Source organism: Homo sapiens, chromosome 18 (assembly GCF_000001405.40).
Source record: "Homo sapiens chromosome 18, GRCh38.p14 Primary Assembly".
Taxonomy (NCBI): Eukaryota; Metazoa; Chordata; class Mammalia; order Primates; family Hominidae; genus Homo; species Homo sapiens.
Window position 1 is genome coordinate 78881676 of NC_000018.10, and position 905907 is coordinate 79787582.

The 905907-nt window shown below is 48.5% G+C and overlaps 7 protein-coding genes and 13 long non-coding RNA genes across 86 annotated transcripts, besides 80 other annotated features; 10 read left to right on the forward strand and 10 right to left on the reverse strand.

Moving 5' to 3' along the window:
• Positions 1 to 26936: 26936 nt before the first annotated feature.
• LOC105372224 (uncharacterized) lies at positions 26937 to 45698 on the reverse strand. Its single transcript, XR_935678.3, has 4 exons — positions 45409 to 45698; positions 43118 to 43553; positions 41612 to 41782; positions 26937 to 27075 (listed from the first exon to the last, which is right to left on the reverse strand). It is a non-coding gene; the product is annotated as an uncharacterized LOC105372224 (long non-coding RNA).
• Positions 28140 to 29339: an enhancer, noted in NCBI's record as "BRD4-independent group 4 enhancer chr18:76669815-76671014 (GRCh37/hg19 assembly coordinates)". NCBI's record gives its function as "activates an origin of replication core promoter dependent on BRD2, P300/CBP, MED14 and CDK7 cofactors, and independent of BRD4, by STARR-seq in HCT116 cells {active_cell/tissue: HCT116}" and the evidence as "EXISTENCE:reporter gene assay evidence [ECO:0000049][PMID:35650434]".
• Positions 44714 to 45913: an enhancer, noted in NCBI's record as "MED14-independent group 3 enhancer chr18:76686389-76687588 (GRCh37/hg19 assembly coordinates)". NCBI's record gives its function as "activates an origin of replication core promoter dependent on BRD2, BRD4, P300/CBP and CDK7 cofactors, and independent of MED14, by STARR-seq in HCT116 cells {active_cell/tissue: HCT116}" and the evidence as "EXISTENCE:reporter gene assay evidence [ECO:0000049][PMID:35650434]".
• Positions 52530 to 53498: an enhancer, noted in NCBI's record as "H3K4me1 hESC enhancer chr18:76694205-76695173 (GRCh37/hg19 assembly coordinates)". NCBI's record gives its function as "activates a minimal SCP1, AML or CMV promoter by ChIP-STARR-seq in primed H9 embryonic stem cells {active_cell/tissue: H9 hESC(primed)}" and the evidence as "EXISTENCE:reporter gene assay evidence [ECO:0000049][PMID:30033119]".
• Positions 53499 to 54466: an enhancer, noted in NCBI's record as "H3K4me1 hESC enhancer chr18:76695174-76696141 (GRCh37/hg19 assembly coordinates)". NCBI's record gives its function as "activates a minimal SCP1, AML or CMV promoter by ChIP-STARR-seq in primed H9 embryonic stem cells {active_cell/tissue: H9 hESC(primed)}" and the evidence as "EXISTENCE:reporter gene assay evidence [ECO:0000049][PMID:30033119]".
• Positions 65396 to 65910: an enhancer, noted in NCBI's record as "H3K4me1 hESC enhancer chr18:76707071-76707585 (GRCh37/hg19 assembly coordinates)". NCBI's record gives its function as "activates a minimal SCP1, AML or CMV promoter by ChIP-STARR-seq in naive H9 embryonic stem cells {active_cell/tissue: H9 hESC(naive)}" and the evidence as "EXISTENCE:reporter gene assay evidence [ECO:0000049][PMID:30033119]".
• Positions 90542 to 91139: an enhancer, noted in NCBI's record as "H3K4me1 hESC enhancer chr18:76732217-76732814 (GRCh37/hg19 assembly coordinates)". NCBI's record gives its function as "activates a minimal SCP1, AML or CMV promoter by ChIP-STARR-seq in naive H9 embryonic stem cells {active_cell/tissue: H9 hESC(naive)}" and the evidence as "EXISTENCE:reporter gene assay evidence [ECO:0000049][PMID:30033119]".
• Positions 91140 to 91736: an enhancer, noted in NCBI's record as "H3K27ac-H3K4me1 hESC enhancer chr18:76732815-76733411 (GRCh37/hg19 assembly coordinates)". NCBI's record gives its function as "activates a minimal SCP1, AML or CMV promoter by ChIP-STARR-seq in naive H9 embryonic stem cells {active_cell/tissue: H9 hESC(naive)}" and the evidence as "EXISTENCE:reporter gene assay evidence [ECO:0000049][PMID:30033119]".
• On the reverse strand, positions 94880 to 98016 carry LINC01896 (long intergenic non-protein coding RNA 1896). 4 transcript variants are annotated; one of them, NR_187297.1, is made up of 5 exons: positions 97365 to 98016; positions 96788 to 97063; positions 96133 to 96257; positions 95880 to 96015; positions 94880 to 95754 (listed from the first exon to the last, which is right to left on the reverse strand). It is a non-coding gene; the product is annotated as a long intergenic non-protein coding RNA 1896 (long non-coding RNA). The 4 variants fall into 4 exon arrangements; NR_187285.1 differs by having other exon boundaries at positions 95880 to 96257; positions 97745 to 98016; NR_187288.1 differs by lacking the exon at positions 96133 to 96257.
• Positions 94992 to 95705: an enhancer, noted in NCBI's record as "H3K27ac-H3K4me1 hESC enhancer chr18:76736667-76737380 (GRCh37/hg19 assembly coordinates)". NCBI's record gives its function as "activates a minimal SCP1, AML or CMV promoter by ChIP-STARR-seq in naive H9 embryonic stem cells {active_cell/tissue: H9 hESC(naive)}" and the evidence as "EXISTENCE:reporter gene assay evidence [ECO:0000049][PMID:30033119]".
• SALL3 (spalt like transcription factor 3) lies at positions 98143 to 117294 on the forward strand. Its single transcript, NM_171999.4, has 3 exons — positions 98143 to 98681; positions 110399 to 113787; positions 115216 to 117294. Exons 1-3 carry the CDS (start codon positions 98600 to 98602, stop codon positions 115645 to 115647), a joined length of 3903 nt encoding a protein of 1300 aa, NP_741996.2. The 5' UTR covers positions 98143 to 98599; the 3' UTR covers positions 115648 to 117294.
• Positions 99560 to 100389: an enhancer, noted in NCBI's record as "OCT4-NANOG-H3K27ac hESC enhancer chr18:76741235-76742064 (GRCh37/hg19 assembly coordinates)". NCBI's record gives its function as "activates a minimal SCP1, AML or CMV promoter by ChIP-STARR-seq in primed H9 embryonic stem cells {active_cell/tissue: H9 hESC(primed)}" and the evidence as "EXISTENCE:reporter gene assay evidence [ECO:0000049][PMID:30033119]".
• Positions 101735 to 102493: an enhancer, noted in NCBI's record as "OCT4-NANOG hESC enhancer chr18:76743410-76744168 (GRCh37/hg19 assembly coordinates)". NCBI's record gives its function as "activates a minimal SCP1, AML or CMV promoter by ChIP-STARR-seq in naive H9 embryonic stem cells {active_cell/tissue: H9 hESC(naive)}" and the evidence as "EXISTENCE:reporter gene assay evidence [ECO:0000049][PMID:30033119]".
• Positions 103188 to 103702: an enhancer, noted in NCBI's record as "NANOG hESC enhancer chr18:76744863-76745377 (GRCh37/hg19 assembly coordinates)". NCBI's record gives its function as "activates a minimal SCP1, AML or CMV promoter by ChIP-STARR-seq in naive and primed H9 embryonic stem cells {active_cell/tissue: H9 hESC(naive and primed)}" and the evidence as "EXISTENCE:reporter gene assay evidence [ECO:0000049][PMID:30033119]".
• Positions 112129 to 113110: an enhancer, noted in NCBI's record as "H3K27ac-H3K4me1 hESC enhancer chr18:76753804-76754785 (GRCh37/hg19 assembly coordinates)". NCBI's record gives its function as "activates a minimal SCP1, AML or CMV promoter by ChIP-STARR-seq in primed H9 embryonic stem cells {active_cell/tissue: H9 hESC(primed)}" and the evidence as "EXISTENCE:reporter gene assay evidence [ECO:0000049][PMID:30033119]".
• LOC105372225 (uncharacterized) lies at positions 119722 to 182365 on the reverse strand. 2 transcript variants are annotated; one of them, XR_001753514.2, is made up of 3 exons: positions 182295 to 182365; positions 142213 to 142367; positions 119722 to 120101 (listed from the first exon to the last, which is right to left on the reverse strand). It is a non-coding gene; the product is annotated as an uncharacterized LOC105372225 (long non-coding RNA). The 2 variants fall into 2 exon arrangements; XR_001753513.2 differs by lacking the exon at positions 182295 to 182365 and adding an exon at positions 165689 to 165871.
• Positions 125234 to 126433: an enhancer, noted in NCBI's record as "BRD4-independent group 4 enhancer chr18:76766909-76768108 (GRCh37/hg19 assembly coordinates)". NCBI's record gives its function as "activates an origin of replication core promoter dependent on BRD2, P300/CBP, MED14 and CDK7 cofactors, and independent of BRD4, by STARR-seq in HCT116 cells {active_cell/tissue: HCT116}" and the evidence as "EXISTENCE:reporter gene assay evidence [ECO:0000049][PMID:35650434]".
• Positions 175244 to 175417: a silencer, noted in NCBI's record as "fragment chr18:76816919-76817092 (GRCh37/hg19 assembly coordinates)". NCBI's record gives its function as "represses an EF-1alpha promoter that drives an FKBP-Casp9 reporter gene in an ReSE screen in HepG2 liver carcinoma cells {active_cell/tissue: HepG2}" and the evidence as "EXISTENCE:reporter gene assay evidence [ECO:0000049][PMID:32094911]".
• Positions 177796 to 178295: an enhancer, noted in NCBI's record as "H3K4me1 hESC enhancer chr18:76819471-76819970 (GRCh37/hg19 assembly coordinates)". NCBI's record gives its function as "activates a minimal SCP1, AML or CMV promoter by ChIP-STARR-seq in naive H9 embryonic stem cells {active_cell/tissue: H9 hESC(naive)}" and the evidence as "EXISTENCE:reporter gene assay evidence [ECO:0000049][PMID:30033119]".
• Positions 182366 to 187718: 5353 nt separating the features above from the next.
• Positions 187719 to 496608, forward strand: ATP9B (ATPase phospholipid transporting 9B (putative)). Of its 37 annotated transcripts, none has more exons than NR_148360.2 (32): positions 187719 to 187854; positions 214801 to 214974; positions 228680 to 228830; positions 231566 to 231679; positions 244592 to 244700; positions 262127 to 262185; positions 272829 to 272880; positions 295138 to 295232; positions 311508 to 311588; positions 325262 to 325337; positions 332287 to 332363; positions 371706 to 371866; positions 394430 to 394614; positions 395379 to 395521; positions 421929 to 422041; positions 425311 to 425559; positions 447466 to 447627; positions 448337 to 448429; positions 454953 to 455036; positions 455604 to 455774; positions 460593 to 460691; positions 462590 to 462679; positions 463753 to 463897; positions 464100 to 464164; positions 466095 to 466250; positions 466457 to 466521; positions 477679 to 477787; positions 491150 to 491207; positions 492223 to 492426; positions 493719 to 493751; positions 494039 to 494320; positions 495572 to 496608. NR_148360.2 is itself a non-coding variant. In XM_017025726.2 (32 exons), the coding sequence occupies exons 2-31, from the start codon at positions 196361 to 196363 to the stop codon at positions 494300 to 494302; spliced, it is 3510 nt and encodes a 1169-aa protein (XP_016881215.1). In that variant the 5' UTR covers positions 187719 to 187854; positions 196307 to 196360; the 3' UTR covers positions 494303 to 494320; positions 495572 to 496608. The 37 variants fall into 37 exon arrangements, 36 of the variants coding, with proteins under 36 accessions (XP_016881215.1, XP_011524265.1, XP_016881217.1 ...); XM_017025726.2 differs by lacking the exon at positions 394430 to 394614 and adding an exon at positions 196307 to 196482 and having other exon boundaries at positions 455526 to 455774; positions 494181 to 494320; XM_011525963.3 differs by lacking the exons at positions 394430 to 394614; positions 494039 to 494320 and adding an exon at positions 196307 to 196482 and having other exon boundaries at positions 455526 to 455774.
• Positions 262192 to 266172, forward strand: LOC124904331 (uncharacterized). Its single transcript, XM_047437988.1, has one exon. The coding sequence runs from the start codon at positions 263350 to 263352 to the stop codon at positions 265072 to 265074; it is 1725 nt and encodes a 574-aa protein (XP_047293944.1). The 5' UTR covers positions 262192 to 263349; the 3' UTR covers positions 265075 to 266172.
• Positions 263447 to 263955: an enhancer, noted in NCBI's record as "H3K27ac-H3K4me1 hESC enhancer chr18:76905122-76905630 (GRCh37/hg19 assembly coordinates)". NCBI's record gives its function as "activates a minimal SCP1, AML or CMV promoter by ChIP-STARR-seq in primed H9 embryonic stem cells {active_cell/tissue: H9 hESC(primed)}" and the evidence as "EXISTENCE:reporter gene assay evidence [ECO:0000049][PMID:30033119]".
• Positions 263956 to 264462: an enhancer, noted in NCBI's record as "H3K27ac-H3K4me1 hESC enhancer chr18:76905631-76906137 (GRCh37/hg19 assembly coordinates)". NCBI's record gives its function as "activates a minimal SCP1, AML or CMV promoter by ChIP-STARR-seq in primed H9 embryonic stem cells {active_cell/tissue: H9 hESC(primed)}" and the evidence as "EXISTENCE:reporter gene assay evidence [ECO:0000049][PMID:30033119]".
• Positions 275078 to 275347: an enhancer, noted in NCBI's record as "active region_13536". NCBI's record gives its function as "activates an Ori minimal core promoter by ATAC-STARR-seq in GM12878 lymphoblastoid cells {active_cell/tissue: GM12878}" and the evidence as "EXISTENCE:reporter gene assay evidence [ECO:0000049][PMID:35858748]".
• Positions 300220 to 300788: an enhancer, noted in NCBI's record as "OCT4-NANOG hESC enhancer chr18:76941895-76942463 (GRCh37/hg19 assembly coordinates)". NCBI's record gives its function as "activates a minimal SCP1, AML or CMV promoter by ChIP-STARR-seq in naive H9 embryonic stem cells {active_cell/tissue: H9 hESC(naive)}" and the evidence as "EXISTENCE:reporter gene assay evidence [ECO:0000049][PMID:30033119]".
• Positions 305042 to 305101: a silencer, noted in NCBI's record as "silent region_9568". NCBI's record gives its function as "represses an Ori minimal core promoter by ATAC-STARR-seq in GM12878 lymphoblastoid cells {active_cell/tissue: GM12878}" and the evidence as "EXISTENCE:reporter gene assay evidence [ECO:0000049][PMID:35858748]".
• Positions 353971 to 354171: a silencer, noted in NCBI's record as "peak3193 fragment used in MPRA reporter construct". NCBI's record gives its function as "represses an SCP1 promoter by STARR-seq MPRAs in K562 erythroleukemia cells {active_cell/tissue: K562}" and the evidence as "EXISTENCE:reporter gene assay evidence [ECO:0000049][PMID:32103011]".
• Positions 363645 to 364844: an enhancer, noted in NCBI's record as "MED14-independent group 3 enhancer chr18:77005320-77006519 (GRCh37/hg19 assembly coordinates)". NCBI's record gives its function as "activates an origin of replication core promoter dependent on BRD2, BRD4, P300/CBP and CDK7 cofactors, and independent of MED14, by STARR-seq in HCT116 cells {active_cell/tissue: HCT116}" and the evidence as "EXISTENCE:reporter gene assay evidence [ECO:0000049][PMID:35650434]".
• Positions 364906 to 365115: a silencer, noted in NCBI's record as "silent region_9569". NCBI's record gives its function as "represses an Ori minimal core promoter by ATAC-STARR-seq in GM12878 lymphoblastoid cells {active_cell/tissue: GM12878}" and the evidence as "EXISTENCE:reporter gene assay evidence [ECO:0000049][PMID:35858748]".
• Positions 368334 to 369120: an enhancer, noted in NCBI's record as "VISTA enhancer hs775". NCBI's record gives its function as "enhancer in: forebrain[3/4]" and the evidence as "EXISTENCE:transgenic organism evidence [ECO:0001131][PMID:17130149]".
• Positions 391251 to 417270, reverse strand: LOC105372226 (uncharacterized). 2 transcript variants are annotated; one of them, XR_935686.3, is made up of 3 exons: positions 417181 to 417270; positions 409560 to 409666; positions 391251 to 391334 (listed from the first exon to the last, which is right to left on the reverse strand). It is a non-coding gene; the product is annotated as an uncharacterized LOC105372226 (long non-coding RNA). The 2 variants fall into 2 exon arrangements; XR_935687.3 differs by lacking the exon at positions 391251 to 391334 and adding an exon at positions 400531 to 400672.
• Positions 394661 to 394730: an enhancer, noted in NCBI's record as "active region_13537". NCBI's record gives its function as "activates an Ori minimal core promoter by ATAC-STARR-seq in GM12878 lymphoblastoid cells {active_cell/tissue: GM12878}" and the evidence as "EXISTENCE:reporter gene assay evidence [ECO:0000049][PMID:35858748]".
• Positions 427267 to 427767: an enhancer, noted in NCBI's record as "H3K27ac hESC enhancer chr18:77068942-77069442 (GRCh37/hg19 assembly coordinates)". NCBI's record gives its function as "activates a minimal SCP1, AML or CMV promoter by ChIP-STARR-seq in naive H9 embryonic stem cells {active_cell/tissue: H9 hESC(naive)}" and the evidence as "EXISTENCE:reporter gene assay evidence [ECO:0000049][PMID:30033119]".
• Positions 454125 to 454325: a silencer, noted in NCBI's record as "peak3194 fragment used in MPRA reporter construct". NCBI's record gives its function as "represses an SCP1 promoter by STARR-seq MPRAs in K562 erythroleukemia cells {active_cell/tissue: K562}" and the evidence as "EXISTENCE:reporter gene assay evidence [ECO:0000049][PMID:32103011]".
• LOC124904332 (uncharacterized) lies at positions 458588 to 462366 on the reverse strand. Its single transcript, XR_007066424.1, has 2 exons — positions 462000 to 462366; positions 458588 to 458786 (listed from the first exon to the last, which is right to left on the reverse strand). It is a non-coding gene; the product is annotated as an uncharacterized LOC124904332 (long non-coding RNA).
• Positions 464171 to 466088, forward strand: LOC107985149 (histidine-rich protein PFHRP-II-like). The gene has a single exon (XM_017026111.1). The coding sequence runs from the start codon at positions 464277 to 464279 to the stop codon at positions 464937 to 464939; it is 663 nt and encodes a 220-aa protein (XP_016881600.1). The 5' UTR covers positions 464171 to 464276; the 3' UTR covers positions 464940 to 466088.
• Positions 479738 to 480937: an enhancer, noted in NCBI's record as "P300/CBP strongly-dependent group 1 enhancer chr18:77121413-77122612 (GRCh37/hg19 assembly coordinates)". NCBI's record gives its function as "activates an origin of replication core promoter dependent on BRD2, BRD4, P300/CBP, MED14 and CDK7 cofactors, with strong dependence on P300/CBP, by STARR-seq in HCT116 cells {active_cell/tissue: HCT116}" and the evidence as "EXISTENCE:reporter gene assay evidence [ECO:0000049][PMID:35650434]".
• Positions 497178 to 497728: an enhancer, noted in NCBI's record as "H3K4me1 hESC enhancer chr18:77138853-77139403 (GRCh37/hg19 assembly coordinates)". NCBI's record gives its function as "activates a minimal SCP1, AML or CMV promoter by ChIP-STARR-seq in naive H9 embryonic stem cells {active_cell/tissue: H9 hESC(naive)}" and the evidence as "EXISTENCE:reporter gene assay evidence [ECO:0000049][PMID:30033119]".
• Positions 499198 to 499699: an enhancer, noted in NCBI's record as "H3K4me1 hESC enhancer chr18:77140873-77141374 (GRCh37/hg19 assembly coordinates)". NCBI's record gives its function as "activates a minimal SCP1, AML or CMV promoter by ChIP-STARR-seq in naive and primed H9 embryonic stem cells {active_cell/tissue: H9 hESC(naive and primed)}" and the evidence as "EXISTENCE:reporter gene assay evidence [ECO:0000049][PMID:30033119]".
• Positions 511131 to 511656: an enhancer, noted in NCBI's record as "H3K27ac-H3K4me1 hESC enhancer chr18:77152806-77153331 (GRCh37/hg19 assembly coordinates)". NCBI's record gives its function as "activates a minimal SCP1, AML or CMV promoter by ChIP-STARR-seq in naive H9 embryonic stem cells {active_cell/tissue: H9 hESC(naive)}" and the evidence as "EXISTENCE:reporter gene assay evidence [ECO:0000049][PMID:30033119]".
• Positions 511657 to 512181: an enhancer, noted in NCBI's record as "H3K27ac-H3K4me1 hESC enhancer chr18:77153332-77153856 (GRCh37/hg19 assembly coordinates)". NCBI's record gives its function as "activates a minimal SCP1, AML or CMV promoter by ChIP-STARR-seq in naive H9 embryonic stem cells {active_cell/tissue: H9 hESC(naive)}" and the evidence as "EXISTENCE:reporter gene assay evidence [ECO:0000049][PMID:30033119]".
• Positions 512376 to 512665: a silencer, noted in NCBI's record as "silent region_9570". NCBI's record gives its function as "represses an Ori minimal core promoter by ATAC-STARR-seq in GM12878 lymphoblastoid cells {active_cell/tissue: GM12878}" and the evidence as "EXISTENCE:reporter gene assay evidence [ECO:0000049][PMID:35858748]".
• Positions 512886 to 513005: an enhancer, noted in NCBI's record as "active region_13538". NCBI's record gives its function as "activates an Ori minimal core promoter by ATAC-STARR-seq in GM12878 lymphoblastoid cells {active_cell/tissue: GM12878}" and the evidence as "EXISTENCE:reporter gene assay evidence [ECO:0000049][PMID:35858748]".
• Positions 514091 to 514490: a silencer, noted in NCBI's record as "silent region_9571". NCBI's record gives its function as "represses an Ori minimal core promoter by ATAC-STARR-seq in GM12878 lymphoblastoid cells {active_cell/tissue: GM12878}" and the evidence as "EXISTENCE:reporter gene assay evidence [ECO:0000049][PMID:35858748]".
• NFATC1 (nuclear factor of activated T cells 1) lies at positions 514255 to 647648 on the forward strand. Of its 12 annotated transcripts, none has more exons than NM_001278669.2 (10): positions 514255 to 514676; positions 528728 to 529826; positions 551904 to 552063; positions 567107 to 567309; positions 569279 to 569451; positions 570001 to 570141; positions 579636 to 579691; positions 585775 to 585907; positions 604573 to 605262; positions 645853 to 647648. In NM_001278669.2, exons 1-10 carry the CDS (start codon positions 514550 to 514552, stop codon positions 645900 to 645902), a joined length of 2832 nt encoding a protein of 943 aa, NP_001265598.1. In that variant the 5' UTR covers positions 514255 to 514549; the 3' UTR covers positions 645903 to 647648. The 12 variants fall into 12 exon arrangements, with proteins under 12 accessions (NP_001265598.1, NP_006153.2, NP_001265599.1 ...); NM_006162.5 differs by having other exon boundaries at positions 604573 to 604955; NM_172387.3 differs by lacking the exon at positions 514255 to 514676 and adding an exon at positions 518624 to 518804.
• Positions 514647 to 515194: an enhancer, noted in NCBI's record as "H3K27ac-H3K4me1 hESC enhancer chr18:77156322-77156869 (GRCh37/hg19 assembly coordinates)". NCBI's record gives its function as "activates a minimal SCP1, AML or CMV promoter by ChIP-STARR-seq in naive H9 embryonic stem cells {active_cell/tissue: H9 hESC(naive)}" and the evidence as "EXISTENCE:reporter gene assay evidence [ECO:0000049][PMID:30033119]".
• Positions 514851 to 514950: a silencer, noted in NCBI's record as "silent region_9572". NCBI's record gives its function as "represses an Ori minimal core promoter by ATAC-STARR-seq in GM12878 lymphoblastoid cells {active_cell/tissue: GM12878}" and the evidence as "EXISTENCE:reporter gene assay evidence [ECO:0000049][PMID:35858748]".
• Positions 517993 to 518192: a silencer, noted in NCBI's record as "silent region_9573". NCBI's record gives its function as "represses an Ori minimal core promoter by ATAC-STARR-seq in GM12878 lymphoblastoid cells {active_cell/tissue: GM12878}" and the evidence as "EXISTENCE:reporter gene assay evidence [ECO:0000049][PMID:35858748]".
• Positions 518613 to 518852: a silencer, noted in NCBI's record as "silent region_9574". NCBI's record gives its function as "represses an Ori minimal core promoter by ATAC-STARR-seq in GM12878 lymphoblastoid cells {active_cell/tissue: GM12878}" and the evidence as "EXISTENCE:reporter gene assay evidence [ECO:0000049][PMID:35858748]".
• Positions 523162 to 523221: an enhancer, noted in NCBI's record as "active region_13539". NCBI's record gives its function as "activates an Ori minimal core promoter by ATAC-STARR-seq in GM12878 lymphoblastoid cells {active_cell/tissue: GM12878}" and the evidence as "EXISTENCE:reporter gene assay evidence [ECO:0000049][PMID:35858748]".
• Positions 523343 to 523938: an enhancer, noted in NCBI's record as "H3K4me1 hESC enhancer chr18:77165018-77165613 (GRCh37/hg19 assembly coordinates)". NCBI's record gives its function as "activates a minimal SCP1, AML or CMV promoter by ChIP-STARR-seq in naive H9 embryonic stem cells {active_cell/tissue: H9 hESC(naive)}" and the evidence as "EXISTENCE:reporter gene assay evidence [ECO:0000049][PMID:30033119]".
• Positions 525129 to 525722: an enhancer, noted in NCBI's record as "H3K27ac hESC enhancer chr18:77166804-77167397 (GRCh37/hg19 assembly coordinates)". NCBI's record gives its function as "activates a minimal SCP1, AML or CMV promoter by ChIP-STARR-seq in primed H9 embryonic stem cells {active_cell/tissue: H9 hESC(primed)}" and the evidence as "EXISTENCE:reporter gene assay evidence [ECO:0000049][PMID:30033119]".
• Positions 525745 to 525906: a silencer, noted in NCBI's record as "fragment chr18:77167420-77167581 (GRCh37/hg19 assembly coordinates)". NCBI's record gives its function as "represses an EF-1alpha promoter that drives an FKBP-Casp9 reporter gene in an ReSE screen in phorbol 12-myristate 13-acetate-treated (for megakaryocytic differentiation) K562 erythroleukemia cells {active_cell/tissue: K562(+PMA)}" and the evidence as "EXISTENCE:reporter gene assay evidence [ECO:0000049][PMID:32094911]".
• Positions 529490 to 530005: an enhancer, noted in NCBI's record as "H3K27ac-H3K4me1 hESC enhancer chr18:77171165-77171680 (GRCh37/hg19 assembly coordinates)". NCBI's record gives its function as "activates a minimal SCP1, AML or CMV promoter by ChIP-STARR-seq in naive H9 embryonic stem cells {active_cell/tissue: H9 hESC(naive)}" and the evidence as "EXISTENCE:reporter gene assay evidence [ECO:0000049][PMID:30033119]".
• LOC124904333 (octapeptide-repeat protein T2) lies at positions 537574 to 541228 on the forward strand. Its single transcript, XM_047437989.1, has one exon. It carries the CDS (start codon positions 538466 to 538468, stop codon positions 539369 to 539371), a length of 906 nt encoding a protein of 301 aa, XP_047293945.1. The 5' UTR covers positions 537574 to 538465; the 3' UTR covers positions 539372 to 541228.
• LOC124904334 (uncharacterized) lies at positions 552073 to 564807 on the forward strand. The gene is made up of 2 exons (XR_007066426.1): positions 552073 to 563323; positions 563604 to 564807. It is a non-coding gene; the product is annotated as an uncharacterized LOC124904334 (long non-coding RNA).
• Positions 561750 to 562596: an enhancer, noted in NCBI's record as "H3K4me1 hESC enhancer chr18:77203425-77204271 (GRCh37/hg19 assembly coordinates)". NCBI's record gives its function as "activates a minimal SCP1, AML or CMV promoter by ChIP-STARR-seq in primed H9 embryonic stem cells {active_cell/tissue: H9 hESC(primed)}" and the evidence as "EXISTENCE:reporter gene assay evidence [ECO:0000049][PMID:30033119]".
• Positions 575852 to 584188, reverse strand: LOC101927897 (uncharacterized). Its single transcript, XR_001753515.2, has 3 exons — positions 584031 to 584188; positions 581494 to 581701; positions 575852 to 581340 (listed from the first exon to the last, which is right to left on the reverse strand). It is a non-coding gene; the product is annotated as an uncharacterized LOC101927897 (long non-coding RNA).
• Positions 578722 to 579081: an enhancer, noted in NCBI's record as "active region_13540". NCBI's record gives its function as "activates an Ori minimal core promoter by ATAC-STARR-seq in GM12878 lymphoblastoid cells {active_cell/tissue: GM12878}" and the evidence as "EXISTENCE:reporter gene assay evidence [ECO:0000049][PMID:35858748]".
• Positions 583760 to 583929: a silencer, noted in NCBI's record as "silent region_9575". NCBI's record gives its function as "represses an Ori minimal core promoter by ATAC-STARR-seq in GM12878 lymphoblastoid cells {active_cell/tissue: GM12878}" and the evidence as "EXISTENCE:reporter gene assay evidence [ECO:0000049][PMID:35858748]".
• Positions 584080 to 584129: an enhancer, noted in NCBI's record as "active region_13541". NCBI's record gives its function as "activates an Ori minimal core promoter by ATAC-STARR-seq in GM12878 lymphoblastoid cells {active_cell/tissue: GM12878}" and the evidence as "EXISTENCE:reporter gene assay evidence [ECO:0000049][PMID:35858748]".
• Positions 587644 to 599671, reverse strand: LOC107985162 (uncharacterized). 2 transcript variants are annotated; one of them, XR_007066425.1, is made up of 3 exons: positions 591417 to 591500; positions 588785 to 589721; positions 587644 to 588531 (listed from the first exon to the last, which is right to left on the reverse strand). It is a non-coding gene; the product is annotated as an uncharacterized LOC107985162 (long non-coding RNA). The 2 variants fall into 2 exon arrangements; XR_001753518.2 differs by having other exon boundaries at positions 587644 to 589721; positions 591417 to 599671.
• Positions 588352 to 588855: an enhancer, noted in NCBI's record as "H3K4me1 hESC enhancer chr18:77230027-77230530 (GRCh37/hg19 assembly coordinates)". NCBI's record gives its function as "activates a minimal SCP1, AML or CMV promoter by ChIP-STARR-seq in primed H9 embryonic stem cells {active_cell/tissue: H9 hESC(primed)}" and the evidence as "EXISTENCE:reporter gene assay evidence [ECO:0000049][PMID:30033119]".
• Positions 611959 to 612128: an enhancer, noted in NCBI's record as "experimental_50638 CRE fragment used in MPRA reporter constructs". NCBI's record gives its function as "activates a minimal promoter by MPRAs in K562 erythroleukemia cells, with activity observed for the non-introgressed 18:77253719 variant allele {active_cell/tissue: K562}" and the evidence as "EXISTENCE:reporter gene assay evidence [ECO:0000049][PMID:34662402]".
• Positions 624474 to 624753: an enhancer, noted in NCBI's record as "active region_13542". NCBI's record gives its function as "activates an Ori minimal core promoter by ATAC-STARR-seq in GM12878 lymphoblastoid cells {active_cell/tissue: GM12878}" and the evidence as "EXISTENCE:reporter gene assay evidence [ECO:0000049][PMID:35858748]".
• Positions 627562 to 627651: an enhancer, noted in NCBI's record as "active region_13543". NCBI's record gives its function as "activates an Ori minimal core promoter by ATAC-STARR-seq in GM12878 lymphoblastoid cells {active_cell/tissue: GM12878}" and the evidence as "EXISTENCE:reporter gene assay evidence [ECO:0000049][PMID:35858748]".
• Positions 627722 to 627771: an enhancer, noted in NCBI's record as "active region_13544". NCBI's record gives its function as "activates an Ori minimal core promoter by ATAC-STARR-seq in GM12878 lymphoblastoid cells {active_cell/tissue: GM12878}" and the evidence as "EXISTENCE:reporter gene assay evidence [ECO:0000049][PMID:35858748]".
• Positions 637646 to 641841, reverse strand: LOC102723506 (uncharacterized). Its single transcript, XR_935689.3, has 3 exons — positions 641413 to 641841; positions 640968 to 641186; positions 637646 to 638750 (listed from the first exon to the last, which is right to left on the reverse strand). It is a non-coding gene; the product is annotated as an uncharacterized LOC102723506 (long non-coding RNA).
• Positions 643039 to 643108: a silencer, noted in NCBI's record as "silent region_9576". NCBI's record gives its function as "represses an Ori minimal core promoter by ATAC-STARR-seq in GM12878 lymphoblastoid cells {active_cell/tissue: GM12878}" and the evidence as "EXISTENCE:reporter gene assay evidence [ECO:0000049][PMID:35858748]".
• Positions 688541 to 689740: an enhancer, noted in NCBI's record as "CDK7 strongly-dependent group 2 enhancer chr18:77330216-77331415 (GRCh37/hg19 assembly coordinates)". NCBI's record gives its function as "activates an origin of replication core promoter dependent on BRD2, BRD4, P300/CBP, MED14 and CDK7 cofactors, with strong dependence on CDK7, by STARR-seq in HCT116 cells {active_cell/tissue: HCT116}" and the evidence as "EXISTENCE:reporter gene assay evidence [ECO:0000049][PMID:35650434]".
• Positions 688599 to 689155: an enhancer, noted in NCBI's record as "H3K4me1 hESC enhancer chr18:77330274-77330830 (GRCh37/hg19 assembly coordinates)". NCBI's record gives its function as "activates a minimal SCP1, AML or CMV promoter by ChIP-STARR-seq in naive H9 embryonic stem cells {active_cell/tissue: H9 hESC(naive)}" and the evidence as "EXISTENCE:reporter gene assay evidence [ECO:0000049][PMID:30033119]".
• Positions 689156 to 689711: an enhancer, noted in NCBI's record as "H3K4me1 hESC enhancer chr18:77330831-77331386 (GRCh37/hg19 assembly coordinates)". NCBI's record gives its function as "activates a minimal SCP1, AML or CMV promoter by ChIP-STARR-seq in naive H9 embryonic stem cells {active_cell/tissue: H9 hESC(naive)}" and the evidence as "EXISTENCE:reporter gene assay evidence [ECO:0000049][PMID:30033119]".
• Positions 694354 to 694853: an enhancer, noted in NCBI's record as "H3K4me1 hESC enhancer chr18:77336029-77336528 (GRCh37/hg19 assembly coordinates)". NCBI's record gives its function as "activates a minimal SCP1, AML or CMV promoter by ChIP-STARR-seq in naive H9 embryonic stem cells {active_cell/tissue: H9 hESC(naive)}" and the evidence as "EXISTENCE:reporter gene assay evidence [ECO:0000049][PMID:30033119]".
• Positions 697607 to 707343, forward strand: LOC284240 (uncharacterized). The gene is made up of 4 exons (NR_148949.1): positions 697607 to 697745; positions 699818 to 700035; positions 703396 to 703615; positions 704965 to 707343. It is a non-coding gene; the product is annotated as an uncharacterized LOC284240 (long non-coding RNA).
• Positions 698113 to 704590, reverse strand: LOC124904335 (uncharacterized). Of its 2 annotated transcripts, none has more exons than XR_007066428.1 (4): positions 704479 to 704590; positions 703515 to 703673; positions 702489 to 702687; positions 698113 to 701898 (listed from the first exon to the last, which is right to left on the reverse strand). It is a non-coding gene; the product is annotated as an uncharacterized LOC124904335 (long non-coding RNA). The 2 variants fall into 2 exon arrangements; XR_007066427.1 differs by having other exon boundaries at positions 702489 to 702744.
• Positions 708742 to 709581: an enhancer, noted in NCBI's record as "H3K4me1 hESC enhancer chr18:77350417-77351256 (GRCh37/hg19 assembly coordinates)". NCBI's record gives its function as "activates a minimal SCP1, AML or CMV promoter by ChIP-STARR-seq in naive H9 embryonic stem cells {active_cell/tissue: H9 hESC(naive)}" and the evidence as "EXISTENCE:reporter gene assay evidence [ECO:0000049][PMID:30033119]".
• Positions 711151 to 711235: a transcriptional cis regulatory region, noted in NCBI's record as "silencer 8 or peak_12841 region targeted for CRISPR/Cas9 genome editing". NCBI's record gives its function as "negatively regulates NFATC1 gene expression in K562 erythroleukemia cells {active_cell/tissue: K562}" and the evidence as "EXISTENCE:mutant phenotype evidence [ECO:0000015][PMID:32103011]".
• Positions 716578 to 717471: an enhancer, noted in NCBI's record as "H3K4me1 hESC enhancer chr18:77358253-77359146 (GRCh37/hg19 assembly coordinates)". NCBI's record gives its function as "activates a minimal SCP1, AML or CMV promoter by ChIP-STARR-seq in naive and primed H9 embryonic stem cells {active_cell/tissue: H9 hESC(naive and primed)}" and the evidence as "EXISTENCE:reporter gene assay evidence [ECO:0000049][PMID:30033119]".
• Positions 729050 to 734286, forward strand: LOC105372228 (uncharacterized). Its single transcript, NR_188039.1, has 3 exons — positions 729050 to 729161; positions 730496 to 730896; positions 731515 to 734286. It is a non-coding gene; the product is annotated as an uncharacterized LOC105372228 (long non-coding RNA).
• Positions 729354 to 729947: an enhancer, noted in NCBI's record as "H3K4me1 hESC enhancer chr18:77371029-77371622 (GRCh37/hg19 assembly coordinates)". NCBI's record gives its function as "activates a minimal SCP1, AML or CMV promoter by ChIP-STARR-seq in naive H9 embryonic stem cells {active_cell/tissue: H9 hESC(naive)}" and the evidence as "EXISTENCE:reporter gene assay evidence [ECO:0000049][PMID:30033119]".
• Positions 729948 to 730540: an enhancer, noted in NCBI's record as "H3K4me1 hESC enhancer chr18:77371623-77372215 (GRCh37/hg19 assembly coordinates)". NCBI's record gives its function as "activates a minimal SCP1, AML or CMV promoter by ChIP-STARR-seq in naive and primed H9 embryonic stem cells {active_cell/tissue: H9 hESC(naive and primed)}" and the evidence as "EXISTENCE:reporter gene assay evidence [ECO:0000049][PMID:30033119]".
• Positions 736839 to 737520: an enhancer, noted in NCBI's record as "OCT4-H3K27ac hESC enhancer chr18:77378514-77379195 (GRCh37/hg19 assembly coordinates)". NCBI's record gives its function as "activates a minimal SCP1, AML or CMV promoter by ChIP-STARR-seq in naive H9 embryonic stem cells {active_cell/tissue: H9 hESC(naive)}" and the evidence as "EXISTENCE:reporter gene assay evidence [ECO:0000049][PMID:30033119]".
• Positions 737521 to 738201: an enhancer, noted in NCBI's record as "OCT4-H3K27ac hESC enhancer chr18:77379196-77379876 (GRCh37/hg19 assembly coordinates)". NCBI's record gives its function as "activates a minimal SCP1, AML or CMV promoter by ChIP-STARR-seq in naive H9 embryonic stem cells {active_cell/tissue: H9 hESC(naive)}" and the evidence as "EXISTENCE:reporter gene assay evidence [ECO:0000049][PMID:30033119]".
• Positions 744566 to 745065: an enhancer, noted in NCBI's record as "H3K4me1 hESC enhancer chr18:77386241-77386740 (GRCh37/hg19 assembly coordinates)". NCBI's record gives its function as "activates a minimal SCP1, AML or CMV promoter by ChIP-STARR-seq in primed H9 embryonic stem cells {active_cell/tissue: H9 hESC(primed)}" and the evidence as "EXISTENCE:reporter gene assay evidence [ECO:0000049][PMID:30033119]".
• Positions 745214 to 745715: an enhancer, noted in NCBI's record as "H3K4me1 hESC enhancer chr18:77386889-77387390 (GRCh37/hg19 assembly coordinates)". NCBI's record gives its function as "activates a minimal SCP1, AML or CMV promoter by ChIP-STARR-seq in naive H9 embryonic stem cells {active_cell/tissue: H9 hESC(naive)}" and the evidence as "EXISTENCE:reporter gene assay evidence [ECO:0000049][PMID:30033119]".
• Positions 749054 to 749555: an enhancer, noted in NCBI's record as "H3K4me1 hESC enhancer chr18:77390729-77391230 (GRCh37/hg19 assembly coordinates)". NCBI's record gives its function as "activates a minimal SCP1, AML or CMV promoter by ChIP-STARR-seq in primed H9 embryonic stem cells {active_cell/tissue: H9 hESC(primed)}" and the evidence as "EXISTENCE:reporter gene assay evidence [ECO:0000049][PMID:30033119]".
• Positions 757253 to 798070, reverse strand: CTDP1-DT (CTDP1 divergent transcript). Its single transcript, NR_136643.1, has 5 exons — positions 797719 to 798070; positions 778964 to 779129; positions 760196 to 760464; positions 759493 to 759624; positions 757253 to 757444 (listed from the first exon to the last, which is right to left on the reverse strand). It is a non-coding gene; the product is annotated as a CTDP1 divergent transcript (long non-coding RNA).
• Positions 763291 to 763805: an enhancer, noted in NCBI's record as "H3K27ac-H3K4me1 hESC enhancer chr18:77404966-77405480 (GRCh37/hg19 assembly coordinates)". NCBI's record gives its function as "activates a minimal SCP1, AML or CMV promoter by ChIP-STARR-seq in primed H9 embryonic stem cells {active_cell/tissue: H9 hESC(primed)}" and the evidence as "EXISTENCE:reporter gene assay evidence [ECO:0000049][PMID:30033119]".
• Positions 775308 to 775843: an enhancer, noted in NCBI's record as "H3K4me1 hESC enhancer chr18:77416983-77417518 (GRCh37/hg19 assembly coordinates)". NCBI's record gives its function as "activates a minimal SCP1, AML or CMV promoter by ChIP-STARR-seq in naive H9 embryonic stem cells {active_cell/tissue: H9 hESC(naive)}" and the evidence as "EXISTENCE:reporter gene assay evidence [ECO:0000049][PMID:30033119]".
• Positions 775844 to 776379: an enhancer, noted in NCBI's record as "H3K4me1 hESC enhancer chr18:77417519-77418054 (GRCh37/hg19 assembly coordinates)". NCBI's record gives its function as "activates a minimal SCP1, AML or CMV promoter by ChIP-STARR-seq in naive H9 embryonic stem cells {active_cell/tissue: H9 hESC(naive)}" and the evidence as "EXISTENCE:reporter gene assay evidence [ECO:0000049][PMID:30033119]".
• Positions 795093 to 874950, forward strand: CTDP1 (CTD phosphatase subunit 1). Of its 13 annotated transcripts, XM_047437923.1 has the most exons (14): positions 798722 to 799842; positions 800063 to 800140; positions 813550 to 813633; positions 814302 to 814395; positions 816185 to 816313; positions 823092 to 823242; positions 828671 to 828761; positions 831297 to 831463; positions 832816 to 833853; positions 835860 to 836001; positions 836135 to 836341; positions 847232 to 847394; positions 854680 to 854846; positions 871977 to 874950. In XM_047437923.1, the coding sequence occupies exons 2-14, from the start codon at positions 800130 to 800132 to the stop codon at positions 872113 to 872115; spliced, it is 2583 nt and encodes an 860-aa protein (XP_047293879.1). In that variant the 5' UTR covers positions 798722 to 799842; positions 800063 to 800129; the 3' UTR covers positions 872116 to 874950. The 13 variants fall into 13 exon arrangements, with proteins under 13 accessions (XP_047293880.1, XP_047293878.1, XP_047293882.1 ...); XM_047437924.1 differs by lacking the exons at positions 798722 to 799842; positions 800063 to 800140 and adding an exon at positions 795093 to 797555; XM_047437922.1 differs by lacking the exons at positions 798722 to 799842; positions 800063 to 800140 and adding an exon at positions 797723 to 797980.
• Positions 797253 to 797760: an enhancer, noted in NCBI's record as "H3K27ac hESC enhancer chr18:77438928-77439435 (GRCh37/hg19 assembly coordinates)". NCBI's record gives its function as "activates a minimal SCP1, AML or CMV promoter by ChIP-STARR-seq in naive H9 embryonic stem cells {active_cell/tissue: H9 hESC(naive)}" and the evidence as "EXISTENCE:reporter gene assay evidence [ECO:0000049][PMID:30033119]".
• Positions 797761 to 798269: an enhancer, noted in NCBI's record as "H3K27ac hESC enhancer chr18:77439436-77439944 (GRCh37/hg19 assembly coordinates)". NCBI's record gives its function as "activates a minimal SCP1, AML or CMV promoter by ChIP-STARR-seq in naive H9 embryonic stem cells {active_cell/tissue: H9 hESC(naive)}" and the evidence as "EXISTENCE:reporter gene assay evidence [ECO:0000049][PMID:30033119]".
• Positions 799885 to 800393: an enhancer, noted in NCBI's record as "H3K4me1 hESC enhancer chr18:77441560-77442068 (GRCh37/hg19 assembly coordinates)". NCBI's record gives its function as "activates a minimal SCP1, AML or CMV promoter by ChIP-STARR-seq in primed H9 embryonic stem cells {active_cell/tissue: H9 hESC(primed)}" and the evidence as "EXISTENCE:reporter gene assay evidence [ECO:0000049][PMID:30033119]".
• Positions 800394 to 800900: an enhancer, noted in NCBI's record as "H3K4me1 hESC enhancer chr18:77442069-77442575 (GRCh37/hg19 assembly coordinates)". NCBI's record gives its function as "activates a minimal SCP1, AML or CMV promoter by ChIP-STARR-seq in naive H9 embryonic stem cells {active_cell/tissue: H9 hESC(naive)}" and the evidence as "EXISTENCE:reporter gene assay evidence [ECO:0000049][PMID:30033119]".
• Positions 816128 to 816629: an enhancer, noted in NCBI's record as "H3K4me1 hESC enhancer chr18:77457803-77458304 (GRCh37/hg19 assembly coordinates)". NCBI's record gives its function as "activates a minimal SCP1, AML or CMV promoter by ChIP-STARR-seq in primed H9 embryonic stem cells {active_cell/tissue: H9 hESC(primed)}" and the evidence as "EXISTENCE:reporter gene assay evidence [ECO:0000049][PMID:30033119]".
• Positions 816630 to 817129: an enhancer, noted in NCBI's record as "H3K4me1 hESC enhancer chr18:77458305-77458804 (GRCh37/hg19 assembly coordinates)". NCBI's record gives its function as "activates a minimal SCP1, AML or CMV promoter by ChIP-STARR-seq in primed H9 embryonic stem cells {active_cell/tissue: H9 hESC(primed)}" and the evidence as "EXISTENCE:reporter gene assay evidence [ECO:0000049][PMID:30033119]".
• Positions 829512 to 829704: a silencer, noted in NCBI's record as "fragment chr18:77471187-77471379 (GRCh37/hg19 assembly coordinates)". NCBI's record gives its function as "represses an EF-1alpha promoter that drives an FKBP-Casp9 reporter gene in an ReSE screen in K562 erythroleukemia cells {active_cell/tissue: K562}" and the evidence as "EXISTENCE:reporter gene assay evidence [ECO:0000049][PMID:32094911]".
• Positions 865735 to 865904: an enhancer, noted in NCBI's record as "experimental_50709 CRE fragment used in MPRA reporter constructs". NCBI's record gives its function as "activates a minimal promoter by MPRAs in K562 erythroleukemia cells, with activity observed for both the introgressed and non-introgressed 18:77507495 or rs56378884 variant alleles {active_cell/tissue: K562}" and the evidence as "EXISTENCE:reporter gene assay evidence [ECO:0000049][PMID:34662402]".
• Position 865820: a transcriptional cis regulatory region, noted in NCBI's record as "Neanderthal adaptively introgressed variant 18:77507495 (GRCh37/hg19 assembly coordinates) or rs56378884 in the experimental_50709 CRE". NCBI's record gives its function as "modulates activity of the experimental_50709 enhancer by MPRAs in K562 erythroleukemia cells {active_cell/tissue: K562}" and the evidence as "EXISTENCE:reporter gene assay evidence [ECO:0000049][PMID:34662402]".
• Positions 874951 to 905907: the final 30957 nt, after the last annotated feature.

The following is a 905907-nucleotide window of genomic DNA, read 5'->3' on the forward strand; positions in this document are numbered from 1 at the left end:
ATTAAGTCCTTGTGTATTTCTTTTTCTGATAATAGAGTTTCAGATAATTCTTACCAATCCTCTTGCTAGCAGCTAAAATATCAGTCAAAAGTGGAGTTTGTGTAAAGGCTAACTAGAAAGTGCAAGGCAGTGGAGAATTGTATCCCCAAGATCTAGCAGGAGAAGAAAATACAGAAAAGGAAGCACAGGATTTGAACTACTGCCCCACCCCTACCAAGGGCATCTCGTCCTTCAAAGAGGCAGCTAGGAGAGTGAGAAGATGTGCAAGACTTCTTCTTCTTTTAAGATAAAATGTGCAAGATAAAATAAGTTTATCTTGGTTCAGTGAATTTAAAAAAAAAAAAGTGGAGTCCAGTTTTGGAAGAGGAGACTGGTAATTCCCCTACACTTTTTGGGACCCTGACAGGCTTAACCCTAGAACTGAAGGTGAGTTTCATAGACTTTAGATCCATGAAACTGGATTGAGGTGACCCAGGGCTACCAATGCCTTAGCTTCCCCCGAGAAGAAAATACAGCCTCTACAGAGAGATAACATCATCACATCCCTCAAAATATTTCTACAGTTTTTTTATATGCAGTTCCCATCACTCAATAATAACCAGACACATCAGAAAACTAGATAATATGACCAAAAGTAACAGAAAGAATGCACAGTATAACCACACCACATGGAGCCTGGGTACAGAATGAGACACATTTAAAATTACACTGTCAATATGTTTAAGGCAATTATTTTTAAATTATTAAGAATTTTAACAGAGAAATATGCAACAAATCACCCTAATACTTAGGGGGTTAAAACAGCAACAATTTTATTTAGTTCATCGTTCTCTTTAGCTCAGCAGTTTAGGCTGGCCTCAGATGGGCCATCCGTCTGGTCTGGCCCAGGTCCTGCTGTCTCTGGTGGGCCTCCCTTCATGCTGGGAGCGTCTCCCAGGAGCAGCAGCACAGCTGCAGAGCTGAAATGACCCGACGTTCCTCCTTGCAGTCTATCATCCTTCATCAGGCTGGCTGGAGTTTGTTCACACAGTAGCTAAAGGGTCCCTGTCCAAGGACAGAAGATGCAAAACTTCTCAGGTGCAGAGGCTCAGAATTCACCCAACGCTTCCACCAGGCTCTACTGGTCAAAGCCAGTCACTTGGCCGCCCAGCTTCCAATGACAGGGAAATCGTGATTTCTGCATGGGGATGGGGGCAGCCTAAGCTGCTAATCCAGGAGAGTGGGTGCTCCAGATGCCTGGAGTGGCAAAGAATCTCCGACCATTTTCACAATCTACAACAGCTAGAAACCAGGGAGGAAGAGGAAAAGGAGAACAACCATCAAATTAAAAATTGTAGAACTAGGGCCAGGCATGGTGGCTCACGCCTGTAATACCAGCAGTTTGGGAGGCCGAGGTGGGCAGATCACTTGGGGTCAGAAGTTTGAGACCAGCCTGGCCAACATGGTGAAACCCCATCTCTACTAAAAATACAAAAAATTAGCTGGGTATGGTGGCGGGTGCATGTAATCCCAGTTACTTGGGAGGCTGAGGCAGGAGAATGGCTTGAACCTGGGAAGTGGAAGTTGCAGTGAGCCAAGATTGTGCCACTGCACTCCAGCCTGGGCAACAGAGCAAGACTCCATCTCAAAAAAAAAAAAAAATTGTAGGACTAAAAACTAGAATAAAGGAAATTTAGGTGTTTCTTTTTTCCAAGATGGCAGATTAGAAGCTTTCAGTCTCAGCCACTTGGAAATAGCAAGATGATAGTGCATAAAAATGAACTCTGAACTTTAATTCAAAAAGGAAATCAGGGATCCACCCCAATCCATGAAGGACACCCTAGATCCCAGGGAGGAGAATGCCTGCAAACTGCCCTGTGACAGTCCCTGGTTGATAAAAGTGAGTGGAACCCCCATATGTGAAGGAGGCAGAGAGCCTCCCTCTGTGACTTCCCTTTCCCCTGGGATCTGAGCAACCCAGGCCAAGGGATAGCCTTTGCTTTGCTCAAGCCCAACAGCTAACTTGGAGAGAGGCTGGGAGACACTGTGAGGGACAGACACCGGGAAAAGCTGCAGACATTGTCCCAGACTTGGGACCGAGAGCAAGACACCATTTTTAATCTGGGCACATATAAAATAGGCCATTGATTGGTGACCCGGCAGCGTGGCCATGCAGGCATCTTAGTCTTGGGCCAGAGATTGGAGCACCTGCTCTGCAGCACAGTAGGGGCCTCCATGGCCAGAACTGTGGAAAGCATCTCGGCACTAGGGCTAAATGGTACCTCCCCACCAACCCCACTGCAGGCTTGGGGCAGGAGGAGAACTACTACAGCTGCAGTTTCTCCTGGACAGTGAGACTTTCAGCCATGGCCAGCTTAGTGACCTGAAACAGATTTGTGTGTGTCACTGCTGGGTGCCCCAGCCAGCTCCCCTGAGATCGTGGTACAGCAGGGCCTTCTCTGCTCTACCTCCATGCATAAATCCAGGCATTTGGAGCACCTGCTTGCCTGGATCTGCAGCCTAAGGCACCACACCCTTCCTGAGCATACATCATGGTGCAGTGAGCCTCTCTCCACTCCACATCAGGCAGATCTCCAGGCATTCAGAGCATCTGCTCACCTGGATCAGGGGGCTGGCCTGTCCCCTCTTCTGCTGTGAAGTGATCCTGGTGTGGGGAGACCCTCTCCACTCCACACCCAGGCAAATCTCCAGGCATCTGGAGCACCCACTCTCCTGGATTAGTAGCTTAGGCTGCCCCCAACACCATGCAGAGAACTTGGGGCCAAAGAGATTTCCTAGCTCCAAGCCTAGGCAAACCTCTGGGTGCTTGGTAGCTGCCCACTGGGTTCTTCCTCAGCATTGCTGCCTGTGCCCACCATCAGGGGTCCTGTAGGTGGGCCAGTCCAGTCTAGCCCTGCTCTTCATGGCTCCCACCCCCAATTCCTAAGGCCAAACAGGGAGTTCAGCATTCCACTGTATATTCCATGAATCAGCCCATTGCCTGAGGCAACAGAGAGCTTCTACCAGTAAACAAGGACAAGTATATACCCAGCCACATTGGCTGCAGTTGGCTCTTACCCATAAGCACCATCTATGGGCTTGTAGGATGAACTGCACGGCCCAATATAAAACCTGCCAAAAGAAGTGCATAAGGCTATAGAAAGATCCTACCCAGCATTCTCTACACTCACACCCCCTAGGGAGTGGGAGAAGGAAAGGGCAAGAAAAAATAGTATAAAATAATAATAACATTATTGGGAAAGAAATAAAAAGAAAAAATCCTACCTGCACAAAAATACTTATAAAAATTAGAAGTGCCAATATCTCCAGATGAGAAAGAAACAGCATGAAAATTCAGGCACCATGAAAAATCTGAATGTAATGACACCATCAAAGGATTGCACTAGCTCTTCAGCAATGGTCCCTAACCAAAATGGAAATTTAGAAATGACAGACAAAGAATTCAAAGCATAGATTGCAAGGAAGCTCAACAAGATCCAAGGCAAGGTTAAAAATCAATACAAAGAAACCTCTACAGCAATCCAGAAAATAAAGAAAGAGATAAACATCTTAAAAAGAAATCAGTCAGAGCCCCTGGAATTGAAAAACTCACTTAAGAGATTTCAAAATACAACTGAAAGCTTTAGCAATGGACTGGACCAAGCAGAAGAAAGAAGTTCAGAATTTGAAGACCAGTCTTTTAAACTAACTCGGTCTGACAAAAATAAATTTAAAAAGAATTTTTAAAAATGAGCTAAGTCTTTGAGAACTGTGGGATTATGTAAAGCAAGCAAACCTATGAATTATTGGCATTCCTGAGAGAGAAGAAGAAAAAGCAAACAGCCTGGAAAAAATATTTGAGGGAATAATTCAAGAAAATTCCCCTAATCTTACTAGTGAGGTAGACATCCAGATATAAGAAAACCAAAGAGCACCTGCAAGATACTACACAAAATGAATGTCACCAAGACATATAATTGCCGGACTGTCCAAGGTCAGCACTAAAAAAAAAGAAAAGAAAAAATCTTAAAGACAGCTAGAGAAAAGAGGCAGATCATGTACAAAGATAACCCCATCAGGCTAACAGCAGACTTACTAGCAGAAACTTTACATGCCAAGGGAGATTGGGGGCCTATTTCCAGCATGCTTATAGAAAAGAAATTCCAACCAAGAATTTTGTATCCTGCCCAACTAAGCTTCATAAGTAAAGAAGAAACAAAATATTTCCCAGATAATTAAATACAAAAGCAATTTATTACCACTAGACCAGTCTTATATTAATAAGAGATTCTTAAGGGAGTTTCAAACATGGAAACAAAAGAATGATACCAGCTACCATAAAAACACACTTACATACATAGTCTACAGACCCTATGAAGACACAATAGAAACTACAAAGCAACCAGCTGACAACTTCACAACAGAATCAAAACCTCACATATCAATATTAATCTTGAATGTAAATGATCTAAACAAGCCAATGAAAAGCCATAGAGTGGCAAGTTGAATTAAAAAAAAAATCCATTCATCTGCTGTCTTCAAGAGACCTATCTCATATGTAATGACACCAATAGGCTCAAAGTAGAGGGTGGGAGAAAGATCTACCATACAAATAGACAACAAAAAAGATAAGGGGTTACTATTCTTATATCAGGTAAAACAGACTTAAAACAAACAATAGTAATAAAGGACAAAGAAGGGCATTACATAATGATAAAGGGTTCAATTCAACAAGCAAATGTAACTTCTCTAAATATATAAGCTCCTAACATGGGAGCACCAAGTTTCATAACAACTACTTTTAGACCTATGAAAAGTCTTAGACAACTACAATAATAATGGGGAACTTCAACACTCCATTAACAGAATCAGACAGATTGTTGAGGCAGAAAACTAACAAAGTTCTGGACTTGACCAATTGGACCTAAAAAACATCACAGAATATTCTACCCATCAACCACAGAATAAACATTCTTCCCATCTGCACACAGAACATACTTCAAGATTGACCACATGCTCAGCCATAAAGCAAGTCACAATAAATTTTCTTAGAGTGGAAATCATACCAACCATACTCTCAGACCACAGTAGAATAAAAATAGAAATCAATACTAAGAAAATCTCTCAAAACCACGCAATCAGAAAGAAAGCAAACAACTTGCTCCTGGATGGCTTTTGAGTAAATGATGAAATCAAGGCAGAAATCAAAAAAATTCTCTGAAGTAAATGAAAACAGAGACATAACATCAACATCTCTGGGATACAGCAAAAGCAGTGTTAAGAGGAAAGTTTATAGCACTAAATGCCTACCTTAAAAGATAGAAAGATGTCAAATTAATGTTCTAACATCACACCCAGAGGAAATAGAAAAACAAGACCAAGTTAACTCCAAAGTTAGCAGAAGAGAAGAAATAACTAAAATCAGAGAGAAACTGATAAGGCCCAAAAATTCACATAAAGAATCAACAAAAACAAAAGTTGGTTATCTGAAGTATAAATAAGATCAATAGACCACTAGCTGGATTAACAAAGAAAAAAAGAGAGAAGATCCAAATAAGCACAATCAGAAATGACACATGTGACATTACAACCAGTCCCACAGAAATACAAAAATCCTCAAACACTATTATGAACACCTCTGCAAACACAAACTAGAAAATATAGAGGAAATGAATAAATTTCTGGAAACACACAATCTCCCAAGATTGAATCAGGAAGAAAATGAAACATAAAACAGACCAATATCAAGTTCCACAATTGAATCAGTAATAAAAAGCCTACCAACCAAAAAAAGCCCCCAGACCAGATGATTCACAGCTGAATTCAACCAGATGTACAAAGAAGAGCATGTACCAATTCCATTGAAACTATTCCAAAAAATCAAGGAAAAAGGATTCCTCCTCAACTCATTCTATGGAGCCAGCATCACCCTAATACCAAAACCTTGTAAAGACACGACAAAAAAGGAAACTACAGGCCAATATCCCTGATGAACATAGACACAAAAATCCTTAACAAAATACTAGCAAAGCAAATTCAACAATAAATCAAAAATTTAATTCACCATGATCAAGCAGTTGTATTTTAAAATTCCTTAAGTGAGTTTTTCAATTCCAGGAGCTCTGATTGATTTCTTTTTAAGATGTTTATCTCTTCCTTCATTTCCTGGATTGCTACAGAGGTTTATTTGTATTCATTCCTGAGATGCAAGGTTGGTTGAACATATGCAAATCAGTAAAAGTGATTGACCACATAAATAGATTAAAAACAAAAACCATATGATCATATCAATAGATGCAGAAAAGTCTTTTGATAAAATCCAACATCTCTTCATGATAAAAAAAAAAAAAAGAAAACTCAAGAAACTAGGCATTGAAGGCATATACCCCCAAATAAGAGCCATCTATGACAAACCCACAGCCAACATCATACTGCACAGGCAAAAACTGGAAGCATTTTCCTTGAGAACTGGAACAAGGAAAGGATGCCCACACCCATCACTCCTATTCATCATAGTACTGTTAGTGCTAGCCAGAGCAATCAGGCAAGACAAAGAAATAAAAGTCATCCAAATAGGAAAAGAAGTCAAACTATCTCTGTTCACAGATGATCTGATTCTATACATTGAAAATTCTAAAGACTCTACCAAGAGGCTCCTGGAATGGATAAATGACTTCAGCAAAGTTTCAGGATACAAAATCTATGTACAAAAATCAGTAGCATGTCTATACAGCAAAAATATTCAGTCCAAAACCAAATGAAGAATGCAATCCCGCTTGCAGTCACCACAAAAAAAATAAAATAAAATACTCAAGAATACATCTAACCAAGGAGGTGAAAGAACTCTACAAGAAGAACTACAAAACCATGCTTAAAGTAATCATCAGTGACACAAACAAATGGAAAAATATGCCATGCTCATGGATTGTAAGAATCAATATAATTAAAATGGCCATACTGCCCGAAGCAATCTACAGATTCAACATTATTCCTATGAAACTACAAATGTCATTTTTTACAGAATTGGAAAAAAAACTATTCTAAAATTCATATGAAACCAAAAAGGAGCCTGAACAGCCAAAGCAAACCTAAGCAAAAAGACCAAAATACCAAAGCTGGAGGCATCACATTACCTGACTTCAAAGTATACTATAAGGCTACAGTAACTAAAACAGCATGGTACTGGTACAAAAACAGACACAGAGACTAATGGAACAGAATAGAGAACCTAATAAAACCAAAACACACATGCATTTGCACGTTCATCACAGCACTATTCACAATAGCGAAGACATGGTATCAACCTAGATGCCCATCAACCATGGATTGGATTTTTTAAATGTGGTACATATACACCATGGAATACTATGCAGCCATAAAAAGAATGAAATATCATCCTTTGCAGCAACATGGATGCAGCTGGAGGCCATTATCCTAAGTGAATTAAAACAGAAAAAGAAAACCAAATACCTCATGTTCTCACTTATAAGTGGGAGCTAAACATTGGATACTCATGGACATAAAGATAACAACAATAGACACTGGGGACTACTTGAGGGGAAGGAGGGAGGGAGACAGGGAGAAAAGGTTTAAAAACTAACTGTTGGGTATTGTTCTCAGTACTTGGGTGATAGGATCATTCCTACCCCACACTTCAGCATCACACAATATACCCAGATAACAAACTTGCACGTGTACCTTCTGAATCTAAAATAAAAGTTGAAAAAGGAAAAAAAGAAAAATGTAAAACTCATGGATGAATTTAAGACACAGTTGAGGAGAGAATTAGTGAACTGGAAGATTCAGTCAGAAGAAAATAACAAGAATGAAGCATAGAGAGATAAAGAACAGAAAATAAAGAAAAATGCTTTAAAAATATAGGAAATGGAGTCAGGAGCTCTATCACATGTATATTTGGAGTCTGAGAAACAGATAAAAGTGAAGATGGCCCAGAGACTTTATTTAAGGAGATATATTTTAAAAGGGCTCAAAATGTTGAAAGACATTAAGCCACAGATTTAAGAAATCCTATAAATACCATTTAGAAAATAGCAAGAGAAACCACATATGGGCACATTATAGTAAAATTTCCCCAAAAATAATAAAGATAAAATCTTCAAAGTAGGTTCTTGAAAACATACATTACATTCAAAGGAAAAAACATTAGACTGACAGCTGGCTCCTCAAAAGACAACATAAAAGCCAGAAAACAATGAAATGATGCTTTTGACTCTTGCTGGCAGAAAATAATAGCTGACCTAAAAATCTGTATTTCATAAATACCTTCTAAGAATGATAGTATAAAAAAATTTTCTGATAATCAAAAACTGATAGAACAAAGAAGTAAATCACACAATTGTAATAGATTTAACTTCTTCTTCCTCAATAACTGAAAAGATAAATGGCTTTTTTTAGTTGGGGGAGTGTTTTAAAACATTAGAACAAGAAAGCTAACAAATTTGTCTTGTATCACAACTATAGAATACACTTTGTTTTTAGATACTCATGGAAAATTTACGAAAACTTAGCATATGCTGGGCCATAAAGCAACTCTCAGCAAATTGGAAAGGATTGAAATCATTCAGAGTTTTTCTCTGACCTGAGTGCAACTAAACTAGAAATCAACAATAAGAAGTTAAGTAGCAAACCCCCATATGCCTAGAAATCGAGGTATATACTTCTAAACAGAACATTAGTCAAAGAAAAAATTTTAATTAAAATTATATATACTTTGAACTGAATGATAATGTAATTGTTTTCTATGGCTGCATAACAGATTATTACAAAATTAGTGTCTTACGACAGCACCCATTTATCATCTCACATTTTCCATAGCTCAGGAGCCTGGGCAAGGCCCAACCGGGCCCTTTGCTCAGGGTCTTACAAGACTAGGAGCAAGGTGTTGGCCTCATCTGAGTTCCAGTCCTCCTCCAAGCTCCCCGGAAATTGGCAGAATTCATTTGCCCTTAGCTCCTTGAGGCCACCCACCACTTTCCACCACAAGGCCCTCTCCACAGCACAGTAGTTTGCTTCTTCAAGGCCAGTAGGAGAGCATCTCTCCTGCTTTGAATCACTCTGGTCTCTTAGCCTCTTTATAGAGGCTCTCCTGATTAGCTCAGGCCCAATGAGATAATCTCCTTTTTGATTATCTGAAAGTCAATTAAGAACAAGTGCAGAATTCCTTCGCTTTATCCTATAACATAACTGATTTCAGTCAAAGATCCATCAAGTTCATAAGTCCTACTCATCCTCCAGGGGAAAGAAATACAGGTGTGTAAGCCAGGTGTGAAAATCATGGCTCTCCTGCAGAAGTCTGCCTCCCACTTTCAGCAAAATGGAAAATGTCAAAACAAGTGAGATTCGGCCAAAGGCAAAAGAAAGTGTATAGGCTTAGATATACGTATCAGAAAAGGAGAAATACTGAAACATTAATGAACTATACATCCATCTAATTTTTTTAAAAAAGAACAACAAATTAACCCCAAATAAAGTGAACATACTCTAGAAGGGAATCAACACAGACAAGAATGCATTCCTTGAAAAAACTTTGACATTAATCTCAAAGAAAAAAGAGCTCAGAAATCTATAAATAAAAGATAGATGGGTCCCTAGAAACATTTTTACACTCAGGTCAACACAGGTCCAGGTGCTGCTGTTGTCTGCAGGCTCACCTTGTTGCCATAGCAACAGCTACATCTGCCTGCTGCCTCTCCTGCTTCATCCTCTGGGCCCACGGCCAGGTAGTTGTGAACCTGAGACACAGGGTCCCCACTACTCCCACAGGTTACCTGCATGTCACAGTCAGAGGCTCGCAGGTGGTAAGAGCCCAACTTGGATTCAAGTTCACCCTCATGCCTTCCAGATGTACATGCAGGTTCCTGTTTCTCTTCGTCCCCATGTCACATCTGTCTGTCCTGCCTGACTGCCTGCCTGGCCAACTTCAGGCTCTGAAATGGACACAGAAGCAACAGCCTGATGGACACCGTTTCACCAGCTCCACAACTGCCCCAGGCCAAGTCCCTATCAAATACCTCCATATGCTATTTCTCTCCTAGTGGTTCTAACTCTCTGCTGAACCCCAACATCTGCACTCATAAGACATGAAAACTGGGAGGGAACCAAATGTCCATCGGGTGGAAGAAGGGGTGAGTCCCTTATGCTCTGTCATGAAAAACTATTTAGCATTGAAAGTAAACGGACTACAGCAAATCAGAATCACACGGGCGAATCTTTGAATCACAATGTTGACTAAAAGAAGCCAGGCAAAAAAGAATGCATACTATATAAGCCACCTGTCTAGAAACACAAAAGTGAGGCAAAAAAGAATGCATGCTATATAAGCCACCTGTCTAGAAACACAAAAGTGAAATAGGCTGCCAGAAGTCAGGACCATGCTGTTCTCTGAGGAGAAGAAAGAAGATTTCAACCGAGCTGTGACAAGATTTCCCGAGATCCCCTCTCTGTAGTCACTAAGGGATCTCCACATTCGGACAATATGCTGAACTGTGACAAGATTTCCCACCATCCCCTCTCCGTAGTCGCTTAAGGTTGTCCATGTTTGGACAATTTGCTGAGCTGTGCTTTTATGTCGTGCTCGCTTTTCTCAAGCTTGTTATTCCTCAACAACAACAACAACAAGAAGGCCAAATACCGGGGAAAACCCTGCTAGATGGAAAGCCCCAGGGGATGGGAGCTCCACCCACCCCGCAGGTTCCGTGCAGCTGGCCTGGCGCACATGTGCAGTCATCCTGGGTGGAGGAAAGGAGTCGCCGTCAGCAGGGAGGGCATGCCTCCTGCGTGCCTAATCCGGCATGATTTGTAGCCTCCTCTCACACACTTCATCACGTTCTACAATCTTGTTTCTCAATTTTCTTTGCTATCTGATACACCCATGAATCTGTCAAAATATTCATCTTACTCTGTTCTTTATGCCATCAAAATAACAGCTTCAGTGGCATCAAATATACAAGCTGTGAGAGAAGACCAATATTTCTTATATCTAGAATGCCCTGGCCCATTAAATTTTCTGGTTGATTCCAGTGCACGACCTGACTTACCAATTCTCAGAGAATTAGAAAACCCATTCTGAAATTGACCTCAAATTTCTTGATCCCAAAACTCACTAGTTGACCCCAAAAGCTCACCCCCAAGGCGAAGGCCATTTGAGGCTCACCTGTGCTATCAGCCCACCTGACGCCGTAATCCCGGGCAGGGAGTGAAGGAGGAATCCATCTGACTCCATTTGTGACTTAATTCCACAGGTGGCTTTTGATAAAACCTCTGGCTTTCACCCAACTTCTCAGGGGCAATTTTGACCTGGGAATCTGGCCCTTCTCAAAAGTCATCATGACTTTATGGAAATGAGAAAGTGACAAGAAAGAAAAACAATGAGGACAGGAAGACCCCCGACCTGCTGGCAAAGACAGCTGGTAATCAAACCATTTCAGTAAGCCTCATTAACACAAAATAGTTAAGCCAAAGTCATACTGATCCATATTCACTTTATCTTAAAATTTCTTTAAAAAAATAGGATAAGAATCCAATTACAACATTATTCATAATAGTCAAAATGTGAAAACAACAGGAATGCCCATCAACTCATGAATGGATAAATAAAATGTGGTCCATCCATACAATGGAGCTAAGAAAAGGACAGAAGTACTGAGAAATACTACAAGACAGATGAATCTTGAAAGCAGTATGCTAAATGAAGAAGGCAGTCACAAAAGCCTACGCACCACATGACTCTATCTACGGGAAACACCCAGCAGCCAGTCACCGAAGGCTACACACCGCACAACTCCGTCTACGTGAAACGCCCAGCGCAGGCGTGCCGGCACATGGGGTGATGAGCGTGCTCTAAAGGTGATCGCGGTGACAGACTGCATAAATCTAGGATTCTGCCAATACCCTGAATTGTATACTTTCAGTGGGTGGGCCGTACGGTGTGCTAATTTCGTCTCAATAAAGCTGTTATAAAAAACAAGGAAGGCGCCCTGCTCCTTTTCATTCCAGCCTTGACGGTGTGCATGTTATCAATTTGATCTGGAATTAAAGTGGCCTGTCTGGAATGTTTGACAAGTAAACTTTCCTCATGCACGATACATCTGACCTAAAACAATAGCAGCAGGCAGCTGCGGAGGGCAGTTTACTCCATCACCTGAGGGCGAGAGCCCTGCACATTAACAGCAGGACGGTTCACTGAAGCAGGTAATGGATTGGTCGGTGGAAACAAGAAATCTTTGTGGGAATGGGTGTGATTATTCATATAGTCTGCTTGCTAATTGTGGCTCTGTGAACAGTATTTTCAGTGCCTTTGAGAGCCCTGAACGTCAGGGGTTCCACCAATGGCCTAGCAAACACAGAGGCGCGCTGACGGCTCAGCTCTGGGGCCATCTGACACGTGGCTGAACTTGCACAACTGTCTAATCCTGTGTTTCCACACCACTTGTGACAGTGAGCGTTGCTTGACAGGGGTTTATGCAAGGACAACGTGTGTGCGCCTACGCCGTGTGCACGTGTGTGTGCCTGTGCATATCTTGGCCAGTATGTCAGCACACACTCCACGCACTCCAGGTTGGCTCATGTCAGTGTGTTCTTTAAGCTCGAAAGAACCTAAAGGGGAAGACAATGCCTGATGAATTCCCTGCATATGGGGCCAAATAAACATAGTCTAGAGGGCTGAACGGTTTGTGGGTTCCTTTTTTACAATCCCATCCTCGAATGGCAAAAGTGCGTGTTCATCTTGCAGGATTTTCTTTATAGGATTGCCTTCTTGGAGAAGCCCCTCATGGGAGGTCCTGGCAGCAGCCCTTCCCTGTCTCATCAGGATGGGTTGACTGTCCTGGCTGGTGTTTCCTGAAGGGCTGGGCAGGGATCTCTGTACTCAAGAGACAGAGACCATGGGAAGCGCTTGCTGACCTGATGCCAGGCCAAGTATACCTGGGGAAGCCAGGAGAAGACCTGTTTTCCCGGGGTCTGAAACGGCTGCTGAAGGCAGGGAAGGGGCTGTCCTCCCAGGTAGCCCCGAGAGTCTCTTCTGCTTTTCTGCCACCACCCCGAGGGTCCACGTACCCTTGGACGGATGACCCCAGATTATCCCAACCCAGATGTTCTGTCTCCTCTTCCACAGGATTCCCAGGGCTCTGACCCGACCCTAGCTGAGCACCAAACTGAGAACTTTGAAAATAAACTGCACCTTTGAAAGCAAAAGGGACACGCGGCAGCAAGAGGCAAAACAAAGCTGATGCTGGAGGTGGCATCCTTGATTTCCAATTAAGAAAAAGCGGTCCTCCGATACTTTGCACTTATTAAAGGTATTCCTGCTTTACAAACAGCTTCCCAGTTTAGTGGGTTGTAAATGTTTTTAAAAATTAGGAGGTAAGACTGTCCTTGCAGTCAGAGGTCTGCTACTAAGCTGCAAACCAGCGAGATCAACCATGCCAAGCATTTTAAGAACTCACTTGATTTTATTTACATTTGGCCCTTGTAGAAGGAAAAAAATTAGTAAAGGGAGATTTTTAACTTAATCAAATCTGGGGGGAAAATAATAGATAATAGATTCAGTGTCACCTTGAAGACGTCAGCCTGCTACTATAATGTAAGTCAAACCTGCCTCGGCGGTGGCTTACTGAGCCTGGCGTCACGTGGGCAACCTCCCCTCCAGGCACACAGGTGCCTGCAGGTGTCCAGGTCCTGTGCCAGCCAGGATGCAATTTCTGGCTTCGCAGCTTTGCCCACGTGCACACAGCCTCCAAGGCTTTGGGGGTGCTGCCAGGCTGGAAGTGTGGCGTGTCCAGGAGTGCACCCAAGCCACACCACTAGGGCAGGGACGTCTGATCCATCAGACGCAAACCTAGATTCCAGCTCAGCCACGTGTTGCAGGTGTGATCTTGACTGTTCCTGAAATCCACGAGCCAGCACTTCTTTATCTGCAGTTAGGAATCATGATGCCAACTTTGCAGAGATGTCGAGAAGAACAAAAGGATAGCTTCATAAAGAGTCTGCCATGTAGGAAACACACAGAAATCGCTGCTATTGGTTTGCTTGGGAAGAACAGCTTCTGAGCCCAGCTTGAACAGCCGCTGCTTCTCCACACCAAGTTTACTGCAATGGTGAGTCAAGAAGCGAATGCTTTCCCCGGACCTCCACGAAGATGCCGGAAACTTTTCTGCTCAACTTTGCAAGGGGCCATCTAAGTGCCACTTAGAGACGGAAGCTCTGACCCAACCCCACAGGGATGTTTTTTCCTTTCATTCCTTTGCTCTGAACACTTGGCCGTATGCTGTGTGCAGCAGAGACAGGACTCAGGGAAGAGACAGGTGCCTGCCACCACTGTTGGTCTTCGTCTTCCGGCGTCTGAAAGTGGCGATCATGGGTATATCGGCCAGCACTTTGAAAAACAGGTCTCTCCAACAAAAGCAACTGAGACATAAAACATCTGTCCAGAAACCTGGGGGCATTGCTGGTGTCATGAGGTGGGGTCACCAGGCGTCTGGAGCCTTCGACCTCAGCCGCAGCAGCAGCAGCAAAAGAAGCCCCACAAAATCGTCGCCGTCCGAATCTGCGACCAGCAGCCCCTTCCTCCGATCCTGACTCATTGATCAGCTTACTGGCTCCGTGAGCCGCCACAACGCCCTAATGCAGAATGATGCCCTCCAGAGGGGCAGGGTGTTCACGAAGTCTTTGCTGACTGGTCATCCCGGGAGGGCCTGGGTCTAGACTGGCAGCAGGCGTTAACCCTTCTCAGGCATAGACTCAGTAGGTCCCTTTCCCCTGACCCCCGGATGACCTCGTGTTTTCATCTGAAGGCATGAGTGCTTGCGGAACGCGTCATCACTGGGGTCATTGTCCATCCACCCAGGCCACATACATTGGTTATCAAGCCATCACAGCTCTGGTTCTGAAGATCCCCTATCACAGTCAGCCGATTTCAAGATGTTAAATGTTTCAACACAATTTTTCCCTCATTCCTCTGTACTCTAACATATTAGCAAGCATAGAAATAAAGTTACTACAAACAGCTGGTCTAAATTATTCTTCAAGTTTATCTTTGTAAACACCCTCTCTGGGTTGCAGAATATGCATATTTTCTATGCTCCACATTTGGCTCCATAGACATTGTTATGAGTACTGTATGGTATGGTTAAAAATGTTTCTCTTTCATTTCGGAGTCTTTAATTTTATGTTTGAGCTCTGCATAAAAATAGCTTGTAATTGCTTTTTGACAGTAATAAGCCTAAGATTGTGACTCAAAAATTTGAGATATTATGTTCTTTTGTAATTGTATTCAATGAACACATAGTTCAATATGGAACTTTAAAAAAAAATCCCCAGCTTGTGCAGTTCCTTCATTGTACTGACACCACGAAAGTGACAGTGAGAGTCGGTGAACCAGGAGGCCTGATGAGGACTCACACTTACTTGTTAAGAAAGCTCGTTTTTATTGAGAGAAAAGCCATCTTTACACAAGCTGCAGTGTCTATGGAAGAGCTGAAAACTCAGAGCCTTCAACCCTTGTCTCCTCACCCTCAGCTTGCGTTGCACCTCATGGCATCCTGTGGAGCTGAGCAACAGTGAGATTCAAATTCTCTTATCTCATCTCAGGGACAATTCCACCAGAGAGTTCAACAATCAAATGGTGTGTAATACAAATAAAATAAGGCCAGACATTGAAAGCCAAAAGCATTGTACACCTCCCAAGCGTGAATTGAGATGAATACTGTTCTAAGAAATTACACAGAGATGGTGTGAGGTGTTAAAAATTGGCTAACATGTTTCTCAGGGAAACTGAAATCAGATAGGATATTCTAGAAACATAAGAGAACAAACTCCATCAATGTTGTCTCATCAACATCAATCCACATAGACTTTTTATTTGTTCTTTTCTTGTCAAACTTAAATTTCTTCCATAAATATAGCTTCACTTTACATTTCAGCTAACAGCGTTAAGTGGGAAGGGTCCACAGGTCCAGCAAGCTGCCACAATTTAGAACCTGCCACTCTGTTTTCATTAAATTCACTGCCATTTCTCTCAGCAGCAAGAAATAATGTAGAACAGTTTTTAGATATATCAATTAATATCAGAAAGATAGGAGAAAAGGATGGTTTTAACAGCTAAAGTCCAGGAGAATAAAATGTAGCTAAATCATGTTTTTCCTCTCAGGCCAGTGCCTCTGTTGTGATGGGCCTGAGCATTCAACAGAGACATTCAAAGCCACGGAATGTGATTTCCACTTTAAACTTTCCCCCGATGACCAACCGCCATGCACTTTCCTCCAAATATCAATAGAGCAACCAAAGCTGAGGCCCAGCAGTCTTCCTTCTAAGCTTCCAAGGCAACAGAATACATTTTTGTTCATGTACAAAATAGAAAATAGGGAGAAACACAACTCGTTTTTAATGAATTACATAAGTTTAAACACTTTGAGTCTATCAAACAAGGTCATGCTGGCAAAGAACAAAGCACACAGCTCGCACAAGGGAGGTACTCAGGATGAGATGGTGATGGCGATGAGATGACCACCATCGAAACACTGCAAAGCCCCTCCACAGCGAAGACAATAATGATGACCATCATGGGGGTGGTGCAGGCCCTGGAGACTGTGAAGACCATCATGATGATGATGATGACCATCGTGGGGGTGGTGAGAACCCTGGAGACTGTGAAGCCCTGGCATGGTGATGATGATGACCATGACCATCGTGGGGGTGGTGGTGACCCTGGAGACTGTGAAGCCCGTCATGATGAAGACAATGACGATGACCATCGTGGGGGTGGTGGGGACCCTGGAGACTGTGAAGCCCCAGCATCATGATGATGATGATGACCATCGTGGGGGTGGTACAGGCCCTGGATACTGTGGAGCCCATCATTATGATGACAATGACCATCGTGGGTGTGATGGGGACCCTGGAGACTGTGAAGCCCCAGCATCGTGATGATGATGATGACCATCGTGGGGGTGGTGGAGGCCCTGGATACTGTGGAGCCCGTCACGATGATGACGATGACCATCGTGGGGGTGGTGTAGGCCCTGGATACTGTGAAGCCCGTCATGATGAAGATGATGACGATGACCATCATGGGAGTGGTGGGGACCCTGGAGACTGTGAAGCCCCAGCATCGTGATGATGATAATGACCATCGTGGGGGTGGTGGAGGTCCTGGATACTGTGGAGCCCATCATGGTGATGATGATGATGACGATGACCATCGTGGGAGTGGTGCAGGCCCTGGATACTGTGGAGCTCGTCATGATGATGATGATGACCATCGTGGGGGTGGTGCAGGCCCTGGATACTGTGAAGCCCATCATGATGAAGATGATGACGATGACCATCATGGGGGTGGGGGGGACCCTGGAGACTGTGAAGCCCGTCATGATGAAGATAACGATGACCATCATAGGGGTGGTAGGGTGGTACCTAAGGTCCTGAATATTGCAAATCCCCTAATGCCCATGGTCTCCTTGAGGCAGATAACCTAGACTTTAGATAGCTCGGTATTTCTTACATCACTTGTGCCAGCCACAAAGGAATTTGAGACCCCACTCACTCTTCTGGATCCTTCTTGATAGAAACTTACCCTGGAATAAGGTAAATAGTTTTACCCATTGTATTAGGTAATGCTAGTTGCTGTTAAAAAATAAATCCAACATCTCAGTGACTGAATCTTCTCACAGCTTTTCTCTTGCTTAGGTAGCTGTCCATAGCAGATATCTCCTCTCTGTGTTGGCCCCCATCTCCCTGAGCCTGGAGTCCTCTGCATTGGCCAGAGGAGAACTCACACTGCAGGAAGCCCTGTGCTTCCCTGAGATGCCCCACGATGCACTGTGGGGACAAGGTGGCGGCTCCACCTGGGTGGGGGGAGCTGGGCTGCAAACTCCTGCCCACCCCCCTCCCCCTGCGGGCTCCAGGAAAGGGCCATGTATCTCCAGTGGACAAGCCACCATCTCAGAGATGCTCTCCATTTCTGTCATATATTCTATTATTATTTTCTATTCTCAAAGACAGCCTGATAGCAGATGTCCTCAGGATTCCACAGGATGAACTGTCCCTGTAGTTCTGAAGTGTTGAGTCTGAGTCTCCTGATGGGAGACTTGTTACAGGAGCTGTGCCACACTGTTGGGATCACGTCAGTGTTTCATGCCAGAAGGTTCCACACAGACCATTATTTACCGGAGTCAGAACAGTCTCGGTGAGACGGCTCCTCAGCTGCTTAACCATGCCAGCGCCACCCAGACAGTCTCAATTCTCATGGAGGTTCCAGTCTCCATCTGTGGGCCTCGGCCCCAACAGCTGACTGTCTGCAGCATTAACACTAGAGGGGCTGGGGTCTTCGATGCAGCCCTTTTGAATGACTCCACCCTTCTTTCTCTAGGGATTATTTTTTTCTGTGTCTCTTAGATCTACGAAGCCAAAGGCCTCTCAGCTCTGGAATTAGATGGAAGAGCAATCCTGGTTAATGAGGATCCTCCAGGAATGGTGTCTGGGGCCTGCCTGTCCCCTGTACACACGCAATGCCAGGCATGAAGTCACCAACTCCCTGCAGAGAGACATGCACACAGGACACAGGGCTGTGGCCCTTCCCATGGGTGCGACCTTCCCGCCCTCCTGGCTGGCCCATGTTCATAAACACAATTTTCTCTAAACTATCATACCATATACCATCACCTCTTTAGGTATTCAGATTTTGCCTAGGATTTTCTTTATTAACAAGAAAATGTTTACTACAATGAACAATTCTGACTCGTAACAACAGTATCCCCTGAGCACTTTAGTCTGTCACGGCATGCGCCCCTCAGGGCCACATCAGTGCCACGCTGTCTGGGCGGCAGCTGTTCCAGAACCTGCTCTGGGTAATGATGTTCGGCAGACACACAGATCCATGAGTGCTGAGGCTAATTATGTAATAAGGGAATCACTCTTAAAATTTTATAAACGTTAATATAGACATTTAACTTCAATTTCTTTGAAAGTTAGGTAGGAAATGAGAATTCTACTAGTGCTAGTACCAAATGCTCACTTTTATACAGAGGTTTTAAAATGTAGGGCCTTGCAAATCTAATGCTGTATTCATGCTGCAAATTACTCTCCTTGGCATTGAAATATCACTGCAATTAAACCTGCAGTAAAGTATTACAAAAAGCCCTTGACTGTTTTCAAACAAAATCGTGCAGCTCTTCAGAACGCTGTGCGTTGAAGGGCGAGCCATCTACTGTGTAATTCATTTTTATTATCTGCTCAACATTCCTCCAAAACAGTTTGTTCTTTCCTTTCCACAGCGTGGATACTTAGCTTTCCAGAGCTGGTGTCCATCGTGAAGAACGCGGCTGCCCTCACCAGCTCCTACTCGTGGGGTGGGGAAGGGGTAGTTTCCCCTGCCAGCATCCACGCCCCTGCCAGCATCCACGCCCCTGCCAGCATCCACGCCCCTGCCAGCATCCACGCACCTGCCAGCATCCACGCACCTGCCAGCATCCATGCACCTGCCAGCATCCACGCACCAGCCAGGCGCACTCCTCTGCTTCCCAGTTCCCTGATTCCTGGAATTAGAACTATTTCACCTATCGGCAAGAGAGACAGTGGGTCAGCCAGCGCCTACTGAGCGTTCTGTGCCGGGGATAACATGATGAGCAAGGCAGACAGGCCCTCTGGCCTCAGAAAACTTCTATTCTAGCGGGGAAAAAAAAGACATTAAACAAAGCACTGGAGCAAGCAAGCACCAGGAGTGCCGGGACAGAGAGGAGAGTGAGGCATGAAGGAGAGAACGGGCCAATCGGTCAGCCAGCAGGGCCCACGACCAGCCCCTGTTCTCCAGGAAACCAGCCCATCTCCCAAGGAGGATGAGGCACTCCATGAGGCCGGCCTTCCTGCTGGCCAATTCTGACTATGGGCCCTTCTGCCAGAAGCACTGGGTTCTGCCTGCTTTGTTCCTATTTAAGGACTGTCACCAAGAAGCCCACACCAGCAGGTGGGAGGCTGCCTGGGGTCTGTCCTTTCTCTGGTTTCTACACTGAGCTGACACCCAACATGGACCCTGTGTGTGTCCACAGTGGCTCTCCAGCCTGCCCCTCCTCCCCAGTCTGACAATCCACACTCAGATGGTGCCGGAGGTCTGAAGCTGTTCTCCCTCCCATCACATTCTTGCCCCTCCATTTATTTTCCAATTCTATGGAAATTCTAAAATACGACTCTCATTTCATTCCCTCACACTTGAAACTTTCCAGAGGCTCCAAGAGAAATGCAAATGCTCCGCAGGAGGCAGAGCTTGACTTCAGCCCTGCAGGGACACCCGTCACCTCCAGACACCACACGCCAAACCCCTGCAGGGGCACCCGTCACCTCCACTTACCACACGCTCCACCTCAGCCCTGCAGAGACACCTGTCACCTCCAGACACCACATGCTCCACCTCAGCCCTGCAGGGACCCTCGTCACCTCCACACACCACATGTTCCACCTCAGCCCTGCAGAAGCACTCATCACCTCCAGAAACCACACGCCAAACCCCTGCAGGGGCACTTGTCACCTCCAGACACCACACACTCCACTCAGCCCTGCAGGGACCCCTGTCACCTCCAGACACCACACACTCCACTCAGCCCTGCAGGGACCCCTGTCACCTCCACACACCACACGCTCCACCTCAGCCCTGCAGAGACACCTGTCACCTCCAGAAACCACACGCCAAACCCCTGCAGGGGCACCTGTCACCTCCAGAAACCACACATTCCACCTCAGCCCTGCAGGGACCCCCATCACCGCCAGAAACCACACGCTCCCCTTCAGCCCTGCAGGGCACCCGTCACCTCCAGACTCCGCATGCCGAATGCTGCAGCCACACAGAGCCACTCTTGCCCCCGAGTGGGACTCTCTCTTCTCTGCAGACCTGGGACACGCTTTTCGTCTGCTGAGAAAGCTCCTTCCTGCTGGTTTTCCTCACTGCTGCTTGGTCATAAACGTCAAGTCTCAGCTTGGGCCTTTTCTGACCTCTGTGTCAGGGCAGTGCCCACCGAGTTACCTCAGAGCATCTGTGCTTGCTCCAGTCACTGCGCGAATCCCACTGTTATTAAAATGGGGGACGGCGGGGTTAGATTGATCGGAGAGCAGGCTCTGACCTCCCACCGCCTGGGTTCGTGCTCCACACACCACAAGTAGCCGGCAGCCTCAGACAAGAAACTCAGCCCTGGGACGCCCAAGTATCTCTGTCCTGAGCCAAGCTGGGCTACAACCACCCCTGAGAGGAATGGCCCCTGACACATCAACACAGCCCTGGCATTGTGGGGACAGTCAAGTCCAACATGCAATTCTGAGTCTCCCTCCGCGAGGAAGGGAGGGGTCAGACTGTTGCCTTCCGACTGCTTCCCAAGGCCACTCCGGCCAGGAGCACCGCCACACAGCGCTCTGCAGTCCACCTCCCACAATCAGACTGCACCATTTCACACAGAACTCTTCATCCTCTGAGAACCAGTTGCCTACAGAGCCCCAAGATCTGAGCCCCAGCCTCTCACCTGCAAAGACATGTCTGCTTCAGACGTGGCAATGTTCTGCAGAGGCACAAAACCTGGGGGCCTCAAGGTGGGGTCAACCGAGTTGTGGGGGGTTCCTTGGGTGGGCACTTGCTTCCAGGGAGTGGTCTAGGGCCAGGGACTTTGTGGGGGCCTGTGTGTTTTCTTCCTTTTTTCTTCTTTCTCTGTTTTGTTTTTGAAAGAGAGCAGTAAAAAGGAGAAACAGCTCCAAAATCACAGTACTTAGCTACCCGAGGGCAACTGCAGTTAACCTGTCCATCTGATCCTGGGTCTCCAGAGCAGCCGTGAGATTTAAACTGGGGGTCCAAATAACAACTGGGGATGAAGAAGCGGAATTTCGCATTCAGGGGCACTTCCAAAAACATAATCTTCCATGCACGGAGCTATGTAAGAATGAAAGGACGGAGCTGACCTGCTGAGGGTGTTTAAAAGTTTCTGCTGTGGTTGCTGCATGTTGGGTGTGTGGTTGCATGTGCGTGCCTTTTCTTCTGAGCAGTTGGAGGCAGGACGACAAGAATCACCTCTTTTAACATCACAACACTGGCCTCCCCGTCAGCTTCCGACCCACACGAACCAGGCTCAAGACCCAGGAGTGTTGGATTAGGGGGTGTTGTTGCACTAGGGTGCCAGGCTGAAGCCCAGGGCCCAGACGATGCTGAGAGCTTGAGGACACTTCACTTGTTCACGTGCTTGCAAATATATAATGCAATGAACACAGATACGACGCCGCCTGCAATTTTCAACAGCGAATTCAAACCCCAACCAGAAGCAACGTGAGTTGAGAGGAGAAGCATGTGAGCAACCTTCCAAGGGTCTTCACAGCGGCCTCAGTGCTGTCCAGTGACAGTCCACGTTGTGATCCAGCCCGAGGGGTGGGGGACCTTGGCCTCAGCAGGGAGGGAGGATGCACCAGAGTGCCTTCAGCTCTAGCGGCGCTCACCAGCTTTCTCACTTACCACAGGCATCAAAATTAAGAGGATCTTTTCAAATGCTCAAGAGTCCGTACAAATTACACCCCGGGAAAGACAACGGAGATGAGAAACGTTCCTCAGTATGACAGGCACCCCCAAGCTCATCACCGAGCCTACTCCTCCACCTGTCCCCGGCGGGAAGCAGCTGGCCAGGGTCCCGGGGTGGGATGGGGGTGGAAAGGCCAGGAGAGAGGGACTGGTAGAGCCGTGAGGTGCAGAACAAAACCCGAGAAACCAGCCAGGAGTCAGAAGAGCCTTGTGTGCACCACAAAACCCGAGTAGGGACAATTGAAAGTGCCACAGGGCCACAAGGTGAGGAAGCTCCAGGAGTGAGGACTGGGGGGCCAGGAGGCCCAACCCTCCAAGGCATCACCAGCTTCCGCTGCCACGAGGAAGGGAAGGGGTGTCTCCTTTGCTCCAATCTCCTTTTCAACGATATCTGGAGATTCTCATCCCATTTGAGAACAAATCTGGGGAAGAAAAACTAAAAATAAAGAGAGATTTATATTTATGTCAGTTTGGCTAAAAAAAAAAAAAAAACAAGAGAGAAACATGAATAGATCAGTGGGTAATAACTAGGCAAGTTATATCACAATATGAGTGAATCTCCCCAGCAGAAACCAAATAACCAAATAAGTAGGCTTGCATGCCATCACCACACATCGATAACATGCACGAGCCAAAATCAGACACCACAGTTGACAACAAATACCAGGAACCTTTCTTTGAGCAAAAGCTGTTAGTCTGTTTAATCATCTTCCAGGAGAAAAGAGAGAAGCCCCAACATCTAGACGAATTTTGAAACTAGGCTAAGTAAAACACTAAAAATATACTCTGGAAGAATGCGGTACTTAACCCTGGGGGCTGGACCCAATTACCCACCCTCCTTCTCCATCTGTAATGGCTCTCGCTTTGTGCCATCATTTCATGATGCTAACCTCTCTACCTCCTGCAGCTCAAGGACACCCCATGCTTATGTACCAAGTATCACAAATTGTGCTTAATGACACAAAATAGGAGAACCAGGAGGGTACTCTATTTAAAGGAGGGTTCTTTTTCCATCTATGCATTTTGTTAGCACCTGATGTGTCCTTTCAGGGTAATTCTATCTGGGGTGAAAATAAAATGTTTGATGAGTAGATCTGCAGTTGGTCTACAATTAGACATTCAGGTCACATGGAATCCAAAAAACAGTAATACAAATTCTAATCTGTTTTCAAAGCTTTAACATTTGTGGGGCCAGGTACCGTGGCTTACACCTGTAATCCGAGTCCTTTGGGAGGCCGGGGCAGGCAAATGACTTGAGCTCAGGAGTTTAAGACCAGCCTGGGTAACATGGTGAAACCCCATCTCTACAAAAAATACCAAACATTAGCCAGGTGTGGTGGTGGATGCCGTAGTCCCAGCTACTTGCTGGGCTGAGGCCGGAGGATTGCTTGAGCCCAGCAGATCGAGGCTGCAGCAATCCAAGACCTCACCACTACGCTCCAGCGTGGGTGGCAAAGTCAGACCCCGTCTCAAACAAACAAATAAAAAATTTAACATTTCCCTTAATTTCTGCCATATTATTGAATCTTTTCTGCAGACTGTGGAGCTTTTATGATATTTGATGGGTTTAAAAGACCCTCTCTATGCTAATATAACTAACATAAGTAATAGAAAGACATGTTGGTAACATGCACAAATGTTCCACTACCTTAACACCACTTAGTTACATATTATAAGACAACGATTTTATTAATGCTTTCTGATACAATGTAACTCACAAGATGAAAATAGATCTAAAATATAGGTAATATATTTGGTTTAGTGGTTTTTGAAAAAATCATTCTTAAACCATTTTCTAAGAATTTGGGTCTCTTACATTTGAGTGGAAGTCACTTTTCTTAAAATTCAGTGACAATCTACAGCCATTGTGGGAAAGAGGCGTTCTGCAGCCCTGCAGCAGGCCTGTGTTCCAGGAGCCCCTACTTAAGAAATGTCTGGCTTCTGCCACCCCACCCTAGGCCTGAGCTTCCCGCTGGCTGCCGGACGCCGTCCTGCCAGCATTCTGCCTGACCTCAGCGGGGTCACCCCCGAACCTCACCCCATCGATGGCTCAGGCTGCCCCTCCAGGCCGCCGCCCGGCCTCATCACCCTCCCGCTCCCCACCAGGGTCCCACCCTCTCACTCCACTTTCCTCTTCAGTAGAGCACCGGGACTCCCTGTGCACCACCAGCCAAGCTAGACCCGGACATTTCACCCGGAGGATCAGGCAGGGTAACACCCCACTCATTTCATCCACCTGCTTAGAACTCGCCATGTCTCTTCATGGTCTTAGGCTGCAGAAGCCCTTTCCGAGCACGACGCAAGGGCCAGAAACAGAGCACACGAAACTTACAATTTTCTGCATCACAGCGAAAATCAAACAAACAAAAACAAAAAACAAAGTTAAAAGATAATTCTTTGGAGAAAATATTTATACGAATTACCAAAGAAAGGCTATTGTCTTTGTATATTTCATACATTAATATCCTTAGATTAGATTGTAAAGCCATAAGAGAAATATGAACAGAAAACCAGGCCACTGAATTTGTTTGGGGACATATTAAAAATTTGCATGTACTGAAACAAAAAGGTCTTTAGTTGAAAAAAAAAAAATTAAGAAACAAAATAGCATCACATGACAGGAACTTTTTTTGGTCTTTGAAAGTAGGAGTGTCATATGCAAAAGGGAAGAAAAGCAAACAAAATACGTCAAGTTATGTTAAATACGTCATGTTAGCAGTTGGCCGGGCAAGGGGGCTCACACCTGTAATCCCAGCACTTTGGGAGGCTGACACAGGAGGATTGTTTGAGTTCAGGTGTTTGAGATGAGCCGGGGCAACATAGTGACACCATGTCTCTACAGTTTTTTTTTTTTTTTTTGAATTAGCTGAGTGTGGTGGTACGTGCCTGTGGTCCCAGCTACAGGGGAGGCTGAGGCAGGAGGATGGCTTGAGCCCAGGAGTTCGAGCTTACAATGAGCTATGATTGTGTCACTGCACTCTAGCCTGGGTGACAGAGCAAGACCCTGTCTAAAAAGGAAAAAAAAAAAGTTGGGTAACAGTTACCTCCAATTGTAGAATTTTTTTTTATTATCGTCATGTTTTTTCTTTATGCATATCTGTGTGTTTTTAAAGTTTTGCAAGTAAAAAATTCTAAAATCTGTTGGCTCACATTCAAGACCCTCCAAGCCCCAGAAGAAGCTCTGTCTCTCCAGGTGCCACCTGCACTTCTCCCGCAGGAATCCCTTGCTGAAAGCTCCACACTGAACAGAGCTTTTCTCTCGGAAACTCCTGCCCACCTGTTCCACATACTGTAGACACATCCAAGAATTCTAAAAGAATAGAAGGAGGAATAGTGAGGAAGAGTTGGGTCAAAGTACCTTCCAGAAGATATCAGAAAGAGGTGAAAAAAAAAAAAAAATGCTGGGCGCGGTGGCTCACGCCTGTAATACCAGCACTTTGGGAAGCCAAGGCAGGTGGATCACTCGAGGTCAGGAGTTCGAGACCAGGCTGGTCAACATGGTGAAACCCCGTCTCTACTAAAAATACAAAAAATTAGCCAGGTGTGGTGGCACGCACCTGTAATCTCAGCTCCCCGTCTCTACTAAAAATACAAAAAATTAGCCGGGTGTGGTGGCATGCACCTGTAATCTCAGCTACTGGGGAGGCTGAGGCAGGAGAATTGCTTGAACCTGGGAGTCAGAGGTTGCAGTGAGCCAAGATCATGCCACTGCATTCCAGCCTGGGAGACAAAATGAGACCCTGTCTCAAAAAAAAAAGCGGGGGGAGGCTGGGTGCGGTGGCTCACGCCTGTAATCCCAGCACTTTGGGAGGCTGAGACGGGGGATCACCTGAGGTCAGGAGTTCAAGACCAGCCTGGCCAGCATGGCGAAGCCCCATCTCTACCAAAACTACAAAAATTAGCTGGGCATGGCGGTGCACACACCTGTATTCCCAGCTACTCAGGAGGCTGAGGCAGAAGAATCTCTTGAACCCAGAGGTGGAGGTTGCAGTGAGCTGAGATATACCACTGCACTCCAGCCTGGGTGACAGAGCGAGGCTGTCTCAAATAGAAAAGTGTGAAGAATGAGGGAATTTGACAGGCATGGTGGTGCACACCTGTGGTCCCAGCTACTCAGCAGGCTGAGGCGGGAGGCTCACTTGAGCCTGCCTGGTTGAGGCTACAGTGAGCCATGTTCATGCCACTGCACTCCAGCCTGGGTGACAGAGTGAGACCCTGTCTCAAAAAAAAAAAAGAATGAAGATAAAAAATATGGATGGGGAAAAAGGAGGCATCACTAAGAATCCAAACAGCAAACAGAAAGAAAAAGGGGTTGCATAAGATCCCGGAATATCCCGGGATGAAAACAGAAGCTTTCAAGTTAAAAGGAGTGTGAGTGCGACCTGGAGAGGGAAGGAGCCGCATGTATAAGCGTATTTTCACTGAAGGGAAGAACACGGGGCCCGCGAAAGCTGGACGGCCGGAGACCCGCGTTTCCACGTTTCCACGTTTTCGTTCCTGTGCTGTCCCCAGCAGACCAGGCACCATTTCACATCACGATCCCGCTGAGATCAAGGAGACCAGATGTCAGAAAATGCTTTAGAAGTATAGGTGAGAGATAAATGCAAAATAAAGTGTTTACTAAATCAGAGTCATTTTGGAAAAAAATGTTTACGGCTGGTATACTCAACCTGCACTTTAACATCTGTCTAAAGTATCTGTATCGAACACGGGGAGAAAATCCTACTTTACCATTACCTTTGAAATTAAAGTTTCCAGAGCCTTATGATGAAATTTATGTCAAATTAATTTCTGGGACTCAATGAAGCTTAAAATGAATTCATAATGAGGTACACTTAAGAGGTGTGCAGAGGGCCTTGGAGGGACTGATCAAAGAGGTCCCCTTCCTGCCATTAACTCTAATTTCGTGATGATGACACATTTTATCCGAGCACAACACATACTCTCAGAGATGATATGCTTTCACAATTACTGTATATGCAGGATGTGTGACCAAATGGAAGTTGACTATTGCTACATTATTATTAGCATTATTATTATTAGTTAATTGAGTATCAGCAATGTGCACAATCTTCTATGAGATATAATGAAAAGATGGCTCCTGTGTTGGAGATTTATGTCTTAATTTAGACATACTTATAATTCCAACATAACACATACAGCCTGAGAAAATGATTTTCTTAAAAGTGCAAGATTTCCTAAAACTGTATGGTTCCTAATGACAGCTCCCTGCTTCCGACTGAATGTCAGCAAAGAGCAGTATTTAAGAGGCTGCACCTTCAGACAAAAGATTTTCTATTCTTCATATTTAAATATTAAAACTCTTAAAAACATATCTTAAATGAATTTAGGAAATTCTTCAGCAAAAAGAAATGTAGAGTGCTGTAAAGATCCTAAAAAAGTGTGCCATTTCTTATTCACTTTTCATGCAGTGGACACCTTGATTTCATGATTACATTTGGGCTGAAAAGCTAAAAATAGAATATATTGTTTGATTCTTCCAAATCACAGATTCTTAACGAGAGAAATAAGATTTATATTCTTAGGTAGTCTGCCTTCCTGAACAACACACATCCAACAAGAAACAGGCGGATAATATTAACGGCACTTGTGATCTAAGCAAAGTCTCATCATTTTTTTTCACCTCCATTTTGAGAAAATGCCAAACAAAGCCAATTTTACACACCTGAGAACAGAGAAGGGAGGAATCATGGGACCTTCACACTCCGAACAACAAGCGGTCCCATCCTGAACGGGGCGAGGCAATGCCCTTGGGCTGTAAGGTGGGGTGCCGACGAGAAATAAGCTCTACAAAGCAAGGTTTTGTTGCCTAGCTACCTTAGATTGGACCAAAAGCACACACTGAACAAGAAACATACAACGTTCTCCCTGTGAGGAATGAGACACTTTCTCCTCCAGCATCAACGCACTGTCACTGGGCAATTGATATGTTATTAGTCGAGTGGACAATGTGATGTTATTTATATCAATGTTAGAAGTATGGATCCAACATTATTCAATAGTATAAATAATAAAGACAATTCAATAATTATCTGGTCATACTGGTAATTCACAAGACAGCTGTAAATCTTGAAAGAAGCTGTACGTCATTTTCGTTGACTGCCAGGAAGTGCATGGTCACGCCTGCCACAGGTCTTCAGAGCGCCTGTGGGCCTGCATGGGTCCCTCAGTGAGTAAGTCTTTTCCATCTCATCTTTCCCGCCTCTGCTTCCCATTGTACTGATATTTCCATTTATTCTTTCAATGTCTTGTGCTCTGACCTACAACCTCGAATGTGTCATTGGAACATGTCATAATATAAGCCTGTATACAATGAGCCAAGTAAAACTTTTTCTTGAGTCAGAGTCTTACTCCGTCACCCAGGCTAGAGTGCAGTGACACAATCTCGGCTCACTGCAGCCTTAACCTCCTGAGTCAAGCAATCCTCCCACCTCAACCTCCTGAGTAGCTGGGATTACAGGCCCATGCCACCAGGGCCAGGTAATTTTTGTATTTTTTGTAGAGATGGGATTTCTCCAAATGGCCCAGGTTCCTGAACTCCCGAGCTCAAGTGATCGCCCTCCTCAGCTTCCCAAAGTGCTGGGACTACAGGCGTGAGCCGCAGCGCCCGGCCCTAAATCAGTTTGGATGCTCACTGTGACATCTTTACCGCGGGCATGTGCCGCATTGCTACATTGTTTATTAACTGCAGGAGCCAGATCTTTGTTTCCATCCCTCAAAATACACAAAATCTCAATTAATAAGCTTTCAGTTAGATATCTATAAAACAGTGTCAACTCACTGCATTCGCTGCTCAATTAATGCACTGTCATCGCTTGTCAGAGCAGCTCGTCCATGGGTTGGACACCCTCATGTCCGAGAATTCCGGAACATGCACACACATCGCCAAGAGGCTGAGCCAAGTATCATTTTAAAGTCTTCCTAGATTTTGAAAAATGATGGTTCCTTTTACATGTTTGCAAATTAGAACATCATTATTTCTAGGAACCAAAGCATGACGCTGGGAAACAAGCCATAGCTCAATGAAATACACACCACAAAATCAGCAAATCTGGGCATAAAATATTTACAGGCCACCAGCTGAAATGGAGAGCACTGCCTGACCTCCACCCCAGGCCGAAGCCCCAGGCCCTCCAGCTCCTATCCGAGGGCCTCCAGTTCCTGCCCCAGGCCCTCCACCTCCAGCCCCAGGCCTCCAACTCCCACCCCAGGCCTCCAGATCCCACCCCAGGCCTCCAGCTCCAGCCCCAGGCCCTCCAGCTCCTATCCCAGGGCCTCCAGATCCCACCCCAGGCCTCCAGTTCCCACCCCAGGTCCTCCAGCTCCAGCCCCAGGCCCTCCAGCTCCTATCCCAGGGCCTCCAGATCCCGCCCTAGGCCTCCAGTTCCCACCCCAGGTCCTCCAGCTCCAGCCCCAGGCCTCCAGCTCCTGCCCCAGGCCTCTAGCTCCAGCCCCAGGCCCTCCAGCTCCCATCCCAGGGCCTCCAGATCACACCCCAGGCCTCTAGCTCCTGCCCCAGGCCCTCCAGCTCCAGCCCCAGGCCTCCAGCTCCTATCCCAGGCCTTCAACTCCTACCCCCGGCCTCCAGCTCCCACCCCAGGCCCTTCAACTCCCATCCCAAGGCCTCCAGATCCCACTCCAAGCCTCCAGCTCCTGCCCCAGGCCCTCCAGCTCTGGCCCCAGACCTCCAACTCTCATGCCAGGCCCTCCTTCTGTCACCTCAGGCCACAGCCCCAGGCCATCCAGCTCCTGCCCTAGGCCTCCTTCTCCCACCTCAGGGTCTCCAGCTCCCACCCAAGCCTCCTGCTCCCACCTCAGGGCCTCCTGCTGTCAGCCCAGAATCTCCAGCTCCCCCCAGGGCCTTTAGCTCCCACCCCAGGCCTCCAGCCCCTGCCCCAGGCCCTCTTGGTGCCCAGCTGGTCCTTGGAACTGGTGTGAAGAGCAGCCTCATTTGTAACCACTATTTGACTAGGGAAACAAAGACTGATATTTGCTCAAAAACACCTTTACAACAAAAGTCAGTAAAAATATGTTTTCAAAACAATCCTGCAATCATAATAGACAGCCACACTGCCGAAAAAATGTCTTCCAACACATCCACGTCTTCAGGGTTTGGGGTTTTTCAACCAGTGATGGACACAGCTATAGCTGCCCTCTGTCCAAAGTCATTTCCACCTGCGGCACGTGAAGGGTGAGAGTGCAGGGAGAGGCTCTCCTGTTCCAAGGCCCTGCACCCACTCCCACGGCTGCCTCTGCCCTCCCAAGAACCAGGCCCACCGCCCTCCCAGCAGAGCAGTGACCAGAGCGGCTCAGAGCAGGACACAGCTTGGAGGGAAGCCTGGCCACGCACAGAGCCCGTGGGACTCCATGAGGGTTCCTGTGGTTTCTGAAATTCTTTCACTGAAGATTCCAAAATCACTGCTCAGGGAACCATGCATGAAAATTCAAAAATCTCCACAGACTTGGCTCCTGAGCCACCAGATTTACCAGTAACATCTCAGCACAAAACAGACAGGGAGTTGATAATGTGGAAGAAGGAAAAGAATATGGGATTTATCCTGGCCAAGGGCACAGTGCATGTGGGGACCAGGCCAGGCCTCGAGGCAGCCCCACTGCTCCACACCCTTCTCATCCGACTCTCCAAATCCCCTGCCAAGCACTTGCCTCCAGTCTGGGGCCCAAGAAACGCATGTCTGTGCACACGTAGCTGGGCCAGGAGCTTCCCTTCTGCACCATCCGCGATGCCTGCCTCACCTGCCTGGCAGCCACAGCTGTTCTCAGGCCTTCCAGGGCCTGCATGTGTGCAAACTCCACCTTTCCCCAGACGAGGAGTCTGGAACTGAGTCTAAACAGAGTTCCGTCATGGGCCGGTGCACGGCTGCAGAGCGTGCACGCAGTCCTCCCCACCGGGACCGGGGGTCAAGGAGGCTCTGACCCGGCCCAGGGCACCCAGGAAACATGCCACTGGGCTGCTCCCGCTTCTGCTGGCACCGTGGGCTGTGAGCCGGGCCGTGTGCCCAGCGTGCATTCTGGGGTCAGGTGTCTCTGCTCCAGGGCTCCGCTCAGCCCGAGGCTCTTCCTCAGTGCTCCTCCCCACAGTCTCTCCTCCGCCCTTGACCTTCACTGTGGCAGGGCAGCCCCCACTCCCACCCCTGCTCACAGGGACCCCCATCAGGAAAGCTTTCAGTGCCTAATTTCATTTTGGCATCTTCTTCCCAGATGACCCAAAAACCACAGATGGGGAAAAAATTCATCTTCGTTTTCACCAACCTCAAACTGAGATTTCGAATGTCTTCGACTACGAAAGCGGGCAGTGCACCGCAGTGGTGTTGCAGGACCTGCGCCCTCAGCAGGGGGAAGTCACAGGTCTCTCCCTCCCACCTGAGATGTTTGTGCCACGGCTTCCAGTTCAGTGGCCGCAAGACTCACGGCTGGGTGTTGTCATATAATGCATCCATTAACAGCACGTGTGAAATACTAATTGTATTTCAATCTGATTCCTTGGTAGTTCTGTGTATTTTATTTTGTGCATTTCTAAATTCTTCTGGGAGGGGTGGATAGGCCTCGCCAGACTCCCAAAGACTTCCCCACCCGTGAAGGTCAGGAACCTGACATCCCGCCAGCCACGTTCACATCCCAGCTCCACAAAGAGCCGGCCCGAGGGTAAAACTGTTTAAAACAGCCTCCACCGGAGAATAATGGCAACAAGTCAGAAAGGTTTATTCTCTTTATTCTTCTGGAGCTAGGCCCCAAGGACCACGGCAAACGCCAGCCCTGTGCTGCCTGCCCCAGGCTCATTCTTCTCCAGCTGGGAGGGGTGCAGGCCCCCCTCCTGCTGGTCCCTGGACATCCCCACCAGGTGTGGCTTGCAGGAGCCAGCCGCCGCGGAGCCCAGGCCTCCACTCCGTGTAAGCCGGCCAGCTAGTCAAAGGACATCATTTTTCAATTCACAGAAAGCTGCCATTTTCCTGCTTCAGGTTTCCGCGAACTCCACGGCAGGAGGAAAGCCGAGCTCCCTTAAGAGCATCCGCCTTGGAAGCACCATCGCTGCCCATTTTCCACCTGGCTTCCCTGTCCCGGGGCTGCACGCTGCTCCTGCATCCTCCCTCGCATTTGACCAGCGATGCTCACAGGCGTCCAGTCCTCCTGCCAGGGCCACCCCGCGCTGGCACGGGCCCCTGGTGGAAGGCACAGACTCCAAAAGCCATTCCAAGCCAAACCCCAGCGTGGTCCAGGCTCCTGCAGATGCGGCACGCACACAGCTGCGCGTGCCTCCTCCCCGCGCGAGTCGCCCAGCCGCCTGTTGTGCCTTTGCCTGAGGTCGGTGCAGTCTGCGCCCTCCCCGCGGCTTCCTGTCTGTGCCAAGCTCCCCGCTGCGCCTCCGCGGGTCTCTCTGCGGGTCAGTGCAGCAGCTCCAGGTAACCACCTGCATCCGTTTTGTGTTCGGTTTGCTCCTGATAGCCACGTCTTGGAATTGTTTCCTGAGTGTTTATCACCACACGGCGCGAGCAGGCAACTGCAAACCCAGGCGACCTCGCAGCTTCGCATCAGCGTTTCCCCTCATTCATCGAAGATTTCTAAACTGATATGTGCAGAATATTAGTGATCTCTGCAGACTAGCTGCCGAAACCCAACACATTCTGCTTAAGAGTGCAAGCACAGAACCACAACGTGTAAAATCGGTTTGTTCCAAGGCTCTGTGTTGAAACGAGTCGTTATTCATTACACACCCATTCTGACTGTATGAAAACAAGAGGCAGGACTTGGCAGGGAGAGGCTGGCTTCAGATGAGCTATGTGAGAGCAGCGTCCTCACAGCACAGCGTAGACCTTGGAGTTCCGACGCATGTCAGAGCTAAAGGTGCACCTTGAAGACAAAACTGCTGTGGCCTTGAGGGAAGACATGAAGAGGAAGATGCAGTGACCTTCAGGCCCTCTCCAGGTCACAGAATAATCTCCCTTGGCTTTGCCACAGGCTCAGAGCCGTGCACCCTGGGACTGCAGAATCTCTGAGCTTGAATGTACAGCTCAGGTGTGGCACCCAGACCGTCCAGCCATGCGGTCTTCAAGGCCACCCCACCTGTCTCAGCCTCCGGGTGGCTGCAGGGATCAGCTGTTGTGAGGCAGTGCGGTTGGGCTCCATGGTGCCAGCCTCCTGGGCGGCTGCTCTTGGCCCGTGTGCCTTGTGGCCAGCAGGGCTCAGTGAGACATCCTCAGCGAGCCTGCAACCATCCGCTCTGGAGGAATTCCAGGGCAAATGCAAATCCTCCATATCCCTGAGTCTCTGTTTCCTCGTTTGCCAAGTGGGATGATATTCCTGGCCTTACAGGGATGCCAGATTCTTCAGGGAGACGGTGCATGGAAGCATTAGACGGGCACCAAGCCCTCGGCACGCGGAGCCATGGGGCCGCAGGGGCTGGCCGAGCCCTTTTCTTTCCCAGTGTGTGTACGGTGCTCTTCTCTACCTCCTCTGTATCACAGAAATGCAAATCCTGGCTCCTCACTCTCACCCACACGACAAGGGGGGGCACGCACACAAGGCTCAGCATTCACCCTGCCCTGGTCCAGCCATGGCTGCAGCACAACCCGGTATGCTGAACCAGCGTGGCCCCTCACACCCTAACTCCACTTGGCAGGTAGCACCACTGCGGCCCCACAACTTTCCTGAGCCTCAGAGGCAGCCAGGGTGAGGGCCACCTGAACCACAGGGTGGGCCTCCAAGGCAACTTCACTAATCATGACCACCTGGTCTATGGAGCATCTATGAGCCAAACACGCTATTAAAATTATACATCTTATCAAACTCAGCAGAACAGGAATTACTATCTTCATTTTATAGATAAGAGAACAAAGGCTTGAAGAGCCGCAGTGGCTGGCCCCAAATCATAAAAGTGCTAGGTCAGTGGGAAAGTCAACATTTGAACCCAGGTCCACTTGAACTCAAAACTCTTGGCCTTTTCCTTCTGCCATTTGCTGTGCAAGCTCAGTCTGTAGGAAATGAATCTGAGTAGGCTGATTGAGGGCAGGCTGGCCAGTCGGCAGAGCACAGGGGTGAAAGCGTGGGGTCGTTCTAGACAGATGGTGGATAAATGATAGATGATAGATCAATAGATACATGACAGATAGATGACTGATGGATGGAATGGACAGATGACTGATGGATGGAATGGACAGATGACTGATGGATGGAATGGACAGATGACTGATGGATGGAATGGACAGATGACTGATGGATGGAATGGACAGATGACTGATGGATGGAATGGATAGATGACTGATGGATGGAATGGATAGATGACTGATGGATGGAATGGATAGATGACTGATGGATGGAATGGACAGATGACTGATGGATGGAATGGACAGATGACTGATGGATGGAATGGACAGATGACTGATGGATGGAATGGACAGATGACAGATGGATGGAATGGATAGATGACAGATGGATGGAATGGATAGATGACTGATGGATGGAATGGACAGATGACTGATGGATGGAATGGATAGATGACTGATGGATGGAATGGACAGATGACTGATGGATGGAATGGACAGATGACTGATGGATGGAATGGACAGATGACTGATGGATGGAATGGATAGATGACAGATGGATGGAATGGATAGATGACTGATGGATGGAATGGATAGATGACTGATGGATGGAATGGATAGATGACTGATGGATGGAATGGATAGATGACTGATGGATGGAATGGATAGATGACAGATGGATGGAATGGATAGATGACTGATGGATGGAATGGACAGATGACTGATGGATGGAATGGATAGATGACTGATGGATGGAATGGATAGATGACTGATGGATGGAATGGACAGATGACTGATGGATGGAATGGACAGATGACTGATGGATGGAATGGACAGATGACAGATGGATGGAATGGATAGATGACTGATGGATGGAATGGACAGATGACTGATGGATGGAATGGATAGATGACTGATGGATGGAATGGATAGATGACTGATGGATGGAATGGATAGATGACTGATGGATGGAATGGATAGATGACTGATGGATGGAATGGATAGATGACAAATGGATGGAATGGACAGATGACTGATGGATGGAATGGACAGATGACTGATGGATGGAATGGACAGATGACAAATGGATGGAATGGATAGATGACTGATGGATGGAATGGATAGATGACTGATGGATGGAATGGATAGATGACTGATGGATGGAATGGATAGATGACAAATGGATGGATAGATGATAGATGGATAAATGATAGATACATAGATAGATAGATAGATAGATAATAGGTAGATAGATGGTAGATAGTTTATAGATAATGGAGTGATAGGTAGATGATAGCTAGACAGGTAGATGATAGATAGATAGATTGATAGATGATACATGGATAAATGATGATAGATAGATAGATGATAGATAAATAGATGGATGGGCTGGGCGCGGTGGCTCACGCCTGTAATCCCAGCACTTTGGGAGGCCGAGGCGGGCGGATCATGAGGTCAGGAGATCGAGACCATCCCGGCTAACACGGTGAAACCCTGTCTCTACTAAAAATACAAAAAATTAGCCAGGCGTAGTGGCGGGCGCCTGTAGTCCCAGCTACTTGGGAGGCTGAGGCAGGAGAATGGCGTGAACCCGGGAGGTGGAGCTTGCAGTGAGCCGAGATCCCGCCACTGCACTCCAGACTGGGCGACAGAGCGAGACTCCGTCTCAAAAAAAAAAAAAAAAAAATAGATGGATGATAGGTAGATAGATGGTAGATAAATAGTTTAGATAATGGATTGATAGGTAGATGATAGCTAGACAGGTAGATAGATGATAGATTGATAGATCAATAGATGATAGATGGATAAATGATGATAGATAGATAGATGGATGATAGGTAGATAGATGGTAGATAAATAGTTTATAGATAATGGATTGATAGGTAGATGATAGCTAGACAGGTAGATAGATCATAGATAGATTGATAGATCGATAGATGATAGATGGATACTTGATAGTTAATAAATAGTCAATAGATGATAAATCGAAGGATAGATGATAGATAGACACCATTTTCACTTTTATTAATCTTAGTTTGTTTTCATCTTAAACATTCACGTGTACATCACTCCCCAGCCTCCTGGTACATGGCCCAAGCCTTCTCTGTAAAGTGGGTGATCGTAATGCCACAATTTGCACGAACCACAGTCAAAATGCGTTTCTTATGATTCTCATTTTTGGTTTCTCTTAAAGTGGACAAAGATTTTAAAAACACTTTCAAAGCAATAAAAAAGCAGAGTCCATTTATACTTGCATCATTTTTCAAACCTTTCCCTGCTGCCTTGCCAAACCTGATGGAACAGTAATTATTTTTAGCAACTTTTTTTTTAGTGTTTTCTAAACTTTCATCTAAGTTTTCATAGAAGTAAAAATTTCCCTTATTCCCTTACTCATATTTCATCAGTGTGGATGCTATTTAATTAAATTATGGAGTTACAGAACCATGCAAGATTGGAAGCAACCCCCGAGTCCTGTGAGTGCAGAAGGGCAAGACAGGGCAGGGGGCTGGCAGCTGCCAGTGGCAGGGAGCCACGGCAGGCTGAGGGTGAGTGTGGACCCCAATCAGCTGCCAAAGGAGGGTCTTGGATGGGTGGGCTCCGTGTAGCCTATGGCTTCCCAGCCGTCCCCCAGCACCTCCACGTTGACACATACCTCTTTACATTCCTTGGCTCACAGCCCCCAACCTACTGTGAGTTAAAACCAGCAGGGTGACTGGTGGTCAGAGGTCTGGGGGCACACATGATGGAAGTGTACAGGGCGTCAGGCTCCGGAGAAGAGGCCAGTCCCCTGCAGCCGGCACACACCCAGGGGAAGCTGCACAGTCATCTCGAAAACACCCCCTCATCTTCATCATCTCCACTTCAGGGAATAAGAAACCCTCATCAGCAATGTACAATACAGCATTTCTTCTTATCTTTTTTTTTTTTTTTTTTTTTTTTTGAGACAGCATCTTACTGTATCTCCCAGGCTGGAGTGTAGCAGCACCATCTCGGCTCACTGCAGCCTGGACCTCACAGGGCTCAGGTGATCCTCCCACGTCAACCTCCAGAGTAGCTGGGACCACCGGCATGCACCACCACACCTGGCTAATTTGGGGGCTTGGTGTTTTTTGTTTTTTGTTTTTTGTTTTTGTTTTTGGTAGAGAAGGTTTTCCGCCATGATGCCGGGCTGATCTCAAACTCCTGGGCTCGAGCAATCCCTCTTAACATTCCTTTAAAGATTCTTTTTAATTTTAAGATTCGCCCTTGAGGAAGCAGGATTCAATTCAATGGAAAATGTAACCTCAGTGGAGTATCTATCATGATCCCCAACAGTTTGGGCTCTATGAACTAGTGTCACAATGTTTCTTAGTTTGTCCTAGACACAGGCAGAAGGTATATCGATACTATGTGAAGTACAGGAAAATTAAGTGATTTTTCCAAGATTGAGTCAAGGAGCGTCAAGGTCTGTTCACTTCAAATCAAGCTCCTCATTCACTGTGACTCCATGTGAATGAAAATAAAGACGGGAATAAGATCCAAATCCAATCTCAAAATATGGCCTCTTGTACATCTTCTGGGATGAGGCAGTCATCCCCTTCTAGACCTCTTAATCAATGACACTGTCATTACAAACTTTAAAACTACTTCCAAATCCCAAAGAAACCATTGTTTGTTGACCTGATTAGGATTAACTTCATGCAACCAGCAATTGTACAAAGTAGCGGCATCATCTGAACCCCGCCAAGGAAGAGGCATTTTCTCTCTAACACAATAGCTTGATGCTTGCATTGTAGGTGATGAGAGCAAAACTAAGCTAGAACTGAGCCACGCATCCCTCTTTTATCTTCCCATGCATGACAGAGCGATGACTCTTCCACTGTGCTCCAACCAGTCACCTAAACAAAACTCTTTAAACCTCAAAAGTGCTCACCAGGAGGAAGTAAAATCCCTTCACCCCAGGATGGTAGAGGAGTTGAAGGGAACTAGGAAGGTGTGTTACATTCCTGCACCCATCCCCCTCCAACCCCCCCAGGTAGCCTCCCTCCCAGTGAGACGATTCCAGGTGCATTCACCTGGCCAGCTGTCTATCAAGTCTTTTCCAAACTAAGGTTCGTTTTGTTCTATTAGACTATAACCTCAATCCAGAGAAGAGAGAGCTTCCACCTGTGTTTTCTAAAACCATGTACATGTGCCATATGGTCTAAACTATGTCTGCTCGATAAAAAAACTGTTGCTGATTTGAGGGGTGACTGACGCCCATAACAAAAATGCATTTCCAAAAGCATGCATCATCGAGTTATCGTCTGGCCTTACACAAATAGGAGGTCCCCAGGAAACCAGACCAAATGTAGACAAAGGAATTCTTCAGTCAATTTAGTTTAATTATGAGAGTTGAAACCTACTATGGATTCTGCCCGGTTAATAAATGATCCTGGTTAATGAATGATGCTGGTTAAATTGTAGCTCTTTCACCGACCACTTTCTTTATTGCAAACTTCTCAAAAAATTGGCTAAGTGAACTTAATAGAGAACACGTGTATGAACTCAATTCATAAAAAGGGTCACTCACACACACGGGCAAACACACACGTGTGCACACACACTCATGCACACACCCACACATGTGCACACTCACACGTGCACACACACAGACATGCACATTCACACATACACACACAAGCACGAGCATGCACACATAGACCCACGCACTCATACACATGTGCACACACACACAAACATGCACACATTCACACATACACAAGCACAAGCATGCACAGACACACGCACTCATACACACGTGCACAAAGCACGAGCATGCACACATAGACACACGCACACATATACACGTGCACACACATACAAATGGGGAAGCAGAGGGTCATCAGTTAGGGTGGGTGGGTTCAAAAAGTTTTTTTCTGCAGAAAAATGTAAATTTAACCACTCACTCATTCATGGATTTTAACGGTTCTCAGCACATCAGACACTCCGCAGAGATTCTAATGACTCCCAGCTCTGCATCCTCAGCCTTGACCTCGCCCCACTCATCTCTTGCCTGAGGAACAGCCCTCGATGCCTTCAGGCTCCACATCCCAAGAATTCCACGTCGTGTCCACTCCCCATCATGCCACAGCCCCCCAGCAGCCACAGAGGTCTCTCTGTCCCCGAGGCCGTCCCGTCCATCGCCCCTCCCTGTCTGATGGAGGATTCCCTGCTCCCTGCGTCCTCAGCACAGAAACATGTATGAGCTCTGCCATCATAAAACAACTGGAAACCATAAAGTGGGGGAGGCTGAGCCAGAATCTTTCTGCCCCCTCGTGTCCCTTAACCACAAGCCTCCAACCCTAGAGCCCTCCCAGTCCTATTCCTCTACCCACAGTTCTCAGGACTCTGTCTCCAGGGAAGTCTCACCATCCTCATCTTCCCAACCTCCCAGAGTAGACGCTGAGGGTCTCACCATCTCTCCACTCACCCTCAAGCCAGAAATCCCTTGAATTTAAGCCTCAGCCCAGTTGAATCCTTGCTGTCTCCCTCAGTGACATCATTCATTCCAGCAGCCTCAGTACCACCCGATGGCTGACTGCATTCACATCCATCTTTGCAGCAGCCTCCAACACCGCACCTTCATGCCCCCCAGGCACAGGAATCGTAAGGCATCCCTAACAGACATCATAGTTGCCTGTAAATCTCTTGGAAGGAGTTGCCCAAGCTAAATATTTGAAGACATTTTGATAATTCCCTGTCCCTGATGCCCTTCCCCAAATCATCTGACGATAGTGCCCTGCCAGTTCTGACTCCGCTCTCATTTTACCTCTCCCTCCATCACCCGCAGCTCCTGCCACCTCCCATCATGTTATCGGGAATCCTCTGACTCAATGCCATGCACCATGTCAATCTAACCTGTCCATAGACACAAAAAGTCAGGCACAAGTCTGATCAGACCACTCCTTCATACTCTCCACTGCCCTTGGGTTGAGCTCCAAGCCCTTCCACGTGGTGCAGGTCTGGCATTGTGACCTCCCAGGCTCATCTGGGACACCCCCTGCCTTGAACTTAGCATCTCATCCAAAGCAAACACGGCGGCCACCTGTGGGCTGTGGGCACCCCCTTTCACTCCCAGCCTCCCCACTCAGCCCGTGCCTTTTGTGGTCTTCAGGGCTCATCCAGGAGAGTACCTCTTCCAGGAAACACCATCCAGTCTCCCTTTCCATCCTGGTGGAGCTGAGAACTCCACCCACACCCACACCTGTCACTGTCTTGCCAGTGACACAAAACTGCTGTTACAGACATTTGCACCTACCTGTCTCTAGACTTTGAACTCTTTAGGGATAAAAACCATGTTTTCTTTGTCATTCTTGCCCACGGCTGCATGCCTGATGCATAGTAGTTGTTGATGAATGTTTCCGGAATAAACAGATGAGGAAAGAATGAATGAATGAATGGGCTCGTAGAGTTCCAGGATGTGGAAAGGTGGCTACCTGCAGCCACTTTTTTTGACTGGCGAAACATCTTCACAAGACTCCATATTCTGTGGGTTTCTCATGCAGGGTCAGGTCACTTTAGCAAAGGGGTTTCTGCATGGCAGGGTCACCCGTCAGCAGAGGGAAGGTGCTTGACAGATGGCAAGTAGTGAAGGACCCCACAGACGAAGCTCCCGAACAAAGCAAGTTCGGGAGTGAGACAAACCGGGGCCCTTCAGTGCAAGGGCAGCAGGGGAAAGCCCGCAACTCTCAAAGGGTTTGTGCCACGGATGGCCTTGGGGTGATCAGTGCCCAGGTCCTCAGCTTCCACTCTGCTCCTGCCTCACGCCAGTTGGCTTGAGAACGTGCCTGTGACGGTGAACCCCCCGCCTACCCTCCCCTCCGAGTCTCGCACACACTGGCGCTGGGTGACAGCCGACTTCAGGAAGCAGCGGGAGAATGGCAACAGTGCCATCAGATCCACAAACCTGTGAGCCACGGGGGCTCATGACAGCGAGCTTTTACAAGACAAATGCATCCAACAAGGTGGAGGGAGCACCTACCTGAGTCCTGGGCTGATCCATCATCAGAAATCCTTTTGGTGATAGACCATCGTGTGATCATTGGCGTGTAACTCATGGCGTGTAACTCAGAAGGAGATCAAAGCATTGAGTGCTGTTTGTACAATGAAGTTCCTTCCATTTCTATTCACTTATATTTCTCAGTATTTGCATCTATAAACACAGAAAACAGGAGTAGGTTTGCAGATAAAACACTATCCCATTCTAGCAATGAGGAATATTTATCCACAAATATATAACTAAGTAGGAGGGAAAAGCTGTATCCATCCCATTAATAAACATTCTTCTGATCATGTTTAATAATTATTAAGATTATTAATAATTATTGATCAAATTTTTTAATCTCTTTATTTTTGATTAACTATGCACTAATGATAATTATATTAATACCAGAAAAAAATTAGAGCCTTAAGGACATAAAACTTTTACGATTATTTTAATTTTAGCTACATGCATATTTTTCTGGCAGAGAAGTGTAAGATAATGGACAACAAACTTCAAACATAATATCTACATAGCACTGGGGTACGTTTCTATTGGGGAGAGAAACAGAAATACATGTTTAAAAGGAAAAAACAATATTAACCTTCCAGCTGTCGAGAGGCGCCTGAGTATGTATTTTTCAGTGGACAATAGCTAGCATGTATCAAATTACTATAGTATTTAGATTCCATATGATAGATTTTAAAGGTATTGTAGAAGTTTAACTTTAAAAGATCAATATGTATCTCAATATAATGGGAATTATATCTTTGCAAGTATTTAAACACAGTGGAAAAAACTTAGATGTCGCAGGGCATGTCAGGGCTTCTGGGCTGGGGCAGAGTGGAGGCCAAAGGCAGCAAGAAAGGGGTCAGAGAGGCCTTGGGCACGAGCCTTGGATGCCACGGTGAAGGTTAAGCACCTGCCCCTGCAGGATGGCGGCCTAATGTGGGCAGGGGCAAGGGTGAGAGGGAAGCATGAGTAGTCAACGACCCAGGGCAGGACGCAGATGAAACCATCACTTACTGTCCTCCCTGTGGCCGCCCTTCAGAATCCTCACACGGATGAACTCTTGCAACCTTCACCGTGGTGCTATAAGATAGGAACGACTATCTGTGAACCACCTCTGACAGCTGGCCGGTCGAGGCACTAGCCCAGAGCCGCACAGCTGGTAAGAGTCGGTGCCGTGGCAGTCACAGCTGCCACGCTCAGGTGTGCAGCGCTCCGCCCCCTGCCCCTGGGCAGCCTTAGTCCAGTGCCACAGGTGTCTGTTGTCCAAACATCGTGCCTACCTGGGGACAGGACCTGTAAAACATATCTGGACAAAGCATGAGAGCCAAACCAAACATCTGCAAGCCAGCATTTTGGCCTCACCCTCCGTCAGAGCTCAGGGCCCAAAAGGGTCACTTAGGTGAAAAGGGTTGGGTGGGTGACGAGGTGGAGCGAGGGATCAGGGGTCCATCCGGACCCTAATTCAGCATCCGAGTGGATGGAAGTTCAACTCACCGAGCCGGGGTATTAGGATAAAGACTAAGCTTCTAGAACAAAGAGGCCCCCAAGCGGAGAAGCTCCCAGAGGCTAGCGGTTCACGCCATCCGCAAGCAACAGGCGAGACTGCAGGTGGGCCGGGCCCGCTCTCCACCTTGTGGTTTTGGTCCCAGGTCCTGTCCTCGTCTTCGTGGTTGAAGCTGTTGCAGATGCCTCCTTTCCACCCTGGGGAGGGGGTGAAAATCCGGGGCCCTGGACGCCGTTTGCTCCAAGGAGGGAGAATTTTCACGTGGCCTTTTCATGCCCCTCACTGGTGGAAACTGATCCCCACAGCTGCACCTGAGCCACAGCGCGGGGCTTTGCTCCTGGCTCGATGCTCATGTTCTGAGGAAGGACAGGAACCCACAGGGACACGGGCGTCGGCCCAGGAAATCCGGGAGGAGGAGCAGGTTTCCTGGAATTGGAAGCAGCCGGTGAGGAAGATGCTGGAGACGCCCTGAGACGGCGGCTGAGACACCGAGCTGAGGCCGAGGGCACCGGCTCGGACCGCCTGGGCCATCCCCACAGGGTTAGCAAAGACGCAAGAGGGCGTGAAGCCACGCGGTCGCACACCTGGTACCGCGCACAGTGAGAAAGGAGGGCAAGTGCGCTGAGACCCAGGAGGGAGGGCAGCCCTCCCCTGCGCTGCTGAGGCTCGTTTCTTTCAATGTGTCCCTGGCTCTGTGCTGTATCGTGCGTTTCAGTGTGCATGAAATATCTTGTGCAATCATTTACGTGAAATTAGAGCTAGTAGGAAAATGTATCGTCAGGCGTGGAAGAGCGCACTGCACCTTCTTTTTACTTGCGCGCACCTGAGGATTGTCTAAAATCCAGGCCTCACGGGACTCCCAGAGCCCGTGCTCGTCACAGCTGCTGGCTACAGAAACACAGCCTGCAAAGTCGGCCTCACCGCCAGCCAGACGAGCCCAGCCAGTTTCCACGAGCAGGGGAGGGCACACCCGGAGGCCACCGTGGAAAGCAGCCTGGCTGCCCTCGGGAAGCCACACGCGGAGCCGCCGCGGCCCAGCACTCCCACCCCTCGATGTGTGCCCAGGTCGAAGGAAGGCTTGCCACCCGAAGGCCTGCACGGGAAAGCTCACAGCAGCGTTCTCCAAACAGCCAAAACGCGGAAGCAACCCCGATGTGCGTGGGCTGGTGAATGCAGGCCCAGCGCGGAGTGCGCACAGCCCGGAACGGCATTCAGCCAAGAAAAGACCCACAGCCGGGAACAGCATATTCAGCCAAGAAAAGAAAGGGCGGCCTGGGGCGCTCTGCACCGCGGGTGAGCCGTGAGAACACGGCGCTCCGGGAGAGAAGCCAGCACGAGACGCTGCCTCGGGCGCGACTCCATTTACTTGAAGTCCAGAGCCCGTAAATCCGCGAGACAGACATGGAGGAGCGGCTTACCAGGTCTGGAAGCAGGGAGGGGAGTGAGGGACTGCTGAGGGGTGCGGGTTTCATGTGGGGCCATGAGAAGGTTCTAGAATTAGATGGTGGCGATGGTTGCTCCACGCTGCCATGGGGGCAGCTGAGGGAAAGGAGGTGGGATCGGGGCTCGGCCAGCTCTCGCCCTCTCTCGTGTTTTTCCACGGTCCTTCAGGAATGGGAGCACGGGCAGGGGAGGGCAGGACTCTGGCCCTCAAAGGTGGGAGCAGGGTGCAGACACCCAATTCCGAGGGTCTGCAGACATGAAAGGGCAGCGGGCAGCTTTCATCTGGGCCATCTCCAAAAGCAAAAATGAGATCTCATTAACACAATGAAAGCAACACCCTGAGAGCATCTAGCTTCACTAAAACCGGAAATTGCCAGGCACGGTGGCTCACACCTATAATCCCAGCCCTTTGGTAGCCTGAGGGGAGCGGATCACTTGAGGTCAGAAGTTCAAACCTGCCTGGCCAACATGATGAAACCCCTTCTCTACTAAAAATACAAAACTTTGTCAGGTGTGATGGCTCACGCCTATAGTCCCAGCTACTCAGGAGGCTGAGACAAGAAAATCATTTGAACCTGCGAGGCAGAGGTTACAGTGAGCCAAGAAATGTGCCACTGCACTCCAGCCCGGGCAAAAGAGCGAGACTCCATCACAAAAAAAAAAAAAAAAAAAAAGAGAGAGAGAAAGAAGAAAAAAGAGAAAGAAAGATTTCTAGCTGTCAAACACACAAAAGGTGTTTCTGCCACAAGAATTTGTTAAAAGCTTCACATTCTCCTCTTCATACCCCTGTAGGAGCAAAACTATCCAAAAACACAGAAGTGACATCATGATATGCCACCTTATTTCTTGCGCCTGTCTGCAGAGGCCTGGGGTGACTCAAATCCGCCGCTGCTGTGTGATCTGGGACACTTCAGGATGTGGGCACCGTGGGGAACCAGCTTGGTGCCCATCTTGGAGGTGTCATTCTGAGAACCTGGAAGCAGCTCTTGCCCAAGTCACACTCAAGAGCCACGGCTTTGTTAGGCATTGCCACATTTTCCAGTGAGTTCCATGCTCAGGTATGAAGCCGGGTGAGCAGGGGCTCTGAGGCCACTGGTTTCCAAGACAGGCGGAGATTGCACAGCAAATGCTCAGAGCCTGTCGGCCCCTGGGGGGGGACGTTGGCCCTGGAAACCAATGATACGCCACACTGGGCCAGGAACTTGTCCACATCACAGCTCTTGCTACTGTGTGTTTCCGCTGGAGCTCTCCGTGGCTTCCTGCTGTGTTGATCATGCCTCTTAATAAAGGCAGGGGGTTGGAAATGACGCCAGAGCTGGGCAAATTTAGTCCAGCAGAAGGTGCTCAGTTTTGCTACTGGTTAAGTCGTAGAAAGGAAGAGGGCAAAACTCAGATAAATCATCTCTGAAGATGCTCCTGAGAAAATCCATGCTTTGTTTAGATTGTTCCTGCTTTGTACAGCCCGGGATAAGCCTGTCATGATTACCAGAAAGCAGAGATGTGGGCCACGGAAGCATGGGTGAATGCCGATGATGAATACAGCTGGAGAGAGTGGGACGTGGTCTGTCCACCCCTCATTAGGTGAGCAAGCGCAGAAAACGCATTTTCATCCCCCAGGCTTCTGTATACTCTCGTGTGGAATAAAAACTCTATTGCTCCGGTCTGCATGTTGCTGACGCCCCAGAATCCCGATGTGACAGCCTCGTACCTGAAGTGACAGTGTTCAGGGTGGGGGCTTTGAGGAGTGATTAAATCATGAGGGCTGCACCAACGTGAATGGGATTTGTGCCCTTATAAAACAGGCTGGAGCATGTTCCTGTGCCCCCTTTGGCCACGTGAGGACACCTTGAAAGGCCACTCACGAGGAACAGTCCAGGCACTGAATCCACTGGCGCCTCCAGAACTGTGAGCAGTAACATTCCATTGTTTATAAATTACTCAGTCTCCAGTACTTGGTTCCTGCAGCTAGAACAGGCTAAGGCCTCTGTCCGTGTTCCAGGGAAGCCTCCACAGGGCAGTCACTGCTGAGGATACTCCGAGCAAAAGGTTCCGTGATCCAGCACGGTGATGCGCGCCCACTGTGCGACTTCCAGAGATCACCGTGGCATTCGTAAACCAGGAACCTCGTGGATCTTTAGCCGTATTAAACGTTTCCTAAACCTACATGTGTATTGGCCATCCATAAATCTTTGGAGGAACGTCTATGTAAATCCTTTGCCCATGTGTAAAGTTGGGTTATTTGGTTTTTATTACTGAGTTGTGAGAGTCCTTTTGTAATATTTTTCTTACTGAGTTGTGAGAGTCCTTTACATATTCTGAATTTAGGTGCCTATGATTTGCAAATACTCTTTCCATTCTTTGAGTTGTCTTTTCACTCTCTTGATGGTATTGTTTCAGCACAAAATCTCTCATTTTGATGAAGTCTAATTTATCTATTTTTTCCTTTTGTTGCTTGTGTTTTCCATGTGCTAAGAAACCATTGACTAACTCAAGGTCATAACTCGTATTTGCTCCTGTGTTTTCTTCTAAGAGTTTCAGAGTTTTGGTCTCACACGTAGGTCTGTGATCCATTGTAAGTTAATGTGTGTGTATGTGTGAGGTAGGAGTCTGAGATCATTCTCTTCATGTGGATATTCAGTTGTCCCAGCAGAATTTGTAGAAATGGTCAATTGAGTTTTCTTGGCATTCTTGTCAAAAATCAATTGACCATGTATACAAGGGTTTACCGGGGGCTCTAAATTTTATCCCATTGGTCCAAGTCTTCCTTACACCAGAGCCATGCTGCCATGACGACTGTACTTCCTAGAACATTTTGAAATCAGGAAGAGCGACCCTTCAATTTTGTTCTTCTTTTTCAAGCTGATTTTGGCTCTTCTAAGTCTCTTTCTTTTCCATGTGAATTTGAGCATTGACGTGTGAATATCTCTAAAGAAGCACAGGGATTTTGATTTCCTGGAATTCTTGGTCTTCTTTAACTCGACACCAGTTATCGGCAGGCAGGTGCTGAGAATGCGCAGAGCAGTGGGGTAGAAAGACCATGATAGAGAGGAGGGGAGTGGAGTGGAGACGTTGGGGTGGGGGGGGACCAAGGTCAGTTACATGATGGTCACCGTCACTTTAGCAAATAGTGGCAATGGGGGATTTTGTTGTTTCTAAAACTCCTTTGTTTATCCTATAACCCCTTCATCCTTTAAACTAGACCTCAGCCCCCATACCTCAGAAAAAGGAGGCCGCAGGATAAATGGAAAAAGAATCAAAAATGACTCAGCAGCCAGGTGTCATGGCTCACGCCTGTAATCCCAGCGCTTAGCGGGGCCAAGGCAGGCGGATCACTTGAGGCCCAGAGTTGGAGACCAGTCTGGGCAACGTGGCAAAACCACTTCTCTACAAAAGGCATTAAAATTAGCCAGGCGTGGTGGTGTGCACCTGTGGTCCCATCTACTCAGGAGGCTGAGGCGGGAGGGTGGCTTGAGCCCGGGAAGCGGAACGTGTAATGATCCAAGATCGTGCCCCTGCATTCCACCCTGGGCGACAGAGCGAGACTCTGTCAAAAAAAAAAAAAAAAAAAAAGACTCAGGAATAAAAAGGAGCAAGCAGTGACATGTGTGACCACGAAGGTGACTCCCTAAAGCATGTAGCACAAAAGCCAAACACAAAGAAGGCCGCACACGTGATTCCACACATACATGATATGTACGTACAGGTGATGCCGGCTGACAACAACAGGAGGGAGACATGGGGAAGGAAGGTTACATGTCAACCTGACAGACACAATGAAAGAATACAAACGATACACAGATTTCTGCTTTATTTTGTATAGCCGTGAGCTAAAGCCTTAACATAATAACCTAACTCATTGTTATTAATTCCATTTCTGTTTCTTAAAAATGTTCACAAGGAGAATCACTGTTCATAGAATCCCTGTTCAAAAGAGCAGAACCATGCTGCTTAGATGATGCCAGAAACCGTCTCCTGTGGTCACGGATGTCCAGGGAAGCAGAAGCTGGGAAGAAAAATCTCTCATTCCAATAGAATAGAATAGTCAACTGGGAATTCCAATAGAACAGAACAGTCAACTGAGATCTCTAAAAGAAAGGTGTGTGAGACACACAGACTGCGAATCTTAGCAAGGAGTGTGCCACAGAGGAGTCAGGGCTCCTAAAAATAATACCAGCCTAAATAATGTCTTCACATGACACAGATAGGTATAGAGACAGAGGCAGAGAGAGACGTGGAGGTGATATAGATACGGGTATGGATTATTGATTTGGATATAGACTGGATATAGGCACACAGACATGAATGTGTCTAACGGAACTGTTCAGCCTTGTGTTTGCTAAATCTTTGTATGCTACAAAATATTTTCCTTCCTTTTGATCTGATTCATACATGAATATCAAACTAGTACGCCCCCATGTCACAAAACTCTCAAAGAATGATCTAATGCGATTAAAAGGAGCAAGGAGGGAGCCGCTGGGACGTCGCACCTGCCGCCCCGTGAGTTATTGGCCTCTTAAATGTCTACAGCCCACCCCGTCATCGAGCCCCTGTATTTACCCTTAAGGCACTTCACAGCTGCTGAATGGCTGTCTATGGCAGTTTGGTGGAAACAATAATAATACATTATAAATCAATGAAAATGAAGTTTTGCTGTGATAATCGGATATAGATTTGCCAACATTTGTATGAAATTCAATTCTGTTTGATTGCATCAGCATATGCTGTGTGGCACTGCTAGCACTATTGATTTGAAGGTTCTTATCCATATGTCTAAATTATTTCTATTACATCTTTGCATTACTGTTTAGAAATAACCTGGGTAAACCGAAGCCATTTATTCCATTTTCAGTGGTATTTTCTTCTGATTCTAGTTAAATGCTCAGGTCTGTATTTTGAATGGAAAGAAATGCCTTTTTTTTCAGTCCTCCTTTCTTTAACAACAGCTAATGCTAAGCTATAATGGTAATGTGCCTATTTCCATGTTTAACATTCATTGTTGTCATTATTGTTATTATTTTCATTGTTATCTTTTTCTGAGAGCATCTGACTGTTATGATGGGTCAGATTTTCAAATAGCACTTTAAATGATTCCAGACGCTACAGCTACACATTAATCTTCTTTTAAAAAAAATACGGTTGTGCGTCTTACTGAGGACAATTAATCAGTGAAAATACTGAATTTCCGACACAGAGTCGAAAAGAAAAGGAAACCAAAGGGGCAACCTCTTGTATCTGTCTAGTGCTTTATAGTTTCGAAAACTCTTTGGCTACCTTTAGCTCATCTGACATAACATCCTTTAGGATAGATGGACCAGGCTTGGTTACCCCCATTTTGAAGTGGGGAGGAAGGCCCATTAGTGTGAGGATTTGGGCTACAGCTCAGGTCTACAGATTTCTGCCCAGGAAAATCCCCACCTCGGCTCGCAGACCCAGTTTTCCTTCACTCCGAATCTTCAGTTAATATTACCTTATGGGGCGGGAACGAGAAGTTAATATATTCACTTAATGAGGCTTTTCTGCTTTAAAATGAAATTGATTTCTAAATAAGCGCACCCAGAAGTTAGCCTACCATATGGCTTTAAAATATTTCAGAGTCTTCGGTTTTTTTAAGGTTGCATGATGATTCCTCGCCCAATAGTGACATTTTCCCTCAAACTGCACCTGCCGTCTTTTATAATGGAACTTATGTATTGTAAATAAAGCAACTATTTCAACTTCAACAATAGCCCTTTACAATGAGAATAAATCACAGTGCTGTAATCAGCACACCCAAGCCCACCACAACTCCAAAAGTAGAAGAAACATTCTCTCCCTTTAGAGATTATTTCAGCAATCCCTGCACATACTTTAAATTTGTATTTACACATGAGACAAAATCACTACTGTGAATCACAAATCACCTTAGAAGATGACTTTGTATCTCCGCTGAGTAGATTCTACCTGCAAATGGGAATAGGTAGCACACAGTCATTTTTAACAACACACAATACAAAAAGTTAATTTGCTTTTACTTTCTACTGCATTAGTGCTTTCCTTTTCGCACCATGACCCTTTATTTTTAAGTAAGTACTCTTAGGTGGGGGAAAAAGCAACCACAGATACAGCTGCTAAGTCGACACGTGCCTCTGCGCCTCCACAGGGCAGTGTGAGTCCCGGAGCCCAAGCGAGACAAATGCAGCCAGGGCAGAACAATGGCCGGACCCCAGCATCTGAGCAGCTCGGCAGAAATGGCCCAGGACAGATGGCTGTCTCCTCCAGTCTTACACACCTCCAGGGACAGGGAGCCTCGGAGCTCCTAGCAACGTGCTATGAGGTTAAATAAACCGTTTCACCTGGGCTTCCTGGAGCTCTAGAACTTAGTAGAAAGTGTTCAGGAGGCCCTGAGATATCGACGCACATAACACGCCTCTGAGTCCACCCCTCCCTTGCCTGTCATGACTGTGATTGCCAATAGAATTGGGGTTGGGGGTGACGGGCCTTAATTTCATTTGATGACAAGGCATTAATTTCTTTGCAAAATAAATAGCTTTGGCAAGCCACATTTTTAAAAGTCGTGCGTTAACTTTATTTAACTGAAATTTAACCCCAATCAAATCGGGCCGCAGTGCACACACAGGCACCTTCTGTGAGTGATCACCAGGGATTACTTGAGCAACAACAGGTCCCTTTAATTGATTTTAACAAATGGAGCTTTCAGATTAAAGATATGCTGCTTAAAAAGCAAGAGCTCCAAATTCCACATCAGATTTTTAGTCTCAGGTGTTCGTTTATAACATGATTAACAGCTATCTTTATTTCATAGTCCAATGTTGACCCTGAAGATTTTAATGTAAGTCCCATTTAAAGTCTAATTTATACCACTTCGGATTCAGCTTCATACTTTACCAAAACCCTTGTTAAAGAGAACTTTACGTCGTGGTTTTACAAATCATTTTCACACTGAACTCCACTCACACGATACAGAGTTACCAGCCAGCTGTTCCAATAGACTATCACCAACATGTTAGAGATGACACTAGTGTGGCCAATGCAAGCGTGTGTGAACGAGCCGGCTCTGTGCACGGCACATTTCATATCACTGCTTTCCTCTTTTTACAAAATTAAAGACGAAGTACAGAAACAGAACTTTCATATCATAAAAGCCAGAACTCATGGAGCTGGAAAATAAACACATCCCAAATATTGGGCTCCCGAATTGCCCTTCATTTTTTTGTACACGTAGCTATCCAGACAAGGTCCCCTGTTGACAACCTGTACATTTCCTGCTCCGAAATGAAACGGAGGGCTTGTGTCACATACATCTGTGAGCAGAATCTCCCAGGAACGGCATTCGAGATGAAACACGCATGGGTCTTCTGAAGAAAGACCTAATAGCTACGGGAAACTGGCTTTTTATAGGGATTTGAATACCTTGCAATTAAAATTGCTTAAAGTAAGAGAGTTGTGTGTGCGTGATTTTAAAAATGTCATCTCTCACCTATTCTGGAAGTTTCTGGTTTTGCTGTGCGGCCCACTGCTCTTGAACATCCCGGGACCTTTGTCACTCTCCTGTGACAACCAAAATGTGGCTGAGCTGAGCCATTACCGCATCACTGTTTCTTTTTCCAAAATCCCTCCAGGCCCAGGGTCCCATCGCGTGCAGTCCCTGCTGTGCTACACACTCACCTTGGATCGACGTCTTTGAAGCCTCCGGGGGCTGCATGTGTAGCGGAACAGGCGATGCTGAAGTCTTCCTCAGTGACTTCTCTGAAAAGCGAGCGTTCCACGTTGCCCGGCACCCACGACTCTGAGACTGTTTTCTTAAGGATCATCTAAGTGCAATCTAGTGATGGCGCCCACGCCTCGACGTGCTCACCCACCCGCATGTTTACTCCTGGACGTCCAGGGGAGGAGCTGAGAGTGGAACGTCCATCGCCCGTGGGGCCATCCGGGGATCTCGGCTTTGGAACGTGCTCATCCACCTGCATGTTTACTCCTGAAAGTCCAGGGAAGCTGAGAGTGGAGCATCCATCGCCCATGGGGCCACCCAGGGGTCTTGGCTTTGGAACGTGCTTCTGGAAGCCAGTGGCGGTGTCCCCACGCAGAGCCACTGACCGGACGTGAGCCTCAGGGTGCTATCTGTCTGGGGCCTGGCAGCATGGTGTGGCCACAGGACCCACGGTGACAGGAGGCGATGGCAGGGAGCGAGCGCACCATCTCCTTAAGCAAATCAAGTCAGCAGGGCTGTGGAGAGCAGGGTGGCGAGAATCCGAGCGCCGAACTCCTGGGATTCTGTTTCTCACTCTGCTTGTCTCCATTTCCACCACAACGTAAGAGAAACCATATTATTAAAATGACCCACATTAGCCTCTATGTTTTGTCAAATTTCATCACACTCCCTCAGAAGGCTGGAAGTGGAAAGGGGCGTTGGAATCGCAGCAGCGTCAGGCGTGTGGGCTGAGACAGGTTCAGCCTCACAGGCCCTGACCAGGGTGAGGACAGCAGGTGCCACTGAGGCAGCCACATCTGGGACGGCACCAAATGCCGCCTCCTCAGGCACTCTGCCACCGCTGTTGTGTTGTGCTGTGTTGTGGCTTCCTGGGGGTGAGGAGGTGGAGGTTCTTTTGTTCGTTTAAGGAAGAAAATGATAAAGTGAAGCTTTGGTTCTCCTCCCTGTAGACTTTGCAGCCAGACTCTTCGATGAAAAACTGTCCTGGCAGTTTGCAGCGACTTTAACGGAACATGCTGATGGGGCTACCTACACCTTGGACACTTTTCCCTCAGCCCGGCCTGTTTTCCTGTTTCTCACATGCGCTTTCTCACTTTCCAGCAGCCTCTTTCTCCTTTTTCAATCTCTCCTGTCTGGCCTTCCATTGTTATTCAGCCTGCTCATTGCTGCGGGCAGCCCGGACGTACTGGCCATCATCTGAAACCACAAACGACAGCGCGCAATAAGCTGGAGAAAGCAGCAATCTAGGAAAGTTCTTCATTCACTCTTGTTCCTAACTCTCTGTCTTCTTATCCTACACAGAAAATAAAAAAATCAATACCGCCTCACAAGGCTTGATAAAAGTGCCGGCTGAGTACAGCAGGCATGCTGGATATAGTAAATTAAAGTGATCAAAACTTTCCAGTCGACTCTGCCTATAGCCCACATAAACTAACAGCCCTGTCTGTCGGATGCCCATCAGCTGGAAGCTTTATTTTATCGGTGCCTCTGATTATCTGGGGAACGAATACATAGGCCTGCTTGGGTCCAGGAGTCCCTGTGTCCGTGTGTGAACATGGGTGGCCCTGGGAGAAATTCCACGGCGAGCCGAGAACAGAGCCAGCAGTCTCCCAGGGGTGCATGTGGGTAGACGGGTGGGTGCCAACATGAGGACTTGCAGGCTTTGGCTCAGACATGGGGAGGGAGAAGCACCGGGCGGGAGACTGGGGGCTGGCCAGACTGTGCCCAGCCCTGCCCTGTGAGCCAGTGACCTTGGGTGAGTGACTTGGCCTCAGGAAGCTGAGTGGTTTTGTCTGCACAACAGCTGCAGTGATGGTGACAACAAAGGGACAGTATCACAAACCTCAGGTGGAGGTGTGAGAATCGTGAAGCAATGTCTACAAAACCCCTTCAGTGTGGTGAGTGCTCGCACAATGTGTGAGCAGGTGCGCACACACATACACACACACACACGCACCATAAGAAACTGAAATCTGGTATGCTTTTCATCTCCGTAAGAGACAATTTTCCATCTAGGTAAACAAATCAGCATTCAGCGTGCATATTCCTAACAGACCAAATTATGAATAAATGTCATTTCAATAGCAGCTTTTTCTATACCATTTACCAACATAGAAATAAACATTTCATTTAGCTTTAGAGTGCAATTCGAATTAACTTGACTAAAATCCACTGGGCTGCCTTCAGTGAGAGATGGAATATCTCTGCCATCTACAATGACAGCCGAGAAATCACTGGCATCACTACCATTAGCCCAATTCTCCCATCAAAACCCGTGACCCTAGCTAAGTAACTGACATTTGTCCAATGCTGGAAATGAACTAATAGTTTCCATCGACCATCAGAGAAATGAAAAAGGAACCAGAGCAAATCAGCACGCCCTGGCCAGGGCAGAGAAATCAGGGATGGCCGCCAGGCAGCGCGGGAGCACAGGTGCAGCTAACGGCCAAATTCCACCCGTGAGCACACACGCACGCTTCCAGGTCCACACCATGGGCCCAGACTGCCTCGGAGATCAAAGAATAAACTCAGGTATCTACGTTAGCTGCCTGGCCTTAGTGGGGCTCACACTCCGCCAAGAGTTTCCAGCTGCAAGGATGACCAGGCCCAGCCTGGGACCTGAGTGTCTGTGGAGGCAGAAGCAGGGCTGCTTTGCTGGCACAGGCCGAGAGCCGGGGAGGTGGGCAGGGAGGGGGCACAGCCCAGGAAGGCTGAGGGCCAGGGAGGTGGGCGGGGCGGGGGCACAGCCCAGGAAGGCTGAGGGCCAGGGAGGTGGGCAGGGCAGGGGCACAGCCCAGGAAGGCTGAGGGCCAGGGATGTGGGTAGGGCAGGAGCACCGACCAGGAAGACGTCGGGCCAGGGATGTGGGCAGGGCGGTAGCACAGTCCAGGAAGGCCGCACGGAAGAGGAGACAGGTAGGGCGGGGCCAGAGCTCAGGAAGGCCACGAACCGGGAGACGGGCAGGGCAGGGCTGGAGCCCAGGCTCATACCTGGCTCGGCCTCTCTCAGTGCAGACCATCTCCAAACCTCGGTTTTCTCATGCATAAAATTGGGTTATGAAAGCTACATTTCAGTATGATTGAGAAGATTAAAGGGAATATATGCAGAACATATAATGTGATACCTGGGTTCAATAAATGGTAGCAAGTCTTACTGCAAAATCTGAAATGACCCACTAAAACCTGACCTAACCTTTTCCCCCACAGACAGGTGCTGACGAAAGACAGGAGATGAGCTGGGAAGGTGGACAGTCACATGCAAAAGAAAAGAGGCAGAGAGGATGAATATTCCAAACTCCCTTCTCTCAAGGGATGTGCATTTGCCCCAATTCAAACCAACCTGTGGAGAGATGGGGCTGGTGGTTGCCCAGGGACCAGACCACTCGGCTTGATCTCAGCTGTGAAGGGATGGGGCTGGTGGTTGCCCAGGGACCAGACCACTTGGCTTGATCTCAGCTGTGAAGAGATGGGGCTGGTGGTTGCCCAGGGGCCAGACCACTGAGCTTGATCTCAGGTCTGTCACCATGGGTAATAGCTGACCTTTAACAAACAAACATCTTACAAAAATTTCCAAACATGCATAAAGATGGATGGATCAATACAGCGAAGCCGGAGCGCCCGTCACCACCCGGCTTCTGCTGCTGTCGACACACGGGCGATTCAGCTCATGCTCCCCAATTCTCCACCCGCTCTGTGTTTTTTGCTTGTTCGGTTGGTTGATTGGTTGGTTGGGGTTTTTTGGGTTTTTTTTTTTTTTTGAGATGGAGTCTTGCTCTGTTGCCAGGCTGGAGTGTAATGGCGCAATCTCGGCTCACTGCAACCTCCACCTCCCGGGTTCAAGCGATTCTCCTTCCTCAGCCTCCCAAGTAGCTGGGAATACAGGCATGCACCACCATGCCCAGCTAATTTTTGTATTTTTAGTAGAGATGGGGTTTCACCACATTGGCCAGGATGGTCTGGATCTCTTGACCTTGTGATCCGCCCACCTCGGCCTCCCAAAGTGCTGGGGTTACAGGCATGAGCCACTGTGCCTGGCCCGCTTTGTGTTGTTTTAAAGCAAATCCCGGGCATATTATCTCATTGGCAAACACCTCTGCTTGTTTAACCTAATCCTATCATCATCACTTTTTTTTTCTTTTTTTTGAGACAAAGTCTCGCTCTTGTCCCCCAGTCTGGAGTACAGTGGCACGATCTTGGCTCACTGCATCCTCCGCCTCCCGGGTTCAAGCGATTCTCCTGCCTCAGCCTCCCAAGTATCTGGGATTACAGGTGCGTAGCAACACACCCAGATAATTTTTTGTATTTTAAGTAGAGACGGGGTTTCACCATGCTGGCCAGGCTGGTCTCGAACTCCTGACCTCAGGTAATTTGCCCATCTCGGCCTCCCAAAGTGCTGGGATTACAGGTGTGAGCCACCGCGCCTGGCCTATCACATCTTAAATACCTAACAAGTGTCTTCATATTATCAAATGCCCCAATTATCTCATAAATATCTATGATTGTTGGCTTCTCTGAATCATAGCTGCCTTTTTCAAAGGGCAAAATCTGGGATACAAGAAGGTGTTCAGTCCAATTTTCAGGCAAAAGAGGCAGTGGCTTTGCATTGTCATCTGAGTTTTGCTACAAGCTCTAATCTGTCACCAAAATATCTGTCCCTCCAGTACTCAATAATGATGACATTTCTCTCCATTGGAGTCTCATCGGAGTTGGACAGTAATTGTCAGGAGGCCCCTGTTCCTTTGTCGTGGTTTTCCTTAAGGCTGACTCGTGTGGGTATCAATACTATTAATAGAATTCTCCATCCACAATATGAGGAGTTTCCAGTCCTAGAAAGGTTTCCTTTAGGTTCAAATCTTTTATCTCAAAATCTTAGGCTACAGTAGAAAAATTAACATCCAGAGATACCCTCCTGGCAACATGCAACCCTCAAACCAGCCCATCCTCTGTTGTCTGGGCGAAGACAAACCAAATGAGAAACACATTCTGCCCTCAGCCCCTGTCTGAAAAGCTTGGCTGGTGCAGCTCTGTCTTATTAAACGTCTTTCCCAGCTGTGATCTCCTTTCTTGACTCTTTTTAGAAAGGAAAAACAAATTCTCCCTAGACACACTGAAGGCTTAAGTCAAACTTCCCTCATTTCTTCTTGACCACTTTTTTATTCCCACCACATTTTATCTTCTCCCAGTCTGGCCGTTTGATATATGTGCATATCACAAGCTTGTCTATATCAATGTACGTTATGTCTGTATGAGTCATGGCCCATTGGAGGCAAATGCTAGGTCTGGAAACCAAAGTGTCTGCTGGAGTTTCATTTTCATGGCCATACAAACCCCAAGGCGTGGCCAAGGCTGAATCACATAGAACTGACAAAAAGCATCAATACACAGAGATTCTCAGCCTCCCACACTGGCCCCACCGCAGACGGCCTGGGCCCCACCTGCCCAGGGCCTCTCCAGCTGGAAGCCAGGCTGAGGTGCTTCCCTCAGTAAGATTCTTATCACCAGTTTATTAAAAGTTTATTCATAGTTAATACTCCAGACAGTTCTAATCTTATTGTCCAACATATAATTCTAGGAAGCATTTCATATTTTCAAAAAGGATGGGACTTAAAATGTACCCATTTAAAATGTAAATGAGCATAAAATATGTGCTCGTGATATTGAGTGAAACAGGCCAAGGTTATGCAACTTCTAGAAGGTGGCTCCCCCGGGCCTGCAGGGACAACAGGCCTGCTGGACAGTGGAGAAGGAAAGAAAAAAAGGGGGGAAAGTGTTTTCCCACCCTGCCCCCCCGACTCGTGAGCCTCCTAGCTGTCCCCTAGGGAAAGTGTGCTCACCAGCTCTCCTGCATTCACACCGAGTCCCCAAAAACTCTCCAGCAGAAGGACCTGCTCCCGCACCCCTTCCCTCCACCAGCAAGACATAGCAGGGAGCGGGGAGCCGCAGGCTGAGGGGACGAGGGACACAGGGTCTCAGGCGCCCAGCACCAAGAGCTAGCACCGTATGCCCCTGAGGCTGAGCGTTGGAGCCAGGCAGGACGAGGGCCGTCCCACCACAAACCCCCCCACCCCCGAGATGAGCCTGGGCTGGCAGCCGAGGAAGATCAACAGCTGCCCTCCAGTGCAGAACACCTGGCTTCAAAACCACGCTCATCATCTGCAGAATGAGATGAGACGCTCTCTGTCTCTCCTAGAGCAAAACAAAGACAGCAACAAAGAAAGGAAGGAAAGCAAATCACCTCCATGTAGATTTGTGTGTCCACTGCTCTTCCCCTCCCACACTGTTTTTACTCACGAACTTGGTTTTGCCTCAGAGAAGGGCTGTGACTTCAATAACTCCCGTCACCAAGGAGTTGCTCAGTGCTGGACATCTAGGGTCATCCCTGGAACCTAAGACTCAGGTCTCCCAGAGCCCACGCATCCCCCAGCTAACAAGCATGGTCACCAGACTCCTGCAGCAAACTGGCATGCGGGGCAGGGCCACCACCTCCACGAAGACACTGGTACCACGGCCTGCATATGTCAGGCCTCAGCAAACACCGTGGAATTATTTTGGTAGCGACATCATACACCCCTCACAGCTCAGGCCTTTGGAACCTTAAGTTAAAGTGGCTGCTTTTTTAATCAATCTCATGATATGGTTGCTGATTTTATTTCACAAATAAATATCTTTCCATTGCCTTACCTTTGAAAGATAAAATCTTATTCTATTCTAATTACATGACTATTATTTTAATGTGATTATTACAAAAAACCCAAAAAGCTCTAAAGCAAATAAAAGGTCATTCCTCCCCTCTGTGACTTCGCAGATGCCTCCAGGCCTTACTTTCAAATCGCCCTCTTCTCTGAGGTGCTTAAAAAAAAGAAAAACTGGTTTGAGACATAAGGGACTTCAGTCTACATCTATTTAAAGGTCTGACTGCAGATAATATTTCTTAAGTTCAACCCTCTAGGATGAGAACATGCATTTACCTCCAAGCTTTCACCTCGCTTGTTTTATGGGGCTTGATTAAATATAACATGTGACCCTGATATGGTTTGGTTCTGCGTCCTCACCACAATCCCATGCTCAGCTGTCACCCCCAGTGCTGGAGGTGGGGCCTGCTGGGAGGTGACGGGGCCATGGGGCGGTTTCTTGTGGTTTAATACCATCCCCTTGGCACTGTCGTCACGGTTGTGAGTTTCCGTGAGATCTGGCTGTTTGAAAGCGTGCGCCAACTCTCTCTCCTCCCCAACTCTCTCTCCTCCCCAACTCTCTCTCCTCCCCAACTCTCCCTCCTCCCCAACTCTCTCTCCTCCCCAACTCTCCCTCCTCCCCAACTCTCCCTCCTCCCCAACTCTCTCTCCTCCCCAACTCTCTCTCCTCCCCAACTCTCTCTCTCCTCCTGCTCCCCCTTCGCCTTCCCCCATGATTGAACATTTCCAGAGGCCTCCCCAGAAGCCAAGCAGAGGCCGGCAGCATGCTTCCTGCACAGCCTGTGGGACTGTGAGCCCATTAATCCTCTTTTCTTTATAAATTACCCAGTCTCAGAGATATATATATATATTTTGAGACGGAGTCTCGCTCTGTCGCCCAGGCTGGAGCGCAGTGGTGCCATCTCGGCTCACTGCAAGCTCCGCCTCCCGGGTTCACGCCATTCTCCTGCCTCAGCCTCCCGAGTAGCTGGGACGACAGGCGCCCGCCACCACACCAGGCTAATTTTTTTGTAGAGATGGGATTTCACCGTGTTAGCCAGGATGGTCTCGATCTCCTGACCTCGTGACCCACCCGCCTCGGCCTCCCAAAGTGCTGGGATTACAGGCGTGAGCCACCACGCCCGGCCCAGATGTTTCTTTATAGCAGTGTGAGAACAGACTAATACGGGTGCTTTAGAAACTCTGGTCTAATCTGTAGGGCTGAAGGAGGCCAGCTCCTAAAGATCTTGGGGTTGGGGGAAGCATTTTAGGGCAACCACTTGACATTAACAAGAGACCAGGTTTGGGCTCAATTAGCCTGAAAGATGATGCTACATCCCGTGAAAAAAGGGGAAATGGAGGAAAACAAAAATCAAGGAACTCGGTGTTTGCCAAATGCAGGCGTAGGCTTGGTAAATATAGCTTTTTCTGAATTAGGATTGAAACCAGCAGAGTTCCACTGAAGGGCTAAGGGATAGCAGAGAATCCACTCTAACCACAGCCTGCAAACCTGAGCTCGGGGATAGCAGGAGTCGACCCCAACCACAGCCTGCAAACCTGAGCTCGGGGATAGCGGAGAATCCACCCCAACCACAGCCTGCAAACCTGAGTTCGGGGATAGCAGAGAATCCACCCCAACCACAGCCTGCAAACCTGAGCTTGGGGATAGCGGAGAATCAGCCCCAACCACAGCCTGCAAACCTGAGCTCGGGGATAGCGGAGAATCCGCTCTAACCACAGCCTGCAAACCTGAGCTCGGGGATAGCAGGAATCGACCCCAACCACAGCCTGCAAACCTGAGTTCGGGGATAGCGGAGAATCTACCCCAACCACAGCCTGCAAACCTGAGTTCGGGGATAGCGGAGAATCCACCCCAACCACAGCCTGCAAACCTGAGCTCGGGGATAGCAGGAATCGACCCTAACCACAGCCTGCAAACCTGAGCTCGGGGATAGCAGGAATCGACCCTAACCACAGCCTGCAAACCTGAGCTCGGGGATAGCGGAGAATCCACTCTAACCACAGCCTGCAAACCTGAGCTCGGGGATAGCGGAGAATCCGCCCCAACCACAGCCTGCAAACCTGAGCTCGGGGATAGCAGGAATCGACTCTAACCACAGCCTGCAAACCTGAGCTCGGGGATAGCAGAGAATCGACCCTAATCACAGCCTGCAAACCTGAGTTCTCCCTTTCTGCTTCAAATGAAACGTGAGGACATGTCCCAAAAACACGTATGAATTTTTTTTTAATTTTCCAGGCACTGTCGCTGTTTCTTTCACAGAATTGAGATTTCCCCCAGTGTCACTGAGGATTCTTCTGAACATGATGACCTCGGCAACTGTATTTTACAGTCTGTGTTCTACAGACTGTATTTTACACAGTGCCTCACACGAAGCACTCCTCCACGGCGGAGTAATTAGTTGTCGCATGGTGAGGGTTGTTTCTGTTGTTGCTTTACTGCAGGGAGTCTCTTCATACACAAATGTCTGTGCTTATCTGATTATTTCCACAGGAGAAAGTCCTGGAGGCGGAATGGTTAGGGGAGAAGGTAAACCTTTGATCCTGCAGTTCTGCAGTACCTATAAACCCAGGCATTTCCCGGCTCCTCCATGGTGCTCCTCTGGCTACATTCCCCAGCTTGGAACATTCCACTTGGAACTTTGGTGAAGAAGCCTGGTGGATCGACGCCACCTTCCCTGAACCCACATTCCACCAGGGACCCCCATTACCCAATAATCCTACTGTCCTTTGACTCTCAGAAACCAATTTGTTGTCACTTTTCATGACCATTGGCCACAACCAAGGGCCTCTCAGGGTTCCCAATGATGGGAAACGACCTGGAAATGTAGGCACGTCGTGCCATGTCTCCAGGGTTCTGCAGGAGTTCCTAAGTGCTTTTTCTTGCTTCTGTTTGTTTAACTCTTTGCCTCAACATTAGCACAGGCTCTGGAGAAACTTTCCTTCTCTTCCACTGAGAACAAATCACTTCAACCTTCTGAGGTTTCTGTTTTTGCCAAAATCCTCAATTCACATCCTCCTAGATAAGAACCCTGCTTGGAAAATCCTCCTGGCATCGACTCAATGGCCTTGAAACGCCTTTTCCTTCTTCTGTTTGCCATGACAGCCAGGGGACACGGACAGCGTGGGCCACCAGAAAGCAGCCCTCTTTCCCAAGTGGGCACCCACTGAGTTTTGCACCAAGTCACACGCGATGTGAAGATACGGAAGGAGGAATCCAGCACGCCTTCAAGAAGACATCAGGGAAAGAAGCTTGGAGAGCTCGCTCTCCTCTCTAGACCCATCCAACCTGGCCTACGTGGGTGAATTTCCCCTTGACCTTGGGTTTGCTGCATCGGGAGGTCATCCTAAAGAACAGTAGACTTAGCGATTCTGCCAGAGGCTGCAGCTCACTCTCTATGTGAGCGGGAAAGAGGACACTAAAAGGTAAAATCAACAGAGAAAGGAGAAGACCCAGCAAGGGAACTAATTTAAAAGAAAACCATAAGAAGCACCAGATATTCCCAAAAGGACTTAGCATCATTGTCTTACACCCTCTTCCCAAGAAGCTTCAAAAACGGGCGTTCCGTCTTCACTGCTTGTCTTTGATTGTGTCACCTGACCCGAAAGAGCAAAGAAACATTTTCTACTTGATAAAACACCTGGTAAATATCAAAGGTTGGGGACACCAAAAGAAGAGTCATTTCCCTGGGGATTGGTTTTGTAAACTCCTGGTTCACATAAGGTCGTGGGAACTAAGATATGAGGTGATGGGCAGTAAGGGAGAGGGGCCGGCTGAGCAGCAAGGAAGACAGTGTGCGAACCTCATCGAGGGAACGCACGGTCCTCCTCGAGATTTGGAAAGGGAAATCTCAGCCCACCTATTTGCAGTTTCAATTTGAATAGCCCATGTATTCATATGTCAAAGGAAATGCAAGAAATTAAGAGCATCCCTGAAGAGATGTGGATCTCCCAACAGGAACATTATTTTTAGCCAGGTGCAGTGTTTCACACCTGTAACTTCAGCACTTTGGGAGGCCAAGGTGGGCGGATCACTTGAGGCCAGGAGTTCTAGACCAGCCTGGCTAACATGCTGAAACCCCATCTCTACTAAAAAAATAAAATAAAATAAAATTATTTTTAAATACTTTCTCATCAAGGGAAAACTTTCTTCCAAAACTATATCTAATAAGACGGGAGGAAGGGATGGAGGGAATCGGGGTTATGCATTTAGAATTCTCTGGTTCTGACCCAGTGACACAGGCCTCAGGCTACATCTCCACCAGCTCCTAAATTCCGTATCCATCTGTGTGAAACAGACTCTCTTGCCTGACAGGCTGCAGCGGCCGTGCCGACTCTCCAGCATCTCGAGCCATTTTCTAGGCAAACAGGCCTGTGACGTTCTTTTTTTTTTTTTTTTTTGGTTCAATCTCTTTCACCCTCTTGTCTGATATTTTCAAGGGTTTTTAATCACAACTCCAGTGGATTGATCAATGACAGATATGAGCAACAACTTTTGCATGCTAACAGTGCCGGAATTTTTATCTAAGATAATATTTCTCTCTTAAAAAGCCTCTGCACAGCTATGTATTAATTAAAATCTAAATACTAAATATTGATTGATGCGTTATCAGGCCACAGCAGTTGGGCCCTGCCACATTGATTTTTTGCTGTGATTTATTATCATATTTAAGAAAAATCATTTTGTGTGATTATACGAGGAAATGGACTCTAGCGAGGGTGTCATTCTTTTGTATCACTTTTGTTGTATGGAGGACGGACCAATCCCTCAATTGTGGCCGGGACTGCTGATACCCTTCAGCATCCGTCTCTGTGGCCTCCGCCGGCTAATGCTTTAAGCCTGCTTGGTCTTGTCATTAGGAATAATGGGCTTTAGGGTTGCCTCCTTAATCACAGCTGAGATTAACAGACGGATGAACTTAGGTTCTTAAAATTATCTAGTTATTACAAGTATTTCTGTTATCACATAATAACATTGCTGCAGAGGATTTTTTTCCTTTAATGACTCAAATTGAACCAAAACCCCAGAACAATGTCCAGGCTGGCCTAACATGGAGCCAGGAGTCAATCCATCTTTCATCTTAGTGCAGAAGTCATCACCGTCAAAGCAAGAATCTAGCTGTGAGGAAAAACAGAGAAACGCGTGTCTACATAAAACAGGCCAGCGCTCTATGCTAAGGACTATGCCTGAGTTGATGTGAGTCATTTATATGTGAACAACGTGCACCGTGAAGAGAAAGAAGATTTCTGATTACTTCAGATGCCGTCATTTACATCATTCCCTGAAGTAATAATGAGGGGAGAGACGCAAATCTGACTGTGTGAAAATATTTGCACTTATAAATGCTAGATCAGAGGACTAACAAATAGAATCACTCCTAAGCCGTTTTGCATTATTGAGTCTAAACATTCCTTATATTTTATTTTCTTCTCATTTCTTTTGTATGTTCATTGTGAGAGCATAAATTTACTACTTTTGTATTATGTGGAATATGCCAAAATCATTCATTGGTTTTCCCACTTACCATGTCTTTCTTACATGGCAATAAAAATAAAGAAAACAACTATATTGTCTTCAACTTTATATTTGGAGGGTTTTTTGTTTGTGTTTTGTTCTTTGTGAGGTCAATGATTCTTGAAGAAATGATGTGGAATTTCAGCAAGGAAGTCTCCCATGATCTTCAGTGAAGCTTGTCTCCCCCGTAGCCCTCTCTGGTGGTATGTAGGGAATTCGTGTTTGTAAGTGAACTGGCTTGTGCCTTATCACTGGCTACTGTTGCTTTTATCACAAAAGCCAGCATTTTTGCTCATTTGGTCAAGGAATTCAAAGATCAGGCCAGTTCGAGTTTTCTAAAGGGATCATCACCATAAACACTGAGGAACTTAAGAAAAATTGGATGAGCTTTAAGAGCACATTTTAAAGAAAAGAAATTAGACCACTCCATTATCATTAGATTAAAACAAATTTAAAATAGCTGTACTTTTTCTCTAATTTCCTAAAAGTTTAGCCATCTACTTTAAAAAGTAGAATCAAAGATGACCTTGGGAAGAGACTAAATTGGGAAAAATACATAAATACGTGAATCTTGTACCTGCAGCTTGATCCTTGTCATTACTGATCAGTTTTCGGAGCGGATTTACAGAAAAAGAGGGAGAAGAGGGGAAAGGAAGGGAGGAGGAGGAGAGAGGAGGAAGGAGGAGAAGGGGAGAGGAGGAGGGAGGTGGGGGAGGGAGGAGGAGAGAAGAGGAAAAGGGAGGAGGAGGAGGATGGTGAAAGATGAGGGAGGAGGGGGAGGGAGGAAGAGGGAAAGGGAGAGAGGAGGAAAAGGGAGGAAGAGGAGGGAGGAGGAGGAGGGAAGAGGGGGAGGGAGGAAGGAGGAGGGACGAGGGGAGGGAGGGCGAGGGAGGGAGGAGGAAAAGGGAGGAGGATGGAGGAAGAGGAAGGAGGAGGAGGGAGAAGGAGGAGAGAGGAAGAGGATGGAGGGAGGAGGAGGGAGGAGGAGGGGGAGGAAGGAGGAGGGAAGAAGAGGACAGAGGAAGGAGGAAGAGGGAAGAAGAGGATGGAGGAGGGAGGAGTAAGGAGGAGGGAGGAAGAGAATGGAGGAGGGAGGAGGAGAAGAGAGGAAGAGGATGGAGGAGGGAGGAAGAGAAGAGAGGAGGAGGAGGAGCTGCCATTTCTCACAGTCAGACAGTCCTGTGTGCCAGGGACATGGTAGCATGTGTTACCCCACAGCAGCAGTGGCCACCACAGCTCCTCCTGTGTGCGAGTGTGGAGGACACAGAAGTGAACAAGTGCCACCCCTGCCCTGAGGTTGCTGGGGCCTGGTGAGAAGCGACCACCTACCCCCCACCTGCGGACGCCGGGGGGCTGAGACACACACCTGCTGCTGGGACACAGGTAGCCACAGAGGCAGGGGCGCTTCTATAAAGAATGAACGCCTGAGCTGACAGTGGAGGGACAGGCGCGAAGGAGACGGTGGGCAGAGAAGGGAGCTGGCCAGGCAGGGCAGCCAGCAGCACGGTGCGGCCGCAATCACGCCGAGAGGGTTTCGTCAGTCAGAGGATTGTGCATTTTATGGATGTCCAAAAAATGAATTCTGAATCAGGGCTCCTATATCAGAATGAGAGCCTGAAGCTAAACTTGTGGAAATTATTTTATAGGAAAAACACTAAACTCAGTGCCACCTATAAAAACCCTGTCTCCTTCCCTTGCAGTATGAGGTTGAATTATGAAACAGAAAATAATAATAAATGGTTCCTCCACCACTCCTGTAATCTCCACGCACGCCGATGATGAAAAGACGACCGCGTGAAAGGGCAGATGGATGGGACCATTTCCTCTGTAACGGCTTTCAGTCTTTCTATTGTGCTTTTGCATCTCACTGAACAGCAACAGCAAAACCAGGCTAACCTCGCTGCTGCATAACTCCCAGCCCAGTGCAGCATCTTAAACATGCAGTGCTCTCGCCAGTCCTCACACTGAAAACACGTCCTGCTTTGCCTTATTCCTTACATTTAGGAAAATCCCGTTGTAGAACTTTCTAAAATTATGTCTGGTGGAAAACAGGCTCTGGTTTTGCCCTAAATTTTCTCACTTGGTATGGGATGGGGATGAGAACTGAGAATTCTGGATCTATTTCTTCTGCCGGAGATCAGTATTGTGATGATAAAACGCCGGTGCAGGTTGGAAGTCACACCTGAGGAGGAGCTGGGGTCTGCCGGCCTCGCTGGAAGAGAAGACAAAGGCCAGGGCTCAGGGCTCAGAAGAGCCGGGCTGAGAGAGAGGCAGCCACCATCCCGCACCAGCCTGGGTCTCCGAGCAATTGTCTGACATCCCAGAAGGAACCCTGACCTGGTCTTCGTTCTGCCCTGTGGGGCGTGTCTTGCTGCTGAGTGTCCTTGCAGCAGGCACCTGTAGTTTCTTATGGGAGGTACACCCTGAGCCCTAGCTGACCGTGGAGAAAGCAACGCAGGTGTGGGCCGGGGAAGTTAGCACAGAAATTCCATGTGATAGATCAGAACCATGACCCTTGCCATAGACGTCACTGTAATCGTTGAGCTCTTTAGGTCAACTTTGGCACAGCAGCACATCATGATTTATTCATCACGTTTATAAAATTAATACAATCACACTAAACCAGTACATTTAACCTCTCCCTGTTCTAAGATAGCTATGGAAAGAATTAGCTACATAAACATGTGTTTCCCTCCATGCACGCCCTGCCAGGGCCCCGCAGCATCCTGTTACACGTCCCACTGTCACGTGGACACGCGGCTCACTGCAGGATGAGACAGCGCTACACGGAACGGGAAACAGCAGGATTGACTTTAGTAACTCATGAAGAAGCAACAGCATCCTCACTGGGTGCCAGACCCCAACCAGGCACGGATTTCCCCTTCCTGTCTCCAGGTGAATCGGAAAAATGCTCTTGCTGCCCTGTTTTTCTCATGACGGGGTCTCTTTGCATCCTCCTTGCTGGCATTTCCCTCTCAGCGAGTGACTCTCACTGCTCAGCTCATAATCCAGTCTTTTGCTTTGTAGCTGAACACATTTGGGCAGCTCGATGGCTTTGTCCCATTCCCAGTTGAAATGGACTGAATGTCGTTGCCCCCCAAATTCCCATGTTGACATCATCACCCCCAAGGCGGTGATCTTAGCAGGTGGGGCCTTGGGGAGGTGACGAGGTCCCGAGATGGGAGCCCGTGTGGACGGGATTGATGCCCTTAGAAAAGAGGCCCCAGAGGAGCCCTCAGCCCCATCCTTCCACGCGAGGACACAACCCGGAAGAGTCCTCCCCGGAGCGGCACTGTGCCGGCCCCCGGTCTCGGACCTCCAGCCCCAGAGTGCTGGAGAATAAAGGCCCGTTGCTCATGAGCCACTCTGCCTATGCATTTTGTTACAACAGCCTCACCGGAGTCCAACACCAACATCCAGGTGAAACTGACGGAGAGACACAGACCCAGTCCTGAGCCTAAAGCAGCCCTGGCACCTTCAACTCTCATGGCACGATGGCTGTCAGGTGACCACCAGGTGCTCCGACATCCCCAGAACCCGGCAGGGCCAAGGACTGTCCTGGATGACCCCAAAGCCTGGGGCCCGGGGTGTGACTCCTGCAGCACCAGCCACAGGCGATCACACAATGGCACTCTCATAGTGGACATTATAGACACACCACAGCGCGTGGTTCTGAATGCAAACAATCTACACTACACGCCACACAATGGCACTCTCATAGTGGACATTATAGACACCACAGTGCGTGGTTCTGAATGCAAACAATCTACACTACACGCCACACAATGGCACTCTCATAGTGGACATTATAGACACACCACAGCACGTGGTTCTGAATGCAAACAACCTACACTACACGCCACACAATGGCACTCTCATAGTGGACATTATAGACACCACAGCACGTGGTTCTGAATGCAAACAATCTACACTACACGCCACACAATGGCACTCTCATAGTGGACATTATAGACACACCACAGTGCGTGGTTCTGAATGCAAACAACCTACACTACACGCGGTCCATGTGGTGTCTGTCGTCTTCTTCAGGACACAAGTGCTCTTCTTTGGCAAAAATCATTGAGCTTCTAAACTGCAGCCCAGTTCCACCCATCACATCGCACTGTCATATGTACAAACTGAGGTACTCTGTTCACCAGTGTAATTATGTGTGCAATATTCTTCCTTTTGGGGGGGTTGTACACTGAATGTGTCCCCCAAGAAAGATGTGCTCAAGTCCTAAACCTTAGCCTCTGAATGTGGCCTTATTTGGAAACAAGACCTTGGCAGATGTAATCAAATTAAGATGAGGCCGTGAAAGTGGCCTGCTCCCATGGGACTCGGTGTCTTTATAAGAAGAGGACACAGACGCCCAGGGAAGGCGGCCATATGGGGATAGAAGCAAGGCCTGGGGTGACACGTCTGCAGCTGAGGGGCACCAAGATTGCCGGCCTCTGCCAGAAGCTGGAGAGGGCCCTGGAGCAGACTCCCCTGAGCCTTCAGGAGAGCACGGCCCTGCTCACACCCTGGTTTTGACTTCTGGCCCTAAGAACTGGTTTTAAGCCACCCAAGTGTGTACGCTTTCTACACAGCAGGTGCTGGTAAAAGACTTCGGACAACCGGTGTGAGGCATCACCTGGGGAATGCAGGCCTCCCTCGTTCCCACAAGGGCCTCTGCCCACTCTGAAAGCTCAGCTCCAAAGCTGTGGTTTTCCAAGGCCATCACCCTCATCATTATCAACAACACACAGAGGATGTGGCACGCTGTGTGGCCGAGAGCGGATCGGCAAATCTCGCCAAAACGTGTCTTCGCCCATTAAGTAACAGAGCTGCTCCAGGGGTCCCTGAAGTGCCCTGCACTGTTCACAGCACCTTAAAGGCTGCTAAGTCAATGGTCAATTTTGAACTCGGTCTGAGAGTCCAAATTATTTCCCAGCTTTCACCAACAAGTCACGATTCTAGAGAATACCACGCACAATGAAGACTAATCAGTTAATGTTTGAATGAATTCGGCCTGAGCAAACGCAGGGTCTGCAGCCCCCTAGCTGAAGAGAGCCATTGGATAATATGACTCCGTTGCTCAATCTTTTATTGCTTGTCTTAGATAGACATCAAATCTGGGAAAGTCTATTAGAATCGCACTCTAAAAAGTCAAATATTTCTCACATTTGCTGTATTTTAAACATCAGCTGCAAAATAGAGATAAAACTGCACAATTATCTTGACTTTCCAAAGACATGTATGGGCAAGCTCCTAATCCCAACAAAAGGTCCTGGTGCCTCCAGGGTGGCCGAGGCCGACAGAGACAGGGATTCTGGTGAGAACAGCCTCCGCAAGTGGCTTTCGTCCCTTCTCTTGGTTCCTCTTGGGCAAGGAAGCTGGGTGATTTATCTGACCCCTTCTGTCCAACTGTATCTCCGGTGCCCACACCCAGTGGGCTCCAGCCATATCTCCAAAGCCACCCTGATGCTGAAAACTCTCCTCAACTTCCCTGTTCATTATCCTCAGCTCCATGCAGACTTCATATACCACCTGCATGGGTCTGTTTTCACACTGCTATGAAGAAATACCCAAGACTGTGTAATTTATGAGGTTTAACCAACTCGCAGTTCCACATGGCTGGGGAGGCCTCAATTATGGTGGAAGGGGACGCAAACACGTCCTTCTTCACATGCCGGCAGCAAGGAGAAGTGCAGAGTGAATGGGGGGATGCCCCTTATAAAACCATCAGATCTCATGAGAACTCACTCACTATCACGAGAACACCATAAGGATAACCACCCCCATGATTCAGTGACCTCCCACCGGGCCCCTCCCATGGCACGTGGGGATTATGGGAGCTACAACTCAAGACGAGATTTGGGTGGGGACACAGCCAAACCATGTCACTACCTGAAATCAAAATAAAGATCATCCATTTTTATGGATGGTTTCAGTGTGCCCAGATTCCATGATCAATTTTTCCGCTGTATGTAAGTAGCATGATGTCACCGACACCCTGTGGATGTGGCCGCTATGAGCAAACTGCCTGGACACCCTCAGATATCCAGGCACAGTGGCTCACGCCTGTCATCCCAATACTTTGGGAAGCTGAGGCAGGAGAGTTGTTGAGTCCAGCAGTCTGGGCAACATAAGGAGACCCTGTCTCTACAAAAGAATTTCAAAAATTAGCTGGACGTGGTGGTGCATGACTGTAGTCCCAGCTTCTCAGGTGGCTGAGGTGGGAGGATCATTTGAGCCCAGGAGGTTGAGGCTGCGGTGAGCTGAGTTCACACCACTGCATTCCAGCCTGGGCTACAGAGTGAGATCTTGTCTCAAAAATAAAAATTAAAAAAACTCTAAGATCAGTGTGGACAGACGAATGCAACACTAGCTTTCTCACGTGCCAAAGGCTCCGTGTGCAAACCTTGCCATCGCCTGCCACCAGGGAGGCCTGTGTTTTAGCACTCAGCTGCTAAAGAACATCTGAATGTTTGTAACATCCACTGCATTTGCCCATAGGGACAATCACGTAACAGGTTCCAGCCACACCAGGCGGCCCACTCTGTCATCTGTGGCCGGATGTAGAATTCTCCGGGGTGTCCAACAATTAGAAGTCGCTGAAAGGCAGCCTGAGCGTCCATGGACCTGGTCTTCATTTCCAGAACCCTCGTGCCTGCCTCCGTTTGCCTCCAAATGCAGTCGGTTCTCAACCTGAAAGAAGGAAGCTCTGCTTCCCCAGGTCCACTGTGATGCTGCCCAGACCAGAAGCCAGTGGAGACACCTCTGCTTGCCGGTACTCAGCCCCGCACGGCAGGGCCTCCCGAGGCCTGTCACTAAAAAGCTAGGGGCCGGGGAGTACTGGGGCACTGCTCCATCTTGTTGGGGGCCAGCAGAGAACAGGCAGCAGCATCTGGCCCTGGATCTGTCGGGGGTTCACGCCCACTGAGAGGAGCCTGGTCCACAGGAGGGAGGCCAGGAGCAGAGCACCCAGCACTCGGACAGCGCTGCCCAAGCATCCTTGAAGGCCAGTGTTCTAGAAGAACAAGGCTGCCTCATGAATAATGAAAAGCTGATAAAAGCAGAAGATAACAAGATAACGGCTAGCATGAGAAAAAGTTATCACCTGGCTGGGTGCGGTGGCTCACGCCTGTAATCCCAGCACTTTGGGAAGCTGAGATGGATGGATCATCTGAGGTCAGGAGTTCAAGACCAGCCTAGCCAACATGGTGAAACCCCATCTCTACTAAAAATACAAAAATTAGCCTGGCTTGGTGGCGGGCACCTGTAATCCCAGCTACTTGGGAGGCTGAGGCAGGAGAATCGCTTGAACCCAGAAGGTGGAGGTTGCGGTGAGCCGAGATCACACCACTGCACTCCAGCCTGGGCGACAGAGAGAGACTCTCTCAAAAAAAAAAAAAAAATCACCTGTAGTACGTTCAAATAACTCAACTCATAAAAACCAAACAGGATCCGCGTGAGCCCAGCAGAGAAGCAACTCGACAACCACACTTGCTGCTGCCTGGTTACTGCCAGTGGCTGTGCCCTTCGGGAGAAGCAGATCCGGTCCTCGCCTTCCTCTCTGTCTGCCGTGCCTGTCACAGTCCTGCCCGAGGCTCTTTCTCACTGTACCAAGCTGCAGTTTCCAAATAAATGATTACACCACCGTTGGCTCGCAGTGGCGGAGTGGCAGGGTGGATAAGCAGTGCGTGGGGCTTCACGATCACTCTAAGTCTTCATCAGACACGGTTCCAGTGGCTGCACTCCTTTATCTTAAGCATGTCATTCCTAATTTCCCACCGCGGATCCTTCCACAGCATTTCATATTGTTCTCACTTGCAGGACACAGGCCCACACAGCACAGAGGACCTTGGCTGAATAAGAAAGGTGCCCCAGAGTTCTTGCAGCCAGGTAGTAATCGCTAACACATAAATCTTGACTTTTTGCATTAAAATTAAAAACTCTTTTTTTTTTTTTTTTTTTTTTTTTCAGACAGAGTCTAACTCTGTCGCCCAGGCTAGAATGCAGTGGTGCGATCTCGGCTCACTGCAACCTCTGCCTCCCAGGTTCAAGTGATTCTCCTGCCTCAGCCTCCCGAGTAGCTGGGATTACAGGTGCCCGCCACCACACCCAGCTAACTTTTGTATTTTTAGTAGAGACGGGGTTTCTCCATGTTGGTCAGGCTGATCTCAAACTCCTGACCTCAAGTGATCTGCCCACCTCGGCCTCCCAAAGTGCTGGGATTACAGGCATGAGCCACCGTGCCTGGCCAAAATAAAAAACTCTTTACTATTGTGAAATAAGATGAGACCAAACAGTTGATGTCGAAACTGTAGTAATAATTAAAAGTCACAACTAGTTATTCTATCCATATTCCAGAGTTTATATCCAGGGAGATAATACTACATACGTAAGCTTTTTAAGCTTGCAAGGAAAAGAAAAAGTTTGAAATTAAAATGTGTTTTTATTTATTTATTTTTAAGACAGAGTCTTCCTGTGCCGCCCAGGCTGGACTGCAGTGGTGCAGTCATAGCTCACTGCAGCCTCCAACTCCTGGGCTTAAGCGATCCTCCCACCTCAGCCTCCCAAATGCCTGGGACGACAGGTGTGTGTCATCACACCCACCACTTTTATTTTTATTGTTTTTTGTAGAAGCAGAGTCTTACTACATTGTCCAAGCTGGTCTCAGACTCCTGGCCGCAAGCAATCCTCCCACCTCAGCCTTCCAAACTGCTGGGGTTATAGGCATGAGCCACCACACCCGGCTGAATAGATGTTTTTAAAAAACATAATTGCTTGCTGCTTCCGGGGATTTTTTTACCAAATGGGCATTTTCTCCCAAAATTTCTGCTAGCTCCACCAGGCAGGGGAGCAGCCTGTGGTTTCTGTCTCTCGGGGTTCCCAGCAGCCACACCGCACACATGATGGGGACTGTCCTTGCAGCGCGACACACACAGCCTGTCCCACAGCGTACACCTATATCCCTCCACAGGCCACTTCTGCAGGCCAGGAGAGCCTCGTTGTGCCCACCACACATTACCAGGGGCAGCCAGGCGTGCCGGGAGGCACTGACGGAAAGCAAGGCACTCCCGTGCATAAACCATATCCTGCTCTCAGCATTTCAACACACCATCTCCCCCAGAGAAGTACACCACAGGGAAGAGAAAAAAGAAAACTTAGCCCGAGACCCGTTAGTTCTCAGGGAATTTATGACGTGAAACCCTCACGCCTCCCTTCCTGCCCAGGCGGCCTGTATTTCCGTGCGGCCTGTCCTCCTGGAATCATTCGGAGACCATGCCTTCGCCCAGAGCCACCTCACTGAGGTCTAGACGTTCCCTGGACGGCAAGCTCGCGGGACACGCTCATGGAAAAGGCAGGAGTGGTGAGTGCTGGATGGTTCTATAATGAGAATTCAACGTGCATTTCGATTTTAGGCAAATCCAGAAAGTGAGCTCCCGGAAGAGTCCCCTAAGGCCGGTCTAGATGAGGCTGGGCCACTCGAGGGCTGAGGCTGTTCCCTCGCTCGCTCGAAAACACAGCAACGCATCACAGAGCCTTTAACGTTTAATGCTGAAATTACACCTAAAGACAGTTGATTAATGACAACATCCTAAAAATACTAAGTAGAGCCTTAGATGAGAGAAGAGAGTAAGAGAAAAGTAGCAGAAAAGCTCTGTCAAAGATACAAGTCCAGCAGCAAAGGCAGAGGCCAGAAAACCCGCTGGCTGATTTTCAACACAAATGCATTTGAGATGTGGTGAATTTCAACACATCTCAACGTGATAGTATGTTAATTCTCTTTGAAATTGATGCATTGTGACAAAATAATAGCAACTAAATTATCTCTCTGCCTTGATATGACCAACATATGTGTTTTACGTGGAGTAAGAGTAGCTAACATGTCTGTGTTTATAGTCTTTGTAAAACCCAATGCCACGTGACTAGGAGGAAAAGAATTCTAACTAATTCCAATACGAATTTAATAACAGTTCTCAGCAAGGAGCTGGAATTTGGAATCGTGTTCAGATGGCCCTGGCAGCACGTAGGTGCACTGGGCACAGCTAACAGGTAACGATGAGAACGAGATTTACCTGGAAGGGCCCAGCACAGGCCCAGTAATTAGTGAGCTCTCCAGTTATTTTTAAATTACCCAAATATGCCATTTTTTTGGATAGCCTTGTTTTTTTTGTTTTTGTTTTTGTTTTTGTTTTTGAGATGGAGTCTCACTCTGTCGCCCAGGCTGGAGAACAGTGACGCAATCTGGGCTCACTGCAAGCTCCGCCTCCCAGGTTCACACCATTCTCCTGCCTCAGCCTCCCGAGTAGCTGGGACTACAGGTGCCCGCCACCATGCCAGGCTAATTTTTTGTATTTTTAGTACAGACGGGGTTTCATCGTGTTAGCCAGGACAGTCTGGATCTCCTGACCTCGTGATCCGCCGGCCTCAGCCTCCCAAAGTGCTGGGATTACAGGCGTGAGCTGCCGCACCTGGCCAGCCTTGTTCTTAATTAAACACAAAAATGCAAAGAGCATCCAAAAAGCATGTTTTTATATTACATAATTTACATAATATGTATGTTATAAATTCTATATTTAAGTTTTTCAGCTAACTGATTTACAAACATGAAACCACAGTATAAGCAAAATCAATCAATTAATAAAGTACAAAATTCAAGCAAAATAAATTTGCCGTTTTTACTTTTCAGATAAATATGAGATGTGTGCCTCGATCATAAAAACAGCTGTATCATATTTCAATTTTCCTTTACACATGTAGGCATGATCTAACTTTTTGAAAATATATTACATAGCATTGCTCTGGAAAGTGAGGATTGGGATAAGGGTCTGTTGGGGTATAAGTCAATTTACAATTCTTCATTCCTCTGCCTCATCTACCAACTTCTCATATGTAAAAATCTAATTACTTGCTGATATGGTTTGGCTCTGTGTTCCCCACTCAAAACTCATCTCCAATTGTAATCCCCATAATCCCCACGTTAGGGGAGGGGCCACGTGGGAGGTGATTGGATCATGGGGAGGTTTAGGGAGGGGCCACATGGGAGACGATTGGATCATGGGGAGGCTTAGGGAGGGCCACATGGGACGTGATTGGATCACGGGGAGGTTTAGGGAGGGGCCACATGGGAGGTGATTGGATCATGAGGAGGTTTAGGGAGGGGACACGTGGGAGGCGATTGGATCACGGGGCGGCTTAGGGAGGGGCCACATGGGAAGTGATTTGATCAGGGGGAGGTTTAGGGAGGGGACACGTGGGAGGCGGTTGGATCACCGGGAGGCTTGGGGGGGCCACATGGGAGGTGATTGGATCACGGGGAGGTTTAGGGAGGGGCCACGTGGGAGGTGATTGGATCATGGGGAGGTTTAGGGAGGGGACACGTGGGAGGCGATTGGATCACAGGGAAGTTTAGGGAGGGGCCACGTGGGAGGTGATTGGATCACGGGGAGGTTTCCTCCATGCTGTTCTCCTGATAATGAGTGAGTTCTCTGGAGATCTGATGGTTTTATCAGGCAGTTTTTCCTGCTCTTGCTCGTGCCCTCTCACCTACCACCATGTAAGACGTGCCTCTTCCCCTTTCACCATGACTGTAAGTTTCCTGAGGCCTTCCTAGCCATTCGGACTGTGAGTCAATTAAACTTCTTTCCTTTCTAAATTACCTAGTCTCAAGTATTTATTTATAGCAGTGTGAAAATGGACTAATACACTTGCCTTTCAAAGGTGCAAAGATTAAAGAAATCAAAATCAAGAAGTGAATTACAAGGGCCTAAACCCTGCAGAAAATATTAGTCAATGAAATTTGCTTTTCATAAAAACATGCCAAATTGGCCCTTTTTAAAAAGTATCAGTGCCATTAAAAAGCAGCCAGACCAACTAAAAAGAGATGCTGGTAAGTTAGAGCTACGTGTTTGTCAAAAAGACCATGTGCCAATTTTAGTTTATTGTCATTTCATTTTCACCCATTCTTGCCTTTTGTTTTTAGTTTTTCGAGTCTTCTCCTGCCCCACCCATACCCAAATGAGTATTTATATTTGTTTGTTTGGTGTATTTCTGCAAGCATGAATGACCAGCTGCTTTGGACGTGTGATTCTGAATTCACCCCACCCCACTGCCTTAGTTCCGTGAGTGTGGCCTTCGCTGAAGTTTACTGTTTCCTGCATGCCACTTAATCACTAATGACCATGGGGACTTATTTCAAATGCTGAGGGAGTTAGCCCCCACAGCTTAAAGTGCTTTTGTCTGTAATATTAAATGAAAATGTTGTACATTGAACTAAGAACACAATAGCTCAGAAAAAGTTTAAACAACCTGGATCTTACTTTTCAACCAGGAAAATGAATTTCAGGTTGAAATATAGATGGGAAAACATATAGCTTACTCTGACAATAAAATGACATGGTTTCACACTATCGAGTCTTAATTTTTATTCATCGTAACTCCACTTAATTTGGAACTAAAAACACTGCTAGAAAATAGTATTTGTATATCACATGATAGGAAAGGGAAAAGTTGACTCAATAAAGGTCTATCAATAGGTGTACACTGCTTATTAACTAGTCAAAATTTTTTTCAGACATCAGTGGTCTACAGAGATAGCCTATAAAACATCCTAATTGCATACATTTTATTTCTTGCAAGCATATAGAGAGCACATTCCTCCTTTGATATTATTCAATGAGTCATGCTGGAGCTGTAGAAGAATTTCAACTGATGTTTTACAGAAATGATACAAACTGCAACGTTTTAACAGTGTTCACATATGATAGAAATTATTAAATTGATAATATCTAATTTTCCATAACACCTCGCGTTTTCTCCTCCAGGCCAACAAACTGCAGAAACAATGGTCAGTAAAACAACTAAGAGAGGTCCTGAACTTCTTCCCTCAGACAATGACAGAGGTTTATGCAGCCACATCCCACAGACGTTGTGGGTTCAGCTCCACCACAATAAAGTGAACATCACAATAAAGTACGTCCCACTAGTTTTTTGGTTTCCAGTGCATATAAAAGTGATGTTCATGGTACATTGAGTCCATTAAGTGTGCAACAGCATTGTGTCTAAAAAAAAGTGCATACATTAATTTTAAAACAAATACTTTATTGCTAAAAAAAAAAACAAAATTCTAAGGATCCTCTGAGCCGTCAGTGGATTATTAAAACAAATACTTTATTGCTAAAAAAAAAAAAAAAAATGCTAAGGATCCTCTGAGCCATCAGTGGATCGTCATCTTCTCCCTGGTGGGTCTTGCCTCGATGTTCACAGCTGCTGACTGATGGGCGTGGCTGTTATTGAAGGTTGGGGTGGTCTTGATGATTTCTTAAAATAAGACAACAGTGAAGTTTGCCCCATCAATCAATGGGGCCCTTCCTTTTGTGAAAGGTTTCTCTGTAGCATGCAACGCTGTTCGATAGCATTTTACCCACAGTAGAACTTCCTTTAAAATTGGAGTCCGTCTCTCAGATCCTGCCACGGCTTTATCAACTAAGTTGACGTAACATTCTGAATCCTTTGTTGCCATTTCCACGACGTTCGCAGCATCTTCTCCAGGAGCGGATTCCATTTCAAGAAACTACTTTCTTTGCTCATCCGTAAGAAGCAACTCCTCATCTGTATGAGTTTCATCCTGAAGTTGCCGCAGTTCAGTCATCTTCAGGCTCCACTCCTAATTCTCTCGCTATTTCCACCACACCTGCAGCTCCTTCCTCCGCTGAGGTCTTGAACCCATGGGCATTGGAATCAACATCCTCCAAACTCCTGTTCATGTTGATATTTTGACCTCCTCCCATGAATCCCGGATGTTCTTAATGGCATCAAGAATGGGGAAGCCTTTCCAGAGGTTTTCAATTTACTTTTCCTTATATCCATCAGAGGAATCACTGTCCAGAGCAACTCTAGCCTTCCAAAGAATATTTCTTAAATAAGACTTGAAAGTCTTATTACTCCTTGTAATTTAGACTGCTGACTGCAGGCTGTGTTAGCAGGCATGGAAACAGCATTCATCTCTTTGTGTGTCTCTGTCAGAGCTCTTGGGTGACCAGGTGCATTGTCAATGAGCAGGAATATTTTGAAAAGAATCTTTTTTTCTGAGCAATAGCAGTAGGTCTTAAGTGCGGGCTTAAAATATTCAGTAAACCATGTTGTAAACAGACGTGCTGTCATCCAGACTTTGTTGTTGCATTTCTAGAGCACAGGCAGAGGAGATTTAGCATCATTCTTAAGGGCCCTAGGATTTTCAAAATAGCAAATGAGCACTGGCTTCAACTTAAAGTCACCAGCTGCATTATCCCTGAACAAGAGAGTCAGCCCGTCCTTTGAAGCTTTGAAGCCAGACATTGACTGCTTACTAGCTAGGAAAGTCCTAGATGGCATCTTCTTCCAATAGAAAGCTCTTGGTCTACATTGAAAATCTGTTGTTTAGTGTGGCCACCTTCGTCGATGGTCTCAGTCAGATCTCCTGGGGAACTTGCTGCAGCTTCTCCATCAGCATTTGCTGCTTCACCTTGCACTTTTTATGTTACGGAGATGGCTTCTTCCCCTAAACCTCATGAACCAACCTCTGCTGGTTTCTAGCTTTTCTTCTGCAGCTTCCTCACCTCTCTCGGCCTTCACAGAATTGAAGAGAGTTAGGGCCTTGCTCTGGATTAGGCTTTGTTTGAAGGGAATATTGTGACTGGTTTGATCTTCTGTCCAGACTGCTCAGACTTTCTCCTTCTCAGCAGTAGGACTGTGTGCTTTCTTGTGGTTCACTGGAGTCTCAATTTCAGTTTCCTTCACGAACTTGTCCTTGGCATCCACAACTCGACTAACTGTTCGGTGCAAGAGGCCTCGCTCTTGGCCTATGCCAGCTTTTCATATGCCTTCCTCACTAAGCTTAATCATTGCTAGCTTTTGGGCTAAAGTGAAAGACCTGCAATTCTTCCTTTCCCTCGAATACTTGGAGGCCATTGTAGGGTTACGAATTGGCCTAATTTCAATGTTCTTATGTCTCCGAAAATAGAGAGGCCCAAGGAGAGGGAGAGGGATGGAGGAAGGGCTGGCTGGTGGAGCAGTCAGAACACATCCAGCATTTATCCAGCAAGTTTGCTGTCTCATGCGGGCACAGTTTGTGGTGCCCCACAAACTATTTACTATTTACAATAGTAAATAACATCACAGATCCCTGATCACAGATCACCATATATCATAAGTAATGAAAATGTTTGGAATATTGGGAGAATTACCAAAATGTGACACAGAGACACAGAGTGAGCACATGCTGTTGGAAAAATGACACCCATAGATTTGTTTGATTCAAGGTTGCCCCAAACCTTGATGCTACTCAATGTTACAAGGATTTTTTAAAATTTCAGTTTAATATAATTTGGGTGAATTATATGGAAGAAAATTGATAGTTTAAATTGATATTCTTCTACATGCAACATTGAGTAACCTGATTCTAGTATTTAGACAGCGGGTACTTTTATATCAAATAATATTAGGAATGTACTTTCTCTTTTCCTCCCAAATGTTTGATTATTCATAAGTTAAAGGCAATCCGGGTACACTTGAGTTCCTTTAATAGTTGTTCCTGAAGTGTGTGGGATGAATGTTTGTAAATTAAATCAGGTTTTTCCATTGAGCAGCTTTATTACAACTTCGGAAATATTTATCTTATTTGATTCTTGATCTTCAAGATTCCCACACACCTTCACATTTCCCCACACACATTCACACACTCACACACACTCATGCTCACACACACACGCTCACACACTCTCACTCATATGTACTCACACACGCCCACACTCACACATCGACACACACTTATATACACTCACACGTGTATGCTCACACACTCTCATATACACTCACACACATGCCCACACTGACACATTCACACACACATGTTCACACACGTACTCACACACGCATGCTCACATACATACTCTCACTCATATACACACACATGCTCACACACACTCACACGTACACACACATGCTAACACATGCTCACATACACGCATATGCTGTCACACATACTCACACATACACTCAAACGCTCACACTCATACACTCACGTGCATATGCTCACACATGCTCACACACACGCTCACACATACATGCTCACACACAATCTCATACACACATGCTCACACACATGCTCATACACATATACACGTGGTCACATACAATCATGCTCACATGCTCACTCACACATGCCCACACACCCATACACACACATGCTCACACTCACACATTCAGATATATTTACACACACACAAATACACACAGGCTCATATTCACAATCATACACCCACACACGTGCTCACACCCACATAGTCAAACATGCTCACACATATACTCTCACACTCATCTCACACACATACTCATACACTCACACATGCTCACACTCACACTAACAAACTCACATATACTCACATGCATTCATACTCAAATACACTCATATACACATTCACATTCACACACATGCACTGACACTGACACACACATATTCACATACATATACTCACAGTCACACAAACATGCTCACACACCTGCTCACACTCATACTAATACACACATGCTCACACACATGCTCACACTCATTCACTTATATATTCACACACACAATCATACACACACATGCTCAGACACATTCATATGCTCACACACGTTCACATACATGCTCACACATTCACACGCATGCTCACACATGCTCACGCACCCACTCTCGCATACACGCATGCTCACACACTCATATTCACAGATACACATGTGCACTCTCATACACTCACACAATGCTCACACACATACACGTTCACATCACACACACATATACTCACACACATATATACTCATACTCAAACACACACATGCTCACACTCATATTTTTCACATATCCCCGCTCACATACATGCTCACACACATTCACTTATATATTCACACTCACAAATACACACATTGACACACAATTATACACCCACACGCATGCTCACACACATATACTCAAACACATGCTCACACACATTTACATACACACATGCTCACACATATACATGCTTTCACTCACACTCATGCATGCTCATACACACTCATACACTCACATCCTGACACACACATATACTCACAAATGCTCACACTCATACACTCACATGCTAACACTCACAGTAACATACACTCACACATTAACACGTACTCACACTCAGACTCATATACTCACACAGATATACAGACTCACAATGCTCACACACACACTCACATACACACATATGCTCACACAGACATACTCACACTCATATACTCACACATTCACATATATGCTCACATTCACACACATACTCACACATATGCTCACACACATGCTCACACTCACAGTCACGTATCCTCTCACATGCTCACACACATTCACTTATACTCATACACACATGCTCACACTCACACACTCACACTCTGTTGTGTTAATTAGGCTTCTTAGTCTGCTTTCTGCTGCTATAACAGACCAGACAGATTGGGTAATTTATACGGAAAAGAAGCTCCTTTGGCTCATGGTTCTGGAGGCTGGGAAGTCCAAGAGGCCGCGTGGCACCTGGTGAGGATCATCCCATGGTGGGCAGCATTGCATGGTGAGAGCACACGACCCAGAGAGAAAACGGGGGCCAAACTTATCCTGTATCCAGAGCCCACGCCCACAGTCACTAGACCTCTCCCTATAATGGCGTTAATCCATTCACGACGGAGGAGTCCTCACTGCCTAATCACCTCTGAAAGGGTCCACCTTTTAATACTGTTACAATTAAGTTTTCAACACATGAACTTGGGGACACGTTGAAACCACAGTATTAGGCAATGATTTGTCATCTGTCACTATAGTTCAATCATTTCATCAAGCAGTTTCCTTTTGAAATATAATCACTCCCTTAATAATCGCTTCTATGAGTCTTATATTTAGTTCTTGGAACAACAAAATGCTGAGTTGAATCACCATTATACTGCAACATTAAAATGAGTTTCAGAGAAAACACAAAGTTCTATTTAGACTTTAATGACAAAGAGATAATGTCCTTTAACAAAGGTTTTGCTGTTATTATTCTTGCCATGATAGTTTTAAGTCTGTTCCTTGAAACTAATTTTTCAAATGAGTGCACATTTTCTAAAAGCATTATAATTTTTAATAACTTGAAAAGTCTGTGACCATCATAACAAAAATCGATTTTAAGAATTCACGGTTTGGGCTTAGGTGCATGTGTGTTCATTCCAGATCACCACAGACTGGAAGTGCCTGTTAGCTTTCCTCTCATTGCTGTTTTTCATTTACAAAAATGTTTAAGTCATCTACAAAAACAGAGCATTTGGTACTTTTGCCTTCAAAAACACACATATATTCTGGGACTGGTGAAAACATTAATGTTTGATCAAATATGTAATTAAAGAGGTAACTGTAAAAACGGTTATATAATTCTAGAACTAAGAAATACATTCTTACACAGAGAGGCTTGATCAAATTCTTATAAAGGGGAAAGCTCATTGAAGTCAAGTTGATGGTAGGGTAAAAAGTTTAAAAGTTTTTTTTAATTTAAAAAAAAGGTGGGGGAGCTTAGTTTAAATGAAGGCTCCACCACCCCTTTCACTGGAGGACGGTCACTTCCCAGGACCCATAGTCCACACCAGCCACAGGAGTGGCTCCTGGGGAGCAAAAAAAAGGGAAAGGCCTGCCCTGTCCAGAGCCCGCAAGTCAGCGCCCACATCCTGACATGGCCGACCTGCAGGCTGCACCAGCGCCGCCTTCTCCGGAGCCGTCGGTGGGACCCAGGCTGCCCCTCCACCCGGCCTGCACCAGCACTGCCTTCTCTGGGAGCCGTCGGTGGCACCCAGGCTGCCCCTCCACCCGGCCTGCACCAGCGCCGCCTTCTCCGGAGCCGTCGGTGGCACCCAGGCTGCCCCTCCACCCGGCCTGCACCAGCGCCGCCTTCTCCGGAGCCGTCGGTGGGATCCAGGCTGCCCCTCCACCCAGCCTGCACCAGCGCCGCCTTCTCCGGAGCCGTCGGTGGGATCCAGGCTGCCCCTCCACCCGGCCTGCACCAGCACTGCCTTCTCCGGAGCCGTCGGTGGGACCCAGGCTGCCCCCCCACCCGGCCTGCACCAGCGCCGCCTTCTCTGGGAGCCATCGGTGGCACCCAGGCGGCCCCTCCACCTGGCTCCAGGCTCAGCTCCTCCACTCCCAGATTCCGAGGCCAGGTCCCGTCCCTCTGCTCCCGCCCACCCCCTGCCTGGGACCAACCCGCTCCCTCTCCTCTCGCACTCCCACGACCTCTCAGATCCAGCTGTCCCTAGCCGAGTCTCCGCCGCTCACTGGCCCAACCCCGACTGAGGCCCTCCAGTGTCCCCTCCACGTGACCTCCCGTGTTCCGTTCTCCCACGTGGCGCAGATCAAAAGCTCCGGGCCAGCCTTCATCCCCCTGCCCTCCCACCATGCTGCAGACACACCCCCGCACTGTCTGCTTCTCAAACCGTCTGAAAGCCACACAGCTGAAGGGTTTCTCTCCACTCGAAGGAGTCACAACTCTTCAACCACAGCTTCTCTTCATTAAAAAATAAAATGTTTGTCTCCCTCAACAAACACTCACATGCACAATCCATCATCAATTCCTGTTTGCTCTACCTTCTACCTAGTTCTGGATTGTAGAGTGGGTTAACTTAAAATGTACGTCTCCTGACATCTATGTAGTTCTGGATTGCAGAGTGGGTTAATTTAAAATGTATGTTTCCTAACATACTCAGTGAGCGAACTCCATGCCTTCCACTTCCTTCTCTCTTCCTCTCTTAGTCTCTAGGAGGGCAGCATGTGGGGCCTAAGGGTCACGCCCCTCTGGGCAGGGACGCCGCCATAGAAGAAGACACACACATCTGACACCCACCCCACTGCCCCAGCCCAAGCCCAGGCCAGGCACCCCTGGAGGCCTCGCCCTGGTGACTGCCCTCCCACCCACCCCCTGTTTCTTTACAAGTTTCCCCTCTCTTGACCTGGTGCTAGCCTGGTTCCTTCCAGGTCGGCCCAGCGCCACGGAGGCTCCTCGAGACTGTCTTGCCCACCCCAGGAAGCTGGGTAGCATGGGTTGCCCTGCCGATTTCTCTTCCACCCTCCTCTCTAAGACCTCTCTCTCCCTCCCCCTGACTCGAAGCCCCCACCCATTGCTGACCAGGGAATTCTCCACCTGACGCCCCTGGTGTGGCCTGAGTCTATCTCTTCCAAAAGCACAGCTCAGCCATCTGCTCACACCAGAGCCACAGCCTGGGGCAGGTGATTCCCCCTCCCCCACCAAGGGGTGCCCTGGCATCCAGTGCGCAAAAGCCAGTGGTGCCGTGAACACCCTCATGTACAGGGCACACAGAACACCCTGTGCTGTGAACACCCTCATGTACAGGGCAACCCCACCATGAAGAATGACCTGCCCCGAACGCAGGGTGCTGGTGGCAAGAAGCCTGCCCCAGGGCTCTCTGGAGGTCAGCACGGCAATGGCTGCCCTAACACAGGAGTCTGGCTGCAGGTGAGGGGGTTTCCCATTGAGAAGCCCAAGGAGCTCTTCCCATTACAACAGAAACTGTCCCTACCCGGAGTTCCCCGCAGCTCAACCAATCACACTCACATGCTAAAAACAGAAGCTGCCTGAAAACTTTTTTCTGGTGAAGTATCCTTGGAAAAGGCTGAATTACACTGACCAGAGGTTTCTTCACTGTAGGAAGTGCCAGGGCCTTTAATACACTTTCATGTCAAGAATCCCAGAGGGTTGTACAGCAGGCAAGACTTCTCAAATTTCTGTGACCATAAAACACTTCTTTCAAGGGACTTGAGGAGCCCACACTTGGAGGAACACCTCCTCTGCCCAAGCGTTAGGGTTTCCATGGTGAGTTGACCACCATGACCTGCTCTTCAAAGCAGTTAGATTATATTTTAAGCTTCATCATGCAAATAATTTATCATCTTCAGCAATTTCCTCAAAAAACATTATTACAAAAATAAAAAATAAACTGAGCAGACCTACGTCCTACATTATGGGTTATGATGAAAGCTTACGAATCTCCAAAAACTCAGAAACCACACATGCACCTATAAACATAGGAATATATTTTGGGGGTCACTGATCCCAGGTCGCAAACTCTTTCATGAACAGGAACCAAGAGGCTGCGGATGGACCCAGTAACCATCAGACAGCTGATGGCAAGACAGAACCGGGATCCGCCCCGGGTCTCCTTTCCATCACCGGTTTGAATGGTTTTTATAGAATGCTGTCATATGGAGATGGCACCAAGGGTATATCTAAGTCACATGATCTAGGCAGGTCAACCTGAAAATCACCCAAACGGGTTCCTCAAAATCTTCCAGCTAAAAACCACTGGTTGGCAAAGAAATAATTGTTGTTTGAGATATCCCAACTATTCTGATTTGATCATTATCCATCGTATGCACAGATCTAAAAGCCTCATACCCCAGAAATATGCATAATTATTACATCTCCACTTCCAAGCGATGCTGGGCTGACCCACAGTCATGGGGCAGGAACATCCATGGTCATCGTCATCACCCCTGGGATTTGGAGAGTTTTCTTTTACAGCACATTATCAAAGAAATAGCTGATCAATAAAACATATTTCAAAAGGCAAAAAAAATAAAACAGTCCGTGGTTGAGATAGAAAGTAGATGTATGGCTTCTGCGATGGGGGTGAGGGAGTACTGAGTCACTGCTGTGGGCAGTTGTGTTTTTTTTTTGTTGGGGGGAAGATGAAACAATTTGAAACCAGATAGGAGTGGTGTTTGCTACTGTGAATGCACAAATGCTATGAAATTGTTCCCCTTACCATGGTTAACTTTATGCGTTGTGAATTTCACCTCAACTGAAAACAGAAAAGCAAAAAATGGGTTGCTTCCATTTCCACAGTCGTTCATCTCTACCACCGGCCAGCTTTTCCTGGGAGGACACATCTATTAACAGCAGGTCTCTTGGGAATGTTTTCAGAGTATTCTTCTACCAAATAATATTATGTTACTAAAGCATATTCACCTTCTGCTATTTTTAATGGTACTTTAAAATGTATTTATGTCATAAAATGTTTCTTCTTAAGTCATTCCTATTTTTAGAAAACATGGTCATGGTATACGAGTCTACCTTACTTCTTGAAACCTGCAGGTGTATTTAATAAGCTACAACCTGAAATTGCAGAAGACACCCATAATCATATGACTAGATAGGAACATTGTGTTCAGACTTTTCAAAGAACCTTATTAACAGACAGAGGAAAGATATAAAATACATAATTCAAGGAATGGAAGAACCTTATTAACAAACAGAGGAAAGATATAAAATACATGACTCAAGGAATAGAAGAACCTTATTAACAAACAGAGGAAAGATATAAAATACTCAAGGAATGGAAGAGATGACAGCACATTCACTCCACCCCATGGCAACTTAGAGAAATGGGCTGGGCTGGGCTGGCGCCCCGAGACGGGGTACCAACACCCTGAATCTTGTTTTCAACCCTGTCTCTCTTGGCTGCTGAACCCACCAGCACCAGATCTCTCTGGAAACAAGTCAGGGTGCCCTCCCACACCCTCCTGAGCCTGCTTCCCAGTCTTCTCGTTATCCACGGCCCTCCTCTACCTGGCGTCTAGGACTCCTCGTCCAGCATCTCCAGGAAGTCCTGTTTGATGTTGCTGCACTCTCTCTACCCTTCTAATCACAGGAGTCTGTAGTTTCTAGAACGCCTAATCTTGCTCCTGTCCTGATCCTTTTAATAAACTCTCTTCATGATCCTGCGGGGTGGTCTGGTTTTGCTACCTGCAGCTAAGTAACCTGTTTTCCCAAGCCTGCATCTGAGCTTAGGCCTCTCTCCTGCTGTGAGAACCCTCTTTGGCGGCACCCTGCCCCAGAAAATAGGAACACTTTAAAAATCTGTATATGCGCGTAGTGATGTTTTAAATACACACACATCTCTTCATAAAAGAGAAAATAGAAAAGCAGCATGTATGACATGAAATCCCAGGTGGTTCTATACAGACTCAAGGTAAACGGCATGCAAAGATGACGCAGGCCCATCAATCCTCTCCTTATCCCCTCTCTATAGACAGACGCAAAACGTTCACTGATTTTTGATCATCGCTGTGGCAAAGCCATTGTTATAACAGCATACCACACCCTTGTGATACTGGAGTACAAGTTGACCATCAAAGGCTGCTATTTCTCCCCGCTGTCTAAGGAAAAGTACTCTGCATTCATTTCACTGACAGAAAAGCAAGCGGCCACCATGAGTGCTCCCTCTTGTCTTCCTCTGGACGAAGGGGCTGCAGGGAGGTGTTGGGGAGAGGGCGCTGAGGACGCTGAAGCCGCAGGCGCATCACGGTCTCAGCACCGGGCCACGTTCCACAGTGCAGAGGCCATTCTCTACAATGGCCCACTTAACAGTTTCAGAACACAAATGTGCCTGACGGCATGAGGTGGCCACGTTCACATTCATGCGAATTCCCTGTGGCACATTGAGATCTTTGCACACTTCGGAGTGAAGTGTTGATCACATCTGGGAGAACGAACCAACCCAATGGCCAGCCTGTGGCCCGGGCGGCAGAACTGCTCAGCCGTGACGGTGCCACTGGTTGAAGCATTTCCTGAGAACGGCCCCCTCTCCCCACACTTGTCCACGACTCCATGGAACTGACTGCTGTGCCCTGGGCTGCACCAGCCCACAGCATACATCAGTGTCCTGGAGGGCTGGCCACACCCAAACTCCACGCAAATCATTTCTGCACCACTCCTCTCTTCAAACGCTTCATCTTCTCTGATTTAGCACAAACAACTAGAAGGTTCTGAGGACCAGGCGGGGATTCCTGTTTAAGGGGAAGCACCCTCCTCAAAAACAGTCCCTGGAAGGCTGGAGACAGCAGAGTGAGCTCGGCATTTGGAGAGGCCTGAGTGTGGCCTGTGGGAGCCCAGACACGCCACCTAACCCGGTTGCGCCCTGGCTTCCAGCACAGAGACGTCTTCCCAACAGCCAAGTGGCCTCGGACAAGCTATTCCAACTCTTGTGGCTTCAGTTTCCTCATCCTTACTAAGGGGACAATAATAAGTACCCAGGGGCTGGGTGCAGTGACTCACATCCATAATCCCAGCACTCTGGGAGACCAAGGCAGAAGGAGCACTCGAGGCCAGGAGTTCGAGACCAGCCTGACCAACACAGTGAGACCCATCTCTAAAAGAAAACTGAGTAAGTACCTTGCTGGGTATTGTATGGATTGTAAAGCCCTTAGCACAGGTAAATAATCTGACTTAGGAAGACATGTGCCAATACCATATGACACGGAGGAAATGAGGGGCAGCTCCAATGTCCTGTCCTCTAGCGTCTGGAGCAGGAGGGAGTACTGGCAGATGGGCCGGGCGGAAGGACCATGGTGCTTGCATGCAATGGATGGGCAGTGTATTCTTTTTTCCTTTTTGGGTTTAGGGAATACGTGCGCAGGTTTGTTTTGTGGGTAAACTCGTGTCACCGGGGTTTGTTATACAGATTATTTAGTCACGCAGGTACTAAGCTGAGTACTCAATAGTTACCTTTCCTGCTCCTCTCCTTCCCCACCTCCTCCAACCTCTTTGATTCCATGTGACCTCATCATTTACCTCCCACTTACAAGTGAGAACATGTGGCATTTGGCTTTCTGTTCCCGTGTTAGTTTGCTAAGGATGATGACCTCTAGCTCCATCCATGTTCCTGCAAAGGACATGATCTCTTTCTTTTTATGGCTGCATAGTATTCCATGGTGTACTGTACCACATGATACATATGTACATATGTACCACACGTGTGTGTGCACACATGTGATCTCAAATCACTCCCATCCCAACCTGGCACCCTCCAAGCCACCCATCCCCAGTGGCTCTGACGTCTGCTTAGAAGACATGGGCCGGCGCCTCCTAACCTGGGTCCATAAAGGCTGGTTGTGACACGTATTTGAGAGGCACAGACAATGACACCTGCCAGAGCTATGCGGCAGGCGATGGGCTGCGACGGGGATCTTCAGAGTCCACAGAGGAGGTCCTGCTGGAGAGCAGGAGGTGGCCGTGGTGGCCTGAATATGTGAGCAAGTATGACCCTTTCTGAAATTTGCCACAAGAAATAGACGGTTCCCATTAGCAAGTCTGTTTACCAAGCACTCAGAATCGTCGTGTTTTGGGAAATACCGAGATGCTTTTGTAACGGAGAAGGTCACTAAGACTGCCTGTGCTAGAGGCACTGACTTCCTGCCAGGCCTGGGAAGGACGTGTCTCGGGCTTCTCCGTGGAGGTATTTTTCTCCTATCACGTGTGTCTTATTGTCTGGGTGTGTCACATTCAAGTCTCAGCTCTTCCTTAAGGCCTTCAGCACCTCTGAGACAGAATTTTGAGTGGGCTGACCTGGAACCCCACACTACTCCGGCAGCTCCACTGAGGTCCCCTCTTCCCCAAGGCTCCCATTGTCTGCAACACCCAGAGCAAGCCCACTGCCCAGTCCCCAAGCATCGAGGGTCCTGGCCTTCTCCCACTCTCCTTCCACATCCAAGCCGGTCTGGGAGCCTTCGTTCCACCTCTGCCCTCTGTGGTCTCAGAGCCTCACGGGACCCCTCTGTCCTATTTTCCATCACAGGGTTCCACATGGCCACGTGACCCTCATGGATACTTTTACTGCCTTCCGCGTTTCTCACACTGCCTGGGGCTCCCTTTTCCAGCCTCTCATTTTCCTCCCCAGCCTCTGAGGACACCTTTATTTAAGGGAGGCCTAATGCCACCACTGTCCAGTCCCTGCTGCCTGCCCAGATCAACAAGCAGGCATGTCACGGCAGATTGTCCCTTCCTAGAGGAATGACTGTAATAAAACACAACTGCAGCCTTTCAGCGACTCACTGAAAGGCCCCAAACACCACTCCCAAGGTCCAGGCATGTGGGCAAGCCGGGCTGAGTAAGGCAGTACTGGCATCTCACTGCACACCGCACTGCACGCAGCAAGCCAATTTTACAACACATGGCAGAACTGGCTACTTAAGAGACAGCTGCAGTGAACACTCCTGAACGTGAAGAATCCTTGGTCGAGCAAAGAAAGATCCCTTCAACTTTCCTAGCTTGTGAATTTTGACTTACTAGGTTTTCTTAAAGCAGGGTGCACCTGCACAGCATCCAATCATTTCCAGACTTCAGGCAAATCCACCTTCCAACCAGGAGTTGAAACTTTTATAATTAATTCCTTGTTTTGACTTTGCGATTCCAAGAAAGTCAGTTTCTTTGGGGCCCATGCGTCTCCATCAGCGAAGGCCCCTGCCTGTGGCCCCTGTGACACCGTCCTTTCCTGGAGGCGCTGTGCCTTTCATTCCTCCATTTCTGATTTCAAGCAGAAAAGTGCTGATGAGTCAGACATCCACACTCCAAGGCACAGAATACGTGTTATCAAGCAAAACTCAGCAGAGGCGGGCCTGGGGGACAAAGGAGACACAGGAACCCCCGCAGATCCGTCACATCGTCGGGCGGCACAGGCTCTGCAGTGCTGGCCCTGGTTCTGCCAAGGTCACGAGGAGGCCTCACACCTGGCCCCCGGTTTGCCCAGGCCAGGCATCTCTGGGCGCCAGCACGTGGCCCCTGGACACACCTGCTGAGTATTTAGCTAAGTTTGAGAATGGCCCAGTTTGAGAATGAGATGATCACTCTACTCTCTTTCATGCTGGAGACAGCACTGATTCTAATCTATCTGAATCTTATACTTCTTCTCCTGTCCCTGACCTGCCAGGACAGCCCGAATGGGATCTGTGGGCCAACAGCTCAGTGCAATCGGTCACAGAGAAGACGCCCATCCCGGAACGCGAGCGGGAGCCACCCCCGCCCCCACACTCGGCCCTCTTTGTCCCCTGCTCAGCGGTCAAGGACCTTGTGGTGAGCGCCTCCCCACAAACGCAGCCTCCTGCGGAATTCAGCCCTGCACTTTTGCAGAGCTTGGAGCCAAGACAAATGACATTTGTGATCATGAGAAAGCCAAGAACGATGGAAACGGTAGCATCGAAGTTGTGCCGCTTTCTGAAACTTCTTTGAACTCGTTGTGCAGGGCCGGGGAGCTCTACGGCCAGGAAAAGTGCGCAGGGGGCGTCCCCGCGTCGGGCGCGCACACGGCCAGAGCACGGGGCTCCCCACGCGGGTTTGTCTCGGACGCAGAGGGGCCGCGAGCGGAGACATGGACGCGGCATTTCTCACGCCAGGAGCTCCCCGCGCGCGCTCCCCTTCCACAGTCCCCGCCCCGCAGGCCGAGAGAGGACCGCGGGGACCTGCGAGGGGCTGGGCCGTCCAGGAGGCCTCGGGTCTGCGCCCCGCTCAGCCCCCGCGGGACGCCTTTGGCGAGAGACGCGGTTCTGAAATCAGCTGTGGGGTTTCGCCCAGGCCCGTCCTCTGGCTGCGGCCATCCAAGTGGCCCCCGCGTGGTGAGGCGGGGCCAGACCCGGTGACCTCCGAGGGGTTAGAGACCTGGGCGGGGGCGGGGGCCAGTCCTCCTCCCGAGAGGGCGCCGCGGGGACACAGCCCACCGCCGGGAGCCAGCGGGACACGGGCCTCGGGCCTGACGCCGCCCACCCGAGGGTGCCCGAGCCCCGCTGGGACCCGCTCAGAGCCCTGGCACCGCCCTGGGACGGGACCGACGGGAGCGGGGGGAGCGAGGACCCGTCCTGCCGTCGGAGTGGAGCCCGGAGCCAGGGGGTCCCCCGTCCGCCCCCAACCCTCGCGGCCTCGCTAATGAGGAAACTTGGGGGGCGGGGTCCCCGTGCTGCCGTCCCCGCGCCTGTGGCCACATTCTTTCCACAGTCACCTCCCCGCCCCCATTTGGCGCGCGACGTCTGAGGTCGCGGATATGCGGTGGGAACAGCCCGCGCCGGGGCGTGTGGAATGAGGGTGCCCGGGCGCCCCTCCCTGCACGTGGGGTCCCGCAGGCAGCCGCGCCTTAAGGCCAGAGTCGAAGCCTGTGGGTGCGGACACAGGGAACGTTCGAGGAGACAGAAACTGGGGTCCTCCCTGCGTTCCACCCGCCGCACCCTTAAGCCTCGCTCTCCCCAAAACGCGCCCGAAACTCGGCCTCGACGGGGCCTCGGGGCCCGGCGACCCTCGCAGCCTCCCCTGGGCAAATCCGGAGCGCCCCTGGGACCCTTCGCACGCGCACGCGCACGCGCGCACTCGCACGGACGGGCGCGCGGGAAAAGGCTCGTCCCCGCGCTCAAGCAGCCCGGACTGGCGCGGGGGGGGCGGGGCGGATGAAGGGAAGCGAGGGGGCAGGAAATGCCGTTAATTGAGGGAAACGCGCATGCATTGCACGGGCGGCCTTTGATGTGCGCCTCCGGGCCAGCCCGGCCCCTCCACGCCGGCGAGCCCACCCGGCGTGCGCCCCTCTCCGCCGGCGCTCCCGGGAGCGCAGGGCCAGCTTGAGCGCCGAGGACGCGTGGCACTTCCAACGAGCAGGAGGCTGTGGGCTCACTCTGTCTCTAACGGGAGACAGTGCGTGGAGCCCTTTTTGTTTCTCCCCCAACCCCTGGGCCTCCCGGGGTGGGTCCGGAGACCGAGCGCTGCGGGGGATGACCACGCTGACCGCGGCTCCTCATGGGGAGAGGCCGCCTTGTCTTGACCTAATGTATGTACACATATAAATACAGTGCTCGTCCAAATGACATTCCACTCACTCTCCCTCCCCCTCTTTTTCTTTTCATCATCAGCAAATAAAGATTAGCCGGGAAGATTATAGAAAGCGTTTTCAGGCTGGCGCTGATCTTTATTCCAGGGGCTTTGTGATGATATTGATGATGATGATGGTCAAGTGGACAGTTTGATTTTTGTGTTTGGAGCTAGTTATAAAGAATCAATATTATATCAAGGGGTAACTTTCGTGATAAAGGACTTTAACCACTCTGGCTATTCATCATAAGTCTGTAGCAAGCAGATAGGTCAAAAGAAATTATATTGCACTAAAGAGTGAGTCTTCTTATCTCTCCCATACCAGGGGAATAAGGGACCAGCCGATCGATACAGTAGCTGCTGTATACTTCTTGCAATTATCAATAGCTGATTTCGCCTTTTGAGGCCTGCATCTATTAATGCAAGCTAATAATAATCGTTTCGGCCTCCCTATAGGCAAGGAGTCAAAGTTTTAACTTGCTAGCATTATTTATGTAATCATACATGCTGAAATGTCCCTCCTGGTCTACATGCAGCCCCGAGCCACAGTTCAGCCATCAGGAGAGAAGTACTTCACCATCGTTTGCATCCCTCAGTGCGAAGACGACTGTGAGCTGATGTTTCTGTGTATGCCATAAAAAGCCACGGAATGTTTGCCTCTGATGGCTACGGTGAAGCTACACAGCGTCCTGGAATAAACACACAGGAAGGCTGCGGAGCACGTAACCAAAATGGACTGATACACTCCACACCCGGCTCACATCTGTTAAAAATATTTAGGCATATTTATCTCCAATAGCTTTGAAAGCAAAGGAAGTCACAGCAGTTGTATCCAGTGTGGACAGGGCAGTTAGCTATGTGCTGGTTTATTTACTTAGAGCATTTTATTTTTACGGGGAAAGTTATCTTCAAGTAGGCAAACAGAGGATTGGAAAAAGCGTTTTCAAAAAACCATAAATATAATTTTTGGCTACATGTTTCCTACACCCCCACCCAATGTAATAGAAAAGCAACATCTTTATAATTGGCACTTGACATGCTGTTTGCGTTGGGCTGTGGCACACCAAGCACAGATTTCCTGTTGATGGAAACATTTATCATCCTGATTGCCCCAGAGTGGCAGGTGGTGTTATCAATTACCTCTTCTTACCAATAATAATATTAGTATGGTAATATCTTTGCTCAAGTGAGAACCAATTAGCAGTCACTTGTCACAGCATTAGAGGCACCAAATCATGCTGAATTTAACTCTAAGAACCTAAAACAAAAGTTGGGGGTAGGGGAGGAAACGGAGAGAGGTGGCCAGAGAATAGAAGAAAGGAACTTTGGGTGGGGGGAGGAATGAAAGAAGACAGAAAATGAAATGAAAGCCCTAATATTTGAAGGTGTTTTTTTTTTTTTGCATTAAGTGGTTGGGGAAAATAAACACTTGTAAACAAAGCATCAAATGCACCTTAGGTAAAACTAGCTTCTGTGAATCTGGGGCCAGGTAGCTTCAATAAACTGTGACTGTGATGGTAAATTAGAACCAACTACTCCACTTCCAATCAATCTTGCAGATAGGCTTTGTTTTATCTGAATGATACCGATTGAACCAAACACCTAATTATATGTTTCACTAATGTAAAATATACAGCATTAATTTGTAAATAATATTAGACAAAATAATAATGTGTCACCTCAAGATGAAAACAACATTGCAAGAGGAAAGACAATTAACAAATTAGATTTAATTACAGGGAAGAAAAGCAACTTTTGTTTTTGCGAGTGTTTAGGTATGACAATATTAATAGACAGTGGTCATGTGGTGACGAGTATGTGTGTGCCCCTCCGAGTCTGCACTACACAGGCACATGGCCCAGCGTCGCTTTAATCTGGGCACGACTAGAGCGCATGTCCTGTCTCATCTGCGAAAATATTCCATAGACACGTTGTCACTTCGCAATAAATCTATGGTTGCAACTCAGGCTTAAAATGCAAATGCTTTTATTAAAAGTTGTCGCACTGAATAAGAGCAATTAAAGAAAAGTTTCTGATCTGAGTATAGAGAAGGAAGAAAGGCGGGAACAAGCCAGTCAAGAAGTCGCACGCCTTTTGTTTTCTACCTTTGCTTTCTTAAAAAATTGATCTTGTTCACTTGTCAATTTTTAAAAGGGTGCACCGCAGAAATTACTCGTGCGCACCATTTCCGCTGTGGGGGCATTCGTACAAGTTTCCGCTGCACACACAGCCTCCCGGGCCCTCTCCTCCAAGGCTCTGCCGGATCTTCCAACGAAATCCCAGAGCAGCCTGCGCTGGGGAGCCCGCAAGTCTCTCCAGATCTCTGCACCCCGCACCGCCCGGAATCTGGGACGGCGCCCACGCAGGGCTGGGCCAAGGGCAGAGCTCGCACCCTGCCTTCACGCCCGGTTCACTTGCGTCCACGAAAGCAGCGTGCCGGCCTCCTCCATCTTCCCACTCGCGCAACGCACGGCGACCCGCGCGACACTTCTGCAATCTGAAGGCTTGCTTCTTACAAATAAAGGGCCAGAGTCTCACACTTGCCTTCGTTGGAGGGACTTAGAAGATCCTCCCCACGTCCACACCTTGTAGGAAATGCAAAACAGATCGATGAAATTAAACAGTTGCATTTGGAAGCCCCAGAAAGACCTAAAGACATCGTGCCGGTTTGTTGGAGAGAGGGTTGCGGGACAGGGGGAGCGGGCCTTACGCAACAGAAAAGGTGGGCACAGCGCGCTCAAAATGACCCAGTGAGGAGTTGGTGCCGCCGGGCCAGAGGCTGCGAGTCCAGCTGGCTCTGGACTTGCTCCGCAGGCGTCAGACGCCGTGGGAACCTGTGTCTGCTTCTTCTCTCCAAAGTGTATCGGTTAAAAAAAAATAAAAGTAGTAGTAGTAGTAGTGGTAAGGAAAAAAATAAAAATAAAAAGGAGACACAATTAACCAGGTCATAAAAGCTAGGGCACCTTCGACCAGGGCTCTGGCCCTCCAGCGATCGTTTTGCGTTGTTTCTCTTCTCAAAAGTAGTCTCAGACCCCTGCCTTTCCGCTGCAGCTCTGCGACTTCCCCAAACTCCTTAATCCTGTAAATTCTGCAAGAAACTCCCATCCTGCAAGCTGCTTTTCCCCCTCCCCCCTGCGTTCCTTTTTTCTCTCCCCACCCGCGCCGCCTCTCTATGCCCCTCTCTTCTCAGAAAAATTCCTGCCCCCCGCGCGCCCCAAAGCCCGGGCTGCAAACTTTTCCCCGCCGGGCGCCTCTGCGCCAGATGCCGGAGCGTCTCCACAAAGCCTGAGCATCTGCACAAGTTCGCAGCCTAACTGCGGGATAAAGACGTTTCCCCCGTAGCTTAACTAGAAAAGCGCCATCGATGGGTGTGTTAAACGGGATAACTAGAGATTTCAAACACCTTTTATTTGCCTGTCTTGAAAAAAAAATCTAAATGAATACGCCCGCTACCAAAAGGCAAAATAAAACCAACCTTAAGGGTTTTTGTTGTTTTTTTTTTTTTTCAAAAGTGGCGATAGGGACTGTTTGGACCTGACTCCAACCTGCGCCCTCCCTTCCTCTATGACCCTCCTGCGCTTTTCCTGGAACCCAAAGCTCTGACTTCGTCAAACTTACACAATTAAAGGCAGGCGGAAGAACGCGGGCTGGGAAGCAAGCGGGAAGATTCTAGAATGGAAGGGAGCCCGCCGAGCGCCGCGAGCCGCGCCAGGCCGGGTCCGATGGAGCAGGCGGGGATTCCTCCCCCAGGCGGACCCCCGCCACCAGCCCTGCCGGGAGCTCGCGGCCTGCGGAGCGCCCGGGCTGGCCGCTCACCGCCCGCTTCCCCCAGCGAACGACTCGGGGAAGCTCCAGGAGGCCATCTGTGCTGACGGTTCACACCAGACAGGACCACTTGCAAGGACAAAAATAAGAAATTTAGGAAACGAAAAAAGACGTACTGGGGCGAGGGGCGCGGGCGCGGCGACGACGGGGCCGGGGGCACATCCTGGCGGCCGCTCGGGGAGAGAGGACACGCGCGGGAAGGAGCGCGGCGGGTGCACGGCCGCGGGTGGGAGTACGCGCCTGTGCGCGCGGGGCGAGGGCGAGGGCGCGTGCGTGTGACCGCGGGGAGGGGGCGGGCGCGTGTGCGGGGAGCGCGCCGCGCCAGGGGCCGAGTGTGTGGGGCCGATCCAGAAGTGCGCAGCCCCCTCACCTGGCCCCCGTGTCATCCCCGAAATCCCGGGAAAGGGTGGGCCGCGCGCGGGAGTTTGGTGGAGTTGGAACTTTCGGTCGCGCTCGCTGCCCACTCCGCTGGCGCCCGGTGGCCCGTGGTGAAGGGGGACTAGGGTGGGGAACACCGGGGCCCTGCGGTCCCCTCCCTTTCCTGTATTTAAGAAGCCGCCGGCGGCGCAGAGGCCCAGGCGGGCTGGCGCGGGGGCGAGGCGGCCCGGTGGCAGCAGCGGGCGGGGCGGGCGCTCCGGAGTCGGTGGGGCCCGCGGGTTGGGGGGCGGGGAGAGGGGGGAGTGGAAGGGAGGGGGAACGCAGGGGAGGGAGAGGAGGGGAGGAGCCGCGCGGCCCGCGCCGCTTCCGAACCGGAAAGTTGGTCTTGCCGAAGTCCTGCCACCCCGGCGTGCGCACTCCGCTCCGCTCCGGCCGCGAGCCTCCGAGCCCGGCCGGCCGCCGGGGGAAGCCCGCGGAGGGGACGCGGGGCCGGGCGAGAAGGTCCGGAGAGCGGGGGGCACCTGAGCCCGGGCGGGCCCGCCGCGCTGAGCGGCGCTGAGAGCCGCGGCGGAGCAGCGAAGGCGGCCGGCCGACCCCGCGCGCCCGGAACAGGAGGCGCGGCGCCCGAGCGGCCCGGGCGAGACAAAGGCGCCGGGTCGGAGCCCTGCCCGCGGCCGCTCGCTCCGGGAGGGGCCGCCCGGCGGCGGCGGCGGGGGGGGCGCGGGCGGCGGCGCAGACACTCTATAAAGGGGCGAGCCCGGCGCGCCGGCGGAGACGGCGCCGCGCGGACGCCGCCAAAGTTTGCTGCCTGCGCCCTGCGGAGGGACGGCCACCGCGGCCCGCGCCGCACCCGGGCCCCGCCACAGCCGCACCCGGGGCGGCCGAGGAGCGCGGCGCCGGAGCCCGCGATGTGAGGCGGCGCCGGGCAGCGCGCGCCCCGGTCCCGAGGCGCCGCGGCCCCCTCCTCGTCGGCGCGGCCGCTAATTGCGAGCGCGGCCTCATTTGCATAGGCCGCCGGAGTCCGCTGGAGCCCGGCCAATCGGCGCGGCCCTCCGCTAATGGCCATGCATTATTCACCAGCCTAATTGCTCAGCCCCATGCGCGGCCCGCGCAGCCGCCGCCGCCCCGCGCCCCGCGCCGCGCGCCCGCCAGGCCGCCCCGCGCCGTCCCCGCCGGCCGCCCCGCTGATGCCGCTGCCCCGCGCGGGGCCCGAGCGCCGCTAGCAGCATGTCTCGGCGCAAGCAGGCCAAGCCCCAGCACCTCAAGTCGGACGAGGAGCTGCTGCCGCCTGACGGGGCTCCCGAGCACGGTGAGGGCCGGGGCTGCGGGGTGGCCGGGGGGTCTGGGGCTGCCCGTCCGGGCTGGGGAAGCGCGTGCGGCGGGAGCGGATGCGCGCGTCCGGGAGCGGGAGAAAGTTCCCTGCTTCCTGCGGGCAAGCGTCCGCCCCGCGCCAGGCCGGCCGCGGGGCCCCGGGTACTTCGCCGGAGCGCGCGCGGCCGCCGAGAGAGTTGTGGGCGAAGTAAACTTGGCTCCTCTCCTCGGAGTCGGGGAGCTGCCCGCGAAGGGCGCCGAGGCCGCGGCCGGCTCGAGGACGGCTCGGAGGCCGGGGCGGGAGGGAGTCCACGGTGCCTCCGCCGCCGCGCCGCCCCCCAGGGTCTCTGCGCCAGGACGCTGAGGCCGGCGGCGGCGGGGAAGGCGACCGCAGCCCACCTACCGCTGGACGCGGGTTGGGGACCCCGCCGCCCGGCCAGCTTTGTTCGGGGGCCCGCGGCCCCTCCCGGGCCCCCGCACCGCCTCGGGTGACCCGCGGTGTCCCAGCGCGTTGACGCAGCCTGTGATCCCTCGCGAGGCGAGGAGAAGGTCGGGGGCTTGGCTCTGCCTAATGGCCGCCCGGGGAATTAAGCTGGGGGTGAGCGCAGCGGCGGCGGCCTGGGCCTGGCCCCTGCTCGCGGCGTGTTTCCGGGGCGTTCGTTGCAGCGTCTGCGCGGGCCTTTTCTCTCCCGTCTTTTTGGATCCGCCGAGGCCGGGCGCTGGAGACCTCGGCTTTGCAGTCATTTCGCTGGTAGGAGCGTCCTCTTCGAAACATCCAAGAGCAAAGGGCAGGCGCCGCGAAAGTTAAGAGACTGGCAAAGGGCTGGACTTCCCAGAGTGGCGCCTTAGCCCCGCAAAGTTTGGGGCGCCCCCACCCCCTTCGTCGAGTCAAAACCTCGGCCGGCGGCGCCCGGGCTTCGGCGCGCCCCGCGGGGCCCCCAGGGCGCCAGGAAAGAGGGCCGAGGAGGGGCGACCCCACGACCCCGAGCCCGCAGCACAGCTCGCAGTAAAATAATTTGCTCCTTAAAAAAACAGGCAGGCCAACTTTTATGATTGACCTGTTATAAGTTGTTGGAGGCAGATGGTGATCTTTTTACTCTGAGAATGAGACTGTCTGCGAAAAGGAAACGGGGCGGAAGAGTTTCCCACACAGTGGAGTAAAGTTTGACAAAGCGGGTAGACACCCATGTCGGATGAGAACGAGAGAGCATGCTTATGACGCGGCTGGAGAATTAATGAATTAAATAAAATTAGTGAGCTCGCTGGGGTCTTTTTGTTGCGGTGGAGGTAAGGGAGTCTTATCTGTGTAGCCAAGTCAGCCAAGATGAGAACAGGCGATATGCTAAAAAGAAACGCTTGCATATGGTGGGTAGATTAAGGACAAAGAATCTTTTTGTCATGGAAATGGATTTTTTTTTGTTTTGTTTACTTCATCACATAGAATTTCTCACACTTGGTTTGTTTTGTATCGCCCTCAATGACTACATGATCAAATGAATGGATTTATTTCTGCCGAATGAGAAAGACAGTCTTTCCTTCAAAAGAACTACATTGCGTCCCAGTGAGGAATTTTAAAGCTTTATTATTGTGGCTCCTGAATGGCTTAAAATCGGCTTTCACAGCCGCCCCAAAATGCAACAATGTAAATACTTCTCAGCTTTGTAGGGTCGGTATCAAAATGTGCGATGTCTCCTTTTATTAAAGCATATTTTAATTAATAGAGTAAACCCCCTGGTATTTAACAATTAACAAGCTGAGGCACTGCTATTCATTTTTAATTTCACTTCAGAAATGTGAGCATGCTGAACTTAATAGTGTAAACGTGTGGAGGGCTATATCGCCTATATTTGAAAGCCTAAGATGGGATAAATTATTCACAAGTTCTACTTTGAATCCCTCTTGTTGCTGCTCGAATTTATTTAGAGATGCAAAATATTCAGGTTTTTTACCCGTGGTAGAATTGAAGTTCTTGTCAAGCCTGTGTTTTTCACAGCATCCAGAATTGTAATCCAGACGTTGCCACAGTTCCTGGTCATGTTTTGCAAGAGGCCCAAAATACCCTGTGTGGGGCCGAGTCTTGGTCGAGCAGCTCACATGCTTGTTTGAGAGAGTTTAGGCAAACTATTTTTTTTAAGTTCTTTCTCATTTAATTATATTCGAAGCAGCTTGTTCAAGGAGCATAACAGACACTCTGTTCCGTGTTAAGTCAAGGAATGCCCCATTTGTGTATTACTCGGTCGCACTCAGCATCGTTCCTAAGATAACTAAGTAAAAATTATAAAAAGGTAAATGGGTGTGGAAACCAAATTACTCCAACCTGAGTCAGATCTCCTCAAAATTTTAATTTTGTTAAATGCAATGGAAATAAACAGACCGTGCCGGAAGTTGCAAGTGAGCTCAGTTAGTTTAGTGTTTTAGAAACGAGGTAAATAATTCCTTTGTATCACTCGGGGAGTGACATATTAATTAAAGCAGCAGGTCCATCTACATGCAGTAAAATGGAAAGCTACTGATAATGTCCTGCAGAACAAATATTCTATGCAAAAATGTTTAGTATAATGGGGGACAGAGATGCACTCACATTAATTTACAGCACAAAGCCTGTATCTCTTAAAAAAGAATTATGATTTATTTTTGAAGCAATGAAAAGATTCTATACAAAAATAACTGGTGCTACCCAAACCTTACCACTACAGGAATGAAACATGACGTGTCTAGAATGAGAAAAAGTAAGGATAATTTATGTAAAGTTCTAAAGTCATGCTTTTGTTAAAAAAAAAAATTAAGTCATTGAGACATTCCTAACAGAAATTGCTTTTTAAAATTACTTACTTGCAAATGATCTCATTCCTATTTTAGAAGAAAGGCGCTGCAGCTTTAGGATCCAGTGAACTTTGCGCCACTAGTAATCCTGTGAGCCAGCTGAATATTTTTGTTCTAAGAAAAATTAATTAAAACTTCCAATGACAGTTATATGCCCACTAAGAACTTTAAAAGATACAATACTGCTATTCTTTATTGTATAAAATATAATTTAAGAAAGATGTATTTTGTTGTTGTTAGAAAATATGTATTTAAGAAGGAACAAAAGGGTATTATAATTTAAAACCATTTACCATCCTGTATTTTGTTTGTTAGCACTAATTGCTTCAAAGTGTGTTTTTTTTTCTGCCAACTTAGAAGTATATGGCTGTCTTAAAAATCCTTTTAAATGTGTTGAGCATGTGATTTAAGAATTTACCAGTGGTTTTCACAGACTGTGTTTGAATTAAGGGAAAGAAGCTCGGCCACCAGTGCTTGGCGCAGGATCTTTTTCTTTTATCTGTATATGCATGGTTTGCCCTCAGTGCTCCCCCAGCACACTACACACATTTACAATTCAGCATACCAAAAGGAACAATGCAGGAGCTACTTTCTAACATTCACAGGCAGATTGCTTTCTCTGAAACATGAAAGGTAAAAAGTAAGTAACCGGGTTGGGTGAGGGGAGAGGAAAAGAAGACTTTGCCAACATTTCTTTTAAAAACAACATTAAAAAACTTAACCTATTTAAAAGTGCACGTTTCTGTGATCAACAAAAAAGCATACCAATTAATTCCCAGCTTGCAGAGAGAGAGAGCTGATTATGTAACAGTTCTCGAATTTTATGTGCAGTACGTTTTCAACTTCCATGGCATATGCATTATCCAATATTTTTAGATCTGTTGTTCAAAGCCAGAAAAAGGTATGGAGTAACAGCAGGAATTACTTAGCAAGCTGATTCTTTTTTGTATACAAGATGATGGTAAAAGTGGGTCAAATTTCATTTCCAACTGCAATCTCTAAGAAGCTGTACCATTCATTTCCAGGTAGCCCTAAGAATATTTTCTTTTGGGGGGAATTCAGCAAAAGCACAACCAGGGTTTCTATTCTGTGTGCTGACCATTAGTTGGAATTTAGCATTCTTAAAAGTATTGGCACCAGCTTTTATTTAAGTACAATAAAAATCTTTTTCACTTCTAATGAGGATATGCACCATCTTTCAGTGCTGCAAGATAGTTTCAAGAAGCATAACTTTTAAATATAACAGGAAGGATTTTTTGTTTTTATTAGTTTTATTTTCCTACATGATTTGTTCAGTAGTTGCCAGAATAAGACCAACATGTTTTAGTCTTGGAAGGACAGGTTTGTAATTACAGCATACCTTAATTATTACACATTTCATACACAATGAAACAAACTGTATGTAAAAATTGAGCAATTTAATGTTCCAAGTAAACTTTTATTTAAAAAAAAAAACCTGTCTAGGGTTATTTCTCATGTAATTTCGACACATTTATGATTTAAAATGCAGCTAACTGATTTCTAAGCAAACCAGGCCAGTCACATGCCAGAAAGTATAAAATATTAATTGTAATAAAATAATGGAATGGTTTCTATGTTAGAGATGAAGATTGATTTGTTTCTTAATTAAAGGGAGGCGTTCTCCAGACTGAGACGGTGTCCACCAAGGGGATCCGATAATGCCAGTGTGGTGTCTAAATATTTTCCTCTGTGGGCCTGTCTTTTTCAATCACCTTCAGATTAGTTCTGCTTACTATCTAAAATCCCTACCCCCTTCGCATTCTCTGCGAGCATTAGCAGCCAGCTCGGCGCAGAAAGCCTTTTTGTCTGATGTCTGAAAAGGTGGGGTTGCAGAGTGCTGGCCAGCTTCCGACCGTCTCTCCCTGAAGGTGGGTAGTTAGAAGTGCTTTGACAAGCCTTGCTGATTTAACCTTTGCCTGCTTTGCCCTGCCAGGGGTGGCCACTAGATGTCAAGCTCATAATACAATTAGTGCATCTGTGCTGTTGACCTTGGCAACAGGGCTCACCACTGTTCTGTTAAGTGTTAACACTGAATCTGAGTGTTAACTAGAGATCCCGCGAGCTTGCGCCGTGCTGCACGGCTTCTCAGACGCCATCTAGTTCAGCACAAGTGTTTATAGTTCTTAAAGAAGAAGAGAAAACGGCTTTCTTTTGTGTCGTTATTGCATCTTGAACTGTTTAATTAACCCTGCAGGTGCCGCGGCACTTTGTCGTGATTCGTCGGCGTTACTGGTCTTTTCGAGAGTGACCTTCACCGCACTGTTTGGTAATTCTGTTGTAGGATCTGTATACGTGCAGAGTCACTGGCTTCAACGACCCAGGGCAGTGGCTTTTCCAGGATGATTTTTTGCATATGTGCAAACTTTGCCTGTAGAAATGAAAGTGCCATGAAGTGCTGACAAATGATGGAAATGATTCCATCGCCTGATCCCGAGTGTGAGCGGGCTGATGGTCACAGCTGATGGTAGCCTTGCTTCTGGACGCAGCGTGGCTCATGTGCCCCTCTAGAGCTATTTACATGTAGGCATTTATATGTCTAAGTGGTTTTGCGTATTTATTTCTATGCATAGTGGATTTGAAAAATGGACAGTGTTTGGGTGCTTTCAAGTAGGCATGTCATGAAATAGCACGTTTAATTTCATGTGTCGGATCAGTGAGACCACAGCCTTTGAATGTAAACCATCTGCATCTTCACCAAAAGTGATTTAGCAAAACCTTGTTTTCACCCCCTCATCAAATTTCGATTGAAATTGTTTGCATCAGCTGACATATTTCAGGTCTGCGTATTTTTCATTAGGCATAGATAGTGATACACACGCGTTCCTTATAAGTGTGATGACAGCATAACATCTAAATGAAAGAACTATTGTGCAACCTTGAAGTGTAACAAACGTCTTATTATTTGAAGCAGCGTCGAGGGCAGATAGTTAAAGCAAATGCGAGTGCTGTCCAGCTCCCATCTGCATGTACCCATAAAGGCAACCGTGTCTCCTCCCGGGTGCTTCACTGCACAGGTTAAAAACTGCAAATGTTTTAAGCAGAAGACAGTTGGTGACTGTGCCACAGGTGGTCGTGACTTAACAAATTTGAGGTGTGGGCCATGGCGTCGACGCGCGGGAGTGTGTGGTCAGAGCCGCGTTGAGCATGGCAAGAGTGCCCTCCACTGTTCAGCGCTGTGCGTACACACTCTGAGGTCTCGGGAAAAGGACAGAAAATTTTTCTATTGCGTCTGGAATTTCTTCTACATTGTTAAACACAGTAGGGGTCTCTATTTGTCTCCTCCTGTTTCACAGCTTGGGCTCAGTATGTGATAATTCATCTTTCTTTATGGGATTCAAAGCTATCATAAGGAGTTAAAAAGAATTAATTTGCAAGAAAATAAGTGTCTCCTAACAATTTAGGAAAACTGGAAAAAAATGCTTTCTGGATTTTTAAGAGATGGAAAGGCAAAGGAAAAAGTCCGTCTTCCTTTCCTGAAGATCCACGTGGCATTTTAAAGTTACTCATTGAAGTGGATAAGTTAACAACCCTTTCCCTGCACTAAACAAATTCTGCTTCTCTTGTTCATTGTAATGAGTAAAAAACATGCAGCAAAAGTGTATTGAAGGTGAGCTTTTGAGATTGATAAAGGAAATTACAGAACACCTATATTAATACTACTTTGTAATTGGTTAGCTTACTTAAAAACCACTGTACTTGAAATGCCAAGAACTGTAGCTTGAAATTTTTGAAGAAAGCATCGTCTTAAATATTATATAGGTATACACAGCATATCTTAAGTTATATATTTCATACACAAAATTTATGTAAAAATTGAGCATTTTAATATTATTCTAAGTAAACTTATTTTTAAAAAAAAAACCTGTTTTAGGTTTTTTCTCATGTAATTTCTCATGTAAAACCAAATCAGAGGATTAGTTTGCTTGGAAATCACATAGCTGTATTTTACACACACATATTACAATGATGTTTTTCACTTGTGGCTTTAAAAAGATCATCCAGGCTAAAAATTCTGCCTGTCATTCTGATAGAAGATAGATAGATTCTATAACAGACCAGGGATTAAAGCTGAGCGAAGACCAAAAACAGACAGTCTGAGGGGTTCCTTTCACACCAAGAGTCACTCCTAAGAATAGGAACATTTTTGTTAAACATTCTGTGTATATTTTATTAGTTAGAAGGGGAAAATACATATTTTTTTTAACTATCGTCTTTGAAGCTATGCTTTTGTTAGAGGTTTTCTCTGAAAGGCCTGTGGGACCTTCCTCCCCTCTTCTGTACAACTGAGAAACACAGACAGGAAGGAATGTGCACATGGTAATAGAGGCCCTGAAAATCTAGGTGTAAACAGCAGATATTGGGATCACTGTAAATTAAATGGAAAAAAAAACTATATTTTTATCCTGTGTAGTGCAGATGGCCAACATGGCACCATGGGTGTGATACTTAATTTGAGATCAGCTAAGGCGGGTTGTGGCAGAGCAGGTCCTGAGGCCACCTTCACGTTCACATAGAAGCAAATGGGTTGGTACTTCCTAAAAGTAGCCCTGGCCAGATACTCTCATTCACCAAGAAGGGAAGAGTGTTCGCTAAGTTCTGTTAGTTGGTGAACTGGTTGGCATTTTTCTTAACTTGTTCTAATAAAATCCCATTCCTGCCCATCCCCTGCCTGTTTACAGTTTCACGTCTCTTAGCTGTTGAATAGTGTGCAAAAAATAAGTTCCTTTGACATTAATGATAATGTTTGCAATGCTTGCTTTTTAATTCGCCCCTTAAACAAAGAGAGGAAGAAAATGAAAATTGCATTGGAAATAAATTTCTCAAACTTGTCACTGTTGTACTGTTGTTACAGTGCCTCGCTGACATGGTTTTGCCTTGACATAAAAAGTTTAGGCCATATTAATTAATGTAATAACTTCTATTTTTGGAACATGCATACAGGCCAGTTCAAAATACAAGTTTAATTTAAAAAGGTGGTTAAATACATTTGAATCTGACATAATACTGGCTTTAAATGATGGCAGGATTAAAGGGCTTTAGAAGTTTATATGATAAAATTGTGGACTAAATGCAGATTTTTCCCATATGGGTTTGCTTGTTATAGACAGCACTTAAACGTAAGTAAATAATGTCAGATTGGCACATAAACACTGTAATATATGCATTTAATCATCATCATGAGAAGGGCCATGGAAGCAGTTTATAAGAACTTATTCTTCAGAATGCATCAGAAGCCAGCACTCCTCAGTCTGCAAGCCAGCAAAATGTCTTTCTAGTTCTCAGGAAACTCTGTCCTTAGTAAAATATGTTCACTTTGGTTATTTCCTACAACCAGTTCAGTCAAGTGCTTACTATTGTTTAATAACATTCTTGAAGTATGCAGACAGAATTTCAATTCCATATGTGATTGTTTCAATTCCACACGTGAGTGTTTTTACCTGTATTTCTTTTATTCGGGGCTATGTTGTGAAATTCGTTCTTATCTACAACTTTTATGGAATGCTAATCACATTCAAATGTTGATAGTGAGACACAGTCACAGCTGGGGCACGCGAGAACAATTGAGGTGATCACATTGATATTTTATACACACCTCAATAGAAAATATAGATGATGATCCTGATTTGCCTGAAATAATCTGAGTTGTATTGAAATTTTTTTCCTTCATTAATAATAACCTTTAAGGTCTGTTTTAGTCAAAAGCCAAATTTATTACGGAGCTTTGCTTATAAAATCCAGCATAGTCTGTTTCCTTGGGCTCATTAACAAAATGAACTGTTAACAGGTCCAAATGGTCACAATGACATTTTTTAACACAATTTCCTTTTTCAATTTTGAAGGAATAAATGGAAGCTTATTTTACTTTGAAAAGAATATCTTCATTGTATTGGTAATTATCACTTATAATTGCTTTAAACAAAATGACTTACTATGTGGCAGAAAGTGCTTAAACATTCTACGCACGGTTTCCACAATCGAGAAACAGTTGCAATTTAGCAAACTTACCAATGGGAAAAGTGAAATCACATGTGGAAACACTTCCCAACATCCATGAATTAGGAAGTGAACCCTAAAAATATTTAACATATTTAAAAAAAACTAATGGGAATGTAAAAATGCAAATTGTTAAGGTAAATAGAGATTTGTTTGGGTCAGGACCTTTGCAAAAAGCACAAGATCTTTGTGAAAAACAAAAGTGATATTTATCACACACTATGGTTTGTGACAAAATCTGGGAAATGTTCATTTTTAAAGATAAAATGTATCTGTGGTTATGTAAGTTAATTCTTTCAACACTAAACTCACTTGAAATGATCCAAGGATCAACCTAATTTTAAAGCATTTTTCTCAATGAACTGTCCCTAATACACATTCCCTATAAAGAAAAAGTATTCTTTTAATAAGATACACACTTTGTAAAACTGTAACTATATATACTACCTGAATGTTTTTGTGTAGCATATAAGTTATACATTTTATCTCCTGTAAGGAGTTAAGTGTAAAAAATGTTTCAAGGAATTAACAAGCATTTAATTTCTTGGGATGTTCCTTTTTAAAATATTTTGTATCATTGTTTCAAAATATTGGAAAACCCCTTAAAACACTCTGTTCCTTGTTTAGTTACAGTAGTTATTTCTGTGCCATATAGATGTGTATGGATGGTTTAATGCAGATGAACTTTTTAAGTGGCTACTTAGATTTTTGTTTTTAAACATTCAGGGCTGCTGAAGAACATTCCACTCTTAAAAAGAAATTTAAAAGTAGAAATTCTTTGCATTTTGTGATTATTTTTAAGATACATGACTAGATTTTGAGATAGGCCTTTTTATCAGTCATTAAGAAATTACCTGAAGATTTGAGGCTCTTTTTGTTCTTTGCCCTATTCCATAACCTTTGCGGGTTTAAAATTAGATTTTGCATACATTGAGCAAAGTTGAGTACTTGGAGTATTTATTTTGCTAATGTGCCTATCTGCAGTATAAATCAGCTGTGTCTTTGCTTCCAGCTATAGTCAACCTCATTACAGATACCTATTACATTCCTTCCTCCATACAGTAATGAGACCTCTTGCTGCAGTCTGGTCTTCGGCGCTGAATTTAGTTTAAAAGTCTAGCAGGCTTTATGGGCTGCAAGCTCTAACTTCTTTCCCCTTCAGATGGTTTAGCCAGTTAAGAAAATGCTAATTGAACACTGCTAATAATTTTTTAAAGGCATGTATAAATTACCTGAGAATAATGGCCTCATGGTGAGTCACAAACTAGCCTCAAAAAATATTTTTCTTTTCAAGTAGAGGAAAAGTATGTTTTTACAGGACATTTTTTTAAAAATCAGAATTCTCTATTGAACTCAGTGCTAAATTATTCTTTTTCCAGAACCCTAAACATCAACAACAAATGTGGAGCTTTTTAGCAAATGCTGCATTTGTTGATGTTCTAACAGTAAATTATTTCCGGGGACACAGACTTGAAGATGTTTTGTTCTCACACTCAACTGTGCGCGTTTAACAAAGAGCTGATGTGCAGCTGTCATTGTGTCTGTTGGAACTGATTTGTTGCCATCACTCCATCTGTAAGTTGACAAAAAGCAGTTACGAGTCAGTAATATCCAGGCGAGCACAGAGAACCTGAGTAATTATTGGGAATTACTTTTCACCCCAACCACCCAAAAAATGGAAGGTAGCAACGTTGCTGTATGTTGGTTTCTCATTCCTGTATAGCTATTTATTTGATCAGGTGTGAATTAGAGTTCTTCATTAAACATAGTTGTTACTCGGCACAAGAGGGTAAGGGGAGACGGAGGAAGTGGCTGCCTACAACAGTAATTAAACATGTGTAACCAATTAGAGGGTTTTCCACTATGGCACAAGCATATAATTTGCTAAGTCTTCTATGAGAATAGATGAAAATAGGTACAAAAAGTGTGTCTGACTACAACATTCTCATGTTAAACATGTCAACATAAATGAACTTTAAATATATAATTTCTAGTTTGTTAACAAACCACTGAATTCTATTGGCTAATAACAGTAACATGTAATTTTAGTTCATTTTGCCAAGAAATATTGCATCTGACAGAGCCAATTAATTGTATTACACATGATGCATTTTAGGCCTAGACTGTATTGATTTGGCAAAGTCTAAAATGTAGAAGTGTACCCTATCTGGAAGAAAGTACAAGGGTGGGGGGGGGGGAACTGCTCTGTCGCTCTGAGTTGGCGGAGATTGTTTTTCTGAGCTGATGTAAGAAACGCTTATGTTTCCTTTGTTACATTCACAAATGAGAGCATTTAGCCAAAATTGCCTACATAAAGTAAATGCCCATTGGCTCAGAGGTTCTGTAAGTAACCTTACCTTAAATCTGGAATGTCTCCGCGCTGCGTAAAGATGAGAAATCCGCGTGGTGGGGACCACACCGGCCACAGCGCGGCCCCCTGTCAGGTGTTGATGTGAGTTTGAAAGGTTACAGATTAGTTTAGCAATGTTAAGTGAACTGGCAAAGGCATCTCTAATTTTGCTGGAAATGAGGAAGCCGGATGGTAAAGGGGAATCCTAATGAGCCCATCGAAAGCCGGCTTTGTACTCAACAGACAGGGTAGCCGCAGATTGTATGAAAATATTGGAAATCAATGGCTTCTATGGAATTTCATTAAGAAGCAGGATCCACAATTGATAGGGCCTCATAATTTGATGGATTGGGCTAAGAAAATGATTAGCTAGCTAGAAAGAGTCATAGAATACGCACGCTGGGACGTCAGAAATGTCGAAGTGGGGTAATTTGTACAAAATAAAAAATATTGATTTTACTCGTGCAAAATTTTGAGACGGAGGGCGGGCGCCGAGCCCCGGCTGACTCACTCTCTTGGTCTTGCAGCCGCCCCGGGGGAAGGTGCGGAGGACGCAGACAGCGGGCCCGAGAGCCGCAGCGGGGGCGAGGAGACCAGCGTGTGCGAGAAATGCTGCGCCGAGTTCTTCAAGTGGGCGGACTTCCTGGAGCACCAGCGGAGCTGCACCAAGCTCCCGCCCGTGCTGATCGTGCACGAGGACGCGCCCGCGCCGCCCCCCGAGGACTTCCCCGAGCCTTCGCCCGCCAGCTCCCCCAGCGAGCGCGCCGAAAGCGAGGCGGCCGAGGAGGCGGGTGCGGAGGGCGCGGAGGGCGAGGCCAGGCCGGTGGAGAAGGAGGCCGAGCCCATGGACGCGGAACCCGCGGGGGACACGCGCGCGCCCCGGCCCCCGCCTGCGGCCCCTGCACCCCCAACGCCCGCCTACGGCGCGCCCAGCACCAACGTGACCCTGGAGGCGCTGCTGAGCACCAAGGTGGCGGTGGCGCAGTTCTCGCAGGGCGCGCGCGCGGCAGGCGGCTCGGGAGCAGGTGGAGGCGTGGCAGCTGCAGCCGTGCCCCTGATCCTGGAACAGCTCATGGCCCTGCAGCAGCAGCAGATCCACCAGCTGCAGCTCATCGAGCAGATCCGCAGCCAGGTGGCCCTCATGCAGCGCCCGCCGCCGCGGCCCTCACTCAGCCCCGCGGCCGCCCCGAGCGCACCGGGCCCGGCCCCCAGCCAGCTGCCCGGGCTGGCCGCGCTCCCGCTGTCGGCCGGGGCCCCTGCCGCCGCCATCGCGGGCTCGGGCCCCGCCGCCCCGGCCGCCTTCGAGGGCGCGCAGCCGCTGTCCCGGCCCGAGTCTGGCGCCAGCACCCCCGGCGGCCCTGCGGAGCCCAGCGCGCCCGCCGCCCCCAGCGCCGCCCCTGCCCCCGCTGCCCCCGCCCCGGCGCCAGCGCCGCAGAGCGCAGCCTCGTCGCAGCCGCAGAGCGCATCCACGCCGCCTGCCCTGGCCCCGGGGTCCCTGCTGGGTGCGGCGCCCGGCCTGCCAAGTCCGCTTCTACCTCAGACTTCCGCCAGCGGCGTCATCTTCCCCAACCCGCTGGTCAGCATCGCGGCCACGGCCAACGCTCTGGACCCGCTGTCCGCGCTCATGAAGCACCGCAAGGGCAAGCCGCCCAATGTGTCGGTGTTCGAGCCCAAAGCCAGCGCCGAGGACCCGTTCTTCAAGCACAAATGCCGCTTCTGCGCCAAGGTCTTCGGCAGCGACAGCGCGCTCCAGATCCACCTGCGCTCGCACACAGGCGAGCGGCCCTTCAAGTGCAACATCTGCGGGAACCGCTTCTCCACCAAAGGCAACCTGAAGGTGCACTTCCAGAGGCACAAGGAGAAGTACCCCCACATCCAGATGAACCCTTACCCGGTCCCCGAGTACCTGGACAACGTGCCCACCTGCTCGGGCATCCCCTACGGCATGTCGCTGCCCCCCGAGAAGCCCGTGACCACCTGGCTGGACAGCAAGCCCGTGCTGCCCACCGTGCCCACGTCCGTGGGGCTGCAACTGCCGCCCACTGTCCCTGGCGCGCACGGCTACGCCGACTCTCCCAGCGCCACCCCAGCCAGCCGCTCCCCGCAGAGGCCCTCGCCCGCCTCCAGCGAGTGCGCCTCCTTGTCCCCAGGCCTCAACCACGTGGAGTCCGGCGTGTCGGCCACCGCCGAGTCCCCACAGTCGCTCCTCGGCGGGCCGCCCCTCACTAAAGCCGAGCCCGTCAGCCTGCCCTGCACCAACGCCAGGGCCGGGGACGCTCCCGTGGGCGCGCAGGCTAGCGCTGCACCCACATCGGTGGACGGCGCACCCACGAGCCTCGGCAGCCCCGGGCTGCCCGCCGTCTCCGAGCAGTTCAAGGCCCAGTTTCCGTTCGGGGGGCTGCTAGACTCGATGCAAACGTCGGAAACCTCGAAGCTGCAGCAGCTGGTGGAGAACATCGACAAGAAGATGACGGACCCGAACCAGTGCGTCATCTGCCACCGGGTGCTGAGCTGCCAGAGCGCGCTGAAGATGCACTACCGGACGCACACGGGGGAGCGGCCGTTCAAGTGCAAGATCTGCGGCCGCGCCTTCACCACCAAGGGCAACCTCAAGACGCACTTCGGCGTGCACCGTGCAAAGCCGCCCCTGCGCGTGCAGCACTCCTGCCCCATCTGCCAGAAGAAGTTCACCAACGCCGTGGTCCTGCAGCAGCACATCCGCATGCACATGGGCGGCCAGATCCCCAACACGCCGCTGCCGGAGGGCTTCCAGGATGCCATGGACTCCGAGCTGGCCTACGACGACAAGAACGCGGAGACCCTGAGCAGCTACGATGACGACATGGACGAGAACTCCATGGAGGACGACGCTGAGCTGAAGGACGCGGCCACCGACCCGGCCAAGCCACTCCTGTCCTACGCGGGGTCCTGCCCGCCCTCCCCGCCCTCGGTCATCTCCAGCATTGCCGCCCTGGAGAACCAGATGAAGATGATCGACTCGGTCATGAGCTGCCAGCAGCTGACCGGCCTCAAGTCCGTGGAGAACGGGTCCGGGGAGAGTGACCGCCTGAGCAACGACTCCTCGTCGGCCGTGGGCGACCTGGAGAGCCGCAGCGCGGGCAGCCCCGCCCTGTCCGAGTCCTCGTCCTCGCAGGCCCTGTCGCCGGCCCCCAGCAATGGTGAGAGCTTCCGCTCCAAGTCCCCGGGCCTGGGCGCCCCGGAGGAGCCCCAGGAAATCCCGCTCAAGACCGAGAGGCCGGACAGCCCAGCCGCCGCCCCGGGCAGCGGAGGCGCCCCTGGCCGCGCGGGCATCAAGGAGGAGGCGCCCTTCAGCCTGCTGTTCCTGAGCAGGGAGCGGGGTAAGTGTCCCAGCACTGTGTGTGGTGTCTGTGGCAAGCCTTTTGCTTGCAAGAGCGCGTTGGAAATCCACTACCGCAGCCATACTAAGGAGCGGCCATTCGTCTGCGCGCTCTGCAGGCGAGGGTGCTCCACTATGGGTAATTTAAAACAGCACTTACTGACACACAGATTGAAAGAGCTGCCTTCTCAGTTATTTGACCCCAACTTTGCTCTAGGTCCCAGCCAAAGCACTCCTAGCCTGATCTCCAGCGCCGCACCCACCATGATCAAAATGGAAGTGAACGGTCACGGCAAGGCCATGGCGCTGGGCGAGGGTCCCCCGCTGCCCGCGGGCGTCCAGGTCCCCGCCGGGCCTCAGACAGTGATGGGCCCGGGCCTGGCGCCCATGCTGGCCCCCCCACCGCGCCGGACGCCCAAGCAGCACAACTGCCAGTCGTGCGGGAAGACCTTCTCCTCGGCCAGCGCCCTGCAGATCCATGAGCGCACGCACACCGGCGAGAAGCCGTTCGGCTGCACCATCTGCGGCCGGGCCTTCACCACTAAGGGCAACCTCAAGGTAAGAGCATGGCAGGCTCCAGCCCCGGCTGCGGTGCGGCCGAGCCACGGTGGCTTTCTCCATCACCTGCCGCAGACACAGCGGCCGAGGTCCTGCTCCTATCCTGGCCAGGGGGGTGAGATGCCACGCCTGTGGGTGTGTGTGCGTGATGTGTGCGTGTTATAGGGTGTGATATGTGTGTGTCGGGTGTGCGTGTGGGTGAGTAGCGTGTACCTATGTGTGTGCAGGTGTGTATGGGTCGTGTGTGTGTGCATGTGTAGGTGCCCTATGTGTGGGTGTATGTAATGTATCCATATATTTATAACGTGCGTGTGCAAATGTGCATGTCGTGTGTGGTGTCTGGCATGCCTGTGTGTCCCTGTGCACACACACTGAGACTACATCCTGTTAATCCGCTGTGGGGGGAACAGGAGCCTGGGCCTCTCCCGGGGAACACGTGCAGCTGGGCCTCTGATGCCTTCAGCCAGGTTAGGCATTCCTTAGGGGTGAGAATGCTCACTTTGCAACTTGGTAGGCAGGTCCAGGGCCTGAAGCCCTCTTGAATCTGATAGAAAATAAACTTGGTTTTAAAACTCACATGTAATACAAGCAGTACCAAGGCGAGGCCACTCAGCAGGCCCTGTCGTTCTGTCCGTGTGGCTGCCAAAAGGGCCCATGGGAGGGGCGCTGGGTGAGAAGCTCCTGGCGTGGGGCAGAGGAGCCAGCGCTGTGCAGTGTTCCTGTATGAGATCGCAGCAGCAGCGGTAGAGCGGGTGTGTGACGAGTACTGGGTGGCTCAGGCCTGTGCCTTGTGCTGTGTTGACTGATGGCTGCTTTCTGTCGTCTGTGAAGTGCACGTTTGCAAAGCCAGCCTGTCTGGGTTCCGGCAGCCTCTTCAGACAGCCCAAAGATCGATGCCTGTGGTTTCTACCTGGCGTGCGTGGGCTGGATAAGAACTGCCCGCAGGGCCTGCTGGCAGGTGGCCCTGGGATGTTCTAGAATTAATGTTTCTTTGTTTGAGAGAAAGCAAGAGGAGAGGGGCACAGTCAGAGAGTCCCAGCAGCAGAAGATGCAAAGTGGGGGACAGTAGAGGTCAGAAGGGAGCCAGGGCTTGGGCAAGTGAAGGAGCAAGACCCGGACCCTTCGAGCTCCAGAACATTCTCTGCGTGGCCATGTGGGTTTTACACCTTAGGAGAAAATTACTCGAAAGTTTGTCAACTGAAAGACCGCACTCATTAATTTATATTTGTTGGTTTTGCTTATTGTATTCAATAAAACAAGATGTTTGCATGTAGAAATATAAAGTGCCCAGAAAAGTCCACCTGTGTTTTGTTGTCCGTAAGTCGCGCTTGGGAGCGGGGTGGACCTCTGTCTGCTGCGCTGGAAGCGGAGCAGCTCTGCCTCCGTGTCTAGGCACTTACTCGTGGGCTGTCTCCGTGTCTCGCGCAGGTGCACATGGGGACACACATGTGGAATAACGCCCCCGCGAGACGCGGCCGCCGCCTGTCTGTGGAGAACCCCATGGCTCTCCTAGGGGGTGATGCCCTGAAGTTCTCTGAAATGTTCCAGAAGGACCTGGCAGCTCGGGCAATGAACGTCGACCCCAGTTTTTGGAACCAGTATGCTGCAGCCATCACTAACGGGCTCGCCATGAAGAACAACGAGATCTCCGTCATCCAGAACGGCGGCATCCCCCAGCTCCCCGTGAGTCTTGGGGGCAGCGCCCTCCCCCCTCTGGGCAGCATGGCCAGTGGGATGGACAAAGCACGCACTGGCAGTAGCCCACCCATCGTCAGCTTGGACAAAGCGAGCTCAGAAACAGCAGCCAGCCGCCCATTCACGCGGTTTATCGAGGATAACAAGGAGATTGGTATCAACTAGCCAGTGACTCGCTCATCTGCCCTGCCCAGGCCCACGTTTTGAAGTTGGAGCATCAGGCCTCCGACCTTTCTTGCCTCGGTTCTCATTACACTTTCACCCATAGCAGAAAACACTTTGTGCGGCTGCCGAGAGGTGGTCTTGTAAGCGCTGCATGGCGCTCCCTTCAACAGCAAGCCTGACTGTTCTCGAGAACTCTGCAATCTTTTAAATAAGCTTCCTTCAAAAAAAAAAGTGCTTGGAAAACCGCCTTAGGAACAGAAAGAGCTCAGACCATGTCCACTTCCTTTCTCCTGAAACCTAATAATCTCTCCGAGGGAGAAAGGGGTTCTCTGCGGTATTCCAGTGAAACTCATTTGATGGTTTCTTTTGAATTAGTTAGACACTTGAACGGTGTTTTTTAGAACTCTTCATGTTAAAGACGTGGTTTAGTACTCCCAATGCTGTGTATCATGACACTATCTTCGTCTGTAGTATTTATGATGTTAAGATAATGCGGGTAACAGACAATATAATAGCCCCGACCTTAAACGAAGCTTTTGTACTGCAGAATACATCTGGCTGTGTGATTTTTTTTTTTAAGCAAGATTTGTTTTACTATAAATAAGTGGATTATTTCAATGCAGGCAAAATTGTGAAGTTCTGTTGGGAAAGATAGCATGCTTTTCGTGTGCAAGTACCTGTCAGTAATAAGCCTTTTTTTTTTTTTTTTTTAATTTAAATGTTTGTAGCTGCTATGTGGACAGTTGTTTTCTAGTGTGGTCTGTAGCCCAATAACTGGGGAACGAGTTACAGACAAACATCACCGTAAATGACTCACAACATTATAAACAGTTGTGAGAAAATATTTCACATTATCAAAGCTGTACAATAAAAAGGTAATGTTTGTATAATGTGGTTGCAAACTCTTAATTTATACTATTGCACTTTTAGTATTTTGTATTAGGGAGGTTTGTCTATAATTTGAAAATTTAAAAAAATGTAAAGTATTTTATAAATAGTACTTCAGTTTAAGGAAAATGGGAAAACTGTTACAGTTCCTTGTTTTGTCTTATGGTCAAACAATATTAGAAATCTCTGCCACTTGAAAAGCCACCAAGACTTGTCAGCTTTTCAGTAAAGTAGGGCCTGCCGTTTCTTAAATTAAAATGATTTATTTAACTTTTCCACAAAGCCCACTTTAAAACTGTGACCGCCCCCTAACGAAACCTTGGTGAATTCATCCTAGGACTATGACGTCAGTACAAGCCAGGAAGGAACTAGGATAACCTTCTGCAGGTCTGATTTTCATGTAAGCGGGTCTGTCTCTCTCTCTCACCCACAGACAAGATTGTGGCTGCCTGGTGGCACTGGTCACATGTACAGTAAACCCAAGAGAAATGGCAAGTATCAGGCAGTACAATCAGTCATGACTTTGAAATTTTCCGAGTTCCTGATTTATTTATTATCTTCTCAGATGAAAGCAAAGCACAGTGTCCTCTGATTTTTCAGAACACAGCCTGACGCTGATGGCTGAGCTGCATCCAGCCAGGAGGGCCCCGGAGGCTGGGGCGGCCGAGGCAGCACAAACACGGCGTCGTGAACTACCTCATTTTCGTGCGTTGCAAGTGTGCTGGCGTCTGACACTATGAACTTCCAACAACAAAATTGTTCAAGAGATGCTCTGGTAGCTGGGTAACTGCAAGGAGTTGCATGCCCCTGAAGAAAGAATCAGACAGTGAAGTCTTCTCGGTCGAGACAGAAAAATAGAACAATCTTCTCCTAACAACCACAGCAGCATCAACAATCATTGTAAGAGGATGGGCTGTTTGTGCCAGCGTGTCACTAAACAAAAAGTATCAAAGACTCATTAGCTGTTTATTTCTATTGGAAATCAACACTGAACTCTACAGCTCTGTTTTCCACGGTGATGAGATGTAACTTCGCCCCACCATGCCACCTCTTCTCACGGGATGAGGGCTCGGGGTGTCTCAAGCATTAGGCAGAGAAAACTGAGGTGGCTTAAGGTCACTGTGTTTCAGCAGTTGAATGTTTTCATTATTTATCTGTGTCCTTTTTGGTGTGTGTGTGTGTGTGGTTTTTTTGTTTGTTTGTTTTTGGTTAGTATTTGGTACCATATAGTGTTCTCTCTTCTCCCAAAAGGATGTGTATATAACTAAAGAGAAATGTAAAGTGTTGTAAATAAGATGGCTCATGAAGGTACAGTGAGACTGACCCTCCTGTGTGCAGGGCTAGGCCATCCCTCTGCATGGTGAAGAGAGACACTATTTTTATACTGTAATGCCATGCGGGGCTGGGACCTCTCTGAGCAGCTGGGGATTGTTACCTAGACCCAATATTTTTTATTATTAAATCTTGTGGCTTGACACATCTGCTGACTGAAATGGATGTCTTAGTCTAGGTTACTATTTTTGTCATATGGAATTGAATAAAATGCAGGATGTAATGTTATTTCTGAGTTGCATTCCTTGATTTTTCTAATGGAGAAAGTGGAATTTGAGGAGGTCATTTGTGGTGGGTGTGTATCCGTGGTATTTCCACCAGGAACGTCAACACAGCTTGGCAGCTTAGATTTAAGCAGTGTCTCAGTGCATCTTGATTGGTCTTGAAATTTTTGTTTTTTGCTTTTTTCCAAAATAAAAATTCAGCCTCCTAGTTGTGGATTCTTTTTACATCTGTGATGGAAGAAGATGTGGTAGAAAATTCCTACATATCAGAGACTCCGCAGTGCCCAAAAGTGACCACTCGGAATTGCCTTCCCGTTGTCAGCATGAAGTGAAAATACCGGCTTTTCAGGTCGCTTGAACAAATAGATGTGCATCAAATCACATGACAGGACAGGAGTGGGTGGGACGGTGCTTACAGTGTGGCAGCAGCAGCAGCTTTGTGAGCTCATGGTGGCAGCTCCACACAGCTTAATTCCAGATGGAGAACGTCCTTAATTTAAAATAAGCTTTACTTCACTGATAACGGTTGATAAGAATGATTTTATAGCTCCTGGATTTCAAGATATGTAATCAATTTCTTCTTTTTCTTTTTTTTTTTTTTTTTAATTTTTAAAATGAATAACTACTGATAACCTAGAAGCTACAGTAATTTTTACCTGGGACGTGCCAGGTGGATTTTAAGGAATGATAAAGGTACTAACCACTAAACTAACCAATCCAGGCCAACCTTCCAGCAGATATTATAAGCCTTAGAAATCAAACCATGTAGATTTCAATGCTAGAATAGAAATTATAAAATGTAAACTGACTAGTAAATTCAATTTTTTTAAAGTAAGGAATTAGCAAAAAATGTACAGCCATCTAAAGTAATTAATATAAACTAACATGCAGGAGAGAAGGGATTTACTACTTGTATTTCAAAAATACTTCCAGAGGTAAGATCAGAGGTGTTTGGCTTGGCAAGCCTGGGTGTTTGCTGCTTTCTCATGCCAACTGTGGTGATGTAGACTGTGTATCAAAGAATCATAAATGCCAACAATCCCTAAAAATTATTTAAATACATTTCTAGGTTCATTACAGGAAACATTAACATTTAAGCTAATTAATAAGTACTACTAAAGGGCTAAAAAGCAATTGTCTTCCAGCTCTCGCTGTTTAATTTTGGCCCCATGGAAGCTCGGAGGCATGGAGCCCCTACCTGCTTTTCTGCGTTTGGCAGGCGTTGCCCAGTCCCCATCTTGTGTTTTACGAAGCCACAGTGAACATCAGGGCCATTTCTTTATTGCTAGGCTGCATGTATGTTTCCAGCCCAACCAGCTTCAAATCCCTGTATTCACTGTGGCTGTTTGTCTAACGCCGCAGACGTCCAGACCTCTCATCTTTCTGGTGCACGCGTGAAGCTGGAGACCGTGCTGCACATGTGTCATTCTCGCCCAGCCTGTCACCCGCCAGCTCACCGCCAACCTGAGGGCCCCGTGTTCAGGCCTTTGTGTTACAACCTTGTGCTCATTTGCTAATTACTGAGACAGGGAGCCAGTACTTGTTTATTCCTTTGAAAAGTTTCTTAGGACACAGTGCTTCATTGAAAAAAAGAGGGCATGAAGCGTTTATACCGGCAGGTGCTTCATTGAAAAAAAGAGGGCATGAAGCATTTATACCGGCAGACCTGTTTGCTGCTTTTTAGCTGTGTTAAAACTTGGTCTACAAAATATTCTATATAACATGAGGAAGGAAATGACATTCCCCTTTTTCATTTAAGAAGGAAATATTGGGCATTAATTCTCAGTATTCTTTATGAAGTGAAAACTTTAAAATGAAATCACAATAGAGGCTTTTTTTTGTTTTTTGTCTTTCTCCTTTCAGCATTTCTGTACCAAGCGAGGCTTGGGGCGTGACCTCGTCCTCCCTGCATCGTCCTGGCTGGTACAATCCACGCTGGGACCCGGGGAGAGGGCCCTACTTGGAGAGGGTTCTCATTCCTCCTGTGCCATGTAAAATCTGCTTTCCCATCTGTAGGAAGAGGGTAGAATTTGATGACATTCAAATCCTTTTCAGTTGTAAAATTCCATGTTTTTTTTTTTAAAGAACTACCACTAATGTACATCTTTCTCTTTACCCAAAAATAATCATGAAAAAAATTGATGGTATTTATATAGAGAGAGAAAATATGAGTTATTACCTAAAAATATTCTCCCATAGATATGAAAAATCAATTACAAATAAATTTGCTAAAGAAACTACATGGAATCATTTTTGGATCATGAAAAATGTGTTTGTATCTTTTATAAGAAAAAGCCATTGAACTTATTGATGTTAAAAATGCAACTATACTTGGTAAAATAAAATCAAGCTGTGAACTGATGCTTACTGCATATTCTGTTAGATAAGAGGTGTTAGAAACATATTTGATTTTTCCATGAGTCCTGCACACAAGTACACGCACAGCCCCTTATTACAGCACTATATATTCAAAAGAGTATGCAATTGAAAACAATGTGGTTTTTTTTCTTGTTGTTCCTTAGTAGAATATCAGAGAGCCTAAACTATGAACATTGGTGTTACTGTCCTGATTTCTACCACCGTCTGCATCTTTGGCCTGTTTTCATTGGAAGTATCATAGATTGTCATTTGGACAGACCATTCCTAGCGAATACTGGCCTTTCGCGGAGCTTGGAAAACCCTGTGGGAAAATCAGAAAGCTGGTAAGATAAGAGGAAGAAGAGATGTCACGGTGTCAGATTATGTTTGTATTCTGTTCTGTCCAAAGTTCTTTACATCAGTAAATGAAAAACAAAACAAATGATGCATAGGCCACGCCCTGCAGTGAAAGATGCAAGAACTTGTTCATATTGGTATGAATCGTTCACTGTATATGATTCAAACATGTGGAAATAAATGTTTGATTACAGTCGTTCCAAATGTGATTATTTGTGAACATGGGAAATGGGTAACCCTTCCCCCATACTTTCTAAGTTGGTATGATGCACCTATTTTAAATTACAGAATGATCTATAAACTAGAATTTTTACAGAAAAGTGTAAATTATTTCCTTCATTCCTCGTGGTTATTTTAGGTATGACTAATTCCATTTTGTGTTCCTTCTAGCTTAATTAAAGAACATCTGAATTTTAATGCCAATACCTTTTTACAAATAGGGATAAAATATCTAAATGACAAAATCATTTTTATAACTGACAAGGTCTTTTAATGTTTCTGTTATTTGATTTTTTTTCTCTTTGCCGTATCAAGGACGGTTTAAGAACAGCTCCCGTTGTGACCTCAATTTACCCAGAAGAAACATGCCTGCCCCCCGTCACGCCGCTGCTGCAGCAGAACAAGCAGGCCTGGAAAAACATTTTCCATGTCAAATGGTGACAGTCTCATGAATACACAATTAGAAAGTGTAGAAAGACTTCCCCACACATTGAGATCATTTAAGGAAGATTTTGCACATAAGCCTCTCACCCTTGTTTGTTTTTCTTTGTGATTTTTAGTAACAGAGCATCACACTCCACCATGAAATACAGCTGACAGGTCTGTGGAACTGCACAGCTTCAGCCTACTTAAAATGTTAGGTTTGGAACCATCAAGAAAAATTTTGCAACCCAGACCCTTTATATTTGGGATTCTTAAAAATCCTACTGGTAATTCAAGAGCTGGGTACTGTTAAAGCATATTCTTCTAAAGATAAACAATGCAGTTATTATTGGCCATTATAGACACATGCTGAGTAGTAAGTTGAATAATCAGCCTATAATTTCACCCAAGAAACTACTAGATCTTTATTTATTATTGAGAAATAGAGTGCATAAACCTCAGATGTTAATTCGGGACTGTAGGTAATTTGGGCAAATGAACTTTTATTAATAAATATTTGTAAGTAATTAGTTTTTCCCAAGCAAAACTCTAAACATATTCTCATCTCAGAACATGTTATAGGATCTGAAAATAAAATCTAACCTGTTGTTGAAGTTAATGAATCCCCCACCTCATTCATTCGGCACGAATTCCTTGCCTAAAGACCCTGTGTATGTATTCACGTGTGCGTTGCCGTCTCTCACTGAGAAGTTATCTCATGGCTTGGTTACTCTGTTCTTTCAATTTATGTTTTAACCTTGACACTGCCACCTCCATCACCGTCTGCTGAAGAGTAGCTGTAGACCAAGTTTTAAATTACAACAATAATGTGGTTATTTTCAAGGATGGTCCCTGAGACCAAGCTCTGAACCCAATAACCTTTTCCTTCCACTGGCCTGAATTAGTCTTAGTTTTAGAAACACTCAGTTGTCTCTGAAAAACTGAAAATCATGGCTAGACTTAGTATTTAGCTGAAGGCAAACTGAAGATTTTCTCAAAAGCCCTGAAAAGGGGACCTGACAGAGGAGTTCGTGTCCTCACGTCCTCCCTGGGCTCGGGTGTCAACTTGGCACAAACCAACCATTGTCAGTGGGCTCAGACCTTGTCCTGGTGGGTGCACAGCAAATTCACGAGTGCACGTGGTGCCCTCCATACGTAGGCATCGGTACACCAGCTGAAAAGTGTGTGTGTGAGACAGACCACACGTGTTTGCTGCCTGCCTTAGGGATCGATGCCTATTGCTCCAGGATCGATCTGATCGCAACCACAAATACTAAAGGATTGGCCAAGTCAAAGCTCAATTTGCCCACAGTGTGTGGCTGATGGAATCTAACTCGATTGGCTCTGGGAGTGTTAAATGAATAATTATAAGCCACATAAAAGTAATAAATGCATGGAAATAATATTTGTAACCACAGGGGCAAAAAGCATCACCACACCCAGATAGCTCATCTTTGAAGGAACCAGAAGGAGAACATGGGCATCAGAAGGTCTTGCAGAAAGGGGGTATTTCCTGCCTTTTGATAAAAGTTCACTTCAAAAAAGCTTCTTAACTCCCAATCTTTATCTTGCAAAATTGTTCAGAACTACTTTTAATTATTTTAACCTTCATTATAATATTTAATCGAAATTTCTACTTTATTATAAGCTGTGTGGACAAGAAAGAGTGACTATTTGAAGTAACAATCAACTGTCTAAGAGGAGGTGCACTTAGCTCAGCAAATGTCCAATTGTCCAGAATAACAAGTTAAACTTTTTAAGTAGAAAATAATGCTGAGCTTAATTATTTTATTAATGCATACTCCCTGACATCAGAAAATCCTAGCTTTTCTAAACTTCACAGACACAGATGAAACATTTGACATATGTTTGCAAGGCTGGCTTAATTATTATTATATTAGAAAATATTCAATACAAAAATTAGCCGAGCCTGTAATCCCAGCTACTCAGGAGGCTGAGGCAGGAGAATTGCTTGAACTCGGGAGCAGAGGTTGCCGTGAGCTGCGATCACACCACTGCACTCCAGCCTGGGTCACAGGGTGAGACTCCATCTCAGAAAAAAAAAAAAAAAGAAAAAAAATTCTCTATTTCACAAGCATTTAAATAATTGTGTGTTTGATATTACTCGTGTTTCCCATGCTTTTGTAATTAGAGAGATGGAGCTTTTCTCTTGATGTGTTGGAATTCCATCCGCAGAAGGCTACGTGTTGCAGAGACACTTCTGGAATACTCAATTCACTGATGCGAATATAACCCGTTACTTGGTCCTTCAGGATGAGGCACCAGCCACAGGATTCCTTACCCAGTGGGGCAACTTCCTCCATGGCTTTTTCTTTTTTTTTTAGACGGAGTTTCGCTCTTGTTGCCCTGGCTGGAGTGCAATGGCACAATCTCAGCTCACTGCAACCTCCGCCCCCCAAGTTCAAGCGATTCTCCTGCCTCAGCCTCCCAAGTAGCTGGGACTACAGGGATGAGCCACCACACCCTGCTAATTTTTTGGGGTTTTTTTTTTGTTTTGTTTTTTGTTTTTAAGTAGAGACAGGGTTTAAGATGTGGCAGAATAAGTCCTCTGGCAACACGAACGCCAGGCTTCCTGAAGCCACAGGTGAGGGGAAGGAGCCTGCCGGGTGGGCAGCCGTTTCTCGGGCTGTGCTGTGGCCTGCGCCGGGCCTGGCTTCGAGGCCGAGTTCCGATCCAGTGGCGAGCTAGCAGGGGTCGGTCCGCTTTTGACAGTCCCTTCTTAGGTAAGTCCCCGAGTCTCGCAGCGGCCTTGCTTCTTCACGAGCGCTCACGCATGTGTCTCCGCACGAAGCCACGGAGGCCGGCGGAGCAGAGGGAAGTCAGCAGACGCTCCTGAGTCCCCTCCCCAGGCTTTCTGGGGACCGGGACTCTGGGGCAGAGCTCCGAGCCCTGGGCCAGCCCCGAAAGCAGATGCCCCTGCAGCCCACGTGCAGCCCTCAGTGACCCCGACCCCAAGGCTCTCGTGGGGGTGGAGGGCGCGTGGGCTCCGGAGGCGTCGAGCACCGGCCAGGGCGGAGGGCAGCTCCTCCCCTCCCAGGTGCGCAGCCGTCGCGCCGCAGGGAAGCCTGTGACCTCGGCTGTCGGTGCCAGGATGGTTCCTGCAGGCGTGTCCGGGGTGAGCCCTCACTCTGGCTGCAGAGCCCGTTCGATCCAGGCCCTGCGCCGCGACATGGAATGAACCGCGGGGGACCGAGGCGCCGCCCTGGGAGGGAAGACCCGGCCCTGGGAGCGGGGCCCATCCTCGGGGCCCAGGGCGAGCACTGCGCAGGGACGGCCTCTGCCACCCCCAGGCATGTCCCCTGGCCGGCACGATGGCTCCTCGCCAACTGTAAAGGCAACGCTGCCTCCAGACCGCCAGAATTTCGGCCACAGTCAGCACCCGATGAGCCCCGCGGGGCAGCGTGCGGCCGTGGCTTCTCACCGTGCTGCGGGGCTGCGGGTCCCGGGTGGGCCCATTGCCCGGTCACACTCGGATCTTGGAATAAAATGTGGGCGTCCATGTGAGGCCGAAGCAGTGGCTGTGACGCCCCACGCGGGGTGCGATCTCTGCGGGAGCCGGCCGCACGCTGACCCGGGCCCGCCCTTCTGTGCTGACCCGGAGCCGCCGGCCTCCCTGGGATGTCATTTTAGCACGTGAGGCTCAACCTCTTTTCCGTTCGGTCCCACACGGCACCAGGTTGCGACTCACGGTTGTATTTTAAATAACGTCTCTCTCCTGTTCCAGTTCCACAGGCTCAGGAGGCTGTCCCCGCACGCAGGTCTGGGCACCCAGGCCACTGCTGAGCCCTTCCTTTTGGGGGGACACAGAATCACAGCAAAACTCTCCCGTGGCGCGGTCACCCCAACAGCTCCACGTGGGGGTCAAGTCTGAAGGGTCAGCCTCCTAAGCCCTAGGCTAGTCAGCTGTGATGACCCAATGGGACTGCGGAGTTGGGTCCAGAATTAACCTAACAGTTAAAGGTACACCTCACAGCTTAGAGGGAAGGGTTCCCGCAGGAAACTTGGCCCACCTCTCTGCAGGCCCATCGGATCAGAATGTCCAAGGGCAGCCCACGTGTTGATCAGTGTGAGGCCAGGATTTAAAACCGCTGGTCTGCACTGGACTTAGTGCTGTGACATCGGCACAGGGCCCTGGCCATGCGTCAGATGCAGATTCCAGTTCTCCAGGTCTGGGTGGGGCTGGGACTCTGTAAGTCTGACAAGATCCCAGGCGGCTGGTACAGCTGCTTCTGGTCTTGGGACCACTTTAAGGAAGCTTTGAACAGTGCTTAAAGAGGGAGCTGGCCCTGTGCTGTGATGAAGTAGAAGTATGTCTCCAGTGCTGCCCAAGGCACCCAGTGTCCTTATGTCCTTTTATCCGAGGCCCTTGTTCTATCAGTAAAGTTTGCATTTGACTACAAAGAATGGAAACCCCATATCATAGCTTCAGTCGGAGTTTGTTTTTCTCACATAACTCGAAGTCCAGAGCGAGGGGGTTGCTGGGGATGACTCAGCACCTCACGGACACCCCCACAGGCATTAGTGTGTGGGTTGTTCTCACGCTGCTCCCCACGTGACCACAGGATGGCTGCTGCAGACCCAGCCATTGCATTCACGCTCCCTCAGAAAGAGAAAAGAACGAGGGCACCAGGCCTGGAAGCCAATCCTATCTCTTGATCAGAAGAGTGAAAGCTTTTCTGGAAAAACCCCATTCAGCTGACTTCTGCTTAGGTTTCTTGGACCTACACTGTGTCCTGGGGCGACTCCCAGCTGAGAAGTGAGCCAGAAAGGCTCACTATCAAAAGAAAAAGAGCAAAAGAAAAAGAGGAGAGGTAGAAGAGATTAAAACTTCTGGCAGATTGGCTTCCCAGAAGCCGAACTTCTGTAAAGTTTGAAGAATATTTCTGCATTTATAACACTCATATCAGTTCATCAACAAATATTTACTGGACACTTGTTACGTGCAAGGCTTTGCGGCTGGCTCCACTAAGGTGAGAACCTATATATGTTCCCACAGATTACACACAAGGCGTTGAATTGAACGCCCGATTCTATTCAATGGAGGAGAAGAGTCGTCGGCCATGCAGTGGCTCATCCTGGGGCCCTCTGGCTTCCTGCCCTGAGCCTCTGTGCCGCCAGCCTCACGCATGCCTGGCCAACAGGACCTGTTCAGCCCTCTCCATGCTGCCCGAGGCTGCTTCCTGCCAACCCCGTGAACTAAGTGGGTTAGTGGGCATCATGCTAATCCTAGACGGCCTGGGCTCTGATCAGAGAGTCCTCTGTTTAGTTTCTAGCTTTTACTCGCACAGCTTTTACCCACAGGCCGTTGCCTGTGCTCTCTGAATCTCAAAAGCGGGGTTTGTGAAGTGGAACCCAGGGGTCCGCCTTGCCGGGCTTCTGAAACGGTCACCAGCCTGACGCCATCCATTCCTGAGGGCTCCCTCTGCCCAGAATGCCTCCCCCGGCTCTTTCAGGCACCCATCCCTCCTAAAGGGAACCATCGGCCATGTGTAAGCGGAGCAACGAGGAGACCAGATCCGCAGTCCAGAGATACTGCTCCAGCAACCCGGTCAATGTGTGGGAGGGAAGCGGGCGGTGGGCTCTGCACCGTCCATGGCTGGCTCCGGGCGACTTCCAGCAGAGCCAGCTAAGTGAGGCAGCCTGAGGCATGGGGCCAGGGCACAGCACCCCACAGACTCCAGACCCCGACCCCAAAGTTAGGGCTGAGGCTCAGCCTCGCCAGGGGGCCAGGGGATGCTGCAGCCTTTGGGGGAGTTAAATTTGATAATGGGGGTAGAGTGAAGCCATCACACTCTGAGCTCTGATGCAGATAGCCACAGGCAGGCCCAGGACTGGAGCCAGGACCAGCAGGACAAAGCCACTCCAGTGGCCTGTCTGCAGGGTGAAGGGGCCACTGGGCCACCTTTCGCTCCAGAAAGCGATATGCGAGGTGGTTGCAAACGGTCCCGCTTCTGGATGATGCTCCCGCCACTCCCTGGCCTGTGTCTGCACACTGTCCATGTATTCCATCTTCCTCATCAGAGGAGCCCGCGTGGCCCACTGCGGGATACTCACCTTGCCAACCGCTGTGGGCCAGGGTCGTGTTAACACCCGAGAGATGCTTCGGACGCAGGCCTGCGTGTTAGTTGAATTATCCTACGCGTGATTATGTGAATTGTGTATCACAAGGGAAATATATGTACGTTCTCACCTTCGTGGAGGCAGCCGCAAAGCCTTGCCCGTAACAAGGGTCCAATGAATAGTTGTTGATAAGCTGATATTTGTGTTATAAATGCAGAAATATTCTCTGAATTTCACAGAAATCTGGCTGAAGAGGGAAGCCAGTCCACCAGGGAACTTTAATCTCTTCCACCTCTCCTCTTTCTCTTCTTTTAATAGTAATTATTGACAGGGAATGCTGAATGGTTTTCTGCGGTCACATTCCCGTGTTCAGTTTAATGATATGGGGAACTGCAGATGGAGGTGAGGATAACTTGAAAAGAAAGGGTATTATTGGTAAATGCGCTGGAAGCCTTGCAAATTTGAGAGGATAAATTGAAATTTTACAGGACTAATGAGTTTTTGAAAACTGTTAGCCAGGCTTGTCCAAACCTTTCTCTCCCTATTTAAGATTTTCTAAATTAGAAACTCAGAAATTTCAGTAGCTGTTTTGGTCCTGGAATGAATAAACAGCCCAAGTAGATGGTGTGTTTCCATTTGTTAAACGTACACTGTATCTTGCTTCCATTGTAATCATAGAGCATTATTCTTACTGCAATTAATAGTCTGTTCAGAGCACCTGCTTTGTGGAGCCAAGATCTAGATACTTTGCAACCATCGCTGGAATTCAGCTGTCAACAGGGACTGAATTCTAGGCATTTACATTTAATTTTCATATGCACTATGGTATCCTGGAACATTTCCATATGAACCTAAAATTAAAATTTGAAGCAAATGCAATATATTTCTGAAATCATTCTTGGTTCTAGGAGTTTATAACCCAGTGGTTATTAGAATCTTGAGTCTGATTCTTGGGCTTAAGCCTTAGTGTCAAATTTGAATTTGGATTCATCATTGAATTGTCACGGACCTACAGCCACATTTAAAAATCTTTGAATCCAAAGGGTTGCTTGTAACGGTGAACCTTTATACACTTTGAGCTGTGAAAGTGACCTTTATTTTTATTACTATCATCAACCATTTCATCGGATGCCACTGTCAACTGGCTTAAATATTATTTGCCTCAGTGTATGTAAGCCCTAGGGAATTGTTATCCCCATTCATCAGCTGAGATTGTATTTTACTTAGCATTTATATCCTTCCATTATGTAACATTATGTAGCTGAATGTAAGGAATATGCTAACTATCCTTAAATATAATTTTCCTCCTAAGCAGATCATATGAGATTATTCTGCCTCTTGCAAAAACTCCTCTGTTAAATATTTTATCTCATTGCCTAGAAATATTCTTAAATATGATACAGATAAATCAAAAAAATTAAGTTGCTCACAGTTTTATTGGCAATAATGTGAGAAATAATTATAAATTCTAAGTTGTGGGGTTTTTGCTGTTGTGGTTTATTTATTTGTTTCCCATATCAAAATTTACAGCGATATTTTATTAACATGTTAGAAATCTTTCAGACTACCAATAAAACTTTAATCCATATCATCGTTTCCTATTGACTTTAAAGCTAGAGTAATTTATCCTGAAATTTTTATCTATCATCTTCAGAATAAGCGGTTTGTATAGATGTCGCTGTCTCTCTTTTCAACTGAAACTGCACCCTCGTTCTGTTACATTTGTGATGAAAGAGAGTTAAGGGTTTCTAGCTAAGTGGCAGTTTTCAAAATGTGGGTCACAGCTCATTTGTGGGTCATGAGATCAGCTTAGCGGCTCTAAACCAGTCTTGTGGGGTTTTTTTTTTTTTGTTTTTTTCTTTTTTAATGAAAGAAAATCGAGTAGGAAGTGTCAGGCTTTGCGGCAAATTGAAAGCGTGAGTCCCGGTTGATGTTCCTGCATGGGTGTGGCTGGGCTGTCCATGTGAAGTGGGTCATGACCAAACCGTTTGAAAAACATCGCTGTATGGATGCATCTTTTCCTTTGCGTCTTTCTTTTCTTTTCTCTCTTCTGCTTTGAGCCATCACCTTGCTTAGGAAGGATTCACGGCTCGGGGTATGAAGCTGACGTCAGATTGCCAGGATTCAGATTTGAGCTCTGTCATTTCCCTCATCTGGGAAATGGGCATAAGGACACTGCCAGCTTCACAGACTCCTTGTGCGGGTGACACTCGTGGAAGGGAGCCGCGTGCCGGGTGACAGCGGCATAGTCAACAGCAGATCACACGTTCCCCGCTGGGCCCATCAGATCACAGTGGAGCTGGAAACTCCCCATTGCCTGGTGATGCTGGGACCGCCGCATGTAGCACAAAGGGTGACTCACATGTGTGTGGAGATGCTGGTGTACACAAGCAGACTGCACTGCCGGTCTGTGAAAGTCCAGCACACACAGCTGTGTCCAGTACATGATGCTCCATAGTCATAATAAAAAGCATTGTTCTGCTTTATGTACTTACTATACTTTTTATTGTTATTTTAGAGTGTTCCTTCTACTTACGTATGTCTATATAAAAAGGTAACCGGAAAACGGCTTCAGGCAGGTCCACCAGGAAGTGTCCAGCATAAGGCATTGTTGTCACAGGAGAGGACAGCTCCGTGCGTGTTATGGCCCCAGGAGACCTCCCAGTGGGATGAGATGTGGAGGCAGAGGCCATGATACTGATGATCCTGACCCTGTATAGGCCAAGGCTAATGTGTGTGTTTGTGTCTTAGTTTTTAACAAAAAATTTGAAAACTTTAAAAAAAATTAACTAGAAAAAAGCCGATAGAATAAGGATATAAAGAAAGGAAATATTTTTGTACAGCTGTACAATGTGTTTATCTTTTAAGCTGTTATTACAAGCTCCAAAAAGTGTTTTTAAATTAAAAAGTTTATAAAGTAAAAATGTTACAGTAAGCTAAAGTTTATCTAATGAGCTGAGCGTAGCCTAAGTGTGCAGTGTTTATAAAGTCTACAGCCACGTCCACACCCTCACTCACAACTCACCCAAGGCAGCCCCCAGTCCTGCAGGCCGTGTTCATGGTCCGTGCCCTATGCAGTGTATCATTTTTTATCCTATCTACGGTTTTTACTGCACCTTTTCCACATTTAGGTATGTTTAGGTGCATAATACTTACCATTGTGTTACAATTGCCTGCAGTACTCAGTTCAGGCAGTGCATGTCTGCAGCCCTGGGCCATGGGCCATGCTTGCAGCCTTGGTGTGTATAGGCTGCACTGCCCAGGTTTGGGTAAGGACACTCTGTGTTGACCCCACAAGGACAAATCGCCTAATGACCGATTTGTCAGAACACACCCTCATTATTAAGTGATGCCTGACTCTTTATGAAGTGCTCAGAGCAGTGGTTGTTATATAGTATTACATAAATGTTAGTGATAACTTTATGCAACTCTTGAATCATCTATTGCACCAATATTTGCTAAGTTTCTTTTTTCATTGTTTCTCAATTTTTTTTACCATTTGCTCCATCCCTTAATTATGTGTCCTTCTTTCAACATTTTATGTTTTGGGTTTGGTTTCTAGACAAACATTTATATCCCTTCATATTAAAATTGTTTATATGGAAATAAAAATATTTGCAGTTCCAGATATAAAGGTTTATAAGGTATTATATAGTAAGTAACTCTCAATTGAATTTAAATCTATTGGAATAACTTAAGGAGGTTTTCAATTATGAAGAATTCCCTGAATGCATGTATCACTAGTACAATATGGTGAAGGGTTTTAATCACACTGGTTTTGAATACAACAGTGAAGGGTTTTACTCACACTGGTTTTGAATACAGTGGTGAAAGGTTTTAATCCCACTGGTTTTGAATCATGAATGTACTTGGGGAAGGGTCATAAATGACTTGGTAAGAAAATGATGAAATGCAACAATTTTTAAGGTGAGACACATGTAAGAATGAACATTGGGATCTTTTCTTGAGGTTTCTGGAGGGTTATTTATAATTCATACAGGAAAGGGCAGGTATAGCTATTCCAAAGAAATAGAAAAACAAGGTGTAACCATCCAACCAGAGATGGTACAAAATTCCAAAAATAAATCACTGATTTTAAGAAAAGCGAAAATAAAGGGGAGGATTGTTACTCTCGGTAGTTCTGTCCTGCAAAAATGTTTAAGCTTTAAGAAGACAAACACAATCAAAACCATAATTTTGCACCCTTAACCAAGCAGAAAGCTGGAGGATTGCATTGAACACTCACAGGTGAGTGTCCTATCCCCATAAATGACTCTGGCTTCTGATACGGGGTCTTTTTAGCCATGGAGAAGGGAAGGTATCACAATCTGGACGCCAAAGAATTAAAAACAGAATAATGTTGGAGGAGATATAAAATTGAGGAATCACCATCACTATACACAGCACAGCTCCCAAGTAAACAATTGTCTGGGCAAATATGTACTTTTGATACTTCTGAAAACCCAGGAGAAGCACTTTCTGTAAATTGTGAAAGAATGTGTGTGCTGTTTGCCTATACACACAGCATTTCCCACCCAAAGCTTTCTTTCCCTTTGTGCTGTAAATCCAGCTCAGTGCTGAAGAAGTCACTTCCACAGCCGAGATAAAATATTTATCTTCAGCAAAAAGGGCATAAACAATTGTTGAGGAAAATATACAATAAGTTCTTAAATGTCTGCATAATTGAAGCACTTAGGTGTGTTTTGGGTAATAGAAATAATAGCAGAACCAAAACTCTTTTTATAAAGGTAACATTTTTCTTAAATGCCGAAAGCAAACTCTTGAAGTCCCATCAGCCTAGCGACAGTGAGAACCTTCCCGGGCTCCGGGACCCATGGCAGGAATGTGAAACTGTGCCAGGGCGAAGGACTTTCAACAGAAAGAAACACGCTGCTGAGGCAGCTGAACAGAGACTTTTAACACAGGAAATGGTAACTCCATTTGCTCCAGATGCAGCGGGACAGACATCTGCCAGGCCCTGAGTTATGCCAGAGCATCTCCCGTGGAATGGACCAGGGTATGCCTGCCACCTGCCCGACGGGTATTTGGTTCAAAGGCCACATTAGAAATGAACACCTAATTAATTGGATTTGGAAAAACCTGAGAAATCAAACACACTGCATGACCGGGTGTGTGATCAGCCCCCTCCTTACTACTTAAATCAAACACACTGCATGACCGGGTGTGTGATCAGCCCCCTCCTTACTACTTAAATCAAACACACTGCATGACCGGGTGTGGGATCAGCCCCCTCCTTACTACTTAAATCAAACACACTCCATGACCGGGTGTGGGATCAGCCCCCTCCTTACTACTTAAATCAAACACACTGCATGACCGGGTGTGTGATCAGCCCCCTCCTTACTACTTAAATCAAACACACTGCATGACCGGGTGTGTGATCAGCCCCCTCCTTACTACTTAAATCAAAGACACCTCATGACCGGGTGTGTGATCAGCCCCCTCCTTACTACTTAAATCAAACACACTGCATGACCGGGTGTGGGATCAGTTCCCCCCTTACTACTTAAATCAAACACACTGCATGACCGGGTGTGGGATCAGTTCCCCCCTTACTACTTAAATCAAACACACTGCATGACCGGGTGTGGGATCAGCCCCCTCCTTACTACTTAAATCAAACACACTGCATGACCAGGTGTGTGATCAGTCCCCTCCTTACTACTTAAATCAAACACACTCCATGACCGGGTGTGGGATCAGCCCCCTCCTTACTACTTAAATCAAACACACTGCATGACCGGGTGTGGGATCAGCCCCCTCCTTACTACTTAAATCAAACACACTGCATGACCGGGAGTGTGATCAGCCCCCTCCTTACTACTTAAATCAAACACACTGCATGACCGGGTGTGGGATCAGTCCCCTCCTTACTACTTAAATCAAACACACTGCATGACCGGGTGTGGGATCAGTCCCCTCCTTACTACTTAAATCAAACACACTGCATGACCGGGTGTGTGATCAGTCCCCTCCTTACTACTTAAATCAAACACACTCCATGACCGGGTGTGTGATCAGCCCCCTCCTTACTACTTAAATCAAACACACCTCATGACCGGGTGTGTGATCAGCCCCCTCCTTACTACTTAAATCAAACACACTCCATGACCGGGTGTGTGATCAGCCCCCTCCTTACTACTTAAATCAAACACACTCCATGACCGGGTGTGTGATCAGTCCCCCCCTCCTTACTACTTAAATCAAACACACTGCATGACCGGGTGTGGGATCAGTCCCCTCCTTACTACTTAAATCAAACACACTGCATGACCGGGTGTGGGATCAGTCCCCTCCTTACTACTTAAATCAAACACACTGCATGACCGGGTGTGGGATCAGTCCCCTCCTTACTACTTAAATCAAACACACTGCATGACCGGGTGTGTGATCAGTCCCCCCCTCCTTACTACTTAAATCAAACACACTGCATGACCGGGTGTGGGATCACCCCCCTCCTTACTACTTAAATCAAACACACTGCATGACCGGGTGTGGGATCAGCCCCCTCCTTACTACTTAAATCAAACACACTCCATGACCGGGTGTGTGATCAGCCCCCTCCTTACTACTTAAATCAAACACACCTCATGACCGGGTGTGTGATCAGCCCCCTCCTTACTACTTAAATCAAACACACTGCATGACCGGGTGTGGGATCAGTCCCCTCCTTACTACTTAAATCAAACACACTCCATGACCGGGTGTGGGATCAGCCCCCTCCTTACTACTTAAATCAAACACACTCCATGACCGGGTGTGTGATCAGCCCCCTCCTTACTACTTAAATCAAACACACTGCATGACCGGGTGTGGGATCAGCCCCCTCCTTACTACTTAAATCAAACACACTCCATGACCGGGTGTGTGATCAGCCCCCTCCTTACTACTTAAATCAAACACACTCCATGACCGGGTGTGTGATCAGTCCCCCCCTCCTTACTACTTAAATCAAACACACTGCATGACCGGGTGTGGGATCAGTCCCCTCCTTACTACTTAAATCAAACACACTCCATGACCGGGTGTGTGATCAGCCCCCTCCTTACTACTTAAATCAAACACACCTCATGACCGGGTGTGTGATCAGCCCCCTCCTTACTACTTAAATCAAACACACTGCATGACCGGGTGTGGGATCAGTCCCCTCCTTACTACTTAAATCAAACACACTCCATGACCGGGTGTGGGATCAGTCCCCCTCCTTACTACTTAAATCAAACACACTCCATGACCGGGTGTGTGATCAGCCCCCTCCTTACTACTTAAATCAAACACACTGCATGACCGGGTGTGGGATCAGCCCCCTCCTTACTACTTAAATCAAACACACTCCATGACCGGGTGTGTGATCAGCCCCCTCCTTACTACTTAAATCAAACACACTCCATGACCGGGTGTGTGATCAGTCCCCCCCTCCTTACTACTTAAATCAAACACACTGCATGACCGGGTGTGTGATCAGTCCCCTCCTTACTACTTAAATCAAACACACTGCATGACCAGGTGTGTGATCAGTCCCCTCCTTACTACTTAAATCAAACACACTGCATGACCGGGTGTGGGATCAGCCCCCTCCTTACTACTTAAATCAAACACACTGCATGACCGGGAGTGTGATCAGCCCCCTCCTTACTACTTAAATCAAACACACTGCATGACCAGGTGTGTGATCAGCCCCCTCCTTACTACTTAAATCAAACACACTGCATGACCGGGTGTGTGATCAGCCCCCTCCTTACTACTTAAATCAAACACACTCCATGACCGGGTGTGTGATCAGTCCCCTCCTTACTACTTAAATCAAACACACCTCATGACCGGGTGTGTGATCAGTCCCCTCCTTACTACTTAAATCCAACACACCTCATGACCGGGTGTGGGATCAGTCCCCTCCTTACTACTTAAATCCAACACACCTCATGACCGGGTGTGGGATCAGTCCCCTCCTTACTACTTAAATCAAACACACCTCATGACCGGGTGTGTGATCAGTCCCCTCCTTACAACTTAAATCAAACACACCACATGACCGGGTGTGGGATCAGTACCTCCCCTCTCCGCTCCGCCTTACTACTTTTCAGAGTATTTGGAGTTATCAGGTCTTTGATCACTCAAGAAATAAAAGAAGCCTCATAATCTCTTGGTTATTAAAAATGTGTGCTTTCAGCTAAGTGCAGTGGCTCACACCTTTAATTCCAGCACTTTGGGAGGCGGAGGTAGGTGGATCACCTGAAGGCGGGAGTTCAAGACCAGCCTGGCCAGCATGGTGAAACCCTGTCTCTACTAAAAATACAAAAATTAGCCAGGCTTGGTGGTGTGCGCCTGTAGTCCCAGCTAGTTGGGAGGCTAAGACAGGAGAATTGCTTGAACCCAGGAGGCAGAGATTGCAGTGAGCCGAGATTGCACCACTGCACTCCAGCCTGGGTGACAGAGCGAGACGCCATCTCAAAAAAAAAAAAAAAAAAAATGAGTGCTTTCAAAGTGGTTGCTGATGCCACTCTCAATGCCAGCATTGCTATGAAGGGAATCTTTTAAGAGGTTTTAATACCAAATCTCCCAGCTTAGGTCTGGATTTGAGTATAAACAGTAACTTAGACAATTTAGTATTTGACATTCCTTTAATTCTAGGGAAAAATCAACAGAATGGCATTTCCCAAAGCAATCTTTGACTAACTTTGAGTTTTAATATTGGCCTAATGAATGTTGAGTGTGTTTTGATCGATGGTTACCATCCCCAGGCACAAAGCCCTGGTGTCAAATGCATTACCCTACTTGCTCCCCACGTAAGTCACAGTGATGCCTATTTTCCAATGTGGTGCCAAAGCAGAAACTGCAGTGAGGGGCAAGACACTGGCCTGGGAATCAACTTATTTTGGAAAACACTGAATGAAAGGTAAGGTTAAGCTGCTTTTCTTTGCTGAAGGAGATCTTAGAGCCTTAAATACACTCATGGACTTATAGCCAAGAAGTTTTAGCTCTCCAAGAGTGGAATGCAGAGTGCACAGTTCCCAAAAATAGTCGACCCCAGAGCTCGTCTTAGGAAACCCTGAACTTTGTGATGACTACAACACTTTGGTGTGGTTGGGTGCCAACACCCAACCATTCCCCACGATTCCCCGGGTGACACTCAGACACTTGAAGCAGGTGAACCTCCCACCACTTCATCAGCTAAGGTGCTGCCTTCCCGGTCTCTCGTTTGTGGGCACCCCCGTGTCCCCCCAGAGTGGCATGTGTAAGTGTCCTGGGGCCGCCATGACAAATGACCACAAGTTGGGGGCTTTCAACACAGAAATTCATCCTCTCACAGTTCTGGGACGAGAAGTCCAAGATCAAGGTGTTTGCAGCCACGCTCCCTCTGGAGCCATGAGGGGGGTCCTTCCTTCCGTCAACCAGCGGCTGGTGGCTCCAAGCACTCCCTGGCATTGGTAGTCGCCTCCGTCCAACCCCCGCCTCCATCTTCACATGGCCATCTCCCCCGATGTGTCTCTGTGTATCCCTTCTTGTCTTATGAGGACACCAGTCACTGGGTTTAGGGTCCACCCTCCCCCACTATGATTTCATCTTAATGAATCACATCTGCAAAGACCCTCTTTCCACATAGGGCCACATTCACAGACTCAGACGGCTCATCCTGGAACTCATCTTTTGGTGGGACACAGCTGAGCCCACAACAGGCCCCTTCTTATATTAGGGCTCCCATTGGTCAGGGCCCTGGCAGGAAGCAGTGGGAGCACAGAAGCCTTTCACAGGAGCGTTCAGTGGCGGACTGCTCACAGAGGGACAGCAGGGCTATGGGAGCCAGTGGCGGCCGAGCCTCCCAGGGACCCAGCAAGAGCGGGGCTTGAGGGTCCTGCCGTCTGGATGGAGCAGTGGGTGGAGCAGAGGACAGAGGCTGACACACACAGTTGCCACCAGACCACACCGCAAGAAGAGATCGAGGGGACGCCACTGAAGCCCCTCCTCCTCCCCCACAGACCTCCTGCCCCCTGTCTCTGGGTCCACTTGGCCCTCAGAGGCCAGTGCGCCTCAGCAGTCAGCTTCCCGGGCATAGCACACGCAGAGGCAGACAATGCACCTGCAGGGACGAGGAGAACAACCAGCACGTCTCGCGCTCCTCAAGCCCAGGCTCTCTCCCTGGGAGTGCTCAAATTCAGGCTCTAAAGCAGAGCTTGCAGAATGGTGGGACGGGCCGACCTCAGCACGCTAGCCCGGATGAGTCCTGCCCACTATGCTCTGCTGTTCTTTTTAATTGGCTGGGTTATGAAATTGTGCCCCATTTACCCCCAAACCCAGATTTCCCACTTCTGCAAAGCAGACTAGATCTGGACCTGTTGGGCCTGCATTCCTGCACCGTCACCCTTGCTTGGAGCTGAGTCTCAGCTGTCCTCTGCACAAGTGCAGGGGTCCCATTTGCCAGTTCTCACCACTTCTGGTGCACCCTGAGTTCATGTGCTGTGGTCTGAATGTCCGTGTCCCTCCAAAATGCATACGCTGGAAGCCAGTCCCTAAGGTGATGGTGCTAGGATGTGGGGCTCCTGGAAGGGACTAGATCACAGGGCGGAACCCTCATAAAAATGTGATTAGGGGCCTTATAAAAGGGCCCGAGGGAGCTCATTCATCCCTTTCACCTCGTGAGACCACTGCCAGAAGGTGCTGGCCATGAGGGATGGTCCCTCACTGGACACCAGATCTTGCCACACTTTGATCTTGGACTTCCAGCCTCCAGAACTGTGAGCAATAGGTTCTGCTGCTTATAAATCACAGTCTCAGGTGTTTTTTTTACAGCACCCTGCACAGATGAAGGCGGTGTGTGCCGACTGTCTCATCGTTTCGCTTGGCCTGTTGCTTTTCCTTTAAGTCAAGTATCCTCACGCCTGGCTGCTTATGATACACTGTCCTTTAAGTCAGGTATCCTCAAGCCTGGCTGCTTACAATGCACTGCTCTGCGGATGTCTGTCTGTGAGTGCTGCTTTTGGGCACAGTGTTGATGTTTTTAGTACGTCAGTAGCTTTGGCTATTTCTGTTCTTATTTCCTGCACAAATAAAAGCAAGTAGGAGTCTCATGTTTTACAGCAATGCCTGCTATGTGGGCTCTGCACCTCTAGCTAAGGGGAGTCTGTAGACACCTGGGTGTTGTCAGGGTGACCTCCAGTCTGCAGCCACCTCTAAGAGTCCCCTCCACTGCAGGTGCCATTCCAGTCTATAATTACTCCCAATCTCTCAGCACCAACCTCTCTCCTAGCAGGAGCTGGGCTTTATTTTTTTTATTTATTTATTTTTATTGAGACGGAGTCTCGCTCTGTCACCCAGGCTGGAGTGCAGTGGCGTGATCTCGGCTCACTGCAACCTCCACCTCCCGGGTTCAAGTGATTCTCCTGCCTCAGCCTCCAAGTGGCTGGGATTACAGGCGCCCGCCACCAAACCTGGCTAATCTGTGTATTTTTAGTAGAGACAGGATTTCACCATGTTGGCCAGGCTGGTCTCGAACTCCTGACCTCAGGTTATCCACCCGACTCGGCCTCCCAAAGTGCTGGGATTACAGGCATGAGCCACTGTGCCTGGCCCCGGAGCTGAGCTTTAAAAACAAACAAAATATTCATATCAGGCTTGAGTTTCATTGTTTAATTTTCATGCTTATTTGTAGTCACCAAAGTATAGACATTTGTCAAACCAAAATGGGTTGTGAAGAGCTGAGCTTCCAAGCTGGAAGCCATGAGCTCACCTCCACATTGGAGCTTCCACCTGAGCACATGCTGCTGCAATTGGAAAGTGGGAATGAGAGCCTAATCCACAAGCGGGCGGCAATCTGGTGACTGTGCACACTCCACTGAGGGGCCAGGCCTTCCGGGCTTAGAAACAGCAGAGACAGCTGACCCCGATTAGAGGGACTGCTGTTATACGCATTCACAGGCACAACCAGGCTCAACACAGCTGCCCCAGGTGGAACACGCCAGGCCAGTCCGGGCTGCTGCCCAGGCTTCTTGGTGTTGTCGCCTGAGGCAAGACCCTTCTGTTCTGGAGTCACACAGCAATTGTCCCCTCCACAGCCCATAATGTCTCTCAATACCTGTCTACTCCAACTGAATCCTGCATGTTTCTTCTTCTTTTATTTGCACTTATATTTCCTCCAAATCCTTTGAGAAACAGACCCTGCCTGCTTGTAATATTACAACATGAAGAGGTTGGGGATTCAGCTCTCTGTTGTACGTAAGTGGCTACAAAAATCCCTCTGTGGCCTTCAGAAAGTTACCTGGTCTTTCTGAATCTGTTTTCCTATCTGGCCAAGGAGGAATAATAACTGTTACTCTACTCGTGCATGCTATTATAAACAACTTCAGAATATCTGAAGATTAGATTGTTATTATTTATACCCAGAACATGTTAGGCACTGCCAAGAACTGGGAAGGAGCTGGGATTTTACCCGTTACAAGCTAAGAGTTGGCCTGCACACGTTCAGGGATGCTGGCAGAAGATACGAGACTCCTGGGTCAGAGAGAAAGGACAGTCTATTACTCACACCACCAGCAGGAGCCAGCACCCCAGCACCTTGCAGCAGTTCCCACGGGGTGTGCGATGAGGACCAGGCAGGGCCTGCAAACTGCTGCAGGGCATGGGAGGAGCCTGGGCTTAGGGCCCCCGAGCCTTTTATAACAGGCACTGAGCTTGCCTGCCCTGTGCCCCAAAGGAAAACATCATTCCTGTCTTCCACGGCTGTGAGCAAGCCTGCCCATGGCTCCTGGGGAGACACTGTCTTCACCTTCCGAGGCTGCTTGCTACATAAACACCCTTGAAAAGATCATCCAGAACAAAGGGAACTCAGTGCCGGCTCAATGTGAGAAATCCTTTCAGAATTGTCTCCCAGAGGGAACTCAACCTGACTCCAAAAATGCCTTCATCTCATAGACAGACTCCACTCGTTTAACAAAATGGGTACAAGCATCTCTAATACAGCGAGATATTAAGTTAAAAAGCAAACTCTGACTTTCATTAGCTAGAAAGATATAGGGCCTTGTATCTAAAAATCTGAATCAATACACAGATTTATGACTCTTCTCCAGCGCATAACCCAAGTGTGATCGTCATGTCCATTTTCTCCTTTCCATTTTCTGTCATGAAACGTAACATGGAAAACCAAAGAAAGGAAAAACGGTGCAGTCACCTCGATGTTGTGGCTAGATTGGCTAAAACTGATATAATAACGGCATTAAAGTATCTCTCGCAAGCGTCATTGCCTAAGTCGCCTTCTCTGAGTGACATTGATGGGAAATTCCTTTCAAATGGATGACTTTTTATGTTGAATTAATTTGGTTTGCAAGAAAAAGACATGGAATCCAACAGCCGGCTGGATCAGGGGCGCGTCTTCAACAGTATCTCTCTCCGGAAAGTGTTGCTCTCCTTTCTATTGTGAAGAAAAATTTCTGCTGGAGGACGGGTGCCCTGTGAGCCGTGGCCACGGCTATGAGCCCACGGACCCACGAGAAAGCCAGTGTGGCTGGGCAGCAGGTCCTGCTCCCCCCGGCCCGTGGCCAGGCAGGTGCGCAGGGGCCGAGTCCTGCCCGTGGCTCCACCCAGCTCCAGCTCCGGGACCCGCGCGGGGAGTCAGGGCAGCGGGTCCTGGGCCGTGGCGCCTCCGTCTGCAGGGACTTCTTGTAATCACCAAGCAGCGCGGTTGTATTCTTCACAGTCCCCCACATTGGCGTGGCTGGAGCCTCCCATTCGAAGCTCAGATCTGGGCACTCACCGAGTATACTAACGTCTCACTAAAAGCTACCAGGGTTATTGATACAAATCAAATTATCCCGAACAATTCTGGTATGTTCCCAGAAAAGTATGGCTAAAAATAACTCAGCCGCCTATCTCTCCCTTGGTAGTAGGTTGCTGGTTTTCCGAATTTTCACTATGAAAAATAAAATACTTGAGGCCTCAAGAGCTGTTTTTAATTAAATTGCCAAGTTTCCCATTGAGGGTTATCTGCAAATTATGCTGCTTTCTTTTTTATGTGAAATGAGCATTGTTCCACGGGCAGCGTTGTGAAACCCAGCCCTGCAGAGGAGCCAGCAGCCTGGCAGGATGTGGACGCTGGAATCCCTGTCACCGTGATTCCACGCAGTATGAACACAGCCGAGTGGAGGGCGGGGCTGCTGGCCTTGGGTGGCTGACCTGGAGACTGGATGCTGTAACTCTGTCACCCTCGGTCAGAGGTAGAAGCACAGAGCCTTTGCTGATGCAGGTGACAATCTATTATCTTCGAGAAACTTGAACTGCTTTGAAGACCGGAAGTGGTTCTATAATTTATTGGATGGTAAGCCCGACCAGAACTAGTGGGGGTATTTATAGTATGTATGTGTGTGTCCTATATATATCCTGTATATGTACACACACAGACACACATATGTATACACACACATACATCTAACATCCTATATATACACATACATATGTATAAATACACATATACACACATAGGTACATACACACAATGTATATACATGCATAGACACACCTATACATGCACATAAACATACACATATATACATGTATACATACACTCGAACATTGGGATATAATTGATAAACCCATCAAAAGTTGAAAATATCGTAAGCTGGGAATGATTTTAATACACCTCACCTACCGAACATTCTGCCTTAGCCTCGCCTACCTTCGACTTGCTCAGAACTCTGACCTAGGCCACAGCTGGGCAAAATCACTCGGCAGCAAAATCACCTGGCAGCATGGTCAGTGCTCGCAGAGAGCAGTGGATCCTGGTGGCACGTGGCTGACTGGGGACTTCAGCTTTCTGCTGCAGAGAGGAGCCTGGGAAAAGACCAAAATCCAAAAGTCAAGGTATTGCTTCTACTGAATATGTATCACTTTCACACCATGGTAAAGGAGAAAAATTGTAAGTTAAGGCCAGGCACCATGGCTGATGCCTGTAATCCCAGAACTTTGGCCAAGAAAGGAGGATCACTTGAGCCCAGGAGTTCGAGACCAGCCTGGGCAATATAGCAAGACCCTGTCTCTACAAAAAAATACAGAAATTAGCTGGGTGTGGCGGCTCACACCTGTAGCCCCAGCTGCATGGAGGCTAAAGTGGGACAATAGATTGAACAGGGAGGTCGTGACTGCAGTGAACCCTGATTGTGCCACTCTGCACTCCAGCTTGGGTGACAGGGCAAGACCCTGTCTCAAAAACAAAACTGTAAGTCGACCCATTGTAAGTTGGGGGCCATCTGTACACACGTGCGTACATATACACACATACATATACATATACACATACATGTATATAAACATATGCATATATGCATATACACACGTGTGTATATACCTACTTACATCAACCTAATGAAGGTGAGTATTTGCTAATGGTGAATATTCGTGTTTCCCTTCAGAAGTATATGACTGACTGTGACTGTGGGACGCTCCCAAGAGCCTCTGAACGTGTTACGTGGGACATGGAATGCACACTGCATTGCCTTTCTCATATTCAAAGTACGCTAGATTTTGGCAAGGTGCGGTGGCTCACGCCTGTAATCTCAGCACTTTGGGAGGCTGAGGCGGGTGGATCACGAGGTCAGGAGATCGAGACCATCCTGGCTAACACGGTGAAACCCCGTCTCTACCAAAAACACAAAAAATTAGCCAGGCGTGGTGGCAGGCACCTGTAGTGCCAGCTACTCAGGAGGCTGAGGCAGGAGAATGGCATGAACCCGGGAGGTGGAGCTTGCAGTGAGCCGAGATTGCACCACTGCACTCCAGCCTGGGCGACAGAGCAAGACTCCGTCTCCAAAAAAAAAAAGGGTATACTGGATTTCAAAGTGAAAGAATTCAGATTGGGCATGGTGGCTCACGCCTGTAATCCCAGTACTTTGGGAAGCCAAGGTGGGAGGAGTCTAAGAGTTCAAGATCAGCCTGGGCAGCAGGGCGAAATCTCGCCTCTGCAAATAAAATGAAATAAAAATTAGGCGGGCATGGTGGTGCACGCCTGTGGTCCCATTTACTCAGGAGGTTGTGGTGAGAGGATTGCCCGAGCCCAGGAGGTTGAGGCTGCATTGAACTGTGACTGTGCCACTGCACTCCAGCCTAGGCGACAGAGTGAGACTCTGCCTCAAAAGAAAAACAAAAACGAAAAAACCAAAAAGGTGAAAGATTTCAATAAATGGTGGATTATTCCATGTTCACAAATTGTAAGGATTTGGTCTATAGATGGATTCAGTGCAATACGATGGAAATCCAGATTGCTATTTTATAAGTTGACGAGCAGGTTCTAAAATTTATATGGAAATGCAAAGATTCAAGAACAGCCAAGGCAATCCTGAAGACCAAGTTTGATGCTCACATCACTCAACGCCAAGACGTGACCCTAGTGCCATCGTGCAGGACAGTGTGATTTCAGCGAGACAAAGGACATGTGGGGCAGAATGAAGAGTCGGGAAACACACATACCCACATATGAATACTTGATTTATGACCAATTAACCTTGCAGAGCAGCAAGGGAAGGGTGGTGGTTTTGATCCACGGTGCTGGTCATTGGGATAACCACAGGACAAAACTGGAAACTTGGCCCTTGTGCCACCCCATACCAAAAAAAAAAATTCAACCCCAGGTGAATTGTAGGCCTAAATGTGAAAAGTAAATAATAAAGCTTCTAGAAAATCACATAGGACAAAGTATCTTTATGGGCTCAGTGAAGATTCTTCAAAACAGATTATAAAAAATATTAAAAACAAAAAATTGATCAAAATTAAGATCTTCTGTTAATTAAAAGACACAGTAGAGTGAAAAGACAAGCAGCAGGATGAGCAATGACACGACAAGCACACACCAAAGCACACACCACTGACTTCTGCTTTCAGGAAGGTGAGTGAACACACATTTTCTTCTCCCTCTCACTAAATACAGCTGAAATCCCTGGATATCACATGTAAAACAAACCCAAGAAGACTCTGGAAGGTGGGGAGACAAAAGCAGACAGGTTGGGAGCTCAGGACCTGAGGAATGGGGCAGAGCCTCCCCTAGGTTCTCTCAGACGTGGGGATGAGAAGCTGGTAGCAGAAAAGCCCAGGCACAGACAAAAAAAGGATTAACAAAAGCCTGTATTCTCCAGCCTAAGGGCCAGGAAAGGGGCTACCCAGCATGAGAGAAAATTTTCAGACCATCTACCAGCTACTTCAACGAAATTCTGTCCCTACCCCTAACCACACCTGCAGCCTCCCTCACAAGACTGCAACGAGGATCCCAGTATCCCACCAGTGTGGTTTCAAACAAGGACCTTCCTTCCTGCCAGCTAAAGATGAGGACCCCACCCTGCCGTGGCAGCAGAGAGCATGTGGGGAGCCTGACGTCCACCCCCACTGGCAGCAACAGAGGCCCCCTCCTACTCCATACTAGGAGAGTCTGGACTTTCTCCAGCCCCTAGTGGTGATATGGACAAATACCACCATCACCCCCTACCCATTTCACTCTCCCGCCGCCACCATGGTGCCAGCAGTGATCATGCTGGGAGCCAGGACTGCCACAGCTGTTCAGCATAACAATGACACCCCCCATGCCCCAATCTCAGGCATCAACAGAGGCTGTGTGGGGAACTGGACTCCTGCCCCCACCCGGCAGGAACAAGGGGGCACCTCCACTCCTGTTGCTGGAGTGCTGTCAGAAAAAATCAGTTACAAGAGAAGGTTTAAATAAGATCCAGAGTCTCCTAACATGATGTGAAAGGGTCCAGGTTTCAATCTAAAGTCACTTGTGGCCAGCTGCGGTGGCTCATGCCTGTAATTCCAGCACTTTGAGAGGCCAAAGAGGGTGGGTCACCTGAGGTCAGGACTTTAAGACCAGCCTGGCCAACATGATGAAACCCTGTCTCTACTAAAAAAAAAGAAAAAAAAAAGTACAAAAAATGGCTAGGCATGGTGGCATGTGCCTGTCGTTCCAGCTACTTGGGAAGCCGAGGCAGGAGAATCACTTGAACCTGGGAGGTGGAGGCTACAGTGAGCTGAGATTGGGCCACTGTACTCCAGCCTGGCCAACAGAGTAAGACTCCATCTCAAAAAATAAAAAAATAAAAATAAAGTCACTTGTCACAGCAAGAACCAGGAAAATCTCAAACTATGAGAAAAGGACAATCAACAGAGGCCAAGCTGAGAGGGCAGAGATGTTAAAATCCTGACAATGATTTTATAGCATCCATGATAAAATGCTTCAACAGGCAATTGCAAATATGCTTGAAACAAATGAAAAAAACAAAAAACAAAAAACAGAAAATCTTTTTTTTTTTTTTTTGAGATGGAGTCTTGCTCTGTCGCCAAAGCTGGAGTGCAATGACACAATCTCAGCTCACTGCAACCTCCACTTCCCGGGTTCAAGCAATTCTCCTGCCTCAGCCTCCTGAGTAGCTTGGATTACAGGTGCCCACCACCGTGCCCGGCTAATTTTTGTATTTTTTAAAGATGGGGTTTCACCGTCTTGGTCAGGCTGGTCTCAAACTCCTGACCTCAGGTGATCCACCCACCTCAGCCTCCCAAAGTGCTAGGATTACAGGCGTGAGCCACTGTGCCTGGCAAAAAACAAAAAATCTTGACAAAGAAATAGAAGATATAAAGAAGAATCAAACAAATTTTAGAACTGAAAAATATAAAAGCCAAATAAAAAGCTCAGTCAATGGTCTCAACAGCAAAATGGAGGGTGAAGAAAAAAGAATTAGTAAAATGGAAGATAGAATAAGAGAAATTACCCAACCTGAACAATAAAGACAAAATAGACTGAAAAAAAAGAACCTGAGACACCTGTGAGATGATAAGAAAAGATCTAACACTCCCATCAAGAGAGTACCAGAAGGAAAAGCAAGAGTGGGACTAAAAAAATACTGAAAGAAATAATGGCTGAAAATTTTCTAATTTGATGAGACGACCTACAGATTCAAGAAGCTGGAAAAACCTCAAACAGGGTAAGCCCAAATCCACACTAAGCTATGTCATAATTAAACTTTTGGAAACTAAAGACAAAAAGCTTTGAAAGCAGCCAGAGAAAAACAGAACTTCACTTATAGGAGAAAACAATTTAAATGATAGCAGATTTCTCATCAAAAAACACGGAGGCCTGAAGAAAGCAGCAAAATATTTTTCAGGTGCTGAAAGAAAAGAACCATCAACTCAGAATTCTATTCCCAGCATGAAACCATGACCAAAATCAGGACGATGAATAGATTCATAGCCACAAAAGTTGTTTAACAACCTTTGTAATCATGCCATCCTCCTCCCTCCTCACCCAGTTCTCAATTGCTTATCTTCTCTCTGTTGCTAAATATTCATTTGCATTTACTTGAATTTTATATAAAGGAAATACAGTATTTTTTTAAGGAATCCTGTGCCCAGAAAAAAAATGTTCTTCAGGAACCAAGGGGAAATCAACTTTGTCAGATGAAGATGAACTAAGAAAGTTTGTTGCAAGTAGGCTTACTCTAAAAGAATGGCTAAATGAATTTTTATAAATAGAAATGGAATGACATAAGAAATAACCTTGAATCATCGGGAAGAAAGAACATGGTAAGCCAAAATATGAGTAAATATAATAGGCTTTCATTCTCCTCTTAAGCAAATTATATTCGACTGTTGAAGTAAGTATAACATTGTCTGATGTGGCTGTAAATAGGTAGAGAAGAAATATTTAAGAAAATTACATTATAAATGGTGGATGTTAAAGAGAAGTACTGGCCGGGCATGGCGGCTCACTTGTGTAATCCCAGCACTTTGGGAGGCCCAGGTGGGTGGATCACTTGAGGTCAGGAGTTCAAGACCAGCCTGGCTAACATGGTGAAACCCCATCTCTACTAAAAATACAAAAATTAGCTGGGTGTGGGTGGGTGCCTGTAATCCCAGCTACTTGGGAGGCTGAGGCAGGAGAATCCCCTGAACCTGGGAGGCAGAGGTTGCAGTGAGCCAAGATTGTGCCACTGCACTCCAGCCTGGGTGACAGAGTGAGACTCCATCTCAAAAATAAATAAATAAATAAATAAAAATAAAATAAAGGGATGGCCGGGCACAGTGGCTCATGCTTGTAATCCCAGCACTTTGGGAGGCCAAGGTGAGCAGATCACAAGGTCAGGAGTTCAAGACCAGGCTGGCCAAGATGGTGAAACCCCATCTCTACTAAATACAAAAATTAGCTGGGTGTGGTGGTGGGCACCTGTAATCCCAGCTACTTGGGAGGCTGAAGCATAGAATTGCTTGAACCCAGGAGGTGGAGGTTGCAGTGAGCTGAGATCATGCCACTGCACTCCAGCCTGGGCAACAGAGCAGGACTCCGTCTCAAAAATATAAAAAATAAAAATAAGAAAATAAAGGAATGTACTACTGGGAGATAAGATTGCTATACTCCAACTGAACTGGTAAAATGAGAACACCAATAGACTGTGATCACTAGACATATATAATGTAATACCTAGAGCTGTCACCAAACAAGCTATACAAAGAGATACACTCAAAACATTACAGATAAATCCAAATGGAATTCTACAAAATCCCCATGCCTAAGCACCCACCAATCTGCTCTTTGTTTCTTTGGATTTGCCTATTCTGGAAATATTATACAAATAAATCCATACAATACAAGGCCTTTCACGACTGGCTTCTTTTACTCAGCATAAGTTTTGTCTGCATTGTAGCAGGTACCAGTGCCTCATTCCTTTTCATGGTGAGTAACATTCCACTATGTGGATATACCACATTTTGTAACCCATTCATCAGGATGAACATTTGGGTTGTTTTCACCTTTTGATTATTATTACTAATGCTTCTATACATATTCATGTACAAGTTTTCGTGTGGACATATTTCTTTTCTCATGGGTATATCCCAAGGGGTGGAATAGGTATGTTAAATGATGTCTACATTTCACCCTTTAAGGAACTGCCAGACTGCTTTCCAAAGCAAAGGCACCATTTTGCATTCCCACCAGCAGTATATGTGAGTTCCAATTTCTCTCCATCTTTGCCAACACTTGTTATTGTCTGTCTTTCTCACTGTAGTCATCCTGATGAGTGTAAACTGTTGCCTCATTATGACTTTGATTGGCATTTTCCTAATGGCCAATGTTGAGCATCCTCTCATGTGCATGTTGACCATTTCCACATCTTCTTTGGACAAATGTCTATTCAAGTCTTTTGCCCGTTTGTTATTTGGGTCATTTATCTTCTTATTAGTGAGTTGTAGGGTTCTTTATATTTTCTAGATGCAAATCCCTTGTTAGACATATGGTTTTCAAATATTTCTTTTTCCATTCTGTGGGTTGTGTTTTTGCTTTCTCAATAGCGACCTTTAAAACACGAAAGTTGTAAATTTTGCCATAATTCAATTTTTCCATAGAAATCGTAGAGCTTGAATTTCTTTCATGTTCATTCCTTCCAATCCTATAATTCAACCACATAAATTAGTAAAGGCCCACAGGATAACAGACCTGAGAGAAACAAAACTGGGACTTGGAATTCAGAAAAGTGAGCTGTGATGTGAAAATAATGCCTGGCAGGGCTGGTTGGAATGATCTCTGGGCGACTGACACTTGTCTCTGGGGGCTGAGGCAGTGGCGTTGACGAGTGTGTAGAGGGAGGCAGGAGAGCCGCAGCTGAGTCCGCAGGTGCTCTCTGCTGACAGTGCTGTCCTGGAATGTGCACGGTGAGCACGTGCAGGCATGTAGGCTGTGGTCTGCCACTTGCTGGGTCTGACGGATCTTCAGCAAATGCTTCTCACTCAAGCAATGGTGCCCCCTCACTTCACGCCTCAGCCTACATAAAATTATGAAATGAGATGGGTGAGAATGTGATGATCTCTTCAACTTTTAAATCCCATGGCTGTGTCTGGGACCTTCTGAAGGAAACACAAGTCATCTTCTGTTTAGTTGTCCCAACAGCCACATCCTCATATTCCTAGGTGGCTGAGAGCCAGTGTGAAAAGAATGTGTGCCTAGTTGCCCACATTTCGCATTCCTGAACAATTATTTGTTGACATCATAGGAAGAGCCCAATTTTCATACTTTAATCAACATAATCAAGATTGACAAAAGCAGGTTTCACGATTACTTTTTTTTTTTTTTTGAAATGGAGTCTCACTCTGTTGCCCAGGCTGGAGTGCAGTGGCACGATCTTGGCTCACTGCAACCTCCGCCTCCTGGATTCAAGCGATTCTCCTGCCTTCCGCCTCCTGAGTAGCTGGGATAACAGGCATGCACCACCAGACCCAGCTAATTTTTGTATTTTTAGTAGAGATGGGGTTTCACTATGTTGGTCAGGCTGGTCTCTAACTCCTGACCTCGTGATCCGCCTGCCTCGGCCTCCCAAAGTGCTGGGATTACACAAGTGAGCCACTGTGCCCGGCCAGTACATCTCTTTAACATCCACCATTTATAATGTAATGAGTCTTTATTAACCAGGCACACGTAACCAAGTATTTGGTTAGTGCACAAATAATTTTTGCCAACATAATAAAATATGATGCACGGATGGAGGACAAATCCTGCGATTCCCACATGGTCTGAAATTTCCACTTTGGCCACAGGGCTGACAAAGGTCAACATTTCTGTTTCAAGGCAAAGACTGTTGTCTCATGCCCCAGCTCCAGCCCTGGGCCAGAGGGTTGGGTAGACAACTGTATTAGTCCGTGCTCTCACTGCTATGAAGAACCACCTGAAACTGGGTAATTTATGAAGAAAAGAGGTTTAACTGGCTCATGGTTCCTCAGACTGTACAGGAATCATGGCTGGGGAGGCCTCAGGAAACTTACAGTCATGGCGGAAGGCAAAGAAGAAGCCGGCATGTCTTCACATGGCCGGAGAAGGAGGAAGAGAGTGAAGCGGGAGGTGCCACACACTTTTCAACAACCAGATCTCACGAGAACTCACTCACCATCACAGGAACAGCAAGGGGGAAAGCCACCTCCATGATCCCATCACCTCCTCCCAGGCCCCTCCTCCAACATTGGGGATGACAATTCAACATGAGATTTGGGCGGGGACACACATCCAAACCATATCAACAATGCTGAGCCCCGCCTCCTACCTGGTGAGACCCCGACCCCTGGCAGAGGACCATGCCTTCCTCCCTGCATGTTCTCAGAAAAGAACCCATCATCGTCTTCATTTTAGGGGTTTTTTACAAATTATATGTGTTTCGCCACAAGGGTTTCTGAACTTCACATTTTTATTTTTTACTAGGAAATTAAAAAGAAAAATTTCCCCTTGAAGAACTCCCACTTTTAAAAGTTTTTTCCTTTCAAATTTTGATACTATTCATGTTCATTGTAGAACACATGGCAAATATAAATAAAAATAAAAAGGAGTAAAATCATCCCAAGTCCCACTACTGTTAAATATTTTGGCTAACATTTGTGTGCATTTCTTTCCAGTCTTTCTTGATATATACATTACCTACATATAAACAGATCCCCACGTGACATAATTAGGGCAATATCATGCTGGGCCTAGAGTTTTGTTTCTTGCTTTAGGGGTCTAGTTCTAAAAACATGCACTGCTGTCGGGCCTGTGCTGATTGCTTCTGCGGTGCGTTCTGTGGTGTGGGTATAGATCGAGGTGCTCCCCATGGTTGCCATGATCACACCAGGAAGGTTGTTGTGTTTATATGGGGCTCTGTAATGATGTGATCCTACTACAAGAAGCTAAAATGTGCTTATCCAGCTCCCACTGGGCTGGCCAAAAGGTAAAAATAAAAAAGTGCAGTGATTGCACGGGTTTCTCTGTTTTCGTTTTTTAATTTCTGAAGGCTTTCCATTCCACAAGCACTTATAGGGCTTACCTTATATAATACTTCATACAATACTCGCACTGTTCTAAGAACTTCAGAAATCATGAGTCATTTATTCCTTCTAACAACCTATAAAATTGGGACTATTATTATCCCCATCTTACAGATGAAGAAAGCAAGTGATAAAGAAGTGAAATACTTTGGCTAGGGTCACCAAAGGAGAAAGTGGTGGAGATGAAATTCAAACTCAGGCATCCTGGTTCTAGATTCAGTCCTCATGGCTGCCATGTCTCATAGCCTTCCACAACTCTCACCCTCCACCCAGGCATCCTGGTTCTAGATTCAGTCCTCATGGCTGCCATGTCTCATAGCCTTCCATGACTCTCACCCTCCACCCAGGCATCCTGGTTCTAGATTCAGTCCTCATGGCTGCCATGTCTCAGAGCCTTCCATGACTCTCACCCTCCACCCAGGCATCCTGGTTCTAGATTCAGTCCTCATGGCTGCCATATCTCAGAGCCTTCCACAACTCTCACCCTCCACCCAGGCATCCTGGTTCTAGATTCAGTCCTCAAGGCTGCCATGTCTCATAGCCTTCCATGACTCTCACCCTCCACCCAGGCATCCTGGTTCTAGATTCAGTCCTCATGGCTGCCATGTCTCAGAGCCTTCCATGACTCTCACCCTCCACCCAGGCATCCTGGTTCTAGATTCAGTCCTCATGGCTGCCATGTCTCATAGCCTTCCATGACTCTCACCCTCCACCCAGGCATCCTGGTTCTAGATTCAGTCCTCATGGCTGCCATGTCTCAGAGCCTTCCATGACTCTCACCCTCCACCCAGGCATCCTGGTTCTAGATTCAGTCCTCATGGCTGCCATGTCTCAGAGCCTTCCACAACTCTCACCCTCCACCCAGGCATCCTGGTTCTAGATTCAGTCCTCATGGCTGCCATGTCTCATAGCCTTCCACGACTCTCACCCTCCACCCAGGCATCCTGGTTCTAGATTCAGTCCTCATGGCTGCCATGTCTCATAGCCTTCCATGACTCTCACCCTCCACCCAGGCATCCTGGTTCTAGATTCAGTCCTCATGGCTGCCATGTCTCATAGCCTTCCATGACTCTCACCCTCCACCCAGGCATCCTGGTTCTAGATTCAGTCCTCATGGCTGCCATGTCTCATAGCCTTCCACGACTCTCACCCTCCACCCAGGCATCCTGGTTCTAGATTCAGTCCTCAAGGCTGCCATGTCTCAGAGCCTTCCACGACTCTCACCCTCCACCCAGGCATCCTGGTTCTAGATTCAGTCCTCATGGCTGCCATATCTCAGAGCCTTCCACAACTCTCACCCTCCACCCAGGCATCCTGGTTCTAGATTCAGTCCTCATGGCTGCCATGTCTCAGAGCCTTCCACGACTCTCACCCTCCACCCAGGCATCCTGGTTCTAGATTCAGTCCTCATGGCTGCCATATCTCAGAGCCTTCCACAACTCTCACCCTCCACCCAGGCATCCTGGTTCTAGATTCAGTCCTCATGGCTGCCATGTCTCATAGCCTTCCACAACTCTCACCCTCCACCCAGGCATCCTGGTTCTAGATTCAGTCCTCATGGCTGCCATGTCTCATAGCCTTCCATGACTCTCACCCTCCACCCAGGCATCCTGGTTCTAGATTCAGTCCTCATGGCTGCCATGTCTCATAGCCTTCCACAACTCTCACCCTCCACCCAGGCATCCTGGTTCTAGATTCAGTCCTCATGGCTGCCATATCTCAGAGCCTTCCACAACTCTCACCCTCCACCCAGGCATCCTGGTTCTAGATTCAGTCCTCATGGCTGCCATGTCTCATAGCCTTCCATGACTCTCACCCTCCACCCAGGCATCCTGGTTCTAGATTCAGTCCTCATGGCTGCCATGTCTCATAGCCTTCCATGACTCTCACCCTCCACCCAGGCATCCTGGTTCTAGATTCAGTCCTCATGGCTGCCATGTCTCAGAGCCTTCCACGACTCTCACCCTCCACCCAGGCATCCTGGTTCTAGATTCAGTCCTCAAGGCTGCCATGTCTCATAGCCTTCCATGACTCTCACCCTCCACCCAGGCATCCTGGTTCTAGATTCAGTCCTCATGGCTGCCATATCTCAGAGCCTTCCATGACTCTCACCCTCCACCCAGGCATCCTGGTTCTAGATTCAGTCCTCAAGGCTGCCATGTCTCATAGCCTTCCATGACTCTCACCCTCCACCCAGGCATCCTGGTTCTAGATTCAGTCCTCATGGCTGCCATGTCTCATAGCCTTCCATGACTCTCACCCTCCACCCAGGCATCCTGGTTCTAGATTCAGTCCTCATGGCTGCCATGTCTCATAGCCTTCCATGACTCTCACCCTCCACCCAGGCATCCTGGTTCTAGATTCAGTCCTCATGGCTGCCATGTCTCATAGCCTTCCATGACTCTCACCCTCCACCCAGGCATCCTGGTTCTAGATTCAGTCCTCAAGGCTGCCATGTCTCATAGCCTTCCATGACTCTCACCCTCCACCCAGGCATCCTGGTTCTAGATTCAGTCCTCATGGCTGCCATGTCTCAGAGCCTTCCATGACTCTCACCCTCCACCTAGGCATCCTGGTTCTAGATTCAGTCCTCATGGCTGCCATGTCTCAGAGCCTTCCACGACTCTCACCCTCCACCCAGGCATCCTGGTTCTAGATTCAGTCCTCATGGCTGCCATGTCTCATAGCCTTCCACAACTCTCACCCTCCACCCAGGCATCCTGGTTCTAGATTCAGTCCTCATGGCTGCCATGTCTCATAGCCTTCCATGACTCTCACCCTCCACCCAGGCATCCTGGTTCTAGATTCAGTCCTCAAGGCTGCCATGTCTCATAGCCTTCCATGACTCTCACCCTCCACCCAGGCATCCTGGTTCTAGATTCAGTCCTCATGGCTGCCATATCTCAGAGCCTTCCATGACTCTCACCCTCCACCCAGGCATCCTGGTTCTAGATTCAGTCCTCATGGCTGCCATGTCTCATAGCCTTCCATGACTCTCACCCTCCACCCAGGCATCCTGGTTCTAGATTCAGTCCTCATGGTTGCCATATCTCAGAGCCTTTCACAGCTCTCACCCTCCACCCAGGCATCCTGGTTCTAGATTCAGTCCTCATGGCTGCCATGTCTCATAGCCTTCCACAACTCTCACCCTCCACCCAGGCATCCTGGTTCTAGATTCAGTCCTCAAGGCTGCCATGTCTCATAGCCTTCCACAACTCTCACCCTCCACCCAGGCATCCTGGTTCTAGATTCAGTCCTCATGGCTGCCATGTCTCATAGCCTTCCATGACTCTCACCCTCCACCCAGGCATCCTGGTTCTAGATTCAGTCCTCATGGCTGCCATGTCTCATAGCCTTCCACGACTCTCACCCTCCACCCAGGCATCCTGGTTCTAGATTCAGTCCTCATGGCTGCCATGTCTCATAGCCTTCCACGACTCTCACCCTCCACCCAGGCATCCTGGTTCTAGATTCAGTCCTCATGGCTGCCATGTCTCATAGCCTTCCATGACTCTCACCCTCCACCCAGGCATCCTGGTTCTAGATTCAGTCCTCATGGCTGCCATATCTCAGAGCCTTCCACGACTCTCACCCTCCACCCAGGCATCCTGGTTCTAGATTCAGTCCTCATGGTTGCCATATCTCAGAGCCTTCCACAACTCTCACCCTCCACCCAGGCATCCTGGTTCTAGATTCAGTCCTCATGGCTGCCATATCTCAGAGCCTTCCACAACTCTCACCCTCCACCCAGGCATCCTGGTTCTAGATTCAGTCCTCATGGCTGCCATGTCTCATAGCCTTCCATGACTCTCACCCTCCACCCAGGCATCCTGGTTCTAGATTCAGTCCTCAAGGCTGCCATATCTCAGAGCCTTCCACGACTCTCACCCTCCACCCAGGCATCCTGGTTCTAGATTCAGTCCTCATGGCTGCCATATCTCAGAGCCTTCCACAACTCTCACCCTCCACCCAGGCATCCTGGTTCTAGATTCAGTCCTCATGGTTGCCATATCTCAGAGCCTTTCACAGCTCTCACTCTCCACCCAGGCATCCTGGTTCTAGAAGCAGTCTTCCCCTCTGCAATGTCTCAGAGCCTTCCAGGGGACTGCGACCCTCCACCCAGGCATCCTGGTTCTAGAAGCAGTCCTCCCCTCTGCAATGTCTCAGAGCCTTCCAGGGGACTGTCACCCTCCACCCAGGCATCATGGCTCCAGAAGCATTCCTTATGGCCACCATATCTCAGAGCCTTCCAGGGGACTGTCAGTTTCCACCCAGGCATCCTGGCTCCAGAAGCAGTCCTCCCCTCCGCCATATCTCAGAGCCTTCCAGGGGACTGTCAGTTTCCACCCAGGCATCCTGGCTCCAGAAGCAGTCCTCCCCTCCACCATATCTCAGAGCCTTCCAAGGGACTGCCACCCTCCACCCAGGCATTGTGGTTCCAGAAGCATTCCTCATGGCCACCATATCTCAGAGCCTTCCAGGGGACTGTCAGTTTCCACCCAGGCATCCTGGCTCCAGAGGCAGTCCTCCCCTCCACCATGTCTCAGGCCTTCCAGGGGATGTCACCCTCCACCCAGGCATCGTGGCTCCAGAAGCATTCCTCATAGCCCCCATATCTCAGAGCCTTCCAGGAGACTGTCAGTTTCCACCCAGGCATCCTGGCTCCAGAAGCAGTCTTCCACTCCGCCATGTCTCAGAGCCTTCCAGGGGATGTCACTCTCTATGTTCTTTCCAGTGGTGAGTGAGAGGGCTTGCTCCCTGCGATGGGTTTCTTTGAGTGGCCTTGTCATGTTCCCACCATGAGGACAAAATACTGAAGTTATTTATTTAATATGGATATTTAATATGGATTCAAGTAAATGGCATCTATATCCACAGGTGTTTGTGTAAGTGCTAGCAAACATAAGTTTAAATGTTCATGCATTATATTTTAATTTTATGGAAAATCATTTTGAAATAGTGTGGCTTCTTGTCATGAATCTGGCTGCCCCCATGTCTGGAGTTTTATTTTGTTTGTCTGATGTTTTGACATCATCCTTTCTTTTCTCTAGGGAGGGAAAGAGTTGTCAACATATGATTTTATGTTTTTGTATTACATTGAAAAATAACTTTGGTGCCTATTATCCAGCTGTTTGCTGAGAACAGGTGAGCACCGTACTTGAGGCTGGCTGGGCGCAGCTCACTGGGCAGGGAGCCCAGGCTGTGAGCTGCAGCCTCCATTCTGGTCTATGCTGCCTCTGTTTAATGGAGCAGTTACTTATACGTCTCAGTGGACAGAATCAAAGGGTGATCTGAATTTATTCCAGGCAATTTCTCCTTTTCTTTTTCTTAACTCATGAGTGTGAATATTCTTTAATGAGGATTTTTTTATTTTGAGATATTTTTGGTGTTAGGAGGACACTCTCCTTCCCTCCTTCCTGGGAGTGCTGAGCATTTGTGAACAGCTCCCTCTATGGAATGAAACATCCACAAAGTGCATCTGCAGCTTTTCACAACGAAAGGAGAAGGAAGAGGCTGGTGCACGCTCTGATAATAGTGGATAGTACTATATGCAAAGGTTCTTGTAGAAAGTACTGTATGCTAAGGTTCTCGTGGATGGTACTCTATGCTGAGGTTCTCGTGGATGGTACTCTATGCTGAGGTTCTCATGGATGGTACTCTATGCTAAGGTTCTCAGATGGTACTTTATGCTAAGGTTCTCATGGATGGTATGGTATGCTAAGGTTCTCGTGGATGGTACTCTATGCTAAGGTTCTCGTGGATGGTACTCTATGCTAAGGTTCTCGTGGATGGTACTCTATGCTAAGGTTCTCGTGGATGGTACTCTATGCTGAGGTTCTCGAGGATGGTACTCTATGCTGAGGTTCTCGTGGATGGTACTCTATGCTGAGGTTCTCGTGGATGGTACTCTATGCTGAGGTTCTCGTGGATGGTACTCTATGCTAAGGTTCTGATGGTACCACATGCTAAGGTTCTTGTGGATGGTACTCTATGCTAAGGTTCTCAGATGGTACTTTATGCTAAGGTTCTCATGGATGGTATGGTATGCTAAGGTTCTCGTGGATGGTACTCTATGCTAAGGTTCTCATGGATGGTACTCTATGCTAAGGCTCTGATGGTACTATATGCTAAGGTTCTCGTGGATGGTACTCTATGCTAAGGTTCTTAGATGGTACTTTATGCTAAGGTTCTCATGGATAGTACTGTATGCTAAGGTTCTCATGGATGGTACTCTATGCTAAGGTTCTCGTGGATGGTACTTTCTCATGGATGGTACTATACTGCTAAGGTTCTCGTGGCTGGTACTGCATGCTAAGGTTCTCGTGGATGGTACTTTCTCGTGGATAGTACTATACTGCTAAGGTTCTCGTGGATGGTACTCTATGCTAAGGTTCTCGTGGATGGTACTTTCTCGTGGATAGTACTATACTGCTAAGGTTCTCGTGGATGGTACTCTATGCTAAGGTTCTCACGGCTGGTACTTTCTCATGGATAGTACTATACTGCTAAGGTTCTCGTGGCTGGTACTGCATGCTAAGGTTCTTGTGGATGGTACTCTATGCTAAGGTTCTCGTGGATGGTACTTTCTCATGGATAGTACTATACTGCTAAGGTTCTCGTGGCTGCTACCCTATGCTAAGGTTCTCGTGGGTGGTACTGCATGCTAAGGTTCTTGTGGATGGTACTCTATGCTAAGGTTCTTGTGGATGGTACTTTCTCATGGATAGTACTATACTGCTAAGGTTCTCGTGGATGGTACTCTATGCTAAGGTTCTCGTGGATGGTACTTTCTTGTGGATGGTACTATACTGCTAAGGTTATCGTGGATAGTACTTTCTCGTGGATAGTACTATACTGCTAAGGTTCTCGTGGATGGTACCCTATGCTAAGGTTCTCGTGGATGGTACTTTCTGGTGGATAGTACTATACTGCTAAGGTTCTCGTGGGTGGTACTTTTTCATGGATAGTACTATACTGCTAAGTTTCTCATGGCTGGCACTGCATGCTAAGGTTCTCGTGGAACATCAGTATAGTCTGGGGACTGTGACATCATTCTGATGCCCTATCTTGCACTCTGTTGTCTCCTGTGAGGCAGACCTGATACATGACACGATGCTCAGCAACATAAATGTCTGAACTGAAGAGACGATGGAGAGGAGACGCCTTAGAGGAGACATGGCCATAAGTTGAGGCAATGGGTTGTGATCATCTCCAGCAGCTATTATCATTTACTAATGAGTCGGCACTCTGCTAAATGCTTTATTTGCATTCTGTTATTTAATTCTCACATAAATCTTTTGAAGTTAGTACTATTATCATCCCCACTCTTTGGATAAGGAAACCGATACTCCAAATTTAAAACCTGCTCAAGATCACATGGCTGCTAAGTGGAATGAAAGGGAGTAAAACCCAGAGGTCTCACTGCAGGGCATTAACTCTTAAACACTGAGCTGTGTTAGCTTCCCAAATTTCATAATGGTATCACTACTCCTTAAAATACATCTGAACATAAATTTGTCATGATCTTTGATGGGTATTAAGTTTCTGCAGTCAAAAATTTGCAGTAGAGTGAGAGTTATAATAAAAAATAAATGTGGTAAAAATAATACTAGGCTGGTGCAGTGGCTCACGCCTGTAATACTAGCACTTTGGGAGGCCAAGGCAGGCAAATCACTTGAGGTCAGGAGTTCGAGACCAGCCTGGTCAACATGGTGGAACCCTGTCTGTACTAAAAACACAAAAATTAGCTGGGCGTGGCAGCGCACACCTGTAATCCCAGCTACTTAGGAGGCTGAGGCATGAGAATCACTTGAACCTGGGAGGCAGAGGTTGCAGTGAGCCGAGATCGCACCACTGCACTCCAGCCTGGCGATAGAGCAAGACTGCATCTCAAAACAAAACAAAACAAAACAAAACAAAAAGGCAAACAAACAAAAAAAATGACGTATAATCCCTAGGGGGAATTCAAGTGAACAAGGGAGTCTGCGATGCAGAGCGGGAGCAACCTGTGCTGCTCACAGCACCCCCAAGCCACACTGCAATGAGGAGGAAGAGAGAGAAAAGCTTAACCATTCAACCCTGCAAGTACTTACTAAGCACCTCTTACAGCAGGTGCGGTGGTCACTGGAGAACACTAAGGAAAATTAGACACAGTTCCTTTCTGCAAAGAATGAATACAACAACTGCACAAATAACAAAATACAAATGTGACTGCCTTGCGTGAGAAGTTCTGCCACGTGCTGGGAGTTCAGAGGAGGAAGAGATGTCTAATGCAGAGGGTCCCCGAATGTGACCATGAGGCAGTGACATGCAAGGGGACTCGAGCCTGGATTTCAGCAGTGACCATGGAGGCAGTGACATCCAAGGGGACTCAAGCCTGGATTTCAGCGGTGACCATGGAGGCAGTGACATCCAAGGGGACTTGAGTCAGGATTTCAGAGGTGATCATGGAGGCAGTGACATCCAAGGGGACTCGAGCCAGGAGTTCAGCGGTGACCATGGAGGCAGTGACATCCAGGGGGACTTGAGTCAGGATTTCAGAGGTGATCATGGAGGCAGTGACATCCAAGGGGACTCGAGCCAGGAGTTCAGCGGTGACCATGGAGGCAGTGACATCCAAGGGGACTCGAGCCAGGATTTCAGTGGTGACTGGGAAAGGGGGGGCCCCAGAAACAAAGGCCTGGAGGTGACAAATCCCAGAGCAGCCAGGCCTGGCTTGGCTGGAAGGTCAGGGATGTAGAAGCACACCAAGGGCAGAGGCCTCAAAAGCTGAGGTGCGTCCTCCCCATGCTGATGAGCAGCCCCCACAGCCTAGCCCGGCCGTCAGCAATCTATGCTCTCTCTCTCTCTCTCTTTCTTTTTATTCTGGACGTTTCATATAAATGGAATCACACAATATGCAGTCTATAGAAGGATGAAGAGGGACTTTACCCAGAAACGTGGGAGTTCCCAGGAGGCTCCTGAAGGCAGTGAGACCCAAGGGGCGGGGTCAGTTGGACAGAGGGGCAGCAGCTGTCGTGCAGGGGCCTGGCCTATGGTGGCCACGCTCCCTGGGACAGTGGGAGGTGTCGCAGGAGGCCCCGTGGGCTGGTGGTTGAAGGAAGGTGTCAGCCACGCACCCAGAGCACAGCGGGGCATCAGGAGGATCTGAAACAGCGAATGATCTCCTTGCACCTTCTGTTTAGACGGCCACCCCAATCTGTAGACAATATCGAAGGGCCACAAAGGTGGACAAGGAAGGGAACGGGCCCTGAGGCTCCTTTTGTTGCCCGTGACTCCCAGACATAAGCAAATCTCAGCACCGAGGCTGCCGGCTCATCCTGCCTACTGCACAGCTTGGCCCAACCCTTTTCCTCTTTCCAGTTGCTTCAGCTCCACTTCCACTCAGAGCTTAAATATAATAGAAGAACGGGTTCTTAAGGTACAGTCCAGACTATTTACAACTAGCTAGCTAAAGATGGAAAATGAGACGATGTAATGATGTGTGGTTTGACACATAATAACAGAATGCTAGGCTGTAACCTTGCTTTTTTCTGATTTACATTTATATTGCAGAAGCTGACAACATCTGGAATAAGTAAACATTACATTTTCTGTCATGAAATATCTAAAAGCCACATACTAAAACTTTTAGTTTTTTAAAAAATGAAAGGCAGTAGAAACATCTTTGCATTCTGACATAAAGGAAACTTTGAATGCATCTGGACATTGTTTTACACAATTAATATGAAAATTTAATTTTGCCCTATGTAAACTTGCTCAGCTGTAAACAAACAAGCCATCATGGAGACTAGATCAAATAATAAGCTCGTTGACTCCACGCTAGAGTAAACAAGGACATCAGAGTAAGTCATAGCCCTACAGATGTTAGACAAAAGGAAGGATTTTTACGTCTTTATTGATGTAAATTACATACTGTAGGAGTCACCCATCTAAAGTCCACAACTTAATAGGTTAATATCTTCACAGAGTTATGTAGCCATCACCATGACTTCATTTTAGAGCATTTCCTTCACCCCAGAAAGAAACACCACACCGGCCAGGTGCGGTGGCTGACGCCTTAATCCCAGCACTGTGGGAGGCCGAGGCAGGTAGATCACGAAGTCAGGAGATAGAGACCATCCTGGCTAACATGGTGAAACCCCGTCTCTACTAAAAATACAAAAAATTAGCCAGGCGTGGCTGCGGGCACCTGTAGTCCCAGCTACTCAGGAGGCTGAGGCAGGAGAATGGTGTGAACCTGGGAGGCGGAGCTTGCAGTGAGCCAAGATCGCACCACTGCACCCCAGCCTGGGCAACAGAGCAAGACTCCGACTCAAAAAAAAAAAAAAAAAAGAAACACCATTCCCATTAGCAGTCACGCAGTCACACCCCAACCCCACTCCATCCCCCATCCCAACCCCCACCCCAACCCCCACCCCAACCCTCACCCCATCCCCCATCCCAACCCTCACCGCATCCTCCACCCCAACCCCCACCCCAACCCCCACCCCAACCCCAACCCCAACCCCAACCCCATCCCCCACTCCTAGCAACCACTCATCTCCTTTCTGTCTCTATCGAATTCACTGATTCTGGACATTTCACCTAAATGGAATCATACAAGATGTGGCCTAAGAAAGATTATCTTTCATTGTCATATTAATAGCTATAAACCCATAATAAGAAATGTCTTACACTACAGCTTAAATTGCTATTCCTAATGAGAAACATGGGGAAGAAGTCCCGTTAGGCGTTGTCACAATGTCTAAACAAGGGTCTCTGAGAAGCTTCTAGCTCTGCTGAGTCTAGCATGGGAGTTCCTGCAGGCTGCTTAACGGAGACCTCATCTACTTTGTCTAAACAAACCAGGAACGGTGTGGGTCCTGGTCACCTCCCAGGTGCCCTCAGCGTGTTAGGGTCTCCTTCAGCCTCTGATGACTCAACAGTCTGGTGTCACTGGACATGTCCTAAGTATGTACTTTCTAGTGGTTTGCAGTCAATATCATGTAAAGTGTGGTACACACACTAACACACACACAATCATAATGTAACAGTTTCCACCTGCAGTGACCTGTGTCTATTAAAGGGCTGCCTGACACGGACTCACAGCATTGGTCTCTTTTCAAAGTCATTCTGTCACTTATATTACATAGATTTTAAAGTCTGATAAATGTTACCAATCTTAGAAAAAAAAATTCAGGAAAATAGCTTCTGTTCTGACTAGCTTAAAATTTTTATTTGCTATTAATTTTAATTAGTGTAGGAAGTTAAAATACAAAAGAGAGAGCTAAGAAAATGACTCAAATTGATTGAATATGTTGTCTTCAGACAACTGGTATACCCTTTGGGAGGCCGAGGCAGGCGGATCACAAGGTCAGGAGATCGAGACCATCCTGGCTAACACAGTGAAACCCCGTCTCTACTAAAAATACAAAAAATTAGCCAGGCATGGTGGTGGGTGCCTGTAGTCCCAGCTACTTGGGAGGCTGAGGCAGAAGAATGGCATGAACCCGGGAGGTGGAGCTTGCAGTGAGCCAAGATCACACCACTGCACTCCAGCCTGGGCGACAAAGCGAGACTCCGTCTAAAAAAAAAAAAAAAAATAGAAAGGTGCCAAAAACAAAAAAAAATTATTTCGATTAATTATAAAGAGCCAAAAGAGCAACAAACAAGAAAAGGAAGGTTAAAATGTTGTCTTTACTGAAAATTCATTTTTCGTTATTGACAATTCATCAGTAATATTTATACACATGCATATCCGATACAAATGTGTAAGATAAAATTTTTGAGTAAACATTTTAAAGAGAAGACTAAGTTTATTTTCTATTAGGAAATTTCATATCTTTTAAGAGGAATGAAAACGCCTATGTTTATTTTTAAAAGTACACGTACGTACAGAAAAGGAGAGGAGAGAGAGCAGGGCTTGCAACAGTGCTGACAGTGGCCATCTCTGGGCAAAAGAAATGTGGACAGTTTTCATTTCAATTTTTTTACTTCCTCGAAGTTTAAAAAGCTCTATAATGAACATATATTACTCTTGGGCAAGAAGGGATTTTTTTTTTCCAGAAAAACACTAACAAGTGCTTTCTTTGTCTTTCCTCAAATTTTGTGCGTTTTTCTCATTGACAATGGATGGTTGGTTTTCAGAGATGACTTTGTCATGCTAGTAACAAGTTTTCTGGAGCTTTTTGAGATTAAGTTCACAACATTGCTGTAAGTCATGTTTGGAATCACTTTCTGCCCTTCCAGTTGTTGTAGAAAGCAAATCGCCACCCATGGCCCTTCTCTGCCTCCGGCTCCCCGACCACAGGTTGCAGAGAAGGATGGGGTGCATCTGTGCCCAGGTGTGTGCGATGCCTCACCACATGGAAGGACAGCCAGCTGGAGGCACAGGACATGCCTGAACTGTGCTGCAAACTAGAAGACACAAAATATCTGGGTTTTTATTCCAGAAAACTGTCACGGACACCTGTAATCAAGACCGGTATTTCTCTGTCCATTGTAGAAAGAGATCCAATCCTCTTAGTCCCAACTTAAACTAAGATTTTCACAATATCAAATTTTCATGGAAACTGCCTTCAGCATAATAAGTACAAGTAATTTATCTGATAAAAGAATGTCAACAGCAAGTACAGTATAATTTGTGTGGTGACAAATTGTACCCATCCTTTCCAGGAAGAAAGACACACTGCTGTGTGTGGAATGAATTGGGGCAAGGTCAAGTAGAAGCACTTGTGTTTAATATGCAGCTCCCAGAAACATCACTCTATCCTTTCAGAAGATAGATGCAAATTATAGCTAATAAAGTTATTATAAATAATTGCTGCTTCTCCTCTCCTGCATATTCAGTGAGTTTGGAATGGGAGGAGAGGCAGTTATGAATGAGACACCTATAAATTATGAATTAGGAGACATCTGATGTGGCACTTGTCATTGTCCCTAAATTCAGAGATGTATTTTCATAGATTAGCAATATCAGATATGACATCTGAGGTCAAATTGACTGAGAGATTTAGCCAGCCAGGGTGAGAAGTACAAGGTTGAGAATGTCTCTAAGATGCTCACACAGCACCCGCAGATATCTTCGGGAATGACAAGGAGAGGAAAAGGAGCAGGTGTTAATTTTTCACATAATAAGGGCTGGAACAAATAGCAGACATGAGTACTACGAAGGGGAAAATTAGTCACCCTGTAGTATTACGGGCACAAATATCTCACAATGAGGTGGGAGGATCCGAGGTCCTGACAATGTCTGTGGAGACCCTAACCTGTGTCAGGTCCTGAGCCAGGTGGGGAAGGCAGGAATTCGATTCCAGCAGCTTCTGCTGATAATCAAGGCACAATGCCAACAGGAAGCAAGCGACAGAGGCTTGCCCGGTGCTGTGGGGGGAAGGAGGGGTCCACCCGGCGTCAGAGACATGAGTACCAGGCAGCCCTCTTCCAGGAATAGTGTCCAGCCTGCGACTTGAAACCAACAGCCAGGGTCAGCAGGAGACCCAGGGCAGACAGAGTCTGAGTGGAGGCTGCACGGAACCGGGGCAGGTGACAAGCAGGTTTCCAGAGAGCAACCAGAGTCAGTCTCAGCTGCAGGGAGGGCAGCCTCGAGGGGAGGACCCGCGAAGGAGCAGAAACTGCGGGGGCAGCAGGGTTCAGCCCACTGGAGCGACAGCATGAGAAGGGGCGAAGGGGGCCGGGTCCAGCACGTGCCTTGCCCTGTGAGCTGGAGGGAGTAGGGCAGCATGGCCTCCGCTGAGTCAGGCACGGTGAGGGCACAGACCCAGGGAGGGGCCAGACGGGACTCACAATTAGGCCCACAGCCAGCAAGCCACGGACAGGACTCACATCCAGGTGTCTACAGTAGTCAAACTGTTGGAGGCTGAAAGTAGAGTGGTGATCACCAGCTGTGGGAGGGGGACTGGGAGTGTTGCCCGACAGGTAGAGGATTTCAGATTTGCAAGATCACAGAGAGAGATCTGCTGAACAACAATGTGAGCAGAGTCGACACCACTGCAGTGCACACTTAGCAAGAGCTGAGAAGGTACATTGCATGCCGTGTGTTTCTGACCACACACACACTAAGCGAGATTCAGGCCCAAGTCGACCTCCAAGTCCTTGCTCTTTCGCAGCAGCCGCTAGCCCTGTGATTGAGACCCAGCTCCTGCCTGCCGGGCCTCACGGGCCTCTGCCGTCAATCAAGTGATAAGATTTCTCAGAACCGCAGAAGCCCTAATCTGACCTGTTACTCTTCGACACCGTTTAATATAATGTTTTAGACGTGTTTGCCACTTTTTATATAAACGCTTATGAAAATCACGTAGAGACTGTTAACTAAGTAGACGCTCAGGTACACTCACCATTTTCAGCAAGATAAAAATGGCCAAGCGCGGGTCCCGCAGCTGCTAAGCCTGTTCTGTGTCCCGACCTCCTGAGAGAGTCCCCAGGCTTTGCCTTCCCGGCTTCCCGGGGTTGACCCCAAATTCATGTGTTCCTGGCGCTGGCCCCGTCTGTTAACTCCAGCTACGGGAGAGGCGCTCTGTGGCACTCCTGGAGCAAAAACATCCGGAAGTGGCCCAAATCCTGCGGAAGGTTTTCCGGGAGAATGGGAGGTGCTCGTGTCACAGGGCACCCGAACTCCCAAGGAGAAGATGAGGACTGGAGGAGGCCCTGGAGGCGACGTGCGCGCCCCGCGGTGGGGCCGTCTCTGTGCGGTGAGGCTCCCGCCTGTATCTCGCAGCGGGAGGTCATCGGGCAAGTGCGTTGCTGCGCTGCTGGAGAGAACGCTGGAAGAGGCGGGAATCGTGCCACGCCGGGGGGCGCCATCTTTGTAAGAGGTCAGGACCAAAGTGGGTCAGAACTCCGTTCCTACAGTGTACGTCGCATCTCCCTCTGGTAGGACCTGCTGTCTTAGTTTTCGTTTGTGGTTTGGTTTTGTTTTTCGGCCTAGAAGTTGGTGAGTGATGCTGTGTGATTCCAGCAGGAAGTCCCGGGTGCTGTCACCACGGTGGGCACCCAGCGGCCCCGGGCAGGGCTGACTGCATGAGTCACTGCCACCGCTGCTGTTTGTGGCACCCTGCCATGTGACCGTGATCTTCTGTGTCACATGACACAGGTTTTTTGTCTTTTCTCAAATTTTATGCCTTCTCATTGACAGTGGATGGTTGGTTTTCAGAGATGAATTTGTCAGGTAAGAAATTTTCTGAGGCTTTTTGAGATTAAGTTCATAACATTGCTGAAAGTAATGTTTGAAATCACTGTTTGCCCTTCCAGTTGACATAGAAAGCAAATCACCACCCGTGGCCCTTCTCTGCTGCCAGTTCCCCCACCATAGGCTGCAGAGAAGGCCAGGGGTGCATCTGTGCCCAGGTGTGTACAATCAAGCATACACTTCAAGGTGTTCCTTGAAACAGTCAAGAGAAGTCCTTTATGCCTCCCCGGGTTTTCTCGACTGTTTCAAGGTACACCTCAGAGTGGGGTGTACCGCCCAGGTTGGCCAAGATGCAATGGCCAGCCTTGACAGTCTCGGCCGTGGGCTTTTGAACTGAGCCGCATTAAATCCCAGCCGGTGCTGGAAGACACTCAGGCATCCCCACAGACTTTCATCAGACCTCCCAGGGCAGCCCCCAGCCCTTCCACATCCATTGGTCAGCTGTGGTCTGCGGGTCCTCCGGAGGGCAGGCAGTAGTCACAGCTGCAGTTGTGCCCCTTGGGACATCACGCTGGCCTTGGGCAGAGCCTCTGGGAGAAAGGGCCCCCAGGGCGCAGTCCTCAGTTGTGTTGCCTTGCTGCATTTCCTCAGAGCCCAGGGCGAGGCCACTCCAGACGCAGCTCTGCTCAGCACAGCTCCCGAGTCTCTGACGTTGGCCCTGGAAACGAGGACACGTCAGCCACGAGGACCTGGCTCTGTCTGTCCAGCTCCAGGTAGTTTAATTGCCGGAGCAAAAGCCCTCACTTGAGATTTTGGCCGATGGTCCCTCTGCCCTCTTCAGAGCTTAGGCGTGGGTTGGATGAGGGTGGGCTGTGGGCATGTCACAGATCCACTGGGCCAGGCTCTGAGCAGCCGCCCTCCGGGAACCAAGCCCCCCTTTCTGGGCTAAGCCCATGGTGATGATTTCCTTAGCTTCTTGTCCTAGGAGCCCCTCAGGTCTATGTTTTTGTAACAGCTTTTTTGAAATGCAACTCAAATGGCATAGCATTCACTCATTTAATGTGTACAATTCAGCAGGGTTTTTATGATTATTAATTTTTTGAGACAGAGTCTCTCTGTTGCCAAGGTTGGAGTGTAGTGGCATGATCAGAGCTCACTGCAGCCCCAACCTTCCAGGCTCAAGTGATCCTCCTGCCTCAGCCTCCCAAGTAGCCAGGACTACAGGCATGCATCAACACACCCAGCTAATTTACTTTCTTTTTTTTTGTAGAGACAGGGTCTTGCTATGTTGTCCAGGCTGGCCTCAAACTCCTGGCTTCAAGTGAGCCTCCAGCCTCAGCCTCCAAAAGTGCTGGGATTCCAGGCATGAGCTACCACGCTCGGCCACAATTCCACAGTATAGCACATTTTAGTATTTTCATCACTGCACCCAACTTTAGAACATTGCACCACTCCAAAAGGAAACTCATGCCCTTTAGCTGTCACCCTCACACCTCACACACACCTGTGTGTGTCCCTGGCCCCACACAGCCATTGATCTGCCTCTTTCTCTGTCTGTGGACTTTGCTATTCTGGCTCACATAAGACCTGGCCTTCTATGACTGTCTTTCTTCACTGAGCGTGTTCTCAAGGCTCATCCACAATGCAGCCTGTGTCAGCACATCAAGTTACCATGCAGTATTTCATTTTATCACAATTAGTTTATTCTTTCATGAGTAAATAGGCATCTGGGTTATTTCCACCTTTTAGCTATCATGAATAGTGTGGCTATGAACATTCGTACACAAGCTTTTGGCAAATTTTCATTTCTTGGAAGTTACATGGAATGCATGGAGCTGCTGGGTGAGATGGCTGCTTCCTGCTTCATCTCTTGAGAAATTGCTGCCTGGTTTTCCACAGCGGCTGCACCATTTCCCTCCGTTCTCTTGTAAAGCAGCTTCTTGTGGTCTCTTTTACCAGCACTGTAGAAATGTCCAGGCGTATTGAAGTCCCACTAAAGCTGAAACTGGAGATGTTGCTTTAATTATACTCACACAAGCTAGGCACAGTGGCTGGCACTATGCCAGCTACTCAGGAGGCTCAGGCAGAAGGATTGCTTGAGCCCGAGAGGTAGAGGCCGCAGTGAGCCATGATTGTACCACTGCACTCCAGCCTGGGCAACAGAGCAAGACCCTGTCTCAAAAAATAATAAATAAATAAATAAATAAATAAAGCAGAACACCTAAGCAAGAGAATCAGAGTCTGCCTTTAAAAAAATTTATACTAGCTGACTGGGCGCGGTGGCTCACACCTGTAATCCCAGCACTTTGGGAGGCCGAGGTGGGCGGATCACGAGGTCAGGAGTTCGAGACCAGTATGCCCAACATAGTTAAACCCTGTCTCTACTAAAAATACAAAAATTAGCCGAGTGTGGTGGTGTGTGCCTATAATCCCAGCTACTCAGGAGGCTGAGGCAGGAGACTCGCATGAACCTGGGAGGCGGAGGTTGCAGTGAGCCAAGATCGTGCCACTGCACTCCAGCTGGGTGACAGAACGAGACTCCGTCTCAAAAAACAAACCAAACCAAACCAAACAAAACCAAACAAAACAAATTTATACTAGGGTCCAGGCGTGGTGGCTCACGCCTGTAAGCCCAGCACTTTGGGAGGCCGAGGCGGGCGGATCACAAGGTCAGGAGTTCGAGACCAGTCTGGCCAACCTAGTGAAACCCCGTCTCTACTAAAAATACAAAAATTAGCCAGGCGTGGTGGTGCATGCCTGTAATCCCAGCTACTCAGGAGGCTGAGGCAGAAGAATCACTTGAACCCAGGAGGTGGAGGTTGCAGTGAGCCGAGACTGTGCCACTGCACTCCAGCCTGGGCAACAGAGTGAGACTCTTATCTCAAAAAAAAAAAAATTATACTAACACTTACATGGTATTTTTATAATGTTTTTTCTATAATTCCTTTCTGTCTAGTCATTTATTTTCTTCACAAAATATCTGTGTGCTTGGATACCGTTATCTGTATATGAAATAATGAAACAGAAGGTTTTAGAGTTTTGACCAAGTCACATAACAAATATCTAAACCGAAGAGTTGCACCAGGTTTCCAACCCAAATTTCAGTGTGCAATTTAAAGTAATAACAGAGGCTGGGTGTGGTGGCTCACACCTGTAATCCCAGAGCTTTGGGAGGCCAAGGTGGGCAGATCACTTGAGGTCTGGAGTTCGAGACCAGCCTGGCCAATATGGCAAAACCCCATATCTACCACAAATACAAAACATAAAAATAAAAAATTTGCCAGGTGTGTTGGCATGCACCTGTAATCCCAGTTAGTCAGAAGGCTGAGGTAGGAGAATTGCTTGAACTGGGAAGTGGAGGTTGCAGTGAGCCAAGATCACACCACTGCACTCTAGCCTGACCAACAGAGCAAGACTCCATCTCAAAAATAAATAAATAAATAAATAGCATAAAGTAATGACAGAGTAGGGGAAAGGGAGATTAAAAAGAAGCATATGAATGTATTTATTACCACTGAACTGCACACTTAAAAATAGTAAAGATGGTAAATTTTACATGTATATTTTACCTCAATTTTTTTAAGTATAAAAAGTTTTAAATTAAAAAAAAAATTGTGGCTGGGCTTCGTGGCCCACACCTGTAATCCCAGCACTTTGGGAGGCCGAGGAGGATGGATCGCCTGAGCTCACGAGTCTGAGACCAGCCTGGGCAACATGGTGAATCCCCCATCTCTACAAAAAATACAAAAATGAGCCAGGTGTGGTGGTGCTTGCCTGTAGTACCAGCTACTTAGGAGGTTGAGGTGGGAGAATGATTTGAGCTCAGGAGGCAGAGGTTGCAGTGAGCCAAGATCACACCACTGCGCTCCAGCCTGGGTGATAGAGCCGGACCTTGTCTCAAACAACAACAACGACAGCAACAACAAACTTAAAAAAAGGACATAAAATGAAAGTGCATTCATGGATGAATCTAAAATGAAATCTGCATTCAAAGAGACTGAAAAATAATAATAAAGTAATGGCAGGGGTGGCAGTGGTTGGGTGGCATATTGAGGATGGAGCTTTGTGCTTTGGAGCTGCGGAGGGCCAGGGGCCACACGGGGCATGCAGCGCCGGCAGTGACAGCAGGTGGGTGCGTGCTGCGGAGAGCACCACAGCACTCAGGCAGGATCCTGGGGGTGCAGCAAGGACTGTGGATGCACCTCAGTGTTTCTTACAGTGTCGTACTCTGCACATAATAGAAATTCAAAAATATTCTTTGATGGACTTGTTCCAAACATCCAGGAAACGACTCCCCTGCTGCTTTTGGCTGAGGCTGCCAGGGCACACGCACAGGTTGTCTTGCAGAAGGGCAGGGTGTCTAGTTGAAGACGGGGTGTCGGATGAGTGCATTAGGCTCCATCCACCCATAGCCCAACTTCAATGAGAATAAAGGGATTGTTTGAGGGGCATAAACCTACCAAGGAGAAGAGAATGGGAGAAGACAAACAGCAACAGAAGTTTGGAAGATGAAGTGCAGGTAGATAAGCAGAGATGACCCACAGGACGGAGGAGGCTGAATTCTAAGTCAGCCCTGCAAAAGCCAAGGGACAACCCCAGTGACACCACAGGACACCCCCAAAGGCTTAGAATCGGAGGCACTGGCACCATTAAAAGTGAGGATGAAGGTGACACCCAAAAACAGAAGAATCCCTTGAAAATCTGTTTTTTTTTTTAAGAAAATCAGACCAGCAGACCCCTCTCCAGCAACCGGACATTAGACTCTAGGGACGCCCCTTGCGTGTAGGTAGGTGCATGGCCTGCACTGCGTGCACGTTCACATGCTGGGTTCTTCCCCCAAAGGGAACCTAAAGGGCAGAGTTGGAGAACCCGTCCCTATCCTGCTTTCATCGGGGGATGCAGACGTTGGAGTTTTCCTAAGAAAACAACTCAGCTCAATCATTCATCCCACGTCGAAGATCAGAGTCCACAGGCCCCCGTCACCCCCTCGGCCTTCAACCAGCTTTTGGGAGTCCTACTCTAAAATGTGAGCAGACAGCAAAGACAGGCAGATGCAGGGAGGAGCCCTCTGCCACGCAGAGAGAGGCCACGGTGAACAAACTGCTCAAACAGCTCTGAGGACATGGAGGCTCCTCGGAAGGTAACAACTGAAAACCATCACTAGTATCTGGAGACATGAGAGAGAAAAGTGCATCAATGAGCTGAAAGCAGATTGCTCTGAGAACCATCAGAGAACCAAAATGCTTTCGGAAATAAGACCATGTTAGGAAAACCTCGAAAGACTCTGCAGTGCAGGAGGAAGTGAATGGGAGGACAGAGGAAATGCTGGCGATCAAGAGCTTACAAATACCAAGCTTGGTGGAAGGCGCATTACAGCATTCTCTTGACTTTTGCACATGTTTAAATAAATCGTTTATTTCCCATAATATAAAAGTTCTAAACAATATGATAGCAAAACTGAAAACCTCAATAAAAGTGCCAAACTATAAAAGTAAGTAAGAAAAATAGATAATCCAAGAGGTAATAAGAATTCCAGAAAAATGGAATACAAAGGCAGATATATCAATCAGAATGTGATTGGAGAAACAGAACTGCTACTAGTGAAATAGAATAAGGAGTTTATTTTAGGTTTTGGACCTCACATGACTGTGAGAGCTGGGGGAGCTGTGTGAAGCCCTGAATGGCAGTCAGGCCAGAAGTTACCATGGCTCAGCCACCCAGGGAGGGTTAGGTGAACAGGTACAGACAAGAGCAAACATGGCTGAAACCCACGAGGGGACCCTATGAAGACAGCCCGACTCTCAGCACAAACCGGAACCCAAGTCTATCTCTCACCGCCTCCAAGTCAATGCTGTGGGAACTCCTTCTCCACAGACCCACAATGCACTTGGATCAGGATTCCAAGAAGGTGCAGGAGAGGACCTGGTGGCAGCCAGGGGGCTGTGAGGCTGTGAGCTGCCCAGCCAAGGTCAACGATTGCAAGCTGCCAGGGCACCCAGCACTGACCTTCTGGACACAAAAATAAGGTTCTTGTTTCCCTTCTGCCTTCTCAATCCTTCTCAAAATGTCTGTGGCCAATTCCAACCCAGACCACATAGGGAAGGGAACTCAGGGAAGTTTCTCCCCTACTGAATCAAGCTGGTTAGGTACAAGGTCAGCACAGCCGCTCCTGTTGGCCATGCACTCCACACCCCTTGAACCACACTTAACTTTCAGGGAAAGGTAGTAACAAAATCACGCTTTCATCCAGTATGGCTTGTAGTAATCACCTGTACAACCAATGATGGACCAACTTGTTCCCCAAAGGGGTTGTAACGTCCCCTTTACATCTTTCGAGATGTTTGTTCTCTTTCTGACTGAGTCAGCCCTCTGATACCCTAAAACTTAAACACTGAGACAGCAGGATAACTACCACTGACACATCTTATATCATGGAAGAGGAGAGGAAGAAAACGTTATGTCCGTAACTATTCCTGCCTTTGTTTCAGTGACCGTTGGAGCTGGCATTCATGACCGCATTCTCTTGCCATCCATCGCTAACCCTCTGCTCTCAGCAAGTACCCTGCAGTTTATGTTCCTTGCCTGGTGGGGTGACCCAAACCTTTATTCCGGAAGGGTCTGAGCCATTCGCATTCCTGCCTGTATTCTAGAATATTCTTCCCTGCCCTCATTGTTTAGAAGCAACCTAATTTCCCCTGGATAGTTGGGGCTAAGCATTCCAGCCAGTACAGTGACCCCCTTCTTTGCTGGTTCAAGCTCCCCTGACAGGAAGTGCTCAGAGTGCTAATGGGGTTGACTCCACTGCCAGCCCAGTGAACCAGTCCTGTGGGGGTATGTCCTGAGATGGGAGCATCCCGCCAGGGAGCTAAGACCTCAGATCAGCAGATCCTAAAGTTTCAGGGACAGGAAGAACATGTGTCAGTAGCAGAGCTCAGGGAGAAATCATGGGAGAAGTCATTCTAATTCCAGCCCATGAACCCTGGTTGTGGAAAAATAGAACCACACACTGGCCACCGAGCGGAGCATTTGCACCCTGCCTCCTGGGGAGTAAGATTCCCACCCAGCAAGGCGCTTGTGTCTTCAAAAGGCCATTTCACCCTTTCATCAAGCCAGCTCCTTCACAGTGCGGGGGGACCTGGCAATCCCAGCATATTCAGGTCCCCAGGCTTCTATAGAAAGTCACCACAGACTAGGTGGCCTAAACAACATGAATTTATTCCCCCACTGTTCTGGGGGCCAGGAGTCTTCAGTCAAGTTGTTAGCAGGGCCATGCTCCTTTCCCAGGCTCTAGGGAGGACCCTTCCTGCCTCCTCCAGTGCCGTGTGGCTCCAGGTGCTCCTTGGCTTGTGCCTGGCCATGACAATCTCTGCCTCTGTTGCCACGTGGCTGTCTCCTCTGTGTTGCTCTTATAAGGACACTTGTCATTGCATTTAGGGCCCACATGGTAATGCAGGATCGTCACATTCTGAGATCCTTAACTGCATGTGTACAGTTCTGTTTTCCACATAAGGTCACATTCAAGGTTCCAGGGGTTAGGACATGAACATATGTTTCAGATGCCATCATTCAACTCACTTCACTCAGCAAATTCCATGGGTATAATCCAGGGAGACTGTATAAAATCAGTCTCTTGGATAGAAGCAATGCTGTAGAGAACACCATTCTCTGTGTCCAGGGGTGGTGACTTGGACTGAAATATCAAAGCTGGGGAAGGCAAATCATGTCCAGAGTGCTGTGGTCTGAATGTCCCTGAAATTCACGTGTTGAGACATAATCATCATTGTGATCATAGGAAGAGGTGAGCTTTTAGGAGGTGAATAAGTCATGGCGATGGAGCCCTCGTGGGTGGGATGAGGGCCTTATAGAAGGGCTCAGGGATGAGTTTTCTCTGCTGACTCTCCCACCACGTGAGGGCACAGCACTCATCCTCTTTGCCTTTTTGGCCCCTCCTGACAGACAAGGCTGCAAAAAGGCCCTCACCAGGCACCAGATGCCAGTGGCTTGGTCTTGGACTTCCCAGCCATCAGAGTTGGAAATACATTTCTGTTCCTCATTAGTTACCCAGTGTGTGGCATTTTGTTATAGCAGCACAAACAAAAGAAGACACCCACCGGATTAGATTCTGGGTTTGGTTTCCAGAACTCTCAGCCTTGTGGCTACAGGGGTGAGGGTTTCTTTATTATTAATCTTTATCTTTAGAGACAGGACCTCACTCTGCCACCCACGCTGGAGTGCAGTGGCATAATCACAGCTCACTGCAGCCTCCAACTCCTGGGCTCAAAGGATCCCTCTGCCTCAGGAGGACCTGTAGCTGGGACTACAGGCGAGTGCCACCATACCTGGCTAATTATTTTTTGTAGAAATGAGGTCTCACTCTGTTGCTCACTCTGGTCTGAAACTCCTGGCCTTGAGCAACCCTTCTGCTGTGGCCACCCAAAGTGCTGGGGTCACAGGCGTGAGCCGTCACTCCTGGCTATGTGGGTTTCTTTTAAGGACTCACAGACACTTTCTGGTCACTTACAAGGACCTTAAGCTGGAAATTTGGAATTCTGAGACCACCATTTTCTCTTCCCAATTTTTCCAGTGCTCACAGAAGCAAGCAAGCAACCCTAGTGTATCAATTATTTTTGCAAACAAAATCTGTGGCCATAACTGCTTGTTCACCCACACCCTTGCCTCCTACAGGCACTTGACTAGAGGCATTTACAAATTTGCTTTGAAGAAACAGTTTGGCTGTCACATGCCATGCGCAACCAGTGTTCCATTCACCGTTGTCAACAAAGTCGTTAGTACTTGAAAATCGAACCAGAGAAGACCAGTTCTCAAGAACATGGCACTCATCCAGGAGCCTGTCCCAAGGCTCTGCTCCTCCATGCCCCTTTCAGGACCAGTCTCAGGTGAGGCTGGAGAGGCGGAGCTGCTCTATGGGTGCAGAGCAGGGGTGGGTTATGGGAGTAGACCTTGCACAACTGTGGGGGCTGGGGGCCACTGTGGTCCTGAATGCGGTGGTCAGGAGATGGCTGGCTGTGGACTCGGCAGGACAAGCTGGTCAGGAGACGGCTGGCTGTGGACTCAGCAGGACAAATTGAGATCTGGTGCCCACAGGGCAAAGGAGAGCCTGTGCCTTGTCAGGCCACCTCCAACCTCAAGCCTGTGTATGGCTGGCAGGAAGGGCTGGGCCCTTCGGAGCTGCACACTCTGGTCCAGGACATGGGCATTGGAAGGTCTGGCAGGGGCTGGGGAAGCTGTGGTCCAGGTCATGCCCACCCCACACCCACACTGTGGAGCCTTCTTAGCTCCAAAGTGCTCAGTGCCCCCATATTGGTCCTTTTTTTTTTCTTTGGTGCTGGTGGTGTGGGTGGTATGTATTTAATTAGATAATACATGACCTTTCAAAGGAATCAATGCAGCCTGTATGTAAGCAAGGAAATAAACAAACCCACCATCCTATTTACAAACTAGAAAATTAGCTGGGTACAATGGTGCATGCCTATCATCCTGGCTACTCCTTTGAGCCCGGGAGTTCAAGACCAGCCTGGGTGGTGTAGAAAGACCCTGTCTCCATTTAAAAAAAAAAAAACCTAGACAATTACTAGTGCTCTCTGGTGTGTCCCCCCAACCCGCAGAGATGACTACTATCTTTACTTTTGTGCTAGTTGTTTTCTTCCTTTTTCTTTTTCTAAAAATTGTGGTAAAATAGACATAACATGAAATTCACTGGTTTAGCCATTTGTAAGTGGACAGTTCCATGGCATTAAGCATACAATGTTGTGCAGCCATCACCACCATCATCTCCAGAACCCTTCCATCTGCCCAAACTGAAGCTCTGTCCTCATTCAGCACTGACTCCCCAACCCCCACCCCCACCCCCTGGCCCCAACCATTTCACTTTCTGTTTCTAGGAATTGGACTCCTCTACGGACCACCTACAATAGAATACTGCAATATTTGCCCTTCTGTGTCTAGCTTATTGCACAGCATAATGTTTCCAAAATGTATTGATTTCAGGGTGTAAAGACTATGGCCCCAGTTTCACTTCGGCTTTTGAGAGTTCATGCAAAATGTCTTTGTGGCCTGTGCTGACCCAGAGCCATAAGGGGAAGGATTTGCCAAGCAGCTGAAGCTTAGCTATGTTAATACATACAAATCCATCACCAAAGGAAGGAAACTATTAGAGCAATAACTTTAAAAAATGTCCCAGGACTGAAGGACACTAGTGTCTTATCAGAAGGGGCCCACCAAATGCCAAGTAAAATGGATAAAATTATACCCTCAAGAAAAATTGGCCGGATGCGGTGGCTCATGCTTGTAATCCCAGCACTTTGGGAGTCTGAGGCAGGAGATTCTTTTAGCTCAGGAGTCGGAGACCAGCCTGACCAACATGATCAAACTCCGTCTCTACTAAAAATACAGAAAATTAGCCAGGCGAGGCATGGTGGCACATACCTGTAATCCCAGCTACTTGGGAGGCTGAGGCAGGAGAATTGTTTGAAACCGGGAGGCAGAAGTTGCAGTGAGCCAAGATCGGACTCCGTCTCCAAAAAAAAAAAAAAAAAAAAAAAAGCCCAGTGGCACACACTTGTCATCCCAACTATTTGGGGTGGGGGGAAGATTGCTAATCATGCCACTGCACCCTGGCTTGGGTGAGAGAGTGAGACCCTGTCTCAAAATAAATAAATAATGAAAATTACAAACAGAAAAATAATGATGAAATTTCAGGACAAAGGCAAGTCCATAAAAGCTTCCAGAGAAAGAGCAATTTTCATACAAGGCTAAGGATTTCATGTAAGGGACTTCATTCCATATAAAGACTCAACTGCAAAGCTAGGCTCTAGAAAAACATGGAGCAGGGTCTTCAAAATCCTGAAGACAAGTATTTCCAACCTGGAATTTCATACCAGTTAAGGTGAAGGTGTAGAGACGCTTTCAGAGGTGTGAGGTCTAGAAACCTTTTCCTGTCATGAGCCCTTCTCAGGAAACTGCTAGGGGAGAAAACAAGGGAGTAGACTGCCAAGAGGGAAAAGGTTTCAGGACCAGGAAGAAGGTCAGCAGGAGAGCAGCCACTGCATCTCCATATGGCGGTTGGGCCGGGGTCCCCAGGACCACCTCAGGCTTGATGGTTCACGAGAAGGACTCCCAGGACTCAGCACATGATCTAACTCCCGCCCACCCACTAGAGCGACCGAGTGTCCGGCACAGCCGGTCAAGGGAAAAGGTGTGTGAGGTGAGGTCAGAAGAAGGCAGGCACCGTCTCCAGCACCCTCTCCCACTGGACCCACTGGACTCACTGGACCTGCGAATTCTCTCAGCAAAGAGCGGCAACACGTGTGAAGTGTTGTCCACCAGGGCAGCTCCTTAGACCCCCCAGGGCTTCTGCTGGGGGTCTCACACAGGCACCCTCTTCTTGGCGTGCACCAAGATTCCAGAATTCGAGAAGGAATGCAGGTGTTCAGGAAAAACGCCTCGGGCATGGAGAGGCACTGTCAGGTTGCTGGGAGCCCTCCTGAAATCCGAGTCCCCAGAGGCCAGCCCAGGGTCAGCCTGGTAAGCAGACCCTATAGAGGATGGCAGTCAGGCCTGCTTGTTAACTCTTTTCTGCATCATCCTTTGAAGGGAGAAGTCAAAAAGAGCAGCTGATCAAGAGTTAGCCCAACAGACCTCAGGTGCCGAGGGGAGCAGCTGCAGCCGTCCCTGCGTCCAGATGAGAGAGAGCCAGGGGTAAATTGCCGGGTAGGCAGACTATTTGGCCTCTTTTACTTCAATAGTGAGAGGCAGCCATCTCCTCCTCCAAATCACAGCAATGGAAGAACCCAGCAACACCAAAGATGGCTCCTCTGCTGTAGGCTGGAGCTGGGCCCGTTAACTATCAAGGTTTTCCTTTTGCTTTCATCTGGAAGATCTGGAAGGCACATATGTTTTTTTTTTTCCTTTCCAATTTTTATTTTAGGTTCGGGGGTACATGGGCAGGTTTGTTATGTGGGTAAATTGTGTGTTGCAGGGGCTTGGTGTACGGACTATTTCATCACCCAGGTAAGCAGCACGGTATGGGATCCTCATCTTCATCCCACCCCCACCCTCAGGTAGGCCCCAGGGTCTACTGTCTCCTCCGTGTGTCCATGTGTACTCAGTGTTTGCCTTCCAGTTATAAGTGAGAACACGCGGTGTTTCGTTTTCTCTTCTCGCATTAGTTCACTTAGAATAATGACCTCCAGCTTCACCCACGTGTCTACAAAAGACATGGCTTCATTCTTTATTATGGCTGTGTAGTATTCCATGGTGTATATGGACCACATTTTCCTTATCCAATTTACCACTGATGGGCATTTAGGTTCCTTTCATGTGTTTGCTATTGCCACATATGCTTTAATATTGACTCTCTCTTTACATATTTATGTAATGTATGTATAAAATATAGTAAAATCTCATTTTATATAACTCTCTTAATGGAAATGCAATTTTTACAAAATAAATTCTTATTTCCATTTTTCCAAAATAAACTATTTTACATATCTCAACATAAAATTATCATATGGTAGTACTTGTTATTACACCTTCTCTTTGGAATTTTCAAGATAATTTTTGCATTACTATTAAAAACATCCTGCATGATATCTTCTGGGCTTCCACTAAGAATTTGGAAGTAATTATCTTCATCTACCTGAAGTGGTAGAGACATAAATGAAACTTTAACAACAGAATATACTTCCTTTAGGAGCTGTATGAAGAGATTTTCCGTTTCTGTCATTGTTGAGACTGTGGTTGTGCCAAGAAAGAAATTCTTAAGCATTAAGTTTAAGGAGGTGAGACCTTGTCAGCCACACAGTGGGCAATACAGAAGAGCCTCATCCATCCCAACCCCAACCAACCATAGCCAGACCCCAAAGAGTGAGATTTTAGTCCAGTTTATTTATTCTTTACCAACCTTTGAAACTTCCATGACAAGCTATTAATTACGTTTTTTTCTCTTGTGACAGTAATTTAAACATCTGTGGTTCATTACAAAGCAGTAATTGAGGGAATGTTTAAAGGAAACTATGAGCCACTAAATACATTCATCTAAATGCATTTCACCTGATGCCAAACAACAGCAAGCCCCTCTCAAGTTCCCAGGCTTTGTGGGGTATGACCAAAGCTCCTCGTGCAGTCTACGTGCCATGTGTGCATGCACACACACGTATTTGCCCCTGACTTAAGTTTTTCTTTCTGGAAATCAGAAGCTAGGATATATTACGAGACAAAAATATTTTGGTTTTTAATTATTAACTTGCTATAATTAATATGAAAGCATTGTGTGGTAAATTGAATAAAAATCTCAGTATTGTGGCTGCATTTTCCTCCTTTTATTACTGATCAAGGCATCATCAACCTTGAAGGGGCACTTAATCGTCCTCTTCTGAAGACACATCTATGCAGTGGGTGAAATATGATGTTGGACATCCTGTGTTTTGGTCTATGCTGGAATGTTCTGAATTCAGATATATGGTAGACAGGAGTAGGAGTAAAGTTGATTTTTGTTCACTAACTCCACATCTTCCATCCCCTGACTACTGCGAGAGAGAATGCATTTCTCTCCAGGGAGAATCCCATGAGAGCAAAGTGAGGAAAGCATCGGTAGGAAATAACGAACGCTGAAATCAGCCTTTTACAAATGTATTTAAAGACAGCTCTTACAAGGTTCCTCTTTCATGGTAGTGTTTGATTTTTAAGTGTGCATTACAAGAGCAGTCTCTCAACTTTTTTGCACATTGACCCCTAAAATAATTTTGGGAAAGTATGTATCCCTTCACACATTATATGTGGACAACTAAACATTTTCGTTATAGGTATAGTTATCAATCATGTATTTTTGGCATATCATAAAGTATTGACATTTAAAAATAAAACATCGTCTTTTCAAACATGTTAAATGACATTGAAATTCCACAATAATGTGATACTTGCTCTTATCCATAAAGAATACTTAAAAAGCTCCTCTTTAACATGTGAAAACTTATGTCTTTTTGCTAAAATATAATTTTCTTTTCTTTTTTTATTTTTTGAGACAGGATCTCCCTCTGTCACCCAGGCTGGGGTACAGAGGTGTGATCTTGCCTCAGTGTAACCTCAACCTCCTGGGCCCAGGTGATCCTCCCACCTCAGCCTCCTGAGTAGCTGGGACCACAGGCCTGTGCCACCAAGCCCAGCTAATTTTTTGTATGTTTGCAGAGACAGGGTTTCACTATGCTGCCCAGGCTGGTCTCAGATTCCTGAGCCCAAGCAACCTGCCTGTCTCGGTCTCCCAAAGTGCTGGGATTACAGGCATGAACCACTGTGCTTGGCCTAAAGTATAATTTTCAAAGAGGTAAAATTACAATGCTCATGCAAGATTTTATTCAACTTATTAATCAATGAAGGAAGATATAATGAGTAAGATGTAGAACTGGTTCAAAGAGTATTTTAGGACCTAGAGATATTGAGACAATTTTCTAAAGGAATATTAAGATAAGATTGTTTGGTTAGAAACAAAACTGGTTGATCTCCTAAAGGACAATAAGCTATATCCTTTGAAGTATATTTTCCTATTTGTTTTAAAATGTAGGTTTTATTATTGTTTAGATATAGTGAGGCCAACAGATCAGGAGATGACGGCCACAGAAAACACAGTTTGTTAGAGCTCCCACAGGAAGGGGCCACACCATGCCACGCCACACAGGGTTGGGGCACAGAGGGAAAGAGGCAAGACAAGAGCCTTTGTAGTGGCTTCCAAGGGAAGGCCGGGCAAGGCGGGGAGAACAGGCTGGGCAGGTTTGGCCTTGGCTGATGTGATCAGCAGGCCCTGGCATGAAGGACTGTCCTCCCTGTCTCTGGCCTCACTCTATGGTAAGCAGGGCAAGGGCACAGTGGCCTGGAATGCAAGAGCTTATCCAACCAATCGAGGTGGCTGGCGGGATTGGCGGCTTGCATGTGAAACGTGTGCTTGCAGGTGAGTCATCTGCTATCTCTAAGAATGGATGAGCCGTAGGCAGGACGGGCTCTCCCCTTTTAGCCAGAGCATCAAGAATATAGAAAATAAAATGTAGTTAATACGCATCAAAGCAGAAACTATTTGTACCTCTATTGGCAAACATCTTCAAGTTAACATGCAATTTTGCCAACTCAAAGACTTTCATCAACTAGTAAGCAGTGAGTTGAACAAAGTACGTTCCCCTCATCTTTGGGTGGGACTGTCCCTTTGTATGACATTAAATGACATTCATTTCTCCTTTTTGCCTTACTTTCGCATTCTAGCCATCAGTATCATCTTCCCAAAACTCAGGTGGCAACTTGAGGTTAGAGGTTAAGGGTATGGCCTTTGGCACCTGGGTTGAAGCCTGACTCTGCAGCTGTGAGCACTGTGACCTCGGGCAGATTGCCTAACTCCTCTGTGCTCCAGGCTCCTCATCTGGGGAAAGGTGAAGGATACTCACAGAGCTTACCTCACAGGGAGGCTACTATAATCAATGGTTGCATGGCGTATATTTTTCTATGCTTTTACTTTCAACTTTTCTGGGTCTTTCTATTTAATGTGAGATCTCTGAGACGTCAAGCATATAGTTGTTTTTTTTTTTCTTTTCTCTTTTTGTTTTTGTTTCAATTAGAGACGGAGTTTTGCCATGTTGCCCAGGCTGGTCTCAAACTCCCAGCCTCTAGCCATCTGCCCGCCTCAGCCTCCCCAAGTGTTGGGATTACAGGTGTAAGCCACCGCACCCAGTTGGGTTTTATTTTTAATGCAATCTGACAATCTGACTTTTTATTGAGGTATTTAGTCTGTTTACATTTAATATACATAAACTGACCTTCGGGTTTGTCTCTACCATCTTCTTTGCTTCCTGCTTATTCCATCTGTTCTTTTTTCTTTAAACTTCTTTCACAGCTTCCTTGAAGTAATAAAGTATTTTTATTATTCCTCTTCCTCCCTCCATTAACTTGTCAGTTAAACATTCTGTTGTTATTCTTTTCATGATTGCGCTAGGGTGGCATTGACCAATGGAGCCTTCTGCCGTGAGACAGCCATTCTGTGCCTGTCTTTCCCTCTTACACCACCCACTCTTTCCTGTAGAATAGGGATGTGCAAACGTTCTCTCTAAAGGACCAGATGGTAAATATTTTAGGCTTTACAGGTTATATGGTCTCGGTAGCATCTTCTTAACTCTACCATCATAGCTTGAGAGCAGCCATAGGTAATAAGTCAACAGATTAGCGTGATTGTGTTTCAAAAGCACTTAATTTACAAAGCGGGTGGCAGGTGGCTTTTGCCCGCCAGCTGGCCTGCATCTACTCCATAGCCTCATGCTCTTTGAGGTAGCCTTGCTCCCAGGGCTCCAACTCAGGATGGATTCTATTCAGGGTCAACAATTTTCCTCATCTAATCTCTTTGGTCTAGGGGTGAAACCAGTTTTCCACTATTGCTTCTCCCAGTTAATTCATCAAAAATATTTGGCTTTCTTATTTCCATCCCTACCTCTGCAAACAGCTCCTGAAACTCTCTTCAGTTGAACGCTTTAAGTATGTCATCTTTTTCCTATCAAGATACCCACTGGGGGAGGGGTGTGGTGGCTCACGCCTGTAATCCCAAAACTATGGGAGGCCGAGGCAGGTGGATCACTTGAGGTCAGGAGTTCGAGACCAGCCTGGCCGTCATGGCGAAATCCTGTCTCTACTAAAAATACAAAAATTAGCCGGGCATGGTGGCGGGCACCTGTAATCCCAGCTACTTATGAGGCTGAGGCAGGAGAATCGCTTGAACCCAGGAGGCAGAGGTTGCAGTGAGCCAAGATTGCGCCACTGCACTCCAGCCTGAATGACAGAGTGAGACTCTGTCTCAAAAAAAAAAAAAAAAAAAGACACCCACTGGTGTAACTTCATACTTATGGACTTATGGCAAGTATTTCATTGTGTCCTAAGTAAAAACAAGCTGTTTCCCTATATGTCTCCCTCTCCTACTAAACTTCCTAGAGGGCAGACACTATGCCTTAGTTATACTGATATTCTCCATAAACCCTATTGTTAACTTTTGCATGTAATTGAAACTGAATAAGCAATTCAGAAATGGAGCCAGGAGAGGTTAGAATTAGGAAAAAAGAAATAAATATTATTTACCTAAGTGGGTAGGTGATGAAAGAGGAGTTTTCAAGAGAGACGGAGTAGGTAAAGGAAGAGAGCTAGTTGATTTAGTCTGAACCTTAAGGGAGGAAAAAATTTACAAGGAGATGGTGTGAAAACTGCCTGTTGTTGAATGTTATGGTTTGGCTGTGTTCCCACCCAAATCTCATCTTGAATTGTAGCTCCCATAATTCCCATGTGTTGTGGGAGGGACCCAGTGGGAGATAACTGAATCATGGGGGCTGTTTCCCCCATACTGTCCTTATGGTAGCGAATAAGTCTCATGAAATCTCATGGTTTTATAAGGAGAAACCCCTTTTGCTTGGTTCTCATTCTCTCTCTTGCCTTCTGCCATGATTGTGAGATCTCCCCAGCCATGTGGAACCGTGAGTCCATTAAATTGAGTGAGGGTGAGGAGATGGTGTTATCAGTGTGAGTTATTAACTGTGAGGGTGAGGAGAGGATATGAACAGTGTCAGTGATTAGTGAGGGTGAGGAGATGCTGTTATCACTGTTAGTTGTTGAGTGACGGTGAGGAGACGGTGTTGTCACTGTCAATTACTGAGTGTTAGGAGATGGTGTTTTCACTGTCAGTAGTTGAGTGAGGGTGAGGAGATGGTGTTGTCACTGTCAGTAGCTGACTGAGGGTGAGGAGATGCTGTTGTCATAGTCAGGTGGTGAGTGAGAGTGAGGAGATGGTCTCACTGTCAGGTGTTGAGTGAGGGTGTAGATGATGATGTCACTGTCAGTTGTTGAGTGAGGCTGAGGAGATAGTGTTGTCACTGTCAGTTCTTGAGTGAGGGTGAGGGGATGCTGTTGTCACTGTCAGGTGTTGAGTGAGGGTGAGGAGATGCTGTTGTCACTGTCAGGTGTTGACTAAGGGTGAGGAGATGGTGTCACTGTCAGTTGTTGAGTGAGGGTGAGGAGATGGTGTTGTCACTGTCAGTAGTTGAGTGAGGGTGAGGAGATGGTGTTGTCACTGTCAGTAGTTGAGTGAGGGTGAGGAGATGCTGTTGTCACAGTCAGGTGTTGAGTGAGGGTGAGGAGATGGTATCACTGTCAGGTGTTGAGTGAGGGTGTAGATGATGTTGTCACTGTCAGTTGAGTGAGGCTGAGGAGATGGTGTTGTCACTGTCAGTTCTTGAGTGAGGGTGAGGAGATGCTGTTGTCACTGTCAGGTGTTGAGTGAGGGTGAGGAGATGCTGTTGTTACTGTCAGGTGTTGAGTGAGGGTGAGGAGATGGTGTCACTGTCAGTTGTTGAATGAGGGTGAGGAGATGGTGTTGTCACTGTCAGTAGCTGAGTGAGGGTCAGGAGATGGTGTTGTCACTGTCAGTAGTTGAGTGAGGCTGAGGAGATGGTGATGTCACTGTCAGTTCTTGAGTGAGGGTGAGGAGATGGTGGTGTCACTGTCAGGTGTTGAGTGAGGGTGAGGAGATGGTGTTGTCACTGTCAGTAGTTGAGTGAGGGTGAGGAGATGGTGTTGCCACTGTCAGTTCTTGAGAGAGGGTGAGGAGATATTGTTGTCACTGTCAGGTGTTGAGTGAGGGTATAGATGATGTTGTCACTGTCAGCTGTTGAGTGAGGCTGAGGAGATGGTGTTGTCACTGTCAGTTCTTGAATGAGGCTGAGGAGATGCTGTTGTCACTGTCAGGTGTTGAGTGAGGGTGAGGAGATGCTGTTGTCACTGTCAGGTGTTGAGTGAGGGTGAGGAGATGTTGTCACTGTCAGTTCTTGAATGAGGCTGAGATGCTGTTGTCACTTTCAGGTGTTGAGTGAGGGTAAGGAGATGCTGTTGTCACTGTCAGGTGTTGAGTGAGGGTGAGGAGATGGTGTCACTGTCAGTTGTTGAGTGAGGGTAAGGAGACAGGAGACGGTGTTGTCACTGTCAGTAGTTGAGTGAGGGTCAGGAGATGGTGTTGTCACTGTCAGTTGTTGAGTGAGGGTACACTGTCAGTTGTTGACTGAGGCTGAGGAGATGCTGTTGTCACTCTCAGGTGTTGAGTGAGGGTGAGGAGATGGTGTTGTCACTATCAGTAGTTGACTGACAGTGAGGAGATGCTGTTGTCACTGTTGGAAGTTGAGTGAGGGTGAGGAGAAGGTGTTATCACTGTCAGGTGTTGAGTGAGAGAGAGGAGATGGTCTGTCACTGTCAGATGTTGAGTGAGGGTCAGGAGATGATGGTGTTACTGTCAGTAGTTGAGTGAGGGTCAGGAGATGGTGTTGTTGCTGTCAGTTATTGAGTGAGGGTGAGAAGACGGTGTTGTCCCTGTCAGTAGTTGAGGGTCAGGAGAAGGTGTTGTCATTGTCAGTTGTTGAGTGAGGGTGAAGAAATGTTGTTGTCACTTTCAGTTGCTGAGTGAGGGTCAGAAGATGTTGTCACTGTCAGGTGTTGACTGAGGGTCAGATGGTGTTGTCACTGTCAGTAGTTGAGTGAGGGTGAGAAGATGCTGTTGTCACTGTCAGTAGTTGAGTGAGGGTGAGGAGACGGCGTTATCACTGTCAGGTACTGAGTGAGGGTGAGGAGATGGTGTTACAGTGCCAGTGCTGTGAGAATGAGATGGTGTTATCAATATCAGTTGTTGAATGTGGGTGAGAGATGGTGTGAACAGTGTCAGCGGCTGAGAGTGAGGTAGAGAAATAATGGGTGAGGCCATTGTCAATTAGGAGGCCATTGGCGTCTTTTGAAAGTAGTTAGTGTCTGTGGAGTGGCATGTATTCAGGTTACATGAAAAGCAGCTGAGAAGCAAACTGGCAATCAGAGTGGCAGCAACAAATTAAGAATATTCATATTCATAAAGACCATTTTTTATAATGAAAAAGTAATACATGCAGATGGGGGAAGATCACCTGAACCTTGAGAGGTGGAAGATGTAGTGAGCCGTGATCAAAACATTACACTCCAGCCTGGGTAACAGAGACCCCATCTCCAAAAAACAGAAAAGAAAAGCATTTATAAGTTCATGTTGAACAGTGTTTCAAACACATAGACAAAATTTATATGTCATGAAAATGGAATATCAGAAAAACATTGTTTAAAAAAACACAAAGTGAGTAAACCATTAATACGTGAGGTGAGCGGTGCATCAGCTTGCCGGCTTCCAGCTGCAGCGGGTGATGGAGGTGGAAGGGAGCTGTCCTCGGGACAGGAAATGAAACAAACCCAACCAAAGCCGTGTATTCGTTTATTCAATATCGTTTTGCTTTCTTGTGTAGACTGAGGGTGTAAACCTCGTTTCTGACAGTCGCCTATAGGACTTTTCAGCAGGCTGTGGGCCTAGAGGTGGGGGATGTGGAATCAAGCTAAAGACCCAGAACCAGAGAAAGAAGGAAGCAGCAGTGAGGAAGCAGGACAAGAACATCTCGGAAATTCAGCCCGGCGCGGTGGGCGCGCCTGCAGTCGCGGCGCTTTGGGGGCCCGGGCCACGTAGCACGACCCTGCCTGTGAACGCACAGACACCAGCGGTTCCAAGGGCGCGGGCAGGAAGCGGGCACCGAAGGCAGGCTGGAGAAGCGCGGGGCGGAAGCAAGAAGCCGCGCGGCGAGGAGGGCGCGTGGGGCCCCACACAGCCATGGGGCGCGCGTACTACTGGCAGCGCAGGCTCTGGACCGCTAAGGAGGCCGCGCGCGCCCACGCGTGTCCCCGGCAGAGCTTCCAGGAGACGGCTGCGAGGCCCTTCCACCCGCGGACCAGAGCGCGCCGGGTCGAACCACGACCCACGTGCAGGCCCTCGCGCGCTACCGGAAGGCCAGCCTGTGGCGCACGCGCGCCCCGCCCCGCCGATCGGTGACGTCATCGGGCCCGTCACGAGGCGGGGGCGGGGCCTCGGAACGCGACGCCCCCCGTCCCAGCTTTAGCCACTCGTGACGTCATTGCCCGGACTCCACTGCCTCCTGCGCCGCGCTTTTGCCACCCTGGGCACGTCATCGTGCGCCGACGCCAAACGAGGGCGGGGCCTAGGGACGCCACACCTTCCGCGCCGCCGCTCGTTACGTCATCGGACCTCGCCGCTTGGCGGAGGCGGGGAAGGCCCGCAGGCGGCGCCTCAGCCGGGGTTGGCGCTGAGGGGAGAGGGCGGGGAAAAGGTGGCGAATTGAGGGGAAAGTGGGAGGGGCGGGAAAGGGGCGGTCGGAACATGGCGGACCAGATCCCGCTTTACCCGGTGCGTAGCGCAGCGGCGGCCGCAGCCAACCGCAAACGCGCGGCCTACTACAGCGCCGCGGGGCCCAGGCCGGGAGCCGACCGGCACAGCAGGTAACCGAGGCGGCACTGGCCCCGTTCCCCGCCGACGCTCCCCGGGGCCCCCAGCCCACCGCAGGAACCCGGAGCCGGGCGGGTCTGGGGTCGCTACCGGCGCGCCCCATCTGTTCGCTGGGAGCCGGGAGTCCTTGGCGTTCTGAGCGCGCCGCAGCTGTGGCGTCCGCCGGTGGTGAGGGCCGCGGGCAGCTGCCGGGGCGAGCGGCTGCATCCCCGGGACGCCTGGGCCGAGCGTAGGAGCCAGAACGGGAGCAGAGAACCGCGGTCCAGTGTTGAGGGGTGGCTGCTCTCCTAAAGTAAACGGGGATCAAAAGTGCTAACTTCTCGGATACTTCAGAGTCTCCGAAACTTGTTCTTGTAGCCCTGTGAATTGTGAAGGTGACGGATGTAACTTTTAATTGCTTTGTTAAAAACACACTTCTTATTGAAATGACTTCTCTTCGACATTTCGATATCTTTGCTAGGCACACTTTTTGTTTAAACATATATATACAAAGTGCTTTTTGTCGACAAGTAATTTTGCTTTTACGAAAGGGAAATGGGGTATTGAGAACGGTTAACTTGTTTAGTGGGGTCACAGGTTAGCAGTAGAATTAGTGTACAGACCTTTCATACTCGAGATTGCATTTAGCTCATATTTAACATTTCTCATTCAAAGAAAAGAAAATTTTAAAAAGTGTTGCTTCTTATAGTTTTTGAAGTTTTATTCCAGAGGAATTGTCGAAAACATAATTTCACTCAATATGTAGTTGCTTCAGAATTTGAGTTTTTGAATAATTTTTGTTTTCGGCCATTTGAGAGACTAACATATAGCTCAAAGTACATACTGGAATGTTATAACGCTGATTTGAGTGTTTACCCACTAGCGATTTACTCTCGGGTAACTTATTTAAACTCAAGCCATGGTTTCCTCATCTGTAAAATGCTGGATAATATTTTTTCTTACGGGATTATTGGAGATTACAGTAGAACATGTGTAAGGTGCCCTTTTTTCAGTGCTTGGTTGGAAGTGGGTTCTGGTGTTACCTATAACAGTAATTGTGTTAGTAAATCTGTTTAATTTTAGGAGTTCTTTAGTTGGAAATGTGCCACCTGTTTCAAAATAGGTTTCCATCACAGATTGAATCCATTTTTGCCTCATGTACTTTGAAGCACTGTCATGTGGTGCACGCACATTCAAGATTTTTTGTCATCTCGGTGGATTGTTCCTTTCATTGTTAATGTTCCTCTGTCTCTGGTAATTTTCTTTGCTCTAAAATCTTTATTAGATATTGATGTCGCCATTTATGCTTTTTTTTGGATTAATGTTTGCATGGTATTAGCTTTCAACTTACCTATGTTGAATTTGAAGTGAGTTTCTTGTTGGATCTTATATTTTTTATCAACTATGCCATTCTCTTTTGATTGGCATATTTACACCATTTACATTTACGATAATTACTGATATGTTAGAATATAAGTGTGCCATTTATTATCTGTGTTCTGTTTCTTCTGATTCTCATTCTGATTCCTGTTTCTTTTTTTTTTTTTTTTTGCCACTTTTTGGGTTACTTGGACACTTTTTTGGTATCCCTATAGTGTGTTTGAGATTAGGTGTTGGTATAGTTTTTACAGTGCTTGCTCTGGGTATTACAATATACAAATGTGACTTATCACCATGGTGTATTGCTGTATTTCACCACTTCCAGTCAAGTGTGGAAACCCTTCTTTCACTTAGGTCCTCACTTTAAGTATCATGTCCTGGGTATCAGATGGTGTTACAGTTTTTGTGTCAGTCATCAAATATGGTTTATAAAACTCATGATGATAAAGATAGTGTATTGCATATACCACATACGCATATTTCCCCTTTTTCTATTGTTCTTCCTTTTTTTTTTTTTTGAGACAGGGTCTCACTCTGTTCTCCTGGCTGGAGTTAGTGATGCGATCGTAGCTCATTACAGCTTTGATCTGTTGGGCCCAGGCAATCCACCCATGTAGCTGGGACTATAGGCACATACCACCATGCCTGGCTAATTAAAAAAAATTTTTTTTGAAGAGACAGCATCTTGCTATATTGCCCAACTGGTCTCAAGTGATCCTCCTGTGTCATCCTCCCAGAGTGTTAGGATTAAGGCGTGAGCCATGGCTGCTAGCCTGCCATTCTTTTCTTAGCACTTGAAAAATCTTGTGCTGCTTCCTTCTTGTGTCCATGGTTTCTGATTAGGATGCTGCTGTCACTCAGATTGATGTTCCCCTGTAGATAATGTGTCATTTCTCTCTGGCTGCTTTCAAGTTTTTACTTTGTCTTTAGTTTTCAGAAGTTTAATTATGATGTGTCTTATCATGGATTTCTTTGGATTTCATGTTTGGTTTTGTTTTTTTTTTTTTTTTTGGTTTTCGAATAAATTTAGGGAGTTTTTAGCCATTATTTCTTCAACTACTCTTTGTTGTTGTTGAAATAATGGAGAGTTGCTCCCACTCTCTTCTCTCCATTTGGATTTCCAGTGTTAAGAAAGTTGGATCTTATGTTGGTGTTTCATAATTTCCTTAGGCTCTTTCCCTGTTTCTTTTCTCTGTGTTGTTCAGATTGTGTAAATTCTATTAATCTCTTCTCAAGTTCCCTAATTCTTTTTTTTTTTAATTTTTTTCAGTATTTATTGATCATTCTTGGGTGTTTCTCGGAGAGGGGGATTTGGCAGGGTCATAGGACAATAGTGGAGAGAAGGTCAGCAGATAAACATGTGAACAAAGGTCTCTGGTTTTCCTAGGCAGAGGACCCTGCGGCCTTCCGCAGTGTTTGTGTCCCTGGGTACTTGAGATTAGGGAGTGGTGATGACTCTTAACGAGCATGCTGCCTTCAAGCATCTGTTTAACAAAGCACATCTTGCACCGCCCTTAATCCATTTAACCTGGAGTTGACACAGCACATGTTTCAGAGAGCACGGGGTTGGGGGTAAGGTTATAGATTAACGGCATCCCAAGGCAGAAGAATTTTTCTTAGTACAGAACAAAATGGAGTCTCCTATGTCTACTTCTTTCTACACAGACACAGTAACAATCTGATCTCTCTTTCTTTTCCCGACATTTCCCCCTTTTCTGTTCGACAAAACCGCCATCGTCATCATGGCCCGTTCTCAGTGAGCTGTTGGGTACCCCTCTGAGACAAGGCGGCTGCCGGGTGGGGGCGCCCCCCCACCTCCCAGACCAGGCGGCTGCTGGGCGGGGGCGCCCCCCACCTCCCAGACGGGGCGGCTGGGCGGAGATGCTTCTCACCTCCCAGATGGGGTGGCTGCCGGGCAGAGGGGCTCCTCACCTCTCAGATGGGGCGGCCGGGCAGAGGCGCTCCTCAGTTCCCAGACAGGGTGGCGGCTGGGTAGAGATGCTCCTCACCTCCCAGACAGGGCGGCCGGGCAGAGGCGCTCGTCACATCCCAGACGATGGGCGGCCGGGCAGAGACGCTCCTCACTTCCTAGACGGGATGACGGCCAGGAAGAGGCGCTCCTCACTTCCCAGACTGGGCGGCGGGGCAGAGGAGCTCCTCCCATCCCAGATGATGGGCCGCCAGGCGGAGACGCTCCTCACTTCCTAGATGGGGTGGCGGCCGGGAAGAGGCGCTTCTCACTTCCCAGACTGGGAGGCCGGGCAGACGGGCTCCTCACATCCCAGACAATGGGTGGCCAGGCAGAGACGCTCCTCACTTCCTAGATGGGGTGGCAGCTGGGCAGAGGCTGCAATCTCAGCACTTTGGGAGGCCAAGGCAGGCGGCTGGGAAGTGGAGGTTGTAGCGAGCCGAGATCACCCCACTGCACTCCAGCCTGGGCAACATTGAGCACTGAGTGAGCGAGACTCCGTCTGCAATCCCAGCACCCCGGGAGGCCGAGGCGGGCAGACCACTCGAAGTCAGGAGCCGGAGACCAGCCTGGCCAACACGGAGAAACCCCGTCTCCACCAAAAAATACAAAAACCAGTCAGGCGTGGCGGCGCGCGCCTGCAATCCCAGGCACTCGGCAGGCTGAGGCAGGAGAATCAGGCAGGGAGGTTGCAGTGAGCCAAGATTGCGGCAGTACAGTCCAGCCTCGGCAACAGAGGGAGACCGTGGAAAGCGGGAGACGGAGACGAGGGAGGGGGGAGACCGTGGAAAGCGGGAGACGGAGACGACGGAGAGGGAGAAGGGAGAGGGTAATTCCCTAATTCTTTACTCTGTTATCTCCACTCTATTCTCAATCTCATCCAGTGAGGTTTTATTTCTGTTATTGTATTTCTCAGTTTTATAATTTATGTTTGTTTCAAGATAATATTTGATTGTGGAAGCATTTTTATGTCTGCTGCTTTAAAATGCTTGTCATATAATTAATGCCAGTATCTGAGTTAGCTCAGTGTCGGTGTCATGTGATTGCCTTTTCTAATTCAGATTGCGAATGTTCTGGCTCTTGGTTTGACAGATGGTTTTCGATTGTCTCTTGGGTATTTTGTATATTAGGAGAATTTGGGTTCTATTTATATCTTTTATTTTAGCGTGCAGCCACCCTGTTTAGATTCAGCACATAGGTCCTGGGCTACATTTGTGGGCTGTGGTTCTAAATGACATTTTAATTCTCAGAGCCTTTGTGCTGTGATCTTTGGTCTGCTTGGTTTATGTGGTATCACTGGGGCTCTTCCTGGTCTCTGTTGGTGCTGCGTGAGAGGGAAAGGTGGATTTTCCTAGGCCTGGCGTCTCTTACTAAAAGATGGAAGTGTCAGACCCATGGGGATGAAGAGGCTTCTTTGGCTGGGCCCTGGCTGTGGCTGTATCCCATCCATATGGACCCAGTGGCTGCCCTGGTGTGTCTGGGTTGGAGAAGAGGAGTCTTAGCACCACCATGGTAAAAGGGTTCCTGTGGCAGAATCCCTATTGCTGGTGCCACCTCGATGCTCTGATGTCTTGGAGCAAGGTCTTAGGTTATGGATAAAAAGGTTTTCTGGACTGGGCCCCTTATGTGGTGGGGTTGCACCTGTCGGTGCTGCCTGGCTCTCCCTAATGAGAGAGACCAGTCTCGGGCATGAGGGGCACAGAGCCTTACTGGGCCAGCAGCTTGTAGTGGCAAGTTCCCCTTACTGCTACTGCCCAGATGCCCCGGTATCCCCTGATGGGAGAGGGGAGCCTCAGGCCCCAGTATCCCTTGGTGGGAGAGGGGAGTCTCAGGAAGTCACTGCTGCCTTCTTACCTTCTTCCAGAACTCTCCTTTGATTGGCTCTTGCTTAATTACTAGGATTTATAGTTGGACTTAACTGGGGAGGAGCAGAGAAATGGGTCTGTGGCATTTTGTCTGGACCAGAAGTTGTGCTTCTACATTATTTTCTGAAGTTGGGTTTTATTTTATCGTGGTAACATACACATAGTTTATAAAGTTAAGTGGTGCTTTTACAAGGCTTGCAGTAAGATATTGTGACTCAACCTGTATGTTGGTAACTATTCTCTGGCTTTTGAAAATAACATTTATTTTGCTGTTAAATGTTGATTATTACCTTTTAGTTAATGGTGCTGTTGAGTTCATCTTCCCTTGTGACTTTGTTTATTCTTTTTAGAGTTTTTTTTTTTTTGAGACGGAGTCTCACTCTGTCCCCCAGGCTGGAGTGCATTGGTGCAGTCTTGGCTCACTGCAAGCTCTGCCTCCCAGGTTCACGCCATTCTCCTGCCTCAGCCTCTCAAGTAGCTGGGACTACAGGCGCTCACTACAGCCTCGACCTTCTGGGCTCAAGCCATCCTCCTGCTTTAGCCTCCAGAGTAGCTGGGATAGTAGGCACATGCCAACATGCCCAACTAATTTTTTAATTTTTTTTTGTAGAGATGGGGTTGCACTGGACTTGAACTCCTGGGCTCAGTGATCGCCTTCTGTCGGCCTTCCAAAGTGCTGGGATTACAAGCATGAGCCAGTGCACCCTGCCTCTTTTTAGAGTTTTATCAATTGTTGTTTCACATATTTTGCAGGTCTGTTGTTTGGTGCATACACATTTGAGATTCCTGTGTGTTCTAGATGCATTGACACTTTTATCATTATGTAGTTCACCCATGTGTCTCTGGTAATTTTTCTGCTCTGAAATCTTCATCTGACACTAATATAGCTACCTCTGCTTTCCTTCAATTAATGTTTGCATGGTATATAATTTTCCATCCTTTCTCTCTCAAGTCACTTATATTTGAAGTGATTTTCTGGTAGTTGTCATACGGTTGGTTCTTTTTTTTTACCCACCGCCATTGTCTGTCTTTGGATTGATATATTTAGAAGGTTTATGTTCAGCGTAATGTTTATGCCATTTTATTTTTTGCTTTCTGTTTTTGTTTCTCGGTTTTCTTTTTCCTGCCTTACGGATTATGCTTCAACATTTTTTAGAATTCCAGTTTGATTTATCTATAGCGTTCTTCAGTGTATTTCTTTGTGTAGATATTACTTAGTGCTAGCTCTAGGAATTACATTACATATACATAACTCATTGCAGTGTACTGTTGTTGGTATTTTAACGGTTGTTGGGTAAAGTGTAAGAGCTTTACCTCTTTAAATCCCTTTATTCTCCCATTGGTAATATAATACTCATGTAAAAGTGTATGTAGATTTTACATATGTAAAAGTATATAAATATTTCCCTTATATACAATTAGAACCCTATATCAGACAGTGTTAACAATTTTTGCTTTCTCTCAATCTAGAATATTCAAGAGGCAAAGGAAAGCCTATTATATTCATCTACCCTTTCTGCCCTTTCTGTTTTCTTATTTCCTGATAGTCCACAATTTCTTATTTTTGTTCTGTTTCAGTAATTCTCTAACTATTCTTTTAGGGTAAGTCTACTGGAAACAAATTCTCTTTGTTTTCCTTCATCTGAAGATGCCTGTATTTCTCCTTCATTCCTGAAGGATAATTTCACCAGATACGGAATTCGGAGTTGACAGTTCTTTTCTTTCAGAACTTGAAAAGTGTTATGCCACTTCTTTCTGGTCTCCGTGCTTTCTGATGAGAAATCTGATATCATTTGAGTTGTTTTTCCTTTTGAGATAGGTGTCACTTTTCTCTTACTACTTTCAAGCATTTTTTTTAAGTCTTTAGTTTTTAGTCGTTTGACTGTTCTGGGTCTTGGTATGGATTTCTTCAGGATTACCCTGTTTAGGGTTTGCTTAGTATCCTAATTCTATAAGTTTGTGTCTTTTGTCAAATCTGAGAAGTTTGCAGCCATTCTTTGAGTGCTTTTTGAGCTCTACTCTCCGTCCCTTCTTTTACCCTGGTGACACCTTGTGAAATCTTTTCTTGTACCATAGGGTCCTGAGTTTCTGCTCATTTTTTCTAAGTCCATTTCCTGTTCATATTGGGCAGTTTCTGTTATTTTCTCTTAAAGTTCACTGATTTTTTCTTCCTCGTTTTTTTAGTTTTACTGTTGAGCCCATCCATTAAGATTTTTAGTTTCAAAATTTCCAGTTGATTCTTCCTCATACTAGCAGTGTCTCTTCTGAGACTTTATATTTTTTCATTTGTTTCAAGTCTGTTCATAATTGTCCATTGAGACATTTTTATGATGTGTGTTTAAAAATCCTCATTAGATAATTTCAGTATCTGTGTTGTTTTGATGTTGACATCTATTGATTCTCTTTTCTCATTTGAGTTGAAATTTTTCTGGTTTTGGGGATAATGAGTGATTTTCCAGTATAGCCTAGACATTTTGGGTATTATGTTATGAGATTTGGGACCTTATTTAAATCTTCTGCTTATCGGGCCTGGTGGTGGTGGGAGTGGAATGTGGGGGTTACTGCCAGAAGGGGCTGAAGAGCCAGATTCCCTTCACAGCCCCCTTTGACATCTGGGAAGGGAAGGTACCATGTGACTGCTGGCTCCCCAGTGGTCTCTGCTAACAATACCTTGGCTGGGAAGGGGAGGAGTGCCTGGTTACTGCATGCCTGTGGCCTCCACTGACATTGCATGGGTGGTGTTACCTTTTAGAAGGTGGTTAGATTTTCCACTTTTCACTAGGCCTCCTCTGACATTATAGAGATGGGCAGGAATGCTTTATTACTGCTATTTGGGGATGTTAAATACAATGTACCAGAGGCCATTATTTCAGACTAAGCTCCTGCACCAGGCAAAGCAGACCAGAACAAACCAGAATGGAGTCACTTGTGCTAGGTGCCACAATCAAACTAAATTAAAAACAGACCAGTTTCCTCAAAAACAAGAGGTTCACAGCAACCAATCATAAGGGGGCCAAACTGAGCCAGCATAAGAGAGTCCTCTCTACTTTACCCTGTAAGGAAAGTAACTTTGAAATGCCCAATCTGTATTTTGTTCCTCGTATCTGCTTTCTGCAGCCCTCTCTGGCTGTAAAGTTTACCTCTGCTGCTCAGCATATCTGAGTATCTTTCTATTTCATAGATGAAATACTGCCTGATTTGCTAATAAAAGCCGGTTCGATCTTTAAACTAAATTTTTTGAAACTTTAACAGGAACGAGCATCCGGCACCCTTGTGCATGTACCCTACAATGACTGCCAGGCTTGGATGGATGTCCCCACTCCTGACTTGGTCTGCCCTGACACCACCTGGGCAATGGGGAGAGTGTCTTCCTACGGCTGGGGCGTGTGGGAGTCCAGGCTTCACGCACTCTTTGCTGTTCAATGTAGGTGAGGCTATTTGCTTTTTCTGTCGTCTTTGGATGGGATATAGCAATTACTATCAAAAATTTTTCGTTCCACTAGGCTGCCCTTTTCCTGGTCCTTTGGCTGGAGAGACCAGACTTTTCTTGGGGACTTTTTTGGTCTGTGTCTATTACTTTTCTGGTTGCTAACTCTCTAGTACACAACATGGGCATGAGACCAAAAGGAAATACTGGAAACTCACTGTTGTCTTGTTCTCTGGGTCCAAGGACCTTACTGGTCTGCCCTCTTCTCTCCACATTTTGATGTATAATGTCCAGGGTTTTTATCTGTTTAGTGGGAAGAACAGGGAGTAGCACATCTACTCCATCTTGGTCTAGAACTGGAAGGAAGGAGCAGTTTACATTTTTTCTTTTTTCTTCTTTTTATTTACTCTTTTTTATTTTAAAATTGCTTCATTTACTCATTTTTAACAGCTTTTTTGATATAGTTTACATACATACAAGTTACCCCACTTAAAGTGTATAGTTCAGTTTTTTTTTTTTTTATGCTTTAAGTTCTGGGATACTTGTGCAGAATGTGCAGGTTTGTTGCATAGGTATACACATGCTGTGGTGGTTTGCTGCACCTATCAACCCATCATCTACATTAGGTATTTCTCCTAATGTTATCCTTCACCTAGCCCCCCACACCCCGACAGGCCCCGGTGTGTGTTGTTCCCCTCCCTGTGTCCATGTGTTCTCATTGTTCAACTCCCATTTATGAGTGAGAACATGCAGTGTTTGGTTTTCTGTTCTTGTGTTAGTTTGCTGAGAATGACGGTTTCCAGCTTCGTCCATGTCCACGCAAAGGACATGAACTCATCCTTTTTTATGGCTGCATAGTATTCCATGGTGTATTTGTGCCACATTTTCTTTATCCAGTCTGTCATTGATGGGCATTTGGGTTGGTTCCAAGTCTTTGCTATTGTGAGTAGTGCTGCAGTAAACATACATGTGCATGTGTCTTTATAGTAGAATGATTTATAATCCTTTGGGTATATACCCAGTAATGGGATTGCTGGGTCAGAGGGTATTTCTGGTTCTAGATCCTTGAGGAATTGCTACACTGTCTTCCACAATGGTTGAACTAACTTACACTCCCACCAACAGTATAAAAGTGTTCCTGTTTCTCCATGTCCTCTCCAGCATCTGTTGTTTCCTGACTTTTTAGTGATTACCATTCTAACTGGCGTGAGATGGTATCTCATTGTGGTTTTGATTTGCATTTCTCTGATGAGCTTTTCTTCATATGTTTGTCGGCCGCATAAATGTCTTCATTTGAAAAGTGTCTGTTCATATCCTTTGCTTGCTTTTTGATGGGATTCGTTTGTTTTTTTCTTGTAAATTTAAGTTCCTCGTAGATTCTGCATATTAGCCCTTTGTCAGATGGATAGATTGCAAAAATTTTCTCCCATTCTATAGGTTGCCTGTTCACTCTGATGGTAGTTTCTTTTGCTGAGCAGAAGCTCTTTAGTTTAATTAGATCCCATTTGTCAATTTTGGCTTTTGTTGTCATGGCTTTTGGTGTTTTAATCATGAAGTCTTTGCCCATGCCTGTGTCCTGAATGGTATTGCCTAGGTTTTCTTCTAGGGTTTTTATAGTTTTAGGTCTTACGTTTACGTCTTTAAGCCACCTTGAGTTAATTTTCGTATAAGTTGTAAGGAAGGGGTCCAGTTTCAGTTTTCTGCATATGGCTAGCCAGTTTTCCCAACACCATTTATTAAATAGGGAATCCTTTCCCCATTGCTTGTTTTTGTCAGGTTTGTTAAAGATCAGATGGTTTTCGATGTGTGGCGTTATTTCTGAGGCCTCTTTTCTGTTACATTGGTCTATAACTCTGTTTTGGTACCAGTACTATACTGTTACTGTAGCCTTGTAGTATAGTTTGAAGTCAGATAGCATGACGCCTCCAGGTTTGTTCTTTTTGCTTAGGATTGTCTTGGCTATGTGGGCTCTTTTTTGGTTCCATATGAAATTTAAAGTAGTTTTTTTCTAATTCTTTGAAGAAAGTCAGTGGTAGCTTGATGGGCATAGCATTGAATCTGTAAATTACTTTGGGCAGTATGGTCATTTTCACAATATTGATTCTTCCTATCCATGAGCATGGAATGTTTTTCCATTTGTTTGTGTCCTCTCTTATTTCCTTGAGCAGTGGTTTGTAGTTCTCCTTGAAGAAGTCCTTCACATCCCTTATAAGTTGTATTCCTAGTTATTTTATTCTCTTTGTAGCAGTTGTGAATGGAAATTCACTCATGATTTGGCTCTTTGTCTATTGGTGTATAGGAATGCCTGTGATTTTTGCACATTGATTTTGTATCCTGAGACTTTGCTAAGTTGCTTATCAGCTTAAGGAGATTTTGGGTTTTGTAAGTATACAATCATGTCATCCACAAACAGAGACAATTTGACTTCCTCTTTCCCTATTTGAATACCCTTTATTTCTTTCTTTTGCCTGATTGCCCTGTCCAGGACTTCCAATACTATGTTGAATAGGAGTGGTGAGAGAGGGCATCCTTGTCTTGTGCTGGTTTTCAAAGGGAATGCTTCCAGCTTTTGCCCACTCAGTATGATATTGGCTGTGGGTTTGTCATAAATAGCTCTTATTATTTTGAGATACATTCCATCAATACCTACTTTATTGAGAGTTTTCAGCATGAAGGGGTTTTGAATTTTATCAAAGGCCTTTTCTGCATCTATTGAGATAATCGTGGTTTTTGTCATTGGTTCTGTTTATGTGATGGATTACGTTTATTGATTTGCATATGTTGAACTAGCCTTGCATCCCAGGGATGAAGCTGACTTGATCATGGTGGATAAGCTTTTTGATGTGCTGCTGGATTCGGTTTGCCAGTATTTTATTGAGGATTTTCACATTGATGTTCATCAGGGATATTGGCCTGAAATTTTCTTTTTTTGTTGTGTCTCTGCCAGGTTTTGTTATCAGGATGATGCTGGCCTCATAAAATGAGTTAGGGAGGAGTCCCTCTTTTTCTGTTGTTTGGAATAGTTTCAGAAGGAATGATACCAGCTCCTCTTTGTACTTCTGGTAGAATTTGGCTGTGAATCCATCTGGTCGTGGGCTTTTTTTGGTTGGTAGGCTATTAATTACCGTCTCAGTTTCAGAACTTGTTATTGGTCTATTCAGGGATTCAACTTCTTCCTGGTTTAGTCTTGGGAGGGTATATGTGTCCAGGAATTTCTTCTAGGTTTTCTAGTTTATTTGCATAGAGGTGTTTATAGTATTCTCTGATGGTAGTTTGTATTTCTGTGGGATCAGTGGTGATATCACCTTTATCATTTTTTATTGTGTCTATTTGATTCTTCTCTCTTTACTTCTTTATTAGTCTGGCTAGTGGTCTATCTATTCAGCTAATCTTTTCAAAAAACCAGCTCCTGGGTATTCATTATATCCAGCCAAACTAAACTGAAGGAGATAGAGACACGAAAAACCCTTCAAACCCTTTTCTTCGAAGGGTTTTTCGTGTCTCTATCTCCTTCAGTTTAGTTTGGCTGGATATACAATTCTGGGTTGAAAATTCTTTAAGAATGTTGAATATTGGACCTCACTCTCTTCTGGCTTGTAGGGTTTCTGCAGAGAGATCTGCTGTTAGTCTGATGGGCTTCTCTTTGTGGGTAACCCGACCTTTCTCTCTGGCTGCCCTAAACATTTTTTCCTTCATTTCAACCTTAGTGAATCTGACGATTATGTGTCTTGGGGTTGCTGTTCTCAAGGAGTATCTTTGTGGTGTTCTCTGTATTTCCTAAATTTGAATGTTGGCCTGTCTTGCTAGGTTGGGGAAGTTCTCCCGGATAATATCCTGCAGAGTGTTTTCCAACTTGGTTCCATTCTCCCCGTCACATTCATTCACACAATGAAACATAGGTTTGGTCTTTTCACATAGTCCCATGTTTCTTGGAGGCTTTGTTCATTCCTTTTCATTCATTTTTCTCTAATCTTGTCTTCACGCTTTATTTCATTAAATTGATCTTCAATCTCTGATATAATTTCTTCCACTTGATTTGGCTATTGATACTTGTGTATGCTTCATGAAGTTCTTGTGCTGTGTTTTTCGGCTCCATCAGGTAATTTATGTTCTTCTCTAAACTGGTTATTCTAGTTAACAATTCCTCTAACCTTTTTTCAAGGTTCTTAGCTTCCTTGCATTGGGTTAGAACATGCTTCTTTAGCTCGGAGGAGTTTGTTATTACCCACCTTCTGAAGTCTACTTTTGTCAATTTGTCAAACTCCTTCTCTGTCCAGTTTTGTTCTCTTGCAGGTGAGGAGTTGTGATCCTTTGGAGGAGAAGAGGCGTTCTGGTTTTAGGAATTATCAGCCTTTTTGTGCTGGTTTTTCCTTATCTTCGTGGATTTATCTGCCTTTGGTCTTTGATGCTGGTGACCTTCAGATGGAGTTTTTGTGTGGATGTCCTTTTTGTTGATGTTGATGCAGTTCCTTTGTTTGTTAGTTTTACTTCTAACAGTCAGGCACGTCTGTTGCAGGTCTGCTGGAGTTTGCTGGAGATCCACTCCAGATCCTGTTTACCTGGGTTTCACCAGCGGAGGTTGCAGAACAGCAAAGATTGCTGCCTGTTTCTTCCTCTGGAAGCTTCGTCCCAAAGGGGCACCTGCCAGATGCCAGCCGGAGCTCTCCGGTATGAGGTGTCTGTTGACCCCTGCTAGGAGGTGTCTCCAGTCAGGATACATGGCGGTCAGGGATCCACTTGAGGAGGCAGTCTGTCCCTTAGCAGAGCTCAAGCGCTGTGCTGGGAGATACACAGCTCTCTTCAGAGGTGGCAGGCAGGAACATTTAAGTCTGCTGAGGCTGTGCCCACAACCTACCCTTCCCCCAGGTGCTCTGTCACAGGAAGATGGGAGTTTTATCTATAAGCCCCTGACTGGGGCAGCTGCCTTTCTTTCAGAGATGCCCTTCCCAGAGAGGAGGAATCTAGAGAGGCAGTCTGGCTACAGTGGCTTTGCCAAGGTGTGGTGGGCTCTGCCTAGGTCAGACTTCCCAGCGGCTTTGTTTACACTGTGAGGGGAAAACCACCTACTCAAGCCACAGTAATGGCAGACGCCCCTTGCCCCACCAAGCTTGGGCATCCCAGGTTGACTTCAGACTGCTGTGCTGGCAGCGAGCATTTCAAGCCAGTGAATCTTAGCTTGCTGGGCTCCGTGGGGGTGGGATTCGCTGAGGTAGATCACTTGGCTCCCTGGCTTCAGCCCCCTTTCCAGAAGAGTGAACGGTTCTGTCTTGTTGGCATTCCAGGCGCCACTGGGGTATGAAAAAAGACTCCTGCAGCTAGCTCGGTGTCTGCCCAAACGGCCACCTAGCTTTGTGCTTGAAATGCAGGGCCCTGGTGGTGTAGGCATCGAAAGGAATCTCCTGGTCTGCGGATTGCGAAGACCATGGGAAGTGCGTAGTATCTGGGCCAAAATGCTCTGTTCCTCACAGCACAGTCCCTCAGTGCTTCCCTTGGCTAGGGGTGGGGAAGTTTGCCTGACCCCTTGTGCTTCCCGGGTGAGGCGACACCCCACTTTGCTTCAGCTTGCCCTCCTTGGGCTGCACCCACTGTCTAACCAGTCCCAGTGAGATGAGCTGGGTACCTCAGTTAGAAATGCAGAAATAACTCGCCTTTTGCCTTGATCTCATTGGGAGCTGCAGACCAGAGCTGTTCCTATTGACCATCTTCTTCTTTTTTTTTTTTTTTTGAGAGGGAGTCTTTCTCTGTTGCTAGGCTGGAGTGCAGTGGCGCCATCTTGGCTCACTGCAGCCTCTCCTGGCTTCAAGCGACTCCCCTACCTTAGCCTCCCAAGTAGCTGGCACTACAGGCACGTGCCACCATGCCCGGCTAATTTTTTTTGTTTTAGTAGAGACAGGGTTTCACCATGTTGGCCAGGATGGTCTTGATCTCCGGACTTCATGATCCACCCGCCTCGGCCTCCCAAATTGCTGGGATTACAGGCGTGAGCCACTGCGCCTGGCTCAGTTTTTTTTTTTGGAATATTCATAGATAAATGTAACTCACCAAAGTCAGTGTTTGAACATGTTCATCATGTCCAAAAGAAAGTTTGTACCCCGTTGGGTACCCCGGGTATGAGTACCCCTATCATTTTCCTACCAACCCTATCCCATCATTTTCCATTCCACCTATCCCCCAACCACCATATCTATAGAGTTTTTTCACTGTGGTAAAATATAGGTAACTTAAAATTTACCATTTTAACTATTTATAACAAGTCACTAATTTCAGAATGGCACACATTTCCCAAAATAGAAATATTAGAACATGACAATTTTGCTATAAACTTAATTCACTTCCCAATTTAAACTTTGGGAAGTGTGTGCTATATAATAGAGTAAAAGTAAAAAAAAAAAAAATGTAAGCGTATTGTCTTAATTTACGAGAAACAGAATTTTACATTATGCAGCCTAGATATCCACATTGGCGGTTGAAAACTAAATAGTTATTAGAAAAACAGCTTTCATATGAGCTTTACATCGCTTTGTGAGCATTGAAAGCTTCCTTCCTTGACCATTTGAAAATGACATTTTGCTCTTATGTATAAATAATTGTACTTATTGTATTTTAAAAGTTCTCAGGTTTTCCTTGAAGTGGAATTATTTTTATTTCATTATAATCATACTACTTTAGGACACAGTGTATTTAAAAGATAACGTTGGTTAGTTGTTAAAACTTGTATAAAAATTTTCATGACTGGGCTTATATTTTATAAAAATTTCCAAGGGAAGAATTAGATGTGATTTGAGTATGATGTTAGTCCATTCTTGCATTACTATAAAGAAATATAATACTTGAGGCTGGGTAATTTACAAAAAAAAAAAAAAGGTTTAATTGGCTCGTGCTTCTGTAAGCTTTTAAGGAAGCATGGTGCTGGCATCTGCTTCTGGTGAGGCCTCAGGAAGTACACAATCATGGTGGAAGGTATTGGAGAGCCAGCATGTCACATGACGAAAGGGAGCAAGAGAGAGAATGGGAGGTCCCAGACTTTTATAAACAACCAGATCTCACGTGAACTGAGTGAGAACACACTTATCAATCACCATGGGGACTCATGAGAGGACCACCCCCTACCCCATGATTCAGTATCTCCCACTAGGCCCCACCTCTGACATTGGGGATCACATTTCAACATGAAATTTGCAGGGGACACACATCCAAACCATAGCATATGGTTAAGGAAGATTAAGAAATTCAATAGCACATTGCCTTTATTATCATCGAGGATGAAGATGTTACGGTTTTCATATGTCATTAAGTAAACAAAATGACGTGTGCCACACATAGTAGCTCATAGTTCACTGGGAACGCAGTTACTTGTTCAGTCTGTTTTCTACAAAGTCATGTGAGATACTGATTTTTCCTTCGCATTGTTGATATCTGGGTGAAAATAAGGTATTTGTTAAATTGGTATTTCCCTTTTTTGTGTTTTAAGTGATAGTGGTGTCATTCAACTTATCTTTGCAGTTGAATGAAGAATGAATGACATTGAGCATTATTGTTTTGTTTATCCATGTCCATTATTAGTTTTTCTTTGCTTTTGCCAGCAGTGTGACTATTGGCCCTGCCCAGAGCCATTTGCAATCTTACAATAGTTAAGTGTTAGCACTGAAAGATACTAATGTTAAGAACAGATGTCTACTGTCTGATTATTGGGAAAATATTAGTGTTTCTTAGTAGAAGCAACACAGTTTTTTTTAATACTAGATTTCTCATTCTGAGTCTATACACAATTTTCTATGAATCATAAAACTTTGATAATTATGATAGTCTAATATTTTACTAGTTGTAAAAATGAAACTTATTTTGCTGTGATGTTTCACAATTGAAAAGCCTTTTTTTTTTTTAAGGCGTAGTACTAATTCTTAAGACAGTGTTTATCTAATTGTCCAGTCCCAGGATTCATTGGAATCAGAGACATTTTCTTAGGGGGTCTATAAGAATTTCCTTTAAAAGGCATCCGTAGGCTGCGTGCAGTGGCTCACGCCTGTAATCCCAGCACTTTGGGAGTCCAAGGTGGGCGGATCACCTGAGGTCAGGAGTTTGAGACCAGCCTGGCCAAGGTGGTGAAACCCTGTACTAAAAGTGTAAAAATTAGCTGGACGTGGTGGCGGGTGCCTGTAATCCCAGCTACTCAGGAAGCTGAGTCAGAAGAATCGCTTGAACTTGGGAGGCAGAGGTTGCAGTGAGCTGAGATTGCACCACTGCACTCCAGCCTGGGAGACAGAGCAAGGCTCTATCTCAAAAAAAAAAAAAAAAAAAAGATAAAATCTCAAGTTTAAAAAATTATTTACACTTGCCAGAATAGAAATGTTTTACTTATTTTTTTTTTTACACCTAATAGTATTAGCATGAAGACAGAGTTGATAGTAGGGAACATCACAATTTTAGGTAACTGAAGTATGTATCCTGAGCTAATTGGCTATATAGCTTCAAATTTTTGGGTTTGCATTTATATAACATTGGATATTGTACCATTAACTCTAATTCAGAAGTTTTTCTCAATTTATGTATAGCAGTGTTATTTCTTATTTCAAGAAATTGGTGTTCAGTTTTCTTGTAGAACATTTTAGAAATCATTAGCTCCAAGGTTATTGTATATATGATTCCCATGGGGGAAATGACATCTCAGCTCAAGGGACTATTTCCATGTTCCTTTTCCTGGGTTTTGCTACTAAAGTCAAGGCATATTTTTCAGGCAGCCATCCCTTTAAATTTTATTTATTCATTTGTCTGCTGGGTTATTTATTTATTTTAACATCTTGCCCTTTGTCTTAGTTCATTTTGTGCTGCTGTAACAGGATATCTGAGACTAGATAATTTATAAAGAACAGAAATTTATTTCTCACACTTCTTGAGGCTGGGAAGTCCAAGATCAAGGTATTGACGTCTGGTGAGGCCTTCTTGGTGTGTCCTCACATGGGAGAAGATGGGAGGGCAAGAGAGGATGAATGTGGTTTCCTCACATGGCAGAAGAGCAGGAGAGAGCAAACCCATTGCAATATGCTCTCTTTATGATGGCATTAATGCATCATGAGGGCGGAACTATTGTGAGCTAAATGCTTCCCATTAGGCACTATCTTCTAAGACTGTTGCATTGAGGATTAAGCTTCCAACACATGAATTTGGAGGGGACAAAAACATTTCAACCGTAGCACCATTTGTCTCCTTTGCTGCTATTGGAGGGAGAGTCCCAATTTCTCATTAGTTTATGCAGCTTGCTGCTTAGTAATGACTTATCAATGACAGTTGAAACTTGTAGTTGTATTTGATGAAGGAAATATGCACATTTCTTTATAGCACTTAGTTTTTTGCTTTGTTTTTCTACTTTATTAACATGCAGGCAAAGTGGGAGTGTTTATTTTTAAAGAAGCTTTGAGCATTAGACATGTTTTAAATCTATTTCTTCGTTTAATATCAGTTGTCTTCTAAGAAGTGTTTCTCATCAAAATGGAAACAATAAGGCTTAGATATTTAAGATAAAATGTAAGTTTTAAGCTAGTTATTGTAATGATTTACTTAGTAACTTTTACTTAGTAACTTATGTGTAACTTATGTGCCTTCCAGTACTTGAGAGTTCCTAATTTTTTTTGAAACCTTTGGCTGCAGTTCAGATAGCTGTCCTTGTTTCTTAGCATGGCAGTGCTCTTGGGTTTGGTATCATCCATTCTGTCATCTTTGTTCATAATTGTTTTTACTCATTTTAAAAATATGTTTCCAGAATTATAGTTAATTGCTGGAAACGTTGATTTTTCTTGAGTGACAAACCAATTAAGTGTGTATGACACCAGGCAACAAAGACACTTAAGATTCTGCGCTTTTCCTGTCTCTGAAAAAAATCCATTATTCATCATCTTATTGTTTTTAAATACTGAGGTAAAATTTTCAGTACAATAGGAAAATTGCCTTGGAAATGGAATAAATTGCTTGCCAGTTCAAAGGCTCCATTTCTGGAGTTGAGGTTACAAAACATGATGTTGCTTATATTCCTTATCTTTCAGAACTCGTTGTGCTGCGTTTCCCGCATTAAACTTGATAGGATTGTGACTTTTACTAAAATAAGACATAACTGTTGAATAACTTAATGAAAAAGATCAAAAGTCTCATTTAGGGTATTATATTACAATATATTTATGTGGTGGTTTGAATTTATTCACATTTTGTATAAATACTCATTTTCTAGTTGACTGTTTTAAAAGAAGTGATCTCATACAGAGAAGAAAAAAATGACATTTTAAGGGAAAATATTATTAATGTTTTAGTCTGTTACTTCATAGATCATGTAATTTTTTGCCTAAATTATAATGAAACTTGTATGTTGTGAGGTTGTTCTGTGATGCTGTCGATAGTGGTTGGAGTTGTGTATAAAAGATTATCTGGAGACACTAAAGCAAGTAACATTTTGATTGGTAGAGTAGGGTGTTTAAAAGAGGGGTGAAAAGAAGTGACTGCCATTTCTCCTAACACATTTACTTTCAACAAAGGTCTTCTTTGTGATTATTTTTAGTGACAATATTCTATTCCATGGTATATTTCACCAATTATTTATTCATGGATACTATGCTTTTTGCCATGTTTCCTTTGGTCTTTTTCAACATCACAGCACAGTGATGGTTATCTTTGTAGAGAAATCTTGAACACATTTTAAATTTCCGTGGGATAATGAGAAACCATGGTTAAAGTTTATTTACGTTACAGAAATAAAAAGCTTTCAATGCATCGTCACAAATTGTTCTCCACTCTTACCAGCGATTAAGAGTGCCTGTTTATCCAAGACCGTTGGCCATATTGAATGTTAAGAATTCTTTTTTACATTTGATAAGCAAGACATGGTCTCTTCTTGTTTGAATTTGCATATTTTAAAAGTCCTTTGTGATGGCATAAGAATGATGCAGTGGACTTTGGCGATGCAGGGGGAAAGGTTGGGAAGGGAGTGAGGGATAAAAGACTACAAATTGGGTTCATTGTATACTGCTCGGGAGATGGGTGCAGCACAGTCTCACAAATTACCACTAAAGAACTTATGTAACTAAATACCACCTGTTCCCCAAAAACCTATGGAAATGAAAAATTATTAAAAAAAAGTCCTTTGTGAAAACAAAAATTATTCCAGGTTTAAAACCTTCCAATAGCCTTCCATTACACTTAAAATTAAACCCCTTCCTGTTGCTTGGCCTGCACTGTGTCCCTTGTTCCTGCCCATCTCTTCAGCTGCTTCTGGTGTCCTGCTCCCCTTGGCCCACTGTGCACGTGCCCAGCTGGCTTTGTGTTGTGGCTCTCTTCAAGGTCTCTGTGCTAGTTGGCCAGTCTTTTTAGGCCTTCAGAGATTGGTTGCTTTTCCTCCAGATGTCACTACTTGGGGCCTAGCATCTTGGGTGATCTAAGGAAGACCTCTCCCTCACTTCCAGTCTTATGAAAAAAAATTATTGTTAATTATTCGTTATTATAGATACATAATGTTTATAGACATTTATGCGATACATATGATGTTTTGATACATGCATACAATGTGTAATGATGGAATCGGGTAATTGGGATATCCGTCACCTCCAGCATTTATCATTTCTTTGTGTTAGGAACTTTGCAATTTTATTCTTTTAGTTATTTGAAATACACAATAAGTTACTCTTAATTATAGTTGCCTTGTTGTGCTACTGAACACTGGATCTTATTCTTTGTATCTAACTGTATTTTTATACCCATTACCCATCCATTCTTTGTCCCCCACTCTCCACTACCCTTCCCAGCCTCTGATAAGCATCATTCTACTCTCTGTCTCCATAAGTCCAACTCTTTTTTAAGCTCCCACATGTGAGTGAGAACATGTGATATTTATCTTTCTGTACTTGGCTTATTTTACTTAAAATAATGTCCTTTTGTTCCATTGATGTTGATGTAAATGACTGGATCTTATTCTTTTTTACTGTTGAATGGTACTCCATTGTGTATATGTACCACATTTTCTTTATCCATTCATCTGTTGATGGACACTTAGATTGCTTCCAAATTTTAACTGTTGTAAACAGTGCTGCAACAAACATAGGAATGCAGGTATCTCTTTGATAACATCGATTTCCTTTATTTTTGGTATATACCAAGCAGTGGGATTGTTGGATCATATAGTAGCTCAATTTTTAGTTTTTTAGGAACTTTCAAACTGTTCTCCACAGTGATTGTACTAATTTACATTCCCACCAACAGTGTACAAGGGTTCCCTTTTGTCTACATCCTTGCCAGCATTTGTTACTGGTTGTCCTTTGGGTATAAGCCATTTTAACTTGGGTGAGATGATCTCTGTTTGTAGTTGTGATTTGCATTTCTCTGATGATCAGCGATGTCGAACACCTTTTCATATGCGTGTTTGTGATTTGTATGTCTTCTTTTGAGAAATGTCTATTCGGATCTTTTGCCCATTTTTTATTAGATTATTAGAATTTTCCATATAGAGTTGTTTGAGCTCCTTATAAATTCTGATTATTAATCCCTTGTCAAAGGGGTAGTTGGCAAATAGGCAAATATTTTCCCCCATTCTGTGGGTTGTCTCTTCACTTTGTTGATTGTATCATTTGTTCTGCAGAAACTTTTTAACTTGATGCTATCTCGTTTGTCCATGTTTGCTTTAGTTGCCTGTGCTTGAGGGGTATTGCCGAAGAAGTCTTTGTCCAGACCATTGTCCTGGAGATTTCCCCCAATATTTTCTTGTAATAGTTTCATAGTTTGAGGTCTTAGATTTAAGCTTTTAATGTGTTTTAATTTGATTTTTGTAGACAGTGAGAGATAGGAGTCTATTTTCATTCTTCTGCATATGGATATCCAGTTTTCCCAGCACCATTTATTGAAAAGACTGTCTTTTCCCCAGTATATGTTCTTGGCACCTTTGTCAAAAACAAGTTCACCATAGATGTGTGGATTTGTTTCTGGGTTCTCTATTCTGGTCCATTGGTCTATGTGTCTGTTTTTATGCCAGTAACTTGCTGTTTTGGTTACTATAGCTCTGCAGTATAATTTGAAGTTAGGTAATGTGATTCCTCCAGTTTTGTTCTTTTTGCTTAGGATAGCTGTAACTATTCTGGGTCTTTTGTAGTTTCATATAAATTTTCAGATTGTTTTTTCTATTTCTGTGAAGAATGTCATTGGTATTTCGATAGGGATTGCATTGAATCTGTAGATTGCTTTGGGTAGTATGGACATTTTAACAATATTGATTTTTCCAATCCATGTACATGGAATATTTTTTCATTTTTTGGTATCCTTCAATTGCCTTCATCAGTGTTTTATAGTTTTCATCATAGAGATCTTTCACTTCTTCGGTGAAGTTAATTCCTAGGTATTTAATTTTATGTGTGGCTATTGTAAATGGGATTACTTTTAAAATTTCTTTTTCACAGTGTTTACTGTTGGCATATAGAAATGCTACTTATTTTTGTATGTTGATTTTGTATCCTGCAACTACTGAATTGATCAGTTCTAATAGTTTTCTTGTGAAATCTTTAGGTTTTTGCAAATATACGTTCGTATCATCAGCAAACAAAGATAATTTGATTATTTCCTTTCCAATTTGGATTCCCCCTATATGTTTCTCTTGTCCGATAGCTCTAGCTAGGACTTCCAGTACTATGTCGAGTAACAGTGGTGACAGTGGGCTGAGAGTTTTGAAGTCTTCAGTTGCTATTGTGGATTTGTCTATTTTTCTTTCCACTTGTATTGGTTTTGCTGTATGTGTTTTGAAGCTCTGGTGGTAGGTGCATACATATTTAGGACTTTTAGATCTTAGTGGTGATTTGATCCTTTTATTATTGCGTTATGTCCCTCTATGCTAGGCAGTTCTTTTTTTGATGTCTTTGTTTTATATTAATATAGCTACTTGGCTTTCTTTTGACTAGTGTTTGCATTATATATAGTCATGTGTTGTTGAAGGATGGGGTGTGATGTTCTGAGAAATGTTAAATACCATTAATACTTAAAATACTTCCTCTAGATACTGAGTTTTGCACTCCAGAAATGTGTTTGGCAATTTCATTGTTGTGCAGCCATCCTAGAGTGTACTCAAACAGACCAAGATGATAGTGACTACTGCACATCTAGCCTATATGGTATAGCCTATTGCTCCTAGGCTACAAACTTGTGCAGCATGTTACTGTACTGAATGCAGCAGGCAGATGTGACACAATTGTGTATCTGTGTATCTAAGCATACTGAACATAGTAAAATACAGTATAAAACATAAAAAATCATACAGGACACAAATTTACAGTGTGTAAATTAATCTTTAGCTTACTGGAACTTTTTTACTTTGTAATTTTTTTAATTTTTAAAAACTTATTGACTTTTTTGTAATAACGCTTAGTTTAAAACATGAAGATATTGTTGCACAAAAATATTTTCTTTTTTTATATTCTAATTCTATATGCTTTTTTCTTTTTTAAAAAAATTTATTTTTACTTAAACTTTTTTTTTTTTTTTTTTTGGTTAAAAACGGAAACAAAAACACACATATTAGTCTAGGCCTATACAGGGTCAGGATCATCAATATCACTATCTTCCACCTCCGCATTATGTCACTGGGAAGGCAGTAACACACGGAGCTGTCATCTCCTGTGTTAACAGTGTCTTCTGCTGGGATACCTCCTGAAGGACCTGTCTGAGGCTGTTTTACAGTTAGCTTTTTAAAAAATAAATAGAAAATGTCTGATCTAAAATAATAATGATACAGTATAGTAAATACATAAACCAATAGCATAGTCATTAGTTATGATTGTCAGGTATTAGGTACTGTACATAAGTGTATATGCTCGACTTTTATATGAATGACTGGTAGCACAATAGATTTGATTTACACCAGCATCACCACAAAGATGTGAGTAATGCATTATACTGTGAACGTTATTATGGCTGTGATGTCACTAGGTGTTAGGAATTTTTCAGCTTCCTTATTATGGGACCACTGTTTTATATGCAATCCATTGTTGACTGGTATGTCATTATGCAGCGATTAACTGTTTATTTTTCCATTTTTTTTACTTTTAATCTTTTAAAGTAAGGTTGACAGAGTCTCTTAGTTTTCTTTCATCTGAGAACATCTTTGTTTTGCCTTCATTCCTGAAGGACATTGTTGCTGGATGTAGACTTCTGCTTTCACAGTTCTTTTCTTTTAGCACTTCAAACATCAAGTTCCACTGTGCTTTGGCCTCCGTTTTTCTCCATGAGAAATCTACAGGCATTTGAATCGATGTTCCTCTATATGTAATGAGTTGTGTTTCTCTGGCTGCTTTCAAGATTTTTTCCTTCATCTTTGCTTCTAGTAGTTTGATTATGATGTATCTTTATGTAGGTATCTTTGACTTCATCCTGTTTTAAGTTTGCTTTTTTAATTAGTAAATTACTTTCAGCAAATTTGGGAAGCTTTTGTCCATTTTTTTCTTCACATATTTTTCTGCCTCAATCTTTTCTGGTATTCTAATAATGACATGCATGTTAGACCTTTTCATATATAAATATAGAGAAATAGTGTGTATGCATGGGTGCGTGTGCACACACCCCCTCCCCCATCTGCTTAGAATTTCTGTCTACCCTAGGATGCTTGTAGAGTATTTTTAAAAAAAGAAAAAAAGAACTTCTGTTTTTCTATTCACTTCAAGACTGTTCAACTTTATCTCATGGAGCGTGGATATAATGGCTGTTTTAAAATTCCAATATGTTTTTCATACTGCAATTAGCATTTGTTGGTTGTTCTTTCTCTTGACTATTGGCCATATTTCCCTGTTACTTTGTATGTTGAGTTAAGTTTGGCTTGTATCCTGGACATTTTGAATATTGTGTTGTGGGATTCTGGGTCTCATAATCCTTTGAAGAATGTTTTAACAGTGCATTGACCTGGGTAGGTTTAGACCCCCAGTTCTGTTTCACCACCAGTGGGTGGTGGTTGCAATGTCAGTTCAGTTGCAAAGCCTTGGCTGTGCCATCTGCTCCCCGCCAGTGCTTGTCAGGGCCTGTTGTGTAGGACCTGAGTAATTCCCAGAGCCTGTCCTGTGCTTATTTGGGTTTGGGCACATTTTTGCAGCTCGGGGGTGAGCCTGGGACTTCTGTTGATTCATATACAGAATTAGGGCATCCCTCGTCCAGCTTTCTCCACTGTCTGGTTTATCCCATGTCTCCAATTTCCAGGGTTGTTTTTTCTCAGCTTTATGCTTTCTGAAAGTCAGGGTTTTCTCTCAGAGTTTTAGCTGTTCGTGTTGTTGTGAAGGTCCACCTGACTGGGACAGTTCTCAGGGAAAAGTTGTGTGAAAAGAGAGAACTACCAGGGACGTCCACATCCTGTTTGGACTCCAGGAGCCCATCTTCCTGTTTCCCTTGCTCTCATAGAAGGTGACTACAGTGTAGCCCTAATAGGGCTAGGAGAAACAAAAAGGAAAAAAGAAAAAAACGTTCTGCTTTGCAAGAGCCCCCTTTGCTGGGGCTGTGGCTAGAAAGGGTGGGTTTCTTCTGGAGTTTGCATTCTGCATATTGTGGGCAATGCAGATAGAGTCTTCACTTTGACAAGAACTCTGCATTGGATTTCAAGAGCCTGTTTTAGATACCTGGAGCTAAGCTGCCCTTGTCTTGAAACTGTGTGTGTCAGCCCCATCAACTGGAGGTCTGAAAGGAGGAAGAATTACTAGGAATGAAAATATGACAGGTTGTGATCAGAAATATGATTCCATCGTACACGACATGTACACTCGGCCACTGCATACGCGTACCTTCATATCACCCATGCCTTTTGGCCTCTGGGTACTTAAAACGTGCTGTTTCTCTTTGAGTTTTCTAGGCAGTGAGGACTGAATGACTGGGTTCCTGAGACTCCCTGTATTCTCTTGAAAAAAGAAAAGTCTTCCACAATACTGACCTATCTCTAAATTGCACTTTAGCAGAATGTGCTATAATTGCCTGCTTATGTGTTTGATTCCTATTTTTTGTTTCTGAAGAGCTCTTAATTTCCACTTATTGCTCCTTTCCTTCCCCTCACCAACAAGCCTTTCAAGAGGTGCATCCTTCTTCCCATGTGGACTTCTGCCCCCAACATTGATGCCTTACTAACCAAGCTTGCTGCCTTGGCTCTATGCACCCTCCTGTAGGTCCCCCAGTAACCAGTGCTGTGATCACAGACCTATTGCCCTTAGACTCTTTCTGGGTATAATTTTCATCCATGGTCTGCCGTTGCTAGGGCCCCCAGTCCTGTTTTCCCCCTAAGCTGCCTGGCTGTGATCCAGACTGGACTCTGGACCTGGCTTTGTTGGTTTGGAATACTTACTTTTCTCCTTATGTGTCAATTAAGGATGGTACTATCTCTGTCCCTTATTTATGTTTTAATAGTGGGTTTTGGTTAGTTTTAGCTGTCTTCTATATGGAATTTAGAGAATGTTAAAAAAGATTTCAATATAAATGACTGCCTTTATCCCAGAGGAACCCACGAGTCTGCTTTCTCAGTTTTTACATTGAGACAATGCCTCCACAAATACTTGATGCAAAATTCAGTAAGACAGCACTTGTTGAATCACCATTATAGTTTCTGACAAATTGTTCTCAAAAAGGTAAGTTTTTATTTTTTAAAGATAAATTACATTTGTGATTGAGGAAGGATAAAAGGAACAGTTTTGATGATAGGCTGCCTGTTTCTTGAAATCAAGAGGATTGTTGAGCTTTAAAAGGTCTGCTGGTTGTTGAGATTTTTTCATTGAATAGCGCATTTTAGTGAAGAGAATAACAGAATAAATGGGACATAGCATCATTCCCCAAAGATATAAACTGTCAGCAAACCAAGGGATGATGTTGATACCTTTCAGATACAGACAGCTACATACTGTCGAAAGTCACTTCTAGAATGTTGGTTGATGACTTAAAGTTGTGTAACATAGAGTGTTTAGATGTTGCTTGGAGTGAACATTCTTTGCTATAGTCATGTTTCAGAAGATTGGTTTTTTCTGACTGGATTAAGTGCAGTGAGGAGCTGTTGAGCAGCATTGGTTGTGCTGTCAGGCTGCCCATCCGCACCACAGATGCCTCCAGGATTATGCTCACAGCACGGTTAACAGAGACTTCTTCAGCTAGCACAGGTCTCGTTGGGCAGCTTTTTTACCTTAGCTAACTTATTCCTTTGCAAAAGAAAGCAGCCTCTGCAGTCTTATTTATAATGCTTTCCCTCAGCTGAAGACAGCCTAATTTGAGGAAATATTGTCCCTAAATGAAACACACTGTAAAGAAGACTGCTTGGCCTATCTCAGCACTCCATTTTTACCCTAACTAGGTACCAGCTGGAGGATGAGTCTGCGCATTTGGATGAAATGCCACTAATGATGTCTGAAGAAGGCTTTGAGAATGAGGAAAGTGATTACCACACCTTACCACGAGCCAGGATAATGCAAAGGAAAAGAGGACTGGAGTGGTTTGTCTGTGATGGCTGGAAGTTCCTCTGTACCAGGTTTGTTATCCATTGCTACCTAATTTCCTTATATGCTAAGGTTACTTATAAGGTTAGCTTCTAATATACTTATTAGCTATATTAATATAAAAACTCAAGGAGATATTCCTTAAATGATATCATGGAGATTATCAGTACATTAATCAAAGCCAAACAATGCTAATATGAAAGGAAAGGAAAGCCAAATTATTATCTTACGAGAAGTTTTAATGGTTAAAAGCTGGAGGCCGGGTGTGGTGGCTCATGCCTGTAATCCTAGCACTTCGGGAGGCTAAGGCGGGCAGATCACTTTGAGCTCAGGAGTTTGAGACCAGCCTGGACAACATGGTGAAACCCCATTTCTACTAAAAATACAAAAATTAGCTGGGCGAGATTGTGAGCTCCTGTAATCCCAGCTACTAGGGAGGCTGAGGCAGGAGAATCACTTGAACCTGGGAGGTGGAGGTTACAGTGAGCCGAGATCGAGCCACTGCACTCCATCCTGGGCAATGGAGTAAGACTCTGTCTCAAAAAAAAAAAAAAAAGCTAGAGAAAATTAGTGACTTTATAGCTAATGCATGATAGAATTAATAATGGTTGCTCTATCAACATTTATAAATGGTTTTTCTTTTTCTTCCCAAAAGATAGATATGGGCCTATACTCCTCTGGTATATCTTTTACTCAGATTCACCTATATTTTTCCCCACATTTTGCTACATTTATTTTATTATTATTTTTATATCATTATTTTTCTGAGTCATTTCAGACTAGGTTGATTACTTCATTCCTCTTCTTAATTCTTCAGTGTGTATTTTCTAAGAAATAGGTATTTTCTTTTTTTTTAATTTTTTTAATTTTTTATTTTTTTATTTTTTATTTGTTCTTTCCCTCCCCCCTCCCCCCTCCCCACCACAGTCCCCAGAGTGTGATATTCCCCTTCCTGTGTCCATGTGATCTCATTGTTCAATTCCCACCTATGAGTGAGAATATGCGGTATTTGGTTTTTTTGTTCTTGCGATAGTTTACTGAGAATGATGGTTTCGAATTTCATCCATGTCCCTACAAAGGACATGAACTCATCATTTTTTATGGCTGCATAGTATTCCATGGTGTATATGTGCCACGTTTTCTTAATCCAGTCTATCATTGTTGGACATTTGGGTTGGTTCCAAGTCTTTGCTATTGTGAATAGTGCCGCAATAAACATACGTGTGCATGTGTCTTTATAGCAGCATGATTTATAGTCATTTGGGTATATACCCAGTAATGGGATGGCTGGGTCAAATGGTATTTCTAGTTCTAGATCCCTGAGGAATCGCCACACTGACTTCCACAATGGTTGAACTAGTTTACAGTCCCACCAACAAGGCTACAGTAACCAAAACAGCATGGTACTTGTACCAAAACAGAGATATAGATCAATGGAACAGAACAGAGCCCTCAGAAATAACGCCACATACCTACAACTATCTGATCTTTGACAAACCTGAGAAAAACAAGCAATGGGGAAAGGATTCCCTATTTAATAAATGGTGCTGGGAAAACTGGCTAGCCATATGTAGAAAGCTGAAACTGGATCCCTTCCTTATACAAAAATCAATTCAAGATGGATTAAAGATTTAAACGTTAGACCTAAAACCATAAAAACCCTAGAAGAAAACCTAGGCATTACCATTCAGGACATAGGCGTGGGCAAGGACTTCATGTCCAAAACACCAAAAGCAATGGCAACAAAAGCCAAAATTGACAAATGGGATCTAATTAAACTAAAGAGCTTCTGCACAGCAAAAGAAACTACCATCAGAGTGAACAGGCAACCTACAACATTGGAGAAAATTTTCGCAACCTACTCATCTGACAAAGGGCTAATATCCAGAATCTACAATGAACTCAAACAAATTTACAAGAAGAAAACAAACAACCCCATCAAAAAGTGGGCGAAGGACATGAACAGACACTTCTCAAAAGAAGACATTTATGCAGCCAAAAAACACATGAAGAAATAGGTATTTTCTTATATAACCTTAGTACAGTTATCAAATTCAGGAAATTTAACATTGATACAATGCTTTGTATCTACTTTAAGTTTATATTTCAATGTTGTCTATCATCCCAGTAATGTCCTTTGTAGCCTTATTTTCTCTAGTACTGGATATGGTCACATGTCACATTTAGGTGGCATGCTTTTTTAGTGTCTTTTAATCTGGAGTAGTAGTTCAGTGTTTATCTTTCATTCCATTGACATTTTTGAAGAATGAACATCAGTTATTATACAGAATGTTTCACATTCTGTTTTGTTTGTGTTTCCTCGAAGTTAAACTCAGCTTAAGCACCCTCTGTGGAATACTGTGTAAGTGATGCTATGGCCTTCTCAGGGTGTTTGATTCCTGTTTGATTGATTTCTGGTCTTCCCTTTATTTTCTCTCTTATTTTGTTTGACTTTAACTCGCTTTTCTTTTTCTAGCTTCATAAGATGAATGCTCAGGTCTCCAATATTCTTCCTTTTTCCTTTCTAAAAATAGGTGCATTTAAGTTTTGACAGGTATTATCATTAAGTTCAAAATCTATTTCTTTTTTCTTTTCTTTTCTTTTTTCTTTCTTTTCTTTTCTTGAGACGGAGTCTTGCTTTGTTGCCAGGCTGGAGTGCAGTGGTGTGATGTCAGCTCACCTCAACCTCCGCCTTCTGGGTTCAAGCGATTCTCCTTCCTCAGCCTCCTGAGTAGCTGGGACTACAGATGTGCACCAGCATCCCCGGCTAATTTTTGTATTTTTAGTAGAGATGGGGTTTTGCCAAGTTGGCAAGCTGGTCTCAAACTCCTGACCTCAAGTGATCTGCCTGCCTTGGCTTCCCTTAGTGTTGGAATTACAGGCGTGAGCCACCGTCCCTGGGCCCAAATATTTTCTAATTTCCATTGTCATTTCTAATCTAAATCCATGTTTGATTTATAACTATGTTGCTTGATTTCCAAAGTTAGAGATTTTTCCTAGTTAACTTTTTATAATTATTATCATTTTAAATAGAGACCAGGTCTTGCTATGTTGCCCAGGCTGGTCTTGAACTCCTGAGCTTAAGTGATCCACCTCAGCCTCCCAAAGTGCTGGGATTACAGGCATGAGTCACCATGCCCAACCTGTTTTTTGCAGTTATTTTTTTGTAATTGATTTGTATCTGAATTTCATGAGGCCATTGAATATACTTATAATTTTAAAAAATGGGCCAGGTGCAGTGGCTCACGCCTGTAATCCCAGCACTTTGGGAGGCTGAGGCAGGTGGATCACGAGGTCAAGAGATTGAGACCATCCTGGCCAACACAGTGAAACCCTGTCTCTACTAAAAGTACAAAAATTAGCTGGGCATGGTGGTGTGCACCTGTAGCCCCAGCTATGCGGGAGGCTGAGGCACAGGAGAATCACTTGAACCCAGGAGGCGGCGGTTGCAGTGAGCCGAGATCATGCCACTGCACTCCAGCCTGGCAACAGAGTGAGACTCTGTCTCAAAAAATAAAATAAAAATTTCAGTGTTTGTAATGTGTTGAGACTCGCTTTATGGTTCATCATATAGACAACTTGTAGCAAATTTTCTTTGTGTATTTGAAAATAATTTGTATTTTTCAGTTGTTAAGTGCACTGCTCTGTATGTCAGTGAAGTCATAGTTGTTGGTTGTCTAGTTCAAATCTGTGTTGCTGTTCATGGTTTGCTTGTTTGTCAGTTACTGAGAGACTTCATGAGTTTCTAAACATCATTGTGGATGTGTCTTTCTTTTGGTTAATTTTGGAGTGTGTTATTAGATGATGGACATTTAGGATTATTAACCTTTTCAGTTGACCTTTTATTGTCTTTAATTGTTCCTCTTTTATCTTTAAATATACTTTGTGAAGACTTGTCTAATTTCAATAAAACTATACCAGCTTTTTTGATTAATGTTTGCATGGTATATATTGTCATTCTTTTACTTTTTAAAAAAATTTTTAAAAATTTTGAATTTGGAAATAATTAGCTACAGGAATTGCAAAAATAGTATAGAGGGGTCCTGTATTAGTTCATTTTCACACTGCTAATAAAGACATACCCGAGACTGGGCAATTTACAAAAGAAAGAGGTTCAGTTAGACTCACAGTAGTTCCACATGGCTGGGGAGGCCTCACAATTATGGCAGAAGGCAAGGAGGAACAAGTCACATCTTATGTGGGTGGCAGCAGGCAAAGAGAGCTTGTGCAGAAAAACTCCTGTTTTTAAAATCATCAGATCTCGTGAGACTCATTCACTATCAGGAGAACAGCCCAGGAAAGTCCCACCCCCATAACTCAATCACCTCCCACAACAGGTGGGAATTGTGGGAGTTAAATGCAAGATGAGATTTGGGTGGGGACACAGCCAAACCATATCAGGTTTCTTGTATTTTTGACCCAGTTTACCCCAGTTGTTACATCTTATGTAACTATAATATGAAACCAGGACACTTACCTTGGCACAGTGTGTGTGTGCAGTTCTCGGTGATTTCATCAGGTGTTGATTTTGTAATCACCACTGCAGCCAAGATGCAGAACCATTCCAACCCCACAGGGAGCTTCCTGTGCCACAGCCACTCCTGTCCCTCTGAGCCCTGGCCTTGGAAACCACTCATCAGTTCTGCATCTCGTTTTAATATCAAGAATGTTACATAACTGAAATTACTCAATATGTGATACTTAAAAATTGTTCTATTTTTTTTCCATATTGTAGTGATATCTGTATTATGTGATTTGTTTTTTGAGGTTGGCCTATTTCATTCAACATAATGCTGTGAGAGCCATCCAAGCTGTTGTGTAGGTTGTGTCAAGTTTTTGGATATTAGAAATAAGGCTGCCATGAACAATTGTGTACATTTGTGTGTGTGGATGTGTGTGGACAGAAGTTTTCATTTCTCTGGAATAAATGTCCAGAAACTTCATTGCTGGGTTGTATGGTAAGTGTATATTTAGCTTTTTAAGAAACTGCCAAAATATTTCCCAGAGTTGCTGTACCATTTTACATTTGCACTAGCAGTGTTTGAGAGATCCAGTTTATTGTCACTGTTGTTGATTGTAGCTGTTCTAGTAGATATGGAGTGATGGTTCATTGTGTTTTTCATTCCCATTTTCTTAATGCTAGGGAGGTTGGACATCTTTTTGCCATTTGTGTACTCTCATAAGTAAATGTTTTTCCATCTTTAATTTCTACTTGTGTTGTTTATTATTTTTTTCTTGTTGAATTTGGAGAGTTCTTTACATATTCTAACTATGGGTCCTCTGTCAGACATGTAGTTGGACATATTTTCTTTCTTTCCTTTTTATTTTATTTTTTTTCTTTTTTTTGAGACGGAGTCTCGCTCTGTCACCCAGGCTGGAGTGCAGTGGCTCGATCTTGGCTCACTGCAACTTCCGCCTCCTGGGTCCAAGCCATTCTCCTGCCTCAGCCTTTCGAGTAGCTGGGACTACAGGTGCCCACCATCATGCCCGGCTAAGTTTTTTTTGTGTATTTTGGTAGAGACAAAGTTTCACCATGTTGCCAGTCTGTATCTTGTCTTTCCATCCGTTGAGATTCAGAGAGACTTCACTGGATCCAGTGTTTTTAATTTTGGTGAGGTCTGAATTATTGCTTTTGTTACTTTTGTGAATTGTGCTTTTGGTGTCGCATCTAAGAATTTCACAGAACTCTTTGTTGAAGATGTTCTTGCATGCATTTTATAGCTTTACATTTGAATATTTAAAAAAATTTTTTTGGTGAGGTGAGAGGTTTAGGTTGAAGTTCATTTTTTAGCCAGTGCGTATCCAAATATTCTAATACCACTTGATTGTACATGAGCGGAGCTGTCTGTGGCCTTGGTTCTGTTCTCTTCTCCATCTCATCAGTGTGTCAGTTCCTGCCAGTACCACACAGTGTGCTGTACTGTGGCTTTATAGAAAATCTTAACATGGGTAGGCTAATTCTTCTTACTTTTTTCAGAAATCTTTAAGTTATTCTAGTTCCTTTGCCTTCACTTAGAAATTTTAGAATAATCTTGTTCATATCTACAAAATCCTTACTAGGATTTTGATAGGACTTGTGTTGAACCTATATATTTTATTAGTTTGGGGGGGATTGACATGTTTCCTATGTTGAGTCTTCTAGATCATGAACATGGTACCTTTTGCTCCGTTTTATTTGAAGATAATTTGATCTCTTTCACTAGCGTTTTGTAGTTTTCAGCATGCAAACATTAGATTTACTCCTAAGTGTTTAACTTTTTGGAGTGATCGTAAATGGTTTGGTATTTTAAATTTTGGATTCCACATTTTCTTTGCTAGTGTGTAGAAATACAGTTGATTTTGTATGTTAGATCCTTTATCCTATAACCTTGCTGAACTCACTGGTGCTAAGAGTGGTTTTGTAGATTCCTTGTAATCTATAAAGACAGTCATGCCATCTGCAGATAGCAGTGGTATTACTTCTTCCGTTATGGTCTGTGTGCCTTGCCTTGTGGAGCTGGCTGGAACGTACAGCATTGTGCAGTAGCGAGAAGGGTCACCGTCACCTTGTTCTTTCCCAGGTGGGAGCTGACAGTATTGCAGCATTAAGCAGATATGGACTGTGGGTTTTTTAAAGATATTACTTAACTAAACCAAATAACTATTTGTAGTTTTTTTTTTTTTTTTTTAAGAAATCTATCTTGTATTAAGAAACAAAACAAAGCATTGGCAGGAGAAGTGGTCTAATACATAGTTTTGTCAGACCCAGAAACAGGCTCTGGAGATGTAAGTTGCAGAGTCCTTATCATTGTGGTGATCGTGGAAGCCACACAGAAGGATGATGTTCTTGAAAAGGTTGGGAGACATGTGGTATACCTCTGTGAAGAATAAGGAGGTGACACCTTTGGAAAGAGGATGTATTGGAAAGGAAGAATAGTATCCATCCTCTTTGGCATGAGGAAAACTAGGGGAGGAAGAATGAAATAGTGGTGGTGACTGTGACTTCTATTCTCAATTGGGAACATCAGGTCAATTAAGTAAGGATATGATTAGGATTCAGACGAGGGCTGAAAAAAATGGGAAAATTTGGTCACGCTTTGGTAGAGATCATCAATAATCAGCAAAGGAAAATCAATAATAATTTGTATTGAACTTGGCATAAATTTATGGTGATGAGTCCATCAGGGAAGAGCCTGGGTGATGACAGAGCTGGCTGAGGAAGTGTGGTGTGGGGAGTTGTGGTGAGGTAGGCCCCCACGACGTTGTGAATTGATGAGTTTGTAGGGGCAGAGAGTTGACTGCTACCAATTTGCTTAGGCTAAGTGCTTTTCTTCTGTGGTCCATATGGTCCCTTCTTAAAGAAGATGGGTGTTCTCACCACTATTTACAGCCAAGAACCGGAAGAGTCCCTTTTGTGACAGCTAAGAGCCAGCCCAGAAATTGAACCAGGTCCTGACCTGGTGACCTAAAGCCCTTCCTTTTTGCACCCTGGACTGGGAACTTTGCTAGGATAAGGACGCGTGGCCCGAAGAAGACCCTGATTTGCTGTCTTTGAAGTGGAATAGCTCTGTGGCAAATGCCTGGTCTCCCCATCCTAGAGGTACATCACCATGGAGATCATTGGGTTGAGAAGGTTGAGGATCTGTGTCCAGGCCGTTAGGTGATTTTTTGTGTGTGTGGAAAATCACTGGGTATTGGGGGAGACTGCAGGATGTTCATAGAGGAAGTGGGAACTGGGCACTGATGGGTGCAGTGCTGGGGACATGGGCAATGCAGTGTTCATGGTGGGGACTCTTCACAGACCCTGTGTGTTGTGGAAGTGATACTTATTTGGCCATATAGTAACAGTAGCATACCAGCACTGTACTAGTCAGGTAGTTAACAAGAATTGCGGACTTTAGAATGTTCTCAGTCTCATCATAGTGTTAAATAGATTATTGAACTAATTTTTCTGGTTTTTCACATGATTTTGTTTTTACCAAGTGAAATGTAACAGCCAAATTTTAGGTTTTACTTATAATATACTCCTTTTCTTAAGGAAAATATTAAGAATATACTTGAAAATATAGATGGTAGCAGCAAAAACACCCGTGTTTGCGGGAGTTAAAACAGCTTAGTAAAATATCCTAGATTTGTCTAGGAAGTCTTTATCTTTTTTTTTTTCTTTTTGAGACAGGCACTCTCTTGCCCAGGCTGGAGTGCAGTGGTGCCATTATGGCCCACAGCAGCCTTGACCTCCAGGGCTCAAGCAATTCTTTCACCACAGCCTCCCAAGTAGCTGGGACTACAGTCATGTGCCACCACACCCGGCTAATTTTTTTATTTTTATAGAGGCAGGGTCTTTCTATGTTGTCTAGGCTGAAAGTCTTTATTTTAATAAATTGTGATCATGTGGAAAAAGCTAGCTGAGCCATCTTGGCAGGCTGTAATCAGTCTATATTGGCACTAAGGAATGTCCTACTGCCATATGGGATGAGAAGCGACCTGAGGTATTGTCATGCTGTTCTTATTCAGGAGATACCTGCTACACTGAGAAATCATTATGGAAATTAAACCCTGCACGTTAGAGAACCAAACTATACATTTAGCAAGTAGATTGGTCTTCTTTGTTTCTTATAAATTTTCAGTTGTGAATGTTTGCTACTTTTTAATTTCCCAAATACCAGGCATTATAAAATTCACTGTTACTAACATTATTTGGTGGCTCAAAGAATAGATTTATACAGTTAGTTTAACTGCAGGAGGAAAATGTTTGGAATCTTGCAATACAGGTAGATTGTAACTATTATTAATGAGTTGTAAATATTTAAGTGTATTTCTATTTGTAGATCCTGTAAGTAGTAAGGATCATTTTAAAATTATTATTAAAAGACTGAGCGAGTAGGCTTTAATTTCTTCATGGCTTGAGACCTGCTTTCTCATTTTTATTTGACAAAAATCCCAACTTGGACACTTTGAAAAAATTGTTCTGGTATCTGTCTTTTAAAACTTTGAATCTTTTTCATGTGAGTGAATACACCTTTCTGTAAGCGGTTGTGAGTCATATTGATAGTTCTCTGATCTGGGTTAATGTCTTTCTCACGAGATTTACATTTCACTTGTTATCAAAAATCACTTTGTCCTTAGGAAAGTGGAGCCAGTGAATGGCATTTCCATAAGAGGGGAGGGGAGGTATCAAATGCTGGGATTATTCCTAGTTCTAATGTCCTCAACTAATCGGCAGACGTTGAGGGCACAGAAGCATGGGCGAATGTGCTCATCTTTTAAGAAGACATCAGCATTGTGTTGCTTTTAAATTGGTGACCATAGGTATCTATTGGATGTAATAATTGTCTAATTTTTGGGGGGTGGAGAGAAAGGAGGCTAAATCTGTGGGAATTATTTAACTATGACTAGTTAACATTTTAGAAGATAGGCTCTTGATGTGTTAATATGCTTTGTTTAATGTTATGATTTGATTATAGAGGCATTTTGTGAAAAGCTACTAATCCTAAAACATTTTAAGAAAAAGTATAACTTGTACACTGCTGGATATAGTTTCAGCTGGACTTGATGATGTAAGGCAATTTAAATATAAGGGGGAAAGTGTTCCTGAATAATCAATAATTTAGAAACTATTTCGCGTACATAGAAATGCTATTGAGTAAAGCTCCTAGTTACTGTCTCCCAAGGACTTCTGTTTGCTTCTCCCTCGTTGTGCAATATTTGCCAGTATGCTTTCCTCACATTTTTGTCCTCAAAAATTCCCCATATTTCATTTTCCTTTTTAGCTCTACTACTCAGTGAGGCTTAAACATACTGTTTTCGTTACAGTGTTTATGTATCCTTGGGGCTCATGCCTTTTACTGCTAGCATGGAAGTCGCCTGACTCCCCTGTATAGTGGTTTCTGGCTGCATGATCCAGGGGCAGTTCTGGTGCACCTGCAGGCCTTTCACACCTCATGCCTGTTGCGAGTGTATTCATTCAGTTTTGTATAGTAGCACATGATATGATAGTGGCGTCTTAACCACTACTTTATTCTGTCTGTACACAATAAAATTATTAGTAGCACAGTGATACAAATAACATAATTTATATCATCAAAGTCTAGGCATCTTAGATTTACTGGTACAGGGTTATAGAGGAAAAAACTGAGTAAAATGTTGAATATTTATGTTTTTAGCAGTGGGCATTGAATTTAGAGTTTCTCGAGTGAGAGTGATGTCAGTGAGGCATTAGTTCATGTAGTTGCTGACAGTGATGGTGACGTTAAGGTTTCTGTTGTGCTGCTGTTTACAGTGCTCATGTTATGCAGACAGTGGTCTTGCGTTTATAGTGTCGTTTGTCTGGAAGAACATGTTAATATCAGATAATGCTATAAAGCTTATATTTTCTAAATTTTATATGTATCTTTTCAAATACTTAGATCTTAATATTTGATTTTTCATTTTGAATTTGTCTGACTTTTGTATACTAGAACATCAGAGTAGATAATTATGTGTCTTAGAGCAAAAATTCATATCTGAGTCCGTTCCTGAAGAATTTTGCTCTATTTGAAATGCTGAAGAGAAATGTGCTCATATGAAGCCTGTCTTGCACCTGTGGCCCAGCTTGCAATGTGCTCTGTTGATGCCACTGCTGTCCAGTAGAACTCACTGTAGTAATGGAATATTCTCCATCTGGGATGTCCATTATGGTAGCCACTAGCCAGGGTGCCCACTGAGCTCTTGAGATGTGGCTGATGTGACTGAGGAACTGGATGGTAAGTTTTATTTAATTTTAATTAATTGAAATGAAAGTTGCCACATGGGGCCGATGGATGCTCATTTGGACGGTCCAGGCCTGGGTACTCTTTGTGCCCAAGCTACTGTTGGGAGGAGGGTGACCTTTTGAGTGGGATGTTGGGAGGCAGGAGAGTGAAGACCGAGGCCTCGGGGGCTTCCTCCGTGGGCGGCATTGTGCTGAGCCTTCGTAGTGTGTAGACTCCACTCTTGTCAGTGCTTTGCAGATGAGTGAACAGAGACTCAGACCAAGGAGCTTCCATAGGGTCACTTGCTGGTGATTGTCTCCAAAACATGACTTTAAAATCCATGTTTTTCCATTGTGTTTTGTTGCCTGCTCACAAGTGATTCATTTTTTTCCCATCATCTCTTGAATGGCTGTGGTGCCATGCCTGGGCTGAGGAAAGGCGGTGCATGAACTTGAGCAAGAGCTGGCCTCTGCCTGTTGTCAGCTCAGTGAATGGACATGATACTGATGTGGCGGGAGGTTGAGATCCAGGCTCTCGTTTCAACTCTGCCATTGCCTAGTGGTTTAGTCTTAGAGAAGTCACTTGCCTGTGGGACCTCCAGTTTTCTTGTCTATGTGATGTGGGAGTTCGGCATCAGTATAGTGTAGTTGCAGTTGTCTGAGATGGTAATTCTTAGGTAACATAACTAGGATTTTCCTGGCACTAGGAGTGTGTGCTGTCACCAGATAAAAGAGTGATGATTTATAGCTGCTGTTGGTGGGAGGAGTTGGGGAAGGAGTGCCCATGAGCCCCTGCCATGGGGGAAGGCGACTCAGAGTAGAAGAGAGCACAGAGCAGTCGCAGTCTGCATGGCACCACAGCAGGGATGCTGGAGGGAAGGAGGCATGTGAGAGTGTTCGAGATGGACAGTACAAGCAAGAGGTAAGGTGAGAGAAATAGTCATTGAAAGCTTACTCTATTTTATTTGAAGCCTTATTTAATTTTTCTTTCATTCAAGCATAAACAGATAAAATATTATCAGCATTTTATTGAAATCTACTTGACCATTTCCTTTCCTACCCTACCAAAAATATTAATGGTGAACATACTTGTTTTGACAATCTTAAATCACTTTAATACCACCCTGATTTATAACTGTTGTGGACTTGAAAGTATGCTTTCAGTTTGGAGGTGTTTGGGTTTATTGTTTCAAAAGTGCTGATGGCAGTGCTAAGATGTTCCACTCTTGCAAAGCTCAGTCTTTGTGTGCTGCGGTAGAAGTTCTAGAATAAGGGTGGGGGGAGCTGGCTTGCTTGGCTATCCCCGTGGCAGAGCATCAGCCCCGTGAGCGAGCACTGCTTAAGGGAGCAGTGCTTGGCAGTCCTTCACGTGCTGGAACAGTCCCTGTTAGGGATGGGCAGCCTCCACAGAACCAACCTCTGACCTTTCAGTGTGAGGATCTTCCCAGCACAGCTGAGAATTAAGTGGATATTCATAGGGATAGTACCAACTTCAGTTGAGACACACACACATGCCCTCATAAGGAATGCTACTATGGGAGATTTATGAAGTTTACTTCATATATTCAAATTCATAAATTCAAATACTGAAACCTGCAAGTTTTCAGTATTTGTAAAGTGATTTCTAAAGCAGGAGAGCATTACGATTATATAGTAAGGGTGTGGCACTCCAGCATGGGAGACAGCAATTCTGAGATGGAGCTCTGATGTGTCAGCCTCATTTTGTAATCAGCCTTATGCTGTCATTTTCATGCAAAACTTTTTGTTAACTTTTAAGCTTCCTTTGTCACAAACATGAAGAATATTTGACTTATACGGCAGGCTTTCTATTCTAGCCTTGAATACAATTAGAAGGTGAGATTTAACAACTTCCTTTAGTAAGCCATTCTGAGTCTTTCTCTACATTTTGAAAATTTAAATTAAACCAAAATTTTAATACTGAAGTTTAAATTCATGATTATTTTGTGCTTAAAAGAGATGAATTTGATACCTTTTCATCATTTTCTGAGGTATTTTTAGAAACTCTATACTGTCTACCCCAAAATAATGGTTTGGATGACCAAGAAGGGGAAGAGTTGTGCTCCTGAAACCCAGACACTATTGGAACAGGGTAAATGTAAAATTAAAATATTTACTGCATAGATGAAGAGAGCTATGTGGAAATACAGTCAAGCTTTTATTATCATTAGAATATCACAGGAAACATTTGTATCCTCTTTAAATATTGGATTGAGCTGTCTTTTTTTTTTTTTTTTTTTAAGATGGAGACTCACTCTTTCGCCCAGGCTGAAGTGCAGTGGCATTGTCTTGGCTCACTGCAATCTCTGCCTCCCGGGTTCAAGCTATTCTCCTGCCTCAGCCTCCTGAGTAGCTGGGATTACAGGTGCCTGCCACCATGGCTGGCTAATTTTTGTATTTTTAGTAGAGACGGGGTTTTACCACATTGGCCAGGCTGGTCTTGAACTCCTAACCTCAGGTGATCCGCCTGCCTCGGCCTCCCAAAGTGCTGGGATTACCGATGTGAGCCACCACGCCTGGCCTGAGCTGTAAGTCTTAATATTGCATTAGTTAATACTACTGGAAAAGTCATTTTTTAAGAGTGGAAAAAGTGATTATTACTTCAGAGAATGAGCCACATCCTGGATTAATTGAAATCCAAGGACCTTTATCATTGAAAAGTGTATTGGGAATTACCAGTAGGTAACCTATAGCTATAGCTATACCTTTTCTCGACATATAGAGCATTGACTGCTTCAGAATATTAATGGTTTTATTTTGCCAATAAGAGTGTCTAAACAGAAAGATAATTCCCCTGGGGTACATTTATATAAGACTTTGTATTTTATGTCAAATTTAAATTTGTGTAACCAACCTATTATAAGAAAAACCCCACAAATTAGCATTAGGTGTGCTATTAGTGTGTGGTGAATACAGAAACAATCAATATTGACTCTAAATATGTACAATTAGTTTGAACTTTTTTAAAAAGCAAAAAAAAATACACAATACGTATCTTTTGTTTCATACAGTTGCTGTGGTTGGCTGATAAATATTTGTCGAAGAAAGAAAGAGCTGAAAGCTCGCACAGTATGGCTTGGATGTCCTGAAAAGTGTGAAGAAAAACATCCCAGGAATTCTATAAAAAATCAAAAATACAATGTGTTTACCTTTATACCTGGGGTAAGACTATTGCATTCTTGGAGATGGGTTGTGTGTCAGAGATTGCTGGCTTCCTTTGCTATAGGATGGAGCCTGTTGAGACTCTGACTTAGGTATTGAGTTGTGTCACATCCAAATCAGTGTCCTTTTGCTTTTGAACCATCTGTGTTCCCAATAATCGCTAAATAATTCATATGTATTTTTAATGGCTACATCATAGAGTTCAGCTCAAGAAAATGTACAATTTGATTATTGCCTTCAGTTCTTGATAAACATCATATTTATATTATTTTAGAAATATAGACATAATGAAGTAAAAGTAAATAAAATTAACAGAAAACAAGTTATACGTTTTGTTTGTCTGGGAACTAGTTTGGAGAAAACAGTAAATGTAATGTTTAAACCCTGCCAAGAGATTTCGCAAAGAAAATGAAACAATTTTTTATACTGAAATGATACAGTAACAAAGTATCTGTAATATGCATATTTATATATAGATGTCTTTGCTACTTCACATTATAAATCTCAGACCTTCTTATATTGTTATATCGTTAGTTATCTTTAATTGGGTATTATTGCTAAATTTAAATACTGTAGTTTAAATATTTTATTACTTTTGTTGCTAGTGATATTACTGGCTTAAATTATAAAACAGTTCATATACAATTAGAATAGTTGAATAATTTTTGTGTTTTGTATGTCATTCCTTATTTTAATAGATTTATTTATCTTTCTAAAGGAAAAGGAAGCTGGTATTGATTATATTTCTATATCAAAGTTTTTGGCATGTTTTATGTCTTTTATTTGCAAGAAAAGCTCTTGATTACATGGAATGTGGGTTGCTTTATCTTGTATATTTAATTTAAATAATCATGCTGACATTGTATTTGGCATTGATTTTACTCCCACCCCCACCTCATCCCCATCCACCTAGTGATTGGCAAATACTTGATATCTAATGCACTTCTTTATTAAAACCCACAAAACTAATGGCTTCATAATTAAAAGACAGACCTTTTGTCAGGATAATAAAATGTAAACTGTCTTACAGGCAGATAAATATTCGCATCTTTATTGAATGAAGCCACTGTTTTCTGCTTAGGTTTAAATTATTAAATACTCACAGATCTCAGAGATTGGCTAAGCAGTGTACGTTTTCCTAAAGGTCAGCAGGTTCAGTCAGTAGACTGTAGAGTATTGATTGCAGTCGTTTAAAGCCAGCAGTGCAGCTTAACTTTGATCAGTGTAAGTCCACACAGCCTGCCCAGATTGGCCGCATGCTGAAAATACCTGTGGATGTGACTGTATGATGATTACCATGTGTATGAGTTTTTTATCTTAGATCGTCTCTGAAATTAGTCTTTTCATCTAAAATGTAGTATTTTAGAAACATTTGGTAATTACCCAGTAGGAGTTCTATGTCATTTTTACCACGAATGGCAATTTCTAAGTTGCTAATAGATATAATTTATGCTGAGATTTTAAAGAAATCACTAAGGAAAAAGCACTTTATTTCCTGCTGAGATTAATTTATGAAATAATTCAAAACATTCTTAGACAGCAGGTTGAACGTGATTATGAACATAAATATATTGTCAGTGTAACTGATTTTGAGTCCCACACATTGCCGTATGATGATGCAGATAACCTCATTTTCTGAAAACAAGTTGCAGACTCTCTAGTTGAGCAATAAGCACTTAACCCATTGCCCTGCTTGGTGAAATTTTCATACCTTCTAAGTGGCATGGAAATGGCATCCAAAGAGATTGTGATTTGTAAGTTGCAGGTTTGCAAGTTTGATTTAATTGTAGTGTGCTGTTTGAATTATTCTCATCTGTAAACGTAAGTTTTGTTCCATTTTGATTTTCAATGTAAATCTAATAATTAGAGGCGTTTGTAAATTGAGATCTATTAATATGTTAGATCTTGGGTTTTCTTCTCTAAAGATAACTATTTAAAGTGAAAACCAAAACCAAAACCTTTCAGTATTGACATTCCTAAAATTTTATTGAATGATGAAATTTCTTTTATATTTGAAAATATTATTAAGAATTAACTACCCAAAGACCATAAGAGTAGCTGGGTAGCTGTCTTCTTGAAAACTGGTCTGCAATTACAACTTCTTATATTTTATCATTTTTAATGTTTTGAGGGAAGTAAATACCCACAAGAGATTAAGGCAGTCTATCTCGTGAAGTTACACCTGTTCACGTTTGGCTTGTTCATTCAGTCTTTGTAAAGCTACCTGGATGTCCGTGTTAAAAAAAAAAAGTGGCTATTTATTTGTTTTTTACCATTTCATAAATATAAGGTTAATATGACTTTTCCATTGTAAGATTTTCTGAGTCATTATCAAGATACACCTGTATATTTACTGGCTTGCTAACATTGGGAAGGTTTTGCTATCTAACTTTTTTTCATGTTCATGTAAAGACTTACTAAATGAGTATGGAAAACTGGAAAATTTCATATAAGAAAAATAAAAAAACTTTTAGATGACATTTTTAACAATTGAACGTCCTAATTGTCTTATTTTCAGTTTATTTAAAATATATTTTGGGAGTAACCTTACCTTTCTTTGTGATACAGCTATTAGAAAGCCAATGTGAAAATTAATACATTTACTTTGAATCACAACATATTCTCACTGTTTGATGGAAATGTGGTTATATGTTGTGCAGATTTTAATTGTTTAATTTAGGTATTAAAATTTTTTCCTTGAAGGAATTTTGTTAATTTTCTCTTTTCCTTTTTAGGTTTTGTATGAACAATTCAAGTTTTTCTTGAATCTCTATTTTCTAGTAATATCCTGCTCACAGTTTGTACCAGCATTGAAAATAGGCTATCTCTACACCTACTGGGCTCCTCTGGTAAGAAAAGACTTTAAAAATTAAGTTAAATTATGAAATATTTAGAATATAGTTTTAAGAGTTGAGATGGTTAAAAGTTAAATTGACCAGATTTTTAAAACATGGTGTTGTAGTGTTCACTGAACTTCTGTTAAAAGATTTTGCTGAGTGATTTCAGTCCCTCTGAGAACCATGGGAAGTATGGTGGCAGCACCTGCCTGTAGAGCTGCCAAAGTTACAAAGTGCCTGAGCTGGCAGCAGAGGGGTTTTCCTTGGTCATTCTGCACCTGTGTTAAGGTTGCAGGTCATCAGCAGCTCCCTCCTGTTTGATGCAGCTGTTGGGAATGGGGGCTGGGGCTGTGGGTCTGTTCTGTTACTCTCTTCACACCCTGACCATGGTGAGCATTCTGAAGTATCCAAGTGCAGTACGTATGATTTCTGGTTGATATCTCAGTGTATAAAGTTTTTCAAAAGGCCAGTGATGCAATGATGCTTATCAATGAATGTTTCCATTTCAAATATATGCTGTCTTGATAGTCTTAAGCTGTTGGCTGAGAGTTTTCATTAATTTTTAGCTTGTAGAGACAAGATGTACATCGTCTTTCCTCCTTTCATAGAAAAATGTACTTACTACTTCCTTTATTTTTATTTTTTATTTTTGGAGATAGAGTCTCACCCTGTCACTGGAGTGTAGTGGCACAATCTCGGCCCACTGCAACCTCCGCCTCCCGGGTGCAAGCAGTTCTCCTACCTCAGCCTCCTGAGTAGCTAGGATTACAGGCACACCTGGCTAATTTTGTGGTTTTAGTAGAGACGGCGTTTCACCATGTTGGCTAGGCTGGTCTCGAACTCCTCACCTCAAATGATCCACCTGCCTCAGCCTCCCAAAGTGCTGGGATTACAGGCGTGAGCCACTGCGCCTGGCCACTACTTCCTTTTTTTTGATTTGCTCCCTTTTGGGCAGATGACCCGAGGAATCTAGGTAGGAAACACAGAGAGTGAAAGGGTTCCTTCAGTGAAAGAAGAGTGCAGTCCTCGGGGTTCCACATGAGTTGTGGCCTTCCACATGGCGAGCCGAGCAGTCTGCTCCCGAGGGGTCTGTCCTGGCCTGGGTAGGCTCCGTCTCCCTAACCAGAGAACTCCAGATGAAGCAGGAGAACTGGAAGGTGGACTAAATTCTTGTTTCCTGGAGAGGCACAGTCAGGCTTTCCTGTTTACCTGTTAGTAAAGCCATGCTGAGGGAAATTTTTTGATTTCTCTTTCACATAGACTTCATAGTAGGGTGGATTTGAGGAATGAGTAACTTTATATGTAATATAAACACGAAATTACTAGATAAATGAATACATTTTTAACTTATTAAATTAGTAAGATTGAAAGAGACATTGGAGCTGAGCATGGGTAAAACTGTAACACTGTGGCGCTCATCCCATTAATATAGATGCCGTGAGCTCCCCCATTAGTGTGCATAGTGTGCATGCATGCCTGTGTTGCCTTTTTGGAGGGTCATTGGTAATATATATCAAAGACCTGAAAACCAGATTCAGCATTTTTACTTGAGGAATTTATCCTAAAGAAATAATGATTGACTTCCTCTTTTCCTAATTGAATACCCTTTATTTCCTTCTCCTGCCTGATTGCAAATTGTCCCTGTTTGCAGATGACATGATTGTTTATCTAGAAAACCCCATCGTCTCAGCCCAAAATCTCCTTAAGCTGATAAGCAACTTCAGCAAAGTCTCAGGATACAAAATCAATGTACAAAAATCACAAGCATTCTTATACACCAACAACAGACAAACAGAGAGCCAAATCATGAATGAACTCCCATTCACAATTGCTTCAAAGAGAATAAAATACCTAGGAATCCAACTTACAAGGGATGTGAAGGACCTCTTCAAGGAGAACTACAAACCACTGCTCAAGGAAATAAAAGAGGACACAAACAAATGGAAGAACATTCCATGCTCATGGGTAGGAAGAATCAATATCGTGAAAATGGCCATACTGCCCAAGGTAATTTACAGATTCAATGCCATCCCCATCAAGCTACCAATGACTTTCTTCACAGAATTGGAAAAAACTACTTTACAGTTCATATGGAACCAAAAAAGAGTCTGCATCGCCAAATCAATCCTAAGCCAAAAGAACAAAGCTGGAGGCATCACACTACCTGACTTCAAACTATACTACAAGGCTACAGTAACCAAAACAGCATGGTACTGGTACCAAAACAGAGATATAGATCAATGGAACAGAAGAGAGCCCTCAGAAATAATGCCGCATATCTACAACTATCTGATCTTTGACAAACCTGAGAAAAACAAGCAATGGGGAAAGGATTCCCTATTTAATAAATGGTGCTGGGAAAACTGGCTAGCCATATGTAGAAAGCTGAAACTGGATCCCTTCCTTACACCTTATACAAAAATCAATTCAAGATGGATTAAAGATTTAAACGTTAGACCTAAAACCATAAAAACCCTAGAAGAAAACCTAGGCAATACCATTCAGGACATAGGCATGGGCAAGGACTTCATGTCCAAAACACCAAAAGCAATGGCAACAAAAGCCAAAATTGACAAATGGGATCTAATTAAACTCAAGAGCTTCTGCACAGCAAAAGAAACTACCATCAGAGTGAACAGGCAACCTACAACATGGGAGAAAATTTTCGCAACCTACTCATCTGACAAAGGGCTAATATCCAGAATCTACAATGAACTCAAACAAATTTACAAGAAAAAAACAAACAACCCCATCAAAAAGTGGGCGAAGGACATGAACAGACACTTCTCAAAAGAAGACATTTATGCAGCCAAAAAACACATGAAGAAATGCTCATCATCACTGGCCATCAGAGAAATGCAAATCAAAACCACTATGAGATATCATCTCACACCAGTTAGAATGGCAATCATTAAAAAGTCAGGAAACAACAGGTGCTGGAGAGGATGTGGAGAAATAGGAACACTTTTCCACTGTTGGTGGGACTGTAAACTAGTTCAACCATTGTGGAAGTCAGTGTGGCGATTCCTCAGGGATCTAGAACTAGAAATACCATTTGACCCAGCCATCCCATTACTGGGTATATACCCAAAGGACTATAAATCATGCTGCTATAAAGACACATGCACACGTATGTTTATTGCGGCACTATTCACAATAGCAAAGACTTGGAACCAACCCAAATGTCCAACAATGATAGACTGGATTAAGAAAATGTGGCACATATACACCATGGAATACTATGCAGCCATAAAAAATGATGAGTTCATGTCCTTTGTAGGGACATGGATGAAATTGGAAACCATCATTCTCAGTAAACTATCGCAAGAACAAAAAACCAAACACCGCATATTCTCACTCATAGGTGGGAATTGAACAATGAGATCACATGGACACAGGAAGGGGAATATCACACTCTGGGGACTGTGGTGGGGTCGGGGGAGGGGGGAGGGATAGCATTGGGAGATATACCTAATGCTAGATGACACGTTAGTGGGTGCAGCGCACCAGCATGGCACATGTATACATATGTAACTAACCTGCACAATGTGCACATGTACCCTAAAACTTAGAGTATAATAAAAAAAAAAAAAAAATTAAAAAAAAAAAAAAAAGAAATAATGATTGATCACAAAGTCTAAAGAATGTCCATTATAAATATTTTAAAAAGTCGAATGTCTAACAATAGATTATTCAAACTGCCATATCCTGTGTACTTGTTGGAATACTGTGTAGCTTTAAAAATGGTGTTTAGGAAAAGTGTTTAATAACATAAAAGTTATGTATGTATTAGAATAAATTTTAAAAGGTGGCTCAAAATATGTATAGAAGGAAATCCACAGTTCTTTTGATCAATCAATATTGAGCTCCTTCATGTCCAGCCATAGTCTAGGTAATGTTGATACAACAGTGAACAAGACAAACCAAATCCTGTTCTAATAGAACTAAAATTCTGGGAGAAAAGGCAGTATATAAACTCCTAATGCCACGTAGCCATCCATCAGGCTATGAAGAAGAAAATATAAAGCAGGAAAAATGAGTAGAGGATGAAAGGGTTATTCTATATGGGATGGTCAAGGAAGGCCTCTCCTGTGAGGTGACATTGGAATGACATCTTACTGGTAAAACAGTCAGATATGAAACAGGGAAGAGTGTTGCAGGCAGAGGAGTAATTGCAGAAGGTCTTGGACTGTTTTAGCATGCTCCAGGGTGGGAGGAGGTCATCCAGGAGGGTGTGGGTGGGAAGAAGTAGTTGGAAAGGAGGTCAGAGGGCCTGGCGTCAACTCTTCCAGGGCTCTCAGATTTCATCCTGGGTGAAAAAGGAAGCCGTATGTTTGTGTATATATTGCATGTATTCACACACAGAAGAAACACTGAAGTGTATACAACAGAATTTTGAAAGTTGTTGTTGAAGCTAGGTAACCGTGGAAGAGAGTATAGATAACTGTTTCTCCTTTCTTTTCTCCACCTTCCACCACATTAGCAGTAACCTATTCTGAATGTGAGATTATAATTCCTATGTATCTCTTAATAGTTTTACTGTGTTTATATTTATCATTAAAACAATATGCAATATTATTTTGTATGCTTTAACATTTTTTATAAAGGTTATCTTAATCTGTGTGGCCTATTGCAACATACTTTTTTGGCTTAACATTTGTTTATAAAATTGATCCATATCAACACATATATCTACTTCATTTTTCACTTCACTAAAGTGTTTCATTGTATAAATATACCACAACTGATTCATCCCTTCCTTTGGGAAAGGAGACTTTGGGGTCGTTTCTCATTTTTTACCATTATAAATATTGTTAAACAATATGATTGTTCATAAGCATTGTTATAATGAACAATGTGATTGTTAACGATTGCTTATGCATTTGTGCAAAACATTCTACAGGCTGTGTACTTCCTAGAAGTCTCATTTAAAAACTGCTGTTGATTTTTTTCATTTTCTAATAAAAGCAGTATAGCATTATAGAAACTTTAGAACACAGAGAAAAATACTTGCTCATTTTAAAACACAATCATATTGAACGTTTTTGTTTTTTTTTTTTTTTTTTTTTTTTTTTTGAGACAGAGTCTTGGTCTGTCGCCCAGGCTGGAGTGCAGTGGCGCGATCTCGGCTCACTGCAAGCTCCGCCTCCCGGGTTCATGCCATTCTCCTGCCTCAGCCTTCCAAGTAGCTGGGACTACAGATACCTGCCACCATGCCCTGCTAATTTTTTGTATTTTTAGTAGAGATGGGGTTTTACCATGTTGGCCAGGATGGTCTCGATCTCCTGACCTCGTGATCCGTCCGCCTCAGCCTCCCAAAGTGCTGGGATTACAGGTGTGAGCCACCGTGCCCGGCCAATTATATTTATGATTTTAATGTATTTATTTCTAGCCCCTTTTTTTCTATTCATAGCTTTCACAGTTGTATTTACTGCTTAAGTATCGTTTCCCGGCTGGGTGCTCGTACCAGTAATCTCAGCACTTTGGGAGGCCAAGGCGGCAGGATATCTTGAGTTCAGGAGTTCAAGACCAACCTGGGTAAGATGGTGAAATTCCATCTCTACCAAAAAATAGAAAGATTAATTGTGTGTGGTGGTACATATCTTTAGTCCCAGCTACTCAGGAAGCTGAGGTTGGAGGATTGCTTGAGCCTGGGACACAGAAATTGTTGTGAGCCATGATTGCGCCACTGCACTGAAGCCTGGGTAACAGAGCGAGACCGTGTCTTAAAAAAAAAAAAAAAAAAATTGCCTTGTGGGTTAAAACTGTTTTAACTTAAACAATGATGGTCTGAGAACACAAATTCTTCTTAATAAAGTAAAGCAAATGTATTTATATATATTTTGCTTCAGCCTTTTGTACTTACTCTGATTTAACTAGGTTTCAACCAAAGAAAATGTCCTTTTGATGGTTCTTTCTGAAGAACTTTATTTGATTTGTTCACAAAATTGATGATCTTGGCCATACTTGAGTGAAGTGTGCACACAAGCACACACACGTCTGTTTACCAAGACGAGAAAACGTTTCTCTGTTTTTTCTTTTCATATGATTGTTCATTTCCAGTTCCAGCTGCAATTTTTAGTCCTTTAGCTTGAATTTTCATCCTCTGTTATTTTGAAGTACTTTATCATTTTTTGACATGTATTAGCTTTAATTATTTTTAGATAATTACCTCAATAAGCAACTACTTCAATATTCATATAAAAGATACTGTTATTCCACTATATTTGCGTTTTAAGATTTTAGAGAAGTGAAAAGCCACTTTTTCCATTTGAATAATGCTTGACGTTGCCTTCTGATGCACCTAGATGAGTTCTCTTGTGTCCTGAGTATCATATTGTTCGATCTGAGAATTGATTTACTTTTTAAATGATTTTCTTTCGTTCCTTGGTTTGGCAGCAGCCACAATTGATGCTACCTTTCAGATAACAAATGATGAATAGTATGCTTTCTCTGTTTATATGCATCTTAACCTTTGATTGAGCAAACCTCTTAAAAAGTTGATGTACACCTTAGGCTTACCTTCAAATCTGAGAAGCAAGCTTAGGAGAGCATATTGATTCTTTTAAAAAGCTTTTAAAAACGCTGAAAATCAAGACAATTTGAATAATTAGACAAAGTTAAGGAATAATTAAACATACACTAAATCTAAAGAAATCTCTTTAAAGGAAACTATTTAAAATAATGCAAATTTGAAAATATGTATAGGTGTCTCTTTTTTAACTGAAGAAAATGTTCTTCAACAAGAATTCCTCATAAGCCCTTGAGTTCTTGCATTTTCTATACCAGTTTATATTAACCCCATTATATCCAGTGCCAGCAACACCATCATCTTTATACATACATTGACTTCTTTTTGCCATCTTTTGTTCTCTAAGGTTCTATAATGTTCTCAAGAAAAAGATATCAGTTAACATTTCCAGATTTCTTCTAGCCAAAATCCTGCCTCTGAGGCATAAAACCATTTTACAGTTGTCGGTTGTAAAATCCTATTTCTGTTGTTCGCTAATTTTAAATAAAACAAGTTACTTCAAACTTACTCCCTCTGTTCTCTAATTAAAATTGAGATGTTTTTGAAAACAATGATAGCTTAATTAATAATATTTCTTTTTCAGTTGCTTTTGGTAATATTATTTATTAGCTTTAGGTCTGAACTAATTTCTGTTATACTTCCCATATAATAGAAGTGTAAATTGAAAATAAGTTGATTTCATTACATTTTTGTGTCTGGATGAAGATTACTTTTCATACTCAGCTTTCAGAACAATTCTTTAAAGCAAAGCTTGTGTAATCAGAGTAACAAAACAGAATGTCATGCTTCTATCAAAATGAACGAGATGGAATAGATCTGTCTATGCAGAAGATCTTTAGATAAAGAAAGCTCTGGCTCTAACAGTTTTTAACACTGTATCTTCTATATAAAATGTCTTCTGCTACTTTGTTAATAAATAATTGGTAACCGGATAGGCTATGTAGGTGAGAAATCAATCTATGAGGACTTTGATTTTTCAGTCTTATTTAAAAATCTTCCCTTCATCCACTCTTTTCTCGTGTGCGTGTCTCTGCATTAGAGGTGTGGGCAAAGTAAGAAAAGGAAAAACGAATGAAATTGCTTGGAATCATCCAGAGACAACCATTGTTAGTGATCTGTGTGGCCTTGGTAAGGTTACTTACTCACTTTGTGTCTCAATTCCCTTATCTGTAAATTAGAGGTAAAGATACATACTTTGTAGGATTTTTGTGATATTTAAAAGGGGTAACTCATTTAGGATACTTGGAAAAGTGTGTGGCACATGATAAGCCCTCAAAGGCACATCAATAATGTACCCATCTAACTTTTTCTCCTTTTACAAAAATGTATATTGTTTTGGACTAGCTCCGCATTGTTCTTGGGTTATCTGGAGAAATAGGAGAAAGGCTGTGGACAAGCCACGTGAGAAGAAGTCCATGTTGTCCAGTCTGTGTAACACACTTGTGCCCAAATACTGCTGTTTCCAGGATGACAGTAGTTTAAATGGCCCTTCTTGCTTCCAGTTTTGATTTTTCTAGGGAGCAGTGTTATAGCATAAATCTCTGACCTTGTTGGTACCGAGGTAATGGGAAGATCCAAGTGCTCCTACAGTAAGACTTGCTTACTCCAGTCCTCCATAAACCACCAATCTGTAATGATCCATTTAAGAACTCAGATCTAAACTCTTACGGGTAGAGGCTCATTTGTTGTAGACTCCAGTGGTAGAAGGAAATAGTGGCCTCAACTTCCCTTTCCTTTAGTGTCTTTTATGTTCCTAGGCTGGCCATTGGGCATTTCCTTGGATAGATACGCAGGGGATGGACGTGATGGTGGTGACATCTTTTGGGTGTTGAGAATCGTACACATGTGTTACTTATTCAGAGAAACAGATTTGGAAGTGTGTTGTAAAACAGCTTGGACAGTCTAATAGTCCTTGCCTGTGACCAGGATCTTGTTTCCTCTTAAGAGTGTTTAACTCCTGTTTTCAGGACTTAGGACCTAACCCTCTTTATTCTGTCTTCTCTAATACTACTTCATTTGAAGTGGGAGCTTAATTTCACTGACTTCCTTGAGTTCTTAGGAACTAGCACATTTTTGTGGCTTATGATTACTCAATGAATTTGGTTAACTTTTGCTGTCTTTAAGCCATAAGTTTAAAGGGGTGAAAATTAGAGTCACCTGGAGAGTTTAACATATGTGTCTGAGGTCTCTTCCCTGGAAATTAGAGGTAAAAGTACACATTTCAGGTAGGGTCTGAGCAAATTTATGTTACAAAAAATCTTTTCAGGTGATTATGATATGCTTACCTGATTAAAAAACACTCCTTTAAAATATTGTCTATACTATATAAATAAAATGTGCTTGGTAATCACTTTCATTCTCTTATCTCAGTGAGTCACAAACAGAACTTTTTTTAAGAAGTTACCTCTGCATCATGAACATGAGTCTGTAGCAGTAAGTCTTCTCTTACGTGGGAATAGCTGCAGACAAGTATATTTCTTGGATTCAAAGATGCATATTTTTCATGTTACTAAAATTAAGCTGTGGCTTATAAAATGTGTATATTTACAATGCTATTGTCTTCCCACCCAAGACTACTACTAAAATAATACTGACGTATCTTAAAACCAGTGACATCTTTGAATCAAGGAAATATAGCATTTCATCATATGACTGTGCTATGAATTTCTTACTTGTGGACATTCAGGTTATTTCTAATTTTTCATATTCATGCTGTGATCCTATAATTTTTCCTTTAAGATAAGTTTCTAGAAGTGAAACTGCTTGTTTAAATATGTGCAAATTTTAAGGCTTTTGACAGCACCAACTTTCTTAGAACTTTTTTGGGGATATCTGCTGCTTTGGCTTTTCATATTCATTTTCTTTGTTTTTCTGTTGCTAACTCTAGTTCAATAAAATGATGAATTTATATTCAAGTTCTTCTTTGTCTCTAACAGGCTTTTTGATAACCACTTTTATTTCATTGCTGCTTTGTCATAACTTGTTACCAGCTTTGAAGAAACTGGCCATCATTCCCTATTGTATATTCTTCACTCTATTATGGAGACGTTTATCATAATATAAAAATTTCTTCTGTTCTTAAAATTTTGTACTTCACACAGCTGACATCACTCTTAATCATAAAAGACTGAATGTGTTCCCCTTAAACTTAGGAACAAGGGTGTTTGCTCCCACCAGTTCTGTTCAACATTGTATAGGGCAGTTAGTTAAGAAAATGAAGTAAAAGGCATCTAGATGGAAAGAAAGAGGACTGTCTATCTCTAGTCACAGATGGCATGATCTTGTTTATAGGAAAACCTAGGGAATCTACACACAAAAACATTGTAACTAAACAAAATGAATTAGCAGGGTTGCAGGATACAAGATGAACATACAAAAGTCACTTGTATTTCTAGCAGTGACCATCCCAAAATGGAATTAGGATAACAATTCCATTTATAATCTCATCAAAAAGAAAATTATAGGAATAAGCTTAAAGCATGAAATTACATAATGAAAGCTATAAAAGAATTTTGAAAAAAAAGAAAGGTCTAAATAAGTGGAAAGTCATGTTCATGAGTTGAAAGACTTAATATTGTTAAGATGGCAGCACTCTCCAAACTGACACACAAATTTAATCCAACTCCTAACAGTATCCTAGCTGGCTTTTTTTTTTTCTTTATGTTTTTAAATGTTTTTGCAGAAATTGACAGATTGATCCTAAAATCCATATGAAAATGCAAAGGGCTCAGAGTGGCTAATACGTCATAGAAAAAAGTAGATCAAAGTTGGAGAACTCACACTTTCCCATTCCCAAACTTATTACAAACTGCATGATCAAGACAGTATGGTACTGACATAAAGATAGGTGCATAGATCAGTGTAATTGAGAGTCCAGAAATAAACCTTTAAATTTATAACACATTGATTTTCAACTCGGGCACCAAAATAGTAACTTTTATAACTCAACAACTAAACCTAGGAAAAAGGTAGGTAAAGGATCTGAGTAGACATTTACCCAAAGAAGATATACAAATGGCCAATAAGCATGTGAAAAGTTGCTCAACGTCATTAGTCAGTAGAGGAATGCCAGTTAAAACCAGAGATACTACTTCACACCCAGTAGGATGGCTGCAATACAAAGGGCAGACAGTAACAAGTGTTGGTGAGGATGTGGAGACATTGGAACCCTCATTAGTTGCTGGCAGGAATGTAAAGTGGTGCAGCCACTTTGAGGAGCAGTTTGGCAGTTCCTCAAAATACTACACACACAATTACCATGTCACCCAGAATAGGCAAACTCATAGAGACAGAAAGTGGATGAGTCATTGCCAGGGCCTAGGAGTGGGAGGGAATGGGTATGGTGCTTCATTTTGGGATGATGGAAATCTTCTAAAATTAGATGATGGTGACGGTTGTACAACTCTGTGAAGGTACTAAAAAACGAATTGTATACATTTATAGTGTTAATTTTATGGCATGTGAATTATATATCAACAAAGCTATTATCTAAAAAAAGAATACAGTGTGTGCTAAAGGACCTAAGTGAGGTCTTACTCTGCTCATCAGCTGGTGTCTTCAGTGGAAACCATGGCAAATACATGGCACATGCCGTGCCATGCCTGCCTTCTTTGCAGATGGGGCACATCACAAATTGTTCATGGCTTCTTTTTCCTTGAGTCCAAGAGTGGCTTTAGGATACTTCTCAAAACAGTGCTTCCAACAACCCCTGGGAATACACTGGCAAAGATCAGAAAGACATCATGGTGTTTCAGGAGACTACTCATAGTTCCCTGGTGTTGAAGGATACAGCAATATTGAGTGGGGGACAAGGCTAGAGATCTGTCTATTCGTAAGGTTAGGGGTTTGGGGAGAGCACTGTATTTCATTGGGAGAGCTGGGGAGAGCCTGCGTCCGGCTGGGGTGCCACACCGAGTACAGTCAGGCTGGAGAGATGTGTGGAAGGAAGCACAGTTAGCAGTTGGAGGAAGGAGCCATAGTATTGCTTATAGATGATGGCAGTGGGATGGGTAGAGAATTAGGCCATCAGTGGGCTGAGGCCAGCTTTGGGGTGACTGGATAAAGAGGGGTGCATGGCTTCAGAAAGACAGCCAGGAGAATGTGGTGTCCAGGAAGCCAAGGGATGGGGAATTGGAAAGAGGGCCTGGTGAACAATTGGAATGCACAGAGGAATGGGAAGTTTCGTGAGATGGTCTGCCTTACTTGAGAATAGTTTTAGTCAAGTGGTGGAAGGAAATTGTGGCAAGTGGAGAAGTATACTGGATATGAAAAGGTTTCCGATGGTGCAGAGTGCAGACTAAGGGAGGAGAAGACTTGATGTGCTCAGGGAGAGATGGTTGTAGGGCCGAGGGAGGCTCATGATTAGGGGGAGAGCACACAGTATGGCTGAAGAGAGATGGCAGAGGGGCTGAAAAGGAGTGAGAGACACAGGCTGTCAGGTTGATTTTGAATGGGAAAGAGACTAGAAGAATCCATGTTTAAGTCATGACTGTTGAAGGGGTTTTCAAATAGGACACTTGAGAAAAATACCATTTCAGTAAATACAAGAAACATTCTTCAGCAGCACACTTAATTTGGCCTATTGGTTATACAGAAAACAAAAAACTGAAATAAAAAAGATTATTGTGCTTTCAGTGGACATACATCCAGTGTTCTGTTATTTACAGTTTTGACTGAAGCAAGGTCATCATTAATAATAGAGATTGACTTGAAGAATATTCCTGTAACATGTCAGAAAATATATATGCAGCCTTTAAAAATGATGGGCATTAGCTTCATATTAGTGGTATAATGGGCTTCACAATAAATTATGAGAATATAAAAATTTTTTTCTAGCTAGCATCATATTAATACAGGCAGATTTTTACTTAAAAAGTGAGATGAAAGCACTATAATTGTTCATTCTACTGCAGTTATATAATAATGCACTATGTAAGAAAATCGATGTGTGATTATCTGGGAATTGTTTTGTGTTCCTAAATACTTTTATTCTGTAAGAAAAATTTAAGTGCAGAAATTAAGTGTAAGATTTTTATGTCAGTCATTGTAAATTTTGTATTTGAATGCCCAAGTATTCTAAATATAATTTGTGGATTTATTGAAGATTGTTAATTTCTTTTTCTTTGGGTTACTAGGTATTTTCTGACACTTAGCTTGAAGTATCTATTAGGAGGTGAATTAAAAATTTGGGGAGTATACTAAGAGTTGCATACCTTTTACAATGAATCCTTTTGTAATATTTCATTGTTACTTTTTGACTTTTTTGGTTTTCATTTATTTTATGTTTTAGAGAGTAATATAAATTGAAGGAAAAAAGTTAAACCAAGTAACAAATAATTTTGTCTTTTTTGTTAAAGTTTAGTTTTCTAAAAATACCTTATTTTGTTTTATAGGGATTTGTCTTGGCTGTTACTATGACACGGGAAGCAATTGATGAATTTCGGCGTTTTCAGCGTGACAAGGAAGTGAATTCACAACTATATAGCAAGCTTACAGTAAGAGGTCAGCAAGATGCTTTAATCCTGCTTAGCGTTTGCTTACTGTAATTATCATTTTAGAGTTAACATAACAAATGTATGAAAACATTTTAATTCTATTATTGAAAATAGTATTATGTGATTGTATATGATATCTAATTAATTTCCTTATAATGTATAATGCAATTTTAGGGTAGATATTTGTTCATTCTCTAGCTGTTTGGATGTATGTTGTGTACACATATATACAAATGCACACACAACCACACAAGCATGTACATGTATTACTAATAATCATGTAATGTGTTCTATTGGTATATACGTATTTTCTGAGAGGCATAATGTCACTTCATCTAAAATCTATCTTGGTATTTTAAACACACTCATAAAGGTCAAATGTCTATACCATGGCATTAACCTATTCTTAAGTACAGAGGCCTTTGAACAACAGAAATAAATATCGTGATCCAAGATGATAACTGATGCAAGCACACTTCTCCTTAACCTTCATTCAGGGCCTTAACTCTTGCTTAACTTACATCCTTCAAGCGCTTGTTTATTTGATTTTTCAGTCCATAGTACAAAAGGAAGCAATGTATTAAGAAGAGAGTGGGGGAAACGATGACAAGTAGGCATAAGATAGTAAAAAAGTGACTGAAAACCTTGGGAATGAGGGAGACACTGAAAAACTGAATGGGTATTCATAGTAACCCCAAAGTCTGTTTAAAAAGTTTGCAGTGGATTTTTATCTTTTGTATGTATATAAGAGGACATTTACAATGAATTATTTAACTTGAAATAGTACCTTCAAAAATGACTTATTTTTAACACCTTATTGGGCTCTATTTCACATAACATAAAATTTATCCATGTAAAGTATACAATTCAGTGTTTTTGGTGTATTCATAAAGTTGTGCAGCCATCACCAACACTGTCATTTAAGTTTAGCATACTTTTGACATTCTCAGAAGGAGCCCTGAATACATGAGAAGGCAGTGGTCGTTCTTGCTGTTTCCCTCCCCACCCTACCCCAGCTCCAGGCAGCCGCCGTTCTCCTTTCTGTCTCTGTGGTTTTGCCCACTCTGCACATTTCATATCAATGGAATTATGCAATGTGTGGTCCTTGGTCACCAGCTGCTTTCACTGGACATGTTTTCAAGGTTCATCTGGTAGTAGCATTCATCAGTACTTCATTTCCTTTTGCTGCTCAGTAATGTTCCAGTGTATGATAGAGCACATTTTGTGTATCCATTCATTAGTGGGTGGACATTTGGGGTTGTTTCTACTTTGTGACCGTTGTGAATAATGCAGCTATGGACATTTGTGTACAAGCTTTTGTGTGAATATTGTTTTCATTTATCTTGGATACATACCTAGGAGTGAGATTGCTGGATTATTTGGTAACTCTATGATTAGCATTTTAAAGAATTGCCAACCTGCTTTCCTAATTGGCCACACCATTTTACATCCCCACCAGCAATGGATGAGGGTTCCAGTTTTCCCACATCCTCACCTGTACATAACTCTCTGCCTGTTTGATTGCAGCCACTGCTTTTTGATTATAGTGGGTGTGAAGTAGTATCTCATTGTGGTTTTGGTTTGTATTTTCCTAATGATTAATGATGTTGAGCATCTTTTCATTTGCTTATTAGCTGTTTGTATATCTTTTCTGGATAAATGTCTGCTCAGATCCTTTGCCGACTTTTTTTTTTTTTTTTTTTTTTTTTGAGACGGAGTCTTGTTCTGTCGCCCAGGCTGGAGTGCAGTGGCGCAACCTCTGCTCACTGCTACCTCCTCCTCCCGGGTTCGGGCGATTCTCCTGCCTCAACCTCCCGAGAAACTGGGATTACAGGTGCCTGCACTGCGCCCGGGTGATTTTTTGTATTTTTAGTCGATACGGGGTTTCACTATGTTGGCCAGGCTGGTCTTGAACTCCTGACCTCGTGATCCACCCGCCTTGGCTTCCCAAAGTGCTGGGATTACAGGCGTGAGCCACGCCCATCCCTTTTGCCAACTTTTTAACTGGGTTGTTTGATTCATTTTGTGTATGGGGTAAGGTGTGGGTCCATATTCTTTTGTATGAATATCAGGTTGTCCTAGTATGACTTGTTGAAAACAATGTTTTTTCTCCATGGAGTTGAAAAATTATTAAAAATCTTTGATGCTCGAATGGTGGTGTGGTGGAGGAAGGATGAAGAAGGTAAGCCTTAGTATTGGAGAAAAAAACCCCCAAATGGCCCGGTAAATTGTGTATAACTTTGCATTGTCTTTGTAAGAATATAATATAGATCTATCTGATTTTTAAAATTGTTGTAATGGAGGGGCTAGGCAGAGATGTTTTTCTGGTGTATTAATTGTATTATTCAGAAATAACTAGAGTGGTGATGGCAGTGAAATGGCAGAGTTGGCGGCTCCATATGCCTGCCCTTCCACAGAAACATTGAAAATCAAGCAGAAACTGTTAGAACTAACTACTTCAGACCTCTAGAAAAGTCAAAGGTTTACAGCACCCAGGAAATTGCTGCATCCAGAGAAAGTCAACCTAGAAACAGTTGGAAAGCTTTTTCCCCACAATTGTCCTGATCTCAGCACCTTCTCCCAACACTGTAACAGGGCACTAATCTTGAAGATAATGGCCCATGTTCCCAGTTTGCAGCTTATTCCAAATAATTGTTTCTGCCTCTAACCAGTCGGGGGACTGCTTGGAGGGTTGACCCTAGGTGCTTGTCTTTTTTCACCTAACTTGAACTCAGGGCAGAAAAGTAGAAATGTAGCGCCATTTCTCAAACATATGCAAGGCTAATGAATAGCCTGTAGTAGCAGAGGGCAAAAGATGACAGTCAAGCCAGATAGTAGAGTGTCAAATGCCAGGCAGAAGAAGCTAGGGAGGGAGTTTCTTTGGGAAATTTGAGCATTCAAAAATTCCCCTGTGTATGCTGGGGAATTTTGGAAGCGACATGCAAGCCAAGAACTGGAGGAATGCTCAGATCCAAAGTCTTTCCCTCTGGCCAGTCTCTAGGCTCAGTGCAAGAAGGAAGGGAAGGATGCAGCACAGTTGTTAATGGCCTGGCTAAATCTTCAGTGAGGCTGCCGCACAGAGCCAGGCTCCAAAGCCCAGGACAGGTTTTGTTTGGGTTTGTTTCCTCCTCCCCCCTGCCCCTCCTTTTTCTCTCTTCATTTTGAAGGAAATCTTTGTCAGAACACTGGCTGAATATAAGAATGGAAGAGAGACTTTAGAGACCATCCATGATAAAGAATACACACTTTACAAAAATAGTGTAGAAAAATCAGTAGACAAACACAGCTACAGCATGTAACAATAAAATCAACCAAGAAGAGGGAGAAATAGCTAATTTCCAGAATTACCAGATTATAATGTATGTCCAGTTTTCTTTTTTTCTTTTTTTTTTTGAGACAGAGTTTTGCTCTGTTGCCCAGGCTGGAGTGCAATGGTGCGATCTCAGCTCACTGCAACCTCCGTCCCCCGGCTTCAAGTGATTCTTTTGCCTCAGCCTCCTGAGTAGCTGGAATTACAGGCATGCGCCACCATGCCCGGCTATTTTTTGTATTTTGTAGAGATGGGGTTTCGCCATGTTGGCCAGGCTGGTCTCAAACTCCTGACCTCAGGTGATCCACTTGCCTTGGCCTCCCAAAGTGCTGGGATTACAGGTGTGAGCCACTGCACCCGGCGTATGTCCAGTTTTCTACAAAAAACATTACAAAGCATGCAACAAAACAAAATGTGGCCCACTCCCAGAAGAAGGTAATAGTAACTGCCCCTGAGGAAAGCCAGACATCAGACTTAGGAGACAAAAAGTTTAAATCAGCTGTCTTAAATGTGCCAGGGCGCTCAAGGAAACCATGGGGATGTTGCTTAAAAGATATCAGAATGATGTAGAAGCAAGTAGAGAATTATCTAAAGGAAGCAAACAAATTCTGGCACTGAAAAGTATAGTAAGTGAAAAGAACACTCACTGGAGGGATTCAGTAGCAGAATTGAGCACACCAAAGAAACAGTGAACTTAAGCCTAGGTCAGTTGTATTTATCCAGTTTGAGGAGCAGAAAGAATGGGAAAAAAAAAACAAAACCGCTCTTAAGAGACCTGTGGGACAGCATCAAGCGTACCAAATACACATGATGGAGATGCAAGAAGTCGAGGAGAGAGAGAGAGGACAGAGAAAATATGTGAAGGAATAATGGCCAAAAACTTTCTAAATTTGATAAAAGACATTAATCTGTACATTCAGGAAGTACAGCAAAGCACATGAAGGATAATACGAGAAAAATCCATAATGAGATACATAACCAAGCAGCTGACACCCACAGACCAAGAGGACACCCTGAAAGCAGAGAGAGAGAGAGAAGTAACTGGTCACACACAAGGAACCCTCCGTAGGATTTATCAGAAGCCATGGAGGTCTGAAGGCAGTGGGGTGACATTTTTAAAATGGTGAGAGAGAGAGAAAAAAAACCTGTCAGTTAAGAATTCTATATCTGGTAAAACTGTCATTCAGAAATGAAGAAGTTTTCTGGGCCTGGTGGCCCATGCCTGTAATCTCAGCACTTTGGGAGGCCGAGGCAGGTGGATAACTTGAGGTTAGGCATTCAAGATGAGCCTGGCCAATGTGGTGAAACCCTGTCTCTACTAAAAATACAAAAATGAGCTGGGCATGGTGGCATGCACCTGTAATCCCAGTTAGTCAGGAGGCTGAGGCAGGAGAATCGCTTGAACCTGGGAGGCAGAGGTTGCAATGAGCTGAGATCGTGCCACTGCACTCCAGCCTGGGCGAAAGAGCAAGACTCCGTCTCAAAAAAAAAAAGTTGTTAAGACATTCACAGATAAACAAAAGCTAATACGCTTTCGTGCATCTAAGGGCATTATCAAAAATGTAAAAAGAAAGAATGAGAGAAAATTGTATATCTGATAAGGATCCAGTATCCAGGATACATAAAGAACTCTTACAATTTCAACATTAGAAAGATAACCCAATTAGAAAATAGGCAAAGGACCTGGACAGGCAATTCTAATTCTCCGAAGAAAATATACAGATGGCCAACATACATGTGAAACGACAGTCAGTCAACAGCCTTAGACCAGAGGGAAGTGCAAATCTCTATGAGACATCACCATACACCACTAGGTTGGCTGTAATTTTAAAATATAGAATATCGAGTGCTGGAGAGGATCTGGAGAAATTAGAATCTTTGCACATTGCTTGTGGGAACAAAGTGGTTCAGCAGCTGTGGAAAACACACTGTCAGTTTCTCAAATAGTTAAAAAGAATTTAAAGCAGGGACCCAGTGTTTATTTAGTGTTTATTCACTATTCACAATAGCCAAAGGGTGATAATAGCCCAGATGTTCACTAAAAGATGAGTGGATAAACGAATGGATAGCAAATTTCTATGATGGAATTTTATTCAGGCATAGAAATCATGAAGGGTTGCTACATGCTACAACCTGGATGAACCTCAAAACATTATGCTATGTGGAAGAAGCCAGATGAAAAAGGTCCCATATTGTGTGACTTCATCTATAGGAGATATCCACAATTGGTAAATTAGTAGAGATAAACTGCAGACTGGAGGTGGCCATAGATGAGCGGAAGAAGGGAGCACGAAGCATCTGCCTAACAGGCATTGGGTTTCCTTTTTTGGTGATGAAAGTGTTTTGGGACTTGATAGAGTTGGTCGCACTGCATTGTGAATACAGTCAATGCCACTGAATGGTTCACTTTAAAATGGCTTTTTATGTTACGTACGTTTCACCCAAAAATGGCATAAAATGTTGAGGAAGACCTTCTGCTGTTACGTCTTTTGTACTTCTGTGATACTTGAACTTCAGGTACTTTAAAAATAATTTTCAGTATGTTTATTTCAAATGTACATGAAAATTTACCATTTAAGAAAAATTAGCCATCATTGCTGGTCATCTAAGAAGTAGAAGTTTCACATGTCAATAATGATAATGATAGCTACTTTTTTACTTCCTTGTGTGTGTCAGATAACATTCAGAGTACGAGTTCTCATATCCAGCATCGTCCAAGCGGGAGTTGATGTGCTCTCCGAGTTCTAGATGAGAAAGCTGCGGTTTGTGAATAGTTTGCCCTGAGCCACAGTAGTTTTAGGTAGAGCTGGTGCTTGAACCTAGATCATTCTGACTCTAATCCAGTGTTCTTTCAGCTGTGGCACACTGCTTCATGGCTGGTGGTTCTGATACAGATGTTTGATGAGTAAAATCCGTAGTATTAAAAAATGCATCAGTTTAGGCTTATTATTGAGCACAGTTTAAAATTTACTTTTTTATTAAGAATATTTTCTGTTGACCTCCTCCTCAGTTTCCAGTATTTCACAGTTACCTCTTTGAATGGCATTGATGGCAGCCTCCTTGTGTGCCTTTCTGTAGTTTGCTGGACCATATTTACAACATTTGGACTGTGTCATTTTGGAGTTCTCAAGCACATTCTTATAGAAGTAAACTGGAAGAATGTTCTCTGTTACTTTTTTCTTTTGAAAAGGAAAGCCACTTATAAATACGCTTTGTTTGGAAGCAGAAAATATTTTAACCAGTATATTATCACAATCACACTGAAATTATTTTGAGTTATCTTGTGTTTTATTTTCTGATAACTTTTTTGGGTGTAGGAATTTTCTATGTATGTTGCTGTTACTTTACTTTCTTCTTGTTTATGACTGCTTGTTTTTGTTTTGTTTTGTTTTTAGTAGAGGCAGGGTTTCACCATGTTGGCCAGGTTGGTCTCAAACTCCTGGCCTCAAATAATGCACCCGCCTCAGCCTCTCAGAGTGCTGGGATTACAGGTGTGAGCCACCATGCCCAGCCTTTCTTGAAGTGTACTTAAATCATTTTTGTTTCCGTGGTCTGACACCTGAGCAGCATTTGAAAAGGATCCATCCCAGTATTTCATTCAGGAACATTCAGTATACATCCTGGTATTAGATTGGTGCAAAAATAGTTGCACCAAGTAATTTTGTCATTGGAAGTAATGGCAAAAACCACAGTTACTTTTGCACCAACCTGTATTTCTGCTATGTAATGATATTTCATGAACACCTTCCATTTTTTATTATTAGTTCTCTGTGGCTGGACCAAGGTAGATATACTCAGATGTGGCCATATAGACTCAGGAGTGGTTATAAACACACACACACACACACACACACACACTCACTCTCAAGTGGGTAGATACACTCAGGTGTGGCCATATAGATCCAGGAGTGGTTATAAACATACATACACACACACTCAAGTAGATACATAAACTCATTACCACTGTTTCTTCTCAGGTCACCCTTAGAGGATCTGTGTGAATTCATTTCTTCATGATATATCAACTACAAGTCTTTCCATCCTTCCTTTTCACTTGAGATGTGTGTGCTACCTCTAGGTCTCACCAGTGCTTCTAACCAGGGAGATACTTCTTAGTCACTAAAGCGGACTGAGGTCTGCCCCCCGCAGCCTTTGAACAGCCCTTAGCTGGGCCTGGCTGATGGGACTTTACTGGCGGCCCTGCAGCTCCTGGCCTGGCTCCAGCTCTGACTCCAGCTGTCTCTTCTGTCCGAAGTGGGAAATGGACTCCTCACTGCTGATACTGCTCCATCTTTCCTTTGCGGTAGCACTCTCCTTTCAAAGTAAAAAGTATTTTCCAAAAGTGCATCTGATGCCATTTTATGGCTTAGAACCCTTGAGTCGCATGTGACTCTCCAGCTCCCTGTGGCCTGGCTCTGGCCACCTGCTCCAGCTCCTTCTGTGATTTCCGAAGTGTGGTTGTACTGGTTTTTCCTTTAGTTCTTTGGATAGGCCTCTCCTTTTCCCTCTTAGAGACTGGCTTTTAAAGTAATAGCCACTCTGTCTGGTGGTTCTTGTTCTGTCCTGTACTGTTTGGCCACTTCCTACTCAAAACTTCAGGTTTTATTAAAAGATTATCTTAGAGAGTTCTGCCTCGATTTCTTCCAGTGTTATTCCCCACCCCAGCCCACACATACATCCCATGGCACCTGTACCTCCCTGTGGGGAGTGGCGTTACTCTGAGGACTACTTTAATTCCTGGACTCTCAGTTTCGTGAGCTTGGGGTCCTGGTTTCCCCCAGAGTAAGTAGAGTCATTGGCATGGCATGTGGTGAGCACTCAGTGAACTGCGGGAGTCAAGAAAGAAAGAAGTTCCAGATCCAGATGAAAGTGCTGAGCCTGGTCTAAGGCCAGGGGGCTGCCCTGTGAGATGGCACCAGTTTGCGTTTCCATTGTGCCAACAAATGTCCTTCCTTGCCCACTCATTCCAGTTAAAAAAGTTTCATTGTTCATTTGTGATCTTTTATAAATTACTTAATACCTTTTGTTTCTTTATCTATTTTTACCTTATTACAATTTTTCTACTAAAAGGAATTTGCCTTTGTCACATGTAGCAAATGTTTTTACCTTGACTTATTTTTAAAAAATCATTTTTCTTGGATGTAATGTATAATTTTTATATAATTTAAATATCCTGATCTTTTGTGATTTTTACTTTAATCTTGGAAAGTCTACTCATTCCCCATATAAGTGAGCATTGTGTTTTCATACAGTGTTTCTGGATTTTCATTTTTTGTAGTTAAGGTTTACTGCATTTGTAATTTTACACTTAAGATGTATACTATGTGGAGAAGGGATCTTTCTTTTCTTTTTTCCCCCACAAATGCTCAGCAGTTGTTTTGAAACCATGTTTAAAGTTAGCAGAGTTCTTCCCCAGACCTTTGAGACTTAACCAGGTTTGTTGTCCAAGGACTCAGAACATGAGCTGGCTCCACTGAACCTGTGCCTCTCAGCCTGAGTACAGTATGGGCCTTATGTGCACCAGAGCTAATCTCAAGATGAATTTTATGTTTTATATTACTTAACATGAAAAGCCCCAGACTCCAAGTCATCCTTCAGATTCTGCATTTTAATTACCATGGGATACTGTGTATCTTTATTCTTACCCTTGGTCTTGTTTCACTGTGCTTCCAGAATTCATGTTCTGTTTTTCCCTTCATAACCTGAAGCTTTTCTATCTATGGATTCTTCTCTGAATGTGCCTTCTTGCTCTCATTAAACTGTGGCTCTTTTCTGAGGGCCCACATCCTAAACAGACTCTTTGGTAGCTCTAGTTTTGGCTCCTGTAGCCTTAGTGCCACTCCACCTGCAGTTAGGCCCCTCTTTCCGGCTCATTCTCTTTAGTGCCTGGACTTCAGTTCGTTTTCAACCTCCAGTTTATTGACTTTGCATCCTTTCTACCATTCCTAGCCCCTTCGATCTTCTATTTGAAGAAGTCCAGTTGGTCAGTTTTATTTATGATTGTGCTTTTGTTGTTCTAAGAACTCTTTTCCTAACCCAGGTTTTACAAATGTTTCTTTCTGCTCTGTTTCTCCTGTTTTCTTCTAGAAGTTTTTTTAGTTTTAGGAATTATACTTACGAATATCCATTTTGAGTCTATTTTTGTCTACTGTGCAGAGTATGGGTGTTTTTTTGCATATGGCCATTCAGTCGTTGTCAGTACTGTTTTTTGAAAAAGTGATCCTTTCTCTACTGCATTGCCTTTAAACTCTTCATGTAAGTTTATCTCTGGACCCTCTTTCTGCTCCATTGATCTGTTTGTCTGTCTGTAAACATCATGCTCTTTTGGTTACTGTTGCTTTATAATTTTTGAAATCAAGCCTTCCACCTTTGTTCTTCATTTTCAGAGCTGTTTTTGTTAAGGAAATACAAAGGGCCTACATCTAACAACTAATACTAGTGTATTAATACAACTAATTATTAATACAACTAATTAATACAACTAATACTAGTGTATTATTTGGCTTACCAATTTCTACAAAAAAGCCTTCTGCAGTTTTGAATGGGATTTCATTGAATCTGTAAATCCATTTGGCAGAGAACTGACATTTTAATAATATTTAATCTTTTGACCCATGTGTGAGATACATCTTCCCCTTTAAAATTTTTTTCTCAGCAGTGTTTTGTTGTTTTTTGAGGGTTAGTTGTCTTTTATCTCAGCTTTCAATATTTTGTTACTGGTTTTGAGCGATTTGATTATGATGTGCCTAGGTGTAATTTTCTTTATTTTTTTATGCTAGGGATTCATTTAACTTTTTGAATCTGTGGGATATAAGTTGCATTAAATATGGAAAGTGTTTAGCCTTTATTTCTTCAAATATTTTTTCTTCCCTCTCCAGTGTCAAGGTTTCCAGTTATACCTGTATTAGACTGTTTGAGGTAGTGACACATTCATTGATGTTTTTAAATTTTTCTTTTAAATTCTTTTTTCTGTTTTATTTTGCACAGTTCTATTGCTGTGTCTTCAGATTTACTGTTCTTTCCTTCCACAAGGTCTATTCTATTGTGTGTTAGTCTGTTCTCACGCTGCTAATAAAGACATACCCAAGACCGAGTAATTTATAAGGAAAGAGGTTTAATTGACTCACAGTTCAGCATGGCTGGGGAAGGCCTCAGGAAACTTACAACCATGGAGGAAGGAGAAGCAAACACGTCCTTCTTCACATGGTGGCAGCAAGGAGAAGTGCAAAAAGGGGAAAAGCCACTTACAAAACCATTAGAACGCACTCACTATCACAAGGGTAACAGCATGAGGGTAACCGCCCCATGATTCATTTACCTCCCACCGGGTCCCTCCCACAACATGTGGGGAGTATAGGAACTACAATTCAAGATGAGAGTTGGGTGGAGACACAGCCAAACCATATCATACTTTAATTTCATTTGTTGTATTTTTTATCTCAAGCATTGTTTTTGTGTCTGGAAGTTTGATTTGGGTCTTTTTTGTATCCTTCATGTCTCTCACTTTCTGGTCTGGGAATACAGTTTTCATAGCTGTTTTCATGTCCGTGTCTGCTAATTATAACATTTGTGTCAGTTGTGGGTCAGTTTTGATTGAATGGTTTTTCTCCTCGTATGGGTCATATCTTCTTGCTTCTTTGCATGCCTATTAATTTTTTATTGGATGTCAGACATTGTGAATTTTATCTTTTTGGGTGGTGGATATTTTTATATTCCTGCAAATATTGTTGAGTATTGTTTGGGATGCTGTTCAGCTACTTGGATAGGCCTTGCTTTGTTGCATCATTGGACAGATCTGGGGCATGCTCCATGGGGTTGGTTATTCCCCAGCGTGAGGCCAGACGTGCTCTGTGGGTCATGGGCTTCTCCAGTCTGGCTCGAAGGGCACTTTGTAAACATGGGCATTCTCTGTTCCTTTTGGATATCCCCCGTCACTGCCTTCCTTTCTGGACACTCAGTTTTTCTCAGCATGCAGGCATGTTCTCCTTCAGGAACTCTGCCCTGGCCCTTCCTTCAGCCTCTGCATGCTCTTAGATGCCTGTTCGTGGCCTCCGCACTGTTTCCTGACTCCTGGCTCCAATGCCTCCTTTTCTAGGCGTCCTCTCCTAACCCTGCAACAGTCACAGATGCCCACCTTTGCTCTCCACCAGCATCCTGGGCCGTGTGCTCTGCCCTCATTTTTCCATAGCACCTGCTACATTCCAGCATGCCATACACCCTTTAAAGGTGTGCCATTGTCACTAATGTAGCACAGGTGCCTGCAGTAGGAACTGGAATGTAGTAGGTGTTGAGGAAATGGGTTAAGTACTGTCTTCAGATTTTGTGGAGGTTTGCTGTACTTCTTTCTTGAAGTATGTTCTCAGTGCTTTAATACATTTTAGGAATTCATCCATTTGAATTCGCTTCTGTGGAGTGTTTTACAGCCTAGAGTAGTAATGCCATCTACATCATAAGATAAATTGTAACTTTTTGTTCAACTAGAATTTTTACCAGTATTTATGTTTATTAGGTAAGAAATTTTAGAATTAGCTAGAAGATAGCAGTAATTTTGTTCAACTCAGTTTATTGGAATTATTTTTAGGAACGTTTATATGAAATATGTGGATGTTGTGGCCTGCAAAGAAACTAATATGCTCAAGTGACACAGTTTTACATGAGAAAGCTCCAGCCTGGACCTCAGTGTTTTTGACTTACATTTCACACACCTTTGCAAGCAGAATGGAGAGGAATCCTAGTTTGTTCACTCAGCCACTTCATCACGAAATGTTTATTGTGTACCTGCTTAGGGCTTTGGCACATCCCATTTACTTACTTAAACGATATGCCTCAAACTCTACAGAGATACATGGATGTGAGTAATTTGGCAATGAGTCTACCTGCTTTTGCAGTTGAAGATCTTAGAGATCTAAGTTTTGTTTACTTTGATCAGCATATTCATTTAGTTTACTTGTGAGGTGGTAAACTATCATCTCAACTAAATTTGTTTATAGAAAAGTAAGTTATACTTTATTTCACTTTAATGGATGGATATTAAGATGTAATGATTAATTACTAGAAGTATTAGAACCTTCTGTTCATTATTGTTGTTCTTACATTAAAAAAAAAAAAAAAACCAGTATTGGCCGGGTGTGGTGGCTCCTGCCGTATTCATAGACTGATGTGGGTGGATTGCTTGAGCTCAGGAGTTTGAGACCAGTCTGGGAACACGGTGAAATCTCATCTCTACAAAAAATACAAAAATTAGCCGAGTGTGGTGGTGCGTACTTGTAGTCCCATCTACTCCAGAGGCTGAGGTGGGGGGATCACCCGAGCCAGGGAGATCGAGGCCACAGTGAGCCATGATTGTGCCACTATACTCCAGACTGGGTGACAGAAAATAATTTAAAAAGTTACTTAATTATCTATCACTCATACCTTGTGTGTGTGTGTTTGGATATAAATACATTTTTATCCTTAGTTGCTAGTATTTGTGTTTAGTAGGTCTTACTTTGCTATGTGCCTTAATCCGTTATGACATTGACTCATTTTAACTACTTAGGACATTTTACTTAGGTTGTAAGTTCCTTTGATTTTAAAATGGGTTAATTTTTTATAGTAAATCCACAAACCAGTAATGTGGTCATTTATTATCATTATCAAGTCTGTTCAGTACATAATCGAGTGTGCTAGACTTTGACACAGCTGCAGTGCTGTGGATGTTTTGCAGCAGGATGTTTTATACCACAAACACGTGACTCCCTCCTTGTGCTGCGGTGGCACGTCAGCTACTACATCACTGGGACAGTAAGAATTTTTCAGCTCCATTATCATCTTGTTTTCCCCAAAGTGGCTGTATTTTATTTTGTTTTCATTTTTATCTTTTAAATTTTTGTGAGTACATAGTAGGTATATATATTTGTGGGCTACATGAGATATTTTGATGCAGGCATTCAATGGGTAATAATCACATCAGGGTAAATGGGGTATCCATCCCCTCAAGCAGGTATCCTTTGTGTTACAAACAGTCCACTTACACTCTTTTAGTTGTTTTAAAATGTACAAGTATTTTTGACTGTAGTCACTTTGTTGCTCTAGCAAATATTGTCTTATTCATTCTTTCTATTTTTCATACCTATTAACCATCCTCGCTTCCCCCCACAACTCCCACTAACCTTCCCAGCCTCTGGTAATCACCCTTCTACTCTCTGTCTCCATGAGTTTAATTTACTATGGGTAAATTTTGGATATGCATTTGGAAAGAAGAAACTACATGTCATAAAAGTATATTTCAGTTACCCTTTAAACCTATCGTAGGATCTGAAATTTAGTGGATACTCAGATATTTAAATATTGATAGCATTTTAAGCACATTATTTACAGGTATATATAAAATATTACTGGTGTTAATGTGGGTTATTAAAAGCTTCACAGAGGTTAGACTTGCTGTGTCATTAAGTCTGGGAAGGGAGGGATTTCAATCCAAGGGAGCAAGTGCTGGGAGCTTCTGCGAGTAAGTGGAGGGACGAGGTTCCCGGTGAGGTAGAGCAGGGGCCGACAGAGATGGAGGAGCCAGCTGGTAAAGCCTGGCAGCTAACTTAGGGTCCATTTTGAGGAACTTATATTTTTTGATACAAATATGATTATCTTCTAAATAATTATCATCGAATGGAATTTTTTGGGGGGGAATTTCTTTAGTTTTTTTCAACTCATTCATTTGGAATTAGGGAAATTATAGTATTATATTTTCTTTACACGGGCAGAAATTAATGACTGGTAGTGGGGTTGGTGGGCAGGTTATATGTTTAAGAAGCATTGGTATAAGAACAGGTGGTTATGGCCAGGCACGGTGGCTCATGCCTGTAATCCCAGCACTTTGGGAGGCCAAGGCAGGTGGATCATCTGAGGTCAGGAGTTCAAGACAAGCCTGGCCCACATGGCAAAACCCTGTCTCTACTAAAAATACAAAAAAAAAAATTAGCCGGGCATGGTGGCGGGTGCTTGTAATCCAGCTACTTGGGAGGCTGAGGCAGGAGAATCACTTGAACCCTGGAGGCGGAGGTTGCAGTGAGTCGAAATCGCACCACTGCACTCCAGCCTGGGCAACAAGAGTGAAACTCCATCTCAAACAGCAGCAAAAAAAAGAGTAGGTAGTTATTTGGTATACATTTGGATCTTTCTCAGAGGAGCCCATATAATTTGTTGTTCATGGGAACAAGTGAGATGAATGCTTTTCCTCTATGAGGAAAAACCCACTTGTGCTATTATGTTTCTGAAAAATAATGGAAGGGAACATTTATTGCTAGAAAGATTTAGTGGAAATATTTAATTGAAATAGTTTAGAGAGTGGAAAGTACTGTTGTTACCTTACTTGGCGATACCGTTTGGCTGTGTCCCCACCCAAATCTCATCTTGAATTGTAGTTCCCATAATCCCCATGTGTCATGGGAGGGACCCAGTGGGAAGTAATTGAATCATGGGAGTGGTTACCCCCATGCTGTTGTGATAGTGGGTGAGTTCTCACGAGATCTGATGGTTTTATAAGGGGCTTTTCTCCCTTTGCTCGGCACTTCTCATTGCTGCCACCATGTGAAGAAGGACGTGTTTGCTTTCCCTTCACCATTATTGATTGTAAGTTTTCCAAGGCCTCCCCAGTTATGCTGACCTGTGAGGCAATGAAACCTCTTTCCTTTATAAATTACCCAGTTTTGGGTCTGTCTGTATTAGTAGGGTGAGAACAGACTAATATACTTGGTCACTATTAACTAGTTCATTAAAAAACAAAAAGCTGATAATACACGACTTACTGAGTGTGCACTTGATAGTATATTGAATAGGATAGTTTTAAGAAAAAAATATGTCATTAGATTTAAATACTAGCATTTACATTGAAATGTCTTTGCTACTGTATTAGAGCTTCCTTCTCTATCAAGTGCAACTCTGAGATTATTAAATTCTGAGTGTCCATTTCCTAAACACTTTGTGTCGTCGATTGCTCTGTAAGATTATTGAGGCCAGGTGACAGTTGTGTGTTTTATATGTGCCCAGTGACTCTTAAAATTGGGAGATTTTTCTGTTTTTACCAGCCTCTCTCAAATCTGATATTAGTATATTACTAGGATCAGTTGTCAGCTCCGTCAACAAAGTGTTAGCCAGAAATCAAATATTTAATGTAAGTGTAGGCTGTTAGAATGTGGCAGAAAAAGTAATTCATGCTGGACCTTCACTGGTGGACAGGTGTGTGAAAGCGGGTAACTTTCCTCCCCTGTGTTCTCTGTCCAGTGCCTTAAATGTTCTTTGGCAAAGAGGACAGCAAATAAGTTATTTAAGAAGCTAGGACTTGATAACAATATGATCATTTCTTCAAAATTTAGATATGTGTACTTTGAGCAGATATATAAGGCAGGTGGTCATACTATTTTGTTACTGTACTCTGTTTAGCTTTCTAATACTTTGTTCATTGTGTAATAGCATTTTGAGAACTTTTTATGCTGTATTTGATCATAAACTTTTTTCGTTAAACATGTAATTGAAGGTAATTTCCATAGAAATTAATCGTGATCACTATATAATGCCTGAGAATTAAAGGCTATTAAATATGTTAACTCTCTTACCGTGCTACAGAATAATAAATCTCTCAGAAATGTTAGATCTTAATTACAGAGTCAGAAAGGATATGTTTTCTATTCAAAATGTTTTAAAGTTATTTACTGTATTATGTGTTATGACTGTAGTGTTTCTTTTTCTCTCCTTTTAAGATGTGTTGATTACAGAGAATGTGAAAAAAATAGAAGGAAAGAAGGGTGAATTGGATAGCTAGGAGAGAGGGTGAAATTAGATGATGAAGTAGGAACTTTAGGTCAGTGGGGCATCTCTACTGCCGGATGCTTTGCTGTGAAAAGCATAGCAGTGGGGGAGGAGGCCTGAAGCTCCTAATGCTCATAGGAATTAAAGTGGACATTTTATTACAATTAATGATTTTAAAGCTCAGTTAAGATTTGTTTCACACGTAATTCTAAAGACCATTGCTATTTTATAATATAAATAAAAATAGCTTCAGCCCTTATTGGCTTGTATAATTGAGGCATGTAGAAAAAACTACAACATAATGCATATAAAAGTTTTGATATATCCAAATCTTTAGGAACAGTGTGATACTACTGAAATACAGCTGCTTTAAGAGGTATTTGGGAAATACGATCTTTTAATAAGTTGGATATGGGTCTAAAAGTCAGTGTAACGAGTGTGATGTTAGTTTTTGATAGCTGTCAACATAAACTGAATGTAAAAGGAAGGAACATTTTCCCTTGTTAGGACAGTAATTACAAAAATGTAAAAATTAACACACAAGGCCATTGCTAGTCTTAAAAGAGAGTGAGACAGGGAGAGAGTGAGGAAGTGAGGGAAAGAGGTTGGGAGAGGCCCAGGAAGAGAAAGAGGGGCAGAGACAGACAGAAAGGGAGGAAGGGAGGGAATGAATTTGCCTGTTTTGTTACGTGTGTCTCAAATTATGGGTGCAACATTCATCTACTCTACATCATATTATACATGATATTTAAGTATATATGAAACTTTGTCAACGACTATTCTACATTAGATGTTTCGTAGATAAGAATTTATTCACATAGAGAAATCACTTTTAGTAATAAAGTTTTAGATATAACTTTTTCACTCTTCTCCTGTGTTGGTAAAGCTATTGATAGAGGGTGATTTTACATATAATTTGCTTTATTTCTTTTTTGGTCAGTTATGTGCTAATTAATGCCATTTATGATATTAACTTAAGGATTTTTACATCTCTGTGTTAAGTTTTAATGCTGAGATCATTTAGTAATATTTCTGATCATTGTTGACTTGGAACTGAAACAATTACAAAACATGGGAATAATCTTCTGAGTGTAGTCCCCTTTTAAATTACTACGAAGAAATTCTCCCTCTGTTTTTATTGGGAGATAAAAAATTATTTGTGTTTGGCAGTTTACTAAGAGAAGTTAATTATTAGTGACTGTCTGAAAGTACAAGTATAGGGAAATTTCTAAAGTTTTTTTTTCTGTAGCTTATTTCTAAAGTAATTATTTTTTAATTGAAAGTTGAACTTGGGTGTGCTGTTGTTTCCTTGAGTTGACTGTACTTCTTCTTTTTTTAAGGTAAAGTGCAAGTTAAGAGTTCAGACATACAAGTTGGAGACCTCATCATAGTGGAAAAGGTTGATGATTTTTTAATATATTTTAGACCTATGTATGCTAGTTATTAATGTTTAGCCTGATTATAAGTAACTTCTGAATTTGAAAGAAATTGAGACATGTATTTTGAATCATAATATCCTTGTGTAAGATTTGTTGTATGTGAAGAAAAATCTAGATTTTTGTATATTGTTTTGCTAAAGTATATTTCAGTGTGTGCAGGCAAAGTCATATTTTTTCTGAAATAAGATGGTTAACTGCTTAATGTTGCATTATCAAGATTATTTTATATCATCACAGAATTGTATTCAAACCTGTTCATAATACTGTGCTTCAGTTTTCAGAACTTCCTCCTACAGGGATAATCATCCCTCAATATCCATGAGAGGGTAGTTCCAGGACCCCACCAAGGATACCAAAATCCACAGATGCTGAAATTTCTTATATAAAATTGAATAGTCTATGCATCAATAAATCCTCTGTATGCTTTAAATTAGTGGTCCCCAACCTTTTCAGCACCAGGAACCAGTTTTATGGAAGACAATTTTTCCATGGACCAAGGTTCAGTGGGCTTGGTTTTGGGATGAAACTGTTCCACCTCAGATCATCAGGCATTAGATTCTCATGAGGAGTGTGCAACCTAGGTCCCTTGCGTGTGCAGTTCACAATAGGGCTCTTGCTCCTGTGAGAATCTAATGCTGCTGCTGATCTGACAGGAGGCGGAGCTCAGGAGGTCATGCTCGCTTGCCCTCCCCTCCCCTCCTGCTGTGCAGCGCCATTCTTGAAAGGCCCGGGGTTAGGGACCTCTGCTTTAAATCATCTCTAGTTGATTTATAGTACTTAATACAATGCAAATGCTATCTAAATAGTTATACTGTCTTTTTTTATTTTTGTTTTATTCTTATTTTTATTTTTTTTCTGAATATTTTCTCTCAATGCTTGGTTGAATCCCCATCTATGGAACCCGTGGATACAGAGGGCCAGCTGTAGTTATATTACACATAATTATTGGATATAATTCATACAGTTAAAAAATTTAAGAGGGAAAAGTGAATAGAAGTAAAAGCATTACAAAAGAAGAAGTTTAGATCAGTGTACGAAGAAGCTATAAGAAAAACATCAAAGGTCCAACGTGGAGATTGTCAGGGCTGCTGGCGGTGTGGAGAGTGACTGAAGGTGCAAGCTGCATGTCGGGGGAGCTGGCGGTGTGCAGAGTGACTGAAGGTGCAAGCTGCATGTCGGAGCTGGCGGTGTGGAGAGTGACTGAAGGTGCAAGCTGCATGTCGGGGGAGCCGGCGGTGTGCAGAGTGACTGAAGGTGCAGGCTGCATGTCGGAGCTGGCGGTGTGCAGAGTGACTGAAGGTGCAAGCTGCATGTCGGGGGAGCTGGCAGTGTGGAGAGTGACTGAAGGTGCAAGCTGCATGTCGGGGGAGCTGGCGGTGTGCAGAGTGACTGAAGGTCCAGGCTGCATGTCGGGGTTGCTGGCGGTGTGCAGAGTGACTGAAGGTGCAGGCTGCATGTCGGGGGAGCTGGCGGTGTGCAGAGTGACTGAAGGTGCAAGCTGCATGTCGGGGGAGCTGGCGGTGTGCAGAGTGACTGAAGGTGCAGGCTGCATGTCGGGGCTGCTGGCGGTGTGCAGAGTGACTGAAGGTGCAGGCTGCATGTCGGGGGAGCTGGCGGTGTGCAGAGTGACTGAAGGTGCAAGCTGCATGTCAGGGGAGCTGCCGGTGTGGAGAGTGACTGAAGGTGCAGGCTGCATGTCGGGGGAGCTGGCGGTGTGCAGAGTGACTGAAGGTGCAGGCTGCATGTCGGGGGAGCTGGCGGTGTGCAGAGTGACTGAAGGTGCAGGCTGCATGTCGGGGGAGCTGGCGGTGTGCAGAGTGACTGAAGGTGCAGGCTGCATGTCGGGGGAGCTGACGGTGTGCAGAGTGACTGAAGGTGCAGGCTGCATGTCGGGGGAGCTGGCGGTGTGGAGAGTGACTGAAGGTGCAGGCTGCATGTCGGGGGAGCTGGCGGTGTGCAGAGTGACTGAAGGTGCAGGCTGCATGTCGGGGGAGCTGGCGGTGTGGAGAGTGACTGAAGGTGCAGGCTGCATGTCGGGGGAGCTGGCGGTGTGCAGAGTGACTGAAGGTGCAAGCTGCATGTCAGGGGAGCTGCCGGTGTGGAGAGTGACTGAAGGTGCAAGCTGCATGTCGGGGGAGCTGGCGGTGTGCAGAGTGACTGAAGGTGCGGGCTGCATGTCGGGGGAGCTGGCAGTGTGCAGAGTGACTGAAGGTGCGGGCTGCATGTCGGGGGAGCTGGCGGTGTGCAGAGTGACTGAAGGTGCGGGCTGCATGTCGGGGGAGCTGGCGGTGTGCAGAGTGACTGAAGGTGCGGGCTGCATGTCGGGGGAGCTGGCGGTGTGCAGAGTGACTGAAGGTGCGGGCTGCATGTCGGGGGAGCTGGCGGTGTGCACAGTGACTGAAGGTGCAAGCTGCATGTCGGGGGAGCTGGCGGTGTGCAGAGTGACTGAAGGTGCACGCTGCATGTCGGGGGAGCCGGCGGTGTGGAGAGTGACTGAAGGTGCAGGCTGCATGTCGGGGGAGCTGGCGGTGTGGAGAGTGACCGAAGGTGCAGGCTGCATGTCGGGGGAGCTGGCGGTGTGGAGAGTGACTGAAGGTGCAGGCTGCATGTCGGGGGAGCTGGCGGTGTGCACAGTGACTGAAGGTGCAAGCTGCATGTCGGGGGAGCTGGCGGTGTGCAGAGTGACTGAAGGTCCATGCTGCGTGTCGGGGGAGCTGGCGGTGTGCAGAGTGACTGAAGGTCCATGCTGCATATCGGGGGAGTGCATTCGGAGTGTTCTCATCTGTCTCATCCCTGACCACGTGAGTACGCAGGACACCTGTGTCTGTGTTAAGGGAGTTCGTTCCTAAGTGCTCTCATCTGCCTACTTCCATGACTGTGTGAGTAAAAAGGGCTCAGGTCACACACAAGAAGGAAGAAATTGGAAACCCAGGAACACATATCAGAGGAAACCAACTGAAAACAAATAATAAAATGCAGACGTACGTTCTAATGGTCTAAATACGAGACAGAATGGATAAAAAACAAAAAAACCAAGACGCATTTCTATGTTGTGTGCACGAAAGTCTCTTCAAATACAGTGACATAGATAGGATGAAAGTAAAAGGATAGAAAAATAGATACAATGTAAAATTAAACAAAAGTAGTAGGAGCTATGTTAATGTCCAAGAAAGTGTACTTCAGAGTGAAGAAAATTAACACAGACAAAAAGAGATGTTATACAACAATAATAGGATTAATCCATCAGGAAGATACAATGATCATAAATTGTTACTCACCAAACAACAGTTCCATAAAATTCGTGAATCAACAAGTGTCAGAGCTGAAAAAAGTAGGCAAGTCCAGTTACAAGTGGTTACTTCAGCACCACCCTTCAGGCATTGGATAAAAGTAGGGGATAGACGCTCCGCAGTGATGTGGAAGATTTGCATAGGCAGCAGGAGTTGCCTAGCATGCATAGACCACCGTACCTGTCAGTAGGAGAGAACACATTTATTTCAAGTGTCTATAGAACATTCACCAAGATAAGCCATTTTCTGTACCATAAACCTCAACAAATTGAAAAGAATTGAAATCACACAGAGTGTGTTCTCTCACTGTAATAGAATTGTTAAAAATCAGTAACCAAGGCAGCAGGAAAACTCTAAAACGTGGAAAGTGAACAGCACACTTTGAATTAATTTATAGGATAGGTAGTCTCAAGGAAACAATACATACAGCTGAATAAAAGTGAAAATTCTGCATTCTGGAATAAGTGGGATGCGTGTAAGGGCACTGCTGGGAGGAATTCTGTAGCATGAAACTCCTGTGGGGAAACAAGCAGAGGTCTTGGGTCAGTAATCTAAACCCCTACTGCAAGAAATTAGGAGAAGACAGCAAAGTTAAACCAAGGCAAGCAGAAGGAAGGGAATAATAAAGATACAAGTAGAAGTCAGTAAAATGGAAAATAGGAAGACAAGATAGAAAATCAATCAATACAAAAGCTGGTTCTTCTAAATAAGTTAATAAAATTGATAGACCTTTAGCAAGGAAGACTGATCAAAATAAAAAGTGATGTCACAAATCACCAGTATTAGTAATGAAATAGGGGCTTTCACTATAGATCCTGCAGCCATTAAAAAGACAGTTATGAAATACTACAAACACCTTGATGCTCATAAATAGAAGAAATGGACAAATTCTTCTGAAACCATAAAGTATAAGAACTCAGTCAAAATGAAATAGACAATATCAGTAGTCCTGTAGCCAATAAAGAAGCTGAATTAGTAATTTAAAGCTCTAGGAAGGAAATACCTAGGTCCAGGAGAATTCCTTAAAACCATTACAGAAGACTTAGCATCAACTTTGCACAGTTATTTTCAGAAAATAATTGAGAATGGTACACTACCCAACTCATTTTATGAGGTCAAGAATATCTTTATCTCAGTACCAGAAAAAAGTACAATAAAAGAAAACTGCAGCCCAGTTGGTATCAGCAGTATATAAAGAAGAGTAATACATCACAACCCAGTACAGGTTATTCCAGGTGTGTAAATGTGGTTCAGCATTCTAAAATCAAGCAGTGTAATCTACGCTATCAACAGAATAAAGAAAAATCACACAATCAGTTGTTGCAGGAAGACCATTTGACTTAACCCAACACTCATTCATGATAAAAACTCTGAGCAGGTTGGATTAGAGGGACAGTAACAATATCTTGTTTAAAAAGAATCTATAAAATACTTAATGGTGTAAGACTGAATGCCTCCTCTCTGAGACTGGCGACAAGGATGTTTGCTGTTACTGTTACTCAATGGCACTTCTAGTCTGTAAGGCAAGAAAATAAAAGATGGATTAGAAAAGAAATAAAAATGTCTCAATTTGCAGATGACATAACTACGTATACATGTACATAAATACATATACATATATGTTGAAAACCCCAACGGATCTATAGAAAATCTCCTGGAACTAGTGAGTTCAACATCGTGTCAAGTTATAAGATTGATGCACAAATATGAACCTCATTTTTATATAATAATGAAAATGTGGGCACAGAAATTAAAAATGCAGTACTCTTACAGTCATTGCTATGAAAATGAAATCTATGCTGAAACTTACAATGTGTTGATAAAAGTAATCTAAGAAAACATAAGTAAATAGACCCATCTCTTTTCGATTGGAGCATTCTGCATTCCAGTTTTCCCAAAATTGTTTTGTACACTTAATACCATTCCTATCAAAGTCTCAGCAGGGTTTTTTTCTTCTTATTTTTAAAGACATAGATCATCTTACTCTAAAACTAATTCGGAAAGGCACAGGTGTAGAACAGCTAAACCAACTTTGACAAGGAAAATAAAGTGAGAGGAATCACCCTTGATGTGAAGGCATATTGCGTAGTTACATTAGTCAACATAGTGTGGAAGAAGGATAGAAACAAAGGTTAACAAAACATTATAGAGAAACCAGAATTAGACAAAGGTGTGAAAACAATTAAGTGGAGAAAAGGTAGCCTTCTCAAATGGCGCTGGGCATCCTGAGGTTTAAAAAAAAAGATCATGGACTTAATGTAAAATGTGAAACTGCAAAACTTTTAGAAAAAAAAAATATTTAGAATCTAGGAATAGGAAAATATTTCTTAGACTTGATACCAAAAGGACAATGTGTAAAAGGAAAAATTGATAAATTGCATATCATTAAAATTAAAAATGTGTGCCTTGTGAAAACCATGTGAATACAATGAAAAGCTACAGATGGAGAAAATATTTGTAAACCATATATTCAACAAAGATTTCTGTCTAGAATATATAAAAACTCCTAAAACTTAACAGTAAAAAAAAAAAAAATTTGAAATTAGAAAATGAGCAAAAGATTTCAAGAGACATTTTGACAAAGATTTACAGATAGAAAATAAACACATGGGCCAGGCACAGTGGCTCACACCTGTAATCCCAGCACTTTGGGAGGTCGAAGGGGACGGATCACAAGGTCAAGAGATCAAGACCATCTTCGCCAACATGGTGAATCCCTATCTCTACTGAAAATATAAAAATTAGTTGGGTGTGGTAGTGTGCACCTATAGTCCTAGCTACTTGGGAGGCTGAGGCAGGAGAATCGCTAGAACCCGGGAGGCAGAGGTTGCAGTGAGCCAAGATTGCGCCACTGCACTCCAGCCTGGTGACAGAGCAAGACTGTATCTCAAAAAATAAAAAAATAAAAATAAACACATGAGCAGGAATTCAACATCATTAGTCATCAGGAAATGCAAATTAAAACACAATGAAATATCAGTATGCATCTATCAGAACAGCTAAAATGAAAAAATGGTGACAATACCAAATATTGGAAACAATGTGAAGAAGCGGATCACTTGTATATTGCTTGTGGAAATACAAATAATACAGTTATCCTGGAAAATCGCTGGATAGTTTCTTAAAAAAAAAAACTGTAACTATCATACTACCCAACAGTTGCACTCCTGGACGTTTATCACAGAGAAATGTTAAATTATGTTGATTCAAAAAAACCTGTGCAGGAATGTCTGTATCTACATTATTCACAGTAGCTCAATTCCAGAAAGTCCATATATCCCAGGTGGGTGACTGGTCAGAGAAGTAGCTGTGCGTTCACACCGTGGCATGTGGTGTTAGGAGAACACAGGGCTCCTTGCTCTTGTGGTGCCCCTAGTTTTGAGGGGAAGCAAAAAGAAACAAAAAGTGTCCATAATTATTTGAAATTATCTAGTTTGTTTATGAGTACTCCATAGAAAATAAGACAGAATAAGGACATAAAGAGTCTGAATATGACATTTTTAAAAATACTTTTAAAGGCCGGGCATGATGATTCATACCTGTAATCCCAGCACTTTGGGAGGCCAAGGCGAGAGGATCACATAAAACTAGGAATTTGAGACGAGCCTGGACAACATAGACCAAAATTTAAAGAATTAGCCAGGCACAGTGGCATACATCTGCTGTCCTAGCTACTTGGGAGGCTTAGGGAGGAGGATTGCTTGGGCCCGGGAATTCAAGGCTGCAGTGAGCCATGATCATTGTTGAAACGTATTAAAGAGACCAAAGTAAATGTAAGACAGTTCATGCCCATGGTTAGAAGTATGTTATTCAAAAGGCAGTGTTCCCTAAATTGATCTGTAGATTCAGTGTTACCCCTCTCAAAATCCCAGTTGATGTCTTTGCAGAAATTGACAGGCTGATTCTGAAATTCATAGGGACATTGAAGTGACCCAGAATGGCCAAAACAATTTTGAAAAAGATGGACAAACTTTGAATACTCGCATTTCACTATTTCAAAACTTAATGCAGATTTACAGTAATCAGCATTTACAGGAACTAGCATTACATTGAGAATCCAGAAATAAACTCAGAAATTTATGGTTAATTGATTTTTGGCAAGAGTGCCTAGAAAATTTACCGAGGTGGGAGTGTGTTTGGGCAGGTGCTTTTTTGGCCCCATGTTCTTTATGAGATACATCCATGTTGTTGTGTGGTTGTTACCCACCCATTTGGGTGTTATATAGTGTGGTTTTTATCTGTTTTCCTGTCGATGGGTTTTTAGGTTACATCTAAGTTTTGCCCATCATGAAGGATACTTTTGTGTCATATTTGACTATATTTCTTGGTGCATACATCCACACATTGCTGTTGCAGGTGTGCCTAGGAGTGGAGCTGCTGTGTTTTGGGTTATGCAGTTCCGCTATGGTAGACCCTGCACGTGGTTTTGCAAAGTGGTGTACCAAATTCTACTCCAATCAGCGTGCCTTGGCATGTTTGCCAGCATGTGCATTTTCAGCCTTTTAAAATTAGCATTTCTGATATGTATGTAGAAGTGTTTTTTTTTTTTTTTATGAAGTTCTGGGATACATGTGCAGAACGTGCAAGTTTGTTACATAGGTATACACATGCCATGGTGGTTTGCTGCACCCATCAACCCGTCGTCTACATTAGGTATTTCTTCTGTTGCTATCCCTCCCCTAAACCCAGAGTGAGCAGGCAACCTACAGAATGGGAGAAAATTTTTGCAATCTGTCCATCTGACAGAGGGCCAATATCCAGAATCTACAAAGAACTTAAACAAATTTACAAGAAATAAAACAACCCCATCAAAAAGTGGGCAAAGGATATGAACAGACGCTTCTCAAAAGAAGACATTTATGCAGCCAACAAACATGAAAAAAAGCTCATCATCATTGGTCATTAGAGAAAAGCAAATTAAAACCACAATGAGACACCATCTCACGCCAGTTAGAATGGCAATCATTAAAAAGTCAGGAAACAACAGATGCTGGAGAGGATGTGGAGAAATAGGAACGCTTTTACACTGTTGGTGGGAGTGTAAATTAGTAGAAGTGGTTTTAATGCATATTTCTATGAAGTCTAATAAGATTCAATACTTTTTCATATGATTTTGTGTGTGTCTGTCTTTTATATGACAAGCCTGCTAAAATCTCTTGGCATTTCTCTTCTGAGTTATTCTTTCCTTTCTTATCAGTTTGTGGGCTTTTATGTACTCTGGTTTGGAGTCTTTTGTTAGTTATATATGCGTTGCAGATATCTTCTTTCCTGGCAGGCTGTGTTGAACAGAAATTCTTAAGTTTAATGAAATCTGCTATTAATCTTCATTTAAGGTTAGTTTTTTAAGACAATTTTTGTTGATGGTCTTTATTAAGCATCCTTACCTCTCAAAAAGTCATGAAAATATTCTTGTCATGTTTGATGAATGACGACAATTCAGTGGGGAAAGAACTTTTTTTTTCTCTTTTAGGCATTTTATTGTTTTGGCTTTCACATTTAGAGCTGTAATTCTAGATAGATTTTTGTGTTTACATTGAAGTCGAGGTCAGGTGTCGTCTCCCATCATCCCCTGACGGTACTGGGTTTTCTCAGCGCTATTGATTGAAAACACAATTATTTCCTCACTGATTGGCAGTTTCATCTTTCTCATAGTGTCCCTATATATGTGGACCTATTTTTGGACATCTAGCTTTGTATTGGTATAATCGTCTATCTTGGTGTAATCTCATCTTTTCTTAACTACTCTAGTTTAATCTAGTTTTATTAGGTTGTACAGTTAATCCTCACATTTAATTTCTCTCAACGATATTTTATAGTTTTTTATGTAGAGGTCTTGCACATCTTTTATTGGTTTCATGCTAATATTAGTTTTTTTCCCCTAGTGTTAGAAAGAAATAGCTCTATCCAATAACATAGCTTTCTTCAGCTTTAACATGTTACCTGTTGACTGACAATCCATTTACCATTTATTATCCATTTATTTACCATGGGTAGATAAGTCTTTACTTAGGTCTCAAAAATCATACATAATTCATGACATTATGTGACGTATTCTTAATACAATTATATATTTTTTCTTTAGACTGATATAGCTTTCCCAGTTGATAGAACTATTAGTGATAATAATTAAATGTATGAATAGTGACTTGTTAGAGTTTTTATATGCCATAAAATGTCTTTGAGTTTTTCTGTGTCATGAAAGAATATCTCCTCAAATCTGTGGGGTTTTGCTTGTTGGCTTGTTCAGTCATAGATTTATTCTTTCACATCTATTAAGTGTTTTGTGTATGATGTGCTCTGTTTTGTGGGCATTGCAGGACCACAGTCCTCCTCACTTTCCAGGGCCATTTAGTCTAATAGGGAGGACATAATTTTTTATAAGGCAATACCTGCTGTGTTACATGTACAGACTAACAGAGGCCACAGAAATGGCAATATTTAACGTTTTTTTCAGACATAAAGCTTTTTTTTTTTTTTTGAAACAGGGTCTCCCTCTGCTTGCCAGGCTGAAGTGCAGTGGCATGAACATGGCTCACTGCTGCCTTGACCCTCCTGGCTCAAGCCATCCTCAGCCCTCAGCCTCCCTAGTAGCTGAGACCACAGGCATGCCACCACACTGGCTGCTTTTTAAACTTTTTGTAGAGGTGGAGCTTTGCCATGTTGCCTCGTCTGGTCTCAAACTCCTGTCCTCAAGTGATCCTCCCGTGTTGGCCTTCCAAAGTACTGGGATTACAGGGGTGAGCCACCATGGCTGGCTGACATGCAGCTTTTTTTTTTTTTTTTTTTGAGATGGAGTCTCGCTCTGTCACCCAGGCTGGAGTGCAGTGGCACAATCTCCACTCACTACAAGCTCTGCCTCCCGGGTTCACGCCATTCTCCTGCCTCAGCCTGTAGCTGGGACTACAGGTGCCTGCCACCACGCCCAGCTAATTTTTTGCATTTTTTTTTTTTTAGTAGAGACAAGGTTTCACCATGTCAGCCAGAATGGTCTCGATCTCATGACCTCATGATCCGCCTGCCTCGGCCTCCCAAGGTGCTGGAATTACAGGCGTGAGCCACCGGACATGAAGCATTTTTGAAGTCACTACTACATACCATTATATGGCTCACTTATGGGGAAAAAAATCTTAGCATTTCAATTAAAATGTGAATTAAAATATCAATTTTTTATATACAAATTGTGTTAGTTATTTCAGCACAATTTTAATTATATTATCTTAGTTGTTTTCATAGGTATTTCTTATTTGGAATGGAATTGTGTTAATTTGTAAACCTGCATATAGATAATTAATCTTTTATAATGCTCTTTGCAGAATCAAAGAATTCCATCGGACATGGTGTTTCTTAGGACTTCAGAAAAAGCAGGTATTTTTACATTTAAAAAAACTTACCTAACTGTATATTATTGCAAAAACAAATTTACAAATATCTATACAAGGAAAAACTGTTTTCCTTACATTTTTAGTATGCTGCAGCAATGAGGAATATTCTGTAGAAATGCTATTTTACTTTGAATGTAAACACATGAAACCTCTGAAAAGAGAGTCCACATTTTCATATGAAGCTACTTTACAAAGTAAAAACACATGCTGCAGTTACATTGCTGATGATTTAGTATTTTCATAGTTTAATTTTCACTTTAAAAGGTAAAAGTAAAAAGCATCCTATAAAAATTTTCTTTGAATGACAGTATATTGAATTCATTAACATCTAAATTATATTTAATTGTCAATATTTAAAAGGGTGTTTGCTGTGAAATATATTTGTTTAAAAATAATCCTTTCAGGACCTAGGTATCCAATGAGTGTTTTCATTCAGATTCATACTGACATCTAATTAAATGATGATGTTACTTAAAATTTGATGGCTATTTTGCATTTGCAGTTTTATTCAGCGATTCAGCAAATACTTATTTACCACTTATTATTAATATGTACCAGGCACTAATTGTTGCTTAAGATACAAAAGGGAGCAACTTTCAAAGAGTTTATAGTCTTGGTGGAAGTGCATACATTGACAGCAATAATCCTAACTGTATAGGTACTGTACTCAGAAATGTTTGGGGCTATGTGGGAACAGATAATTTTGCCTATTGAGTTGATGCAGACTTTGCAGAAAAAATGCTGTTTATATGACCTGAGCTTTCAAAAATACTAAGATGGAAAAGAGGTAATTGGATAGAAGCCTAGTGTCGCCAAATAGAAAATCTGTTGGAAATTGGGAAACCTGAGTTTAAATCACTTTGGCCCATTTCTAGTTATGTGACCTTGCCAAGTGGGCACACGTTTTCATCATCTCTGAAACGAGAGAGGTATATCAAGTAATATGCAGAGTTTCTTTCTGCCCTACATTCCTGACGTTATTTATAAATGAACAGTAGTTTTTATAGGAAGCTAAGCATGTTATTATTTTTATTAAAAACTCATCATATATCTTATTTCTAATGTGAAAACTGTAGAAAGGACTGTTAGATTTCAGAGTTGTTGATTTAATTTTTCTGTATTTATAAACAACATACTTTTAGAAGGGACATTTTTGTCAAAGAAGAAACATGTTTTCTCTCTTTTTTTTTTTTTTTTTTTTTTTTTTTGAGATGGAGTCTCGCTCTGTCGCCCAGGCTGGAGTGCAGTGGTGCGATCTCCGCTCACTGCAAGCTCCGCCTCCTGGGTTCATGCCACTCCCCTGCCTCAGCCTCCCGGGTAGCTGGGACTACAGGCGCCCACCACCATGCCCGGCTAATTTTTTGTATTTTTAGTAGAGACGGGGTTTCACCATGTTAGCCAGGATGGTCTCGATCTCCTGACCTTGTGATCCACCCACCTCGGCCTCCCAAAGTGCTGGGATTACAGACGTGAGTCACTGCACCCGGCCAAATGTTTTCTCTTTCTACCAGTTGTAGTTACATGGTTACTTACATTGTGAGATGAATTCTGCCATTAACGGGAGATCAGCTCTACCCAATAATCAAGTGACTTCTGTATACTTGATACGTTTATTATGTGTTGTTTCATGTGAGCTTTTATTTTCCCAACTGTGGCAGGGACTGGCTGGCTACTTCCAGCCCATTTCTCTTTCCTCTTGGAAACACAGCTGGACTCCCTTTCCTGCCTAGTTAGCTGGTCCCATGTCACTGAACTCTGGCCAAAGAGGGAGAGCCAAAAGTCTGTATGCCACATCTAGCCCTGCGCCTAACCTCTCCTGCAGGCACCTGCTCATCTCTTCCGCCTTGCTGGTTAGATGGCCATGACTAGGGCAGTCTTGGAAACTGCTTGTTAAAGATGCCAAAGCTTCCGTCAGCCTGGTGTCCTGAATGAATGTATGGAACAGAGCCCCTCCCCTTCCATTATCAAATGGACTCTATATAAACTATTGTTAAGCAGTTCCGTTTGCAAGGTTAATCTTTTATGATAGCTGGTGTTTCCTTAACTGATTTCTCATCCTAATTGCTCTTCATTCTGGAAGCCTTCTTACTAATTCTCTTTGCAAGTGGCATTATTTGCTTTTGAAGTGTTACTGCTTATATTTTGAAGCCATCATTTGCCAATATTGGAGTATAATGTGATCTTTTTTCAAGTAATTCTGCTCTTCTTAACAATAATGTAATGAGACCATTTAGGTGCTTTTGCAGTCCAGTGGGTAGGCTGCCTTCATAGTTTGTCACATGTGAATGACTCATCTCATAGTGCATTGCTTCACAGCACAGACTGCTGCGTGGGAGAAGTCTGCAGGCCCTCCAGTCCCCGGAAAGGCTCATCTCCTCAACCACAGACAGAGGCCAGAATACATAACCTTTGATCATGGGCGTGTAGTCCTTCTGTGTGTTGCTGGGTTTGATTTGCGACTGTTTTGTTAAGGCTTTTTTTGCATCTGTTTTTAAAGGATGTATTGGACTGGGCGTGGTGGCTCACACCTGTAGTCCCAGCACTTTGGGAGGCTGAGGTGGGTGGATCACTTGAGGTCAGGAGTTTGAGACTAGCCTTGCCAACATGGCAAAACCCCGTCTCTACTAAAAAAAATACACACACACACACACACACACACACACACACACACACACTAGCCAGTCATGGTGGCACAGGCCTATAATTCTAGCTACTCAGGACACTGAGGCAGGAGAATCACTTGAACCTGGGAGGCATAGGTTGCAGTGAGCCGAGATTGTGCTAATGCACTCCAGGCTGGGTGACGAGAGTGAAACTCCATCTCAAAAAAAAAAAAAAAAAAAAAAAAAAAACATGTATTGACTTATAGTTTTGGTTTTGCTTTTTCTTGTGTTATTTTTGTTTTGGTGTCAGGGTAATACTGGCCTTAGTGGAATGAGTTAAGAAGTGTTCTTTCTTCTATGTTTTGGAAGAGTTTGTGAAGAATTATTATTAATTCTTTGTTAAGCGTTTGATAGAATTCGCCCATGAAACCCTGTGGGACTGGACTTTACTCTGATTTTTAAAAAATTACTAATTCAGTTTCTTTACTTGTTACAGGATTATTCAGATTATCTATTTCTTTCCAAGTCAGTTTTGGTAGTTTGTGTCTTTTTCATAATTTGTCCACTTTATCTAGGTTATCTAATCCACTTTATCTAGGTTATCTAATCTGCGGCCGTGCAGTTGTTTTTAGGATTTCCTTACAGTCCTTTTTATTTCTGTCAGGTTGGTAGTAATGTAACCTCCTTTGTTCCTGATTTTAGTAATTGAACTCTTCTCTCTTTTTTTCTTGGTCAGTCTAGCTTAAAGGTTTGTCAATCTTGTTGATCTTTTAAAATAACCAGCTTTTGGTTTTAATGATTTTTCTCACTTGTTTTTCTGTTCTTTATTTCATTTATTGGTTTCTGTTTTTATTGTTTTCTTCCTTCCACTTATTTTCTGTTCAGTTTAGTCTTCTTTTTGTAGTTTAAGGTGGAAAGTTAGATTATTTACTTGAGGGTCTTTTTTAGTACAGGTGTTCATAACTACAAATTTCCATCTAAGTACTGCTTTTGCTGTATTTCATGAGGTTTGGCCATACATCTCAAAATTATTTTCTAATTTCCCTTGTGATATCTTCTTTGATTCATTGCTTATTTATTTTTAGTTTTTATTTTTATTTTTATTTTATTTTTGTAGAGACAGGGTCTTGCTTTGTTACCCAGGCTGGAGTGCAGTGACATGATTATAGTTCACTATGATGATCACTGTAACTTTGAACCCCTGGGCTCAAGCAGTTCTCTTGCCTCAGCCTCCCAGGTAGCTAGCAATACAGGCATACACCACCACACCTGGGTAATTTTTAAATTTTGTTGTAGAGACAGGCTGTGTCTGTTGCTGTGTTGCCCAGGCTGGTCTTGACCACCTGGCCTCACGTGATCCTCCCACCTTAGCCTCCCAAAGCACTGGGATTACAGGTGTGAGCCACCTTATCTGGCCTGATTCATTGTTTATTAATGAATATGAATTTCCTCATATTTATACATTTTCTAAATTTCCTTCTGTTATTGATTTCTAATTTCATTCCATTGTAGTTGGAGAACATACTTTATATGATTTCTATCCTTTGAAGTTTATTCACATTTGTGAAAAATGTCCTAACATACTGGGTATCCTTGAGAATATTCTGTATGCACTTGAGGAAAATCTACATTCTGCTCCTGTTGAGTGGAATGTTCCATAGATTTTGTTCTAGGTCTGCAGCATTGTTCAAATCTTCTTTTTTTGTTCATCTTCTATCTAGTTGTCCTATCCATTATTGAATGTGGAGTACTGAAGTTTGTCACTATTTCTCTGTTTTTCCTTCTATTCTGTCAGATTTTGATTCATGTATTTGAAGTTCTGCTGTTAGATGTAATATATTTATGTTTGCTTGGCAGATTGGCCCTTTTATCATTATAAACTGTCTTCAGCCATGCACCTCTCTTTTGGTTACTGTTTGCACCTTTTTTCTGTTGTCATACTTTCTACCTATTTGTGTCTTTGAACACGAAGTGTGTGTCTTGTAGACAGCATGTAATTGCATCATGATTTTTCATTCATTCTGTCAATCTGCTTGTTTAAAAAATCAGCTTTAGTTAGGAAAATTCACATCCAGCAAAATGTATCCATTTAAAATCTTAGCAGGTATGTACACTTGCTAATTATTATTATTCTCCCCATCCAGATGAGCTCCCTTTGCCCTGTTACCCTGCCTGATCAGCTTTACAGCCCTACATCAGTCTCTCCAGTGTCTCTTCTCTCATACCTGGCTGTAGAGTTCCAACTCAGAAGGCCACACAAGCATCTGACTGCAGCTCTGTGAATCAGTAGAGTTCACTGTGTAACCCACAGTGTTCCCGTTGACTAGGCCCATTCCTGAAGGCAGCTTATTCCAGCTTTCTCAGTGTTTCTCCTGTCTGCCTTTACCACCTGTTCATTAACTCTTAGCCATCAACCCTCCCCTCAACCCCGCCACTTTCAGCTACAGCTCCATTGCCTTCTTCCTATAGGCGTTGAAACGTGTCTCTACCCAGTCACCAAAGACCACCCCCAACCCCCAGTGACCCAGCACACCTATCTAGCTACCATCCCGTCTCTGTCCTTTGCTTTGCAGCCAAACCTTTTGAATGAGATGTTTTTCGTCATGACCTCACCCTACATCCCCTTTCTCTGTGAAATTTAAATGGTGTTTCTCAGGATTCTGTCCTAAGCACACCTACATTTGTGATGTACATGTTCTTCCTGGGAAACTGTAACTTCATTCATGGCTTTATATCATCTGATTATACACCAGAGCCTGATGGGAGGTAGGTGGCACACTCAAAAGGTTCCATCGATCTCTGCCTGTTGATTGGAGCCTTTAATCCATTTCTATTTAATGTAATTACTGATAAGGCAGAATTTACATCTGCAATTTTGCTGTTTGTGTTCTGTGTGTCTTGTGATATTTTTGTGTCTTTGTTGCTCCATTACTGCCTTCTTTTGTTTTAAATATTTTCTAATGTGGTGTTTTAATTCCCCATCATTTCTATTATAATGTACTTAAAAAACTATTTTGTTAGTGATTGCCGCAGGGATTTTAACTAACACAGCTCACTCTTAGCTAGGTTTAGTGTTTTTGTTGAATAAATGCTCCTGGAATTCTTTCAAGTCCGGTTATTTTCCAGAGTTCTGAAACAGTTGCTTTTGGCAATTTTCACTAGTCTTCTCATTGCAGTTACACAGAAGTATATTTTCAGAGGTTTTTATACTGCCATCCCTGCTTACTTCACCTACTTATTTATGATTTATTTGTCCTGTTTTACAAATGTGTATCCAGTGTAATGAATAACAAAATGCTTTAATTTGGGAGATGCTATTGTATTAATTGCCCTTTTAACAGTTGTGATAGAAATATGTGGAAGATACTATTCCAAATATGAAAACAGTTTTGGGTAATTAATTAAGTGGAAAAGATTATATAGATTGTGTTAGAAGATAAATTATGAACAAAGTCAAGCACTTTAAAGCTGAAAGGTGTTTAGAAATGTCCACTTTTCAGAAGAGGAATCTGAGGGCTGGAGAATGTAAATACCTTGCTTAACATTATATGACTATTAGCAATTTTATGGGTTTGTTTGTGTTTGTTTGTTTGTTTGTTTGTTTTTTCTCTTTTTGGAGGAGGTCTCGCTTTGTCACCCAGGCTGGAGTGCAGTGGCGCGATCTCGGCTCACTGCAACCTCTGCCTCCTGGGTTCCAGCGATTCTCCTGCCTCAGCCTCCTGAGTAGCTGGGACTCCAGGCACGCCACCACTCCTGGCTGATTTTTGTATTTTTAGTAGAGATGGGGTTTTACCACGTTGGCCAGGCTGGTCTTGTACTTCTGACCTCAAGCGATCCACCTGCCTTGGCCTCCCAAAGTGCTGGGGTTATAGGTGTAAACCACTGAGCCCGGCCACTAATAGCAATTTTGGAAATTCTTCCTCAGCCTCTTAATGTTTCACTGCATCATTTTTAAGCCATAGTAAGACAGAAAAACGTAAATGGAATATTAGAACATGACTCAAATGAGATAATCTATTGTGTTAACCTTGGATAAATAACACTTTCAAATTGATGATGTTTTAAAACATTTCTCTCTAATTTTGTCTTACATTCCATGTTGTAGGGAGAATCACTCTTCATAGTGGAGTAATAATATTTTGAAGGTCGTGGATCCCTTTGAGAATCTTAAGAATTATCACCTCTTTCCTCAGAAAAATGTATACACTGCACAGGCATGCTGGATTTTTTATTGTTTGCATATCCCTGGAGGATTATTGATGGGTTCAAGTTAGGGCCCTGCTGTAGTTTGTTTTAATCTATGCTTCTATTTTCATCCTCAGTTTTATTTTTTCTGTCAAATTTAAATTGTTAAAATAATAGTTACTCAAATGCAGATATTAAGAAGTCAGGGCTGGGCACGGTGGCTCACGCTTGTAATCCCAGCACTTTGGGAGGCCGAGATGGGTGGATCACGAGGTCAGGAGATCGAGACCATCCTGGCTAACATGGTGAAACGCCATCTCTAGAAAAATACAAAAAATTTGCCGGCGTGGTGGCGGGCGCCTATAGTCCCAGGTACTTGGGAGGCTGAGGCAGGAGAATGGCGTGAACCCGGGAGGCGGAGCTTGCAGTGAGCCGAGTTCGCACCACTGCACTCCAGCCTGGGTGACAGAGCGAGACTCCGTCTCAAAAAAAAAGAAGTCAGATTGTTTTTTCATGCTATTTTTCTTCTTATAAAATAGACCAAATAGCTTTCAAGCTATATAAAATTTGTGTTATAATATTGCTTTCAATCAAGAATTCTTAGCTTTAGAAATTCTGTTTATGTGATTTTTAAGTAATTAAAGTTATCTTATTGCCTAGTTGTTTTCAGTAGACTACAAATGTACTGAATTTTTGTATCTACTAACAGTTTTAATACTATTTTATTGCTTTTTAGTTTCAGTTTGAAAAAATCTGATAATACACTGTTTATTATAATTACAATATTTTAAATCTTAGGTATGATGGAAGTCCTAAGTGTTAATATATGCAGCATATCCCAGCTTGAACACTGGCAGCTGGGTGCTTGTCAGTACAGCATGGTGGGTTGCTCATGGCATCGTATTGACTGTGTATTAACACAGAATATTCTGTTGGGCTGTGAGCTGATTGTTTAGAATGTAAATGAAGCTGCTGATGGATCTGGTGACTGATGGCTTAAATTCCAATTAATCAATTACTTCATCACTTTCTTAATTCAGATCAAATATCTCCAGAGTGCACACAATTCTTTTAGTGGTATTAAGAGAAATTAATGCTTTAGAACTAATTTTCATCAATCTCTTATAAATGTCAATATCTTTTTCACTTGTCTCCTAAGTGATGACATTATACTTTAAGTGTTTGGGACATATTATAGTACCTCAGCTGTCTGTCACTTGTTAGTGGGACGGGGTGGTGGTTAAATGACACTGTACTCATCCACATGGTCTCTGTAGTGCTATTCGTCTTGCTACCAGCTTGAAAATTTCATGCAGAGTCATTAAATCGTATGAATGATTTAAAAATTAAGTTTAATGGCAGACAATCTGGTATTATAAATGCAAAGTCAATGCCTATCTTTCTTTTGTTGGCCGTATACCCTAGCCGATCTCTTTCAGAGCTGTTGGATTTGTGAGCTGTTGTAGGAAGTCTACTAATATTACAGGGTAACTTATTATGCGATATGACAGACTCGTGCTCCGACGGTGTCCTGTCAGTTTCTTCAGCACACTTGATGCACCCTCCTATGTGACACATACACGAGTTGATCTTAATTGTCATTAAGCCTGTTGACTCTTGTCAGTTGTATAAAATAAAATCAAGTATTCATAAGCAGTCTGTAATAGGATATAAGCAGGCCAACTTAGTAATACATTTTTTGCTGAGCCTTAACTGGCGTCAGTTTTAGCGAGTGCTTTCTGTTAAAAAATTATTAGATGCAGTTCTTGTGAAATAAGTCAAGCTGGCCATCTTTCTGATTTGCTAGAGTTCATTCTTTCTCTCTTTAAATCACCTCAGTTATTGAAAGGTTAGTATTTTTAACTGTACTTAACTTGAGTAAAAGTAATAACGTTGTTTTTCTCTAAGTTTAAAAAATAGCATATGATTTAACATGAGGCATGGCTTTTTTCTTTAAACAAAGTCAGCTATTTTTTCAGTGTTTAATAAGTTTACAGAAATTTAGATATTTGTTTCACTTTTAGAAACACAGAATACAGGAAATTTATGAGACTCCAGAGATTCTCACTTGTTTTTTTCTTTATGTAATAGAAAATCTAGAGTAGAGTGAATGGCATTGACATCTCACAGATGTGTCAGATAGAGTCTAGAATTTAGTCCATTTTACGTTACTTTAATATTTTATATCAGAACATTCACCCATATATAAAGGGGGAAATTCAATCTAGAAAAAAACTGTAACTTTAAAATAATATGCACTGCAACCTTTCTTGTACTGCTTCTTAGTTGAAACCAGTGAGCTCGTGCAATATATTTTTTTATAATTCTTTTGACAAATAACCCCTAACGGTTTATTTAAATATATGTATGCGTGTGTGTATATATATATGCGTGTATAATATAATATATGTCTCTAAAATCTCTAAAATTAACCTCAATTGTTTAGTTATTTACCTTTAGGAATAGTTGTTTTAATATTTTTATATTTTATTTTCATATTTTATTTTATACACACACACACACACACACACACACACACACACACAGGGGGAGACAGAGACAGACAGACAGACAGAGACAGAAAAGGTCTCGCACTGTCCCAGGCTAGAGTGCTGTGGCTTAATCATAGCTCACTGCAGTCTCGAACTCCTGGGCTCAAGTGATCCTTCCACCTCAGTTTCCCGAGTAGCTGGGACTACAGGTGCTTGCTACCATGCCCCACTAATTTTTTATTTTTTAGTTTTTGTAGAGATGGGGTTTTCTCGTGTTGCCCAAGCTGGTCTTGCACTTCTGGGTCCAAGCCATTCTCACGTCTTGGTCTCCTAAAGAGTTGAGGTTACAGACGTGAGTCACTGTGCCCAGCCCTATATTTTTTAAAGTATATGTAATCAGATGACATTGTCTCAGATATACTTTAATTGATAACGCCAATAACTGGAGAATCTTTTCATGGCTCTTGATCTTTTTGTGCCTTAGACAGGTGGGTTCATGTCTCTGTATTTCCCAGATTCCATTTTAACAATGATAATTCCCATATTACAGGGTACTTAAAAGGATTAAAAATAAAATTGGTGACTGGGCATGGTGGCTCATGCCTGTAATCCCAGCACTTTGGGAGGCCGAGGCAGGCGGATCACGAGGTCAGGAGATCGGGACCATCCTGGCTAACATGGTGAAACCCCGTCTCTACTAAAAATACAAAAAAAAAATTAGCCAGACATGGTGGCGGGCGCCTGTAGTCCCAGCTACTCAGGAGGCTGCGGCAGGAGAATGGTGTGAACCCGGGAGGTGGAGTTTGCAGTGAGCTGAGATCGCGCCACTGCACTCCAGGCTGGGTGACAGAGCGAGACTCCATCTCAAAAAATAAAATAAAATAAAATTGGTGAGGTAGTTACATAGATAGGGCAGATTTAGGCACTGAGTTGCTAGAAGCTATAATTAGTTGAAAATGCATCAGCTAGGAGAGAAAAGCATTTAATATTTGTGTAGAGTAAGAGACCACAAGAATGCTCAGTAGCATGTGGAAATACTTTTAGGAGGTTCAGAGGGGGAAATGAGGGTATTATGGATGTGGATTTGCATGGACATTTTAGTTGTAGAATGTTCTGTGGAAAGGGTGGGCTGGACTAAGCCATGTGAAGATCTGTTCTTACATAATCTACTTTAATGATTTCTCCAAATTTGAGAAACAACTAGCTACCATGATACGAGTTCCCAGTATATGACACTCATGACAGGCTTTCACGTATTTTCCCTGAATTTTACAACATAACTCCAGGGTAAGTCTTATACAGATTAAAAAACTGAGGTCTAACAAGGTCAAGTTATTTGAAAGGGAGCATTGAGTAGTCAGTTACAGGGCTGGTGTTCAGCTTCTGACTGTCTGGCTCTGCCTACTCTGTTATGCCAGTTTGGGATGGAAGCCTCCAGAGCAGGCATTCTCACCTCTACCTAGCACTGTTGGTGCTTTGGGCCCAATATGTCTCTGCTGTGGTGGGCAGGTCTGTCTTCTGCACTGTTGGGTGTTGAGAATATTCTTGTCCTCATTCCACCAGAAGCCAGTAGCATTCTCCTAACTTCCTTTCCAGTTGTGAAAACCAACAGTGTCTCTAGAAGTTGCCAAATGTAAATTGTCCCTAGTTGAAAACCTATGGAGGGCTTTTCATCCATTGAAGAGAATCTCTAAAATTAACCTTACTTGTTCAGTTATTTACCTTTAGGAATACTTGTTTTAATATTTTTCGAGACCTTCTTTCTCAGTGAGAACAGACTGAGTCTGCAGAAATTGAGCCATGGCCTGTTATCTTCCTCTCTACCCCAGCTCCATGTGCAGGAAGCTCTACTCTAAGCCCATGCAGCCAAAAAGTCAGGGGCTCTGTCTTCCTGCACTTCCTAGGCTATGGCTGCAGCCCCACCCAGGAGGGGCTGGCCATGGTTCTTATTTTCCCCAGACTCATGTTGCCGAAGCCCAATTCCTGACAGGCTTGGCCTAGGGCACTAACATAAAGTAACTTAAAGTGGACTATATTCTAGACTCTACCTGGGCTCCTGAGCATTGTATCCCAGTGAGTTCCAGCCCCAGCAGCTTGTAAGGCAGAGGTGACAGTGCTGGAGGGGCTACACCACAACCCCATCCCCAGTGCCCACTTGATGACCTGAGTATCCCTCCTGGTAGAGCTGGCTGCTGTCCTGTCCCCAGCTCCAATGCCATACTCCAGAGGTTCTGCCCAGGGTGAGAGACAGGTCCTAAGTGCTGAGATGTCTGCAGCCTTCCCTACAGACTTTGTTTGAAAAATAGCCTGGCAGAGTTCATTTCTGAGGATGTCGTTGAGAACACTGGAGAGCTTGGTGGCCACCATTTCAGAGGGCAGAAACAGCAACCCAGTCAGAAGCTTCATGGAGAGTCCTAGATCCAGCCTATCCTGGAGCCAGGAGACTGTGAGCATGTGCTAGGCGCTCTCAGAAGCAGCTGCAATGGGACTCGGAGCAAATGTGAAAGGACTCCCTGGGAGATAACAGCCCTGCATGATGCCAGAGCCCACTGACCCAAGGGGCTTACCTACAACCTCTGAGCTGGCCAAATGATGCATGGTCCTCTGTCCCCAAGGTGAGTCCTACAATGCTGAGCTTACACATGACATCACAGGCCTCCCTGTCAGCCTGGAAGATGGTTTTTGCCCAAGATGATGGTCTCAGGAGTCAATGGAGAAGACCTCCAAGCCACCCATCCCTGACTGAACACGGGCAAAGTCGTGAAATCCCTGAATTGTGAGAGGTCTCTAAGCCACACACAGCCAGTGATGAAGCTTGGAAGTCCAACTAGCTAAGCCAGCCTGAGCACCACCTTTTGTCACAGGATCTTTGGGGTGTTGCTTTTCCAGCCACAAACCTCTATGGCCCGTGGAGCCTTTGTCCAAGTTTTGCTTAGGCCTGCTGGGCTCATTCTGCCTCCTTGGCCCAGCAGGCTTTGCTTAGCTTGTGCTGCCGGCCCGGATCCCACGCCTGCCGAGGGTGAGCCCAGAACAGAGTGGCAAGGTGTGTGTGAGCGAGCGTGGGATCTGGCCACTGCACACAGCCAGGCATGCTGGCTGTGGCAGGGCAGGCAGCTCCAGGTGCCGGCTCTGTGTGAGGCTGTGGCCAAATCAGGCGTTCCATAAGCGACTTCCACTGTGGGCACCAGGAAACGTGGCCCTAGGAGGCTTGGAGACGCTAGGAACCGCAGATCCCCAAAGAGGATGTCACAGCCCTGGCTCGGTGAGCTGTTAAGTCTGGGCTCTCTGAAGAGCCACAGATCTTCTCTCCTTCTCATTGCTTGCAATAAGGCGAATGGCAGGGCGTGTTTCTGCCCTGTTTGTGCTACAGCTCTTTCATTCCCACCATTGAGCTGGTCTCAAGTTCTTGTCCGGCATCCAGGAAGAACAAGGTATATGGACAACTAGAGGGTAAGCAAGGCAAAGAGGTGGTTTATTGAGCGACAGTACAGCTCTCAGGAGACGCTAAGTGGGTAGCTCCTCTCCACAGGCAGGTGGTCCCGATGATTGCAGCTCTCAGTGGAGAGGAGACCCGGAGTAGGTAGCTCCTATCAGCAGGCAGGTCGTTCTGTTGAGTGTGCAGCCCTCAGCGGACAGGGGACCTGGAGTGGGTAGCTTTTCTCCGCAGGCAGGTTGGCTTGTGGAGTGTGCAGCCCTCAGAGTAGAGGGGACCCGGAGTGGGTAGCTCCTTCCCACAGCTGGTAGTCCCAATTTCTGTGTGAGTCTGGCCGAAACTCGCTTTTTTTATGAACTTAGAAGGGAGGAAGCGCATGCTGATTGGTCCATGGGCAGCCATGGGCGGGCCTAGAAAAAGCACTATCCGATTGGCTGTATGGTCATCAATGAAGTCCTCACTTCCGGCAGTGGACCTCACTGGGAACTGGCAGCCCGGCCCCGAGGCTTCAGGTTGTTCCTGGCTTGAAGGTAGGGTTTCACAGGGGACCTGCCAATTTTTGCCCAGGAACTTGTGGGACTCCCACCATCAACATGCCATGTATGGTTCCCAGGCTGTTTGTCCCAAGGTTGCCTGCAGGCCTGCCCCGAGCCACCCTCCCGTGCTTGTTGGCGCCCAAAGTCTGGAGAGGGCCAAGCCGGCAGAGTGCCAGGCATGTCAGCACTGCCCTGAGCACATGCATACCTGCCAACTCGGAAGGGGATGGGGATCCTGCCAGCTCCATGGAGCATGCAGCCCTAGGCACACCTCCCTCATTGCAGTCTTCGCAGCCGCCACTCCAGAGGCGCCACTGCTGCCATCACATTGACCAGAAAGTGGTTTACGTGGAGCCAGGAGCAACCTCCGGAAAGCCAAGAAAAATAGAAGGAGACTTGGTGGTGGCATTTCAGCCTGGCGACTGCAGAGTCTGAGCAGGGGGTCCGTGGCTGCATCCTGCGGGGGGATAGATTTCCTAGAGTTCAGCCAGTGACTATAAAAATAAACAAATGAGTATAACAACAAACAACCCAAATAAGTTTTGTTTTTGATTTTGTTTTTTTTTTTTTTACATTTGTGTATTGTAGTTGCAACTGTTCAGGAAGTCAACTCTTGGTTGAAGTGCTGAGGTGGAGGGCTGAGCTATGTGTTCTTGTATAATGGGTTTGGAGTTAGATGGACCTAATCATGGCACTCTTCACTCACTTGGGAGACCTTGGGGTACTTTACCTCTGAGCCTAAAATAGGGACAGTTTTTCCTTCTGTCTCACAGGACATCAGATATTGCAGATAGGCCATGACTGGCACTTCATAAGTAGATGCTTAGTAAATGTCAGTAACCTTCCCCTTTTTGGGGGAGAAAGAAGTGACTTCCCAGTAGACATGTATAACTCCATACATTTTTTGAAGAAGGGGTAGCTGTGGGCAAGTCTGGAGTACAGTATGGAATAAATTCCATTACTCCTTCCTTAATTAGGAGTGCTATGTCTGTTTCTCCCCTGACAGTCTTTGGGAGGTATTTTCTCAATGAGCCAAGCACCCAGTGTGTGCTTGTATTAAATCTCTTCCATGCCTCATTCTTCTCCTTGCCACATTATCCCTGTCCTTCTCTCTTCTCCTCTCCAGCCCCCATTGTTCTCTCTGATCTTGGTCCTTTGGCCTTTGAGGTTCGTGACAGAAAAGAGCATCATGCTTGCAGAGGCAGCATATTTGTGGAGGCAGCGTCCTGCCTCGTTGAGGAGACTTTGAGAAGACCTGATACAGGCTGTTGTTGGTCATCTACTTCCTGTACAGTGGAGGCATTTTTCTATGACGGGTCCCTCAAGGGCTTCCACCCTGTCTCTGGAATGGGACTTTCCGTATCTTCCAAGTGGTGAACAGTGAGTTTTCTTGGTGATTTCTGAGGCTGGGCTATTTGTATGGTCAACCCCATACCATTAATAGGTCCTTCTAGAACCTCTTATTTTCTCTTTCACATTTGGTTGTCTGTCTTTACTTGTTATACTGTCACCTAACACTGTTAAGGTCAGTAGGAAACTTGGTAGCTAGAGTAATGCTTTCAGTATAGTAGGTGTTCAGTAAATATTGGTGAAATATGTGGGAGCTTGCTGTGTGTCACCTGTGTTGAGGAAGAGCCTGGCTGGACTGTGTGAAAGCCGTGAGTCTTCACACAGAGTTTCTGGACTCAGCGTTCCCACGGAGTGTTTTTGGACATTTCCTGTAAAATCTTCATAAAGTCTCCATTTGCTTTCTTCAAGATAAAAGTAAACCTTTTCTTAACATACCTTTTCTTAACCATTATTTAGTTATACATTTGTTAATTATGAATACTTAATAGTATTAGTTTAACCATTTTGAATTATTTTGACCATTATACCGTAGTATTTCAGCTGCTTTATGCATTAGGTGATCTTTATCAGACTTTATTAGATATATAAAAGTTTAGTCATTTCTGTGGGAAGAATGGTTCCTGAATGCTGAATGGCTTAGAAATGACCACAATCAGAAGTTTCAGGCTGTTTACTACATGGCTGTCACCTCTAAGCAGTGAGGAGCTTTGAAAGGCTGTTTACCTATTTTTTCATTTTAACAGTAAATTACAAAGTTATCTTACGACTTCCAGCAAAGTTACAAAATTACCTTACGACTCCCCAATACTTAAAGCCATACTGTCATTACTGTTACTGTGTAAGACCCTTGTCTTTAATGCTTCCGTTTTGCTGCGGTGATCACTTGCAAGCTGACTGAGCTCAGACTGTCTCTTGCTCTGGAGAGGGAAAGGCCAGGAGCTCTGTTCTGGCTGACCTTGGCTGCCAAGGTAGGGAGGAGCTGCAGCCGGCCGGTAACTTTCATTCACCGGCTCTGTCCGATGAGCACAAGCTCATGTCAGGCACTCCCCAGAGCCACACTGGGCCTGGGTGGCATCGATTCCTAGTGTGATTCTGAATGAAATTGATGAATGGGAGCACACAGTGATAAACAGGATGGGGAACTCTCCTAGAATGGCAGTGGGAGCCAAGAACAATTGAGATGAGTCTCCTCCTCTGTAGGTGTTGAAATAGTTACAGTGTGCTTCCTGTAGTGCAATATTTAGAGGTTAAGTCCAGTTACTTGCATTATTTATCTCTTTACTGCAAACACCAAATGTTTGAGTCACACTTTTAGGTTGGCCTTTTCATTATTTAATCTAAATGTGTTTTAAAAACAGATTTTTAATCTCTGGGTTTATAATATGATTTTTATGCCATTCTGTAGACTTTGTTTGGGAAAGCATCTTAATATATTTTTTAGGTTTCTGGAATCAAATTGTATATTGTGTTGGAATTGTTGTTTCTGAGTTTAAACATTTCCATCAGTTGCTGGAAAGGCTGGTGTGTGAAAGCCCCCTTCTGGTCCAGTGCAGTGTCAGAGGTCTCTCTCCTGCATGTCAGATTAGTTCGTCTGCTGAGCTACTTGATTATAAGCATTCGCCAGTATAATACTGAGTTCTGAAAACTAGACCCTACCTGATTGTGACGCCAAATTTATTCAGTTTATTAAGTTGTAGGCACTAAAACACATAGTACTTATTGCCTGAATCTTGCTTTCAAAACTTGGAGGAAAAACCATTTTCTTCCCTGGTTTCTTGTTTTTGCCTTGGCTGTGCTGTGCAGCTTTACATGGTATGCTTCAGAATCTTCGTAGATTTTCTTAAGTTGTACCTGAAAGATTCTTTGCTAATGAGCATATTTTGTTTAGTCTAATTGATGCCACCTTCCCCCTATAGTGTTAAGTAACTTTTTTACTTAAAAACAGAATTAAAATTCAAGATTTGAAAGTATATTTGAAATATTTGGAACTTGATAGAGCTTTTTTATTAAAAACCTATTTTTAAAAATCTAGATATTATTTAAATCTGATTGTTGCTTCAGTACCATTGTAGTATATTAGCACTGTTGAAATTTTGTTCATTTCCAAAATTTAAGACTGTTCATGTTTGAGAAAGGGTGTTATGAAGCAATTCACTCGTGAAATATGAATATTTTTATACTAGTATAGTTGAGTTATATAGATACATATTAATAGGAAAGATAGATTGCAGTTCTATTAGCAACCTAAATTGAGAGCTTTAATTTGCTATTTAAAACTTATTCCTAGAGTGAACAACACCTTTTTTAAAAATACATTTTATATTGACATAATTAATGACTCCTGGGAAGTTGCAAAGGTAGTACAGGGAGACCCCGTGTGTCCCTTCACCGAGATTCCTTCAGTGGTTGACAACTTACCTGTAGTAGAATATCAGACCAGGATGTTGACACTGGTACAGTGTGTGCGCGTAAGGCTGTGTTATTTCATCTTGAGTGTGGGTTCCTGTCACCACCAACGCAGTCAAGGTGCAGAACTGTTGCACCACCGTGAGGATCTCCCTCACACTAGCCCAGTGGGCTCAGCCATCCCTCTGCTTCCAGCAGCCCTCACCCTGGGTAACCTTGAATTTGTCTTCATTTCTATAAATTTGTCATTTCTGGAGTGTTATATAAATGAAATAAACCATTCATGACCTTCGGAGACTCGTTTTTTTTTGTTTGTTTGTTTGTTTGTTTAGATGGAGTCTTGCTCTGTCACCCAGGCTGGAGTGCTATGGCGCGATCTCAGCTCACTGCAATTTCCGCCTCCTGGGTTCAAGCAATTCTCCTGCCTCAGCCTCCTGAGTAGCTGGGATTACAGGCACACACCACCATACCCGGCTAATTTTTGTATTTTTGGTAGAGACGGGGTTTCACCATGCTGTTCAGGCTGGTCTCGAGCTCCTGACCTCATGATCCGCCCACCTCAAACTCCTGACCTTGCGATCTGCCTTGGCCTCCCAAGGTGCTGTGATTACAGGCCTAGCCACCGTGCCCCGCCCTTGCGATCCGCCTTGGCCTCCCAAGGTGCTGTGATTACAGGCGTAGCCACCGTGCCCCGCCCTTGCGATCCGCCTTGGCCTCCCAAGGTGCTGTGATTACAGGCGTAGCCACCGTGCCCCGCCCTTGCGATCCGCCTTGGCCTCCCAAGGTGCTGTGATTACAGGCGTAGCCACCGTGCCCCGCCCTTGCGATCCGCCTTGGCCTCCCAAGGTGCTGTGATTACAGGCGTAGCCACCGTGCCCCGCCCTTCCGATCCGCCTTGGCCTCCCAAGGTGCTGTGATTACAGGCGTGAGCCACCGTGCCCCGCCCTTGCGATCCGCCTTGGCCTCCCAAGGTGCTGTGATTACAGGCGTAGCCACCGTGCGCCGACCTTGCGATCCGCCTTGGCCTCCCAAGGTGCTGTGATTACAGGCGTAGCCACCGTGCCCGCCTAGAGACTTTTTCTGCTTAGCACAACACCCTGGAGATCCATCCAAGTTGTTGTATATGTCAATAGTTTGTTCATTTTTTACTGCTAACTAGGATTTCATGGATGGATGTACCACAGCATATTTTAAACCATTCATCATTGTTGGTTGAAGTTTTTTGTTGTTTACAGGTTTTTGTTATAAATAAAACTGCTTTGAACAATTATGTACAGCTTTTTTGTGGACATAAGTTTTTATTTCTCCAGATCGATGTCCAGGAGTGAGGTTGCTGATTTTTATGGTCATTCTATGCTTATTTTAAGACTGACAAACTCTTTTCCAGAGTTACAGTTTTGTTTTACATTCCCACCAGCAATGCCTGGGACATCTAGTTTTGCCACATTTGGCCGATGTTTGATGGAAGCGGTGCTTCCTCGTGGTTTGCGTGTGCCGTTCCGTTATGGCTGGCGACGTTGAGCACGTTCTTGCTGCATGTTTGCCATCCTCAGGACTCTAGTAAAGTGTCTTTTCATGTCTTTTGCCCATTTTCTAATTGGATTTATTTTAAACTATTGATATTGAGAGTTCTTTATATATTCTACATAGGAGTCCTTTGTCAGATATGTGGCTTACAAATATTTTGTACTAGTTTGTAGTTTGTCTTTTCATCTTCTGCAAGGATCTTTACATATTCAAAGTATTTAATTTTATCAAAGTCCAATTGATTTTTTTTTAATGGGTTGTTCCTTTGATGTCCTGTTTAGGAACTCATCTTCCAGCCCTGTGCCCTGAGGATTTCTTCTTGTGGTGGTTTTTTTTTTTTGTCCTAAAAGTTTTACATTGAGATCTGTGGTCTGTTGTGAGTTAATTACTGTATAAGATGTAAGGTTCAGGTCAAGGCTTTGGGTTGTTGGGCTATGTATGTCCAAATGCTCTAGCGTCATTTATAGTGAAGACTCCATTCTCCATAAATTGCTTTTGTAAATGCATCAAAAGTAGTTGCCATACTTGTATGTTGGGGGGACTCTCTCTGGGTTCTTTATTTTGTTCCATTGATCTGTGTTTCTGTTCCTTCTTCAGTATCAAACAATCTTGATTACTGCAGCCATCTGGTAAGTCTTAAAATCTGGTGGGCTGATTTCTCCCATTTTTTCTTCCTTTTTCCCCCACATTGTTTTAGCCATTCTAAACAACTTTTAGCTGTTTTAAACAACTTTACCTTTCTATACACATTTTAGAATAATCTTGCCTATATCTTTAAAGAAAGTCTTCATGGGACAATGATAGTCATGAAGTCTGCACCTGTTGGCATTTATGGGTGGCCGGGTTCTTCATTTGCTAGTCTGAGATAAAAAGGGCAAGATGAAAACAGGAAATCACCACTGTCCTTTCTTGATACCCGAGGAATTGAGCTGGACTGCACTTTTCCTCCTCTTGTAGAATCATCATCATTTTTAAAAATTTAATGTTCAGCATTTTTTGCTTTATTTAGGAAGAATAAGAAAGAGTACATCTGCTCTATCTTTCTGGAAGTAAACTTCCCTTAAAGGTTTTATTCATTTTCTGTTTTTTAAATTGGATCTTAAACTTTATTCTAGGAATTTTCACTGCATGAAGCTATAGTGTAATGGACTGCTGCGTCACCATCGTCCCCTGGAAGACTGCTCATTAAATGGCCAGTCTTGCTTCATCCGTATGTCTCATTTGGATGAAATCCTGTGTATAATTTGATTGCATTAACAAATTCAGCATTTACAGATTACAACCACAATTCCATTATCATACCATAAACTATTGAACAGGGATTTCTTAGATTAACGCTTGGTGAGTCTCCTGGTTTCTGATTGTCTCACACACTTCTTACAGTTGATCTGTTCCAGTCAGGATGCGAGGGCCCTTCTCTTGCGCTTGGTACAGGTGTCTCTCAAATCTGTTTTCTTCTAAAACAATTCCTTCTCTTTCTTTGTTTTTTATTTGTTGAAAAAACAGGGTTATTGGACATAGAGAATATCTGATATTCTAGATTGTGTGAGTGCATACACAAAACAACCATGTTATTAATTAATACATTCCTTTATATCCTGTATTTTTGTTAACTGGTAGGTGGATCTAAAGGGTTGATCATACTCATTTTTGGTTTTCTTTTAGCTTTTCATTTTTTTGGTTAAAGAATACTATAGCAATGCTCCTGTATAGTCCTGTTTCTAACTCCAGGCAGATGTCTACATGTCTCTCTTTTAGTGATGAATAAATACAGGTGCTATCAACTGATCTTCCCAGTGTAAAGTTCTTCATCAGGCCAGGCGTGGTGGCTCACACCTGTAATCCCAGCACTTTGGGAGGCTGAGGTGGGTGGATCATGAGGTCAAGAGATCGAGACCATCCTGGCCAACATGGTGAAACCCTGTCTCTACTAAAAATACAAAAAAATTAGCTGGGCATGGTGGCACGCATCTGTAGTCCCAGCTACTCGGAAGGCTGAGGCAGGAGAATTGCTTGAACCTGGGAGGTGGAGGTTGCAGTGAGCCGCGATTGTGCCACTGCACTCCAGCCTGGCGACAGAGCGAGACTGTCTCAAAAAAAAAAAAAAAAGAAAAAAAAAAACATCAAAACTTTTGAAACCTCAAAAGTCACCTGGATGAATTCTCTCTGTGATTAAACTGAATTATGTTTTATACGCTGCTTTTTATTTTTTAGGAGTTTTTTAAAAGTTTGGTGTAATTTGGCTTTTTAATTATATAAAATGTATCTGGTTTTAAAGTGAACAGTATAAGATATATTCAAAAGGCCTAGCATCTATTCCTGTTCCCTTCCTGCCTCTATAGGTATTATACACACATACATGCGTACACAGATATATGTGCACACACACAGAAGCATTTGCATGCATACAGATACACTCACACACAGAGGCACACACATAGAAACACAGATTTGCATGCCCTCACATCTGTCACACAGATATGCATGCATGCGTACATAGGTACACTTGTGTGCACACAGATATGTTCACACACCAATATGCACACACACAGAAACACACAGATCCTCAGGTACTTGTTCACAGTTATACATGCATATTATACACAGATACCCATGTACACAAACATACACACAAGCACACACAAATACATATGTACACATGCATGTGCACACACAGATACGCTTGTGCACACACAGCACACACAAGTTAGCCATGCACGCGCACACACATATACATGCACACACACAGATACACACATAGATACATATCCACACACAGATGAACATGCATGTATACAGTTATATATGCATAGAGATCTGTATGGACGTATACAAATTCTCTCTCCTCCCTCCCTTGTTCTTAACTATAATGTATTTTTCTATATATAATGTCCTGCACCTTACTTTCTTTATTTCACAATCTATATCCTAGAGATCTTTCCATGACAGTGTATTGAGGTCATCTTGTTTGCTTTACTTTCTTCTCTCTGTATTGCCGTATGTGCTCTGTTTTATTCAGCTCGTCCTCTGTTTGTTCCCCTTTGTTTCACAACAGTCTTCTGTTATTATAAATAATGCTGCAAGGAGCAGCCTTGTGTGTATGTCATTTTGTGCTTTTGCTATTCCATCATTAGAATAGATTCTGAGAAGTGGGATGATAGCACGGCCAAAGAGTAGTGGATTTTCATAATAGAATATCTTAGCATGTTTGAAACTGGATAGGCCTGAGAGCATATGGTAACATTTACCTGGGTCTTAGCATTGTAGCTGTGCTTTTATGATTGAACATTTTTTATGACGGTAAATCTGGTATTTTATTAGCAAAATAATACTATACACTGTTGGATATTTTTGTGTATTTGTTATTTTGTTATTATCAAAACATACATTGAAAGTAGAAATGATCAATGCAGTTTTTCTAAAATAGAAGGCTGATTAATGTTAAACCTTAATAGGCAAGAACAGCAAATAGGAAATAAGTGATTTAAAAAAATATAATGGCCTACATCTTTTCATGAAACCTGTTTTGTGAATCAAGGAACATTGTGTAAAATAAAAGTTTTTAAGGAGTTTTGTTCCTGGGAATATCTAGATTGTTATTTCTTTGTCCTACTGTGCCCTGGAATTATTCTTTGATGGCACCTGTAGCTCAGGAAAAACCTTCTGTAACAATTCAAGAGTGGTAAATTTTTATTCTCTACTTCCAAGGTTCGTGTTTTATTCGAACTGATCAACTAGATGGTGAAACTGACTGGAAGCTGAAGGTGGCAGTGAGCTGCACGCAACAGCTGCCGGCTCTGGGGGTGAGCAGCACCAAGACTACTCCATCCTTTTATCTTCAATGGTAGTTTCTAGGCTTCACGTATATTTCTGTTTATACCAGCTAATTTATTTAATGCATTGAGAATTTGTTTTATAATTTCTTTATTCCTCATGAAGGTTCATTGAAGAATTGTGCCAAAATAATTTCTGTGATGTCTTAGCACATAATCAGTTTTAGGTAATTGTGAATTTTCTTTGACACTTAGGTTTTCTTTCTCCTTCTGCTCACCTTCCTGCCCTTCCTCCCTGTCCTTGCCCCCTTCCCCCTCTTCCGCCTCCTCCTCCTCTTAATGTCCTTTTCCTTTTTCAATTTATTTTATTTTTTAAGTGATAGGTTGTCACTCTGTTGCCCAGACTGAAATACAGTAACATGATCATAGCTCACTGCAGCCTCAAACGCCTGGGCTCAAGTGATGCTCTCTCCACAGTCTCCTGAGTAGATGGGAGTACAGGTGCACACCACCACGCCCAGCCAGTTCTTAATTTTTTTTTTTTTGTAGAGATGGGGGTCTTGCTATGTTGCCCAGGCTGGTCTTGAACTCCTGGTCTCAAGCAGTCCTCTCTCCTTGGTCTTTCAAAGTGCTGGGATTACAGGTTTGAGCCACCATGCCCAGTGATAAATTTTTATTTCTTATTTGGCTGTGTGCTCCTCTCCTTTGCGACTTTGTATTGATATTTGCCAATTAAAAAGTACATACATGCTCGTGTGTGTAGAATCTTTCAAATCAGTAAAACCAGATATTCACAAATGAATATCTGTTTTTAATTTTCACTTAGGCACATAAAAGTGTTTTTCTTTCTTCTATTTTCTCTCTGTACCTCACATGGACTTCATTAGCCTTCAGGTCAGAAGCTCTATTTGAAAATTGTCCAAGCTGCTTCTCTGGGTCAGGCTTCTCAGTCAAAGCCAGGCAGTGAAGTGCTGCTCAGATGATTTGTTTTCATGGGTTTTTAATTTTCAGTGTTCTATGATTGTTTACTTAAATTATCTAGGATACTATGCATAATTTATATGTTTAGAGTTATTACAACTTAACATTTTTCCGTGGTCAGTGAATGAAGGAAGGTAGGTTCTACTGGACCAACAGATGAGCAGATTGGAGAGGTTGGGCAGTTGACAGCTGCCTTTTACCTGCTTGGTGGTGGGTAGAGTCAACCAGGCAGCTATTAAATAGTGAAGTTATATGTCAGGGAGCAGCACCTCCTCACCTGAGGATGGGGCTGGGGTGTGTGTGCATGTGGCAGTTCCTGGATCACACAGTGTGGCTTTCAAAGGAGCTGCCAAACTGTTTTCCAGAGTGGCTGTGCCATTCCCTGTCCTCACCAGCACCGGATGAGTGACCCGGTTTCTCTGTGTCCTTGCCGCCTTCAATGTTGTCACCAGTTTTTATTGTAGTCATTCTGACGGGTGTGCAGTGATATCTTATCGTGGCTTCAGTTTGCGTTTCTGTGATGGCCGGTTGTGTTGAACGTTGTTTTGTGTGCTTGTTTGCCATCTGCTTGTCCTCTTTGGTGATGTGTCCTGTTGACAGTCTCGGAGCAAAAGCATTCCGCCTTGATGTATAATGCTAGCTGCAGCTTGTTCAGGGAGTCTCTGTCAGGGTGAGGAAGTTCTTTCTAGTCTTAGTTTGCTGAGAGGTTTTATCATGAATGGGTGTTAGATTTTTCCAAAGCTTTTCTGTATCTGTAGGGATGATCATATGGATTTTCTCCTTTATCTATTAATATGATGGTATGTGGACTGATTTCATATGTGTTACACCAGCCTTGTATTACTGGCATAAACCTCACCTAGTAGTCATACTGCATGTCTTTTTATTATGTCACGGTATTTGATATGCTGATATTTTGTTAAGGATGTTTTGTGCTGATGTTCATGAAACATATGGATCTGTATTGCTTTTGTTTAATGTCTTTAGTTTGATATCTGGGGGTAGGCTGGCCTTATAATGAGTTGGGGAGTCTTTTTGCCTCCTGTAATTTTTAAAATAGTTGGCATAAAATTGGCGTTATTTATTTTTTAAATGTTGAACAAATTCACTTTTGGAACTATCTGATCCAAGAGATTACTTTTTGGGAAAACACTTGATTGTGAATTGAATTTCTTTGGTATAGAGTTAATCAGATTTTCTCTTCATTGGAAATTTGTGTTTTTCAGAGAATTGGTTCATTTCACGTAAGTTGACAACATTAATGGCATAAAGTTCATAATATTCCATTATTTTTTTAGCCATTTTAGGATTCCTTCTTTCACTCCCAATATTGGTAGTTTATATCCTGTCTCTTTTATCGATCATTTCAAAGAACTTGTTTTTGGTTTCATTGATTATCTTCATTGTTTGTTCATTTTCTGTGTTATTAATTTCTGCTCTTTATTTCCTTCATTCTACATAGTTTATAATTTTTTTTGTTTCTTCCTCCTTAAGGTGGAAGTTAGACCTTTGATTTTATAACTTATTATTTTCTATTTATAAACTTTCAGAGCTGTAAACCTGTTTCCAAGCATTGTTTACCTGTGTCACACAAATTTTGATTTATTTAGTTAAAAATAATTAATAATTTAGTTAAAAAATCATTTTCATTTAGTTAAAAATATTTTCTAATTCCTTCATGATTCTTCTTTTCATCCTTGATTATTTGGAAATACACTGTTATTTGCTAAACAGTTGGGGATTTTCCCAATGTCTGGTAATTTATTGTTATTTAATTCTCTTATGGTCATAGAACATATTCTGTTCTATTTCAGTCCTTTCATATGTATTGAAACTTGTGATATGGCCCAGCATATGAACTCTCTGGGTCAGTATTCCATGTAAGCTTTAAAATAATGTTTGTTCTGCTATTGCCTGGATGTTCTGTAAATGTTCATTAGGTCAAGCTAATGGAAAGTGTTGTTTAAAAAAGTTTTATAGTTGTTTTCTACCATTCGTTCTCTGAATTACTGAAGAAGACTTTTAAGATCCCATACCTTTTGTAGATGGAACTATTTCTCCTTTTGGCTCTGTTACCTGTTTCCTGATCTATATTGAAGCACTGTTACTGGGTTCATACACTTTCAGAATTACTATATTTTGTTGAATTTGCCCTTTCATTATTCCTGGTAATATTCTTTGTTGAGACATCTATTTTGTTCTTTACTATTATAGTAATTTCAGCTTTTTTTAAATTAGTATTTACATGGTTTATCTTCCATTAGTGTGTGTTTTATATATCTTTTTCTTTGAATTTAAAGTGTTTTTTAATGTAATAAAAGTAGGTACTGCTTTTTTTATTCTGAGAATTGCTGCATTTTTATTGTGTACATTTACAGTAATCGTTAATGTGGTTGAGCGGAAGTCAGTCATTTGACTCTGTAGGTTCTACTTATCCCATTTGTTTCTTTTCTTCATCTTTTGGTGTTGTGTTATATTTCCATTTGGCTAATTAGCTATGTACGTTAGTTCTGTTTTGTGTCATTATCATGTTTCCAATGGGTGTTTTTAACTTACCGCAATATTTCTCCATGTCACTTACAGTGTAAGAGTTGTGCACAGTAGATGCCCATGGCTTCCTTCCCATCCTTTGTATTCATGTCAGCTGTCGTACTTCTACATATTATCAGCTGCACCGTGCATTACTGTTTTTTTTTGTTCAAAGTTGTCAAGCATATTTTAAAGATAGTAAAAAATGAAAACAGTCTTTTCTGTTTACCCATGTGTTTGTTTACCTGTTCTGAGACTTCTCTTTCCTGTGTGTTGATCCAGGTTTCCATTTACTGCCAATTTCCTTTAGCCCTAAGAACTTCTTTCAACGTATCTTGTAGTGAAATCTGCTAGAGATTGTCAGTTTTTGTTTGTTTGAAAATTGTCTTTATTTTGCCTTTTTCTTTTCTCATTTTTTTTTTTGAGACAGAGTCTCGCTCTGTCACAGAGGCTTAAGTGCAGTAGTGCAATCTCGACTCACTGCAGTCTCCACCTCCTGGGTTTAAGCAATTCTCCTGTCTCAGCTCCTAGGTAGCTGGGATTACAGGCATGTGCCACCACCACGCCCGGCTAATTTTTGTTTTTTTGTTTTTTTTTTTTTTAAGTGGAGACGGGGTTTCACCATGTTGGCCAAGCTGGTCTTGAACTCCTGACCTCAGATGATCCGCCCACCTTGGCCTCCCAAAGTGGGGGATTAAGGGTGTGAGCCATCACGCTGGGCCTATTTTGCCTTCACTTTTGAAGGATGTCTTGAAGTTTTCATTTATCTTTGCCTTTCAGAGCTTTGATTTCATCTGATGGCATCCATAGTCCTGAAAAGATGCTTACAGGCATTCTTACCCTGACTCCACTTTATCCTCTGTGCCTTTTTCTGTGGGCGTTTGGAAAGTCTTTCCTGTTTTGACTGGCTTTCAGGAATTTAAGTGTGTTGATGCATTTTCATTTGTCTTGCTTGGGTTTGTTGGGCTTCTTGTATCTGGAGTTTCATGGTTTTTATCCAGTTTCAAGATTTTCAGCCTTTATTTTTCTTATCTTTCCTTCTGTCCAAACCCCTCTGAGACATGACCAACAGAATTAGTCTAACTACTAATATCAAGTAAATTAGTCTAACTACTCATATTAAAAAAGAGTAAGAACTTCAATGACATGGGAATATCAAGTGGTTAGATTCCCACATGCCATTGATGCTCTCTTACTCTTCTTTTTCTCAGCCTTTTTTTTCCTTCTGTAACTCAATTTTGATAGTATCTGTTGCTCTGTCATTAAATTCACTAACATTTATCTTTTTCAGTATCTAGTCTTCTGTTAAGCCCACCCAATGAATTTTGTTATTCTGAGTGTTGTAATCTCTGGATGTTTCATACGTTTCTCTCATTTTTGTTGTTTAAATACCTTTTCTATTCTTTCCTAATATGTATATGGCTTCATTGGACTATTTCAACGGTTTGTAATGCTTAATTCCATGTATGTTAAAACTCCTTTATCTCTGTCACTTTTGGGTATGTTTCTATTTAAATTTTTTGGCCCTCGTTATAGGCCCATACTTTCCTGCTTCTTTCCGTGTCTGGTAATTTTTTATTGTATGCTGAGTATATAAGTGTTACATTTAATGTCTGAGATTTTCATTTCTATCTTTAAAGCATCTCGATCTTTATTAAATTAGTTAAACAACTTGTGGGTCAACTTGATGTCTTCAAGGCTTGTCCTTAAACTTTGTTACAGGCCTAGAGGCTCCTTTATTGGAATGCTAATTAATCCTGTTGCTAGAGCATGATCCTGCTGGGATCCTGCTGATGTCTACTGAAATCCTTGCTGGTTCACAGGTGCCTCTGAACTCTGGCTAGTCAAAACTCAGCTCTCCAACTCTGTGGTCTCTGCAGGTGGTTGGGGCTGGAGCTCCGTGGTTCTCCTCCGGCCGGACATACTCTTACCCTGTATGCTGTGTGTACTCACTTTCAGTAACACTCAGGTGGAACACTTTGCATATTTCTGCAATTCTGTTTCTTCCTTGCCTCTTTTCAGTATTTTGCAAATGCTAGCTGTCAGTTTCCTTGAATTCTGGTCTCAGTCTCCTAAATTCAGAACAGCTGCCTCCCTCTGCCTGGCTTCTGCTGTCTAAAGTGGTAAATCTCTTTACCTGGGCTTATGTGGGGCACATGGCTTTGTTTCTCCTCTCCCTGGGGCACTGTATCTAGTGTCTGAAAATAGATACTTTATAAATATTGTCCATTTTCCAGTTGTTTTCATGGGAGGACAAGTCTCATATTAGTTACCACAACATGACTTGTAGAAGCCCTTGATTAATTTTTAATGAAAAATATTAAGTTCCTTGTGGATGAAACAAACTGCATGACATTTCAAATTATAATTAAACTAAAACAAACAGTTATTTGTTTATTGAGAATTTGCTTGTTGGTAGGGATCTACCTGCTGGGAGGCCTGTGACTGCCCTGCAGAGCCTGGATGCCGGCCCTTCTGCCACCTTTAGATGTTCCTGCCCTCTCTTCAGGGGCATTCCTTTAAAAAAGAAGTGGATGTCAATTTTGAGTCCTGATTCTAATAGTAATGTGTGCATTGAAAATAATACACAAATCACAAAATAGAAAAAAACCTGCCAGTCTGCATTGGCCATCAGAGCATTTTGGTATAAATCCTTTCTGACAGTACCTTCCCCTAGCCACATTCTTGCATGGTTGGATAATGCTGTATATTACTGTTTTTACTAGTAGAATATTTATTCAACAATATGCTATGGGTCATCCTTTCATGTTAGGAATTGTGTATCCTTGCAAGTGTTTTATTAGCTGCATAGTTTCTGACAAATTATAGCTTCCATAGCTGACCTGATATTGGTAAATTTAAAAGATATCATTTTGAAATTCTAGATTTAAAAAAAAGCATATTTCAAGAATTTTGATTATTTGGCCAAAATGCTTTTCAGAAGACTATGCAACTTATCTACTGTGTATTAATTAATCAATTAATCTTTCACTGTTTTCCAATCTGATAACTGTAACAATGGTATCCCATTTAAATTTACATTTGTTTAGTTTTTTAATGTGTGAGATTGAAGATAATTCTTACCTAAGAAAATGTATTTCTCATATTTTTATTTTCTAAGTCTGTTCATGTTATCTGCTAAAGTTTGTTAATAATTTTTTATTTTCCAATGTTTCTAAATACTTCGTTTATAGTTTCTGTTGCCCATATAAAAGTTCAGTGTATTTAGATAATGTGACCTACCAATATTTTTTTCAATGATTTCTGCTTTTTGGTTTTATGCTTTGACTATTTCTACTCATGATTATATTTTAAATAATTAGTTTTAAAATAATTCCTGCTTTCCATACAAAATCTGATTATCTACCATTTTTGGGGGGAGTATTTTTTTTTTAGTTTAAAGTTAAAAAAAAAAAAAGAAAAACAGTAAGTTGCACCAGTACCATTCACTGAAGAACTTTTTTGTTAGATTTTTATTTTTGCACAAATTTAATATTGTCCCCATATGTTTATACAATTCTAATTTCTCAACATCAGGGTATCAGCGTATCTGTTTCTCCATAACTTTACCCAGTACACATTGCAAATATATTCTCCAATCTGTTTCTTAACTTCTGGCCTTATAATATCTTCGCTATGTAAATATTTCAAATTTTATTTAGGTAAATATTTATATGTTTTCTTTTATTGTTTATATGTTTTTCTTTATGCATTTATAGGCTTTGTCTTGTACCAGGAGGCTGTTTGCCCACCAGTATTCATTTATCATTTTAACCACTTTTAAATGTTTGTCAGTAGGTGGAATCGAAAAGTGAGAGCCAAGTAATTTGCATTTACACTATTATAATTATTAAAATAGTTCCTATAGTTCCAGCTGATGCACAAAGACCTAGCAGAGGGAAGTTGAATCTTTCACTTAGTATGTGTGGCTAAAGAATTGTTTGAGAGTTAAGGTTAAGTAGGTTTTTTTGTTTGTTTGTTTGTTTTTTTAATTTCATGTTATGAGCTGAGCAGAATCGTGCGTCACTCCAGCCTGCATCTTCTGTGTCATCATTTCCCTCCTCAGCCCTTTCTCATCCTCGCTCTGCTTCCCAGGGTTTTCGACTTGCTTTTGGTTTTTTTTTATGTTGTGAAATAAGTCTGTTCTATTATCTTATTACTTGACATCTAGCTTATTGTTCTCATACTATTTATTAAGGTAAGTTTTATCATAGAGACATTCTTGCAGCCTATTGACTTTCTAATGTAATTGGAACTGATTGCTGGGTTAGTGCTACTGTTTCATGGTTACATATTTCCTCCTTGTGTCCTTCTTTTTCTTGTGTACATACTCAAGTAATCTCTGCAGAACTAAAGGGATAATATGAGTCCTTAAATGACTGGAGGGGATTTTGGTTGGCTGTAACACTTGGACAAAAGCCCCACCCTCTGCATCCTCCTCCTGAAGAACCTTCCAAGAATTCTAGGGTCCCTGGCAGTAAGCAGCTTGGGAGCAAGTCACACTAAATGATAATTTTCTAACAGATTTAATTTTGCTAAGTGTAGTAGAAAAGAAAGTACAGAATCAAAACACTATATTAGAAAAAATTTGTCTGAAAAAAAAAAACCCAAAAAATCCAGCCAAGCAAGGATGTCGGTACATGTTTCCATTAACATACAATTCTGTACAAGCGATCAGCAGGTGACAGAGGTTAGCAGTGCAGGGATAGGCGGGTTGCATGGGGGCACGGGGATACTTTTGTGAGTAATGAAAATGTTCAGTATCTTGAGGTGGTGGTGGTCACAGGCATACACATATATCAAAACAAAATGGTACACTTTAAACGTGCAGTTATTGCATGGAAATCACACCTTATGAAGTAGTTACAGATTTTCATACTGTTATCTATAACTTTGAGTAATGCTCTTTGCCATGATTATAGGAAGTGACATTTTATTATCTTCAATATTATAAGGATACTTTCTTTATTTTTATTAGTGACAGATATATACACATATAAATTCAAAAATATGTACAGAATTAAAATAAATAATTCGTACAATGCAACTTTAACATTTTCGTGGCCAGTACACTTTGATACAGAGTCTGATTAAGGATTTTAGTGACATAACTATATGGTAAATGAAAACATTTTAATTTTTGCTGTTACCACACCACCAAAAAGCAGTATATCCTAGGAAAAAAGGAAGTTCAACTGAATATCTGATTCATTAATCAATTTTATATTTTAGCTTCACATAACTTGGCATATTAGGTATAGATCTTTTTTCTATAGAGAAGAAAGCTCTGATTTCATTATGGATATGGGCAAGGCAATTGAGTTTTTCATGTAATAGCTTATGCCCGTAATCATCCCTCATTCTGACATTCGTGTCTCTCGTGGTGTAGATCTGAGGGTCTTCTGTGTTGTGAGCTGTTTGTTGTATCACAGTTGTGTCACATCAGACTGTGTCCATGGTGACAGCCAGGCTGAGTAAACTTAGAGACCTAAGAACTCATCTGGAAGAGCTGAGGACACAGCCAAGAATAACCTTTGTCCATTCTGTTATATTCTCAGAGAATTAAAATTTCAGAGTCATGTAATAATAACTGTGCTGCAGAGCCTGTAATGGCAGGTGCAGTTTCTTGTGGCTTCATAGCTGTCTGGAGGCACAGTTTTCAGGCGTTGTAGACATTTGGGAAATATGTTTCTGGCTTTTGTGATCAAACAAATTTATTAACAACCACAAGGCCACAGTAACTTTCAATAAATCATGACATGCTGATTTATTTCAAAAGATCCGTATAGCAGTAAACAATACCATTTACATTTAATTAGTTTTATTGAACGAAAGGCAATTTTATTTGTAATGAACCACATGTTATGATTAAGGATGTATTTTAATGACCTTTAAGTAATGCGAACAAGTGTTGGCCTTGACCTCACAGCAGAGGCTTTCCTCCGTTATTGAAAACTTCAGAATGATTTTTAAATTATCGTGAAAAGCTTCGAATGACATTCTCATTATTGTGCCATTTATTCAGTCATTTGATGTCTACTATACTAGATGAAATGCATTACTCTAAATGCTGATGTGTGTGTAGAAATGAGCTTGCCAGCCTGTTTTTTATTTTCATGTATCAAAAAGTAGTTTGAGGTATGAAAGTTTCATGTTTTGAAAATTACTGTGACAGTGTCATATTTAAATGATGAGTGATTCTCAGACTTGCCTTATCCCTGGAATCACTTGACTGCTTATTAAACATTCTAGTAGAAGTTTCATAATTCTCAAGTTACTAGAGAATATTTCTTTTCATGTAAACTAGCTTAATTTAAATAAATTTTTGCTATTAATAGTACATAGTCTAAGCTACTATAACAGTTGCACTGTGGTAAACTAGTATGTTCAACCTTCAGTCCACCCTTCCTGCAGCCTCTGTTCTTTAGAAATTTGGAAACTAGCCTGCACGTATTTTTCACAGTTTCTTGAAAGGTGTGTGAATTTGCTTTCACATTGAATGTACTTTCACAGAGCTTGTAAGGCAGGAGTGAGGAGGAGGTATCTTTTTGCCTGTGTGTTCTCTGCTGACAGGTGTCCTCATGGGTCTGAGTTCCTGCTCCCGCTCTCCAGCTTTAGGGCTTGGGTGGGAGTGCACTATGTGCATGGTGGTCTCCAAACCACGTGTCTCAGATGTGATCCTTGCCATAGTGCTTTCCTTGGATGGATATTTTGGTAACATTCTGAGAGTAGCTTTGGAGCTTCAGTCCTGAACTTCATCCTTTCACTGATTTGGGAAGCATCTTGTTCTGTGTATGAAATCACTTTCTGCTACACTGTCTAGGGTGGCTTCTGTTTCCTGTACTGAAATGTGACTGACGCACCTTAAATCAAAACAGATTTTCACCCTCACAGTAGCCCAGGTGGGTGGTCAAAGGGTGATAGGGCAACTTTGTCATCTCTGATACGTGGGTTCCAGTGACTGCCCCACCTCCACACTGTCCCACAGGGGAGGTTCGGAAGGAAAGGCCTGGTGAGTACTTGGACTCAAAGGGGCACATGTCCTTTCGCATGCTCTGCTGGCCAGAATCAGTTACCTGGTCCTAACCAGCTGCAAAGAATGCTGAGAAATGCATTCTTTAAGTGAGAACCACCTACACATCTACAGCTCCGAAGTTCTATTTTTCAAAGGAAATGGGAAGAAATATGGAAGGTGGTCTCTGCCGAGCCATTTCTTCATTTTGTTTCCCGTTGAGTGTCTGATTCCCCCTGTGCTGCTGCTGAATGGAGTGCACAAAACCATTCCAGCAGTTCTCAGAGGACTGTGCTGCCCTGAGAACAGGATGCTCCCTTTAGCATTGCTGTTATAATTCCCTGTTTCATTAGCATCAGTTGTTTCCCATGCATTCTTCAAGGAACTCAGAGCAATTTACAAATTTGTATGGTAATGACTCACATAGATTAAAATAGAAAAATGAATGAAATATCAACAGAAAAATAGTAAATATGTCTTCTAGAAATGAAATATGCCATATCAATTTTAGGTGATCGAATCTTCTCTGTTAAAGATTTTTTTTTTAAGTGATTGAGCATGACTTACAACTCTCCAGTCCCTTTAAGAAGAGATCTGGCAGGCAAGAGTCCTGTGTAGAAAACATGAGGACGCCCTTTAGCTGTGCTACCCCTTTTCTGAAAGGATTATTGGAATGCGTGTGTAGAATCAACAGGAAAGAGAAAGCCCGGTGCAAATGTAAAAGCCCAGCCCAGAGGAAGTAGGTGTTCCAGGAACAGAAAAGAATAAATTCAGATGTCTAATGTACTTGAAGAAATATGAGAGGATGTTACTAACAACCTAAATAAAACAAGCTATGAAAAAGGATCATGTGGAAAATAAGAGCTCTTAGAAATATATATGGTTGCTGAAATTTTAAAAAAGTAAATAAGAGTGGAAAATGAATTGTTCTACGTCCCTCAGAATACAGGCCAAGGTTGGGAAATACAAATTGATGGTTACCAGTTTTAGCTCGGCCCTCGGTGCTCCCTGTAATCCTTGTTAGAAGTTATAATCAACTGTGGTTCCTCTTACTGATGACAGTGCTTTCAGACTTTTCCACTCTCCTTTGATTTCTGATCCACCTGTCTTTTCCTTCACCGGTAAGACCAGTTTGTCTTACCTTACATGGAAAAAGCATTCTATCAAATGGAAATTCCTTCAATATCCCATTAATAAATAAAGAACATTACCTCTATTCTCCCATTTTGCTATAATTGCAATAAAGAATCCTTCTAAGAATAATTATTTTATAGTTTTCAACTGAGCTTATCAAATTGTGCTTTTTAGAGACCTTGGTAGATGAGTAGTTTCTTCTCTCTTTTTCTAATCTTTCTCTGTTGGTTTCTTTCTGTTATCTCTTAAGGCCTTCAAGTGTACCTCGGCTTCTCAAGTCTTCCTTTAGATCTTTCTTCAATTTTACTGTAATTGAATATTTTTAGAATACTATTTTATCTCTTGGCTTTTTAGCATTTTTTTTTTTTTTAGTTTGCAGTATTCTGTTAACTAAAATATGCCTTTAACTAGAGTTTTTTAACTAGTTACAGTATGCCTTTAACTAGAGTTTGCAATATGCCTTTAACTAAAAGTGTATTGTGAAAAGTAAAAATTGTACCATTTCACATAAAATACAAGAATTTTGTCCTTGAGGCCAGGCACGGTGGATCACGCCTGTAATCCCAGCACTTTGGGAGGCTGAGGCAGGTGGATCACAAGGTCAGGAGTTCAAGACCAGTCTGACCAATATGGTAAAACCCCATCTCTAATAAAAATATAAAAATCATCCGGGCGTGGTGGTGTGCACCTGTAATCCCAGCTATTCAGGAGACTGAGGCCAGAGAATCGCTTGAACCTGGGAGGCGGAGGTTGCAGTGAGCCGAGATCTTGCCGCTGCACTCCAGCCTGGGCGACAGAGCGAGACTCCATCAAAAAAAAAAGATAATTTTGTCCTTGAATAGACCTGTTTCCCCCACCCACCCTTTGTACTATACATTCCCCTTGAACAACACAGGGGTCAATTGTATCAATCCCCCACGCAGTCAAACATTTATGTGTAAACTTTTAACTCCCCCCAAATTTAACTGTTAATAGCCTACTGTTCACTGGAAACCTTGCCGATAACCTAAACAGTTGATTAACACATATTTTGGATGTCATATGTATTATATACTGTGTCCTTACAATAAGGTAAGCTAGAGAAAAATTATTAAGAAAATCATACGGAAGAGAAAATACACTTATATAGTACAGTACTGTATTTTTTGATAGCACAAGTTGACATCACCTGTTTACAAGGTGAACTGTCTGTCTGAAATGGTGGGCAGCCACAGCTGCAGACTTTAATCCACCACACATACTTAGCAGCTCAGTTTTTTCTTGTAGTGTGATGACTTTTGTCTACTTTTTGAGAACATTTCCAGCATCACTAGAAGCACTTCTTATTGGTCCCGTGGTATTATTCAAGGTTCACGCCATGGTATTACGCCAAACACGATGGAAAACATGTGAGCACCATGAGCGAGCACTCGGAACTGTGATGCACAGGGTCCTGGAGCGGAGACGGCTCACACAGAGGTCAGTGGTGCCGCACCGCATTTCCAGCAGACCCTTGCACGCACTCCCCGCAGCAGCAGCAGGAGGGGCTGCGACACGATTCCGGGAGCACAGTGTGTACTGCACTTAGTTCTGTGCAGTTAGGGTTTGATACTGCATCTTCAGGATCATTAGCAAGTCACTCGGCTGCAGATGGTGTCATGACCTGTGTGTTTAGGTTTTATTTTAACTTTTTGTAATAGATTTGTGTATATTTTATTGTAGTAAGTGATATAATAGACTATGTCTACATACATTTTATGTTCTCATGTTATACCTAACTTTAAACATTTAAAAAAAAATTCTAGGGTATGTGGTGTATCTTCAAGGTTTTTCAAATTATCAACAAATCTCCAAAAGTTTTCTAACAGATTTATTGAAGAAAATTCATGTATAAGTGGACCTGCACAGTTCCAACCCATGTTGCTCAGGAGCTCAATGTACTTTTTAATATGTAGTATATCTACACATATCATAAACTGTTCCAGCCCTTTTTATTTATACACACACACACACACACACACACACACACACACATATACATATATTTTTGGCACAGAGTTTTGCTCTGTCACCCAGGCTGGAGTGCAGTGGTGCGATCTCGGCTCACTGCAACCTCTGCCTCCCGGGTTCAACCAGTTTTCTCCTGCTTTAGGCTCGTGAATAGCTGGGACTACAGACGTGCAGCAGCTTGTGTGGTTAATTTTTGTATTTTTAGTAGAGACGGAGTTTCTCCATGAGGGCCAGGCTGCTCTCAAACTCCTGGCCTCATGTGATCCACCTGCCACGGCCTCCCAAAGTGCTGGGATTACAGGCATGAGCCACCGTGCCTGGCCCATTTTATTTATATTTTAAAGGAATTAAGATTAAAAACAGGATTTGGGGGTTTTTTTTAAATATTTACTTAGATATTTACTACTTTTGTTCCTTACCATTCCTTCTTGAAGATATGAGTTTCTGCCTGATATTGTTTCCCTCTGCTGATATTCCTCTGGTGGATGTCTGCTGGAATGGAGTTCTCATTTTATTTATTTGACAGTGTCTTTATTTCACCTGTATTCTTAAAGAATATTTTTGCTGGATATTGAATTCTGGCTTGACAAGTCTGCCTTCCACACCCTCCACCCCTCACTTTAAATATTTTGTTCCATTGTCTTCTGACTCCATTATTTATAATGAGAAATCAGTGGTATTTTGATAGTTCTTCTCTTGTGTATAATGTGTTATTTTTCTTTAGGTATTTTTGAGATTTTTTTTATTTTTGGTTTTTAGCAATTTGATTTTGATATTTTTAAATTTTATTTATGTGTTTAGGGGTTTTCTGGACATCCTGAATCTGTACATTTCTGGCTGACAGTAAATTTGGCATATTTTTAGTCATTATTTCTTCAAGTAGTTTTTGTTTTTTCATCCTCTCTCTGTCCACTCATTCTGAACCCCAGTTACATGCATGTTAGACTCCGCGATATTCCCTTCATGGTTCTATGACTGTATTCATGTTCAAAATAATTTTTTCCTGTGTCTTTTTGAATCATTATCTCTTGACCCGCATTTAGATTCACCATCATCTGTAATCTGTTAATCCCATCTAAAGAATTTATTGCAGACATTGCATTTTTTCAATTTTGGAATTTCCATGTGCTTCTCTGTTCTTAAATACACTTTCTCTTTCTTTGTTGTGATTTCCTACTTGCTTACTCGTTAGGAGCATGTTTTTCTTTAAGATGTGCTAAAGCTGCTTTGAAATTCTCATTTCTTAATGCTGAAGTTTGACCATCTCAGGGCCAGTCTTCACTGATCATGTTCTTTCTTGATTATGGACCTTGTGTTTTTGTTTCTTCATATGTTTAGAAATTTGGATCATCTCTTCATTTTTTTAAATGATTCATTGTAGAGAGGCAGGATTCAGGATTCTGTTAGGTTCTCCTGAAGAGTACTGGTTTTTTGTTTGGTTCTGTTTTAACTGGTAGCTAACTTGACTGAAGTCAAACTGCAGACTCTACCTTTCTGGCATTAGGGAGCTGCTGTGGTGTTCTCGGTTCCATTCGTTTAGTGGATATAGTTTAGGGCATGATAGGTTAGGTGTCAGAATGAGATCATACACAGATTCGGCCCCTTCTGAGGCACTCTCCTTTCTGAGCTTCCATTTCTTTCTCACTTTGCAGCTGCTGTGGTCACCCTAATCTCTCACCTCTGCTTCTTCATGTCTGGGAGTCTGGGAGGTTTCTGTTTGAGTTTTAGCAGCCATGACAGAACTTTATACACTCACACGTACAGAATGGAAATCAAAATTATAGAAATGGCAAACTCTGTGTGTTAAAGGGTCATGGGTTGGGGGGCGGGTCACAAGACCACCCGAAATTAGATGGTTTATTAGGAGGACTCCCAGGACTCAGCATATGATCCTCCCCCTGGCTGTGATTTATGACAGCAAAAGCATACAGCAGAGTCAGCAGCGAGAAGAGGCACTGGGGTGGCGTCCATTGGAGACCAGGCTCAGCCTTGCCTCTGGAGACTTTCTGATTTAACCTTTATGTGTAGCCAATGAATGAAGCAACCTAAACCCTATGTCTTTTCTGCTCTAAAATTAATGGTATGAAAGTAGCCATGATGTGTGTTTCGTGAAAGCTTTCCCATGTGATTGTATAAGTATGTGTCATGAGCATGTGATTCAGACACACAGGACAAGCATGTCTTCATGGCTGTAAGGAAGGCCACCCTTAGCTTATAGTGACCAGTGCCTGCTTGAATGAAAGCATGTAAACAGATCTAGGAATTTATTAAACTGTTTTATAAAACTTGTGAGGAATTGCGATGGTTCCTTATTTCCCCCTGAATACTTTGATACCCAGGTGACTTCAAGATACTCCTAAACAGGCTCCACCTCTACCATTGGAGCCCCCTGGACAGGCCCCGGGGCTGCCTGTTTTGAGTGTCTCCTGCATGATTTTGACTCACACCTGCTGTTCAAAAGCACACCCTGTCAAGCTTAAAAATGGTTTCTTTCTTTATCTGACATTCTAATTTATAGTGTTGGCACACAAAAATCTAAGAAAATCAATGATTGCTTTTGGTAAATAATATATGAACAATATTAATCAGCAAATGAGAAATTTCCAAGTAATTTTACTAAACTATAACATTCTAATCGATTCAAATGTTCTGTATTCCAGGACCTTTTTTCTATCAGTGCTTATGTTTATGCTCAGAAACCACAAATGGACATTCACAGTTTCGAAGGCACATTTACCAGGGTAAGTTAAACCTGTTGTTCAATACAAATAGAGTTATTGTGTAAGTTAAAAGTAGCAAACCTTTGAGACAGTAATTCAATCAAGAATAAATTCAAACAGAAGTTTCAAACTAGGAAGGGAAAACCTATATAATGTTTGAAGTTCTTAAGTGTACCCATATTAAATATGTCTTTGGGATACATTTAGTACAGTTTTTGGAATTTTTTTTAGCATATTTACTAATAAGATCTTTATCTCCTAAAATATTGTGAATCAGTTAAATGAAGTAATTTATTTTCATTCTGACTGAATAGTTGGTATACTATCTTATCCACATCATGTCTAGCTTTTTACTGTCTGAGTTGGGTGGGTATTTATATATATGTGAGTCTGTACATGCATGTTGTGTTTCTTTATACACATATGTATATTTCATGCCACACACTTTATATTATTACAGAGTTTTGTTAAAGCTGGAAGCACCTTGCCCCTGACTAACAGGGCTTGAGAGACTCAATAACTCTTTATTTTAACAGCTTATAACTGATATTATAAATGCTTTATAGTAAGGGATTTTAGTACATGACTATAGGTTATTTGTAATTGCTGCAGTTATTTTAAAAATACTTTTGTTGGTGAATTCACCTTTATTTCACTCTTGGTCACTTGCAGGGATTGGCAAGCAGTTGTCATCACTTGAAAAAGCATTTACAGAGCTTATATAATGTGACAGTTAGTGTGCAGACTATGGGAATGTGAAGCACGGGCACCTGTGAGGTCGTTAAAGTCCCTTGGGGCACTGGGCCTTTTGTAGCTGCCTATTTCCATAGGTGCTGCACACAAGCATGCATAAGATGTTCATGGAGGGACAGAGGAGGAAGCATGACCTGGTGATAAATATCATGGAGTGAATTCTGAAATAAACTCACATCTTTTTTTTTTAAACAAAAGTAGTTACTATGAAAACAACATGTTCTTATTAAAGACAACATATGAGAATAAATGTTACAAAAAGGTACCCTTGGTAAGATAAATGAAAAGGTATTTATGTAACCACTATTAAGAATTTGAAATATTATTTGCTTTCTTCCTTTCCTTTTCTTGCTGTTTCCTCTAATTTATATTGCTCATGACTTTGAAAAGTCGGAAATGTTCGCTAGACAATGTGTGGAAGTACAAGGAAGTCGGAGAGCAAGTGCAGGTTGGCTGAAAAACCTGGTTCAAACGGGAGCGTATGGCTCAGTCTGCAGGTGTGACAAGGGCTGGGGCGTATTGGACTAGAAAGGTATCAGTGGCTTGACCGGAGGAAGCCATTGAAGGATCTTTAGCTTAGAAGAGAAATGATAAATACAGATGTTTTAAAAAGATGCATTCATAAATTCTGATTCCCTTAAGATAATGGTGGCCACTTAACTTTGTTACATACCACACAGGCTTCCAAAATCATACAGGCTAACTATGAGAGTAGAGAGTTTAATCTGTAGCTCATGTTTAGCAGAAATGTGAGACAGAAAATACTGTGAACTTCAATTTACTGTAAGTGGGGAAAATATCCAAAATAACACAGTTAGCTCCAGAGCCAGGATGGTGCAGCAGAAGGAGATTGTCTTGGGATGCTGATATCATCCAGGTTTTGCACACAGAAGAAAATAATGCATCCTGTGAATGACTTGGGTAAGTAAAGCTTTGGGACATTGAAGGGACTTGTGGAGAAAGTACAGGTTGGAAGTGACGTTGGGGGAATGTATAGGGGCAAGGGGCACTGGTAAAGAGTTGGTGGCTCTAGGAGGCTTGGTTAGGAAGAAAAAGACAAAGTTGACCTTCCTGAAACATTATAATAACCATCAGAAGAGTCAGCCCACACCATCCCAAAAGGATGCTTTTCATTGAAGACATAGAACTTCATTGTGCCTGTAGAAGAAGGGACTCTTGGACTAAGAAACAAATTCCACCTCCCATCCTTGGAATAGGATTTCCTATTTGTACAGATTCAAGAAAAATAGCTCTTATTATTATGAATAGAAGAAACTCATCTTGCTGTCTCGCCCAGGCTAGAGTGCAGTGGTGTGATCATAGCTCATTGCAACCTCAAACTCCTAGGCTCACACAGTCCTCCTGCCTCAGCCTTCTAAAGGGTCGGGATCATAGACATGAGAGCCATCGTGCCTGGGCCAATGTAGTTATTAACAGAAGAAAACATAAGTGGGAAGCAAATTTTCAATTAATAAAAAATTTCTAAAAGCAAGGAAAGAAAAAACCTCAATGCAAAGTAATTCTATAACAGTGCAACAAGCCTGATTTAAATGTTACTAACCAAACAATGGTACTTAGGAAAGAACACCATAAATCAGACATTTAAAAACACAAGAATCAAAATGGAATAAATTTCTCAAGAATGTAAGAATAAAAGCTCAAGAATAAAACAGGATAACGTGAATGAGAAGGCTAACTGAACTCAGGAGAACACTGAACGTGAGCATCTGAGAAGGGAGGACCGAATCACAGCGTGCCTGTGGGGGATGCACAGTAAGAGATAGGGAGGTTGTAAAGAAGAGAGTCAAGGAAACGAGATAATCAAAGAGGTGAAAAGGACTAGAAGTTGATGGATGTGGAAGATTGGCAAGAAATACTCAACATGAGAGTCTTGAAACAAAATCATGAAATGGTTTGAAACATTGACAGCTCAAGTGTGTGTTATTAAATACAAGGATGTCTGAAGGTACACACTAAAAGGGCCCAGCATGCACGTGAGAAAACTCCAAGACGTGTAACTGCTGTCATATTTTACATATACAGGGAAAAATCCTTTGATCTCCCTGGGAAAATGACCAGCTCCCCACAGTTGGAAGGGGCCAGGTTGGTGTCAGTGTTCTCAGCATACGGAGCCATACAAGAGCAGCACAGCCTTTCCAGGAGGCTCAGGGGAAGAATGTGTGAGTGGAGTGTTTTGCTCCTTCAAAACTGTCCTGCAAGTGCCAATTCTGTGGAGAGCAGTCTCAAGCATACAGAGTTCAGGTGTGTTGTACACATGAGCCTTTTGTGAATAATCTTACAGAGGATTAGCTCTGCCTGGCTGATAGATGACCTGGGTGGAAGTTTTATGGTGAGCACTGAAGATCTAACAGACGTAAGAATAAAACAGTGGAGGGAGGATGGGTGGAAGATGGTACAGTGTATATGAATTTTATACGCTTCCTCTAATAATCAGCTGAAAAGCAGGAAGAGGAGGAGAAAATAGAAGGAGCTCATTGGTTGCTACGTGGGTGTTAAGGCAGTCAGAGACTATTGAAAGCTGACGAGCTCAATAGTAGCTGTCAAAGCAAGGAGAGTAGGATGAAGGCAGGCTACTGGGACAGTGGCAAAATGGTAGTGACCAGAAAATACACACCTCACCAAAAAATAAATTTGGTTTTAAAAATTAGACAACAGTTGATCAATTCATATGGCTAAAGATGCATAGTATGCAGGCTCTTTCACACAGAAAATTAATTGGATCAGAAAGCCTAAAGGAAAGATATATCAAGCAAATACAAATAAAAAGGAAACAGGAGTTGCAGTCTTGGTACTTAACAAGAATACCAGTATAGAATCGAGAAAGCATTTAGAATGAGGTGAAGAAAGATGCTATAAGATAATAAAGTCCGTCATAGGAAACTTTAACATCTACCTGCAGTTCCCAGTGGGTCAGGTGGACAGAAAGGTAGGAGAGGCATAGAAGAGAGAGCTCAGAACATGAGCAGTAAAATATATCATTTTAAATTTTTATTGAACTTTGTTCCCCAGTAATTTTTATTTGAGCATATATAGGGTGTCACCAAAAGTTGAACATACATTTGCTTGTAAAGAAATTTTTATTTCTATAACATAGAACTCATACAGACAATATTCTCTGATCACAATGCAATAAAATTGGTAAGCAGTAACAAAATCAGTGAATGAAACGACTTTCTGCCTGTAAATGTAAATATATTAATCAATTTTTGTATCATAGGAGAAATATAAACTGAAATTGGAGAATTTCTATAAAATATTGGTAATGGAGACACTGCATATCAGAATCTGAATCTGTTTGATATGTTTGGAAATAGGAAAATTTATAATCTTTATATATATATAGCAATAAAAATAAAAATGAAAATTAATGAATTAAATAAGTATATGACAAAGTGAACAAAAAGAGTGCAGAGGGAAGGAAGAACATATAAAGGTTAAGGTCATATAACTAAAAAATAGAACCTTAAAGCCATTCTGTTAGGGTGGGGATTTCAGAGGCCAGGTAATAAAAGGAGGTAAGTTTTTTAAAAAATACTGTGTGTTAAGTGATACAATATTGATTCAGAGTAAACTGTGATAAGTAAAGGTTGCATATAATAATTCTCAGAGCAACCACTAAAAAAAGAAAGAGGTCAGTAGAGGTGATGAAGTTAGATGCTAAAGTGGGATCAACTGGTTTCTTTCCCCTGAAAAAAGACAGGTGCAGGAAACCCAATACCAGGTGTGACAAGTAGAAAACAAAGAGCAGCAAAGAGCAAGATGGTTGACTCAGTAATTAAACGTCTCTGCAGTTAAAAGGCAGAGACTGTCAGACTGGAGAAAAACATAGTACCCCCGAATTCATAGAACTAATAGGCAACATAAAATCTACGAGAACGGATTTTTTCCTTCTAATCTATAGAATAAGGACATGTAGTTTATTAAGACTATAGAATATTAAAATAACATTAGGAAGGCACTTCAGCATATTGACAGATATTATTAAATGCAACAGCTACATAATACACATTTTTCAAAATCTCATGGAACAATCCCAACTATAGTTGAATATAAAACAAGTCTTAGTATATTTTTTTAAAATTGCAATTGTATATTCACTAATTACAATATGGAATTAGAAATAAATAAAAAATCTTTAAAATCCTCAGGTATTTGGAAATTAAACTCAAAAACCTAAGTTTAAAATTAGATGGTTTAAATCCCCAATTAAATGGACAGGAGTGTCAAGTTGTATAAAAAAGCAAGATTCAAATATATGGTGCCTATAAGAAAACACATTAAAAACACAGGTAAAAAGTAAAAAATAGATACCGTACCAACACTAATCAAAGCTGGAGTTACTTATAGTAATATCACACAAAGTACATTTCAGAACATAATGAGAAAAGGGTTTATTATGGAGACAAGTAAGCCCTAAACATTTATGCACTAATAACAGAGCTGCAAAATACGGTCATGAGTTGCTTAATAGTAGAGTTACATTCTGAGAAGTAAGTTAGACCATTTCGTCATTGTGCAAACATGATGGAGTGCACTTACACAAACCTAGATCGTGTAGCCTACTACACACCTAGGTTATATGGTGTAGCCTGTTGCTCCTGTACTTCAAACTTGTACAACATGTTACTGTGTTTAATAATGTGGGCAGTTGTCACACAATGATAAGTATCTGTGTATCTAACCATAGAAAAGGTACAGTAAAAAATGCTGTATAAAAGATTAAGAAATGATACACCTGTATAGAGTACTAACGACAAATGGAGTTTCCAGAACTAGAAGTTGGTCTGGGTGAGTCAGTGAGTGAGTGGTGAGTGAATGTGAAGGCCTGGACATGACTGCACACTACTGTAAACTTTTTAAACACTGTACATGTAAGCTACACTCAACCTATTTAAAAATGTTTTTCTTAAATAGTAAATTAATCTCAGCTTCCTATAACTTTAATTTTTTTTTTTGAGACAGTCTCACTCTGTTGCCCAGGATGGAGTGCAGTGGCGCAATCTCAGCTCACTGCAACCTCTGCCTCCCAGGTTCAAGTGGCTCTTCTGCCTCAGCCTCCTGAGTAGCTGGGATTAGAGTCACGCACTGCCACGCCGGGCTAATTTTTTGTATTTTTAGTAGAGATGGGGTTTCACCGTGTTGGTCAGGCTGGTCTCGAACTCCTGACCTCGTGATCCATCTGCCTTGGCCTCCCAAAGTGCTGGGATTACAGGCATGAGCCTGTAAACTCATTTTTACATACCTATAACTTTACACAAAGTAAATTACACAAAGTAATTTGTGCCCGGCCCTATAACTTTAATTTTTAAAAAATCTTTTTACTCTATTAATAACACTTAGCTTAAAACACAAACACATTGTACACCTGTACAAAAATATTTTCTTTATATACCTAGTCTGTAGTCTTTTTTAGTTTTTAAAAATTTTACTTTTTAAACTTTTTTTTGTTAAAAACAAAGACACAGCTGGGCGTGGTGGCTCACGCCTGTAATCCCAGCAATTTGGGAGGCCGAGGCTGGTGGATCACGAGGTCAAGAGATTGAGGAGACCATCCTGGCCCATATGGTGAAACCCCATCTCTACTAAAAATACAAAAATTAGCTGGGCGTGGTGGCACATGCCTGTAGTCCCAGCTATTCAGGAGGCTGAGGCAGGAGAATCACTTGAACCCAGGAGGGTAGAGGTTGCAGTGAGCTGAGATTGTGCCACTGCACTCCAGCCTGGTGACAGAACAAGACTACATCTGAAAAAAAAAAAAAAAAGAAAAATGCAGACACACACACACACACATTAGCCTAGGCCTACTCGGATCATCAGTATCACTGTCTCCTCCTACACATTTTGTCCTGCTGGAAGATCTCCACGTGTAATAACAGGCAGGGATTTGTCCCAGGATAACAATGTGTTTTTCTGGCAGAACCCTGGAAGGACCTGCCGGAGGCTGTTTTACAATTAAGTTTGTCTTTTTATAAGTAGAAGGAGTACACTCTCAAACAGTGATAAAAAGTATAGTAACACATAAACTAGTAACATAGTTGTTTGTTATTTAATATTATGTACTGTACATAATTGTATGCACTAGACTTTCATGACTGGCGGCCCAGTAGTTTTGTTTTCACCACCGTCACCACAAACACGTGAGTAATGTCTAATGCTATGACATTCTGATGGCTGCAGCATGACCATGTGGTAGGAATGCTTCATCTCTGTTATACTTTGATGGGGCTACTGTGGTTTGTGCCATCCACTGTCTACTGAAATGTTGTTATGTTGTACACGATTGTACCTGAAGCAGAAACTGTTAGAACTTCAAGGAGAAACTGACAAATCCATTATGATAGTTGGAGATTTTAATACCCACTTCTCAATAATTGAACAAATGAGTAGGGAGAAAATCAGTAAGGATATAGTAGAACACTATAGTGTTGAAGAACACTATTCATGAAGTTGACCCCATTGATAGATACAGGGACTTAAGGCAGCAGGATGGGTAGCTTACCCAGTGCACACAGAACATTTATTAAGGTATGCCAGAAAAAAGCTTAGGAAAAAAAAGGCAACTCATAAAATATGCTCTCTGACCAAGTGGGCTTCATTAAGAAATTATAATAAAGGTTTCTCGGAAATTGCCAAATATCAGATAATAAAGGATACATTTCTGAATATCTTGTGAGTAAATGTGTTTATGTCAGAGCAGAGGTGGAGGTGGGGACTGTCGGGGTCAGAGCAGAGGTGGAGGTGGGAACGTTGGGGTCAGAGCAGAAGTAGTGGTGGAATTGTTTTCATCAGAATAGACTTGGGTGGGGCCCTGGATTTCCAGGCCACAATGCTCAGTTGCCATTGAGGTTCTAGAGCCTGAGGCTCCCACACCCTTTTAGGAGCTGGTGCTGGCTGTTGCCCTGGCTGCTTTAGGACGGTCGGTTGGCCTCTCAGGTGCAAGTGCCAAGTGTTGAGCACAAACTGAATTTAGGAACGGGAATGGCTTCACCCCATGAGGCACAAGACGTGTGCTGATGGCCTGGTGATGGTGACCACTTGTGGGAGGCTGTGCCACTCAAAGAGAGAAACTTATTTGTGGTTTTCAAGCTAATTAAAGATACATTTACTTTGTGTAAATTACTTCAAGTTCATTCACACAGATAGCCTTTCATTGCCTTTGATGTTTTCTAACAGTTTTTTTCTCATTTTAGATATATCCATTCTGAAATCTGAATTATTTTGATGATAGTTCTTGATTTTTCTGTGTATTTTTCAAAAAGGAAGAGAATAAAGACATGATAAATAACTTGTTTATAATGAGAAAATGGAATTCAGTTAAATTCAAATTTATCAACTGGGCATTGTTAAGGAGTGGTATCCACTTATCTTCCTTTTTTATAGTGTAATATACATAAGACAAAATATCTTTTGTGTCAGCTTAAATACTTAAATAAGAATTAGAACAAATTGGCTGGGCATGGTGGCTCATGCTTGTAACCCTAGCACTTTGGGAGGCTGAGGTGGGAGTTGAGCCCAGGAGTTCGAGACCAGCCTGGGCAACATTGGGAGACCTAATTTACTTCTTTATTTTTTGAGATGGAGTCTTGCTGTGTTGCCCAGGCTGGAGTGCAGTGGCGTGATCTCGGCTCACTGTAGCCTGTGCCTCCTTGTTCAAGCAATTCTCCTGCCTCAGCCTCCCGAGCAGTTGGGACTACGGGTGTGCGCCACCAAGCCCAGCTAATTTTTGTATTTTTAGTAGAGACGGGGTTTCACCATATTGGTCTCGAACTCCTGACCTAGTGATCCACCCACCTCGGCCTCCCAAAGTGCTGGGATTACAGGCGTGAGTCACTGTGCCCAGCCCCTGATTTCTGATTTAAAAAAATTTTTTTTTTAATTAGCCTAGTGGGGTGGCTACAGCTGGAGCACGCCTGTAGCCTCAGCTATGTGGGAGGCGGATGTGGGAGGATTGCTGGAGCCTGCCAGGTTGAGGTGGAGCCTGCCCTGAGCTGTGATTGTACCACTGCACTGCAGCCTGGGTGACAGAGTGAGACCCTGTCCTAAAATATATATATATACGGAATTAGAGAAAATTAATTCAAGGTCCCTGTGGCAGTATACCCAGTATGCATGCTGATGCCTGTGCAGAATCTAATGGAGATGTGGCGCTGTGATGGTGTCTGCTTCCTCTTTCCTCAGATAATGTGAGAACAACCTAAATTACTGATTGTATAACCTTTTTCATTATGTGAATGATTGATATCGCTAATTTCACTTATTGTTCAAAATCTGTATGTATTGTCTTGGAAGTTTGGAGTTGTAAATTGTAGCCAGTTTTGAAGTATTAGCAGTATTTATAGTCCTTTAACATCACATTCCCAGTTAGTCATTTTGAGAATGTATTTTCTGCTGTAATTTCTTTTGCAAACCATAGCACACTTACATTGTTCATGTCTTCTTCAGCCAAAATACTCTCCTTCAAAAAAGCAAACCTCTGCTGTTTGTTAAGTAGGGTATGCTGTTGAGAGAACAGCATGAAATGGTAACATTTTGCATCCTCCCCCAAGCAGATTTTATCTGTTCACACTTATAGACCATTAAAGAGAAGGAAAGTGAAATAGAACATTTTAGAGATAATTTATTTTCAGTCTTCCCAGTCTTTATTCTGTGCTTCATGAGACTGGTAAAAAACTATCTTTTGGAATAATTTTCTCCATGTTAGAAAAATGTTTATAGTCAATCATCGCCATTCCAGAACTGAAAGAAAGATGCATAGATATTGTGTTTTCTTCAACATAAAATTGTGTTAGAGACAGAAACATTCATATGGAAAAATGGTCATAGAAAAGTAACAGGAAACCAGCTAAAATTTCTAAAATGAAATTATATAGAACCTTTTGTTTACATTTGAGAAACCCTTCTAAAATTTTTATGTTTTTTAATGCCCTTATTCTCTTGGACTTTGACATTAGGAGAAAATATAGTACTAAAAGATTGACATGCATCAATAATTAAACTTTCATATCAAGTGAATCATTAGGAAGAGTTTAAAGGGAATACAATTGTGTGAATTTCTACTTGGGTGGTGAAGTCACGATGGGCATCTTCAGGCAGGAGAACCGGGAGGAGCAGGTGCCTGATGCCTCATACAGGTGGAAGGCTTAGAGTAACAGCAGGCAGGAGGCCCTGGAGGAGCAGGTACCTGATGCATCATGGAGGCAGTAGGACGTGGAGGAGCAGGTACCTGATGAGCGATAGAGGCAGGAAGCTTAGAGTAACAGCAGGCAGGAGGCCCTGGAGGAGCAGGTACCCGATGCTTCTTAGAGGCAGGAGGGCGTAGAGGAGCAGGCACCCGATACTTCGTAGAGGTAGGAGGCTTAGAGTAACAGCAGGCAGGAGGCCCTGGAGGAGCAAGTACCTGATGCTTCATAAAAGGAGACTCAGAGTAACCACAGGCAGGTGACTCATTATAGCATCATGCTTGTGGGCACTGCAGGTGAAAGACATCTTGATTCCTGTGGATATTAGAAAAAGAATTTCATGAGTGTTCTTTTGTTTATTGGACAATGTTCATTGCCTATTCTGTGCTAGGTGCTAGGAAGGTAATACCCATAAAATATGGGATTAGAAACATGTCAATTGCTCTGATACAATAAAATTCTGAATTTATGGTAGATAAAAATTTTATTGCTTCAAGTTTTAAAATGATAAATAGGGAATTCAGTATTTGGCTTCTTAATGCCAACTGTATGCTCAATTGGCTGTGCCAACGCTGGAACCTCTAGACCCCCAGCAGGTAAAGGATATACCGTGTCAACCGTATCTGGGAAGTAGGAATGAGGATGTCTATCTTTTTTGTTTCTTCAACAGTGTTAGAGGATATATATCTTTTTTTTGTTTCTTCAATAGTGTTAAGCTGAGTTAGACTGTAACACCATTTGTTTGAATGAATCAGAAATTGCCCATTTCAGTGCAATCCTAAATTCAATTACAAAGTAGTCTAATCCATAGAGGCTACTTGCTTTTTCTTTAAAGTTGATATTTTGGTTGTTCTATCAAATCATAAAAGTCATAGGGATAACTCAGTTTTTCTGGATTGTTTATCTTAGCATTGAATAAATTGTATGCCTTTACTCTGAGCAGCTACTTTAGTTATAAACAAAGTAAACAAAAGGCAGTTTCCATCTGGTATTTTCTGTGGAAAAAACAAGAACAGTGTTGGAAAATTAAGTACTTGAATGTTCTTCTGTGTTTTAAAGCCCGTAATAGTGGTGTGTTAGCTACTGTGCAGGAGCTTAATTTCATTCCAGTGTATTTTGACATTGGTAAACATATTACCATTAGTATGAAACTATATAAAAAATAAAGCAGTTAAAGGTATAAACCACTTTTACAGCCCTCCTCCCTTCCTGATACAAATACTAGTATTACTCTTTTGACTCTTCCTTTTAAGTTCTTTTCCCTTGTAAACATGCAAATTTATATTGGGATAATATAATTCTCAGGTTTTCCACTTAAAAATATATATCCTTAGTATTTTGCATATGAATACAGGTTAATTATCAGATTTTTATAAGTTGTAACTGCTAAGTTCAGGAAAGCATGCAACATGTTGTACTTGATAAAGTGGAATTAATTGAAGGAAGTAATTCCTAAGGGACTGTAGAGTTAAAGGTATTTGTGTATCTGCAGAAATAGTAATTGGTCCATGCTGGAGTCAGCACATACTGTAGACAGATTGTTTCCATCCAGGCTGTGTCTGCAGGGCGCCTGCTCCTTAAGACCATTGACATCACTGAGAAGACCTCTTTGTGTCCTTTGTTGTGGCTGGCATTGCACTTGTGCCTACTGAGATCATATTGTAGATGACGTAACCAAGGTACTGTTTATTTAAATGCCAGTGTATATTTTTGAAATGATTTTTTTTTTCAAAGAAACAGCACTCCAGCTGTGTTGTAAACAATTCCCAGCATCATAGCCTTCATTCTCCCAAAGGCTCAGACGCTAAGGTCAGTCTTCAGGTCAGGCGGTCGCCTTCTTGTGAAGGGACGTGGTGGAAGGTTCATGATCCCCAGGGCCCTGAGAGTCTGACCCTGAGCTGCACCTGCATTGCAGGACACTTCCTAACTACTGGGCTTGCTATTTTGGGCATACAAGGCAACTGGAGGCCAAACGCCTTCCTCAAATTGAATGTAATTGAAAATACTTTAGTTACTAAATAATTGCCATATTAGGGGAAATATTTTGGAAACTGTTAGGATTGGTTTAGATTCTGTGCTTCACAAATAAACAAATCAAGTATATGAGAGAATCAGATATCTAGCAAATATCTTCCAAGTAATGAGCAAAACGGCCAAAATTACATCATCTGAAAGTGGTTTGATAAGTAACTAGAAGGAAAACACCAGTTACATAAACGTATTTTGTACATGCAGATTATTTTGGAAAATATGTTTTCAATTTCTTTCCTTTTCAAATTTGATTTCTTTTTTTTTTTCTTAAGGTATATCCTGATAGCAAATTATCATTTCATAACAAAATACAGTTTGTGGAGGGGGCATTATTTTACGGGAGACGCCCAACAGTCAGGACAGTGTGTGGCTTTTACCCTATCCAGATGTCGAGGTCACTGCCTCCCACACGGGACGTCTTCCCTGTGTTACTTCTAGATGCAGGGCTGTGGATGCATTCCTTTATTCTAGTAAGGCTTCCATTACCGAAATGTAGGCCATGACTTTACATTAAGATGAAAAATTCCCAGATTTTAAATTGTAATTTTCTTCTCTGAATATGAACATTGAAAGTGTAAATGTAAAACTAGACTGTACATATTGCTGTCGTGATACTGATGTGTGGCCATATTGGTTTGCTATCTGTTAAGGTAGTTAGCATCATATAACGTACTTGAATTTTGTTTAAGAATATTTCGTGTAATAACAGCATACTTTTTTTTTTTTTTCTTTGAGACAGAGTCTCGCTCTGTCGCCCAGGCTGGAGTGAAGTGGCGTGATCTTGGCTCACTGCAAGCTCTGCCTCCCGGGTTCACGCCATTCTCCTGCCTCAGCCTCCCAAGCAGCTGGGACTACAGGTGCCCGCCACCATGCCCAGCTAATTTTTTGTATTTTTAGTAAAGATGGGGTTTCACTGTGTTAGCCAGGATGGTCTCAATCTCCTGACCTCATGATCCACCCACCTCGGCCTCCCAAAGTGCTGGGATTACAGGCGTGAGCCACCGCGCCCGGCCAATAATAGCATACTTCTAAAGAGGAATTTAAGAGAAATACATTTTTAAAATATATGTTTATTTTTTAACAATATTCACAGAAGCATTTTCTCTGTCGTGAATACATGCACACTTAAAAAGCATTGCCCTTGTCCTTCACAAGAGATAGAGAGAGGAAATTATGCTATGCACGCAAAAGAAATGTTGAAGAGTTGACTTGTGGTTATTTCTGTGCTAATATTTTCTACTTTTCCAGGAGTGTTGTTAAATGATGTGTTAAAGATGTAGTTGAATACGCTAGGCATGCTGGATGCACCTGTAAACCTAGCTACTTGGGAGTCTGAGATGGGACGATTGCTTGAGCCCAGGAATTTGAGACCAGCCTGGGCAGCATAATAACACCTCATAAATAAATAAATAAATAAATAAATAAATAAATAAATATTAGAAGGTATAGTACTTTCATGAAAATTTAGAATTATTTCGTTTGTGTATTAATGTTAAGCATTGCAAGCAATTAATTGATTACAGGAGTTCTTTGAACTTGTACTTTCAATTTTTTATAGTCCCTTTTTTCTAACGTCTGTTTTGCAGTGCCTTTGCACTGCTGTTCACTTGGATTGAGCTTGTGGACCTGTTTCTAATACTGAGGTTATATAAGGTGTGAATAATGAACAATCATTTGACGGTTTTGTTTTCTTTTTGTCTCCCTGCACAGGAAGACAGTGACCCGCCCATTCATGAAAGTCTCAGCATAGAAAATACATTGTGGGCAAGCACCATTGTTGCATCAGGTAAGGAAAACATTCTCCTCTGAGTGTGATTGCTCCCGGATAGATGATGCTTTGTTTTGTCCAGGGACTCCAAACAAGGGTTTCTCACAGTGCCCTGAAATATTTAGGGACCTTGCTAAACGCAGACTCCAGCTCAGTGGGTCTGAGACAGTCCTGGGAGCTTGTGGTGAGGCTTGTGCTGCTCCTCAGACACTGCACGTGGTTCGCAAGGCCTGAGACAGGGAGAGGTGCTGCAGCCTTCGTGCAGGAGTACAGGGATATTCTGTTCGTCTTTGACCTGTTTCTTGACAAACTTGTCAGTGTTCCTTAATGAGAGGCACCACAGAAGAGCTTGGGAAGCCAGTGGTGATTTTAGCGCTTCTCAGTCATCCGACAAGGGTTGGCAGGAGGAGAGTGGCTGAAGTGACTGTGGAACGGAAAAGTATTAGAAGAGGCCAGGCGTGCTGTGAGAGGTAGACGATGTCAGATGATTACCATGTTATCAGGTATGAGTTGACATTGATGATGATGTTTGGAAGGAAGCTGATGAGAAATTAGGTGATGCTGAGGTTGATGCCAGGGAGGAAGTTTACCAGGAATGGGTTGGTATCGATGCTGGTGCCAGTAATGGGGCTTAGCAGCAGGGAGCTCTGGAAGAGAGTGCCCGAAAGGTGATGGCAGCCTGGAATGAGAGGCTAGATTGTTGGAGCTGTGTCTTCTCGGTGCTGCCCAGTGCTGGGTGCCCTTCTCTCCTGGATGCCACTCACTCCCCCATGCATGTGCATGGAGCACCTGTTCTCCACCAGGCACGGTGATTCAGTCTGGGGCAAGGCGGTTCCATATCCTGTCCTCAGGGAGCTTATGGCTTTGTGGACAGAGGTTAAGCAAGTGTTCTAGGTAATGTTGCTGTGCTAAGTATCACCAACACGTACAGAGAGTGCTGTGGACGGTTTGTAATTAAAGAAGCTTATAGGCCGGGCGCGGGGGCTCACGCCTGGAATCCCAGCACTGTGGGAGGCCGAGGCGGGCGGATCACAAGGTCAGGAGATGGAGACCATCCTGGCTAACACTGTGAAACCCCGTCTCTACTAAAAATACAAAAAATTAGCCGGGCGTGGTGGCGGGCGCCTGTAGTCCCAGCTACTCGGGGGGCTGAGGCAGGAGAATGGCGGGAACCCGGGAGCCGGAGCTTGCAGTGAACCGAGATCGCGCCACTGCACTCTAGCCTGGGCGACAGAGCGAGATGCCATCTCAAAAAAAGAAAAATGAAGTTTATATAGACCAGGTCTAGGAGCAGCTTTTCTGAAGAAGAAACATTTAACTTGGATTTAAAGAATATGCAGATGTGGCAGGATGAGGCAGGTGGCAGAAACAGTGTGAGGAGCATTCCTGCTAGCAGCCTAGTACTGAGAGACAGTACCTTGAAGAAAAGGATCCAAGGGCCAGTGTGCTAGGCCCATGGAGAAGGCAGGTGTCACACAACAGGGCAGCTTTGTGTGCTTGTGTTTAACTGTTGGCCTGCAGTATGCAAAACTAACTATACAACGAACTCCAGGAGGAGGACACATGTTAGCTTTTTGGATGATAGAATTTGAAAGAGGATTCATCTTATCCTAGTGTTTTGTGTCTTTAAAAAATGCTTGATGGGTATATGACAGTTTTAATAGGTGACAATTTTTGTGGGTGTTTCATGATGTTATTTATATATAAATTACATCTATATATAAATGTTACATACATATAAATGTTATGTGTGTGTGTGTATATATATATAAACATACGTATATAAATTTCTTAACATACAAAGAAAGAGAACAAGACAGTTTTCCATGAAGAGACTTCAGAGGTGAGCAGGACAGTTTCTGGGCTCTGTAGGCCTCGAGAGGGACCTCATGCCAGGAGGACTCTTCTGGGGTGGACAAGTGGGCCCTGAGCTCTGTAAGGGTCTTCACACCATGGGCAGGCACATTTAGCCAGGGAAACCTGCCCTCCAGCCTTCTTCATGCTGCTGCCTTGGCATTGCTGAGAGGCATGAGTGTTGCCAGCCTCTCCGCCAGGTGGTGAGTGTGGTCAGTGCTGGCCTGGCCTCACGCTGAATGGCTGCACTCGGGAGGTGTGTTCCCCCTGCCAGTTACCATAGAGCCAGGCTGCACAGGGACCAGAATGGAGTCCAGCTGTGCATTCCCTGAAAGCCAGTGTCCTTGAGTGCTCGGCCTTCAGTAGTTACACGAAAGCATTTATGATACAGGACTCAGAAGCTGACACATGGGGAGAAGACTTACATTTTCCATACATAGTTATTGCAGCCTGTTTCTTCCATCTCACTGATATTTGTTAATTAAGAATCATTCGTGAAGATAGTAATGCTTCCCTTTTTAAAAATAAATTTCATCTTTTTTTCCTGGTGCTGCATAAACATATATTAAATGTTGTTACTGATCCCTAGTACTGTTGATTTGTGACCCTTCTCCTGAGGGAGACTAAAGCTGCTTGAGCTAAAGGCTTTTGAGACATCCCATACGGTTCCCTGAACAAAGTTTTCTCTCCTGACCTCAGTTCTCTTGATGACCTTGGCAAGTGGGCCCGACTAGTTGGACACTAATGAGGCATCGTAACATGCCGGCCCCATCCTGTCCATTCTGTTCTCTTTGCCATCTAGCATTCAGTGTTGTGTCTTCCTAGTGGGCATGAAGACGGCTTTAAAACCATCCACTCGAGAAGCTTAATTAAGGTACCTTTAATGTTAGTTTGTATTCGAACATCTTTAAATGTAAGCTTTAATTTCAGCTCTTTTAGTACATACATATCTTTATTTAAAAGCCTTGTTAATGTGAACAGTTACACATTCTATATACCACACTGCTATATCCTAAGGAATGTTTGAAAGATTTTAAGATTTCCAGAGTAACCTAGGCACTCTTGTATTCTTTGTAATTGATTACAAGTTGAGAATTCCTTTTACTCTTATACTTTAAAAGTCGTATCTCAGTTGAATTCAAGTTGACTCTGGAGGGGAAGTGAACTCAGTGCTTCCTCCCCATCCCTAGAGTTCTGAATGCATGGGAACCGGGACTCAGGTTAGACACAGACAGGCAGATGCAGCAGACGAGAGGTGAGCCAAGGCAGGACACAGAGAGCCTGCTGTGCTGCCGGAGGTTTCACTTCCCATGTGGATCCAGAAAACTTGCTCTCTAAAATGCAGAACTGGGTCCTGGAGAACCATCGTGTTTATTATACTGATGAGCATACAAAGGAGTGTTCCTGATACTCAGCTGTCACAAAACTGGAAGGAAAGCTGGGCTCTCTAAGGCAAGGTTGACAAAAGTGTGACGGGGCTGTCAGAGGGCAATCCCTGGCCATGTGGACCCACGCCTGGGTGCGGGTCTCCTTGTCACTCAGTGGGCCAGCCGTGTGGTGTCTAGACCTGGGTGAGGGTCTTCTGTGTCTCTGTGTCTCAGCCATGTGGACTCTAGACCTGGGTGTGGGTCACCTGTGTCTCTGTGTCCTGGCTGTGTGGACTCTAGACCTTGGTTGGGGGTCTCCTTTGTAGTCTGTGCACCAGTTTTGGTCTAGGTTGTTTACATCCTGGGGCTCAGTTCACGGTCTTCATCAGTTTTCCTGCACTTGGTGCGTGGTTGGAGTTGTACGTGCAGTGCTCAGTGTCTGCCTTGCTATCATCGGGTCCAGCCCGGGAGCGCCTGCCCCAGGGAGCAGTGCACACTGGGGTTCTGTGGAAATTGGCTCCTGGAGGGCATCTGCGAGTTGGAGTGTGTTCCAGAGGCTGGTGTATGTGGCCCTGCCTGCTTTTGCTAACGGTATCTAGCAGGTTTTGGGTGTATAATTGAGAGTCAACAAATACATTGATTTGTTAATACCTCTGTCTCTCATTAGACACACATGAAATACATATTTACTTTTAGTAAGCATTTCACATCATTTTGATTTGATAACTTAAGGCCATTAATTGTTTTGTTAAAGTGGTCTAGGTTTTATATTTTGTGTTTTTAAATAATTTTCTATGAATCATCTTAATTAATTTGAATTTGTGAGGATTGGTTATCTGCAAATTAAACATATCAGTGGTTAGAAATAGCAACTAAAAGTATTGCAATAGGCCTATCATTTGAAATATTGAGTGGACTACTTGTTTGGAAGTGCTGGATTATGATTTCTGGTATAAACTAGAAATGTTTAAATAAAGGAGAGTATATTTTTCTACAAAATTTGACCTTGTTAGCATTCTTTGTCTTGCTTTGCAACATGGAAGTTGTTTGCTTAAAATACAACTGTAGTCAATTAGAAGGTGGTATAATTTTGCATGAAATTTTCTATATAGCCTGTAGCAAGGAAGGCACATAGTAACTAACAGAGTAATTATTATCCCACTCACATGAAATTGTGATTGAACAGAAGTTGGACATGATAGGGTTGGACTATAGAATGACTTGCAGACCATCCACATAGCAGCCTCTTTGAAGTAGGCTAAGTCTCGAGGGCCCTAGTCATGGGGTCTGTGGAGTGTAGGAGTAAATGTGGTCATATTTTATGCCTCCCTTTTTGGACCCAAAGCATCTGAATATTTAATATTAATTTTTACCTGTAGTCAATTTGAAGTGTGCAGTTATGGATCAGGCAAATGTAATCACTGGCTTTGAAGATTAAGTGCTCCTAAATCTTTTAAAATGTTGTCTTGGGATAAATGAAGTTAAATTTTTGATTTAATGATGAATACTGGACCACCATCATTTTTAGGGTCCTGTTAAGAACTGGTTTGTTGTTGTGGTTGTGGTTTTAATCTACCAACATGGTCCTGAACTCAGGTCTTTCTGATGTAGAAGTTTCTCCAGTTGGAGCGCGTTGTGAGGGAGGTGGATCTTGATTTTACACTGAAAATATGGGTTAAAGTTTTGGAATTCTTCTGTTTAAGTATTTCATTGAGTGAGAAATCTTTGTGACATTTATATTTGTCACATTCAGTCTCCTGTTATCTTATACGACACAAAATGAGTTTATCATACTTTGTTGCCCTCTCATGTCTCATTTCGCAATCCACAGTTAATCCCTTTCCTCTGTTTTGCCTTGTATACTCAGGTTTTACTCAGTCTTTTAGCCTATTGTACTTCATAAGTACATACCCTTTGTGAAAGAGAATGGAAAATGTCCCAAATATTTCTGCACTGATTCTAGTTACGTTAGATATTAAAAAGCATGACACTCAGAAAAATTCATTTAATCTAATTCTAGTAAGTGTTGATTTTTCATGAGAATCAAGTGAGAGAATACTTACGAGAGCCTTTAGCAAACTTTAACAGATTATACAAATATTGTACCAGGACCTCTGTTAAAAATGTATAACATATGCCTTGTTATGTATCACATTGAATTGAGGTACTGTGCATTGTAAGGCCACTCTAGAGTCCACTTTGCTCATCAGTCAACCTGCTTTCAGCTCAACGGTTTCTAGCTTGATTAATTCTTGCAAAGCCTTTTCTGAGATTTGCTCATTCTGCTAATGTTAAAAAATAAGTTAATTTTGCAGTTTGCCTTCTTACATCATTGTGATAATTTAACATTAGTGGGATGTTTATATTTTGATTTAAACTAGATTGGCAAAACAGAAAATACTGATCAGATGATATTTAATATTTAGCTTCACTGATGTGAAGTAATTCTATGATCTCCTTTTGAAAGCTTTTTATAGTATTGTATTATATATTTAATATTTCTCTGCGTAGTAAGTATAGTCATCTAATCTCAGAAGTTTATGTGGATAATAGTAATAAAGACGGCATTTGTGCATCGGGGAGCTTATATTCTAAGTGTGAGCTGGCCTTGCCTTTCATGAACTTTTACAAACTGAAGCCTCACACTTCTCAGTGACACTCAATTAAAAGAGAAATATATATAATCTCCACACATATCCCTGCTGGGGAATACTTCACATCTTCCACCTTCCTAGATTTTCTAGAGAGGAAGGTGTAAGCCATGTGATATGTATAATATGTAACATATCAAGGTTCACGAAAAGCCGGGAGTTCATATCAATCATCTTTACTTCAAAGAGCCTGTCTTATGATGCTCTGCATTTTACATGTTAAGTTAATGTGACATCAGAGTTTTCATATAATTATTATAGTTAATTCTGTAATGGTTGGTAATTGCACATTATGTGTATATACTTTCTCACCTTAATTGTGTTTCTCACCTTCAAAATTTACAAAAAATTAAGGATGAAAATTAGGAATATAAATTATATATGGCTGTAGTTTCAGAAAGAGATTTCCATGGTTTTTAATACTGACATTCTAGAGATAAGTGCCCTTTAGCCTTTGAAATCTATCGGTCATACCAAGGATATTTTATTATTCTTTTCTCTTAAATTTAAAAATTATTATATCTTTTTGACGTGTAAAAGAGAGTAATAGCTTCTAAATGCAAAGTCAAATACCGTTTTTTATAATATTTCTATTATTTTAATTGTACACATTTTGAAATATTAGCAAAGGCTGTCACTGATATTTAGTAATACTTTGATCTTTACAGTGGAAATACACTAAAAGAAAGTGGTTCATCTGGTACCATCTTTATTTGAAGGTCAAAGGACAAGTTTGATTAGTTAAGGATATAGCCTCTTAATTGACCTTCAGTGATAGAACCACCATTTTAGTAGACAGTAGTGAAAGGCCATTGTCATTATCTCTATTGTCAGTGAAAAGAATATTAGTACGTTTCCTAATGTTATATGTGGGTACATTTGTATTGCTTAACAAATCATTTGACTTTTTCAAAGTCCATTTTTAAAGTTGAGATTAGATTTTCTTGAATTAGCCAAATTAAATACACTGTTGGATAAATTTATATAAAATCAAATAGTGTGATAATACTTTCCATCAAAACAATTAATTAGAAAGTGTTATCTTTTACTCATCTTTAAAGTATTTCTACAAGGACCACTTTCATGTTTTTGCAGGTACTGTAATAGGTGTTGTCATTTATACCGGAAAAGAGACTCGAAGTGTAATGAACACATCCAATCCAAAAAATAAGGTAGGCTAGATTGAGGAGCAACTGCTTTAATGAACTTATTTTTCCTTTCAGTAAGAAAGTCTGCATAGTTCTGAATAGCTCATTCTTTTGGCTTAACATATATCTTAAAGTAGACTTTCAAAAATGTTGGTGACTTACAATATGAATTCTCCGTATTTATATAACAACATTCTCATACTGGCGAATTTCCAAAAGTATCATTGCTTGGCTAATCAGTTTTATATGTGTCTTAAATTTTCATTGTCAGATATATAATTTGCCCGTAATTTGACAGTTAATTGTGGCTAATTTCTTATCTTCAGTCTACTTATTTTACAATTTGCACTCTTTTATGTTGATGGTTCATTTTAAAATAAAGCAATCTGTATTAATGTTTTTATACTATTTAATTTGATGTTACAGTATTAAGCCAGTTTTATTTATTTCCATGTCAGAAGAAGCATATTGAAGCCAAAGATTAGTTTTAAAGACCGCTTGATTATATCCTGAATTGATTATATTTCTAAAATTGTTATTTATGCATCCAACATGTGTGTAAAATCATAACAAAAAGTCTGAATCCTCAGTAGTTGCTATCATCATGATACCATATGTGAGATGAATTCACAGTATGTGCTAATGTACAGTTAATGAGAAGCTCTTCCTAAGTATTGATTTTACTCATTTTTATTTAAAATGTAATTTATGTGCATTTAGATGAAACAAAAAATCCTCACATGGATTTATGCCTCACTCTGTGGGTAATTAATAGTGAAGGTTATCTTTTGCTGTCTTTTTCTGGAAGTCTTATTAACGCAGTGGAAATCAAATAATTCTTTGAAAAGATAGGCCAAGCGTGGTGGCTCACGCCTCTAATTACAGCACTTTGGGAGGCTGAGGCAGGTGGGTCACTTGGGGCCAGAAGTTTGAGACCAGCCTGGCCAACATGGTGAAACCCTGTCTCTACCAGAAATACAAAAATTAGCTGGGCATGATGACGGGTGCCTGTAGTCCCCACTACTCAGGAGGCTGAGGCAGGAGGATAGCTCAAACCCGGGAGGTGGCGGTTGCAGTGAGCCAAGATCGCACCATTGCACTCCAGCCTGGGCAACAGGGTGAGATTCTGTCTCAAAAAAAAAAAAAAAAAAGATATATTTGAGCAAGATGTATTCCATTTTTTCAGGTAAATGTTATTTTAAAAATGGTTAACTCTTCAAAAATTAGTAACATATCACCAACCCTATAAAGTCCTAGGCCGTTTGCAGCAGTAAGTAGAGTGAGGCCTTCTGTGTCGATTGTTTGCTTGTTCACTGGGGCATGCCTTGAGAACGCCCTTAGCTGTGCACACGGAGAATCCAGTGTGCATCTCCTGTACCTGATAGAACCCCAGATATCTGTGTGTTACATGTTTGCTAAAGTCAAAGAAGAATGCTGCGTTACTATTGAGTATAAATCCTAATTGTGATAATGGGGAAAGTTATCTCTTTAGACTTACATTGCAGTTTGACTCTAATTTGCATTTCAAATATATGCAAGTCAGTAGTTCTACAATAGTGTTACAATTATTTAAAAATAAATTATTAAAGTAATCATATATAGAGTTAGAATCACATACGTATTTATATGTGTTTTCTGATAAGTGCTATGTTATTTTTTTCATGTGAGCAAAACTAGAACATCTTTTTTTTTTGAGACGGAGTCTCACTGTGTCACCCAGGCTGGAGTACAGTGGTGCCATCTTGGCTCACTGCAGCCTCCAGCTCCTGGGTTCAAGCGATTCTCCTGCCTCAGCCTTGCGAGTAGCTGGGATTACAGATGAGCACCACCCCACCTGGCTAATTTTCATATTTTTAGTAGAGATGGGGTTTCACCATGTTGGCCAGGCTGGTTTCAAACTCCTGACCTCAAGTGATCTGCTCGCCTCAGCCTCCCAAAGTGCTAGGATTACAGGCGTGAGCCACCGCACCCGACCACAAAACTAGAACATTCTAATGTATGTACAGTTCTAGGATTTTTTTCCTAAATGTTACTTTTGCATTTATGATGATATTTGAGGGTAAATTAATTTTAAATATGAATTTAAAATCTTTAAAGCTACACTGCCTTTTACTGTGATTCCTTTTTTAGCCCACCTTTTTCTTCAGTTCAACTTATTTTCTGTCATTTTTTCATTTCAGTCTCCACTTTATTATTTCTTCCCATCTATACACCTGTTACTTTTGGCTCGTCAAGCTCTTTACTCAGGGTCTTGGTTCTGCGTTGGAGCGGCCTCCTAGTTTTGCAAGCATGGTTTGGAATGTAGCCCTGAAGCCTCGCTGCTGGGTCTGTGTCCAGGCCTTGGTGCACACTCGTGTGTCCCTCAGCCTCTTCACCCTCTCCACCCTCCCCTCTCTGAAGTGGGCTTGCCAGGAACAAGGTCATGCTCATGCACACGTTGCTCTTAGGAAAGTACTTGCTACATGACAGATGCTCAGTAAATGTTAGCTGTAATTTTTATTTTTCTATAAAAGGAAAGGTTTTCAGTGTGGTAATTTTTCAGCCCTACCCTGATTGCTAGTCAAGAAATGGTCATTTTGTAACTAGTTTGTGCAAGGCAGGAGGTTCTGTACTGTCAGCTACCACGTGGCCTAGAAATTCTTCCAGTTTCCGCTGTGTGGGCATTCCTTCTCTCCCTCTTCTTTTCTTTTCCCTGTTCCTCTCTTCCTCTTCTCCTTTCTTAAAAAATAGTCTTCTAAATTTGCTTATTGTTGGCAGAATATATCTCATAATTGAAAGGGTGTCTTTGGAGTTTTACAGAATTGGATTTACTTCTTGCTGCTTACCATGTTAGCTTTTCAACCTGATGTAAAAGTGTTCTTTCAGTGGCTGGTATTTTCCTGGTGATTAATACATGCTGAGTCCTCCCCTCCCAATAGGGATTCACGATAGCGGTTCTAGCTCCAGCTTGGAGAACATTGACCACATGGTAGGCACTTGTCTAAAACTCTACGTGTATTATGTCTTGAATCCACACGATGGCTCCCGGGGAGAAGAGTGCGTTCCCGACTGTAGAGCCGGGGAGATCACAAGGCATGGAGCCGTGACACGTCTCAAGACAAAGCGCTGCTGATAGTGAAGCTCCTGAGGACGTTTTCCTTAGATTTGGTATTTATTTCTTTGTTTGTTTATTTATTTATTTATTTTTTGAGACAGAGTCTTGCTGTGTTGCCCAGGCTGGAGTGCGGTGGCGCAATCTCGGCTCACTGCAAACTCCGCCTCCCGAGTTCACGCCATTCTCCTGCCTCAGCCTCCCAAGTAGCTGGGACTACAGGCGTCCACCGCCACGCCTGGCTAATTTTTTGTATTTTTATTAGAGACAGGGTTTCACCTTGTTAGCCAGGATTGTCTCATTCTCCTGACCTCGTGATCCGCCCGCCTCTGCCTCCCAAAGTGCTGGGATTACAGGCGTGAGCCACTGCGCCCCGCCAGATTTGGTATTTAAACATCCAATTAAGACATAACATAACAGGGAAATGAAATATATACTTAAATATTTCTGAGTGTTAAATGCTAGTTTTACAAGAATAAAATTCAGGAGAAGGTTTTGAGCAAGCTACACTGGGCGAAAGGTAACATGTAATTTATCCAGGGGAAGCCTCGGTATTGATACATGTTGAATGGAAGAGAATTGTGACATTGGTCTCTGAACAGAGACGGAAAGGTGGAAATTATTGTTTATTGCTGGTAAGACTGTTTTCTGACGGTGACATCACAGTGTTCTTCTGTTGCTTAGTAAACCAACAAACTTTTGGGCTTCAAAGAAGGCTGGTGCAAACAAAACGGTAAACATGTACAGGGGAAATCTCATCTCATCCTTTACCTGAGCTTTGTTGGATTTCTTCAGGTAGCAAAAATGTTTCTAACACTCAATTCTGACAGCTCTCTGAGTAGAAGCCATATTGGGACATTGATACATTGGAGTTCGTCGTCAGCAGAGAAATTGAGCTGCAAATACATATTTTTGAATGAGTAGTGGTTATCGGTCAGGATAGGCTGAGTCATGCTCTGATAATAAAGTGCCTCATACTCCGCAGTGGCTTCCCCAGCGTTGTGTTTCTCATGTTCCAGGTCCGGCCAGGCTGGCAGCTCCTGCTGGTCATGTTTTCCTCATGTTCTGTATCTGGCACAGGCTGGCAGCTCCTGCTTCTTGTCATGTTTTCCTCGTGTTCCATGTCCGGCACAGGCTGGCAGCTCCTGCTTCTTGTCATATTTTCCTCGTGTTCCGTGTCTGACGCAGGCTGGCAGCTCCTGCTGGTCATGTTTTCCTTGTGTTCCAGGTCTGGCCAGGCTGGCAGCTCCTGCTTCTTGTCATGTTTTCCTGGTGTTCCATGCCTGGCACAGGCTGGCAGCTCCTGCTTCTTGTCATGTTTTCCTTGTGTTCCTTGTCTCACGCAGGCTGGCAGCTCCTGCTGGTCATATTTTCCTCGTGTTCCGTGTCCGGCACAGGCTGGCAGCTCCTGTTTCTTGTCGTATTTTCCTTGTGTTCCTTGTCTGATGCAGGCTGGCAGCTCCTGTTGGTCATGTTTTCCTCGTGTTCCGGGTCCGGCACTGACTGGCAGCTCCTGCTTCTTGTCATATTTTCTTCGTATTCTGGGTCCAGCGCAGGCTGACAGCTCCTGTTGGTCATGGTCACTCAGGGCCTGTCTTGGAAACACATTTCCATGACCACTGGGATAAGAAAATACTGATGTGGCCAATTACATACTGACTGATTCTTAAGGCTTTGCGAGCGAGTGATATGGGTCACATTTCATTGGCCAGAACAATTAAAAGGCCTTGGCCAAGTTCAAGGAGTCAGGGAGTTGCACTTCTAGCTCGTGTGCAGAAGGAGGGAGAATTGGAAATACTTCATGAGCAGCAACAGCCACGAACAAGATTTCCCAGGGCTTTTACACAGTGTACGAAAAAGAGGAACCTTGCAGAACCCGGAAGAATACCAATATTTAAGGGATAAGGAGAGGAAGAGAAACCAGGATAAGAATAATGAATGAGGAAAGCATTTTAGGGAGTGGCCAGTAGTCAACAGTGTGCTGGGGACAGAGAAGATCATTTGGAGTGAAAAGTAGAAAAGAGGTTGGTAATTTTAGCAACGAGGAAATCTTGGTAAAATTAAAACTGACAGTACGTTTATTAGGGTGGGACTCAGGTGCAATCACAGCTGGAGGACTCTTCCAAGGGTTTGGGGGAAGGAGAGAGTGCTGTGTTGAGGGAGCCGGGTCCAGGGTGAGGGAGAGGGAATTCTGAGCATATTTACCAGGCAGCCCAGAGCATGGCGGTGGCAGTGCTGATGAGAAGTGGACTGATTGTGCTGTAAGGGAAGAGATTTTATTGATTTTGGTTTTTTTTTTATGGTGAGAAAAATCCATATCACAAACCTATTAATGTTTTTAGTAAAAGAATAGGGGGTCTTACAAATAAAAATATTAATCATATGGAAGAATAAGTTTAGTGGGCATCCAGTAGTAACTTAAACAGGATAAGATTACTGAAAAGAAAATCATATAGAATTACATGGCCACCACAGGAACTATGGCATTACTTCTTTCATTTGTAGAAAATATTTCAAGTCTATCAGTATGTCACTCTTTCTGTCTCCCTCCCCTCTTCTCTTTCTTTCTCCTCCCTCTCCTTCCGTCCTTTTTTCTCTTTATATTTATTTCCTTTCTTCATTACAGTGTGTATAGCAGGACCCTGACAATTCACAAAATTGCTTTACGTTCCTGAGGTTAAAAAATGCTTCAGTAAAATCTGATATAAGAAAGAAGTTAATCACAACAACACTTTCGGTAGTGAAATTGATGCAACATGGTAAGACTTTGAGACAGTTCTTGAAGGGCTCAAGAAGACGAGAGCCTAACAATTTAGGCTCATACATTGTTGGCAATGTGAAGGATCCAGCTGTTGTTGGGAATCTTAAATTTAAAATGGTGCCAGTAACCAGGATATGGCTGTTCTGAGGCTGATGTTCAGGAGCCCCAACGCAGAAGCAGAGATAGGCTGCTGGGCTGGTGCAGAGGTTTGCATGTGGACATGTAAGCAGAGAAGGCAGGGACAGCCGGTCGTGATGGTGGATGGCAGTGAGAGGGCTCCTTATGGACAAGGAGTTTTGGAAGCAAAGTAGTTATTGGTGGTAAGACTTCGAGTACAGTGATGAAAATGAGTTGTTGAAGTTTGGAGGCTGTTACAGACACTGGATTATCTAAAATTATAAGCTTTTATATAATATTTTGGAGAGCATCCTTTCCTTCTTACAAATATTTTCTGCCAGGTGCAGTGGCTCACTCCTGTAATCCTAACATTTAGGGAGGCTGAGGCGGCCGGATTTCTTGAGCCCAGGAGTTCGAGACCAGCCTGGGCAACATGGCAAAACCTGTCCCTACCAAAAAATACAAAGATTCCCTGGGCGTGGTGGCATGTGCCTGTAGTACCAGCTACTCAGGAGGCTGAGGTGGGTGGATCGCCTGAGCCTAGGAGTTTGAGGCTACACTGAGCCATGATTGCACCACTGCACTCCAGCCTGGGCAGCAGAGTGAGACCCTGTCTCATTAAGAAAAAATAGATTAATTAAAAAAAATACAGCCACTATTGTAGATTGTATGTCAAGGCAAATTGAGCATCATTTCACATTTTCTAGGTTTATCCAGTAATTGATCTTCTAGGGAGACAAGTCTTATATTCGGTTGCTTGTAGATCTCTTATGTAAATTCAATTTAATAAATACCACATTTATAGAGTTATCTTCTTTATTCCATGATGCAGCAGTAAGAAAGAAGAGAGTGCCCTTTTCTTTTCAGCTGGAGCTGTAGGATGTCACGCCCTCTTGCTGGGCCCTGCTGCCTCTGACTTGCTCTCTTCAGCCTTTGGGCCTCTTGTGCTTTTGCCTCAGTATCTGCAGCGTCCTCTCCCGTTGCCCTCTACTGTAGGTGTGGCCTAGACTAGGAAGTTCCTGGGATATAATTGCCTTAAAAATCATCCACATAATCCCTGCTACATAGAATGGTTAAGCAATTGACATTTTCCAATGTGTTGCTGTTCCCTGACTCTAGCAGAGGGTGTAAAGCCCATAAGACTGTGTGGCCGAGACCAGGCCTTGAGTCCTTGGTACCTGTTGTTAACCATGTGCAAGTCCCAGTGCTCCCTGTTGGTCTTCAGCCCCTGATGGGCCCTCACCACCTCCACCACCGACTACCCCCGAGTCATCCCAGCCCCACCAGAGGCTTCATGTCCTCCTGCAGGACATGAAGGAGCATCCTCAGCTCCTGGAAGAGCGCCAGCCTCCTGCAGCCATCTGCTTCCACAGATTCAGCTGATAAGGAGGACTTGCCCCATCTCAGCTGCAGGTTCATTGAGGAACAGTGTGTGTTAGTACTTTCAAAACTATCAGGCTGGGCACAGTGGCTCGTGCCTGTAATCCCAGCACTTTGGAGCTCAAGGCAGGCAGATCACTTGAGCCCAGGAGTTCGAGGCCAGCCTGGGCAACATGGCAAAATGCCCTCTTTACAAAAAATACAAAAATTAGCCGGGCGTGGTGGCGTGTGCCTGTATTCCCAGCTACGCAAGAGGCTGACGTGGGAGGATCACCTGAGCCCAGGAGGCATAGCTTGCAGTGAGCTGAGATTATGCCACTGCACTGCAGCCTGGGTTACAGAGCCAGACCCTGTCTCAGAACAAACAAACAAAACTCCACCTATCCTCCCAGAGTTAAGTTGATGTATGTTAGGTATTTAACTAGTTTTATTAATTGCATTATAAAGGCTTTTTTTTTTTTTAAACTTCTAGTTCTCCTCAGCTAACATCCCCAAACTTCTTTGGCCAATTTTTTTTTTTTTTTTGCCTTTATTTTGGCCAATTTTGTTCTTTTTTAGCTGCTTTAAAAAAAAAAAAAGAAAGAAAAACTTATGAAAAATTTTAAACATACAGAAAACTAAGGAGAAAAGCATAACTCATATCCCTAGACCCTGAGTTCAACAGACATTTCCCACTTGCCTATCCTGTAGTTACAGGTACCATGCTGCATTATCCTAAATATGTACTTTTTCCAAAAAATAATTTATATTTATCTCTTAGTCTTTATCTTTTATTTTTTTAGACAGGCAGAGACCACCAGCCTGCCCAATATGGTGAAACCCCGTCTCTACTAAAAATGCAAAGAATTAGCCGGGCGTGGTGGCAGGCGCCTGTAAACCCAGTTACTCAGGAGGCTGAGGCAAGAGAGTTGCTCGAACCCAGGAAGTGGAGGTTGCAGTGAGCCGAGACCGCACCACTGCACTCCAGCCTGGGCAACAGAGTGAGACTCCATCTCAAAAAAAAAAAAGACACTTTGGCTGCTGCCTTAACTCTCTTTCTTGTTTCTGTGACGCCTGGTTGTCCCCACACTCTAGGTGAAGTGGTGTGTAGAGGGTGGCCCCACGTAGGCAACATCAGCAGCAGAGCTACCTGTATTGATCCCACCCCCTGGAATGGGACCTGAGGACGCAACTTCCTGGTTCTCCTCCCTGGACTTTCAAAAAATGCAGCATGTTTTATCCAGACATGAAGATAAGAATAAATCCTTCCATTTTGTTAGATAGAGGAAAATTCTGAGATTAAAAAGAATTCTTGAAGGTGAGGATTAGAATATTTTCCCGCCTCCTAGTGCTTATGACAGAGAGATTTAAAAGAAGATGGAGTCTACTCAAAGTTTGAAAATTTTAAGACTAAACAAAAGTTTTTATTACTAAGGAATTACTATTATATTAGTATTTGGTGAAAGTTCAAATTACAAGGACTACAGTTTGAGTAATGGACTCGTTTATAAAAGCCAGCCTCAGACATATTTAATGATATGAGACTTGATTACATTTAAGGGAGAAAAATTCTTGTGGAGGTTAAGGAAAAATCAATTGTGACAGGTTGCCATTTTCATGCCATTCATAATAATCAGTTACTCAGAGCAAGAACATCAAGGATGAAATGATAATACAAATTGCTTCAAGCAGTTATTGTAATCCCTTGGGTATATTGATTTGTGTATCTAATAAAAAGATGCTTTCAGATGTCTCATTGGCAGAGAGATAGGTGACATGAGCCATTATGAGAATTAGAGCTGGTGCTTGTTATCTGAATAGTTGTTGAGAAATTTTGAGATCATGGAACAAAATAGAGTCCAGCTGTGGTGTACTTTGCAACTTGAAATATCAAAGCAGTTTTGGAGACTAGCTTTCTTGTTTTAAAAAAGATAATTTATTAATATTTTAAAAGTTATATTGATTTATATTAAAATATTACAATAAAATAACTTATTTTTATCTTTTCTTGTAGTTGCATACAATCATAGAATGCCTTAATTTTTCTAACAGTTGCTTTCTTGTAATAAAATACCGTAGAGTTTAAATACTTATTTTAAAATGTGCCCATGTGCTTCACCAAAGAGCTACATATTGTAGAACATATTAGTAGTATTGCAGTAAATCAACAGAGATAGAAAGACTCTTGGGATGCTTTTTTTGGGATAACTGTTGTTAATATTCACAAATCATAGTGTTTCAGTTCCTCATCAGGAAAAGATTAACTAGAAAACAAACCCACCATGACATAATTCTGTAGCTTCTAGACTAGACCCAGGGTGGCTCTTTGGGGTACATTAGCACAGCCTTCACTTGCATACCCGGCACACTTTGATATGACAGCTGCTCACAATTAGAAGTTGTAGTTCTTCATCTGCAGTGTGAACATAAATAAACTTATAATTTCAGGAAAGTAGTAAAGAAACAAAATGCTAAGTGTTGAAAAAACAATCCTACTGATAGCATCTGGGGCATAATGCTCTATCAGAGTGTATAGCAAATATCTAAACTAGAAAACTTAGATTTTGTCCCTAAATTCCTTTTAAATATGAATTTAATTAGAAAACAGGTGCTCCAAATAAAAAATGCAAGCATTTTTATTATTGTAATTGATTTCTATCACAGAAAAGACTTAGTTAGCTTTACATAAAGTTCTGAATAAGAAGGGCTTACTAATTATTTGTTGCATATTAAATAAGAACTATATTTGACAGTATCTCATCATTTCTAAGCGGTATAGCTAAATTCTCTGTAATCAAAATTCCTAACAGAGAAGTGTAATTTATTCAAGAAGCAAGTATTTTCATAATTGTCTTTATTTTTTGAACTCCTTGATTCCTTACCCCTGTGCCATAAAAGCTGTTAGAAATGTATGGACCTTGTGATAATGATTGACTTATGACATTTCCTGCAAAACTAAGCATGTCTCCCTACCAGATCATGCCCCGTGATTTCTGACGAGGCGATCTGGAATGTCTCGTGAGACTGAGAATGGGAAAGTGCTGGAACCTCTGTGGGGTGGAAAGCAAGTGGGCATGTGGATGGTGGTTATGTAGTTGCTGAAGATGGAGAAGGGAGAGTCGGTATCACCTTCCCCAGGAGGATTTCTGTGGGCTGCCAGACTAGGGAGGGTCTGGGGTTCATGGACATGCCCTGTCTCATGCAAATGGATTCCCTTTGTGGCTACCATACATCAAAAACAGGTCACGTGTGTGCTGTGTGTTCAGAAGCCAACTTCACCAGGGACACCTTCAAGCCAGCAGCCAGCTAGCAGGGCAGGTCCCTTGGTTTTCTAATTGTCGCTGCCAATGTCTGTTGGAACAAGGCTCTCTGCTGAGCATGTGTGCCATCTCCTCTGCACCCTCCTGTTATCCTCCCTCCTTAGGCAGAGAGAAACCCTCAGTGTCTACTCAGGAAAGCACCAGCTGCTCCACCCTGGGCAGGCCGTGTAGGGTGCTTGTCCTTGGGGGGTTATGGCTGCAGCTAGGAAACACCAGTGGAGAAGGAAGCCCAGGCCAAGTGCAGCCTTCCCACTGGGAGAAAAGGGCGACCTGTCTCCAGCAGCTCCCAGGAACCACGACCACAGTAACACAAGCACTGCTTCTTGTCAGACAGGAAAGTCTGCCAGTAGGGACTGTGTTATCCTGGTCTACATTGTATCTTAAGCCTCTGACACAGTGTCTGAATGATTTTCCTTAAGGCATAGTTTGTGTTTTATTTCTCTCTACAGTTATCTTTATCTAGTGATAATTTAAAACCTTGACAAATCTGATTTTGACTTATTCATCTTTTCATACAGCTGATGGGATATTCTGGATGCTAATATTTTGTTTAATTTTATTTTATTGACATTAGAGTAGAAACTGTACCAAACGCTCTCTTTTACAATTGCATTAACTAAAACATGTATATAATAAGCTAAACATGAAATTAGATAGTTTTTCATTTCCTTTATGCAGTTAGTATTGTCAGCTGATAATTACCTGTTGCAAAACTTTAAAATATATCATCTAAGAGTTTTTACACTATAATGAGATATTAACTCCAAAAGATTAAGTAAACTGCAGTAATCAACATTCATGCAGCACTCCCTATCCCTCTAGGCTTCCTCTACCATGTCTTCATCATGGGGACGTCCTTTCGAAACCATGTTTTGGCCCCGCAGTTGTAGGACGGCCACTGTCTTCAGCGTCTGAGTGACTGCTGGGTCCCGCAGTCGCAGGGCGGCCACTGTCTTCAGCGTCTGAGTGACTGTTGGGTCCCGCAGTCGCAGGGCGGCCACTGTCTTCAGCGTCTGAGTGACTGTTGGGTCCCGCAGTTGCAGGGCGGCCACTGTCTTCAGCGTCTGAGTGACTCTTGGGTCCCGCAGTCGCAGGGCGGCCACTGTCTTCAGCGTCTGAGTGACTCTTGGGTCCCGCAGTCGCAGGGCGGCCACTGTCTTCAGCGTCTGAGTGACTGTTGGGTCCCGCAGTCGCAGGGCGGCCACTGTCTTCAGCGTCTGAGTGACTGTTGGGTCCCGCAGTTGCAGGGCGGCCACTGTCTTCAGCGTCTGAGTGACTCTTTGTTCCCAGGGCATCTTTCTATTCTTGGCTCCCCCATTGTCATCACTGCCTCCTCCTATGGCAGCATGAATTCTACAAGGGCTCTCAGGCCCTTCAGCTTCCCTCCTTTCTGGCAGCCTCATTCAGAGTCCATAGTGCAGAGTTCAAGCTCCTGTCATTTCTCACCCAGTTCACGACAGTGGCCGCTCTGCCGCCCTCTCTTCCTGCTCCCTCCATCATGTTTTGGGTGTCACAGCCTGAGTCATGTTTATGAAATGTAGGTTTGATATGGTTCGTTCTTTGGCTAAAACTTCAAAAGATTCCCATTGCTCTGTGGCGAGCCCCAGCATCTTCCTTGTGTTCCACGGGTGCTTTGCTCCTCATGCGTTTTTCTCAGACTGCTGTCTTCTGCACTCTTGGTGCTTGGCCACAAAGACTTGTCAGCCATCTGTGGCCACCACAGCGCATCCTGCCTTTCTGTCTCAACTCTTAGGAGAGATGTAACAAAATGTGCAGGTAGATGTCGCCTCTTCCACTGAAATGTTAGCTTCTTGGCTTTGAGGACTCTGTTTACCTTGGTATTCTGGTGCCCTGCACAGGGTCCCTGCTCAGTGAACACTGGTGAGCACATGAGTCAAGCCATGATAACCGTTTGCTTAGGTGCCTCATCTTCCACGAGACTTCCCACGCCCTGGAGGCAGGAGCTGTGCCTTCCCCCTTCCTTTGCCCCATGCTGCTCACCCGCAGTAGATGGGGGACAGCCTACACAAGAAGCCAGGAGGATCTGAAGAGGACTCAAATGAAAATAACACACAGTTTGTGTGGGGGAGGTGGACTTATCTTTAATAAAAATGGAAAGTTTGCAGTGCTCTACGGGATAAGTGCTCTGGTAGCGTAGAGACTGTAGCAGGCTATGAAAGGAGTGCACATTGACTGACACCCGCTGTGTGTTGGGCCCTATGTACTAGGCACTGACTGAACACCTGCTGTGTGTTGGGCCCTGTGTACTAGGCACTGACTGAACACCCACTGTGTGTTGGGCACCATATACTAGGCACTGACTGAACACCTGCTGTGTGTCGGGCACCATATACTAGGCACTTCTTGCATTGTCGTATTGTGACTTGTGGTTTTCTCTTTTTTTGGTGGGCTATAACCTGTTACTTTCCTTGATTGACCTTTACATTGTCTCCTCTCTGTCTTTAAGCTTTAAGCTGGCCTCTCTGTCGTACTATCATGAACCCATCATTTTTTTAGTATTTTTTGTTTTTACTTCCACAGACAGATGTTCCAGACTCATCTTGTACTTTCTTTGCTCCAGCCCTGGGCTTGGCTCTGGGTTCCTTTTAGCAAAAAATGCTGTTTAGAAGTCAGGTTCTGGGAGCTGGGCTTGCTCATGTGTATTGCCATACGCTGTTTCCAAATCCCTGCAGTGAACAGAGTCAGGCCGCGTGTGTGTGTGAATTGCATGGATGGGTGGATGGATGGGTGGGCGGGTGGGTGGATGAGTGGGTGAATCGGATGGATGGGTGGGTGGGTGAGTGAGTGGGTAGATGAGTAGGTAAGTATATAGGTGGATGGGTAGATGGATGGGTGGTGGATGGGTGGATGGATGATGAGTCCAGGGGTTTCTTCTAGTTTTTTGTTTCCACATTGTAACTCCTTCCCTGACAGTGAGAAACGGATTTATCATTACACTGAATATGTTTACTGATTTGAGCAACCCCTTACCTTACCAGCCTGTGGCCCTCTTTACATCCCTCAGCATCTCACCTCCCCCCGACTGTTCTCCTTCCTCACTGCATGTGGGCTCCAGCCCAGCACTTGTTTCTGTGCCTTCCCGGGAGGTTCTAACTGTTCTCCTTCCTCAGTGCACGTGGGCTCCAGCCCAGCACTTGGGTCTGTGCCTTTTCAGGAAGTTTTATCTGCTCTGCCCAGGCATGTGTGTGCACTGTGTTGAGAAAGCAGGACAGCAACACATTGAACTGCCCATTCTCTAGTTTTTAAAAATGGTTTCCTTTCATGAGGGTTGAAAATCTCATATTTGTTCACTTTGTATACATTAGCCAAAGCTCATAGTGTGATAAGACAAAAACATTAGGCATTTGATAAATGCTGATTAACTGAACACATGAATTCATCATTGAGTGAATCAATGCAGGACATATTAGAGCTACTTAAATCTTTAGCCCAAAAAATAGCCTTTTAGATGAGTATGGAATAGTATTTGGCTTTAATTGATTTAAGAGAAATTATCATCAGAATATCTCAAATTCTCCACTAGTGATAAATTTTGCTTGATGAGCAGAATTTTTGCACATCTGTTGTACCAGACTCCTCTGCCCGTAGAACAGACTGAATTCACTGTGAGAGAGCCTTTATCTTTCCATAGAAAATACTGGATAAATACAGGGGCTGACACAACATTCTTTACATGGACTTCCATCTCCTCAAATTCCGCTAGTACCAAACTCCTCTTACTGTGAAGCCAAGGGAAGAAACCACTGAAGGGTGCATTGCCTTCCTTTCTAAATCTGTTGTTCAGTAAACAAAATAATCCCTGTTTAAGGTGATCGCCTGTTGCATCTGTCATTGGTTGGGGATTAGAAATAAACACAGTCTTTAAAGAGATTATAATCAGAAGTGGGAAGTCATAGATACATTTGTCTTCTGTCTCTTTCCCTATATTTTGCACGTAGTAAATAATAAATAATGATTTACTCAAGATGTGACTTGCTGTTCTGGTATCAGAGATACTATTTTTGGTTTTTAAAAATTAATTTTTCTAAAGTAACCTCAAAGTTAATGAACAGATTTAAGAAGCTGGCTGGACATGGTTCGCCTGTAATCCCACCACTTTGGGAAGTCGTGGCAGGCAGATCACTTGAGGCAAGGAGTTTGAGACCAGCGTGGGCAACATGGCGAAACCCTGTCTCTACTAAAAATAAAAAAAATTAGGTGGGTGTGGTAGGGCACACCTGTGGTACAAACTACCTGGGAGACTCAGGTGGGAGGATCATTTGATCTTCAACCAGGAGGTTGAGGCTGCAGTGAGCTGAGATTGTGCCACTACACTCCAGCCTGGGCGACAGTATAAGACCCTGTCTCAATACAAGCAAACAAAAAAAGGTAGCAGCTCAGGCTACAGTTCACACTTATGACTTCTAAGTTATATAACCAGATTTGTGCTAATGTTACTGTTGGTGCTGATGTGAAATATAATGCTTTTTTAGTACAATACTGTTGATAACTCACACTAGCATGTTATGTAGAATTATGTAATTACTAAAACTGCACCCTGGGCACTCTCCCACCCCAACAAAAAGCAAATCAAATATAACGGTACCACATAAGGTTCATTAACCTGTGGAAATGAGCAGCTTGTGTATGATACAATTTAGGGAGGGATCTGTTTTGGTTGAATATTCAGTCATTCAGGCAACAGTTTTCTTAAGTTAAAGTCAATAATTTGTTTTGTTATTACAATTACAAAAATTGTTTCATAGCCTTAAGACAGAGACATGGTCTGAAACACACAGTATAGAGAGCAGAATTTTCATAATGGATCAATTTAATATGTTTTTAATTCCAAACAATATAAAGAAAAATGACTGCTTCTGAGGCTTAATTTCCATCTCACATGAGGCGTCTCCCCCGTCCTTTGGAGAGAGGCAGATGATGGTGTGTTTCCAGAGGCGCAGGCGCTCTGCTGTCTTCACAGACACGTCAGGTTACTGCTGCGTGTTTCTAGATGCAAGAAGAAAACCAGATTGCCAAGTTTCCTTGCATTCTTTAATCAGTCATCATTTCTCTTTCAAGTTACATTCTTAAACCTTAGCTTTCTGGATAAAAAATCATAACAATTTTAAAGATAATTTATGGATGCTAATAAGCTGAAACAAAATTAAATGGATTCTTGAACATTTTAAAGTATCTGTGTTACTTGTATTTGCATAATTTCATTTAATATACACTTTGAATCATTTTAAGGATGTTTGACATGCTAGGTTGTAACTACATGTCCTGTTTTTGTCTTAAAACTGAGTTTAGTGCATTAAAAAAAAAAGGAACTCAATATCTGAATCTACTTTTTATAAAATGAAATTTATAGATATGTCAGGGAAGATCTTTGTGTAAGTGCTAAGACTGAATAAAGTGTAGTTTAATTATTTTCCCCCTTAAAATGATACAAGTAGTTCAGAGAATATAAAAATATATAAATTTAGTATTAACACCGTAATATTAGTTTTCAATAATAAAATGGAAGTTTCCTTGGCTGGAAGTCCTAGCCACAGCAATCGGACAAGAGAAAGAAATAAAGCACATCCGGATTGGTAAAGAGGAAGTCACACTGTCACTGTTTGCTGATGACATGATCGTATGCCTAGAAAACACTAAAGACTCATCCAAAAAGCTCCTAGAACTAGTGAATGAATTCAGCAAAGTTTCAGGATACAAAATTAATGTACACAAATCAGTAGCCCTGCTGTATACCAAACAGTGACCAAGCTGAGAATCAAATCACAAACTCAACCCCTTTTATAAAAGCTGCAAATAAATAAATAAATAATACTTAGGAATGTACTTAACCAAGGAGGTGAAAGTCCTCTGCAAGGAAAACTACAAAATACTGCTGAAAGAAATCATAGATGACACAGACAAATGGAAACACATCCCATGCTCATGGATGGGTAGAATCAATATTATTAAAATGACCATGCTGCCAAAAGTAATCTACAAATTCAATACAATTCTCCTCAGAATACACCATTATTCTTCACAGAACTAGAAAAAAAAAATCCTAAAATTCATATGGAACCAAAAAAGAGCTCGCATAGCCAAAGCAAGACTAAGCAAAAAGGACAAATTGCACGGTACTGGTATAAAAACAGGCATATAGACCAATGGAACAGAATAGAGAACCCAGAAATAAAGCCAAATACTTATAGTCAACTGATATACAACAACGCAAACAAAAACATAAAGCGAGTAAAGGACACCCTATTCAACAAATGGTGGTGGGTTAATTGGCAAGCCACATGTAGAAGCCTCATCTCTCACTTTATACAAAAATCAACTCAAGATGGATCAAAGACTTAAGTCTAAGACCTGAAACCATACAAATTCTAGAAGATAACATTGGAAAATCTCTTCTAGACATTGGCTTAGGCAAAGACTTCGTGACCAAGAACCCAAAAGCAAATGCAACAAAGACAGATAGATAGACGCGACATAAACTAAAAAGCTTCTGCACAGCAAAAGAAATAATCAGCAGAGTAAATAGACAACCCACAGAGTGGAAGAAAATCTTCACAACCTATACATCTGACAAAGGACTAATATTCAGAATCTACAAGGAACACAAGTCATCAAGAAAAAAAAACAAACAGTCCCATGAAAAAGTGGGCTAAGGACATGAATGGACAATTCTGAAAAGAAGGTATACAAATGGCCAACAAATATATGAAAAAATGTGCAACATCACGAATTATCAGGGAAATGCAAATCAAAACCACAGTGCAATACCATCTTACTCCTGCAAGAATGGCCATAATCAAAAAATAGTAGATGCTGGTGTGGATGTGGTGATCAGGGAACACTTCTACACTGCTGGTGGGAATGTAAACTAGTACAACCACTATGGAAAACAGTGTGGAGATTCCTTAAAGAACTAAAAGTAGAACTACCATTTGATCCAGCAGTCCCACTACTGGGTATCTACCCAGAGGAAAAGTCATTGTGCAAAAAAGACACTTGCACACACGTTTATAGCAGCACAATTCACGATTGCAAAAATATAAAACCAGCTCAAATGCCCATCAATCAACGAGTAGATAAAGAAAATGTGTGTGTGTGTATATATATATATATATATATATATACACACACACACCATGGAATACTGCTCAGCCATAAGAAGGAGCAAAATAATGGCATTTAAAACAACTTGGATGGAATTGGAGACCATTATTCTAAGTGAAGTAACTCAAGAATAGAAAAGCAAACATCATCTGTTCTCATAAGTGGGAGCTAAGCTATGAATATGCAAAGGCATAAGAATAACACAATGGACTTTGGGGACTTGGGGGAAAGGGTGGGAGGTGGGCGAGGGATGAAAGACTACACACTGGATACAGTGTACACTACTCTGGTGATGACCTTCTGTAAAGAGGGTCATTGCTCAGGGGAAAAGACCTTACCAGGTCTGTCCCACCTGGGGGAAGGAATTCTTTCACTCCAACCCCCTCTAGTCTTCCTGTCTCACTAATGGCATGGGATATCATGGGGGGAGCTGAGAAACACTTGTGAAGGGTAGAGTGCAGGGGCACAGACCCATTAAAAAACTGAGATTTAATCATAAGATTGTAGCATGCTCCTCCTTCCCCACACCTTGTCTGCACACCATCAGGGCTCAGTGTGATAAACATGAGTTCTCTGTGAAAGAGCAGCAAGGTGTAGAATCTCTGAGGAAAGCCCAAAGTCAGGGGCATAGGCAAAACCAAGGACATGAGAGGAATTGGCAGCCCCTAACACCTACAGCTGCAGCAGACATTGAACACAGACCAGCTCCTGGCAAGATGAACATAAAGCCCCACACTAAAGGCTTGTTTACTTCAGCTCCTATTATCTCATACATCATATCCAGCTTTCAACAGACATTCCAAGATATGCTAAAAGGTGGGAAATAAGCAGTCTGAAGAAACAAAGCAAGCATCATAGCCAGACTCAGGTATGACGCAGATTTTTGGAATGACCAGATAGGGAATCTAAAAGAACTGTGATGCACATGTTAAGGGCTGGAATAGAAGAAGTAGACAACTCGCGAAAACGGAGAGATAACTGTAATCAGAGATGGAAACCCAAAGAATCAAAAGGCAATGCGAGAAACCAAAATGATGGTAACAGAAATGAAGAATGTCCTTGAAGGGCTTATTTGTAGACAGATGTGGCCAAGGAGCGAATCAGTGAGCCCAAAGACAGGCTAGTGAAAAGTTCCCAAACTAAGAAGCAAGAAGAGTCAAAATGGAAAAATAAAAAGAACAAAACATCCAGAACTGTGGGACAATTTCAGAAGATAAAAATATGTGGCCGGGCACGGTGGCTCACGCCTATAATCTCAGCACTTTGGGAGTTCAAGGTGGGCAGATTGCTTGAGCCCACGAGATCAAGACCAGCCTGGGCAGCGTGGTGAAACCCCATCTCTACTAAAAATACAAAAATTAGCCAGGTGAAGTGGCGCACACCTGTAATCCCAGCTACTCTGGAGGCTGAAGCAGGAGAATCACTTGAACCCGGAAGGCAGAGCTTTCAGTGAGCCGAGATCATGCCACTGCACTCCACCTGGGCAACAGAGGTGTTGTCTCAAGAAAAAAAAAAGATACAACTATGTATAATGGGGATACCTGGAGGAGAAGAAAGAATAGAGCAGAGTAATTTGAAGTAATAAGTCTGAGATCTTTCCAAGACACTAGACCACAAATCCATGAAGCTCAGAGGACACCAAGCTGGTTAAATGCCATAAAATGTACACCCTGGTGTATAATATTCAAACTACAAAAACACTGAAGGCAAAGAGAGAATCTTGAAAAGAGCCAGAGAAAATAAAAGCATTGGCCTGGGAAAGGCACACGCATGACACTTCCTGTCACAGTGAATTACCCAGACCCCACACATGAGGCCACCCTCACGAGAGGTGGGGCTTAGGTGTGTCGTTACAGATGTTGATGAACAGGAGGAATAGGGTACAAGGAAATACAGTTGACCAATGAGCAGCAGAGGGGTTAGAAGTGCTGACCCCTGTGCAGTCAACAATCCACGCATAAGTTTTGACTCTCCCCAAATTTAACTACTAATCACCTACTGTTGACTGGAAGCCTTACCAGTAACACAGACCGTCAATTCACCCACATTTTGTATGTAAAATATATACTGTATTCTTACAATAAAGTAAACTACAGAAAAGAATGCTATTAAGAAAATCATAAGAGGGAAAAGTTATATTCACGCTTCATTCAGTGGACGTGATCATCATAAAGGTCTTCATCCTCATCGTCTTCCAATTGAGTAGGCTGAGGAGGAGGAGGAAGGAGGATTGGTCTTGCTCCCTCCTTGGACTCTTGCAGTTCAAACCCTTGTTGTTCAAGGGTCAACTACAGGTAAGTGCTGGTGAAAACAAGAGTGGATACATCAATCTTGGAACAGGGTTACAGGAAGAGTGGGAGGGAGCGAGTAGGGAAGGTTCTGATTAGACTGGGGGAATATAGAGGGCAGTTTATTTAGACGAGGCTAGAGGCCTTCAGAATCCAGAAATAAATGGTAAACATGGGTTTTTTTAACTTTATGAAAGGAAAAACTTCTGGATTTAACACATTCAAATAATTTAGAAATTTAGAATGTGAAATTCCTCTCACCGTTGACCTTTTTCCCATTCCGAGTTCCATGAGCAGTGAGGTGTGTGTCAGCGTGTGCTCCTGCACACACATTTACACCCGTGCAGGTGCAGCCACACCTTTTCTTTGCATTCATCTGTCATGTTGAAGGTAGATCGCTGCCTTTGCTCCACGAGACTTCTTCCTGCGTGTTCTGCAGGGACATCCACGGCCAGCTCCGCCACTACAGGGCATGCTTGCTGCGGGCGTGCTGCTGTGGGCTTGCTTGCTGTGGGTGTGCTTGCTGTGGGCCTGCTTGCTGTGGGCCTGCTTGCTGTGGGTGTGCTGCTGTGGGCGTGCTTCGTGTGGGTGTGCTCCTGTGGGTGTGCTGCTGTGGGTGTGCTGCTGTAAGCATGCTTGCTGTGGGCTTGCTGCTGTGGCTGCGGTTTCGACCATGGGTTTGTGTGGCTTAGGGAGATAATCAACGGACGGTATTTGGTTTATTGTCACGTTCAGCTCTATGTATAAGATTTCCTTGGTTCAGCTTTTATAAAAATGTTTGTATTATAAGCTTATTGCATATTATTTATTTATTTTTTGAGATGGAGTCTCACTCTGTCACCCAGGCTGGAGTTCAGTGGCGCAGTCTAGGCTCACCGCAACCTCCGCCTCCTGGGTTCAAGCAATTCTCCTGTCTCAGCCTCCCGAGTAGCTGGGACTACAGGTGCCCATGACCATGCCTGGCTAATTTTTATATTTTTAATAGAGATGGGGTTTCACCATATTGGTCGGGCTGGTCTCGAACTCCTAACCTCAGATGATCTGCCCACCTCAGCTTCCCAAAGTGCTGGGTTGGATTACAGGTGTGAGCCACTGTGCCTGGCCTTATTGTATATAACTTCATCAGTCTCTCATTTTCTGAAGTTTCAGAAATGTTCTTTATTTTGTAGCTTATAAGACATTAAGTCCAGTTTTACTCCAATTTAATTCTCTTGTAAAATAACCTTCCTCCACATATCATATTACTAACACTTTCTATCGTAAGCCATAGAGCAATATAAACTAGACTCCCATTCAGCTGTGAAGCTTTTGGTCAGTATTTGAATTTTACATAATAACAATTATAATACTTGTTTTCTGTGACACTTTTTGGTTTTTGTTTTTTATATTATTGACGGTCAGTATTTGAATTTTGCGTAATAACAATTATAATACTTGTTTTCTGTGACACTTTTTGGTTTTTGTTTTTTATATTATTGACAACAGTGATGAACAAAAGTGCACACGTTTTAAAACTTGTACTGCTCAGTTAAACATCATAAAACGAGCACCCACTCATGGTGCGTCACACTTGTCAAGAAGTAGAATTCTCCCAGCTCCCGGGAGTGTCCCCTCCTCACCAAGGTGACCACCATCTTATCTAGTGAAGTAGAATTCTCCCAGCTCCCGGGAGTGTCCCTTCCTCACCAAGGTGACCACCGTCTTCTTATCTAGTGTGTAGTCATAGGCATATGTGAAGTTTCCCATCGTTGTGTGTCACAGCACATTTTTATATCGTCTTCTGTTATATGAGGAAGCCATAATTGTATGCAGCCACGGATTTCTACATCTTTGATCTCTGGGTTCTTTGGGCTTTTTGCTCTTAGGAATTCCTCTGCTCTGAATGGTGTATACAGATCTCTTGGTGCAGTCTGCATGCCTCCTGTAAGGTGTGTACCGAGCGAGTGGTATTCCTGGGTCGTATAGCGTGTCTGTATTCATTTCACATAATTCCGGTCTTCTAAAATTGTTGTACTGGTTTTTACTCTTCCCAGCCAAGCAAGAGAACTCAAGTTTCTCTATAATCTTGTCCACACTTGTAGTGTCTATCTTACGTTATTTTAATTTTAGCATTCTAGTGAGTATGTGGTGATATCTCATTGGGTTTTTAGTTTTCATTTTCTGGATGAATTATGAGGTTTGTTCCTGTGTTTATCGGCATGGGTGTCTGGACGTCTTGGTTTGGGAATTTCCTATGAAAGTCGTAGCTCATTTTCCCATTGGATTGTTAGTCTTTCTGGCTGTTGTATAGGAGCTCTTTGTATATCCGGGTTATTTTCTCCCACTCTGCTGGTTGCCTTCTCACTTTGTTCATAGTGTTTTGATGAGTAGCAACTCTCAGTTGTAACATTGTTTATCAACCTTTTTTTTTTATGGTTTAAGAACTATTTCTGCACTGTAGGTCATGAAGATACTCTCTCATATTGTCTTCTGAAGTTTTATTGTTTCCTTTCTGTTACATTTCTAAACATCTAGAATTGGTTTTTGTATATAAGAAGAAGTAGGGACCCAGTTTTCTGTTTTTCCCCTATGTGGATTTCCAGTTGACCCAGAAGTGATTGTCGAAAGGCTGCCCCTTCCCCACTGTGTGCACGGTCTGTGCAGGAGTCAGTGTCCACACCTGCCCCTTCCCCACTGTGTGCACGGTCCGTGCACGAGTCAGTGTCCACACCTGCCCCTTCCCCACTGTGTACACGGTCCGTGCACGAGTCAGTGTCCACACCTGCCCCTTCCCCACTGTGTACACGGTCCGTGCACGAGTCAGTGTCCACACCTGCCCCTTCCCCCTTCCCCACTGTGTACACAGTCCGTGCACGAGTCAGTGTCCACACCTGCCCCTTCCCCACTGTGTACACAGTCCGTGCATGAATCAGTGTCCACACCTGCCCCTTCCCCACTGTGTACACGGTCCGTGCACGAGTCAGTGTCCACACCTGCCCCTTCCCCCTTCCCCACTGTGTACACAGTCCGTGCACGAGTCAGTGTCCACACCTGCCCCTTCCCCACTGTGTACACGGTCCGTGCACGAGTCAGTGTCCACACCTGCCCCTTCCCCCTTCCCCACTGTGTACACAGTCCGTGCACGAGTCAGTGTCCACACCTGCCCCTTCCCCCTTCCCCACTGTGTACACGGTCCGTGCACGAGTCAGTGTCCACACCTGCCCCTTCCCCACTGTGTACACGGTCCGTGCACGAGTCAGTGTCCACTCCTGCTCCTTCCCCACTGTGTGCACGGTCCGTGCACGAGTCAGTGTCCACACCTGCCCCTTCCCCACTGTGTACACGGTCTGTGCATGAGTCAGTGTCCACGCACAGTGGGTGCACATCTGGGCCCTTTCCTGTGATTGGTCTGCTGATCCCTTTCTTTGCTAATAATTTTTAATTGCTGTAGGGAGTTAGGGATTGCATTTAAATGTCTATAGATCTTCAGAGATAATTAATTTTTATAATATTAAGTCTTTTAGTCAACGAATATTGTGTATTCCTTTATTTTTCAATAATGTCTTATGATTGTTCTCTGTAGAGGTTGGTATACCTTTTGTTGGATTTATTTCTAAGTATTTGACTTTTTTTTTTTTGGGGGGGGGTGGGGGAAGACAAGGTCTTACTGTGTCACCTGGGCTGGATTTCAGTGGCATGATCACTGCTCACTGCAGCCTCAACCTCCTGGGCCAAAGCCATCCTCACACCTCCGCTTCCTGAGTAACTGGGAGGGACTACAGGCACATGCCATCATGCCTGGCTAATTTTTTATTTTTTTGTAGAGACTGGGCCTCCTGTATTCCCTAGGCTGGTCTCAGAGTCCTGGCCTCAAGTGATCCTCCAGCCATGGCTTCTCAAAGTATTGGAATTACAGATGTGAGCCACTGTGCCTGGCTTTGACATTTTTTGATGCTATTTCAATTATTATCTTTTAGAAAATTTTATATTCTGTTTGCTGCTATTTAAAAATAAAAAAAAAATTTTGGTGATGTATTTTTATTTTTAAAAGTAGGAAAGCATTTTATTTCCAAATTGATTGCCTACAATAAAAATGTTGAGTTCATATACTCTGCATTTTAAGTACAGATCCTAATCAGATGTTGAGTACTGTCATGTTGAAATTTACCATGACTGGATAAGTGATCCTTTTTTTTTTTTTTTGAATGAGAACATTGGCAACTAATTCCACAATAATCTCGTGACTGCTGTTGTCCGAATGCTGCTGTCATCTCAAGGCTGTGGGGAGGTCAGTTCCGGGGCTTACGTGAGGTGGTGATTGTGGGCATCACGTCTCCGGTGCAGGCCAGGAACACATCAGGAGCATGTGCAGGGCCCCTGCCTGGGAGCAGCGTGGGCTGCTGCTGTTCCGGCCGGGCTGTAGCTGGACTCTGAGGACCAGGTTGCTTCTCCATTTCTGTGCCCCCTCCGTGTACTCCCTGGTCTTGGGAGGGTGATGGCTCTTAAGGTGGTCATCGCGATTCAGACCCTACTCCAGCCCCGTTCTGCGCTCTCCTCAATTCGCCATGGTGGGCCCTGCTGTCTCGGCAGCTGTGGACACAGCCTGTGGCGCCCCGGCCTGTCCTGGGCCCTGGATTTCACGCTTCCTGTCTCTACCCTAACTCGAGCTATGGACAGGCAGCGAGTATGATTTTCCTCCTCCTCCTGCTGTTGGGGTGGTGATCTGTGGTGATCATGGAGGAACCGCTAATAGATTTCCAAAGAGGGAAATATCTGCAGTGGCCACATGGGCAGTGACGCGGACGCAGTGAAGCGGATGCAGTGACGCAGACGCACTGCTTAGATTTCAGAGTAAGTGGGAGAATCAGAAAGAACCAAGTCAGGTCAAAGGAGAAATAGGTATATTTTTATCACGTCAGTAAGAACGAGAAGACGGTCACAACTGGCACTGAAATTAGCAGTTACTGTTTCTCTGCTTCATGCCTCAGGTAGGCAGGCTCAAGGAGAGCCTCCAGCCACTGAGCCCCAACCCCCAGTCATCAAAACAACGGGGTCAACTGGGAAGGAAGGATGGCGTCTCAGGCAGAGAACAGATGTGCCCAGATCCAAGGTGGGATGGTGTGAAAGAGCTGCAGAAAGCATGCAGGGAGGTGTCTGGGGCGAGACAGGGCCTGGCCCTGGTGGACTGTGGACTGTGGACCACCGCGTGTGCCCCTTCAGCCCTCTTATTTCCACCGCTCCACAATTCATGACAAGTGCTGCATCTTGAAACCAAAACAGAGAGGTTGGGAATTTACAACAAACCAAATTAAATGATGGTGTTTCTTGCAGACACTGTGAGCCCACCCATGGAGGTACACAAACCATCCTCATAAAACCAAGCCCCAGAGTGGGTTGTGGTATGAGCACCGCCAGCCAAGTCTGCTGTGGCAGGGACAGGGACGTAGGACGATGGTGTCACGGCACTTAAAATTGTCTTCAGAGGATGATTTCCTTCAACCTGGAGTCATTGTGCCGCCATTGTCTAGCATTGTGCCATGCTGCTTGTAAAAAGAAATGGAAGAAAAATCAGCTTCCCTGCATGCATCATTGTGCAAGAGGTAGCTGAGGACCAGGGCTTATTTCAGGCACTTGACTGCAGTTTCTTTTATCATGTAAATTTCTTTCATGTAAGTTACATGATAGTCCTTTAGGAGTAATGTGTTTTCTCACCTTGCTGTTTTCTCGAGAGCATTGTTTTGTGAGGGCGGTTGATCATCAGTTAATTATTACACGGAGGCGTTACTGAAGAGGCATCTGAATGTGGCTGGGAGAGCATGGTTCCTGAGGGCTAAGCGTTCCCAAAGGATGAGCGGAGAGGCTTGCTCTGCCTGCGTCCCCATCAGCGGTGACCAGCAGATCACCACGCCTCAGGGGCCCCACACCCGCGGTCTCTTCCTAGAGCTGCAGTCCCAAGCTTGCCTGCGCTCTCTGGAACCCTCCAGAGTGTTCTCAGCGCAGCCCACTTTGGTAGCACAGGAGGAGAGCCCTCCAGCTAGAAAGCTCCAGTAGAAGCTGGCGAAGTGAGGTGAGGGCATTGTCCTCAGTGACTTTGCTGGACTCAATATTCCCCTCTGTTAAGGGCCTACTGCCTTGGTAGGTCATTTGGATTACAACATTAAATTATTTCATGTAGTCTCTTCTCCTTTTCTCGAAGGGCAGTAATTGATACCAGTTGAGCAGGAAGTTTTATCACATCCAAATGAAAATGGTAGAAGAAAAAAATTTTAATATAGAAAATTCAGCCTGTTTTATTTCATGAGCTTTACCACATCCAAATAAAAATAGTAAAAGAGAAACATTTTGATAAAGAAAATTCAACCTGTTTTTATTTCATGAGCCTAATGGAAGTTTGAGTAGTTAATGGAAAGTTCTGGCCGGACACAGGCTCACGCCTGTAATGCCAGCACTTTGGGAGGCTGAGGCAGGCGGATCACCTGAGGGCAGGAGTTCGAGACCAGTCTGACCAACATGGACAAACCCCGTCTCTACTAAAAATACAAAATTAGCTGGGTGTGGTGGTGCATGCCTGTAATCCCAGCTACTCCAGAGGCTGAGGCAGGAGAATCGCTTGAACCTGGGAGGTGGAGGTTGCGGTGAAGCCGAGATCGTGCCATTTTACTGCAACCTGGGCAACAAGAGCGAAACTCCGCCTCAAAAAACAACAGAAAAAGAAGGTTCAACCAGAGACATCCAATTTTGAGAATAAAAATAATGTCACTTCTAAAGCATACTAGTGGGCCCTGGGAACCTTGGCATTTGGCAGTGTCGGGCCAAGGATGCAGAACTGAAGTTGGGGACGGGGAGCTGCTCGGTCTCCAAGCTGCCATGAGCTGTGTGTTCTTGACCAAACACCTAACCTCCTTAGAAGTGGAATAGACATAGTAAGACCTGGCAGAGTTAGGAAGGCTGAATAACAGACATTACACAGCAGCACTTGTTAATTGTAAAGGGCTATTGGGTTGTAAGCTGCTTGTGGTCATGAGGGTGGAAAAATGAATCACTTATAATTTGTTAATAAATTTAAACCAAAACTTAAGCTGTTTTATGTATTAGTTATTAGTGTGGAGTTAGTCTCATCAAGGTAAATCAGTTATGCATTGATTTTTTTGGTTGTCTCAAGCATTTTGACTGCGTTTTTTTCTCTGTGTAGAACATGGACAGATGGGTTTGTCCCGTGTGAGAATTCCGCAGCCTTTCCATTCTCTTGCTGCCCCTCCTCTGTTATGGCCTCGCTACCTAGGGTGATACTTAACATTTGAGCAGGAAGTCTTGACAAACGACTCTGAGATTTTCAAGCTTTTCTTAGATCCCCCGTAGTGTGAGGACCCACAGCTTCTCTATCGTCTGTCTTGAGAGATGTCGTTCTTTCTCTGTGGTTCTTCTGGCCTCCGTCGTCAGCCAGGGTGCTGATCAGGTTCCATACAGAGTCTCACTTAGAAAGTGGCTGTTTCTAGCTCTAACTACAAGCAGCATTCATCCAAAGTTAGAACCTGTTGACTGTATTTTGCCACAAGACAATTCACTAATTACTAGAATTTTAGCTCCTTGAGTTTAGGGCAACCTTTTCGTCATTATGCAGCATGCCTGTTTTTATCAGCTAATATGTGTAATTACATTTAGAATAAGTGCACTCTAAGTGCTTTAATGGTATTCTGATATTAGTGTTGTGACCTAGCAGTTGTCTTCTGCTGGCTGAATAATTAGTTTGTTTCTAAGAGCTTTAGAGTTTGATAGTCGCCAAACACAAGGGCTTCCTTGTGGAAGGTTGATGGCTCCCAGTGACCCTTCGCTGCCATCTGGCACAGATTCAAGGGCTGCTGTCATCTGCTGCTAATTGCTGTCACCTGCACTTTGGAGTCCCTCAGCACTGGGATGCTGCTGCCTTTAGAGCGGGCCCCTCCTTGGGCCCACCTGTGTGTGCAGGAGAGGGAGCACCGCCGTGGGCCTGTGGTCTCATGCAGGAGCATTTTCAGCCAGTTTTTATTTTAATGCCTGAGGTATGAAAAATGGTGACCATTTTGCGAGGGTTATTAATTCGCTAAATCCAAGCGTTTTGTCTGTTTTATGATTTGTTTTAATGGTTCTCATTCTTAGTAGCCTGTTTAGGCTGGCAAGATTGTTTCCACAACATTTTACGGAAGACTTCTTTAATCCTCTTTCGTAAACTGATAAGCCATAGTCAGGGCACTAGCCTATAGCACCATATTATATTAATGTATTTTACTTGTAATTTAGAGAACAAGAAGAATATCCTGATTTGAAGTCTAAACTGTCCCCCGTGGCACTGCACAGCTGATAACCGCAAACGAGAAAGATGTGTATATCAAATAGTTTACAAAATGAAGCCAGCTGTGTTTCCCTACATACTGTGGCTTCCTGACATGCATCATTAAACCTTATTAGCTACTTCCTTTTACAAAGATTCTTGTAGTCTTGAACATTGCATATTAACATTTTCTGCCCCTCCAACTGGAAATTATTTGCTTTATTGTAGAGTGTCAACTTGCTCTAGTTTCTGATGCGTTCTAATTGGTACTTTGGAGTATAATCATCGTGTGATACCACGCCATGCATTTCTTTATTTGGAAATTAATACAGACCTTTTCACTTTATCTGTCAATCTGAGCAACTTTTTACACAATTCTCAACTCTTGGGATTGCTTACAAGCCATTAAGTATGAAATGGCTCATAAAGTGTCTCTGAAGACATAAAGTAACACAAAAATTTTAGATGGTTTAAAATAATGTTGCATTTTGCCAAGATACCAGTAATAAACCTCTTAGACAGTTTTAATAATAAAAGGGTGATTATGCAAGATGAAAAGTTTATTTAACCATATTACCTTTATCATTTAAAATTCTCAGCAAATCTGCCAGTTCATTTTCCTTACAAAAGAATACAAATCCTAACAACCATGGATTTTTGAAAACGATGTAATTCAAAGTTAGCTATTAGACTGCTATAACTATCCTTCATTCTTCTTTCTCTTTCTTTGCTATTCTATGTCTGCAATTCTGCTATTCTGCCTTAAAAATTAAAACGTTTACCTATTATTAGCTTCTGGTTAATAGCTAGTTAAGCAGATGTGTGGGCGGAACAGAAAATGTACAGAACCTAGTGACTTTGTTCACGATGATAGTAATTCTGAGGTGTTTCAGACATTGGTCAGCATTTTATATATCCTCATGTTTTTAATATAATTATAAATAGGTGAATATGCATTTAATTGCAAGGGGAATGAAATAGAATACTGATTGTAGTTCTGATCAGCAAATATTTTAGTCATACGTCTTGTCAAGACAGCTAATGGCTCTTGATTTAAAAATAGTGTTGAGTAGTTTTACATAGTGGTAGGTGCCAGATATCTGGAGAATGGGATGGAGATCTTCCAGTGGCTTATAAATCCCCACATATTTACACAATAAGCCAAGAAACACAGAAGGAGAGTGTGACATGTTACTTGACAGTGACAGCCTTGTGTCCTTGACTAGGTCCTGTAACATCTCTTCTGTGCTGATTCTGATACACCTGTATGTAGGTTATCAAGGTGGTGGAAACATGCTGAAGTCAGCTGGACCACAGTTGAGCACTTAAGCATTAAGGAATTTTCCTGATCATTGTCATTTTGTGGTGGTTTCTAAGATACTGTTAGAAGAACAATTAGCAACTTCAAATGCTATGTTTAGTGTTTCAAGTAGCCTTAATGAAACCAGACTTTCTGGAATCTCACATAAAAATGTTTTTCACTGATACTGTTTAGTAAATTCCCTTGCACAAACCATTAAATATGTTATACTTGTTGGCATGCCAAAGCAAGAATTCGGATGCCAACATTTTGAAATTAATTACTGAAGAAATTTCTCACTTTACTGTAGAAACTAATCTGTATCATTACCTCTTAATAAAGATAATCTAAGTTGGAAATTAAAGTTTTAATTATAAAATTAGTGATCTTGTTTACTAATAATCATTTAACCATTCTCTTTTCTAAAATTTTATAAGAGAAATAAGCAGGTGGAAAGTAGTCTCCCCACTACCCCCCCTCCGCCCCCTCTATTCTCCGCAGTTTCTTTAAAAACACAGTTTTCATGGCCATGTTCCAGGCAGGCTCCATGGAAGGAGGGCTAGGCTGGTGCCTGTCTGCTGGGCCACCCCCCTGCCCTCCTGTGCACCTACATTTGCAAGGACTCACTTTGCTTGTGGAAAGGAATGGTCCCATCTATTTTTCTCTTCTGAATCACAGCCTTTTCCCACCATCTATGGCCCAACATTTCCAAGGTACTTACTGGAATAATTTCTTCAATATCTCACATTCTGAACACTAGAAACGCATCAACTAATTTTTTTTTTAAGCTCCTTGAAAAGAGTTCAAAGCTCTTTGAAGGAAAGACAGACCTTGTGCTTGGGAATTTCGGAATACTGTGACATTAGAAGCCCTGACCACATATTTAGTAACTTTCTTCATGAGTTTTTAATAGAATCTGATGACATTTTAGTACTACACAAGATTTTTTGTTCAGCAACATATTTTGTAAATTATACTGTAATGAATATTTAAAAGTATATTTTAAGAGTGTTTCTACCCTACCCTGAGATATTTAAAATAAAGACTTGCTACATTCAGGGTAAAATAAAAAGGCAGATACCTCCCAGAAGAAAGATTTGTAAGGAGCATAGTCTCTTCAGTGTGTACTATTAGAAACAGACTGAGAAAATGAAAGGAGATGCGTGCTCTGTATTTTAAATCATTTTAAAGAAAGCCATGGTCTTCCCTTTCTTACCATGTCTCTTAAAGTTTTATGACTCCTAGTAAGAGACTTTCTTTTACAATATCAGTACCACTTAGAGTTATTATTAGAATAGAATCTATTTTTTATATGCTTTGGGGCAAGAAGTATTTGAGTGTGTGCCTTGTAAAGAAGCATGAAGCAGTCAGAACTCCTGGGCTCCTAGGGACCCTGAGGTCCAGTGACCTCCCACCCCCCACTGTCAGGATCTGCTCTTCTTGGAGTTCCTGCAGAGCTTGCTGGCTTGTTTGTAAAATACAATGAGAGCTTTATAACCCCCCTAAAGTCCTGGGTATTGTGTGTTTAGATAGTAAGGGTTAGAGAATAGGTTCATGCTCTTTGTAAAATACTTGTTAAAATAAATATAAAATTACCCAAATAAACTGTGTATTAGACTGAAAACCAAATGCCACTTCTATGAATGATGTTGCATGTTGAGGTTTCTGGTGTTAGTGGGTAGCTTACGTTATTGAAGGAATTATTTTAAATTGGTGGCTGGTCTTGGCAAAACCATTTAAAATTGATGCCTTCCTACATTAAGACAAAAAAAACAGTAAATCTGTTCAGGATCTTGAAATCATTAAGGAAGCTGTTGTTACAATGTTATCAACTTAGTTTTTAGCTCTGAAACTTCGAAAAGCCTTAGGAGGGCACCACCCTACTGACTGAGGAGGGCACCGCCCTACTGACTGTGCGGAGGGCACCGCCCTAATGACTGTGCGGAGGGTACCACCCTACTGACTGGGGAGGGTACCGCCCTACTGACTGAGGAGGGTACCGCCCTAGTGACTGTGCGGAGGGCACCGCCCTACTGACTGTGCGGAGGGTACCGCCCTACTGACTGTGTGGAGGACACCGCCCTGCTGACTGAGGAGGGCACCGCCCTACTGACTGAGGAGGGCACCACCCTACTGACTGAGGAGGGTACCACCCTACTGACTGAGGAGGGCACCACCCTACTGACTGCGGAGGGCACCGCCCTACTGTCTGTGCGGAGGGCACCGCTCTACTGACTGAGGAGGGCACCGCCCTACTGACTGTGCGGAGGGCACCACCCTACTGACTGCGCGGAGGGCACCACCCTACTGACTGCGGAGGGCACCGCCCTACTGTCTGTGCGGAGGGCACCGCCCTACTGACTGAGGAGGGCACCGCCCTACTGACTGTGCGGAGGGCACCACCCTACTGACTGAGGAGGGCACCACCCTGACTGTGTGGAGGGCACCACCCTACTGACTGCGGAGGGCACCGCCCTACTGTCTGTGCGGAGGGCACCGCCCTACTGACTGAGGAGGGCACCGCCCTACTGACTGTGCGGAGGGCACCACCCTACTGACTGAGGAGGGCACCACCCTGACTGTGTGGAGGGCACCACCCTACTGACTGCGGAGGGCACCGCCCTACTGTCTGTGCGGAGGGCACCGCCCTACTGACTGAGGAGGGCACCGCCCTACTGACTGTGCGGAGGGCACCGCCCTACTGACTGAGGAGGGCACCGCCCTACTGACTGTGAGGAGGACACCGCCCTACTGACTGTGCACAGCATTTCCGAGGTCCTGTCTTGAAATTAGGGCATCTTACGAGATGCCAGATTTTTATTCAGGGCCCCCTTCCTACCCCCCATAATCCAGGATGTTCAAGTATGTAGATTCTGGCCAGCATTCTGCGTGACAAAACATAAATTTAGGGTAACGCTTTTTGTCAGAAATAAATAAATGAGTGAGTGTATGTGATGTGCTGGACTGGTTGGGTTAGAAATGGCTGGCGCTTTCCAGAGAGCGGGACTGCAGGGATCAGGACGCGCGCCGGCCTCGCGCTCCCCCTGCTGGCCGCGCCCCGCGCTCCCCGCGCTCCCTGGCTTCCCCTCCCAGCCGCCTATGGGAGGTGTGAGTACGACTCTGAGACAGATGACTCTGAGACAGACGTGAGCACCGCAGCGGTGATCGGCAGTGTAGTGACTCCTACACTTCAGCCTCCTCCTCCTCCTGATTTTCAGTTAAACAATGTGGTGATTGTAAAATAAGATTAGGAATGATGTACATTAGAAAATGGATAGGCTTATCTTAATATTCAGTGCTGGATTTTTAACGTAATTTCTATACGTAGAGCAAAAATTAAATTTCCAGATAGTTTCTGGATCATTTTGCATGTTATCACATGCATATTTTTGTTTTAAATATGGCTTTGATGTATCACAAGTTGAGAACATTTGAAAGAATTTATAATACTAAAAATAAAAGTTTTAACTTACTACTTACCTTCCAGCCACTGTGTTGCTTTGCATGTGCTGACCTTTCATATATTGATTTACTTTGCGAAGGTTCTAATATATCAGTAAAGGCTGCCACACACTAACAGATGGAATCCAGTTGTCCTGTATGAACGTAGACAGTCAGCATGAGTTTTGTAAGGGCGAGCATGAGATGTGTATATGTGTATACATGTGTTCAGAGATGATGCTACTTTCTGACATTATGGACAATTATAAAAAATTCTGGTGAGTGGATACGTGTCCTAGGAAATGCTAGAGCCAGTATTGACATTTCTCAAGCGATCTAGGAGTCCAGCAGTTTGAGAAGATAACCTCATTCTGCACTCATGAAGCCCCCTTCAAACTTAGCAGGTAATATGCTTGCAAATTTTAGTAATAATTTTATCCTTAAAAACATGTTTATATAGGTCGGCGGACAGAGTGACAATCAATATGCATAGTCTGTAACATCAAAAGTTGGGTAGCTCCAGTTTGTGTAAACTAGGTGTGAGGGTTTACTTTGAACTCCCTTGTCTCTTAATTACGTGTCATATGTTGGTTTCAAACGTGGTTTTGCTTCCCTGTTTAGTAGCTGATTCTTGCATTAATACTTTTCTTATTTATACAAAAAATATAGTACTTTTTTATGTTAATGTTCAAGGGAAAACATTTTATATAATAACTATATAGCAAGCAAGGGAAAAAGCTTAAATTCTGAGTATAGAATAGGCAAAATGTTAAATTTCTTGGTAGGCAAACATGTAGGTTATGAAATAATTCTTTCAGAATAGACTTTAAATTGTCTATTGTGTAAATACAGGTTTTGATTTTTAAGAACTAAGGTGATAAATTGTAACATTAAGAATTGTTGTGCTGATACTTATTTAGGGAATTCTTAAAGCACAGATTATTGAGCCAACAGACTATAATGGCCAAAAGAAACCCTTCTTATTTCGCAGATCACTGAGGCGATAAACGATAATGGCTCAGCCACATCTATAGTGTGCGGTCAGCCTGCATGTACTACACACACTTAAGGCTTAGTAGTTCATATCCAAAAAAGAATAATAAACTTCAGAAGGAAAAAGACTATGTAGCATCACTTTTTAAAAACTAATACTTTTAATTTAAACTTCGTAATGGAAAAGTTGTTGCTCTAAAATTTAGTACTTAGATTTAGTGCATGAGTTTCATTTATTTGAAATGCAGAAACACAAATGAAGGTCTGAAAATTACTTATTTTTTTCTTGTCTCTTAAGATTCTACTAGCAGTGGAAAATATAGGGCTTATTTGTTTCAAAGATACTTAAAAGAATATGCTTTTTATAGGAATTTCAGTTAGGTTAATGCATAGCCCTATATCAGTTTTGTAGTCAGGGTCCAAATTCGAAATGAAGAACTGATCCACAAATAGTTCAGCTGATGAAAGACAAGCAGTGTTAACAGTTGTGTTTTTCTGTACGTAGTCAGCCATGTACAAAGCTGTTCTTCTCTGCTAGTGCAGAGTAGCATGAATGAATTGGGTGTCAGAGTCGAGGCTTTTCAAATTGTCCTATATTCACAGGGAAACTACAGGACAAACTAAAATAATTTAGTTTTCTGCAAGAGTTTAAATTGGCTATTTGAAGTTTTGCATTTTACTATTCTAAACTACTTCTTTGTAAGGGGTAAGTACGCGTGAGTTTTAAAAGATGGGTGAGAGTGTTTGGATGCCGACATCCTGTTCACCCAGGGTGACATCATCAGCAGTAAGTGTTGCACAGGCACTTTGTTGAATCATGGATAGGGCCTGAGACTTTACAGCATTCGACGTCTGCTCCAATTTGCCGTGTACATTGATTGCTTAGGAACTTAGTAGTATGATGTGAGTTTTAATTTTGAGATGGTTTGAAGTGTTGCTGTGTCATGGAGATAAGGTCTGATTCTCACTCGTCCGAGCATTCATTTAAAAAAAAAAAAAAGCCTGATCTTTTCTTGATTAAGCAGGAGAATACCGTATTTACCCTTTATTGTTGGTATAAACCATTATTTTACTGAGAACCATTAGCTATTTAAAACTTGGTACATAAATTAAAGAGGAGCTAAATGGATTTGTGATCGTTGCCATTAGTAGCATTTTAGATTATACAGGCAATTATTGTGTTCATTATCCTAGAACAGCCCCTTTGCAGAATCATTGTGGTTGTCTTAGACATTATGCACAAATTTTCCCTTGGAGATTAAAATTTGCAGTAGCATATTTAATTTTGTTATTGCAGTTGTTTCAAATAAATATTATGACAAGTAGAAGAAAATTTGCTTTACTAATATAGGAGATGACAATGAATGTTGAAAATAACTTCTAAGTGTATTTACATTACCTTTTCTTAAATAGTCGTAATTACTTCAAGTGATTAATATATTTTATGGGTGAAAAGTTTACAGTCATGGCAAAAGTTATCTGGTCTGTCCAGGTATTTAAGACATTTTTTAAAGAAGGAAGAGATCCACATCAAAACTAAAGTTACCACCTTCTTTATAGAATCTGTAACTTTATAAGTTAACTGGTTTTTATTTTAAATAGTTTATAAGAGTTCAGATTGTATTTTAGATCAGTTGAAGAAAAGCATGTTTCAGAGAAATTGAATATTAAAAGATTATTAATTGAAGTGGGTTAAAAAAATGCAAGTGTTGAAATGTGTCTTTTCTTCTGTTTTGTTAGAATTGAAAAAATAAAATAAAATAAAAGCAACCTACAAGCTTTACACTATATGCTGTAGTTTGGTTACAAGTTATATTCCAGGAACAACAGTCATAGTTCAGAAAATGCCACCTGCAAGGCACAGCCCATCCTTGAAAAGTTATATTTTATTCCACTAAATGTTTTATTGCTCTTAAGTTTAAAGGGGTTGGGAGAAGACAACATATACTTGGCTTCAAAGTGATTACATTCACTAGTCAAGCATCTGACCACATCTGTCTTCATCAATGAGAAAGGTAATAATGCTTTGATGATCTGCATATCGGTGTGCAGTGGGCGGCTTTGAATGTTTCCATCCAATACGTGGCATTTTTTGAAAGGAAACTTTGTATTCATTTCTGAATGTTTTTGTCCTGGCTTTTACAGTTCCTCACTGCTATGTTGCAGGGGAAAGTGTGAGGTGGTGGTTATGCATTTTGCAAGACAGTGATTCTTTATTTTATTACAAAAAAAGACCAACTCTGGAAGGCCAGATTAAATCATTCCTTTCACTTTTTAATGGGATTTGGATGAATAGAGTAAAATATGCACTTTGCATTCATTGATAGCATCTTTAGGTTGAGGTAATTGAGTCTTTTTTCCCTGAGTGAATGAATAATGACTTCATCTGATCCTCAGTGAGGCCTGAAACTTAGACCGCCTTTGTCACAGCAAAAGGATCTGGGCTTTGAAACATGCTCTACTTCCCTGGCTTAATTTTTCTTCATTTTAATCCAAAAACCTATTTTTCTCAATAATTCAAGCATAAACTATGTAGTAGTTGAAGTAGCGGAAATTGCACGATATTTGTCCTGGTTGTGCTGCTTTTTAAATAGAGCTGATAAATCAGCCGCTGTGGTCTTCAGCTGCCCCATTCTCAAGGGAAGGCACAGCCCATACCCGCAGCAGCGTTGGGAACTTCAGAACTGGTTGAGTACCGCTCCCTTTCCGACCATTTGTGATCTGGGGGAGCGGCGCTGTTACTGGTACTGTGGCTGACCCAGAGAAGAGAAAGCCCCATGCTGGAGCTCCGAGATGCTGCTGTGGACGTTTTACTTGGCTAGAAGGGGATCTGCTGCTGTGAATTAGAGGGCAGTGTGCTTTCTTGGGAGAATATAGAGCTGGGAATGTGCAGTCTTTGAAGAGTTTCTGTTGAAAATGAGCTGCTGTCTGTGTTGCTGTATTGCAACATGGAGAAGAGTTTTTGTGGCAGGCCAAGTGTCTCATTAATTGTTACATTAGAATCAAGTCACTATTTCATATAAAACTGACACTTTGTGTTTGAAGTGTCCTCAGGAGTCTTACACAGTGAAGTGGCCAAGTGAGCCCTGTGGCAGTGTGCGCAGGACAGATCACAGGAGGGGCCGCCCCACCCCGCTGAATGCGGCATCCCGTCTGTGTTGGTCATGGAACCCACACTCGGCACACCAGTCCCATGGCTTTAGGGTCCTTGTCATCGCTACTGTTGTGAAAGGCCATGAAGTATTTATTAACCGATGGTAGTGCTGACTGTCGGCCACAGGAAGTGATTTAAAACAAGCCTGGTTAGAAAAGAAAACTTACTATTTTATGATTCTGTTTTATAACATAGATCACTGGTGTTCATCTTATTTCTCCTACTAGATTAGCTTGTAGGTAAAATCTTATAGTTAGCTTATTTTCATAACCTTAGAGTTTAGCACAAAATGTAGTAGACATTTCAATTTATTTGTTTAATTAGTTGACTTTTCTTCGCAGCTGCACTTAATGGACTTTCTGACAAAGTTTTATTTTTGCTTGATAACTGCAGGTTCTGATGATCTCATGAGAGTTTGTGGAAAATATTAATCAAAACCAGATATAAACTAAATATATGAGTTGTGGGAAAAGGCTAGCTTTCTATTGGGCAAAGTTGCAGATTTTTCAAAAGGCACTACAAAATAAACCAAGTTATTTATTAGCTCAGTAATTCTCAAACTTTATTTTTTTTAATCAGGTTTTTTGCAGTCATGTTTTCTTTGTGTACTCCTTTTCAAAAGTTGTTCCAGATTCAGGAGAAATTGAGATGGCAGATAGATAACTAACCTGATAGAATTTAGTCTTCCGCTAATGTCACATAGATCAGAAATAAGTAGGTAAGTTAAGTACATGCTGTTCCCTGACCTAGTGATGCCAAAGGCAGTGGCCTCTCACCCTGGCACCTCTGCCCTGTGGGTACCACCACTTACAGATGAGGAAAACGAGGTCTAACAAAGAGTTTAAGGGTGTTCCTCAAGTCACACATTTAGTAAACAGAGGAAGTGGATTCCAATCCAAGTGTGTAGTAAGAGCAGTAGCAGCACACATGGGGGGCGTACTGCCCAGTAGGAACCGTGGCCACTGTGCCATGCGCTCCCTCTTCGCATCCCCTGGGGGCTGTAAGGAAAACATCCCAGAATCCCTATTTTACAGATAAGAAAACCAAAGCCCAGCTTGCCCAAGGTTATGCCGCTAAGTGGCAGGGCCAGCATCTAAATTAGCCTAAATCCAGAGTCCCGAGGAATCCTAGTTGCTGTGCTGTGTCACTTCTCCCACCCTTCCTGCAGCGCCGAGTTCCCTCTCATTCCCCCAGCCCTACTCACTGGACTGCCTTGTGGTCTTTCAGGGCTGAAAGCAAGCAAGGAGAAACAGTCCATAGCGATTGCTAGAGCTCGAAATTGAAGCTACATGCTTCAGAAGAGCTGTATTCTCTTAACTTGTGCAGTGAGAGCTGCTTGGGTTGCTAGTTCTCTCTGTTTCCAAGATCCTATACAGAATGCAGCCAAAAAATTGAACTGATGCTTATTGACATAATTTGCCCTCACAGTTTGCTCAGCTGGTAAACGATCCATAGAATGGACTTGCATGTAGCGTGCCTTACTGGGAGAACACACAATGTAAGATCTGTGCAAATTAAAAAGGTTTTATTTTAAGCTAGCTAACTATTGCTTTTTTTTTTTTTTTTTCTGTAAGACAAGTTCTTTCAGAGAGACTGCTGGTAGATCGGAAAGACATACATACTGTCCTGTTCTTGGGAACTCTCCATCTTGAGTAGAATCCTCATGGGGGAGGTGCAGAGGCACCCACACGGATAACAGAGGCATGGTCATGGCGTAGCACATGCAAGGAAGACCCGCCTGCGCCCTCAGAAGTCTCTGTTCCCGGGCTGGGCCCTCAGAACTCTGTGTTCCCCTGCTGCGCGCCGAGCAAGCTTCCAGTGCCCTTCTCTAGGCTTGCGTTTCACTTTGCCTGAGCCGGTGACCAGCGCGCCACCCTCCAGAGGCCGTGTCTGAGTTCACTGCGGCTGTGTGCTCTGGCCCGTGTTTTGTCAGTAGACCCTTTCTGGAAATGCTCTGGGGATCATGATTCATTTCTAGAAATTCTGCCTGAATTTTCATATTTCATTATAATAAAGGCTAATACCAATAAATTTTAAAGTTTTTTTTTTATGTCATCACTACCATGCATTCTGATTTATAATATTAGGGACATTGTGGTTAGCTTGTTCATGTATTATGTGTTTTTCTTTCAGGTTGGTTTGTTGGACCTTGAACTCAATCGGCTGACGAAAGCGCTATTTTTGGCTTTAGTTGCTCTTTCCATTGTTATGGTAACCTTACAAGGATTTGTGGGTCCATGGTACCGCAATCTTTTTCGGTTCCTTCTCCTCTTTTCTTACATCATTCCCATAAGGTAAGTTTAAAAATGAAAATAAAACAAATGTCTGGTTTCATTGAGTATGATTTTATTGAATTTATCTTTCTCAGTATGAAAGAAATTACCCAAACAAAGCTAGAGAAGTAGGAGCCAGAAGTTCTGAGGAATCTTGAGGAATTCTTCTGTGGAAATGTTGTTGGGGGAGACGTCATCAGTGCCGGTAGAATGATCTAGAGGTGCCATACTTTCCTGATAGTGAATGTGTTGATGGTGTCTTCTTCAACAATCAGAAGATATTTCCTGATGAAACATAAACCAGAATTTCACAAAATTAGTTTTGTTTTTTGCTGATAGACTTTTAAATGTCCAGTGCCCTTTGATCTGTGTGGAATCACTGGCATTTTAAAGTTCTGTTTAATATATCTAATATCTGTCAAGTTAGATAAAATATTAAGGCTGTGTTTTAGTAGGGACTATCATTTCAGAATGTTAACCTATATTATAACTACAGATTGGAATATAAATAGTTCATATTAGATGCCTATTTAATGTAAAGACTAATATTTTACCATATAAACATAAATCCATTTTAAACTATTTTCTAAAATATTTTAAGAAAGATATTCTTAATATATATGATTTAAAATTTTCATAGGAATGAGCAACTGAAACCTAATGATGGATAAAGTATGAATCTAGAATATCTACCTTTTGTAACAGAGAATGGACTAAAACGGTATAGAATGCTTAGGCTCAAGGATGTAGCCACTTTGAAGAGAAAGATATCTCTATTTCTAAACCAGCTTTCTCCAAAATTTGCTCTAAAAGGTGATGTCTCTTCCATTTACTTACGTCATAAAGTCAGAGCTATAATCTGTTCTTGGGATGTGTACACACTGCACTGCCCTCACAGGCAGTCACCAGGAATGAATCCAGTTGCTCTCACCCAGTCTGTTCGAGAGGTAGGAAATCAGCCTCCTTTCTGCCCGTCACAGTACAGATTCCTGTGGATGCTGCCTTCCATGGTGTTGCTGGTTCACGGGTGGCCAGGCCTGTGCAGAGAGCACGCAGCAAATAGCAACTTCTCATTGCGGCTGTGTAACTTGCTGCTGACATAGATTTTCTGCACTCCATAAAGCTGACTGCAGAGATGGCTGTTCCAGCCTGGCTTGTGGATTAAACCTAATAAGGCCCAGCTTCCCCGCTCTCCTCTCCCACCACACTGCAGCTATCCCCATGTGCCAGCTGCTTCCCACCCTAGCTGTGTCCTCTGCTTCAGTGCTCCTCTACCTCATCATTCCATGGCTGGGCTTGTCTTGTCACTCGGCTCTTACCCTAAATACCTTTCCTCAGAGAGGCTGCGTTTGTCTGCTCAGTACAGACCAAGAAACAGCCAGCCACTTGCTATCATAGCAGCCTATTGAATTCTGTGTAGATCTCTATGACATTCATCTTGTTTGTTGCCTGTTTCTCTCTTCTCACTAAGCCCTGTGAGAATAGAGGCCTTGTATGTCCCGTTTGTTGTTGTGTCCTAGTTAGGACCTAGAACGGAGCACGCTTGGGATGTGGTAGGGCCTCTGTAAGTATTTGTTGAATGGACCCATTACAAAGGCCCCATCCTGCTCAGAGGACCCGAGCGCAGATTGTCACAGTTCTTGTGCCGGCATGTATTGAGTGCCACAGGTGGACTCTGGAGACACAATCTTTGTCCTCAAAATACCCCCCGCCCACTGGCTAAGTGGCAATAAACAAACTATAACCAGAAAGTAACCTGCCTTTTTTATCTGACTGTCATGCCAGAATTTACTTCTTCAGATGTGATGGTCCTTCAGGTAGTTCTCATTTGTTGTTCAGCCTAAGCACTCACTTTGATCCCAGGCCCTTCACACATTGCATCTTCTCTCCACCAGCTTCCTCCATTTGATGCCACCCACTCCCCAAGAGTCTCCTTTGTCTCCATACACATGAATGAGCCCTAATCTCCATTGTTGTATTGTCCAGTGTCGTGTGAGAAGATAGGTTAGCCATCAAGTGAAGGAGGAGATAAGACATTTCACCTGCTTTTCTTAGTTTCTGCCAGCTGGAATGCCTGTCTCAGGCAAAGCAGGCTGCAGTGACTGACTCAGATGGAGGAGCTGCTTCTGCTCCTAGAGCTGCAGTGAGCCCCTCCTGACACTGCAGCCTTGCTCACTCAAAGACCTTCTGACGAATGGGGTCGAGTCTCTGGTTCTCAGTAGCTCCACGTAAGGCACATAGAGGGGCACATATGCATGTTTGTGCCAGCTTGAGAACCTGTCTCAAGGGTGGTGTATTTTTCTCCTGTGGAGCAAATGTATTCCAACTCCCAAAATATGTTGATAGACACTTCTGAGATACTGCTTTTTGGGTTATATTAGGTTATGCATTCATTTTTATTAGAGCTTCATGACACAGAACGTGTTTGGGATTCTTCTCCTGCAAGTTGCTTCCAGAGCCTCATAGCATGTTGTTTTCGTTACCACTTGCTTTGTGGATTGGTACATGGTCATTTTATAAATATTCCATGTGTGCTTTAAAAATATATATTTTTTTACATGAAGTTATTCTATAAATATCCATTAGATTGATCTTTAATTTTTAATATCATGTATGTGCTTTACTGTCTTTTTTTTAAAAAACTCCTTAACTTTTTAGTTACTGAGAGTGTGCAAATCTGTCACCATAATAATGAATTTGTCTATTTTCCCATGCCATTTTGTGAATTCTAGCTAGCTATATATATATATATATATATATATATATACATACATAGTGAGGCTATGTTATTAGTTGCCTATAGGTTTAGAATAGCTCTTATTATTCTGGTGAATGAAAATCTCTTATAAACAGCATTAGCTAGGTGGTAGTGGTGTTTTCTTAAATCCCATGCTACCATCTTTACACTTACTGTGATTAATACTTTATTTGCATTAATTTATGTCACCTTGTTTTTGCTGTTTGTTTTACTTCTATATTTATTTTTCTTTCTTGCAATCTTTGGAGTTTTTTAAATTCCATTTTTTCTTTTAACTTGAAGTGATACCCTATATTTCTATTATTGTGGTTTCCTTAGAAATTTTACATATTTAATATATAATATTTAGTAAAGTTTAAAGTTAAGCTTTATCTTTACTCTCCTCTCAATCAATGCTAAGACCTTAAAATATTTTAAGTCAGCTCATCTTCCCTCTCCCATCCACTTACATGCTTTATTTAGTCGACATTTGCTTTCATTTTGCTGTCCTGTTTGGTTTATACTCAGTGTTTGCACTAGACCTCCGGGCCGCAGCCTTCTTGGCATTACTGCAGTAGTCAAAGGGTGCTTCTAGCGAATCATCCTACATATTCTTGATCAGTCTTTTTTCAAAAAGGATAAGGGCTTTTAGCAGGGTAAATTTCATTTACAGAAGAATAACCTTAATGATTATGTTTGAAGTAAGACTTGGAAAATACAGTGCGTATTATTCACATTCAATCCTATTGCTTTTTATCTTGGCCGGGCGCAGGGGCTCACGCCTGTAATCCTAGTACTTTCGGAGGCTGAGGCAGGTGGATCACCTGAGGTCAGGAGTTTGGGACTAGCCTGGCCATCATGATGGAACCCCGTCTCTACAAAAAATACAAAAATTAGCGGGGCATGGTGGCACACACCTGTAATCCCACCTACTTGAGAGGCTGAGGCAGGAGAATCACTTGAACCCAGGAGGCAGAGGTTGCAGTGAGCTGAGACCGTGCCACTGCACTCCAGCCTGGGCAGGCAAAAGAACAAAACTCTGTCTCAAAAAAAGAAAGAAACAATACAAGGCAGCAAGGTAAGTGTTGTCAGTAAATAGTCAAAGCTGATGCACCGGCCCCTGCTGACACAGAGCAAATGGGCAGGCCATCCAGTGCCCTTGGCCTCTTCTTAATTGGAGGGGATAGGCATAAGCATTTAAACGAAACAGTTACATAGTGGTAAACACTGTTAGTAAAGTCAAACCGGGCACTGGAACAGAGAGAACCTTGCAGGGCTTCAGAGCAATGTGGGGCTTCCCTGGCCTGGTGTTTATTAAGCGGCAGGCTGCATGGTGAGGCCACCGTGGAAGACCTGGGGAAAATGTCTTGGCAGAGAAAGCACATTGTCCCAGCACAGCAGAGACGGCCTGTGGCTGGCACAAGTGCACTCCAGCTCAGCCTCCCCAGCCTCCAGCACAGGGCGCCTGCTCCCATCTCTGTCCAGCAAACACATCTTTTTCTAGGAATTCCTTTTTCTTCTTTGCTTTCATTAATTTGATTTTTCTTAATGTCAGTTGATTTCTTTCAGTTCTAGAATGTCACATGATGTTCCTTTCAAGACTGCTTCTCTTTCACCACGTAAAAGGCCTAATGAGAGCTTTGCTTCCTTTTGTATCTAGGGCACCTCTGTCTTTAACTGACAGCATTGAAGAGTATTGAGACTTTTATTACATTTTAGTGAAATATTTTATTTATATGGACTATCTCCAACCACTTCTTTCTTTAGTAAAATAACATAGAAAGATTTGACCTTTTACCTTTATCCAGTTGCCAAGAAAAATTAATTATAGTTATGAAAATTAGTTTACGCAATAAGCATTTTTTAACTAAAACTAATTTTTGTTTTCATACCTCAGTAATTATATGTATTTATAGTAAAACAAAATAGAAAATAGGGCAGGCTGATAGCTTGAGTCCAGGAGTTAGAGACCAGCATGGGCAACATGGTGAAACCTGGTCTCTCCAAAAAACAAAAACAAAAATTAACCAAGCATGGTGGCATGCGCCTGTAGTCCTAGCTAGTTGGGAGGCTGAGGCGGGAGGATTGCTTTAGCCCAGGAGGTTGAGGCTGCAGTGAGCCAAGATCACACCACTGCACTCCAGCCTGAGCAGCAGAGCAAGAGCCTCTCTCGAAAGAAAAAATAATAATAATAAGAGAAGAAGATAAGTATTATCTGTAATCCTGCTGTCTCCACTTAAATTCTGTCAAACCTTTCCAATGTGTTTATACAGACTTACAAATATGACTATGCATATTTATATCTACATACAACACCCACACCCCAGGTGAAGTCTGTGTATCCTTTTCTAGTGTCTGCTTAGAAAATGAGGATGATAGCCGGCTTTCTGCGGGTCTCTCTTGCTCTAGTTTTTCAGTCAGCTGTTTTATGTTTAGCATGTTCAGTCATGCTTGGAGAGACTTACGAAGCAGAACTGTCAGTTCCCCTCTGTTTAGCTCCAGAACATCTCACACCCACTTCAACACAAGGCTCTACCATGTTTCTCTCACTCAGGATGCAGTTACACAGGGTGCACGCAGGGATGAGAACCGTTGATGTCAAAAGCACAGGACACTGATTTGGGAAATTAAAGTTCACATTTTATTAAAGCCAAGTTTGTTTTCCTTTTGCAAATTTTCCGTAAAATATGAATAATGATACATTCTAGTATTTGCTAAATATGCTTTTGGATTGAATAAAGGGTAAGACTTCTAAAATATGTTTTGGTTTTGCACAGTATACAAATCTGTTGTCCTAACACTCTTAAAAGGCTTTTCAAATTTAAGAAAGTTAAGCTGTTTTATAAAAATTCCTCTGTATGAAGTAAAATATTTTGAGCTACTTGATACAATTTACCTTGTAAATTTCAGAGGAAAATATTATAGTATTTAACGTTGACTTTTGTAATTCTAAAATTCATATATGTTCCCTAAATCCTGTGCATCTCTCATAAGAAAAGGAAAACTGATGATCAGAATTCTGTATTCATTTAAAGTTCTCTGAGGTCAGGGACTTGCAGTTACTTCCCTCTTTATTAACTCTTTCGTCCGTATGCTTTGAAATGCTATATACCATTGTAGTTGATAATGCAAAAACTGTCTTATCAGTGCTGGGTCAGAGTGTTTTTACTCCCACATGAGGCATATGTGGGTGCTAGAGGCAGAATGTTGTTTGACAAAGTGATAAAGGTGTTCCTTCTGAGAACACTGAAGAACCTCTTGTAAATACAGTGGCTTTGTTGAAAGCACTGAAGGTGAAGGGTGTTTGTGTGGCTTAGGGACAGGGTTTCCTCTCATTTACCAAGGGTCTAGCCTCCAACCCAGTGAGCGTGGGGATGCTTGCCTGTGCGCTTCCAGAGCAGACGGACCAGGGACCCCAAGTGCTCTGTGCAGTCAGCACACCCCCAGATGGAAGACCAAAAGTGTCAGGCAGCACAGGCACAGCAGTCATTGCTCCTGGATTTAGGAGAGAACTTTTCTGAAGGAAAACTTTTAAGAGCTTTATCAGGTTACTTTTCGGTTAGGTACCCTTTCTGTGACATTTTACAGGTTTTTGCTAATTTACCAAACATCTTTAGTAAGACCTCATTTTCCAGGTAGAATGCTTGGTGAAAAGAGTGTTTTCAACTTCTTTAGACCTAGATTTGATATTCAGGTATTGATGATTTGGAAAATTTGGAGCCTATCCAGATCACATAAAATGCTAATATTGGGAGATTCACTGTTTGGAAAGCATTCACCAAGGGTGTGTCCAGGTGGCGTTTTGCTCTTTGAAGAGATAGATTAGGGGCAGGTGTTAGTCCGTTCTCACCCTGCTGTGAAGATACTATACTAGACTGGGTAATTGATGAACAAAGGAGGTTGAATTGACTCACAGTTCTGCATGGCTAAGGAGGCCCCAGGAAACTTGCAATCATGGCGGAAGGGGAAGTAGTCACCTTCACAAGTCACCTTCACAAGGCAGCAGGAGAAAGTGTGAGCATGTGAAGGAGGAACCATCCCACACTCATCAAACCATCAGAACGCATGAGAACTCACTCATTATCACGAGAACAGCATGGAGGAAACCGCCCCCATGATCCAGTCACCCATCTCCCTCTACACACGGGGAGTACAATTCGAGATGAGATTCGGGTGGGGACACAGAGCCAGACCATTTCAGGGGCTGACTAAAGGATCTACTCAGCAACTCTGCAGAAACCAGGAGTAGAGATGGGTTATCCAAGAAGGATCTGTGTTGGAGTCTGTTTTCTGATAGTGTGGACTCTCAGGATATGCACAGGAGACCCATCATGTTTTATCAGCAGAAACTACCAGCTTGACCTAAAGGAACAGAGACAGGATGAGATGAGAGAAGCCTGTTGGACTCCCAGAATCTTACAGGCAGGAAACAGCTTGATAGAGCTACTGGCTGCAAGCATGTGCTCCCTTTCAGAAAGAGGAAGAATGACCCCAAGGTCAAAATTGGCATGAGCAGTGCAGAGGCCATGGAGCTGCCAGCCTAAGGGCAGAGCACTGAGACACAGTTCTTCTATTATTCTCAGCTCTCGAAACTTAACAGTTTGCCTTGCTGAATTTCAAACTTGCTTGGGATCAGTGATCTTGTATTCCTTCCAGTTTCTCCCATTTGGAATGGAAATACCTATTTATCCTTGTCCCACCACTGTATTTTGGGAGCAGATAGCTTGTTTTCTAGTTTCACAGGGTCCACAGGTGGAGAGGAACTTAGGTCCCAGCATGGACCATGGCCAGTGTCTCACCCGTGCCAAATTTAGATGGTTTAGATGATGAGATCTGGGGCCTTTGAGCAGATGCTGTTTGGATGAAATTTTGGACTTAATGTTGATGCTATAATAGGCCGAGACATTAGGGATATTGGGATGGGGTAAATGTATTCTGCATTTGGGACCAGTGTAAATTTGCGAGTGCTAGAGGGTGGACTCCCATGCATGCCGTGATGGCCCCCAGAACATGTGCCCATATGAAATCTGTGAGTGGGACCTTACTTGAGAAAAGAGTCTTTGCAGTTATAATTAAGATAATGATCTCTAAACGAGACCATCCTGAATTAGAGTAGGCCCTCATTGCAGTGAATGTCCTTGTAATCAAAGGAGTGGGAATACGCCAAGGAGAAGGTGAGGTGAAGACAGTGGCAGAAACTGGAATGATTCCTCTACGAGCCAGGGCACGCCAAGGACTGTGAGCAGATCCAGAGCTGGAGAGAGGCAGAGCAGCCCACCTCCACCCTCCACACCCCACCACCCCCGACCAGTCCAGGAGGAAACAGCTCTGCCTGCACCTTCCAGATGGTGAGAAAATAAAATTCTGTTGCTTTAAGACATCTAGTGATGGCATCTTTAAGAAACCAGTACACCACATAGAGTCATTTTTTACAAAATGCTTCATCCCCTGCTCTTGGCAAGGTAGCGTCAGGAAGGGTGAGATGCTGCAGTGCTCCATGGCTACTGTTTTGCTTGTAAGAAACAGTTCAGTTTCCCGATATTCAGGAATGTTTCCTCTCTGCCTGTTGTTGCTCGAGCGTTGTGGGAGGATGTCTCCTTGTCCTACTAAGTGTCCTGCTAAGCTCCCACTTTATAATAGGCAGCTCAGCCTTCTGCCTGCTGAACACTTGGTTGAATGTGTAACAGTTCTTCATTTACTCACCATCCGAGTATGTGCTTTTGGGAGGTGTTGTGATGGGCCATTCAGCTCAGTACACGCCCCACGCTGCTGTGTGTGAGGGTGCAGGGATGAATGGCGTGTACCCTCGGGGCCCTGCAGCTCAGTCCTCAGCGTCTTCATCTGGACACCCCGCTCCCCTCCCTCCCTCCCTCCCCTTTCCTTGCTTTTTCTCTCCATAGAAGTAAAAATTATCTGAAACTTTAATTCCTCCTCCTCTCCCCACAACCTAGCCCTCAACAAAAGCCAAAAACCATTCCCTAAACATTCAAGTTTGTTTAGAATTTTTTTTAAATATATTTTTCTTTAGGAAAAAAAATACTTTTCTATAATTTATGTTACGTTTTTAGTTACTGAGCATGGCTAATTCATGAACTCTCATCACTAGTTTTATCTAAAGTTTATATAAAGTTGAAATAAAACAAAGTTTTATTTTATATATACAAACCTTATTGCCTCTAATTGTGGAAATAGTGCTGGGGAACAGAGAAGTCATTTGATAGAAAAAGGGCATAGTTTAGAAGTAATTTTGGCTAAAGAGCCCCTTTTTCTGGTTCACTTATTTGAACTCAGAAAATTCAGAGTTCTGAATTTGGGGAAACAATTTGAAACATTTCTATGATGAAGCATGTTTTCCAGATTTTAAGGTCAGTGGAGATGCTGTGACAGGAAACCTGGTTAATACTGCTTTTGTAATACCACAGTCCATCCCCTTTACGTGGTACATATGCCAGGGATTCCATACATGAACCCTGAGGGTCCAGCGTGGCTGCAAAAACCATCTAGCACTTAGCACCCGTATCTTCACCCAGTTTCAGAGTTAAGGTGCCATACACGCTTAAGATGTTTCCTTTTATACTTTTTCTGTATAAATCTCTTATTAGTTATAGCATGAATTATGTGCCAGTTTTTATATTGGCTTAGAAAATATATTTTTGCACAATTCATTTCATTTCTTTTGAAATAATCACTGTCTTGGCTTTAAAAAAATTATAGTTAACAAATTTATTTTAATCTATCAAAAAAGTTATTACTTCTTGTTGCACAAGCTACTTCAGCAGCCTTTGAGCATTGTTTTATTTTGTAATGTGTGGGCTTTACAATTTTTATTTCATTTTTAATAGACATATATATTTATGAGATACAATGTAATGTTTTGGTATATGTATACAATGCTGCTTTTATGGTTAACTTCTTGCTTTTCCTAAAGGTTTGCCACCTAAAAATTGCATATATAAATATATGCAGTCATCTCTTGGTTCCCATGGGGGATTGGTTCCAGCACCCTCCATGGATACCAGAACGCATGTGTACCCAAGTCCCACAGTGGGCCCTGCAAAACCTACCCGTGGGACAAGTGGACCCTCCATGTCTGCGGGGTTCGCCTCCCAGGAATACTGTGTTTTGATGCATGTTTGGTTGCAGGTGCAGAGCCCTCAGATACGGAGGGTTGACTTGACTTACTAAAAAGAGTCCATATCTGAGAGGACTTGCACAGTTCAAACCTGTGTTGTTTGAGGGTCAGCTGTGAATTAGTTTTTCCTGTTTTGCTAGTTTCTATAATTGAAATCATACTGGATGTTTTCTTTTTGTCTTATTCCTTTTGTTTTACATGGCTGTGTACAGGACGTTGTGTTGTCTTCTTCTCATTTCTTGCAGCTTGTCATTCTCTTGCATGAGCACACTCCAGTGTATTCAGTGATCCTTTCTGCTGTTTTGGGGTTTGGGTTGCTTCCAGTTTTTTTACAGTGAGCAGCAGTGCTGCTATTAACATTTCATGATGTGTACTCCACACGTTAGCACCCTGGTATAAGATATCTAAGAGCAGGCCGGGCGCGTTGGCTCACGCCTGTAATCCCAGCACTTTGGGAGGCCGAGGCGGGTGGATCACGAGGTCAGGAGATCGAGACCATCCTGGCTAACACGGTGAAACCCTGTCTCTACTAAAAAATACAAAAAATTAGCCGGGCGTGGTAGCGGGTGCCTGTAGTCCCAGCTGCTCGGGAGGCTGAGGCAGGAGAATGGCGTCAACCCGGAAGGCGGAGGTTGCAGTGAGCCGAGATCGCGCCACTGCACTCCAGCCCAGGCGACAGTGTAAGACTCTGTCTCAAAAAAAAGAAAAGGAAAAAAAAACATATCTAGGAGCAGCACTACTTGGCTGTGTTATTTGTCAAATTTACCAGATAATGTTTAACTGTTTTTCAAAGTGTTTGTACCAATTTACCATTCCAACATCAGTGTGGAGAATAGTTCACATCCTCAGCAACACTTAATATAAGTGGGCTTCTCATTGCAGTTTTAATGATCATTTCCCAGATTGATAATGAGACTAAACAATTATGCACATATATATTAGCTATTTAGATTTTCTCTTTTGTGAACTTTCTAAGTCTTTTGTCTGGTGTTCTGAGCAGCTTGCAGTTATTTATATATTTTAGATGCCAAGGCTTTCTCGGCTTATGTTTTGCTGATATCTTTCTCAATCTGTAGTTTGACTTTTTACTCACCCATTGGTGAAATTATGAAAAAACAGTTATTGATTTTACATGCCAAATATATGAGGTTTTTTTTTTGTTGGTTATCACTTTTTATGTTGTTTAAAAAATCCTTCCCTACTCCAAGGAGATGAAACTCTCCTCTTACATTATCTTCTAGAAGCTTAACTGTTTTTCCTTTGACCACTGTAAGTGTTTTTTGTTTTTTTTTTTGATATATATGGTGTGAAGTACAGTTTTTAAATACCATATTTCTGCAAACCAATTGTCTCAGCACCAGTTATAGAAAAGACTTTTCCCAGTGACCTAGTGCCCCGTCTGCCATGTACCAAGCATTTGTATACACATGGGCCTGTTTTGGTTACCTGTTCTGTTCCCTTGGACTGTTTTTGTATTCTCGCCAAATAACAAACTGTGTTTGTTAACAGACTTTTATAATAGTTCGATGTTTGATAGAACAAGTCTATCCTCATGTGCAGGTTTGTGATATAGGCAGACTTGTGTCATGGGGGTTTGTTGTACAGATTATTTCATCACCCAGGTATTAAGCCTAGTACTCATTAATTATTTTTGCTGATACTCTCCCTCCTCCCACCCTCCAGCCTCCGACAGGCCCCAGTGTGCGTTGTTCTCTTCTGTGTGTTCTCACATTTAGTGTGTTCTCACCATTTAGCTCCCAGTTTTAAGTGAGGACATGTGGTATTTGGTTTTCTGTTTCTGCGATAGTTTGCTAAGGATAATGGCCTCCAGTTCCATCCATGTTCCTGCGAAGGACATGATCTCATTCTTTTTTATGGCTGTATAGTATTCCATGATGTAGATGTACCACATTTTCTTTATCCAGTCTGTCATTGATGGGCATTTAGGTTTATTCCTTGTTGGTTGGGCTGGTCTCAAACTCCTGACCTCCTGATCTGCCCGCCTCGGCCTCCCAAAGTTCTGGGATTACAAGCGTGAGCCACCACGCCTGGCCCGATGTTGAGCTTTTTTTCATATGATTGTTGGCTGCATGTTTGTCTTCTTTTGAAAAGTGTCTTTTTGTCCTTTGCCTACTTTTTAGTGGGGTTGTTAGTTTTTTTCTTGTAAATTTGTTTAAGTCCCGTTTAGGTGCTGGATATTAAACCTTTGTCAGATCTGTAGTTTGCAAAAAAATTTTCTCCCACTCTGTAGGTTGTCTGTTCACTCTGCTGTTAAGTTTTTTTTTTGATGTGCAGAGATTCTTCAGTTTATTGAGATCTCATTTGTCAATTTTTGCTTTTGTTGCAGTTGCTTTTGGTATCTTCATCATAAAATCTTCACCCATGCCTGTGTCCTTGATGTCTCCATCATAAAATCTTCACCCATGCCTGTGTGCTTAATGTCATTGCCTAGGTTGTCTTCCAGGATTTCTATAGTTTGAGTTTTTGCATTTAAGTCTTTAATTCATCTTGAGTTTGTTTTTGTATATGGTGTAAAGAAGGGGTCCGGTTTCTCTCTTCTGCAAATGGCCAGCCAGTTATCTCAGCACCATTTATTGAATAGGGAGTCCTTTTCTCATTGCTTGTTTTTGTCAGGTTTGTGGAAGATCAGATGGTTGTAAGTGTGCAGTCTTAGTTCTGGGTTCTCTATTCTGTTTCATTCATCCTTGTGTTCTTTAAAGAGTGTTTTAGGTCTTCTTGGCCATGAATATGGTGTATCTCTCAATTTTTTTTAGGTCTTCTCTAAAATAAGTCTTCTCAAATTTTGTTAGAGCAGTTCTTAGATACTTGGGATTTTTAAAATGATGTCGTAAATATCGTTCTTAAAGGAACCATTTCCTCTCTTTTTGCTGATGTAAAGAAATAAAATTAATTTTTATAAAATTATTGACTATCAATCTTGGTAAAAATCCTATTGATTTTATTTATTAATCTAGGTGTATTAAATTTTTTCTATATATAATCATATCATCAGTAAATAATAACAGCTTTTTTTTGTTCAGTTCTTTGCACCATTTATTTCTTTTCCTTGTTTCTGCAGCAAAGATCTTCAGTATGTTGTTAAAGAAAAGTGATTATAATAAACATTCTTCTTTTGTTCCCATCCTCAAAGGCAAAACTTTCAACACTTTGTCATTTAAGTATGCTATAAGTTTGTTTATAGAAGCCTTTTAATGCCTTAAGGACATTTTTCTGTTCCTATTTTGCTAAAAGTTGTTTTAAATCATGAATGTATTTTAGGAAATATTTTTCTAAATCTATTGAGGATTTTTCATCTTTAAATTTTTCTTCTTTAATGTATTAACACGGTAAATGATATTGATTGACTTTCTAGTGTCATACCAACCTTGTATTTCTGGGGGCAAAACCCCAACATAATGATGGTATGTTAGTATTTTGTTTATTATTAGATTCCATTTACTTGTATTTTCTGTGAGATTTTTACATTGATTTACAGGAGTGAAATTGACATGTAATTTTTAATTTTCATACCATTTTTGTGGAGTTTGGTATCTGGATTATGCTAGTCTCATAAAAATATTTTTTTTTCTCATTTTCTTTCTCTAAAATAATTTATCTAAAATTGGAATTGTTTATTTCCTGAACATTTACATAAGAAGAAGGCCATGTGAGCCTCAACTTTTTACTGTGGAACATTTTTGACACATTGATTTAGTTATGGGACTATTCAAGTTTTTAATTTCTTGAGTCAGTTTTGCAAAGTTATAGTTTTCAATTCGTAATCAAGTATTTAAATTTTCAGTTTTATTTACAACAGTTTGTTCATATTTTCCTGTTATCCCTGACATACATAGGATCTGTGATATGAACCTTTTTAATTCTTCATACTTGTTATTTCTGCCCTTTTTGCTTTCTTTTTTTTCCTGACCACTCTTCCAATAGGTTTGCCAGCTTTCATTTCTTATGGAAATACCTACTCTTGTCTTTATGTATTCTTTGAGCTGTGTATTATTTTCCTATTTCATTAATGTTTTCTTACTTATCTATTTCCTCCTTGATTAGTTTTCACCTTCTGCCCCCTTTGTGAATATATGTATTGGAGGCTATAAATTTTTCTGTAAGTACTACTTTGGTTGCATTTCAAAAGTTTTCATATGTAGTATTTTTGTTATTGTTAAGTACAGAATATTTTAATTTCGACGTGATTTCATCTTTGACCCATGCTTATTACAAACTTATTTCTTATCTTAATTTATAAGCATAGTTGAGAAATTTCTAATACATCTTTGTTCATTTTTAGTTTGATTGTATTTTTCTCAGAGAACATACCTTTTTAACTTCAGATCTATGAAATGTGTTGAGACTTGTTCTAGGGTCCAATATTTAGTCCATTTTTATAAACATTCTGTGTGTGCTTCAAAACAACTTGCATTCCCAATTGTTGGTCACAGGATCTCATCTGTGTGATCAGATCTAGATTCTTAATCTTGTTTTTCAGTTTCTGTCTACCACAAGGGTTTTTCTCTTTCATAAAAGTTGCTGAAATTTGTCAAAATCTCTCATCATTATTGTGACTTTGTCTATTTTTCCTTGGAATTCTGTTTATTTTTAGTATTTTATGTTTTGTGGCTTTGATATTGGATGCATACAAATTTAAATTGTTGTCTATATTCCTACTGGATTAAGCAGTTTCTCATTATAAAGGGACTTTCTTTATCTCTACTAAAGCTTTTTGCATTAAATTCTACTTTGTTTTGTGTTAATGTAGCAATGCCAGCTGTCTTTAATTTCTTTGGCATATCTTTTTCCATCTTTTTACTTCCAACTTCTCTGTATATTTATTTTTATGTGTCTCTTGTAATTAGCGTACATCTTGTATTAGCATGCCATCTTGTAATTGGTTTAATTTTTATCTAAATTTGATAATTTTTGACTAGAGTATTGCATATTCAATTATTATAATACTGTTTATATTTTTAGTTTAAATCTGCTGTTTTATTTTGTGCTTTTAATATGACTTACCTGTTCAATATTTTTCTCCTTTCTTGCCATTTTATTATTTTTTTGTAATGCAACTTTTTTCTCCAGCAGTTTAGAAGTTATGTAAGTGGTTTCTGTTCTTTTAGTAGTTACCCTAGAAGTTAAAAACCTTCTTAACTTATCAGAGTTAAAAGTCAGTTCCCTTAAGCATTTAACTTAATTTGCTCCCTTCTGGACTTACACCATTTTTGTCATTTATTTTAATTCTAGTTGTTCTTAAACCCCAAAGAAAACCCTGGTTATTCTTAAACCTAACAATATCACTGATTTTGTTTATACATTCTCCATCATTTTGGTTTATCCACGTTTCGGTTCGTAATGTCTTCTTGCATCTTAGAGTAGAGTAATTTGCCTTCTGTTAGAAATGTGTTCGCTTTTTGTGCTTTTGATGCTGGTCTGTTCTGAACTCTCAATTCTTGCTTGGCCATCCTTCTTGGAAAATAGTTTCATTGGGTATAGAATTCTAGGCTGTCACCTTTCTTTTTTGTCTTCTGTTACTGCTTTTAAGACTTCACTTCTTTGGGTCCTTCCATCTCTTCCAGCCGCTTTTCTATCCTCTCCTCATTGGTGGCATTGTACGCTCTACCCTACATAATGTGTTGAGGTACGATGTTTCTTTTTAAACAGTACTTAGGATTTGTTGGGCTTCTTGACTCTAGATTCTTTTATTCATTCTAGAAAGTCCGCCATCATCTCTTCAGATGCTGCCCCGTCCCCACCTGTCGCGTCCTGCTCTGGGACATGGGGTCAGGGCTTGGTCGATGTCCTCACTGTGTCCCCACGCGGGACATGAGGTCAGGGCTTGGTCACTGTCCTCGCCACACCTTTGTTTCCGCTGCTCTCGCTGCTGCACTTTCTGCTTTTTTTGCTTGCATGCTTCATTTTGTATCATCCTCACTGACCTGTCCAACAAGTACTCATTCTTTGACTGTGTGTAATCAGCTGTTAAACTAAGGAATTTCTTAATTTTAATTATTGATATTTCTTAGTTCTAAAAATTCTGGTTGGTTTCTTTATCACATTGATTATTTCATTTTTAAAGTTGCCTATTCCACACAAACATTTAAAAAAAATTTTTATGTATCCGTTTGTTTTATAATCTGTATCAATATCAGATACCTTTGTCAATCTTTTTATGTTGTATTTTGGTCTTCTGGCTCTTGCTTCTGGTGTCTTGTTTTGCTCTGTGTTATGTGGTAGTGTTTGTTGTTACGGTGTTTTTGGTAATTGTATTTGAAAAACTAATTATAGGAATCATTTGGGAACAAAGATGGAGGTTCATTTCCTAAGACATACACACTTGCTTCTGCTGTGTACTTGGAGATACCCTCTGTCTTGGAGCATCTTCATTCAAGATTCCAAGTCACTGGAAATGTGTTCAGGAAATGTGAACCTGACTTCAGCTCCACAAGCAGGCTCACTGGCCTGCGCCTGCTGGCCCTGCCTTCCCTGAGGCGCATCCTTGCCTCCATAGTTTTACTGAGGTTAGTGTTACCATTGGATAGAAAACTAAGCTTTTCTAACCTTGAAAAGCTCCTGCTTATCCTCCTTGCGGCCTTTAGCCGGCTCCTGTTTGCCTGGTCAGCTTTGTTACTAGCACTTAACATAATCACTGCCCGCTTGGTTCTGGGGGACTTGCCGCTTGTCTTTGCCATTCCTTTCTTCTTAGCCTTTTGGAGACATTTTGTTTTAAGGTGTAGCTCTTAAATTGCATAAATCAGTATTTATTTATTTTTAAACTAAAAGTGCTAGCCTTTAATAGGAATATTTCTTCCTTTCACAATCCTGGCATAGGTGTTCAGCCTTGCTCCTGCATTCTTGCGCGTTCATTTATATTTATATGCACACATTCATCTATTCTATGTGGCAGCTCTGTGTGTGTGTGTGTGTCTGTGTGTGTGTGTACACTGTGTATATGTTTGTACTGCTATACAGAATGTATTTTACTTTAAAATTTTTAAATTATTTGAAAATTGCAAAACTCTCTTAAAATTTGCCACTGCTTGACTTTATCCAATACATATTTAAACCTTGATTTCAAATATCAAAGTCAAGAACCAAACAATAACGTGTGACTCCTCTTAAATATGAGGATTTTAATCTTCATTTATTCTTTTTTTCTCCTTTGTACTTCCTAGTATTTGATCATTTAATCTGTACCTGCAAACCCTAATTTTATAGTTATTTCCTTTTAATATGGAAATCTTAACTTTCAACCAGCAATGATGGCTCTCCTTTGAGGTTGGCGCCCATGTTTGCTTAACAACATGGAGTCATTAATCTCGGTGCTCACCTTTCCCCATTCCTGAGTTTCCAATTTTGATTCATTCTCAACCAACCAGAGTACTTTTCAAACAGTGTTCTTGAGCTTGCCTGGGGAATGAAGCCCCATTTGTCCCCAGAGTTCAGGCACAGGCCCCTCTGTGTATTTCACAGTGACTTCCCACATGAAAGTCGGAAGAGTCCTGAGTGTGAGGGAAGCCCTGAAGCACTGTTTCCCAGTTGCCACAGCACCTGGTCCTGGGGGCCACTGTCAGTCTAAGCAGAAGGCCGGGAGTTGGCTGCACTGAAGACCAGCCCCTGTGAGCTGCATGTGCAGCAGGGAATGTCTTTTGCTTGCCACTTGTCTCTGGTCTTTCTTTGATTCAGCTCATCTTCAAAGCTGGTACTCAGCTTACTCTTCCGAAAACACCACTTTATTGCAAATCTCCAATCATCCCACACCCACTCAGAAACATTATAATGGGATTTAGAATTTTGCTTACACCAGTTTAAATGACTTTCTGTAATACTTTGCTGTATTTTCTTTATTATTATTATTATTATACTTTAAGTTTTAGGGTACATGTGCACAACGTGCAGGTTTGTTACATATGTATACATGTGTCATGTTGGTGTGCTGCACCCATTAACTTGTCATTTACATTAGGTATATCTCCTAATGCTATCCCTCCCCCAGGCCCCCCACCCCACAACAGGCCCCGGTGTGTGATGTTCCCCTTCCTGTGTCCATGTGTTCTCATTGTTCAGTTCCCACCTATGAGTGAGAACATGCGGTGTTTGGTTTTTTGTCTTTGTGATAGTTTGCTGAGAATGATGGTTTCCAGCTTCATCCATGTCCCTACAAAGGACATGAACTCATCATTTTTTATGGCTGCATAGTATTCCATGGTGTATATGTGCCACATTTTCTTAATCCAGTCTATCACTGATGGACATTTGGGTTGGTTCCAAGTCTTTGCTATTGTGAATAGTGCCGCAATAAACATACGTGTGCATTTGTCTTTATAGCAGCATGATTTATAATCCTTTGGGTATATACCCAGTAATGGGATGGCTGGGTCAAATGGTATTTCTAGTTCTAGATCCCTGAGGAATCACCACACTGACTTCCACAATGGTTGAACTAGTTTACAGTCCCACCAACAGTGTAAAAGTGTTCCTATTTCTCCACATCCTCTCCAGCACCTGTTGTTTCCTGACTTTCTAATGATTGCCATTCTAACTGGTGTGAGATGGTATCTCATTGTGGTTTTGATTTGCATTTCTCTGATGACCAGTGATGATGAGCATTTTTTTGTGTGTCTTTTGGCTGCATAAATGTCTTCTTTTGAGAAGTGCTTGTTCATATCCTTCACCCACTTGTTGATGGGGTTGTTTTTTTCTTGTAAGTTTGTTTGAGTTCATTGTAGATTCTGGATATTAGCCCTTTGTCAGATGAGTAGATTGCAAAAATGTTCTCCCATTCTGTAGGTTTCCTGTTCACTCTGCTGTATTTTCTGTGTCTTAGGACCCAAGACTACATTTGTTTGTCCTTACATCTTGTGCAATGGATGCAGATCAAATAGCATGCTTCCATGTTTAGGGTGTATCTCTGCCTTTGTTCCAGCGGCACAGCATGTGTAAGCTGTGTGTCTGTGCATGCCTGATGCACCGTATGCATGTATGTATGATGTGCCTGGTGCACATCTGCACTCCGGAGCCTTCCCTGAATCCTGCACGGATACGCTCCTGTCCCTGAGCTCTCTCCACTGAATCCTGCACGGATACGCTTCTCTCCCTGAGCTGTCTCCACTGAATCCTGCACGGATACGCTCCTGTCCCTGAGCTCTCTCCACTGAATCCTGCACGGATACGCTTCTCTCCCTGAGCTCTCTCCACTGAATCCTGCACGGATACGCTCCTCTCCCTGAGCTCTCTCCACTGAATCCTGCACGGATATGCTCCTCTCCCTGAGCCCTCTCCACTATAGCTCAGGCTCTTCATTTGCCATAAACCCTCTAACTCTTCAGATCAGTGATCATTTCCTGTCATTGATTACTTGCTCCACTGTAACTCTCAGTCACCTTCTGTTATGCATCATTCCTAATCCACACAATGACCATGGCACTCTACAGATGCTGTTCCCGAGGCTCAGAAAAATCAAGTCTGTCATTGGTCTAAGAAGGTTTGAAAATTAGGAATCAATACAGGTAAAACACAGTTACCTATGCCTCCTCCCTACGAAGCATGGAAGGCCAGTGGCTGTGGAACTTAGGAGGTTGAACTGGCAGGAGTTCTTGATTATCTGGATGCAGGCACTGGAAGGAAAAGGGAAATGGATTACTCTTGGTGTCTGGCTGCAGTGGCAGGTGGCCGTGCCAGTCGTTATGATGGAGAAACTTTCCACGCTGAGGAAGAGTACATGTGCGTGTTTTATTTTGTTTGGCCCATAAGGGGAGGAAGTAGGAATGTTAACACCCATTGTGTGTCTGTTCATTTCAGGGTGTTTGTGATGAATCTAAGATATCTCATAGGAAATAGAACACGTGTGCATCTGAAGCCCGGAGAGAGGTCTAAACTAGGCCTCGACATTTTGGGTCTTGTCTCCACCATGGATCACACTGGTGGGACTCACCCAGGGAGAGTGTTTGGGCGCCGGCCCTGCCTCCCTAATATCCCATGAAAAATGGAAAGATTTCACAGAGTGACAAATGCTGGGAAAAATTCAGATCACATGGCCTCTGTGTCCTTTCAGCTTTACGATCTGTAGGAAAAGATGTTAATTTCTTCGGTAAAACTTCTGATTAAATGACTTCTGTTTCGTTTTGCTCAGATTAGAATCCAAAAAATAAGTCTGACAGAGGAACGCATGTGAATTATTTCAGGTAGTTTCATTCCCTGAGGAGAATCTCGCGCGATTCTCAGACAAGTTGTGGGACTGGGTTCACCTGGTAGTGATAAATGCTGCAGGTTTAATTATAACAAATTAGAGCTTAAATGTAGCAAGCATCGTGGTGCCTAAATAAGATTGCATGGTATATTTTAGGAAAACGCACTTCAAATTTTTCAGAGTCCAAGTTACCTCCTCAGACACTTTTGTAGCTGTGGAGCAGAAGGAACTTTTTGGACAATAGGGAGGTATAATTAAGAGATCTGACATTCCGAGATTTACGAATGCTTTCTTCCTGTAGCATAAAACAGGTTCATGTATCTTCCTACTCCTAACATTGCTGAACACAGTATTTGTTTAAGATAATTTATTTCATTTTTCATATTGCATAAAAGTCATGACTGCCTTTTGTTTCAGGTAACTGTCTGAAATGACAGGTACCTTTTTCCACTTATCTGGAACAGGTCTCTTGGTAACAATTTCACAGTTGCTAAATTAGCAATAAAATGAGCTTAAAATATAGCTGGTATTGATTACTTTATAATCTATTTCTATAATTCTCAAAATACTAGGTTTAATATATATTGAGGGGGGGTGACATATTATGTTACAGTATAGTACTTTACAGCTGAGTAGAGATCCAGGTTTTAAAATTCTATAAAATTAGAACATTACTAAAAATTACACATAATGCAGCAGTGATAGCTATACTCTGCCAACTTAGTGTTTGAAATCTGAGCATCATGGAGATTTTTAACGTTAAAGAGGAAATTGCTGTATTAACAATCAAAGTACATGTGAATCACATGCATATAAGCTGTCTACTCTGTATGTAGTATTAAATGCTCCCGATGTGTTGTTATATACTCCTTATGTGGTATTAAATACCCCATGTGGTAGTATATGTGCCCTATGTGGTAGTATATGCATCCTATGTAGTATTACATACTCCCTATGTGGTATTAGATGCATTCTGTGTGGTATTATATGCAACCTGTGTGGTATTATACAAAACCCGTGTGGTATTATACATGCTCTGTGTGGTATTACATACTCCCTATGTGGTATTATTGTCTTAATTGAAGTCAGGTGTAGTTTACTCAGTGATCTTTCGCTAGTAAGCTGTAAACTTGCATCCTGCAGTGGCTCTACTTATTTTTTTCATCCTGAAGATGATCTCTCACCTTTTCATGAGTAGCTACTGCTTTATACAATCTTCCGAGAGCACTTGTATTCAACTTACCATATTTCAGTGGTAATTATTATATTCCATGAAATAACTTAATATTCCATGATACAACAGCTCCGCGTAAGTCTAACCACGGAAACGGTTTCATGAGCCATAGGCCCCTCGTGATTGAGGAGCAGCGCCCAGAAGAGCCATCCTGGTCCTTTGGCTTCCACCACCCTGAGCCCAGTGGCCAACTGCAAGCTCTTCAGAAATTCCCAGCTAACAGCAGAAACCCATTTGCATTATAGTAGCTGAGGCAGGCTGACACTCTTCAAAACAGTATGACACAAATCTGAAAGAACACAGCACATAGATAGAAAGCCATGTTTTCCAAAGTGCAGATATCCGAGCCAAAGAATCAGAGCCATGAATAGCGTAATAGGAAGTCAAATCCCCCTTTCAAGCCCTTTTCCCCTCTTCTGTACAGGAAGGCAGTCATTTCTTGGCCACCTTGCCCCTTGCCTGCCTCCTTCTTTCTTGAGTATTGCTAACATTTTAGCTAAGTGGTCCATGACTTCCACTTTCTCTTTCTGATTCACAGAGAATCTTTCTCCAAAGCCCAAATCAAAGAAGAGTTAATGTAAATGTGTTTTCTTTTCCTTCTTCAAACCTCCCACTCACCCTAAACTCATGTGGAACAGCCCTGCTATTTAGTAACCATTTGCAGGAATGTCCTTAGCTTTTCCTGAGCCTTTCCTGCCTGTCAAACACTCCTCTGAACATTTGGCAGGCAGCAGTTCACATAGTCTTCAGCACAGCTGATAAAGGTTTCGTCTCTAGCCCATTTGTTAGGAGGCACTGGAGGCATACAGGTGGGTAACTTGTAGGCGTCAGCATGGCCAGCCAGCACTCCTCGCCAGGGAGCTGCAGCCGTCCTGCACCAAGAGGCCAAGTGGCTGCTGTGTCCGGCCTTGAGTGTCATCTTGCAGGGGAGCTTTGAGTCATCTTCGCTTAGTGCTTGTGTCTTTGATTAGTTTGTATTTTAAATAGCGAAAGATGGTGAGGTGCTGGTTTAAAAAGCTGTGTAATTGTCAAAGGCTTACTTTCTAACTAGTACATAGAATTTTTAAGATATGAACTCTATGGACAGATAAGTCAAAGTATGATTATTTAATGTTCTTTAACTTACATACAGACTTCCTTCATTGACTGTGATTCCTAAAGACTATTTTTCGAGTGTGTACTTATTAATAGTTGAGCTATGTGAATTGCCATTTTGCTGGGTCAAAAATGTTTGAATATCAGCAGTTTCACTCTGTGGTATAAGTACATCCTGTCTGCTTTCTTGACAGGATTAAATTAGACACATGTGAACATTTTTGAGTTGCTGTATAGGAAGAACTGCGCTGCCAGCAGCCGCATGAGCAGAGCCTGCCTCCTAAAGTGATGTGATGTGAGCTCATGTTCTGACATGGCCGCTCTGTAGGTTTCCAGGCCTACAGGGTTCCAGCCTTCTGCTCCACTCCACTGCCTCCAGGCAAGGTTCTGCAGAATTGTCCCCAGTCAGATGACTCATCATATGTGCTTTAATTGCAGTCTTACTACACGGACTTAAATTATGAAATTTTAAAAATGACTAAAAAGTCCAGGGCATAGTTAGCAGATACCATTTTATTTGTCATATCATATCCCATTTGTTCTGTTTTCCAGTTTAGCTCCTGAAACACGGGAAATATCCCATTGGTCATGGTAAAACAAGTGGATAAACCTTGAGGCCCATTTCCCATGTTGATTTGCAGGAGGACCCCGCCTGCTCCATGTGTGTGCCCTGTCCTGTAAGCCTTTGGTAGTTGTCCCTTGCGGGCATATACGGGCACACTCACAACAGTCTGTTTTTCTGTCCCATCTGGTGTTACAGACTGTCTTGAAGGACAGAATAGGAGTTACCTATTTTTCTGTCACCTACAAATATTATCTTGGGTGTAAACATGTTTGTTGACTTAAATGTCAGTAAATACATTTATTTTAAAGTCTAAAATCCAATATTATGTATTTTCATATAAAATGAAAGATAATGCATATTAAAAAATACGTGTATATGGAACCATGAGCCTGAATGTGTGGCCTGGGTCTGGATCACATTAACCACTGCAGTGGGTTTTATCTGGCAGTTTGGGTATGAACTTGGACATGGGTCTGGATCACACTAACCACTGCAGTGGGTTTTATCTGGCAGTTTGGGTGTGAACTTGGACATGGCTCTGGATCACACTAACCACTGCAATGGGTTTTATTTGGCAGTTTGCGTGTGAACTTGGACATGGGCAAAGCGGTGTATGGATGGATGATGATGAAAGATGAGAACATCCCTGGCACGGTCGTTCGGACCAGCACTATCCCAGAGGAACTTGGGCGCCTGGTGTATTTATTGACAGACAAAACAGGTACTGTTCGTGGTCTGTGTTCACCTTTGAATGGACAAAATGACATTTAATAAAAAATAGCATAGCGTATAGATATATGTTTATGTGTATGTATATATGTGTATGTATTGGAACAGATCATTGAATCCATATTTAGAATTTTTCAGCCTCTACTCTTGAAACTGTCACACAGCTTAATCATCTTCTAGTATACACAGTATCATAAGAATTATCAAAATGTTAAGTTCTTAGAGCTTTAAGTAACATATTTCTGTGTTTTTAATTTTCTACAGTCTTACAGTTTTTTTTTTAAACTACCTTTGTAACACCTCCCTAGTGGCTTATTAAGAGCAAGAATTCCATGTTTGTTTATTATAGAATGATACTTGTGAGCTATTAGAAGAAAATAACAGATATGTTAATTTGGTATTTAATACTCAAATTCTCCTAAAAAGCTTTACTACAGACTATTTATCCCACTCTAAAGCTCTAGGACCAAAATTCTGTTTGTCCTTATTTAATTTTCTTCTTTTTTTCATCAAAGAACTCTTACCAATCCGTAACAGATTAAAGACAAACAATTGGAATCTGGTACTATAAGGAAAGCCACATCTGAGGGCTAAAATTCCTCCTTGATTTATTGATTTGTAATTTAAATTGCAAGTAATTCTTAGTGAACTAAAAATAAAAGAATACTTATATAGCGTGATAAACAAAATATGTTGCAAACAAAATTCAACATAGTTTTAAACTATTAAATAGTAGAAAAATCCTCACTATAGTCAACAAGAGGACAGAGAAATCTGCAAACAAGACTGTTATTTAAAATTCATAATGGAAGCTCTAGCCATTGCAGCAAGACAAATAGAAATAGGATATAAGACTAAAGGAAGAAACAAATATTTGCAGGTATAGCAAAAGTGGCAGATTATGGATTAAAATAACAAAACAGGTCTCTAATACATAGTGGAGAACAGACCGAAGAGTAAAGCTCCATTCACAGCAGCTGCGTCCATAGAAGACACAGAGGCAGGAACCTGAGGAATGAATGGAAAGGGCACACAGACGGTCCGCAGCTTCATAGTCGCTCGACTTGATGCGACTTTGATCGAGTGGTGCGGTAGCTTCACTCGAACTCGATGGTGGTGCAGTAGCTTCACTCGGGACTGTACTTCCACTATCCGTGCAGCAGTTCTTTCTTTCACTTTCAATACGGTGTTCAAGAAATCACATGGGATATTCTTTGTGTTAGCTGATTTTGCCCAACTGTCAGGTAACGTAAGGGTTCTGACACAGTTAAGGTAGACAGGGCTAGGCCATGGTATTCGGAAGGTGAGATGCATTAATAACCCCATCATAAGTTGAGGAGTCTCTGTTTTGGAAGTCATACTATTATCTCAAAAGTAGAAATTCAGTATTCTTTGTGTCAGCTCTCATGATGAATTTGTAACTTTAGTGTAATTGAAAGTTCAGTTGTTGGATTTGTGTTTGAGTTCCATTAGACTTTGTCTTGTGAGAGGTTGAGGAACTTGGCCAAGAGAGCAATGTTTATGAATCCCAGTGACTCGGAGAGCAATTTGAGGGGCTTCTGGTTCAAAAAGGTAGACTGAGAAAGAGTGTTAGGATTTTCCCTTCCCAACCTCATGAAGCCTACAGAAAAATGTTTAAAGAATAAATAAATCCATGGTAATACACAGAAAACAAGCAGGAGTAAAAATATTAGAGGATCCAGAAATTGAGTTATTTCTGGAAAACAGTTGGAATCAGTTTGCAGGTGAGAGCAGAGCAAAGCAGACCAAAGTTGCCAGTGGCTGCTGAGGAGACCCCACATGGGTGGGAGAAACGTCCTGCAGAACCTAGGGGTGGACGAGCCCCAGACCTGGAGCCGACAGGTGTGTGGGGTGGCACGGGAAGCCATCAGGCCACCGTGAGCGGCGCCTGTGAGAGCAGGTGACCACCAGGATTTGCTCATGTGCCCCCTGCGAGGGCTGCTTTCCCAACGTGGAGAGGCTTTTGGGGAGAAGCACTCATGCGCCCCCTGTGAGGGCTGCTTTCCCAACGTGGAGAGGCTTTTGGGGAGAAGCACTCACTGGTTCATGTGCCTGCCCCTTATGCAGAGTTCACAGACAGCCCCTTGATTTGGAAACCAGCCCTTTGGAGGAACAGGTTTATGGAACTTCAGAAGAAACCCACCCCAGCTTACTTTACAAACAACTTAGTCTTCATTGATAAATATAATCAGAAATGACAAATCACCAGCATGAAATCAAAGTAGCAAAATATGAACAACCGTACTGTTCCCAAAGAAAACAAATTCATAGAAAAAGCAAAAGAAACTTCAGGAAAATGTTCAGAATTTTAAGAGAATTTATTCATATGTATGAGTTTAATATCTAAATTCAGCAGCAATTCTGTACACCAGCAACCATTAGGACATTTAATACCAAAACACCAGTTAGAGTAACAACAAAAAGTATAAAATCATTAAAAATAAATGTAAACAAAAATACGTAAGACCTAAATGGATGTAAGTTTTTAAAATTTGAAAGCCCTTAAGACCGAAATACATAGGCGTACTGTCTTCTTGAATAGAATATCTTAGCATAATAAAGAGATATCATTTCTTCTCACATTGAAAGATCTGATGTGTTTGCAAGCCTAGGAGGAATCAGAAACTCCTGTTCACTCTTGGTGGGAACTTAAGTTAGCGTTAGCGCATCACTTGGTAAAACACATTTTGGCATCATCAGTCAAGTTGAATATGCACGTGTTCTACTCTCCAGCCGTTTTGCTCCTGCTTCTGTTCCCTACAGAAATGTTTGCACATCTACACCAGAAGACATGCATAAGAGTATTCACAGCATTCTAATGGTTAACAAAAGCAAGCAACTGTCTAGATGTAACATAAAAAAGTTTATCAAAAATAGAATGGACCAAGAAATTGTGGAATGTTCTTACAGTTGAATACTAAATAGCAGTGACGATGGAGTACGGATATTGACAGAAACATGGATGGATTTCAAAATAGAATGTTCAAGAACTAAGAGAAACATAAAAAATTTAATAAGGTTTATTTATATAAAGATAAAAGCCATGAAAGATTAAACCATTGAATATTTAGAGGAAAATAAAGGATCAAGCTGTAAATAAAAGAAACATTAAAAAAAGCATGTAGACCAATATGAATCAGAAGGAAACTGGTATATCTACCTTGATTAATATTAAGCAAAATAAACCTTAAAATGAAAAAAGTTATTTAAGAAAGAGGGTCACTACATAAAAGGTTCAATTCAAAATGTTTGTGTACTTAATAAAATAGTTTCAATACATAAAGCAAGAATTGATACAGGGAGATATTGATTATTTGCTGTCAACCACAGGAAGAAATGTTTAGATCTCTTTTTTTTATTGATTAGCCAAGCAGGCAGTTCAGAAGATTTGAATAGCATAATTGTCAGTTTAGATCTTATGGACATATATAGAGTTACTTATCTAACAACTAGAAACACATGTGCTTATCAGACATGTATGAGAAAGTTACACAAATTTGATACATACTAGGCCGTGAGTCAAATTTCAATAAATTTTAAAGAGTGGATATTTCTGATCACAATAAAAAAGAGATGAGTTAGAAGTTAATAACAAAGAAATAAGTTCTTAAATCTCTGCATTTTTAGAAATTGAAGTATATACTTTTAAATAGCATACATCCAAAAATAATACAGATTCAAAATGCCTAGAACTAAATAATAATATAATCACTTTATATCAAAGCCCATGAATGTACAAAATCAAGGTTTTTATAGGAACTTTCCTTCATTTTTTTAAATAGAAAAACAAGAAAGCCTAAAAATTATCTAAATGGCCAACTTAAGAATAGTAAAATAAATTCAAGGAAAATACAAGGAAAGAAGATACCAACAGAAAGCAGTGACTTGATAAAACCATCAATGATTAATACGTCCTGTCAGACTTTTGAAAAAGACAACAAAATAAACACACTTTCAGAATTCTGATTTTTAAAAAGTAAGAAAAGGTGGGCCAGGTGCAGTGACTCACACCCGTAATCCCAGCACTTTGGGAGGCTGAGGCGGGTGGATCACCTAAGGTCAGGAGTTCGAGACCAGCCTGACCAACATGGAGAAAACCTGTCTCTACTAAAAATACAAAAATTAGCCAGGCATGGTGGTGCATGCCTGTAGTCTTAGCTACTCCGGAGGCTGAGGCAGGAGAATCACTTGAACCTAGGAGGCGGAGATCCTGGTGAGGCGAGATCACGCCATTGCATGCCAGCCTGGGCAACAGGAGTAAAACTCCATTTCAAAAAAAAAAAGTAAGACAAAGCATGAACACATACTACAAAAGAGAAGAGAAACATAGATACAGATGTATCTGATACTTAAAAGAAATTTTAAGAGAATGACAATGTTTTATAACCAGTAAATCTAAAAAGCTGAGTAATAGAAAAATTCTCAGAAAAAAAGTGTAAGCTGTTAAAAATGACTCAGAAGAAACAGTTTTAGCAATCCTAAAACCATTAGAGTAGTTTTTAAAAAAATCTTCTGGGGCCAGGTGCAGTGGCTCATGCCAGTAATCCCAGCACTTTGGGAGGCCAAGGCAGGCGGATCACCGGAGGTCGGGAGTTCAAGACCAGCCTGACCAACATGGTGAAACCCTGTCTCTACTAATGGATCTACTGATAGATCTGGCCAAATCAAATTGAACACCTTCTGGAAAGGATTCACGATTCCAGTTGCCATTAAGAACATACGTGGTACCTGGGAGGAGGTCAGCATTCATACAGGTTTGGAAGAAGTTGATTCCGACCCTCAGGGATGACTGTTAGAAGGTTTCAAGACCTCAGCGGAGGGAAGAGCCGCAGGTGTGGTGAAAATAGGGAGGGAATTAGGAGTGGAGCCTGAAGATGACTGAACTGCGGCAACCTCAGGATGAAACTCGAACAGATGAGGAGTTGCCTCTTACGGATGAGCAAAGAAAGTAGTTTCTTGAAATGGAATCCGCTCCTGGAGAAGATGCTATGAATGTTGTTGAAGTGACAACCAAGGATTTAGAAGATTCCATAAGCTAAGTTGATAAAGCAGGGTCTGAGAGCATCGACTTCAGTTTCAAATGAAGTTCTTTGAGTAAAATGCTGTCCAACAACATGGCATGCTACGGAGAAATATTTTGTGAAAGGAAGAGTCAGTTTATGTGGCAGACTTCATTGTTGTCTTATTTAAGGAATTGCCACAGCCAGTCCAAACTTCAGCCACCACCACCCTGATCAGTCAGCAGCCGTCAACATTAAGACAAGACCCTCTACCAGCAAAAAGATTAAAAGTTGCTGAAGGCTCAGATGATTGTTAGCACGTTTTAAAAATATTTTTAAATTATGGTAGGTATATTGTTTTTTAGACATACTACTAATTGCACATGTAATAGACTTACTATAGTGTAAACATCACTTTTCTATGAACTGGGAAACGCAAAAAGTCATGTGGCTCACTTTGTTGTGATAGTCACTTTATTGCCCAGGTCTGGAACCAAGCGCTTCCCCTGTCTCTCAGTTGTGCCTGTAGTTTCCTATCTAGTTTCCTATGTACTTCATATCCTCAATTGGAAAGGGCTTTGGAATCAAATCTGGGATTGAGTCTTGGTGCCCCCCAACTATGTGTGATGTTAGGCAAATCCTTTAACCCTTCTGAGCAAAAGAAATGTGTTGTCAGTCACTAAAATGTTGTGATAGTTTGTTACACAGCTCTAGATAACAGGGGCACCCAGGCCAACAGAGAAATACAAATCACTCTCAACTCTGAAAGCAGCTGGTTTTGCCCCCTTGCCTTTGTGAGGCCTCTAGTACCCTGGTGAAACCAGTGCATGTATTTACTGCTAATCGGTTGTTTTATTCCAGGAACTTAAATAATTAAGATCTTTCTATTTTGTATTCCATATTTTAGTCATATAAATAATTCTGCTCTTTTGCTCTGCCCTTCAGTGTGTAAATCAGAAGTCAGACAGGCTTTTGCAGTCACCTTGGGGGCCTCAGTCACAGCAGAGGTTCTGTAACTGTGGATGGTTGTTTATTATAAAGCGTCCTGGTTCTCCGTATCAGAGGAGGCATGTTGAGCCATAAGGCAGTTTGCAGATATCTTCCAAGTGCCTTGAGTTTCAGCTGAAGTGATGGAGAGTGAACTGCTGTCTCAGGAGCCTTAATGTTACTAACATAATTGGAAGGTGGTCCTTCGCAGGAGTGTAAATGGGGTCTGTGCTTCATCAGTAAGCTTTTGGATAAGAAGCGTCCATCACAGTGGTTCTCTCATTTGCCACGGCAGAATAGAAAATGAAGTATCCCAATAATTGCATTATAGTTTCCTTCTTGTGGACAAGAAAGCAATGTGGTATAATTAGGTTTGATTGGAGTGCACATTTCCGGTAAGATCTGAAATTAATGATGTTGCTATAGTGACACATCTGTGGCCACCAGTGCATGAAACATAAAGCAATTCATTCGACAAGCGTAGACATCTGTGAACTGCAAGGATGCAGAGCATATTGACACTGACCAGAAATACTCGACGCCGGCTGATAAATGAACAAATGATGCTGAAACAGGAGGACAGCCAATTTGTACTTAATCTGCTGGGAGAACTTTAATCTTCTCACTGGTTGCATTTGACAGTGCCATTGTTTAAAGAACAATGCTGCAGAGAACTCATAAATTTTAAAACTTAACTCAGGGTGCAGCCTATTAAAGCAATACATTAATTCCTTTGTTAGGGAGGTTTTATCTTCATGTAGAACAAAGCCGTTACTAAAAACACCCACTAAAACAACAGGTTTTTTAGGACTCACATTTTAATTATAGCATCCATTACCCAAAATGCCATGTTGTTCAGAATTGAATCACATATAAGTTTCACAAGATGGCATCATCATGAAGGGGAAAGCTGTTTTCCCAGTTTGTAAGGGCAGGCAAGCATGACGTGTGTGCTAGTGAGTGCATACGAGGCAAGCAAATCTCACAGGTAAGACTTGGAAATGTTTTTTAAACCAAGTCTCTTATGCATGATGCTAATAACCGGGTATTCAGTTACAGCAAATATGAGTAGCCTTACTGGTTCTGTTTTTACTAATGTGTGTCCTTGGATATGAGTGCTGTAATTAACATTTTGGGGGTGTTTGGGCCAGTTGAGATATTAACACATGCAGATAATTAACTGATGCATACCGTCCTGAGAATCGCAGTTTAGAGAAAGCCTGATTTGCAGAGACTGTATTTAACTTTGAATATAATATTTGACTTCACTTTAAACAGTGTCATTGACTTTGAATATATTTGGCTTCACTTTTAAAAAGTGTCAAATATTTTCAAAATTCAAAGCATACTTTAAAGATTGGCAAATTAGTCTTATCACTTAAGTTTTGTTTCCATTTCATTTTTTTTAATTTTTTTATTATTATTATACTTTAAGTTTTAGGGTACATGTGCACAATGTGCAGGTTAGTTACATATGTATACATGTGCCATGCTGTGTGCTGCACCCATTAACTCATTATTTAGCTTTAGATATATCTCCTAATGCTATCCCTCCCCCCCACCCCACCCCACAACAGTCCCCAGAGTGTGATGTTCCCCTTCCCGTGTCCGTGTGTTCTCATTGTTCAGTTCCCACCTATGAGTGAGAATATGCAGTGTTTGGTTTTTTGTTCTTGCGATAGTTTATTGAGAATGATGATTTCCAATTTCATCCATGTCCCTACAAAGGACATGAACTCATCATTTTTTCTGGCTGCATAGTATTCCATGCTGTATATGTGCCACATTTTCTTAATCCAGTCTATCATTGTTGGACATTTGGGTTGGTTCCAAGTCTTTGCTATTGTGAATAATGCCGCAATAAACATACGTGTGCATGTGTCTTTATAGCAGCATGATTTATAGTCCTTTGGGTATATACCCAGTAATGGGATGGCTGGGTCAAATGGTATTTCTAGTTCTAGATCCCTGAGGAATCACCACACTGACTTCCACAATGGTTGAACTAGTTTACAGTCCCACCAACAGTGTAAAAGTGTTCCTATTTCTCCACATCCTCTCCAGCACCTGTTGTTTCCTGACTTTCTAATGATTGCCATTCTAACTGGTGTGAGATGGTATCTCATTGTGGTTTTGATTTGCATTTCTCTGATGACCAGTGATGATGAGCATTTTTTCATGTGTCTCTTGGCTGCATAAATGTCTTCTTTTGAGAAGTGCCTGTTCATGTCCTTCGCCCACTTGTTGATGGGGTTGTTTTTTTCTTGTAAATTTATTTGAGTTCATTGTAGATTCTGGATATTAGCCCTTTGTCAGATGAGTAGGTTGTGAAAATTTTCTCCCATTTTGTAGGTTGCCTGTTCACTCTGATGGTAGTTTCTTTTGCTCTGCAGAAGCTCTTTAGTTTAATTAGATCCCATTTGTCAATTTTGGCTTTTGTTGCCATTGCTTTTGGTGTTTTAGACATGAAGTCCTTGCCCACGCCTATGCCCTGAATGGTAATGCCTAGGTTCTCTTCTAGAGTTTTTATGGTTTTAGGTCTAACGTTTAAGTCTTTAATCCATCTTGAATTAATTTTTGTATAAGGTGTAAGAAAGGGATCCAGTTTCAGCTTTCTACATGTGGCTAGCCAGTTTTCCCAGCACCATTTATTAAATAGGGAATCCTTTCCCCATTGCTTGTTTTTCTCAGGTTTGTCAAAGATCAGATAGTTGTAGATATGCGGCATTATTTCTGAGGGCTCTGTTATGTTCCATTGATCTATATCTCTGTTTTGGTACCAGTACCATGCTGTTTTGGTTACTGTAGCCTTGTAGTGTAGTTTGAAGTCAGGTAGCATGATGCCTCCAGCTTTGTTCTTTTGGCTTAGGATTGACTTGGCGATGCGGGCTCTTTTTTGGTTCCATATGAACTTTAAAGTAGTTTTTTCCAATTCTGTGAAGAAAGTCATTGGTAGCTTGATGGGGATGGCATTGAATCTATAAATTACCTTGGGCAGTACGGCCATTTTCATGATATTGATTCTTCCTACCCATGAGCATGGAATGTTCTTCCATTTGTTTGTATCCTCTTTTATTTCATTGAGCAGTGGTTTGTAGTTCTCCTTGAAGAAGTCCTTCACGTCCCTTGTAAGTTGGATTCCTAGGTATTTTATTCTCTTTGAAGCAATTGTGAATGGGAGTTCACTCATGATTTGGCTCTCTGTTTGTCTGTTATTGGTGTATAAGAATGCTTGTGATTTTTGTACATTGATTTTGTATCCTGAGACTTTGCTGAAGTTGCTTATCAGTTTAAGGAGATTTTGGGCTGAGACGATGGGGTTTTCTAGATATACAATCATGTCATCTGCAAACAGGGACAGTTTGACTTCCTCTTTCCCTAATTGAATACCCTTTATTTCCTTCTCCTGCCTAATTGCCCTGGCCAGAACTTCCAACACTATGTTGAATAGGAGTGGTGAGAGAGGGCATCCCTGTCTTGTGCCAGTTTTCAAAGGGAATGCTTCCAGTTTTGGCCCATTCAGTATGATATTGGCTGTGGGTTTGTCATAGATAGCTCTTATTATTTTGAGATACGTCCCATCAATACCTAATTTATTGAGAGTTTTTAGCATGAAGGGTTGTTGAATTTTATCAAATTCATTTCTGCATCTATTGAGATAATCATGTGGTTTTTGTCTTTGGTTCTGTTTATATGCTGGATTACATTTATTGATTTGCGTATATTGAACCAGCCTTGCATCCCAGGGGTAAAGCCCACTTGATCATGGTGGATAAGCTTTTTGATGTGCTGCTGGATTCGGTTTGCCAGTATTTTATTGAGGATGCTTGCATCAGTGTTCATCAAGGATACTGGTCTAAAATTCTCTTTTTTGGTTGTGTCTCTGCCGGGCTTTGGTATCAGGATGATGCTGGCCTCATAAAATGAGTTAGGGAGGATTCCCTCATTTTCTATTGATTGGAATAGTTTCAGAAGGAATGATACCAGTTCCTCCTTGTACCTCTGGTAGAATTTGGCTGTGAATCCATCTGGTCTTGGACTCTTTTTGGTTGGTAAGCTATTGATTATTGCCACAATTTCAGAGCCTGTTATTGGTCTATTCAGAGATTCAACTTCTTCCTGGTTTAGTCTTAGGAGGGTGTATGTGTTGAGGAATTTATCCATTTCTTCTAGATTTTCTAGTTTATTTGCGTAGAGGTGTTTGTAGTATTCTCTGATGGTAGTTTGTATTTCTGTGAGATCGGTGGTGATATCCTCTATCATTTTTTATTGCGTCTATTTGATTCTTCTCTCTTTTCTTCTTTATTAGTCTTGCTAGCGGTCTATCAATTTTGTTGATCCTTTCAAAAAACCAGCTCCTGGATTCATTAATTTTTTGAAGGGTTTTTTGTGTCTCTATTTCCTTCAGTTCTGCTCTGATTTTAGTTATTTCTTGCCTTCTGCTAGCTTTTGAATGTGTTTGCTCTTGCTTTTCTAGTTCTTTTAATTGTGATGTTAGGGTGTCACTTTAGGATCTTTCCTGCTTTCTCTTGTGGGCATTTAGTGCTATAGATTTCCCTCTACACACTGCTTTGAATGTGTCCCAGAGATTCTGGTATGTTGTGTCTTTGTTCTCGTTGGTTTCAAAGAACATCTTTATTTCTGCCTTCATTTCGTTATGTACCCAGTAGTCATTCAGGAGCAGGTTGTTCAGTTTCCATGTAGTTGAGCGGTTTTGAGTGAGTTTCTTAATCCTGAGTTCTAGTTTGATTGCATTGTGGTCTGAGAGACAGTTTGTTATAATTTCTGTTCTTTTACATTTGCTGAGGAGAGCTTTACTTCCAACTATGTGGTCAATTTTGGAATAGGTGTGGTGTGGTGCTGAAAAATATGTATATTCTGTTGATTTGGGGTGGAGAGTTCTGTAGATGTCTATTAGGTCCGCTTGGTGCAGAGCTGAGTTCAATTCCTGGGTATCCTTGTTAACTTTCTGTCTCGTTGATCTGTCTAATGTTGACAGTGGGGTGTTAAAGTCTCCCATTATTATTGTGTGGGAGTCTAAGTCTCTTTGTAGGTCACTCAGGACTTGCTTTATGAATCTGGGTGCTCCTGTATTGGGTGCATATATATTTAGGATAGTTAGCTCTTCTTGTTGACTTGATCCCTTTACCATTATGTAATGGCCTTGTCTCTTTTGATCTTCGTTGGTTTAAAGTCTGTTTTATCAGAGACTGGGATTGCAACCCCTGCCTTTTTTTTGTTTTCCATTTGCTTGGTAGATCTTCCTCCATCCTTTTATTTTGAGCCTATGTCTGTCTCTGCACGTGAGATGGGTTTCCTGAATACAGCACACTGATGGGTCTTGACTCTTTATCCAATTTGCCAGTCTGTGTCTTTTAATTGGAGCATTTAGTCCATTTACATTTAAAGTTAATATTGTTATGTGTGAATTTGATCCTGTTATTATGATGTTAGCTGGTTATTTTGCTCGTTAGTTGATGCAGTTTCTTCGTAGACTTGATGGTCTTTACAATTTGGCATGATTTTGCAGCGGCTGGTACCAGTTGTTCCTTTCCATGTTTAGTGCATCCTTCAGGAGCTCTTTTAGGGCAGGCCTGGTGGTGACAAAATCTCTCAGCATTTGCTTGTCTGTAAAGTATTTTATTTCTCCTTCACTTACGAAGCTTAGTTTGGCTGGATATGAAATTCTCGGTTGAAAATTCTTTTCTTTAAGCATGTTGAATATTGGCCCCTACTCTCTTCTGGCTTGTAGAGTTTCTGCCGAGAGATCCACTGTTAGTCTGATGGGCTTCCCTTTGAGGGTAACCCGACCTTTCTCTCTGGCTGCCCTTAACATTTTTTCCTTCATTTCAACTTTGGTGAATCTGACAATTATGTGTCTTGGAGTTGCTCTTCTCGAGGAGTATCTTTGTGGAGTTCTCTGTATTTCCTGAATCTGAATGTTGGCCTGCCTTGCTAGATTGGGGAGGTTCTCCTGGATAATATCCTGCAGAATGTTTTCCAACTTGGTTCCATTCTCCCCGTCACTTTCAGGTACGCCAATCAGACGGAGATTTGGTCTTTTCACACAGTCTCATGTTTCTTGGAGGCTTTGTTCATTTCTTTTTATTCTTTTTTCTCTAAACTTCCCTTCTCACTTCATTTCATTCATTTCATCTTCCATCACTGATACCCTTTCTTCCAGTTGATCACATCGGCTCCTGAGGCTTCTGCATTCTTCATGTAGTTCTCGAGACTTGGCTTTCAGCTCCATCAGCTCCTTTAAGCACTTCTCTGTATTGGTTATTCTAGTTATACATTCGTCTAAATTTTTTTCAAAATTTTTAACTTCTTTGCCTTTGGTTCGAATTTCCTCCTGTAGCTCAGAGTAGTTTGATCGTCTGAAGCCTTCTCTCAACTCGTCAAAGTCATTCTCCGTCCAGCTTTGTTCTGTTGCTGGTGCGGAACTGTGTTCCTTTGGAGGAGGAGAGGCGCTCTGCTTTTTAGAGTTTGCAGTTTTTCTGCTCTGTTTTTTCCCCATCTTTGTGGTTTTGTCTACTTTTGGTCTTTGATGATGGTGATGTACAGATTAGTTTTTGGTGTGGATGTCCTTTCTGTTTGTTAGTTTTCCTTCTGACAGACAGGACCCTCAGCTGCAGGTCTGTTGGAGCTTGCTGGAGGTCCACTCCAGACCCTGTTTGTCTGGGTATTAGCAGCAGTGGGTGCAGAATAGCGGATTTTCGTGAATCGCGAATGCTGCTGTCTGATCGTTCCTCTGGAAGTTTTGTCTCAGAGGAGTACCCGGCTGTGTGAGGTGTCAGTCTGCCCCTGCTTGGGGGGTGCCTCCCAGTTAGGCTGCTCGGGGGTCAGGGGTCAGGGACCCACTTGAGGAGGCAGTCTGCCCGTTCTCAGATCTCCAGCTGCGTGCTGGGAGAACCACTGCTCTCTTCAAAGCTGTCAGACAGGGACATTTAAGTCTGCAGAGGTTACTGCTGTCTTTTTGTTTGTCTGTGTCCTGCCCCCAGAGGTGGAGCCTACAGAGGCAGGCAGGCCTCCTTGAGCTGTGGTGGGCTCCACCCAGTTGGAGCTTCCTGGCTGCTTTGTTTACCTAAGCAAGCCTGGGCAATGGCGGGCGCCCCTCCCCCAGCCTTGCTGCCGCCTTGCAGTTTGATCTCAGACTGCTGTGCTAGCAATCAGCGAGACTCTGTGGGGTAGGACCCTCCGAGCCAGGTGCGGGATATAATCTCATGGTGCGCCCTTTTTTAAGCCCGTCAGAAAAGTGCAGTATTCGGGTGGGAGTGACCCGATTTTCCAGGTGCTGTCTGTCACCCCTTTCTTTGACTAGGAAAGGGAACTCCCTGACCCTTGCTCTTCCCGAGTGAGGCAATGCCTCGCCCTGCTTCGGCTCGCGCAACATGCGCTGCACCCACTGTCCTGGGCCCACTGTCTGGCACTCCCTAGTGAGATGAACCCGGTACCTCAGATGGAAATGCAGAAATCACCCATCTTCTGCCTTGCTCACGCTGGGAGCTGTAGACTGGAGCTGTTCCTATTCGGCTGTCTTGGCTGCCCCCCTTCCATTTCTTGTAAGGTCTAAGTAAGTTTGTGTTTTGATACATCCGCTGATTATGTATGTGTCTTACTTTGTTTAACTAGAATCTTCACAAGAAAGTTTATTGCTCTAGGTGCGTGGCATATCTCAGTGTTACCTTTCTTTATATATTAAAATCACTGGCTCCCTTTTGTATGATGGTGTGGTAGAGTTTAGGGGTGAGGCCAATTCACAATTCAGGAATATGTGGTCCGAAACCTCTGCAGCTGTGTCTCAGAAACTGTCTACTCGGCTCAGTCATGGATCACATCTGTTGCCACTCTGAGAATGATGCCTGCAGGACTTTTTCCCTAGAAATTAATTTCCTCTTTGCCTGCTTTGTTCATTATAGTCCCAAAAAACTCTTTTTCATTAAAGAGCTGCAGCTTTTTTTTTTTAAGAAATCAGAAACCTTTTGTCAAAAGACATTTTCTGTCTATATAGCTACATACCATAGCCGAGTCTGCTGTGAATCTCTTTGACGTGACGGCACTCTTACTCTCTGGCTGCATTCATTCCTCCCTTTTCCAAAGCTTCCAATTTGGGGGCATATTAATTTCTGTTGTATTAAAATGACAAAAGTTGTAGAAATCATCAGTGTTTGAAATCATGGAGAGCATTTGAGGTAAGATTTGAAAAATAATTTTGTATTACAGACTCTACATTATCTACTACTGCATAAGAGGTGAAGGAAAGTCTGAAATTAGCAAGTTATGAAATTAAAAAATCATCGAGATTTAAAAAATATTTTTGGGCTTCATCTTCATATGTGAAGAAAGTACGTGTGCCACTCACCTGAAGGAATGTCTGCATAAGTATTGCAGTTTCTTTAACCCAACAAGGTGTGATTGCATTTATTCACATGGACAGAATAACAAACCCAAAAACTTTATCATTCGTTGATGAGAAGTGTTAGTCATTTATTTGAATGTCAGTTTTAAGCTACTGATAACATGATTGATTAGCAACGGAAACATTTTAGAAGATACCACGCATTTGTTTAATTCAAATGGTCAACTGTCAGGATACATCGCTCTCTTATTCCACTCTCACCACAATCTAACTTTAAAACATTCTCATCACCCTAAAAAGCAACCTTGGCACTCCCCATCCTCCCCTTCCATCGCCCGTGCCCCAGGCAGCCCCTGGTTACTTTCTGTCTCTGAGGACTTGCCTGTCCTGGGCGTTCCACGTAAATGAGTCAGACCTATGCAGTCCCTGCTGGCCTCCTTCACTGGCATATACTCTTTTACTGGTTCATTCGTATTGTAGTGTATATCAGTACCTCATTTCTGTTTATTGCCAAATAATATTCCATCGTGTGGATACACCACACTTTATTTATCCATTCATAAGGTGATGGACATGGGTTGTTTCTACTTTTTGCCTACTACGACTAATGCTGCTGTGAGTATTCAGGGTTCTAGCCAATGCAGTTAGGCAAGAGCAAGAAGGTGGCGTCCACATTGTAAAGGAGAGCAAAACTCTCTCTGTATGTGTGACATGGTCATGTCCGTAGGAAATCCTCAGGAGTCACCCAGCCCTCTATTAATTAAAGGGGTTTGGTAAGATTGTAGGACGCAAGATCAACACACAAGAATGAAATTGTATTTCTGTATGCTAACAACGAACCATCCAGAGATAGAATTAAGAAAACAATTGTATTTACAGTGCATCAAAAAATATTTCATTGTGTTAAGACGGCAACAATTCTAGCTTCTTTTATCTATAGGTTCTGTGTAATACCTACTAAAATCCCAGCTACCTTTGCATAAATTGGCAAGCTGATTCTGAAATTCACATGGAGATACTAGGGATTCAGCATGGCTACAACAATCTTGAAAAACAAACAAAGTTAGAGGACTTGCAACTCGTGATTTCTTCTTTAAAAAAAAAAAAAAGACATGCATCCGAGGAATGTGGGCTGCAGAGTGGGGGGTGGGTGAAAGATGTGAGGTTAGGGGTTTGTTTTGTTTTGTTTTGTTTTGTTTTTGAAACAGGGTCTTGCTCTGTCACCCAGGCTGGAGTGCAGTGGCACAATTGTGGGTCACTGAAACCTTGATCTCCTGGGCTTAAGTGATCCTCGTGCCTCAGCACCCAAAATGCTGGGATTACAGGCATGAGCTATTACACCTGGCAGCAGCTCCTGGTTTCAAAACCTAATACAAAGCTACAGTAATCAAGACAATGTGGTATGTGGTGCGGGCATAAGGACAGACACATAGATTGATGGACTAGAAGTGAGAGGCCATAAATAAATCCAAACACTTACGGTCATTGGGTTTTCAACAAGGATGCCAAGATAATGCTATGGAGAAAGAACAGTGTTTTCAACAAATGGTGCTGGGCAACTAGATATCCCATGCAAAAAATGAAGTTGGATACTTATCCCACTTGTACCTAAAAGCTAACTCAAAATGGATCATAGACCTAAATACAAACACTAAAATTATAGTATTTTTAAATTACTCAGCTTTGAGAAAGTATTCTAAATTTGTTATACAGTTTGAATGTTTGCCCCCTCAAAAACTCTTATTGAAATGTCATCCCCAGTGTGACACTATTAAGAGGTGGGGCCGTTAAGAGGCAAGTGGGTCATGAGAGATCTGCTCTCATGAATGAATGAATCTACTCATGGATTAATGGGTGAATGGATCAGTGGATTTTCATGGAGTGTTAGTTGTCACAAGAGTGGGTCTGTTAGAAAAGCCACTTTGGCCCTCTTGAGCCTCCTCCCATCATGGGGCGGCCTGCAGTGCCTCAGGACTCTGCAGAGAGTCCCCACCAGCAGAAAGGCCCTGACCAGATGCAGCACCTCAGCCTCGGACTTTCCAGCCTCCAGAACTGTAAGCAATAAATTCCTTTTTAAAATTAATTACCCAGTCTCAGGTATTTGGTTATAGCAACAGAAAATGGACTAAGACAGTTCTCCATTTCATTCTCCCTGGCTCCAATTAAGTAACTGAATAAGACTTTTGGTATCTACTGAGATATAAAGCTTTATAAACATAACTCAAAAGGAAAAATAGTTCAAACCTAAGTTTCAGTTATATTTTAAATTATTTTCAACTAAATGCATAAATGCGCAGATATTATATTCAGTATTTTAGCATCGCCTTGCATGTTTCTGTGACAGCTATCTGGTCTCCAGTATTTTCAAGGGGTCTTTGTGTACATGTAGAATTCCTCTCAGTTTTCTCCAAGCAGCAGTAAGAAGCAAAGTATAATAGCATAGCTGAAGTTGGGAATCTCAGAACTTGAAATACTACCACCAAGCTGAGAAAGGACATCTAACTAAAGCACTGGATTAAAATAGTGCTTTAAAATCCCTGATTTACTGTCTAGAAAGAGTCTGTGAATGGAGTGATTATAAATGATGTAACTTTGTTTTTGGAAAACATCTGTTGTCCATGTGGATTTTTTGCATTTAGAAATGCCAGAGTTCTCTTCTCCAGAAAAAGATGTCCCAAAGTCAATGATAAGTACCTCAACTATATGCCACTTTCAACCCATGATGAATTCGTGGGCCTAGGAATCGATTGTGGGTGGCTGTTTACATCAGAGGAGGCGGCCAGACACCCTGCTTCCTGATGGAAGGACGCTCCCTGCGCTGCAGCAGTCTCCACGGAACCTTGCCTCGCCAGCCTTGCCCAGCCGTGGCTCACAGGAAACACAGGGCCCACAGGCACAGGAGAAACGGCCAGTGGCCAAGTACAGATTGTGGGAACTGAAACCGTCAGTCCAGGTTCTTTAACAAATCAATTTCAAGGAAGAAAGAGATGGAGGAGAAAGCTGTAGAGTAAAAGAGGCTCAAGAGACCTTTCCTGGATCCATACTTCAGACAAGCAGTGTAAAAAACTATGACACACGAGACACCTGGAAATTAGAACCCTGACTTCTGTTTAACATGGAGGAGTTATTGTGGCTGTCTGGTGTGCTAATATTTCGGTTCTGTTTAAAGTGTCTTTCACAAATGATACTGACATGCCCATGGTTGAAATGATATGGCTCAGATTAGTTTCAGCAGCGCCAAGAGGAGTGAAGTGAGGGCTCAGATGAAAGAGCTGCCCTAGGTCCATGTTGCCAAAAAGGAGCGATGGCCACAGGGCTTTCAGGAGACTATCTGTCTTCTTGAGGTAATTTAACATTTCCTTTTAAAAATGTAGAAGGGGTGAAAAGAACATACGTTCCTGGATTTCAGTTCCTTGCATTTAATATCTTTCAAATTTACATACAAAAATGACATTTTCTGTGTGTTTTGGTTTTATTCCAGCTATAGGTACGTGTGCGTGCATCCATGAATGCAAGCACACACATACACAGACACAGACACACACACACACACAGCAAGGTTGATGCCCCATATACCATGAGGGATTTCTAGTGTGTATTCCGCATGTTGAAATGGTATTATTACCAGGAAAGTGGAAATTTTGACTATTAGACACCCAAAATCAACATTTCACTGTTCAAATCAACTGCCCTACTAAAGCATCAGAAATACATTGGTCTAGCAAAGTGAAATTGGCACGTAATTATGTTTATAACCATCTTACTCATTGATTTCCTCTAAGAAAACTGTGTTATTTAAAACCTATTATAAAGTTTCATATCGAGAAAACTTGAATCTTTTACTGTCTACAATTTTTCTCATTGCTTTTTGGCCAACTGTATAAGTGAAAGGGGGTATTATGTCTGAGGGCAGAATGTACATGGTGTTTAAAGAATAATTTTCACACATGGCAAATTCCACATTTGCCAAACCTCTCCTCCCATTTTCTTTTTAAATTTTTATATGTGTCATTAGAATAGCTTTATTCACAATGCAGTGATATTCCCTGTTGTTTCTGACAGCAGATACGTTACACTCAGGTATCATGTGGCCTGAATGTTCATCTCTCTCTAAAATCCCTGTGTTGAAACTGAGTCCCAGATGATGGCATAGTACTAATTAGGAGAGGTGACTGGGTCATGGGGCAGAGCCCCCATGAATGGGATTGGTTCCCTTAAAAGCAAGGTCCTAGGGAGGCAGATTCCCTCTCCCAGCCCTGAGGACACTGCAAGAAGGCTCCACTATGATGAGGGCCCTCATCAGACACCAAATCTCCTGGTGCCTCATCTTGCATTTCCCAGCCGCCAGAGCTATGAGAAGTAAATGTTTGTTGTTTATAAACCACTTGGTTTATGGTATTTTTTAATTTTAATTTTTATTTTTTGAGACAGGGTCTTGCTCTGTCACCTGGGCTGGTTTGAGACAAGGTCTTGCTCTGTGACTCAGGCTGGAGTGCAGTGTCGTGATCACAGCTCACTGCAGCCTCAAACTCCTGAGCGCAGTCCATCTTCCTGCCTCAGCCTCCCTAGTAGCTGGGACTGCAGGTGTGTGCTGCCATGCCCAGCTAGTTTTTGTATTTGTGATAGAGATCGAGTCTCACCGTGTTGCTCAGGCTGGTCTTGAACTCCTAGGCCCAAGCCATCTTCCTATCTTGGTCTCCCAAAGTGCTGGAATGACAGGTGTGAGCCACCATGTTACTGCAGCCCAGAAGGAGTGAGACAGGAATTAATAACTTAATAACACATAGTTTCAAAAATCAATTACTGTAAATTGTGTGGTTTTTTCCTAAAGATCTTGTGTGGCTTTAAATTTATCTGCATGTTGCCAAACCTGTGGTGAGAATCCTACGCTAGCTGCACTTTGCAACGTCAATAACGAGGTAAAAAACAGATTTTTCAAATAAATCTCAAGTATTTTTAAGGACAGGAAAGAACTAAATATAGAAGGTATCTTCCGGATTTTTATATAATATTTCCAACTTTGGATTCCACACAGAAAATATTTTCATCCAGGGCAGAAACAGTAGTGCAAGTGTTTGATTTCTGTTTACAGCAGTCTTCTATATACCTTCCACCACCCTTGTTTCATAAATTAGGCTCGTTATCATTATTCTTTTTTAAAAATTTAAATCAGCAACTTTTTTGGCTGCTATTTAGGAGTCAGGTTCTGGGGATAGAGTTGGGATAATACAGACACTGCCTTCCTGGAGATTCCACTGCAGTAGGGGAGATGCACGCTCAGCAGCTAAAGACCCAGAGAGAAGACAGGGATGACCCACAGAGAAGACAGAGATGACCCAGAGAGAAGACAGAGAGATGACCCAGAGAGGAGAAAGAGAGATGACCCAGAGAGGAGACAGAGAGATGACCCAGAGAGAAGACACAGACGACCCAGAGAGAAGACAGAGACGACCCAGAGAGAAGACAGAGAGATGACCCAGAGAGAAGACAGAGAGATGACCCAGAGAGGAGACACAGACGACCCAGAGAGAAGACACAGACGACCCAGAGAGGAGACAGACGACCCAGAGAGGAGACAGAGAGACGACCCAGAGAGGACAAAGAGAGATGACCCAGAGAGGAGACACAGACGACCCAGAGAGAAGACAGAGAGATGACCCAGAGAGGAGACGCAGACGACCCAGAGAGAAGACAGAGAGATGACCCAGAGAGGAGACACAGACGACCCAGAGAGGAGAAAGAGAGATGACCCAGAGAGGAGACAGAGATGACCCAGCCAGAGAGGAGACACAGACGACCCAGAGAGAAGACAGATGACCCAGAGAGGAGACACAGACGACCCAGACACCACAGGGGCTAGCAAGACGCGGCCCGCCGTTCTCATCGCGTTATGAGGCACTCAGTAAATATTAAATACACATTTTATATATTGTGGGTATTTTTGGTAATATATCTACTTTTTAGTGAGACAAATGGGATGTGGAATTCCATGACTGTCTATGTGGGTGTCCATTAGGACTGTAGTTTGTCCTGTAGCTTAATTTTACTATATTTAGATGTAGGGGTTTGTACTTTACAGATCAAAAATTCTCTTCTTAATAGAGAAGTTTGTTGCACTTTCAAATACATTATATTATGTTTAGTTTAAGGAGATAAAACAGCTACTCAGGGACTTAGGATTTCATGTTTCGCCTTGATAAGACTCTACACTGTCGTGTAATAATTGTATCTAATGCTGGCCTGATCTGTAATTAGGAAGGAAACACTGCAATGACCTTAACAGAACAGCCCTGGGTATAAAGAGCAGGAAGGGATGCAGAAAAGCATATGACAAATGTAGCCCTCATTCATGCTTTAAGAAGAAAACTCGGAAAACAAGGATTAGAGGGGAACATCCTCAGGTTGCTGAAGAGAATCTTAAAGAGCTGAGGCTGAGGCCTCACTCTGTGTGATGGAGACGCACGCTTTCCCTAGGTCAGGAAGGAAGCGAGGGTGCTTGTCCAACAGTGCCAGCATTCCAGACAGTGCAGTACGGTAAGAAAGGGGAATGCAAGGTATGGATATCAGAAAGGAAGAAATCGAGTTAAAATTAAAGAAAGAAAATTGTCCCTGTCTGCAGATGGAATAATTATCTACCTAGAAAATCCAAGGAATGTACAAAAAATTCTGTGAGCCAGTGAGTTCAGCAGGGTCACAGGGTAGACTGTCCACATGCAGAAACCAATGGTGTATCTACACTTGCAGTGAATATGTGCCAGCTGAGATGAAAAGTACGGTGCCGTTTATAATTCCTTGAAAAAAGCGCGGTACTTAGCCGTGAATCTAATATAAAATGAGTGGGCCTTGTGGGCTGCAAACTACGTCACACTCATGAAAGAAACCAAAATAGACCGAAATAAACACAGTGATTTTGCTCATGGACCTCAAGTCTCCACACACTAAAAATGTCACTTCTCTTTTCGATATTCAGTTTAATTCAGTTTCTGTCAAGATTTGTTTTGTAGGTAAGATTATTTCTAAATTTATTTTTAAGGCAAAGGAGCAGGATAGCTGAAGTGACTTTGACAAAGAAGAAAGTTGAAGGACTCACTACCAGATTTCAAGACTTAAATAAGCTGCAGTCATCAAGACTGTGTGGTATTGGGGGATTTTTCAATGGATACAGAACCTAGAAGTTGGCCTTGCACCAAAGAGGATATGGGAACAGAACATCAGTATGAGGAAAGATGTTCCTCCTTCTCAGGAGGCAGAGTGGCTGTCCCATAGCCACTTCAGACTCACCATCTGTGTGTTCTCCCCTTCTCCCAAAGCTGTCTACTTTCTTAATTCCTGTTTCTTGTTGAGGGCCAGCCTCCCTGAGCAAGGCAGTCAGCCTGAGCTGCTCTTCGAGGTCTTGGATCCGGAGCCTCCACATTCAGTTCCCAAGTCCAGTTGATGCTCTTTTCTAGACTTCTGAAGATTTCATGCATTTGCCTCTTCCTTTCTGTCTTGATGCCTGCTGCCACATCATCCTTCACGTAGACCTTGATCCCAGTTCTTTCCCCCACATTTGACCCCCACCACTCTGTCCTTAGAATAATGCCTCAGTTAACTCTGTTACCTGGACAGGGCCCATCCAGAATGAAGCCGGGACTCCTGAGCCTGGCTCTGCATGCCCTCTTGGTGGACAGGAGGCTCTCTGCTTCACTGTGCTCTCTTGATGGGACCTAGAGAGCTCCTCACCCCCTCCTCCCTCTCCAGCCCTTCTCTTGTGTGTGTCTCTTCCATTCACAGGCATTTGTCTTTGCTCCCAGACCCATGTGCGAGCCACATACAGTTCCCTCTTCCTGGAGCGCTTCTCTTGTGGAAACCACTAGTAAATTCATATGCTTCAAGTCACAGGTCAGATGCCACCACTCCTGGGAGCAGTCCCTGCCCCCTCTCTGCAGTCTCCTGTGACTGCACCACATGGACCCTGCATTAGTGCCTCTCAGTAGCATGATCTCTTGCAGCCTCTCTCCCTGTTATGCTGTGGGATTCTTTAGGAAAGGAATCCTCACCCTCCTTGTGTTTGGGGCACTTTGTGCATTGTCTTATTCATTTTTATCCATGCAACATATGAGATGTATTCCGTATTTTACAGGTGAATAAACTGAGGCTTGGAGAGCTTAAATCCACTCTATGAAGTTTTGCAGCCTGCAGGTTACAGCAGGATTTGGACTCCCAAGCTCAATGAGTAGTGATGCATTTTCATGAGTTTTTGCCAAATGAATACACAAATTCTCAGTGGGAATGTGGGAGTCACTGTCTGTTTAGAGAACTGTAGCTCCTGCTGCAGATGGGCAGCTCTCCGGAGCCCTGTGCTGTGCCACGAGGAGCAGCCGTAGGCCGGGCTGTGCAGAGCCTTGTCTCCATCTAAGGAGTGGATGCTTTGATTGGTAAGCAGTGGCGAGGCACGGATGGTCACTAAAAGCAACGTACTAGAATGAGGAGGTGTTTGTCTTCGGAAATAGCACTGCTGGGGAAGGTAGGTTAAAGAATGTTGGAGCTGAGCTCAGGAAGCCACGGAAGAGGCTGCAGTCAGGACGCGTGGTAAGAGGGCAGAGCGAAGGAGCTTCAGGAGGGGGGCACTCCATGTCTGAAGTGGGGTTGAGAGGTTTGAGAGCGTTTGGGAGGTAGTTGAATCCAGAAAGTGAGGAAAGGTTGGTGGTGGTGATGATGGCTGTGGAAGAGTAGCTCTCGTTTATTTAGGACTGACTGGGTCAGGCATGTCACCTGGGTGCCCTCGTGTCATCCTTGGACCACCCTGCAGTGCTTGCAAAGTGAGGAGGCTGAGTGGGAGGTCTTTCCCTTCTCGGTTAAGGTATCCATAGGGAGAGGCCAGCGGGGCCAGACAGGCCCCTTGCAGATGTCTCAGCAGGTGCTGAGGGACAGGGAGGTGCAGGCTGTTGAGGGAGAGGCGAGGCTGGGCTGTGGGTCGCATGTGGGTTGCGGTGAGGACACAAACCCCTTTGTGAGGACACTGAGACTTGAGCCCGGGGCTGCGGGGCCGTGGACAACAGCACCTCACATCCCAGAGGGAGCTCTGCACTTGCAGCTGACTCCACACCCAGGGCCTGTCACAGCCGCCCAGCAAACATACTGAGCAAGGACTGGATGGAAAATGAGATGCTATTTCTTTCTTTAGGGTTCTTTGCATACTTGCACAGTCATTTAAAATCCTAAAGAAGTAATTGTTCGCTCTTGGTAGGAGCTATACAGGTGTTCATTATAATATTCTTTTAACTTTACATATGAAATTGTTCATAATAAAAAAGTTGGGTTAAAAAAGTGGCATTAATCATAGTCCTGTTTACAAACTGCATAGGATTTATGCCTCATTACGATTCCCCACCCTAAATCATCATGCTTCACACTAAGAGAGAAAAGTCTAAAGGAAATACTTTGTTATCTCAATCTGCTAAGTAGAATGTTTTTAACTTAGCACATTTGTTAAATAATTTTTCAGAGAGCTGCTTACTTGGGCACACATAATAGAGGCAAACTTGGTACTTACCCTAATATGAATTAATGTAAGGTTTCATTATCTTTTAACTGTTGGCAGTGATAGAACTACCATTTTTCATCTCACATTTTTGCTATTTAAAGCACTCATAGGCCAGGGGTGGTGGCTCACACCTGTTATCCCAGCACTTTGGGAGGCCAGGGCGGGCAGATCACCTGAGGTCGGGAGTTCCAGACCAGCCTGGCCAACATGGTGAAACCCTGGCTCTACTAAAAATACAAAAATTAGTTGGGTGTGGTGGCGCACATCTGTAATCCCAGCTACTGGGGTGGCTGAGGCAGGAGAATTGCTTGAACCCAGGAGGCAGAGGTTGCAGTGAGCCAAGATAGTGCCACTGCACGACTCCGTCTCAAAAAACAAACAAACAAATGTATGAAGCACAAATGTATAAAGCACTTGTAGAACTTCATGATGGTAGTCAGAGACTGAATTGTTGCTAACTGCATTATTTAATATAGCCTAGTGTTTTATGTTAATTCTACTTATTTAACAAGAGTAGCATGACAAAACAAAAAGGTTTAAACTGCCTCTCATGTAATTTTGATGATTTTGTTTCCACTTAGATTTATGAAACTTGGAGACATCTTTTCAAGGTATACAGAGCACAGCCAGTTTAAAGGTGCTTCATAAAACTTTGTGGAAGCCAAAATCTATAGAACTGAGAAGCATCTCAGGTAGATAGTTAGCTGCTGTTTGGAATTTTTAAAACTTTATTATATTCACTCTTCTAAGAGCATTTATCAAAACAATCTCTAAAATAGTAATTGTAAGCTCTATTTTCCTTGTCTTTGAAAGTAAGCGCTGTGTCCTGATGGAAGGCTCTGAGCCAGCTGACCTCTTGAGTTCTGATCCTAACTGATTCACTTTGTGCTCTAATCCTCACGCACTTAGAGGGTACCATAGACATGAAAATAGTTTGGGTTATATTCCAGTTTGGGTTATATTCCAGTACCATGTGTGCCAAAGAACATAAAAATGAGTGAATATTTTTATGGATATTTTGCAACCATAAAATTGGGTTTTATGGTTTTATTGCAGTCAATTGCAATTTTGTGCAATGAATGGCTGTGTCATTGTTCATACTCAGATTTATAACGTCAGCAGTATCCGTGGATAACCCTTCTTGGATGTGCTGTGAAATAAGTGCAGAAACCTCCCTGCCCCCACCCTCCCCGGGGACAAGGTGAAAGCAGCACGTTGTGAAATAAGTGCACACACCCCCCGGGGACAAGGTGAAAGCACCACGCGTGGCACCACGTTGTGAAATAAGTGCACACACCCCCGGGGACAAGGTGAGAGCACCACGCGTGGCAGCACGTTGTGAAATAAGTGCACACACCCCCGGGGACAAGGTGAAAGCACCACACATCGCAGCACGCTACATACATATCCAGAGGGTATTTGAGCTTCCCTGTGCTACTTTGCTTCTATAAAGCCAAATAAATAAAACATATGCACATGTAATATGTGTATTTTTAGGTTAAATGAGATCTCTTTGTCACCTAATACATGGCCCAACTTTTCTGGCAGTCCTCCTAAGGGAGGACTGTGGTACTTGAGGAGCAGGCATTAGGGAAGCACATTCAGATAGCCCAGTATTTGGAAAACACTAAAGAAAAGCCATCCTATCTTTCACAGACCTCCTGTCTGTCATTCCAAGGGACACACATACATGCTAAGGATTAAACACATCTGGAATATCCATTTCTGTTCAGCTAAAAAGACTTAATTTTTTGAAATAGGTTTTTTTAAAAAATTAATGGACACCCTAATTTGGGGCTTGTTGATGTCTTTCTCAGGCAGTGTTCTATATTGTAATTATAAAGGTGGTGACTCAGTTTTCTAGTTTTATGTCCGCCTCTTTCAGAGCAGGCAAAAGTTGCATTCGTTCCAAATAACAGATCTGAGCTGAAAGGCAATGACGGACTTTCTTCATATAACTAGAGCCCTTCTCATTATTAAACGTTGTTAGAGGCTGCGTGTGCAGTGGCTCACGTCTATAATCAGAACACTTTAGGAGGCCAAGACAGAAGGATCGCTTGAGACCAGGCTGGGCAATGTAGGGAGTCACTGCCTCTACAAAAAACAAAAAAATTAGCTGGGTGTGTTGTCGTGCGCCTGTAGTCCCAGCTATTCGGGAAGCTGAGGCAGGTGGATCACTTGAGCCCAGGAGGTGGAGGCTGCAGTGAGCTGTGATAATGCCACTGCACTCCAGCCTGGGCAACAGAGTGAGACCCAGTCTCCAAAAAAAAACACACAAAAATGTTATAAAGGTACCTTGACATGCTAGGGAGAAAATATCTTGTTCTTCCTATTAAAATGAAAATAGTAGCAAGTAACAATCTTAACGCTACTTTGTATTATACAGTTGGGCATCCCAGCTGCTTCAGCCCATGAATGTGCAGCATGCCTGCATGGTAGGAAAGCTGGGTGTTCCCGCAGGCCTCCTGCATTAATGTGTTTGCTGTTGTCCCCTTTATCCTAGGAACCCTCACCCAGAATGAAATGATATTTAAGCGGCTGCACCTGGGCACCGTGTCCTATGGCGCCGACACGATGGATGAGATCCAGAGCCATGTCAGGGACTCCTACTCACAGGTAAGTGGGTTCCTCCTGCACGGGGTCTGCTTCCACACACATCCCGCGCCATGAGTCCAGCTGAGCCTCGTGTGTTCCCATCTGTAAATTAGCACGCTTCTTGGTGGTCTTAACATCCTGCTACTTCAGTCGTCTGTTCGAATATACGAATCAGGAAATCGTCTTTGATGAGCATTTGTACATGAGTGAAATCGTAGAAGGCATAGTGTGCTGAAGTCATTTATTCATATCACATTTTACTAGTGAGTTATTTGTAAAAAATTATTCAGTAAACATTGTAGTTGAAGAATGTTCAGTAGGATACTACATCAATATGTTTTCTAACAGTTCTGTTTTTCTCTATAATAAAATGTTCTCATATTTTTAAAGGTAAATTCTTTTTTTGCCTTTTCGGTAGATAAAAGTAGACACCATCGTGTTGGGAATCTCGTATCTGTCATTCACCTACCTGTCATCAGTGCCCAGGTGGTGATGTTTCATCTGTAGGTGTTCTTCATTATTATTATATTATGACATGAAGCTCAAATATCACATTCTTTCATCTGTAAATATGTATTATGTGCCCCTAATTGATAAGGACTCTGCCTTTCGTTGGGGCCAAAGCTCCCTAAAGTTCTGAGAACAGGAATTAGAGGTTGAGTATCCCTTATTCAAAATGCTTAGGACCAGAAATATGTTGGATTCTGGATTTTTTTAGATTTGGAATATTTGCATTATCCTTACTGGTTGAACACCTCTAATCGCTTATCTGAACATCCCTTTGAGCATCAATGGCGTTCAAAAAGCTTCAAGTTTTAGAACATTTCCAATTTTAGATTTTTGGATCAGGGATACTCAACCTGTATTTGCTTTTAAAACAGGATTTAGCCTAGAGGCTGTACCACTTGCCAGAGATTTTGCAGGCAGTGGGTTGTGTATAGAGTCTGTCCATGGACCCAAGTCATCCTAACAGCCTCATTCCTGCTGTAGGCACCTCAGAGCCACCACACTGAGCACAGCCCTGGCCCTGAGGAGTGTTTCCTTGTCATTCATTTGCATTTTTTTGTGCCTGTCATAATTTGAAGTCATTGATTCAGTTTGATCAGACCTGGAGATCTGAGAGAATCAATTTAAGAGACTAGCAGACAAGGCTGCAGTGTGCGTCACAAATTTACACCTTCTGAGGCCCTTTTTCTGCCTGTTTGTTGATTTATTCTGAATATAGTGATCCACATAATAATGAGCTAAGGCCTATCAGGTTCAAAATTGTACATAGCTCACCCTGGGGGGTGTGACAGTTCCCAGCGCTGCACGGCACTGCTCCCCGGACTTGCAGAGGCCACCCTTCAAAAGTGTACACAGCCCACCCTGGGAGGTGACAGTTCCCAGCGCTGCATGGCACTGCTGCCCAGACTTGCAGAGGCCACCTGGCGACGTCAGCTGTGGAGTCTAGGAGACTTTTTGTATTTACAGTAATTTGTTTCAAACTTGATTTTCGCAGAGACTAGACTAAATGACACTTTCCCATTGCTGCGTTTCTACTCTTGACAACTCCAGAGTAGCATTCAGTGGTCAGCATTGTATTCAGTTTTTTGAAAACCTTCTCTTTCTTGTATACTTGCTACCAGTCTGGCATAAGCTTTACTGTCGGCATGCTGTCAAATGGAAGAAGTCTCATATGTGTATATATTTAGCATATGGAATGTTTATCCACACACATAAGCAAACAAACATACGTACACAGCCAAACACTTTATTATTTTGGATGTAATTCATTTAGATACGGAATATTTGTAACCTAGGATATTTATTAATAGAAGAAAAATCTTAAAAGGAGAAGGAATACAGTTTCTCCCAGGAATCTATTTCTGCGTTGAAATAGTACCAGATGAGCTCTGCTTTTTAAAAAAAAAAAATTATCTATGAATGTAATTTTAATAGCTTCAAATAAGTTATTAGGAAAAAATTAAAAGCAGAAAAGATGAAGCATCATTATATAAACACAGTAAATGTTTATTGTGCTTCCACCTAAGAGGACTTTTAAAATCATTTTTGCTGAAAGCTTCTGTTAGTTGAACAGACAGTACTTCTTATGTGAAATTGATCTGATTCTCTATCGGTATTCTGTTTTATTACTAAGATGACAGGAGTCTAGTAGGTCCACTGCCGTGCAACACAGATCTTTTATAACCTGATTGTATTTCCCCACTGGAGGCATTTGGTGATAGAGGGCATAATCTTTCATGGAATTTGTGTGAAATTAAATTGTACAAGCATCACTAAACATCACGTAGTTTGGAAGGAGGGAGCCAGCTGAGTTTGCTGTCTCGCAGCAGCGTGAGCAGGCGCAGATGGGCTGGGTCCTCACTGAAAGGCAGCACCAGCTGAGCAGAAAGTTAAACCCTTCATTAGACAGCACTGTAATTTGATGGGCAGGAGATTCACAGTTCATTGGATCTGTTCACCCAGTCCAAGCGTGAGAGCCTTGGTTTCCAAGGAGGATTGTCATGAGTTACTCCGAAGTTAACTGAAGAAACGTTTGACATCCTGTTGGGGTTGGGGGGAGTGTCCTCTGACACCCTCCGCCACGTAGGAGGTGAATAATAAAAAGTTATTGCTTTGGTGGTGCCGATGAAATCTCTGAAACATGGCTGAGCCCGAGGAGAGCCAGGCACACACATAAGCCCTAAATGGGGACTTGCTTTAAGAGAGCAGGATTCTGAGATATGACACGGGGCCATTTTTCCTCTGAATGCAACTTAGGATTGTATTTGGTTGTTATTATCCACAAAACTAGACTGTCTAAACTCAGAGACTACTGAGAGCAGGATTAATTTATGGTATTAAGGGAAGATTCTTAAAGATTTTGTCCTGCTTTTAGCTTTGTACAACATTATTTAAAGAAAGCTGAAAGCAGTTGTGAGTATACCATTTCATTTTGTTCTTTAATTGACTCTGCTTTTAGAAGTCATGAATAAATAGGAGTTAAGGACATAGCAAATTAGTGCCATTGTTGAAGTGAATACAGTAAAAATAAATTGTCAGATTTTTAAGTAGTATAGTGAATATTTTGGTGTATTTGACAACCTGGATATATCGAAGTGCTTCATAGTACTAGGCTTAAAAAAATAACTCATTAATCAGTGCTTTATAGGAGATAATCAGAATCAAATCAGGCTACTTATTTCTAGCTACTTTGCTTGTAAAAATCATATATGTTAATAATTCCATGTTAACTAGATAGTTCTCTTTGCTCTATCTTTAATTATGTGACGTTTCATATTCTAAAGATGCAGTCTCAAGCTGGTGGAAACAATACTGGTTCAACTCCACTAAGAAAAGCCCAATCTTCAGCTCCCAAAGTTAGGAAAAGTGTCAGTAGTCGAATCCATGAAGCCGTGAAAGCCATCGTGCTGTGTCACAACGTGACCCCCGTGTATGAGTCTCGGGCCGGCGTTACTGAGGAGACTGAGTTCGCAGAGGCTGACCAAGACTTCAGTGATGAGAATCGCACCTACCAGGCTTCCAGCCCGGATGAGGTCAGTCAAAGCACAAAACCGTGGGAGCTTGTCCGTTCCATTTGGACTCCAGAGTCATGAGGATTCATTCTTTCTGGGATGGGGAATATAGAGGAGCAGTTTATCGTAGCTTTAATGTATGTTTTAGCTGTATGTGGAAAACTGCCCAACCTATTCCAGCATGTAGCCTCTGACGTAGCCTGGGCCTTGCACATGCAAATGTGCGGCCGCCACATCTCGGCACATCCCAGAACACCCAGGGCTGGTCACAGGGAACAGCATGAGAAATACCAGCGAGGTTTACTGATTCCGTAAAGTAATTTGTGTCAAAGCTGCATTTTATAAAACTGTTGAAGTTTGGGACTGTCCTTATGGCTATGGATTCCGTGTCCAAATTGAATCATCTGGTTTCCATATTAAATTTCCACATATTTTGCCAGATTTTCAATACAGGGCATTTATTTCAAAAGAAAATTGGAATGTAAATAATTTCCAAAACCTACAGAAATGGTAAGATCTTAAACATGGTAAATTAGTTATTTCTAACTTTACATCACTCTTTGATTTTTAGATCGGGAAAATTCATTATTAAATTTGTTTAATTAATGTCTTAGTATATTTTATATACAGTTTTGTGTACACTTTGTCCCTTTAAGGTCCTTGAGGTAGTTCTGTAAAGTAATCAAGCCAACCACAGAAGCACTATAAACCAACTAGTGTCTTCCGATACTTTGTAAAACTGTGTCATATACATAAATAATTGGTGGGGGCAGGGCGTACCTTCAGTGAAAACAAAAAGAAAAAAATCAGATCTAATGTTTTAAAGAGAGGAGTCTGGTGGTTCTGGTTGACGAGTTTATTACAAAAGAGCGCCATCATCCCCCTCCATAATGGAATAGAATCTCAGCCAAGAGACAAGACGCAACTTCACACCCACCAGGATAACAGGAATCAAAAAGACAGACCATAGCAAGGACTGAGAGGTTGCAGAGGAACTGGAACCTGCATGCACTGTGGGTGGGATTGGAACAGGGTGCAGCCACTCTAGAGAACAGTCTAAGCGTTCCTGAAAAAATTGAACATGGAATTACCATATGCCCCGCCCGAGAGACATGAGAACAAAGACCCGTATGTTAATGTTCACAGCAGTGTTAGAGCCGGGAAGTGGAGGCAGTCCAAATGTCTATCAGCTATCAAACAAGAAATAAAATGTAGTCTGTTCGCACACATGGAGCATCATACAGTCACAAATGGCAGGAAGGAGCCACGTCTATGATGGCATCGAGGCACCTTTGAAACCTTTTGCTCAGTGGAAGAAGGCAGGTGCAGAAGGCAACCTGCATGCCTGTGTGATTCCATTGCCATGACATTTCCAGAGCAGACAGACCCATGGAGACAGAGAGCAGAGCAGCAGGTACCAGGGTCTGAGGAGTGATCCCCAGTAGGTAGAAGGTCAGGGGTGGTGGAGTGATCCCCAGCAGGTAGAAGGTCAGGGGTGGTGGAGTGATCCCCAGCAGGTAGAAGGTCAGGGGCTGAGGAGTGATCCCCAGCAGGTAGAAGGTCAGGGGCTGAGGAGTGATCCCCAGCAGGTAGAAGGTCAGAGGCTGAGGAGTGATCCCCAGCAGGTAGAAGGTCAGGGGCTGAGGAGTGATCCCCAGCAGGTAGAAGGTCAGGGGCTGAGGAGTGATCCCCAGCAGGTAGAAGGTCAGGGGTGGAGGAGTGATCCCCAGCAGGTAGAAGGTCAGGGGCTGAGGAGTGATCCCCAGCAGGTAGAAGGTCAGGGGTGGAGGAGTGATCCCCAGCAGGTAGAAGGTCAGGGGCTGAGGAGTGATCCCCAGCAGGTAGAAGGTCAGGGGTGGTGGAGTGATCCCCAGCAGGTAGAAGGTCAGGGGTGGTGGAGTGATCCCCAGCAGGTAGAAGGTCAGGGGCTGAGGAGTGATCCCCAGCAGGTAGAAGGTCAGGGGCTGAGGAGTGATCCCCAGCAGGTAGAAGGTCAGAGGCTGAGGAGTGATCCCCAGCAGGTAGAAGGTCAGGGGCGGAGGAGTGATCCCCAGCAGGTAGAAGGTCAGGGGCTGAGGAGTGATCCCCAGCAGGTAGAAGGTCAGGGGCTGAGGACTGATCCCCAGCAGGTAGAAGGTCAGGGGCTGAGGAGTGATCCCCAGCAGGTAGAAGGTCAGGGGCGGAGGAGTGATCCCCAGCAGGTAGAAGGTCAGGGGTGGAGGAGTGATCCCCAGCAGGTAGAAGGTCAGGGGTTGAGGAGTGATCCCCAGCAGGTAGAAGGTCAGGGGTGGAGGAGTGATCTCCAGCAGGTAGAAGGTCAGGGGTGGTGGAGTGATCCCCAGCAGGTAGAAGGTCAGGGGCTGAGGAGTGATCCCCAGCAGGTAGAAGGTCAGGGGCTGAGGAGTGATCCCCAGCAGGTAGAAGGTCAGGGGCTGAGGACTGATCCCCAGCAGGTAGAAGGTCAGGGGCGGAGGAGTGATCCCCAGCAGGTAGAAGGTTTCTCTTAGGGGATGAAAATGTTTTGAAATAGATTATCGTGTTGGTTACGCAACTCTGTGAATATGCTGAAATTAATTCAATTGTACATTGTAAATGGGTGAATAGTGTCTCCATAAAGCTATTTAAACAAAAGAAGATGCAAAGTGAGTGTAGGTTCCATGACTATTGAATGAGTAGAAAATTAAGATTCTTCACAAAGACAAAGCAAATTCATAGGTTAAAAAACTAAAATCTTAGAAAGTGTTAGGAATACTGATTCAATTTCTGAAAGTATGGGTATGAAAGCTGCTCAATTCTAATTCCACAGACAGTGGAAATATGAGCCTAAAACCCCACTGTTGCTGATCAGCATGTGGGCCAGACAGACAGGGAGGCATGTGGAGAAGAGGCAGGAAGAAGGGTGGAGAGGCATGAGAGAGCCTCTTTCCCTGGTGATAATACATCTTGCAGCAGAGACTCAAGTCCTTGCTGTGGAAGGGTGAGAATAGGGACAGACCGTAGCCGCCATGAGGAGGCGGAGCTGGCGTGTGTGCGCCTCATCATGCACAGTACGGGGCTTGCAGCACTGGGAAGGGCATCACCGTTTTGCTGATTAAAATTAAGAAGTCAGAATATACAACTATGCGTTCAGAATGTTTGGAAAATTGCCTTATGAGTAATAACTAGAACAGATTTGTAGCCCAAAGAAGACAGAACAGAATAAATAAATGTGTGTTGATAATTGAGGAGGAGCTATGCTGGCTGCAGAGCTGACCAAGGGTGGCAAGCAACTTTTACTTTAAAATTGCCTGAAAGCAGGAGTCTCTTGTCTAGGCTTCTAGAAGCAGAAGAATTCTACCACTTTATGGCTCAGGAACAACCAGTAATGTCATTCATCTTTTTTTCCTTGAGAGTTGGCTGTGACCGTGTCCTGACAAGGCACAAACTTCCAGGATCATGGGACTAGATCTCGTGTCCTGAAGGCACTTCTCATGTCTGTGTGCAGATGTGGGAACCACTTTCCTGGGGAAGGAAAGATATACACAGAAGCAAGTGGTTTTTAAACTTGTCTGTACATCAGGCAGACTTCCAGGGGTTTTTTTTTGTTTCCTTTTTAAAAATACTTATCTTTTTATATATGCACGCTAGCACCCCCATTACAGAAATGCTGGGCTGGGGCCAGGCATGGTGGGTCATGCCTGTCATCCCAGCACTTTGGGAGGCTAAGCTGAGCGGATCACCTGAGGTCAGGAGTTTGAGGCCAGCCTGGCCAACATGGCGAAACCCCGTCTCTACCAAAAATATAAAAAATTAGCCAGGTGTGGTGGCAGGCTCCTGTAATCCCAGCTACTTGGAAGACTGAGACAGGAGAATTGCTTGAACCCAGGAGGCGGAGGTTGCAGTGAGCCAGGATCACGCCACTGCACTCCAGCCTGGGCGACAGAGCAAGACTCAGTCTCAAAAAAAAGAAAAGAAATGCTGGGCTGGGGCTGGACATTTCTCCATTTTGAAAATCTAAAAGGTTACACCCCACAATTGAGAACCACTGTATTTTATATATCTTTCCTTTTGACTTACTTTTAGGACTTGAGGCGAATGCTGAAGTTTGATAAACGGGTGAATGTGAGGATGTGAGGCCCTCCTCCACCAATATTTTAAGTTTTCTGTACACTTTTCGTGGTGGTGACTCTCAGTGGGCTCAGCTGAGGTTGTCCAGGGGACAGATATAAACATCCCCTGATACGGTGACCTCAGGAACAAGAAAGCCTAAATGTGCCAGCAGATTCATGGTATTCGACAAAGTATAAGCCACGGCTAGACTTCAAGGAAAACAAGCTTGCTTATTTAAAACTTTAGTTACATAGGCATTTTTCTTTTTGTTGTTTAGTCAAGATACTAACTTACTCTAACCAAAATATACTAATTTAGCAATTATGACACGTCATTAGCCATGTAAGAACCTAAAGGATGGTGAAAAAGTAGCCAAAACGATGAAAGTGGTTTTTTTAAACATGGGAAGTTGAGAACATGGATCACTCATCTCCCCTCAGACTCTGCGGATCACAGGTTGGCTTTCCGTCTTTCTCTACAGTCCGTCGCCTTCCTATCTCCAGATAAGTATCAGGGATGCCACCGTGATGGGACAGCCCTGCATCGCAGCCAGTACACGTTCCTCTCTGTCACCATCACCGGAGCTTCTGTGTTTCATTGAGCCTTTCGTGAGAATCTCTGTCCCCGGTGTGGCTGGGCGCACTTGCACGCAGCCATGCAGCCTTCCCTCGTGGCAGGCTTTTGCTGTCAAACCCGTAATGCCTTCTGTTCCCGAGACCTCTCTGAGTAACTCCGTGTGCCTGCCGCCTTCCCTCCAGTCATTCCCATGCACAGCGTTGAGACCGGTCTGCTCACGCGCCTTCGCCGAGGTGCCTTCACAAAGGTGCCTTCGCGGAGGTGCTGGTCTTGGCTTCCCTGCTTGGGTTCAACCAGTGCCCCATCCAAATGCTCTTCCGGCCACATCAGTAATTCATGATGGTGGGTACATGTGGATTGGGTGGTGCCTTCTATGGACTGGCATAAACGGATCATTTACTTTTTCCTAAATGCAGTTATATTACTGTGTGAAATTTCTGTAGTCACTCCGTTACTTTTATAATTATTCAGAGCATTTTGTTCAGCAAGGCTGCGCCAAGCTTGTATGGAGCTGCATCCTGGCACTCGCTCGTTTGCTTCTTCTGTGCTCTTCCCTAGCCTGACATCCCTTGGCTGCCCTCACCCCAGACCAGGGGTCCCCAGCTGCCCATTGGCACGCGGGACTCCCATGTGTCTTCTGGGTGGGCATCCCTCTCCGTGTTTTCGCAGGTTCTGAGTAGCAGGCTTTATCTTCCTTACGCCACATCTGCCTTCTTTTCAGGGGCTCACAAGCGTCGCCTGCTGAGCGAACCTTGGCTGTGTGGGAAGATGGTGCGGGGAGCTACTGGTCAAGTGGGAGGAGGGGAGTAAAACACATCTGTAGGAATATTGGTCCTTAAAACTATATTAGTGGAAGTTTAAGTAGGAGCTAGTTTCCTATAGTTTAGCAAGGCCATGTCCCAAAGTTTAGATGGTATTTGCCTTTTTGGTACAATGTGAAATTACGATAAAGAACTTAAGTTCCTTCTTGTGAATCACATTGTCACTTCCCTCTTTTCAGAAAGTAATTGGCAAAGTCTCTGAAAATTGGGATCAGTTGAAGTATTAGATTTCAGAAAAGCTCCAGAATACAATGTCGTCATCGTATAGAGTTTTTCAACTTTGAGGAAATGTGGAAACCCAAGCTCCACTCTTCCCACTCCCTGTCAGCGCGCTGTTGGCTACACCTTTCTGTCAGTGGGCACGATTGTTAAGCTTCCTTTAGCCATCAGCCCTGTTACAGTTCATAGATTGTGTTGACTGATAGATACGTAAAAATCTCTGTAGCTAAACTCAGAACCACGTTTGGAATTGGGGTGTGTGTATGTGTCTCAGATCCATTTATTTAGTAAAAGAGAATCTGAGCGAAGAGGCGTAGTTCCACAATCATAAGCAAATATGGGCATTTAGACTGACAAGACGATGAGTTGAGACTTGTAAGATTTATCAGTTGCTGTCTTCTTAGCATTCTAGTGTGGGCTGTGAGACAAACACAGGTCATGAGCAACCGCTCTGTAAGAGGAAGCAAGCCCCCATATTCCTATCAAGAAGGGGTCGAACACATTGTTTTTTCTGTTATGGCATTCTGGAAATTCTCAAAAATGTCATGTGATTATGTATTGAAAAAGAAGGATTTTCCTGCCATAAATATGAGAAACCTAGACTAGAGATTTTTCCCAAAGAAAACTGTATTTGAAGTTTTAAAAATACTGTATTACATATTTACCATATTACCTTATTCCACATTTTTTATTCAAAGTATCTGGGATTTTTTATTTTTAAGTTTTAATATAAGTCATAACACTTTTTGAATCTTAAATTGGGAATTCACAATAGAGATTTCATTGACTCCAAGATTATTAAAAATTTAGAGAAACTATAGACATTGCTAACCTTACAGTTAAATTTTTTTACTTGTCTAAAATGTCTTTCTACTTGGGAAATTGGACAATGATAAAAAATAGCAGAACATTAAATAACCTTTTAAAAATCCCTAAAACGTATTTTAAATCTGAAAATGAAAACAATAGACTTCATCATAATTTTTAAAGAGCTCTATTGATGCAATGTTTGCAAGTCCCTAAAGCCTCAGGAAAATCATCTAAATGGTTCATTATTTAGCTTATTGAACTTTGCTGCAGTTAGGTTGACGGATGATAGTAGTGTTTCCCGATCACCAAAGTACCGTTTTAAAAGCATTTTTTATCGAATAAAGTGCTTAGAATATTGCACCCTGGAGCTTTATTTAGGGAAATGGTTCAATTGATGTTTTCTATTTAACCTCAGCTCTGACCTATCACAACATCTATGGTTAATAAGCAACATTATCATTTGAGAGACTTAACTAGTTTCATCCACTGTGCACCCATACCATCCTCTTAAAACCCTGTTTGTGGCGCTGTGTCATCTCGGTCTTTAGGAAGGATGCAGTTTAGTAAGTAGAGTGCCCTAGTTTTAGTCGCTGATACACAGTTGCTGTTCTTCAGGAAATAAGCAGTCTTTGATTTTCATTTTTCCTGAAGGAGAAACAATCTTTCTCCTTACCTACACATGTGCATAGATGAATCTGTATTATACAAATAATTGAATTCTGAGGAATTAATTTTAAATCCTTAAAGGTCCTGTGAGGCATAAGCAATTAAACACTTGAAGTGTGATGTGTCTTGTGTGGTATGTGTGGTGATACGATACTTGAAGGTAGATGTGATGGTGATTGTCAAAGTGTAAATAACTGATTTCGTATTCATAATGTGGAACCTACTTATGCCCCGGTCATTGTTTCTTATGATAAGTGATCAATATTTCATTTTCTCTAAGAGAGTAGAAAGTTCTGCTTGCCTATCACTTGCTCTCCGCAGGCTCAGCATAGCAGGCTCTAGCTGAGCAAACGTTAAATGCTCTCTGGAAGTTCCCTCACAGAATTAAAATTCAGCCCTGTTTAACTGTTAGGGCATATGTCCAGTGCAGTCGCAGGACACCAGCACCGAACTAGTGGCATGAGCCCTCGGAGAAGGACAGAAGCTCGGTGGGCAGAGCCTCTGAGTGCAGAGGGTGTCAGCTCAAGCGCTGAAGGCGTGGGGTGGAAGGAACTTTGAAGACCGCCGGCTTCTTTTGGTCCAGAAAGAGTGACTGTGATTCTTAATGACTGCTTATTCCTCTAGACTAGCTGTTTAGTAGTCTCATTCTTTTCCCTCTGTGGCTGTGTTTTCTCATGTTGGTAAGTTCCGTATTTAAATAGTATTTCAGAATGTAGCTGTCATCGCCTGACTCCAGTATTTATTTGCAAGAATCAGCTATAATTAATGACAGAGCACAAGTGGGTTATTAATAGTATTGCTTTTGGGTTTACAGAAGTAGGCACTAATGCATGAGGCGTGCTGTATTTTTTAATTCATTTTATCGTGTGTGCCTATTGAAGCAAGACTAATTGTGGGGTTTTGTCAGATATATTTGTGAGGAGCAAATCATTGTCAGTGACATAAAGCCTTCACACTGTGACCTTCAGGACCAATAGAGAATAAATACTACGTAGCCTATCTGTGAATATTGATTAGCAGCTTTTTCAGATGATCAAATTGCATCTTATGTTAATAATTCCATTAAAATATAGAGATGATTATAATAACCACAATCAAAAATGATGAAATCTCAGTGATTAAATTATGATGTACAAAGTGCATGGTAAGAAAATGTATATTTTTACAGTGTAGCGGGTAGCTGCCTGTGTGAATTGCTAATATGATAAAGGAAATTTCTTCCTAGCTTTTAAGAACAGTAGCACAGAAATTTCTGAATAATGGAATTATAGAGAATTATTAATGGTAAGAATTGCCCCGTATTTTGTATTCTCTCATATGATATTACTTCTGGCTGTGCTACTCTTGGGTCTGTTTCTCAGAGTGGTTATTTAGCATGGAGAAGTGCAAGTGTGTAAACAAATCGCCTGTGGCAGAGATTACTTAACTGTGTTGCTAAGCAGCCTGTGCATGAGATTCAGCTCAGGTTCCCACTTACATATATTTTTTTGCATTCACATCTTAGTTATTTTTTGCCTTTGAATTGTCAAGAATCACATTATTAGAGATTTTTGACAGCTCAGTATCAGAGAACTAGTCATTTGAAGTGTACTAAGCCTTTAAATTCTGGTCTTTCTGCATTTCAGAGAAAAATATCTTAGGGATTACTTCCTATCATAATGTCAGGCAGCAGTTAATTCCATATTAATATAGAAGCACACGAGGAGTACTTGATAAACTACTCTGCCAGTTTTTTATTGAATACGGACACAATCGCTTTGAAAGAGAAAATCAAGTGATGACATCGGAAACAGGATTATTAGAGAGCTCCTGACTGAGTAAAGAAAAATCTAAATGACAAATGGCCGGTCGTGCAGGTGGAGATTGCGTTCTGTGGTTGCCTGCGCCATCCCTGAGAGCATCCAGAGAAAACAGGGAAAAATGTCCACTGCAACCTTCCACCCGCCGCCTGAATGTGAGGGCTGCAGCCACGTGTCACCTGCTGCTGTGGAGACAGAATCTGAGCCGCACACCTGAGAATTTCCATCCACCCCTCAGCAGCCTTCTTCCCATGTCTGTCCTGTTGGCAGCTAACATGTTTAGTATACAGTCCAACCAAAGACTGCAAATAATAACCTCAAAGAAGCTGTGGCAAAGAGGGCAGAGATCAAAGTGGTCTCTGTGGGAAAGTAGCTCTTGCAGGGATCCACCTCCCAAATGTGGTCAGCAGTAGCAGTGACCTCAGGACAGCAGCCCCACCGCAGCGCAGCCAACACGTCAGAGAGCACCTGGTACCCTCACCAGATGCCATGTGCATCAAGAGAAAGAAATGAACATATGTTAACTTGGCATCAAACTAAAAACTCAGTAAGAAGAAGAACAAAACCAAAGGAAAGTGGGAGGAAGAAAAAGTAAAGGAAAACATACAAGTAATGATTGAGTAAGCAGTAATTCAAAAGCTGATTCTTTGAAAGGTTAAATGAAATCGGAAGATTATTGGCAAAACATAGTAAATACAAAACAGCGAATGTAAACTAAGTTCACACATATGAAACTATCCATATGTAAGAGTGTATAATAAACAAGTAGGCTTAAATGTTTATAAGAGAATATGAAATACAGCTCAAATGCTTATGTTTTCAAAGACAGTAAAATAAGTGTTTTCTGGAGAAATATAAATTTCAAAATTGACTCCATATAAATCTGAGTAGACGAGAAAAGAAATTTAGAAAAATCACCCAAAATGGCTTTTGACCAGTTTTATAGGTCAGTTGTTTTGAGGCACAAATAAATCATATACTGTAAGAACTTTTCTTGAGCAAGAAAAAGTTTGGCAATGATGTCTAAGGACACAAAAAAAGCAGAAGTTCTGAAAAAAATGATAAATTGAATATCAGAGTAAAACTTATTTTTTTCAAAAGACATTTATTAAGAAAATAAAGACAAATTAGGATTTCAACATAAATTTGAAAAAAGAAAATAAAGATAAGCCAGAGACTTGTAGGAAATGTTTGCAGAATACTTACCTGATAAGTGACTAGTATGCTGAATATATAAAGAATTCTCAAAACTCAGTAATGAGGAAACATCACCTGAATTTAAACATTGGCAAAAGATTTGAACAGCTACATCACCAAAAGAGATATGAATATTGACTGTAAAATACCATAAAAGTAGTGATTTGTGGGGTCTAATACAGAAAAAATATTAAGATACATGATGATAATAGCCAAAAGTCAAGAGGCGATTGATGTCAATGGGAGTAAATTACTCTAAGGTCCTTAGAGTACAGGTAAAGGTGCTGATTTACTTAGACTTTGGTAAGTTCAGGATTATGCTGGCAGCAGTGGGATGACTGCCAAAGAGCAGTAAAAGAGCATGTACCTCTCCGGGGTGGTGGAAACATGGCCATTGCATGGTAGAATGCACACAGGGCTCCTTGCAGAAATGGCTGATTCTAGAACCAAGGCAGGAAATACCCAGACTGAGCCTGGAGCATCTGGTACTGCCAGGAAGTAAGGAATTGCTCAAAGCCAGCAAACAAACAGAAAAAGCTGCCTGCATGGCAGGGGATGTGTCGGAGGGACACAGAAGCCAACTGGAAAAGCTCCCTGTGGTGAATGCTGGAACAGCATGAGCAGCAAAGTCAGTTGTACTGGATTATAGCCCATAGTATGAAACAAATAATGCATGAGTCCAAACTGATATGAATAAATAAATGAATGGGAGAGAAAGACAGATCGCCCATGCAGAAGGATTCCTGTGCAAAAGGATCATGTATGTAGCTACTGAACCCGCAGGTTGGGGAGCATAATTCCTCTTCCTTTAGGTGTGGGCTACACACGATGACTTCGTCCCAAAGAGCATGGTGTGAAAAGGGGAAAGGAAGAGTAGCTTGACGACCTCAGTCAGGTGAGTAGGGTCAGCATCAGCAGTGAAAAGTCGTGTTGCTAGATGCAGCCCCCACAGGATGTGGTCAACAGCACCTCACCTTCATGGTCTTCCTCCCCAGCCCCACAGCCCCAGTCTACTCGTGAGAAAATCATCAGACAAATAAAACTGAGCGATACTTAACAAAATACCCGACCAGTACTTCTCAAAACTGTGGAGGTCATCAAAAACTAGGCAGGTCCAAGAAACTGTAGCAGCCAAGAGAAGACATGAAAACTAAATGTGACATCCCGGATGGGACCTGGGACAAGACAAGGACTTGAGGTAGGAATGAAGGATGTCTGAATCAAGTATGGATTTAAGCTTTTAAAAATGGAACCTGCTGCTTGCTCAGATTTTATTGACAACTTGAAGAAACACTGTGTATATGCACCTTTCAGAAAATTACCAAATAAAAGTTCAGATATGTTTTAAGTGCTTTGTCTTTTTTTGTGGTTATTTTACAACAGTGGTTTAGCCAGTTTCTTCTTTGTGGTATCTGGCCTTTAGTATTTATCTTGTAATTGTATGGAAGACACAGGGTCACTGCAGGATAGCATGACTTCAGGTCCCACTGTAGATCACCCAGTAATATTTCCTCTGCAGAACGAGGTGACCACTCTGGGTGGTGTGGTCTTCCTTTAACTCGTGTCCTTGTGAAATTAGAAAAATGTTAAAAATGTTAGGGAAGAAAAGTGTGTTTCTGGGCACAGGGTCATCATGACCAGCTGTGTGGTATTCTGGTGAGTGCCAGCATCTCGGCCACCCATTTCATTCACACCTGGTTGTGCCTTCACTGGAGGGTCTTGGATGTTCTGGGACCTGCAGTGGAAGGAAGCAAGAAAGGGCTTCTCGGCTTCACTTTCAGGCAAGTTGGAGACCCATGTCAGACACTAAAAATAAAAGTTGAGGAACAAACATTTTAGCACTGTTAAATATTGTCTCTTGTTAAAGACACGTAAGCTGCCTTCCAGAAGTGCTTCAATAAGAAAATAAAATGCCCTTGTATATGTAGTGTTTGAAATGTGAGTGAATAGAGAGGGAACAGTTCCCTAGGGGTCCCTGCCTCTCCTGGCTAATGTGAGTGAATAGAGGAGGGGCCCCCTCCTCTCCTGGCTAACGTGAGTGAATAGGGAGGGAACACTGAACAGTTCCATAGGGGCCCCCGCCTCTCCTGGCTAACGTGAGTGAATAGAGGGAACACTGAACAGTTCCTTCCGTAGGGGTCCCTGCTTCTCTGGCTTGCGTTGTCCTCCTCATTGTTTCCTTCCCTACGTCTCCACTTAACATGACAAGTCCTGTGGCTGGAATCACTGTCCTCAGTGTCTCTCCCACGTTGATAGCACAAAAAGATTTAAGGAAACCGGCCTGAAGAATATCTGTACCGTATATCCATTTCATTTATTGCCAGAATTTAGTTTCTAGTTCCTCGGGATTAAACTGATTGTAGAGGTGATGCATGTATGTGATTCTCCATGTAAATAAATCTAAAATAAAGTCCTGAAGCAAATATTGCCATGACTTCTGCATCTACAGAGCTTGGCTTACAGGAGTACTCTTTGATTTAATTAATTTATTATTAACCTATTTACTTCTTTCAGGTGATTTGCATTTTATATGCAAATAAATGGTTGAGAGGCACACTAGTAACTTCAGGGAGAGAGCGACTCTCTTTAAACTCAGAGCCCAGATTGCTCTGCAGCAGCCCTGTGCTCACCAGGCTGTCCAGGCCCTGGAGAGTCCTGACACGGAGTGCCGAGAACGTGCCCATTTATGGTTTTGCCTGTGTCTTCAGAATTCCACTCAGCTTTCCACTTTTAAATCATTTTAAATAGGAGATCTTTTAGCTTTCATTTATTCAAGAAATAAGTCGTTGTGCTTGTTCCTGAGTCTACATCGGTGAGCACAGTGCACCTGGACCTGTGTGGGGAACTGAGGTTCTGGGAGGGAAGGAGCCCGGACCTGGGAGTGTTGGTCCCTAGAACGCAGCGGAGGCGCAGTGCGAGTACGTCCTCTGCCAGGGGAAGGGGAGGGGCACACAGCACTCTGATCAGGTGGTCAGCAGGGCCTTTTGGAGACCTGGGGTTGAGCCGAAAGTAAGACTGCCTGGTGGAGAGTGATGGGGAGGGCCTGGCTGCGCGGCCGGCACTCCACACACACCAGGGGCATGAGAGGCCCAGGGCCAGGCCAGGGGGACAGTCAGAGAATGGGTCTCTAACAAATGTATTTGTCACTGAGCTAGCTGCCGTCAGTCTCCATAACTGTGTCTGTTGTTGGAAGATAAACCCCAGTCTTGCTTGGACAGCTTGATTCTGAAGTTGGGAGTTGAAATGACAGGTTGTCTTTACTGGATCTGCATATGGACCATCTGGTTGGCTGGCCATGCAGAACTCCCACCCCCCTCCAGCCCTCGTTGCTTGTAGAACCCTATCCCACTTCCTCGGGATGCTGTGGGTTTTACACTGGGAGGGAGCTTACATACTAGGAAACTCCGGGATGCTGTGGGTTTTACGTTGGGAGGGAGCTTACATACTAGGAAACCTTGGGATGCTGTGGGTTTTATACTGGGAGGGAGCTTACACACTAGGAAACCTCCGGATGCTGTGGGTTTTATGCGGGGAGGGAGCTTACATACTTTAGGAAAGTGTGTATATTTTAATCTCTCAAACATCTTTAGGAAGATAATAGACTCAAACTTATCAATCCTTTACAATTTTCTTTTAATTTCTACATCTACTGTCCCTAGATGTAAGTTATTTCTAAGAGCCTTCTAAAAAGAACACCATGACTATATTTCAGATATACCAAGAGAATTCGCTAGGCTGCTTTCACCTAGTCAAATCCCCACACTTACGTGCTGCAGAGCTGCAGAGCATGAATTAAGATATGAAAGCTCAAAACCAAAACCGGAGAATCTGCCGTGTCCGTGGGAACCAGCCGTTCCTTTGATGTATCTTCAATAAGGAGGACCAGGTCTGCGTGAAGTATTGAGTACTTAGGTATGAATTCAGGAGCAAAGATGCTAAAAGTACTGCATGTCCTCACTGAAATTATTTTTCTTGTAGTTATTTCATCTAGCAATTTTTTTTTTTTTTTTGAGGCAGAGTCTCGCTCTATTGCCCAGGCTGGAGTGCGGTGGCACGATCTCAGCTCACTGCAACCTCTGCCTCCCGGGTTCAAGCGATTCTCCTGCCTCAGCCCCCCAAATAGCTGGGATTACAGGCATGTGCCCACCACTCCTGGCTATGTTTAATTTTATATTATCGAAATTCTGTCCAACAACAGGCAAGTTACATGAGAACAGTAATTAAAGCATCTATCATGAAAAATTTGGATATTCTTTTTTTCTGGTTGGCATTATATAGAGTTAATCTTCAAGATGATTACAAATTAAAAACAATTGGATGGAATGCTGGGCTAGGTATAAGAAGCTAAACTGATTTTTGTTATAAGCTGCTCTTTGCTCAAATGGATTGTGAAACCAAGCATAAACTAAATAATAAACAGATGTGAGTCACCAAATATAGAAAGCTCAGTCCTGACTGCAGTGGGGCACCAGTGAGATGACAGGGTGTTCACGGAAAGATGCAATTTACAGGTCAAAATGTAATCGTAACCTTTCACTGTGTAAATTGGAAATTAGCCTCAGGAGCGTTGGCATAATTTACAGCTTGTGGAGAAGAAGTTTTATTGGAGGAAGCAATGGTAGAGCTACACCCTCACTTCCCACTGGAGATGGTGATGCACAGGTGCCACCTCCCTCCCCTTCGATGGGTGGTAGTCCTGGCTGACCCCCACGTGCCTTTTTTGGTAATGTGGAGTGTATCGCTGATGCCCTGAATTACAGGACTGCGTCATCCCTAGCACAATTTTAGACTCTCGGTGTACTTAGTAACATGCAGGAAAGTCGGAGAGGGAGAGTTCTAATTCAAGCCCCGTGGGTGACACCCTACTGAACGTTTAACACAGGCATGGAATTCCAGAGTTGTAGCGTCCATAGAACGGCAGTGCCGTCCAACCTCTAACCCAACGTCAGAATTGAGACAGCGAGTGTTGACATCTGCCACCATTGCTGCACGGCACACCATCCCAAATGTGGGGCACAGAACCATTCCGACATTCTCCTGGCCGCACCCTCGGGGCACGGTCAGGCAGCTTCCATCAGTAGGAGAGGGTTCTGACCCGGATTCCACCCCAGGCAGGGGCAGTGGGGCCAAGTGGCTTCAGCCCTGGCCACATCAGCACTTCCTCAGTGAGTATGTCCTTTACTGATTTCTAACAAAGCATGAAAATTACAAGCAAAGAATTTCCAGACAGCAGTTTCTCACAGTATTTGGCACACATTAAGCATTGGATTTGCTCCTATTTGTGTAATTTATGTTCTTACTAAGATTCTTAAGCAAAACAGACCAAAGTCAAAATTTGCTAATTTCATTTATTTTCAGCAAAAGGAAGACACATCAATCATGTTTGAGAGTGGGAAGCTTCAGGTTTATAAAGGTCAAATTCTAGGTGCCTCCCAGAGCAGAATGTTCTCAACATGCAGCAAAGTTAAATATGGTACTTCAGACAGAGTCAGACCGTCCTGAAATATGGTAGAGACTCGGGGCCTTTGATTTAGTCTTGCTTTATGTTTTATGTCTTTTTTAAGTTTTTAAATTTTAAATTATTCTGGGTACGTAATAGTACATACTTATGGGGTACATGTGATATTTGATACAAGCATACAATATGCAGTGATCAAATCGGTAATTGGGATACCCGTCACCTCAAGCATTTATCGTTGCTTCGCGTTAGTAATCCTCCGTTTATCGTTGCTTCGCGTTAGTAATCCTCCGTTTATCGTTGCTTCGCGTTAGTAATCCTCCGTTTATCGTTGCTTCGCGTTAGTAATCCTCCGTTTATCGTTGCTTCGCGTTAGTAATCCTCCGTTTATCGTTGCTTCGTGTTAGTAATCCTCTGTTTATCGTTGCTTCGCGTTAGTAATATTGCAGTTCCATTCTTAGTTATTGTAAAATATACATAAATTATTGTCAGTGAAGGTCACCCTATCATGCTACTGAGCGCTGGATCTTATTCCTTCTATCCGACTGTATTTTTGTACCCATTCACCAGCCCCCTTTATCACCCCTATCCCCAATATCCTCAATGTCCCCGATATCCTTCCCGGACTCTGGTAACCATCATTCTACTCTCTGTCTCCAGGAGTTCAACCTTTTTTTCTTAGCTCCCACATAAGAATGAGAAGACCCAGTGTTTGTCTTTCTGTGCCCGGCTGATTTCACTTAGCATAATGTGCCCCTGTTCCATTCACATTGTTGTAGATGAAAGGGTCTCATTCTTTAGTGATGGCTGAATAATACTCCATTGTGTGTACACCACGTTTTCTTCATCCGTGCATCCAGTGGGGGACACAGGCTGATTCCATAACGTGGCCACTGTGAACAGTGCCGCAGTACACGTAGGGGTGCCGAGATCTCTTCAGTGTACTGATTTCCTTTCTTTGGGGGATATTCCCAGGCGTGGGATTGTGGATTATATGGTGGCTCTGTGTTTAGATTGGGGGTAACCTCCATGCTGCTCTCCAGAGGGCTGCACGAATTTACATTCCCGACAACAGTGCTCCCTTCTCCCACCTCCTCCCTCGCCAGCATTTGAATTGCTGTCTTTTGGATAGAAGCCGTTTTAACTGGGGTGAGGTGATACCTCATTGTAATTTTTATTTGCATGTCTGATGATTAAAGGATATTGAGCATGCTTTCCTATACCTGTTGGCCGTTTGTGTGTCTTCTTTTGAGAAATGTCTGTTCAGATCTTTTGCCCATATTTTAATCGAATTACTCATTTTTTTCCGATTAAGTCGTTTGAGAATATACAATGATCTGGTAGATTCTGCTTATTAATCTCTTCTCAGTGGGTAGTTTGCAAATATTTTCTCTCATTCTGTGGGTTTTCTCTTCACTTTGTTGATTGTTTTCTTTGCTGTGCAGTGGCTTTTTAGCCCAATGTGATCCTGTTTGTCCATTTTTGCTTTGGTTGCCTGTGCTTTTGAGGTCTTATTCAAGAAGTCTTTGCCCAGACCAAAGTGCCCTGGAGTGTGCCAGCCTATTAGGCACATTTTCAAATTTGATTAGTGGTTTTAGATACCAAGCAGATATTACCCATATAAGGGTGTCTTTTAATTTTTCAGTCCACCCACAGATACAGATGTCAAGCAGAAAAGGGTTGAGGTCTGTCTGACTCACTCTTGGGGTGTAGTTCTTCAGCCAGCGCTGTGGGCTGAGACCAGACCCTGCCCCACATCCCACTACCTGGAGGACCAACAGGTGCTGACCAGGTACCCAACAAATTGCACTGGCCCTTACATGCAGGGTTGATTAATAAGAGTAAAGGCTCTTTTCCCTTAAATATGGAAACGAGTTGTCTCACTTCAGAATGTTGCTTATAGAAAAATAGTAATTCTATACCATTAAGTCTTCTTAATTGCTGGTCTAATATGTAACATTTTGCTGTCCCTGAATTTATAAATAGTTAACTATATGGTCTTATTTGTTTAAATGAAATTTGTATTTCTAGATGATAAATTCGGGCTGAGGAGAAATTCCAACATTGTACATAGTCATTCCTCCTTCAGAAAGCAGGTTTTGAAGTGTGTTCAGCAGCTGGGGCTGTGGAGTAAACCAGTGGGGCTGGAGAGCCATGTGGGGAAGATGAAGGCCGTGGCCGAAGACAGACCCGGTCCCTGCTGGAAAAGGGAGCCCACAACCCCTGAGCCCCTCTCCCAGGTTCTGGGGAGGAGGGACCCCAGATGCCGGAGGACACAGGTCGTTTGTGTGACGCATTCTTTCCTCCCCAGTCTAGAGCAGGACTAGCTGGTACTCTCCCTGGAAATAGAAAATGGTGCCTCAGATCACTTCTGCCCTCTGGGATGCAGATGAAGAACTTGAGTTGAGAAAAGGTGTCTGACTCTCCCATCTCTTATGCCTTTTCTGTAGAAGTGCACGTCGGATTTTGTAACTGAAATGACTGCAAATGTAGGATAGTAGTTACAGTTTCTCTCTCAATACTGCTTTTCCAGAATCATTCTATTCCATATATCATAAGCTCACTTTACTTTGTAAACTTCTTAAAATATGAGAAATTTGTAAAAGGTAAATGCTGATAGATTGAGTACGCACCATTTGAAACTGTATAAATATGTGTGTGTGTTTATTATCCTAAAACAGTTGGCCTGTTTGTCTATTTAATTCCTTAACTAGAGCCTAAAAAATGTTTGGGAAGTCACCTGAGGTCACATGACAGGGAAGGAGCGGGGGCTTTTGCACTGCAGGCCTCTCAAAAGCATGCCTGTGGGGCGAGGTCAGTGGCAGTGGCACCTGGGCAGCCCTGAAAAGGAGGGACAGGTGCCTGTCACCTCCACGCAGCACCGGTGACACCATCGCGATCCCTGGCTTTGCTCCCGGCACTCCCCACTTGCACGCAGCATCTCCAGAGCCAGAAGAGACATGGCGTTAGGCTGTTTTCCATTATCTCTGCACACTCCATTCCTTCACATGGTGTTAGGGTGTCATCTCTGTACCCTCCGTCCCCTCACATGGTGTTAGGGTGTCATCTCTGTACCCTCCCTCCCCTCACATGGTGTTAGGGTGTCATCTCTGTACCCTCCCTCCCCTCACATGGTGTTAGGGTGTCATCTCTGTACCCTCCCTCCCGTCATATAGTGTTAGGGTGTCACCTCTGTACCCTCCCTCCCCTCACATGGTGTTAGGGTGTCACCTCTGTACCCTCCCTCCCCTCACATGGTGTTAGGGTGTCACCTCTGTACCCTCCCTCCCCTCACATGGTGTTAGGGTGTCATCTCTGTACCCTCCCTCCCCTCACATGGTGTTAGGGTGTCATCTCTGTACCCTCCCTCCCCTCACATGGTGTTAGGGTGTCATCTCTGTACCCTCCCTCCCCTCACATGGTGTTAGGGTGTCATCTCTGTACCCTCCCTCCCCTCACATGGTGTTAGGGTGTCATCTCTGTACCCTTCCTCCCCTCACATGGTGTTAGGGTGTCATCTCTGTACCCTCCCTCCCCTCACATGGTGTTAGGGTGTCATCTCTGTACCCTCCCTCCCCTCACATGGTGTTAGGGTGTCATCCCTGCACACTCCTTCCCCTCACATGGTGTTAGGGTGTCATCTCTATACCCTCCCTCCCCTCACATGGTGTTAGTGTGTCATCTCTGCACACTCTCTCCCTGCACATGGTGTTAAGTGTCATCTCTGTACCCTCCCTCCCTGAGCTCACATGGTGTTCGGTTTCATCTCTGCACACTCCGTCCCCACACAGTGCCCTGCTGTGTCAAGTTCAAAGCATGAAAAAGAAAGGAAGCAGCTCTTCACACCCAGACACTGGAAAATCATGCTAGAGGTATTCTGTGGTCAGACGTGTGGGGAATTGCTTAGAAAATCTGATTTTAAAGGTAGTTCCTGGTCTGCCCACGAGTGCATGTCTGGAGGGCTCCTGTGAGAAAGCTGAGGGTAGAGCCCTGGCATCCTCCTGGTGGCCTCCCTGTGCTGACTGTCCACTGTGCTGACTGTCCACTGTGTGCCCTCACACCTCATTTCTCGAATCCTTGCTGCAGCTCTGAGTGGTGCCTCGGCACGGCCATTCTGTAGACAAGGACCCTGGGGTTGCAGAGGTGCAGCCATTTGCCCAGGGTTCGGTCCTAACCTGAGCAGCTGGCCACAGAGCCAGAGCTCTTGAGAACTTTGCTACAGTCTCTCTAAGAGTGTGAACTCATCCTCACAGGAATGTTCAGAAGGCCCTAAGATTGATTTAATATCCTGTGCACTAGACAACATTTAAAATGTTCCTGAAGTGACTTGAGTTCTTAGAACCTAAGATTTTAAAACTGTTTGGCTGAGAGTGAGGTGGAGGTTAAAACTGAAGGCAAGGACGTGCTCATCGGAAGAGGTGGGTGAGAATGAGGTTGTGGTTTAAGAAGAGGACTCACCCAGGCTGTGAGGGGCTTCAGCACTGTGGGTGGCGGCAGGCCTGCAGAACAGAGAGGAGACCCTGAGGGAAGCAGCTGTGTTACTGGGCTGTGCTGCAGTGGTGTGGGACGTTGCAGAGAGCGTGCTCTCCATGGTTAGTGTGCTCCCCATGGTTAGCGTGTTCTCCGTGGTTAGCGTGCTCTCCGTGGTTAGTGTGCTCTCTCCATGGTTAGCGTGCTCTCCGTGGTTAGCGTGCTCTCCGTGGTTAGCGTGCTCTCCGTGGTTAGCGTGCTCTCCGTGGTTAACGTGCCCTCCGTGGTTAGCGTGCCCTCCCTGGTTAGTGTGCCCTCCCTGGTTAGCATGCTCTCCGTGTTTAGCGTGCTCTCCGTGGTTAGCGTGCTCTCCGTGGTTAGTGTGCTCTCTCCATGGTTAGCGTGCTCGCCGTGGTTAGCGTGCTCTCCGTGGTTAGCGTGCTCTCTGTGGTTAACGTGCTCTCCGTGGTTAGCGTGCTCTCCGTGGTTAGCGTGTTCTCCGTGGTTAGTGTGTTCTCCGTGGTTAGCGTGCTCTCCATGGTTAGCGTGCTCTCCATGGATAGTGTGCTCTCCGTGGTTAGCGTGCTCTCCGTGGGTAGCGTGCTCTCTCTGGTTAGCGTGCTCTCCGTGGTTAGCGTGCTCTCCGTGGTTAGCGTGCTCTCTCTGGTTAGCGTGCTCTCCGTGGTTAGCGTGCTCTCCGTGGTTAGCGTGCTCTCCGTGGTTAGCGTGCTCTCTCTGGTTAGCGTGCTCTCCGTGGTTAGCGTGCTCTCTGTGGTTAGCGTGCTCTCTGTGGTTAGCGTGCTCTCCGTGGATAGCGTGCTCTCTGTGGTTAGCGTGCTCTCCGTGGTTAGTGTGCTCTCTGTGGTTAGTGTGTTCTCCGTGGTTAGCATGTTCCCCATGGTTAGTGTGCCTTTAGCTGCATAATAGGATTGGCATACCCTATTTATCTGATTAATGTCTGGTAGGGAGGTTGCTTTTAAAGACAGACTTTTATCAGAAAATAATACTTTTTGTCATAAAATACTATTCACAAATTATTAACTGTAAAAATTGCTCTTCCACTTGTGATTGTTAAATTTTAATAAGTCAATAAATAATTATCAATAAGAATACATTCTATTTCTGAGTACCTGCCATATGCCAGAGAATCACTCATGTTATTTTGGCCTCAAAGCAATTTGGAAGGCCATTTTTCCACATGACAGAAGAGGAGCGTGGCCCCAGCAGAGTGAAGACCTGGCCACAGGAGTTCCGACTTTCACACTTGGGCTTAGAACCCAGGCCTGCTTTCTCCTTGTCTATCTTGTCTCCTTTAAGTTTGCAAATATTACATGTAGACACATTAATAGAGTTAATTAGTCACCAATTTGTCTCTTATTTTAGAAAAATAATTACCATAAACATGAGATTCAAACTATTTCCCCTTTCATGGTGTCCATGGAACTGGGGAGGGAGAAACCTTGAAAAGTCGTATAACTTGCTCCCTGTCCCCAGACTGATGGGGTGAGCTGCGTTCTCAATTTTAAAACCATCTGGCTCTAGGGAGCAATTAACACAAATTGTAAAGAAAGTCTTTATGATCCATAATGGTCTTTATTTTAAAGAATAATACCAAGTGACTTTTGTGATATTGCTTAGGATTCCTCTAGAACAATGTTATTCAAACGTATATACTTAGCCGTGAAAACAAAAAGTTCTGAACACCTAAGTTCTTCTGCAGCTGTCTCATGTTGGCAAGCTTTCTGAGCACTGCCGTGCTGGCTCGCCTGCGTGCGGCTTTCCTGAGGCAGCGGTGGCCTCAGTTGTTGCTGGTCTCCCGTAGGTCGCTCTGGTGCAGTGGACAGAGAGTGTGGGCCTCACGCTGGTCAGCAGGGACCTCACCTCCATGCAGCTGAAGACCCCCAGTGGCCAGGTCCTCAGCTTCTGCATTCTGCAGCTGTTTCCCTTCACCTCCGAGAGCAAGCGGATGGGCGTCATCGTCAGGGTGAGGCTGCGGGGAGGGTGCCACGCGATGGCTTCAGACATTTTGTTTTCACACCTTTTAAACACAGATTTTCCCAAAAGAAAGTTAAACATTTACTCAGGTGCTTTATGCTGTTACAGTTTTGTTTGTTTTTTTTTTTTAATGAAATCTAAGCTAATAATCTATATCTGGGAACCTACTGTGTCTCTAGTGAGATAAAATAATTCTCCTAAGTCAACCTAGCCAGAATCAATAATGTGGGATTTATTAATTTTTGAAATCAACAACTAAAGCTGTTTTGATTTCAACAAAAATAACATGCCAAAGAGTTTGACTTTTGTACATTGATTTATGACCATAAAGTTGCCAAAACGTACCTTAATTTTTTTAGCAAACACCAAAATCATATCTTGGAAGTTGACTAAACAATGAAGCATTAAATCCAACTGTAAAAGTTTAAGAGAATGAATGCAACTCAAATCATATTCATTAACACACTCAGACCTTCAGCCTAGCATCTCAGGATGCACAATTATGTTCTCAGTCCTGATTGCACTATTGCTGAAGAGTGGGCCTAGCCCTCCGCGTAGAAACACGTGTGAGGAGCTTAACACACAGGAACACATTCATAGGAATTGCTTTTTCCATTGTATGTTTTATTAGACTAGCAGTTATTTGCCCCGAGCAATGCAGCCTAAATGTGCCTCTGTTTATTTTTGTTCTTTGATAGGATGAATCCACGGCAGAAATCACATTCTACATGAAGGGCGCTGACGTGGCCATGTCTCCTATCGTGCAGTATAATGACTGGCTGGAAGAGGAGGTATGTGAGTGACTCTAGCGTGGTTCACAGTGTTTCTATGGAAGAGGAGGTATGTGAGTGACTCTCAGCCTGGTTCACAGTGTTTCTATGAACTTTATTGATAGATGACAGGAAAAGGATATCCTTTCCCCAGCTTGCAGACACTGGTATCATTGGATGAATTGAGCTGTCAAAATGTCAAACCAGATGCTGATGGGAACCACATAGGTTGTCAAACACAGTATCATTTTATACTAAATTATTTTAAGTGCTTGCAGTTCTCAATTTCATAAAGGAGAAAGGGTAGGAGTCCTATCTATTTATAAATAGTTTACCCTTTTTTTTTTTTTTGAGACAGACACACTGTCACCCAGGCTGGAGTGCAGTAGCGCAATCTTGGCTCTCTGCAACCTGCACTTCCCAGGTTCAAGCGATTCTCCTGCCTCAGCCTCCCAAGTAGCTGGGACTACAGGCACCCGCCACCATGCCTGACTAATTTTTTTGTATTTTTAGTAGAGACAGGGTTTCACCATGTTAGCCAGGATGGTCTCTATCTCCTGACCTCGTGATCCGCCCGTGTCGGCCTCCCAAAGTGCTGGCATTATATGCATGAGCCACCATGCCCAGCCAATAATTTACTTTCTGTGTAAATAACAATCATTTTTGTTTTGTGTGTGAGTGCGTGTCAATCTATACAAGTAGGTCCTTACAAAGAATATTTTGTTTATAATAGAAATAGAAGGCATTATCAATCATTCACTATTCTGAAATAATACTTTATATGTAATCAAAGTTATATTTTAATGTATCTCTTTTGTAACATAAATATTTGCAAGATTTTCTTTAGAATTTTAACCTAATGCTAATTTGTGCATAAGGTTCACCTAAAATTAGAACATAAGATACAAATAATAAGCAATCCCATATTTCATTAAATTCTCCTGAAGTAAATAGGATTTGTAGGTAGCCTCATGAGATGATTTTATCGTTAAGCTTATGTATAAATCAGTAGTTGGATTTCCAAGTAAAATGGAGACTGTTGTAATTGTAGTAAACATGGCCCTTTTTCCTGTGTGCGTGTTGCTGTTGGAATTCAGAGTCTCTCCTCCCACCCTGGGACCTCAGAGATGGTCTGTCCGTGCAGCCTCCACACCCCAGTGTTCGCAACGGTAGTGGCAATATGAATCAATATCTCCTTCGGGGTGGTTTGATTTAATCAGGGACGTGAATAAATTAAACTCCCTGAAGACCTAGTAAAATGCCATAAAAATTACTTTTGGTCATAATGATGTGCAATTAATTGTAAAATACTTCTTTAATTTATTTAGCTTTATGAGGCCAAATCAATAAATGTTTTGCAACAGACAGATGATGTCAGAATGTTTTTCACAAAGATAACTTTATTAAAAATTCTATGTACATTTATTTTTTCAACATTATATTTTCTTTCCTTGGATAAATTGTTGTCCCTTCACCAATGTCTTTGTTGTGGTACTACTATATTATGAAAGCCTTTCATTTTATTAAAAACGAAATGAGGCAGCAGATTCTTCGAGCTGGAGTTAAAAGTGTATTATTCTGCTTCCATCAGGCTCCTCCAGAACTGAATTCTTGGCTTGTCAAATGTTTAAAAAAAAAAAAACTTTTCAATGATCACATAACAGAAAGAACCAGTTTATGCAAACCTGAGATGTAAGAATATGTAAGTCTGTGAACAGACTTAAAATAGTGATGTTCCGGATAGCTGGAGGTGTTGAGGTGATTGGCTTCCTTCCCTCTAAACACAAACCTGAGTTGGGCCCTGGACATTGTATTGTAAAGGAAACAAGTACAGGTGACCCTTGAACAACACGAGGGCCAGGGGCTCCAAACCCCACACAGATGAAAATCAGCCTATCACTTCTGACTCCCCAACACGTAACTGCTGATAGCCTCCTGTTGAACGAAGCCATACTAATAACATGGATAAATCGATTAACACATTGTGTATGTTACATGAATTATATTCTGCATTGTTACAAGAAAGTAACTTAGAGCAAAGAAAGTGTTATTAAGAAAATCATGGGCTGGGTACGGTGGCTTACGCCTGTAATGCCAGCACTTTGGGAGGCCAAGGCGGGCAGATCACGAGGTCAGGAGATTGAGACCCTCCTGGCTAACACGGTGAAACCCCATCTCTACTAAAAATACAAAAAATTAGCCGGGTGTGGTGGCGGGCGCCTGTAGTCCCAGCTACTTGGGAGGCTGAGGCAGGAGAATGGCGTGAACCCGGGAGGCAGAGCTTGCAGTGAGCCAAGATCGCGACACTGCACTCCAGCCTGGGCGACAGAGCGAGACTCCGTCTCAAAAAATAAAAATAAAAAAATTATAAGGAAGAGAAAATGTTATCTACTCATCAGTAAGTGGGAGTGGGCCATCGTGAAGACCTTCTGACTTTCTTCCTCATGGTCTTCATGTTGAGGAGGCTGAGGAGGAGGAGGGGTTGGTCTTGCTCTCTCAGGAGGGCAGAGGCAGAACAGGTGGAGGAGGTGGAAGCGGAGGCAGGAGGGGCAAGCTCACTCCGCATAAACTTTACTGAAAATAATCTGCGTAAAAGTGGACCCACGCTGTTCAAACCCATGTTGTTTAAGGGCCATCTGTAGTTAAAATTGGGAACGACAGGAGGTATAATGAATGACAGCCTTGCCTTTGTAATTCACAGTAATTGTCACTTCTTTTGTCTCCTGTAACACATGACCCTATAGAGGTCACTATTCCAATTCCTAAACAGGAGACGGGAAGAGACACAGCTGTTGGATGCATAAAGAAGGGTGCTAGACCCACGCCTCTCCTCCAGCCCTTCCTGCCATCCCTGCAGCCTCCAGTCCAACGTCAAATACAATCAACTGGATGAATTAAAAAGAAATTGCAAATAATATGAAGAGTTCAATAATGTTTATTTGCCTACAGATTAACCTTGATCAGCAGATACAGTACACTGGCTTCATTAGAGTGGGGCCTCCCACATGGAGGGCTGCCTGATGCCCAGGAGAGATGATGGGTGGTGACAGGGTCTCTGCGCGTGCCTGGGGGGCCGTGATGTGTTTCCAAATGTGCGGCTGTGCCCGGGTGGTTTCTCAGCACTTTTCCTGGGCAGTGCTGAGAAAGGTCAGATGCCCAAAGTCCCAGCTGTCTGGGCTGCAACTGCCATCTCTGGCTTTCTGTTGCTGTCTGAGGAGCTGGCCTCTCCACTGCATGTCCACCCCAAGGGCTGGCGGAGCCTTCCTTAGGGACACTGTCATGTTCTTCTCCCTGCCATGCAGATTCTCAGTGTTCAGCACAACATTGCACAAACCAGGTTTACTAGTATTTGATCTTCTTTTCCGTAAACAAGTGTAGCTAATTAACTTGTTTAGGATATCCTTGCTTAAGTGTCTGCATTATCAATGTTCACATTTTTAAAGTTTTAAATATACATTGAAAATAATGTTTTTGATTAGTTGTTCTCTAGCTGTAACGTAGAGCTTTATTCTCCTTGGAGGTTACCAAAATAGCCTCTAAAAGACCTCTCCCCTCACTGTGTGTCATGGTGGCAGGGCAGGTCTTGGAGGTTACCAAAATAGCCTCTAAAAGACCTCTCCTCTCGCCGTGTGTCATGGTGGCAGGGCAGGTTAGCAGCTGCACCACCTCTGCGGGCTCATTGCGGCCGTAGCTAAGTTGGGAGTGTCCACCTGAGCTACAGAAAGTTCCTGGGGCTTCAGGAAGATGTGATTACCACTGATTTCTCTGTATTGTCAACCCCAGTGTCAGAGACAGGAGCTTTGTAAACATGGTTAAAATTTGAAAGAGTTGCTCAAATTTGAAATTTGAGAGGGAGTCAACAACATCTGGATGGAGAGTCTTAAGCAGCGAATCTTTCGGGACCTTCCAGAGCACAGAGAAGCCCTCTCTACAGGGAGGGTCACTGTTAAAGCATCTTAAAGTATGTTAGCCCTAATAAGTTGAAACTGCTAGGCTGGGCGCGGTGGCTCACGCCTGTAATCCCAGCACTTTGAGAGGCTGAGGTGGGCAGATGATGAGGTCAGGAGAGCAAGACCATCCTGGCCAACATGGTGAAACCCCGTCTCTACTAAAAATACAAAAAAAATAGACAGGGTGGTGGCAGGCGCCTGTAGTCCTAGCTGCTGGGGAGGCTGAGGCAGGAGAATGGCATGAACCCGGGAGGCAGAGCTTGCAGTGAGCCGAGATCGTGCCACTGCACTCCAGCCTGGGTGACAGAGCAAGACTCTGTCTCAAAAAGAAAAAAAAAAGTTAGAAACTGCTAGATTCAAAAATTGATAGTTATACAGCTTAGTGTTCATTACTTTGGTTTTTTTAATGTACTTTTTATAGAACACACCACAGCTTTAAAGCTTAGGCACACCTCACCCAGCACTTAGTAATCAATTGTAGGGCCTCTCTGTATCCCTGGAAGAGAGCCCGGCTGTCCTGAGCCCCGTCCTGGTCCACACAGCAGAGGGGGGTGGGGTTGTCTCCTGACAGCCCCGACACCCCCTGGGGCTGTCCGGGAGCCCAGCACCCTCCACCCCTGCCTCTTGTCTGCATCCCCCAGACGTTGGCCCCTTGGGCAGGACCGTGTGTGCTCACAGCTAAGTCCTACACACGCCTGGCCCCCAGGAGACCCACCGGCGCCCTCCCTCCCACATCTGCCCAGACGCCCACCCCCCCCTTGTGCCGGATAGGAGACCCACCGGTGCCCTCCCTCCCACATCTGCCCAGTCGCCCACACCGCCTTGTTCCAGGTAGGAGACCCACCGGTGCCCTCCCTCCCACATCTGCCCAGTCGCCCACACTGCCTTGTTCCGGGTAGGAGAGCGGGGTGGGTTTGTTTCTTCACCTGCCTTGCAGGAACACGTGCCCTCACGCGTCTGTTCCTGTGGCCGCATGAGGCCTGTCCCTCTGGGTGTCCTTCACGTCACCACAACCACGTGAGGGAGGAACTGTTTTCACTTTGCACACAAGGAAATGGCACAGAAAGCGCAGAGTTCCAGAAGTGGCTTCTGCCGCTCTGCCAGATTCTCTCCGCTGGCTATGTGGAAATGCAGGATGTAGCTATTAACTATGAGCAGGCTCGTTCAAGCCTTTTAAAACCTGACCCTCGTTCATGTAAGCAATATGGCAGCGTCAACCTCGTGTGGACATCAGGGTCTACTTTTGTAAGTGCAGTTTGAACTTCCAGGACTGGGATGTGTGTCACTGGTATGAGCAGTTTAACTTTGAGAGTGTTACCTCCACACAGGTTTGCTCCTGCACCACCCCTCAGCCTTGTCCCAGAGAGCCTGTTTCTTCACCCATCACCAGCTAAAACTGTTGCACTTTTACCTCTAATGGGAAAGTAGTGTTTTTTATTTTGACACCTTCCCTGACTGAACACGGTTAGCACCGTTTCATGAGCTCATTGCAGGCATTTCCATGTCTTGCTTTAACACGCACATCAGGCCCCGTGACTCCTGCAGGGCTCCCCCAACTCTGGAAGGCGAATGCAGGGTGAGGCTTGTGAGCTTTGGGATCTGGCCGTGTCCCCACCAACCCCAGCTCTCACCGCGGCCCTGCACTCCTGCCCTCCCCTCCATCACTAACTGCGCTTACTGCTCATGATTGGCTGCCCTGCAAGGCCAGTTACATGCACGTTAAAAATAGAGCAAGAAGAACTTACGCAGATTCACGGAGTTAGTCCCAGAGCAACACTCTTATGAGCCCATTTCTATGAAGGAGGAAACAAGTACAGAAAAATGAGGTCGTTTGCCCAAAAACACAAAGTCTGTGGCAGAAACAGGTTTCCGGCCCAGCCACCTGGTTCTAAATCCATGGTATTACAACACGCCAGGGGGGTCCCCCTCTCCCCCAGTGTACACCAGGAGCCCTCCCTGGCACCAGGCGCTCCCCTCGCCCGTCCCCAGCACCGCCGTGTGCACCCTCCATGCCCTCCCTGGCACCAGGTGCTCCCCTCGCCCGTCCCCAGCACCGCCGTGTGCACCCACCATGCCCTCCCTGGCACCAGGCGCTCCCCTCGCCCGTCCCCAGCACCGCCGTGTGCACCCTCTGTGCCCTCCCTGGCACCAGGCGCTCCCCTCGCCTGTCCCCAGCACCGCCATGTGCACCCTCCGTGTGTTCTTGCTACATGCAGGCTGCCGTCCACACTCTGGAGTGGTGGTGTTTAAGGATTCAGGGTATGATTTTTTGAAAAGCCCGTGCTGTGGTAAAAAGAAGCTCTGCTAGGCACCAGGAGAGTCCAGGTGGAGTGTGCCCCAACTCCATCCAGTGTCTTTGCCTCTCGAGTGAAGGGGTCAGTAGGATTTGAGATACCAGACAGGTCGGGAGGTTAAAAGGATGCATTGTATGTAAAGGTGTCCCTCTGCTGAGTTGTCTCTGGCCTTGGTGATGAAGGTGGGCACAGGACATGAGGGCAGGGCACCAGCAATCAGAGTGTGGCACTGCCCTGGCCCCACACACGGCCACAGGGGCTCTGCAGGGCCCACCTGTGACTCGGCCTCTCCTTTTCCAGTGCGGAAACATGGCTCGCGAAGGACTGCGGACCCTCGTGGTTGCAAAGAAGGCGTTGACAGAGGAGCAGTACCAGGACTTTGAGGTGAGCCGACTCCCAGCCATCCCATCCTCCTACGACGTTTCCTTCCTTACGCTGAAATTAGTTCTTCCTGTCTTTGTATGAAATTAGAGCTGGGATCGCTATAGTCTAGGAGTGAAGGCAGCTTCGCTCAGCAGGAGCATGGGGTGATCCTGTCTGCATTTCTGTTTCCACCATTTCTCCAGCTTGCTGGGGAAGGAGGGTTACAGAAGCAAAGAAGTGCCAGTTTCCTTAGAATTGTGCTTGATAACTCCTCAATGATCACAGTCCAGCCGAGCTGAGTACACATAGAGTATGTGCACATAGGCGCCTCCCCCTCTGTCCCCAGAGCCCATGCTGTCCAGCTCTGTGGAGTACACACACGGAGCACGTACACGTGTGCACACAGGCGCCTCCCACTCTGTCCCCACAGCCCATGCAGTCCAGCTCTGTGGAGTACACACACAGCACGTACACGTGTGCACATAGTCACCTCCCCCTCTGTCCCCACAGCCCATGCAGTCCAGCTCTGTGGAGTCCACACACAGCACGTACACGTGTGCACACAGGCGCCTCCCCCTCTGTCCCCAGAGCCGATACACTCAAGCCAAGCTGAGCATGCACGACAGGTCCCTCAAGGTGGCCGCGGTAGTCGAGAGCCTGGAGAGGGAGATGGAACTGCTGTGCCTCACCGGCGTGGAGGACCAGCTGCAGGCAGACGTGCGGCCCACGCTGGAGATGCTGCGCAACGCCGGGATCAAGGTACTGCAGGCTCACCTCTGCTGGCGCGCGCTGCTTTTGCTGAAGCAAACAGTGCTTTTCCTTGGGCATGGTGATTTGTGAAACTCCTGTGGGGTCATGGATGTGAGAGAGCTCTGTAAGCAGAGCTGCCCACCAGCTCCCCTCCTTCCTTAGGGACATCTGCAGCTGGTGCACACACAAATCCCCACGCCACCCCTACTCCAGACCTTCCTCTCTACACCTCTTCCCTCTCTGGATACCCCAGCCTTTCTAAAGAGGAGTCCTGGTCCCAGCCCTGGCGATGTCAAACTGCCACATGCCATTTCCCAGGGATGGTTATGCACCCCCCACAGGACGCATGGAGCCAGTGCCCGTCACCCTGGCCACCGCCGGCCAGATGTCTGCAGCCATTCCTGGGTTGGCCGGCACTCGTGCCCTTGCCCCCAGCCTGTCACAACCCTGCACCTGGCAAGGCTGGGCCACTGTGTTCTCTGTGTAACCTGGCCTCCTCCTGCAGGGGTCTCTGTGCCTCCCCTGTGAGCACAGGGTACGTCCATTGTGACGGCACGTGTTCCATGAGGACGGGAGTGCATGAGAACCCAGACCTCATGGGCTTCGGCTTCATTCTCGGTTAAATTGTGCCACATTTGGAATCATCTCATGCTTCAGGGCATGTTAGAGTTGAGAATATAGAATACTCAGACGTGCACTACATCTGTTCATTTTATTGATGTTTTTGAAGAAATAATGCATCCACATTGTCACAAACTCAGCACAAAAGGACACCCAGTGGAAGCTGCTTCTCACTTGTGCCTGGCCCCTGGGCTCAGCAGCAAGAGCCTGCCCCAGAGACGCCTGGACGTACAGGGCAGGTGCAAAGCTGCTTGTCCTCCCTCTGGCTCTTTGTTCTCTCCCAGCACCTTCTCCGTAGCTGGAGGACACCCCCTCTACCTTGGCTGTGTGGCTTATGCCCCCATCCCCACCATGCTCCCAGCAGCAGTATCCCATCTCCCAGCAGGCAGTGCCCACCTTCCCTGAACTCCCCAAGGCAGTGCCCCGTCTCATCCAGCTGTGTGGTCCTTGGCAGTTTAAATATGGTGTCCGTGAAATTCGAGTGTTTATCTTGGATGGGAGAGGTTAGGCATCCTGACCATCCTTCTTGGTGGCTTCCCCCAGATGCTGTGTGGCGGGGCACACGCTCCCTGCCCACCGACCTGCTCTCTGGCTTTTTCACTTACTGATGTGTCCTCTTCCTGCACAGGGGAAATTGGCACTTATGGTGTAAGTTTTATTTTTCAGGAGCTTTCCTCACATGTTCTCATTGAAGCCGAAAGGTCAACTGCAAATTGGTTAAGATAATTTATTTCAGCACTGCCTCAAGGACCTGGGACTCAGAATGGGAAAAAGTGTAACTTGGTTTTCAGAGAAAAGCTGCATAGCTAGACTAGAGGGACAGAACTGAAGGACAGTGTCAGAAGTCAAAGCTGTGCCAACTTCAGTTAAAAAATACATCCCACAAGCCTTGATGAAGATGCTGTGCCATGGACAGAAAATAGGCATCTGTTTTCCTTGCTGTCTAGAGGTCTGCATGGTGAAGAGACTTGTAAGATTTAATGTCCTTCTGAGATCGCAGTAGGAAGTATGTCATGTTCGCAGTAGGAAGTGTGTCATGATCGCAGTAGGAAGTGTGCCATGATCGAATTAGGAAATGTGTCATGACTGAAGTAGGAAGTGTGTCATGGTCGCAGTAGGAAATACGTCATGAGGCTGTATCATATCCATCTGAGATCACAGTAGGAAGTGTGTCATGATCATAGTAGGAAGTATGTCATGATCACAGTAGGAAGTGTGTCATGATCGTAGTAGGAAGTATGTCATGATCACAGTAGGAAGTGTGTCATGATCGCAGTAGGAAGTGTGTCATGAGACTATCATATCTGTCTGAGATCGCAGTAGGAAGTGTGCATGATTGCAGTAGGAAGTATGTCATCGCAGTAGGAAGTATGTCATCGCAGTAGGAAGTATGTCATGATCACAGTAGGAAGTGTGTCATGATCACAGTAGGAAGTGTCATGATCGTAGTAGGAAGTGTGTCAGGAGGCTGTATCATATCTGAGATCGCAGTAGGAAGTGTCATGATCGCAGTAGGAAGTATATCATGATTGCAGTAGGAGGTGTGTCATGATCGCAATAGGAAGTGTGTCAGGAGGCTGTATCATATCTGACTGAGATCGTAGTAGGAAGTGTGTCATGATCGCAGTAGGAAGTGTATCATGATTGCAGTAGGAAGTGTGTCATGATCGCAGTAGGAAGTGTGTCATGAGGCTGTATCATATCCATCTGAGATCGCAGTAGGAAGTGCATGATTGCAGTAGAAAGTATGTCATGATCGCAGTAGGAAGTGCGTCATGAGGCTGTATCTGGTTTCAGAGTAATTGTTCATGTAGAAATTCAAAATTACAAGAGAACAATTCTGACTCAGAAAGTTTAGATTACTAAACTTAATTGTATTGTACAGCCAAAAAGTTGAATAACGAAGTGTGATTAATGAGAAGCAGATGAGCTGGGTGTGGTGCTTTGTGCCTGGGATCCCAGCTACTCAGGAGGCTGAGGCGGGAGGCTCAATCGAGCCCCAGAGTTCATGGCAAGACCCATCTGTAAATCGACACATGAATGAGCGAGCATATGACCCCTGCATTTCACTGTAACTTTTTAGTGAACTTCACCTCAGTCTACTTCCTACTTTATATGTGCTAGATTATTAGTATATTAAAGTAGTGAATATCCCTTGCATTAAAATTTGGATCTTTACATCAATTATTTGCTAAGTTATATGACTTTCTCGAGTTTTGCTCTTTATTCTTTACATTATGTAAAGTCTGACTTCAGATGTTCCTCTGAAACTCGAAGGTGATTTTCAGCGGGACCTCACTGCGTTTCCTGAATCCCACTCAGGTTGCCGCAGTGCTAGTTCTTCTTCAACTTTGTCATGATGATGTGTCATACTCTTAGGTCCCGTAAATGAATATAAGTCTGTAAAATAAATAAAAAGCACAAATCTTAGACACTGAGAAGAGCCACAGGTGGAGCGTGCTTAAGCAGATAATCAGTACACTGTAGAAGTTTTTTTTCTGCTTCCTGTTTCCAAAAATGCATATTTCAATATGATACATAAGAAATCTGAGAAATTCAGCTAATGAGAATATTACTGGAAGTTCTTTGCTGTTATATATATCAAATATCCTGTCATGTATTAAATATCCTGATATTTTACTCTATCGTCTAGGAATATATATACACATAAGATGTGCATGGGTATGCAATTTTTAAATGTAAAAGTGCTACTATTTGACATGTTTTATTTGACATAAACAACTTTTGGTTTGACTATGGGCCATTTACCCATTGAACCTCCGTTTCCAACTAAAAAACTAGCAAACTGCAGTGAAGGTCTTCATGAGCCTCCCAGCCTGGCAAACCCTGACTGTGTGCCGCCTTGGCAGTCCTGTGTGCTTGCTTTGTGTGGAATCCTTTGTGGTAGGCACCTTTGACACTCACAGCTATCCTTATTAGACTTAGCCTCTGAGTGCCGGGCCCAGGTGTTACTCACATGCCTCCATATCTCAGCTGCTGTATCTACACATCACTGTGCTCTCGCTTGTTCCACCTTAGCAAGTTCACATACTGTTTAATTGTGGTTGGATGTGTGTAGCGTGACCTCGTTGAAGTCTGTGTTGCCGACACACCATTTAATTGTGGTTGGATGTGTGTAGCGTGACCTTGTCGAAGTCTGCATTGCCGACACACCATTTAGTTGTGGTTGGATGTGTGTAGCGTGACCTCGTCGAAGTCTGTGTTGCCGACACACCATTTAGTTGTGGTTGGATGTGTGTAGCGTGACCTCGTCGAAGTCTGTGTTGCCGACACACCATTTAGTTGTGGTTGGATGTGTGTAGCGTGACCTCGTTGAAGCCTGTGTTGCCGACACACCATTTAGTTGTGGTTGGATGTGTGTAGCGTGACCTCGTTGAAGCCTGTGTTGCCGACACACCATTTAGTTGTGGTTGGATGTGTGTAGCGTGACCTCGTTGAAGCCTGTGTTGCCGACACACCATTTAGTTGTGGTTGTATGTGTGTAGCGTGACCTCGTTGAAGCCTGTGTTGCCGACACACCATTTAGTTGTGGTTGGATGTGTGTAGCGTGACCTGTTGAAGCCTGCGTTGCCAACACACCATTTAGTTGTGGTTGGATGTGTGTAGCGTGACCTTGTTGAAGCCTGCGTTGCCGACACACCATTTAGTTGTGGTTGGATGTGTGTAGCGTGACCTGTTGAAGCCTGCGTTGCCGACACACCATTTAGTTGTGGTTGGATGTGTGTAGCGTGACCTTGTTGAAGTTTGCGTTGCCGATTCTTGTGCAGCCATCACCACCACCCCTTCCAGAACTGTTCCATCCTCCTAAACGGAAACTGTCCATCTCCCCATTCCCCTTCCCCTAAACCCTGGCACCCACCATCTAGTTCTTTCTCTGTGGATTGGATGGCTCTAGGGACCTCATGGAAATGGGATCATACAGTATTTGTCCTTTTGTGACTGGCTTCTTTCACTCAGCGTAATGTCCTCAAGGTTGAACCACAATGCAGCCTGTATCAGAATTTCCATCCTTTTTAAGGCTGAATAATACTCCATTGTATGTATGGAACACATTTTGCTCATTCATTTATCTATTGACGGGCACCTGGGTTGCTTCCACCTTTTGGCTGTTGTGAATTATGTGAGACATCAGAAATGAACGTGTCCTTGTCTTGTTGAAATTCACCAGTTTAAATTGTTCCCTAGATATGGATGCTAACAGGCGATAAACTCGAGACAGCTACCTGCATTGCCAAAAGTTCACATCTCGTGTCTAGAACACAAGATATTCATATTTTCAGACAGGTAAGTATGTATCTTAATCACTTTGAATTTTTAAACATTTGTCTCACACAAACGAAGCCTATTGTTTTTGTCAGAATATATATTTATTAATCACTAAATATCTTTTTAAAAAGAACTACTGTAATTTTTTTAATTTATAACAGCACACCAGCATGGCACATGTATACGTATGTAACTAACCTGCACAATGTGCACATGTACCCTAAAACTTTAAGTATAATAATAAAAAATAAATAAATAATTAATTAATTAAAAAGCATGTTAAAATAGATATTTTTAGCCACATACATTAATCATGATCAAAGCTGCTTTTTGACGGAATGAACAAGCTCTAAGTTCAGAAGTATTTTTTGCTTATACTATTAGTATTATTTGCTATTTTAAAAGAGGCATACTGCAATTATTTTCAATTTGTAAAAATGTATATTGATTAAAAAAATTACATTTTTCTACAAGTTATACGTGTTACATGTTGTCCAGAAGCTGCTGTTGTGAAACAAGCTATAAATACAAAATAGAAATGTGTTTTTAATCACTGCCATTTTCAGAGCAAGTGCTGCCTTAACTAGTTCAAAGAAAATTAATAGAAATGATCTAAGTTTATGTGTTTACTGTATGTATTAGTTATGACTAAATTTAATTCAAACAAAAAATAAGAATTTCTTGGTCTTGATTTATGGTGAGTGAACAGACATTCTGTGTCTGCGTCTGTTCTAAATGAATCGCTTGCACCTACAGAAGGAGTTATTTGAATATAATTTATATGTAAATGTAGTTTGTTTTGAAGCATCAGAATCACAAATTAGGCCCTGAAGACTACTATTTGCAATTAAATTATTAATGCTTCTGATAAAACTTCAGATCAATTTTTGTTGACTTTTCAGTGTTATAGCACCACAAATTAAATTTTTCACAATAAAACCTACCTATTTAAAGATGAGTCTGAGATTGTTAATTTGAACCACATGAAGCTTTTAATTTATTTCAGTCCTATTAATAGGACTATTAATATATCATTTCTTTTATGCTCCATAAAATCTCCACAGAAGGAATATGAAAAACCACTTACATTGGTTTCTGAAATATTTTTGTTCTAAAACAAATGATATTTCAAGATTATGACTTACTTTTACTCTTTTAGGTTTTTTTAAAAATCCCTCAGACACTGGGTAAAAACTAAACTAATGGAGTAAGTTGAAACCCATGGCAGAGACAACACAAGCAATTAAGTATTTTGCATTATTTGACCTATTATGAAAAGAGATGTATTTACATAACACCTTGATTTGAGAGCGTCCTGTCTCTTACCCGATGTGTGGCGATGATGTGTGGCGATGAGGAGCTCGGCCTCCCTGGGCTCTGGTGCTCTGTTGGGTGCAAGCCTCGTTCTGCAGAGCCGTGTCCGTAACGCTGCGAGTCAGTGACTCTCAGCAGCGCTGCTCCCCACGCCAGCCTACCCTGGCCTGTTGCTCTGTTAAATAATCACCTCGTGGGAATTACAAGAAAATTCTTAATCATTATCGTTGTATGTTAAGGGAGTGTATGTATAAAAGGCAATTACCCTCCCAAACTATCCAGAAGGTAATTATTAACTCATAGGCACCCTTTACACAAATTTCATCAGAGTGGTGATTCCACTGCATTCCTCACTATACGTTTCCTGCTTGCAGTTGCCACAAATTTGAAAATGATTGGCGTTAACTGAGTGGATAGACACACCCAGCACTGCTGGAGGAATTGGAAAGGACCTTCTTCCGGGTCCAAATACTAAAGCTCCTTTGGTTTTAGATAATAACCCCAGAACATTCCACTGTGACTCTGCAAATAATGCCCTGTTTCTCTGTGCCTGTAACTTAGACAACATTTTAATTTGGGATTCTTTTTCTCCCTTAATGGAGGTAACCAGTCGGGGAGAGGCACATTTGGAGCTGAATGCATTTCGAAGGAAGCATGATTGTGCACTAGTCATATCTGGGGACTCTCTGGAGGTAAGGCTGGACCCTGAGTGAGTACATGTCTGTCTGTGTCTCTGAGGCAAGGCTGGTCCCTGGCTGAGTGTCTGTTTGTCTCTCAGGCAAGGCTGGACCCTGAGTGAGTACATGTCTGTCTGTCTGTCTGTCTGTGTCTCTGAGGCAAGGCTGGACCCTGGCCCAGTGTGTGTCTGTCTGTCCATTCCAGTGCATCAAGGCCTTCTTGAGTCAAGTGCTTTTGCCCATTCATGCTGTTTTTAGGCAGTTTTCCATTTCGTAGCAGCGGTATCTGCCGCTCTGGAAAGCAGCCCCAGCCTGAGGAGATGTCAGAGCTGGATCACAGCGATTGTTACTCCTCCTTGACACATTGAGAGCCTGAAAGCTGGGCTGGGTCGCAGTGATTGTTACTCCTCTGTTAGACATTGAGAGCCTGCAAGTGCTGCAGGAGACCTGGAGGAGGAGCGACAAGAGCCTGTCCAGCGCCTTGGTTCTGGCTCTCTGTCCTCTCCATGTTGCATCCGCTGGAGCAGGAATGTCCAAAGTAGCTTCATGCCTCGTTTTCTTCGCACGGTGGCCCCCGGCTGAGGGAACTGTGGCACCGGGGCTGGTGGGAGCCTCCCCCTGCACAGCTTTTGCACAGGCTCCTGGGCTTAATCGTCCTGGACCTCTGTTGTTGCTAGTGTCCTCAGAGCAAGCACTCCAAGAAATCTGGCAGAAGCTGCCCCAGAACGTCACCGGGTCACATGATGTTTTTCAAGAAAGTCACTAAGGCAGCTTGGATTCCAGGGGAGGGGGATCAGACCAGAAGGTCATGTCGTAGCTCAAATCATGGAGGATTCTCTCTGGTACTTCAAGTGGAAGAACTTCCCTAGGCAGGAGAAGGATGGTTCCATGTTACATAGAATTTCTTCCCATGATTTTTTATTTTCCCCTGTCCGTGAGTCCTGTGAAATGATTCACAGAAAACTGAAAAGATTGAGAACTGTGGCGTCTGTTGGCTTTGCTCCCATGGTTTTGCACTTTCTACATTACACAAATCTGGGACACTGTTGTCGACCATAAGGCAAAATAACACAGGCTTTGTTTTCCAGGTTTGTCTAAAGTACTACGAGCATGAATTTGTGGAGCTGGCCTGCCAGTGCCCTGCCGTGGTTTGCTGCCGCTGCTCACCCACCCAGAAGGCCCGCATTGTGACACTGCTGCAGCAGCACACAGGGAGACGCACCTGCGCCATCGGTGAGAGCCGCCCACCCTGCTCACAGGGAGGTCTCCAGAGAAACCCGTAGGCTGACATTGATGGGCAAAGTTTGTTCCATCTCTAAAACTAGATTGATTTCATCTCCATTCATGGAAGTTTCTGAAATAGCTTCTGATGGTAAAAATGAAAAACGTGATGATGGATAAGGTTTTATTTCATCTCACTTTTCTTGCTTCGCAGGTGATGGAGGAAATGATGTCAGCATGATTCAGGCAGCAGACTGTGGGATTGGGATTGAGGGAAAGGTAGGTTCGCCCTTTTATCAACACATTAGCACACAGTCAGCACACATCAACACGACTCAGCACATGCTGGGCCACTGTACACTCAGCACCTACTTGGTCAGTGCACGTCAGCATGTGCTTAGCGTACGCTCGGTCAGCAAACACTCAGCACATGCTTGGTCAACACACATCAGCACGTGCTCAGCGCACAGTCAGCACACACTCGGTACACGCTCGGTCGGCGCACGTCAGCACATGCTCAGCGCACAGCACACACTCGGCACACGGTCATCACACGTCAGCTTGTGCCCAGCGCACAGTCAGCACACACTCAGCACACGGTCAGCGCACATCAGCACGTGCTCAGCGCACAGTCAGCACACAGCACACACTCGGTCAGCGCACGTCAGCATGTGCTCAGCGCACAGTCAGCACACACGGCACATACGTGCTTAGTGCACATCAGCACATGCTCAGCACACACTTGGCACACTCGTTTAGCACACTACACATGCTCAGCACACGGTCAGTGCACGTCAGCACATGCTCAGCACACTTGGTACACTTGTTTAGCACTACTATGCTTGGCACACACTTGGTCAGCGCACGTCAGCACGTGCTCAGCGCACAGTCAGCACACATTCGGCACACATTTAGCACACTACATGCTTGGCACACACTCAGCGCACCTCAGCATGTGTTCAGTGCACAGTCAGCACACACTCGGCACACACTCGGTCAGCGCACGTCAGCACGTGCTCAGCGCACAGTCAGCACACATTCGGCACACATTTAGCACACTACATGCTTGGCACACACTCAGCGCACCTCAGCATGTGTTCAGTGCACAGTCAGCACACACTCGGCACACACTCGGTCAGCGCACGTCAGCACGTGCTCAGTGCATGCCTGGTCATTTTACACTCAGCACATACTCACCGCATGCTTGGTCGGCACAGTCAGCACATGCTCGGTGAATGCGCACTTGGTCAACACGTGTGGTCAGCACACAGTCAGCACAGCCTGAAGAGCCTGGTGTGTCCCGGGCACTGAACTGTACATTTGAATAAAGGAGGAATTGGTCGGAGTCCCCCGCTTTGACCTCACATTTCATAATGTCAATCCTGCCACGTGCATTACAGCCTAGCCCTCGGCGACTTGCTGTTGGCGGACTGGCGTACAGGGAGGTGTCACTCTTAGTCACCTGCCCTAGGGCTCAGCTCAGATGTTAGCAGATCCCTCGGCGAGCCTTTCCATGGCCTCCCTCCTGTTTTCCACGCACCATTCTCTGTGTGGTTGCCTGTGTCTCCTGGCCAACTGAGCTGTGGTTTGAGGTTCATCTTCCGTGCCAGCTTTATCTGTGTTACTCTCTCCTTCTCCACAGTCACTTAAATATTAATACAGACACACCCAGAAAGACCTGGAAAATTCACCTAGCTCAAGCAAGCGTGGCTTTTTCCTTGGCTACTTCATTTTGTAATGCCTTACAACAGCGTTGTGAAAGAGGGGATAGATTGTTTCTTCAAATATGAAAAAACAGAATTGTCTTGAAGCAGCCCAAGATTATAGGGGTGTCCTCCCACAGGGCTGGCCCATGTCAGATCATAGGGGTGTCTTCCGACAGGGCGGGCCCACACTCAGATCACAAGGGAGTCCTTCAACAGGGCTGGCCCGGACTCTGCAGCTCTGCTGACTCCTGTGACACCTATGGTCTGTCAGAGCCGAGCTCTCCTGAAGCACTTGTGAGAGCCTGGGCTGGTGCTGGGGGCTCTTCCTGCCCCTGTGTCTGAGACCATAGGACCTGTCCCCATCGACGGAGCTGAAGCTTTACAAGTTCTGCAGAGAGAATTTCGGTCTTTGTAACATTTAGGCTGAGTTCTAAAACTCACTTTTGGAGTCTGATTTCCAGCGTCCGCCATGTTTGAAAAGGCCCCGTGTGCTTTTCTCTCAGGAGGGTAAACAGGCCTCGCTGGCGGCCGACTTCTCCATCACGCAGTTCCGGCACATAGGCAGGCTGCTCATGGTGCACGGGCGGAACAGCTACAAGAGGTCGGCGGCACTCGGCCAGTTCGTCATGCACAGGGGCCTTATCATCTCCACCATGCAGGTACTAAGCCTTCTGTGCTGGCACCCATGGAGGGCAGGGTCCAGGAAGGGCAGGGTCCGGGAAGGGCAGGGTCCGGGAGTGGGGGTGCTGAGTGCTGCCGGAAGTACCTGGGCTGTGCTTAGGAGTTAGCGAGGCCCCTGAGAGGCTTGGGGCCACAGGTGCTCGTGGAACTGACAGTTGTCTTCGTCTGTGGGCTCTCTCTCCAGGCTGTGTTTTCCTCAGTCTTCTACTTCGCATCCGTCCCTTTGTATCAGGGCTTCCTCATGGTGGGGTAAGTTACACTCAGAACCTGCCAGCTCATCCAGGGGAGGACTTCTATTTTGAAAAAAAAAAAAAAAAAAAAACAAAAAACGTATATAGAAGATTCTTGATACAGTCATCATTTAGAATGAATAATACTGATGTAAAAACAACATTTTACTTGGGTGAACTTCAAGACAGCACCTGCACACTTGTTCCTCCTGGGATTTTCTTATTAGATTTTGTTTTCAAGTGGAAGCCATAGTTTGTGTCAGGAACTGTGTTGGATCTGAGATTTTTAAAGGGTCCCGTGGCAGAAGGCGGAGGGGCAGAGTGGCCACTGACAGGCCCTCCCGGCTCTCTGCAGGCTGCCCTCCCCTGGCTGGGGCTTCATCCTGTTGTGCGGCGTGGCCAGCAGCAAAGAGAGAACAGGAAGTGCAGGGACATGGTGTGGCATGCTTCGAAGCAAACACTGTTGGTCTCTCCTGGGCAGGAATGGAATCTCATTTTCAAAGATAGCAGCACCAGGGCTGGGCGCGGTGGCTCACGCCTGTAATCCCAGCACTTTGGGAGGCTGAAGTGGGCGTGGGTGGATCACCTGAGGTCAGGAGTTCGAGACCAGCCTGGCTAACATGGCGAAACCCTGTCTCTACTAAAAATACAAAAAAATTAGCCAGGCGTGGTGGTGTGTGCCTGTAATCCCAGCTACTCAGGAGACTGAGGCACGAGAATCACTTGAACCCGGGACGGGGAGGTTTCAGTGAGCTAAGATCGTGCCATTGCACTCCAGCTTGGGCAACAAAGTCAGACTCCATCTCAAAAAACAAAGATAACAGCAGCAGTGTCTTAGAAAAGGACACCAAAAGCACAGCAGGCATGCGACGTGCATTGAAAGCTGAGCTGATTTTGCTGCTGTATCTGCAAAACAGGAGCTTCCTGTGAAGAGGGAATAGGTGGGAATTTCTCTTTTCCTCCTCCTCTGTGGTTATGACTAGAAATGAAATCAGTGTGACTGTTGGTGTTGGCAGCAAACTAAAAGCAGCCTCTCATCTGCCACTGACCTCCCTGACCTCTGCAAAGCTCATGCCCACCTTAACCAGGTTCCACTCCACAAAGAGTCTCAGAAAATACTTGAATAGTAACAGCCACTGGCTTCGATGCTCTTGGCGTTGAACGTGCTTTCATCCTCACCTTGTCCCCACTTCATGTGTGAGAAAAGTGAGAGACCCAGAGAGCTCAGGAACTCACCCGTGGGAGGCCCAGCTCAGACCTGAGTTGTCAGGGGCTGGCGCCGGGTGCTGCTCCTCACCGTCACGCAGCCACTGAGCTTACCCCAGGTCCACAGAGAAACAGAGTCCTTTCTCCCTGCATAGCTGTTTCTAGTCCGCAGTCTAAACACCGTTTCACTCGACAGCTCCCTGAATCCCAGGAGTTCCTCACAATTTTAGCAAAATACAGGGAAATATCAGTCTGTGCGTGTGTTAGGTTTTTGTTAAACATGTGAGGTCCTCTTAAGTCACCTTTTTCCTGAGTTAGAATCACTGAGAGGCGCCCCCGTCATCCTGAGCTGTCCAAGGAGCATGCACAGAGCTGGCACTTGGGTCTCTGCCTTCCTTCCGTCTCCAGTCTTCAGGTCCTCTCTGTCCTCTGGCCTCCACACATGATGTCCCCTTGGCCTAGACCACTGCCAGATGTCCCCATTGTCCTTGCTTCCCTGGGAGGCCCCGCACCCCCCCCCCCACCATGCACCTTCACACCCCCAGGCTGCGCAGTTGTATTACCAGTTAGCGTCCTATTCTCCTGCGTGCTCTACAAGGACAAGGCACAAGGTATATCGGGTCCTCGTACCTGCTGTGAGTTTGTCAGCGTGAACTTCAGTGCATGCGAATTTCAGAGGAGGGCCAGACTCTGGCGGATTCTAGGCCCCCCACCCCAAGCCTCAGGACAGCTGAGCTGTGGGGCTCACAGCTACCAAGACTCCTGGGGCACCTGCTTCGGACTCCACGTCCTTCGCCTGCACATGTTAGCACCGTTCCTCCCAAGATAGCAGCAGCCTGTCCTGTGGTCTTAAAAATCACTTTGAATAAAGTAGGTAAGAGCCTAGGGAAACCTTCGCAGGTGTCTTCAGGCTTCTCTCACCCCTAGCCCTTCATCTTCGCACAAGTGCCTCTGTTTTAGGCCCCTGCCTGCTGTAATCACTCAGGGAATAACCCCCATGATCGTAAGCATTGCAGACTCTCTTTTTGTGGCCCACAAGGAAAGCGCCGTCATCGGCCCTGGGCTCTCCTGGCCGCTGAGGCTCCCTCAGCCCCAGTATGAGGTAGCACAGGACAGCACTGTGCGTCCATGGTGTCAACTTGAACCTTATTTCATGACTCTACGTGACCAAAGAATGTCCCAGCAACCTACCAACTCATAGCCCATACAGTTGATGGAAATGGTGGTAGGATTTGTGCTAATATTCTCAGCTTTCCGTGAATTCCAGTAGTGTTTCCTATAGTACTTCAAACAAAGGTGAAAAATCCTAAAGGTACAATAAGTGCTAACGCTTTTTAAATAAGTTTTCCCATTGCCTACATATTTACAGTAATTATTACATTAGTTGCTTTTTTTTTTTTTTTGAGACAGAGTCTTGCTGTGTCGCCCAGGCTGGAGTGCAGTGGTGTGATCTCAGCTCGCTGCAACCTCTGCCTCCTAGGTTCAAGTGATTCTCCTCCCTCAGCCTCCCAAGTAGCTGGGATTGCAGGCATGTGCTACCACGCCCAGCTAATTTTTGTATATTTTTAGTAGAGACGGGGTTTTGCCATGTTGACCAGGGTGGTCTCGAACTCCTGACCTCAAATGATCCACCTGCCTCAGCCTCCCAAAGTGTTGGGATTACAGGCATGAGCCCCTTCGTCCAGCCTAGTTACTTTTAAATAGTACAGAATTTGCACAGTAATACTGATTGCATCTTGAGTTTGAACAGTGTGTTTCTTCCTTGGAAGTCATAGAAAAGCATAACCCTTCTCACCTTCTTTCATATTTTAAAAATCATGGATTTGAAACATGAAAAGGAAAATGTGGGGGACCATGGAGATTATTCTTTAAAGAACTACTGCTTGGGTTAGTGAGGCCTGTGCCTGCCTCACAGCCCGAGTGCTCTGCAGCGTCCCCAGCTCCTGTTCCTACAGCTCTTCTTTATAATGGGCTTCATGTAAAGTAACTCTGAGTGTCCGTCACAAAAGAAACGTCTGTGACTTTCTTAAGCACTCATACTCTGAATTGGGTTAGGTGGGAGCTTTGGAGGGGCGATGCCTTTAGTTAAGCTTCTTTGAAAATAAATAATGAGTTTGCCTTCACCTAGGAAATAAATACCAAGAATTGAACAAAAATCAACATGATGTTTTTACAAAATAACATCTAACTAGAACAAAATCATGTCTATGATAAACTGGCTCTAGAACCTAGAGGACAGTTGATAGAATTTAATTCCACAAATATGGTTTTCATCTGCATTCATTTCATCAGCTCTGGAGGGAACTGTTGGCCCAGGTGACTTTCCTGAAGCAAGAGGCCCCAAGAGCAGGAAGGACTAGGCATACTCAGTGCACAGCAGGGAAACCCAGGGAGGGACCAGGGACCATGGGGGCCGCAAAGGTGGTGATGGGGAAGCCTAGGGGGATGGGGGATGGGGCAGCAGGAGGGGCTGGGAGAGACAGGACAGCCTGGGGAGGTTCCTGTGACCCCCAAGCCCACTCTGCCCTTGCCCCCCAAGCAGGCCTGGGGAATGCCATGCCCTCCCCGAGAAAGAGAGCTCCTAGGCCAAGTCCTCATGGGGAACCTCTGTAGGGTGCAGCATTGTGCACTTTGGCAAGTTGGAGGCTCTGAGAGAGACTTCTGATCTCATGAGCCCACAACTCATGTTCCACGAAAATGCTTTGGGAAAAGCTAGTCTGAACTGGCCAGAGGTGTCTGTCTCCCCAGAGATTCTGGCAGCTGCCGGCGAGGACCTCACACACAGCGCCACATCATAGCAGCCATTCCTGGGTGTGGGTCTTCTTTTACCCTTGCTAGTGACTCAGATGGATAGCCTGTGAGTGCTCTCGTTAAAGTCAGATTGAACCTTAATTGAGCACCAAGAAGGTGCATGACATTCCGAGAGAGAGCTCTGGGCAGGAGGAGCACAGGCAGGTCCCTCGGGGAGCCGTGTCCAGACCTGCAGGAACGGGAGGCTCTGTGGGTTTATCAGAGAGGGTCTTGAGAACTTCTGCTTCCAGCCGTGATAAACAGATTTATCTTCCAAGCCTAATTAAATGCAAAACACAAGAAAACACGTGAAACAAATGTTTTCAGACATTGGATAAGAAGCTGGGGACAGGGATGCCTCAGAGAAGAGAAACAACTCTCCCACATCTAGAACGAACAGCCAGACGGCCTCAAAACCTCTGTTTCAACAGCCACATGGCCTCGAAACCTCTGTGTTTCAACAGCCAGAGGGCCTCGAAACCTCTGTGTTTCAAGAGTCCTTGTACCTGCTGTGAAGTTTGTCAGAGTAAACTTCAGTGTGTGCAAATCTCAGAGGAGGGCCAGGCTCTGGTGGGTTCTAGGGCCCCCCAACCTGTGCCCAGATTGGCACAGACTTCCTAAGCATGAACATCGTGATGCATGGAGAATAAACTGACATGATGGACTTCATAAAAATTAAGTTTTTGCTCTTCTAAACATAGTACTAATCAAGTAAAAAGGCAGACAAGAGTAAAATACTTTCAGTACATATCTTCAACTCAACGATCAGACAGACAACTCAGTTTTGTTTTTAAGATGAAAGATTTGAACATTCATCACAAAAGAAGACATAAGAATGGTCAGTAAGCACAAGAAAATGTATTTAACATCATTAGTTACCAGGAAAGATAAATTTAAGCCACAGAGAGAGTTAAGGCTCTGCTACCACGGAGGCCAGGCCGAAAGGCCAAGTGGCGTTTTGGCAGGCGGGCAGCAGGGTGGCACTGCTGGCGAGAGTGCAGATGGTCCAGCCACTCCAGAAAGCAGGCTGGCAGTTTTTATGAAATTAAAAATTTGCTGCCCCATGCCCCAGCAACCTCCCTCCTCAGTGTTCACCCAGGAAAAAGGAAAACACTCATGCTTCCACGCAAACCGACACAGGGACTCTCACCGCTTCAGCTGTGATCTCCACAGACTGGGAGCTTCCACGCAGACCAGCAGCAGGACTCTCACCGCTTCAGCTGTGATCTCCACAGACTGGGAAAACACCAACGGCCATCCACCAGGGGGTGGAAGAGCTGCATTGTGTCCATAGTGTGAGACGCTGGCCTGCAGCACAGAGAAAGCAGAGGACACGCTCGGCAAGGTGGGCGAGTCCTGACACCGCTGGCCCGAAGAGACCCACTCGCAGAGAGCGGAGACCACCCAGAGAGAATAGCCAGGTGTTAGCCTGCGGGGAACAGCCATTTATGTGAGACTCAACGGCAGCGAGGGAGGCAGGGGTCTCCCACCTGGCGCATCACAGGCCTCGTCCTTGGGGGTGACGGAGATGCTCCGTGTCATGGTCACACGGCGGTTCCATGACACTTGTCAAAATTCATCACATGCTGAAAGTTATACCTCAAGAAAGTAGGTTTATGAAAAGGAGGCAGCAATGGGGTTTTTGTTGTTAAAGGTTGAAGAGATAGGGAGGGGTTGTTCAAAGAAAGTTAACAAAAGTAATTAAAGATTTCGAGGGAAGTACAACAGTGTTGTACAAGTTTAACGTAATAAAGAAATTAAAGATTGAATTTCTGGATAGAGTTCTCTAAGCATGTAGATATTTAGTGCCCAGCAGTAACTCATCAAGAAAACAGAATGATGTGAAATAGACTAAAAGTACCTTAGAAGAAAATGTTTCATATAGAACCTACAATAGTTTTAAAAATAGAACGGTCTGCATTTAGTGACCGTGGAATCTCAGTCATATTAAAACAGAATATAACCTTTAGGTATCCGCATGTTTCAAGGCTAAAATATAACGTGGTGTCATGGGTGTTTCTGGTTCTCTGCCACGGGGTAACTTTCCCAACTTGAGATAACTATGAGAGTGTGTTCTCATAGGTGACAATGTCATTTAACAACAACAAAAAAAACCCCAGCCAAGTGCAGTGGCTCATGCCTGTAATCCCAGCACTTTGGGAGGCCGAGTTGGGAAGATTTCTTGAGACTAGGAGTGTGAGACCAGCCTGGGAAACATGGTGAGACCCTATCTCTACAGGAGAACATTAGCTGGGCATGGTGGTACACACCCGCGGTCCTAGCTACTCAGGAGGCTGAGGTGAGAGGATCAGCTGAGCCCAGGAGGTCAAGGCTGCAGTGAGTCATGATTGCACCATTGTACTCCAGCCTGGGCCACAGAGTGAGACCGTGTCTCAAAAAAAAAAAAAAAAAAAAAAAAAAAACCCAGCCCCACTTCCGGCCCAGCTCCACTTCCAGGACGGTGGGAGGTGAGGTAGATGGGTTCCTCCCTGCTCCTTCTGCTAAGTTCAGCTGGAAACAGAAGGCTCTGAGTGGAGAGCGAGGTGAACAGAGGGGGCAAGGGGCGAGGCGGCAGGAGCTCCCCGGGTTTTCCAGCAGCTGGAGCTGAAGGAGCCGGCAGCCTGGAAACGCCCATGGGTGCAGAAATTTAAAATTTGAAAGTCCCAGCGAGGTCCCAGCCTCTCCAACCGTGGGTCCACGAAAGGGGCACCAGGAAGACAGATGGCTTTCAGATGATCGTCACTCTACTCCAGCCAGACGCCAGGGAAGGGCTGTGCCCACCTCCCCCTCCCCAAAAAGGCAAGTGGAGAGCTGAAAGTGCCACTTCACGAGATGCAGCGATGCACCCGGCATCTGCAGGGTGATGGAATGGGAGGAGGCAGGACTGCATCCCCAGTGAAGGGGTAATGAGCCCCTCAGTGTCGGCAGAGGCCGCATGGGGAGCCTTAACCCCTGCCCCTGCACAGCAGCAAAAACAGCGCCCTCCTTTCCCCACCAGAGCAGGGTCAGCACCCTTCAGAAAATTCAGTCTTTACCCGGAATGTCAGGGGTTTCCATCAGAGTCCCTTGCCATACCAAGAACCAGGAAGATTTCAAGGTGAATGGAAAAAAGACAGTCAATAGAAGCCAGCCCTGAGATGGCAGAGATGCTAGAATTCTCTGACAAAGACTGGGAAACAGTCATTACCAACATACTGGGAGCAAATGGCAAAATAGAACAGCCCAGCAGACAAGATACAGAGCAGAACCAAATGGAAATCTTAGAGATGAGAAATAACCCAGACAAAAAAAAATGCCGTGACTGGGCTCAGCAGCAAAATAGAAGGGACAGAGGGAGGACGCAGTGAACTGGAAGACAGAAAAACAGAAAGTCCTCAATCTGAACAAGAGAGAAAACTGACTGAAAAAAAATGGATCAGAGCCTCAGGGACAGCAAGATGGTAATTCTACCGTTTGTGCCGTGGGAGCCCCGGCCGCTGTACCGTTTGTGCCGTGGGAGTTCCAGGGGAGAAGAGACAGGGCAGGGCTAGGAACTTACTTGAAGGAATAAAGGTGAAAACCTCCCAGATTTGGCAAAAGACATAAATGTATAGATTCAAGAAGGTAAGCAAACCCTGAACAGGACAGTCAAATTCACACCAAGATAATCATAATCAAACTGATGAAAACCAGAGACAAACCCATTGAAAGCAGCCAGTGAGGAGACGGGGTACGTTGGGGATGACTGGAAACCCTGCAGGCAGAGGGACTCAAGTGCCGGAGAAAGGCCTCATGGGCACGGCACACTGCAGCCAGTGACGGCCGCTTCCGGAAAGGAAAGGGGGTGTTGGCAAGACTCGTGTCCAGCAGTGCTTAAAGATTCTCCAAGCTCAGCCATGAAGGGGCAGTCCAGTTAGGAAAAGGACAGAAGGCGCAGAGACGGCCACCCTGTGTGTGAGGGGACGCACAGACCACAAGCAAGCCGGTGAAATGATGAGCGCATCGTCAGCCACAGAGACCAGGTTAGACCACAGGATGCTCCGCCTCACGCCTGCCAGAATTGTGAGGAAGAGTCACAGAAACTGGATAGCTCTTACATTGCTGTAGGAGTGTAAATCCTACCATCTGGAAGATGTCCTAGCACTCATGCTCCTGAGCGTTTATACCCTCTCACTCGGCACTCGTTTCCAAACCTAGCACTCACGCTCCTGGGCGTTTATACCATCTCACTCGGCACTCCTGTCCAAAATAAATGGAAACTTCACCAAAAAACCTGTGCAGTGAATATTTACAGCAGTTTTATTTGTGATCAAAAACTAGGACCAACCCAGATGTAACTTCAGTGGTTAAGCACACTGTGGTTCATTTGCCTGCCACAAAATAGTAGTCAGCAATAGAAAGAAATAAGCTACTGACACAGCAGCAACCTAGATGAATCTCCAGAGAATTGCGCTGTGTAAAAGACGCCAGTCCCCGAAGTTAACCTGCTGTACAGTTCCATTTGCATAGCATTCCATTTGCATAGCATTCTTGAAATGACCAGATTAGAGATGGGGAACGGATTCATGGTGGCCAGGGATTAGGGAGGAGGCAGCAGAGGGAAGTGGTTGCAGCTGCAGAGCAGCCGCAGGAGGGACCCTGTGTGAGGGGTGCTCTGGGTCTGGAGGTGTCTGTGTGAGGGATGCTCTGGGTCTGGAGGTGTCCGTGTGAGGGACCCTGTGTGAGGGATGCTCTGGGTCTGGAGGTGTCTGTGTGAGGGGTGTCCTGGGTCTGGAGGTGTCCGTGTGAGGGACCCTGTGTGAGGGATGCTCTGGGTCTGGAGGTGTCTGTGTGAGGGGTGCCCTGGGTCTGGAGGTGTCTGTGTGAGGGACCCTGTGTGAGGGGTGCTCTGGGTCTGGAGGTGTCTGTGTGAGGGGTGTCCTGGGTCTGGAGGTGTCCGTGTGAGGGACCCTGTGTGAGGGATGCTCTGGGTCTGGAGGTGTCTGTGTGAGGGACCCTGTGTGAGGGGTGCTCTGGGTCTGGAGGTGTCTGTGTGAGGGGTGCCCTGGGTCTGGAGGTGTCCGTGTGAGGGACCCTGTGTGAGGGGTGCTCTGGGTCTGGAGGTGTCTGTGTGAGGGGTGTCCTGGGTCTGGAGGTGTCCGTGTGAGGGACCCTGTGTGAGGGGTGCTCTGGGTCTGGAGGTGTCTGTGTGAGGGGTGCCCTGGGTCTGGAGGTGTCCGTGTGAGGGACCCTGTGTGAGGGGTGTCCTGGGTCTGGAGGTGTCTGTGTGAGGGACCCTGTGTGAGGGATGCTCTGGGTCTGGAGGTGTCTGTGTGAGGGGTGCCCTGGGTCTGGAGGTGTCCGTGTGAGGGACCCTGTGTGAGGGGTGCCCTGGGTCTGGAGGTGTCTGTGTGAGGGGTGTCCTGGGTCTGGAGGTGTCCGTGTGAGGGACCCTGTGTGAGGGATGCTCTGGGTCTGGAGGTGTCTGTGTGAGGGGTGCCCTGGGTCTGGAGGTGTCTGTGTGAGGGACCCTGTGTGAGGGGTGCTCTGGGTCTGGAGGTGTCTGTGTGAGGGGTGTCCTGGGTCTGGAGGTGTCCGTGTGAGGGACCCTGTGTGAGGGATGCTCTGGGTCTGGAGGTGTCTGTGTGAGGGACCCTGTGTGAGGGGTGCTCTGGGTCTGGAGGTGTCTGTGTGAGGGGTGCCCTGGGTCTGGAGGTGTCCGTGTGAGGGACCCTGTGTGAGGGGTGCTCTGGGTCTGGAGGTGTCTGTGTGAGGGGTGTCCTGGGTCTGGAGGTGTCCGTGTGAGGGACCCTGTGTGAGGGATGCTCTGGGTCTGGAGGTGTCCGTGTGAGGGACCCTGTGTGAGGGATGCTCTGGGTCTGGAGGTGTCTGTGTGAGGGGTGCCCTGGGTCTGGAGGTGTCCGTGTGAGGGACCCTGTGTGAGGGGTGCCCTGGGTCTGGAGGTGTCTGTGTGAGGGGTGCCCTGGGTCTGGAGGTGTCCGTGTGAGGGACCCTATGTGAGGGATGCTCTGGGTCTGGAGGTGTCTGTGTGAGGGGTGCCCTGGGTCTGGAGGTGTCCGTGTGAGGGACCCTGTGTGAGGGGTGCTCTGGGTCTGGAGGTGTCTGTGTGAGGGGTGCCCTGGGTCTGGAGGTGTCCGTGTGAGGGACCCTGTGTGAGGGGTGCCCTGGGTCTGGAGGTGTCTGTGTGAGGGGTGCCCTGGGTCTGGAGGTGTCCGTGTGAGGGACCCTGTGTGAGGGGTGCCCTGGGTCTGGAGGTGTCTGTGTGAGGGGTGCTCTGGGTCTGGAGGTGTCCGTGTGAGGGACCCTGTGTGAGGGGTGCTCTGGGTCTGGAGATGTCTGTGTGAGGGGTGTCCTGGGTCTGGAGGTGTCCGTGTGAGGGACCCTGTGTGAGGGATGCTCTGGGTCTGGAGGTGTCTGTGTGAGGGACCCTGTGTGAGGGATGCTCTGGGTCTGGAGGTGTCTGTGTGAGGGGTGCCCTGGGTCTGGAGGTGTCCGTGTGAGGGACCCTGTGTGAGGGGTGCTCTGGGTCTGGAGGTGTCTGTGTGAGGGGTGCCCTGGGTCTGGAGGTGTCCGTGTGAGGGACCCTGTGTGAGGGATGCTCTGGGTCTGGAGGTGTCTGTGTGAGGGGTGTCCTGGGTCTGGAGGTGTCCGTGTGAGGGACCCTGTGTGAGGGGTGCTCTGGGTCTGGAGGTGTCTGTGTGAGGGGTGCCCTGGGTCTGGAGGTGTCTGTGTGAGGGACTCTGTGTGAGGGGTGCTGTGGGTCTGGAGGTGTCTGTGTGAGGGACCCTGTGTGAGGGGTGCTCTGGGTCTGGAGGTGTCCGTGTGGATGCTGGTGGTGAGGTTCACACTACAGTTATCTAAGATGTTACCATTGGGAGAACTGGGTAAAGATCACATAAGATCTCGGTGCTATTCCTGACAACTGCATGTGAGTCTACAATGATCTCAACATAGAAAGGTAAACATTTTTAAAAATCATTCTTCTACCCGTAAGCATTTGTGACTTATAGAACATGCTACTGTGCTCTGAGATAAATACTCAGTCTCCGCAATCATCTTACTTGGTTGCCAACTTACTTTGTTGGTTTTTGTGGAGTATTTTTTGGTGTTTTTGAAGCTGTGACCTCTAATCCAGAGGTCTGTTTCTAGCTGTGTGGTAGAAGTTTCTCACGCCCATTGCACTCCGCTCTTGGTCTTGCAGGTATGCCACCATATACACCATGTTCCCAGTGTTCTCCTTAGTGCTGGACCAGGACGTGAAGCCAGAGATGGCGATGCTCTACCCGGAGCTGTACAAGGACCTCACCAAGGTACGGGCCTCAGGCAAGCTGTCTGCCTCACGACTAGCACCCACATCTAGCATTTTACACGAGTGAGAAACAGGCCAGTCAGGAGGCATTTCCAGGCATTTTGTGAAAAACGATTCTCTGTCCTTGAAGATGTTTTTTATGTCTCCTAATTGTTGTTGGCATTTTCTCTTTGAGTTAAACTTCAAAAGGGGAAAAACATCTCAGGGAAAAAAATTTCTCAAATGTTTGCAATAAAGCTCTAATATCATACATACAATTAGAATTGTAAAAGATATTCTAACCATTTGTGGAACTTTTGTGAAGTGAGCTCACCAAATGTCAGAGAAGATCTCACTGTGTAATTTCTGTAGAAAGGCTCCCCCGGACAGCGTCACTGCACCTGCTGCAGAAATAGCATTCCAAAGCTGGGGAACCCATGGGCTGCATGTTTCCTGTGTATTTCCAAGTTTGTCAGTAGTTGTGGATTTCAGAATTATCCCTGAAAAGTGATAACATGTGTCTGTCCCTAGGGTCCATAGACTATTTTTGCAGTGATGTCACCAAGAAAAAAATCCACCCCAGAAAACTTCAGTCACCTGAAACTCTGAGAAAGATGGATTTATTTGGCTTAAAACTGTGCTCTGTTAGGATTAAAGGAGGCTTTGAATTTATCATATTCTTTACGACAGCATATTTTATAGCATAGAACGTGTAAGGATACGGGGTAGAAGAGAGGCTCAGCTCTGCAGACACAAATCATGGTAACTCTGGTATTTTCCACAAAGCTAGCTGTTTTGAATCAACATTGAAAACAAAATCCACTAACCGCAATTAAATTTAGATTTACAATCGATAAATGACAGGTGTCTGAAATTATCAACTCAGATTTTTAAAGCAGTAGCTGTATGGTAAAGAAAGAATTAGATTAGGCATTAAAAAAGAAAGCTAATGACTACCTAGCAAACAGATTCTAGTCCAGCTAACCACTAATTAACCAACTAGATTCTTACCTAGCTAACCACAAACTGAGAAACTAGACTCCTGTCTGTCTAACTAGTAACTAACAAACGATACTCTATCTAATACAGCTAACCACTAACAAGCTAGACTCTTATCCAGCTAACCACTGACAAACTAGACTCTAGTCCAGCTATAACCACTCATTAGCCAGAGAGGTGCTGGGTAAGTCATGTTAACTTTTTGATTTCTTGATGTTATTGAAATGAAATAAAGACTTTAAAGTTTCTTGAAAAAAATAAAGAATTCTCATTAGTGTTATAATCAAGACAAATAAAGCTAGTTCACCAGTATCACATGAAATATAAATACCAAGCGTTATTATCATGGTGGCATCATCGTGACTACTGGGAAGCATCGTCCCAGGTCACACCTACTATAACTAGAAGCAAGACCGCTTAAGTATCTTAAACTGATGAAACCATTGTGATAAAGTACAGCAGAGTAAGGAGCAAAGATCCAAAAACTTCGGGAAGCTAGTGTGAATAATGATCATTTTAGTAGCATATGCATTTCCTCATTCCCAGAGACTCTAAAAATGTTTACCTAAATGCTGCCTTACAAACATACGGGAACAAGCTTTTCATGTACGAAGGTAAACCTCGATGCGCTACCCTCAACCCTAGGAAACCGGCACGCAAGCAGGGCAGAGGTCACCAGGGGTCTTGTAGCCCCAGCCGGTGCTCCCGGATCGCTGTGCTGGGAGAAACTTGTCATAGGACTGTCATGCCACAGCCATCTTGACCGGCTATTGGAGTGGGGCAGTAACACGTTTTTACTGTTTTCAAGGATTTAGATTGTACGCACCAGTCTCTTTCTTTGTGGATATCTAAATGGCTCTAGTAACAAGAGGTTCATAGGGCCACAGGTGTCTGACGGAGCAGCTAATTATCCGTAACTGTGGCCATGGAATCCGTAAGTTCTGTGTTACTGGTGCCGTTGAACCCTGTTCACTTCTGATTGTGTTGGATCTCATTAAGGGTATTAAATTTCCGTTTTCGTTAAGGTGAGCAACAATTTAGAATGTTTTAGTATCCTAAAGTCAGGTCACCATCCCTACATTTTTTTTTTTTTTTGGTCAAGAATGCAGTCACTCATTTTCTCTAAGCTTCTTTTCTTCAACATCTTATCTGCATTGTAACTTTTTTTTAAATCTACTACACTTCAAATTCTTTGAAAAGAAAATAGCACTAAAGTACTGAGCCACTAAAGTTAATTTAGTTATTTTTTCTTATTGAAGCTAAAGAACTATTTTGAAGCTTTCTGTTCCTTCTGAACAGTTCGCCAAGGTAGCACAGACTGCAGCACTCTGCGTTGTTGTCTGATGATCGGGGCAGCTGGAGACTGGATGTGCCAACGCAGTTTATCCACACCGGTCAGTGTCAGTGGACACCAAGTCCCCAGTCCGTCGGCTCAAGCTCCTGCGATGTAGGACAACATAGCCCTGCTCTCAACAAGTCTGTATTCTAGTCAGGATGAGAAAGCAGTGAATCAGTGGCATAGAGCAACAGCATAAAGGGCCGCGGCCTGCAGTGTGAGTAACAACAGCATAAAGGGCCGCGGACTGAAATGTGAGTGGCTGACCGGCGAGTGCCGGTCCAGTCAGTTCTGAGTCACATATCTCAGGTCACCGTAAATTTATAAAATACCTTCAGAGGCGAGCCAGGGAGGCAAGGCATGCATTCCCTGCACACAGGAGAAGACTCAATTGGAAAGAAAATCTCCTCTTTTTTATGTGTATTTGATAACCAGTCTTTATAATCTAAAAGTACAAATAAGGCACGCATTATAAATCTCACTTATTGTCCTAATGAGTTAGCCAACCTCAAGTATAAACATTTGTCCCCTGCTGTGTCTCGATGGCCTGAGCCACACATCGACACAGTATCTGTTAAGTAAGTATTTGATAAACAAATGAGGCAGTGAATGAATCAGTTAAACAAAGAGTCAGGATTTCCTTCGCTTTCCTAAAACTGTGTAGCTTTTATTCTTTACAGAAAATGGTATATTTGCAACACTATTTTGTTATTCTTTTGAAGCTCAAATTCTGCTTTGAATTATTAAACTTTACTCACGATGAGTTCAGGCACTTAATTTTCTGGATGCCAGTAAGACGGGAAACTGACCTACTCATCTCTCTCCTAACTCTGCACATGTCTTCATTCATTCTGAATGGTGTGTAACCGCTTAGGGAAGCTAGTTACTCCAAGATCCAGGCATCAGGACTAGTAAGGTGACCCTGGTTAAGTGAGCCAGCTCACGTGGTCCCAAAATATCTCAGACTGTGGCTGTGAATTTTGTTACCAATTCATAATCTTACATTACCAGCTAACTCCAGAGACATTTGATTTGTAGTTGTGCTAATTGTAAAGATATCAAGTAGGTAATATACAGTTCTTCATGAAATCTCTGGTGCCATTAGGTATTGAACCATTCGGACCCCTTCACTAATTTTTATTTTCTGTAGAATACTCTCAAATGGTTTTATCTTTTGAAATGTATATTTGTATACTTATATTCTTTTCAAAATAATAGTGAATAAGACAATAAAAGGAAATTTAAAACATTGAGATTAGGAAGGAGGAAATAAAAATATCTCTGTTTGTGGATGCTATAATTTTCTATGTAGAAAATTCCAAGGAATCCACACACATACAACCTCCTATACTTGTAAACTTCATAAAGTTTCAGGATACAAGGAATAATTTTTCAAAATCATTTTTGATTCTGTACACTAGCAATGAATAATTGGGGTTTGAAAAAATTTGTAAACATTTATAATAATACATTTAAGCATTTATAATACAAGAAAGTGAGACACTGAAGTGTACCTCTAACAAAATACACCCAAGATCTGTGTGCTGGAAACCAACAACATTGAGGAAAGAAACTGTAAAAGGCGTAAACAGATGTTCCTGGATTGAGAGACGTAAACAGATGTTCCTGGAATGGGAGGCATAAACAGATGTTCCTGGATCAAGAGGCATAAACAGATGTTCCTGGATTGAGAGACGTAAACAGATGTTCATGGATTGAGAGGCATAAACAGATGTTCATGGATTGAGAGGCGTAAACTGATGTTCCTGGATTGAGAGGCGTAAACCCATATTCCTGGATTGAGAGGCGTAAGCAGATGTTCATGGTTTGAGAGACGTAAACTGATGTTCCTGGATTGAGAGACATAAACAGATGTTCCTGGATTCGGAGGCATAAACAGATGTTCATGGATTGAGAGGCATAAACCCATATTCCTGGATTGAGAGGCGTAAGCAGATGTTCATGGTTTGAGAGACGTAAACAGATATTCCTGGATTGGGAGGCGTAAACAGATGATCCTGGAATGAGAGGCGTAAACAGATGTTCCTGGGTTGGGAGGCGTAAACAGATGTTCCTGGATTGAGCCTCAATTAGATGTTCATGGATTGAGAGCCTCAGTATTGCTTCACATTGACAAGCTCACTCTAGAATTTATATGGCAAGGCAAGGGAACTCGAATTGCCAAAATAATTTAGAAAATAACAGAGTTGGGCCGGGCGCGGTGGCTCACGCCTGTAATCCCAGCACTTTGGGAGGCCGAGACGGGCGGATCACGAGGTCAGGAGATCGAGACCATCCTGGCTAACACGGTGAAACACCGTCTCTACTAAAAATACAAAAATTAGCTGTGCATGGTGGCGCGCACCTGTAGTCCCAGCTACACGGGAGGCTGAGGCAGGAGAATGGCGTGAACCCGGGAGGCGGAGCTTGCAGTGAGTCGAGATCGCGCCACTGCACTCCAGCCTGGGCGACAGAGCGAAACTCCGTCTCAAAAAAAAAAAAAAAGAAAAGAAAAAAAAGAAAATAACAGAGTTGGAAAACACACTACCTGATTCCAAGACTTACTGTAAAACAGTAATCAGTTAGACAATGTGTTATTGTCAAAAGGATAGACAAAAAGATCGGTGGAACAGAAAAGAGAGCCCAGAAATACATCACATGTGTCAGATGATCTTTGGCAAACATGAGAGGAAATCAGAAGGAGAAGAGTTGTGTCTGCAGCTGTTGGGACAATTCGCCGCCCATGAGCAACAGACCCACAACCTCCACCTCACACTTCATGTGAAAATCCACCCAAAGTGGACCCTTGACCTATATGTAAAGCTATAAACCTTTCAGAAGAAAATACACACAAAATATGCATGACCTTGGGTTAAGCAAAGAGTTTTTAATCATGAGATCAAAATCATGATCCTTAAAGGAAAAAAATAATAAATTAGACTTTACCATAATTTAAAAGTTTTGGCCAGGTGCAGTGGCTTATCATGCCTGTAATACCATCACTTTGGGAGGCTGAAGCAGGAGGATAACTTGAGCCCAGAAGCTCAATACCAGTCTGGGCAATATAGTGAGACCGTGTCTCTACAAAACATAGAAAAAAATGAGCTGAGCATGGTGGTTGCTGTGTGCCTGTAGTCCCAGCTGCTCAGGGGGCTAAGGTGGAAGGATTGCTTGAGCTGAGGAGTTGGAGGCTGCAGTGAGCTGTGATTGAGCCACTGCACTCCAGCCTGGGTGACAGAGCGAGACCTTGTCTCAAAAAAAAAAAGTTTTTCTCTCTGAATGATACTGTTAATGAAAAAACAAGCCACAGCCTAGAAGGAAATATTTGCATGTCACACTTTTGATAAAGGAGTTGTTTCTATAGTATATAAGAAACCCCCAAAATTCAACAAGAGAACAACCCAGTTTTTAAAGTAGACAGAAGATATTAACAGACACCACCCCAGAGATAATCCACAGATGGCAAGGAAGCCTGTGAAGATGCTCAGTGCCATTTTCATCAGGGAACTGCAAGTTGAAGCCACCGTGAGATGCCGTGTACCCACCCGTGCTAGAACAGCCGAAATACCAGCAACGTGAAAGGCTGGGGAGGGTCCAGAGCAGCAGAGACTCCCCTTCACTGCTAGGGTGAAGGGAGAATGATACAGCCTCTTCGGAAGACAGTTTGGGCATTTCTTACAAAGGTAAACATGTATTTACCCCATGACCCAGTAGTCCTGTTCCTAGGTATTTCTCCAAGAGAAATGAAAACTTAGATTCATACTAAATCCTATATATGAATGTTCACAGCAGCACTGTCATAACTGCCAGAAGCTGGAAACAACCTTGTGCCCTTCAGCCAGTGGGCAGAAGGATGTCTCCGTGGACAGGGACAGCCCATGCGTGGATGGAAGGACATCTCCGTGGACGGGGACAGCTCCCGCGTGATGGAAGGACATCTCTGTGGACGGGGACAGCCCATGCGTGATGGAAGGACATCTCCGTGGACAGGGACAGTCCATGCGTGGATGGAGGACAACTCCGTGGACGGGGACAGCCCGTGTGTGATGGAAGGACATCTCCGTGGACGGGGACAGCTTGTGCGTGGATGGAAGGACATCTCCGTGGACGGGGACAGCCTGTGTGTGATGGAAGGACATCTCCGTGGACAGGGACAGCCTGTGTGTGATGGAAGGACATCCTAGTGGACATGGCCAGCCTGTGTGTCATGCCACCAGGCAGTGGGATTGTGCTTAGCAGTGAGGGGTTACTGCTGACTCACATGACATGATGGATCATACATTGTGCATTTTGCTGTGCAGCAGAAGCCAGACTTGAAAGCTGGTATTGATTCTTTTTACCGGACACCTGGGAGGTGCAGAACTGTAGGGAAGAGACCCGTCCGTGGTCGCTAAAGGTTTGAGTGTAGAGGGTGACCGGAGAGGCATCCCGAGGGGGTGTGGGTGTGGAAGCTGCTCTGTCTGGCGCGGTGGTGGCGGACACCTGACCGTGCCTCTCTCAGAGCCCGCTGGACGGCACCAGCATGGAGCTAAGGGAGGAGGAATGCAGACAGCGGCCCATGAACCGCAGAACCACACTGTGGGCTGGGAAGAAAGGAGCTCTTTTCAGTGGCCTTGGGAAAGGCGTTTGACTGTGGTTCACTGTAAGGCTGAAGACAAAAAGAACTGCAAACCGTGGGCTGCGTTTGGCATTTGCTTCTTACAGGAATCAATAAGCCCATGCATGGTAGCTAATGAGAAGCAGATTTCTCCCTGTTAGCGATGAAGTTAGAAATGAAGGGCTGGATTGAAGCCCAGATCAGTTTGGGCTTGTGGTTTCTGTGAGATAAATAAATAGATGAAGAAATAAACACGGACATGTGTGAGCATGACTTAGTAAACACACACAGTCCTAGGCCATACACCGAGTGGCTAGAATCAGGAACCAGGCGGTAGTGAGCAAGCTCAGTGTTGCAGATTATGCGGACGAGACCCTGTGCCGTCCCCCACCACGCAGAGCCCTAGAGAAGGGGTTAATTCCAGGGCTGAGGCAAGGGAAATACAAGATGAGCCTGAAACTTCTTGTGGAGCAAAAAAGTAAGGAACTGCTGAACAAGAATCAGTGAGGCTGGTGCGGGAGGCAGGTCTGACGGCGTCAGAGGCTGAGCCTCCCACGGGCTAGCACTGAACACCCTGCACAGCAACCTAGACAGCAGCATGACTAGATGATAACCAGAGAGCACACAGATACCTTCACCTCCACCGTGTGTACGCAGAGAAAGTGCCTCCTCAACCAGAGAGCACACATATCTTCACCTCCACCGTGTGTACGCAGAGAAAGTGCCTCCTCAACCAGAGAGCACACATATCTTCACCTCCACCGTGTGTACGCAGAGAAAGCGCCTCCTCAACCAGAGAGCACACAGATACCTTCACCTCCACCGTGTGTATGCAGAGAAAGTGCCTCCTCAACCAGAGAGCACACATATCTTCACCTCCACCGTGTGTACGCAGAGAAAGTGCCTCCTCAACCAGAGAGCACACATATCTTCACCTCCACCGTGTGTACGCAGAGAAAGTGCCTCCTCAACCAGAGAGCACACATATCTTCACCTGCACTGTGTGTACGCAGAGAAAGTGCCTCCTCAACCAGAGAGCACACATATCTTCACCTCCACCGTGTGTACGCAGAGAAAGTGCCTCCTCAACCAGAGAGCACACATATCTTCACCTGCACTGTGTGTACGCAGAGAAAGTGCCTCCTCAACCAGAGAGCACACAGATATCTTCACCTCCACCATGTGTACGCAGAGAAAGCGCCTCCTCAACCAGAGGATTCCAGTTATAAATGGTGAAGGAACCAGGGCAGTTGGAGGCCCCGCTGGGGCACCAAGGCAGCAGCCACTGTCACGAGGTCTTCCAAGGGAAGTGGAACTCCAGGGTCACAGTTCCCATCACCAGGGATGAGAGAGGCCACCACACCTCCTGCTGTGGAGCCCTGCAGGGGACACGTGTCTCCTCAACAAATCCTCCCCAGTAGTGTCATCAGTAGAAGACATCAGACAAGTCGAAATCAAGGGCATTCCAAAAAGACATGTCCGGAGCTTTGAGGAGCAGCCAGGTCATTAAGGACGGGGAGACAGAGGCGCTGGCCAGATCACAGAGCCCAGGAGACATCACGGCCAGAGCAGCGTGGGGTCCTGTGTGGGGCCCTGGGCAGGAAAAGCACATTTGAGAAAAACCAGGACCTCCACACCATTTCTCTGCCACGGTGCGTGTCTGTGTCTCCATGGAGTGTCGCCCTGGGTGGGCTGGAGGGCGCCATGGCCCCGGGTGAGCTGGACGGCGCCGTGGCCCCGGGTGAGCTGGAGGGCGCCATGGGGCTGTCTGCGCTGCTTCTGCAGCTTCCCTGCAAGTCTAAAGTGATTTCAAGGCAAAATGATTAGAAAACGGAGTCAGAGCCAAGAAAGTCTTCAATTTTCCTAGGATAGATGAACAGAATTGGGCATGGCGCCAGGTGCCTGTGGTCCCAGCTGCCCGGGCTGGAGAATCACTTGAGCCTGGAAGGTCGAGGCTGCGGTGAGCTGTGATCGCACCACTGCACCCCATCCCTCGGCAACAGATCAGGACCCTGTCTCTACAAAAACAGGACTGTGTTTGCAAAGCTGCAGTCTTATCCTTCAAAGTGTGGAGTTCAAAACCAGCCCATGTCTGCGCCTGGCCCTGGCCCAGTTGCGAGCACTCTGTGGCAGCAAGTCCACCTTTAGGTGCACACTCTCTGCTTGGTGGCTCTCATTTAACCTGTCCTGTAATATTTGAACTTTCTGTCCAGTAATATTTGAAGTTCATTTTATATTCTAAGAGATGTATTTAATGAAATTGAGCTTATCCATGTAAGAATGAAGGAATGAGACCCTGAAGAAATCAGTCACCGTAATTTCAGACCATTAATAGAAGAAATAAAAGTGACAGTGGAGTGAGTGTGGCAAGCAGAAGAGCTGTCGGGAACGTCACCTGCCCACCCCTTTGCTGTAGGACCCTACCACCAGCATACTCCGTCGTTGGCACCCTCGTCGTTGGCACGTCTCTACCCTCAGCAGAGCAGGCCAGGCACTGAACGGCAGGAAGCCCACACTTCCTCCCCAGCTTCCCTTCCTGCCAAGGCCAGAGACGCGTGCAGAGCCCCAGTTAATTGGGGCTTCTCTCCCCGGCGCCACCGTGAGCACCGTCCTTCCCTCTCTGTTTGGAGGGTTTGTTCTTGATATGCTTTGACTGCACTTTTTCTCCTCTTGCATCTGCCTATAGGATCTTTCTACTCCACACTCCCAAACTTCTCTCAAATAATTACAATTATGGGAACAGGCGAAATTTGTTGTTGTTGTTGTTCTAGTAAGAATCAGATTGGGAGGCCGAGGCGGGCGGGTCACGAGGTCAGGAGATCGAGACCATCCTGGCCAACACCGTAAAACCCCGTCTCTACTAAAAATACAAAAAAAATGAGCCGGGCGTGGTGGCTCACGCCTGTAATCCCAGCACTTTGGGAGGCCGAGGCGGGCGGGTCACGAGTCAGGAGATCGAGACCAGCCTGGCTCACACGGTGAAACCCCGTCTCTACTAAAATACAAAAAAATTAGCTGGGTGTGGTGGCGGGCGCCTGTAGTCCCAGCTACTCGGGAGGCTGAGGTAGGAGAATGGCGTGAACCCGGGAGGCGAAGCCTGCAGTGAGCCAAGGTCGCACCACTGCACTCCAGCCTGGGCGACAGAGCAAGAGTCCGTCTCAAAAAAAAAAAAAAAAAAAAAATCAGAGAACGTATACTGAGGAGGTAGGCTGGGAGAATAAATTATAATAGAGATAAAAGTGGTTACAGACTCAGGACAGGAGTCCTGGCATTTTGGAGTGGCTGGTCCCATGCCACGGTGCCGATCCTTGCAGAGGGACCATCTTTCACGCCACACGCGCATCAGCGTGCTCTGTGCCCCACAGCACTGAGTGCTTCCGTACGAATAACTGTACACATATGACTTTGAGGTTGGTTAATCTTTCCTTAAAATTTGCTTGATTTGGCCGGGCGCAGTGGCTCACGCTTGTAATCCCAGCACTTTGGGAGGCCGAAGCAGACAGATCACCTGAGGTCAGGAGTTCAAGACCATCCTGGCCAACATGGCAAAAGCCCATCTCTACTAAAAGTACAAAAATTAGCAGGGTGTGGTGGTGCACACTTGTAATCCCAGCTACTCGGGAGGCTGAGGCAGGAGAATCGCTTGAACCTGGGAGGCGGAGGTTGCAGTGAGCTGAGATCGTGCCACTGCACTCTAGCCTGGGCAACAGAGCAAGACTCCATCTCAAAAAAATGAAAATAAATTTTAAAAATTTGCTTGATTTTATTTTTTACAATTTTTGGTATGATAGAAATATACTTTCTGAATCCGTAATATTTAATGGTAAATATAACAGTAGCATTCAGTGAATATTTACTATGCTGCTGGCATTGTGCATATTTTATTTCATGGCTCATTTTATTTCATGCACGTGAGCCACATGCCACTATTACTTCTATTTCACAGAGGAGGGAACTGAGGCACAGAGATTAAGTCCTGAGCCCAAGAACGCAGAAGAAAGGCGTGTGCTAGGCAGGACTCCACTCCAGGCATTCCACACATACGGGGACATCAGTCAGAGTGACAGACATCTTCATCTCTTCCTAAACCAAATGAAGAGGTACCTGGCCCAGGAAGAGTGGCTTCTTCCATAACATGAAACCCATAGTGAATGAATTGCTTCTATGAGTAACGTGTCTGTACCATCAAATATAACAGGATTTTGTTCTCAGAGCTACAGTCTGGGAGCCATTAATAGGAGGTGTACGGATATTTTTCTCAAATTATCTATTTTGTTGATGTTTTTTGTACCCATTCTGTTGTGTTTGCTTTTATTAATCTATAATATCATCTGCTTCAATATGGAACACCCCACAGGTGCAGGTCTGAGGTGCTCCCTGTTGGCAGCTCCTAAAGAGAGGCAGCACAGACACCACTTCGTCTTCCACATAGACACCAATCATTGACCTACATGAATAAAACTGAATACATTTCAGCAAATCAGGCCACAGAATAAGCCTTTTCTTTCTTATGTCAAAATAATTAAATTTCCTTTTACAGTTTTTGAATAAAATGAGCCACATACTTAATTACAGATGAATTTCGTGACCAAAGACCAAACACCTACCATTACCCAGGGAGAGAAATGTCCTTGGGAAATACGTACCAAGAGAACTTATTTGGAGTATATAAATGGTTTAACTTCAAAGTTTTCTGCTTTTTAAAAATCAGTGGTGCTTGGCTGGGTGCGGTGGCTCACACCTGTAATCCCAGCACTTTGGGAGGCCGAGGTGGGCGGATCATGAGGTCAAGAGATCAAGACCATCCTGGCCAACATGGTGAAACCCCCTCTCTACTGAAAATGCAAAAATTATCTGGGCATGGTGGCAGGCGCCTATAGTCCCAGCTACTTGGGAGGCTGAGGCAGGAGAATTGCTTGAACCTGGGAGGCAGAAGTTGCAATGAGCCAAGATCGTGCCATTGCACTCCAGCCTGGTGAAAGAGCAAGACTCCGTCTTAAAAAAAAAAAAAAAAAAAAAAAAAAAAAAACAGTAGTGCTTCTTCGTCACAGTGAATTTGAATCTTCCTTTTCATATTCACGTGTGAGGGCTCAAGCTCCGTCAGCATCTTCACACACTGACTCTTGCAGCCTAGGAAAACACTTAACATATGTCACCACACTTGTCTTTTATAATTAAACTACAACTAGAATTATAATTCATAAATCTGCCACTGGTGGCCTCCTGCAGGAATATAGCCGCATTTCCAGCGTCCGTGCCTCTGTTCTGTGATGGCTCATGCCTGTGTCTAAAGGTCTTCAGCAGACTCAGGCAGGTGCAGGTTCAGACAGGCCCTGAGCACAGCCTGTCACCATCCTCCATCTTCCCTGCTGTCTTCTGTGTCCCCTGAGCTTCCGTGAGGGTTTGTCTTTCCTCTGTGGCTCTTTAAACCACTTCCTGTCCTTAGGAGAATCTCCCCCGTGGGTGGGGAAGCCCTAAATCAGGGCAGGACTTTGGGCTCTGATCAGCAGACTACACTTCTTAGCACCACCAGCCTCCAGCAAGAACCTGAGGAAATCACGGAACTTCTCGAGTCTCCTCGTCTGTAAATGGAAACGACGTCTGCTCTGTGTAACTGAGAAAATAGATGCGAAGGTGTCAAACAAAGGCCTCACATAAAGACAGGGCCTCTCAACACGTGTCACTTTCGACAGCTCTTTAGCACCAACAAGTCAGGGCGATTGTTAATGACTCAGCCTCTCTTCTTGGACTCTAAATTAATCTTCAGGGATGCAGTGGGACAAGCAACCCCGTGGGCCAGAGCTCCCCTGCCTCCTGCCCCCTCGTCCCCTGCCTCCTGCCCCCTCGTCCCCTGCCTCCTGCCCCCTCGTCCCCTGCCTCCTGCCCCCTCGTCACCTGCCTTCAACTTCGCAGAGTGAAGGGCCTGGCGCAAGGACCCATTCCATGGGGTTATGTATGTGACATGTTCTCCAGCGAGGGTTTAAGGGATAACTTTTTACTTCAGTTGAGATGTGCCATCCTTACTGAAGAACTGTTACGTTCTGTATCTTTTGATCTGAAAAAACCAAACAGTAAATATAGAAGTATTTGTTGACAAGAAATAAGGGAAAATGTTTTTATTGCCAAGAGCCTTTCCCCCTGGTTCACTGAAATGTTTGCTTGTATACATCACTCCTGGCTTAGTAGAGCCAACAAGACGGCAGGTCAAACAGAAGACAACATGAACGTCTAACCTCAGGCACCAGTGGACACGTGTGGGACCCAGGCAGCTTCTTCAGGATTCGGGTGTCAGGAAAAGGCGCCCGAAATGCTGGTAGACCAGGTGGCTGGGGTGGCATGGATGGGGCTTATGGACCTGGGTCTTTCAGAAGTGACCCATAGCTCACTCCTGGAAGGCGTGAGTCAAGCAGGTGGTTCTGCGCACTAACGACGCTCTTCCACTGTTTCCCTAGGGAAGATCCTTGTCCTTCAAAACCTTCCTCATCTGGGTTTTAATAAGTATTTACCAAGGTAAGACGAGATCCTTAGTTTACTGGACTAAAGATTTTTTTATTTTGGTCTTTTTGTTAGCAATATTGTTTTTACTTGCAGATTAAATTCCAACAGCTTAAAATGCCATCAGCAGTTAAATACTCCCTTCTGTTTATCTTGTAAATCAATATTCCAGCAACATGGGTCCTTTTTTTTTTTTAACTGATGCATGCCACCTAAAAACTGACTTAGTTTTTAATTAAATGTTAATCCAGAAAGATTTTAACAAGCACTTACCACATTGTATACCCTGCACAATGGCTTTCTTTCATAGAGTGATAAAAAGACTTTGAGAAATCTGAGTTATGTAAGGAGAAGCCATTAGCTGCCCTTTGTTTAGTGTTCAGATAAATGGGAGATTGTTGCAAGTATAACTAACAGATCAGATATATTAATTACATGCAACACATAATTATTTACACTAATTGAAGTAGAGGTGTGGCTTCGTATCCAGAGATTAAAAAGTTTGTCTGCCTCGATTTGCCATTTCTAACTGATGTAGCTAGGATCCCATCTTATTTTGTCCATAATCCAGAGTTTAAGTGACTTGTTCATCAGCATGAAGCATGGGCATGGCCATTATCCGCCTTTTTTTTTTTTTTTTTAGACAGAGTCTCGCTCTGTCACCCAGGCTGGAGTGCAGTGGTGTGGTCTCAGTTCACTGCAACCTCCGTCTCCTGGGTTCAAATGATTCTTCTGCCTCAGCCTCCCCAGTAGCTGGGATTACAGGTGCGTGCCACCACGCCTGGCTAATTTTTTGTATCTTTAGTAGAGATGGGGTTTCAGCATGTTGGCCAGGCTGGTCTGGAACTCACGACCTGGTGATCCACCCGCCTCAGCCTCCCAAAGTGCTGGGAAGACAGACATGAGCTGCTGCGCCTGGCCTATCCCCTATTTTTAAGGGTCTTGAGTGACGTTGCTGGTTCAAGGCTGTTTCCTCTAGCTGGCTTACACCCTGCTCGTGTGCATGGAAAAAGCTCCTGCTGTTTTTCAGGCGGCATCCTCATGTATGGGGCCCTGGTGCTCTTCGAGTCTGAGTTCGTCCACGTGGTGGCCATCTCCTTCACCGCACTGATCCTGACCGAGCTGCTGATGGTGGCGCTGACCGTCCGCACGTGGCACTGGCTGATGGTGGTGGCCGAGTTCCTCAGCTTAGGCTGCTACGTGTCCTCACTCGCTTTTCTCAATGAATATTTTGGTAAGTTGCCTTGGAATTGTTTTTTGAATCGTTCTCTATTCATGATTTTGAAGTATTTTCTTATTGTTGCTTCTGAATACATTGTGTTAAGTTGTGGATCATGGTAAAACCCATATCAGAAAGTGCCTGCTCTTACTGTCCCTGCACCACGGATGAAGGCGCTGAGCCCCGTCGGTCACTGGCTGGCCGGTCCCCTGACAGGAGGCGCTGAGCCCCGTCGGTCACTGGCTGGCCGGTCCCCTGACAGGAGGCGCTGAGCCCCGTCGGTCACTGGCTGGCCGGTCCCCTGACAGGAGGCGCTAAGCCCCGTCGGTCACTGGCTGGCCGGTCCCCTGACAGGAGGCGCTGAGCCCCGTCGGTCACTGGCTGGCCGGTCCCCTGACAGGAGGCGCTGAGCCCCGTCGGTCACTGGCTGGCCGGTCCCCTGACAGGAGGCGCTGAGCCCCGTCGGTCACTGGCTGGCTGGTCCCCTGACATGAGCAGCACAGCCACTCGGGAGCAGTTGGGACTCAGACCTGCGGGAGGTGAACACAGCCGCGTGTGCACTTGTCCTCGTCTCAGTGCCTGAGTGTCCATGCAGTGGTGAACCTGTACGTAGGAAAATGTGAAATGTTCCTGTTCTTACATAAAAGAACTCTCAGAAAATACCCGTGGCTCATAAGAAATGGTTATTTTCAAGTTATAATGTGCTAGTTATTTTTCTTTTGAAAATTGGCTCTTAGAATATTTTCCTGTAAGATCATGAATTAACACACTCAAGGACACGTGAACACACTCAGTGCCACAGTGAGCTCACAAAACGACAAAGACATGCATCACGGGCGTGGGCAGGACTCACCACGACTTTGAGCCTCAGCTTTTGCATCTGCAAACTGGAGACGGTATCACTTCCCATTAGGGGCGGGTCTGAAGATCAGTAGTAACACGCTTACATACATGTGAATGAATGTGCAGAGCTCCTTTCACACCTGCAGAACATGGCCAGCCCTCCAGCGCGTGCGCCTTCTGTGCTGAGCTCCTCTCAGACCTGGATAGGTCTCTGTCTCCTAGGGGAATGCCAAGGTGTGTGCTTCTCAGACACAGGAGCCTTTAGCTATTGGGTTTCAGTGATGTTTAAACAGTTGTATGGTATCAGGCAGGGAAATGAGATGTTAAAACCACATTGAAAACGCAGCTTGCACTGCCATTTTATTGCTTTTTAATGTATTTCTTATTCTTTTGCTAACCCCTTGAAATATCCTGGTATCTCCTTTAATCTGTCCTTTATTTTCTTTATTACTGTTTTGGAACAGGTATAGGCAGAGTGTCTTTTGGAGCTTTCTTAGGTAGGTAAAGTTATCATTTCTTTCAAAAGTGTAGAAATTTAGCCAAACAATATTGATAAAGATACTTAACTAATAAGAAAAACAAACCTTCCTCTAATTCAGTGTTCCTCAGGAACTCTCTGATGTCACGTAAACTGGTGGCCATGTGCTTGCTCGGCTAGTCATGGGCTGAGTGCTGTTGGCTTGCCTGTTCAGGGGCTTGGTGGCCCTGAGTGAGGGGAAGGGGCCGGGCATCCTGCCATCTGCTGAGGATTGCATGAGCCCCTAAAACATATTTGCCTTTTCAGTTGTAGGGGCTGAGCTGCTGGAAAACACTTCCAGGGTCTTCAGAAAATGAGTACACACAAACTTAGGAATTCCCCTTCATACAGAGATCCAGCGCTTCCCTGTGTCATTTATTTTACAAAGGCCTCTAACTCTGCTCCATAGATCTTTTTATCCCATCCGGCAACAGTCTAAAGGGATTTCCACTATATGTAGATTCGAAGTATGTAAATCTCCAGTTTCTCATCTGCCTCTTTTCATGCGGAATTCAAGTAGCTAGTCATTAGCAGTACAGCTTGGTCCTGGTGAGTAGATGGTTCTTCTGTGGAGATGCTGGGAGGGTGACAGGCGAGAACATTCTCTGGGTGGGCCGGGCTCAGAGCCTCTAAGAGCAGACCGGTCTGAGTATTTGTGTTGCAGATGGAACTGCCAGCTGCCCTCTGTTGCCCCCAGCCCCTCATAAAGTCAGCTCTACCTTAGAAACACACACACACACACACACACACACACACACACACACACACAAAACAAAACAAAAAAATGGCTAGCCTAGATCGTCCAAACAAATCCCACAGGTTAGGTGAGCTGGTGTCTCTTCCCTAAGCACCACAACTAGTACTTCAGTGCCTTCACAAATTCTGCCACAGAGTGTTGTCCACCCATTCAGTGGTGTTTGGTGACATTAGTCATCTGCAACCATTTTTTTTTTTTTTTTTGAGACGAAGTCTCACTCTTGTTACCCAGGCTGAAGTGCAGTGGCACAATCTTGGCTCACTGCAACCTCTGCCTCCTGAGTTCAAGTGATTCTCCTGCCTCAGCCTCCTGAGTAGCTGGGATTACAGGTGCCTGCCACCACACCAGGATAATTTTTGTATTTTTAGTAGAGACAAGGTTTCCCCATGTTGGCCAGGCTGGTCTCAAACTCCTGACCTCAGGTGATCCACCCACCTCAGCCTCGCAAAGTGCTGGGATTACAGGCGTGAGCCACCATGGCCGGCCTACAACCTTTTTTTTTTTTTTTTTGAGATGGAGTCTCACTCTGTCCCCAGGCTGGAGTGCAGTGGCGTGATCTGAGCTCACTGCACCCTCCACCTCCCGGGTTCAAGCAATTCTCCTGTCTCCACCTCCCCGGTAGCTGGGATTACAGGTGTCCACCACCACGCCCGGCTAATGTTTTGTTGTCTTTTTTGTAGAGATGAGGTTTTCCTATGTTGGCCAGGATGGTCTCGAACTCCTGACTTCAAGTGATCCGTCTGCCTTGGCCTCCCAAAAGTGCTGGGATTATAGGCATGAGCCACTGCGCCCGGCCTGCAATCTATAATGCTTTGGTTTTGTTTTTTCCATTAAAAGAAGAATGAATTATGCCCGGTATGCAGGTCAAACAATTCTGCAGTCAAGAAAACCTGAGATTTGGAGCTGGGCCCCTGTAAATGCACAGTGATGTTTCCGTGGCAAGCTTAGACCGTCTGGTGGCCTGGCCAGGTCTGTGGCTGTGGCCATGAGGGCCCAGGACTTCTTGGTCAGCTCTTACCTTTTTCTCTGTTTCCTGCCAACAGATGTTGCCTTTATCACCACCGTGACCTTCCTGTGGAAAGTGTCGGCGATCACCGTGGTCAGCTGCCTCCCGCTGTATGTCCTCAAGTACCTGAGGCGCAAGCTCTCTCCTCCCAGCTACTGCAAGCTGGCCTCCTAAGGGGCTGTGCACCCCCAGCGGGCTGGCCCCAGCACCTTCTGCCCTTCCCAGCACCTTGTGCCCTTGCCAGTGAACGCAGGGTTTGCCATTGCTACCAAGCAAGCACCACAAGAAAGGGAGGGTACGCCAGGCGAGCCCAGGGCACAGATGCTGAGACAGCCTCTCCTTCTCAGTGCAGGGACGTCACCCCTGCCAGGCAAGCCCAGGGCACAGATGCCAGGATGGCTTCTCCCTCTCAGTGCGAGGCTTCACCCCTGCCAGGCAAGCCCAGGGCATAGATGCTGAGACAGCCTCTCCCTCTCAGTGCAGGGACGTCACCCCTGCCAGGCAAGCCCAGGGCACAGAGGCCGGGACGGCCTCTCCCTCTCAGTGTGAGGCTTCACCCATGCTAGGCAAGCCCAGGGCACAGATGCCGGGATGGCCCCTCCCTCTCAGTGCGGGAACGTCACCCCTGCCAGGCAAGCCCAGGGCACAGATGCTGCGATGGCCTCTTCCTCTTAAGTGTGGGGCCTCACCCCTGCTTTTCTTTCTTTTTTTGTATTGTCAAAATTGTATTTCCATATTGAAGCAGCTTGAGTTTCTACTGAAAATGAGCCCGAATTATTTCACTATTACTGTAAAGGGTTCATCTTACTCTGGCATTCTGAGAATTAGACTGAAAGTTTAATTTCTGCAGTTCCCTCATATTCAGATTCTTTCTTTGATGTTATAACACAAAGTCATTCCTACTCAAATGTAATAAAATTGAGGCTCCACGGAGGCCCGTGTCCACATCAGCTGCAGCTCCCACTCAGACAGACGGCCTGCCCCACAGCCTGCCCTTTGCTGAAGATACCCTCGCTTTATACTTGCATTTCGCTTTTCAGTAAAAACAGTCAAGTTACTGAGTTCTCACATAAAGAGCTCTTCTCACACACTCTAAAGGCAAGTTGCGTAAACAGTGGCGTTTCCGAACGCAATTCCATTGCGGCCACCAATGTAAATCATTGCCCAGAGACTTTGCTGCTAGCATGCGTGTCCTTCCCATCCTTTTTCTATTTGCAAAATCACACTCGAACACCATTTCTATATATAGAGATCAGCTGTCCTGTAAAACTCAAATCCCCTAAGATGGCCCACTTGCCTGGTCATGGGTTTCCTATTTTATTTGGCTGGAAACAGGCACCGATTGAGGTGGATGAAAGCCTGTGCGGCTGCCCCGCTGCATTCATGGTGTCGCCCAACCAGACCCCTCGCTTCTGGGAAGCTGGGAAGGTCTTTGGGGCCAGGAGTTCGTTTTCTCAGTTGTGTCCTGTGCCTGGGGTGTTCCTCGAAACCGGTGTGTTGTGCCGTCGTCTGCAGCCATGCCTGTTCTTGGAGGCCTCAGCAGAAGTTGGTCAAACGCCAGGCCTCTTGTCTCAAAGGAGAGTTTCTCCGTATTTTCCACGCAGGCGGCAGCCTCCGCCAGGAGTTTCACCTGTTCATTTTCTTCCGCGTCGTTTCCCATCAGGGTGGGCCCCGTCACCTGAAATGCTGGCGGAGCTGTGTGCGTGGGGTTCCGAAGGCGTTTCACCAACCAGCGGAGGGACTGCCCAGCACCCACCCGCCCTCCCCCGCAGCTTTTCAGAGGAGAAAATAGGCACAGAGAGCAATCAAGCTGCCTTTCTTCCCGATACCGCATCAGCGCCTGTTGAATGGAATTCCTCTGCCGTCATCTGTCGGCGCTGGAGCATCCTGAGTTTCCGGACGGGCCCGGCCCTGCGAGGGCGCGATTTCCTGCGCTCCCACAAGGTGTCGCTGGCGTCCGCTCGGTGATGTGGGCGCGTCTGGTCGCTGCCGGAGGCTGCCTGGGAGTTTCCCTTCTGTGCCCCGAGTTGGTGTCTCCTGGAAGTCACGTCCTGGCTGGGGCTGACTTGGATTTCACCTGTCTTTTCGCTTCTGCCGCAGCAGTTTGCGTTAGGGGCATTGGGACGGTAGAAATCTTAAGTCCACAGCCAGCAGCTCAGGAGATGGGGTCACACACTCAGGCCTCGGGGGTGGAGGCCAAGGGCAAATCAGAGGCTGCTCCCCCGTGCACCTTTAAAAGTAAACCACCCACCTGTGAAACTGACTAATAGAATAATAACATTGTCGATAACCTCAGAAAAGCTGAACCCCTGAGCCTTTGGGAATAACACTGCAGTACAGCTTTCAGATACAGAAACGACCAGCCTTCGATCAGTTGGATCCTGATTGGGAGACAGTTGAAGATTTGTCTCAAGAAATCGAGATGTATTAAGGGCAGGTAGAGACTGGAGGAGGAAGGGGTCTTTTCCTCCGTAAACGAAAATCACCCCCTGCGGGGGCTGCTGCTGTGAGGGTTAAATGAGATGCACAGGGCGTTCCCAGCAGACGACGGGCATGCAGCAAGGCAATCAGAACGGGGTCTGTGACACGGATTTTCTGCTAAAGAAAATAATAGCCCACTAAAGGGTCATTAGATCGGCATTAGATCTAGTTCCAGCTCTAGTTCAGGAGCCAGCTCGGGTCAGGCGAGGGGTGGAGAGGCTGTGTTTCCACCTGCTTGCGGCGTAACCTCATCGCTTTTTAGGTTCTGGACCTGTGTCAGCCCTAGAAATTCTGAGCCGGCCGTACAGCCCCAGAGGCCTTCAGGAGGGCGCCCAGCCTGGGGAGAGCATTCTGCATGTGTGGAGTCGGCGGTGCTGCATGAGCAGGAGCCCATTCCTCGCTTCTGCGTGTCATGGGCAGCGTCCAGTGCCGCGCTGGCCCCGTGTTTCTAGGTTTACATGTAGAGGCGTGACCCTCACGGTCCTGTCCGCGGCCCGGAATAGCTGGTCACAGGAAGGTGCGTGCTGCGGAAGAACCAGCAGGGCCCGCAGCCTCGGGAGACTCCTTGGAAAGGGGAGGTTGAAGCCGAGACCGGGAAGATACAAGCAAAGCCTGTCATCAGAGCAGCTCATGCTCAGACCCGAGACTGGGGCCTGGTGCTCTGGGGTGATGAGAGCAGAGTGCCAGCCGCTCAGCAGGGGCGGCAGGCAGGCGAGGATTCGCTACTGCTTTCCATAGTCTCATCCGATTCCAGTTCAGTGACGGCCAGGCCTTGAGGGCCGCACTGCGTTCCTGGAGCCCATAAGTCTGTACCCCCGATGGCCACCACCAGTGCCTTCCTCTCCTGTGAGGGCCCAGCAGACAAACTGGTAGCAAGACCCCGACAGTGGACCAAACAAGCTGGCCTTACCTCCCTTCTGTGATGGTCATGGGCAGGCCCAGATGCACCCTCCCTAGGGTCGGGGACTCCGCTGGGGTCAGCACCTCCAAGGGCCCCCCCGGCACAGCTGAGCAAACCCCTTGGTCCCACTCAGCAGCAGCACCCCCAGCCCCCCAGTCCACTGCACAGGGCCAGACTCGGCCTGTGGGCACCGCCCTCAGGCCTGTGTGTCTCTTTACAAAGATGCCTTATCCTGGAGACTTCCAGGTTAGTTGCAGAAATCATGCAGAAACCACGGAGCTCACACAGCAAACTGTCCCCCACCCACCCCGCTTCCCCAGCACATATGTCCTGGGCCACAGAGGGGACGCCAGGCCCCCCTTGCTGGGCTGCAGGTCCTGCCACTGCAGATGGGTGTCATTTCAGGCGGTTCCAGAAGGGGGAGCCAGAAGCCACGAAATGGCACCTGCGAGGCCACCAGGGTGGACATCCCAGCTCTGGCTCGGATTTTGGGGGTTAGAGAAGTGGATGGCTTGGGGATTCCTCTGAATATGGTGTCCTGTTGAGCACCAACAAGCAATCCCTGAAACGGCGTCCCCAGGAAGGCCAGTTTGCTCTAGCTGAAGAGTTTCCAACCGTCCCACGAGCACTTGTACAGAGGAGGCATTACTTGTGTCTGGATGGGAATTGTGTCCCCCGCAGAGGGCTGCAGGGCAGCCTGAACTCCCAGCGCCCATCCCAGGTGCCAGTAGGCCCCTAGGGTGGGCCTTGGGACCACGGCCAAGCAGAAGCCCAGGAGGAAGGGGGTCCTCCTGCCAGTTCTGCCGAGTCCTAAATGCTTACTGCTAATGACAGGATTTTCCAAAATGGATTGTCCTGCACCTGTGGGCCTAGAAGGGAATCCAAAAATCCTCCAGCCCCACCTCTACCTGGGTCCTGAGAGTTCTGGGACCAGAAGTCTCCAGGCGCTGAGCTCGTCGGCGCTGGGGGTGGACGTCGCCCTGGCTGTGACCCAAGATGCGAACAGAAGTGTTGGGGTCCGGATCTAGAAAGATGGGTTAGCACAGACATCGTTTGGATTCTAACAGACCATGTCCTGGAAAAGACACAACGTGGCCTTTGGAATATTCGCCCCTCGTTAAGGAAGAGAGGGAGGCCCTGAGATCAGGCGTCGCTGCAAGTCAGAAATCTGGATTCTTAGGTGAAGTCTCCGTTTTAAAATTGGGCTCCCAGCACTTGTTGGTGTCATTGGGTTGCCTGGGATACTGTGTGGGACAGCTGAGGGGCACCGTCTGCCGTGGCCAGTTCCCCCGTCACCGCAAAGCCCAGCAGCAGTCAGCCTCAGACCTTCTTCCTGTCCTGAGAGGCCCTCTCACAGCTTGCCTCAGTTTCTCCCTGGGATCAAACACGGCTGTGTTTGAAGGCGGGAAGCCAGCAGGGCTCTTGCCCTGGAGTAATGGGATGTCATGATTCTCACTGATTTCCTTGAGGAGACCTTTCCTCAGAGGCTGCGTTGCCAGCCCCGTGCAGAGCAACCCGCGGCCCTGTAGACCCTGTTCCTTCCTTGGGGCATCCTGCTGCGGTGAGGCCTGGCAGGATGACTCCTGACCTCCCCCATGGGCCCAGGAAGAGATGAGCAAAACGAGGGCAGTCCCGAGTGTGCCCCTCCTCTCCCACCTGCAGCTGACCCGGGCCAGGCTGTGCAGGAGAGCTCGGGCGAGGAGAAGGAGCTGCACCACCAGCTTCCATTGCAGGCGCCCTCTGCCCTCAGGGACACTTTTAATTGTCTGCATTTCGGTTTGTCTGTACTGGGTCCAGTTGTAGTCCCTCAGAAGTTGTAAACCTAAAATTCACTGTCTGTAGGTGCTGGGGAGAAAATGCTGCCCATTCTAAATGAAGGTTTGTTCCTGTGCCCACACTGTACGTCCAGCACGATCACAGGAAGCACTCCGCCAGAGGAGGAGAGTCTACGAGAGCTCCCAAGTTCTCCCCAAAATAGCTCGGGCGTCCATGCACTACCTCTGGGCTCTGGGACTGCCCCCTTCACTTCCATAGGCAATGGGGAGCCCCATGCAGACAGTGTGCGTTAACCGGGGTCCTGGGCCACATGTTGATGCTGACTCCCAGGCACAGATGCTCGTGTGGACCCTGCAGGGCCGGTGGTCAGGGGCTGTGAGTGCCCAGTCCAGGATGCGCCAGGCTTCCGGGCCACCTCACCCTGCTCCTCTCCTGCTGACCCGCCAGGATGCACCAGGCTCCCCGGCCACCCCGCCCTGCTCCTGTCCACCCTTCTTCTGTCCCACTGCCCTGTGTCCTCTTGACCTGAGCCTCGGCTTGTCCAGCTGGGGCCGTCCAGGTGGGAGTGACTGTCTATGACGAGAGAACGAGAGAGAACCGGGTCCACAGGACAGGAGCAGGGTGCCAGTACGGGGACGTCACAGCTACGGTCCCCTCACCAGGGGCACTGGCTGTTTCTAGGAACCACCTGGACTGATGCCAGCCACGGCCCCTGCGAAAATTCTTGCAGTAAGAGGAGAGCAGGGTGGGCCGGGAGAGAATCAGGCCCTGGGCTGCGCCGTCATCGCTCAGCTCTCAGCTCTCAGTGACCTGAGGACCGGGAGTCCAGACCCATCGTGGGGACTGTGCAGGGGGCCCAGCCGGGGCAGGGGGTGTGCAGGGGGCAACTGTGCCAGGGAACCAGCAGAGACATGGCTAACAGTACAGCCTGGCTAAGAACCATGGGGTTGTGCACTTAGGGAACCGCAGCAGCCCTGACACTGACTCATGGGGCCGGTTGAGCAGGGAGGTGCCGGCAACAGGTGAGCTGTGGGGCCTGGGGACCAAAGCCAGCCTCCCTGGCTGTGCGGGCTGGGAGACCTTGCAGGGCTGGGGCACAGGGAACCCGAAATGCGGAACCCTAAGCACGGTCTGTGTTGGAAAAGCCCATCCTGGGCTGGTCTGGGCATCCTGATCCTGGGTCATGCCCACCTGCACCCGTGGGGCTGCAGCCTCTCCTCTGGGGCCCGGCTCGGTTGCCTCGGCTCTTCCAGGCCCTCCCCGGACCCTGCCCCAGTCCACAGGCCACCCGTGGGTTCTGAAACGCGCCCCTCAGTGTGGACTCAGGAAGACAGGCCATCCCCTGCAGCCCTTCCCAGAGCCTGCAGCTCCAGCCCCACACGAGTTCTCAGGAGCACTGCGCAGCAGCAGTGACAAGGAGGTGCCCGCCCCACTGCAGGTTGCCCAGAGCTCACGGCCACCCAGATCATGCACCGGGGGACCTGCAGGTGTGTTGCTCCCAGGTGTCCAGGCTGGCTGGTCACTCAGCTGCACACCTCTGCAGCCCCGTGACAGTCACACCGCCCAGAAGGGAACACCCCGACCTGCAGCCCCCTGGCAGGCCCACTCTCCAGGCCTAGGCCAGACCCATGGCAAAGATGGGGGCACCCTGTTCCCCTCTGCCCCAGCCTCCTGTGAGGACTGAAAACCTGAGAACACAGGAGTGGTGAGGGAGGTCCCTCAGCGGTGACCAGACACCACACCTGCCGTGGGGAGAGAGAGAGGGACAGAGACAGGAGAGAGATGGGGAGAGAGAGGGAGAGACAGGAGAGACACGGGGAGAGAGAGAGGAGGAGAGAGGGAGAGACGCACTCCTTGTCCCTGAGGCACCCTGGGGACCCCAGCGGGGTCACCTGCAGGGACCCCAGGCTCCATCCACCAAGAAGGGGCGTGTGGGAGAGCACCAGAAAGACCACAGCCCCCAGGAAGCTACACACACAGTCACCACGCCATTAGAGAGAACAGAAAGCAGAGAGCTGGAAGAGCTGCCTGCCCACCACCGGTGCTCACAGCAGCCAAAGGGGAAGGCCACTCGAGTGTCCGTGGACAGAGGAGGGACCCACAGTGGGGCCCAACCCATCCACAGGGATGTGACTCAGCCTTAACAAGGAAGGAATTCAGACACGGGCCACACTGCAGATGTACCTGGAGGATGTCGTGCCGAGCTGAAGACGGCAGGCACAGGAGGACAAGCCCCATGCCAGTCCACTCACTGGAGGCCCCGGAGTTGTCAGATCCATGGAGACAGACAGCAGGTGGCGGCCAGGGCTGGGAGGGAGGAAAGTCCGTGTTTCACGGGCAGAGCTTCAGTTTGGGAAGATGAGAAAGCTCTGGAGATGGATGGTGGAGATGTTTGCACAACGTGAATGCACTTTACAAAATGGCTAAGATGGTAAATTTTATGTTATGGCTATTTTACCACAATTAAACCCCAAAGGGACTGTCCGAGCGGGACGGAGCCAGCCGAGCCTCAGGTGCAGGTGCTGGGCAGCTCTGCCAGGCACTGACCCGCAGCCCCACCCCCACCCTTGCTCCCGGCCTGCAGTGGCCACCTCGGTGTTGAGGGTTCATGTGCCCTCGCACTTTGGCAGATGCCACTTCCTGTCTCGCAGAAGAAGTAAGGCCCTGACCGGTTTATAAAGAGCACCCATCTTCTCCGGCACCAGACGGCCCCAGCCTGGCATCTCGATGAGTGAAGCGTAATGAGCCAGAATTGCAGGATTAAGCTTCACTTGAAACTCACTCCGGTTCAAAACTTAATGGAAAAAATGCCTGGCAAAACTTGTTTGGAGCTTTATTGAACCAAAACACTTTAGAAACCGTTGGGGAAGCTCAGTGAACCCAGGCTGTGGTCCAGCCCCACGCTTTGTCTAGGGCAGGTTCCGTTCCCTCAAGCAGGTGATGGGAATCCCGGACTGGAGCCTGAGGCTGAGCAGCCAGAGGCCACACCGCCAGGGCCAGGCCACACCGCCGGGGCCGGCCACACCGCCGGGGCCAGGCCACACCGCCGGGGCCAGGCCACACCGCCACGGCAGGCCACACCGCCGGGGCCTGCCTCATCGCCCCACAGTCTGGAATGCTCTGCACACGCATCAGAAGGAGAGTCGCTGAGCATCACAAAGGAAAATAGAAAGCGCAGCCTCACTGCCCAAGGCCGGGGCAGAGATGACTTGCCTTGTGTTACTGCCTAATTAAACAGATTTGGGTAAACAGATTTGGGTAAACCAAGTAGTTTAAAGAAAAATGTTGGAATATTGCCATTTGAAAAGTATTATTATTTTGCAAGAGGAAAACAATTGTGAGTTCACAGGGACAAACCCAAACTCTTGCCAGAAACTAAAAATGTGATTTATTTACCTCTCGACCAGCGTTAGCAAAAAGAGCAGGCCTGCAGGATCAGGACGCGGCTCTGGGCCCTCCTGCCTCAGCCCTCCGGCACTGTGAGAGGGGCACACACCCGGGGTGGGTGTGCTTGTCCTGCGAAGTGCAGAACAGAGAAGAGGCTCCGAAGCACAGAGCGCCTCTGCCCTGGGCTTTGCACACATTCCTGACTTCTTAAGACACAGCTGTGCAGGACCATTGCATCTCCGTGAAGCTGTCCTCATTGGCCTCAGGCTGACCCGGGCCCCTGGCACTCGAGGGCCAGGGAAGGGGTCATGTCTCCCTGAGACACACATGTGGCATCCTTTCCCCGCCCCCGTGCACACCAGTGGAGTGTCAGCTCAGCCCTGTTTGTGCTTTCTAAGAGAAATCGAGGTTTAAAGGGGACTTTTTTTTGCCTAGCGTGGTGTGTGAGGCCCAGATGGCTGCAGCAGCTGTGCCGGGCTTGCCCGGCCTCCTCACCGGGAGCTTCCCTCTGGCTAGAGTTGCTGTTTCATCTGCCTGTGTCCCTGCGGCCCCACCCCCATGGAGGAAGCGAGGACCCTGTTCAGCCATGGCCTTCCTGTGAATTAGGCCTCCTTCAGGTGCAAGTGACAGAATCCACATTAAACTCGATTGAGCAGAAAAGGGAAGTTGCTTCCTCACCAAGGTGAAGACCCCAGGGGAGGCTCTCAGGTCCCACTAGACTCAGGGGCTCAAGCAGGGCATGGAATCGGCCTCTGGAGTCCCTGTCTCCATGGCAGCCCCGGGGTCCACATCTTCCCCAGGAGGGCACTCTTCAGGCCCCGGCTTCAGAGGAAGAGAACGCCATTCCCTGCGGCTGTGGGGCAGCAGCAGGCACACCTCCCTGGCCTCGGGTGGGCTCTGCCCCTGCGTGGGCTATGGCGGGAGTGGGAACATTCCCGTGACCCCCCTGGAGTTTAGGCCAGGCAGTGGAGGTCCTCGAGCAAAGGTCATCCCACAGGGAGTGCTCTGTCCAGTAGGAGCATGGCGCCCATGTCAGGGCACTGGCCTGGAAGGGAGCGTCTTAGTGGAGGCTGTGGGTGCTGCCAGGCCACCTGAGAGGGGACATGCATTGTAGGAAAGGCCACAGCGCACTGTGACAGGTGTGGTATCCTGGAAGGAATGAAAAACACTGCCCGGCCAGGCGCGGTGGCTCATGCCTATAATCCCAGCACTTTGGGAGGCCGAGGCAGGTGGATCACGAGGTCAGGAGATCGAGACCAGTCTGACCAACATGGTGAAACCCCGTCTCTACTGAAAATACAACAATTAGCCAGGTGCGATGGTGGGCACCTGTAATCTCAGCTACTCGGGAGGCTGAGGCAGGAGAACTGCTTGAACCAGGAAGGCAGAGGTTGCAGTAGCCGAGACTGTGCCATTGCACTCCAACCTGGGCAACAGAGCGAGACTCCGTCTCAAAAAAAAAAAAAAAAGAAAAAAGAAAACCACTGCCCTTTGGGTTGGTTTCCTGGGGCTGCCATCACAAATGACCACAAAGTGGGTGGCTTGAATGGCAGAAACATGTCCTCAGTTCTGGAGGCCAGAAGGCACAGTCGAGGGTCAGCAAGGCCAAGTGCCCTCTGGAACCGGCCACGGAGGTCCCTTCCCTTCCTCTTCCAGCTCGTGGTAGCCCCAGGTGCTCCTTGGCTCGTGGAGCCATCATTCCAGTCTCTGCCTCTGTCGGCTCACCACATTCCCTTTGTCTGTCTTCTCCTCCTGTGAGGGCACCAGTCATCATTGGGGTCCCCTTAACTGACACCATCTTAACTAGTTACAACTGTAGAGATGTCACTTACCAAATTAGGTCTCATTCCCAGAGACCAGGGGACTTCAATGAATCGTTTTGGAGGAGGCAGTTCAATTCACAACAGCATTGTTCTGAAATAATGATTAAGCTGTCTTGAGCCATTAGCAGGTGCCTCTCATTGATCTACCCTGAGAGGTGAAGGCCGTTACTATTGGCTCCCGTAGGTGTACCGGGGACTGGAATCCAAACTCGGGCTGTGGGCAAGCGCCTTCTCACACGAGAGCTGACGTGCTCTGTGAACCCGTCCCCGGGAAACTGGTCAAGTTAAAAACCCCCAGCCATTGACAGTCTCTGGAAATGGTCCTAAGGACACGCAGCAAGTGAAGACACATCTATTGAAAAAGACCTGATTTTTTAAAAAACCATCTTTACTAGGAAAGGTGAATGTATTTGATATTTGAACCAAAGCCACCCCCTCCTCCCCTCCCCCTGCCACTCCACCAGCAGGTCTGCTGCAGCTGAGGACACAGGTGGGTGGGGGAGAGTGACTCTGGGAGGGCGGGATGTCGGTGTTTCTCATCCTGCCCCATCTGCCTGTTGCTGGGGCTGCTAGGTCCTGGGGAGTCTGGTGGAGGGGTGGGGGCTCCCTTCTTCCCGGTCCCCACACTCATGGGTGGGAGGCTGGGCCTTGGGTGTGGCTCACTGAGAAGACAGGGTGCAACTACCCTTGCCCCCGCTGACAGGGCAGTGATTCCAGGCCAGGGGAGGCCAGTGGGGTCTCAGGATGCTGCCCCCGTCAGCACTCAACTCCTGGAGGTGGAGGCGTCACTCACACTGAGGCTCGGCACTGTCCCCATCCCCAGCTCCAAAGCATTGGCTCAGAGATTTTGCCTGGAGTGAGAAGCAGTAAGTAAAAGAGATAGCTTCTAATCTCCTCCCAAAAGAAACGACTTCATTTTCAGCAGAACATGGGAGAAGGTGAAAGCTTAGGGTCCCCTCGAAAACATGGAGGTTGTCATCAATGGCATTTGGGACATTCATGGATTTAATGAAGATTTAGCCTAGATTTAGGAATGTGATAGCTGTGAGGGGCCTCCAGGGGTCAAAACAAATATCACACATGGACATCAGAAACTCTTGCTTCAAAGAAGGCACTATTTAATTGGAGTAGTTTGTAGAGTAATTTATGCCTCCAGATATTGTTAAAAACAATAGAGCAATCCAATGGCAGCCGTGGAATTTAACAGCTGGGTATGGTCAGGGAAAGAGAGGAAGAGATCTCTATCAATGTGGTCGGGGAAAGAGAGGAAGAGATCTCTATCAATGTGGTCGGGGAAAGAGAGGAAGAGATCGCTCTCAAAATCCTGCATTCCAGGGTGACTCTGGGCACAGGTAAGACTCCTCTCCCTAAGGAGCAAGCCAGAGGCATAACTCTACTGGTGGAGGGGGCAGTGTGTGGAATAGCTTCACTGCAGTCATCTCAGAAGTCACAAGACAAGTAAATAAGCAAATAACAAGCCCCACACAGGGGGACCAGTATCCAGAGCTGCTATAATACATTGTCTAAAATGCCCAGTTTCCAACAAAATAGGAGGCATGCAAAGAAACACAAGAGTATGACCCCCACATTTAAATTTTTTAAAAAGCAGACAACAGAAACTGCCTGGGGAATGACCAGATATTGGATTTAATGGGAAAAGGCCAAAATATCCCTTATATGCTCAGAGAACTAAAGTAAATCTTGATTAAAGGAAGCAGGACGACAATGTCACATCACGTAGAGACTGTTGATAGAATGTATAAAAAATAACCAGTGGAAATTCAGGAGTTGGAAGGCGCAGTCACTGAAGTGAACCATTCACTATTGGGGCTCAACAATCGATTTGAACTGGCAGAAGAAAGAAAGTGAATTTGAAGATACATCAGTAGAGAGTATGCAAGCCCCGAACAGAGAGCAGATAGAATGAAGGAGACCAAGGGGAGCCTCGGAGAGCTGAGGGGCACCAGGGACGCCCTCCAGGGCACCAGCCCACACAGGGGGTTCACTAGAAGGAAAGGAAAGAGGAAAAAAGGGATGCAAAAATATTAAAAGAAATAATGGTTGAAAATATCGCAGATTAGTTTAAAAAAATAACCTACAAAACCAGGAATCTCAATGAACTCCAACTGGGGCAAGCCTAGAGAGGCCCACAGACCAACACATTATGAGTAAAAATGCTGAAAGTCAATAATAAGGAGAAAATCTCAAAAGCCAAAATAATAAAATAAGGTATCACTTACAAGGGAACCCCAATAAGGCTAACAAGTGACTTCTAAGCGGCAACGATGTGAGCCTGAGGCAGTGGGATAACAGCCAAAGGAAAGGAGAGAGGAGGAGAGGGGAGGGGAAAGGAGGGGGAGGCAGAGGGAGGCAGGGAGGGAGGAAGGAAACCTATCAATCCCAAATCCTATGCGCAGCAGAGCTTTCTTTCAAGAATGAAGGTGAAATAAAGACTTTTTCCGACAAACTGAGAGTTTGTTGCCAGCTGACCCACCTTACAAAAAATACTAAAGGAAGTTCTTCAGGCAGTGAGCAAGAAACTTCAGACAGTAATTTGAAATCACATGAAAAAAACAGAGTGCCTCTTAAGGTAATTACGTAATTTCATAAGACAGTACGAATACATATTTTTCTCTTTTTATAACTGGTGTGAAAAGTGATTGTATAAAATAATGTATATAAAATATAATGTTGGGCCTATAACTTATAGCAATGTAATATATGTGTAGTGTATTGCTAATAACAATACAAAGAAAGGGAATGAGAACAAAGCTATATTGGACTAAAGAAATAACTACAGATGGTAAAATAATGGTTATCACAATGTATTCTTAGGTTTGTAACATTACTGTTTACAATGTAGAATGTATAAAAGCGGGAAGGGAATGGAGCTAGCTACATAGGGATAGTGTTTTTGTGTGTCACTGGAGTCGAAATGTATATGGTACATACTAGAGCAATCACTAAAACAGTAACAAAAAAAGTTTAAAAACTCAGTAGAAAATAATTCACTTAATGCAAAGAAGTCAATAAAGAAATAAATGAGGGGAAGACATAAGAAAAATAGAAAATGAAAAGTAAAGTGGAATAGAAATGAAAAGTAAAGTTCAATAATAACATTAAATGTGAGTGGATTTAACAACCAATCAGAAAGCAAAGGCTGTCAGACTGAATTAAGAAAACATGACCCAACTTTATGCCGTCTAGAGGAGACATACTTTCTACTCAAAGCTACACACATAGACTACAACGATGGGAAAAGACGACACACCAACAGCGACTTCAGGAAAGCTGGAGTGGCTGCTAATGTTAGACAAAATAGGCTTTTTAAAAAAGGTTTTATTAAAGAGGAATGTTTCGTAATGATAAAAGCACTAATCTGTGAGAAAGATACAACAATGATAAACATACGTGCAGCTAATAAGAGAGCTCCAAAATCTATGAAGCAAAAACTCACAGAATGAGGGGAGAAGCAGTTCTACAACAGAGAATGGGGACTTCGATACTCCACTTTCAATAATGGATACAACAACCAGGCAGATAACAAGGCAACAGAAGGCCTGAACAACAGTATAAACCAATTAGACCTACCAGATATCTATAGCTAGCACACTCCACCCAACGACAGCAGAATACACATTCTTCTCAAGCGCACAAGTAACATCCTCCAGGATGGGCCATGTTCTAGGCCATCAAACAAACTCAGGTGGTTTGAGGCCAGAGGCCTCTCTTTTAACCACCACACTAGGGCCTTCGGAGGAGGCAAGCAGAGAGTTGTCAAAGAGGCCCTCAGGACTGGGTGCAGTGGCTCATGACTGTAATCCCAGCACTTTAGAAGGCTGAGGCACAAGGATCTTTTGAGCTCAGGAGTTCAAGAAATGAGCACTTATCCACTGGGCGCGGTGGCTCACGCCAGTAATCCAGCACTTTGGGAGGCTTAGGCGGGCGGATCAAGAGGTCAGAAGCTCAAGACCAGCCTGACCAACATGGTGAAACCCCGTCTCTACTAAAAGTACAAAAATTAGCCGGGCGTGGTGGCGCACACCTGTAATCCCAGCTACTTGGGAGGCTGAGGCAGGAGAATCACTTGAACCCGGGAGGTGGAGGTTGCAGTGAGTGGAGATCACACCATTGCACCCCAGCCTGGGCAACAGAGCGAGACTCCGTCTCAAAAAAAAAAAAAAAAAAAAAGAAAGAAAGAAAAAGAAAAAAAAAGTGAGCATGTATTTTGCCAGAGTCTGGAGATTAGAATTAAATTAGCAAACCAGAATTATAGAAAAAGCTATTTACTTTTAAGTAAACAGCTGAGATTTTTTTTTTTAAGTCAGTGTGAATGAAGCTCACAGCCATGGTTGGAGCTGAGAAAGAAGGATTTCCCTTTAGTTATGCACCTGTGTCAGCACCTTCTGACTTTCCTTCTAAAGTCTGGGGTGTTCCTGAGGATCCGTAAGTTTGGGGTTCAGGGTTTCTACAGCATGCTGTTACTTGTGAAACATCTCTTTAACCATGTCCCAGAGTTGCCCAGGAGTTTAAGACCAGCCTGAGCAACATAGCAAGACCTCATCTCAACAACAACAAAAATTAGAAATAAATTAGCCAGGTGTGGTGACATGTGCCTGTAGTCCCAGCTACTCAGAAGGCTGAGGCATGAGGATCACTTGGGCCCAGGAAGTTGGGGCTGCAGGGAGCCCTGTTCATGCCGCTGCACTCCAGCCTGCAAGACAGAGCAGAAAAAAAGAATCAGGATCCTGGGCAGAGGGAGGAGAGGGGACCGGGGTCCAGCAAGCACTTGGGGATTGACTGAATGGCGTTGGGGAGAGATGACTCCAAAGTCCTGGAGTGGGTGAGAATGACTGCGAGTGGCTTTTAGGTGGGGAGGTTCCTGCCTGGCCACTCCGGGAGGGGACGTGGGGCTGAAGGGTATCAGGTGCCGTGCTGAGCAGTTTGGCCTTGATCCTAATGCCCTGGACACACGTCTAGGGTAGGAAAGTTGACTGATCCATTGGTGATCTGAGTTTTTAGACATGGTGGTAGTCCATGAGGTGGGTGTTCATGCTAAGAGTTTAGACAGGGAAACCTATGAAGCCCTTAGCAACCCTCCAGGGAAGGGGCGTGGTTAAAGAGATGTTTCATAAGTAACAGCATGGTATAGAAACTCTGAACCCCAAATGTATGGGTCCTCAGGAACACCCCAGACTTTAGAAGGAAAGTCAGAAGGTGCTGACACGGGTGTATAACTAAAGGGAAATCCTTCTTTCTCAGCTCCAACCATGGCTGTGAGGTTCATTCACACTGACTTAAAAAAAAAAATCTCAGTTTACTTAAAAGTAAATAGCTTTTTCTATAATTCTGGTTTGCTAATTTAATCCTAGTCTCCAGACCCTGGCTAAATAAATGCCCATTTCTCCAGATGGTCTCAAGAGTCTCTGGACATCGTGGGGGCCCTTCCCTGTTGGTTGGAAGGTGCCTCAGGAAGAAGGGGGTGGATTCTGAGTTGAGTCAAAACCTCAAAGACCCCTGATGGGAAAAGCTCTCAAGTGACCACCGCTGTGGGCCAGAATGCAAAACTGCAGGAACAGAACATTCGCAGGAACAGAACACAGTCGTATTAAGTGATTTTCCCGAGCAGGAAGTGGCATCTGGCCTGCGGTTCAGTAGGGGGAGGAAAGGGTGGGCGCACCTGCCCCTGGCTGGCGCACCTGCCAGGTAGCCCCACGCGGCACCGCGTGTGCCGAGCGCCCCTGAGGATGGAAAGCCCCACGCGGGGCAGGTGGCACCCACCCTCCGAAGACGGGACGGGATGGAGCGTTGAGCTTCGGGGCAGCTCCGGCCCGGCCCGCGCTGGAGACGCCCGCATCTGCCAGGATGGCGTCTCATAGCCCTGGTGCTCACACATGACGCCAGGAAGCCCCAGCAACAGTGACCGCCCAGGCTCTAGAAAATATTGGACGGGGTGGATGAACACCCAAGTGCGCTCCAGGAGAAGGGATTTGGCACCCCAAGGGGCTTTTAAAACGGTAAGCTTCTAGGGGTGTCTTTGCCCCCAATAATCCATAGAAACAACAGTCATCTAAAAATAGTCTTGTTTTCTGTCCTAAGCTCCTTTTAACTTTGTTAGTCATCACCAATCCTAAAATAAAACCCGTGTAACGTCTCCCCTAGTAGCGGCTATAAACAAACCTACGAGGAGGCAGGAGGAAGAGGAAAGGGGCGCAGGGCGCTCGGGGAGCAGAGCCGGGGGCCCGCGGTGGCCGCAGAGGCCGGGCCGGGGCGCAGAGGCCGGGCGAGCTGGCCGCGCTCTGGGCCGCCGCCTCCGGAACTCCCTGCGCCTGGCGCGCGGCCACCGTGGTCCCGGCAACGGCATTAAACAGAGGGAAACAGACCCGGGATTCCGTCACCCGGGCGGGGGGATAAGGACGGCTTTGAGAGCAGACAGGAAAAGGGAGCTTTTCTGCATGGGGTGAAAAAATTATTTATTGAAGGAGGAGGAGGCGGCAGCGGAGGAAGGGGAGGGGCGGGAGGAGGAGGAAGAGCCGGCCGCCCCCGCCCCGGCCCCGGCTCCTCAGGAGCCAAGGGCAGCCTCGCCAGGTCGGTCCCGGGCTCGAGGACCGCGGCTGGGGTCGAGGGGCTCAGTCTCCCACGTGACCGGCTGGGCGCGCCCCGCCAGACCCGGCCTCGGGATTCCCTCCTCCCGGCGAGTCTCCGCCCGCCCCGTCCTGGAGGTGGGGAGAAGGAGGGCGGGGCGGGGGGGACGGAAACTCTCCCCGCCAAATCCTGGCCCCAGGCCTGGGGACACTCGCGGCGGGAAGATTTGGAGGGGAGGGGAGGGGGAGGGGCGTGGGGGCGCGGCCTCGCTGGAGTCCCCCTGACCCCCCGACCCCCGCCCACCGGCCTGGGCGTCCTCCCGCGGCCCCTCCTCCCCTCCCGGCGCCCGGTGCTCTGGGGCGCGTGCCACGCCTGGCTCGGCGCCGTAGGGGCCCCCGCAGGTAGAGACCCCTGGAAATGGCCTCGACGCCGCAGGAGCGAGGCGGCCACCACCCCGCTAATCCGGGCACGTCTCTCCAGGCCGAGGCCTGCGGTGGAAAAGCCGGGGTTCCATTTGTGCTGAGTCGGGGCGGCCGAATGGAGCCAGGCCTCGGGACGCGGGACGGACGGGCTCTGGCCGCGCACCTTCGCGGGCTCTGCAGCGCCCGACCGCCTCCCCCGGCAGGGAGGAGGCGCTTGTGGGGGGCACCCACGGGGCACAGTGATCCCTGGGGGTCTGCGGACCTCCTGGGCCCCGCAGCAGACACGAGTTTAGCCTTTGGGTTTAGTTTAAATCACATAAGGGTGTCGTGCAATCGATTTATGGTTTCTACACACCAGACACTTTAACCTCCAACCCCCCCCATCCAAAGCCAACAAGAAAATGCGGTGCCGTGTTGGCAGCTGAGCTGCGCCCGAAGAGACGCAGGGAGACGTAAGAGAGGAAAGTGTGAGTGGCCGGGGGGCCTCCCCCCGTCAGAAGTCGCGCAGTCGCGCCCATAAAACGCCCCCTCCGGGCGGCTAGGGCAGGTGAGCGCGTCCCCGGGCCTCCCCACGCCGGCCCCTGCCACAGGCCGTCTAGGTCGAGCAGATATTTACAGAATAAAAATGACAATAACTCGACGTCCCGGGACGGCCACGCAATCTGTTAGTAATTTAGCGGGATGGGAATTTCCTTTCTAGGGCCTGCCAGTGAAGCGCTTTTCCAAATTTCCACAGCGGGGGAAGCCTGCGATTTTACATAATGACTTCAGCATGCCGGGCTTTCTCGACACCCCTCCCCGGCCCCCGGCCCCCGCCCCCCGCCCCTTTTCCAGCAGGGCCGGGCTCCCTCCGGACACCCGCGTGGACTCAGGCGTCCCGTCTGGCCCGTTCGCCCCCGTTTCCCCCGCCAGCCCCAGCGCCCCCCTGCCCGGCCCCCGGATTCCCCGTTCCCGCCCCTACGCCCCCATCCCCTCCCCGTGCGCCCCTCCCCGTGCGCCCCCCTCCCCGTGCGCCCCCCCTCCCCGTGCGCCCCCCTCCCCGTGCGCCCCCCCTCCCCGGGCGCCCCCCTCCCCGGGCGCCCCCCCTCCCCGTGCGCCCCCCCCTCCCCGTGCGCCCCCCCTCCCCGTGCGCGCCCCGCCTCTTGCGCCCCTGCCCCCAGGCGAGCGGCTGCCGCGGCGCGGGGAGGGGCGGGCGCTCGGCGACTCGTCCCCGGGGCCCCGCGCGGGCCCGGGCAGCAGGGGCGTGATGTCACGGCAGGGAGGGGGCGCGGGAGCCGCCGGGCCGGCGGGGAGGCGGGGGAGGTGTTTTCCAGCTTTAAAAAGGCAGGAGGCAGAGCGCGGCCCTGCGTCAGAGCGAGACTCAGAGGCTCCGAACTCGCCGGCGGAGTCGCCGCGCCAGATCCCAGCAGCAGGGCGCGGGCACCGGGGCGCGGGCAGGGCTCGGAGCCACCGCGCAGGTCCTAGGGCCGCGGCCGGGCCCCGCCACGCGCGCACACGCCCCTCGATGACTTTCCTCCGGGGCGCGCGGCGCTGAGCCCGGGGCGAGGGCTGTCTTCCCGGAGACCCGACCCCGGCAGCGCGGGGCGGCCGCTTCTCCTGTGCCTCCGCCCGCCGCTCCACTCCCCGCCGCCGCCGCGCGGATGCCAAGCACCAGCTTTCCAGTCCCTTCCAAGTTTCCACTTGGCCCTGCGGCTGCGGTCTTCGGGAGAGGAGAAACTTTGGGGCCCGCGCCGCGCGCCGGCGGCACCATGAAGTCAGCGGAGGAAGGTAAGCCCCGCGCGGCCTCCGCCCCCGGACCCCTGCGCCCCCCACGGCCCGGGCCGCGCCCCCCGACCCCGCCCCCGTCGCCCGCACGGAGGGGTCCGGGCCAGAGAACGAGGTCGGCCGGGTCTGTGCGCCCAGGGAGGGGCGCGGCGCGGACCGGGAACGGCGTCCCCCAGCTCCCAGCAGCCCGGTTCCGAGCGCGCCTTCTGCCAATAGGTGTCTCCTCTGCCCCAGCGCTGAGGGCGCGAGGCGAGGCCGCCGCGGGTCCCGCCGAGGAAGCGGCTCGCAGGCCGGCGATTTGGGGACGGGCGAGGCTGGGCCGTCAGGACCACAGAGGGCACGTGGGAGGGAGGAAGGGAGGCTTCCTTGGGAGTGAAGGATGCCCCGTGTCTTCCTGAGCGAGGCAGAGCCACCCTCTGGCGCCAAGATCGCGGTTTGGGGGTTCTGCGCCCCCCACCCCCACCCCGAGCTCGTGGCGGCGTCTCCCTCGCGCCGCGCCCCTGAATTCCCCAGGGCCGAGCCCGTCACGCCGGCTCCTGGACCTGCAGGACCAAAAGATCCAAAGCGCGGCCGCAGCACAGCCCCGAATTTAAGCCATTTTGAAATCCTATAGGCAGGAGTTCCAGCCAGAGAAGATGTTTCAGGCAAGTTTGAAAAGGAACCGCCAAGTTTCGAGCTGCTTCTTTATAGTGAAAAAAAGATGGCACAGTGTGGGTCCCTGAAACCCGGTGTGGGGGGCGCTGAGACCCCCCTGCGGCGCATCTCACATTCCAGTCCCCCACCTTAGCCCGTCCCCGGCACACACCCCTGGCGATGCCGGGTGGGCTCCTGCAAGTGGCTTTGAAAATACCCTTGCAGAGGTGTGAGCATACGAGTTAGGGATTAGGGATTGCAATGCTAATGGAAATTGGAAGACGCTTTTCCAAATTCCTTACCAGCTCTGAAATATTTTATATAATTTATTTAAAGAGCGCCAGCACACCTGCCAACATATGTACTTCATAAGGGCAGACGTCCTTCCGAGCGCTGCCGCTTCCTGCGCGACCCTGATAACTGCGGGGCTTGCTTGAGAACCGGGCTCCCCCAGCTCTGGAAAACTCGCTGGTCTTAGCAGAGCTGAGCACAGGGCCGTGAGCTCCACGGAGGGGGGTCCGTGTGGTCGGTGCCCTGACGCTTCACGGGACGGGAGGTAGACACCACTTCATCCCAATGTTAGAAAATGTTGACATGTTTAAACCATGTCCCGTGTCAGTGTTTTACACAATGTGCTCTTGCTAGTAGCAGAGTTTAAAAAATTTTTTTTTGTTGGAGTTTCGGTTTTAAATCCTGGGACACTTACGCCGCAGTGTTCATTATCACTCCCTTTAGAAAGGCAGGTCTTTCCAAGTTCAGATCTCTGTACCTGAAGAGCCGGTGGCCGACCTGTAGTAAGGAGCCCCTTTCTTTTACGCAAGGAAAAAACACGACGGGGCAGTGGCTAGTTTTCGTGTTTCCTACTGAAGAAAATAAGCTCGAAAAGGTCCCTGCTGCAAGGCAGTGCGCCGGGCAGCGACGCCCGACCGACATGGGTGTATTTTATGAGGGCTGCAGAACTGGGCCAGCCGGAAAGTGTGATCTAGTCCTTGATACACACAGGCCGGCAGCATGGGGACACGCGTGGTTTCCACACCAGCCATCGCTGAGACCACCGGGAAGAACTCTGAGTCCTTCTGAGTAGGCCCCACGAGGCCATTCCTGGCCCATCTGAGGACCTGGGCGCCTCCCCTGCGTCCCTCGGGTTTCGGGACCATCTGGGTGGAAGCTCATTAGGCGTCGTGGTTCCTGAAGGCCCCGGGCTTGCTTCCTCATGGAGAACGCAGAGAAGTACAGGCCTGTAAGTAGCCACCCAGTCAGAAGTCGCTCCAGACACAATGCCCCACGGGCTGGGGCCAAACAAAGCTCACCCTGTTCTCTGCCACTTAACTTCACAGCGTTGTTTCCCAGCTCAGATTAGAAAATGGCAGGGCGCTGGCACCCCGCTTCATCACACCCAGCGGGGCTTCTGTCTCCGCAGACATCCCCAGCCTCTGGGAGGATGCGTCCAAGCTAAACATTTCCATGGAGACACCCAGTGTCTGTGGAACGGGCAGCTTTGAATCTGGACCAATAGCTCTGAACCATTTGCAGGAAGGAAGCCCAGCACTGGGGCGGGGGAAGGGGGGGCTCCTAGGAGCAGCAGGGGAGCCGCCCCACCGACCCCTTCTCTGGGATGGAGACCAGTGCAGTCCTAGGACAGCAGCAGTGAGCCTCCATCCCTGCAGGGCCCGCGGCCTGGGGCCACCAGCAGGCGGGACAGTTTAGCAAAAAGTTTTAGTCTAAACAGATGATAAGGGCTGTCATTTGTGTATAATTTTATGGTGGGGGTAAAAAGGTGGCTGGAGTTTTAAAAACAATGTACAGGCCGGGCGCCGCGGCTCACGCCTGTAATCCCAGCACTTTGGGAGGCCGAGGCAAGCGGATCACGAGGTCAAGAGATCGAGACCATCCTGGTCAACATGGTGAAACCCCGTCTCTACTAAAACTACAAAAATTAGCTGAGAGTGGTGGCGGGTGCCTGTAGTCCCAGCTACTCTGGAGGCTGAGGCAGGAGAATCGCTTGAACTCGGAAGGCGGAGGTTGCAGTGAGCAGAGATTGCACCACTGCACTCCAGCCTGGGTGACAGAGCGAGACTCCGTCTCAAACAAACAAAAACCTGTACAATGGAAAGAGAATGAAACGTTGTGGCTTCTCAACAGAAAACAGAACTTCCACTTGCCCAAGGTCGGCAAAAGCAGCAAAACTACAACAAAACAACGCTCCAACATCCATCCCAAAGTCAGAAGTATTATTAGAAACTAAATCAGGCCACACGGAACGATGGCTTATCACTGGAGAAAACCAGCCAGTGAAAGGGTCGCGGGAGAAGCCCGGGGACGACCCTGGGACTGGAGGGTTTCTCGCCTCTGGAAAAGGCAGTGCCCGCGGGGCAGGCCAGAGGGAGCGCTCCGAGGAGCTTTGGGGTTGCCAGCCTTGACACGCGCACCCCTCCGCCCGGGCCGGCTCCCCTCCGCCCTCAGACTCCCACCATCCTCCTACTATTCCACATGTCGGGTGTATATGGTGCGGAGAGCCCGGGGGAAGTTAGAACACGCGGCGGGAGAGGCAGGCCCAGGGCGGCCTCAGCTAAGCAGCCCGGCTTTCCGGATCCCCGCCGCGCACAGGCTCGGGCCGCCTAGGGTGGGACCCGAACTCGCCTTCCCGCCCCGCTCAAGGAGGTCATCTTTGGAGGTGCCCCTAGAAGGACCGGCGGGTTTCCCGCGGGGCGGGGGCGCGCAGGGCGGGTGTTTGGAGGCTGGGGACTCGCAGGAGAGGCCGGTGGGTGCCGGGCCTCCTGCAGGGGGTTGCAGGCCGAGGGGCGCGCCACGAACCCAGCGGGAATCCCTGCGCTTCCCGGCACCGTCGGGCTGAAATCGGGGTTCCTAGCGTTGGCGGCCTCGGGCTGGGACCTCCCCACTCCCGGGGCTCCGCAGGGCGCGCACGTGGCGCTCGGGGGTCACCGTTGCAGCCGCTTTCCCGAGGAGGCCCGGATTGAAAACTTCTTTAAAAAAAAAACTTAAAAAAAAAATTCCGTCGCCCTGGGCGCAGCCTTAGGTACCTGGTGCCGCTCGTGGGGTCCCGACGCCCCTACCCCCGGGTCCGGAGGAGCCTGCGCCGGGCCGGGACCCCCAGGGCACAAGAGGCCGGGGGACCCCTGCGGTCGCGCGCGCGCGAGGGGGCGGGGGCGGGGGGGACACGAGTTTATTTAAAAACTCGTGTCCGGGGAGTTTATTTAAAACTCGGAAGCCGGCGGCCGCGAGCCGGTTGTTTATGTAAACCCGGAAACGCCCCGGGGGGCGGGGGCGGGGCGGGGACGGGGGGAGGGGCGGGGGTCACGTTACGCGGAGGACGCGCGGGCAGCGCCGGGAGAACCGAACCCCTGGCGGCCGCGACCCCGGCTCCCGCCCCGGCCCCGGCCCGACCCGCCATGACGGGGCTGGAGGACCAGGAGTTCGACTTCGAGTTCCTCTTCGAGTTTAACCAGCGCGACGAGGGCGCCGCCGCGGCCGCCCCAGGTGGGTCAGTCCCGGAGGGCGCGGGGGGCGCGGGGCCAGGTCGGGGTTTGGGGGCGCCCAGGCCCCCTCCGCGTCCTCGTCGCTCCCCGGGGACCCCAGGAGTCCCCGGCGCGCCCGGGACCGAGGGGCTACGGCGGGGGACGCTGCAGTGCGGGGCGTCCTGGGCTCGGATGCGGTTCCTCCGAGCGCTCGCGGCGGGGTCCTGGGGGAAGAGCGCAGCCCGGACACGGGCGTGGACGAAGTGGTCCCGGACAGAGGGCTGGTGGCGCTGCCAGAGGCGGAGAAGCCCCAGCTCCCCCAGACACCCTCTCCCCGCCCCGCGTCCCGCCCTCCCGACCTCCCCGACCCCCCGACCCCCCCCCCACCCGCCCCCCGACCTCCGCCTCAGCCATCCTCCTCCCTCCCCCCAGCCACCCTCCCCCTGACCTCCCGCCCCTGCCGCCGCCTTCTGGCCCTTCCTCCCCACAGTCACCCTCCCTCCCCGCCGCCGTCTCCCCACGCCCCGCAGACCCCCCCAAGCCTCCAGCTTTCAAGTTTACCCGGAGCTACCATGACCCCAGCCTTTTCTTTCATTTTCTCTTCTCTGTGTCAGAAATAAGGGTTTCAGGTAAACAAACCACAAATAACTCCCCACTCCCGAAGAGCAGCGAGTGAGTGGGGTGGGCACCCCTGGGCCTGGGCCCCTCTCCCGCTGCCCGGGATCTCTTCTGTCCAGGTCACCCCAGGCTGGTCACCGTCCGCCCCTGTCTGTGCCCATTCTCAAGGCCTCGTGTCTGCCCTCCCCGCGCGGAGGTGAAGCCGGAGGAGCTTGGCAAGCAGGGACCTCCGCCGAGTCTGTAATGAGGGTCATATTTTCCGTATCGTTCACTACTCTCTTTTAAAAACTCCAACGTCTTGATCATTTTTTGAAAATAAGCGCTCCAACCAAACCTGTGCTGCCTGCGGTTCTCGACTCACCACTCCCCAAATGTCTTCCCTGCCTGGGCCTGGGTTCTAGGTCTTTGGGGTCAGTGGGAGCCAAGGCAGATGAGGGTGGGAGAGAGACCCGCCGGAGGCCCTTCCCACCCGGGCTGCCTGTGGCCCTGGCGCCGCCTTCCAGAGCTGGTTCCAGTCCTCCCCGGCTTGAGCCAGGACATTTCAGCAGAAGAGTTTTCTACCTGGGTGTGCCATGCGAGAGTGTCGCCCCACTCCCGACCTCTCTTTATGGGGTGAAAGTCGGTCCCATGAGAGTGTGGCCACCAGGGTGGCCCCTCTGGGATCTGTTGGGGTGGAGGCTCCCACACCCGTGCAGTCATCGGGGGTCGGGTGGGACCTCCCAGTACACCCCCGGTCGTTCACAGCGTGAATCACTGACTGTGGGCCTGCGACAGGCCCAGTGCTGCCAGAACCCAGGCCCTACACCCCAGTCAGAGGCCCAGGGGGCCTGCAGGACAGTGTACGGCCCTGGGCCCTCGGCCCTGGCTGAAGATTTCACTGCTTTGCCTCCTTGAAGAAGCACAGGGGGTAGTTATCCCCATGGAGCTGGGTCTCCCCGGCCTCCCAGGCCTCCAGGGTGGGCTGTGCCACACTGGGCACTGTGTCTGGCTTGGCACGTGGTCAGCGCACCCCCAGTGACAAGGGCCACTTCCGTGCCTCCGTGCACACGTGACTGTGCGCGACAGCAGCCTCGGGAAGGACACCGCCGGCGGCGGCATCCTCCTGTGACTGCACAGGTAACTCCAGGCTTATCCGGGAAGACGCACAGGAGGCCAGTCTCTGCCCCTCGAGGCCTAGTCTCACAAGGACGCCACAGTTTATACACCATTTTGAGGTGGGCGGGCTTCCTGCTGGCATCGGATATGGGGACCCTGGTGAACATGGGGTCTCTCCTGACCCAGAAGCAGGTGGCCGCCTTCCAGGTGGGTTCAGGACACAGTCCTCCCCGGCACCCACCGGGCTCATTCCCCCAAAACACTCCTTGAGCAGAATGAGTGAAGCCGTGAACCTCACCCTCGCAGGCACCCTGGGCCCTCCGGAGCTGCGCCCTTCCCCGGGAGCCCCGCAGAGCTGGGCTGCTGGCTCTCCAGGCGGCTTGTGAAAGCTTTCTGCTGTGTCCTTGCCCCTCCAGAGACCACCGTGGTTTTGGGCTTTAGGAGTTGGGGCTCCGAGCAGGAGAGGCGAGAGCTGAGAAGAGCCCCTTCCTGCTTTTACGGTGTCAAGAAGTTGCTAGGAAGGGTTCTTTATGTATCTCATATGTTACGTGTACATATTGTGTTTTCCCGTGAGACACCGTGCTGTTTTCTCCTTTCTTTTTATTACCATTATTACTGCATTTTGATGATGATTCAATGGTGTTAATTATTTATATCACATTGTTAAATGATTACATTGACTCTCCAGCTTTTGACGGGTGATAGAAACTACTTCACGTTGTTTCTGGGATGAACCTGGATATAAATGAATACATGAATAAGTCTGAGATCAATTGCAAAGCAAGGCAAACTGGGTTTTATAGATTAGACTAAGCACAGAAAGTCAAGCTTTGTTGTAAAGGACGTGGCCGGCCCTGAGCCCAGGAGGCAGTCTGTCAGCCGGATCCCCTGAGAAGGGGCTGTACGTCCTGGCAGAGCTGAGGTCAGTGTACCGGGGTTGGGGGCTGCAGCCGCAGGGTGGCTGACTGTGGCCAGGAGCCTGGCCCACGCCGCTGTGGCCCCCACCCCTTCCATCTCGCTGGACTTAGGTCCAGGCTGCGGGCACAGGTCCCGCGTCTTCACGGGGTGCTTTGAGGGAGGGGCTGTGTCTTGTTCTTTATTTCGAAAGTGCTCAGCAGGTGCAAAGAATAGATATTCAGTAACCATTTGTTGGGACAATGAAAAGAGAATATTGTAAATAATTTCCCAGGCGGGATGGGAGTGGCGTTTGGGCTTCCAGGGTCTGGCTTCTGGCTGTGTCCACCCAGGAGCAGGCCCCGGGCTTCCCTCTGCAGAGAGGAGGTCCCGCTCCCTTCTGGGGCTCAGGAAATAGCTGCTTCGCTGTCAGCTGGGAGGCGGGCGTGCCCTGCTTCCCGCCCCAGGGCTCCTGTTTTCTAAGTTATTTTGGCCAGCTTGGCTGCTGCCAGCACTGTCGCCGTGGCAACTCAGAGGAAATTGGCCAAGGCCTCTGTGTTTGGGCTGGAGCCTCTCTGGCAGTCGGGGCCACCCTCCGAACCTCTGTGTGCCCGGGTCTGCCACTGGCCTGTGCCCACTGCTGGGGCATTTAATGGTTCCCTTGTGGAAAGGCAACATCTTATGCAGAATTGAAGCTTTGGAAGACTTTTATTCTCAAGTCCATTTTCACCAAATAGGATTTCTCTTCCCCAAGAGGGCCCGGGGTGTCCGTGGCTGGTCGGGGGCTGTGGCAGGAAACCCGTGGCAGAGACGCCTGGTGAGCAGAGAGGTCCCAGGGGAGAGCTGAATTAGGAATGCTCTGTTGTTCAAGTTCAGTGTTTTAGGAAAGCGTTCCTGCTATTACCATGCACAGCTCATCCCCTGACGTTCTAGAGGTGTTTCCGTGGAGGGTGGAGTTACCTGGCAGATTGGAATATTTCAGTTCTGTGTCGTGTTTTTCAAAGGAAGATCTCAGCTAGCCATGAACAACTTGGATATTTTTTAATTCCTTGAAAACAGAATTCAAAAAGGATGCTTTAAAATGATGTGTGCGTCGGACCAGGGGGAATATTCCAGTACCTCTGAGGAACGATGTCCCAGGTTGGGCCCCGGGCTGGACGAAGGACCCTTATTAAGGCGTTGGCGTGCTTATTTATGGAACATTAAATACCGTTTGTTTGCGCTGTGACGAGGCCATCCTATTTGCCTTTGTAAATCTTTCTCGCTGGCAGATTGTTGGGGGAACGGCGTCTGGGAAGCTGTTGCTGTCTGTCATGCCGCGGGCCTGACCACGTCCCGGTGCCACTGTGAGGCAGCGTTTCCCAGGCCTGCTAAGCACATTGCTTCCAACAGCAAGGTCTTGGCGTGGATCGCCCTGCTTCGTTTTGTTTTATTTCCAATACATTCACAGTTGTCATCTGGCCTCACCCACAGCAGACTCCGTGGCTGTCTGGAGAGGTGACAGCAGTGCCTGGGGGTCGACCTGTGGTTCAGCCCCAGCAAGTGCTGAAGGGAATGTTCCTTAAAATGAAAAATAACGTCGTCTGTGATGGCCGCCTCTCAGAGTTTGTGAAAGATGAGAGATCTGGCTGTGGCTGGAGTTGGTGATTCTTGTCAGCAGTGCTGGCCTGATGCGCAAGGCAGAGGCGTGGCTGTCCTGCCCTGCGCACAGCGAGTGAGGGAGTGGCTGTCTGGGAACTGCGTGTCGTGAGGGGCAGGTGCCCTGGGGCTCAGCACGGCGGGGTCTGCAAGGTTAGAATGCTGTGCACCTGTAGGGAGCCCTGACCAGAAGTATTTCATGTATTAATTTAATGTCAGGCACCGATACAGTTTTTTGTGGTTGTTCAGAAACGAGAAAGGTGTGTGGTTCTGAAGTGAATTATTTCTCAGAGTGAGAGAGATCGCTTTTAACAGCTCTGACATGTGGAACTTGCTGAGGCCAGTGGGACTAGGCTGGCCTGAGAGCCGGGTGCTCCCCGCGTGGCCGTCTGTCCTAGCACCCCCAAACCACCTGTGTGTCGTGGGGCACCTGATGGCTGAGCGAGCCGGTGAGGATCAGGGGACTCAAAAGTGAGGAGGTGGCACTTTCAGCAGAGGGGCCATGCCATGACCTTCCGTTAAGGGATTTTGAATGTGCTCTCCGCGATCATTGCTTAGAATCCAGCTGTCTCCCTGCTCACCTGCACTGTCATTTAGTGAATCCTCCTTGGCAAAGAGCCAGGCCCTCCGACACGGCAGCCAGGGAGTGGGGTCACCGAGCTCTGTGGTGGTGTCTGACGTGACATGAATCAGCCCAAGCGCCTCAGAATCGTCAAGAAAGTTACTGGGAATATTTTCCCTTCATGTAAATATGATCCCTTTGAATAGTTAAATAACTCAGATTTGAATACGGTTTAGGTGGGTCATGAAACCAAATTCATTGGGAGCTGGGAGGGAGGGGCTCACAGCCAGGACAGTGGCCCCCGGCGTGTGGGGCTTGGCCTCTGGGGGCAGCTTGACCCCACACCTTGCCCTTCTTCTAGGAGGAACAAGGGAACTTTATCCACTACCCGCCCTCCAAGGACCTGGGCGAGGGATCCTAATGAAATTCAAGCATTTGAGCTTTCGTTTTGTCATTTGTTTGATCAGGGAAAACGCATGCTTAGGTGAGCCCTTTTTGTTTTTTAATAAAGCTTTATGGTGTTTCTTTGCCTCATCGAATCAGGTTTTATTGCAATACTTCAGTTTAAATAAAGGCCCTCGGGTGCCCCAGGCGTCCGTGGGCCTCTGCATGCACTTCCTGCTCTCGCTGTGGGCGGAGTCTCCTCCTCTTCCTCACTTCCCCTCACGCCTGGGCCCCCGTCACAGAAACGTCAAGGGCTACGGCCCCTGAGGACTTGCACACAGAGACCTGTGAGGTCCGCCTCCCCTTTCCTGCCCCGTTTCATCTAGAACCTTCCGGTGATCTGGCTCTAGTACCCCGTGTGGCGCAGCTCTGGGCTCCGTCACTGGCTGAGCAGCCAGTTCAGGGCTGAGTCCTGTGGGAGGATGGTGGGGAGGCCCCAAGACTTGCTCTGTTAATTGCTAGGGTTTTAAAAAATTCTTCAGAATTACCTTTCTACCAGCAAATGGTAGTTCAGCTGTGGGATCAGCTGTCTTGGAAATAAATACTCTTTTGATTGGGAAACAGGAAGTGTAGGAATCTGTACATGAATCAATTGCAGTTAAGCCCCCTTTGAGGTCTGGACAGTGAGGGGAAGTGTGTGGAGCAGGTGGGGCCTGAAGAGCCGGTTGAAGGCCACGGATGCCTCCGAGAGGAAGTCGGGGTGTGGGAGGGAGGCTGGGCCCCCGTGATCGGATCCACGCTGCCATCGTGTTCCCTCAGTTCCGCTGCTGTGCTTTCGGGTCTCCTGGAGTTGATGACTGGTGTGAGATGGAAGCTGGTTCCTAACATAATGTTGTTTCTGCTCCAACAGGCGAGAGGGCTTCTAGACAAATAAGCGGGCCCAGCAGTAAGTGTGGGTGTGAGTTCCTGGGCCGGTGTATGTAATGTGGCGTTTTTGGCTAAGGAATATCTTTTGGACAACTTTTGGTGAGAATGCAGAGTAATGAACAGGTGGCTCGGCGTGGCACCTCAACGGGAACCCCCCAGGAGCCGCAGGCCTGCGCTCGACAAAACCCCCTCGTGGGTCCCCCACCGCGCCTTCCTTCTGTCCACCGTTGGACTGCGTCCCTGTGCTTCCCCCGAGACCCCCAGCCGCAGAGCCAGCCACGGCTCCGCGGGTCTTCCGCAGCGCTCCATGCGGGGCAGACGTCAGGGCTGGCCTGGCACGGTCACCCAGGCGTGTGGGGCGTGGGGCACAGGGCGACCTGCCTGTGTGGCCTGTTGTCCAGCGGGTCTGATGCAGCCGGCTCAGGGGCTTTGCACGGGCCACGGAGGGGCCACCGTGACGCCCAGGCGGAGCTCTCAGAGGGCTACAGTTTGCCTGGCCCAGAGCCCCCCAGGTATCACCAGCAGATCAGAGGACTTCAGATTCTCCTCGGAAACCTCACCTTCTCCCGGAAGCTGCTTTCCAGGCTCATTTTTAGAAAGTTGGTCACAGAAGTTTTAGCGTTGGGGCCTGGTGTTTGCCTGAAGCATCCAGTGAGCATGGAGCCTGGGGGCGGGGGGCACAGTGGATGCCAGTGAACATGGGTGGTCAGTCCCAGAGCTGGCGTCTTGCAGCTGGGGCAGATCCTGGGGATGGTGTGTGTGTCCTGACCAGAGGCCAGGCTGGAGGCTGGAATTGGCGTCAGGATGCCCAGCTCCAGCTCCACCCCAGTCCCTGCCTGTGGCTCTGGGGAAAGAAAGACCTCCTTATTGATTTATTGATTTATTGATTTGACAGGGTCTTGCTGTGTCGCCCAGGCTGGAGTGCAGGCTGGAGTGATCTCAGCTCACTGCAACCTCTGCCTCCTGGGCTCAAGCAATCCTGCTGCCTCAGCCTCCCAAGTAGCTGGGACTACAGGCGTGCGCCACCATGCCTGGCTACTTGTATTTTTTGTAGAGATAGGGTTTCATCATGTTGCCCAGATTGGTCTTGAACTTCTGACCTCAGATGATCCGCCCACCTCGGCCTCCCAAAGTGCTGGGATTATAGGCGTGAGCCACCGCGCCTGGCCACCTCCTTGATTTATTGACATTACTGTTCTCTCTCCGGTGCAGGAGACTGCGTGGCTCCCGTCCTCTTGAGGGCATTTCTTTACGATGGGGAAGGCGGGACTGGGGCCTGGCTAGCACCATCCCCAAGGCGCTCAGCCTCAGCGGAGGGGCCCTTCCCATACGAAGACATCCTGAGCAGGTCTCACCTCCCACCCCTGAGAGCTTCTGGTCGCACCTGTGAGGTGTGGCTCCATCGCAGCTCTGTTTCTTTTCTCTTTGTTATGGCTCTGCCCCCTGAGTGTCTGGAATTTCCAGAAAGCAGCTGTGACTCCTGGGATTGAGGCCACGGTGTGTCCTCTTACCAGGCTGCCGTGCCGTGTTTCCCACCTACCTGGGGCGCTAGAACCATTTCTGTTAGTAAATACAGTGGGTTTGTATTGGTATTTTGAGACCCTAGATTTTTTTGGCATTTATCCGTGTTGGTTTCTGAACCACGACTTAGCGGAAAGACAGCACTGTCCTTGAATAAAGTATCTTCCAGCCAGTGCAGTTGCACCAGGAGATGAATATAGAATTTCCATGTGCTTGTTTGTATTATTTAGAGGCCTGGGAATACCCACCTCTAGGCATGTAATCATGAGGTTCCAAGATGTCATAAAAAGTCTTTTCAAATCAGAAATCCAGAGGCACGTCTTTCCTGTTAAAATTACTGATTTCCCTAATAATGATTTTAAAAAATATTTTATTGAGTGTAATTAACACATAATGATTCTTAGGACTAGCTGTGTACCAGAATCTTCTGTTTTGTTCTAAAAGATGGATTCGTAGGATATGAGCCAGTATCAGAATCTCCATGAGGGGGATTTCACAGTCTGTGTTTTCATCCAATCCTTGAGGAGTTTTCTTTGTAGCTGGTGATTAGGGCACCTTGACAGTGATAAGCCTGTTAAAATCTGTTTACATATGTAGGTCCTTAGATCTAAAACACATCCACCATCCATCATCATCCATCCATCATCAAACCATTACTCCTCCATTCCCTATGCATCCATGCATCATCATCTGTCCATTATTCCTCCATTCCCTATCCATTCATTCATCATCCATCCATCCATCATCCATCCATCCATCATCAAACCATTATTCCTCCATTCCCTATCCATCCATCCATCATCCATCCATCATCATCCATCCATTATTCCTCCATTCCCTATCCATTCATTCATCATCCATCCATCCATCATCATCCATCCATCATCAAACCATTATTCCTCCATTCCCTATCCATCCGTCCATCCATCATCCATCCATCATCATCCATCCATTATTCCTCCATTCCCTATCCATTCATTCATCATCCATCCATCCATCATCATCCATCCATCCATCAAACCATTATTCCTCCATTCCCTATCCATCCATCCGTCATCCATCTATCCATCATCATCCATCCATCATCAAACCATTGTTCCTCCATTCCCTATCCATCCATTCATCCATCATCCATCATCCATCCATTATTCCTCCATTCCCTATCCATCCATCTATCATCCATCCATCATTATCTATCCATCATCCATCCATTCCTCCATTCCCTATCCATTCATTCATCCATCCATCCATCCATCCATCATCATTCATCCATCCATCCATCATCCATCCATTATTCCTCCATTCCTCGTCCATCCATCCATCCATCACCATCCATTTATCTATCCATCCATTCATCCACCATTTACCTATCATGCCTCCATCCCCAATGCATCATTCATCCATCCATCCGTTTAGCTGTCCATCCATCCATCATCCATCCATTCATCCACCCACCCATAATCCATCTCTTTATCCCTCATTCCTCCCTTGTTTGTCCATCACCATCCATCTACCTACTCTCCATCTACCCATCATCCCTTCACCCCCCGTCCATCATGATCCATCCATCAGTTTCTTTACCTGTCTATCCATCATCCATTGTCCACCCACCCACCAACCATCCATCCATTAAACAAATTGAACACATTTTATGTGCCAGGCACAGTCTTTGGCTCTGAAAACAGCGGTGAGCAGAATAGACTAAGGCGTCCAGATGTTCTGTCTTCATGGAACTTAGGTTTCTGTTTGTCAAAGAGATGACAGTGTGGGATGAATGAGTAAAAACAGGCTGTTAGATTGTGATACGTATTTAGGAGAAAAAATAAACTAGAGAAGGATGGCCCACGTGTTGAGTTTGGGGTTTAAATGAAGATGGGGTGGTTGAGGAAGGTGGTTTTTGAATGAAGAGCGGAACCCGTGAGGACCCAGTCGCCTCTCTCTGGGAAGGACGTTCGGATGAAGATGGGGTGGTTGGGGAAGGTGGTTTTTGAATGAAGAGCGGAACCCGTGAGGACCCGGCCGCCTCTCCCTGGGAAGGACGTTCGGGGGCTTGTGCTGCTGTTAGGGGAGGAGGGGAGGTGGGCAGTGAGGGGCTCACGGGAGCCTTGTTGGCCAGGTGGGACTGGGGCTGTCACTCCAAGTCGCCCGGAGCTGTCCGGCAGCGTGGTCTCAGGGACGTTTGCTGAGGCCCGCTCCTTGGGGTCCGTTGGTCGAGGCCGGGGGTTGCTGGCCGGCCCTGAGTTCATGGGTTTCTGCTTTGTGATGCCCAGCCCCTCATGCTCCCATCTGCTTCTTTTTCTCTCTAGAACACTATGGCTATGCATCCTCCAACGTCAGCCCCGCCCTGCCGCTCCCCACGGCGCACTCCACCCTGCCGGCCCCGTGCCACAACCTTCAGACCTCCACACCGGGCATCATCCCGCCGGCGGATCACCCCTCGGGGTACGGAGCAGCTTTGGACGGTGGGCCCGCGGGCTACTTCCTCTCCTCCGGCCACACCAGGCCTGATGGGGCCCCTGCCCTGGAGAGTCCTCGCATCGAGATAACCTCGTGCTTGGGCCTGTACCACAACAATAACCAGTTTTTCCACGATGTGGAGGTGGAAGACGTCCTCCCTAGCTCCAAACGGTCCCCCTCCACGGCCACGCTGAGTCTGCCCAGCCTGGAGGCCTACAGAGACCCCTCGTGCCTGAGCCCGGCCAGCAGCCTGTCCTCCCGGAGCTGCAACTCAGAGGCCTCCTCCTACGAGTCCAACTACTCGTACCCGTACGCGTCCCCCCAGACGTCGCCATGGCAGTCTCCCTGCGTGTCTCCCAAGACCACGGACCCCGAGGAGGGCTTTCCCCGCGGGCTGGGGGCCTGCACACTGCTGGGTTCCCCGCGGCACTCCCCCTCCACCTCGCCCCGCGCCAGCGTCACTGAGGAGAGCTGGCTGGGTGCCCGCTCCTCCAGACCCGCGTCCCCTTGCAACAAGAGGAAGTACAGCCTCAACGGCCGGCAGCCGCCCTACTCACCCCACCACTCGCCCACGCCGTCCCCGCACGGCTCCCCGCGGGTCAGCGTGACCGACGACTCGTGGTTGGGCAACACCACCCAGTACACCAGCTCGGCCATCGTGGCCGCCATCAACGCGCTGACCACCGACAGCAGCCTGGACCTGGGAGATGGCGTCCCTGTCAAGTCCCGCAAGACCACCCTGGAGCAGCCGCCCTCAGTGGCGCTCAAGGTGGAGCCCGTCGGGGAGGACCTGGGCAGCCCCCCGCCCCCGGCCGACTTCGCGCCCGAAGACTACTCCTCTTTCCAGCACATCAGGAAGGGCGGCTTCTGCGACCAGTACCTGGCGGTGCCGCAGCACCCCTACCAGTGGGCGAAGCCCAAGCCCCTGTCCCCTACGTCCTACATGAGGTGAGCCGGCAGCGCGGGGCGGGACGGGGAGGCGAGGGGAGGCGCGGGGCGGGGCGGAACGCGGGGAGCGGGACGGGGGGCGGCGCGGGGCGGCCGTGTCTGGGGACGAGAGTCAGGACCTGGGTGGGCAGGTGGGCTCCTCGTGGAGCTGGGAGGCAGAGTCTGTCCCCATGTCTGCCTCCTCATGCAGACTTTTCCTTGTGCGCCTCGCCTCTGCCTCCGTCTGCGCGTTTCCCATCTGAAGTCTCCAGATCCTCTCGGGCCCTGCTGATGGCCTCGTGTTCGCTCAGTCTCTGCAAACACCCATTTCAAAGAGGGTGGCCCTGCTGGCGGTCAGGGCTTCCACGTGGGAATTCCGGGAGACGCCATCCGCCCCTAAGGAGGGCTCACACACGCGCAGTTTCTTCCTCGGGGAATTGCACGTGCCTGGCCCCCCTCGGTGGTTGCCTGCTGCTCCCGCTTCCTCCCCTGCAGTAATTGCCTTCCCTGCCTCGGGTGCAGATGGGACCGCAGCTCAACAGTGCCCCAGAGCACCCAGTCCGCCACGCTTTGGAACAGCACGGCCTCCTGCTCCCCAGAGACGCCGGCTGTGGCATCAGGCTGGGGGAGCTCACGCGCCTTCCTTCTTTGGGTCCCAGGTTGTTGGTTTTTCTTTTTAACCGTGTGAGGGGCTGCTGGAATTCCGCTGGGTCCACTTAACCAGCTTGGTGTTTTTATCTCTAACGAAACAGCTTTCCCAGCTGGTGGGCTGTGAGTGGCCCCTGAGAGTGCTTTCTGCTCTGGGATTTTTATCTGAGGCATGAAAACGTCCGTGCAGGAGGTCGAGGGCAGTGCCCCATGGCCCGTGACGTCAGGGCTGCCGCTGTGTCCTCAGGAAGAGGCGTTTGCCACGCGCAGCCCGGGGTATTCCAGGCTGGGTGTTTTCCTGTTTTTGTTTTTTTTTTTTTTTCGTCCCTCCCCACCCCCCACTCCTTTTTTATTAGCGAGCACTCAGGGGGCGAGACCCCGCAGAGCGGAGGGCAGGTGCAGCCCCCATGCCTGCAGGGTGAGGAAGGCAGGCAGTGAGGGTGCTCTGGGAGGACCCGTCTCTGCTCTGCAGTCTCAGGCCATGCTTCAGCCATGGCTGGAGCACGCATGGACAGAATTAGAGCTACAAGCAGTAACAAGCCTCCAGGCTGGGAACGAACCCACCCAAACCTCTCTGAAGGCTTGTGGCAAAGAAACAGTGTTAGAGCTGACAGTTCTTTGAGCAGCCCCATGGCTGATTCTGCCTTTCTACTGGCGTGATACTTAGAATCGTCGTCAGCTGAGGTTTCGAGAGAAAGCAAGGATTACCCCTGATTTTTCTTGACTTGCAGTGGGCGCATTTACCTTTCTATCCCAACTTCTGTTTTTAATACATTAAGGTTTAAAAGGCTGGCGTATTCTAGGTGATCACAACGAGCCTGTGTCAGGACCCGGATTGTATTTACAATAAAAATCCCATTCAGTTGGAGGCATTGGGAAAATTTAAGAACTGTTTTTGCCTGCTGTACTATCACTGTTATTGTTTAAGTAAAAGTACAAGCGTAGTGGCACTGACTCTCCAGCCCACAGTCATGTACAACGCGCTTCATGGTCTCCAGGCTTACGGACGGTGACAAAGTCGTCCATCACCGCGGAACTTCACTGAACTGGCGAGATAAGGGAAGAGTGATGTCATCAAGGTCCCAAGACTGGGACTTGGCATGAGGAGTGTCGTAATGCAGTTGTGAACCTTTGGGTGAACCCCACGTATTTGTTTCCTGGGGCTGCCCTGACAAGGTCCCGCAGACGGGTGGCCTTCATAGCAGGAAGGTTTTCTCGCGGGGTCCTGAGACTGGAAGCCGAGATCAGGGGCTGTTCTTTTGGAGGCTGTGAGGGAGCATCTGCCTGACCTGTCTCCCTGGCTTGGAGGCGCCGTCTTCTCCCCATGACTCCTCATCTCTCCATCCACCGTGCATGTCTGTGTCCAGATGTCCCCTTTTGTGAGGACACTGGTCCTGCTGGGTTGGGGCCACCCTGGTGGCCTCATTTGAACTTGATCGCTCTGTAAAGACCCTCTCTCCAGACACAGCCCCACGCTGGGCAGGACTCCATTATGTGAGTTTGCGGGGAGCACCGTTCGGCTGCCTCAGCCCCGGTCTTACTGTCGCAGTAAAAATGGCAGGCAGCCTTTGAAAGCGCAAGCTCGTCCTGGTTCCTTCTTCGTCTCCTGGGCGGCAAGGTGTCCGCAGGGATGTCGTGTTCTGGCAGGCACAGCCCCTCCTGTCCACCTTGGACCTGTGTTTGGTGTGGAGGTTGGAAAGCATGGGTGGCTGTTTATTTTTTCCTCTGCTTGGGGGTTTCAGGAAGAATTCCGTGCCCACGTGACCCTGTTAGCTTTATCTCCTGGCTGCAGAGCGCCCAGTTAGGTGTGATGCCTGTAACATTTCTGAGTGTTCACACAAACAAAGCTCAGTAAATATGTCCCAAACTCGCTCCTGGGGTTTGCAGTTAACCTTTTCCCACTGTTCTGGTTCCACATCAAAATATGTTTCCTGGTTCCTTGTGCCCTGTTTCCAAGTGACCTCGTCAGCGGGTGCCCTGGGGCAGCTGGAAGCCACGGCAGAGATGAAATGTTAGTTTTTTACCAGCGAGGTGGAGAGGCCAGACTTCCTTCCCCAGGAATGCCTCTCCGTCGGTCACATGCAGCAGCTCTGGCAGGCGTGGAAAATGTCACCAGGATCTCAGGCTGCACAACTAGAAAGCTGTATTTTTAATGATCTCCAAAGTTTGGGATGGAGAATGCACGACATGCCCATCTTCTCCCCACCGTGGTACAGAACTGCTGCTCCATTAATCCTGTCCCTATGCCAGAAGGAGCTTTCTGGTGGAAAGTGTGCTGTGTGCATCCTTCCCAGGGACCGTCTAGGATTGTTGTCCTTTGAGGCCTTTTGTTGCTTGTTCAGCACCTGTGGCCCCCAGTGCTATGCAGAGCCTCTGAGAGGCCCACAATGGTCAAAGAACGATACTGAATTCTTGCTGCAATTGAAGCCATGATAATGTTTGTGAAGTTAGTAAGAGTAGGTGATAGAACCTTGATAGTTTTAGAGTTTGGAGCCATTTTAGAGCTCAGCGGAATGATGTGTCTATTGTCAAAGCTTGGGGGGACTGGCACAGGAATCACAGGCCACCTGCTATACCCCCTAAAAATTAGAATCTTAAGCTGTGAATTCTGGCATCAGAAAGGAGTGGTTTTCTTCCCGCCTTGCTTCTTTCCAGGGGTAATGACGGTGATCATAGCAAGTGGCCTCCCAGGGCACCTTTCCGTGTGCTGTTGAGGGTGCAACAGGAGGCGTTGCCGGGCTGCGTCTGGAGGAGGCCAGGGCGAGAGTGCACGTTGAAGGCTGTGCGGGTTATTTATAAATAGTGGTTCTCAAATGGTAGCTTTTAAAGATTTCATATTGACCGACAGGAACTAAAGTCTACGTGATTGCTTCCTCATTCCTTCATCGTTCGGCCTCCTCCACCTGGGCACCTGCCACAGGCCATGTGCGTCCATGTCCAGGTCTGTCTGTGCCGACATCTGCTCTTTGGGCATCAGCCTCTGGAAAGTGTCCCTGTCAGAGTCTCCACGTGTCTCACTCTCCGCACCCAGACAGTCTCTGGAGTTGCCTTTGTAGAGGCAAGGTTGTAGGGGAATTGGAAAGGCGGAGGTATTTTGACTGAATTTATTGGTAACTTTAACAGCACAATTCTTGAATTCAATTTCTTTTTATTTTATTTATTTATTTTTTTTGAGATGGAGTCTCGCTCTGTCACCCAGACTGGAGTGCAGTGGCACAATCTCGGCTCACTGCAAGCTTTGCCTCCTGGGTTCACGCCATTCTCCTGACTCAGCCTCCCAAGTAGCTGGGCCTACAGGCGCCCACCACCGCGCCCGGCTATTTTTTTGTATTTTTAGTAGAGATGGGGTTTCACCATGTTAGCCAGGATGGTCTCGATCTCCTGACCTCGTGATCCACCCGCCTCGGCCTCCCAAAGTGCTGGGATTACAGGCATGAGCCACCGCGCCCAGCCCTTGAATTCAATTTCTACACATGAAACATTGCCTCTTAGAACTGAATGTTTAAAAAGAATTTCTAAGGAGTGAGGTAAAGAAAAAGAATTCCTAAGGGGCGAGATAGGCTAATAAACAATGTTTACTTAGAGTCCGCTTGGTTTCAATGATCAGAAATAGCCGCTAGGTTGGTGCAATAACGTATATTCAAATCTCTTGGCCAGGCGCAGTGGCTCACGCCTGTAATCCCAGCACTTTGGGAGGCCGAGGCAGGTGGATCAGCTGAGGTCAGGAGTTCAAGACCAGCCTGGCCAAATTGGCGAAACCCCATCTCTATTAAAAGTACACAAATTAGCTGGGCATGGTGGCGGGCGCCTGTAATCCCAGCTACTCAGAAGGCTGAGGCAGGCGAATCATTTGAACCCAGGAGGCGGAGGTTGCAGTGAGCTGAGGTCGTGCCACTGCACTCCAGCCTGGGCGAGAGGAGCGAGACTCCGTCTCCAAACAAACAAAAAAACCCTGTTTATTTCAGACATTAAGTTTTGGGCTGCAATATTGAAGATTTTAGCATATCGGTCACTTTTCTGCTATGCATAGTATTAGTTTCAAAAGGTCTGAGAAAACGTTCACTCTCTTGTGTTTCATAAGTTATCTGAAAGTTTCACAGTTTATCACAATTTGGAATAAGATCAGCTAACCCCCAGCACAGTAACAGGTGGACTCTGTCTTCTCTTTCGCAGACACGAGTCCTCTGCCAGGCTCAGTAGCGATTCCTCCTGCGTTTGAATGCCCTTTGCTCTTGTGGCTCTGGTACCTGAGGGGTTCGGGCCCCGGCAGTGTTGGGGGAACAGTGCAGGCTTTTGACAGCTCCCAGGTCCTGTAGTGGGGCCATCTCTGGGCTCTGGAGCCAGACTGTCCGCGGGCGCTGGTGGGCCCTTTGGGGTGATGGTGAACATAGTCTCTAAGGCGTTGTACCGAACCCCAGCATAGCGAGACGTGTAAGGTGGTAGCCGTGGGGTCTTCCCCGAGCTTCCCGCTGCCATCACCTCCTGGGAAGACGGATAGCAAAGAAGCCGAGGGTGTCGAGTTGCCCCATGGTTTGTAAAACACTGGCATGGGCTGGAACGGCTCAGGACTGACTGCCACTGCGTCTCCCTGTAAGCCCCTCCCTTTCTGGGGAGGGAAGCCCCCCAACAACCCACAGCCAGCCTCGAAGCCACGTCGCCCTGGCTCTGGTTCCCGCTAACCCTTGCTGGGGAGTCCCCCGCACAACCTGTCCTGCTGTTTCCTGCTGTTTCTGGAGCTAGACAAGCCTCAGCTGGCCTCCTGGCTCCCGGCATGGGTGTCAGGCCCTGGGGAGTCTCCAGTCCCTCCTGTGGGTACTGGGCTGGGCTGGCTCTGAAGGGTCTTGAAGAACGTGGCTGTGTGCCTCCCTGGCATTCGCGGTGGTGGCTCTGGAGCTTGCGTTTGGCTGAGCAGGCCAGCAGGTGACTCGCGCAAGCCAGACGGTCCCCAGGAAGCCCTCAGCTGTGGTGGGAGATGGGAGATGGGCTATGGTGGGAGATGGGCTGTGGCGGGAGATGGGCTGTGGCGGGAGATGGGCTGTGGCGGGAGATGGGCTGTGGTGGGAGATGGGAGATGGGCTGTGGTGGGAGATGGGAGATGGGCTGTGGTGGGAGATGGGCTGTGGTGGGAGATGGGAGATGGGCTGTGGTGGGAGATGGGCTGTGGTGGGAGATGGGAGATGGGCTGTGGTGGGAGATGGGAGATCGGCTGTGGTGGGAGATGGGAGATGGGCTGGGCAGGAGATGGGCTGTGGTGGGAGATGGGAGATGGGCTGTGGTGGGAGATGGGCTGTGGTGGGAGATGGGAGATGGGCTGTGGTGGGAGATGGGAGATGGGCTGTGGTGGGAGATGGGAGATCGGCTGTGGTGGGAGATGGGAGATGGGCTGGGCAGGAGATGGGCTGTGGTGGGAGATGGGAGATGGGCTGTGGTGGGAGATGGGCTGTGGTGGGAGATGGGAGATGGGCTGTGGTGGGAGATGGGCTGTGGTGGGAGATGGGAGATGGGCTGTGGTGGGAGATGGGAGATCGGCTGTGGTGGGAGATGGGAGATGGGCTGGGCAGGAGATGGGCTGTGGTGGGAGATGGGAGATGGGCTGTGGTGGGAGATGGGAGATGGGCTGTGGTGGGAGATGGGCTGTGGTGGGAGATGGGAGATGGGCTGTGGTGGGAGATGGGCTGTGGTGGGAGATGGGAGATGGGCTGTGGTGGGAGATGGGAGATCGGCTGTGGTGGGAGATGGGAGATGGGCTGGGCAGGAGATGGGCTGTGGTGGGAGATGGGAGATGGGCTGTGGTGGGAGATGGGAGATGGGCTATACCAGGAGATGGGCTGTGGCGGGAGATGGGCTATGGCTGGGCCTGTCCTCTGTGGTGCTGTGGATGCGTCCTATTCAGGAGCTGCCTACCAAGTTTCATTGCGATGTTGGAATCTGTCCTTGGTCCCTGCCACCATGGGGTGGGTGGAGCCCCCAGCACCCTGCCTTCTTCCTCCCCTTCCTGTGGGTCTGCAGGGCTCGGGGTGTTGATGGAGACTGTGGGGGTCGGGGGAGCCAGCAGTTTCGTTGTGTGATGGCAGGAAGAATCCGCGTGCTGCCCCACCATGCCTTGCGACGCTCTGTGGTAGGGAGCTGTCGGGTCACAGTCAGGCGCTTAACGGCCACCCGACTGTGGACGCAGCTGAGGCCATTTGTCCAGGGTGGCCTAGTCACAACCAACAGAACTGGACTCTGCCATGATGAGCAGACCCCGCAACCTACACTCCAGACTCCACCGGTGCTGGGACCCCGACTCCCAGGAGACCTGGCGAGCTCAGCCCTCTTGTCACAAGGCCTGTACGGGGTGGGGGCACGTGTCACGGGGACCCTCGGCCCAGACTGGCCTTCTGCTCTCGTCACCAAGATGTGGAGCCTTCTGGGGTCAGAGCCCAGTCGAGGGGCTTTACGCAGCCTGTGGTGTCCTTGGAGCCACAGCTCCCTGGAGAAGGCACTGCGTCTGCCAGCCTCCGCTGGTGAGGGGCTCAGAGTTGAGAAGATCATGCCTCCTGATTGCACGAGCACCCTGGTCTTGGCTCATTTGCTCCTTCTTGAGCCGCTTCGGTAGCATTTGGCAGCCCACGGTTTTCTGCCTGCGTTGTTTAGTTTGTTTCTGCTGTTATGGAGTTCACAGCTGACACTTGGAGGGCGGGGTTTGCAACACCAGTTTCTGATGGGAAGGACTGGTGTGAGGGTGTGAGGAGGCTGCGGAGGCCGAGGGCCTGTGCGTTCTCCCAGGCGTGTGTGGAAGGGCTGGGGCATCTTCTCCCTGGTCCTTCTCAATGTTACTCTGTCCATGTCTGTTGTTAGCCATGAGGAGGAGAAGGCACTCTGTTCCTGGAAAGGAGAAAACAACGTGGCTTTTTGCTCAGATATTTTTTTTTGAGCCAGGGTCTTGCTCTGTTGTCCAGGCTGGAGTGCAGGGTGTCATCACAGCTTACTGCAGCCTCGACCTCCTGGGCTCAGGTGACCCTCCCACCTCAGCCTGCCGAGTAGCTGGGACCACAGACGTGCGGCACCACACCTGGCTAATTGTTTAAGTTTTGTGGAGACAGAGTCTTGCCGTGTTGTCCAGGGCTGATCTGGAACTCCTGGCCTGAAGCAGTCCTCCCGACCTGTCCTCTCAAAGTGCTGGCATTGCAGGTGTGAGCCAGAGTTTTACAGTCAGATCATGGAGATCTGAAATGTTGCCCCATCTCACCGAAGACCGAGTGCCCGGGAGCCCCCCTAGGAGGGTCAGAACCTGCCCGGGAGCCCCCTAGGAGGGTCAGAACCTGCCCGGGAGCCCCCCTAGGAGGGCCGGCACCTGCCTGCCCGGGAGCCCCCCTAGGAGGGCCGGCACCTGCCTGCCCGGGAGCCCCCCTAGGAGGGCCGGCACCTGCCTGCCCGGGAGCCCCCCTAGGAGGGTCAGAACCTGCCTGGTTAGCTCAGATGCCCCCGTGGAGACAGCGTGAGGGCGGCAGGGAGCTGGAAACCTTCCCAGGTTCCCAATTTTGAGATTTCCTAAGCTGCCTGTGGTCCAGCTGGGAGGAAGTGTCTGGTCCTGATGTGCGTCGGTGACCACAGACAAAACAGGATTTGCTCCTGCGCCAACGTTGGCTTTTGAGCAGCGGGATAGGTGGGCCTGGTGGTAGGTGCTTCGGCAGCCGGGCAGCCGCAGGGACTTCCTCCCTCGGGATTAAACCTGAGTCGGGAGTTGGAGGGCAACAGTTATTCACATTCAAAACCAGATCTTAAGTGCAAATTAACGTTTTTTGGATTCTTGAGCAAAATGTTTTCTACATTATGATGGGATTTTCTTTTTTATAAGTGCTTCTAGAACATCTCTGGAAGCTGGGTTAGACGCACAGGGCTTAGTCGGCTTTGGGGAGAGACAGTAGTTGTAAAGGCCACACCGGACGCCGTGTGCACCTCCCAAGGTTTCCCATGTGAGACCATGTGGCCTGCATGCTGCGTTCCATCAGCACTGGGCTGTGCGACAGATGTGTTTCCAGGCGAGGTTGCTGCAGAGGGGAAGAGGGGGACGTGTTTCCAGGCGACGTCGCTGCAGAGAGGAAGAGGGGGACGCGTTTCCAGGTGACGTCGCTGCAGAGAGGAAGAGGGGGACACGTTTCCAGGCGACGTCGCTGCAGAGAGGAAGAGGGGGACGCGTTTCCAGGCGACGTCGCTGCAGAGAGGAAGAGGGGGACACGTTTCCAGGTGACGTCGCTGCAGAGAGGAAGGAGGGTCGCGTTTCCAGGCGAGGTCGCTGCAGAGGGGAAGAGGGGGACGCCTTTCCAGGTGACTTCGCTGCAGAGAGGAAGAGGGGGACGCCTTTCCAGGTGACTTCGCTGCAGAGAGGAAGAGGCAGACGCATTTCCAGGCGAGGTCACTGCAAAGAGGAAGAGGGGGATGCGTTTCCAGGTGACATCGCTACAGACAGGAAGAGGGGGATGCGTTTCCGGGAGACGTCGCTGCAGAGGGGAAGAGGTGGATGCGTTTCCAGGCAAGGTCGCTGCAGAGAGGAAGAGGGGGTCGCATTTCCAGGCAGCATGGCTGCAGAGAGGAAGAGGAGGACGTGTTTCCAGGCGACGTTGCTGCAGAGAGGAAGAGGAGGACGCGTTTCCAGGCGATGTCGTTGCAGAGGGCAAGAGGGGAACGCGTTTCCAGGTGACGTCGCTGCAGAGGGGAAGAGGCGGATGCGTTTCCAGGTGACATTGCTGCAGAGAGGAAGAGGAAGATGCTTTTCCAGGCGACGTTGCTGCAGAGAGGAAGAGGGTGGGACGCATTTCCAGGAGACGTCGCTGAAGAGGGGAAGAGGGAGGCCCCTCCAGCAGGGCCACCTAGATGTTTGCTTTGCCCCGCGTGGAGTCATATTCCAGGAACCCCCGAACCCACCTGCAGCTTGATTCTGCTCCTCAGGGCCAGAGGTTCTAGTTTATGGGAGGAGTGTTTTCTCACTGGAAACATGGAGCCCACACACACTTCTACGCTGGAAGCCGTGATGTGTGTCAGGAACGTGTTCTGATGTTGGTGTGCAAAATCAGTATTGTGCCTTTGTCCCCTCTGACCCCCATCACGGCAGTTCTGAGGCTTGTGGGGCACCCCAGCTCCTCTCCCTCTGCACAGGCCACTGTTCCCAGAACTCGAGGGTTCCCTGACACCAAGATGACATGTGGCACAGACCTGGAATCACGAGGAAATGCCCGTCCTCCTCCCACGGGCAGACAGGTCGAGTGTGTTTCCAGAGACCGGGCCGTCCGTGGGGCAGTAGCGCCTGGATGACGTCTGCTTTCGCCTGGAGCCCTGGCTGCAAGGGGCGGTGCCGGGCAAGGGCCACCCCAGGGGTCTGGGAGTGCAGTGTCGGGCCTGTGGAGGTGGAGAGCAGGGATCAGCCTCTTTTTGTGGATGAGGAAATGGAGACACGTGGAAACTTCTGGTAAGAAGCTGTCAAGCCTCCAGGTTTCGGTTCTGGACAGGTGCGGGGCAGGTATTGGAGCACTTTGGGCTCTGAGGTCCACGTGGCCCAGCGGCCTCCAGGAGTCAGCTGCAAGGCGGAGTCCCTGTCCACAAGCTGCGTTGCAGGCACAGAGACCAGGAGAGGGCTGTGAAGCAACTCTGTGTTTACTGGGCTGAAGCAGCAGCTCTTGGCAGTGCCGCCACCATGGGCTGTGTCCTGTCCCCGTGGCGACATCACAGCTGAGCGCGAAGCTGGAAGCTTGGGCACGTCTTGGTGCTGGGTCTTCTCCGACCCCGAGGGCCAAGGGTGCTCTGTAGCTCCAGGCGTCAGAGTCTGAGCATCCTTTGTTTTGGCAACATCCAGGACAGGAGTCTTTGGAGAGTAACACATCCTTATTTTGAAAGATCCCTTTAGGTGATTTGAGAAACCGCTGTATTTGTTGTAGCTCCAAGTATTACCCGTGAATCACCTAGGCTGCTCTTCAGTGAACATCCAGAATGCCGTCAGTTCTTGTGAAACCCCCAAGTTTCCCGTAGGTCCAAGCTGAGAAGATTGAGTGAACTCTGAGAGCTGAGCCGGGCCGTCTTGGCACCACTAGAAACGGAATCAGTTCCATGACTGATCTGTGCCCCACCCCACATTAACTTGTGCAATATGACATTTCTGGTTTTGGTTTTTGTTTTATAAGCCATCCATGGCAAGTGCAGTCGGAGGCCCCCCACTGCCAAAACTTCCTGTGAGTAATAATGACAGATGGGCCCTGACCCTGGAGACGTCTGAGAAGGTGTTTGGGGTCCGAGAAGAGTCCGCGTGTGCAGTGACTGGAACCTGTCCCTGGTGTGAACTTGGGGATGAGTGGGTGACGGGGGTGGTGGGGGCCTGGGGCACTTCCCCGCCCTCCGGACCACACTGTTGCTCTCCAGCCACGAGAAGATGCAGCGGCCCCCGGCTGCAGCAGCTACTGTCCCGGAGGGCAGGGGAGTGAGGGAGAGGGAGGGTGTACGGCATGGGGCCTGCTGCCTGGGGCGCTGGGATCCCACAGCGAGGCCCTGTTCCCACTGCCCAGGGGCACTGAGATCCCACAGGGAGGCCCGGTTCCCACTGAGCTTGGGTTCCCAACGGGCTCCTTTTGCTTCCCAAGCACCCTCTCCCACCCTTGAGCTGCAAGGAATGTTTCAGAGCCATGGAAGGTGCTTTCTCCCATCTGTAGTTTTTCTGGGAGGGAGAAAGGCTGACATCGGGGGCTTTGTAGAAAGCGTGCTCTGGCCCACACGTTAACATTTGGGAGGAGGCCTACAGGGAGCTGTCGGCTCTGGGCGAGGGCTGGGGGCTGCCTCGGGGGCGGGGGTTCAGGGTCTTGAGCTCAGCTTCTCACCCATCCGGGGCAGGGCAGGGCAGATAGAGGGGTGGGGACAGTGTTGGGGGCTGCTGGGCCTGGGATGGCAGGGCCTGTGTCCAAAGCTGTTGTGAGGCTCACGAGATACAGGGGTGGACCTGGGAGGGTTGGGGCGCGTACAGAGGGGATGACTTCGATTTTTCCAAAGAACAGGGAAGGGTCTGTGTCCTGGTCGTACTCCAATCCCGTGTGGTGGAGCCACGGGACGCCATCAGTTTTTATGAAATCCCCAAATGTGTCCTTTAAAACAAAACCTCTGCACTCCGGCCTCACAGCCCAGATCCCGCGCGCTCCCGGTCTGTGGCTTTGACTTTGGTTTGAGTTCCTGGGCTGGGCTTACCTGGCTGGCAGGGCCGCAGCTGTGGCACTCCCTGTCTGGGGACGGAGGCTGCCCATGCACCCGGCTGTCCACCTTCTTCCCAAAGGCGGCGTCCTGGGCTCCCTCCCATGCGGACCCGGGATCCACTTGCCCAGCCTTGGGGAGGACAGATGGGGACAGCAGATCCTGCCCCAGGGTCATTGCCCGTGGCCACATCGGTCCTGGGAACTGTGGGTAGGCCATGGGCCGCTGGTGCCTGCACCACTGTCCTGGTGGAAGGGGCTGGACCTGGGACTGCCTGGGACAAGAGGCCAAGGCACAGATGGCTGCAGGGGCTGCCCCTGCATCCTGAGCCTCACCCGGCGGGCAGGAGGGCCGGGCTGGGTGTCCCCATCTTTCTGTTCCCACCCTGGCCCCAGTCACCTGCTTCTCATCCACCGATTCCATCTTTCCTGCTGGCTTGTGAGGCCCGTGCCCTCCTCTGGGCCGCCTTCCCTCCCATGGGCACAGAGCTTGGGTCCCACGTGGAGAGGAGGCCCTGCCCGCAGCCTCAGAGTCAGGCGGCCTTGGCTTCAGGGAGGGTTGGACGGGAGCCAGCCCATTGGACAGTAGCCCGGGGCCTCTGGGTGACCCTCCAGGGTGGGACAGCAGTGGTCCCAGGCCCCCCTCTGACTCCTGAAATCCTAAGGTTGCCCGGGCCGCCGAGCCCTCCCTCCACTCCCCGGCCTGCTGGGCAGGATTTTGTGAAAGGCCTTGTCTTGGGTCGTGGAAGAAAACCACGTGGTCTGTGGGGTCATCCCTGGGGCAGGCTGTGGGAGGGTGAAGGCTGCGTCCAGCGGCCAGGCCCAGCCAGAGGTCGGGAATCATGTCGGGGGTGACGCACAGATGCCGCCGCACTATCACCGAGAAACGCGGCGTGTGCGGGCCCACCTGGCCTCTTTAGGCCGGGCTCCGGGCTGCCCTCCAGGAAGGCCGACCTCTCCTGGGCGGGCAAAACTTTCTCAGGGCCGAGTTCTGCCGGCACAGGTCAGGGGGCAAAGCTGGCCTCCGAGGAGCCTCTGACCGCTGGCCACTGTGTGGTCTTGGGGCAGCTCCAGACACACAAGCCCAGAAGACCCAGAGGCTGCCTCACGTCGGAGAAATGCGCTGATCGTCTCTCTCTCTCTTTGTCTCTCCATCTCTGTCTCTCTCCGTCTCTGTCTGTCTCTCCATCTCTGTCTCCCTGTCTCTCTCTCTGTCTCTGTCTCTCTCTGTCTCTGTCTCTCCATCTCTTTCTCTGTCTCTCTCTGTCTCTCCGTCTGTCTCTCTGTCTCTCCGTCTGTCTCTCTGTCTCTCTTTCCGTCTCTGTCTCTCCATCTCTGTCTCTGTCCCTGTCTCTGTCTCTCTGTGTTTCTCTGTGTCTGTCTCTGTCTCTCTCCGTCTCTGTCTGTGTCTGTCCCTGTCTCTGTTTCTCTGTCTCTCTCTGTCTCTCTGTCTCTGACTCTCTGTGTCTGTCTGTCTCTGTCTCTCTGTCTCTCTCCATCTCTGTCTCTGTTTCTCTGTCTCTCTCTGTCTCTCCATCTCTGTCTCTTTCTCCATCTCTGTTTCTCCATTTCTCTGTCGCTCTGTCTCTCTGTGTCTCTCTCTGTCTCTGCCTCTCTGTGTCTGTCTCTCCGTCTCTGTCTCTCTGTCTCTCTGTGTCTATCTCTGTGTCTGTCTCTCTCTCTGTCTCCATCTCTCTCCATCTCTCTCTCCGTCTCTGTTTCTCTCTCTGTTTCTCTCTCTGTCTCTCCATCTCTGTCTCTCCATCTCTCTGTCTCTGTCGCTCTGTCTCTCTCTGTCTCTGCCTCTCTGTGTCTCTCTCCGTCTCTGTCTCTCCATCTGTCTCTCTGTCTCTGTCTCTCTGTTTCTCTCCCTGTCTCTGTCTCTCTGTTTCTCTCCCTGTCTCTGTCTCTCTGTTTCTCTCCCTGTCTCTGTCTCTCTCTCTGTCTGTCTTTCTTTCTTACTCTCTTTCTCTTTTAACTAAGGGAAAAGCCGTCACACAACCAAATGGCCATGAGGCCCGCGGCTGCCGGCTGAGGAGGGCTGCGGGAGGACCCTGAAACCCTCGCCCTCCTGAAGCTGCTCCTGTGGAGTCCTGTGGGCGGGTGTGGCCCTGCCGAGTTCAGAGTCTGTCGCTTCGTCTGTCTGGAAACTGCAGGAGTCATGAGCAGCCTTCACGGTTTTCACCTAAGCAATGAGCACGTGCGGGCTTTAACCCTCGGAAAATCAGAATTAAAGGATTTTACCCAAACCACTTAAACAAAGGAACTGCCTCTGCTCTGGGCTTCTGCTGCCGAGGGCGCGATTCCGGGATTCTCATCGTTCACCGGCGGAGTCGGGGCGACTCATGAGGAGAGTGTTTTCAGATGCTGGGGACGTGGCCTTTCTAAGGGAGAGGGACATGGCAGGGCCTCAGGCTCAGCTCTTTGGAAACTGAAGCCCATTCACCAGGTGGGCGGGGGAGGAGCTGGGCAGAGGTTGAGACACAAGACCTGAGAGCAGAGCAAAGTTTCTCATTTTTTTGGTTGTACAAATAACAAACACCGTTCACTGTAGAAGACTTTTAAACACAGATAAACCACGATAAATGAGTCCTGCACCAGCGTGGCAGCTCACACCTGGAATCCCAGCGCTTTGGGAGGCCGAGGCACCAGGATCGCTGGAGCCCAGGAGTTTGAGACCGCCCTGGGCAACATGGAGAGACCCCATCTCTACACAAAATATAACAATTAGCCAGGTGTGGTGGTGCGCCTGTGGTCCCAGCTGCTCGGGAGGCTGAGGTGGGAGGATCCCGTGAGGCCACTGCACTCTAGCCTGGGTGACAGAGCGAGACCCTGTCTCAGAAAAAAGAATTCGATAATCCTGCGATTGAGAATCAGACAGTGATCATTTCAGGATATGTCTTTTTTTTTTTTTCCTCCCCCTCTGTCCCAGCGCAGACGGCATCTCTGTCGCGAGCTTTCGGCTGAAAAAAAATCCCTCACGCCCTTCCCAGGCGAGGGAGACACAGGTTCAGGGGCATGAACGGCTCCTCCCGTGGAAAGGACTGTGTGGCCGGCTCCCCAGGCCACGGGGGCCACTGTCCTCCATGCCACGTCCCATGCCGCTTCCACCGCAGCGTGAGGACAGCAGGACCTGAGCCACGAGCCACACTGCTGTGGGACCCGTGTCGGGACTCGCAGGGCCTGGCAGGTGTTTCCATTTGACCTGTGGGCTCACACTCGGCAGTTCTGGGCCCCCTGGTGTCCACCTCCATGGGAGCACCGTCCCCGGACCCCCAGAGGGGCGGCAAACACAGGAGTCCTGGGGAGTGTTGCCGGGGCGGGAAGCCCGGACCCCCCTGTGACTCAGCTGCAGCCTCTCTGGGTGTTGCTGCGGGTGTGGAGGTTGCATCTGGCTCAGTGAGAAGCATTTTTAAACTTGATTCTGCAGCCACTGCAGATTCGCGGGAAGCTGGGGGGAGGCAATGCCCCACCCGGCCCCCGGGGCTGCCCCATAGCAGCCACCATGCCCTGGCCCCAGGCCCCAGGAGGAGGATCCTGCCGGGAGCGCCTTGCATTTTGCCTAGGACCTTCTTAACTCTCCAGACTCATCAGGGAAGCTCTGCAGGAGCTCAGGATAAACAGGTCCTTGGCTTGAAGCCTGCCGGCATGGGTTGGGAATGGTGGGGGCTCCATGTCTGCAGCAGCCACGGCAGAAGCTGTGGCCACATGAGCTGGGCTCTGGGTGCGGCTGTGGCCATTGAGGAGGGAGCATGTCCCGGGTTCTTAGGTTAAGTGCGTCTTGGCAGGGGGGCCCGGGGCTGCAGCCCTTCGTGTACCCACGTGTCCGATGTCTCTGTGCCATGCCGTGACGTTGTCCTTCACGTAAAGTTTTCAAGACCCACGTCCCATTGTCTGTGAAATCACAAGGTTTTACTTTATGGACTGTGTGGAATGGACCCAGGGAAGGGGGACCAGTATATGCCCAATTTGCCAGCATGTGCAACAGTGAACTTCCCTGGACAGCTGGCCTTGGTGTGGCAGTGGGTGCTGTACGGCTGGCCTCTGTGCAGTGGGTTGGGGGGAGCTGGATGGCTGGCCTCTGTGCGGTGGGTGGGGGGGAGCTGGACGGCTGGCCTCTGTGCGGTGGGTGGGGGCTGTACCACTGGCCTCTGTGCGGTGGGTCGGGGGAAGCTGGACGGCTGGCCTCTGTGCAGTGGGTGGGGGGAGCTGGACGGCTGGCCTCTGTGCAGTGGGTCGGGGGGAGCTGGATGGCTGGCCTCTGTGCAGCGGGTGGGGGAGAGCTGGACAGCTGGCCTCTGTGCGGTGGAGGCTGGACGGCTGGCCTCTGTGTGGTGTGGGGGCTGGATGGCTGGCCTCTGTGCAGTGGGTGGGGTTGGGGGGGTGCTGGACGGCTGGCCTCTGTGCAGTGGGTGGGGGGGTGCTGGACGGCTGGTCTTTGTGCAGTGAGGGGGCTGGACAACTGCCCTCTGTGCAGGGGTCGGGGGGAGCTGGATGGCTGGCCTCTGTGGGGTGGGTGTAGGGGGAGCTGGACGGCTGGCCTCTGTGCAGTGAGTCGGGGAGGGGGGTGGCTAGACAGCTGGCCTCTGTGTGGTGGCAGGGCTGGACAGCTGGCCTCTGTGCAGTGGGTGGCGGGGGGGTGCTGGACGGCTGGCCTCTATGTAGTCGGGGAGGCTGGATGACTGGCCTCTGTGCAGTGGGGGCAGGCGCTGGATGACTGGCCTCTATGCAGTGGGTCGGGGGGCCTGGACAGCTGGCCTCTGTGCGGTGGGTTGGGGGGGCCTGGACGTCTGGCTTCTGTGCGGTGCGGGGGCCGGCCTCGGGCCGGTGGGCAGGCTGGAAGGTCAGCCAGGCCCTGTGGTGTCTTTAGTGAGAAACAGGAAATAAATCAAGGGGATGTTGTAGAAGTTTTACCGCTGCTGGTTTAGAAGTGTTTGTTTTTATTATTTGTATATAATGTGTTGTTTTCAGTCTTGCACTGGTGTTTTTAACTATCGTGTAAAGATGCAAACAGCAGGCCAGAAAACTGCCTTGATATATCACATTGGCAAAGACCAAGCGCACCCCGGACCCTAGTGGGTGAGCCGGACCCATTGGCAGTGGCCTTTGTGGTGCCTCCAGGGAGCCTCACGATGCTCACGCCTCTGACCAGTGGTTCTGCGCTCAGGGCATGACCGGAGATGTGGTCTGGGAGTTGGTTGTGTGGATGTTTGCGTTGCCAGCGTTTACAACAACAGAGGGGAACAGCCCACAGCCCAGCAGTACAATGAGGATGGTCCTTGTGATAAATGGGATGCTGTGATTAGATTGTTTCTGAATAAGCTAAAATGCTCAAAATGTGATCTTTCTTTTATAAAAAGGCCAGGTATGGTGATACGTGCCTGTAACCCCAGCACTTTGGGAGGCTGAGGTGGGAGGATCCCTTGAGCCCAGGAGTTGGAGAATGCAGTGAGCTGTGATCACACCCTCTAGCCTAGGCAGCAGAGCGAGACCTTGTTCTAAGAAATAAAAAGAGAAAAAGAAAAGACAAAGTACCAAATTATGTGTCTCATTTTCTTAAGATGTATCATTTTGTAAAAATGTTTATAGAAATACACCCAGTGGGCTGGGCACAGTGGCTCACGCCTGTAATCCCAGCACTTTGGGAGGCTGAAGCGGGCGGATCACCTGAGGTCAGGAGTTCGAGACCAGCCTGGCCAACATGGTGAAACTGTGTCTCTACTAAAAATACAAAAAATTAGCCGGTGTGGTGGTGGGCACCTGTACTCCCAGCTACTCTGGAGGCTGAGGCAGGAGCATTGCTTGAACCTGGGAGGCGGAGGCTGCAGTGAGCCGAGATGGCTCCACTGCACTCCAGCCTGGGCCACAGAGCGGGACTCCGTCTCAAAAAAAAAAAAAAAAAAAATGGAGAGAGAGAGAAACAGAGAAAAACACCCTTTGGCTCTGTGGGCGTCGGTCACCGTCCAGACCGGGTGGACGTTCGTCGGTCACCATCCAGACCAGGTGGATGTTGGATGCAAATTTCACCCGAGCTTTTTTTTTTATTTTTTCAGTTGTGTTGAGTGTCACTTTTTTAAAAAATTGACTTATGTTGAAGATGAGTTTGAAGTTGTTGGAATTATCTCAGTCCTGAGCTTAGGGCTTCAGCAAGCGAGTTGCCGTTCCGGGGGATGGGCTGGTCAGAGACCCCCGACTGAAGCACGCCTGCCCGAGGCTGCCCCAGGCGTCGTCCCCCAGAAGGAAGCACGCGGAGTGGAGTGGGGTGGAGAGCAGGCAGCAGCGGTCCCGTCTCCGCAGCAGTGCAGGCTCCTTTCCCGCTCATTTGGGCTCTTTTGTCTGAACCAGAGACACAGATTTGTAGAGCTGCCAAATTCATGCTGAAAATTTCTAACCAAAACCAATCATCTTAATTGTCTGGATTATGATATTTATTTTGTAAACCATTCTTGCTGTAAGCCATGCACACACTGTGTCACTAAATCTGCAAATGATTCCAGAGCCAAATGCAGTCCTGCACCGCGGCGTCGGGTCAACGGCGGACTTCACCTATGAGGGTTCTCGTGAGATCGTGAGAGCGTAGTTTTACTGCATCTTTTCCATGTTTAAATGTGTTTAGATTCACAAACTGTGACCGCTGTGGGGCAGTCACCCACGGTGTTCAGTGCAGCCACATGCCGTGCAGACGTGTACTGGGGAGCCGTGGGCCACGCCACGTGGCTAGGGTGTGCACTGGACACACCGAGTCGGTTCACACGAGTTCCCACGACGACAAAATGGCCTAAGGACGCGTTTTTCAGAATGTGTCCTTGTCATAAAGTGACACGTGGCTGCGTTTACACAAACTTATTCTTATGTAATAGTCAGCTGCAGAGTGGTTTAGACTGCCTTATCTTTAGGAAATGTGTCTGCCTTTAACCAGACCAGCGGTGGGGGGAGGCGGCTTTTCTTTTCTTCTTTCCTCCTCTCTCCTCTCTCTCGCTGTCTCTTCTCTGTCTCTTAACTTTCCTGGGAATCCAGTGAGCCCAGTTTTTTCACTGTGAATTTTGTTTTTGGTTTGTTTGTTTTGAGATGGAGTCTCACTCTGTTGCCCAGGCTGGATTGCAGTGGTGCAATTTCGGCTCACTGCAGCCTCCGCCTCCCAGGTTCAAGCAATTCTCCTGCTTCACCCTCCCAAGTGGCTAGGATTACAGGCACTCGCCACCATGCCCAGCTAATTTTTGTATTTTTAGTGGAGACGGGGTTTCACCCTGTTGGCCAGGATGGTCTTGGTCTCCTGACCTCAGGTGATCTGTCTGCCTCGGCCTCCCAAAGTGCTGGGATTACAGGCATGAGCCACCACGCCCGGCCATGAATTTTGTTTTTCATTTGTTTCTTTTTCAATTCATAGCAAAAGATAGGTGCAAGGTGCCTGAGACGGGCACCGCCTCGCATCATCTGCGACTTTGTTTGGTGCCTGCCTGTCCAGGAGCAGGTGTGGCCACTGCAGAGGGGCCCTTCATTGCCCAGCCCTGCAGCTGCCCCCTCTCCCTTCCCCAGAAACTCACAGCTGGCCGCGAGCTCTGTGCAGAGAAGTCTTTCTCTGGAGGCTCTTGTCCTTCCTGTGTGGAGGCCTGGGTCCAGCCGCCTTTCCTTCTGCCTGGCAGCGTTAGCTGATACTGGGTGTCCATGCTGATCACCTCACGTGGGAAACAGCTCTGACAGTACAGCCCATGAAGCTGCGTCTTGGAGATTCCTCTGTCAGGGAAGCTGTCGTGGCTGAGTTGGGGTCCAGCAGGCACCCGCAGGGCCCAAAACCCCACAGAGCGGAGGTGGGTGGTGAGCCTGCCAGGTGCATCTTTGGATAAATCCATTTCTGAGTTTTCAAATTACTATGAAGCTTCCAATGTCACAAAATATGTAGTCTTGTTCTTGCTAAGGAACATTTTAGGTGTTTGTATTTTTAAAAATTACGTAGTTGATTCCATTCAAGCTGCCTCCTGGGCTTTTTCCTCTTTAAACGAGTCTTCTATTCTGCCCATCGTTTTTAGTTTGTTTGTTTTGAGACAGAGTCTTGCCCTGTCGCCCAGGCTGAAGCACATGCGATCTTGGCTCACTGCCATCTCAACCTCCCCTGGCTCAGGCGATCCTCCCCGCTCAGCCTCCTGTGTGGCTGGGATCCTCCCCACTCAGCCTCCTGTGTGGCTGGGATCACAGATGTGCACCACCACGTCCTGCTCATGTTTTTATTTTTTGTTTCGTAGAGATGGGGTCTCTCCATGTTGCCCAGGCTGGTCTCGAACTCCTGAGCTCAAGTGATCTGTTCCCCTTGGCCTCCCAAAGTTTTGGGATTACAGGCATGAGCCACTGCGACTGGCCTTGTTTTTGTTGTTGTTTGTTGTTTTTTTTTAGATGGAGTCTCGCTCTGTCGCCAAGGCTGGAGTGCAGTGGCGCGATCTCGGCTCACTGCAACCTCCTCCTCTTCGGTATAAGCAATTCTCCTCCCTCAGCCTCTCGAGTAGCTGGGACTACAGGCCTCCGCCACCACGCCCGGCTAATTTTTGTATTTTTAGTAGAGACAGGGTTTCACCATGTTGGCCAGGATGGTCTCAATCTCCTGACCTTGTGATCCACCCGCCTCGGCCTCCCCGAGTGCTGGGGTTACAGGCGTGAGCCACCATGCCCGGCCCTTGTTTTGTTTTTAAGTCACTTTGGGTTCACAGTGTGTCCTGAGGTGTGGGGGCCTTCGGGGGGCTCGGGAGGCAGTTTCCTTTAACTTGCAGATGCCCCTGCTCTGCGACTGCATCGCATGGAACCTGCCCTTCTCGAGAAGCTGCCCCGCATGTCCCATGTCTCTGGGGCTTGTACTTAAAACTGACGTAGAATGATGGTCAGCAGCTCTAGGCAATAATTGAGTCCTGGCCAGAGGGGCTGGTTCTGAAGATGGGGGAGTCACAGGCCCTGTGTGGAGGGTGACCTCAGGAGCCCCGGCCCACGGTGCTCGGGGTGAGCCTGTGTGGTGAGGACAGTCGGCGGGCCCTGGGTCTCTGCCCACACGGAGGTGAGGACGGTCGGCGGGCCCTGGGTCTCTGGCCACATAGCGGTGAGGACAGCCGTTGGGCCCTGGACTGCCTCTGCCCACGCAGGGTCTTGCACCTGATCTGATGAGCAGTGCTGGTCCAGGGAGGGTCCCACCGCATCCTCCGCCTGCCTTGGCCCCTGCAGTAGGCAGTGCTGGGGAGACAGACTGAGCGGGAGAGGAGGCTGGGCCGGGGCTGCAGCGGCCACAGAGCCTTGGCCCTCCCAGAAACGGACTCTGATGGCAGAGGCGCCGGCCTCTTGCACAGGGTGGAAGGTGGTGCCTGCGTGGATGGTGGTGCACCGGGGCAGGCCACCCCCTAGATGCAAGAACCCCTTGGGTGCACCGTGTGGCCCCCAGGAGTGTTGAGACAGTCTGCCTGGGCCTCCTACAGAACACAGTTGGGAAGACACGCCGAGGGCACGGGCAGGACCTCACCTTAGCCTTTCACACCAAACATTCATCTCCTGAAAAGACAGGGGCCGTGGGGCCCCCAGCTGGGCTGTAGGCTCTGAGGACAGCCCCAGCACCTGTCACCCGCCAGGTCATGCAGCTCGTGTCCCTCTGTGCAAAGTAACCGAACAGCCTCCCACAGCCCTCACCGTCGTACCCCGCCCTGCTGCGTTTGCTCCCACCGCCCTCCATGGACGCCGTGTCCCTCCTCCTGGCCCTCAGTCAGGGCCTTCTGTTTGTCTTGCAGCAATCATGGAATTTGGGGGCTGGCGGCGCTGCGCACATCACAACTTCCAAACCCACTATTTTATAAAGGGCCCAGTCAGTCACCTGTCTCATGGCAGCCACACAGCTGGTTCATAGCGAGGAGAGGTTTGAGCTTCCTGGTTCTTAGGCCACAGCCCATCCCTCTTAGATTTTAAAACAGATTTTCAATGAGTTCTAAAACCTGTCTTACTGGAGGGTTAAGTAACTGATAGAAGCCTGTCATGAAGGAAGAGAAGCGTGTTAAGGTTGTGCTTGGAAAATGTTTCCATCTTAGAGAACTGGCCGGGCCGTGGCCACAGGTCACGATGAGTAAGCACTGCATTGACACAGGCTTCTCCATCTCCATGTCAGGACGTGCACTCGCCGATGAAGTGTCCACCCAAGATGGCGACGGGTGAGCACGGGCACGTGTGGCCCGGGCGAGGTCTGTGTGGTGCTGAACGCCTCCTCTGCTCTGTTCCCTTCCAGCCCGACCCTGCCCGCCCTGGACTGGCAGCTGCCGTCCCACTCAGGCCCGTATGAGCTTCGGATTGAGGTGCAGCCCAAGTCCCACCACCGAGCCCACTACGAGACGGAGGGCAGCCGGGGGGCCGTGAAGGCGTCGGCCGGAGGACACCCCATCGTGCAGGTAGGCACTGCGGCCAGACTCGCACGTCACTTGGTGCTTTTGTGGTCAAAAAGTAACTTTGGAGCCACAGCTAACTGTGCTTAGACTCTCCCAGCCAGGCCAGCTGAATGCTCTGTCGTGGTTAGTCCCGGGCGGCTGCTCACCGCCTCTGAGCTGGAATGGGAGCATGCCACAGCTCCTCCTGCTTCCACACGTGCAGGCCCTCTCTCGTTGTTTTCAGATTTGCCCGAAGCAGCTCTCGTATCCGTGGATGCTGCCTGTGGTGTGGATGTTTTGGGGGTTGATTCTCCCCTCTCTAAAGCCTCTGAACTTGGAGGCAGGAGTTCTCACCAGCAGCACCAGCCTCGCCTGGTGGGGGACCCTCAGAAATGCAGGTTCTGTGGCCCACCCAGGCTTGCAGGATCCCATACTCTGGGCTTGGGTGCTGGGGGGCACCAGGGCTCAAGGTGCTCCCCGAGGAGAGGAGGAGTGGCTTCCAGAGCGGGCCTGGGCCTGGCAGCCACATCCCTGCCGGGGTAGGCCTGGGCCTGGCAACCCTGCAGCCGCGTCCCTGCTGGGGTGGGCCTGACTCCCCCGGGCTGTGGTGTGGCTTCCTCACCTTCCTCACACCTTGCGGGAAAGCCACGTGGAGTTAGGCTGTCGAGGGAGGGGTGTAATGACCGCGCCAGGGACGGGCAGCGTCTGCACAGAGCCATGCTCCCTCTGCACCCCAGGTGTTGATGTGGATCCCGGGTAGCCGTGGGTGTTGGCATTTTCTTCGTTCCACCTGTTACCTCGTCAGCTATAGGCCCCAGGCCCTAGATCTGCTGCTTTGGCAGCCACAGAGCAGCAAGTGTGTCCAGCCCCAGGGCTCCAGGCTACGCGGCAGCACAGAGGATGTTTTCCGAGCACACCCCAACAGCAAAAAACCGGGTGCCCCAGCCCCGTTATTTAGGGAATGATGCAAGCCGGAAGGGGTGTTCAGCAGAGTGCCTCGTATTTTTATTTTCTTCCATTTAGATAAATAGTGGAGAGAAGGTGGCCGCAGGGACAAATGGCTGTTTGCCAACGCAGCAGCCGGCGGCAGGGAATTAGCGGGCAGGGCGCTGGGGTGAGGCGTTTTCGCCAGCACTTGCAGATGATGTTAATGTGATGTTTGTGGCCTGTGTGCTTGATGCCAATTAGTACCTCCCTCGTTGGTGCTTGAAGCAAGGAAATGCGGGAGACACCTGAGCGCACAGTGGCCCGTTTGACATTTAAAGTCTCCACCCTCCCAGGTGGGAAAGGTCAGACAGCGCTGCACCACGCTCCGTCACTGCAGGCCTGCACCTCCCCATCCCTGCCTCGGTTTTTACTGACCGAAAGCTTGTTATTGCTCAGTGGGAAGGATATTAGATAGGACAAGAAACGAGGCTGTGAAAGGAGGAGTGGAAATAAAGCAATAGAGAAATAATGGCCCAGTCCACCCTATTTGCTGTAAATTATGTCGGTGAGGGGCACTGACGTCGCCCTTTTCACTGTATCTGGATGAGGGGCGGGTGTAGGAATCGAGGCTGTTACTTGGAGGGTAAAGCAGGACCATGAGTGTGGAGAGAGCTCTGAGGTTTCTGTTTGTTTTGTTTTTTGGTTTGTTTGTTTTTTTTTTTTTTTTGAGACGGAGTCTCGCTCTCACCCGGGCTGGAGTGCAGTGGTGTGATCTCAGCTCACTGCAACCTCTGTCTCCTGGGTTCAAGTGATTCTCCTGCCTCAGCCTCCCGAGTAGCTGGGACTACAGGCAGCCCTGGGTTTTAATGGATGTATTTTCACCTGCCTGTGAGTAGCGCCGGTGCCTGGTGCCGCCCGTCTCTGCGGACACAGCTCAGTGCTTGGGTACTCTCCCTGCGTCTTCTGGAATCTTCTGGAATCCCGTCTCTGGTTCTGCCATCTGGGTGTCTTGGGCTGAGGGTGCAGAAATCTATCAATACAGATGCCACTGAGAGGATCCAGGTGTTCTGGAGGACTCAGGAAACTTGAAACAGTAATTAAAAATATCTTTAAAATGTACCCTCAACAATTATTCCAAATCAAGTGGCCCGTGTGTGCGCAGCAGCGACACGGGAGAGGCTGGCTCTGCGTTTCCACAGAAGGAGCCCTTTCCATTGAAACGCGGGAGAAAACGGTCCCCTGCACGGAGAATGTCAGGAGCTGTCAGCATATCTCATTTGTAGAAATTAGTAATTTAAAGAGTTTTGTGATGTATCTGTGGCAGAGTGGATTTCTGTCTCTGCAAGTGTGAGGTAAAAGCAGCTAAAAAGAGGGGGTTTTGGGGGTTAGTTTTCTCTTTCAGTTGGTGGACCACAAATTGGATAAAAATAGAATTTGTGCATAATTTAAAAACAAACGAGAATAGAAAGCTCTCAGTTGCCGTGGAAGCTCCTCGTAACCGCAGACGTGCCCTCGGTGCCGTCGGGTTATTTTAGTACATCCTTTGACGCGGCCCCTTTCCCGCTTTTCAGAAACGAGGCTCATCGCACTGGCCTGGGGGCGCGAGGACGAGGCCGTGGGTAGTGGGCGCTGCGGGCGGCTGGTCAGAGCCACTGGGAGCCGTTGGGAACAACTGGCGCGGGAGTTTCCTGCATTTGAGAAATGCTGTTCTCTTCGTTGTGAATCGTCTGTCCGCTGCATCTCAAAAAGCTTGTCCAGAAAATTAAAGCCCGCTGTCTCCTGCAGTGCAGCTGAGCCCTGGAGGGTGGCGGGGGGCCGGGGGATGTGGGTGTCAGCTCTCGCGGCCAGGGGCACGCTGTGCCCCCGCGCCCGGTATCCCCGTCCTCCCGCACCCGGCGTCCGCGTCCTCCCACGCCCGCTGTCTCCGTCCTCCCCATCCCCATGTGTTTCGCAGTTGGGAAGTGAAGCACGTGAGCAGAACGCAGCACCTTCTCTCCAGGAAGCATTCGGAGCATGGACTCTGGGTTAGGAAAGGGTGTTTGCTCCTCTGGATAGGTGCTCGCTCTTACTTGTGGGTGCTGAGGGGCGTGAGGGGGTCCGGCATCCGGGTACCTGTGGGCGCTGAGGGGCGTGAGGGGGTCCGGCATCCGGGGCTTCTCCCATTTAGGGCCTTTCCTTCAGAGGGAAGGAGGCCAGCCCCCTCCAGTGAGCACTGAGCGTGCCCCCTGCCGTCTCTGTGGGGATGTCATTGTTCCCACGCCGGGGAGAGACCACCCCAGGCCAGCCCCTATTCTTCTGGCCACATTGCCATGATCACACCGTCCGCACCCTGAGGCCACCCCCATTACGGCTGCCACGGCGCTAAAAACACCAGCATCAAAGCAACAGGGCCGTGGTTTAGCCTGGAAGAGCGGGGCCCTGGAGCCGTCTGCGAGGGGGTCTGGGTGGTTCAGGATGGCCGGCAGCCCCTGGTGGACGTGGTCCCTGCGGGGTCTGGCGGGACCTCGGCCATGGTGATGGGTGCGCCCCCTCTGCAGGGTGGGGCCTGCGGGTAAGGACAGTCCCGCCCCCTGTGCGTGTGAGGGGATAGTGGAGAGAGGGGTCTGGCGTGGGCCTCACTGCTCCTGGGAAACCAAAGATGAAGACGCCTGCTTAGGACTCACCTTGCCCTGGTAGAACAAGTGACTCAGACAGAGCCTCCCAGAGGCTTCTGGCCAGGCAGGGAGTGACCAGCAGCGCAGCCAGCCTCAGCTCCTGCCCACACAGCCCCCTTGTCACCGGCTCCTCCTGCCCCTGCTCCAGCACCTTGGCCACCAGTTCTCGGTGGGCCGGTCTGGATCTGCCGATGCCGGGACCTCGCCAGGCCGCTGGTTGCAGGGGAGGCTGAGGGGGCGTCCGCCTGCTGTCTGCTTCTCACCAGCATTTCCAGTGAGGCATGAAAGTGATGCGTGGCGGATGTTTCCCTCTGGCCTCAGCTTTCCCCCAAATCCCAGCTCACACTGAGTGTCCTGATGGTGGCACCTCGGGCAGCCGCCACCCTCTGCCCTCCACCCTCTGCCCTGACGGCAGGCTCTGCCTGAGGGGGAGGGTCTCTCTGTACACACAGTCTCCTCACCCTGGAGGGCCTGCTCTGCTCTCAACGGAGCTGGAACCAGGAGTTCGCGAGTGCTCTGGGTGGCTGCTGGCTTTTCTCCTTGTCTCACCTCCTCATCCGCACACAGCCTCTGCCCTCAGCGCTGCTCACCTCGGTATGTAGGCAGCCGGCATCAGGATGGTCTGGGGTGAGACAGGCAGTGTTCTTCCCCTTCTCTGGCCAGGGAGGGTGGAGAAGCACCCGGGCACAGCCATTGAGGCCTTTTCGTGCAACTCATTGCCTTTCTGGGCGTGAAGGTGGAGGCTGGTCCTCCACCTGCGTGTTCTCCATCTGGGGGACTGTGGTCCCGGAGGAGACCTGGAGTCCGGCTCCCCGCTCCGTCCGAGGAGGAGCTGAGCGGCGTGAGCAGTGCCCGCCCTGGTCACTCTGCCTTGCTTTCCTCCTCTCTGTTTCTGGTTGTGCCTCCTTCCTTCCCTCCTGCTCTCTTTGCCGTGGACTGCAGCCCCCTCGCCAGATGTGTTCCTCACATGAGTCAACCCGTCCTTGGCCTGCGTCCTCCACTGCTCGTGGCAGCTACACTCTCCCGGAGGTGGCCGGGAAGGGCCCAGGGCCTTGAGAAGATGTCTTTGCAGCACGTCCCCGGCCCTCGGCCTCCACCTCCATGGCACCCACCATCCCACGGGGGCACGTGGACCTCTGTGGGATATAGCCTGACCTCTGACCCAGGGGTCAAATAACTCAGGTCTGTTTACCAAGTCACCAAAATAACCTGCCCGATAGCATCTCACCCATCACACGGGAGGCCGGGCTCGTGTGAATAATTAATAGGTCACTGGAATGTGAAACGAGAAGCCTCGGCCCGTTCTGAAACAGCATTTTAGGTTTGCAGCTTATAATATTGTCAGTTAGGAGAAGGGCCAACTGAGTCTGCAAAGAGGTGAGGGCGGGTGGTCTGGGATCCTGCCTCAGCCGCGCGGGTGAGAGGGGCGGGCGGGTCAGGCGAAGACTCAGAGTCAGGAGGCCAGACTGGCCCCAGGGAGGGCTCCTGGCCATACCCCAAGCTCAGGACGCAGGGTGGGGCGGGCCCGCTGGTGCCCACAGTGGCCTTGGTGGGCCTCTCCTTCCATTGCCCAGCTTGTAGGTCAACTTTGCCTCCACAGATCCGTAACAGACGTTTTTTCTGTCATGTAAGAAACTTGACAGCTGAAGACCAAGGAGTGGAGCCTCCCGTGAGGCAGCTCTTCTTTTCCGGTTGTTAAAATGCGCGTCGGGCCAGTGGTTCTGACTAATTCTCACTTTGTGTGGTACCTTCAGCTGGCAGGGGCTCGGGGAGTGTTCAGTACCGTGAGGAGCAGGTTCCTGAGAGCCCGTGAATACCGTGGACAGATTACCACAGCACGCACTGTTCCACGCAGGGCCTCATCCACGCTTTCTTAAGTGGTTTGCCACACACAGGAGCTCCTGGTTCTCCATGTCCCCTGCCAGGCAGGGCTGTTAAACTGGAAAGCCGGGGAGGGACGTCGCTGGGACACATTGTTATCTGATCAGAGCTCCGAGGCCCCACCAGGAGCTGTGCTATTGCAGAACCTCAAACAGCAGCCGCTCCGGCCCCGCCCCAGGAGCCACGCAGAGGCCCACGCACGGGGAGGACGCCGTGGGGTGGAAACTAAAGTGCAGGTCTGACCACAAAACCACACGCCACGGCACCGCTGCTGCCAAATGCCGGAGGCCTGCAGGAGGCACGGATTAATTTTTTATGAGTCTGCCTTGGAACCTAGACAACAGCCCTCTCCTCTTTCAGCACAATTTCAGGGCGAATGACCGTCACTTCCCTGGACTGCTAAGCGCATAAACGCACAGGGAATTTCCTAGTTCCACATACGCCGTTGTTCCCGCAGCCCATGCAGCTGGGAGAGCACACATGGTTGCCGTCGGGCTGTGTCTGTTTTCCCAGGAGCAAGAACTCTCAGAAGTGCAGTGTTGAAGCCCGAGCCTTCCCCGTGTCAGCTTTTATGATGAACGAGGATTCACCATTTATTTCTCCCCTAAAGCAAAGCCCACGGGCTCTGTTTTGAGCGATGGGGACAGATGCTCGGTGCTGCTGGGAAGGTGTTCACGGGGCAGATTCGCTGTGTCAGGAGACCAACGTGGAATGAGGTCGGCCCAGCCAGTCACTGCTTAAAAACAGTAATGACAATATTTGAGAAAATGGGTGGAATTTTGTGGAGATTTACTGGCACGGGGAAGGCGTGTGGCCTCTGGCAGGTCTGCGACACTGATTTCTAACTACCTGTTCCACAGCTCCACTGCCTGGAAAAACTGGCAAAAATGTGGCCTGGGTCTCCTGACAGGCCTGGCCATTGGAGTGGGGGTGTGCAGCTGAGACAGGAAATACGAGGCGCATGAGTGTCCCCAAGCCCAGATCCTCAGCCTCCAAAATCTTCTATTAGTAATTTCAGAGCTTTGGCTTCTTGGTGCTTTGGGAAAATTTAAGATGACGCGTGGGCTCTGGCACGGCCGTTGCTAGTGACCTCTCCTAATAGCGCAGAAGGGCCTCCCAGGAGGCTTTCCTAGGTAGAGAGGGGTCTGCACGCCCACTGGAACATGCTCTATCCCAGCCTCAGAAAACCCACATTTGGTGCAGGTGGGACAGGAGGAGTGGACACGTCACCTGGAGACCACATGAGAAGCGGCCATCTGCAGCAGCAATCACCCCGTGGGGAGGCGGCGCCCTGGCAGCTCTCATGTGGGGCCTGGTCCTTCCTCGCTGCCTGAGCAATGGGCCCTGCTTCCCCGCAGACACCGTGGTGCCCCTGGGCCACACCCAGCAGGTGTCCAGTGACCGAGGGTGGTGTTGGCCATGGCAGGTCCCTGCCCGTTTCTCCGAGGACCTGGGGCTGTGACCCAGCTGGGTTCTCCCGGGAAGGAGCGGCCACTGTCTGCACTGTCCAGTGCTGAGGGTGGCAGCCATTTCTGAAGCCTCCCAGGTTTGTGCCCTGCTGTGTCTGAACAGCTCCGGAGTGCAGGGTCTCTGTGTCAGTGCCGGTTCTAAGAGGAACGAGATGTGGTTTCAGAGACACTCCTCTTCTCTGAGGAGCTGCTGGGCGGGACGGCTGCTTGCTTTCTTTGTCTGTGACGTTGGTGGCTGTTCCTTGCCCAGGCCCTGCCCAGGCCAGACGTGGGAGTGGCGGCTGGGAGCACCCATGGGCGTGTGCCCGTCTGGGCTGGGCTCGTGTCCGTGGACCTGCCTCAAGCCACACCTCCCTCCTCCAGGCAGGACACCGGGCCTTGTCTGTGGACAGAGGCGCTTTGCTGGGAACAGCACAGATGGCCCCTGGGCCCTGCGGAGCCGAGACGCACCATCATACACACTTGGAGCACATAGACTGACCAGGTCTCACCCTGCGAGGCTCCCTGAGGCCATGTCCTAGGGAAATAGAAGGTTTCACCCGGAGATTGGGGAGTGCAGGGCTGTGGCGCTGCAGGGTGCGGGCCCTGAAGGAGGGGCAGGGGTGCTGCTGGATGGTGGCTCTTCCACCCCAGGATTCCTCGGGCCCTTCACCCCTGTGTGTCTGGACTGGGTATCGCTGTAGCTGTCGGGCTCTGGAGGTGCACATGGCTGCTGGGCGGGCAGCGCTCCTGGGCCTCTCTCCCCCGTGATTTCGGTTTTGATGTGTTTGAGCCACTGACCAGCAGGCTTAGGGGCCATTCTGGAGCTGGGAGGGCTTGTGGGGGAGGCAGGATGAACAGGGGCTGCTTGCCGGTCCTCAGGCCACCCTGCCAGCTCCTTGATGTGTCTCCCTGAGATCAGCCAGGGCATCCCGGCTGTGGGTGGGCTGTGACCTGAGCCCGTCAGGCCCTGCTGGGGTAGACTGGGGAGAAGTGCTGAGCGGAAACCACCTCACTTCTGACAAATGACAAGCGCTCCTGCCGCTTGGTGTCAGGCGACGCGACTCTCAGTGGCACGGATGTCTCTAGAAGGTTGCCGTTTCTCCCTTCGTGGCCGTGGGCTGTGGATTCTGTGTGCTTCTGGCCCTGGGGTCACGGGGTTGCGGCGTTTCCCACTTGCCTGTTTCAGGAGTTGCATTCTAGATGATTCTCTCTCCATAGAAGGTCGAGGTTTCTCAGCATGGATTAATTGATTAGATTTAATTAAATCTAAACGTGGTGTTTCCGGGCAGAATCTTCTTCAGCCAAAGTGAGCGTGGCCGTCTCTTCTCTGGGCGCTTCCAGGTGCGTTGGGGCCCCTGCACCCTCCACGTCAGTGCCCTGGCTCCGTGGCCCTGTCGGTGCTCTGGTGAGTCTGGGGTTCGTGCCGAGCGCCATTGCCTCCAGGTCGAGGTGGGAAGCGCGCTGGTGGGGCAAGGTGGTCCCTGCATGGCACAGGTTGGGAGAGCAGCCGGGAGGGCAGCGGGCCGAGGCGGTGGGGGAGGGCACCAGTTCTCCACGGCAAGCACGGCCTCTGGGGCTGCTCTTCCGGAGAGACGTGGAGACCCGCGTGCACGTGTGGAGACTGGCACGTGTGAGGGGCCCACAGGTGTGGCCGGGCGGCCTTTCTCCTCCCCACCTCTGTCCACCCTCGCCGAGGCGTCGGTCCTGCTGAGCAGCCTCTGCTGCCTTCGTGCAGGTGACAGCGCACGTGCCATTCACGGGCGCCATGTCTCCAAGAAGAGGGGCTCCTGCCGCGTGCCTGTTCTGGGGTTGCCACTCAACATCCTTCCAGCACCTTCTCTGGGCTTCCGGTTTGAATGATCTTTCTCCAAAGTCGGCGGAAGGGGCTAGAAAAGTAGGGACCTGGGAAGAAAGCCCAGACACCTTGGAGCCGGGGTCCGGGAAACAGGCCCTGGCAGCTCAGCGCTGCTTCTCTGGAGTGGGGATACAATGTTGGTTCACAGACGTGCGGTGGCGGCGGCGGGTGGTGGCAGCAGTGTGCGGTTGTTGGCGCCACGTGCTCACGCTGGGTCCCTCCTGGGGAGCTTCTGCTCCGGCGGGCCACGCCTTGCTGTAGCCTGCAGGTCATCTGGTTGGTGTCTGGGGGAGGTCTGGGGCCCCAGCCCGGAGCTCAGCTCTGAGCATCAAGAAACCCGAGTTTCTCCCCACTCCCACCCAGACAGCTCCCCACTCCCACCCGGACAGCTCCCCACTCCCACCCGGACAGCAGCAGCTGTGTTTGGAAGGGGACACACCAGAGCTTCCCTTGTAGCAAGTGAGGCACGCTCAGCTGGAGCCTGGCAGTCCTGCAGCTCCGCCTGCCCCCTTTTGAAAACCAAAAATCCCAAGAGACTTATGTTGAAACAGCCCTTCCCGGTCAGGACTGAGCCTGTGGCTGAGTGCAGTTTTTCAGTCGCGGCTGGAAGGTCCCTGTGCGGGGCGGCGAGTCCCTCTAGATTTGCTTTACAGCCACAAATTCAGTTTTATCTGTGGATCTGAACACGATCTATGAATCACTAGGAAAGCAACTGTGTTCACGGGAAGGATTCTCAGAATTGAGCTGACACTCCGTGGTGTGAACTCAGTATTGTCAGCTTGTGCACCGCGCGTATGGACACACACCTGCACGCACTGTCACACACACTTGCCTCGGGCCCCCACACACACCGCCCTGAGAGCTAGGAAGACGAATCGGTCAGTCACACGGATTCTGCAGACAGCTTCCTTCACCAGGCATGGTAGTGAGGGCAGCGCCCACTACTCACCCAGGGCCTCTCGTGCAGGAAACTGCATGGACACGTCGTCCTGTTCCTGTCATGGGAAGGGGCCTGGAGCCGTCCCTCGGGGGGTGGGGAGGAGCTAGTTTCCCAGTCGGCGCCCGTGCATTCACCGGTCTGAGAATCCACTCAGCAGGCTTGCTATGTAACCTCCGCCGTTCAGGCCTCAGCATGCAGCAAGCCCGTGGGGTCCCGTCTGCCCAGCCTCTGCCTCGGTTCCTGCCGGGCACATGGACGCTTCCCTTGAATCCTTCTGCCGACGGCATCTGTGGGAGGGCAGGTACGATCGATCCTGGTCCTGTCCCCCTAGCCCTGGGCGGGTGTCCCGGCACCTCCAGGCACAAGGCCCCTTCCCCAGGCTGCCCAGAGACCCCAGCCCCGAGGTGCTGGTCCGCCCACCCTCTCTGGGAAGGGCTGTGCCACATGGCGAAAGCTGCTGTGGGTCCTGGTACCTGGTGTCCCTGCCTGCCAGGGCTCATGATGCCAACAGTGCCAGGTTTGTGGGATTTGGGGGTCAGGAGGGCCTGGCCCTGCTCCTGCAAGGCCGAGATCTGTTCCCTTGGAGGGTTGAGGGAGTGTTGGCTGTAGGGTTCCTGGAGGCCTCTCTCATGCACTCTGGGTCTGTCAGGAGGCTGGCAACTGTGGCCAAACAGGTAGAAATAAAACCTGAAATGAGAAAAAAACTTTTTTCTAGAACTTCCCAGAGAGCAGTGAGCTGGTGCCAGTGGGTCAGAGGCTTGTCACATGTGGTGTGTGTGTGTGCGTGTGTGTGTGCACGCTCTGGGGGGGTGTGCACATTTCCCAGTGTGGCTGTGCGTGTGTGTGTGCCCACGTGTGTTCACAGAACACCAGGCTTTGCCCCGACTCCTGGCTCAGGCCTGAGTCTCCAGCCATGGCGTCCCCGTTCCTCCCGTTCCTTCTCTGCACTGCACACTGGGAACCAGGACAAGAGGTGTGCGGCGTCAGGCTGTGTCCTTCCCCCACCCACCCCGAGCCCACGCTGCTCTGGAGGGAGACCCCAGCTTCCCCCGCCTACCCCGAGCCCTCGCTGCTCTGGAGGGAGACCCCAGGCCCCTCAGGCCCTTTCCCGCATCTGAAGGGGCCAGGGCAGGGCGTCCGGCAGATGAAGCTGCCCCTTAAAGCCAGGTCTGGGCCGGTTTACAGGGAAGCACTGCTCACGTACAACCTGGCAGACCACACCAGCGCCGCACACACAGGCACCCCTGTGGGCACCCACGTGCCCGACCCCGCAGACCACACCGGCACTGCACACACAGGCACCCCCGTGGGCACACACGTGCCCGACCCCACAGACCACACCGGCGCTGCACACACAGGCACCCCCGTGGCCACACACATGCCTGCACACGCACACTTCTGGTGCACACGCCCACACTCACGGAGGCTTCTGCACACCACACAGCCAGCAGGTGAGGAAGTGGACGCTGCGTGGCTGTCTCTTGGTGGCTTCACCTGGAATGTCACCGTGGACCCCAGAGCCCGAAGCCCCGGCAAGCACAGAAATCACACCGGCAGCCTGTCCCACTTCGGGCAGGTGAGGCCTGGCTGAGAAAAGGGGGAAGGAGAGGGAGGATGCGGGGGTGTGTCCTGGTCCTCCACCCGTTTCGGGTTTGGGGTGCTCCCTTCGACTACTGGCTCCATTTTTGATGTCTTTTACTTTTGTTTCGATTTTTCCTGGTATCTTGAGTAAAGTCTCCCTGGAGCATCAAATTGGATTTTTCTTACAAGTACCGTGTGCTGTTGACTCATCTGCTTTGGTGTGCCGTGGGTCACGTGGGCCTGGGCTGTGGGTAAGGTGGGCCTCGTTCCTGCAGGAACACCTGGCTCTGCAGCAGTGGCTGCCGTATCATCCTGGCCAGGCCCCTGTACCGAGGGTGGAGCCACGGGGTCTCTGATGCCTTCCTTCTCGTGCTTTGGTGGAGAATGTGGCTGGACGTCCTCCCATGACAGATGCACTCTCCTGCCTGGTTCCCTGGCCCCGGGCCCAGCCCTGAGAGACGCACCACGGCCTTCACCTGGAAGTGTCACCTCTGGCTGCTGTTGTGGGTGATGAGGATTCCAGGGCTGAGAAGAGGACCCTAGACGCTGTTCACACAGCGTGGCAATCTCTCAAATTAATCCAGCATGGGGGGAATCGGGGTTGAAACCGGTTTGTGAGCCGGATTTTCTGTCCCTGTGTACTTCCTTGGGGCAATTTGAAAAATGCAGATTTTACTCGTAGGCCCTAAATGGATAATTTCCCTTTAGGCTGACGGCTGCTCCTGTGCCCTGCCTGGAGAGAAGCCTGACTCCAGGTCGCCTTGGCTCCGTTTCTGTGCAGCAGCTCAGACTATGGGGTGGAGGGTGAGACATTCCCACCCGTGAGCTGCCTCTGTCCACCCCACACCTCCCTCCCCTGGGTGCACGCAGCTGAGTTCCACGTTGAATAAATTTGGCCTCAATCATCCACTACCCACCATGTCACCGTGTAAGTGCTGAGGTCAGCACAGGAGCTAAAAACAAACATTGTAACGTGTAGGAGACTCAGTAGCTCTTATACCTCGGCAGTGGAATAAGAATAATACATTTTGTTTAGTTAAGGTTGAGGCAGAGGGAGGTCATTGTTGTGACAGGGAATTTTATAAATAGGATTCTGACAGGTTCTGTACTGTGCCAGAGGCAGAAAGCCCATGCAGTGGGGCCCGTGACGTATTTAAATGACTTTTCTTAAAATGAACTTCATGTTTTAAATAATAGATGTTTACCTCCCAGGTGAAACCTTAAATATTCCCATTTTCACTGAAATGGCATGTTTTTTAAAGGATACAGTCATACCCCAAATTCACAGCATTCCACACACCATCAGAGAACTGCCACAGGGATCCTGGGGGAATTTTAAATTGTAGTTTTAAGACCACGTGACCCTGGAGCTGCCCCGGTGCCCCTCCCCCACCCCCCGAGGTGGTTTTGGTCAGCGACTCATTTACATTTTTTTCTATGTAAATTAAATTTTTAGGTATTAAATCTCGGAAAATGGAATACTGCGTGGCAGAATCCGCCTCTTAATCTGCTTTTCTTTTTACATTTCCCATCATAAAGATGTTTGAGTCCCACAGAGAGTTAAGGTATCTCGGGAAGTTCATTAACTTGGCAAACGGCTGGAGTCTCTCTTCCGAGGAGCTGAGGGCTGGACAGGCAGGTCCCAGCGTCCCCCGTCCTGACTGTTTGTGTGGAGACACTCATGTATTCATATGGGAAGGGGGGCTCTATTGGAAAGGGAAGGGCTTTTTGTTCTGCAGAGTTACGTGGTCTTAGCAGTAATCACTTTGGAGTGGGCTGCTGGTGGCCTTGGGTGCAGAGACTCCTGTGGGCATCTGCGCACATGGGGGCTGTGTCCTCATCCCTGTCTGTGGCTTCCCCACCGTGTTCCCACGTGATGCCTTCGTTCAGCCTCTGGCTTTGTGTTTCAGACCCCAAACGCCCCTTCGATGTCTCAGCTGGGACCTGGGTCCCGGCTCAGCCTCACGCGGCGTCCCAGTCCCTGCCCATCAGTCTGGGCCTCACGGTCAGGCCCTCAGTGACAGCAGCCGTCGCTTCACTGTGGCCTCGTCCCTGGAGGGCTCTGAGTTCAGCCGTCGCTTCACTGTGGCCTCCTCCCTGGCGGGGCTCTGAGTTCAGCCACCGGTGAGATTGGTTTGTTCTTTACTGTGGTGACCACACGGCGGCTGAGGCTAAGCTGGAGCCACGGAGCAAGGGCCGCCTCTTCGCCTGCCCGGGCCCCTCTAGCCCCATCTTCCCTCTGCCCACTGACATCTGAGAATCCGCCGTCCCCTGGCCCGGGCTCCCCCGCCTTCTCCCTCGCCTCGCTGGCCCTGAGTGGGCAGCAGGCATCTGCGTGGTCAGGGGCAGGCGTCGCATTTTCCTGTGGCTGGAACGTGCCTGCAGGAGCCCAGGCCTGGACTCTGCACGTGGTCATCGTGCTGCAGTTGCCGTCTGTGGTCAAAGATTTTAAAGTTAGTTTAGTGAGAAAATCGACTCCAAACGTGATCAGAGGGGTCGACGCGTCCCAGGATGAGTGGTTCCCGGGGCTGGGCGTTGCCACGGGCCTTGCATGGATTTTGCTGATGAATCTCAGGGCTCTGAGGCTGGCGCTCATCGGGCCCCACTTGGGGGATGCAGAAGGGAAGGCACTCTGAACGAGGGGCCCTGTGGGAGGCCCCACTGCGCAAAGGGTTTGACTCCTGCGGCCTCCCTCAAGGCCTTTGTGCTTGCTTTGAGAATCAAACGTTCCTGTTCCAAACCAAACTTGCCTCTTGCATATGGAATCAGACTATAGTGATTGTAAATGGTAGCGTTAAAGATAAAAACAAACAGTTCTAAAAATGACTCACTGCTGAAGGCGGAACCACGCGTGGTGCAGAGAAGGAGGGTGAGAGGGAACGGCACCACACTCTGTGTTTACCTCTCAAGACGCTGATGAGCAACTCATCCCACAGAACAGCTGGTCCTGAACATGTGTGTGCCCTGCCGTGAGGCGCACACCTTCCCAGAGGCGTGAGTGGGGCCCGGCCACTAGTGTCCTGGCGGAAGCACCGGGGCTGCTCCATTTGTCTGGAGTCCTGTCCCAGTGGTGTGGGTTTTGAGTCTCACCCACACGGCGCCGGCCGAGAAGCCATGAGCGGCTCTGCAGGGTGGTGCGGACTATAGACACCTCCATGCATGGTTGCCCTAGGCAGTGTCTGCCGCCAGCGTCTGCCTCTGGACACTAGCTGCTCAGCCACCAGGACGGCGTTGAGCGCTCCCCTGCCTCTGCAGGAGGAGAGGGGCAGGGAGCCATCAGGAAGGGTGCTGGGGCCTGGGGCCCGTCGTGCTGTGTGTGTGCAAACGCAGTGTGGCGTCCCCTGATCAGGAGTGGGAGCTGCGCGCTGCCCGGTTCCAGGTTAATGGAACACAGGAAGGTGGGTCATGTCCTGCGGGGCCTCATCTGGATTTATTGGTGAAGCGAGCCTTGCACATGGCTCAGCGAGGGCTCCGCTTTCCTGCACACGCCCCCTGCCAGCTTCACTGTGGCCTCAGAATGGGCACACACAGCAAGTGTGGATGCATACGTGCAAGGCCCGTTTCAAAGCCTAAAACTCAGTGCCCAGGTCCATTGGGATAACAAGGCATTTTCTAATCTGATTTACAAAGACACCAGTATGACATGGCAGAGAAATAAAAAGGGGGCAGGGCAGGGGGACACAGGCCTCGAACCCGCCGCAGGTTTTCTCTGCGTTCCGGTGACTCCCGGCGGTCTGTGCTCTGGGTGCTGAGCAGGTGTTTTCTGTTCTCTCGCCAGCTGCATGGCTACTTGGAGAATGAGCCGCTGATGCTGCAGCTTTTCATTGGGACGGCGGACGACCGCCTGCTGCGCCCGCACGCCTTCTACCAGGTGCACCGCATCACAGGGAAGACCGTGTCCACCACCAGCCACGAGGCCATCCTCTCCAACACCAAAGTCCTGGAGATCCCACTCCTGCCGGAGAACAGCATGCGAGCCGTGTAAGCCGCGGGGGACCTCCGGCCTCTGGCAGGGGGCGGTAGGAGGGGGCGTGCCTCCCTCCCAGTCCCGGGGGGTCTGGCCAGCCCCCCGCACTTCCAGGCTGCGTGGCCAGGACACTTTTGGTTTAACAGCCAATAAGTAAACTTCACTCTTGCTTTTGACAATGGATTTGCTTCTCTCTAGGGTTTCAGCCCTGTGTATATTGCCACTTAAAATGTCAGATATGCAGCTATAAATACCTCCCTCTGCATTTAGCTTCTAAACAGGACCCCTATTTCTTTCCGAATACAGCAGTGTAATGAGAGGATGGTTAAAACGTGAGCATCAAAAAATTAAAGCAGTCAGCACATCTGGATCACGTTGACCTTTAGGAGGTTCCGACAACACGGATAGGCCTGTGCTGATGTTCTGAGTCTAATTTGACACTGTAATTTGTTTAAAAGTGAATTTTTTAGTAAGGTGAGGACGAAACATGTAACTTCCAAATAAGGCCTTACTCACTTAATCCTAGCTTGTGCTGGGCACGCTGGCCCTAACCTGTGAAGGCAGCCGAGGAGGAGGACTGCTGGTTCCCGAGAGATTGATGTGGTACTGTGGGGGGAACCGAAAACAGACACATCTGTGGGTGAATGAGTGCAGGTTGAGCTGGGACGGCTGGAACGTGCAGACCAGCAGGATGGAGCCAGGCCGGAGGGCAGGGACGGCGTCCTGCGAGGGTGACCCGCAGGCTGGGAGCCCGTGTGATGGGGAAGCTGTGTGTGGGGTGCCCCATCCAGGTGGAGCCCCGGGGGTGGGTGCAGAGGTCCTGGGGCTGCAGGAGTGGGGAGGAGTCCCGCACGGTGAGGGAGAGCGTGTAGGAGATGGCGGCGGGGGGCCACGTTGGGGATTTTAATAAGTGATTCAAAGCCTGTAAGTCAAAAAGGGAAAGCTTTCTCTCCACGTTGACTTTTCAAGCACTGGGAGGAATGTACGCACCTGGGAATTCATTCCAAATCCCTGAGTTTGCCTCGAGAGCTGTAATCCAAGTTTCCCGCAGACAGGGCACAGTCAGGTGCGTTCCACAGCCGTAGTAAACGTCCTGGCTTCGCTGGCGGCTGCGTTCACCCCACCATGATGTGGGGCAGAAAGGGTGGCCGGGAGACGCCCGCAGCCAGGACCGCGCTCCAGCCCTGTGCTGGCTGCCGCCTCGTGGGTGGTCGGGGAGTCTGTGTTTATTCTCATTCTCTTAACTTACTGAAAAATACTGCTTTTTAGTGCATTGAGAATGTATACATGGAATGTTTTACTGGAGTCTAGTTTTGAATGAAATTGTTAAGAGGTTATATGAAACCATAGAAAAAATGGGTTTTACACACAAAAAATGAGGGCTTTTAAATATAGTGGAAATAATAGAATAATTTATTCTAATTATGATTTATTATATATTTTATATAATTATAAATATATAATATTTAACCTAATAATATATAATATATAATTATTGTAAATGATAATAATAAATTGAGCTTTTTGGGAACTACTCCAAGATAAGTGAGAACAGCAGGTGCCTCTGGCCCCTCCCCTGGGCCGCTCTCTGCCGCTCTGGTGACATCCCCGTATACGTGGCCAGCGTGGGCCCTGGAGGCAGCCAGGACTTGGGACAGCTCCGACTGGACCCGCTTGGTCAGGGGTGGAGGGTGGAGGCTGGAGGCTGGAGGAAGGTGGGAAGGGGAAGGTGGAAGTGGCTTTTCTCGGGGCTGCCTCTGCTTGCCCCCTCGCCTGCGCCAATGTCAGATTCTCTCCTGCACTAGGCAAGGGCCTCACGTCGCTGGCTTCAAGGTCTTGTTTTCCTTGGGGAAGGGGAGAGTGGCCAGCTGCCTGGCACGAGCTCGTGGGGCTGGGATGAGGGCCAGAGGGTCTGGGGGGCCAGGCCTTTACGCTCCCGCGTCAGCCATTGAAAGAAAAGCTGTGGGCTTTTGTTTTGGGCAGCATTGACTGTGCCGGAATCCTGAAACTCAGAAACTCCGACATTGAACTTCGGAAAGGAGAGACGGACATCGGGAGGAAGAACACACGGGTACGGCTGGTGTTCCGCGTTCACGTCCCGCAACCCAGCGGCCGCACGCTGTCCCTGCAGGTGGCCTCCAACCCCATCGAATGCTGTAAGTGGACGTCCACGCGCCCACAGGGGAGGAAACCGTCCCGTCACATGCGCTTCACTGTCTCACCCGCTCTCAGCTTTTCGTTCGTGTAGACTTGGGACTGAACGGTTCCCACCAAACCCACCACAGTGTGTGGCCACGAGGGGTCTGAGTTGATCATGGCTGAGTTATTGCCTGTGGCCTCCCGGGGGCCCCTGGCGCTGGCTCCTCTGATGGCTGAGCATGGCCAGGGAAAGCGGTGTGGGCCGGGGCTTCCCCTCACGCTGCGCTGACCTTTGCGTATTTGTGCGATGACTGTGATTTGAGTGAAATTGGCTGAGTCTTAGGAAGATATTTTGATGACTTCTTCAGAACGAGGTGGAGACCATCAGGATGAAGTGTGCACGGCTTCTCCCCTAGAAGTAGTGGCATCCGCAGGGGTCGGCCCGCAGGTCGTGGCGGTGCTTGCTCTGGGTGGGTCGGCTCACGTGTGACCTGCTGGGTGCCACACGTGTGCCCCAGGCCGCCCACTCAGGACAGGCCCTCACTGCCCCTCTCCTTCTGATGCAGCCCAGCGCTCAGCTCAGGAGCTGCCTCTGGTGGAGAAGCAGAGCACGGACAGCTATCCGGTCGTGGGCGGGAAGAAGATGGTCCTGTCTGGCCACAACTTCCTGCAGGACTCCAAGGTCATTTTCGTGGAGAAAGCCCCAGGTATGCTCTTCACCAGGGGCCATCTGCGGCCTGGGCTTCGGCGCTGGTGGGAACCGGTTCCCAGTCGGTGGAGCAGGACCCACCTGTGCACGGTCACCGGGACGGGGCTTATGGGGTGTGGCACGGAGCAGAGGCTCTGCGTGGCCCGTGTCTGCATCCGGCTGTGGGTTTTTGTGTGAGCCGACAGCTGTGCTGCTGAAGGGAAGAGGTGGATGTTTATTTCTGGGGCCGCCGGGGCCACTGCACTCACATCGCTGCTGATACTCAGGGAGCCCACGGGCTGGGGACGCAGAGGAGGGCAAGACGCATTTGCTGGCTTTGCTGGGGTCCTCCATCTGCAGAGAGTGGACGCTTCGGGGGTCAGTTAGCAGCAGGGCAGGAGGGAGCTCCCCTCCGGGGCCTTCCCCTCCCGCCAGCATTCCTGGGGTCGGAGGCAGGGATGGGGTGGGTGCCGCAGACGGCGGGAGCTGGGGTGGTCTTTAATGCCACAGCCGTGGTGTGTGTGAGGCTCTTGTGCCCCAAGGGCACAGGTCACCCCTGCCTCCAGGTGTTGCGCTGGCCCAGCCTGGAGGCTCCGGGGCTGAACTTGGAAGGGCAGCAGGGGTGTCCTCGGAGTGATGTTCCTCCTGGGGCCGTCACGCCTGTGGTTCTGTGCTGCCCACGGGAGACTGTCCTGCGGGGATTGGGCTCACAGAGTGGCTCCCAGCCCAGGTCAGTTCCATGCAGACGCCGGGCCCCAGCACTCTCATCCCAGAGGGGTGGCCTCGCCGGCTCCGAGCAGAGTGTGTGAAGACAGTGGGCTGCACTGATGGGAAACTGGCATTGCAGGGAGAGTGGGCACCAGTGTAGCTGGGCACAGGGACCCTAGCCCAGCCCTCAAGGGGGTTCAGGCAGAGTGGGCCTGGCTCTCCGCAAAGCCTGCCGTGAGCTCCCTGGTTTTGGGGGTTCCTGGTGCCTTGCTGGGCCTCTGCCCAGGGTGCGCCAGGTGAGGGGCATGCCCCCACAAGGCCTGTTTTGTGATATTTTTTTCCTTTTGTACACTTACCAATTGGAATTCTTTTGCACTTACTCCAATCCCTGGAAACCGCGGAGGCATTCAGCCTTGATAATGGGGTCTTGATTTGTACAGTTTGCCGGAAACTTAAGTGCTTCAATCAAAATCGGCTTTAGAGGTCTTTGACTCTAACTTGGCTTCCTATAGAATCAGGGCTTAATTGGAAAACATGTTTTAAATTACAGAGAAAACCAACTAAGGGCAGTGACCGGGAAGGCATTTGCATTGCCCGTGCCTTCTCGGGAGGAGGCTAATTTTGAAATAATTTTCCCTTCAGAGCTTTCGGTGTGTGTCCACGCGTTGGCGGAGAAACACTTCGCCCACAGTGTAGGGCCTCGCTTGGGCCAAGACTGGCCAGAACCGTGGCTCCCAGCTTCTGCTTTTCAAAGCCCAGACCTGAGCAGCCTCCTTGCTTTTTCTTCTGCCCAGAGAGGCCTGGGCACCTTGGCAGAGCCTCCCCCCGAATGCAGTCCGCAGAGGTGCCCCAGCTCCTGCCCTAGCCAAGTTACTGTGCTGAGTTGGTGCCACGGCGCCATGGGTAAGGGCAGCCACCAGCCTGCGAGGGCCAGGAGCCAAGGGGATGCAGGACCAGCCCTGGCCTCATGCGGCCGCCCCTACAGGCAGCCCCTCCTGCCTTCATCATCACTGTGAGCTGTGGGGTCAGCAGGCCGGAGGGGTACCTGTTCTGCCCTTAAGCTCGGCTGCCACAGCCACACTTCTGGGCAATGCCAGTTTGTCTGCCCATGTCCTCCTCTTGTCCCATGAGGTCAGGGTGGGTCTCTGACCCTCTGCCAGCACCAGCCGGCGTCTGGTATACAGCAGGTGAGCCATAAATGAATAGGTGCTGTGCTCGAGAGCACGTGAAGCTGTGAATACTGCAGGGATGAAGCCAGACCACGTTGATAATTTTATTCTTTATAGTTGAATAAGATAATTTGCATATTCATACACACACAAGCACATTCCATGTTTTCAAAAGTGGAGAACAAATGTCCACATAATTTTCTTCCTCCACTTCCGGCTTCTCAGGCGGGAGCCGTTGCTTACAACACGTGCTGATGTGCAGTGACAGGTTGGTGCAGCAGAAAGCCCCACATCCTCATCCTGGCAACGAGAGAAACCACTAAACTGAATTTAAATTAAAAACACAGTTGCCCTCTCGTTTTCTGATGGGATCGTCTGGTCTGTTTAAAGTTCTGTTTTAGACTGCTCTTGCAGATGGAACCAGGGCCGGGTGTGAGCTCAGGAGGGGAGGTTCCTGCTGAGGAAATCCGTCAGTAGGGCAGTTGAAGTGGCTTCTCCAGGAAGGGCCCCTGCGTCTCTCGACTGTCCTGCTCATTCCGAGGGTGCAGATGGTTGTAGCTGTTGGGAATGTTGGCTCTGGACACAGGCCAGGGTCGGCTCCACCCTGTCCTTCTCTGGAGTACGTAGGAAGCTCATTGTCCAGGCCAGCTCAGCCTCTGCGTATCAGCCAGGCCACCTTCAGCTGCTATGGGTTCACAGCATCTCTGAGCTTTGGGAAGTTTTAGATGGAGCGGCTCCACTGCCCTGGAAGGCTGGGAGAAGCTGGTGTTGGCCTCATGAGGAAGGGAGTCCCCGCAGCAGGGCTGCATTGCGGGGAGCCGGCCGGGCAAGGGCATGGCTCGCCGTAGCCTGGGTGCCGGGTCCCTCTGGGATGCTCCAGCAGGGCAGGAGGAGGGTGGGTGTTTGAGTCTCAGCCTGCGCTCCACGGAGCTTCCTCCCAGGTGTCTCAGGGCGGCGCAAAAGGCCGGGAGCGGAGTCAGCCTTTCTCTGAGGACTTAGTTTACAGCTTCCTCGGAAAACGACATTTTCCGATGATGAAAATCTGTGAGGAATGTTCTTCCAGGAGGCAGGTTGGCTGTGGGGAGCCGAGGGCCGGGTGTTGGTTTAGAAGCCCCTGGTAGCATCACAAGAACCCCCAGTTTCCAAGGCTGCAGGGGTTCAGCTGCAGGAAGTGGGAACCACACCCCTCTCCCACCCACACCCCTCCCCACCTTCACACCTGCACCCCTCCCGCCTGTTAAAGATCACTGTGTCTGTGTTCCGATGTGAGGCACCTCTCTGTACACGCGTGAACGTTGAAGCTGCTGAGGGACACACTAACGTTCAACATAAACGAAACGCCCGAAGAACGCCCGCGTGAAACGTGAGCTCGGGCTGTGTCTAGAGCCTGGCTGAGATGAGACAGAAGGCGCAAGGTTCTGAGATGTGGATGCATCAAACATGAGCCAGTTCTCGATGCTGGAGCTGAACAACCTCCTTTTCTTAAGTCACGCGTCTGTTCTGGTGCCGTTTTTTAAAAACATCAGCGAAGCCTGTTTTGGTGTCGCTGCGCGGAAGCCACACTACGACGCCGGGGGTGAAGACTCCCACTCCGTTTGCCAGCGATCGCGCAGCGGGCAGGGCTCAGCGGGTGGGGCTGCACGGGTCTCGTCAGTGGTCGTTTCTGTGGCCGCCGTGACTGGCAGGCCAGCTGGGGCCTGGACGGCCGGCGTCTCCTTCTCCAGGTAATCAGGGCCCCTCTACGTGGCCTCCCGGGGCCCCTCTGGGGAGGCAGCCTGGCATCTCACAGGCGGCCGGGGCTCCCGGGAAGCAGAGACGGGCTGTGCCAGGGCTCCTAGGCCCAGGCCTGGACCCAGTGCCGTGCCAGCCACCACCCCAGGGGCCCTGCCCTGGTTCGCAGGGAGACACACAGAAATGTGGGAGGCCGGGTGGCCTGCACGGTGGGAGCGAGTAGACAGAGCCCCTCCCGGAGGCCCCCAGCCCAGCACATCCAGAGCCCTCCCCTGAGAAACCCCAGACAGCCAGGTTCGCCCCAAACCCAACATGGTGGGACCCCAGCTCGCCCCCCATCTCACGGCCGCCCCATCCCACGGCCGCCCCATCCCACGGCCGCCCCATCCCACGGCCGCCCCATCCTCTGGCCCTGGATGTTACCACGTGGAGAAGACAGGCCTGTGGGCAGGCACTAGCCACACTGCAGGAGACGCAGGCTAGGTTTCCAGATTTCTCCACACAGCAGCAGGCGGAGGGCCTGCCTCCCACCTCACTGGGAGGGCCAGGACTCCAAATCTGGGCCAAATGTATGTTGTTATTTTTCAAATAAAGGGACCAAAGGCCCGGGCCTTTCCAAGGCTGCCCTGCCATGGGACCGTGACCGGTGTGGTTCCCAGGACTTCCACAAGCTCTGACAGGCACCTGGCCGTTGTTTTGGGAGGCTCCACCCAGCAGCCACAGAGCTTAGCTGGCAGCTGGCAGGACACTTGCAAGGACACGGAACTGTCACGGAACCACCGTGGCTTTGGGCTGTCACGGAACCACCGTGGCCTTGGCAGCTGCTGGTCCTATGCCGGGACACACACATTCACCGCGGCGAGTGTGGGGTGCATGTCCCCAGGCAGAGGCCATGTCATCCAGGTGCAGGAAGCGCCAGGCAAGGACCCTCCTGTCCGCCCAGAGAGCCGGGTCAGAGGAGTCCCCAGGCCTGAAGCCACTCCCTCCGGGCTCACCTTCAGGTTCCTTCAAGGCCAGGGGGAGGTTCACCCACCCCAGGGTGTCGCGGAAGCCCCGAGGCCCCTGCAGGCCCCGATTTCCCCAGTGAGGCATCAGTGCCCGCTGGCCACCCTGCCCCTCTCCTCCTCCAGCTGCCCCTGCTCCTTGTTTTCCTAGGGTCTGGTTCTTTCTCGCGGGCGGGGAGGAGGTGAGGGTCAGGGCCCCTGTAAGGCAGACTAGTGGCACTGCCCCTTTCGGCCCTTGCTGTCCCTCCTCTGTCCCTTGTGGAAGGTCTCGGCCTGGGGCAGAGGAGCGGGCCGAGGAGGAAGGTGGAGTCCAGGTGGGTGGTGGGGTCTGTGTTCTGTTTTAGTCGTGCGGGATGTAGGCCGAGGGAGATGGACCCGGGGGATGGCTGCCTCTGTGGCATCTCCGTGGTGTGCCCTCTGACGGGGCTGGGTGAGCAAGGAGGACACAGCTGGGAATTCCCAGCTCCAGCGTCCGCGGCACGGGCAGCCTCCCTGTGTGGAGCAGCTCAGCTGTCACCTCCTGAAGATGTTGGATGCTGGCCCCGAAGGCAGCATCGCAATGACAACACCTTCAGAGGTGTCCATCCCAACAGTTTAAAGGCCAAATGCAGATCTTTCAGATTTGTGTTTTCAGGGAGAAGGTGACATTGCTGGGCGCCTGTGAGTGTGGACAGACATCACTGTCGCCGTGTGCTCCGAGAGAGGAGAGTTGGGGCTGCTTTGTCACCACATGGCGTCTTTGGGAGCAGGACAGGTGGCCGGGCTGAACCCCCAGGCTTCTCTGTTTGCTCCCAGAGACCACACAGGGAAGGCAAGGAGGGCAGCGCCCGGGGAAGAGACACCTGCCCGTGTCTTCCTCATGCCCTGAGGATGGCTCAGTGGCCCAGATGGTCCAGGACCCCTAGAATTGAGTGATGACCCCACAGTTCTCATCAAGCCGCATTCTGGATAGCGCTAGGGGCGACTCTCAGACTCCCCCTGCCTGGGCCCCGCTGGTGTGGGGAGGCCACGCGTCACGTCAGTCCCCACTGCAGGAGGAGGGGCCGGGCTTCTGGCTCCCCTCCCTCCTCTCCCTTCTCAGGCCTTTTGGGATCATACACGACAAAGTCACCCATGGTCATGTTGGCTAGTTTCTTTTTTATATCAGCTTTATCGAAATATGATCTATACACCATTTAATTCACTCAAAGTGTATAATTCGGTGGGTTTTGGTGGCTTCACATAATTATGCGGCCACCACCAATTTCAGAACATTTTCTTGTCCCCAGAAAGAAACCCTTGCCCATGAGTGGCCACCCCTGCTCTCCCTTCCCCCACCCCGGCTCCGACAACCCCAATGCCCCCTCGCCGTGGCCTCGCCTGGTCTGGCTGCTCCCTGCTGGCCTGCTGGGGAACCCCATCCTGCCGGCTGTGGTGCCTGGCAGCTTCTGTGGAGCGTGGCATCCTCCATGTTCCCTCGTTGGTGTGGGTCAGGGCGTAGGGTCCTCAGGTCCCCTCGTTGGCACAGGTCGGGACGTGGGGTCTTTCTGTGGCTGAGGGAAGCCCACCGTGTGGCTGCCCACACCTGTCTGTCGATGGCACTAGGCCACGTCCACCCTGTGGAGATGATCGTGGAAAAGCCGCCATGAACCTCAGTGCGTGAGTCCTGTGTGGACGCCTGCCTGTCTCCTGAGCACATGCCTCGGTGTGAAAGGGCTGTGGGTCACAGGGTGGCTCCGTGTGAGGCCCTGCAGGCAGATGTGCAGCAGGGCTGGGTGGCTGTTTCCCCTCCAGAATCTCCTCTGGGAGCCAGGCTGGGACAGACTCCTGGGGGAGAGCCGGGGATGGATGAGACGCCCCAGGGACGCTCGCTTCTGGGCATGAGGATGCTGTGGGGTGCACGGCACGAGGACGCCGCGGGGAGCAGGGCACGAGGATGCTTTGGGGAGCAGGGCAGGAGACGCCGTGGGGAGCAGGGCTCGAGGGCACCGTGGGACCCAGGGACGCTGCTGCTTCCACCAGCGGCCCTCGTGGCTTTCTTTGTGGAAACAGTGGCTCAGCATCAGCACCGGCGTGGGGGTGGCCCGGCTCCGGGCGGCGGGTCCTGGCCGGTCTGGGAGGCTCCTGGGCCCGCAGGCCTGCCTGTGTGGAAACCTCGCGGGTGTGGCAGGGAAGCCTCCCGATGACTCAGACTGCAGGGAATTCCCTAATGATCTGGAATATTTTTACTCCTGCACTCGGGCAGTTTCCTACTAAGGACTCGGAGCTCTGATAAGGCTGAACACAAAGGCCCTTTCAGGACCGGCTGCCTTCCTTCCTGCCAGGGGCTGAGTTTTGAACAGCACGGGGGCCGGCGCTGCCCGTCCGGGCCTCCACGGAGCTGGGAGCCGCCATGGCGATGCTCTTGCCGGCGGGACGCGGCCCTGCGTCTCCTTTCCTGAGATGCGAGGTTATTTCCATCTTTCAGCAGTCTCGGCGCTTTGTCTTGTTCTGGAAGCAATTGCTAGATAGACATTTCTGGCCGTGAATACTATTGCTTTTGAAAGACAATTACTTTATGATCCTTAAGCAGAAACAGAAAGCCTGCCCTCACCCTCACCCTGGTCGACCTGAAACGGCCACAGACGTCGGACACCACGGGGAGAGGCCCCACCTCCAAGAGGGAAGGCCACAGGCGCTGGCTCAGCCGGGGTCTTTGAGGAAGGCAGGGATGTTTGTCGGTTCCCCGCACTTTTAGGGGAAGTCTAAGCGTATCTGCTCCCACCTGCGCAGGAATTGCAGGGTGCGGGTGCTCCCAGGTGTGCGGTGGAGGCTGCTCCATGGCAGCTGCTGAGCTGGGCCTGGCTGGCCACGCAGACGTGGCTCCCCTTGGGGCCGCTCCGGCAAGGATGGTTCCCCACAGGCCCACGAGGCACGGGTGGGAAAAGACGCCTCCATGCCGTCGTTCCATTTGCTTTTCATGGACTCACCGCTGCGGGGCAGCCACCTGGAGGAGGCCGCGGGGGAGACGGCTGGAGTCCCTCTTGCTTCTCGGGACATAAAGAGAGGAGCAGGCTGTGTTGGCCTCGGCTGCAAAAATGGCGTCCCCTCGGGGTGTCATTAAACGCGACATCCTGGCCCCGTGTGCGCCTCAGTGTCCCTCCTGCTCAGCACAGTCACTGAACCTCCCTCCCCTTGCCAGTGCCAAAGGCCTCCACAGCGTCAGGGAAGTTCCTAGGGAAGCTGAAGTTGTGACTCTGAGCTTCCTGGGCTGGGCGGGAAGCAAACTATAGCCTGTTGCGCCCGGGAGCTTCAGAGGACCACAGCCTTTTGTGGGGTGTGGACGGGGCCTCACCCCAAAGATGGACTTTGTCATAAGAAAAGTTCAAAAGTCATTTTCAAAAGGTGCCAAACAACCAGAAGACTTAGTTACACACAGAGTGATTTGGATTTTTATGAAGTGGGGGTGGAGGGGCTTCTGAGTGGTGCATCTGGGCTGGGGGCTTCTGGGAATCCTGTGGCATCAGCACCTGTGCTGGAGTGAAAACGCCTCTTTCTTCCCAGCTCCTGAGCTTTCCAGGGCCTGGAGGACTTGCTGCTTCATGAAACTCAGATGGCTTCAAGCGCAACTGAGTGTACTTTTTAGTTTCCTGTAATTTTTTTCCTAGAGGAGAGAGGGATGCCAGGCTCTATCGAGTGGGTTCATCTGGTGGGTAATTTGCGTGGGGACCTCGGGCCTCCCGGGCTGGCATGGCCAGGGCTTGGCTGGGCGGCTCTGGGGTCCTGTGTGACTCACATTTCCTCTCCACCCTCCACCCAGGCAGCAGCCCGGCACTGTAACAGAGAAAAAGGAGATTTTGTCTGATTTATCAGTAATTGAGGGTTTGTAACAGACACACATTTTCTTCTTTGGAGACAGAGCATAAGGATAAACTTAAGTGTGTATACCTGTAACTGTTCATTTTGGGAACAGACTTTATTTTGGAGAAGATAAAAGGCAGGAAGAGACTCTGTAGGAGATTGACATCTGTTAATTTGAGATAATTGCCCCAAACTCAGCCCATCTGAGGGGCCAGGCCGTGCACACACCCAGGCTGTGGTGGGGCCGCCTTGTCCGTGTGCGCCTGGAGCCCCCACTCTGCCAGGCCTGGAGCAGAGAGCACAACGCGTCCTTTCACTACACCTCTGGGAGCCTTTTTATTTTTTAAAAACATGCAAATGGCCACTGGGGAAATGCCAAAAATACCTCGTGTTTTGCATTTCTGTCTCCTGATGGGCAAGAAGTTGTCAGAGGAAGGCTCTTCTCATTTACCCAGTGGTTCCTTTGCACACAGGCAGGGCCAGCGGCCAGGCCCTCATCCACCAGAGTAGACCCCAGCACGAGCAGGCGTCGCACCCTGGCGTGGAGCCCCCGGCCCCCCGTCACTACTCTCACACCTCCTGCATCCCTGGGAGGCTGGGCTGGGAACTGCAGAGCCGGGTCCCAGGTCCACGCACAGACGCCCTGCACACGCTCTGCTGATGGGGTACCTGCTCCCCCTCACACCTGCTCTCCCTGGAGAGGACGAGGGCATAGAGACCCTCCCGTGACCTGTCCTGAGGCTGTGAGAGGCCAGCAGATGCAGGGCCAGGACGGATTCCTGAGGATGCCCCTGCCCTGTAGTCCCTCCTACGCCGGGCTGGGGTCAGAACAAGCCCTGAGCCGCGTGTCCTCAGCTTCTCCAGGCTCCCAGGGCAACTTTGGTGTCGAGCTCGGGGCCCTGCCAGGGCACGTGGCTCCTGAGGTGCTGCCCTCGACAAAGCCCTGGGATGGGCCTACGTGGGTCTCCTGGGACAAGGCGCCCTCCTGGCTCAGGGCCCTGGGTCTGGATCACGTGGGGGTGTCTGGGGAGGGGGCTCCCCACCACACAGAGTCACAGACGTTTCCTGCTCCTTTCTTCCAGATGGCCACCATGTCTGGGAGATGGAAGCGAAAACTGACCGGGACCTGTGCAAGCCGGTGAGTGCCTTTGGCGCAGCTGGAGCTACTGTGGGTCCCCAGGGCTTGGGAGGCTGGGGTCTGCTGGAGCCACTGCGGGTCCCCAGGCCTTGGGAGGCTGGGGTTCCTGTTTCTTAGAATGAAACAAATAAAAATAGTGCATAGAGTAACAGAACCAGTAACAAACAGGATCACCAAGTACTCGCCAAAGCACCATGTGCTGTCACCCAACGTGTCAGGTCACGTCAGAGCCCTGGCGGCCGGGGACGGTGCTGGACAGGCTGAGGGCCACCTCACACACCCTGGCGCTGAGACAGCCCAGGGAAGGTCGTCTCACACGGACCCTCCCGCCCTTTGCTGTCCCCTTGCTGTCACCATCACCTGGCACAGAGCAGGCTCCTGGGAGTCAGTGCTGTGCTGAGTTCCCGGGGGGTGGTCAGCACCTGCCCAGACCCGCTCACAGCACCGAGGGCAGGGCTCTGCGGCATCCCCAGTGGGGACTCCTCACCCCGTCCTCCGAGGCCACTGATTGCGCCGACCTCCCCTGTGATGGTGTCCCAAGCACAAGAGCCTGGGCGTGGCTCCTGGACTCGCGATTGGCCACAGCCTGTTAGCGGGCGGTGCATGTGTGCGGGGTCGTGGCAGACGCGTGGCTGGGTCACACTTCTGCTGTCACCGGGCCGTTTCCAACTCCCCCAGTCACCTGCCACAGCTTCCCTGGCACCGCGTGCATACAGCCGGTGCCTGAGGATAATGACCGTCCTCGGATTGGAGATGACCTTTTGTGTGGATGGCTGTAGCTGCTCCCACATCTCCTGCACGGCACCGGTTGCTGCGTGCATCTCTCCCATCCCTGCGCTTCTGATCCATGTGCTCATGTTTAAAGTGGTTTCTTGGAGGCAACGTCTTCTTGGGTGGTGTCTTGGATCCTCTCTGACGCTGTCTTGTAATTGGCACATGGAGACCATTGATGTTTAGGTCTTTAGTTTTGTTTGTTTTTGTTTTTTTGAAACAGAGTTTCGTTCTTGTTGCCCAGGCTGGAGTGCAGTGGCGTGATCTCGGCTCACTGCAACCTCCACCTCCCGAGTAGCTGGGATTACAGGCATGCACCACCACGCCCGGCTAATTTTGTAATTTTAGTAGAGATGGGGTTTTGCCATGTTGGCCAAGCAGGTCTGGAACTCCCAACCTCAGGTGATCCGCCCGCCTCGGCCTCCCAAAGTGCTGGGATTACAGGCATGAGCCACCGTGCCCGGCCTGATGTTCACTTATTATTGATACAGTTGGATTGATCCCTACGTTGGATTTTTTGAGTGTTCTGTTTAGTCCTATAAAAGCAGTAGAAATCTCTAGGCCAACATAAGATGCCACATGGCTCACAAGGGAGTTTTGAAGACATGAACATGCTTCTGAGCTCAGCAGTGTGTGTCCCTGCGGGTCAGGGAAGTCTTGTGCACCCACTCAGTGTGTGTCCCTGCGGGTCGGGGAGTCTTGTGCACCCACTCAGTGTGTGCAGTTGGAAGCTGGTCCCTTCAGAAACCTCAGGGAAGAGCCCATCTCGGGCGGCTGGAGGCAGGTGGACAGGACACCGGGGAGGAGTCTTGAGGTCGTCTCCTGTTGGTGGGACGATCGGTGGCCTCCATGGAGAGCGGTGCTGGCACCTTCACTCCCTGTCCCAAGAGGTGGCTCTGTCAGAAAGCAGCGTCTTCCACCCTGCGACTTCAGCGCCCTTCCCCCAAGGACCCATCCCCTTCCCAGAACCTTTTCCAAGTGGTTATCAGATGGAAAAGGTTCCTCCCTGGCCCTGGGTGAAGTGAGCTCACCTGCACCTTCAGTGGTGCTCAGGCCTCCCCTGAAGCTCCTGGCACTCACAGGGTTCCAGTTCAATGCTGTCGCTTTTCTTGCCTTCACCTGAGAAGCCCCTTGAGGAAAGCTGGAGGCCCCAGGGCAGGCCAGTGTTCAGAGGAAGGAGTCCCGGCCTACACGGCCCGTTGTCCGCAGAGCCAGTGAGTCAGGGTGCTCAGAAGGGTCCTGGGAACGGCCAGCCACAGGCAAAGGCAGCTGGAGCTGCTGTACCGGCCTCTCCTCCCCGCAGCCTGTTCCCGTGTCCATACCGGCCTCTCCTCCCCACAGCCCGTTCCCGTGTCCATACCGGCCTCTCTTCCCCACGGCCATTTCCTGTGCCCATAAGGTCTGTGGCTCCCCGCTGGCCGGGCGTTTGCAACTGCCCAGGGGGCTGGCAGCCTTCGTCCATGGGGTCATTGCCAGGCCTCCCCACCTACTGGGTGTCTGATTCGTTCCTCCCCACTGGGCTGCCCTTGCTCTGCTGTGCGTCTGTGCTGGGTACACTGACATCTGGCTCTCCGTCCCTCTGCCTGCAGGCAGTGTACCCTGGTGCCTGGCCTCGTGCTGCCTACCCTCCCTAGCCCTGGCTCCGTCGGGGTCTCCACAGGCTTCGCCAGCCCCGCACATGCACGCGGGTTGCGGGATGCAGGATGCCGGAGCTGGGCTGCCCAGCCGCTGGCCTGCCCTGTCCCCCTAGGCAGGGAGAGCAGCCAGGAGGAGCCGTGAGCCTTTCTGCACTGAAAACAATCCCAGCCAAGCTGACATCCACATTCTCTGTGATTTTCTGTTTTACTTTTGACACTGGCATATTTCGAGGGAAGCTTAACAGCTGTATGTTTTAAAAGAAACTTAAGAGCACATGTGAAAAATTGTGTACTTCAAGTTTACTGGTTGTTTTTTGTTTGTTTTTTGTTTTTTTGAGACAGTCTCGCTCTGTCACCCAGATTGGAGTGCAGTGGCTCGATCTCAGCTCATTGCAGCCTCCGCCTCCCAGGTTCAAGCGATTCTCATGCCTCAGTCTCCCGAGTATCTAGGACTACAGGCGCCGGCCACTATGCCTGGCTAATGTTTTTGTATTTTTTTTAGTAGAGACGGGATTTCACCATGTTGTCCAGGCTGGTCTTGAACTCCTGACCTCAGGTGATCCGCCCACCGTGGCCTCCCAAAGTGCTGGGATTACAGGCGTGAGCCACCGCGCCCGGCCTGCTGTTTCATTTTTAATCTCTTAAATGGAGTTTGCTTTAATATATATATTTTCTCATCATAAAGGAACTTCATACTCATCGTGGACATTTGGACAATATAAAAAAGGAAATAAAACCTAGTGTAGTCTCACCAACTGAGACATAACCACTGCTGGCATTGGGCATGCGTCCTGCTCCATTTGCTGCTGTGTGTGGATGTTCACGCAGACACACACACACACACAGAGTACATTATATTGTGGATATATGTGTTTGTGTGTGTGTGTGTGTGTGTGTATATGTATGTGTATATATATATATTTATTTATTTATTTATTTTTTTTTTTTTGAGACAGGGTCTTGCTGTGTCATCCAGGCTGGAGTCCAGTGGCTTGATCATGGCTCACTGCAGCCTTGACCTCCCAGGCTGAAGCAGTTCTCATGCCTCAGCCTCGCCAGTAGCTGGGGACACAAGTGTGCCCTATTCTGCCCAGCTAATTTTTAAATTTTTGTAGAGATGGGGCCTCGCGGTGTTGCCCAGGCTGGTCCTGAACTCCTGGGCTCAAGCAATCCTCCCACCTGGGCCTCCCAAAGTGCTGGGATGACAGGTGTGAGCCACCGTGCCCGCCTGTGCATATTTTGTGAACAAAATGGGATGTGCTGTGTCTACGGTTTTTGTACTTTCTATAAGTAAGTGTATGAGCTTCATCTCAACAGTGGAGTTTAAAGCAGGTTGCGTAGGTGCTGGTGCCATTTGGAACCCGTATTTTTTCCGGTACAGACGAGTTTCCCTCTCCCTTCCTGTTCTTCCGTGTTTCTTCTTTATCGCTTCCTTCTGTGTGTATTTAAGTGGCAGTGCTCCCACGGAGATAGTATTTTTGTCATATAATTTGTCTATTTAGAGAGTTGAAGTGGGTTGGCCTGTGCCCACATCAACATAGGCCCTTCCAGTCAGGTAGGACTTAGGAAAACTGGCATGCACCGTCCAGCATGCCCCACAGGGTCCCACCTCCACCCATCCAGCCTGCCTCACGGGGTCCCCGCCTCCACCCAGTCTGGCCCACAAGGTCCCGCCTCCGCCCAGCCAGCCTGGCCCACGGAATCTCCGCCTCTGCCCAGCCAGCCTGGCCCATGTGGTCCCCGCCTCCACCCATCCAGCCTGTCCCACAGGGTCCCCGCCTCCACCCCAGCCTGTCCCGTGGGGTCCCCGCCTCCCCACTCCTCGCTGCTGCCTGTGAGTGCCTCCCGGCCCGTTACTATTTCAGTCTCGGCTTCCATGAGACGTTTCCTTCTTGTCTCTTCCCTCAGCTGCTTCTGCTCTAAAGACCCACCTGGTGTAGCTGCTGACTCCATCGCAGCTGCCCTGAGCACTGCTGAATTCAGAAAACAGCCTTGGAGGAAGCGTCTCTTTATCCCCCGTACAAATGCCGAGACAGGCTCCGGGTGGCCAGAGCTTCCCGGGTCAGCCCAGGAGATGGCCCAGACCCACAGTGCTCTGGGGGCAGCCCAGGCCCCGCCCACTGACAGCACTCATGGCCCCTCCGGCGGCAGCTTCAGCTCCCCTGGGGCAGCTCTGATGCGGGGCAAAGGCAGGAAGACGCCCATGTGCCATGGCTTCTGCTTCTTCCCAATGAACTGCAGTTAATTAAACAACACAGACCTGCTGCCAGGAGAAAGTGTGGCCCCTGGGCACAGGGCCCAGTGGGGTGGGGAGCAGGGGTGCGGGGAGGGCATGGCCCCTCTGCATGGGTGTCTGGGCCTCAGCTGTTTCATTATTTGTAAATGAAAGAGCCTGGACCTCAAGTTGTCTTCAGTTTTCTGTCTTTAACACTCTTAAGATTTCATTGTTAATGTGATTCAATCAATTTGGCTAAGTTAGGTGCTGAGCTATAATTAATTATTTTAACAAAAGAAGTAATACAATGGATTTTTCTCCTGCTTGTTAAACTAAGTCATATGATTATAAAAATGAAACTTTATAGATGCGACTCCCGCCAACCCTCTCCCCAGATACCAAGTGCCGCCCTCGGCAGGGATGCCTGCATCACCCCAGTCATTTAGGGTCATCAGGGGCCCGAGTAACGCTGGGGCCTGAGCACGCGGTTGGGGTCTCCGTGTCCCAGCCCCCCACCCAGCCCCGACCTCTGCGAACAGCGCCACACGTCCCATGGCTTGTGTTTCATGTGTATACTTGAAGGAGCATGAGTTTCGTAAACATGCTGCTGGCTGTTACATTAAAAACATGAGAAGGTAACGGCAGCCTCCACACGCCGCCCTCTGCTGTCTGTGCCTCCGTGCCCTTGGCTGTTCCCACCCCGGGGTCTGCGGGGGTCAGGGCCTGCCTCCTCTTCCTCAGTTGGAGTGAATTTGGGGTCTGACTGAGGGCCTCGGCCATCGTCAAATGTGACAAACACAGGCCCTCCCCAGAGACCGCGTCTCCAGGAAGCACCTGCTCCTCTGGGTTTCGCTGCAGTCACCTGAGCAGGTGCTGGGCCACCGAGCACTTCCATCACACAGTGGCTGGCGGCGGAGCCTTGGGTCGTTTTCTGAAGGTCACCAACCCTTTGGCATCAGAGCAGGCAGAGCCTTTTGCATCCCCGCCAGTCCCCTTGCCCAGGTGGCCCCGGGCAACCTCCACCCTCAGGCACCCGGTCCCAGTTCTGTTTACAGCTTCTCTTTTCCTGGCTTCTTTCCCCATATTGACAAGATTTCAGTCTTAGGTTGGTCTTGTCTGCTGTGCTGCTCTGAGGAAGCCTCTCGGCTCCTGGGTGTGCAAGAAGCCAAGGGCAGCCCCTTCCCTGTGAGCGTGCGTGTCCACACGCGTGTGCAGGTGGCACAGAGCATCCAGGGCTGTCATCAGCTGCTTCTGGACCGCCCAGGTGGCTGCTTGGGAGTTTACCGTCACGGCAGTCCTGTGCTGCCGTGGAAACGCGGGGTTGCCGTGTGGCCGCCGTGGAAACGCGGGGTTGCCGTGTGGCCGCCGTGGAAACGCGGGGTTGCCGTGTGGCCGCCGTGGCGCGGCAGCCATCGCCTGCCCGGTGCTGATTGTGCCTCCTGTGTGCCCTTCTCCTGTAGAATTCTCTGGTGGTTGAGATCCCGCCATTTCGGAATCAGAGGATAACCAGCCCCGTTCACGTCAGTTTCTACGTCTGCAACGGGAAGAGAAAGCGAAGCCAGTACCAGCGTTTCACCTACCTTCCCGCCAACGGTAACGCCATCTTTCTAACCGTAAGCCGTGAACATGAGCGCGTGGGGTGCTTTTTCTAAAGACGCAGAAACGACGTCGCCGTAAAGCAGCGTGGCGTGTTGCACATTTAACTGTGTGATGTCCCGTTAGTGAGACCGAGCCATCGATGCCCTGAAAAGGAAAGGAAAAGGGAAGCTTCGGATGCATTTTCCTTGATCCCTGTTGGGGGTGGGGGGCGGGGGTTGCATACTCAGATAGTCACGGTTATTTTGCTTCTTGCGAATGTATAACAGCCAAGGGGAAAACATGGCTCTTCTGCTCCAAAAAACTGAGGGGGTCCTGGTGTGCATTTGCACCCTAAAGCTGCTTACGGTGAAAAGGCAAATAGGTATAGCTATTTTGCAGGCACCTTTAGGAATAAACTTTGCTTTTAAGCCTGTAGTCCTGATGTGGTCTTTAAGGATGGTGAATGAGCTTTGTGCTGGGCGGACGTCCCCGAGACACTTCTCCAGGGGTAACTTCATCTCCTGGGACCACGGGCATCCAGGCTGGGGCACCTTCTCCTCAACCTGCCTGCCCCTCACCCGCCGTGGGAATGGCTCCTTTTCACTCATACAAAAAAAAAAAAAAATCATCTTACCTTTTTAACCTTTAGGGTGTTTTCTTAAAGAAAATACCATCCAGTTTGTTTCTTCAGTCCCTGAACCAGTAGAAGAGAAAGGCGTCCCCCACGCCATCCCCGGCTTCCTTTGTGGGTACAGGCCACTCCCCCCAGCTCGGAGAGGACAGAATTAGCAGTCATCCTGAATTTTACTGTATTTTGTGGGTACAGGCCACTCCCCACAGCTCGGAGGGGACAGTTAGCGGTCATCCTGAATTTTACTGTATTTTGGGTAAGCTTAGCTAACATCAATAATCTTTTTATATTGCTTTTTTTCTAAAAACTGCAGAGATTCCTGTCATCTGAGAGGGAAATTACACACTGGGCGCTAATTGCAAAAGCAGCTGCGTTCTCTTAGTAAAATCAGGGTGTTTTGGAAGGTTTCCATTTTCTCTGAATGTAAACAGCATTTGTAATAGACCAGATCCTAAGGAAGCCCTTGAATCCCCACGTTCACACCAAACTGTTGGGACTCCTTGTTTTTATCAGGCAAGCTCTGGAAAGGCCTCTCAAGATGTGGAAAATGGGGTTTTGCTGTAAAGTCGCTGTACCCTAAGAGTGTCTGTGAGACAGAGCTGCAGGGGTGATGTGCAGCCCCCAGCCCAGCCCTCGCGGGGAAGAGCCTCACGCTCTGTGACCCCCAGGATTGTGGGGAGGGCCTCATGCTCTGGGACCCCCGGGATTGTGGGGAAGAGCCTCATGCTCTGGGACCCCCGGGATTGTGGGGAAGGGCCTCACGCTCTGGGACCCCCAGGATTGTGGGGAAGAGCCTCACGCTCTGGGACCCCCGGGATTGTGGGGAAGAGCCTCACGCTCTGGGACCCCCGGGATTGTGGGGAAGGGCCTCACGCTCTGGACCCCCCTGGGGTTTACGTGGTCTGTGCCGCCCACACTTAGTGAGTCCAGCCCATTCTTGGAACAAAGTACAATATATCTTACAGAAGAAAATATTTTATCTTTTTCTGAAAATATAATGATTGAGTCCTAATTAAACTTCAAGCATGGTTGACCAGAAATTGAATGTTTTAAAGAAAACCTAGGCCTTATAGAGAAGGATTGCTTTCCAGAGCAGTGCATTAATTTTTTTCTTATTTGCTCAGCATGCGGCAGTCCCCACCGTGGGTTTGAGCAGCACTGACTTTAGCACAGATCACGTATCTCAGAGGCAGAAGGGGCGTGCGGGGAGCGTGCCTGCCCTTCACAGGTGGGAGGTGGCGGCCCCCAGGACCGTGGCCACAGCATGAAGCCGGTGGGGCTGAGCCGCTCCTGCTACCTCCAGTCCACACCCCACCTGGCAGCCGGCCGTCCTGTCCTACCAGCCACACTCCTGCCTCGATTGGCCCCGGCTCCCCTCTCAGCATTGTGCCCAGCGTGGACATCTCTCCTGCACCCCCTGCCCAGTGTCTCGGCTGCACCCTCCACCCCCCATCTGCTCCAGCATGGCTCAACGCAGGCCAGGTTCCCCAGGCTCACCCTGGGCACCAGCCTTCGCCCGTTCTCCCTCTCTTTGCCTCCGTCGTCTCTTCTCTCCTGGACGTAGCACCATAGTCCCTGGGTGACCATCCCAGGTCCCCACAAGCACACTGACCAGCCCCACCAGCCCCCAGGGGCTCCCCGGCTCCCTGTCACCCCACCTGGTCCTGGGGGCTGCGACCGCAACCTGCACCAGACTGTGAGCCCCTCAGGCAGAGCCCCCAGGCTGCCGCAGGGCGAGATCCCCAGTGTTGACGCTGGGCCTACCTCGAGGCCACTGTCAGTGTGGTTGTTAAATAAATAATGAATAGAAACCAGCACCCAGGTATCCGTGTTCCGTCCCGCGTGCCCGCTGCACTTCCTGCCTCTGCAACCCCGGCTGGGTCTGAGGACGCCGAGGCCGCTCCAGGACCTGCGTCCTCCGTGCTGTGCATCTGTGTCTTGGGGTCCAGCTCAGATGGCTTCTGCCATGTGGTCCGAGAGATAGTTGCCAGCTCTGCTTCTGCCGACCCTGGAGGTGGAGGCAGGACGGGTGGGTGTGGGTGGAAGACAGCTGCTTAGCAAGCACCGCCCTGACTCAAAGCTGCTCTTGGCTTTTTCCCTTTTCTACACCGTCATCATGGGGTCGTTAGCAGTCTAGGTTTCCGCTGTGCCGATGAGCTTCGGGTCTGCATGCCCGGGGGTCACGGCAGTGAGGGGCGGACTCCTAGGGTTGTGAAATGTGCCGTTGAAATGCACAAGGTGACAACAGTGAACCCACTTACACTCCAGCTGTGGAATTCATTTCACGTACATGTTTGTAAAGTCAAGTCTCATTGTAGGTTTTCCTTCAAAATTGCCATCCCCACAGGCAGCACAGGGAGGCCCCTCCGAGAGCTCCAAGCATTTGGAATCCAGGTGCCCGAGGTGTCCGGTGCTTGTGGGGGGCGGGCTGGGGACACGCCTTGGCCACCAGCCGCCCGCACTCCTCGTCTCAGTGCCAAAGGCATCCTCCGATGACTCGGCCGAAGATGAGCTCAGTCCGCAGCCCCTGTCCCGGCCCCGCCTCCCGTCTTCAGGGGGCCTCACGTCTCCTTTTGAGTCAGAAGGTCGCAGTGGTCGGCCTCCGGGAATCAGGCATCTGAGTGCAGGGGGCCCCCGGGCTCAGGTGGGGCTGACACCTCTGGCTGATGGTCTGTGATGGGGCCCAGAGGGAGAGTTCCCTTCACCCTCCCTGGGGCGGGGGGCAGGCATTAAATGGGGAGAAGTTCCCAGCAGAATGTATGAGCCCCATGAACGGAGTGGGCATAGCCCTCGGGGAGTCCTGCCGGCCGCCCCTCCTGACATCCCGGGGTGCTGCCCGGTGAGGAAAGTGAAAATGTTGTCTGCAGTTAGAGGCTGGAACACACATGCCCACAGAGAGGCTTCCTGAGCGGCTTGTCTGTCACTGTTTTTGTGTAACTGCGCCTGAATTTAATCTCCCGGAAGGCGCGTTAGGAGGGCTGAGGGATGATCTGGTGCCAGGAAGGTTGGCAGTTCCGAGAGGTTATTCCAGCACGTCAGCATTAAAGGAGAGAGGCGAACCTGGAACGTGGGAACCCTGCCCAGGTCTGGTTAGAAAGGCGGCGTCCGCGTGGCCTGGGGCTTGTGTGAGGGGTGCACTTGTGCCCCCAGATACAAGCAGGCAGGGCCGGGAATCTGTCTCGTGGGGGGCTGCGGGCACTTTGGAGAAAGAAAACCAAGTTACAAACTCAAAATTACCTACCAAAGTCAGTATTTTTTTAAACGAGAAAATAAAACATGACAAATGCCAGGTCTTTTTGTCTGAAGTCGTTTTAGTCGGTTACCTGGAAACGCTCCCAGGGCCCCTGAGCTGGGGACACGGAGCTCTTCCCCCATCAGTGCCCAGGAGAAGCTGCTCCCGGCCCTAGGTCCCTGTGGGAACACACAGCCAGCCCTGCCTCTGTGGGGGTCCCTTTCGTGGCCAGAGCCCCCTTCCTCAGGGGACACGCGGTCCAGCTGAGGGTCATCCCGTGACAAGGAGTGGCTGCTGTGATGACCCAGGCACAGAAACAGCTTTGACCACAGAACGTGACATCCAGGGTGTGAAGGTGTCGGAACAGATCTGCCTCGGGATCTGGGGGTCCTTCACCAGGGGTGGGCGTGGGCCCCGAGCCCAGACAGGAGCCAGCTGGAGACTCAAACGTCACGAAGAAGGGAAGACGCGCTTCCCTCCCCCGGTACTAACCAGCCCTTCTGCTGGCCCTGCAACGATGACCTAGGCTTGAGAATCTGTTTCTGCCTCAAGGGGTAGAAAGGGGAATAGATTCCATTACTTCCCTGTTTGCAATGGATTATTAAATCCAGCAATAACTGTGGCATCGGAGAGGTGTTGGTACAGAGGGAGCCGGGGTCCTGTGGCCTTGGGTCCACCCCAGCGATCATCACGGGAGAGAGCTGCTTAGGGTGTGAGCCGTGGGGGGGCGGGGGGCGGCTGTGAAACTGAGGTCCCCGTGCACAGATCCCACCACCCAGGGTCGACAGCTGGGGGCTTTCTCTGCTGGCACTTCCCAGGCAGCAGAACCGGCCCCTCTAGGAAGCCCCCTCCAGGTGGCGTGGCCCAGGCCCTCAGTAAGCTCAGCTGGGGCTGTGTGAGCTGAGGGGCTCAGAGCACCCCACAAGGGATCCGCCTGATTGCAGACAAGCAGTTCTGGGCCGCCGCCCGACCTCCATGCCCTTCTGCTCAGCCCGGCAGCCTCTCCTTCCCAGGGGTTTCCCATTCTGCCTTTTCCCTGGACTTTCCAACTCACTTTGTCCAAGTCCACTGCATGTAAAGCTTGATCCTGAAACAGTGAAGTTCTTGAGGTCTCTGCAGATGCTCAGCGGCCCCAAATCACCCTTTCGCTGCCATTGGCCAAAAGCACAGCCTGGGTGGGCCTTGAACACCTGTGGCCTCTTCCCCTCCCCCTCCCCTCACCCCACACACTTGGAGACACCCTGGGGCTGGGCCTGAGCTCGGCTCTCACTGCAGAGTAAACCTGCCCACCTCAGACACCCAGGCATGGCTCCCGCCTTCCCTCATCTGATCCTGCCACCGTGGCGGCTGCCTCCAAGCTCCTGACAACGTCAGGTCAGCCCTGGCCTCGCGGCGCTCTGGGTTTCAGCCTTAAGAGACTTTCCATGTGTCGGCTGTGGGCACCTTGACGCACCAGGGCCTGGTCACAGGTTCTCAAAGCAGAGATTCTCCTGGCACCCCTCGTGCGCCCTCCAAGGGCCTAAAACGCAGACGACCCACACTCCATGCCATGTCCTGCACAGGAACCAGGGTGGCCTCCCCTTTCTGCAGCTTGTGGGGGTCAAGCCGGGACCCCTACACTGATGTTTCAGCCCAGCTCTGCCGCAGCTTAGAAGTCCTACCTGATTTCAGACAGAGCGGATGATGCTGACATTTCCAGCCCACAGCGTGGCCTGCGCCACGCTCCAGGTCGCCACAGGGGTGAGAATTCTGGGAGCCCAGCTGCCGAGTGCTTCTGGGGTTGGAGCTGGGCTGGCCCCACCTGTGAACAGCGGCCTGTGGGCCCCTCATCCCTGTTCTACTGAAGGCCCCACAACCACCTGAGGGAGACAGCTTTTATTAAATTTCAGTTTTTGTCGGTTGCCTCGCTCTTCAGACGGCAAGTGAGAGAAGCGTGTTCTCACGCTTACTGTCAACGTTGCGAGGGAAGCGTGTTCTCATGCTCACTGTCAACATTGTAAACCTGAGGGAAGCGTGTTCTCAGCTCATTGTCGACGTAAACCCCAGGGAAGCGTGTTCTCACGCTCACTATCGACGTAAACCTGAGGGAAGCGTGTTCTCGCGCTCACTGTCGACGTAAACCTGAGGGAAGCGTGTTCTCGCGCTCACTGTCGACGTTGTAAACCTGAGGGAAGCGTGTTCTCACACTCACTGTTGACGTTGCAAGGGAAGCGTGTTCTCGCGCTCACTGTCGACGTTGTAAACCTGAGGGAAGCGTGTTCTCACACTCACTGTCGACGTTGCAAGGGAAGCGTGTTCTCACACTCACTGTCGACGTTGTGAGGGAAGTGTATTCTCACGCTGTCGACATAAACCTGAGGGAAGCGTGTTCTCACGCTCACTGTTGACGTAAACCTGAGGGAAGTGTGTTCTCACACTCACTGTCAACGTTGTAAACCTGAGGGAAGCGTGTTCTCACACTCACTGTCGACGTTGTGAGGGAAGCGTGTTCTCACGCTCACTGTCGACATTGTAAACCTGAGGGAAGCGTGTTCTCGCGCTCACTGTCGACGTTGCGAGGGAAGCGTTTTCACACTCACTGTCGACGTAAACCTGAGGGAAGCGTGTTCTCACGCTCGCTGTCAACGTAAACCTGAGGGAAGCGTGTTCTCACGCTCACTGTCGACGTTGTAAACCTGAGGGAAGCGTGTTCTCACGCTCGCTGTCGACGTTGTAAACCTGAGGGAAGCGTGTTCTCACGCTCGCTGTCGACGTAAACCTGAGGGAAGCGTGTTCTCATGCTCACTGTCGACGTAAACCTGAGGGAAGCGTGTTCTCGCGCTCACTGTCGACGTAAACCTGAGGGAAGCGTGTTCTCACGCTCACTGTCGACATTGTAAACCTGAGGGAAGCGTGTTCTCGCGCTCACTGTCGACGTTGTAAACCTGAGGGAAGCGTGTTCTCACGCTCACCGTCGACGTAAACCTGAGGGAAGCGTGTTCTCTCACTGTCAACTTTGCAAGGGAAGCGTGTTCTCGCGCTCACTGTCGACGTTGTAAACCTGAGGGAAGCGTGTTCTCACACTCACTGTCGACGTTGCAAGGGAAGCGTGTTCTCACACTCACTGTCGACATTGTGAGGGAAGTGTATTCTCACGCTGTCGACATAAACCTGAGGGAAGCGTGTTCTCACGCTCACTGTTGACGTAAACCTGAGGGAAGTGTGTTCTCACACTCACTGTCAACGTTGTAAACCTGAGGGAAGCGTGTTCTCACACTCACTGTCGACGTTGTGAGGGAAGCGTGTTCTCACGCTCACTGTCGACATTGTAAACCTGAGGGAAGCGTGTTCTCACGCTCACTGTCGACGTTGCGAGGGAAGCGTTTTCACACTGTCGACGTAAACCTGAGGGAAGCGTGTTCTCACGCTCGCTGTCAACGTAAACCTGAGGGAAGCGTGTTCTCACGCTCACTGTCGACGTTGTAAACCTGAGGGAAGCGTGTTCTCACGCTCGCTGTCAACGTAAACCTGAGGGAAGCGTGTTCTCACGCTCACTGTCGACGTAAACCTGAGGGAAGCGTGTTCTCACGCTCGCTGTCGACGTAAACCTGAGGGAAGCGTGTTCTCACGCTCACTGTCGACGTTGTAAACCTGAGGGAAGTGTGTTCTCACACTCACTCGACGTGAGGGAAGCGTGTTCTCACGCTCACTGTCGACATTGTAAACCTGAGGGAAGCATGTTCTCACACTCACTGTCGACGTTGTAAACCTGAGGGAAGCGTGTTCTCACGCTCACCGTCGACGTTGTAAACCTGAGGGAAGTGTGTTCTCACGCTCACCGTCGACGTTGTAAACCTGAGGGAAGCGTGTTCTCACGCTCACTGTCAACGTTGTAAACCTGAGGGAAGCGTGTTCTCACGTTCACTGTCAACGTTGTGAGGGAAGGGTGTTTTCACGCTCACTGTCGACGTTGCGAGGGAAGCGTGTTCTCACGCTCACCGTCGACGTTGTAAACCCGAGGGAAGCGTGTTCTCACGCTCACTGTCAACGTTGTGAGGGAAGGGTGTTTTCACGCTCACTGTCGACGTTGCGATGGAAGCGTGTTCTCATGCTCACCGTCGACACTGTAAACCTGAGTGAAGTGTGTTCTCACGCTCACTGTCGACGTTGCGAGGGAAGCGTGTTCTCATGCTCACTGTCGACGTTGTGAGGGAAGCGTGTTCTCACGCTCACTGTCAACGTTGTAAACCTGAGGGAAAGGAATTCTCTCTCACATGCTGTGGGGTGCTGGCCCCACCAGGCCTCCCAGGAGACCTCCCCAAAAGTCAGAAGAAGGGCTCCAATTGAAAGGGAGGTCCGAGATGTGCTCGCCAAAACCACCCCCAGCAAGACGCCAGGCATCCTAGCCACCCGACGCTCAGGCCGTGCGTGTCCTCAGAGCGTGTTTTAAAGCAGGAGGGATTTGGGGTGGAAGATTGCTCCTGCAGAAATCAGAGATGAGGGGAGTAAATTAGGGAACCAGCGTCAGGATCCAGACTTCTGTGAAAGAGCCACAGGGCTCAGCATCCGACGGGCGCACCTGGGGCTGGGCGAGTCTGGCTCCAGAAGGGGGGTGGGGCCGGGAGCCTGAGATGGGATGAGAGGGCGGGAAGGGGCTTGTTGAGAAATCTAAGGGCCACGGGCCACCAAAAACAAACCAGGAGGTGTGAGTCAGTGGGGAGGCTGGGTGCCAGGAAGCCTGCGCTCTGGGACATGCGTGGGGCAAGAGGGGCGCCCTGAGCTTGGCGACGCCAGCCGCGCGCCTGGGAGGGATCCGCCTGTCCACGTGCAGCCGCCTCCGGGCGGCGTCGGCCATGCTGCTGCCCCACCGTGGCTCTGTGGCTCCAGCCGGAATGGCAAAGCCTGGCTCCACAGCTGCCTGGGAGCGTGAGTCACGCGCCCCACAGAACACGGCGGGCAGCGCGGGCGAGGATTGGCGAAAGCCGACCGATGTGTTTTGGCTTGTGTGGTCTGTGGGAGCGTCCTTTGTCATCAGCCTAATTGGGCAACAGATCCCACCTCACTGTGCCCTGGAGCAGCACGGGGCCACCACACAGCCTGAGGCCCCACTTGCGCTTCCCCTCGCTGCCGTGCTGTCCTGGCCCCGTCGCTGCCACCTGAGACCCCCATCAAGTACCTGAGCTCTGCGTCTGTTTTCACGCTTCTGTATGTGTAGGAAGCCCCCCACCGATGTTGCTCGGGGTCGACGTGATAAACCTGAGGGAAAGGGAATTCTCTCACCCCGACCGACACACAGGATGGGTGTGGGGGCAAAGTGAGATCATGAACAAAAGCATCTGGGCCCGTCCTGGACACATGGCCAGGGTTAGCCACGGTTGTCAGCCTCCACGGAGCTGCAGTTTCAGCCTGGAGGTCTGTGGCGTGCATGGTTGGAATACTCACCAGACTCACGTGGTCGTGACTCCGGAAGATCATGCCTTCCTGGAAACCTTGGAACGCGCTTCAGCAGAAACTCCAGTGAAGAGTCGGTGAGAGAGCACAAATTCCCAAAGGCGGATGGAGTTCGGAAGGACCCTTCTCTGTCTCCCACATCAGGCGGTGCCTGGTTGGTGCAGATTTACCCCATGGTGGGCCGTGGATCCCTCACCTGCTCTGGAAACTGATCTTGGCTCTGAACAAGGAGAAATGATGCCTCTCAGCCTCGAGGGATGGGTGATAAGGCAGCTTCATCCGCTGTTTTCTTTCATTGTTTGAGAAAAGTCATGCCCCGGAGGTGTCATTCCTGGTTGTTTATGTTGATGGCAAAACTTGGACTTTCTTGTCATACAGCAAACAGAAGACAATCTGATCTTTGTTTTCCAGGGGTTTAGACTTTGAACAAAACCTCTTTTGTCCAGTACTGTAGTGCATCCCTGGTAGAGTAATTCAAGCTGAACACAAGGTTGCATAAAAATGTGGGCATGGGGGAGCAGGGAACTGTCTTGGGATCATTCTTTGCTGTGCACAGCAGCTGCAGCCTGCAGGCAGCTCAGCGTTAGATCTCCCCACCCCCAATGCCACCTGGGGACCAGATGTTACTGTTGGCGGAAGAAGGGGGTCCGGGGCACTGTCTCAGTCTTTGGGGCTTCCATGGTGGAGCACTACCGGCCGTACTGTTGGTGGAAGAAGGGAGTCCGGGGCACTGTCTCAGTCTTCGGGGCTTCCATAGTGGAGCACCACCGGCCGTACTGTTGGCAGAAGAAGGGGGTCCGGGGCACTGTCTCAGTCTTTGGGGCTTCCATAGTGGAGCACCACCGGCTGGGCACCTTGTAAACAACAGACATTGATTTCTCACAGCTCTGGGGGCTGGAAGTCCGAGGTTGGGACTGGTACGGTCGGGTTCTGGTGAGGACCATTCCAAGTTGCAGACAGCCAAAATCCTGCCATATCCTCACATGGCAGGACAGGCGATTTGTCTCTCCCTCCCTGTGGGACGGCAGTCCCGTTGGATCAGGGCCCCACCCTGATGACATTGTTTAACCCCCAGTTACCTCCTGCAAACACCACTCTCAAGTAGAGTCACGCGGACGGGGGTTAGGGCTTCAACATGAGGTTGAGGGGACACGAGTCCGTCCATAGCAGTGACCCCACTTGTCTAAAGCCACAGGGCTGAGCCTGCCCCCTGCCCCCCTGCCTGCCCATCCCCAGGCCCCCGTTCTTGCCCCCAGGCCCCCCCCCGCCCACCCCCAGGTGCTCCCTGTGCTGCAGACAGAGCCCCCGAGGAGCCAGGAGCTGCCGGGCACCAACCACACAGGAAGCCAACAGGTGGGGCAGGCTTGTGCCTGCCACCGTGTTGCTCATGCCGATTTTTATTCTCAGATCTTGTCACCTCTGTCTTGTAGCAGAAGGGGGCCCTGATCTGGGAGCCGTGAAGACCCCAGCTGTCCCCCGGGAGCCAGGCCACACCAAGGCAGCCAAGGGGACTACGTTGGGAGGAGGATGTGGTCCGGGCCATTAAGAGCTGTGATGAGCCCCCAGGTCTGCCCTGGGTGAGGGGCTCTGCCTGCCCTGGGGCTGCATAGACCCGGCTGGGGCTTTAGAACAGGAACCGTTCGAGGGGCTGCGGTGGGTGAAGCCCACTCATGTCCTGGCTCCTGTTACCGGGTAGGGATGGCAGCCCATTTTCCAGGCTTGGGGGTTCTTTAAGAGGCCAGGATTGTGCCGAATGCTCTTTGGCTGACGATGGCCGTGGCGGGGGCTTTGGGAGGGGAGGTCCTGGAGGAGAGGCTTGCCCAGCTCACTGCCTGCGTCTGTGGCCAGAATTGGCACCTGCATGGGGCCTGGAAACGTCGTGCTCACCTGGGGCGGAAGCCCCCCTCCAGGACTCAGCTCCCAACGTCACTGCTACCGAGGCAGAGACTCTGCAGCGGCATCAGAGAGAAGCTGGGCCCCAGAACAGCACCAGGCATGGGACGGGCCCTCCGTGCCTTCCACGGAGGATGCAAGCGTGAGGCCTGGGTCTGCGGGGACGGTTTACCTGTCAGCTCTGCACGCCGCTGACCACTGCGCGCCGCCTCCACAGACAGTCCCCATGGACGCTGGGGCTGCCGTGGACGATGGGGCAGCCATCATGGACAACGGGACTGCCATGGACACCGCAGCCAGCCTGCTCTGTGGGAATATGCTTTGTAAAGCCAGCCGGCCCTGAGGCCAGCACTCGCCTTCCACACTCTGCTCTTTGTAACGAGTTTCATAAACTCACCCTCAGGTGATTGGTGTTTCTGTTGCACCGTTGCTTAGCCTGAAAATGAGCTGCCCTTTTTCTGAGCCCATCCTTTCGCCACCTCTACCCCAGCCCCTCATGGCTGATATCAGGAGGTAGCCAGAGGCCGCCTGGTGCAGGGTGAGCCCGGAACACGGGCAACAGCTTGAACTGGGCCTGTGCGGCCCCCTCCACGGGCGACAGCGTGAACTGGGCCTGTGCGGCCCCCCTCCACGGGTGAGACTCCCAGGCGCTCTTGCAGACGCTCACTCACTTTCTCACTGATAGGATGCGTCTTACGAGGCTCTGATTTACAGAGCAGGCATCCATCTTCTCTGAAACCCACACAAAAAGCACAGTTTAGGCCAAGCCCAGGTGCAGTATGTTCGTGTGTTTAAGCTTCTTAGATGCTGGGGTGTGGAAGCAGCCGTGTGGCTTTCCTTTGCTTGTGAAGGTGAGTTTGCACTTTCCAGCTTCTCTCTGTATTGGGAAGGCTGCAGCTCTCCAGGACATGACTTAGCAGAGAACATCCCGCTGCATCCTCATAGGCCAGCGGGTCAGGCGGGGCCATTCTGAAACGTCCCCTGTGGGTGCCGGGTGCCTCGCGCATCCCTGCCGTCCACCGCCCTTTGTCCCTGGCTGTGCTTCGCGGCAGTGCCCCTTAGGGCAAGGACAGGGAGATGGGGCAGTCGCCTGGGGAAGGCCCGGTCCCGGTGGGAGGCAGCCTCAGAGCAGCTGGGATGGCACAAGACGCCGCTGCCAGGGCTGAGAAACCATCCGGCCAACCCCAGACTTGAGCCAGACTTCATGGGCAAGGCTGGGAGAAGCCGCGTGGAGACCCCAGCCCAGGGAGGGGCACTGTGGCAGGAACAGGGCCCGCACCTGCAGGGTCAGCCCAGGCCACCTTCCAAGCACGGTGACCACGTCGCAGCTCATGCTGCCAGCTCCGGGCCAAGGGACCTGGACTGGCTCTCCAGACTCACAAGATGCCGTCGTGGGTGGGGCACGTGCGGTGATCCCAGGTTTCAAGTAGCTGCCCCCAGCTCCCTGCAAATAGCTCTGGGCGGAAGAGAAGCAGTGGGCAGGCACACGAGTTTATTCCTGAGAGGAGCGTGTTGCCACAGCCTCTGTGGACTGGAGCCCCAGGCTTCAGAAAGAGAGGGAGCGCCTGCCTGTGGGTGGGGGGACAGGAGCTGCCAACCTGGCGGGGTCCCAGCGAAGCGTCCACTGGGCCTTCTGCTTGCCCCTGGGGGTGGTGGATGCATCAGTGCTGGGCCTGCTCCGAACCCGCAGGGCAAGCAGCCCGTGCGTCCCGATGCCACTGCCGGCCGCCAGCATCCTGGGGAGGTGGGTCGCGTGTCCCAGAGCCCTGTGCCCCTCGCCACCACCATCCTAGGTCAGGACTTCCCCAGGAAGAATCCAAGTGGCTGGAGAGATGCGGGGGTTAATGCCGGTACCACCGCGGTTTTAAACGGGGCCGTGTCTGAGCCGTGTTCTTGACGTTCTCCAGCCAGCAGCAGCAGACGCCACCCGGTTGCCCCAGCCCCAGCGGCTCTCGGGCATAGCCGGCCTTGGCCCGTGGGGCGGCTGATTTACAGGACAGCTGTGCACGGGGCCTCTAGTGTCCGCCAGAGCTGGTGGGTGAGAGTTTTTAAAGCGCTCGGGACACTTCACAGAAGAGGCGCACTGGCCCCCATGCCTGGCCATGTTTCTGGGCCCTGGCTGAAAATCCCGAGCAGCGGAGAGAGGATCCCAACAGGGTATTAATTTAACCTTCCAGCCATGTGCTTTTGCTTAAGATCTAAACTCTGAAAATTACCAGCCTAATTTAGAATGGAGGCTTGGCCATTCGGGACACCAGCATCTTCTGAGCGGGAGAGATGTGGGTGCCCACCGGCGTCTCACTCCCACATCTGGGCCTGTTTCCAGTGACCCCTGCACCTCTCAAAGGCGCAGGCCTGAGTTCACAGAGAGCACTTGGCCAAGCCCTGCCTCTGGGGCTCCCCATCGTCTGGCTTTGTCGTGGACTCATCATTTCTGGATTTACCACATGCTTCAAGCTGGAACAGCAGGAAGGGGCAGTTCCTGAGGCCCAGCTGCGTCCGCAGAGCTGGGGGCGCCATGGCCTAAGGCAAGACGCGTGCCCTGGATGAAAATGACTCCAGCTCTGTAGTCTCCAGACAGCGGTTAGAGCCCCACCCTCCACGGACACCGCCTCCTGCCACCCCTTCAAAAAAGTGTTGCAGCCCAGGGCCCAGATATTCAATTTTCTAATGTAAAACGAGGCGGGTAGGGTTTCCCAATCAACATGAGGGCGCCGTGTCCTCTGCAGCCCCCTGACTTGCACAGGCAGTCCTGGGGCTCTGCCCCATCTGTGAACCCTCAGCTGAAGAGGGCAGCCCCAGAGGCAGCCACATTCAGGTGGCTGAAGGCAGAGTCCTCCTCCCAGGAACCGCCTCGGCGCTGCCAAGGCCTGTGCACCTTCTTCAGCCCGAACTAAGGAGAATGTGCGGGACTGAGAGCCATAGACCCTCGTGAGCCAGGCTTGAGCGTTGTCTTCAGATGGGGCCCAGTGGGCCTCACTGTTGTGACGACTGAATGTGACGTCTGGGGTGTAATTCCAGCGTGACCTGGTCCTGGGGTGTCACTCCAGCGTGACCTGGTTCCTGAGGTGTAATTCCAGCGTGACCTGGTTCCTGGGGTATAATTCCAGCGCGACCTTGTTCCTGGGGTGTCATTCCAGCGTGACCTGGTCCTGGGGTGTCATTCCAGTGTGACGTGGTCCTGGGGTGTCACTCCAGCATGACCTGGTTCCTGGGGTGTCATTCCAGCGTGACCTGGTCCTGGGGTGTCATTCCAGTGTGACCTGGTTCCTGGGGTGTCATTCCAGCGTGAGCTGTTTCCTGGGGTGTCATTCCAGCATGACCTGGTTCCTGAGGTGTAATTCCAGCGTGACCTGGTCCTGGGGTGTCACTCCAGCATGACCTCGTTCCTGGGGTGTAATTCCAGCGTGACCTGGTCCTGGGGTGTAATTCCAGCATGACCTGGTTCCTGGGGTGTAATTCCAGCGTGACCTGCTCCTGAGGTGTCACTCCAGCGTGACCTCGTTCCTGGGGTGTAATTCCAGTGTGACCTGGTTCCTGGGGTGTAATTCCAGCGTGACCTGGTTCCTGGGGTGTCATTCCAGCGTGACCTGGTCCTGGGGTGTCATTCCAGTGTGACGTGGTCCTGGGGTGTCACTCCAGCATGACCTGGTTCCTGGGGTGTCATTCCAGCGTGACCTGGTCCTGGGGTGTCATTCCAGCGTGACCTGGTTCCTGGGGTGTCATTCCAGCATGAGCTGTTTCCTGGGGTGTCATTCCAGCGTGACCTGGTCCTGGGGTGTCACTCCAGCGTGACCTGGTTCCTGAGGTGTAATTCCAGCGTGACCTGGTCCTGGGGTGTCATTCCAGCATGACCTGGTTCCTGGGGTGTAATTCCAGCGTGACCTCGTTCCTGGGGTGTAATTCCAGCGTGACCTGGTCCTGGGGTGTAATTCCAGCATGACCTGGTTCCTGGGGTGTAATTCCAGCGTGACCTGCTCCTGAGGTGTCACTCCAGCGTGACCTCGTTCCTGGGGTGTAATTCCAGCGTGACCTGGTCCTGGGGTGTCACTTCAGCGTGACCTGGTCCGGGGGTGTAATTCCAGCGTGACCTGGTCCTGGGGTGTAATTCCAGCGTGACCTGGTTCCTGGGGTCTCATTCCAGCGTGACCTGGTCCTGGGGTGTCACTCCAGCGTGACCTCGTTCCTGGGGTGTAATTCCAGCGTGACCTGGTTCCTGGGGTGTAATTCTAGCGTGACCTGGTCCTGGGGTGTCACTCCAGTGTGACCTGGTTCCTGGGTAATTCCAGCGTGACCTGGTCCTGGGGTGTCACTCCAGCGTGACCTGGTACTGGGGTGTAATTCCAGCGTGACCTGGTTCCTGGGGTGTAATTCCAGCGTGACCTGGTTCCTGGGGTGTAATTCCAGCGTGACCTGGTTCCTGGGGTGTAATTCCAGCGTGACCTGGTTCCTGGGGTGTAATTCCAGCGTGACCTGGTCCTGGGGTGTCACTCCAGCGTGACCTGGTCCTGGGGCGTCACTCCAGCGTGACCTGGTCCTGGGGTGTCATTCCGGCGTGACCTGGTTCCTGGGGTGTCATTCCGGCATGACCTGGTTCCTGGGGTGTCATTCCGGCGTGACCTGGTTCCTGGGGTGTCATTCCGGCATGACCTGGTTCGTGGGGTGTCATTCCGGCGTGACCTGGTCCTGGGGTGTAAGTCCAGCGTGACCTGGTTCCTGGGGTGTCACTCCGGCGTGACCTGGTTCCTGGGGTGTCACTCCGGCGTGACCTGGTCCTGGGGTGTCACTCCGGCGTGACCTGGTCCTGGGGTGTCACTCCGGCGTGACCTGGTTCCTGGGGCGTCACTCCGGCGTGACCTCGTTCCTGGGGCGTCACTCTGGCGTGACCTGGTCCTGGGGTGTAATTCCAGCGTGACCTTGTCCTGGGGTGTCACTCCAGCGTGACCTTGTTCCTGGGGTGTAATTCCAGCGTGACCTGGTCCTGGGGTGTCACTCCAGCGTGACCTCGTTCCTGAGGTGTCACTCCAGTGTGACCTCGTTCCTGAGGTGTCACTCCAGCGTGACCTGGTCCTGGGGTGTCATTCCAGCGTGACGTGGTTCCTGGGGTGTCACTCCAGCGTGACGTGGTTCCTGGGGTGTCACTCCAGCGTGACCTGGTTCCTGGGGTGTCACTCCAGCGTGACCTGGTTCCTGGGGTGTCACTCCAGGGTGACCTGGTCCTGAGGTGTCACTCCAGCGTGACCTGGTCCTGGGGTGTCACTCCAACGTGACCTGGTTCCTGGGGTGTCATTCCAGGGTGACCTGGTCCTGGGGTGTCATTCCAGTGTGACCTCGGCGGCACTTGCAGGGTGGGGTGGCTGACGAGGCGGGGGGAGCACACCCGTTCTCCCTCCCCTGCCCTGGGCACCACTGCAGAGGCAGCCCCTGGCCTCATCCTCCAAGCTTCACAGCTTGGGCTGCACTCCCCGAGTTCACTGTGGCTGGACTTGCCCCAGGCCAAAGGCTGGGAATGCCTGGGCTGCAGAGCCCCAGGAAGGCCTGGCACGACCCTCAGCAGAGTGTGGCTTTATGGGCCCTGGTCAGTGAGCTGCAGGCTGCGTCCTGGGAAGGCCTTGGAATCACAATGGCCCCGTGATTTTCTTCCTGCCTCCTGGACGTCCCCACCTCCTGGTCACCCACCCCCTCTAAAACCTTAGCCTCCCTACTCTGTGTAGGGCGGACGCTTTAAACCTCGATGTTTCTACTCAGTGTGCAGGGCGGACGCTTTAAACCTCGATCTCCCCACTCAGTGTGCAGGGCGGACGCTTTAAACCTCGATCTTTCTACTCAGAGGGTGGATGATAGAAAGATTTGAATGAGTGAATGAAAGTAGAGACTTGAAAAGTCAGCACAAAAGCAACAAAATGCAGCAACTCCACTCGGAATCCCTGGGTGGAAAGCTCTGGTTGACTTCCTGCGGACTCAGGCTGGTGAGATCCTACAGCTGGGAACGGCCCATATGGGTCAGTCCCTGTGATGCCTCCAGTGTGGCGGGAAGGTGGCTTGGCCACCATGGATGACTCGCGCCTGCCTTCACGACCGCCGGGACCTGTGCGGGGGGGGAAGAGGGCGGCTGCAGGGGAGGCCGCACGTGGCACAGGTGCTCCGGCGTCTCGAGCTGCAGGAAAACGCCGTCTCCATCGTTCGCAGCTGCTGGTGGACTCCTCGGCACCCAGCCGTGGCGGGGAACAGCTGCATGGACTCACGGGCTCAAGCCCGGGGCTAAATATTTTCTCTCGAATTGTGGAAATGCTTTTGTTTACTGCAGGAGGCTGCCAGGCTCTCTGTGGTGGCGACTGTTTGCACCGGGAGCCTGTGTACTGGCTTTGGGGGCCACACATAGGCCCCCAGGTGGTGACAGGAGGGGAGTTTCCCTCCCTGTGGCCGACCCTGCTGCCAAAAACCCACCAGTGTGCAGCCCACGGGGAGGAGAAAACAGGCTGAGGAGACTCACTCACAGCTTGCTGTCTGCGTAGCATTCGCTCAGAGTGGCACCACGCGTCTGTTAGGAATGTATGTGCGCCATTGTGAGAGCTTTAGAGCCACTGAGCCGTCTGATGTCTCCTCTAAGTAGCACGAGAGGCCTGAGACCAACAGGAAAACAGCAACCGCAGGAATGCCGGCTGGGATCCGCCTCGCCGCTCCTGCTGACTGCACACCCTGCCTGTTTGCTTCCCAACACCCCCACAGAAGCCGGCACAAAGGCTGGGGTGGGCGTGGGCTGGGAGCCGGTGTCGGCTCTGGCCCGGGCCTGGCGGAGCAGCCTTGGGGACCCAGCACCCGCCCTGTGGGCTCTTCCCCAAAGCCCCGGACTTTTAGGGAGGGCTGGGTGGGAGAAAGCTCTAGAAACTCGGGAGCCCCCTGTTCCATCCAAGGCTGCCCGGTCACAGCCTCCACACAGCCTGTCCCTTTAGAAGGGGACTCAGGAGCACCGTGGAGGCAGTCCAGCCTCCATGACAGTGTTTTTCTTTCGCAGTGACGGACGGCTTCTCTCCTGGAGCAGTCGTTCACCTTTGCAGTTGGATTTTTACTGACTCCTGAAAGCCGTCTTGTTCTGTGTTCGAGTTTACCAAATGTGCAGACATTTATCAAACCGAGTGTCGGGAGCAGAAATGCAGTCGTGCATCCACGTTGAAACTTTCGCTTTGATTCCTGCAAACCCACAGGCCCCTGGGTCCAGGACTCCCACTGCAGTTTGCAAGTGGACTTTTATAGCACGTTAGTGCTGCAGGAGGTTCCAAGGAAAACAGTCCTCGCCAGTATTAGAACCAGCTGCTACTCTCTCGGCCGATGACTCACGCCTTTTTTTTTTAATGGGGTGGGAGAACCAGGCAGGAGACAGAGGGACCCAGTCAGGGCCCTGTTGGTTTTGCGGAGGGTGCCCCAGCCACAAGCCTGCCTGATCACACTCATTCGCAACTTGTGTTTATTTAATTTTTTTTTTCCTTCTCACAGTTCCAATTATAAAAACAGAACCCACTGATGATTATGAGCCTGCTCCAACCTGTGGACCGGTGAGCCAGGGGTTAAGTCCTCTCCCAAGACCATACTACAGCCAGCAGCTCGCGATGCCACCCGACCCCAGCTCCTGCCTCGTGGCCGGCTTCCCGCCCTGTCCGCAGAGAAGCACCCTGATGCCAGCGGCCCCTGGCGTGAGCCCCAAGCTCCACGACCTTTCTCCCGCTGCCTACACCAAGGGCGTTGCCAGCCCGGGCCACTGTCACCTCGGACTCCCGCAGCCGGCCGGAGAGGCCCCCGCCGTCCAGGACGTGCCCAGGCCAGTGGCCACGCACCCCGGCTCGCCCGGGCAGCCACCCCCGGCCCTGCTGCCACAGCAGGTGAGTGCGCCTCCAAGCAGTAGCTGCCCCCCTGGTCTCGAACACTCGCTCTGCCCCAGCAGCCCCTCTCCTCCACTCCCGCCTGCCACCCAAGAGCCGACCTGCCTGCAGCCCTGCAGCCCAGCGTGCCCGCCCGCCACGGGCCGCCCGCAGCACCTGCCGTCCACGGTCCGCAGGGACGAGTCTCCGACTGCCGGGCCACGGCTGCTGCCAGAGGTGCATGAGGACGGTAGTCCTAATTTGGCCCCTATTCCTGTAACGGTCAAGCGAGAGCCTGAAGAGTTGGACCAGTTGTACCTGGATGACGGTGAGTGCCCGCAGCCATGCAGGTGTGTGCCCCGCCTGGCGCCATGGCGTGAGCTCATGGAGGGGCCGTGTGCGTGCTGCGTGTGTGGCACGTGTGGAAGTGCACCGAGGCACCGGGCAGGGTGTGGGGTGCGTCCTCCTGATATAAAGTGCCCGTGCGGTGCCACGGCGTCAGCGCCACCTGGGGCGCTCGCCGTGAGATCTGCTCCGGTGGTCGCAGTGTGGGGCCCTTGGCGGGTCCTGGGCTGCAGATCCTCCTGCGAGACCTGTCCCGGGGTCTAAGGCTCACATTGGTGTCCAGGTTTGCTTCTGCAGCTGAATATGGAGCCGCACGGCTCAGGCTCAAAGCCCTGACTTGGAGAGGGACCGGCCTCTGCAGTCGGGGCATCGTGGGTGCCGCCTGAGTCCCGTGAATGGTTTGTAGACAACAGCTTAGCCGAGGTGACGAGCACGTTACCCCGTGCGGCTCTGTAAACACATCTAAATGCAGTGGCGGCCTTGCCAGGAGCTCGCAGGGTGGCCGTGACACCGGGGGCCCTAGACTGTGCCTTCAGGCCCCAGGTGCAGGGTCTTCCCCATCTAGCCCCTGGGCTCGCACAGCGCGGAGATGCACCCAACACCGCACACCTGGGGTTGTTAGGGAAGGAAGTGGCCTCACGTCTGTAGCCAGGCGGGTGGTGTGGGGCGTCTGAGCACTCAGGCCTTTCTGTGACGAGTGGTGACCGAAGGCGCCGTGGCGTTCTTCTCGACTGTTTACACTTTAAGGCGCAGCCCGACTTGCTTGCAGTCGCGCTGTGATCGGGGCGTGCCCGTGGCCCTGGTGACCACGCGTTAGAGGGTGATTCCGCTCGTGTTTTCTGGCCCTGCGGTTTGTGTGCGCGTTGTGATCGGGGCGTGCCCGCGGCCCTGGTGACCACGCGTTAGAGGGCGATTCCGCTCGTGTTTTCTGCTCGAATGGTTTGTGTGGGAATTGGCTTCATTTCCTCGGAGGCACAGTGAGTCCTCCCAAGTGTATGACGTTTCCCAGGCCCGGGTTCCAGCAGACACACCTGGAGCCACTGCCCACTCCCTGCTCAGTGGCCTGGGGTCCAGGCGAGCCTCGGCCTTCTGGGGAGGGGGCGGCATTAGCCCCTCCTGACCCAGGGGGGGCAGGGACTCCCGGGCGTCAGGAGCTCAGTTTCCCATCTGCTGGGAAGGGAGTGAGGCCAAACGCCTTCCTGCTGTTTCCTGACTGAAGGCTACAAGCTTTTTAAGGAGGATGCATGCAAATATTTTAGCCCCCAAAATATTAAGCTCTTGAGCCCACAGCCCTGGTGTGTGTGTGTTTGCGGTAGTGTGTCCCATGGAGCCCGCAGCCCTGGTTGTGTGTGTGTGTGTGTGTGTGTGTGTGTGTGTGTGTGAACTTGAGGTAGTGTGTCCCATGAAGCCCGCAGCCCTCATCGTCTGTTTTTGCAGGAGTGTGTCCCGTCAGCCCAGGAGGCTGCTGCCTCCCCAGGGCTGTCCCTCAGAGCCACACACTGGAGGCCCGTGGCTGCCCCCTGGCCACTCTCTGGAGGTTCATGATGACTGTGGGGCGGGGCCAGGACAGTGTTCCGTGTCCTGTGCAGATGTCGTCCTGAAGTTCTTACTGTCTGACCTGCCTGCTGTCCTCCTTGTCCACCCGCGAGGCCAGCCGGAGCTCCGCATGGGGCCCATGTCCCTGCTCTGCAGCCTCCTGAGCACAGATGGACTCTGCCTTCCTCCCCAGCCCCTGCGCGAGGTGGACGCTGACATCCATGCCTCCAGTCCCTCACCCCTGCTTTGTCTCACGCGGTACCAGGTGGTCCCAAGGCGGCTGGGAGATGCTGAGAAATTCTCTTTCCACCTGCCATGCCTTGTCCCAGTTGTGACCCACCAGCTCTGGGCTCCCACAATTGGGTAGTGCCCTGCAGGCCCAGGTGGGAAGCAGGTCCCGGTCATGTTTCTGCTGCCCTGTGGCCCACGTGTGGCTTTATGGCGAGGGTAGAGTTCGGGGTGGGACTTGGGGTGGGTGAGCAGCGGCAGTGCTGGGGGCTGGGACGTGTTCTGCGTCAACACAGCAGGCAGGGGACTGTTGACCCGCACGGTGCTCAGGTGAGATCATCCCTTTACCCAGCCCGTTACTGCCAAAGCCTCACCAGGTGGCCCGGGCCCCTCTGGCCTTGGTCCTAGAGGTCAAAGCTAAGTGAGCCAGGCCTTGCCTTGGGGCCTGGTGGGCCACAGAGGGTGGGCTGTTGTGTCGCTGAGTGCACAGGCTAGGGATGTTGGAGCTGCATGGGTGTGGGTGTGACCCCGCCCTGGCCTGCCTGACTGTGCGTGGACATGGAGGGGATGGGTCTTGGGGAGGGGAGTGCACAGACGACTCCCTGACACATGGAAGGGCTGAGGCCAGAGTGCATCTGCCATGGGGCTGGGCCTGGCCTGCAGCTCCTCTGAGGATGCCCAATGCCACGTTCCCATTGGGGCCTCTCCTGACAGCCAGTGGGACCCTGGAGCCCAGGATTCGCCAGCTGTAAAGCAGTCGCTCACACCCCTTTTAAGAAAGTTTGTTTCCCGGCGTGCTGCCGTCGGGACACTTGAGGACAACCTCTCCCCGCAGAGTGAGCTCAGTTCCCAGCGGGCCTCTCTCCCCATTTTCCTCACTCAGTTGCCGTGGTGATCCTCCCCAAACTCGGATCGAATGGGTCACGTCCTGTTCAAAAGACCCAGGGGTTTCTGTGTTGTCAGAGCAGACCACACCCCAGCCCACCAACCACAGTCATCTCGTCCACGTACGCTTCGTCAGGCCCAGGGCCGGTCCTGGGACCTTGAGCACAGACCCCGAGCGCCAGCCCTGCACACTGTTCTGGTCACAGTTTATGGGTCCTGTGTGCTTCTGCCTCCATAACCTGGGAGCAGCCACACACAAGCTTTCGGGGTTAGCGTACGGCGCTAGGCGGTGCCGCTTCGGGGGTCGGGGTTGGGATGGAGGTTGAGATACCTGTGCAGACACCTCCCTATGACATGGCAAGTGTGTGCAGGTAATGTGGTGATGTCCGTTTCATCTCCACCTGTGAGGTCCCTCGATGCTCAGCCAGGACCACAGCAGTTAGGGCTTCAGGCAGCTGGAAGCAGTGTCAGCTGTGGCCTGATCTCCCCCCCGCCCCCGCCCCCCCGTGGGCAGACAGCCCCTCTCGGTCCTTCACAGGCAGGCAGGCGGGGCGCATGGCAGAGGAAGTTCTGCTCGTGGTGTGTGTGAAGGGGAGGGGAGAGTCCTGGGGGCTGAGGTGGTGCAGGTGGGGTAGTGTCTGGTGCAGGCCCGGCTCTGGGTTAGGGTGGGGTGGTCCCTGGTGCAGGCCCCGCTCTGGGTTAGGACAGGGTGGTCCCTGGTGCAGGCTCAGGCTCTCGGTCATGGTGGGGTGGTCTCTGGTGCAGGCCCAGGCTCTGGGTCAGGATGGGGGTGTTCCCTGGTGCAGGCCCGGCTCTGGGTTAGGGCAGGGTGGTCCCTGGTGCAGGCTCAGGCTCTCAGTCATGGTGGGGTAGTCCCTGATACAGGCCTGACATTGCCGCCACCCTGGGAGACAGGCACCAGGCCATGGACTCCAGGTTCCTCCTGAGCACCTGGGGGCAGGTCCACCCACTCTAGACACCTGTTCCTCCCTGTGAGAAAAGCAGATTCAAATGTTTATTGCTCTGTCGGAGCCGAGTGGATGGAGCCTTCACTGAGAATGACACGGGCCGAGCCGTTTCCCGCGTCCTGGGTGGATGGAGCCGTAGATGGGTCGCTGCCTGTCCTTGTGAGAAGATGGCTGGAGCATCCACCAACATGGCCGGGAAGGGTCCCGGGTCAGGGTTGAGTCTGGGTCGGCCCCTCCCCTGCAGATGACCTCTGGCTTGCCCTGGGTCCCTGGAACCTGGAACCCACACCCCAGGCTCACAAACGCCGTGACATAAACGAGGTCAGGGCCTGGGTTATGTCGGGAAAGCCTCACGCAGGCTGAAGACCTGAATTGTAAGGTGGAACTCTGAGTCCCCGAGACTCCAGCTCCATGGAAATGCGGGGGTGTACCTGGGGACCGTCTCGATGGGGACAGCGGGAGAGGGAGCCCAGACCCCAACAAGCTCCATGGAAATGCGAGGAGCCATCTTGATGGGGACAGCGGGAGAGGGAAGGCAGGCTAGGGTGAATGTGGGTAGTCCTTGTTTAGTATTAATATATATTTTGTCTAATTTCACAACCCCTAAGAGAATCGGGCACCTCAGCAGCCACCCTGGGGCTCAGTCGCTGGCTTAGAAAGCAGGCAAGCGTGACCTGGAGTTCGGGGGCGGAGAAGAATAGGAAGCACAGGGCGCCCCAACAAGGGACGATCCCAGCACCTGGAGAAGGAGCAGAGACGAGAGACAGAAACAACACGAACCCCAGGTCAAGTCGGTGCCGTGCGTGCCAAGTGTCCTCAGCGGGTGGAAAGTGTCGCTGTGTCTTTGATAGTTTACACAACAGGGAGAGAGCGAAAAGCTGGGGTTGGAGGAAACAGGAGAGAAGTAAGGCTGTGTGGCGGGGACAAGACTCAGACACACCCCTGACTATCTGTAAATGGGCCGATCGGACACAAGGCCAGGGACCTCCTGGCCAGCCCCGAGCCCCGTGAGGTGCCTGTGGCAGGACGTGGGTATGGCAGGTGACAGAAGCCCTGCCGGGTCCACTTTCCAGCCTCCCCGGCTTCCCTTCTGCGTTCCGCTGGCCTGGCCGCCACCTCCAGGGACAACAAGCCTGGCATGGGGTGCAGATTTAGTCTCCAGCCCTCTGCGAACCAAGCAGTGGTGGATCGCAGAGCTGCGTGCGGGGAGAGGGGGAGACAGGCCAGCGTCTGGGATGTCCTCGTGGGGCCGGGGACTCAGCCCCGGCCCCTGGGCACCCAGCCATGTTTGAGAGGCTTCCCTCCGCCTGACCAGAATCAGAGCTGTGGGTCCATGAATTGAGTCACTTCAAGGTCTTGCTGCTTCACATGAACAGCTGTGCAGAGGCAGCCAGAGACAGCCCGGGGCTCCTCACGCCCAGTGATGCTGACGACGGCCTGCCCGTGAGGACATAGAACTTTTTCTGTGCGTAGTGGTTTTTCATTTGTTTTGATTTTGTTTTCCAGGAATGTGGAGTTAAAAGGCAATAAGAGAATAGTGTCCAGTTGCAGAGTCTAGGTAGGGGGTCCACAGTGTCCGTGTTTGCATCCCTGAGGGGTCTGAGGAGGGCAGTTCACGCTGGAGCCTCCTCTGTGGCAGCCTCTGCTCAGCCGCAGGAACCTAAAGGTCACGCACAGCCCACATCCTGTGCGTCTCAAAGAAGTCAAGCCTCAAAATGAAAAATGAGGCTGGGCACGGTGGCTCACTTTGGGAGGCCTAGGTGGGTGGATCACCTGAGGTCAGGAGTTCAAGACCAGCCTGGTCAACATGGTAGAACCCCATCTCTACTAAAAATACAAAAATTAGCTGGGCGTGGGGCTGGGTGCAGTGGCTCAGGCCTGTAATCCCTGTACTTTGGAAGGCTGAGGCGGGTGGATCACGAGGCCAGAAGATCGAAACCATCCTGACTAACATGGTGAAACCCCATCTCTACTAAAAATACAAAAAATTAGCCGGGAGTGGTGGCGGGCGCCTGTAGTCCCAGCCACTCGGGAGGCTGAGACAGGAGAATGGCGTGAACCTGGGAGGCGGAGCTTGCAGAGAGCTGAGATCGCGCCACTGCACTCCAGCCTGGGTGACAGAGCGAGACTCCATCTCAAAAAAAAAAAAAAGATTAGCTGGGCGTGGTGGTGCATGCCTATAATCCCAGCTACTTGGAAGGCTGAGGCAGGAGAATCACTCGAACCTGGGAGATGGAGGTTGCAGTGAGCTGAGACCTCGCCACTGCACTCCAGCCTGGGTGACAAAGCGAGACTCCATCTCAAAAAAAAAAAAGAAAAATGAATCCAGCTTTTTTTTTTTTTTTTTTTTTTTTTAGGATTTCTTTGCTTTCCAGTCCTTTCTACTCCCAAGTTTTGTTTCAGAAGTGCTTGACCCATAAATAAATTCCAACAATGAGGTCGTCTTTGTTTCTCCTGAATATTGGGCTTTCCCCTCAGACTTCTCGAGCATGGCCGAGCCACAGAGGTTCAGTTTTTAAACAGTGGTTTTCTGTATCTTGCATTATTTTAAATGTAGATTTGAAAAAATGCCACAGAGCTCCGTGTGGCTCCTTTTCTAATGTGATCTCCACGCATTCCGCATCGTGGAGAAGGGCCGTGAGGAGGCTCCGCTGGGGGCGGACTCGCGGTGGATTACGCGTCAGCGAGGGCCGCCCCGTGCCACGCGCTCGCGCGCTGAGAGCGTTTGTGGGGCCTGTGTCTTCCGAAACGGAGGCGCTCGGGGCCCGCTGCGGTGCCCGCGGGTCTGTGCCGCTGAAGTGGGCACCCCTCCTCCAGCCTCGTGAGGACAGCGGCCGTCCCTCGGCGCGGGGCTGGTCTGCCACGGGCGCCTCCCCGTGTCCCCTGGGCCGCCGCACGGCCTCTGCCACGGTCGGCCCTTTCAGTCCCTCAGAAGCACTTGGGTTTAAAGTCTCCATGTCATTAAAACAACGAGCAGGTAGACGAGGCGGCCGGAGCGTGTCCGCCGCAGTCTGGGCTGTGAACGGGCCCCTCGCCCGCCCCTCCTGAGCCGGAGCTGCTCCGGAGGACGAGAAGCTCCCTTCGTGGAAAGTCTTACTAACCTGGCCCGGCGCCCAGGTCTGAGGCCTTCCCCCCGGCTGAGGATGATTGAAAGAGCCTGTGTGCCGCCATCCAACGTCGTTACCGTCGCAGACGGCGGCTACCGCGTGATGGATGGAGCAGCGGACTCAGCCGTGCAAATCATTCATCGGGGTCAGTGCCTGGTGCCGTGGGACCGCGGCGTGGGGGTTTCAAGGCGTAAAAATCGCACCGCACGCCACCCGGAGACGGAGCCTGCTGTCGGCAGGGCGGGCCGGGCTGCGGGGCCGGGTGCTCCGGAGGCCGCTGAAGAGGCAGCTCCCCAACGCCAAGAGCCCGTCCAGCCCCAGGCCCGGAGCTGCTTCCTCAGGGAGCCCACCCTGTGACGTGCCCGAGGTGAGGCGGCCACCAGAGGCCGCGTCCAAACCTGTGCGCCAGGCAGCGTGTGGCTGAGGCTCAGACGTCGACTCACGCGTTTCAGTTCCTCTCGAGAAAACTCGCTGCCACCTGGTCTCAGCCAGCGACCGCGAGGGACAGTGAGAAAGGCGAGAGCGGGCACACGCCCCCCATCAACCTGGTGTGGCCGGGGGAAGGCGAGAGCGGGCACACGCCCCCCATGAACCTGGTACCGCCGGGGGAAGGCGAGAGCGGGCACACGCCCCCCATGAACCTGGTACGGCCGGGGGAAGGCGAGAGCGGGCACACGCCCCCCATCGACCTGGTACCGCCGGGGGAAGGCGAGAGCGGGCACACGCCCCCCATCGACCTGGTACCGCCGGGGGAAGGCGAGAGCGGGCACACGCCCCCCATCGACCTGGTACCGCCGGGGGAAGGCGAGAGCGGGCACACGCCCCCCATGAACCTGGTGCGGCCGGGGGAAGGCGAGAGCGGGCACACGCCCCCCATGAACCTGGTACCGCCGGGGGAAGGCGAGAGCGGGCACACGCCCCCCATCGACCTGGTACCGCCGGGGGAAGGCGAGAGCGGGCACACGCCCCCCATCGACCTGGTACCGCCGGGGGAAGGCGAGAGCGGGCACACGCCCCCCATGAACCTGGTACCGCCGGGGGAAGGCGAGAGCGGGCACACGCCCCCCATCGACCTGGTACCGCCGGGGGAAGGCGAGAGCGGGCACATGCCCCCCATCGACCTGGTACCGCCGGGGGAAGGCGAGAGCGGGCACACGCCCCCCATGAACCTGGTGCGGCCGGGGGAAGGCGAGAGCGGGCACACGCCCCCCATGAACCTGGTACCGCCGGGGGAAAGCGAGAGCGGGCACACGCCCCCCATCAACCTGGTACGGCCGGGGGAAGGCGAGAGCGGGCACACGCCCCCCATCAACCTGGTGCGGCCGGGTGAGCATGGAGCCCATGGCTGGAGAACCCTGGGGCAGCTGCAGTGGCAAGTCTGCCCCTTGAGGAAATGGGGGCAAGGATGGCACTGAGACGGGTGCTGAACAAGGCTCTCTAAAAATAGGGGCTGCATGGGCTGTGCACATCCCGTGTGGGTGCTGTTGCAGGTCTCCCGCCGTGGCGTGCAGGCTGTGAGGCCACAGTGCCTCCGTCCTTCCCTGAGGTGGGCACGGGAGAAAGGAGAGGTGCCCGCTCCTGTGAGCTGCCCACGGGCTGCTCCTTGGGGCCTGTGAGGTTCTGGGCACTTTTTTAAATTGCCTGAAGATATTCACTGTGGACACAGAATATTTTGAATTCTATGCTGTTTCTAGTTGAAATATCAGTCTACAGTCCAATTTTGTGTACTTGGAAGGGAAATTTGGGGGTATCATTTTCAGCTATTCATCTTCTGCCTTTGACTCCTTAAAAGTGGGTCTTAGCTTGTTTCGGCGTTAAGTGGAGAGCTGTCTAAAATTAGTAACTGGAGAGAGAGACATAGGGACGAGGTGGAAGGAAGCAAGAGGGAAGAGCTGGAGAGATTTCACAGAGCTTGGGCAATGAGCACTGTTTAGATCTATTTTGTGCCGAAGAAAATTCACGGCCAGTGGCAGCAAAGAGAGACCAAGCCCTGATGTTCAGCCGCGACTGCGCGTCTGGGCAGTGTGGGGCGTGTGTGCGATGCCTTTGTCATCTTGTGTAGGCAAGCCGTGAACAGTGGTAAGGCGTTCGCGAGTCATTGTAACGTAGGCAGGCCGTGAACAGTACTAAGGCGTTCATGGGTGTGTCACTGTAACACAGGCAAGCTGTGAACCGTAGTAAGGTGTCCGCAAGTGTCACTGTAACACAGGCAAGCCGTGAACAGTAGTAAGGCGCCCGCGGGTGTGTCGCTGTGACGCGGGCAAGCCGTGAACAGTAGTAAGGCGTCCGCAAGTGTCACTGTAACGCAGGCAAGCCGTGAACAGTAGTAAGGCGTCCGCGGGTGTGTCGCTGTGACGCGGGTAAGCCGTGAACAGTAGTAAGGCATTCGCAAGTGTGTCATTGTAACGCTGTGTTTTTCTGGTGTAGATGCACTCTGTTTTCCTCCTACAGATGATTTCAAACTTTACAGAAACATTTTAAGTGGCATTGTCTCCATTTCAAATCAAGTTGCCTAGCTTCCTCCTACCGCCATACGTTTTCTCTTCCTAATGTGTAGACATTTCAAAGAGCTTCCTTATTTGAGAACGAGTGTTCTTTACAGACACGCTTAGATCTGTGAGCCAGCATGTCGCACTGATGTGCTGGGGTACCGGAGCGTGAAGCCATGAGCGAGGTATTTAAAAAGCATAACAGCCACATTCAGCGCCCAGAGGCCGATCGCCCGTCAGAGGGAGAGAGGTGGCCGGGGCAGTGGAGGGCTCTGCCCATGTCTGTCAGACAGCCATGTTCTTGCCAGGGCAGCCAGGGCCGGGCCACTCAAGCTGGGTGCTTGGCTCTCCCTGAGCTCGAGCACGGGCACGTTCAGGTGATCTTCCTGATAGCAAAGTGCGTTTCTGCGCATGGACTCCTGAGGAGCAGCGAGGAGCTGACTCACACATTCTGCCAAGCCCAGGCTAGAAAGAGGGGACAGTCGGAACCGTAGTGTTTTCTTCCTGTCAATGCTGAGAGACTCACTCCTGAGGTCGCACATCCTTGCCAGCAAACGGAAGACCCAGATCACAGTCCTAGGCTCGTCCTGGACGTGTAGCCTTTGTACGTTCCATAGTGACCTTTTGTACATTTTCTCCTGTGCGTGTTCAGCCTTAGAATGGCACTGTGGGCAGGCAGAACTGCCGGTGCTCACCACCCCCCTTTCCCGGGGGGAAACTGAGGCTCAGAGAGATGCCGCTGGACTTGCTCCAAGTCAGTCAATGAGGCAGAACCAGGAGCGCCCCAACCCCAGCGCCAAGGCCCGCATGCTCTCGCGGGTCCCAGCTCTACCGTTGAGTATTTTCTTCCCACTAGAGAGATGTGATGAGCAAAGATTTCCGCTCAGAACTCCTAACATCCAAGTATGAGTTGGCTTTGCAAGCCGAAGGGGAGCATGGTGTCTGTTTTTCTTCAGAGAATTTCTGACTGTTTGCTAAGGCACGTTTCCATAAGAAGGACTGGAGAGAAGCAGGCCTTCTAAACTGCTGGAGAGCATCTTGAATCAGCTCTCCCCCAAAGCAACAAAAATACAGCATCACTGTCAAATCAACCACCAAATCTGGCAGTCAGCCAAGAGGACAGAACAAACACAGATGCATTCACTCAAGGAAGAGCGGCCCCAGGGGGAAGAACAGGATGGCAGCGTCTTCACTTGGGGCCGCTCCAGCCCCGAGGCGCACAGCCGTGGAAAGCCGGTGACAGCACAGACCGTGGAGGAGCTGGGCTCTGTTGAAAACCCCATCCCAGGATGCAGTCCGCATTTGGACTGGTCATGGAGCTCCTGGAAAAGGCCCGTTCCGAGGCACAATCACCGTTGGCTGCAGTCGTGATCATGGGAGCTGCCCCAAGGCTGCGATCGACATTGGAGCAAACAAGAGCCTGGCCAGACCAGGTGACCCCGGGGACTTTGAAAAACCTTGGAGATTCCCGGGCACATACGAAAATGGATGTGTGAAGGCTTCGGTACAGAGAGGGCCCCAGCCACTCTTCTCTGGCTGACCTCAAAACCCCACCAAGCAGAAGTGAGAGGTAAAGCTGCCTGTGGCTGGGAGGCAGGTCCTGACACACAGGTTTTGTGATTAGAGGGAGGAGACTGGCTTCGTGGCTCAAGGATTTAAGGAAACTTCCTGTCTGGTAACAGCAGACCATTAAACTCTGCTAACCAGAGGGTGATCCCTAGGCAGCCTGGCTTAAAGACAGAAACAAGATTTAAAAACAGAGAGAACAGAAAACTCAGTGTCCACATTCTGCAAGGAATACAGCATCTAGATAATTAGTCCAGGAAAGTCATGAGTCACATAAGCAACAACCAAGGAGAGGGGAAGCCGAGAAACAACAAGTCCTATTTGGAGGGGGATGGGGGGGGGGGAATCTCATTTCAGAGTCGCTACAATGCATTAGTTGTCATCTCCAGTTGTAAACCAAAAAATTATAGTACATGCAAGAAAACATGAAAATATGTCCCATCCACAGGAAGAAAAATCTGTAGCCCCTGAGAGGGCTCAGGTATTAGACCAGCAAAGGCTTTAAATCAGCTGCAATAAATATGCTCAAAGAACTGAAAGAAATTGTATTTAAAAAATTACAGGGGAGTGTGGCAAATATATCTTACCAGATAGAGAATATCCATAATGAGATTTTTAAAAAAAAAAAAAAAGAAGCCAAATAGAAATTACACAGTTGAAAAGTAAATGAAAAATGCATTAGAGAGGCTGAACAACAGATTTGAGCTGGCAGAGAAAAAGAATCAAACGTAAAAATCAACAGATTATTTAGACTGAGGAACAGAAAGAAGAAAGAATCAATAAAAATGAACAAAGCCTCAGAGCATGTGAGATGCTGTAAACACATATACACATGCATAATGAGTTATAGAAAGAGATGATTAGAAGAAATACGTGAAGAAATAATGGCCCCAAACTTCCTAAATTTGATGGAAAACATTATTCAGTGCATCCAAATGGTTCACAAAATTCAAATGGGATAAATTAAAAGCAGCTCACACACAGACATAAACCAAACTGTTGAAAGTCAAAGGGAGAGACAATCCCGAAAGCAGTGAGAGGAAAACAGCTTCTCAGTACGTGGGATGCTCAGCAGGATTAACAGCCAGCTGCTTATTGTGAATCGTGGATGTCGGAGGACAGTGGGACGGCGCATTCAAAATGCTGAAAGAAAACCACTGTCAACCAAGAATTCTATATCTAGTAAAACTCATCTTTAGAGATGAAGAAACAAAGCTGTGCTCAGATAAACAAGACACACAGAATTTGTTGCCAACAGACCTGACCTACAGGACATATTAAAGGGAGTCCTTCAGGCTGAGGTAAGAAGCACTGGTGAGAGTAATTACATAGGTGAATTAAAAAGACAGCACAAACATGTTTTAAACTTTTCTTCTCTGAACTGATGTAAAAGGAAACTGCATAAGACACGATTGCAAACCTGTGCTGATAACAATGTGCTTATAACAATTTGTGTGACAGTAGCACAAAGGAAGGGGTGGGGAAGGAAGTTACAGCAAAGCAAAGTCTTTACATATTATTAGAACTCAGTATTCATCTGAAATAGACTGTTTTGACTAAGATGCTTGTTGTAATCTCCAGAGGAACCACTAAGAAAATATATATGTGTGTGAGTGTGTCACACACACACATAAAATGTCAAAAAATGCACTTAAATGATACACTAGAAAATATGTGTGTAACACAAAATAAGCCAGTAATGAAGGAACATAGAAACAATGACAACAGCAAAAGTTACACAAGACATGTAGAGAACAAATAGCAAAATGGAAAACATAATCCTACCGTATCAATAATCACATTAAATGTCAGTGGAATAAACACCCCAATAAAAAGGTAGATGTTGTCAGACTGGATGTTAAAGACAGAATGAAACAGGGTACAACCATATGCTGTCTAAAAAATACATATTTTAGATTTAAAGACACAAATAGGTTGAAAGTAAAATGATAAAGAGATACTGTGCAATAGTAATCAAAAGAGATATGGAGATAATGGAAAAAATACATACTTCAGATTTAAAGACACAAATAGGTTGAAAGTGAAAGGATGAAAAAGATAGGCAGAGTTAATGTAGAAATTTGGAGTAGCTACACTAATATCAGACAAATTAAACTCTAAGATAAAAATATTACTAGAAACAATGAACTGTCAGTAGTCATGTTCTCTTTGATCTTAAACCTGATACATTGAACAGGAAGATATAAACACATTTGCACATAACAGAGCCCCATAATACATGAAACAAGAACTGACAGAATTAAAGGGAGAAATACATAGTTGAAAAATAATAGCTGGAGACCAGTATATCACTCTTAATGGATAGAACAACTAGACAGAAAATCAAAAGGATATAAAACACTTAAGACTATCAACCAACTTTACAAGACATCTGTAGGACACTCTACAGAGTGCACATAGGATAGACTTCCTACTATGCCATAAAACAAGCCTTAATAAATTTCAAAATATTCTGATTGCAATGGATATCAATTGAAAATCAACAACAGATATTTCCACAAATATTTGGAAACTAAACAACACATTTCTAAATAATTAATGAGTGAAGTTAGAAAGTATAAGGGAAATTGGAAAATATTTTGAACTAAATGCAAATGAAAACACAACATATCAAAATTTGTGGGATGCAGGTAAGGCAGTGCTTAGAGGGAAATTTATAGCTTTAAATGCCTATATGAGGAATAAGATGGATTTCAAATCAATAATCTAAGCTTTTTCCTTAAAAATGTTGAAAAAGGAGAGAAAAAACCCAAGGCAAGTGGAAAAAAGGAAATGCTGAGGATGAGAAGAAAAAGCAATGAAATAGAAACATGAGAAAAATCAATAAAACCAAAGTTAGTTATTTGAAAAAACAACAAAATTGACAAAACTTTAATGAGTTTTTCTAACAAGAAAAATTAGGAATGAAAGAGGGGACATTGCTACTGACCCTGCAAAAATCAAAAGGTTATAAGGGAATACTATAACCTTATGCCAACAGATTAAACAACCTGGATGAAATGGAAACATTCTTAGACACGAATTACCTAAACTGACTCAGGAAGAAACAGAAAAGTATAATAGACCTATAGCAGGGAAATAAAAGAAATTAATAATTTAACATATTCTCACAAAGAAAAGCCCAGACCCAGAGAGCTTTACTGGTTAATTTTATTAAACATTACAAGAATAATACCAGTGCCAATACTCCACAAACTCTTCAGAAAATGAAGAAGGAACACTTCTAATACTGAAGCCAGTATAGCCCTAATACCAAAATCAAAAGTATCGTAAGAAAAACTATAGAAAAATATTCTTTATGAACACAGGAGCAAAAATCCACAACAAAATATTATCAAACTGAATCCAACAACATAAAAAAAAGATTTTACACCATGACCAAGTGGGATTTATCCCAGTAATGCAAGGTTGGTTTAGCATCAGAAAATGAAGTCATGTGATGTACCATATTAATAGAAAAAGGACAGAAACCACGTGATCATTTCAATAAATGCAAGAAAAAAAGCATTTAACAAAATCCAACACCAACTTATGATAAAATCTCTTGACAAACTTAGAACACAAGGGAACTTCTTAACCTGATCAAAGTCATACACAGAAAAAAAAACAGTGATCATCACACTGAATCGTCCAAGACGGAGGACCTTCTTTTCCCCTAGGATGAGGAAGGATGCAGAGGTGGCCACTTTCACTGCTGCTACTCAGCCTTGTACTGGAGGTTCTAGCCAGTGTAGCCAGGTAAGAAACAGAAATAAAAGGCAACCGGAATGGACAGGAAAAAGTAAAATTGTCTTTATTGGAAGAAAACGTGATTCTATATGTAGAAAATCCTGAGAAATCTGCCTACACCCCACCCCCCCTCCCCCCGCCAAAAAGGTAAAGGAAAACCCACTGTTAAAACTACCAAACAAGTGCAGCAAGGTCATCAGATGTGAGACCAGGGTACAAATAAATTATGTCTATATGCAAGGAATAATCCAAAAATGAAATCAAGGAAAAATTCCTATCTACGATATAGCATTAAAAAGAATAAAATATGAATAACTTTAAAGAAGTTAAGGACTTATACTCTGAAAATGACAGAACGTTGCTGAGGGAAAGTTAAGATCTAAATAAATGGGAGAACATTGCATGTTAATGGAACAGAAGAATCAATATTGTGAAGATGGCAGCTTTCTCCAGATTGATCTGGAGAATCAGTGCAATCTCCATCAAAACTCCAGCAATTTTTTCTTCTAAAATTCACAAAATGATCCTAAAATCTACATGGAGTTTCAAAGACCCAGAATAGCCAAAACAATTTTGAAATCAGAGAACAAAGTTGGAGGAGTTACACTTCGCAATTTCAGAACTTTCTGTGAAGCTATAATAATCAAGACAGTGTGGTATTGGCATAGGACACATAGATCAGTGGCGCAGAATTAAAAGCCCCAAAATAATTCTTATGTCTGCGGTAAATTGATTTTTTGACAAAGGCACAAAGCCCATTTAATTGGAGTAAATGACAGCCTTTTTAACAAGTGGTGCTGGGACATTTGCCACATGCAAAAAAACACACACCACGCACCGAAAATGAACTTGATCTTGGACTAGTAGGAGCCAAAATAGTCAAACGTTTTTGGAGATAGCACATGAGGAACTCTTTCAAGACTTTGGATTAGGCAGAGGTTTCTTAGATATGACATCAAAAGCACAGCTCATAAAATAAAAACTTGATAAATGGAACCTCACCAAAATTTAAAATTTTTATGCTTCAAAAGTACTATTAAGAAAATGAAAAGATAAGCAATAGACTAGAGGAATGTGTTTGCAAAACAACTATCTGATAAAGGGCTTATATCCAGAATATACAAAGAACACTTACAGCTCAATAATAAGACAGAAAGCCTAATCAAAAACTGGGCAAAGGATTTGAATAGACATTTCTCCAGACAAGACATAGGAATGGATAATAAACACATGAAAAAATACTCCACATCACTAGTTATTAGGGAATGCACATTGTAAATTTCAATAAGATACCATTTTATATCCATTCAAGTGGCTTTAGGAGATAAGATAGACAACAGCCAATTTTAGAGACGAGGAGAAATTGGGCCCCTGAAGCCTTGCTGGCAGGAGTGTAACATGGCATTACATTCCGGCCACTTAGGCAGTTTCTTAAAGAAATTTCTTAGAAGAAACTTGCCATGTGACTCAGCAGTTCCACTCCTAGGTATGTATTCAAGGAAACAGATGCACACATCCACACAAAGGCTTGTACATGACTGTCCTTCACAGCGTTCTTTAGCCAAACATCTGAAACAACCACAATGCCCAGCATGTGGGGAAGAGAGAGGAAAGGTGGGGTTTATCCTCACCCGAGTGTTATCCATCCCCAAAAGGAATGAGTACTGAGCACCCCAGGACTCAGGTGAACCTGGAAACCCTCATGCTCTGGGAAAAATCCACACACGAGACCACAGACTCAGTGGCTCCCTTGCATGCACACCTCAGAGACGTCGCAGGTTCAGCCTCAGACCACTGGGATACAGCCAGTATGGCAAAAGAAAGCCGCTGGAGTGTGTGGCTTCCAGGGCATATAAAAGTGACGCTCACACTGTACTGAGTCTGTTAAGTGTGCACCAGCAATGTGTCTAAAAAAACAGTGTTTGTACCTGCGTGGGGTGACCAGGTGCATTGTCCGTGAGCAGTAATATTATTAAAGGGCTCTTTTTATGAGCAGTTAAGTCTCAATGGTGGGCTTAAAACCTTCGGTAAACCATGCTGTGAACAGAGGTGCCGTCATCCGGGCTTTGTCGCTCCATGGGTGGCGCACAGGCAGAGGAGATTCCGCGTCATTCTTAGGGGCCTTGGGATTTTCGGGGTGGCAGATGGACACTGGATTCAACTTAAAGTCACCAGCTGCATTAGCCCCTACCAAGGGGGTCAGCCTGTCCTTGGAAGCTTTGCAGCCAGACACTGAGTCCTCTCCAGCTATGGGAGTCCCAGACGGCATCTCCAATAGAAGGCTGTTTTGTCTGCACAGAAAATCTGTTGTTTAGTGTGGCCACCTTCACCAATGGTCTCAGCCAGATCTCCTGGAGAACTTGCTGCAGCTTCCCCATCAGCACTTGCTGCTTCATCTTTGCTTTTATGGTATGGAGATGGCTTCTTTCCTTCAACCTCATGAACTAGCCTCTGCTGGCTTCAAACTTTTTTTTCTGCAGCTTCCTCATCTCTCAGCCTTCGTAGGACAGAGAGAGCGAGGGTCTTGGTCTGGATTAGGCTTTGGCTTAAGGGAGTGTTGTGGCTGGTTCAATCTTCTGTCCAGATCACTCGGACTTTCTCTGTATCAGCAATAAGGCTGTTCCGCCCTCTTATCATCGGTGTTGTTCACTAGGGCAGCGGTTTTCACTTCTGTCTGTCTAGAGTTTTCCGCTGCATTCACAGTTGGACTGGCGCGGGAGGCTGAGCTGTCAGCCTGTCTCGGCTTTCGACGGGTGTTCCTCACCAAATTTAATCATTCCTAGTTTTGAAGTGAGAGACGTGTGACCTTTCCTTGCCCTTGAACTTTTACTTGAAAACTTGGAGGCTGTCGTAGGGTTCTTAATTGGCCTAATGTCAGTATGGTTGTGTCTCAGGGAATAGGGAGGCCTGAGCCCAGGGAGAGAGATAGAGAATGGCTGGTCAGTGGAGCAGTCAGGACGCACCCAGCTCTTATCCATTCACTTCATCTTAGATGGGCACAGTTCGTGGCACCCCAAAACAATGACAACAGTAACCCCAAAGATCACAGATCTCCGCAGCAGATATGATAGCAATGAGAAAGCTTGGAACATCATGAGCATTATTGAAACGTGACACAGAGATATGAAGTGGGCACCTGCTGTTGGAAACGTGGTGCCCACAGACATGCCTGGTGCAGGGTTGCCAAAGACCTCCCCTTTGTGAAAAGCAGTGTCTGAAGCACAGTGAAGTGAGGCTTGCCTGCAAGACATCCACAAAAGGCGCAGCTCTGGAGACAGGAGACTGCTGCGTGGGAGGAGGTGGTGCTGGAGGCCCTTGGGTGAGGGAAGAGGCAGGAGACTGCTGTGTGGGAGGAGGTGGTGCTGGAGGCCCTTGGGTGAGGGAAGAGGCAGGAGACTGCTGCGTGGGAGGAGGTGGTGCTGGAGGCCCTTGGGTGAGGGAAGAGGCAGGAGACTGCTGTGTGGGAGGAGGTGGTGGATGAGACCCTTGGGTGATGGAAGAGGCAGGAGACTGCTGCGTGGGAGGAGGTGGTGCTGGAGGCCCTTGGGTGAGGGAAGAGGCAGGAGACTGCTGCGTGGGAGGAGGTGATGCTGGAGGCCCTTGGGTGATGGAAGAGGCAGGAGACTGCTGCGTGGGAGGAGGTGGTGCTGGAGGCCCTTGGGTGAGGGAAGAGGCAGGAGACTGCTGCGTGGGAGGAGGTGGTGCTGGAGGCCCTTGGGTGAGGGAAGAGGCAGGAGACTGCTGTGTGGGAGGAGGTGGTGGATGAGACCCTTGGGTGATGGAAGAGGCAGGAGACTGCTGCGTGGGAGGAGGTGGTGCTGGAGGCCCTTGGGTGAGGGAAGAGGCAGGAGACTGCTGCGTGGGAGGAGGTGATGCTGGAGGCCCTTGGGTGATGGAAGAGGCAGGAGACTGCTGCGTGGGAGGAGGTGGTGCTGGAGGCCCTTGGGTGAGAGAAGAGGCAGGAGACTGCTGCGTGGGAGGAGGTGATGCTGGAGGCCCTTGGGTGATGGAAGAGGCAGGAGACTGCTGTGTGGGAGGAGGTGGTGCTGGAGGCCCTTGGGTGAGGGAAGAGGCAGGAGACTGCTGTGTGGGAGGAGGTGGTGGATGAGACCCTTGGGTGATGGAAGAGGCAGGAGACTGCTGCGTGGGAGGAGGTGGTGGACGAGACCCTTGGGTGATGGAAGAGGCAGGAGACTGCTGTGTGGGAGGAGGTGGTGCTGGAGGCCCTTGGGTGAGGGAAGAGGCAGGAGACTGCTGTGTGGGAGGAGGTGGTGGATGAGACCCTTGGGTGAGGGAAGAGGCAGGAGACTGCTGTGTGGGAGGAGGTGGTGCTGGAGGCCCTTGGGTGAGGGAAGAGGCAGGAGACTGCTGCGTGGGAGGAGGTGGTGCTGGAGGCCCTTGGATGAGGGAAGAGGCAGGAGACCGCTTTGTGGGAAGAGGTGGTGGACGAGCCCCTTGGGTGATGGAAGTGTTCTGACACCTGCAGTGATGGTGGCACAACTGGGCACCTTTACCAAAAATCACTGAATTTTGTGCCCTTCTCAAGGGTGCATTACCTGTGTGAAACGTGCCTCCGTAGAATGCTGTGTGTTTAGGGAGGGGCTGGGAGACCCTAGCAATGCCACGTGCTTTTTACTTTTCTTCAACTGAGTTTTGAGCATTTTGTTAATGCAAGAAAAAGGACTCCTTATAAAGAGCGGTTCGCCGTGGGGTCTGAGCCTGTGGCGTGGTTTCAGTTGCCTCCTCAGCCGCAGTGTGGAGAGGAACAGTGGTCTCGGCCGAGCAGCGGCTGTGGGCACCTGCGTGTCAGCCCCTCCCTCCGTGGACAGATGCTCCTGAGCTTCCCCAGCAAAGACACTGGGACTGTGCGCCTTGTCCCCCCATCTTCCCACCTCCGGTGACCAGGCCTCTCCCAGGGACCCTCTGTGCTGGCCCGGCACCTGCTCTGATATGCCCTCCCCAGGGGTGTGGGTCCGTCTGCCCTCCACACAGCCCTTGGAGCCTCTCTTCACAGGGCCTGAGAGCTGAGTGTGGTTTCATAACGTGGTTCATTGGCCTCTGAAGATGCTCAGTGCTGGGGGAATTGGGCTTGAAGCCATCACGTCCAACACACGGTCCCTGGACCATGTCCTGTAGGGAGTGTTAGGAGGAGTCTAGCTCTATTTTTAAATGACAGTGTTCATGACAGAATTTCTCGTAGGGAATAAAAATGTGTGTGCTTCCCAGTTACTTATTGTGTTGCTTAATTAAGAAATCTCTTTAGAAACACAGACGGGAGCATGAACTTCTCAGCCACTTCCTGCCTGGCTTCTGGGTGGTTCTGTGTTGCATTACTGGAGGTCTGGGTGTGGAATTTTGAGAATCTCTTGATCCTTTTCAGTTTAATTCTGAAACAGGGTTCTTCCTTCCTTCCAGATTACAGTGTGGACACTCACACACAGTAAGGGACAAAGAAAGTGTATCCCCTTCCAAAGATCCGCCCACCAGGCCCCGGACCCATAATCAAAGCCTGATACTGGGACAATGGACCCAGCGGCCGGGCCAGCCCTCCCCTAGTTATCACCCCAGAGCTGTGGCTGGGCTCTCTTTGTTCCGAAACGGAGCTGATGGAGCAGGACGCTGTCGCCAGGCACTGCGGGGAGGGGGTTATCAGCCCCTGGCCCGCGTCCCACCCCAGAGGTGAAGTCTTCGCCCCAGACAGGCCCTATCAGGCCCTCCCAGCTGCTGTTATTTTAGATATGGCAGGAAGTAGGGCCTGGAAACCGCACGGCTCCCAGCCCTTGGCAGCAGCTCAGTTCCCGAGGCTGCACTCAGAGCTGGTGGCAGGGAGGGAGAAGGCACAGCAGCCTGGACTGCGGGTTAGAGGGCTGTGCCGGGGCCGGTGGAGCCATGCGAGCGGCCGCGTAAATCAGGCAGGCGTGGCCGGCAGGCTGTGGCTCCCCACAGACATGGGGCTGACGGTGTGCAGCGCTGGCTGGCGCAGCCTCTGCCAAGGGAGCCCCTGCCCTCCGGGGCAGCACCATGAAGACCTCACCCCTCAAGTGGATGGGTTTGCAGTTCAGCCCAGTGTCTGTTCAGCTGGCACCGATGGGCCCAGATGTCCTCCCTGGCAGTGTCTCAGCAGGCGCACAGACGAGCCCTGGGCCAGGGGACAAATGTGTGGGTTCCTGACGCACGTCCCCCGGAGCCCTAGAAAGGACACCAGGCTTCTGCACCCCCACCCGTGATGTGTTGCAAGAAGCCTCACGAGTCAGTAAAGAAAAACCTTCTCCCTCGCCCTCTGAAATAGTAAACGTTAGTGAGCGCATTCGCATCCGCAGTGCTTTTACGTGAGAAGTTAGGTTTTGGGAGCTTTCGGAGGAGCTGGCTGTGGAGGGAAACACGTCCGTCACGTGGCCACCGTCCCGCGGGAAGCTGGGGGCCGTCGCTCTGGCCGGGCTCCCCGCAGCCGCAGTCGCCGCGTCAGGCGGAGGATCCCTGTTATGTACTTTCCCTTTTCCACAGTAGCTGCTGCCAGCGGGCTGTAAACTACCGTATATCACTCAGATTTAAGAACCCAAACTTTAAAACAAATTAAACTCTTGTTGACATTGTAATAAAAATCAGAATGGAACTGAACAGCTCAGTAAAAGTGAACTTCAATTATTTTTGTGGATTTCAGATTGTTTTCTGGGATTCCCAGACTCCCAGTGCAGCTGAGTTATTTCCTCTTGGCAGAAGGCTGGAGAAAAAAGGTGGAGGGAGGGAGGGACGGACGGACGGAGGGCGCCTGGTGGGAGGAAGCCTGGTCACCTGGCTGGAGGGAGGGATGGACGGACAGAGGGTGCCGGGCAGGAGGAAGCGTCGTCACCTGGCAGTTCGCTCGGCCTGACCAGCAGCCACAGGGCAGCGGCGTGCGTGTGAGGGTTGGGTGAGGGGGCGCATGGGCAGGTGTTTTTTATGTGTTTTAATTTAAGAAAAGAGCTCAGAAATGTTTGTCAGAGCCTATCTGTTAATTAGGTGTTTATGCTGGATTAAAAGAAAAATTGAAAGCACTAGTCTGACTGCCCCTCAAAAATGTGCTCGAAGGCTCATAAACGCACGGAGGGTCTGAACTCCCTCCCCTCTCTCTCGGTCTTTCTCTGTATCTCTATCCCTCTCTCTGTCTCTGTCTCTCGGTCTGTCTCTTTCTCAGTCTGTCTCTCTGTCTCCCTTCCTCCCTGTCTCTGCCTCTTTGTCTCCCTCCGTCTCTGAATCTCTGTCCCTCTCTCCATCCATCTCTCTCCGTCTCCCTCCCTTCCTCGCTCTGTTTCTCTGTCCCTCTCTCCATCTCTCCGTCCATCTCTCTCTCTCTCCATCTCCCTCCGTGTGTCTCTGTCTCTCTTATCTCTCTCCCTCTGTCTCTGCCTCTCTGTCTCTCTCTCCGTCCCTCCCTCCCTCCCTTTCTCTCTCATGGCGGCCTTTTCTTTTGTTGCTGTGTTCACTGTGATGTCTGGTTCTTTTCAGCTCCTTTTCTCTGCTGGAGTGGACAGGGTTGTCGGTCTCCACTGCCGTGCCAGGTGTCTGTGCTTCTTGCAGTGTCCTGTACGGAGAAAGCGGAGAACTAGAGCATTGGAGAGACCCGCATGGAAGGAAACGCCATTGCTGGGCAGTGTTGCAGCCTCCGCAGAGGTGTGTGGGCTCCGGGGAGAGGGACGTGCTGGCCCCTGTGCAGTGGCGTGGCCCGTGTCCTTTCCCCGCCGTCCACTTCCTGTTCCCCTTTTCTGCACCTGTCTCTAGCTGCCTTCAAGGCGGAGCTTTGGCACCCACATATGCAGATGTCCACCGCGCCTGCCGGACGCCAGCTCTCCACCAGCCGGAACTCACCGCCACCCACCCTGGGCTGCCAGCTCAGCTGGGGCCCAGCCACTCCCCCAGGTCCCCCTTCACTGTAGGAGGAGCTGGGCCTGGGATGTGGACAGTGGGCGGCGAGGGGGTTGGCCATGCAGAGGGCGTGGGAGGAGAGGAGAGCACGCAGATGCCGGCCCGGTGATGTTTCCTCAGACGCCCGCGCAGTGCCATGCCGTGGGCCTCACATGCAATGCTCCCCTGCCTAGAGGGGCACCCCTGCTCCCAGGAGGGTCTCAAAGAGACCTGGGTTTCTTTTAAGCAGTTTTGACCACTTTGATTAGGTCAGTGATCTCCATTAGATCTGGACCTGCTAAAGTTACAGAAGGTTCTGGAAGGTGCCGGCACAGTCTGAGCTGAACACCCATGACACCTGAGCAGGAGGCTGTGACAACTGTCAGCTCACGGACCAGGGAGGGAACGCGAAGCTGGGGAGCTCTGAGCTCCAATCCCAGCTTCTGCTCCTGCTCAGAAAGCCCTCCCACTTTCTCTGGGCTGACCTCACCTCGGTGTTTGGAAATGGACCAAGACTTATCGGAAAGTGTCCTCGGCGCCAGGTACCACACTGAGCTCACAGGCTGCTTCCATTTAAAGTTAACCACTCTTGGTGCAGCCATAAAGCCTCGTTGATCTTTGGTCCTTTATTGTGAACAGACATCTCGAAAGAGCCTGTGTCTCCACGGTCAATCTTTCTTCTGAAGACATATTTTAAGGCTTCTTCAGAAACCAAATTTAGGAAAACAGAAGAAATTAGTGCTTAGTTTTCCAGATAACTCATAGCCCCCCCCAAGGAGGAAATTCAGACAGGACAGCGAGCAGGTTCCCGGGCCGTCACTTCAGGGTCACCTGATGGGAGCCGCAGCCGTGGTGAGGTTCGCTGGGTCATGCCCCCGTGCGGAAACTCAGGGATGGGACGGATTCCACTTTCAAAAGATGACATAGAATGAGTGAGTATTTAGGAATTACTTTAGGGCTAAAAAAAAACCACATATGGGGATCAGATCCCTGAGCCCTCAGAAAATCGGAGTAGGGAGAGGGAGAACAGTTGAAGCGAGAAGTTAAATAATTCACGTTTAAATCACAATTCCAGGTGAGATGAATGCGGCCCTACCTGATGGCACCTGCGTGGTTGCCACAGGCGTGGTGGAGGGCTCTTGCGTTTGGATTTGAGGGGCTTAGAGGTCAAAAAACTTTTCGGAGGAACAGGGATGGGCCTGTCTCTCTTTTATTTCAGCGGTCTTTTCTGTTTATGTGGGAAACGCAGTGTCATGAGGTTTGAAACCCTGAGGATGAGATGCATTCCCAGTTGCCAGGCTCGGTTTCCAAGTCTGCTGGGTTTGGGAGCGGTCGGTTGATAGAATTTCTTCTAGAAGACAGGGTGTGGGGGCACCCAGGTCCTTCCTGCGGAGGCGTCCCTGCCCTGTGTGGCCCTGGGCACAGACCCCGGCATCCCCTCCACGGGGCTCCTCTGCCGGGGCATCCTCTGCCGGGGCATCCTCTGCCGGGGCATCCTCTGCCGGGGCATCTTCCGCCGGGGCATCCTCCGCCGGGACATCCTCCACCGGGGGCTCCTCCGCCGGGGCATCCTGCTCCGGGGCATCGTTCGCCGGTCTTGTCGCTGCGGTGGAAGTGTCGTGTTCCCAGCCAGGCTGGGAGTGGTCGCTGGCGAGGCCTGGCGTGGGCCCGCGGTGTCTGTCAGGGTGCCCTGGGCCAGCCCCGCTGATTCGATTTAGAGCTAACGAGAGTCCACCAACGGCAATTACAGGAACCTAATGGCCTTCCTGCCGCACCGCTCCGTGGCACCCGGCTCGCTGTGATGAATTGCTCATTATGTGCAGTGTTGGAATAGCCTCCACAAGATTAATAATTGGATAATCAATACAGAAATTCAATCTTGGGGTGTTTTTTTCACTCCGGGGTCAATATGTCCTGAAGATTACAAGGCCCGACTCTGCCTCCCCCCTCCCCGCTGCTTCCGCGTTGGGAGTTTGGCCAGCACCTCGCCACACGATGGGTCATGGTGCGTTGTCTCCGTACCTCCGTGACTTTTCTATTCTTTGCAAACAGCAGGTTCTGCCGGGGGTCAGTGCTGCTAACACAGACAGCAGTGACTCCACGGTGGCTTCCGTTAAGCCAGGGGAGGGCGGCACAGGTAATGGCTGTGAGGGCACCAGGGCCATGGCACAGTGGCGGCCGTGGAGGGAAGCCTCGCCGTGCCCAGGATGTACGTAGCCTGAGCTGTGGAGGGGTGGAGGGCAGGTTCAAGAGGGGCTGTGCCTCCCGCCAGGACACGTCTGCGCCCCTGAGCTCCTGAGGCAGTCAGGGCCTGGATTTCCCTCCCAGAGGTGCTCCCCTGGCTGCAGCATGGGGAGCTGCCTGCGTGGTTTCGAGGCTCTCAGTGGGGGGCCAGCCGGTGAGGCACTGAGCTGGCCCGAGGAGAGCTGCTGAAGCTCAGGACGTGCAGTGGAGCTGGGAGATGTGGATGGACTTGCTGCGGGTCCGGGACCTGCCTAGGGAGTTGGCAGGATTCGGGGCTTCTGGGGGAGGCCAGGAACAGAGGGCGGCACGGGCCTGGGGAGAGCAGGAAGCTGTGTGCTGGCTCTCAGGAGCCCAGTGGATGGGACGCAGCTGAGACGTCCGCAGCCATCCCAGGATGCGCAGGTGGCGGGAGCACGCGGGGCACAGGAGCCTGTCCCGGCAATGGCTCCTTGTCTCCGGCCCAAGCGACCCCTGGCATGGCGGACAGAGAGGCCCAGGAGGAGCCGGCCTCAGGGAGGATGGCTTGAGGAGACAAGCCCCAGGACGCAGCCTGACCCCAGGACACGGCCTCGCCCCAGGACACGGCCTCACCCCAGGACACGGCCTCGCCCCAGGACACTGGCGAGTGTTTGGACTTTGTTGAAACTGCGCCACAGGCACTGCCCTGGGAGGTAAATAAACGGAAAAGCGTCTGACTGCAGCAAAATCCTGGCACCACCTGGCACTAGGACCTCTCCCACCACGTGGAGTTTAGACTAAGGCTTAGGGATTTTATGAGAACGGCAGCCACTCCGCCACACCCACACACCCCGAACTTTTGCTTTGCCTTGAATTTTTCTAGACAGCCTCCCAAGGAGGAGAAGCAACCCTGGCTAGGAACCGGAGCCGGAGCAGCATCTGTGGCTCCACGAGGTCAGAGCCTTGGCAGTTGTGCGGCTGTGGACTCACACATGTGGCAGGAGGAGATGCCTGCAGTCGGCGGGCCCCTTGTGCTTCCCGTTTGCTGAGCTGCGGTCTCTCCAGTCGGTGGGCCCCGTGTGCCTCCCCCGTTTGCTGAGCCGTGGTCTGTCCACCTGGATGCGGCACCTGTGCCCTCTGCTGCGCTCTGGGCTGTGGCTGCCGTTTGAACAGTGGAGCCTGCACACGTGAGCCACGTCTCATCCCACTCGAGCTCTCAGCCCCTGTATGTGTCAGGGAGGTCCTGAGGGCGCCTTCTCCACGTGCTGCGGGGAGGCGCGCTGACGGCCACCAAGTCCACTGGAAGAAATAGCCTTCCCGTGTGAATGTGGGGTGCTGCCTGCAGGGACGTCCTGACCGTAGGTCCGCACCCCACCCACACCAAATCGCCTTCCGTACCCACCTGGCTCATGTGCCTATAAGATGGGAGAGGGCCTGGCAGAGAATTTCGCTAGAGACGCAGGGAGTTGTATCTGCCATGTTTTTAAAGAGCGCTTTAAAAACGGTATCACTTTCGAACGCTCGGCTCTCAATAAAAAGGAGCACTGCCAGTATTTTAATTCCTCTCTCGATACCCAGAACCACCACCAGGCTGTGTCAACTCCCGTCGGCGTAGAGCAGCTGATGCCCGCGGGTGGACTCCGGGTTCAGGGCACTGGGACCGCTGCAGAGACGCCGTCCCCGGCCCCCACCTGTAGGGTCTGCAGGGAGATGACCTGCTTCCCGTGGCAGAGGGCACCTTGGCCTCCGCGGCCAGGGCGTGAGGCTCCCGGGTCAGCACACGGCTTTCTCAAGGACCAGGCTTGAGGATCTTTCCCTTTTCTGCTCTTCCACCCGCCTCCCACCCACCTTCCCAGATACCCGCGTCATCCCCCGAGGCTTCTGAGGACTCTGGGCTGTCCCCAAACCTCAAACAAAATGTCACTTTAAAAACTGGTACAAAAGCACCTCTTAAAGATTCAAACGATAATTCGAAAACATCGTGGTGGTGAGGGACACGTGCTTTCCCGCCGGCGGGGGCGTGGACGTCGTCTTTCGTGGGCAGCCCTAGAGAAGTACTCTTCAAGGCGAGTGTCCCTGGGGCATGGGGGCGGTTTCCCTTGCAGCTAGCTCCCGGTCTCCTCCCTCTGACCCAGGGCTCCCCAGACATTACTGGGGCTGCATCTGCCGGGGGTGTGTGGCCTGTGTGCTGCCGAGCTCCAGGTGACACCCACGGTGGTTCGTGGACACTCACCATGAGGGGAGGTGCGTGGCGTGGTGAAGCCTGAGGGTACACTGGCTGTGCCATGTGCATGCCCACGTCCAGGACGGGCCACTGTGGAGCCCATGGATCCTTTGTCTCCCTGTGTGCTAGCCTCTGTCCCTTCTCGGGGACGTGTCCCCACCTGAGCTGGCCGCTCACTGTGCTTCAGGCTCCTGTGAAGGCCGTGCTGATCTCCACGGTGAGCGTGGACGTGCGTGGGGCAGAGTGAGCGGAGTGGCAGGTTCCTCCAGGCGCTGCCCAGGTTCAGCTGTGAGCCGGTCCAGGTGTGGCCGCAGGGATTGGCGTTCCCATCTAGTTGTCATTGCTGAGATGTTTAAAAATCACACCCTCAGCCAGCACAGTGGCTCACACCTGTGATCCAAGCACTTTGGGAGGCCAAGGCAGGAGGATTGGTGAGCCAGGAGTTGGAGACCACCCTGGGGCAACATAGCAAGACCCCATCTCTACAAAAATTTTAGAAATTAGCCAGGTGTGGTGGTGCACACCTGTGGTCCCAGCTACTTGAGAGGCTGACGTGGGAAGATCACACGAGCCCAGGAGTTCCAGACCAGCTTGGGCAACATGGTGAAATCCCACCTCTACCAAAAATACAAAAATTAGCCAGGTGTGTTGGCGCTCAGGAGCTGCTCAGGAGGCAGAGGAGAAAGGATCGCATAAGCCTGGGAGATCAAGGCTGCAGTGAGCTGTGATCGAACCACTGCATCTCCAGCCAGTGACAGAATGAGACCCTGCCTCAAAAAAAAAAAAAAAAAAAAAAAAAAACCAATCTCACTCCCCACCCCCACCACCCTGGCATGCCTCCGAAGCAGGTGTCTTTTTTAAATGGCCGTTTTCTTACATAGCCACAGTGCAACTTTCACACCTAACAAAATGGCAGATTCTCTGGTAAGAGGAAGATTTAGTTGAAAGTCACATTTTAGTAAGGCAGGTTTGGGGCTGGGTACAGTGGCTCACACCTATAATCCTAGCATGTTGGGAGGCTGAGGCAAGAGGATCACTTGAGCCCAGGAGTTGGAGACCAGCCTGGGCAACATAGCAAGACCCTGTCTCTATACAATTTAAAAATTAGCCAGGCATGGTAGCATGCACCTGTGGTCCCACCTACTTGAGAGTCTGAGGAGGGAGTATTGCTTGAACCTGGGAGGTCGAGGCTGCAGTGAGCTGAGATCATTCCACTGCACACCAGCCTGGGCAACAGACAGAGCAAGACGCTGATTCTAAAAATAAAATGCAGGCCAGGCACAGTGGCTCACACCTGTAATCCCAGCACTTTGGGAGGCAACGGCGGGCAGATCACTGTAGCTCGGGAGTTTGAGACCAGCGTGGCCAACATGGCGAAACCCCATCTCTACTAAAAATACAAAAATTAGCTGGGTGTGGTGGCAGGTTCCTGTAATCCCAGCTACTCAGGAGGCTGAGGCAGGAGAATCGCTTGAACCTGGAAGGTTGCAGTGAGCAGAGATCGCGCCACTGCACTCCTGCCTGGGTGACAGAGCAAGACTCCATCTCAAAAAAAAAAAAAAAAAAAAGAAGGAAGGCAAGTTTCCCATCCCACAGGAGTGGTGGTCTCCAGCCACCTCCTTTGGGAGTCCCTGGCCCACAGGATACCTGCAGTGGTGGTGGTGGGCGGGTGGTGGTGGTGGATGGGGGCTCGGAGGGGGCTCGGCTCACACCCCTGCAGCCTGGCCGGGGACCAGGGGCGTATTGGCTTCTGAGTTGCCAATGGAGCTTTTGACCTCCTGCTGCTACACACTTCACATGGTGACATTCTATCCTGACCCTCTCTGCCACCCTACAAAGAAGGAGGCCGCCTGATCAGTGCCAGTTCACACCAAGTGCCCGTCTCCCCCTGGAACAGGCAGAGGAAGAATCGTGTTTCTGTAGCAGAGGGACAGGAGGAAGCGGGACCTACCGAGACCCAACCCGGTCACTCTCCTCGGGGTCCATTCACTTTATCTTTATTAAAAGGAGCTTTAACATTTTTATTTTTTAAATTCTGTTAATTCTGTTTGAAATGGAATTTCATAATTTGGGGGCATATACTTCCTAGTAGAACAAAGAAAGCCCTGGAAAACTGCAAGTGGTGGTTTAATGATCCCAGTGAGTGACTGGAATGGCAGTTTGGTGCAGATAAGACGGACTAGATCCGTGGAAACACGCGCCCGCATGCCGTCTCGGTGGGGGGCGGAAGGACAGCCTGTCGGAATCTCCCAGGCACGTGGTCCTGTACCCTGAACCCTGGCAGTTTCCACACGGCGTTTGCATTCTGTGCAACATTCAGGCTAAATAAGGAAGCAGGCAGTTAAGGTAGGAAAATTATTCTGTCTTAATGGCTGACGTCCCGAGTGGCGGTCCCGCTCCCCACCACCAGCTGCGTCCAGATGAGGGGCTTGTTTTATGAAAACTGTGACTTGTCAGGCCGTCCCTCCGTTGTCCCGTCCTCTCCTTCCAAAAATAGCAGGCCCTGTGGCGGTGGCTTATTGCGATGAAAAAGATAAAAATAAGTGAAGGCTGAAATAGGTCCTGGACTTGAGAACTTACTTTTTAATGAAACTTGAGAAGCTGTTATTTTCCACTGCTTTACAAAGCATCTTTGAAAAATGCAGAATCGTAAAGAAGGGTTCTAGAGACGCTGCGACCCTGCGTTTTCAGAATGTGGTGGCTCCTCGACTGTGGAGTGGCAGAACCGCCCTTGTTCTTACCCCGTTTCTCAGCCGAGCGCCGGGCGCCCAGCAGTGTCGGACAGTTTAGGGTGGACCGAGGAGGCCGTGGTGGAGGCTTCATGTAGGAGGTTATGGAAAATCCAGATATTTGCTTGTGAAGGAGGAAACATTTATGGTAGACTTTCTAAGAGGTTGCTTCTTCTCAAAAAATTAAAAAACCCACATGAGAGGCGGCCTCTTCAGTTACCTTGGCGCACACACCGAAGCCACCTCTGCATCAGACACGATATACGTACAGTGGAACAAAAGCGTTTTCCTCTTCGCTTCCTATTTTCTGATCTCTAATTTGTGGCTTTAACCATATTTTTATGTACTTAGCTCATATCTACTGTAATACCTTAAATGAGAGCCATACAAGTCTAAATGTGTATGTCAGATGGAAAAATTGAAAGCTGTGTATTCAGCAATTCAATGAAACCATAAAACAGTCAGTAAACACATCTATCATGCCCCTTTGTAATGAACGCCACAGCCATGAAAATCCATATGTTCATTAAGGTTTTCAACCACCATCAAATGGCGTTCTTACTCCAAGAATTATTAGATATTGTCAAAGCTGAGTACAGCAAATGTCATTGGGAGACATCTTAGAAGTTAGTTATTTAAGAATAGGATTTGGCCTGAGATATTTCTGGTTCTATCTGTGTCCTACCCAAATTATTACCCTCTTAGGTTACAAGACTAACTTTAGCTAAAGGTGTATTTTCTGGGAAGGTTAGCAAATACTTTTTATAATTATCTCTTAGTTATAGGAATGGAGGAGAATGTCTTTCCTGTTTTGTTTTGCTCTTTTTAAAAAGTTATTTTTGATGACTTGTCCTCTGAAGAATATGCACTTTTCTGTCCCTCAGAGGATGGTGGAGTAAGCTGGGGACAATTGCGTTCCTGCTGCAGGTTTAATTACGCTGTGTCCAGTGGGACGGTGGGCCTTAGAAGGGAGCCTGCTGGACGGAAAGTGAGGCGGATGGGGACGCTGCGACAGGAAGAGGCAATAGGAACATGCCCCCGTAGGCCGTGGGTGGCATCACGACGGCCTTTTTTGTTTCCTGTATTGCTTTAGTGTAAAGGAAAATGACAACTCTAAAGAAGGAGCAGTCCTGCAGGACGTTCTGATGTCTGATAATTCTGAGGCCTGTGTCCTTGCCAAACTGTCTGGTTTGTTTAGCGGTCATAGATAAATACTCTTAGACTTGAATAATCATAGCACAATTGGTTGTTGATTGGAACTAACATAACCATTGAAAAAGAGGGAAGATGCTTTTAAATGTGTTTTGTGCAATTAAGTTAGTGGTACCTATATGAACAAATATGCTTTTTAAAAATTGACACAAAAATCGTTTATGCAAGTTATAGTCTTCATCTGTGCTACTTAAACTTTTTAACTGCAAGGATTAAACAGTGTATTTGGGTTAGCGTGGCTGAACCACATTGTTTATTCTTTAAGCCCAAATCCAGTTCCTAAAAACAATTCTAGCGCTGCCTCTCCCGGCTCTTCACTGCACGCAGCCTGAGGGCGTCGTTGTCTGTGCTGCACCCTGGTGCTCAGTGGGTCTCCAGCTGGCACAGTCACCACCACTCCCAGATGGGCTCTGCCAGGGACAGGGATGGAGCAGACTGCATGGGCCTGGCGTGCAGGTGACCAGGTAGAGGCAGCTCAGCTGTGTCTGAACAGCTTTTCCCATCGCTTTCCCGGTCGACATTCATGGCAGCCGCTGCGTCCAATGACAGGCACAGTCAATTCTTTGAGACAGAAAGGGAAGGACAACACTAATGTCCCCATGAACCCCAGAAACATGAAGGAGGGGCACACGCCCACAGTAGAACATGTGGAAGCTGAGTGTGGCAGTGTAAAGGGCGATGGAGCCCCCGGGCCCAGCATGTTTCGCGCTGCCTGCTTGTGTTCTGATGGGCGGTAACTGAAGGTCCACCAGGAAGTGCCTGGCACCCCCCCTCTCGCTCGTGAAAGATGCAGATCAGAGCACCTGAGAGGGTGTCCTTGACAAGTGTTTTGTCACATCGTTCAGCCATATAGAAAACAGACTTGGAAAAATCTGAGATCCCCCAAGGAGCCACCGCTCATTGCCCAGGGCGTGGCCCACAGCAAGGCTGCTCCTGCCCCCGCTACTCACCGCAGTGTGAGGATGGGCTGACCTGACCGCCCAGTCCTGTCTTCAAAACGAGACTAAGGGTAGCACCCAGCTCCAAGGAGAGCTGTGCCGGGTGCTCTGGAGGGGTGTTAGGACCCCTGGCACCCGGTGTCCCTCAGTGGACGGCCGTTGATTCTGTAACAAGGCGGCCAGTGCCCACGGTGCAGGCAGGAGGCACCTTATCCCTGACTTGGGCTCCGATCCAGGAGGAAGTTGTTTCTCCGTGTGAGATGCTGAAGAGTCCGCCCATTCACAGAGCAGAACGGGGTCTCAGTCAAACCTCTTCCCACAGATTAGCCCCCAGGATGTGTCCTGAGCCCTGCAGGACTGGGCAGAAGGTGAGGATGGGCCCTTCCAGGCTCCCTTTTGCTAAACCTTGTTCTACCAGAGCGTTCAGGTGCAAAGACCTCGCCTCAGAAAGGCTTCAGAGCCTCCGGCGGCTGGCAGGCTGCTCACAGATCTCCGAACCATGGTTTGAACAAGGCAGCAGGAAAGTGGGAGAATTTTAGTCTGAGAAGATTTGGAAAATCCTTAGGAATTGCTGACTTCCAAGTTGTTTCACTACCATCTGAAAAACCCTTACAAGGCTCGGGCTTTCCTGGAAAACAGGAGATCAGGCTATTTATTTTTTATTTTTTTATTTTTTTTCCTGAGACAGGGTCTTGCTCTGTCACCCAGGCTGGAATGCAGTGGTACAATCTCAGCTCACTGCAGCCTCAACCTCCTGGGCTCAAGCCATCCTCCCACCTCAGCCTCCCAAGTAGCTGGGACCACAGGTGCACACCACCATGTCTGGCTAATTTTTACATTTGTTTGTAGAGATGGGGGGTGGTCTCACTACATTGCCCAGGCTGGTCTTGAACTTTTGGCCTCAAGTGATCCTCCCGCCTTGGCTTCCCAAAGTGCTGGGATTACAGGTGTGAGCCACCATGCCTGGTCTTAGGTCAGTTTTTAAAACAACAGCAAGATTTTTTTTATGTTGTTTCTGCCATGTTTTAGGAATTGCTTTTCCTCCCGGGGCTTGCATGTTTAAATTTTTATTCTCAGAACGTTGAAGGGACGCACTGCATTTCAGGATCCTGGGTCTCCGTCCGTGAAGGACTTTCCTTCTGTGGGTCTTTCCTCTTGCAGCTTAAAGTGGGATTATTTTCACTTTATTCAGAGGCCCTGTTAGTCACAGCCAAGCACAGACGTGCTCGCTGTCGCTCCTTTGCTGGAGTCGGAAGTAGGACAGTTGGTGATAAAGTCCTGGACGGGCGAGATAAGTGGCATTGGCAGAGCTCTGTTGTCCAGACAGCAAGAAACCGGCTGCCCCCAGGAAGCGGGGATGGAGGGCACACACCAGGAGAGGGGGCGTTTTGACCGTCGGCAGGGGTGCCACTTGGAAGTCAGATTTAAAATGGAATCAAAACTGGTAGAATGAGGGTCTGCAGGGGGAAACTTGACGGAGCCCATCAGGCGACAGCCTTCTCGAAGCCCCTCCGGGCCCCTCACGGGAGGGGATCCCCCGCTGCGCTGCCGGGAGGTCCGGACGAAATGTTGGAGCTGGAGAGTCGGCAGCCCTCGCGTGGCGTTGCTGCCTCTGCAGATGCCTCCGGAGGGACTCGGTGTGTCTCGGTGTTGATTTCAGAACAGGGGAGATGCTGACGTGTCCCGGTGGCTCTCACAGCACAGTGGAAGGCGAGTGGCAGCTCCGACATCCTGCTCCGCTGGCGCCTCTGGCCACCTGCCTCCCCCACCCCCACATAAAAAAAGTTTAAGGCACATTTAAGCTAGTACCGGAGAAATGACTGAAAAATAAGTATAGCCAAGCAGCAGAAGACTCTGTGTGTGGGGGGGGGAGGGTGCATCCACCACTAATGTGTGTCCGTGTGTGTGGGGGCATCCGCTGATGTGTGTGTCTGTGTGTGTGTGGGGGGGGCATCCACTGATGTGTGTGTCTGTGTGTCGGGGGGGGCATCCACTGATGTGTGTGTCTGTGTGTGGTTGGGGGGCATCCACTGATATGTGTGTGTGGGGGGGGGGCATCCACTGATGTGTGTGTCTGTGTGTGTAGGAGGGGAGCATCCACTGATGTGTGTGTGTGTGGGGGGGCATCCACTGATGTGTGTGTCTGTGTGTGGGGGGGGGCATCCACTGATGTGTGTGTCTGTGTATGTGTGGGGGGGGCATCCACTGGTGTGTGTGTCTGTGTGTGTGTAGGAGGGGAGCATCCACTGGTGTGTGTGTGGGAGGGAGCATCCACTGATGTGTGTGTCTGTGTGTGGGGGGGCATCCGCTGATGTGTGTGTCTGTGTGTGTGGGGGGGGGCATCCACTGATATGTGTGTCTGTGTATGGGGGTGGGAGCATCCACTGATGTGTGTCCATGTGTGTGTGGGGGCATCCGCTGATGTGTGTGTCTGTGTGTGTGTGGGGGGCGTCTGCTGATGTGTGTGTCTGTGTGTGTGTGTAGGGGGGGAGCATCCACTGATGTGTGTCCATGTGTGTGTGGGGGCATCAGCTGATATGTGTGTCTGTGTGTGGGGGGTGGAGCATCCACTGATGTGTGTCCATGTGTGTGTGGGGGCATCCGCTGATGTGTGTGTCTGTGTGTGTGGGGGGGGGCGTCTCCTGATGTGTGTGTCTGTGTGTGTGTGTGTAGGGGGGGAGCATCCACTGATGTGTGTGTGTGTGGGGAGCATCCACTGATGTGTGTGTCTGTGTGTGTGTGGGGGGCATCCACTGATGTGTGTGTCTGTGTGTGTGTGGGGAGCATCCACTGATGTGTATGTGTGTGTGTGGGGGGCATCCACTGATGTGTGTGTCTGTGTGTGTGTGGGGAGCATCCACTGATGTGTATGTGTGTGTGGGGGGGCATCCACTGATGTGTGTGTCTGTGTGTGTGGGGGGAGCATCCGCTGATGTGTATGTCTGTGTGTGTGGGGGGGGGGGCATCCGCTGATGTGTGTGTCTGTGTGTGTGGGGGGGGGGGCGTCTGCTGATGTGTGTGTGTGTGTGTGGGGAGCATCCACTGATGTGTGTGTCTGTGTGTGTGTGGGGTGCATCCACAGATGTGTGTGTCTGTGTGTGTGTGGGGAGCATCCACTGATGTGTATGTGTGTGGGGGGGGGCATCCCCTGATGTGTGTGTCTGTGTGTGTGGGGGGGGGGGCGTCTGCTGATGTGTGTGTCTGTGTGTGTGGGGGGGGCATCCACTGATGTGTATGTCTGTGTGTGTGGGGGCGTCTGCTGATGTGTGTGTTTTGTGTGTGGGAGGTTGTCTGCTGTGTGTGGGGAGGGGGCATCTGCTGATATGTGTGTCTGTGCATGTGTGGGGGGGCGTCTGCTGATGTGTGTGTTTTGTGTGTGGGGAGGGGGCGTCCACTGATGTGTGTGTCTGTTGGGGGGGGCCGTCTGCTGATGTGTGTTTTGTTTTGTGTATGGGGAGGGGGTGTCCACTGATGTTTGTGTCTGTGTGTGTGTGGGGGGGTATCTGCTGATGCGTTTTGTGTGTGTGGGGGGGGGTGTCCACTGATGTGTGTGTCTGGGTGTAGGGGGGGTGGCATCTGCTGATGTGTGTGTTTTGTGTGTAGAGGGGTGCGTCTACTGATGTCTGGGTGTAGGGGCTGGCGCCTGCTGATGTGTGTGTTTTGTGTGTGGTGGGGGGTGTCCACTGATGTTTGTGTCTCTGTGTGTGTGGGGGGGGGTGCGTCCACGGATTGTGTCTGGGTGGGGGGACGTCTGCTGGTGTGTGTGTTTTGTGTGTGTGTTGGGGGGGTGCGTCTACTGATGTCTGTGTGTGGAGGGTATCTGCTGATGTGTTTTGTGTGGGGGGGGTGCGTCCACTGATGTGTGTGTCTGTGGGGGGTGTCTGCTGATGTGTGTGTTTTGCTTGTGTTAAAAGGCGCACACCGCAGGAAAGGAAAGTGGCAGTAAACACCCCCGCCCCCAGCCTTCCCTCACCTCAGATACGCCAAGTTCCGGGCACTGAGCACCCTGCAGGTGAAACAGGGAGGACCAGAGAGGGAAGGGACGGGGGCCAGATTTGGAGGAGAGAGGACGGACTCCTGGGGCCAGGAGCTGGCTGGGCAGGGTGGGAACCCTCCTGTCCCAGGGTCTGAGTCGTCCCCCAGGCACCAGCCAGTAGGCCCATCCAGCTTTCCATGACTTTCCTAGTAAGTACTGAAAGAAAAAACACACATCTAACACTGTGGCTTGCCCAGCGGGGCCCCAGGCCGCCATCTGGGAGGATCTGGGGGCAGGTGGCTGTTCAGGGCCCAGCAGAGCCGGCTGAGCTCAGACCCCAGTAAGGGTCAGTCCTGCCCTGTCAGCTCTGGGGTCCCTGGCAGCCATTCCCACTCTCCGAGCCCTCCGTGGTCCCTGTGAACAGACTGGGTGACTACAGTACCTGCCTTTGCCGCTCCCGGGGCTGTTGCAAGGAGCAAGCAGGTGCACAAAGGGCCAGGCAGGGCTGCATAACTGCTGGGGAAATGGTAGTTTGTTCATTCCTTAAAATGTAAGATCCTTAATTGCTTTCAGAAACCGGGCATTCAGAAATGCAGAAAAATGTTGCTTCCAAGCCAGGCAGCAAGGGGGCAAAATATATCAAACAGCGTTCAGGCCCTGGCAGCTCCGTTCTGGCCCTCATCATTCCCAGCATAGAGAAACAAAACTCCTGCGTGAAACTTAAGAGGTGAACTTTGGGTAGCTCACTACAGGGTGAAGTTTAAATGTCAACTTTCTTTCAAAATGATGATCAAAAAGAAGAAACTGGTTATGTGAAGGTACGAATACTTGACTGAGAAAGGCGTCTCGCCTACGGCTTGTTTACGCACAGCTAGTGAGAGCTTGCGTGGCCCCAGCAAGGGCACAGATAAGATTCACAGGTGAGGCAGTGAAAGCCATGCCTGCCCTTGTACTTGGTAGTTTTTATATTTAAAAATGTACTGATTTCCTCCTTCACTCAATTCCAGATGTGTATAGAGAGGTGGGTATGAGTGTGGGTGTGTGGATGTGGCCTCGAGGGAGGCTCTCAGCCTGCAGCCAGGATTCAAAACGCCACAGTCGAGTTTTAGGAAAAAACAATAGTTTCCACCTGAGGAGTATTTTAGAGAAAAATCTAATATAAGGGAAAAAAAAGCCCTCCTTATTAAATTAAATTGTGGTATAACAGCTCACCACATCCTGTTGCGGGGACATCTGACGTTAGGCAAAGTAAGTTTCCTCTTTCAGGTCTCCCACACGCCGTGAGGGTCACATGCTACCTGCAATTCAAAATATGCTAGGAAGGGAAAAAACCCTTTGTGTCTGTGGAAAAGCTGAATAAGAAGATGGAAATTATCAGCAGAGAGAGCTGGTATGGGAAACCGTAGGTGTCATCGGCAACCATACCCTACCCAAGGAAGCCGCCCCCGGAATAGCAAGGGCAGGGCCGGGCAGCTGTGGCTGACCTCATGGGTCAGAAGTGCTCGTGGCGGGAAGGAGTTGGGGGGTGGGGGGGCGGTCCTGTCTTTCAGCCCAGCGCCAGCGAGCCACATGGCCTCAGACCAACCCCAGGATGGGCCCGTTGTCCACCTGTGAAAGGGGAAGCCGTGGCTTTCCTCTCAGGGCTACGGCACAGGCCGTGTCTGCGGGGCGAGCACGGCTCCACGTACGGCTCTCGTCCGCGGTGTGGATGGGTGGGCGGTACAGCCTCCTCTGCGGTTCGGTTGCTGTGCTGTCCTCTGCTGAGTGGTGTCAGGGTTGTCCATCCCGCTCTCTGTCAGCTGCTGCCATGGGGCAGCGGGAAGGCCCTGGAGGGTGCCTGGGCTGTGTCTGGTCCCGGCCACGCGTCCCTGCAGCGTCTGAGACCTTGTGGAACACACTTGACCCGGCGCTGGGACGGGGTCGGCCCACACGCACCGCCAGCCCGCAGGAGTGAGGTGCAGGCTGCCGCTGGCTCCTTAGGCCTCGACAGCTCTCTTGAGGTCGGCCCTCCTCCCCTCCCGAGAGCTCAGCAGCCGCAGACCCAGGCAGAGAGAGCAAAGGAGGCTGTGGTGGCCCCCGACGGGAACCTGGGTGGCCGGGGGACACACCGAGGAACTTTCCGCCCCCCGACGGGCTCTCCCACCGAGGCTCAGGTGCTCGTGGGCAGCAAGGGGAAGCCCCATGGCCATGCCGCTTCCCTTTCACCCTCAGCGACGCGCCCTCCTGTGCCCGCGGGGAACAAGACGGCTCTCGGCGGCCATGCAGGCGGCCTGTCCCACGAACACGATGGAGACCTCAGACGCCGTCCCCACCCTGTCACTGTCACCATCACCCATCCTGTCCCCTCACGCCTCCCCACATCCCATCATTACTACCCCTCAGGCCTCCCCACGTCCCACCGTCGTTACCCCTCAGTCCTCCCCACGTCCCACCGTCGTTACCCCTCAGGCCTCCCCACGTCCCACCGTCGTTACCCCTCAGTCCTCCCCACGTCCCACCGTCGTTACCCCTCAGTCCTCCCCACGTCCCACCGTCGTTACCCCTCAGTCCTCCCCACGTCCCACCGTCGTTACCCCTCAGTCCTCCCCACGTCCCACCGTCGTTACCCCTCAGTCCTCCCCACGTCCCACCGTCGTTACCTCTCAGTCCTCCCCACGTCCCACCGTCGTTACCCCTCAGTCCTCCCCACGTCCCACCGTCGTTACCCCTCAGGCCTCCCCACGTCCCACCGTCGTTACCCCTCAGTCCTCCCCACGTCCCACCGTCGTTACCTCTCAGTCCTCCCCACGTCCCACCGTCGTTACCCCTCAGTCCTCCCCACGTCCCACCGTTGTTACCCCTCAGGCCTCCCCACGTCCCACCGTCGTTACCCCTCAGTCCTCCCCACGTCCCACCGTCGTTACCTCTCAGGCCTCCCTCCTGTCCCTGTCGCTGTTACCCTTCAGGGTCCACTCATGGCTTCATTATTTCTTTGTAGTGTCCCCACCTTTCCCCTGTGTTGATCATTTAGGCCTCTTTCGTCCCCACAATCACTATTCTGACTGGAGTCCTTTCTTTTGGAGCTCCGCTGGCCAGGGTTGGATGAGGACCTGAGCCCAGTCTCTTCATGCATTGGGCAGCCTCCCTTCCCCCACAGGTGGGGCCTGTTCTGAGCTACCTGAACCCCCACCGTGTCTTCCTCCTGGGCAGGTGGCTCCTCCTGCCTCTTTGCAGACGTCTTTTGTAGCAAGGCTGAACCAGCGCAGTGGGAAAGGAGTTAACTGGTCTCGAATTCTGGGGCATCCCTGTCTCGTGCCACAGATGCCAAGCACAGCAGGGCACGGAGCTCCTGGGGGCCGCTGCACTCAGCAGCACAGTGGGCGGGAGGCCGCTGAGCAACCAGCAGCCTAGGGCATTTGGGTGGGGACGTGCGACCCCCACACAGAACAGAGCCGTCTTTCTCTCTGCGTTGTGCCGAGGCCCCGCAGCGCCGCCCGAGTGTCACGGAAAGTGCCTCTGGTGAGGAGCTGCCGTGCGCACTCTGGGACAAGTCAGGTCCTGCGTGCCAGTCCGGGAGCAGCCTGCGAGCACCTGGGCCCTGTCGTTATCCTCCTTAGTGTTTGTGAAGAGTCACACGGAGGGGCGGGAGCCCGGGCTCCTTCTGGTGCCTTCCACACTGGGGGCGGAGCCCTCTGCAGAGAGCCTGGCTCTGCGTCCTGTGGCTGAGTGCCAGGTCCCGTCTTGGGCAGGGCCCAGGATCAGCGTGGCTCTGAGCAGGGCCTGCGGGGAGCCCACGCGTGCCTGTGTCTTTACAGAGGCTGAGCTCCCACACGGGACAGAGTCGGGACCTTCTGTGGGCGCCATGTCAGGAGGTGCTGCTGGCGGGGCCGGGCATGTGGGGCACCTTTGCTTGCCTGGGTCTCTGGCCCCGCAGAGCCTTGGGCGAGCCAGCCTCGGGTGTGTGTTTGCAGCCAGGGTTCCTCCTGGAGCTCAGTGCCAGTGTGTCCTGTTATCAGTTCCCATGACACAATTCCTGGTTCTCCATCTGTGTTTTATTATTGTTATTCTTAAAAATAGTCGGGGGTTGTTGAAAGGGAATTTGGGGAAGGGAGTGGGGTGATGAAATGCACACTACTAATTGCTCCAGGAAGCCGCCCTGAGACAGGCCGGGGCCTTTGCAGAAACACGTGGGGCTTATCTGGGCTCTGGGCGCTCCAGCCCATGGCAGAGGGAAGCCCGGGCAGTTCCGTGACGTCAGCGCACGCCCCACCAGAACCTGGGAGGGAGATGGGACGTGGCGACAGTGCTGGTGGCACATCCCCTATCTCAGCGCCCATCAGGGCGGCCACAGCAGGAGGTGGGTGGGGCGGGGATGCATGCAGCTCACAAAGGCCCTAACAGTGCCGCTCGTTTCCTCTGCGTCTGCCAGAAGTCACAGGTGACGGGGAACGTCACTGGCCTGTGGGGGACTCAGGGACTCTGCCATCCAAAGGGAAATAAAAATCAGGAAGAGCCTGAGAGGGAGGCTCAGGCGACACTGGTGCTGACACCACAGAAGTGCTGGTGTGGACCTGTGGGTCGCTTGGTTCGTGGAGAGACAGCCACAGCATCTTCCCAGCATCGCGGCCGGCACCTGGCACCTGCACTTTGGCCGTCAGAGACGTGCTGGTACCGTGCTACGGACGAGGGCGGTCACTCTGGCGACCCCAGCTCTCTGCCGAGGCAGCCAGGCACTGGCTCACGACACTCATGGACCAGGGTGGGACCGAGGAGGAAATGTGGGTTCCTGGGGAGATGCCTTGTCACAGGCGTGAGCGTCACTGATGGAGAAGCAGGGCTGGGGGCGTTGCTTTGATGTTTATGGTATTTCTCTAATACTTTCTCAATTTTTCTTTTCTTACAGTAAATGAAATAATACGAAATGACCTCTCCAGCACGAGCACCCACTCCTAGTTGCCACATTGGAGCACTCAGTTCAGCAGGGGTATGCTGACTTCAGCAGACAAAGACTTTTGAATAAATAAACTGAACTCACACCTGGTACCACTCAGAACCTCCAACTGACTGAATGCCAGGAGCTGAACATTAATATGTGCAAAGATTGGCTCTCCAACAAGAAGGAAAGCAGGGAGGAAGGGAGACCACTGTGTCACCTGGAGGAGAAGTCATCTCATGACAACAGAAGGGAGGTGGCCGGGCTGAGCACGGGAGACCCACCGTGCAGGGGCCTTTCATGGGAACGGCCCACACGCAGTTTGACCCCACGCCCAGCCCTTCTGGCACCCCTGGGGTTCAATACTGGAAGTGCCTTATTTAACCAGACCATCAGGGCATCATAGAATTGAGCATTGAATTTGCTACTGTAGGAGTATTTTTAGGAGCAGAAACTGCAAACACATTTCATTGTGAGGTTTTACCCTCTGTATGAATGAAGAGAACGCTGGAAGGCTGCGAGAGGACTCTAGTATGAGTCTCCAACATTTGGAACGTTTCCTGGGCTGTCACGTACACTCCTGCTGCCTTACACAGTGCATTTTAGAATCTTCCAGTCTGTCATCTCAGCTCTTTTGTAACATGCTTCCCTTGTCTGCGCGGTTGAAACCGTAGGCTTGTTCATAGTCGCATGCTCGCATCTTTGTTTTTAATCTGGCTTCGAACATAGCACAAGTAACTTGAATAGCACATCAATAGGTTACTGGACAAAAGCAGAAAAACCTGTTACAGGATAGCCTGCATTTGCATGTGTGTACATATCTAGGCATCTATTTATGTATAAATAATAACAGAGCCGACGTGTCCTCGCCCAGGAGGGCTTCCCTGTCAGCAATAACCGGCATCCGTTTTGGAACCTGCGTCTGGGGCTCCAGTCGCTGCTCTTGCTGGCGTCCATCGCCGCCTCGGACGGCCGTGCATTTTCTCGTCTCACGCAGTTCGAGGAGGACCCTAGAAAGCCAGGAGCTGTGATTGACAGTAGCTGTAGGTTACCAGACGGCAACATTAGAAAGTGATTGTAAATAACATGCAACCTAAGTGTAATATATTTGTTCAGTTATAAGATGATTGTTTCACAGAAGCCTTACCACTCTCTGCTTCATCTAAGAAAACCAATACCAAAAACGCCACTTTAATGCTCAGCCCTGCGTTGTGTGTTTTCAGATGAGTTACTGTTAACAGGTAGGTTTGTGTAGGCCTTGCTGGGCACTCTGTACAATTAGTTGCTTATTACGTATGATTACTCACAGCGATCTATTGTTCCATATAACCAAAAAGCATGGTTTATTCATTGAAACACGGTTGACCTGAACTCGTGCCTTAGGAATTAATGCCCCCTTATGGAACCTGCCTGAATTGCACCTGCGGGTGGAGGCTCCGGCTGTGAAGTCACTGAACAGAACGTCGCTGATGGAGAAAGGGCTCCCGCAGAAGGAACGGCCTGTACCGTGCGCTCCGGCACAATCGCGTCTCTTGTGTCTCACTCACGGAAAGAAACAACCTGAAGGCCATCCCGTCGGTCTGCACGTAACCGTGAAGACGTGTGGCCGCGTCCCACCTGCGGCTGGGTACCCTGCACCCGGCACTGTAGGAGTCACGTGCAGCCTTTCTCAGGGGACTGTCATTGAAAAGGAAACGTTTGATGTCTGTGTCAGCTGTCTTTGTAGTTAGGAAATAGATCCAATAAAGCCGTATTTTTTTGCTGGACAGGCGTAGTCTGCGAGTGGTTCATGATACGCGTGGAAGATGCCGCTTTGTTCTCAGAGTGTGTTTTCAGTGGCGTGTACTTGGATCGTCTGTGAAATGAACCTCGTGTTGGGAAGGCTGTGTAGACGCGGCCATTCGCCGTTGGAAGGGCATCTTGCCAGTAGAGCTGTTCCCTTTCTTCTATGTTTAGGTAAAAACCTGCCGTAGAAATTTGCGAGACGCCGGATAGTTCCCAGGCCCTGTAACTGAAGCAGCTCAGAAATGTTCATCCGGGCGAGGTGGAGAAGGAACTCCTGCTAGTGCCAAATGTTTTTGCTCAGAGGAATATCCTGGGTGAGGCTCTGGCCACACACACAGTCACACGCCATTTGACAATCATCTGGCGAGGAAACGTGTGGAAACCCACAGGTTCTCACCGTCTCTCCCCGCTTCTTAAAGCTGCTCTTCCCCTTTTCCCCACCAAAGCTCCCTACTTCACGTTTGGGTGGGAAAATATTACCTGGCCATGAGTTAAAATATGAAACTTGGAACTTCTACAGTAATTATTGTTCTCATCTTTCAGGAACATTTTTCATTTAGGACTTTATAAAATGCAAGAATTCTGATTTCTTTTGCTCAGAGGTGTACAGATTGAGTTAAAGGACTAGGGAAGTCATCACCACCTAAAGCGATTAGTAAGCATCTATCCCCCAGTTTTCTGCGTTTGACAATATCTGAAGTGAGCCTGAGAACGTCGTCGAAGGTCCCGCGTGGGGTGGCGTGAGGAGAGCACAGAGGCCGGCGTTTGGGGGAGCTGGGAGGAGACCTCACAGGCATCAGGAGCCCTCGGCTCTCCGAGTAGGGGAGGTCCCGCGTGGGGTGGCGTGAGGAGAGCACAGAGGCCACTGTTCTGGGGGGAGCCCTCAGCTCTCAGCAAGTAGGGGAGAGCTGGTTAAGCCCTTGCTTTTCTCCAACTGGCCCCAGTCGGGGCCTAACAGAGCCTTGGACTGTTCAACCCGGAGGCGGCCAGCACGCGCCCTTCGCTTCCCTCTGCCGAAGCGGGCGGAGCTGTCCACCCAGAATGCACTGGAAGCTCTTTCTTGGTTTCAAAGTGACTTTGTGAAACCTCCTTGGTTGTCCTCAACCCCAGTAACAGAATATTCCAAAATTATGAATGTATACAGTGATGGTTTCTGCAGAAGAGGTTGAGCTTCTGCGAATAACCCTCTTAGTGTTTGTGCCTTTTAGGTTGATTTTGAGTAATTAGAAAAATGCACCCACAGGCTGATTTCCAGCCAGAGGTTCTGCCTGTCGGGGGGAAAAGCTGTTGGGCAGTTACGTGTGCCACCCTCGTGTACACCAGAACCAAGACTGCGTTTTCCTGGAAAGCTAAGAGAGAGGTCAGCTTCGGGAGGCAGTGGAACTACCTTCCTGGTCTTTGCTGGCCTCTAGCACGCGGTCCTCGGTGACCGAAATCCTGGGGGAACCTTAGGGATGGGGCGTTTTCTGAGACTCAGCCAGAGGCAAAGCAGCCGCATCTGCGCGTAAGATCACGTTTGCTTTGCTCCTGAGCAGAGACTGGGTGGCACAAAAGTAATATGAGTATCAAGTTTCCCCTCAGAGCCAAGTGGAGCCCAGGAAAGACCCAAGTGCTTGAGCTTCCGGCCCTGGCAAGGGCATCTCGTTATATGGACAGCCTGGGGCCCCTTGCCCCAGCATTCCCCTCCCCACCCGGGACGCACCCTGGCCCCGCTTCTAGAGAAGGACCCAAAAAATCAGCTGTTTCCGCCAGTTCCGCCACGTTCCCCACATGGCGTCCTGACCAGTGACATCACCGGAGGCTGTCTCGTCTCAACGTGAATATTTTTAAAAATACGTCCCGTGTTGAAATTAACAAGCTACACCTGAGTGAGTGTTTGGAGCGCGCTCAGGGTGCGCTGACGCCGAGATAAAATAACCTCTTTAAGAGAAGCCCCGGACCAGCTTTGTGGGTTTTTTAACATTGTAAATTCACCTAAGATTAAAGCAACCGCTTTAAAACGTGTGGTTCTGTGGTGTACGTTCACAAGGTTGTGTGGCCGCCATCTTTATGTCCACGATATTTTTGCCACACCCGGAGAAACCCCCGTGGCCTTGGGAGCTGCTCCCCGTCTCCTCCCTGGGACCTCGGGTTCACACATCTCTGGGTGTGCCTGTCCGGGCATTTCATGCCAACGGAATCATGAACGTGGGGCCCTCTGCGGCTGGCGTCTTCCCCGTAGTGTTTCTGAAGGTCATGTGTTTCCCAAGGTCATCCATGTGGTCACGTGGGTCAGTATTTCCTCCCTTTTTATGACCAAGTCACGTTCCCCAGCTGATGGGGACCCCACGTCGTGCTGGTCCTTTGTCAGCTGGCGGACACGGTGGCTCCCACCTCCTGGCCATTGTCAGCCGCGCTGCTGTGAACGTTGGTGTTCTGAATTTTGTTCAGGTCCCTGTTTTCAATTCTTTGGGGCATATTCCCTGGGAGTAGAACTCCTGGGTATTACGGTCATTGTACGTTTAACTTTTTGAGGAACTGTTTTCTCCTCCTCAGTTTTTAAATTACCCATCCCTAAGACAGATCCTGGCTCACTAACCTAATTTGGAATCACATATGTGAAGCACATCATATTTATAATTATTTATGCCAAAAAAATTAAGTTAGGTAGAAGATGACTAAACGTTCATTTATACCAAAGCAGAAAGCAGACCCCCCAGCTGACCCCGCCTGCAGCCCTCCGGCCAACCCCTACCCTGTGCCCGCCTGCAGCCCCTCAATGCCTGCCCCTAGCTTCCCCAGCAGACCCCTCCGGTGTCCGCCTGCAGTCCCCGTGGCTGTCCCCTGTGCCTGCGTGCAGCACCCCTCGGCAGACCCTCCTGTCTCCGCCTGCAGCCCCCCGCCCCCCGGCAGACCCTCCTGTCTCCGCCTGCAGTCCCCCGCCCCTCGGCAGACCCTCCTGTCTCCGCCTGCAGCCCCCCGCCCCCCGGCAGACCCTCCTGTCTCCGCCTGCAGCCCCCCGCCCCCCGGCAGACCCTCCTGTCTCCGCCTGCAGCCCCCTCCAGCAGACCCCCCCGCCTTGGGTTTCCGCCAGGACCTAAATGCAGTGTCTGAGTTGCCGCGACAGTGCCCACAGAGCCCCAGATGACACGCGTTCATTTTACTTCACATATAAATTAGAGAAAAGAGTCTTGGTGAGGACGTCGGTGCTGAGACGAAATCGCGCCAGTGAACGTGTTTCATGAGGAAAGCAGCTTCTGCCGACATCTATGCAGCGATTTTCCTGCTGACCCTAGAACTCAGCATCCCGACCTTTCTATAAACACAGCTGCAGAGCCACTTGGCCTTTTCCAGATTGTGTCGTCAGAAAGCGACTACTATCTCCATGTGGCTGTTCTCTCTGGGATCGACGAGTTTTTCAGCACGGGGGACTTGGGTCCCATCTTCCCAGCAGGACAGAGCGGAGTGGCTCCTTCCTCAGAGTGCGGCCGGAGGGCGGATGCGCTGCCGCTGCTGTGAATAGTTTAATTCAAAGAGCACTTTTGTGTCCAGCAGGCATTGCCCTTTTCCCAAAAAGGAGGGAAATGTTCACGAACATCTATTCTGGGGCAGCCTGAGTCCCATCCGGACGACGGGGAGCTGGGGGTGATCTGGGTCCCATCTGGATGGGGAGGAGCTGGGGGTGATCTGGGTCCCATCCAGACAGGGGGAGATGGGTGATTCAGGCCCACAGCACTCAGCCTCTCATGGGCCATTTCCCCTCCTTGCCATGCCCACTTTTCCGACCTGGGCATTAGGTGCACGGTCTGGGCTCCCACTGCACCCCCTACGGCTTTTCCCAGCCGAGAATCTGCAGAGGTGCATTTTCCAAACTGCATGTTTGTTTCTGAGTGGTCTGCTGGCTCCACAGACCCCTGGTAGTGTGTATGTTGCCTTACGGGGTCCCTGGGTAGCACAAACACCACGCCACTCTCACGCTGCCCAGCACAGATGTGGGGACAGGTCCTACCCAGAGGCAAAGCAGGCCCCCAGTGGCACCATTGGAACGCTGTCCGTGCGGCGTGGCTGTGGGCTCTCAGCAGACACCTCACCCTCTCTGCGGTGGGGGTGTCTGTGCCTTCTTGGGTGTGGTTCTCATGGGAGACAGCTGCGCGCTGAGCCCTTCCCGCAGACAGCATGATACACTCACTCACTGGGTTTGGGGTTAGCACTGTTTTCCTGGCAGGGGGTCCTGCCTACCCACGGATCTCAGCCTCCAGGATGGGACTGTGGCGAAGGAGGCACCCCTTCAATTCTCCAGATGAGGAAATTGAGGCTGGAAAGGGGAGTGTTTCCCTGAAGGTCGGGGGTGGCAGATCTTGCCTCACAGCTGTGTGAGTGGCACTGGGCATCAGCTGAGGGAGGGAGCCCACCTTGGCATCCCCAGAAGGGGGGTTGTTGAGAGCCCCGGAGCTGGGTGGGCACTTGGTCTCTGCAGACGTCTCACAGGCACCTCCGGATCTCAGCACCTCCAGGTCCCAGCACCTCCAGATCTCAGCACCTCCGGATCCCAGCACCCCTGGGCCCCAGCACCCCCGGATCCCAGGACCTCCGGGTCCCAGCACCTCCGGGTCCCAGCACCTCCAGGTTCCAACCACCCATGTGTCTCTCCACACATTCCAATTTGCCCACAATTCTCAGGGCTCAGATTCACAGCAATCCTAAAACTGTTAGCAAATTCTCTGAGATGCTGTTTCCATGGAAGGCCACTATAAGCGGGTTCTATTCCAACCGATAAACGATTAGTAATTTTTTAATGTCCAGTAAAAAAGAGGGTTGAGTTGAAATACTCCTTAATTAATGGAACAGTATAATTAGTGGCCTAACTTTAAATGATAGCTTTCTGGAGCTCCTTTGGGGATTTAGTTTCAGCCTGTGAATAGGAGAGTTACAAGACAGAGTGAACTCAGGAATCCTTTTTGAGAATTGCCTCTCACGCTCTAATGTCTAAGCAGGTCTAAGTCACGCTGGAACCTTCTTCCCAAATCCTTCTCTTCCCTTCACAGCCTCCTAAATCTCTTCCTCCCTTTCTTCCCTGCTCTTATCACTCTCCTGGCCTTTAAAATCTAAACTGACAGTAGGTGCAGGAAAACAATGAGAGTGGAAAAACCGATCAAGTCAGGGATGGAGACCCCCGTTCCCTTCGCCGCGTTGCCCGACAGTCGCCACCCCACACCCGAGGGGTCGGTGAGCAGCACGGCCCCTTCCTCTAACGTGTCTGTCTGGTTCCGGCTCCAGAGTAACGCCAGCCTCAGAATGAGGTGGGAAGTGCCTCCTCTTGGCTTCTGGAAGAGTCTGTGTAAAACTGGTGTGGTGGAGTTCATGAAGTCATTTGGGCCTGAAGTTTTCTCTGCAGGAAGATTGCTAGTTACTAATTCCTCTAATAGATACAGTGTTCATTGTGTTTTGACGTTTATGTCTTCGGTAGTCGATGTCCTTTAGAATGTGTTTATGTCCTTGGTAGTCGATGTCCTTTAGAATGTGTTTATGTCTTTGGTAGTCGATGTCCTTTAGAATGTGTTTATGTCTTTGGTAGTCGATGTCCTTTAGAATGTGTTTATGTCTTTGGTAGTCGATGTCCTTTAGAATGTGTTTATGTCTTTGGTAGTCGATGTCCTTTAGAATGTGTTTATGTCTTTGGTAGTTGATGTCCTTTAGAATGTGTCCATTTCATCCAGCTGGATAACATATCAGCATAAAGGTGTCTGCGGGTCCTTTGCTATCCTCCAGCATGCGCAGAACCAGATGGCGTCCCCTCTCTCGCTCGTGACCTGGGCCATGTGCGTCGTCTCTTTTTTCCTGACCATTCTGGTGGGAAGTTTATCAATTTTGTTGATCCTTTCAAAGAACCGGCTTCTGATTGCAAATATCATAAACTCTGATATTTATTATTTTTTTACATTTGCTTACTTGGAATTTCATTTTCATTATCTAGATTTTTAAGGTAAACTCTGAGGTCATCGATCTGAAACTTTCTTCTCTTCTGATATAGGCACGTAGTGTTATAAGGTGCCCTTCATACTGCTTTAGCTCCATCCCACAAATGTGGTTTGTTTTCACTTTATTAAATTCAAAATCCTTTCTAATTTCCACTTGACTGCTTCTTCGACCTACTGAGAAGTGTTGAGTTTTCAAATATTTGGGAATTTCCAGGTTTTCTAACTTAATTCCATTATTGTTCAGAGAATGCACTTTATATGATTTTGGTTTTTATATGCATTAAGACTTGTTTCATGGTCCAGAATGGAGGCTGTCTTGCTAACGTTCCCGAGTGCATGATAAAAATCTGTCTTCTGTATTACTGGGTGGAGTGTTCTTAGAATTTCAGTGAAGTCAAGCTGCCCGGTGCTGGTGTTCAGGCCTTTCAGCTCCTGACTGACTTTCCATCTCCTCATTATATCAATCACTATTAAGAGAGAAGAGAGCGGCGTTTTGGCCTCAGACTTTAATTTATGGGTTTCTTTCTCCTCGTAGCCCCGTCAGGTTTTCTTCTGTGTATTTTGAAGGTTGGTGATTTGGAATCGTTGAGAGCTCCAAGTTCATCAACTCCTTTATCATGAATTTTCTCCCCTTGTCGCTGGTAATACTCTGCTATAAGATCTGCCTGGTCTGATATTGATCAAGCTTTTGATTAGGGTGCATCGGAGACATTTATTCATTTTCAAACCTTTAACCCGACTATAGACTGAACATTTCAAATTTGAAATTCTAAAATCCAAAATGCCCCCAAATCTGAAACTTTCTGCTCCAAGGAAATGCTTGTTGGATCATTTTAGATTTCAGATGTTTTGGCTTTGGGATGTTCAACTAGTGTAATGCAAATATTCCAAAACCAGAAAATATCTGAAATTCAGAACAGTTCTGGTCCTAAGCATTTGGGGTAAGGGAAACTCAGCCTGGATATCTTTATATACAAAGTGGGTTTCTTGCAGGCATCTAGTCTGGTCTTACTTGTTGTATAATCTCATCATCTCTGCCTCCGAGAGGGGTGTTTTAGACTATTGCACTTAATCTAATTATTGATCATGTTAGATTTAGAGCTATGCTCTTCTTGTTTTTCATTTGATCCAATACCTGTTTCCCCTTTCCTGCCTTCTTTTGGATTACGTCAAGTATTTTTATGATACCCCTTTTTCTCCTTTGTTGGTGTCTGAGCTATGTCTCTATATCCCTATGTCTCTATATCTCTATGTCTTTATATCTCTATCTCTCTATCTATATCTCTCTATATATATCTCTCTATCTCTATGTCTCTCTATCTCTCTATATCTCTATCTCTCTATATCATCTCTCTATCTCTATCTGTATCTCTATCTCTCTATCTCTCTATATCACTATCTCTCTCTCTATCTCTCCCTATCTCTCTCTATCTCTATCTCTCTCTGTCTCTATCTCTATCTCTCTATCTCTATCTCTCTATCTCTCTATATCTCTATCTCTCTCTATCTCTATCTCTCTATCTCTATATCTATATCATCTCTCTCTATCTCTCTATCTCTCTCTCTATATCTCTATATCTATATCATCTCTCTCTGTCTCTATCTCTCTATATCGCTGTATCATTTCTCTATCTCTATATATCACTATATTTCTATCTCTCTCTATCTCTCTATCTCTCTGTCTCTCTCTCTCTCTCTCTCTCTGTATCTCTCTATCTCTTTGTTGTGATACTTTAGTGGTTGCTTTAGAGTTCACAGGTAACCTCTTTGGCTTATCCACAGCCTACCTTTGAGTGCTGTCACTACAGGGTGAATAGGATAAGAACCTCCCAAATGCAGACCTCCACCTCCCTGTACCCAGCTTTCATGCAATTGTTATCAAACGTCTTGCATCTGTGTATGTTATAAATCCACAATGCATTCTTAATATTTTGCTTGAAATAGTCAATTATCTTTTAAAGAGATTAAGTAATAAAAAAAATTACAAACATTTCACGCTTATCCCTTCCCAGCACTGCTCACTGTTTTCTGAAGATCAAGATTTCCACTCAGTTTACTTTTCCTGAAGGACTTCCTTTAACGTTCGTGTAGTACAGCTCTGGGGGTGGTAAATCATTTTGACTTTTGCATATGTGAATCAGCCTTTACTTTGTCTGTTTTCTTTTTAATTTTTTTATTTTAAAATAATTATAGATTCATAAGAAGTTGCCAGAAAAAAAAAGTAGTACAGACAGGTCCTGTTGGAACTTCATGTGTCTCCCCAAAGTGGAAACTGGCATTGGTACCACTTACAGGGCGTATGTGGATCTCACTAGCTTTACATGCATGTATTTGTGGGTGTGTATAGTTCTATGCAACTTTTTCCTCAAATGTATTTCATGTAACCACCACCAAAGTCAGGATACAGAATATTCCATTATGAGATTTCCTGCCCCTCTGGAGCCAAGCCTGTACCCTTCCTCCATCCCCAGCACCCTACAACGAGTCATGTGCTCTCCATATTTACAATTTACATCTTAGACCTGCAGTCAGTCTGCAGCCTTTGAGACTGGCTTTTCCTCACTCAGCATAGCTCTCCTGCCACCCACCTGTCACCTGCGTCTGGCGTTTGCTCCTTTATTTCGTGGCATGGACGTACCACAGTTTGTTTCATGGCGTGGACGTACCACAGTCTGTTTCACCATCCAGTCACCGAAGGACATTTGAGTTCTTCTCTTCTTCCCCACATTTTGGCTATTATGACTGAAGCTGCTGTGGACACTGGTGGTGTACAGGGTTTTGGTGAATGCACATTTTTGTTTCTCTGGGATAAAGGCCCAAGAGTGCAGTTGCTGAGTCATATGTAAGTACATGCTTAGCTTTTCTTAAAACTACCAAACAATTTTCCAGAGTTGCTTTATCATTTCACGTTCCCACCAGCAATGCAGGAGTGACTGGTTTTATTTTAGCCGTTCTGACGGGTGTGCGGTAAGACTTTATCACGGCCTAAGCTTGCACCTCCCTAACGGCTGATGATGCCGGACGCCTTCGCGCACCATTTGCCGTCTCTGGATCTGGACACATCTGGAGCTGGTGAACCTCTCCTGGGGCCTTCTGTCTGTTTGTTTTTTACTGCCAGGTTTTGAGAGTCCTTATACATCCTAGGTGCAAGCCCTTTGTCAGATACATTTCTCCCCATCTGCAGTTTGTCTTTTCAGTCTCTTAAAAGGATCTTTAGGAAAGAAAAACTTCAATTTCAATGTGGTCCAATTTTTTATTTTTCCTTTTTCGAGTCGTGCATTTGGTGTCAAGCCTAAGAAGTTTTCACCCAGCCTCAGGTCCGGAAGAGTTTCTCCTGGACCTTATTCTACAAGTTCTGTAGTCCTGAGCTTTAAGTTTGTGATCCATTTTGAGTTATTTTTTGTAGAAGATGTAAAACTCAGCCCGAGGGTCCCTTTTCCCTGTGCGTGTCATGTCCAGTTGCTCCAGCTCTGTTTGCAGAACAGCCACGTGTGTGCTTTGGGCAAGGTGGTGCGGCTCTCAGCGAGGCTCTCTACCCTATTTCCTTGGCCTCCGTGCCTGTCTGTCCCCAGTACCACCCGGTCAGCGTCACCGTTGCCATGGAGGTCGTGAAATCTAGTGCCGCGATTTCTCTCACTTTATTCTTTTCCAAAATTATCTTAGCTATTCTAGGCCCTGTGTCTTTCCCTATAAATTTTGGAATGGGTATGTCTATATCTACAAAAGCACCTTGCCGGGATGTTGGTGGGAACTGTATTTAACCCGTAGACCAATCTGAGGAGCACTGGCACGTTTACTGTCTCACATCTTCCAGTCCACAAACATGGTACATCTCATATATGTAGCTCTCAAGAAAAGTTTTTCCATCAGCTTTTAAAATTTTCAGCATACAGATACTCCACGTGTTTTGTTAGGTTTGTATCTTAGATTTCATTCTCTTTGGACCAAGCGTAAACGGTGTGTTGTTAATTTAGATTTCCGCGTGTGTAGTGTTAGTACATAGACATGCGATTGACTTTTGTTGGTTGACATTTATCCTGTGAGCTTGCGAATTCACTTATAAGTCCTAGTTTTGCTGTAGATTCCTTGGTTTTCTGTGTAGACAATCACGTCATCTACAAATAAGGCCATTTCTTCCATCTTAATCTGTATGCCCGTCCTTCCCTTCCTTTCTTTTTGTAGTTTTCAACAAACATGGAAAAATGTCAGCCATTCTGTTCCAATATCCTGCCCCCTCCTCCAGCAGCTGCAGCTGCACATGTGTTAAGCTGCTTGACACTGGCCCGCGGTTCATGAACAGTCTGCATTTCAGACCTTTCCTCTGTTTTTATTTTACATCGTCGCTAGTGCCACGTCTTCAAATTTACTGGCTTTTTCCTTCTGCACCGTCTCATCTGCCATGGAGCCTGCCCACTACACCTCTCAACTCCAGTGCTGCAGCTTTCCACTCCTGAAGTTTGGTTTGGGAATTTTTATGCCTTCCATTCTCAGCCTCCCCTCTGACTCCCTGAATGCGGGAAGATTGTCGTAGTAAGTGTTCTACTGTCTTGTGGCTAACTCTTCATCTGCTCCGTTCACCGTTGGTTTAACTGATTCAATTTTCTTCTTCTAGGTTGTACTCTCCTGCTTCTTTGAATGCTGCTAATTTCTGATCAGATGCTAGACATTGTGAGTTCTGCCTCATTCTCTTGAGCTTTGGAAGGTGTTGATCTTGAGCTTTGGAAGGTGTTGATCTGGAGCTTTGGAAGGTGTTGATCTTGAGCTTTGGAAGATGTTGATCCTTTTGGGTCATCCTTGCTTTTTGGCTTCATCAGGTGGGACCTGAGCAGTGTTTAGTCTCCAACTAATTTTTCACACTGTGAAGACAAAGCCCTTCTCAGGACACTGCCTGGTGCCTTGCGAGTGTTTCCACTGTGGACAGCGGGATGAGGGCTACTCCCGGCTCTGAGTGAGACCCCATGTTGCTCCCCGAAGCCTCTTGGGCTGGTCAACCCTTGACTGAAGACTCGGGGCTCCCCTTGCAGATCCCAGAGCCCTCCCTCCGGGCAGCTCTCCTCGCTGGAGATCCAGCCTGAGACCTCCAGCCTCTGTTTCCTCCTTGGACTTGGCTCCTTCTCCTCAGCCCTGCCTGGGGCCTCTCCCTGCACTGGGGCTGGAACCCACGCCCGCCGTGCACTGGGCCCCACCTTGTTTGCCCGCCCTCCTCAGGGACCACGGTCTCTCGGTGCCTGGTGTCTGATGCCTAACACAGGTTTCAGATATTCTGTCCATTTTTTAACTTGTTTTCATGGAAGAGTAAATCTGGTCCCTGTTAGTCCTTCTTGGCTGAAAGCGTAAGTTCTGATGCTGATGTCTCAGAGCTTCCTTGGCCAAATTTGAGTCAGTGCAGTAGTCAATCTTCCATTGTCCCTGCATTTTACACCATACAACAATAATGCTATTCAAATAAAAACTGCGTGTCTAGCCAAGAGAGAGGCTTGTGATCACCAGCTCTGCCTCAGGGCCTCCTGTAACTTTAATCGGAAGGGAAAGCACCAGAGGTTGAAAAACAGCTTTGGCTGCCAAATGTGCCTTTACCTGGAGGAAAAACAAAAGAATCCTGGGGAAGACAGAGGAGGTTTTCACAGTTTTTAAAACAGCAATAGGGAAACAAAAATGTATCCATGTCCAGCTGGCGTGGGAATCCCCCACTCCTCCCACACAGTTCGGGGTGTCGGGGTGGCTGTCAGTGTCCTGGGAGCTCCCCTCTTCCCTTCCGCCGCCTCCACCCAGCCGCACTGCACTTTCTCATCCTGATGTCCCCACACGCTGCTGCCTGGCTCGGCCACTGCCTCTCCAAGGCTACACTGCTTTGCAGGGAGGGCCACTACCAGCCACCTCCCGCAGCATGGAACCTGGAGACTGACCACGGAACTGCCTGTGTGTGTCTACCCAGAAAATGAGGGTCGCTGAATTCACGGATGGTTCTAATTTTTGTGTCTTCATGGACTGTACCTGGAAACCTTATTAACTGAGACTACCTTAATTTGGAATTTGGAATAATTGGAACTTAACGATGATTTGGCTGGATTCAAGTTTACCTTCTGACTTTCTAGTGAGAAGGGGGTTTGCCAAGCAATTTAATCTCTTAAAACAAGAATGCAAGTGTTTCCTCATGGGAGCATTTTAAAGACTTTCAGAATACTCATTGTTTGCATGCAAATAAGGCTGCTAATTATGAGATTTTTTTTCCTTTTCATTGGAGGTCCCAGCAGGACCTGACTTGAAAATGTGCTATTAGCAATTAGTTCTTGTAATGACATAGACTTGAAAGAAATAAAGGAAAAATTTTTTAAAAACCCTCTAATATAGACTTTTCACAAATTTAGACACCACTTAATCTAGATTATAACAGCTAATGTCTGTAGCTCAACTATGGTTGTCAGAGTATTTTTCAAATGTGTGCTACCTCATTTGATCCTCAAAGCTGCTCTGAGAGGGAAACGAGGCATGTCACATACCCAGTCTACAGGTGAAGGCACTGACAGGGTTAAGGTGCGGGCTGCAGGACCTTCTCACTGTGTTAATAGGTTGTTCCATCCATCCATCCATCCACCCATCCATCTACCCATCCATCCACCCACCCATCCACCCACCCATCTATCCATCCACCCACCCACCACCCACCCATCCATCCATCCATCCATCCATCCCTTCATCCATTATCCATCCATGTCCATCCACCCACCCATCCATCCATTCATTCATCCCTTCATCCATCCATCCACCCACCCACCCATTCATCCAGTTATCCTTCCCTTCATCCATTTATTCACCCACCAACCCATCTATCCATTATCCATCCAACATCCATCCATCCACCCCCATCTATCCACTCATTCATTCATCCCTTCATCAATCCATCCACCCACCCACCCATCTATCCATCCATCCCCCTACCCATTTATCCATTATCCATCCCTTATCCATCCATCCACCCACTCATTCATCCATTATTCATCCATCCATCCATTCTTCTACCCATCCATGTACCCACTCACCCACCCATTCATCCATTATCCATTTAGCCACATTCATCTATTAACTCATCCATCCACCGATTATTTATGCACCCACCCACCCATCCATTCATTCATCCACCCATTCACCCATCCATCATCCATCTATCATTCCACCACTCATCCACCCACCCATCACCATCCATCCATTTCCATTTATCCACCATCCATCCATCCATCTGTCCACTCATTCATCCACCATCCATCCATTCATTCATTTATTCATCGATCTGTCCACCCACCCACCCATTATCCATCCATGTATTTACCCACCCAGCCATCAATTGATCCATTATCCATCCACCCACTCATTTATCCATTCACCCATTCATCATCCATGCATTCATCCACTATCTATTCATCCATCTATCCATGTATCCATCCATCCACCCATTCATCCATCCATCCATTCATCCATTCCCGCTGAGTTCACATGCTTTACTATGCTTTCTCACTTACACCTCATGACAATGGCTGACGCTGAGATTCCAGCCCCACTTTACTGAAGAGTTTGCTAAGGCCCAGCAAGAGCCGGCTGCACCTGAGAGTTGTTCCACTCTGTGCAAGGCTCTGTCCCGACACCTCTGCCAATTGAATTGTTCCAGGCTCTCCCTCAGGCACACTCAGTGAACTGAGACAGGAGGGGATGTCTGGCAGGGAGCAGTGAGAGCCATGGAGGGGAAGGGAGGGCAAGGGACAGGGGTGGCCAGGACCAAGGGCCCCCAGTGCTCTCCCTGCCTCACCCCGGCCCTCCCAACCTTTGCTGGGGGTCAGACCCTCCCAAGCCAGCGCCCAGGGTCCCAGGAGGCACCCGCAGGGTTCTGGGCCCCACTTTGCTGCCCTCTTGTGCACAGATTCACGTTTCCCTGGGTCTGTTGGGTGGGTTCCCTGGCAGAACTGGATCCTGGTGGGGGGCATGTCCCCAGCTTTCTGGAAACATTCTCACAGGGGCCACAGGCCCAGCTCATTTCTGCCCCAAGTCCTCCCCATATCCCTGTTATCAGGCCCTTTGGCCAGGCTGTCCCTTCTTGTCCTGGCTGCTGGTGATGGACGGCTGGTGTTTTACTCCAGGATGGGTTTACTGGTTATTCTTGGGGGCCAGAGCAAAATCCCTCCCCGCTGACTCATCTGCCTCTGCCAGGAGCCTCTCTGAGATGAGACAGGCTGGTGGTGCCTGGCAGGAGGGTGTCTGGAGATGCACGTGTCACTCTGGGCAGCTGCCCCGGGCTGTGCGCTTAGTGTGTGTGCGCCGTGCGCCTGGGGACAGGGAGACCAGGCCTGGGGAGGGACAGGAGGCCCTGAGAGGGGAGCGTGCTGAGTAAGTCAAAGCCAACATGACACAGCCCTGGGTTTAGCCCAAGTTACCAACTATGGCAGTTTCAGAAACTTTCAGAGCTTTCTGTGTTATCATACTGATATTTACAACGACCAGGAAGATGTTTTTGTGCCTGGGCCCCAAACCATGACTGCACGATGGCGGAATAGCTCTGAGTCCTGAGGGGCAGCCAGTCAGGCTCCCTTGAGGGGCCTGAAGGACCGTGCATCCCCCAACCTCCCCACGGGAGGCTCCCAAGGCAAATCCACCCTCAGCTTGTCATGGCCGGGGCTGAGGTTAGGGTGAGGTGCTCATGCCTGGCTCCCCGGGCACCCCCTCGCCCCACCCTATCTGGGAGACACGGCCTCACCACTGCCCGGCCCAGCCGGTGCCCAGGCTTGCGAAGGCCGCTGGTGATGGCCACTGCTCCGTGCTGAGGAGCCCAGGCTGATGCTGGAGGAGCTTTGGGCCCGGTCCCGCTGCTGCCCCAGGAGCCCTTCCCAAGACAGCACTGGCTTCCAAATGATGCTGGACCCGTCTAATCTCTGGCTGTTGGCAGCCTTCACCGCGGGCCACGTTGTCCTGTGGAAAAGCTGCCACGGCCAGAGCTGTGGGGGGCGTGAGGGGCCTGGGCTCCTTTGGGCCCCATGAGGGCTTCTTTCCCGAGTGACTGCCACGACTGTGTCCATGTCCTCAGGGCTCTGAGCTGAGCCAGCTGGACCAAGGACAGGGGGCTGGAGGGAGAGGCGGCCCTGAGGCCAAGCCCAGGGGCTCCCTAGGACAGGGCGGGCCAGCCCTTCCCCTGGCAGCCCTTCCCCTCTCTGCTCCTCACCCTCTCTCTGTGTGTGGAGGGTGGGCGGGACCCCCAGCGAGCAACCCGCCCGGCTGCAGCCGCCCCGCTTTTCCTTTTCCTGGGCCTCCCAGATGCCCGGGTTCCCCCTCCTCCTCTGCCCCCCACCACCGCCGCCAGCACCCAGACAGCAGGCAGTGGAGGGCCCCCACCTCGGCCTTTGGGAAAAGACAGCGCCCTCTTGTCTGCAATGGCTGGGGGCAGGCTGGCCCCCCAGGGTGGCATCCACCCCTCAGGCCGCCCCATGTCCACAAACAGCCCTGCCTGGGGAGCCTCCGGAGGGAAGGAGGGAGGTGGCCCTTGCCATGTGGTGAGGCAGGAACACAAACTGCTGGTAGGAAGTAGGAAGCCCCCGGCAGGGCTCGGTCCCGGGACCCCCGGCCACGTGGCGCAGACCCCTCCCCTCACGGGGGCCCCCCGGTGGCTCCTCTGTAATCTACAGATGTGGAAAGAGCTTCACAGTCCCTGCAAGTCCAAAATGTACAGGGCTGTTTCTGTCAAATCAAACATGGTCATCATCTTGTCCCAAAGCTGTGAGGGCCTCTGCCCTTTCTTCAGGGATCCACTGTATTCAAGGATTTGAAATAGAGTCTCATGTTGGCCACCACTGAAGGTGCTGGACTAATAATACGTTTGCAGAAAACTTCCAAGAAGAGTTTCTAAGCTCCGTTAACCAGGCCATCCATTTCCTGATCCTTCCATTAACCAAGAAATTCTGGGTTGTGTTTTGAGGGGCTGCGCTGAAATCCCGGGAGCGTTTCTGTTAATGAGAAGGAAGGAGCCGGTGCTGGGGGGTCTGCACCCGGGGAAACAAGACACCCCTGCTGTTCCTGCCGCCCCGAGCTGGAGGTTGAGGTGCCCCGCCCCACCCCATTACCAGCGAGAGGATGAGGAATGAGGCTGGAACACAGCGCTGAGGCCTGATCCAGCGCGGCAGACGGGTGGATGCTCGGGGCTGAAGTGGGAAGATGTTTCCCAGGGCCAGGCAGGAGCTACCGGCGGGGAGGGACCTGGGGGCGTGGACCCCCAGGGCAGGTGCCGTTGGCCAGGGCGGCTGCTCGAGGGCTTTTGATTGTGGTTTCTGTCCCCACAGGAGGCATTTGTGTTTGCTGGGGAGATGGTGCATGTTAAACCTCTGGGCTCCAGGAGAAAAGTCCGGTTTTATTCAACTTGCGGGATCTCTCCTCCTCGCTCTTTCAGTAAAGAGCTCATTGCCCAAAGCTGGAAGACACGCTCTGGGCCGAGGCTGGCTGCACGCAGGAGGGGCCCTGAGCGCCTGTGATGTCACATACGGTGCTGTTGTGGCCATGGCTACCGAGGCCCGGCGGGATCTGAGTGCTGAACTAGTGACAGCAAAGGGAGGCAGGACCCTGAGGCCCAGGGCAGGGTGCGGCACAGTGAGCGGGCTCAGCGCTGCCTCACATTGTGAGGGTGGGCGAGACCTGCACACACAGCCACGGTGGAGGCCCGCACCCTCACGGACCTGCCTCCCCGCCCGGCAAACCTTCCAGATGCTTCCTGGACTCGCAGATACTGAGCAATGTGGCTCCATCAGGCTGCTGTGGCCTGGGGATTTTTATTTCTAGTAGATGTAGAAACCCTTTTCTTCAGCCCTTAATCTCTGCCAGCCTGGCACCCCCAGGGGCAATGGGGCCTCATCTTCCACTCAGCACCACATGACACCCGTCAGGATGGAAAGGTGGTACCCACACACCACCCTCACCCTCTCCACACTCACCCTCTCCACATTCACCCTCTCCACATTCACCCTCTTCACACTCAGCCTCTCCACACTCACCCTCTCCACATTCACCCTCTCCACACTCACCCTCTCCAGGCTCACCCTCTCCACATTCACCCTCTCCACGCTCACCCTCTCCACATTCACCCTCTCCACACTCACCCTCTCCAGGCTCACCCTCTCCACATTCACCCTCTCCACACTCAGCCTCTCCACACTCACCCTCTCCACATTCACCCTCTCCACACTCACCCTCTCCAGGCTCACCCTCTCCACGCTCACCCTCTCCACGATCACCCTCTCCACATTCACCCTCTCCACGCTCACCCTCTCCACGCTCACCCTCTCCACATTCACCCTCTCCACGCTAACCCTCTCCACGCTCACCCTCTCCACATTCACCCTCTCCACGCTCAGCCTCTCCACGCTCACCCTCTCCACATTCACCCTCTCCCTGCTGCTGGATGGCGGCTGTCAGAACCCATGGAAGATTATGCCTAACTTGCTGGTGTAACTCACTGGCCTGGCTCCACCAGGCAGCCCCGGGCCCACATGTCTTCTGTTTGGTCCCTCCCCTGGGCACTGTCCACTCCCCAGCAGGCTGGGCTGCCCACCCCTGCCAGCTCCTGCAGACAGGCCCCTTCCCTGCTGGCTGAGCGTCCCGTGTCTGCGGAGACAGAAGCTCCACGCTCGCTCTGGGCATCGTGGGGCGGGGGCTGTGTGGCCTGCTGACGCAGCTGCTGGGCGTGGACGAGGCCACGGAGCTTCGCAAGGGTGCATGCTCTTTAATCCTCGCGGCAAGTGAGACGGCTCAGTGCCCGCTTTGTTCACGAAACAAGGGTGCATTGTTTCCCCTCTTTTCTTCTTGGTGGGTGGGCAGAATTTTTTTAAGTGCTAAACTTGTGGTTTGCAAAGCAAATCCCACCGTCGCTTGCAGCCAAGGCCTGTGCTGAGTCCCACACCGCAGTGCAGACCTCCGGAGGCCGAGTCTCAGTTTAGCTTCAAATACAGGCTTAGAAAATGGGAGACTGGGGAGCCCACTGTTTAGATTAAAAACAGTTTTAGAAGTTTCCAGGAGTTTCACGAACCTAAATGTGGTGATAATGGAGTTTAAGGATCAAAAGGAAAGGACTCTCGCCTCCCTGACAACGTCTGGAATGAAACAGTCTTCACTTCCCTGAGACTTTACCCCGGAGCCCCACGCAGGCCACAGCCGGGACTCTCGGGAGGCAGAGCTGGCAGGGCCGGAGCAGATCTGGGTCAGTGCCTCCCCCGGGGGGCTGCGGTGTCATTCAGCACCTTCCCGGGGCTGGGTCCCGGGGCTGGGTCAGCACTGGCAAACGGCTCTTTCCCAGCGGGCGCCTCCGCACCCAGCAAACCAGGCCCATCCAGAACGGCAGCACAGGCGCCTGGCTCCAGCGGAGGCGGCCCTGAGCAGTGAGCCCTGTGCCCCACTCCACAGGAGGGCTGGCCCCAGAGCGCGGGCGGCCCGCTAGGAGCCACACAGCCGACGCCTCGGGCTGGGCATGGAGCGGGGTCTGTCTGTCTGGTGTGGCTGCAGCTGTGTTTGGAGCATGCAGGAGAAGCCCCTCCAGATGCCCACGAGCCCCCACCACTTTGGTGCCCGTCCTGCCAGCCGTGCTGCGGGCGCCCTGGGCTCGCTCTTGTCACCCCATCCCCCGAAGGCCTCCAGGGCCCTCTGTTGGCTGCTGACCCAGGGCCTTCTCTAGAGCACCTGACTCGGGCACACGGAGGCTGCTGGAGGAGTGAGAGAGTGAGTGGGGGGAGGAATTGCAACCAAATTCAGAATCCGCCCGGCCCTGAGGCCGCCCCTTGCCTGCCACCCACCCGGGTGGGGGCTTTATTTCGACTCAGGCACAGGCGCACCTGCCGGACCCCCGGTGTCTCTGCGACTCCTTCTCCGCACTGGCCTGGGCCCGGGCTCCCAGCCCTCCGCTCTGTCTCGCTGGGGCAAGGCGTCCCTCACTGGCCAGTTCTGACATTGGTCCCGGGGGAGCCGCCTTCCACCTGCTGGCCCTGCTGGCCCTGAGTGTGACTCAGCCGTGCCCGGCAGGACCACGAGACGTCCGCTGAGCACGATGTCTACCTGGCATTCAAGGTAAGTCATCAAGCGCCCCCCGGTTAGGCTGGACGTGTCTGTGAGGGTTCCGGATGAGCCTGGCATTGGGATGAGCCAGGCCGGCTGCGGTTTGACTCAGTGAGGGAAGAGGCCTGGCTTGGGACAGGAGGAAGCTGCGTTCCAGCCTCAGGGGAGCCTCCTTCCCCTGGCCGCCTCCTTCCGCACCCTCAACGCAACAAAAAGGTGATTTCAGAATTGTAATTACTAAAGAAAACATTACCAAGAACGACTCTGCAGCACCCCTCGTTCACGTCCCCACTCAGCATCTCCACGCGGGGGCCACGCGTCCGTGTTTGCTGCCGGCAGCCATCAGCATCCGCAGGGGTCCCCCGTCTCCGCGCACAGCTCACAGCCCCGCATCCACCCCAGGCTCACAGGGAGCCCGGCTCCCTGCGTCCCGCCAAGGGCGGCGGGGTTTTGTTTGGCAGGAAAGGTGAGGAAGGAGGGAGCTGTTGTTAGTCTCACCCCTGGTCGGCTGCTACATTCACCCTCTTCCTGTTGGAAGCAAGAGCGGCTCCTTCCAGCGTCACAGGATCCCTTGGGAGCACGAAGGCACTGAGGAGCCGGGACAGGGTCTCCTCCAGTCTGTGAGAATGGGGGGTTGAGTCAGTGGCATGGGTGTCAGGGAGGGATGAGGGTGCAGCGTCCACTCGAGGGCAGGCAGGGGGAAAGGAGAGGCCAGTGGGTGGGACGGTGCCAGGAGCCACCCGCCCTGCAAATGAGGCTCGTCCTGACACAGCTGGAGAGGCGCTGGCACCCACGGGCCGAGACGGGAGGGCAGCTCCTGCAGGTGGTGTGGGCGCTGTGTCAGGCTGGGTGTCAGGGTCAGTGAGGCAGACGCCCAGGGCCTGAGCGAGGAGAACGGCAGGAAAGAACAGGATGTGGCACCCCAGAGGCTCTTGGAGTTCGCCGTGCTCGGGTCTGGGGGCCTGGCCACTTCCCCCACGGCCTCCTGCTTACACCTGGGGATGCTTGACTCCAGAGGGAGGAAGCCCGAGTGGGGCCCTGGGCTGGGGTCTCGGTATCCTCACGGGGTCACTCACACGCTGGCTCCCCCAGGACTGGACCCTTCACACCGGTGGCGTCTCTCGGGCCCGGCCAGGCTCTGGGTCCCGGGCTGTGGTGTCCTCCAGACCCAAGGCATCCGAGGTGCCCACTGCATGCGGGGTTTATTACGTGTTGCCAGGGGCGCTGGTTATTTTATTTTGCTTCTGGTTTTGCTCTGCCAGCCGCTTGTCTCCTGAATTCTCTGACTTTTTCTCAGCACCTCTGCTGGGACCTGCCCAGGAGCTCGGGCAGATGGGTTCCGCCAGCGGCGCCAACTCCCACGGCTCGCGGGGATGGGGAGTTGGGGGCTCTGAACCCGTGTGTGTGGAGCAGAAGGAGTGTCACCTCATCCCCCGGGGGCCCTTCACATCCCAGGCCCCACTGGACTGTGACGGGCAGTGGGAAGGGAGGACGTGTGTGGGGCCGAGAGGGAGCTCCCAGGAGACCCCGTCGTTGTCCTGGGGTGGCCGAGACAAAGCCTCACAGACCCCCAGACAGGGCCGTGCGGACGGCGGGAAGGCAGGTGACAAAGCCTCATAGACCGACAGGGCCGTGTGGACGGCGGGAAGGCAGGTGACAAAGCCTCACAGACCCACAGACAGGGCGGTGCGGATGGCGGGAAGGCAGGTGACAAAGCCTCACAGACCCACAGACAGGGTGGTGCGGATGGCGGGAAGGCAGGTGACAAAGCCTCATAGACCGACAGGGCGGTGCGGATGGCAGGAAGGCAGGTGACAAAGCCTCACAGACCCACAGACAGGGCGGTGCGGATGGCGGGAAGGCAGGTGACAAAGCCTCATAGACCGACAGGGCGGTGCGGATGGCAGGAAGGCAGGTGACAAAGCCTCACAGACCCACAGACAGGGCGGTGCGGACGGCGGGAAGGCAGGTGACAAAGCCTCACAGACCCACAGACAGGGCGGTGCGGACGGCGGGAAGGCAGGTGACAAAGCCTCACAGACCCACAGACAGGGCGGTGCGGACGGCGGGAAGGCAGGTGACAAAGCCTCACAGACCCACAGACAGGGCGGTGCGGACGGCGGGAAGGCAGGTGACAAAGCCTCACAGACCCACAGACAGGGCGGTGCGGACGGCGGGAAGGCAGGTGACAAAGCCTCACAGACCCACAGACAGGGCGGTGCGGACGGCGGGAAGGCAGGTGACAAAGCCTCACAGACCCACAGACAGGGCGGTGCGGACGGCGGGAAGGCAGGTGACAAAGCCTCACAGACCCACAGACAGGGCGGTGCGGACGGCGGGAAGGCAGGTGACAAAGCCTCACAGACCCACAGACAGGGCGGTGCGGACGGCGGGAAGGCAGGTGACAAAGCCTCACAGACCCACAGACAGGGCGGTGCGGACGGCGGGAAGGCAGGTGACAAAGCCTCACAGACCCACAGACAGGGCGGTGCGGACGGCGGGAAGGCAGGTGACAAAGCCTCACAGACCCACAGACAGGGCGGTGCGGATGGCGGGAAGGCAGGTGACAAAGCCTCACAGACCCACAGACAGGGTGGTGCGGACGGCGGGAAGGCAGGTGACAAAGCCTCATAGACCGACAGGGCGGTGCGGATGGCAGGAAGGCAGGTGACAAAGCCTCACAGACCCACAGACAGGGCGGTGCGGACGGCGGGAAGGCAGGTGACAAAGCCTCACAGACCCACAGACAGGGCGGTGCGGACGGCGGGAAGGCAGGTGACAAAGCCTCACAGACCCACAGACAGGGCGGTGCGGACGGCGGGAAGGCAGGTGACAAAGCCTCATAGACCGACAGGGCGGTGCGGACGGCAGGAAGGCAGGTGACAAAGCCTCACAGACCCACAGACAGGGCGGTGCGGACGGCGGGAAGGCAGGTGACAAAGCCTCACAGACCCACAGACAGGGCGGTGCGGACGGCGGGAAGGCAGGCGACAAAGCCTCACAGACCCACAGACAGGGCGGTGCGGACGGCGGGAAGGCAGGCGACAAAGCCTCACAGACCCACAGACAGGGCCGTGCGGACGGCGGGAAGGCAGGCGACAAAGCCTCACAGACCCACAGACAGGGCGGTGCGGACGGCGGGAAGGCAGGCGACAAAGCCTCACAGACCCACAGACAGGGCGATGCGGACGGCGGGAAGGCAGGCGACAAAGCCTCACAGACCCACAGACAGGGCGGTGCGGACGGCGGGAAGGCAGGCGACAAAGCCTCACAGACCCACAGACAGGGCGGTGCGGACGGCGGGAAGGCAGGCGACAAAGCCTCACAGACCCACAGACAGGGCGATGCGGACGGCGGGAAGGCAGGCGACAAAGCCTCACAGACCCACAGACAGGGCGATGCGGACGGCGGGAAGGCAGGCGACAAAGCCTCACAGACCCACAGACAGGGCGGTGCGGACGGCGGGAAGGCAGGCGACAAAGCCTCACAGACCCACAGACAGGGCCGTGCGGACGGCGGGAAGGCAGGCGACAAAGCCTCACAGACCCACAGACAGGGCCGTGCGGACGGCGGGAAGGCAGGTGACAAAGCCTCACAGACCCACAGACAGGGCGGTGCGGACGGCGGGAAGGCAGGTGACAAAGCCTCACAGACCCACAGACAGGGCGATGCGGACGGCGGGAAGGCAGGCGACAAAGCCTCACAGACCCACAGACAGGGCGGTGCGGACGGCGGGAAGGCAGGCATCCTCCCTCCCCTGAGGCCGCAGCCGGTGCTGAGCTCTGCGGGGAAGCCGTCTCAGCCTCCCTCCAGCCTCCCTGGGCCTGGCGCTGCTTCGCTGTCTCTGCCTCCGTCGTGTGGTGTCTGTGTGTCTGTGTCTCTGTGGGCTCTTCCTCAGGGCCTCGGTTGTGGAGTGTGAGGGCCCCTGCCCGGGACCTCATCCCAGCTGCTCACCTCAGCAACAACCCTGTTTGCAAACAAGGCCCCACTCTGAGTCCCGGGCTCAGGACTTCACCCTGTGAGTTTCTGGGAGACACAGGTCAACCCCCGGCAGAGGTCCCGGACTTGGTCTCTGTGGGGATGGCGGGGGTCGGACGCCCACCCCACCACGGGCCTCCCTGCTCCAGGTGGATCCGTGGGCTGCAGGCCCCACCCTCACCCAGAGGACTCTGAGCTGGGGAAGAGGCTGGAGGAGAAAGGAGCCTCTGCCTTGCTGAGGATTTCCCAAGCCGAGACCTTGGACGACCTCAGCCCGACTTCATCTGAAACTCTGATCAATAAATAAACATCTGATAATGACATCTTCCCACGGCATCCCCCACGCCCGTGGGTCCCGGGGCCGCGTCCGCCCTGCTGCTCTGGGATGGGAGTCGTTTTACCCATGGGGCTCCCTGGGGTGCCCGCCCTGCAGATCCTGAGGCTCCGGGAGGCCATGCCCGTGACTCAATGGGGAAGAACAGGCTGGGACTGCCGGCGTCTGAAGCCCTCTCCTCCCCTGTGAGCTTGGGCAACGCGGCGGCATGCGGCTGCAGCCACTGGGAACGAGCCTGGCTTTGGGGACTTGACTTGGCCGTCAGGCGTCGCGGGAGCCCCTGCTGCGGGCTGAGAAGAGCAGCCATCCTGGTCACACCCCTCGGAGCAGCTTCTCAAGGCTTTTGGAGGGAGGAGCTTTCACAGCCTTAATGCCACCGTGGGAACCGGGAGAGAGAGTCCCACGGAAATTCATGGAAAGCTCTGCTGAAGACCATTTAGGCTTCTGTCTCCTGAACTTAAACCTGGGTAAGGCGAGTGTAAAGGAAACGCCTGCGTTTGGCGGGGCTGGGTTTCAGCAGCTCACACCCAGGGAGACACATTTGGCAGCCGAGGCCACCGCCGTCCTCAGGCGTGGGTTCCGTGACTCAGGGAGGACCCGCCCACTGATTCACCGGCGCACCTGCCCCGTCCCGAGAAACCTGGTTCTCCTGGGGCTGACCCAGCCTAACCCAGGCTCCCCAGGGAGACTCGGAAAGCACTTCCAAGAGGCTTCTGCTCACCCGGGCCCTCCACGTCCACGGCTGGATGTCTCATCAACAGTCACCTGTCACTGAGTGCCGGATAAAGAAGGCGGTGAATGAACTAGCGGTGGGTGAATGGCACCTAACACTTAGAGCCGCATCAAGAACCCACGGAAAAGAGACGGGCAGGCCAGAGGCTGCCTCTCGGGCGGTTCCTAATCTCAGGGGCAACAGGCGCCCACCCTGCTGTGCCAGCAGCCATGCCACAGCTGTCCCCACGCCATCTCCTGCCCCCACATCGTCTCCTGCCCCCACATCGTCTCCTGCCCCCACGCTGTCTCCTGTCCCTTCTGTCCCTCCTGGGGTCCCTTGGCCTCGAGGTCTGCTCCCACCCTAACCTCTCAGACCGCATGGAGGGGCAAGTGGCTGAAAACTCCTGAAGGGCTGCACTGTGAAGAAGGACGGGACTTCAGCAGCACGCGGAGCCTGAGGCTAAATGCTGCAAAACACAGCACCGGCCTCCCGCTCCCGTTCCCGCACCCTGAGGACGCGCTGGCTGATTGTGGCACGCGTGCCTTCCGAGCCCAGATGTCCCTTCCTGACACGCCGGCAGCAGCCACCGCGGATTGTTGGCCTCTTTGCCGTTCTGCCTTAAGCTGACGTTTTGGCGATGTTGGTGCTGGAACTTCAAACCTCGGTGTGGAAGGAAGGGACGCCGAGGCCCCTGGCCTGCCCGAGGTCATGCCTCCCTCTTGCCTGAGGTTACCCCTATTCTAGGGACACCCTTAGAAATGGCAGCATTGCTCTAACTGGCTGATTCAAACAGAGGGCTCTCCAGGGTAGAATGTGTTTCTGCATTGGGGTGCATGGCACAAGAGCCTCCGTGATTCACAGGGAAGATGGACCTGCTGGCTGAGGGTCTCGCTGTCGTCTAAGGACGACTAAAAACAGAGCAAGGTGGTTTCTGCCCCCACAGTTGTTGATCAGTTTCACGTGTCTGTCCCATTTGGCTTGAAAAACTAAGTAAGGGGCGAACCTGAGCCCCAAAGTCGTGCATAGCCGTATTTACCTCTCAGTCCCCGGTAACTGGCAGGTGGATGTCACAGTCTTCACTGTCCCCGGTATCTGTGGATGTCACCGTCTTCACTTTAAGGGTGACTGGGTTAGCCTCAGAGGGTCGGCCTGCAGCCTTCCCGGCCCAGTGTCTGGCAGAGCTTTGCCAAGCGGCTCCCAGAAAGTTACCACCCAAGGGCATCTCACGCAATCCTTCGTGAAACTCTTCGATACCCAGGAGTATTAACATTGCTGTTTAAACCACATCTTGTTTGTCCTCCTAAATTCTAAGCAGGAGGTGGAAAGCACATTACAGAGAGCCTGTGGCACTCACACAAACACAGCAAAGCTTCCTGATTTGGTTCCAGTCCTGGACCAGCAGCTCCTTGGAGTGGTGGTGAGATGTGAGGATCCCCAGGCCAGCTTCCCTGGGCGAGGAGAGCTAAGCCACCCTGGCAAGTGCCCATCCTCTTCCTCCTCCCTCCCCTCCTCCCCTGTCTTCTTTTTTACTGGGAGAAAATGCTTTATAGTTTCTGCTTGGTCCACGGCCCAGGGAGGTCTTGTGGTTGGAGGGAGAGCTTAGACAGAGGCTGCAAGGCTGAGAGTGGGCCCTGCAAGGCAGCCGCTGCTGGGAGTCTCCTGGTCAGCTGGAGACCCTGCCTGGCCAGCGGGGTGTGAGGTCAGGGATGGCCTGCCTTCCAGCGAGTCTCACTGCCTTTGTCAGGAATGATTTCAGGAAGTCACAGAGATGGGGTCTGTGCAGGCAGAACCAAGGCGTGCGGACCAGCAGGGCTCCGCTGTTCTTGGGGCTCAAGGTCAGTGGCAACCAGCGGCTAACAGCAAAGAGGGTGTGGGGCTGGTCCTGGAGGCAGGGACAGCCAGAGACAGGCTGCAAGCGGGGCTGGGGGCCACCAGACCATTCCTCAAACACCAAGGGCGCAGGAGGCTGGCAGTGGGAGCCCTGGGTGCCCCGGGGGCGACTTCTGGACCCGCTGGGCTGTTTCCGCACCCGGCTTCCCTCCCTCAAGCTTGCGGCCGGGTGTGGCTCCCTCAACCTCAGCGCCGACCTCCGTGTCTGCGCGCTCTCTCTCTACCTTCCTCATCCGCGGGGTCAGGGGTCACACGGCACCGTCGCCTGGGTCTCCGAGCAGGGAGAGTCGAGTGCTGACTCTGCCAGAAGGCTGGAAACGTTACCTTAGGTGGAAAAGTATCTTCAGCCATCTCAAACTCCCTGAGAAGGTGACGAAAGTTATCCGGAGAATCCAGAAGTGCGACGAGAAACAGATCACAAGCTTGATTCAGACGGGTGTTTAGGAACTAGGAACACAGTTTAATTGAATTTTCTGGTGAGTGCATGATTAACAGGAAACCCCTTTTTTCTGTTGTATTTTGTTGAAAAAGATCTTGCTGAAATTATACCTATTGTCCTTCTTAGTAAGTAGATAAAAACAAAGAAACTAAAAAGCTCCTGTCTCTGATTGCTGGCATCTTAGCTGGTTTCCCCTCAAGCGAGCAACAAAGGCTTCTGTGCTAGCGGCGCCTTTCGGGATGGGGCCCCGACGCATGTGTGGGGCTCTGGAGTGGAGGCGCAGAGGGGCTGAGAGCCGAGGCTGGGACGCCTTCATGGACTGGTTATCATGGCCGCGTTGCAGACGACCCCAACACTGAGCCGCGTCCAGCAGCAAACGTGCACCTCATCCCCAACACTGAGCCGCGTCTGCAGCGAAGGAGCTGCGTGACCTCCCTGGGTTTGATGGGCTCAGGGCCTCTTGCTAGTGTGAGCCTAGCTGTTGCTGTGTCTCAGCACCACCATCATCTCCAGGTGCATGGGAGAACCCTCTCCAAGAGAACCCTACCCCAGGAGAACCCCCCCAGGAGAAGCCCCCTCCAGGAGAAGCCCCCCAGGAGAAGCCCCCTCCAGGAGAACCCCCCCAGGAGAAGCCCCCTCCAGGAGAACCCCCCCGGGAGAAGCCCCCTCCAGGAGAACCCCCCCGGGAGAAGCCCCCTCCAGGAGAACCCCCCCGGGAGAAGCCCCCTCCAGGAGAACCCCCCCGGGAGAAGCCCCCTCCAGGAGAACCCCCCCGGGAGAAGCCCCCTCCAGGAGAACCCCCCTGGGAGACTCCCCCCCAGGAGACCCCCCCCGGGAGACTCCCCCCCCAGGAGACCCCCCCTCCAGGAGAACCCTCCCAGGAGACTCCCCCCCAGGAGAACCCTCCCAGGAGACTCCCCCCCAGGAGATACCTCCCAGGAGACTCCCCCCCAGGAGAACCCCCCCAGGAGACTCTCCCCCAGGAGACTCCCTCCTCCAGAACCCCCCAGGAGACTCCCCCCCAGGAGACTCCCCCTCCAGGAGACTCCCCCCCAGGAGAACCTCCCCAGGAGACTCCCCCTCCAGGAGACCCCCCCCTCCAGGAGACTCCCCCCCCCAGGAGACTCCCCCCCCAGGAGAACCCCCAACATCCACAAGCCCCCATAACTGGCTGTCAGCTGGAATCTCAGCTTCTTGCATGGCAGCAGCTCCCCTCCCAGCACGGAGGGAGAGTGGACAGCCTGAGATGCTGTGAGCACCAGGGGGTGAGGTCACTGGGGCCGTCTAGAGGCTGCCCAGCCCGGCAGACAGCACGGCCACCTTTATGGCCAAACCCTTCTGGAGGCCTTGCTGGAGTCTTGGGGCTGCTGACTCCACAGACGAGGAAAGGCTGAGGAGAGGCCATGGCTCCTTTCTGCAGGGAGTAGTGGCCCAGCGAGAGACGGTAGAGGGGACTGAAGCAGGTCCACAGAGGTCCCCACATGCTGGGGATTCCTGAGGCCCTCACTCCTCACAGTGCCACGAGTCTGGCCCAGTGACCTTCGCCCAACCTGGCCCTTCTCAGCAACATGCAGTAGAGGCGCCCAGGTCTACAGAGAGGGCAGGCCCAGGCGGGCCGGTTCCATGGAGAGGGGGCCTCCTGTCTGCTTCCGGTTCCTGGTGAGGGACGCCCCCGGATGTTCTCCTCCTAATGGGACCGCCCTGCTGAGGGCTGGGGAGCCTGAAACGCTGTGGGTTGAGACTGAGGGCTTGTCCATGGGCCCCCAAAACCAGGGCACACGTGATGGGCATGCCCCCGAGACAGGACTGGGAGGGACGCACTGCGGGTGGGACAGGAGCCTGGAGAGGGAGGTGGCTGAGCAGGCCAAAGGGGGGTACTGGGGCTGCTCCCAGGCCGAGGGCAGCCAAGGGGACCGAACGTGGCTCCTTCCCAATCTCACTCTCCCTGTCTGTCCCAATCTCAATCTCACTCTCCCTGTCTGTCCCGATCTCACTCTCCCTGTCTGTCCCGATCTCACTCTCCTTGTCTGTCTGTCCCGATCTCACTCTCCCTGTCTGTCCCAATCTCACTCTCCCTGTCTGTCTGTCCCGATCTCACTCTCCCTGTCTGTCCCGATCTCACTCTCCCTGTCTTTCTGTCCCGATCTCACTCTCCCTGTCTGTCCCGATCTCACTCTCCCTGTCTGTCCCGATCTCACTCTCCCTGTCTGTCTGTCCCGATCTCACTCTCCCTGTCTGTCTGTCCCGATCTCACTCTCCCTGTCTGTCCCAATCTCACTCTCCCTGTCTGTCCCGATCTCACTCTCCCTGTCTTTCTGTCCCGATCTCACTCTCCCTGTCTGTCCCGATCTCACTCTCCCTGTCTGTCCCGATCTCACTCTCCCTGTCTGTCTGTCCCGATCTCACTCTCCCTGTCTGTCTGTCCCGATCTCACTCTCCCTGTCTGTCTGTCCCGATCTCACTCTCCCTGTCTGTCCCGATCTCACTCTCCCTGTCTGTCCCGATCTTGGCCGATCCAGACAAGCTGCTCCCTTCAGCTGCTCAGGTTCAACCTCTCAAGACTCCGGTGACTCGGTGGCCAGCCTCGTACTTCCCCCGTCCACCTCCTCACCACTGTCCTCTGCCAGGGGCCCACAGGCCGCCTTGTCCGGCGAGCAAGGACTTGCTACCTCTCAGGCTCCCGGCCCAGCCCCAGGCACCTTCCCCGACCCTGGTCTGCACAGCTCCAGACCCTGCTCGGAAGCTGCAGAGCTGGGAAACCTCATGGCATTGCGGCTGTGCTCAGAAGGCATGACCAGCCCCTCCGCCAGCCTGAAGTGGCCAGGCGTGTGCAGGGGGCTTGAGGGGGATGGGGAAAGGCAGGGAGGGTCTGTCTGGTTGGTGAGTCCAGTCCCCTCAGCTCTGCCCTGGATGCCTTGTGTAAGAGCAGGGGCTGTCTCGTGTTCACAGGTCGCAGGGCATCGTGACCATCTCAGATGTGGGCCACCATGACACGGGCGTGACATGATTGAAGAGGAAGCCCTGAGCTTCAGGCATGGGGTGCTGGGTGACGTTTAATGATGTTCCTCAGGAAATTCCTAATGATCGGTGAAATTGAGGATCTATTTTCAGAGAAGGTGCCAAGAAAGGAACTCCCCCACAGAGTGGGGAACGCCTCCTCCTTCTCCACGTCCAGGCTGGAGGGGTGTGGAGCCCTCCCTGAGCACCAGGGACCCCTGGAGACCCCTGTGGACCCCTGGAGACCACTCAGATCCCTGAGATCCCTGCCAGCCTCCAAGGGCAGCTCTGACCAGGCAGGAGGCCCCAGCCTTGAAGCCCACAGTGAAAAGTGTCCAGAAGAGAAGCCGAGGTTCTGCTTGGAGCCAGTGAAGCCCAGGAAGCTCGTGGTGCCCAAATCTCAGGCAGGGGATGGAGTTGGGAGCAAGAAGGCGGGCACCCACCTACCCCAGCATCTGCCGTGTGGACGGGAAGTGCACGCTGTCTGCCATGGGGATGGTGGGTGTAGCGATTTGCAGTGCGTTTTTCTGGGTGGGCGGGAAAAGACCTTTCCTGTCTGCTCTGCCGTGGCCGATGGCATCTGCCATGTGGACGGGAAGTGCACGCTGTCCGCCATGGGGATGGTGGGTGTAGCGATTTGCAGTGCGTTTTCCTGGGTGGACGGGAAAAGACCTTTCCTGTCTGCTCTGCCGTGGCCGATGGCCTCTCCCTCCTCTCAGCTGCTCAGGTTCCACTGAATCTTGACCTTAAGGGGCCTAAAATCTTGACCTTAAGAGGCCTGTTGGTTGTTAGTTGATAGATACCTGGACCAGGGGTCTCCAAGTAGGGCAAGAGTCTCCACAGGACTGTGACTTTAGCCAGGCGTGGTGGTGATGGAGCCTGTGGTCTCAGCTACTCAGGAGGCCGAGGCGGGAGGATTGCTTGAGCCCGGGAGGTCATGGCTGCTGTAAGCCGAGATTGTGCCATTGCACTCAGCCTGGGCAACAGAGCAAACCCTGTCTCTAAAACAAACACACGGAAAACGAAAGAAGACGAAAGAAGAGCCTGGGTTCGTGTGTTCGTGGGTTCGTGGATTCGTGGGTTCGTGGGTTCGTGTGTTCATGGGTTCGTGGGTTCGTGGGTTCATGGGTTTGTGTGTTCATGGGTTTGTGGGTTCGTGGGTTCGTGGATTCATGGGTTCGTGTGTTCATGGGTTCGTGGGTTCGTGGATTCGTGGGTTCATGGGTTTGTGTGTTCATGGGTTCGGGGGTTCGTGGGCTTCTTTGGGTGCCACATAGAACATTTGAGGGTGTGGATTTTAGCAGGGAAGGGAAAAGGCACAGGAAGAAGTAGGGGTGCAGAGGCAGCTATGGCTTCTCGAGATATAATTTTGGTGTGATGGAAGGTTAAGGGCAGGCGTTGATAGGAGCAGCTTCACTTTTCTGTGAGCTGAGAATGGGACCATCGGTCCGCTGGGCCCTGCGTGGCGCTGACCTCTGTGGTTGGGGCCTGGTGGTGTGGGCTGCTGGGTGTCTGCGGATGGCTGCATTTCAGTCTTGAATGCTGGGAAACTCCCCGCAGTCCGAGGATGCCTGGCCATGGTGTTCTCTCTGATGATGCCACACGTATGATCATCCCGGGACCACATTCTCACAGCAAGGAGAGGGAAGAACACAATATTCCCTGCCGAGAATAAGATGCCTCTTCATGATGGCAAGCCTGGTAACTTGGCAATTAATCCTCGGTGCCAGGAATCCTCATGCCGAGAGGGACAGATGCTCCTTTGTTTGGCTCCCGGCACTCAGTCGACACCTCTGGTTACGGTGACACAGGAGAGCGTCGCTAGAGAGGGTGGTGGCATCCCAGGCTGTGTCTGCTCTGCCGGGCCAAGGCGTGGTCACCTGGCGCCCAGGGAGTAGAACAGGAAGTGCTCAATTACCAGGCCCCTGACAGGCCACGTGTGGGGGGCACGATTCATTGATAAAGCAGGGCCCGTCCTGCAGGTGCCCCCGGAATGGCCCTGCTCCACTGGGAGTGGCGGGGGTTAGGGACGGCAGTTCCCTGACCTGCAGGAGGGAGCGGAAGAGGCTCGCAGGCTTGTGCAGGGGAGTCGGGAGGCGGGCAGAGGACGGACCCGGTGGTGAGGGCTGAGCTCTTGCCGTCCTGGTGGCCTCATCCCATCTGGGCTACAGCATGGTCAGCGCCTTTCTTAGAGGGCACCTAAAATGAGACCTCCCTGGAGATTTGATGCCACCAGGAACTTACTGCTAAACTTGTATGTGTGGGGAGAGTCTGACGGTAATGTTTTCTTTAAAGATTCTTACTTTTCAGAAACAAATGCCAACATATTTTTATAATGAAATAGTAGAATGTCCAGAATTTGCAGGGAGTGGGGAGGTGGATGAAACAAGAGGGGCCTGAGTTGGCCCCTGGGAAGCTGGACGACGGGTGCTTGGGAGGTCTATTGTGCTATTTTCTCTACTTTTGTTTGTGTTTAAAATTTTTCCATAATATAAAATCAGACCGGGCACAGTGGCTCATGCCTGTAATCCCAGCACTTTGGGAGGCCGAGGAGGGTGGATCACTTGAGGTCAGGAACTTGAGACCAGCCTGGCCAACATGGTGAAACCCCGTCTCTACTAAAAATACAAAAATTAGCCAGGCATGGTGGCGGGCGCCTGTAATCCCAGCTACTCTGGAGGCTGAGGCAGGAGAATCACTTGAACCCGGGAGGTGGAGGTTGCAGTAAGCGGAGACTACACCACTGCACTCCAGCCTGGGTGGGACAGAGCAAGACTCTGTCTCAAAATAAATAAATCAATACATAAAAATAAAAATTTCCACAACATAAAGTCGAATATAGTCCTGGAGTAGAAGTTGCCCATTCACATTTTCTGTGTCTTCATTCTGAGAGCTGAAAATATCTGCAAGACAAGGGCTCATGAGACCCTCTGTTTAAAACCCAAGGCTCGCAGACTCTCCGTCCACACCACGTCAGCCTGCCGTTGCCACCATCCCCCAAGTCAGCTCGGCTGTCTATGCCAGACTCCTCCACAACTCTCCGCACTATTTGGTATATAACATGCTCAACAAAATGCGGCTCTTATCACCATCAAATTATTTTCCATGATAGGAGTTTTGATAGGGGTTAGGCGGAAAAAGTATGAGGTTGGAGGAAGGGATGACCAAGGATGCAGAAACAGGTACTAAGGGCACCAGAACTAACCTTTGCTAATTTATGGCGTGTCGTGGGCATTCAATAGATTGCCTATGGTAAGGAGTTTAAACTTGCGTATTGAAGTAGCCCCACATTAAAATAATAATAACCAATGGGTTGAAGATTATATTGTCGGCAGAAGTTTTATGTTGGACTCATCCTAGTTTGTACTTTCAGCTTGAGCATGAGTGGAAATTAGGAAGCTCATCTCATCTTCCGACACCATAGTTCTAAGGGAACGAGCAGAAGGAACCTGTCTCAGATCTCAGGGGTGCTTACAAATCCCCACAAATACCTCTGCTTATGTCGAATTAGGGCATCCAGGAACTTCTTACCGCTTAGAGAACAGGCCTGATTGCCAAAATAACGTTCAGGCTCTGTAAATATCAGCCCGCTGGCCTCAAGTAATTCCCCCCGTGTTTAAGAAGGCCAAGCATTAGGAAACCTGAGCGTTAAGAAGCCTGAGTGTGGGCCAGGCACGGTGGCTCTGCCTGTAATTCCAGCGCTGTGGGAGGCCAAGGCAGGTGGATCACAAGGTCAAGAGATGAAGACCATTCTGGCCAAGATGGTGAAATCCCATCTCTACTAAAAATACAAAAATTAGCTGAGCGTGGTGGTGCACGCCTGTAATCACAGCTACTCGAGAGGCTGAGGGAAGAGAATTGCTTGAACCCGGGAGGCGGAGGTTGCAGCAAGCCGAGATCACGCCACTGCACTCCAGCCTGGTGACAGAGCGAGACTCCATAAAACAAAAAGAAAAAGAAAAAAAGCCTGAGTGTTAAGAAGCCCGAGATTTATCATCAAGTGTCACCAAGTCGTCTTGTCATTTTAAATAAGTCAATCATTAAGGAAGATTTTTCTATGAATTTTTTATTATAAAAATAATCATTGAAGAAGAATTGCCTATTGTTTCCTTTTTTCTGTTTTTTGTTTGTTTGTTTGTTTTTATTTAAGACAGGGTCTCACTCTGTTGCCCAGGCTGCAGTGCAGTGGCTCAGTCATAGCTCACTGCAGCCTCAGCCTCTTGGGCTCAAGTTATCCTCCTGCCTCAGCCTCTCAAAGGGCTAGAATTACAGGCACATGCTACCAGGCCTAGATAATGTGTGTGTGTGTGTGTGTGTGTGTGTGTTTTTTTTTTTTTTTTTTTTCAGATTTTTGTAGAGATAGGGTCCCACTATGTTGCCCAGGCTGGCCTTGAATTCCAGGGCTCAAGCAATCCTCCCACCTCTGCTTCCTGAAGTGCTAGGATTATAGGCATGAGCCACTGTACATGGCCAGAATTTTATTTTTCCATGATAAAAATTATAGCAACATTATAAAACTTCTAGGCATGTGAGGAAAATATCACACCTAATCTCACCACTCTACCTCATAATCAGCATTTGGTGTTCTTATTTCTGCCTTTTGTCTTACACATTTTTAACCTTGCCATAACCAAGATCCACTGGAGTTTTGTGTTCTGCTTTTTTTCTAAATATCTAAGCATTTTCCTCTCACATGATTACATAACCCCCTTAACCATTTCTTTAAATGGCAACATTATTGTGATGGTCAGTTGTATTTGTCAATTTGGCTGAACTGTGGTGTTCAGTTGCTTGGTCAAATACTGATCTAGATGTGAAAGTTTTAAAATACGTTATTAAAATTCGCCGTCAGTTGACTTTAAGTAAAGCAAATTACCCTCTGCAATGTGGATTACTCTTATTCAATCAGTTGAATCCTTTAAGAGTAAAGACAGATTTACTGACGAAGAGGGAATTCTGCCTCAAGACTACACCACAGAAATCTAGTCCAACTGTTCAGCCCACTGGCCTGCCCTGTGGATTTTGTTTTAGTTTCCAGTCCCCAGAGTTGCACGGTCCAATTCCCTAGAATAGGTTTCTCTCCCTCTCTCTCATGTTTGTGTATGTGTGTGTGTTTATATTTGTGTATGTGTATATGTTTATATTTGTGTATGTGTGCGTGTTTATATTTGCGTATGTGTGTTTATATTTGTGTGTGTTTACATTTGCGTGTGTGTTTATATTTGCATATGTGTTTATATTTGCGTGTGTTTATATTTGTGTGTGTGTTTATATTTGCATATGTATGTGTTTATATTTGCGTGTTATATTTGCATGTGTATGTTTATATTTGTGTATGTGTATGAGTTTATATTTGCATGTGTTTATATTTGTGTATGTGTTTATATTTGCATATTTGTGTGTATGTTTACATTTGCGTATGTGTTTATATTTGTGTGTATGTGTTTATATTTGCGTGTGTGTTTATATTTGCATATGTGTGTTTAGATTTGCATATGTGTTTACATTTGCATGTGTTTTATATTTGCGTATGTGTGTTTATACTTGAGTGTTTATATTTGAGTGTTTATATTTGCATATGTGTATGTGTTTACATTTGCGTATGTGTATGTGCTTATATTTGCATGTGTTTATAGTTGCGTGTATGTTTATATTTGCCTGTGTGTGTGTTTATATTTGTGTGTCTATGTGTTTACGTTTGCATATGTGTATGTGTTTACATTTGCGTGTGTTCATATTTGCGTATGTGTGTACATGTTTATATTTGTGTATGTGTATGAGTTTATATTTGCGTGTTTATATTTGCATGTGTGTTTATATTTGTGTATGTGTTTACATTTGCATATGTGTATGTGTTTACATTTGCATGTGTGTTTCTATTTGCGTGTGTGTGTTTACATTTGAGTATGTGTATGTGTTTATATTTGGGTGTGTGTGTTTATATTTGCATATGTGTGTGTTTATATTTGCGTGTGTGTTTACATTTGCATATGTGTGTGTTTATATTTGCATATATCCTGCTGGTTCTATTTGTGTGGAGAACTCGGACTGATACAATTATATTCTATTGAGTTCTTAAATTTATTTAATTGCTTTGCTATTGTTGGATATTTTAGCTTTTTCCAAATTATGCTACTAAAACAATACATCAGTAAATATATGTACACACTTGTTCATATTTGGATTACTCCATATTAGATTCTTAGGCATTGAATTACCACACTAACAGTGTGCCCACATTGTTGGCATACATACTTTCTTCTGCCAACACCAACAATGTAATCTTCAACTCATTGGTTATCATATTTTTAAAAATGTGAGCCAGTTCCATAAATAAATCCAAACCCCTCATCATGGGTTACACCTTCAATGCTTACTCCATGCCAGACTTTGTCTAGCTACAGGGAGCTTGCAAAAAATAAAAAAAAAAAAACATAAAATTCAAAAGAAAGAAAATGAAAATAGAGCACTCCAGGCAAGGGAACAGCAAGTGCAGGAGGAAGGTCTTTAAGTAAAAACAATGAATCCCCAGCAGTCTGCACCAGGATGCAATCCATGCACTGCTTCCAGAGAGACTTACAAAAACAATTAGTAATTTAATGTGTCTGAAAATTTTTGTGCAAATATATGTTATCTTCATCAAAACTACGTACAGTACACTTAGGAAAAAAGTTTAGTTGCAAGCAACTTCACATTCAAAAATTTGTACATGTATGAATACACAACATGTCCCAATTCACGGTGGTTGCACTTCTGGTCTGACTCCTTCCAGCCTCCGAGGAAGCTTGGAGGACATGATGCAATTATGTTTTCATTCCTTGGCCACTGCTCTGGTCCAGAAGTCGTCTTCTGGAAACAAGTGTTCTTGGTTCCAATTTACCCATATCTTCCTTCCTAAAGTAAATCCCTACAACAACCCATGCTGATTTGTGTGTGTGGTGGGGGGCGGGGTGGGGGTGTACAAAAATACAAATGTAAAAGTAGACAGGGAGATGCCATTATTTATTTATTTATTTATTTGTTTTGAGATGGTCTTGCTCCGTTGCCCAGGCCGGAGTGCAGTGGTGCAATCTCGGTTCACTGCAACCTCCCCCTCCCAGGTTCAAGCAATTCTCCAGCTTCAGTCTCCCAAGTAGCTGGGACTACAGGTGCCTGCCACCACGCCCGGCTAATTTTTTTATTTTTTTATTTTTATTTTAGTAGATACAGGGTTTCGCCATGTTGGCCAGCCTGGTCTCGAACTCTTGACCTGAGGTGATCCACCCGCCTGGGCCTCCCAAAGTGCTGGGATTACAGGCGTGAGCCACTGCGCCTGGCCAATGCCTTTATTAATCACGGATATAAAAGGAATTTGGGTGGCTCAGCGTCTTGAAAGGAGAAAGGAAAGAGTCTCCACTTCTGACCATATTATGAAAAGGTAAAATGCCTTGTTTTTGCTGTGAACATGCTGTGACACAGGTGTGCGACTGAAGCTGACACGGCGGGGGGCCGCGTGAAGGGTCACAAGTCGTGTGCACGCCTGCCTTCCTGTTCCTTTGAGGTGAGGGTCCCGGGTCGTGTGCACGCCTGCCTTCTTGTTCCTTTGGGTCTTTACTGGAGCTCATTTCTGGGCTTGTTCTAAGAGTCATTTCCGGAGAAGTCACTTGGGGAAAGGAGGAGGAACAAGAGAAAGTGGGACGTAGCGAGGGACCACCGCAGAGACGGATGGGGCTTAGCCGCAGCAGGTTCTGGAGGGACCGTGGCTACATCAGAGGAGCTCCGAGGGGACTAACTCAGCGTGCCCTGTGCGTTTGTGTGAGATCCGTCAGCCTCGCATCCGCGTGCCCCACCGCCTGGACTATCCTTGCTTCCAAGAGTGCCCCGTCCCTTTCTCATCTACAGAAGCTTAAACTGTCGTCACATGTGGCCTCTGAATTCTTTCTTCTTCTAAGCCAGGGCTTTGCAACTTTTTTTAAACTGAGACCCACAATAAGAGGCACATTGTACATCACAACCAGCACGTACACGCAGAAGTGAAATAAGAGTTTGTGAAACAGCACTCCCTCTGATGAGTGATTCCCTGATAGAAATCACGACTTCCATTATGGTCATAGAAATAGGTGCTTCCATGCTGCTCTGCTCCTTTTTGAAAATGCTCGTTAGGACTCATTAAATTGATTTCACAACCAGCTGTTTCACAAACAGGTCTAAGTCGTTGCAGCCTGGAAGCTGCTTCTCTGAGGAGGCTGCGGCAGCACTGACCCGAGGGCCCGTCCTCATTTCCGCCTCTTCCCGGCCTCTCTCGCACGGGTCGTGAAACCCACTGTGTCCCCATCACCCCATCCCAGAGGACTCTCTTCTTCTGTCCCCACCCCACAATCCTCCTGCTGTACCTTTCCCCAGGCCCCACCGAACTGCACGGTGTCAGTGACTCGCCTCGGTGCCCGGGCACCCACCCCTGGCCGGCGCCAAGCCCGGCCTCATCCTCGTCCCTCTGGCCTCAGGCTGTGGGATCTGCCCTCATTCTGTAAAGGCTTTTGTGTCCCTGAAACGCTTCCTTTGTTGTGACGAGACTAAGGTGTGAGACAGGATTACAACACACCAAAATGCAGCCACGTCTTAGGCCTGGAGTTGTGGGTGACTGGTAGCATATTCTTTATATATTTGCATTGCATTTTCCAACTTGTCTCCAATGGATCACGTTACTTTTAGGACCAGAAAGAAAACTGACATTAGGATGAGAAGAAGTGGAAAGGCATTGCTGGTCCGTCTGTCTGGGTCTCGCTGGTGCCGCCCCTGGTCAGGGGGTGCTGGCTGCAGGTGGTCTGTCCCGGAGCCTGTGGCCCATTTTCAGTGAGGAGCAGGAAAGCCCAAAGCTGTTGCTGGCGGCTGGTGGTGCTGCTGCGGGGGGCTCCACGCGGCGGGGCCATTGCTGCCCCTCAAGGGCACCGTGGGGGCCCCCAGTCTGCGGGGCTGGCGAGTGGCTTCCTGGCACAGATGTTTTTTATATGTTTGTTCCAGCTATGTCTGGCTAAGCCGCCTCTTTCTAAATGCAGGGCCTGTGCACACATTTGCTCCGGGGATTTTTTTCTACTTTGAAAGGCAGCTCTCGGCAGGGCTGGCTGTGTTTCCTTTGCGATGTGAGCTGCTCGGTGTCGGATGTCACGGATCTGGGGTGTTGGGGACGTGGAGGAGGGAGGCGCAGGCCTCTGCTCGCCAAGGCGGATCCCAGCCCGTCTGCAGCCTCACCTCCTGTTTCAGTGGCCATGCTGATGATGTCACCCACATACCGAAGTGAACATGCTATTTCCTGACCTAAAGTCAGCCAAGGGGAGCGGGCAAGTCTGTGTGAATCTTCCTTTCCCCCTGAGATGGCGAAGTCAACACAGAAGACGTGGTTTCCCTGAGCTCCGGCTTCTGGGCTCTGAGTTTCCCCCCAGCTCCCTCCACTTCTCCGCTGTCCGTCTCCTCCATTTGTCTAAGGGAAGAGACAGGGAAGAAGAAGTGTGGCCTGGGTGGATTCTGGCCCTAAAGTGAAGCATAAAAGAATAAAGAGAAAGAACAGGACATCTCCACGAGCTCAGGGCAGGCAAAGCTTGCTCAGGGCAGTCAAATAGGACACAGAAAATCCAAGCCATACAGGAAAAGGTTAATCTCATTTGACTTCGTTAAAATGATAAACTTTTGTTCATCGAAAGACATCATTCCAAAAAGAAGAGGCAAGTCAGACTCAGAGATTGGTGGTCCATGCAGCCAACAAATAACCAGAATATATATAAAGAACACTTACATATCCATAAGAAACATGCTAACAGCTCTATTTTTTTAATGGGCAGAATACTGGCACAGGAGTTTCACAGATGAGGATATCCAAATGGTCAGTCCACATTGGAAAGGTGCTCAGTGTCACCATTCATCAGGAGGACAACCACGAGATGCCATCATCCCCCCACAGAAGGCTTGAAGCCCAGAGGACTGACGGGGCCAGTGTCAGAGGGGGTGCAGGGCAAACAGCCCATTGTGGACAGAAGCCTCAGTGGACGCAGCCACCTTGGAAGCGCTGGTTATTGGTGATTCTTTCTCTGCAGGTGGTCCGACCTGTGTGCCCTCACTGGCTCACCACTCTTCCCGTGAGCTTAGGGCAAGCAAAGATTTCTTACACAGGTCCCAGAACATTCTTGCATTCCATGCATCTTGGAAAGCAACCCTGTCCACGGCTTTGTTTTCTGCTCCACCTGCGTGGCTGTTACCTGTGGCACCTAAACATTGCTCAAGGACCTGGCAGCAGCTGCAGCCATGCTCCTGCCAGGCTCCTGATAAGATTGGAAATCACGTGCAACGCTGAGCGCCATCAGCTGAGATTTGGACCTTAAAGCTGCTCCTTATGCTAACATTTTTTTTCTCAGCATGGAACTGCGAAGTGTCCTAAATGTGGAAAATCGAATTGGGTGTCAGAAAAAAACCAATAAGTGCCTCTTCAATAATTAACAGATGGAGATCCAGACCAACAGCAAAGTTAATCAATGCAAAAAGGTGGTGCAGGACAGACAAACAGAAACTCAGGAGCTCCTTTTAGAAACCAGAGGCTCCTGGCGGGAGCACTCACGACCTCCTCAGGTCACTAAGCTGGGGTATGCGCCACACTACCTGGCCACGGTCTCTTCCTCAGATTTGCCATAAACCTCACCTGGCGTCCTCAAGTACACTTTGACCACATGGGCATCAGAACATCAAGTGGGAAACACGCATGAATTTTCCACCCCAGGATCCTGGAAAAAGAAGCACTTGTTCCTACAGAACCTGCTTATTCTGATCTTTGGGTAACTAGATAATTCTTTCTAAATCCTGCTGAGGGTGAAGAATATTGTGTTCCATGTTTTAAAAACACATTGGAAGAACACCGTTCTTTCTGAAGCCAGAAGGGAAATACATCAACAGCTGAGGTGAGGTTTCGCTACGGTGCTCAGCAGATTTAGATAACATGGTGTCTGAGTCCAGTAGTACATGCTCTCACCTTCACTGTCTCAGTACAACAGGACACGCTCTCACCTTCACCATCTGGGTACAGCAAGACACGCCCTCACCTTTACCGTCTCAGTACAGCAGGACACACTCTCACCTTCACCGTCTCAGCGCAGCGGGACACGCCATCACCTTCACCGTCTGAGTGCAGCAGGACACGCCCTCACCTTCACCGTCTCAGTACAGCAGGACACACTCTCACCTTCACTGTCTCAGTATAGCGGTCCACGCCCTCACCTTCACCGTCTCAGTACAGCCAAACACGCCCTCACCTTCACCGTCTCAGTACAGCAGAACATGCCCTCACCTTCACCGTCTCAGCACAGCAGGACATGCCCTCACCTTCACCGTCTCAGTACAGCAGGACATACCCTCACCTTCACCGTCTCAGTACAGTGTGACAGTGCTCTCACCTTCACCATCTGAGTACAGTGGGACAGCACTCTCACCTTTATAGTCCCGGTGAGTGATCTATGGAACTGGTGCTTTTTTTTTATTTTTATTTTTTTGTGGAGTGTCTGAAAAATCTCTCCAGTGGTGGTGACTGGGGTGAGTTATCAAGATGAAGCAAATTGGACTGAACTATATGAGAAAAAGCCAGGCCTGCAGAAGATAGGCTGATGGAAGCCCACAGAAATGAGTGAAACTGAAGGCGGGGCCGAGGTTGCCCCAGACCTTCGCTACACACACCCCTCAGAGCTGTTTCTCAAAGATGTTTACACTAGCAAGAGGCTCAGCGTTCATCGTTTATAACAGCTTCTGGGAGCCACAGTTGAGTTTACCGTCTCGCCTTTCAGTACTTATGTATGCAGGGTGGCAACTCAAGCTATCATGGTCACAGAATTAAGAGGGACGAACGTGGATAGGTAGGGTTTCATTTTCCATATCCCTCCAGCAAGCAGGGTGGGTGAGGATGGGGACGCTTTCCTCTCCTGCTTGAGAGCCGACTTCTTAGAGGCCTTAGTAGACATCCACCAAACATCCAACCACCACAGAGGGCGACGGGAAGACCCCCTCATCCAGGGCAAGCAGCTGCGGAGCTCACACGGGGTCGGGGCGAGGGCATCCCGCTGGCATGCGCTTGTAGCCACGGCAGGGGCCCTGGAAGAGAGACAGGAATTAGTCATCCCACGGTTTGTCGTCTGGCGGTGTAGTTTGACACTTGAGAGATGTGATCTTTATTTCAGAAACACCATCTGGCCATCAGCCCAATTCTTGACTTTTTCATTTCTCTCAAGATGATCATTAGGAGTGGTTTCAACAAAACTGAACACAGAATTTTGAGGGCCCCAATCATGACTCAACCAGAGCCCTCCCTGAATTCTTCATGAGTCAGCCCGGCCCTCCCCACTGACTTCACCCTAGCGGGCACCTGTCTTTCTTCTTCTTTTATCACTTTTTGCTTCTCTTTTGGTTTCCAGCTCTGACTGAATTCAGACCCAACACCTTCCAATTCTTCCCGGCCCCCTCAGGGAAACCCAGAGGCAAATTTGAGTGCAGGGAGCGGGGGCTTCGCGTGGAGCTGGGACTGCCCCACGCTGAGAGGGACCTGAGACGCCGTCGCCTTCCCAGGCTGCTCCCCGCTGAGAGGGACCTGAGACGCCGGCGCCTTCCCAGGCTGCCTCGCGCTGAGAGGGACCTGAGACGCCGGTGCCTTCCCAGGGAGCTCTGGAGAGGGGCCTCAGGTTGGGGAGGAGGGGGTCTGCCATCCTCCCTCTCTACGGGGAGGGCTGCCTTGTGATGGGGGCTCAGGATCCACTACAGGGCCCCGACCCCGAGGCAGAAGTGGGGGTGGTGCTTCCTGCCACCCCTCACCAGGCAGGGATGCCAGGGATTCCGCAGCCGGAGTCGAACCTACGTTTACCTGAATGGAAGGAGAGAGGCATCTCTGGCCGAAGGAAGAGGGGAAGTGGCAACTCCCAGTGAAGAGGTCGTCCCCAAGCCACAGGGTGGCTGGTGGCCACTTCGGGAGGAGGCTCCGGGACCTGGGGAGGAAAGGCCAAGCGAGGCGGGTGTGCGTGCAGAGGACGCTCTGTTCAGATTCCTCCCCAAATAGTGATGGAGCTCCAGGAGCTGCCCTGTCAGGGATCTGTGGGGCATGTGTGTTTCCTTTACCACCTCCGGAAACTGCGCTACAATGGCAGTGAGTGGAGGGGATGACCCCGTGGGATGAAGAAAACAGCAAGCCACAGTGGTTCGGAGGAAAGGCCGGCAGTGGCACAAAGTGGGTCTGCAGGGGCGGGCGAGCTGCATCCCAAGCCCAGGAAAAGCCCGAGACACCAGGAGCTGGGCTGCCCTAGGAGGCTGCAGACAGAGGTGGGGCCACCAGTTCCAAAAGCAACTCCAAGACCTCAAGGCTGTCTTCCAACAAGCTCGGCCGTGGACGCACGTCCTCCCACCAGGCGGGAGCAGGGCACCCTTAGCCAGGGCTGCAGGGAGGGCGGACGGATGCCACGGGTGCTGGGCCCTGCTTCCCGCAACAGCAGCCCAGCTGCAGAAGGTCACCAAGATTTGATGACAGGGAGCACGTGAACTCTGGGCTCACTCCAGCCCTCCTGGCTGGCTGCCGAATGCTGGCCACATGACATTTTGCAGTTCAGAACCCAAGTTGAAGAGGGGTATGTGGGACCCCTCAACAGCAGCAGGGAAACCCGTGGGCCGTGGGCAATGCCTTGGTACATTCAGGAAAAGGATATCCTACCTAGAAGTGGAATCCAACCATATTATCAGTCAAGAGTAAAGAGAAAAAGACGTTTTCAGACCAGTACAGAGGCTGCTAGAGGAAGTGCTTCACCAAAACGAGGCATCAGCCCTGAAGGAGGACCTGGCGCCAGGACACAGGAGAGACACGGGGGGCTCTGGGGATGTGGGGAGGGGCTCCTGGGTGACAGTGCAGGAGAGCTGAGGTCTTCCAGGGGGGTCTGAACCACCATTCTCATTGTGTGGAGAGATTTCCATTTCTGACCGAGAGGTTGGGAGAGAATTGAGGATGGATATATGAGCAAAGCCATTTGAAAATCAAGGCAGTTATTAATTCCAGGCAAAATATAATTTTATAAGATGGGCCATGTAATCACAACACATTAGGCTACATTGGCTGCTGTGACCAAGGCCAAAATAACAGTGGTCTAAATAATCTAGAAGCTCACTCTCTCAGGAAGCTGTTGGCATGGAAGTGGATACAGCAGCTCTGCAGGGCCAGGCCTGGCTGTCCTGAGCATATGGCAGGCATCTGCTCACAATCTGCCCACCATCAAGCCCACACTTCCCTCAGGGGAGACCAGGGGAGTGGTGTCTTTCCCCTTCCCATGTCCTGCCAGGAAGCTGTATGCTTCATGTCCACTCATGGGCACTGACCAATGGCCAAAGCCCAGTCCCACAGCCCACTGCAGAGGAGGCTTGCGCACCTGCCCACAGGCCCAGCAACACTGGGATTTCTATAAAAGATGTCTCAAGGCAACTGGAGGACGTTGGGCCTTGGATGCTATTAAGGGATGACTGCTAGTTTAGCTGGGTATGATAGCAATATTGTGGTGATACCGGTAAAAGCCCTTACCCGTAAGAAATATAAACAAAAGTGTTGATGGATGAGATGACACGGTGCCTGAGGTCTGCTTCAGAATATCCCACATGTATTTAGGTATTACTCGTGTGATTAAGAAGTAAATTTTTTAAAAGATCAAAGAATTTCTCCTGCCACATCTAGAAGAGGAGGCTGGAAGGTGATGGGGGACCAGCCATCCCTGTCCATGGGCATACCCACAGCTGCTGTGAACACCCACAGATGAGCTGATGCCCACCCAGCGTGGGGTCCACCTCCACCTGGGCCCGATGCAGGAGGGGCCCAGGGAAGGAAGCAAACAGCCCTTGAGGTGGACATTTCCAACAGCCCCAAATGGTCACCCTCCCCAGCAGGACATTAGCAGAAAATACCTATAACTTAGAAATCATTGAAAAGCAGTGAAACACTTTTTTTTTAATTGAAGGTGAGAACCAAAAGGAAGTTTAAAGAATATTCCAAGTGAGCAGAGGGGGTGGCGGGATCACCCAAAAATGCTACTTTGTGGTTATGGTCATTATAAGCATAAAATATATCTAAAATACTTGAAAGTTATCACTTTAATAAAACAACAAAGAGATAGAAAAAGCCTTGCTGAAGCAAGGGAGGCTGATGTGCACAGGACGAACAGAAGTGAAGTGAGGAAGAACAAGGGAAACTTCGTGGCCCAGGCCCGCGTGCATGCCTAGCTGGGTTTACCACCCCCGCGAGGGCCTCATGCCACGCGTGGACACCGTCAGCCCAGTGGCCAGAGCCTGGCTGGGTTTACCACCCCTGCAAGGGCCTCATGCCACACATGGACACCGTCGGGCCAGCGGCCAGAGCCTGGCTGGGTTTACCACCCCCATGAGGGCCTTGTGCCACACATGGACACTGTTGGCCCAGAGGCCAGAGCTCCCCAAAGCCAGGGCTGCTGCCTGGAGAACAGTTACCCTTGGGGTGGGAGCGGTACCTCCCACGAGCTGCAATGGGACTGTGTGTGCCGCCGGCACCTGGCATTGCGCATTCTGCGTGTGTCCCAGGAGGACCCTGTGCGGTGACTGTTCCACACTTTCCACATTTGCTTCTCCTGCGAGTCGCAATGGGACTGCGTGTGCCGCTGGCCCCTGGCATTGCACATTGCGGGTTTGTGCCAGGAGGACCCTGTGTGGGGACTGTTCCACACTTTCCACATTTGCTTCTCTGGTAGCAGGTGAGCTCCGGGATTCCGTCAGCGCTACCTCCGCGGGTCCCCTGAAATATTCAAAGAGTATGAACAGGTTAAAAGTTTTAACCCCTGAATAGCTGGGATGTAAAAAATGAAATCTGGCAAGTGGTTAAACGAAATTACAGACCTAATTGCTTACACTTAAAATAATACTAAAGCAAATGTGAGATTGTGTTTAACTTGGAGGACCAGCACCGTCGGCAACGTGGTTCTGTTCTAATTTTTCACCAGGGAGGGCTCTACATTCCAGGCTGTTATGAAATGAAGTCCTCAGTGTCTGTGAAGTTCAAGTGTTTTAAATGGAGCAGAGGCCTCTCCAGGGATTGCCCACCCCATTTCCACCTCAGTCCTGTTGGGAAACCATCCCTGCTGCCATAAGCAGAGAGCAAGAGCTCCCACCTTCTGATGCAGCGGCTAGATACCAGGAGGGCCACGGAAGCTGGGACCCTGAGAGACTCCGAACCACAGATCCAACTGGGGGATGCCAGGCACTGACAGAACCACGGGGCCCTAAAAGGCGGAAACCGTGACTCCACAGGACTCCTCTCTTCTGCAACCTGCTCCAAGGCTGCCCCTGTGCAGAGCTCAACTATGCAGCTGTGGCCCTGACCCCTCTGCCAGGCTGCCCGCACCACTCCAGGGGACACGGTTTCCACTGTGGGCAGCTGGTGCAGTGTGACCGTGGTGCAGGTGGGGCCTCTGGGCAGAGGACATCTTGGTAAACTGGGCTGCAGCAGGGCCCAAAGGTCGGGATTGAGGGGAGGCCCTGCCAGGTGACCTCTGCAAGGACCTGGGGAACTGCACGCAAAATCGCAGAGAGAGAAGGATGTGGTTCTTAACCAGCTTCCACCCTGTCTTGCAGCCTCTGTGTTTACTTCCCAGTTGATCTTTAATTTCAGTTGCCAAAGCAGCTGTTTGCACCGTGCAGATGAGTCCCAGGGGCCTCAGACCCGCCCAGCCGCCCGCCCAAGGCGAGAATTGGGGCTGCGGCTGGGCTGGGCAGACGGGGTTGGGGGGCACAGCTCACAGGGCCCCCCACATTCCGCGCTGCCAAGTCTTCTTTTTCCAGTAGTCCCAAGCTAACTTGAAGAAAGAAAAATATGAGGGAGGGAAAGAGAGAAAGAGAGGTGAAAAAATATGGTCATAAATCTGGGACCTGTTTTTATTGGTGCTTCTATTTCAGATTTCCAGTTTGGAAAAATACTTTTTTATGCATCTCAGGCACCTTGGTGATGGTGGAGTGATGATGATAAATGCAAAAAGTTTTTAAAAGTCCTTTTTGTGCCCAGGAGAACAAAGTCTGGTACAGTGCGGCCACCTCAGGGCCTCTGTCATCCTTAGACTAAAGAGGGTTGGCTTGTCCAATTTAACTTTGCCCCATGCCTCCGTGCTAGTGTGACTGGGCCAGGATGCCCTCGGTGCCCTGAGACCCTGTCCATGCCTGGCTGCGCCTCCCAGGTTTGTCTTAGGGAGCAGAGGTTGGCCAGGCGCCCTGTGGGAGGCTCAGCAGGGAAAGCGCCTCTTGTTGGGGAATAGCTCGGGGGAAGCGCTTTCAGATGAACTGCAGGGAACAGGTGAAGAGTGTGGACACCGGAGCATGGGGCGGTGAGAAGACACAATACGAGGCCTGCCGTCCGAACGCGGACCCTGCAGCCCCTGCGGCGGGAAGCCGTGAACACAAGGCTGAGTTTGCGCCTCTGATTTGCGCCACGTGATGGGACTTGCCGGGGCCTCCCTGCCCGTGAAGAGGCTGTTTTTGCTTTGAGTCTGCGTGCACGGTGGGTCTGCTGCGCCTGCATAGGTGGGTTTAATTGGCTCCAGCTGCACTGGCGGCGCCTCTCCTCCACTAGGATGTGGCGCATGGAGTTATGGGTGGAGCCCTTTGAAGCAGCTGCAAGTCATTCTGTCGTATAAACTGAAATAAGAAGAGGGTGAAAAATCCAAGCCCGTGACTCTGCCCGCTCCACAGCTGTGCTCACACAGCTCCGCGAGACGGCCGCCCAAACAAAGCTACCTCCGTGGGCCTTGGCCGGCTGACAAGAGGAAGAGAAGGAGATTACTCTAAGCTCCAGGTATTCTGGTGAGCTGGAAGCTGGCCGGGAGGGCCAGGCGCCAGTGACACCTCCAGCCAGCAGGCCCATGTGGAGGCCCCATCCCGAGAGCGTGCCCGGGGCGAGGCGTGTCCGGCCACCACCGACCACCAGCCGCCCAGGAGGCAGAGGTGACCGGAGAGGGGGCTGCTCGGTTCAGGGAGGAGCCCAGCCCCCAACGCAGGGCACGGATGGAATCTCTCAAGGTTCCCTGGGCATCCTGCCCACCCAAGCTGACTGCTAAGGTCATCGATACGGAGCAGGAGCCCAGGCCTAGAGTGTCCAGGCCAAGTGACCACCATGAGTGCCTGAGAGGCCGGACGTGCAGGCTGGCTCCTGGCTTCTCACCTGAGCCTCCCCAGCCCCTTGCCTCCACGTCTGAGAATGCCCGGCGCCCCAGCATGGCCTTGGGGAGGCGGCGGTGCTGAGTGCATGGGGCCGAGAGGATGGCTCTGGGCCAGTCGGGTGCTGGGACAGTGGCTGGCAGGGGACCCATTTGGAGAAGAGCCCACTGCTCTGAGCAGCTCCAGCTGCAGCTCCCACCGCCCTCTTGTGAGGGCCTGCCTGGGCCCGTGTCCAAATCCCAGCACCACAGGCCACATGGCCGGCAGGTCTCACGGGGTGAGCACAGCAGAGGCCGCTTTTACACAGGGACCCCTGGGGCCCCCTCCAAGGGCTGCTGCCTGAGAGGGAGCGTGGCCCACGGAGACCCCCTGGACTTGGCCTCTGGGGCCCACCTGGTGGTTTCTGAGGGTGCTGCCAGGCCAGAAGCTCAAATCCTGCTGGCTGCGCTGTCCTGAGGCCACAGCCAACACCCACTCCTGCCTCCAGCCCGCTGTCCCTTCCCACTGTTAGCGGGGCCTGGGGGATGAAGGAAGACCACCACAGTGCGGTGGGAGAGAGAAAGCCCTCGGCTTCATCCTGGGTGTGTTGTGGAGATGCAGACGGGTCCGAGGTCAGACGAGGGTACTGGACTTGCCGAGGTGTCCACACTCAAAGGGAGCGTCTGGAGCGGGGGGCGGCGTGAGGAGTTCAGGGGCTTCCCGGGAGCAGTTCCAGCTGACAGAGCTCCATGGAAATCAGACATGACCTTGGGGACCGCCGACCTGTGGGGTGTGCACCAGAACCCCACACTGTGGGAGCCCAGCCTTCCTCTCACTGGGTGGCAGTGGCTGGGCTCACACAGACCACAGCAGTGTCCAGCTCCCCTGTCAAGGAGAGACTCCTCCTCAGGGTGGGCTGCGGGACCAGCGCCAGCGGTGATGGGGTCCATCCTCACCGTCTCCTGAAGGGCCCGGCCTGGCCTGAGACTTCGATCTCGGTGATGACAGCCACCAGCTGGATGAACTGGCCCCGCGTCCTTCCTACTCCTCATCTCCCTTCTCTTGCTGGGACTTCACGAGAGAGCCCGAGTTACTGAGTCAACAGGAAGTAGAAGAGACTCCCACGCAGCTCAGGCCCCCGTGGCAGGACCAGGAAGGAGGGAGAGGTGGCGCGTTGCCTGGGTGCTCATGGACACCAGGTCTGCTCCCCATGCACTTGTCGTCTGTGCCACGCTGCAGGGGCCAGGCAGCCACAGGCATCGTTTGGGCCCCGAGCTGGCCAGGCTGGAGTCAGGGCCCACTAAGCCGCAGGTGCCTCTTGCTTGGGGGTGGGGGCTGAAGGGTGTCTTCCTGCCGTGGAGCTATAGCTGGTGCCTGGTTCCCTCTGTCCAGACACAGCTCTGGGCTTGCAGCCTCTGCCTCCCTGATGGGACAGCAACCCTGGGCATCGCTAGAGGCTCTGAGGTCTGCACGGGGCACCATCCCGTATTCTGCAGGGTCCAGAGACACAGAGAGGGAGGCCAGCCCAGCACCATTGTGGGAGAAAGGCCAGTGATGTCATCAGGGGGCTAAGGCTGGCAGCCACCTTCTAGTGGACATTACTGCTGAGAACTGGCCAGGTGCCTGCACTCGCTGCCATGAGTAATTGCCCAGTGGCCCGTGAGGTGCTGGCAGCTCCTCCATTTACAAGTTAGGAGACAGGTACAGAGAGACCAGGTGGCCTGTTCCAGCAGCACTGCTCTGGCTCTTGACCACCACCACATCAGCAGCAAAACCGCCAGGGCTGAAATCAATACAGATTTATCCATTCTCACCAGGCTGCGGGCGCCTTGCAGGTCTGTGCTCCTAGCTGGGGGCCCAGAGAGACTCTGCTTCCAGGACTGCCCGAGTGTGGAAGGAACCCAGCTGCCAGCTGCAGGACTGAGGTCCCATCTCCTCCCTGGCCTCGCACAGGCCCTCCTGCCTGCCAAGCAGCAAGTGATGCCGCACCTCAGTCTCTCCCTCTGCTCTCCAGTTCCCTGGACCCCCAGCCCAAGCTCCGGTGATTACCAGGTAATTCCTGTCCCAAGACAGCCGCGCCGAGTGTCCTAACACAGTTGCCACACGGCTCCATGTCCTGTGCACAGGCCAGGGGTTCGAGTGGGCATCAGCAATGCTCACTTCAGAGCCCCTCCGCCACGACGTGGCCATGTGCACACAGCTCCGTGGCCAGCGCTGGAAACTGCGTCTCCTGCCTCCAGCTGCGTTACTTGGAGAAGCAGGAACCTCTCCATCCTCACTTTCCATCCGCACATCCAGGGCCGCCCACGTGCACCCACACCGTGCGCTCACTGTGTGGCCTGTCGAGAACACAGTGTCCTCTGCCCCTGATTTCCCAGGAGAGTCGCACGTCTGTGATGGTGGTCTCCCAGGCACGCATGGCCATGGAGCACGGGAACGTGTGCGCCTGCTGGGAGCACATGGGAAGACTGCACGCCGGGTGCTGAGGCTTCCTGTGAAAAAAAGAACCTGAAACAAGTACTAATTTTTTACATTGATTACAGATTTAAATGATAATTTTTTTATAGATTGGGTTCAACAAAATATTAAAACTAATGACACTTATTGGCCGGGCGCGGTGGCTCACGCCTGTAATCCCAGCACTTTGGGAGGCTGAGACGGGCGGATCATGAGGTCAGGAGTTTGAGACCATCCTGGCTAACAAGATGAAACCCTGTCTCTACTAAAAATACAAAAAACTAGGCGGGCATGGTGGCGGGTGCCTGTAGTCCCAGCTACTCGGGAGGCTGAGGCAGGAGAATGGCGTGAACCCGGGAGGCGGAGCTTGCAGTGAACCGGGATCGTGCCACTGCACTCCAGCCTGGGGACAGAGTGAGATTCTGTCTTTAAAAAAAAAAAAAAAAAAAAAAGACACCTATTTTTTATTCTTTTTTTAATGTGGACATTAGAAACCTTAAAATAGCATATGTGGTTCCCATTAGATTTCCATCAGACAGTGTGTGTCTAGAAAATGGCTATAAAGTGTTCTACCTCCTGCTGATTTTATTGGAATCGTGTCTGATCTGCAGGACTAAGCACGTGGGCCTGGGAACTGTCCACGCTGGGGCACGTAGCGTTGCTGAGGAGCAGGTTAGATGTTGGTTTTGTTTTGTTTCCGATTTTTGAAGATTTAATTTGGAAAGATTTTGAGGTCATGCATGGTCTACAAATGACTTTTCTGTCCCGATTCAGGATGGACGCCCACACACCTGAGTCCACCCACGCAGGCCTGTAACATGCATGTGTGTACATGAGCACGTGTGTACGTGAGCGCGTGTGGCGGTACCAGCACAGGGGTGAGCTGCGGCCTCACAGGCTTCTCACTGCTGCAGCTGGATGTGCCACTGTAGACGGTCGGGGCAGGGGCCTCCTGCCCTCAAGCTGTGTGTGGCAGCCACGGGTCCCCGTGCCTGCAGCCTGAGACAGGCGCCTGGAGTCGCTGCCTGGGGCAAGTGAGTTCTGCTGGAGGAAATGATGTAGATGCTGCAAGAAGGCAACAGCAGAGTCAGAAGTTGAGGAGAAGACAGAGGTAATAGGGAATTGCTCCTCAGCAACGACACATGAGAGTCGCGTGTGCCGTGATCCCAGGCAGCTGCAGCTGCGTGGATGCCACATGGGGAACCCGGCTTCCAGACCCGCCCTCAAGGGCCGAGCGTCTCACGCCCAGCTTCATTCCTCCCCATCTTGGGGGTGCTGCTCTTGTGCTGCCCAGGGTCCCCCAGTCGTGCAAAGCCTGTCTTTGTTTTGTTAGCCAAAGTCCCAGGACGGGGGCTCACCCGAACCATGTCACCCTGTGATGAGGACAGGAGGGATGGAGCCTTCCTCGATCTGAGCTCGGGCTGCAGCCCTGCGGCCTCTCCCGCTCCATATGCACGGCTGCGGTTCCCTCTGCTGGGCGGTCCCAGTGGATCCAGGAGCCGGGGGGGCCCTATGACCTGGCTGAACGGAGCCCTGGGTGTGAAGTGCTCTTATGCAGCCTCAACTGCTGCCCTCACCCCAGGGCCTCCTGGAGAGGACAGAGCCACCAGCAGACAGCTTCTCCCTCACAGCCCAGGCAGCATCTGTGCCCAGGGAGGCCTGCGCACCCCCGCAGGAGCCTCGGTCACCCCCATTTCTGAGTGCCCTGCCACAGGCAGCCCTCAGGAGCCCCCGTGTGTTGGCCACCACCGTGGAGGGCTTGGCGTGGACAGTAGGCCATGGTAGGGGCATCTGGGGTGCCCCGTGGGGGCCAATGGGGGGCCAGCCACCCCGCAGCATGGGCTGACTCCTCCCTCCCCCAACATGCTGCAGTTCCCACTTTGTTAAGCCCCTGGAATGCAACCAATTAAAGAGCTGTTTGTGTTAAATGAGATCCTGGTCTGAAAATGCAGATGCGTCTGGATTATTAAAAGGCCATCAGTCACCCACGCATTAGTCTAAGTTTGGTCTGCTTGACTTCTGCTGGTCTGACTTTTGGATGGGGGTCTAGGCAGGAGCTTCTGGGGCTCCAGCAACCCTGAGGGATGGACTAAGGGTCTGTCCCCCTCACCTGTTTGGTCCTGCCCCTCAAGGTCTTCCTGAGACCCAGGCTGGTGTGGACACAAGGAAGCCCCGCCGGAGGGCCCTCTTTACATGGGGAGGCCTGAACCCTGAGCAGTCAAGGAAGTTTTGGAAGTGAGTAGCTATGGCTTCTCCACCTGCTCCTGCCTGGACGGCGCCCTTCAGAACTCAAGCCCATCCATGAGACAGCACCCACCGGGGCCAGTGAGTCACTCCATGAAGGCCAAAGGTGAGCACGTAGGTATTTCTCTCCAAAGAGAGCAGCAGGTACAGACATGGGTGTTGACACACAGAGGGACACATGCACATATGTGCACACATGGCACGTACATGTGCACTGTGCACATGCACACATGGCATACATATGCACACATGCACAGTGCACACATGGCATATGCTTACATACACAATGCACATGCATGGCATACATACGCTCACATGCACAGTGCACACGGCATATACATATGTTCATGCACAGTGCATGCACATAGATAGCATACATATGCTCACGTGCACAGTGCACATGCACGGCATACATATGCTGACATGCACAGTGCCCACACACACACGGCATACATATACTCACATGCACAGTCCACATGCACACATGGTATATGCTCACATGCACAGTGCACACATGCACACATGGCATACACATGCTCACATGTGCCGTACACATGCATACATGGCAAACATGCTCACATACAGTGCACACATGACATGCTCACATGCACACTGCACACATGGCATACATATGCTCACAGGCAGTGCCCGCACACAGCGTACATATGCTCACATGTACAGTGCACACATGCACATGGCATACATATGTTCACATGCACAGTGCCCACACACGGCATACATATGCTAACTTGCATAGTGCTCACGTACATGGTATATATATGTTCACATGCATGCTGCACACAGTGTACATATGCTCATGTACAGTGCACACAGCACACATATGCTCACATGCATAGTGCACACACGCATACATGGCATACACATGCTAACATGCACAGTACACAGCATATATGTGCTCACATGCACGGTGTGCACGCACATGGCATATATATGCTCACATGCACACTGCACACGCACACACAGGATACATATGCTAACATGCACAGTGCACAGGCACGGCCTACATATACTCACATGTACAGTGCACACACATGGCATACATATGTTCACATGCACAGTGCACACATGCACACAGGATACATATGCTCACGTGCACAGGCATGGCATATATATGCTCACATGCACAGTGCACACAGCATACATATGCTCACATGCGCAGTGCACACAGCATACGTAAGCTCACATGCACAGTGCACACATGCACACACCGTACATATGCACACATGCACAGTGCATACACGCACACGGCATGCATATGCTCACATGCACAGTGCACACACACACGGTACACCTATGCTCACATGCACAGTGTACACATACAGCATGCATATGCTCACATGCACAGTGCACACTCATGGTATACATATACTCACATGCAACGTGTACACGCATATGGCATACATATGCTTACATGTGCACACATACCATTCACATGTATATGCACTCGATTCATGCACACGTGCCACCTACATTCCACCTACATGCCACCACATGCACACAGGTGCACATTCGCAGGCTCACACACTTCCTGATGCCTGTGTGGACACCACGCCAGTTCTCCTTCCCTGGGGCGCTCCTGTCTGTCTGTATTTTGGTTGTGCCTTGGGAGCTGAGAAGGCTCTAGCCTGTTTTCACTGGGATTCAGAGGCATTGTGGACCGCAGAACTGTGTCAGCCCCACCCATCTTCTCCACAAATGTTCTTTATTAAGAGAACCTTAATTGAGACCATTAAGCAGAAACTGCAGAGATTGTTGACTTAATAGTGGAAACAGCCCCAGTGCACATCGTTTTGAGGCCTGGGGCGAGTCATTAGGCTCCTGCCTCAGCTTCCCCTCTGTGGGCCGGTGGTGTGGCCTGTGTGGGCTCTCAGGGGATGAATGCTATGAACCACCGCGGGAGGGGCTGCTCTGTGCTATTTCAGCAGGTTTTTCATCACCTCGCAAGGGCCTGGAGTTGGGAGAGAAAGAGCAAAATGAAAAGGCACCTCTGATGACAGCCGCCACCCCTGAGCCCCGAGCCATTCTCTCTCGGAGCTGCAGGAGACATGGCCGCATATGCTGCAGAGGGGCTGCCTGTGTGCAGCCTGAGGACATGGAGGCTCTATGTGCAGCCAGACGGAGTGGCCCTGTGGCTCTCCACAGCCCTGACCTGTGCCCCTGCACAGAGCTCAGCGAGGACGCTACCTTCTAGAGCGGATACCTTCTAGAGCGGATACCCACAGATGCACCGTGGAGTCCCCTTGCAACCCCCAGGAACCATGTTTTTCTGCTTAACCCATTGTTTTAGGGTCCTGGGGCTGCCAGGTCAATGTTCCACAAACTGGGGGACTTAACAATTTATCCTCTCAGAACCCTGGAGGCCAAAGTCTGAAACCCTGGCACAGCAGGGCATGCTCCCCGGGTGCTCCTGGGCATAGGAAGGACATGCCCCCAGGGTGCTCCTGGGCGTGGGCAGGGCGTGCCCCCCCCCCCGGGTGCTCCTGGGCGTGGGCAGGGCGTGCCCCCCCCACCGTGCTCCTGGGCGTGGGCAGGGCATACGTGCTCCCCGGGTGCACCGGTGGCTCCTAGCCACCTGTCCCAGCATCTGCTGCTCTCAGCTTCCCTGGCTTGTGCCGTTGCTCCAACCTCGCCTGCCTCCCATGGCACCGTGTTGGTCTCTTTCCTCTTAGGAGGATGCCTGTTCCTGGACTTGGGCCCCGCCCAGCCCAGTGCTTGTCTTGACCACATCTGCAGGATCCTGTTTCCAAATGAGGTCCCACTCTCAGGTCTCAGGGGCTGGGACTTCCACATGCTTCTGGGGAAACAGTTGAACCCACAGCTCCCCCTCTGTGTTCCCATCTTTCCCTACTCTGGAGTTCACAACACTTTTCTGGTGCAGAGATGGCCCTCAGGCCCTGCCCCCAAAAGCCTCGTCTACACAGCACTCCCTGCCCCCAAAGGTCTCATCTACACAGCACTCCCTGCCCCTGAAGGCCTCGTCTACACAGCACTCCCTGCCCCTGAAGGCCTCGTCTACACAGCACTCCCTGGTGGTGTTCAACCCAGCTGCACCTTGAACCCTGGGAGCCCTGAAGGGACCGATGCCTTTGTGGTGGGTTCAGGTGGCCTGAGGGCTAGAGAGGCAGAGCTTGTGTAGACGGGAAACCCCAGCTGGGAGCAGGCAGCCTGGGCAGAAGGGGCCGGGAGCCAAGCTGCAGGCCTTGGGGAGGCTTGGGCCCACGTGAGCAGGACCCATGCTGCTTGCTCTTCTGCTGCTGCTCCTGCTGGCACTGGGTGTGCTGGGGGCTGGGCAGGTGCATCCGCTGCTCCAAAAAGCACTTGTTCCTCCTTTCCACTAAAGTGCCCCTGCGCGCCCCACATGATGTCACATGCCTCCACATGCTCCCCATGTCCCCCTGGCCCCTGCGTGCCCCATCCCTATGTGCTCCCATGTGGCACCTCCCAGATCACCTGGACACGAGTCTCGGGGTAACCAGCCCCCCTGCAGACCTGCAGAAGCTTGGACAGCAAGTGGGAGTCAGCAGTCAGGAAACTCGGGGGCTTTGCACCTGGAGGGAAGCCCACCTGATATGAAAATGCTTTCGAAGCTTGTGGATCGGAGAGGCCAGTGGTGTACCGGGTGGTCCAATCGATCAGTCAGGACGATCATCAGCCCCATTTCTCAGGTAAGAAAACCAGGCTCCAAAACTTTCAGTGACTTGCGCACAGGGGCAGGTGGGTCACCTGTCAGCAGCAGAACCAGTGCAACCCCAGCAGGTCTGGGGCTGGAGGCACCCCTGCACCCCACACCCCCTGCACCTCCCCACTGCACCCGAAACCCCCCATACCTTCCCCACAGCCCCCCACCCTGCACCCTGCACCATGCACCATGCACCCAGCACCCTCGCATCCTACACGCTTCTGCAACCCCCTGCCCCGCAAACCCTGTCCCCACACCCCCGCACACCTAGCAGCCCCCACCTGACACTCCATACCCCATGCTCCCACTGTGTCCCCGCACACTCCCACACCCCATGCTCCCACATACCCAGCATCCCGCACCCCACACTCCATACCCCCCACACCCACTGTGTCCCTGCACACTCCCACACCCCATGCTCCCACTGTGTCCCCACACACTCCCACACCCCACGCTCCCACATACCCAGCATCCCGCACCCAGCAGCCCCCACCCCACACTCCATACCCCCTGCACCCCCTGTGCTCCCGTACACTCCCACACACCCAGCATCCCCCACCCCCCCAGCCCACACTCCATACCTCCCACCCCCTCAGCCCACACTCCATACCCCCCACACCCGCTGTGCCCCTACACACTCCCACACCATGCACCCCATATCCTCATCCCCACTCCATGCACCCCATATCCTCATCCCCACTCCACGCACCCCATATCCTCATCCCCACTCCACACCACTGCACCCTGCACTCCCGCACGGTGGACACCCTGCACTCTGGTTGCTGTGCCAAGCCCCGGGGGTGCCTCCCTGCCTGTGTCCTCTGCTCTGAGCCTGGCTTCACAGCCCACCTCTCCCGGGGTGTCTGGAGGGGTTCGGGTTCCTGGTAGCAGCCCAGCTTGCCTGGCTCCAGCACTCCTCCAGGTCCTCCTACACCCCGCCCAGGCTCCGTGCAGGCCTAGCACGCCCCTCCCAGCCCCTGTGGTCAGAGAAGGGAACAGCTTTCAAAAGAGGAGCCCCTTGGAGTCCAAGATTCTTCAAAACTTCCAAAAGAAGTTCTATATTTTGGACAATATTAGTTTCTTTCAAATAACTCATTTCATGAAAAATACATGACAATTGTAGGATGGGAAAAGGCTTGTGGAGCCGTGGCACTGGGGGGGAAAAGGCATGTAGAGCCGTGGCACTGGAGTGGGGGAAGGCGTGTGGAGCCATGGCACTGGGTGGTGGGGGGAAGGCGTGCGGAGCCATGGCACTGGGTGGTGGGAAGGCGTGCGGAGCCATGGCACTGGGTGGTGGGGGGAAGGCGTGCGGAGCCGTAGCACTTTCCTTTAAAGGTGCAGTACAGCACGTCCACGTCCTCCCGACACCGTGAGTGCGGCCACACCGAAGCCAGGGGAGCAGGTGCGCTTCTCCATAGGTCCTGGTTTAAAGCAAGCGGAAACACCACAGGCTCGGGATTGAGGTGGTAAGGGACGTCCAGTCCTCAGGTGAGGTTAAGTCCTTCTACAGAGACAGCACTGGGGGGACCTCACAGTGCCCCCCGGGAAGCGCTGTTTGGGCAGGCTGCAGGAGCTGAGGCCAGAGTCCTGGCACGGGGCTACGGGGCCCTTGGTGTCTTTCACTGCTGTGACGGGGGCTCCCTGCTGCCCCGGCACCTGCGGGCCTTGGCCAGTCCCGAACACCAGGTTGTGGCAGTGGAGACCTGGGGGGTGGCCAGCGGCCCCCTATGGAGGTTCTGCCGTGCGTGTCAGGGCCCCAGGCAGGGCTGTGCAGCGCCAGCCTCACTATCAGTGTGGACACACATCTGTGGGAGGGGCTCTCGTTTTCCCCACCTTCCGGTGAGGGAACCAAGGCAGACTCAGCACCAAGCAGGGGTCAGGCCCTGGTGGAGGTGGATTTTCTTCACTGTGGCACAGTCCTGCTCAGTTTCTAGTCCTGATGGAGGTGGTGGAGGCCCTGGTGGAGGTGGATTTTCTTCACCGTGGCACAGTCCTGCTCAGTCCCTGGACTGCCCCCCTGCACCCAGCAGCACAGGCCGCAGAGCCCAGGAGATGTGGGCAGGAGCTTTCCCCTCGCCTGCCCCACTCCTGCCCACCCAGTGGGCACCCCGTAGATGGGAGCAGCTCTCCGTCTAGCACTTGGACTGCTGGGCTGAGTCATGGCTGCAGGCAACGGCTTAGTGGCATCTCCCAGGTGCCACTGCAGGGATAGCCTCTGTGTCTCCAGGCTCTGCTGTGGCCCCGCGGAGCCAAGCTTACCCATGCCGCTGAGTCGGGGGCTGCAGAGGCCTGTGCGGGCTGCGGTGGCTAGACCTGGGCCTGGCTGCTCAGATGCTGCTGGAACCCTGCTCTCAGCCTGGAGGCTGGCAGGTCTGCCAGGGGCCAACGGGCAGGCATCGCCCGTCTGAAGCTCTTTGCCTCTGAAGGAGCTTCAGCGCCAGCCAGGGGCAGTTTATGAGAAATTCAGAGAAACATGTAGGCTTCTCTGTGTCTTCTGAAGAACTGCCAATGCCTCACCCACCTCTGGCCAGAGGACTCTGGAAAACTTGCGTTTCTGGTATGTATAGAAAAGCGACATGCTAAGCCGCAAAGCCGCCCCCTTCAAGACGCAGCACACGCAAGGCTCACCCTGCCACGAGCACTGGTACCGGCTCACTTTCCGCTCTGCTCGGCGGGACTCCGGCCAGGCCCAGCGTGCAGCTGCAGAAAGGTTTAGAGTGAGGCTTCCACTTCACTCTCCGGTCCAAGAGTTATACTATCTGGTGGAAGTGTTTCTTTTTCCTTTTTTGGACAGTTAAGCTACAGCGATGGGCCAACTGGCACCAGTGTGGAGAGACAGGTATTCCTCACTTTGTGGCACCAACGTGGTTCTGGCAAAGTGGCCTCTTTTCCAGTAAAACAGTCTTCTCCCCTCCCTCGCCTTCCATTTTAGGACCAGTGGTTTGTCCCTGGGGAAGCAACCCCAATTACAGCCAGCTTTGCCATCTGTGGAAATAGCCTGGTCACCAGAGGCACAGAAGCCAGATGCGTGGCCATGCCGGCGGCAGCACCCGCGGCAGCACCCGGGGCAGCCCCTGCCCCCGACCCATGAATCTCAGTGTCCCCCAGGCCGCCCACGTCCCACTCTGCCCAGCCTACACCACCTCCCTCACCGCAAAGTGCCCGCTCTGCAGCTCCATGCCCCTGCCCAGTGGAGCCTCAGCCCCGTCCCACCTGCAGCATGCCCAGCCCAAGTGCCCGAAACCCAGAGCCTCGGACTCAGGGCAAAAGGAAGCCGCCCCATTCCACCACATCAGGGTCTCCACTGTGCTTATTTAGAGCAGAGCACAACTCTCCTTGCGTCTGAGTCCCTTCACACAGGTGACTGAGAGGCTCAGGACAGAGCATTGCAGGGGAGACAGAGGAGGGGCTCGGCCTCGCCAAGCAGCTGGCTCTATTCATTTAGCAGAACCGCTGCCCCACCCCCTCCCAGCCCCTGCACGGAGGGAGGCCACTGGGGCCGGCCCGTCCCCAACTTCTATTTTGTTTTCGCCAGAGCCGCCTCCAGACTCCCTCTTCACATTTTATGTCAACTCTGGGGCCCTGCTGGCTGAAAGTGAGTTCTGTTTTCCGGCAGCCCTGTGGCTTTTGGACTCGGCCTTGAAATTAGTTCATGGCGACCCAGGCACACATCGCGCTGGGAAGCCACGTGGGAGCCGTGCGGGTGGAGCGGCCGCCACAGCCAGACTGAAATGTAGCACAGCGCCTGGGCCTCGTCAGGCCTTTATGACAGAGTGTAAAGGGAATTGCTGCTTAGTCACCAATTTGCTTGGCAAGATTGGATGGATTAGGAAACACGTCGAAGGTCAGACAGTAGGAGTTTGTCTAGACGCTCTATTTTGGACTCGGCGCTGACCCGAGGTGTTTCTGTAGCAACCTTTACAACACTGCTATTCTGGCAATATTGGAGAAAACATGATCCCTCCCATCATCAGGTAGGGCCCGCTCTGAAAATCCTCGCCCCATCGCTGGGTTTGCTGAGGCGCCTCCAACTCCATTTAGGACGAGGAAGCCCGACGGGGAGGCCCCTGGGAGGGACCGGCTGCTTGGGCGGAGGCCAGGCCTCGGGAAGCTTGTCCAAGGCTCACAGGGAAAAGCGCCAAGAAATGGAAGTGGCTCATTTTTCCTCTGGGCCTGAGGGGAAGGTTTTGATTTTACAGCCGCCCCTAGTCATTTCTCACAGGTTTGAAGCAGACCTTTCCAGGGACGGGGGAGGGAGAAGGGAGATGGGGAAGGATGGGGAGACGCCGTGAGGAGGCAGCCACCTCCGGGGATCCCCGGAAGCCTGGACGTGCTCTGCCCGGTGGTTCTGTCCCCAGGGAACACGTGGTCATGTCTGGAGGCATCTGTGGCTGTCACAGTCATGGTATGGGGTGCTCCTGGCATAGAGGGGTGGGGCTGCTTCCTTTTGCCTGTCCCTGCTGCCCTCCCCGCCCTCCATGTCTCCCTGCCACCTGCCCTGCCCTCCCCACCCTGCATGTCTCACTCTCCATCGTACCTGAGGGCCCTCTGCCAGCTGGGAGAGGGGACAGCCCAGGCTTCAGTTTCCCTGCATTTCCCCGGGAGTAGGGGAGCCACGAGCAGTCCGTAGGTTCCCTCTTCCTCCCAGGGCCTCAGCACCAGATCCTGGAGCTCCGGACCCCGCAGTGGGTTCCCCAGCCTCACAGCCCTCCTGGGGCCCCACAGGGGAGGGACGCAAAGCTGGCTCTGCAGCTCCTTAGCGCGTGACCTCTGGCAACTTCAGCCTCTCCTGCCTCAGTTTCCCGAACTCTGAAGGGAGGGCGAGTGACACGATGATTCCTCAGCAGAGACCCCAGGCCTCTCTCTCCCACTGACCGCCCAGGGGAGTGAAAGTCCAGGACTCCGTGCATGCCTGGGGACCCGGGCAGTGGGGGAGCAGAACCGGGGACCCGGGCAGCGGGGGAGCAGAACTGCAGGCCCGGCCGCAGCACCTGCCCACCTTGCTGGTGAGGGGTGAAGGCTTCCAGGCCCTGGCCTCCACATCCAGACACCACCCTCACCCGTGCAGGAGCGGGACTCGAACCCACCTCTCTCGCCTCCTTGTGCTGCAGGGAACATTCAAGTCCTGATGTGGACTCTGTCCTGCTGCAGCAGGAAATCCAGAGATGCCTCTGCCACCACGGCAACGGGCTCTGGCCAGAGCAGCAGGAGGGAGCTGGGCCCACATGGCCGTCACCGTGGTTTGCCCACAGCTGCTGTTTCTGAGCCGTCACAGGGTCAGGGGCATCCAGGGAACACGCTGAGATGCAGCCTCTGCTGCAGCCCGACAGATGTGTAGCTGCTTCTGGAGCACGCCCGGGGAACACCCTTTCTTCCTATGGATGCCAGCTGGACTCACTGTGCAGACAGGGCCTGAACCAGACCAGAGGCACTGGCTTCTAGGCGAGGGACCTTCTCAGCACGGGACCTGCAGCTGCCTTTCCCACACTCACACAGGCTCTTCCCATTGTCCTAAGAACCCTGTGGAGGTACAGGCAGGGGTTATCCAAATGCTGACTCATGTGAGTCCGACAGGAGCATGGTGCCCGCCCGAGGAGTGTCGACCTCACGCTAGCCACTGTGATTATTGTCACTGTTACTGTGTGAGCTGCTCTGTTCGGGAGGGGAAGCCACGCTGAGGAGCAGCTGGGACACGTGCCTGGCCCTGCCCTCCAGCTGGCCTCCGTTCCACACATGAGAGCCTTGCCTAGAAGGCCCTTGGTGGTGGGGGGGGTGGGGGTTGGTGCCTGAGCCCCCCACCCTGCAGCTCTCCTCATTCTCGTGCAGTAGGTCCCCTTTGCTGTTGGACTTGCAGCTTCTGCAGGCAAGAACAAGGTGACGTCCCCTCCGTTCTCCAGCAGCAGCTGTGGGCCCACTTGGGGTAGAAGTGAATGAATGAGTGACAAACTGAGGATGCAGATGCCTCGGCTGCAGAGGAGCAAAGACAGACATTTCATTTGAAAGCTCGGAAACCACACAAGCAGGAAAAGAATGAAACGAAATATTTAAAGTGTTGAGAAAGGAAAAAATAGACCCCAACCTACAATTCTGTACCCTGTGAAGTTATCCTTTAAAGTGAAGGAGAAAAAAAAGACTTTCCCAGAAAAACAAAACTTGAGGGAATCAGTTGTCAATAAACCTGCCCTGTGAGAAATGAGAAAGGAAGCTCTTTAGAGTGAGAATACTACTCAGATCCAAAGACAGGAAGAATATTGGAAGAGGAAAAAGTAAAGTAAGATAAAAACACTGTTCCGATTCTCCACTGATCTAATAGATAAGTTTGTCCAAAGTAATAGCAACAATGCATTTGGTCATGTGTGCTTATATACATTAAATATGTATGCTGACATGTGTATATACACATGCTTGCCTAGGTATGCTAATGTGTGAGTGAAATCAATTGCAGCAATGACACAAAGGATGGGAGGAAAAAATTAAAGTGATTTTGTTATTAGAAGGTGTCACACTATCCATGAAGTGGTATTGTATTATTTGAAAATGGGCCTGGATTAGTTGTTCATGTATGTTATAAACTTTAGGGCAACCATTAAAAAAATTAAAAAGTATAACTGATATGCTAAGAAAGGAGAGAAAATGGAATCATATAATTAAAACCACAAAGGACAGAAAAAGAGTAGAAGACAAAAATAAGAACAGAGAACATGGGCAACAAATAGAAAACAGTAACAGACATGGTAGATATTAACCCAACTGTATCCATAATTACCTTGAATGTGAATAATGAAGATGCACCAGTTAAAAGATAGACTGTCCAGGAAGCAAGACCCAACTAGATATTGTCTATAAGAAACCCACTTTAAATATAGGTACATGTAGATTAAAAGTAACTGGATAGAGAGATTTCTACCCTGCTAACACTAAGAAAGTGGGAGTAGCTATATTAATTTCAGACAGTACACTTCGGAGTGAGGAGACGGTCGGGGATGAAGCAGAGCATTCCACAATGATAAAAGGGTCATTTCTCCAAAAAGATAACAATCCTGAAAGTGGGTGTGACTGCCAACAGAGCATCAAACTACATAAGGCAAAACGGATAGAAATGCAAGGAGAAATAGATGAGTCTACTATTAGAGTTGGAAACGTCAATGTTTCTCTATCAGAAATGGATAGATCCAGTAGGCAAAAGAAAAAAATCACTAAAGTCAAACTCAACACCATCAATCAAATGAATATAATTGACATCTATAGACTAGACTACTTCATCCAACAGCAGAATAACATCCTTCTGGAGCTCACCTGGAACATTCACCAAGACAGACCACATTTGGGTTATAAATCATACCTTAACAAATGTAAAAGAATTGTGTATTAGTCCACTTTCACACTGCTATAAAAGAACTATCTGAGACTGGGTAATTTATAAAGAAAAGAGGTTTAATTGACTCACAGTTCTACATGGCTGGGAAAGGCCTCAGGAAACTTACAACCATGGTGGAAGGCAAAGGGGAAACAAGGCATGTCTTACGTGGTGGCAGGAGAGAGAGAGCGAAGGAGGAAGTCATACCCTTTAAACCATCAGATCTCGTGAGAACTCACTATCATGAGAACAGCATGGGGGAAACCACTCCCATCATCCAATCACCTCCCAGCAGGTCCCTCCCTGGGTGAGAGCAGACATTGCCTGATTTCTGTTTGATATGGTTTGGCTCTGTGTCCCTACCCAAATCTCATCTCAAATTGTGGGGATTACAAATTTCAGATGAGATTTGGGTGGGGAGACAGAGGCAAACCATAGCAAATAGAAATCAGGCAATGTCTGCTCTCAGACCACAATGGAGCTAAACTAAAAACCAGTAACAGAAAGGTAACTAAAAAATCACAAAATACACAGAGACTAAACAACACATTTCTACATAACACATGAGACAAGAAATACCAAGGGAAATTTCAAAATGTTTTGAGCTAAATGAAAATGAAAACACAACTTATCAAAATCTGTGGGATGCAACAAAAGCAGTACTTAGAGGGAAATTTATAGCATGTATATATATTAGAAAAGAAGGAAGATCTAAAACCAATTACCTAACCTAGTCATCTTAGGAGACTAGAAAAAGAAGAGCAAATTGAATCCAAAGTAAGCAGAAGAAAAGACATAACACAAATTACAGCAGAAATCAATAAAATTGAAGACAGAAAATCAATAGAGAAAAGCAATGATACCAAAAGCTAGTTATTTGAAAAGACAAAGAAAATTGATATGCCTCTAGCTAGGCTAAGAAAGTAAGAGAGAGGACACAAATGAATATCAGAAATGAAAGAGGGGACATCACTATGTAAAAGGATTATAAGGGAGTACTATGAACAACTCTATGCCCATTTGTAACCTAGATGAAATGGACCAACTCCTTGAAAGACACAGTCTGTCAAAACTCACACAAGAAGAACTAGCCAATCTAAATAGACCCGTATCTATTGAAGAAATTGAATAAATAACTAACAACTTTCCAGGCCAGGCACCATGGCTCATGCCTGTAATTCCAGCACTTTGGGAAGCCAAGTCGGGAGGATCACTTGAGGCCAGAAGTTCAAGACCAGCCTAGCCAGCATGGCGAAACCACGTCTCTACTAAAAATCCCCAAAAAATTAGCCAGATGTGTTGGCACACACCTGTAATCCCAGCTACTTGGGAGGCTGAGGCAGGAGAATTGCCTGAACCTGGGAGGCAGAGGCTGCAGTGAACTGAGATCACACTACTGCACTTCAGCCTGGGCAACAGAGTGAGACTGTCTCAAAATTAATTTATTTATTAACAAGTTTCCAAATCAGAAAACATCAAATCTAGATGGGTTTACTAGTGAATTTTGCTTAACATGTGAGGAATAAATTGTGCCAATTCTCTACAACCTCTTTCAGAAGATAGAAGCAGAGAAAATATTTCCAAACTCATTCTATGAGGCCAGCATCACCCTACTACCACAACAAGATGAAGAAAAAACCACAGACCAATATATCTCATGAACATAGATGCAAAAATCCTCAGCTAAATATCATCAAATTCAATTCCATAATGTAGAAAGAGAATTACACACCAAGACCACATGGGACTTACCCCAGGTGTGCAAATCTGGTTCAACATTTGGAAATGAATAATGTAATCCATCACGTCAACATTCTTGGGAAGAAAAATTGCATTATCGCATCAAGAGATGCAGAAAAATCACTTGACAAAAAACCAGCACCCATCCATGATAAAAACTCAGTGAACTAGGAATATAGAACTTCTTCAACTTGCCATAGAATATCTACAATAATAATGGTGAGATACTCAAAGCTTTCCTACCAAGATCAGGAACAAGGCAAGGATGTCCTCTCTCACCTCTTTTCAATATCACACGAGAAATCCTAACTAATGCAATAAGACAAAAAAGGGAAATAAAAAGTATACTGATTGGAAAGGAAGAAATAAAACTGTCCACAGATAACATGATTATCTATGTAGAAAATCCAAAAGAATTGACCAAGAAAACAACAAAGAAAACCCTCCTGGAACTAATAAGCAATTATAGCAAGTTTGCAGATTATAAGATTAACATACAAAAGTCATTTGCTTTTGTGTATACTAGCAACGAACAAGGAATTTGAAATTAAAAACATAATACAATTACATTAGTTCCCTCAAATGAAATACGTAGGTATAAATCTAATAAAATATGTACAAGTTCCATATAAGGAAAACTACAAATCTCTGATCAACAAAATCAAACAAGAATAAAGAAATAGAGATCAGGAACAAGGCAAGGAGAGAGACCTCTCTCCTTGAGGACACTGCAAGGCTCACTGCAGCCTCTGCCTCCCAGGTTCAAGCAACTCAAGAGGCGAGGTTGCTTGAACTCTCAGCTCTTCTCTCATGTTCATGGACAGAAGATTCAATATTGTCAAGATGTTCATTCTTCCCAATTTGATCTATAGATTCAATTTTATCCTAGTCAAAATTTCAGCAAGTTATTTTGTGGATATTGACAAACTGATTTTAAAGTTGATGTGGAGAGGCAAAAGACCCAGAATAGTTAGCACAGCTCACTACAAAGAAAGGGTGATATTGGCAAAGGAAGAGACAAATCAACGGAGCAAAACAGAGACCTCAGACCTAGAGCCACATAGATACAGTCAACTGATATTTGACAGAGGAGCAGAGGCGATACAATAGAGAAAGATGGTCTTTCAAAAAATGGTGAACAACTGCGCACCTACATGCAAACAAATGAGTCTAGACTCAGACCTTTCACCTTTCACAAAAAATTAACTCAAAATGAGTCTCAGACTTAGACATAAAACACAAAACTACAAAATTCCTAGAAAAAAACGTAGGAAGAAATCTAGATGAGCCACACCAAAGGTATACATTGTGAAAGAATTAGTAAGCTAGACTTTCTTAAAATTAAATTTTTTTTGCTCTGCAAAAGAACACTGTCAAGAGTGATGAGAAGAGAAGACACAGACTGGGAGGAAATATTTACAAAAAACACATTTGATAAAGGGAAAAATACGAAGAACGCTTAAGAGTCAACCATAAGAAAAGCCCAGTTTAAAAGTGGGTCAGAGACCTTCGTGGACCCCTCGGAAGATGGCAGATACACATATGAGAAGATGCCCCGTCACAGTCGTCAGGGAAATACAAGTTAAAATGAGGAGACACCTTCACGCGCCTGTTAGAACAGCCGGCCTCCAGAACACCGGCAGCATCAAGGACCAGTGACGACGTGGGGCTGCAGGAACGCTCATTCGCTGCTGGAGGGGATGCAGATAGCACGGCCACTTCGGGAGACAGTTTGGGAGCTGCTTACAAATGTAAACATGGGCTCTGACCCTGTGACCCAGTGTGCACGCACCTTGGTACCTGCCCAAAAGAGCTGAACTCCTTCGTCCACACGGAAACCTGCACTCAGAGGTTCACACAGCTTTCCTCTCACTGGCCCAACGGGGATGCGATCAAGATACCCTTCAGTCGGTGAATGGATAAACTGGGCACTTCCAGGCAGCGGAGTGTCACTCAGCGCTAAAACAGAAAAGGAAGCATCAAGACATGAAAAGACAGGGAAGCAGCTTGAATCCACAGCACTAAGGGAGCAAAGCCAGTCTGAAAAGGCTACTCACCGCGTGAGTCCAACTAGATGACATTCTAGGCAAAACTACGGAGACAGTAGAACGATGACAGGTAGCCAGGGGCTTCGGGAGAGAAGGACAAACAGGCAGAGCACAGAGGATGTTTAGCAGTGAAACTGCTCCGGGGGACACCACAGGGCAGATGCCTGCGATCACACGTTTGTCCAAACCCACGGAGTGAGTGGCCCCAGGAGGGAGCCCCGTAGTGAGCTCCGGGATCCGGACCATCGGATGCGTCCGTGCGGGTTCATCGCCCGGCACAAATGCACGTCTCCAGCCTGGGAGGTTGGTGGTGGGGGAGGCTGTGCCTGTGTGGGGGCAGGAGGCATATGGAAACTCTCTGGACCTTCTTCTCCATGTTTCTGTGACTGTAAAACTGCTCTGAAAAAGTAGTCTTTTAAGAAAAATCAAACATTAAAAAAAAGAGGCATAAACAATGTCTACGATCACCCAGAACCTAAGTGTCAGCTGGGATTGAAACCTGCGTCATGGGTTTGGTCTGAGGGTGACATTGATGGGAGGTCACCTGGCTCTGCTCCAGCGCCTGACCCGGCTCCAGCACCTCGCCCAGCTCCTGACCCGGCTCCAGCATCTCACTCCCTGGGCTGCCCGGACCACAGGAGGTGTGGAGTGGGAGCATTTTCATCAGTCCCCAGAAGGCAGGATGGGGAGCTGCTCGTGGTCCCTGGAGGAGTAGCACCCACTATCCCCAAGACAAATGCCCGCAGTTCACCACCTCTAAGATCTGATGTGATCTAGACAAAGGCATTTCAAATCCATGACTCAGGAAAAGCAGGGGAATTAATGGCGGGTTTGAGGGATGGGGGGCCCTCCCTGCCTGCATCGTGTCCAAATTCGCACCCAGGGAGACGCAGACCCCATGTCTCCTCTCCTCCGGGAAAGCACACATCACACGCTGGCATCCGACAGTTTCTGCAGCGAGGGTCGCTGTGTGGGATAGAAGGTCCTTCGGAAGTGTCTGTGGAACAAGGTGCACTGTTACTGAGCTACATATTTATATATAAAGTGCAGGGAGAAGTTCATGATGACATTGCACAAGATTCAGACTGGTCTGTGATGGAAAACCAAGGCTGAGCCCAGGCAGCGTGGGGGACCCCGTGCTCTGTCCTTGTGGGAGCAGAGCCTGTCAGAACAGCCAAGGGCTGTGTGACCCGGAACAGCTGCCTCTGCCTGAGCTCGCGGGGGTCCCACAGGTTCCGGACTCCCTCGTCCAAAAATCTGTGATGAGGCAGATGCCAGGGAGCTGAGAACGCGCCCACTTCCTGCTGGGGGCCACCCAGCCTCCTCCTGAGGAAATGCTGGTGTGGAGCTGGGCACTCTTGTCCAGCCGTGGACCTCACAGGGGTGGGGATGAGGGTGAGACCCGAGGTCATGAGCTGGGGGCACCACCCATGCCCGGGCACTGACAGCGGGTGGCTCGCAGTGAACCCAGCATCGCCTCCATGGCCTGTCATCATCGGGACTCTGCCGCAAGTGAAGACGTGCTTGTGTCCCAGGGTACAAGCCGCCAAAGCCCCAGAGGAGGACGAGGAGGACACCCCCGGGAGAGGGCCGGGAGCTCACAGCAGGGTGGGCACCAGGTAGGAGGCCTTGAAGGACAGCGGGGATCCCCAAAGCCAGGAAGGTGTGCACCATGTAAGGAAATCTCACTCACAAGGGATGAGAAATCGTCGTCCCTCCCTCGGCTCAGATTAGCCAAGATGGCAAGTCACATCCAGGGTGAAAGCCACAGCACCGGCCCTGGTTTGGGATGACACCGCGGCTGTGATCTCGGCAGCCACAGGCTTCCCCGTCCGACTCGGCCGAGAAGCCTCTCCTGCCACCTCTGAGCTCTAGGCTTGGACTCTGGAGTGGTTGCTGGAGTCACTTCCCACCGTGCCGGGCAAGGGCTGCAGGAGGGCACAGCGTGCGGGACGCTGGCAACTCACAGCTGCCTCCCAGCCACACCCCCCACCTCCTGCAGGCTCCAGGGCCCTTTGTCTCTGAGAACGAGAGCTGCATCTTGTCCAGTGGGTTTCACAGGTCTCAGGACTGGGAATGGCGCTGGGCGCGTGGACAGGTGAAGTCCATTGTTCCTGCTGCTGCCGGTGTGAGCCGCAGCCCACGCCCACCACCAAGGAGGCAGAACGGCGGTGTGAATGGAGAACCACTCATTTGCCAAATCATTTAAATCAGACTTTTCACAGCTGAGAATGCCACCGCAAAGCACAAATGACTTTGTTCCAGAGAGAAAAGGGAGAGCAGGGCACCGAGGCAGACCACGGGAACACGAGCAGCGCCTTCCACGCTGTCCGGGCAGGGCACCGAGGCAGATCAGACTGCAGCACAGTGTCTGGGGAGCCCTCTCGACCAGTAAGGAAAGTGGCACTTGAGGCTGAGAGGAAGAGAGCGATTCCAGGTGAAAGGACTATTTTTAAAGACTCCCCAGCTAGCCGGTCTGTTTCTTCATTAATTTTCCTTAAAAGCTCCACTTGTGAGACAGGCAAATGCTCGCCACCTGCCCCCGCCCCCGCCCCCATCATAAACCAGCGCACCTGGAGGCAGGGGCTCGAGGCAGGCAGGCCTGGGAAGGTGGTGGGGCTTGCAGCAGACGGGCCTGGGAAGGTGTCGGGATGTGCACCATGACCCACCTCCCGGGATGACCACAGAGCTGGGGGTGTATTTTCTGCACTTTTTAAAACGACTGAAGCATTTCTAAGGTCAAAGTGGAAGGTTCAAATAGCCCAGCCAGAGCCCAGAGCAGCCCCTGGAACGTCCTCTCCAACACATTTACAAGGAAAAACCATCTGATTGAAAGCGAGAGACTCCGTGGTCACGTCCGTAATTGGCCAGAAAATCACCCATGAAGGCAGTGTGTTGTTTGAACTATGTCTTATTCCAAAAGAATTTCATTAAAGCAATTATATTTTAATAAATGTGGGAGGTTACAGATGGCACTTCAGTTCATAACAGAGCCTGTATGCCCTGGCAATTAGCAGCGGAAAATGAGCAGGACTGAGCCCATCGTTGTGCCTGCGTAATGTTTTCATTACAGGAGTTACAAATAATCTATTACTCTTCCTCTAAACACCCAGCAACATGCAAGCATTCCTCACCTCAAAGTCGGTTCTAAGTAAACAAAATAAGATGCCAAGAGGCAGCGTGTCAGCATAGGATTTACGGAGTGAATCAGAGGCCTTTGTACGATTGAAGACATCGTTAGCCCTCGGGAGCCAAGTGTGGCAGCACTGGGAGCCGGCCTCACCACCGTGCAACTCTGCCTGTCCAGCCTGGTGGGTCTTTCTGGAAAGGTCCGTCTGCCCGGGTCCTGCCTGCCCCCTGCCACTGCTGTCGGAGGAGCCTCAGGGACCCCAGTGGGTCCTGTCCCTCGGGAACCAGCTGCTGCCACGGCCGCCACAAGCCACGTCCCAGAATGAGGGGCTCCCTCAGGAGGAGCGTGTGGCAGAGGAGAAACTCCCCAAGCCTTTCAGACAAAAATGTTAGGTCTATTGAACTCTCCTGAGTGGCAGACGGAATGGGATGGCCCAAATCCGAAAGAACATCTGGAATCTCATCTTTCATCTTCTCCAACAGAAATGGACACCAGACTGGCTTTTGCCAAGAATATCACAGCCCTGGCATGATTTTTTAAGATCTATACATTTATGGTAAATTTCTTCAAAACCAAATATTACAGAATTAACGAGGCTGGGGCTGGGCTCTGGGGAGGGGAGGTCCAAATAGACCTGCTGGGAGCAACCCTGGGACCCCCTCTGGAGTCTCCTGTTCTGTGGGGGAGACCCTGACTCTCAGGACGCAGCAGTGGGCGGAGTGCGGTGGGTGACAGGGACATGGCCCGTGGGTGTTGGAGCCACTATCAAGACGGCTGAGGTGGGAGATCCCTGGGAGACTTGGCCCTGGGCCACTGGCAGAGGGCAGAGGGGTGTCTGTGTCTGAGGTCAGGCAGCCTCTGCCAAGGCACCTGTGCTGAGAAGCCACTGGTCCCTGGAAGCCACCTCCCTTCAGACATAGATGGCCCTTTTTGTCTTGACTGCTAGGAAGCTGAGTGTTCAAAGGTTACCACTCTCTGAATCCCACGACACCTGCCCTCCGCCATCATCTTATCCCTGTGGAGTTGTCTGTTCTTGATTGAGAACAACCTCAAATCCCTTTTGGAAACAAATGGGCAATAAATGAATGTGTGGTGGGAGCTCAGGCCCCCAGCTGGCTAGGAGACTCTTCCCCCACCCACAGGGGGTCCCTCCACACAGCTCCCAGACCCCCACCTCTCTCACATCCTTCCCCCACCCACAGGGGGTCCCTCCACACAGCTCCCAGACCCCCACCTCTCTCAGACCCTTCCCCCACCCGCAGGGGGTCCCTCCACACAGCTCCCAGACCCCCCACCTCCCTTCTCAGACCCTTCCTCTGCACACAGGGGGTCCCTCCACACAGCTCCCAGATCCCCCACCTCTCTTCTCAGACCCTTCTCCGAGAAATGTCTTTGAATATCAGGACTAAGCTCTAATTTTTTATCTTGCCCCAATTCCTATCTAAGGGGTCTAGGGAGTCATACCCTTCAACCATAAATTCTCATCAGATGGGTCTTATTTGACCCTATATATATCGTGACTTACTTTCCAGTCTGACTCTGGCATAACATTATAAGACAATAAAAAAATCAAAATATTTCATCCCAAAATATATTTCCTTGCCAGACCTTGAAATTGCCCTGCAAAGTCTCTTGTGGGAAAAATCCACATTCTATAGCGAATCCCCTTCCCCTTTGTTTTCCTTCCTTCCTTTGCAGATCCAGGAGATAATTAGCTAAGAGCCAGGCACCTTTTAGGTCTGATAAGAAACATTTCACAATCTGCTCCCTCTGAAGTCTGCTATCTGAGAGCTTCCTCTGCACAATAAGACTTGGTCTCCGCAGTCCTTTATCTCAACCTCGCATTTCCTCTCTGTTGATCCCAGGTCTTCTTAAACTCAACCAACTGTCAACCAGAAAATGTTTGAATTCACCGATAGCCTGGAAGGCCCCGCTCTGAGTTGTCCCGCCTTTCTGAACCCAACCAATGTATTTCTTCAATGTATTTGACTGATGTCTCGTGACTCCCTAAAATATATAAAACCAAGCTGTACCCCGACCACCTTAGGCACATGTTCTCAGGACCTCCTGAGGGCTGTGTCACAGGCCAAGGTCACTCATATTCAGCTCAGAATAAATCTCTAAAAATATTTCAAGGAGTCTGACTCTTTTCGTCAACAAATGTACAAAGCAGTTGAAACACAGTATCAAAACAGTTATGAAAGTTTTTTTTTTTTTTTTTTGAGACGGAGTCTCGCTGTCGCCCAGGCTGGAGTGCAGTGGCATGACCTCGGCTCACTGCAAGCTCCGCCTCCCGGGTTCACGCCATTCTCCTGCCTCAGCCTCCCAAGTAGCTGGGACTACAGGCACCTGCCACCATGCCCGGCTAATTTTTTGTATTTTCAGTAGAGACGGGGTTTCACCGTGTTAGCCAGGATGGTCTCGATCTCTTGACCTCATGATCCACCCACCTCGGCCTCCCCAAGTGCTGGGATTACAGGCGTGAGCCACCGCACCCGGCCTTCTTTTTTTCTTTACTTTTCTTTTTTTTTTTTTTTTCCTGAGACAGAGTCTCGCTCCTTTGCCCAGACTGGAGTGCAGTGGCGCGATCTCAGCTCACTGCAACCTCCCACTCCTGGGTTCAAGTGATTCTCCTGCTTCAGCCTCCCCAGTAGCTGGGGTTATAGGCACGCGCCACCACACCCAGCTAATTTTTGTATTTTTAGTAGAGACAGGGTTTCAGTATGTTGGGCAAGCTGGTCTCAAACTCCTGGCCTCAAGTGATCTGCCCACCTCGGCCTCCCAAAGTGCTGGGATTACAGGTGTGAGCCACTGCACCCGGCCAAAAGTATTTCTTAAGAAACAAAATCATAATGCAGTGATACATCCTTTCACACCCGAGCAGTAAGAGCAGCGTCCCTCGGTGGTTCCAGTGAACTCCATCATTCCACGTAGGGACGGGCAGACAGTGTTGTTAGTGATTTGCAACAGCTGCAGTGTACAAGAAACCACAACTTCTAGGGCAGGGGATTTAGCTCGCAGCATGAAGAAATGTCAGCTTCTTTCCTGTCTCCATGTTCTCCTGCTTTGACCCCAATCCTGCCTGGGCCCTTCAGTGGGTCCCAGCTCCCAGATGGGTCTGGGAGAGACCCCGCCCCTGCCCTGGCCCTGATCCCTGACCCAGGAGCCTTGCCGCTCATTCAGGCTGCAGGCCGAGCCAGGTACCTTCCAGCTACCCTCGACTATTCTGAAATACACATTTGGCCTTCCTCCCTATTTCCTGGCATACAACTCCTAAAGTCCCTGGGGTCTCATAAGTGATGTCTGTTTGTCTGCTAAGGAGATGACAGTGCTTGGCTACTCAAGCTGATCCCCAGCAGGACTGTCAGGGGGCTTCCGGATAATGGACTCTGGAGGTTCCTGGAGGGCGAGTGCCCAGGGAGGGCCTGGGAACTCCGGCCCCTTCCCCACACCTCGCCCCATGCGCCTCTCCATCTGTATCCTTTGCAATACCATCTATAATAAACCTGGTACACGTAAGTGCGTGTCCCTGAGTTCCGCAGCTGCTCTAGAGAATTAATCGAACCCAACCGGGGAAGGGGTGGGGGGGGTGGGGGCGTGTCATAGGAACCCAGCCTGTGGGCCAGAAGTTCCGAAGGCTCAGACTTATACCGCTGGTGTCTGAAGTGGGTGTGGGTATGGGGAAGAGTCTTGGGGACTGAGCCCATAGCCTGTGGTATCAGACACTGTCTCCTGGGGAAAGAGTCAGAATGAATTGAACGCAGTTGGAGGGTTCCTGCTGGTGTCTGTGCAGAACCGACTGTTTGCTTGGCGTGTGGGAAAAACCCCACACGTCTGGTCATGGAGTCTCTGTTGATTGTTGTGGGTAAGAGCAGAGAAAAGTCTGTTTCTTCTACTCAGGACCCCCAGGGCCACAGCCCCTCCCCGCTGAGATCCTGCCAGGCGGGAGTATCCGCAGGAGCCTGTGTAGCCCCATCTCCACCCCTGCCCGTAGCCACAGAGCGAAATACAAGCAGTTGCTTTTGGTCCTGCAATTCCAAAGCCCCTTCCCCAGGCAGGAGACCTGGAGGTCTGGCCACCTTCCTGCAGTGCCGCCCTCCGCCCCCGCCCTGAGAGGGACTGCGGCGTTCTTGCTGGCGGGGTCTTGGGTCACTGGCACGGACGCCCCTCCCAGGCCTGCGCTCTTGCTGGCGGGGTCTTGGGTCACCGGCGTGGATGCCCCTCCCAGGCGGTGGGCTTTTCCAGGGCCTGCAGGGCTGGGTGGGTGCCTGTGAGGGCCCTGTGTCTGGAGCTCCACACGCGGCCGCAGTCCCAGCTCACTGGTTCAAGCAGAAGTTCTCCCACAGGCAGCGGCAGAGACTCCCTTCAGACCAGAACGTGGGCTGTTCACCCCGCAGGCCGTCCCCGCCTGGCACCTCCAGGATGGCGACCGCCCGGCTCCCTGAGGCTTTCCTGGGTTTTGCTCTGAAAGCCCCACACCCTGGAAACCCCTCAGTCCTGGGCAAATTGGCCGCCCTAAGGCCCAGCCTTCCTGAGATCCTCAGCCGGCCTCTGCCTCACAGCTTTGGAGAAGTTGCCTAGGGTCCCTTCGAGGAGCCGAAGGCCTGGCAGGATGAGTCCCCAGAGGGCAGCGTGAGGCCACCACACCCACCCAGGTGAGGTCCCAGGCTCCTCTGTGAGCTGCATCCCTGTAGCCTGTCCTGAGACCGTCCTGGCAAAGAACCACACACTGGGGACTTAAAGCAATGGCACGTCACCCTCTCCCAGCTCTGGAGGCCCCAAGCCTGAAACTAAGGTGCCTCCGAAGGCTCCAGGGGAGGATCCTTCCTGCGTCTTCCAGTGTCCCCAGGCGTTCCGGGCTTGTGGCTGCGTCATTCTGCCCTCTGCCCCCTGGGCACGCAGCTGACTCCCCTGTATGGGCCCATCTCTCCGAATTCACATGACCGTCCTTCGGTAAAGACACCAGCACCAGTCCCTGACTCCGGGCCTTCCCTAACCCAGTGTGGCCTCATCTTAACTAAAGATGTCTGCATCGACCCTATTTCCAAAAAAGGTCCCATTTGAGCTTCCTGAAGGACACGAATTTGGGGTACTGCTCAGCCCAGTACTCCAGTTTCTGCAACAGACAGCAGAGCCCCCACCGTGTCTCTGTGGCCAGGACAGTGCCCCTCACCAGCTGGACTCTGAGGTCCTGGGACCCCCAGGGGAACCTGGGCCGTGGGTCTTTCAGCTGTGAGTGTTCTTTATGGACACCGTCTGCCGAGGGCAACTCTGACCCCCAAACTCTCAGCAGCCAAATGTCCCTGGGACACCCCCACCTGTGCTGAACAGCGCTTCCCAGGGGGACCACAGGCCTCAGGGCACACTGCTGATAGATGCGCACACACACGTGTGCACACACATGCACACATACACACGCATGCACACACAAATGCACACATACACACGTGTGCGCGCACACAGGCACACATACACACGTGTGCACGCACACATGCACACACATACACGTGTGCACGCACACATGCACACACATACACGTGTGCACGCGCAAATGCACACATACACACGTGTGCGCACACACATGCACACACATACACACGTGTGCACACACAAACCCTGCTTCAGAGCTCAGCCCTGGAGGAGCATCACGCTCGCCCAGCCTCCTCACATTTCTGTACTTCTTCAGTCAGTTACAAGAGTATGGATTCTTGGACGCTTACTTTATGTCTTTGTAACCCAACACTACTTTATTTCTTGAGGGTGTAGCATCCAACCAAATTCTCCGGAGTTCTTCTGTAAGGGGACTCTGTCTCTTCTCCCCTAAACTTACTATTTAGCATAATGATTCTTAAGCTTTAGAGAAAGCCATTGTTTAGTATTTGTTGGCAGCGTGAACATAGTTTATCATCTTTTCCATCAGAAAATGCAGCACAGCACAGCTGTCCTCTGTCTCCACCTGTGTGCCCAGAGCCAGGGATGCCCCTCCTCGCCCTCCTGCGCAGCAAAGCTTCCCTCTGCCTCCCCCAGGGCTCCTTCTCTGCATTTGCCCGTGGCCCGGAGCCCACCCTGCTCTGCTCATCCAGCACCTGGACCCCTCGCCGGCTCCCGAGCTCGTGCCTTGGCTTCCCCACTGGGTCTGCGCTCCTCTGTGTGCTGGGGCTCCCACACCCAGTCTGCGTTCCCCGCCAGGTCTACGTTCCCCGCCAGGTCTGCGTTCCCTGCCAGGTCTACGTTCCCTGCCAGGTCTGCACTCCTCACCTGGTCTGCCTTCCTCACCTGGTCTCTGCTCCTCACCTGGTCTCTGCTCCTCACCTGGTCTGCGCTCCTCACCTGTTCTCTGCTCCTCACCTGGTCTCTGCTCCTCGCCTGGTCTGCGCTCCTCACCTGGTCTGCGCTCCTCACGTGGTCTGCGTTCCTCACCTGGTCTGCGCTCCTCACCTGGTCTGCGCTCCTCACCTCACCTGGTCTGCGCTCCTCACCTCACCTGGTCTCTGCTCCTCACCTGGTCTCTGCTCCTCGCCTGGTCTCTGCTCCTCACGTGGTCTGCGTTCCTCACCTGGTCTGCGCTCCTCACGTGGTCTGCGTTCCTCACCTGGTCTGCGCTCCTCACCTCACCTGGTCTCTGCTCCTCACCTGGTCTCTGCTCCTCACCTGGTCTCTGCTCCTCGCCTGGTCTCTGCTCCTCGCCTGGTCTGCGCTCCTCACCTGGTCTGCGCTCCTCACCTGTTCTCTGCTCCTCACCTGGTCTGTGCTCCCCACCTGGTCTCTGCTCCTCACCTGGTCTGTGCTCCTCACCTGGTCTGCGCTCCTCACCTGGTCTCTGCTCCTCACCTGGTCTCTGCTCCTCTGCTCTGTGTCGCCTCTGGCCCTGCTGTCACCACTGCTCCCAACCTCCTCCACATCCCAGTTCTCCAGGACTGCAGTCCATGTGCGAAAATGCACAGACCCAGGACACTCGTGGAGACTGCGAAATGGTGAAAGGGTGTGGGGCAGGGAAACAACTCTGGCCAGGGCCAGCCCGGCTCCCCACGGCCCTGGCAGCTCCTCACACGTCCAGCTGCACAAGGCACTGAGATTGCACACGGAGGAGCCTCAATGGCCTGCGGGATTCATGGCTGCTGGCCAGAGACACGACCCTCCAGGGTGGTTTTCACAGCAATGGTGGTTTTGAGGATTGGAGCCAGGCCCGGGACCTGCACACACACAGGGAGCCCTGGCAGGGAGACCCCAGATCCCAGGCGGAGGGAGCCACTGCCCCGGCCCAGGCGAGGCACCGTCTCTGCCTCCTGCAGATGTCTTTGAAAAGATCATCTGGACATGCCACAAGAGGCCGTGGAGTGCTGTCCCCGACAACCCGCCCTCAGAGTCCCCGCGTGTGAAACGCCAAGAGGGTTCCATGAGGTGAGGAAGGAAGACGGCGCCGCGGGGGGTGCCCGGCGTTCACAGCGCTCACAGGAGCCTGCCCAGCCCTTCCGCCAGGCCTGGGGCGGCCGAGCACAGACCACACATGCTCTGCCTCTTGCCCCACAGCCTGTGGAGACACAACAGCAGCCACGCGGCAGGCAGGGCCTCCAGCTAACTCTTGTGCACACACTAATGCACACCAGCAACACGCCAGGGGCCTCAAGGGCCAGGGCACAGGGAGGGACCTCTGCTCCTGGGACAGCAGCCCTGTGGGGGGATCCAAGGCCTGAGCCCCGGTGAGCAGCTCCATCAGGGCCCGAAGGCCCCGTCTCCATGGGGCCAGAGGGACGGAGGCTGATCACTCGAGCCAGGCACTTCCCACAATCTTCCTGTCCCTGCCCTCAGTACCCCTGAGGAGCGTGGCCCCCTCCTCACTGTGGGTCCAGGCCCAGAGAGGAGGGCGCTGGGGCTGCTGGGCCTTTTGGGGCAGGCCACGGGCACCCTCAGCTCCGCAGAGACTCCTGAGAGCCAGGGAGATGCCTTAGAAAGGAAGCTCCAAGTCTTCTTGCTGGAAGCTTTCAGCACCGAGTGCAGATGCCAGCCCCAGTCCTTGGCCCACGGACCAGGGCACAGGAGTCTGAAGCCACTCACAACATCCCCTCCTCCAGGGCTTAAAACGCAGCCGGGGCTCACGCCCTCTTGGGGGCTTCCGCGTGGCCTGTACCTGTGAGGATGCCGGCAGGCTTGGCGCACGGGTGGCTCCGGGGTCAACTCCACGGGCGCTGCCCCCACCCTCGCTCCCGCAGTGCCTGAGCCCCACTGCCCTCCCCACTGCTGGTGTGCGTGCACCTCAGGCCCCTCCGGGAGCTGCACAGAGTTCACGCCGGGTCAATCCACCATCCACTGCATGGAGAGGCCAGCGGCCTGGGGCAGCTGTGCTGGGTAAGGCAGCGAAACCCTTAATCTAATGATGTTTTTCTCCAACTGCAACCCTTGCACGCTAGGAGCCACTCTCTCTTAATTAAGCTCAGCTCCCACATGCTTTTAACCATGCAACTTTAAAAGAAACATGTATCTTTCCAAATTAACTTTGTGTCTAAGAATAATAAGAGAGCAAGAGTTGTACTAATTAACTTACAGTCGGCTACAGAACTCATTTGCCAGTGCCGTGTAGGCTTCAAGGGGAGCCGACATTTATTCAGTACAGAGGACATTCCAGGGCACTGGTCCCACCTGGGCATCACCCCTTGTTTCCACAGAGCCCCGAGGGTCTCAGAGGCAGGAGCCCGGGGACAGTGCGGAGCTGGGACTAGGATCAAGTGTGTCTCCCTTCCGAGCCCATTCCATATTCCAGAAGGATCCAGAGCCTTCCCTCCCACATGCCAGCTCACGGCATTGGCTACAGTAATAGTCAGTCTGCCTAGAGTGTGTGCTTTTGATTGAAAAAGCCAGGAGAAAATCTTTTTCAAAGAGTGGAATGTTCGAAGAATGGAAATCTGTGAAAATCAGTCGTGTGATTTCTCAGGGCTCATTTCCATGAGCCGCAGTTACATTCTCGACTGTGGCCAAGGACGCTGCCTGCCCAGCCTTCGCAGGGTGAGGCACAGGTACACGCGGTTTCCGGGACCTGGCCACGGGCCACTCTCCAGGACTGACTGCAAGGACCTTCACCTCCGAGGAGCCGGGAGAGACGGAGACACCCAATCTGAGATGTTCTGACAGCTGCTTCACAGGCTGAGCTGCGGGAGGATGGCAGCGCCCTTCCTCCACGCTGAGCTCCGGAGCTTGGAAGCTGAGGCCACCAGCTCCGTCCCGGCCAAGCTCTGAGCATCACAAGCTCAGAAGGAACAAACTGCAGAGTCCATGCTGGACACAGAGCGCAGGGAGAGACCCCTTGTCCCTCACCCATGGCACGGAGCATGTGATGGCAGATGCCTCTGCTCCAAGACAAAATGGGCAATGCCTTTGCAACTGACCAAGCAAACGCAGACACCAGAACTGCTTTCTAAAATTCCAGGGCTGTAAATCTCACATGCCCCAAGCAGGCAGAAAAACAGAAGAACGCTCTTACGGAGCGAGTGTACCCAGGGGTTTCCTGGACTTGGAGGGGGCTGAGCCTGGGAGGAGGAGGGGCTGCGTGTGTGGGCAAAGTTGGCGGAGCTGGTTGCTGCATGGCTGAGGGAAGGGGCTGAGAGGCCGTCAAGGCTCACCTGGACGTTCAGTGGCTTCCCAGTGCTTCCCCTCCAGCCTGCAGCCGCCTGCACCAACAGCTGGGCCCAGGTGGGATTTTCCAGCACGGGAGGGGCGAGGCAGCTTCCCCAGGCCGAGAGGCTGAGGAGAGCAGCACCCAGCAGCAGGTGGACCTGAGGTGGGAACACAGCTCAAAGGAAATGGCAGCAGCCAGTGTCTGTGAGGGGACTGGCCATGTGGGCCCAGCTTTGGGGCTCAGGGAGGCCCCAAGACTCCCCACAGAGTGAAGCTGGGCCAGGTCAGATGCAGAGCCACAGCCCCGGACACACGACAGAGATACGGATGCAGAGACACACGCCCTACACAGCCCCCAGAGCAGTGACCTCGGCATTGGTGACTGCAAAGCAGGGGCCAGTGCGCTCCAAGTGATGCCATGTCATTGAAAATCCTCACATTCTGTAGAACACGAGGCCTTTGCTGTGGTTTATGGCCAGTTCTAGAGATGCCTAGGCTCTTGCCACTGGTGTCCCCAGAAAAGGGGGGACTCATAGAAGAGAAGGGGCCCCTGTGATGAACAACTGGGCCCTTCCCCCCCAGCCCAGGGTAAACGGCCCCTCCGTAAGCCCCAGGAAGACGGGACCCCACATGCTCCAGGAAGACAGGACCCCACATGCCCCGGGAAGACAGGACCTCATGTGCTCCAGGAAGATGGGACCCCTTGTGCCCCACCGTGACCACAGGACACCGTGCACTCTCAGGCGCGCCATCCTCCCTGACTGACCGAGCTCCCCCAAGGCCGTCATCACCTCCTGGGTAAGGGCTTTGCCTGGGTGAGTGGAAAGTGACCGCGAAGGACTTGCTCCGGGCTGGGCTGGGGCCTGTCTCAGCACAGTGGCCAGGCTGGTGGCCTTGGCTGGTCAACGTGCCTCCCAATTGGTGTCCCTGCTGCATCTGCTGCTAGATGTGGGTCAGGACCCCAGAGCATAGGGCTGAGCTCGGGGCCTGCTCCAGCAAGTGCCTTTCTTCGTGGTAAAGCCCCCGCCACTGAGCCACCCCAGGCAGGCTGAGCCCCCGCCACTGAGCCACCCCAGGGCAGGCTGAGCCCCCGCCTCTGAGCCACCCCAGGCAGGCTGAGCCCCCGCCTCTGAGCCACCCCAGGCAGGCTGAGCCCCCGCCTCTGAGCCACCCCAGGCAGGCTGAGCCCCCGCCTCTGAGCCACCCCAGGCAGGCTGAGCCCCCGCCTCTGAGCCACCCCAGGACAGGCTAAGCCCCGGCCTCTGCTGCTCTCTGGACCCCGGCATCTGAGAGCAGAGGGTGGGGCCATACTCAGACCCCGGGCCTGGCCGTCCTTCCTCCCAAATCTAACCCTAGCCCTGAGCCACACCCCAGGTGTCCAGCTCTCTGGGTCAGGCTCCCTGAGCCGGCACCCTCCAGAATGTGCCTCCCTTCAGATCTCAGGCCAGCAGGAGGGCGAAGGACAGCACCGCCCCACCTTTTATCTGGGAGCTTGGCCAGGCAGGGGCTGGCCCAAGCAGCAAGAGCCTCCTCCTCCTCACCGCACCGTGGCTCGGAGGAGTTGCATCTTTTTGCCTCGGGAGCCTGGCGCATCGGAGCTTCCCTGCACTCATCCACGCGGGATGGTCACCTCCACTCCGGAATGGGCGTGAGTCGGGCAAAGGGCTCGGTTGGCTGTGCATATAAACTGGGCATGTGCTCTTGGAAATAAATTTATAAAATCCCCCGAGAAAGTAAAGTGGGGACAGCCGAGAGGGCCCCACACACCTCCTTATGGACACCCAAGGCTGAGGCAGCTCTGTTTCCAGCCCCTTCCTCACCGGACGCCAGGTTCACCCCAGGCCGTGAGAACCCAGGCCTGAGGCAGCGCAGCCAAAGGCCCCGATCCGGCCCAGAGCCGTGCCCTGATTAGGCCCAAAGGAGAAGTCAGGATCAGGAAGAGCAGAAAACATCTGAGCAATGAGACACGTTGGGAATAAAGCTCCCGCCCACCGCATGATAACAGGCAGAGTGAGTCACACGGACTGTGGGAATCTGTGTAGACGGGTTTGGTTTGTTTTCTTTGCTATTGTGGGGGTGTTTGTCTCACCTAATAATTTTCATTGTGTGCTAATTAGCACAGTGGGTTGGCCTGCATGGAAACTGCCCAGCCGGCCTTTTCTGTTTGTTATGCAAAGGTGTGAAGGGGCCCAGGACCTCCCAGGGTCAGGGGAGGAGCAAAATACCTCTTCCATGTGGGAAGCAGGCTGGCATGTCACGGCTGTGGCTACGACGCCGAGGAAGCAAACTGACACCGCTGCCCCCACGCCCCTGTGCCCTTCAGAGGGTGGCGCTGACCCATCGCCGGAGGGGCCCACAGGCCCAGGGATGGGCACTTTCCCAAGAAAAGTTGGGGTCCCCTTTGGCAGCTCCCATGGGTGACCAGGAGCACGGCAGCATCTGCAGGACAATGGGAGTGGCCTGGCTGCCCTGACAGCCTTCTTCCTTTGTTCCCTCCCTGGATGGGCCGAAGGGGTCGCCCTGTCTGGTATCTGCTGGATGACCAAGTTCCCTGAGCTAGAGCATCAGGCTGGCCTTCCTCTCCTTAAATAGTCTTCAGGACGGACACACTCCAGCTGTCACGCCGAAAGTAATGGGCCCAGGCTGGGTGCAGGGGCTCACGCCTGTAACCCCAGCACTTTGGGAGGCCGAGGCGGGTGGGTCACGAGGTCAGGAGATCGAGACCATCCTGGCTAACACGGTGGAACCCCGTCTCTACTAAAAATACAAAAAATTAGCCAGGCGTGGTGGCGGGCGCCTGTAGTCCCAGCTACTCAGGAGGCTGAGGCAGGAGAAGGGCATCAGCCCGGGAGGCGGAGCTTGCAGTGAGCCGAGACCGCGCCACTGCACTCCAGCTTGGGCGACAGAGTGAGATTCCATCTAAAAAAAAAAAAAGAAAAGAAAAAAGAAAGTAACTGCCCCAAAACTGTATTTGTCATGCAGGTTCCCAACCTCCAGAGGCACGTGACTTTAAAGACCATATCCTCACAAAATAGGATCAAGTAAAAGCTGCTCAGTGGTGAAGACGCGGAGCTGGACCAGCCCCGGTGCTGGGTGCAGCAGCCGCTGTGCAGGAGGCCGTGTCTGTCCTGTCCAAGAGAGTTGGAGTCAGAACCTCACCTGGAGCCCCACTCCTCCTAGAATAGAGGAACGGCCCAGGCCACACCCCAGCCGCACCAGTACAGCAGCTGCTTTGCAAAGTGGATGTCCGCAGGTGCTTCCAACGCATGTCAGAACTAAGCTGGAGCCCTGTCCACGCTCCTTCGTGCTCTGTCGGGAGGCTCCGCAGGAGCTGGCCGCTGGGTGGGACGCCAGAAGGTGGCTTCATCTTCCCCGCAGGCTGGGTATGCCCCTCACTGAGGGTCCCAGGGTTTTCTTCAAGCCTCTGTGTCAGAGCCAGTGGGCAACTGTGCTGGCTCTGCTCACCCTGCCCACGTGGGCACACATGGGCACACATGGGTACATGGGGGCACACCCGGCTACATGCGGGCACACTTGGGTACATGTGGGCAACCTGGGTATCTGCAGGCACACCCAGGTACATGCGGGCACACGTGGGTATCTGCAGGCACACGTGGGTACATGTGGGCACACCTAGGTACATGTGGGCACACTTGGGTACATGTGGGCAACCTGGGTATCTGCGGGCACACCCGGGTACATGTGGGCACACGCGGGTATCTGCAGGCACACGCGGGTACATGTGGGCACACCTGGGCACATGCAGGCACACCTGGGTACATGCGGGCATACTTGGGTACATGTGGGCACACATGGGCAGGGCAGCACTGGCAGCTGCTCACTGCCTGTCACAAGCCATGAACTCAGCTTTGACCTTGCAGGTATGCCAGGTTCAATTCAAAGGCATGCCGTGGCAATGTGTGTGTGCACATTGTACAAGCAATGTAGCTAGGAACAGTAGCTATTATTATCCTAAGGCTAAACATGGATTTTTTTTTTAGGTGAAAATTCAAAACCAAGGGAAATTACTGCCGTCAGGGTTGCGGCTTCAGCCAGAGCTTGCCTCCCAGTCTCACACTCATGCTCTCCTGTGGAATCAGGCTCTGCGATTCTTTTGCCCGGAGCAGAAAGGACCTGCGACACGGCCTGGGGAGACGGCTCCACCGTCTGAGGTAGCAGCAAACAAAGCAGCAGCATGGAGGGTCAGGGGCGAGGGGAGCAGTCCCGGCTGTCTGCTGGCTTTCTGCTTTCTAAGCTTTTATTTTCATAGGGAGGAGAGAGAGGGCGCCTGAGTCTGACAAGAGGGTCTCAGCTCCCGTGCTGGCAACTCTCCTGCCGGCCACAGGGACCTCCGGGCCATGGCGCCCGGCCGGCCTACTGGGTGACAAGCTTGGAGGGTGTGTGGAAGGGCCCAGCTGCTGTGAGGGTGCCGGTGTTCCCTCCCTCGCCTCCTGCCGCACCTGCTCTGAGCTGAGTTCTGCCATCACAGATGTGGGTTCGGCAGAGAGACCACCTGGCAATGAGGCACACGTGTCCGGATGGAGTGTCTGTAAGGGACGTTTGCTGATGACTTGCCGAGGCTATGGTAGAACCCGCCGGCCGTGGAAAGCAGGAGCTGGCACTGGCTGTAGCGCCCGGACCCCAGGCCTCCCGCCTGTGGCCCAGCTTCCTGGCTGCCTCATAGCTCTAAAGCAAACGCCCTGGCCAAAGAGACGCATCTCATCCCCAGCAGTCCCCAGCTCCTGACGCAGCATGGACCCCTCACTCGCTCCTCCAGGCAGCCCAGGGCCTATGGTGATAGAGCCTCTAGAGTGGCGGACCAGGTTCTGAGGGTCTTTAAAACAGTCACCAATGGGAAGTTTTGTTCACAGAAATTTAACATTGAGAAACAAATGGAAACATAACAGAAAAGACCGATTACGTTTCCCAAGTTGGAAAGAATCGGGTTCCATCTGCCCAGGAGAAACAGGCGTCTCCACGTGCTGGGAGTGGCGCGTGGGAAGTAGAGGGAGTCTCAAGAACAGCAAGCCAGGGGCGCTGACCTGCAGGGAGGGGCGCCAGGGGCCCAGGGTGGCCTCTCAGGTTCACGAACCAGGGAAGGGACCCCAGCAGACGTGGACTTGCCCACATCGCCCCTGGGGGAGGCTCTCCAGCCAGCTGAGGACATACCCGGGGCTCCAGCCCCATCCACAGCCTCCCTCCCGGTCCGTGAAGGATTGGTCTCACCCATGGCAGGAGGTTCTCACCGCGTGGCCTGTGGGTCCTGGCATGGGGTAAGTTCCCAGGGACTCTGCCAGTGGGTCTGCAGATCAGAACTACGTTTGTGACAAAGCTAAGTGACACTGTGTGACAATATGTCACTACTTTTGTGACAATGCCTTCTCCAGCGGGCGACATCTGCGAATGGCGGCTCCGTATTGGGCACAGGGCGGCAGCTCCACACCCTGCCTTCCCACCACCAGCACTTACTGTGCAGTAGAAACAATAGCTCCACTTTTAAAAGGCCCCCTGGGGCAGAAAAACTATCCGTTCTGTTCTATCTCAGCCTTGCACACAGCACAGCAGGGTGCATGGCCACAGGTGGGGCAGTACACGGGAAATGCAGGCAGAGTGCGTGGACCACACATGGAAGCTGACGGGACTGGGAGAAAGTGTGTGGCTGAGTCTGGAGCCACGGCCCCCACCCCCCAGCTACGTCTGTACCTGAAAAAACAACCAACTAGCCACGGTCATCGGGCATCGGGCAGGCATTTTCTTGAAAATGAGCAAAATGAGCCTGTTGCTTTAAGGTAAACTTGCAGTATTTGTTGCCAATAACAAAATTTGAGCTTTCAAGCAAAAATTAGAATTTTGGAAAACTTGTATCCATCACTGTGAGCTTCCCAGTCAGCACTTCAAGACTTTTCCGAGGAAGTTGGTGGTGATATTCGCAAATGTGACTTTTGATATTAAATAAACAAACACGTCAACATTTGGAAGCTCCACATGACTCGGTGAACTGACCTTTTCCAGATGACTGTTGCAGGATGCTACGAAGCCACGCCGGGTGAGAACCCACCCAAAGCGTGTGATCGCCTCACGTCACAGCCTGGCTGAGCGCAGAGCGCATGCACCATGGTCTCCGGTTCCACAGCAGCTCACCTTGAGGAAACCGTCACTTACCACGTGTTGCATAACCCCAAGAAAGACGACGCGTAATGATCCAAAAAGGCTGGTAAATAATCCTCTGTCCCAACTCAATGTCTGTGTGTGGCCAGGTTTTCTTCTCAATTTCAACCAGAGCAACAGTATCACAGCAGTTCAAATCAGAGAACCCAGTGAAAGGGGTTTGCAAAATGTAAGATAATGCCATTCTTTTTACTAAAAATATTACTAAAATTTTATCCTATATGTTAACACTTAATGGGTTTATTATTGCTGTTTTTAAATGGATCAGAAAAGGATGAAATGGTTGCTTTGCAGCAATGTGGATGGAAGTGGTGCCCATTCTCTTAAGTGGAACAGAAAGACAAACGCTGCATGTTCTTACTCATAAGTGGAGCTGAATCACGTGTGGACACGGAGTGTGGAATGACAGGCCGTAGAGTCCGGGAGGGAGTGGGGGGTTGGGGAGAAAGTACTTAACGGGTACAGCACACCTTATTGGGGTTCCCTAAAAGCCGTGGCTTCACCACTGTGCAATGTATGCCTGTAACAAAATTACACTTGTGCCCCATAAATTTACATAAATCTAAAATGTATAAGTAAATTTTGAAATGTAAACATAAATGAAGCCATAAGTATTTTTAAATGTCTCAGCTCTAATTGCTAATACGGTATACATATATATGTATATATGTGTATATATGCATATATGTATATACATACATATGTATATATTATATACATATGTATACACATACATATGTATTATATATATTTATACATATGTATTTATATATACATATACATGTGTATATATTTATATATACATGTGTTTATACATGTGTATATATACATACGTATGTGTATATTTATATATATATGTTTTTTGTTTTTGTTTTGTTTTGGTTTTTGAGATGGAGTCTCGCTCTGTGGCCCAGGCTGGAGTGCAGTGGTGCAATCTCAGCTCACTGCAAGCTCCGCCTCCCGGGTTCCCGCCATTCTCCTGCCTCAGCCTCCCCAGTAGCTGGGACTACAGGCGCCCGCCACCTCACCCGGCTATTTTTTTGTATTTTCAGTAGAGACGGGGTTTCACCGTGTTAGCCAGGATGGTCTCGATCTCCTGACCTCGTGATCCGCCCGCCTCGGCCTCCTAAAGTGCTGGGATTACAGGCGTGAGCCACCGCGCCCAGCCGCTAATACGGTATATTTTGAAGGTTATAATGCACAAAAACAAAAGCTCTGAGAGTCTTCAGTAATTTTCAAAGTGTAAAAATGTCCCAAGACTAAAACGCTTAAGACCCACCGGCGACTACAGCTTGGCACACGCTGGGGTTTCTGCCCATCTGTTGACACAGCCGAGGCCGCCCTGCGCCCACTCCGAGCTCCCGGGCCCTGCGTGTCTTCCCACGTGGAGGCCGCCGGGGCCCGGGCTGGGGACTCGGCCCCGTCTAGATTCTGTCCCGGCCTCTGGGCATCGCCTCTCGGGAGCCGGACCCCTCGATCGCCCGCGGCCCCTCTCAGCTCCCCCAGCACAGTCCGATCCGCGCGCGGCCCTGTCCAGGCCCTTCGCGATTTGGCCGCTTCTCCCCGCGTCCGGCCGTAGCTGGGAACACAGGGACCGGGGCCCCCGGGAAAGGGAGAGGACGCCCCAGGAATGACGGCGCTGAGCCCCTGCGGCGGGACAGGCTCTGAGCGTTTGTTTCATGGGATTGGAAAGAAAAGAACGTTTGACTTTCCCTGAACACCGGCTGCCTGTGACTCACGGACCTGAGGCCCTGGGAGGAGCCGCGGCCCCCGGATCCCCCGGAGAGGCCTTTCGGGGCCGCGGCCGGCAGCCCCGGCCGCCCCCAGCCCCCGCAACCTCCCCCCGTGGCCCCGAGAAGCCGGAGACCCTCCCCGCGGGACACGCGCCCCCCACTCAGAGCCCCCCAAGCTCCCTGGAGAGGAGGAATCCGCCGTCATCTGGTCCCGGGACCCCGCCCCCCCGGGACCCCGCCCCCCCGGGACCCCGCCCTCCCCGGGACCCCGCCCCCCGGGATGCCGCCCTCCCCGGGACCCCGCCCCCCCGGGACCCCGCCCTCCCCGGGACCCCGCCCCCCCCGGGACCCCGCCCCCCGGGACGCCGCCCTCCCCGGGACCCCGCCCTCCCCGGGACCCTGCCCCCCCAGGACCCCGCCCCCCGGGATGCCGCCCTCCCCGGGACCCCGCTGCTGCATCTGCCTCTCCAGGCTCGGCCATTCCCCGGGGGTCCCTTCCCGGTCTGTCCCCCACAGAACGTTCTCCCCCAGGCCAGGCCCAGGCTCCCCACAAGCGCCCCGCGACCCCTGACCCCACGGTCTGCCCTCGCCCGGGGCCGCAGCATGGGGGGCATTGGGGGGTCCTGCGGGGGTTGCTTGGCCGCGCCTGGAATCGGCCTCAAGGTCCCCCTGCGCCTCCCCGGTCGGCCGGACTCATGCGCTCCCCCGGAACCCCCGACCCCGCGCGGACAAGCAGCTTCCCAGAGGCCTCAGGAAGCCCCGCCCGAGGGTGTCAGCTCCAGCTCTGAGCGGGTCCCGCAAACGCCCCAGCGTGTTCCCACCGGTGACCCCGACACCCCAACACCCCAACGCCCCGCACCGCCCTCAGCAGCCGCGCCTTGGCCAGCGGGTGCCCCGGTGCCTGCGGCCTCTGACATAGAAAACGAGGAAGGAGGCGGGCGCGGTGGCTCACGCCTGTCATCCCAGCACTTTCGGAGGCCGAGGCGGACGGATCATTTGAGTTCAGGAGTTCAAGACCAGCCTGGCCAAGATGGTGAAACCCCATCTCTACTAAAAATACGAAAATTAGCCGGGCGTGGTGGCGGATGCCTGTAATCCCAGCTACTCGGGAGCCTGGGTTGAGGAGCCTCCCGGGCAGGTCCTTCCCCCAGCGCTCCGGGCCACGGGCCTGCGCGCCTGACGGGGACTCAGTGAAAAACAGCTGCGAACACGAGGCCTAGAACCAGCTGCACAGCGACGCCGTCGACACTCGAACCAACGCAAAGGGCCTGGCAGCTGCCCTAGCGCCAACTCCAGCCGGCCTCGCTCATCACGCACTCCTGGGGGGGTCCTGCCACGTCTCTTTACATGCTAACAGGATGACAGCAGACATTGTGTGAAATCAGTCAGTCTGAGCACACTGTTTACATGCTAACAGGATGACAGCAGACATTGTGTGAAATCAGTCAGTGTGAGCACACTGTTTACATGCTAACAGGATCACAGCAGACATTGTGTGAAATCAGTGTGAGCACACTGTTTACATGCTAACAGGACGACAGCAGACACTGTGTGAAATCAGTCAGTGTGAGCACACTGTTTACATGCTAACAGGACGACAGCAGACACTGTGTGAAATCAGTCAGTGTGAGCACACTGTTTACACGCTAACAGGACGACAGCAGACACTGTGTGAAATCAGTCAGTGCGAGCACACTGTTTACATGCTAACAGGACCACAGCAGACACTGTGTGAAATCAGTCAGTGTGAGCACACTGTTTACATGCTAACAGGACGACAGCAGACACTGTGTGAAATCAGTCAGTGCGAGCACACTGTTTACATGCTAACAGGATCACAGCAGACACTGTGTGAAATCAGTCCGTGTGAGCACACTGTTTACACGCTAACAGGACGACAGCAGACACTGTGTGAAATCAGTCAGTGCGAGCACACTGTTTACATGCTAACAGGACCACAGCAGACACTGTGTGAAATCAGTCAGTGTGAGCACACTGTTTACATGCTAACAGGACCACAGCAGACATTGTGTGAAATCAGTCAGTGTGAGCACACTGTTTACATGCTAACAGGATGACAGCAGACATTGTGTGAAATCAGTCAGTGTGAGCACACTGTTTACACGCTAACAGGATGACAGCAGACATTGTGTGAAATCAGTGTGAGCACACTGTTTACATGCTAACAGGATCACAGCAGACACTGTGTGAAATCAGTCAGTGTGAGCACACTGTTTACATGCTAACAGGACCACAGCAGACACTGTGTGAAATCAGTCAGTGTGAGCACACTGTTTACACGCTAACAGGATGACAGCAGACACTGTGTGAAATCAGTCAGTGTGAGCACACTGTTTACATGCTAACAGGATCACAGCAGACATTGTGTGAAATCAGTGTGAGCACACTGTTTACATGCTAACAGGACGACAGCAGACACTGTGTGAAATCAGTCAGTGTGAGCACACTGTTTACATGCTAACAGGACCACAGCAGACATTGTGTGAAATCAGTCAGTGTGAGCACACTGTTTACATGCTAACAGGATGACAGCAGACATTGTGTGAAATCAGTCAGTGTGAGCACACTGTTTACACGCTAACAGGATGACAGCAGACATTGTGTGAAATCAGTGTGAGCACACTGTTTACATGCTAACAGGATCACAGCAGACACTGTGTGAAATCAGTCAGTGTGAGCACACTGTTTACATGCTAACAGGACCACAGCAGACACTGTGTGAAATCAGTCAGTGCGAGCACACTGTTTACACGCTAACAGGATGACAGCAGACACTGTGTGAAATCAGTCAGTGTGAGCCCACTGTTTACATGCTAACAGGATGACAGCAGACACTGTGTGAAATCAGTCAGTGTGAGCACACTGTTTACACGCTAACAGGATCACAGCAGACACTGTGTGAAATCAGTCAGTGTGAGCACACTGTTTACATGCTAACAGGAGGACAGCAGACACTGTGTGAAATCAGTCAGTGCGAGCACACTGTTTACATGCTAACAGGATCACAGCAGACACTGTGTGAAATCAGTCAGTGTGAGCACACTGTTTACACGCTAACAGGACGACAGCAGACACTGTGTGAAATCAGTCAGTGTGAGCACACTGTTTACATGCTAACAGGACCACAGCAGACATTGTGTGAAATCAGTCAGTGTGAGCACACTGTTTACATGCTAACAGGACAACAGCAGACACTGTGTGAAATCAGTCAGTGTGAGCACACTGTTTACACGCTAACAGGACCACAGCAGACACTGTGTGAAATCAGTCAGTGTGAGCACACTGTTTACACGCTAACAGGATGACAGACACTGTGTGAAATCAGTCAGTGCGAGCACACTGTTTACATGCTAACAGGATCACAGCAGACACTGTGTGAAATCAGTCAGTGTGAGCACACTGTTTACGTGCTAACAGGACCACAGCAGACACTGTGTGAAATCAGTCCGTGTGAGCACACTGTTTACACGCTAACAGGACGACAGCAGACACTGTGTGAAATCAGTCAGTGTGAGCACACTGTTTACACGCTAACAGGACGACAGCAGACACTGTGTGAAATCAGTCAGTGTGAGCACACTGTTTACACGCTAACAGGATGACAGCAGACACTGTGTGAAATCGGTCAGTGTGAGCACACTGTTTAGAAACACAGATGGAGACAGCTGGAGCGTGTGTGGAGGTGGGCAGGGGGACTGCAGCTTTTCTTACAAGTGTCACAGTCCTATTTAAGCTCGTATGTTATTTTGGTAAACACTTGAAATAACTGTTAGAAAGGAAACCTACAAATCTGAGCACAGCAATCCCGTTAAAACCTTTTGGTCTTTCCCATCGCCGGGACGCCAGGTCCACGCTCCTGCAACCATCACTGCAAGGTCGTCTCTTGCTAAATCCGCGCCCCAAGTGTCCTCAGCCTGCAGCTGGCTCCGCAGTGAGTTGTGATTTTCTCTAAATACACGTACCCTGAACGAGTGAACAATCTGAGAGACGTGGGTACCTTTGCTGAGTACTAAAGCCAAGGTTGATTTGAAAGTTAGGCTGCTACAACCTGGCCAACACGGTGAAACCCCGTCTTTACTAAAAATACAAAAAATTAGCTGGGCGTGGTGGCGGGCACCTGTAGTCCCAGCTACTCGGGAGGCTGAGGCAGGAGAATTGCTTGAACCCGGGAGGCGGAGGTTGCAGTGAGCCGAGACCGCGCCATTGCACTGTAGCCTGGGTGAAAGAGCAAGACTCCGTCTCAAAAACAAAAAAATAATAACGAAAAGAAAAAAAAAAAAAGAAAGTTAGGCTCATTGATTCCCATCAGCCTTTGACAGTGGAAGGGAGGTCATTAAGGGCTGACTGGAGAAGAGTGATTTCCTGAATGGGTTGAAATAAATAATTTATTGCTGACTCTTGTCAACATCAGCCAGTCCTGCTCACCAGGCCCATCCCCTCCTCTGAGGGCAAATTCCAGTGGGGACTTAGGATGGCGGCACCGGGGAGACCAGGACACCGGGGACATCAGTTCTGCAGGCACAGCACAGCTGGAAGCACAGGGCTGGCCTCCCCGGCTGACCTCTGATCCCGGGGTCATCTGAGGCCCGTGTCCACCCCATCATCCTGCTGCCACACACAGGGGTCAAGCGTGTTCCTCACAAGTGTGGCCTGGTTTAGGATCATGGTGATAAAGGGCTCCGTGTCACCGAGTGGGAAGGACAGAGGGTAAACCAGTGTTCAGCTCAGTGCCCCCATTAGCCTCCAACGGAGACGTCACGGCGGCACGGGATCCATGTGGATCCATGTCATGTGGAAAATCCTATCTGGAGCAATACAGTGAGTGGGAATGTAACTGGGCACCCCTGCTCCAGCTGCCAGCAAGATCCTGCATACCTAGCAATTGACGAGACCTGCGCCTGCCCTGGAGATGATTTCAGGAGACTTTGCAGGTGCAACTGTATCTATCAGTAGCATGTAATCAGATGAAAAGTCCCAAATCCACCTGTAATTTTCACGAAAATAATAGGCAGGAATGAGAAGCCACAGGATGCCTCACTAGTGGGCTCATGGATCCTCTGCCTGGCTCCCGCAGCCGGCAGGCAAATGCCCTCATGCTGATACTCATTGTTAGTTAAATTTTCATTGCTTTCAGAGCAATTGCTTAGTTTTCATTGCTTAGAGAGGCCCAATTTAAGAAAGTTTCATATCCCCACATCTAAGTGAACAGAACAAAGAAATTGAAGAAATTTTAAATCTCTTTTTGAAAGATACCTCTACATATAAATTTAGACAGACTTTCTATTAAGCAAAAGTTGGCAACCAAAATTTGCATTAAAAAAACTTTAAACTTCACAATTTATGTTTAGTATTTACAAGTGAAGAAACTCTGCAACCTATGACCTCACAGCACTCCAGTCACCTAACAAGGCAGAGAAGCAGAGAATAGACTCTCAGTTCTCCTGCACTTGTCCCAGTGTCGTAGCTACAACCGAGAGCCTGAATAGACTGTGGGTTTCCACTCACACATGGCCAGACACCGTCCAAGACTCCGCAGAAACAGGCAAGCCCAGGCTCGTCTACTGCAATGAACCCAGCGTTGGTTTGGCATGAAGACCCCATCCTTTCAATGTAGATTATTAAAGGTCATTTTCTTCTGCTGCAATGAACCCAGCGTTGGTTTGGTGTGAAGACCCCACCCATTCAATGTAATTTATTAAAGGTCATTTTCTTCTACTGCAATGAACCCAGCATTGGTTTGGTGTGAAGACCCCACCCTTTCAATATAATTCATTAAAGGTCATTTTCTTCTACTGCAATGAACCCAGCGTTGGTTTGGTGTGAAGACCCCACCCTTTCAATGTAATTTATTAAAGGTCATTTTCTTCTACTGCAATGAACCCAGCATCGGTTTGGTGTGAAGACCCCACCCTTTCAATGTAAGTTATTAAAAGTCATTTTCTTCAGGGGTCCCTTCCTCCAACTTTAAATCTGGAAAACTAGAAAAGGTAAGACACAGACACCAACACTTTGACAATAGCAAATAGCTCTGGACAGCCTGAGGTCGGACGTAAGGAGGGAGAGGAATTAAAAAAAATAAAAAGGTGAAGCAGAGATGCAGAGAGGTAGAGGCTCCTCCTGCAGACATGGGGCCGAGGTATATACAGTAGGTAACAGAGGGGCTCCTGCAGACGTGGGGCTGAGGTGTATACAGTAGGTAATAGAGAGGCTCCTGCAGATATTGGGCCAAGGTGTATATAGTAGGTAATAGAGGGGCTCCTGCACACACGGGGCCGAGGTGTATACAGTAGGTAATAGAGGGGCTCCTGCAGATGTGGGGCTGAGGTGTATATAGTAGGTAATAGAGGGGCTCCTGCAGACACCGGGCTGAGGTGTATACAGTAGGTAATAGGCTCCTGCAGACACGGGGCTGAGGTGTATACAGTAGGTAATAGAGGGGCTCCTGCAGACACGGGGCTGAGGTGTATACAGTAGGTAATAGAGGGGCTCCTGCAGACACGGGACTGAGGTGTATACAGTAGGTAATAGAGGGGCTCCAGCAGACACGGGGCTGAGGTGTATACAGTAGGTAATAGAGAGGCTCCTGCAGACACGGGGCTGAGGTGTATACAGTAGGTAATAGAGGGGCTCCTGCAGACACGGGGCTGAGGTGTATACAGTAGGTAATAGAGAGGCTCCTGCAGACACGGGCTGAGCTGTGTACAGTAGGTAATAGAGAGGCTCCTGCAGACACGGGGCTGAGGTGTGTACAGTAGGTAATAGAGGGGCTCCTGCAGACGTGGGGCCGAGGTGTATACAGTAGGTAATAGGCTCCTGCAGACACGGGGCTGAGGTGTGTACAGTAGGTAATAGAGGGGCCCCTGCAGACATGGGGCTGAGGTGTATACAGTAGGTAATAGGCTCCTGCAGACACTGGGCCAAGGTGTATACAGTAGGTAATAGAGGGGCTCCTGCAGACACGGGGCCAAGATGTATGCAGTAGGTAATAGGCTCCTGCAGACACAGGGCCGAGGTGTATACAGTAGGAAGCAGGAACTGCAGGACACCCTGGGGCTGATGACAGTCATTGGGCCACATTTCAGGGCCAGATTTTCTGGGATTTTTGGGGAGGATGAGCTACATGCCTGGCTTTATGGATTTAGTCCATGGAATTTGCAACATGATTTTCCACAAGTCATTGGCCCTGCCGTTTAGACGGAAGGTATTGATAAGTAATACATTATTTATAAGCTCCGCTCAAAGGTATTTTCACATCTTTCTAGTCCTGGTGGAGACATTGATTTTCCCTGAATATATGAACAGTGCTTAGATTTAACCCCGCTCCAAGCTTTGTGCCCTGGTGAAGCTGGCCGCTGCCACAGCTCCAGGGTGTCACACTGCACATGGTCTTCCCCACCTTCAATGGTCACTTGGGGCTGGAGATGTGGCCTAACACTAGCCCAGTCTGACTCGCCTCCAGGCTCTGGCTTCTGGCACCTGGACAAGGAGACCCTCACTTTCATGGTCCCAAGGCACTGTCAGAAACCACTTTGTGGTGTCAGGAAGAACCAGTCTCAAGATAATGCAGAACAGGGAGATTAAAACAAGACCACGTGGTTGGTGACATCACTGAGCTGCTGGGTCAAACCATCGCTGAAGCCTTCTCTTCTGGATGTCAGCTACAGAAGCCAATAGACCCCCTTTGTTACATTATTATTTAAGTGAGTTTGAATTGTCAGCAATCTGACTGATACAGCTCAGTGAAAGTTGAAAGTTATAGTGTAATTTCCTAACACCTTGAAAATCCTGCCTAGGCTAAAGGAAGCACTGAATGGTGTCTTCTAAGGGAAGTCCTGCTGTATGGCTTGTAAAGATTGGCTATTCGCAGGTTCCTGCGAGGAGGAATTTCACTGACACCACTGTTGCGGCACTTATTTTTCTGTGCATAAAGACTACTAATTTAGGACTTTATATCCACCACAGAAAAGTCAATTTTATGAGACTGGTTCCTTTTTAAAGCCTACCTCTCTGCAGTAAGAGACTATTTAATAATGACAACAACAATATGCTTGTGAGAGCAAACGAGGGTTGCAGCTCCAATTCAAGAGGCCAACCATGGCTAATCTTGAAGATTTTCACTCATTAGCTTTTTAAGGAGCTGTTAACTGCAAACGTGGGACTCAGAGCTTCGGGGACTTTCCGTGTTGAGTGTTCCGCCAGCAGTGCTTGCATGTCTCAGCAGCACAGAGCTATTTCTGGGGAAAGCAGAAATAATAAACTCACTGAAAATACCCATGATTGATCCAAGCTTCCTCTTTCAAAGAAAAACCGGAAGTTCCTCCTTCCGTATTCTTGTGGAAAGCTTTGCAGGTGCAGGGCCATGCGGCCGGGGAGACTGGGGAGCAGCCCTCCTGCCGCTGACGGGTCAGGCCGGCTCCGTGAGTGATTAATTCCCAGGTCACATTTCTGTCCACAGCTGGGAGACGATGATTAAAACTTGAGTGTGTTTATTCCTTTGCATTGGAACTTGAAAACATCAATTTTTATTTCTTGGATAAGTAATCAGAAAAGTAAAACAAGATGAAAGAAAGGAGAGTTTGTGCTACGGACACAGTCAAAGACGTAGAAAGGCACAGTCCTGGAAGGAGTGTGGGAGCAGCTTGAGAGCAGATGGACGGAAAGAGCCACAGTGGAGGCAGCCCAGAGACACCTGGAGATTAGGGGCACGTGGCCCAGGCCACATTTCAAACCACAGGCAAGAGAATGGCTGATTTGATCCCTGGAATAGAGACCATTTTGGAAAGTTAATTTGGAAGCCTGTAAGATGCAAATTCCAAGCAGATTAAAGTTTGTAGTGATGGGGTTTTCTGTAGACAGACTTTTTCTAGATGTCCAAAGAGCTGATCGGGCACGGGGCTCCTGATCCGCCTGCCGGGCTCCACGGGAAGAGCCTCAAGGTTCCATTCGGTGCTGAGGCCGAGCCACACTTGCCTCTGGAGGGGCTCATCGCCGGCTGCATCTGCAGGCTGCTCTTGCAACGCCCTCACTGCAAAATGCAAAGAAGATCCACTCCATGTCCTGTCCAGCTGCCTCCGTGTCTAGAAAGGGGCCTGTCCACTTCATGTCTGAGTGACAGGGGCCTGCCCCTGACAACACAGCGGCCCGCATGCCACTGAGGAAAAGCTTCAGCGAGAACAGAGACACGTACAGGGTGCTGCCCAGAGGGGAACTCGGCTCCTGCAGGAAGGGCTGGTGGGACGGCTGCCGGGGCGTTTTGGAACATAAGCCACTCTGCGTGCGTCCCACACAAGCAATTTCTGCTGCAGCAAAGCACAGCCCTTCTCTAAGCAGGGCAACGCCGGCCACCCTCCTCCCTGCCACTCAGGCCCCGGCTCTCAGCCCAGCCACACACGCTGCAAACCCGTGGATGACATTTCCCCTTGCTTCAAACCTCCATCCCACTTTCTGGTTTTATTTTATTTTATGCATTTTATTCTATGTGATCTATTTGCAATCTGTTCTGGAACTAGGCCAGATTTTAATCAATTAACAAATCGGCTGCTTTAGAGTCTGGCAACCCCAACTTACCAGAGTCATTTCCAGGTGGATAAAGCCCCCAGGTACAGGGATTTGGGGAGAGATTTTGCAACGTTCTGTAGAAGTAATGTTTTTTACACTAACTTGTTAATTACAGAAGATCAGCACAGAATCTGAAACAGATCAATAGGAATCAGAGAACGCCCACGCTGCAGCTGCTGCCCCCAGCCCACGCCACTGCCGTGGGGCAGAGCCGCTGTCCGAGCGTTCAGTCTAACCGATCTCGCTTCCTCCAGAGCTCTCCACCCACCTCCAGAATCTGCACCGAGAGCAGCCTGTGTTTAAGGACTCTGATGGACAGACGGCGGAGTGGACGTCCCACCCTCACGAGGGAGGCCGCCGGACACATCACCGGGCCACTGCGCCCAGCTGGCCCTGCAGAGGCGCTGCAGGAACTCAGGCACGCTTGATTTGAGAGCAGCAAGCACAGAGACGCCCGTTTGTCACATCCAAATAAGCAGGTGTCAGTCTTCCTGCCCGACTCCCAAATCAGGGCCAGAGCCTGCTCTCTTCAGCTTGAAGTGAGTCAGCCCGGGGCTAGCGAGCAAGCTGGGGTTCAAGTCAGGTAACACTGGCCTGGCCCGCCGAGGAGGAAGGGCTCACGCTTCAGGAGCAGAGGGGCCCGACCAGTCACTCCCCAGGAACAGGGCTGCAGGCGAGGAGGGGGCAGAGTGGGGAGAAGAAGCACAGGCGAGCCCCGAGCCAGGTCCACGAGGGGAGGCACAGCTCCCCCAGGTTTCTACACGGCCACCCGGTGTCGAAAGGGCTGGGGAACCAACGTCTACAGGGATGGCTCCCATGGGCAAGCCCCCAGCCTCAAGAGTGGGCTGCGAGGTGACATGGACAGGGCTGCGAGCTGGTACGGGCTGCGTCCACCACTCTGCTGGGGTGGAGGAAGGTCGATCAGGATCTGGAATTCTCACAGGTGAGGCACAGGCATTGGGCGCATATCTGCCTGCTCCTGGAGAACGTGGTTGGAGGCCGAGGGCGTCCTGACTGTAGTGGGGCCGCGCTGTGTCTTCCCTGCACGCTCACCGTGTCTCAGACCGTGGCGCTCCCTGCAATGAGTCCTGCCCGAGACTCAGGCGGGGCGCTTTCATGGGGCCTGATATGGGGCTCTGTGATTCCAAGGGCAGCACGGCTGGGTGGAAAATCGCAGTGAGAAGGTCATCAAGGTGTTTTCCACGCTAGAAGCACCCTCAACTCAAGTTAAACACACAAATCCACCACCCTGTCTCCAACAGCCTGGAGAGCAACTGGGCTCCACTGACTTTAGTGCCACTGGAGGGCTTGTGTAGATGAACCCACATGGGCAGAGCTGCCCAGCGCCCGCCAGGGGTCCTTGCTGACAGGACTCCTGGGTGTTGTGGGGGTGAAAGGCACGAGTAAGTGTGTCTGAAGCAGCAGGGAAGGCGTCACAGAAGAGGTGACAGCCCCGGGGACACTTCAGGCCCAGGGAACCTGGGGAGGCAAGGGAGGAGGCATTTGGGCCAAGGGAACGTTCCAGAACCCGGTGAGGATGAGGGCAGACCCTGTTGTTTTCATCCGTCGTCTGGGTCAGGTGTTGTAAAGACGCTCTTAGAACCAGCTCTGTTGGTTACGACGCGGAGAAAACACGGTTACTTCTGTTCTCTCCTGAGCTTCAAGTACAGTAAAGAGATTTTGTAAAACTAAAAGCAGCTCACACAAGGGGAACGAGGTGGAGACGCCTGCAAAGTGGAGGCACCTGGGGCCAGCATCTCTGTGGACCCCAGAAACGACTCTGACACAGCAGTGGGGACAGGGCACCCTGATTTAGATCCCGAACCCCAAAGCCCCCAGGACTGCGGGCCGAGGATGATGCCGGGGGGAGGGCTGGAGGTGGAGAGGGGCCTGCGCAGGCTAAGGACCCTTCCCTGCCCCTGCCTCCTGGGGCCACCTCCCCTTCCTGTCTCGTCTCTACAGAGACTGAAGCGACCCCTGGGCCTGGGCAGCCATGAGCTCTGGAGGGAGTCCCTCTGCCCCAACGCCAGGCCAGCCTCCTTCCCCGCGTGCTCCCAAGCAGGACAGCCTCTCCTCCAGGGAATCCGACCTGCTGAAAAGGAAGCCCCAGAATACAAGCAGACACACAGATCTGTCGAAACACCCGGGCAAACTCTCCAGCGTGAAATAAACACAAAGCAAAATCATGTGGAAGTGAACGGAAGCCATACGGGGAGAAGAGCGTAGCGTCGCAGACGGTCACCCTGGAGGGGCATCACCGTCATGAGCTGTGGACAGAACCCACACTCTCCACAGGGAGCACAGACAGACCCACGATCCCCACAACGGAACCATCACAGAAAAGAAGGAAATTGGCAAAAGGGCCGAGGTGTGAAGGTGCCGGGAATTGGAGCCTGAAGACAAAGATCAAAGCTGGGATGGAAGGAGAGGCTGGAGGACCAGTCGAGGCCACCTTGCAGGGATCGCATTCCGGAGTGGGGAGCAGATACGACAGAAAGGGAGAAACCACAACCAGCAGCACAAGGACAGCCTTGAGGGATGAAGGACACAGGTCCTCGCTCAGGAAGAACTGGTGGCCACATGGCACGGGGGACCACACCCGGGCAGCAACTCCGTAGAAGGGGAGGGTCCTGCACCTTCCAGAGACCAAGAGGGGCCCAGAGAACAGTGTCCGGCATTTCAAGGGCACCTCGGGGAGCCCAGACGAGGGCATGATCCCAGCCTCCCGGACATGTCGCCCCCACCAGACTGACCATCGAGTGCAGGGAAGCCCCAGGCAGGGGCCACAACAGAGGGACCCCCAGAGCAAGGGGCCTGTCAGCATCACTCTTGTGGGACAGGATCCGGACACCTCTCCAGAACAAAGTGAGTTAGTAGTGGGAGAGACATCACCAGGAAGCCAAAATTAACAAGCGCCCAAGATAAGACAACTGAAGAGGAGACTGAGACACTTGGGGTTCCATTGGTATATACACAGAAAATAAAGTTGATGGAAAAAGCTAATTATTAATTTCAGGAAAACAGAAAACTGCAAGAAAAGCCATCATCGTTTGTGACGGGCTCAGTGGTGCTGCTGTGTGTGTTCATCGCAGTCCTGGCTGATCAATATTTGCTCTCCACATTGTCAGTGGAAAGGTGGCGGGGACGGGAGGCGTGGGAAGGGAGCTGATCTATTGTGGGAGGTGACAGACAATGCCCCAGATTAACCTGCCCAGAGGTAGCAATAGCAGCTAGTTACACAGAGACTGGAGGTGAATGCTGAGAAGATCAGTTTAGAAATTTGGGAATGAATGGTCTGGAAAGATGAAAAGTGCAGTACAGGGTTAAGGACTGCTGTTTGCAGAACAAGCCTTAATAAAAATAAAAATAAACACATCCAAGTACAAACTGACCCTGAAAAGGACCAGCCTCCAACAGAGAAAGACGGGTTTCCTGATGGCAGCAGCCCCCGAGGCGAGAGTCCCAGCAAGGGCTATTGTTCGTTGTTCGGGAAACTTCGCCCGAAATTGGTACCCCCATTATTATTTTTGCATGTGTCTCCTAGGGAAGAGAAGAGGCTGGTTGGGTTGTAGAAACCCAGTCTATGAATTTCAAGTCTTCATCACCCCTGAGGTCTTTTCAGGAAGAGCACCATGTTGGTGATGCTGCGTCTCTGAGAGCCTCCTCCTGCTATTGGCGCCGTGTTAGGGAGCCGGAAGGAGGCTGAGAGGTTCTGAAAATGAAACCAGAATGCTGTCCAGGCTGACGCGGGCACCTGGTGAGCAGAGGGACCGTCCATGAATCTGCACCCCACATGAGACGCACGTGCAAACTGGAACTAATGCCTGCTCACAGCCTAATTACACTCGCGGCGTCAGCGTTCTGGGCAGGCCGTTCACACTGAAACTCGGTCGGCACTGGCGCTGGGGCGGATCCTGGCCATCGACCACTCCATTCTACAGCGGCTCCTTCAGTGAGTCGCAAAAACACTTGCTGATTCTGGGCCTCAATTTCCCCTTGTGCAAGGCGAGGCCAGTGCCTTAGCCTCACAGAAAATAAAAAGTGTCCCAGAAGCAGAGGGAAGTGTGGTTTAAAACCCATCAAAACCACAGCGAGGGCCTGAGATCCTGACTCCCGACGGCACCACAGCCTCACAGTTCTGGCTGTGAGTCACAGACCTTATTCCAGGCAAGCTGGGAACTCCAGCCGGGTCTGGGTTATTATTTCTTGCCAGTGATTTTTCAGAGAGGTTTGTATCCGCGGGGAACCATCAGTCACGTAGTTGCTGTGTGCGTGTGTGTGTACCTGCGTGCGTGTCTGTGCCTGTGTGTGTGCCCTGTGCATGTGTGTGCTTGTGTGTGTGTCTGCACCTGTGCTCAGTGCCTGCGGTGCAATGAATGATGGCGGTGGGGCTGCGTGTGTGTCTGTGTGTGTGTCCGTGCATGTGTGTGTGTGCGTCTGCACCTGTGCTCGGTGGGATGAACGATGGAGGTGGGGCTGCGCGTGTGCGTGTGTGTCTGTGTGTGTGCGTGTGTGTCTGTATGTGTGTGTGCGTGTGCGTCTGCACCTGTGCTCGGTGGGATGAATGATGGTGGTGGGGCTGCATCTGTGCGTGTCTGTATGTGTGTGTGTGTGTGCGTCTGCACCTGTGCTCGGTGCCTGCGGTGCAATGAATGATGGCAGTGGGGCTGTGTGTGTGCGTGTGTGTCTGTATGTGTGTGGGTGGGTCTGCACCTGTGCTCGGTGGGATGAACGATGGTGGTGGGGCTGCGTGTGTGTGTGTGTGTGTGTCTGTATGTGTGTGCGTGTCTGTATGTGTGTGCGTGTGTCTGTGTGTGTGCGTGTGTGTATGTGTGTGTGCGTGTGCATCCGCACCTGTGCTCGGTGGGATGAATGATGGTGGTGGGGCTGCGTGTCCTCCTACCATTGGCTCCGATGGTTGGAGCCAATCTGGCCAGGCCGGTCCATGCATTCTTTCTTTTAAGGATTCCCTTAGGTAAAGCCTCTGCTTGTGAGTTTTCATGCAAGACAACGTTGAGTTAAAGCCATTTTAGGAAAAAAAAGAAAAAACTTGTTTTGAATGATGTCCATGCCCTTCAAAACTGAACACAAAATTAAGAAATAACTGAGTACCCAGAATGGCAGCCTGTCTCAGAGTGGTAATAAGGTCAACTGCAAACCACACGGCCTGGTGCCCTACATGCACTGGGCGGCCGAGCCCTGCTCCAGGGCCTGTAGGGCCTGGGAGGTGTCGGATGTGGCTTGCTGGCTGCAGGGCCTGGTCTGTGGCTGAGAGACCGTGGCGGTCTGTGGACAGGTGAGTGCTGGGCCCACAGGATGTAGACTGTGAGGCTGGCGAGGTGAGCCAAGACCTCTTATCTCCCATCGGGCCTTCTGTTCCCCTCTCAGGAAGCCCGTTGGTGGCCAGCTGAATGTTTAAACCCAAGTGCTGACCAAGAAAAAGTCAAGGGGAAACCTAGGGGCTCCCTGAGATGAGTCTCGAAGCTGGAAAGCCACCCAGACACGCAGGGAGGTTCAGGAGTCTTCATACCCAACCAAAAGCTCTTCCTCAGGTCTGTGCTAAAATGTGGTTTTCCCCTCAGAAAAATAAGCCATGCTCTTATACAAATGTGGAAAGTATGACAAAATAAAAGAAAGAAACTAGAAGTCATTCACAGCATCACTACCAGAGGTAACTCATGTTACCATTTTTGTGGATTTCCTTCCACGTGTGGGCATGACTTTGTGTGTGTGTGTGTGGGTGAGTGTGTGTATGTACACAGGGAGACAGGATAAAGTTGTGTTGAAAACTACTAAAGTCAGGCTGCTTGGGTCGGAATCTGGCCACCAAATAGCAGAGAGTTGAGCAAGTGAGTGAACCTCTCCACGTGTGTCACGTAGAGGTGAGGGCTACCCCGTGGCTGGTTGTGAAATCCTACATGACAAGCCTACCCAGGGCTTACACGGATGCTTAACAAAGTGTCAGCTCTTAGTATTATAGTGATTTTGCACGAATAATCACACCTGCTATATGTACAGTTGTATGTCAGCCCCTTCACTTAAAGTCACAGTGTGCACCCCATGGCACTGCACATTCTTTGAAAATACGACTTTCAAGGGCTGGTGCTTCTGTGACGTGGCTCGGCTACCGTCCGGGGGCTCTTCCCTCTTGTTGGATGCCTATGGCACTTGTGATGATCGTAACACTGCAGTGAAAGCCTCACTTGTGAGCCTCTGTCATTGTCTCTGATCATCCCTTAGAAGGAGCCCTAGGATGGCAGCAGGATGCAGTGGTTAGCATTGGGATTCACGCTGCCCCGTGGCCTGGCCGAGACGCACCCACGAGGATCCCTCGCCCGTGGCCGCCCTCCTCACCCAGCACTCCAGGCAAGAACGGGACTTCACTGCTGCTGTCATCTGCAGCTCTGGGATTATTGTTGAAGTGGAGCATTTAGGGCTCTTCTAAATAAAGTTTCAAGTTCTATTTTTGTCCATTTTTATTAATAAGATTGTCAGTCTTTCCTGACTGATATATGAATACTAGTAAACTTTGATTTAATATATTTTATAATATTTTTTGCAGGTTTTTATTGCAGTTTTGAAATTTGTTTATGCTGTTCTCTGACTTCTTGCCTTTGCTTTGTTTTTTTCTTTCTTTTTCCATGTTTAGAAAGCTTTTCTCCATCCCCAGGAAAGAAAAAGCATTCATTTTAATTTCCTCTAGTTGTTTTATAATTCAATTCAAAATTTTTAACTTTTAATTCATCTGTAATACATTTGGGTACAGGTCTTAAATTATATAAGTTAATTTAAACAACTCTTCTCTGATTTATTTTGTTGGTGGTGGTGGTGATGGTGGTGGTGACGGTGATGATGGTGGTGATGGTGGTGACGATGGTGGTGATGGTGTTGACAGTGGTGGTGACGGTGATGATGGTGGTGATGGTGGTGGTGATAATGGTGGTGGTGATGGTGGTGATGGCAGTGGTGATGGTGGTTGTGATGGTGATGATGGTGGTGATGATGGCGGTGGTGGTGATGGTGCTGCTGATGGTGGTGGTGGTGATGGTGGTGGTGGTGATGACGGTGGTGATGGTGGTGGTGGTGGTGATGATGGTGCTGATGATGGTGCTGATGATGGTGATGGTGACGGTGATGATGGTGGTGGTGATGATGGTGGTGGTGATGGTGGTGATGATGGCAGTGGTGGTGGTGGTGATGGTGGTGATGGTGGTGGTGATGGTGGTGGTGACGGTGATGATGGTGGTGATGGTGATGATGGTGGTGATGGTGGTGGTGATAATGGTGGTGGTGATGGTGGTGATGGTGGTGGTGATGGTGATGATGGTGGTGATGGTGGTGGTGGTGATAGTGATGAGAATGGTGATGATTGTGGTGATAGTGATGATGATGTGGTGGTGGTGGTGATGGTGATGGTGGTGGTGATAGTTATACTGATGATAATGGTGGTGATGATGGTGATAGTGGTGGTGAACTGTGGCCTCACATCCCCTGGCCTATGTTGGTCAGCCCTGCTGGCAGCTGCCCTCGATCTCGCTGGGCTGTGTGCATCCCCAGCTAGAGGAGGATGATAGGGGCACAGAGCCCTCTCCAGTGGGTCCCCTTTGGAAGGAGCCTGCACAGCACTCCCAGTGACCCCAAGGGAAAAACCTGCCCCCCAGGCAATGCCCTACAGTTCAGTCCGAGGTTCCAGGAGCTTCCTTTCTGCTGGATGGACCTTCAAGCATATTGACCCTTAGCCCCGGGTCATCCCATGGCCCTGGGGATGCAGCGAGGGGCCCAGCAGGCAGGGTGAGTATCTCCTGGAGCCATGTCTCCTGGAGAGCTCCTTAGTGGCTGGCAGAGAAGGATTGAGAAGACATTTTCCCCAGCAGGCCTGGGCAGAACACTGGCACACCCACCCTCATCCCTGGGCCAGCATCCTCGCCCCCACTGTGCCCCCAACTCCAGCCCAGCTTCCCCACCTTGGTGGTCCAAATGTACCATGTGCCCCTCCCCCAAAGTCACTTTCTCAGTGAGCTTCTCCCTGCTGCCTTGCCCCCAGCCACGGACTCCTGGCCAGTTTCTTCCACAGCCCGTGACCCGATGACTCACGTGTGGCTCACTGTCTGTCTCCCTCCCTGGTGGGACCGTGGTTCCTGGACAGCTCCTGGATACAGTCAGCTGGGCTTTGTTCCCTGGGCCACCCAGCTGCCCCCTCCTGTCCTCCAGTGAGAATGAAGCCCATGCAGAGGAAGGCCCACCGGGCCCCTGCCCCCTTTCTGTTGCACTAGGGTCCCAGCCACGGCATCCACACTTGTCCAGTCCCATTAGGAACACCCCAAGTGTTAGGAACACCCCAAGTGTTAGGAACATGCCTAGTGTCTGTGCTGCTCACTCAGGCCTCACAGCTGGTGCTTCCTCATTGAGTCAGCGAGCTTTCCTTCCCAGAAAGTGAGCTTTCCTTCCCAGACGGTGTCTCAGCATGGCCACTCTGCCGTGCATGGCACCAGCGCACACCCCATCCCTGGACGGTCACACTCCTGGCTATGCCCTCAGCAGACAAGGCACAGTGACCAGCGCCTGTCTTAACCTGGGAGAGACACCTGAGCGGCCAGGACAAGTTTTACTCCTCCTTGCAAACCCTGGCGAAACATCCACAGAGAGTGGAGGCTCCGCGGTGCTGTCCCCTGTGCTCCGCGACAGGGATGGAGCTACTCAATCAAATCCAAATCCCGCCGTTCCTTAGGGCCTCGGGGAATGGGATGAGAATGAAGAGACAGCGGCCGAGACAGTGGCTCCTGATCACTCCCCGGGAACAGCCTCTCAACTGCGCCATCACTGATGGCCCCGTCGGTCCCCGCATCACACGTCACAGCCTCTCAACTGCGCCATCACTGACGGCCCCGTCGGTCCCCACATCACACGTCACAATGTTTTCATACTCTAAAGCACAAGCGCATGTTTCAATGGGGTCGTGGATTTTGTAATAATATTTTAGCTTGGAACTGGTAAGAAACTAAGGCAAATTAAATTCAATGCTAGTTTACCCTTGTATTTTAAAAGATGTTGAAAATAAACAGCAAACACCACCAATGCTCTGCTGGCATTCACTAACAAGCCACGCCATCCCACCTGCTCTGAAACGCTCTGTCTTCTGGGTCCCTCCGTGACCCCCCCACACATCCTAGACATCCCTTTTCCTGTGGTCTTTTTTGGCTCTCTGTGCCCTTCCCCCAATACTTATTGGAATATTTACTTATTTTTGCCTCTTCCCTAAACTGTACATTCCTTGAGAGAAGAAGCGTTTTGATTATTATTTTTTTTATTTTTTTAACCTTATCTCCTTTTTTTTTTATTATTATACTTTAAGTTTTAGGGTACATGTGCACAATGTGCAGGTTAGTTACATATGTATACATGTGCCATGCTGGTGTGCTGCACCCATTAACTCGTCATTTACATTAGGTATATCTCCTAATGCTATCCCTCCCCCCTCCCCCCCACCCCACAACAGTCCCCAGAGTGTGATGTTCCCCTTCCTGTGTCCATGTGTTCTTATTGTTCAATTCCCATCTATGAGTGAGAACACGCGGTGTTTGGTTTTTTGTCCTTGCAATAGTTTACCGAGAATGATGATTTCCAGTTTCATCCACATCCCTACAAAGGACATGAACTCATCATTTTTTATGGCTGCATAGTATTCCATGGTGTATATGTGCCACATTTTCTTAATCCAGTCTATCATTGTTGGACATTTAGGTTGGTTCCAAGTCTTTGGTATTGTGAATAGTGCCGCCATAAACATACGTGTGCAATGCCACCCCCATCAAGCTACCAATGACTTTCTTCACAGAATTGGAAAAAACTATTTTAAAGTTCATATGGAACCAAAAAAGAGCCCACATCACCAAGTCAACCCTAAGCCAAAAGAACAAAGCTGGAGGCATCACGCTACCTGACTTCAAACTATACTACAAGGCTACAGTAACCAAAACAGCATGGTACTGGTACCAAAACAGAGATATAGATCAATGGAACAGAATAGAGCCCTCAGAAATAATGCCGCATATCTACAACTATCTGATCTTTGACAAACCTGAGAAAAACAAGCAATGGGGAAAGGATTCCCTATTTAATAAATGGTGCTGGGAAAACTGGCTAGCCATATGTAGAAAGCTGAAACTGGATCCCTTCCTTACACCTTATACAAAAATTAATTCAAGATGGATTAAAGACTTAAACGTTAGACCTAAAACCATAAAAGCCCTAGAAGAAAACCTAGGCATTACCATTCAGGACATAGGCATGGGCAAGGACTTCATGTCTAAAACACCAAAAGCAATGGCAACAAAAGCCAAAATCGACAAATGGGATCTAATTAAACTAAAGAGCTTCTGCACAGCTAAAGAAACTGCCATCAGAGTGAACAGGCAGCCTACAGAATGGGAGAAAATTTTCGCAACCTACTCATCTGACAAAGGGCTAATATCCAGAATCTACAATGAACTCAGACAAATTTACAAGAAAATAAACAGCATGAGGAGGCCCAAAGAGCTGTTATAAACTCCTCGGAAACATCAGAAAAGCCATCTGAAATTTAAAATAAATGGGAATCCACCACTAAAAAATCCGAAATCTAAATGAACAAACCAATAGCCCACAGCCTGCTCCGAGTGACGCGGCCTCCACACGGACCCTCCGCACCTGCAGAGCCGCTCCGGGTGCCCGGCCAGGCCTCCGAGGGACGAAGTCCCTTTGGGGAAAGACATTTACCTAGAACACGCCAACATCTACAAGGGGTGAAATGGTCTTAATAAAGGGTTACATCTTCTGAAATGCTGCATTTTAAAATCCCGTCTCTCTCTGTCTTTAGGGTCCGTTTCCTTCCTAAGGCAGGTGCAGAGCCCGGCCTTGCTGCGCCTTCGGGGCGCGGGCATCTCCCGGCCCAGCTCCGCCCTCCTCCCGCGCTGGAAGCCGCCGCCCGCCCTGGCCCGCGGTGAGTCCAGGGGAGGCCGCGCTCTGTGGCCACGGCTGTAATTTGAAGGGGCGGCCTCAGGCCCACCCCAGTGAGGCACCAGCACCCGCATCAGCTCCGACTTTGCGCGCTCGAGACCCCGGCCAGGGGCTGCCTCTGGGTCCGCCTGCGCCGCGAGAGGACTTGGGGCCTCGGGGACCCGGCGGGACCCTCCGGCTCTCGGCTGCGGAGCTGCGCGCCCATGGCGCGTCCCACGGCCACCCGGGCCTGGGCCTGTCGGGGACTCGGGAGGCGCCGCCCAGGTCTCAGGGGGACTCTGCCGAGGCACGGCCTGGGCCCGGGGCGCCACGCGCGGACACGAGTGGGCGGGGAGGGAAGAGCAACCCCAGCCCTGCCGCCCCGTCCAGGGAGCCTCCCCCACCCGAGGCCGGCGGCTCAGCGCTCATGGGCGGCCTGGGGGCGCCTCCGGGAAGGACTCCTGCTCCCGCAGGAATTTGTCCCACGCAGAAGAACGAGGCCCCCGGGGAGCGCCCACGAACGCAGGGAGACGGCGCGGGGCCCTCGAGCCGATGCGGGGCGCTCCTGCCTCAGCCCGGAGCGGTGCAGCCTCGGGCCCTGCTCTCCGCCCGGGAAGGCTCCGCGGGTTCGAATCTGCTGTGAAATGTCACCGGCGCGCTCGCCATCCGCGGGCAGAAGGAGCCGCTCCCGGGGGCCTTTCCACTCCGGGAGGGGACGATGCGCTCCGAACCGCTCACGGGGAGCTTGGCCTGGTGGGTTCCAGGTGGGAGGAGGCGCTGCCCGCTCGGAGCGCCCGGGGCCTGGGCAGCTGCGTGGTCCCAGCGCCGGGGTCCGCGCCGGGTGGGGCCTTGGCCACGTGGAAACCCGGGGCTGGCCGTGCCCAGGGCAGTAGCGGTGACTCCGGCGGACGTCAGTGAGGACCTGGAAGTGAGGTTCCCCCAGGAGAACCCCCGTCAGGGACCCGGGGTCCAGTCCCGAATGGGAATAAACTGTGCGGCCCACGTAGAGCAGCTCGGAGCCGTCGCCCTGGCTCTGAGCAAGCCGAGCCTTCGAAGGCCCTGGACCGAGGCTTCCCTGGAGGTCCCCGGGCCCTGCCGTGCGTCCGAAGCTCCTGTCCAGACGCGGCGGCGCTGGGGCTGGGCTCTGCCTAGAGCCCAAGATGTTTTCAATGTTCGTCTTTGATTTAAGACGAGAAAGTTTGGCTCAGCTCCGCTTCCACTCGCCGGCATCTGTGCCCCAGCGAAACTTGCCAACGTCTGGACTGTAAATAAGGGACTTTGACCTAAAAGTTTTTACAAGCTTTAAAGTTTCAGTAAAGTTGGGTAGAGATATTTCTTGGTAAGTTTGATGCCAAAAAAAAGGAAAAAAAGAAAAAAGCATGTGTTTTGCCTGAAGGAAGTTTGGCCGGCTGCTCCTCACGGCCTGGGCCCCCAGGAGGAGAACCCAGCTCTGCCACGCTGGTGTCTGCTGTCCCGACTGTAAACCAAAAATAAACTTCTAAGCCCCCAACCGACTGAATGGACCCCCTCTCTGTCAAGGGGATTTCAAAGAAACCTGAAAAACGAGGTCAGGCCACGTGCGGCTGCCTCAAGGGTCATCCCTGCAGTGTCCAAAGCACAGGCTGGTGAGGGAGTGGGGGGCTGGAGATGCCCCATTCTACCCTCCTCCCTCTGGAATTCAGGCACAACTGACCAGTATGAACTTTAAAACAGAGATCTTAAGGCTGACAAACAGGCTGTTGGTAGCAATATAAGATACCAAATTCCCACCTGACTCTAGTATAGCATCACATGACCGGGGGCAGGCCCTGGAAGTATCCAAATATTTTACTCCAAAATATATTTATTTGGCATATTTTCTAACGGCCCTCCAAAGCTGTCTCTTGTGGGAGACATGTACATTCTGTAGAGAATCCTCTTCCCTTTCCAGGCCTTTTTCTGACGCTGAAGAGATTGGCTGAGAGTCTAGCACCTTCTAAAGGTCTAAAGAGGAAACAGTTGCCATCTATTGTCTCCAAGGGTGGCCACCTATGAGACTTCATCTACATAAGAACCTTGGTCTCCAAACCCCTTCACCAAGACACTCCTTTCTGGTGATTCCACGTCTTTAGATAATAACTTAACTCTTTCAACCAATTGCCAATCAGAAAACTCTCAAATACACCTGTGACCTGGAGGCCTCCACTGAGTCATCCCACCATTCCAGACCAACCCCACGCACACCTCACATGTACTGATTGGCGTCTGCCTGTAACTTTTGTCCCCCTAAATGTCTGAAGCCAACCTGGGCGCATGTTCTCAGGACCTCTTGAGACTGTGCCTCGGGCCTTGACCACTCATATTTGGCTCAGAAGAAACCTCTCTAAATATTTTACAGAGTTTGGCTTTTTTCCCTCAACATGACCCTGCCACCCACCAACTTGAGCTGATGAATAAAAATGGTTTCAGGTGTCTCCCTGCCCTCCTTGCCCCCACAAAGAGAAACACATTGTCTGAAACAGCCGGAATGTTAAGCTCACTTTCTTTGTTCCTGTTTTCAGCTGGAGGTTGTGCCAGGGGTTCTCTGGAGGCCCAAGTCACCCCGGAGACACAGGGACACCCCACAGCCACGACCGTCCCACATGGGAGTCTGAGTGGAAAGTGGGGGACTGGGGCACCTCGAATGGGTTAGTGGCACTTAGAAAAGAGTGATGTCTTCTCAAATTAAGGGACAGACGCCTTTCGTGGGATGAAGGGAGTGCTGTCTACCATGCTACCGTGGACCACGGAAAGTCCGGAAGGGTCGTGGCACGAGCCGGCACACTGGAACGCTGCCGTGTGTGCCATGCAGGCAGCACGGGGCTCTTTCCTGAGGAGGGCTCTGCGTGTGGCCACAGTGGTGGGCAAAGCTGGGGCAGGGACTCCAGGTGCAGCTGCCTCAAGGGTCCTCCCTGCAGCGTCTGAGGCACAGGCTGGGGTTGCGTTCTGAGCCTGCGTGACGTCAGCCACACTCACTTTGGCTCTGGGATTCCTCCTTCCCATTCAAAAAGGAGGATCCAAACAAAAACCCACACATCTGTATCCTTGTGACTGCAGAGTATCAGGGCACCTCCGGAGAAACTGGGGGCCCCGAAGAGCCCCCCAGATGCCCATGTAGATGCCCCCCAGATGCCCACCACACCCTCCTCCCGTAACAAGTAGCCACAGTGAAACTTTCCAAATCCCCAAATAAAGCCGCAGTGCGGAGCGAGTCCTGCCCGGAATGGTGGGCTCCTCTGCTGTATTCTTAAAATTGAGGTAAAACATAAATAACATAAAATGTGCCATTTTAACCATTTGTAAGGGCACGGTCCAGAGGGCTAAGCACATTCACGATGTTCTGTGCAGTCCTCACCACCGACCGTCTCCAGCACTTTCTCATCCTCCCAACCTGAAGCTCTGTCCCCGTGAAATGCTCACTCCCCTGCCCCGGCCCCCGGCACCCCCACCTGCTTTCTGTCTCTATGGACCTGTGGACTCCAGGGACCTCCTGTGAGTGAGACTCACACGTGATTGTCTTTACTGGGCATGATGTCCCCAAGATTCATCCATGGTATAGCCTGAGTCAGATTTTCCTTCCTTGTCCAAAGCTGAATATTCCACTGTAGGACGGATCACGTTGTGTGGGTTCATTCCGCCCTGGATAGACACGTAGGTGGTGTGTGCCTTTTGGCTTTTGTGAACAAAGTTGCTGTGAACATGGGGGTGTAGGTGCTTCTTCGATATCCTGATTTCAATTATTTTGGGCCTATGCTCAGCCTTCACTGTATTTTAACATGATTTTATCTTTCTTTAAGCGACTTTTTACATACGTCCATAAAATTTTAACTTGTTTAGTTGAGCGGTAACTGTAATTACAGTGGACCCTTGAGGAATGCAGGTTTAAACTACATGGGTACATTTATTAAGCCAGTAGTTTGCACATGGCAGGTCCTCCTGGCTGCAGGGACTGAGTGTGGGGACTGGTCCCATATTCGAGGTTCTGGGACGCGTCCCCCAGGGACATCAAGGGACGGACAACTGTGCCATTTTTCATATTTGCCACCAGCACCATCTCTAACTGGGTTTTCTGCTAATCAACGCCCCTGATTGTCAGGAGGAGAGGAGACCGGGCAGTGAGGCCCCAGTGCAGACCCCGGGCAGGCTGGGCTCACTTTAGCCTCCCCAGGCTCCCTCCCAGCCTCCTGGCCTCGGGTTCCAGGCCTCTTACCATGAGGACGATGACAGGCCCGGAGCTCCCGTTCTGATTTAAAACTGCGGACCCAGCCGAGACCCTGCAGGGCCTCCAGCCCCACCTGCTCCTTCCAAGCCCGGTCTCAGCCCGGTCAGCGCCGCCCCCTCCGCCCTGAGGAGGAACCTGGCCCTTCGGAAGTCTTCCACTGTGTTCTCTGGGGAAACCACGGCGCCTCTCTTGCCAAAGCCTGGTTCCTTCTCTCCCTCTTTACCAGGCTGGGTTTTGCCGGCATTGTCTGTCGGATGCTATGGAGATGGGAAAATGAATTTCATCTTTCATCTTGCACACACCTGTCTGAAGGCCCAATGTTGCCCTGGTGTGGGGACAGCGAGGGGCAAACTCGAGAAGCCCCTGTGGACGCACAGGTGGCCTCGTGACACCCCCAGGGGAGGCGCCCCAGACCCCCCCCCCCCGCCCGACGCCAGAACCCACGGGGCGGGGCCTCGCCTGGAATGGGGCATCCTCTCTAGAGGACTTGGGATACCTCGAACTATGCAATGCGGTGTAAATACTGTTTACACGGTATTTTATTGGGTTTTTTTTATTGTTGTATTGTGATTTTTCTTCCCCTCTGGGGTTGGTGGAACCCTCAGTTGCAAACAGGAATGCAGAGGTGGATGGTGGTTCCACGATTTGGAAATCATGAAAGACTACAGAGTCCTGCCAGCTTCTTGGTAGAACTTTGTTTTTTATAAGCTCGATAGAAGATCTTATTAGCTTGATGATTCTTTGAGACCAGGTGCTATTCTTATCTAATTTATTTATTCATTTATTTCCTCAACAAATATTTCTTAAATGACTTTTATATTCTCCCCCAAGCATCTTAAGCAGATGCTTAATAATAGGAAATAACACTCCCTTTATACAATAACATTACGCAACGCCATCATTTGTTCTCATAAAGGCAATTAGTGCATGAATTTCCACCCCCACCCTCAAAAAATTGCAACACTGTGTGCGGTGGAGAAATCCTGGGCTGTCTCAGGTTTCCTCACTCCACACTCTCCCCAAGACAAAGTGGGTAGTTACCGCGCTAGAAGGTGGCCAAGAGCATGTGAGTCTACAGGCAAGTACCTTACTCTCCTGGGGTGAAAATAATTCGGAGAAAGTAGAATATATGAAAAGAAAGTGTGGAGTTAAAGAACCAAAGCTCACAGACCATCTCCCCAGTAACCAGAGTTACTTAAATGCTTTGAATGCCACTTCTCTCATCTAGAAAATAGGGGTGAGGCCTCTAACTTCCCAGGACTGCCGCCCACGTCAAACCCTACCCCGAGCATGTGAAGCCTCTGAGGCCTGCGATTTTGGCTGACAGAGGCACAGGCGGAGGCCAGGGCAGCGTGGGGAGCAGGAAGCCCCCGTGGCAGAACAAGAAGCTCCCCGTGGGGGAACAGGAACCCAAGCCCCATGGGGGAACAGGAAGCAGGTGAACTTGCTGCCTCCCCTCCCAGCTGGTGCGTCCCCAGCAGACAGAGGCCCCAAAACACCGAGTGACTCAACCTACAATCAGGCTTGTTTCCAAAACCTTGATTTCCAGGTTTCAAAATTGTAAGCTAAGCCCCGTCCATGGCCATGTGCCGCCCAAAGACCCCCCTCAGCCCCTCAGCCTGTATTCTTGCCCCCATAACTGCAAGCACTGCCCGGGATGGCCAGTTCCATAAAGAGCCAGCTTCCTGATTGCATTATCCGAGGACGAACCTCCCCAGGACTGAGGAGTTCGTCCCCCGCGGCTGATCACACAAATGGATCAAGGGCCTCCTGCTTGGAGGCCGGAGGGGAGAGCAGGTGAGACAGAGTCATCGATTCCCAGGCAACGTGGAGCACACATCTGCGCCTGGAAGGGGGCTGTCCCATTCTCGTGGAAGTCAAGGGATTTTTACTTCATCCTCCCACAGGCATCCTTCCTGCGCTGTTTCAGAGCCTAGAAGCTGGGGTGCCCCACAGGACTTGGCCATGTCTGCACCTCAACCGACAGTCACTTAATATGTTTCTCGAATTAATTTTAAATGTAATTTTGCTTTTCCACTTAGGCTCATTGTAAGTAAAACGAGTGACATCATGGACTAATGTGCCTGTTATATTACTCTCTGTAACACATTCGAATTAATGTATAATAATACGTAAGAAATAACTAGTAAAATAAAGAACGTGTGTGCACATTCTTCCTAAAGAGCCTCTCTTGCACGGACAGGACTAGGCATAAGGTATTTGGGGAAACTGTCTCGCGAGAAGTGAGGGGCGGAGGCAGGTGTCCGGAGGCCTGCAGGTGCCACGGGGCTGAGGCCGGCCTCCTGCGCGGAGTCCCTCCCTCTGACCTCCCCGGGGTGCGAGCCCCACCTGCAAGGCGGTGGAGAGACGTCTCCATCTAGTGGCCGCCTGCTTCCATTACACTGGGAAGCAAGTTCCTGACCCTGAGGGTCCCGGGTTCCTTTTGGTGATGAAAACCCTCCGGAACTGAATAGCGGTAATGGCTGCACAACCTTGTAAATATACTAAAAACCCCTGAATTGGGCATTTTAAAGGCATGAATTATATGGTACGAGTTATATCTCCATTTTTAAGAGAACTTTTGTGAAAGGTTTCAATATATGAGCAGAAAAACCTTGTTCACGTCTTCTTATGGTGAAATGAAAGCATCTGAAGCACAGTGAGTGTGTCTTTTTTACTTTGTCCAGAAACATGAAGTTTAAAACATCCAGGGACCACAAGTCTTCGAGATAGAAATGTTTCATTTGTGCTTTTCTGTAAGCCACAGCTATAGTTACTACTGAATACCATTCTTCCAGGACCCTTTTATCTGATATTCTAATAAGTTGTTTCTTTTTAAAGGCACTTCTCCCTAAAAAGTGTTCTCAGGCTGCAATTACACGGATCTGAAGTGTGCGGCATACGGCTTTGCTCTCACTCTGCAGTGGAGCTTGTGGGTGTGGTGAAATGATGATGTTTTATTCTAAGGGGAGGCCGAGAACCATCTGCTTCTCGACGGAAACCATGTGTTATTACAAGACGCTACGTCAGGCGTTTTAACATGATACACTCCTTGCAATTATACTTACTAAACAGAACACCACTGCAGAATTTCCCTAATGTTCTCCTCACACACCAACTCAAGAATCTTCCCCTGCACCTCAAATGGTGCAATTATTTTGTAAAGGTCTTTGTCAGTGGATTCAAAATAACCAGAAACAATAATGATTATTATTTAGAATTCCAGTGTAATTTTCCAGCTGAGATGCAGCCTCAGGTGTGGACAGAGTGGAAAATGAGGTGATTTGTGTCCAGCCCGTCTTCAGGGAGGGGAGACCCTGCTACTGGCTCCTCATTGCCCGGCAGGGAGTGTCCTCCCCCAAAAGATGCTGGAATGTGGCTCCACGGGAGCCATGAATCCGTGTGACCCTAGGCTCGTCACTGTCACAGTGCACATTTCATGGCCTCAAACGGGTCTTCCTTGTGTGTAAACTTCAGAGAGAAAGTGCCTTCATGGGGTGAACACAGAAGTGCCACCCCAGGAAGCCTCTGCTGCCCAGCAGCAGGAAGGGGGGTCGAGTCTGAGGCCCCAAGGAAGGAGGAACTGAGCTCTGCTGTAGGGAGCCCCGTCCAGGGATGAGCAAGGCGGGAGGGGAAGGCCGGGAAGCGGCCAGGGAACTCTCTGAAGGCCGCCTTCACTCTGGAGCCTGGCCGAGGCTCAGCTGGCTTGACCACGCTGCGATATGCATCTCCCTCCGCCCAGCCCTGATTCCTCTCCTTTCCTCACACAGCCGTTGACCCTAAACAGATCTCACCTGCAAAATCCAACTGCATGTCAGCCACAGTCTACAGTGCACAGTGGAGACCTCAAAGACAGGATTATTCAGCCCAAAATGTTACTAGCGCTGTGGTTGAGAGATCCGGAAACAGGCTGACCGCGAAGAGAGAGGAGGCACAGTTAGTAAGGCCGGTGATGAGAGGGAACATCACCACCTCGTGCTAAGGGAATGGTATGAGCAAACATATGCCAATAAAGACGAAATGCAAAAATGCCTAGAAAGACACAAATGGCCAAAACTGACTTGAGAAGAAATGGAAAATCCTAATAGGCCTACGACAAGTAAAGACATTTAAAAATCTTCCCAAAAGAAAAGCCCTGTCCCCAATGGCTTCATTGGTCGACTTTATCAAATATTTAAAGAAGAAAATAATACCAATTCTACACAACTTTTTCAGGAAAACAAAGAGTAAGTAATACTCCCCAATTCATTCTATGAGGCCAGGATCACCCTGATACCAAAGCCAGATTAAGCATTACAAGAAAACTTCACACCAATATCTTCCACAAACATAGATACAAAAACCCCTAACAAAATATTAGCAGACCAAATGCAACCACATATAAAATGGATTATAAACCAGGATCAATTAAAGTGTATCCCAGAAATCCAAGATTGGTTTAATATCTGCAAATCAGTTCATCAATAGATATGAAAAAATCATTAACAAAATCCAATACCTTTCATGATAAAAACTCACAGCAAACAAGAAAGAAGGAACGTCCTACATCTTTTAATGGACATGCACAAAAAACCTACAGCTAACATCATGGTTAATCACGAAAGACTGAGGGCTTCCCTCCTAAGATGTTAAACAAGACAAAACTGTCTGTTCTCACATTGTGCTGGAGGAGAAAAATAAATGTTAGAATTCATTAGTTTATTCACTTCCATGTAATGTACCAAGTAGACCTCAGGTGACAACTGTGCCACAGAACAGCTGGGAGGTGCCAGAAGCTCTCCGGCTGTGCCAGAAGAAGGGAGTGTTTAAATGAAAGTTGGGCTTGAAAATGTGAATCAGATTCACCCTAAAATGTTTTCTTTTCTTTTTTTTTTTTTTTTTTGAGTCAGTCTCGCTCTGTCACCCAGGCTGGAGTGCAGTGGCGCGATCTCAGCTCACTGCAAGCTCCGCCTCCCAGGTTCACACCATTCTCCTGCCTCAGCCTCCCAAGTAGCTGGGACTACAGGTGCCCGCCACCACACCTGGGTAATTTTTTTTTGTATTTTTAGTAGAGACGGGGTTTCACCATGTTAGCCAGGATGGTCTCGATCTCCTGACCTCGTGATCCGCCCACCTTGGCCTCCCAAAGTGCTGGGATTACAAGTGTGAGCCACTGCACCTGGCCTGTTTTCTTTTCTTAATGCCTGACTTGTAACAATAATTTCTCACATTGTGCTGGAGAAGTGGTGAGAACAGCCAGCCTTGTCTTGTTCAGCATCTTAGGAGGGAAGGCCTCAGTCTTTCATGATTAACTCCTTTCCAAGGAAGGAAGGAAGGGAGGGAGGGAGGCAGGAAGGAAAGGGGGAGGGAGGAAGGAAGGGAGGGAGGGAGGGAGGGAGGGAGGGAGGGAGGGAGGGAGGAAGGAAAGAAGAAAGGGAGGGAGGGAGGGAGGGAGGGAGGGAGGAAAGGGGGGAGGGAGGGAGGGAGGGAGGGAGGGAGGAAGGAAAGGAAGGAAGGAAAGGGGGGAGGGAGGGAGGGAGGAAAGGAGGGAGGGAGGAAGGGGAGGGGGGAGGGGAGGGGGAAGGGGAGGAGAGGGTTAAAACCATAAATACTGAAAAGAAGAAATAAAACTGTCTATTGGAGATGACCTAATCGTCTATGTAGAAACTCTTAAGAAATTTACAAAAAAGAGCCCTACTGAACTAATAAACAAGCTTATCAAGATTGTAAGATATAATATCATTACACAAAAATCAATTATATTTTATATAATATCAATAAACAACCTGAAAATTGAAAACAATTCCATTTACAATAGCATCAAAAATAATAAAATAGTATTAAATATAACAAGACATGCAATATTCGTTCACTGAAAGCTACAAAACATCACTGAGTTTTCATCAGCAAAAACCGCAAACATCGTAGAAGAGCAAAACCAATGGAGAGACATTTGTGCTCTTTGAAAGGTTCAATATTATTTACATATTGTCTCCACAAATTGCTGTGATTCAATGCAATCACTATCAATTTTTTTGTGGCAATTGCTTTTGTGGCAATTGACAAACTGAACTATTTATTTACATGGACCTGAAGAATCCAAAACAATTTTGAGAAAGAACAAAGTTGGAGAATGGATGCCACTGGATTTCAGACTTCCTATAAAGCTACAGGGATCAAGATCATCTGGTATCAGCATAAGGACAGACATAAAGATCAATGGAACAGAACTTGAAATTCCAGGATGCTCACGGTCTACAGTGTAAAATGCTGCACTTTAAGGCATCCCCTGAGAGCGATTTCTTTCTGTTAAGGACTCTCTCAAGTCCGGCCCACCCTCGGTTCTATCTTGTGCCGTCTGTCCATGGCTCCAATCCCTTCTCTGTTTTGAATCACATTAAGACAGTCATCTGGGGACCTGCTTCTTAGAAACTCTCTCCAGTGGCTGTAATGGAAACCTGGCAGTGATAAGAAAAGAAGCAAACTAGAAGGTAATTTGTACATAAATTGCAAGTGAAATTTATAGAGGAAGAATGTTTCCTCTAACACAACATTTTACGTTGTGTATTATGAAAATTTTCAAACATATGCGAAAGCACCAACAGTTCTCAGTCCCCCTGCACCCTCCAGCACCCTCGGTCCTCAGTCCCGCTGCCCTCCCCCCTCTAGCACCCTCGGTCCTCAGTCCCACCGCCCCCTCCAGCACCCTCGGTCCTCAGTCCTGCTGTCCTCCCCTCCCCAGCACCCTCGGTCCTCAGTCCCACTGCCCTCCCCCCTCTAGCACCCTCGGTCCTCAGTCCCACCGCCCCCTCCAGCACCCTCGGTCCTCAGTCCTGCTGTCCTCCCCTCCCCAGCACCCTCGGTCCTCAGTCCCGCTGCCCTCCCCCCTCTAGCACCCTCGGTCCTCAGTCCCGCTGCCCTCCCCCCTCTAGCACCCTGGGTCCTCAGTCCCGCTGCCCTCCCCCCTCTAGCACCCTCGGTCCTCAGTCCCGCTGCCCTCCCCCCTCTAGCACCCTTGGTCCTCAGTCCCGCTGCCCTCCCCTCTCCAGCACCCTCGGTCCTCAGTCCCACCGCCCCCTCCAGCACCCTCGGTCTTTTGTCCTGCAGCCCCCTCCAGCACACTCGGTCCTCAGTCCTGCTGTCCTCCCCTCTCCAGCACCCTCAGTCCTCCATCCCACCACCCTCTCCAGCACCCTCGGTCCTCAGTCCTGCAGCCCCCTCCAGCACACTCGGTCCTCAGTCCTGCTGTCCTCCCCTCCCCAGCACCCTCAGTCCTCAGTCCCGCTGTCCCCTCCAGCACCCTCAGTCCTCAGTCCCACTGCCCCCTCCAGCACCCTCAGTCCTCAGTCCCACTGCCCCCTCCAGCACCGTCAGTGCAGCACCATCTAATCTCGGTCATACCCACTAGTCCCTAAACCAGGTTACTTTGAAATAAATCTCAGGTATCATACTATTTCATCTCCAAATATTTCAGCATATATCTCTAAATGATAAGAATCTTCTTTAAGTAATATTCAAATAAGTCATCAGTTTTATGTTTTGGAATTATTTTTAAATAAACAGAAGAAATCCTCCCTTAAGTTGCATGGACAACCCACATTCAGCACTAAGCCTAGAGGTCTCCTTTAAAAGGCATTTTAAGACTCATCTGATGATTTAAAGTCAAATAAGTCCTATGCTTATTTTTCCAAAATATGTACTTTTTCCAGCTGCAAAGAATGCATTACAATACGCAATCGCAAATGGCCTGCTGCTGTATGGCCAGAACAAATGTGTTAGGAAAATAAATGTTAGAATGCATTAGTTTTTTCACTTCCATGTAATGTACCGAGTAGACCTCAGGTGACAACTGTGCCACAGAAGAGTTGGGAGGTGCCAGAAGCTCTCTGGCTGCACCAGACAAAGGGAATTTTTAAATGAAAGTTGGGCTTAGAAACACGAATCAGACTCACCCTAAAATATGTTTTCTTCTCTTAATGCCAGACTTCTCATAACAATTTCATAAATTAAACCTGAGCTGTATGGGAAGGCTCAAACAGCAAAACATTCAATGCCATCTCTCCCTGCTATAATTAAAAACACACCTGGTGAAAATTCTAAGACAAAACGGGATCCTTCTAACTCAGAGTCGCTAGAGTTACCACCACAATCAAATGCACCCTAGAAGCTTTTGGCGGTGTGTGCGCGTGGGCTCAGGGCTCGTGACCCTCTGTTCCGGCCCACGCTTCTGACCGGTGATTAGAAAGCGGCACGTTCTATCCTCGGCCCTGTCAGCCCTGCAGGGCGCACCAGCTGCTCTCACGGGCCACAGAATCACAGATGCGGTCCTCACCTCTCGGGAGCGGCCTTCTCCTAGACAGCACACGAGCCATCTACGTTTTCCCGGTTGTCTTTTTCATTCCAAAGTCCACATGTGCGCTACCACCTCCTTTAAAACATAAAAACAGAAAAGCAAAACGACGAAAAAGGTAGCAGTTCCCTTTAGCCACAGTGCAGCGCATTTGTTTTCATTATTCCTCCGTTTTACTGAGAGTAATGTGCCATCCAGACAAGCCCATGGGAGCGGTAAAAAGAGTCAGGGAATAGTCGATTGAGCTGGAACGGCCCCCATGCTCACGCACCTTATAGAGCAGATTCAACTGGCCTGTGTGTTAGGATGCACGGTGCAAACTGTTCTGACGGTAATCCATCATGGAATAGCATCTTCCATGCAGATGTACTTTTTGCTTATAGACACCTTGTCTTACGGAGCTCTCTCCCCACAATGACAAGATTCTGACAGTGGAGGCATCGCTTTCTCCGCGTCACATCAGCAGGGCCCCTCCACTCACGGGGACTTTCCACATTTTGCTCTTTTTCTCTGCCTCATGTATCGAAATAAAAGCAACCGCAAACACATGCCTCTTCTGGAATGCGTGCTCTGTCTCAAAACCCAGCCCAAAAGGAAGAAGAGGAGGAAGAGGAGGAGGAGGGGGAGGAAGAAACTGGTTTTCCCTGTTGGCCTATTTTATGCAGTTAAAAACACACCGAAGAAAAATCGGAGGGGATGTCTACTTATGGCAGTAAGGCAGGCCAGACACTTGGAAGGGTCCTCACCAACAAAACCATCCGATCCTGCCTGAGACTTGGTTTTCCTGCCAGTATTGGGCTTGAATGAAATAAGGGACTTCTTCAAGGCTCCCTTCGTGACCTGAATTCAGAGGAGGGAAATCCCATAATGAAATGGAAAAGGTGAGGTTGCCCTGGGAGGACTTGCCACATCAGAGCCACCTAAAGGTTGTCTGGGCCAGGAGGTGAGCTGGGGCTCCAGGCCCAGCAGAGGAGGCAAATGTGCTCCCCACTGGGGTCCCCAGCTTGAGCCAGTAGTAAACACCACCGGGTTCTCACAGAGTGACATCAGGCAAACCTGAGCTCACGGCCAAAGAGCAGCAAACACACGCAGAGGAACGCGTCCGTGAGCAAAAGTCAGCACGCACGACCCGAACACAAAACAGACTCAGACCCGCAGAGGCACCAAAATTAGAGGTTAGAGCTGGAGAAATTGTGCAGAATGCATAACAGAAAAACAGGGAGGCAAAAAATATTTGAAAGATTAAGAGGAAGAGATTATAGAATAAGGTCTAACGAATATCTATTCATAGTTCTAGGAAGTGAGACCAAAAAGGAAGAGGGAAAAATGATTAATTAAAGAGATGATGCTTGAAAACCTGCAAGAATTGATGAGAGTCGTGAATACACAATAAATTCCAAACAGAGTAAATAAAAAGAAATCCACCCATAGACACATGCAAGAAATCCACCCATAGACACTTCCATTGACATGCAAGAAAATGTCAGAACACTGAGGCCAGGCACGGTGGCTCACGCCTGTACTCCCAGCATTTCGGGAGGCTAAGGCGGGTGGATCACCTGAGGTCAAGGGTTTGAGACCAGCCTGGCCACCATGGTGAAACCTTGTCTGTGCTAAAAATACAAAAATTAGCTGGGCATGGTCGCGGGCACCTGTAATCCCAGCTACCTGGGAGGCTGAGGCAGGAGGCTAAGGTTGCAGTGAGCCAAGATCGCTCCATTGCACTCCAGTCTGGGCGACAAGAGCGAAAACTCCGTCTCAAAAAAGAAAAAAAAAAAATTCAGGGCACCGAAGACAAACAGAAGACAGATCACCTATAAAGCCAACAATAAGACTAACAGATTTTATTTTCTTCTTTTTTTTTTTTGTTTTGGTTTTATTCAAGACAGAGTCTTGCTCTGTCACCCAGGTTGGAGTCCAGTGGCACAGTCTTGGCTCACTGCAACCTCCACCTCACAGGTTCAAGCCATTCTCATGCCTTGGCCTCCCGAGTAGCTAGGATTACAGGAGTGTGCCATTATGCCTGGCTAATTTTTGTATTTTCGGTAGAGACAGGATTTCACCATGTCGGCCAGGCTGGTCTTGAACTCCTGACCTCAGGTGATCCACCCTCCTCGGCCTCCCAAAATGTTGGGATTACAGGCGTGAGCCACTGTGCCATGCCCAGATTTTCGACAGCAAAAATAGAAACTGGAATCCAGTGGAATCATGTCTTCTAAAAACAAATTGTCATTCTACTGCTGTCTACCCAAACCGTCTTTCCACAATGAGAGCAAATAAAACATTCTCAAAGAAACAGAAACTGAGAGTTAAACTCCAATAAAACTTTCCTAAAGGAGTTCTAAAGAATGTTCTCTAAGCAGGTGGAAACTAATCCCATAAGGGCATGATAGACTTATGCATAACATCGTGTGGTGTGTAGCATGTATTATGCAGCGTGTATTACGTAGCGTGTATTACGCAGCATTACGTAGCGTGTATTACGTAGCGTGTATTACACAGTGCGTATTACGCAGCGTGTATTACGCAGCGTGTATTACGTATAGATTACATATTCTATAACTATTTTAGATGTCTGTTAGATATGCATTGTTTTAGTAGAACCAGTTCCTTTACATTGAGATAGATCTTTTTCCTAATAAATTGTTACTTTAAAAAAGGAAGTTATAAAATATCAGATGAAATGACAAACAAATAAATTGTTAAATATATGTTAAATCTAAACAAACACTGTCTATAAGATAATAACCACAATATCTAACTTAGGAGTTTTAAAAGTTATAGAGCTAAAATATTGAACAATGTTAGTTTGAAAGTCTGGAGAAGAGTGTTCTAAGGTTTATGTTGTTGAGAAGGAAACTGAAGTATTAAACTTAAATTTATTATGTTAGAAATGCAAAGTAAAATTTCAATGGCAATCACCAAAAGAACAACAATGAAGTGAACACAAATTTTTAAAATAGACAAAAAAGCAGATCTCCATAGATTCCCAAAGGAAAAGTGTGTAACAGAGGAGAAAAAATACATACACACGCACATATATATATAGAGAGAGAGAGAGAGACAGAGAGAGGGAGGGAAGACACACACACACAAGCAAAGTTGATAAAACCGCAGGCGAAATTGGCAAATGCACTTTTAAAGTGAGAGATTTTGACACATCTCTTTAGACTACTGCTTTTTCAATTAGAAAAAAAGTAAACATATAGTAAATTTGAATAACACATTCAACAAGCTTAATTTATTAGATAGACATAGAATGCTGAACCAAATCAGAAAATAATACACATTCCTTTGAAGCAAATATTAACCATATACTACTGGGCTTTATGCTAACTGCATTAAATTTCAGAATAATAGTATCATACATTTTATGTTATCTAACCATAGTGCAATTAATTTAGAAATCAACAATACAAAGATAAAGAAATTTCCTATACATTTGGAAATTTTAAGATGTACTTTGAACTAACTCCTTCATCAAAGAAAAAGATTGCGATAGAAATAAAGCCATACTCGAATGATTGACTATTTTGAAACTTGTGAGAGGAAGCAAAAGTGAGATCTAGTAGGGCATTTATAGCTCTGAGATTTGATTCAAATGAACACAGGCTTAAAATTAATGAGCTAAACATCCAATTTAAGATGATGAAAAAGAACAATAATGAATCCAAAGAAATTGGCAAATTCCTAGAAAATATAATTTCCAAAAGTGAAACATCTCATTTTGAGATGAGACAGGTCTAAACAGACATTTAACTATGAAAGAAATCTAATCAGTAAATTAAAATTTTCCCACAAAGAAATACCAAGACAAGAAAGGCTTAAAGTTATATCAAACATTTTAAAAAGGTCATCCCACACTTATAAAAATGCTTTCAAAAATGGAATTAGAGACAGAAAAGAGGAAAGCTTCCCAACTCATTCTATAAGCCCAATACACCTTTGATTTCCAATTCAGCAAGGATAACACAAGAGAGGAACACAGGCGTTTCTCACTTGTAAACATGGCCATAAAAAGATTAAGTCAAATATTAGCTAACTACAAATCTACTTATGGAATTGGGTTTATCCCAGAAATACATAACTGAATCTGGTTTTAGAAACAGAATAATGTATACATTACACATATGCAAATATATGTATTTCCCTGTCTTAACAAAATGAAAGAGAAAAACCATATGGTCATCTCAACAGAGGCAGACAACCATTTGATATTATTCTAAAACAGTCATAAAAATCTTTTAGAAGACTAGGGATGAACTGAAGTTTCTTTAACCTGAGAAAAGACAGGCCAGAAAAACCCTTAGCATAAATCTTTCCTGATGGAGAAATGTCGGAAACTTTCCCTTTACCATCTGGAATAAGACAAGGAGACCCACTATAACTGATTCTGTTAATCACTGCACTATGGGGCTAAACTACCCACAGCAATGCAAGAAAAGAAAGAAAAGCTACAAAACTTGGAAGGGAAGCATAAAACAATCATCATTCATAAATGATATGTGTTTTTACCATGGAAACTGCAAATAATCTACCGATATACTATTAGAAATAAAAGATCTTAGTAAGGTGAGTGCGTGGCGCCAGTTCATGAAAATCCACTGCAGTTCTGTAAGCCAGCAGCAATCAGCCGGAAAACGGCAGTTTTTAAAAAGCTATCGTGTGCAATAGCAACAGAAAATAAAGTAACCAGGAATAAATACAAAACAAAAATGAGCAAGTGCTATACGGAGAAAATCATAAAACCTTATTGGAGGACTTTGAAATGGACCTAAGCAAGTGAAATGGTAGACCAAGTTGACAGATGGGAAAATTCAAATCACAAAACTGCCAGTTCTCCTCAGAGCGACTTAGATTCCACACAGCCCTGTTAAGGCCCTAACAGGTTTTATCAATAAACTTGACACATTAATTCTACAAGTTATGAAACAACAAATACCAAGAACAGCCACAAAACTTCTGAAGAAACTTCTAAAGAATCGTGGGGCCCTGGCCCTCCCAGATGTCATGACTTACGGAGCTCTAGCAATTCCAACAGCGCAGTAGAAGCCAGAATAGAAAATCTGGCCTGGCCGGTGCGTGGCTCACGCCTGTCATCCCAGCACTGTGGGAGGCCAAGGTGGGCGGATCACCTGAGGTCAGGAGTTCGAGACCAGCCTGGCCAACATGGTGAAACCCCGTCTCTACTAAAAAATACAAAAAAATTAGCCAGGCTTGGTGGCACATGCCTGTAGTCCCAGCTACTCGGGAGGCTGAGGCAGGAGAATCACTTGAATGAGGGAGGCAGAGGTTGCAGTGAACTGAGATCACGCCACTGCACTCCAGCCTGGGCAACAAAGCAAGACCCTGTCTCAAAAAAAAAAAAAAAAAAAAAACAGAGACTGGTATATATCAGAGATGACATCACAGATCAAAGAGAACAGAAGTTTTTCAATATATAGTGCTGGGACAATTGGTTATTCATATGGAAAATGAATTGGATTCCTGCCTTACATCATATATGAAACATCCATTTCTTATTAAGTAAATGGTTAGCTGTGAAGGGCAAATTTCATACATTTTAAAAGTATAAAAGGAAGATATCTTTAAAATCCTCATGTTAGGGAAGGCATTCTTAAAATTAACAGCTTCTGTTCATCAAAGTGTCTCAGAAAGAAAATGAAAAAGACAAACACAAAATTGGTAGACAACATGAGTAACATATAAACAATAAAATACTTTCCTTCAGAAGCCACAGGGAACTACTACAAATCAGTAATAAAAAGACAAACACCCCAACAGAAAAATGAGCAACAAACATGAACAGGCATTTCACAGGAAAAAAAACTCAAATGGCAGATAAAAAATAGAAAAATAAGCTAAACCATATGGTCATTAGGAGACTGACAATCAGAACTACAAGTTTTCATTTTAACACAGGTTTTTACTTGGCATGGCAGAGACCAAGTTGGATAACATAGACTTGTTGAGGATGTGGATGGAAAGTAACTCCTTTGTTGCTGGTGGGATTATAAATTAAAACAACCATTTCAAAAAATTGGTTGTCACTTCATTCATCTGAACATTTGCACACTCTATGATTCTGCAGTCCCCTCCACACACACACCCTCCTCCACACGCACACCCTCCGGAGGCTTTAACTCAGGTGCACCAAGAATCATACAGAATGTTCGCTGCAGTACTTCCCATGAAAGCAACTAAATGTCCATGTATAAAGACTCAGGAACACATTCTGTTACACCAAATGTCCATGTATAAAGATGGCATGAACACGTTCTGTTACAGCCACGTAATAGGATATTATACAGCAATCCCAATCAACAAACCACAGCCAAACAAAATCATTTAGAGGAAGATGCAGATACACAATGATTAGTGCAACAACCATCACTGAAGAATATATATGATGCTATTTTTATAAACCTCAGAAACAAGCCAAACTAAACAATATCTTTGTATGTGTATATATATATATATCTTTGTATATGTGTGTGTGTGTATATATATATCTTTGTATGTGTGTGTGTATATATATATATATATATATATATACTCATGCAATAAAACACCATAGAAAAGGAACATGATCAACACCAGGTTGAGGCTGGTGGATCTGCTGGTGGGGAAGCAAAGGGCAGAGTGGGATGGGGAGCTCTCCAGCGGTTGTTGTGATGTTGGTGACACCCTGGATTTCAGGTCAGCTGATGGGCTCATTGTAGGGTTAGGCTTCATAGCTCACCCAATATGTTACACACAGTCTGCTCTGTACTGTATGGGGAGCCTGGAAGCTGGAAACCCTGGAGAAAAGTGGCCACACTCAGCACCTGGCCAGGCCTGAGGACCCGGGGCTGTGAAAGAAGCTAGGCCAGGGAGGCTGTGAGGGATGGCAGGATGGAGATGGCGGCCAAGGAAACAGAGGCGGGGGTCAGAGAACACGGGGGTTCCACACTCCTCCTTGAGAGGTCTGAGTCCAGGAGGGCTTTGTGATACTGAGAAAAAGGAGGCGAGGTAAATGACAATGGCAGTCCTCTGACTCCGGACCGCGTTGTTCAGTTGGCCTGATCCCAAGTGAAACAGCATTGCCGTCCACCGTGCCCTTGGTCCACAGAAGAGCGGCAGGTGTAGCTGCTCCGTGGGCCAGTGGGAGGGTGGGATGTCTGCGTGGGGATGACCAGACAGGGCCGCCCTGGTCTCAGCTGCAGAGCCTCCTGGCCCAGACCTCGCCCTGCACAGAGAAGGCCGGCAAGACTGCACTCCCTGCTGCTCTGTCCACAAAAGGTTGGCAGGGAACTCCCGCTGAGACAGAAGAGACCTGCTTTTGTTTTGCCCCAGCCTGCAGTGGCTCCAAGTTATGCCAAAATGAAACCACGTCAGTCACAGAGAGCCCACAGGTCGGCGCCAGCAGCTTCTTTCACTCGTGAAAGCAGCAAGGCCAGCAGAGGTGATACCCTGGGAGGATTGAGTCTTCCTTCCAGCAGGACACTTTAACACCCTGGGCCTAATGCACCGATTCTTACCCGGTGCTTTTCACTGGCGTCCTTGCCATTTTCCCCCAGCAACGTGCATCCCAGCTGCATCTCAGGAGAGACGGAGGAAGGTCCGGGCTCACGCGCATCCCAGCTGCGGCCCAGGTGAGGTGGAGGAAGGCCCTGCTCATGTTGCCCTCACCACTACCTGCTGAGGGAGCGAGTTTCTGGGAGTGATATCTTGAGCCTCTTCTGCTTGATCTCCTGGGAGGGCTCATCCGTTCAGGTCCACAGGACATTTTAAAGAGCTCCCTGTGCGATCGTGAGGTATATTGAAGTTTAAGAACCACTACTTCAGGAGGTTTGTGCTATTATAAGGCCAATATTCTGCTCTATTTTATGTTCTATAAATGTGAATTTTATACTTTGGATTTTCTAAAAGAAGGACATGTGTTCTTATGTTGTTTATCAATATACTAAAAATATTAGAATAAAAACAACACGTGGAAATGGCTGCTTTAAATGTCTAAGATGCTCACCCCAACAAACTGGCAACGGCTACTGCTGCAGTTCCAAACCACGGCAATAAAGTGAGTATCACAATAAAGCAAGTCACATGCATCATTCTGGTTTCCTGGTGCTTTATAAAATTATGTTTACACTATACTGTAGTCTTATTAACTGTGAAATACCATTATGTCTTAAAAAATGCACATGCCTTAATTGAAAACTAATTTATTGCTAAAAAATGACGACCGTCTGCCCCTTCAGTGAGTCCAAATCTCTTGCTGCTGGAGGGTCTTACCTCAGTGCTGACAGCTGCTGACTGATCAGGGTGGTGGCAGCTGACGGCTGGGGTGGCTGTGGCAATTTTTAAAAATAGGACAGCAGCGAACTTTATCGTGTTGATCAACTCTTGCTTTCACGAGAGTGTGATGCCGATGGACAGCGTTTTACCCACAGCAGAGCTTTGTTCAGAATCAGTTAATCTGCTCACACCCTGCCGCTGCTTTATCAACTCGTTTACGGAATATTCTAAATTCTTTGTTTCATTTCAACAATCTTCACCGTGTCTTCATCAGGAGCAGATTTCATCTCAAGAAACCACTTTCTTTGCTCGTCCAGAAGCAGCAGCCCCTCGTCCGTCCAAGTTTCATCCTGAGATTGCAGCAGTTCAGTCCCATCTTCAGGCCCCGTCTAATCGTCTAATTCTAGTTCTCTTGCTATTTCCACCACGTCTGAAGTTATTTCCCCCACTAAAGCCTCAAACTCCCCAAAGTTATCCCTGAGGGCTGGAATCAACTTCTTCTAAACCCCTGTTAATGTTGATATTTTGACGTCCTCCCATAAATCATGAATGTTCCTAATGGCATGTAAAATGATGAATTCCTTTCAGAAGGTTTTCAATTGACTTTGCCTAGATTCATCAGAGGAATAAACTATAGCCTTAGAAAACGTATTTCTGAAATAATAAGACTTGAAAGTCAGAATCATTCTGGATCCTTGGGCTGCGGGGTGGATGTGGTGTCAGCAGCATGAAAACAACATTCCTCTCCTGTACGTCTCCATCAGAGCTCTTGGGTGACCATGAGCAGGAATTTTTCTGAAAAGAATCTCTCTTTCTGAGCAACAGGTCTCAAGAGTGGACTTAGAACATGCGGTAAGCCATGCTGTGGACAGAGGTGCTGTCATCCAGGCTTCGTTGTTCCGCGGATGGAGCACAGGCAGAGGAGATTTAGCATCATTCTTAAGGGCCCTGGGATTTTCAGAATGGCAAATGAGCACTGGCTTCAACATTAGCCCCTAGCAAGGGGGTCAGCCTGTCCTTTGAAGCTTTGAAGCCAGGCGCTGACTTCTCCTCTCCACCTATGAAAGTCCTAGACGGCATCTTCTTCCGATAGAAGGCTGTTTATCTGCATGTAAAATCTGTTGTTTAGTGCAGCCTCCTTCATCAGTGGTCTCAGCTGGGTCTTCTGGGGAACTTGCTGCAGCTTCTCCACCAGCAGCTGAGGCTTCACCTTCACTTTTATGTTACAGAAACGGCTTCTTTCCTTCAACCTCATGAATGAACTTCTGCTGGTTTCCAACCTTTCTTCTTTCTGAAGAAAGTGGAGAGAGGCAGCTTCCTCGCCTCTCCAGCCTTCATGGAGTTGAAGGGAGTTAAGGCCTCCATCTAGATGAGGCTGTGGCTTCAGGGAGTATCACGGCTGGTTTGATGTTCTATCTAAACCACTGAAATTTTCTCTGTATTAGCAATAAGGCTGTTTTACTTTCTTATCGTTTGTGTTCACTGGAGTCGCACTTTTAATCTCCTTCAAGAACTTGTCCTTTGCATTCACAATTAGGCTAACCATTTGGTGTAAGAAGCCTAGCTTTTGGCCTATCTCGGCTTCTGATGTGCCTTCCTCACCAAGCTTAATCATTTCTAGCTTTTGATTTAAAGTGAGGTACCTGGAACTCTTCCTTTCAGTGAAATGTGTAGAGGACATTGTAAGGTTATTAACTGGCCAGATTTTAATATTGTTCTGTCTGAAGGAATAGGGAGGCTGAGGACAGGAGAGAGACGGGAACGCCGGGTCAGGGGAGCTGTCAGAACACAATTAATTTTGGTGTCTCACGTGGGCAGTTACGGTGCTCCAAAACAATTGCAGTAGTAACATCAAAGATCACTGATGACAGATCACCATAGGTGATAAAAATGAAAAAGTTTGGACTGTGAGGATTACCAAAATGTGACACAGAGACACGAAGTGGGCAGGAGCTGTTGGGAAAACGGTGCCAACCGACTTGTTCAAGGCAGAGTTGCCACAAATTCAATTTGTGCAAAATGCAGTATCTTTGAGCACAATAAAGTCAAATGCAATAAGATGCCTGTGTATGGCAACCAGTTTGAGAACTATTTCACGGCGCACTGGTAACTGACTGTACTTAGAAGCTGCCGGTTTTGACAGAGCTCACCTGTGAAGTGGTGATGGCTGCCTCGCCGGGGCCCAGGACCTGGGCGTGGCCGGGAGCTCCCTCCCGGGGTCTTTCTTGGGCTCCAGGACCTGCAGAGTGTAAGCTGCAGTTCGGTGGACAAGCATGGCCAGGACAGATTGTGCTCCTGGGGACTGGGCGCCTTCCCCTAGAAAATCAGTGATGTAGGAAACAGCTGTATTAGTTGTGAGTGACCTCAGCGAGCGTGGTTCTCAGCAGTCCTGTGAGAGGCAATGCTACCCTCCCATTTATATTTTTAAAAAGAATAACCTGGTGGGGCTTTTAAGCTTTTGGGATAAAATAAAACAGGAAAAGAAACAGCTTTTCTTGATAAGACCGATACATACCCCAGGTCTTCCTCCCTGAAAGTGTGACCATTGTTGAGAGGTTGAAAGAGAATGGCCTGCACCACATCCGATGACCGTTCAGCTTCCCTCCTTCCTGTAAAAGCTTCCACGGCATTTGGCGAGACTCCTCCACGTGCTATCCCGTCCTTTCACTCAGTGAAAATGAGTGAAAATGGCTGGGAACAGAGGCTCATGCCTGTAATCCCTGCACTTTGGGAGGCCGAGGCGGGTGGATCTCCTGAGGTCAGGAGTTTGAGACCAGACTGGCCAACATGGTGAAACCCCGTCTTTACTAAAAATACAAAAATTAGCCGGGCATGGTGGTGCACACCTGGGTGTAATCCCAGCTACCCAGGAGACTGAGGCAGGAGACTCACTTGAACCCGAGGGGCAGAGGTTGCAGTGAGCCAAGATCACGCCAGTGCACTCCAGCCTGAGTGACAAGAGAGAGACTCCATCTCAAAAAAAAGAAAAAAAACTCAAAAACCTAGTTGTAAAATGTAAATTTGAAGGCACCTGTAGTATTGTAACATAGACTGTTTCTCACAGGTTAATTTTGGTGGAGGCATAAAAGTCATTAGAATCAAAATGAAGGCACTTGTGTTAGAAAAACAAACAAACAAAAAGCCCCCACGAATGGAGCCAGTGAACGCCGTGAAGGGAGTGTTCCCACATCCATCGAATAACAAAAAATATGATAGAAGACGCTGCAAAACCCAAAACCTTGCACAAAGACCAGCACAACCTTACACAAAAAATACTTCTGCAAGGATGTCTGCCCAGCACCTGCCTGTCCAACCTTGGACTGGCATCACCCTTGCTATTGATCTTTGTAGCCCGGAATAATTCTTTCAAACTAATTCTGTCATCCTCCGAATTTTCCCTTTAGAACCCTTTGTCTTCCTTTACCCGAATATGCACGTAATTTACTGTGGCATGTGTATTCCCATTTCAATGTTCTATTCTTGAATAAGTTACTTCTTCTTTGAGTGAGCCTCTCTCTGTTACTTCGACTGATACATATGGTGTCAGAAATGGGACTAGGAAAATATCACCATCGGAAGAAATCATTTTTACTCCCATTTTTTGGAGCCGTTGTGCAGTATTTACTCCAGCTGTTTGAGTTCTTCATTTCCACAGCTTGATTTTTCACCCTGGCGAGTCCTTTCTCAGGCTGAGCCTTTCTCTTTGTGCTGGAGGCTTTTTGATGCTACTCAGAATGTGACTTGGATGAGGCTGCCTTGATAAAGGACCACACATCCAGCCCGAGATGATAAACAGCCTTTTTGTCTTTTCTGCTAAGTCCTTTCTGGTACAAAGGCATAAATCTTTCTGGGTTGAATGCTCTGATTTGTACAGAATTAACATTCTCTCTGTAAGGCATGTGTTTACTTGTGAATTCACTTTTGATCTGCATGCCTGGTTTAACATTTTGTTCTATGTGGACACCTAGGTTAAAATTTTTGTGAACACTCTTACCTTGGTTCCTTTTGACTTGATTTGAGTCTTTCCCCTTGATGGTTTTTAAAAATCTTCTGAGAACAAAAATAAACATTCTAAATGGTGAGTGCAGAATTGCTAACTAAAGGCCATCAGGGCAGCCACCGCCATCTCAAACATGGTCTAAACTCCTGACATTCCCTGGCTGGATTTGCAGATTTTCTTTGCTCTCAAGAGATTAATAAGAATTGAATGAGATTCTAACACATTAAGGTATGCCTGGTGTGCTGGGATTCCAGCCAGTTACATATTGTGGCCCATTCTCATGCACATTTTTTAAGTGATTGGCAAAATGACACCAAGGAAAATTCAGAGCTCAATGGCCATTATTTGAACTCTCTAAAAAAGCAACCCTCTCAAAAAAACAACCTTGGGGCAATAGAGTTAACATGGAGTCTTCTAAGGTCTGTATCTCTCCCCCAACTTTTTTTTTTTTTTTTTTTTTTTTTTTGCCTATTTTGAATTTTCTGACTCTTCTGCTGGGTTGAGATGAAACTCACTGCTTATGGCATTCTAGCCAAGATTTTTTTCAAAGTCTTAAAGGGCTTTCAAATTAACGGCTTTAGAAATTCCGACAGCTCCATGGTAACCAACAACCTAGACACCTTTTAGAGACATCAATTTAGGTTTGACTGACTAACAATTGCTTATGGTGATGGAGCACTAAATTGAAAAATTAATAATCTAAAAGAAAAGGAACTACATATTCATAAATGTTTATAAAAGTTAGGCTCTCAGATTACAGAGGTCAAAAGCTGGAGCACAGAGCAATAATGTAAGGTATCTCTGTCCAGCATAAAAATTGTATTACTTTTTCTGCCATGCAGAGTCCAAAAAGAAAAAGCCAAAAACAAAATAAAACCAAAACCCTGCTGCAATGCTTCCTGCCCACATCTCTAACCAAGCAAACAAGACCAGCAACCAAAAGACATTTGCTGCTAGTTCAAGTCTTCTTGGAGATTCTTATACAATGCAGTCAATCCTAGCTAAAATGTTTTTTTTTCTTTTATAGATAGATATAGATCTAGATACACATACAGATACAGATATATAGATAGATATAGATATAGATATAGATATATAGATACAGGGTCTTGCTCTGTTACCCAGCCTAGAGTACAGTGTTACAATCATGGCTCACTGCAGTCTTGACCTCCCGGGCTCAAGTGATCCTCCTGCCTCAGCTTCCCAAGTAGGTGGGACTACAGACATGCACCACCAGACATGACTAGTTTTGTTGTCGTTTTATAGAGATGGGGTTTCAATCTATTGCCCAGGCTGGTGTAGAACTCCTGAGCTCAAGTAATTCACCTGCCTTAATTCACCTGCCTCAGACTCCAAAAGGGTTTGGATTACAGGCATAAGCCACCATGCCTGGCCCACCTAGCTAAAATGTAAACAGTTGAAAATTTAGCCCTAACCTCATTTGAAAATGAAAAAAAAAAAAAAAGAAAGAAGTGGGTGGGGGTAGAAATGGCGTTTTTCATTTTTATTTTTAAACTGCATGGAAACTGTTTACCCAAAATTTTGGTCCAGAGCCTTCATTAGATTTCCTACCAGGGTAAGTAGCACAAAACCAAAAATCTTGGTCCCCTATTGTATTAGTCCATTCTCGCACTGCTATAAAGATACTACCTGAGACTGGGTAATTTGTAAAGAAATAAGGTTTAAGTGACTCACAGTTCCTCATGGCTGGAGAGGCCTCAGGAAACTTACAGTCATGGCAGAGGGGAAGAGGCATGTCTTACATGGTGGCAGGTGAGAGAGAGAAGCAAGAGCAGGGAAACTGCCTGATAAAACCATCAGAGCTCCTGAGAATGCACTCACTATCACAAGAATAGCACGGGGAAAACTGCCTCCATGATCCAACCACCTCCCACCGGGTTCTTCCCTCAACATGTGGGATTATAGGGATTATAATTGGAGTAGAGATTTGGGTGGGGACACAGAGCCAAACCATATCACCTAGGGATTACAACTGGAGTGGAGATTTGGGTGGGGACACAAAGCCAAACCATATCACCTAGGGATTACAAATGGAGTGGAGATTTGGGTGGGGACACAGAGCCAAACCATATCACCTATGTTAGAACAAGGTTTTCTTAAAGTATTGATTTGCCCTTAGGAAAATTGCAAGAGGTTTTGATGTTTAATCCTGAAATGTTTCTTTTTTTCCCATTTTTTGTAGAGATGGGGGGGTCTTCCTATGTTGCCCAGGCTAGTCTCGAACTCCTGGGCTCAAGCAATCCTCCTGCCTTGGCCTCCCAGAGTGCTGGGATTACAGGCATGAGCCACTGGCCTGGCCGGCTTTTCCTGATGTGTCTGGATTATTCTGTGTAACCAAGAAAATTCCTGTGCTGTTACTAAGAGTCATGTAATTCCCTGCTCCAGGCACTCCTTTGCTTGTTTACAGTCCTCTATGATAAAGTGAACACTCATAACCCTGGACGCACTCTTCCTGTGTCTAATTAAATTCAAGTACCCTTTTCTTCAGGTTTGACTTCTGGGTTATCTAAGGAGAAGCAATCATACAGCAGGAGGTTCTTCTTTACTTTTTGTAACTAGCCTAAACACAAGACATTTTTACATTTTATCAAGTTAGATTTGTTTTTTTATTAAGTTTTTGATTACTCAAGCGGAAAACTGAGCTTTAAATGGGTTAAGGCTTTTACATTCATGTAACTTTCCGTATTTGCTTTTGAAGTATTTTAACTATCACTCTGCTTAAATGAATGATTAATATTTTACATGACTTGTAATTTTTTTTTTTTTTTGAGACAGGAGTCTCACTCTGTTGCCCAGGCTGGAGTGCAGTGGTGCAATCTCAGCTCACTGCAACTGCCACCTTCCAGATTTAAGCGATTCTCCTGCCTCAATCTCCCTAGTAGCTAGGATTACAGGCACCTGCCACAACGCCTGGCTAATTTCTGTGTTTTTAGTGGAGACAGGGTTTCACCATGTTGGCCAAGCTGGTCTTGAACTCCTGACCTCAAGTGATCCACCTGCCTCAACCTCCCAAAGTGCTGGAATTACAGGCACGAGCCACCACGCCTGGCCCTGTGATTCTGTTTTGATCAAGTGTTTTATACTTTTTGATATATTTTGTAGGCTTCCCAAATATCAGAATACCAAATTAAGTCTTTTTGACCTAGAACTAACTTTTGGATTTTCTATTTGTGCTCCTGAAGAGACTCAAAACATGTATCTCTCGTCTTGTTGAGACATTAAATAATCAGGCTTATTTGGTAAATTGTAGGGAAGCATTGTCAAATTATAAGTGATACTAGATCTTCTTTCAGATACATTTATCGGTATGTTGTTGATATGTTTCAAAAATTATGTAAACTCATAGAAATCTAATATGTTATCTGTCATAATTTTCGTTGTTATATTACATTTTTTCTGAAGCTATATTTGTATGACTATGTTATTAATGCATTCTAAAGATGATGTGAAATTTATAAGTTTCATGGTCCTGGTATCAGTCCAGCTGTCAGTCATGATTCCGGTTGTTATCTTAAAATGCCATATGTTGGCCGGGCACAGTGGCTCACGCCTGTAATCACAGCACTTTGGGAGGCTGAGGCGGGTGGATCACGAGGTCAGGAGATTGAGACCATCCTGGCTAACATGTTGAAAACCCCATCTCTACTAAAAACACAAAAAAACTAGCCGGGCATGGTGGCGGGTGCCTGTAGTCCCAGCTACTCGGGAGGCTGAGGCAGGAGAATGGCGTGAACCCAGGAGGTGGAGCTTGCAGTGAGCCAAGATCGTGCCACTGCACTCCAGCCTGGATGACAGAGGGAAACTCTGCCAAAAAAAAGAAAAAAAAAGCCATATGTTGTATGTAAGTAACTAAATTTCCTTGATAATTAGGAATTTTCATCAGATTTTTAACCACGGCCATTCTAAGCATTTGGGCTTCTCTCGTTATTATTTTCGATTATTCCCTAAAAGTATTTGCAATCAACTACAGTCCCAAATTGCCTTTCATAAAAAGACTTGCAAGAACTCTTGGACACAGATTTCTGATAACTTTAAGATCATGAACGGAAAAAGAATTTCCAGAACTCTGATGAAGAAACTGACGGGTCCATGACACTGCTAACCAAGATCAAGCAAAACAAAATACTAATTATATGAAATTTAAAAATTAACACGTTTTAATGACTTTTATTTGAAACATTGTAAGTTCTTTACCTACATGTTTTATTTTCCAGATTTAAGAAAATTGTCTCTCAAAAGCTGTCTATAGTTTACAACAATTTGGTATAGTTTAGTGAACAAAGGTGGAGGCATTTGATTTTACTGTTTACTTGATTGTTCCAAAATTTGGAAACTATTCATGTATAGTCCTAGTTTTAAGTACAATATAATTATTTATATAAGTTCAACAAAAATCTATTCTCTCTTTACAGCAGGATACAATTGGAAACATTGATTATAGTACAGAGGTTTTGACTGAATATCATATTTGAAGGTATCCATAGAAAGCCTGGTTTTAAGACTTTCCAGCCTTACAATCAGTAAATAAAAATTGTAATTTCCTGGCAGGCCCAGGAACATTCAGGTTGTAAGTACAATCGAAGATCTGCCCAGGTTTGGCTTTCTAGCCTCAAAAGGTTTTTAAATCTGATAACCTACGTCATCAGTGTAGGGAGAAAAAGTTATGTTTCTAAAGAAAAACTATCATACCCTTGTTATTAGACTGTAGCTCTGAGCCTTGTTTTCGAGTTCTTGTTATCTACCTGTAGAATGGGCTAGATCCTGAATTCTCCTAATTTTCTTCATTGTTTGGTTATAATTCTCCAACTAAAAACTAAAACTGCTTCTCTTCTAAAGCCCTGTAAGATGAACCTAAACACATTTTAAGAAACAAGCCTCATGCCTGATGTATGGTCCACACATAAGGTTCACCAAACTGCTTGATGCCACAACCAGAGATATTCAAGCTGCAAACTGGGAGGAAAAGTTGATGTTTTCATGTTGTAAACAGTTTTCCCTGGACATTGGAACAAGACTCCATATCATAAGGAGACTCTAACTCAACTCCTCTTAATGTCTATCCTTTTCACTTGACAGGATAATAATGAAATTGAAATTTCACAATCAGTAGCTTCTGCTGGTAACTTAACAGAACGTAACCTTTAAAAATCTTTTAGTAACACCCGTAATCCCAGCACTTTGGGAGGCCGAGGCGGGTGGATCACCTGAGGTAAGGAGTTCGAGACCAGCCTGGTCAACATGGTGAAACCCCGTCTCTACTAAAAAATACCAAAAATTAGCTGGGTGCAGTGGTGGATGCCTGTAATCCCAGCTACTCAGGAGGCTGAGACAGGAAAATCGCTTGAACCCGGGAGGCGGAGGTTGCAGTGAGCTGAGATCACACCACTGCACTCCAGCCTGGGTGACAAGAGTGAAACTCCGTCTCAAAAAAAAAAAAAAAAAATCCTTTAGTATTCATTGGTTAAATAAGAAAATGCCTGTGCATTTCTTATTGTGGTACCTGGATAAATTCCTCTGGGAAAGTTGAGACCCATATACACAAAAGAAGAAAACAGGCCACATCATTCAAGTCTTACCTAATTCCCTATGGTCATTGATTCATTCGTCTTTAAGCCTACCAAGTTCATGGATGCAAACTGGGATTGTCACATTACTATTAATTTTACTTTTTATTTCCCCTTTTTAAACTTTGTATCTGTTACTTGTCATTTTTTTTCCATCTAGGATACATAGGAATAAAGATAATTTTTTTGAGATAGGATATTGCTATGTTGTCCAGGCTGGCCTTGAACTCCTGGACTCAAACAGTCTTCCCACCTCAGGCTCCTGAGTAGCTGGGACTATAGGCATGAGCCACCATGCCTGGTTACTTGTTAACTGATCTGCAGAAGTACAACTCCTAATAACATAATGCTGGCCCAGCACTTTCAGATGATAGCAAAAGATCATGGAAAAGACAAAACTGCACTTAACAATGCACTCCAGGTAGACTTATCCAGGGAGCCACTCCCTTCAAACCTCCCTTGCTGCTCAGATGTGGCTAAAAGGGTTTTGACACTGGATCCTAGTCACCAATCATTCCCCTCAAAGTGGGGTGAGACCACCAACGATGACAGGTCCATCCCAGCACGGAGAGGCATCAAAACGCAACCACAGGTTGATTGATCAGTGAGGCTTTTAAAGAAAGATCTTGATCAGAAGAGGAAATGTGAAAATTGTCAGAGTCAAAAAAGGGTCACTAGTGTTAAAGAAAAAAAAGTCAGAAAAGATTCACTAGTTTAAAGAAAAACAAACAAGCAAACAAACAAAAACTCCTGACAAATAGAGTCAGGGAAGGCCTTGAAGAGAGGGTTCTCATGCTTGTATATTGATAACAAAAATGATGACAAAACCCAAAACCTTGCACCAAGGCTATCACAACCTTACACAAAAGGTGCTTTGGCAAGAACACCTGCCCAGCAATTGCCTGTCCAGCCCCAGACTGGATCGTCCTTGTTACCGATCTCTGTACTGAGGACAATTATCTCAGAATAATTATGTGATTCCTTCCCTGTCTGAATATGCAGCGTTTACTGTGGAACGCATATTCCCATTGCAGTGCTCTATCTTTAGGTTGACAGAAGCATTAGGTTTTCTCATCTGTGCCTCATCTAGTGAGCTTTGAGGTTCAACAAACATTTTTGCATCATGATACTGTGCTCTCACAGTAGGCATCAACTTATGGGAGGGTCACCCAAAACTTCTTCAGTGAGAAATGTGGTTTACATTTTGTATCAGTTTTGTAGAGATATAGTTTACAAATCATCAAATTTAAAGCATGCAATTCAATTGTTTTAATACATGTCCTGGGTTATGGAATCGTCACCGTAATCCAGTCTCAGAATATTTTAATCTCCCCCCAAAGAAACCCCGTACCCTTAGCAGTCACCCCTCGTTTCCCATGCACCTGCTAACTCCCTCAGCCCTGAGCAAGTGCTGGTCTATATTTTGTCCCTATAGACCTGCCTCTTCTGGACACTTCATATAAATATAATCGTACAGTATGTGGTCTTTTGTGCCTGGCTTATTTCACTTAGCATGATGTTTGCAAGGTTCATCCATGTTGTACCATGTATCCGAACTTCATTTTTTATGGCCAAATAATATTCCATTTCATGGACATACCAATTTTGTTTATCCATTAATCATTTGCTGAACGTTTAGGTCATTTCCACCTTTTAGCTATTGCGAAAAGTGCCGCTATGAATATTTAGGTACAAGTTTTCATATGGACATATATTTTCAATTCTCCTGGGCATACACTTAGGAATTCTGGGTCATAAGACAACTTGATGTTTAACATTTTGAGGCCAAATGTTGTCCAAGGTTGCTGCACCATTTTACATTCCTGCTGGCAACTTATGAGGGTCCCAATTTCTCCACAGAATCACCTGTTATTTTTATTTTAATACACTTTATTTTTTGGAGTATTTTTAGGTTTAGGGAAAAAATGCACAGAGAGTACAAAGAATTCCCACATACTCTTCCATCCCCTCACCCCCAGTTTCTGCAATTGTTAACATCTTGCATTAGTGTGGTCCATTTGTTACAGGATGACCCAATATAATCACATTACTATTTTTATCGTTTTTATTATTATAGCCATCTGTCTTAGTCCATTTTGCTTTGCTATAACAGAATATCAGAGACTGGGGAATTTATAAATAAAAGAAATGTATTTGACCCAGGATTCTGGAGGTGGAAAAATCCAAGATCCAGGGGCCACAACTGCTGAGGGTCCAACAGTGTGTGTGAGAACAAGAGCAAGAGGCTGAGGGTCCAACAGTGTGTGTGAAAACAAGAGCAAGAGGCTGAGGGTCCAACAGTGTGTGTGAAAACAAGAGCAAGAGAAGGCCAAGCTCCCTTTCATCAGGAACTCAAGTCCGTAATCACGAACCCACTCCTTTGATAACAGCATCAGCCATTCACGAAGGCAGGGCTGTCACAGCCTAATCACCTCTTATAGGCCACACCTCTCAACACAGTTGTACTGGGGATCAGGTTTCCAACACATGAACTTTGTGGGACACACTCAAGCCATAGCACCATCCTGACAGGTATGAGGTGGTTTCTCATTGTGGTTTTGATTTGCAGATCCCTGACTGATATGGTTTGGCTGTGTCCCCACCCAAATCTCACCTTGAATTGTAGCTCCCATAATTCCCACGTCATGGGAGGGACCCGGTGGGAGGTAACTGAATCATGGGGGTGGGAATTCCGTGTGCTGTTCTCAGGATAGTGAATAAGTCTCACAAGATCTGATGGTTTGATAAAGGGCAGTTCCCCTGCATACGTTCTCTTGCCCGCCGCCATGTAAGTCGTGACTTTGCTCCTCCTTTGCCTTCTGCCATGATTGTGAGGCCTCCCCAGCCCTGTGGAACTGAGTCAATTAAACCTCTTTCCTTTATAAATTACGCAGTCTCAGGTATGTATTCATTAGCAGCATGAGAACAGACTAATACATTGACCTTTAAAGACACTGAACATCTTGTCATGTGTTCACTGGTCATTTACATATTGTCAGCACCATTTGTTGAAAACACTTTTCTTTTGCCCAATAAGATGTCTTCACATCCTTGAAAATCAGTTGACCATAAATATGAGGGTTTACTTCTGGACTCTAAATTCTATTTAGACTGGAATTCTATTCCACTGATCTACATTTCTATCCTGATGTCAGTACCACATTGTCTTGATTACTGCAGCTTTGTAGGGAATTCTGAGTACTCTAAATAATTTTTCAAGATTCTTTCTGCTATCCTGGGTCCCTTTCATTTTTATGAATTTTAGGATCAGCTTGTCAACTTCTGCATAAAAGTCAGCTGGGATTTTGAAAAGGATTGTATTGACTCTATAGATCGATTTGGGAAATATTTCCTTCTTAACAATATTAAGTCTTCTGATCCATAAACATGAGATATCTTTCAATCTATTTAAATCTTCTTTATTTTCTTTCAACAATGCTTTGCAGTTTTCAGTGTTCACATCTTGAACTTCTTAAGTCTATTCCTGAGTATTTTATTCTTTTTGGTGCTATTATAAACGGAATTGTTTGCTTATTTTGGCTTTCTCATTGCTGGTATATAGAAACACAATTTATATCCTGCAACATTGCTAAACATGGTTTTTCTAAGGTTTTTAAAATGAATTCCAGCCGGGCGCGGTGGCTCATGCCTGTAATCCCAGCACTTTGGGAGGCCAAGGTGGGCAGATCACCTGAGGTCAGGAGTTGCAGACCAGCCTGGCCAACATGGTGAAACCCTGTCTCTACCAAAAATACAAAAATTAGCCAGGTGTGGTGGCGGGTGCCTGTAATCCCAGCTACTCGGGAGGCTGAGGCAGGAGAATTGCTTGAACCCAGGAGGTAGAGGTTACAGTGAGCTGAGAACGCGCCACTGCACTCCAGCCTGGGTAACAAGAGCAAAACTCGTCTCAAAAAAAAAAGATTCCATAGGTTGTTTGTTTGTTTGTTTTGTAGAGATGGGGTCTCACTGTGTTGCCCTGGCTGGCCTTGAACTCCTGGGCTCAAGCAGTCCTCTCACCTTGGCCTCCCAAAGCACTGGGATCATAGGTGTGAGCCATTGTGCCCTGCCATAGGCTTTTTTTACATAAAAGATTAAGCCATCTTCAACAATCTCTAGAGATTGTTTTATACCTTTCTTTTGAATTGGATGCTTTTTTTCTTGACTAACTGCCCTGGCTAGAGCCTTCTGTACACAATTACCTAGAAGGGGCAAGCCGCTCTTGTTTTATTCCTGATTTTAGGCGAAGGCCTCCCATCTTCAAGCATTGAGTCTGATGTCAGCTACAGGTTTTTTGTAGAGGCTGTTTATCAAGCTAAAGAAATTTCCTTCCATTCCTCGTATGTTGAGACTGAAATTCAGCAGACAGCTGGCACACTGACTGAAGTTCAAAGCTCGGAACCTGAACGTGAGCCTGAGTGAGGCAGCTCCCTGAGGGGGCAGAACTGTTGCCTTATGTGACAGCTAGTGGGTATGGAGGAATGAAAGGAGCCTCCACTCCTTGCTGCCCTGATCTGGCTCCTGACATTTTCCTTCAAATGGCATCAGGACCAGGGGCCAGCTGGGCTCTGTGAAACGCAGGAAGCAGGGAGCTGCGTCCACCCGCCAGCCTGCCCTCACCTCCCTAGAGCCTTGCCTTCTCTGTACTGCACACTTAGGCACGGTGAGCCCAGCCCAAGGCATCATTCTCACCTGCCCCTGAAGTCAGACCAGTCTAGCGGCCTCCGTCCCCTTCCTGCCAGTCCTCTTGTAAGGAGGGCAAAAATAAAACACCAAACAAAACATCAACTATATTCTGTATTTCCTACATTATTCAGATAAATTGTATTTATCGAAAAAGCTGTCCCGTTTCGTTTTGACGGCCCTGGAGTACGGCCCCTTCATCAGCTGAGATCACAAAGACGTCTAGCGGAGGTAACGGGAGCAGGGTCTGCAGTCAGCCACCTGGCTTCCAGATGCCAGTCCTGCCCGCTCCTGGCTGTGCAGCTGAGCACCCAAACCTCCGCAGGCCTCGCTTTCCTCTCTTATCTGTAAGCTGGAAACCGTAGCTACCTCAGTGAGTCATGGTGCAGATGAAATGAGACCAGGCTCTGCAATGCACTTGGTACAGCAGCTGGCAAAGTGTCATCTGCCCCCGACAATAAGCACCATCCTTGCCTCTGCAGAGATGCTTAGCAAGGTAAGTGGGTTCTCAGTGTTAAGATTCACAGTGTAACCAACATCTAAAGCTGTTCATGATTTTGGCCTGAATGGGAAGTTAGGAAGAACTCACAAAGAAATCACAAAGGAAAGTAAAAAAAGGAAAAAAGAAAGTCATCAAGGGGAGTAAAAACTGGTTAACATTTCATTTTCTTTTCTTTTTTGGCCTAGAGATTATTAACTTTTAGAAACAGGTGTCACAGGCAATGGTCTTTAAAGAGCATCTAAATAGACCTGGAATTTGCTTTTTTAAATGTACTTAATTCCCATTACCTCTGTGCTTCTCAAGCAATTCTGGTTCACATTATGAAATGAGTACATTCTCAGATTATTTAGTTCAGAAATCGGAATATTTATTCTATTATGCCACAAATTAAGCAGAACTCTGCAAAGTGATCTCTAAAAATAAGTCTGAAAAATAATCATCTAATTCCAGTAGAGGCCTCTTACACTTTTTAAATGTTAACTCCAGGCCGGGTGTGGTGGCTCACGCCTGTTATCCCAGCACTTTGGGAGGCCAAGATGCGTGGATCACTTGAACCCAGGAGTTTGAGACCAGCCTGGCCAACATGGTGAAATCCCATCTCTACTGAAAATACAAAAATTAGCCGGGCATGGTGGTGGGTGCCCGTAGTCCCATCTATTCAGGAGGCTGAGGCAGGAGAACTGCTTGAACCCGAGAGATGGGGGTTGCAGTGAGCCGAGATTGCACCACCGCACTCCACCCTGGGCAACAGAGCAAGATTCCATCTCAATAAAAAATAATAATACATTTTAATTGTGGTTAAAAAATACATAAAATTTACCATATTAACTGTTTTTAAGTGTACACTTTAGTAGCATTGTTTATTCATATTGGTCTGAATTTTTTTTATCTTGCAAAACTAAAACTCTGTACCCATCAAACAACTGCCCACCCTGCCCCCAGCCCTGGTAACTACCATTTTGTTTTCTGTTTCTATAAATTTGACTTTAGGCATCTCACAGAAGGGGAATAAGACGGTATTGCACAGCCAAGATCATGCCACTGCACTCCAGCTTGGCAACAGAGCAAGACTCTGTCTCAAAAGAAAAAAAAAAAAAGACAGTATTTGCCTTTTCGCAGCTGGCTTATTTCACTTGGCATAGTTTCTTCAAGGTTCACCCATGTTGTAGCATGGGTCAGAATTTCATTCCTTTTTTTTTTTGGAGATGGAGTCTTGCTCTGTCGCCAAGGCTGGAGTGCAGTGGCGCGATCTCGGCTCACCGCAAGCTCCGCCTCCCAGTTCACACCATTCTCCTGCCTCAGCCTCCGGAGTAGCTGGGACTACAGGTGCCCACCACCACACCCGGCTAATTCTTTGTATTTTTAGTAGAGATGGGGTTTCACCATGTTAGCCAGGATGGTCTCGATCTCCTGACCTCGTGATCCACCCACCTCGGCCTCCCAAAGTGCTGGGATTACAGGCATGAGACACTGTGCCTGGCCTTCATTCCTTTTTAAGGCTTAATAATATCCCATCTCACAGGCCACCTGGCTTGTCCATTCATCTGTTGATTGACGCTATGTTGTTTCTGCCTCTTGGCTACTGTGAACAGTGCAGCTGTGAACATGGTGTGCAAGTGGCTCTTTAGACTTTGCTTTCAATTCTTTGGGTAAATACGTACAGGTGGGATTCCTGGATCACATGCTAACTCTGAGGAAAACCTCCATGCTGTTTTCATCACAGCCATCCTAACTCCATGCTGTTTTTCATCATAGCCATCCTCATGAGTATGGAGTGATCATCTCATTGTGACTGTGGTTCGCATTTCTCTAATGGTCAGTGATTTTGAGCATCTTTTCATGTGCCTACTGGTCATCTGTAAATACGACTGTCCCTTGGTATCTGTGGGGGACTGGTTCCAGAACCTCCCACGGACCAAAATCTAAGGATGTTGGGAGTATTTGCCTGTAACCTATGCACACCCTCCTGCATCCTTTAAATCGTCACTAGATTACTTATAATAGCTAATGCAAAGTAAATGCTATGTAAATAGTTGTTACACTATATTGTTTAGAGAACAATGAGAAGGAAAGTCTGTACATGTTCAGCATGGGCACATTTTTTTAATAAAAATATTTTCAATCCCTGGCTGGTTACATCCAGGGATGCAAAACCCATCGATAGAGTGCTGACTGTATATCCTCTTCAGAGAAGTGTCTGTTGAAGTCCCTTGCTCATTTTTAAATGAGGTGACTTGTTTTACTGTTGAGTGGTGGTTGTCTATATATTCCAGATATTAACCCCTTATCAGATATATGATTTGCAGATATTTTCTCACATTCCACAGGTTACCTTTTCCCTGCACAGAAGGGAAAGGTTGATTGTGTCCTTCGATGCACAGAAGTTTCTAAGCCTGATGTCGTCTTAGTTTTACTTTTGTTGCCCGTGTCTTTGGTGTCATATCCAATAAATCACTGCTAAATCCAATGTCATAAATTTTTCCCGTTTTCTTCTAGAAATTGTATACCTTTATTTCTTGTTTAGTCTTTAATCCACTGAGTTTTCACATAAGGTGTCAGATAAGGGTCTTGGGGGCCACATGTTGGCCTGTGCAACAGTTAAAGGGCCCCAAGCATAGTCACATACGTGCAGATGATGTTCACACACAGATACCCAGGCCCAGGAGATCTTGGACTCCCCAAGGCCATATTCTATTCCTACAACTGCTGTCCTTCCCCTTAACCTCCTTTTGTTCTGGCCTTGCTAGCACAGACCCTTGCATGCTAATCAAATGACACAGTTGAGTTTGGAGGAAACATACATCAGTGAGGAAAAGTGACCACAGAATCCTTCCAGGTTTCACCAAAACCACCCGTGACGTAGATAAAACTAGAATTCTGGGGACTGGGATTCCTCCTTTTCCCCTGAGCCACTACGTAAAGGTGACTGCATTACAGTCCCATACCTCTTATCTGTGGCCCCAGTATCCATTTTTTTTAAGACAGGGTCTCGCTCTGTTGCTCAGACTGGAGGACAGTGGTGCAATCACAGCTCACTGCAGCCTTGACCTCCTAGGCTCAATGGATCCTCCCACCTCAGCCTCCTGAGTAGCTGGGACTCCAGACAGGTGCACACCACCACACTCAGCTAATTTTTTGTAGAAATGAGGTCTCACTATGTTGCCCAGGTTGGTCTTGAACTCCCGGGCTCAAGTGATCCACCTGTCTCAGCCTCTCAAAGTGCTGGGATTACAGGCATGAGTCACAGTGCCTGGCCCAAATTCATAGTCCTAAACATGGAAAGTTTTGTGTACTTCATTTGGCGGAAAGTCTAACCTGATTTGGCACGAGACGACCCATGATCCTTTTCGTCCTGCTTGTATTTTGCTGCAGGAATATCAGTTTGATGAGGGTGTTGCCCCAGGCCCCAAGTGGAATATGCACACGTCACTTTCCTAAAATCAGAACAATTCAGAGTTCTGAAACACACGAAACACAGCTGTTTCTAAGATTCTTGACTAAGAGGTTGTGGCTTATGCTATTTTTCCTGACTGTGGCCTCACTTTCTTCCCAATAAATGTTTCAATCTGTTGATACTAATGTTTTTTCTCATGATACTTGTAAGATAACTGATTTTAACAAAAGGTGGCACACCTATTAAAGACATGGTTAAGTTTCATTGGCTGTATAGCATCTCTAATTGGAAGACTACATGGCATCTATCCAGGTTGGAGTTGTAATCACCTAGGGATGTCTACATCTGTCTACCTAGATCAGTCTGTCAGTTCCATCGAGGTCTGTATTTCAAAGTCCATACATAACACACGGTTCTTCCCATTTTACAGAATTATTTTTTCAAACCAAAGTTCACATACTGCTGGTGGGAACAGGTTCAAATAGGGAATGCTGATACATATCAACAACCTTTGAGACAAACCTGTTCACACAGTGAGTGTGGAGCCCTTGGCCCCCCTACTTTCTCTCTCGCAGGCCCCGACATCACCCTGGGCTTGCGCTGTTGGTAGTGTTCAAAGGAAAACTTTAGAAACATTAAATTTTACAGAGTTTAATTGAGCAAAGAATGATTCAGGAATCAGGGAACCCCTCAAACCAGAATAGGCTCAGAGAGACTCCAGTGCCACTGTGTGGCCAAAGACTTACGGACAGAAAAGGGAGTGAGGCACAGAAGGCAGAGGTGAGGCCTGCAAACAGCAGGGTGGCTACAGCTCGTGTCTGGCTTATTGAAACAGAGTTTGAAGTGCTGCTGCCTGTGACTGATTCAAGAGTAGGTTACAGTGTCCACACATCCAATTAGATGACTGTTCACTACGTATGGAGAAACCTATAGGCTAAACTTACAGTATGTAAGGAGGCGGCTTCAGGCTACAGCTGAGTAGTGTGTCCTTACAGTTGGAACCAGGAGTTCATGGGAATTCTTCATCATCCAGTGGTCTGTAAATGTTGCCCATGCTGAGTAGTCTGTCCTTACAGTGTGAACCAGGGGTTCATGGGAATTCTTCACCATCCAGTAGTCTGTAAATGTTGCCCATGCTGAGTAGTGTGTCCTTACAGTGTGAACCAGGGGTTCATGGGAATTCTTCACCATCCAGTGGTCTGTAAATGTTGCCCATGCTTTAGTTTTGTTACCTGGTTGCTCTGTTTTTATGGGATTGTGAGAAACTGAAAAACTGTGACTGCTGGAGCCATTTTCCCACAATCCCCATTTTTTAAAAATCCCATAAAGGCTCTCTCGTGAGCACCGCACGTTTTCCCTTGTAGTCACGAGGGTAGGGGCTGGAGAAAGCAGCAGAGATAGTCAAAAACCCACAGCTACAAAAAATGCACTCCTAAGAGCAAGTAATGGCGAGGGCTAAAAGGCACTGTGCCCCTTCTGGGCCATTCTAATTACCACATTTAAATGGTTTTGAGAAAAGAGAATTTTTATCTGAGGAACGCGAGTTCTTTTAATTATCAGGCCGAGAGAGACATTCAAATGAGGCGACAATCGCGCCCTACTACCCCTTGACCTGTGTTCACCTCTTTAAACTGCTACTGGTGGCAACAGCGCCACAAACAGCTATAAATTAACCTAATGACGCCACAATGGACACTATACCCACACTCAATAGCTGAACAACATATAGTCAGTCACTAATCAATGTTATTTCTGTAAACCAGTGAGAATTCCTCACAAACAAGTTCCTATTAGTCCACTCCCTGGCCCCCTTTTTTGCCTTTAAAATCCACTGTTAACTGCTAATCGGAGTACACATTCAGGGCGCCTTGAATTTGTGCTCAAGTGTGGCCCAAATAAACTCTCTACTTAGAGAAACTGTGTCTCCGCTCGTTTTCAGGCCGACAGTTTCCAAAATGTTAGTATTCAGCCTAACATGAGAAAAGTCACCATATAAAAGTGAGGGGGGAAAAGCAAATACAGGATAATCTCAATTGTATATAAAATTTATATACGTAAGGACAAAGATACATAGTAAAAAAAAAATTCTGGCAGGTATTAAGGCTGAAAAAATTAAAACAGTCCAGAGCGGTCTGGCTCAGGCCAGCCTGGGCCTGCCGAGTAGCTGGGACCTCAGCCACCGCGCCTGGCTAAGTATTAATGAATCTGTTTTAGAGATAGGGTCTTGCTACGTTGCGCAGGCTGGTCTCCAACTCCCAGGCTCAGGTGATCCGCCCGCCACAGCCTCCCGAAGTGCTGAGCCTCCCAAAGTGCTGAGACTACAGGCCTGGCCGCCCGCCCGCCAGCTTAATTCACGTAAATTCCAGACAAACGTAGAAAGTGGCTCCTTTAGTAAGCCACTTGCGGCTGCTGCTCATCAGGGTTCGCCTGGGGCCACTGAGACCACGCGCCGGTGCCCGCCCTCCCGCTGCGGTCCGATTTTCTGAACCAACCAGGCGCTTCCGGGCGCCTTGCCCCAGACGGGCCCACCGCCTGCGCGGGCCGAGGGCGGCGCACCTGCCCCTGCGCTTCCGCATCGAAGGTGAGGTCGGAGGAAGAGAAGACCGCAACCCCCAAGCTCCCGCGGCGTGGGGTCCGGGGGGGGACACGAGGCGGGGCCACCAGGACGCCGACAGCCTCACGTCTCTGGGCCCGCGGCGCGCAAGGCATGCCGGGACCCGTAGTCCCGCGACGTTGCGACTCACAGTGCGCGATGGGAGTGGAGGAGAGCGGCTCGCGGTGCATGCCGGAACTCGTAGTCTCGGGATGCTGGGTCTCAGCGCGTGATGGGGTAATGGCACGCAGGCCTGCGTTGAACGCTGGGACTCGTAGTCCCGCCATGCTCTGTCCGCGGTGCACGCCGGGATACGTAGTTCCGAGCGCGCCAAGACCGTCACTGGGACTGGGCGACAGCGGCCCGCGTTGCATGCCGCTGCTCCACGGTGCCGGCGCTCCGAGGAAAAGTAGGTAGGGCTCAGGAACGCAGTTCTTCACGGCCGGCACGCAGGGTTGGTCCCAGGACGGAGCCGGCTCCGGCCCCGCGCGGCGCTCGTATTTACACGCGCACGTACGCACGTACGCGGCGCCCTTGCGTGACGTCACGCGCCCTCCAGGAAGTCGGCGCGGGCTAGGCGACGGGTGGAAGCCGGTACCGAGAGGAACTACAGCGTCGCCGCCTGGGTTGTGTCGCCGCGGTAGGCGCTGCGCTCTGAGCGCAGCGCAGGCCCCGTACCGACCGCCCGCCCGCCCTCTGTCCGCGATGGAGGTGCCGGCCGCGGGTCGCGTTCCTGCCGAGGGCGCCCCGACGGCGGCTGTGGCCGAGGTGCGCTGCCCGGGGCCCGCGCCGCTGCGCCTGCTGGAGTGGAGGGTGGCGGCGGGCGCGGCCGTGCGCATCGGCTCGGTGCTGGCCGTGTTCGAGGCCGCCGCCTCCGCGCAGTCCTCCGGGGCCTCTCAGTCCCGTGTAGCCTCCGGGGGCTGCGTGCGCCCCGCGCGGCCGGAACGCAGGCTGAGGTCGGAGCGCGCGGGCGTGGTGCGGGAGCTGTGCGCGCAGCCGGGCCAGGTGGTCGCCCCAGGGTGAGTGTGCTGAGCCGGGCGGGGCCGAGGGCGGGCGGCTCCGGGGAGGGATCCTGGAGGACCCCCGGGCTGCTGCGTCCGCGGTGGGCAGGGGCGCCCCTGGTGAGGGAGCGATAAAGCGGGACGCAGGCACTGCGCTTCTCCCCTAAAACTGGATAGTCACCACCTGTGGTTTTACCAACGGGGAGCATTTTGAGATAAAAGGAAAGGGTCCTGCGTAGCGACACGAAGTTACTGTTTGGAAAAGCTATGTTTGTTTCTTTCTTTCTGCAGTGATAGTCCCCGCCCCTTCCTTTAGCTCCACCTTTGTGACTTAGGAAAACTCATGGGTGGCTGTGAGCACAAGAGTCATCAGGCAGGCTCCAGACCTGTTATTGAAATATAAACTGTTGGGTGTGTGCACATCTTTAAATTTTTGTAAACTTTGTGAAACGCAGTTGTAAAACCTGGTGCAGTTCTGTTTCGTGGCTAAGGAACGGGCGGAACCCAGGCCTGCAGCGAAGGCAGTAGCCCCGTGGTTGACCACAGTGGGCATTGTCGCAGGCTGCTTCAGGGTGACGTGGGCGTTGTGACAGACTCCACAGCTCTCAGTAGCTGTGCTCTGACCCCAGAAGGGGATATGTTTCCGTAGCACCGAAGTGTCCAGCCATGTTTGAATCTACCCTTGTGTTCTGGGATGGGCGGGCAAGTGGACACGCGTGTGCGCCTGGCTCTGGTAGTTTTGATTGTGAGAACAGAAACTCCAGGGAGAGGTGGACACTCCAGCCCGCAGTGGGCCGGGCGTGAGCTCCCTCTGGGAAAGGTGCCGCTCCTTCTGGGGATGCCACTCTCTTCCCTCCTCGGCAGCCGCGGCTCCTCGTCCCTTTGGCTTGCCCTGACCCTGTGTTTGTTGAGGATCTTCTCTGCATCTGGTTCCGCAAGAGTGAGGACTGGGACAGGAGTCTTCCCGTCACAGCCCCAGAACGTCCTGGCTCCGCTTCCTTTGGAGACAGAGCCTGGGTCCTTGACCCTCGGCACGGGCACTCACTCCTGCCCCCTGCGTGCTGGTGGGTGGGGCTGGGAGGTTCAGGGCCTTGCCTCCCAGAAAATGCCTTCACGGCTTCCTCAGTGGGCACTGGCCGTACCTGGGAGGATTGTGGAGGCAGATCCCAATGCTGGTGTATTCCCTGGACAGAAAACCCCAGGATGGAAGATCCCTACTGAGGTTTCATTCTGTTCCTCTGATTGTACAGAAAGGGCTGCTTTGGCCTAGACAGGTGAGTAACTTGGTTATGTGGCAAGTTAGTATTGAAATTCCATGTTCAGTCAGTCTAGTGAATAAAACCAACCCAGTGCATCAGTCAGTCAGCCAGCCAGGTCATGAGCTTGATGACGGGTTCCCAGCAGTCAGTAGTGTTTACAGGGAGGTGCTGTTTGAGATCTTGGGGTACCTCACAGGGCCCTTTGAGACACTGATGTGATATCATTTCTCCTCAGATGGAGCGTCTGTGTGGCACCAGGTGTCCCTCTGGTTCCAGGAGGCTCATCTCTCTGCCTCCAGTCCATGGGCGGCAGGTAAATCCTTGCCTTAGAGAAAGCCACAGACGGTGCTGCCTGGAATTTGAGGTGGCTTCTTCCCCGTTTCTGTGTACTCCTGTGGGTTTGTGTACATGGGTTTTATGAGCGTTCTGGGGAGTGTGGTGGTGGTGGTGTGACGTCAGCATTTCCGGAGGTGTTCCTGCCCGTGCAGTGGGCGTGGGTGCCATAGATCCAGGAAGGAGCGACTGGAAGGGCTTTAGTCTAAAGCCCTGTGTGCATGTGCCCTGGCAGTTCTGGTCGTCTGTTTGGAATCAGGTTCCTGCCTCGCAGTTGCATTAGCCAGCTGAATTCGGGAGGTGCATTTGCAGCAGGAGTCCATGCTGCTGACGGTCGGCTCCGTGTGGTCCAGATGACACTGCCCTGGCTCTGGGGGGCTGCCGTTGGGAGCCGGTATGTGTTGGCCTCCCCAAAATGCCTGCTGCACCTTTGTGGAACACAGTTGAAAATTACTAGATTCAGTCACTTGTTGACAGATTTTGTGAACAGGGTGGGTTACAAGTGCGTTTCTCTGGCAGCACCCCTGTGATGGGAGTAGCGCCCTGCAGTGTGGACTTGTGGTGGCTTTGCTGACGTCTCTCCATAGAGAGTTGCAGGTAGAAATCTCCGCAGCTTTTGCTTAAAGCCAACAGTGATGGATTTCTCCAGGACGTTGAGTTCCAGCTCAGCAGCTCTTTATACACAATTTACAGCTAACCCTCGAACAACTTGCTTTGGTCTGCGAGGGCCACCTTTATGTAGATGTTTTTCAGTAAATCGTCTGCTGTTCGCATCCATGGGTTCCACGCCCAACACTGTTTGCTGGGTGTGGAGCCCAGCCTGTTTATACAGAGCGCTGACTTTCTGGATCAGTGGGTTCTCCAGGTTGACTGCGGGACCTGAGTATCTGTGGATGTGGAATTTGGTATCTGAAGGAGTCCTGCAGCCCGTCCCCCGTGAGAATGAGGGACTGATTAAATATGGAAGTCTTTCCATAATAGATTGTGCCGCTTTGTGATGAAGTAGAGAATATTGGGCATAATTCCATCCTGATGTTGGAAGGTGATAGGTGTGAGTTTAGTTCTCATCCCTGCGACGCCTCTGGGACGTCGGTTGGTGAAGAGCATCTGCCTTCCTCTAGAGAGCCTGAGTCACTTTCACTTAAAAGGTTTTTCCTCTGTTTTTCTTTTTTTCTCTGATTGCTGGTGTGGTCATTTCCAGCAACAGCTCCGCGGTTCTCTTCTGCGGTGTCCCACCACTTGGAGGCTGGAAGGTGAAGACATCAGGGAAGAGGAACTGCCTTCAACCGTCATTGACTCTGCTCACCAGCCCAGGTGTTTGATTTTTACTAAGCAAGTTCCCAGAATTGCACGTGGGCTGTTTTATAATTGACTTATCTTGACCACCTCTAAAAGTTCTCTTGAAGTTACAGATTCCTGAGATCTTTATCTGGGAGAGCAAGCATTTGGTTGAAGTTTGCTTTAAATGTTTATAGACTGATTATCGTGTATTGATCCTTAGAGTACCCCTTTCAGATTATGCAAATAACACGCACTTGTATAGACAAGCATGGGCAGAATCCACAACTGCTTTTGTGGAGGCTCCAACCCTGGCTTCAGCTCATCTGCGTGTGAGGGCAGGGGAGGTGCAGAATCTGCTCCTGGGCTTGTGCTGAAAGGAGGTCCCTTTTAACAGGGACCTCCCAGCACCAATGGAACCCCGTGGCTCTTGGTGAGAGAGAGCAGGTCCTGCCCAGCTGATGGATCAGAAACTCAGGTGTCAGAAACGGGGTTTCAGGGCGGCTGCCTGAGGAATGCGCAGGCGATCTGACGTTGGAATTCTGGCTTGGGCGAAGCCCTTGATGTGGCCACACAGTTTTGGTCCCTCAAGGGCTTACTGGTTGCCTGCGTGCCCTGGTGGCTCCTTGGTGAGGGGCCTTTGGAGAAAGTCTTGGGAAATCAGATTTCCCGAGGGTGTTGTTGAGGACATTGCTGACGAGGTGTGGGATTTACGGGGAGGACAGCCTGTCTCTTGAGGCTTGGTCGCTGTGTTCACCCTGCAGGTGTTATGAATTAGCTTCTGGCCCAGGACGGTTTTGGGACCGGGGGGTGCCTACCCACTGTTGTTCCTTTATCTTGATCCTTTCACAGGGCTTATAAAAATACTTATTTTTCAGGAATAACGGGAAGTATCTTTGAAAACATAGCATTAAATCTGCTGAACTGGAGCTTGCAGAGAGCAGACAGCGGCAGCAGCCTGAGTGTGCTAAGCTCAAGCGTCGCTTGTGTGCCATCACCTTAGTGAAGGTGGCTCTTGACCCCACTGGCCGCCGGCTGCTTGACAGTAACTTGTTTAGCTGAGACTGTGTTTGAGAAACTGAGAGGTGTGGATGTTGCTTGTACATGTGCAGCCAGCATGCTCACAGTGCCGAGGAGCAGACTACGCGCTGCTCCAGAGCGTAGATTAGAACGTCAGTCTAAACAGTTCTTTATAGCATGGAATTTTAACAAAGAAAGAAGAATCCCACGTGGGTATGTGTGAGTGAGCCTTGTGTAGCTTAGTGTCGGTTACTGAGGCGGAGCACTGCGGAGAGAGGTAATGGAACCTGTGGCCCTGTGAAACCTCCCTCTATAAATAGCAGGTGTGAGTGAACCTGTGAAAAGCACCAGCACCAGCCAGGCAGGGTGGGTCCGTGCCCTCGTTGCCTGCATTGTTGTCACCAGGCAAGGTGGGTCCCTGCTCTTGTTACCTTCATTGTTGTCACCAGGCAAGGTGGGTCCGTGCCCTCGTTGCCTGCGTTGTTGTCACCAGGCAAGGTGGGTCCGTGCCCTCGTTGCCTGCATTGTTGTTACCAGCAACATTTATCCTAACCACATCAGTGGTTATTTTTAGACAAAGAACCATTCTGGGAACTTAAAAACACTGCATTTGGGTGAAGTTACAATAGTCACTAGATTGTCGTTTTGATCTTTAATAAGATTGTATGTTTTTGTCGGGCTTCATCCTATCTGGCAGAAGTAAGAACCTCCTCACTCCATTGGAAAGAAACTGAGGTTCCAAGAAGTTTGGACCTGCCCTGCCCCTTACAGGGTGTGAGGTCCTGGTGAGGAGGACGGTGCAGGGACCTCGTGGTCTCTACTCCCGGTTTCTCTGCGGTGCTCCTTACGGGGTGTGAGGTCCTGGTGAGGAGGACGGTGCAGGGACCTCGTGGTCTCTACTCCCAGTTTCTCTGCGGTGCTCCTTACGGGGTGTGAGGTCCTGGTGAGGAGGACGGTGCAGATGCCTCGTGGTGTGCTCAGGCCCTTGAGAGAGCCTCTGTCCTTGGTTCTCTGCGTGCTGCTCTCTGTAGACCAGGTTTCAGCCCTGGAGATTCCTAGTGTGGGGGGAGTAGCTAGAACAATAGTGTTTGTCTGCTTTTATAATATTTATGTGGAGTACAATTATTTTAATAGAAAATATTCTGACAGGTCACCATCTTTCAGAAACTAAGTCTTTTTTTTCCTGCAGATTTCTTTGCTTTGGCTTTTTCCCAGTCACTCACAGGGAGGTATTTAAATCGCCACAGAAAGGGGAAGGTACCTAAAATGATCTGGGAGCCTGCAGTGACTGGTGAGAACTAACAGGCGGAGGCCGTGTGCGAGGGTTGATGACGTCTGACAGACTGTACCTGTGCCTTTAGCGTGTCCACAGGAAGGGCATCTGCATTCACCAGCGCAGGGTGTGAGAGTGCCACAGAGAAGCAGAAAAACATTGCTGAATAAAATGAAGATCATTCCAACAGCAACGGTATTGCTGTCTTTATTGCTTTGTAGATTTTGGAATGAGAATCTCTGAGAAATAGTAATACAGTTAGAATAGGCTGCAACCTAAGATTAGTCCCCGAATTTATTGTTCTGTGATGAGGGAGTAGAAGCCTCTGAAATTCTAAATGTGCTTCAGTCAGTGCACGAACGTCGTCACCTAAGGGTCCGGTCCTGGAAATAAGGACATTTCGTTTTCATCCTGGTACCAAGAATCTTGATGAATTGGTAATTCTTTTAGAATAGTTTTATTATTAACAATTCTAATAATTATTTAGAATACTTTTATTCTTCCCTGTTGACGCCTGCACTATTTAAAGGATGATACTTTAAAAAAGATATTTGTGCCTAAAATTTGGGGGGCTGTCACTTTGTCAGCCCATTAAACGTGGGTAAGTTGCACTTCAAACGTTTTGCTTTGTTTTTCCCACTTTTCACCTAACAGAAAACCACTGGGCCTTGTTACTTGCTTGGTTTTGTTCGTCTGTGATTTACCTTTGTCATGGGTTTTTAGGTATCTCCGATCTAATCTTTTAGATAAAGGACTTTGAAGCACGTCTGCCTGGAAATGGTTTGTAGGTTTCAGAAATTTTGTGTGCATTATCAGATTTGTCTCCATTTTCATGGTTTCTTTAAAGTTAGTTTTAAAGTGGGTTATGTGAAATCATCTAGTATCTGGGTACAGAGGAATGGATGAATTCTCAGTTTTATGTGTGTTTTAAAAGTGCACAAATACAAAACGGAAAACAAGCGATGTAAGTTGTCTCAGAAAAAAGTGCTTTTTATATTTTCAGGAGAAAGAGAATGTAGAGAGAATGGAACTGATGAGTTTGAAGAGATTCAGGTGATATTTCTTAAAGGATAAATGCACATTTTAAAGGTTATGAAGAGATGGTCTTGGTAGGTTTTTAAATATACATCTAGCATCATATGTGCAAAATTCCTTACAATGTTAAGAGGAACTTGAGCTAAAACTTAACTCATTTAATATTTGTAACATTTTTGAAGTAGCGTTTAAAAGACAGTAATTTCCCTACGGTGCTTTAAATGGTGAAGAATGCTGGTGTCGTACGATTTTGATGCATTTTTTGTGCTGACTATAGACTGGCGGGAATGATGCAGTTAGCGAGTTGATACCCAGCATCATGTTGGCTTCTCCAGTTCACTGGTGGGCCTGCACCACAGCAGTTGGCTTCTCCAGTTCACTGGTGGGCCTGCACCGCAGCAGTTGGCTTCGTCAGTTCACTGGTGGGCCTGCACCGCAGCAGTTGGCTTCGCCAGTTCACTGGTGGGCCTGCACCGCAGCAGTTGGCTTCTCCAGTTCACTGGTGGGCCTGCACCGCAGCAGTTGGCTTCTCCAGTTCACTGGTGGGCCTGCACCGCAGCAGTTGGCTTCTCCAGTTCACTGGTGGGCCTGCACCGCAGCAGTTGACTTCTCCAGTTCACTGGTGGGCCTGCACCGCAGCAGTTGGCTTCGTCAGTTCACTGGTGGGCCTGCACCGCAGCAGTTGGCTTCTCCAGTTCACTGGTGGGCCTGCACCGCAGCAGTTGGCTTCGTCAGTTCACTGGTGGGCCTGCACCGCAGCAGTTGGCTTCTCCAGTTCACTGGTGGGCATGCACCGCAGCAGTTGGCTTCGTCAGTTCACTGGTGGGCCTGCACCAGAGCAGTTGGCTTCTCCAGTTCACTGGTGGGCCTGCACCGCAGCAGTTGGCTTCGCCAGTTCACTGGTGGGCCTGCACCGCAGCAGTTGGCTTCGTCAGTTCACTGGTGGGCCTGCACCGGAGCAGTTGGCTTCTCCAGTTCACTGGTGGGCCTGCACCGCAGCAGTTGGCTTCGCCAGTTCACTGGTGGGCCTGCACCGCAGCAGTTGGCTTCGTCAGTTCACTGGTGGGCCTGCACCGGAGCAGTTGGCTTCTCCAGTTCACTGGTGGGCCTGCACCGCAGCAGTTGGCTTCTCCAGTTCACTGGTGGGCCTGCACCGCAGCAGTTGGCTTCTCCAGTTCACTGGTGGGCCTGCACCGCAGCAGTTGGCTTCGCCAGTTCACTGGTGGGCCTGCACCGCAGCAGTTGACTTCTCCAGTTCACTGGTGGGCATGCACCGGAGCAGTTGGTTGGTTGTCCTGAGCATACCACCAGGGGGTTAAAGTGTTTTCAGGCTGGAAGCATTTGACACCATGGCTCCCTGGGGTCTGTGGAGGTTCTGAGGCAAGGACTTTCCTTGCAGGTCTGTTTACCCAGCAGAGAGGGCAGTAGGGTCTGAATGGTGTGGTGCACGTGGTGCCACGTGGTTTTGAGACGTGCTGGGAACTGGTTTTGTTGGATGACTCGCTCTAGACCACAGTGGCAGTGTTGAAGCTTTCCAGCCACGGCTCTGTGGATGTGTGCAGTGTTGGGAATCAGGCTGGGCTGCCCTTGTTCCTTCTTTACATTCCTCAGACGTTGTGCTTTACAGCCACAGTTTCAGTAACCGCTGCCAGAGCCCCACCTGTGCGTGTTCTCCAGGATGGCTGCGTCTGGGCTCTGGGCGACTGAACCAGGTGCAGAGCGTCAGCCACAGCTGACGACTGCACTGCACTGGACTCCAGCCTGGGGCTCCCACCCCTGTGGCTGCACAGGAGACAAAACAACAACACTTGTTCCTTTGAAGCTGTTTGTTTTTTGTTTTGAGATGAAGTTTCACTGTTGTCACCCAGGCTGGAGTGCAGCGGTGCAATCTCAGTTCACTGCAACCTCCACCTCCTGGGTTCAAGCGATTCTCCTGCCTCGGCCTCCTGAGTAGCTGGGATTACAGGTGCCCACCACCATGCCCAGCTAATTATTGTATTTTTAGTAGAGACAGGGTTTCACCATGTTGGCCAGGCTGGTCTCGAACTCCTGACCTCAGGTGATCCACCTGCCTCGGCCTCCTGAAGTGTTGGGATTACAGGCGTGAGCCACCGCGCCCAACTAATTTTTGTATTTTTAGTAGAGGCAGGGTTTTACCATGTTGGCCAGGCTCATCTCGAACTCCTGACCTCAGGTGACCCACCTGCCTTGGCTTCCCAAAGTGCTGGGATTACAGGCGTGAGCCATCACTCCCAGCCACACCCGGCTAATTTTTGTATTTTTAGTAGAGACGATTTCACCACGTTGGCCAGGCTGGTCTGGAACTTCTGACCTCAGGTGATCCTGCCTCAGCCTCGCTAAGTGCTGGGATTACAGGCGTGAGCCACCACACCCAGCCACTCTGGCTCTTTTGGGACATAATTTTTGACCTTAAAGTTGCAAGAACAGTGCACAGAATTCTCACACCAGCTTCACCCCAGATTCCGCAAATGTTAATGCTTTGCTGAGTTTGCTTATCTTTCCCCATGCACACGCACATTTTTCTGGAGTTGGAGAGTTAGTTGCAGGTGTGATGTCACTTCACCCCTAAATACTTGAGTTTCCTGAAAACAAAGACGTGCTCTTACATAGCACTAATAGTCCTAATAAAGTCCTTTGTAACAAAAGCAAGCCCTGGACCCCACGTGGCATCGCTGGTTGAACCCTCAAGAGTCAGCTCCTTCGTCTTTCTTTCTTTCTGTATCATTGCCTGGTTTAGTAGGACATCCCTCAGTTAGATCGCAGCTGTGCACTCTGGTGAGACTGTCCCAGAGCCTGCGTTTAGTGAAGGTGGTGTCTGTTGTAAAAAGTTACAACTTTTCCTGTTGTAATTCAGTATCTTGAAAGAGATACTTTGTTACCACATAAATACATTTGCACCAAGCTGACCCACATTTTGGGTATCTGTCAGTGATTCCTGCTTGAATCGCTTCATTTCTAGGATGATAGTCCAGTGGTGGTGTTCTCAATTCCAGCATTTCTTCTCCACTTTTTGGTTGACTTTCTGCCGTAAGAACAAATAAGGCCAGGCGTAGTGGCTCACGCCTGTAATCCCAGCACTTTGGGAGGCCAAGGTGAACAGATCACCTGAGGTCAGGAATTCGAGACCAGCCTGGCCAATATGGTGAAACCCCATCTCTACTAAAAATACAAAAATAGGCGTGATGGTGCGCACCTGCAGTCCCAGCTACTCGGGAGGCTGAGGCAAGAGAATCACTTGAACCCCAGAGGCAGAGATTGCAGTGAGCTAAGATCACACCACTGCACTGCAAACTAGGTGACGGAGCGAGACTCCGTCACAAATAAGTAACATGTCTATTTAGCAGTGTAGGCTCATGGTTTCTTATTTAATGGCTTATAATCTGTTATTGTTATTATTTGCCTTGACACAAAACTTATCCCAGCTGTGGCCGGCGGGATCCCCGTGGTGCTGGTTCCCGGCGGCTGAGTCTTGAGGCATTGCCGCCTTGTCTGCATAACGGATTCTAGGCTGCTGCTCTCCTGGCCACAGTCCTGGAATCAGCCATTCTCCAACAAATCCTGCTGCTTCTTGGTGGAGAATGACATTTAGAAACCCAAGGTCTAGGTGCAAAAAATACACTCTTCCCTCTAAATACATTTCTACACTCAGAATGTTGGAACTTAGGGAAGACCCTGGAGCCCTCCTGATCTGTAGAAGGAAGGGAGAAGGTTGGACCCACCTGGAGGCGATGCTCAGAGGTGATGGCGTCCATGGTCCAGGCCCAGCCCGTAGCCCTCTCTGATGTACCCATGCCCTCGGACCTCCCCTGAGAGAGCTGAGAGGCCAGAACCCCACAGAGTTTGGTACTTACTATACTTGTGTATTTTGAGGCAAATAACTTGTTTAGAAGTTGCATGTCATGGCTTTCTCATGGATTTTCTTTAGGACAAACCAGAAAACATTTATTGGTGACTGATTGGACGTTTTTGGGCTGAGCTCTTTGGTTGGGTGTTTTTACGTTTGTGTATCCGCATTCAAGAATCCACAACGTGTCACACCCCTTTTTAAGGTGTGGAGACGTTTCTCTGCCTGGAGCGTGGAGGCTGGAATGAGAGCGTTCAGGGCTTTTCACCCCTGTTTTCTGTCAGCATCTGCAAAGACGAAGTGTAGAAATGTCTCGTATTAAGAAAAGACATTGCTCTCTGCTCCCTGTCTGCACGCGGGTTTCCCAGCCTTTGCACACACAGACATTCTGAGCCAGATGGCCTGGCTGGGAGCATCCTGCATGCTGTGGGTTGCTGAGCAGCTTCCCTGCCTCCAGGTGTGATATCCAGGAGTGTCTCCAGCCACTACAGGAGTCCTGGGGTGGGGGGTGGAGCAGAGCCTGCACTAGAATAAGACAGTCAGAACCTTTCAACCGCAGTACAGAAAATTACGTGACTCCGACGTGGCCAGTATGCGAGTGATTTTCTACGAAGGCCTGTGTTTGGTCACGTTGCTGGAAGCCTGCGGAGTGCTGCCTGCGTGCACTGGGCGCAGGTGCCCTTGGCGTCAGGAGCCGGCCTTGTCTCTGCCACCGGGACCTTGCGTGGTTGCCATTTCCAGCCCTCACCTGCTTCCTACTCGTCTGTCAAGACCCAGCTGTTACAGCTGCTGTGACACTGTTCTAGAAGCTTCCTTCCTCGTGTAGAACTAGGCATCTGCTGTAGTCATCTGCCGGTGGCACCTCCGTCTTGCAGTCGCTCTCGTCTGACTCGTATTACACTGTTGGTGACAGCAGGCAGTGCGCACCCGACTCAGCTTATAGTCAACTTTCTTCAGACCTCAGGCTGCGCTGGTGGCCCAAGGGAGGCTGTTTGTGGGAAGCAGGGCCAGCTTACACTCGCTCTTAGACCTGTGCTGGGGAAGGCAGGTGGCACCTGGGCTTGCTACCAGCCCTTCCTTGGAGCAGGAGGCCCCCGTCCTTTGTGGCAGCCTAGTGTCAATGTGCGACGGGTCACACAGCTTCCCAGGCAGGACTCGGGCTGGGGAACAGTGGACAGCTCCCAGGGTGGACTCGGGGTGGGGAGGAGTGGACGGCTCCCAGGGTGGACTCGGGGTGGGGGAGGAGTGGACGGCTCCCAGGGTGGACTCGGGGTGGGGGAGGAGTGGACGGCTCCCAGGGTGGACTCGGGGTGGGGAGGAGTGGACGGCTCCCAGGGTGGACTCGGGGTGGGGAGGAGTGGACGGCTCCCAGGGTGGACTCGGGGTGGGGGAGGAGTGGACGGCTCCCAGGGTGGACTCGGGGTGGGGGAGGAGTGGACGGCTCCCAGGGTGGACTCGGGGTGGGGAGGAGTGGACGGCTCCCAGGGTGGACTCGGGGTGGGAGAAGAGTGGACGGCTCCCAGGGTGGACTCGGGGTGGGGAGGAGTGGACGGCTCCCAGGGTGGACTCGGGGTGGGGGAGGAGTGGACGGCTCCCAGGGTGGACTTGGGGTGGGGGAGGAGTGGACGGCTCCCAGGGTGGACTCGGGGTGGGGGAGGAGTGGACGGCTCCCAGGGTGGACTCGGGGTGGGGGAGGAGTGGACGGCTCCCAGGGTGGACTCGGGGTGGGGAGGAGTGGACGGCTCCCAGGGTGGACTCGGGGTGGGGAGGAGTGGACGGCTCCCAGGGTGGACTCGGGGTGGGAGAAGAGTGGACGGCTCCCAGGGTGGACTCGGGGTGGGGAGGAGTGGACGGCTCCCAGGGTGGACTCCGGGTGGGGAACAGTGGAGAAAACCTTTGCAGAACACACTCTGCAGGCGTTTGTCAGCCGTTGATCCATTTGTGTGAAGCCCCACTGGCTGGAAGGTGCCCCCCGCCCGCCATGGAGTTTTCTGGGCACCTTGGTGGGTCGTCTGTCGGTCATACCTTTGAGTCTTTCTGGACTCCTCTGTTCCATGCGTTTATGTTGTATGCCTGATAAGTTCTGAAGTCAGGTAGTAAAAGTTCTCTGTTATTTTTGAAAATTGAGATTCTAGGTTTTCTGAACTTCCATATAAATTTCAGAAGCAACTTGTCAATTTCTACAAAAAAACACCTGTTTATTGGTTAAACTAGAGCCACCCCAGATCCTTCTTCATGTTAACATGTTTAGGAGAGATTGGCAAAATCCTCCTAGTTCATATTTGAGGATTCCTTTCCCTCTCTTCCCCTTGCAGGGGGTAGAGCAAGGAGGAGCCCGCGGTGAGCTGGTGTCTTGCATGGGGCAGGGGGTAGAGCGAGGAGCCCGCCGTGAGCTGGTGTCCTGCGTGGGGCAGAGGGTAGAGCAAGGAACCCGCCGTGAGCTGGTGTCCTGTGTGGGGCAGGGGGTAGAATGAGGAGCCTGCCATGAGCTGGTGTCCTGTGTGGGGCAGGAGCTGTGCAGAGTTTCCTTGCAGAAGGCTGATTGCAAAATGATGTCAGCTGGAGACCAGGGAAGCCTGTTAGAGGGGCTGGGGCTCCCAAGTGGGGTTGCTGCCAGGACTGGGGGAGCAGTGCCCAGGGAAAGGACGTGGGGCCATTGGGAGGACTGGGTTTGGGTGTTGGCGGTGGGGCCGCAGAGCCCTGTGGATGGACGAAAACAGCTCAGCCGGGGAGTTGGGGGCTGCCAGGCATCGGAGAGGAGCCTGGATGTGGAGGCCCCGAGTGCGATGGCGGTAGGGACACAGACTCCTGGGCGGGGATGGCCCCTGTGGCCTCAGCAAGCAGGGAGCAGGTGTCCCTGAGGCCTGTGAAGCCTGGCAGTGTCTTTGAGCAGGTGTGGTGACCGGGAGGGAGGATGGTCCAGTGTGGGGTTTGTGCGTTTTTTTTGTTTTTGTTTTTGTTTTTTTTCAGAGATTGGGTTTTTAGGTTAAGTCTCTGCTCATTGGGGCATTTTAGGGCAGAACTCTAATCATTCATTGTAAAGTATTTTGATAAAATTAAGGAAATCATACTTGTCACCTTAGAAAGTTTAACACACTTTTTCAAACAAGGTGTCACTATTTTGTTGTCTGGTTTAAGAAAAAAACCTGATACAGGTTGAGTCTCCCATATCCAAACTGCTTGGAAACAGAAGTGTTTTGGATTTCTGGGTTTTTTTGGATTTTGGAATATTTGCACGTATACATGACGAGATGTCTTGGGGATGGGACGTGAGTAAACGCGGAATCCATTTGTGTTGCACATGCACTGTGTACGCACAGGCCCAGGACCCGGAGGAGCTCAGATTCTTGATAGTCACCGGCAGCCCACTCCATCCCCGAGGGCTCGGAGCCCCGCACCGTGTGTCCTCAGCACCGTTCCTCCTCCAGGGTGATCCGCACACGCCCATCCTCCTCCCCAGGAAGAACTCCCCTCCACTCCCCTCCAGGCTACAGACCCGCCCCTCCCATTCTCCCTGCAGGATGCTGGCTACAGACCCGCCCCTCCGAGTCTCCCTGAAGGATGCAGGCTACAGACCCGCCCCTCCGCTCCCCTGCAGGATGCAGGCTGCAGACCCGCCCCTCCCAGTCTCCCAGCACAGCCTGCCATGGCACAGTGGGCATGGAGGATGTGGCTCCGCCTTGTTTCCGCCTGTGGCCTGATCCTTGCGCCCTCTCGATGACATGGCTGGGGGTCTTGGTGGGCCATGGGGCATCCCGCCTGGAAAGGTCCCATTGACAGATGCAGCTTGGGTGGCTGTCTCATGTCCGCGGGTCAGGGTGGTCGGAGCAGCCCGGCTGGGACGGGAGTGTGGGGGCTGTGAGCACCTAGGGGCGGGTGCTGAGTGCTGGGCGGCCTCATGTCTGCAGGGCAGGGTGGTCGGAGCAGCCCGGCTGGGATGGGAGTGTGGGGGCTACAGGCACCTAGGGGTGGGCGCTGAGTGCTGGGCGGTCTCATGTCCACGGGGTGGGGTGGTCGGAGCAGCCCAGCTGGGACGGGAGTGTGGGGGTTGCGAGCTCCTAGGGACACTGAGTGCCGGGCAGCCTCGTGTCCGCGGGGCGCGGTGGTCGGAGCAGCCCGGCTGGGATGGGAGTGTGGGGGCTACAGGCACCTAGGGGTGGGCGCTGAGTGCTGGGCGGTCTCATGTCCACGGGGTGGGGTGGTCGGAGCAGCCCGGCTGGGGTGGGAGTGTGGGGGCTGCGGACACCTAGGGTCAGGCGCTGAGTGCTGGGTGGTCTCATGTTCGCAGGGTGGGGCGGTCGGAGCAGCCCGGCTGGGGTGGGAGTGTGGGGGCTGAGGGCACCTAGGGGCGGGCGCTGAGTGCCAGGCGGCCTCTGGTCTCATAGCCTTCAGATTTCAGCACTTCTTCCATGGCTTCTGCCAGAAGACCACTGTTTGGACAAATAAAACAGTTTGTGTTTATATAAAACGAACATTACAGTCATTTTGTCAGGAAAATGTAGTTGCATCAGCCTCTGTCTAGACTGGGAATGATATGAAAGTTTTAGATTTTATAAATTCTCTAACGGAAATGTCAGAGGATCACATATAAATAGTGTGTTTTGAGACAACTTTATGTTATCCCCAAGTCTCCTCTTTGGACCAGACATCCTTAGTTTTTTCAGCTGTTCCACGGGTGGCACGGGGGTGGTGAGGTGTGGTGGCGTGTCATTTTTCATGAGAGACACCTGTAGGTGGAAAGTCCTTTCATTTTATAGACAAAGAAATGCCCTCAAGGGGTGATGTCACCTGCCTACAAAGTTATGCAAGGGTTAGTGTAGAATTGGTACAAAAACCTAGATTTTAAAATTCTTACTTGGGGGCTCTTTTGATAAACCAAGAGATTTTAAAGTGTTGTTCCCCTTGTGTTTTTTTGTAGAGCGGTTCTGGTGAGGTTGGAAGGATGCAGCCACCCGGTTGTCATGAAAGGCCTGTGTGCTGAATGTGGCCAAGACCTCACCCAGTAAGTATCCGGAAGAGTGAGATCGCTGCCTGCTGGGGCTCGAGGTGGTGGCCTCCGGGGAGTCCGAGAAGCTGTGCTGGGAACACAGTGAGGCCCTTGGTTTCCCAGCGGCAGATGCAGACGCCTCCCTTGGGCCCCATACGAGTCACACTCAATGGGTTTCCCTGGAGGCAGTCCTTCCTGCTCTGTGACCCCAGCCTCATGCCATTCTCAGGTGTGGTGGGGGGGCATGCTGGAGGGCCGAGACCTGTTTTCTCCTGACTGAAGACGCAGATCGCTGAGTGCCTGGAGCAGCCCCTCCCTCTGGGCCGCTGAGCGCCCCATGCTGGGGGCTGCTTTACCTCTAATGCCAAGTGGGAGGTGCGGCAGCTACTTTTTCTGCGTTTTCATGGTTGAGGGCCTGTTTCTGCTTCTGTGTGACTTTGCAGTTTGTTTTCATGAAGGACTATGGCTCTGTGTGTTCATGAGTGTGGCCACGAGCTCAGTGTTTCCACCAGTTTTCCTGTCTGTGGAGAATGTTTCCACGTTTGCCGACAGAATCAAGTCTGTGCTAAGATAGCAGCGTGTGTCCGTTAAAACATCAGCTAGAATCCTGTCACTTAGAGCCCAGTGTGCATCTGTGCGCAGAGACTCAGCTGAAAGCCCTGAACCTGTCCTTGCACTTGCAGGTTGCAGAGTAAGAACGGGAAGCAGCAGGTGCCGCTGTCCACGGCGACCGTGTCCATGGTGCACAGCGTGCCGGAGTTGATGGTGAGCTCCGAGGTGAGCCGGGCATCAGTGGCGGCGTGTTGGGGAAGCGTGGTGCTCTGAGGAGGGCGGCTGCAGGAGGAGGGTGGCTGCAGAAGCACGGACGTGTGGTTGTCATCGTCGTTACTGAAACAACCCCTCATCACACGGATGACTTATGGGACTGCGGCCTTCCTGAAGCAGGGACGGTTGCCCTTGGTTCTCCACAGACAAGTCTGCCTGCAAAAGCGACTCAGGGCCCCGAGGCTGTGTGACCTGCGTGTCGGGAACACCAGGTGCTGCCGCCGCAGCTGTGAACAGCCAGGCTCAGCCTGGGTTCCCTTGAGCCAAGTCCTAACTGGGGAGGGATGTGACAGCTGCTCATGGAGCTCAGGAGGTGGCCGCGCTGCCGAGGCATGTGCTGGATGACCCGGGAGGGCAAAGCGCATATTGGGGCAGATAATGGCGAGGAGTCGGTGGCCGGGGGTAGGGGCGGGGGGACGTGGTTGGTAGCACCTTGTTGGCTACAGGAGCGGCTGCTGCTGGCACCATTGGGAAGCTGGCTCGGGAGAGTGGGCACATGCAGGGGCGGGTTGGGGGTCCCAGGAGTGTTTGCCTTGTAGCCGACAGGAGAGCCCATGGGGGGTACGCAGGGTGGAGAGGACGGGCAGGTGTTCACGTGCCCAGTTAAGAGTGAGATGGGTTTTTATCTTCGAGTGCTACGCCTCGTTTATGTATTTCAGGAGTTGCTGGGGCACTGTGGGTCAGCGGCTCCGGGCACCTCCTGTGCTTGAGGCAGACACCGTCTCCCCGACCTCGCTTCACCCCGTGGGTGAAAATGCTCTGGGAGCTGAGAAAAACTAGTTTGTGATCTTACAGACTTTCAGGGCTGCACAGTTTTGTAAATAGGTAAAACACTTTCCAGTGTTACGATTTTAGTAAATTCGTGCTTTTAAATGATGGACACCAATTTCAGTCTATCTTTTTATGGGAAAAGCAAAATGCCAGATACAGGATTCTGGGTTTTCTGAATTACCAAACTTTAAACAAATGTAAAATGTGTATGCGTAAACCAAAGCTGGCAAGTTTGAGGGTGAAGGGAGGAGGAAGTACCCCCCATCTTTCTGGCACCTGCCAGCCCTTCCGTGCGTTTCCCTTCGGGGATGGGCACGGGAGGAGGTCCCCCCTGAGCGGGACCAGGATTTTGTTGTGAAGAGTGAGGGCCAGTTACAGTGAGAAAGGCAGCGTGGTGCGTCACATCCCGTGTCCCATGCCGGGCTCCTGATGCCGGGGTGACCGGGCCCTTGTTAGGAGCTCCACTCTGGGCCCCGCGTGGAGGGACACCCCGATGCGCTGTTGCCAGGCCCCCGGGTCTCTTCGAGGCACAAGAATAGGCTGAGCGTGGAAGGTTCTGAGCGCGGGAGATTCTGAGCGCATTGCCCTTACCAGTCTCTGCTGCCCAGCTTGGGCCACCCAGCGTCTCCCAGCCGGCCGACTTGGTTTCTTCATTAATTTTGCAGTTCACTTTTATTGAGCACTCCATACTGTTGAATCCAGCTTTTATAGAAACAACCAGTTTCCCTTCCCCCTCCGTTTTCATTGGCTCATGTATTTAACTGAATTATAAAATTGTGGTCACAAGCGAGGTTGCCGTGACCAGGTTGGTGACCCAGCCCTGCCTCTCGGCCTGTACGGCGCAGTCCATGGAGCGTGGGGGGCTGGAGGGGAACACATTGATATAGTTTTGTGTTTCTCGATGAAATGGAGTTTTACCTTGGATGCAAACATACTGACTTTGTCATTTCTTGTTTCTTTTTAATTGTAGCAAGCTGAACAGCTGGGAAGAGAAGACCAGCAGCGACTGCACCGAAACCGGAAGCTGGTGCTCATGGTGGACTTGGACCAGACGTTGATTCACACAACCGAGCAGCACTGTCAGCAGATGTCGAATAAAGTGAGTGCAGTCAGCATCTACGGACAGTTTCCCAGGAACCGCGGGTCCTAGAATTTTGATTCAGAAGTGTGTTCTCTTGTTTTTTAGATGATTTCCCGTAGGTCAGCCTGGGTTTGGAAAGCAGACTTGCTAGTTCTGGGCGTGGGCCGTGTGTCTGCTGGGCTGTTGGGGAGCATCCGCGGCTCCCGGGCAGACATCCCGACGCCCACTGTGTCTCACGCTTCCTTCCGTGTGTGTGGGAACCCTTTGTGTGCCTGCCCGGCACGATGTCGGAGAAGGCAGAAACGTCCCGAGCCTGTGAGGATGGTGTGGTGGATGGTGCGAGGCGTGTCCTGAGAGGGGCAGTCTTGGTGGGGAGGACGTTGGTGTTGGATGCCTTTATGTTGCTAGGATGTCAAGGGCAGGTGGACGCCTGGGTTTGTGCTTGGGAGAACTGGGCTGGAGGAAAAGCCTGGGTGGGAGGTGACCAGCGTACATTCTCCAGGGGAAACACGGGGAAATGCAGGGTGAGGGCAGAACCCTGTTTAATGCACACGAAACCCTTCCTGTGCCTCAGCTGTGTCCTCAGGATGGAACCAGAGAAGCTGAATTTCTAGACCGAAGGCTTTGAATGTCTGTGCCCAGAGGCTTGCGCAGAGGCTTGTGTCGGCCTAGACGGTGGCCATCAGGGAGGCCCTCACCAACACTGAGTTGTTTTTTAAGTGTTTGCTATTGAACAGTATGTGGACTCTGGCGTTAGATTTGGGATTTCAGAGGCCCATCAGTTCTGACCTTACCAGTTCTAAAGGTTCCTGGGGATCCTGCAGGTCCCAATAGCAGACACCCAGCAGGCTGGAGGATGCACCACGGAGCCGGGCATCCTCCGCTGCTGAATGCCGGGGCGTGGTACCAACAGCTGGGACAGATTGATGACAGTTACACATAAGTCAAATTTGTGACAAGCTTCATCTGGAAGAAGTTTGGTTAAGTTTGGCCTTGTAAGTCAGTCAGGTGGTCAGGGTGAGCTGCACAGACCCCCCAGGTGGCACAAACTCTCGCGTTTTATGCTGTTTGCAGAATGGAGAGAATCGAGTAACTGCCGTGCTGCACAGGAGTTTGTTTAGGGCCGGAATTCAGGTCTAACCCACAAAACAGCTTCTATTTCTGGCTGTGTTAGTCATTTGTGTGTCTCGTGGCATCTTACACAGCAGTCTATTCTTCTGTGCAGTATAAACTGTGACTAGATATTTTCAGATTGCTTCGTTCATACCCGCTACTCTACTCACTAAGGTTTTTTGTTTGTTTGTTTTTGAGACAGAGCCTCACTCTGTCACCCAGGCTGGAGTGCAGTGGCAGGATCTTGGCTCACTGCAAGCTCTACCTCCCGAGTTCACGCCATTCTCCTCCCTCAGACTCCCAAGTAGCTGGGACTACAGGTGCCCGCCACCACACCTGGCTAATTTTTTGTATTTTTTTTAGTAGAGACGGGGTTTCACCGTGTTAGCCAGGATGGTCTCAATCTCCTGACTTTGTGATCCGCCTGCCTCGGCCTCCCAAAGTGCTGGGATTACAGGCATGAGCCACCGCGCCCGCCCAAGGTTTTTTTTTTAATGCCTATTTTCTGACAAACTAGGTATTTTGAAGGATGTAAGGACTTTATGAAAATACATTCTGCACACATATACCTTCATGAGTTGCTGTGGCTGTTTCCTGCTTTTATTGTGCCTTTGAAGTTGGGCATTGAGTGAGTTTTACAGGCACACCTCATTTTATGGTGCTTCACTGATACTGTGTTCACAGGGAGGAGGCTCGGAGCAACCTGGCGAGCACGTCTGCAGGTGCCATTTTCCAGCAGCATGTGCCCCCAGGTGTTGTGCCACGCTCTGGAAATTTCCCGTGTACTTCAGCCTCCTCGTTAGTGCTCTGCTGTTACAGGGAGCTGTAGTCAGTGATCTTTGAGGTCACTGTTGTCATAGTTGCTTCATCAGTGTTCTGTCAGCTATAGGGATTTGTGGTCAGTGATCTTTGAGGTCACTGTTGTCATTGTTTTGGGGTGCCACGAACCACACCCACATAAGACGGCAAACGTAATGGGTAGATGTGTGTGTCCTGACTGCTCCACCAACTGGCCATTCCCTGTCTCTGTCCCGGTGCTCAGGCCTCCCTATTCCCTGAGACATAACAGTATTGAAATTAGGCCAGCGTAGTAACCCTACAGTGACCTCTGAGTGTTCAAGTGGGAGGAAGGCTCACCAGTCTCTCACTTTAAATCAAAAGGTAGACGTGATTATGCTTAGTGAGGAATGCACGCCAGAAGCCAGGAAAGGCTGCAAGCTGGTCCTCTTGCACTAAACAGCCAAGGTGTGAATGCAAAGGAAAAGTTCTTGAAGCAAACTAAAAATACTACTTCAGTGAACACACAGATGATGAGACAGTGAAACAGCCTTATTGCTGAGAAAGAGAAAGTTTTAGTGGTCTGAGTAGAAGATCAAACCAGTCACAACATTCCCTTAAGCCAAAGCCTAATCCAGAGCAAGGCCCCAACTGTCTTCAATTCTGTGAAGGTTGAGAGGGGTGAGGAAGCTGCAGAAGAAAAGCTGGAAACCAGCACAGGTTGGTTCATGAGGGTGAAGGAAGAAGCCGTCTCCGTAACACAAAAGTGAAGGTGAAGCAGCAGGTGCTGTTGGAGAAACTGCGGCAAGTTCCCCTGGAGATAGGCTGAGATCACTGATGAAACTAAACACGCTAAACAACAGATTTTCAGTGCAGACAAAACAGCCTTCTGTTGGAAGAAGATGCCGTCTAGGACTTTCATAGCTGGAGAGGAGAAGTCAGTGTCTGGCTTCAAAGGACAGGCTGACTCTCTCGTTGGAGACTAACTAATGCAGCTGGTGACTTTAAGTTGAAGCCAGTGCTCATTTGCCATTCTGAAAATCCCAGGGCCCTTAAGAATGATGCTAAATCTCCTCTGCCTGTGCTCCATCCATGGAACAACAAAGGCTGGATGACAGCACCTCTGTTCACAGCATGGTTTACTGACCATTCTAAGCCCGCTCTTGAGACCTGTTACTCAGAAAGAGAGATTCTTCTAAGAAATATTCCTGCTCATTGACCATGCACCTGGTCACCCAAGAGCTCTGATGGAGACGTACAGGAGAGGAATGTTGTTTTCATGCTGCTGACACCACATCCACCCTGCAGCCCAGGGCTCAAGAAATGATTTCCAGCTTCAAGTCTTATTATTTAAGAACTACATCTCCTGGCCAGGCGCGGTGGCTCACACCTATAATTCCAGCACTTTGGGAGGACAAGGCGGGTGGATCACGAGGTCAGGAGATCAAGACCATCCTGGCTAATGCGGTGAAACCCTGTCTCTACTAAAAATACAAAAAATTAGCCGGGTGTGGTGGCGGGTGCCTGTAGTCCCAGCTACTCGGGAGGCTGAGGCAGGAGAATGGCGTGAACCCGGGAGGCGGAGCTTGCAGTGAGCCACGATCGCACCACTGCACTCCAGCCTGGGTGACAGAGCAAGACTCCATCTCAAAAAAAATAATAAATAAATTAAATAAATAAATAAATAAATAAATAAATAAATAAATAAATAAAAGAGCTACATCTCCTAAGGCTGGAGCTGCCTTAGAGAGCAATTCTGATGAATCTGGGAAAATCAAACAGAAAATCCTTCTGGAAAGGATTCACCATTGTGACATTGCAAGTGCCACCAGGAACATTTGTGATTCATGGGAAGAGGTCAGAGTATCTGCATCAACCAGGAGTTGGGAAGATGTCGATTCCAACCCTCAGTTCGGAAGATGTTGATTCTGACCTTCATGGATGACTTCCAGGGCTTCGAGACCCCAGCGGAGGAAGGAGCTGCAGGTGTGGTGGAAATAGCGAGAGAATTAGGAGTGGAGCCTGAAGATGACTGAACTGCGGCAACTTCAGGATGAAACTCGAACAGATGAGGAGTTGCTTCTTACGGATGAGCAAAGAAAGTAGTTTCTTGAAATGGAATCTGCTCCTGGAGAAGATGCTGCGAATGTTGTTGAAATGACCAAAAAGGATTTGGAAGATTCCATCAACTTAGTTGGTAAACCAGCGGCAGGGTCTACGAGGATTGCTCCTAGTTTTGAAAGCAGTTCTTCTGTGGGTAAAACGCTGTCAAACAGCATTGCATGCTACAGAGAAACCTTTTGTGAAAGGAAGAGTTGATTGATGGGACAAACTTCATTGTCATCTTATTTCAAGAAATCATCACAGCCACCCCCAGCCTTCAGTAAACACCCCTCTGATCAGTCAGCAGCCATCAGCATCAAGGTGAGACCCTGCGCCGACAGAAAGACTATGACTTGCTGAAGGTTCAGATGGTTGTTAGCATTTTTTAATCATAAAATTATTTTTTATTTTTTATTTTTTAATTTTTTGAGACGGAGTCTTGCTGGGTTGCCCAGGCTGGAGTGCAGTGACACGATCTCTCTATCCTGCAACCTCCACCTCCCGGGTTCAAGCCATTCTTGTGCCTCAGCCTCCCGAGTAGCTGGGACTACAGGCGTGTACCACCACACCCAGTTAATTTTTATATTTTTAGTAGAGACGGGGTTGTGCCATATTGGCCAGGCTGGTCTCGAACTCCTGACCTCAAGTGATCCTCCCGCCTCGGCCTCCCAAAGTGTTGGGATTATAGGCATTGAGCCACCACGCCCGGTGATTTTTAATAATAAAGTATTTTTAAATTAAGTTAGGTACATTGTTCTTTTAGATATAATGCTATTGAATGTTTAATAAGCTGCAGTAGAGTGTCAGCATGGATTATATTCACTGGGAAACCAAAAAATTCATGTGATTCTCAGTATCTCCAGGATAGGCCTGCTGAAGACAGTGGAGTCTAGTTATAATGTGGCTGTTTCTCAGTTGTGTGGTCTGGAAGGTGACAGTGTCCTGATGTAGTGGGGAGGGGGGTCTAAGCATGAACGGTCTGTCCTCTGCCTCCTCAGTAGCAGTAGTGTGCCCCACTTGACATCCAGAGGAGACCCTGAGGCTGGTGCCTGGCCCTACTGCTGGCCCCTCTGAAAGCAATTTCAGGGATCAGAAGTGGTGCTGGCCACAGCTCCCGAAGCCTGGACAGCTGCTGGACTTTTTACTGTTGAGTAATGGGAAAGTTGTTACTAGAACTTCTCACTCCTAAATATTTGACAGAGTAGCTTCTTCATGACGGTCGTGACTAACTTAGAGCTAGAAAAATGTAACTGGGAAAGTTGTTACTAGAACTTCTCACTCCTAAACCTTGAACAGAGTAGCTTCTTCATGAGGGTCGTAACTAACTTAGAACTAGAAAAATGTAACTGAGCTTAAGTCATCTACCTTTTTTTAAAGCCATTAAGAGTAAATATTTTACTGAGAAAATAACAGGATTTAAAGGATCGAAGTTTAGCTTCCTAAGGAAAGCAGACTCATTTGCATGTCGATCATATGTAAGCGAGTCGGTGTTGCTCATTTCACTGTCTACTAAATATGACTTAGAATACTTTCAGCTTTTATGTTGTATATGTAGATGAAAGAAACTGTCTGAAAATCACCCATGCGTTATACCAGGTTACCCGGGAATGTTGATTTCCTTTATTCAGTAGCTCAGGAAAACACTGTCAGCACGTGATGTTGGTGGAGGTCTGTTCCGAGCAGCTGCGGTGGCCTTGCTGTGTAACACGTATCAGCGAGGAAACAAAGGCAGAAGTGACATCAGTGGTTAGCTCATAGTTAGTGTAGGTTGTTACTGTTGGCGTGGTTATCAGGGGTGGTTATGTCCTAGGCGGTCGTTGCAGGTAGGTAGTTACCAGGAGTAGTTAGTGTAGCTATCATCGGTGGTTATGTAGTTATCATAGGTGGTGACTGTTGGCGTGGTTATTGGGGATGGTTATCGTGTAGTTATCACAGGCTGTTACTCTTGGCTGGTTATCGGGGGTGGTTATCCTAGGCGGGTCGTTGCAGGCAGGTAGCTATTGTGAGTAGTTAGTGTAGCTGTCATCGGTGGTTATCATGTAGTTACCGTAGGCTGTTACTGTTAACGTGGTACCCAGGGTGGTTATCTTGAACAGTTGTTGCAGGTAGGTGGTTATCCTAGTTACCACGGGCAGTCAGTATTCACACTCACTGAGGGCATTCCCGCAGCAGAGAAGGCCGCACTCACTCACTCGTACCGCGTGCATGGAAACTACTTACACAGTGGGTTTTAAATGCCACGGGTAGCCCCTTGCACCAGTTAGGGTCACGTCCTTATTTGGAGGGTCAGGCGGACATGCGTCCTCTGTCCCACGTGGAGAGGTGTGTGCACACTCCTATCCCCTGTCCCATGTGGAGGGGCGGGTGCAAACGCATCCTCTGTCCCACGTGGAGTGGTGTGTCCACACGCATGTCCTCTGTCCCATGCCCACGTGGAGGGGCGTGTACACACGCATGTCCTCTGTCCCGTGTGGAGGGGCGTGTACACGCACACGTGTCCTCTGTCCCGTGTGGAGGGGCGTGTACATGCTCACATGTGTCCTCTGTCCCGTGTGGAGGGGCGTGTACATGCAAACGTGTATCCTCTGTCCCATGTGGAGGGATGGGCACATGTGTGTCTTCAGGACGCCTGTCTCAGGCACCCGTGTGTCTTCAGGACGCCTGTCGGGCACACGCGTGTCTTCAGAACGCTTGTCTGGGGCACACGTGTGTTCTCAGGATGCCTGTCTCGGGCACACAGGTTGCGGGGGCGGCCGGGGCTCCTCAGGCCTTTTCTCCCGACTGTTGCTACTATTCTTTTTAGGGCATCTTTCACTTCCAGCTGGGCCGGGGTGAGCCCATGCTGCACACGCGCCTGCGTCCACACTGCAAGGACTTCCTGGAGAAGATCGCCAAGCTGTACGAGCTGCACGTCTTCACCTTCGGCAGCCGGCTGTACGCACACACCATCGCAGGTCAGTCAAGCCGCAGCCGAAGAGGCCGTGTGAACAGTGGGTTTCTTTCCTGTTTTCGGTGATGGTTTCTTAAAGATGAAGAAAGAAAAGAAGCTCTCCTGCAACTCAGTTGTAGTCTTAGGGTTGGCCGTTGTGCAGGGGGTTGTGAGAGGTAAGGGAATTCTGCCACCAGGGCTGTTGGGTGGGGCCGCGGCTGCTCTGGCCGGGTGCGGTACTGGGTGGGCCGCTTTGGGAGTTTGTCAGGACCACATGGGCACGTGGAAACTTCTGCGAGCGTCCTCCGACAGATACCTTCTTAAATCAGTTCACAGGGACTTTGGGCCGGGCTGCTTGTGTGTGCTCTTGCTGGGTGCTGTCACTGCACACAGCATGATTGTCCCCTGCCTACACATGGGTACCCTTAGGGTTTAGCGTTTGCTTCTGTCTCCCTGGGTGATAGCGTGAATGCCAGGCTACGGTGCCCTCTGGGAGGCAGCACCAGCAGGACGAATCGAGGGGACAGTGCCACGGGACGGTGACTGTCCCATGTGGATGCAGTGAGGGGACGCCACAGGATGGTGACCGTCTGTCCTTCATGGACAAAGCGAGGGGACAAAGTGGGACAGCGACCGTCTGTTCCACGTGGACGAAGCAACGTCTGTCCCACGTGGACGAAGCAAGGGGACAGTGCGGGACGGCGACCGTCTGTCCCACGTGGACAAAGCGAGGGGGCTGCCACGGGACGGCGACCGTCTGTCCCACATGGATGTAGGCGCCGAGTGGCAGTGTAGGCAAGCTCCTCCGTACTGGCTCCAGAGGTTGTTAGACTGAGCATTTTAAAATTCAAAGGTCTTTCTAGATTGGTCTTAGTCTTTTGTTGTTGTTGGGGAAATGAATTTTGAATCCTCCTTTAATATTTAGTGCCTTTATAGGAAATTGTGATCATGACCTTTAATTCCTCTTGTAATTGAAATTTGAAATATTCACCTGTAACATTATGGCTGCTGCTGCATAGCTGCCTGAGACAGATGATGTGAAGACGAGTAATTATGCACAAGGGTGATATTGCTCACTTCCTCGGGCCAGTGAAGAAATAATGCCTGCTATGATCTGAGGGTTTTACAGCCCCCAAGTCCATGTGTTAAAACCCAGTCCCAGGGCGAGGGTGTTAGGAGGGGCGTGGGAGGTGGTGAGGTCCTGTGGACTCCATCCTCGTGAATGGAATCAGGGCCCTTACCCAGGTGGGCCCTGGGAGCTGCGGGAAATGCAGCAAGCCGGCGCCCACTGACCTGCAGCCAAGTTGCTGGCGCCGTGGTCGGACGCCGGCCTCCAGAACTGTGAGGAAGGGACGTGTGTTCCTGAGTCACCCACACTATGGAGTTTCTTTAGAGCAGCCCAGGCCGACTAAGCTGCCCACTGTGTGGAAATAGACCCCCAAATCCCCATGTGTTCCAGCCCCAGATTGTGCCGTTGCAGCCAGTGCCAGGCACCTCCCAGAGGACAACCCATAAGTCACACAAACCGCAGGGACAGTGACGCCCACTCAAACCAGACAACTGAGCGGGGCATCACTCTCACAATAACAAATGTCAGGGAAAGACTAAAAACCAGAAAATTATTCCTCACGCTCATCATATCCATGGCTGTCCCCTATTCTCTGGTTTTTTTTTTGTATGTATAATTTTGCCTAGTTTGTCTTAATATATGTACAAGTTTACATACCGTTCTTTTCACATAAGATTTCATCACTAAGAATTTATCCATCACGTTGTTATAAATCTTCATCATTTTATGTAAGATTTTTTTCCCTCCTCTGTGGACTGGATCCTCTGGGTGAGTTCCTAAAACCAGGATTGTTCGGTGAGGGAGTGGTTCCTGACCCCCAGGACTGTGAGGACTGCACGCCGCATGGCCTGCTCCCTGGGAGGGTGACGGGTTTGCCTCCCGCCTCCCACACAAGGCGCACACCAGCGGGCACAGCCCGGTGACCTGCACGTCTGAGTCCAGGATGCCAGTGATGTTTCTTCTCCTCCTGTCCCGTCTTCCATACGTTGATCTGGTGCCCGTGCAAGTGTTTCTCATTTCGGATTTCCTTCTCCAGGTCTCTCTCTGAAGCTGGGCTTCTTTAGGTTCGCTGTTTCACACGTCTTGCTTATCCTTTCCTGAGGTGCATCGATGTTTGCTGGTCAGAGCACACAAGCCCCAGTGAGGAGGAGCATGTGGAAGGCTCGGATCTGTTTAAATGCTTGGCTGGAGGGGTTTGGGCTAAAAGCAGAGGGTCCCAGGTTTTAGCCGGGCTACACCCTTGCCACCCGTCACACCAGCAGGCAGGGTATGGGTCACCACAGTCTGATTCCACGTTCATGAGGCCTCGTGTGGTGAGAGATGAAGCAGGTGACGAGAACGCCATGTTTCTTTATCAGCCTGAAAGCTGGAGGGAGCCTGGGAGCTGCTCGCAGATTCAGCAGAGCATCCATGCAGACATCCGCAGGCCTCTGAGCCGCTTAGACAGCAGAGCAGGGAGCCTGCTGGTGGGCGCTTGGCTGCGGAGAGCCTCGAGCGCGGGTCCTCCTGCAGTGAGACCAGCTAGGTTTGTTGAGCGTCACCGGGCCGTCTGGTGCCTTCTCCGTTTCAAGCTCTGCTTTCTATGCTAAAGTTCCAGCATTCCAACGTGTCCAAGGGATGTCGGCCAAAACCAGACGAAGACATCACAAGAAAACTGCAGACCAGTATCCCTTTGAACATGGATGCAGAAATTCTCAACAGAACATGGGCCCTCGAGCCCAGCAACGCAGGAGGAAGACTGTGTCCAGGCTGTGGTTCAGGAAGGCCGAGCTTTGCTTCATTGTGGCTGGCGGGATCTGTAGAGATGACCTGGGTCAGCTTTTCTACAAGTGAGAAAGTGAGGTCCGGACTGAAGCCTGAGGTGGTCGCCGAGCATCTGCTTTTGATGCTTTTCATTTTGAAAGTGACCGTGTTGATAGCATGCGTGCTTTCAGTATGACTAGGACAGAGATGTTAAGAGTTTGCGATGCGTGTCTTTTATCTGATAGTAGAGACGCTAATAATTCTATTAACAGACTTTAGATCTAGCGACTTCATGGCCTCAGTGATCATCTGGAATTTACGCATAGTGAGAAACAATCGCATTTATTTCTCCTTTAAGCCCAAGTATCTTTTGGTTAATGAAATACTAACAAACCAGTGGTATCAGGGAACGGAAAGCTCCTGGCAGTACTGCATTTGAAACGTCTGGAGGTGGTGATGCTTCAGCCAGGAAGCAGGTTCATCTTCCCAGAAGATCTTACGGATCCCACAGTGCATTGTGCATAGTGCCGTGGGGCTGCAGGGTAACTGAGGTGGTGCACAGAGCAGCTCTTCTGTTTTAATTGTAATGTGTATGTTTTAACCTGTATCAAAAACAGCAAATGTGTTTCTCGCATTTGTGATCTCAGAGGTGGTGGTGCAGAGGTTGAGCCCAGTAGGGATGGGTGCAGGGAGTAGTTGATTAAAAGCCAGCGTGAAAACAATAGTGATTATGTGGAGTGCAGTCAGGGCACGTTCAGATCCGGAAGTGGACCCCGTGTGCCACGTGGGGACGTGGAGCCAGGCGTTCCGGGGTGCATTCGGATCCGGAAGTGGACCCCGTGTGCCATGCAGAGGCGTGGAGCCAGGCGTTCCAGTGAGACTTAAGTCTTGAGAGAATGTGGGCTGCGTGGTTGGACTTTGGGTTCACAGTGCTTTTGAGATGTCTCATCTACCTCCTTTGCTTCATGCATAACTAACGGTTATGCAGGGGACCTGCGTGCCATGACAAGACCACAGTCCCAGCTCCCGACTCTGGACCGGCTCACTCTTGTGCAATCCAGTCCCCGTTTTGTTCCACGGCACCTGCACGTGTCAGGCCAGATAGAGGTTGTGTGTTAATGTGTTCAATTTTCTTACAATTTCAGCCTCTTGGGAGAGTAATAATTATGTTGTATTCATTCCCGCACCTTATATTCCTAGCAAAATTCCAAGTAATGTTAAACTCAGTAAATGTTAAATGATCGAATACCCTTAAACACGTTATGTGGGTGCCATGGAATACCTATCTCTTGAGGTATGTGCAGATTTATGGCTTCAGCCACTTGTATGATGAGTAGCTGAAACATTTCTTTTTGAGGCTTCATAATTAACCGTAGCTTTTTCTCTCCAGAATGTTTTAAATGGCTGGTGAAATTAAATTGACATTGAACTTGATGCCTCCAACATATTTTACCAATGGAATAAATTACCTGAAAGGTTGTTTTGTTTTTGTTTAGTACCCCTACTTCTACAAACTGAAATATGTTTCCTATATACTCTGTGGTTCTTGTAAACTAACAAGAGATAACTTATTTTTAAATTATCTTTATTTAAAAATATGAGCACTTTACTGTAAATTGAAGACTTTGCAAACTTAGGAAGATAACACAGTAGGCTTAAAGTTCAGAAGATAAATTTATAGATCAAGAAACCCAGAGCAGAGGTGATCCCAAGAAACCTCTGCCTGATTTGTTGATTTTCACAGTGGTGCTTCCTGAAGTGTAGAAGGGATGTTTGCAGATAGCTTGGTTTTACTATCTTTAAGGAGTCGAAGCTGAGCATCAAGCATGTGAAGCTCTTTAGAAAATTACTGTTAAAAAGTTAAACTAGACTTGTAATTAACGGATGTCATGTGAAGTGCAAGTGTCAAATGTAGCCTAAGCGGATTCTTCGCTGTGGAAGCACCTTCTGCACTAGCTGGTCAAGGTGGTGTCCCGGATGTCCTTCCTTCCCAGTCTCCTCTGTCAGGCAGGCTTCCTCGATGTTGCCTAAATTACCATTATTAAAACGTGTATAATAGTTAGAAATAACCGGCCTTTCTGTGTATTTCTACAACACAGAGTGTGAGTTTGTATAATTCTACTAAAGTAACTTGGGAGAAGCAAACTTCCTTGATAACCTTTCCTCCACTAACCATTACAGATGAGAGCAGTGGGCCACCCGCCTGGGGTTAGGAAAGATCATATCCGAGGTGACGCAGAGTAATTTCAGCTTAGTGTCCAGACTCCATCACGTGAAGAACCACATGCAGAGTGTTTTGAGATCAAATGATGACTTACCTGTTTTACTTATGCAAGTGCCTTCCATAATTTTCATATCCATCTGGTTTAGATAGGCACTTCAGTAAGATATTACAAATTTTTCATGTTAGTAGAATTATAAACACTTATCAACATGGTTTGTGTTTGAGAAATAAGTTCACCATAAGAGAAAAGAAGCCCCACACGAGCCACGTCTTACCTCAAAAGGGATGAAGTGTTTGGTGCCAGTTCATCATGTTGTGTGTCTGCCACTTTAAAAAAAACATTCAAGGCTTCACCATGTGCCGTGTGACCGAAACGTGTCTCAGGTATGTAATCTTTGTCCTGTTTTCTTTTCCAAGGCTTTTTAGACCCCGAGAAGAAGCTTTTTTCTCACCGAATATTATCAAGGGATGAATGTATTGACCCATTTTCTAAAACGGGAAACCTTAGGTATGTACCCAGCCGCGCTCCTCACAAAGACCTCGCTGTTCATTTCCCATTTCAAAAATCGCATCTTGAAATTTAGAGCAGTATTTCTTTTTTTCTTTTTTTTTGAGACGGAGTCTTGCTGTTGCCCAGGCTAGAGTGCAGTGGCGCGATCTCGGCTCACTGCAAGCTCTGCTTCCAGAGTTCACGCCATTCTCCTGCCTCAGCCTCCTGAGTAGCTAGGACTACAGGCACCCACCACCTCGCCCGGCAATTTTTTTTTTTTTTTTTTTTTTTTTTTTTTTTGTATTTTTAGTACAGACGGTGGTTTCACTGTGTTAGCCAGGATGGCCTCGATCTCCTGACCTCGTGATCTTCCCGCCTCAGCCTCCCAAAGTGTTGGGATTACAGGCATGAGCCACTGCACCCGGCCTAGAGCAGTATTTCTGTATTGATGTTTTTTAGGAATTTAACATCCCCTTTCCAGTTTTCATTGTTAGCCTCAGAATACTTAGAAAGTTCCTTTCTAACCTGTACTCCCACTGTCTCCCAGGTGCCTGAGCCCTGGTGCTTGTGCAGGGCCCCCAATCCAGGCTCTGCCCCATCCCAATAGCCCTGTCCTGCCCTGAAACTGCCCTTGAGCTGGGCTTTTGTGTCTGTGGAGGCGGGGACTGTCATCCTCTCTGCCTCGTCTCTGTTAGACAGCACAATTCGATGTCAGCCCGCCACCTGACGTTGTGTATCTGTCATCCTCTCTGCCTCATCTCTGTCAGACGGCACTGATTCGATGTCAGCCCGCCACCTGACGTTGTGTATCTGTTTGCTTAACCAACCCTGGCATATGTGATCATTCTAGTCCCTTGACCTCCAAATTTTCATTCCTATGCGAAGACCTGGCATCGAGATTTGTGGTTGGAGAGGCAGGAGGCAGGCGTGTGTCCCCACAGTAGCCAGCTGTGAAGGATTTGGCCCTTTTGCCTCTGAGTATCCAGGGAATGGCCAGGGCTCCTGGGGAACTCAGCGACTGGACTTTCGGGCCCAGAACCCAGGAGGGCAGGCGTAGGGACGGGATGGCATCAGGGAGGTGGCAGTCGAAAGGACCCGAGTGGGCAGAGGAATGTGAATAGCCCCACCCCACGCACAAGCTCAGCAGCTCTGCGGGGCCACTGGTTTAGCGGCAGTTCTTGACATCAGCGTCAGCATCTGAGGTTGATAATTTTCTTAGGAGCTTGCTTGTGTTAATCCTACTAATAATTTACAAAATCCTAAGTCACTTGACTATTATGCCCATATTTTTGCCTTTTGCCATTTCTTCCTTTCCATCAGCTCCAGAGCCCCTTCCTGTCAGCTCCTCTGAGCCTTTTTGACAGGGCAGGCCGCTCCCCGCCCCTCCGCAAAGACTTTTTAATATTCTTTTATATGCTTTGACGTTTCTTGCCCACTGTATTCGAGGAGTTTCCCCATTTCCACCCGGAAGTCCGTCCTTGCTGATGTAACACCATGTCAGGTGTGGCTTGTTTTCCCGAGGAGCCTGGTGGCCACAGCCTCAGCTTCAGCCACTTCCTGGTTCTCGGTGGCCAGTCCCCACAGACTGTGAGACCTATGCTTGCTAATGTTAACTAAGAAGAGAATCTGAAAGTATTTACTTCAGAAACCTCCTTTTTGCTAGTTAGCGCCAGAGTGAGTAGATTAATCAGGGCAAAAGAGAATGAGAGGTGCTGTTAGTGTGTTACAGGGAAAAGTCACCCGAAGGCAGAATGATAGGATCGAATGGGGACATGCCCAGGATAGGCCCCAGTGGTGGGTACTGTGGTTTGCATGGAGGTAGCTGGAGGTCCGCTTAGAAATTCTGCATCAGCACTGGGTCTGGTTTTTGTTTTTTTGTTTTTGAGACGGTCTGGCTCGGTCGCCCAGGCTTAAGTGCAGTAGTGTGGTCTCAGCTCACCACAGTCTTGACTTCCTGGGCTCAAGCTATCCTCCCACTTCAGCCTTCTGAGTAGCCGGGACTACGGGCGCACACCCCCACACCTGTCTAACTTTTGTATGTTTTGTAGAGACAGGGTCTTCCTATGTTGCCCAGGCTGGTGTCAGACTCCTAGGCTCAAGAGACCCTCCTGCCAAGACCTCCCGAAGTGCTGGAATTGCAGGCATTAGCCACACAGCGCCTAGCCTGGTCTGTTTACAGAGTCAGCAAATTCTGGCCTTTAGGCTACCCAGCCTTGTTTGTACATGAAGTTTTATTGAAACATGGTCACGCCCACACGGTCAGAGTTGGGTTTCGTCCCCGTGGCCCGTAATGCCTAAAATAGTGACTCTGGCGCTTTAAGAAACAGTTTGGGAACTCCTGCCTGAAGGAGAATCGGAAACAGCACTGAAGATGTTACTGAGGTTTAAATGCGACCCAAACAGAAAGGGCTTCGGGGCGGTTGGTGTCCGTCTGATTAACCTGCTGTCTGCTGGTTACATGTGGATTAGAATCTTAAACTGTTACGCTTGGCAAGATGAATGACTACAACTTTTCATTATTATTTTTTGTAAATTATGCATTTTCACTTGTAGAAATCTCTTTCCTTGTGGAGACTCAATGGTTTGCATTATTGATGATCGAGAAGATGTCTGGAAGTTTGCCCCCAATCTGATAACTGTGAAGAAATATGTATACTTCCAGGGCACGGGTGATATGAATGCGCCCCCTGGGTCCCGAGAATCTCAGACGAGAAAGAAAGGTGGGTAACCTCCTTCCTGATTCTCTAGAAGAATTCACATTTGCTTATTGTTTAGCTCTTCTTATTTCTTATCTCTGTTTTGACTGCTATAAATTCAAGATACACTTTTTTTATTTGTGTTTCAGTAGAGATTATTGGATTTATTTATAGAGTACTGAAAAACAGGATATTAGGTTGTTTCAATTTGGGCTTTAAAAAAAATGGCCCTCACTTAAGCGTTTTCCCAGTTGAATAAAAACTAGAGGATGCTGTTTAACCTAACACATCCGAATAACTCCCTTCATCCCAGTTTTCCTTAAACACATCCCTGGGTATTGGGCCATAGTGTTCTGTAGAGAGAGTGAATGTGGGGGCGGTGGCTCTGCGGGGAATAACCGTTCCCCATGCGCAGTGGTCAGGCTGGGCGCTGGCTGGGGCCCCAGAGAGCAGCGTGGTTTAACTTGTCAGTCAGGCATGCAGCTGACGTCCACCCTACGAAAGTTAAGTGTTTTTTGATCTTTAGTTTTTTGAAAAATATTTTGAGGCACACGTTTATTGCTGTAGTCACTAAAATGGAACTTGGAGGTTAGGACCAGGGGAGGGTGAAACTAGGGGCATTCCTGTAGAAGGTAGAGACTTTCACCAGATGGGTGGGGTCAGCGTGGAGTTGCTGACTTCCTCCAGACCGTGGCTTGGGAAACCGTGGCCATGGTGGTGCCAGGTCATCCGGGGCTTACAGTCACGGTGGCGCCAGGTCTGCAGGGGCTTACGGCCACGGTGGCGCCAGGTCTGCAGGGGCTTACGGCCACGGTGGCGCCAGGTCTGCAGGGGCTTACGGCCACGGTGGCGCCAGGTCTGCAGGGGCTTACGGCCACGGTGGTGCCAGGTCTGCAGGGGCTTACGGCCACGGTGGCGCCAGGTCGTCAGGGGCTTACGGCCACGGTGGCGCCAGGTCTGCAGGGGCTTACGGTCACGGTGGCGCCAGGTCTGCAGCCCGGAAACCTCTAGTTGTCCTTACAGGTGGAGGATCCCTCCTCCCCCAAATCCAAAGCTTTTTGAGTGCCCACATGGTGCTTAAAGGAAATACTCATTAGGGTATTTTGGATTTTTTGGATTGGGGATGTTCAGCTGGTAAGTTTAACGCAAATACTCCAAACTCAGAAAAAAATTCAATATCCAAAACGTCCCTGGTCCCACGCACTTCAGGTAAGGGGTGCTCACCCTGTCCGGCCTCTTCACAGCAAGGTTGCCAAGGCCTGGTCTAGAGGGTGGTGGACTTCACAGCCATGGAGAAGGGTGCTGCTTTAACTTGGAACGTTATTTAATGTTTAATGCTAAATTGCGGTAACTTTTCCTTTTGCATGCATATTTAGTAAATCATTCTCGAGGCACTGAGGTCTCAGAGCCATCTCCGCCCGTGAGAGACCCTGAGGGGGTAACGCAGGCCCCTGGAGTGGAGCCCAGCAATGGCCTGGAGAAGCCTGCACGGGAGCTGAACGGCAGCGAGGCCGCCACCCCGCGGGACTCACCCCGCCCCGGGAAGCCAGACGAGAGGGACATCTGGCCCCCTGCCCAGGCCCCCACCAGCAGCCAAGAGCTGGCAGGCGCTCCTGAGCCCCAGGGATCCTGTGCGCAGGGTGGCCGGGTGGCACCGGGACAGCGGCCTGCCCAGGGTGCCACGGGCACTGACCTGGACTTTGACTTATCCAGCGACAGCGAGAGCAGCAGTGAGTCCGAGGGCACGAAGTCCTCCTCCTCCGCCTCTGATGGCGAAAGCGAGGGGAAAAGAGGCCGGCAGAAGCCGAAGGCTGCCCCAGAGGGAGCCGGGGCGCTGGCACAGGGCAGTTCCCTGGAGCCGGGGCGGCCTGCAGCACCGAGTCTCCCCGGAGAGGCCGAGCCTGGCGCGCATGCCCCGGACAAGGAGCCTGAGCTGGGTGGGCAGGAGGAGGGCGAGCGGGATGGCCTCTGCGGCCTGGGCAACGGCTGTGCCGACAGGAAGGAGGCGGAGACCGAGTCACAGAACAGCGAGCTGTCGGGGGTCACTGCGGGTGAGTCCCTGGACCAGAGCATGGAGGAGGAGGAGGAGGAGGACACGGATGAGGATGACCACCTCATCTACCTGGAGGAGATCCTGGTCCGTGTACACACTGACTACTATGCCAAGTATGACCGCTACCTCAACAAGGAGATCGAGGAGGCGCCGGACATCCGCAAGATCGTGCCGGAGCTCAAGAGCAAGGTGCTGGCAGACGTGGCCATAATTTTCAGTGGGCTACACCCGACAAACTTCCCGATAGAGAAGACGCGGGAGCATTACCACGCCACGGCGCTGGGAGCGAAGATCCTCACTCGGCTGGTGCTGAGCCCCGACGCCCCTGACAGGGCCACGCACCTGATCGCCGCGCGAGCTGGTGAGTGCTGCCTCCCTGTGCCCTGGGCATGGTCAGGCCCGCGGGCTCCTTGCAGGCACTCCTTAGAGTTGGCATTGCTGTTTATCTCACTTTCAATTTTCAGAAACATTTCCCAGAATCACCATCTTTTAAGAATAGATCATGACAGTGGGTGAAATTGGAGTTTGGGCACGTTCATGCTTTCAGACCGCAGTCATCGCACACACCATTCAGGGGTGGGAGTTACTCGTGTGTAGAAAGTTCAACCTTCTCCCTGGAGTAAGCCATGGCCGGGTTGGAAAACAGGGAATCAGCGATAGGGACGTAGTGGAGAAATTCGAGGCAGGAACAGGAGTTCGCAGGTAAAAGATTGACAAACCCTCTGAGTTAGAAAACTAAATGCAAGGTTTCAGCTGAAACGTGCACAGAAGGACACGTTGTGGCTGGGAGGGCGGAGGACAGGCCTGCTGTCTCCCGACGGTGAAACCTGTCCCGGACGGGGCAGGCTGCTCTGACATGTTGAAACTTCCGCCGAATAAAACAACCTTTCAGCAATAGGTGATTCTTGAAGGAAGACTTAACACCCCGGTGCTTAAAAAACCCAAATACCTCGTTATTCTAGTTATTCTGTGAAAATGCTCCCATAAGCACCTGGATTTTCCGCGAATGAAGATTGCGGTTTTTCTCCTCCAATCTGCTTCCTGTCCTGGCGGCGTTTCCTGAGAGGGCTTCTCAGTGCGTGGCCCCGCCTCCGGGGCTCAGGAAAGCCTTGTGGGGTGAGCTCATCCCTGTCCACGCACGCTCCCTGACAGCAGGTGTGGTCTTATTTGAGGCCACGGCTCTGGCACGTATCATGGGGCGTTGGACACGCATGTGCTCAGTAAAGCATTTGAATCAAGGGTAAATGGAAGGTTCCATCTCAGTGTGAAATAGCCAGGTGCTAGCTGCAGGGCAGAGGCGGGCTTTCCGTGGAGCCCAGCGAGACCCTTGATCCCAGGAGAAAGCCAAGCCCTGGCCTCCTGTGGGCAGTCAGACCCTTCTCTCCTGAGCGTGGAGCCGGGCCAGGCCGGGGTCCTCCTTGGCCCCTCAGGTGCCTGTCTGCCCTGCCGCGTGTCTGCCCAGCTCCTGACCCTTCTCTCCTGAGCATGGAGCTGGGCCAGGCCAGGGTCCTCCTTGGCCCCTCAGGTGCCCGCCTGCCCTGTCCTGTGAGTGCCCAAGCTCCTGGCCCTTCTCTCGCATTCCTTCCTTCCCCCTGAATTGTGCTCACGTTTCCTTTTTGCTTCTGTGTACGTGGCCTCACTGTTGAGAGGCTTTGCTGAACACATGCTAAGAGAGGTCCTCCTGCTGCTCAGGTCACCCGCTGTGCCCGGCTCCCCGTCTGAGATCCACCCCTTCCCACCATGGCTGCCTATCCCTGGCCTGGCAGATGGGAACCTGCAGTGGGCAGCCCTGGTGGGGTGCAGCCGGGTGAGGGCCCTGGTGGGGTGCAGCCGAGTGAGGGCCCTGAGCCCTAGTGGGGTACAGCTGGGTAAAGGCCCTGAGTCCTGGTGGGTACAGCCGGGTGAGGGCCCTGAGCCCTGGTGGGCTGCAGCCGAGTGAGGGCCCTGAGCCCTGGTGGGGTACAGCTGGGTGAAGGCCCTGAGTCCTGGTGGGTACTGCCAGGTGAGGGCCCTGGGCCCTGGTGGGGTGTAGCCGGGTGGGGGCCCTGGTGGGGTGCAGCCGAGTGAGGGCCCTGAGCCCTGGTGGGGTACAGCTGGGTGAAGGCCCTGAGTCCTGGAGAGGTGCAGCCGAGTGAGGGCCTTGGTGGGGTGCAGCCGGGTGAGGGCCCTGGTGGGGTACAGCTGGGTGAGGGCCCTGAGCCCTGCAGGGGTGCAGTCAGGTGAAGGCCCTGGTGGGATGCAGCCGAGTGAGGGCCCTGAGCCCTGGTGGGGTACAGCCAGGTGAGGGCCCTGGTGGGTGCAGCCGGATGTGGGCCCTGAGCCTCCAGTGCTGGCCGGAACAGCCTGACGCAGCCGGGTCTCCTGCAGGCACAGAGAAGGTGCTGCAGGCACAGGAGTGCGGACACCTGCACGTGGTCAACCCTGACTGGCTGTGGAGCTGCCTGGAGCGCTGGGACAAGGTGGAGGAGCAGCTCTTCCCGCTCAGGGACGATCACACCAAGGCACAGAGGTGGGTCCTCGCTGCACCCAGCAGGTCCGTGCCAGGCGTTCCCTTGCTGGACAGCTGTTGGTTCATGCACCTGGGCAGTGCCCCTCATCACCCGGACGCCCCGCTCATGGCCCTCGTTCTCTTCCTCCGACAGGGAGAACAGCCCTGCGGCCTTTCCCGACCGGGAGGGTGTGCCCCCCACCGCCTTGTTCCACCCGATGCCGGTTCTTCCCAAGGCCCAGCCTGGCCCCGAGGTTCGGATCTACGACTCCAACACGGGGAAGCTCATCAGGACGGGCGCCCGGGGGCCCCCAGCACCCTCCAGCTCCCTACCCATCCGCCAGGAGCCCTCTTCCTTCAGGTACGTGGCGGCCCAGCCACTGTCCCCAGCTAATGAGGGCTCTTCAAGCTTGCTGCTCCAGTCTGTTGGGGGGATGGCGTCAGTTGCCCGAAGTGAGGGCGGGTGGAGGCTGCAGACGGTGACTCCTGCTTCCACCTTGTGGGAGCGCCGCCCCCGCTTGCAGTCTTGGGTCCTTTTGTTTTTCTCTCCTGTCTTGGGTCCCAAAACTAAAACAAAACCCCGACCATCAGCTTCTCAGATGTTGTCCAGGCACCCGCATGTGCCCACCTGTGGCCGCCCCGCAGAGCACTCGGTCCTGGGAACACTCAGCAGAGAACGAGCAGAGCCGGGCTGGTTCTGAGCCCCCCTCCCCACTCGCCTCACCATCTGCTCTCCGCCGGCTCCACGTTTGCTGCTCTGCCAACCCCAGGCTGCCCTCTTCGTTTCCACACAGAGCAGATGCAGGGGTTGGTGGCAGTGGCGGCTGGTAAACAGCACTGTGAGGAAGGGAAACTTGATTGGACTGGAAGGCGTTGGTAGCCGGGATCTGTGCTGCCCTGGAGTGGGGAGATTGCAGGCCCTGAGGGATGCTTCCTGAGCATGTGGCCTCTGTGCCTGTTTGCCCGCGTGGACCCGAGATCAGCCCTCAGCCTAAGGTTGTGGCCCCTGGAGACCCCATGTAAATGGCTGTGGGACATTGTTGGAGATTTAAGTGAGGAGTCTTTGTTTGTACCGTGGTTGTTGCTTTGAAATTCAACCAAAAGTTCAACTCAATTAAACTTGACCCAGGCAAGGAGCACCCACCAAGACCTGGTGTGCGTTTGCCCCTGGAAGCCGTCTGACAGGTCACAACACCTCAGATCCTGTGACGGGTACAGAATGCAGGCTGCTAGAGGGAGACGGGTGCTCACGGTTAATGGGGAGATGGAGAGGTACGGCTTGATGTCCTTTTCGAGCCTTTGCAGGATCCAGCACTGTCCCTGCGTGGGGATGCTGAGGCCTGGAGTGCATGGCCCTCCCAAGTCAGGAGCAGGGGTGGCCAGGGCGTGGCCTTCGCACAGTGGGTGGCAGCTCCCGAACCTGGGTGGACAGGTGAGAAGGCCCCGCCAGGCACCGCGGCAAAGCCCAGCCGGCTTTCGGGAGAGGCCGCTCCCTCTGGAAACGCGCTCTAGTTCCTCCCCGGTTTTCTGTTTCATAGATTGTGTTTTGTCTTTTACGATTCTGGAGAGCAGCGTGTGCCCCTCTCGGCTGATTTCACGGCCCTTGAGGTCATGGTGGAGAGTGTTGCTAAGAGGAGGAGTCGGGTCGGGTGACTGGGATGTGGGCAGGTGCAGGGTGGCTGCGGGCAGCTGGGCCGGTGCGGGTGGCTTCCCGTGCGGCAGCCTGGCGACGCTCTGGGACCTAGGGGGTGGGGGGTTTGGGATGAATCTGAGGTCCTCCATTCTGATGACAGGGAAGAGGATCCCCAGCCACAGAGATGATGTCATCCCTGATGGATAGGAAGGTGTCCTCGTGATGATGTCACCTCCCGTTGTTAGGAAGGCATCCTGGTGATGTCACCTCCAGTTGTTAGGAAGGTGTCCTGGTGATGTCACTTCCCATTAGGAAGGCGTCCTGGTGATGATGTCACCTCCCATTAGGAAGGCGTCCTGGTGTTGATGTCACCTCCCATCATTAGGAAAGCGTCCTGGTGATGATGTCACCTCCCATTAGGAAGGCGTCCTGGTGATGATGTCACCTCCCATCGTGTCCTGGTGATGCTGTCACCTCCCATCATTAGGAAGGCATCCTGGTGATGATGTCACCTCCCATTGTGTCCTGGTGATGATGTCATCTCCTGCTGTTAGGAAGGCGTCCTGGTGATGCTGTCACCTCCCATTAGGAAGGTGTCCTGGTGATGATGTCACCTCCCATCGTGTCCTGGTGATGATGTCACCTCCCATCATTAGGAAGGCATCCTGGTGATGATGTCACCTCCCATTGTGTCCTGGTGACGATGTCATCTCCTGTCGTTAGGAAGGCGTCCTGGTGATGCTGTCACCTCCCATTAGGAAGGCGTCCTGGTGATGATGTCACCTCCCATCGTGTCCTGGTGATGATGTCACCTCCCATCATTAGGAAGGCATCCTGGTGATGATGTCACCTCCCACTGTGTCCTGGTGATGATGTCACCTGTTGTGTCCTGGTGACGATGTCATCTCCTGTCGTTAGGAAGGCGTCCTGGTGATGCTGTCACCTCCCATTGTGTCCTGGTGATGTCACCTCCCATCATTAGGAGGGCATCCTGGTGATGATGTCACCTCCTATTGTGTCCTGGTGATGCTGTCACCTCCCGTCATTAGGAGGGCGTCCTGGTGATGATGTCACCTCCTATTGTGTCCTGGTGATGCTGTCACCTCCCGTCATTAGGAAGGCGTCCTGGTGATGATGTCACCTCCCATCGTGTCCTGGTGATGCTGTCACCTCCTGTCATTAGGAGGGCGTCCTCGTGATGATGTCACCTCCCATCGTGTCCTAGTGATGATGTCACCACCCGTCATTAGCGCATTCTGGTGATGATGTCACCTCCCATCGTGTCCTGGTGATGTCACTTCCCATCGTGTTCTGGTGACGATGTCATCTCCTGTTAAGGCATCCTCGTGGTGATGTCGTTTCAGGTCTTTAGAAGGGCTTCCTGTTGCGGGCTGGTTGGGTTTTTAATACAAGGTGTCTTTCCAACACTGCTTCTCTAGCTCTTCGAGGCCAGCAGGTGCCTAAAGTTCAGTTTGTTTCTGACGCTGACGACCCACGGTTGTCATCAGGCCTTGAGTCTAGGGGCTCAGTCCCACCAGGCTGCCCTCATCTCGGACCCCCAGGCCACCTCACTGTCCAGCTTGGCCACAGTGTTGGGGGTCCCCACACACAGACTTGTGCAGTTTTGATAATCTGCTGAATCGGCTCACAAAATTCTGGAAAACGTTTCACTCAGCAATACCAGTTTATTTTAAAGGCTCAAGAACAGCCGAATGAGGGGGCGCCTGGGGCAGGGTCCAGAAGGGCCCTGAGCATGGCACGTGCCCTCTGGAAGCTCTCCGTCCTTTCATCTGTGGCGAAGGCATAGCTGATCCCACACGCTGCCCACTTGCTCCTGCGAAGCCTCCTACCCTGGAGCCGCTCAGGCCCAGCCCACAGCCACTCTCACCACTGCGGTGATCCCAGGGACTGGGAACAGGTCTCTTTCTGTAACACCAGGGCTTAGTGCTTTGGTGCTACTCTTACTTCTTTATTTGACTTAATTAATTCCAACTCTCCAGCCAGTTGACAAAGCTCCTGGACACTTCTGAGAACAGCAGGGCGGAACCTGGCCTATGGGATTGCTGTGGGCCAGTCAGTGAACGGGCCAGCACCACCTAGAGCAGAAGGATGTGGAGACCCCCCGTCTAGGAAGTCAGGGTCTGTTCTGTACTGTCATTCTAATCAGTAGAAGCACGATGGCAGGACAGATACGTGCACTGAAGTGATACTGCTGAGATTTGGTTTCGAAATTATGTGATAATTTAAAGCAGCCACACGATCAGTACTGCGAACAGCACCTGTTCTTTAGACGCTGCTTTTCATACTGTTGAATAAAATATCCAGGGGGGTGGCTCGCACTGTAGTCCCAGTGCTTTGGGAGGTGGACCCGCAAGGATCTCTCGAGCTCAGGAGTTCAAGGCTGCAGTGAGCTGTGATCGCACCCCTGCGCTTCATCCTGGGCCACAGGGTGAGAGCCTGTCTCAAAAAAAAATTTTTCTTAATAATTTAAAATAAAATCACAAACCTTTGACTTATTTTTTCTTCAGTATTTTTATTTATTTTTTTTTTTTTGAGACGGAATCTTGCTCCATCGTCCAGGCTGGAGTGCAGTGGTGCAATCTTGGCTCACTGCAACCTCCGCCTCCCAGGTTCAAGCAATTCTCATGCCTCAGCCTCTTGAGCAGCTGGAATTACAGGCACGTGCCACCACGCCTGGCTAATCTGTGTATTTTTAGCAGAGATGGGGTTTCATCATGTTGCTGAGGTTGGTCTCAAGCTCCTGTCCTCATTGTCTTAAACTACATAAAGTGGTTAAAGATTAGATACAAAACTGGTGTTTTAATAATTCAGCCTTGCTTGAAGTGAGCTAGGAATTTCTAAGATCAATGAGAAAAAAATAATTGTTATCTGAAAACAGACTTGCAGATGGTAAGCTGGATTTGAATGAAGTCAAACACTTTTACTTGAATGACACTAATAACATGGCAGCCGATAACTGTGTATGTGTGTTCTGAAATGTGTATAATTTACGTGAACAGCAGCAGTTCAGTTTCGAATGGCACGTCATAAACAACTGTTTAGCTGTGCCTTCCGTGAGGAAGATGCACGCTGGGCTGTAGTTCATTTGAATAAGTCGACTTTTGATGAAATTTTCTTCTGTTTTTAATGTGAAAGTGTAATTTGCACCAAAATATCAATATTACTTCAGTTAATACCAGCTCATTTATACGAAAGGATGTTAATGTGATTTGTTAGGTTGCGATAATCGTCAGTTTGGTGGCGGGAAGCAGCGTTGTTGTGGCTGCAGCAGCGGGCCCCCTGGTCTGGGTGATTGCAGGCTGGATGCATCTTTGTCACGTTAAGGAAATGTCTCTCCCTTCACTTGTACGTGTTGGAAACTGAGTTCTCCTAAAATGAGCCTGGGTTCTGCTTTTTGATAGTTTTCAAAATTGATGAAACGACCTACTTACATCAGAAAAAAGGAATCCCTGTTTGAATGTCTCCCTCCCCAGGCTAGACATAGTGCTGGAAGTCTGAGGAAACGGGACCAGCCGGCAGGAGTTCTGCGGGGCCTTCGTGCTGCGGTGAGGACCTGGGCCTGTGTGGATTGGCCACGCCTCTGGTCCCACCCTCCCTTTTCTCCGTAGGCCTCCATCTTGGAGGAACAGTAGAGTGTTTTCTTCTGGTTTAATCCAAGAGTCCCCCCTGCTTGTCTGAGTTCATGTGGCGCCTGCCCAGTTCCCTGCACTAAATAGACCTGTGTCCGCAATGCCACTCCACGTGTGGACCCCTAGTGCCTGCAGGACCACTCCACCTGTATAAACGGGTCCAGCGTGGTCTCCTGCAGCCACCCTCACACGCTTGCAACAGCACTGGTGCCCTGCAGCCCAGTTCCCCCATGGCACTCCTGTCTCACGGAGGGTCCCACACCTGAGCAGCCCCAGGCCTCATCTGTCACGGGCATTGGTTGCCCGATTCCCCCATGGCATCCCGTCTCACAGTGGGTCCCGTGCCTGAGTGGCCCCAGGCCTCATATGTTGTGTGCATTGGTTGTGCTGCTGTGGAGGTGGCCCCGTCTCCCCACCCTCCTGAGAGTGGTGGTTCCTCATTCTGTTCTCGGAACCCCGTGCAGACCCCATTGTGACAGGACGCTTGGCAGTGAGGGCAGTTGGCCCTTCGTCCCTGGACTGGTCCTCATCTAAGTCTTTGAACGTTGTACGTTTTTTCTAATTCTGGCTTTGACCTTTTTGGTGCTGGGCTGGCAGGCTGGCTCACTGGGGACCTGGGGGTGAGTGGGAACATTCAGTTTTTTGGTTAGACTTTTTGAGATATTTGTAGATATATATGCAGTGATAATGCAGAGAGGCCCTTTGGACCCTTTATCCTGTTTCCCCTGTGGTTGCCTCTTGTGAAAGTGGGGAACAGGCTCACCACTAGGACCCACACAGACTCATCCAGACACAGAACCCTCACACCAGCTCCCCTGCGGCCCTTCATGGCCTCAGCCGCTTCCCCTTCCCTGACCCTTGGCCCTCCACCTGCTGTCCCTCCCTGCACCGCGCCCTCTCCGGAGTGCTGTGTACGGCAAGTCGGCAACCTTCTGGAGTTGGCCCTCCTCCCTCAGCCAGTTCCTGGAGCACCTCCGTGCCCCTCATTCATGTCCTTCTCTTGCGGAGCCGGGTCTCATGGTGTGTGGTGGAGCCAACTGTGGTTTCACCGTTCACCCTTTGAGGGATATTTGGGTTGTTTCCAGCCTTTGCTCTAAATGTTTGCACAGGTTGAGCCTCTCATCCGAAAATCCAAAATTGGGAATGCTCCAAGGTTCGCATCTTTCTGAGCACGAAGATTCGCACCTTTCTGAGCACTGACGTGGCCCTGGAAGGAAGTGCTCATCAGAGCATTCGGATTTGGGGTCACCGGTTGCAGATGCTCAGCCCGTAAGTGTAACACAGATATTTCAAAATTCAAAAATCCAAAATCGGAAACACTTTTGGTCTCAAGCATGTTGGATATGGGATGCTTAACCTATCTAAGTTTTTATTTCTTTGGGATAAATGTCCAGTGGTAGATACAGTTGCTAAATTGGATGGTGAGTGTGTGTTTAGCTTTTTAAAGAAACTGCCAGACCTTTTTCTGGAATACCTGCATCATCATTTCATGTTTTCAGCAGCGGTGAGTGACCCAGGTGGCGTGGCCAGTGCTGTTTATTGCAGCCATTCTGATAGGTGTGTCCTGAGCTGGTTGTGGCTGTAACCTGCATTTCCGTGGTGAATAATTACCCATCACTCCTGTGTTTGTTCCATCTGCTAGTCCTTGGTTGGATGTGTGGCTTACAAATCCTTTCCTCCCAGTCAGCAACTTGAGTTTTCATCCTCTAGAGGGTCTTTGGCAGAGCAAAAGTTATTAATTTTCACGAGATTCTATTTATCACTTCTTTCTTTTAGGAATCGTGCTTTTGCTGTGAAGTTAACTAGTAGCCCAGTCCCAGATCCCAGAGATTTTCTTGATGTTTTATCCTAAAAGTTCTATAGTCTTTCATGCGACACCTCAGCCCCAGATGCTCTTGAGGGTGGTTTTCTGGCCCCAGCCGCATTGTCGCCGGCGCCGTCCTCCCTCCATGGCTGCTTCTGCCGCAGCGTCTCGAGGGCACTCAGGTGCACCTGTGTGGTCTGTTTCTGGGTTTTCTGCCCGTAGATGCCCTTGATCAAGTTGGATTTCCTGTTTTCTGTGTGTTGTTATCACCAGTGGGTGTTGAATTTTTTAGGAGTTTGTTGATTGATATGATGGTGTGTGTGGTTTTTCTTCTTTTGCCTGTCAGTATGTGGTGGTCACATTGACTGATTTTTGGACATGAAAACAACCTTGCACCCCAGAAACAATTCCCGTTGGTTGTGGTGTATAGTAACCTTGATGCGCTTCTGTGAAGTGTCTTTATGTTGACGTTGAGGGGCCTGTGGGGCTGCACTTGTCACGTTGTGTGCCGTCTGCCCCCAGGTTTGCTGTGGCTCCCGTGATGAGGTGGGAAGCGCCCCACCCTCCAGCATCACTGGTGAGACTGCGGACTTGCCCCTTCCTTTCACATATTCGGGAGAATTCTCCAGTGAGACCGTCTGGTCCTGGAGATTTTATTTTTGCAAGGTTTAAAATTTCATATTCATTTTCCTTAACAGTTACAGGGCTTTTCACAGGACCTGCTGCGTTTGGGTGAGTTGTGGTTGTGTTTTTGAAGGAATTGCTCCGCTTACCTTCTCTATTTTTTTTTTGTTTGTTTTTCAGCCTCCTTATTTCGTACTTTCCTTCTGCTTGCTTTGGGATTATTTCTTATGACTTTTGTTTTGACAGTCAAGTGTGGTCTAGAGAACTCGAGCGGAGTCTCCGGTGCTTGCCCGGATTCCTGCTTCCGTCCTCACGGGAGGTTCCCTCGGGGTCCCTTCCCTCCCGACCTGACCTGGAGTGTCCATCATGCTCTCGGGGCAGGCCTGGGCCCTCTCCAGTCCCTCCCTTGCTGGGGGACGTTTTCACAGGACAAGACTCTGGGTTGATCTTCCTTTTTCTCGGGGCCTGAAAAACATCCGGCTTCCTTCTGGGCTCCGTGGTTCTGATGAGTGATCTTCTGTCTTTGACCGTTTTTCCTGTAGGTAAGCTGTGTTTTCTCTTTCACTGCCTTCCACGTTTTTCTCTGTCTTTAGCTGAGGTTTGATGACGAGGTGTCCTGGTGTAGATTTGGAGGGTTTACCTTGTTTATGTTTGACTCTGCTTTTTGAGTTGGAAGGTTTATGTCTTTTGACGTCTTTGGGACATTTCCAGCCATTGCTTTTCAGGGCCATCTCTGCCATGCTGGGACAGCAGGGACACGGATGCTGAGGCTTTTTGTATCTCGTGCATCTCTAAGCTGTGTTCTTTTTCCTGTTCAGCTCGTTTTCTCTGTTGTCCAGGTTGGGTGACTTCTGTTAGATTTTCGGGTTCACAGCCTTCCTCTGTCTCCTTCATTTGTTGCTAGTCTGTCCAGGACATTTTTTGGTTTTAGTTTTTATTTTCTGTTTATAAAATGTCTGTATCTTCTATTTCTTTGCCAATCCTTTCTGTGTTTTTCAGTTGTTTCAAGCATACTTGCAATTGCCTCTTGAAGCATTTTTATCATGGATGCTATAAAATCATTGTGAATTTTAGCATCTCTGCCCTCTCAGCTTGGCCCTTGTTGATTGTCCTTTTCTCCATAGTTTGAGATCTTCCTGGTTCTTGCTGTGGCAAGTGATACTGGATTGAAACCTGGACCTGTCACATCATGTTAGGAGACTCTGGATCTTATTTAAACCTTCTCCCATCACTGATTTTTTTTTTTTGGGCCATGCTCCAGCAGCAGGAGTGGAGGCCCCCTTGTTCCTGCCATTTGGGATAGGAGTCCAGTTCCCCACACGGCCTCTTTTTGATGCCTGAGAGTGGGGGATGGAGGTGACGAGGCCATTGCTGGTGGACGGCTGTGGGGGATGGGGGTGACACCATTGCTGGTGGACGGCTGTGGGGGAAGGGGGTGACGCTGTTGCTGGTGGACGGCTGTGGGGGATGGGGGTGACGCCATTGCTGGTGGACTGCTGTGGGGGTGGGGTGACGCCGTTGCTGGTGGATGGCTGTCGGGGTGGGATGACGCCGTTGCTGGTGGACGTCTGTGGGGTATGGGGTTGATGCCGTTGCTGGTGGACTGCTGTGGGGGTGGGGTGACGCCGTTGCTGGTGGACAGCTGTGGGGTATGGGGGTGACGCCCTTGCTGGTGGACGGCTGTGGGGGCTGGTGAGAATCCTGACCTTCCCGCGTGGGTGTGTGGGGCCTCATTGCTGCCGGTGGGGTTGGATGTCAGGCTCCTCCATGGCCTTCTCTGAGACCCCAGAGGTGGGGTGTTTGGCGGGAGTAGAGCAGTTATCATAGGTTTTTAACATTTAGTTGAAACATTTAATTCAGTTTAAAATAACAGTGCAGTTGGCCCTTTGAACAACACTGCTTTGGACTGCGTGTGTCCAGTTGTACGTACATGGGTGTTTCAGCCAAATGCAGGTGGGAAGCACAGCGTTCGCGGTGTTCGCGGGATGGGAAGCGTGGCGTTCACGGGATGGAAAGCGCAGCGTTCACGGTGTTCACGGGATGGGAAGCGCAGCGTTCGTGGGGTGGGAAGCCTGGCATTCACGGTGTTCGTGGGATGGGAAGCGCGGCTTTCGCGGGGTGGGAAGCGTGGCGTTTGCGGCGTTCGTGGGATGGGAAGCGCGTGTTCACAGAGGGCCGCCGTGAAGAGTGGACTTTGACAAGGCTTGGGAAGTCCTGAATTCCAAACAGCGCAGATCAGCACTTTCAGATTTCTGGGCAGAAAATCTTCTCTCCATTAGTAAATAGCCTAACATGGTTGTGTCTTTTTAGTTTTGTGACTTTGACTTAGTGCCCGTTTTCCTTCACCAGGATGGGTTTTATCACCTTCATCCTCGTGCCTGTCCCGAGCGAGTTGGTATCTGGGACGCACGCTTAGTGCCTCCTGGTCTCATCCTTTGGTCATCCAGGGAAGAACCAGCAGCTAGAAACAGCCGCCTCTCAGGAGGGCCGCACCACCCCTTTCCCAGAGGCTTGCCTTAAATTCCAGCAGTCAGAGGCATGCATCAGAATATATTAATAAGATTGACATATCCAGATCGAGAAAGATGTGTACAGAGGAGAGAAACTATTTCAAACGGAGCTGCGGTTTGAACATAGCAGAAAGATCCTTGAAACAGAAGATTGGCCCTTTCTAGTTGATTTATTACATTAATATTTAACTATACAAGCACAAGATTTACCTTTTTCTGTTTTTTCGTGAATTTTTTTTTTAAGGTGGAGTCTTGCTCTGTTGCCCAGGCTGGAGTGCAGTGGCGCAATCTCGGCTCACTGCAACCTCTGCCTCCCAGGTTCAAGCGATTCTCCTGCCTCAGCCTCCTGAGTAGCTGGGATTACAGGCGTGCACCACCACACCGGGCTAATTTTTGTATTTTTAGTAGAGATGGGGTTTAGCCATGTTGGCCAGGCTGGTCTCGAACTCCTCACCTGAAGTGATCCACCTGCCTCGGCCTCCCAAAGTGCTGGCTTTACAAGCATGAGCCACCGTGCTGACCTGTGAAATGATTTTAATTTCAGCCCACTGACGTCTGTTTTGTCACTTGGCCGTTTTTTGTGTCTGTTTTCGTAGCCTGGAGATGTTGCATTTTCTTGTTTTGTGTTTTGCCGTGTAGCTCTCCGGACCCTATTTTGAGGGTGAATGACATGTCCTGGGGGTTCCCAGAACACGCTTCATCTCCCGTCTCTCTTTGCCCTTTATTCTAAGATGCCAGAGCCTGGCAGATGCTCTCTGCCCCACGGGGGTTTTGTGGATAAAAGAAGATGGGTGTTATTTTTCCACAGGATAGTCAGAAACGTGTTTTGCCAGTCACCCTGGCTCAGTTAGCAAATTCTGATCCATTAACCTCTGAAAAGTGTATTGGCGAAACATCACGTTTTTCATACGTGTTCCCTGTTGGGGTGTGTGAGTGTTTACCTAGTCCGAGAGCCAGGAGTCTGATTCGGTGCGGAAAAGTGCCATTCGAACTGACCTTCCTCATGTGGGACCTATGAAATTCCTTTCAGAGCGGTTCCGCCACCCCAGCCGCAGATGTTTGGTGAAGAGCTGCCTGACGCTCAGGACGGAGAGCAGCCTGGCCCTTCTAGAAGAAAGCGACAGCCCAGTATGTCTGAGACAATGCCGCTGTACACTCTTTGTAAGGAGGATTTAGAGAGTATGGACAAAGAGGTGAGCCAACCCCACGCCCCGGTGCCCGCGCCAGCGCTCGTGCTGGGGCCGCAGAGCTCTGGTGTGCGGGCGGATTGCTGAGCTGTGCACCTGGAGGCCGAGCTAGAGTCCTGCACTTGTGTAGTTGTGTCTGGTTTGGGACGAGCACTTGTGTTTTTCACGCAACTTCCTATTCAAGGAGACCTAGAACAGCATTAAGCAATGTGTCCGCAGTGTGTGGCATGAGAACACGTGGAAGTTGTGGCTTAGGATTCGTGCCTGCGTCTTCACCAGGACCGATGCCGCCCAGCCCCTCCGGCTCTCCCGGCTCACCCCAAGGACATGGGACGGGGTCTGGAGGCACTCATGGTCATGACAAGGGGTGACCCTGGGGCCGGTCAACACCCCCTGCCTGACGCCGACCGGCCCCCATTGAGAAACGCTGGAGGGCTGTGTGTTGCACGTGGGCCTTAAACACACGCACACAGAGTGACTGGTGATTCTCACAGCATCTCGTTATCACAGCGCGAAACAACTTTAGGCAGCATCGGTGGAGCTGGGGTTTTCTCAGCCGGGTCCTGCTTGGCCCCTGTGTCCTGGGCCCCTTGGCCCGTGTGCTTCTCCTCTTGGGTCCCAGGCCGCCCCCTGATAGAAGGTTCCACAACAGTCCGGATGTTAGGGATGGGCGATCTGCGCAGCACCGTCCTTCGGAGACTGTTCTTTAGGAGGACTGTCCTGGAAAACCACATCCCATGTCCTCCTGTAAGGTGCCCTCATGGGTGGCGCCTGTGTGGGGTGCTCACCTGCAGCTGGTCAGGGCACAGGCCGTCCCCTTCCCTCAGGTCTTCATGTTCCCACCAGAGCCTATCCTCCCTGCCCGCCTGGCACCGCTGTCCTCTGGAGAGAGCCACCATTCTGTTTGCATCCAGAAGGCAGCAGAGGTTCTTGAGGAGGAAAACAGCTCCTGTGTATCTTCAACAGTAGCAGAAAAATGCAGATAGTTCTATTCAGGACAGACTCGTCTCAGTAACTCAGGTCATCACCTTTAGACGCCAGTTTATCTTGTGAGGATCAGACCCTTTTTTGAGGTGTGCTGAATTTCTCTGCCATTTTTCTGTCTTTTTGAACATTAGCTGTTTTTTGTTTCACAAAAATGTTTTCTCTAAAAAAAATTTTTCTCAGCCACTACCTGTAAGCCCAGACCACTTTATTTAAGATTCCAGAAGGTTCTGTATAAGGAACAGTCACCTGCCTAGGACCAGGGGTGGGAGGAGAGGAGGGAGGGACGCTGCCTCTTCCTGCCTGGAAGCTGCTGACACGTCCCGTCTCCCTCCTGGTTTCCTGGTCGGGCGTGGAGGACTCGGGGTCTGTTCCCCACGCAGTCCTGTTTCAGGCAGTGGTGACAACTGGTTCTTAATGGTTGAATTCTCAATGGGAGACAGATGTCTTGAACGCACTCAGCAGCTTTCAGCCACCCCAAAACCTAATCCTTTCTCTCAGAAATAAAAAGTAATCGTAACCCCCCAGATGTAGCTCTTTGGGAACAAATGGTATTGAAAGCAGAAGGCTGCAGCCGTGGATTGTTCTGTGCATGGGAGAGAGGCCAGAGGGTTTTATGTTCGTGAATTTTTAAAGCCTCCTTGATTCTCTGTGAGTCCTGGGCCCTTAAGACAATCAGCGCCTGCAGGCAGGAGAAGGGGTCAGAGGAGCCCCGGCGCCAAGGACCCGAGGCCTCTGGAAGCTGGAAGATGTGAGGAAGGGATTCTCCCAGTGGACACCTGGATTTTGGTCCTGTGAGGCTCATGTTGGACTTCTGACCTGCACAGCTGTGAGGTTGTGAATTTGGATCTTTTGAGCCGTGGCGCCTGGTTATTACAGCAGCCTCAGGAAGCTCCTCGTGGCCTGGCCCTGGCCTGACAGCCTCGTCTCACATGTGTCCCTCTTCCACTCCATGTGCTTGGGGCAGATGAGGCAGCTTCACCCCAGATAAGCCTGTCTCTCGGGCCCATTGCCTGCACCCCCCCGTGGGCCTGTGAGACGGACTAGGTACCTGCCCCCGGGTGCTCCCTGGAGGCTGCCGTGGCCCCTCTTCATCCTGGGGACACATGGGGTGGGGCTGCTGCTCGTTTTGGGGCACAGACGATGGGGAGTCAAGAGGATCTGGAACCAGGGTCAAGTGCAGCCCGTCAGGGGGCCTTTGAGTGAGGGGTGTCGAGATCTCTGGCCATTTCCGGCGCGTCAGTGTGTTAGGTGGGCATTGGCTGCTCCAGTGGTAGAGGAAGGGTCTCCACGTCGACAGAGGAGAGGCAAAGTTGCTGACCCAAGAGTAGCACCTGCCGTGGGGGATGCTGCTCCCACCCACACTGACAAGGGCTTCCCCGCCCCTCATGTGAGGAGCAGCTTTGGGAACTCGCGCCTGGTCAGTGCTGTGGGAATGTGTGCCCAGTTCCTTGAGACCCAGTAGGCATCTGGATTTCTTCTCGGGTTTAAACCACGGAGGCTTCTACAGCTAGGAGACCACTCACTTGATGTCACTGCTTTCAAGGAAAACCCGTCCCCGTGTAGCACATGCTTCTGACCTCCACGTCCAGAACATGCCTAAGCAGAGCGAGGCATGGCGTCAGTAAGCGTTCACCTGCAACGGCTTTGAAGAAACCTGAAAGCCATGAAAATTAACGTTGTAATTTTATCTTAACCATTTTTAAATTCTGCATTTAATATACGTGGAAGCCAAGAAATATGATGACCCTGATAAAATGCCTCAAGAACAGAGGCCGGGTGTGGGGCCACCATCACCAGGAGTGCTCCCAAGATCACATGAGATGTAAGAACTCACTAACATCAGGAGTGCTCCCAAAATCACGTGAGATGTAAGAACTCACATTAGGAGTGCTCCCCAAATCAGGTGAGACATGAGAACTCACTAACATGAGGAATGCTCCCAAAATCCCATGAGATGTAAGAACTCACTAACATCAGGAGTGCTCCCAAAATCACATAGACATGAGAACTCGCTAACATCAGGAGTGCTCCCAAATCACATGAGATGTAAGAACTTGCTGACATCAGGAGTGCTCCCAAAATCACGTGAGACATAAGAACTAACATCAGGAGTGCTCCCAAAATCACCAGACGTAAGAACTCGCTGTCATCAGGAGTGCTCCCAAAATCACATGAGACTTGAGAACTCACTAACATGAGAAGTGCTCCCAAAATCACAGACATGAGAACTCGCTAACATCAGGAGTGCTCCCAAAATCACTTGAGACATGAGAACTAACATCAGGAGTGCTCCCAAAATCACGTGAGACATGAGAACTCACATCAGGAGTGCTCCCAAAATCACGCGAGACATGAGAACTCAGGAGTGCTCCCAAAATCACGTGAGACATGAGAACTCACATCAGGAGTGCTCCCAAAATCACGTGAGACATGAGAACTCACATCAGGAGTGCTCCCAAAATCACGTGAGACATGAGAACTCACATCAGGAGTGCTCCCAAAATCACGTGAGACATGAGAACTCACATCAGGAGTGCTCCCAAAATCACGTGAGACATGAGAACTAACATCAGGAGTGCTCCCAAAATCACGTGAGACGTAAGAACTCACTGTCATCAGGAGTGCTCCCAAAATCACTTGAGACTTGAGAACTCGCTGACATCAGGAGTGCTCCCAAAATCACGAGACATAAGAACTCACTGTCACCAGGAGTGCTCCCAAAATCATGTGAGACGTAAGAACTCCCTAACAGGAGTGCTCCCAAAATCATGAGATGTAAGAACTCAGCTGTCACCAGGAGCGCTCCCAAAATCATGTGAGACGTAAGAACTCGCTAACATCAGGAGTGCTCCCAAAATCACCTGAGACATGAAAACTCGCTCTCACCATGAGTGCTCCCAAAATCACAGGAGATGTGAGAACTCGCTAACGTGGATTTTTCTTCTGGAAGCGACTCTAAAGCATGCACCCCCACACAGTCCCTGAGTCTCCTCGTGGTGGGCGTGGCCAAAGCACTGTGCCTGGTGACTGTGTGTGAATAGCACTCAGTCCTCGTGCTGTGGCCTCAGCACAGGACGAATGTGTGTTGTGTGTGTGGATCCTCACGCCACGGCCTCGGCACAGGACGGGTGTGCGTTTGTCGTGTGTGGATCCTCACGCTGCGGCCTCAGCAGAGGACAGGTGTGCGTTTGGCGTGTGTGGATCCTCGCGCCGCAGCCTCGGCACAGGACGGGTGTGCGTTTGGTGTGTTTGTGCACAAACACCCGCCTGTCTCAGCCAGCTCACAAAGAGACTCACACCCATGTGTCGGTCCCCCTGCAGGTTCCTGTGTGATCATGGAACTGCGGGGAAGGGAAGGTGCCGGAACCAGGGCTGGGAGATCACTGAGGGTTGAGGTGGGGCCCGTCTCCTGTACACCCCTGCGGAAAAGCCTGCTGGGCCCCAGAGCCGGCGTCCGCTGCCTCTGCAGCTGCGTTACCTCGTTCCTGCCTGTTCTGCTGGGCCCCAAAGCCGGCGTCCGCTGCCTCTCCAGCTGCGTTACCTCGTTTCTGCGTGTTCTGCTGGGCCCCAAAGCTGGCGTCCGCTGCCTCTCCAGCTGCGTTACCTCGTTTCAGCCTGTTCTGCTTCTCATGCTCAGGATGCTTTCCCGACCTTGCTCTGTGTCTCTTCTTGTTTCCCGTCCTCTCTCTTGAAGCCGTCCCACCTCACTCCAGCGCAGAGCTGGGGAGAGTTTTATTCTGTGATCCAGGGTCGTGCAAGGAGGTTGGTAGAAACATTTCATTTCCGTGCATTGACAGGATACCGTAGCATCTGCTGTTATCTGTATTTGCTCTTTGGTAGAAATTCCAACACTTAGGTATGAATTCACTTGTGTTTTTTCTCTTTACATACTTTTAAATTTTCCTTAAGATTAAAAAAAATTATGTTAGCATGTTTTAAGTGAAGTAAATACAAACGACCCTCAACTTTACAATAGTTCGCTTAACAATTTTCTAACTTTACAATGATGTGCAAGTGACGTGTGTTTGGTAGAAACCACACTTTGAATTAGAAGTCTTGGCTCAGAATTCTGTAGAACAGCTTGTTCCAAGTCGGCCTTGTGCTGGACGACTTTGCCAGCGATGGGGTAATGTCTGAGCGTGGAAGGCGGCTGGGCCGGGTGTGCTGACACGTTTTCAGCCTGTGATGGGCTCATCTGGACGTGACCCCATCCTGAGTCAAGGAGCCTCTGTAATGAAGAAAACTGTTTTTCAGAAAGCGCAGTCACCTTTTTTGTAAAAACAAGCCCAGGAAAGGTAGGTGTCGTTCCCACATCAGTGTGTTTACACGAGTCAGGCAGAAAGAGGGAGAGGAGATCGGAGGAGCATGATGTAGGCGAGGTCAGGTTTTAATGTGAATGTGTGCCCACGTTTCTGGCTTGGCTGTGCAAAACGTACCTCCAGATCTTCCAGATAGCAGCACGGGGGCACGTGCCGGGCTGCCCTGCCTCACCAGCGTTGGCACGGACGTCTGAGGCCCTCCCAGGTGGGGCGCCACACTAGCGAGGGTCCCTCGGGTCCGTGGGCTGCCGTGCTGGCCGGCCCGCCTGCCCTTGGCTGTCAAGTGTAAAATAACAGATTTTAACAGTGCCTTGTTTTTCTCTCTTGACAAGGTATGATGCCGTGTTAAAGGCCCTAAGTATTTCAGAATAGAATTTAGTAGAATTATTCCCGTAGGAGATTTGCCATCGAAACAGTAAATTCAGTGATGTAAGCATTCTGGTGAAGTGTGAATATTAGTAACCTTGTCGAGTAACCAGATGCTCTTATTAAATACCATTCCATGCCAGCGTCCCTGGGAACATGTTACTTTTAGAGATCATTATAATGACCTGATGATAAAGCCGCTGCCTTAGCTAATTAACCATTGGTTAAAATGTTTCTGCCTTTTAATGATTCAGGCCAGGGCACATGTGCTGTGACTAGCTGGACACGTGGCGATGAGTTTGAAATTGCAGAGTGGACGGGGTGGATGCGTCGGCCTCCATGTGGGCTCGGGGGCTGAGCTGTGATTTCTGATCGAAGCGGCTTCACACCGAGTCTCTGTGACTCTGGACTCGGCCTCGACTGCTCCGAACCGCGCCTGTCTCGGGAGTTGTGCTCCGTCCTCTGTGGCCGTTTCTCGTACCTGCTGCGGGGGTGGGGTTAGGTCGGCGTCGGTGAGTGCCCCTCAAGGCCCCAGCCAGGTGTGCACCCCCAGATCCCTCCTGGGAAACAGCCTGCGCTGGGGGACTGTGGTCAGGCCGCCCCGCCTCACCTGCCTGTCTCAGGGACCACGGGGCTGTGCCGTCGCACACAGACGCCCTCAACGTCGGAGAGCTGTGAGCGGGGCCGTGCTCTTGGGATGGGAGCCCCCGGGAGAGCTGCCCGCCAACACCACTCCGACGTGATCCATGCTGGACATAAAGTGCTCTTCCCTCCGCTAGTCATCGGCCGAGCGGGCCCCTCGCTCCTGGGTGTAAGTTCTTTCTGTGCGTCCTTCTCCCATCTCCGTGCAGTTCAGGAGAGGAGGGGAGAACTTGAGTTCACCTCCCGGCACTGGGCTCAGCCTCTCCCGCCGCCACATCGAGGCACTGACGGTACCCACCTCCCGCCTGCTGAGGTTCGGGGAGGCTGAGGTTTGGATGCGGTACTCCCATCACCTGCTCACTTGCCTGCCGCCTCTGTTGCCACTCCCGTCCGCGTCACACGTGTCAGGCGTGGGGCCGGCTGAGCTCACCCCAGGTGTTCAGGAGTCGCCCTCTCTGCATGTTTCCCAAATTGGAGGCGTGCCCAGAGCGAGCGGGTGGACATCTTAGCGAGCGTCCCTGTGGCACGGCCACGTCTCCACCCCCAGGTGGCTGCTCTCCCAGATTCCAGGATGGGAAGGACTGGGACGCCTCCCTGAAAGCCCTGCCACTCAGGAGTCTTGCTGTGAATCTCATTGATCTTGAAAATTTCAAGCAAATATTCTGATTATTCACCATAAAATCCAACAGTGCACCAGGAATAAAGTCCCTGTTCACATAAGGGACAGAAGGAATTTAAACCCAATCTTTGCCTGCGAACCGACTGGGTTTGCTCTGTGGATTTCCAAGCGTCTTTTGCCCGGGGCTTTGTTAAGGATTGGTTGAGTTTCAAGCCCCAGGGCTCAGGTAGAAAGCAGAGTGCTACCTCCAGCCCCCACCCTGCTGCACTCAGAGCCCTGGACTCTGCCGGGAGAAGCCTGTTGCGGAGGAACGGGGCCCGGGAAGGAGGTCTGTCGCTGACTCTTGGCTGTTTGTCAGGTGGACGACATCCTTGGAGAAGGCAGCGACGACAGCGACAGCGAGAAGAGGAGGCCTGAGGAGCAGGAGGAGGAGCCCCAGCCCCGGAAGCCAGGGACCCGCAGGGAGCGGACGCTCGGGGCACCTGCGTCCAGCGAGAGGAGCGCGGCAGGGGGCCGGGGGCCCAGGTGAGTGCGGGGTCTGAGGTGGGAGGGGCCTGACACGGGCTCCCGGAGGTGACTCTGCAGTTGGTGGGCCGCCTACCTGCATCTCATTCTTCACGCCCTCCACCATTCTGTGTGTGACACCAGCAGCTTCCAAACTCAGCAGCCCCTGGTGATGGCCACTTGGTTGTCTCCATGCTGATCCATGTCATCTTACATGTGTGCAGGCGTGTGAGGTGTGTGCAGGTGTGGGGGGGGATCTGTACATCTGCGCAGGCGTGTGTGGGGTGTCTACACGTGCACAGGCGTGTGGTGGGGGTATGCACGTGTGCGCAGGCATGTGTGAGGTGTCTACAGGCGTGTGTGAGGTATCTACACGTGCGCACAGGCGTGTGTGGGTTCTGCAGGTGGGGGGTCTGCACGTGTGCACGCAGGCATGTACGGGGTCTGTATGTGTGCACAGGCGTGTGCAGGGTCTGCACATGGCACTGCTGGTCAGGAGCCAGCGTCCTGCATGTCGAGGGTGGTGCCTGATGTGGGTCCCCCGCCGGTGACAGTGGTCCCCGCCTCCAGCGTGCGGTCTGTGGGTGGGAAGAGCTGAGCACCGTGGTTTGCTTTGCGCTTCCTTCGCCATGAATGAGGCCTGTTTTCGGGCGTTTGGCCGCAACAGCGCACTCTAAACGCTGCTCACCTGCTCCTTGTGACTGGTCAGTGTTTTCTGCATTGCCGTGAAAGGTATCTTTTTGTCACCTTTAACTTGGATGACATTTCTGCCATGCAGAGATGTTACTATTGTGCAGATCTTACAGCTGCTTGGTTCTGAATCTTGTCCGAGAATCTTAACCCTGTGTCTTTTCCTTGGATGCGTTTACGTTTGACCTTTTCTACATATGAATCTTTGTAAATTAAGATTTATTTTTTAGTAAGGGGGGGATTTAGCTTTTTTCCCAGATGATTAGCTCACGGTCCCATCGCAGTTTCTGACATCATCTTTCTCCACTAATCGGCTTTGTTCTCTGGATCTCTGTGCTGCTGTCGAATGGTGGGGAGGAGCCGGTTTGCTTTGAGACATCTTTTCTCAGGTTGGTCGATGAACAGGCATGAAACCCAGGGTGTGGAGAGGTCCCCGTCCCGCATCCCCCATGCATGTCCTTGTGTGAAAGGCAGCCACCTCACTGCCCGGTTCTGGGTGGTGGCGGAGACCTGCCGTGCCGTTAGGCATTTTGGGTGCCGTCTGTTGATTCTTAGCGTTCAACATACAGACTGCGTCTCTTCTTGCCTCCGCCCTGCCAATATCAACACGCCAGGATTTGGGGGTGTGGAATGACGCAGTGTTTCCTATGACCGTAAATTGCTTTTACCAAATAGAATAGGACACGGTGATGCTGTTCCCTTTCTTAAACATCTGTTTTACCTGGATTTGATAATCACCTCACTTTTGTTAGCTTTCTTCCTTTTTGCCTGTTTCTGAATCCCTGGCTGCCTCTCCGCTCCACTCCCCCGGCCTCCCCCGCAGGTCCCCGCCTCCCCCCGCCCGCCCTGCTCACCGCCCCCGGGAGTTGCCTTCCCCACTCTCTGGGGTGTTCTCTGTCTCTGCATTTTGGTGGAGTACATCTCCCAGAAGCTTCCTGAGAAAGCGTCTGTCCTGTCCATACGTCCGCAGTCAGCGGGCTGCGTAACCCCAGGTGGCAGCATCTCCTTGAGGATTTAGAAGCACGGCTCCCGTCTTCAGCTCCGGGGCTGCTCCGAGGCCGTCCGAGGTAACCTCGGAGGCTTTGTCTTGCCCGCCTGTTAGACAGGATGTGGCCCTCCAGGTCCTGCCGACATCCTCAGTACAGACTTGTGTCCCGAGGATTTGCCCTGAGAACTTGGTCTCCAGAGCCTTCTTGCATCTGCTGCGGGGCCGTGGGCCGGTATTTGGACCTCTGCATCCTGGTTTCCTCACCTGTGAAATGAGGTAGGAGCAGCGCCAGCCTCGGAGGAGCTGCTCCCAGCTTCAGCAGGCTAGCAGGGGGCACTCCAGGTACACGTCTGGTGTCTGTGGTGAAGAAGACAGTGCAGACTGCTTTCTTTCTCCCCACGTCTGGTCTTACTCTTAGGCTCTCCTGTAGGTGAATAAACAGCATTTCAAGAAAAGAGCGTAACTCATTCAGGCAATCCAGTTACAAAATTGGGCCAGAAATTCCAGCAACAGATGCAGACAAGACAAGATAGTCATTGTTCCGTTTGCAGGAATTACTTACAGAAAATCACTTGATTTGCAGCTCTGTGGTTTAGCAGGGAAATGAGTGCAGCTTCTCTCCTGGCAACCCACTCTGTGTTTACCACGTAGAAAGCAGCATTTTCCAGCTGTGTTGAAATGATATGAAGTTGTTTTAGGAGAGATTTTGAAATTCCGTATTGGGTGATAACAAGCCTTGGTTCTTCCCACATGAATTACGGGGTGGTTTTGCCTGGCCGTACCTTCCTTCACTTTTCGGTGTAGACCCATTGGGTCTGTCATGAAGCTCTGGGGTCAGGCCTGGGGAAGGCGGTGCACTGGGGGCCTCTGGGAGGGTTCCACTGCCCTCCCCTGAAGACCCTCTAGCCCGGGGCTGAGCTGAGCCAGCTCCAAGGAGTCTGTCTGCCGTGGCCATGTTAGTATCTGCGGATTTGCAGCGTGCTCTTTGTATGAACATAGGTGGTTTAACCTGATAGTTTTTTTTTCTAATTAAAAGAAGAAACCCAAAGTGCTTTTCCACTAAGACCAGTCAGGGTGTTGCTGGCGGCCAGCCACGTCATCCAGGATACGTGCTGCATCCGTGTCTCCCCCTGTGGGCAACTGGATGTGGCGCTCAGCGGGTCGGGACCCAGAGCTGCTGAAGACTTGGGGGCCAGGACTGGAGTTAGCACCCCTGGGTTTTTGTGGTTTTTTTTTTTTTGCTAAATGACCTGCGCACGGCAGAACTGACCCTCACGGGTGAAACCACGCAAGCACGATTAGAGAACCACGCAAGCACGGAACTGACCCTCCCTGGTGAAACCACACGAGCATGATTAGAAAACCCCTCGGCTCTGGCGCGGCTTCCATGCTGCCCTCCCAGCTGCAGGAGGTGGTTGGGGTTCTGCCTCTCCATTCTGGCTCCTCGGGCAAGGACCAGATCAGTACTGTAATTGCCGTTTCACTCTATGTCTTACAGACTCGGTGGGCTTGGGTGATTTCAGAATTTGAGATCAGGAGAATAAAGTGTCCTGGGAGTCTGTTCAGGTTCTGCTGCGCAGCCTTCATACCCGCCGCCAGGACGGGTGGGACTCTCATACCCACGGCCGGGACGGGTGGGACTCTCATACCCACGGCCGGGACGGGTGGGACTCTCATACCCACGGCCGGGACGGGTGGGACTCTCATACCCACGGCCGGGACGGGTGGGACTCTCATACCCACGGCCGGGACGGGTGGGACTCTCATACCCACGGCCGGGACGGGTGGGACTCTCATACCCACGGCCGGGACGGGTGGGACTCTCATACCCACGGCCGGGACGGGTGGGACTCTCATACCCACGGCCGGGACGGGTGGGACTCTCATACCCACGGCCGGGACGGGTGGGACTCTCATACCCACGGCCGGGACGGGTGGGACTCTCATACCCACGGCCGGGACGGGTGGGACTCTCATACCCACGGCCGGGACGGGTGGGACTCTCATACCCACGGCCGGGACGGGTGGGACTCGGCGCTTGCTCCCTGCCTGCACCACGCCTGCCGTTTGCGGATCGCTGTGGACGTGTGGCCGCGATAGCAGCCTGACTGCTGGGGGCCGTGTGTGCCCCTCAAAAGGGTGGGGCGGTGGGGTCTTTTCAGCTTCCTGTCCAGCTGGGTTTTTGTGACTCTTGGACTTTGGGGACCTCACTTCTTCCTTAAAGACCAGGGACTTCCAGTTTTATTTCATTCCTGTTTATGGGGTATTCAGTGAGATGTGAATGTTTTGAAATTTTTCACATGAAATTTTTGCTTGTAACGAAGTAAATGTGGTTTGAGTTTTTTATTTTTGCATGTTGAACATGTAGGTTTCATCATGATTCTTTCCCATGCGTGGCAATGCGTTTCGTACAGAAGCTGGAGGTCACTCTGCTCTTTCCTGTCAGTGCTCTAGCTGGTGGTACGTCTTGCTAATTTCGCATGGCCAAGCTGTTCCACAGAATCTTAATGTCAGTTGAACTTGAAAATGAGTTTTAACATAAGGGGGAAGGTTGTGTTTTTTACTTGTCTACCAAGAGTGATTCATTCTTCTCTCAAGTCAACAAACATCAGATGCCTGTTCTATATGCAGCCGCCTGCCGGGCACTTTCACTCCTTAAAATAAATCCTCAAAATAAAAAACCAAACAAGTCATCTTCAGAATGTTTAAGGATCTCACAGACACATCGTCCCAACACCAGTTCCAGGTACCGAAAAGAACAGGCGCCCAGGTGAGGTGAGGTCTCCTGCACAGGTTGGGTGAGGTCCCCCGTGCGGTTGATCTGTCCCTGAGTCCCTGAGGTCCCCCGTGCGGTTGATCTGTCCCTGAGTCCCTGAGGTCCCCCGTACGGTTGATCTGTCCCTTAGCCCATGGTTGGGTGAGGTCCCCGTGTGGTTGATCTGTCCCTGAGTCCCCGAGGTCCCCTTGCGGTTGATCTGTCCCTGAGCCCGTGGTTGGGTGAGGTCCCCGTGCGGTTGATCTGTCCCTGAGTCCCTGAGGTCCCCCGTGTGGTTGATCTGTCCCTGAGCCTGTGGTTGGGTGAGGTCCCCCGTGCGGTTGATCTCTCCCTGAGCCTATCCTTTTATGCTTTTGGTGGCCGGAGGTGAATCATCACTCACAAAGGCAACTTTAAAATATACCATAGCCTCTTTCTTCAGATCATTCCTAGAGTTCGCGGAGAAGTGAAAACGACATTGAGTTAACTGCCAAGAAACATAGCACAGCATGGTGGGAGCTGTTATGTTACTGGCAAGAAGATGAGCTGGTCGTTCCCATGATCTGTTGACAGAGACAACAGCTGATGATGGCTCCCTAAGTACTTGGAGATTTTAGTCCTGGTGCCCCCGTTTCCTGTCCCATCTGGTGCAGTGATAAACAGGAAAGGAAAACAGCACCACGTTTTAAAGGCTTAGTTTCCTGACACGAGTACCCAGATCCCAACACTCAGCTCTTCTCCACAGGGGTGTGTGGTCAGCCTGCGTGGGAGACACAGGGCGGCAGGCAGGGTCCTTCTGAGGTTCACCTCCTCTTGTCCGTTTGGGAGGGTTGCGTGAGCTCCCACTCTTAGACAACAGGGAATAGTGCTCCACCAGAAACACTCACACATCAAAGTTGTTTTTAATCTTGGATAATTAACTAAGAAAGATAATCTTTAGGAGAGAGAGGAGCAGAAAAACTATTCAAAGACATAATGACTGAAAACTCCCCAAATGTAATGGAAAACATTAATTTATACATCCCAGAAGCACAACAAACTCCAAATAGGATGAACACAAAGATCTTTACCTAGGCACATCCCAGTGGAAGAGGAAATGCCGGGAGCAGGGCTGGGGGCCCAGAGGAAGCATGAGGCGTCGTGGGAGAGAGGCCTGGGGGCAGCAGAGGAGGCATGAGGTGGAGGCCTGGGGGCAGCAGAGGAGGCATGAGGTGGAGGCCTGGGGGCAGCAGAGGAAGCATGAAGCATGAGAGAGAGAGAGAGAGAGAGAGAGAGGCCTGGCACCAGAGGAAGCGTGAGGGGTTGGTGGAGAGAGGCCTGAGGGCAGCAGAGGAGGTGTGAGGTGTCCACGAGAGAGAGGCCTGAGGGCAGCAGAGGAGGCATGAGGCGTCCATGGGAGAGAGGCCTGAGGGTGGGAGAACCCATCACACCACAGCCGCTTCTCCTCAGAGATGGCACCACCACACCCAGGCCCCTGTATCCAGCAAAACAACCTTTCAAAAACAAAGGCAGGGTTTTCCCAGACAAAGTGGGAATTCACTAGCAGACGCACCTTACAAGAAGTTCTAAAGGAAGCTCTTCAGGCTGAAAGCAGGTGACTTAGATGAAATCTGAATCCACACAAACAAGCAAGCACGAGGAATGCAGATTATGTAACTCTGTAAGGTAGCGTGTTGCTTCTCCTTTATTCTCTTGATTTAAAAAGCAGTATAGTTTTATAGTATAAGACTCTATGCCTGGACATGTGGTGGCTGTGGCTCACGCCTGTAATCCTAGCACTTTAGGATGCCGAGGTGGGCAGATGACTTGAGGTCAGGAGTTCAAGACCAACCTGGCCAACATGGTGAAACCCTGTCTCTACTGAAAATACAAAAATTAGCTGGGCATGGTGGTGCACGCCTGTAATTTCAGCTACTCAGGAGGCTGAGGCACAAGAATCACTAGAACCCAGAGGGGAGGTTGCAGTGAGCCAAGATCATGCCACTGCACTCCCGCCTGGGCCACAGAGCAAGACCCTGTCACAAAACGAAATAAAACAACTCTTTGTACCTAATTGTATTGTTGGGCCCATACCATGTGGAGATGTAACATTTGCCAGTAGCCGCGCCGAGGAGGGGCCTAGGATTAAATGACAGCAGATGGTGACTGGAATTTACAGCAAGAGCTGAAGAGACCCAGGAGTGCTGAACAAGAAGGTTGGTCTCACCGTGCTCCGAGTGTGCACCTGTTCCCTGTCCTGCTGTAAATAATTACAACGATGCATTGTTGGGTTTGTAGCATGCATGGATGTGGTATCGTACAGTGAAGCAAGGCCGAGCACGGTGGCTCATGCTTGTAATCCCAGCACTCTAGGAAGCTGAGGCGGGCGGATTGCCTGAGTTCAGGAGTTCGAGAACAGCCTGGGCAACATGGTGAAACCCCATCTCTACTAAAATACAAAAAATTAGCTGGACATGGCAGCATGCGCCTGTAGTCCCAGCTACTCAGGAGGCTGAGGCAGGAGAATTGCTTGAACCCAGGAGGTGGAGGTTGCGGTGAGCCGAGATCGTGCCACTACACTCCACCCTGGACAACGGAGTGAGACTCCGTCTCCAAAAAAAAAAAAAAAAAACAGTGAAGCACAAAGTGAGGAGTCTGAGTGTGCACCTGCTCTCACTCCTGCTGTAAATAATTACAACGATGCATTGTTGGGTTCATGGCGTGCATGGATGTGGTATTGTACAGTGAAGCACAAAGTGAGGAGGGGCTGAGCTGTGCAGCAGCCATGTCTCCGTATCGAATTGGAATTAGGCCAGCATGAGTCCAAAATTGATTCTGATCAAGCGAGATATACGTATGCTAAACCCAAGAGCAGAAGCTAAGGAAGTAACTCAAAATACATCGTGAAACAGATCATACAAGTGTGAAAGGAGGATAAACCTTGGGCCCCACCATCATGAAACTGAAGGGAAAAGTCACACTGGGAACTGCTCAGGGCCAGCCTGCCTCCCGTTCTATCCAACCTCCCGCCCATTCTATCCAAAGCCACCCTCCGCTCACTGAGACAGATGCAGCTCAGGGCAAACCCGCCACCCATTCTATCCAAAGCCACCTTCTGCTCACTGAGACAGGTGCAGATCTGATGGCCTCCTTTGGAGAGGCTGATCAGAAACTCAGGAGGATGCAGCCATTTGTCTCTTGTCTACCTGTGACCTGGAAGTCCCTCCCTGGTTCCAGCTGTCCCACCTTTCCAGAGTGAACCAGTGTTCATCTTACATATGTTCTTTCATGTCTCATGTCTCCCTAAAATGTGTAAAACAGAGCCGTGCCCCGACCACCTCAGGCACATGTCAGGCCCTCCTGAGGCCGTGTCACAGGCAGGTGACCCCAACCTTGGCAAAATAAACTTTTTAAGTTAAGTGAGACCTGACACAGATACTTGGAGTTCACAAAAGGAACCAAAATGTTACATTAGACAGTATTCACTTAATGCAAAAGAAAACAGAAAAGGGAAGACAGGAACTAAAACTACATGAGGCATGAGAAACAAAGCAGAGTGGCGGTGTGAACGTGAGGGGATTCAGAGCTTTAACTATGAGTGGATGGACAACTGGGTCAGAGGCCATCACCGTAGGAAAGCTGGAGTGTTCCGCTAATATCAGAGAAGACTGAATTTAAACAAAGAATGCTTCTACAGGTAAAGAAGGACGCTTTATAATGATAACGGATGGAATTACGATGCTAAGAGCTGGATCCATCGGGAAGAGTGACAGTTGCTAGCACATGTGCACCGGAAGTGAGAACCAACTCACCAGTGGCAGAAACTGACAAGCAAAGGGAGAGGCGGCCATGGCGAGACCTTGGAGGTTCCCCCGCCACTCAGTCATGGGGGGCGTCGTGGGAGGATGCTGCCCCTGGAGGGGCCACAGACCAGTCCTGAAGCTCTTACAGGAACGCAGGAGACCCTGGAGGGTCTTGAGGAAGAGCAGGCCAGAGGACGCACATCGTGCTTCAGAGTAACGGAGGCTGGTGTGATGACAGTGTGCTGGGCCGTGGAGCAGGAGTGTCCATCCCAGAACAGCCCCATGTCCATGGCCAGCTGGCTCTCAGCAGGGGTACCAGGCCACTCCATGGGAAAGACTTGTGGGTCCTGAGAGTGGGGTGGGGAATCAGAAGGTGCTCCTGGGATTAGGAGGTGTCCCCACGACATGTAAGTTCATGTGAGTTTCAGGCTTTTCCAAAGCAGTTGTAATGACTGTGGCATGGATAATTTTTGTGGGGAAGATGAGTGGTCAGCACACATACGTGTTTGACTGGATTGTGCGTCCCTCCCATGCGCGTTCTGTCCCTGCGTCCCTCCCGTGCGCGTTCTGTCCCTGCGTCCCTCCCGTGCGCGTTCTGTCCCTGCGTCCCTCCCGTGCGCGTTCTGTGCCCGCGTCCCTCCCGTGCGCGTTCTGTGCCCGCGTCCCTCCCGTGCGCGTTCTGTCCCCGCGTCCCTCCCGTGCGCGTTCTGTCCCCGCGTCCCTCCCGTGCGCGTTCTGTCCCCGCGTCCCTCCCGTGCGCGTTCTGTCCCCGCGTCCCTCCCGTGCGCGTTCTGTCCCCGCGTCCCTCCCGTGCGGGTTCTGTCCCCGCGTCCCTCCCGTGCGCGTTCTGTCCCCGCGTCCCTCCCGTGCGCGTTCTGTGCCCGCGTCCCTCCCGTGCGCGTTCTGTGCCCGCGTCCCTCCCGTGCGCGTTCTGTGCCCGCGTCCCTCCCGTGCGCGTTCTGTGCCCGCGTCCCTCCCGTGCGCGTTCTGTGCCCGCGTCCCTCCCGTGCGCGTTCTGTGCCCGCGTCCCTCCCGTGCGCGTTCTGTCCCCGCGTCCCTCCCGTGCGCGTTCTGTCCCCGCGTCCCTCCCGTGCGCGTTCTGTCCCCGCGTCCCTCCCGTGCGCGTTCTGTCCCCGCGTCCCTCCCGTGCGGGTTCTGTCCCCGCGTCCCTCCCGTGCGCGTTCTGTCCCCGCGTCCCTCCCGTGCGCGTTCTGTGCCCGCGTCCCTCCCGTGCGCGTTCTGTGCCCGCGTCCCTCCCGTGCGCGTTCTGTGCCCGCGTCCCTCCCGTGCGCGTTCTGTGCCCGCGTCCCTCCCGTGCGCGTTCTGTGCCCGCGTCCCTCCCGTGCGCGTTCTGTGCCCGCGTCCCTCCCGTGCGCGTTCTGTCCCCGCGTCCCTCCCGTGCGCGTTCTGTCCCCGCGTCCCTCCCGTGCGCGTTCTGTCCCCGCGTCCCTCCCGTGCGCGTTCTGTCCCCGCGTCCCTCCCGTGCGGGTTCTGTCCCCGCGTCCCTCCCGTGCGCGTTCTGACCCCGCGTCCCTCCCGTGCGCGTTCTGTGCCCGCGTCCCTCCCGTGCGCGTTCTGTCCCTGCGTCCCTCCCGTGCGCGTTCTGTCCCCGCGTCCCTCCCGTGCGCGTTCTGACCCTGCGTCCCTCCCATGCGCGTTCTGTCCGTGCGTCCCTCCCATGCGTGTTCTGACTCTGCGGTCTCTTCAGGGTTTGCCACTCGAGGGTGTCGGAGGTGGAGGTTGTGTTCGTTCTCCCTTCACATAGCACGCGGAGTTTTGGTTTGTGAAAGTTTGCTTTTTCGTGTTTTCATAGCTACACAAACTGCATCTCTTGGAAAAGTGAGAGCGTTTTGACAACTGCTGTCACTGTGAACAGGTCAGGAGGCCCTGCCTTGCCCACCCCATACTTAGGGGCTTAAGAAACAAGGTCTCACTCTGTTGCCTGGGCTGGAGTGCAGTGGCACGATCATGGCTCACTGGAAGCTTGAACTCCTGGGCTCAAGGGATCGTCCCGCCTCAACCTTCCAAGTAGGTAGGACCACAGGTGCGCACCACCATGCCTGGCTAATGTTTTTAAAATTTTTTTGTAGAGATGGGGACTTCCTTTGTTGCCCATTGAGACCAGCCTGGCCTCAAACTCCTGGCCTCCAGCGATCCTCCCGCCTCAGCCTCCCAAAGTGCTGGACCTACAGGTGTGAACACCGTGCCCACTGTGCCTACCGTGCCTAGGGGTGTTAAAGTGGTCCTTGGTGCACAGGGCTAAAGGCTCCTGGTCGCGTGACTTGACCGTGTGCTGCCAGCCACTCTGGTGCCTGCAGTTTAGAATTTGGGTACAAAGCTGCTGAATCAAATAGTGTTTTTTAATGATTGCCCAATTTTAAATGAGAGACATTAATTTTTTTCCAGTCCTTTCATACCAATACACGAAGCAGCAATTCTTACCCTAAAATAGGTCACTGAACTTCCCACTTTAAAGAGCCCCGGCCTGGCAGCAGGCTCTCGGAGGGGAGGGTCAGGTGTGGTGAGCGCCCGGCCAGCTCCCTGCTGGGAAGGGCCCCTGCCCCTCTTCCACCTGTAACACACACAGGTTCATTCTAATGCCATGAGATTGCTGAGGAGAGCATGACAATGTTCACACCCAGAGCTGTGGCATCCCCGCTGGGGCCCTGCGGGAACTGGGACTCAGGTGCAGACGCCACGGAGGGAGGGCACCGCTGGCTCTCCCTGGGCCCGGGCCCACTCTCAGCAGCAGACCAGCTCTTGCCGCCTGCTTTCCTTGGCAGAGCCCAGCCCTGTGTTGTAGGTGGTTGGACTGTTGGGTCCCGCTGACGTCATCTGGTGGGTTCCTTCCAGGTCCCCGCGGAGCCCCCCACGCTTGTGTGAGGCTTCACCTGCTTTGGGCAGCCCCAACGCCGCTCTCACGCCACGTTCCACTCCAGGGTGCACTGGGGAAATTATCCGCCATGCGCAGCGCCTCCTGCAGGTGTCCGGTGCGTGCAGACCTGGCCACGCCGGCACGGGTTTTTTAGTGACGTGGCGGCCTCACGGTGAGCAGCACTGGTCTTCCCTTTTGTTCCCGCGGCCACGCTGGCAGTGGCCACGGGAACCCTGTGCCTGTGGATTGTTCCATCCCCTTTGGATTAGATGCTGGTGTGACACAATTGTGCATTTGCCGCACTGACGGATATCTTTCCGGTGCCAAATCGTGTGCACTGTGACAGCCCAGTGTGTTTGGAAAACTGAAATATGGGGGTGGGGTATACATATATATTATTCTGTTTGTATTCTTGCCTTATTCAATGTTGAATTTGAGATAAATGTTAAAGCTGTAAATTTTCCCCAAATTCTATCTGTTAACATTTCTCTATGGAGCTGTGCAGCTGGTTGTATGAACAAAATACAAATATTGCATGTTATGCTGAGGAAGTGAAGCTAGTATCAGTTGCGGACATTTACTAACCATAGTCTGCAGCTGTGTCTAATGTTCGAGGTAATTTTTAATGACTAAAGTCCATTCATCTCGTATTTTTAAATCCCATGCTCCAAACATCGTTTAACTAAGAGCAAAGGTTTTGTGCCACCTTAGTGAGGCGCTCCCTGTACTTCATCACGGAGCGAGACCGAGGGTGCAGCATTCGCAGCACCAGGAGGGACCGCGCAGGGCCTGGGGGGACCCATGGAGGGAGGGCCGCCCCAGCCCGGGCTCTGTGACCCCTCAGGGTGGAAGCCGTTGACCTGGTCCCAGACACTCAGCCTCATGGAAGCCCTGACCCTGTCTCCCGAGTCAGCTACGTTTTTCCAAAGTGCGTGGAGGACGTTTCTCAGCATTCTTACCAGCATCGTGAGGTCCAGGCCCCTGCTGTGAGATGGGGATGGTGGCGCCTGCCCGCAGGTTTCTTGTGAAAATCTAAGGAAGAAGCACTTAGCACAGCCCCAGACCACAGCGTCCCCAGCTGTGGATCCACAAGAAACTGTTCCCAGCGAATGCCATGAGCGCCTGCGGCCGCCTCATCTCACACAACAGCGACAGAGTCATGATCAGAGGCCTTTAGAGTCATCATTATCATGTCTGTGTGTGAGCCGTGACTGCCTGGGAGCCGTGTCTGCCTGGGAGCCGTGACTGCACATGAGCCGTGTCTGTGTGTGAGCCGTTCTGTGTGTTTGCCGTGTCTGTGTGTTTGCCGTGTCTGTGTGTGAGCCGTGTCTGTGTGTGAGCCGTGTTGGTGCATGTGCACAGGGCTCTCCAGCGGGAGCTGAGGTGGTCCCTTCCGTGGGCTCGGTTCAGGTCCTGTGGCACCCTGCCAAGTTATGCTGGCGTTTCTGAAGGTGTGTCCTGCTGTCAACAGCACTCTGGGTGTTTTTGTCGGCCTTGTGAGGGGAACATATTTCTAAACCTCAAACAGAGAGTCACAGCTGGCATTTCCCATTCTTTGCCATCCTCTTGCTGCCATTAGAACTCTGCCACGGATGGCTTCCTCGCTTGATTTTAGAAAGAAAAGAATTGTTGGAACTGGTTCTTGCACCTCTCGCCCTCCCCCTCCTCTCCCTGCTTGCCCCAGGGTCCCGCCTGGCTCTCGTCTGCCCCGTCTTCACTTTCGGTCGGGGCCCCTGCCCCTGCCCCTGCTCTGCTCAGTGCCCCTGATACGTCCAACCCAGCGTCGCTGTGAGGGAGTCAACCACACCTGCCAGCACCCCCGAGTCTGGCCCCACTAGGAGGGGCCAGGGCTCCCTTGAGCAAGGCATCAGCACACAGGCAGGGAGCCGGGCACCAGACTGTGAGGGTCGCGCCCCGTGCACACGAGATCCAGGCCCGCCCCCTCCTGGACTTGGTGACCGTCCCGAGCTCGACCTGAGAGGGCACTTCGGCTCTCCTGTTCACAGTCATGACTGCCCCCTCCCCGAGGTCAGCGCCATGCACTGCTCTGGGGGCCTGAAACACCGCCTCTGTTCGCAAGGGTCTCCTGTCCCGTCCACCTGCCAGTGGGTTGAGCTCTTCCAGGGGTTCGGGACACCCCTCACGGCAGCACCTTCACGTTTACGAGAACTGTCTCTGTCTTGTTTTGTTTCAAGTTCTCAAAACGGAGTGAGGTGGAGGAAGCCTAATGGGAGGATGGGAGCCGGGTTTTCCCGGAACAGCCGTCAGCGTGTATGCGGAGGAAAAGAGATGACTGATGAATTTGTTAATTGCCAAAAGCTTGTTGCTGTAGCAACCGGAGGCCAGACTCGTGGCCCTGACAGCGTCGTTAGTGTCAGCAGAGACTGGAAATAAAGGAAACTCGTGTATGATACGCCTGGCGTCCTCAAAGCAAACAGCAGGCGGTGCCCAGCCCAACACAGGCACGGGCACAAGATCTGCAGATGAGGCATGGAGGGGAAGCGGGCGGTGCCCAGCCCAACACAGGCACGGGCACAAGATCTGCAGACGAGGTGTGCAGAGGGGAAGCAGGTGCACAGAAAAGGTGCGCGGAGATTTTTTTTTTTTAAGACAGGGTCTTGCTCTGTCGCCCAGGCTGGAGTGCAGTGTTGCGGTCATGGCCCAGGCTCACTGCAGCCTCCATTTCCTGGGCTCAGAGGATCCTTTTTCCTCAGCCTCCCAAATAGCTGGGACTCCAGGCATGCACCGACACTCCCAGCTAATTTGCAACCCCTCACTCTCATGTAGCAATTAAAAGTAAGCCTTTATTTCTCAGTAGAAAATATTCATTCCAGTTGACATAAAAATAAATTCGTTTAAAACTTGGACGGCAGGTATTAGGGCGTGCACTTCCCGCTACTCTGCCTTTTTTTTTCCCCCCCGAGACAGAGTCTCGCTCTGTCACCCAGGCTGGAGTGCAGTGGCGTGATCTCAGCTCACTGCAACTTCCGCCTCCCGGGTTCAAACAATTCTCGTGCCCCGGCTTCCCGAGTAGCTGGGACTACAGGTGCCCACCACCACACCTGGCTAATTTTTTGCTTTTTTTTTTTTTTTTTTTTTTTAATGTGGAGATGGGGTTTCACCATGTTGGTCAGGCTGGTCTTGAACTCCTGACCTCAGGTGATCCGCCTGACTTGGCCTCCCAAAGTGCTGGTATTACAGGTGTGAGCCGCCACGCCCTGCCTACTCCGCTTTTAAATGATGGGATGCATTGCTTTTTAAGAAAGGATCTCATGGATCCAGGGGTCCCAGTATGTGATGAAAGATGGCAGTTCCCATCTTACAGAGCGGGCTGGACTCAGAGGCAGGCCGGGGAGGGAGGGGCTGGGTACAGAGGGCAGGCTTGGGAGGGAGGGGCTGGGCACAGAGGACAGGCTGGGGAAGGAGGCACTGGGCGCCGAGGGCAGGTCAGGGAGGGAGGGAGGCTGGGCACACAGAGGGCAGGTCAGGGAGGGAGGGAGGCTGGGCACACAGAGGGCAGGCCAGGGAGGGAGGGGCTGGACTCAGAGGCAGGCCGGGGAGGGAGGGGCTGGGTACAGAGGGCAGGCTTGGGAGGGAGGGGCTGGGCACAGAAGACAGGCTAGGGAGGGAGGGGCTGGGCGCAGAGGACAGGCCGGGGAGGGAGGGAGGCTGGGCACACAGGGCAGGCCAGGGAAGGAGGGGCTGGGCACACAGAGGGCAGGCCAGGGAGGGAGGGGCTGGGCACAGAGGCAGGTCCAGGAGGGAAGGAGGGAGCGGGGGAGGGGCTGTCATCCTACGGCCCAGTGCCTGCCACCTGGACAGGACTTGGAGTTCTGGGGCCCTTGTGTTTCTCTCATGCGGTATTTCCTGGACCACGAACAGTTGGGTTCTCTGAACGAGCTTGTCGTGACTGATCGGCTGTGTGTGCCAGCCCACGGGGTTCTCTTGTCTTCTGTTGGTTCCATCTGATCAGCTGATTTTATTCCTTTTGTCTCTTATAAATGAACTGTGATTCTTCTAATACCAGCAAGAATGGTTTCAAGTTATTTCTGCGCTATAGTTTGTGTATATTAGCCTCGAGTGCATGTGTGTTACATGCGTGCTGTGTGTGCGTGCAGGTGTATCACATTACCGTGCTATAGTTTGTGTGTGAGCCTCGAGTGCATGTGTGTTATATGCCTGCTGTGTGTGTGTGTGGCTGTATCACACATAATGTGTCACATAGGTGTGTATGTTAGCTACATTGTATCTACGTTAGCTAAGAAAATATTCTTAGGGTACTCACATATGGTGACTGTCCCTAGTTTCTCTCAGTGACTTTTCGGGATTGTAACTGAAGGCTAGTATGGCTCAGTTGCCCCTAATCAGGGTAAAATCAAAACAGGCTGTGCACATTTAACCAGGCTTCCACCTCTAAGGTTGTAGCTGAGGTTCCTTGGCGCAGTGGGACGTCCCAGCACGGCACCAGGAGGGAGGGTGTCTGGCAGGACATCAGGTGGTTGGAATTTCAGGGCTCTGGGGATCTCCTGGGTGTGCCCCGATCAAGTCGGCTCACGTCACAGAAACCAGGTGCACCTGCAGCGGCTCCTAAGGAAAACCTAGTGGCACTGGCTGGTTATGCAGAGGCTCGTAAGGAAAGCCTAGTGGCACCGGCTGGTTATGCAGAGGCTCCTAAGGAAAGCCTAGTGGCACCGGCTGGTTATGCAGAGGCTCCTAAGGAAAGCCTAGTGGCACCGGCTGGTTATGCAGAGGCTCCTAAGGAAAGCCTAGTGGCACCCGCTGGTTATGCAGAGGCTCGTAAGGAAAGCCTAGTGGCACCGGCTGGTTATGCAGAGGCTCGTAAGGAAAGCCTAGTGGCACCCGCTGGTTATGCAGAGGCTCCTAAGGAAAGCCTAGTGGCACCGGCTGGTTATGCAGAGGCTCGTAAGGAAAGCCTAGTGGCACCGGCTGGTTATGCAGAGGCTCCTAAGGAAAGCCTAGTGGCACCGGCTGGTTATGCAGAGGCTCGTAAGGAAAGCCTAGTGGCACCGGCTGGTTATGCAGAGGCTCGTAAGGAAAGCCTAGTGGCACCGGCTGGTTATGCAGAGGCTCGTAAGGAAAGCCTAGTGGCACCGGCTGGTTATGCAGAGGCTCCTAAGGAAAGCCTAGTGGCACCCGCTGGTTATGCAGAGGCTCCTAAGGAAAGCCTAGTGGCACCGGCTGGTTATGCAGAGGCTCGTAAGGAAAGCCTAGTGGCACCGGCTGGTTATGCAGAGGCTCCTAAGGAAAGCCTAGTGGCACCGGCTGGTTATGCAGAGGCTCGTAAGGAAAGCCTAGTGGCACCGGCTGGTTATGCAGAGGCTCGTAAGGAAAGCCTAGTGGCACCGGCTGGTTATGCAGAGGCTCCTAAGGAAAGCCTAGTGGCACCGGCTGGTTATGCAGAGGCTCCTAAGGAAAGCCTAGTGGCACCGGCTGGTTATGCAGAGGCTCCTAAGGAAAGCCTAGTGGCACCGGCTGGTTATGCAGAGGCTCGTAAGGAAAGCCTAGTGGTACTGGCTGGTTATGCAGAGGCTCGTAAGGAAAGCCTAGTGGCACCGGCTGGTTATGCAGAGGGCTGGTGTTCTCTTTGTTTATTAAGAGTCATTTTAGCAGTGGCCTGAGGAAATGAGAATTTCCAGACCGTGGCCCACTTGATGAGCTGGGAGGTGCTTGTTCACATAACACTAATAGTTACTCTGACAGATGATCTTAACTTCCCTGTCCTGTTTTCCTGTTCTGATGTCTTCTGGCATCACAGGTGTTCATGAGCGGCCGGAACGTGCATTTGCAGCAGGTGAACACCTGCTTTGTCAGTGGTGTCCTGGTGTGTAACAGGGCTGGGGCCTCTTCTCCTGCGCTGGGGCTCTGCTGTCCACACGTGTGTGACGTGGCCCTGGGTCGGTGGCCTGTGTGTGTCCTTGACCAGAGAATTGTGCCGTCTTGTGTTAAAACCACGGAAGCCACTTCCCAAATGCAGACCAGGCGGTGACCCGGCGTTGTGCGTTTGCCACAAGCATCTCACACCATGTTTGCTTCTCTGCAGAGGCCACAAGAGGAAGCTGAATGAAGAGGACGCCGCCAGCGAGTCCAGCAGGGAGTCCAGCAACGAGGATGAGGGCAGCAGCTCCGAGGCCGACGAGATGGCCAAGGCGCTGGAGGCGGAGCTCAACGACCTCATGTGAGCGCGGGCAGCGGGCAGGGACTGAAGCCTGACCGACCTCCAGCAGCACTCGGACGTCCCCGGACCAGCCCTCAGTCTCGGTCCACGCTGCTTTCTTCCCAAAGGACATGTATATTTGCAGAGCTCCACATACAGAAACACATTATTTTGCAGAAATAGGTGTTTTTAAGAAGTTTTACTACAGGAATGTCTACTTTTGTAAGTGACAGGTGTTAAAGGCCCAGGTGTGCTGTGCCAAAGAGCTCAGCAGAGGCTCACGTGGCCCAGGCTGGTGCGCCCGCTGTCTCGGTAAGGGGCGGGTTGGTGTGTTTTCCCCTTGTGTACCAGAGCACATTCCTTAGGGGACGGCTTTGGGGGTCCCACGAGACATGGACTAGGAGTTTAAGCAGGACAGTGTGCGTGCACGAGCTCCGAGCCCAGCACAGACATGCCTGGAACCCCCGCCGCCTGCTGCTCCCTCCTAGGGAACCCATTTCCGGGGAACGCCGTGACTGTCGGGCAGCCTGGAGCTTCCTGCAGCCTCCTACGCAGGGTCCACGCCACGTGGCCTGGGCTGCCATCCTGCCGTCCTCCCACTGGCATCCTGGCAAGGGGGCGTTGCTTTTCCTGGGCGGCCTTTTATGTCTTGGAGACACCTGATGTAAAGTTTCTGTAAATCTATTTCATATCTGACCCACCAAACAGATTTCTCTTTAATAAAAATCCTTTTTGTAAGTTCTCTTCTCGTGGGTGTGTGGCAGCGGTGAGCACCCGCCTCCTCCCTCGCTGGGATCCAGCTCCTTAGCTGTGAAACAGAAACGAAAAAATTCCCACGGACAGGACCGTGTGGAACGGCAGAAATGGAAACCGCAGAACTGCGAGCGTGATGATCTCAGGGTTTCGCCTCTGAGCATAAGAACCAGGCTTGTAGCTGGTATTTTAAAACGGTTAAGTGTGAAGAATTACTCTCTTGCATTATTTTCATCCTTCCCTTTTGTTTGTTTGGGATGCGGGGGCCCGAGAGCTACAGGTAGGTGCTGGGCTATGGCCGCCGCCAGGACCCCTCCCGGCCAGCAGCCTCGGCTCACGTCCCCTCCTCCTCCCAGCATCAGTCCCGCAGCGTGGCGGTGGGAGGCTGCACCTCGAGGCCACGGCCCTTCTCCAAAAGCACACACTCCTGCTTTCCGACGGCACCCTCCCCTGACCACAGCTCGGGAGGTGGCACGTGTGAGAACTCTCCATCCACAGGATGTGGCTCTCGCGGGACCTCCAGGCTCAGGCTGTCTCCGCTGGGTGTGGGACCTTTCCTGTGGGGTTTTCGATGGAGGTTGGCTGGGGAGGGAGGCATCCTCAGTGGGTAGAGGACCCCAGGGTCCTGGTGCTGCTGTCGTCAAGATGCGGCGACATGGTGGCAGAGGAAAGGCACCGTTACCCAGCAGCACGCCAGCCCCGGGTGACTGTTTCCTGTACTAACTAGGTTATTTGCAGCGCCGAGTGAAGAGGCAGCTTCACCACCCAACCCACCTGTGGGTTCTCCGGGGTCTGCAGTCTGAGGAGGCTGCAGGATGACCAGACGCCGGTCAGGGAGTTCCTCCTGTCCAGAGAAGCAGGAGGTGAACTGGGCCCACCTCAGGTCCGATTTCGCCACGAGCAAGAATGTAAGATGAATTGGACAGAAAACAAAAATAGATGTACAAGTTGATACCCAAAGAAAGCAGAAGATTCTACAGTTTATAGGGAGGGGCACAAAACGTGCAGGGAGTAATGTGCCGGGGGGTGGGGGCAGGGGCCGATGAACGAGGCCTTGATGCTGTGTGGAGACCTCTGGGAAAGGCTGGGAGACCTTCCCTCCTTCCACAGTGGTTTCTCCCTGAAGGCGATTCTGCGTGTGGTTGGTCCTGCTGGGACCAAGGTGGCCCCTTGTTCTGCTCTTGGCCGAGTCCCCTCTGGCTTCATGGGGGTGTTAATGAGGCTCTGCAAGGCCTCCTTAAACACAGTGTGGAAATACAGGTGGTGCTGCAGGGGCAGCGAGAACGGGGACCTCTGCTGCTGGGTCTGGCCTAGGGGTGAAGAGGACGGGAGGAGGGTGGCGTGGTAGCTGGCTGCGCGGGGCCTGGTGACGGGAGGGGCCGGACCGCATGCAGCATTCAGGACCAGCGTGGCCCTGGGTGTTCGCCTGTTCTGACCGTGTGGTCGAGTGAACAGAGCATGCAGGGGAGATGCAGCAGGTTCTCCCCGACGCGGAAGAGCAAGGGGTCCCCGGTTCCTGGAGGAGCAGCGGGATTGCCCCAGGCTCTGGGATCGCCCACGGGGGCAGCGGGCCAGCACCCCCAGCCGCATCTCTGCACAGCCGTGCTGCACACCTTCTCCGTCACGTGTTGGAGGTGGGTCTCAGCACCAGCACATCCACATTGATAGCTTAAAATGGGACTTTTCTCCCGCCTGTCTCACTGTTGGCCCGCCCCCATGCAGCGGTGGGGACCCCACTGCAGGGACTCCAAGAGCCCCATCCTGTCCTCGGCTCCAGCCTCCATCAGCACCAGCCGTGTCCTTGCAGCCCTGACTGGAGCAACTCCCAAACTCTGCTGCCCGGCAGGTCTTCTGACCCTGCCCGCGGTGATGGCACCCTCTGGAAGGCTGGCCCAGGACGGCACCTCCATGCTGGCAGCCCCTGAGTGTAGTGTGTGTTCTACACAAAAGAGCCAGGAAGTCATCTGTGATCATTGTTTAAGGGACTGTGATTAACGTTTATGAAATGTTCTGTGCTATGCGAAGAAACCACTGAATGTTAGGGAAAATATTAAATACTGAATAATTATACAACTGTTCCAAATAAAGTCTTAAGAAGAAACTTGAACTTGCTTCCCTTAGTATAAATTTCATGTCAGGTTTTAAGCTTAAACTGGCTGTAAGGAAATTTGTGATTTAAAATTTGAAGAGGTGACTCCTTAAATTTCGAGATAGTCGTTGCATAAATAGATGATAAATTTTAGACCATTCAAAAATCTGTAACAGTTAAATTTAATGAAATTTCCTTCCTTTTCTCTTTTGAGAAATGGAAAGTTGAAATTTTGTATAACAGCATGCACAGATTTCATATCTGATCAGTTTTTCATATTAAGTTTTCAAAACAACCATGAAGCTCTAATCTGCACGTGCGCTTGCTGTGAGACGGTGCCTGGCAGACGTGGAGATCGGGAGGTAGTGGTTCTCCACCTGGTGCCCACCCAGTGATCACTTTTAGCGCCAGACATGCCATAGGTTTTGACAAATGTCTGATGGTGTATCCACCACTGTGGTGTCGCACAGAATCGTGTCCCCGTGTATCCACCACCGTGGTGTGGCACATAATCGTGTTATATGACTGGAATTAGTATGTAGCCTTTTCAGATTGGCATCTTCCACCCAGTAATATGCATTTAAGTTTCCTCCATGTCTTTTCATGACTTGAGAGCTCATTTCTTTTTACCACGGAATCACACAATTCATTTATCCATTCACCTACTGGAAGATAATCTTGGTTGTCTCCAAGTTTGGGCAGTGATGAACAAAGCTGCTCTAAATATCCATATACATGTTTTTGCCAGGACATAACTTCTTAATCCCTTAGGGTAATGCCAAGGCATGTGACTGCCGGATCCTACGGTCACAGTGCATTTAGAAACTCAGATTGTCTCCCAAAGCAGCTGTGCCATTTTGCATTCCCACCCACAGTGAATGAGAGTTCCTGTTGCTCTATGTCCTCACTGGCGTTCGACGCAACGCAGAGCATCTTTTCATGTGATTATTTGCCATCTCTGTATTCATATCTTCTTTGACGAGGTTTTAAAATCTTTAGCCCATTTTGAAATCAGTTCGTTTCTAATTGTTGACTTTCTCTGTTGTTTTTTTTTGTTTGTTTGTTTTTTGAGAGGCTGAGTTTCACCATATTGCCCAGGCTGGTCTCAAACTCCTGAGCTCAAACAATCTGCTCGCCTCAGCCTCCCAAGGTGCTGAGATTGCAGGCATGAGCCACCACGCCCGGCGAGTTTTGATTTCTGTTAGGAAAGAGTTTTGTATGCATTCTGGAGAACAATCCTTTCTCACACATGTCTCTTGCAAGTCCTGTCTCCTAGTCTGCCTTGTCTTCTAATTCTCTTGACAGTGTCTTTGAGAGGGCAGAATTTTTTCATTTTCATGAAGTTCAGCTCATCAGTTACTTCTGTCATAGACTGTGCCTTTGCTGTTGTGTGAAAAGGTTCACCATCATACCTAGATCATGTAGGTATTCCCTAGGGGTTTCATAGTTTTGCATTTTATAGTTAGGTCTCTGATCTATTTTCAGCCAATTTTTGTGAAAGGTGTAATGTGTGTGTCAACATTCATTTCTTTGCTTATGGACATCCAGTTGTTCCAGAACCATTTGTTAAAAAGACTCTTTTCTCCACTGTATTCCCTTTGCTCACTTGTGAAAGATCAGCCGACTGTATCTTTGTGGGTCTGTTTCATCAATCCATTTGTCTTTCTTTCACCAGTACCTCAGTGTCTTAATTACTGTCGCTTTAGTTAAGTCTTGAGGTCGGGTACTGTCCATCCTCCAGCTTCTTTCTTCTCCTTCAGTATTTTGTTGGGTATTCGGGGTCATTGCCTCTCCATATAAACTTTAAAGTCAGTTTGTCAGTATCCACAAGATAACTTGCTAGGATTTTGATTAGGATTGCATTGAATGTGTAGATCAAATTGGGAAGAACTGACACCTTGAAAGACTTGATTCTTCCTATCCATGTACATAGAATATCTCTCTGTTTCATTCTTCCTTGACTTTGTTGATCAGAATTTTGTAGTTTTCCTGATAGAGATCTTATCTATATATAGTTAGATTTATACAAAAGTATTTTATTTGGCACAGGTAATGTAAGTGATACTATGTTTTTAATTCCAAATTCCACTTGTTCATTGCTGGTATATAGGAAAGCAGTTGACTTTGTGTATTAACCTTGCATGCTGAAAACTTGCTGTAGTTCCAGGAGGCACTTGGTCGGGGCAGTCCAATTCTTTTGGATTTTCTACACAGACAATTATGTCATCTGCAAAGAGTTTTATTTCTTCGCTCCCAATCAGTATACTTTTTATTTCCTTTTCTTACTGCATTAGTTGAGACTTCCAGTATGATGTTGAAAAGGAGTGGTGAGAGGATGTCCTTGCCTTGTTCCTGATCTTAATGGGAAAGCTTTGCATTTCTCACCATTATTATAGATTTTCTGTGTCAAGTTGAAGTTCCCCTTTATTCCTAGTTTGCTGAGTTTTATCATGAATAAGTATTGAATTTTTGTCAGATGCTTTTTCTGCATCTGTTGATACGCTCACGTAATTTTTTTGTTGTTGCTGTGATGGGTTACATTGATTTTCAAATCCCAGTAGTCTGGGGTAAATCCCAATAGTCTTGCTGTAGAATTCTTTTTATGCATTGTAGCTTTCAGTTGGATAAGATTTGGTTGACGATTTTGCATCTGTGTTCATGAGAGATATTGGTCTATAGTTTTCTTATTTTCATCTGGTTTGTGTAATAGAGTGATGCTGGTCTCATAGAATGAGCTTGGAAGTATTCCCTCTGCTTCTGTCTTCTGAAGGAGATGATAGAAATTTCATATAATTTCTTCCTTAAATATTTGGCAAAATTCACCAGTAAACTCATCTGGGCTTGATGCTTTCTGCTTTGGAAAGTTGTTTATTATTGATTCAATTTCTTCAATAGATATTGGCCTATTTAGACAAACTGGTTCTTATATGAGTTTCAGCAGATTGTGTCTTTGAAGGAATTGGTCCATTTCATCTGGGTTATCACATTTGTGGGCATAGAGTTGTTCATAGTATTCCCTTATTATCCTTTTAATGTCTATGGGATCTGTAGTGATGTCCCCTCTCATTTTTTGATATTAGCAGTTTGTGTCCTTTTTTTTTTTTTCTTACCCTGGCTAAAGAGATATCAATTTTCTTTCTTTTCAAAGAACTAGCTTCTGGCTTCCTTACTTTTCTGTATTGATTTCCTATTTTCAATTTCATTGTTTTCATCTCTAATTTTTTTTATCACTTCTACTTAGTGATTGTTGTTTTTTGAGATGGAATCTCACTCTGTCACCCAGGCTAGAGTGCAGTGGTGCAATCTTGGCTCACTGCACCCTCCACCTTCTGGGTTCAAGTGATTCTCCTGCCTCAGCCTCCTGAGTAGCTGGGACTACAGGCATGCACCACCACGCCCAGCTAATTTTTGTATTTTTAGTAGAGACGGGGTTTCACCACATTGGCCAGTCTGGTCTCAAACTCCTGACTTCAGGTGATCTGCCTGCCTTGGCCTCCTAAAGTGCTGGGGATTACAGGCGTGAGCCACCGCACCCAGCCTATTACTTCTACTTTGAATTTAATTTGTTATTCTTGTCTTATTCAGGTGGAAGCTTCAGTTATTGATTTTAGATCTTTTCTAATATATGCATTCAGTACTCTGAATTTCTCTGCAGTACTGCTTTTGCTGCATCCCACAAATTTTGGTAACTTGTGTTTTCATTTTCATTTACTTCAAAATATTTTTAAATTTCTCTTGGTATTACTTCTTTGTCCTGTATGTTATTTAGAAATGTGTTGTTTAATTGCTGCATGTTTTTGTGATTTTTCAGTTATCTTTCTATTACTGATTTTTGCTGTAATTTCACTGTGATCTGAGAGCAGACACTGCATGATTTCTCCTCTTTTAAGTTTGCTGAGGTGTGATTGATGGCCTGTCTGCATGAATGTTCCTGTGAGCCTGAGAAGAACGTTACTGTGCTGCTGGTGGATAACATTGTCTGTAGATGTTAATGATATCCAGTTGATTGATGGTAGTGTTGAGTTTGACCATATGCTTACTGATTTTATACCTACTGACCACCCTGTCTCCTCCCCTCCTTATAGCCCTTGCTGAATTTGGGGTTGTTTTGATTTTTGCCTTTTTGTTTTGTTTTTTTGGCTGACTGCACCATGACAGCAGGAATGCAGTCTGGTTGGTTGATGTAGCTTCTACTCTCAACACAGAACTGGCTCATAATATCTGTTCAACAAAAGTTTGTTGAATGAATAAATGCAGGTTCTCAATTCCCAGTATCTTGCAGGCATCCACCTAATGTGGCTCAGTCTCCAGGACTTTGTATTTTCCTTTGATCTACTTCCCATTCCACGCTGCCCACTGAGTTTGTTTTTTCTCTGCCTCCAATAACATTTTACTTGCTAAGATCACACTTGCCCAGTTCTGATTGCCTGTGCCAGTTAGGAAGGCAGTGGTGAGGAAGAGTGCACAGGTGCCTGCCTGTGGTTTGTGAAAATCCCTTTTAGATCCTGGCAGTGGGTTGTGGGCTTTGGTCTTGGTGTTACTCTTTTTTCCTTTGCCTGTGTCTTTGTAACTACTTTAGAGGGGAGATTGTGGAGGCTGTATCAGGAACTGTTAGCCAGAAGTCTTTTAAAAAATACTTACCATTTTTACTTTTTAATGGAAAATGGAGGCTGGATATCCCAAGAATCAGAGGTTATATAAAATATATGAAACGTGATTTTTAAAGAATGAAAATGAATAAAATAGGACAGTTAGGCAAGAAAAAGAAATAAAAGGCATTCATATTGGAAAGGAAGAAGTAAAACAATCTTCACAGGTGGCATTGTCTTGTATATTTAAAAAGCCTAAAGAACCTACTAAAAAACAATTAGATACAGTAAGTTCAGCAAGGGTACAGGATACAAGATCAGTATACAAAAATCAATTGTATTTCTATACACTAGCAGTGAACAACCCAGAAAAGAAAGGAAACAATTCCATCTGCATGCAAAAGAATGAAATTAGACCGTTACCTCACACCATATACAAAAACTAATTCAAAATGAATCAAAGACCTAAATGTAACAGCTAAAAACTCCTAGAGAAAAACAGACATAACTCTGTCTCTTGGGTCAGTCAAGGATTTCTCAGGTTTAACAACTAAAGCACAGGAACTAAAGAAAAAATAGATAACTTGGACTTTATGAAAATTACCAGCTGTTATGCTACAAAGAAAACTGTCGAGAAAATGAAAATACAAGAATTGGAAAAAATATTTGCAAATTATCTATCTGATAAGGGTCTAGTGTCTGCAGTATATAAAAACTCTTACAACTCAACAATAAAAAGACAATCAGATGTAAAAATGGGCAAGAGATCGAGACATTCCCAGAGAAGATGCCCAGACGTCCTGCAGGTGCATGAAAAGCTTCCCATTTCATTCCCACTTCTTTGGGCAGGAGGATGTGCAGTGAGGAGTCAAAGCAGATGAGTGTGGGGTTTCCTTCAGGGGTGGTGCAGGTGTTGTGGAATTAGGCTGTGGTAATGTTTACACAACTGAGAATATACTGAAATTCCACTGAATTGTACACATTAAAGGGGTGAACTCATGGTATGTGAATTAAAATAGTTTTTAAGAGTAAGTAAAACCCAGCCAGGCGCTGTGGCTCACACCTGTAATCCCAGCACTTTGGGAGGCCGAGGCGGGCGGATCACGAGGTCAGGAGATCGAGACCATCCTGGCTAACACGGTGAAACCCCGTCTCTACTAAAAATACAAAAAATTAGCCAGGTGCGGTGGTGGGCACCTGTAGTCCCAGCTACTCGGGAGGCTGAGGCAGGAGAATGGCATGAACCCGGGAGGCGGAGCTTGCAGTGAGCCGAGATAGCGCCACTGCAGTCTGGCCTGGACAAAAGAGCAAGACTCCGTCTCAAAAAAAAAAAAAAAAAAAAAAGTAAAACAACCACCTGTTAACCCAGCACCCTGTGTAAGAAACAGGATTCTCGGAGCCCTTCCTGTCTGGGTACTCTCCTCCCCCGCCATACCCTTAGACAAATCCTGAATTTCATATTAATCGCTGATTTTTTTTCTGCGTAATTTTACCACATGTATATTTATGCTTAAGACTGTATGTTTGGTTTTGCCCATTTTTGTACTCAATACGGTCTTCAGCTTACCATGGTTTGACAACAGTTTTTTGACTTTAGACTGGTTCCAAAGGGATACACATTCACTAGAATCTGTGCTCCAAGTATGCACACAGCCATTCTGCTTACCAGTTTCAGTTCAGTAGTCAGTACATCACGAGATATTCAGCACTTCATTATAACATAGGCTTTGTGTCAGACAAGTTTGCCCAACTGTCGGCTAACATAGGGTTCTGACACGTTTAATCTGGGCTGGGCTAAGCCATGATGTTTGGAGAGTTAGTTAAGTGTTCAAATGCATTTCCAACTTGGGACACTTGGGTTTATCAGGACAGGACCCCATGGTAAGTAGGGAGGGAACCTGTTCTTTCTGACTTCTCGTGTGCTTCAGGGTTTTGTCCGTGCACACAGCCGTGGTCCATCACTGCCCTCCGTGCTCAGCGATGTTTCTGTTCCACAGCTTGTCCTCCTTTTGCCGGACGTTTGTGTTGCTTATGGCTCTTTTTATGCAAATGCAGCTGCCTGAGCATTCTTTACCTATGTCCTGATCCATTCGTGAATGAGCCTCTGGGGTTAAATACCCACAAGTAGAGTTACTGGGACTGGGGGGCACCCCAGTGCAGTTTTCCTGGATAGTGTGGAATTAGTTTCTCAGTCATTGATGCTGGTTTGCACTCCCTCCCAGTCAGTGATGCTGCTTCACACTCCCAGTCAGTGATGCTGGTTCACACTCCCTGCCAGAGATGCTGGTTCACACTCCCAGTCAGTGATGCTGGTTCACACTCACTCCCAGTCATTGATGCTGGTTCACACTCTCTCCTAGTCAGTGATGCTGCTTCACACTCCCTCCCAGTCAGTGATACTGGTTCACACTCACTCCCAGTCATTGATGCTGGTTCACACTCTCTCCCAGTCAGTGATGCTACTTCACACTCCCTCCCAGTCAGTGATGCTGGTTCACACTCCCAGTCAGTGATGCTGGTTCACACTCCCAGTCAGAGATGCTGGTTCACACTCACTCCCAGTCATTGATGCTGGTTCACACTCCCTCCCAGTCAGTGATGCTGCTTCACACTCCTGCCCAGTCAGTGATGCTGGTTGACACTCCCTCCCAGTCAGTGATGCTGGTTCACACTCCCCACACCTGGTCAGCCAAAAACGGCTTTTCCAACAACAGAAGGACCTGAAGGGAAACCTCACAGCAAGCCCCTCCCAGGTGGGCAAAGTTATGTCTTCAGAGAGAATATTCTAAACCCTCGGAGCTGCAGAGCCAGAAAGCTGGGGCCCAGGCAGTGTCGTCAGCCTTCCCAAAGTGTCTGCACGAGCTCATTCCCACAGTTGATGGAATGACATTTAACTGTCACCTTTCTCTAGAAGTGACTGCAAAGCACAGAGATTGGTCTTCAGGCTCCTGGACAGTTCCCTGCAGGGCCTGGTGGGTGGTGACCGTGTGGCTGGCAGCTCGCAGTTGATGGAGACTGTGTAGCCATCAGATATGATGTCAACACAAGACACCAGTTTTTAGGAAACAGCCTCCAAGGTACTGCTTGATGCATTCACCATGGGTCGTGTGCCTGGCCAGCCTCTACCTGCCTGGGAAGCTCCTTCACCTGGGGATGCCTCTGCTGGTTTTCCTGAGACACAGCCCTTGGGGGCACTGATGGTCCCCGGGTGACCAGGGTCACCAGCAGCGTAGTCCCAACCCCATGTGTGAGTGACCAGGGTCACCAGCAGCGTAGCCCCAACCCCATGTGTGAGTGACCAGGGTCACCAGCAGCATAGCCCCAACCCCATGTGTGAGTGACCAGGGTCACCAGCAGCATAGCCCCAACCCCATGTGTGAGTGACCAGGGTCACCAGCAGCGTAGCCCCAACCCCATGTGTGAGTGACCAGGGTCACCAGCAGCGTAGTCCCAACCCCATGTGTGAGTGACCAGGGTCACCAGCAGCGTAGTCCCAACCCCATGTGTGAGTGACCAGGGTCACCAGCAGCGTAGCCCCAACCCCATGTGTGAGTGACCAGGGTCACCAGCAGCGTAGTCCCAACCCCATGTGTGAGTGACCAGGGTCACCAGCAGCGTAGCCCCAACCCCATGTGTGAGTGACCACGGTCACCAGCAGTGTAGCCCCAACCCCATGTGTGAGTGACCAGGGTCACCAGCAGCATAGCCCCAACCCCATGTGTGAGTGACCAGGGTCACCAGCAGCGTAGTCCCAACCCCATGTGTGAGTGACCAGGGTCACCAGCAGCGTAGTCCCAACCCCATGTGTGAGTGACCAGGGTCACCAGCAGCATAGCCCCAACCCCATGTATGAGTGACCAGGGTCACCAGCAGCGTAGTCCCAACCCCATGTGTGAGTGACCAGGGTCACCAGCAGCGTAGTCCCAACCCCATGTGTGAGTGACCAGGGTCACCAGCAGCGTAGCCCCAACCCCATGTGTGAGTGACCAGGGTCACCAGCAGCATAGCCCCAACCCCATGTGTGAGTGACCAGGGTCACCAGCAGCGTAGTCCCAACCCCATGTGTGAGTGACCAGGGTCACCAGCAGCATAGCCCCAACCCCATGTGTGAGTGACCAGGGTCACCAGCAGCGTAGTCCCAACCCCATGTGTGAGTGACCAGGGTCACCAGCAGCGTAGCCCCAACCCCATGTGTGAGTGACCAGGGTCACCAGCAGCGTAGCCCCAACCCCATGTGTGAGTGACCAGGGTCACCAGCAGCGTAGCCCCAACCCCATGTGTGAGTGACCAGGGTCACCAGCAGCATAGCCCCAACCCCATGTGTGAGTGACCAGGGTCACCAGCAGCATAGCCCCAACCCCATGTGTGAGTGACCAGGGTCACCAGCAGCGTACCCTGGCCCCATGTGTGAAAGTGTGGTTTTGTCCTAGGTCCAGGAAACCCATTTCCAGCCCCGTAGGGTGGATCCCAGGGCTCTCTGAGTCAGAGCTGCCCAGATGGCCAGGACTGCTTCTTTGGAAAAGCAACAATGATTAGTGAGATGATGCAGAGGGCAGATGCCACGTCTGCCTTCAGCCCTGGTGTTGGGAACGTGGCTGCTGTGCCCACACCCCAGGCTTCTGAAGAGAGGAGAGCTGGGCGTTGGCACCATTTGAGCCCCTAGGATTATTTTTTGTTGTTAGAACTAGTTTCTAAAGATTCATTTTTAACATTTTGCAGTGAAGAAGGAAGGAAAGATGTCAGTGAGCGCCCCGTGAACAGTCAGCTCGTGACACCTGCCGGGGATAACGAAGACGCTGTCAGCAGCTGGAGGCTGAGCTCTAAGCAGTGCTTTCCCAAGGAGGCCTGGAAAGGCAGTTGTCTGAAAGTCAGAAACTGGCTCAGCCCGAACTGACAGAATGACTTACAGATGAGCTGCCTTGGCCAGAGATAAACATCCCTGTGGTTGGGTTATGTATTTGTCAAGGACAATTAAGAGGCACTTTCTTTAAAAAGCACAATTCTCCAGCAACCTCGAGATCTTTGGAAGAGTCGGGAAAGTGCAGTGATGAGTTCTGCTGCACCCTGAGACAGACAGAAGGCGACGACCGGACAGAAAATGCCTTGAAAGTCATTCAGATGTCACCTCAAACCTCCCTTCATTCCAGGCAGTTCCCGGAAGATGCATTTTGATCATCGAAGGCGTGAGTCTGCTGCATGCGTTGCCTTGACACCTGGCGCCAACGCTGCTGTTTCTTTTCAGGTGAGAGCTCAATTAGGCTGAAAGCTGTACCCACCTCTCCTGCACTTCCCAGGCCTAGAGCAGCAGGGTGCCTGCAGCGGGGCCTCTCGTGCTTGAGGGAGGCACAGGTCCGGAAAAGGAGCCTGACCCGCCCCAGGAGGGCCCTGTGCTGCCCGAGCTGAGACCCCAGGACACCCCTCCCAGGCCCGGACCCTGCGGCCCTCATGGAACTCACCAGTGTGCACGCTGGGAATAAACGTGGATGTGCAGCCTGGAACCTTCGTCTCTAGGTCAAGAGGGAACCTAGGGTGTGTTTCCCTCCTCTTCCGGCTTAGCTGGGGGTTGGAAGGGGCTGTTGGTCCTTCTCTCTTCTCCCCATTGTTATCCTGTTGGTCCACTGCAGCCTGGGCTCCTGGAGAGAAGAGCGCAGCCCAGCCTCCTCTTCTGCTCCCGTTGCCCACCCATAAGAAGTGCTTGCACAAGCTTTGTTTCTCCCATGTTCCTCCTCCCGTCCATGCCTCCCACCCGCAGTCCTTCTCCTTCCAGCTGTTTCCCATCCTTGCTCTGCCCACCAGGAGAGCTCTGCTCATCGCAGGAGGCCAGACTCCTGGAATGTTTCTCCCAAAGTCCGCCACTTCCAGCCTTAATTCCATCTCACCTTTTTTATTAAAAAAAAAAAAAATGTTGATGGACTCCAGAATGGCTTGTTAGACACTGCTAGGAACCCCACAACTGAAAATCGCTCACTGTGTTGAATCATGTTTTTAGATGAGGGAAGCTCCCTTGAGGGACCCTGCAGAGCCCTGACCACCTTGAACTTTATTCTGACAGCTTTGCCCAGCATCCAGGTAAGGCTTCCAGCAGGAAACCTGCTGGCCACGAGCTCAGAGAGCTCTCCTCTCGGTGCAAGACTGAACAAGGACGAGGCCCTTCACGCCAAGGACATGAGTAAGGGAAATTGCCTGTTTTGGCCTCAGCTTGGGCAAAGGAAGGGGAAAAGTCCTCTGAGAATTAGTGACAACAAGCTGGTTCCTAAGCCGAGATTTATGCCATGTGCATAATCTGAGAAACCTCAAGTGGATAATGGGGTTGACGGGGGCGTCCTCAGTGGCCAGCAGAAGTGAGCACACATCCTTTCTAAAGGAACACAACTTAGATCTCAACTAATTCCCCAGATAAAATGATAGATAACTTGAATAATAAAGATCACAGAACACCACTAGGGAGAGGCAGGAAAACGGCAAACCACAGTGGCAGGTGTCGGATGCTTGATCGTCACAGAAGCTGAGACAAGCAGGTTTGATCTATGTAAGGAAATAAAGGAAAGGGGTGTGTGTGACAGAGACTATTAGAACATCATCACACGAGCCAGGTGCAGCAGCTCCGCCTGGAACCCCAGCACCCTGAAAGGCCAGTTTGTTTGAGCCCAGCAGTTTGAGACCAGCATGGGCAACGTGATGAGACCTTCTCTTTACAAAAAATAGTTTTTTAAAATTTTAAAATCATCACACATTTTTGGAGATGCTTTTTCACTTTAAAAATCCTATTTAGAGTTCATCTGAAATTTAAAACTCAATGGACAGATCAAAAAGCACATTAGACACAGCTGAAGAGAAAACCAGTGAACTGGAAGCCAAATCCAAAGAAATCATTCAGAAATCAACGTGGCAAGATGGGAAATATTGGAGAGAAGATAAAACACATGGCAGTCGGAATGGGAAGGTCCAGGGTGCATCTTGAAATCCAGGTTTCAGGAAGAATTGAAGATATGATGGCTTTGAATTTTCCAAAATTGCTTAAAGAACTCAAGCCTTAGATTCTAGAATCTCACTGAATCCAAAATAATATAATTAAAATGAAATCAGAACTTATAGTGGAATTCAGAACCAAAATCCTAAAATTTGCAGATAATTTAGATTCTCTGAAACATTCAATGGAAACAAATAGAAGACAGAAGACAGGGAAAACACATCTTCAAAGTACTTAGAGGAAATAACTATCAGTCTAGAACTGTGCCCAGTGAAATTATTGTTTGAGATCAAGGGTAGAGTAAAACACTTTCAGACAAAAGCTGTGAGTTTGCCACCAACAGACCCCCATGAAAGAAAATCCTAAAGGAGGTTGTCATGGCCCTGTGAACCCCACTGGAGTGCATTACCCTACTCAATATTGGAGATACATATCGCTAATAACAGAGATCCAAAAATAAAAGGTACCTACACATATTAGAGCTGTGCTGTTATGAGCAAAATCTGATGAGACCATAAAAAGAAATTGACAAATTCAGCAGCATTTTGGGAGATTTTAATACCTCTTTCAATAATTGATAAGACACACACAAATCAGAAAGAATACAGAAAAATGACCACCATAATACACAAGTTTGGTGTAATGGACATATATAGGGTATTTCCAGAGTTTTCTGATCGTTTAGAAACCAATGAAATGTTAACTAGAAAAACCTCTCACATTTGGAAATTTATATTAACTCGTGAGCCAAGAATCAGTCACAGTGGAAACTGAACAGACATCTGTGTGAACCGCATTTGAACTACATTTCAAAACTTGTGGCAATGCAGCCTAAGTGATATTTAAACATTTGGTTTTCTATTTTATAAAACTTAACATCCATTCATGTTTGAAAAGGGGTCTCTAAATTTACCAAGAATAGACTCTTCCTTAACCTAATGGGCAGCCTCATAAAAATCTACACAAACTTGTAGGGTTTTTTTTCTATAAGTAAACTTGCAGTATTTCTTAGACACAAGGTCTTGCTCTGTTGCCTAGGCTGGAGTGCAGTGGTCCAACCATAGCTCACTGCAGCCTCAAACTGCTGGGCTCAAGTGATCCTCCTGCCTCAGCCTGCCTAGTAACAGCCTACAGTGTGGACCGCCACACTCAGCTAACTTTGTAACTTTTAGTAAAGATGGGGTCTCACCATGTTGCCCAGTCTAGTCTCAAACTCCTGGCCTCAAGTGATCCTCCTGCCTCAGCCTCCCAAAGTGCTGGGATTATAGGCATGAGCCACTGAGCCTGGCCCCAAACTTGTAATTAATACTGAAATATTAAAGTATTTACTGTTAGGTTCAAGAAAAACCCTACGTTGTATTATTAGATTGCATGCTTGCCTCTAATGCCCCCAAATTATAAATGATTAGAATTAAAAAGCATTTATTTGGTATCTACACACAAAGTCAGTGTACATATGTCATTTCCACTTCTAGGAACTAGAACAAGCAAAATGTAATTTTAAAAAACTTACAGCATCAAAAAATTGAGTACTAAGACTATATCTAATTTAAAAACTGAAAGTTCTTTGAGAAAATTCTACAGGTTTACTGAAAGTACTAACATCTTAACTGGAGAGTGGCATGGTCATGGATAGACTTCGTATCTTAAAGGTGTCATCCAAGTGAATCCCGTTTCGTTACAAATGTCAGGTTTTCAGTGGAGAAGCCATAGTCAGCTTTCGCTAAGCTGCGCTGCAGTAACGAGCGATCCCAGAACGCCAGTGGCTTCCCACCGCAAAGGCTTTCTTCCTGGCTGAAGGTGCGCGCCATCCCCAAGCTGGCGGCCACTCTGCTCCTGCGTCCATTCCAGGCAGAGTCTGACATGGAGCCAGGGTGTGTGGGACCCAGGTGAGGCGGCTCCCACAGGGACACTGCACACCAATCAGTCTTGGCCAGCCCCGACGTGGACCGGAGGTGAGGAACAGTGGGTAGGAACCCTCCGACCATGGGCGCAGAACAACGCGGCATGATAATCCTGGAGATTGCTGTTCGTTTAAAGTGCAATGTGCAGACTTGGTGCTGGAGGCGGAGCTGGGAAGCAGGTGTCTGAACGTGAGATGGAAGCATTTTTTGGAAATTCACTTCCTCAAATGCTCGGACTGGCTGTGGGCAGCGGACAGTTAAGGATACCCAGTGAGGCCCCCAGATCCCCAGCCATCGGGCAGGGCCTGAGCCCACGGTGAGCCAGAAGAGGATGGGGGGAAGATCCCCAGGGTGAGCAGCTCTGGGGGCAGCAGGGAGGAGGGGGTGGCCCCGGAGCCGGCCCAGCACGGGGAGGGGGTGGTCCCTGCACGGGAGCCTCCGTGGGCTGCTGACCAGGTGGGATGTCCTTGTGGGAGCCGGTCCAGAGGGAGGAGGTGCGGGGCTGGGAGGCACAGGGAGCCCTGCAGCCTGGCCTCGGCACCACGTCCTTCCCCCACTGTGACAAGTTCACACTTTCCTCTGCAGCCTCTGTGACTCGCCTCAGTTCCCCAGGACACTGTGGCGCCATGGAGGTCTGTCCCCTCCCTCCTCCTCACAGCAGAGACCCGGGGGCATGAGGCAGCGTCTGCTCCAGAGTGGGCCCGATGGGCCTGTGGGCCGGGTGAAACCATGTGCACAGAAAGCTTGCAGCAGACAAGAAACATAGAAAATGTCTTTTATTCTCCACTGCTTTTCACACTCGATGTCAGCTTTCAGCTGGCGGGATCTGGAGTGAGCGTGTGAGATGTTTCCCAGCGTGAGGGGAGCAGGTGCTGCGGTGAGCTCCCCAGGGCTGGGGTCGGAATCCAAAGGCGCAGGGCGGCCTCCCCTCCACGCCGTCCTCCCCTCCACACAGGGCTCCCCTCCACACCGTCCTCCCCTCCACACAGGGCTCCCCTCCACGCCGTCCTCCCCTCCATGCCAGCCTCCCCTCCACGCCGTCCTCCCCTCCACGCCGTCCTCCCCTCCACGCCGTCCTCCCCTCCACGCCGTCCTCCCCTCCACAGCGGCCTCCCCTCCACAGCGGCCTCCCCTCCACGCCATCCTCCCCTCCACACCGTCCTCCCCTCCACGCCGTCCTCCCCTCCACGCCATCCTCCCCTCCACGCCGTCCTCCCCTCCACGGCGGCCTCCCCTCCACGCCGTCCTCCCCTCCACGCCGTCCTCCCCTCCACGCCATCCTCCCCTCCACGCCGTCCTCCCCTCCACGCCAGCCTCCCCTCCATGACATCCTCCCCTCCACGGCGGCCTCCCCTCCACGCCGTCCTCCCCTCCACGCCGTCCTCCCCTCCACGCCGGCCTCCCCTCCACGCCGTCCTCCCCTCCACGCCGTCCTCCCCTCCACACAGGGCTCCCCTCCACGCCGGCCTCCCCTCCATGCTGTCCTCCCATGGACCCGGCTCTCAGGCTGCCCTCAGTCCCCGGCGTCCCAAGCCCGTGGATGCCTGCAGCTTCCCAGCCCACAGGGAGGCCCCACCCGCCCATGCCTGGCCGCCTGCCTGCTTCACAGACACCCCGAGGAGCAGCAGGGGCACCTGGAGCCTTGGTTGTCTTGGGAGGCTGGTGCACAGCCCGTTCCCAGAGCAAGAAAGCGTGGAGCCAGCAGCCGGCCTGGCAGAGGCTGGAGCGTGGGAGAAAGACCCCAGGACGGGTGGCGTCCGGAAGAGAACACGGAATCAGGGTGGAGGGCGGTGCTTTGGGAAGAACGGCACTGGGGGCTTCGGCCTCCTCCTCCCTCCTGTTCCTGAGCCTTCTGTACTGACAGCAGCCACGTGGCTGCCCCCCTGCAGACTGGGGAGGGGAATCACTCCTTTCCCCGGGTGATAGGGACCCTGGAACCTTCTAGCACGTTGCCTTTAAAGGCTAATTATTCTGACGGTCATTTCTTTCCTAAATACCTGAGGGAGGGAGGGAGGTGTCGTTCCCGCAACGGAGTTCATGGCTCTGAACGCATGCAGTGGCCGCTGTGTCCTCGCCCCCGCACCAGGCCCCGAAGGCGGCAGCTCCCACGGCCTCGTCCATTTCTAAAAGCCCCACCTCCGAGAGGCACAGGAGGGCAATTCACGGAGGGTGTTTTCGAACCGGGACAGACGGCTTCAGGAAGCCTTTAGGAACTGTTCTGCCTGTGAGGGCCGTGAACAGGGGCAGTTAGGACCCTGCTGGGTGAGGGAGGTTTTGATGGGTGCATCTCGGCACCAGGACACCTGCACAGCACACACCACGGCTGTTGTTTCAGGCGTCTGGGGACGTCAGACCCCCAGGTCATCAGGCAGGCGATGCGTCCATGAGGGAGGTAAGGAGAGGAGGGTCGGGTGCAGGGCCGGGTCCTGTCCTGCTGCGTCCGTGAGGGAGGTGAGAGCCCGCCTGGGCACAGGGCCTGGGTCCTGTCCTGCTGCGTCCATGTGGGCGACGTGAGGAGAGGCGGGTTGAGTGTAGGGCCCAGGTGCTGTCCTGCTGGGTCCATGGGGGAAGTGAGGAGACGCTGCCGCCCGCTCACTGCCGGGAACCTCATCCTTGGCTGGGAAGGAAAGTGGAGTCAGGAGGCTGTGGCCACCAGCCCCAGAGACCCCCAGGCCCGAGCTCCCCTCCCCTGGACACCGGGCCGCCCACCCCTTGCCCAGGTAGGGGCACCGTTGACCAAGACTCCCAGGGCTGCCAGCTGGAAAGCAGCAGGAAGGGGCACATGACGCTGTCCAGCTACCACAGAGAGGAAGGCGCTGTGGGTGTAGGGCAGGTGCCACCCCCCCTGCACCTCACACATGACCCCTTCTTTCCCTGCTCCTGAGGGTGCAGGAGGAGCACCTTTCTCTACCGCACTGGCCCAGGCGGCTCTCAGTGTCTTCTGACCTTGCTGTGGCAGGGATGGCCTCTGAGTCACTGGGAGCTGGAGCTTCAGAGCCGGGGCACCCTCTTCCCGCTGACTGCAGGCCGGACCCCTCTCCCAAACCAGCACTCGGCCTGCCCAGCCAGGTCCTCCTGCCCAGGTGCTGCCCTGGCCACCCAACTATCCAGATGTCACAGTCTCCGACAGGCAGAACGTACCGCACTTGGAATTGTGTGGTTTCCGATCCTTCCAGTGGCTTCCCTGGTCTTGGTGTTAGAACACGTAAGCAAAGTGAATTTGGCAACCAAGGTTAGGACAGAGACAAGCTCCCCACACCCTTGCATTCCCCGAAGCACTTGCCTCATGTCCCAGGAAAGCCTGCTATCTGCAGGCGACATCACGTGTAAAACGCATTCGTTTTTGGTTTTGATGAACCCTTCGGCTGTCCTTTTCCTGCACGGACGCCCGACGCTACTGGAGGACCTCTGACTGTTGATCCTGTGGGAAGAGCCGCAGGCGGTGGACGCCTCGGAGGAACGAGCACTCTTTCTCCCCGAGCTCCTCGGCAAGGGTTTCATCACAGAGTGGAGGAGAAAGACCCACAGAATTTACCCATCTGAACAACCCAGAGAAAGCAGGCTGAGGAAAATGCGCAGATATTCGTATCCAACATGTGTATCTTCAGAGTCCCAGGGTAAGGGGAGGAACATGAGGCTGAAAGTCGGGGATGTCGTGGCCAAGACTCAGCACGTTTGGCAAAATACAGAAACCTGCAGATCCAAGGAGCTCACAGTGCCAAGTAGGACAAACCCAGACACACCAGAATTAAACATCTAAAAACTAAAGATGAAGATGAACGCTTCGCACAGCCTGGGGAAGGACTCACGGCCTGCAGGGAACCCCAGCTCAAGTGGTAGTGGGTTTTCCATCTGCATCGTGGGGCCCAAAGGAAGTGGGACTGTTTTTAGGCACCGAAAGAAAAGAAGCTCCAAGAGTCACATCTGGCAAAACTGTCCTCCCTGGAGCCCAGGGCAGCCACCCGCATTCCCGGGATGATGTTGGACGTGCACATGTTTCTGCAGGGGCTGCTGGGCCCCACTTTATGGACCTGGACGTTACTGTGAGTCAAAGAGGAAGATGCATTCACAGCAGGTCTGTGGCTCGAGAAGGTTTGCACCTTGGTAAAATGTTAAAGGAACAGCAGCAAACGGTGACTGAGGGTGAAGAGGCGAAGCTGCACCAGCAGTGGAGGTCACGGGCGAGGGTGCCAGGTGGGGCGGCGGCAGCAGTGAGCCCCAGGTACTGCCCACCTGCAGCAGGGACCTCACATACCTGTGGCCCGGCCAGTGGGCCCCCACCTGGGCGACCGGGTGAACGGACAAGCCCCCCGGGACCATGCAGGCACCCACCGTCAGCGGGTGTCGTGTGCACAAGGCTTCACACGGCCCAGCCCATCCTACCCAGACTGCAGATTCTGAGCGAATGATGCTGTTGCTTGTCAGCCACTACGTTTTAGGCTTTTGTGGGGGTTTTGTTTTGTTTGGGACAGGATCTTGCTGTGTCGCCCAGGCTAGAGTGCAGTGTTGTGATCACAGCTCACTGCAGCCTCCACCTCCTGGGCTCAAGTGATCCTCCTGCCTCAGCCTCCCAGCTGACTGGGACTACAGGTGCACGCACAACATGGCATCTGGCCCGAAGGGTTTTTTTGAACCCAGCCTGATACCATCATACTCGGAACACTTTTAAAGAAACCATGTTCCTCTAAAACGTACCAAGCGAGGGCAGCCCCCTCAACCCAGTCCCGGATAAATCAACCCAATGGTGTTTCGGAACCCCACAGAGGCAACATTAAACCCAAACCTTAAGGCCATTTCAGGTCACAAAGAAAGGGTCTTATTCCAGAGCGTGGAGTGTTCAGTCCGGCACATCAATCAACACCTGAATGTTCCTGTAAAGGGAGGTGTCCCGCACCGTTCCCGTCGCATGATCTCACGCGTGGAGTCAACAGAAGTCGAACTCAGGCAGGAGTGGGAGGGTGGGCTCCAGGGTGGGGAGGGGCTGGGGAGAGGGTTGGTGGAAGGACCCCATTTCTGCTACATGGGAGGGGATGCTTTGAGTCCGTAACATGGTGGCCCCTGTCCTCAGGGGACACATTCCGATCCCCTACACATGCCAGAAGCCCGATACGTGTGCTATGCACTGATTTCTTTATCCTTGTTAATAGTTTAACCAATAGAAGATTCCTTCTTTTGGTGGATTCTTAGCAACCTCAGCATGTGACTTTTTCCCTGTCTTTCCTGAGCCGAGAACTTTCACCTTTCCACGTAAAGACAGCACTTTAGGCTTCTCCTTGGCAGATCTGAATTGCCAGCATCATTGCTCTTGTGCTTTGGGGCCAAACATTATTAAGCAAAATGAGGGTCACTTTACACCAGCACTTTGGTACCGTGACAGTCAGACAACTGAGACGGCTCCTGAGCAACCAACAGCAAGGGGCGCCTGCAGCGTGGACGATGGGCGGGTCCCGTCCTGGGTGGGGCAGAGCGGGATGGATTCTATCGCCTGCTCAGAACGCTGCACGATGTAAAACTGGTACTTGCCAGGGACAAGAAGGACCATTCAGCTTTGGGACGTGACCAGGAGGTCTCAGAGAGAAGCAAACAGCTGCGTCCCTGTGCTGAGGCCGCTGGCGTGGGCGCCTGTCCTGGAGCCCGGGGTATTGGCAGCGCCCAGGGGGAGCCCAGCGACCCATTGTGGCTCCACATCCCACAGGTTCACCGGAGACAAGCCTTTGTTTTTGCAGCCACCGTCTTGGCGTAGCAGCTACAACTCCTCCCCTGAGGTTTCTGGCACTCCGTTCTCCCTGCGCACTCCCCAAGCACCTCACTGAAGCCCCCACTCCCGGCCCTTCCTGTCTCCGTCACGGGGCCCAGCACAGAGCGGGCACTCAGAGTCTACTCGCTGGTGCAGAAGAGACAGCAGCATTGAGAACGGGCGCTTCTGGCTCCAGGAGACAGCAGGGGAACCATCCAAGAGGGTCCTGCTGGGCTCCAGGCTCAGGACGAGGCCCTCGCAGGTGCCTGGGGGTGCAGAAAGACCAGGAAGATCAGGGGTGGCGCTCCAGTGCCCCCGGCACACCCATCTGTCGGTATCCAGGCTGGATCTCCATACAGGATTTGGATTGAGGAAGGGGTTCCCTGATAGATAAAAGTAGTAATAATGACAACATTGTTATAATAATGAGGACGTTTGAAATATCACTGGTCTAAGTGACTCACCAGGTACTTTTGGCACCAAAAAAGAAGAAAAAAAACACACGACATTGTCTTTTCTTTTTTTGCTGAAAAAGCCGATTGTTTCAAAACACAGGTGGAGAGCAGCCCAGCCTGGCCAGAGCTTCTGTGCAGCCTAGAAACGCACCGCTCAGCTCATTCATTCCCATCCAGGACGCAGCCGCCCCCCTTAGTGAAGAAGAGAGCACAGCCTGGCCAGGCGCGGTGGCTCACACCTGTAATCTCAGCATTTTGGGAGGCCGAGGTGGGCAGATCACAAGGTCAGGAGATTGAGACCATCCTGGCTAACACAGTGAAACCCCGTCTCTACTAAAAATACAAAAAACTATCCGGGCGTGGTGGCAGGTGTCTGTAGTCCCAGCTACTCGGGAGGCTGAGGCAGGAGGATGGCATGAACCCGGGAGGCAGACCTTGCAGTGAGCTGGAGAGAGCTCTAGGGTGGAGGACTGTCCTGGAGGATGAAGACAGCTCTAGGGTGGAGGACTGTCCTGGAGGATGGAGACAGCTCTAAGGTGAAGGACTGTCATGGAGGATGGAGACTGTTCTAGGGTGCACTGTTATGGAGGATGGAGACAGCTCTATGGTGGAGGACTGTAATGGATGACGGAGACAGCTCTAGGGTGCACTGTCATAGACAATGGAGACAGCTCTAGGGTGGAGGACTGTTCTGGAGGTTGGTGACAGCTCTAGGGTGGAGGACTGTCACAGAGGATTGAGACACCTCTAGGATGTAGGACTGTCATGGAGGATGGAGACAGCTCTAGGGTGGAGGACTGCCATGGAGGATGAAGACAGCTCTAAGGTGGAGGACTGCCCTGGAGGACTGAGACAGCTCTAGGATAGAGGACTGTCCTGGAGGATTGAGACAGCTCTAGGGTGGAAGACTGTCCTGGAGGGTTGAGACAGCTCTAGGGTGGAGGACTGTCACAGAGGATTGAGTCACCTCTAGAGTGTAGGACTGTACTGGAGGTTGGCGATAGCTCTAGGGTGGACTGTCACAGAGGATGGAGACAGCTCCAGGGTGAAGGACTGTCCTGGAAAAAGGGACAGCTCTAGAGTGGAGGACTGTCCTGGAGGATGGTGACAGCTCTAGGGTGGAGGACTGTCATGGAGCATGGCCATAGCTCTAGGGCAAAGGACTGTCACGAAGGATGGCAATAGCTCTAGGGTGGAAGACTGTCCTGGAAGACGAAGATAGCTCTAGGGTGGACTGTCATAGAGGATGGAGGCAGCTCTAGGGTGGAGGAATTATCCTGGAGGGTGGTGACAGCTCTAGGGTGAAGGGCTGTTCTGGAGGGTGGTGACAGCTCTAGGGTAGAGCACTGTCACGGAGGATGCAGACAGTTCTAAGATGAATGACTGTCCTGGAGGGTTGAGACAGCTCTAGGGTGGAGGACTGTCATGGAGGATGGAGACAGCTCTAGGGTGGAGGACTGTCCTGGAGGATGGAGACAGCTCTAGGGTGGAGGACTGTCATGGAGGATGGAGACAGCTCTAGGGTGGAGGACTGTGCTGAAGGATTGAGACAGCTCTAGGATGGAGGACTGTCCTGGAGGGTTGAGACAGCTCTAGGGTGGAGGACTGTCCTGGAGGACGGTGACAGCCATCGTATTGAATGGCTCCCACACAGTTGGGAAGGCAGCAGGAAATGAGGTTATCTAAAAAAATTCAAGTGGGACTTGTAGACTTCCGAGAGTGGTGGATATTTTGGGGAGTGTTGGTGGGGTCTGTGCCGTGTAGGTGAGCCTCACACTGCACAGCCGTTCACATTCGGGTGTTAGCTGTCCTCTGGGTTGGATAGCCTGGGAAAACGATATTTAATATGAAGACAGGAATGAAAAGGCTGTGCACCTGCATGCAGAGGCGAAACCTGTCTGCAGCTGTGTCTGTCTTTGGTTCTTTTTCTGCAAGTTCCCGCTCTTCTTCCTCCATGCTCCTGTCCCTTCCTGATTTGAGAAACTCCTGCCCCAGGTGGTTCTCATTTCTCCTGCTCGCCACAGCCTTGCCCTCTGTGACCTCTGGTCCGTGGCCTCCCCGTGCGGCTGGGCAGCCTCATCACTGCCGAGGCCGGGGTGGTGCTCCCTTGAGGCACGAGCATGTTGAAGCATTAGCAGCTCCAGGTCTGCCCAGAGGAGGGCAGGGGGCGTGAGCTCTTCTTCCCGGATTCCTGACTCTCCAACTCTTACATGACTAGGAGTCCACACAGCTGACAGGCCGTGCAGGGGCCGGAGGCTGAGGCCGAGGCCACGCTCTCTGCACTGGAGTCGTCGTGGTTGCCCTGCTGCCGTGCGGGGAGCCGCTGTGTGCTCCCTGTCCCTGCTGAGCCCTGAGCCCCGATGCAGAGGGAGAGGCCTGCTCCACGATCTCACGACGCCAAGTCTGTGCTCACCGGCTCCAAGAAGCACTCGCGGCCGCCTGGCCCAGGGGCTCTGATCTCAGCCTGAGTACACTGGGTCTTTCTTAAAAAGGCATCTCTGAGGAGGGAGCCTCGAATTTGCTGCTTAACCTTCTGTGTGGTTTAGTCAGACAGTGAGGGGTGGGGCGGCCCCGGACCCCCCAGTGCAAAAACAAGTGTCCAGAGATAAAGCCTCCTCAGGGCTGCAGCTCCCAGGAGCTGTCTGAGAACAGAAGGTAAAGAGAGAGAAGAAAACCTGAGGACCTTCATCAGAACAGCACACAGAGTAACAATAAGGGGTTCTTGTTCCAAAGTTCGTTGTCTTTAAAAAATCTGTTATGTGAAGTATGTCAAAGAGATCAGGTATTAAAAAAAGGTGTATGCTGAAGACAGCATAAGCTACAGATGTATGTATTTAGCTGTGGTTTTCCATTTCAGCAACAGAAAAAGATACAAATATGACACCCACGCGCATAGGAACTTAAATTTGTTTGCATATATTACATTATAAATACATATGTGCCTTTTAAAAGATTATTCCTGGACCCGGCCCCACGTGCAGCGTGCGGAGTGGTTGTTGTCTTAAGAGATCCACATCCCCCTCGGCTTGGAGGAAAACAGGATGACACGTTCCCAGCCATTCTCCCGTTCAGTCACGTGGGGTCGGTGGGCCGATCACTCGCCATGGGCTCTGAAAATACGTGTGTGGCTTAATTTCGAGTTCTCACAACTCTTGAGAAAAGTGCTGTGGGTGGGTTGCAACAGCCCACACCCCCTTCAACAGTAAAGCCCTCTGGAACAGCGCCCACGTTGCAGAATGCCTGCAGCCAGCAGCCGCCCTGCCGGCCTGGCCGAGCCCCTGGCCCCAAACGGAAGCATCTGCCTGGTCATCACCCAACGCACACCGCCCACGAGCCCCCCAGGGGCGCGCAAGGCAGTGTGGCCATCGGAAGACTCCATCATGGAGTGCACGTTGTCAGGTCCCTGCACAGACTCCAAAGCCCGGGGCCTCAGCCTCCGCCGTGGTTTAAAAGCCTTTGTCAGCCATCCTTGGGCCAATCACAGTCCTCTGCCACTGAAAACGTGTGGTTTGATGGAGAAGAAGTGATTTCCAAAGGGAGGTGCTGGTCCTATGAGAAGGGCGGTTTAGGGCAAGAAAAATAACTGACGTCACTCCCCCGCACACAGGCCCAGACTGGGAGGTCGGAGGCCGGAGGTCGGAGGGGACGCACAGGAGAGGAAATCCAAGTGGGTCTTTACAAAAGGAAGGGGTCACCTGTGCAAAGTGTGGGCGGGCCCGCCCTGACCTGGCACCAGAATCCGGAGCCAGAGGCCGTCTGGGAAGGCCAAGCACAGACACTGGCCGTGGCCTGAGAGGACTCAGCTCTGGGCACTGAAGAAGCCAGAGGATTGGGAAGGAGCACCCCAGATCCAGCCTTGGTGAGGAAGAAGCAGCGACCCCTGTGAACATCAGTGCTGGCCGGGTGCACACTGTCCGCCCTGGTCCAGCCAGGACTTTGCTTCCTGCATCTTAGACCCTGCTGACCTCACCCTCCAGAGGCTGCCCTGTGAACATCAGTGCTGGCCGGGTGCACACTGTCCGCCCTGGACCAGCCAGGACTTTGCTTCCTGCATCTTAGACCCTGCTGACCTCACCCTCCAGAGGCTGCCCTGTGAACATCAGTGCTGGCCGGGTGCACACTGTCCGCCCTGGTCCAGCCAGGACTTTGCTTCCTGCATCTTAGACCCTGCTGACCTCACCCTCCAGAGGCTGCCCTGTGAACATCAGTGCTGGCCGGGTGCACACTGTCCGCCCTGGTCCAGCCAGGACTTTGCTTCCTGCATCTTAGACCCTGCTGACCTCACCCTCCAGAGGCTGCCCTTTAATGCTAGTCAGGGGCTTCCCGGACTGGGACCCTGTTAGTCACTTAAAAATCCTAAGTCCCGGCCATGCACAGTGGTTCACGCCTGCAATCCCAGCACTGTGGGAAGCCAAGGCAGGCAGATCACTTGAGTGCAAGAGCTCAAGGCCAGCCCAGGCAACATGGTGAGACTCCATCTCTACAAAAAATAAATAGGTCAGCCGGGCGTGGTGGTATACGCATATAGTCCCAACTACTTGGGAGGCTGAGGTGGGAGGATTGCTTGAGCCTGGGAGTTTGAGGCAGAAGTGAGCCGTGATCACCTCCCTGCACTCCAGCCTGAGCGACAGAGTGAGATGCTGAGTCAAAAAAAATAAATAAATAAACAAAATGAAAGGCAAGACACTGAGCACTGGGTGAGGTTCCACATTTCACGTCCAGGCAGGGAGGCAAGAGCGGCGGACCCCGCTTCTCTCACCTGCATCTCAATCTGCCCTCCTTTTTCTCCCTATGAAGCTTATTGCACATTTTCAGGTATTTCCAGTTTACTCACACATGCACATACGTATTAAGCAAACGGTAAGAATTATAAAGAAATCTGCATGTAAACAGAATTCCCCAAGAATATTTGGCCGTGTGATTACCTGATATGAGACATGCAAACCAGTTATAACAGGTGAGCCTGAGAGCCTTGAGCCTCCAGACCGTTTTTCCTTCAGGGTTCCATTTGAGTGCAGTAATCCGCCCATCACTCACAGGTCAAGCAGGAAAAGCAGTGTCACCACTGTACAGGCATCACCACTGTGCTGCTAGGCCCGGCTCCAAAATAACCACAGCTTGACCTGCACCCTCCCTGGAGTTAACACCACGGTCACCACGTGCCCCGCCAGGGCTAAGCCAATGAGAAGGTCCCTGGTTTCAGAACTGAATAAACAGCCACCTCGTGGCATGAAACATATCATGTCCTTGAAAACTGGAGCTGCTCTAAGGTTGCCTTTGCAAATGAAGTGACCTCCTGTCCCTGCTGGTCTGGAGATATCTCGCCAAGGCCCGGGCGCTGAGAACTGCGTGCCACCTCCTATGTGACTTTTCTCCTCAGTCGTGTCCCAAGCATGCAGCCCCGGCCTCCACACCAACTCCGCATGTTGAGCATGCCTGGTGGGGGGGGCGGCCAGGAGGAAGCAGAGCCAGGACTGGCTCCCAGCATCCCTGATCCCCCCAAGGTGCCCTCCTCGCCAGGGAAGAAGTCCCAGCTAAGCATCAATGAGGCTTATCCTTGAGGGAAAGGCCTGGAGACCTCTGGGAGCACCAATGGTGGCCCAGGCCCCGCTGTCTGGCAGGGCACGTGGCACTCCAGGGCTCATCTTCCACCATAACAGATGCGGGAATGTGGGGACCTTTAAATCCCGCTCGGGTTTTGTACAAAGGACATCTTAGGAGAGACCTTCTCCCTCTGCACGCTTCACAACAACGCTCATCTCCCATGAGCCCTGGTGTTTCTCTAGATCCAAAGGGCTGTACGAAGGGCACCTTAGGAGAGACCTTCTTCCTCTGTGCGCTTCACAACCACGCTCATCTCCCACGAGCCCTGGTGTTTCTCTAGATCCAAAGGGCTGTACAAAGGGCACCTTAGGAGGGACCTTCTCCCTCTGCACGCTTCATAACAACGCTTGTCTCCCACAAGCCCTGCTGTTACTCTAGATCCAGAGGGCTGTTGCATTTCCTTCTAAAATTCAAATGTTCCCCTTTATAACTTGGCAGAGTCCAATTTGACACAAAAAAACAAAAACAACAACAAAACCCCACATTTTAAAGCTATAGCAGCATTTGGCATTTTTTCTCATCAGTGGCAAACATCTCCCTGGTCGCTGCACCTGCCTGGAGATTCCCCAGCAGCCCTCCCCAGCATCTCGCAGCGCCCACCATCGCTCTCTGTACCTGTTTGAAAAGCTGCGGAGCCTTTGTATTTTTGGTCCTGATAATCTCTGGTTCATAAGTGTTGAGGGGTAAGGAAATGTAGTAAAATATGTGGGCAGGGGAACAGTTCAGATGCCGGGCTTCTACCCCCCAGCGTGCAGCTTCCCTCTCAGGCTGAAACGCCGACTCTGCAGCCCGGCGACTGCTTCCCAGGTGACTGTTTCCAGAGTCAGGTGTTGGCCGTGGTCAGGTTGACCTGCCTGTTTGTTTTCTATAAGCTGTGTGTGTTGTGCCCGGGTGTAGATGCCCTGAGGTTTCACGGCCCCCCAGCAAGCAGCCCCAGGCCCGGCACCGGATGGGCCCTTCATACCCATTCACTGTAACAGACAAGCAGACGGATGAGGCCATCGTGGTCCCTCTGAATAAACGATGCTTCACAGAAGTCTCCCCTTTCAAAACACGTACAGCGAATGACTCGGGCTTCAGAGCCACCCTGGGGTGCCGTCGGCTGGTGGGTGATGGAGCGGCTCTGCCTGGCTCCTCTCGGCTCTGGCGCGGCAGGTCTTCCTGCTTTCCAAGCCCGTGTCCCTGGTGCCAGCACAGAACTGAACTCCGCCCTTGAGTCGTGCGGGACGAGACCCCGTGCTGCGGGCGCAGTGCCCTCTGTGGGCGGCGCGTGGTGGCTGTCCTCCGTTTCCCACCCGGCGTCTACTGGGCCTTGTCCAGTATCACTGGGAGCTGCAGGCTCGGCTAGCAGGTGGCTCCCGTGCCATCCCCGTGAGCTCCGCCTGGCCCTGCTGCTCCCGCCCGGAAAGCTCAGACCCATAACCCAGCCCACTTGGCAGCAGCGTGCCGCCTGATCGGCAAGGTTTACTCCCTTTGAAAATCTCTGTTGGGTGGCCGGGCGCGGTGGCTCACGTCTGTAATCCCAGCACTTTGGGAGGCCAAGGTGGGCAGATCACGAGGTCAGGAGATTGAGACCATCCTGGCTAACACGGTGAAATCCCGTTTCTACAAAACACACACACACACACACACACACACACACACACACAAAATTAGCCTGGCATGGTGGCGGGCACCTGTAGTCCCAGCTACTTGGGAGGCTGAGGCGGGAGAATGGCGTCAACCCGGGAGGCGGAGCTTGCAGTGAGCCAGGATCGCGCCACTGCACTCCAGCCTGGGCCACAGAGCCAGACTCTGTCTGAAAAAAAAAAAAAAGGAAAAAAGAAAATCTCTGTTGGGCACATCTAAACGCACCCAAGCTTCCTACCGCACGTCTCTGCGAGGAGCCGGGTCTCCGAGGCATGGCTCCTGTAGTACCCAGGAGTCCACGTGTCACGGGCGTGCGTGGTGCTAAGCTCATGCCTCAGAGCTGATGAACACTGGGAAGCCTCAAAAATGCCCTCCAGCTAAAGGGGTCTTTTTAAAGCCACTTCTTGTTGATATTTATCTCACCATCCAACAAGCAAACATTTGTATGCAAAGCAAACTCAGAATCAGCATTCCCGCCAGTTACTAAGGAAAAATTTGCCCTTGTGATGCTTCACCTGGTGATTACATTTCCCACTTCTGATAACAGATGGGAAAATGCACACCGCTGGGGGAGGAGGGGGAGGAAGAAGAGGGGGCAAAGGGCAGCAAAAGCAGCCTGCAGCCAAACTGTGGCGTCCTCAGACCCCCACAAGCAGTGGCGCCTGTCCATGGCACCGTGATGTGCCTGTTCCACAGGATGACATCACACAGGATGACGTCCCATGGATGACATCATAAGGATGGCGTCACAAGGATGGCGACACTTTCAACCCGGGGCGTAGACTTGGGAAGAGCGTCTATACACTTGGTGTTGCCCAGTGCATCCTACAAGTAGGTTACGAAAGGGCGACCGGCCCCACGACGTCACGTGGAGGCACTGGGGCGACGCGGAGGGGAAGAAGTGGACACAGTCGGCGCGCTGGGTGGGAACGAGGGCCGAGGCTGATGGCAGCCTGGTAACTTTGGGGCCTGTGACAGGCAGGCGCTGGGGTTGAAGTGTAGAAAAGACGAACTCAGTGACTGAGGAGGGAATGACAAATGGGAGCCGAGTTTCCAGAAAACCAACCCCTCTTCCCTCCCACTGCTTCACCCAAAGGAAAGAATTCGGAAGTGAAGCCCTCCCCACATATGGGTTCAAAGTTGCCTTTAAATGCTTTGTACCTCTCGCCGGGGCCGGTCCCCCATAGGGTGTGGATGACAGACGCAGCCCTGCCCTTGGCTGCTGTGCACGCCATGCCTCCCTGCGTGGTCACGCCTGTCACCTGTCTCTGTGCCGTCTCCCACACGGTCACGCCTGTCACCTGTCTCTGTGCTGTCTCCCGGGTGGTCACGCCTGTCACCTGTCTCTGTGCCATCTCCCGCATACAAGCGGAAACACCTTGATCACAGAGACCCTCTTTGTCACAGCTCAGCATACGGCCCTGGACTGAGGGGGTAACTAGGGAAAGCTCTTCAGTGAATGAAAGTGAATCGTTTTACAATAATAGGAAACAACTCACGGTACCTGTGTCCCTGTGGACAAACAGTGTTTCCGGGGTGGGTTTGAGCCGCCAGCGTGTGGTGAGGCAGAGCGTCCCGGGTTTGCGGCTTGGCTGACTTCTGAGTCAGCGGCTGGGGCATCGGCTTGTGCTCCGCAAGGACGAGCAGGGGTGGCCCCTGGCCGAGCCACCGCACGCTCCCCTTCCGCAGTTCCTGACGGCATCCGCTGTATGCAGATGCTACAGAAACGCGTGTTCCCTTCCCAGTGCACCCGGCGGTAACGCTGCAAGAATTTTAAGTGCTGGGTCCCGCTCTGGACCCCACAACTTAACAGCGTGGGAACACTCGGGGTGGACTTAAGCCACAGCCACACGGATTACTCAAGTGTTGGCAGATAAATCTCATGAAAAATTGCTGACAGAATTGGAATTACTCAGCTTGAAGAAAGGAGATGTTATGAACATATTCATAACAGCCCACATCTCTATTTTTAGCCCCTGCAATTCCCATTTTGGGGGCCGGGAATTTGGAGGGTGGTCAGAGCCTGTTCACTCTGGGGGCTGCCGCTGCCTGCCAGGGAGCCTGGTGGGGGCTGCTCGGCAGCTCCTGAGCCAGCTGCACCCTCTGAACCTGTTTTCTCCAGTGAGCCGGCCGCACCCCCTGAACCTGTCAGGATCACATTCTCCTTTGTGGCCATGAATATTCAGCCCCCAAACAATGAACATAAACAGGGTTTTGCCTTTTCTATTCCTCTAAATTGTATCTGAGGCCTCACTAAACCTTCCTCACCTGTGCAATGAGAAGGGACCAGATGACTTCTAAGATTAAGTAGAAGCAACTGAAATCTCATTTCAGCTCTAAAATAGCCCGATTTCCTTTATTTTAACACAGTTTGGGGTGGGCATGCAGGTGCATGGTCCCCTCAGGTCAACCCTGCCCTCATCCCACCCCAGGGGCACTGGCAATACCTGGAGGCAGTTCTGATTGCACAGCATGGCGGGGGGTCCCACTGGCATCAAGCGGGTGGGGCCGGCCTGCTGCTGGCACCCCGAGACACACAGGATGCCCATGTGGGGAAGCCCAGCCACAGGCCTACATGCCGTGCCGAGGCAGGACAGCCTGGCCTGCTGTCACTGGGTCAAGTCCCTGGCACTGAGCTGTCACAGGCCACAGCGCTATTCCCCATGGGGTCCCACAGCACGGGGCTCGGCCAGACCCGACCACCACTGCCCCGGATCTCAGCTATTCCCCATGGGGTCCCACAGCACGGGGCTCGGCCAGACCCGACCACCACTGCCCCGGATCTCAGCTATTCCCCATGGGGTCCCACAGCACGGGGCTCGGCCAGACCCGACCACCACTGCCCCGGATCTCAGCTATTCCCCATGGGGTTCCACAGCACGGGACTTGGCCAGACCTGACCACGACTGCCCGGGAACTCAGCCCGGTTCATCAGGGTCGTTGGTGCCCCTGGCCACAATAGCCATCCTTGAGAACACGGCACCTGAGCCACACCAGCCAGGTAGTTTTGCCAGAACCTTCTCTTCACTGGAGCCACTAAGATGGAGCCTAGAACCATCAGCCTCTGTCTCCCTGCATGAGCACCTGCTGGGGCAGGGCCAGGACGGGGCAGCAGTGCCAGACACAGGGAGAGGGCATGTGCCCCGCGGACTGGTTTGAGCCGGGGCTCAAAGTAAAGGGGCAAACTATAGAAATAAAAAAGTAAAATCATCACTGTCTAGTAGCCTCCCAGGCGAATGGGAAGTGTTTCTGCAAAGCCTACGATTCTTTTATCTGACCTGAAGTTGGAAATACATCAACCAGAATTATTTTTCCTTCCTTCCCCTTCCTTTTTTTATGTGAGGAAGTCTGAAATTTAGGGTCTTCCTGTTTAACTTTATTCCCTCAGTTGTTCTGTGGTCAGGAGCAGCACTTTAAATTCTCAGTATTTTACAAAGTTGTGAAATAACCTGCTTGTAAAATGCCATTGGGGTAAATCAGCAGCTTTCACAGCTTAAACCCCAAAGGTCTGACGTGGGTGAGCGGCTCCTCCTATCCCAGCGAATGTGGCTTCAGGGACAGAGACCAGAGAGTGCCCAGGGTCCCCTTTCCTCAAGTCGTATGCTTTCCATGTTTTATGACTGTCGAAGTTACACAAGTTGTTTGTAGAAAATATGGAAATTACCAAGAAGCAGGAAGGGGAATCCGAATCCCTCAAATGCAGCGGGGAGACGGTGTGACTTTGCCTCCTGTTCTCCTTCGTTCCTGCTGAGTGTGAGAGGCCTGCTTAGGTGCTGAGAGGTGTGAGGGGCACTAAGCCTCCAGGCATCCAGCAACCCTCGGCCGCGTGTCGCACACATCCCGGGTTTCGGACGAGTGTGAAGCTCACGGAAAAGCCAGGTGGGTTCTCCAAGGTGGAGCCACAGGGGGACAGGAGAGCGTCGGTGACCAGGGTCAGCATCCGGTGAGGTGCAGTTTTGTCCTGCCTTTCACCTGAGCTCCTGAGGGGTGCCCGGTGCAGAAAAAGTCTTCAGAGACCCCCCCAGTGGCCGCGCGCACCACGTGGTTGAACCCCGAAGAAGGCTGAACTCCATCCAAGCCCCTGAGG

Bases quoted from the DNA above. Each gene is read 5' to 3' on its own strand.
- SALL3 (NM_171999.4), top strand. From the start codon at position 98,600: ATGTCTCGGCGCAAGCAGGCCAAGCCCCAGCACCTCAAGTCGGACGAG. The intron at 98,682-110,398 runs GTGAGGGCCGGG...TTGGTCTTGCAG, and splicing joins TGACGGGGCTCCCGAGCACG to CCGCCCCGGGGGAAGGTGCG. The intron at 113,788-115,215 runs GTAAGAGCATGG...TGTCTCGCGCAG, and splicing joins CCACTAAGGGCAACCTCAAG to GTGCACATGGGGACACACAT.
- ATP9B (XM_011525963.3), top strand. From the start codon at position 196,361: ATGGATGTCCCCACTCCTGACTTGGTCTGCCCTGACACCACCTGGGCA. The intron at 311,589-325,261 runs GTAAGTTAAACC...CTCCCTGCACAG, and splicing joins TCGAAGGCACATTTACCAGG to GAAGACAGTGACCCGCCCAT. The intron at 425,560-447,465 runs GTCAGTCAAAGC...GGTCTCCCGTAG, and splicing joins AGGCTTCCAGCCCGGATGAG to GTCGCTCTGGTGCAGTGGAC.
- LOC124904331 (XM_047437988.1), top strand. From the start codon at position 263,350: ATGTCGGGGGAGCTGGCGGTGTGCAGAGTGACTGAAGGTGCAAGCTGC.
- LOC107985149 (XM_017026111.1), top strand. From the start codon at position 464,277: ATGTGCTTAGCGTACGCTCGGTCAGCAAACACTCAGCACATGCTTGGT.
- NFATC1 (NM_001278669.2), top strand. From the start codon at position 514,550: ATGCCAAGCACCAGCTTTCCAGTCCCTTCCAAGTTTCCACTTGGCCCT. The intron at 567,310-569,278 runs GTAAGCCGCGGG...TGTTTTGGGCAG, and splicing joins GAGAACAGCATGCGAGCCGT to CATTGACTGTGCCGGAATCC. The intron at 570,142-579,635 runs GTATGCTCTTCA...CCTTTCTTCCAG, and splicing joins TTTCGTGGAGAAAGCCCCAG to ATGGCCACCATGTCTGGGAG.
- LOC124904333 (XM_047437989.1), top strand. From the start codon at position 538,466: ATGTGTTTCCAGGCGAGGTTGCTGCAGAGGGGAAGAGGGGGACGTGTT.
- CTDP1 (NM_004715.5), top strand. From the start codon at position 798,273: ATGGAGGTGCCGGCCGCGGGTCGCGTTCCTGCCGAGGGCGCCCCGACG. The intron at 833,854-835,859 runs GTGAGTGCTGCC...GGTCTCCTGCAG, and splicing joins CCTGATCGCCGCGCGAGCTG to GCACAGAGAAGGTGCTGCAG. The intron at 836,342-847,231 runs GTACGTGGCGGC...AATTCCTTTCAG, and splicing joins CAGGAGCCCTCTTCCTTCAG to AGCGGTTCCGCCACCCCAGC.